At 44.3% G+C, this 1,153,433-nt stretch overlaps 7 protein-coding genes and 1 long non-coding RNA gene across 23 annotated transcripts; 2 read left to right on the top strand and 6 right to left on the bottom strand.

Annotated features, from left to right (window-relative positions):
* Nucleotides 1-15,022: 15,022 nt before the first annotated feature.
* On the bottom strand, nt 15,023-266,620 carry EPS15 (epidermal growth factor receptor pathway substrate 15). Of its 3 annotated transcripts, XM_030207238.1 has the most exons (26): nt 266,456-266,620; nt 223,543-223,584; nt 220,003-220,092; nt 207,973-208,020; nt 202,948-203,043; nt 193,561-193,626; nt 186,638-186,763; nt 181,992-182,051; nt 175,349-175,558; nt 170,499-170,644; nt 160,992-161,148; nt 146,732-146,817; nt 129,435-129,507; nt 103,165-103,326; nt 98,956-99,153; nt 83,234-83,440; nt 81,682-81,768; nt 78,220-78,313; nt 72,138-72,173; nt 65,788-65,927; nt 64,616-64,688; nt 61,839-61,918; nt 57,075-57,237; nt 53,615-53,802; nt 35,872-35,936; nt 17,297-17,336 (listed from the first exon to the last, which is right to left on the bottom strand). In XM_030207238.1, the coding sequence occupies exons 1-25, from the start codon at nt 266,480-266,482 to the stop codon at nt 35,898-35,900; spliced, it is 2,694 nt and encodes an 897-aa protein (XP_030063098.1). In that variant the 5' UTR covers nt 266,483-266,620; the 3' UTR covers nt 17,297-17,336; nt 35,872-35,897. The 3 variants fall into 3 exon arrangements, with proteins under 3 accessions (XP_030063097.1, XP_030063096.1, XP_030063098.1); XM_030207237.1 differs by lacking the exon at nt 35,872-35,936 and having other exon boundaries at nt 15,023-17,336; nt 64,622-64,688; XM_030207236.1 differs by lacking the exon at nt 35,872-35,936 and having other exon boundaries at nt 15,023-17,336.
* A 28,958-nt stretch (nt 266,621-295,578) lies between these two features.
* LOC115471964 (calreticulin-like) lies at nt 295,579-372,194 on the bottom strand. Its single transcript, XM_030205959.1, has 9 exons — nt 371,979-372,194; nt 349,287-349,388; nt 339,195-339,398; nt 333,216-333,310; nt 319,324-319,533; nt 303,428-303,541; nt 302,941-303,084; nt 299,191-299,283; nt 295,579-296,691 (listed from the first exon to the last, which is right to left on the bottom strand). Exons 1-9 carry the CDS (start codon nt 372,082-372,084, stop codon nt 296,404-296,406), a joined length of 1,356 nt encoding a protein of 451 aa, XP_030061819.1. The 5' UTR covers nt 372,085-372,194; the 3' UTR covers nt 295,579-296,403.
* Nucleotides 372,195-398,061: 25,867 nt separating this feature from the next.
* On the top strand, nt 398,062-670,346 carry OSBPL9 (oxysterol binding protein like 9). Of its 12 annotated transcripts, none has more exons than XM_030205278.1 (25): nt 398,062-398,203; nt 407,541-407,591; nt 439,726-439,804; nt 466,050-466,126; nt 502,206-502,301; nt 502,479-502,532; nt 506,058-506,105; nt 536,727-536,756; nt 537,469-537,519; nt 570,833-570,871; nt 600,536-600,629; nt 603,132-603,227; nt 604,372-604,531; nt 606,041-606,153; nt 606,260-606,378; nt 608,445-608,530; nt 618,648-618,819; nt 626,711-626,795; nt 627,416-627,526; nt 633,530-633,593; nt 642,316-642,456; nt 648,062-648,140; nt 656,738-656,829; nt 660,100-660,235; nt 669,569-670,346. In XM_030205278.1, exons 1-25 carry the CDS (start codon nt 398,093-398,095, stop codon nt 669,641-669,643), a joined length of 2,259 nt encoding a protein of 752 aa, XP_030061138.1. In that variant the 5' UTR covers nt 398,062-398,092; the 3' UTR covers nt 669,644-670,346. The 12 variants fall into 12 exon arrangements, with proteins under 12 accessions (XP_030061138.1, XP_030061139.1, XP_030061141.1 ...); XM_030205285.1 differs by lacking the exon at nt 398,062-398,203 and adding an exon at nt 398,421-398,439 and having other exon boundaries at nt 669,569-670,332; XM_030205279.1 differs by lacking the exon at nt 570,833-570,871.
* Nucleotides 670,347-676,378: 6,032 nt separating this feature from the next.
* On the bottom strand, nt 676,379-813,523 carry NRDC (nardilysin convertase). Its single transcript, XM_030205933.1, has 31 exons — nt 813,130-813,523; nt 808,007-808,271; nt 805,182-805,263; nt 801,822-801,975; nt 798,219-798,292; nt 796,884-796,979; nt 791,950-792,072; nt 789,395-789,452; nt 784,288-784,361; nt 783,970-784,039; nt 775,094-775,171; nt 770,141-770,261; nt 769,914-769,972; nt 769,774-769,828; nt 763,520-763,624; nt 760,428-760,551; nt 759,331-759,417; nt 738,699-738,818; nt 731,752-731,803; nt 721,318-721,468; nt 716,432-716,559; nt 712,948-713,110; nt 710,782-710,813; nt 706,873-707,011; nt 704,449-704,496; nt 703,364-703,416; nt 696,561-696,644; nt 694,171-694,261; nt 686,694-686,810; nt 683,619-683,708; nt 676,379-677,506 (listed from the first exon to the last, which is right to left on the bottom strand). Exons 1-31 carry the CDS (start codon nt 813,411-813,413, stop codon nt 677,309-677,311), a joined length of 3,375 nt encoding a protein of 1,124 aa, XP_030061793.1. The 5' UTR covers nt 813,414-813,523; the 3' UTR covers nt 676,379-677,308.
* A 36,139-nt stretch (nt 813,524-849,662) lies between these two features.
* Nucleotides 849,663-868,420, bottom strand: LOC115472408. Its single transcript, XR_003942517.1, has 3 exons — nt 868,406-868,420; nt 866,802-866,804; nt 849,663-849,747 (listed from the first exon to the last, which is right to left on the bottom strand). It is a non-coding gene; the product is annotated as an uncharacterized LOC115472408 (long non-coding RNA).
* Nucleotides 868,421-869,954: 1,534 nt separating this feature from the next.
* Nucleotides 869,955-994,712, bottom strand: RAB3B (RAB3B, member RAS oncogene family). The gene is made up of 5 exons (XM_030206090.1): nt 994,552-994,712; nt 972,447-972,674; nt 887,526-887,644; nt 876,705-876,829; nt 869,955-870,994 (listed from the first exon to the last, which is right to left on the bottom strand). Exons 2-5 carry the CDS (start codon nt 972,672-972,674, stop codon nt 870,807-870,809), a joined length of 660 nt encoding a protein of 219 aa, XP_030061950.1. The 5' UTR covers nt 994,552-994,712; the 3' UTR covers nt 869,955-870,806.
* A 25,992-nt stretch (nt 994,713-1,020,704) lies between these two features.
* TXNDC12 (thioredoxin domain containing 12) lies at nt 1,020,705-1,075,869 on the bottom strand. Its single transcript, XM_030205885.1, has 7 exons — nt 1,075,695-1,075,869; nt 1,069,174-1,069,234; nt 1,044,480-1,044,532; nt 1,034,550-1,034,623; nt 1,031,136-1,031,205; nt 1,029,988-1,030,071; nt 1,020,705-1,021,608 (listed from the first exon to the last, which is right to left on the bottom strand). The coding sequence occupies exons 1-7, from the start codon at nt 1,075,762-1,075,764 to the stop codon at nt 1,021,532-1,021,534; spliced, it is 489 nt and encodes a 162-aa protein (XP_030061745.1). The 5' UTR covers nt 1,075,765-1,075,869; the 3' UTR covers nt 1,020,705-1,021,531.
* Nucleotides 1,075,870-1,091,716: 15,847 nt separating this feature from the next.
* On the top strand, nt 1,091,717-1,133,586 carry BTF3L4 (basic transcription factor 3 like 4). Of its 3 annotated transcripts, XR_003942404.1 has the most exons (7): nt 1,091,717-1,091,795; nt 1,095,177-1,095,237; nt 1,108,626-1,108,739; nt 1,118,460-1,118,661; nt 1,119,027-1,119,089; nt 1,130,522-1,130,665; nt 1,133,478-1,133,586. XR_003942404.1 is itself a non-coding variant. In XM_030205507.1 (6 exons), the coding sequence occupies exons 2-6, from the start codon at nt 1,095,184-1,095,186 to the stop codon at nt 1,130,566-1,130,568; spliced, it is 480 nt and encodes a 159-aa protein (XP_030061367.1). In that variant the 5' UTR covers nt 1,091,717-1,091,795; nt 1,095,177-1,095,183; the 3' UTR covers nt 1,130,569-1,130,955. The 3 variants fall into 3 exon arrangements, 2 of the variants coding, with proteins under 2 accessions (XP_030061367.1, XP_030061368.1); XM_030205507.1 differs by lacking the exon at nt 1,133,478-1,133,586 and having other exon boundaries at nt 1,130,522-1,130,955; XM_030205508.1 differs by lacking the exons at nt 1,091,717-1,091,795; nt 1,133,478-1,133,586 and adding an exon at nt 1,091,802-1,091,941 and having other exon boundaries at nt 1,130,522-1,130,955.
* Nucleotides 1,133,587-1,153,433: the final 19,847 nt, after the last annotated feature.

Consider the following 1,153,433-nt stretch of genomic DNA (forward strand, 5'->3'; position numbering starts at 1 on the left):
CCACCAATAAGAGCCAACCTCATCAGTGATGTCACAATGGCTTGATTGTCCTATACTTGGCTCACTTTTATTACATAGCTCTTTGAGGCAGGACTGTCTTTCTTCTATGTTTGTGCAGCGCTGCGTACGCCTTGTAGCGCTATAGAAATGCTAACTAGTAGTAGTAGTAGTAGTAAATCATCACAAATTAAATGTAGCATTTAGAGTTACACTTTGTAGTCACTAATCAAGATGCTGATGAACGTTAAAACTTCTATAAAGTTTAAACTTGATCAGCCCCTAATGAGTTGCCATGTTTCAGGCTGGACGTACAAAGGGATTGATTGATCTGAGCCATAAACGCTTTTCAGACTTACTGAAAACCCCCCCAGAACAGATTTGCCCACGTTAGGGAGGTGGAAAACTGAGAAAAGTTAACAAGATTTTCCCTGTAGAAAAAAAAGGGTGTTGCTTTGTTATTATATTATTATTTTTTTTTTTTTGCAACACCCTTTAGGGAACCGTAGTTATTTCTTGCTTTGAGGCCCTTTAGAGCTGATGGTCAGACGGAGCAGTAATTTGCACAGTCGCTGCTCTTCTAATCTTATCCGGATGATGGATCCACCAATCTTTACACGCACTCCAGTCCCAGAAGAGGGCGCGCTGCAGGTATAGAGCTGGGCTGTTGTCAGGCTACCTTAAGGTGCAAGCCCGCCCCTAACCTGTTGTTTCCCTATCGCTACCCAGCAGCAGCTGTTCAAAATGACACAACTGAGCACACACGAAGGAAAGGCGGAGGGAGGCGGGTCCGACTTGTGTCACCGAGGCATTGCGGGGGGGCACGTTGGGTCTTTGTTCCACAATTACTTCCTTGTTGAATTTTGCAGTTTTAAAAAACTAATACTCGTCACACACGCAAGTAGTCAGGAGCTAAGTCCAACGTCAACAAGTAGGTTCCTTCCACCTCATTAGACTCTCTGGGGAGCTTCTCACTCCTCCCCCCACCCCCGGGAAGCCTGGGGCAACGAGGTTACATTGAAGCAGGAGACGGTATGACGTCAAAGAAGGTAAATCTCTCCTTCCCTCGGCCCCGCGCAGCCGTCATCCCCTAAACAAAGACGTTGTCGTACTTGATTTGTTGATTGCATTTTTAATTACTCTCACTTATATTTTCAAACACGCTGGCTTGTGCAGCCTACTGCTGTACACAGAGAAAGTATTAGTTTCAGCGGTTACAGTAGTAATTAGTTCTAAATCATAGTAACATAGTAGATGACGGCAGAAAAAGACCTGCACGGTCCATCCAGTCTGCCCAACAAGACAACTCATGTGTGCTACTTTTGTGTATACCCTACTTTGATTTATACCTGTGCTCTTCAGGGCACAGATCGTATAAGTCTGCCCACCACCAGCTCTGGCACAGACCGTATAAGTCTGCCCAGCACTATCCCCACCTCCAGCCCCACCTCCCACTACCAGGAGGGGCAGGTTACAAGGTTTCCCTATGTATGTATGTATGTATTTATTGCATTTGTATCCCACATTTCCCACCTCCTTGCAGGCTCAATGTGGCTTGCAGTACATCATGAATAATGGAAATACATAAGATAGATATTTAGTATTACAGACAGATCTTGGGTGACATAATGATGATAAGACAATTAGTCTAACAAAGTAGACTTGTTAGACTAATTGTCTTATCATCATTATGTCACCCAAGATCTGTCTGTAATACTAAATATCTATCTTATGTATTTCCATTCATGATGTACTGCAAGCCACATTGAGCCTGCAAGGAGGTGGGAAAATGTGGGATACAAATGCAATAAATACCTACAAGCATACCTGCAAGCATACCTACAGTAACGCTACTGTGCACCTGATTCTCATAACATGTAACTGGTGCCCCTTTACTAAGTGAAATATATCGCATGAACAAATGTAAACCTCTCCACAAGTATCCAGAAAAGACTTAGTAGACACTTGTGGAGAGGTTTACATTTGTTCATGCGATATATTTTCACTTAGTAAAGGGGCACCAGTTACATGTTATGAGAATCAGGTGCACAGTAGCGTTACTATTTAAAATATAATTTAAAAAAAAAACCCCCATTAATTAGGTTGAAACCTGGGAGCATTTAACATTTTTTTTCCTATGCATACATCAAAACAAAAAGATGGTTAGTGAGAACTTGCTCCTTTGCTTTGTGGATTGCAGGGTATATATAAAAATGCACTTAAAAAAAAATTACTATTTCACAGTTATGTATTGAATAATGAGGGAAGGGCTTCCTCCATGCAGAAGTCCTGTCCAGTCAGTCTAAAAGTGCCAACATTGTCTAGTTTACAGCAGCTTTACCTTTAACAGGCACCTGTGTGATAGTGTAGTGAATCTTCTTCACACTTCTCATATGCAAGCTGTCTACCAGTTTTTCTCTCCTGTCAGAAGTAGCAAGAACTATGGAGGGGCGACAGACCGTTCTGGAATCTTAGTAACACCCTTGGCAGCGACCTAGCTAGTTGTTAAAAGTGTAGTTCATTTTCTTTGTACTTCTCCTAGGACAAAGCTGCCTACCAAAGTTTTATCTGCTTTAGCGCTTGCAGTAACATCACTGTTCCACTCCCAAATATGTTTTCTAAGCAGAAACATGCAGCAACAGCAAGTCATTAGATTTTTATTTCAAAAACCCATGATCAGGATTATTTTGCACAGAAAGTCAGAGTAGTCATACTCCTGCAGTGGGAAGATGAGTCATCAAGTAGTGAATCAGAAATCTGTGACCATGATGATGATGAGGAGAACCAAGACAGTGAATGTGAAAGTACATCACATAGAGGAATCATCAGTAGCGTTCCTAGGGGGGGGGTGCGGTCCGCCCCAGGTGCACACCGCTGGGGGGGTGCTATGCGCCTGTCGACACCACTCGTTCCGGGGCAGAGGGAGCATGGAACGAGCGAAGCCAACACGCACGCGGCACCCCCCCCCCCCCAGCACGTAAAAATGCACCGGGGAGGGCGCAAGCATTAGCGATCCGCCACGGGTTGTCAGCTGCCCTAGGAACTCCACTGGGAATCATTGACAACAACCAGACTACTATCAGTAGCCACAGGATTAGAGCAAATTTACCAGGGCCAAGTGCCATTTCTCAGTCCAAGGAAGAAACTTCAACACAGCCTTTACTGAAAATTTTTCCATCAACAAAATATTCAAAGTCTTCTAGCCACTAGACTACTGCAATGGAATTTATGCGGGATGCAAGGAACAGACCTTAAAGAAGCTTCAGACTGCTCAGAACACAGCAGCAAGGCTTATATTTGGAAAAAAAAACACAATATGAAAGCACAAAAACCCTGTGCGAAAAACTACACTGGCGCCCAATCAAAGAACGCATTGCCTTCAAAATCTGCACCCTGGTTCACAAAAATTATCTCGTGGAAGCCCCTGGCTACAAGACAGACTTGGATCAAGATACCAATTAGAAACCAATCAGAATCAACACGGACCTATCTAGATCTGCACTACCCAAGCTGCAAAAGGCCTCAAGTACAAATCAACCTACGCATCCAGCTTTTCCTACATAAGCACACAACTGTGGAACGACATTACCGGAAAGCCTTGAAAAGACGCACGCCCACCTAAACGTCCGGAAATCACTAAAAAACTAACCTATTCAAAAAGGCATACCCTGCCGATCCAACCTAAATGCCTGACCTCGGCAACACACAAAACTAAAGTACGTATGATATAACTCAACTCTTCCGTTGTACGATCCTAATTGGGCTATACCACACATCTTATCCTACCACACCACTTTGTATTTGTTCTCACCGGAGCCGGCAAACGCCTCTGCGGTACTATGTAAGCCACATTTAGCTTACAATATGTGGGAAAATGTGGGATACAAAATGTAACAAATAAATAATTTAGTACAGTATTAGTTACCAAGTTCATACAAAGTTCATTATGTTCAATGGAAAAATAAATCTGTTGGCTTAGGCTGCTTGCTGTGCGAATATTCCATCACTGTTTCATTATTGCTAGCAAGTTATTACATATTGTTGGGCACTTGCTTTAAACATTGACTGTTTAATTAATTTATCCAGACCATACATGCACATGGTATTGCTTTTAAATGCAAATCCTAAGGGTGGTTGAAAAATTAAATATAAACTGTGTTTTCCTGACTTGTTTTGGACTGCTTTAGGTTCTGTCTGATCTGTAAATGTGCCTGCCAAGAATTTTGGCAAGATGGAAATGAGGAAATAAAATTAAGTTTTGGATATACACTGTAGAGGAGTGTGGGTAGCCGTGTTAGTCACTCTTAGGTTATCAATAGAAATCAAACAAAATAAAACATGGATAAGATGATACCTTTTTTATTGGACATAACTTAATACATTTCTTGATTAGCTTTCGAGGTTGCCCTTCTTCCTCAGATCGGAAATAAGCAAATGTGCTAGCTGACAGTTGTATATAAGTGAAAACATTCAAGCATTACTATGACAGTCTGACAGGGTGGGAGGATGGGGGTGGGTCGGAGGTGCATGGGGACATCAAGCATATCATTGATATTCTAACGGATGGGTGTGGGTAGGGTGAGGGGAGGGGTGATCAACAGAGACATACAGCTTTATGGTTTATAAGGGCTAGGAACCCCAGGTCCTTGTTAAGTCCTTCTGTGGGTGTTAAAAATATTCAATCTCTGACTTCAAGGTCTTACGTTCTTGTATGGTTTTAAAGTTACCTTTCAGTATCTCACTGTGAAATCAATGTACAGTGTCCTGGTTCTGTGAAGTGCTGTCCCACCGGGGTGGGGCCCTACTGGCCTGTATTGTTCATGTGATGTCTATGTAAATTGAATCTTGTCTTAAGCATCTGGCCTGTTTCTCCAATATAGCATCCTTCGTTACATTTTTACACTGAATGATATATACCACATTGGAAGATGAGCAAGTGAAAGATCCCTTTATGTTGAATATACACTGTAGAAGCTGTTTACTTTTGCAATGTGTGTATGGATGTCTGTATGCTTGTGATAATGTTGAATAACTGTCTGTACTTATAACTATGATTTCTGAACATGCAGCATCCTGCAAGGACAGACTTTTAAATGTTCAGTTGGGTACATATGTTAATTTCAAAATGTTTCAGACGTATCCATCGACTCACTCCTATAACTGAATTCTATTATTCTGTCTCACTGTATTTTCAAATGTAAACCACATTTAACCCCAGTTTGCTTGGATAATGGAGGATATAAATGTTTAAAAAATGAAATCATTTTAAGTCACTGTGGGCCCCTTTTAGAAAGTGGCAGTAAGCCCAATGTGGGCTTACTGCTCACTAAAAATGAAGAGTACTGCCCCAGGCTACTGCAGCAGCCTGGCACAGTGCACCATCATGTCCAGCGCTAAAAGAAAAAAATATATATATTTTAGGAGAAGCCCCTATCTCTACATGAATACCTTATCGACCTCCCAACCAGAAACAGTTTGACTTCTCCCCATACTTCCCTTAATTTACACCTCCCCAACTGCAAAGGTATTAAGTACAAATCCTTCTATGCACCCAATTTTTCCTTTCTGGGTAGCCAGCTTTGGAACGCCCTACCTAGACCAATCAAACAATCAACGGCCTTTTGCCCTTTAGAAAAGCACTGAAGACCATCTATTCAAGCAAGCCTACCCTAATGATTCACATAACTAAAGCCTGCCCACATGATTCTTACCACGATTTATATATATGACCTTGTTTCCCATTATCCTTATTGCTATCCCCAATCTTTCCTCTCCATCTTCCTACGCCACTCCTAACGCCCATTTCCTTCTGCACCTCATTCCTCCTATGTTCAATTTACTTATCCGTTAACCCACTAATATTACGTTTACTACAAATTGTATATTCTTTTACGTCCTGTAATTCTTCTTATTATTACTATGTAAGCCACATTGAGCCTGCCATGTGTGGGAAAGCGTAGGGTACAAATGTAATAAATAAATTTTATTTTTGTAGCTCCAGTGTGTACCCCAGTGGTTATCGGACAGTGCTATGCACTGCCCAGTTACTGCCAGATTAGAGCCCCTTACCGCCACCTCAATGGGTGGCAGTAAGGGCTCCCCCCTGAAATGGCCGCACATCCATTTCCTGCAGAAAATCAAGACCTACCTTTTACCTGCAGTAAAAGGGAGCCTCAGTGCAAATAGAAAACAATTAAAAACCAATACACAAAGCTAATCTCAGAGCAGAGCAATAATAGAAGGTGTTTCCTCCTATGTTTCACAAAATACAAGAAAAGAAGAGAAACACAGGTCTCAAAGTTGATACATTCCAGTCCCTAACAACTGAAAATACTTTCTGTCTTTGTAATTGGTTTGTCCCAGTCTGTTCCATTTTTTCTTGTATTGGTTGTCTCCTAAATTCTTTCCAGGTTTACCTTCCCTTTCTTCTCTACATCTGGTCTGACACTGATCTTTCTTTATGTTTCTCTTTTCTGCCTCTTCGTATACGCCTTTGTGATTTTACCTCTTATTTTCCCAAGCTGAAGACCATAAGCCATTCCAGCCTTTCCTCTAGGGAAGTCGTCCCATCCCCTTTCTCATTTTCACGCTCTTCTTTGTATTTTTCTAATTCCACTATATCGTTTTGAGATGCAGTGACCAGAGTTGCATACAGTATTTCAGGTGCAGTCGCACCCCAGTGATACAAAGGCATATATACGTCCTCATTTTTGTTTTTCATTCCTTTCCTAATAATACCTAACATTCTATTTGCTTTCTTAGCAGCCGCCACCGCACACTGAGCAGAGGGTTTCAACATATCATCAATGATGACACCTAGATCCCTTTCCTCGTCGTGTCGGTGACTCCTATGTGGAACCTTGCATTACATAGCTATAGTTCAGGTTGGCCTCTGTTTCCCAACATGCACACTTACATTAGTGCGACTTGCTCACATTTAAATGTCATCTGGCATTTGGATGCCCACTCTTTCCCGGTCCCTTTTTTCCCCGGTCTTGAGGTCCTCTTTGTAATTTTTCACAAATTGCTCTTGCGATTTAACAACTTTGCATAACTGAGTTGTCAGCAAATTTAATTACCTCATAGTTACTCCCATCTCTAGATCATTTAGTGAATATGTTAAAAAGCAGCCGGTCTGGGTACAGACCCCTGGGAACCCCCACTGTCTACCTTTCTCACTGAGAATATCTTTTTATACAGTTTTTAATCCACAATAGTACAATACCTCCTATCCATGACTCTCCAGTTCCTCTGGAGACTTTCATGAGGTAATTTGTCCAAATGCCTTTTGAAAATTCAGACACACAGTATCGACCAGCTCACATTTGAATAAATAGCAAGCTAATCTTGTTAAAAAAAGTAAATTAACAGATGAGGGGGCTTTGACCAGTAAATCCTCCAAGAGGCAATCCACCCAATCTAGTCCCTGTTCCTCTGCTAACGAACAGACACCAAAACATTGAAAGGCTGGGTGGGTACCTTCATACTGAATGCAATGATGTTGGAACTTACATGTTGCTTGTTCACTGACCTCAAAACACACATTTTCCCTCCATGGATCCCCGACCCACAGTGGAATTCCCACTTGACCTGAATTGCTCAACCAAATTGGGGGACGTTAATACCCTGAACCTGCACTACAGAAAAACTGGAGACCCTCCCGTCAAATAGGCAGCTCTGAGGGGGTGGGGTGCCCCTCCATGAAAGAGCCAAACCCGAGATTGTGTCAGTTCAGCCAACCATAAATCACAAATACCTCAACTATCCAATCTACCACGCGCCATACTCTTCCGAAATTGCTTGTCATAATTCATCCAGGATCAGACTCCATAAGTTTTATAAGCCCACAATATTAAATCTGAATAATGAAGCAAACTAGAATATAAGGAGGGCTTAGCAGCATCTAAAACCCTGGCAAAAACATGAAAAACTAAGAGTCAGTTAAAAATATTTTTTGTAACTTCCCCTTTTTTCTGCTTCTATCCTTTCTCCTTATGCAGTTCACCCTTATTCACCTTATTCCTTCACCTCACCCTTACTATCGCCACGGCCCTGCTCACAAGCAAGTAAAGCAAAGAAATCTTATTACGTACTGATCTAGCATTTATCAATCCAAATTTCCATATTCCCTTCCGAAGACCATACCTGATGCAAAGAAGAGGTCCTACCTACTCAAGGTGGTGTACATTCTTCAATTAACATTAATACCACAGCTATTTGGTAGACCCCCCACCCCCTTTTTTTTTATATCTGCCTTGAATCCATGGTGTTATAGGTGGAATAGAAATCGTTTATAATAGCATAACATGCAGTAACTATGGAATTATTTTCTAGTAGAGCTATATAAGATTATCATCATTATCACCTAGTTTTAAGGGTGGCGATTTATCGATTTATTAGACTCCTGCAAATAAAAAAAATTTTTTATGATCATGCCTCTAATGCGGATATTTCAGTGGTTAAACCCAAATCAAAATGGTATCCTCAAATTATGGATCCGGTTACTTATACTTTTCTAAAACTAATACTCTCAGATTTATTGAAGATTGAAAAAGATCCCTCAAAGAAATGGATAATATATAATCTGTCGAAAAAAGAATCTATAGCTTTGAAGGAATTACGAGGGAATGTAGACTTGTATATACAACGTGCAGACAAAGGAGGAGGGGTTACTCTTCAAACTAGACAGATGTATGAAGCTGAAGCTAAGAAACAATTGGATGATGTTAAATCCTATACCCCCCTAGCGAAAGATCCTACAATGGAGATTGCGGAGAATATTGCACTGATTGTGGAGGATGCCCTTATAAGGGGAATGATCACCAAGAAAGAAGCGGAATTTTTGGTTAATAAGAGCCCCTCGGTCCCTTATATTTACTTCTTGCCTAAAGTGCATAAAAGTTGTACGAATCCACCAGGGAGACCGATTGTGTCTACAGTAAATTCGGTTCTGGAGCCATTATCAAAATTGGTAGATATTTTTCTTCAACCAATGGTTAAAAATATAAATCATATGTTTAAAGACTCATCAGATATGTTGCGATGTTGAAGATGTTGATATGTCCGATGAAGCATTTTTTGTTACCATGGATGTTTCCGCGCTATATACAAATATTCCCCAAAATGCTGCTCTGGATATTATTAAAGAGAACCTAGAAAAAAACGTTCCCCCTCACCACGAATTTCAACTGATTTCTAATGGAGCTTGCTACATTGGTGATTAAGAAGAACTATTTTTGGAATAATGATACTTATTATGGTCACAATATGGAGTTGCGATGGGTGCTACGTTGGCCCCCTCGGTAGCTGCGTTATACATGGCAGATTTGAGGAAAACTTAATATATACATCTAGTAGGTTTTCTTCAGTAAATATGTGGAAAAGGTTTTTAGATGATATTTTTTTGATTTGGACGGGTTCAGAATTACTGTTGATTGAATTTTTTACAATGGATAAATACCATAAATCCTGATCTGCGATTTACTGCTGAATTTGATCAAAAAGTATTAATTTTTTTGGATATCCATATTGAAAAGAAGGCTGGAAAAATTGTTACATCTATTTTTCGAAAAGAAACGGACCGTAATAACTATCTTCACTTTACAAGTTTCCATCCGTATCATCTGAAGAATAATCTCCCTATAGGACAATTTTTGAGATTGAGAAGACTATGTTCCTCACTAGCTGATTTTAAAATGCAGGCGGAGATATTGAAAAATCGCTTTAGACTACGGGGTTACCCGGAGAGAACTATAAAAGAGCATATCTCCGTGCACGTTTTGCACAGAGGGATCTATTACTTCAGGAACAATTAATTGAAGATAATGATAATGAGAGATTGGTATGTGTTCTTCCTTTCTCTTCCTTGTCAAGATTCTTGGTACAATCTATAAAAACAAATTGGTATATCCTGCAGTTGGATGGGATATTCTGTGAGGAACCACTGATTACTTTTTCTAGATCCAAAAATATAGGAGAATTACTTTCAAAAAAGAAAAAAAGTATACTTCAAGAGGAGATAAGATGCTTACAACATAGTAGTTGTGGAAAATGTCAATGGTGTAATCAAACGATATCTGGACCTGAATGGATGGATCCTCAAACTAAACAAATATTAAGATCTCGCTCAGTAACTACTTGTTCTACAGCTATGGTAGTCTATGTAATAATATGCCCATGTGATAAGATATACGTGGGGAGAAGTAAATGTCCTGTTAGAATACGATTAAATGAACATAAGTCTCGTATTCTTACTAAAAAGGAGGAAGCTCCCTTGTACAACATTGGATGGAACTGGATCATAAAATTACAGATATAAAATGGAGAATAATTGATCATGTAAAAGTAGGGTGGGAGGGTGGCAATATGGAAAACCTTTTAAATTATAAAGAACAATCGTGGATTTTCTCTTTAAATTCGGTGCAGCCAAAAGGTTTAAACCGAGAGATCGAATGGATGTCAGTAATTTAAATGGAGGAGGAGGAGTTTTAGTGGATGAACTCTGGGATTGGCTGTTATAAAAGCACTGACGTAAGCAGTTAGGAACTCCACTATTTAAGGAGTATGAACGCCGCAGCCATTTTAAAAGAGATGCATAAGAAAATGGGGAACTTTCTCCGTGCGAATTGGAGGTATTTGGAGAATTCTTATATAGAAAGTTGATAAGGGATAAAGATATGTTTGTGATAATGATTTCTCTAATTTCAGGAGATATACCTTGACACAGCACTAGTTGCGAAACATGAATTCATGTCGGTATGAGATCTCCGAGATGAATGAACAGTTTACTTCTTTAAAGTACCTAAAGGAAGGAGTCCTGAGTGACGTTACAGATAGAAGCTAAATTACTTAAATATATATATATATATATAAAAAAATAGAAGAAAAAAATATTGATTTAATTGATATTAAAGTATGTGGATCAAATGAGGAATACCTACCCACCATAAAAAAGTGCCTGGCTCACAATAATAGCCTGTGTGGTGGCGTTAGGAAAATTCTGACGGATCCTACACCATGGAATAAATGTCTCTAAATATCCTTGACTATAAATATAATTAATGATATCTATGGGAGCTGGGTAATATTTGCGTGATATTAAGATACCCCCTCCATTGAGACTCTAACACCATCTATTGGACTATCAATGAAGTGCCATAAACTAACGGTCCAACTTTCACAGGGTATTATATTTTTGTATTTATTTTCACCATCATAAAAATACTATAAATGGCCCTTACCCCCAAGAATGTGGCAGCTTGTTGGCAGGAAACAGCTGTGAAGCTCTGTTTAGTACGGCCTGAATTCCTTTTGCAGCACTGGATCCTTGCAGAGTTCTTTCCAACTGGTCTGGATATAACATAAGTGCCATTTACAATATTTTCATGATGAGTTGTGAAAATATTTAAAAATAAATATAAAAATATATTATCCTGTGAAAAATTGGACTGTTGGTTTATGGCACTTTATTGATCAGTGGATTTTTTTTCAGGACCTATGACGGCTGAATATGTGCAATTCTTTGCAAACTAAGGGGTCCTTTTACGAAGCTGTGGCAAAAGGGGGCCTGCGCTAGTGTCCATGTGTATTTTTGATGCACTCCAAGGCCCCCTTTTACCACAGCAGGTAAAAGGCAAGTTCTTTTTTAAAAGAAATGGATGAGCGGAAAGTGAAGCACTTGCTGCACCCATTTCAGGGGGGGGGGGGGCACTTACTGCCACCCATTGAGGTGGCAGTAAGGGCTCCCCCGCTAATTCAGCAGTAACCAGGCAGCACGTGCCACTGCCCGATTACCACCGGGTACACATGGGTGCTACAAATCTCTATATATAAAAGGCACCACCAACATTCTAAATGAAGTCTCCAGCCGGAAGTGTGAAGGGGGAGAGATATCCGGTTTCCCCATGAGTGTCTGCCCCGCCCTCGCTCTCTCTGTAACACAAACAGTGAAGGAAAACACAGCAAAGCACGGAATCAAATCGCTCTCTCTGTAACAGTGAAGGACTCAGAGGGGGCAGAAGCCCTCACTATCTCTGTAACACAAACGCAGGGGGGAAGGGACAGAGAGCACAGGGGAAGGGAGAGAGGGCAGAGGGCAGGGACACACACACACTCCCACATGCACACAGAAGAAAACCTTGCTAGCCCGTTTCATTTGCATCAGAAACGGGGCTTTTTTACTAGTATTAAAATACTTTTGTACTGCCAGAAACGGCGCGCACTGGGGGTGGGGCCTAACACAAAAAGCGGTAACCCAGCAGTACTTCTGTTTTATCGAGCAGTAAGCCCTTTTGTAAAAGGGTCCCCTAATTTTGGATTCCCATAATTTTATTTATTTGAATTGTGCTCATACCTTTTTCAGTAGAAGCTCAAGGTGGGTTACATTCAGGTACTCTGGGTATTTCCCTGCCCCTGGAGGGCTCACAATCTAATTTAGTACCTGAGGCAATGGAGGGTTGTGACTTTCCCAAGATCACAAGGATCAGCAGTGGGATTTGAACCGGCCACCTCTGGTTGTCATGTGCTGAGGTCCTTTTTTTCCCCACAAGAGTTGATTCAGGTGCAGATCCAGGGTCATTGGGGTGACTATTACTATTATTGGTTAGTACTTGTTTCACCCTATTCTTTACATTGTGGTCTTTTTGCTCAAAGATTATCATCATCATTCATTTCAAGCTTTTCCAACTAGAGAGATCAAAATGTGCTACTGTAAAATGAAGGATTAGAATCTGCTTTGGAAAATGCTGAAAAATTGGTTTTGAAATTAGCAAGTGATTTGATGTTGGATTTTGCTAGGTTTATGTACTCTTCAGATACTTTGTTACAGTAATGCAGTTACATTGTGAGGTTTTTGTGGCTGTTTAATTTATAGAACTTTGCTGAATTTATTTTTTGCTCAGTACAATGAAATTGGGGGAGTGACAGCTTTTGTCTTGTGCATCCTTTCTTTTTGATCTTTGATCTATACACAAGGAGGGGCAGTGGATTTGTTATTGGAGTGGGTATTTTATAAATGTGGCATATAATGTTTATAACATTCATTTTTGTAATATTCTGAATACTCAATGTAAAAAGAATATAATCAAAGCGTTATGTAAAATGTTTGCAAACAGTATCAGTAATGAGCCCTTCTCTTTTTTTCACCCTATTTGGAACCAAACATCTGAATCAGGTTCTCCATCACATATACATGTGCTAGCGGCTGTTTTTACCACCGTGGGCGACAATAGCCAAAAATGAAATGGCCGCGTGGTACGTTTGCACTTGCCGCACGGCCATATTTTTTTGTGGGGGGGGGGGGGGGGGAGGGGGAGAGGGAGAGCACTTACCACCAGGTAACCCCCTGCGGAAATATTTTTCAGTATTTCCATTAGCACCAGAAATGGCATGCGCTAGGGGTGGAACTCCCACCGGCACCCGCGTTGGGCCGACGGTAGTTCTGGGTTGCCAACTTAACAAGCCTTTAGTAAAAGGGCCCCTTAGCTATTCCAAGACTAGAGCAGAGGACCTACTTTCTGCCTTACAGAGCAGTAGTATCACCCACTACCAAAAACACAAGTTCAAGCAGCCCTTAACTTAGCTGCAGCACTTCCTTCTTATCACTAGAGGGAGCACAAGTCAAGTGAATAGGTTAGATACTATTCTGCTATACATTCAAAGACAAAGTAAAGACATCTTGTAAGGGACTGGATTTGAAACACAAGTGACCATAGGTAACAGGAAGAACATAATAGCCATACTGGGTCAGACTAATGGCTCATCTAGTCTAGTATCCTGCTCCCAGTCATGGCCAATCCAGCCTTCAAGAGCCTGGCAGAAACCCAATTAGTAGCACCACTCTACCAAACTCTGAGCAAGCTGTGGCTTCCTCATGTCCATCTCAATAACAGGCTATGGACTTTTCCTCCAGGAACTTCTCCAAACCTTTTTTAAACCCAGATACGCTAACCGCCGTTACCATATCCTCTGGCAACACGTTCCAGAGATTAACTATTCTTTGAGTGAAAAAAATATTTCCTCCTATTATTTCCATGCAATTGTATCAAGTTCTACTTGTCTTTGTACTTTTTGAATGAGTGAAAAATCGATTCACCTCCACCGGCTCCACACCACTCAGGATTTTGTAGACCCTAAAACTGATCAAAGAATCCATACAAAGATCTGGTCTTAGATATCCAGAAGTTGGGAATGAAAGGTGAGGTGCTGTTGCTGGGAGATTTCAACCTATCAGATGTGTATTGGAATGTCCTATGTCAGAATCAGAGAGAGAGAGAGAGAGAGCGGAAGTAAAACATTACGTTACTCAGTGAAAATAGCAAGACCATCAATTAGACATTTCTCAAAGCTCTGTGCAAAGAACCACTGAATTGATCCCTGCGTGACAACACCAGCATGGGAAGTCCTGTACTTAAGCAGATGACTGTGCTGCAAAGCTAAATAAATTTGAAGAGCTAGTTACTATTTGCACTGGGATAGGCTTGATCAGATAACACCATTCACTAATGAAGACTACATATCCCAAAACTTTATACTTAGATCAAGTAATTTTAATGTCTCTTAATATATAAAACAGTCAAAAGTATAAGACAATTTATATTTTATTATGTGCTTACATTTTATTTTCATAATTACAAGCCATAGTTAAAATTTATATAAACATAAAAAGAAAAGTCTATTAACAAAGACTTAACCTACCTGAGCATGTTTTTTAAAAGCCAATTAAAACTTATGTTAAGTGATGCTCTCACAACTGCAGCAATGGCTCATCTGTCATTTCCCAGAATAGCTTCAGCTCAGGTAAAATGAAATCCAAACCCAATACAGATCAGCATGAATATAATACATACACATTTTACTATCATAAATTGATCCATGGAGTATACATTTTTTTAACAAAAGATATGTATCTAGCCCAGTAAAACAGTTAAGATTAGTGTACACTTCTTATATTAATGCTTTAGATAAATTATTGACATTAATACTTGTAAGAGTTTGAGTTTACTGTTTTCTTTTTTCTCTCTCTCTCTCTCTTTAGTGCAATAGGAAGTTGTATACACTTCCTGCTTTCCTTCTCATCCTGAAGATCTGCATTGGCACCTAACTGGAGCTGAGATATTTGCTTAATTAATGCCCGAAAAGTCAGGTAACCCATACAGAAAGTTATAACAAAATGTATTTACTAAAGTGATAATAAAGTGATGCTCTCCAGGGTGAAGGTTTAGTTTCTGGAACCTTAATGTTCTTTCCTTTTCAAGTTTTCTTTAAATAGTTTTGCTATAAAACTAGATTGTGTGCCTGGTTTCCTCTGTCCTGCTATACCAAAGAAGTTTCTTTCTGGCTCTCCTTTTCTGCTCTCAGCTGCACCCAATATCCTTGTGCTTGGTTGTAGCTCTAAATATCACTACTTCCATCAGAATTGGGAAGTCTCAGTGCTCTTTAATTAAAGGTTGTACATGATAGAAATCCTGACTTATATCCCTTTAAGCCTCAGAAGAAGTGCATTTCAACAAAGTTGTAGTTTTTCCTTGATGAAATGGGGTAGAGGGGCAAGCACCATTGAATGTATTATGGATCACAAATATAGGAGAATGAGTTACTTTCAATTCCAGTTTATCTGCAACTACAGAGAATCAAATTCTGGCCTAGGTAGATATTCTTAACACAGTTAACTGGCATTCAATAAGTTACGTATTATTCAAGAGTGCAGCTCTCAAACTGTAAAGTAAAAAAACAAACAAACCCAAAACAGTTTGCTATAGCTGTATGTAACCTACTTCATATTGCCAAAATATATTCACCTCATCTACTAGCATAGTTTAGAGAAGACAATGGGGCTCATTTTCAAAGTACCTAGACTTACAAAATTCCATAGGTTCCTATGTAATTTTGTAAGTCTAAGTGCTTTGAAAATATGCCTCCGTGGCACTTTGTTAAAGAGAGGACCACAGCAATTTCTGTAATTGCTGCCAAATATTTTTATCACCAGTGGTGCTGAACATTTTGTTAGTCCAAGCATTTTTTTTTCTTTTTAAAAGGAGGCAACACACATATATATTTACATATGTATAGAATAATACATTATCCAGTCTAAGTATTTCCAATTGTACCTCTACATAAATACAAATGCTTTCAAAAATCAGGAAGCAACCAAAGGTCAAAGGGTGTAAAAAGTGTAGGTAGTGTGATTGTAATGATCACTCCTCTGAGACTAAGCTGCAAGTTCTTCTCATTGCTCACATGAAGGAAGAACGCTTTCCTGTAGGCAACCACGCTGAAATACTCAATAGTAAGGTTAAGGAGGAATAGGGGCTTCTGACAAGGAAGAAAAATTTAGAAGCATAAAGGATTTCTAGCTTTAATAGCATATATACACGACTTAGAGGTACTTGCAAACCCTACTGTTGGATGAGGGTATCATCTAGTCAGAAGCTCAGAGTTCTTAAATTCCTATTGCCCTACTAAATAGATGTGCATCCATTTCTATCAGGAAACACATCTTTAGGTTTTATTTCTTTACAGGAAACATGGGCGTCCACCTTTAACCTCCTTTCTGTTATGACAATCACTGCTATCTTTTCTTTTCCTGTTTAGCCGTGGTATTCTTGCCCAGTTCCAGTCAGAGATCTATCATGCCAAGTAGGGCTTTTTTGTTTTCTCCCATATCCCATACATAAAGTACTAAAGTGCTTTACTAACAATATACATCCCAAGTCACTTCAGGTCTCATGGAAAGAGCCTTCAACTTTGGGAGCATTTGGTGCTATGGAAGCCAGAGCGCTGACTTCTGTGGCATTAAGCTGACCCAGCGTAAGCAGCTCCCATCTCAATCCCAAAAGAGGCAATTTTCTTACAATAGAGGACGTTAAATTTAGGAATTAAACTGCATCACCAGGACAACCAATGTAGCTCGCCAGGGTTTCAAGTCTTTTCTTTTGTTCTAGAGACTAATGCAGTAGCTTGTATTTTTTTATAAAAGTACTAGACACTTGTTAATTAGGCATGCAGCAAAGGGGTATATCCGAAAATATTTCTTAAGAAAAAAAACCCAACTGGAATGTGAATGATAAAATGTTTGCATCAAAAGCTTTGAAATCTGAAACTTTTAGAGTACTTTGACAAACACCAGAAAAGGCTCAGGACTCAGAAAAGGACACACTTTGTGCCATAAGATGTGCAGCTTTTATCTTAATTCTTCAGGCATCTGATATCTCAGATTTACTGAGTGCTATGGCCAGTTCCAAATCCTCTTGTTCTTGCCGATTTAGTCTAGCAAGTCTCTCTTTCTCTTCTCTCTCACTTTCCCTCTTGGCCCATTCAATCATATCTTCTTCAGTAGGATACTGCAATTTCAAAAGAAACATGTCTGGACTAAGAAACAGGAATTTATTTCATGTGATGCAATTGAAGAGGTGAGTTCCAAAACCTAAGTACATTTTTTTTTTCAAGAACGATTTCATACTGGAAACAAAGTGCCTTTATAGATAGCCATATGCCCCCGGATTCTATATAGCTTGACTTACATTGTGCGCATACAGACATTTTGTATTTGCGCACGCAAACTAGTTAACAAGCCAATTGGCATCAATAATTGCCCATTAACAAACTATTCTCAACACTAAATGGCATTAATTAAAATTTACACAAAAAAACTTTCTAAGCGTATTCGGTAAGGTGCTGCTTGTAAATACTAAGTTGCATAGTTGAAAAGTGGGCATGGCCATGGGTGTGGAATGGGCGGGTCATGGGAGTTTCTAAAATCCACGCAGTTACAGAATTTACCCTGTCCATGCCTAATTTAGGCATCGGGATTTAAACCAAGTTTTATTTGGCGTAACTGCCTGCGACTAAATTTAGTCACTTAGGCGCTCGGCACATTCTATATACCGGTCAGAAATTTAGGCTTATTCTATAAAGTATGCCTAAACTACGGCATACTTTATAGAATACACGGGCAAATTTCATTTTGGCACCTTTAGGCGTGATATATAGAATCTAGCCCATTATGTCAAAGTTACACTGAAAGGCATTTCTTCGTAAGGTATATACTATTCAGTGAAAATATTCTTACGTTGGATAGATTTCTTGAAAATAAAAAACTTGCATTTATCCAGAAAACAGCTTTGTTTATCAGATTTTGTAACTCACCTCTTCAATTTTTTTTTTTATATTAAGCAAATAAGCAAAGCATTCTCAGACCATCAAGGTTGCCTTTAACATAATACACATCATCAGCTGCATTCATCTATGATCAGCATACTTCAAGAGAGATTATTTTACCAAGATTTGTACTTGTAATGGAACTAGCTATATAAAGCAAAAACAAAAAGGAGGTGAAAACCCTCACGGAACCGTGGGAAGGAAAACAAAAAGTGAGGAGAGTGGTTGAGGATACCAACGATTATGTATTTATTTATTAAAAAATTAAAAATTAATAATTAAAAAATAGCAATGTACATAAAAACGACCCGACACGGCCGTGTTTCGGCCCGAAGGCCTGCCTCAGGGGTCTTTACAAGTCCGTTTTGTCTTTTAATATATATTGCATATATATTTTTCTGAAGAGAGAAGACCTAAGAGGATTGTGTCCTGTTATTTTCCTTGGAGCACATATTCCGAGTTACATCCACCAAGGTTGTAAAGACCCCTGAGGCAGGCCTTCGGGCCGAAACACGGCCGTGTCGGGTCGTTTTTATGTACATTGCTATTTTTTAATTATTAATTTTTAATTTTTTAATAAATAAATACATAATCGTTGGTATCCTCAACCACTCTCCTCACTTTTTGTTTTCCTTCCCACTAGCTATATAAAAGCATTCTAAATGTGATGTATTATTGTAAAATACTAATAAATGCTGTCAAGCAATAATGACAAAATCATAGATAATCAGACTATGGACTTCAACTGCTAAAAAATATTTGGGGATACAATCATTTACTTAATCTGGAAATAACGGAGACAAATACATGACCTAAAAACTGTATATCACTAATCTAAGAAGAAAAATTATAAAGCGTTATTAAAAGCAGGAGTGTGGCATTAGAGCAGGGGCTAATTCATGCTTTTATTTGTTAAAGCAGATTTACATCGTAGCAAGAGATGTTTCCCTTGAGAAAGCCTGCACGGCTAAACGGGACCCCGTCGGCAAATTAGAGTGAAGCTAAATTGCAACGGCAAGGACGGCACTAAAAGATAAGTGTTCGTCAAAATGATATGTTTTTGTTGATTAAAAATATGAGGAGGTTTTTTAGCCTATGAAGATTCCATCCCGGTTAACAGACACTAACATGTACTGAAACGGGAATACAGAGGCTTTTTTCCTCCTTTTTTTACACATATCAAAAAAGTTTAAAAAAAGGTGAATATTTCAAAAAAACAAGTGTTTATTTAAAAAAAAGTTGATTAAAAAAGTTGATTAGCAACTGTTAATTGATTGGGCCACTTTTGGATGGTAAAATTTCATTTATTTCAAACGTAGTGGTATCGTCCTATTGTTTATTTAATATCACTAATTACTCAGCATGTCCATGTCAAGAATAATATATCCTGGTGTCAACATTTAGATTTTCTTTCCTGCTGCCTCTCCTTTTCTAGGTTCAAGCCACGCGAGAAGAAAGCAGAAAAAATCTAGCTCTATTTTCATCATCTATCTATAGTAATAAACTTGAAGACAATCACCAATGGAATTTGATTGTCATATCATAATACTACATACAGAAACAACATAATTGTATCAATAAAAACGTAACACATTATTACTTTGAGAAAGTTGCTCTAGTTGACTTCATCTTTCTATAATAATCCAACTAAGAATTATTACTAGAGCTAGTTCTTGTGCTCCTGTTTAGTGAGTAGTGGATTTAAATAATAGGGTATTAATACTGGAGTGTATTGAATATTAAATAACAGGACATAAATATAATTAATATCCATTAACCCAAAGCATCATAAATGGCTGGGTGGCCAATACTGAGTGTATGAAACAGGTATCCACAAGGGAACCAAGTCAATAAATCAGAAGAGTAAGTCGGTACCAATTTTTAAATTCATGCTCTTATTACAGCTTTTTTTTTCTTTTGGCACTTGATGCAGTACAAAGCATGATATCAGTTTTCCGTTTGTCAATGAAAATCACAGTAAATATTTGTTTCTTTGCCCAAGCTTACAGAAGACCGAAAAGCAAAAAAAAAGAAAACTGAAATTCTATCACCGTGGCTTAATCTTGGTATATTTCAACACTGATTATGTCTCTACTATACTTATATTTCAGAGATGCCCATCCAAAAAAAATAAAAAAAGCCCTGAGAGACAAATTATGATTATATTTAGGGACATAGTTATCAACATGGGCTACCATTAAGGCATGTTATTTTATTTATAGCATTTATATCCCACAATATTCCCACCCATAGGCAGGCCCAATGTGGTGTACAACAGTCTACAAAAGCATACAACAATTCAGCAAACAAACATACAATGTCATAAGAGCGTAAGAGAGAGCGGGTAATAGCTAAGGAGGGAAAAGGGGAAAGAGTAGCGATGAGCAGTACTGTCACTACGACAGTTGTAATTCAGAAGTAAGAGATGCCAGGCGGGTTTGGAGCGTAAGCTTTTCCAAAAAGAAAGGTCTTGAGGCGCTTCTTGAAGGTCGGGTGATCAGGAGTAAGTTTGACCAAGTGAGGCAGCCCATTCCACAATTGAGCGCTAATATAGGAGAAGGTGGAGGTGTAGATGATCTTATACTTGAGGCCACAAAATACTGGATAATGGAGAAAGTACGAACGAGCTGATTAGTGGGAGTTCCTAGGTGGCAGGTTGATTAGGGTGTCCATATAAGCAGGGGTGTCACCGTAGATGATTTTGTGCACCAGAGTGCAAATTTTAAAAGTGATTCGGTCCTTCACAGGGAGCCAGTGCAGCTTCTCACACAGTGGTCTTGAACTGTCGAATTTCGATTTACCAAAAATGAGCCTAGTCACTGTATTCTGGGCAGTTTGCAGTTTTTTTAGGAGCATATCTGTGCACCCTGCATAAATTCCATTGCAGTAATCAAGGCGGCTTATGACTAGTGATTGAACCAAGTTGCAGAATACTGCTCTACGGAAATAAGGTTGTATATGTTTTAGTTTCCAAAGAGAGAAGAAATTTGCGGGGTTGTAGAGTTCGCTTGTTGCTCCAGGGTTAAGTTTCTATCAACAATGACGCCTAATATTTTACCACTAACTTCTGCTCTTTTAGCACAGGTTCCATTTTATGCAATGAAATCTAGTTTCTAATAATTGGGGTAACATGCTTTAATGTTAGCTCACACTGATAACTTCCCTCCTAAATAATTCCCTTCGGATAAAATGTTAATATAATTGAAACATATTGCCATTAACAGATGAAATCAGTATTCTGATCATCCATGTAGAATCACAGTTTCCCAGCATTTGTAATGTTTTAATGGCCAATTCTCAAATACTGTTGATATAGAGCAGTGGTTTCCAAACCTGGTCCTGGAGGCACCTCAGCCAGTCAGGTTTTCAGGATATCCACAATGAATATTCACGAGAGATGTGCATGCAGTGGAGGCAGTGAGTGGATAGACCACTCACTGCTCTATCAAATTTGAGGTATCCCTTCAATTAGCAGCCTCCTTAACTATTGAAACACCTGTCGCCTTGTCTCACACTTGCTCAATCACTCAGCCTAACCCTATTCGTTTACACAGACATTCAAATTTTGGCAAGCCTAAATTGTGACAACAAACAGGAAATTGATGACCTTAATCATCATATGGCCTCCACACCTCTAGACGATGCCATGAGGTTTCAACTGAACATCTCCACTACCAAACGCTTTTTCTATAGTTTAAAACAGATCTACTTATTTGACAAGCCAGCCATTCGTATCCTCATATACTCCTTTCTTATTACACAACTTCACTACTGTAATTCCCTATTGCAGGGCACTCAAGCACAAGATACTAGACATCTCCAGATTGTAAAATATTCTGCAGTAAGGTTGATCACGGGATCAAAAAAGTACGATCGCATTACGCCTCTTCTCCATGAAGAGCATTGGTTACCTGTTACCCACAGAATATCGTTCAAACTGCTCTTGCTGGTCCACACCTCTGGCACTCCCTTATACCTCTCTCGGTTATTAATCCCTACGCTCCACTCATTCAAATTTATTTTTTATACCTTCTCTCTGTAATGTTTGCTTTGATTTTATCTGCTCACTAATTTTAGTGTAACAGGCCCTATGCTCTGGAATGAACTCTCCCCCCCTCCACTCCCCATCCGTTCACTTATAAGAATCCCACACAAGATCTAAATCAAACCTTAAACCTTCCTATTTAAAGATGCTATTCATACTTGATCAACTGTTTAGCTGCCAACTGGTTGATAGAATTGGGTGATTGTGATCTGACCCTTTTCCTCTCCTTTCCTATTTATTGATGTATTTCTTTTCACATTTCTGGTATAATTTGTTGTAACAATGTAAACTGCCCAGAACGGTGCCTGATTGGGCAGTAGATCAAGTCTAATAAAACTTGAATTAAAAATCCTTTCCTAATTTACCTGTTTTGGCACATATCTTAATTTATAAAAAGAAAACGTAGCCGTCACTTGGTCTCTCTCAATTGCACCATCTTTCAGCTAGATTCTACATTACACCTCATGGTCCAACCTTTATGTGTGCATCTTATATTACCATTCATTTCTTCTGTAGCTTTTTCACAACACTGTTTCCATGGGCCCTCACATTTTAAGCTATTCTCTCACAATTTCTGCTGTATGTCTCTTGATCTCCTACAGCAGAACCACTCATCATGTATGTTTGTGAGTTAATGAAGTCAATCTACTATATAATTAAACTCTGGAATTTGTTGCCAGAGAATGTGGTAAAAGCAGTTAGCTTAGCAGGGTTTAAAAAAGGTTTGGATAATTTCCTACAAGAAAAGTCCATAGGCCTTTATTAACATGGATTGGGAAAAATCCACTGGATTGGCCACTGTTGGAAACAGGATACTGGGCTTGATGGACTTTTGGTCTGTCCCAGTCCGGCAACACTTATGTTCTATTATTTTCATTTTCATTTGTTATATTTTGGTATTGTTTATAGAGTTGAAACCCACATTTCTTCTACCTAGCATCTTGTTGCTTCTAACCCCCAATTCAGAAAATGGGTCTTGCACTTATGAAGTGCCCTACTGTTTGCTGCCTCCTGTGCCTATTATCTTCAACCACGTCTTCACCGAAAATTGTTGATTGCTTTAAACACTATGTCAGATGACTTCTGTAAATACTCTTCAGCTCCACATTAGATCCCTTCAAAAATTTCAAAGGAGATACAGGCTAAAATATGAAATCATATTAGGAACGTGGAGGGAGCTAATCAGCAATGTGACCACCACATTAACTCAGCTTCTATTTCTAAAATCTGATGGTTCAAAAATAGTCATAAGAAGATAAGAATAGCCATATGAGTCAGACCAATGGTCCATCTAGCCCAGTATCCTGCTTCTAATAGTGGCCAATCCAGGTCACAAGTATCTGGCAGAAACCCAAACAGTAGCAACATTCCATGCTACCAATCCTAGGGCAAGCAATGGCTTCCCCCATGTCTATTTCCTAGTATTTGTTTTAAAATTATTTTCATATAATTTCATTGAGGGTCCCCTGGTCTTTGTACTTTTTGAAACAGTAAAAAATTGATTCACTTTTACCTGTTCTACATTTTGTAGACCTCAATCATATTCCCCGCTCAGCCATCTCTTTTCCAAGCTGAAGAGCACTAGCCTCTTTAGCCTTTCCTTATATGAAAGGAGTTCCACCCCCTTTATCATCCTGGTCACTTTTCTTTGAATCTTTTCTAATTCTGCCATATATTTTTTGAGATACAGCAACCAGAATTGGAATGCAGTACTCAAGGTGAGGTTGCACCATGGAGTGATACAGAGGCATTATAATGTTCTTGATCTTACTTACCATCCCTTTTCACTTTTTTGGCCACTGCTGCACACTGAGCAGAAGATTTTAGCGTATTGTCTACAATGACATCTAGATCTTTTTCTTGGGTGCTAACTCCTAAGGTGAATTCTAGCATCAGGTAACTATGATTTTGTTTATTTTTCCCAATGTGCATCACTTTGCATTTGTCCCATTAAATTTCATCTGCCATTTGGATGTCCAATCTTTGTTTTCTAAAGTCTTCCTGCAATTTTTCACAGTCTGCATGGTGACAACTTTGAATAGTTTTGTGTCATCTGCAAAGTTAATCACCTCACTTGTCGTTCCAGTTTCCAGATCATTTATAAATGTTAAATAGCACCGGTCTCAGTACAGATCCTGCAGCACTCCTTTTCACCCTCTACCATTGAGAAAAATGGCCATTTAACCCTACCTTCTGTTTTCTGTCCAATAACCAATTCCTAATCCAGAAAAGGACATTGCCTTTTATCCCATGACTTTTTAATTTTCTCAGGAGTCTCTCATGAGGAGCTTTGTCAAAAGCTTTCTGAAAATCTAGATACACTACATCAACCGGCTCACCTTTATCCACATGTTTATTCATGCCTTCAGAGAAATGAAGCAAATTGGTGAGGCCAGACTTCCCTTGGCTGAACCCTTGCTGACTCTGTCCCATCAAACCATGTTTGTCTATGTGTTCTGTAATTTTATTCTTTATAATAGTTTCCACTATTTTGCCCGGCACTGAAGTCAGGTTTACCAGTCTAATTTCTCAGATCACCCCTAGAATTCTCTTTATAAATCAGCATTACATTTGCCACCCTCCAGTCTTCAGAAACAACAGATGATTTTAATGACAGGTTACAAATCACTAACAGAAGATTTCATGTTTGAGTTCTTTCAGTCCTGGGACGTATACCATCCAGTCCAGGTGATTTATCACTCTAACGTGTTGATTTGGCTCAGTATGTCTTCCAGGTTCACATGAGATTTATTTTGGTTTCTCCGCATCATCACCCTTGAAAAACATTTTTGGTACAGGTAGACCTCTTACATCATCTTCTTTAAAGGCTGAAGCAAAGAATTTATGCAATCTCTCCACTATGGCCTTGTCCTCCCTGAGCGCCCCTTTTGCTCCTTCATGATCTAATGGTCCCACGGATTCCCTGACACCAAAAAGCAGGAAATGGAAGAAAGCTCAACAAACCACAGGAATACCAGAGAAATTAGTGTATAGTTGTGGTACAAATGACTCGACACGGCACTGTGTTTCAGCACTACGTGCCTGCCTCAGGAGTCTCCTATGTCTGGATCCAGTAGAATGTTGAGGGCTGAGATTCAGTCACAGGGAGATTGTCTTCCACCTGCTGCCTTCACTGATGGGGGGGAGGGTGTTTGTAATCCAACCAGAGTCCTGGGCATGTGATAAATTGCTCTTCACAGACGTAGTCAACTGATACTTATACAGCACTGTATGGCGACATCTAATGACCAGAGTGTACTCCTTGGCACTTACTATCTTCAAAAGTGCAATACTTTGAGCAATCGATCAGAGGTCCAGCTTCATGAGAAAAGCCCTCAAAGGCTTTTTGCTTCTGATGTACCTGAAAACGTTACTACGAGTTTTTTTTTTCCTCTTCAATAACTTTTTCTTCGTTTTCTCTTTTAGCCTCCTTTATCTCCAGAAAGAAGCTGATGTGTTTGGCATGCATATAATGGAAAAGACTTACCTTTGCTAAACCATTCAGGCCAGGGAAAAAAAAGAATACTATAACACTATAACCACATTGATATGGGATTCATACTACTCAAAATGATTTCAGTAGTAAATTTTTACTTTAATACTACATTATACATACTGAAAAAAGCAAAGTTAGATACTGACCTACCAAATATTCCCCCCTCTATTCCTGCATTTTAAAAGGCTGGTTCAAATTCATTTGAAACTACTACTACTTAACATTTCTAAAGCGCTACTAGGGTTACGCAGCGCTGTACAATTTAACATAGAAGGACAGTCCCTGCTCAAAGAGCTTACAATCTAAAGAACAAGTGAACAGTCAGTCCGATAGGGGCAGTCAAATTGGGGCAGTCTAGATTACCTGAAAGATCCTGTGCACTGTTACGACTCCATAATGCACTGTCCACACATTTCTTCTATTACTCCTCGGCAATTATTATTGTTGTAAATCCTTAAAGCTTGATCTCCAACATTCTTATTACTCTGCAGATACCGGGTTTTAACAGCAGAATCCTGGGTTTAACAGCAGAGTATTAAACAACTACCAACTTCAAGAGGCAAAGCAAATTTTTCATGAAGAGGTCATCTTCATGGTGAAGAATACGCAGGATACAACAGTTGAGTAATAAGAATGTTGGAGATCAAGCTTTAAGGATTTACAACAATAGTAATTGCCGAGGAGTAATAGAAGAAATGTGTGGACAGTGCATTATGGAGTCGTAACAGTGCACAGGATCTATAGTACTTGAACTGGAAACGGTCACTGATTATTACTCTGCAGTCTTAATGTCTGTGACAAAGTAATGTATCATTTAATGTGTTGATGAAAGATAGGGATGAATGAATGGTGTAATTAGAAATAGGAATGAGGAGGATTAGCTGATTGAGGATTGATTTGCATTGAAAAGGAATAAAGAAGAAAAAAAGCATATTTGGAATAATAAAAAGATTTGTTATTATTTAAATTAGTGGTTACGAACAGGTTGGATATATAATTATAGTTGGTAACCCCTAAGAGTATATAGAGCTCGGTGGTAGTGGATTAAAGATATCTGACTGAGATATTAAGAGGCTCATTTCCAAATCACAGGCTTACAAGGTTACGTGAAGGGGCATAATCGAATGGAAACGCCTATCTCCATGGGCATTTATCTCCGAGAACGGGTCCTTGAAGGGGCGGGCCGAACCGTATTTTCGAAAAAATGGACGTTTTCGAGCTGGGCGTTTTTTTTTTTTTTTTTTAGCGATAATGGAAACTAAAAACGCCCAGCTCAAAAACGTCCTAATCCGAGCCATTTGGTTGTGAGAGGGGCCAGGATTGATAGTACACTCGCCCCCCTGATATGCCAGGACACCAACTGGGCACTACTTCCAGGAATCTCCAGATTATTGACCCTCCCACCTTATCATCTAGTATTTCTAATCTCCTCCCCTCCATCATGTCCTCCGAGTCTGTTGACGAGGCTGTCTCCGCTTACAATGCCACTCTCTCCTCTGCTCTGGACACCCTTGCACCATCCACCTCCCGTCCCACAAGGCGTACTAATCCCCAGCCCTGGCTGACCCCTTGCATCCGTTACCTTCGCTCCTGCGCCCGATCTGCTGAACGCCTCTGGAGGAAATCTCGCACCCATTCAGATTTCCTTCACTACAAATTCATGCTATCCTCCTTCCAGTCCTCACTATTCCTTGCCAAACAGGACTATTACACCCAATTGACTAATTCTCTCAGCTCTAACCCTCGTCGTCTCTTCGCCACCCTTAACTCCCTCCTCAAAGTGCCCTCCGCTCCCACCCCCCCGTCACTCTCTCCTCAATCACTGGCTGACTACTTCCGCGACAAGGTGCAAAAGATCAACCTTGAGTTCACTACCAAGCCACCTCCTCCTCTTCACCCTTCAACCCTCTCCCTCAACCAACCAACCCAGAGACCTCCTTCTTCTCCTTTCCTGATATCTCCGAGGAGGAAACCGCCTGCCTTCTTTCCTCCTCAGAATGCACCACTTGTTCCTCTGATCCCATCCCCACCAACTTACTTAACACCATCTCTCCTACTATCACCCCCTCCATCTGTCATATCCTCAACCTCTCTCTCTCCACTGCAACTGTCCCCGACACCTTCAAGCATGCTGTAGTTACGCCACTCCTCAAAAAACCATCACTAGACCCTACCTGTCCCTCCAACTACCGCCCCATCTCCCTCCTACCCTTCCTCTCCAAGACACTTGAGCGCGCAGTCCACAGCCGCTGCCTTGATTTTCTCTCCTCTCATGCCATCCTTGATCCGCTTCAATCCGGTTTTCGCCCTCTTCACTCGACAGAAACAGCACTTTCTAAAGTCTGTAATGACCTGTTCCTTGCCAAATCCAGAGGCCACTACTCCATCCTCATCCTCCTGGATCTATCCGCCGCTTTTGACACTGTCAATCATGACTTACTTCTTGCCACACTGTCCTCATTTGGGTTCCAGGGCTCTGTCCTCTCCTGGTTCTCCTCCTATCTCTCCCACCGCACCTTCAAAGTTCACTCTCATGGATCTTCCTCCACCCCCATCCCCTTATCTGTTGGTGTTCCCCAGGGATCGGTCCTTGGACCCCTTCTCTTCTCAATCTACACCTCTTCCCTGGGCTCCCTGATCTCATCTCATGGTTTCCAATATCATCTCTATGCTGATGACACCCAACTGTATCTCTCCACACCAGACATCACCGCGGAGACCCAGGCAAAGGTATCGGCCTGCTTATCCGACATTGCTGCCTGGATGTCCAACCGCCACCTGAAACTGAACATGTCCAAGACCGAGCTTATCGTCTTTCCACCAAAACCCACTTCTCCTCTTCCTCCACTTTCTATCTCAGTTGATAACACCCTCATCCTCCCCGTCTCATCTGCCCGCAACCTCGGAGTCATCTTTGACTCCTCTCTCTCCTTCTCTGCGAATATCCAGCAGATAGCCAAGACCTGTCGCTTCTTCCTCTTTAACATCAGCAAAATTCGCCCTTTCCTCTCTGAACACACCACCCGAACTCTCGTCCAGGCTCTCATTACCTCTCGCCTTGACTACTGCAACTTACTCCTCACCGGCCTCCCACTTAGCCATCTATCCCCCCTTCAGTCTGTTCAGAACTCTGCTGCACGTCTCATATTCCGCCAGAACCGATATACTCATATCACCCCTCTCCTCAGGTCACTTCACTGGCTTCCGATCGGATACCGCATTCAATTCAAGCTTCTCCTTCTTACCTACAAATGCACTCAGTCTGCTGCCCCTCACTACCTCTCTACCCTCATCTCCCCTTACGTTCCCGCCCGTAACCTCCGTTCACAGGATAAATCCCTCCTCTCAGTGCCCTTCTCCACCACCGCCAACTCCAGGCTCCGCTCATTCTGCCTCGCCTCACCCTATGCTTGGAACAACCTTCCTGAACCCTTACGCCAAGCCCCCTCCCTGCCCGTCTTCAAGTCTTTGCTTAAAGCCCACCTCTTCAATGCTGCGTTTGGCACCTAACCCTTACCGTTCAGTGAATCCAGACTGCCCCAATTTGACTGCCCCTATCGGACCGACCGTTCACTTGTCTATTAGATTGTAAGCTCTTTGAGCAGGGACTGTCTCTCTTTGTTAAATTGTACAGCGCTGCGTAACCCTAGTAGCGCTCTAGAAATGTTAAGTAGTAGTAGTGTGGTGGACTTCAGAAAAAGCTCCCACATGCATAGCTCCCTTACCATGGTTGCTGAGCTCCCAACCCCCCTCCCCCAAAACCCATTACCCACAAATGTACAACACTACCATAGCTCTTAGGGGTGAAGGGGGCACCTACATGTGGGTACAATGGGTTTTGGAGGCCTCCCATTTACCAGCACAAGTGTTACAGGTAGGGGGGGGGATGGGCCTGGGTCCACCTGGCTGAAGTGCACTGCGGTACCCACTAAAAGTGCTCCAGGGACCTGCATACACGCAGGCCTCTAGGACTTGTTACTGCTGTATAACATTGGCACACCAGTTTACACCTGAAGACTAATCTCTCCGAAAACATCCTTTATTGGAATAAGCATGCTTACTCACAGTTAACTGCAGATCAGAGGTTGTGCCCCACCACTGCCAACGAGTCTCCCTGGTAATGAGATTAGCAGTAGGTCAGAGCTGGCAGAATGCTGTACAATGACCTCTTTCAGCCACATTCAAGGTAAGAACTAAGTTCTCTAACGTGGCTAACACATGGAAGGGATCTAAAACTGCCTTACAAAAATGGCCACTACCTCATGGACTACCGGAAACACAACTGGGCACACTCTGACCCAGTAGGCAGGGGGAAAAGCACCATGGGAGAAGAGCCTACCAACTACCAACATCGTGAGACTGTAACACAAGCTAATGAAATCACGGAGCCCAATACCCTACACCCACCACAATGCAATGCTGATGTGACCCTGTAGTGCACCAGAGAGCCACATCTGACCCAGGGAAAGGCTGTGACAGGATCGAACATATTCTGCTGTCATGGAGGTGGGTATGGCATTTGAGGCTGGCATAGAGGCTGGAAAAAAAGTTTTTAAAGTGGGCTTATTTTGGTGGGAGGGGGTTAGTCATCCTCGATTCCCTCCAGTGGTCATCTGGGCAGTTGGGGCACTTTTCTGGGACTTGTTTGTGAAAAAAAAAAGGGTCCAAAAAAAGTGACCAAAAATCACGGTAAAAACGCCTTTTTTTTTTTTTTGATTATCAGCTAAAGATGCCCATCTCTCCTCGGCTGATAACCACGCCCAAGTCCCGCCTCCACCACGCCTCCAACATGCCCCCGTCAACTTTATTCGTTTCCGCGACGGAGTGCAGTTGGAAACGCCCAAAATCGGCTTTCGATTATACCGATTTGGGCGCCTTTGCGTGAAAAACGCCCATCTCCCGATTTGGGTCGAAATATAGGCGTTTTTCTCTTTCGATTATAAGCTGGATAGACTACTATGTAACTTTGTAAGTCTTTGAAAATGAGCACATAAACATATTACCTATAGTCTTATCTCCTGAGAGTAAGGCTTTTTATATATGTTCAACAACAAAGTATGGAAACAAATGAAAACATAATTAGTCCGACTCTGTGGTCTCTGAGCATTAAACTTTTCTGATCTGATTAGTCTTGGAACAAGATCTCAACTTGATATTATGTTTAGAATAATGCAAGCAAGCACAACGAAATAAGTTCCTGGCATTGTGCCAAAAACAGAGTGGATCAGGAGAACCTTTTCCTAAGATATCCTTATAAATAGAGGTTAACTATATTCCTGAACAATGACTTTCTTTTTCCTTGAGGAGAAAAGGTTGTCTGGCTCTGTTACGCCTACACTGACTTCAGGGCTGAGTGAGAATGCTTAACGGTCTCTATGAGGTTGTTTTGGCCATGTTTTCATGTCTATTGCCCTATCAGGTTTTATAATTTTCCTTTTGATTTCTTATTTTTGAGTCTTCCTCTTCCTTTAATTTGGTTTGTGAGTTAATGAAGTCAATCTACTATATAATTAAACTCTGGACTTGTTGCCAGAAAATGTGGTAAAAGCAGTTAGCTTAGCATGTTTAAAAAAGGTTTGGATCATTTCCTAAGTCCATAGGCCATTATTAAGATGGACTTGGGAAAAATCCACTTCTTCTTTCTAGAATAAGCAGCATAAAATCTGTTTTACTGCAGGTACATGTGACCTGGATTGGCCATTGTTGGAAACAGGATACTGGGCTTGATGGACCTTTGCTCTGTCCCAGTATGGCAACACTTATGTTCGATTATTTTCATTTTGATTTGTTATATTTTGGTATTGCTTATGGAGTTTCAATCCATACTTCTGTAACAAATGTATGTATTGCTTGTGACCTATTTGAAATTGTATTAATAAAAAATATAAACTATGGTGCTAGCTTAAAATATTTGATTTGACTCCTTTTTCATCTTTCATTTGTCTTTTCAAAATGTGTAAAGATGTGCACAAGATATAATGCATAAAGCATAAATGCAAAGAAGGATGCCAAGCCTCAATAGTTTAATATACACTGCCTTAATTAAAACAAAATGCAACTATTATGGCAGAAATCCAGCCACTAGGTAGTAGCCAACAAAACCCTATTTAGTTTTCAGCATTTTTCAGTAGATGACCACATGACAACCAAATTAAAGGTCGGTGTCTATTGCTCAGTGTTAAAACCTGCACTATAACCAATGTATTAAACATCCACAAATCTCTAAATGAATACAAAACTATCAAATTTTATATAGAGAGAGCGTCACAGTATAACAAAACCACCTACAATCACTCTAATAAAGGCTTTTCCTAGTTCAATCCTTGAGGGTCACACACCAACCAGATTTTCACGGTATCACTAATGAATATGTATGAGGAACAATTGCATACAGTGGAGGTAGTGAGCATACAAATCTCACCTGTGGATATTCAATAGGGATATCCTGTGTATCTGGCCTGTTTTCTGCCTTCAAGGACAGGACCTGAATAAGCTTTCTTGCATACAATATGAGAACAAAGAAGAATGTTAAGTGATGACGTCATTTATAATGTCAGTGTTCTTCTGATTTCATTTTCTTTATGTTAAAGAAACTTGACTTTCTTTTTAGAAAAGGAGAAGGAAAGTGAGAGTGTAACATTAGTTGAAAGTTTTGGCTGGTTTGCCTTCATTTGGCAGAAGTGCCCCTCTATGGTACCGAGGAGAATGTTGTACCAGCCTATATTTAAAGGCGGTATGGGTGTGCCGAACTTTCAGTTATATTATCAGGCAGCACAGCTGCGGGTACTGGCAGATTGGCTCCCAGCTGTCAACAAAAAAATGGCTCCATTGGGAACACAGCTGGATTGGTTCACTCCCCTTGTGGGTGGTACCATGGTTACCACAAAAAGATCTCTAATACATAGGGTTCCTGTTGGTATTGGCCATCTCTTGGTCACTTGGTGCATGGTCCGAACAAAGTTTTTTCCTGAGCTGTCGTACCATCTTCAGACGGCAATCCAGTATGTCCCGCTGTTTGAGCCCAGAAGGAGGGATTTAAGTTATGTTGGTGGGCTGCGTACATTAGGGCAGTTGCAGGAGGAAGGTGAATTTGTTCCTTTTTCCGATCTCCAGGATGACTATGGCTTGGCTCATTTGTAGCTCTTCCATTATAGGCAGGTTTGGGACTTTGTCTGTCGTAGGGCTCGGGGAGAGTTATCCTTAGAGGAAACTGTTTGAAAAGGGCAATTAGGGGAGAAGGTGGTAAAGGGAGTATCTCTCATTTGTATCTAGCATTGTTGCTCTCTTCCACCCCTTTACAGTACTATGTTACCAAGTGGGGAACTGACCTAAATCATACATATGATGCAGATAGCTGAGAACGTTGTTTCAAATATCTCTTTAAGGTCTCTATGGCTAGTAATTTTATAGAGAATGTTTTTAAAGTCTTTTATCGTTGGTATTATACTCATGACAGGCTGTTTAGAATATACCCTCAAGCTTTTGATCGCTGTTAGAGAAACTGTGATAATCAGGGTACATTCTTCCATATCTGATGGACTTGCCCGACAGTGCAACCCTACTGGACTTCTCTCTTGGATTTAGTTTGTAAAATTATATGTAGCCCTTATTCCCAATGTGCAGAATGCTGCCTTCTTCACATTAAGCCTCCAGAGGTTACAGTGGACTATCATAAGTTGGCAATACAGATATTTACTGCTAGTAAATTAGCATTGGCTCAGTCATGGAAGCAGCCATCACTACCCTCTAGATCTCAAATTCTTCAAAAGTTGGACTTGTTTCTCAAATGTCTAAATTGACGGCTTTAAGGCATAGGCGCCTAGCTGCCTTTTCTGAAGTTTGGAGTGTTTATGATAAGTGGAGAACCACTTCTACATTGGGATCTTGTTCTTAATCGGGTCCTGAATTTTAGGGAGAGGGGGAGGGGTTGATAGTAGTTGGGTGGAGGAGGGGTTATTTCTATGCGGTTTGTTCTATTCCAGCTGTTATAATGCTTTTTCTTTGTGCTATGCTTTCTGCAATGGCAGACAATAAGCATGTACTTTGTATGTTGGAAAACTTTAAAAAATTTACAAATAAAAGAAGAAAACATTTGGCTGGTTCAAAAGGACTGAACAAGCCTTTACGTATGGATCTCATAAACTAAAATCTGTGTGCTGAGCCTAAACAAGGACCAATATGATCTGATACTTCATTTTACAGATGTATTACGAACCTGGTTAGGAACAGAAATACAAAGCAAACAGGTTTGCTAACTTTAAAGACTTAATTTCAACATTCTATATTCTTACCATCCCTAAAGATGAATTTTATGATTCTGAACATGCTAACCTCATCTCCTGGCTTCATTACGTGATATTTCAGAAAATATATCTACAAATGGGTATATCAAATCCTCAAAGTCATATCTACAAGCAAGTTTTTTAGTTTTGATGTCCAAAACAGTTAAATAGCTATCACAGTACAAAGCTATATAAATGGCAAACTTTCTAACTGTCTCCCCTGTTAATAGAAACACCCCCCCCCCCCCCCCCGGTTTCTATATATAGTGCCGGAATTTCCGCACAGAAATTGAAGCGTATTCCATAACAATGTGCATAATCTAATTGGTTAACAAGCTAATCAGTGCCGATAACAGGATGTTAATAACCAATTATCAAAAATAATTGGCATTAATTAGAATTTACTTACACTACTTGCTAAGTGTATTCTGTAAATTGGTGCACGCAAATTCTAATGCTCACTGCAAAAAAGGGGACATGGCCATGGGCATTCCAAAAATTTACACACAGGATTATAGAATACATATGCTCTACGCCTAACTTAGGCGCCAGTATTTATACCGAGTTCTCCTTGAAGTAAATGGATGCACCTAGAGTTAGGTACTGTCATGGCCACAAGGCGTATTCTATAAACTACACCTAAATCTAGGCACGGTTTAAAGATTATAGCTAGGCGGTAATTTTTTGGGCACCAATTTTTCAGGAGCCATAAATAGAATCTGGTCCTCTGTTAGAATATTTTAATGTTTATCAAATAAAAATTAAGCATTAAGTACAGAACACCAGAAAAATGAATGTAATTACTTATATGGAGATAAAAAAGAGAATGTAAAAAATGACAAAAGCATGAAAATAAACACATGAAAATGAAAAGAAATGCTTTTACATTATTTAATATTTTATTTATTGTAATCTATTAGCCACCTTTATGAAGAGAATCACCCAAACTAAAGTGTGTTTGTATATATATATATATATATATATATATATATATATACACACACACTGTAATTTGGGTGATTCTCTTCATAAAGGTGGCTAATAAATATAGATTGCACATCAGTATTCCCCTATGGGGCACAAAGTAGAAACATACTAAACAAGAAAAAAAAAAGACAAATTACAAAAATTAACAAACACTCATAAAAACATCCAAAATAGATTCATAAACCTGCTAAAAAAAAAAGCTTTAGTCAGCTTCCTAAATTTCAAACCATCGTTCTCCAATCTGAAGCTCATCAACAGGGTATTTCATACTGTAGGGGTTGACCAAGCAAATGCTTACAAAGTGTTTGTTATAAAATATTGCTATGAAGAGTCAAAATATTGTATAAAGCAGTAGAGGCGTGAAAAACAAACTCGATTTTGACTATTAACTTGGGATGCTTGCTATGACAATAAAGGCTTAATGTATTAGAGTACTGTAAAACAGCAAATTACATCAACATTTACAGTGGCAAATGTAGTAGATAAAGGCAAAGAAAATAGGATGTGAAGAGACTATGACTGCTGTATATTAAATATTTATGATATGCAAAAATTATACAGCAACTCAAAGAAAGAACAGGAATTTACTCTATCAATTACTGTTCTATTAACTCTCACACCGATCTGGATCACAGGTAGAATGCTACTGTTAGGGTATACTGACCATTCCTGGATCATGGGTAGAGTGCTACTGTTAGGGTATATCGACCACTCCGCCCCAAAAAAGGCTGAAGAGCTTCAGAAGAACCATCACAAGGCCTCAGTTTCCCACCCCACTGCAAGTAGTTCTAGGCAATGTTAAATTATGGAATGTGGAAAATGTTAGCAGAATAGTTTGACGGCAAAAAAAAAAAAAAAAAAAGAGCATGCTATATTACTCTTACTCTAGTCTGCACCATGGTACTTACCATACCAGTATTTTAAAGGATGGTGTTCACTGCAGCTTATAGTACCCTTCTTCCACGTGCGGCATCTGAGGAGGACATTTATCAATTCTGTAGTATTTACTGGAGTTATGAATGGAACTCCAAGCTACTGCTTTGTATCTATCCTCAATAGGATATAAGGCGAACACTACTTTTCTAGTGTTCTGAAAAGTACATTTTAAAAAATCCCCCTGGTCTGTCTTAACATTTTATAAACTTCTAAAAAGAACTGATTACCAACACGCATATTATGTTTTGATGCTAACTACCTTTATGAAATACCGCTACTTGCTTCATATAGAATAAGGTTCTAATTTGTTCTCTGTAAGTACAATTTTAATGCTCTTAAACATTTAGCAAAGTTTCCTTTCATATTTTTATCAGTAACATTTAAAACACAATCTCTTGCTAAATATAGAAGCAGTGTTAAGTTTTGAAAAAGTGTGAAAGCCTGACTAATTTATTCTTCCAATCAAAAAGACAAGGAAGACTCAAAAAAAAAAAAGGAAGGAAAAGAAAAAAGAATGAAGAAAAGGACATCTAAAAGCCTTAATAGTTCAAAAGGAGGCCTCCACTGGCTTTGTTTAAAATCACTTTCAAATCCCAAAATGTGACTGTCAAAAAAAGATATTAATCAAACATCTGTGTATGATTGCAAGAGAACCAAGAGTGGTATTCATTGGCAAAGATGCATTACACTGAAAAAAACTCGCTCTTCCCCTCTGCTAGATACGATTGAAATCTGTTGTCACATTTTTTCGCCTTCTATATGAATAACTTATGAATTTAATAAGTATTTTTCTTTCCATCAGAAAATTCATTTCCTTCATAGCTATATCGTTGTGCTACATTTTTGTCAGAGTTGAACTAATATTTACCTGACATTCTGGAGTTCTAATAAGAGTTAAATAGTGCTCTTAGTTTGAATATATTCATATGAAGAAGTCTCTCCTCTTTGGACTAGTGCCCTTTAAACTGTTTCCAGAGTTACTTCCCCCTCCTGTTTTAACTTCTATGCGACTTACAACCACAAATGTACCTTCTGGATACATGAGTTTTGTTTATTTGTTTTTAAAGGACAGGTCAATCCTGGAAACTGTCAAGGCTCTTACCAATTTTGATGAATTCTAATATTAAATTAGGTACATAGCATCATGTCAAATATGGATACCATGACACTTACTAGATGCATTTTTGGTTGTTGACAGTAGATCTTTGCTCTGCTTAGTAAAAGTATAGATTTGGTATTGTTTGGTAAAACGACTGTCTCTAGGGAATGTACATGATCTGGTTCATTGATGTTTTGAGATAGACTAAGAGAACATATTTTCAGTATATTAGCCAACCATTAGTCTCTAAAGTGGAATTCACTAAATTTCAGCTAAGATTTCTGCTTTGTATAATAGTTGTCCTATTAAGATGTCATGTAATAGACAAAAAAACAAAAGAAAAAAAATTGGTTTCAGAGTGTTGTGGACTTTAGACTACGAAGAGCATTACAGTATACTAATAATTTTGATCCCAAACTTTAGATCTCAAATATTCCCATTTTTCTCAATTTTCCTTCTTTAAAATCATGTGTGCTTTTTATGGCATTTTGCTATGAGGAGTGTAAAGATAGGCTTCTTATAATTAAATTTAGGGTATAAAAACAATCCTTTGGTTTTTTGGCTTGTATTTTAGATTTTGGACATCCCATGAAAAAATGTTTAATTAATAAAGTACAATTGTAAAAATGTGAAGAACCTTTTCAACCTCAATATCACAAAAACATAGTTTTTTCATACACTTTTCCAATGGACATATTTTTACATATGTATATACATAGGGATGGGGAAAAAAATCTGATACCCAGTGTATAGAGATACAGCCAAATGCAAAATTTACAACACTTCATAAAAATCATAGTTTGGACACCATCACTAATGTGTTGAATGTTCAAAAAGGCAAAACCCAGCACTTATCTGCTTTAGATCTCAACAGGACCTGTTTCGCAATAGCTTCGTTGTGTCAAAACAAAACCCACACTCTTGAGGAAAAAGACATTGTAACCTTGAAGCGTTTGACGATCTCTCTGTATCTGAGGTCTTTTCCCCACCCCTATATATATGTGTAGCAAAAAGACATTGTACTGCTGGGTACCTGAGGTCTCCCCCCTATATACAGTGGGGGAAATAAGTATTTGATCCCTTGCTGATTTTGTAAGTGTGCCCACTGACAAAGACATGAGCAGCCCATAATTGAAGGGTAGGTTATTGGTAACAGTGAGAGATAGCACATCACAAATTAAATCCGGAAAATCACATTGTGGAAAGTATATGAATTTATTTGCATTCTGCAGAGGGAAATAAGTATTTGATCCCTCTGGCAAACAAGACCTAATACTTGGTGGCAAAACCCTTGTTGGCAAGCACAGCGGTCAGACGTCTTCTGTAGTTGATGATGAGGTTTGCACACATGTCAGGAGGAATTTTGGTCCACTCCTCTTTGCAGATCATCTCTAGATCATTAAGAGTTCTGGGCTGTCGCTTGGCAACTCGCAGCTTCAGCTCCCTCCATAAGTTTTCAATGGGATTAAGGTCTGGTGACTGGCTAGGCCACTCCATGACCCTAATGTGCTTCTTCCTGAGCCACTCCTTTGTTGCCTTGGCTGTATGTTTTGGGTCATTGTCGTGCTGGAAGACCCAGCCACGACCCATTTTTAAGGCCCTGGCGGAGGGAAGGAGGTTGTCACTCAGAATTGTACGGTACATGGCCCCATCCATTCTCCCATTGATGCGGTGAAGTAGTCCTGTGCCCTTAGCACAGGAACACCCCCAAAACATAACATTTCCACCTCCATGCTTGACAGTGGGGACGGTGTTCTTTGGGTCATAGGCAGCATTTCTCTTCCTCCAAACACGGCGAGTTGAGTTCATGCCAAAGAGCTCAATTTTTGTCTCATCTGACCACAGCACCTTCTCCCAATCACTCTCGGCATCATCCAGGTGTTCACTGGCAAACTTCAGACGGGCCGTCACATGTGCCTTCCGGAGCAGGGGGACCTTGCGGGCACTGCAGGATTGCAATCCGTTATGTCGTAATGTGTTACCAATGGTTTTCGTGGTGACAGTGGTCCCAGCTGCCTTGAGATCATTGACAAGTTCCCCCCTTGTAGTTGTAGGCTGATTTCTAACCTTCCTCATGATCAAGGATACCCCACGAGGTGAGATTTTGCGTGGAGCCCCAGATCTTTGTCGATTGACAGTCATTTTGTACTTCTTCCATTTTCTTACTATGGCACCAACAGTTGTCTCCTTCTCGCCCAGCGTCTTACTGATGGTTTTGTAGCCCATTCCAGCCTTGTGCAGGTGTATGATCTTGTCCCTGACATCCTTAGACAGCTCCTTGCTCTTGGCCATTTTGTAGAGGTTAGAGTCTGACTGATTCACTGAGTCTGTGGACAGGTGTCTTTCATACAGGTGACCATTGCCGACAGCTGTCTGTCATGCAGGTAACGAGTTGATTTGGAGCATCTACCTGGTCTGTAGGGGCCAGATCTCTTACTGGTTGGTGGGGGATCAAATACTTATTTCCCTCTGCAGAATGCAAATAAATTCATATACTTTCCACAATGTGATTTTCCGGATTTAATTTGTGATGTGCTATCTCTCACTGTTACCAATAACCTACCCTTCAATTATGGGCTGCTCATGTCTTTGTCAGTGGGCACACTTACAAAATCAGCAAGGGATCAAATACTTATTTCCCCCACTGTATATAGTCCATATGAAAAGTGTATGAATAAACTAAGTATGTTTTAGTTACATAAGGGTATTTGTGACATTGAGGTTGAAAAGGTTCTTTACAATTTTGCAATTGTATTGGTACATTTCTTAGTGCTGCTGACCCAAGATCCATCCTTTTGTCGGATTAAAAGTTCCTAACTAATTAAGTAAACATTTTAGGTTGTCAACTGCTCAATAGCCATCAGATTTTAGGGTTCAATTAAAAGGTTTAACTGTCTTCCTAATCATCTTTATTGCGAGAAAATGGATATTATGGTCTGTATTTTTAGTGGGTGCACACCAAGTTTGATTTAACATTTTGGCTTTCACTAGAAATTTGTGATTGTATCAATATAAGTTAAAACTATCAATATTATGCTTATTAACTTTTTGTCCAAGTCTAAACTGCTGTTCTTCAGTTGTGATGGAATATCTGAAGTCTTCCTCTTTGTACTATATATACCCGGAATGTCTTGGCAGGGACACTGTTGCTGGGTTTTTGTATGTATTCCCCAACTAAACTATTTCAAGAGTATCTATGGGCGGTTTTAAACTGATAGAAAACATTCAGGGGTCCTTTTAGCTGCGGTAAAAAGTGACCTGTGGTAGTGTAGCCACATGTATTGGATGCATGCCAGGCCAGTTTTTACCGCATCTACAAAAAATGAGGGTTTTTTTTTAAAAATCGGACAGGAAAAGGGCCTGCGGTAAAAATGAAACCAGTGCATGCCCAAAACCGGCCTGAGCCCTAACGCCACCCATTGATCTAGCAGTAAAGGCTCACACGCTACATGCACGGTGACCGGTCGGCGCACGCCAAGTGCCGATTACCACCGAAACTGGCGTGCATAGGTGGAAATAAATAATCTAGGCGTTATGGGCACGTGCCAAATCTGAAATTACTGCCAGGAGGGCGCCCTGGCCTGATGGTAGTCTCATTTTGGCACACACTGCACTCGCATAGAGCCTACCACAGCTTAGTAAAAGGGCCCCTTAGAATGATGAAACCTTGAGCTGCAGGAAATCAGCATGGATTTCCAAAAGGACTTGGCATTATAGTTATAAAGGATAGTCAAGGTGAGGTGTTTTACGAGTATATAGTTTCTGTGCAGGGTTTGTTCTAAGCACTGGTATAATATAAGCTCGGTGGTTGGTTGCAGGGGGTGTGGCTATTGTGGGAGTAGGTCCCCTCAGCGGTCACTTGCCCCTTTGACAGCCCTGCATGGGAGAACGAGCACCTTTTTTCTAGAAAAAGAGAGGCATTAATCAGAACAATCCTCACCATACATCATATTATTATTATGGCTGTTACCTTGTTTTAAGGGAAAGTGAGGTTTTACAAGTTACTCCTACTCAATGATTGTAGTCACTATAGATTATGGTAAATAATGATGAAAGGGTGGGTGAATATGGAGGGAAGAGGAAATGGTCCTATTTTGTTTACTTGAAAGCAATACTTCCACTAATACAATAAAGTATAAATTAAACATTTACTTTGAGAAGAATGACTGAAACAGGTTACAGGCTTAACAAAAAAGTGCATGTCTCTTATTCTCGCAAAATAAAAACGTAGAGGGTACAGCCACCAGGAATAAACTAGCACAAACTAAGGCATTAAAAAAGCAATTTAGCATGGTCAATTTAAAAGATAGATAAGCTAAAATGTTTCTCTCTTCTTTTGAAAAAAATGTCTTAACACAGCCTGCTCCAATCTCTTGCTACAGATCTCTGCTAAGTCTTGCAGGATCATTAAGCACCCAAAAGAATATATCAGAGAAATTTTTTTTAATGTAGAAGCATTCTATGTCATTATTATGCACTCATCATGGAAAGTGAGCCTTTCAATTTATAGACGGCAATGTCTGTTCACTGATTCAGTGTGTAGATTGTAGGAGACCAGATTGCAGAGGAAGTCTAAAAGAGTTATGGTTCACCTATATAAGTTACTGTCTCCATCTGTGACTGACAGTTGCTAAATTTCCTCAAGGCTTTAGCATATGAAACAAAAGAAAGTAGGACAGATAATCAGTATGACAAATCAGAAATGTGTGATATGACTGATTCTAGCAAATCAATTCAAAACTTTCAGCCTATGGAACAGTAGTTGCTTAAAGTCCTCAAACCCCTTTGCAGCATAGTACTAAAGGAAAATAAAGGCATATCAATGGGATATTCTAAACATGAGTCAATGAATAGAATCTATGTATATTTTCTTTGTATTTTTATGCTGATTAAGGTTTAGGTATTTTTGTAAGTCACTTTAATTGCTCTGGTATCTAAGAATGAATCTATGAATAATAAATTAATTGACAGCATGAGTCTCATACTCAAATACATAATTGAAAAGATAAATATCTGAATAAAAAAGGAGATCGTGAGAATGAAATGTCTAATTACAATCATCTCCCCCCTACAGTTTACTAAATAAATTATCTCAAACTAAAATGGACTGGAATAAAGGGATGGTTTTCAGCTGCTGTCATTTCCCATTATGTAACTAATGAACAAACAAACAGCAAACATTTTTGGAAAATTCAAATAATCCTATAGAACAAACATACACAAGTCTTTGCAAATAAAAACGAAAGCAAAAATCAAACTTTTCAACACTGAGAGAAATGCTGGCAACAAGGGGACATTAATGTTTAGATTTATTAAACTCCTGATATACCACCTTTTAATAAAAAAACAAGCAAAGTGGTTAACAATCAAGTTGTGTCTGAATAAGAAAAACTACATTGCAAGTGTTATTTTCCAATTCATGCTTCTGCTCCAGTGGCAAGTTGGAGTCAGAAATGCTAAAGAATGAGCAAATAAGAGGGTAGAATCTAATACTGCATTAATGGCCCAATTAAATGCACAGAAATAAAAGTGAAAAAGAAAAGGCGATACCATTTTACTGAACAATATATTTTTGACTAGTATTCAGGAGTTTTGTTTTTTTTTTGTTACATTTGTACCCCGCGCTTTCCTACTCATGGCAGGCTCAATGCGGTAGGCAATGGAGGGTTAAGTGATTTGCCCAGAGTCATAAGGAGCTGCCTGTGCCTGAAGTGGGAATCGAACTCCTCAGTTCCCCAGGACCAAAGTCCACCACCCTAACCACTAGGCCACTCCTCCACTGTTGCTACTATTTGAGATTCTACATGGAATGTTGCTATTCCACTAGCAACATTCCATGTAGAAGTCGGCCCTTGCAGATCACCAATGTGGCCGCACAGGCTTCTGTATGTGTATGTGTATGTGCAGGACATCAGACTCACAGAAACAGAAGCCTGCGCAGCCTAGTGGAATAGCAACATTCCATGTAGAATCTCCAATAGTAGCAACATTCCATGTAGAATCTCCAATAGTATCTATTTTATTTTTGTTACATTTGTACCCTGCGCTTTCCCACTCATGGCAGGCTCAATGCGGCTTACATGGGGCAATGGAGGGTTAAGTGACTTGCCCAGAGTTACAAGGAGCTGCCTGTGCCGGGAATCGAACTCAGTTCCTCAGTTCCCCAGGACCAAAGTCCACCACCCTAACCACTAGGCCACTCCTCCACTGACATTTAACTCTCCCATTTGCAAATACAAAACAGAATAATCTGCATCCCCTCTGGACCTGACAAAGGGAGTGTTAAGTCTTGAAATCTAGTTGCTCTCTCTCTCTTTTGTTTATTGATCTTCAGGTCTGCTCTTACAGAGAAAGCCAGGAAATACTGCATCCTAACTTCAGTGCTGAAGAAAGTAGAGGACACTGAGGAGACACACTGGGGTCAAGTCATCTGGGACTATATAAGTATGCATGGTGAGTCCCTCAAGATACTAGGATGGGAAAGAATTAAGGGATCTTGTAGAGGAAAAATACAAAATAAATTCCAAGATTATGACTGTCATCGTTTACTGAGTGAGATAGCAAGGTAAAAGGGGACAAGCCTGCTGTTTTGACTAAATCTACCTTGTTTGACATAAGAAGTATGATGGAAACATGTAAGTGAGAGACGGTAAAGTGATTTAGCAAGGCCTGCATAAAGAACTGAAACAAGATAAGAACACTGGTATTGCTTTCTTTTCTTTTTTTTATTACAATCAAGTAAACAAAATCTATGATAAAACATTAGTTCACAAATGACAATGAAATGTTGTATAATATGAACATTTGTAAACATCACCTAAACCAATGTCACACTTCTTGGCACAAACTCTTTGTACAAGAAAATAAGCAGTTGAATAGAACAGAACAAATATGTATAAAATATTGCCAAGCACATAGGCAACCTTTTCTAAACAGTCATTAGAGGAACCAATCATCATGCAAGGATCCCCCGTAAGCAACTAGGGCCTGTACATTTATCTTGCAAAGCACTTTCAATTCTTATGGGCTTTCCTGTAACAGACAGCTAAACCAATGCCTGGCATCCAGGAAAAAGCCTGTACAAAACATCGTGCATATCATGTGCTCTGCCTGTAGTGGAAATCTGTAAAACTTACACGAGTTAGGGGACATGTGGGATAACAATCTCTCTAAGATGAAGAGGTAATTCATATTACAGAACTCTCAGAAATAATTTGTGCACAAATTCAATGCAATGAACAAATATCTTAGTTTTAAGAATATAATATAATATCTCTCTCTATATATATATGCGTTATGTATATAACAAAGTTTGAGGTCACTATTTTTGCAATATAAAAGTTAGCATAACATGCACAGAGCTGGCATCTCTAGACAAAACAGAAGTTTTCCATCACAGACAATCTTAATTGTTTCCAAGTGGCCTTTAATTGGAATTGATTCTCAGGTCTGTTCATGTTTTCCTGTAGATTATTTGCATAAATTATTACTGGTCAGAAAATCATTTTTGTTTAATGACTGAATTGGAAGAGCCAATCGAGTGATAAAAATTTTGAGTAAGTTTGATGAATGGATAAGAAACTGGCCTACATAAAAAAAAATTGTATTGATCTATTCTGTTACAGATAGTGATTAAATATTGGGGTAACACATTAAATGAAAGGAAATAAACCCTGGAAACCACGGTGGGAAATTTTATCTTTCTTTAGGAAAAGAATTTGTAGAATGGAAGATGCTTTAGAGGGGACTTTAAAAAAGCTGATTTCAATTCAATAGTAAATCGACTTGGAACACCACAGTAAACTAAAGCATTATCAACAGATTATGACATATCACCCTACACAGGAGGGGGGTCCTCAAGGCTCCAGTTTTCTAGGTAATTAAGCTATGCAAATCAACCTGATTTTCAGTCTGAATATATTCAAATATTTCTGATGAATATTTATTATGGTGATCCTGAAAGGAAGGCATTTTTGTGGCCCTTAACTACCAGTAGCTTATGCCTTAAACTAATGAGTAAGGAAAATAACTACCAATAGCTTTAGCAATTGCGCAGGAGGTTTCTGGAAACCTATTTTATATATAAAAGGCACACAGGTGCATATGCTGCCTTATAAAACAGGTGCAACGTATATGCCTAAGTGGCTTTCCTGAATACAAGTGCTATCTAATTGTATGAGTAACACTGAATAGGTACAACCAATTACTGCTGCATTAACCTGATCTGAAGGAGACAATTATATAAGCTAAGGTTCCCCAACCTCTCCTGCTTAGGTGCCCTGTTCCAAAATTACCCTCTGTATCTATTGTTAAAAAAAAAAACAAAAAAAAACACGTTTTTTATTAATTGGTATAACTTCATCCATTTTCTCATTTATTTTTCACAGGAAAGGAATTGTTTTGACCACTGTGTCAGTAAGTGCATTAACAGATTTGTCTGTGTCTTTCAGATGAACTACAAGGAAGCAAGTTATGCAGCTCAGCTAGCTCTGTGAGTGCAGTACTTATCTCTAAAGAAAACAAATCAGTCAATTTTAGATTGAAATCCTTGCTATGTCAGATTTGACCTACCTCTAGAACATTATTTCCCAACCAACTGTGCAACGGCACACTAATGTGCTTTCAGACCTGATCAGGCGTGCCATGAAAAAATTACCACCACTGCCAGACATTCAGGTCCAGACTATTGTGTACTTCTACTTTCAGCATCTCAGGAGATACCAGTGGCAGGACCAGCTCTAGGTTTTCTGCCCTATCCCAAGCAAACAATTTTTTGCTTCACCCCTCTATGACTATTTTCTTGGTTTTTACCTATGAATGCAATTTTTTTTATGTGCATCAGATAAGCCTTACACATGTTAATTTGCTGGTTAATATGCATTAAATCTACTTTGTATGCACTAAGCGAATGCTACATACCTGTAGAAGGTATTCTCCGAGGACAGCAGGCTGATTGTTCTCACTGATGGGTGACGTCCACGGCAGCCCCTCCAATCGGAATCTTCACTAGCAAAGTCCTTTGCTAGCTCTCGGGCGCACCGCGCATGCGCGGCCGTCTTCCCGCCCGAAACCGGCTCGAGCCGGCCAGTCTCGTATGTAGCAAAAGAGAAACAAGGGAAGACTCAACTCCAAAGGGGAGGCGGGCGGGTTTGTGAGAACAATCAGCCTGCTGTCCTCGGAGAATACCTTCTACAGGTATGTAGCATTCGCTTTCTCCGAGGACAAGCAGGCTGCTTGTTCTCACTGATGGGGTATCCCTAGCCCCCAGGCTCACTCAAAACAACAACCATGGTCAATTGGGCCTCGCAACGGCGAGGACATAACTGAGATTGACCTAAAAAATTTACCAACTAACTGAGAGTGCAGCCTGGAACAGAACAAACAGGGCCCTCGGGGGGTGGAGTTGGATCCTAAAGCCCAAACAGGTTCTGAAGAACTGACTGCCCGAACCGACTGTCGCGTCGGGTATCCTGCTGCAGGCAGTAATGAGATGTGAATGTGTGGACAGATGACCACGTCGCAGCTTTGCAAATTTCTTCAATGGAGGCTGACTTCAAGTGGGCTACCGACGCAGCCATGGCTCTAACATTATGAGCCGTGACATGACCCTCAAGAGCCAGCCCCGCCTGGGCGTAAGTGAAGGAAATGCAATCTGCTAGCCAATTGGATATGGTGCGTTTCCCCACAGCCACTCCCCTCCTATTGGGATCAAAAGAAACAAACAATTGGGCGGACTGTCTGTTGGGCTGTGTCCGCTCCAGGTAGAAGGCCAATGCTCTCTTGCAGTCCAATGTGTGCAGCTGACGTTCAGCAGGGCAGGAATGAGGACGGGGAAAGAATGTTGGCAAGACAATTGACTGGTTCAGATGGAACTCCGACACGACCTTTGGCAAGAACTTAGGGTGAGTGCGGAGGACTACTCTGTTATGATGAAATTTGGTGTAGGGGGCCTGGGCTACCAGGGCCTGAAGCTCACTGACTCTACGAGCTGAAGTAACTGCCACCAAGAAAATGACCTTCCAGGTCAAGTACTTCAGATGGCAGGAATTCAGTGGCTCAAAAGGAGGTTTCATCAGCTGGGTGAGAACGACATTGAGATCCCATGACACTGTAGGAGGCTTGACAGGGGGCTTTGACAAAAGCAAACCTCTCATGAAGCGAACAACTAAAGGCTGTCCTGAGATCGGCTTACCTTCCACACGGTAATGGTATGCACTAATCGCACTAAAGTGAACCCTTACAGAGTTGGTCTTGAGACCAGACTCAGACAAGTGCAGAAGGTATTCAAGCAGTGTAGGACAAGAGCGAGGATCTAGGGCCTTGCTGTCACACCAGACGGCAAACCTCCTCCATAGAAAGAAGTAACTCCTCTTAGTGGAATCTTTCCTGGAAGCAAGCAAGATGCGGGAGACACCCTCTGACAGACCCAAAGAGGCAAAGTCTACGCTCTCAACATCCAGGCCGTGAGAGCCAGGGACCAGAGGCTGGGATGCAGAAGAGCCCCTTCGTCCTGCGTGATGAGGGTCGGAAAACACTCCAATCTCCACGGTTCTTCGGAGGATAACTCCAGAAGAAGAGGGAACCAGATCTGACGCGGCCAAAAAGGAGCAATCAGAATCATGGTGCCTTGGTCTTGCTTGAGTTTCAACAAAGTCTTCCCCACCAGAGGAATGGGAGGATAAGCATACAGCAGGCCCTCCCCCCAATCCAGGAGGAAGGCATCCGATGCCAGTCTGCCGGGGGCCTGAAGCCTGGAACAGAACTGAGGGACTTTGTGGTTTGCTCGAGATGCGAAGAGATCCACCAAGGGGGTGCCCCACGCTTGGAAGATCTGGCGCACCACTTGGGAGTTGAGCGACCACTCGTGAGGTTGCATAATCCTGCTCAGTCTGTCGGCCAGACTGTTGTTTACGCCTGCCAGATATGTGGCTTGGAGCACCATGCCTTGACGGCGAGCCCTGAGCCACATGCTGACGGCTTCCTGACACAGGGGGCGAGATCCGGTGCCCCCCTGCTTGTTGACATAGTACATGGCAACCTGGTTGTCTGTCTGAATTTGGATAATTTGGTGGGACAGCCGATCTCTGAAAGCCTTCAGAGCGTTCCAGATCGCTCGCAACTCCAGAAGATTGATCTGTAGATCGCGTTCCTGGAGGGACCAGCTTCCTTGGGTGTGAAGCCCATCGACATGAGCTCCCCATCCCAGGAGAGACGCATCCGTGGTCAGCACTTTTTGTGGCTGAGGAATTTGGAAAGGACGTCCCAGAGTCAAATTGGACCAAATCGTCCACCAATACAGGGATTCGAGAAAACTCGTGGACAGGTGGATCACGTCTTCTAGATCCCCAGCAGCCTGAAACCACTGGGAAGCTAGGGTCCATTGAGCAGATCTCATGTGAAGGCGGGCCATGGGAGTCACATGAACTGTGGAGGCCATGTGGCCCAGCAATCTCAACATCTGCCGAGCTGTGATCTGCTGAGACGCTCGCACCCGCGAGACGAGGGACAACAAGTTGTTGGCTCTCGCCTCTGGGAGGTAGGCACGAGCCGTCCGAGAATCCAGCAGAGCTCCTATGAATTCGAGTCTCTGCGCCGGGAGAAGGTGGGACTTTGGGTAATTTATCACAAACCCCAGCAGCTCCAGGAGGCGAATAGTCATCTGCATGGACTGCAGGGCTCCTGCCTCGGACGTGTTCTTCACCAGCCAATCGTCGAGATATGGGAACACGTGCACCCCCAGCCTGCGAAGTGCTGCTGCTACTACAGCCAAGCACTTTGTGAACACCCTGGGCGCAGAGGCGAGCCCAAAGGGTAGCACACAGTACTGGAAGTGACGTGTGCCCAGCTGAAATCGCAGATACTGTCTGTGAGCTGGCAGTATCGGGATGTGTGTATAGGCATCCTTCAAGTCCAGAGAGCATAGCCAATCGTTTTCCTGAATCATGGGAAGTAGGGTGCCCAGGGAAAGCATCCTGAACTTTTCTTTGACCAGATATTTGTTCAGGGCCCTTAGGTCTAGGATGGGACGCATCCCCCCGTTTTCTTTTCCACAAGGAAGTACCTGGAATAGAATCCCAGCCCTTCTTGCCCGGATGGCACGGGCTCGACCGCATTGGCGCTGAGAAGGGCGGAGAGTTCCTCTGCAAGTACCTGCTTGTGCTGGAAGCTGTAAGACTGAGCTCCCGGTGGACAATTTGGAGGTTTTGAGGCCAAATTGAGGGTGTATCCTTGCCGGACTATTTGGAGAACCCACTGATCGGAGGTTATGAGAGGCCACCTTTGGTGAAAAGCTTTCAACCTCCCCCCGACCGGCAGGTCGCCCGGCACTGACACTTGTATGTCGGCTATGCTCTGCTGGAGCCAGACAAAAGCTCGCCCCTTGCTTTTGCTGGGGAGCCGCGGGGCCTTGCTGAGGCGCACGCTGCTGACGAGAGCGAGCGCGCTGGGGCTTAGCCTGGGCCGCAGGCTGTCGAGAAGGAGGATTGTACCTACGCTTGCCAGAAGAGTAGGGAACAGTCCTCCTTCCCCCAAAAAATCTTCTACCTGTAGAGGTAGATGCTGAAGGCTGCCGGCGGGAGAACTTGTCGAATGCGGTATCCCGCTGGTGGAGATGCTCTACCACCTGCTCGACCTTCTCTCCAAAAATATTGTCCGCACGGCAAGGCGAGTCCGCAATCCGCTGCTGGAGTCTATTCTCTAGGTCGGAGGCACGCAGCCATGAGAGCCTGCGCATCACCACACCTTGAGCAGCGGCCCTGGACGCAACATCAAAGGTGTCATACACCCCTCTGGCCAGGAATTTTCTGCACGCCTTCAGCTGCCTGACCACCTCCTGAAAAGGCTTGGCTTGCTCAGGGGGAAGAGCATCAACCAAGCCCGCCAACTGCCGCACATTGTTCCGCATGTGTATGCTCGTGTAGAGCTGGTAAGACTGGATTTTGGCCACGAGCATAGAGGAATGGTAGGCCTTCCTCCCAAAGGAGTCTAAGGTTCTAGAGTCTTTGCCCGGGGGCGCCGAAGCATGCTCCCTAGAACTCTTAGCCTTCTTTAGGGCCAGATCCACAACTCCAGAGTCGTGAGGCAACTGAGTGCGCATCAGCTCTGGGTCCCCATGGATCCGGTACTGGGACTCAATCTTCTTGGGGATGTGGGGATTACTTAGTGGCTTGGTCCAGTTCGCAAGCAATGTCTTTTTCAGGACATGGTGCAAGGGAACAGTGGACGCTTCCTTAGGTGGAGAAGGATAGTCCAGGAGCTCAAACATTTCAGCCCTGGGCTCGTCCTCCACAACCACCGGGAAGGGGATGGCCGTAGACATCTCCCGGACAAAGGAAGCAAAAGACAGACTCTCGGGAGGAGAAAGCTGTCTCTCAGGAGAGGGAGTGGGATCGGAAGGAAGACCCTCAGACTCCTCGTCAGAGAAATATCTGGGGTCTTCTTCCTCTTCCCACGAGGCCTCACCCTCGGTGTCAGACACAAGTTCACGGACCTGTGTCTGCAACCTCGCCCGGCTCGACTCCGTGGAGCCACGTCCACGATGGGGGCGTCGAGAGGTAGACTCCCTCGCCCGCATCGGCGAAGCTCCCTCCGCCGACGTAGTCGGGGAGCCTTCCTGGGAGGTGGCCGCAGTCGGCACCGCACGCGGTACCGACGTCGGGGACCTCACCCCGGGCGATGGGCCAGCCGGCGCCACGCTCGACGGTACCGGAGGCGCAAGCACCGCCGGTACCGGAGGGGTAGGGCGCAACAGCTCTCCCAGAATCTCTGGGAGAACGGCCCGGAGGCTCTCGTTCAGAGCGGCTGCAGAGAAAGGCATGGAGGCCGATGCAGGCGTCGACGTCAGAACCTGTTCCGGGCGTGGAGGCTGTTCCAGGCTGTCCAGAGTGGAGCGCATCGACACCTCCTGAACAGAGGGTGAGCGGTCCTCTCGGTGCCGATGCCTGCTGGGTGCCGAGTCCCTCGGCGACCCAGAGCTCTCGGTGCCGACGCGGGGAGGAGACCGGTGTCGATGCTTATTCGATTTCTTCCGAAGCATGTCACCGGAGCTCCCCGGCACCGATGAGGAGGACGTAGAATCCATCCGTCGCTTCCTCGGGGCCGAGGTCGAAGCAGGTCGATCCCGGGGGGGCTGTACCGCAGGAGCCCTCAGGGTAGGGGGAGACCCACCCGAAGGCTCACCACCACCAGCAGGGGAATGGACAGCCCTCACCTGCACTCCTGACGATGCACCACCGTCCGACGACATCAGGAGACGAGGTCCCGGTACCACCGACGTCGATGCAGCTATCCGATGTCTCGGCGCCGATGCAGAGGGCCGATGCCTCGATGCACTCGATGCACTGGCGTCTGGACGCTGATGACGTCGATGCACTCGATGACCCTGGTGCCGATGCCGACGAAAGGCCCGAGAACAAAACGTTCCACTGGGCCAATCTCGCTATCTGAGTTCGCCTTTGTAACAGGGAACACAGACTACAGTTCTGAGGACGGTGCTCGGCCCCCAGACACTGAAGAGTGCCTATCAGTGAGCGAGATTACCCGGGCGCACTGGGTGCACTTCTTGAAGCCGCTGGAAGGCTTCGATGTCATGGGCGGAAAAATCACGCCGGCGACATCAAAATCCGAAATGACGAATTTGAGCACCAAAACTTTAAGGGAGAAAAATCTCGACCGAGGCCGAAAAGAGGCCTACCCCGACGACGAAAGAAAACTTACCGGGGCAAAAACTGGAAATACGGGAAGGGGCAAACGAAACCCAAGAGGGTTTTCGGAGCACTTTCCGAACGAAAAGAGAACTTTTCCGAAGAAAAACACGTCGATTAAGATAACGGACGCGCGAGGTCGACTCTCCGGGGCTCGACACGGCAAAAACACAGCCGTACTGAGTGCGGACGAAAGAAGACTGGCCGGCTCGAGCCGGTTTCGGGCGGGAAGACGGCCGCGCATGCGCGGTGCGCGCGGGCGCGCAAGAGCTAGCAAAGGACTTTGCTAGTGAAGATTCCGATTGGAGGGGCTGCCGTGGACGTCACCCATCAGTGAGAACAAGCAGCCTGCTTGTCCTCGGAGAAAAGGTTTTATGACATCTTAATCAACTGAATGGGTGACGACAAATGGCACATCCCTAGTCTTCACTTGTCAAAAATAATGGCCAAAACGCCATGCCAAGAAATGTGGAGAGTCTTGCTTTGCTGGTGTCTTCAGCTGGTGCTGATCAGCAGTGGCTCTTACACATGCCAGAGCTCCGTTTTTAGTACATGTGTATTCCTACTTTCCTCTCTTTCTCAGATATCACATGAGTCTTGGAGCATGGGAATTAACAGGCAGCATATGTAAGGCATGAATAACCAAGCCCTCTTTTGTGCAGTATACACACTGTACAAAACTACTCCATCGCCTGAGCTTCACCTGAATCTTCTTAAGCTCTAGTGGGGCTCTTCGGTGTTTCCCTAGCTTTTCTTTTGGTCATATTAATCCTTTCCATGTCCACATTATCTACTCCATGGAGTTTCTGTGTTATGCACTTTTGTCAATATAGGTGTGCCTTGTGTTTGAAAGGGTTGGCAACAAGAAGCTTCAAAATCAACAGGATCACACAGTCACAACAGTCAACAAATGTACTGTGTCTTCTTTATCTGCTCTCATACTAATATTTTTTTATGAACAGAAGGATGGCAAGCAATTATAAAGATCTGAGGGGTCCTTTTACAAAGCCGCAGTGAAAATTGGCCTGTGGTAACGTGGGCGCATCTTTTGGGCGCATGCTGGGCCACTTTTTACTGCGGCTGGGAAAAATGCCATTTTTTAATGGGCGAGCACAAAAATTAAAACTATTGCGTGCTTATTTACGGCCTAAGCCCTTACCACTAGCCATTGCCTTAGTGATAAGGGCTCACAATTACCCGCACAGTAACCACGCAGTGCGTGCCAACGTGGCCATGCTGCCAATTACCACCAGGAACGTACCCTGCAGTAGAAAATAGACAAATATTTTCTACTGCGGGATTCAGTGTGTGCCAAACTCAGAATTACCGCCAGGTACTGGTGCTACCCCGACGGTAGTGACAATCTAGCACGCGTTACTCGTACATTAGCCTTCCAACAGCTTTGTAAAAGGACCCATGAATGTCTGGCTCATTCTAAATAACACAATGGACTCCCTTTCAATGGACCTACACAGTCTGAAGGGTAGTGCTTGGTGCCCTTCTATTCACAAGTCCATTTTAATACTGTGAGAAGAATGCACAGCTTTTATTGAGCCAAGAAAGTTTAAGACACATGTTGGAATGTGCATTATGCTGACCATAATATGACTTGAAGTCCCAAACTGATTTTTTTTTTTTAACCTTAAAACTGCGAGATCAGCAGCCTGAATTACTGAAGCTGCTACTGAAAGTTCAGATTTGTAGAAACTATAAAACCCTTCCTAAAATAAATGCCTATTTGTACAGTAATACAATACAATACCCTCCACAAAACAGCAGCAATACACCATACGTAAACATTCTTCCCATAAATAATAATGTGATAAAAATGGCTTCTTTCATTCTATTTGAGGGCTTTCAGAAAGATGATGGGGCTTTTGCATCTTATTTTTTCCAAAGACTGTTTATACTTACAGAACTGAAGTTAGCAAAATTTCCTGATTCAACAGCCTCTTTACTGGAAGTTGTGGGGGCAAAGGGATCAGAAAACTGATCTGCTTCAGCTTCTGTATGAACACTGCTGCTAGGAATGAAAGGCTGAAAGGGATCGTTCCTTTTACAAGAATCAGACAATTCAAGTTTGTTGACCGTAGGTTGCTTTCCTAGAGAAAATGGCAAAATAAATCTAGCCAGTGACATACAAAATAGATGGAATTAAAAATAGAAATGCATATCAGTTTCAGCAAAATGTAAAAAATACACACGTTTTTTTTCAAGTCTTATGATTATCTAGCAGTTTATTTAGCCCAATTTTTCTCAAAATCTTCACCTGATAGAAAATAATGATATGCCTACTTTAAAAGACCCCATAAACTTGCAAGTTACATATGAAAAAAAAAATTAAGCCAAGGACAGGACAGCAAGAACTTTTGCCAATCTGAATCTCTAAAATAAATAAATAAATAAATAAATAAATAAGAGAGAGAGAACTTATGGGATTCAAGAAAATATATATAAAAAACTTCGAATAAGGCAAGATCAAACATAATTGTAAAGTGCATTTTATGAGCAGATAAAATTGATGTGTTTGTGGAGAGCTTAAATTAGATCCTACATGAGAGCAGAATATATCTGGATTCTTAACAGACTGCATCGTATACTCAGACTCAGACCACCAGCTTTAGTCTCTCTTTTAATCCATTTGCGGAAGCACAAAAAAAGATAAAGATATTTCATCTATGTACAGCTCTACATATGAGAGCCTATATTTTATCTGCAGTAATTCAAATAATAAACATGAAACTAGAAAAAAATTATTACTGGAGTGGCCTAGTGGTTAGGGTGGTGGACTTTGGTCCTGGGGAACTGAGTTCGATTCCCACTTCAGGCACAGGCAGCTCCTTGTGACTCTGGGCAAGTCACTTAACCCTCCATTGTCCCCATGAGTGGGAAAGCGCAGGGTACAAATGTAACAAAAATAAAATAGATACTATTGGAGATTCAACATGGAATGTTGCTACTATTGGAGATTCTACATGGAATGTTGCTATTCCACTACTACTACTACTTAACATTTCTAGAGCGCTACTAGGGTTACGCAGCGCTGTACAAATTAACAAAGAAGGACGGTCCCTGCTCAATGGAGCTTACAATCTAAAGGACGAAATGTCAAGTTGGGGCAGTCTAGATTTCCTGAGTAGAGGTGTAGTGGTTAGGTGCCGAAGGCAACATTGAAGAGGTGGGCTTTGAGCAATGATTTGAAGATGGGCGGGGGGGGGGGGGGGGGGGGCCTGGCGTATGTGCTCAGGGAGTTTGTTCCAAGCATGGGGTGAGGCGAGGCAGAAAGGGCGGAGCCTGAAGTTGGCGGTGGTGGAGAAGGGTACTGAAAGGAGGGATTTGTCTTGCGAGCGGAGGTTACGGGTAGGAACGTAAGGGGAGATGAGGGTAGAGAGGTAAGGAGGGGCTGCTGATCGAGTGCATTTGAGAATAGCAACATTCCATGTAGAATCTCAAATAGTAGCAACAGTGGAGGAGTGGCCTAGTGGTTAGGGTGGTGGACTTTGGTCCTGGGGAACTGAGGAACTGAGTTCGATTCCCACTTCAGGCACAGGCAGCTCCTTGTGACTCTGGGCAAGTCACAACCCTCCATTGCCCGCCGCATTGAGCCTGCCATGAGTGGGAAAGCGCAGGGTACATCTAAATAATCTTCTTTTCTCAGATATCTCCTCTCAAGAGCCAAGCCATAAAATAAAAGGTAGCAGGATTGTCCATTATCACCAGCCCCTGCAAAGACAGACCTTTGTGCTGAAGAAGCCAGAGAGGCTGATCTATGACTAGACAAAGTCAGCAAAAAAGGACTCTGAGGCCACTTTGGTCCACTAGAATGCATTTCGCCCAGGCAGGTTCACTGTTCCTCACTAGACGTTCCAACACTGGAAGAGGTGACAAGACACAGTAACTCTTTTCGTGGCCAAGTTTGAATCAGTGCATCTATCCTTCTGCTTCATGTTCATTCCGTGATTAAATATCCGATCACGGGAAAAGATTATACACTTAGACACAACACCAACTGTGAGTCAGCACGAGTTGTATATTGCATTAAATGTCCTTGTTCAAAGTGGTACTTTGGACAAACAAGACGCAGTATTAAAGATTGCATAGCAGAACATTTAAGCAGTCTTAGGAATCAGAAAAAAAGATGCTCCACTGGTATCACACTGGGCAGAATTGCATCATAAAGTGACGGATTTGAGGTTTGTGGTATTAAATCAGATTCCAGCTAATATGACAGGAGACATTGCCTCTATCCTGATTCGCAAAGAAAAAAGTCTGATCTACCAATGGCAAACCGTCACCCCACGTGGCCTAAATAGAAAGACTGATTGGTTGACTTAATAAGTTTGAAGAGCTTGAGTGATACGTCACTATAGAAGCATTGCGCATGCACCGGCGTCCTGTCGGTACAAGGTTGGAAGCTGTTGAGTCTTGCAACAGGTCAGCTGGAAAGTTATATTGAAAGACTCTGATTCATTTATGAGACTAAGTTACATAGTTATCTAACTGAAATTTACTTTATGTGACTATACATAATGATTTTTTATTCTAGATACTAACATGGTTCCCCTGAGGACGCTTATGAGCGAAACATGCCAGCATGTAGGGAACCGGCGACAATAAGACACCGAGTGATGGACTTCAATCCCGGTTTTAGGGAGAAGTGCATACTATGATCGCGTTTTTAGTCACACTTCGGATGGGGATCCCCACAGGACGCTAATTCATCTATGACCACAATCATTCCTGAAGAGCTAAGTAGAACTGTCTGTTTATAGGTTTTTTTCAGTTTCACATACCATTGTGATTGTAACAGCTTGAAAGATCAGTCAATAACGACATTAGGAAAGGAAGGTTGGAGTGCTATGATGTTATAAGGGGTTCATAGCGGTAATATACTGCAAATCAGTCCTGTGGGACACACCCCCTCCACTGAGCACTATTCACATATTAAAAAGAAAAAAATATAGATGTTCACATTAGACACCATTTATTTTAGGATTATTTTAGGTTCGTTTAGAAGGTTTCTTGTTTGATATTTAACAATATACAAGTGAAACCGGACGTAATTGTTTACCCCAGGAGCTTACACTATTACATTTTTAACTGCCAGACCTGTGACTATTCTTCTAGTGTTTGGAGATCTATTCTCATGGTTTCTGTTCCCTCCGGGGTATCCAAACTATTGGCTTCTTTGTGTCATGCACATATACATAAATTCCTACATACATTCCAACACTATTTCCCCCTGTTCTATGTCTTTTACATGACCTCTCAACCATTTTCTTACCATTTCCACCTATGAGAGTTTTCTTATAAAATTAAGTGTCCTATGTAAATGGCAATGCCAATCTTCCTAAAACAACATCAGTGCTCTTACCAGGTGGAGGCGGACATGGTCTTGTTGGTGTTCCAGTTTTTGGTGGCAATGCAGGAGGGACATCTTCAGTTTTGGCTGCTTCCTCTTCAAATACATTTTTACTACTAAATTCATTGTTGATAGATCCTGGTGTAGTTGAAGTAAATAGATCTGCAGTGCCACCCTATTTTTACAGAAAACAGAAAGATATTGAATTAAAAAACACGTTTCTAATGAATACAAATTTAGGTTTTATTGTGCAGTACATCTTTGTCACAATACAATTAAATGTATTTTCAGGGTTGATATTCAAGCGATTTAACCAGCCAGAAATGGCTCCTGGCTAATTAAATCACTTGTTCAGGGCTAACTGGTCATATTCAGTGGCACTGAACTGGCTAGTGACGCTGAAAATGTCCAGTTACCGCTCAAATCGGAACCGGCTATTTTGGGGGTGGAGTCAGCACCTGGCTGCAGTTAAGTGCTGATATTCAGCACTTAAGCGGCCATGGTAACCACAAAAATAGGACCACATAAAAGTCGACCCTATATTCACCATAGCCGGTTAAGGGCTGAATAGTACACTTAATCAGCTATGTTTCCGCTTTTCTGTAAACCTGGAAGTTCAATGCCAGAGCCTGGACATGGCCTGGCATTGAATTTCCGGGGATAATGCTGGCAGCAGTCAGCAAAACACTGATCACTGCAGACCGAATATTGGATCCTTCAGGTTTTTTTTCAATATTACAAATTAGATCTTTTACTTCACAAAAGAACAAATAGAAAAAAAAACAGAAGTTCAAATACATGCACTAATTCCCCATCTTCATCAGACCTAATTCAAAAAGGTGTGATAAGGTGTTAAAATGCATGTTCTTTACTGCAGGCCCCATTACGTTTCCAGATCTATGCAGATATTTTCTCTTAACGTCATATACACCTAGTTAATCCACACAGAGATAATTTAACTTGACCCCAATGTATAGGACTCCAAAAATGAGGGTGCAAGAGTGTGTTTTAAGACCCATAATGGAAATATTGGAAACCTCTAGGAAACGCTGTAATGGCCAGTGAATCTCAAGGCTTTTTCTCTAAGAAAAGTTCTTATATCCAGCTAGAACAGTTGGTTTTTGGTGCTTGAAAAAAGTTCTGCAAAATGTTTTGTTTGAAAGGGTTATCATTATTGGAAGACAGACCCAGGCAGGTGTTTTGCAAAGGTATTTATGTATGTATATATGTATAATCACACAGGAGCTTTGAAATGTTGATGGATGAGGTTCTGCCAGGAAAATGGTATAAAGTAACTCAGCATCGTATACAGAAACAACCCTATTTCGGTAAAACTATAGATAAAAGGATAATGGACCAGGGCTTGTAATTTACTAATGCAGGGAATGGATGTGATGTCAAGATAAGAATATCAGAGCTCCCCTATTGGGTCAGACCAAAAGATCTATCTATCCCAGTATCCTGTTTCCAACAGTACTTGGCAGAATCCCAAGCAGTAGCAAATTTTCATGCTACCTACACCCCTGGGATAAGCAGTGGCTTTCTCCAGGTCTACCTTAATAGTTTATAGACTTTTCCTCCAGGAATTTGTCAAAACTTTCCTAAACCCAGTTACATTAACTGCTTTTACCACTTGCTCCGGTAAGCAGTTGCAGAGCTTAATTATGCTTTGAGAAAAATATTTTCTCCTACTTGTTTTATCTGTACTATCATGTAACCTAATCTAACACAGGGCTTAATTAGTCACAGAATCCCTGCAAAAGATTCTTTGACTTACAATAAAAGATAAACCTAAACAAAATAGGGAAAAAAAAAACCAATCTACTGTAATAAAACTCACCCTCAACGTTCTGAGGACACTGACGTCAGTGAAGCCAAGCCCTGACTGCCTTCAAAAAGGTTCGAAGGTTCGTGGTGGTGAAGCCACCAAAATCGCTCCGGGCCCCGCCCTCAAGGGCGGAGCAATGGCAGAACAACAAAGGGGTTGGCAGGGAGGGAGGCAGGGGGTGGGAAATCGCTCCGGGCCCCGCCCTCGAGGGCGCAGCAATGGCAGAACAACGAAGGGGTTGGCAGGGAGGGAGGCAGGGAGGTGGGAAATCGCTCCGGGCCCCGCCCTCGCGTCAAACGTCATGACGTTGGGGACGGAGCAATGGAAGAATAACGAAGGGGTTGGCCAGGGAGGGAGGGGGGGTGTTGGCGACGAACACCTTGCTAGCGCCCGTTTCATTTGATCTGAAACGGGCCTCTTTTACTAGTATATAGTAAAAAGCCATAAATCCATAATATTCACACAATTAACATAAATCAAATAAAAATGTTTTCAATTGCTTCCGAAACTTCATGGAAACTATGTAACTTCATAGAGTGTCCCTTGGTCATTGTACTTTTTGAAAGAGTAAACAATTGATTTGTGTTTACCTGTTCCACTCCACTCAAGATTTTATAGACCTCTATCATATCTCCCATCAGCCATCTCTTCTCAAACTGAAGAGCCCTAACTTCTTTATACTTTCCTCATATGAGACTTATTCCATCCCCTTAATCATTTTGGTTGCCCTTTTCTGTACCTTTCAAATTCCACTATTCCCCTTCATTCTATAATCCTGCACCCACAATTTTGAACTTAGAACACAAAACTGTATGCACAGGTTACAGAATGGTGTCAGTTATGTGTGTAACTTAATAAATTAGGCGCTAATTGGTACTGCTTACCAATAATTGGCTATAACGGGTTAATTGGTGTTTGCCACTAATTTGCAGTTACATGCTTAACTACACTTAGACGTAATTCTAACACTTCAGCATGTAAATCATCCTTTAGCACATTAACTGTTGGGAGTGTGTGAATGTGGGTGGGGCATGGGCAGGTCATGGATGTGCCCAGCACTTACATGCTAAACTGTCCGTTACATGTGCAACTGATAACTTTAGGCATGACCACTTATACCATGTCCAAGGCTGGTGTAAATGCTCACACCTAAATGCTAAGTATGTAAATGTGAACATACACTAGTATTCTACAATAACAATTATGCACATAATCACTGTTATAGAACTTAGTTGCACATACTTTAGGTGCTCAACTCTAGATGATCTGTACAGAATTACCTCCTATATCTTTTTTTGAGATATAGCAACCAGAACTGCACATAATACTCAAGGTGCTGTTTAAAGATTACTTTGATTAAAAAATAAATAAGTAACTACACGTATTCTGGCCTATTCTTTGAAAATATCCACTGCTTGTAAATTGGATTGTGGGGTACCTCAAGGCTCCCCCTTTTATCCAAATTCTGTTCAACATATTTTTGAGTACTTTGCAAACAATTTTATTTGGACATTTCACAGCTGTTCTTTTATTGTAAAAATAAATTTTGTCCCTATCAGGACGACCGTACAAGAAATATGAGCTTTTGAACATTTTCTATAAGCATATTGAAAACTGGATGGCTTCCAATTTTTAAAAACTGAATCCTGAGCAAACAAACTTGTTATGGGTGGGAGGACAGTCTTAAAACATTCTTCTAGCATTGGTATCCAAGCATCTAGTCATTAAAACTATTAAGCATAATATTTATTTCAGCCTTTACCATAGAGGCACAGATTTTGTACTTGGTATGAAAAATGTATTTTTGCCTGGAACATATGAGGTAGAAAACAGCATGTTTTCTTAGGCTTCTATTTCTGGCATCATGATTGTTGCAGTCATCCGTGTCTTGTCGCACAAAGCATCTAGAAAATTGCAATTTTCGAAACAGAAAGATAAATGTTTTTCTGGTTTGAGAATTGCTCTGTCACTCGATTTTTTGGGCGTTTTTCACAAAACGTCCGAAATCAGCCTTAGACATCATATCGAAGGTGCCCCTCCACAATTTCTAAATTTCCAAAGTCCCCTTCAATTTCTCCAGTTGGCATAATGCAAATATATGTGTGATATTTTGAAAATACCCAAGGAAGCTCTTCTTCCGATTGTGAGAACCCAGTATTTAAATTTGTTGAGCATTCTGTAAGTAATGACCATCAGCCTGGTTTAGCAAGTGAGATAAACGCGATTGATTTTCTGGATCATAAATAGAGGTTGTAACTCAAAGTAGTACTCTGGTGGCAAAATTTGGAAATGGACCATAATACAGTTCTTCATATTCATTTTCATGCAATGCTTGAAGTCTTGGCAGCCATCTTAAACAAGCGGCAGCACAGCGAAAGGATCAGCAGCAGCTGGCAAGAAAGTGTGGGAACCTTTCGTGCCCAGAAGCAAGCCACTAGACCACCAGGGTGATGCGTAGGGTGATGTGTAGGGAGGCCATCCAGGGCTGGAGGAGAGGTAAAAGGGAGGGAAGGAGTTGAAGACAGGGTAGTCTCTGTTTCTCCTTCACTCTGTTCCATTCCGCGGGAACCTAGCAGGACCTGGGTCCTTCCCTGCACGATCCCCGTGGACCTTGGTCCATCCCAGCGGTATCCGCGGGAATCCTGCTATCCCCGCTCCTGTGCAGCTCTGTACTCTGCATGAACCTGTTTTAAGTTTCATTTCACTCTGTATTGCAACAGTAAAGATGTGCAAACTAGAAGGGAAAGATGGGCTTATCCTACTGAGACAGAGGTCTGGTGAGTTACACTGGTTTGGAATGTAGACAATCATCAGTGATTACCATTTGGCAATCTCCAAAATGACTCTTAAAAATATCAAATGCTAACATCTGTGAAAACCATAGATATTTTTGTAATTTTTCACAGTGCTTTATACTTTCAACATGCATATAAATCACTGCAGTTTACCTTTGACAATACATTGAAGTCAGCGAAACCACTTGCAAATGAATCACTTCCAAAGACAGCAGCAAATGGATCGTCAGTCTCTAAAATGAGCAAATACAGCGAATGGAAGGGGTCAAACACTCAGTTTTATCAGAAAGACAATAAAGCAGTTAAGCTTTGCCCACACGAGTATTTCCTTGGTCTCATATTCTTAAAAAAATGTGTTTATAAAGTATTTCTAAAGAAACCAGAATGTAAACAATAGGTTTAAAATTTCCATACTCTTTGGTTTGAGACTGGACCCACTTTATGGTTAGGACACAAAGTAGAGGAAAAGAAGGGACAGTGTGCAATTCTTGCTGATTTTCTCAGCATTCGGGTAATTAAATGTAAAAACTGCAGCTTTAATGTTCTTTAAACCAAATATCACAGGGTAATTTTTTAATATGTATTGGTGGCATTTTAACGACAATTCTATAATTTAGGGGTGAGCATTATGCATGTAAAAGTCTACAATATTAATACTTAATGTCTGTATATGCATACTTACCCATGCAAGTGCTACCAGGATGCCTATGCAACTTATAAAGTGGGGATAAACACAGGCAGAGCATGGGTGGCACACAGGCTGGGCCTTCTACTTCAGCGTACAACTTACAAAACACAAAGTTACGTACATCCCTGTCGCATATAGTACCGGTGTAATTGTGGGTGAGTAAATGTTAGATATGTGAATACCAGGTTACACTTGTATTCTATAAAGAAACCTAGGTGCCTACCACACAGGAACCCAGTTATAGAGTTGCTCCCTATATATTTAAGGGAGAGGGAAATGGAACTTGATATACCACTTTTCTGTGGTTTTTGCATCTACATAGTATATACAGGTACTTATTTGTACCTGGGGCAATAGAGGAGTGACTTGCCCACAGTGGTAATTGAACCCACTTCCCCAGGATCAAAGACCACTGCACTGCACTACCATTAGGCTACTCCTCCACTCCAACTGTAGAATAGCTTTTAATATTTTAAAAGCAATGAAGATAACATACAAACTGCAAAGAAAGGTCCCATCAATAGGGTCGCAGGTTCACTTTTAAAAACAAACAACTGAATTGTTTTACTGGATATTTTATTCTTTAAGAGACATCCAACTTTCTTCAAGAGCTGGTCAAGTTCAGATAAAGAAATACAACTATAAAAAACTAGAAGGCAATTAGATAAAAAAAAATTGTCAAACCCCGAAGAAAACAACAGTTGCATTACAATCCACATGTAGCTGGATGGGAGCAACTGTGTGATAACACCATATGGAGAAGTTCTATGGCTCTTCATACTGGAGACATCATCTCTTCAGCAGGTAGATGCCATGCTGAATGATAAGCAAGAGAAGCTGGTTTCTGGGAATAGTAAGTTGTTTAAGTACATATATGAGGTATAAATAAAGATGGTAATTCCAGATCTTTTTGTATAGAAAACATGCTGATTTAATAAAAATAATTTAAAAAAATGGAGTTGGGCTCACACCCCTGAAGAAGCCTGAATGTTGTCCACTAAAACCTTGACCCTATAGGGTCCAAACTTAAGTTTTCCTAGCTCTAAATTGACAGTTTTTATACCCAGCACAGATTTTTTGCTAGGAATATAGAGTGTGTGCAGAAATTTGAGCATTTCAAATATTATATAAAAATGGCTCTGGTAGTTTTTGTTTTTATGACCAATGAAAGAAACATTAAGCCTAATCTGCTCTGAGATATTTCATTATTAATCTCTGCAAAGACTTCTGATATATTTTTCTCCCATCCAACTATATGCAATGCAACTGTAGTTTTAGATTAGTCTTCTCCATCCCCCAGAGAAAACAATTTCAGGTAACAGGCCTCTCAGCACCTTCTTACTTCAAAGCCACAGAAAATGGAAATGCTAATTAAAAAGAAATGCATTCCTCCTTTCTCCTCCTCCCTACCCCCCCCCCCCCCTCCCACATTTATCAGATCCAAAGCTATGGGGATCCAGATGCCATCAGCCTTCATTTGCAACAATCTGTGGATTTTATCTCTATTGTAATAGAGCCTACCAGTATTCCTAGTCTGGTCACTGTAGTAACAGACCGGAAGAGAGAAGTCTTTCGGCAGGACTCCTAGCATCTTGCATCATGGGCTCTAAATATGGTCACCAGAATTTACTCTTGCTGATGACAGCAAAGCCCTCTCCCCAAGGACTTTGAACATTGCAGCTTTACAACATCCCCACCTCTGGCCAATCATAATTATGGATGATCCCGTCTGGGAATTGAATTTATTTTTTGTTTACATTTTAATCATTTTTAAGAGAATTTTAAAATCTCTCAGTCATTCTTTGTTTACATTTTAATCATTTTAAGAGAATTTTAAAATCTCAGCCATTCTTAGCTTTAAACCAACAGATCTCCTCTAAATATATTTCCAGTTTGTAACACAAAAACATTCTACTGCTAAATTTATTGCATTTTTCTTTTAACTCTTTTGCCCTCTGCCCTGCCAGTTTATTTGAGCCTCCAATCATGGGACTAAATCAGGAAAACTAAACAAAATACAGCTCAAACTAGATCAAAAGAGGGACTGCACAGAACATTTGCAGAAATCAAAGCAACAAGAATACACTATAATTATTGCTAATGTCTGTTAATTATAGTGCTATGTGCACTATGTGCACTAAAATAAGATGAGCAATGCTTTGAAGTAACATACATAAAGCAAATGATGCAATATAAGACTAAGCACAAGCAATGCTGCTTTCACTTAAGGTAAATTCAGTACCTTTACCAAGTTTATTAGTTGATGAAATAATTGTTCCACCAGGAGCAAACGGATCATTCTTCAAGGCTTCTATCTAAGTAAATACAGCATTAAAAACAATTGTGAGAAAAATAAAGTTTATGTACCAATTTTAAAATCCAACAAACAAAATCTCATATCTTTGATCACTCCCGGTCCTCTACAGCCACCAAAAGGCCAGGTTTCCAGGATATCCATGAGTATGTATGGGACAGATTTGCATACAATGGAGGTGGTAGGCATGCAAATCTCTCATGCATATTCATTATGGATATCCCAAAAACCTGGCCTGTTGGTGGCCCTTGAGGTCCGGGAGTAAAGACCAAGGCCATATATCAAAGTTTAAAATTTTGACAGATCAGTTTCAAGTTGGATAGGTAAGAAAGCTCCACCTATACTTGTCGGTGTCTTCTCTCTGGTTGCAGTGAATGATATTAGAATGCTTATTCTCAGTAGTTTGATTTAGAAGCAGTGGCGTGGTCATGGAGGGAGGGAGCCTGGGCCCCCTCAACTTTGGCTCAGGACTCCTCTGCTTTAAAGGCTGGCGGGGAAGCCAAGCCCCGCCAGCCAAAGAGATCTCCTCCGAGAGTCCTGCCTGTGCTGCCATGGCAACACTTAAGTCAGCAGGTGCCACTTCGACCTCCGATTTCAGCTCACTCGTGCATGCATGGGAGTGCCTACATCAGAGGTTGAAGTACGCTGTTGACGACGGTGGATGAAGTGTGCTGCCGACTTGAGCACTGCTCTGGTAGCACAGGCGTGACTCTCGGAGATCTCTTTGGCTGGCAGGGCTTGGCAACCCCGCTAGGAGTGGCCGAGGAAGTGGCGGGGGGAAAGAATACTTTGGTCCACCTTTGCCCCCCCCCCCCCACCTCAAAATACACCTGGCTATGCCCCTGATTAGAAGCAATAAGTTTTGTAAAGTATTTTGACTGAAGTTCTCTTAGGAGAATGGTATAACAAATTTATAAATAAATAGTACTATGTAAAATGGACTACAGTGGGCACCCTTTATGAAACAGGTCTGCTCATTACATATGGCCCCGTTAATAGTGGATGTGAACTTCAAATAAACCTACTGAAAGTGGACTCTAGAAATGTGTTATGAAGTAGTTGGATGATTCATACAGTACTACAATGTCACGTGAACTTACTGACGAGAGATTGCTGCTGGATACTGTTGTGCTGAAGGGATCAGTGCTTGTAACAGCAAAAGGGTCACTGGGTTGCTGGCTGAAGAAACTGTCAGATGCAAAAGGATCGGAGCCTTTGAATGGATCACTTCCAAAGGGATCTGTGAATAAAATAGTTTGAGTAAGGCAGCATTCTGTGCTTCCTAATATATAAAGTTTATAATGCACTTCCCTGAATTGTGCAAAGCAGTGTACATCAACACAACTATGTAAAATACAGATTACACTATAGCTACTTAAAAAGTATGTTCTTAGGTGCATGTATAAGGCTGCTATATAGTACTGCCCACTACAAAAAAAAAAATAAATAAATAAAAAGCCAAAAAGGACTACGAAATAGACATAGTATATTTTCCTCTACTCTCTCTTCTTCCACTACAAAGGCTATGGCTAGTTGAAGAGCCTGAAGGCATTTAAACTGGCACAAGCACCATAAACATAAGAAAGAACAATTTCTACTAGTTGCACATGTTTCAAGCTTTAAAAGCTGCATCAGTTTAGCTCATTTATAGATGTAATTAGGAGATCAGGTGATGCTAGGTAGTGACAGTATGTGAGCTGCCTTTGTTCCTGGGCCTGCATGCCCCTGACCTGCGCTGCTTTTGCCACCACTAAACAGAATCCAGTGGTGTGTGAAAGGGCCCTGACACTGGGGCTTAAGACCTACCCACCAGAATCCAAGATCACTGATGAGTGAGGAGGTTCAGAAGGATTGGGCTTTAGTGAAAGAAGGATTGCACTCCACTAGAATATGAACAAGGACCTGATGCATCCTTGGGGTCTGCTATACCTACTGCCTACTGCATCATATTGCATACCTAAAGAGGTGAGTTCTAGTGTCTTATTAGCTCCATTCTGGACAATATGGAGCCATTTTGTTATTAGGGCCAGATTATCCAAGCCTCTATTTTACAGCCAATCAAGGACAATATGGATTTCCTTCTGGATATCAAACAAAGGCATATGGAATGTGGGCCCACAAAAGGTTGAATATCCTTGTCTAGGTTCTGAATGGGCAGGGAAGTATGGTAAATTAGTTTAGTTTATTAAGGTACTTGATAAACTGTTGAAAACAATAAAACACTGAATTCTCAAGAGTTTGGATTAAGGAACAAGGATGATTTACTTTATATGCAGGTGAAGCCCTACATTAGCATGCTAAAATAGGCATCACTACAGCTGACCCAATGGCATCAGCTGCAACAGTTCTTTGGAATACCCTGTATCCATAAGGTTTTTCAGGTGGCAAAAAGAAACCTGGTTTTGATGCTTCCAAACAGAAATGGGCAGCTAAACTGAGAGTTGGTGCAGAGAACCTCTTGGCTGGGTTTGTGAAAATCCCATGACGTGTAAGTAATGCAAGAAAAAGTACCAGTATCACATTTTACATAGGGCCAACTATTTCTGAGCTTGGCTGCATCAAGCTACATATGCAAACATATCTAATTGCTAAAAATGTAGTCAAGCAGAGGGGACCTTGGGGCAGCTCTTTTGGATCTGTCCTCTGGTTCAGGGCTGTTAGACCAAGATTTGCAATTATACGAGTGAATTCCAGGGACAGTCAGGTTCAGTCTTCCCCACGGGGGTATTACTAGATTCAGCCAAGACCCTAGGGATTAAAGGAAACCTGCACAAGTATTGAAACTCAAGACAGCCCTTGTGGCTAAAAAAGCCATTCTGCAGTACTGGACTCAAAGTGGAACCTCCAGTTTATTGGCACTGGAGGAATGCTTTTCATGTCCTGGACCTCCACTGTCATAGAGGCAAAATATTATTAGTAGTATGGATAGAATATTTGCAGGCTCTTCCAAGCTGGAATACAGGAGTTTGGCCTTATATACATTGTGAAAGCTGGAGCAGAAGGGAATTTGGGGAGGGGCATGTGATGTGTGTTGAGTGGATGCTTGGTTGTGATGCTTGACCCTGGAATGGGGGGTAGGTGCATTCTTTATGCGCTGCTCATGTCTTGTAGCATCATTGTTATTATTGATTGCCTTGCCATAAAGAAAATTTAAGAAGGTAATTAATCTTTATTCAAAGCAACTGATATACTCAAACATCTGCAACCTTACTGAAATTAAAGCATTTGGTGCATGTAATGCCAAACAGCAACTGTATATAACTGCTTATCTCAGCAGACGTCTTCATATAAAAACACTATATAGACACAAACTTCAATCTTGTTAAAGCAAACCGCCAACATAGGGTTTGTTTGCATGCTGAGCATCCAAATGGCAGATGAAATTTAATGTGGACAAATGCAAGGTGATGCACATTGGAAAGAATAATCCGAATCACATGCCCAGGAAACCCGCTGCTGTACTTTCTCCTTTTCTCTGCAGTACTTGCTGGCTCCACTGTCCCCCCCCCCCCCCCATAGTTCTCTTCTGGCTCCACCTTCCTCTTGCAGCTTACTTGCCTTCCCTCAGGCTGCCTCTGAATTTTGCTTGGGAATCCCCTCCTTACTGAAAGCTCCCTCCAAGCCGTCATCATAGGGGCTTCCCTCCAGCCAATTAGCTGTCTGCTTATTTCTCCGTCTCCCCACAGCTCACATCATAGGGGCTTCCCCCCAGCTGATTGGCTGTTCGTCCCTATGAAATCAGCTGGGAGGGGGGGAACAAGCAGACAGCCAATCGGCTGGAGGAAAACGCCTATGTTGGTAGCTTGGGAGGGGGGGCTTTCAACAAGAAGGAGATTCCCAAGTAAAATCGAGGACAGCCTGAAGGAAGGCAAGTAAGCTACAGGAGAAAGGTGGAACCAGCATCAGAGCTATTTGCTATTAAAAAAAAAAAACAACTTCAACTTCCTGAAAGCTCCCCTCCTTTTTTCTCCACCCCTCTGAGCTGTTTTCTGCTCTCGGACAAGTTTTGCTATTGAAAAACGCAAGTGGAGTGCTTCTCCCATAAGTCACCTTTACACAACGACATCCAGACTTCATGGAAAGGTATGCGCTCCTTTCTGTGCACCGCTTGGAATTCTTATTTTAATACTATCAGCTCACTGTAATATATTTGCATAGGATTATCGTTGCCCGCTACCGCCATCAGTAAGATGGACACAGAACCCCTTTGTGCATTACTTGTTAAATAACATGCACACTAAACTGGATAGAACCAGTCAAAATCTGATGTTCCTAGCATGGTAACCTTTGTGCATTGGCCCATCAGAGGTTCAAAGGAAAGTAAAAAAAAAAATGGAATGGTGCTGGTGTCAAATGACTTATTGGAAACTAGTAAAAAAGCCCCGTTTCTGATGCAAATGAAACGGGGGCTAGCAATGTTTTCTTCTGTGTGCATGTGGGAGTGTGTGTGTCCCTGCCCTCTCTCCCCTCCCCCCTCTGAGTCCTTCACTGTTACAGAGCCAGCGATTTGATTTCGTGCTCTGCTGTTTTCCTTCACTGACTGTGTTACAGAGAGGGCGGGGCAGACACTCATAGGGAAACCGGATATCTCGCCCCCTTCACACTTCCGGCTGGAGGCTTCATAGAACGTTGGTGTTGCCTTTTATATAGAGAGATGACTTGATGACCTGAATATGTACGCTCTGGAGGAAAGGTGGGATAGTTATCAGTAGGCACTTCGTTCACCCTTCTGCATTATGAAAAGTTCTTCATTTTTTTTTTCATTATGCTGGTAGCAAGCTCTAAGGGTCCACATTGATAAAGCTATTTTTACGGCAAAACTACTGGCCAGATCACAGCATGGTACGGGATTTGCATTCCAAGACGTATGAAGAGAGACTTGCTGACCTGAACATGTATACCCTGGAGGAACAGGGGTGATAAGATACAGACGTTCAAATATTTGAAAGGTATTAATCCACAAACAAATCTTTTCCGGAGATGGGAAGGCGGTAGAACGAGAGGACATGAAATGAGGTTGAAGGGGGACAGCCTCAGGAAAGATGTCAGGAAGTATTTTTTCACAGAGAGGGTGGTGGATGCTTGGAATGCCCTCCCGCGGGAGGTGGTGGAGATGAAAACGGTAACGGAATTCAAACATGCATGGGATATGCATAAAGGAATCCTGTGCAGAAGGAATGGATCCTCAGAAGCTTAGCCAAAATTGGGTGGCGGAGCAGGTGGGGAGAAGAGGGGTGGGTGGTTGGGAGGAGAGGATAGTGGAGGGCAGACTTATACGGTCTGTGCCAGAGCCGGTGATGGGAGGCGGGACTGGTGGTTGGGAGGCGGGAAGTACTGCTGGGCAGACTTGTACGGTCTGTGCCCTGAATAAGGCAGGTACAAATCAAGGTAAGGTATACACATATGTTTGTCTTGTTGGGCAGACTGGATGGACCGTGCAGGTCTTTTTCTGCCGTCATCTACTATGTTACTATATTGAGCAATAACTTAGCTCAGTATGACACCAGCTAATGGACTGACCCTATTTGAGATAAGAGCATTTAAAATATCCTATACATCAATTTCTTCAATGAGCTATGTTTTATGTACAAAGTAAAAATTATAAAAACGATTTATAAAAGGGGGGTATGATGAAATTCTTACCGCATATTCTGAGCTTTTCACCGATAGGCATTGTTAGTGTTATATAGATATTTTGAGCCCTTTATTTCATAAGTGAGTATTTAGTTGAATAAAAATACATGATTAGAGTGCTAGTGTTATTCACATTTTAGTATTCAACACTTAAAAAATTCTACAAAATACTCTTTAAAATAATTTGTACCCAACTGTAATAATTTTGGTTCAGCCTTTATTTCTGGTGGGCTTGGTTGCGAATTGCTGACTGGCTTGACTGTGATGCCAACATTTAATCATGAAGGAGTGAGTGGCAGGCACAATTCTGGCTAACTTGTTGGGCAGACTGAACGGAGACTGAATGCCGATATCCACACTGAGCCTTGATCTTCGGTGCTAAGTGTTTGGTACTAGTGCTATGTGTCTGTGATTTCATATTTGCATTGTGCTTCTAGGCATCAGATGTTAGCAGTGCTAAGGAAGATAAATTGATGGCACATTAGTGCCAAGGAGATAACATTTCACCAGCACCTCACTAAAGCAATGGTGCATCCAGATCTCAGTTACTACCTTGGCAACGCTGAGGCACCCTCTCAATTCTCAATGTTGTAGCACTTGTGGCTCACCAGCTTTTAAGTGTATGCTCTTCTTTGCCTTTAGCCCTTGCCTTTTTTTTTTTTTTTTGGCTTGGGCCTTCTGTGAACGGACCTCTGGGCTATGGCAGCTATTGTGTCTAGGAGTTGCATAATGGTTAGTGCAGTGGTCTGAGAACTGGGTTGGATTACCACTGCAACAACTTGTGACTCTGGGCAAATCATCTAACCCTTCACTGCACCATGTACAAAATAAGTACACTGTATAAAATATGTAAACTGCTTTGATTGTAATCACAGAAAGGTGGTATATCAAATCCCATCCCCTTTCCATCTGTCCCAACCCAGGTTGAGAAATAGAAACTTTCTTCTCCAAAGAAATTCATTTCTTCCTACATCTTTATTGAAATGCCAAGAATTCTAAGAATTTGTGCCCTTGACTCATTCTGGCCCCTGGTAATACCCTGCCCCAACTATAGCCACTCTCTACATTGTGGGCAGAGTTCATGCAGAGGACACACATCTCATGTTTGTTGGATAGCCCAATTCCATTTCATAGTTTAGGCATTTGCAAAACCCTAGTTTCTCTATCGATGCTGCAAAGAGAACAGTGGCCAAACTGAAGTCAACATTTTTTTTCCTTTTTCCATTTTTTTAAGATGATGATTTAATGAAGAAAATGACAAGACTAAAAATGGCCAAGAAAAATGCACAACTACTTCCACATCTAGTCTGCTTAGTGCAAAGAAGGGGAGGCAATGCACTGGAATGATTATTAACTTGCATGAATGATCAGAAAGTTTAGTGTTAAATTTGAACTTCTATGCTGTTGGATAGCCTCACGCCACTTGCATGGCTAATTGATTCCACAGGCTAACAAATAACTTCAGTTTTCAGGACCACAATTCCATGGATTTGCTTACAAATCAAAGTTTAACTCTCAAATCTGCTATAAGATTCACAAAATATTGAACAGTTACATTTATCACATTATTCCTAAAAATGATTAGATGCCTATTTTATCAGACTCCATTTTTACTGTTATTTTCAACATAAGTAATTATCAGTGTATTGATGTAGCATGTCCATTCGAACAAAACCCCCCAGTACAGTCTCATCTTTTCCCAGATAATCCCATTCAACTCTTCTATAAAGTTGTCACCTTTGTCACTACACTGGAAAACAGTTTTTAAAAAAACACTTATACCTTACTAAGTCTGAAAAGCGGCATATATACTGACCAGTTTTTCCAAATGGGTCATCTTTGAAGGGATCGCCTAAATAAATAGAATATAATAATTAGATCCAGTCTTAAAATTATTCTCATATATCAGCATTTGATTGTGAAAATCACACAAGATAAATGTCATACATTTGACGTGAACTCTCATCCTTGAAAGCTTACTCCTTGATAAATCTATTAGCCCATAAGGTGCAACCAACCTGTTCTCATGAAACTGCATTTAATTTTGAAAACTGCAAAGACAAAGATGTTCCAAAATACATATAAAATAATTTTAAGAGTGAGACAGAATTAATGTTTTTTTATTGCTCATTTTTTAAATAGAAAAATGTCTCAAAAATGGCATAAAGTGGCATTTGGATGTTTGTCTCTGAAAAATGTTCAGATCACAATTTTTAAAACTCTGATTTGAGTGTCTTTTTTTTGTGCAATGCGTGTAAATCACAAGGGGGCATGTTGGGGGGCAAGATTTGGGCGTTCCCAAAACTTGGATGCTTTTCTGTCATAATGGAACAAAGCAAAAACCTCCAAGGCTAAATCTTTTAGACCTGTTTCAATCATGCCTAAGTCACAAAATAGTACCCTAAATGACCAGATGACCACTGAAGGGATTAAGACATAACCCCCCTTACTCCCACAGTTGTCACTGTCCCCCTCCCACCTCCCAAATATGTGAAAGAAACAATACATATCAGCTTCTATGACCGCTTCAGATGTTATGGACAATCCTACAGAGCAGCAAGCAGGGCCCAGGAATAGCCTAGTGGTCGGTGCAGTGGACTGTAGCGAAAGGGACCCAGGCCCACATCCCACTCTAACTGGTACACTTCTGGTGGAATGTGTTAGCCCTCCAAAACCCACCAAAAACCTACCGTACCTACATACAGGTGACACCTGCAGGCATAAGGGTTATTGTAGTGGTGTACAGTAGGTTTTTGGTAGGTTTTAGGGGTAATGGTGAGATGTGTACATAGGATCTTTTAAGTGAAGTCCACTGCAGTGCCCTCTAGGGTGCCCATTGCTCTGCTGGGATGTCTATGTGGCCAGTCTACTAAGAATGCTGGCTCCTCCTACATCCCAATGGCTTATTTCTGTGCATTTTTCTTGTGGATATGTGGGTTGTTGTTTTTTTTTGTTTTTTTTTTTTTTTTACAAAAATGGTCCCAAATATAGGCATACTGAGCACAAAAACATCTAGCAAATGACCATTTTCGAAACAAAAAGTTGGCTGCTTTTTTCTGGTTTGAAAATGGCCATGTTTGCTACTGGATTTCTGGACATTTTTCCCAAAACATCTAAAATCGGATTTAGACATCATATTGGAAATGTCCCTCTACGTCTTCTAAAATAATGAAATATAAAAAAAATGTCAAACACTGAAAAATAAAACACGTGTATTTTGACAGAATACATTTATTTAGATTTACCTCATGTCTTTTTCAGTGGTAAAGTAAGGTTAATTACATTTAGGTACGGTATGTGTATGTTTAATAGTGTCTTGATATACTGTTTTCAAAAAAGAAATCAAAGCACTTTACAATCAAGTACAATTAGAAATGAATATAAAATTAAAGACAAAAGAGGAAAGAAAGAGATATTTCCTCATCCCCCAAGGGTTCACAATTTAAGTTTATACCTGAGGTAGAGTTAAATTAGTTCTTACCTGCTAATTTTCTTTCCATAAGTCCTTCCAGACCAGTCCAAATGCTTGTGTACATGCTCTCTTGCCAGCAGGTGGAGACTAAGAATTACTGAATTATTACATCACTCTATATAGCATTCTGTGCAGCCTAGCAGCAGCCTTTACCTTATTAACAATGAATCTAATGCCACAAACTCTAGAAGAAACCCGATGACAGGCATATTAACATCTGAAGTATTAAATTACGGATCTACAAAGAGAAGTTAAACAAGTTAAACAGTTATTTCATCTATAGCCCGCTGAAGCAGACAAGCAGTTTTCAGCGAATAATAAGTCATGGATACTAGATCAAAGATCTAGGGTATAACAGCATATTGTATAGTTAACCTGCCTTATAAACAAGTCACCTCGGAAAGATATATTTGCGAAAGAGAATAGTTTTTAACAACTTTTTAAAACCAGTCATGTTGAACCCTACTTCCTTCAAGGTAGAGTCCTGTACTGGTTGAAAAGGAGTGCATACCAAGGCTGACAATGACAAATCATAATCCCAAGGAGGCACCACCAGATGCCTAGATGGTCTCAGTAATTTCAGTCCTTTGAAAATCCTCACAACATGCAGGCGTGCTTCTAAAGACTGATCCTACATCAAACCTTGGTAACATGCCACTGCCGCTACCTGAACCCTAAAGAGTGACGGCGCCAAACCTTTATTGAAACCATCATGAAGGAACTCCAAAACAACTGAAATAGCAAACTCTGTGGAAGTTTGAACTCTCGGCAGCCATTTTGAATCGGCACTGGGAGAAAGACAGTCTGCAGATGCACCGAGAAGGAAAGAGGGGGCTCTTTCCTGCCCCAAAGAAGTCACTAGACCACCAGGGCACCACACTAAGATAAAGGAGAGGAAGGAAGGATAGGAAACCCGCCTGCCCGTCCACCAGCCTGCCCATTCATCTGCAAATCCTGACAAACAGGCAGGCTAGCAAAACCTGCCCAGTTCCTGGCTGTGTCCTCAAAAAGTGGGCATGTCTAGGTAAAACCAGATGTATGGTATCCATATATGCCTAAGCAGGTACATGGGGTTCAGACCCAGGCAAATATATGTCCTCTCACTGCCCAACTCTCTCTCTCTCTTCCTTCCTTCTGAGTCCCACAGTGCCCTCTAAAAATAAAACAGCCTAAACTAGACAGCAGATGCACTGTGTTCTGTCATCACTCGTTATTTTTTTTATTTATTTTTGTCTGCTGGTGGGACTCTCACCAAAAGGACATTCATGGGTGGGTCCCCTCCCAGAACCAGGGAGAGGGACTAAGGAACAACTCATCCCTCCAGAAGGAATGGGAAGGGAGAACAGGGGGAGGGATGTAATGTCTCAAATGGTTCAGATAAACCATTGAGAACCTCAAAGCAAGGTGCCTTGTTTATTTATGTTTTCAAACTTCTTCTCACAAATGGTTTATTTCAGCCTACCTGATTGACCAGAAAGGACACAATACATCACCTATCACCTGCTGGAAGAAGAACATATTGGCCGTTGCTAGGCTGCACAGAACGTTATGAAGAGTGATGATATAATTCAGTAATTCTCAGTCGCCCCTTGTTGGCAGGAAAGCATATAGCCAAGCATGTGGACTGTTCTGGAGATATGAAGACAATAAATTTTGTGCACATTGGATTCATAGAACACTTACAGAACTTGCAGTTTCCATGAGGCCACTGTCAGACAGACCACTATACTACCATAATCAATCAACCAGTATAGAGCTCTCTTATTTGATCTTGCCTTGGTGCCCTACACTATTTAACAAAGGTTTGAGTAATTCGGACAGGTAGTCTCAAGATGCAAGGTCTGCTCATCTTCCCATATCTGGATAACCTCCTCATCAGAGAGGCTTATCTATAATGCAGTGAAATGCCCAGCTGTGTGCTTTTATTTAAGGTCTTATGTTCTTATAAGTAAGCTGTGCAATCTGTTGCTAGAAAATGTAATCAAAGCGACCAAAAGAGCGGGATTACAGAGGTTTGGACAAGTTCCTGGAGGAAAGGTCCATAACAAATTTATTTATTTATTGCATTTGTATCCCAAATTTTCCCACCTATTTGCAGGCTCAATGTGGCTTACATTGTTCCGTCATGGCGATCGCCATTTCCGGAGTGAGAGATACAGTGGTATTACATTAGAGATCATTAGCCAGACAGCCTTGGGAGAGCCACTACTCATCTCTAGAAATGAAATATAAGAAATAGATCTATTTTTTTTTTTCAGATCTGCCAGGTATTTGTGATCCAGACTGGCTACTATTGGAAACAGGATACTGGGCTCAATAAACATTTTTTAAGTTTATAAATTAAGAGCACAGTAGGATAATCAACTGAAGCTCAGGCTTGCAAAATTACTCTCTGAATCTATTCCACTTAGAAATAAGCTTATTTAGTAATATACTGATGAAATTCACTTGGATATGACATCTTGACCACTACAAAGATTCAGCACTTCAACATAAAATGACCGGTGTACTTCAGAAATGTGAGCTATTTGATAATTGCTTCTAGTGTGTCCAAGCAAAATGTTCAAAATGCTTTGAATTTTTTTCCAGAATACACAGCACAAGAGTAGTTTTGACCACCAATGCAGAGAAACTAGGTGTTTCTGTGGTAGAAGTCTAAAAACCAGTTACATGGGCTTTGTTCCTAACAGCATGAAACATAATATAGATTAGACAATACAGTAGGTTTCAACAGATCTAGCTTTTAGGAAAAAAGCTGCTGGTAATTCCACCTTATGAACCACTGCCCCAAAGGTAGTTCCTGAGAAATATACTGTGTTTCCCCGAAAATAAGACACTGTCTTATATTAATTTTTGCCCCCAAAAATGCACTAGGTCTTATTTTCAGGGGCTGTCTTATTTTTCGGGGGAAACATCGGGGTTGGATCAGGGTTGGCCTGCCCGCCCTCCGTCGCTCCCGGAACTAACCTTACACGCCTCCTTTCACCTTCGCAGCAAGCAGAGCAGGCCACTCCTTCCTTCCGTGTCCCGCCCTCACCTGACGTAACGTCCGCGAGGGCGGGGCACGGAAGGAAGGAGAGGTCTGCCCTGCTGCTGCTTGCTGCGAAGGTGAAAGGAGGCGTTTAAGGTTAGTTCCGGGAGCGACTGAGGGTGGGTGGAGGGGGGGGGCCCGGCGACGGCCTTGTCCGGCTCTCGGCGGCCCTGCTTTCAAACAAAAATTTGCTAGGTCTTACTTTCGGGGGAGGCCTTATATCTACCAATTCAGGAAAACCTCTACTAGGTCTTATTTTTGGGGGATGTCTTACTTTCAGGGAAACAGGGTAACAGCATGGGAATTGTTTTACTATAAGATTACTGTTCCATGAACTCCTACAACAGTCAAGACCGACCTGCCCAGTGAGATCTCTAGAAAAGTTGTCTAACCTCGGTCCTTGATAACCACAATCCAGTCGGATTTTCAGGATTTCCCCAATGAATATGAATAAGATCTATTTGCATGCACTGCCCCCACTGTATACAACATTCATTGTGGAAATCCTGAAAATCCAACCCAGCATCGGGGCGAGGTAGAACATCCCTGTTCTAAAACCTGCTGTCCCATGCAGGGTGCCCTGAACTGGATGAAAGGGAAATGGGACTTGATATACCGCCTTTCTGAGGTTTTTGCAACTACATTCAAAGCGGTTTACATATATTCAGGTACTTATTCTGTACCAGGGGCAATGGAGGGTTAAGTGACTTGCCCAGAGTCACAAGGAGCTGCAGTGTGAATTGAACTCAGTCCCCCAGGATCAAAATCCACTGCACTAACCACTAGGCTACTCCTCCACTCCAGCATAAACAGGGGACTCTTACTAAGAGATACCTATTGAGATAGCCAGCATTGCTCAGCCTGAACAAGAACTGATGCAAGAAGAGGGGCAGATGAGACCCAGAAGTTACAAGATTGCTTAATTCAATTTTTGCTGCTACTCTTCTTTATTTTGTGGTGAAGTAGTTGCCTAATGGTTACAGTAGTGGACTGAGAACTAGGAAAGTCAGTATTCAAATTTCACTGATGCTTCTTATGATCTTGGGCAAGTCACTTAACCCTCCCTCCACTGCCTCAGGTGCAAATTTCGACTAACTCCTCTGGGGACAGGAAAGTACCTACTGTTCCTAAATGTACCTCTCCTTGAACCATTACCGAAAAGGCCTAGGCTAAACCCAAACTCCTTCCAAAAGGCAGTAATATAGATATTGGCTGCTGTAACAGTTACTAATGGTAAAACAACATCCACTTTCCTTAGCAAAATGAAACGAACAAAATATCTCTTGAGAAACATTCCTCCTGAATCAAATGAGGTCTGAGCCCCAAACAAATTAAACATCTTGATTACAAATTTTTAAAAAAAGCAAAGATCCTGTGCCCAGTAAGTCTACTTACCATCAACAAAGGGGTCCGACTGGAAGAAATCTAGGGATGGTTCTGACACAGGGTTAACCATTGGATTTAATTTTCTATCAAATGGATCTTCTGCCTAAAAGATCAATATAATACAGCACACACTGAATGTAAGAAATGTGCATCTTTTCTTAAGTTTACATTAAAACACAAAAAGCTAGAGAGAAAAGGTTTTCCCACATTTTGTTCTTATGACAAAACTGTTTGTAAAATCAGGCTTGATGTTGAATACCTGGAAACGTTTAGCCAAATTAAGTTTATATGCTTTTCACATGCACTGATGTGTTCAAGGGTAAAAATCCTTAAGGTCCCCCTCATCAGCTCTGAAGCCTGCTGGTATGCTATACTCGGATGAGAAATCCCATTTTAGATAGGATGTAGAAGTTGGAATTCAGATGCTCACATCAGGATATCTTAAGTTTAACTATTATTTTAGAACAGAATCCGTTGATGTTCTAAAAAATATCAGAAATGGATGTTTGTGTGTCAAGTCATTTTAGGGGCAAAAAACATGTCAAAATTTTCCATGGGTTGAAAACTGGCACAAATGTTTTAATTTGTAGAATTCCAACATAAATGTGCATGTGCCAGCACACAGATGTTTATCTTAGTCAGTTCAGAAATAAAAAGGTGTATTTTCTCAGCACTGTCACGGACATTGATGTCCCTTGCTGGTTTGGCTTCTGGGTGAGACAAAAACCACTAAGGGAATTAAGTGCAGCCTACCCCAATCCCTCCAGTGGAGTGTCGATCAATAGGTGCAATTTGCCAAAACCTAAACATGCTTGGAACAATAACTCCTGGAATCGATCTTTTAGGGCACAGATGTTTAGTCCCCTTCTGAAATGGGGAATAAATGTCTTAACATGTCCTTGTCCCACCCAAAACATTCCCAGACCATACCCTCCTTGCAATTTGCATGCACTTAGGCTAGGGGCGTGCATATTCGACTTTATAAAATGGAGACTTAGACGCTTATGCAAGATAAATGTTTAAGTGCCAATTGATGCATGTCTCAAAAGCTAATAACCTTTCTAAACATGATAGCATAAACTTCTACCTACATAAATTCTGTAAAATAATGCACAGACTGTGTGAACATAAAAATATGAAAAAAGGAGATAGCCTCAAAATTTAGATCCACACCATCAATATACAGCCATAACATTAGCTGTTAGTTTATTTTATTTTTATTTGTCGCATTTGTATCCCACATTTTCCCACCTCTTTGCAGGCTCAATGTGGCTTACATAGTACCATAAACAGCGTTAACCGATTCCAGTGTGAACAATATCAAGGTGATATTACAGTAGAATGAGTACATGTATGGTAAAGACAATAGCTAGTATAGACTAGACCCAGTTTTTTTTTTTTCATTTTATTGTGAGGGATTAGGGGTCACGGATGAGACTGGTGTTTTTCAAAGGAGTATGCACATTTGTATTGGTGGCTCTCCTGCTGGCCAAGAAAGGTATTCTTCACCACTGGATGGAGAAGTCACCATCAACCTTTTGTAAATGGGAAATGAAAATGAAGACTATAACAGACTGGGAGTTGCACAAGCCTCAAGGGGCATGGTAGGGGTGACATGTCCCAGTTGATACACAGAGCATATCTTCACAGGGGGAGGGGGAGGAAAAGGTTAAGAAGGAAGTGTGGGAACAAGAAGATCCTTTAAGCGCTATACATAGCACTATACAACACAACTATATATAACTATAATATGTGGCAGGAAAACAGGGAAGCACCCACGCAAAGTGAACGTACGCTTTTTCCCTACGTAAGACAATGGAGGAGTAGGGGGAGCTAGCTCTTTCCAAACAACGAGGGAGGCATCTGTATAATTGAAAATCTTTATTACAAAACATCAAAAGACGACACACAGCAGCTGTGTTTTGGCGCTTAAGCGCCTGCCTCAGGAGTCTACAAGACATACAAAACTGATGTAAACATATAATATAAAATATATTTTCTATAATATGTGGCACCACAAGTCAGAGCCAGACTCATTCAAACATCCTAATTCTTGTTGGGATAAAGCCTTCCATACAGACTACAGGTCTTGAGTCAAAGGAGCCAACAACTTCATAAATTTCCTTGTCAGTCATACTGATGCACTGGTTGGGACACCTGCATATTGTTTACAGAACCATGGCTCATGGTTAAGGTGATCCTCCAGCGCAATGCAAGTGGGACAATACTGTGGCTTTTCAAGTCATAATATCTGAAACAGAAAGTTGTTATGATAAACATTGAAGGTTGTGCATCAACAGCAAGGCCAGAACGCACATCACTAACCCAGCTGCAGGCTGTGAACTTGGCATAAAAGAGGCTCTTATCCAGGAAAAGGGCTGCTTTTGCTCTCCATCAGATCAGAAATGCTGTCCCTACTCTGCCTGATGACTGATCTGTCTGAAGTAAACTGACACCTACTGGACATAGTGTGCCATCTCTGTCCAGGTTGTATAGTGCAATGTTGTTGCTATTGGGCTAGGATAACTGGCTTGACTAGAAGCCTAACTTAGGAGTCCTTTTACTAAGTTGCGGCAAAATGGGGCCTGCACATATTTTTAACGCATGCTATGGCCCCCCTTTTACCGCAGCAGGTAAAATGCTGGGGGGGGGGGGTTGTTTTTTAAATGGACGTGCAGCAAGTGAAGCACTTGCCACGCAGCCATTTCAGTGGGGTAGGAACTACCGCTAAACATTTTAACTTTATTATGTGGATATTTTGTCATACAGCACCTTTAGAGTTAATGATTATAGGAGTATCTATGATTAAAACTTGATCCAGCCAATAGCTAATCTTATGGTAGTATTGATGGCTTCAATTTACATTTTGAGGATCTCTCCTTTTGTCATATTTTTATATCATGTACATTATTTAATAGAATTTATGTAGGTAGAGATTTATTGCTATTCTTTGGGGGTTTTGAATGTTTGTTTCATACTCAGAATAAAAGAATGGCCCCGACATTCAGCTGGCAGCATCCCCAGAAATTCAATGCCAGGCCATGCCCAAATATACAGAACCGGCATGTTAACTAGCTATGATGAATCGCATATAGATAGGACTGACTTTTATGCAGTGCTATTTATGCATTTACCTTGGCCGGTTAAGTGTTGAATATCGGCACTTAATCGGCCAAGTACTGAGACAACCCCAAACACCCCCAAAATACCTGGTTTCACATTGGATGCTATCCAGTCAAGTGCCACTGAATATGACCGGTTATCCCTGAACAAGCCATCTAACTGGCCAGGGGCCATTTCTGGCTGGTTAAATTGAATATTGACTCCATGCTGTATTAATTGATTTTGGCCCTGTATCTACTCACTGGATTTAGTCTCTTGAAAGAAAAGATTTATGCTTGTTAAATTATTAACCCTACAGCATTGTATTTTATTCTCTAATCACTTTAGACATGTACTACAGAAACATACCTTTGCAGTAATGGCTTCATCTGGGTCCTCCTTTTCATCTGTATCATTGGCAGCATTGTGAATAACATCATCAGGGCTACTTCTCACCTATTGCAAACATATGTTTAAAAAAGAAAAAAAAAGATGGGCTTTAAATTCTGCCAAAAACTGGAAATAAGGGAAGGGGAAACAGACTGAAAGGCCCTTCTCCGAAATCCCTTTTTTTTTTTTTTTTTCAAGCGAAAAATCAAAAGACGCGCGAGGGTCAACTTAAGGGGCGCGAACGGCGCAAGCACAACCGTACCGAGCGCGGACAAAAGAAGACTGACGAACACGAGCCGGTTCGGGCGGGAAGACGGCCGCGCATGCGCGGTGCGCATGGGCGCGCGAGGACTAGCAAAGGCCTTTGCTAGTGAATTTCCGATTGGAGGGGCTGCCGTGGACGTCACCCATCAGTGTGAACAAGCAGCCTGCTTGTCCGCGGAGAATTCTATCTATACAACACTACAATTCAGGAAAACAAATCAGATATAATATCTAATACATTTAGATCGACATAATTCAAGGCCTTACTTTCTACCTTATATTTCTCTCTCAACAAAACATGAAGTTGAGTTTTAAGCCTGATGTAGTAGTAGTTTTTGTGTGGGCCAGGAAAAAAGATCTACAGCCTTTCCATTATTTCAAACCTCCTACACTTAAGTTTTAAGTTCTTTATAGTGCAGTCGCTACTAGGATCCAAAAGAATTTAGGACACACTATCAGGCAGATTCATTGATCCAATGTTTTTCCTCTTAAGACCCAGGCTAGGGTCCTGATGTACAGATGCAACAGAGTTCCCTGGTCCTATGTGATCAAGGTTGGGAAATTCCCTAACCTAATAAAATGCTGATGGACAACTCCTGAAGGAGGGAAAACCAAATCTACATTGGTCAAAATGCCATGAATCTCAGTCCCCCAGATTTCTGAGTTGAAGAGAGTCCTCAACAAAAGGCCCTCTACTCCCTCCCCCCCCCCCAAAAAAAAAAAAACCAAAACAAAACTAGAAGGAAGGCATTGAAGATAGTTTGCCTTGAGCCCTTATCCTGGAATAGAAGAGGTATTCTATAGGTGCCTCTAACTCACAGAATAAACACAACCAACCCAGCACTAATCTACAATCACTTATTCTCAATGTATATAATTTGATATGTGGTAGAATCAAAAGGACATAAGCCTCATAGGCAACTCTTTTCACACTAGGAGCACAGCCTAGTGTCTCACTCAAATCACCATCGGCTTTTGTACATGTCCAAGTGCCAAAACATACCAATTTTTTTCAAATCATACTTGCACCACTTGAATATCTTTAATATGAACTTCATCAAACAACACTTATCTCTTGAACAGGAACATTAGGTAAACAAGGGATCTTATGTCATTTATGGGCAAGACTCTGTTCTGAAGCTACTATTGGAAGCTGACCTTCACCATAAAGAAAATCCAACTAGACTAGCACTGGTTTTGCTGGTCTTTCCCTCATTCACATACTTCTGTTTTAATGTAACTGAGACAACTTAATAGGAATACTCACAGGAGAATCATGCTTCACTGATTCAGCCTCTGCTGGATTTTGACCTTCAGCATTCTCATTAAGGTTAGCCGTTTCACTGCTGCTGTTACTGAGGCTGGAATAATCTGCAGCACCATTAACAAGTGCATTTTGCTGGTAGCTGTTCCAGTCATCCTGATGATTGTCATGGTTTTCTACTACCTTAAGATCAAACAAATTTTCTTGCATCTGTAAACAAAGGATGGATGTAAAACATTAAGTAGCTTGGTTATGGGAAAGAATACATTTTTCACTATAGTATTACCTGGCAAACAAGAAATATCCTTGCTTTACAGAGAAAACAATCAGTTTCACAATATTAAGTAGTACAGAGGAACATGGAATGGAGACGTGGCCTAGTAGTCACAGCACCGGTCTTGACATCCAGAGATGGCCGGTTCAAGTCCCACTGCTGTTCCTTGTGATCTTGGCAAATCGCTTAACCCACTGCCTTGGGTACAAACTTAGATTGTGCGCACAACTGGGACAGGAAAATACCCAGTGTACCTGAACGTAACTTGAGCTACTACTGAAAAATATGGAAGAAAAATCCAAATAAATAAATAAAATATATGTGGAGTAGGTAGGGAGAAAGAACGGTAGGGCTTAGAGGCAAAAAGTGGCACTGGGGGGGTTAATCAGATGAATCAGGAGAAATAGACTGAATTAATTGAAGACATTCACAGTATTGTAATGAAAGGGTGCTATTGAAAAGTGATGTCAATTTGCTATACTTATTGAATCAGCCCAACTACAGAGTTGTCTAGAAGTATTCTCTACAGGGAAAAAAAGTTCCAGTAGCTGGTAAAAGAACCCACACAGGCATAAGCATCAACTCTGTGGGTGCTCAAGCACCCCCCAATGTCAAGTGCAACGCTCCACAAGAGGAAAAAAAAACCCATTCTTAGTCAATGACAGCCCGCTGCCAGCAGCTCTCTTCTCTTCCTGCAGCTTACTGGTGCTCCTAACTAACTTGTTTGCTGCCGGTAGATGCACTGCTGTGATTGAAAGGTGCAGAGCTGCCTCAGAGCCTCAATCTTCCCTATGACACCTCCTGCCTTTTCTGATGCTGCAACTTCCTGTTCTGCGTGGGCAGGATGCGGCGCCACAGGGAAGACCAAGGCAGCACTTTTCAATTCCTGTGGTGCCTCTACCGGTAGCGATCAAGGTAGTAGGCAGCACCGGTGAACTGTGTGTGTGTGGGGAAGACAAAGGGGGAAAACATAGGATCTGCAGGCCAGAGGGATGGAAAGAGAGGTGCTGCTTAGCTAGACTATGAGAGGGGGAGGGAGGGACAGACAGACAGGAAGAGGTGCTGGGTGAAAATGGGAGAGAGGGATGGATGCTGGACCAGCTTGGGGGGGGGGGGGGGGGAGGAGAGGCAGAGAGAGAGACGGGGGAGAACAAATGGAAAAAAGATGCTAGATTGAAGAGAGGGGGAGAGATGCTGGAGATCAATGAGGGAGCCATATTGAAATGTGAGGGGGGTGTGGGTGAGAAGCTACAGGGAGAAATACTGGCCCCAGGGGGAAGAAGGGCCAGGGACACAGAGGAGTAATGCTGTACACGGGGTGGGGGGGGGGGGCAGGGAAACAGAGGAGTAATGATGATCACAGGGAGGGAGGACAGGGACCCAGAGGAGTAATGCTGGACACAGGGGGGGGGGGCGGGGCACAGAGGAGTAATGCTGGACACAGGGGGGGCAGGGACATAGAGGAGTAATGATGATCACAGGGAGGGGGGATGAATAAGGACAGGGACACAGAGGGGGAAATGAAGGATAGGGCAAGAAACACAGAGGAGAAATGCTGAATATAAGGGCTGGATCGGGACACTGAGAGGGCAGATGCTGAAAATGGAGGAAGGTAAGGGACAGGGACACAGAGGGGGCATGTTAGACAGGATGGATAAGGATGCAGGATGGTGAACATGGAGCAAGAAGAAATGTCAAATGGACAAACCACAGCAAAGAGAACGAAAAAAAAACCCAAGAGATGCAGAAAAGACACTGGGTCCAAAGTGAACTATAAAATAAAATGCTCAGACAACAAAGGTAGAAAAAAGTATTTCATTCTGAATCAATTAATTGGAATATATCAGTTTTTGGAAAAGCACATCTTTGATATTTTCCATTTTAGCTGACTTTTTGAGGTTTCCAGTTCAGTTATTTTGCCTTCATATTGATCTCTGGTCCCTTGTGATATATTTGTTGTGTCATATGTTTTTCATTTGTGACCATGGTGTTGTATTCTACATAGAGATCTTGTTTTTGTTTTGTTTTCACCAGGTAGCGTATTGGTGTTTTAGGGCCCAGTGCAGTATTTACACTGCTGCCTTTTCACACAGGAGGCTGTAGCTCGTCTTGTCCTGGCAGTTAGTGCTATTATGCTATGGTAATATTCTGAGTGTGTTTTTGCCCAGGTTTGTGTATAGTATTAAAGATGTCTTAACATGGTGTGGTTTGGATTTTAAAACATGCAGGGGACAGTGCTTTGATGGTGTAATGGCTCAGGAATAAGGAATGGTATGCAAGCTAAATTTTGGGAAATGGAGCCTCGTGTTAATCTTTGAATGCAATCTAGGACTATTTCGTTTTTGGTGGTGGCAGAATGAGGGAGAATGTTGTGTTGTGTTCAGGACCCCCAATCATTTTGAAAAGTGGGCTCCTAGGCACAGAGGGAAGGCAATACTAGATCTGGTGTGCAATTCCACTGGAAAATGGACATAATTAGTAGAAATAAATAAACAAACGAAGTTTTGACAAAGCTGGACATGAAAGGAAAGAGGAAGTACTGAAGTTTACTAAACTGTAAGAATTTTGTTGTTTGGATCTTGTGGTAGCCATACAATTGTTACAGTTGAAGGTAGTTTGAGAAAAAGCACTGGTGTCTGTGCAGCGTTCTGTGCAAGTGCAGACGTCTGTGCAGATAGGGAATTATGCTCAAATTCTGGGGAGTATTTCAGTGATTGCTAGTATATGACGTTATTTTGCCAAAGTTTGTTGTCTGAATTGAATGTTTTTTTCACCCTTTCAGATCTCTTCAGTCAGGAGCTGAAACCTTCAAATATTCCTCTCCTGAGGGCATGGCTTCCTCATTCAAAAATTTTCACCAAGCTCCCTCTGCATGTCCGTAGGGAGCCCCCAGACTTAACCGAGTTACATTCCTCATACTATTCCTCCACAACCTCTCTAAATTTATTGAAAGGGCCTGAGGATTTACCAACCACGTGCACATCCAAAAGCTGTTACTCTTGCTGCACCCTTTTCAAACAAAATGCATGGTGTTTGAGCAACACAAACTGAGGGGAAAACATATCTGCAGCCGCCTGAAGCAAACCCTGTTGCTTCTCTGCTCCCAATGGTTCCTCCCCATTATACAGTACTAAGAACTAGTGGGCCTTCAGGCAAACCTGAATGTTCAGAGAAAGGTCGGGTCTCCTGCACTCAACGCTGCCGGCATATCAGGCAGTGTGCTCTGGGAGGGCTCACTTCTTTGAATTACTGAGGGCTCTGACAGAAGCAGAAACTGAGCCATAAACTCCCCGGACACACTTGGAGAATAAATCGCCCACTGTCTCGGCAGTCCAATAAGAACCCCAAATGATGCAAGTGCTTGCCATGCTCCAGTGACATAGGCCAAGCACCCAGCTCCAATTTCAACTGCCTGCTGAAGCGTTTGTCTCACAAAAATCAAATGGCTTAACCTGGTAATGAAATCCTCCTCTCCCCATACAACTCTCTCTCCTAAGACCATGTGCACATTTCACTGATTTTAAGGTTCAGCACCTTCTTTTCTTTTATGATATCTGCTGGTCAAAATGTCAGAAGGATACTCAATGGCCCCCTCCCAGAATTGGTGAAAAGGGACCAAGAAACAGGTGCAAGGAGGGACCTCAAGGCACCAAAAAGCAATCTCAAGCAATTAAAAACCAGATGAGGTGCTAACGGAAGCGTGCCTTCCTCCAATAAAGTTAAGCGTTTACTTTTCCTCTCTCTACCTTGATATTTTATTTCCTTTTTTTTTATTACTTTTTACACTGACCTACCTGACCAAGCCAGACAGTAAGGAATATTCAACCTGGAGACTGAGAACGTACTGGCTGGGTCCAGGCAGCACAGAATGCTATATGGCAGCGATGTCATAATTCAGTAGTTCTCAGTCTCTACCTGCTGGCAGGACAGCATGTGCCTATGTGTCTGGGTTGAGAACCCCTGCTGCAGGGGACATACCCAGCTAGTGTCAGGGTTTCAGGATAAATGCAATACATAGTAACATAGTAGATGACGGCAGAAAAAGACCTGCATGGTCCATCCAGTCTGTCCAAGATAAACTTATGTTTATACCTTACCTTGATTTGTACCTGTCTTTCTCAGGGCACAGACCGTATAAGTCTGCCCAGCAGTTTTTCCCGCCTCCCATCACCGGCTCTGGCACAGACCATATAAGTCTGCCCTCCCCTATTCTTGCCTCCGAACCACCAACCCCTCTTCCCCCCACCTGCTCCGCCACCCAATTTTAGCTAAGCTTCTGAGGATCCATTCCTTCTGCACAGGATTCCTTTATGTATATCCCACGCATGTTTGAATTCCGATACCGTTTTCATCTCCACCACCTCCCGCAGGAGGGCATTCCAAGCATCCACCACCCTCTCTGTGAAAAAATACTTCCTGACATCTTTCCTGAGGCTGTCCCCCTTCAACCTCATTTCATGTCCTCTCGTTCTACCGCCTTCCCATCTCCGGAAAAGATTTGTTTGTGGATTAATACCTTTCAAATATTTAAACGTCTGTATCATATCACCCCTGTTCCTCCTTTCCTCCAGGGTATACATGTTCAGGTCAGCAAGTTTCTCTTCATACGTCTTGAAACGCAAATCCCATACCATTCTCGTAGCTTTTCTTTGCATTGCTTCCATTTTTTTGACATCCTTCGCAAGGTACGGCCTCCAAAACTGAACACAATACTCCAGGTGGGGCCTCACCAACGTCTTATACAGGGGCATTAAAACCTCCTTTCTTCTGCTGGTCACACCTCTCCCTATACAGCCTAGCAACCTTCTCGCTATGGCCACCGCCTTGTCGCACTGTTTCGTCGCCTTCAGGTCCTCAGATACTATCACCCCAAGATCCCTCTCCCCGTCCGTGCCAATCAGACTCTCCCCGCCTAACACATACGTCTTCCTTGGATTTCTACTCCCTAAGTGCATCACTTTGCATTTCTTCGCATTGAATTTTAATTGCCAAATGTTAGACCATTCTTCTAGCTTCTTCAGATCTTTTTTCATGTTTTCCACTCCCTCCGGAGTGTCCACTCTGTTGCAAATCTTGGTGTCATCCGCAAAAAGGCAAACTTTACCTTGTAACCCTTCGGCAATGTCACTCACAAATATATTGAACAGAATCGGCCCCAGCACCGATCCCTGAGGCACTCCACTACTCACCTTTCCCTCCTCCGAGCGAACTCCATTCACCACCATCCTCTGGCGTCTGCCCGTCAACCAGTTCCTAATCCAGTTCACCACTTTGGGTCCTATCTTCAGCCCATCCAGTTTATTCAAGAGCCTCCTGTGGGGAACCGTGTCAAAAGCTTTGCTGAAATCTAAATAGATTATGTCCATAGCACGTTCTTGATTTAATTCTCCTGTCACCCAGTCAAAGAATTCAATGAGATTCGTTTGGCACGATTTCCCTTTGGTGAAACCATGTTGTCTTGGATCTTGCAACTTATTTGCTTCCAGGAAATTCACTATCCTTTCCTTCAGCATCGTTTCCATTACTTTTCCAATAACCGAAGTGAGGCTTACCGGCCTGTAGTTTCCAGCTTCTTCCCTATCACCACTTTTGTGAAGAGGGACCACCTCCGCCGTTCTCCAGTCCCTCAGAACCTCTCCCGTCTCCAAAGGATTTATTAAACAAATCTTTAAGAGGACCCACCAGAACCTCTCTGAGCTCCCTCAATATCCTGGGGTGGATCCCGTCCGGTCCCATGGCTTTGTCCACCTTTAGCTTTCCAAGTTGCTGATACACACTCTCATCCGTGAACGGTGCTCTAGCCACTCCATTCTCAGGTATACTTTTGCCAGTCCCTTGCGGTCCTTCTCCAGGATTTTCTTCAGTGAAAACAGAACAAAAGTATCTATTAAGCAAATTGGCTTTTTCTTCATCATTTTCCACATAGCGTTTCGCTGTATCTTTTGGTCTCACAATTCCGTTTTTAGTCTTTCTCATTTCACTAATATACCTGAAGAAGTTTTTGTCTCCCCTTCTTACATTTCTAGCCATTTGTTCTTCCGCTTGCGCCTTTGCCAGACGTACCTCTCTCTTGGCTTCTTTCAGTTTCATCCGGTATTCCTCCCCGTGTTCCTCCTCTTGAGATTTTCTATATTTCTGGAACGCCAACTCTTTAGCCTTTATTTTCTCAGCCACTTGCTTGGAGAACCATATCGGTTTCCTTTTTCTCTTGCTTTTATTTACTCTCCTTACATAAAGGTCTGTGGCCCTATTTATTACTTCTTTCAGCCTGGACCACTGTCCTTCCACTTCTTGTATGTCCTCCCAGCCCATCAGCTCCTTCCTCAGGTATTCCCCCAGTTTACTAAAGTCAGCATGCTTGAAATCCAGGACTTTGAGTTTAGAGTAGCCGCCCTCCATTTCAGCTGTCATATCAAACCAAACCGTTTGATGGTCACTGCTTTCCAGGTGTGCACCCACTCTGACATTTGACACACTATTCCCATTTGTGAGCACCAGATCCAACGTTGCTCCCGTCACAATTTGTCTGAGCAGAGCACTTTGGAAAGCATCCACAATCTTTCTACTTCTTTCCGATTTGGCAGACGGAACCTTCCAATCTACATCCGGCAGATTAAAATCTCCCAACAACAGCACCTCTCTTTTCTTCCTCAACTTTTGAATATCAGTGATCAGATCTTTATCTAGTTCCTCCAATTGTGTCGGGGGTCTGTAGACAACACCCACGTGGACAGAGGTTCTATCCTCTCTTTTTAAGGTGATCCATATCGCTTCTTCCTTTCCCCAGTTCCCTGTCATTTCAGTCGCTGCGATATCACTTCTCACATACAGAGCTACTCCTCCACCTTTACGCCCCTCTCTATCCTTCCTAAACAGATTATAGCCTGGTATGTTTACATCCCATTCATGGGAACCATTGAGCCATGTCTCTGTGACTGCAACTATGTCCAAGTCTGCCTCCAACATCAAGGCTTGAAGGTCATGAATTTTATTGCTTAGACTGCGGGCATTTGTGGTCATCGCTTTCCAACTACATTTCCTAATATGTGTTTTGGTTTTAGTGATTTGGGGGTGTCTTTTCTCTTTGGGTAGTTTCTCATCTTTTTGTTCCACCTTCCTTGCTTTTTCTTTTGCCTCAGTTTTTTTTTCAGGAATATCACAAAGCTGTAGTGGAGCAAAGGAATTTTGTAGTGGCAACACTTGTGCGGGCGGATGCTTTTGTGTCACATGATGAAGTCTGCCTGAGCCTACTGTGAACCATCTGTTCTTATGTGGTTTTATTCTTTGAGGCAGTGGTGAGAAGTTGTTATTCTGTACAGTTCTAGAAGTTGCTTTAATTGCATCCAATTCTTGCATTACTTTACAGAGCTCTTGTTTTAAAGTAGATAGCTGAAGACAGATAGGACAAGCTTTAAGTCTCCAGATGGTTGGCCTTGAAACTAACGCAGCACAATTATTGCAGAGAATAAAAGTCATCCTGATTGGCTGAAATGGGTATGAACAGGTGTACTATGTTGGAGTTAACAGCCTGCAAGAGTATGATTGAGGAGCAAAGTTAATAAGGTTTGGTTATAAATGTGTGGAAAACCCTGGGGTGGGTGGGTTGTGGGGAGGGTGGGTGGGATTATAAGTCCCAAAGTGTCAATAAATATGTAAGAGATAAATGCACTCTCTCGTGTATAATCATCGCAGGTATCCTGAAAACCTGACTGGCTAGGAGTGTTCCAAAAACTGGTTTGAGAACCACTGGTCTGGACAGGCAATAAGGAAACCTACTTTACACACTGAAAACCGAACAAGTCACTGAACTTTCAAATTATCATTCTGTCGGCAGTTGCTTCCCATTGCCTCCTCCTATGTCCCCTTAAATACATTTCAGCAAGATATTTATCTACGTTCAAAATATCTTCCATGTCTCCACAGCCGTTTATCCTCTCACATAACACACCAAAGGAAAAATTATGTATCATACCTGATAATTTTCTTTCCATTAATCATAGCTGATCAATCCATAGACTGGTGGGTTGTGTCCATCTACCAGCAGGTGGAGATAGAGAGCAAACTTTTGCCTCCCTATATGTGGTCATGTGCTGCCGGAAACTCCTCAGTATGTCGATATCAAAGCTCCATCCGCAGGACTCAGCACTTAGAGAATTACACCCACAAAGGGACACTCTGCCCAGCTCACCACCGCCGAAACGGGGGAGGGGAATTAACCCAGCTCATCCCCACACAAGTGGGGGAGGGGAATCCGTCCAGCTCATCCCCGCGGAGCGGGGGAGGGACACCACCCCGCCGATGCGGGGGGATCTGGCTTATCCTGCAACCGCAACCGCGGGAGGAGCTGACTGACCCCAACACCGCCGAAGCGGGAGGGGTACAAAGCTGCCCTACAGCCGCACGAAGCGGGAGGGAGTGCCGGCAGAATTTAAATCTCAATCCAGCCCCGTAAAACGGAGGGGAGAGGAATGCAGCAGCTCACTGTAACACAAACTCGTCTCAACTCTTGAAGAATCCAAGTGAAAAAAGAACTTGAACACGAAGTCCTCCTGAAGTAACTGAAGACTAAACTTGAACCTAAAATTCAACCAGAATATAAACAGTACAGATATCTGGGAGGGGCTATGGATTGATCAGCTATGATTAATGGAAAGAAAATTATCAGGTATGATACATAATTTTACCTTCCATATCATCAAGCTGATCAATCCATAGACTGGTGGGATGTACCGAAGCAGTACTCACCCAGGGCGGGACATTGAAATCCCTGACCGCAACACTGAAGCTCCAAACCGGGCCTCTGCCCGAGCAGCCACAGTCAAGCGGTAATGCTTGGAGAATGTATGGGCCGATGCCCAAGTTGCCGCCTTGCATATCTCTTCCAAGGAGACGGACCCGGCCTCTGCCATCGAGGCCGCCTGAGCTCTTGTGGAGTGAGCCTTCAGCTGGATAGGCGGCACCTTCCCCGCAGCCACATAAGCCGCTGCAATGGCTTCCTTGACCCATCTTGCCACTGTAGGCTTAGCAGCCTGCAGACCCTTACGAGGACCTGCAAACAGGACAAACAGATGATCCGATTTCCGGAAATCATTGGTCACTTCCAAGTATCTGATGATGACACGTCTCACATCCAGATATTTGAGAGCAGAGTATTCCTCTGGGTAGTCCTCCCTACGAAAGGAAGGGAGACAGAGCTGCTGATTCACATGGAAGCGAGAAACAATCTTGGGCAGGAAGGAAGGCACTGTGCGAATAGTCACTCCTGCCTCAGTGAACTGCAGAAAAGGCTCTCGACATGAGAGTGCCTGGAGCTCGGAAACTCTTCTGGCTGAAGTGATAGCCACCAAAAAGACTGCTTTCAACGTCAGGTCTTTCAGAGATGCCCTCGACAAGGGTTCAAAAGGCGGCTTCTGCAATGCTCTTAGCACCAGGTTGAGATTCCACGCAGGCACCACTGAGTGCAGAGGAGGGCGCAGGTGATTAACTCCCTTGAGAAAGCGCACCACATCTGGCTGCGAAGCCAGGGAAACACCCTTGAGGCGACCTCTGAAGCAAGCCAGAGCCGCTACCTGGACTTTCAGGGAACTGAGCGACAGGCCTTTCTCCAGACCTTCTTGCAGGAACGCCAACACTGAAGAAATTGGAGCAGTGAAGGGAGAAAGTGAGCCTGCTTCACACCACGCTGCAAAGATACGCCAAACCCTGGCGTAAGCAGTAGAAGTAGAGCGCTTCCTCGCTCTCAGCATAGTGGCGATGACCTTGTCTGAGAAGCCCTTCTTTCTCAGACGCTGCCGCTCAATAGCCAGGCCGTAAGACCAAAGGGGGAGGGATCCTCCATCACCACGGGACCCTGATGTAACAGGCCCTGCTCCACTGGCAGCCGCAGAGGATCATCGACTGAGAGCCTGATCAAGTCCGCATACCAGGGACGTCTGGGCCAATCCGGACCCACCAGGATTATCCGGCCCGGATGCTTTGCCACCCGGTCTAGCACCCTGCCCAGCATGGGCCAGGGCGGGAACACATAGAGAAGCTCCTGTGTCGGCCACTGTTGGAGAAGAGCATCTACTCCCAGGGATCGAGGGTCCCGTCCTCTGCTGAAAAAGCGCGGCACTTGGCAATTGGCCGATGACGCCATCAGATCTAGGCTCGGCTGGCCCCAGCGCTTCGTGATGTCCAAGAACGCCTGAGCAGATAGCTGCCACTCTCCGGGCTCCAAGGTATGGCGACTGAGAAAGTTCGCCTTGACATTCATGACCCCGGCAATGTGGGCCGCTGACAGCTGTTCCAGGTTCGCTTCCGCCCACTGGCATAGATTCATGGCCTCCTTGGCTAGAGGGGCGCTCTTGGTACCTCCCTGGCGGTTGACATAGGCCACAGCCGTGGCATTGTCCGACAGGACCCGTACTGGCTTCAACGCCAGTACCGGGATGAACTCCAAAAGCGCCAACCGAATGGCTCTGAGTTCCAGGAGGTTGATAGACCACTTTGCCTCTGCAGGAGACCAGAGCCCCTGCGCTGTCCTTCCCAAGCAGTGGGCTCCCCAGCCCGACAAAGAGGCGTCCGTCGTGACGACAATCCACTCCGGGGTCACCAGAGGCATTCCCGCAGACAACTTGTCTGTCTGCATCCACCAGCTCAGCGCCTTGCGCACTGCTGGGTCCAAGGGAAGGCGCACAGCATAATCCTCCGACATCGGAGTCCAGCGCTGCAGCAGAGAGTGTTGTAGTGGTCTCATATGAGCCCTGGCCCAGGGCACTACTTCCATCGTGGCCGTCATAGAGCCCAACAGCTGCACATAGTCCCAAGCCCGAAGAGGAGAGGCTACTAGGAACTGGTCCACCTGAGCCTGAAGTTTGACAATCCGATTGTCTGGCAGGAACACTCTGCCCACTTGGGTGTCGAATCGAACTCCCAGATAATCCAGGGACTGAGTCGGGCGCAGCTGGCTCTTCTCCCAGTTGATGATCCATCCCAGGGAGCTCAAAAGAGCAACTACCCGGTCCACAGCTTTGCCGCACTCTGCAAAAGAGGGGGCTCGGATCAACCAGTCGTCCAGATAAGGATGGACTTGTACTCCTTCCTTTCGCAGGAAGGCCGCTATGACCACCATTACTTTGGAAAAGGTCCACGGAGCAGTAGCCAACCCGAAAGGGAGGGCTCTGAACTGGAAGTGTCGTCCCAGGACTGCAAAACGCAGAAAGCGTTGATGAGGAGGCCAGATGGGAATATGCAGGTACGCTTCCTTGATGTCCAAGGAAGCCAAGAACTCTCCTGCCTTCACTGCCGCTATAACAGAGCGGAGAGTCTCCATGCGAAAGTGCCGCACTTTCAAGGCCCGATTGACCCCTTTGAGGTCGAGGATAGGCCGGACAGAACCTCCTTTCTTTGGTACCACAAAGTAAATGGAGTAACGTCCCTTGCCAAGCTGATTTTCTGGCACCGGAACGACCGCACCCAGGCGGATCAGGTTGTCCAAGGTCTGCTGCACTGCCACAGCTTTGACCGGAGACTTGCAGGGAGAGAGTACAAACCCGTCTCTTAAGGGTCGGCAGAACTCTAGCTTGTAGCCGTCTCTGATGACTTCCAGCACCCAAGCGTCTGAAGTTATTGTGGTCCACTCGCCCAGAAACGAGGACAGCCATCCTCCAATCTGCACTGGGGCGTGGACCAAGGCCCCGTCATTGGGTACGAGACCCTGGGGGAGGACCGGAGGGAGCACCTCCGGGACGGCGGTCTCTGCGAAAGGAATGCTGCTTGGGGGAGAAATTCCTCTTGAAGGAAGAGGGGGCAGAGGAGCCCGACCTGCCCGGGCGGTACCGACGGGCTTCCTGAAACCGTCCTCTGGAGGTACCGGGGCGAGTACTAGCCCGAGCCCTGACCTCTGGTAACTTCTTGCCCTTAGACGTGCCGAGATCGGTCACGATTTTGTCCAGCTCGACCCCAAAGAGCAGCTTGCCTTTAAAAGGCAATCTAGCCAGGCGGGATTTAGAGGCGTGGTCAGCAGACCAATGCTTCAGCCAAAGCCACCGCCGCGCAGAGATTGTCTGAGCCATGCCTTTAGCTGAGGCCCTCAAGACATCATACAGCAAGTCTGCCAAATAGGCTAAGCCCGATTCCAGGGCCGGCCAATCAGCCCTCAAGGAAGGATCCGAGGGGGAAGCCCGCTGCACCATAGTCAGGCACGCCCTGGCCACATAGGAGCCGCAAACTGAGGCCTGCAAACTTAAAGCAGCCGCCTCAAAGGACGACCTTAAGGCCGCCTCCAATCTTCTGTCTTAGGCGTCCTTTAGGGCTGTGCCACCTTCCACCGGCAACGCCGTTTTCTTAGTCACCGCAGTGATTAAAGAATCCACGGTAGGCCACAGATAGGCCTCACGTTCACTTTCAGGCAAAGGATAGAGGCGGGACATAGCCCTAGCCACTTTAAGGCTCGCTTCCGGGACATCCCATTGAGCCGAAATTAAGGCGTGCATGGCATCATGCACGTGGAAGGTTCTAGGCGGGCGCTTCGTCCCCAGCATAATGGCAGAGCCAACAGGGGCTGAGGGAGAGACGTCCTCCGGAGAGGAAATCTTCAAAATGCCCATGGCCTGCACTAACAGGTTGGGCAAATCCTCTGAGCTAAAAAGCTGCGCTGCAGAGGGGTCATCCGCTCCAACCGAGCGGGGATCCGTCTCCTCCAAGGAATCTGCAAAGGACCGTTGGGAGAACTCAGATACGCTGCCCTCATCTACATCGGAGGAGACAAAGTCCTCCAAGGCCTGGGAATCAACCCGAGGGCGTTTACCTCCGGGGACCTCAACCTCTTTACCAGACGAGGGAGCAGGGGCAGCGTTTTGCATAAGAAAGGCCTGATGCAGCAGCAAAACAAACTCGGGGGAGAAACCCCCCAGACTGTGCACTTCCGCAGCCTGGGCTACAGCCCTAGACGCACCCTCAACCGGCGCTCGCAAGAGCGGGGGAGAGACATGCTGCGCATCCAAGATGGCGTCCGGCGCGACACTCCGCAAAGGAGCCGCGCGGGAAGAACGGCGCTTAACTTTAGCCCCTATTGTGCCGTCGCCCAAATTAAGGGCGTTCATGGCATTAATGTCTCCTACCTCAAGGGCGGCCCAAGAAGAAGCCGTCCGAGCCGCGTGGCCGGCCAAGATGGCGGAGGCGAGCAGCGGGGGATGGGCGTTTATGGCGGGAAAAACCGCCACGCCGGAGGAAGGACCGGGACACTCATCGGTCACGAAACTGTCACCCAACAAGGGCAAATCAGACTTTAAGACCCCCGCATCCCCTCTAGAAGCGCTCAAGCGATCCGGGGAGCGACTCTGTGCGCCCTCGCCCTCCGACGCCATATGCCACGTGGAGATCAATCGGGGAACCCCCTGCCCGCTATAAAAAGGTAAAAATTACCTGCTTTCCGCTCCGAGCTGTAACGACCTGGTGTCCCAGTGAGTAGCTGCAATAAACGTTTAAATAAACATCGAAATAAACGCCTTTAAGGACGTTCAAAAAAATTTTTTTTTTTTTTTTAACGGAGCCAGCGGGAGGGGGGAGAAAAGGAGGGACCTGGCGCCACCAGGTTTGCACTTGCTCAAGAAGAGCCCTCAACCCCAGGCACTCAACAAAACCTAAAAATTAGGCTTGGAGGCCTAGCCAGAGCTGCTGCTGTGTGTGACCACCACCTGCTGAGATAGAGAACATACTGAGGAGTTTCTGGCAGCACATGACCACATATAGGGAGGCAAAAGTTTGCTCTCTATCTCCACCTGCTGGTAGATGGACACAACCCACCAGTCTATGGATTGATCAGCTTGATGATATGGAACATCTAGTTTTCTAACTAGATCTTTTTATTTTATTTTTATTTTAATCATCTTAACCCAGGTACAGGCACAAAAGCACAAGTCTTGCAGCATTGTTTTACTCATTCTTTCAATTCGTAACACTAAAGGTATGTTCTAGGGCTTGCTTTACTGGGTCACTTAAGACATCAAAATACCATATTTTTCGGACTATGACGCACTTTTTTCCTCCCAAATTTGGGAGGAAAATGTTGGTGCGTCTTATAGTCCGAATGTAGCAACCCCCCGTTACAGGCACCTCCCTCCCTCCGTTACAGGCATCTCCCTCCGTTAAAGGCATCCTACATGTCTGATTTAATAGACTTACCACCCAGAAACGCTAAAAGATCATCCCGAACTTTCCTCAACCTCCACTTCCCTAATTGCAAGGGCTTGAAATACAAGGCGCTGCACGCGTCAACCTTTTCTTACATGAGCACGCAGTTCTGGAATTCAGTGCCGCGCAACCTGAAAACGATTTACGAGCAAACCACCTTCCACAAACTACTGAAGGCCCATCTTTTTGAGAAAATTTATGGAAAGAACCAAAACACATAAAGCCCACACTCACTGTTCAATAATGCATCATTACAGCCACTCTGAATTTCTCATCCCCCGTAATCTCTCCACACTCATACCTTTACTCACAGAAAATGTATACCAAATGCTTTCCTGTCATTATATATTGCCCCTTTTAGTTTCCCGTTGTTTCCTTCCAATGTATTGCCCCTTTTAGTTTCCCGTTGTTTCCTTTCCAATGTTTCAATGCTCTTTTCCAATGTTATATTCCTTAATGATACTTGACTTTGTCTCACATAACTCCTCACAATGTAATCCATAACCGAGTTGTAACAAACTGTATTTCCATCTTTCATAACGTATTGTAAGCCACACTGAACCCGCAAAAAGGTGGGAAAACGTGGGATACAAATGCAATAAATAAATAAATAAAATCCTCCCTCCATTACAGGCACACCCCCCTCTCTCCCTCCGTCGGAATTTTAAAACTCACCTCGTCGGTGTGATTCGCGGTAGCAGCAGCGCTTCAGCGTGCATGTTGCTCGGCGATCTTCACTCAGCCTTCTCGCTCTCAGCTCTCTAGTCCCGCCCACAAAGGGCGGGACCAGAGAGCTGAGAGAGAGAAGGCTGAGTGAAGATCACCGAGCAACATGCATGCTGAAGCGCTGCTGCTACCGCGAGTCACACCAACGAGGTGAGGAGTTTTAAAATTCCAACGGAGGGAGGGAGGGAGGGTGCCTGTAACGGAGAGAGGAAGGGGGGTGCCTGTAACGGAGGGAGGGTGCCTGGAACAGGGAGGGGGGCCTGTAACTATTTTTCAGACTATAAGATGCACTTTTCTTTCCTCCAAATTTGGGAGGAAAACCTAGGTGCGTCTTATGGTCCGGTGTGTCTTATAGTCTGAAAAATACGGTAGTTTGGCGGTGTTTGGTCTCTCCCCAGTCCAAAACATATTACTGAGTTAAGTGAAATTATAGGCATTTTCTACTCTGTTACTTCTCCACTTTGAAGCAAAAGTGGTGAATTAGATGGCTGGACAGATTAAAATGGAAACAAGAAAAAAAGGCAATGAATATCTATTTGAGCTGCCTTACTGAGTTTACTTCCTGCTGCGACTCCAGTAGATGTTGCTCAAGTGGTGCCAGCTGCTCCTTTCCTCCTTTTACATATTCCTCCAGTTCTGTGGCTTCCTGCTGCAACCTGTTAAGCTCCTCTTTGGCTTTGCTCAGTTCTGTTTCATATGTAGAGATTTTCAACTCCTGACTTGTTACTTCAGCCTTAAGTGAAGAGATCTGAAAGGCGGAACAAGCATTTCATTCAGACAACAGATATACCACATTTGCTAACAAACTTTGGCAAAATAAGCTTATACCAGCAATCAATGAAATACTGGGAGAATTCTGCACAATGCAGAATTTATGCAGAATACTGCACATACACCGGCGTCACCAGCAATTCTGTAATTTTCCTTCCTCCCCCATAGAGATTTCAGTGGTAAGAGGAGGTGAATGGCTGAGCACTGGGCCGCATACTCCTCCTCTTCCAGCTTAGGCTCCACTGCTCGTTTGAACGGTGGGGTTGTATGGAGGGCTACATGGTTCAGGTGAATAGAAAGGTCTGGGAAGATACAGGAAGATGTGGCCAGATGTGCAGCTATTCACCTCCTCTCACCACTGCAATTGAGGCAAGAAGGAAACACTAGATAAACTGAGGTAGGCAATGTGAGGAAGCGGATGGGGGGGGGGGGTGAGCAGAAGGAGCAAGCCAGGGACGGAGTGTGCCATGGGTGGAAGGGAGAGGACAGCAGGAATCAGTTGGATGAGGGTAATCAAAGACGTCAAGTGGAGGTGCACATGCGTCAGGGTAGGAGAAACTGGAGAAAGCTGGGAGCTGTGTGTCATGGAGTAGGAGTTTTTGGAGAAAGCTCAAGGGGTAAGCACTATAGGGTACCAATTTTTGACAACATGAATTCAAATATTTCTGGTCTAGATGGAGCAGGATGAGCCACTCAGCCTGATATCCTACTTTTCACATATAATATAAAAGCTGTTCAATGCAAATCAATCAAAATGTTATGAAGTCTAACATTATAAATAAAATTCTGAAAGAGTGCATGTAAATATTATAGCACATAAATGCAAGAAGGTACACAAGTGAACAGAGGATGGACAGGCAACAGACGCCCCCCCCCCCCCCCCCCCATTTATGTACACACTTATGCACTCGCAACTACACTAGGCTGCAGGCACATACATTTATAAGGCGTGCAGATGCCACATTATAAAAAGTATTCTATAAAGGATGTCGGGCACCCAGATGCTGCTACAGAATAGGCTTTCAACATCCCGCAGTAGGGAGCCTAACGGGAGGTATCCACTTATAGAATTGCCACTACAGAGCTTTTATCATAGGCATGCAAGGCCTATTTAACAGCTTCAACAGATCTCAATAACAAAGTACTGAAGTATGAAAGTAAGTGTCCAGAATCCATCATTAAAAGCGCAAGGGCACTCCAAAAAGCAGAAGGCATGAGGGAGAATCCACCAGTGCACATAGAGGGAAACAGAATTTATAAAACAAGGAGAAAGATCTCTAAAAAGAGTTAGATCACCAAACAAGGAATGTGGCAAATGCACAAACAAATTAGGAAATGCTAAGCATCACATCAGGAACCATATGTTGCTCAAAGAGAGGTGAACTGAAACAGAAGTATAAGAGATTGTGATCCAGTGTTCTGAGCTGCAACTATCCAACACGATGGTTCACAGCAAGCATGGAAAAGACTGGGAAAACTGTCACATGTAGATTCTGTAAAGAGCTGGAAATGGATATGCATCTCATAGCTAACTACAAAGTTCTGATGAGAGCAGGTTTGTATACAGAAAGGCACAAAGGTGGCACATTTCATCCACTGGAAACTTTGTAAACACTACAACATTGCTGTTCTATTGGAATCACAACCTTATTAGAATTATGGAAAATGATGAAAAGGACACGATCACCTTAGACATTCCAATTCCAACCAATAAAAAGATTGATATAAGAATACAAGACATCATGGTAAAGGAGAAAAAACATCAACACTGGTGACAGAGGTCTCATTGCCAATTATTCTGTGCATTGAGTGGAGAACGAGAATGTCTTCAAATACGAAGCATGCAGTCAGAGACCAAGGGAAATGGGGAATATTTATCTTTCTGCCACATCATATTAGGTGTCACAGGTTGGATTAAAAAGAATTTTTCAGCTCACTTTGATAGGCTACCTATACGTGTAATATCTTATTAACTCCAGAAGGAAGCCCTTTGGCACTATGTAAATAAAGTGATTGTAGTTAATTTGATACTGATTCATACTCCATATACCCTGGCTTGGGAGGGAGTGAGTTTCATTACTGTCATGGTATGCATAAAACTAACCCATTTGGAGACACTATACGTAAAAGAAACAACTCAGCACTGTGATAACAAATATTTGTTTAAGGACACATTTAATGAAAAGGTCTTCTTTCTATCCACAGCAAATCCAATCTAATTCATCCAGTACAGATTATGTTTTCATCTTGGACTCATCCAGATTGAATTAGTGACCTGTAACATATTATTTTAATACTGTATGCCAACATGAAATCAGACTGTCCAACCTGTCAATGGCTTTTTTTTCTTTTAAGTGTTGAATATTCATGGTTTTACCTGATGATATAAACTACCCATGTTAAGGATATTTAAAAAAAAAAAAACCCAATTTTGTTCAATGCTTCATTACTAAAATAATTATTTCATACACTGTAATTCTGTAGTATCAACATTTCAGTATTTTATTTTCTTCCATATGCTTTCTCAAAACGAACATCTGAATTAACTTTTAAAAAAATCATGTAATAGTCACTGTAAAAGTATAGCCCAATGCTCAAATAGCTTCTCAACAATGACATAATATTATAGTAAGCCAATATTATGGTACTGATGAGAAGCTATTTGAGTGTTTGGCTTTGATACTTTTACAAGTGAATTATTTACCGCCACTCTTGAGATTGATTGCAGGATCATTTCAATCTTGATTTATCAAGTGAGTACAATTTAAGCATCTGAGTCATACATGTCAAAATATCTAAGGTCTGAATAAGAGCGTACAGCAAACTATGTTCATTCTCTAAATGAAGAAAAATCCTATTACACCTGAAGAATCTAGAGAGAGTTAAAGGAAGCTTTGTGTCACTATCTTGTAATATAATTGATTTTAACACTATAGTTTTATGTATAGCATAGAATGCTAAGCAGCTGCAGACTTCTGGGAGCATCCCTAGTCAAACCTTGGGTGCCGCCATATAAAACTATGGAGATTCCTATGTGTACCTGCAAATAGACATCTACAGTACACTGTACTCTGCTTTTCTTTTCATCCTCATTTTTTTTCTTATTTGAATTGTTAGTCATTGCATTTTTATAATTCTAGCTGCACTCAGTTTTAAAAAATCATTTCCCCGATTCCACTCTTCAGGTGTTTGTGTTATAATCACACATTAGATATTCTCAGTAAGCAAAAAGCATGGTTTGCTCTCTGATGTTCCAAGGCAGTGCACCTTTCTAGGTAGGGCAGATATACCAGAAAGGAAAAATCAAAATGCTTAGATGGGAAAAATGTAATCTTGTGTTTTGACATATGCATATCTTTGATTACATCACCTCATCATACTTTCTATTTCCTAAAGACACAACCTCTGTGTATCTGAAAGGATATTTAAACGACATACTGAAATAATTAAAGTGTGAATCTGGTTTCTTGCCCTTAAACTGCAGTGAAGTTATGCAGCAAGCCTGCTCCAAGTGTTTTCTCTGCGCAATTCCAGATACAGCTGACCTGCACAGCAACTTTGCACGTCCAAACACAGATAAGGATCACAGAAACCTGATTTTTATTCATCAGTCAGCTTGGTGATTGTCTGACTAGATCACAGATGGTCTAGACCAGCAATACTGAAACGATTGCTCAGTGACTCAATCTAGCAGCAAGCCAAATCTCAAAGAACTAAATTCAAATACTGTCTTCGGCTTAAGTTTTAACTCAATTATGAGAACTATATAAAACCCGCTATAAGTGGGCCAAATTAAAGGCTTGAAAAGTTGCATGACTTTCAAGCCACAGGTTCAGTACCATAAACAAATCCTGTTCCTATTAATTTAAATATCAGAATGTTATAGTTTGCAGTTGAGTCAAATTTGATGCCATCTGCAATGAGCACGTTGTCATGAGGATCAACACCCACATTAAGTATATCCTTGTATAAAAATGCATAGACATACCAGCTGGGACTCCTCTGCACACTTCTGTCTAATGTCATTCAGTTGTTCTTCTAGTTTGGCTTTTTGCTTGTCCAGGCCATCAAGAATGTCTTGCACTTCCTGTTTCTGAGCCTGAAGATTTTGAAGATTACTGCTCTCTCTTTCCACTTCATCTTGTAGATCCTGAAGTGAAGGGAAACAGTGTTTAGGTGTCTAAACTGTTAACACTTAACACTGGCATGCATGGTACATTATCACATAATACAGCACAAAGGTAAGATCTGGTCTCAATTATTGGTCAATTTCAAAATGCCACCATTATGTTTTTCAAAAACTGAAGAAAAACATGGAAATTCTGGATGTTGTCAGCCAATGTCCAAGTAAATCAGCAGCAGGAAAAGAAAGACCATCACATATGAAAACAATTATTAAAAACATGTTTTGCCAGTTTATAAACAATCAGAGCTTACTTTCCGGATGAACAGTCTTGAACACAGTTCCACCACTTTTGTTTTTCAGACTCCAGAGCCAGAATTGCTGGGGTGTTCAATACAAAACACCCCCCTCCCTTTTCAGGCATTCTGCAGGCACACTCCAGGGTGAGCCTGGAGCAGACAGGAGAGAATGGTCATTCTGTTCTTTAACCTAACTCCTCTTCTTCTACTGTTGAGTATGAGGAGTATGCATGTTTGAGTATCAGTATAACATAGTAACATAGTAGATGATGGCAGAAAAAGACCTGCACGGTCCATCCAGTCTGCCCAACAAGATAAAGTCATATGTGCTACTTTTTGTGTATACCCTACCTTGATTTGTACCTATGCTCTTCAGGGCACAGACCGTATAAGTCTGCCCAGCACTATCCCCGCCTCCCAACCACCAGCCCCTCCTCCCAACCACCAGCTCTGGCACAGACCGTATAATCTGCCCAGCACTATCCCCGCATCCCACCACCGGCTCTGGCACAGACCGTATAAGTCTGCCCAGCACTATCCCCGCCTCCCACCACCGGCTCTGGCACAGACCGTATAAGTCTGCCCAGCACTATCCCCGCCTCCCAACCACCAGCCCCGCCTCCCACCACCGGCTCTGGCACAGACCGTATAAGTCTGCCCAGCACTATCCCCGCCTCCCAACCACCAGCCCCGCCTCCCACCACCGGCTCTGGCACAGACCGTATAAGTCTGCTCAGCACTATCCCCGCGTCCCAACCACCAGCCCCATCTCCCACCACCGGTTCTATAAGGGGGGAGGGAAAGAAAGATTTTCCACACTTTTTATAGCACAGTAATTCCCAAATCTATTCTGGGGGAACCCCAGCCAATCAGGTTTTCTGGATATCTAGAATGAATATATACGAGATTGACTTGTATACACTGCCTCCTTGGTATTCAAATCTCTCTTATGAATATTCATTGTGGCTATCCTGAAAACCTGATTGGCTGGGGTTCCCCCAGGATAGGTTTGGGAACCCCTGTTGTAGAGTGACAGTTCATAATTGGCTCTGGGTCTGCCTCTTTACACACAATTCTGGCCTGCTACCCTGTTTCCCTATTCTTCTTCCGTTTTGTCTACAAATTAAGCCCAGATAACAAATGCGCCCTTATTTGTCCTGTTTGTCCTAATTAGATTGTAAGCTCTGTCGAGCAGGGACTGTCGCTTCATGTCCAGTGCTGCAGAAATGATATGTAGTAGCACTAGTAATAATAGTAGGTACATGCCACCGAAGTGAAAAGCAATTTCAACCAAAAAAAACCCCAACAAATACAGAAAATAAATCATATATAATTATAGAAAATATTATACAGACATTTCACAATAATAATCAATTCAGAACTACTGACTTCTCTGTATCAGCAGAAGCATCCCACTTACCTAGTTAAAGTCATAACTTGTGAATGAAGGAATGATGTACGTGAAAGAAGGAAATATGCTTTCTCTCCCAGTTTGAAAGAAAGGAGATAAGCTAGGCATTTGCTGTAATCATTGGAAGCCTACAGATGATTTGCTCACTGAAACGCTACAGAAATGTACCCTGCTCAGCTGGTAGTCAGAGAAAATGACAGTGGTATGAATTGCTGTCAGCTCTGTATTATTTTCTCTCACTTGCCAACATTCTAATAATAAACTTTCATTGGCAAAAATTTGTTTTATATTTATTTTAGAATGATAGTACACAATAAAAGCATATATTGTACTGTATATAAGAAAATAAGTCAAAATCCCTACCCAAAAGGAAGGAGGAGCTGTAGCAGACCTCTGGAGGCTGTGAGATGTCTCAACTTCAAACTCTTAGACAAAGAAAATTTGTCAGGGCCTGTTTTAGATGACATTATCCCTTTAGTCAGGGCCAAGCATTTAGAAAATGGCTGTGCTTTGGACCTGGAAGTCAAGGAGTTTTGCTATAATTTAGACTATACCTGTGCTGCTCCTTTGCAAAGGGATTGTAAGCTCTTTGAGCAGGGACTGTCTTTTGTGTATGGTGTACAGCGCTGCGTATGCCTTGTAGCACTATAGAAATGTTAAGTAGTAGTAATAGAATCTTGAAGCTACTATGCAAGAAGGTGGAGGCAACTTCCTATGAAGTGGTCCCAGTAAAATGTGCAGAGGATACCCCACTCTCTACCTCCTGGTAAGGCAGGGGTTTTCTCTCTGCTTTACAGTGATTGTGGAACCAGTTCAGGTTGTCTTTTCGGGCTCACAGAGTTTTCCTTCCTTAACGCTTGCAACCAGACTAAACATTGGCCAGAATCTAAACATATTAATCATCTGGAGTGAATACTGAAGTTCTAGATTTATCTTCCTTACACTGGGCAAAGGCAGAACCCTGACTTCATCTATGTCATTATAAGCAAGGAAGAAAAAATGTTGTTCTTTTTAGGGGAAAAAAAAAAACAATGAATAAAATTAAGAACACACAAATGAAAAACCTCTTGCATCAGTTTGGCAAAGTGCAAAAAAGCAATCCCGAGGGTACTAAAGAGACAATTACACAACGGAAGAGTCATACATGTTCAGACCTTTACACTAGTTCTGAGCTCTGGAAGAACTCTTGTGTCCAGAACCACTGGACAGCATCATGCACTTGTGTGCTTGACCCAATCTTGCTTGTTGACAGACAAATCAATTGTTTCCTTTTAACAAGTGTCTACTGAAGATAGTTCAGTAAAAAACCTCAGTACCTGACCAAATTAAATGCAGAAATGGATTTCCTGGAATATGCAAAAGTCTCTCATTGTCAGTGTGTCAGTTCCTGCACTGAAGCTCCCCTAAGTTCCATATATTGATTATGACAGAGATTGGGGAACAACTATAAATGGAAAGGTGGGCTCTGTGTGGGCAGTCAACTGCTGTATTCTGAGAATATCTGTTACAGGTAAACAACTTGATTTCTATAAAAAAAAAAAAATAAGGAGTTCAGAGTCGTAGGCCATCAAAAAAATTGGACAGGGAATTATTCTTATTGGGAAAAGTCCCTTTACTATATCTATAAATAAAAGGAAAAAAATGTCTGTAGGCATTAATCAGGGAAAACAACCCAAATATCATTTAAAAAAAAGGGGGGGGGGGGTGAACTTGGGTTCTACTCCTCAGGATTCGATTCCCACTTCTGCTACTTTGTTACCCGGGCAACTCACCATCTCCCATCGCTCCCCTACCCACTTACACTGCAAGCTCTTTGAAGCAAGGGCATATTCTATCTGAATATTTATCTGCACTGTATAGCACTGCATACATTCAGTAGCACCATATTATTACAATAATCAAACATGAACATGTCAGTGGAAATGAACCTTATGTAGACAACTGATCTTGTCAAAGGCTGATCATACCACTTGGTTGGGTATACATACAATAGCAAGAAATGCAGATCTGCTGTCCAATAACCATATTAAGGAGCTGGAGGCTCACGTACTGCAGAAGTTGGGATGGCTGACATGAATTGCAGGTCTTTCAGGCAGGTTAAATTGAAAATACACAAAAGAATACTAGGCAATGATACTATGTACACAGGGGACAAGCCAGGCTCGCAACATAGAAGCCAACTTTTCAAAATGATTGAGGGTGCTAAACCCAATGGAAATTACCCTTCCACGGACACAGTTTGCCTAATATTGGGGGTGCTCAAGCACCCACAGCACCAGCTCCTCTGATTCACAAGTGATAGAGGAGATAGGCAATGCAATTTTATTTTTTTATAGCATTTATATCCCAAATTTTCCCACCCGCGGGCAGGCCCAATGTGGCTTACAACAGTAAAGGGCTGAAAAGGCATACATTAATTTGGCATAAACAATCAAGTACATGGAAGTAGGAGTGATCAGTGAGTAATTACAGAGAAGGGGAAGGGGAAAGAAAGTGGAGGATGTCATTAAGATAGGTAGATTTAGAAATGTTCCTACTTTAGAGAATCAAAAAATGGATCAACACATGCTCCTATCTTCCCAGCAGATGTGCTATGTTATAGTGGGGTTGCTCACTGAGAAGAATTCTGGCCCGGACAGGTACCATCTTGAGTTTTACAAAGTGTTCAGGATGAGCACATTCCTCTCTGGCTGGATCTGTTTAATTCAGAAACCCAGGGGCATCTAGGGGCTATATCCCGTCCTTAAACAGGAGGCACCCTAATCGGCGGGTGCTATAAGTAACAGACCGTATAGCAGGGGGGGTGTGCTTTGACGGCACAACCGGCAGCGCGATAAAACACGAAACGAATAACAAGCTGTGTACCTAGGGGTTTTCCTATGAGTTGTGATGCTATAGGAAGTTATGAAATGTACAACAGAAGTAAATGCGATTTATGAGATGTAATGTAAAGTGCTTGGCTGCGGCCATAATAAATTCCAAATTTGTCAAAGAAATGGCTGGTTATTTCTCTTCTTGGTGGCAAAGAAGAGGGGGGGGGGGGGACGGTTGAGCAGTGCCGAATGCCCCAGTTGATTTAAAAGCTGATTTGGGAAATTTAAAACGTGAGCTTAAATCTTGTTAATGATTGGAGGTAGAGACTTGCACAGGAACGGAAGCAGTTCCTGCGGGGTTCCCTTGGGGACAAGAAAGACCATAATCAAGTAGATTGAAGGGGGGCAGACTCAAGAAGAATGTCAGGAAGTATTTTTTCACGCAGAGGGTGGTGGATGCTTGGAATGCCCTCCCGCGGGAGGTGGTGGAGATGAAAACGGTAACGGAATTCAAACATGCGTGGGATAAACATAAAGGAATCCTGTGCAGAAGGAAGAGATACTCAGGAGCTTAGCCTAGAATGGGTGGCAGAGCTGGTGGTTGGGAGGCGGGACTAGTGCTGGGCAGACTTAAACGATCTGTGGCGGGGCTGGTGGTTGGGAGGCGGGACTAGTGCTGGACAGACTTATACGATCTGTGGCGGGGCTGGTGGTTGGGCGGCGGGGATAGTGCTGGGCAGACTTATACGGTCTGTGCCAGAGCCGGTGGTGGGAGGCAGGAATAGTGCTGGGCAGACTTATACGGTCTGTGCCAGAGCTGGTGGTGGGAGGCGGGACTGGTAGTTGGGAGGCGAGGATAGTACTGGGCAGACTTATACAGTCTGTGCCCTGAAGAGGACAGTACAAATAAAAAAGTAGCACATATGAATTTATCTTCTTGGGCAGACTGGATGGACTGTGCAGGTCTTTTTCTGCCGTCATCTACTATGTTACTATCACTAATGGAATCATGACAGTACACAAATCCTTTGAACTGTGGCTCATACTACTACTACTTAACATTTCTAAAGCGCTACTAGGGTTACACAGCGCTGTACAATTTGATAAAGAAGGACAGTTCCTGCTCAAAGGAGCTTACAATCTAAAGGACAAAATGTGCAGACAATCAAGTGGGGCAGTCTAGATTACTGAATAGATATAATGGTTAGGTGCCGAAAGCGACATTGAAGAGGTGGGCTTTGAGTAAGGACTTGAAGATAGGCAGGGAGGGGGCTTGGCGTATGGGCTTATACTGGCCCTTCTTAATGTGGGCATAAAGATCCTAGCAAAAATCTTTGCAGCTTCAGCTGAAGGGATGATGACTATGTTGGTGCTCCCTGATCAGATAGAATTTAAAAGTCAAGTGTCCACCTCCAACCAAAAAAAATTCTGATTTAGTCCTCTCATTGCATGCAGATAGTCTGACTGGCTGCCCTCGTTGCTCCTGTTTGCGGTGCTACTGAGGTGTGGTATTCCTCTTGGGCTTATTGGCTACACTTTGTTAACTAGATGTGGGATAAGAACACTAACTCCTGCAAAACAAATATAATCTTCCTTCATATTCATGGTATTATTTGCAGTCAAGGTAAGTGTTGTTGAGATCCCGATTAATACTGATCCTTCTGATGCTGTATAATGGCTACAGCGTGACCCCTGGATTTAAACCCCAACAAGAAATTGACCTCTATCAAATCTGATTGTTTATATTTACAGCATGGAGACCTCACCCATACTTAATAAACGGAATGACGATCTTCAGAGATCTGCCTTGAGCAATGTATATGAAAGTAGCAGAAAGCGCTTACGGTGCATATCCTGCATCATATCTATAGGTACCCAAACCTTGTATGCAAGCTTTAGCAATTCCAGTGTTTGATGGATGGAAGTTTTTTTTCACATGTGGTAGCACTGTCCATTTGTACAGGCCTTTTGTGCACCTTGTTGAATGTGTGATAGCAGCAATCAATCTATCTTTCTGGATGCTGGAACACTGAAAAGCTACACATGAGAAATAGTTTTGCACCTGATACTAGTGGCTAGGTTAATCATTGCCCTTTACTGGAAAACCAAGCCCTATATTGGCCATTAGCCGAAGAGAGTGGCTGAGGTGGCTACTTTGAATAAAACTGCTGGGCAAACTGATAAATATGCTAAGTCTTGGGGCAGCTACTGAGCTAAAATTGCAGTTGTGCAAACATGAGCAAGGACAGTTGAACAAACTATGTAAAATTAAAGGGGTTAATGCTGCTTTAATAAAAGATAAGATTTGATCTATAAACCTACAGAAATTTTCAAGAAATATTTGATTGAGGTCCTGAATCTTCCTGAGACAAATACCAACTTGCAACAAGGTGAAATTAGTTATCTGTAAACAGGTATTCTCCAAAAACAGCAGAACAGGTATCTTTACATATGGGTGACATCATCCTGATGGAGCCCAGTAAAGATGCTGCCCAGTGTTCTAGGCTTTTGGCAACACAAGTGCATGAGTGCCTTCCCAACAGATGTGCAAATGCAGGACCCTCAGTAACATAAAATAGTTAAAAAAAGAATGCAACTCTAAAGGGAGGTGGGAGGATTGTAAGGTTACCTGTTCTGCTGTCCTTGGAGAACACCTGCTACAGGTAACTCACTCTGCCTTCTCCGAGGACAAGCAGGACAGTGGCATCCTTACATATGAGAATTCCTAGCTACCAGGCTCTACAAAAAACAACAGAAGGACAATAGAGTCTTGCAACAGCAAGACTATGTTGAACCAATTAACCTCAAACTATATACAAAACTGGTTGTGAAGTGCAGCCTGAAACTGAATAATAAAGGGCCTAGGAGGGTGGAGTTAGATTCTAGACACCAAACAAATTCTGCAGGACTGTCTGGCCAAACCAACTGTCACATCGAGTATTCTGCTGAAGGCAGTAATCAGATGTGAATGTGTGGATTGAAGACCTTGACGCAGCTTTCCATATCTCCTCAATCATAGCTGACCTCAAATGGGCTACTGATGCAGCCATGGCTCTGACATTGTTAGCCATGACATGTCCCTCAAGAGTAAGCCCAGCGTGGGCATAAGTAAAGGACATGCAATCTGCTAGCCAACTGGATAATGTGCTTTTACCGATGGTTGTCCCCATCCTGTTGGGATCAAAACAAAAAGCTAGATGGACTGTCTATGGGCTTCAGTCCGCTCCAGATAGAAGGCTAAGGCTTGCTTGCAAGTCCAAGGTTTGTAGTAAATATACCAGGATAGGCATGAGGTTTTGTTAAGAATCTTGGCAGAACGATTGACTGATTAAGATGAAACTCTGACATCACCTTAAGAATGATCTTAGGATGCGTGCAGAGTACTACCTTGTTATGATGAAATCTAGTGTAAGGTGGATCAGCTACTAGGGCCTGAAGCTCACTAACTCTTCGAGCTGAAGTGACTGCCACCAAAGACCTTCCAGATCAGGTACTTCAGATGGCAGGAGTCTAGTGGCTCAAAAGGATCTTTCAACAGCTGGGAGAAGACGATGTTGAGATCCCAAGACAGTGAGAGGTTTGAGATGGAGCTTCGTCAACATCAAACCTTACATGAAACGAGCAACTAGATGCTACACAGAGATGGGCTGGCCCTCCACCTGATGACATGCACTAATTGCAGAGAGGTGAACCCTTACAGAGTTGGTCTTTGAACCAACCTCAGTGAGGTGTAGGAGGTACTCAAGCAGTTTTTGCGAGTTACTTCAAAGAGAAAATTATAAAGTTACGACTCATAATACCCATCAACATAACAGATTATGCTAACCTCCTTGAGTGTTTGGACCCAACACCCAGGGAACATCCAGCAGACAGAACATGGATCAACTTTGACACACTATCGATCGATAGCATCTCCCAACTGTTTAAAAGATACGCCAAATCACAATGCAAATTAAATATCTGCCCTAATATTCTTATACGGTCTGCCCCTCAACAATTCAAAACAGACCTCACGAAATACATGAACTACATGCTACAAAACGGTCTTTTCCCAAAAGATAAAGGAAACATTCTACTCACTCCTTTACCTAAAGACGCAAAGAAAAACACAAATGATCTAACCAACTATCGCCCAGTAGCATCGATCCCGCTGATAACCAAGATCATGGAAAGGGCTGTGACGAAACAGCTCACTAACTACATAAATAAATATTCAATTCTACATGAATCTCAATCAGGATTTCGATCGAACCACAGTACCGAAACAGTATTAGTAACGCTAATGAATAAGTTTAAACAAACAATTGCAACTGGAAGTAACATACTTCTTTTACAATTTGACATGTCCAGTGCCTTCGACATGGTCAACCATGGAATACTACTACACATCCTGGATCACTTTGGAGTGGGAGGTAACGTTCTTAACTGGTTTATAGGAATCCTGACAAGAAGATCATACCAAGTAACAATCAACGAGGTGATATCAGACCCATGGACACCTGAATGTGGAGTTCCCCAAGGATCTCCCCTCTCACCAACCCTCTTTAACCTAATGATACCCCTAGCCAAACTACTAGAAAATCAAAACCTCAATCCATACATATATGTAGACGATGTCATGATCTACATCCCGTTCAAACGCGATCTAAAGGAAATCGCCAACGATATCAACCAAAGCTTCCAAATCCTGCACTCCTGGGAGAATGCATTTCAGCTAAAACTCAATGCAGAAAAAACACAATGCCTTATACTCACCTCACAACACAAGTAAATTCTCCACCATAACCACCCCAAACTTTTCCTTTCCCGTCTCAAACACCTTGAAAATTCTTGGAGTAACCACTGATCGAAATCTAACACTTGAAAACCACGTGAAGAATACAACTAAGAAAATGTTCCACTCCATGTGGAAACTTAAAAGAGTAAAACCATTCTTCCCAAGAGACATCTTTTGAAACCTGGTACAATCAATGGTACTAAGTCATCTGGACTACTGCAATGCACTTTACGTTGGTTGCAAAGAACAAATCATCAAGAAACTTCAAACTGCCCAAAATACCGCAGCCAGACTTATATTTGGCAAAACAAAATACGAAAGTGCAAAACCACTAAGAGAGAAACTACACTGGCTCCCACTTAAAGAACCACGTTCCAGATCTGCACGATTGTTCATAAAATCATCTACGGTGAAGGCCCGTCATACATGATAGACCTCGTGGACCTCCCACCCAGAAAAGCTAAAAGATCAGCCCTCACTTTTCTTAATTACACTTTCCCAACTGCAAAGGACTAAAATATAGACTAACACATGCATTCAGCTTTTCCTACATGGCCACCCAGCTGTGGAATGCACTACCAAAACAACTGAAAACAATCAACGAGATAACCAACTTTCGCTTATCTTTGAAAACATCTCTTCAACAAAGCCTACCACGAAAATCCATAACCAACTACAACTCTCCCACACTCCACCCTTATTCTGACTGTCTTCTATATAACTGCTGATTATATCGTCTTGTCATCCTTAATATCTTTGTAACACGAAATGTATCCTTTGTACCCTGAAATGGCGACGCCATAACAGGTCTTTGTAAGCCACACTGAGCCTGCAAATAGGTGGGAAAATGTGGGATACAAGTGCAATAAATAAATAAATAAATAAATAAAATAAATAAGTTACCCCTCACCCGACAGCAAACCTTCTCCATTTAAACATGTTACATCTCTTAGTGGAATCTTTCCTGGAAGACAGCAAAACCTTGGAGACACCCTCAGGCAGTCGCAAGGAGGAAAACTCTACATTCTCAACATCTAGATTGTGATGGCCAGGGTCTGAAGATTGTGAAGCAGAAGGGACTCCTCGTTCTGCGTGATGAGCCTCAGAAAATAGTTCAACCTCCATTGATCTTCAGAGGACAACTCCAGAAGTAGAGGGAACCAGATCTGTCTGAGCCAGTAAAGAGTGATCAAGATCATGATTCCCTGATCTTTCTTGAGTTTCAACAAAGTCTTCCCTATGAGAGGATACACATATAGGAGACTTTTCCACCAACTTAGGAGGAAGGCATCTGATGCTAGTCTGCCATGTGATTTGAGTCTGGAACAGAACTCAAGGGCATTGTTGTTGAGATGACCGGCAAAGAGGTCTATCAAGGTGGTGCCCCACACTCAAAAGATCTTGGGGCTACGCCCATACTGAGAGACCACTTGTGTGGTTACATGATCCTGCTCAGCCTGTCCACCAGATAGTTGTCATTTCCCACCAAGTATACAGCCCTGAGTATCATGCCATGCTTGAGAGCCCATTGCCACATCCTCAATGCCTTCTAACACAAGAGGTAGGATCCCACACCCTCTGCTTGTTAACATAGCACATTGCAACCTGACTGTCCATTTGAATTAGAATAATTTGGTTCTTCAGCCAATCTCTGAAAGCCTTCAGAATGTTCCAGACACACAATTCCAGACTGATATGGAAGGACATCTCCTGGAAGGACCAAGTCCCTTGAGTGTGAAGACCATCAACATGAGCTCCCCATCCCAGATTACACAAGAACATAATAGCAGCCATACCAGGTCAGCTCTATCTAGCCCAATATCCTTTTTCCAACAGTGGCCAATCCAGATCACAAGAATCTGGAGGAAACCCAAACAGTAGCAACATTCCATGATACCAATCCCAGGGCAAGCAGTGGCTTCCTCATGTCTGTCTCAATAGCAGACTATGGACTTTTCCTCCAGGAATTTGTCCAAACCTTTTTTTTTAACCCAGACATGATAACTGCTGTAACCAAATGCAGCAGCAACAAGTTCCAGAGATTAACTATTCATTGAGTGAAAAAATATTTCCTCCTATTTGTTTTAAAAGTATTTCCATGCAACTTCATTCAGTGTCCCCTAGCCTTTGTACTCTTTGAAAGAGTAAAAAAAAAAAAATAATAATAAATCGATTCACTTCTACTCGTTCTACACTACTCAGGATTTTGTAGACCTCAATCTTAACCCCCTTTAGCCATCTCTTTTCCAAGCTGAAGAGCCCTAACATCTTTTGTCTTTCCTCATATGCGAGAAGTTCCATCCCCTTTATCATTTTGGTCACTCTTCTTTCAATCTTTTCTAATTCTGCTATATCTATTTTGAGACGAGACAACCAAAACTGAACACAATACTCAAGGTCAGGTCACACCATGGGAGTAATAGAAGCATTATAATGTTCTTGGTCTTATTTACCACCCCTTTCCTAATAATTCCTTGCATCATGTTTACTTTTTTTGCCACTGCCGCACACTGTGCAGAAGATTTCAGCGTATTGTCTACAATGACACCTAGATCTTTTTTTTGGGTGCTGACTCCCATGGTGGAGCCTAGCGTCAGGTAATTATGATTCGGATTATTCTTCCCAACTTGCATCACTTTGCATTTGTCCACATTAAATTTCATCTGCCAATCGGTTGCCCAGTTTTCCAATTTCCTAAGGTCTTCCTGCAATTTTTCACAGTCCGCGTATGTTTTAACAACTTTTAATAATTTTGTGTCATCTGTAAATTTAACCATCTCACTTTTCATTCCAGTTTCCAGGTTGGATGCATCTGTGGTCAGAATCTTTTGGGGAAGCAGAATTTGTAATGGTAATCCCAGGTTCAAATTGGACTGAATTAGCCACTAGCTACTCTCCCTGGCCTGGTGCCATTGAGAAGCTAAGGCCCATTAGACTCTCCTAAAATGCATATGTGCCAAGGGTGTAACATATACTGTGGAGGCCATGTGGCCTAGTAATCTCAACATCTGCCAACTGTTTAATGGTGGATGTGCAAACCTGATTGGCGATCACCAGGAGAGCAACTGCCCAATACTGAGGAAGGAAGGCTCGAGCATGCACTCTTTCTAGAAGGGCTCCTATGTACTTCAATTGCTGGACGGGTCGGTGATGGGACTTTAGGTAGTTGATTACAAGCCCTATTAACTCCAATACCTGGATAGTTCTCTGCACTGATGCTTAAGCATTCTCCTGTGATGTGCTTTTGACCAGACAATCGTTCAGGTAGAGAACACATGCACTCTCAGCCCACGTAGTGGCATGGTACTTAAATACGTAAGTATTGCCATACTGGGACAGACCAAAGGTAATCAAGCCCAGCATCCTGTTTCCAACAGTGGCCAATCCAGGTCACAAATACCTAGCAAGATCCCAAAAAAGTACAAAACATTTTATGCTGCTTATCCCAGAAATAAGCAGTGGAGTTTCCCCAAGTCCATTTTAATAATGGTTTATGGACTTTTCCTTTAGGAAGCCATCCAGACCCTTTTTAAACCCCACTGAGCTAACCACTTTTACCACATTCTCTGGCAACAAATTCGAGTTTAATTACACATTGCGTGAATTTTGTCCGATTCATTTTAAATTTACTACTTTGTAGCTTCATTGAATGCCCCTTAGTCCTAGTATTTTTGGAAAGAGTAAACAGACGCTTCACGTCTACCCCTTCCCACTCCACTCATTATTTTATAGACCTCTATCATATCTCCCCTCAGCCGTCTTTTCTCCAAGCTGAAGAGCCCTAGCCACTTCAGCCTTTCTTCTAAGGGAAATCGTCCCATCCCCTTTATCATTTTCGTCACCCTTCTCTGCACTTTTTCTAATTCCACTATATCTTTTTTGAGATGCAGTGACCAGAATTGAACACAATATTCGTGGTGTGGTCGCACCATGGAGTGATATAGAGGCATTATAACGTCCACATTTATGTTTTCCATTCCTTTCCTAATAATACCTAACATTCTATTTGTTTTCTTAGCCGCCACAGCACACTGAGCAGAAGGTTTCAACGTATCATCAACGACACCTAGATCCCTTTCTTGGTCCGTGACTCCTAACGTGGAACCTTGCATGACATAGCTATAATTCAGGTTCCTCTTTCCCACATGCATCACTTTGCACTTGCTCACATTAAACCCATGTGCATCTCCTTCCTGTCTTCCCTGTCCTTCATCCATGTCCAGCATTTCTCCTGCCCTCCCCGCCATCAATCCATGTCCAGCAACTCTCCTCTATCCTCTGCCCTCCCCTCCATGTCCAGGGTACCTACAAAACAGATGAAGATGTGATTCCATGTGCCCCAATGAAAGGAGTGTTTAATTCTACTTCCATTTAATTTTAATATATTCCATCGTCTTTATAAACACCAGGCTTCCCAAGGCAGATTACAACCAGTTAAGATGAACCCACCACGAAACAGAATATTCTCACTCACATCTGACCATCTGAATTGTACAGAAGCACAGTGAAGAAAAATAAGCACAAACTACAGAATTTATAATTGCTGTTTCTACTAGCTACAATAATTTTCTCCTCCACCTTATAAGGCACTGCCTTTCCAACTAAAACAGTGTTAGACTTGTTAAAGATGGACCAACAATAAAGAACGACAACGTGGATGCAGCAGCTCACAGGTTTGCTTGCTGTGTTTTGCGTGAACGGCAATGACGGCTGCGCGGGGGAGTAGAAACAGAGATTAATCAAATGTCTTCCTTAGTTACAGTAGACTAGATAGGCTCACTTCCACTCCACTCTCTATTTACCCGAAGTCGCAGCGGAGAACCGGCGGGCAGCGGCAGTGAAAGCAACAAGCAGGCAGACTCGCCTCCATCCTTCGCTTCCCTGCCCTCTCAGCGTCCCACCCTCATGGAAAGGAAATGACATCAGAGGAAGGTGGGACGCTGAGAGGGCAGGAAAACGAAGGATGGAGGCGAGTCTGCCTGCTTGCTGCTTTCACTGCTACTTCAGGTAAATAGATTTCCAGGGGACAGAACAGAAAGTCGGAAAAAAAGGTGCCGGTACACTGTACTGGTGCGTACAGGCACAAAAAAAGCACTGGCAACTAGTAATCACAATCAATACTTCGGAATACAATCTACCAAAAGAAAGTTTTTCTAGATCTTTAAAATAGTGTAACCCTGGTTTATACCTCGGGTCAGGGCTGCCAGACAAATTGTACTTCAGATGAGCTAGGCACAGGCTGGGACCTAAAACAATCCTCCGGTAGATCGAAGAGTATTCTCTCCCTGGGGGATGCAAAAGTTCACTACTCTCAAATAACGACCAGCAGTCTCAGTAAGTAACTTCAAACTTTCTTTTATTTCATCAACATGAAACCAAAAACAGTTCATAACTCAACCCTCATTTCCTCAGTATAAGTGCATAACAGGCCAAAGTCACATTCAATCAACATCCATATGATGTCTGTTCCATTCCAAATTAGGGATCCTCTGACTCACTGGCTAGTCCTACTAGGAGTGGAGCTCTTCCGTACCCACGTCCTTCCTTCCTGGGGTGTCTTTTCCCACAAGGAATTCCTTCCTTCTCATGAATCCCTTTGGTGGGAACCCTACACAGCCTCCCTCTTCCCCCCCCCCCCCCGGCAGAGGTTTCTGGCTACCAGCTGGAGTTTACAGTTTAGCTCTGTGACTCCCCCCTCAGTACTCATTGTCTCTAGGGTGGTAAGGCAACCAAAGGCCCAAATAAACTTTCACAATCCCTTTTATCACTTCTCTGCCTTGCCCTCCAGAAGCTGGGCCCCCACCCATTTCCACCCACAGGGCCAGCTTTACCAGCCCTGTTGCCATAGTGACCCTCCAAAAATCCTCCTACCTTCTGCCCGCAGCACAGGCACTTTTCAGCTTTTCTCTTTGCATGCAGTCAAATGGTTCATTTTATTTACATGCACAGCTCAATTCAAATGAAAGAATATATAAAGTCACACAAAAAAGATACTAAGCAAAAGATGGCTCAAAATCAACATCTGGGGATGGCTTTGGCGGAACTGCCACAGCTGCATAAGAGGCAGGAAAGACTGAAGGGAAGGGGGGATGAATTTTGCTCACACCTTTAAATTGTAGCTCACAGAGTTGCATTTAGGGTTGGAGGGAAGGTAAAATTATGTATAATCATACCTGATAATTTTCTTTCCATTAATCATAGCTGATCAATCCATAGACTGGTGGGTTGTGTCCATCTACCAGCAGGTGGAGATAGAGAGCAAACTTTTGCCTCCCTATATGTGGTCATGTGCTGCCGGAAACTCCTCAGTATGTCGATATCAAAGCTCCATCCGCAGGACTCAGCACTTAGAGAATTACACCCACGAAGGGACACTCTGCCCAGCTCACCACCGCCGAAACGGGGGAGGGGAATTAACCCAGCTCATCCCCACACAAGTGGGGGAGGGGAATCCGTCCAGCTCATCCCCGCGGAGCGGGGGAGGGACACCACACCCGCCGATGCGGGGGGATCTGGCTTATCCTGCAACCGCAACCGCGGGAGGAGCTGACTGACCCTAACACCGCCGAAGCGGGAGGGGTACAAAGCTGCCCTACAGCCGCACGAAGCGGGAGGGAGTGCCGGCAGAATTTATGTCTCAATCCAGCCCCGTAAAACGGGGGGGAGAGGAATGCAGCAGCTCACTGTAACACAAACTCGTCTTAACTCTTGAAGAATCCAAGTGAAAAAACTTGAACACGAAGTCTTTCTGAAGTAACTGAAGACTGAACTTGAACCTGAAATGCAACCAGAATAAAAACAGTACAGATATCTGGGAGGGGCTATGGATTGATCAGCTATGATTAATGGAAAGAAAATTATCAGGTATGATTATACATAATTTTACCTTCCATATCATCAAGCTGATCAATCCATAGACTGGTGGGATGTACCGAAGCAGTACTCACCCAGGGCGGGACATAGAAATCCCTGACCGCAACACTGAAGCTCCAAACCGGGCCTCCGCCCGAGCAGCCACAGTCAAGCGGTAATGCTTGGAGAATGTATGGGCCGAAGCCCAAGTTGCCGCCTTGCATATCTCTTCCAAGGAGACGGAACCGGCCTCTGCCATCGAGGCCGCCTGAGCTCTTGTGGAGTGAGCCTTCAGCTGGATAGGCGGCACCTTCCCCGCGGCCACATAAGCCGCTGCAATGGCTTCCTTGACCCATCTTGCCACTGTAGGCTTAGCAGCCTGCAGACCCCTACGAGGACCTGCATACAGGACAAACAGATGATCCGATTTCCGGAAATCATTGGTCACTTCCAAGTATCTGATGATGACTCGTCTCACATCCAGATATTTAAGAGCAGAGTACTCCTCTGGGAAGTCCTCCCTACGAAAGGAAGGGAGACAGAGCTGCTGATTCACATGGAAGCGAGAAACAATCTTGGGCAGAAAGGAAGGCACTGTGCGAATAGTCACTCCTGCCTCAGTGAACTGCAGAAAAGGCTCTCGACATGAGAGCGCCTGGAGCTCGGAAACTCTTCTGGCTGAAGTGATAGCCACCAAAAAGACTGCTTTCAACGTCAGGTCTTTCAGAGATGCCCTTGACAAGGGTTCAAACGGCGGCTTCTGCAATGCTCTTAGCACCAGGTTGAGATTCCACGCAGGCACCACTGAGTGCAGAGGAGGGCGCAGGTGATTAACTCCCTTGAGAAAGCGCACCACATCTGGCTGCGAAGCCAGGGAAGCACCCTTCAGGCGGCCCCTGAAGCAAGCCAGAGCCGCTACCTGGACTTTAAGGGAACTGAGCGACAGGCCTTTGTCCAGACCTTCTTGCAGGAACGCCAACACTGAAGAAATTGGAGCAGTGAAAGGAGAAAGTGAGCCTGCTTCACACCACGCTGCAAAGATACGCCAAACCCTGGCGTAAGCAGTAGAAGTAGAGCGCTTCCTCGCTCTCAGCATAGTGGCGATGACCTTGTCTGAGAAGCCCTTCTTCCTCAGACGCTGCCGCTCAATAGCCAGGCCGTAAGACCAAAGGGGGAGGGATCCTCCATCACCACGGGACCCTGATGTAACAGGCCCTGCTCCACTGACAGCCGCAGAGGATCGTCGACTGAGAGCCTGATCAAGTCCGCATACCAGGGACGCCTGGGCCAATCCGGACCCACCAGGATTACCCTGCCGGGATGCTTTGCCACCCGGTCTAGCACCCTGCCCAACATGGGCCAGGGCGGGAACACATAGAGAAGCTCTTGTGTCGGCCACTGTTGGAGAAGAGCATCTACTCCCAGGGATCGAGGGTCCCGTCCTCTGCTGAAAAAGCGCGGCACTTGGCAATTGGCCGATGACGCCATCAAATCTAGGCTCGGCTGGCCCCAGCGCTTCGTGATGTCCAAGAACGCCTGAGCAGATAGCTGCCACTCTCCGGGCTCCAAGGTATGGCGACTGAGAAAGTCCGCCTTGACATTCATGACTCCGGCAATGTGGGCCGCTGAAAGCTGCTCCAGGTTCACTTCCGCCCACTGGCAAAGATTCATAGCCTCCTTGGCTAGAGGGGCGCTCTTGGTACCTCCCTGGCGGTTGACATAGGCCACAGCCGTGGCATTGTCCGACAGGACCCGTACAGGCTTCAACACCAGTACCGGGATGAACTCCAAAAGCGCCAACCGAATGGCTCTGAGTTCCAGGAGGTTGATAGACCACTTTGCCTCTGCAGGAGACCAGAGCCCCTGCGCTGTCCTTCCCAAGCAGTGGGCTCCCCAGCCCGACAACGAGGCGTCCGTCGTGACGACAATCCACTCTGGGGTCACCAGAGGCAATCCTGCAGACAACTTGTCTGTCTGCGTCCACCAGCTCAGCGCCTTGCGCACTGCTGGGTCCACGGGAAGGCGCACAGCATAATCCTCCGACATCGGAGTCCAGCGCAGCAGCAGAGATAGCTGTAGTGGTCTCATATGAGCCCTGGCCCAGGGCACTACTTCCATCGTGGCCGTCATAGAGCCCAACAGCTGCACGTAGTCCCAAGCCCGAATAGGAGAGGCTACTAGGAACTAGTCCACCTGAGCCTGAAGCTTGACAATCCGATTGTCTGGCAGGAACACTCTGCCCACTTGGGTGTCGAATCGAACTCCCAGATACTCCAGGGACTGAGTCGGGCGCAGCTGGCTCTTCTTCCAGTTGATGATCCATCCCAGGGAGCTCACAAGAGCAACTACCCGGTCCATAGCTTTGCCGCACTCTGCATAAGAGGGGGCTCGGATCAACCAGTCGTCCAGATAAGGATGGACTTGTACTCCTTCCTTTAGCAGGAAGGCCGCTATGATCCCCATTACTTTGGAAAAGGTCCGCGGAGCAGTAGCCAACCCGAAAGGGAGGGCTCTGAACTGGAAGTGTCGTCTCAGGACTGTAAAACGCAGAAAGCGTTGGAGAGGAGGCCAGATGGGAATATGCAGGTACGCTTCCTTGATGTCCAAGGAAGCCAAGAACTCTCCTGCCTTCACTGCCGCTATAACAGAGCGGAGAGTCTCCATGCGAAAGTGCCTCACTTTCCAGGCCCGATTGACCCCTTTGAGGTCGAGGATAGGCCGGACAGAACCTCCTTTCTTTGGAACCACAAAGTAAATGGAGTAACGTCCCTTGCCAATCTGATTTTTTGGCACCGGAACGACCGCACCCAGGCGGATCAGATTGTCCAAAGTCTGCTGCACTGCCACAGCTTTGACCGGAGACTTGCAGGGAGAGAGTACAAACCCGTCTCTTAAGGGTCGGCAGAACTCTAGCTTGTAGCCGTCTCTGATGACTTCCAGCACCCAAGCGTCTGAAGTTATTGTGGTCCACTCGCCCAGAAACGAGGACAGCCGTCCTCCAATCTGCACTGGGGCGTGGACCAAGACCCCGTCATTGGGTACGAGACCCTGGGGGAGGACCGGAGGGAGCACCTCCGGGACGGCGGTCTCTGCGAAAGGAATGCTGCTTGGGGGAGAAATTCCTCTTAAAGGAAGAGGGGGCAGAAGAACCCGACCTGCCCGGGCGGTACCGACGGGCTTCCTGAAACCGTCCTCTGGAGGTACCGGGACGAGCACTAGCCCGAGCCCTGACCTCTGGTAACTTCTTGCCCTTAGACGTGCCGAGATCGGTCACGATTTTGTCCAGCTCGACCCCAAAGAGCAGCTTGCCTTTAAAAGGCAATCTAGCCAGGCGGGATTTAGAGGCGTGGTCAGCAGACCAATGTTTCAGCCAAAGCCACCGCCGCGCAGAGACTGTCTGAGCCATGCCTTTAGCTGAGGCTCTCAAGACATCATACAGCAAGTCTGCCAAATAGGCTAAGCCCGATTCCAGGGCCGGCCAATCAGCCCTCAAGGAATGATCCGAGGGGGAAGCCCGCTGCACCATAGTCAGGCATGCCCTGGCCACATAGGAGCCGCAAACTGAGGCCTGCAAACTTAAAGCAGCCGCCTCAAAGGACGACCTTAAGGCCGCCTCCAATCTTCTGTCTTGGGCGTCCTTTAGGGCCGTGCCACCTTCCACCGGCAACGCCGTTTTCTTAGTCACCGCAGTGATTAAAGAATCCACGGTAGGCCACAGATAGGCCTCACGCTCACTCACAGCCAAAGGATAGAGGCAACATAGCCCTAGCCACTTTAAGGCTCGCTTCTGGGGCATCCCATTGAGCAGAAATTAAGGTGTGCATGGCATCATGCACGTGGAAGGTTCTAGGCGGGCGCTTCGTCCCCAGCATAATGGCAGAGCCAACAGGGGCTGAGGGAGAGACGTCCTCCGGAGAGGAAATCTTCAAAGTGTCCATGGCCTGTAACAACAGGTTGGGCAAATCCTCTGGGCTAAAAAGCCGCGCTGCAGAGGGGTCATCCGCTCCAACCGAGCGGGGATCCGTCTCCTCCAAGGAATCCGCAAAGGACCGTTGGGAGACCTCAGACACGCTGCCCTCATCTACATCGGAGGAGACAAATTCCTCCAAGGCCTGGGAATCAACCCGAGGGCGTTTGCCTCTGGGAACCTCAACCTCTTTACCAGACGAGGGAGCAGGGGCAGCGTTGTGCATGAGGAAGGCCTGCTGCAGCAGCAAAACAAACTCGGGGGAGAAACCCCCCAGACTGTGCACTTCCGCAGCCTGGGCAACAGCCCTAGACGCACTCTCAACCGGCGCTCGAAATAGCGGGGGAGAGACATGCTGCGCATCCAAAATGGCGTCCGGCGCGAAACTCCGCGAAGGAGCCGCGCGGGAAGAACGGCTCTTAACATTAGCCGGTTTTGTGCCGTCGCCCAAATTAAGGGCGTTCATGGCATTAATGTCTCCAACCTCAAGGGCGGCCCCCGAAGAAGCCGTCCGAGCCGCGTGGCCGGCCAAGATGGCGGAGGCGAGGAGCGGGGGATGGGCGTTTATGGCGGGAAAAACCGCCACGCCGGAGGAAGGACCGGGACATTCATCGGTCACTAAACTGTCACCCATCAAGGGCGAATCAGGCTGTAAAACCCCCGCATCCCCTCTAGAAGCGCTCCAGCGATCCGGGGAGCGACCCTTTGCGCCCTCGCCCTCCGACGCCATATGCCACGAGGAGAAGAATCGGGGAACCCCCTGCCCGCTAGAAAAAGGTAAAATTACCTGCTTGCCGCTCCGAGCTGTAACGAACTGGTGTCCCAGTGAGTAGCTGCAATGAACGTTTAAATAAACGTCAAAATAAACGCCTTTAAAGACGTTTAAAATTTTTTTTTTTTTTTTTTTTTTTTAAACGGAGCCAGCGGGAGGGGGGAGAAAAGGAGGGACCTGGCACCACCAGGTTTGCACTTGCTCAAAAGAGCCCTCAACCCCAGGCCTCAACAAAACCTAAGGATTAGGCTTGGAGGCCTAGCCAGAGCTGCTGCTGTGTGTGACCACCACCTGCTGAGATAGAGAACATACTGAGGAGTTTCCGGCAGCACATGACCACATATAGGGAGGCAAAAGTTTGCTCTCTATCTCCACCTGCTGGTAGATGGACACAACCCACCAGTCTATGGATTGATCAGCTTGATGATATGGAAGGGGAGAGCAAAGAAAGTAAAATAATTTTATAAAGGAACAAAGTTTAAAATATTTTTAAGAAAATTACTATTTCCTTGAATCTAAAATGTACTTGTCTAGTGCTCATGTTTCTGAAAGTTCTTTCAAGCCTACAATGTGAAAAAAAAACCTGTGTCTGATGTTACGTTACCTAATTGTCCATCATTGTGGACCTAGAGTATCTCCTGAAGGTCATGTCATTAATTTTCAAAAGTTAAATTTCAAATAAAATCTCTTAGTACAAAATTTACCAAGGCAGCTTCTACAGAGCACCATTTCCATTCTACATCAATTTCAAAATTTTCCCTGTTTATTTCTGTAAAGCAGAGACTGGGGATATACTGTTCACAGAAAATCTAATAAATTAGATGACCACCTAGCTATGACATCATTAAAATTCTGCTTGTAAACTAAGCTACTCACAAAAGGTCAACCCTCTATCACTAAGACCTAAATTTATTAAAAATGCACTACTGCATTAGCATGTGCTAATGTCATTTAACATGCATTATTAGCAAATAGGTCCAATGCATAAAATGAGGCCTGCTGTAAATAACACTAAGATAACGTTACTTTGAAGAGCATTAGTTATTTAATTTATTAGGCTTTATATAACACCTTTTTGAAAAAAAAAATCACTAATGATAGTGCACTTAAGCTATCCCTAAGTTGAGACATTATCTCTAAAACAATTTTTTAACATGGCAAGGATTAAAACTTCAGAAATACATGAAAAGAAAAATACTATTTTGCTATCTTAAAAATATTAACAACCCATTTCACTAAACATTTCTCTTTGCCATGGTGGTTATCTTTTTTCTCATATCCCTCGCCCTGCTGGCCACGGCGGTGGCGTTGGATTGCTACTCTCTCCCTCCTGCAAATTCCAACCTCTTCTATGCCTGGAATAGACTTCCTGAGCCGGTACGTCAAGCCCCATCTCTGGCCATCTTCAAATCTAAGCTAAAAGCCCACCTTTTTGATGCTGCTTTTAACTCCTAACCCTTATTTTATCATCCTCACTTTAATATTCCCTTATCTCTTGTTTGTCCTATTTGTCTGTCCTAATTCCATTGTAAGCTCTGTCGAGCAGGGACTGTCTCTTCATGTTCAAGTGTACAGCGCTGCGTACGTCTAGTAGCGCTTTAGAAATGATAAGTAGTAGTAGTTCTTCCACCCCAATCTCACTGCTTTTTGTCCTTTGAAGTCCACTCCATCCGCCTTTTCACTCCTCTACCTCTCCGACTGGCAGTCATTTATCGACCCCCTGATAAGTCTCTTTCATCCTTTCTCACTGACTGACACCTGGCTTTACTTCTTTCTTGAACCTACATCCCCCTCCAACATCCTAGGTGACTAACATCCATGCTGGTGATTCCTCTGACTCTTATGCTTCCCAATTTCTTGCCTTAACGTCCTCATTCAATCTTCAGCTGTGCTCCTCTGCACCTACCCACCAAAATGGTCATTGTCTCGACCTTATCCTCTCCTCTAACTGCTTCCCCTCCACCTTCTGTTCCTCAGCTCTTCCCCTTTCTGACCATCACCTATTAACCTTCACACTTAAGCACCCTCCTTCCCAGTCCCACTCAATCTCAACCCCCACATCTAGGAATCTTCAAGCTATTGACCCCCTTACTCTGTCCTCTTGTGTCTCTAACCTTTTCTCTTCCACCACTCTATCTAAGTCTGTCAATGAAGCCGTTTCTTCCTATGATACTATTCTCTCCTCTGCTCTGGACACACTTGCATCTCATGCCCCGTCCTACTAGGTGTACCAAACCCCAGCCTTGGCTGACCTCTAAAATCCGCTACTTTTGTTCCTGTGCCCGCTCTGCAGAACGTTCTTGGCTTAAATCCTGCACCCTTGCCGACGTCATTCATTTCAAATTCATGTTTAACTCCTTCCAGTCTGCCCTTTCACGGGTCAAACAAGATTACTTCACCCAATTGACAAATTCCCTTGGCTCTAACCCTCGACTTCTCTTCGCCACACTGAACTCTCTTCTCAAAGTGCCTCTGTCCCCAATTCCCCCTTCTCTTTCTCCTCAGACCCTAGCTGAGCACTTCCATGATAAAATCCGTAAGATTAACCTTGAATTCTCATCCAAACCCTCCCCACCTCTCTCTCCCTTAGTCCACACCCCCTACACTCTCCTTCCGCTCCTTCTTTTTCCTCCTTCTCTGAAGTTTCTACTGAGGAAACTGCCCTTCTTCTTTCCTCCTCCAAATGTACTACCTGTTCATCTGATCCTATCCCCACTTATCTACTTAACACTATCTCTCCTACTATCATCCCTGTCATCTGTCACATCCTTAATCTCTCACTCTCCACTGCAACTGTTCCTAGGCCTTCAAACATGCTGTTGTCACTCCACTCCTTAAAAAAACCCTCACTTGACCCTACCTGTTCCTCCAACTATCGCCCCATCTCCCTTTCCTCTCCAAATTACTTGAACGCGTCTTGCACCACCGTTGTCTTGACTTCCTTTCTTCTCAACCTATTCTTGACTCACTCCAATCTGGTTTCCGCCCTCTTCACTCTACTGAAACTGCACTTACCAAAGTCTCTAATGACCTGCTGCTGGCTAAATCCAGAGGTCTCTATTCTATCCTTAACCTTCTTGACCTATCTGCTTTTTTTGACCACATCATACTCCTAGATACGCTAGCCTCGAATGAATTCCAAGGCTCTGTTCTTTCCTGGTTCTCCTCCTACCTCTCACTTCGCACTTTCAGTGTTCACTCTGGCGGTTCCTCTTCAACTTCCATCCCGCTTTCAGTTGGTGTCCCACAGGGTTCTGTCCTTGGACCCCTCCTTTTCTCCATCTATACCTCTTCTCTTGGTACCCTGATTTCATCCCATAGCTTTCAATACCATCTTTATGCAGATGACTCTCAGATCTACATCTCCACCCCTGAAATCTCAACCGTAATCCAGGACAAAATTTCATCCTGCTTGTCTGACATTGCTGCTTGGATGTCTCAACGCCATCTGAAGCTAAACATGACTAAAACTGAACTTCTCATTTTCCCCCCTAAACCCACTTCCCCCATTCTCTATCTCTGTTAATGGCTCTCACATCCTCCCTGTCTCCTCGGCTCGTAACCTTGGAGCCATCTTTGATTCCTCTCTCCTCTTCTCTGCGCATATTCAACAGATCGCCAAAACCTGTCATTTCTTTATCTACAACATTAGCAAAAATCGCCCCTTCCTTTCTGAATACGCTACCAGAACCCTTATCCAAACCCTTGTCACCTCTCGCTTAGATTATTGCAATTTGCTTCTCACTGGTCTTCCACTCAGCCATCTCTCTCCTCTCCAGTCTGTCCAAAATTCTGCAGCTTGACTTATTTTCCGCCAAAATCGTTATACCCACACTAGCCCACTCCTCAAGTCACTTCACTGGCTCCCTGTCCGCTTCCGCATACAGTTCAAACTTCTCTTACTGACCTTTAAATGCATCCATTCTGCAGCCCCCCATTACCTCTCCACTCTCATCTTTCCCTACATTCCTCCCCGTGAACTCTGCTCACTGGACAAATCTCTCGTCGTCCCCCTTCTCCTCCACTGCTAACTCCAGACTTCGTTCCTTTTCCCTCGCGGCACCTTATGCCTGGAATAGACTTCCTGAGCCTGTACGTCTAGCTCCATCTCTACCTGTTTTCAAATCTATGCTGAAAACCCACCTTTTCACCACTGCTTTTGGCTCCTAGCCACTACTCAATGGCCCTCCCCTTGTTCCTTCTCACCCAGTACTTCCCTCGCCCTTAATTGTCTGTCTGTATTTTTAGATTGTAAGCTCTATTGAGCAGGGACTGTCTCTCTGTGTCAGGTGTTCAGCGCTGCGTGCGTCTGGTAGCGCTATACAAATGTTAATAATAAGAAGAATTGTGTAAGATCTTGCCAGTTCTTAGCATGCTTTTTCTCCCCGAGAGCCCCTTTTACAAAGTTGTACTGCAGTAGTGTCGGCGCATGGATTTACCATGCATCAAGGCCCCATTTTACCACAAAAGGTAAAAGGCTTTTTTTTTTTTTAAAGGAAATGACAGTGCAGTAAGTGACCAACTAGCCGCGCAGCCATTTCCCGAGGGAGCACTTGCTGTCACCTATTTAGGAGACGGTAAGGGCTCCTGCAGTAACCGGGCAGTGCGCAGGGCAGTCTGACTACCGCCGGGCAAACCCCCAGTGCTAAAAAAAACAACAACTATTTTTCATAAACGGAAACGGCATGCAATGGGGGCAGGCACTACTGCCGGGCTCCGGCAGTAGCGTTGAATTGGTGTGTGGAAAGCCCCCAGTGGGCTTGCCACACCTTTGTAAAAGGGCCCCTAAATCCTGATAAAGCAAAGTTCTAGCTGCAATTGGACAAATAATAAAAATATCGATGTTACTCATTTCTTCCCATACGAAAAAAAACAACAACAACGTTTTGCTAAAAGCCATTCTATCAACAAACTACACATGCCAAGTAACAAATACAAAGTCTAAAGCTCTTCTGTAAAATGCAATTGAATATTTAATCAAATGGCATGCTTTAATAATGCATTCAATATGAAATATAAAATATTAGAAAAAAAGCTTAAAATGATAAGTATCTCATTCTTAAGCAAAAATATTTTTATCTCAAATGTAAGTTTTACGTTAGCTGTCATGTCATTAAGGTCTCTCCTTTATACCAGACAAGGAATAAAATATAGTTTAGGATGTTCATCAGAAAGCTGTACAAGAACAAGACAGGCTTTGGCAAAGTTAAGGATCAAAGGCTAATAATTTTAGAGCTCACTTACCTGGACCTCACTTGTTCTTTGCTTGATTGCTGCTTCTCTCTCATTCAAATCCTGTTCCACATTTGTTTTTTCCCTGGAAGACCAACATATAATGCAGGAATACTTGAGAACATCAGCTACAGCAGGCATGCTAATCCAGCCTCCTAATATAGAATCTCTCTTCAAATACATTGTGAGCATAAAACGGAAAAATAGAAAGAATTCACTCCTAGAAAATCTGTAGCAGGGCCCAAATGTCTTAAAATGCTTTCTCACTTTAGCATGCCTAGATAAAACGAGAGCAAGAGGAATGACTGGGAAAAATTCAATGAAATATTTTCTCTTCAGTGATCTCACGGCTGCTGTATAGAGCAATTGGCTGAAGAAAACTGCTGGGAATCGTGGGAGTGGTTGCATCAGCATCCAGTCCTCATACTTAACCCTTGCCAAAGCAGGAACATGCTATATAACTAGAATTGCACATGATTTACTACACTTTCCTGGCTATTATTCTGTAGCAATTTTACAATTAAAACATGTATTCTGTTTATGTACATAGCTAACTGTAGCAATCTAAAATTCATCCTTATGGGGCCATTGTGAGGGCTTTATCTTCTTGCAACCATTACTAGGAAAACATATTCAAAAGGAGCAGTAATTTCTAACCACAAACTTTAATCTTTCCACTTTAATATATGCAATAAAACATTTGGGGATCCTTTTACAAAGGCACGTTTGGCTCTACACACGTGCAGAATGCGCCAAAATGAGCCTACCACCAGGCTACCACACCCCCTGGCGTTAATTTCAGATTTGCTGCTTGCCCATACGCCTGGATGATTTATTTCCCCCTATGCGCGGCCTTTCCGGCAGTAATCAGCAGTTGGTACACGCCGACTGGTCACTACGAGTGTAGCACATGAGCCCTTACCACTAGATCAATGAGTGGCATTTAAGGTCTGAGGCCGATTTTTGGCATGCGCTGGTTTGTTTTACTGCATGCCCTTTTCTCATCCCATTAAAAAAAGCCCTTTTTTGCAGACGTGGTAAAAACAGACCCTGCACGCCCAAAACACGTGCCAACACTACCTCAGGCCACCTTTTACCGTGGCTTAGTAAAAGGACCCCTCGATGAACCACAATCACAGCCAATACAAGGGTAATAGGCAGCATAGGTGAACCTTTAGCCCCCCTCCACCACCAAGTTCCCAAGACATATTATAAAAAACGAAAAGTGACATATATGCTAATGGTTGTTTCAGTTTGTGTGGCTGTCAGGACCTATTGGTTTGCTTCGATTGCAACTGCTCTTCACTGCCCCAGGCAACCACTGCTTAATGGTTGGGCTTACTAACAGGTACTGCAAAAAAAAAATCAGCATTATTCACAGACTTTCTATTACACAGAAGCAGATTAAAATCATTCTCAGTTAGAAATAAAAAGTGGCATCCATCAGCAGCATCCACAAAAGCAGAATGTGGCTCTGTGCAACCAAGCTCAATTACAAGTACACACAAAGGCGTACACAAAGAAAGCTTTAACACTGCATACTCATTGCATGAAGTCTGTTGCAATTCAGGAACCTATCACCACCCCAGGTGTGAAAGCACAAAACAAAGGCCTTGATCTGAAAATAAAATTTTTCCTTAGAAGTCAAAATGGAAGACTATTTTACAGAAAATAAGCACAAGCTAATAAGGATTCCTTTTGCATCCCTGCAATTATAGAAAATAGAATTATGCTAATGAATTTTAATGTCATTTAAAATAAGCCTCTTCTTTTGTAACCTGCATTCATCCTCACAGAAGAAAATTGGCATTTGTTTCTCTAGTTATGTTGCCTATATACAATATCGCACTATACTCTGGTTACTGAAAAATATATATAAACAATTAAACTCCTGAACACTAAACTGAACCAATTTCACAGTTGTGCATGCAGCCTAAGACTGATCACACTAATTTATTTATAATAGATACTCTCTTCGGCAAAGACCAATCAAAATGATGTACAAAATCAAAACACAAACAATACCAGATCACATTTAAAGATATAAAATACAACAATTAGCTGCACTTGTTTCTTTCTAGAGGAACTTGATGGCAGAAGTATGTAAAGAGAAAGCCAGCCTTTTGCCGCAATCTTAAGTTCAGCCTCAGTGATGCATCCAATGCTTGGACACATTAACTTACCGTTCGTTAGATGGTGAGCGATGTCGTGGAGATATTAAACAATCCCTTACCAACTGCAGCATTGTTGTGGCACATTTCTCCCATCCCACATTTGATCTTTATAAATGTGACTCGTTTAGCCCATGTATTTCAGAAACAAGAGAGAAATTTCAAACATGGGGCACAATGAGCAACCAAACAAAACACTCTCACCGACCAGTAACAGCTCAGGCTTCCAAATCTCTTCGCCTTGCTTCACTTGTACAGCAAATGCTCTCACCCCCTTCCACAACTGATATGAAAGACGGTAGAAAATACATGCAAAAAGAACTACCACAGACCCTGCAGCCACACAGAGCAGACACCGATATTCATTCAGTACATTAATCCTAACAAGATGTGAAAGGCAATACTATTGCCAGGTAAATCAGATTCTGCTCTATGTAGCCTGGTTAAAAAGGAAACCAATATGCAGATATGTATTGTGCTACAGCTCCTGATGTGTTGCTACTGTTACTGGCTTAGCCTTGCCCAGGGGACTCAGTGAATAAATAGCATATGTCTGCAAAAGCCGAGCACTTGTATTAGCAGAGACAGAAGAAAGTGAAAATGAATCAGTGGTCAAAAGAACGAGGATGCAAGTCTAAATGAACACTAAAAAAAAATCCCATGTAATCCCCCTCCACAAAGGAAACAAGCCAGCACATACCAAGACATCAACAGCAGCAGGCTATATGTCCCCATAATAAAAAAAAAACATGCTAAAAAGCATTTGTAGTCACACTTTACCAATGCAGCTTCAAAATAAAGTCCTAGAAATCCCACAATTTTACTTAAACAGAACATACTTTGATATGCTCCAAAATATCACCTGGGGTATGGTAAAGCCCTATAAAAATATGGGAACATTTGAAACAAAAAGAAACACTGCTAACTAAGAAAAGTACAAATTAACTGGAATGGGAAGAAATTACTTAGGAGTCCTTTTACTACTGTGCGCTAAAGGATTTAGTGCACAATAATGAATTAGTGTACGTTAAGTGCCATGCAGCTCATAGGTCTATAATGGGCTGTGCATTTAATACACGCTAATCATTAGCACACCTTAGTAAAAAGACTCCTTAATTTGTAGTCTCCGGTTTTAAAATTATCTAGCCTAGGTACAAAGACCAGATATATAATCATGAAAAGCCAATGAAGTCAAATGAGATCACTCAAACAGATAAAAATCTGTATCTGGGCTTAAACAAAATTACAAATAAGTCTAACAACATGTGCCACAAAAAGAACATTAACGAACCAGAGATTAAACAAACTTTCTGCCCAAGTGTTTTACCTACATACAGGAATTTTCCAAGCCAAAGGCAGCCAAAATCAGCCAGATCTGCCCTTGTCAACTCTGCTTTTCAAGTGCATAACACTTGTTTGAGATCAGAACAGGCAGAAAAGATCTGAATAACCCTCATCCTGAAGAAATCTTTCTAGGGAATAGTTCAGTTCTCAACACTTTTTACAAATAAGTCAGCAAGCTGCTGTTTCCCACTAAAGGTGAAATTTGGTCTTACCTGTTAATTTCCTTTCATTGAGTCCTACTAAACTAGTCCAGAATCAATGGATTATACACATCAACTAGCAGGTGTGAGACGAAGACCAATCATATGCAGCCTCTGCCTCAGGGGCATAGCTACGATTGAGCGAAACCAGCAAAATGCCCAGGGCCACCCATGGTAGGGGATGCCTGAAGTTCCCACCGTCCCTCTTCTCCTCCTCCACTGCTCTGTGCCTAGGTCCGACATCACACCAACTCTCCCACCGCCAGTCCTCCACAAACATTAGAGGAAGCACAGACTTGCCCTCTCTGGCTTGTGGGGCTTTTCCAGTGCAGATCCCACCCACAGGAAGTTATATTACAGAGGCGGGCCACACATAGGAGAGATTTTGCTAGCAAAAGAGAGGTTTCTGTGCTCTCTGCCGGGTGGGAGGGGGACTGAAGCAATGCCAGACCCTCGGGGAGGGAGAGCTGGAGCGATGCTGGACCCCGGGGGGTGGAGAGCTAAAGCAATGCCGTACCCTGGGGAGAGAGAGCTGGAGCAAAGCGGGACCTGGGCACGAAGAAAAATATACTGGACCCAGGCATCGACGGGGGTGAGGAGATGTTGAACTGGCAGAGGCAGAGAGATGCTAGACTTGAGGGGTGGAGTAGAAGGAAAAGAGAGACCTGGAGCAAAGGAGAGGGAGAAGAGATGGTGGACCAGAGCTAGGGGAGCAAAGGTGACAGAACAGAGAGACTGAACCAGGGGAGAGAGGGGGAAAGATGTTGGACCAATGGAGGGAGATAGAGACAGAGATGCCAAACCACAGGCATGAGTCCTGGAGCTCCTAGCTCGTTTGAGGGCAGATTTGACAACCAAAGAGTGGTGAGGCAGTTGAGCCCTCTTGAATCCGGAAGCCTTCTGGATATGATACTGCATATCCACCTTCTTAGATGTGACCTGCACCGAGAAGAGAGCTTCCCAGTTCTTTGTCAGTGCATCTGTAAGGATCGGGTGCAATAATACTGTGATCCTTTCTTTAGGCAACAGCTCATAGTCCAGAACAGATAGCATCTCTGCCCTAGGACTCTTCCTCTGACTCCAAATTAAATGGGATGGCAGAAGCCATCCCCTTATCAGAAGGTACCCCATAAGTCTCCTCCAGAATAATAGGGGGGTCTTTGTCATGGATCCATGTTTCATTGAGAAAAACCAGACCGAGGTTTTCATTGGTTATCCAATTATTTATTGTTTCTGTTTTGTTTACCACTGATCTGGTGTTGATGTATCTCACTAGTATTGATAGGTCCTACTCATCCTCTGTTAGCACAACTGTGGTGATTTTCATTAATTGATGTTTATTTGGGTTTCTGTGTTTCCTGGTTTCCTTTCTGGCTCTTTGCTGTGTTTGGACTTCGAATGAGTTTTTTTCATTTGTTGGCGTGCCCTGTCCAACTGTTTGGACTCTGCGTGGAAAGAGGGAGGCTCTTCCCGCTGGGTGATGAAGGTTGAATAGTGTCGATATATTGTTCTCTCCCTGAGTTAGAGCATCCGTGGATGCTATTAGGGTTAGGGTTGACAACCCTACTAGTATTCTAGTAATAGGAGGTTAGCGGGCTCCCAGGTCCCTGTTTGTTTTTTCTTTAATTGAGTATTTATGACTATAAGAGTTTTAAGTAGGTCCTTGGAGTGGGAGTGAGAGAGAGAGAGTTTTAGGTAGATCATCTTTTCTGAGTGTGTATGTCTGTGTTGGTTTTAGGTGGATCATTTTTTTTTTTTTGAGTGTGTGTGTATGTATAGTAGGTAATCTATTTTTTTCCTATATCTGGGTAGATCGTTCCCAAGCAGGTGGATGAGAGAGAAGGAATAGGCAGATGAGAGAGTAGGCGTTCTCCTGTCCACAGAGACAGGGGTCTTGTGTGGCCGTAGTGAGCTACACAAGTGGAGAGTCATGCGGCTTTTGGGAAATATCTTTTGGTGGGCACTCTCACTTTTCCTCAGTCACAATGGTGGGGGTTTTTGGATCAGCCGCTGTTCTTCATACGTGCAGGCTGTTGGTTTGGGTCAGACAGCGCCTCCTCGTCAGTGGTGGGTAGCTTTCCTCGTCGGTTCCGTGTGATGGCTTCCACGATAGCAGCCTTAGAGAGCACTGCGGGAGAGCTACTCGTGGTTGTACTCTGGTTATGGCTCCTCTCCTTCCCTCAAGTAGGAGGCTGCTAAATCACTTGTGGGGCCGGTGCTGTCCCACCAAGCAATCGTAGGCAACCCTTGGCACATTCCTTCTCACGGCATCAGTCGCAGGGATAGAAATCCTGCAGAGAGCAGTGGTGGGGCAAGAGAGAATTGGCGCCCCAGTAGCTGGTGTGGCTCAGCAAGCGTTGCAGACTTCAGGCACTCAGTAGGCTGGCAGCGGCTCTGCCTCTCCCGAATCTCCGAGGTTCATAGGGTGATGACTGATGATGCTCTGCTGCTGAGTCATTTCCTCCTCACTGCATGCTCAAGGATGCCCATAGGTAGAGTATAATCCGTTCTGGTCCAGCTCAGTCCTATCAAGTTCGCATGAAGAAGAGGAATCTTTGGGGGAGGGGGATAAGCTTGAGAAGGGCAGGAGCTGATGAGGATGGAATCCAGAAAAGATGTTTCATGGATTGGAGGGGGAAGGGGTGAAAAAAAGTGTGAATTTAGTGAGGCGGAGGCCGGGGGGGGGGGGGGGGGGGGGTGTTAGTGGGGAGGCCAGGGAGAGAGCTAACATGAGCAGTGGGGAGTCAATACTGGGGAAGAATGGGGACAAAATTGTTAGAGAATTGTAGAAAGCTAACTTTGGGAAAGATCCAAGTCAGAAATGGAGGAAGAACTGAATATGGGTAGGGGAAGGTGGAAAATAAGCCTGGGAATAGGGGCTTAAAGATGGGGTGGAGAGAAAACATTAAGACTCATTGCTCAAAGCTTACCGTGCTTGCAACGTTTTAGACTGACTGTAGCCAGTCTAGTATGCACGCTATTCAGCGTCTAAATTCACAAAGGGGTTCTGCGTCACTTTTACCATTCACGATAGCAGCTACCAATAATCCTATGGAAATGTATTACAACAAGCTCATCCTATATAATAAAACGCACCTCCAACATTCTGAAGCTGACTGCATGGCTGAGGCATTCCTGCTCTCTGTATCCATCTCCTGAATTGACATCATGTACTTCCGGGTTCGTCACAAGCAGAAGTGACCAACCACACAAGGTTTCTCGGCTTCAGAATGTTGGCGGTGCATTCTATTAAATAGAATTGGTCAGTTCCTTGAAGTACAGCCAGAGCGCAGCGTCCTGCACAGTAACGCTCAGACACCAGAGAGGGGGGGGGCCTGACACCAGGGGGGGGGAGGTATCTCTGTCACACACACACTCTCTTTCTCTCTCTCACAGTCAATGTCTTTCTTTCTTTCTCTCTCTCACTCTCACACACTGTCTCTCACACACTCTATGTCTCACACTGTACCACATTCACTCTCTGTGTGTCACACAGTCACTCACACACTCTCTTGGTCTCATACACTCAGTCTCACAGAGAGTCTGTGTCTCACACACACACACACTCTCTCTCGCGCACACACTGTATCTGTATGAAACACACGCTCTCTCGCTCTCACACTGTCTCACATACGCACTTGCACACACTCTCATTCTCACACACACACTCTCTCTCTCACAGACAAACTCGCACCCAGACTCACTCACTCTTTCACACACACACTCGCACATTCACTCTCTCTCTCACACAGTGTCACTCTCACATACACTCTCTCAAACATACACACTCCGAGGAAAACCTTGCTAGCGCCCGTTTCATTTGTGTCAGAAACGAGCCTTTTTTACTAGTTAGTATTAAAATAAGCATTCCGTGTGATGCACAGAAAGGAGCGCCTACCTTTAACATTCAAAATTTTCCAGCAGGTCTGGAGCTGTCATTGAATGAGGGCAACTTCTCGTCGGAGCAGTTTGCTTGCATTTGCACATTTGTGGGAAATGTGCATTGTGCGTGTATCATAAGTGTGTGTGTCTCGCAGTAGTTGTAAAGTTGTCATTGAACAAAAAAATATTGAAACTGTGACATCAGTGGATGCATGCATATGATGTCCGTCTGTGGTGCATGCACAAAGTTTTGCTTTACAGCAAGAGTACCACAAAGGCTGTTGTGATCTTTTTCTTGATATAAATAAAACACTGTCACAAAAAATTGCATAGCAAAAAGGGCAGTATAATAAAAATATTGGGCTTTTAAAGCACAATTTCAACACATGACACACGCCTATGACGTGGCTATCACTTTTTTTCCTGGGTATGTGCATGAACACCCCCCCCCCTTGTGGGTGGATTTATTGAGAATAAGTTGAGATGCTGGGAGCTCTCTTACACAGTATGAGTGGATTAATCCACTGAAGGGAACAAAGCTTGTGGGATCCATGATGTACACATTAAATGGAGAGAGCTGGGATCAGAATAAGGGAATTGGAAAACCTGCTCCCCACGAGTTTAGGGGAGGGGGAGATTGGTGGCATGGCTGGGAATCCACTGTGGGGTTTTGGTTCTATTTTCACCTTTGGTGAGTGGTCTCAGCTTCTGGCTAAGATGGGAGACAGCCCTCCAGAGGGGAAAATACATTACTGGCAGGGAGTCACGTGATGGGCTGAGGGAAGAGGTCGTATTCCTTTTCACTCTCGGGTTATCCCTCCCTCGAACCCTCCACAAACTGGACTGACTTGCTGAAAAACGAAGGAACGCAATCGGAAACAAACTTAAGACACATGGACTCTTATATCATCCGCGAAACTAGAGCGATGACGGGGAAAACAACAAAAAAAGAGCCAGAGAAGCAGCGAGGGGTTGGCGAAAACAAGATGGCGCCGAGCCCAGCGTCAGATTCGGCGCCAAGGTTCCACCAGGCTCAACTCGAACAGCTCACAGAGGCGGTAAAGTCCGCTTTGGAACCGCAACTAACCCAGATTGCTGAAAGGCTAACAAGCGTAGAAACGAAACTTGGTGAAACAACAAAAAGAACGGGCGAACTTGAAGCACGTGTGTCGGAAGCAGAGGACGCCGCAGTTAGCGCTGTGGCGTCGTTGCAAGAGCTACAAAAAGAATTGAAAGCACAGGCAATGAAAATGGATGATCTTGAAAATAGATCTCGAAGATCCAACTTGAGACTTATAGGTGTCCCGGAGTCGATACCGGATCGGGCTCTGGCGGAACAATTAGAACGCTGGTTAAAATCAGAATTTGCCCTTTCTGACAGCATGGGACCACTCTGCCTGGAAAGAGCTCACAGACTGGGGAAAAGACTTAATAATGGAACTCGACCAAGAGCAGTGATTGTTAAAGTACATAATTTTGTACATAAAGAAGAAATTCTAAGGGGAGCACGATTAAAATGGGATTCCTTAAACTTGAATGGAGTTAGTATTAAAGTGTTCCAAGACTATTCTCAGGCGTTACAGGAACGCAGGAAAGCTTTTACCCCGATTTGCAGACAACTTGCAGAGAGGAACCAACGGTTTTTGCTACTATATCCAGCACAATTAAAAATCAACATGGACGGCACCTGGAGATCCTTTGGCTCTCCAAAAGAAGCTCAAGAGGCACTTCAATTCCAGGATCATAAAAACTCTGAACAGGGGGGAAACAACAGTTGAAGAACATAACATAACTCTCTGAGAGCTAGAAACTCAGTAATCTAAAGTTAAGTCTCAGTTGGACGCCAGAACGTTGGTTGAATAGCCAAATGTTGAATAGTAAGTACTATATGAAGTGATTTACAGCGCTGTGTTTTTCCTGTAGAGAGAGATGAACAAGTTTGAACTGTGAGATACTATATATGGCAAGTGTGGAGGGGGGAGGGAGGAGACCCTACCATCGTTGACTCAGCACACCTGATCTAAGATAAGAGAGGGGAGTGCAAGGTTGGAGTCAAGGGGGATAGGGGGGGAGGGGGGAGGGGGGGCGGGAGAGAGGGGGGGATGGGAGGGAAAGTAAAGTGCAAGACTTTCTGGGACACATATAGAGAACAACACGCTGGTGGACACATAGAAAGGGGAAGGGCAACAGAACAGGTCACTGGAGCCATGTGGTCAGATAGGAAGGAACACGGGTGGAGCTGGGCCCCGGGGTTCCTCACAAAAAAAAAATTTCACCGCTACACGACAACTGGACATAGTAATGACTAAGCACAATTTAGTTCGGTTCCTCACTTGGAATGTGGGAGGTATTTCATCCCCAATCAAAAGAACAAAAATTCTAGCAGCCCTTAAAAAACATAGAGCGGATGTAGCCTGCTTGCAGGAAACCCGTCTCAATACAGAAGAACATCAGAAACTGAAGCGGGCGTGGGTAGGAGAAGTTCATGCGATTCCAGCTGAGGGGAGGAGTAAAGGAATAGCTATTCTGATCCGCAAGGGATTAGTGGCCAAATCGGAAGTTATAGAAAGAGATTCTCAGGGGAGATATCTGATGATTCATCTATGGATTCAACATCGAGAATATATGCTGGTAGCACTGTATGGGCCAAATCTATTTGACAAATCATTCTATGAGCGGGTGGCCCAACGATGTCTCATTCGCAGAGCTCTCCCCCTAATTATAGTGGGAGACTTTAACCTCGTAGCAGATCCAACATTAGATTGCTCAGCACCTAGACGGGCCAACAGGGGAGGAATGAGATCGAGAGCCCTTCCACAATTCATGCAATCACTAAATTTGGTGGATGCGTGGCGGACTCTTCATCCAGACTCACGAGACTATACTCACTTGTCACGGGCACATGGCAGCTGGTCCAGGATAGATTACATCCTTGTAGATCAAAACATGTTTCATATGGTAGCAGACGCAGTAATAGGGCCAGAAGAGGTCTCAGATCACGCGATGACATGGATAGACTTGACAGATCCAGAATCATTTGGAGTCGGGGCGGGTTGGCGCTTTCCAACATACTTAGCCGCAGACACTGAATTCAAACGTTATATACAAGATAGCTGGGAGGAGTATGAAAAATTTAATGCAGCCCACAAAAGCCAGCCATCCTTGTTTTGGCAAGCAGCTAAAGCAGTATTAAGAGGGGCAATTATAGCATTCACAGCTAAAAGAGAAAGGCGAATCACTAGAGCAATCACCAACCTAGAAAAAAGACTCCAAAAAGCAAAGCGCAGGTATATTAATAATCCCAATACATTCTTCAAAGAGCAAATGCAGTCAGCAAGAATAGCGTTAGATACCCTCCTACAGGACCGAGCCTCTAGGGCATTAATACGTAGGAAATATCGGTTACAACGCTTTGGGAACAAATCGGGAGGCATGTTAGCACGCGTAATAAAAACTTGGGGAGGAAGCAGAGTAATAATGGCGGTCAAGGACAAGGAGGGCCATATTCAAAACCAAAGAGACAAGGTAGCGAAGGTGTTTCGAGATTTTTATCAAGACTTATACTCTACGCCAATGCCCCACTCTACAGACTCTATTAATCAGTATCTAGAGCGGGCAGGACTAACCAAGCTAGGAGAGATAGAGTTAGAGGAACTTAATTCACCTATAACAGGGAAGGAACTACAAGACATAATTAAAACGTTGCCTAAACATTCGGCTCCGGAGCCTGATGGGTTCTCTAGTGCATTCTACCAAATGTTAAACCAGCAAATAATAAGACCTCTGCTCTCATATTATGAAGAGGTGGTGGAACTTGGAGAATTCCCAATCTACGCTAATGAAGCGTTAATCACATTACTTTTAAAGCCAGGAAGAAAAGAAACACAGGCAGACTCCTATAGGCCCATATCACTAATCAATGTGGATACAAAAATCATGGCCAAGCTTCTAGCAAACAGAATTCAGAGAGTGTTACTGACATTAATAGAACCAGAGCAAGTGGGTTTTGTACGAAATAGGCATTCCGCAGTAAATGTGAGGCGTCTACTCATGGCAATGGGACAATGTAGTTGTACAGAAACAAAGGCAATCTTGGTGAGTCTGGATGCCGAGAAGGCGTTCGACAGAGTGGAATGGGAGTACATGTTTGCAGTGCTACAACACATAGGTGTCAAGGGATGGGCATACCAGGCAATTCAATCATTATACTCGGGCCCCACAGCTGCAGTACTGATCAATGGCACAAGAACAGCACAATTTTCTATAGCAAGAGGCACGAGGCAGGGCTGTCCATTATCTCCGGTCCTCTTCCTCCTCTCCATAGAACCACTGCTGAGGAGCCTGAAACGAGAGGGGGAGATAGCTGGGGTAGAGGTAGGGGGAGAGACTGTGAAAGCATTAGCGTTTGCAGACGACTTATTGATAATGACCTCAAAACCAACAACGTCACTGAGTGTGCTGATAAACAGGGTCTCCCAATTTGGTAAACTTTCAGGCTTTAAAGTCAATTTAGAGAAATCTAGTGTTATGCACATTCAGACCAGCCCCGATGATATGCAGAGATTTAAATTCCCATTACGCAGAGCGGCAGGAACCATCAAATATCTGGGGGTGCAGATCCCGAGCGATTTATCCCAACTCTATAATCTGAATATTCAAAAACTGCTGACTGAAACAGCAACAAGGCTGGGTCATTGGCAGGGGCTACCTCTCTCTCTCACGGGACGCATAGCGTTGTATAACATGATGATAGTTCCACGCTGGCTATATATCTTTCAAGTTTTGCCATTGTACCTTTCTAGTAAAGATGAAAAGCAGTTGAATGTAATGCTAAGAAAATACCTCTGGCAGGGGAGAAAACCGCGACTGCCTCAATCAGTGATGGAGATACCAAAAGAATATGGGGGAATGGGAGTGCTGAGTATGCGGCAAATGACGGTGGCCTGTGCAATGAGACACATCAATGACTGGTTCCGTAACACATCAGATTTTTCAGCGACTCAAATGGAGAAAAACTTATTAAAACCCCTCCACTTCAGTAGTGCCCTTCATGGTTTGGGTAAGAGAACATTCCCAGTTTTGACGGCTACTAACATTCTACAGACTGCGCAAAAAACCTGGAAGTGGATTTGCAGAATGCATCAATTCTCTTATAAAACTACTCCATACTTGACATTGAAGGGGAATCCAGACTTTCCTCCAGGAGATTTATACACGGTGTTTAAACGCTGGGAAGACCAAGGAATAATTTATCTTCAACAAATACTAACAGAGGAAGGGAAACTAAAATCATCTACAGATCTTCAAAGGTTAAAGCTGATAACTCCGAAAGATTATTTTCATTATTGGCAGTTACAACATTATGTGTCTAGCCTGGAATGGGAAGACCTAACAGAAGATGTCCAAGTGGAAGTGGCGGAGGCATTCTCATTCAACTCTCAACAGAAAGTGCCTTTGAAATACCATCACAGACACATCAAAGATCATAAACTGGAATTGGACTATGATAAATAAGCTGGGAAATGGGAGAGTGACTTGAATATCACAGTAACGTCTGACATGTTCAAAAGACATGTCCTGACAATCCAGCGATCCTCCTTACTATCAGCACATTGGGAGATGCAATATCGATTTGCCCTCAGACTACACATTCCCCCACGGCGAGCGTTTCACATGGGAGCCTCCCCAGATGGAGAATGCCCCAAGTGTGGGAAGGAGGGAGCGACTTTGGGGCATATGTTCTGGCGCTGTGCACAGGTGGAGGAATTTTGGAAGAAAATTTTGAGCCAAGTCTCTAAATTGTGGGCTATAGACTGGCGATATTCCCCGTTGCTGCTATTTGGTAATCCTGAGGTGAAAGCCCCGGTTCCAGGAGGTTGCATTGCATTCATAAACCGGGCCATAGTCATAGCGAAGGCATCAATTCTGGTAGATTGGCTTTCTCCAGATGGTCCCTCAGTACAGGTGTGGAGAATGAAAATGGTGACTTTAATGCGTTTGGAAAGACAGATGTGCCAAGGCAGGCCAGAATCAGACTTGCAGCAATTCTTAAAGAAATGGAACCCATTTATACAGACATTACCACATGCTTCAAAGAGCTACCTGTTAAACTTCTAGTGACTACAGCTTGTATTCAGACTGTCGGAAAGTATCCTAGATCTTGAAGGGAAGGGAGGGTAGGGAGGGAGGGTTTGATAACTAGGAAAGGCAGGAGAAAGGGGTTAATTACGGATTAAAGAGTTACACTATGGTTCATTGTGGAATGTGAAGCGAAACTTGATAATTCCATGATATAAGATTGATTATTACTATACGTTCTGAAATAGTATGTGTGGTCTCTGTTAATATCAACTACAATGAATATAAACAGATTTAAAGTAGAGGGATAAGAAACGGGGGTGGGGTGTCCGGGGATAAAAAGAAATTTCATTGACTGTGAAATGCTGACTGATGTTCTTGTACTAGATTAGTGTTCAAGTTGATGTTTTCTGTTTATATGTACTGACCTTTCAGTCAATAAAAAAGATTTAAATATACATTACTGGCAGTTGAAGAGCCCTGTTAAGGGCTAGTAATTCTGAACCCCAGCAAGTACAGTACTCTTAGAGGTTCTCCTGAAGATAAGAAGAGCAGCAGCCCTTGGGAGCATCGTTCAAGGCAAGGCGGCCTTTGGGAGCAGCTCAAGGAAGAATAAAATGGACTGTGGGAACATTATCGATGCCTAAGGCTGAGAAGAGCAGAGGTAGCTCTCCCTGGTACTGGTGGTTTCAGAGCCTTGTTAAGGGCTGGTATGCCTGAATCCCAGCAGGGAGAAACCTCAGAGGCTCCTCTTGAAGACAGGACCAGAGAGGGACAAGGCCTCTGGGGTGTGGTCGGTACTAGGGGTCCAGCAAAGGGAGAAGGCTCCCTGAATGTGACCAGCACTAGGAGCCTAGTGAGGAAGGACAGATGGTCCTCAAAGCCCAGGGGAAAGCTTCCAGGAAGCAGCAGCAGGGAAAGGCATAGCCAGCCTGGAAGTCCAGCACAGCAGCCCCAGCCCAAGACGTCTCCAGCAAGTGAGATCTGAGGAGACTGGGAGAGGGTGTACTTGCATGGAAAAGAGAGGAGGGACCTAGGCAACACAGCCATGCCCACACACTGATTTAACTAAGCTGGAGGGAAGAACTTACAACTACTACCTTGGCAAGCAAGACTGAAAGCGTTTGAAGGGTGTGAAAGATTAAGTTACTGTTCTAAAGATTTGAATTATAGACTAATGCTATTGGTTTCAGTGCACAAGTACTGGGTTAAGTACTAAGACTGTTGAAATTTGTAGGCATTTGTTTATGCTAACTGAATTGACATGATAAGAAATCCTCATTTCTCATATAGAAAACTATGCAAATAGTTTAATAAAACCCGTTTATTAGACAGTCCTGTTCACAGTAGTCTTTTGCTAATGCCTTTCTTCCCCAGATGGAGGTATCATGTGCCAGAGACTGCCCTCAGAAGACTCCAGCTAGGTTGGGCCCTGGATCCAGGAGCGCCCTGTAAGAGGCACTACATGCAGAACATCAATGCTTATTGGAAGATTGATCTGCACATGTGCTAGGCACTTTCCCTACCAAGCTGCTTGCAGAATTTCCTTGCATCTCACTTGAATGCAATTTCTTTTAAGTATCATAGTAACATAGTAGATGACGGCAGAAAAAGACCTGCACGGTCCATTCAGTCTGCCCAACAAGATAAACTCATATGTGCTACTTTTTGTAAATACCTTACCTTGATTTGTATCTGTCTTTTTCACGGCACAGACCGTATAAGTCTGCCCAGCACTATCCCCGCCTCCCAACCACCAGCCCCGCCTCGTCGATGTTTCAAAATCGGTAAGTTCAACCACCTAAGTTCAGCAACTTTTGAGCATCTGCCCCTAAGTGCTGGGAAGGAGAAGGGATCTATGGAGTCGTCTGGGGTTGGGGGGGGGGGGTTGATGCTATGGTGGCTAAACCTGTGGGAGGGAATATGAGACTTGGTGGGTAGCATTCTCCATGCTTAAAGCAGTCCTGCATATATAACACAGGAATGAAACACTGTGTAAAAAAAAAAAAAAGGTTTCTAGAATGAATACAAAAACAGCATTAACACTTTGGAAAAAAACCACAAATATTCCAGATCATCTGGTTTATTCAGCTCTGAAGTATAACCATGTTACATCTCTGTTTAATGAGCAGCACTGGCTACCAGCTGTTTACAACATGAAATGTTATTCCTTGCTCACAGATCAAGTTATACAAGTGGTGCCATTTATTTGGCTACCCATTTGATTCTTTTACATCCTCCCTGGGCAAGTCACTTAACCCTCCATTGCCCCTGGTACAAAGTAAGTACCTCACCCCATGCTTGGAACAAACTCCCTGAGCCCATACACGCCAGGCCCCCTCCCTACCCATCTTCAAATCATTGCTCAAAGCCCACCTCTTCAATGTCGCCTTCGGCACCTAATCACTACACCTCTTCTCAGGAAATCTCAACTACCCCAACTTGACATTTCGTCCTTTAGATTGTAAGCTCTTCTGAGCAGGGACCGTCCTTATTCGTTAATTTGTACAGCGCTGCGTAACCCTAGTAGCGCTCTAGAAATGTTAAGTAGTAGTAGTAGTATATGTAAACCGCTTTGAATGTAGTTGAAAAAAACCCCAGAAAGGCAGTATATTAAGTCCCAGTTCCCTTTCCCTATTTGAGATTCTACATGGAATGTTGCTACTATTGAGATTCTGTTGCTACTATTTGAAGATTCTACATGGAATGTTGCTACTATTGAGATTCTGTTGCTACTATTTGAGATTCTACATGGAATGTTGCTACTATTGAGATTCTGTTGCTACTATTTGAAGATTCTACATGGAATGTTGCTACTATTGAGATTCTGTTGCTACTATTTGAGATTCTACATGGAATGTTGCTATTCCACTAGCAACATTCCATGTAGAAGCCTGCCCTTGCAGATCAGCAACACGGCCGCGCAGGCTTCTGTTTCTGTGAGTCTGACGTCCTGTGCAGGACGTCAGACTCACAGAAACAGAAGCCTGTGCGGCCGCATTGCTGATCTGCAAGGGCAGGCTTCTAAATTGAATGTTGCTAGCAGAGGAGTAGCCTAGTGGTTAGTGCAGTGGACTTTGATCCTGGGGAACCGAGTTCGATTCCCACTGCAGCTCTGTGTGATTCTGGGCAAGTCACTTAACCCTCCATTGCCCCTGGTACAAAATAAGTACCTGAATATATGTAAACCGCTTTGAATGTAGTTGCAAAAACCTCAGAAAGGTGGTATATGAAGTCCCATTTCCCTTTCCCTCGGTAGCTCAAATACACTTAAGAGCCCACCTGGCATAGTGCCGCCTTTTTTCTTGCTCTACCTTTATGACATTTTTTAAAGATGGAAGGTAGATTATAGGAAACTGAATGAAGGGATTACGGACCTTTACCTTTACCTGAGTGTTCAAGGAGGTGCTGGGAGCAATAGGCATGCAATAATATATTGATCTCCCTACCTTTTCCAGTGCCTGACCCTGCCTTAACATGTTGGTTGTAAATTGTCTGATGTCCTTGTTTTCTGTTTTCTTATTATTTTACCATGTTCTTCATGTGAACTGTTTTGTGGTCTAGATAGTATGATAAGCCAATCAAATTAAACTAAAAATTTGAATTAGTTTGAGTAAGTGACAATTATACATACCTTTGTAAGTCGGCTATTTCATTGTTTAAGGTGTCAAGCTCTTTAATAGCAGAGAAATCAGCCACAGGACTTGAACCCACTGTATTCTATAGGAAATACAAAATATATAAAATGGAGTTTTATCTGCATAGTGGTAGAACAACTAATCAGACACATGGCCTGAATAGCTTCCAAAGAAGAGGGAAGGGAGGAGGAAGGAAACTAGAACAAAAAAACAAACAAACCAACAGCTGCACCTTGCCCCACCCTTAGATACTGACCTATACAACCCACCAGGAAGACCTATTGCATCTATGAGGGATTCTATTTTGTAACAAAACATAGACATATCTACTCTATAGAATAAAATATAAACAAGTATTTCTTTCAGACTATCGAGAAAAGGATCTCAGTGATACTTTATATCTCCTTAGTCAATCTTTAAAAAAAATATATATATATATCACCGTCATTGGTCCCAAAAAAAATCCACTCATGCAAAAAAATGTTACAGAGATATATTTTTCATGAACAAGTCCCTTCAGCAAATGTGCAATCTTAATAACAGTTTCAACAATGTTCTATGAATGTATTGATGTAACAATTTCAAATTAAGCAGCAAGTGTAACAGCCTTCAGTTGTAAGACACATCACATTCCCGGGAATCAGTAATAAAGCAAAATTCCTTACCAGTAGCAAGTGTTCTGCGAGGACAGCAGGCATATATTCTCATGTGTGGGTGACATCATCCTCGGTGCCTTTCTGCCCAAAGCTCAAGCATGGGACCAGCAGTATAATATGAAAGCTAAGACAACTCCAGGGAAGGTAGGAGGGATGTGAGAATATATGCCCACTGTCCTCAGAGAACACCTGCTACAGGTAAGCAATTTTGCTTTTTCCGAAGACAAGCAGGCATAGCCTCACATATGGGAATCACTAGCTGAGGCTCACAATGTTAATAATGAACTTAGTAAATGAAGCAGAAAGTGAGCCTGGCGGAAAAAAAGGGCTGGGCTGTAGAGTTGACATTCAAGTCATAAGATTTTGCAGGACTGATGAACTGCAAAGCTTGATCTGCTTGAAGATGTAATTTGGGGTAATTTATTGAAAATCCGAGGAGCTCTAGGAGACGTATGGTGGAGAGAATGGAAGTGGGCACCAACTGTTGGACGCTGCTTTGATCAACCAGTTGTCGAGGTAGGGGAAGACATATATGCCCCACCTGTGGAGCACTACAGCTACAACTGCCAGGCATTTCTTGAAAACACAAGGAGCTAAGAACAAGCTGAATGGCAAGACTTTGTATTGATAAGGCAGAGTTCCACAGCAGAAACACAGAAACTTCCTGTGAGAAAGAGGAATGGATATGTGGATATATGCCTCCTTTAAGTCTAGAGAGCAAAGCCAGTCATTGGGTTGGATCATGAGGAGAAATGATCCAAGGGAAACCATACAAAATTTTTATTTGAGTAGATATTTGTTCAAAACCCAGAGGTCAAGAATCAGTCACCTCCCCCTGTCTTTTTTGGTATGAGAAGGTATCAGGAGTAAAATCCTCAACCCTTCTCCAGCAGAGAAACTGGTTCTATTGGATTTTACTGGAGGAGGGTCGAGAGCTCCTCCCGAAGTACCATCATTTGGAGGGAGCTGAATGAGACTTTTGGTGGACAGTCAGGAGGCCTTCTTTCCCAAACCAGAGTGTGTGCCGAATGATCCGAAGTACCCAACAGTCAAAGGTTATGAAGGGCCACCTCTCTTGAAAGAGAATCAGCCTGCCTCCCTCCAATTGGTTGGCACAGACAAACGGATGGTAGCAATGCTCTCTAGTAAGGAGTCAAAAACTGGGTTGCTGTTTAGCCTGTGACTTCTGCTCCCATTGCTGGTTGCTGAAGGAGTATGATGGCACTTAGATGTGTAGTAATTAAGAGTGTCAAAACCCTCCTGTGGCCTGCAGAGTTTTTTTTAACGGTATCTGTATGTTTTTAATCAGGTCAATTCAATTCAAAGCAATTCTTGTATACCGCTAATATCCCCTTTGTCACTGAATAAGTTGTCTCCATTACAAGGGACATCTGCTAAACATTTCTGGACTGCAGATTTGAGATCAGAAACTCTGAGCCAGGAGAGTAGTCTTATTGCAACTCATAAAGCGGAGATGCAAGAGACATCAAAGGCCCATCTTGCTAGATATTTCTGACAATCCAGAAGTTTCCTGTGGAGTTTAAAAAACTCAGCAGCCTTTTCAGGATTAAGGAAGTCTGCATTCTGTATTACAGACTTCAAGTAGATTGTGGAATAAAGTTGATAACTAATATACGGTTGATTAGCATATAGAGAGGCTTGAAATGAGTCCAGGTTCTAGCTTCTCTGCTTAGACGAGCAGGAATGAGATCTCACACTGCATGTGTGCATTAAAGCAGATTCCACAAAAGAATAATGGGGTAATTGTGGTTTTTCAAACCCAGAATATTTCTGTATCCTATACATAGCATCAGTTTTCTTTGGAGCAAACAACTGTTAGTGGAGCTTCCCAGTTTTTGAAAAGAGCATCCTTTATAACTGTCTGACGGGAAACAGCGATTCCCTCTCTAGCAGGAGAGTCATAATCTAGATCACCAAAGAGCTCTGAATGAGGCTCCTCTTCAGTCTCTAATTTGAAAGGTATGGCCCGAGCCATCTCACGGAAAAAACAAGGAAAGGATATACTTTCTAGAAGAGACTTACCCTTTCAGAAAACGGAGAAGGTTCAGATGAAATGCTATAGGACTCCTCAGTTGGATCTTGTTCCGACTCCCAGGAGAGGTCTGAGTCTGACTCTTCAAAGTACTCATCTTGGGAATTACATGGAAGTGTGTCGGCTCTGCATGGAAGAATGTCGAAGAAGGTGCATCTCTCAACCAAGAGAGAGTTCCTCTGCTAATGTCGACACATGCGTTGGTCGGGTTTGTGCTGCCCCGGTATGCAGGACCTCTCCCACGACTGTCTCTCTAACGTATCCTCAGGCTGGGCCGAAGCTGGCACAGTAGACTACGTATGCAGTAGCCCTGAAAGTTCTTCCTTGAGCATAGCCCAGATTTCATCCTGTAGAAAAGGTGTCGGTACAAGCTGGGAAAGGGGTGTGGAGGCAACCTTAGTCATAAGCCAGTCTAGGTGTGGGAGACCTTGAGGACCCTAAAGTCTGTCGCTGAGGACTAATCAGCTGAAGAGAAGAGCGGTCATTGTGGTATGGACCCTTCCCATGCATCGAAGCTGTCGATGCAAGGGAGGTCTCAGCACCATGCCTGGAGGAAGAACAATGGCAATGCTTCTTAGGTTTTTTATGCTGCAGGTCTCTCTATGCACAAGACAATGAGGACAAGGAGTCCTTACACGGCCACGGTACCGAGTCTGATGCTAGGCATTCCCAATGTAGCGTCAGTGCACCAGATATCGATGCCAACATCAATGCAGGCTCTGCATTTGGTGCTGAATCCCCTGCCATGCTTGATGCCAATGCCAAACCAAAATATTTTTCTGCAGTCTTTAGGTGTCCTTGCTTGCATGCGCAGACAAAGGTTACATTGTATGTCCTGGTGCTCTGGACCCAAGCACTGAACACACCAGTTATGAGGGTCTGAGACAGTCTTACTGCACTAGAGACAGAAGGTTGTCTGCTCTCACCTCGGGGAGATAGGCACGAGCCGTCTGTGAATCCAGCAGAGCTCCTATGAATTCTAGTTGTTGAAGGAGATAGGACTTTAGGTAATTTATAACAAACCCGAGTAGCTCCAGGAGTTGGAGAGTCATCTGCATGGACTGTAGAGCTCCTGCCTCTGAGGTGTTCTTCACCTGTCAATCGTCTAGATAAGGGAACACATGCACTCCCAGTCTGCGTAGCGACGCTGCAACTACTGTCAGGCATTTTGTAAAGACCCTGGGCACAGATGCGAGACCAAAGGGTAGCACACAGTACTGAAAGTGCTGTGTTCCCAGACAGAATCGAAGATACTTCCTGTGAGCGGGAAGTATCAGGATGTGTGTATAAGCATCCTTTAAGTCCAGAGAGCATAGCCAATCGTGTTCCTGAATCATGGGAGGAAGCATCCTGAACTTTTCTCGGACCAGGAATTTGTTCAGGCTCCTTAGGTCTAGGATGGGACGCATCCCCCCTGTTTTCTTTTGCACAAGGAAGTACCTGGAATAGAATCACAGCCCTCCTTGCCCAGGAGGCACAGGCTCGATCGAATTGGTGCTGAGAAGGGTGGAGAGTTCTTCTGCAAGTACCTGCCTTGCTGGGAGCTGAAGGACTGAGCTCCCGGTGGGCAATTTGGAGGTGTGAAAATCAAATTGAGGGAGTATCCTAGCTGGACTATTTGAAGAACCCACCGATCGGAGGTTATGAGAGGCCACCTTTGGTGAAAAAATTTTAACCTCCCTCCGACTGGCAGATCGTCCGGCACAGACACTTTTATAGCGGCTATGCTCAACTAGAGCCAGTCAAAAGCCCGTCCCTTGCTTTTGCTAGGGAGCTGCAGGGGCCTGCCTAGGCGCACGCTGTTGACGAGAACAAGCGCGCAGGGGTTGAGCCTGAGAAGGCTGCCGAGAAGGTGGATTGTACCTACGCTTATTGTAAGCATAGGGAGCATTCCTCCTTCCCCTGGAAAACAATCTACCAGTTGAGGTAGATGCTGAAGGCGCCCAGTGGGAGAGTTTGTCGAGTGCGGTTTCCTGCTGGTGGAGCTGTTCTACCACTTGCTCAACTTTCTCGCCAAAAATATTATTCCCCTAGCAAGGAACATCCGCAAGCCGCTGCTGGGCCCTATTGTCCAGGTCAGAGACACGCAGCCAGGAGAGTCTGCGCATCACTATACCCTGAGCAGCAGATCTAGATGCAACATCAAGAGAGTCGTAAGAACCCCTGGATAGGAATTTACGACACACCTTCAGCTGCTTGACCACCTCCTGAAAAGGCTTGGCTTGCTCCGGAGGGAGCTTGTCCACCAAGTCCGCCAGTTGCTTGACATTGTTCCGCATGTGGATGCTCGTGTAGAGCTGGTAGGGCTGGATCTTGGACACGAGCATGGAGGACTGATAGGCCTTCCTCCCAAAAGAGTCCAAAGTTCTAGATTCTCGCCCCGTGGGCGCCGAGGCAAAATCACTAGAACTCTTGGCTCTCTTGAGAGCGGAATCCACAACAATAGAGTCGTGAGGTAACTGCGACTTCATCAACTCAGGTTCTCCATGAATCCGATATTGGGACTCAGTTCTTTTGGGGATGGTGGGATTAGTTAGTGGTTTCTTCCAGTTCCTCAGCAATGTCTCTTTGAGGACATTATGCAGAGGAACAATGGAAGATTCCTTAGGTGGCGAAGGATAAGGTCCTTGACTATCCTTCGCCACCTAAGGAATCTTCCATTGTTCCTCTGCATAATGTCCTCAAAGAGACATTGCTGAGGAATGTCGGTCTCTCTCCCTCAGGCCCAGAGAAACTCAAGGTCCTTGAGTTTCTCTGGGCCTGAGGGAGAGAGACCGACACGCAGCCACTCTCCTCTGCGGGGAAAAAAAGAAACTGAGGCGGGAACGGACGCGCGCGGGCGGGAAGATGGCCGCGCATGCGCGGTGGGCTTGCCCCGCGCGCCAGATCCTCCCGCAAACTTCTAGAGCCTACTTGGAAAGTATTTCCAGTTCCTGGGCCGCCGTGGACGCCGACCCATCAGTGAGAACAAGCAGCCTGCTTGTCCTCGGAGAACAAACTTTTACTTAATAGTGCAACAGCATGTAAGTAAAACAAATGTAAAACCAGCAAATGCATATTCAAAAAATGTTAAGCACAGTAAGAAAATGAAAGAGGGACCCTAAAGCTATAAACACTACCTTCTAAAAGAAACTCATTCAGGCAACCTTTAACATATAGTCTGAAAACATTTTGTAAAAAGCATGGTGCCATCTCAAGAACTTTAAACACACACAAACACAAGGACTAAATGAATGGTTGCATGGCAGTGCTGTGTTCATTGCAATAGGAGTATCTGAGCTCAATTCTCAAGCCCACATCTGTTCCTGAAGCTAGTCAGGGTTACATAAGCAGCCCTTACAGTCCACAGTGTGGTGAGTCTCAGCCATTGCAAACTGGTGACATCCAGTTACTAAATTCAGGGTGAACCAGGCTAGAGAGAGCTGAAATCTATAGCTCCTAGCCAAGGTTTGCAACTGTTATGATTAAAAGTATAATACGGGGCAAAGAGAGTTAGAAATACAGAAACCCTCTAGATAGGTATAAATGAATGTTCACAGCACAACCAGTGGCATAGCCACAGGTGGGCCTGGGTGGGCCGTGGCCCACCCACTTTAAACTCAGGCCCACCCAAAATTGTGACACACTTGCTGTGGCTGGTGGGGATCCCCAAACCTTGCTAGCTGAAGATTTTCTCTCCTTGGGCAGCCAGCGCGCTTCCAAATGTCAGCCAGCAGCACTTGCCTTAAGCTGGCGCTGAGACCAGCCCTTCTGTACATGCAAAAACACTGAGCATGCACAGCCTGCTGGCAGCAGCCTCAGTTTAAAGCAAGTGCTACCGGCTGCCATTTGGAAGAGTGCTGGCTGCTGGACGAAGAGGAAATCTTCAGCTGGATGGGTTTGGGGATGAAATATTTAATATTTGGGATTTGTGGGTAGGGAGGGGTGGAGAGAGGAACAAACTAGAGGGGGACTGGGGGGGGGGGGGGTGAATTCCATGCCCACCCACCTTGGGCTCAGGCCCACCCAAAATTGGCCATCTGGCTATGCCCCTGAGCACAACAGACTCCAGTACATGCCAGTTCTGATGAGCTGAAAGCCCAACAGGGAAAGGCAGAACTGCCACAGCAAAAGAGGTTTAAAAAATCCAATTAAATCAACAAGAATGGGGCTCAAAGATAAATATTTCTTACACAGAGGGAATTTAAGCACCTGAACATAAAAGGGTCACTAAGAGGGAGAAATCTGCTCTTAAGTGCTACGCACAAGTGTGACTAACATAAAAAGATATATTGATTTTAAAAAAAACTTCTAACCTTGAGAAGATAAAGTCAGATAGAAGAGGATTAGGAAATGTACAGTATAGGAGGTACAAAGCAGAGGAGAAATAACAGTCCATTAAGCTAGAATAAAGCAGAAAGGAAAACAAATACAAACAGGTTATTAGTTAGTACAGCCACAGCAGCACATATAATAGCAAAAATATTTTCTAAAACCAACAATGTTAACTGAAATGCAAAAGTGGATTGCAAACAAACCTAAAAATAAAGCAGACTTCAGAGCACACACCTTAAGGAGTTAGGTTTTCTTTCCATCTGTGCTCTACACAAATGTAGACTCAGATTCACTAAGCAAAAATTGTTGTTGATGCAAACAGACTGAAGATACTTCTACTGAAGTCTTCAGCTGAATTTTAATAAAAAGAAAACACTCATACTAATCAGAGCCAGAAGTACACATAGGTTTGTATAAGTAATGAAGAACCCATTTCGGACCTTGACAATAAATAAATCACATGTGAACAGATGATTTATGTCAATCTCATTTTTCCCATTACTACAGATTCTCCAGGATATAGAATGTTCTTCCTCTACAATCAATAGTTACACAGGGTAAAGATGAAGCCCTTTGTGCAAGCAGAAAACATGAGACACAAGCAGACTGAAGATCATCAAATTGCATGGTATGCCTTTACCAACAGTATACAAAACAGAAGATTTCCCCAAGCACACCAAGAAAGGAAAAAGAAAGAAAACATGGGAGACAACCAATCAAATTCCAACACAAGGGTAACATTTATTTGAATGTAAAAAAACAAATGTACAATAAAACTTGAATGGTGTTCGTCTTCTTATTGGCAATCAACTTGTTAAAACTCAACACAGCGCCGAAGGTGCCTGCCTCAGGAGTAATTCAGTCCAGTTGATAATACAAGGATGTCAGTCAATAAGTCCAAAATAAAATGTAGCACCATGAAGGCACAGAGACAATCTTTGAAACAACAATATAGAGAGGCATCCGTCTTCAAAATTATCTATGTATGAAAATCACAGTAAGGCTGTCTGCGGATAGCCTTTTCTATAGATGTTTTCTGCAGTAAGCCTTACCGTGATCAACTGTCCCATCTAGTTAACCTTGAGATTCTTCTGATTTTCTACCACTCTGGCTAAATGGGTGTGCAAATTCTCATTTGCAAACCAGCACCATTTCCCTCTCCCCAACTCTATGTCTTCCAGCTGACCTCTGAACTTCTCCCCCTAGCCCTCCATATTAATTCAATTATGACCAAAAATCTGACACTGCTCACCTCTAACATATCCACTGGTAGAACATTTCAGATTGCACCATTTTCCATCTTTGATTCAAAAAGTCTCTAGACTCTAGCATAAGCAGCCAAAGTAGAAAATTTTCTGAGCCTGAAGCAGGGTGGTAATAGCCTCATCAGAGTAACCTTTTTTTCCTCAAATTCAACCTCTCAAAAGCCAGGCAGTAAAACCAAAGCAGGACAGATTTTCCATTCAAATGGGCCCTTGACGAAGCAGCCCCCCCTGAAACTGAAAGCCAAAATGGCTTGTCCATTAGCAGTCAAAGTCTGTGTACCACAGCCACTTGGGCTAATCCAGGGCAACTAGGATCACTAGACCCGAATAACTAAGAATTTTGTGAAGCACCCTACCGATCAGAGGCCCCAGCAGAAAAACATACAGAAGAGCCATCTCCGGCCAAGGCTGGACAAGAGCATCCAGGTCTGAAACATACTCTTTTCTCCTGCTGAAGAACTGGGGAACTTTGACATTCTGACGAGTTGCCATGAGATCCAGAATCAGAGTGCCCGACCTCTGGATTATTAACTGGAAGACTGCTGACAACAGCTCCCAATACCCACAGATCTAAGGCAATTACTGAGCACAAGGTTTTCATCTGGAACTGCTTCACTTTGAGGAACTAGTTGACTCTGAAGTTGAGAATCGGGTAAAAGGATCCTCTTTTCTTTGGAGCCACAAAATAGACAGACAAATGACCCTGTTCCCATTCTTGATTGGAAACTAGAATCATTGCCCCAGCTCTTGTAAAGCGTATAGAGAAGAACCAACGGCCTGCTTTTTCAGCAAGACTCTGTATGAGGACTCCAAGAAAGAATTCTACTCTCAAATTGCAGATTCTAGCTTGTAACAGTTTCTGATAATATTCAGAACCCATTTGCCTGATATGATCTTGGCACACTCTTTGTAAAAACGGGATAAGCAACCTCCTATCACTTCTAGTGAAGAGTGGACTGGTACCCCATCATTGTGAGGAGCAAAAGACCAGAAAGGATCTGGTGGCCTGGGTAGATCACTTGTCAGAGCTAAAGGAATGCTTTTGATGATACAGGAGCCTCTGAAAGGAACTGGAATGGTCAAGATGGTATCGCCTGGAGTCTTAAGCGAAGGCATGACTGATTAGACCCGTAAGAACCTTTAAGCTTATCCTCAGACAAATGCTGTGACTTAGGAGTCCCCCAAATGTTTGACTAACATCCAAATTCTTTCCAAAGAAGCAGCATCTGCAGCCCAGTGGCAAAACCACAAACGCTTAGCAGTGACTGCCAAAGCCATTTGCTTGGCAGACACCCTGATAGGCTTGGATTATTTGGCTGATTCTTTATATGATTTTAATATCGGGGAATGCCAAAGAAACTAGAGAATTGGCTCCAGCCAAATTATACGCTGTTTGCAGAACCCAGCTAAGGCAAGCCCTGGCTGCATAAGAACTACAGACTGCAACCTGAAGAGAAAGAACAGACTTCAAAGGACAGTTTTCAAGACAACTAATTTTCTGTCATGAACATTTTTCAGATCTATCCCTCCTTCCATAGGAAGGGTAGTCTTTTTCATAACCATGGCTACCAAAGAGTCCTCCTTAGGTAATTTTAACTTCTTAAGGTCATGCTGAGATAGGGTAAAGGCAGGACATTGCTCAAGCCACTCTAATACTCACATCTGGAGTGGACCACTGAGTTGTAATCAGTTCCTGCATAGCTTCATGGACTGGGAAGGACTTAGGCAGCTTTCTGCTGCTTGCCATTTTAGGATTGGAGGAGGAGGAAGCCTGAGAGTCAGGGGAAGCAATATTAACAACCTCTAGAGCCTTAGTGATGAAGGATGGCAATTCCTCCCTGTGGAAAACCCTAACTGAAGTAGGGTCATCAGCTTCTTCATTCAATAATTCCCCCTCCTCAAGAGGCTCGGGAAATATAGAAAACAGGGAAGCAGCTGAAAACCCCCTTTAAGAGTGCAAGGGAAGGAGACATACCTGACTGGCTTTCTGATAATAAACTTGTACTTAATCCTGAAACATCTACAGCTTTATTATTCTCTTCCCATGATCAACTGTTTTTTTCATCTCTTATCTTCCAAATGGTTTCCCAGTGCCCCAGGTACATTCTACATGTGTTCTTCGATTTACTTTTGACTCAAACTTCACTTTTCAAGATCAGATTAGCAAAGTGGTACAATTGTTGTTTTATAAATTACATCTCATCAGATCCATCTAACCTCTATTGCACCCTCCAGCCCTCAATATCCTGATACATTCTTTGGTAATCTCTCAATTAGACTACTCCAATTCTCTCAATTAAGGATCATTGTCTACAACTAATCCCCGGCATGCAACATTAAGAGTGTGTGTGTTCACCACCCACCCCCATTCAGCATTGCCTTGTCTTTCTCTCTTCCACATGAAGCATACCCACCCACCCCCCATTCAGCTTTGCCCCGTGTGTCTTTTCCCAATCCAATATTAAACTATCTTTCTCTTTCCCCCCCCCAATCCACCACCCAGGATTTCCCCTACCTCTCGCCATGCGTCTTCCAGCATTGACCCAGACTTTCTCTCTTCTCCCATCCAACATTACCCCTGCCCCTCTCTCTCTCCCCAATTTAGCATTTTCCCTGTCTCTATCCGTCTCTTTTCAACCCATCCATTATTCCTTGTTTCTCTCCTTCCTCCTTTTCATTATTGTCCTGTTTCTCTTTCCCCCACTCCAGCACTACCTCACTCTCCCCATCCCCTATCGCCACCCCATCATACAATACCCTAACATTGTCTCAAGCTATACCCATCATTCACCCAAGCACTGCCTCGGAGACTCCCTCTTTCTCTTACCCTGTTGTCCTTCATTTTTTCCCTATCACCTTTCTGCCAGGCCTGCAGCAATTAAAGGCAAAGACACGCAGGACTGGCTCTGTGCGCATGCTGCTACTTCCACTACCATCCCCGCCTCTACCGTTCTCTGATACAACTTCCTCTTTCAGAAGAAGGTAGAGGCAGGTATGGCAGTGAATGCAGCAGCAGCATGCGAACAGAGCTAGTCCTGCACATCTTTGATGATTACAACTATGGGCTGGGCAAGGTTGCAACAAGAGACAAAAGATGCTGAATGAAGGACAGCAGAGTAAGAGAGTGTAAGCGAAACAGGATATGTGGTGGATTGGGGGGGGGGAGTGGAGGAGTGGCCTAGTGGTTAGGGTGGCGGACTTTGGTCCTGAGGAACTGAGTTCGACTCCCACTTCAGGCACAGGCAGCGAGGGACGGATGACAACATGGATGCAACACCTCACAGGTTTCCTCTTCTGTCCCTGTATGCCGATGACGGGAGAGGGAGGGGGAGGGGAAGGGAACCTTGCTAGCGCCCGTTTCATTTCTTACAGAAACGGGCATTTATTGCTAGTCTAAGTAGATTACATCTAGCGCACGTCCATCTTATATGATGACTTTTTTAAACAGACCAGTGAGGCAGGCGAGCCTTGTGAGCCCACATGAAATGAGTTGCCACTCAGGTCGCTGCTGGTCTTTAATTAAACTAATTTAGAGGGTGTTGAGTTTTGTTTGACGAACTGTGGCATAGAACAGTTCTGAAACCTATAATTCAGGGAAACAAACATCTCAAGGCTCCCAGCTCACAGATGCGAATACAGGGCCACAAAATTCCAAACACAAGATTTAGATACAGGGCCACAAAAGTCCAAACACAAGATTTAGAGGCGTATTTTCAAAGCACTTGGAACTTTGTAAGTAAGTGCTTTGAAAATGAGCCCCTTAATGTTCACTATCCAAAACATAAAAATACTAACATGCAAAACATATTTAAGAAATTAGTATTGAGTATTTAACAATATTTAACCCATCTTACTGAAGCAGAAGAATCTCAACCTGGCAAGAGCAAGACTAGATGGGCCAATTTGGTCATATTCTGCCATCATTTACTGTACTGTATATGCTCAAAGTTATCTCCAGAAGCCCTAAAACATATTTAACTAAACATTACATGGTTTAACACCCAAGAGTGTGGTTCTATCAGCATTCAAACGATCTGCAACCCAAGGAAGTTTGTTCACTGATTGAGTTGTGCATCCTGTATGTGTAGAGTCAGCACTACTTCCAGTTTCATGAAGAATGTGCTTCATGGTAAAGACCTCCAACAGAAAACGAGTTCACAATATCAATGTCTCTGGTAACATTCAACTGCTAATAACCACAAACCAGGACTCAAAAGCCACCTACTGCGAGTAAGTGTAGTAATAAACAGTTATTTCACCCGTATGTGATCATTAATTTTTATGTGTAGAGTACCCTCAGATATAAACCACCGTGACTGCAGTCAATAATGCTGCTACAGCGTGGCATAGCACTTCTTTCATTGGGTAACTCCTACTATATTTTTTTTGGGTAAAGAGCAACCTCTGCTCATATTTTTTTGCATCCCAATCACCACAGTGCTATAAAATCGCTTATTCATTTGTTTAAAAGATTACATATACTAGGTGAAAAAAACTGTACACTTATCTCGTGAGTTCTTGCCTCTCTGGCAGAACTGTGTTGCCTTGCTGAAACAATTAGCAATTGCCTTCCCCTGGATCCGCCCTGCCAGAGAGGCAAGAACTCACGAGATAAGTGTACAGTTTTTTTCACCTAGTATATGTAATCTTTTAAACAAATGAATAAGCGATTTTATAGCACTATGGTGATTGGGATGCAAAAAAATATGAGCAGAGGTTGCTCTTTACCCAAAAAAAATATAGTAGGAGTTACCCAATGAAAGAAGTGCTATGCCACGCTGTAGCAGCATTATTGACTGCAGTCACGGTGGTTTATATCTGAGGGTACTCTACACATAAAAATTAATGATCACATACGGGTGAAATAACTGTTTATTACTACACTTACTCGCAGTAGGTGGCTTTTGAGTCCTGGTTTGTGGTTATTAGCTTCATGGTAAAGAGGCACCACAGGGCTAGGCTGCAAATGTGTCCTGAGTGATGACTGACCTTCCTTCCCAGCCATGACAGCAGTCTGGCACAGACTTGTACATGAAAACTTTTTGTTATGCAGAAGAAATCTGTTAAGGAAACTTTGGCTTAGTAACATCAACTTCCCCACTGAAAAAGACGTAATTGTGCACAAAGCTTTGCAAAGGTGGATCAGGAATGGAACCTCTACAAGTAATGGCTCTCCTGAGAATGCTCTTGTATACAAAGGCTTATTGAAGGTTTTATATTTTTGATACTTCAGCCTGTTTTTGCCATCTAGGTATTATCCTAGGGAGGGTAATTTTAAAAACTGTTATGGAAAGCATTTATCTGCCCCCTGCACTAAACATTAGGCTACTCCACTCCATATGTGCTGCAACAGGTGAGGTAAAGAGCAAGGTTTTTTTTGTTGTTGGTTTTTTTTTAATGTAGTCTTTGGGTTGTGGAACTCTTACCAGAGGATATGAAACAAAATAAATTATGGGCCATTTTGGAGAAAACTGAAGCCCTGGTTCTTCCCTAAATAAAGAGGACAGATAGGGGGGCAAGGTTTACCATACTCTGTTTTTGCTGCTGTAGAAGGCTTGTTTATTGAATATTTGGGGGATGGGAAAGTATTATTGTGAGTTGTTTTTTTTTGTTTTTGTTTTTTCAAGTATTGTTGCTAACTACTTCAATAGTCTTTGAGACATGTAGATAGTATATAATAATTTAAATAAATATAATAAATATATATATTACCCATTGGCTGTGAGCTGGATGGGAAACCAAAGCTAAACCTTTCATGACTCATTTTAAATTTACCAGCAAGTGTTGACTATCAGCCCACATTCTGAAGTCTCTCTCTCTCTCTCTCCCCTCCAAGACTGATTGGTCCATGCTTCTTATGAACAAGGGCCAGCCAATATCTTCCCAGCAGCTTTATAAGCCAAAGACCGATTTCTTTTTAACAAGAGGAAACTGATTTTTGCACTTTCATAGAGAAGTCATTCCTTACTTTGTGTAAATCGGACCTGTCGGATGGAGGGATCATTTCAGCTGTGAGAACCTTAGGAGGATCGATGCCTTTTGTCAGTTTCTGATTAATGAAATGGAAGGCCAGGGCAAACTGCTCCTTAGAAAGCTTTCCACAGTCTTTCGTGTCACAAAGCATCCTATATAGAAAAAGAATAAAGATACACATACTAAATCCTAGCAGCTTTAGGATCTGAATAAGTTAAAGTAAAAGGAAGAAATCTTCCGCAAAAAAAATTAGCACTACAAGCTCTGCAAAAACAGCTATGTTTAAAAAGAAAATAAAACAGCTGGAAAACCTGGCAGGTATCAGACTTAGATCTCTGATTTCAGAGCAGCTCAGTCACCTCCCTGACCTTCACTATGTACACAAGGCCTACTAAAACAAGTCTCAATGAGTTATTCTTTCGGTGGGTCCCCAAGGCACTTCATGATAAATGGATGAACACAGCATTTCAACTTAGCCAAAATAACTGTTACAGTAAGATTCAGAGACATTATACAATTTTATATACAGTGGTGGAAATAAGTATTTGATCCCTTGCTGATTTTGTAAGTTTGCCCACTGACAAAGACATGAGCAGCCCATAATTGAAGGGTAGGTTATTGGTAACAGTGAGAGATAGCACATCACAAATTAAATCCGGAAAATCACATTGTGGAAAGTATATGAATTTATTTGCATTCTGCAGAGGGAAATAAGTATTTGATCCCCCACCAACCAGTAAGAGATCTGGCCCCTACAGACCAGGTAGATGCTCCAAATCAACTCGTTACCTGCATGACAGACAGCTGTCGGCAATGGTCACCTGTATGAAAGACACCTGTCCACAGACTCAGTGAATCAGTCAGACTCTAACCTCTACAAAATGGCCAAGAGCAAGGAGCTGTCTAAGGATGTCAGGGACAAGATCATACACCTGCACAAGGCTGGAATGGGCTACAAAACCATCAGTAAGACGCTGGGCGAGAAGGAGACAACTGTTGGTGCCATAGTAAGAAAATGGAAGAAGTACAAAATGACTGTCAATCGACAAAGATCTGGGGCTCCACGCAAAATCTCACCTCGTGGGGTATCCTTGATCATGAGGAAGGTTAGAAATCAGCCTACAACTACAAGGGGGGAACTTGTCAATGATCTCAAGGCAGCTGGGACCACTGTCACCACGAAAACCATTGGTAACACATTACGACATAACGGATTGCAATCCTGCAGTGCCCGCAAGGTCCCCCTGCTCCGGAAGGCACATGTGACGGCCCGTCTGAAGTTTGCCAGTGAACACCTGGATGATGCCGAGAGTGATTGGGAGAAGGTGCTGTGGTCAGATGAGACAAAAATTGAGCTCTTTGGCATGAACTCAACTCGCCGTGTTTGGAGGAAGAGAAATGCTGCCTATGACCCAAAGAACACCGTCCCCACTGTCAAGCATGGAGGTGGAAATGTTATGTTTTGGGGGTGTTTCTCTGCTAAGGGCACAGGACTACTTCACCGCATCAATGGGAGAATGGATGGGGCCATGTACCGTACAATTCTGAGTGACAACCTCCTTCCCTCCGCCAGGGCCTTAAAAATGGGTCGTGGCTGGGTCTTCCAGCACGACAATGACCCAAAACATACAGCCAAGGCAACAAAGGAGTGGCTCAGGAAGAAGCACATTAGGGTCATGGAGTGGCCTAGCCAGTCACCAGACCTTAATCCCATTGAAAACTTATGGAGGGAGCTGAAGCTGCGAGTTGCCAAGCGACAGCCCAGAACTCTTAATGATTTAGAGATGATCTGCAAAGAGGAGTGGACCAAAATTCCTCCTGACATGTGTGCAAACCTCATCATCAACTACAGAAGACGTCTGACCGCTGTGCTTGCCAACAAGGGTTTTGCCACCAAGTATTAGGTCTTGTTTGCCAGAGGGATTAAATACTTATTTCCCTCTGCAGAATGCAAATAAATTCATATACTTTCCACAATGTGATTTTCCGGATTTAATTTGTGATGTGCTATCTCTCACTGTTACCAATAACCTACCCTTCAATTATGGGCTGCTCATGTCTTTGTCAGTGGGCAAACTTACAAAATCAGCAAGGGATCAAATACTTATTTCCACCACTGTATTCTAAAAGCTAAAAATAATTCTTTAAAAAAAAAAACTTCTTTCTAAAATCATTTTTCTCTGAAAATGTAGTGGCTGTCTGGTGCTGGATTTATAGCAGGATAAAATTCAGCTGCATAAGACACACACACACAGGGACTTCATGATTAAATTCCTACACATTGTTTTGGCTTCCTTATCTACATCAACCCCCCCCCCCCCCCCCCCCCCAAAAAAAAAGTATGTTTTTGGATATTTTTTGTTTTGTTTTTTAGATCAGCAGAGGGAAGGGCAATTTTGAGCAGTCACCTGGTCTTACCCAGGTAGTTAGTTACCTGGTACTCCTGGGGGTATTCTGTGCAACTGCACAAAGCAGAATTTGTGCAGAAATCCCAACCTTCCCAAAATTCTGCACTTGTTGTGCATTATTCTTTGCAGCATCAGTGGCTCTCCTCAAACCCTCTCCCCCTTCTCTCACAGAGATCATACAGCAAAAAAATAAAAGAGGTGAATGGCTGCATACCAAGCTGTGTCCTCTCTACCAGCCTAGGCCTGATAGTTCAATTGAATCATGCAGATGTACAAACACTGGCACAGTTCAACTGAACAATCAGGCCTAGGAAGGCAGAGAACTATGACATAACATGATGTGCAGCTGTTCTCCTCCTCTTCTTTCTGGGCAATAAAGGCAGGTAGACAAAGCTCAAACAGAGTATGTACCACACACAGGAATGAGAGAGTCACTGAACCAGGTTAGGGGATAATAAGAGGGGGAGGGGAAGAGCAAAGCTGAGTGTGCACCATTGGTGTGCAGGGATCAAGCCTCAGAGTGTGCCAAGAGGGAGGGTGGAAGTAGAAAGAATGAAAGCTGGGGAAGGGAGAAGAAAGAATGAGAGGTGGTGGGGGTGCTTGAGGGCAGGGAAAATGAAGGTGGGGTTATTGTCTGCAGAGGAAGACCTGGGGAACAGCCAATATTAAAGGTCTTGCTGGGAGTTAGAAAGATAGAACTACAGTTGGAGCAAGAGGGAACTGGGGAGGCTGGAGCCTGAGGAAGCAAAAGGCAGGCAGAATTCCAGGCCTTATGATGGGGAAATTCTGTGCAAAACACAATACAAATAAACTATGCAGAATTTTGTATTATTTTAAAATATTGTGCACAGAATTACAATTTTTTACGTAGAATTCCCCCCCTCCCAGCATACTTCAGTAAAATTCTCCTAATTAATCTAATCAGCATGCCTTTTTTGAGTGCTTCCAAGAGGGCATTACAGGCATCCAGCATCTTTTGTGTAAAAAAAAAAAAAAAAATCCTTCTTGGTGTTGCTCTTGATTCTATTTCCTTGCAGCTTCATATCGTGACTCCTGTTTCCGAAGAAAAGGAAGCCATAGAAAGCTCTTTCTTGTGCGTATTTAAAAGTCTACATCATAGCTTTCCTATTCCTCTTCTCCACAGCACCACTTCTTAAACCAATCCTGAAGGCAGACCTAGACATTTGGGTTTAAAGAATTACCATAATACGCATGAGATAATCTGCATACAATGGACAGACACAATATGCCAATAATAATTATAAATAGTAATGCTGAAAACCCAACTGGCTGTGTGCACCTGGGAAGAGGGCTGAACAGAACTGCTCTATTTCATTTTCCAAATCTCATCTCATAGTAAAGATACTTACCTGTAGCAGGTATTCTCCAAGGACAGCAGGCATATATTCTCACATGTGCACACTGCCATAGTGCACTGTCACTTTAAAACTTTAAGGCAGTGCAACTACTGCACATGCGCAAGTGCCTACCCACCTGACACTCGAGCGTAGGACTAGCAGTACAATACTAAAGTTAAGACAACTCCAAGGGGAGGCAGGAAGGATGTGAGAATATATACTTGCTGTCCTTGAAGAACACCTAACATAGTAGATGACGGCAGAAAAAGACCTGCATGGTCCATCCAGTCTGCCTAACAAAATAAACTCATATGTGCCACTTTTTGTGCATACCTTACCTTGATTTGTACCTGTCTTTTTCAGGGCACAGACCTTATAAGTCTGCCCACTACTATCTTTGCTTTCTCTGAGGACAAGCAGGCATAATATTGACATGTGGGACTCACTAGCTATCAGCCTCAAAATATAAATTAAACTTGACAAATAAGTGAGCCAGGTGGGGAAAAAAAAGGGCTGGAAGGTGGAGTTCACAAGCAGTAAAAGGATTCTGCAGGACTTCTTGTCCAAACCAGCTACCTCACCTAGAATGTTGCTCCAGACAGTAGTGAACACTGAACGTGTGGATAGAAGACCCATTGTGGCCTTGCAAATTTCTTCAAATGGAGGCAGAGCAGAAATGGGTTACTGAAGCCACCATGGCTCTACCATTGTAAGCTGCGACACAGCCATGAAGGGTCAAGCCCAGCCTTAGCATACTTGTAAAAGATACAGTCAGTCAGCCAGCCAGCCAAGTAGAGATAGTACGTTTGGTGATGGAAATCAATCTGTTTGGGTCAAAGGGTACAAAAGGCTGGGAGGACTTCCTATGAGATTTTGTACGCTCCAGATAATATGCTACAACACACTTGCAGTCTAAGGTATGCAGTGCTGCTTCTCCAGGATGAGAGCGTGGCATAGGGGGAAAAAAACCAGGTAGCACAATGGACTGATTGAGATGGAATTCTGATACCCATTTGGGTTCCAGTACAAGCTCATGCTGTCCCTGCTCCAGTTCCAGCCAAGGTCATCTTGGTCCCAAGTACTAGTTCCTGCTGAGCCCGCCTTGTCTCCTGCCACCTGATTCCCTGTGGTTGCCTTCTGTCTAGCCTTCCATCTGCCACCTAAGTGACTCGCCTGTCATCAGCCAGGGGCCCAACGGTGGTCCAAAGGCTCACACAGACAGTTATGGAATTAAAGGCTATTTTTTAAAAACTTTAAAAAGGTACTATATATAGACCCCTGCACAGTAGTGGTGGTTAATGGGATGGTATCCTCAGAGTTTAGGTTACAGAGGGCCATGGTGGGTCTCCTTTACTTTTTTTGCAAAGGGTGCAAGACACTCCAAGGTCTGATTACAAAAGTTAAAATGCTTAGCATTTGCAGATGATATTTTCCTAATGTTGACTCAGACAAAAAAAAGACTCTCTTCCAGGAGGCATTGAAGGAATTTAATAAAAGTTTTGGCAAGCTACAGCACTGTGATTAAATCTGAAAAAAATCAAAAGCAGTATCTTTGAGCCTAGATAAAAAGCAGCAATGTGGGTTAACTCCTTACCATTGAAGAGAATGGGAAGTCTGCAAAATTTGGGAATACACACTCTAGCAAGGCTGGGGAATTTGTATAAAAACACAGAAAAATGAAAACAGATAAAGATCACATGGCCTATCCAGTCTGCCCATGTAAACCTGCTGTTGAGAAAAGCTAATTGGAACACAATTAGACCTCTTTCCTTTTGTCTTTAATGAGAAAAAAAATTTTTTTTACATAAAAATGATTACAGTACTCAAATTGATATACACAATACAAATATTAACCTATTAAATTATGTCAGCAAGACCTACAAAACTAAATTCAGCTTTGGAAGGGGAAAAAAGTCCAGTTAAGGTGTTTTAGTGTCCTCAAACCTAAGGATGACTCAAGTGCTGCCAGACCCTTTTCAAAATATGTGATAATCTCTAGGAAAATGTGACTAAAGTAGCAGATCTAAATGTTGAGAATGACCAATTTTTCATGTCATGAATCTAAAAGCAGTCTGCAAAAGTTACACGTTTGAACTTTTGTTAACTTTTTAAAAAATTTTCACATAAAAGGACAGGGTTTGGACTGTTGTATTACAGATTGTTTGATCTAACAACATTTATTAAAACCTAATTTTTTGTTTCTGGTGACTTTAGTCTCCTTTTCCCATAGATGGTCACATATGGTATGTATTATGAGACACTTGGATAGTTGGTTAAGGGTTACATCAGGGCATACCCCACTGGCTGGGAAAATGAATTTATTCAACCCTTAGAATATGCATTTGTTCTTCACGCAAAAACTACAACCCACCTGGAGATGTACTGATTAAATCCTAACTACAAAACAAATGTATTGAGACCTAGATGGGTACACAGCTCTAGGCTGTAATTTGGAAGGGATGACATTAAAGGGGAACTTAGATTTCCTGGTGGTACTAGAGGATGGAGTTTTTAAGAGATGAAATATGAAAGAGAAAACAGAAGATAGCAGACAATGGATTAAAATGGTAGACAGGATCCCTCTAGAAAATGGTTGAAAAAGTTAAAGCCTAGCAAATTAAGAATTGTATGCTTATTTACAAGCAAGGCGCTATATTCAAATGTTTCAATGGGAACACCTAAGGACAGAGCTTAGAATATGCCGGAGGAAATGTTCCTTTCAGAAGCTGATAAACCTTGTAAATTATCTATATTTTATAATAATACTAGGAAAACAGGCCCGTTTCAGGAACAAATGAAACAGGCACTAGCAAGGTTTTCCTCCCCAACCCCCCCTTCTCCCTCCCTACCAACCCCTTCGTCGTTCTGACGGCATTGCCCCACATTCCGCACCTGCCTCTTGGACACACCGAACGCCACTGCTCCGCCCTCGATGTCATGACGTTTGACGCGAGGGCGGGGCCCCTAGCCTGGGCGATTTCGGTGGCTTCACCACCATGGTCTTACGAACCGTTCTGGAAGGAAGTGACAGTGACGTCACTGTCCTCAGAACGTTGAGGGTGAGTTTTATTATATAGGATATTACAGGGTTGGACATAAGAAAAATGGCAGTTAACTGGAACAGGGAGTTGGGAATATGGATATCCAATAATCAACTTAAAAGTAATTTGAAAAAAATCTCTCACTGACTGATAACAGCATTCATCTCAGCATTCATCTCAGCAAAAGAAGCAGTGCTTGTAAAAGAGGCAGTAGAAGAATAGTGTTTAACATGCAGAAGAGATGGAAGCCATTTTTGAACGTTTTATTTTGAGAATATGGGGTTATACAGAGATCCTGGGAACAAATAGTCTGATGCCTGACTGAAATGATACGATGCAAAAATGAATGGAGGCAAAGCTACTGTTTGATGATTTTGCACAGTTGGTTTGTGTGATGAAAGAGGAGACACAGTTTTTGCACTCTAGTACTGGCAAATAAAAGTATAAGGCAGCATAATGCATAGACGCTAAGTGTGGCCCAATGGAGGAACATATTGTTTCAACGCATGTAAACGGAAAAGCTAAGAGCGTGGAGGGAAATACTGGGAAAGAAGGCATTTCAAAGAACTTGGGAGGCACTTTGGAATAGATTGCCACACAGCACACATAGCATGGTGCTAAATTATTAGACAAAGGGGAAGACGAGAAGAGGAAGGAAAGGAAATGAAATATATTTTTCTAAGTATATTTGGTCATGAAAACATCCTGTTTTTGATGTATGTTATAATAGTAGTCAGAGTGTGGATTGATTGCATGAGCTTTTTTCACATTTTTCTTCTTTACTGAAAACAAAGTATTAACGGAGGATCAGGATGCTGCTTTGAATATACTCTGCAGCAATGACTCATATCTGGTAAGTTTTAATTGTGCTGATTGGAGTGAAACAAGCCTACTCATAACATAACTGAATACAGGATTGTGAATATTAGATATTATTGTGAATGAGTGAATATTCATACCCCTGATGCAGACTTGTGTTAAAACATGGCTGTGCTAGCTGTTATAATTTTAAAATTATACATATTTGCAACGAGGTGTGATTTGGATTTTTCTTTCAGTACTGTTTCGATCTGCTCCTGTTCTGTCTTTAGCTTTTTAAGGTTCTTTTGTATCTTTTTAGTTCCTTGCAGTAATCTCTGAAGAAAGTCACTGAACATCCTCTGAAAGAACAAATGCAATTGCTCCAGTAGGGGTACAGACACTGATGAGGAATCTTATCCATCAATGTTGGTAGCTTTGTGTTTGCAGTATGAATATTTGAGATGCGTTGCTCTAGAGATGACAGCCTATAGGCCTGTACCATAACCAGAGAACAAAAGGAAGCCTGCACCGGAGAAATCATTGCACAGAAAAAAAGGAGTGATGCTGTACTGGACTCAAGATGACCTGCTCTAGTCGGTGCTGAAGTTTCATCTGTACCACTAACCTGGTGAAATTTCTGCACAATTGGTGCCAGATGCATATATCAGTGCCATGCAGCTGCTATGGCTTTTTTCTTGGTGGTGATGGTGCAGGGGCTGCATACCACTGTTTGAACTAAAGATGAGGCACTATGGCTACAACCTTCTTGAAATGTAGCTTATACGTTGCCTTAAGCTCACATCTGTCCAACTGTGCCAAAGACATCTATGCCTTAGGTCAATTGTCTCAGCTGAGACCTTCACCCAGCGAGAGGACTTTATGGGAATTTTAAAATTACTATGCAAAAAACAGAGGCAACAGGAGATGACCCGAAGGAATGCACCAGTTGGCAATCTCTATGCTGAGAAGTTCTTCACTCCTCTTTCTATGCAAGAGCTTCTTCTCTGTCTCAGTGGTTTATGAGGCCATCCTTCTGGGCAACTGGGGATATCTTCTCCATGTACCGAGCCATAAGCCCCATGCCCAGCCAGATTAGACACTTTACAGGGAGAAGAAAATTAATAGTTTTCCTTCAAGAGCAAAAACTGGCTTGGTCTTTATCATGTTCCACAGGTTGAAAGGCAAACAAAAATATGAATTTATTTTTAACAATTTTTAAATTAAGAGAAAACCTATTGAATGCCTTGAAATCTTGGGAGAACTTTGTGTTTGCATCCACTCAGTAGAGCTAAACACATAAAACTGAAGAGACTGCAGGGCTGTGCATGCTCAGAAGCTTCCACAAATTTTGACCTCGGGGAGTCTGTCCCACTGCCATGTGAGGATATCTTTTATCCACTTGTATGCCCTATTCAATCCCGCTCATCGACAAACCACAGAAGTATGAATTGTCAATAAGAATAAAGTGTTTGACAAACTATACTAGTTAGTTTCTAGATAACACTGTGGAGGAGTGGCCTAGTGGTTAAGGTGGTGGACTTTGGTCCTGGGGAACTGAGGAGCTGAGTTCAATTCCCACTTCAGGCACAGGCAGCTCCTTGTGACTCTGGGCAAATCACTTAACCCTCCATTGCCCCAGGTACAAATAAGTACCTAAGCCGCATTGAGTGGGAAAGTGCGGGGTACAAATGTAACAAAAATAAATAAAATACAAGAAAATAACCAGGAATATCTTTGGAAGAATTTTCAGTTTAAGACATATTAAACTGACAACTAAAATGATTAACTGCATGCATAAATTCAGATAAAAATCAAAAACAATTATGTAAACAAGCATCAACAATTGTTTTAGTACTTATCTAAAAGTCAAGTTCTGCAGTTTCATCACTCTTACCATATATGTGCAAGTACTGTAGAGGGCAATCCTGTCTTAAGGAATATATCTCGGACTTCCAAGCCAGAAACATAGCCATCAATGTCTTTGTCAGTTTTCATAAAGATCTCATCCCATTTCATTTTTTCTGCTGGTGATACAACCCACTGGAAGAACAAACAAAAAATCTTTAAAAAAAAAGTTAAAAAGAAAAGCACCCTTAAAACTCAGTCTGGCTGTTAGGTGTGCATGGTCCACGGCATATAAGAGATGTACAAAAATACACTCTCTTTTTCAATTGTTTGGCGTGACTAAAATAGAACGGAAACATACGTTATTGGCTTTCACTGCAGTTCCTAATATCACTAGGCATATGGGCTATTAGCTCTGGGGAAAGCCCCATATTTACAAGCATTACATTGATATAACAGCCTTCCCTACTGCTTCATTTGTCCATTCATATGGATAGCTCAGGGACCTTACTGAATAATAGTTTCCTGAAATTTGATAGCTGAAGCACTTCACAACGTTCAGCAAAATCAATGCAGGAAGCAACCCTTAATATACGTGTTAGGACAGCACAAAGCTATCCATAAAATAGAAACTGTTGGCGACCCACCTCGTTGTGCACCAGTCAACCATAGTGCCATCAATCCACAAAAATACCTAAGCTAAATAACTTAGCAAAGAAAAGGACAATTCAGCCTCAACAGCCATATTTATTTATTGGGTTTAAAACAGCCCTTCTGAACAGATTCACCAAATGCAGTGTATAGCAGGTACAGCTTGACATAAAACTTACAATTTTAGTAATGGGATAAACAATCAATGAGGTAAACTTGGAGATGGCAAACTGAATCCTAGGAATAGGAATAACGTTAAATGTACACAAACAGCACAGTAGAGAGGAATCGTATGACGCCATTCAGGAGAGAGGACACGGGTAGTTGGCTCTCCCGCTGCCCTCCTTCTCAAACCTTGCAATTTTGCCGGCTTTTGATTCCCCCTACCTCGATCTCCCGATTTCTGTCCGAGGTCTTAGCGAAACGGTGGTGACTTTGGGCTGTCAACAAGACTCGCTCATAAGGACTGAGAGTGGCATCATCCTCCTGACGCCAAGATGGTGGCTCCCGCGAGCCCAACAGGCTCTTTTCCCAGTTCCGCATGGGTTTCCAAGGTGATTGCTGAAGTAGCGGCATTGATGGAGACATTGTTGGGAAAACGCTTGCAGCCACTAAAAGATAAGCTTAGCAAGGTCTAGGGAACGCTGGAGGATTTGGGGCGCAAATTCTTAACGCAACAGCAGCTTACAGGGGAGCTGGAGGCCTGAGTCCGGGTGGCTCTCACATACACAGAAGGCCCTCGAGGTCTGCCAGGAGTGCCTGGAAGATTTGGGAAATCACTCCAGGAGGAGCAATTTGTGCCTAGTTGGGCTCCCAGAGTCTATTTTGGAACCTGAACTCCTTGGATTTTTGGAGGCCTGGTTTATGAGAGAACTCAACTTATCTGAGCACTTGGGTCCTTTACGTATTGAGAGAATCCACAACTTGGGAACCCGTCAGCCTTCTAGTGTGCGCCCCAGAGTGGTCATTCTGAAAGTCCTGAACTATGCACATAAAGTAGCCATCTTGCGTGCTATTCGTGGTGAGAAAACACTTTCTTATGAGAATAGAAAGATCCTTTGTTTTCAAGATTACTCTGTGGGGGTTGCTACTAGAAGACATGCATTTTTCATCTGTGTGTTCCCATTTGTTCGAGAGAACGATCCCCTTCGCCCTGCTGTATCCAGCCCGCCTAGAAATCACACATCAGGGGCGCATGCACTTTATGGATACACCAGATGCAGCACAGACATTTCTGGGGTCTTTGAGTGCACCACTGAAGCACTGGGGAAGCATCTATCTGACAGAGTAAGGACCTTTGGACTTTGTGCTGCCAGATGGAGAGACAAGGATTCTTCGTAGTACTGGGAGTCCCTGGTCCTGTGACACCCCAGTCAAGTCCTCGGTAGACAAAGAAGTGTCTGCAATATTTTTTGTGTGTGTGTGACTTTTGGGTGCTTGCTTTGGATGGAGTCCGTATGGGTTTGAATGTCTGTTGCAAATAAATGTTGGTTTGGTTCCACTCTGATATCTATGAGCTGAGAAGTATGGTACGATTTTTTGCTGCTCCAGATAAGTTGGCGGCCCCTTCTTGGTCTCATACATGGTGTAGCATTTGTAGGGTCATTTGAAGGTCTTGGTGTGGAACGGGCTGTGGTGTTTGAGAGGATTTGTTATGTAGGCAAGCGGCCCGTGGCTCTAGTTTACAGATCTGCCTGTATGTAATATCGGACAATATGGGGCTGTGCAAATGTTTGTGCGTATGTAGGGGTGGTTATGTATGTATGAACTGTATATGTATATATCGGATAACTGATGGGGGGGGGGTCTACATTCCATCAGACTTTATGGGGTTGGAGGAGGGCTGGCGTTTAATGTGAGGGCCCTGTAGGTTGGGCCTGACACTAAGAGGGAACAAGGGATGTTTATATTTTGGGGTGTGTTTTTTTTGTGGGTGGATTTCTCTCTCAAATGTTGGAATAGATTCTTTTTTGCTAAATGTTCTGCTGTGCCTTTTCCATGGCCTAGGAACTGGGGAGACTGGGACAGTCTCCTTCCTGAGAGGTTCTTTGGTCTTGTTATGGTTGGTTTAGGTACTGGCTACTTTTTAACTGAAGGTTATTACTTGGAATGTTGGAAAAATTAATTCTCCGATAAAGCGCACAAAATCTTTACAGTTACAGAGAGTCCAAGCAGATGTAGTCTTCCTACAAGAAACGCATCTCAATGCAGAAGAACATGATAAATAACAGAGATGGTGGGTGGGGGACTGTGTCTCGGCAGTGGCCCAAGGGAAGAAGGGGGGTGTGACGATTTTATTTCGAAAGAGGACAGACAGTAAGTGTTGCAAGTGGACCCAGAGGGTCAATTTGTGGTGAGTCATTATTAGTTATGCAAGTCATTGTAAAAAGGCCAGAGATTGTGAGATCTTGCATTTAGAACGCTCTTTGTATTGGTTGTGTAGACAATTTGGTCGCACTCATGACCCAGTTGATCGCCAACAACTTATGGAAGTGCAGACAGCCATGAACGAACTTCTTCACCAACGGGCGGAGAAGTCTTTGAACTACTGATTTCGGCTTTATAAATTTGGGAACAAAGGGGGCTCCTTTTTGGCTAAGTTACTGTTTTGTTCGGGGCACCAGCAGGGCATTGACACTTAAAGATAATACTGGCCTGCAGGCCACAAGGGACTAGTCTATTAATAAAATCTTTGCTGCTTACTATGCACGTTTATATTCCAGCCCTGTGGATGAGGGTATTACAGCTCATCTTTACCTCTCGGGTTTGTCCCTTCCCACCTTGCAGCCATCAGAGCTGTCCCACATGAAATGGCTTTGTAACCCTTTGCAGACTGATATATTTCAACAAATTTGTTTCTCATGTCTTCTAGAATTTCCTTTGATCATGGCATAGCGCTCTTTTAGAAACTTTGTGGTGACTACTTCACTCTCATGGTAAGGTTCAATATGTAATGAAGTTCAGATCAGCAGGGCTGGCTGAAGCTAATTATCAAATACATTTGGGAAATTGGTTGATTGAGTAACTAAGGGGGCAGTTACTTTTTTACTTGGGCTACATGAGTGTTGGATAATTTTGATCCCTAAATGATGTAATAATTTAAAAACTGTTATGTGTTTACTTGGATTCCCTTTGTCTAATATTACATTTTGTTTAAAGATCAGAAAACATTCAGTCTGACATATATGCAAATAGAGGAAACTGAAGGGGGGGAAAAAACCTCTCACATCAACGTATGCCTGCTCTGAAATAGGCATTAACTTTTCCACAGATATATATGTATGTTATAAAACATACATGTACCTCAAAATTCCTTTTAAGTGCTCCCAATGTCAGAGTATGTGTGTATACCGTGTAAAAAAAAAAGTGCTATTCATAGATTGCATGTACCTTTATGAATAAATACCACACAGCTATTTTACAAGCAGTTATTTCTGTTAATAAAACAGTGCTTTAGGCACACAACGGCTTTAGAAATATTATCCCTGTAGTTCTGGAGGGTAATTTTGTAAAAACGTTTTAATGTGCATATGATAGTATATGCACATAAAAAGCCTCTTATAAAGCTGCCTCACACAAAGTACACACAATTAGAAGAACACAAGCACTTTTATACAATTCTAGAGTATGAAGATTTGGGGAAAGATTTGGGTTCAACACAGGCAGAATTGAATTTATGCATGCACTTTATAAAATATGCACTTTCATATGTACTTTATTCACGAACATTTACACCTGCTCCCATTTTAGTTGCAAGTTATCCAGCTTTACTGAGGCAAACAGAGGCACAAAAGCACCTTCACGCTCCCTCAACCTAAGCAACCTATAATACAATTCATACAATTATAATTACACAAGTAATAAATATATGTATTAGTACTTAAAACCTATGAATTCATAAAGTGCAGTGCTGGAAAAAAAAAAAAATCAGAAAAGCTTTAGATTTACCAAAAAAGAGTATCTGAATTGATTCTGCTTATTCATCGATGTACTCTGCCTGTTTACATTGGGGTGGTGCAATGTAACAGGCAACAAATTCATATTAGCAATGGAGGGGCAGGGAGCAATTTAGCATGAACACCTGCATATTTGGGAAGTGTTGCCCCCATGTCATCCCCAAGGTATGCTGCAAAGCTGCCTGAAGAGCTTAGAAGAAATACCACAGAAAGAAAAGGCAGACTTACACAGAAAGAAAAGGCAGAAGATGATGATCATTAAAGTCATGTACAGATATACAGAGCATTATACCTGTATTACTGGTGCTTTTGTAGGTAGAATTCCTACAGACGGCAATGACTGGTGAGACTCCTTAACAGAGGGTGGTGAAGGGAGAGGAGGAATTCCTTGCACTGCTCCTGGAACGCCAAATGACTTTCTCTTAGAAGGTGGCACCAAGGCAGAAGGCAATGACATTGGCACAGGCTCCTTCTCAAGGGCACAATACACCAAACACATGGCCTTTAAAACAATGAATATGAAGACAAGATATTTGCTTGGTTAATTCTGAAATTCACTTCATGATTATCATGGTATACAAAACCTGTGGCTCTACATTTGGTCCATTTCTGCCTATTCTCCTTACAACACATGCTTTTCAGAGCAAAGAAAAATGCAGGTTTTGTGAATACAGAAATATTTTCAGCTAATTTTTATATCATTTTTAGTAAGTGCATCATAAATGTACCAAACGATTCCCCTACAAAATGTTGCTTCGGATCACTGAAACAACTTCCAATCATTAACATTTCTGGTGACTGAGCCCACTAATATTAATGTTAATTAAAACAGACTGCACACTTCCTATATATAGGCATTCAAAAGAAATCCCATTGAGCAATTTTGTCTATGATGCCGTTTACATCAATTAAAGCATTGAGCTTTATCCTTTCAAAATGACAAGAATGCTTACCTAGTATTTGAATCCCACCCTTCATTTTCAGGTCATTAAAAACATTTTGAGAAAGTGAAAGTTCAGACAGCAACACAAAAGGCAGCACTGATACAAGTAGTGCTGTTTGATTTCTGCAACAGCTTAGGAGTAAAGCCAAAAGCGGTCTAGCAAATGTGAATAAATAAAATAAACAAACATCATTAGCTGTCAGATGAGAGTTTAGCATTTGGTACCAGACTACATACAATCTGGGCAGCTCCATAGCAAATAAATGCTAGCTTTCATTGTTTTTCACTTTGAACAGTCACTACAATACTCAAAATGGCAGGGGCAGCTATATAGCAAACTATCAGCACAACGCCTCCGAAAAACAAAAATCAAGGGGGTGATTTTCACTGTTGAATTCTATATCCAAGTTAGACACTTATGTCTTCAAGTTTCATTCTTCTTATAAAACGTATTGTCATAATCAAGAACCAACTTGTATAGTTTTCACATGTTTCAATTTCATATAGGACCCATCACGAACATGGTCCATGTTTCGAAAACCTGCGTCAGGGCATAGGTCCTCAATTTGCCTTCGCTTTTACTCCAAGCCCACACATTCTTCAAGATCTGCTCCTTGGCCTACAGAATAATCTTCAGCCACACTCAGGAATATATGACCGACCTAATAATCCTACCACTACGTAATGCAACCAAGAACCTATCTTAACCTTCACTTCTCAAGATGCCAGGGACTGAAATACATAACCACATACACTAGCAGCTTCACATATGTCTGAAATAAAGTCTGGAATTCGCTACCGAAAGAACTAAAACTCATTAACTACCACCTCACATTCAGAAAACACTTAAAAGCCTACATCTTCAGAAAATTCCTTTGCGACTAATTCACTTAACCAACCACACAACTGGTCAACATTCCATAAGCAAGACTAAGGACTGAATGCATCAAGTTTACATCATTCCATAACCAGAACAAGGCTTCGTAGCTTCACACGACTATATAACATGTAACCGGTTCACTTTAAGTTAACTTTAAGCCACACTGAACCAACCACTAGGGAGGAAAATCTGGGGTACAAATGCAATAAATAAATAAAATAGCCTTTTTTTTTTCTAAATAAAGATGTTCCAAAATTTAATATTAAAGAGGTTAGAGTTCAAACATTTACCGAAAGAAAAAAAAAACATAGGGCTCCTTTTAAAAAGCTGCAATAATGATTCCCATGAGGCAACTGTGGCAAAAATGCGACAAAGCCCATAGGAATTGAATGAGCTTCATCGCTTTTGCAGCACTGGGAATCACTATCGTGGCTTAATAAAAGACAATCATAATGCAGTAAAAATCAATGTATTATTTCAAAAATTAGTAATGCAATATTAAATCTTTGCACTGTACTTAGCAGCTATGAAACAAACTCTTAATTGGTCCCTCTTGTTCCTTTTTCTTTCTGTGTTGTATTGTATTCCATGCCACTGATACTGGAGGAGAGCTCAGATTCAACAGACTCTCACACAGAAAAGCAGTTACATGGTCCATCTTTTATTCCCCACAGCTGTACTTGAAAACCTCTCAGGTCTGATCTGATGAAGATGATCAAGATCTAACTCAAAATCACGCACTAACCAATCACAACTAATGGGAGGTTTCCATGTGGAACTTTGACCCCAAATGACTCAGAGCTCTATCAGCTCGGACAAAAATACACAATTTGTATTTAAGGCAGCAGTCGTAATCTACTGGATACCTCTGTAAATACGACCATGAGAAAAGAGCAAAGGATATTTTTAACAAACAGGTATCACTGCAGAAGTTATAAGTTCAGAATTATTTTGTGATAGCCCTGCCACTTGTGATATATTTGATCCTTGAACATATAAACCTGAAAAAAAGTAAAATTTAAACCATAGTAATAGAAAATGATTATGACATTGTCAGCACAGTACATATTCAGACATAGTAAAACATTCATTAACAGCAGCAGACACCTACAAAACATTTCAGGTGGCAGTCTCCCCTTACCCTCTAAATTAACCAAGGAATTCTTGCCTCCTACCCCCCATCTTCACCACAAACCTTACCCTACCCAAGCCAGAAAAACACACTTTTGTACTCCCAAGCGCCACAGTCTACAGCAGCTCCTCAGATTCCCACAATATACAAGAAGAAATCACAGCTGGCAAAGGATTATCAAGCTCAGTAGAATTACTTGGACAGGGTACACATACACATTTTATATATACAGTATAGGCAGAATCATGATCACAAAAATGTCAGCTAGTGAAAACATCTTCAGACAGCAACAGAGACATACAAAGGTGGCACATAAAAAAAGAACAGGACTGGAATAGATGAGGGTGACTAATGCAAGAAAAATAGTATACAATAAAGATGAAGTGTGTACAACTGATAAAGTATTAGAGAGAGAAACATAAATTTTGAGGTATTAACAAAAAAAGATTTTAAAAAGTGAACCCAAGGTAGATTTATAGCCCAGTAGGGAAAACCCATTCATTTCTGGGGGGGAATGTATCATATTGTCCTGGTTTATCACAAATCATTGCGCACAATCATTCTAATGTTCTGGAAAGATGAGGTATGGCTGCACCCATGTGACAGGATAAGGGTTAAAGGGATGGTTTTAAGTTTATTATGACAACTCATCATAAACCATCTGACCAAAATCTGTTTCTTTTTCAGAGTGGCAATTTGGTCATCACTATATTTTTCTATGAGGCACTATAAGATTGATATCAAGCACCCATAGAGAAAGCATCTCCAGGGCCCGGCTCACATCCATTGTCAGTCCGCACAGGACGAGCCCTGAAGCCTACATAAAATAGTAACAAGCTGCCAAATCCACCATGCTTACCCTGCGGTGAAACTGCAGGCCCCAATGACCTGTTCCAATGCAACACTACCTGAACCTCCTCAGCCCTGCTACTGGGACCACTGCCCTCAAAGCCTCCTATCATAATCTGTCCACATGCACCAGAAGCCCAGATGTGCTACTGCAAGCAGAATGTGAAGCCCTCACTACAACACATCTACACTTCCTCTATTTTGTTTTAACTTAATAGGAGCCACATGCATCACAAGTGAGAAGGGGTGCGAGGGGAAGGAATTGGCAGTACATAATGAGGGCACCTGAAGGTCCCAACACTGAACAGTCATCTCCAACCCTCAAGACTGGGCCTGGAAGCAGGACTCCCAGAAACAGGCCTCAGACTGGAAGAAGGGAGGGAAGAGTCACGTAACCTGCCCGTCCCCTTCTAAAGACCAGATAGGACCTTGCTCGCCTGGCCACACCTAGGCAAGACCCATGGGCAAAAGACTTGAGGATGATGAGGGAAAAGGAAAGCTATCCTAAGCTCAATAAGGGCTTCTAGTGAGCCAGGAACTCAACCACAACCACCTGTGGAAGTCAGGCCTTCAATGAAGAACTTTGATGCACCAAGTCCAGCCTGCCTCAGTTGCTGAAGGCAGAAAAATACTAGTAACTTGTAGGGCAGCACCATTCCTTAAACTAGTGATGAAATAACTGGAATTCAGGGTTTTCTGCCTCTATCTCCTCACTGGTGAGCAATTTTTTTACTTGTGGACACCAGGCTTAAGAATGTGTTGGGTTGTCAAAAGTTGAAACCACAGATACACAGTTATCCATAGAAAAGTTATAGCTCTCACACTGCTCTGTGAATGTGCCACGGCCTTGCTATGAAGAGATCACCTCCAGGGATGAGAAGTATTGTGCCTTTCTGCCAAGACCGCTAACAACAACAGGTAGGTTTATTTGCATTGGTGGCTGTAATGATCCCCAATGCCTATATACTGGGCACCAGACAAACTACCATCTCAATTCACATAGACCAAACAACTTCCTGAGAGCGATTACGTGTAACTACTAACCTGAGACAACTGGAACCAGTGACTATGGGAGTGAAAGGCTTGTCAATTCTGTGCCAATTCTTTCAAGCTATCCAGTACCCCAGACAATTTTCAATTGATAAATGAGATTCAGCCCTTTGGGAAAAAGCAAGAATAGCCAAAAGACAAAAAAAAATGGAGGATGGGGAAGGAAAAATAGCATATTTACAGAATAGCTCCAGCAGGAAAAGCAATTCAGCTGGCACTTCACCAAGTTTAACCATTTTACTGATGTTATCAGATTAGCTCTGCAATATCCTTTTTGCCATAATGGCTTGTCTGAGCATACTCTTTGATAAAGTATTTAGAAAGCATTAAGATAATATCAATATATTAGAACTGCATGCCTGCACTTAGACAAGAATGAAAAGTCTGTCTACATTAAGGAAATGAAGATAAACAGTTACTGTTTAACAAAGGTTTGCCTTTTCATGACTTTTGAGATGCTGTACTATGTAAAAGAACACATTCAACAGAAGAGAGATATCAACATTAAAGATCATGACCATAAAATTATGAAGTCAATATTCAGCTGCAGAGTGAACATACCAAAATAAGACATATATACAGCAATGCAGTCTATATCTAGGTAGCATCGCTGAACATACATGGATAATTTGTGAAGTCCAAGCCAAACGTTTCTAGCGATACCTACTTGTAAGGGCCACAGACATATAATTTCTCTTTAAAGGCTGAAATTTGCCAGTTTAAAACATACGTTACAAGGTTAAATGACACCAATCTAGGATTGTCCCAAATCCCTCCCCATTTTTGAGATGAATATCTTTAACTATACAATTATTAACATGTCCACAATCATCTATACGCATGCTGTGGATTCTTTTATTTTTTTTTTCAGTCAATTATATGGTGAAGGCACTGCCAATATCAACCTCTATATTTGTAATTCCAGGTTTCCGTGCTGAACTGGAAAATCTCCTCCGTGCCACATAACCTTTAAAAAGATGCGAGTATATGGATACCTTTCTTTAGTCCAGCTGTTTCTTACTTCCAGGGGCTTGCAAATAAGCCAAAATTTGCCCCAATTGACCAAGGAAGATAAACCACCATACTCGGATAAACAGGACATTTTCCCTCCATTCAGCCCAACAACAATGCTCTGGCTAAAAAGCGCAGCCTGTAGCTTCCTCCAGAAAGTGTTTCGTGGTAGTTGGGAAACTCTCCCACTCATGGCAATGGAAGGCAATTCTGATCTTCAAAAGACTCAAATTGGCCTTGTTTTCAGAATATGCATAATGAATAAGATATATCTGCACTCAACGCAGGACATCTCTCATGCACATTCAATGTCAAAATTCTGAAAATCAGATTAGCTTGTGGTCCTCGGGTCCTTTAAATTGAACGCCAACGCTGCCTCTGCCATGTCCTTGACATTCCCACATTCCCAAAGAGGAGTCAGACTTTGAAATTCAATACATAATTCTAGTATGGGCTTACTCTGGCCACTCAGCCAGTCACCACTTGTTCGATAAGGGAAATAGTTGTGTGATATTTTCTGCAGTACCATTTACTTTAAATGTGCTAGTGATAGCCATAATATCTATATATAATCCTTTCCACTGATGTCTACCCTTCAAGTCTGTCCACGTACAAGTAGTGCTAGAAGATTCTGAAAAAAGGGTAGATATTGTAGTCTTTTTTTAAACATTTTATTTTATGATGCCTGTTGGTCAATATGTCTTGTATTATTGTTGTATCTGCTTGTGAACCACTTTGTGCCAGGAAGGCAATATATAAGTTTTTATAAATAGACCACTACCCTTAGAGAGACACAACCAAGTTACTTTAAATGGTAGCACAGGCCCCAAGTAAGTTCTGTAGTATTAGAGCAGAGCTGCAGGATAGTGCGAGAAGAAATCATTTAAAAAAGGATAGCCCACAAAGTATCTGCCCTTATGTTGACAGTATACAAAAAGTACTTCCACAGTACATCATAAAATAGAACCTACCTATGCCAGTTATTTTTTAATCTTGTTTGCCATCAATTTTCCTATACACAATGAAGTAAACAACCTCAAAATTTACTAAATTTAAATAAAATAACTTACCACTGCAAATTCATCTCGGTCTAGTAATCCATCATGATCAATATCACTTAGTTCCCAAACCTAAAACGAACAAAAGGAAATTATGATGGCTGTTTTTACTTCCTTCTAGTCTTGTCTTACAAAATCAGTTAAAAAAATGATAGAGATCCACACTGATGTGTAGTAATGGACAAATAAGACCTCTATTGGACATGCTGTGGGACTCTCCCAAAATCTGTCATTAGCTGACTATTTGAATAACTACAGAGAGAGTTTCTTAGCTGTAACAGGGGATCTTTATAGACCACAGGGAAATGTACCACACTTTGACATGTCATATTCCAGAATGGAGCCCATGCTGCCAGTTGGTCTCCTATGATTAAATAAGCTTTGGAAGGCTTCCCAAGCATGTGCAGGATTTCCTGCAGTGGTGACCTCTCCCTTCCCTCCTCAATCAGTGTACATCTATTTCACCAGTACCAACTACAGAGGACAGGGAAGCACAGCTGCATTTCCCCGATGTCTACTGAAAAACCTTGTTACAGGTAAGCAGCGTGGCTTTTGCCATAAACAAGCAGGGATATTGTGGCTACTGCCAAGATGAAGGTTGTTTTGCATTTGTCCCTTTAAGCTGAGTGATCAAGCACACCAGTCCTTAAGTTGATTAACGCAAAAAGATCCTGAAGAATTGAATGCCCAAAAGTGCTATACTGCTTAGAGGAGTAATCCAAATAGTAATGCTTACTGAACATGTAAATGAAGGACCAATTAGAATGTCTGCTATGAAGGTGTATCACAGATCAGAATTAGTGAGCACCAGTACAGAGGACAGAGGGCTCTGCACTAGAGAGTTGCACGGGGACAGAAATGCAACCCATCCCTGCCGGAATCAAACCCGTCCCCGCTCATCCCCGCCAGAATCTAACCCGTCCCCATGAGTAATCTCCTCCGTCCCCGCGAGTGACCTTCTCCATTCCCACCCATCCCCCATAAAAAAGGATGTATTTCTGAATGTTAATTAGTCTATACAGCAGATTCTGAATTATGACTAGCTAAGAAACAAATTTTTTTTAAATTCTATTTCTTTCTCAAAGTTTTATAACTGCTGTGTAAATTGCCTCTTTGCTTAAACTTGATCACAGTCCCAACATTTCTCATCATATACAATATAGTACACATAGGACATCAGGGTAGCATAAAGGTATAATTATTCGTACTATACTTGAGAAGCACAGCAAGCAAACTGCAAAACTGGCAGTATTAGGGAGACCATCCAGCAAAACATCACATAAAATCACAGACAGCATTTTCCCCCCTGCTTACAAAGCTGTGTGGCAATGCCGACAGCCCATTCAAAATGGGCTGGGCTGGCATTATAGCACCAGCAGCAGCTAGTGCTGCTTTGTAAATGGGGTGGGGAGTTATTAATAACAACAAAAAAAGTGAAATGTAGTCATTAACCCTTTTATACACCTACATTAAAATCCCATTAGGCACCGTGACACGACCTAATTTACGTATGTGCCACTCCACAAGGACATGTAAAGGAACCAAAACAAAGCTGCCTATTCAGGTCACAAAATCTGAACAGTGTCTGTGTGATGATTTGCAGAAGCTGATAAACATAAAATTGTTGTGACAATAAAGAACACAACCACCTTCACCCCCCCTCTATCACCCCCAATAATGCATAAAAGGTCAAGTTACGTCTCTAATTTATTTAAAAAAAAAAAAAAAAAGCGGGTCAGGATTAAGTACAAGTTACAGGGTTCATCCACTGCTAAAAAATTTTTTTTTTCTAGGCACTGTATTTCCTAAGCAGATGCTTTGAAATAAGGTGGAAGTGAAAATACTAATATTCACAAAATAAATCTCAACAGTTGTAAAAAAAAAAACAAAAAACCCACATCTCCAAACAGTAATATTAATAGCACCTACCATTTCCGCAAACACATTAACAGAAAACAAGGAAGGAGCTCTTGATTTTCACATGCTTCTACAGAGCATGAGTGGAAGAGTTACAACGAGCCCTTCTTGGAGGACACTGGGATTACAGTCCATTGCCTTGCACTGTGTACAATGTACACTGATCCAGAAACCACAAATCCCAGAATTCTGAGTAGTCTCTTTTTTGGAAGCCTCCCTAAGCACAGTATTGGTTGGAGTGGCAGATGATCCAACCTCCTTGGGCATGACGCAGCAGAGCAGGAAGAAAAGTTGATGTCGGGTTAGAGATGACGGAGCATCGGAAAAGGAAAAGGAAACCTGCGGGATTGTTGGTGATTGATGAGAAAGGTATGTGTGTGATGCGTCCCCACGGGAATCCCGCTTTTTTTTTTTGCCTTTTTTTTTTTTGGGCCGTCTGCGATCCCCGAAGGAATCCCGCATGTACCATCCCGTCCCCGCGGCACTCCCGCTGACCAGGGTTCTATTCCCGCGGCACTCCCGTTGACCGGGGGGGGGGGGGGGGAACCCGCTGAATTCTCACGGATTCCGCGGGATCCACGCAAACCCTAGTCCCGTGCAGACCTCTACTCTGCACCCCACAAAAAAAGAGCATGATGCAGTCCGACACCCAACTCTAGAGGGTACCAATTGGCAACTCAAGGATCTGGGATTGTAAGGAAAATTATCTGGACAGGCAAGAGAGGAGGAAAGCAAGAGACAAGTGCCGGTCACCACGGGGAAGGGGGGGGGGGGAAGAGGGCAGGGAATACAGAAATTTCTTCCAACTTGACTAAACCATTATCTCAATTTTTGGCCATTTTTTTTGGTCCCCTCAAATCTTTGCTTATAGTCAAGTATATATGTTATAAATAAAATACACACACATATATATATATTTGTGTGTGTGTGTGTGTGTGAGGTAAACTGTTAATATGTATACTTATATATGTTGTAAAGGAAGAGTAGTTAGGTGATTAAAATAAAAGAGATGCATCAACTTATCACATGTAACTGGCCAAAACTGTTCATTTTAAAATCTATTAATGCTGGCAAAAGTTATATTTAACCAAAACATATTAAGGTGTGATTTCTAATGAAGAGCTGCATTTCTGAAGCCCACTAGAGAACTTGTTTGCAGACATCAGCCTCAGCCACAAGATCTTTTTACACCGATTTGTCACTCACAACAATCATTTTATTTGGAATTGTCACGGATGTGTGTAAATATGTTTTAAGGAAGACCAAAGTCAGTTTCCTACCAGATGTTCCCTGCAATAAGTAATTGGAAATATATTTATTCGTTTTATTAGAAAGAAAATGATAATTCACCTCATGAAGTCACAAATTATGTCTGCTGTAACTAGCAAGTAACAGAAGAATAGTTACAATTTCCTAAAAGAAAGTCCATAGCCATTATTAAGATGGACGGGAAAATTCACAGCTTATTTCTAGATAAGCAGCATAAAATCTGTTTTACTCTTTTGGGATCTTGCCAGGAACTTGTCACCTGTATTGGCCACTGTTGGCTTGATGGACCTTCTGTCTGTCCCCCATAAATACGCAGGAAACCTTAATCATAGGGGAGCAACTATCCAGTATAGGCTCATCTGGAAGAAGTTACCACAAGTGTGCCAGCCCTTTCCTATATCTCAACCATTATAAATCCAGATGGCTTTCTCTATCATAGACACAATTGTTATTGGGAAGTACTTATGCCAGGCATCTTAATATACTATCCACTGGAAAAAGCCATGTGATGATGAATCAGCCTACTTTAGTTAGCTATATTTAAAAATGATAGTTTGCCAACTGCAGATTATCCTAACTTAATGTTTCAATATTCTATCTGCCGCAAAGGAGCTCAACTGGTATTGGGATTGGGTCTGCTGCTGCCTGCTATCACTGACAAATTTATTTTCTAGTCTTGGTACAAAATTAACTCAACATTCCAGCAAAGGATTTGCTTGGGTTGGAAGCTCATGGTCTTGGCTTCAAAAACGTTCAGTACAAAGCTGTAGGCAGTTCCTTAATAGAAAGAAAAATTATATATACATCTAATATGGCAAACTCTACAAAGCATGCATACGGCCCGCTCGTACCTCAACCTCCACTACCCTGCCCCTCATGGCCTCAAATATAAGACCGTCTATGGTTCCTCTTTTCCTTACCTCAGCACTCAATTGTGGAACGGGTTGCCTCGAGAGGTTAAATTCACTTTCGATCACCCGACCTTCAAGAAGCAGCTCAAGACCTTCCTCTTTGGCAGTGCTTACGCTAAGAACCCTACAGGTGCCATACCCTTTTAGGCCACGACTCCTTCCGTGCTGATTTATCACCTCCCCTCCCTTCCTCTTCCTCCTTCGTTGTTTTCTCTCTCTCCTGTGACCTTGTCTACTGTACTTTGTACTATTGTTTGTTTATTAATTGTTGTACGCCACATTGAGCCTGCCTATGGGTGGGAATACTGTGGGATATAAATGTCATAAATAAATAAATAAATGTGCATTTAAAAAAAAACCCCACCTCAGATTCCTCTTGAAACTCCACCCCCTTCCCACAGGACAAATATAAAGTACCACAAAAGCCTTTGGAAGATAAGACTAGAAAGGTTAGGAAACACTCACCCAACCACCACAAAAAAAAAATAAAAACACATTTTCTATGGCAGTCATGGTAGATAAGATGAAAATTAGTAACAAAATTTTCAAAGATATTCTTACTCTTCCTAACACATCCACGGGCAGTTTGGAGTTTAGCAGCACAGGTTTCACCTTCTCACCGGAGAGGAATCCATTCACAGGGTTCAGGCTGTCAAAGATAACATCATACTTGGCCTTTTCCTCTAACTGTGACAGCATAAAAAAAAATAAATTTAAAAATCAGATTCAATGCTGGCAATCAGAAGACATTTGAAACATACAGTTCTTGAATAGCCTTACGAAGGAGTACACAGGTTGGTCCAAAGACTCAAAATACTGAAGCATACTCCTGTACAACGGGCCAGTGTTTCATTTCTTACTCCTCAACCAGAAGTGTACGTTGTAATGGTTGGCTACATGCGAGGGGAATGAGATTATAACTTTCAGAAATGACACAAATTATAAAGACCTACGTGCCTCAGGTTCAGAACCCTTTCATCACAAATAGCAGCAAGAATGGAGATACGTTCCAAATAGGCCAAGAGCCCCCCCCCCAAAAAAAAAGCAGGAGGCAACAGCCTACTAGGGAAGGGAATAAAAAGGTGATTAGCTTCAGTTGCATTATTTTTCAGTTAACACAAATTCAAAATTGGGCGATTCTGAAATTCTGCAAGTAGGTACAAAGCGTCATGAAATTATGAACCTCCAATTTAAAGTAATCCCCCATTATAATGGGGATTACTAAAGATCATGAGATTATACTTCAGAGTTACTGAGGGGAAGGTTCTGAGGTTGTGGGTGGTAAGGAATCCAGCCCAAGGTGGAGGGTTCCTGTATGAATTGCAGAGGGAAATGTTTCTGGTTGTTGAATGAGGGGAGGAGTTATGAGTTTATAAAAGTTATCGTTTGTCTGAGCATGTGGTGTGTGATTGCCTCTACCTCCACCAGGACTTGTGAGGAGAAGGGATTGTACTAGAAAGGCCATAATATACCTGGATACCTGCGACACAACGTAACAAAAGACTGAAATGGACATTACATGACTCTTCCTCTCCCTAAGTTCCCCCCCAATTATACCTACCATACATGTACCTCACTCAACCACATCACCTTATATTCGTTATACCTTGTATTTGTTCAGACCGGAATTGGCTAACGCCATTAACGGAACTATGTAAGCCACATTGAGCTTGCAAAAAGGTGGCAAAATATGGGATACAAATGTAACAAATAAATAAATAACTAACTAAATAATAACCTAAGGCTGATCTGAAGGGGAAGTTATTGTCAGCCAAAGGTAGTAACAGGAAGAGTGGAGTGCTCTGGGTGGGTAAAGGGGAAACCAAGCCAGGAGCAGGAACAGGGAAGAGCCTATTCAAGGCCTGAGGGTGCAGCTCATGGAACTGCAACTCTGGAAGTAGGAACTGACAGGGAGGTCTGATCCTGCAGGAGTTTGCTTGTGACAACCAACGCTACAAGCACAGCGTTGGATCATGCAGCCTAAAGAGATAGGTGATGGACAAGAGTAGCTATAAATATGCACATACTGTAAGATTATAAACTGCACTTAACATACACCATATCCCTAAATTGGCTTTGGATTTATAATTTGCATCTGATACCAAGTTGAATTACAAAATTGAATGTTTGTTCCAAAGAAGATTCAAACTACCTGTTGCAGAGTTCAGTAAAGTTATTGCATAAAATACAGATTCTTGGTGTGGAAAGTATTCTTGCAAGTGAGAGTGAAGTGCTTGCTCCCAGACTGATCAAGAATACTCAGGTGAAGTTCAACTTAACATCCTATGGCCTACTGAAATAAGTCTAGCCCCGGCCTACACCCAAGCTCGTATAAGACAGTCTGAGCTGTGTGTGTGACAGAGTGAGTCAAGAAAGATTTTGTTTTGTGGCCTGGGTCGGGGTGCCTGACCCCAAGAGCTAGATGGTGCCCAAGGACCCTGTGCTAGTGGTGGCGAGACCCGGGTTACATTAATATGATGTGCAAACATGTTTTTTTGTTGTCATTATTTGATGTTTTGCTTATTCAATAAGACTTTCTTTCTCTTGATAGCCTTCAAACCCCAAGAACAGCAAGATTTGCATCTCTTGGGCTAGTTCTATAGTATTTCACTGCCTTTAGATTTGAGGCAAAAAAGAAATTACTTGATTTTAAGGGGAAATAGGAAAAGCAGGTGTCAGTTTAACTCTTTTCCCTCAGGCTAGCCTGTAGGTAGCGTTCTGACCCTTACAAAACATAGTGAAATTTGGACAGCATGTTGCATCCTCCAGAAGCTGTAAGATTATAACATATTCCAGTATCCTTGGTCAGAAACTATTACTCTGTGCCCATATTGGTCCTTCAGACTCAGTCCATGAAAAACTAGCTCCAGGATTTCCTAAAACTATCCTATCTTGGCTAAAAGTCCAGAAGTAAATCTGTGCTAAGTCTCTGCCCCAACTCTACATGACCTAATGAAGAGAGCCTATCCCAAGCAGTGGTTTAAGTACACTAAAGCTATCTACATAGTAATGTGTGTACAAATGCTGGTTATTTTACCTGTTGGCTGTGTGCAAAACAAAACCTTATTCTTCTGGTCCACTGTTTCCCAACTCTTGGCTAATAAACTTAAATTTATTAGTTGTATGTCTGATTGATGAGTGATTCCCAGCGTTTGTTTTATATTTAACCTACTGGCATAATTTCAAGACCTGTGTGACATTCCCCCTCCCCCTTCCTACAACCACGAGGGAATACCTTGAACAGCAGAATACCTGCCCAGAGGCAAATGGAAACCTTCCTGGTGAGTGGAAGATTGCCAGTATATATGCATGCACAGGCTGCAGCTAAGCTGTACTTGGCAGGTCCTCCATATGTTTATGTTTAAATTTACTTACAACTTGCTATCCCGCCTTTTCTGATGAATAGGTCAAAACAGTTTAGTAGGGAAAGCACTGTAAGTGTGGTGGATATCCATTACTGCTTGTCCGTGTTTCGTTACGACCTCCTTGATGTGCTAGGTTATTTATCTTATGATAAGCATTCTCTATTGCTGAATATCACTCAGAGCTCCAACTAAATTAAGAAAAGTCAAGTACACCACTCATGACGACACCTACTGGCCAATTAAAGCAAATGTAACAAAAAAAAAAAAAAAGTTTCTCATGAGAGACTCCTGAGAAAAGTAAAGAGTCCTGGGATAGGAGGCAATGTTCTGGTGTGGATTAGGAATTGGTTATTGGACAGAAATCAGAGGGTAGGATTAATTGGTCATTTCTCTCAATGGAGGAGGGTGAATAGTGGATAACCGCAGGGATCAGTACTGGGACCGGTGCTATTTAACATTTATAAATGATTTGGAAATCAGAAAGAGTGAGATGATTAGATTTGCAGATGACACAAAACTATTCAAGGTTGATAAAAACATGTGCGGACTGTGAAATATTGCAGAAAGACCTTAGGAAATTGGAAGGCTGGGCATCGAAATGGCAGATGAAATTTAATCTGGACAAATGCAAAGTGATGCACATTGTGAAGAACAATCTGAATCATAGTTACCTGATGCTAGGGTCCCCCCTTGGCTGTCAGCACCCAAGAAAAAGATGTCATAGTAGACAATATGCTGAAATCTTCTGCCCAGTGTGCGGTGGCCAAAAAAGCAAATAAGGATGCTAGGAATTATAAGGACAAGGATGGTAAATAAGATGGAGAAAACTATAATGCCTCTATATCACTCCATGGTGCAATCTCACCTTGAGTACTGCATTCAGTTGTGGTCATATATCAAAAAAGATATAGCGGAATTAGGTTCAAAGAAGAGTGACCACATTGATTAAGGGGAAAGGCTAAAGAGATTAGGGTTCTTCAGCTGAGGTCTACAAAATTCTGAGTGGTGTACAATGAGTAAAAGTGAACCGCAGTTAACTACAACAGCATAAAAAGAAAAAATAGGAGACAACTCCAAGGGGAGGTGGGAGGGTCTATGAGAATATAAGGCCTGCTACAGGTAAGTATCTTCGCTTTCTCCGAGGACAAGCAGGCCATAATTCTCACAATTGGAGTATACCTAGCATCCAGGCTCATCAAAAACAACAAACATTGGTCAATTTGGCTTCGCAACAGCGAGGACAGTACTCAGATTAACCTGCAAACTATATACAAAGTGAGAGTGCAGCCTGGTACAAAATAAAATGGGCTAGTGGGGTGGAGTTGGATTCTACACCCCAAACAGATTCTACAAAACTGTCTGCTCGAACCAACTGTCACGTTGGATATACTGCTCAAGGCAGTAATGGGATGCGAATGTGTGGACAGAAGTCCACCTCACAGCCTTGCAAATTTCTTCAACAGAGGCTGACCGCAAGTGAGCTACCAAAGCAGCCATGGCTCTGACACTGTGATCCTAGACATGACCCTCCAGGGTCGGGTCAGCCCAGCCTGGGCATAAGTAAAAGAAATACAATCTGCCAGCCAATTAGAGATTGTGTGTTCCCCCGGCGACCCCTATCCTGTTGGAATTAAAAGAAACAAAAAGCTGAGCAGACTGTCTGTGGAGCTTAGTCTGCTCCATGTGATAAGCCAATGCTTGCTTGCTTGCAGTCCAAGACCTCAGGGGCAATACCCATGTTGAAAGCCCCCCCCCCCCCGGGGGGGGGGGCTAAAATGTGCCCCCTCACCTCGGGCTCTGGACTAGAGAGTTGCACGGGGACAGAAATCTTACCCATCCCTGCCCGTTCCTGCTGGAATCTTACCCGTCCCCACCCATTCCCACTGGAATCTTACCCATCCCCACCCATCCCCGCAAAAATTTAAACCATCCCAACCCGTCCCCACCCGTCCCCGCAAGAATTTAACCCATCCCCACCCATCCCCGTCAGAATTTAACCCATCCCCGTAAGAATTTAATAGTACATAAAAGAAAGTTCCAGTCAGCTCCCTCAGTCTCTTTCTGGATTTGAGCCACAGCACTGTAGGCAAGGAAGGAACGGAACTTGGAACTCTGGTGCGCACATGTAAGATTTGTCTCTGATTCACTGGCAGTGTGTGCTGAGAGGTCGCCACATGCACACGCCAGTAGGTCAGGTGACATCTGATTCTCGTGCCTGTGTCAGAGCTGAGGTCTGTGCACCAGCCTGGGAGCAAAGAGGATTAATAGTAACATAGTAAGTGACAGCAAATAGACCTGAACGGTCCATCCACTCTGCCAATATTCACACTCATGATCAAGTCATCATTAAATCAACGAGTGTGATATTATATACTTGATTATGGTCGTTCTTTCGTGTTTCTGGAACAAAGACCACAGAAGTCTATCTGGCCCCATCCTTAAGTTCCAACTGCTGGAGTTGCCATCGAAGCCCACTCCAGCCTATTCATGTTCTCATTTGTGGGACACAGACCATAAACGTCTGTCCAGCACTGTCCTCATGTTCCAGCCACTGAAGTTGCTGTCTAAGCCCTTTCCAGCCCATCCTACACCAGATTGCCATGTATGAGACACAGCCTATTCAAGTCTGCCAGGTATCAGCTCTAGTTCATCACAGCCAGAGTCGCCATCTGTCACTTGACATATCCACACACATGCAGCCATTTAAGGTTAGCATGCCTTTTTGAATTCCGTCATCATTTGTGACTCTACCACCTCCTTAATGGAAGACTTTCCACATTTATGCTGTTAAAGCAAGGAAGAAGAGGAGGAGGAGACAGCACTCAAATAAATTGGTATTCGGTAGATGAGAGGCTGGTGCAGGTGGAGCTTACAATTCCACGGGAAGCCCACAGAACTGGTTCCTTCCCCGCGGGAACCCCGCAGGAACTGCCTCCGTTCCCGTGGGAACCCCACAGAACAGCTTCCATCCCCGCAGGAACTGCCTCCGTCCCCGCGGGATTCCCGCGGGGACGGAAGCCGTGCAGCTCTCTACTCTGGACCCCCCCTCCCACCAAAATCTGGCTACGCCCCTGCTCCAAGGTCACTAAGATCCTCTCAAGAGTATCCCTAACCACACCCTCTCCAAAGGACATCAAACAACGTGATACCCAACAGCGAGTCTTCTCCAGAGTAAACCCCACACTCTGGAGTGCACTCCCTGAAAGGCTTTGCCTAAGACAAGACTCTAATTCAGGAAGCAGGTGAAAACTAAGATCTTCACCCACATCTTTACTGGAAGACTTGCTAGTAACTTGTTAGTCACACGCACAAGTAGTAACACTAGTTACACATACTGTAGAAGGACATGCTTTATCCACTCCTACCCTAGCTGAGATAATATTCAAGCCTCTTTCTGACTTTGTGAGCAACTTTCTTCAAATTAGTCCCCCTTATTTTCTAATTCCTGTTACTCTCTCCAAATATAATGATTCTACCTTGTCCAGACATGTTCTTTTGTCAACACAAAAACAGGTATGTAATCCCCATTTTACTGTTCATGGATGTGATCATTTTTGAGTGTTTAAATATTTCATATTTATATTTCTGCTGCAAGTTCATATGTATATAGTAACATAGTAGATGACAGCAGAAAAAGACCTGCATGGTCCATCTAGTCTGCCCAATAATTTAAACTCATATGTGCTACTTTATGTGTTTACCTGACCTTGATTTGTTTCTGCCATTTTCAGGGCACAGACCGTAGAAGTCTGTCCAGAACCAGGCCCACCTCCCAACCACCAGCCCCGCCTCCTCCCACCGGCTCTGCAAATGGAAAACTGCAGGTATTAGCAATACCTAGATTTTTAGATTACATGAAGTTCTAAATGAATCTACCCTAAAATACATGGATTAAATTACAATTTAAAGTTGCTGCCCATCTGCAACTTTCCAATTTTATATGCATATAAGCCTGCAGCAGAAATCTAAAACATAAAAACTGGAATACTCAGAGGGTCTCTGATTTGTAAATCTGAGCAAATGGCATGGATGGACCACATATGTTGACAGAGAAAGACTATGTTTGCATAACATAAAAGAAGAAGAATACTAAATCAGCTCCTAGAACTAGTAACTCACCTTTACAGCCCATGGGATGTCAGCTCCCACCAGTCCACCTGCCAGTAAAGGGCTACCAGTATCATGCTAGAAAAAGAAGGACTGTATTTAAAAACAGCACACAATTTTAAAACACAGTTTTATTTCACGACATCTTGAAATTATACTACTATCAAATTCCACAAACAAATTAAGCACATTCTAGTGTAAAGGACAGACAATAAAGGCATTGCATCTCACCTGTAACAGATGTTTTCTGTAGATAGCACGATTGATCAGGCACATAAACTAGTGATGTCATCCAACAGCATCAAAATGGAACAACTCCCCCAGAGATCAGAATCAAGTGTAAAGCTCTGAGAACGTGGTACACTTCCTGCATGCTATGGTCTCCCTCATGAGGTTCTATAGATCAAGAATGAATGCAAGCCTTGGAAAGAAGAGAGAAACTGTGTGTGTGATCTATCCTGTTGTCTAAAGAAAACACCCGACGAGAAGTAAAGCTTTTTTCATCAATAACCAAGATTGAGTCAGGCACACAATTCAGCGACTCCTAAATTCATGGCTGCTTATTCAGCTAAAAACCACAGGTAGGTTCAGGATTGGTCTGGAAGGACTCAAGGAAAGAAAATTAGCAGATAAAAACTAAATGTACCCTTCCTTATCATCCCACCAGACCAGATGCTTGAAACGTACCAAAGCAATACTTACAAAAGGTGTGACAATGAAATTCCTGCCACTAATACTTTCATTCCAAAGGCTGCATCACTTCGGGCTTGAACACCTGATCTGTTGGGATGGATAAAAGAATGCATAGATTTCTAGGTTGTCACTTTGCAAGTTTCATGAGGAGGAACTAAGGAGTGCGCTGACCAAGAAGCAGACTGACTCCTGGTAAACTGAGCTTTCAAAGTTTTTGGAACTGTATAGTAGCCATGTGATGGCTGCTTGGGGAATGCAAAGCTCTGAAGCCCCCTGCAAGTACTAGGGGTTTTATGGAAGTCCCAGAAATTGGTTTTTCTATCACTTTGCTGTGGATAGCATTCAGTCTGAAGTACGAGCCAAATGAAAATGCATAACCAACTGACTACATAGACAGTCAAAACTGGAAAATACAGACAACCTACAGATATGTAATGCATGCCTTATCAAGATGTCATTTGCCACATGGTGGCTAACTCTGGAGTGTCAATGGACAACGTGGGTGAGGATTTCCTGATTCCAGCTACCAGTTCACCTGCAAAATTAGACATGGTACTTGCCAAGATTCAAAAGGGCAATGCTACCATTAATGCTAAACAATCACTTTCAAAGTGAAGTAGGTGTGATCCGAAGGCAGCTGCAAGAGGCAGCCAGCTGGTCTTAAGCAAGCAGAGCAATGGTTATCTACAACAGAGGGGCACTTGCAAAAGCTTTGGCGAGAGGCCACAAGCCCCCACATGGCCCTGGGTGAAAATTGAGGACCTTGAACGTCGCTCCAGACAGATCATCATCCATTTCATTGGAGTACTGGAGGATGATGAGGTTGGATCAATAGAAGACTGTCAGCAGGTTACTCCTGGAGCTTTTCTGTGACCCAGCTGTATCTGCTGACCCTGTAGTAGAATTGGGTACCTGTGCACTGGTTAAACACAGGGCACACCCCAGACCATCTTGTTGAAGGTACTTAACTACCAACACAGGGATCTTATTTTCCAATGGGACTGGAAGGGCAGAGTCTTGCAGTACAGAAACAATAAAGTAATGTTATTTGTGGACTCTAGTCTAGAAAATGACAAAAACTGAGTATGCAATACAGAGATGTAAAGTCTTTTTACATGCGTAATATACCCCAGGCTATAGTGTACCCAGGATCACATGTTATGTAGAAAATGTGGTCATTATATCTCTACAGACTGTGAAAGACTTTTTACAACTACATTTTCTTTCTGCGACCAAACAGCATTCTAGTCTAGCGCAGTCTGAGTCTCTGATGCTATCTGCGGCGCAGCTGCACTCCCACTACAAAAATTATGCTGCAGCAGCTCCAAGCGTTAACTGCCATGATAGACACTGCTGACTGACTGGAGGTGGCGACCCAATACCGTGCTGGCCTGTGAGAAGTGCCTCCTTTGAGATAATTTCATGCTTACCTGAATCACTGATCATTTTTCTTTTGCCGGCTCAACAATTAGTGGATACTTGATTAGGGACTTGGACTGGAAAGTTATAGTATGGGAGGCACTGAAATGATCAGTGTGTCTATTTTTTTTTTCTGTTTTCTGTTCTTCATTATGATGAACAAGGTTGAACGATGTGTTTCTACTTTAGAATTTCTAGATCTGGGAATAGTCTTCAGAGGAGGAGGTTCAAGGGTTTGCAGTGAGTTGGGGTATAATTGGTTTTATATGTGTGTATCGACTGGGCAAGTTGTTCACTTGTTGTTCACTTGTTCAGAACCCTTATTTTATCATCCTCACTTTAATATTCCCTTATCTCTTGTTTGTCCTGTTTGTCTGTCCTAATTAGATTGTAAGCTCTGTCGAGCAGGGACTGTCTCTTCATGTTCAAGTGTACAGAACTGCGTACGTCTAGTAGCGCAATAGAAATGATAAGTAGTAGTAGGTTGGCATGCAAGTTTGTAGGGGGTTGAAGAGGAAGATTTGGAAGGAAGAGGTGGGGATGGGTAAAGATGACATTATTGTGGCAAGTCGTCACTAATGTCGTGTGTTTGGAGATGGGAGGTTTATGGTTTTTGGTTGGGTAATGTTTGTAGAACAGTGGTAGGGGCAGTTATGGTTTAAGTTAAAATTTGATGTCAGGCATTGTCATTATATTCTCGTGTTGTGGAGAAGATATTGGATTGATCGATTACCAGTATATTAAATGTCTTGGATGGACAGATACAGTGGAGGAACAATTTTTTGATTTACTGGATCCTCTGTCCCTACCAAACATACCACTCAGATGTGATCCATTTTGAAATTACCATCAATATTTGGGGCATTGCAACCCCAGTGTAAACAGCAGACTGCTTCAATTTTTGCAACAGGTGCAAGTGGCCTTCTTACACAAAAGACATAGGACACAAGAAATATGCCAAGCTGATAAGGGACTGGATGGGCTAAGTGTATTCAGCATCCAAATGCTCCAAAAGCACAGAGGTGTGTGTTTTAATCCACAAAGCAGTCCCTTTAAGCATTCAAAGGGGGTTAAGTAGTTAGTTATAGCTTCCAATTATGATCCCAAATAGTGATTAAGAGACCTTCCTTCAAGGGCTTTACAATAGACTGGAACATTATACAGAATTTCCTTTAATATTGAGTGGGACTGAAATTTATGTATGCAAAATGATATTCTAAATCTCATCAAAAAACACTTGATACACTACAGCTGGAAGAACAGGGACACTTGACCAGGGCTAGTCTAGTCTTTGATGCCAACAAGGTCATTACAGACAATCAAAAGTTTTACTTTTTTGTAGTGTTACAGACAATGGGGCTTCCAACCAATTTTATGGAGTGGGCACCTTCTTAAGTATTGCTGGCCGCGTTTCCAATCCGCTGTGGCTTAAGAGAGGGCTATCTCAGACAAATGGCGGCAGAACCCACTTGGGAAGGAGCACCACTGGATCTGGTGTTCACAAATGGGGAAAGTGTGTCTAATGTCCAAGTGGGTACCCACCTGGGCAGCAGTGATCATCAAACAGTTTGGTTTCATATAACAGCTAAATTGGAGGGCAGCCATTCAAAACTCAGTCCTGGATTTCAAACATGCTGGCTTCAGTAAACTGGGGGATTTTACCTGAAGAAAGAGCTGATGGGCTGGGAGAACATATGAGAAGTGGAAAGGCAGTGGTCCAAGCTAAAAAGTAGCTATAAATATGTAAGGAGCATAAATAAAAGCAAGAGAAAAAGGAAACAGATATGGGTCTCCAGCAAAGTGGGTGAGAAAATAAAGGCTAAAGAGTAGATGCTCATGAAATACAGAAAAACTCAAGAAGAGGACCTGCCAGAATCTCTCTGACCTCACTCAATATCCTGGAATGGATCCCGTCCGGTCGCATGGCTTTGTCCACCTTTAGATTTTCAAGTTGTTCATACACACTCTCTTCTGTGAACAGTGCTATATCCACTCCATTCTCATATGTACTTTTGCCAGTCAATCGTGGTCCTTCTCCAGGATTTTCTTCAGTGAAAACAGAACAAAAGTATTTGTTTAGCAAATTTGCTTTCTTCTTCATCATTATTCACATAGCAGTTCGCAGCATCTTTCAGTCTCACAATTCCATTTTTAGTCTTCCTCCGTTCACTAATATACCTGAAGAAATTTTTGTCGCCCCCTCCTACATTTCTAGCCAGATGTATCTTTCTCTTGGCTTCTTTCAGTTTCATCCGGTATTCCTCTCTGTGTTCCTCTTCTTGAGTTTTTCTGTATTTCATAAACACCAACTCTTTAGCCTTTATTTTCTCAGCCACTTGATGGAAAACCATATCGGTTACCTTTTTCTCTTGCTTTTATTTACTCTCCTTACATAAATGTTTGTGGCCATATTTATAGCTTCTTTCAGCCTGGACCACTGCCCTTCCACTTCTCGTATGTCCTCCCAGCCCATCAGCTCCTTCCTCAGGTATTCCCCCATTTTACTAAAGTCAGCATGCTTGAAATCCAAGACTTTGAGTTTTGAGTGGCTGCCCTCCACTTCAGCTGTTATATCAAACCAAACAGTTTCATGGTCACTGCTGCCCAGGTGGGCACCCACTCAGACATTTGACACACTATCTCCATTTGTGAGCACCAGATCCAGCATCGCTCCCTCCCTCATGGGTTCTGTAACCATTTCTCTGAGCAGAGCACTTTGAAAAGCATCCACAATCTCTCTACTTCTTTCAGATTCTGAAAACAGAACTTTCAAATCCTCATCTGGCAGACTGAAATCTCCCAGCAACAGCACCTCTCTTTTCTTTCCCAACTTTTGGATATCTGTAATCAGATCTTTATCTAGTTCCTTTGATTGTGTTGGAGGTCTGTAGACAACACCCATGTGGACCGAGGTTCTATCATATCTTTTTATCACTTCTTCCTTTCCCCAGGCCCCTGTCATTTCAGTTGCTGCAATATCCTCTCACATACAGAGCTACTCCTCCAACTCTTTACGACCATCTCTATCCTTCCTAAATAGATTATAGCCTGGTACGTTTGCATCCCATTCATGGGAATCTTTGAGCCATGTCTCCGTGATTGCAACAATGTCTAAGTCTGCCTCTAACATCAGGGCTTGCAGGTCATGAACTTTATTGCTTAGACTGTGAGCATTTGTGGTCATCGCTTTCCATCTACATTTCAGTGGCATTTTTATCTTCTGTTTAGTTTTTTGTTTAGTCTCACTTTCTGCTTTGTTGGTAAGAAGTGATTTGCTAAGATTGTTGTTTTCATTGCTTTCTTTTCTACTGTCACATCTTGTCTTTAGCTGGGGGTGACTACTTGAAGTGACCTACCTCCATATACTATTTTACTATGAAATTCTAGATGACCACTCAAAATGTTATACTCTGAGCATATAAAACGGGTTTGTAGTAGTATAACTCCCTACCACAACATAACTAATGTATTACAGAGCCTGAATATACCAGACCTGTGGTACATCCTATACAGTTCACAGAATACAGAGTGCTCTGTGCTAAAATACAGGAAAACCTTTGCTCAGACATGCCTTTTGGAAGGAAGGAACTTTTGACCCTGTTAGAATTGTCAAGATGGCAATCTGGCTGATCCAAGCAAGAAGGAATGTGGGCAAATGTGACAAGGATCCTTGGCCATATCAATCCCCAAATCCACCAGAGAAAGGGTTCTCAACCCAGTCCTTGGGACTCACCTAGCCAGTATGCTTTTCAGGATATCCATAATGAATAAATGAGATAGATTTTCATACAATGGAGGTAGTACATGCAAATTTATGTCATGCTTATTCATTGTAGACATTCTGGAAACCTGACTTGTTAGGTGTATCTCAAGGACTGGGTTGAGACCCACAACTCCTGAGTGCGGTCAAAAGACATTCCTGTTGTTTGTCAAGCCATAACACAGGCACAAGCTAATCAACTTCAGTGATGTTATCAAATCAGAGACATTACTGATATAAAAACAATATAAAAGGACATCTACTTTGGTAACAGTACCACTGACTTCTACAACTTCACTTCAATCTTCATCTGATCATCATAGAACACATCAGAGCATCAGATCTCCAGCAACAGCTGAAGGTCAATGTGAGCACTCCCTGAGACAAGGCAAACACCTGCTGTTCCAGTCATCCTCAAGAAGGAAGAAACATCACCTATAAGTCATTAACTGTAATCACAATCCTATCAGGGGGACAAACAGGTAGCACAGGACGTATGCATTATTTCAACTGATACCCAATTAGCATCCATTTTAGCATTTAAAGAAAATGTATTATAGTCTTCTGTCCTGTCACATTATAAACACTCAGACAAACTTAAATCCTAGTTTTCATTTTGTAAATAAATCATTGTTGTAAGTTATATGTGTTGTTGTAGTTTATATCAGTACATATCTAGGTTAGGTCAGCTAAAAAAGATGTGACTTATTCCAGAGTGCTAAAATAATTTAGATATGTCTTTACCGTATCATCCCAAGTGGTGATTGCAGGTACAACCTTCACAGGTTCCACACAACTCCCTTGGCCAAGATAGCTGCCAATTCAAACTGTGACTGCAGAAACAGGCTGAGCAAGAAACCTTTAACCTTCTGAAATATAGTATGCATATACTGTACCATATCAAGCTGATGAGCTGAGATGCAGGCAAAGAGCACTGCACCACACAACACTTTTTTGCCCAAGTGATTGAGTCTAAGGTTTTTTACCAGGTAGCATGTTGTAAGACACCAGACATTTTCTTGGTTTCTTCACAGCTGACTCAACTACCACTGAGGAATGAGACAAGTGGACTTCATTGAAACTAGGCACTTGTTTCACACATATGTTTTATTGAACCAGGCTAAATGATAAATTGGCAGTGGCCACAAAAAAAAGGAAGAAGAGACCTCACGTGGACATGAGCAACAAACAAAAATGCTGTAGGGGTCATGGACTGCTATAGCTACAGTGAGTTTGGGGGTCTCTATATAAAATGCAAGAGTCCAAAACCATATCAATATAGTTCTACTTCCTGCTACACTGGAAAAGGAATTTCACTGGCCATGCGCTGCACGAATCTCAGATAAAAGATTCTTCATACGGAGATTCATTTCACACAGAATGGTCAGAAGAAATGCCAGTAGAATACTCCTCTGCTCCCAAGGATTCCAGAGGAAGAAATTCCAAGGCTCAGTAGTCTTCAAGAACACTTTGTGACAGCTCCCATCATGGCAAGGATGGGGCTAGAAAATGGTTGCCTTGTAACTCAGAGTACAGAATAAAGATACCATCAGATCTTGAAACAAATGAGTGTGTTTCTGTACAAGACTAACACATATGAAATGAGATGGTGTGACAACATTTATATTTAACAGATGGCAGATCAATACACTAGTCCTTAAAAAATTCATTCAACATCTTTTGAAGAACAAAGATGTTGTCGAAAAGGAAGCGAGAGATGGAGAAGACTCATTGGCTATTGTGACTAGTACCAGAGTTGATGCCATCTGAAGCTGCAGACAACCGCATTTCAATTGGGCAGCAAGAGGACATCTGCACTGATGGTGTAAAACAAATCTTGCACCAAACTCATCTGTTCATGATCTGTGCTGGTCTGTATGAGTGCTGAGTAAGTATAAATGGAGACTAGTCAGCATTACTATCCAAAGTGGAGTATCTTTGACAGGACAAATAGCACTAGATATAACTGCATAGGTCTGCAATTAGGGGAAGCATTTTAAGAGGAGCCTGAACTTTTTCAACACTTTGGAAGAAAGATTAGATGATACCTTTCCTTTACAATTGTGCAATTGTTTATAAGACACCTGCATTTTGGGCCTGGTAACTTCCAAGGAGCTTCATGCCAGCTTCAGTGAGGCCTTGCACTGCTGCTCCTTTGCAGCTAGGCTCCTGAAGCCACTGAGCAGAAGGTTACGTCAACTTCCACTGAGGTGGGCCTGCTAGATGGTGCAGAGCCCACCAATCTCTGCACAGAGGATGTCTTTCTCTCCGCCTCCTGGGCAAGTAGGAGTCTTCTCTGTTTTGTAATGGATTGCAGAAAGGATTCAGGTAGTCCTTTCGGACTTGTGGAGACATCCTTCCACAGTGTTTGCAATCAATCAGATTACTTTTGGTCTGAACCCAGACGTATGAAACATTCTGAATGAGTGTCAAAGTTCTGGATCTTTCTCCCACACTGCCGAAAGAAAGGGGCATAATTCTGACTGTCTGATATATTCCGATCAAAGAAGAAAAATGAAACAATGAAAGTACAGGACAGCTTTGTTTTTGTGTCCATTCAGCAGAGTGAAAAAAAAAGCAAACGAGGGAACTGAAGAGACCTTTTGATGTGGGAAGCACCACATATTTTCAGAAGAATTTTACACTTAGTTCTGAGTTCTGCTAGGACAACAGTACTGTCACAACACCATCACTGCTGAAGACATCACCCAGTTGTGTGCTTATCTCAATCCTGTGCATGAACAAAAAGCATTTGATGACTTTAATCTGAAGACAGCTTTAGGTCTTGTCATATGTCTTCAAATTCAGCAGGTAGGCAAAATTATAGTCAAAGTGTCACCAGATCAGCTACCTGTGAATCTTAGAAAACTTGTTCATACTAAAACTTTAATTAAACATTCAAAGCACAAAAGTTAGAAACACAGAAAACAATATACAAACAGACTGAGCTCCTAAATTTGTGCCCTATTTTCAGCTGAAAATTTATCTTAATTTAGGAGCTTAAAAGTTATCTTTATAAATTTAGACCTGCTATCCATTTCTCTAGGTTGATGGGCCTTGTGCTGAAAATCAGTGCTAAGTTATTTTCTTGCCCCCACCCTACACCGGTTCCTGTTGCCATTCACGTTTTATGCCCTTAAATTAAGAAATTCTGTGGAATTCTGAGCATAAAATTTAGGTACTTAGCCTATTAAATTTTCAGAGGCCATTTTAGGAGAACAACTCAGCATAAATCCTTTAAATTTCAGGCCTACGTTATTTTGAAAGAGATATTTGAATATTTTACTGAGTCTCAGGCCTTTTCTGCCAAATATTTGCACCTGATCTTAAATTAAAATGGTCAACTTGGCATCAGGACCACTGCAAAGTATAAACTGATTTTTCAAATGGCCTTTGCCACACAACAAACACACACTAATTAAAAATGTAATTAGAACTGAAATGTTTGGTCACTGAAAACAAATAGAAAAATACAAAACAAATGAGGTTCGGTTAGCTGCTATCAGGAGAATGTGATATATACTTACAAATCTGGGTGGTGGGACAACCAAGTTTAGACTACCAAGTGAAACCTCCAGTCCATTCTGTGCACAAGCAACAAGACGCAGTGCTACAAAAAATTCCTACACAAAATAAAAGGAACACGCTTGCTAGTCATTTTTAACTTGGGGATTCATCACATCAGTTCTCACAAATCAAGAAAGCTAAAAACTCTCCGTTTCTCTCTCAATTGGCTCTCATAAGATTTTCCATGAATTCATCACTGAGAAATATTTCCCAACTTAAGGAACAGGACCCTGAAGGTTAATATAAAGTTTAGATTTAATACTCTAAATCCCAAGCTAAATTACTGGAAACTTCCTATTCAACCATCGAAGGAAATTTTAACTTTCTAAGCTATTTTCCTTATTATATGCCTTGATGGAAGGTGTGGTCCAAAGAAGTGAGCTAAGTTAACTTGGTGGCCTTGAATGAGGAAATTCAAGACAAAGAGTTTTTACAGTTGTAATCAGTAGTGAATACCAACAGCTTTAAGAGGTGTCATTAAGACACGTTCAAGCCATCAATATTCAAAGTATGTCGTATGTGGTAAGAACTTCTGAGGTTCTGAGTAAGCGCAAGGAATGCTGGTGTATCTACTGGCAAGACCAATATTTAACTGCATAGAAAGAGACCCAGTGATGTTTTATAGCAGCAGAGAGCTGCTCAAGCTGTTTATCTGTTGTACCAAGAGCAGCAGTTTACACACAATACAGTTTTAGTGAAACTGAAGTTAGAAGGGGATATTTTCAAAAACTATGTCAGAGCCTGGTGTTAAAAACAGAAAATTTGGTTTAAAAATAAAGCTAAGTTATTTAATTGTGGCAGGTGTTCTTTGAGGACAGCAGAATACATAGCCTGGCATCTCAGTGTCATCTGATGGAGCCTGTGTAGAAATATTCTCCAGCTTGCTTACAACAAACCTTTTAGAACTTTGCACCGTGCATGCACATATCTTCCCATCTGCTGCTGTCACACAGGGCCTAGCCGACTGTATATATAGCTTCCTGCTGAACACCTGGCTACAGGTAAGTAGTTGCTTTCTCAAAGGACAAATAGGATATCAGAGTAATATCTGGGACTCTCTAGCTATAGACTGCCTTCAAAAAATAAATGTGTGGGGGGGGGGGGGGGGCGGTGGAATATGCAGAAGACCATGTAACAGGCAATAATAATATAAGCAGTTAATAAGCAGTGGTAGCTAGCAAACAATTTGCAGCATGTTTCTTCTTGGAAGCCAGTCTGAAGAAAAAAAAATAATGGGCTGGGTGGCGTTGAATTCTAGACCTCAAAGAGAAAAGACTGTATGGCCAAGCCAACCATCCCATTGGGAGTCTTGTTCCAAACAGTAATGAGGTGTTAGATATGTGAACTGAAGACCACGTAACAGCACTGCAGATTTCTTTGGAAGCTGATCTCAAGTGGACTACTGATGCAGCCATGGCTCTCACATTATAAGCCATAATACTCAAAAGATAGCCCAGCTTGGACCTAAGAGAAAGAAATAAAGTCTGCTGGCTAAATGGAAACAGTGAATTTGCTAATGGCAGCCCTCATCCTGTTTGGGTCAAAAGAAACAAAAAGCTAGATGAACTCTCTATGGGCTTTAGTCCACTGCAGATAGAAGGCCAAGGATCTCTTGCAGTCGAAATGAGGCAATGCGCTTTCACCTTTAGAAGCATGTTGTCTTAGAAATGTTGGGTAAAATGGAATTCCAACACTACCATAGGAAGGTAACACAGAAACGTAGAACACTGTAGGCAGATAAAGACCACACTGCCTATCCAGTCTGCTTATCCATGCCATCTACTCTCCCTATCGATCCCTTAGAGATCTTTACTTGTCCCAAGCTCTTGAATTCAGATACTGTTTTCGTCTCCACCACTTCAACTAGGAGGTCATTCCATGAATTCACCACTCTTTCCGTTAAATATTTCTTTAGGTTACTTCTGAGTCTACCCCCTTTCACCTTCATCCTATGCTCTCTTGTTCCAGAGCTTCCTTTCAATTGGAAGGGACACACCTCTTGTGCATTTATGCCACACAGATATTTAAATGTCTATCATACCTCCCCCTCTCCCGCCTTTCTTCCAAAGAGTACATATTGAAATCTTTAAGTCTGTCCCCATACTCTTTATGATAAAGACCACTGACCATTTTAGTAGCCACCCTCTGGACAGCTTCCTTGTTTCACTGGGAACTTGTTGGGACCTCTGGGCCCTCTGTGATGAGAGTGAAATCCTTGAGCTCTCTGGGAGGAGTGGTGGGAAATAGCTACACCTTTGAAAGTTGTAGGATCTCTGCTGCCTCCCCCCCCCCCCCCCCCCCCCCCCCACCATACTAAAATACCTCCTGGAAGAGGAGGTCAAGCCAGGAATGGGCCTGGAGAGGGTCAAGCATGTTTGAACCCTGGCTGACGAGACTGCCAGCCTCTTAGTCCAAACAGTTTCGCTCTACGGCATGGCCAGCTTCTCCTGCACTTCAGGCTTCAAGTCTGAGACCCACAGCCATGCGAATCTGTGGACACCAAACCCCACTGCAGAAGTTCTGGGTGCTGTATCAAAAGTATGTCCTTCTAACCATATATCGCCCACCTTATTGCTCTTTAGCCACTAGCTGGCAGAGTTCTCCGCTTTCTCCTGGGAGTGTCTATAAACTCCATCTCACTGTACACAATATTCCTCAAGTGCAGGCTCATGTTGAGCTAGTAAGAAGCTATGTGGGCTGTAGGCACCACATTCTGATAATTCTTTTCCAAAAGATTCTAATATCCTCACTGCTCTCCCCAAGGACACTGAGGAGTGAGTCTTCATACTCTTGAATCTTTTGAGAGTGGATTCAATCACATTGACTAATGAGGAAGCTTTAGTTTCTCAAATCCTGGAGCCTTCTGGACTCTCTACCCTACACCAAAAATCCTTTCACACTGCTTCTCTCGACCTTTAAGTCCTCTCCATGACATTTGTGAGAAGGGACTATGATCAGGTCAGAAGCACTACAGACACCAATTATGAGTATCCATAGTGAATATGGTCCTGTTGCTGCTGAACATTTTTAAAGCCACCGGGAGAGTTTTTCTGGGACATGTCCAGAAAAATAGCTGCAGCAAAATCAAACAACTCAATTTTGAAAAAATAACCCAGGCTGCTTTTTAACACATTTATAAATGATCTAGAGATGCGAGTAGCTAGTGAGGTAATTAAATTTGCTACAACACAAAGTTATTCAAAGTTGTTAAATCACGAGAGGATTGTGAAAAATTACAAGAAGACCTTACGAGAGTGGGAGACTGGGCATCTAAATGCCAGATAAGTTTAATGTGAGCAAGTGCAAAGTGATGCATGTGGGAAAGAGGAACCCAAATTCTAGCTACATAATGCAAGGTTCCACATTAGGAGTCACTGATCATGAAAGGGATCTAGGCGTCATTATTGACGATACGTTGAAACCCTCTGCTCAGTGTGTGGCGGTGGCTAAGAAAGCAAATAGAATGTTAGGCATTATTAGGAAAGGAATGGAAAACAAAAATGAGGAAGTTATAATGCCTTTGTATTGCTCCATAGTGTGACCACACCTCGAATACTGTGTTCAATTTTCGTCACCGCATCTCAAAAACGATATAGTGGAATTAGAAAAGGTACAGAGAAAGGCGACGAAAATGATAAAGTTGATGGGACACTTCCCTACGAGAAAAGGCTAAAACGGATAGGGCTCTTCAGCTTGGAGAAAAGATGGCTGACGGGAGATATGATAGGAGTCTATAAAATAATGACTTGTGTGGAACAGGTAGACGTGAAATCACTTGTTTACTCTTTCCAAAAAATACTAGGACTAGGGGGCATGCAATGAAGCTACAAAGTAGCAAATTTAAAACGAATCACATAAAATATTTCTTCACTCAATGTGTAATTAAACTTTGGAATTCAATGCCAAAGAATGTATTAAACGCAGTTAGCTTTAAAAAGGCTTTGGATGGCTTCGTAAAGGAAAGTCCAGAGACCATTATTAAAATGGACTTGGGAAAAATCCACTGCTTATTTCTAGAATAAGCAGTATAACATGTATTGTACTGTTTTGGTATCTTGCCAGGTAGTTGTGACTTGGATTGGCCACTGTTGGAAACAGGATGCTGGGCTTGATGGATCTTCGGTCTGTCCCAGTATGGCAGTGCTTTTGTAAGTGCCCAAGGTTTAAATGCGATCTGAATTTTCTTTATTTTCCATGGGCCTAACCTATAAAGGCCAAAAGATACTAACTAGGGACGTTAAGAGGGAACAGAATTGATCCCTGCATGACACCAACAGGATTTGTATGGTAGAGACACCAAAAACAGAACAAACCCACATGAAACAATCACAATTAAAAATAGGCACAAGCTGACAAGAGCACAAAAGAACTTGACTGTACTGCTCTGTGGAAAGATGGCAACTGGCTACATTCTGCCCAATAGTGGCAGGCAGGAAGGCATGCACATGTGCAATGATCTCAAAAGTTTGTTGTAAATAAGCTGGAGAGTGCTTCCATGTGGGGCCCGTCGAATGATTATCACCCAGACGTAAGGCTATGATATCTTGCTTGTCCTTGGAGAATTCTGATTACTCTCGTCGAGACCACATCTCTGGAAATCCTGCTGAAGCGCCAATGCACAAAAATTCTTAATAACCTCTCTTCCAGAGGTCCAAGCATTTCTACAACTTTTACTTGCTAACTGGAGTGGTGTTCCAGTGTTCTTCTAACTCCCACCCCCCTCCCTGGAAGTTGGGAGGGCTACACCCAGGACCCTGCTGGAGTCTGCCCTGTTGGCATGTGGCATCACTGACTAGCCTAACAGTTATCTGTAGTAAGAGATACTTGTCAAAGGTTCTAATAAATCTCCTCCTTGTACTAAAATAATGCAGCACACTTAACACAAACAATAGTATATAATGAGAATTTGCTTATTTCCCATTCTTTAAACATGAACTGTATATTTAATGGTTATCTCCCTGAATATACGATAAAATAGACCTTACCTGTTTGTTCAAGTAACCTTTTGCATCAGCATCAGCTAAATCCCAGATCTATGCAAAAAATGAAAAGGAAACGGGATACTTTTAAACGAAAACCTTTTAGAGTAACTTACAAAAACTGTGCTGATACACGATGCCCTGGTCTGAAATATACACCTGCAATGTTCCAAGCAACAGCAACAAAGAATCCAAACCAACTATTATGCAATAGATGAAAGGTAATATCTCAGTTTAAACATTTCAAAAACTCAAATTTTAGTTCTCTCTAGTTCAGACTGTGAAGAGGTTCCTATTTCATTTAAGCTAGATGCAGTTGAAATTCCAATTCTTAGGGAGATTCAAAATTTAGGGGTGCAGTTAGACTCAGCTCTTTCTATGAAGCATCAAATTCTTAATATAGTTCAGAAAGTTTTTACAAATTGAAATTGGCAAGATGTGTTGAATCCTATGCTACTTCTGCTAACTTTCAGAGGATTCTGCAATCTATTGTCCATCCTATAATGGACTATTGTAATGGTCTTCTCATAGGAATGAAGAAGAATATCTTAGGTGAACTCCAGGTTGCGCAAAACTCGATTGGTACTTCTCGATATAGTCATCTCTCTTCCATTTTAAAATCTCTTCACTGGCTATCTATCCAATACAGAGTTAAATGTAAGATTTTATTGCTTGTTTTTAAGGTACTTAATCAGTAGGCTTCTCCCACACTGTTCCACACTAAGATTTCATCAACTGGTGCATCCACTGAGATCCTCTCAGAAGTTGCTGTTTGGTCCAACTGGAAGAATATAGGTCCTCCATTTTTTTTCATCATTGGTCCCAAACTTTGGAACACCTTGCCATTTGAGCTTCGTACAATACAAAATACAGTGCAGCTCAAGAAAGGATTAAAGACCTATTTCTTTCATCAAGTGTTTGGTATGGAGGAATAAATTGCAATGCATCTTATTTTATCTAAATTTTGGGTTTTGTTTTTGCGATATTATAAGTTTATTTGTAATGAATTGATAGCGTTATGTTTATTCTATTGTGTGTGTAAATTGTTCTCAACTTAGAATTTCTAGATAATATGGATTATAAATAAATTGTATTATTGATCCTACTAGTAAAAAAGGCCCGTTTCTGCCTGAAATGAAACGGGCGCTAGCAAGGGTTCCCCCTCCCCCCGTTGCTGTCTCCCTCTCTGTCCTCCGAGTCCCATGCCCTCCTTTCGCCCCCTCCGAGTTAGAGGTCGTCCTCCCTCTCCTCTCCCACTCCCCTGAAACTCACCACTTTGTCGAACGACGACCGCGATTGTGGCGGGGCCATTTGTGGAGGGGTGGTTGGAGGGTAGCTGGCACGTTTTTAGTCGGTGGTCACTGTGGGGTTCGTCGGTTGAAGCCATCTATCTCTGGCCATGTCTCCGCCCTCGACGTCATAACGTTTGACGTGAGGGCGGGGCTAGGAGACATGGGCAGAGAGAGATGGCTTCGGTTGGGCACGTCCTTGGCCGCTTTCGTTTGTTAGGCAGTCTGCAGCGATTCGTTGGAAGGGGAGGAGTAGTCCTCCCCGTTTGTTCATTTTCGTTGTTTTGTAATTGTTCCGCCCTCGACGTCATCACATCTGACGCGAGGGCGGGGCATGGAGACATGGTGAGTGTTGTGGCTTCACCACCATGAACTTACGAACCGGTGTCTCAGTGGCTGCAGTGACATCAGTGTCTTCAGAACGTTGAGGGTGAGTTTTATTATAGTAGATATTCTATAGCAATTATCTCCTTCTGCTGAATGAACAGAGGCCCATTCAGCAGAAGGAGATAATTGCTATAAAATATAGGATTAATAATACAATACAGTAGATTTCTGGGTTTTTTAACCAGCTTATCAGTGTGCTGATAAAATCAAAAGAAAAAAAATGACATCAAGGTAAAACAAAGGTCATTTCTGGAACAATTTACTTTCAGGTTCATATAACTATTTTCATGGTTTAAATTCTTCAAAATTACTCTTGTTCTACAGCTTCACAAAATATAAAGGAGCTACTTAAAGACTAAGAACTCATACATGGTGATATGAGCATAGCTAAGTCCCAAACTTTTATCCTATATGATCCCATTTTAGACACCAACAAGTTTATGTGATCCCAGATAATGGAAACAGAGTACAGATTTCTACTCCCTCTTCCCCACCACCGTAGAAGAGTCAGTGCAAGAACTTGCATTTCAGTGTGTTCCTCACAATAAACTAAGCTACTACTACTACTACTACTACTATTTAGCATTTCTATAGCGCTACAAGGCATACGCAGCGCTGCACAAACATAGAAGAAAGACAGTCCCTGCTCAAAGAGCTTACAATCTAATAGACAAAAAATAAATAAAGTAAGCAAATCAAATCAATTAATGTGAACGGGAAGGAAGAGAGGAGGGTAGGTGGAGGCGAGTGGTTACAAGTGGTTACGAGTCAAAAGCAATGTTAAAGAGGTGGGCTTTCAGTCTAGATTTAAAGGTGGCCAAGGATGGGGCAAGACGTAGGGGCTCAGGAAGTTTATTCCAGGCGTAGGGTGCAGCGAGACAGAAGGCGCGAAGTCTGGAGTTGGCAGTAGTGGAGAAGGGAACAGATAAGAAGGATTTATCCATGGAGCGGAGTGCACGGGAAGGGGTGTAGGGAAGGACGAGTGTGGAGAGATACTGGGGAGCAGCAGAGTGAATACATTTATAGGTTAGTAGAAGAAGTTTGAACAGGATGCGAAAACGGATAGGGAGCCAGTGAAGGGTCTTGAGGAGAGGGGTAGTATGAGTAAAGCGACCCTGGCGGAAGATGAGACGGGCAGCAGAGTTTTGAACCGACTGGAGAGGGGAGAGGTGACTAAGTGGAAGGCCAGCAAGAAGCAGATTGCAGTAGTCTAAACGAGAGGTGACAAGGGTGTGGATGAGGGTTTTGGTAGAGTGCTCGGAAAGAAAGGGGCGGATTTTACGGATGTTGTAAAGAAAGAAACGACAGGTCTTGGCGGTCTGCTGGATATGAGCAGAGAAGGAGAGAGAAGAGTCAAAGATGACCCCAAGGTTTCGAGCTGAGGAGACAGGGAGAATGAGAGAGCCATCAACAGAAATAGAAAATGGGGGGAGCGGGGAGGTGAGTTTGGGGGGGAAAATGAGAAGCTCGGTTTTGGTCATATTTAATTTCAGGTGGCGTTGAGACATCCAGGCAGCAATGTCAGACAAGCACGCTGAAACTTTGGTTTGGATGCAAGGTGAGATATCAGGGGTAGAAAGGTAGATTTGGGAGTCATCAGCATAGAGATGGTAGGAAAAGCCATGGGATGAGATTAATGAACCAAGGGAAGAAGTGTAGATAGAAAAGAGGAGGGGACCAAGAACAGAACCCTGAGGTACGCCGACAGGCAGAGGATAGAAGTAGAAGAGGATCCACCAGAGTGAACACTAAAGGTGCGGAGGGAGAGGTAGGAAGAGAACCAGGAAAGGACAGAGCCCTGGAATCCAAGTGAGGACAGGGTATCGAGAAGTATGCTGTGATCGACAGTGTCAAAAGCAGCGGAAAGATCAAGAAGAATGAGGATGGAATATTGACCTCTGGATTTAGCCAGTAATAGGTCATTGGAGACTTTAGTAAGCGCAGTTTCGGTTGAGTGGAGAGGGCGAAAACCAGATTGTAATGGGTCAAGAATAGCATGTGAGGAAAGAAAATCAAGGCAGCGGCGGTGAACAGCACGCTCAAGTAATTTGGAGAGAAAAGGAAGGAGGGAGATGGGTCGGTAATTAGAGGGACAAGTAGGGTCAAGTGAAGGCTTCTTAAGGAGAGGTGTGACCACAGCATGTTTAAAGGCAGCAGGGACAGTCGCAGTGGAAAGTGAGAGGTTGAGAATGTGACAGATAAAAGGAATAAGAGTAGGAGAGATGGCATTAAGAAGGTGGGTGGGAATGGGATCAGAGGAACAGGTGGTACATTTTGAGGAAGAAAGGAGAAGTGTAGTTTCCTCAATAGTAACTTCAGGAAAGGAGGAAAGGGAATGAGGGGAAGGAGAGAGAGGGGAACGGACTAGTGGAGGGAGAGGTGGTGAGGTAGAGAAAGCAAGGTTTATCTTTTGAACCTTGTTGTGAAAGAATTCAGCAAGGGTCTGAGGAGATAATGAAGGGGGAGTTGGGGGAGGGGGCACCTTGAGGAGAGAGTTCAATGTGGTGAAGAGAAGTCGAGGATTAGAGCCAAGAGAGTTGGTCAGTTGGATATAATAATCCTGTTTGGCACATAAAAGAGCAGATTGGAAGGAGGTCAGCATGAATTTAAAGTGTAAGAAATCAGCAAGGGCCCGAGATTTCCGCCAGAGGCGTTCGGCGCAGCGGGTACAGGAACGTAGGTAGCGGATATTAGAAGTCAGCCAAGGTTGGGGTTTTGTACGCCTTACAGGGCGGGTCATCAAAGGTGCAAGAGTGTCTAAGGCAGAGGATAGAGTATTGTTGTAAGAAGAAACAGCCTCGTTGACAGACGTGGATGGTGCCACAGTAGAGAGGAGGTTTGAAACATGGGAGGATAGAGATGAAGGGTCAATATCGTGAAGATTCCTAGATAAATTAGATAGGATAGGACGGGACTGGGAGGGAGGAGATTTAAGTGTGAAAGTTATAAGATGGTGATCAGAGGAGGGATGATCAGAGACAAGGAAACTAGAAGGTGAACAGTTGGAGGAGAAGATGAGATCAAGACAGTGACCATTTTGATGAGTGGGGGAGGTGGAGCATAGTTGGAGATTAAAGGAGGACGTTAAAGCGAGTAACTTGGAAATATAAGAGTTGGAAGGATCATTAGCAGGAATATTAAAGTCACCAAGGATGAGAGAGGGGGAGGAAGGATCATGGAAGAAGGCAAGCCAGGCGTCAAAGTCACTGAGAAAGGATGAAAGGGACTTATCAGGGGAACGATAAATGACCGCTATTCGAAGAGGCAGAGGAGAGAATAGGCGGATAGAGTGGACTTCAAAGGAGGAAAAACAGTGAGATTGAGGTGGAAGAAGGGGTTGAAATCTGGAGGAGGGAGAGAGAAGTAGTCCAACACCGCCCCCACGGCCAGCAGGGCGAGGAGTATGTGAAAATAGATAACCGCCATGGCACAGGGCTGCGACTGAAGCAGAGTCATCAGGGCAGAGCCAGGTTTCTGTTATGGCGAGCAGATGGAGGTGACGCGAGATAAAGAGGTCCTGGATATAGGGGAGTTTGTTACAGATAGAGCGGGCATTCCATAGGGCGCAAGAGAAGGGCAGAGAAGAGGAGGGGAGTAGAGGAATAGAGATGAGGTTAGCGAGGTCACGGTGAGATCTGTAGAGTTTGGATAATAGTTGGCGAGGAGGGCCAGGATTGGGATTGATGTCACCAGCTGAGAGTAATAGAAGGAGTAAAAGAGAGCGGAGGAGAGTAGGAGAGGTGTGGCCACGAAGGCATTGAAGGCGAGAGGTATTTAGGTGGAATGGGGAAGGCAAAATGGAGGGAAGAAAGAGACGGAGATTAAAAGCCAAATTTGCTCGGGAGTTCACTTCTGATAACATTCCAAACCCACCACACTATTCAAAAGACAAATTTAGTGGTTCAGTTATAAATATCCCACAAACAATAAAGTGTGTATAAAGTGTGCTCAGAAAACCATAACATGCCCAGTATTGTAACAGGAAGAACCCACTTTTCTATTACTGCACAAAAATACTAGACCAAAGAGTGCTCAGAAAAACATAACGTATCCGCAAATACTAGATTCAAAATGTTCTTAACATAGATAGAGCGAATGCTACATACCTGTAGAAGGTATTCTCCGAGGACAGCAGGCTGATTGTTCTCACTGATGGGTGACGTCCACGGCAGCCCCTCCAATCGGAAACTTCACTAGCAAAGTCCTTTGCTAGTCCTCGCTCGCCCATGCGCACCGCGCATGCGCGGCCGTCTTCCCGCCCGAACCGGCTCGTGTTCGTCAGTCCCATATGTAGCAAGACAAAGACAGGGAAGACACAACTCCAAAGGGGAGACGGGCGGGTTTGTGAGAACAATCAGCCTGCTGTCCTAGGAGAATACCTTCTACAGGTATGTAGCATTCGCTTTCTCCGAGGACAAGCAGGCTGCTTGTTCTCGCTGATGGGGTATCCCTAGCCCCCAGGCTCACTCAAAACAACAAACATGGTCAATTGGGCCTCGCAACGGCGAGGACATAACTGAGATTGACCTAACAATTTATCCAACTAACTGAGAGTGTAGCCTGGAACAGAATAAACATGGGCCTAGGGGGGTGGAGTTGGATTCTAAACCCCGAACACATTCTGAAGCACTGACTGCCCGAACCGACTGTCACGTCGGGTATCCTGCTGCAGGCAGTAATGAGATGTGAATGTGTGGACAGATGACCATGTCGCAGCTTTGCAGATCTCTTCAATAGTGGCTGACTTCAAGTGGGCCACTGACGCAGCCATGGCTCTGACATTGTGAGCCGTGACATGACCCTCAAGAGCCAGCCCAGCCTGGGCGTAAGTGAAGGAAATGCAATCTGCTAGCCAATTGGATATGGTGCGTTTCCCCACAGCCACTCCCCTCCTGTTGGGATCAAAAGAAACAAACAATTGGGCGGACTGTCTGTTGGGCTGTGTCCGCTCCAGATAGAAGGCCAATGCTCTCTTGCAGTCCAATGTGTGCAGCTGACGTTCAGCAGGGCAGGAATGAGGACGGGGAAAAAATGTTGGCAAGACAATTGACTGGTTCAGATGGAACTCCGACACTACCTTCGGCAAGAACTTAGGGTGAGTGCGTAGGACTACTCTGTTATGATGAAATTTGGTGTAAGGAACATGGGCTACCAGGGCCTGAAGCTCACTGACTCTATGAGCTGAAGTAACTGCCACCAAGAAAATGACCTTCCAGGTCAAGTACTTCAGATGGCAGGAGTTCAGTGGCTCAAAAGGAGGTTTCATCAGCTGGGTGAGAACGACATTGAGATCCCATGACACTGTAGGAGGTTTGACGAGGGGCTTCGACAAAAGCAAACCTCTCATGAAGCGAACAACTAAAGGCTGTCCTGAGATCGGCTTACCGTCCACACGGTAATGGTATGCACTGATTGCACTAAGGTGAACCCTTACAGAGTTGGTCTTGAGACCAGACTCAGACAAGTGAAGAAGGTAGTCAAGCAGGGTCTGTGTAGGACAAGAGCGAGGATATAGGGCCTTGCTGTCACACCAGACAGCAAACCTCCTCCATAAAAAGAAGTAACTCCTCTTAGTGGACTCTTTCCTGGAAGCAAGCAAGATACGGGAGACACCCTCTGACAGACCCAAAGAGGCAAAGTCTACGCTCTCAACATCCAGGCCGTGAGAGCCAGAGGCCCGAGGTTGGGATGCAGAAGCGCCCCTTCATCCTGCATGATGAGGGTCGGAAAACACTCCAATCTCCACGGTTCTTCGGAGGACAACTCCAGAAGAAGAGGGAACCAGTTCTGACGCGGCCAAAAGGGAGCAATCAGAATCATGGTGCCTCGGTCTTGCTTGAGTTTCAACAAAGTCTTCCCCACCAGAGGTATGGGAGGATAAGCATACAGCAGACCTTCCCCCCAGTACAGGAGGAAGGCATCCGATGCCAGTCTGCCGTGGGCCTGAAGTCTGGAACAGAACTGAGGGACTTTGTGGTTGGCTCGAGATGCAAAGAGATCTACCAAGGGGGTGCCCCACACCTGGAAGATCTGGCGCACTACTCTGGAGTTGAGCGACCACTCGTGAGGTTGCATAATCCTGCTCAACCTGTCGGCCAGACTGTTGTTTACGCCTGCCAGATAAGTGGCTTGGAGCACCATGCCGTGACGGCGAGCCCACAGCCACATGCTGACGGCTTCCTGACACAGGGGGCAAGATCCGGTGCCCCCCTGCTTGTTGATGTAATACATGGCAACCTGGTTGTCTGTCTGAATTTGGATAATTTGGTGGGACAGCCGATCTCTGAAAGCCTTCAGAGCGTTCCAGACCGTTCGTAACTCCAGGAGATTGATCTGCAGATCGCGTTCCTGGAGGGACCAACTTCCCTGGGTGTGAAGCCCATCGACATGAGCTCCCCACCCCAGGAGAGACGCATCCGTAGTCAGCACTTTTTGTGGCTGAGGAATTTGGAAAGGACGTCCCAGAGTCAAATTGGACCAAATCGTCCACCAATACAGGGATTTGAGAAAACTCGTGGACAGGTGGATCACGTCTTCTAGATCCCCAGCAGCCTGAAACCACTGGGAAGCTAGGGTCCATTGAGCAGATCGCATGTGAAGGCGGGCTGTGGGAGTCACATGAACTGTGGAGGCCATGTGCCCAACAATCTCAACATCTGCCGAGCTGTGATCTGCTGGGACGCTCGCACCCGAGAGACGAGGGACAACAAGTTGTTGGCTCTCGTCTCTGGGAGATAGGCACGAGCCGTCCGAGAATCCAGCAGAGCTCCTATGAATTCGAGTCTCTGTACTGGGAGAAGATGGGACTTTGGATAATTTATCACAAACCCCAGTAGCTCCAGGAGGCGAATAGTCATCTGCATGGACTGTAGAGCTCCTGCCTCGGATGTGTTCTTCACCAGCCAATCGTCAAGATAGGGGAACACGTGTACTCCCAGCCTGCGAAGCGCCGCTGCTACTACAGCCAGGCACTTCATGAACACTCTGGGCGCAGAGGCGAGCCCAAAGGGTAGCACACAGTACTGGAAGTGACGTGTGCCCAACCGAAATCGCTAAGGCGCACGCTGCTGACGAGAGCGAGCGCGCTGGGGCTTAGCCTGGGCCGCAGGCTGTCGAGAAGGAGGATTGTACCTACGCTTACCAGAAGAGTAGGGAACAGTCTTCCTTCCCCCATAAAAATGTCTACCTGAGGAGGTAGATGCTGAAGGCTGCTGGCGGGAGAACTTGTCGAAAGCGGTATCCCGCTGGTGTAGCTGCTCTACCACCTGCTCGACTTTCTCTCCAAAAATGTTGTCCGCTCAGCAAGGGGAGTCCGCAATCCGCTGCTGGATCCTATTCTCCAGGTCGGAGGCCCGCAGCCATGAGAGTCTGCGCATCACCACACCTTGAGCAGCGGCCCTGGACGCAACATCAAAGGTATCATATACCCCTCTAAGGTTCTAGAGTCTTTGCCCGGGGGCGCCGAAGCATGATCCCTAGAACTCTTAGCCTTCTTTAGGGCCAGATCCACCACACCAGAGTCATGAGGCAACTGAGTGCGCATCAGCTCTGGATCCCCATGGATCCGGTACTGGGACTCGATCTTCTGGGGAATGTGGGGATTACTTAGAGGCTTGGTCCAGTTCGCCAGCAATGTCTTTTTTAGGACATGATGCACGGGTATTGTGGACGCTTCCTTAGGTGGAGAAGGATAGTCCAAGAGCTCAAACATTTCAGCCCTGGGCTCATCCTCCACGACCACCGGGAAGGGGATGGCCATAGACATCTCCCGGACAAAGGCCGCAAAGGACAGACTCTCGGGAGGAGAAAGCTGCCTCTCAGGGGAGGGAGTGGGATCAAAAGGAAGGCCATCAGACTCCTCGTCAGAGAAATATCTGATGTCCTCCTCCTCTTCCCACGAGGCCTCACCATCGGTATCAGACACAAGTTCATGAACCTGTGTCTGAAGCCGTACCCGACTCGACTCCGTGGAAACACGGCCACGGTGAGATCGTCGAGAGGTAGACTCCCTCGCCCGCACCGGCGAAGCTCCCTCCGCCGACGTCGTCGGGGAGCCTTCCTGGGAGGCGGCCGCAGTCGATACCGCAAGCGGTACCGATGTCGGAGACCTCACCCCGGGCAAGGGGCCAGCCGGCGCCTCACTCGACGGTACCGGTGGCGCAAGCACCCTCGGTACCGGAGGGGAAGGGCGCAACAGCTCTCCCAGGATCTCTGGGAGAACGGCCCGGAGACTCTCGTGCAGAGTGGCTGTGGAGAAAGACATGGAAGCCGATGCAGGCGTCGAGGTCAGAGTCTGTTCCGGGCGTGGAGGCTGTTCCGGGCTGTCCAAGGTGGAGCGCATCGACACCTCCTGAACAGAGGGTGAGCGGTCCTCTCGGTGCCGATGCCTACTGGGTGCTGACTCCCTCGGCGACCCAGAGCTCTCGGTACCGACGCGGGAAGAGGACCGGTGTCGATGTTTCTTTGATTTTTTCAGACGAAGCATGTCACCGGAGCTTCCCGGTACCGACGAGGAGGACGTAGAATCCAGCAGTCTCTTCCTCGGAGCCAAGGCCGAAGAAGGTCGGTCTCAGGGGGGCTGTACCGCAGGAGCCCTCAGGGTAGGGGGAGACCCACCCGAAGGCTCACCGCCACCAGCAGGGGAATGGACAGCCCTCACCTGCACTCCAGTCGAAGCACCACCGTCCGACGACATCAGCAACAGCGGAGGTCCCAATACCACCGACGCAGCCTTCCGATGTCTCGGTACCGACGATGCAGAGGGTCGATACCTCGATGCAGTTGATACAGTCGATGCCGAGGTCGAAGGTCTTGATGCTGCCGACGTCGATGCACTCGATGACTCCGGTGCTGTTGTCGACGAAGAGCCCGAGAACAACACGTTCCACTGGGCCAATCTCGCAACCTGAGTCCTCTTTTGTAAAAGAGCACAAAGACAACAGGCCTGCGGGCGGTGCCCAGCCCCCAGACACTGAAGACACGAAGCGTGCCTATCAGTGAGCGAGATTACCCGGGCGCACTGGGTGTTCTTCTTGAAGCCGCTGGGAGACTTCGAAGACATGGGCGGAAAAATCACACCGGCGAAATAAAAATTCGTAATGGCGATGAAGGGCACCAAAATAAGGGAGAGAGAAAAAACCCGTACCGAGGCCCCAAAAAAGGCCTACCCCGAAAGCTAAAGGAAACTTACGTCGGTGAAACAAACCGGACACATGGGAAGGGACAAGACCGAGATCTTGTTTTTTTTTTTTTTTTTTGGAAAATCGCGAAGACGCGCGAGGGTCAACTTTGAGGGGCGCAAAACACAACCGTCCCGAGCGCAGACAAAAGAAGACTGACGAACACGAGCCGGTTCGGGCGGAAAGACGGCCGCGCATTCGCGGTGCGCATGGGCGCGCGAGGACTAGCAAAGGACTTTGCTAGTGAAGTTTCCGATTGGAGGGGCTGCCGTGGACGTCACCCATCAGTGAGAACAATCAGCCTGCTTGTCCTCGGAGAATGATAATATTACTTACCTTTACGTTTAGATTCATTCAATGCTTCTGTGCAAAATAACTTCCATTGCTGATAGGGAGCCTTCCACATAAACACAAAGTCCCTATAGTCAATACATCTGAAGACTGTGTGTTTCTGAAGGAGGCTCCTAATCAGTAACAGAAGTTTTCTTGCACAGAACCACTGAATGAATGTAAACTTAAAGGTAAGTAATATCATCATTATCTATGTCGAGAACATTTTGGATCTGCTATTTGTGGGCACATTATGTTTTGCTGAGCACTCTTTATAAACATTTTTTGCTTGTTATATAAATTGAGCTGTTTATGGGATATTATACCTGAACCAATACATTTCTTTTTCATAATACATTTTCTAAATGTTAAACATCCATAGATAGCTATGATATTGTATTGTAAAATTGGATTCTTACAACAAATTACTTTCTTATGCATCCTATACTGTTTATTGTAAGCCACACTGAACTCAAACTTGTTTGGGATAATGTGGGATATAAATGTCACAAATAAATAAAATTTGTCTTTTCAGTGTGTGCTCACAGATCCTAGTATTCTATACGGGATTCCAGTGTAACAGGAAGCCCAAATAGAAAGAAAGGGCAGCCCTTTTTCTGTGATTCCATCAGCGGCACCAACCCACAATTCAGAAACCACTACTGTTATAGCTCACTCATGATGCTGACACATTTTTCAAAAATGTTTATCAGAGCTGAGCTCCAGGCAGCTCCAGCTAATTTAAAGCCCCGAGTATTTCACTAATCCTGTTCACTTCATATCATTTCACATGAATAAAAATCACACACAGTTATGTGGGACTGCAGATTTCCAGAGGAGCACAAATATACCTTTCCAAGTATTAAGTCTGTGAGTCCTGATGTTTTCAAGAAGACAGCAGCATCTGAGGCCAACACTTTTCCCGTGTTACCTGAATCAACCTACAGGAGATTTACAGTATTTTAATGCCATGAATTAAGAACAAATTACTTATAGAGTCAACATATAAGATGTGCAGCAGCCTGCTTAATTCTCAGTGGCTGACTGGAAAACAACACTCAAGATGGGCCATTGTTTCTCATTGGAGTCCTTCAGACATTTGTTAAGGTAGGTCTATCCACACCCTTACTCAGTGATCAAACTGGTTCAAAACTGGGCTCTAATGCAGTAATTATATATCACTAGTAAAAAAGACCCATTTCGGAAACAGATGAAACGGGCGCTAGCAAGGTAATCCCCTCCCCCTCCCTCTTGAGTTCCAGAGCCCCCCCCCTCGGCGCATCACCCAAGCCCCTCCCCCCGGCGCATCACCCAAGCCCCTAACCCCCCCGCCACCCGTAGCCGCCAATACTAACACTGTCCAGCCGCTGCTGCTTCTCCTGCTGAGCAGCAGCGGCCTGGACAAAAAGAAAAAAGCAAAAAAACATTTCAAACTGAAACAGTGCTCCGTAGACAGCCAGCTGGCATTGGCTGTCGTCTCTGCAGCTGCTCCTCCTCTCCCCCATGACGTCGATGCGCTCCTCCGGGGTCTTCCTCCAGGGGCAGTGACGTGCAGGGGAGAGGAGGAGCGGCTGCAGAGACAACAGCCAATGCCAGCTGGCTGTCTATGGAGCACTGTTTCAGGTTTGAAATGTTTTTTTACTTTTTTCTTTTTGTCCAGGCTGCTGCTGCTCAACAGGAGAAGCAGCAGCGGCTGGACAGTGCTAGTATTGGCGGCTGCGGGTGGCAAGGGAGGTGGTGTGGTCGAGGGGGGGGGGGTATGGGCTTGGGTGATGCGCCAGGGGGAGGGGCTTGGGTGATGCGCCGAGGGGGGGCACTGAGAGCTGTTTCGTAGACAGGGGTGTTGATGTTCGTCGGGTGGGGGGGGTGGTTTGGTGATGTGGCAAGGGGGGGGGTATCTGTGTTGCCCCGCTCCCTGCCACTTGCTCCGAAGTGGCAGGGAGCGGCACACTGACAGCTGATTCCCAGGCAGGGGGAGGAGTAGGGAAACACGCTCCGTCAGTGCATTCTAGCCTGCCTAGCAGACCACCTCCAAGGGAGCCACGCTCCCAGGCAGGTTAGAACGTTGGAGGTGTGTATTATTATATAAGAGGATTTCCCATGTGTTAAGGCATATCTTACATGCGGAAAGGGGTGCCTATAAAATTATGAGGACAAACATGGATTTATAAGTACACACACTAACAAGACAGCACATATATACACATCCTGTGTGTAGGCACTCCTGGGGTAGAAACTGGGCATGGAGTAACAATATACACCCATATTTTCTAAAATATGCACATACATATTAACACCTTCAGAGCAGATGAAAATTTGGGCATAAGGACTTGTGTGCTAACCAGGCTGGTTCTGGATGGCTGCTATGAAAAGTAGTTTAGTAAACTCTAACAAATATGAATAATTCTGTAGAACTTTCTTGATTTTAAATGTATGTGTTTGAATTTATGTAGCCCGTTTAGATTTAGTATTGCTATTACTGGGATATAAATACCTTGAATATAATAAAAATATAAACATGCCTATTTTATAAAGGCACATAAGCGTCTACATTGTCTTTTATAAAACTGGCACCATTTTGGTCTTCTTTTCACACAGGCATCCTGTGATAAAATTAACCCTAAAAGCATGATTCATTTGTCCAACTTTACAACCTTTATATCCAGATTTATAACCATTTAAAACAAGCTTTATAAAATCATTCTCAAAATAAAAACTGGTTATCAAGCACAGAAAAAAAATGAGAGATTAGCTAGCACACTTCTGGAAGTCACAAGGTATATATTTGCTACCATTTCTATATATTATATAATAATACATTCACATATATATTTATTGTGTATATGTTTATAGAAATTGATAATAAATTATCCATCAACATGAGTATCTGCTCAGATAAAGCAATAACCCAGATATTTGATTTTCGGGTCTGTTCATAACCCTAAGGAAGGCTTGTCCAGTTCAGTCCTCAAGGGCTGCAATAAGGTCAGGTTTCCAGGATATTTCCATTGTATGCAGATTTCTCTCATGCATACCCATTAGGAATAGTCCAAGAAAACAGCAAGGCAAACGATCTGCAAACTCCACGATGGAAGGACAAAAAAAGCAGATCAGTAGAAAAAATTATTAATGACAACCAAATAGTCAAATCAGCCCAACACTGGCCGTGTTTCGCCCAACTGGGCTGTGTCAGGGGCTATAAAGCAAAATGACATACTTACTCAATATTCAGACTTCCACACATGTGAGTTCAATCTTTTTTGAATTTGTTCTTTTTTCTTTCTTTTTTTCTTATTCAATATATTTATGGTTATTTATATACATATTTTTCAGTTTTCATCACGACTTGAACATTGTGTAGGTGGGTGTCTTGTTTGTTTTTTAATTCAATTAAACTATATATTACCAATATAATTCACATTTTATTTTCTTTATACTCTTTTAGATTTTTGATTAACAATTGACGTAAATACTTTTTTTTAAAGTATTATCATTTCTAAAGCTTTGATTTATCAATGTGTAGTCTCTATGTAGAATAATGTTTTTTATTTATTTTTAATTATGGTATTTCTGTTGATATTGAGTATGTATATCATCTATTTATATTTCTATAGACATGGGTATATATTGTTTTTTGGTTAAATAATATGTCTTAAAATAGTTTTTAAATAATTTGAGTTCATATACATTTTTAATTGTGGTGGTACCTTTTTTTTCTGGTTTAATTTCTTTTATTGACTTTGATACAGATACAATCAAGAGCTCACAACATAACAACAAGTAACATTTTACAAAGTATGGCAATACCGGAGCTCACATGTAAGATGTAGCTATCCATATCTAGGCTGAAAATTAAGGTTTTTAAATGTTATGTCATTTGTTTTACAGCCCCTGACGCAGCCCAGTTGGGCGAAACACGGCCAGTGTCGGGCTGATTTGAATATTTGGTTGTCATTAATAAAATAATTTTTTCTACTGAACTGCTTTTTTGTCCTTCCATACCCATTAGGGATATCCTGAAAACCTGGCTTGTTTGCAGCCCTTGAGAACTAAACTTGGACAAGCCTGCCCAAAGCTTTATTACATACCCCTTGATTTTCCTCCATTGGAAATGTTTTTGTTTTAGACCAAGCATAGTTTCCAGCAAGGTACAACAGACTTGCAGATAGTCCAGAAAAGCAACAATCACACAAAAACATTGTTTTTGCATTCAGACCTTGAAAATTACCTCCCATAAACAAAATGAATGGCCAGCTACGACATTTTTTCAAAATAGCTAAAAAAGTCACTGGTTTTATCTGTACCATCAAAAAAATCCTTAAGAAAAAAATTAAGCTGATAAAGTACATTAGTGTTTCAAAACCAGCAGAAACAGAGGAGTTAAAACTTACCTGTCGATAGTACTTCTCATAAACAGGGTTTCCACTTGACAGCTGTAAACAATGAAAACATAGCTTAAATAATAAACACAAGTCTCAGGTGTTAAAAAAATGTCACAACAGGCAAAGTCAATAAAAAGATACAGCCAAAGTCAGGGGGAAAATGTTCTGATTTGGGACAGAGACTATGTGGCTCATTTTCAACAGCTGGACTTACAAAGTTCTATAGCTTTCTATGTAACTTTGCAAGTCTAAGTGCTTTGAAAATATGCCTCTGTGCGTAACCTGCAAGCTTTGCATCAATTCCTAAAGAGTACTTTGATTAAAAATTGTCTTGGGTACAGAGCACACGGATGCTTGAACCTGCTTTCTGTGTGAATAGAGCAACATGTGGAATTTAAGTCACATCAAGGGATGGCAATTTTCAGACAGCCAAATTACACAACTAAAACTTTTGTCAATTGCCCTTCAATGCTAACTTCATTCAGCACTGTATACTTGTACTGATCTGGTTTTACAGCCTGCCTCACTAACACAGCACTAACACAGACTACTCAACAATTACTGTGGATTCGTATTAGGTAAATGAGACTTTTATTAGAGGTTCACTTCAAACAGAAGTCATTATTGTCTAAGATACATGATTTATATATATATATATACACACACAGTGATTTAGCTACATATCTAAAAAGAAACAATACCTACCTATAGTTAAAAAGAAACAATACCTACCTATAGTTAAAAAGAAACAATCATTACATCACTCGTCACTACATCCAAGCAAAGCTAGGAGTTTCTAGACCAGGAAAAACAATAATAAACTACACATACATCACCGATCATTAATCTCTACATCCAGGCTCTTATCACAGCGAAAGCCAGGAGTTTCTTGACCAGGAAATATAGTTCTCTGCGCAGTATGTACGTTACTCACAGACAAGCTCCCCATTTCACTGCCAAAAGTTCCCCTTTTTATTAGGCTTAGAACTCATGTTTAGAGTTAAAGGAAATTACAAAAAGCATGAGAATTTCTATGTTTAGGTAAACAAGCCATAATGTGGGAATGTGGTCACGTTTCTCAGTTCAGATGGCCAGCCTGAACTCGAAACATGCTCCGCCTCCCCCTTCACATACCAAATTAATTAGAACCGTGTCTTATCTTCTTCCACATTGCAAATCATTTTCACAGAAACAGAATTATCACTTTAATGAGAGAGTGCACTATCGGTCACTCAGAGTTGAAAAGCAATTTTTAAATCCTTTACAATAAGCTGTCCCAGCTATATAAACATAATTTAAAAGCTACCCCATTCCCCTCTTTGTTGAACTCCAAGTTAGTTTAGGGCAGAGCTTCCCAAAATGTAGGTCACTCATACAGTGTTTGAAGTAGCAACTGGGCAGGCACTACATAGGTACATCATGATATACCTCGGCAGGATCATCATATACGTCACTGTAGCCACGATCGGCCAAAACATGTTTGAGCAGCAAAGTCGTAATATACTCTAAAATTGCTAAGAAAGGTGAAGCTCGTGCAACAGATCAATAGGAAATGCTCAGAAACGATCAATAATCACATTACAAAAATCATTCCATCAAGTGATGAGTCACTGAAGATGCTATGCTTTTGTCTTCAGTGTTAAATATGGTTTTTATCTTCGTGCTGCTGAAGCTAAACTCACTAAGGAGGTAATTTTGTATCTATTCACATGAATGGATAAACAGTATGCACATACTTTTCTTTGTGCAGACTGCAGGATTTTTGTAACAGAAGTGCTCCCACTTGAAAATTGTCCTGGAAAAGCTTTCATGTCAATTTTCAGTTGCAGTAGTCTGGGTTGTTTTTGGTTTGTTTGTTTTTAATGCCAGCCATGGTGGTCTGAGGGTTAATTTATGCTTACTATACTAAGCTTTTCTAAAGTAAGTATGGAAAAATGTCACCCCACCACGGTGAATGAATCCATGCAGTCTGTGTACATAAGAACATAAGAGCTGCCATACTGGGACAAATTGAAGGTCCATCAAGTCCATTATCTTGTCTCAAACAGTGGCAAATCCAGGTCACAAGTACCTGGCAAGATCCCAAAAGAAACAGATTTTATGTTGCTTTGGCTTATACTCTTTTCTTTCAGGAAATTATCCAAACCTTTTTAAAACCCTGCTAAGCTAACTGGCTTTTATCACATTCTCTGGCAATGAATTCCAGAGTTAATTACACATTGAGTGAAGAAATATTTTCTCCAGTTTGTTTTAAATTTACTACTTAGTAGCTTCATTGCATACACCCTAGTCCTAGTACTTTTGGAAAGAGTAAACAAGAGATTCATGTCTACCCATTCCATTCATTCATTATTTTATATACCTATACCATATCTCCCCCTCAGCCATCTTTTCTCCAAGCTGAAGGGCCCTAGCCGCTTTAGCCTTTCCTCATAGGGAAGTCGTCCCATCCCCTTGACTGTTTTCGTTGTCCTTCTCTATACCTATTCTAATTCCACTATATCTTTTTTGAGATGCAGTGACCAGAAATGCATACAGTATTCAAGTTGAGGTTGCACCATAGAGCGATACAAAGCATTACAATAATATTCTCATTTTTGTTTTCCATTCCTTTCCTAATAATTCCTAACATTCTATTTGCTTTCTTAGCTGTCGCTGCATACTGAGCAGAGGGTTTCAACGTATCAACGAAAACACCTAGAGCCTTTTCCTGAGCTTCACGTGGAACCTTGCATCACGTAGCTATAGTTTGGGTTCCTCTTTCCCATATGCATCACTTTGCTCTTGCTCACATTAAACATCATCTTCCAGTTGGATGCCCAGTGTCCCAGTCTCATAAGGTTCTCTTGCATTTTTTCACAGTCCTCTTGTGCTTTAATAACTTTGTGTCATCAGCAAATGTAATTACCTCACTCGTGATTCACAACTCTAGATCATTTATAAATATGTTAAAAAGCAGCAGTTCTAGCACACACCCCTGGGGAAACTCCACTACCTACTCTTCTCCACTGAGAATACTGACTTTTTAACTCTACTCCCTGTTTTCTCTTTTAACCCGTTCTTAATCACCTACTAAAATTCTTTTGAAAATATAATGTGCTTAATCTTTCCAGTACATATTGCTGTCAAGAGAAGTGACAGATTTCTTCTACTACTCCCAAACACTGAATTATTTCACCACAGAAGGATAGATCTTATCATAAGAACCCACAGGTTTTAAAATAAGCTTCACTAGCAGCTTTATTTTGCAATATGTTCTGCTGTTATAATAATATTCCCCATGTATTTATTTATCTAAAATCTGTTTAAGAATAGTCTTTCCTTGTTTTAAAAAGAGCTTTATAAAAGCATTCAATCAGATTGAGTTATACCAGGCTCTGCAAATGGAAAAACTGGAATATGTCTATACAGTTCATTGCAGCTAGTTCTACCAGCTGCCCTGGATGCCTTCTCATGTGTTATCATTTGTCTACCAGCAGAGATAAGTTTAGACATACTGGATCACCCAACCATATGACATGAGAATTAAGTGACTTTTTTTTTTTAAATAATTGTCATCCTAGGCAGTTAAATACAGTATTTTAAACAGATTTCAAACAGATTTCATCAACACTTTTGACACTGTTCCACAAAGACTCAAATTTAGATGTATAGTATAGAAAAGGAACTGAAAGGTGTAAATTTGATGAACAGGTTGAGCAATAAAATACAAAGGATACAGGTTAATAAAGGCCACTTGAGTGAAGCTAACATGATCAATGATGTACCCGGTCCCTAAGGCTCATGATAGTAAAGATTTTGAATGGAGAGGCCCTAACAAAGCAGAAAAACTTTAAAGGCAAAATGTTCTTGTTTGCAAGTGATAGAAGAATCTTTAAGAGCCAATACGAAAGGTGAGGTCTCTTAAAGGGAACTTTTAAAAGGTGAGAGCAGAGTATTGTTGAGTGCTGTTTCTTTTGTTGTTGGTTGGATTTAATAAAAATGATTTAATCATAAATTTGGCAGAATTTCTGGTTTACGTCTATTCACCCTACATTATCTGCTGGAATCAAAGCATACTGGACTCCAGTAAAACTGGCAAAGTTCAAGAGAAGTCACTCTTCACCCTCATGTTGGTCCTGCTCCAAACAAACAAGGAACCCTCCCTCATCTCTTATTTTATTGTGACCATGTATATAACTTCTGATCCCAGGTTTGGAGCAAAATCTTGTCCATGGATACCAACATCTCCATTTCTTTCAAGTTGGTCATCCTTTGCTCCTCCAATCAAGCATTAAGCTTCAATGAGTCACACAGTAAACTCTTGTACACAATGTTAGCACTTGCAACTCACCATATCTACCACTGGAAAATAGCTCAAATCTTAATGTACACAAATAATGGAGTCACTTATGCTCTATTAGAAAGTATGAAGCAACAGCCTTTAAATTTCACAACTTCTCAAATTTCAAAAAAGCATGGGCTCCTTTTGACTTATTCTATAGTAATATGTGATATGACAGTGGTTCCCAAACCTGGTCCTGGAGGCACCCCAGCCACTCAGGAGTTTAGGATATCCACAATGAATATTCATGAGAGATTTGCATGTCCTGCCTCTACTGCATGCAAATCTCTCTCATGAATATTCATTGTGGATATCCTGAAAAACAGACTGGCTGGAGTGCCTCCAGGACCAGGTTTGGGAACCACTGTGATAGAACTGATATTTTTTCCTTTTAGGCTATAATATATTTATTTATTTAGATTTTGCTCACAGCTTTTTCAGTAGTAGCTCAAGGTGAGTTACATTCAGGTACACTGGATATTTCTCTGTCAGAGGGCACACAATCTAAGTTTGTACCTGAGGCAATGGAGGGTTAAGTGACTTGCCCAAGATCACAAGGAGCTGGCAGTGGGATTTGAACCGGCCACCTCTGGATTTCAAGTGCTCTAACCACTAGGCCACTCCTCCACTCCAGTAACCTGGTCATTTCTTAGCATTACTTCTGTGCATACTTTTCTTTTGGATTAATTTTTTTTCTTGTTTATTGCTCATCCATCTGAATGATTCTTTTTGTCTTGTTGCTTATATTTCTTATTGAAAATTCAATAAAGAATCATGTGAAAAAAAATTGAAAGAAGGGTCAAATGTTTGGAAAATGAGCTCCTGTACTAAAAAGCATAAAATCATACATCTAGGGGGCAAAATCTGTTAGATATCTGTCATATAACAGAACTACAAGAACTACAAACTGCTGAGCAAAAAAGATCTATGATTAATCATCTCAGGTGACCTGAAGAAAGCCCATCAACAGTGCAACAGGTAGGGAGAGCATATGAAGATGCATTCTTAGAAGATAGTATACATACAACCAGAAGCAAGCCATATGGCTCAAGCACTAGATGTATTTACTGGCCCACTCACAATTGATATTCCTCCAACAAAGGCCCCAGAATGGATAAGATAGCAGTGCAGAAATGCAGATCTCTTATCAAATAATCCCAACTCATACACACACCGAACCCGAACCCCCTTAAAATCTTCTCAACATAAGTACATAAGTATTGCCATACTGGGAAAGACCAAAGGTCCATCGAGCCCAGCATCCTGTTTCCAACAGTGGCCAATCCAGGTCACAAATACCTGGCAAGATCCCCAAAATGTACAAAACATTTTATACTGCTTATTCCAGAAATAGTGGATTTTCCCCATTTAATAACGGTCTATGGACTTTTCCTTTAGGAAGCCATCCAAACCTTTTTTAAACTCCGCTAAGCTAACCGCCTTTACCACATTCTCTGGCAATGAATTCCACAGTTTAATTACACGTTGAGTGAAGAAAACGTTTCTCCGATTCGTTTTAAATTTACTACATTGTAGCTTCATCGCATGTCCCCTAGTCCTAGTATTTTTTGAAACAGTGAACAGACGCGGATGCAACAATTGTTTTATTTGTTGTATTTGTATCCCACATTTTCCCATCTATTTGCAGGCTCAATGTGGCTTACATAGTACCGTGATGGCGATCGCCAATTCCGGTAAGAGAAATACAGAGTGGTCAAGTGTTAGTGATCATAGATGACGAAGTATAAAAGTATTCAAGAAGAGAGAGTTAAGTTTTGTCCAGTTCTGGTAGTAGTTTCGATTGTGTTGGCGGGTTCAGGTGTTTAAGTTGGATCATTCTGGTATGCCTTTGTGAACTGGTTGGTTTTTAGCGATTTCCGGAAGTTTGTTAGGTCGTGCATTGTTTTCATGACGTTTGGAAGTGCATTCCATATTTGCATGCTTATATAAGAGAAGCTGGATGCATATGTTGTTTATGGATGCATATGGGGTAGTGGAGATTTAAATATGTGCGTGCTGACCTTTTTGTGTTTCTGGTTGGTAGGTCTATAAGGTCTGCCATGTAGACTGCGGCCTCGCCGTGTATGATTTTATGAACCAGGGTGCAGATTTTGAACGCAATTTGCTCTTTGATTGGGAGCCAATGCAGTTTTTCTCATAAGGGCTTGGCACTTTTATATTTCGTTTTGCCAAATATGAGTCTGGCTGCGGTGTTTTGGGCAGTTTGGAGTTTCTTCATGATTTGCTCTTTGCATCCAGCATAAATTGCATTGCAGTGGTCTAGGTGACTCAGAACCATTGATTGTACCAGGTTGCGGAATACTTCCCTCGGGAAGAAAGGTTTTACTCGCTTAAGTTTCCACACTGAGTGAAACATTTTCTTTGTTGTATTTTTTTGCTTGTCTCTCTAGTGTGAGATTTCAGTCGATTGTCACACTAAGAATTTTCAGGCTGTCTGAAACAGGAAGGGTGTAGTCTGGGGTGTTTATATGTGTGGGTTTTTTAGTGTAAGGTGGATCTGCCACTAGGGCCTGAAGTTCACTGACCCTGGTGGTCTAGCAGCCCTCTTCCCCACCCCCTTAACTTACTGGAGGTGGGAGGTGGCCTCCCTCCTCTTCCATCGGTGCTGCCTCGAAAATGGCACAGCCCATCTCAGCGCATCCTGGGATGCGCTAGGCAGGGCTTCACACCATATAAGGGAGAAAGGTCTAGTAGCCCTCTTCCCTACCCCCTACCTTCATTGGAAGAGGGAGGTGACCTCCCTCCTCTTCCATCGGCGCCGCCTCAAAAATGGAGGCCCTGCCCAGTGCATCATCATATTCATGTCCTTGAGTCTCTTCTTATGTCTTCTGCTGCAATCCCGATATATACCATTTTCATTACAGGCTTTTTATATTTTTAGCAAGACATGGTCTACAAAACTGAACATAATACTACAAGTAGAGGCTCACCAATGACATAGACATAGCATGATTACCTCCTCCCCTCTGCTGGTTATGCTCCTCTCTGTGCAGCCTAGCATCCTTCTGGCTTTGTCCATCATCTTGTCACACTGTTTTGCCACCTTGAGATCCCTGGATAATATTACTTTGAGGTTTTTTGCCAAGTGTAAGTACATCAACCTCTGTCATCATATGGTAAACAGCAACTCTGGAATTCTGTACCCAAATCGTATCACTGCCCGTCTCGTCTTCCGCCAGGGTCGCTTTACTCATACTACCCCTCTCCTCAAGTCGCTTCACTGGCTCCCTATCCGTTTTCGCATCCTGGTCAAACTTCTTCTACTAACCTATAAATGTACTCACTCTGCTGCTCCCCAGTATCTCTCCACACTCGTCCTTCCCTACACCCCTTCCTGTGCACTTCGCTCCATGGATAAATCCATCTTATCTGTTCCCTTCTCCACTACTGCCAACTACAGACTTCGCGCCTTCTGTCTCGCTGCACCCTATGCCTGGAATAAACTTCCTGAGCCCCTACGTCTTGCCCCATACTTGGCCACCTTTAAATCTAGACTGAAAGCCCACCTCTTTAACATTGCTTTTGACTCGTAACCACTTGTAACCACTCGCCTCCACCTATCCTCCTCTCTTCCTTCCCATACACATTAATTGATTTGATTACTTTATTTTTTGTCTATTAGATTGTAAGCTCTTTGAGCAGGGACTGTCTTCTATGTTTGTGCAGTGCTGCATACGCCTTGTAGCACTATAGAAATGCTAAATAGTAGTAGTAGTAGTAGTAATCACCAGGGGCGTAGCCACGGGTGGGCCTGGATGGGCCTAGGCCCACCCAGTTTGGGTTCAGGCCCACCCAGCAGCGGAACGGAGGGAGCAGGCAGCGCTGATCCTGCATCTGCCTCCTTCTCTCTGACGGCAGCGCTTCCCAGACGCTGCCTACCGCCGCCACGATCTACCTCCTCCCTCTGTCTCACTCTCAACAGCAGCGGTAGCGATTCAAACACGCTACCTCCTGCTTCTAACCCGGAAGCGTCTCCTATGCAGAGGAGACGCTTCCGGGTTAGAAGCAGGAGGCAGCGTGTTTGAATCGCGACGCTACCGCTGCTGTTGAGAGTGAGACAGAGGGCGGAGGTAGATCGTGGCGGCGGTAGGCAGCGTCTGGGAAGCGCTGCCGTCAGAGAGAGGGCGGGCAGGTGGAATGGGAGGGAAGGATGCATGGGGGTGAAGGAGAATCGCTGGACACATGGATGGGAGCGGGAGGGGAGGGGAGAGTCACGGGATAGATGGATGGAGGTGGGGGTCAGGGGAGAGAGGAGAATTGCTGGGGATGGATGGATGGAGGTGGGGTCAGGGGAGAGAGGAGAATTGCTGGGGATGATGGATGGATGGAGGTGGGGGGCAGGGAAGAGAGGAGAATTGCTGGGGATGGATGGATGGAGGTGGGGGTCAGGGGAGAGAGGAGAATTGCTGGGGATGATGGGTGGATGGATGGAGGTGGGGGGGCAGGGGGCAGAGGAGGGTTGCTGGACATGGATGGATGGAGGGAAGGGCAGGAGAGAGGAGGCTGCTGGATATGGATGGAGGAGAGGGAAGGGAGAGAGAAGAAATGCTGGACATGGATGGAGGGGAGAGAAGAGTGAGGAAGGAGATGAGATGAGGGAAAAGGAAGAGAGGAGAAAATTGCACATGGATGAGGAAAATAGGCAGAAGCTGGATCCACTGGACAGTCAAGTCTGCGGAGGACCCAGAGCAAGAAATGAAGAAGAAAGGCGGAAAGTAAAGAAATAAATGGAAAGGAAGCCCTGGAAACGGAGTAAAGAGGACAGATAGCAGCAGAATCAGATACTGGGCCAGTATGATCAGAAAAACAAAGTCACCAGACAGCAAAGGTAGAAAAAAATCATTTTATTTTCATTATAATGATTGGAACATGTCCACTTTGAGAATCAGGTGCTCCACATTAAAAGTTTATATTTATTTACTTATTTATGGCATTTTATCCCACATTAAACATGAATTAGATTGGAACCTGGGATCATTTAATGTTTTTTTTCCTGGAGAGAGTAATGCATTGCCACCCCCCCCCCCCCCAAGCTCTCTCCCCGGCTATAGCCAGCGCTGCAATTTTGAGGGGAGGTGCACAGGTGGACGGGGGGGGGGGGGGGGCGCAGAGGTTGACCGGGGAGAGAGCCTGTTGTTAAACATTTACCAGCACACCACTGTCTAGTGCCCACCCATCCAACCTGTTGGCCCACCCAAAAATTGACTACTGGTAATCACACTCTGCATGACTTCACATTAAAGCTCAACTGACAAATATTAGCCCGTGTGTCTAATTTTTGTGCATCCCTTCTCATGTTGTACACTCTGGGGTGATCACTCTGACCTTTGTGTCATCTGAAAAAGGCAATTTTTTCTTTCTAACCCTTCAGAAAAATTGCTCACCAAGATACTGAACAGAACTTGTTTCAGGATCAATCCCTGAAGCACTCTACTAATCATCTTTCTTTCCCCTGAATGAATGAAATGTAATACCACTCTCTGTTGCCTGTCAACCAACTTCTGAACCAGTTCACCACCATGGCACCCATTCCCAGGCCATTCAGTTTATTCATAAGCCTATGAAATAATAGTAGCAAAGATCTGCTGAAATCTAAGTAGACCACACCCAACAAATGCCCTCAATCTAGTTATCTGGTCACCTAGTTGGTGAAATCAGTTCATTTGACACAATCTTCCTTTGGTAAAATCATTGCTGTTTCAGGTCTTGCAATCAAATAGAATCTAGAAAGTTCACTGTTTCTTAAGAAGCATCTCCATTACTTTTCCCACCACTGAAATAAGGTTTACTGACCTGTAGTTTCCCAACTCTGTTACCAACTTTGTCAAGAAGGAACACTTGAAGCCCTTCTCCAGTCCTGTAGAACCTCCCCCATCTCCAAGGATCTGTTAAAACATATCGTTTAGTGAACCCACCAGAATCGCTGAGCTCTCTCAGTATCCCAGGATGCATCTCATCAGACCCCAAATGTTAATCAACATTTTCTTCAGTGAATGGCGCGATACAATGTCTCAAATAATCTACTATTAAGGCCTTCAAATAATACAAAATACAGTTGTCAAACTGGTGGTGGGAGGGGGATAGAGGTACCTTTATAGTATCAGGTGTGATGGCAGGGGACCAGTGGAAGATTTTACTGTTCATTCTTAAAAGGTATCAAGGATGGAGTAGTAAGACTCATAGTTCATAAAGGATCAAGAGGCGAGGGGCTAGCGGTTCACCCACACCCTTAAAAAAAAAAGTTAGCCCTTTTTACTTCCTCCCAGAAGCACTGGCTCTCATGAGAGTAGACCGATGTTCCTAGGTGAACATTAACACTTCTAGGTGGTGCTAGCTATCAAACGAATAACCTAGCTTGCAAAGTTTATTGCAAGCTGCATGGTTTTGTTTTCTTTTTTTTTTTACATAAAATTGAGCTGTTTTGCATGCATTTCAATGCTTCACAATAAGAAATCCTGTGTTAAGCTACATTATTGACAAATAATGCAGGTTATTACCATAATCCAACTTAGTAAACAGTCTCCTATGTTTGTAACTGAAGCGCTGGAGTGCAAAGTGACCTTTCCCAAAGTCACTAGGAATGTCAGTGAAAGAAGCAGGATTATGATAAGACATTTACATACCTCTGCAGTGTCACAGAAGTGCTATGGACATAGAAGAACCAATTTCAAAACACTGGGATTGGGTGGGAGGTGTGGGACAGGTTCTGTTATAATTCATCACTAAATACTGTAAATATAATATATCTTTGTTTTCATGATAATTCAATAAAAACAGTGTATACATGAAAACCTCTGTGGCTAAACACACACGAGGCAGGCCTTTATAATTAAGGAAGTTCTGGAATGAGGGGACATAGAATGAAAGGGAATACACTCAGGAGTATCTAAGGAAGCTCTGGAATGAGGGGACATAGAATGAAAGGGAATACACTCAGGAGTATCTAAGGAAGCGTTTCTTCATGGAAAAGTTGGTGGATGTGTAGACTTCCCAGTGTAGATGGTAGACAGAAATACTGTCCCACACCCAAACCTTAACAATTCAAGAAAAAAAAATGTGACAAGCACAGAGACTCTTTAAGGGAGAGAAAAAGATAGTAGAGATTAATAGATGGCATGAATGGACTGAATAGTGGGATCCTGGCTTCCGTGGTTCTCAGCCTGCTGCTCTACTTGACTACTCTTCCATTAGCATACAATATTACACATCTAACAGTATAAAGCTGTTAATGAAGTATTTCGTAACCTATGTCTGCAAACTCAACTAAGTAAACATGTGCACACCCAAGCATGGGGAATGTGAATACTGTTATCTAACTGAGCAGACTCAGTTCTTATATGAAAGACAAATATAATCAGCCTTTAGCACCCAGTCTCTAAGTAATGCCCAATGGCACAGAAGTGAGAACACAAGCTCCATCAAAAATTATCTTACTATAAACACTCTGTTACAACACTAAAATACCTCTTTTCAGTTACTGTTAAACTAGAAGCAGTTTGTCATTGTTCAACATTTTCACTTAATATCATTCCGTTATCACTGTAAAGCCATAATGCTTATCAGCATATCACAAAGAAAAATTACTCACATTATTAGCAGGTTTTCTCTGGAGGATACATTTCCATGTTTGGGTGACATCATCTGACGAATCCGGGCACAGATGCATTCCCCAATGTTGTAAAACTAAAAGCTTTTGGAAACAGCACCCTGCATGCACACACCTTCCCATTGCATGCGCCACACGGGACCAAGGAAGTCTAATATTAAAAATAAAAGAATACAACTCGTAGGGGAACAGGGCAGGAAAGTGGAAATGTGTCTTCCTGTCTTTGGAGAAGACCTGCCACAGGTAAGTGACTTCATTTTCTCGGAGGACAAGCAGGTCACAATATTTCCACATATGGGATCCCCTAGCTTCCAGGCTTACCGAAACAAAAAGGGAAGAAACAAACAAAAAAAAAGACCATCAACACGATAAGGCCAACAGTAACAAGAACATGGTACTGCTCAATTTCTCTCTTTTTTTTTGGGGGGGGGGGCGGGGGTTACATCCTGGAACAGAAACAAATGGGCTGGGGGGGTGTTGGAGTTGAATTCTAGACCCAAAAACAGATTCTGCAAGACTGACAGACCAAACTGTCACGTTAGGAATAAGATCGTAAGAATAGCTATACTGGGTCAGACCAAATGGTCCATCTTGCCCAGTATCCTGCTTCCAGCAGTGGCCAATCCAGGTCACAAGTACCTGGCAGAAACCCAATCAGTAGCACCATTCCATGATACCAATACCAGGACAAGCAATAGCTTCCCCCATGTCCATCTCAAGCTATGAACTTTTCTTCCAGGAACTTCTCCAAACCTTTTTTAAGCCCAGATACTTAACTGCTGCTACTATATCCTCAGGCAACGAGTTCGAGAGCTTAACTATTCCTTGAGTAAAAAAAAATATTTCCTCCTATTTGTTTTTAAAGTATTGCCATGTAACTTCATTGAGTGTCCCCTGGTCTTTGTACTTTCTGAAAGAGTGAAAAATGTATTCACTTTTACCATTCTATACCACTCAGGATTTTATAGATCCTAATTATATCCCTACCCTCCTTCAGCCATCTCTTTTCCAAGTTGAAAAGCCCTAATCTCTTTAGCCTTTCCTCAGATGGGAGGACTTCCATCCCCTTTATCATTCTGGTCACTCTTCTTTGAACCTTGTCTAATTCTGCTACACTTTTTTTTTTTTTTTAGATATGGTGACCAGAATTGAATGCAATACTCAAGGTGAGATCACACCATGGCGTGATATAGAAGAATTAATAATATACTTGGTCTTATTTTCCATCCTTTTCCTAATATTTCTAGCACCAGTTTGCTTTTTTGGTCGCCGCTGCACACTGGGTAGAAGTTTCAGCGTATTGTCTACAATGACACCTAGGTCTGTTTCTTGAGTACTGACTGCTAAAGTGGACCCTAGCATCACGTAATTACAATTCAGATTATTCTTCCCAACGTGCATCACTTTACATTTGTCCACATTAAATTTAATCTCCCATTTGGATGCCTAGTCTTCTAGTTTCCTAAGGTGTTCCTGCAATTTTTCACAACCCGCATGTGTTTTAACAACTTTGAATAGTTCTGTGTCATCTGCAAATTTAATCACCTCACTCATTCCGATTTCCAGCACTCCACTATTCACCTTCTTCCATTGAGAAAAATGGCCACTTAACTCTATGCTCTGTTTTCTGTCCAATAACCAAATCCTAATCCACAGGAGAAAATTGCCTCCTATCCCATGACTTTTTAAATTTCTCAGGAGTCTCATGAAGAAATCTGTCAAAAGCTTTCTGAACATCTAGATACACTACATCAACCAGCTCACCTTTATCCACATGTATATTCATGCCTTCAAAGAAATTAAGCAAATTGGTGAGGCAAGACTTCCCTTGGCTGAACCCACGCTGACTCTGTCCTATTAAAACATGTTTGTCTGTGTTCCATAATTTTATTCTTTATAATTGTGTCCACTGTTTTTCCTGGATCACCCCTGGAACTCTTTTTAAGAGTCTGCATTACATTGGCCACCCTCCAATCTTCAGGTACTACGGACTATTTTAAATGAGAAGTTACAGATCACTAACAGCAGATCAACAATTTCATGTTTGAGTTCTTTCAGTATCCTTGGGTACATGCCATCCAGTCCAGGTGATTTACTACTCTTTAATTTGTCAATTTGGCTCAGTACGTCTTCCAAGTTCACTGAAATTTCTTTCAGTTCCTCAGCATCACCACCCTTGAAAACCATTTCTGGAACAGGTAGATCTCTTACATTTTCTTCCTTAAAAAACAAAGCAAATAATTCAGTCTCTCCACTATAGCCTTGTCCTCCCTGAGTGCCCCTTTTGCTCCTTCATGATCTAAAGGTCCCAAGGATTCCCTTGCAGGCTTTCTGCTTCTGATGTACCTGAAAAAATTGTTACTGTGAGTTTTTGCCTCTGTGGCAACTTTCTCTTCATATTCTGTTTTAGACTTCTTTATCAATGCTTTGCATGTAACTTGCCAGTGCTTATATTGCTTATTTTCTTCATTCGGGACCTTTTTCCATTCTTTGAAGGATGTTCTTTTGCCTCTAATAGCCTCTTTTACATCACCATTTAAGCATGCTGGCCATCGTTTGCTCTTCTTTCCACCTCCGGTAAATACAAGGAATGCATCTGATCTTCCAAGATGGTATTTCTGAACAATGTCCATGCCTGATTTCAAGTCCTGACCTCTGCAGCTGATCCTTTTAGCTTCTTTTTAACCATTTTCTTCATTTTACCATAGTCACCCTTTCAAAAATGAAATACTGCTACAGTAGATTTAATTTGTGATGTAACTCCAGATATTAGCTCAAACTTGATCGTGTTATGATCACTGTTTTCCATCAGATCCAACACAGTTACCTCTCGCACTATGCCTTCATTCCACAAAAGACTAGATCTAAAATGGCTCCCCCTCCTATCAGTTCCTGAACCAGCTGCTCCAAGAAGCAGTCACTTATTACATCTAGGGATTTTACCTCCCTAGCATTCCCAGATGTGGCATTTAACCAGTCAATATTGGGGTAGTTGAAATCACCCATTACTACACTGTTGCCCAATTTTCCAGCTTTCCTATTTTCTGTAAACATCTCTTCATCTGTCTGTTTGATCTGTCCTGACGAACAGTAGTACAACCCTACAAGAATACTCCTTTCCTTCACACATGGATTTCTATCCAAAATGATTCTACTCTGTTTCATGTAGAAAGTTTATTTTGACTGACTCAATTCCCTCTTTAACATATAGCGCAAACCCCTCCAATTTGATCCACTACCACTGTGATACAATTTGTACCCTGTTAACACTGATTGTCCTCCTTCCACCAAGTCTTCGAGATGTTGATTATATCTACCTCTTCATTTAGTGCTATATACGCCAACTCTCCCATCTTCTTTTTTTTAGGCTTCTAGCATTATGTACAGACACTTAAATTCTGATTTTTCCTTGCATCTACAAGCTGCTTAGAAGTTGATGGAGATAATGTGCATCCTTTACTCTGTTCTCCTGGCTTTCTTTCACCTTTTTTTAAACCTCTCAATTGGGATTCCCTAAATGTATAAAAATTCCTATGGAAAAGAAAGAGAGAAGAGTTTAAATATAGAACACTGACAAATTCATGCAAAAAAGGGGAGGACTGGCCTTGCCTGATCTGGATCTTTATGGCAAAGCCAGCTATTTGCACCAGATACATGACTGGATTAAAGGTATATCCCATTATACCCCTATTAATTGCAAGCAGGATTTATTACACCTGCTGAAGACTATTTATGTTGTTCAGGCCCAACCCAAGAAGTTATCAAAGGATAAATACAAATCAATACATGCATCCAGCTTCTCATACACCTGTACACAACTATGCAATGAATTACCGACCACCTTGAGAACAACACATGACCTGATGACCTTCCGGAAACTACTGAAGAATTATTTGTTTAAAAAAAACGTACAAAAAAAAGACCCCTCATAAAAACCGGCACCTAAACTCACCAGATACAAGATTAATGAAACTTTCCAAATTCAGTTATTCCAACTTACACCCTAATTATTGAATATTATATCTTGTCCTGTTATCATTATGTTATGTCTTATCTACTTACCCACTTCTCTTACACATAATTCTCTTATGCACCTTAACTGCAATAAGGCTGAAATTGTTATTCCGTTAATATGATTACCATGATATTCTCATGCACCTTGTTATTTATGGGGAAATTAGGTTCTTACCTTGGTAATTTTCTTTCCTTTAGTCATAGCAGATGAAGCCATTACGTATGGGTTATGTCCATCAACCAGCAGGGGAGATAGAGAGCACTCAAACTTTCACAGTGCCCTCTTGGCCAGCTAGCTCCACTGCCTCTTCAGTATTTGAAGCTTCCAAATCAGTATGGCAAACCGCAATGGGAATCACAAGAGCTTTCCTCACAGCGAACGATGGCCCATCACAAGGGCATGAACTCATAAAGGAGGGAATGCACATTCTCCTGGAGGGAATAAACTCATCCTCCTTATAGTATAAGTGGAGGGGAACACCTGCGCCTCCTGGAGGGAATCACACATCCTCCCAACACACTGGAGGGAATGAACTCATCCTCCTATTTATAGAACTGGAGGGTAACACACGCGCCTCCTGGAGAGAATCAACATATCCTCCAAAAAAAAAAAAACATACTGGAGGGAATGAACACATCCTCCTAAATTTAAACTGAACATGAATCCTGAAGATTGTTTTCCAACTTTCTCCCAAGGAAGGAACTTCAGGAAATTAGAACAGAACCTGAAAAACAGATTCACAGCATACAGACAATCATACAGGGAGGGCTCATGGCTTCATCTGCTATGACTAAAGGAAAGAAAATTACCAAGGTAAGAACCTAATTTTCCCTTCCTTGTCATCAAGCAGATGAAGCCATTACGTATGGGATGTAACAAAGCAATCCCTAGATAGGGTGGGAACAAGCCACACCACGCGCTAGCACTTGTGCACCAAAACGCGCATCCCTCCTGGCAGCCACATCCAGCCTGTAATGTCGGGCAAAGGAGAGCTTAGAAGCCCATGTTGCTGCACTGCATATCTCTTGAAGAGAGAGTGCTCCAGTTTCAGCCCAAGAGGAAGAAATCGCTCTAGTAGAATGCGCCTTAAAGGCTACAGGCGGAACCCTGCCGGCCAGCAGATAAGCTGAAAAGATAGTTTCTTTGAGCCAGCGGCCAATAGTGGCTTTAGACGCTGGAGACCCTCTGCGAGAACCGGATAGCAAAACAAACAGATGATCAGAAGTCCTGAAAGAGTTAGTAACTCGCAGATACTGCAGCAGAGTCCTGCGCACATCCAAAAGGTGCAGCTGCCCAAAAGATTCTGGAAACTCTTCCTCTGAAAAAGAGGGCAAGAAAAGAGGCTGGTTTAGGTGAAAGGCTGAAACCACCTTAGGCATAAAGGAAGGCACGGTCCGAACCGTGACTCCGGACTCTGAAAATTGCAGAAATGGGTCTCTACAGGACAGCGCCTGGAGCTCTGACACCCGTCTCGCCGAGGTAATGGCCACCAGAAAAACGGCCTTCAGTGTCAAATCTTTCTCCGATGCTCGCCGAAGCGGCTCAAAAGGAGATGCCTGCAGGGTTTTCAAAACTAGCCCCAGGTTCCAAGCTGGACAGGGTGCTCGCACTGGAGATCGGAGCCAAAGCACCCCTCTAAGAAACCGTGCCACATCTGGGTGAGCAGCCAAAGACACGCCTTCCACCTTACCACGAAGGGAGGCCAACGCTGCCACCTGCACCCGCAGGGAATTATAGGCCAAGCCTTTCTGTACACCTTCCTGCAAAAAGTCCAGAATCGGCGAGACAGGAGCCCGCATTGGAGCAATGGCTCTGGAAGCACACCAAGACTCAAACAGGCACCAAATCCTGGCATAAGCCACGGAAGTGGACCGCTTGCGGGCTTGCAGGAGAGTGGAAATAACTTTATTGGAATAACCTTTATCCCTCAATTGCGCCCTCTCAATAGCCATGCCGTAAGACCAAAGCGGCCGGCGTCCTCCATGGCTACCGGTCCCTGAGTCAACAGGTTCGGTACCAGAGGTAACGGCAGAGGAGCCTCCAGGAGCATCTGTCGGAGGTCTGCATACCAAGGTCTCCTTGGCCAATCCGGGGCGATGAGGACCACTTTTCCTGGGTGCAGCCGAATCCGCAAGAGCAGGCGCCCTATCAAGGGCCATGGGGGAAACACATAAAGTAGACCCGGAGGCCAGGGTTGAGCCAAGGCATCCAACCCCGCCGAGCGAGGATCTCTCCGTCTGCTGAAGAAGCACGGGACTTTGGTATTGGCACTTGTCGCCATTAGATCCATCACGGGCTTGCCCCATTTGGCACAGATCTGCAGGAATACTTTGTCTGCCAGATTCCATTCTGCTGAATCGATCTGATGCTTGCTCAGATAATCGGCCTACACATTGCTCTGACCTGCAATATGAGCTGCCGACAGACACTGAAGATGCAGCTCGGCCCAGTGGCAAATCAGTTCGGCCTGCGCGGCTAGTGCTCTGCACCTTGTTCCGCCTTGTCGATTTATATAGGCCACCGTTGTCGTGTTGTCCGACATCACTCTGACAGCCAATCCTTCCAGGGTCACTTGAAAGGCCAGAAGCGCCTGAAACACCGCTTTCAACTCTAGGCGGTTGATGGACCACTCAGACTCCTCGGGTGTCCATAGACCCTGGGCATGCTTCCCCTTGCAATGTGCGCCCCAGCCCTTCAGGCTGGCATCCGTTACCACTAGGCACCAAACGGGGAGCGTCAGCGGCATTCCTCGCCGCAGCATGCTGTCCAAGAGCCACCACTCCATGCTGAGTCGGGCCGCAGGGAGCCAAGTAAGTCTGCATTGGTAATCCTGAGAAATAGGAGACCATCTCCGGAGTAGGGAATACTGTAGAGGTCTCAGGTGCGCTCTCGCCCAGGGCACCACTTCCATCGTGGCTGTCATCAATCCTAGCAGCTGGACAATGTCCCAAGCTCATGGGCGGGGCATCCTCAGGAGCAGACGGACCTGATTTTGAAGCTTGCACCGCCTTAGCTCGGGTACGAACACAAAGCCCGAGACTGTGTCGAACCTGGCCCCCAAAAATTCTAGAGATTGTGAAGGGGTCAGGTGACTTTTGGCCATATTGACGACCCAGCCTAGAGATTGCAGTACTGAGACCACTCTGGCTGTAGCTTGTAAGCTCTCTGTTGCAGAGTCTGCTCTGATGAGCCAGTCGTCTAGGTACGGGTGAACCCTGATACCTTCTCGCCTGAGAAAAGCAGCTACTACCACCATTACCTTCGAAAAGGTTCGGGGAGCTGTGGCGAGGCCAAAAGGCAAGGCCCTGAACTGGAAATGTTTTCCCAACACCGCAAACCTCAGAAACTTCTGGTGCGGGGGCCAAATCGGAATGTGCAAGTAAGCTTCTTTCAGGTCTAGAGACGTGAGAAACTCTCCTGGCTGTACCGCCGCAATGACGGAGCGCAGGGATTCCATGTGAAAATGCCGCACTCTTAGGGACTTGTTCACTTCTTTTAAGTCCAGAATAGGGCGAAAGGACCTTTTCGTGGCACCACAAAGTAGATGGAGTATCGGCCACAGCCTTGCTCGGCGGGAGGCACCGGGGTCACTGCCCCTAACTGAATCAGACCTTGTAAAGTCTCCTCCACCGCCGCCCGTTTGACGGCAGAACCGCATCGGGACTCCACAAACACGTCTCTTACTGGGGCGTTGAATTCTATTCTGTATCCATCTCTGATCAGGTCCAGAACCCACTGATCTGAGGAAATCTTGGCCCACTCCTCGACAAAGAGGGAAAGCCGTCCTCCAATGACAGGCATCGAGGAGAGGGCCGGCGCACCATCATTGAGAGGGTCGCCCCTGAACTCCTGGTCTTGAGCCACCGGCTGCGGAACGCTTGTCCGAGCGAAAGGAGTTCCTCTGCTGACCACGGGCACGTGAAGTGAACCCAGCAGAACGCCCCGGGCGGTACCTTCTAGCTTCACGGAAGCGAGGTCTGTACGAGGAGTGGACCACCTGGCCCTTAGAGGAAGGCCTCTGCCTATCTTCGGGCAAGCGCTGGGGTTTTGGATCACCCAGGCCTTTCACAATTTTCTCCAACTCCTCACCAAATAGGAGAAGTCCTTGAAAAGGCAACTTCACCAACCTTTGCTTAGAGGCCATGTCCGCTGCCCAGTGTCGTAGCCACAGACGACGGCGAGCCGCCACTGCTACTGCCATTTGTTTAGCCGAAGCTCTGACAAGGTCATAAAGGGCATCAGCCAGAAAGGACAAGGCCACCTCCATCCGCAGAGCCACATCCAAAAAGGGCTCCGCTCCATCACCGGGCTGAGCCACTGCCTGTTGCAGCCAAGCTAGGCAGGCTCTAACAGCTGCATGCAGACGCCCGAACAGTGAGACCTGCAATTTCAAAGGACCGGTTCAATGCTGTTTCCAGCCTACGGTCTTGAACATCCTTCAGGGCAACACCTCCTTCAACAGGGAGGGTAGTTCTCTTTGTCACCGCAGTGACTAGGGCATCCACTGTAGGCATTTGAAAACGTGCCATATGTCCTTCACGCAGAGGGTATAACTGCCCCATAGCCCTGGAAACTCTCAAAGGTCCCTCGGGGTCAGCCCACTGAGCCGAAATAAGCTCTAGGATGGAGTCATGCAAAGGGAAGGCCCGAGCAGCTTTCTTGGTACTAGCCATCCTGGGATTACCCGAGGAGGCCATGCCACTGTCAGGATCTTCAATCGAGAGGGCCTGCAGGGTATCTGAAATAAGCGCTGGCAGCTCATCACGGTGGAAAATCCTCACCGCGGAGGGATCATCCAGATCCTGTGGTAAATCCGCACCTGACTCTGACCAAGAACGTCTGTCAGAGTTCTCCGAATCCTCACACCCCGACCACGGGGGGGAAAAAGGTGCACCACAATCTGAAGGGGAATTAACCCTTCTGCGCTTATCTTTAGGCCAAGCATCCGGGAAAAAGAACTCACTGGGCAGTCGCAGGCCAGAATCCATCAGGGGGGGCAATCAGAGAAGCCTCAGGCGACCCTTGAGGAAGGGCTCTTTTCATCATGTATGCTTTATGCAGCAAAAGCACAAAATCCGGGGAGAAAATCTCACCCTGGGCACCCAAATCCTGTCCGGTGCTAGCCACTCCTGAAGTAACCTCATCTCAAGGTGCCCCACCCGGCTCAGGTCTCTCCGTATCCACGGAGGCCACGCCATGCGGTGTAAGCAAAATGGCGCCCGCTGCCAGCTCAGAGCGGGAAGAAACATCGCTCGCCATGCTTGGGCCGGCTCCTACGCCAGAACAGCACGATTTACAGAGCCCTGCTGCTGATTTGCGCTTACCACAAGTGGAACAGCGCTTTACATTGTCCGCAGCCATCGCCGAAAAAACGGCGGTAAAATCCAAAATGGCGGTTTCGCGCCAAAATCGCCCCGATCGCGGGCCCACCCCGGAGGAGTTGGAAAACACTCTTACCTCAAAGGATCTAGTGTACAACTACGATCCTGCTGAAAATCAGGTCAAAAACCTCTGTTCCAGCGTCTCTGCGTTTAAAAACGCGACGCAACTTTTTTTTTTTTTTTAAAGCTGTGAGGAAAGCAGAGGTATTGAAGACTCCGGAGGCTCAGATGAGTGGGAAAGGCAGGGAAAGGGCGAACCTATATGCCTGCATCCACTGTTGGTGGGTAAGGACAGGGAAAGCAAGGCAATATGTCCACATCCACAGAGGTATGGGTAAGGCAGGGGAAGGGCTAACCTATGTGTCTTTAAAGTGAGGCTGCTATAGCCTCCAACACCCCGGTTAACAACTGGCAAGCCAGGAACCAGATTTTTCTGGAGCTCGAACAAGCTGCAGCCACCCTGCTAGGGGAGATAGAGAATACTGAAGAGGCAGTGGAGCTAGCTGGCCAAGAGGGCACTGTGAAAGTTTGAGTGCTCTCTATCTCCCCTGCTGGTTGATGGACATAACCCATACATAATGGCTTCATCTGCTTGATGACAAGGAAGGCATAATTTGCTATATGCCACTATGGTGGGGTAGTATATGGGAACCTATGTGGTCAGCTTGCCTCATAGGGCATATAGCTGGATACTGACTTACTGATGTCAATCGATCAAACAATGAGTGTGGTCCTTCAGTTTGGGCTTATAATGATCATGTCATATTTTGATCTAGTGTAAGGAAACCCTCTAGATCCAGGAATCTGGTGGTACTACGTTTGAAGTATTGTAGAGGGATGTATAAAGAAGGGAAGGGGAAAATATAAATTGAATGCAATGTCTTAACTTGTTTAGAACTCACTACAAATTTTAAAGAATTCAAAAGTCTGCTTGAAGGAGATCTCGTGATGCAGTGAGCAGGAAGGCAGCCTAGAGTTGCAGCTCTGAGACCCGCGCCCCTCACAGAGCCACTTTTAGCGCATTCTCGAAGATTATTGCTCAACTGATAATATCAGCAGAGTGGAACCTGGACAGATTTTTAGACAAATCTCCAGTGATAATGACACAAAAAGTAGCAAAAAAGGAGAGGATCAAACCGGGGGGGCAGGGACCTCAAGATGGTGGAGGGCACGCCAGCAGCAAGTACAGCATTTTCAGATACGCAGCTTTTGCAACTAACATCGGCAGTGGAGAAAGCGTTAAGAGTCACACTGAGAAGCGCTCTCCCAAAAATTTGACAGTTTTCAGACGGGGCTAGATGGTTTAGCCATTAGAACTAGTGACTTGGAAACAAGAATGTCGGCATTAGAAGACCCCCAGATCTTGCTCGCCTTAATAAACAAGTGTCGGATCTTTCTTACAAGTTAGAAGATTTAGAAAACTGCTCAAGATGAAATAATGTAAGAATTGTGGAGCTCTCAGAATGGGTGCCAGACTTAAATCTATCTGCATGGCTTGAAAATTGGTTAGCAAAAGAGCTGGCGCCGAAGGACTCGGCGGGCCCCTCGCATGGGGCATAAGATGGAGAATCTTGGGCGACCAAGAGTTGTTATAGCAAAAATTCTCAACTATAAATATAAAATAGAAATTCTTCAGGGATTTCGTCTGAAAAGAGAATTTACGATATGAGGATCAATGAATTCTGATTTTCCAAGATTTTTCACCAACAGTGCAAGAGCAGCGTCGACAGTTCCACCCGCTGTGTACAACTCTCATAAGGAAAGGCATTAAATTTATACTGAGAATCTTATTGCAGGATCAGTGGCACAGTTTTAAACTTGTATCTGAAGTGAGAGCCTTCCTGGCTGAGAAAGGACAAACAGATGTTGCCTGATATAGGTATAATACAGATTTCAATTGGGAGCTTTTGTTTTAATGAATATGTTAATGGAGTAAGAGCATTTTGTATGATGATGGCTGGGGGTCGGGGGTCTCTTGCATCCTTAAAGATCTCTTCTCTCCCAGATAACTAATCTGGGTGAATGGATTGGGGGAGTTTGGGGTGTTTTAGTGGGCAATGAATGGTTGAGTGGGAAGGGGGGAGAACAGAGAAGTTGTAATATTTCCGTGCCTGTATACAAGATCCTGTCATGACTATGTCATAACTACACTCTGAAAGCCACATTGAGCCTGCAAATAGGTGGGATAATGTGGGGTACAAATGTAATAAATAATAATATATTTTGAATTCCTGGGGGTAAAAGTAGAGACGCTTTGATGGGGAAAGAGTGGAATGGAACAAAGAGACGATCATGTGGGGAACAGAGGGAATCTAACCAGTTAAGGAACGCAGGGTTAATTGAGTTTAAGCAGGAAGGATACCGGAATTTGTTACACAGTAGGTTATGGATAAAGATGGGTAGAGGCGAAGCCCGGGCCACACAAACAGGGGAAAGTTTACTGAATATTTACTCTGATAAACCCCAAAAATGCCAATTCGAATAGCTTCGTGGAATGTGGGGGGTATAATGTCACCAATAAAGCGTTCTAAAATTCTCTCTGCCCTTAACAGACACCAGATCGATATAGCCTGTTCACAAGAAACCCGTCTCACGGATTTAGAGCATATGAAGTTGCAGCGATCCTGGGTAAAAGAAATACATGCATCCTCTCCACAGGGTAGAAAGGGGGGGTAGCGCTCTTATTCGAAAAGGCACTCCATATAAAGCATCCCTGATAGAGAAGGGAACACAAGGTAATTATATACTACTTTGCCTGTGGCTTCAGGGTATAGAATTTCTTCTGTTAGTTTTATATGGTCCTAATCAGCACGATCCCAGTTTTTTTCCAGAGTTTAATTAGCTCATATTTAAAATGTAATGGGCAACGCTTGGTGGTCCTGGGATCGGATCCCTTATTAGATTGTTCTAACCCGGCCTCCCCACATTACAAAGGATATCGGACAGACACCTTTACTATGTTCCCCAGGTCACTAAACTTAATAGATACATGGCAGGCCTTGCACCCAAACAAGCGGGACTATACCCACTGCTCTAGAGCACATGGGACACAAGCTAGACTAGACTATATTCTAGTAGAGCGCTTGCTTTTTACAGCTGTTCAATCTCTGACAATAGGCCCTGAAGAGATCTCAGACCACGCTCCAGTATGGATAGATCTGGAGACCATAGCTGACCGGGGGGAGGTCCAGGTTGGAGATACCCCGCTTACTTACACAAGGATCCACATTTCCAGAAATATGTTCCAAACAAATGGCACAATTATGCTCTTAACAATGCAGTCCACGAAGATCAGTAAATACTGTTTCAGATGGCCTCTAAGGCAGTATTACAGGGAGACATAATAGCTTACGTGGGTGCAAGGAAAAAACGCTTAGCGGCTAGCATATTGCATCTAGAAGACCAGTTGAAAAAGGCAAAACAAGCTCACATTAGACAACCCACTCGCAAAACCCATGAAACTCTTCAGATCACACAAGTAGCGCTCAATACTCTATTACATGACAGAGTCTCACTCCATTCTTTATCGGAAATATAAACTACAACATTATGGGAATCAGCCTGGCCACTTGCTTGCTAGAGTGCTGAAGAACTGGGGATGGACTAGGACGGCAGCAGCCCTGAGGGATCCTGCTGGTACGATAACTAACAGCAAGGAGGAGATAACACAAATATTCACTACCTATTTCACCTCTTTATATGCGGCAGAAGGGGGAAGGCCGGAACCCCACTTTTGTTAAGGTTATATATCAAGCCTTTCCATTCCAAGAAGAATTTACCTGGTGTTAAATCTTCATATTGCAGCTTCTTGGTAACAGCAAAAGGGTAAGAAAGTAGCCTAATTCTGTAACTTGAGCCCACTGGTTTTTTTTTAATGAAACATTTACATTGTCCAGTTCTTCAAGAAAGTCTTTTAGTTCAAGCAAACGCTTTATCATCAAGTAAGTGCTTCCCCAGCGCATTGCTTGATCCAAAATGGCTCCTTTTCCAGCACGTCTCTTCAGAATATCATCTGTTTTAGGGATCCTGGCTGCAACAGCTACTTGCTTCAAATTGCTAATTAGTGTAGCCGCATGACGATCCTTCAATCCATCTCTTATTGCTAGTTGCAGAGTATGAACAGCACAATGCATATGTTGAATGGTAATAAGCTTAGATGCTTCTTCAGCAATATCATCCAAACTTTCACAGCTTTCTTGAATTGCAGAACTGTCATCTTCTGATATTTGTATGCTGCTTTCTTCATCAACTTCCTTCATTTTTTCAATTGTGCTTAACATATTTGAAGCATTATCAGTTATAATACATAGAATGTGTTCCTTTTTAATTTCAAAATCTTCTAAAACACCTTCCAGTAACTTCTGCAGATACTCACTGGTATGATGTGCCTGAGTGTCCTTTACTCCTAATGTCCGGGTTATTGTTTTTTTGTTTTCATCAGCAAATCTAACATTAATTGCAAAATAATTGACTCTGTGAAGTGTGCATGCATCCATTTTAATAAAGACAAAACGTCCCTTCAGACTTTTTCTTAGTTCTTCCTTCTTACATTTGGCCTCTTCAAGTATAAGTTTCCTTATACTTTCTCGTTCCAGAGAAACTCCAAGCTTTTTAGCCATTTCTCCATTTAAGCCTAAAAAGGCTGGTTGTGAAAAAAAAGATAGTGGTATACTATTCTTTTACTGCCATTTCAATGATGTGGTTTTTGAATTTTTCTGGTGTCATTGTTATAGTAACTTTGTCAGCTGTAAAAAATCTTGATAGTTGTGTCTGGCCTCCAGTAGATTTCTGATCTTTTATTGACCCTGAAGTAGATGGAATGTTTTCATTGCTATCTTTCTCATTCACAGCTTCTAACACTTTAGGATGGAAACGCTGCAAGTGTCTTTTTAAATTTGATGCTCTTGTAGGTGCATTTTTTTCATAACCACTGAAACTGCTAATTTTTGCATCACATGCTTTTTCACCATCATCATCTTCTATAATACATTGACATACATAATGTTTCCCATCTGTTGATATTGTAAAGTGTTCATAAACAGCAGACTTTGTCATGTTTCCTGACATTCTTTTTGCCATTGTGAATGGTGTGCCACTTCCACTAAAATATAAAGCTCTTCTTACAGAGAGAGAGGAAGTTGGGTGGAGTCTCTCTGCTGCCTTATCTGTGTGCGCTGAATGATCTTCTCTTGGAGCTTAAGTTCACTGTGGGGTCAGAGAGGAGGTGCTCTACAGCAGGTCAGTAAATGCAAAGGGAGACTGAGCAGAGGGAAGCTCTCCAGCAAAATAGTTCAGCTGGACTTCACACTAGTGAAACAACTAGGTACTAAGCTTTATTCACAGCAGAGAAGTACTTTATTCAAATGTATGAGGAGTTGGAGTCGGTACATTTTTGCCGACTCAACTCCGACTCAATGTACCCAAAATTGCTGCCGACTCCGACTCCACAGCCCTGGAATCTTCAATGAGGAAAAGAGAGGAGCTCTTGCTGGATAATCAAATTCTCTTAGCTGCTATTTATGTTGATCCAATGAGCCGAATTTTGTTGAGCAGTGACCAAATTGCTACAGGAAACCAGGCACTCTATGACATAGCAGTTCGCATGAAAGGGTTGCTACCTGAAACTCATAAACCACTGGATGAAGCTAAAGCTATAAATACTGGTGGTAATGGTAACTCAGGTTCATCCTCTTCAAATGAAGAAGAGAATTTTCAAGCTTATTTGGACAAAATGGAAGCTTCAAAAGCAAAGCGATGTCGGTTAAGCATGGAAAAGCAACCTGTAAATGTCCATATAAAGAAATTCATGCAAGAGTTTTTTAAAGGATTAAAAGAAGTGGAAAAGTTTGACCGCTCATCAAAACTGACTATAGAAGAAGCCATCATTGTTTATCCAGAGATTGTCAGTGATGCAGCTAGAACCGTAACAGCAATGCCACCCACCCAAGTCAGTGTTGAAAGGCTGTTTTCAGCACTGAAAATAATCAAATCAGATTTAAGGGCTTCTATGAAGGAGGATCTGGCAGAAGCAATTCTGTTTCTAAGAACAATATATTAGTTAATTTTGGATTATGTTTAACAGCTATTCTACAGCTATATATGCCAAGTTTAAATAATATATAAGTTGTTTTAGGTTTTCCAAATGTTTTTGGTTTATGTAGGTTAACTTTGATTTTGTTCTAATTTCCAAAGGATGTTGTTCTAGAATTTCCAAAGGATGTGGTTGTTCCAGATTTTTATACTTGCTAATGCTATGATGACTTTATACTTGATAAAAAAACAATAAACATAACCTTGTTTTTTTGTGTGTGTGTTTTTGTTTAAACTTTAGGATTAATGAACATTTATAGTTTCTTTAATAAATAAAATAAAAAGTCACAATGACATAGATTTTAAACCCAAACATTAACATGCAGCCTTGCATGCTGCACTCTTTCAGTCAACATGCAAAAAAAATACATATTAAAAACTGAGGAGTCGGAGGTACCATAAACTGAGGAGTCGGAGTATTTTTGTATCGACTCCACAGCCCTGGTTGCACTTGCAAGTGTATATATCTCCACGTAGAGCGCTCCACATGGGACTATCTCCATGGGGGTCATGCCCAAAGTGTGGATCAGGAGTGACATTAGGACACACGTTTTGGCCGTGTCCGGGCGTATCTCCTTTTTGGAAGAAAATATCACAAGTGTCCAAAATGTGGACCTTGGGGTGGCATTATGACCCAGCACTTTTGTTTGGACATCCAGCCCTGGGCCCTTCATCGCCAAGTGGATTTAAAAGATTTGTGCTGAAGGACACTATAGTAGCAAAGCAAGTCATCCTGGCGGAATGGCTCTCCTGCAGTTATCCTACGGCCCAGCAGTGGAGAGAGCGTAAGATGTTAGATCCCGTTATGTTATCTGAATAATAACGCTAATAAAAAAGATTTCTACATAAAAGTCTGCTTGAATAGTTGTTTTGTTTGAACAGTTGGTTATTTTCTTGCCATATAAGAATTTGCAAGTTGGAAATAAAAAATAATAAGATTTATATTCTGCCGATTTGAAAATAAAATTATCCTGCTTATCCCACACCTTATACAACTCTTACTTAAATCCATTCTTGCCTTTTTGTGTAGTGAACTCTCTCAAGGTCCTTTTCAAGAATTCCAAAAAGACAAAAATTCACAAGTATACTTCAACCAATGTATATATATAGATATAGATATAGATATATTTGTCAGAATTCATTCAGAACCCCTGACATGCGCTGAAAATGAAGGGCATTACACAAAAACCCAAAATCAGTGCTATAGAAATGATTAGTAGCAGTAAAATCTAATTTTTGACAAACGCAGTTTTTCTATTTAGATTTTTTCCTGTGAATGCCATCTTTCACAGGTTATATTTTTATTGTTAACTTCGTTACATATCATCAAATCAATGTCAGAATAACAAAAACAATGTGAAAACTACTTCTTAATGTATTTTCTCCTCTAAATATTGTTTAATAATGGTTTGAATTGGTCCAAGCACCTGTGAAACTTTTCAGAATAAGATTTTTGTGTGCTCTAGAAATTGTGTGTTGGATTTTATACAGTGTGATGCGCAATAAAGACTAATTTCCTAACCACTTCACATGACCAATATTTTTTCTATCTGCTAACTACTACTAAAGCCAATTTAGGTCAATTTAATTTGTAGTGATAGTTTTGTAAAGTAATGTGTGTTTGGACCCATGCTTCATTAAGCATGTGCGCATACGCCAGCTTAGCTGATCATTTAGCACTGCGAGGCAAAGCAATCTTTTGTTTTTGGGCATTGCAGCTAAAAGTGAAGATGTCAGACAACAACGGGACACCACAAAGCTGCAGCTGGCTGCTAAAGGTGAATGGATATAACAGGTTGTTGCACAAACAAGTTGTTAAGTACTACTTGTGGGATGTAATACAATTTTTCATTTTTTCCTCTCTTTTACTGTGGGAGTATGTTTTGTGGACTTGACAGGATTTTGCATAAAGCCAAAAAATAAAATTTTGCAATAGTTAATACAAGGTCTTGACATGTTTTCAGGAAAAATAATTAAGTAGATCATTAACAGCCCTATGAAAGAATCAATAAGAAAATCTGTCCCTAAAGTGGTCTTACAGTTTTGTTTGTTTTTTTGCACAACACCCTTCAAATGTGATATTAAGATACTAAACACAAAGAGGCATATTTTCAAAGACTTACAAAGTTACACAGAGGGGCATTTTCAATATAACATCTAAATGGGACCAGAAACATTTATCGCAAAACGTCCAAAGTTGTATATAATAAAAAACCTAAGCATTTTGAGAGATTCAAAATCTCTAAATATACATCTTCAATTAGTACATCTTCAAAGAAGGGCAGAAAGTATCTCCACTGTTGGAAAATACACCACGTAAAACGTACTACTGAAAATGTCAGCATCAGCTTCAAGATGTTCCCACAACATGCAACACATGTATATATAGCTCTGCATGGGGAGATACGTCTAACACTGTGTAAAGATGTTCCTCTATAGAGAGTTGAATTATTCGGCAAAGGAGATAGCTCCTAGTCCTCCTGTACCACTTCTATTTAAATACCACCACCACCTGCCCCTGGAACTGTCTTCCCTGAAAGCCTGGAGACAGATTAGGGACACCCTGGCATGGTATGTGTCCAGCATCGCCCCCAGGATCACAGGACCATTCATGTACTGTGCACAGGCTGCAATACATGTTACTGCGTGCTGTCTCATAAATGCAGTGTGTTGCAGTCTCCCCATTCAGCAGGAATCATGTTTCTAAATGAACCAATAGAGAAATAAAGAATTGAAGCATTGCTGAAATCATCCAGTGTCCCTAAATTATGGGCACCTCCCAAACTACCAGGCCAAGCTATAATGAGGGGCAGAAGAGACCTACACCCCTTCCCCCCTTATCCTGGCCCCCACCTACATATTGATGGGAATGTTGACAGCAGCTCCCTAAAATACAGCCATATGGCCACATGCACACCATCTTTACCCCACTGCCCATCCCTACATCCCCGCAATACTACACATGCTGCACAAAAAGACCAACATGCCACCCCTTGTCCCCAAGACCACCTCAGCTCACATACTGAACTACAACCAATCTCTTGTTCTAACAAAAATCGACTACTGTAATGCCATCTATGCTGGAATTAAATGCGGCCTTCTTAAAAAACTACAAACTGTTCAAAACATGGCTGCTCGTCTAATCTGTAAATCACAGCGCTTTGCTAAAGCCACCCCACTCCTTCATAATATACACTGGTTACCAATAAAGTGCAGAATTTCATTCAAGTTATGTGCATTGGTTCATCAAATTGTATTTGATACATCACCTTCCTATATGAATGAACTCATTGATTTACATCCACACAATGCTTCTGTGTCATTCAGAGACTCTCTCATTTTACATTTCCCCAGTTGCAGAAATATATTTTACAAAACAATCCACAATGTTAACTTTTCTTATCAATGCAACAAAATTTGGAATTCTCTTCCTAAACAAATTAGATATACTAGTGATTATGGGTTATTTCGTAATTTATTAAGAAACTTACTTCTTTAGCTCAATCTTCAACAATGTTAGAACTCAATGCTGAATATTATTTAGTTCCCTTCCTGATGGCCCACTGAATTTGCCCCTATCACTTCCTATAGAATATTTTTAGGATGTATTCTTTAAATGTAACTCTAATTTATTTAGTTTATATTGTAAGCCACATTAAACCTGAGTTCCACATGAGCTAATGTGGGATAGAAATGCCATAAATAAAACCTGTGTCCATGTAACACAACCCACCATCAGGGCCCAACCCAACCCCACCCCCCCATTGCCATATGTCACAGTCTTCCCCCCCCCCCCTTTGCCATCTGTCACAGTCTATGCAATGACCATTGTACAACTGGTATGAAAACATTTGTTACATTTGTACCCCACATTTTCCCTCCTATTTGCAGGCTCAATGTGGCTTACATAGTAACATCAAGGCGTTTGCCCAGTCGGTTGATAACAAATACAAGGTTGTATAGTGATCGAATGAGGTACATAAATAGGTGGGAAAATGTGGGGTACAAATGCAATAAATAAAAATAAATAAATACATGTGGAGGGTCGGAAGGGATGAAGATTGTGTATTGTCCAGTACGATCATCAGTCATGCTGTGTTGCTGGGTGAAGAGGTTTATGTAGGATCGTTGGGGTAGGCCTTTTTGAAGAGGTTGGTTTTTAGTGATTTCCTGAAGTTCAGGTGGTCATGGATTGATTTCACAGCTTTTGGGAGGCCATTCCATAGTTGTGTGCTTATGTAGGAGAAGCCGGATGCATAAGTTGTTTTGTATTTCAGTCCTTTGCAATTCGGGTAGTGTAGGTTTAGGTATGATCGTGACGATCCGATTCTGTTTCTTACTGGTAGATCTATAAGATCTATCACGTATGCTGGGACTACGCCAATTTTGTGGACCAGAGTGCAGATTTTGAAGATGATCCGTTCTTTGATTGGGAGCCAGTGCAGTTTTTCTCGGAGGGGTTTGGCATTTTCGAATCGTGTTCTACCAAATATTAGACTGGCTGCTGTATTTTGGGCTGTCTGGATTTTTTTTTGTGAGTTGTTCTTTGCATCCCACATAGATTCCATTGCAGTAATCTGCATGGCTTAGGCCCATTGATTGTATGATATTTCAAAAAATTTCTCTCGGGAAGAAAGGCTTTAGTCGTTTGAGTTTCCACATGGAGTAGAACATTTTCTTTATTACGGAGTTTACTTGGCTCTCAAGGGTAAGGTTGCAGTCGATTGTGACTCCAAGTATTTTTAGGCTGTCTGAGATAGGGAGAGTGTGACCTGGGGTGTTTATGGTTGTGGGTTTGTACTTGTTATGTTGGGATGAGAGGATGAGGCAGTGTGTTTTTTCAGTGTTCAGTTTCAGTTGGAATGAACTGGCCCAAGAGTCCATGAAGTTCAAGCCGTCATTGATCTCTTTGGTTATTTCTGTTAGGTCATGTCTGAAGGGAATGTAGATTGTTACGTCACCTGCATAGATGTGCAGGGTTAAGGTCTCGATTGGATAGGGACTTTGCCAGCGGGATCATCATTATGTTTCATCATTACGTTGAAGAGTATTGGTGATAGTGGTGATCCTTGGGGTACTCCACAGGCTTGCTTTCCACTGTGGTGATATGTTTGAATTTGATTTTACTTGGTATGTTCTGGTGGCTAAAAAACCCTTGATCCCAAAGTGGCCAAGGAGTCTTAGTAGTACGTTGTGGTTTACCATACATAATAATGTATGTATGGGAAGGCAAGAAAGCTAATCATCTGAACCTTATCTGTACCAGCTTATGTGTTGCATGTGGTTTGGATCATACAGAAAGGTGGAGTCGCTCTGACACCGGTACCAGCATGTCTGGTGCATGTGGGAGCGCCTCCTATGCCAAAGTAAGTACCAAAAACAAAGCATCCCTATAACACCTCTGTCCCCAATCAAGGGCTGAGCACAAACCTCATATGTGTTGCACCCAACCCACAACCTATCAGATGACAGAGAAAGGAAGGGGAAGTGGAGGAGCAGCCTAGTGGTTAGTACATCAGACGTTGATCCTGGGGAATTGGGTTTGCAGCTCTTTGTGACTCTGGGCAAGTCACTTAAATCTCCATTGCCCCAGGTACAAATAAGTACCTGTATACACTTTATAAACCGCTTTGAATATAGTTGCAAAAACCACAGAAAGGCAGTATATCAAGTCCCATTCCCCCTCTTCTCACCCTCCACCAATACAAAAGGTCTCATGTGGTACACACACCTACCTAGCACATCAGGGCAATATTTACCATAAACACCCACAGTGGGAAACAAACCCATGACTCCTGCATTCAGGGAACACAGGCCTAATGGAGTGGAGGAGCGGCCTAGTGGTTAGGGTGGTGGACTTTGGTCCTGGGGAACTGAGGAACCAAGTTCGATTCCCACTTCAGGCACAGGCAGCTCCTTGTGACTCTGGGCAAGTCACTTAACCCTCCATTGCCCCATGTAAGCCGCATTGAGCCTGCCATGAATGGGAAAGCGCGGGGTACAAATGTAACAAAAAAAAAAAAAACACCCCTACACCAAACACCCATCTGACAAAGGAGTATTCAAGGAGGGCAGTACAAACCACACAGGGCCCTCACAGCATCAGCTGACCCCCGGACCCAAATTTAAGCTATCTCATGCTCCCTAAACTGCACTCATTGGGTATGCCAGTGTCAAGTCCAAAGGTCCTTATGGTGCCCTAAGCTCAGGGACCCAGAAATTCCCATATCATGGTGCACCCACAACCCCCACTATATGACCTCCCACCTATGTGTATGTTTCCCACCCTGATGCAAAGAACCAGCATTCTCCTGAGGGGAAAGGGCCTCAGCAGAGGTAGCCAGATGAAGCGTTGGCTACAGCAGCCTCCCCTGCCATCTCTTGGACCCATAGGCATGGTTACACACATCCCTGACGACAATAGAAACGATAGCCCCATATGTCCAACAGTGCATTTTCACACTACCTCCCAGCCAGTGCCTGCCCACCCAGGGCCCTCCAGTGGGGTCAAAAACCTATCCAGCGTGGACATAGCCAGACCACCCTATAACAGGACTAATCTGTCTGATGCCATTGCTTCCAGACTTCCCTGCTATATCATCTCACTGGTACCACACCTCAGACATGTCCCCCAGGTAATCCCAGTTGCCCCTGTCTCCCAACAGCCAGCTACACCACTATGCAAGCTTTCTAGAATGTCCTGATCTCTACTATGAGCCAGCCTGCTGCCTTGGACACACGAAAAGGTTCAGGAAGACCCAGGGGAGTGGGAGTTGCCCATCCCCTACCCCAAGCTGAAGGAGCAAGAGGGGGAGGCCAGTTGGGAGGGACATGCTCCCACTGGAGTGGGAGCCGGAGGAACCTCGGTGCCCCCCCTCTGCTGGAAGCCACAGCTTGGGAGATAAGGGCTCCAACCTTTGCCCCCAACCAGGATGACCCCCATCTGCAGCTCCTGCAACGCAGACAAGCATGCTGCAGGAGCTGCAGGCCCAGTGCCACATCCTGGCACAAATGCTGATACTAATGCAGAAACAGGCAGAGGAGTGCAGGCATCCTCAATGAGGAGTATGGACCATACAGAGGAGCGCAGGCTTACTCAATGAGGAGTATGGACCCTACCCTTTCTCCCAATGTTTCTTTTTCGGTGTATTTTGGCGTTTTTGAAAATGTTCACAAATTTATATCGTTTTGCATAGAAAGGTCTGTGTCTCTCTTTTGTCCAATATGTGTAGATACCCTGATATGAAAAGCTGATGGTTAGAATGCCCTGGGAAAGGGAGACAGCAGAACACTGGGTGCGGGGGAGGAAAGACAGAGGCCTGCAGTCTCCCTTACCACCCCCTTGCTCCAGGTCCTGGCTGTAGGCCTTCAGGAAATTGGGCCTTTCCCAAGAACATGCTAGAAGCCAGATATTGGCCTGCCAGGTCCTAGCGGTAGGCCAGCACCTCATGCTGGCGAGATGGGCAAGACACCCGTCAGCGAGACATGTGCAGGAAAAGTTGCCACTGCATGCACATTTGTCTCCAAACAGACCCCTGGCCCAGATCAACAACAGGAGACCCAGCCAGCAAATATCTGGCTTCATAAAACTACACCCATCAGCTCAGCCAGTGTTGCCCTGGGGATTAGAAAACTATCTGGAATGTTGAGTCTTTAAGGGAGATGATCCCTTAAAGTTGGTACAGTGACCAGGACAAAACAATATAAAGCAGGTCACAGTATAGCCTACACTGTCCACCTACCTCAGCCTTGAACTCTGTAACTATGTGCACCCTTATCAGCTCTTTCTAATATACCTTTGCTTCCACCAGATGTGTTGTGGGTGAATGCTGGGGTTGACAGGGCTGCAAGGTCTGTGACAGAAGCATTAGTGGAAAACTGGCGTGCGGTTCCCCAAGTCCAAATCCATGCTGGGGGCTGAAACCTGGGTCACATCACAGATGTCCCCTGCTAAAAGTTCTATGTTTATAGGTGCCCTGCTTGGCCCAGATCTAGCTACATATGTACTGCCATGGGCCACAATTAGTCTGCTTGAAGGTTTTCCCTGTCTGTTCTTTACAGCTTGCATCAAGAGACCAGCTTCGTTTTTAAACCCCCATAACCCTGCAGCCCCACACCCTTTTGACACACAGTATAGAGCTGCACATAGTAAAGGCATGTTGTCGCGCACTGGTAGCGACCAGCAGATATGCATAGGCAATGCCTAGACTATATTTTACAGCGTTCCATATGCTTCACTACCCACAGGTAACATGGTTGAGGGCTAGCCAAGAAACACAAACAGCTGTTTTGTATGTACACATTTACATTTTTTACAGCAACGGTATACTTTGGAGAGGAGGAAAGGGAAGTAGACCATGAACAACTTTGGGGAGGGGGTATATACATGTCACATGTTTATTTTACCACAATATCAACCAGTCAGGTACTACATAGCAGGGGAGTTTGCCATAGGAGCTACTACTAAACATTTATAAAGCGCTACCAGGGTTACGCAGCGCTGTACAATTTAACACAGAGGACAGTCCCTGCTCGAAGGAGCTTACAATCTAAAGGACAAAAAAGTGCAGTCAATCAAATTGGGGCAGTCTAGATTTCCTGAATAGATGAATAATGGTTAGGTGCCGAAAGCGACATTGAAGAGGTGGGCTTTACAGTGGGGCCTGCACACAACAGGTCAGGGGAATAGTGTAGGCAGCAGGCCACAGCCGCCTGCAGGATGAAGAGCCATAATGGTTACTGAACGAACCCCACCCCACTCCTAGAATATGCTGATGGACCTGTAGAGGGTGAGAGGCCCCAGGTCTGGCCCTACTGAATATAGGTTGCAGCACACTGCAATCACTCTCTCAGCATCAGCATTCGTGCCACACCCTCTAAGCACCCTCTCTCCCAGCAGCAACTTACAATTCTCACACACAAGCAATCAACAGTCCTTGCACTAACAGCAGCAGCACACAGGACAAAGCAACAAAAATAAACAGAGGTAAGGGGATATAATGGGAGGTGTGTGGGCTTGGGGTCAGACCGGATGAGTTACAGAGAAAGGGGTAGTTCTGGGTGGCATAACAGGTCAGACACAGAGGCAGCAAGTCAGGGAATGTAAGTGTGTCAAGGTTCAGACTAGGGCAAACAGACAAATGGTAATACAGCACTCAGCAACTTTCAACTTTCTGTCAAACTAGCACTTTTCACTCTCCAACTCCATAAATTCACAAATGGGTCTAAAGACAACTTTCCTCTTACCCTAGATGCTTTAATATCAGGTCTAATGCCATATATTTTTCTTCCTGCCACTGGGAAAACATTTTGCTATCCATTATGGGCTGAAGATGTTCATTCTATAAGACTGCCCATGTCACGCCTGAAACACTCCCTCTGGAGACGTCCTGATCTAAACATACTAGCGATTTGGACAGTTTTTTTTTAATTTTGTTTGATTATATGCTTTGGGCGTTTTCTGCAAGAAATACGTCCATCCACCTTTTGTGCCATTTTTCTCTTCTGAAAATGAGCCCCATAGAAACCTACGGAATTTTGTAAGTCTTAGTGCTTTGAAAATGAGCCCCAAAATCTGTTTAGGCAAGATATTAACACACTCAGACACGGCGCTCTCATAAACCTCCATCCATTCAGAAAACAGGCTAGAAGGAAAAAAGGCACTGCTGAATCCCCCCCCCCCCCCCCTTCTAGTAGTTTAAACTTTAACATTCTGTTTTGAGACATCCTGCCCTGTCCTGCAGTAGAGACCAACTGAATTTCGGTTTCGGTGCCAAAACTGGCCTCAAATCGGTTTTCTGCATTGTTTTGGGTTTGGCCAAAAAGCTACAGCTGTGGTTTCGGTTTTGGCCAAAACTGACAATGTTTTCAGTGGAAGTTGAAAATTTGTATCTTGTTCTTTTTATCTCCCTCTCTCCCCTCCAAACAGAAGTTGACTTTCCCCCTTGCCCATCTGTAGAGACCCCCCCCCCCCCCTCAGGCCTATCTTACAATCACTGCTCCCCAGTCACTCTTGCCCATGACAGATCTACTCTCAAAATGGCTGCCATGATCTCTAGTGGCAATCTTGTAAGACTGCCACAAGAGGTTATGGCAGCCATTTTGAGAGTTGACATGGGCAAGAGCGACTGGAGGGTCCCAAAAGAGACTGTAAGGTAGCCTGGGGGGGGGGGGGAGGGAGGAGAGCTGCTCTTTGCATTCTTGTGTGTTTGCTTGGAGATAAAATATGGTCTTTCATTATTTTAATTATTATATATATATATTCAGACTTAGATACTATGTGGGCGATTCTAAAGAATTTACAGGCTCTGTTGGATATAATGAAGATGCAACATTTTAATTAGGACTGCATTTCTGATGTAGGCTGTTCATAGCTATTCTGCATGCTTTAAATTGATTCTTTAACTTGTCAATTTGTATTTTGTTTTTATCTTTTCATTACTTTTTATTTAATTTAGAGCTGCATTTTGATTAAAGGTATATTTATTTTTCCCCACTGCAGCTCCTTGCGACTCTGGGCAATGGTGGGTTAAGTGACTTGCCCACAATAGAGTCACAAGGAGCTGCAGTGGGAGAAAAAAAAGATAGAATACCTTTAATCACACTATTAATCACGATAAAAATGTTAACCAAAATGTGCCCTAGTTTTAATCAAACTTATAGTCTGCAGAAACTAGATTCTATGAGAAAGGAACCTGCAGTGATTGTTTTCAAACACAAGTACTGGACAGTTTATAGTGTTAGTAGGGAAATGATAGTACTGTTCTGTCCTCTGACAGCCTTGCACTAGTTTATAATGTGACCCTAAAATGTGTTTAATGCTTTTACTGTTACTCTCATTTCTAAGGACTTTCATTGCTGCAGTTCTCACTGCAAAGATGCGTGCGCAATGCATTGTGTGTAATGTAGTTCACAGGCAATGCAGCCACACCTGCCTGTCTGAATAAGAACGGTTACCATTGGTTGTGCTGCTGCCTAGACCTCTTCTCTTTCTCAGCCAAGCTTGGCTCCTTTGTCTACCTGCTATCATTTCCTGGTCATTCTTACTATCTCTGTCCTGAGAGGTCAGCCAGGTATGACCTTTCCCTCCAATCGAGGGCTGTCCCCTAGGGTCACCCTCGCCACCTGGTGGCAGGCTCTGTCCCAATTGGTTTTTACCTCCTCCTCCCTGGGCTTGTGTGAGCCTTCTTGACCTCCCTGTCTCTGTCTCCATGAGGCATTCTCCATCTTGCTTCAGACAGCACTTGTCCTGCTAAAACTCCTTGGAACTAACTTGTTTTTTTTTTACCTTGAATATATCTTCCTAAGGAGATATCGCACTCTTCAGTCACCCAGCTCTGAGCCACTTCTATCTGTTCAACTATTTCTCACCTCTGCAATAAAGCTGCCCCTCTTCAGATTTCTACCTCCAACCACTGAAACAGCTCTCAGAATTACGGAGTCTCTGTGCCCTGGGGCAACACTTCTGAACATCTGACTGTGAGTAAATTATCTGTGATTTATTCAATAAAACAAACTTCAGAAAATAATAGAGACTTCATGTGTGTACTGGTGTGCCAAGGTTATACTTCAAGATATTAAGACTTTAAAGTTAAACAAATCTTAAGAGGCTTGACAAGTACAATAAATTAAGTTTATATATTAGAAAATTGTTTGAGAAATGTATTGCTCTTGATTGTAATTTTTCAGAGCATATAGTCCTCACATTCAGTAACATCTGTGTAGTTTTTTTTTATTCTGGATTGTGCATCAGGCTTCTATAATGTCTGCAGTGTAAATCAACGTCTGGGACTCCTTTACCCTATTTTAGTAAGAATCTATATCATGCTTGTCCTTTAACTAAATACAACAGGAAACACTTCAATGCTACTTTCTCTTGTTGTATGTGCACAGTTTGGGTAAGCATAAAAAGCTGGTAATCATGACTTTTTTTTTTTAACAGGTTCTCACAAAGGTCCTGTCTCAGAGGATATTTAACTACATCTACATTAACATGAGAACCTAAACATGCCTGACTTGTTGAGAAGTCTTTGTTAAAATGGCTCTCCCAGTTGTCAGCCTGTGATTGCAGTCCCTGGGACTTGAGGATAATAATCTCCTGAGGGTTTAGCAGAGGGCTGACAACTGAGACAGCCAACTGTGTGAATGTGAACCAGTGGGCCTCGTTGGTTCACATTCATACAATCAAACTTTAGGTTTCTGTTTTGACCAGAACCAGATTGTTTTGACTGCAGTTTTGATTTTGGCTGAAAATGATCACATAGTTTCTGTAACAGTTTCAGTTCCTGACCAAAACTGAAAAAAGCTGTTTCGGTCAGCCTCTAAGCCCTGGACACATCTTCTCAGCAGGGAGTGCTATAAGGAAATGATGGTTCCACAACACAGCCCCAATGCTCAGAAGCAAATGCGGGCGCTAAAGACCATTTGCGCCGAACTAGCACCCGCTTTTGCTCCTGACCAATGCTCAAAGCAGACTGAGCGTGTCAAACAACAAGCTCAATCTGGATGCAATGAGCATGCAAATGCATGCAAAAGAGGGTCTCCCGCGTTTCTCCCCTATGCTCAGTGGGGAAGCACACCAAACAAGGAAGCTCCTCCCACAGCAAACTGTACACCAGCTCAGAGCTGGCGTTAGGGTTCTGACTGTTCAACAGGGGAGGAATAGGGGAGACTGTGCTGCTGGTGGTGAAAGGCCCTGGTGGTCCAGTGGACCCCAGATCCCCCACCCCACTCCAAAACAAAAAAATAAAACAAATCTTGGTGGACAAATGTGACCCCTGGTCAGGAATCCTCCCCCCCTCCTCAGACTAGCGATGCCCATCCTAAACCCAACCCCCTCACACCTTGAAGAGTTCTCCCTTATATGGTAGTTAAGCCCCACCCAGTGCATCCCATTTTGAAGACCGCCTAGCAGGAGGCGGAGTCCTAGCTCCTCCTCCTTCTTCAAAGTATGAGGGGGTTGAACGGGAGAAGGCACTGCTGGGGGGGATCCTGGCCAGCACCAGGTCCACCAGAACAAAAGGACCTCATGTCTTTCGGGTGTGGGGTCCATCAGGGGGGAGTAGGGGTCTGGGGTCCACCAGACCCAGTGACAACTGGCATCCTGAGCATGCGCTAAAAAGCTGTACTTAACTCACAACTTTTCAGCGCATGAGTAAGGCATCATCCTGCCCCTAACTTCCAAACAACTCCCTGATGCTCAACGCTATGAGCGCACCTAAATTTGCATCTCATCAGCATTGAGCATTCGGGAGTGGCTCTGGGGTGCTGTTCCAGCAGTATTTCTCTGGTGATGTTTTTAGTACAGCGCCAGAGTTTTTAGCATCAGGGCCAACATGTGATTTCTGCCACAGCTCCCTTAGTTGGCGAGCCAAGGATGGGAAGTTGGAGGGCTGGAGAAACAAGATGTGAAACAGACAAACTTGGAAGTCTGAGACCAAATGAAGAATTAAGGCACTGCCAGAAAGAGCCCGTTGCTGTCAACAAGCTTGCCTCTCACACTTCTCTTACACATACAGGGAACCAGGAAAACTTAATTTGGTGTCAAAAGTAAAAGTGCCCTTGAATGTAAAAATAGATAAGAACGTGAAGGCATCTGCAGGACTACGGACTCAAGTTTAAAGAACAATATTTACAAAGTCCTCTTTTGAAAATACAGCTGGCGTTCACAACGTGGGTACTGAAGTACCTACACACACTTTTACCACCACATGAGCGCAGGCGTAAAAACATGCACATTTCAAATTCAAAACAAACCTGATGAGTACTTCCTTTCCAGGACCCCGTCCCCTGCCAGGGGAGTGCTCCCTCCCAGCGAGCCAGTTATATTTCACTTTACACTCAAGAAATGTATTGAGTTATGTCCAATAAAAAAAGGTATCATCTTATTTTCTTTTCCATGTTTTATTTTGTTTGATTTCTATTGATTCTACATGGAATGTTGCTATTCCACTAGCAACATTCCATGTAGAAGTCGGCCCTTGTAGATCACCAATGTGGCCGCGCAGGCTTCTGCTTCTGTGAGTCTGACGTCCTGCACGTACGTGCAGGGCGTCAGACTCACAGAAATAGAAGCCTGCGCAGCCTTCTACATGGAATGTTGCTAGTGGAATAGCAACATTCCATGTAGAATCTCCAATAGTATCTATTTTACTGTCATAGTAATGCTTGAATGTTTTCACTTATATACACTGTCAGCTAGCACATTTGCTTATTTCCGATCTGAGGAAGAAGGGCAACCTTCGAAAGCTAATCAAGAAATGTATTAAGTTATGTCCAATAAAAAAGGTATCATCTTATTTTCTTTTCCATGTTTTATTTTGTTTGATTTCTATAGATTCTACATGGAATGTTGCTATTCCACTAGCAACATTCCATGTAGAAGTCGGCCCTTGCGGATCACCAATGTGGCCGCGCAGGCTTCTGCTTCTGTGAGTCTGACGTGCAGGACGTCAGACTCACAGAAACAGAAGCCTGCGCAGCCTTCTACATGGAATGTTGCTAGTGGAATAGCAACATTCCATGTAGAATCTCCAATAGTAGCAACATTCCATGTAGAATCTCCAATGGTATCTATTTTACTGTCATAGTAATGCTTGAATGTTTTCACTTATATACACTGTCATCTACCACATTTGCTTATTTCCGATCTGAGGAAGAAGGGCAACCTTCGAAAGCTAATCAAGAAATGTATTAAGTTATGTCCAATAAAAAAGGTATCATCTTATTTTCTTTTCCATGTTTTATTTTGTTTGATTTCTATTGATACACTCGAGGAGGGAGAGCCATTTCCAGAGGGAATCCTTTCGCAGGTAAAACACCCATTTCAGAAAAGGGGGGGGAAATGCCTCTGGAAAGTGCCCCTGTGCTGGCAATGACAGGCGCATTTTGCAGCAAGCAAGACCTTGAGCTCCAGGTACAGGAGCCAGATTTCTCAAAAGTTGTAGGGCTGCTGCTGATCGCAATGGAAAGTACCTTCTCTCTCTCCCTGTTCAACAGAGGTGCTCGAGGCAGCCACGAAGTTTTGGCTCCTACAGCTGCAGCCCAAATGTTCTCGAGACTGCAAAAAACTTTAAAAAAAACTCCACAAACTATTTTTTTTAAAGTCTATTCCTTGTAGGTCACGCTACGTATTGCCGGACCCCGTGTCAGACCAGCCCAAACGTGACCTCCTCCTGGCCAGAAAATGGGAAGCGAGAGTCGGTGTCACTCGGAGACGAGCGCCCGCCCGCAGCCTCTGTCACCTAGGCCTGAGTCCCGGCTCCCCACACACACGTTCCGCCTCGGGGCTGAAGCCGGACAAAAAAAAAGCACCTTCAGCCCGAAGGGATAAGAGACAACAAAAAAAAAAAAGTCCGCTCACGTCGTCCAGCAACTTTCCGCCCGGCACCGAGGTCACACCGAGACCCGGCCGACAGCCCCCTTCAATACATGCCAAAAACGGCAGAGTCTGGTCCGAGCCGAAAGGTGAAAAAGAAGCGGGTTACCTGAGTGAGAGAGAATTTGGCAGCCATGCTGTCCGCCGTCCCATTCAGCCCATCATACGCCGGAGGCAGAACCGACCGAGCAGCTCACTAAACTTCACTAACTACTCCTCCTAGTCCTCCTTCTTCCGCCGCAAAACCCGGGGTCCGGAACGAGGAGAGAGCCGGAGCCGCCCGCCTCCACCGCAAAACATGGTCTGGAGTGGGGGGGAGACGCCCGCCTCCACCGCAAAACATGGTCTGGAGTCGGGAGCCTCCAAAGCCCGGCCTGGAGTCCAGAGCCGCCCGCCTCCACCGCAAAACATGGTCTGGAGTGGGGGGGGGGGGAAGACGCCCGGCCTGGAGTCGACGGGAGCCGCCCGCCTCCACCGCAAAACATGGTCTGGAGTGGGGAGCCTCCAAAGCCCGGCCTGGAGTCCGGAGCCGCCGGCCTCCACCGCAAAACATGGTCTGGAGTGGGGAGGAGCCTCCATCGCAAAGCCCGGCCTGGAGTAGTCAGGAGCCGCCCACCTCCATGGCAAAACCCAGGCCCTCCGCCCTGAAACTCAGGCCTGGAGTTTTGGAGCCTGCGCCCCCCAGTCTCTGCTGCTCGCCTCGCGGAAGTGTGGCAGTCTCACGTTAACGTCATTTTGCTTAAATACAGCCACTGCTGCTTCTTGTTACAGGAGCTGCAGATGTTGTTTTTTCACATTACAACATAGCAGGACTGAACGCATGAGAAGGTTTTGCAGCAGGCGATTTCAAAACTGATCTCTCTGAAAACTTACAAAGTCAGAGTGGAGGATCATAGATGAAGGTGGGGGAAGCCACTGTGCTTGCCCCCAGGAGTGGTAGGATGCAATGTTGCTATTAACTGGGATTTCTGCCAGGTACTTGTGACCTGGATTGGCCACTGTTAGAAGCAGGATACTGGGCTTTAGGGCCATTGGTCTGTACCACCCAGTATGGCTATTCTTATGTTCTTCTAGATTATTTTTGTTTATTTTGGGTTTTTTATAGTTCATTGTTTACTATATTTTTTACAAAAAAAAAGAGAAAAATAAAATATAGACAATACTTAACAGTATGAAACAAGAACTCTGCACATATTCAAAAGATCGCCAAAACCTGTCGCTTCTTTATCTACAACATTAGCAAAATTTGCCCCTTCCTTTCTGAATACGCTACCAGAACCCTTATCCAAACCCTTGTCACCTCTCGCTTGGATTATTGCAATTTGCTTCTCACTGGTCTTCCACTCAGCCATCTCTCTCCTCTCCAGTCTGTCCAAAATTCTGCAACATGACTTATTTTCCACCAAAATCGTTATACCCACACTAGCCCACTCCTCAAGTCACTTCACTGGCTCCCTGTCTGCTTCCGCATACAGTTCAAACTTCTCTTACTGACCTTTAAATGCATCCATTCTGCAGCCCCCCCCCCCCATTACCTCTCCACTCTCATCTCTCTCTACATTCCTCTCCGTGAACCCCGCTCACTTGACAAATCTCTCTTGTCGTCCCCCTTCTCCTCCACTGCTAACTCCAGACTTCGCTCCTTTTCCCTCGTGGCACCTTATGCCTGGAATAGACTTCCTGAGCCTGTACGTCTAGCTCCATCTCTACCTGTTTTCAAATCTATGCTAAAACCCACCTTTTCACCACTGCTTTTGGCTCCTAGCCACTACTCAATTGCCCTCCCCTTGTTCCTTCTCACCCAGTACTTCCCTCGCCCTTAATTGTCTTCTCTGTCTGTATTTTTTTAGATTGTAAGCTCTATTGAGCAGGGACTGTCTCTCTGTGTCAGGTGTTCAGCGAATAATAATAATAACTCATTAACAAACAATGGACCTTGTTTACTAAGCAGCATTAAGGGCGCGCTAACGTTTTTAGTGTGCGCAAATGCTAAAGACACTCATAGGAATATATGGGTGTGTCTAGCGTTTAGCGAGTGCTAATTTTAGGTGTGTGCTAAAAATGCTCGTACTTCTTAGTAAACAGGGCCCAGTAGCTATTACTGTGAGATGGTGGGGAAAGTCATGCAAGTATTGCTATAGAGTACAAATCAGTATATAGATTCAAAAACTAAAAGGAAAAAAATACAAATACCCTGAAGGAAAAAGCTCAGTCACTGAATTTCAAATAGTCAGATACATACATTGAATTCCACCCACATAGTAAATCGTAACAGGTTCTCAGTTCTTACCCTAAAACTACACATTAACTACCTACCCCCTATATCCCATAGAACAGGAGTAGGAGTAAAAACAGGATTGGTAGTTGTGTGACAGGCTACATATTTTATTATCACAACAGCCCCTACATTTGGAACTATGGTAAAGAAACAAAGAGAGATCTTGGGTAGACAGAGCACAGCTGAAAGCAGGTCACCAAGTCCCACAAGATCAATCCTTCAACTCCACCTTCTGTTTAACTAAAGAATCGGTTCACAGCCCTGGAGGTAGAAGAGCTAGAAACATCTAAAAAACAGGAGGAAACAATGACCAAAAATACCATCACAGCCAGACAATTGGCCCAAAGAAAGCGAAAGGTAGTGGTGGTTGGAGATTCACTTCTCAGGGCTACTGAAGCGCCCATGTGCCGGCCAGATATGTTGTCCAGAGAGGTGTGCTGTTTGCCTGGTGCCAAGATTCGCGATATTGTGGAAAGATTGCCTAGATTCATCAAGCCTATGAACCACGCTCCTATGCTACTCATCCATGTTGGCACAAATGATACAGCTAAATATCCTACTGAACATATCATACAAGACTTCGTGGCTGTCGCGTTCTCGAGGACCTTGGCATTCTGTCAGGCTTCTTCCCCGGGAGCACTGGGTTCGTGAGTCCTTGGACCACTACCGTGGAGCGGCAGTGGCAGGCAAGGTCACCATCAAGGTAGAGACGAGGCAAGACCGGACTGGAACCCCGGACTGGAGTTCTGCACAGGAATACACAGGACTGGAACGCACCAGACGGGTGCGCACAGGAGTGGAGCCCGCTGGACTGGAACACACTGGAGTGGGCCCACTGGACTGGAACACATTGGAATGGAGCCCACTGGACTGGAACCCACGGGACCCGAACCTACTGGACAGGAACACACTGGACCTAGGCTTCACCTACGCTTAGCCACCGTTCCCCGAGGGTTGAGCCCTCAGGTTCAGGCGGCCGGCAGGGCTTACAGGAAAACTGGAACTAGCAGGCAGGAACAACAGGAGTCAGGATACAGAAGTGCCCCTAGGCACCTAGGCGAAAGCAAGGCAGACAGGCAGGGAATGTCCGGGTTCCAGCAGTAGGCAGGTTCAAAGCAAGTCTCAGGGCAGGCGGCTAGCAAAGCAGTAGTCAGGGTCAAAGCAAAGTCTCTGGGCAGGCAGCTAGCAAAGCAGTAGTCAGATTCAAAGCAAGTCTCTGGGCAGGTGGCTAGCAAAGTGTCAGGTTCTCAAGTTCAGAGCCCGCGGGGCTGGGCTCTGGAGCAAACGTGAGCCCTTGGGCTGCTGACGAGCGACAGCAGCAGGCAAAACCCACCAACCAACGCTGGGCAAGCACACCGACACCGGCAGGGACTGCAGGCACCGCCCAGCGAGCCGGAACACATGGACTGGAACACTGGACTGGAATTCCCTGGACTGGAGGACACAGGACTGGAGCACACCAGACTGGTCCACACAGCATCACCTGCACTTAGCTACTAAGCCCCCCAGGAGTTGGGCTCCTGGGTTCGAGTAGCCGGCAGGACTTACTGGACGACACAGGGACCAGGACTAGAACAAGCTGTAACTGAAGTGCACCTAACTCCTAAAGTGACCAAAAGTGTTCCTAAGCCCAGCACCAACAGAAAAGCTCCTAAGCCCTCCACTAACAGCAGTGCTCCTAACAGAAACTAACAGGGGTGCCCCTACGCCCTACACTAACAGAAGTGCAGGGAAACCACAAGGGAAAAGGAAGGGAAGACAAATGCCAGACCTAACACTGGTACTTCCTAAGCACCAAGCTGCAGCAGCTAAACATGGGTTCTCACCCTGGTGCTTCCTAAGCACCCAGCTACAGCAGCTAAACACAGGTCACGAGGAAAAGCGGGGAAAGCACAAGGAAACAAGCAGGAAAGCCAAATACCCAAACAACAAAAGGTGCTTCCTAAACACTTACTAACAAGGGTGCTCCCAGCACCAAACTCCAGCACTGCACCAACAGCAGTGCTACTCACTGTAACAAAAGGGAAAAACAGGGAAGTCAAACACACAAGCCACAAGTGCACACTGCACTAAACTAACCTGGACCTAAAGCAAGTAGCCAGAAGCAAACGTTGCGAAGGCTCTGAAGAAAAGAACACCACTTCCTTATCAAGGCCCTCCCTGATGATGTCACACTCCCTAGACCCAGGCAACAGCACACTGACCCAGAGAGCACCCTGAAAACCATAGAGGCCCAACCCACACCAATGCAACACTGTGAAACACTTGAAGCCAGTACACCCAAAGAGAGTTAGAGCAACTCAGACTACACCCACAGCTGCAGTGAAGTGAGACAATTAGCCCCATGCTGGCAGCAGCCGGCACAGAGAGAGAGAGAGCTAGCTCAAACAGGACAGAAAAACAGAACAGAAGCCAGCTAAAAAGCTGACCCCCAGGCACAAGGTAAGTTTGAGAGGGGATCTGACCACAATCATAACACAAAGCAGTAGTCAGGTTCAAAGCAATGGTCAGGTCAAGGAGCAAGACTATGGCTGGAGCTCCAGTATCAAGGAGTAATGGCAACAGACAGAACAAGGGCTGAAGCTCCAGAAGCAAAAGAAAACACACACGGGAAAACCAGAAAGCTAAACACAAGAAGACTAGTAAACTGTACACAAGCTAACAGGAAAGCTATGCCCAAGCTAACCAGTCATACACTAGAAACACACACTAAGCAAACACAGGAGATCTAGTAAAGCTGTACACAGGCTAACAAGCAAAGCTGTGCCCAAGCTAACTAGTCAAACACTAGGAACTCACACTGAACTGGACAATGTAGCAGTGCACAGAGCACTCTAACATACCAGGGACCTTAGATGATGCAAAGGCAAGGGCTGCAGTCTCTAAGTGCTTAATAAAGCCCTTCAACACCAGAGGCACAGCTGCAGCAATCTCTAAGTAACTACGGAGGCTGTTCAGGCACAAACCACCGAGCAGGCAGAAAGCACAGTGAAACAGAGAGGCTTCCCACACCCAGGTGTAGTGTAGTGAAGCAATTAGAGTCATGCTGGAAGCAGCCAGCACACAGAGAGAGAGAGCTAACCCAGGCAACACCCACAGGTGCAGTATAGTGAAACAATTAGTGTCATGCTGCTGGATGCAGCCAGCACAGAGAGCCAGAGCTAGCTCAGAAAGGACAGACAGAAGAAACAGGAGCCAGCTAGGAAGCTGACCCCCAGGAACAAGGTAAGTCTGAGGGTGGTCACGGCCACAGACGTGACAGTGGCTTTGGGTCAGAGGGTGAAGCATCTAGGTGCACAGGTAGTGTTCTCATCGATCCTCCCTGTCGAAGGTAAAGGTCAAATGAGAGAAGCTCGCATCCTGGAGATAAATGCGCGGCTGTGTGGTTGGTGCCGATGAGAGTGCTTTGGTTTCGTAGACCATGGGATGATTTTCCAAGAGGTACTGAGCAGTGATGGTGTCCATCTGTCAAGGAAGCGAAGGAGTGTCTTCAGTAAGGCTGGTTAAAGTACTAAAGAGGGCTTTAAACTAAAATTGGTGAGGATGGGTATAAAAGGCCACAAAGCCATAATTAACCCCAAGGAAGGTAGGACATCTAATGCCTCTATAGAAGATAATATAAAGAGTAAAATCTGGAGAGCCTTGTATACCAATGTCCATAGTATGGGAAACAAACTTCTAGATCTTGAGGCAACAATGATGGAAGCGGACTTGGATTTAGTGGCGGTCACAGAGATGTGGTTCACAGAGAACCATGACTGGGATGTTGCTATACCTGGCTATAATCTATTCAGGAAGGACAGAGTAAGAAAAAAGGGTGGAGGTGTGGCATTATATGCTAAGAATGATATCCAACTGCAGGACATGTGGGGTATGGAAGAAGCACTGTGGGTTAAACTGGAAAGAGGGAAAGGAAAATGTATCTATATTGGAGTGATATACAGACCACCCTCACAGTTGGAGGAAATGGACAGGGACTTAATTGAAGACATCCGCAAGATAGCTAGGAAAGGGGAAGTACTACTGATAGGTGACTTCAATTTGCCGGATGTTGATTGGGGTGTCCTGGCTGCGGGATCGTCTAGAAGCAAAGAGATCTTAGATTCCTTACAGGAAGAATTGTTCCAGCAGTGGATAATGGAACCGACGCGGGATGGAGCTATTCTGGACCTGGTGCTTACGAATGGAGAGTACGTTTCTGACGTCAAGGTGGCAGACCATTTGGCATCTAGTGATCATCGTATGGTATGGTTCAATATTAAAACAGAAGAGAGGGCTCATTCGAGATTGAAGGTCCTGGATTTCAAAGGAACTAACTTTGCCGAAATGGGGGAATTTCTCAGGGAACAGTTAGCAGGATGGGAACAGCTAAAGGATGTAGAACAGCAATGGACAAGACTGAAAGGAGCTATATTAAAGGCAACTAACCTTTATGTTATAAAATTACATAAAAGTAAGTGACACATACTAAAGGATTGGCATCTCTGCAGAAGGAGAAACAGCGGAGGAAGAGAGTTTGGAGGCGAGAAATCTTTGTGGAGTACAAGTCTAGAACATGAGCAGCAGGGCATGTTGAAGGTTCTATCAATCACTTTAATAGGTTAGATCTTGATTCGCGAGTAGAATTTTAGAATAGGTTACTGGCTGACACCATAGATACATTAGCACCATTGATGGTGAGGGACTTGGGGGTTTCTTTGGTGAGTAGTCATGAACCCTGGTTCTTGGAGCATCATCACCTGTTAAGGCGGCAGCTCCACCATTGGGGGAAGAAATGGAAAAAAATAACCGATCCAATTCTATTAAAAATATATTTCAGGAGATACCCTCTTACTATAAAGAACAGCTTTATGATGCTGGTAAGCTTGTATTGTGAGAGCACTGAGTTCCAGAAAGTTATATGCTATTCTGCTGAATTAACATCGTCTACTTCTGAAGATTCCAGCTCCTCATTGCTTTCCATGGATGAATTGGCAGACTCATTCTGTAGTTGGTGGACATAATTCTCTGTGAGGGGTGCTAATCACGTGAATACTTGACTGGCGTCCTGTAATGCTTACTAGCCTGATCACCATGGACTGAAAAAGTCAAACCAAAGCAAGAGTGGAAGATGACAAATGTCAAGATGACCAAATGTTGCAAAAAAGTTCATTTAATGGGTAAAGAAAATGTAGATACAAGTCCCAGACAGAGAAACTCAACACAGGCTGTGTTTCAGCTGGACAGTCTTCATCAGGAGAATCTGTGGAGACTCCACAAAATGGAATTTAATCTGACCGAAAACATCAAACACTGCATTAATTAAACTGTCTGTAAGGGTGTATATGTACTGGTGCGGATATTCCAGTTTGAACTGCTGGTATGCAGTAGGTTCGTGTAAATTCAGGCAGACAGTTTAATTAATGCAGTGTTTGGTATTTTGGTCAGATTAAATTCTGTTTTGTGGAGCCTCAATAGATTCTTCTGATGAAGGTTGTCCAGCCGAAATAGCCTGTGTTGAGTTTCTCTGTCTGGGACTTGTATCTACATGTTCTCTACCCATTAAAGGAACTTTTTTACAACATTTGGTCATCTTGACATTTGTCATCTTCCACTCTTGGTTTGGTTTGCTTACATTTTTATGTGAACGTTTTTTGGTTTTCGCTTGTCTTTGGACCGAAAAAATAAAAAGCATGTGATCCAAAAAGGGAAACAATGAAAGTTTCAACTTGACAATAACCTGGCCGGAAAGCCAGAAGATAGAATTAGGTCTAACATTTGGCCCACTACATGCATGGGTTCTGAAGTGTGCAAGCATAGCTGTGCCTCCTGAAGGAAAGAATGAAAATCATCAGAAAAAGAAGCTTCCTTTGCCCAAATCCCTATTATGAAACAACAACAAAAAAAAAGAGTAACCAGGCAGAGCAGCCTGTGCCAGGTAAGCCATCTCCCCTCTCTCATCCAGGCCTCCACTAGGCCCAAAATATCCAGCCTATATTGCAGAATTAAGATCTTTAACCAAATGATGCTTACCTCCTAGGGAGCGGATACTCAGGAGGCCAACCTGAAGGATATGAGGTTCGCATTTCACAGGGGAACCAACACCCAGTGAGAGGGAGACTGGTGTCGGTATCCTCATGGACAGCCTCCCTGTGTAATTTGGATTTTGCGGCCTGCTCCCCCAACACACTGGGATACGGCCATGAGTTGACTCCATCAACAGTAGTTCTAATTTTCTCTGAAAAACATCCAAACTGCAATTTTCAAAACTCAGATTTGAGACATTTTTCTCTGCAGTGCGTGCAAATTACAAGGGGGCATGTTGGGGGTGGGATTTTGGCGTTCCTATAACTTTGACTTTTTTCCGCCATAATGGAACAAAGCAAAAATGTCCAGGGCTAAACGTTAGACGTTTTGGTCTAGGCAATAGAGTACCAAAAATGGGACAATGGGGGTGTTCTACCCCAGGTGCAGGTAGCAAGGGGGTACATGGAGCAGGTGTGTGGCTGTCGGCTCTGCCGATCCCCTGCCCCCTCTAATGTTACTTCCTGTTCTGGGGCAGGGGACCGGCAGAGCCGACAGCAGTGTGCCTGCTCTGCGCACCCCCTTGCTGGGAGGAAAGGTCAGGTGATGCACTTTGGTGGGTGGGGCGCCTTGGGGAGATGACTCACCAGGAGGGCGCAGTGGTGACCTGCCCCGGGTGGCGAACAAACTAGGAACACCACTGGGTCTAGGCCAGTTTCAATCACAACTATGTCACAAAAAGGTGCCCTAAATGACTAGTTGACCACTGGAGGGATTATGGCATGACCCCTCTCCCTTACTCCTCCAATGGTCGCTGCCCCCCCCTGTAGTGGTAATAGTTTATATTATTATCCACTGCCCTTTGGCTTACACTATCTAAACAGGTCAGCTGACTCCAGTGGCGTACCAAGGGGGGACGGTGGGGGTGGTCCGCCCCGGGTGCACGCCGCTGGGGGGTGCTGCGGCGTGCGCCTGGCTCCAAGTTCGCTATCTTCACTCATTTGCTGCAGCTCCCTCTGCCCCAGAACAGGTTACTTCCTGTTCCGGGGCAGAGGGAGCTGCAGCGAACGAGTGAAGTTAGCGAACTTTTCGGAGCTGACAGGCGCGCGCCGCGGCACTCCCCCCCCAGCGGCGTGCACCCGGGGGGGGGTGTCATTTCGCCGGGGAGGGGGGCACATCAGCGATCCGCCCCGGGTGCCATCCTGGCTAGGAACGCCACTGGCTGACTCTTAAAACATCTACTGTCCTGTAATAGACCCTAGCGTCTTGTGCATGCTGTATAGCTTTACTAGTAAAAAAGGCCCATTTCTTAATGCAATGAAACGGGCGCTAGCAATGTAATGAGTTCCTGCCATTAATGTTTCCACAGTTGTATTCTGAATATAATTGTTGTTTACATGTGTAAGATTTCTTTATATACAATATTTTTTGTGTAAACTGTGTTACAATGTGGTAAAAGTTTTCCTTGTTCAGGCCCTTCAATCAGTTTAACAATCACATCAGAAGAGCTCCTTACTTGTGAGAATGCAACATACAGTTAGTTGCCCATGTGAGAGACAGAGTGACAGTGTGTTTTACAGACAGTGTAAGAGAGAGATACACAGAGTGATTGAGTGTGTGTGTGTGTGTGTGTGTGTGATGTGTGTGAGTGACAAAGTGATTAAATGTTTGTCTTCCCTTCCGTTCTGTGCACTTGCCTCCACTGATGTTCGTACCTCCCTGTATATGATTGTTTGTTAGAGATTCAGTCCACTCCACTTTCCTCCTCCAAGTTCCGTTCTGTCTGATTGGTTCTTCGTTGACAGTGAGAGCCAATGAAACGCTGAACTACAGACTTACGAACCCTACAGTGCCACGGAATGTTGGAGGTGCTTTTTATTATATAGCATGTTATATGTTGTTTTGTTCCGATCATGATGTAAACGGGTGATCACTGCATGCTCACTGAGAGAGAGACCCATAAAAGGAATTAAGCAAAACATGCCCAACTGAGTCTTACCAGCTGACCTAGATGGGCCGGATATGAATGAGGAAGAGACACTATTATTTAATTTGTCTGCAAAGTTCCAGAAGCTGAAGTTCATCTCTGGGGCTGACGAGTCATCAGAGAACATAACATCACTCCTAGATTTGTGTTGGTCTGAGGGACTTCTCAGCTTAAGTTGAATGAAGTGATTGAACCAGGATATTGTTGTTATTTGTTGTGGTGATGTATTATTATTTTTGTTAGCTGTAAATGTGGGGGATACAAATGCAATAAATAAATACATACATACATACATACCTTGCATTCGCTTTTATTTATATTCAGATATATACATTGCATTTGCTTTTCAAGCTTGGGGCTAGTTATAAATAAATTGCATCTTACTTTTGAATGTTTGTGAGCTTCCTTCCTGGGCATTGTTCCAGGTCAAAACACCCTCCCACCCCCACCCCCACCCCCAAAATGTGAAAGAAGCCATACATACCAGGCTCTATGATAGCTTCAGATGTTATAGCCAGTCCTATTAGAGCAGCAAGCAGGTCCCTGGAATAGGCTAGTGGTCGGTGCAGTGCAGTGCACTGTAGAGAAGGGGACCCAGGCCCAAATCCCACTCTGACTGATACGCTTGTGGTGGAATGTGTGAACCCTCCAAAACTCACCAAAAACCTACTGTACCCAACTGTACACCACTACAATAGCCCTTATGTCTGTAGATGTCACCTATATGTAGGTACAGTAGGTTTTTGGTGGATTTTGGAGGGCTCACCATACAATTTTAAGAGGGTAACAGTGAGGTGTCTACCTGGGACCTTTTATGTGAAGTCCACTGCAGTGCCCCACTGCTCTGCTGGGACGTCCATGTGGCCAGTATACTAAGAGTGCTGCCCCTCCCCCCATACATCCCGATGGCTTGTTATGGTGGGGTTTTCCCTTGGACTTTTATTTTTTTTTTCAAAATTGGTCCTAAATGATAGATGAATTGAGCACAAAAACATCAAGTAAATGGCCATTTTCAAAACAAAAAGTTGAACTTTTTTTGGTTTGAAAATGTCCATGTTCACTAATGGATTTTTGCACATTTTCCGCAAAACGTCTAAAATCGGATTTAGACATCATATCAAAAATGCCCCTCAAAGTCAACATAAATTTTGGAAGAGCATAAATGCAATCAAAAACATATCACATGTGAGATAATATAATGATATTGAAAAGCCATCATATTTACATAATAACAAATAATACATGTTGATAAATTAAATATATAGTTACCAAGAACTTCAAAGTTAAGTTACCATGATAACAGTTTCAAGACTCAATCTGATGAGAATACTAGATCCCATTATGGGAGAACAAGTCATTGACCTTTGATCATCGGGCTGCAGGTTTGGGAACCACTGCTTTAGGTTAGGGTTTTTTTTTTATTGTTTATAGATCATTGATTGACGATGAGGCTGCGCCACCGAGGATTCAAGTTCTTCAAATATGGCTCCCATATGAGCAGGAAAGCCTTTTTTTCCCACTTTAAATTTTTTTATTGTAATAATTCTGTAACATTTTCACAAAGAGCACATCCTGCTCACATTTGCCCATGCAGGGGCCATCATTTGCTGGATTATAACATGTTGAACTAGCTTATCAACTATATACACTTCTCCACAACACATGTTATCAAAATAGTCCCATAAACAGTATCTGCTCCCCAGACAGACCATACGCCCATAGTATACACCATCACCCCTCCCGCACCACCAATCACATCCAACCCCTGCTCAACCTGAGAATGACCCCTAATTCTTTGGGACACACTCTCTCTCCCCCTCCCCTCCCACTCCCCCCTCCCCCCAAACCCACCCACCTCCTATAATACTTCACCATCCTAAATGCATGTCAATCGCTGTTGTAATCGAGCCCATCCACCTTTATGTCGCAGTACCCCCTCCCTGCCGTATGCCATTAGGTGCTCCATTTGTATTAACTGACCCAATTTGCACTTCCAATCACCCAATGTCGGAGAGTCCGCTGTGTTATGAGGCACTCAGCTGCTGCCAACCCCCAGCGCAGCCATTTATGCTCCTCCCAAGAATCCCTCTCATTATGTAAGCCCAAGAGGCACACCAAAGATGATCCAATCAACTTTACCAACGCCTTCATAATGACCCCCACATAAACCTCTTCACCCAGCAATATAGCAAGACTATAATCGTACTGGACAACACGCAATCTTCATCCCTTCCGACCCTCTACTTATACCTCATACGATCACTATACAACCTTGTATCTGTTATCAACCGACTAGGCAAACGCCTCTGACGGTACTATGTAAGCCATTGAGCCTGTAAATAGGTGGGAAAATGTGGGGTACAAATGCAACAAATAAATAAGACACAGTGGGCAGTATGTCACTGGTTATCTGTCGATTTGGTGCTAGAGGCTACATAATGCATGGTAGAGCTCTCAATGGGAGTCAGCTTATGGGAAATAAATTCACATTGAAGACAAGCAGTCTGTGAGGCTAGAAAGAAAGCAGCAGGCGTTCAAAATACAGGTGAAAGTAATCAAGCACCTGGAGCCAATTAGTAGTGTCACAGTGAAGGGAACAAAAGCCCAGATTGTTTGCAGAGGCAAAAGAGAAGCAGAAGGTATGAACTCTGCAAAACAGGATGGATTTGGATGCTTGGTTGTCAGATCGTGAAAAGAGGTATGAACAGATTTTGAAGAAGGAATACTCATAGGTCTTAGGAGGCTGATAGAGCAATTCCTTTAATTATTTTCACAATTTATATACTGCAGTATCCTTGGTACTAGGCGGTTTGCAACTTAACATGCATAATAAAACAAAAAGAACAGTTACATAAAACAAAATCAATACATCAATGAAATTAAAACCACAAATTATTGTGCCTTATAAAGTATTTCTTTGAATTATGACACCAGAAATTCAGAAAGCTTTTTGAAACCAATTATGCCTTAAGTAACTTATGAAACTGTAAGTAATTTTTCACATTGCACAAATCTTCAGGAAACACATTCCACAATTTAGCACCTTTCACTTGATATATCTTCAATCTATAGTCATCAAGCCTAATCTACCGTATCTAAAGGATGGAACATTCAGTAACAACAATCTTAATCTATTGGCAGTCATCCAACTGTATACTGTAGTTAAGCAAAGTTTCAGTAAATCCAGAAAGTCCCTAAAAGACCCTATAATCGGGGGGGGGGGGGGGGGGGAGGGGGAACGGGGGACTGTATATCTTCTGCATATAACCTATAAGACACCTAACCCTGCCAAAAGTTTGCAAAGAGAAAGCATATACATGTTAAAAAGTATTGGTAAAAGGGTTGACCCTGAGACAACTTATGCCCATGTTGAGACATCTTGAAAGATCTCCACATGCAGTAATTGCATTTTTTACGTGTGTCTGCTATGGCGCAGCGAAAATCAGGCGGTAACTCCGACTTTACATGCATAGGCGATTACTGCACGGTTAACACGAGACCTTACCGCTAAGTCAATAGCTGGCGGTAAGGTCTCAGACCCAAAATGGACACGCGACAATTTTTATTTTGCCGCACGTCCATTTTCAGCAAAAAACTTTTAAAGGCATTTTTTGCAGGCGCGCTGAAAAATGGATCTGCGTGCGCCCAAACCCCACACCTACACTACCGCAGGCCATTTTTCAGTGCACCTTAGTGAAAGGACACCTCTATCAGTCAAAAAGGACCTAAACCAGTTTAACACCTTCTCCTGCATTCCCAGAGCTACAGTAATCTGTGGGGCCCTTTTCCTAAGACGCGCTGAAAAATGGCCTGCGCTAGTGTAAGCATGGGTTTTGGACGCGCGCAGATCCATTTTTCAACGCGCCTGCAAAAAAGGCCTTTTTTTTAAAGCCTCAAATGGATGTGCAGCAAAATAAAAATTGGCTTGCATCCATTTTTGATCTGAGACCTTACCGCTATCCATTGACTTAGCGGTAAGGTCTCATGCATTAACCAGGCGGTAATCATCATCGAGTGTACACTGCTGATTACTGCCAGGTTAGCACCGCACACCAGAAAATAAAAAATATTTTCTGGCACACGTATTAGACGCACGTAAAAATTAGAATTACCGTCCGTGGCACGCAGTAGTTGGGCAGTAGTTCCAATTTGATGTGTGTTGTATGCGCGTAGGCTCCTACAGGCCTTGGTAAAAGGACCCCTGAGTTTGCTATGTGAAACACCCTGATTAAAAGCCACAGGATTATTGTGGTCTAAAGAATTGAAAAAATTGACGTAAATATTACCTGGACATGTTACTTTATTAAGTTGTATTCAATCTTTTCAATGTATTTCCATTGCATGTTTATTGTGTAAAGATTGTAAAAAACACGTAAATAAAATAATTTAAAAAAAGCCACAGGAAAGCATTCACCAAGTACTTTAAATATCTAGGCAGGTAGCTGCAGTACCACTAGAAATATACCCTGGCAACAGGGTTGTGTCTGGCTATATATTGGTGGGAGATACTGACTGGGGCCAAGGGGAAACAACTTCCTGATTAAATTAATATTGAGGCTAAGGTCTATGATACAGACAAACAGGCTAAGAGATGCAGTTAGGGAGCTGACAGAGCAAATCAGTTAAATGGCATTAAAGTCCATAGGCTGAGTCTATATCATGGAAGGACAGGTAGTTAGGGATTTTTATTGCCTGCTGCTGAAATGTACTTGGGATTAAGTTGTGAAAAGACCTGTGAGGTTGCTGCCTGAAGCCCATAGGCTGCCATCTGTATTATGGAGGATCAGAACAGCTGACATTAGGAAACTTTCTTCTATGTTTGTAACTGTAGTTTGGATTGAGTTGTACAAAGGGGCTGTATGGCTGTTGTAGAAAATTGTTAATGAGAAGCCCAGAGTGAGGCGTCCGCTTAAAGTTGTAAATTTTCTATTCTACATTACCTTTTCCTTAGCTTTGTTCCTTGGTTTAAACTTTTAAAAAGGTAATAAAATCATGTGAGGTGCCATTTCTTGTGTAGAAGCGGCAGCCATTTTTATATTTTGCCAAGGTAATCAGTTTACCTCTAGAGATGTGTGGGCAGTGGAAGTCACACAGAGCTGAGGTCCTGTCAGTTGGGCTGATTTCCCACCAACTGTAGCCATTTTAGATGATGTTATTTGCAGCTAGATGAGATGGCAATGGCTCTGTAGCACAGCCAGCATGAAGGGTCCTGGGCTTCCTCGTTGACCTACAGGCCACTCAGGAAGGGGCCCATTTTCTTCTTTTCTTGTTGGAGGAAGGCCTTAATAGGCAAGAGATCATTCCTGTGGGAGATGGGTTCCTTCTTTGGGTGAAAAGAAGAAGAATCCTCCATTTTCTGTCTTACCCTCATTTCGTAGGGTAATGAGGTTAGACAGTGGGGCTTGTCGAATGGGGACCCTGATGTGGGGGGAGGGAGGTCTCCTAGCCCTGCACGAGTGTTTCTACTCCTCATGGAAAAGGGTCCTGGGAGAGTGTGACTTCCTGGTAATGCTTTATACAGCAATGCATGAGCAGGGATGGGCTAGAGTCCCTTTAATCAGGGAATTAGATCAACAAGTCCATCTCTCCAGCATTGTGGCTTTTGTAATGTCACAATCTTGCAACCCTCCCTTAAAATGGTCAAAGGCCTGGTGTTCTGGAATTCTTAGATGGTGGACTAGGAGTGTCTCTGTGTCAGGTTCCCCTGACCTCTGCATGGGAAGTACAAGCAGTTTAGGTAATGCAGCCTATAGCCCTGCTTTGAGAAAGAGAGGTATTTAGAACTGGGCATACTGTCTACCTCCTCTTGCTTGCATATTGGTTTGTGGTGTGGTAGGAAGATTTCCATCATGGGAGAACAGGGAAGGAGAGGGAGAGAATTTTAGATGGTGCCATGGTCTTACTCAGAGGTTTGGGAAGGTATGGTCACAGAAGTCAGCCACACCTTCCCGAACCTCCCGAGCCTCTTGTGCCACACCTTGCCTTCCTGTTCTTAATGGTGGTAGCACAGGCTTCACTGTGGCTCCACAGTAGGCTAGCCGGTGCTCTCTCCATGGCTTATCTTGGTAATTTCCATTTTTTAGGTGAATGTCCTTTCAGAAAAATCTCAAAGTTGGCTGTCAAGCTGGAAGAAGCAAAACCAAGAAGTATGTCTGGGATAAATCTCTGCCTGGGCGAACATAACTACAAGTTATTTGGGGCCATAGGAGTAGGTTTGCCTCATGGTGTACAATCAAATTCCTTTATCGATTTGCCTCTTCAGTTTCTGATCACTTCAGGTCTTTTGTAGTGCCTGTAAGTCATGGGACAGGGAGAGGCCCTACCCTTCAGGGGACAAGAGTCCCAGGAAATTCTCAGACTTGCAGCATAGAAGTACATGTGTGACATCTTTGCCAATTAGGGTTCTTCTTCCTCAGATTGTGGCAGTCAAGAAGGGCTCAGCATTTGGCTGAGGTGTACCCTCACTTTCACTGAGGGGAAGCTCAGATCCATAGGTTCTGGCTTCTGAACTCAGCATCTGTTTTTGGTTCAGGGCCTTGTGTGGTGCCCTCACACAACCCAAGGGGTGCCGGGTTTCTCTGTCTGCATAGCACCCTTAATGTGCTTCTAGTGCAACCTGCACTCCAAGATCAAACACAGCACAAAAACGTCTGTCACAGCTATAGCAGGTACCTGCACAGTTTCCATGTGTTACTCCACAAAGCTAGTAATCTTATTGCCAGGCTGGTGTTTCAGCCTGTAGTTGCAGCACTTGGTTCTCTAATTTCTTCCTTAGAGTTGGGGCATGGTCTGGTGTTTCCATTACCTTATTGCCAAGGATGCTTTCTGGATTTGGGTGGGAGTGATGTGGTATGCTGCCAAGGCTGCCACTCTCAGGATGCTTAAGTACATTCCTCAACATGGGCAACTGTGCTTACATCTCCAGACTTCTCCTTCACATCCAGCTCTGGAGGCTGATGTGCCTTTTGACTTGGAGGGCCCAAGTGAGTTTTAATTTGGGTTCTGGTGACAGGGCTAGAGGGCTGCCATTTGGTCTAGTCGTTAAATATGTCTCTAGGTCATGACTTCCTGCTAGGCTCAGGTAATTTCTCTCTCACTCTCTCCCTTGGTAGAGGCCCACAGACTCCTTCTTAGTGGAATGGTTTTGTTCCTTCCTTGGACTTGAGCAGTGGTTCCCAAACCTGGTCCTGTTTTCAGGAAATCCACAATGAATATTCATGAGAGAGATTTGCATGCAGCGGAGGCAGTGCATGTAAATCTCTCTCATGAATATTCATTGTGGATATTCTGAAAACCTGACTGGCTGGGGTGCCTCCAGGACCACGTTTGGGAACCACTGGACTAGAGCCAGCAGGAGGCCTCCAGGTCTGTTGGTAGTATGGGGGCCTCAGACACATGGTTGACTCTAGAGGTGCCAGCGGTTAGTTTTCCGTGGTTTGAGATGTCCAATAAGGTCACAGCAGTGTCTGATGTCAGTGGATGGGGGTCTTCCAGAGCATTCTTAGAGTACAGGAGATAAGTTGATTCTACTACTGTGTAGTTGGCAATCAGGGAATCAGTTCAGTGAATTACATCACAAGGTTTGAGTTCAGGCAAGGAGGTCTCTAGACATCAAGCATCATGGCTTCTGGCAGCTGAATCATACATTGTGATAGGGAATTGTTAAAAATTGTTTGCTCCCCAGATAAAGGTTTAGTCATTTAAAAACAGTGTTGTCAAAATCATAAATTAAGTTTGTTGATGGAATCAGAGAATGAGAGAAAGCTATAATAATGATCTTGATACTTGATAAAGGTATATCAGACCTTTGAGCTACAGAAAATGTCATGTACATATATCTTTGTGACCTTCTTTAAGCCACACAACTTCAACAAAAGAATTCTGCTCTACTGAGGGTGACTGCTAGATTTAATGTGGTTTTGGATAATAAGATGTAGTATTTTTCTGATTATAGTCCTGCCAAGAAATCATTAGATAAGAAACTCGCAGAGAAACAAGATAAGGACATTGGTGACTCCTTATTAGATTCTGTGGTTTAGTTAATTTTAAGATAAACTTAATCCTAAAGGCCTGTTGCATTTGCAAGTTAAAATGTAGTGTGCCTGGCTTCCTCCCTGACCACATTCAAATCATGACTTTAAGATTGCTTTCAATTCCTATCCTGCCTCCCAGTGGCTATCCTGGCTTAAATATATTCCTGCTAATATGGAACAGGAGTAGATACAACAACAAACATTCTCCACCACAAAGGAATATGGTACAAATCTATATAATCTTCCTGTTTTTCGTATCTGTCAAACAAGATCTGGAACACCCTACCGATTTAATGTCAGAAATACTACCGACTACTTAAATTTTCATAAAATGCTAAAAACATATCTGTTCAGACAATTTGTCACTGACTCCTGACAATAACACCAAATTTCACAAATTTTAATGTTTTGGATGCACGTCAAAAATGGAATTACCGCCCAGGGCACGCGGTAGCCGGGCGGTAGTTCCAATTCGATACGCATTGGATGCGCGTAGGCGCCCACACGCCTTAGTAAAAGAGCCCCTTAGATTGTGCCACAGATGAAAACACAGTGAAGGTGTAGAAATCCATCATGTTTCTATCTTGATCTTACTCCTGTCTAATAGGAACAACCAAACAGGAACGACCTGATCTAACCTTGGCTTAGTTACCACCGTACCCCTGAGGGCAAGCAAGGCAGGTTCAGCAGGCTGATGAATAAAATAATGCACTGTGCTTTTACCTGGCAAAGACAGTGTAGCTGTCAGAAGTTAGGTTAGTAAATGTACAGGGTGAGGCAGAAAAAGGAAACCTCTAGAGCGTTTTTCTGTTTTCTCAACAACGGTTTGGAATTTCAATGTGAAATTTTACAGCTTTATTTGTTGTTACTATCTACATTTACGTGCTGAGTGGAATGAGATTATCTTTAAACACAGTGAAGTTATGCACTTATTAGTATGAACACCCAGTGATTTTCGCTCACTCAAAAACATTTGCAGTGTGAACCTACCATTATTTGAAAAAGAAAAAAAAAATGGAGGTACCAGCTTGCTGTTAATGATGTCACAGTGACCTAGGGGCCCTGTTTACTAAGGTGTGCTAGCCTTTTTAGCGCATGCTAAAAATTATCGAGCGCTAATCATGCAGATGCCCATAGGAATCTACACGGTTAGCGCGCGCTAATGCTTAGCGTGTGCTAACAACACTAGCACGCCTCTAGCACGGCTTAGTAAACAGGGCCCATAGACTTGTGTCTGGGGAGCAATGTTGAAGGCCTTTCACAAGCTCCACCCAAAGCCGCAAACAATCGCCAGACTCAATGAAGCACTGCAGATGATCTGGGACCAGCCTGCCACAGAAACCGATTGATAAGGCTGTTAAGTGTTAAGAGTATTTCCCAAAGCAACTGAAGGTCTGTGTTAAAGCTGTGGGTGGACACTTTGAGCATTCACAGTGACTGTGAAATTCTGACCCATCACTACTTGTATCGTTTGAATGTTGTTATTTTACTGTGTTTTATCTCAAACATGTTTAACGTGCAAATATCGCTAGATAGTACCGCTAAAATGTCAGTAATATTAACATGGCTTAAAATAATGAAATGTTTAATTGTAATATGTAAGCATAAAACTTCTCGTTTAAATTCAAAGCGGTTGCTGAGAGAACAGCAAAAACTCTAGGGGGTTACTTTATTTTTTTGACTTACCCTTTATATAGCTCAACAAAAAGGTGTCTCAGAATCTTTTTTTTTCCATTTACTTGACTGAGGGGAACCCACGAATCACACAAGTCTGTTATTTTGTATTTTGTTGTGTCCGTTCACATAGCAGGCATATTGCTGTGAGTCTCTGAGAGACTGGAAAGGTGCAGTGCATGAACTACACACATTTTTCCACAGCGTTCTTTCTGTGTGCCACTTCTTTTTTGAGGTTTCGGAAACCCTGCCAGCCTCATAGCACCGGCTGCTGGCTTCTCCAGCTGTTTTTTGGCTGGCGAGACATGAGGATTCCTAGCTCCTCCTTCTGTTCTCCATCTGTTTTTCAACTTAGGCAAATACCATTAAAAAAAAAAAATACAACATAGATGGACATAAAGCATTCCACAGAACATGTACTGTAAATAACATCTACAAATTATAGAAAGGGTTTGATTAATTTTTCTTTAGTCAAGAAAAATGTAAAGACTTTACTTTTTAAGAGATTTGTTTAATTTAACATTATAAAAATATACTGTAATGTATATAAACATAAGAACACAAGAGCAGCCATACTGGGTCAGACCAATGGTCCATCCAGGTCACAAGTCCCTGGCAGAAACCCAAATCATGGAGGTTTTTTAGACCAATGATTATATTGTAAACTGTGGTGTGGGAAGTTTTATCCCCAGATATGGGGTGCATTTAATTCCATTTGAACGATGAGCTACAGTCTGCTGAGGTCTTTTTCCTCCTTTGATCTTTTCAGCTTTATGTGAAAAATTCAAAGACGTCAAAGCAACATTTGTAAAAATCTTGAAAAATCCTTTAAAAACATTTTTTTTAATTGAAAAGTTGAGTGGTTATTTTAGAGTGAGAGTATACCACTTTGGTTTTTTTTTTGTTTGTTTGTTATGAACTTTCCATACTACAAATCCCAGGGCAAGTATTTGCTTCCCCATGTCTGTCTCAATAGCAGACTATGGACTTTTCCTCCAGGAATTTGTCCAAACCTTTTTTAAACCCAGATACACTAACCGCTGTTACCACATCCTCCAGCAACGAGTTCCAGAACGGAACTATTCGTTGAGTGAAAAAATATGTCCTCCTATTTGTTTTAAAAGTATTTCCATGTAACTTCCTTTAGTGTCCCCTAGACTTTGAAGCCGCTGGGTGTCTTTGATGACATGGAAGGAAAAACGGCTTCTGCGAAATCAAAAGTACTACTACTACTACTACTTATCATTTCTATAGCACCATCAGAAGTACGCAGTGCTTCACAATTGAACATGAAGAGACAGTCCCTGCTCAAGAGAGCTTACAATCTAATTTGGACAGACGCGATTGTGCCTGATAAAAGAAAAAGGGCACAAAAATAAGGGAATAACCCGACTGCAAGGCGAAAAACAAAGGAAACTTGAAAGGGTTCAAAAGTGAAAGTACACTACGGGAACCTTTTTTTATTTGTAATGACAATAATAATAAAATAAAGAAAAATTAGAAGAAAAAAACGAAAATTCGAAGACTCTTTCCTGGGCCTGAGAGGAGAGCAGAAAAAAATTACTGCACCTCAACGCAGAGAAGAAAAAACTGAAGAGGCACGCTCGCGCGGCGGGTGGAAAATCAGTCCACACATGCGCGGTGCACGCGCGCCAGAAGACTCTGGCAAAACTTTGTTTATATTTTGCTTGCAAAATGCCAATTCCTGGGCCGACGCGGATGTCGACCCACATGTGAGAAAAAGCACCCTGCTTGTCCTCGGAGAAAGGTTTATTGCAGGCTCAATTGATATCTCCTAGTACAAGGACATCAGGGAAGTTTGTGCAGCTGTTTCATATGAAAACCATGCAGTGTCTTAAGCGTTAGACCAACTTCCTGGGGGGCAATAGAAAAGTACGCAACATTATTTACCAGTTAATGTTGTATCTGTGATTTTGCATGCCAGAATTTCAATTTTTGAGGACATATGTTCAGCAACAGGCTCTTTTTGGTTCTCTTGATTTGTATTATTTTAAAGCCTGGTGGGCATTGGTCAAGCAATACCAGATAATCTTTAAGGTGTAGCCATGCTTCTGTTATAAAAACAGGAAACCTAGTTGTTCAACTTCAATCCAGTCTCTAATTATTGTTGACTTATTAGCTACTGACCTTGTGTTTATATAGCCTATAGGAATAGGAATATATGTGTCGTGTTTAATGTTTGTATGCTTAACAGTTTGTAGTTGTCTCTGCGTTCTGTTCTTTTTGACCTTATGGTCACTTTAGTACATAAGTACATAAGTAGTGCCATACTGGGAAAGACCAAAGGTCCATCTAGCCCAGCATCCTGTCACCGACAGTGGCCAATCCAGGTCAAGGCACCTGGCATGCTCCCCAAACGTAAAAACATTCCAGACAAGTTATACCTAAAAATGCGGAATTTTTCCAAGTCCATTTAATAGCGGTCTATGGACTTGTCCTTTAGGAATCTATCTAACCCCTTTTTAAACTCCGTCAAGCTAACCGCCCGTACCACGTTCTCCGGCAACGAATTCCAGAGTCTAATTACACGTTGGGTGAAGAAAAATTTTCTCCGATTCGTTTTAAATTTACCACACTGTAGCTTCAACTCATGCCCTCTAGTCCTAGTATTTTTGGATAGCGTGAACAGTCGCTTCACATCCACCCGATCCATTCCACTCATTATTTTATACACTTCTATCATATCTCCCCTCAGCCGTCTCTTCTCCAAGCTGAAAAGCCCTAGCCTTCTCAGCCTCTCTTCATAGGAAAGTCGTCCCATCCCCACTATCATTTTCGTCGCCCTTCGCTGTACCTTTTCCAATTCTACTATATCTTTTTTGAGATACGGAGACCAGTACTGAACACAATACTCCAGGTGCGGTCGCACCATGGAGCGATACAACGGCATTATAACATCCGCACACCTGGACTCCATACCCTTCCTAATAACACCCAACATTCTATTCGCTTTCCTAGCCGCAGCAGCACACTGAGCAGAAGGTTTCAGCGTATCATCGACGACGACACCCAGATCCCTTTCTTGATCCGTAACTCCTAACGCGGAACCTTGCAAGACGTAGCTATAATTCGGGTTCCTCTTACCCACATGCATCACTTTGCACTTGTCAACATTGAACTTCATCTGCCACTTGCACGCCCATTCTCCCAGTCTCGCAAGGTCCTCCTGTAATCGTTCACATTCCTCCTGCGACTTGACGACCCTGAATAATTTTGTGTCATCGGCGAATTTAATTACCTCACTAGTTATTCCCATCTCTAGGTCATTTATAAATACATTAAAAAGCAACGGACCCAGCACAGACCCCTGCGGGACCCCACTAACTACCCTCCTCCACTGAGAATACTGGCCACGCAATCCTACTCTCTGCTTCCTATCTTTCAACCAGTTCTTAATCCATAATAATACCCTACCTCCGATTCCATGACTCTGCAATTTCTTCAGGAGTCTTTCGTGCGGCACTTTGTCAAACGCCTTCTGAAAATCCAGATATACAATATCAACCGGCTCCCCATTGTCCACATGTATTCAGACTTATCTTTTTTTGTTATTGGTTAACATTTTGGTCTCTGGCTTTTTGTGGGGATTGTAGTTTGGCTTTTCCAGTTGGTATTGGGAGTGTAGTCTAGCCGTAATAAGTACAGGGAGTTTGTTCAGTTCTTTAACTGAGGCAGCTTGCAGCCCAGTTAACCATTTTATTATCAGATAGTAGAAAAACCATGCCTATATGTTGGCCATTTTGATGTGTATTGCGATATAAATAGTAGTCAGGTAATAGAGGGAGAGTTCAAACTGTGCGCTTTGATGTGCTGTCCTTGGAAGTGAGAACTATTTTTGAGGGCCTGTGAGGTCAGGACAGTCCTGTAGCATTTTGTGTCATTCTAGATAGGCATGCGGTATTAGAGATTACAATGGTGCTACTGGTTTGTTTGTTATTGTGTGTCATCCCAGCAGTGTGAATTAGCCAGCCGGGAGACCTTTATTTCTATTTTAAATACTATTATAATAGGGCTTTTTTTTAAGCGTGTGTGTGTGTGTTCAGGCGATCTGCGTTTTCTTTCTTTACCTGGTGGTTTGTGGTTCCTGCACCATGAGTTGTCCCTTGTTCAAGCTTTAATTTACATCAGGAAGCATTAATGTTGGGTGAATGATGTCGTCCTCACAGTTATCATACAGGTCGCTACTTTATGTTTGTCCGCCTTGCATCTGCTGTCTACTTTGAGCTTACTCTCCACATGAAGTTGGGATTCAAGAGTTCGCTACTTCCGACGTGCCTCTCTCGGAGTTGACTCCCCTGCCTCAATGCTGGGGGGTTCGTGAAAATCAGTTGAGGATCTGGCAATTGATCCAGAGCCAGCTTTCTAATTGCAGTTTGTCAAGTGGTGTCTGTCAATATGATGGAACTCCTGGAGGAAGAGACGGCTGTGGGGTTGATAAGGTCAGCATCCCAGTTGCTGAAGCGCTTCGGCAAGGTCCCTGCCCTGCAGGATTGTGAGCGTTCGTTAATCAGAAGTGGCTCTGCTTCTGTCTCGCCTGGGTCAGCAGAGTGGCTGTTGGCGACACTTTCTGGCTGGGCACCTCCTCTCCCAGCATGGCCGAAGAGTCTCTCAGGTATGCTTGACCTTTTCATCGCACGAGTCAGCTCCAGTGGGGCAGTGCTGTCGGCTTTTCTACTCCCAGGGTCAGCGGTCTTGTGTCTGAGGAGTTATGGTTCATGTTGGCGCCTTGGCTGTCCCAGTGCGGTGGTGCTGCCCATGGGCGTAGTTTGGAGGGGCATTGCCCCCCCCCAAACACAGCTGGACCAAGTGCCTTACTCTCCCTTCCCTGCTTGACATGTTCCAGTATTTCTCTCTCTTTCTTCTTCTGCTTTGTCCCTTCTTCCCCCACCCCGCAACTGCTCTCTCCCTTCAAACCTGTCCTAGTCCTGCAGCTCCTTCCCTGTAAAGCCACGATGAAAGTTATCTATCCATCCATCTGCCTGGGGGCAAAATAAATCTGAAAACTTAACAGAATGGGACCAAATCTAGTCTGGGGAAATACAAAAGAAAAACAATGAGTCTAAAAATAGTCCAGATCAGATTGGGGGTTCCAGAGAAATAAAGCTCCCTCAAAAATGGACCAGTTAATTTCTGTGGAAGATGTAGTTCCAGCATCTGTAACACACAAACACTGATAAATTGAAACAAAGGGAATTGTTCTTTTTAAGCTACCCCCTCCTTCTCTTATCCTCTCCCACAGACACATGTAGAACCAAGACAGATGGATGCAAATACACACACTTCAGCCTACACTCACAGATACACAAGCACATACATAGAAGAGACACAAAATAACATACCTTCAGATGTAAACACACATGCTTACACAAACACACAGACACTTGCATACATATATACAGGCACACAAACACACATGCAGACGAGCTGGACAATATTCCAAGAGGCATGCTTCACATGCTTTTCCCATTTGCTACTCTAATGCTCTACTACTCCCCCTACTGCCTGATGGGCTGGCTCTTAGTGATTCTGATATATTCCATTTTCATTGTAAATTCTACTGTGAAACCTAGTGGCTGAAGCTTATACCTTTCATAGTTGCTATATAGGGTGACATCTAGTAACCAAACACTGTAGTTTGCTACTTTTTGCTATGCATAAAGCCTCCTAGTGGTGGAGAAGTATATCAATACTGTTGCCTTGATACAGTGGCACCTTGTGGTTTAAATACATTCTCTGAAATGTGTTGACAGTGACATCTAATAGTTAGAAATATTATTACAGTAAGTTTCATTTTATTAGTCTTTTACTTCAATGGGAATTCTGTGTGACTGCATAGTGCTGAATTTCCCACCCTCACAGAACATGAAGAATTCTGCAAAGCTGCTGGCATAAGCTACTTTCTCCCCTCTCCCATAGAAACTGCATGGCAGGAGGACGAGGAGGAGGAAAAAGCGAACTGTTGCTTATGTATTTATTTATTTATTTATGGTTTGCTTATATCCCACATTTTCCCACACATGCAGGCACAATGTGGCTTACAAAAAGTTAAATAAAATCATAAAATAGGAAACTTAGAAAAGTATACAAGGAGGAGACAGGATGAAAAACATCTAACAGGGTGGATCAAGCAGGGTAAGGGTCAAGGAGAGTGCATCAGTCAATGGTGAAAAGTGGGGAGTAGGTCTTGGCAAAGAAATAGGTCTTTAACAACTTCTTGAAGAGGGAGTGGTCCGCTTGGGTTTTAAGGTGTTGCGGGAGTGCATTCCAGTGCTTAGGACTCCAATAGCGAAAGGACGAGGCGAAGATCCTCTTGTACCTGACACCCTTACAGTTCAGGAAGTGCAGATGGAGATAGGAACGAGCAGCAGGATTGGCATTTCTGGGCGGAAGGTCGATCAAGGGATGCATGTAATCTGGGGCAGCCCTATAGATGATTTTATGGGTCAAGGAGCAGAGCTTAAAGGCAACACGCTCTTGTACAGGCAGCCAGTGTAATTTGAAACACAAGGGTTCAGCATGTGCAAAGCGTCGTTCTCTTAGAATGAGTCTCGCGGCAGTGTTCTGAACTGTCTGGAACTTTTTCAACAGAGAGGCCTGGCAGCCCGCATAAATTCAGCTACAATAGTCCAAGTGGGAGAGGACAAGCCAGTGGACAAGTGTGCGGAACAAATCTCTAGTAAGGAAGTATCTGATGCGCCAGAGCCTCCACATGGCGTGAAACATATTTCTGGAGACTAAGTGCACATGGTAGTCCAACTGGAGGTGTGTGTCCAGATACACTCCTAAAAGCCGCAGGCTGTTGGCAATCGGAAGAGCGGAGCCCATTGCTGGGAGCACTGTATCAGTTACTGGGGTGTGGATGGATGAGAGGATGAGACACTGTGTTTTGTCTGTGTTTAACTTTAAACGGAATACCCGAGCCCAATGCTCTATGGTGGAGAAGCAGGCATCAATGAGGGTAGCAATTTCTGACACGGTGGTGCGAAAGGGGATGTAGACTGTGATATCGTCAGCATAGATGAAAGGGTTGAGGTCCAGTTTTGCAAAAGCAGCGGCTAAAGGCATCATCATGATATTGAATAAGGCAGGTGAAAGTGGAGAGCCCTGTGGAACCCCACAGGAGGCCTTCCATGGATCAGAGGTAGCGGAGTTCACTGTGACCTGGTAAGTTCTTGTAGTCAAAAAGCCCTCAAACCAGTGTAAGACAGGACCTCTTATGCCAAAAGAGTCCAGCAGATGAAGCAAGATTTCATGGTCCACCATATCAAAAGCACTAGACATGTCAAATTGAAGCAGCAGAACCTTCCGTCCGATGGATAGTTCTTGTTTAAAGTTAGATAAGAGGGTGACCAGGACAGTCTCGGTGCTATATTGGGCCCGGAAACCCGACTGAGGGTGGTGGAAGATATCGAAAGCAGTCAGGAATTTGTTGAGCTGGATGTTGACCATACTCTCCATCAACTTGGTAACTAGGGGTATCGAAGCCACTGGGTGATAGTTAGAGATGATGTCTGGCTTAATCTTTAGGTTCTTCAGAATGGGGGTGAGAAGGATGTTACCATGGCTAGGCGGAAAAGATCCAGCACTTAACATGAAGTTGAGGTAGCTAGTCAGATCTTCAACAAAACACTTTGGTGCAACTTTCAGAAGATAGGACAGACAAACATCCAATCTACAGGATTTGTTGGAGAACTTAAGTAAAGCAGTGGAGACCCTGTTAAGTGAGAGGTGGTTGAAGTTGGTCCAAATGCGATCAGCCGGGCAAACGCCCTGTGGCATGAGCAAAGAATCCAGGAATTCGTCCACATCAGAGAGGCAGCTAACAGTGGAAGACCGCAAGGTCATGACTTTCTTGTTGAAATAAGTTGCAAGTTGGGAAGCAGAAGGAAGATCAGCACTGGAGAGTTCTAAATTACGTGTATCAAGGAAAGAGTTTAACAGCTGATATATCTTTTTGGTGTCCCGGCCAGCAGACTGCAGCTTAGAGGAAAAGTAAGTGCGCTTTGCTGTGCAGTTCACATACACAGTCAGGTCTAAGCTGGCAGAGGAGGAAGAAGTGACCTGATGTGCAGTGATTCACTTGTTCTTCCTCCTCCTCCTCCTCCTCATGCTACACAATTTCTACAGGGAAGGGGGAGAAAGCAGCTGATGCCAGATGAGTGTACCATGGAGAGGGTGGGAGGCAGGTAAGGTGAGTGCCATGGGGAGGAGGGACAGGCAGAGCAAGTCACGTGTGCAATGGGACAGGGGGGAGGATGAAGCAGAACACGTTGAGTGTGCCTTGTGGGGTGGGGGTGGGGGAACAGAGCAAGGTGTGTCCCAAGGTGAGGGTGGGAGGCATGGGCAGAGCAAAATGACTGTTAAGGGGAGGGTGAGGGAGCCAGAGCTAGATCACTGTGCTTTGGAAGGGGAGCAAAGAAGTATAACTGTGCCCTGGGGAGGGTGGCAGAGCAAAGTGAGTATGCCCTACACAGGGTAGGAAGAGGCAGCAAAAGCAGAGGATGTGCCATGGGGATTTTGGAAGGGGGCAGAGAAAGCTGAGAGTAAGCTATTGAGATGGGGGGCACAGAATGATAGCTGGGGAGAGGAAGAGAAAGAATGAGAGGTAGGGGTATTGCATGCAAAAGAAGCCTTTGGTGGCAGAATTAATGGTGTTGCTGGGAGATAGAGGGAGAGAGAACTACAGTTGGAGTAAGAGATGGAACTGGGGAGGCTGGAGCCGGAGGAGGGAAAGACAGAAGTGAATTTCAGGACTTATGATGGGGAATTTTTTTGCACAAAAATGCAGAATTTTGTATAATTTTAACAACATTGTGCACAGAGTTTTCAAAAGTTTTGTACAGAACACCCCCAAGAGTACTCTTTCCAAACCAACAGAGTCTGTCCAATGAAACTGCTCCACCCCTCTTTTGTCCAGCTCAGACAGACAAAATAGATACACACACACACACACACACACACACACACACACACACACACACACACACACACACACACACACACACACACACACAACACAAATACATGCAGAAGGGTTAGAAACAATTCTATGAGCCATACTTCACATGCTTTTGCCATTTGCTATTCTAGTACTTTGGAGATGGTGATTAGGTTTGTTTAAAAAAGAATGATGCACTAATATATTCTTACATGTTATAGGCAAAACAGGACAATTAGTACCCAAAATGGGGGGGAAAAAAGATGTTTAATACATCCCAAAACTACAGTGGTGCATTTTTTTGCTTTTTGTTTTATTTGATTGTACATGTACATTTATTTTCTAGATGTTGTGCATGACATATTGCATGCCCCACTATTATTGTACAAAAAATATATATAAAAAAGACAAACTACAATTGTTTGTGAATGTACAGCAGTGCAATTCTTCACATTAGAAACTGACTCTCTTGAGCAGGTCTAATCCTCAAAATAAAAAAAAGGTCTCTACAAACATTTATTAGACATAATTTCTAAACAAAGGGGCCTTCAGAAGTTTAGCAGCTACTTGTTCTCCCCAACAATGTATGTGCCCTGTGGATAACAGGTTTCCAGGAACAGACTGCATTATAAACAACACACATCAATAACACATCTGATGGAATCTTCATTGAAAATAAGGGGAACCCCCCCAAAAAAACTGTTTGCAGAGTACAAGAGCAGCAAGGTTTTTATGTAGGCATTGCCTCTTATTTACACATTTATTCTGTGCATGTTTTCAGCTCATGTTTGTTTTGTGAGATACCCAAGCATTTTAAAATCCCCAGGTCTGCATCTCACACCTCTTTGGAAAGAAAACCAAGAAGTGAAGTGTTGGTAATAGATTGTAAATACAAAGCTGTCCTAAAGCTCAAGCTACTCTTAACACAATGGACCAAACGTACTAAATGTTTTCCCCATAACCCTTCAGTGCAGTAAGCCCTTGGGGATGAATGATTTGTGCCAATTCCTCTGAATCCTGAACAGGTGCTCCATCAGACTGCACAGCTGAGTGCTCTAGAGACATAATATACCCACTGAAAACTACATGGGAAGCTGTGGGTGTCATTGCTCCTTTACTTGCATTACAACTCATCTTTAAGTGTGGACTCGTCTCCTTCCTCTCCAGCTTCCTCATATGTATGTTCCTCATCAGCACCTTCCTCGTGCTCTTCCTCATCAGCACCTTCCTCATGCTCTTCCTCATCAGCACCTTCCTCGTGCTCTTCCTCTTTCCCTTCTTCTTTTTCTTGTTCTGTAGTTTCATCTTCATTCTTTTCATCTTTCTCTTTAGTCTTTGTTTTTTTCTCCTCTGCTTCCTGTTTCTTCTTTTCGTCCTCATCTTGTTTTTCTTTCATTTTCTGTTCTCCATCCTAACACATATTAAAATGGAAATCTTAAAAATTGAATGTCATGAACCAAAAGAAGTAATGCAAACTGCTGCAGTGCGTTTTCATGAGACAGCTAATTCAGGTTAATATTTAGAACTAAATTTTAAATCATACTTTTCAAGGTGTCTTGAAAAAGATCATACACTAAGCAGTACGTCTAGTTTGAGTTTGCAGGTAATTTTCAATCAATTAAAAATCAGCATGCTAGAGCAAACTCCATGGATACTTTATATTTTGATTACTGGTGCAAACCCCATGGGAAAAAATGCACACAGGGTCTTGCTTTGATTCTTGCCCCCGGAATAAGTACCTGAAGACATTTGGTCTGCCTTGTAAGCATGTAATTTTTCCATCAGAAACAATGAACATGGATTTCATTATACCAAACCATGGGGTCCTCTTACTAAGCTGAAGTAGAAAGTGGCCTTAGTGCGCACTTACGCTGGTTTTTCCTGCTCGCTAAGGCTATTTTTACTGCAGCCGGAAAATGGCTGATTTTCCATATTCCCTATTAATGGCCAGGCGTTAATATTGCCATTAGCGTGTGGCCAGTAAAAAAGAAAATAGCGCATACCTGTTAAGTAGGTATTCAAGACTCACATGTTAACCCTGCACTAATGATTTAGTGCACAAATGTCTCCACCCCCATCCACGCAAAATTAAAAACAATGTTTGTGCGTGATTAGCACATGCCGATGTCAATATACCACAGGATACCTGAGTGTGTCCCACAGTGAGCCATTTTAAGCTGCAGTATGTGTGCTCTAGTGCTTAGCAAAAGGACCCTCACATGCCTTGTTCAATACTTCACCTTCTAACTTTTGTGGATGCAAGTAGACATCTTGTTGAACAACAGACATACTTTTACCCACACAAAGGTTAGGCAATAATCCAAAAGAAAATACCGTTTTCCCCATGGGTTTCTCCTTTCAACTCTGCAATATGATTTTGGCCTGCACCAGTTGACAGGTCTGTCCAGTAACCAAACTTCTCCTAATACCACTGACTTTCACCCTCTCTGCATCATAAGAAAAGCAAGGACTGGCACAGCCATGGCAGTGACTGACAGGTGCCAGGGACAAATAGGGCTTTTTACTTTACACAGACCGGCTTTTCTGATTGGGTCCTGATAGTTCTCACTTGCTCCTTTGGGCTCCTAGCTTAGTCAGAACCAGTAGCTCTCTTTCACAAGTACCTGGGGAATTTCCCCCTATTTTATACCTCTTTTAGCTCACCTGTCCAGTCTTCATAGTGATAGTCTTTGAATGGAAGAAATATGATCCACAGCTAGAGTTACTGGAGACTACTGCTAAGGGTGCCATTTTCTGGACAGCCCCGGACTGGGCAGGAGCGACTGCCTAAAGACTCCCTGAACTACCAATGTTTAAGATGGTAGGCCATTTAGGGAGTCTAGGGACATGTGGCAAGTGCTTTGCTTGCTGCACATCCATTTCTTATTTTAAAAAAAACCCTTGTCTTTTATCCACTGCGTTAAAAGGGGGCCTCGGTGCGCATCAAAAACATGCGCCAATGCCAGTGCAGACCCCCTTTTGCCACAGCTTCGTAAAAGGACCCCTCAGTGTGGTAAGGCTCCTGGACCAGATGGGTTTAGGATTGAATTCTATAAGATGTTGATAACTGAAGTTGTTCCCCCACTTACATCTATGTTTAATGAAATAGTGCCTGAAGGGGTGTTGCCTAAGTCATTGCGGCTAGCCCAAATTATAATTCTTCTAAAACCAGGCTGAGATCTGTATCCACTACTAGAAACAAATAATCACTCAGATAGCAATTACACTGAACACGTTTGACTAGGGATATGACACTGGAGGAGTGGAGGGTTGGGGCTTGGACCTTTTGAGGGGTAGGAGGGTGGGCAGGGCTTGAGCCAGAGGGGTGGAGTCTGGAGCCAGGGGTGTGAGTAAGGCCTTTGCAGCGTAGGCAGTAAGCTGGGGGGGGTCTGCTCTGCCAGCCCGGGAGCATCAGGCTGCAATAATATAACCCCAATTTTCAGCTAGGGTTATTTTACAATGTTTTTTTGGCTCTTATGCAACTTGTGGAGTATCACCACAAGTGACGTTATGCTATTTACATAGTAATGAAATTAAAACTTTAATTCTGCATGTTTTGCATATCATTACTCTGTAAGCCATGGTGACTTAAATATCACCTCGGTATTTTGTCAAGTTGTGTTAAGGCCCTTTAAGTTGCATTAAGGGATAAATAAAGCGACTTAAAGCCCCTAACGCAGTTTGTTATCTTCCCCTCTAACTCACACACTGATTGGAAAACAGTTATTAGCAAACACTAGTTATTTTTACTACAATAAAAACAAAAGTAGACAACAGAATTTTTCTACAAACATTGAGCCAGCCTAGCCAGGCACTGACCTGCCTCCACTTCATGTCATGTCTGAGAAAAAGTCTAATGTAGAAATTATGTGGGACATGGATCTTTACTGAGTAATATGGGTCTGCTTACCTTTGTTACTCCCCAGGTTTCATTTCCAAACTCTTCAGCAAATTGCTCATCATTAGTAATGAGGAAATTATCAAAGACAGTGCCGGATTTCACCTGTAGAAATGTATGTGAGCATTACTGAAATAATCTGTTTGTATATGGCTTATTTGAGTCTACCTAAAAAAAACCCTGAAGGTCATTTTTTCCCACATATTAAGTAAACCTATGAACTTTGCTAAAATAGTTCTGCTTTTTCATCTGATTCCAGCTGAGTAGCAAGCAACAATTTTACAACATATCCTTTGGCATATAAAACTGGTATTCTACTTGTGCATCCGTAGAAATGAGTTACTCCTATTCAATTTTATTATCTTAAACTTAATATAAAAACATGGGTCATTCATCTCAAACAAAATCCTCTTACTTTCCATCACAGACTGAAAAGGAACAGAAGGGCACACTTCCCTGTAATTTATCCAGTTGCAAACTATGCCAAAATATTTCACAGGACCCCAAAGTCATCCACAAAGGAAAGATATTCAACATAAAGGGATCTTTCACTTGCTCATCTTCCAATGTGGTATATATCATTCAGTGTAAAAAATGTAACGAAGGATGCTATATTGGAGAAACAGGCCAGATGCTTAAGACAAGATTCAATTTACATAGACATCATATGAACAATACTGGTGCCAGCAGGGTTCCCACGCCTGTTGGTCAACATTTTACAGAACCAGGACACTGTACCAGTGATTTCACAGTGAGAATACTGAAAGGTAACTTTAAAACCATACAAGAACGTAAGACCTTTGAAGTCAGAATGATTGAATATTTTAACACCCAACAGAAAGGACTTAACAAGGATCTGGGGTTCCTAGCCCATTATAAACCATAAAGCTGTATGTCTCTGTTGATCACCCCACCCCTCACCTATCCACACCCATCCTGTTAGAATATCAATGATATGCTTTGATGTCCCCATGCATACCTCCGACCCACCCCCATCCTCCCACCCTGTCAGACTGTCATAGTAATGCTTGAATGTTTTCACTTATATACACTGTCAGCTAGCACATTTGCTTATTTCCGATCTGACGAAGAAGGGCAACCTTCGAAAGCTAATCAAGAAATGTATTAAGTTATGTCCAATAAAAAAGGTATCATCTTATTTTCTTTTCCATGTTTTATTTTGTTTGATTTCTATTGATAACCTTTCCAGATTACTAAGCACCGCTAGTGGCTGTCCATTCACTTTTAATGGGCCATGTCGGCACTAGCGCATGGACAGCCATTAGCACTGCTTTGTAAACAGATCCCTTAATACACTATTATTAAGGCAACAATGTGATCAGTGTGATTCCTTATCTGGACAAGGAAAACTGAGGGCAAGGTGCGGAGCAATTACCATCAATCAATCCCCACAGACCTCAGTTCTACAAAAGTTTATGAGTAGTTCATAAAGATTGGCACAAACGACTGTTTCACAGCAAATTCTCACATCAAGGTGCTGAATGTGCTACAGCTACAAGCCATCATGATTTTTGGGTGAAACAAAGCATTTTGAACCTGGATCTCTGATGCAGTGACTTCATGAAACTCGGCGTTACGTCTGGTCCACAGGGGAATAAATGGACTGTAATAATATCAGTGCTTGGAGATACAGTGAGTATACTTTTGTTCTCGTGTGATACAGATGACTGCTACAGTGTCACACCAGTACAATATTTAAGAATGAATTATTTAAAAGGTTTCTGATATTGATATATGTCAAAAAATTGAAAAGTTGTGAGAAAGTAATTGCACAGAAAGCAGAGGGACCTATAATTGAAAAAAATATTGGCTGATAAAAGACAGCTTTAATGTTTTTTGCTGCAGTGGGCAATTGGCTTCTTGTGATGATCCTCATGTCACATTATTATTTAGTTAATGCATTAGCAATGTTCATATTAGGAAAATTTTAGGTTCAACGTGTTCTATTAATCAGTAGAATTTTATGGTTTATAATTGTTATGATCGTGGTCAGAACCCCTCTCAAACTTACCTTGTGCCTGGGGGTCAGCTTTTTAGCTGGCTTCTGTTCTGTTTTTCTGTCCTGTTTGAGCTAGCTCTCTCTCTCTCTCTCTCTCTCTGTGCCGGCTGCTGCCAGCATGGGGTTAATTGTCTCACTTCACTGCAGCTGTGGGTGTAGTCTGAGTTGCTCTAACTCTCTTTGGGTGTACTGGCTTCAAGTGCTTCACGGTGTTGCATTGGTGTGGGTTGGGCCTCTATGGGTTTCAGTGTGCTCTCTGGGTCAGTGTGCTGTTGCCTGGGTCTAGGGAGTGTGACATCATCAGGGAGGGCCTTGATAGGAAGTGGTGTTCTTTTCTTCAGGGCCTTCGCAACGTTTGCTTCTGGCTACTTGCTTTAGGTCCAGGTTAGTTTAGTGCAGTGTGCACTTGTGTTTTTGACTTCCCTGTTTTTCCCTTTTGCTACGGTGAGTAGCACTGCTGTTGGTGCAGTGCTGGAGTTTGGTGCTGGGAGCACCCTTGTTAGTAAGTGCTTAGGAAGCACCTTTTGTTGTTTGGGTATTTGGCTTTCCTGCCTGTTTCCTTGTGTCTTCCCCGCTTTTCCTCGTGACCTGTGTTTAGCTGCTATAGCTTGGTGCTTAGGAAGCACCGGGGTGAGTACCCATGTTTAGCTGCTGCAGCTTGGTGCTTAGGAAGCACCAGTGTTAGGTCTGGATTTTGTCTTCCCTGCACTTCTGTTAGTGTAGGGCGTAGGGGCACCCCTGTTAGTTTCTGTTGGGAGCACTGCTATTAGTGGAGGGCTTAGGAGCTCTTCGTTTGGTGCCGGGCTTAGGAACACTTTTGGTCAGTTTAGGAGTTAGGCGCACTTCAGCTACAGCTTGTTCTAGTCCTGGTCCCTGTGTCGTCCAGTAAGTCCTGCCGGCTACTCGAACCCAGGAGCTCAACTCCTGGGGGGCTTAGTAGCTAAGTGCAGGTGAAGCTGTGTGGACCAGTCCAGTGTGCTCCAGTCCAGTGTTCCAGTCCTGTGTCCTCCAGTCCGGGGATTCCAGTCCAGTGTTCCAGTCCGGTGTTCCAGTCCTGTGTCCTCCAGTCCGGGGGATTCCAGTCCAGTGTTCCAGTCCAGTGTGCCGGTCCGGGGTTCCAGTCCTGTGTCCTCCAGTCCACGGAATTCCAGTCCGTGTGTTCCGGCTCGCTGGGTGGTGCCTGCAGTTCCTGCCGGTGTCGGTGTGCTTGTCCAGCGTCGGTTGGTGGGTTTTGCCTGCTGCTGTCGCTCCTCGTCAGCAGCCCAAGGGCTCACGTTTGCTCCAGAGCCCGGCCCCGCGGGCTCTGAACCTGAGAACCTGACAATAATGGGTTAGAAAACCCAGATCTTTGTTAAGTCCTGTCTGGTGGATGTCAAAATAATTAATCATTCTGACTTCAAAGGTCTCACGTTCCTGGATTGTCTTAAAGTTTCTTTTAGTATTCTCTCTACTTTCAGAGATGGGAAAGTGGTAGAACTAGAGGATATACATTGAGGTTGCAGGGTGGTAGATTTAGGAGTAGCAACAAGAAATACTTTTTCATGAAGAGGGTAGTTGATGTCTGGAATACTCTCCCAGTGGAGGTGATGGAACAACGGTGATGGAATTTAAAAAAAGAGAGGATCTCTATACAGAAAGAAGATGGAAAAAGTGCAACTCTGGCCACCTTGTTAGATAGACTGGATGGAACATACAGGCCGTTATCTGTGGTCATTTATTATGTTACTATGTATGTTACATACTTGCCAGAGATCAAGGCCAATGACACCAATGTTGTCAAATCTATAAACGTTGGCTTCTGCAATATATTCAGGATTGTCAATCTCTGGGTGAATCCAGGGACCCTTGAAGTTGGGGTTGTCAATCACCGTTGGTTTCCATTCACCCTAAACACAGGACAAAATGTTATAATTTAAATAATCCAACTTATATTAGTATGTAAACATTGACTGAAGATCTATATATAGTACAATCTGCCAAATTTTCACTAAAACACAGTTGTAATATAATCAGTTAGTTCCATCATGAGGCTTTGGACTGTAAAGACGTTTAAAGTGTTTGGCTGAAATCTGTTCACGTTGTAGAGCTGGAAACACCAAGTATCATCCAACAAAGTTTCAATTTAACAAATTTACAGTCAAATTGGAAAAAAATTATCCAGAAGTTAGATCAAGGAGAAAGTTTTCTTTATGCCCATTTTAGAACCACTGAATTTTTCAAGTAATATACCTTATAGTTAGAGTTTACAATCATGGGTGACTCCCATTCACCATCCATTTCATCATCCCAGTCATCTGGCTTTTTGGCCTCTGGATCAGGAATAAGTTCTGCATCTTCCCAGTCCTATAACAGGATTAGATCAGGAGAACTTGTTAACACATTTTAAATGTACATTAGAGCTAATGACTCACTTTTCCTAATAACATGAGTGGCAGCGTGTCACAAGGAAATGCCGTACTGATATGCATCCTGAAACACAGTTAATATCGCTATATGCTTCTGTGGCAGTGTGGCTTCACGGCCAGGGTTGGAAAGCTCATGAATACAACCACACACAATGGTTGTAAGTAATGAGGCAGCCATGGCATAATTATATATATAAGAAATGATATTAAAAGCTTGAAGTTAGAATTCTAGCTTTTTACTTTGCAACTAAAGTGAAGGTATGCCAGATGGTTCAGATTATATTGAACTCTAGCGTTTGCCGGGCTGGGTTAGAAAGGTCAGAGACAGGAATTTCTTTCACCCTGGTGAATGATGAAAGCTAGCTCAACAGCTGTATATTATTAGGCATACTGAATAGTTTTGTAAGCAGGCAGTTTGTTTAGGATTAAATAGAAAAATGCTTAGATAGAAAATACTATTTAGAGAGAGAGAGGCAATAGATTAGTATTTACAAGTTTTTGATATTTAGAATATGTCTTATAAGAAATACTGATTCTGTGTAGTTAAATGTAGAATACCTTTTTAAATCTAATGTTACTCTCTGCTGTATTTTCTAAGCAAAGACTGTAGTGAAGAGGCCAACATGTGGTTTGACTTAGCCATAGTTCTGGCTGGTTCAATGTATAAGCTGATAGGTGAAGAGGTCAGAACTAGTCAGCTCTCTTCTCCTTGATTAATTATAGGTAAAATGTAGAAATGGTCTTGAAAGTGATAACCTGATATGTATGCTATTAAGTAAGACTGACTTTTGACCCCTTTAATGAATGCCAGAGTTTAGTTAGCAGTTAGTATGAACCAGACTAGGAATATGAGAATAACCAATCTCACTAGGGCCTCTTGGTCTCTAAGGGAACCCAGTTTAAGCTATAGATGAGACATTAATCATAAGGAAAATATAAGAATTCTGGAGACCAAATGTCTGGCTTGAGGGGCCCCAGGTTAGAGGTCAGTTTAGGATGTCTGGAACCTATGTAACTGATATTTTTAAAGTAATGATTGGTTGAGGCAAAGTGACCAATCTATTCCTTAACCAATTGGAGAGTAAGGGGGCTGGGCTAGGCTAGGCTGGATAGAACTGTATTTAAGTAGGAGCAGAAGCAGTTTACGTCAGAAGGAGCTCAGAAGAAAGAGAAGGACAGAAGGAACAGACAGAAGAAGGAGAAGACAGCATAAGAAGAGAAGCAGCTGAGACAAAGACACAGAGAGCTGAGAGAAAGACACAAAGAGAAGAAGAGACTTAATGCTGATGTCCTGCTTTGTTTGCTGGCAAATAAAGAAGATTACTTTCTCATTCTGGTGTGTGCTGTCTGACTCCTGAAGCATCACAAATTCCTATCTCAATTCCTGCAACAATTCTTGGTGGCAGCGGTGGGATGAATCCTGCATTAATCCCAGCACCCAACTGACTGGAGAACATTCGCCGGGTATGTATTCTGTATTCTGTATTGTAATTCTAGCTAGAAAATTGTAAATCAGCCCCTCAAACAAATTGAGGAAGGAGAGCCTGATCAACTCTCAGCGAAGGCCCTAGTACCTTCTAGTCGCGGGGACTAGAAGCGAAAACGCTTGAGCTTATCTGTATTTGAGAAATCTGAAATTGTTGGGTGGGATTTTCTGTATGGAATGTGTGATGCGTGAATGATTATTGAGTGCAGACTTCTTATAGCTGCATTTCCAATTAACGCGAGTTCAATTGGTCAGCAACGGAAGGAAGCGATTGCTGTCTGTCTACCTAGTGTCTCGAGAGTGCAGACCCCTTACTGCACTTTCAAAAATTCCCTCCCTTTTTGTGTGTTGTAACTGTAAGCATTATGGGTGGGACATCATCTAGACAAATTGATACCCCCCTAGATTGTATGCTTAAGAACTTTAAAAAAGGCTTTTTAATTAATGACTATGGACAGACTTTAAGCTCAAGTACTCTAAGAACCTTGTGTGAAGTTGAGTGGCCATCTATGGGAGTGGGGTGGCCCCCTAGTGGCAGCTTAGATATTGAAGTAATCCGGAAGGTCTACAGCATAGTTGTAGGAGAACCAGAATATTCTGAACAACTCCCTTATATAGATTCCTGGGACAGCCTTGTGACTGACCCTCCCTCGTGGTTGAAAACTTATATGGGATCCCCAGTAAAATTCATGTTAGGCCGTGTTCAAAGAAAGATTAGAAAATCTAAATTAGAAGAGGGAAAGAGCCCTAGGAAGCCTACCACCCAATCGGTGGCTTCCGCCCCTACCCTGTCTGAGAAACCCATACTCTCTGATGACCCCTCAGACCTTGAGCCACCACCTTATGGCCCATTGTTGGGGTTCCGTGCTACCCCCAGAGATCCACGCCGTCCAGCCCAAGCTTCTCCAGCACAGGCTTCTCCGGATAGTTCTTCCCCTCCTGTGCAAAACCTGCCACATCCTAGGTTGGACTTTTCACCCAGTCTCTACTCTCCTCTGCCACATCCTCTCCTGTTAACCTCTGAAGACCCGCTTTGGGTTCCACTCCCTGACTCCTCAACTCCTGACAGCCCAGCCTCTCCCTCTAATAACCCTACCCACTCATCAGGGGCCCGGCATCCCTTTCAATGGACTGACTCACCTGTGACCACCTCTCAGTCTATGAGTACCCCTCCCCATCCCTCAGGGGTTCAACATACCTCCACTGAATGGGTTAGACCTGCTGCAATCACCTTTGAGCATGATAGGAGGGTAGCTCCTAGCTCTACCTCAGGTTCCATTCCCACCTCCTCGAGAGTTCTGCCCCTCCGTCAGGTAACTACCACTCGACCGGATCCTAATAATCAGGGTCAGGTTATACAGGCACAGGCCTATCAGTATGTACCCTTCACAACCACCGATCTCCTGAATTGGAAGACGCATTACCCCTCTTATACTGAAAAGCCTCAGGCAGTGGTGGACCTAGTGGCTAGCATTATGGCCACCCATAACCCAACCTGGACTGATTGTCAACAACTTCTCCTGACCCTCTTCACAACTGAGGAGAGGCGGAAGATTTTGCAAAATGCTGAGGCCATCACGCGAGAGCGTGTCCCCGGGGGGACACAGGATCCAGAGGGATGGGTTAGAGCTCGGTTTCCTCGCGCAGCTCCAGCTTGGGATCCAAATGATGGGCAGCACTATGAACTGTTGTCTGGCTATTGCCGGGACTTGCTGGAAGGTATGAGGAAAGGCATAAAGAGGCCCATTAATCTGGCAAAGGTCTCTGAAATTCTCCAAGGGGCAACTGAATCCCCTGGGGCCTTTCTAGAGCGACTAATTGAAGCCTACAGAACATACACTCCATTTGACCCTGAAGCCCAAGAAAACCAGAGAATGGTGAATAGTGCATTGGTGGCCCAGAGTATGCCAGATATCCGGAAAAAGTTGCAGCGTCAGGAGGGATTCGCAGGGATGAATACCACCCAGCTAATTGAGATCGCAACCAAGGTTTTCATTAATAGAGATCAGGAGGTGCGCTGAGAGGCTGACCGGAAGATGCAGAAGAAGGCCGACCTTTTAGCGGCAGCCATTACTAATTCCACCCTTAACCGAGGTCGACCTCTAGCTAATGGGAAGCCAAAGTGGGACCCCGGACCACCAGCCAGGCCCCGAGATTCCTTCAATCAATCCCGGCCAAGGGGGGAGAATCCCAGACCAAGATTGGAGAGGGACCAGTGTGCCTACTGTAAGGAAAGAGGGCACTGGAAAGATGAATGCCCCCAGAGGCGCCAGGGACTGAGAAGGGGACCAGGAGATCGAGGAAGCCGAGGCCGAGTTCGAGAGGGAAGATATGAGCCTCCTGAATCTGACATCATCGGGATAGCCGAGATGGCAGAATGGGACGAATAGGACAGACCGGGTTCCTACAAACTGGGCTCCCAGGAACCTATGGTCAAGTTAACTATAGGGAGCCGCTCAATTCCATTCATGATTGATACAGGAGCTGAACATTCTGTTGTGACGGAGCGATTAGCGCCTGTGTCTGGAAAAACTGTCCGAGTGGTGGGAGCCACGGGGGTGCAGAACCGGAGGCCCTTCCTGACAACCCGTAGATGCCAATTAGGCTCACACATAGTCACTCATGAATTCCTGTATATGCCAGACTGTCCAATCCCTTTGTTAGGTCGAGACCTGCTGTCCAAGCTTAGGGCCCAAATTTCCTTTGACTCTGATGGCCAGACTTCAGTCTCCTTTCGGCCCCCAGCATCCAGCCCTAAGGGTATATTGAGTTTCTGTTGCCCTCTTGAAGAAGAATGGCGGCTGCATCAGTCGCAGGGCCAAGTTGACCTACCCCTGGCAGACAGCTTTCAGGTCAGTGGGGTATGGGCAGAAGATAATCCCCCAGGGTTGGCCCGAAATATTCCTCCTGTACATGTAGACTTACTTCCAAATGCCCGGCCAATCCATCTTCGCCAATACCCAATTCCCAGAAAGGCTCTGGAAGGGATTCAAGCACATTTGAATCGTCTGTTATCCCATGGAATTATTCGTCCTTGCCAGTCTCCATGGAATACGCCACTATTGCCAGTTCAGAAGCCAGGGACTGAGGATTACCGGCCAGTCCAAGACTTACGAGTGGTCAACAAATCCACTATCTCATTACACCCTGTAGTGCCTAATCCATATGTCCTGCTAGGATTGATACCTTCTGGAGCTACCCATTTCACGACACTAGACCTAAAAGATGCCTTCTTTTGTATTCGGGTGGCCCCAGCTAGTCAACTGCTTTTCGCCTTTCAATGGGAAAACCCAGTAACAGGAAGGAAGCTTCAGTATACATGGACCCGCCTGCCACAGGGGTTCAAGAATTCCCCCACTATTTTTGGGACTGCCCTAGGACAAGATCTTAAGACTTTTAAATCTGAGCCTTCCAGGCGAGTTTTACTCCAGTATGTAGATGACCTCCTGATTGCAGCAGTGACCCAGGAAGAGTGTTTTGAGGCTACTAGAGAATTGCTGGAGCTACTCTTGGATGCAGGCTATAAGGTCTCACGCTCAAAGGCCCAACTTTGTCAGTCAGAAGTGAAGTATCTGGGCTTTTGCATTTCCCAGGGAAGTCGGAGACTGGATGCTAGTAGGAAGCAAGCGGTAGCTGCAATTCCCCAACCCAAGTCCAGAAGAGAAGTTAGGGAATTCCTGGGAGCAGCTGGATTCTGCAGAATTTGGATTCCAAATTTTGCATTGATGGCGAAACCCCTTTACCAGGCCACAAAGGGGGGTGAAAAGGAACCATTTGAATGGGGACCTACTGCTCAACAATCCTTCATTGCCATAAAGAAAGCCCTACTCCAAGCCCCTGCGTTAGGCCTTCCTGATGTGGAGAAACCTTTCTCATTGTATGTCCATGAGCGACAGGGGGTTGCTCTGGGTGTGCTGACCCAGATGATGGGATCTTGGCAGAGGCCTGTTGCATACCTGTCTAAACAGCTGGATGGAGTGGCTAAAGGATGGCCAGCCTGCATGAGGGCCATTGCAGCAACAGCCTTACTGGTCCAGGAAGCTGATAAGTTGACCTTGGGGCAAGAACTGGTTGTTAAAGTCCCCCACGCAGTTCTCACCCTCATGGAGTATAAGGGCAACCACTGGTTTACAAATAACTGTATGGTTAAGTACCAAGCCAGCTTGTGTGAGAATCCACGGATACACCTGGAAACAGTGGCTACATTCAATCCTGCTACTCTTTTGCCAGCATCTGAGGGACCACCGGATCATGACTGTATCCAAACTATGGATGAAGTGTACTCCAGTCGACCAGATCTTAAAGATGTTCCTTGGAGGGACCCAGATGTAATTTATTTTACAGATGGAAGCAGTTATGTGGAGAACTCCAAGCGATTGGCAGGCTATGCTGTGGTGACAGAGGACAAGGTGATAGAAGCAAGAGCCCTGCCCCAAGGAACTTCAGCCCAGAAAGCAGAACTTGTGGCCCTCATACGAGCTCTGGAGCTAGCAGCAGGACTGGTGACTAACATTTATACTGATTCTAAGTATGCCTTCACAACTCTACATGCTCATGGAGCTTTGTATAAGGAAAAGGGACTCATAAATGCTGCAGGCCAACCTGTTAAGTATGGACCTGAAATACTTCAGCTGCTAGAGGCTGTGTGGGCCCCTAAGAAGGTAGCTGTCATTCATTGCAGGGGACATCAAAGAATAGATACTCCAGTGGCCCGAGGGAACCGCCATGCTGATCGGGTGGCCAAGGAAGCTGCTCGAGGACCCCCAGCAAGTACTGTGACTCCCCTGTTCCAAATTCGATTGCAAGAATGGACGCCTATGTATACCCAAATGGAAGAGAAATGGGCTCAAGAGGAAGGTGCAGTAAGGAGACCTGATGGCTGGTTACATCTCCCTGATACCAGAGTTCTGGTGCCACGCCACCTAGCTTGGCCTGTAGTGTCTCAAGCTCATGACCTATCACACTTAGGGAAAACAGCACTAGCCCGTCTACTCAATCGAGTAGTGGTGCTGGAAGGATTGGATAGTCTGGTTGCCACTGCCTCTGCCCGATGTACTCTCTGTGCCCAGAATAATGCTCGTCAGGGACCCCGTATTCCACCAGGAGTTCAGTCTAGAGGACTAACACCCTTTGAGTCCCTAGTTATAGACTTCACAGAAATGCCCAGGAGCGGTAGGCTCCGATACCTCTTGGTCATGGTCTGTACCTTTTCTGGGTGGGTGGAAGCATATCCTACAGTTACTGAGAAAGCCACAGAAGTAGCTCGAGCTCTCCTTAGGGATGTCATCCCCAGGTATGGACTGCCCCTTGCCATAGGTTCAGATAATGGTCCCGCCTTTGTTGAAGCTACACTTCAGGCCCTGTCCCGCGCATTGCGCATTACCTGGAAATTGCATTGTGCCTACCGTCCCCAGAGTTCAGGGCAGGTTGAGCGAGCAAACAGAACCTTGAAAAATAGCCTAGCAAAGATTTGTCAGGAAACCCAACTGAAATGGCCACAGGCATTGCCACTAGCCCTCTTTCGCCTCCGATGCACCCCAACTAAAGGAACAGCCCTCTCTCCCTTTGAAATTGTGTATGGGAAGCCCCCAGCCATTTTACAGGGAATTAAGGGAGACATAGGGATTTTAGGGTCTGCCCAGGTGCAGGAGCAGGTAGCCCTCTTGGGAAAGATAATTTCTGAGCTTCAGTCTTATGTGAGAGAAATAAACCCTGTCCCCTTCCAGGCTCAGGTACATTCCTTCCTGCCAGGGGATAGAGTTTGGGTGAAAGACTGGAAGCTCCAGCCTTTGGGGCCCCGATGGAAAGGACCTTTTACTGTTTTGCTTTCTACCCCTGCAGCTGTGAAGGTCGCAGGGATTACTCCATGGGTCCATTGGTCTCGAATTAAGTCTGCTGACCAGACTGAGCCCAGCACGGATCAGACGGAGCCTAGACAGTGGAGAGCAGAAAGAGATCCAGCGGAGCCATTGAAGTTGCGCCTGACCCGAACCAAAGAATCTACTAGCTGAAAAGAAGGGTCAACTGTATACTGCAGGAGCGGCTGAACTTCGGCTTCACACTGAGACTCTTTCTTGCCCTGATTCTGGCTTTCTTGGAATTTGAGAGCTTGATCCTTGTCAGTTGAGGGTCTATCCCAACTGGTATAAGAACTCAAAGACTGAGAACACTATATGAGAGTAATCTGTGATTAGCACAGACTGTTGAAATATTATTGCTTAATTAGTTTGCTGTATTTGTTTTAGATTAGGAAGAAAGAAAATGTTAGTAGTTTGGATGCTTTTGTTGTTTTCTACTCCTTGCCTCCTTGTTCCTAATACCCCAACTCGCTCCAACCTTTGGTTACACTCTGTCCAGGAACTAATTAGCCAGGCAAAGATTACTTCCCCTTGTATTGTGTGTTCCCGATTTTCTCCTTATACCACAGATGTCCCAGCTGTACCTGTCCCTGTGCAGCTCCCAGCTCATACCTCCCTATTTTTCGAGTTCAGGCCCTTGGAGCCAGGATTATACTTGGTGGTCCTTTTATAATGCTACTTCCCCCTCTGATTCTTCTCTAAGGCCAGTTTTTACGTCTCCCTATCCAGCTTCTGGAGTGTTTTGTTTAACAAGAAGCATCTCAACTGTTCTTCCCATTCCCTGTAACTATACTAATGTTCTCCCAGAAAAAGGAGAATCTGTGTGGGTAGTTTCTCCAGGTACTCCTATGTGCCCTGCTACCATACCTGTAGATTATGACCCAGGTGATTATCTGGCTCCTAAGCGTACCACTGAGAAGACTATAGTGTCCAAGCTTATTTTCTACTTTCATAAGTCCCCGGGGTATGAAGAGTTACTAACAAATGAGCAGCCTGTCACAATTGGGGATTGGCGCCTATGGTGTGCAAAGTCTCCATTTCGTCTTCGTTCCCCCTGGGATAGGGGCTCGCATTATGGGCACCCTAAGTACCCTGTCCAGCCTGAGCCAACATTTATTGGGAACTTTCCTCACCCTCTTCTTGGTCATTACTGGCTCTGTGATAATGTCCTCCACATGATTCTTCCCCCTACATATAATTTTTGTGTATTGGTAACCTTGAATTATTTTCCTAAAGTTATTCCTCTCAAGCCACTATCCCCGCACCGCTCTAAGCGAGAGGCTTTGTCCTTACCCTCCTCCGTTGCCACAGAGGATGAGGCGATTGAATTAGCCCTCCAGTATATCAATTCTACTTATCCTCTGACTAAAAAGAGACTTGTAGCCCTTTCTGCCACGGCCTGGATTCCAATTGGAGGCCCGGTAGCGGGTATTACTGAACTAGGTATGGCTACCCGGAGACTTCAGTCCCTACTCCATGTTTTAGTTCATGAGCTGAACGTGGTAGTCAATGCACTGCAGGATCAAATTAATGAATTAAGTATAGTTTCTCGGTATAATCGTATGGGCCTTGACTATCTCTTTGCAGCCCAGGGTGGTCTCTGCACAGTGCTAAATTCTTCAGAGTGCTGTACTATTGTCATAAATAGGACGCATGTGGTTAGGCATGCCATGGATAAAGTCCTACAGTTGGCCAGCCTTAATGTGGAGGATTACCGAGGAGGATTAGACCTTACCTCCTGGTGGTGGTCATTGACCTCCTGGATACGTCCTTTGTTCATTTCCCTAATAGTCTTAGTTTTAGCAGGGTTGTTGTTTTGTTTCCTGGCCTCATGTGCTTCGGCAGTATGCCGTCGGACCTTAACAAGTAGGGTAATGGTGGTTCATAAGTCTATTCCTAGTTAGGATCACTATAATCTCCAGAGTTTGAGTTGTGAGACTTATCTCTGCATAAGCTGATTTTAGTCTCAAAGGGGGGAATGAGGCAGCCATGGCATAATTATATATATAAGAAATGATATTAAAAGCTTGAAGTTAGAATTCTAGCTTTTTACTTTGCAACTAAAGTGAAGGTATGCCAGATGGTTCAGATTATATTGAACTCTAGCGTTTGCCGGGCTGGGTTAGAAAGGTCAGAGACAGGAATTTCTTTCACCCTGGTGAATGATGAAAGCTAGCTCAACAGCTGTATATTATTAGGCATACTGAATAGTTTTGTAAGCAGGCAGTTTGTTTAGGATTAAATAGAAAAATGCTTAGATAGAAAATACTATTTAGAGAGAGAGAGGCAATAGATTAGTATTTATAAGTTTTTGATATTTAGAATATGTCTTATAAGAAATACTGATTCTGTGTAGTTAAATGTAGAATACCTTTTTAAATCTAATGTTACTCTCTGCTGTATTTTCTAAGCAAAGACTGTAGTGAAGAGGCCAACATGTGGTTTGACTTAGCCATAGTTCTGGCTGGTTCAATGTATAAGCTGATAGGTGAAGAGGTCAGAACTAGTCAGCTCTCTTCTCCTTGATTAATTATAGGTAAAATGTAGAAATGGTCTTGAAAGTGATAACCTGATATGTATGCTATTAAGTAAGACTGACTTTTGACCCCTTTAATGAATGCCAGAGTTTAGTTAGCAGTTAGTATGAACCAGACTAGGAATATGAGAATAACCAATCTCACTAGGGCCTCTTGGTCTCTAAGGGAACCCAGTTTAAGCTATAGATGAGACATTAATCATAAGGAAAATATAAGAATTCTGGAGACCAAATGTCTGGCTTGAGGGGCCCCAGGTTAGAGGTCAGTTTAGGATGTCTGGAACCTATGTAACTGATATTTTTAAAGTAATGATTGGTTGAGGCAAAGTGACCAATCTATTCCTTAACCAATTGGAGAGTAAGGGGGCTGGGCTAGGCTAGGCTGGATAGAACTGTATTTAAGTAGGAGCAGAAGCAGTTTACGTCAGAAGGAGCTCAGAAGAAAGAGAAGGACAGAAGGAACAGACAGAAGAAGGAGAAGACAGCATAAGAAGAGAAGCAGCTGAGACAAAGACACAGAGAGCTGAGAGAAAGACACAAAGAGAAGAAGAGACTTAATGCTGATGTCCTGCTTTGTTTGCTGGCAAATAAAGAAGATTACTTTCTCATTCTGGTGTGTGCTGTCTGACTCCTGAAGCATCACAAATTCCTATCTCAATTCCTGCAACAGTAAAACGATAGCGTTATTAAGTTCAAAGTATGGATTTTCCAAATCTGTTCTCTCCACAGGCTGGATACTCTAAACAAACAATCATTTGGAGTTTTACTATAGTTCCTTTGAGGTCTGTCCCTGACAGGCTTTACAATTCAGTGAACGCTACTTTCCCCTCTTGCTTCAGGGTCCCTGCAGCCAGTCCCAGACATGGCTTCCACAGGTTCAACACACAGTAAAGTCATAACTCCAAGGTTCCTGTAATCTCTCTCTAACACAGCTTCACAAGTTTAATCAACACTCTCTTAACTTAAGGTCCTAAGGAAACTTGCACTACCTCACTGAATCCTCTGCTTCTGGCAAATACAGGGTATCAATGTCTGCCGAGGGCCGCTCCTCTTCCCCAGGATCTCCCCAGCTAATGCATCAACCAGGAACACCCTGGGGGGATTCTTTCATTTGGGGCCTCTCCCTTGGAGATCTCTTCCCTGAACTGTTCTGCCCCAGGTTATTTAACCACCTCACTGCCTGAGACCCACCCCTCTGACTCATCAGCTTAGCGCCATCTGCTGTAAGGTGGTTTAACTTCAACATCAGTAAGAGTGCTGTTAATGAAACCTGCTGCTATACCATTCACTCCCTCTCAGCTTAATTAGAAAAAATAATAAATCCAATTCCTCATTGCCCTTCTTTGAGCCACACTGTACTGGGCATGTTATATTTACTTATTTCCTGTTCCTATGGAAGGTAATTTTATAAAGGCCATGGTGGAAACATATAGCCCAGGTGGAGCTTAGGCCAAACCTGGGCCATCACTGTCTATCTGAAAATCCACTGACACTTCGCATCATTGGGAACACCATCAGATTGAATTCCAGTGACCCCCCCAATGATCCTCAATTAGCTGAAAAACATAATTGCTGAGAGACCATTCCCCCGATCCAGATCTTGATGACTGAGAAAGTCCGCCTGAACATTGTGTACATTTGCTAGGTGCATGGCCAACAGTGTGGCCAAGTGAGTCTCTGCCAAGCTAAACAGCCAACAAACCTCCAGAGCTATTGCCACCCTGCTTGTTGACATAGGACACGGCCATCACATTGAGAAGACCTGGAATGCTTTCATAAGTACATAAGCATCGCCATACTGGGATACCAAGGGTCCATTGAGCCCAGCACCCTGTCACCGACAGCAGCCAAAAGAACAAGCAATTTGTCGAGCCCATCATAGAAATACTGTATTATTCCCTCATCCATTCAATAACATTCTATGGCTTTTTCCTCCAGGAAGCCGTCCAACCCTTTTTTGAAGTCCGCAAAGTTAACTGCCTTAACCACCTTTTCCAGCAGCGAATTCCAGAGTTTAATTATGCATTGAGTGAAGAAAAATTTCCTCCGATTCGTTTTAAATTTACCACACTTCAGTTTCATCGCATGCCCCCTTCCAAGCTGCGAAGACCCTAGATATCCATTCTGAAAAGGCTATGACCTGGAGAGGCCCAAAATCCCAGACAGACTTAAAGACCACCAGGGGCCCCCCAACTATGGAGATGGGTCAGACTGCAGGCCCATCTCCAGACCCCACAGAGGTGGGCCCATTGATGGAACCTGTTCCCTGGGAGCTGCACAGCTAGGATATAAGATGGCTGATGCTCCTGCCAAAACCCATGTGTCCGTGGTTAATTAGGCCAAATCCACTGGGTGCTCTGACCCTGCCAGGCCACCCACAAGTAATTCTGGAGGATTCCTCAAGGTGCTCCCCGTTGTTTCTAAGGGCCTTTTCCCACAATTGGGCAAACAGAGTCAGCAGTCGCAGACATCCAGTGGCTGCCATAAAAGTCACAGTACAATGGCACAGAAACACCCAACCTCTGAAAGCCTACAGGGAAAAACCCCAACCCACCATCTGAGGGTGGGGTCAAGGTAGTGTGCCCTGCTCTGGAGAGGACGTCCCCACAGAGGGGGGAGGCAGAAGCCCTGCTGGAAGGGGCCCTGCAGGACCTGTGCCAGATTCCTGAGGGACTCAAAGCAGGGGACTCCCAAAAGAAGAAGTGTAACACACCCCAGGGCACCCAGAAATGGACCACAGCCCACAGTCTGGAAAATCCAGCGACCAAGGGACTCAAATAGCCGACCATAGTCAGGCGCTGCAGAAGTCAGACCGGAAAACCTTCAACCTTCTGCTGAAGTAGAGAAAATACTGACTAGCTCCAGACTGCACCTGCTGTCACTGGAACTTGTCAGTTTTTTTCTTTACCTCCATCTGCTGGTCAGGGGATACAACCCACTGGTTTTGGAACTTACTTTCAGTTGTAGATGGTACTGACTGACATGCCGCTGCCCCTAAAGCTGCCTCAGCGCATGTCTTCAGAACTGAAAAGCTCAGTGTCTTCTGGGGCATGTAGTTCTCCAGATTTATTATTATTATTATTATTAACATTTGTATAGCGCTACCAGACGCACACAGCACTGAACACCTGACACAGAGAGACAGTCCCTGCTCAATAGAGCTTACAATCTAAAAATACAGACAGACAAGACAATTAAGGGCGAGGAAAGTACTGGGTGAGAAGGAACAAGGATAGGGGAATTGAGTAGTGGTTAGGAGCCAAAAGCAGTGGTGAAAAGGTGGGTTTTCAGCATAGATTTGAAAACAGGTAGAGATGGAGCTAGGCATACAGGCTCAGGAAGTCCATTCCAGGCATAAGGTGCCACGAGGCAAAAGGAACGAAGCCTGGAATTAGCAGTGGAGGAGAAGGGGGACGACAAGAGAGATTTGTCCAGTGAGTGGAGTTTACAGGGAGGAATGTAGGGAGAGATGAGAGAGGAGAGGTAATGGGGGGCTGCAGAATGGATGCATTTAAAGGTCAGTAAGAGAAGTTTGAACTGTGCACGGAAGCGGACAGGGAGCCAGTGAAGTTACTTGAGGAGTGGACTAGTGTGGGTAAAACGATTTTGGCGGAAAATAAGTTGTGCTGCAGAATTTTGGACAGACTGGAGAGGAGAGAGATGGCTGAGCGGAAGACCAGTGAGAAGCAAATTGCAATAATCCAAGTGAGAGGTGACAAGGGTTTAGATAAGGGTTCTGGTAGCGTATTCAGAGAGGAAGGGGCGAATTTTGCTAATGTTGTAGACAAAGAAGCGACAGGTTTTGGCTGTCTGCTGGATGTTAGCAGAAAAGGAGAGGGAGGAATCAAAGATGACTCCTAGGTTGCTAGCAGATGAGACAGGGAAGATGAGGGTGCCATCTACTGAAATAGAGAATGGGGGGAGGGGCCAGGTGGGCTTGGGGGGAAAGACAATAAGCTCAGTTTTGGCCATGTTCAGTTTCAGGTGGCGGTGTGACATCCAGGCAGCTATGTCGGTCTAGCAGGCTGAAACTTTGGCCTGGGTTTCAGTAGAAATGTCAGGTGTGGAGAGGTAGAGCTGAGTGTTGTAGGCATAAAGATGGTACTGGAAACCGTGAGATGAGATCAGAGAGCCCAGGGAAGAAGTGTAAATGGAAAAAAGAAGGGGGCCAAGGACAGATCCCTGAGGAACTCCAACTGAGAGTGGGACAGGGGTGGAGGATGATCCACCAGAATATACTCTGAAGGTACGGTGGGAGAGAGAAGAGGAGAACCAGGAAAGAACAGAGCCATGAAATTCACACGAGGACAGTGTGGCAAGGAGAAGACTATGATTGACAGTGTCAAAAGCAGCGGATAGATCAAGCAGGATAAGGATGGAGTAATGGCCTTTAGATTGGTGAGGAATAGATCATTACAGACTTTAGCGAGTGCTGTTTCAGTCGAAAGCCGGATTGAAGCGGATCAACTTCTGGATTCATAAGTCATCCTTATTCCTTGCTTTGCTTTTCTGACAAGCAGAGTCCATTTGCTTGTCACAACATGTAGAAAAGCATATGTAGGATCACCTCCCCCCCCCCCCCCCCCCACAAATATATGGTAGAAAGCCAGCTATGCAACACAATGCTATGTGTTGTCACGAAACACGTAGCCACCCGCCTGGGGTTACCCTGTGGCCACTTAGAGGGTCTATCCCCAGCACAGCTCAGGTCTGCCTGCACTTACAGCTTGTGCTCTACACTAGCACCCTCCTCCCACTGACTGGGTCCCAACAGACTCTGGGCTAGTCTCCCGCTCTCAAATTATCCCCAGTGATTTCTAGGTTACTGGGGGCCATACTCCCAGTGGTCCCACAGTTCCCAAAAAGCACTCACAGACTGAACACACAAACCACCAGGATTTTTTATCAGTCCAGACAGCAGAGTCAACAAACTGAAAATTGTTTATTGTCCTAAAAATATGGAAGTGAAATATACAAAGTGCAATCAGTAGAACAGAAATAGGTAACTGAAATATGGACCAATTAAAACACTAACTACACATTTGCTTACTTGCTAAAAAGTACCTGGGAAGATCAGGACATATAATTGTTCACTGAGCCTCAGCAAAGTGATCCTGTTCTCTTTTCTTCCTGGCTAAGACTGGAGCAAAAGCCAGTACTCCTGGGTAATTTCAAACTCCAGGTCAGAGCCCAGAACAACAACATTCGAAAATAGCTGGTTACATCACTGCAGGCACTTCCTATTACCTGTGCACTAACTAAAAGAAGGAACTGTCACTCCTCTGTAACAGTTTTAAACATAAACATGCACCACCTGTTGGCCAAACTAGAGAAATACATTTCAATAAATACCCAATACATTTTACAGGCTTAAAACACACTGTTCCATCACATGTGTAAAGCAGGGTTTGGAAGGAGCTGGGCTAGAGTTGCAATATACCATTTATTTCACTGGAAAACCTCTCTAAAATTGCCCTCATGGTGTTCTTTTTTTCCATAAACATAAAGAGCCAAATGTTCAGTATGAAGGGGTTTTCCCCAATTTGTGGTTATGAGAAAAAGATGCTCGGTACAGCTGACCCCAAATGTGACAAATAATAAATCTGAGTTGTATTTCCTGTCTTTATCTGTAAACTGGAAACTTTAGTACAGGTCAGGAAATCCTGCAGTATCTTGCACTGAAGTACACTACATAAATTTTAAGTCTTGGAACTTCAAATCCTTCAGAACCTGAGATTCCAAAATAAGTTTTTATAAATACATCTCTAGGAAATTCTTACAACAGAACTTGCCAGCATTACAGTCATGGATTCAAGAACAATGTAATTTAAGTGGCTCACTTCTGGTTTCTTATCTTCAGGATCATCAATCTTTTCTCTTTCATCCCAGTCATCAGGCTGCTTTGCATCTGGATCTTTGATTTTCTTGGGTGGTAACATATCCCAGTCTTCTTCTAGACTACCAGATTCTACTTTCTGGTTATCAATCTTTACCTCATAGGTGTTATCAGGACGAACAATCAGAGTGTACAGATGTGAGTATTCATCATCCTACAAAAATGAAAGGACATTGCATTGATAATGGGCACCACAGAATTTGGTAATGCTACACCAGCAAAGAATGATTTTATATTCACTAGTTTAATCATTCCCATTGAACATTATCTTCATATAAATTCACAAAATTCTATATGAAATCTGAGTGAGAGTGTTTTAATTTATAGTGAGGTCATATTAGCACAATGGGAGTACCTATGTGCCATTATAAAATAGCCTATCAAAGCCATCTACAAAAATACATGAATTCTCCCCAGTGCTGCCCCCTGTACAGTCCCTGACCGGCCTACTTTTAACATGGGAGGTCAGAGCCAATATTCTGTGGCACTGCCCAGTTTAGGCAAGAAGCTTTGAATATATTGGGTTCTAAATTTACAGGGTTTTTCAGCCCTGAAGTTGGGGGGGATGGGCAATTATAAGAGGTGGGCTATAATTAGAAACAATACTGTAAATGAAATTACATATGGTAAAATTATGTATCATACCTGATAATTTTCTTTCCATTAATCATAGCTGATCAATCCATAGACTGGTGGGTTGTGTCCATCTACCAGCAGGTGGAGATAGAGAGCAAACTTTTGCCTCCCTATATGTGGTCATGTGCTGCCGGAAACTCCTCAGTATGTCGATATCAAAGCTCCATCCGCAGGACTCAGCACTTAGAGAATTACACCCACAAAGGGACACTCTGCCCAGCTCACCACCGCCGAAACGGGGGAGGGGAATTAACCCAGCTCAGCCCCACACAAGTGGGGGAGGGGAATCCGTCCAGCTCATCCCCGCGGAGCGGGGGAGGGACACCACACCCGCCGATGCGGGGGGATCTGGCTTATCCTGCAACCGCAACCGCGGGAGGAGCTGACTGACCCTAACACCGCCGAAGCGGGAGGGGTACAAAGCTGCCCTACAGCCGCACGAAGCGGGAGGGAGTGCCGGCAGAATTTTAAGTCTCAATCCAGCCCCGTAAAACGGAGGGGAGAGGAATGCAGCAGCTCACTGTAACACAAACTCGTCTCAACTCTTGAAGAATCCAATTGAAAAAACTTGAACACGAAGTCTTCCTGAAGTAACTGAAGACTAAACTTGAACCTGAAATGCAACCAGAATATAAACAGTACAGATATCTGGGAGGGGCTATGGATTGATCAGCTATGATTAATGGAAATAAAATTATCAGGTATGATACATAATTTTACCTTCCATATCATCATGCTGATCAATCCATAGACTGGTGGGATGTACCGAAGCAGTACTCACCCAGGGCGGGACATTGAAATCCCTGACCTCAACACTGAAGCTCCAAACCGGGCCTCCGCCCATGCCGCCACAGTCAAGCGGTAATGCTTGGAGAATGTATGGGCCGATGCCCAAGTTGCCGCCTTGCATATCTCTTCCAAGGAGACGGACCCGGCCTCTGCCATCGAGGCCGCCTGAGCTCTAGTGGAGTGAGCCTTCAGCTGGATAGGCGGCACCTTCCCCGCGGCCACATAAGCCGCTGCAATGGCTTCCTTGACCCATCTTGCCACTGTAGGACCTGCAAACAGGACAAACAGATGATCCGACTTCCGGAAATCATTGGTCACTTCCAAATATCTGATGATGACTCGTCTCACATCCAGATATTTAAGAGCAGAGTATTCCTCTGGGTAGTCCTCCCTACGAAAGGAAGGGAGACAGAGCTGCTGATTCACATGGAAGCGAGAAACAATCTTGGGCAGGAAGGAAGGCACTGTGCGAATAGTCACTCCTGCCTCAGTGAACTGCAGAAAAGGCTCTCGACATGAGAGTGCCTGGAGCTCGGAAACTCTTCTGGCTGAAGTGATAGCCACCAAAAAGACTGCTTTCAACGTCAGGTCTTTCAGAGATGCCCTCGACAAGGGTTCAAAAGGCGGCTTCTGTAATGCTCTTAGCACCAGGTTGAGATTCCACGCAGGCACCGAGTGCAGAGGAGGGCGCAGGTGATTAACTCCCTTGAGAAAACGCACCACATCTGGCTGCGAAGCCAGGGAAGCACCCTTCAGGCGGCCCCTGAAGCAAGCCAGGGCCGCTACCTGGACTTTAAGGGAACTGAGCGACAGGCCTTTCTCCAGATCTTCTTGCAGGAATGCCAACACTGAAGAAATTGGAGCAGTGAATGGAGAACATGAGCCTGCTTCACACCACGCTGCAAAGGTACGCCAAACCCTGGCGTAAGCAGTAGAAGTAGAGCGCTTCCTCGCTCTCAGCATAGTGGCGATGACCTTGTCTGAGAAGCCCTTCTTCCTCAGACGCTGCCGCTCAATAGCCAGGCCGTAAGACCAAAGGGGGAGGGATCCTCCATCACCACGGGACCCTGATGTAACAGACCCTGCTCCACTGGCAGCCGCAGAGGATCGTCGACTGAGAGCCTGATCAAGTCCGCATACCAGGGACGTCTGGGCCAATCCGGACCCACCAGGATAATCCGGCCCGGATGCTTTGCCACCCGGTCTAGCACCCTGCCCAACATGGGCCAGGGCGGGAACACATAGAGGAGCTCTTGTGTCGGCCACTGTTGGAGAAGAGCATCTACTCCCAGGGATCGAGGGTCCCGTCCTCTGCTGAAAAAGCGCGGCACTTGGCAATTGGCCGATGACGCCATCAGATCTAGGCTCGGCTAGCCCCAGCGCTTCGTGATGCCCAAGAACGCCTGAGCAGATAGCTGCCACTCTCCGGGCTCCAAGGTATGGCGACTGAGAAAGTCCGCCTTGACATTCATGACTCCGGCAATGTGGGCCGCTGACAGCTGTTCCAGGTTCGCTTCCGCCCACTGGCATAGATTCATGGCCTCCTTGGCTAGAGGGGCGCTCTTGGTACCTCCCTGGCGGTTGACATAGGCCACAGCCGTGGCATTGTCCGACAGGACCCGTACTGGCTTCAACGCCAGTACCGGGATGAACTCCAAAAGCGCCAACCGAATGGCTCTGAGTTCCAGGAGGTTGATAGACCACTTTGCCTCTGCAGGGGACCAGAGCCCCTGCGCTGTCCTTCCCAAGCAGTGGGCTCCCCAGCCCGACAAAGAGGCGTCCGTCGTGACGACAATCCACTCCGGGGTCACCAGAGGCATTCCTGCAGACAACTTGTCTGTCTGCGTCCACCAGCTCAGCGCCTTGCGCACTGCTGGGTCCAAGGGAAGGTGCACAGCATAATCCTCCGACATCGGAGTCCAGCGCTGCAGCAGAGAGTGTTGTAGTGGTCTCATATGAGCCCTGGCCCAGGGCACTACTTCCATCGTGGCCGTCATAGAGCCCAACAGCTGCACATAGTCCCAAGCCCGAAGAGGAGAGGCTACTAGGAACTGGTCCACCTGAGCCTGAAGCTTGACAATCCGATTTTCTGGCAGGAACACTCTGCCCACTTGGGTGTCGAATCGAACTCCCAGATACTCCAGGGACTGAGTTGGGCGCAGCTGGCTTTTCTCCCAGTTGATGATCCACCCCAGGGAGCTCAAAAGAGCAACCACCCGGTTCACAGCTTTGCCGCACTCTGCATAAGAGGGGGCTCGGATCAACCAGTCGTCCAGATAAGGATGGACTTGTACTCCTTCCTTCCTCAGGAAGGCCGCGATGATCACCATTACTTTGGAGAAGGTCCGCGGAGCAGTAGCCAACCCGAACGGGAGGGCTCTGAACTGGAAGTGTCGGCCCAGTACTGCAAAACGCAGAAAGCGTTGATGAGGAGGCCAGATGGGAATATGCAAGTATGCTTCCTTGATGTCCAAGGATGCCAGGTACTCCCCTGCCTTCACTGCCGCTATAACAGAGCGGAGAGTCTCCATGCGAAAGTGCCGAACTTTCAAGGCCCGATTGACCCCTTTGAGGTCGAGGATAGGCCGTACAGAACCTCCTTTCTTTGGTACCACAAAGTAAATGGAGTAACGTCCCTTGCCAAGCTGATTTTCTGGCACCGGAACGACCGCACCCAGGCGGATCAGATTGTCCAAGGTCTGCTGCACTGCCACAGCTTTGACCGGAGACTTGCAGGGTGAGAGTACAAACCCGTCTCTTAAGGGTCGGCAGAACTCTAGCTTGTAGCTGTCTCTGATGACTTCCAGCACCCAAGCGTCTGAAGTTATTGTGGTCCACTCGCCCAGAAACGAGGACAGCCGTCCTCCAATCTGCACTGGGGCGTGGACCAAGGCCCCGTCATTGGGTACGAGACCCTGGGGGAGGACCGGAGGGAGCACCTCCGGGACGGCGGTCTCTGCGAAAGGAATGCTGCTTGGGGGAGAAGTTCCTCTTGAAGGAAGAGGAGGCAGAAGAGCCCGACCTGCCCGGGCGGTACCGACGGGCTTCCTGAAACCGTCCTCTGGAGGTACAGGGGTGAGTACTAGCCCGAGCCCTGACCTCTGGTAACTTCTTGCCCTTAGACGTGCCGAGATCGGTCACGATTTTGTCCAGCTCGACCCCAAAGAGCAGCTTGCCTTTAAAAGGCAATCTAGCCAGGCGGGATTTAGAGGCGTGGTCAGCAGACCAATGCTTCAGCCAAAGTCACCGCCGCGCAGAGATTGTCTGAGCCATGCCTTTAACTGAGGCCCTCAAGACATCATACAGCAAGTCTGCCAAATAGGCCAAGCTCGATTCCAGGGCCGGCCAATCAGCCCTCAAGGAATGATCCGAGGGGGAAGCCCGCTGCACCATAGTCAGGCACGCCCTGGCCACATAGGAGCCGCAAACTGAGGCCTGCAAACTTAAAGCAGCCGCCTCAAAGGACGACTTTAAGGCCGCCTCCAATCTTCTGTCTTGGGCGTCCTTTAGGGCCGTGCCACCTTCCACCGGCAACGCCGTTTTCTTAGTCACCGCAGTGATTAAAGAATCCACGGTAGGCCACAGATAGGCCTCACGTTCACTTTCAGGCAAAGGATAGAGGCGGGACATAGCCCTAGCCACTTTAAGGCTCGCTTCCGGGACATCCCATTGAGCCGAAATTAAGGTGTGCATGGCATCATGCACGTGGAAGGTTCTAGGCGGGCGCTTCGTCCCCAGCATAATGGCAGAACCAACAGGGGCTGAGGGAGAGATGTCCTCCGGAGAGGAAATCTTCAAAATGCCCATGGCCTGCACTAACAGGTTGGGCAAATCCTCTGAGCTAAAGAGCCGCGCTGCAGAGGGGTCATCCGCTCCATCCGAGCGGGGATCCGTCTCCTCCAAGGAATCCGCAAAGGACCGTTGGGAGAACTCAGAAACGCTGCCCTCATCTACATCGGAGGAGACAAAGTCCTCCAAGGCCTGGGAATCAACCCGAGCGCGTTTACCTCCGGGGGCCTCAACCTCTTTACCAGACGAGGGAGCAGGGGCAGCATTTTGCATAAGGAAGGCCTGATGCAGCAGCAAAACAAACTCGGGGGAGAAACCCCCCAGACTGTGCACTTCCGCAGCCTGGGCTACAGCCCTAGACGCACCCTCAACCGGCGCTCGCAAGAGCGGGGGAGAGACATGCTGCGCATCCAAAATGGCGTCCGGCGCGACACTCCGCGAAGGAGCCGCGCGGGAAGAACGGCGCTTAAGTTTAGCCGCTTTTGTGCCGTCGCCCAAATTAAGGGCGTTCATGGCATTAATGTCTCCCACCTCAAGGGCGGCCCAAGAAGAAGCCGTCCGAGCCGCGTGGCCGGCCAAGATGGCGGAGGCGAGCAGCGGGGGATGGGCGTTTATGGCGGGAAAAACCGCCACACCGGAGGAAGGACCGGGACACTCATCGGTCACGAAACTCACTCAACAAGGGCGAATCAGACTTTAAGACCCCCGCATCCCCTCTAGAAGCGCACAAGCGATCCGGGGAGCGACTCTTTGCGCCCTCGCCCTCCGATGCCATAGGCCACGTGGAGATCAATCGGGGAACCCCCTGCCCGCTATAAAAAGGTAAAAATTACCTGCTTTCCGCTCCGAGCTGTAACGACCTGGTGTCCCAGTGAGTAGCTGCAATAAACGTTTAAATAAACGTCGAAATAAACGCCTTTAAGGACGTTCAAAATTTTTTTTTTTTTTTTTAACGGAGCCAGCGGGAGGGGGGAGAAAAGGAGGGACCTGGCGCCACCAGGTTTGCACTTGCTCAAGAAGAGCCCTCAACCCCAGGCACTCAACAAAACCTAAAAATTAGGCTTGGAGGCCTAGCCAGAGCTGCTGCTGTGTGTGACCACCACCTGCTGAGATAGAGAACATACTGAGGAGTTTCCGGCAGCACATGACCACATATAGGGAGGCAAAAGTTTGCTCTCTATCTCCACCTGCTGGTAGATGGACACAACCCACCAGTCTATGGATTGATCAGCATGATGATATGGAAGTGCTGTTTACAGTCAACAGCAACAATTACAGTACAGAAATTTTTCAGAAGCCACCTACCACTCTTTCCCTGAGTATAAGTATATCCAGGGTTCAACACCACGTATGCTTCTACCCAGGGAATAACTAGGCACAATCAGAGGTGGGGATAGGTCAGTGGAGGCAAGTGCAAGTAGTTTTGTAATTTCACTTGGTATGCAGATGTCCTCATTTGGGTATCAAACTGGGAACTATCCACATGGAACTGCCACTGAGTCATTGGCTGGCCCCAAACTACAGAAAGTATTATACACTCTCCACCCCTCACCCTCTCTTACTGTGTAAAGAAGAAATAAGAACGTATAACTTCTACATGCCAAAAGAAATCATTTCAGCAGCTCAAGTTATATGCAGCTAAGAAAACAAATAGAATGTTAGGTATTATTAGGAAAGGAATGGAAAACAAAAGTGAGGACGTTATAATGCCTTTGTATCGCTCCATGGTGCGATCACACCTCGAATATTGTGTTCAATTCTGATCAACTCATCTCAAAAAAGATATAGTGGAACAGTAGCGTAGGAAGGGGGGGCAGTGGGGCGGTCCGCCCCAGGTGCACTCTGCTGGGGGGGTGTCGGCTCCGCTGGTTCCCTGCTCCCTCTGCCCCGGAACAGGTTACTTCCTGTTCCGGGGCAGAGAGAGCAGGGAACCAGCGGAGCTGACGCAGCTCCCAGCGACATGCACTTGGGGCGGTTCAGCCCTCCCTCCCGTCCCTCGCCGCTTTCCCATGTAAGTACGCGCTCCGGGGGGGGGGGGGGGTGCACTCCGGAGAGGGGAGGGTGCGCTCCAGAGGGGGGAGGGTGTAATTCGTTGCCAGAGAATGTGGTAAAGGTGGGGTTTTAAAAGGGTCTGGACGGCTTCCTAAAGGAAAATTGACTTGGGAAAATCCACTGCTTATTTCTGGGATAAGCAGCATAAAATGTATTGAGCTTTTTTGGGATCTTGCCAGGTATTTGTGACTTGGATTGGCCACTGTTGGAAACAGGATGCTGGGCTGGATGGACCTTTGGTCTGTCCCAGGTGCCTCTGTGCTTTTATAAAATAGGCAAGCAGAGCTAGCTCCAAAAGTGCACAAATACTGACACACATATTTACAGCTGCTCAAAAGGTGATGTGAATGTATGCAGGCACGCTATGCATTTATTTATGTATTTTATAAAATATGAGCACAAACTGTTCTACCCACCTTTGCAGTGCACAAATAAGTACATATGATCTTATAGGTATGCATACATATGTGCAGTTTTGTGAAAAGACTTTCCCATGCCTAAAGTTGACTTTAGGCATGGAAAAGGGTAAATTAGGTCTTACCTGCTAATTTGCTTTCCTTTAGTCCCTCCGGACCGGCCCAGAATGTGACTGATGGGTTGTGCACGCATTCCAGCAGGTGGAGACTAAGAAAAAATGCTGTGACTCTAGCGAGCCAATAAGAGCCCTTGCCAGCTAGAGAAAGATCCAGTAATAAAGTACCAAAGCAGAAGGAAAACATAGGAGACATACATAACCTGTGCATCCAAAAAACCTGAGCAGCCACCGGCACCTTGCCAGCAAAGGGTGAGTGCCTTCCAACATAACATGGTCCTTAAACAGGACATTTCAGCAAACCAGAAAAACATTCCTTTACTTATAAATTTCAGTAATATATAACTAGCAACACAGCTCCCAAAAATGAACTCTGAACTCATGAAAAAACACAGATATCTGAAGGGAGGGATCTGGGCCGGTCCGGAGGGATTAAAGGAAAGCAAATTAGCAGGTAAGGCCTAATTTACCCTTCCTTAGCGTCCCTCCGGACCGGCCCAGAATGTGACTGATGGGAAGTAACAAAGCAGTGAAATTATGGGAGGGACCCTAACAGCCCCGCCGACAAAACGCGCGCTCCAAAAGCAACCTGACGATGACTGAGACCGTCTAGACAGTAGTGCTTAGAAAAAGTATGCAAAGACGACCAAGTTGCCGCCCTACAAATGTCTTCTGGAGGCACCAGACAACGCTCTGCCCAAGAGGCTGCCTGACTTCTTGTAGAGTGTGCCTTAACATGCTCTGGAACAGGTCGCCCTGCAAGAAAATAAGCTGAAGCAATCATCCCTTTAAACCAACTAGAAAGAGTGGGCTTAGAGGCCATGAACCCCTTACGCGTACCGCAATCAGAACAAACGGTCAGACCGCTGGAAGTCATCCGTGACTTAATATAGTGTTTCAACACCCGTTTGACATCCAAACACTTCAAATGCCGCGGCTCCTCTGAGCTGGAGAAAGAACCTAACACAGGCAATACCACTGGCTGAAACCGAGTTACTACCTTGGGGAGAAAAGAAGGAACTGGCCACAACACTATCCGGTCGGAACAGAACTCCAAGAACGGAGATCTACACGACAACGCCTGCAACTCCGAAACTCGCCTAGCTGAAGCAACGACCAGGAGAAATACTGTCTTCAGAGTCAAGTCCTTTAAAGTACAGGACGACAAAGGCTCGAAGGGAGGCTTAGTAAGAACCTTAAGCACCAAATTCAGATCCCAACGAGGAAAAGAACATTGCGAGGGGGGACGAAGGAGATTAACTCCCCTCAAAAAACGCACCACATCCGGATGACTAGCTAGAGACTTCCCTTGCACATGGCCACAAAAACAAGACAAAGCCGCAATCTGCACTTTAAGAGAAGCCAAAGCAAGGCCTTTGTCAAAACTGCGCTGTAAAAAATCCAAAATTTTCGGAACCGAAGCACTAAAAGGAGATAAACCAAACTCCTTACACCAGTCCTCAAAAATCTGCCAAGTGCGCACATAGTTCAAAGAGTGAAGCATAGTAGCAATGACCTGAGCAGAATAACCTTTCTTAATCAACTTAGACCTTTCAAGAGCCAGGCCGTAAGACAGAACGGATCCGGATGAACGACGAGACCCTGCGACAAGAGATCGTGCTTGACCGGAAGCCTGAAGGGAACATCCACCAGAAGATGTCGAAGGTTGGCGTACCACAGCATTCGAGGCCAATCCGGTGCCACCAAAATCAAACGTCCCTTGTGCGTCTCTACCTTCAGAAGAAGACGCCCTATCAGAGGCCACGGAGGAAAAGCATACACTAGACCGGCTGGCCAAGACTGAAGAAGAGCATCCATGCCCTGCTCTTTGGGATCCTTGCGATGACTGAAGAACAGAGGAAGTTTTGCATTGGTTGTGGAGGCAAACAGATCCATTCTGTGCGATCCCCAACGATCGACCAGCAGCCGAAACGCCACTTTGCTTAGCGACCACTCGCCGGGATCAAGCATGTGACGACTTATAAAATCTGCTTGAACATTTAGAACCCCTGCTACATGAGCCGCTGACAGAGCCACCAGATGCACTTCCGCCCATTGAAGCAATAACGACGCCTCTCACTCCAATGGCAGACTCCTCGTCCCTCCTTGCCGATTGATATATGCTACTGCTGTGGCATTGTCCGACATTACTCGTAGTGCTCGACCTTTCAGGAAATGAAGAAACCACTGGAGCGCCAGACGAATCGCTCTGGTCTCTAACAGGTTGATTGAAAATAATGCCTCCTGATGAGACCAGAGACCCTGAGCAAACTGCCCCTGACAGTGAGCTCCCCAGCCGCGGAGACTGGCATCTGTTGTCATTACAGTCTAGCTGGGCTGATCTAGAGGCATACCTTTTGGTCAAATTGGCCTCCCGAAGCCACCATCGGAGACTGGACTTCACTTGAAGCAAAAGTGGCAATCTCTGATGAAGGGAATCCTTCTGTGATGACCATCTCGACAGAAGTGACCTCTAAAGAGGCCACATGTGCGCCCTGGCCCAGGGCACCGCCTTGATTGCCGCTGCCATGGAGCCTAAAACTTGTAGATAGTCTCTTGCCAACGGACTCGAATTCTGCAAGAAAAGACGAATCTGAGCCTGCAACTTGAGGACCCTGGCCGACGGCAGAAACACACGGCCCTGCTTCGTGTCGAACCGGACTCCCAGATACTGAAGGCTGAAGACGGCTCTTCTGCACATAGACTACCCAACCTAGGGACTGCAAGAACTCTATCACCCGAGCTGTCACCTGAACACTCTTGCGGTAAGACTTTGCCCAGATCAACCAGTCGTCCAAGTAAGGATGCACTAAAATGCCTTCCATTCTGAGAGCCGCAGCTACAATGACCATGACCTTGGTAAACGTACGAGGAGCAGTCGCAAGACCGAAAGGAAGGGCCTGAAACTGGAAGTGCCGACCTAGCACTGCAAAACGCAGGAAACGTTGATGCGCAGGACAAATAGGAATGTGGAAATAGGCTTCTGTAAGATCGAGAGAAGTCAGAAATTCCCCGGGCCTCACTGCAACTAAGATGGACCGCAGAGTCTCCATCCAAAAGGAGGGCACCTTGAGGGCTCGATTGACCGCCTTGAGATCCAAATTCGGACAGAAAAAACCCTCCTTCTTGGGAACTAGAAAGTAAATGGAGTAATGGCCTTGACCCTCTTCCACTGAAGGGACAGGACAAATAGCTCGAAGGTGCAGAAGTTTTCGGAGAGTATCTTTGACTGCCTCAGCCTTGATGCGAGAATGGCAAGGGGATTCTAGGAAAGCATCCGACAAAGGGTGAGCAAACTCTAATGCGTACCCATCTCAAATAACCTCTAATACCCACTGATCCGAAGTAATCTGGGCCCACCTCTCTTGAAATTGTGCCAATCGAGCGCCCACTTGGACTAGAGGCTGGGCCCACCCACCTTCATTGTTGGAGACGGGAGAAGGAGGACAGAGAACTCCCTGCCTCTCGACCTCCTCTACGACCTCCTCGAAAGGACTGAGACCTTTGGAAAAATCTGGAGCGTTGTCCCTGAAAAACTCTGCCTGACTGAAAACGACGAAAATCATGGCCTCTACCACGAGCTAAGAAATTGCCATGACCAGACCCTCTCGGACGATCCTCCGGCAATCTAGGAACCTTAGCCTCACCCAAGCTATTCACCAGCTTGTCCAATTCTTCTCCAAATAGAAAAGAACCTTTAAAGGGAAACTTACTAAGCTTAGAGTTAGAGGCCGCATCCGCTGACCAACCACGCAGCCAGAGCGTATGCCAAGCCGCAACTGAAAAAGCCATAGACTTAGAAGAAGCTTGAAGCAAATCATAAAGAGCATCTGTTAAAAAAGCTGAACCCATTTCCAGCTTAGCTACTTCATTATCAATAGCAGAAAGGTTATCCGAAGAATGATCTAACACCTTCTCAGACCAGCGGACACAAGCTCTCGCTACCAGGGAGCCACAAATTGCAGCCTGCATTGCCAGAGCCGACACATCAAAGGAATTCAATCCAACGATCCTGGGGATCTCGCAGAGCTGTACCACCATCTACCGAGACAGTGTTTCACTTGGTAACCGTGGAAACTACCGCATCCACAATGGGAGAGCGTAAAAGGTCTTTATCTACATCAGGAACTGGATAAAGCCTGCCCATGGACCTAGCCAGCCTAAAGGCAGAATCAGAAAACTCCCACTGAGCCTGAATAATATCCTTAATATCCTGATGCATAGAAAAGGACTTACCTGCTCTGCGAATACCCTTGACCAACAAATCTACCTTTCTGGGCTCCGATACCTGAAGATCCTGACCATCAAACCTCAAAGTAGAAGCAACCTGAGAGATAAGCTCCTGAAGATCATCCTTGTGGAAAATCCGTACTACTGAAGAATCCTCTCCCACAGGAAGAGATTCCTCACCTTCTGCGGACTGCTCAAACTCCTCCGCAAACCGCTCGTCAGGAAAAAATGCCTCCTCCTCCTCCAATGAGGGCATATCCTGGTCATGAGCGCAAAACAAATCTTGCTCAGCTTCCTCCAAAAGCCTCACCCTGAGGCACAGAGACCCCCTCCAGAGACCGACTCCCCGGAGGGTCCACAGGCGCAGTTATATGTAAAAGAAAGGCCTGGTACATCTGTAGTACGAATTCAGGAGGAAAACCTCCTTCCCCCACAGAAAAAAGAGAATTGTGCAAAATAGGGACAGGCCCAGCAGCAAGAGAGGCCTGAGGAGCAGGAGACGGCATGGCATCCAAAATGGCGACGTTTACCGCAAAAATCGGCACCGGGAGAGATGGCCGCCGGCAAAACAACGGAATCACCCCCCCCCCCCGACGGACCACCGACTGCTGCACCCTGATCTTCCACAGCAGTGCAGTAGCAACAAACACCCGCCGCACCTAGCCCCTGCCACACAAAACAGCGGTGGAGTTTCTTCAACATCGCGAAGGAAGGAAAATAACAAAAAACAGCTGATCGTTCCAACGCGAAAGAGCTGCCTTGCTTGTTAAAAGTGCCCAAAGACAGCTCTGCCGACACAGCAGACCGGGAGGCTTCACTCTTTACTTTACTTTTTTTTTTTTTTACAGCAGCTGTCTCTCCCCACCTGCACAGGTCCCCCCTTGAGGAGCTGGAGGTAAATCTGTACTGCTTTTAAAAGCAGGAAAAAATGCTAGCAGAGAGAACTAACTAGCACCCACAACAACCGGGGAGGATAGGGGGGGAGGGACTCAGCCTTCCGAGTGTGGCACCCCCGAGGCTCACAGAGACCCCCACAGGCCTCAGCCTCTACAGAGCAGGGTTTTTTTTTGTAAAATGCACAGGAAAGCAACACCAAATAGAGACAATCCACAACACTTTAAACCAAAAGAGAGAAATAGAAAAGAACACCTTCCACCTGCTGGAGACTGAGCTTACTGGATCTTTCTCTAGCTGGCAAGGGCTCTTATTAGCTCGCTAGAGTAACAGCTTTTTTTTCTCAGTCTCCACCTGCTGGAAGGCATGCACAACCCATCAGTCACATTCTGGGCCGGTCCAGAGGGACGCTAAGGAAAGCCTTTGTAACATTATCCCTCTGAAAGGTAATCTTGTCACAGGGTACCTAGGTTGGGAGGGCACATAGGCACATATGTGGCACCTGCCTACATAGGTAACAAATGCATATGTGTCTTAATAAAATGACTTACCCGAATCCCACACAAGAAATGACACTTTTTGTATAGGTTTAGGCTCATACGAATATTTTATAACATATACACACAAACGCCATGCCAGACCCATCTCTGCCTCCAGGAATGCATAGGTCCTATGTGTAAGCAGTACATTCTTTCATGCAATTTTATAAGAATCTATTCGCATATGTAAGTGCCATTTTACAAGTATAAATACCTTATTCAACCGTCACCATAATAAACTTTTTATGTTTGTTACACTTCTACATTTCAGAAAATGTTTTAAATCCTGAATCTATGCCAGAATGTGCTTATTTTATTTATTCATGAAGTACACAGTGTTCGCTCACACTTTCAGAGTACACATTTAATTAATACCTTGCATCTGATATCTTTCTTGATTAGGTGATTTTTTTCCTTGTAGTTGAAGATAACATGCACCTTCTTCATTCCTGATCCACAGATATCTGGGCCTGACAATGACAAGATTCAGTACCCAATTTAATAAGTTTTGAGAGACCAGATGAAAAATAAAAAGGAGAGGGAGAAATTGCCATCCCTGTCTATTAGAAAAATGCATTTTCCAACTTACATTCTGCTGATTCCCCCTTATTTCTGAATGAGCAACCTGTCCATAAATAGAAATATTGAAGCATTTGCTTCAGTCATTGTGTCCTAGAAGATCTAGCACATATGGAACTATCAACATCAGATCAGCACAATACCTATGTAGGTTGAGCTAAATATTTCAAAGGAGCCATTTAAAGTTTATATGAAACAATTACAGGCCAATCTTCAAAGAAGTTATACATTTACCTGCAGTCAGTGATTGTACATATATTTTCAAATTTTATATTGAATTAAAAAAAACTGCACCTGATCATAGTTAGCTTTTGTGAAATGTTAAATTTAGTTTGCAAAGCAAATTTCACATGTAATTATCAATTAATAGTTAATAAACTGCTTTGCATAAGTTTGCATTGCATTCATTAACTATTACATTAAATAACATTTCACAAGCATAAAGCTAGATGTAAAATTCTACTATTTGCAAGTTTAAGTTTATTTGGGGCATCTTTGGGGACGCAGCAACTGCCCTGTCGCGGCGGGCCAGTCTTGCAGTGGTCCCCGGCGGTTCCAGCGTCCCACGGCCCAACAACGTCAATGCCAGCAAGAGTTGGCTCCCTGGGTATGCATGCACATCAAAGCTGTGCATTTAAGGGCTAGCAGCCCTAGGCAGATACCGGTGCCCCTGGATGACATCACCTACTGGGGGTACTTAAGGCACATGGACACTTCCAAATTTCCTTCACAACAGGTCGTCCTGCTTGCTAGCATCGCCTCAGCGTTTTCATTCCAGTCAGCCGTCTCAACATCCTGTCTTCAGCGTCTTATCTCCAGCTCCAAGCCCTGCCTTGCCTCCAGCTCCAACCCCTGCCTTACCTCCAGTTCCAAGCCCCACCTTGTCTCCAGCTCTGAGCCCCACCTTGTCTCTGGCTTCGAGCCCTGCCGTATCGCTAGCTCCAAGCCCTTACTTATCTTCAGCCTTGCCTTCCTCATCTCCATTTCCAGCCTTGCCTTGTGTTATGATTCTGCCGGTTTGGCTGAGGGGGAGGGGGGGACGTCTCTTCTGATTGGCTGCCAGGGGTTGTGCTGACGTCAGGGGATAGTACTTTAACCTGCAGCTGAAGAGTTTCTCTGCTTTTGCGTTACTTACTTGGTGGTAACAGGGAAGCCTGATAGGTTTCTCTCAGAACATGCTCTAGGTTCTGACAGGGATCTGTGTTGTATTAGAGTATTCTTTTCCTTCCCTCTGGGTTAGCTACTGCTGTGTGTGTGTGCGTAGCTCTGTAATCAGGGTCAGCTGCTCGTTTGTTTAGTGGGGGCTGGGCATTGCTCAGCCTCTGGGCTGAGTGAGAGCTTCTCCTTTGTTTGTTTGTTTTAAGGATTTCTCTTCCCAGTGTCCGCCTGCTGGCTCTGTGAGTTTAACCCTTTGTGTACTGTGTGTATTGTATTCCTGCCTCTGCCAGTGTGTTTGTTGGATGCCCCCCCCCCCTCCCGCTCCCTCTCGGGAGAGGAAGCATTCTCTGATTGTTTGTTGATTTATGGCACTCTCTCTCTGCTGGCTCTACAAGCTTAACCCTTTGTGTTCTGTGTGCCTCTGTCCACAGTGGGTTTGAGGCAAAGGCTTTCTGCCTTCCTTTTGTGTCTGGTTCCTCTGGCTTCTGCCTGGGGCTCCTACCCTGGTGGGGGGGGGGGGGTTGCTGTGTTAGTTCCCCTGTCCTGTGCTAGTCCCCTGGGTGGGCGTGGCCCGCTCTGGTCCTTTGTTTCCCCCTCTGCCCTATTGCTGGTGTTCAGCGCATGTCTGGCATCTTGGGGCCCTCTGGGTTCTTTCACCCCTCCCTGTGTGTGATTGGGTTCCAGTTCAGCCGTGAGGCTCGCACGAGTGGCTCTGTGTGCCTGGGTTCTGGTTCGGCCGCGAGGCCCGCCTGTATGCCTATTTCCCTTCTTCCTGAGGGACTGTGGGGAGGGGTAGCTTAAGGGGTATTGTGTAGCTGGGGTGTGCGGTGGTGGGTCGATCTCCCCTTGGCCTGGGTCGGCGCCCTGCTGGCCTCGGCCAGGGCCCAAGGGCTCACGACCAACCCAACGGATTACACCTTGTCTCCAGCCCAGCCTTGGTGTTCCTTTCTTCAGCCCAGCCATGGTGTTCCTGTCTCCTGCCTAGCCATTGTGTTCCTGTCTCCAGTCCTGCCTCTGTGTTCCTGTGCCTTGCCCAGGTCCCGGTCCTGCTGGGCTTGCCCCCAAGAGCTCTTTTCAGAGCCACTCCAGGTTCCAGTTCTGCTGGGCCTGTCCCCAAGGGTTCTTTTCAGGGCCATCCGTTAGACTAATCTGACCTCCTGGTTGAGAACCCAGTGAAGGCCCAAGGGCTCACCATCCAGACCAGTGACAGACTGTGAAGGCCATGAGCTTGACCAAGTCACCAGCCTTGCAGCTCCTTCAGCAGCTGGCTCTGCATCTTCAATGGCTCTCCGGAGTGGTCCAAGATCTGACCCTAAGGAAGGACCACTCTGAGTCCTGCGGCACCTCAGGCCACAGGTCCTTCACCCATGGTAGCTAGCTGTTTGTGCAGCACTGCGTACGCCTTGTAGCACTATAGAAATGCTAAATAGTAGTAGTAGTAGTAGTAGCTCTGGACCAGCCCAAGTCATTACACCAACCGTATCGGTGATCCAGTTGGCACCTTTCTTCCGGTACGATGGGAACCTGAAGACCTGCAGGGGTTTCCTCAACCAGTGCTAAATAATCTTTGAGCTATTTCGTCTCTGACAGGGCCCGGGTGGCATATATCATCTCACTTCTCTCGGGTCCAGCCCTTGCTTGGGCTTCTATCTGGGAGCGAAAAGCCCAGATATTAAACAACCTGAAAGAGTTCTTGGCACATTTCAGATAAATCTTTGAGTAACTGGGGAAGACCTCTTCTGCGGCCTTTGAAATGCTTAACCTGCAACAAGGGTCGCAACCATTGGGTGCCTATGAGGCTCATTTTCAAAGCACTTAGCCTCCCAAAGTTCTATAGAAACCTATGGAACTTAGCCTCCCAAACTGCTTTGAAAATATGCCTCTATGTCATTCAGTTCCAGACTCTGGCCTCTGGATTCTGAACTGCAGTGGAATAATGAGAGTTTGGTCTCTGTGTTCTGGCAAAGCTTGTCATCTCAGATCAAAGATGAGTTGGCCAGTCGAGACCTTTCCACAACTCTGGATGACCTTATTCTTCCCACACACTGAGACTCCGGAGCTCTGCCTGTCTCTTGGGCCCTGCGCATGGAACAGGAAGCATTTCTGAAAATGCTACCATGGAGGATCTGGATATCAGCTTTCTACCTAGGAGCCTAAATTTTGCTTCCCGAACCTCCCTCCCACATTTTCCTATATCATTGGTACTTACATGTACCAAGGCAGCCAAACGAGTGGTCTCTAAATGTGGGCATAGCTTCCAAAAATGGGGCACCCCCTCAGTGGATCTTTTTGCCACTCAGATCAACCACAAGGTCCCTCAGTTCCATTCCAGGTTTCAGGCCCACGACAGACTAGCGTCAGATGCCGTCATTCTACATTGGGGGACAGGCCTTCTGTATATGTGTATCCTCTGATACCTCTAGTGGTGCACCTAAAGGAAATTCCCTGCTTAGTTCTTTATCATAGTATTAGCCCCTGACAAAGGGCATAAAGCTAGCCACACCAATTAATTTTTTTATATATATACTAGTAAAAAAGGCTTGTTTCGTAAACAAATGAAACGGGTGCTAGCAAGGCTATAGAGTGAGAGTGTGTATATGTATGTGTGTCTGTGTGACACAGAGAAAGTGTGTGTGTGTGTCTCTGTGTGAAAGAGTGTGTGCACAGGTAGGGTGAAAATGAAGAGACAGCAGTGAAATTTTACATAGGACAGCTGAACCATTTGAGGCGTGTTTGTGTGTCTGTGTGAGAGAGTGTGTATATGTGTGTGGGTGCGTGTGTGTGTGAGATAGAGACAGTGCAAGTGTGTGTGTGTGCGTCTGTGTGAAAGAGAGTGTGAAAGGGTAGGGTCAAAATGAAGAGACAGCATTATAATTGTACATAGCACATCACAAACATTTGAGGCAGTTATTGCCTTATCTCCCCTGCCGCCCCCTCCATACCCAACGATTCGTTCCTTGTCTTCCATCCCCTCTATGTCCCGTGTGTATGTGTGTGAGAGAGAGAGAGGTGCTAGCAGTCCCTGTGATAGTGGCAGGTCAGCTGCTCATTATAGCCAGTTAAGAGTGAGAGTGTGTGTGTACGTGCTGTTTTTTTTCTTTCCCTCATATGCCCTCCGTGTCCGTTGTTTGTGTGGAGAGGAGATCTATATGGTCCTTTTAGTGTTGCTGTTGACGTTGTGTAGCAACTGTGTGGTACTGGTTTTCATTGTTCCGCGATGTGTCTTATGTCACGTTTCATCGCTTAGTAACGGGTTCGCAATGCGATTGGTTGAGTGTCATCGGTCCGCCCTCGACGTCATGATGTTTTACGTGGGGGGCGGGGCCAACACTCATGGGCGAATTCCTGGTTTCACCACCATGCATTTAGATCGTTGGGACTTGTGGAGGCTTCAGAACGTTGGAGGTGCGTTTTATATAGAGAGATATATGCTGTCAAAGCGAGCATTTTTGGAAAGCCTGGGAGTTGCAGGGGGAACCCATGGGGGAGAGTACACCCAAACAGATGAACAGGCAAGAGAGGTGGGGGATGGGGATCTGCACCCCTCAGGCAAGTTCCCCTAGGACCGAGCCACAGCCTCACACCAGGGCCAGCTTAACCACTGGACTGGGTGAGGCTCTGGACAAGGATGCCAGCAATTAAGGGTGCCAAAATACTCAGCTTCTGGCCTCACCAGGTCTACAGGTTAAACCTTTTCTTCCCAGCCACCCCAGTCCGGTCTCCCCCCTTCTCTTCTGGCACTGATCCCTCACCTCTCTCACTCCCCTGCGAACCTGTAAAATTTGTCAGTCACTGGCAGTGGTGTGACAGGCTGCCTTTGGCCAGCCCCTAGGTTTTGGCTCTGCCATGTCCCACCTACAAGAAATTGCATCAGAGAATGCAGGACATATCAGAGAGAAGACCCAGTGGCTGGCCGAAGGAAGCCTATTGTGTTGCTGCTGCTGCTGCCAGACCCGTTGGGAGGGAGGAAGGGTTTGCTGGAACTATGCGATTGAGGGGGGTGCAGGCAATGAAAGTTGGCTCAGGGCGCCACTATTTCTTGAGCCGGCCCTGCCTCACACAATGGTACTAAGAAGTGTGACAGGGGGCTTCAGAGTCAAGCTCTGAGCTCAACCAGGTACGGTCCTGAGATTGTGACCTGTGGGGACCATGCTGTGGAGAGCTAGACCACGGATAGGAGCACCGTCAGCACAACTATCACCCGCTAAAGGTACAGAAAAGTCCTGGATTGTTCCAGGGAGCACGTTAGCTTATGCTGGTGATGTCACTGGCAGAATTCAGTTTTCTCTACCGCCACCTGCTAGTAGGAAGGGATAACACCCATTGGTTCAGAACAGTGGAGTTAATGTTAGGAAAATGTATTTACAGATCACCTTTTCCTTGTAAATCATATTATGATCACTGTTATCAAGAGGGCCCAGCACCATTACCTCCTGCACCAGATCATTCGCTCCACTAAGGACTAGGTCTAGAATTTATTATTTATGTCGATTTATATACCGTATCTTATTGCAACTGCAAAACAGAACGGTATACATATGATAATGGTACTCAAAATTGCAAAACAGTGTATGGCATTTTACTTTTCAAACACTTCAGATGCTTCAGGTAACTTACCAAACATGATGTAGTATGTGGAATCACCATGCATGTCCTCCTGGTTGAGATCAGATGGAAATAATTTGACATATCCCCCACCACAGTCAATGTTCTGTTGATGCTTTACTGTAAACTGAATGACTAATGTCTGATCCTCATTACAAAAGGGCTCAAATCTTGCTGATAAAGCATAATACCTAGCATCTTGACTAGTCTGAAGACCTGGAAAGGGAAAAACATGAAGGTTATACTTTCAGATACAATGTAATCCAAGAAAGGATTGGAATTGCAATAGTAATTGTAGATCATAGAAAAAGAAGTAGTCAATGACATGCAAGCCTCATGAATGTGTGAAAAAAGGGTCCATGAGCAAATGTAAATGTTCGCAATTGGTCAGGGGGGAAAATCACCTGTGTTTTCTGAAGACTTTGCTCTCACGTTTCTCCTATGAGCAATAGTTTAGTGCAATTCTATGGAACTTCATTTATCCTGATTAAAAAATACCTTGATGTTCTTGTGATGTCAAACACTCAGGGAACTGACTAAACACGGTACTGAACAAACCAGTATGAAGCTAATGATCCATGGCCCTATTTATATACATGGGCTATATCCTTACTGCTCCACTAGTTGCTTAATTATTTCAGCACATTTTTCAGTCAATAAAACAGAATCACTTGTAAATTAAGCAAGTACTAAAATTAGAATAGTGAACTGAATCTCTGGCTTTTCCTCTGTTCAGTGAATTTTGGCTGTCTAGATTCTTCAGAATCTATGTTTTTGGCTTATTCCATGTCTTTCTTTGGTATCTGAACATATATTATTTCTAAATTTTCCATTTTGCAGAGAAAATTTCCAGAGTTTTCTGCAGTAAACAGATATTAATTCACAGAAAAAAAATTACATCTTTGAAAATTAACCCTCCTGTCAAAAGGTCAGAGAAAAGAAGAAGGGCAGTGGCCACGCCAGCAAAGTATGCACTGGGAGTGAAAAATGAACCCCCCCTGCATACTTCAGCAGGGAATTTCTTTGCACCTGTAAACTCTGTGAATACTTATGTACATGCCAGTAGTTGTCAGGCAAGAAATAGTAACATAGTAACATAGTAGATGACGGCAGAAAAAGACCTGCACGGTCCATCCAGTCTGCCCAACAAGATAACTCATATTTGCTGCTTTTTGTATATACCCTACTTTGATTTGTACCTGTGCTCTTGAGGGCACAGACCGTATAAGTCTGCCCTGCACTATCCCCGCCTCCCAACCACCAGCCCCTCCTCCCAACCACCGGCTCTGGCACAGACCGTACAAGTCTGCCCAGCACTATCCCCGCCTCCCAACCACCAGCCCCGCCTCCCGATCTTGGCTAAGCTCCTGAGGATCCATTCCTTCGGCACAGGATCTTCATAGGAAAACTCTACAGAGGTAGGGATCCTTCTCAAGAATGGATGGAGTCATTTTACCTATGAAGGAGAATTGGTATAAGCTCTACAATAAATTATAAAGAGCAGATATGTAGCTCTGAGTTCTTCTCTACATATAAATATGCATTTATAAGAGCTGTATGAATGCAGTGTTACATATTAATTGGCAGTTTAGGGCATTTTTTGGTATTCTGCTATTTCCTGTTATTTATTTTTATCAAAGATATAGCGAAGACACTTACTTGTAGCAGGTATTCTCCGAGGACAGCAAGCTTCTTATTCTCACAAGTGGGTAGACGCAATCCTGCGTCGCCTGAACCGGCAATATTGCCATAGAAAAAAACAGAGCTTTTAGGAGCACGAGCTGCGAGTGCCTTCCTGCCTGCCACGCGAACGCGCCTGCCTCAGTTTCATACAAAAACAAAAAAAACCAATAAAAACATGCAAATAGACCACTCCAAGGGGAGGTGGGCGGGACTGTGAGAATAAGAAGCCTGCTGTCCTCAGAGAATACTTGCTACAGGTATCTTCGCTTTCTCCGAGGACAAGCAGGCTTGCTTATTCTCACAAGCGGGGAAACTCTAGCATCCAGGCTCACCTAAAACAACAAACATTTGTCTATTGGGCCTTGCAAAGGCGAGGACCAGTGCTTTTTTTGTGCCGGTACACAACGGTACGGCGTACCGGCACCTTTTTATTCTCTACTCCACATGCGCAGGTCTCCTTCCCTCCCACTCAGCTCCCCGACCGGCAGCCCGACTCAACTCCGTTCCTCCTCCCCTCCCCCCGGCAGCCCGACTCAGCTCCATTCCCCCCCCCCCCCAAGCGTTTAACCCTTTTACTGTCCATGGCAGTGACGTCAGTAAAGAAGGTGGCACTGCAGGCTCACCTCCAGCTTCTTCTTTCCCTCTTCACACAGTGTCCCGCCTTCGCGGAAACAGGAAATGCATCATTAGAGAAGGCGGGACACTGTGTGGAAAGAAGAAGCTGGAGGCGAGCCTGCAGTGCCTTCTTCTTTACTGACGTCGCTGCCAAGGACAGTAAAAGGGGGGGGGGGGGCAGGAAGGAACGGAGATGAGGGTGGCAATAGGTAAAAAACGGATACAGCGGGATCCTTGGGATCTTCCCGGATTCGATCATAAAACTTTTAAAGGTTCATTTTTTTATGCCAGTCATTTAGATATGGACATTTTAAATATATCCTCCCAAAATTTTTTTGTTTTCTCTGTTGATGGTATTTAATGCTGGAGATTACTGATTATTCTCCCGGACCCTCCTATTCGCGCACAATCTCGTCCACCTTAAAAAGGGCGAGCCTCCGTGCTGCCATAAATTTGACTGGTTCCTCTCCACAGGAAGGAAACGTCACGTCACAGGGGGCGTGACAGCAGGATCTGTTTTCTCGGAGCTTGAATAAAACAGGACACAGGTTGTTCCTATGTAGACACCTAAAGCCAGTAGGCGGAGCTTGCCTGCAATAGACTGAGCATGCCCCCGTTTTAGTTCACCAAAACAATAGCAATTGACAACACTAGCAAAAGATTATTAGAAATAACTGACTGGTTATGCGTGGTCCATCTGCATAAACCTAATCCAGTTGGATACAGATGGCCAAATTTCATTGAGATCCTGTTTCCTGATTGGTTCAACTTAACTTAACTTTACTTTATTTTTTGTCTATTAGATTGTAAGCTCTTTGAGCAGGGACTGTCTTTCTTCTATGTTTGTGCAGCGCTGCGTACGCCTTGTAGCGCTATAGAAATGCTAAATAGTAGTAGTAGTAGTAACTGTTGTTGGAATCTGCCTTGGGAAGCCTGAGGGCTGTTGGGGAGCTGAGGGAGGGCAGGGAGAATCGCTGGACATGGAGGGGAGGGGGCGAGAACAGATTGCTGGGCATGGAGAAAAGGGGAGGGCAGGGGGAGAGAAGAGATCGCTGGAGAGGAGGGGAGGGCAGGGGGAGAGAACAGATCGCTGGACATGGAGAGAAGGGGAGGGCAGGGGGAGAGAAGAGATTGCTGGAGAGGAGGGGAGGGCAGGGGAGAGAGGAGAATTGCTGGCCATGGATGGATGGAGGGGAAGGCAGGGGAGAGAGGAGAATTGCTGGACATGGATGGATGGAGGGGAGGGCAGGGGAGAGAAAAGAATTGGTGGACATGGATGGATGGATGGAGGGGAGGGAATTCAGGATGGAGATGCACATGGATGGAGGAGATTGAAGTGAGGAGAAATGCTGGACATGGATGGAGTGGAGGGCAGGAAAGAGAGGAGAAATGTTGGACAAGGATGGAGGGAAGGAAAGACAAAGGAAGGAGATGCACACGGATGAAGTGGAAGGGAGAGAGGAGAAATGATGGTCATGGATGGAGGGGAGGGAAGACAGAGGAAGTAGATGCACATGGATGGAGGGGAGGGAAGTGAGGAGAAATGCTGGATATGGATGGAGGGGAAATTGCTGAATTTAAGGGCTGGATTGGAACACTTTGAGGGCAGATGTTGAAACTGGAGAAAGGACAGGGACAGGGCTACAGATGGTAGACACGACGCATAAGGACACAGAAGGATGGTGGACATGGTGAGAGAAAAAATATCAAATGGAAAGAAGACACTGCATAAAACAGAAGTCACTGGGACCAAAGCTAATAGAAAAACTAAATGCTCAGACAGCAAAGGTAGAAAACATTTATTTATTTATTTATTTATTGGAATATGTCAGCTTTTGGAAATGTGCATCTGTGATATTTTGCATGCAAGTTTCAATTTTTCTAGTATTGCTGAATGCTGAGTCTGACTTCTTGAGGTAACTTTCCAGTTCAGTATTTTGCCTTCATATCTGTTGTGTCATGTGTTTTTCATGCGTGATCAGGATGCAGTATTCTGCTAGCGTGTAGTATTTGCAGCCCTTTTTTTTGTTTTTGTTTCACTAGGTTGTGTACTGGTGTTTTAGAGCCCGGTGTAATTATAGTGCTGCCTTTCCACGCATAAGGTTGTAGCTGATTTTTTTGTCTACATTTTTATTAGTTTATAATCAGTCTTCAGGGTTCTTGTTTTGGGCCTAGGGACTTGTGTACTATTTTCAATGCTACATTTTTATATGCTCCATGGCTAGTAAAATGGATGTGGCTAATGTGGGGGTGTGGCTACTAGGGGGGGCAGAGCCATAGATAGTGACCCCGCCCTTAAGGTTGGCACGGTATGAGTACCGGCACCTTATTTCCTACAAAAAAAGCACTGGTGAGGACTTAACACAGATTAACCGGAAACTATATACAAACTAGATGAGAGTGCAGCCTGGGACAGAATAAAACGGGCCTAGGAGGGTGGAGTTGGATTATAGATCCCAAACAGATTCTGCAACACTGACTGCCCAAACCGACAGTCGCATCGGGCATCCTGCTCAAGGCAGTAGTGAGATGTGAATGTGTGGACTGAAGACCACATCGCAGCCTTGTAAATCTCTTCAATGGAGGCTGGCTTCAAGTGGGCTACCGACGCAGCCATGGCTCTGACATTATGAACTGTGACATGACCCTCCAAAGTCAGCCCAACTGGGCATAAGCGAAGGAAATGCAATCTGCTAGCCAATTAGATATAGTTTGTTTCCCGATGGCGACCCCCATCCTGTTGGGATCAAAAGAAACAAAAAGCTGGGTGGACTGTCTGAAGGGATTTGTCCACCCATGTAAAAGGCCACGATTCTCTTGAAGTCCAAGGTGTGCAAGCTGCTTTCGTCAGGATGGTCACGAGGTTGGGGAAAGAATGTTGGCAAGACAATTGACTGGTTCAGATGGAACTCTGACACCACCTTCAGCAGGAACTTAGGACTACTCTGTTGTGATGAAACTTAGTATAAGATGCTTCCACTACTAAGGCCTGAAGCTCACTGACCCTACGAGATGAAGTAACAGCTACCAAGAAAACCACCTTCCAGGTCAAGTACTTCAGATGGCAGGAATTCAGTGGCTCAAAAGGAGCTTTCATTAGCTGGGTGAGAACGAAGTTGAGATCCCATGACACTGGTGGAGGTTTGACAGGGGGCTTTGACAAAAGCAAACTTCTCATGAAGCGAACAACTGCAGGCTGTCCAGAGCTAGGATTACCTTCTACACGTTGATGATAAGCACTAATTGCACTAAGGTGAACTCTTACGGAGTTGGTCTTGAGACCAGAATCTGATTAGTAAAGAAAGTATTTAAGCACGGTCTGTGTAGGACAAGAAAGGGGATCTATGGCCTTGCTGTCACACCAGACGGCAAACCTCCTCCATTTAAAACAATAACACCTCTTAGTGGAATCTTTCCTGGAAGCCAGCAAGACTCAGGAGACACCCTCCGAAAGACCCAAGGAAGCAAATTCTAGGCTCTCAACATCCAGGCCGTGAGAGCCAGAGACTTGAGGTTGGGATGTAGAAGGGAGCCCTTGTTCTGTGTGATGAGGGTTGGAAAAAACTCCAATCTCCACGGTTCTTCGGAGGACAATTCAAGAAGAAGAAGAAACCGTATCTGCCACGGAGCAATCAGAATCATGGTTCAGCAGTCTTGCTTGAGTTTCAACAAAGTCCTCCCACTAGAGGTATCAGAGGATACACATTCAGAAGGCCTGTTCCCCAATGTAGAAGGAAGGCATCTGACACAAGTATGTCGTGGACCTGAAACCTGGAATAGAACTGAGGGACCTTGTGGTTGATCTGAGTGGCAAAAAGATTCACAGAGGGGGTGCCCCACGCCCGGAAGATCTTGAGGGCTATGCTCATATTTAGAGACCACTTGTGGCATTGCACTATCCTGCTCAGCCTGTCAGCCAGGTCGTTGTTTACGCCTGCCAGATAAGTGGCTTTAGAGTGTTTCAGATCGCTCAGAGCTTCAGGAAATTGATCTGAAGATTTGTTTCAAGCTCCCCATCCTAGGAGAGATGTATCCGTCATCAGCACTTTTTGCGGCTGAGGAATTTGGAATGGGAGTCCCAAGGTCAAATTGGACCGACTTATCCACCATTAACATCCTCTACATTCCCCATTGCTTGATACCACTGAGAAGCCAGGTTCTATTGAGCCAATCTCATGTGCAGGCGTGCCATGGGCGTAAAGTACACTGTGGAAGCCATGTGGCCCAACAATCTCAATGTCTGCCGAGCTGTGACCTAAACCTTGGACACTAGGGAAACAAGATTGTCTGTATGTGTCTCCGGGAAGTAGGATCGAACAGTCTTCGTGTTGAGCAGGGCTCCTATGAACGCCAATTGCTGAACAGGATGGAGATGGGACTTGGGGTAGTTTATAACAAACTCTAGTAGTTCCAGCACTCAAACAGTCATCTGCATGGACTCCCGAGCACCATCCTCCGAGATGCTCTTCACCAATCGTCGAGGTAAGAGAACACATGAACTCCCAGTCTGTGTAGCGATGCTGCGACAACTGCTAGACACTTGGTAAAGACCATGTGAGCCGACAAGAGGCCAAAAGGCAACACGCAATACTGAAAATGATGTGTTCCCAGCCAAAACCGAAGATACTTCTGGTGGGCTGGAAGTATCAGGATGTGTATATGCATCCTTCAAGTCCAGAGAGCACAGTCAATTGTTGTCCTGAATCATGGGAAGAAGGGTGCCTAGGGAAACCATCCTGAACTTTTCGCGAACTAGGAATTTGTTCAGGGCCTTTAGGTCTAGGATGGGGTGCATCTCTCCTGTCTTTTTCTGCACAAGGAAGTACCTGAAATAGAGTCCATGCCCTTCTTCCCCTGGTGGAATGGGTTTGACTGCATGGGCCTTCAGAAGGGCGGAGAGTACGTCTAGTAGTGCTTTAGAAATGATAAGTAGTAGTAGAGTTCCTCTACAAGTACCTGCTTGTGCTGAGAGCTGAAAGAATGGGCTCTTGGTGGACAATTTGGAAGTTTGGAAACCAAGCTGAAGGTGTAGCCAAGTTGGACTTTTTGAAGAACCCACCGGTCAGAGGTTATGAGATGCTACCTTTGGTGAAAAAACTTTAACCTCTCCACGAACGGCAAGTCATCCAGGATGGACAATTTGATTGTGGCTATGCTCTGCTGGAGCCAGTCAAAAGCTCATCCCTTGCTTTAGCTAGGAAGAAGCAGGGACCTTAGGCGAACACTGTTGACGAGAATGAGCACGTTGGGGCTGAGCCTGAGCACGCTGGCAAGCTGCAGGAGTGTACCTACACCTAGAATAGTAATAGGGAGCACTCCACGGCTTACCAAAATACCCCCTGGATGAGGAGGCAGATGCAGAAGACATCCGGCAGGAGAGAGATGGTATCTTTATGCTTCTTGATTTGGTCAGTGACCTCCTCAACCTTCTCTTTAAAAAGGTTATCCCCCTGGCAAGAGGCATCCGCCAACCTCTGCTGAACAGAATGTTCCAGGTCAGAAACACACAGCCATGAGTGTCTGTGCATTGCTATACCTTAACCAGATATCCTGGATGCCACGTCAAAAGTGTCGTAAGTACCCCTGGCCAAGAACTTGCGACATGCCTCCTGCTGCTTGACCAACTGACGAAATGGCTTGGCCTGCTCCGGAGGGAGTGCATCAACCAAGTCTGACAGCTGCCTCACCAAGTTCCGCAAATACACGCTCGTGAAGAGCTGGTATGACTGGATATGGGTGATGAGCATAGAGGCCTGATACATCTTTTTCCCAAAAGAGTTCAGGGTTCTAGCTTCTCTGCTTGGGGGAGCCTAGGCATAGGCCCTAGTACTCCTGAGGACTAGGGACGCCTGGCTCTCTCGAGCGGTGTCCACCACCAGGGAATCATGAGGTAACTGGGACCTCATAAACCCAGGTTCACCATGGATCCTATACTGGGTGTCAATTTTCTTTGGGACCACAGGGACAAACAGAGGGGATGCCCAGTTTCATACGAGGACTGCCTTCAGTACCTCGTGGAGAGGAGCCATCACTGCCTCCTTAGGAGGGAAGGTGTAGTTCAGGACCCCGAGTATCTTGGCCCTGGGCTCATCTTCCACTTCTACAGGGAATGGAATGGCATCAGCATTTTCCCATACAAAAGAGGTGAAAGACAGGCTCTCAGGTGGAGACAGACTCCTCTCAAGTGGAAGGGAAGGCTCAGAAGGAATCCCATAGGACTCGTCAGAGGAAAAGTACCTGGGATCCTCTTCTGATTCCCATGAGCGCGCCTCTTCGGTGTCGGATAGCACTTCCCTGAGGGATGTCCAAGACTGGGCCCGCCTCGATACCGAGGACACATGTCCTCGAGAGCAGCGTCGAGAAACTTGCTCCTGTCTCAACTCCGGTGAAGCTTCCTCCACCGACGTCGAAGGGGTGCCACAAGTGGCGCCCGCATCAGGGGCCGCAACACAGGCTGAGGGCCAGGTGGTGCCGCAGCAGGAGGTATGGTAGGCGCAAGCACCCCCAATACTGATGCACATCGCTGCATAAGGCCAAACAGAAGCTAAGGTAGAAAGACCTGGATGCGCTCACCAAGGGCCACCATCGGGAAAGACTGTGGCATCGGCTGAGGCGCAGGCTGCAGAATTGCTGGGGCCATTGCAGGAGCAGGATCTCGGCTGCTTGGAGATACATGCATCGGCACCTCCTGGATAGAGAGGGAGCAGTCCTCCTGGCATCGACGCTTCTCAGATACCAAATCCCTCAATGCCCCGGAGCTCCCGGCACCATGTATCGAGGGAGATCGGTGACGATGCTTCTTGGCCTTTGCCCGATGCAGGGGCATAGCCAGACTTCGAGGTGGGAGGGGGCCAGAGCCCAAAGTGAGGGGGCACATTTTGGTCCCCCTCTCTGCCACCCCCCCACTGCCGGTGCTGCTACACATACCTTGGCTGGCGGGGATCCCCAACCCCCGCCAGCTGAAGCACCGCTACTGTTGCCGCCGCACATGCCTTGGCTGGCAGGGGTCCCCAACCCCCGTCAGCTAAAGCTTGTTTTCCAGCGCTGGTCTCCGGTGCCACCACATTTCCTGCCCTGCTCTCTCTTCCCCTTATGTCATGTCCGGTATGCTCGTTTTAATGAAACTGAGCATGCACGATGTGAGGGGAAGAGAGAGCAGGGCAGGAAATGTGGCGACGCCAGAGACCAGCGCTGGAAAAAATGCTTCAGCTGGTGGGGGTGGGGACTCCTGCCAGCCAAACCAGGGGCACAGATCCAGTTTTGGGGGGCCCAGGCCCCATGGCTACGCCACTGGCCTAATGCAAATCACCCATACTCCTCGGTGCCAACGAGGACAACATCGAATCCTCCTGTTGCCTCGGGGTCGGGTCTGACGATAGTCCCGGGGGGCCTTCATAGCAGAAGGCCTCGAGACAGGTGGAGACCCACTCGACGCTTCACTGCTCCCAGTGTCACGGGGTCTCAAAGCAGCCATCCCTACCTGGACTTCCGATGTCGGTGCAACGCTGGACATCGATGCCGACACCTCCGACCTCGATGCTGATGTCGATGTCGGCTCCAAAAATCTTTGCGTGTTGAGCCTCTCAAGAAAGAAGGCCTTATCCAATGAAAAATTTCTCTACAAACAAAAGTGGGAGGGAGCTATTTGTGACCAAGAGTCCTAGAAAACAGATTTCAGATCTTTTGGTTCTTTTTCTCCTGAGAAATTTTTAAAAAGCTCAGATTAACCTGACCAGGGAAAAGAGATAGCACTAAAAGATGTTGAATGCTGATCTTCAAGGAACTGAAGGCACATCAGTACTTTACCTTTGTCTTTCTCTTCATCTCCATAAAAGTTTCCTGCACTTAGCTGAAATTTACCAAAATCAGATTTGTGCTTTGATTCAATCCACCGTTTCTGCCATTCATCTGTGGAAAAAAGAATACCAAATATATTAACTTTTCAAGTGCCTGATTTTTCATAAAAGTTCCACAGAAGGGAAATGTTATAGGAATACTGAACTGACACCAATATAGGATTTTTTGTTTTGAAATCTTATCTCATTTTACATTCATAACCCAGCCTGCTGAGGAGAAGGAAATCATGTCCCAATGAAGCCCAATGAAGGAAAAGGCACTGCTGTCCTACCCTGCAATGTCTGTTTCACCATTTTATCATATGGTCCCAAACTATCTTATTTTTTTTTTTAAGTTTGTATTTATTGGCATTTAATAATTTAACAAGCATTCACTTGGTATTATAGAATAAGGGGAGAATATTCAGCCCACAGTAATGAGTGGCTTGCAAGTCACTTCCAGCTGCAGGTTAAGCTTACTCGGGATCTTCAGTGAAGGGGCATGCACAGCTTCCAGCATTGAATATCCAGGTATGTCAATTGACCTGGAAATTAATTGGGCATCGACCTATAATTGACCAGTGCCTGGTTAATTCGCTGCATAAAATGTTAGGGCAGCTATTTTGCTGTTCTAACTTTATGAGGTTACTTAGCAGGTTAGTAGCCTGAATATTGTTGCTAGCTGGCTAAGATGATGCTCTGCCCACACTCTGCCTCGACCCCTCCTAACCTGGCTAATTAGTGGATGGCTGGTTAGTGGGAATATTTAGCAGCATTAACTGGTTACATGCCGCTGAATATCCAGGACTGGTAAGTTCAGCAGGGTTTAACCTGGAAGGAGCCTCTCCTCTCCTGCCCAATTAAACCCTTTTGAATATCAACACCCAGTGCTTTTTTTGTAGACAAAAAGGTGGCGGTACTCATTATGGGCGGGGTCACCACATATGACTCCACCCCTATTATAGCCACACCCACATTAGCCACATCCCTTATACCAGCCATGGCGCATATAAACAGACATCATTGAAAATATACTAGTATAGGAGAAAAAAATAACGTGATTTTTTTCTTTATAAATAATTTCTGTAAGTGGTTACAGCTCCAGTATACCCAGTGCAAAATAAGACAGCAGTTGTAAATTCTCAAATTGTACATATTCCAAACATTAAAATGAAAATAAAATTATTTTTTTCTACCATTGTTGTCTGGTGACTTTGTTTTTCTATCCATATTGGTCCCAGTCTCTGATTCTGCTGCTCTCTATCTGTTCTCTTAACTCCATTTCCAGGGCTTCCTTTCCATATATTTCTTTACTTTCCTCCTTTCTTCTTCATTTCTTGCCTACATCCAAAAGTAAAAGCTGGGTCCTCCTCCTCCGTGGAATTGACTGGAGGAGGTATAACATGGATCCAGCTTTTGCCTATTTTCTCCATCCATGTGCAGTTTTTCTCCTCTCTTCCCTTTCCCTCATCTCCATCCATGTGCATCTTCTTCATTTTTCTTTCCTCCCCTCCATCCATGTCCAGCACTTCTCCTCTCTCCTCCCCTCCATCCATGTCCAGCATTTCTCCTCTCTCTTCCCTCCCCTGTATCCATATAAAGCAATAATTCTCTCTCCCCTCTCCTCCATCCAAGTCCAGCATTTCTCCTCTCTCCCCGCCAACTCCTCCATCCATCCATGTCCAGCAATTCTCCTCTATCTCTTGCTCTCCTCTCCATCCATTTCCAGCATTTCTCCTCTCTTCCCTCCCCTCCCTCCATGTGCATCTCCTTCCTGTCTTCCCTCCCCTCCATCCATGTCCAGCATGTCTCCTCTCTCCCCTGCCCTCCCCTCCCATGTCCAGCGATTCTCCTCTCTCCCCTTCCCTCCCCTCTCATCCATGTCCAACGAATCTCTCTTCGCTGACCTCCCCTCCCATCCATGGCCAGTATGTCTCCTCTCTCCCCTGCCCTCCCCTCTCATCCATGTGCAGCGATTCTCCTCTCCCCTGCCCTCCCCTCCCATCCATGTCCAGCGATTCTCCTCTCTCTCCTGCCCTCCCCTCCCATCCATGTCCAGCGATTCTCCTCTCTCCCCTGCCCTCCCATCCATGTCCAGCAATTCTCTCTTCCCTACCCTCCCCTCCCATCCATGTCCAGCATCTCCTCTCTCCCCTGCCCCCCCTCATCCATGTCCAGCGGTTCTCCTCTGCCCCTGCCCTCCCATGCCATCCATGTCCAGCAAATCTCTCTCCCCTGACCTCCCCTCTCATCCATGTCCAGCGATTCTCCTCTGTCTCCTGTCCTCCCCTGCCATTCATGTCCAGCGATTCTCCTCTCCCCTGCCCTCTCCTCCCATCCATGTCCAGCAATTCTCTCTTCCCTGCCCTCCCCTCCTATCCATGTCCAGCAATTCTCTCTTCCCTGCCTTCCCTCAAATCCATGTCCAGCAATTCTCCTTTCTCCCCTCCATGTCCAGCAATTCTCCTCTCTCCCCTGCCCTCTGTCCCCTCCATGTCCAGCGATTCGTTCAAACCCCAGCCCCCCCCCCCCGCCCTCTCTCAGGTCCCCGACTTTCCTTGAAATCTTTAATTTACCCGAAGTCATGGCGAACCGGCAGTAAAAAGAGCTGGCAGGCAGGCTTGCCTCCTCATCGCTTCCCTTCCCTCTCAGTGCATCCTGCCCTCGCGGAAAGGAAATTACATCAGAGGAAGGCGGGACGCGCTGAGAGGGAAGGGAAGCGACGAGGAGGAAAGCCTGTCTGCCAGCTGTTTTTACTGCCGGTTCACCGTGACTTTGGGTAAATTAAAGATTTCAAGGAAAGTCGGGGAGCTGAGGGAGGGAGGGTGGGGGGGAGGGGGGAGCACGGGTGCACGAACGGAAGGGAGCGGGCAGGTGAGCTGGACCTCACAAAAAAGGTGCCGGTACACCGTACCGGCACTTACCGGCACAAAAAAAGCAATGTTGACACCTAAATGTATAACATCTAGTGGTCCTTTTACTAAAGTTCAGCACACCATGGTAAAAGCAATTAGTTAGCAGGGTTTAAAAAATGTTTGGATAACCTCCTAAAAGAAAAGTCCATAAGCCATTATTAAGATGGACGTGGGGAAAATCTACACTGCATATTTCTAGGATAAGCAGCATAACATTTATTGTACTGTTTTGGGATCTTGCCAGATACTTGTAACCTGGATTGGCCACTGTTGGAAACAGGATGCTGGGCTTGATGGATCTTTGGTCTGTCCCAGCTTATGTTCTTAGGTATAAAATGGGCTTCTTAGCATTTAGACCATGCAGGGCCCCCTAGGCAAGTAACAACTGCTCGTTCTCCTAAACAGGCAACAACCTTAATCTGTCCCACCCTCCAAGACATGAAACCCATCAATGTTTGGAGTCTAAGAAATTAAACAAATGGACAGTCTCAGGAAACACATATTTCACTCAGAGCTGTCTTATAACTGTACCAGCGTCAACATGGTTTCTTATACATAAGTGTATAGAATTTCCCTCCCCCCACCCACATCCCACCTTTAGAAAGATTGCAGGTTAAACTTTTATAATGTGCTCATAGAAGAACAGCTAAGAAAATAAAAAGATCTTGCACTAACTTCAAAGAAAACGAAGAAATAAAAGCATCACAGTACTAGGAATTGATTGCTATTGAGGATTTTTCTTGGAATGTTTTCTTCAGCTATTCCAGTTATTCCATTTCTTACAAGAGTAATCACGCACAGTGACAGTGGTGAAGATTTGGAAAAATACTCACAATTTCAGAATCTCAGGACTGGTGAATAGATCAATGCACCTATCATCTTATGTGCCACCATAAAATAAGTGAAAGAGTAAACAGGTGGAGAGTAATTTTAAAAGAAGTGCCTTTGTCCAAGTAACAAAAAGATGCTCTTTTATATAAAGACAAAACCAAAAACACATTCTTACACTATGCAAGCACAGATAAAATATGTAATATTGTTGTAGAAAAATCATTGCAAAAGCTTCCAAGTTCACTTTTGCAAAGTTAGGGTATGTATAAATAGCGCGGGTTATACATTTAAAAAATAAATCCCCTTGCTCTTTACTTAACATCAGCTTTCCTCAACTAATCCATGATGATTTCCATTGTCTTATAACTTTCAACACAACTGCCTATCATTTTTAAACTATCCAGTCGAGTAACATCTGCAACTTATAAAAGATTTTGGGCAATATAACCATCTCCAACAGAGCACCTCATCTCATCAAGGAAAACATAGTAACATAGTAAGTGATGGTAGATAAAGAACTGAAAGGTCCTTCCAGTCTGCCCAACAGTCACAATCATTATCATTTCAAGATTTAAATCAACAATGAACATGATATTATATACTTGATCATGGTCTTTCTTTGGTGTTTCTGGGACATAGACCATAGAAGTCTGTCTGGCTCTGTCTTTATGTTTCAACTAGTGGAGTTGTCGTCAAAGCCCACTCCAGCCTATCCAAATCCATCTTGTCATTTGCAGGAAAAAGACTGTAAAAGTCTGCTCGGCACTGTCCTCACATTCCAATCCACTGGAATTTCCGTCGAATCTCTCTCCAGACCATCCTAAACTGGATCGCCATATGCGGGACTCAGAATGTATAAGGCAGCTCAGCACTGGCTGAGGCTGAAGTTGATGCAGCCAGAGTCACCATCTAAGCACCACTTGACATGCAAACACATATGCAACCCTTTAAGTTTTGTTTTTTTATATCATTCATTTTTTAATTAGAGATCCTCTGTGTTCATCCCACGCCTTTTTGAATTCCGCCACAGTTTTTGTTTCCACCACCTCCCCTCCCTTGGGAGGTCATTCCATGCATCCACCACCCTCTCCGTGAAAAATAATTTTCTGACATTACTTCTAAGTCTAACACTCCACAACCTCAACTCTCTCATGTCCTCTAGTTTTACCACTTTCCCTTCTCTGGAGAATATTTGTTTCTATATTAATACCTTTCAAGTATTTAAACATCTGTATCATATCTCCCATGTCCCTCTTCTCCTCTAGGGTACACATATTCAGGTCTTCCAGTCTCTTCTCATATGTCCTTTGGCACAAGCCCCATATCATTCTTGTCACATTCCTCTGGACCTCTTCAAGTCTTCTTACATCTTTAGCAAGATACGGCCTCCAAAACTGAACACAATACTCCAGGTGGGGCCTCGCCAACGACTTGTACAGGGGTATCAACAGCTCCTTTCTTATTTATTTATTTATTTATTATATTTGTATCCCGCACTTTCCCACTAAAAGCAGGCTCAATGCGGCTTACATAGTAATAGGTAACACAGAATTTTGTTATGTAAAGTAGGAAATTAAGTATAAGATAATAATAGGATGGATGGGTAGTAATAGGATGGATAGGTAAGTAGAGACAGGTGATAGAGAGAGGAAGGTAAGGTGGGAGATAGATGTCCCACTGCCCATTTTAAAAGGAAATTTCCCAGACAAGTCTCCCATAGTCCTGCCCCAGAGGTAGTGCTTCAGATTTACTTAGATCAGAGGTTCTCAAACCACTCATCAGGACACACCTTTCAAGAAACCCACATCCATGAGGTAGACTTGCATATAATAGAGGTAGTACAAACAAATTTATCTCATCAATATTATCAATAGAAATCAAACAAAATAAAACATGGAAAAGAAAATAAGATGAAAATAAGATGATACCTTTTTTATTGGACATAACTTAATACATTTCTTGATTAGCTTTCGAAGGTTGCCCTTCTTCGTCGAAAGCTAATCAAGAAACGTATTAAGTTATGTCCAATAAAAAAGGTATCACCTTATTTTCTTTTCCATGTTTTATTTTGTTTGATTTCTATTGATAACCGTTAAGAGTGGACTAACACAGCTATCACATCTCTCTCATCAATATTGAAATGCCAACAATTCCAGTAAGAGCATTGAGCACTAAGTCGGTGTTTCTCTCAATAACTAAAAAATCAGGGTGAGAACGGCACCACACTTAACAATGTAAAGATGCACTCTTAACAAATCACAAAGCTGGTTGGGTACCTCTTCCCAATTCCTTATATAGTCAGGGTGAGATAAAAGATAAATAAATATACTTTCTTACGCAGCTGCAGAACCCTAAACCTTAAAAAACAGTCACATAATATTCTACTTCATGAAACTTAAACATTTAATCCTCTTATTTGCCTTTTCTTGTACATGTGGACAACTTTCCCAGAAGGTAGTGAATATGCAAATTATCTAGCTATTCTATGACTGAAACAAGTATGCATGCAAATTAGATTCAGCTTTCTGTAAGTCAGCTCACCTCAGCAATCACTTTTTTCCTAGAGTTGTTGAGCTTAACAATGATTTTATCTTCACAACTCTCTTGCTTTCACCAAAAGAACTTAGATAAAAGCATGGGGCTCTCTTTTCCAAGAAACCTTTTAAAGCAAGGCTGATTCCTTCTGTCACACAGCCTTGAGCTCAGCCTTTAACAGCCACCACACTCTGGATTATACAAAATATGTAATATCCACAGACATTCTCCAGTACCATCCTCCACCCCTGGCTATTATTAATTAAAACTAAAAGAAAAATGCCAGCCAATTCATCCTACCAGCTTTTTGCTTCCAGCTCAGTCTTTGAGTTAGAGAATGACACAGGGACGAAGTTTGTCCCTGTCTCCGTGGGCCCTGTCCCCATCCCCGCAGGCTCTGTCTCTGTCTCCACCCCATCCTCGCAGGCTCTGTCCCTGGTCTTGCTCCATCCCTGCAGGCTCTGTCCTCATCTGCAGAAGCCTTGAATACTTATGATGTTATATTTAAATATTTTTATTAAAGTATAAAGAGAAACAATATCCTGTGCAACTATTGTTTATAAATCACAAACAGAAAACAATAATAACAACAAACTATAATAACCACCCTCTACCTTTCCAACCCCAACAATAGCTAACTTCTACTACTACAAGGAACCCTAATATATCCTGTTAAAATATCCATGGGTACAAAATACAACCTGCTGTGGATGCCCTAGCAAGGGAGAAATATGCCCTACAAAGCACTTTTATGATTTTTTTAAATCTGTGGATGAATAAGAAGTCATCAACAATCTCAAGATTCAGTCTAGCTCTCCAGTGTTCCACAGTCCTTCCCGCAACAGAAAATGTCTTCTCAGAAGATGTGCTGGTAGCAGGAATGCACAGGATCCCCTGTGCAAATTTTGTCACTTGTGGCCAGCACTTTTGCTTGTTTTTCCAAAAAATCAAAATATTGTCATCTACATCACTCAAACATAAAAAAAACTGTCCAATTCATTAACAGCCTTCAAAGTAGAGAATGACATGATGAAAAAGTCTGTCCCCATCTCCATGGGCTTTGTCCCTGACTCCCCGTCCCCATGGGCTTTGCCCCGTTCCTGCTCTGTCTTTGCAGGCTCTGTCCCCGCCCCATCCCCGCAGACTGCCATTTTATTTTTGTGGAAAGGAGATCCCAAACCTGTCATTCCCATAAGCATTTCTGGATCTACAATTACATCGCAATCCACCATTAAGATCTTGGGTGTCCTTCTGGATCAACACCTGACCTTCAGGCCACAGATCTCCACACTTATTCAATCTTTGTTCTTTAAACTACGCATGCTCTATTCCATTACACACTTTTTTCACAAGAGGCACTAGAATACTAACACATGTATTTGTCATTAGCAAGTTAGATGCAATGCACTTCTACCTGACACCTCAGCTAGTAAAGAACATGGTGGTCAAGATTATTACCAATTCTCTCAAATATGATCATGTTACCCCACTTCTACAACAGGAGCACTAGTTGCCAGTCACTCACCTACAAAATTTTAGTCTTTACCCATATGATTCATAACTCTGAACAGCCACTCTATCTCTCCCGGCTCCTGACTCCCTATATTCCTGCCCACAGTCTTCGATCATTGCTGTCACGTATGTGAATATTTCCTTGTTTGTGCTCACCTCGCCCTCTGGTGGCCAGAACCGGTGGCTGCTATGGACTGTCACCCGTTCCAGACTTCAGCTCAGTCCGGTCCAGATCTTCCGGGCTGCCAGACTTGCTTTTCTTGTTTGTGCCTGATCAGCACCCGTAGCTGCCTTGTGATTCCTGCAGGCTTCAGCAGCTGATGGGCTTTATTAATCACCTGGAAACTTCTATGCTTGCCTTTGCATCGTCTAAGGTCCCTGGTTTGTTGGTGCTTTGTTGCACTTCTGCCTAGTCTGGTTTCTTGTATAGTTCCTTGTCTGATTCTAGTTAGTCTGTGTGTAGTTTAGCTCAGGTTTATTGCTTATTTCTTAGTCTTGTTTCTGGTTTGTATTCTTGGTCTAGTTTCTGTTTGTCTGTGTCTCTTGCTTAGTGTCTGCTCTGCAGCTTTCAGTCCTGTCTCTTTTCTGTCAGTGTTTGTACCCTGTTTCAGTGGCTGCTTGGCAGCTTTCAGTTCCTGTCCTTTAGCTTGTCCATTTCCTGCTTTGTGTAGTTTTGTCTGTCTGTGACTCCTAGCCCAGTTTCCTGCCTTGCTGCCCATGTATATTCCTTTCTCCTCTGACCCTCAGTCTCTGTTCAGCCTAGTTGGCAGGGCCGTGCCAACGCGGTAAGCGAGGTAAGCGTGGCAGGGGGGCGCCGTCCTCTGGGTGGCGCCCCGCCGCGCCATGCTTGCCTCGCCCTCCCGCTCCCAAGTCCCAACTGCCCGCCCTCTTCTCCCCCCAACAAAATCTCTTTTAAATTTACCTCTGTCTGGCTGGCAGGGCAGCGAAGGCGCAGCGTCAGTGAAGGAGGCGGCGCTCCCGACGTCTCTACTAGTCTTCCCTTCGCTCAATGTCCCGCCTTCTTCTGACGTCAAGGAAATGACTCCTATCTGTACCCTTCTCCACCACCGCTAACTCCAGACTCCGCCCCTTCTGCCTCACATCACCATATGCCTGGAACAGCCTTCCCGAGCCCATACGTCATGCGCCCTCCCTGCCCATCTTCAAGTCCTTACTCAAAGCCCATCTCTTCTCCCTTGCTTTTGGCGCATAACCACCTTCCCCACTCATGATACCTACACTGACTACATAGTTTGTAACCTTTAGATTGTAAGCTCTTTTGAGCAGGGACAGCTCTTCCCCATGTTAAACTTGTACAGCGCTGCGTAACCCTGGCAGCGCTATAGAAATACTAAGTAGTAGTAGTAGTAGTAGTTTTCCTTAATTTTAGGTCTGAATCTTTTTATTAAACAAGAAAAACACAACGGTCTGGCTTGACACTGCCAGATATATCACAAAACTGAAGCATAAAACCAGCTGGCCTCATTCGTATATGACAGAAATTTTTTTGTTTTTATACCCCCCCCCCAATCCTACCCCCTCCAGAATCCCCCCCAACCTACCCTCCCTCTCCCCTCCCCTCCCATTACCACCCCTCCTTCCTCCCTCCCCTCCCATTACCTCCAAAGTAGATCCCGCTAAACAGAATATTACATACAATTGTTACAGAACACCATGGGCACTTGTCTTCAAGCCAACAAATGCCCGTTTGTAAAAGAGAAAGAAAAAAAAAAAGGAAAACCCACGGGAGATTCTTAGGTGAAGAATCAAAGTCTATTCAATACAAAGCTATGAGCTTTAGGGGATAACGATTGTATGTATGTATTTATTTATTTATTTTATTGCATTTGTATCCCACATTTTCCCACCTATTTGCGGGCTCCAGAATTGCCTTCCTTCTCTTGGGGGAGGATCCCACCACCCTTCGTTCCTGCAGTAACATATCATTTAGTCGGTTTCTCCAGTGCCAGTAGTCTGGCGGCTCTGTGCACATCCAATTGTTCAGAATAAGTTTCTTCCCTATTATGCTTGCCTTCCGGACAAACTGCTGAGCCCCTTTATGGTGGAGGTGAAACTTTTCGTATTGATCAAGCAGGACCTCCAGAGGCGTAAACTGAATTGTATGTTGCACCATGCTTTCCAAGTACTGAGCTATTTGCTTCCAAAAGGTTTGTATCTTGTGGCACTCCCAAAGGGAGTGAAACAGCGTGCCCTTCCTTTGCTGGCACTTGGCACACAGCGGGTCCGGAACTCCTCCCATGTAGAAAATTTGAGGTTTGGCCATATATGCCCTATGCAGGATCCTGTATTGACATTCCCTGAGATTGGCGTTTCCCGATAGCGAAGGTATACGTGAGACCAGTTTCCGAAAGTCTATTTGTAGATTTGACTGCTGTAGATCTCAGCCCCATTTGGAACAGATGGCCCCACTTCCTTCCCTCTCCCTAAGTCCCATAAGGCCTTCTGCAGTCCTGATACCGACACCCTCTCACCGGGCAGGGATGCATAGAATTCCCTCACTCTTCGTCCATGCCTTCCACCCAGCTTTCCTTATCTAAAGAACGCACACAATGCGCCAGTTGGCAATATGCAAATATATGGCTCTGATTTATACCCACCCCCAGTGCTCCCAAACTCAACAACTGGTCTCGGAAACTACTTTGAGCCACTTTGAGCCTGCAAAGAGGTGGGATAAGGTAGGATACAAATGCAACAAATAAGGACGTGCTCCAGTCATGTGATACCTAACTCTGCCCATCTGCAAATTGAGGGTTACCCTTTCCTTAATTTTAAATTGTTAACCACACAGATGGTACCCAGGGTGGTATATCAAACGCAGAATAAACTTGAAACTTTAAAAATGCAACTTTGAATGAACACTTTAATCACCAACTGTGAGTCTGTTTAAAACTTACGGGCCCTTTTACAAAGCTGCGGTAAGCACTAATGTGTGCTTACTGCTTACCGCAGCAAAAAAAAAAAGAGCTTACTATAGAGCACACTGAGGCATCACTCAGTAATTTTAAGATGTACATGTGGGTTCGGGGGCAGAGAGTGGGGCACTACCACGCACTTACCGAACAGCCCAGGTTTAGCAGGTGAGTCCCTACTGCCTACAAACTAGATGGCGGTAGGGGATCACGTGCTAATGAGAAAATTAGCACATGGCCATTAATGTGAAAAATGAGAAAACTGGCCATTTTAACCCAGCAGTAAAAATAACCTTACTGTGCAGGAATGACCCACACAAGAGCACACTAAGGCCACATTTTTCTGCTATTTGGTAAAATGGCTAGTCCCTCACTCCTCTAACTTCAAGGTAGGTCAGGGGGAAGTGCCAGAGTGGGTGTGGAAGGCTAGTGGGCCCACTGGACCACCAGGGTCTTGTTAGTGTTGGGGGCTACTGGACCACTAGACTCAAGGCATATTTTCAAAGCACTTAGCCTTCCAAAGTTCCATGGGTTTCTATGGAACTTTGGAAGGCTAAGTGCTTTAAAAATATGTTAGGTCTTTTTAGTGTTTGGGAGATGGGGGGGGGGGGGGGGGAGCAGGCTTAGGTTTGATAGGTCCGGGACAAACCTCTTATGCTGTTTGACAGGTCAGGGCTTATTTTTTTTTTTTGACAACCTGGATCTGTCAAACAACTGTGGGAGAATTGTGCCTTGGGTGCATGCCCAGGCACAATCGTCCCACAGAAGTACCCCTATGATCAGAGCTCTGATCATAGGGGAGTTAATGCCCCATACTATTCCAGCACTAATTTTAGAGCACTGTTTGGAACAACGGGGGGCTTCTGATCAACTACCTCTAAAATATTTAGCTGTTTTATCTGTGGATAAATTAAGGATGCCCTCAGGGGCTGGTTCACCAACGTCTTAAACATTTACCACTCCCGATTCCACCACACGTGCTTGGAGATGTTTTCTAACAGGAACAAGAAGTTTAAGGATCTCCTGTACAACTTCTTAAATTTGCATCTTAACCCTGGGGTACAGACATAAAGCACATAACACTAGGAGTCCTTTTATCCACATAAGGCAGACCAATGACCACTAAAGTTCAGTGCTTAGATCCAGAACCTGAATTTGTACCACAGATGAAAAGCAAAGGGCAGCCAAATCAAGCATTCTGTTTTTGAATATTTCTCTGACAAGATCATGGTGCTGTGAACAGGAAATCCCGTTTTCCATATGGTAAACTCACAACTGGAGTAGATGTGGAAAGCTCTGTTACCACAGAAAATGCAAACTTTCCTAACCCTCTTCCTTATAAATAAAAAACATGCAAATCTCATGTATAGAAATGTGTGATCATAACATGCCACCTGAAAGGAATTTCACATTAAACCCATAAACAAAAACAGACTTTAGCTCAGTGTAATACAAAAGCAGATGTTCTTGATTGTCAATAATGCTCTACAATAGCAATTTCAATAGACAACTCGAAAACTACAGTTCAAATCTAATTTCATATTCAAAATGTTGGGTGCCTATACTGATAATAATAAATGATTCCTTAGGTCTGTAACATCCTTTAAGCACATAACAAGTGATTTTACAAATGTTAGGCACCATTTACACATGTAAAATCTATTTACACATGTAAATTGGCATATACATATAAATAGTGCTTTTAGAAAAGACCTTAGATAAATCCTTGTTTGGACCTGGGGATTTGGAGGGATGACTAAGGGGGGAATTGTGTTCATACCTCTGGTGCTGAAAACCCACCTCAAAATACAAAACAATTTGAGGTTCTTTGGTTCTGCTCATATGTGCAATTCTGGGAAATCTACTACTTACATGAGTAAGTGGCAGTACATACATGTATCAAACAAAAGGGGTGAAGTAAGAAACAGTAAAAATCAGAATATAACTCCATCAATGCAGTGTGTAAAGTTCTATAAATATCACCTTATAAATGGTTAGTACATTCTTTATGAAAAAGGAGGAAAATGTCTCTTAGTTTTCTATTTTTCAATCACTGGCTTAAAAAAAAAAACCTCAAAAACTTTAATCCAAATTGTTAAATTTTAAATTTTTATAATTTTTGTAAAAAGTCATACCAAAGTTAAGGTAAAATTATGTCTTACCTGATAATTTTCTTTCCTTTAACGCAGCAGATGAATCCAGGAACTAGTGGGTTAAGTCCGCCTACCAGCAGATGGAGATAGAGCTAAACAAACTAAAGGCAGTGATGCCAGACGGCCAGCTCCTTCCTCACTTAGTATGTCATTCATAAGCATTTGCAAAGGCCAAAAATATGAAACCAATAACAACCAGAAACCATCCTCACTATGAAAAACAGAGAACCAAATAAGAACTTCGAAATAACTGCAACTTGATCCAGAAATCGGAATCCTTTCCGTGTTCCCACATCTGTCTGAACTCTGCAAAAGAGAACCCGGAAGGAAAAAATAGCCACACTGCGCGGAAAATGAAAAAAACGTCTGCTGAACTAGGGAGGGATCCTGGATTCATCTGCTGCGTTAAAGAAAAGAAAACTATCAGGTAAGACATAATTTTACCTTCCTTGTCACTTGCAGCAGATGAATCCAGGAACTAGTGGGATGTACCAAAGTATTCCTTAAGTAGGGTGGGATGCCGACGCTCCCCCCGCCAACACTCCCGCCCCAAAACTCGCACCTCCCGAGCAGACACGTCTAGCCTGTAATGCTTCGCAAAAGTATGACGGGACACCCAAGTAGCCGCCTGACAAATCTCTTCCACAGATAAGGCCGACGCCTACGCCCAAGAAGCCGCCTGTGCCCGAGTAGAATGCACCTTCAGGACCACTGGAGACGCCTGCTCTTGTAGCAGATATGCCGCTCCAATGGCTTCCCTAATCCAGCGAGCAATGGAAGCCTTAGAAGCCGCCTCACCTCTTTTCGATCCTGACAAGAGCACAAAGAGATGATCCGAGCATCGAAACTCGTTAGAGATCTGCAAGTACCAAAACAAGGCTCTCCGCACATCCAGGAAACGTAGCGAGGCAAACTCCCCCGGATAATCCTCTCTTCAAAAAGACGGAAGATAAACCGCCTGATTTACATGGAAAGCCGAAACCACTTTAGGTAGAAACGACGACACCGTCCAGATCGACACCCCTGCTTCAGAAAACTGCAAAAAAGGATCTCTGGAAGATAAAGTCTGAATTTCAAAAATCCTCCTAGCCGAAGCAATGGCCACCAAAAACACTGTCTTAAGTGTTAGATCCTTCTCAGAAACCTTATTCAATGGCTCAAATGGTGGGGCCTGGAGGGCTCGCAGTACCACATTCAAATGCCACGCTGGGCACGGCTGCCGCAGAGAAGGCCGAAGCCGAAGAGCCCGCGTAGGAAACGGACCACATCAGCGTGAGTTGCTAAAGAGGAACCGTTCAGTTTGCCCCTAAAACAAGCTAGCGCGGCCACCTGCACTCGAAGGGAATTATATGCCAATCCCTTTTGAAGACCATCCTGAAGGAACTCCAGAATAACCAGAATGTCTGCCCGAAAAAGCGATTCAGCACGCAAAGCACACCATGCCGAGAAAGCTTTCCACACTCGCACATACGCTGCTGAAGTAGAATGCTTCCATGCCCCCCAAAAGTGGCAATGACTGGTCCTGAAAATCCCTTCTTCCTCAGCTGCCGCCTCTCAATAGCCAGGCCTTAAGACCAAAGCGGGAGGGATTTTCCATCTGAACTGGCCTTAGATGCAGCAGATTGGGAGTCACTAGAAGTCGCAATGGTGGCTCTGAGAGTGCTCGAACGAGATCCGCATACCACGGCCGTCGGGGCCAGTCTGGGGCCACTAGAACAACCGGCCCCCGATGCCGCCCTATGCGGCAAAGAACTCTCCCTATCAGAGGCCATGGAGGAAAAATATACAGTAGCTGTTGTTCCGGCCATGGCTGGAGAAGAGTGTCCAATCCTGCGGAACCTGGTCCACTGAAGAACTGGGGAACTTTGGCATTGCAAGCCATGGCCATGAGATCCATTACTGGTCTTCCCCAACGTTGACAGATCAGCCAAAAAGCTGAGTCCGACAGCGTCCATTCCGCCGTGTCCAAAAGAGTCCGGCTGAGAAAATCCGCTTGAACATTGTCTTGACCTGCAATGTGCGCTGCTGACAGACTTTGAACATGCGCTTCCGCCCATACTAGAAGACGAGACACTTCCACTGCCAAGGGAAGACTGTTAGTGCCCCCCTGCCAATTGATGTAGGCCACCGTCGTGTTCTTGTCCGAGAATACATGAACCACCTGCCCTTGCAGAAGGTCCTGAAAATTCTGCAGCGCATTCACGACTGCTCGCAACTCCAGAAGATTTATCGGCCAAGTCGCTTCGAGAGGGGTCCATGATCCCTGGGCTACTCGATGATGACAATGGGCTCCCCAGCCCGCAAGGCTGGCATCCGTCACGACTACCACCCAATTGGGAGATGCCAGAGAAACACCATTCTGCAAATTGGCTGACCGGAGCCATCGTGCGAGACTGTCCCTGGCCCGGCTCGACCAAGGAAGGCGTCGTTGATAATCCAGCGACATCGGCGACCATCTGCTCAAAAGGAAATTCTGAAGAGGCTGCATGTGAGCCCTTGCCCATGGAATGACCTCCAAGGTCGCCGTCATGGAACCGAGGAGTTGAACATAGTTCCACACTCGGGGAGTGCGACAACTCAATAAGGTCTATACCTGAGAAAGCAATTTGATCCTTCGCCCTTTGGGGAGAAACACCTTCCCCTGCTTCATATTGAATTGCACTGCAAGATACTCCAGACTCTGAGTAGGAACCAGATGACTCTTGTCCATATTGACCACCCAAACTAAGGATTGCAACACCGCAATCACTCGGTCGGTGACCACTTGACTCTCCTCTGCAGTCGTTGCCCGAATCAGCTAGTCGTCGAGATATGGATGCACTTGAATCCCCTCCTTCCGCAGGAACGCCGCCACCACCACCATGACCTTGGAAAAAGTGCATGGGTCAGTGGCCATTCCGAAAGGAAGGGCCCGAAACTGGAAGTGCTGACCCAGCACTGTAAATCTGAGAAATCTCTGATGGGGCTGCCAAATGGGAATGTGCAGGTAAGCTTCCCTCAAATCGAGAGCCGTCAAAAACTCATCTGGTTGAACAGCAGCAATAACTGCCCTTAATGTCTCCATGTAGAAGTGACGAACCTGCAAAAACTGGTTTACTTTTCTGAGATCGAGAATAGGCCGAAAGGCCCCTCCCTTCTTTGGAACCACAAAGAAGATGGAGCACCTACCTGTGCGCCTTTGAGGAACAGGCACGATAGCCCCTATCCTTAGCAGGTCTTGCAAACACTGTAGAACCGCTGTCCTCTTGGCCCGCGATACACAGCGGAACTCCAGAAAAAAGTCTGTGATGGGAGAGAAGAATTATAGCTTGTAACCTTCTCGCACCACATCGAGGACCCACTGGTCCGAAGTAATTCTGGCCCACTCTGGAAGAAACAGAGAAAGCCGAACACCGATCTGCTCTCCTCCCGAGTGGACCTGCGCCCCATCATTGGGAGGCCCGAGAAGGAGCCCCCTGATGAGAGGGAGGTCCAGCTGGACGCTTCTCGTTGCAAAAGGAAGAACGCTGCCCAAAACGAGGATGCTGAAAGGCTGCGTTGGACCGTCCCGGGCGATACCGTTGTGTCTCTCTGAAACGTGGCCTCGAGGCTCCCTGCCTGAAAGTAGACTTGGGTCTACCCTCCGGAAGACGCTGAGATTTAGAATCCCCCAAATCTTTAATAATCTTTTCTAGGTCTTCCCCCAAAAGCAATTTCCCTCGGAAAAGCAATTTAATGAGCCGTTGCTTAGAGGCCATAATTGCGGCCCAATGACGGAGTCACAGAAGACGCCGAAAGGAAATGGTCAAGGCCATGAGTTTGGCCGAAACACGGACCAAATCATACAAGGCATGGCACCAGCCCAATATCCATCAGCGACATCTGAGGAGTTCCCGGCATATCAGACTCCGAAATCGAATCCATGACAGAATGTAGCCAACTGAGACAAAAGCTGCATAAGAACTACAAACAGATGCCTGAAGTGTCAAAGCGTCACCTCAAAGGCACGTTTTAAAGAGGCCTATCCTTGCATATCCTTAAGTGCCACACCACCTTCCACAGGAAGAGTAGTCTTCTTAGTGACCGCCGTCACAGGGCATCCACCCTAGGTAGAGCAAACTGCTCTAAACGGTCCGCTGAAACCGGATACAGCCAGGCCATAGCCCTGGCTACTTTCAGCCCTCCATCCGGATCCGCCCACTGGGCCGAAATCTTCAATAGCTTTATGTACCGGAAAGGCCTTAGAAGGTCGTCTGGTACTAGCCATCTTGGGGTTGACCGCCTGAGAAGCCGCAACCTCAGGGTCCTCTATATTCAGGGCTTCCAGTGCCTGAGAGATAAAGGAGGACAACTCCTCCTTATGGAAAATCCTCATGGCGGAAGAATCCTCCGGTTGGTCAGTGAGGACACCATCCTCCACGTTCTCTACTCCCGTCTGCTCCGAGAGAGCCACCACGGAGGAAGCTGCAGGCGACCATATGCAGGACCCCTCCTCAGACCCCAAAGAAAGCCTAGGCTTTTTAAGGGAGGAGAAATCCTCTGGGGAAAAACCCAAAATCTCTTGGTTACCCCCAGACCCCCTGAGAGAATCAAAGGCCAAAGCTGTTGCAGCTGCGTGAGGGGGGGCAAGGCCCTTTTCAACAAAAACGCCTGATGGAGTAGCAAAATAAACTCTGGCATAAACCCCTCCACCGCAACAGAGGTCGCAGCTATGGCACCTGCACTACCGCCCACGGTGCCTGATGGCCCCCCCCCCGACTCTCCTACCAGCGGAGAAGAAGCTTTGCCCAAAACCACTACCGGAGCCGGCTCCACGACCGATCGCAAAATGGCACAAGAATCGCCAGGCTCTGGGTGGGAAAACACGCTCTCGGGGAGGCCACCACTCCGTCGAGTGCTGCCAAATCAGCGCAGCCTGCGCTGCAAAGGCCCGCCGCCAAATGCTGTTTCCCGCATCGGGAACAGTGTTTTACTGCCTCCGCTACCATCGCCCGTCCCCAAACAGGAACCCAGCAGGACTTACCCCAGACCGGGAAAGTGCAGGAACTGACAGCTGAGCCGAAGAAAAAAAAACTCTCAGACTCCACTTCGAGGCAGGCTCAGACAAGCAGGCAACAGAAAACAGGACTCGAACAACAGTAACACAAACCTGCTCTCAAAAAAACACACGTCCCTGTACTTCTCTGTTTCTCTTTTAAATAAATTCTATGGTTCTCTTTTTTTTTTTTTAGTGAGGAGGCAGAAACAAATAGGGAAGGAAAGGAACAGCAAAAGCCTGTTCAGAGGGAATTTGAGGTGCAGCAGGGACCCAGCAACTGCTGCGTATGCTGCCAAAGGGGACACCACCAGTCCGCCACCCGGGCTCAAACTGGCCACCGGCCCAGGAGCACCCTCAGAGGCCTTGGACCCAGGAGCTGGAGAAAAAGCTGAGATAGAGACATACTAACTGAGGAAGGAGCTGGCATTCTGGCATCACTGCCTTTACTTTGTTTATATGTATCTCCACCTGCTGGTCGGCGGACAACCCACTAGTTCCTGGATTCATCTGATTCAAGTGACAAGGAAGTGACATTTTACAAAAATTATACAAATTTCAAAATTTGGATTAAAGCTTTTAGAAGTTTATTTTTAAAGCTAGTGATTGAAAGATAGAGGAGTGCATATAGATTGCACTCTTCTAATTCTGAGGCTTTGTTCTTCCTTTTTCAAAAAGAATGTACATTTATAAGGTGATATTTATAGAACCTTACACACTGAATTGGTGGGAGTACATACATGCTTATATGTGCCAAAAGCACTATTTACACATAGAATACCCTGAGTTATGCCATCTTTTCTAAATGCATACTTTGGTAAAATGGCTTTTTCTCATGTTGTCTGCCATCAAATATATGGACTATTAGGTCCATGCATAAAAAACTGTAGTAGTGTTTTATTTTGTTTTTATCACTTCATGCGTAAACTTTTATAAAATGCTTTAGTCCTTGTTATGGTACTGAGACAGTCTTGACCCCTTATTATCTGATTTTAGGAAAGCTATCAGTCTAGGCTTTAAGCTATTAGGGGCCCTTTTACAGAGCGGTGGTAAGCACAAAGCGGGCTTACCGTTCGCTCTTTCGGGACTACCATTGGCCCAAAGCGGCTGCCAGCAGTAGTTCCGCCCCAAGCGTGCACCATTTCTGGGGGGAAAAGAAAATCTCCGGAAATGGCTTGCACAGCGATAACCTGGCAGTAATCAGGCATCGCCACACACTGCCCGGTTACTGCTGGGTTAAAATGGGAACCCTTACCGCCACCTCAATAGGTGGCGGTAAGGGCTCCTCGTTGCATGGTCATGTGGTAACAGTTCTCTTACTGCATAGCCATGTGTGCCTGGGGTCTTTTTACTCGCTATTGTAAAAAGGGCTTCTTAGTGATGCAATTTGATATGTCAAGTGCATTTGACCTCGCTGATCATGAGTTGCTTTTAGGCCTGTTGGATCAATTTGGACTGTATGGGAAGGTTCATCAGGAGTTCTGCGGCTTCCTAAAATCTAGATTGTATCAGGTGCAATTGTCAGGTTCTCTCTCACCATCCTGGTTTCCTGACTGCAGAGTGCCACAGGGCTCGCCGCTATCTCCAATCCTGTTCAATGTTATGATGACTCTGTTAGGTGAAAGACTGGAGGCAGCAGGATTCTGCACTTTTATTTATGTGAACAATGTCAAGATCTATATCCCTTTCAAGACTAGTCTTCTAGAAATTGTCTCTACGATTAGGCTTGGTCTTGATTTGTTGGAATCATGGGCTTCTGAATTTAAATATAAGTTAAACAGAGATAAGACTAAATTTCTTGTGGTAACCAACCCCTTTGACCATACCATCCATATATAATAATTTTACCACTGACAACATATCCTACCCCCTAGACACTATGCTTAGGGTACTGGGTGTATTAATTGACAGTCATCTCATGTTTGAGCCTCAGGTTTCTTCATTAGTGAAAAAATCCTTCAGGTCTCTTTGGAAGCTGAGGAGAATCAGCTCATATTTCTCACCTGACATCTTTAGACTGCTAGTTCAATCCTTGGTTTTAGCTCAGTTCAATTACTGCAAGTTCCATCTATGCAGTATGCAAGAAGGGTGTCTTAAAATGGCTGCAAACAGCCCAAAATACAGCAACTAGGCTTCTACTCAAAGTATCACATTTTGATATAGCCACTTCATTATTATGCAAGCTGCACTGGTTTCCCATTAAAGTCAGGATTATTTTTAAATGATGTGTGTTTGTCTTTCAAATATTATATGGCATGACACTGGATTACATGCAACAATAACTATTCCCCGGCCTAAACAATATAACCTCTGGTTCTAGGGACTACCTTAGACTTCATCTTCCAGCTTGTAAGAGTGCGCTATAAGTTGGTTTACTCTGCAGACTTTAGATACCAAGGTGCTAAGTGGTGGGACTCATTGCCAATGGCAATCAAGAATCGGCCTGATTACGTGGTATTTCACAAAAGACTGAAAACTTTCCTTTTTGAGAGGTTTCTACCCATTGATGATGTTAGATTGATGGCACAATGGTTTATTATTTAGTTCTCATTTGTAACTTATTTGTGCTACTCTTCTCTTACTTGATATTTTGTGTATGGTACTAAGCACTGCATACGTCTAGTAGCGCTATAGAAATGATAAGTAGTAGTAGTAGTAAACCTTGCCTGATGTTTTATTTATTGTAAGCCACATTGAACTTGATTATGTTTGGGATAATATATGTTAAAATAAATAAAGGGTCATGGAAGATATCTGCTTTCTGATCAGTATACCCTATATAAAGTTAGGATGATAATCTTATACAAGAAACAATGCTAAAGATTATTTATTAACAAGTGTAATAGTCTTTCTGTTTTAAAAATTTCACCCTTTCCTTGACATAAGAAAGAAGGAAAAGAGCTAATGTATTGTATCTTTTGGCCAATAGCTGTGTAGTGGAGTGCTCCATGAAAACACTGCTATAACAGTGTTTCTCTTTTTAGTGCATTTCAAAATTTTGAGAAGCCTTGCTAAAGTTAATGAAGCCCTTTGTTTGTCACAGAAGCTGTCCAGACCATGGTGCTGAACACTAGAGCTGATATGTGTTTTAATTAATGCAGAGGGTTTTTGTTTTGCTTTTAGTATTTCATGTTTATATCTCAAGTCAATGTGCAATTTCCATTTTGCAGTTTCTAGTTAACATCATAAAGGGAGGATGGGCTGGGTTTTTTCCAGTTAGACAAAATGGTCTTTCTGCATGCATCAATTATGCATAAGTCTGATAGGATTGTTAGCTAGTGACATCTTATAGGATACACCACACCATGCTCTAAGTTTTATGAAAAAGAATATGTAGGAGACCCCCCCCCCCCCCAACAAACCGTCTCACCATACCCTCCAGTTTTTTTGTCATAATGAAAGACAGTATTCCAGGGATCTGGGGACCTAATGGAGGATTTTCATTTACTGGGAAGGTTTAATAGTTTAATTATCTAAATTTTGTCTTGTATAAAGAGAAAAACATATATATATATATATATATATATACACACACACACACAAAAAATATTGAAACTCAGAGTCAATATAAATAATTCAAAGAGAGAAGATGAGGAAAATCTATTGATTATTTCATTTTGAATCATCCAACAGACCCTTCTAACTAAATACCCCTGCCTTTAACATAGTGCAGATAAAAAGGTGTGCTCAGAACAGTGACCTCAACCATAAAACGATTGATACTCGGCGTCACCACTTTCAATTATTGCCACACAAAAATCCATTTAGAAAAGAAAAACAGCAGTTCAAAATAAATGTTTGAAAAACGGTTTATTGGGCGATCAAATAAAATAATACATTTTCCCCAAGTCTTAATTTTTTTGGAGCATTTACATTTTGTCCTATGTGAATCTGCAGGTTATAGATTTCAATGACAGGAAGATTAACTAACGTTACCATTTTATTCTTATGGGCCCTGCTTCAGATAAATCAAGCTAAGCTTTAGTAAACGATCTCCTAAACTTTCCATCCTTTTGACGGTTAGATAAAATAAGTGAACGTTGCAAGCGGGGTATTATAACTATTCAATATGCAATACTGCTTTGAGTCAGAGTCTGTATAAACAATTTGCTGGAAATCATAACCCTTATTCACTTTGTTCAGAACCCTTATTTTATCATCCTCACTTTAATATTCCCTTATCTCTTGTCTGTCCTAATTAGATTGTAAGCTCTGTCGAGCAGGGATGGTCTCTTCATGTTCAAGTGTACAGCGCTGCGTACGTCTAGTAGCACTATAGAAATGATAAGTAGTAGTAAGTAGTAGTAGTAGTCTCTGGGATTCTGGAATCTTGCTACTCTTTGGGATTCTGGAATCTTGCTACTCTTTGGGATTCCGGAACCTTGCTACTCTTTGGGATTCTGGAATCTTGCTACTCTTCGTCCTTATCCCTTATTTGTCCTGTTTGTCTCTCCTAATTATATTGTAAGCTCTGTCAGCAGGGACTGTCTCTTCATGTTCAAGTGTACAGCGCTGCGTACATCTAGTAGTGCTATAGAAATGATAAGTAGTAGTAGTAGTAAATCATCTGCTTTTTTTTTTGTAAGGAACTCCCTGGAATGGGGGGGGGGGGGGGGGAGGGAAGGGAGGTTTCTACTTGTCCACCAGGAAAGTGGCCGGCTGCATTCACATCCGGAGGGAGGATGCACGCGCGCACTCGCGAGACCCTTCAGACACCTCGATGAAAGAGCTCGTGCAGGGTACCAGCCACGCGAAGGGAGGGATGCTCCTTACCTCCATCCTCAAACTGCTCCTTGAAATACTGCAGCGGCTCCGCGCGTCCTGCCGCCACCAGTGCGGCCAACATTAACCACTTCATGCTGCAGGGACGAGCTGTCATTCCCCCACGGCAGCACCGACGCCTTGGCCGGGGGCTTTGGGCCGGACCGTGGCGGTTTGAAAGAGGAGCGCGCGATTCTTTCCTCGCGGAAGCGCCACCAGCCGCTGACAGCGCCGCTCACCTCCGTGCGATGATGACCCCCGACGCCAGCCTCCCAACAGATGGCTCCTTCCTATTGGATCCGGCCGCTGGCAGGGCTCGCGCGGAGCAGCCAATGGGCGCCGACCACGCGTTGGGCAGCACCGAAGGTGAAGTTGGGAGAGAGGGTTATCAGAGGGTGGGTGGAGAGACAAGGCAGAAGGAGGAGAGAATCAGAGAGGGAAGGCGAGGAGGAGGAGGTCAGCATCAGAAAGTAGAGGTAGAGGAGAAGAGGCAAGGCAGTAGGAGGAGGAGGAGAGCATCACAGGGCGGAGGAGAGGCCAGGCAGAAGGAGCCCACCAGAGAAGGAAGGCGAGGGGGAGGAGATAATCAGAGAGGAGAGGTGAGAGGAGGGGAAAGGCAGAAGGAGGAGGAGGAGGAGAGAATCAGAGAGGGAGGAGAAGGGAAGGCAAATAGGAGGGGATGGTTAAAGAGGGAAAGGAGAGGGAGGACAAGGAGGAGAGCATTAGAGAAGGGAAGGCAACGGAGGAGCATCATGGAGGGAGGGAAGAGGGAGGGCAACGTGAGAGTATCAGAGATGAGAGGGACGGCAGGAAGGAGAAGAGTATCCGAGATCAGAGGGAAGACAAGGAGGAGGAAAACATCAGAGAGGGAGGAAAGCATCCAGGCAGGAGGACAAGAAGAAAATGAGTCTCAGACAGAGAGAGATAATTAAATCAAATAGAATGAAGCAGAGAGATGGAAAGCAGGCAGTAAAAGAAGCAAGCAATTTGAGGGCTGGAAGGAGAGTAGTAGCCTCAATAAAAGCTGATAACGAGAGCATCAGCTTGTTTTTACAAGAGAAGGAGGGCTAAGAGGGAAAGGCAACAGGCTAGGGGTAAGAAAAAGAAATTAGCCGGCTGGAAAAATTAACTGTGTCTTCTAGATTATAAAAGATAGAAGAGACAGCATCAATAACTTATATGGCAGTCCGCATTTTGACTTCAGAGAGGAGAACACTTTCGTCTCTCTACATCATCAGAATGCACTGGATTTGAAAAGTCTGTTAGTGTTGATGAGAAGCACTGTGTAGCAGGAGCTGTCCAGAGGATGGTGCTGAAAGGCAGCGAAATGCCTCTATTGATCTGAAGATAACTAAATCTGCATAAATAACATAATTCAGCATAGACTATTGACTTTTTTTCACAATAACAAATACTTTCCCACTATATAGCAAGAGGATCCAGTCAAAGTAAAACTTGAATTACACCTTCAAAAAAGGCCTAGAAGGGTGTAATTTGCAGGGAACCAGCAGGTACAACTCTAGCCACCTTAGTAGGCAGACAAGATGGGCCACACTCATCTTTATTTGCACTCACTATGGGGTCCTTTTACTAAGGTGCGCCAAAGAGTGGCCTGCGCTGGTGTAGACGTATTGGATGCGTGCAGGTTCATTTTTTCAGTGCAGCTGCAGAAAAAGGCCTTTTTTTGGCCAAAAATGGACATGCAGCAAAATGAAAATTGGTATGCGTCCATTTTGGACCTGAGGTCTTACAGCCACTTATTGACTTAGTGGTAAGGTCTTGTGCATTAACCGGCGGTAATCATCAGCATGCGTACAATGCCGATTACTGCCCGGTTAGTGCCGTTTGCTGGAAAATTTCTGGCGCACCTACTGAACGCATGTACAAAATGAAATTACCGCCCGGGCCATGTGGTAGCCGGGCGGTAGTTCCAAATTGGCATGTTTAGGCACCTACGTGGCTTAGTAAAAGGGCCCCTATGTTACTATTAGGAAAGGCTAACGAGGTAGGAATTTTCAGCTTGGAAAAGAGACAGCTGAGGGAGGCTATGATTGAGGTCTACAAAATTCTGCCTTGTGTAGAATGGGTAAATCGATTTTTCACTCTTTCAAAAAGTACAAAGACCAAGGGACACTCAAAGAAAATACTTTTAAAACAAAAGGAAATATTTTTTTTCGTTAAAAGAATAGATGTGGTAAGAGTGGTTAGCATATCTGGGTTTAAAAAAGGTTTGGACAAGTATCTGGAGGAAAAGTCCATAGTCTGTTACTGAGACAGAGATGGGGAAGCCACTGCTTGCCCCAGGATTGTTAGCATGGAATGTTGCTACTAATTGGGTTTCTGCTAGGTAGTTGTGACCTGGATTGCCACTGTTGGAAGCAGGATACTGGGCTAGATGGACCATTAGTCTGACCCAGTATGGCAATTCTTATGTTTTTATTCCCCATAAATTTGGATAAATATTAAATGCACTATAAAAAGAAGTGAAAGAGAAATAAGATAAAGAAGATATTAAATCTTAGATAAAATAATTGTGTTAATTCCAGCAGAAAATAACTAACTCCCCTGTTTAAAAAGAAATGCCACAATGCCGGCACAGCCACTAGTGTGGCTTTGTAAACGGGGAGGGGGGGGGGGTGTAAAGAATTCATTTGGTCATTACTGACCTATAGAATCTTTTTGTCTTCTTAGGGTACATAATATAGATTTACCTTATTCCATTAAAAAAAAAAAGTTTTCCCTAAACCAATTTCCTTGTATGTTGTTATAGTAAACCTATACAACAAATCAGACACACGTTTTGGTCTGTATAAGTTAATTGAAAAGCAATGCAGGAAAGAAGACTGTGGGGTTCATCTCTGAAAGAGTAAAATGTCTAAAAAGTGACATAAAGCAGTATTTGGACATTTTTCTCACAAAAATGTCCAAATCAGTATTTTCAAAACCCATTTTTCAGAAGTTTTTCTATGCTTTTCATCTGCAGTGTGTCCAAATCTCAAGTGGGCATGTCAGAGGCATGTTAAGGGCGGGATTTGGGCACTCCTAAGACTTTGATGTTTTTCAGCCATAATGGAACAAAACAAAACTGACTCGACACAGCCGTGTTTCGGCCCAATGACCTGCCTCAGGATTCTTCCCATGTTGTATAGGAGAATCTGTATCACTTGCTGTACAGAAGTGTTGCAAATTTTTTTGCTTATATGGTACATATAAAAAAGATGGAAAGCACTGCTGGTAGTGCTGTACGCCCTCCGCAATCACACTTAGATTCTCCTACACAACATAGGATGAGTCCTGAGGCAGGCCACTGGGCCAAAACAAGGCTGTGTTGAGTCATTCTTGCTGATCAATACATCCTAGATTATACAACATCATCGTTTCATCTAGTCATCTTTGCTGTCTCCCGAGTGTGATTTTCTCTGCGAAGTTTTTGTTCTTCTGTATTTCTGACAAAACTGTCCAGGACTAAAACTAAGATGTTTTGAGCTAGACCAGTTTCTATAATGAGTAAGGCACAAAAGTTGCCCTAAATGACCAGATGACCACTGGAGGGCATTAGAGATGACCTCGCCTTACTCCCCCAGTGGTCATTGACTCCCTCCCACCCTCAACAAATGTGATTAAAAACATTACTTACCAGTCTCTATGCCTGCCTCACATGTTATATACAGGTCCATTAGAGCAGCATGCAGGTCCCTGGAATAGCCTAGTGGTGGGTGTAGTTCACTGCAGACAGGTGGACCCACCTCCTCCCATCTGTTACACTTGTAGTGGAAACTGTGAGCTCTCCAAAACTCACCAGAAACCACTGTACCCACATATAGGAGCCCCCTCCACCAATAAGGGCTATTGTAGTGGTGTACAGTTGGGGGTAATGGGTTTTGGGTGAGTTTTGGGGAGCTCAGCAGACAAGATAAGGGAGCAACAGTGAGATGTGTACCTGGGAGCATTTTTTTGAAGTCCACTGCAGTGCCCCTTAGGGTACCCCATTGCTCTCCTGGGATATCTGGGGGACCAGTCTAGTACATTCTAGCCCCTCCTACATCCCAATGGCTTGATTTTCTACGTTTTTCATTTGGACATTTTTTTTAATCTAGTCAAAAAACGTGCAAAGCACAAAACCTTGTTTGAAATGGCATTAAAAAAAAAAGATAGATATTTTTCTTTTTTCAAAAATGACCTTCTTTTCTGTATGGATTTTGGATGCTGTGTGCAAAATGTCCAAAGTCGGTCTTAGACGTCATATCGAAAATGCCCCTCCATGGCGCTCATTTTCAAAGCAGATGGACTTCTCAAAATGGCCAACAAAATGTCCATCTGCTGAAAACATTCAAATCATGATTTTCGAAAGGCAAAATTTGGATATTTTACACTGCAGTTCATCCAAATAATAAGGGGGCATGTTGGAGGCATATTTTTGGTGAGAGTAGAGTGGGTTCAAATTTAGGACATCTTTTAGCGATAATGGAACAGGAAGAAATGTACAAGGCAAAAAAAGAAAGACATTTTCATCTAGACATATTTCAATCATGTCCAGGATACAAAAAGGTGTCTTGATTGAGTAGCTGACCACTGGAGGGATGAAAGCATGACCCCAATAGATACTGATCCCCTCCCAAAAAGCAAAAGTGACAGTGGATACTAGGCTTTAATGACAGCTTCAAGTATTATGGCCATTTCTAATAGATCAGCAAGGAAGTGTAAGGTGTAGCCTTGTGGTCAGAGCAGTGGACTTTGAACAATGGAACCTAGGTGTAATTCCCACTTTAACTCTTTTACTTCTGTACAAATATGAGCCCTCCTGGAATATAGAAATACCTACTGTATCTGAACTTACGAGATACCTGCAAACATGATGGCTATTGTGATGTTGTACCTTTAGGTACAATAGGTTTTTATTTGTTCCTGGAGGGCTCACAATAACATATAACAGAAACTGAAGCAGCTAAGGAACTGCCCTTGATCCCCTGGAAAGAAAGGGTCCCAAGCCTGCCTGATTCAGAAGGCACAGCCTGGTAATCAGCCTTGGGGTCTTCTCTCAAATTTCTGCCTTGGGCCTCAGCCATGTCTAACACTACCTCTGACAGACGTACATTCTAAAAACTAACATATTCTAATTACTAAATAGAAAATAAGGGTATTTTTCTACCTTTCTTGTCTGATCATATTGGGCCTGATATTCAGACCGCAGAAGTTAGCTTGGCTAACTTCCACGGTCTGTGCTGAGTCTGGATATTCAATGCTGGGCAGCTTCCGGTGACCAGCATTGAATATCCAGTTTATTTTTGGCCAATTCAAACTCAACTGGCCAAACAGATATTCAGAGCTTGCCGGTTACATTTGAACTGGCCAAAGATAGGTCTGGTATTCACACGACCAAATATGACCACAAAACTTGCACTGAAAATGTGCAATATAACCTCTCTTCAGTCTCCCGCTGTCCTTCCGCATCTTTCCTGTCACCCTCCCCTCCGCAGGACTAGCATTTCTCCTGTTCCCCCCCCTGAAGTTAGCATCACTCCTGTCTTCCTCTTCTATGAATCCAACATCTCTTCCCCTCTCCATGCAGAATTTGCATCTCTCCTGCCCCCACCCTCTTCCTCAGGTGAAGCCAGTTCCTCTGCCTCTCGTTCTTTCCATCCAACCCCACTGGTCTGGCACCTCTTCCTCTCCCCCCGCCCCCTGTGGGTCCAGCACCTCTACCTCTCCCTCCCCACCACCTCCGCAATCTTTCAAAACCTATCTACTTTTGGCAGTGATAAACACACCCTGCCAGAAATGCCCCACTCCCTATGAATGAACTTCATTTTCTCTTGTTTCTTGTTACATTTTCTATATATGATGCTGACTTATGCATGTTGGTGTATGCCCAATTTAACGTGCGTAATTAATGAGCCAATAGCGGCTGACTAACGGGCTAACAAACTGTTAGCTCCTGATAACACCTTGGAGCTCACAAGTGTCCAGTTGCCTGTTGGCTGAGTGATGGCCCGAGTTTGGTTGCGCCAGCTTTCCTTGATGCTGCGGCGTCCTGGTGCTGCTCCTTTTCGCCAGTTTTGGTGTGGCGGTTCATGCGGCACTGGCCAGCGTGGGCTGGCAGTCATCTCGGTCGCGATGTCCCTGCTTGTGTGGCTTGCTCTGCTGAACTTGAGGGCCCTCGGGAAATTCGTTGGCATCCGGCTTTGGATCATCAGCTCATCATCGGGCTTGTGCTTGTTTCGGTCCGGGGAACCGTGGTCTGCTGTATGACTGCTGCGGCTGCCTCTTTCCCGATCTTCATTGCCTTTGCTGTCCTGTCTTGGAGGGTCCTGACAGTTGGAGCTGCGGAGGAGGACTGTTTGATTCTCCATCTTGAAATCTGCGCCATTGGTCTACGGTTTTCATCGGCTTCTGGTGATCGTTGCCTTTCTCCTGGCCGCCTGCTGTTGCTACTTTCCCCAGTGCCTGTAAGAGGATCGTCTTGCCAGGACTTGCTCCAGCTCCTCTGTCTAATCTGGATCTCCATCGTCCCCCTTGGCCCGCCAGGAGTCTCGTCATTCATCTTTGCCTCCCTTACCCTTCCCTTCTTATCCTATCCTATCCTATCTTCTTATCTTGTTCTCCCGCACTAACTACTGAAATGTATCTGTAATGTATTTATTTAACTGGCTGCATCACTATGGCAAAAGGCGGGGTATAAATGTACTGAAATAAATAAATAATTGGGTGATAACCAATTATCAGCACAAATTGACAATAGGATTTATGCGCATATCGCATTCTATATTTGGGTCATAGATAGGGGTGTTTCTGGGGGCATTCCCAAATGTTATGCATGTTGATATGGAATATGGCCTAAGTGCTCATAGCAGGCCTAACTGCAGGCACAGTTTGGCACAGTTTATACCTAAATGTGATTCTATAATGCAGTTACCCTGCTAAGTGTGTTAAATTTTTGGTGCTGATTTTTAGGCGTTACTTATAAAATACACCCCTAAGTGGTTAATGTGATTTAGTAAAAAGACCCTTTAGTCTACACCATGCTTTCAGGCATATAGAACATTTGTAAGCAAAAATAAACTATTCAACAATTTAAAAAAAATCCTGAAGATGATGAAAAACAATGAATGACCACAGAAGAGAGAAACTCTTCAAAAATTAAGGCTTTGTTTTTGCATCTATTTGACTAACCAGAAAAAAATAAGGGTCCTGTTTACTAAGGTGCGTTAGCATTTTTAACGCACCTATAATTAGTGTGCGTCGTAACTATGTAGGCACCTATAGGGATATTGTAGGTGTGTACACAGTTAATGCGCACACATGGTTAACGCACATTAAAAATATTAATGCGCCTATAACAGTTTAGCAAACAGGGCCCTAAAGGGAATGATTAAACCACTGCATGTAGGAAGGACACTGCATGCTGAAAACGTTACACTAGTTTCTGAGCTACGGAAAAGCTCTTCTGTCCTAGGTCCATGCAAGGACTTTATACATGTGTGTATAACAATGCTTGTGATAAAGAACTGGAGGACCATTCTCAGTGGAGTAATGTTAGGGATCCCAGAAAAACTGGAAGGGTCAGATCCATTGGCCATTATGAGAAAATACTGAAGGAGATACAGAAATTGGATGAGTTAGTGTCAAAGCTTTTTATTGAGCGAACACGTAGAACCCTATGCTTTTAAAAAAGTTCATTATTATAAAGCTAAAACATTTCTGATAAAATTTAATAACTTTCATGTGAAAAAGTGGCTACTCAAGCAAAGAACTCCAGCAAATGCCTTTTAAAAACTCCCATGTGCCAATGCTATACAATACTGAAAAAGAGAACAACTTATACTGAGATATGTAAAAGTTTACATGGATAAAAAAATGTTTTGGCTGCTTTAATGCAAAAGTTGTCCATTAACAATAATGAAGGACAACAAACTTTTTACTCCACAGATACTGCCTGGGAAAAATGGTGGTGAAGGGAGAGCAGACCCAAAACATCCATTGTATATGGCATCATTATCACCAGAACATGCTCCTTTGGAGGGGAAAAAGAAAAGTGGAGGTGGCTAGAGCAGAAGTACTTGATCAACGCTGTATGGAACAGTTTAGAAGAATTTGAGTAGCCGGTTGGAGCCCATGAAGCAGCCTGTGAGGGTTGTCTGCGATCCTCAAGGGAAGCAATTTAAAGATCCTTGCTTTGGAAGTAACATTGGAGAAAGATAGGTCGCTGCCTAGAATTCAGTCTGCTCGCTAAGTGCTTGGAGATGTAGGGCATGTCAACAGGATTGGAAGATGAATATTTGGTGAAATTTTGGAAGAACTAAGTCATTGATATTCAACAAGAGTTATTCAGGTAGGAACAGCTCCTACCCAGAGAGGTCCCCCCCACCACTGGGTCCATTTCCAGATTTTCAGTGGTATTATCTCAGTAGTGCCAGGGTGGTCCGGAATAAAGCCTGGGTTGAGTTGGCATTTACCCGGTTAGCAGTGACATTCAGTCTGCTAACTAGGTAACTGCCTGAATAAAGTTAGGACAGCAAAATGTTTGTCCTAACCTTCATATTAAAGATGTCATTTACCAAATCTTGGCATGTGCACTAACTGCCACATAGCCCATAGGTATAAAATGGGCAGTGCAGCATTTAGTACATGTCTTTCTAGTCCCACCCAAAACATGCCCACAACCCGCCCCCTTGTTATTTGGATGAACTCAGTGGAAAACGTCCAAATTCTGCCTTTTCAACAATTGTGATTTAGACATTTTGGGCAGCCGTATGTGTTTTTGGCTGTTTCGAGACATCTATCTACTGTCGTATTCTCTGTTTCTATGATGATGATAATGAAGAAGGGGCTTAGGTTCTTTTTTTACTTTTTTGTAGACATTGTTGTGAAATGGGCTCATTTTCTCCTATTTCTTGTTCTTTTGGACTATTTTCATTCTTTTCCTAGGGGATAATACAAGTTATCAGATTATTGTTGTGTGCAGCTTTAGAAATTGATCTTGTATTATTGCAATACTGTAATAGAGAGAACCAGGCCTAGAGTCACATCTGCTGAAGATGAGGTAGGCTGCAACACTGCTCTACAGGTCCGCACCTCTAATATTGTGTTCAATTCTGGCCGCTGCACTTCAAAAAAGATATAGTAGGATTAGAAAAGGTACAGAGAATGGCGACGAAAATGATAAAGGGGATGGGACGACTTCCCTATGAGGAAAGGCTAAAGCGACTAGGGCTCTTCAGCTTGGAGAAAAGGCGGCTGAGGGGAGATATGATAGAGGTCTATAAAATAATGAGTGGAGTTGAATGGGTAGATGTGAAGCATCTGTTTACGCTTTCCAAAAGTACTAGGACTAGTGGGCATGCGATGAAGCTACAATGTAGTAAATTTAAAACGAATCGGAGAAAAGTTTTCTTAACATGTAATTAAACTCTGGAATGTGGTAAAACGCGGTTAGCTTAGTGGAGTTGAAAAAAGTTTTGAACGGCTTCCTAAAGGAAAAGTCCATAGACATTATTAAATGGACTTGGGAAAAATCCACTATTTCTGGGATAAGCAGTATAAAATGTTTTGTACTTTTTTGGAATCTTGCTAGGTATTTGTGACCTGGATTGGCCACTGTTGGAAACAGGATGCTGGGCTTGATAGACCTTTGGTCTTTCCCAGTATAGCAATACTTATGTACTTATTTTCTGTTCACCTTTAGAAGAGTCATTGGGATATCTTTACTAAGGTGCGTTAGCATTTTGAACTTGCTTTTAAAGTTAAGGCATGTTACATGTTAATGCGCCTATACATTTCTATGGGCACGTTAACGTTTAACGCGTGTTAACCATTAATGAGCATTAGCAATGCTAACGTGCTTATAGCGCACCTTAGTAAACATAGGCAATAGAGTCTAATGCATACAGCATCTGGAGCACGATCTGAATCCCAGAGAACATAACCTTAAACCTATCTTAACTTTAACCCCCCTCCTCAAAAAAAGGGAAACAACTCAATATGTCAAATGTGCTACCATAGGGTCATAGGGTTTCTTTTGGGTTATCATCCCATTACAAGACTTGACATTTGTTTTGCAGCACTCAATCATTTGCTCTCACAGTGGAGTGCCTCAGGGATCGGTGCTGGGGCCGATTCTGTTCAATATATTTGTGAGTGGCATTGCCGAAGGGTTAGAAGGTAAAGTTTTCCTATTTGCGGATGATACTAAGATTTGTAACACAGTGGACACCCTGGAGGGAGTGGAAAACATGAAAAAGGATCTGAAAAAGCTAGAAGAATGGTCAAAGGTTTGGCAATTAAAATTCAATGCGAAGAAATGCAAAGTGATGCACTTAGGGAGTAGAAATCCAACAGAGGCGTATGTGTTAGGCGGTAAGAGTCTGCTAGGTACGGATGGGGAGAGGGATCTTGGGGTGATAGTATCTGAGGATCTGAAGGCGATGAAACAGTGTGACAAGGCGGTGGCCGTAGCTAGAAGGTTACTAGGCTGTTTAGAGAGAGGTGTGACCAGCAGAAGAAAAGAGGTGTTGATGCCCCTGTACAAGTCGTTGGTGAGGCCCCACCTGGAGTATTGTGTTCAGTTTTGGAGGCCGTATCTTGCTAAGGATGTAAAAAGAATTGAAGCGGTGCAAAGAAAAGCTACGAGGATGGTATGGGATTTGCGTTACAAGACGTATGAGGAGAGACTTGCGGACCTGAACATGTATACCCTGGAGGAAAGGAGGAACAGGGGTGATATGATACAGACGTTCAAATATTTGAAAGGTATTAATCCGCAAACAAACCTTTTCCGGAGATGGGAAGGCGGTAGAACGAGAGGGCATGAAATGAGATTGAAGGGGGGCAGACTCAAGAAGAATGTCAGGAAGTATTTTTTCACGGAGAGGGTGGTGGATGCTTGGAATGCCCTCCCGCGGGAGGTGGTGGAGATGAAAACGGTAACGGAATTCAAACATGAATGGGATAAACATAAAGGAATCCTGTGCAGAAGGAAGGGATCCTCAGGAGCTTAGCCTAGAATGGGTGGCAGAGCTGGTGGTTGGGAGGCAGGGCTAGTGCTGGGCAGACTTATACGGTCTGTGCCAGAGCTGGTGGTGGGAGGCGGGGTTGGTGGTTGGGAGGCGGGGATAGGGCTGGACAGACTTATACGGTCTGTGCCCTGAAGAGGAAATTACAAATAAAAAAGTAGCACATATGAATTTATCTTCTTGGGCAGACTGGATGGACCGTGCAGGTCTTTTTCTGCCGTCATCTACTATGTTACTATATTTGCTCTCACAGTGATTTTTTTTTTTAATAATCTTTTTTATTGACTTAAAATCATTTATCACATAGATATCACTTCGTCATAACACAATTCACACATGAAATACAACATTCAAACCATTTTTTTAAAGTCAACGGTGAGTATTTCCCCCTTTTTCTCCCCGTATCCTTCCAAGCCCTCCCCCCCATACTTTCCCTTAACCCCAACATATCCTACCCAGCCCTTAAACACTTAACAGTTCAGAATTTTGCTTCTTGCTATCGGAGTGAGTGTATCCCAAAATGGGGACCAGGACTTACACAAAATATGTCACCTCTCTTGGAGCTCTCACAGTGATTTTAAATGCCTCAAGTCTCAACACCAACTATTTAGAAAGCTACATTCACTTTTTGAATGGTTAAATTCCTGTGATACTAATTTATAATCTGTATGTACATTTGGGACTAGATTCAGTAAACGGCATCCAAATTTGGGTGGCAAAAAAAAATGGGTGCTGAGCACTATTCTATATATGGTGCTCTGAGTTGGGTGCCGTTCATAGAATAGCGCATGGTGCCGGGATCTACGCCCAAATATGGACACAAAGATTTACAACTACTGAAACCTGATTTAAATCCTCATGCGTAAATTAGGTATGGATCCCCCAAATTCTATAATACTGCACGCAACTTTAGTGAACATCCCTGACCTGCCCATACCCCTCACATGGCCACGCCTCCTTTTCGGCTAAAAGATTTGCTTATGTATCTTTATAGAACAGCGCACAGCAAGATGCAATGCAAATCCAAATTGTTGCCAATTAGCTCCAATAATTGATTGTTAGCACCCAATTATATAAATACATAAGTAATGCCACACTGGGAAAAGTCCAAGGGTCAATCGAGCCCAGCATCCTGTCCACGACAGTGGCCAATCCAGGCCAAGGGCACCTGGCAAGCTTCCCAAACGTACAAACATTCTATACGTTATTCCTGGAATTGTGGATTTTTCCCAAGTCCATTTAGTAGTGGTGTATGGACTTGTTCTTTAGGAAACAGTCTAACCTCTTTTTAAACTCTGCTAAGCTAACCGTTAATTGGCTGTTAATTGGCTTGTCACTCAATTAAATTGCATGCAAAAATTGGGTGTGCACCCAAATTTGCACATGCAACTTTGGGTGCTGATTTCCAATGTGTAAAGTTTTGGGATTTGACTGTTTTCTTATCAGAGAAAAGGTTTTTTTCCTCTATTTTTTGGAAATCTACCAACAGGAATACTGAGCGTTGCTATCCATGCAAATTCCGTGAAAATATTCCTATCGTTCACTTTTTACGATTAACATGTGTGTGTTCCAATGTGTAAGAATTTAAATTTCAAGCTAAGATAATGTTTCAAAGGTTTTTAGAATGTGGATATCCAAGAAAAGTTCTTTAAAAAGTGTACAAGAGGGCACTGTGGGAGGAGAGAACCTATTTATCAAGCATCAGTGTCGTAGCTAGGTGGGGCGCCAGGGGAGCGGCTGCTCCCCCAAACGGATTTCTGGCGGCGCCTATTTTGTCTCGTCATATAGCATTGAAAATGTGCTCTGGCGGAAGTCCGCTCTGGCGCCGCTTTCGCTCCCCCGCGCCGTCAACCTGGCTCCACTTCTGTCAAGCAGGTCAGTTTCTAATCATCCTGTTGGTCTCTGTTATTCTCCTGCAATACATCAGGTATGCGCCATCATTTGGACTCACTGGCACATACTGCAATTACATTCTTGTCATAGTGTTGTTCCTCTTTTTGCTTTTAAGAGGGGAAAACATTTGAGAGACATGCTAGTGCCTTCTTTTTTAAGAACTTCATCCCCTGGTACAGACAAGATACAGCATGGTGGACATTATCCTTATGGACATTGCAGTGTATGTTCAGTTTCTTTTTCTGGAAATACTGTTACTTTAAATGATAATGATATTGTGTTGAAAACTTATTCAAATTGTCAAACCCCTTATGTAGTGTATGTAATCTGGTGTCCTTGGCAGGGCTTTTTTTGAGGGGGTACCAGTGGCGTACCAAGGGGGGGGGATGGTGGGGGCGGTCCGCCCCGGATGCATGCCACTGGGGGGGTGTCACGCGCCTGTCGGCTCTTCGTTTTCATGCTCCCTCTGTCCCGGAACAGCACCCATTTTTTTTTGCCACCCAAGTTTGGATGCCGTTTACTGAATCTAGTCCCAAATGTACATACAGATTATAAATTAGTATCACAGGAATTTAACCATTCAAAAAGTGAATGTAGCTTTCTAAATAGTTGGTGTTGAGACTTGAGGCATTTAAAATCACTGTGAGAGCTCCAAGAGAGGTGACATATTTTGTGAAAGTCCTGGTCCCCATTTTGGGATACACTCACTCCGATAGCAAGAAGCAAAATTCTGAACTGTTAAGTGTTTAAGGGTTGGGTAGGATATGTTGGGGTTAAGGGAAAGTATGGGGGGGAGGGCTTGGAAGGATACGGGGAGAAAAAGGGGGAAATACTCACTGTTGACTTTAAAAAAATGGTTTGAATGTTGTATTTCATATGTGAATTGTGTTATGACGAAGTGATATCTATGTGATAAATGATTTTAAGTCAATAAAAAAGATTATTAAAAAAAAAAATCACTGTGAGAGCAAATATAGTAACATAGTAGATGACGGCAGAAAAAGACCTGCACGGTCCATCCAGTCTGCCCAAGAAGATAAATTCATATGTGCTACTTTTTTATTTGTAATTTCCTCTTCAGGGCAGGCGCGCGGCATCCCCCCCCCCAGCGGTGTGCACCGGGGGGTTCTTTCGCCAGGGGGGCATCGCGCTGCACCCTGGTGGCGGGGCGCTGCACCCTGGTGGCGGGGCGCATTGGCGATCCGCTCCGGGTGTCAGCCCCCCTAGGAACGCCACTGGGGGGTACTGAGTACCGGCACCTTTTCCATTGTCTGCTAAAATTGACCCATGGTCCCCAAGTTTTAATGAAAGATCTCAGGCTCTACACACCAATTCTGCTTTGTCATAGATTATGTGACTGGTTGCAGGGGGCCTGGCTATTGTGGGATGAGTCCCTCAGTGATCACCCCACCCCTGAAGGGTGGCCTGGCATTTGAGTACCGGCACCTTTTTCGCTAGAAAAACTGCACTGGTCCTTGGTCTATGTGGGCAAAACTATGAGATCTTTAAACACTAAAATGATTGTGCACCAAAGTTGTCTTCATCATCAACTTCTACATGCCCCACTAGCCTCTCATTGTTTGCAACGTGAGCATAAATTTAGTCAACTGCAATTTTGTGCATGGGAAGAACACATTCCTGAGGAAGAGGTTGGATGCATTATTAATTTATTGTATTTATTTTTACCCCACCTTTTCCCACAGGATGCGGGCTCAAAGTGGCTTACAATAGACTGGAAAGGCGATCGCCAGACCAATGGTAATACAAATACAATATTTAAACAAATAAGTAGGCAGAGAGAAGAAAGCAAAAAGAATAGAAATTTAAGAGTCCAAAAGGTAAAATTATGTATCATACCTGATAATTTTCTTTCCATTAATCATAGCTGATCAATCCATAGACTGGTGGGTTGTGTCCATCTACCAGCAGGTGGAGATAGAGAGCAATCCTTTTGCCTCCCTATATGTGGTCATGTGCTACCAGAAACTCCTCAGTATGTCGATATCCAAGCTCCATCCGCAGGACTCAGAGAATTACACCTACAAAGGGACACTCTGCCCAGCTCACCACCGCCGAAACGGGGGAGGGGAATTAACCCAGCTCATCCCCACACAAGTGGGGGAGGGGAATCCATCCAGCTCATCCCCGCGGAGCGGGGGAGGGACACCACCCCGCCGATGCGGGGGGATCTGGCTTATCCTGCAACCGCAACCGCGGGAGGAGCTGACTGACCCTAACACCGCCGAAGCGGGAGGGGTACAAAGCTGCCCTACAGCCGCACGAAGCGGGAGGGAGCGCCGGCAGAATTTATGTCTCAATCCAGCCCCGTAAAACGGAGGGGAGAGGAATGCAGCAGCTCACTGTAACACAAACTCGTCTCAACTCTTGAAGAATCCAATTGAAAAAACTTGAACACAAAGTCCTCCTGAACAGGAACTGAAGACTAAACTTGAACCTGAAATGCAACCAGAATATAAACAGTACAGATATCTGGGAGGGGCTATGGATTGATCAGCTATGATTAATGGAAAGAAAATTATCAGGTATGATACATAATTTTACCTTCCATATCATCATGCTGATCAATCCATAGACTGGTGGGATGTACCGAAGCAGTACTCACCCAGGGCGGGACATTGAAATCCCTGACCGCAACACTGAAGCTCCAAACCGGGCCGCCGCCCGAGCAGCCACAGTCAAGCGGTAATGCCTGGAGAAGGTATGGGCCGATGCCCAAATTGCCGCCTTGTATATCTCTTCCAAGGAGATGGACCCGGCCTCTGCCATCGAGGCCGCCTGAGCTCTAGTGGAGTGAGCCTTCAGCTGGATAGGCGGCACCTTCCCCGCGGCCACATAAGCCGCTGCAATGGCTTCCTTGACCCATCTTGCCACTGTAGGCTTAGCAGCCTGCAGACCCTTACGAGGACCTGCAAACAGGACAAACAGATGATCCGATTTCCGGAAATCATTGGTCACTTCCAAGTATCTGATGATGACTCGTCTCACATCCAGATATTTGAGAGCAGAGTATTCCTCTGGGTAGTCCTCCCTACGAAAGGAAGGGAGACAGAGCTGCTGATTCACATGGAAGCGAGAAACAATCTTGGGCAGGAAGGAAGGCACTGTGCGAATAGTCTCTCCTGCCTCAGTGAACTGCAGAAAAGGCTCTCGACATGAGAGTGCCTGGAGCTCGGAAACTCTTCTGGCTGAAGTGATAGCCACCAAAAAGACTGCTTTCAACGTCAGGTCTTTCAGAGATGCCCTCGACAAGGGTTTAAAAGGCGGCTTCTGCAAGGCTCTTAGCACCAGGTTGAGATTCCACGCAGGCACCACTGAGTGCAGAGGAGGGCGCAGGTGATTAACTCCCTTGAGAAAACGTACCACATCTGGCTGCGAAGCCAGGGAAGCACCCTTCAGGCGGCCCCTGAAGCAAGCCAGAGCCGCTACCTGGACTTTAAGAGAACTGAGCGACAGGCCTTTCTCCAGACCTTCTTGCAGGAACGCCAACACTGAAGAAATTGGAGCAGTGAAGGGAGAAAGTGAGGCTGCTTCACACCACGCTGCAAAGGTACGCCAAACCCTGGCGTAAGAAGTAGAAGTAGAGTGCTTCCTCGCTCTCAGCATAGTGGTGATGACCTTGTCTGAGAAGCCCTTCTTCCTCAGACGCTGCCGCTCAATAGCCAGGCCGTAAGACCAAAGGGGGAGGGATCCTCCATCACCACGGGACCCTGATGCAACAGGCCCTGCTCCACTGGCAGCTGCAGAGGGTCGTCCACTGAGAGCCTGATCAAGTCCGCATACCAGGGACGTCTGGGCCAGTCCGGACCCACCAGGATTATCCGGCCCGGATACTTTGCCACCCGGTCTAGTACCGTGCCCAACATGGGCCAGGGCGGGAACCCATAGAGAAGCTCCTGTGTCGGCCACTGTTGGAGAAGAGCATCTACTCCCAGAGATCGAGGGTCCCGTCCTCTGCTGAAAAAGCGCGGCACTTGGCAATTGGCCGATGATGCCATCAGATCTAGGCTCGGCTGGCCCCAGCGCTTCGTGATATCCAAGAACGCCTGAGCCGATAACTGCCACTCTCCGGGATCCAAGGTATGGCGACTGAGAAAGTCCGCCTTGACATTCATGACTCCAGCAATGTGGGCCGCTGACAGCTGTTCCAGGTTCGCTTCCGCCCACTGGCATAGATTCATGGCCTCCTTGGCTAGAGGGGCGCTCTTGGTACCTCCCTGGCGGTTGACATAGGCCACAGCCGTGGCATTGTCCGACAGGACCCGTACTGGCCTCAACGCCAGTACCGGGAGGAACTCCAAAAGCGCCAACCGAATGGCTCTGAGTTCCAGGAGGTTGATAGACCACTTTGCCTCTGCAGGAGACCAGAGCCCCTGCGCTGTCCTTCCCAAGCAGTGGGCTCCCCAGCCCGTCAAAGAGGCGTCCGTCGTGACGACAATCCACTCTGGGGTCACAAGAGGCATCCCTGCAGACAACTTGTCTGTCTTCAGCCACCAGCTCAGCGCCTTGCGCACTGCTGGGTCCAAGGGAAGGCGCACAGCATAATCCTCCGACACCGGAGTCCAGCGCTGCAGCAGAGAGTGTTGTAGTGGTCTCATATGAGCCCTGGCCCAGGGCACTACTTCCATCGTGGCCGTCATAGAGCCCAACAGCTGCACATAGTCCCAAGCCCAAAGCGGAGAGGCTACTAGGAACTGGTCCACCTGAGCCTGAAGTTTGACAATCCGATTGTCCGGCAGGAACACTCTGCCCACTTGGGTGTCGAATCGAACTCCCAGATACTCCAGGGACTGAGTCGGGCGCAGCTGGCTTTTCTCCCAGTTGATGATCCACCCCAGGGAGCTCAAAAGAGCAATCACCCGGTCCACAGCTTTGCCGCACTCTGCATAAGAGGGGGCTCGGATCAACCAGTCGTCCAGATAAGGATGGACTTGTACTCCTTCCTTTCGCAGGAAGGCCGCGATGACCACCATTACTTTGGAGAAGGTCCGCGGAGCAGTAGCCAACCCGAACGGGAGGGCTCTGAACTGGAAGTGTCGGCCCAGGACTGCAAAACGCAGAAAGCGTTGATGAGGAGGCCAGATGGGAATATGCAAGTACGCTTCCTTGATGTCCAAGGATGCCAGGAACTCCCCTGCCTTCACTGCCGCTATAACAGAGCGGAGAGTCTCCATGCGAAAGTGCCAAACTTTCAAGGCCCGATTGACCCCTTTGAGGTCGAGGATAGGCCGGACAGAACCTCCTTTCTTTGGTACCACAAAGTAAATGGAGAAACGTCCCTTGCCAAGCTGATTTTCTGGCACCGGAACGACCGCACCCAGGCGGATCAGATTGTCCAAGGTCTGCTGCACTGCCACAGCTTTGACCGGAGACTTGCAAGGAGAGAGTACAAACCTGTCTCTTAAGGGTCGGCAGAACTCTAGCTTGTAGCCGTCTCTGATGACTTCCAGCACCCAAGCGTCTGAAGTTACCCTGGTCCACTCGCCCAGAAACGAGGACAGGCGTCCTCCAATCTGCACTGGGCCATGGACCAGGACCCCGTCATTGGGTACGAGACCCTGGGGGAGGACCGGAGGGCGCACCTCCGGGTCGGCGGTCTCTGCGAAAGGAATGCTGCTTGGGGGAGAAGTTCATCTTGAAGGAAGAGGGGGCAGAGGAGCCCGACTTGCCCGGGCGGTACCGACGGGCTTCCTGAAACCGTCCTCTGGAGTTACCGGGGCGAGCACTGGCCCGAGCCCTGACCTCTGGTAACCTCTTGCCCTTAACGTGCCGAGATTGGTCACAATTTTGTCCAGCTCGACCCCAAAGAGCAGCTTGCCTTTAAAAGGCAACTTAGCCAGGCGGGACTTAGAGGCGTGGTCAGCAGACCAATGCTTCAGCCAAAGCCACCGCCGCGCAGAGACTGTCTGAGCCATACCTTTAGCCGAGGCTCTCAAGACATCATACAGTAAGTCTGCCAAATAAGCCAAGCCCGATTCCAGGGCCGGCCAATCAGCCCTCAAGGAAGGATCCGAGGGGGAAGCCCGCTGCACCATCATCAGGCACGCCCTGGCCACATAGGAGCCGCAAACTGAGGCCTGCAAACTTAAGGCAGCCGCCTCGAAGGACGACCTTAAGGCCACCTCCAATCTTCTGTCTTGGGCGTACTTTAGGGCCGTGCCACCTTCCACTGGCAACGCCGTTTTCTTAGTCACCGCAGTGATTAAAGAATCCACGGTAGGCCAAAGAAAGGCCTCCCGTTCACTTTCAGGCAAAGGATAGAGGCGGGACATAGCCCTAGCCACTTTGAGGCTCGCTTCCGGGACATCCCATTGAGCCGAAATTAAAGTGCGCATGGCATCATGCACGTGGAAGGTTCTAGGCGGGCGCTTCGTCCCCAGCATAATGGCGGAGCCAACAGGGGCTGAGGGAGAGACGTCCTCTGGAGAGGAAATCTTCAAAATGCTCATGGCCTGCACTAACAGGTTGGGCAAATCCTCTTAGCGAAAGATCCGCGCTGCAGAGGGGTCATCCGCTCCATCCGAGCGGGAATCCGTCTCCTCCAAGGAATCCCCAAAGGACCGTTGGGAGAACTCAGATACGCTGCCCTCATCTACATCAGAGGAGACAGAGTCCTCTAGGGCCTGGGAATCCACCCGAGGGCGTTTACTTCCGGGGGCCTCAACCCCTTTATCGGCCAAGGGAGCAGGGGCAGCGTTTTGCATAAGGAAGGCCTGATGCAGAGAAACCCCCCAGACTGTGCACTTCAGCAGCCTGGGCCACAGCCCTAGACGCACCCTTAACTGGCGCTCGCAAGAGCGGGGGAGAAACATGCTGCGCATCCAAGATGGCGTCCGGCGCGACACTCCACGAAGGAGCCGCGCGGGAAGACCGGCGCTTAACTTTAGCCGCTTTTTTGCCATCGCCCAAATCAAGGGCGGCTATGGCATTAACATTTCCCAGCTCAAGGGCGGCCCAAGAAGAAGCCATCCGAGCAGAGTGGCTGGCCAAGATGGCGGAGGTGAGCAGCGGGGGATGGGTGTTTATGGCGGGAAAAACCGCCACACCGGAGGAAGAACCGGGACACTGACCGGCCTCCAAACTGACACCCAACAAGGGCGAATCAGACTTTAAGACCCCCGCATCCCCGCTAGAAGCGCACATGCGGTCCGGGGAGCGATTCTTCGCGCCCTCGCCCTCCGACGCCATAGGCCACGTAGAGATCGATCGGGGAACCCCCTGCCCGCTATAAAAAGGTAAAAATTACCTGCTTCTCGCTCCGAGCTGTAACGAACTGGTGTCCCAGTGAGTAGCTGCAATAAATGTTTAAATAAATGTTGAAATAAACGCCCTTAAGGACGTCCAAAAATTTTTTTTTTTTAACGGAGCCAGCGGGAGGGGGAGAAAAGGAGGGACCTGGCGCCACCAGGTTTGCACTTGCTCAAGAAGAGCCCTCAACCCCAGGTACTCAACAAAACCTAAAAATTAGGCTTGGAGACCTAGCCAGAGCTGCTGCTGTGTGTGACCACCACCTGCTGAGATAGAGAACATATTGGGGAGTTTCCGGCAGCACATGACCACATATAGGGAGGCAAAAGAATTGCTCTCTATCTCCACCTGCTGGTAGATGGACCCAACCCACCAGTCTATGGATTGATCAGCATGATGATATGGAATTAGGTCTTGAGTCGCTGAGACATATTAAGGTAGGTAATCAGATCTCTACATCCGGCCACTCGCGATCTTCGTCAAAAACAGCTGATCAGCAAGCTGAACCCGCCAGCAGGACAGGAATGCGGGCGAATGCCAACGGCGGTCCAGGAGGAAACAGGGCCCCTTCAACGTGAAGCACACTCCAAACACAAAGCAGCCGCAGATGTCCAGCAGCCGGCAGCGCAGAAGACGACCTCCCCGGTCCAGCAGCAAAGCTGAGTGGTAATCGGCACAGGCCCTCTGACACCCTCCATTGCAGCATCGGCGCAAACAGTCTCTTTGCTGGTCGTCCGACAAGCCGGCTGCAAGGAAAGACGGACAGCTGCATAAGGAACGCTGTTGGATTTTCCAGTTCAATAGTATTGAACTCCTTGGACTTAATATGGATATTGACTAGTCTTAGTGTAGCAGTTTGTATAAAGTTTATTCAAACTGATGTCATTGTATTGAATTTGATGTGGATGATGCTATAGTGATAGTGCCTTTACATCTGCTGCACCACCATTTTTTTTTAAAGTCTTGTGCTTTGAAGAGATGATATCTCGGGATGAATGTTTGTAAGTAAGTTGATTTATTTAACATGAATATGGCAATGTAGATACATATACTGACAATTCTGTTCTGCAGATGCCGTGACCACATTACAAAGAAGATTAACTCTAGAGGAAGGAAGGTTGCTGCCGAAATGCCTTTAGTTTTATACCATTTGGGAGACACCTTCAGCGATAACTATTTATGGATTTGTGTGGGTGTTGAGTGATTATATATCACCTGAGTTCAGTGCTGATACAGATAAGTGGTCTTTTGAATTATTCATTTTTGACAGCTTGGAATAATTTTATTATTGTACGGAACAATGAATAGTCCTATTACAATTTTTGATATTTTTAAATGTTTCCACTTTATAAGCAGTTGTTGTTGAGACTTGGGGCATTTAAAATCACAGTGAGAAATGATTGAGAGCTGCATAAAAGGTCAGGTCTTGTAATGAGGTGATAACCCTGGGCAAGCCACTTAACCCTTCTGTCATGCCCCTCACCTGGTTCAAGAAATCGCTAGAGTCCTGCAGCATTCCATGCCTAAGAATCTTGTGAATCTTTACTTCCTGGTTGCTGCATTTCCCTTTTATAGCCCTAGATGGGGTGCTGACAGTTGATCTCACTTCTTAGCTAAGGGATATTTAAGGAAGTGCTCTACACTCAACCAGTGCTTTGGCAACAACTTCTAGAGTTTTGCTTCTCCGGTGTTTGTTGCCTGGCCAGTTCCTGCTTCCAGACTTGATTGTTTCTGTCTCCAGCCTTGCTGTTCCAGCTACTTCCTGGCCTCGACTCCATTGGGCCAGCCCCAAAAGGCTCTCAGGAGCTGCTCTCCATCCTGACCTGTCAGGACGCCCCCCAAGGGCTCTTTTATGAGCCACAACTAGGCTGTTCCAGTCGTGTGCCAGCCAGTCCTCCCAAGGGCTCTTTTAAAAGCCAACCTCTAGACCGCCCGTCGTGTTCCAGTCAGTCTGCTAGGCACTGCCTAGTTCAGCCAATCCGAGTCAGGTCTTGCCTTCTCCAGCTCCCAGACTTTGCCAACCTTGTCACAGCCCAAGGGCTCACTTTCCCCAAACTGTAACACCTCCATCGCCCCAGGTTTCAAAATAAGTACCTGCGTATAATATGTAAACCCCTTTGATTGTAACCATAGAAATGCAGCATATCAAGTCCCATCCCCTTTCCCTATGACCATGAATGCACATTTGAGATTTCTGATGCTCTCACAATTAGTAAAAGGGCACCTTAAATTCATGTTGTTTAATATGCATAAATTTTAATATACTACTAAGCTGCACTAAAAAGTAGCCGTCGCTGTTAGCACGTGGGTTTTCCTCATGCTGCGGCTACTTTTAGCGCAGCTGTAAAATGGCTGCAATTTTGTTTGAGCCATTAATGGCCACATGCTAATTTACTTCCACCTATTTTGTAGGCGCTAATGGCTCCTGTGTTAATTGGGCAACATGTGGCAATTTGCCTGTGCTACCTGATTAGCGCAGGGCATGTCTACTCTCCGCCTCCATATACACCCCCTTGCTAAAAAATACTTGATATTTTTTTAGCGCGGGATTGGTGTGCGGTGATCCAAATACTAACACGGGTTGCCTGTCCCATGATAGTACCTTATCAGCTTGCAGTAAGCACGCATTAATGCTTACCGCCGATTAGTAAAAGAGCCCCTAAATGTTTGAAATTAATGGTAGCACATTGCTATATTGAGTCGTTTCTCTTTTTGGATTTTTTTCCCCCCTTTTTGGATTTTTTTTTCTTGTTTGGTTTTGTGTTATTTTTATTATAAGGACATATTTTTCTCTTATGATTATCTTAATTTTACACATCGCGAGGAACATTTCAACTTGACTGACATTTTCAGTCTTTCTATTAGAAGTCTACAGTCATTTTAAAGCTATTGTAGAGCAACTTTGTTAAATGAAAAAAACTGACTCGTATCTCTAGCATAAGAGAGCTCAGTATCAGGAATAAAAGTATAACACTCCTGCTGTTGGCTTCCAAGAACCTCTAGATAGTCCTGTTTCCTCTGATCTTTCTTTCTTATTACAACTTATTTTTTTGTTAAATATCTTCCCTCAGCTCACTCTTACCTTCAAGCAACTTCCCTGATCACATCCTATCTATGAAACATTCCAAGCAATGCACTAGGGTCCCTTTTACTAAACCGTGCTAGTGATTCCCATGTGGCAAATATGACAAAGCCCATTTTGGGTTGCGCAACATTTGAGGGGCCGGGAATCGCTAGTGCAGTTTTGTAAAAGGGGCCCACTATCTTCTTGTTTTTACACCACCATATCCCACTGCAATTACCTTCCAGAAAGGATTCACTTTACCTACTTGGGGGTACAGCTATGGCAGAAGCAGGGGTTACCTTGTTAGTAGTGTCAGGAAAAAGACTTTACCAATTTTAGCTGTGTTGTCTAGGTACTGGTCTCAGCATTGCCAGAATTGGATAGTGCCAGTGGCTGCTTTATACCCAGAAATTCAGGACCAGAATCTGAAAATGATCCGATGCTGAATAGCTGGGTATTGAAATCCTGCAGCAGTCAATATTTTAAACAAAGCCAACAGTTGCAGGCTTCCTCCTGAAGACAAGACTCCCCCCATGATCATTCACACTCCTGATGACCCTGTCCCACAGAAGAGTCCCCCTTACAAGCTTCCTCCCCTTCTTATTACACCATAGTTACACCACTCCTCAAAAAAAAAATTTAACTGGGCCCTACCTGTCCTTCCAACTATGGGCCCATCTCCCTCCTCCCTTTCCTATCTAAGATACGTGAATATGCTGTTCACCGTCGTCGTCTTGACTTTCTTTCATTTCAAGCTATTCTTCATCCACTTCAGTCTGGTTTTCACCCTCTTCATTCAAAAGAAACAGCCCTTGCTAAAGTCTCCAATGACCTGTTCCTGGCCAGATCCAAAGGGCTCTATTCTATCCTCATCCTTCTCGATCTTTCTGCTGCTTTTGACACTGTTGATCACCGCCAACCCCTTGATACACTGTCCTCACAGGACGTCCTGGCGAAGGGGTGGGGAAACCCGTATTATCGAAACATGGGCGGCCACGTTTCGATAATACAGACCTTGGATAGCTACCAACACTGAATATCCCAATTTGAATTTAGGAGGAAAGTTTTTAAAAACTTTCTTTGGGATTTAACTCATGCCTTTTCGTTGCTCACTTTCCTTGTTTTATATATATTTTTCTTGTTCTTTTCTGTTTCTCACAGTTCCTTCAGTTTCAGGAGCTACCAGTTACCTAGCTCCAAGGGGGGAGACTGTTTGGCAAGTCCTGGCTTTGAACGTACATGGTATATATTATTCAATGCAAAAAGTGTGAAGAAGGATGTTATATTGGAGAAACAAGCCAGATGCTAAAGATGAGGCTCAATTTACAAAGATACAATATTAAACATTCCAATGCCAGCCAGGATGCCACCTTTGTGGGATAGCACTTTGAAAACCAGAACACTGCATCAATGATCTCACGGTAAGAATGTTAAGACAATCCAGGAAGCAAGACCTTTGAAGTCAAAATGATGAAATATTTTGACACCCACCAGACAGGACTTAACAAAGATCTTATGTGTCCTGTTTGTCTGTCCAAATTAGATTGTAAGCTTTGTCAAACAGGGACCATCTCTTTATGTTCAGTGTACAGCTCTGTGTACATCTAGTAGCGCTATAGAAACTAAAAGTAGTAAATTTCTTATCCCACCAGTGGCCTAGTGGTTAGGGTGGTGGACTTTGGTCCTGGGGAACTGAGTTCAATTCCCACTTCTGTCACAGGCAGCTCCTTGTGACTCTGGGCAAGTCACTTAACCCTCCATTGCCCCATGTAAGCCGCATTGAACCTGCCATGAGTGGGAAAGCGCAGGGTACATATGTAACAAAAATAAATATACTATTGGAGATTCTACATGGAATGTTGCTACTATTGGAGATTCTACATGGAATATTGCTATTCCATGCTATTCCACTAGCAACATTCCATGCAGGCTTCTGTTTCTGTGAGTCTGACGTCCTGCACGTATACTCGCAGAAGCCTGCACAGCCACATTGGTGATCTGCAAGGGCCGACTTCTACATGGAATGTTGGAACATTCCATGTAGCAACAGTGGAGGAGTGGCCTAGTGGACTTTGGTCCTGAGGAACTGAACCCTCCATTGCCCCATGTAAGCCGCATTGAGCCTGCCATGAGTGGGAAAGGGGTACAAATGTAACAAAAAAAAATTCTACTGCTTTGCCACTGTCTTATCATCCATCCTTCTCTCACCCACCCAGCTCTCCCTGTTTCTCACCTAACCTACCCCTCACTCTGTATGACTAATATTGGACTGCTTTTGTGTTTCACTGATGTAATTCTGATATTTGTCAACATTTGCTTATTTCCGATCTGAAGAACGGTTTACCTTCCAAAGCTAATAAAAAAATGTATTTAGTCAATAAAAACTGTATCATCTTATATTCTTTTCTCTGTTTTTATTTACTTCTGTTTATCAACTTACATCCCAAAGCAGTGCAGGATTTATAGTCCCTGATTCTATCTATTGATATCCATGCCGCAGGTCCCATAATGATCCATGATTGGCCTGTCACAACGCGAGGACTAGGCTCCAAACCTCCTTCTTGAAACTGGGTGACTTGGCAGTTCTGTAGTTTCTCTTCGTCCTCTTCCTTGTATCTGTCACTCCAGCCCGCGGCTCTTCATTCTACCTATCACAAGCCTCCCTCGTGCTTCCCACTGTCTGCTGGCTCCGTTTATCCCAAGGAGGTTGGTTTATACTTCTGTAGCACCAGCCAAACGACGACTCCCAGCAAATGAGACGTGCCGCAGCCCATCCTAACTGTGAACCAACCAGCACATGTTCGCAGTAAGCTCTTCACGCCACTCTTCCACCGACACGCCCACAGAATCCCGACGAGTGACGTTGTACGTTGTGCAGTTATCCCTCTCCCAATATGGCGTCGATCATGGAAGGTCCGTTGAGTAAATGGACGAACGTTATGAAGGGTTGGCAGTACCGTTGGTTCGTATTGGATTATAATGCTGGTTTGCTTTCTTATTATACGGTAAGCCAAGAAGGATAGTTACCACTGACTTGAAAACTACTAATGTTTTTCACTTTTTTCCTGCCTATTTTGTAGCTGTTGTTGCTAGGTAGGGCGCTGTTTTATTTATTTATTTTCGGGGGTGGGGTGGGGCTAGTATTTGATGGAGCGGAGAGCAGCCAATGATAAGGCAAAAGGCTGGAGCTGGAGCCAATCGGACAGTGAGTTGGTGGAAGTAGTAGACGGGTGGCGAGAAGGTAAACGCAAAGCAGGAAATGTGATTTTTAAATGGCTTTAGTCTGTTGTTGATTTCAAGTTTCCAGAGGTGTTGAGTAACGGTCTCAGTACAAAGCAAGTTTTATTGTTTGAAATAAGCAGTATGTTCAGGTTTAATAGCTTTTATCTAAACACAGTCAGGCCTGCAGATTTGGAAAATCATTTGTACGGTAGTAGCTTGAGATTTTGTTTTGAAATTTAAGAAATACTTCAAACAGGTTAGGTGATGGCTGTCATTATTTTACTGAATATTGTAAAAATGATCGAAACATCAGTGAACGTGATTATTTGTTGTTTAATCCAAGTGTCTAACCTGCTGCAGTTGACATAAATTGTGTATTGTATGCTATAATAATTATATATATATATATATATATAAAGAAGGGGGGATAATTTGTATTTTAACTTTATATCAATATGAAAAAAACATAAGCCTTTGATATGAGTCTGACAAGTGAAAAGTAATGGAAACCAAAACATAAATTTCTTAATTATGGTTTAATTGATCACTGTTTTGTCTGGTAGTTGTTTTTAGAATCATTACCTTGGCAGTGATGTAGTAATACTTTGTGTATAGAAAGAGAAGACTTCATTTTTAGAGTGACTGATGAGTAAGTATGCTATAGTAAAGTCTTGCAACAGATGACAACAAGAACCCCCCCCCCCAAAAAAAAAAAAAAAAAATTCTAATAGGGGTTTCATAGTAAGGGATATTGAGTTGGTAAAGAACTCAGGTGAGAGGCAAGTCATTGGTTTTAAGAACATTCAATAGGGGTGAACATTTAAGTCCAGAGGTCATCTAGAGAAATGCAGAAGGCAAGTGAATTTAATTGCAGAGTGTGTTACTGGCAAGTAATACCATCCTTCTTCCACCCCCCCCCCCCCCCAAAAAAAAAAAAAATATATATATATATATATATTAGTAGGATGATTGCAACAGAAAAGCTCTGGAGATGGCTCTAGAAAAAAAAAAAAAGATATCCAAAAAGTGAAGGTAAAAATGAACATTCCCTGTTCAGTTACACCTAGTAATCAAACAAGGAGAGGAAATAAATTACCAAACAAAAAAAGGTTTCACTACACAGTAACCACTTTATACAGTATGCATGACCCAAAACTTTCAGTTGCAGAGAAGTATATGGTACTCTTATTTATTTATTAGGATTTATTTACCGCCTTTTTGAAGGAATTCACTCAAGGCGGTGTACAGTAAGAATAGATCAAACATGAGCAATAGGCAATTACAGCAGTAAAAATATTCAAGTAACAATACAAAGTATGGCATGGTATACTACTTGCAATGACTACACAGTACGTAATAGAACATTATAATTGGTAGTGAAGGGTAAGGCAAAGTTGTAACATATAGATGAGTAAGAAAGTAGGAAGAATTAGAAAGTAAGGTGACTGAAGAAAGTTGCACATGAGGTCAGAGAGATGGTTAAATATCATCTCAGCTAGGGTAGGAGTGGATAAACATGTCCTGCTGCAGTATGTGCAGCCCAAGTCAATCCTTGTGTGTGTGAGTGAGACTAACAAGTTATTTACTTCTTCCATTAAAGGCTTGGTTGAAGAGCCAAGCTTTCACCTGCTTCCTGAAGTACAGATAGTCTTGTGTTAAGTGGAGCCTTTCAGGCAATGCATTCCAGAGTGTGGGGGCTACTCTGGAGAAGGCTCGCTTGCGGGTATCACATCGTGTAATGTCTTTTGGAGAGGGTGTAGTTAGTGAAAGTCCTTGGGAGGACCTTAGTTTCCTTGGCGGTGTGTGGAGGATCAGCCTATTCTTCAGATACTCTGGGCCATTTCCTTTCAGGGCCTTGAAGATCAGACTCTTATTCTTCTCAGTTTCTCGCTTTAACATCCTCTTTCAATCTTCAACTATGCTCCACTGCCCCCACTCACCAGAATGGCCACTGTCTTGAACTTATCCTCTTCTCAAACTGCTCACTCTCCAGTTTCTGTGCCTCAGCTCTTCACCTCTCTGATCATCATCTGATAACTTTCACACTTAAACACCCTCCTCCCCAGTCCCGTCCAATCTTAACCAATACACTTAGGAATCTTCAGGCTATTGACCCTTCTACTCTATCCTCCAGTGTTTCAAATCTCTTCTCTACCACTATGTTATCCAAGTTTGTGAATGAGGCTGTCTCTTCCTATAATACTATTCTGTCCTCTGCTCTTTGTACTCTCGCTCCTCCCATTCCCCGTTCTGTAAAACGTGCCAAACCCCAGCCTTGGCTGACCTCTAGAATCCGCTACCTAAGTTCCTGTGCCCGCTCTGCCGAGCGCCTTTGGCTGAAATCCCGTGCCCATGCTGACTTCATACATTTCAAATTCTTGCTCACCTCCTTCCAGTCTGCTCTTTTACTTGCCAAACAGGACTATTATATCCAGTTAACAAATTCTCTTGGCTCAAACCCTCGACATCTCTTTGCCACACTGAACTCTCTCCTCAAAGTGCCTTCACCTCCAACCCTCTCTTCACGTTCCCCCCAGACTCTGGCTGAGTACTTTCATGATAAGGTTCACAAGATTAAAATTTAATTCTCAACCAGGCCACCTCCACCTCTCCTTCCCTTAGTCCATTCTCTCAACCCTCCAACCCCTGCCTCCTTTTCTTCCTTTTCTGAAATCACTGAAGAGGAAACTACACATCTTCTTTCCTCCTCGAAACTAACTACCTGTTCCTCTGATCCTATTCCCACCCATCTACTTAATACTGTCTCTCCTACTGTCATCCTGTCATATCCTCAATATTTCACTGTCCACTGCGACTGTTCCTGATACCTTCAAACATGCTGTAGTCACACCATTCCTTAAAAAACCTTCATTGGACCCTACCTGTCCTTCCAACTGTCGCCCCATCTCCCTCCTCCCTTTCCTATCCAAGATACTTGAACGTGCTGTTCACCGCCGTTGCTTTGACTTTCTTTCATCTCAAGCTATTCTTGATCCACTTCAATCTGGCTTTCGTCCCCTTCTTTCATCTCAAGCTATTCTTGATCCACTTCAATCTGGCTTTCGTCCCCTTCATTCAACTAAAACAGCGCTTGCTAAAGTCTCCAATGATCTGTTCCTGGCCAGATCCAAAGGTTTCTATTCTATCCTCATCCTTCTCGATCTATCTGCTGCTTTTGACACTGTTGATCACAACCTACTCCTTGATACGCTGTCCTCAGTTGGATTTCAGGGCTCTGTTCTTTCCTGGTTTTCTTCTTATCTCTCCCAGCGTACCTTTAGTGTATACTCTAGTGGATCCTGCTCTACTTCTATCCCACTGTCAGTTGGTGTACCTCAGGGATCTGTCCTGGGACCTCTTCTTTTCTCCATCTATACTTCTTCCCTTGGTACTCTGATCTCATCCCATGGTTTTCAGTATCATCTTTACGCTGATGACTCCCAGATCTACTTCTCCACACCAGAAATCTCAGCTGAAATCCAGGCCAAAGTATCAGCCTGCCTGTCTCACATTGCTACCTGGATGTCTGAGCGCCATCTGAAACTAAACATGACCAAGACTGAGCTTCTTATCTTTCCCCCTAAACCAACCTCTCCTCCTCCCCCATTCTCTATTTTTGTGGATAAGACTCTCATCCTTCCTGTCTCATCAGCTCGTAACCTTGGGGTCATCTTCGACTCCTCTCTCTCCTTCTCTGCACATATTCAGCAGACTGCTAAAACCTGTCGTTTCTTTCTTTATAATATCACCAAAATTCGTCCTTTCCTTTCTGAGCACACTACTAGAACCCTCATCCACACTCTTATCACCTCTCGCTTAGGACTATTGCAACTTGCTTCTCACCGGTCTCCCACTTAGCCATCTCTCTCCTCTTCAATCTGTTCAAAATTCTGCTGCATGACTAATATTCCGCCAGTGTCATTATGCTCATATTAGCCCTCTCCTCAAGTCACTTCACTGGCTTCCTAACCGTTTCCGCATACAGTTCAAACTCCTCTTACTGACCTATAAGTGCATTCACTCTGCAGCTCCTCAGTACCTCTCCACTCTCATCTCTCCCTACATTCCTCCCCGGTAACTCTGTTCACTGGGTAAATCTCTCTTATCTGCACCCTTCTCCTGCACTGCTAACTCCAGACTCCGTTCCTTTTATCTTGCTGCACCATATGCCTGGAATAGACTTCCTGAGCCGGTACGTCAAGCTCCATCTCTGGTCGTCTTCAAATCTAAGCTAAAAGCCCACCTTTTTGATGCTGCTTTTAACTCCTAACCCTTATTCACTTGTTCAGAACCCTTATTTTATCATCCTCACTTTAATATTCCCTTATCTCTTGTTTGTCCTGTTTGTCTGTCGAGCACGGACTGTCTGTATGTGTTCACGTGTATAGCATTGCATACGTCTAGTAGTGCTTTAGAAATGATAAGTAATTGTAGAATGCTCCTTAAGCCCTTTCAGAAGATGCTGCTGTCAAACTGGGCTCCTTGCGCCCAGAACTTTGACATAAGACTTCCCCTCTTTGGAAGACCTCTGGAAGAGCCTGGCATGGTGTAACTTCCCAGCACATCCCCTCATATATCCTGCTGGATCTACCCATCAGAGTGATAATGACTATGGGTGTGAGCCTCCTGTTTTGGGAGGCACAGTGCCCTGGCTGACTCTTGCAGTTCTTTTGGTTGTGCTCAGAATCAATGTGGTCTTCAGTCATTTTGGGATGAGGGCTGCTTGTCCAGTGTTGCAACTCTTCCTGCCCTCACCAAAGGATACAGTAGTCTGAGTGAGGTTCGAGGAAGTCACAGCTACATTAACAAACTAGAAGGCACCCGGAGTGTGGAATGGTATTGAAAACCAGTTGGCTTTGCAACTGGGTGGAGCCGTATCATGACCCTCTTGCTGGTGCACAAGGTAGGGACAGACATACACAGTTGGACTTTTTTCAGCTGGAATGCTCTGGACTTTTGGGAGCAAGAGTTGAGTGCGTTAGTCTTCTGGACTATGGTGGATGTTTGGGCCCTCTGTGTCTACTGGTTAGAGTCACTGCAGAATTTTTGTTCCTGGCTTTTCTGCTGCAGAAAGAAACTTGGCTTGGCTGGCTTAGATATGCTTTTGAACCCTGGCTGCTACAGGAGGCCCTGTGTGCATTTCTCTCTGGACCTAGGCTAGGCAGGCCTGTGATGATCTTGTTAGCACTGGTCTGGTCACATCATCCGTTATTTGTGGCCATGGTTTGGCTCCTGTTGGGTCCAAGTCTCCATCTGTTGTAGGGACGAGCTCTTCATATAAGTGCCGGTGGTCAAGGAGGACCCAGATCCTTATGGATCTCAGCCTGGCCCTAGAGGGATGATGCCTATGTTTCTAGGGTAACTGTACCGTGGAGCTTGCGTTGTGGCTGAAGGCCCATAGGCTTTTTCATCCTTGGCAAACATCTGGTGTGGTGTGTCTTCAGGAGTTGATATGCAGAGACCAATACCTCACTGGCAAAGTAGGCTTGGTTTTCCTCCTGACTTATTTCTTTTTTTTTTATTATTATTTATTTATAAACCTTTTGAGATACATAATATTCAAAACAGAATAATATTACAGATTTGCAAACTTTCTTTCAATATCAGATACAAATAAGGCAAATTGACTATATACCCATCGTCCACAATAATTAAGAAATGATCCAAGATTCATAGAAAATCAAACTCAAAAATTCAAATAAAGCAAGAGCCGCGCTAGACTCCATAGATTCACTCCTAAGTGCTATACAGTGTTCATTCGGGTCTAAACTTTCACAATTATACTCTCTTTACTTTTCAAAAACACATCCAACTGATTAGGTTCAAAAAATTGATATTGTTTAGTGTGGTACAAAATCCTACACACACAAGGAAATTTCAAAAGAAAATTGATCCCCAGGGCTATTGCCCTTGGGCGCAAAGCAAGAAATAATTTACGACGTTTTTGAGTTTCCCTGGACAAATCCGGGAAAACTCTTATTTTTGAACCTAAAAATAAAGAATTCAAGTGTCTTAAGGATAACCTAAGTACTGCATCTCGGTCCAACTCTAGTGCAAAAGTCACTAACAAAGTAGTCCTTTGCGTGACCACCTCCAAAGAAGATTCCAGAAACTCCGTTAAATTCAATGCATTCTGAGGGTCTAGGTTTCCTGGGACTTGCCCAGCAATCTGAATATAATATGCCCTTGTAATTGGTGGCAGTGAGTTTTCGGTCATTCCCAGAATATCAGTAAGATATTTCTTAACCATCTGTACAGGAGAGAAAATAGGCGATTTTGGAAAGTTAATCATACGAAGGTTAAGTCTTTTGGATTGATTTTCCAGATATTCCATGCGTCTGAGAGCAAAATTCCTTTCTTTAATTAGTGTTTAATCCACAAGTTGCATTTGTTCAACTTTTTGAGAAAGAATTTTTACTTCAGTTGCATGAGAGTCATTAATTTGAAATTGTTTGAGAGCAGATTGTGCCAAAACTTTGATAGTTTCATTATTCTTTGAAATACCTGATTGTAAGGCAAAGAGAGTTGTGGAGTTCAGTTCCCAAAGTGACTCTAAGGTCACTACAGCTGGTTTCTCAAACTGCCCTACAGTAAATTCCAGGGGAGCCGCTTGAACTACTTGTTCCAGGATACTCACTGTTGCAGAATCCACAACAGTCGCTGTTTTCTGCTCTGGAATCACTGGTTGTTCAGGAGATGGCCTCTGTGCTGCCGTCGAGTTCCCTCCCTGCTCGCTCCCTTCACCACTTTGGGCTGAGGCTGCAGGACTCGGCTGGAAGCGCTCACTTCCTGGTTGAGGGGGCGCTGCACGAAAGACAGGGCTTAAGAAAGCCCCGTCGACACTGTCGGTTAGCGCCGAAGCGCTAACACCAGCAACAGGGGTGGAAGTCGATGGAGTTCCGGGCGTTATTCCGAAGCGCTCGAGTGTCGGCTGGGAGAGCGGGGGCTTTGCGCCAGGGTCTGAGGGAAAGTCCCTGACTTTCCCACGTCGCTTGCCCATCGCAACAACGGGCAAGGTAACTCCCTCCAGCTCTACTCTGATGCCGCTAGAGACGCGTCCGTAGCGCAAGTTCAAACCGTCGCCATCTTGGATCTCTCCCCGTACCTTTTTCCCCTCCTGACTTATTTCAGTTCCCCTGGAGCAGGAGATGAGGGTTTTAATTTCAGAGAGTCAGCTCTGTCTTGTTCTCAGGGGCAAGATGCAGTTTTCTAGCAGCCCTCCCAGGTACAGTTCCTTTCTTGTTGAACATTTTTGGCCCCTTGGGTGATCCTGCCGCAGTGGGACCTCTATTAGTTTTAATGCCTTGATCAGCCCTTGAAATAGGCCTCCCTGGAACAATTGTTCAGCCTGTTGAGGGTCAGAGATGCAGGCCCATGCTGACGTTGCTGAAGACCTCTCCATGTACAGTTCCACCCTTTGCAGCAGGAACTACCTTGAATGCCTCAGTCTTAACTTTGATGTTCGCTAAATGCTCCTGAGATCCTTGTCAGGAAGCTGCATAGGTTCTTTTTTTTCCTTTTCAGGGTCTGTGTGGAATTTCAGCATCCTTCCATAGCAAGGTGCAGAATGGTGGCCACTGAGTTAGTTCTATCTTTCGCTCTTATATATACTGTTATTTATCAACATTTGCTTATTTCTGATCTGATGAAGAAGGGTTACCTTTGAAAGCTAATCAAAAAATATACTGTTAGTTCAATAAAAAAGGTATTATTTTATTTTATTTTCTATGGTTTATTTTATTTCTATTGATGACCTTTAAAAATGGACTAACACGGCTACCACATCTCTCTACCCCCCCCCCCCCAAAAAAAAAAAGAGTGGAAAATTGTGTCCCTGGGTATAAAGTTCTACTCAGGTTCAATCAGCTTCTTGGACTGTGGCCTATGTGGTATCCCAAGAAGGTAATTATTGAGCAGCGACCTAGTTGATGATTCATTCCTTGGTAGAGCATTCCAAGATTGATGTTTTAGCCTGTTGCATAATGTCCTCTGGCACTATGGTCATTCAGGGGGCCTTGTCTTCCCCAGCCTAGAACATTTGGACTGGTCTAGCAGGGTGATTAACAGTATGAATAAATTTTATCACCTTTTTTTTTTCCTTTCCTTTCCTTGAATCCTGAAGGCCGTGGCTTGGGGGGGGGGGGGGGGTGGGATCCTGGATTTCATTAGCTTGCTCCCTTTCGTCAGACAAAAAATATAAATAGTTCTGTGAAGTGGTGCGGTTCAGAACTTCTACAGAGGTTTCTACTACTACTACTTAACATTTCTAGAGCGCTACTAGGGTTACGCAGCGCTGTACAATTTAACAAAGAGAGACAGTCCCTGCTCAAAGAGCTTACAATCTAATAGACAAGTGAACGGTCGGTCCGATAGGGGCAGTCAAATTGGGGCAGTCTGGATTCACTGAACGGTAAGGGTTAGGTGCCGAACGCAGCATTGAAGAGGTGGGCTTTAAGCAAAGACTTGAAGACGGGCAGGGAGGGGGCTTGGCGTAAGGGTTCAGGAAGGTTGTTCCAAGCATAGGGTGAGGCGAGGCAGAATGAGCGGAGCCTGGAGTTGGCGGTGGTGGAGAAGGGTACTGAGAGGAGGGATTTATCCTGTGAACGGAGGTTACGGGCGGGAACGTAAGGGGAAATGAGGGTAGAGAGGTAGTGAGGGGCAGCAGACTGAGTGCATTTGTAGGTAAGAAGGAGAAGCTTGAATTGAATGCGGTATCCGATCGGAAGCCAGTGAAGTGACCTGAGGAGAGGGGTGATATGAGTATATCGGTTCTGGCGGAATATGAGACGTGCAGCATGGAAAGTGTAAGTTTGCGAGTTTGGTTTGTTCAGCTGCTTTTGGCAGCAGCATACTGGAGAGTTGCAGCTTGTACAAGCCCTTTTACCAGTGCTCTCACTGGAAGATTTCCGTTCTCTACCTCCGTCTGCTGTTAGGGGAACACAACCCATTTGTCTGGACTGATCTAGCATGATTCAAAGAAAGGAAATTAGCAGGTATGAATACATTTCATCTTAAATGCCATATGTGCTTGTAAGCCTAGGCAAAAGCTTTTCATATGCTAGTTTAAGTTTTACAACTAAAAGTTTTATTTATTTATTTATGTATTTATTTTTCTTTCAGTCAAAGGATAAAATGATGAGAGGTTCCCGAAGGGGATGTGTGAGACTTCGTGTAAGTATTTAATTTTAACTCTGTTTTATAATTCCTGTAATAAATAATTCCTTAATCCCTTATTTGCCCTGTTTGTCTTGAATAGATTGAACTGAGCAGGGATTGTCTCTTATGTGTTTGGTGTAAAGGGCTACACAGTCTTAGTAGTAGTATTAGTAATAGAAAAAGAAAGAGGCAAATTAAAAAATATATGGAACAACAATTTTTCTATTTGTACTGCTGAAAGAAGTAACTTGAACATTTTGTTTTATCAGCAGTTTGATTTACTTGCTTTCCTATTAAAAAGTGATAGGTTAATGGAACATTTTCCTAGTGAATTTGGTGGGAGAACAAATCCTATTTAAGGAAACCTAGCAGTGGCTAAGAAGTTGCCGAAAGAGGGGTTGTGATATTGCACCACCTAGAGAAAACTAGATGAGTCCTCCGGTCATTATGTACCATCAGTTTCTGCTACAATCTTGTTTAATCTGTGCTGTAATTTATTTTAAAAAGAGGGACAAGAAACCATGTTAACAAAGACATTGAAGCAGTGATGTTAATATATATATCCCAGATAACTTTATTAAAAGGGCTCTTAGATAGTTGTCTTCACTTGGAGTTGTCATGTTTGTGATGCTGGTCTTCTTGATATAATTAAGTACTAATGGATCAGGAATGGGTTAACGCAGGGCTCAACAGTTTCTTAGGATCTCAGATTGCTTTGTGTCCTTGCCAGACCAGTCTAGACAAATGTGTAGTTATGCTGATCCACCAGCGGATGGAGACAAACAGAAAGTAGTTTGATGTGACTTGTCCCTGTTAGGGCCGTGCGCAGCTGTAGACCGCCAGTATGTTCTGTCTCCTACCTGAGGTTTCTCAGTCAGCTCCTGACCTTGGGGGGGGGTCCACTGGGGGGGCTTAGTTGAGCAGTAACTCCTGCCATAAGGAAGAGGCTCCATTGAAAGGTGCGGCGCAAATTTGGAGCTAGGGGAAACCTGGTGGTGCCGGGTCTCTGCCCTGCTGTTCTTCCTTCCTTTGGCCTTCGCAGATGGTGGGAGTACAGTGGTACTGGTGCCTGGCTTGGAGAGTCTCCGTTTTACGATTTCGGTTTGTAAAAAAAAACAAACAAACCAATGCTTGATGTAAGTTTCCTGGCTGACCTTTTCTGGACTCTGGCTGGTCAGTCTAGACTGAGTACTGTCGGCTGTGCTAGGGAATGCTGTTTCAGTGTTGTCAGGTTTTCAAGGCAGAAACTAGGTTCGTGAGCCCTTGGGCCACTGCCGTGGAGCAGCAGTGGCAGGCAAACCACCCCACACCAGAGACAAGGCAGAACTCTGTCAGGGACAGCTAGACTTCACCTGCACTTGACCGCTGTTCCTCAGGAGTTGAGCTCCTGGGTACAGGCGGCCGGCAGGACTTACCGGACAGGGCAGGAACTGGATACCAACTAGGCTGAACAGGGACTGAAGGTCAGAGGGGAAAGGAATATACATGAGCAGCAAGGCAGGAAACTGGGCTAGGACTCACGGACAGACAATACTACACAAGACAGGAAATGGACAAGCTAGAGGACAAAAACTGAAAGCTGCAAAGCAGCCACTGAAAAACACAGACAGACAAGAGTCAGGCCTGAAAACTGCAGAGCAGCCACTAAGAGAGAGACACAGACAAACAGAAACTAAACCAGGAATACAGACCAGAAACAAGACTAGGGAAATAAGCAGTAACCTAAGCTAAGCTACACACAGACTAACTAGAACTGGACAAGAAACTCAAACAAGAAACTAGACTAGGCAGAAGTGCAACAAAGCACCAACAAACCAGGGACCTTAGACGATGCAAAGGCAAACACAGAAGTTTTCAGGTGGTTAATAAAGCCCAGTAGCAACTGAAGTTCAGCTGCAGGAATCACAAGGCAGCTACGGGTGCTGTTCAGGCACAATCAAAAAAAGCAAGTCTGGCAGCCCAGAAGATCCAGACCTGACTGGGCTGAAATCTGGAACGGGTGACAGTTCATAGCAGCTACTGGTTCTGGCCACCAGAGGGCGAGGTGAGCACAGACAAGGAAACAGTCACCAGCGTGACAAGTGTTCTCTCTCCCTTTTACGTTCATTTTTGGCGCCCTGTTCTATTTCTCGGCAGCCATGCGGTAATTACGTTGGCTGGAGTTTTCTGGCCTGCGGTACTCTTCCGGTGGCAGCGTTTAGAATTTCTCCTCTTCTAGATAGCTACCTTCTCTCTTTTAGGTGGTTCAGCTCTCGATCTTCATTGCAGCAGCCTTTTTTCGCTGAATGGTTCTTTCTTTGGTTTAAAAAACAAACAAACTTGGGGAGCATGTGTGAACGGCTTGGTCTGGTGTAGCTCTGCTCCACGAGTTCAGCCCAAGTGCTCCTTTTTTTTTTTCCTGTTGGATTCAGTTTCTGTCCATTTCAGCTCTCTCTCCCTCTCACCGGGCTCCAGGCATGCTGTGCTACTGCAGTCACCCGGAGGATTTGATATCTTCTGTTTTGTTCTCGTCTCCAGAAGTCTTTCTTCTTGACTTTGCTGGCATATCCTGATGGTTGTTGCAGCTGCCACAATATATTTCAGGTTTACTGTCTGAGCATTTTTGGTACAACAGCGGTCTTCTCTCTTCGGAGACATTCAGGTTTCCTGATTTTAGTGCACCATCAGTCTTCTCTCTTCTGGGTTGAAGAGGTTTCCTGTATTGCATTGCGGTAGTGGTCTCCTCTCTTCTGAGTGGCACACTTCTTCTGTATTTAGTAGTTCCAGTGGTCTCTGTGTCTGCTATTGCATGTCTACATGAGTTGCAGACATGTCCAGTCTTTCAGAGCCTCCTTGATCTCTTCTCTGGGATTCAGTCATCTCCGGGGCTTGGGAGCTATAGCGGTCTCCTCTCTGTGGAGTTGCAGGCCTTCCTATGAAGCACAGTGTTAGTCTCCACTCTTCTGAGTTGTGGTCATCTTCTGTAGGTCACAACTGCAGCAGTCTCCTCTCTTCAAAGTCGCAGATCTTGCTTATATTTTGTGGCTACTGCAGTCTCCTCTCTTCTGGGTGGCAGACATTGTCGGTACTTCTAGTGCAGTGGCATCCTCTGTTCGGTGCTGTGGGCATCTCTGGTACTTCTCGGTTCCACTGGTGTCCTCTCTTCTGGGTTGTGGTCTTTCTGGTGTGTCCCAGCTGTGTCAGTCTCCTCCTTGCTATTCTGCAGGCATCTTTGGGGTTTCTTGGCTGCACCAGTCTCCTCTCCTTTGGAGGGGCTGGCATTGCCAGTATTTCACAGCTGTACCAGTCTCTTTTGAGGTGTGGGCATCTCCAGTGTTCCACTGCTTCCTCATTCTCCTCTCTTCTGAGTGGCAGACCACTCTGATACTCTTCAGGGGCACTTGTCTCCTCTGTTCTGGGTTGTGAACATCTCTGGTATTTCTCAGCTGCTCCTGTCTCCTCTCTTTTGAGTTGTGGTCTTCTACAGGATTTCACAGTTACACCTGTCTCCTCTCTTCGGAGTTGCAGACAGCTCTGGTGTTGCACAGATGCACCAGTCTCCTCTCTTCGGAGTTACAGACATCTCTGGTGTTGCACAGATGCACCAGTCTCCTCTCTTCGGAGTTGCAGACAGCTCTGGTGTTGCACAGATGCACCAGTCTCCTCTCGTCGAAGTTACAGATCTCTCTAAGTTTCACAGATGCACCAGTCTCCTCTCTTTGGAGTTGCAGACAACTCTGGTGTTGCACAGATGCACCAGTCTCCTCTCGTCGAAGTTACAGATCTCTCCAGAGTTTCACAGATGCACCAGTCTTCCTTTTGGGGGTGCAGACGTCTCTGGAGCTTCAGAGATGGCACCCGTCTCTTCCCTTCGGGGTTGCAGATCTTGCCTGTGTTTTACAACTGCACCAGTCTCCTCTCTTTGGAGTTGCAGACATCTGCGATATTTCTCAGTTACCCTCTCGTCGTAGTTTCAGGCATCTCCAGCATGTCACAGTGGATTTTGTTTCCTCTCTGTAGAGTTGCAGACATCTTTGATGTTTCACAGGTGCCCCGGTCTCCTCTCTTCAGAGTTTGACATCGCCAGTATTTCACAGCTGTGTTTGTCTCCTCTCTTCAAAATTGCAGGCTTCTCTGGTTTTTCCCAGCTACACCAGTCTCCTCTCTTAATTGTTACAGACATATCTGATATTTTGTGGCTGCATTGGGCTCTTCTCTGCGGAGTTGTGGACATCTCTGGTGTTTTTTTAGCTGCACCAGTCTTTTCTCTTAGTGGCAGATGTGTCCAGTATTTCACTGCTGGACCAGTGTCCTCTTTTCTGGATGTCAGGCAGGCTTTTTTGTCTCCGCTGCCAGCAACTCCTTCTGGTCAGCGGGTCAGAACTCTCTAAGTTTCAGCTGTGCCTGTATCCAGTCAGTTTCAGCTACACTAAGTTTCTTGCTCTCTGGGTTGCAAATGGAGGCAATCTGGCTGTCTGGTCGTGGTTTCTTTGGGGCGGTGGTCTGCCATTGCCCTTTCTCTATTTGAGTTACGAGTAGGGCTGCTCTGCACCGATCCTGTGTGGACTATGTTGGAGCCGGCAGCTCTTCAGGCCTCCAGGTGCCTCTTCTGTTTGCGTTTTGTTTTATCCTTAGGTCAGCGGGGTTACGTACTTCATCTTTAGGGAGTTTTGTTCAGTCTGGTCTCTGCGAGGTTCGTCCTCTCCTTGGGGCTGGTTGCCACTCCTCTATCTCTGTTCAGTTTGGATCTTTTGGTTCAGTCCGCTTGTTGGCGTGAGGCACTGGGCTTTGCAAATCTACTACTACTACTTAACATTTCTATAGCGCTACTAGACATACACAGCACTGTACATTGGACATGAAGAACACAGTCCCAGCTCGACAGAGCTTACAATCTAATTAGGACAGACAAACAGGGCAAATAATGGATAAGGGAATTACTAAGGTGGGAATGATAAAATATGGGTACTGAACAAGTGAGTAAGGGTTAGGAGTTAAAAGCAACATCAAAAAGGTGGGCTTTTAGCCTAGATTTGAAGATGACCAGAGATGGAGCTTGACGTACCGGCTCAGGAAGTCTATTCCAGGCATTTGGTGCACAAGATAAAAGGAACAGAGTCTTGAGTTAGCAGTGGAGGAGAAGGGTGCAGGTAAGAGAGATGTACCCAGTGAATGGAGTTCCCGGGGAGTAGTATAGGGAGAGACAAGAGTGGAGAGGTAGGAGTTTGAACTGTATGCAGAAACAGGGAGCCAATGAAGTGACTTGAGGAGAGGGCTAATATGAGCATAGCAACAATGATGGAATATAAGTCATGCAGCAGAATTTTGAACAGATTGAAGAAGAGAGAGATGGCTTAGGGGGAGACCTGTGAGATGCAAGTTGCAATAGTTTAAGCAAGAGGTGATAAGTGTGTGGATAAGGGTTTTGGTAGTGTGCTCAGAAAGGAAAGGACGAATTTTGGTGATATTATAGAGATGGCCTTTCTGTGCCCGGTGCTGGTTCTTATCTGGCTGCAGCCATGTGATGTTTTTTTCTGCCCATGGGTTCAGCTGTTCTGGCTACGCCTGGGTCGGCTATCTTCCAGCAGTGGACAAGGTGGGTTTTCTTTCTTCCAAAGTTCTGGACTAGTCTTCTCGGACTCTCTTGCCTTTCGGAGTATTGGCTGCCTTGCGATGCTGAACACCTGGGTTGGGGTTGGATCTATGTGCTCTGTCTTGCAGTTTCTCCACCTCATCTTTTTGCAGTGGCTTGCTGCTAAAAAAGAAAAAAAATATATCCAGATAACCCCTTTTTTTCCTTGCCGGCAGCTTCTCTCTTTGCTCCACTGGGGAGGGGCATATTTAGCCTGCTGGTAGAGTTGATGGCTTTCTGTGGGGTTGCCCGACTCATTCTGTTGCTTCTTTAGTGCACTTACCACTTGGGTGATAAAGCAGGTTGAGTCTGTCTGGTGCATGATCCTCTGCTGTTGACAGGGGAGAGTGCATAGCATTCACAGAGGTGTGGTATTCCTGGGCCAGCCACTTCTGGCATGTATTTCCTGACCTGGGTCTATGGTCAGGTTACTTCATCGCTCTTTTGTTTGTCTTTCTCACCCAGCGCCTTTCAGATTGCTCTCCTTTAGTGGTATCTCAGTCTGACTGGCTTCTAGGTTCCCAGCAGAGGATGGTGTGGGAGTCTCTGTTTCACTCTATGCTAGCAGCAGGGTCCAGCTTCTTGGTCTCCAGTTTGCTGGTTGCTGGGTTTCCTGGACTAGCAGTGTAGCCAACTATTGATTTTTCCCAGCCTAGGCTCGGCCACTCTACTGGGAGCAGTTCATACCCTTCCTATTCCTTTAGCTTAGTGGGCCAGTCGGCTCTGGGTTGGAATTGTCTGCATTTTCTAAGAACGGTCTGGTATTGCTTCCTTCTGGTATTTTGATGCTGGACCATAGGTGCTGGCCTGCGTGGAATTGCGTGGCGCGTTTCTTTCTTGTTGAGGGTATTCTGTCTTTCTTGCGTGCCTGTTTCATTTCACTTTCTTCTGGGCTAGACGTTGATGGCTGCTGTTCTTTGATTTTTATGTCAGCATGGTAGTCCCACCCTATTTGGGGAACTGCTTTGTCACATCCCATTTATCTGGACTGGTCTGGCAAGGACAAAGGAAGGGAAAATGTATGCCTTGATAATTTTCTTTCCTTTAGTCCTGCCAGACCAGTCCAGAACCCTCTAATTGTGTTTTGTTCTTTTCCAGGCGTGTGCCCATTCTGGGGGGTGTTAGTTTTCATACTTCATTTGATGTGTCCCGCTGTCACGCTTCACACAAAACACTGGATAGTGAGCCCTTGGGCTACTGCTGAGGATGGCAGCGGCAGGAGGAACACCCACCGGAACAGAAGCCACAGCAGAGAACAGGAAGATAGTCCACAAACCCAGCAGAACCGGGGCCAGGCAAATAAAGTCAAAGTCCAGGTCCAGGCACAGGTTCCAAGGCAGGCGGCAAGCAAAGTCAAAGTCCAGGTCCAGGCAAAGGTTCAAAGGCAGAAACTGAAAGTAGCAGAAGCACAGCAACAAACAACCACAGAAGACACACCTCTGAGGACCTCTGTTGCAAGGCAAACTAGAAACACTTCCAGGTGGTTAATAAAGGCCAACAGCCAGGGAGTTCACCAGGTACGGAAACAGCTTAGTTCCAAAAAGTCTCGAGACCAACTGGCAGACTAGAAAATCCGGACCGGACCGGACCGGCATGACTTCTGGAATCGGGAAAACCATTAACAGACCATTGCGACCACCAGGTCTGACCACCAGGGGGCGAGATGAATGAGAGCACGATACCGGGGCAGAGTCATAACACCCGCAGCTCTTCGTGCAGTTGTGGAGTGTTTGTGAACCACAGACATGACTTTCAGGGAGGGTGGAGTGATTCGAAGCAGCAGCTGCTATCCCTCAGATTTGCTGTCATCTGCATAAATTTAGTTTCTCCCTGCAGCTGCATGTAAGCAGAGTGCTTGATCAGTAAATGGAAAGTACATGTTACATGTCAAGGTGAAACTCAGGAGGAAATGAGGCTGTGCGGCCCAAATATGGAAGATACAAATGGATATAACCTTAATGGTGAAGAGAGACTGAGGACCCTGCAGAGACCAAGATGTTCCAACAGAAATGTGTTTAGAGAGAAGGACACCAGGTGTTTCATACTACTTGTTGGTTTGCTGGTTTTTGCACGCTGGGATTATGCTTTACTGATTAGCCAATGGCCACTAAGTGTACATGTGAGCACAAGCAGGAGAGGATGATAGAATAGAGGAAATTGCCATATTTGTATACATATAAAAAATAACAGAGTATTACCGTACTGTGTAATGGAAGGAAACAGAAAAATCCATATATGAACTCTAAGTTAGTTTAGGAGAAACCACATGATTTAGGAGAAATGAAAATTATAACAGTATATAAATTAAAACTGAGAAAGTTTTGCTGAACAGATCTTGTTATTCAGTTTTTGCATCTGGCTTTTCTGGGTGACAACCTGCTCTAGAGAGAACAATTATTTTGTATTGGCTTAGAGAAATACCAATAAAGATTTTAACTTATTGTGCCAAACCTAAGTCTGATTGCTATTCCAGCCTAGGAGTTTATGTCTGAGGGCTAAAGTGTCCTCTCCTCCTAGGGGGCAACTAACCGAGCGGACATTACAAGTGCAATATCTACTTGTCAGTAGAGGGTTTCCTATTTTCATCCACCACATTGGACTGAGTATGCGCATCCTGACTCAGGTCTTACCTGCCTGCAAGTGGAGAGTACACCTGCCTTTATCAGGTCAGGGTCATACTGATGTGCTTGACCCTTCTTGGCTCGGAGGTAGGTCTGTATGCCAGTGAGGGATTGGCCTTCTGTTTGCATCCACCTTCTGACTGAGAATGAGTTCACGCTCTACTGTCTTCTGTTACCCAATGGTGTGGATATGAGCATCATGTTTGGCTAGACAGTATACTGAGCAGTCTACAGCTGTATGTGGCCCTAACAGGGATGAGTTACACAGAACTGCTTTCTGTTTCTGTCTCCATCTGCTGGTGGATGAGCACAACAACCCATTTGTCTGCACTGGTCTGGCAGGACTAAAGGAAAGAAAATTATCAGCTAAGACAAAAAAAAAAAGCAAAAACTCTATTCAGACACGGTCTCAACCCTTTCATATATGCTGATGACGTCACCATATTTATTCCCTTCAAATCTAATCTAACTGAAATTTCTGACAAAATATCCTTGGGCATGCACATCTTAACCGCCTGGGCCAACGCCTTTAGGATGAAAATGAACAAAGAAAAAACGCAATGCGTAATCCTCTCATCCCAGCACTCCGCGCCCCTCCCTACCAACCTTAACATCTCCGGCATCACAATCCCCATATCCGACAACTTAAAAATCCTTGGAGTGACATTAGATAACCATCTCACGCTCGAAGATCGAGCAAAATCCACTACCACTCCAATTGCTCACCTGTGCTCATCCTTGTACTACTCCCCTCATCCTTGCATCTCTACATTCTTATCTCTTTTATTACTCCGATAACACCCAACTTATTTCTCTTCATCAGTACTTTGTAATCCCAATTACTATGTAAACCGCATCGAACCTTCTTTGAGTGGGAAAGCGTGGGGTACAAATGTAATAAATAAATAAATTCTCCCTTCATAATGTGCTCAAGATGATGTACTGCAAACCTAGCATCTGGCAATGTAGGGAGGCTTTATGCTGTCATTGGCTGGGCAATGGGAGAGAAACTAAAGCTGCAGCTGCTAAGGGTGGGTAGGATGGAATACCCGCCCACCTGTCCCCAAAGGCTGCAGCCTTAGCCTCTCTCTGTTGCCCACTTGATTGGGGTTGTTAAGCCCATCACAAATGATCCCTTCTTTGACAAAATGAAGATATTTGCTCAGTATCGGTGGTGCTCTCTGCCTCCCCCCAGCGTGCACATCCACACACACTTCCACAACCCCCCCCCCCCCCACACACACACACATCCACCTATAGATCTATCAATCACCACTCCATATAACTTCCTAGGACATAATTTCCCCCCCCCCAACTGAATTCTCAATACTACTACTAAACATTTCTAAAGCGCTACTAGGGTTACGCAGCGCTGTACAGTTTAACAAAGAAGGACAATCCCTGCTCAAAGGAGCTTACAATCTAAAGGATGAAATGTCAAGTTGGGGCAGTCTAGATTTCCTGAATGGAGGTATAACGGTTATGTGCCGAAGGCGACATTGAAGAGGTGGGCTTTGAGTAAGGATTTGAAGATGGGTAGGGAGGGGGCTTAGCGTATGGGCTCAGGGAGTTTATTCCAAGCATAGGGTGAGGCGAGGCAGAAAGGGCAGAGCCTGGAGTTGGCGGTGGTGGAGAAGGGTACTGAGAGGAGGGATTTGACCTGTGAGCGGAGGTTTCGGGTAGGAACGTAAGGGGAGATGAGGGTAGAGAGGTAATGAGGGGCTACAGATCGAGTGCATTTGTAGGTAAGTAGGAGAAGCTTGAACTGTATGCGGTACCTGATCAGAAGCCAGTGCAGTGACTTGAGGAGAGGGGTGATATGGGCATATCAGTCCGGTTGGAAGATAAGACGTGCAGCAGAGTTCTGAACGGATTGAAGGGGGGATAGATGGCTAAGTGGGAGGCCAGTGAGGAGTAGGTTGCAGTAGTCAAGGCGAGAGGTAATGAGAGAGTGGACGAGTGTTCGGGTGGTGTGCTCAGAGAGGAAAGGGCAAATTTTGCTGATGTTATAGAGAAAGAAGCAACAGGTCTTGGCTATCTGCTGGATATGTGCAGAGAAGGAGAGGGAGGAGTCGAAGATAACTCCGAGGTTGCGGGCAGATGAGACGGGGAGGAGGAGGGTGTTATCAACTGAGATAGAGAGTGGAGGGAGAGGAGAAGTGGGTTTCGGTGGAAAGACAATAAGCTCGGTCTTGGCCATGTTCAGTTTCAGGTAACGGTTGGACATCCAGGCAGCAATGTTAGATAAGCAGGCCGATACTTTGGCCTGGGTTTCCACAGTGATGTCTGTTGTGGAGAGATAAAGCTGGGTGTCGTCAGCATAAAGATGATATTGGAAACCATGAGATGAGATCAGCGAGCCCAGGGAAGAGGTGTAGATTGAGAAAAGAAGGGGTCCAAGGACAGATCCCTGAGGAACTCCAACAGAGAGCGGGATGGGGGTGGAGGAAGATCCATGAGAATGTACTCTGAAGGTACGGTGGGAGAGATAAGAGGAGAACCAGGAGAGGACAGAGCCCTGGAACCCAAATGAGGACAGTGTGACAAGAAGTAGGTTGTGATTGACAGTGTCAAAAGCGGCGGATAGGTCGAGGAGGATGAGGATGGAGTAATGACCTTTGGATTTGGCAAGGAACAGATCATTACAGACTTTAGATAGTGCCGTTTCTGTCAAGTGTAGAGGGCGAAAGCCGGATTGAAGCGGATCGAGGATGGCATGAGAGGAGAGAAAATCAAGGCAACGGCTGTGAACGGGGCGCGTTCAAGTATCTTGGAGAGGAAGGGCAGCTTTTTATCTTTTCCATGTACACATAATCCTCAGCTCAGAACACTTATACCAGTTCACGCTTCCACCCCCTCCAATCTCTAGCAATAGTAGAAAACAGAAATGCAAATGTAAGGTATCAGAAATGCACATTTCCCAAAGCTGACACAGTCCAACTGATAACATATTTTTCTACTTTTGTAGTCTATGTATTTTAAGCATTTTATGTTTTCATTTGATTTGGTCTGTTTTTTTGTTTTTCATGCCTTTCCAGGGTCTTCTGTCTGTTTGACATTTCTTCTCTCTCTGTATCTGCCGTCTGTCTTCTCTCTCTGTGTCCCTATCTGTCCTGTCCAGCATCTCTCCTCTTTGTCCCTGTTCCCACCATGTTCAACATCTGCTCTCTTAATGTCCTTTTCCTTTCCTTATATTCAGCATTGCCCCTTTGTGTCCCTGCCCTTTTCCCTGTGATCAAAAATGTCTGTTTTCCTGTCCCACCCCTTTTCCAGCATTGCCGTGTCCCTGCCTCTATTCTTATTACATGCCAAGCATCTGTTGTCTGTGCTCTCTGTCTGAATTTTCCATAAGTAGGAGCTTCCGTCACTTATTTCTAATGCCTTGGCGGCTCTGGATATTGCTGACCCTGATGCACAAGCTGCTACCTCGGTCAATCTTAAAATGTCCAGCACGTGGAATCCTTCGAAGGCGTTCCCGGTCCATGAGGCCATTCAGGAACTAATTTCAGCTCAGTGGTTGCACCCTGAGGGGTCCTTTAAGGTGTCCAGAGCAATGTCTCGCCTTTATCCGGTGGCTGCATATCAAGCGGACAAGTATGTTCTCCCTACTGTGGATGCTTTGATATATGGAAAAAGAAGCCAGCAGATCAATATAACATCAGAAAGATTTTATTGAAGATACCACATGTAAACAAATTCCACTAGCAACATTCCATGTAGAAGTCGGCCTTTGCAGATCACCAATGTGGCCGCGCAGGCTTCTGCTTCTGTGAGTCTGACGTCCTGCACATTCCATGTAGAATCTCCAATAGTAGCAACATTCCATGTAGAATCTCCAATAGTAGCAACATTCCATGTAGAATCTCCAATAGTTGCAACATTCCATGCAGAATCTCCAATAGTAGCAACATTCCATGCAGAATCTCCAATAGTATCTATTTTATTTTTGTTACATTTGTACCCTGCGCTTTCCCACTCATGGCAGGCTCAATGCGGCTTCCATGGGGCAATGGAGGGTTAAGTGACTTGCCCAGAGTCACAAGGAGCTGCCTGTGCCTGAAGTGGGAATCAAACTCAGTTCCTCAGTTCCCCAGGACCAAAGTCCACCACCCTAACCACTAGGCAACTGATACTAGTTGGCATTAATTAGAATTTATGTGCACAACTTGCTAGGCATATTCTGTAAAGTGGTTTAAACGTCTCTATCATATCCCCTCTCTCCTGCCTCTCTTCCATTATATACATGTTGAGGTCCATAAGCCTGTCCCTATATGTTTTATGACAGAGACAGTTTACCATTTTGGTAGCCTCCCTCTGGACCAAATCCATCATCCTTTACTCATTCTGGGTTGAGCTAGTTATGTACTGAGCTAGTTAGATTAAAAAAAAGGCATCTCTTAAAACTCATTGACCTTTTATATTTTAGTATATAGAAATCAGTTTTGTACAAGAATTTAGATTAAGCTGTTAGACTCCAGTATGTAAAAGCTAGCTCTGGGTGGCAGCAATGACACACAAGTAAAATATTTACTGAAATCTTTTTCTCAGTAGAACATGGCAATGACTGAGATCTATTTTTGGCTTCATTTGAACATTGTTTATCCCCTTTCATATTTATGATGAGTTTGCATTTTTGTACTTCTACGTTTCACAAGTTACATGCAAAGCCCATTGGGAGTGCTTAATGTAAACTGCCATTTGTATTGTGTTTTTCGTTGTACATGGTGAGATTTTCTCCTCTTGACGAAATCATCTTACAGCCATTCATTAATACAAGCTTTTTTTTTTAATTTAAATGCTAGTGTTTCGATATTTTCATTAAAAAAAAAAAAAAAAGATTTCTTTTAGTGATTCTAGAAAATGGCAACAAACTTTCCTTGCTTGTTCAAGAATCTGATGCGGAAAGCAGAGCTACAAGGCTACCCTGTTTCAGGAGGTAGACTTTTTGGTCTGTCCTAGTTTTGAACTTCCATCCCAAAGTATTGTGGTGTTTGTTGTCCTGGATTCTATTTGTTGAATTTGGTGCTACAGGATGCACCAGGATAGTGCTGCCACAAATACAAGACTGGTCTGGAAAGGGATTCTTCATAAGTAACTGCTTGTTTCTCTGTTACGATAAAAGGAATGTCAGTTATCTGTTTGTATCATTCTTGCTTATTATTGGGAACCTAACTTTTGTGGTTGGTTCTGATGTTGTATCATTCAGCTTTATTATATTTCAATAAAATTACAAAAAAAAAAAGTAACTGCTTGTTTCAAATTGAGTAACAGGGGCAGACTGACAGTGGTCTGGGCCCCTGGGTAATAAGGGTCATGGGCTCCATAACCACCTACATATCCCAGGGCAAGCAGTTGCTTCCCATATCTGTCTCAATAGCAGACTATGGACTTTTCCTTCAGGAATTTGTCCAATATTTTACTACCTTATTAATTTGTTTTGTCATCATCAATTTACTATCCGATTCCTAAAATCTGGGAAGAAAATTCAAATTTAAATGGCATCTTATTGATGGAAAAGTTTTCTTTACTCTCAGTCTCCTTTAAAGTGCCTAACCAATGGAATTTTGCCTGCTCTTGGTTAAGCTTTAATTGGAATTCATTTGCCCAATTATCAATAATTTTGCCATATTTTTGGATTTTATTCAAAATGTCTATATATACAGGTACACCAAATCTGTCCAGCAGTGCTATTATAAGGATAGAATGATCTACTAAGTAAAAAAGCACTAGATAGTTCCAGTGGCGTAGCTAGGGTAGTTGACACCCGGGGCTGGTCATTTTTTAACCCCCCCCCCCCCCCCCCAAATCCAGTACTAGGCATACCGAGAATACAAAACACTCAAGACCTATAGAGCAATTCTACCATACCATAAGCAGTCATTTCTACGAGTCACACAAGGAAAAACACTACAGTGGCTAAATGACTGTCTAGTGCTCAATGTGCTAGCAGAACATAAAATACAAGAGAGGCACTGTTCATTAAGCTAAAAGGGCAAGCATCCAAACTAAAAGATTCTGCATACTGTTTCAACAAACGTTTAGTCATATTATAATCTATATTATTAAAATTGTTCCAACTTCTATCCTCTGCAACCTCACAGTCTATAGCTAATTCAGGAATATCTAGAATATTAACTTGTGTTTTTAAAGATAATGCTGTCTTTCTGAAAAAAATCAACTAATAAACTGGGCAGTGGATAAGAGAGTTTTTCAGATCTGGTAAATTATCTACTTCAGTTTACTGACTATGCCAAAAATCATTTTGGTATCTAGTTTTTCCCTTTCTATGTTCTTTCCTTTTAGATGAAATAGTCTTGTTTATATTTATGAATCTCTTGCCTCCAAATTATCTTATTCTCCTCTGTAGGATTTTTCCACCAAATCTGTTCCCATTTTCTAGCAGCCCTTTCCTTAGCGTCCCGCAGATCAATCCAGCAACTGGTGGGTTATGTCCCTCTGCCAGCAGGTGGAGATAGAGAGAAGTTCACTATATGTGGTCATGTTCAGCCACCTAAACCTCAGTATTCTCTCTATCTAGCAGGTGGAAGGTACATAACTCTGCAGCTCTGGCTTGGGGCTCCTCACCTGTTCCCTCGGGCCAAGTTGAGTGTCCCTTAGGGGGTTGAGGGCTCACTGCGATAGTGAGCTGGGTAAACCTGGTAGGGTCACGTCCCTCCCTTCCTTCTCCCACGGAACTCACTTTGCCAGCCTATGTGAGTCTTTGAAAAAAAAAAAAAGAATGGGGCCTTGCACTCACAGTAAGATAGGGTTTCGTTCTGGCTGGGGCAGTGGTTAACTGTCTAATTTTTGATGGGGGGGGGGTGAGTGCCTTGGTACTTCTGCTGGGAGCAGATGACAACTCCCTCAGAGATAGTCAAGCGCTGCTCCTGGTGTGGGAGCAGGAGAGCAGCGTCAGGAACGTGCTCTGCCTGCCCTCGCTGCTCCCGTTCTGGGGAGCAAGTTGCGGAGTTGCGGGATCGCTCGGCTCAGAGCGCGGAGTCAGCGGCGCCATTGTTTTCCTTCGGGCCTGCTTCGTCCCATCCCACAGCAGACGATTTTGGTGCCATTCCATGGGCGCCTTGGGCGTTGCTTTCGGCGGCCTCCTCTCCCGGCGATATGGGTTCCCGCCAGTCCGCGGGGGCAGGGATGGCTCTGGACTCAGGACTGCAGGGCAGTGTCGGTCTCGGGGAGTGTGTTGCGTTTCATGGCCGGCGCAGCTGAGCTGGTTTTAGTTTCCGGCGCTATTTTGATTTCTTCCTCGTGTGGTACAGAGCGGGGTCGTGGACCCAGGTGGAGGCGTCCTGGTCAATCAACCGTTTGGAACTAAGAGCAATTCGGCTGGCTCTTTTGGCGTTTTGTCCGATTCTGACGGGAAGACCAGTTCAAATTCTTTCCGACAATGCGTCGGCGGTGGCTTATCTCAACCGGCAGGGAGGCACCAAGAATGTGGCTCTGGCCAAGGAGGCCTCTCTTCTCTGGGCGGAGGAACGTTTGCCCCTGATGTCAGCGGCTCATATAGCGGGGGCGCTGAATGTCGAGGCGGACTATCAATCATCACGTGCTGGACTTGGGAGAGTGGGAGCTATCCGTTCAGGCCTTCTCGTTGATCATGGTCTGGTGGGGAGTGCTGGCCATAGACCTTATGACGCGAGGGTGCAATGCGAAGGTACCTCAATTTTTCAGCAGAGGAAGGGATTCTTTCAGGGGATCGATGTGCTTTTTCAACCACGGCTGCTGTCCGATCTCCTGTATGTGTTTCCACCGTGGCCCATGATAGGCTGGATATTAGGTCGCGTGGCTCATCACTTGGGTCGAGTGATTGTGGTAGCTCCGGATTGGCTCAGACGTCCGTAGTATGCGGATCTGATCCGTCTTCAGATCAACAGTCCATTGCGGCTGCCGGATTGTCGGGGATTGTTGAGTCAGGGTCCGATTGTTATGGAGGATCCCTCCCCGTTTGGTCTTACGGCTTGGCTCTTGAGAGGGCAAGTTTGAGGAAAAAGGGCTATCCGGACAAAGTCATTGCTACTATGTTAAGGGCTAGGAAGTGTTCTACTTCTACAGCTTACGTTCAAGTGTGGCAGACCTTTGAGTCGTGGTGTGGTGCAGCAGGGCTGGTTGCAGTATTGGCTTCGATAGCTTCTATTCTAGTTTTTTTTTTTTTTTTTTGCAGGATGGCCTTGAAGTGCCTATCCTTGAGTTCCCTCAAAGTTCAGGTGGCGGCCCTAGTGTGTTTTAGGGGTTGTCTTCAGGGATCTTCGCTGACTGCGGACAGTTCCTTCTTTTTTGCCCAAGATCGTGTCACGTTTTCACATCAATCTGTTGGATTATTTGTAGTAAATAATTAGCAGATTTTAGTACACACAGCTTCAGCTTTAGAAATGTTAATTTCTTTCTTCATCTCTCTCTCATTCACCCCTGAATAATTCACTGCTGAGTCACTTTAAAGTTGAAGTAACAAAACATCTGTTTACTCACAGTTTGTAGTTAGATTATAATCAGACAGACTTATATATACATATTACTATACATTTGTATTATCAGCTCCTTCCATGTGCTTAGATGGTAATGGATGCTCACACCACCATAGATCCTCTCAGGTTAGGAGAGATCATGAGCTCCATGTGCTCCATGTGCTGCATGTGCTGCATCTAACCCCCACAGGAAGTTGCATAGCTGTGTGACCTCTCTAAGTAATTCACATCAGAGGTCACAGAGTAATCACAGAGAAATAATAGGTGACAGGCAATGCATGTAAAAATACAATTACATTCCAACAAACCCCTTCTCATGCATAACTGTCATGCAATTATTTATTCATACAAAGTCCAAGCTTTATACGCAGATCCTCAAAATGTTCTCTGGGTAACGGTTTGGTCATGATGTCAGCTGTCATCTCACTGGTGTGACAATAGTGTAGACTGATGACCCCTTCTTTCGCCAACTCTCGCACGTTGTGGTATTTCGTTGCGATGTGCTTGGTGCGTGACTGAACCTTGTCATTCTGTGACAGTCGGATGCAGCTCTGATTATCTTCCATTATCTGGATTGGTCTCTTTTCAGCTATTCCAAAATCCAGCAAAAGTTTTTCAATCCACATCAGTTCTCTGCACGCTTCCGATACGGCCACATATTCAGCTTCTGTAGAAGACAAACTCACAATACTTTGTTTATGACTGGCCCATGAAATTTGTACATTTCCATACATAAACACATATCCACTTGTGGATTTATAATCAGAATGATCCCCTGCCCAATCTGAATCACAGTAACATATTAGTTTTGGATTACTATTGGCTGAAATCTTTAATTTACAATCAATGGTACCCTTTAAATACCTTACCATCCTTTTAACTGCAGTCCAATCTGATTTGGTAGGTGAGCTGACCCTTCTGCTCAAAATTCCTACTGCATTTGCTATATCAGCCCTGTATGTGGTAGCTAGATATAAAAGCTTACCTATGGCTGATCTATATTGGATGTTATCTGGTAAAGGTTCTCTTACTGTTTCATCCTTCAGAAAATCAGTGATCATGGGAGTGCTTACAACTTGGGCATCTTGCATACCTAAACTTTCAATAAGCTCATTTATTTTCTGCTTCTGGCTTAGAAGATAAGAACCATCATTTTGTTTCTCAATTTCTATACCAAGATAGTATGACACATTACCAAGTTCTTTTATCTCAACATTCTGGTTTAAACACTTTACAATGTCCTTGTACTCTTGCTCACTTTTGCTTGCAATGAGCAGATCATCAACAAAAGCTAAAATGTATGCATATTGTCCATTTCTGCACCTAGTGTACAAGCATTTATCTGCTTCACCTTGCTTAAATCCTAAATTTGTCAATATTTCATGCAATTTTTCATTCCAACATTTTGCACTTTGCTTTAATCCATAAAGACCTTTGTTTAATTTACACACTAGCTGTCTTTGTTTTGTATTTATGAAACCTGTTGGCTGTTCCATGTACAAGTCTTCAGTTATATCTCCGTGAAGAAATGCTGTTTTCACATCAATGTGGTTGACTTGCATGCCTTTTGAGACTGCAATGCTCAGAAGTGTTCTGATTGTCGTGTGTTTCACTACAGGTGCAAACACTTCATCAAAATCTTCTCCATATTTTTGAAGATATCCCTTTGCCACTAATCTGGCTTTATACCTTTCCACTTTTCCTTGTGCATTCCTTTTTAACTTGAATACCCATTTGCATCCTATAGCTTTCTTGCCAGGAGGTAATTTTGTAAGAATCCAAGTATTATTTTTATCCAATGCATCAATTTCTTCTTGTGCAGCTTTATGCCATTCAGCAGCTTCTTCTGCTGGCATTTTCTCAATCTCATCCCATGTTAAGGGCTCTTGAGCTTCTGCTGACTTTGTTAGGTAAGACAGTCTTGGGGGTGGAACACCTTTGTTTTCCCTGGATGAGCGTCTGACAACAGGTTGGTCTGACCTTTCCGCATCCTCTAAATCTGAGAGTTCTTCTCCAATTGATTCCCCTTCTCCAACTGTACTGTCTTCTTCAATGATCCTTTCTGTGTCTGTTTCCTCTGTCTGTTCCTCGTTAGATACAGATGAGTTGCTTTCAGACATCTGCCTTGGTATGGCATTTATATACACTGGCATGTCTATTATGGTTCTAGTTTCATATTCTGGATGATAAGGCTCATCTGGGATAATCCAGCCTTTATCAACCCTTTTGTTTTCATCAAAATATGTAACATGTCTTATGCCAACAATGCCAGTTTTCAGATTCAAAATTCTATATCCTTTGTGTCCTGGAGCATAGCCAACTAAAATGCCCCTTTCTGTTGTGGAATCCAGCTTATGCCTTCTTTGCTTTGGTACATGAGCATATGCTGTACTTCCAAATGTTCTTATGTGTGACAGGTTTGGCTTCCTACCATGCCATGTCTCATGTGGTGTGCGCTCAGCGCCTTTAGTTGGCATTCTGTTTTGTAGGTACACTGCTGTGAGAATGGCTTCCCCCCATAGTCTTTTAGGGAGATTGCTATCTGACAGCATACACCTGGTCATTTCCACAATTGACCTAAATTTTCTCTCTGCAACAGAATTTTGCTCTGGTGTATAAGCTACTGTTGTGATATGCTGAATGCCTTCTTGTTCTAGAAATGTGCGCATGCTTTGTGAAGTGAACTCACCACCATTGTCGGTCTGAAGAACCTTTGGTTTTCTTTCAAATTTATTGCTCACCATGGCTACGTATTTCTTCAGCATGTCTGTGTCTTGACTTTTCTCTTTCAGCAAATAGGCCACACAATATCTAGAGAAATCATCCAAGAATATTAGCACAAATCTGTTATTTCCCAATGATGGGATATTAAACGGTCCACATAAGTCACTGTGTATTAAGTCCAGCACTTTATTACTCCTATTTCCTGTGTATGCAGGAAATGAGGGTCTCACACCTTTTTGAGTAACACAGTCTATGCATTTCTCCATTTTACCAGCATTTGCACTTATCTGAATGCCTGTGGCTAGTTGCTTACTGTAAAGATCCTGGATCACCTTAGAATCACGATGTCCCAGGCGGCGGTGCCAGATTTCCAGACTACATTTTCCATCATTCTTCCTTACTTGCGCCATATGTGAGGCTTCACCTGAAATGTTCAGCTTATAAACATCATTATGCATAAAAGCTTCAGCATACACTTCATCATTTTTAGAGATTGTGCACTTACTGTTTTCAAAATGAATCACAAATCCCTTCTTATCTAATGTAGATACACTAAGCATATTGCAAACTGCTTGGGGAATATACAAGACATCACTTACAGGAATTTCTTTAACTTCATTAGACACTTTGCATTTTAAGAATCCAATACCTTTTGCTTGGATCTTAGCAGTCCCTGCGTTTGCAGTTTTAAGAATACCTTCCTCTGGACACATTTCCTGAAAGAAATCCTTACAATTGGTTAAATGGCATGTGCTCCCCGAATCCAAAATCCAAGTACTTTCATTTGAATTATTATTTACCATAGTCAAAGATTTTTCTGTCATTAGAAAGCCCTTGTGTTTATCTTTGTCCTTCATACATTTCCTGGTTTGAAAATTCTTTAGTTCCATTGGCTTAGGTGAGTTAGAGGGAGTGTTTTGTGTTTCCTTACACCATTTAGATACATGTCCCTCCTTTCCACATGAGTAGCAAATCAGCTTGCCCTTGGGTGGAGTTTTCCCATAGCTCCGCCTTCCTCTGTTCTTTGCCAAGAAATTTGTTTCATTTCTCTCTGACTTGCTTTGAGAACACATCTCCTCAGAATCATTTATTATGCATTCCTGCCTTAGTTTTGATGTTGTCTGTTCAAAAGATTGCCCTTCAATGGCCTCATTTACAGACCTAAAAACATCAAACTTCTTTGATAGTGAGGTAAAAAGAAATGCTCTTTTCAATGCATCACACATGGGAATTCCAGAAAGTTCTAGCTTTTGAAATGAAGACATAAGATGCATAATGTGATCATTACATTTACTTTTATCCCTTAATTTGGTTTCATTCAACTCTGCTAACCAAATTGGTTGCTGCTTTGCATATGTAGTTGCATACATAGTTCTCAGTTTATGTAAAATGTCCTTTGGTGTATCTTTTCCCTCCACTAATATGGCTTGTTTCTCTGAGAGAGCTTCCAAAAGCATGCACTTCACATAATAGTTTGCATTGTCCCATTCAGCCATATTTTCAGCTGTTCTGTCTTGGTCTAAGCATATATGTAATCCTTTTGCTCGAAGGAGACATATGAATCTTAGTTCCCACTGCTGATAATTAAACTCAGTTAATTTAGGCACCTTGAGAGAATAGAAAAATGGTGAATTTCCTCCCTCAGCCATTTTCTTAGCCTTCTGTCTGCTGTGTGGGGGAGAGAGAGACAGACTGAATCTTTCCTTTAAAACTTAAGAGAAAAAATGTGGCCTTTTTTTCTGCCTGGTAATATTTCTCTTCTTTTTCAATTCCTGAGCCCTGGGCCCATAACCCTTTTGTTGGATTATTTGTAGTAAATAATTAGCAGATTTTAGTACACACAGCTTCAGCTTTAGAAATGTTAATTTCTTTCTTCATCTCTCTCTCATTCACCCCTGAATAATTCACTGCTGAGTCACTTTAAAGTTGAAGTAACAAAACATCTGTTTACTCACAGTTTGTAGTTAGATTATAATCAGACAGACTTATATATACATATTACTATACATTTGTATTATCAGCTCCTTCCATGTGCTTAGATGGTAATGGATGCTCACACCACCATAGATCCTCTCAGGTTAGGAGAGATCATGAGCTCCATGTGCTCCATGTGCTGCATGTGCTGCATCTAACCCCCACAGGAAGTTGCATAGCTGTGTGACCTCTCTAAGTAATTCACATCAGAGGTCACAGAGTAATCACAGAGAAATAATAGGTGACAGGCAATGCATGTAAAAATACAATTACATTCCAACACAATCAACAGCTTTCTCTTCCCACTTTTCGTAGGGAGGATTATCCTGCAGAGTTTCGGGCTCTAAAAGGCCTGGACGTGAGACGGGCTCTCATTAGGTACTTGGAAGTTACGAATGACTTTCGTTGCTCGGACCATCTTTTTGTGCTGTTTGCTGGGCAGAAAAAAGGGCAGCAAGCCTCTAAGGCAACGGTGGCTCGCTGGGTTAAAGAGGCTATTTCTTCAGTGTACATCGCTTCAGGGAAAGATCCTCCTGCTCAGTTGCGAGCGCATTCTACTCGAGCGCAGGCGGCTTCTACAGCGGAGTCGAAGTTAGTTTCTCTGGAGGAGATTTGCAGATCGGCGACTTGGTCGTCTGTGCATACTTTTGCAAAGCATTATCGAGTAGACGTAGCAGCATGTTCTGATGCCACATTTTGGGCTTTGGTGCTGCAATCTGGGATCTCTGTGTCCCGCCCTACTTAAAAACTGCTTGGGTACATCCCACCAGTCTTTGCACTCAGACATCGTTAGATTTCTGCACAGTGTAAATCATGTGCATCCGCCATGAGCTGCGGTTTTTCCAACCTGGAATCTTAATTTGGTTCTTTGAGCATTTCAATGGCCGCCCTTTGAGCCTCTATTAGTGGTTTCAGTGAAGGACTTGATGTTGAAGATGGTGTTTTTGGCCGCTATTTCTTCATCGAGGAGAGTTTCGGAGCTGCAGGCCTTGTCCTGTAGGGATCCGTTTCTCAGAGGTAGGAGTTATGTTTCGCCATCTGACCCAGGCAATGGGCTCCCCATCCGGAGAGACTGGCATCCGTGGTCACCACCACCCAGTCCGGAACTGCCAAGGGCATTCCCAGCTCCAGCTTGTTGTGGTGAAGCCAGCATCGCATCACTAGCCTGGCCGATGGCTCCCAGGGAAGGCGAACAGCGTAATTCTCCGACAAGGGGGATCAGCGGCTCAAAAGTGACCTCTGAAGAGGCCACATGTGACTCCTGGCCCACGGAAACACCTCCAGTGTGGCCGCCATGGAGCCCAACACCTGAACGTAATCCCAGGCCCTGGGTGCCTGAAGCCCCAAAAGATTCCGAACTTGAGACTGAAGCTTCAGTCTGCGACTCTCCGGCAAGAAAACGGTGCCCAACCGAGTGTTGAACCGCACTCCAAGATACTCCAGGGATTGAGAAGGAAGTAACTGACTCTTGTCCAAATTGATTATCCAACTTTGTTCCAATTTGACCATGGAACTTCCATTCCGAATTCCACAGCCTAGTAGCAAACTATAGACCAATGGCAAGCATTCCGTTTAAATAATTCTGATACACATGCCTCAGTCAACTTAATAATGATATTCAACTGCTTACATCTGTTACAATTTGGTTTTACACCATATCACTCGGCAGAATCTGACCTACTGGCTGTTGTTTGAGATAAAGGGGTATGTTTACTTAGATGCGTTAGTGTTTTTAACGCGCCTGTAAATTTAAGGTGCGTTAAATACTAATGCACCTATACATTTCTGTGGGCATGTTAGCGTTTAATGCATGTAAACCATTTATGAGCGTTAAAAATGCTAACAGACCCATAGCGTCGCTTAGCAAACCTTGCCCAAAATCTTTGCTTATGGTAAATCAGTTATTTTTCTGCCTTGATAAGATAATTTCTTTCATGTTGATATTATAGAGTTAAAATGGCTGATCAAATCTCTACTAGTTGGACTCCGCCTTGAGGAGTGCCTCAGGAATCGCCACTGTCTCCCATATTATTTAATATATATGTATATGACATCTTTTTGTGGTCATTTTTCTGCTTTTGGGGCTAAATTCTTTTCATATGCTGACAATATGTTCCTGCTGATATCTGTTCATGACTTAGCACAATTGACCCCATCACAAATTTTGTCTTGTATCAGGAATTAGAAATGTTATGTTGCTCACATGGATTTAAACTCTAAAGATAAAACCAAGTTGCTCGGATTAGATCAAGTGGGCAAGAATACCTCAAAATTTAATGTTTCTTGATGGTTCTGTATTAAAGGTTGATAGGGTGTCACAGATATTGGGTGTATATCTAGATATTTAATGAAGTACACCTCATTTTGATGCAGTTGCAAAATCTACTTTTTATAAGCTGTATTGTTTAAGAAAAATTCGCTCTTGCTTTGAGGTGAAACACTTTTTGATTCTGGTTAAAGCAGTGATCCTCTTTAAATTAGATATTGTAATGGCCTGTATTGTCCTCTTTCAGGCAACTTGACTTCTAGATTGCAAGTGTGGCAAAACACTGCAGCTAATATGGGGCAGAAGAGACTGGATCATGTTACACCTACATTGATCAAATTTTATTGGCTGCCCATTAAAGCCCAAAGTATTTTTAAGCTTGCATGTTCGGTATATAAGATGTTTTGAAGCATATGTCCAGAATATTTATTTTCTTAATTTCATTTCCTTTATTTCCTACTTCATTATGTGCCGTAGATTCATACCTTGTTTATTTTCCATGATTTGTAAAAAGTAAGATTTAGGAAATCCTTATTGGCAATTCCATATCGGGCAGTGTCTATGTGTTGTTCACTCCCAGTTGATGTTAGAAAGATTCATTCTTATCGTTTTGAAAACAATTGAAAGCTTGTCTGTTAAAAAAAAATCTTTTCTTTAGTGATAACAAGTTTTTCTGGTAGCTACAAGCACTGTTACCGTTACCAGAAGGTGCTGATGACGGATGCATCCTGTTTGGGGTGGGGAGTTCACTTGGCTGGGCTTCACACTCAGGTTGTTTGGTCAGTTCAGGAAACAGATCTTCACATCAACCTTCTGGAGCTATGGGCAATCTGGAATGCTCTAAAGGCTTTCAGAGATCGACTGTATAACCAAATTATACTCATTCAAATGGACAATCAGGTTGCATTGTATTACACCAACAAGCAGGGAGATACCGGATCCTACTATTTGTGTCAGGAGGCCCTCTGGATGTGGCAGTGGGCTGTTACAGGATGGTTCTCAGAGCCACATACTTGGTGGGCAAATCCAACACCCTGACCGACAGACTGAGCAGGGTCATGCAACTGTTCGAGTGGTCACTCAGCATAGGCATTGCCAGCAAGATTTTCCAAGTATGAGGCACCCCCTTGGTGGAGCACTTTGCCACTCAGTTCAATCTCAAAGTCCCTCAGTACTGTTCCATGTTCAGGGCACACGACAGACTAGTGTTGGATGCCTTCCTCCACTGGGGGAACGGCCTTCTCTATGCATATTTTCCCATCGCTTTCATGGTAAAGACTTTGCTGAAAATCAGGCAAGGCCGGGGAACCATGATCCTGATAGCTCCATATTGTCCCAGGAAGATCTAGTTCCCTCTTCTTCTGGAGTTATCCTCTGAAGAACCTTGGAGATTGGAGTGTTTTCCGTCTCTCATAACACTGAACGAGGAATCTCTTCTACATCCCAGACACCAGTCACTGGCCTTCACGGTCTGGATGTTGAGAGTTTAGAATTTGCTTCCTTGCTTCTTTCTGAGGGTGTCTCCAGGGTCTTGCTAGCTTCCACTTAGGATTCTACTAAGAGGTGTTATTCTTTCAAATGGAGGAGGTTTGCCACCTTGTGTAAGGCCCTAGATCCGTTTTCTTGCCCTACACAGATCCTGCTTGAATACCTTCTTCACCTGTCTGGTCTTAAGACAAATTCTATAAGGGTTCACCTTGGTGCAGTTGGTGCTTACCATCATTGTGTGGAAGGTATTTCCATCTGTGGACAGCCTCTTGTTCACTTAGTGAGAGGTTTGCTTTTGACAAAGCCCTCTGTCAAACCTCCACCTGTGTCGTGGGACCCCAACGTGGTCCTCACCCAGCTGATGGAAGCTCCCTTTGAACCACTTGATTCCTGTCATCTGAAGTACCTGGAAGGGCTTGCTTTTGGTGGCTGTTACTTCAGCTTGCAGGGTAAGTGAGATTCAGTCCTTAGTAATGGATTGAGCTTACATGTTATTTCATCATAATACAGTAGTTTTTCGCATGCACCCTAAGTTCCTGCCTAAGTTTGTAAGGTTGTGTCGGTGTTCCATCTGAATCAGTCTGTTGTCTTTCCAACATTTTTTCCCAAGCCTTATGCCCATCCTGGTGAAAACGCACAGCAAACTCACCATTGCGAGTTCCAATTGACCTACTGTTGTTTTCAGGAAGCCTGATAGCTAGGGATTCCTACATGTGAGAAGAACATGGCCTGCTTGTCCTCGGAGAAGGCGAAGATACTTACTTATAGCAGGTATTCTCTGAGGACAGCAGGCCATTAATTCTAACATACCCTCCCACCTCCCCTTGGAGTTGTCTGATATGGCTATTGTATTGCACTGATGGTCCCACACTCTCACAGCGGGCAGGAAGGCACTGGTGCATGCTCTTAAAGCTGTAGTACACTATAAAAGCGTTCCACATCAGGCAACGTTGATTACATCTCCCAACTTCCTACCATGAACCCCTCCCCATTCCTCCTAAGTGCATCCCGTCTTCGTCGTCCTACCTCCCCCACCCTCCTTCGCACTCTCTTGCTCCTTTTCCTGCTATCCGCGGGAGACATCAATCCCAACCCAGGTCCCCCTCACCTGTCCTCGTCCTCGCCTCATCCATGCAAACGTTTCCGCGATATCTCCAATCTCATCTCTCTTCCCCTCCTCCCCCCTCCCCTTCTCATGTGCCCTATGGAATGCACGCTCGGTCTGCAACAAACTTTCCTTCACCCATGATCTCTTCATCTCCCATTCCCTTCAACTGCTCGCCCTAACTGAAACCTGGCTCACCCCTGACGACTCTGCCTCAGTCGTGGCCCTATGCCACGGAGGTTATCTTTTCTCCCATTCTCCCCGCCCAGTTGGCTGCGGTGGCGGCATTGGGCTACTACTTTCGCTCTCCTGCAGTTTTCAACCTCTCCTCCTACCGCAGACTCACTGCTTCTCATCCTTTGAAGTCCACTCCATCCGTCTATTCTACCCGCTGCCACTCAGAGTTGCAGCCATTTACTGCCCCCCTGATAAGTCCCTCCCTTCCTTCCTTACCAACTTCGATGCCTGGCTCTCCGTTTTTCTCAAGCCCTCATCCCCATCCCTCATTCTTGGTGACTTTAACATATACACGGATAACCCATCCGACTCATACACTTCTCAGTTCCTCACTCTAACCTCCTCCTTCAACCTCCAACTGAGCTCCACCACCCCTACTCAACAATCTGGCCACTGTCTTGACCTCGTCCTCTCTTCTACCTGCTCACCCTCCAATTTCTGCGCCTCAGCTCTTCCTCTCTCTGACCATCACCTGATCACCGTCACACTTCATCACCCTCTCCCTCAGTCCCGCCCAACGCTAACCACTACTTCTAGGAATCTTCAGGCTGTTGACCCTCCTACCTTATCCTCTAGTATCTCTGATCTCCTCCCTTCCATCATGTCCTCCGAGTCTGTCGACAAGACTGTCTCCACTTACAATGCCACTCTCTCCTCTGCTCTGGACGCCCTTGCACCATCCATCTTCCGTCCCACAAGGCGTACTAATCCCTAGCCCTGGCTGACCCCTTGCACCCGATACCTTCGCTCCTGCGCCAGATTGGCTGAACGCCTCTGGAGGAAATCTCGCACCCATACTGATTTCATTCATTACAAATTCATGCTATCCTCCTTCCAGTCCTCCCTATTCCTCTCCAAACAGGACTATTACACCCAATTGACTAACTCTCTCAGCTCTAACCCTCCTCGTCTCTTCGCCACCCTTAACTCCCTCCTCAAAGTGCCCTCCGCTCCCACCCCCCCCTCACTCTCTCCTCAATCACTGGCTGACTACTTTCGCGACAAGGTGCAGAAAATCAACCTCGAATTCACCACCAAATCATCTTCTCCTCCTCTTCACCCTATAACCCATTCCCTCAACCAACCAACCCAGGCCTCCTCCTCTTTTCCTGATATCACCGAAGAGGAAACCGCCTATCTTCTCTCCTCCTCGAAATGCACCACCTGTTCCTCAGACCCCATCCCCACCAACTTACTTAACACCATCACTCCTAGTGTTACCCCCCCCCATCTGTCATATCCTCAACCTCTCTCTCTCTCCACTGCAACTGTCCCTGACACCTTCAAGCATGCTGTAGTCACACCACTCCTCAAAAAAACATCACTGGACCTTACCTGTCCCTCCAACTACCGCCCCATTTCCCTCCTACCCTTCCTCTCCAAGATAATTGAACGCGCCGTTCACAGCTGTTGCCTTGATTTTCTCTCCTCTCATGCCATCCTCGATCTGCTTGAATCCAGCTTTCGCCCCCTACACTCGACAAAAACGGCACTATCTAAAGTCTGCTATGACCTGTTCCTTGCCAAATCCAAAGGTCACTACTCCATCCTCATCCTCCTCGACCTATCCGCCGCTTTTGACACTGTCAATCACAACTTACTTTTTGCCACACTGTCCTCATTTGGGTTCCAGGGCTCTGTCCTCTCCTGGTTCTCCTCTTATCTCTCCCTCCGTACCTTCAGAGTACATTCTCATGGATCTTCCTCCACCCCCATCCCGCTCTCTGTTGGAGTTCCTCAGGGATCTGTCCTTGGACCCCTTTCTTTTTTCAATCTACACCTCCTCACTGGGCTCCCTAATCTCATCTCATGGTTTCCAATCTCATCTTTATGCTGATGACACCCAGCTTTATCTCTCCACACCAGACATCACTGCAGAAACCCAGGCCAAAGTATCGGCCTGCTTATCCGACATTGCGTTTAGTCAAGATTTGTACTTGTTCTTTAAATTCTTCCAATGTAGAGCAAATCTGTTGTAGCTGGAAGTATTGGCTGACTGGTAAATTGAACTTGAATCTATATGGATGGGAGCTCAGCCATAAGCCACCCACTTCCTCACATTGCATTTACCGCATCCATTGAAATATAGGGGGGGGGGGCAGATTTTTATCTGAAATTTCCATGAAACTATGAATTGAATACAAAGAAATTGCTTTTTTCTTGTTGTCTATGCCGTATCATTCTGCACAAGCAGGTTTTATCCCCTCCTACCGGAAGATGGAGGAAGAGAGAAAGCTGATCTGTACCAGTGACCTCACTAGTATAACCTAGTGGTGCTGAGTGAAAAGATTGTTTTTTTCCTACCTCCAGCATATGGTTGTGTTGAATAGTACTCCTGTTCCTGGCCAAGTTCCCCGCTTTGTTGGCCGAGGCTGCAAGATTAAGCCTAAGGGCCACTACCAGGCTACCCAGTCTCCAGTGCATGGTTGAGTGAGGAGCTTGGTTCCACTGCCCCCCATCCCCCGGTGTGAGGCTTCAGCTTGGTCTTGCGGGACCCTGCATAAGGGGAGCAGGTCCCCATCCTCCTTGACCATATATCCCGTTTGAATGTAATTTCCCCGGGCTTCCCCTGCAGCTTCCAGAAAATAAAGCTACTTGCAAAAAAAAAAAAAAAAAAAGTCTGCTTCTTTAGCTTTAAAAAAAAATCAAAAAAGTGCATACAGAGAGAGAGCAGTGAAACAGAGGAAACGCCGAAGCCCTGAGCCAAGGTCAGTCCGATGGGCAGTTCAGACCTGCAACCATGTGGCCAGACGTGCCTGCCAGCAGATGCTGCGGTGTCTGCAAGAGCTGACAGCTTAGTACAGTGTTTGCTCTATCTGCCTCTCCTGCGATGGACCATTTCGGACTTTCTGGCCAGGGTCCATTCGGACTTTGGCAGAACCGTCTTTAGGAGGGCTTTGTCTTCCCCCATCCAGAAGATCTGCTTAGGTACATCCCACTTGTGCAGAACAGTACGGTCTAGATGACAAGGAAGGTGAAATTCTCGCTCAATTAAATTTTTTCCTTTAGTTGGCTGTACCGTTCTGCAACCTGTTCTCGGAAGACTAAGGTCCTAGGCTCTAATGGTGCTTTCCACTTTCCGTCACAGTTTAACACAAAAAAAAGAATTATTATTTATTTCAAAGATTCCTGGAGTGTGCATTGTAGCGAGTGCCACTCTGTGGTGCTTTGCTCACTTTTTGTTCATTGCAGCTGCAGCGGTTGATGGGGCATGCGTTAAAAAAAGACCATCTGCTACTTTGGCAGATGTATACTAAATCTTGAGGTCACTGGTAAAGATCAGCTTTTCTCTACCTCTATCTACTGGTAGGAAGGGATAACACCCACTTGTGGAGAACAGTATGGCTGATTAAGGAAAGGAAATTTATTGGGTAAGACACAATTGTATAGTTTTTTTTTTGGATTTCAATCATTTATTAAGTGTTTCTTCAAGATAAATCTGTTGGATGACTAATTGTTTTCTCTCCCCCTAAATTTAGCAGCCTTTACTAGGTGTTGTAGGGGTTTAGGACCCTTTTTACCGCAGCTTTGTAAAAGAGGCCCTTAGTGAATTGGTGAACTAGTGATCACAGTTTGATGACTGATGGTTTATGGCCTCTAGTAGTGTATCTGATTTCTTTGTCTTTTATCGTAAAGGCATCAATGGGCCCTTTTTTAATGCTTTTCCCCCTAAGTTGATGACTTGGTAAAACAGTCTTGGGTTTTTTCTTTTTTTTTTTCCCCCCCTTGTTGCTGTTATCAAAAGGTTACATTTTCCCCCATGTTCACATTTTATTCTTGTAACTATATTTCATTAATGAAGTGAAAGAAACACAAAAGATTTTTGAAATGCAGTTTCCTAAGTGCTAAGAGGCTATGTAGTATGTGTTTCCAGAAATACTAACAAGCAGGAAGTAGTTTTCAGTGAAAGCTGCTTCTCTTGAAATAGAGATGTGTGTCTACTTGTTTTATTTCTATGTATCATTACTTTATTTTACTAGTGGTTAAAAAATGTAATACCTTGATTATTTTTATATCACTCCAGGAATGTACTACTGAAGTATTTAGATCACCAGAAATTTATAACATTATTTTAAACTACACTGGATAGCTTATTAAGGGGGTCTTTTACTAATGTGTGCTAGTGTTTTTAGTTGGCATTAAAAATCAGCTGGTGCTGAGACTCCCATTATATTCCTATAGGCATCTCGGCATTTAGCACCAGCTGATTTTTAGCATGAGCTAAGACCCCTTTTGTTTTACATGGAACTAGCCGTTAAGCCCGTTAAAACGGGCGAGATTTGTGTTTTGCAAAATGTAATAATTCTCACCTCCATCCATTCATGTCCAGCAACCCTGCGCTCTCCCCTGGCCTCCCCCCGTCCACCAACCATCCTCTCTCCCCTGCCCTCCCCCCATATTCAGCAACCCTCCTCTTTCCCTTGGCCCCCCCCCCCGTCCACAAACCCTGCTCTCTCCCATGCCCCCCGCATGTCCAGCAACTCTCCTCTTTCCCCTGCCCTCCCCTCCCCTCCATCGATCCATGTCCAGCAACCCTGCTCTCTCCCCTGCCCTCCCCCCATGTCCAGCAGCCCTCCTCCCCATGTCCAGCAGCCCTCCTGTCTCCCCTGGCCTCCCCCTATATCCAGCAACTTCCTCTTTCCCTTGGCCTCCCCCCCCTGCTCTCTCTCCTGCCCTCCACCCATGTCCAGCAACCCTCCTTTCTGTCCTGCTCTTTCCCCATGTCCAGCAACCCTCCTCTCTGCCCTGCTCTCTCCCCATGTCCAGCAACCCTCCTCTCTCCCCCATGTCCAGCTACCCTCCTCGCCGCCGCTCCCTCCCCCCTCCGTGCCGGGCCCCCTGCACTGACATGAGAGCGCCTCTCACTTCCGTGTGAAAGCGCTGCAGGCAGCAGCAGATCGGTCTGCTGCTGCCTGCAGCGCTTCCACATGGAGGTGAGAGGCGCTCTCATGTCAGTGCAGGGGGCCCGATATGGAAGGGGGTGGCGGCGGCGACGACAACTTCGGGGATGGGGCGGGTGGAGGTTGGTGCGCCGGCAAAGTTGCTTCGTCTCCAGGCTGCAGCGTCGGCGTCCGTTTCCCTCTCTGTTCCGCCCTCTGACATCATCACGTCTTGACACGAGGGCGGGACAGAGAGGGAAGTCTCTACTGCGCATTTGCGGGTGAGTCGGTCACTTGTCATTTATATGTTTGATTTTCCTTTTATTTTTAGTCTTGTGATAGTATGACTTGAATTGTGAAAGAAATCCCTTTCAGTAGACTTGCTGCCATATTTTGATGGCTTGTATTCAATGATGTTTGATAATATGACATTAATATGGAAAATCTATCTATATACACTCCCATTTGTATTTTTTCCGGTACCTAAAACATCTTTGAAAATGATCAAGTTTTCTATGCTGTGTAGTCGACAGGGTTTTCTGACCAAAATACAATAATAGTGCAGTTCTGTTTAGCAGCAAAGCAAAATTCCCTATTTTCTGTTGACATTAATCTTGAAATACTTGTTTGGCGCTCTCTGCAGACATGCCAGGTAGAATTCTATTTTCTTAATGCTGCGGAAGCAAAGTGCTTTGCATGGGAGGGAGTGTACACTTGATGATGACGTAGCTGCTGCCTTATCAGGGTTTCTGCTGTCTTTGTTTCACAGGGAGCTGTGATTGGTATAGATGATGAGGACGACAGTACCTTCACAATCACTGTTGATCAGAAAACCTTCCATTTCCAGGGTGAGCTGAAAGCAGAGGATTTTTTTTGTCTTCTTGTAATTTGATGCAGCTGCTGCTCTCTTACTTTCTTTGATGGCTGATGGATGTTTTTAACATGGACAGCTGGATTACATGGATGAGTACATTGGGAACATTCTGGATCCCAAAGTGCTGCAGGTTGGACAGGGAATTAAATCTGACTGCAGCGAATACTGTACATATGTGCTAGGATAGACTGTAGCTTTGGGAGGATTTGTAGATTAAAAATGGATAAATATAAATCAGTCAAGAGAGAGTGAGAGCGTGGTGGCCTGCTGTTGACGGGTTATATTGGCAAAACCTTGCCAACCATCTGTATCAAGACGCAGGATTTTTTTTTTTTAATCGGTTTGTACGAAGAGAGGCGCAGGACTGGTGGGAAGGTTGCAGCTCTTGTTAAGTCTCAAATTTATAACAGGACTAGAGGCAAGATTTGACTTAAAGGTGGCGCTTTGCTTCAAGACCTTAGTTAACATTTCTTTCATCTGCATTTCTGTGTCTTGTCTGCCAGTCATCATTTTCTCTGCTGCCATTCTGCTAAACTGTGCATAGTAGCTAACTCCAATGCCATCTAGCACTGCTATGTTTCGGCATTGCATGCTATGGTTCACCGGTAGAAAGGGTAAGATGTTAGATTATCATTCTCCTCTGTGTTGCTCATCTTTAAGTTTGTGCTTAGCTTGCAAATAACAGTTCTGCCAGGGCTATTAACAGCATAAATTATTACCCTATTTCTCCTGGTGTAAAGTTAACACTTTAAATAGGGGTTTTTTTTCTTGCTGAAGAGTGTGATTATTTTGTAGTCTACAACTTTACTCTCACTGCAGTAAAAGATTTAAGCCTCCTTTGCGGCAACACAGTCTTGTCTCTTTTGTTCTGTATTAGCAGTGGTAAGTCAAAAGACCTATTGACCCCTTGCAGTCTATTCCATATACGATTCCCCTCTGCTCTATAATTTAGGTTATCAGTGATGTTATAAACAGAAGAAGCGGTTATCGGTGACGTTATAACCAGAAGGAGCTGCCTGCATTTCAAATTGATATTTAAGAAATATAGTTCATGTAGAAGCTTATTGTAAAGCCTTTCTGTAAGGTGGGAGTCCTATCAGTGTTTTTTGCTCTTAATTTTTAAAATAATGCTAGTATTTTTTTTAAATTAGGTTGCTGTATATTTTACTGTACTGACGTATATCAAACACACTCCTAGTATTTAATTGTTAGGTAATTCATAATTATGAGATGTCATTTTATATTACTGTTGTATATATTTTTTAAATGTATATTTAATAAGAAATATATAGAACGAGCCTAAGAGAGAATTCCCCTGTGTCTTCAGTTACTAGGGAAACACATCAGCCCAGTTCCTATCTTCTCGCTATAATATGGAAATATGGCCTGCTTCCACTATGCTGTGTGCTAGTTCTAAAACTAATTGAGTGGGATCTCAAAGATATAAATCTTAGTTTTGTTTTTTAAATAATTAACTATTGCACTTAATTTTGCAGAGGCTTGTGGCTACTTTAGGTTTTGCAGTACGTAACCATAGCACTGCTTAGTTATGTTATCATGAGGAGGTAGCAATATGGATGAAGATGTATTTTTAGGGCTCATTTGAATGATAGTCTAAGGTAAGAAGATTTATGTTAAATATGTGCCTGGCTTCTGCTCTCCAGGTCCTCTGGTGCTAAGGTCACTGCAAGGTAGAGTTCACACTTACTAAGTGGAGGGAAGGCGCATCACTACTCCCTGCGTCTTTTACTGGCAGGATGTACGCTTAGTCCATAGCCAGGGATTTTCACTTCAACAGCTAGGTTTGGTAGGCGTAAGGATTTATCCCCTTTCCTGGGTAGTTGGTGGCATCCATATAACCCAGTAGGAATAGGTCCTCAATGAGTAAGAAGCTCGAGAGAGAGAGAGAGAGACTGGATGCTGAGAAAGTGTTTAAAGATATTAAACACACAAGGAAATACTGCAAAAACTAAGTTTAAATATGGTTCCTATTCTGTGTTCATTTATTGTCAAGACTTTATAACTTTTCATATAAAAAAGATAAAGTTCAGAGTTTTGTTTTTTTATGAAATGTTTTGTTTCTGCTTCTTGGCTGAACGTAGAATACTTTGCGGTTTGTTTACAATCTTTTTACATTGCTTGGTTGCAGTGCCATGATTATTTGAGGAGATGAGATCAAGGCCTGTTCAGCAATGAAAATTGTAAAGGATTGGTGGTTGCTGAGTGCTGGGATCTGTGTAACACTTCTTGCTTCATTTGCTTGTACATTATCTTTTTTTTATTTTTTTCAAACTTACTTAGAGAGTCCCTTGATGTAAGTACTGGAGAGAACAGGGAAGACGAGCTGTACTGACCTTCAGCTAGCCAGAACCTTAATGTACATCCCACAGCTTTGAGGACAAAAAGGCATTAAAAGCATGTAGCTCTAAATTAAACAGTGGAAGGTGATCCACTTATTTGGTTGCATAGATAACTTTATTTAAATAATCCCAATTTGTACATTGTACATTAATGGTTGAGTGACACCCTTGTAGATATGTATGCCCTTTAGAGAATAGCAATAAAAGATCAGGCTTTACCATTATTTTCACGCTGACCTACTTAGAATCCGGACTCCCCCCTCCCCCCCACTGTTCAGCTTCTTTCCTGGCCCTGCATGCTCTCCCTCTGCTCCTGGTCCTTCACTCACTCTCCCAAGGACCCCCCCCCCATGGCTAAGCCTCCCTCCTTCCCCCTCCTGCATGATTCCAGCATCTTTCCCCCCCAGTCCCAGCGCCCTGCCCACTTGCTCCCTGTCTAACCTGAAGTCCTGAAGTCTTTGCAGCGGCAGCCTTACTCACTGACTGCCTCTGGCATTCACCGGTCATTTCTCCTCTGACCCTTACTGCCCCTTCTGACGACAGGAATTTGCATCAAAAGGGGCAGTAGGTTTCAGAGGGGAAAGGCTGCTTACCAGAGGCAACCAATGAGTAAGGCTGTTGCTAGTACTGGAAAGACTTTAGGACTTCAGGTTAGAGAGGGAACAAGGGAGCAGGGCTGGAAGGTGGGGGGTGAAAGATGCAGGATCGTGCGAGGATGGAGGGAAGGAAGGGGGAGGCATTGTCACGAGTAGTCCGGATTTTTGGACTGCTACTGTATATTTATATCCTGCTTATTTCACCTCATCTAGCAGGTTAAGATAAACACTAAAACAGCACATGCTTTAAATTTTATTTGGTTAATGTACATTGTATTTGTAAGTCCTTCAAACATGAATCTGTGAAAACGATTCTACTACCTTTTATTTAAATATATATCACAGTGAACCAGAGTACCTCGAATTGGCACTCATATCGGTGTGCAAAGATGCATAAAAAATAAATTCTCTCAGTAGAGTGATGGTAATCGCAACTAAAGCCAAGGGTCTTCTGAAGGAAGGGAGGAGAGATAATTGAGATAGAGTTACTCAAGTAGTGTTCATTAATAGAAGTTATATATTCCTTAGCGTCCTGCAAAGACTGGTCCAAAGACCTGTGAGTTGTGTTCATCAACCAACAGGTGGAGATGAAGAATAAAGAATTGTGAGCACTGCCCTATAAGAAGCACTGTGCAGCTGCAGCATTTCAGTATCTCCAGCAGGTGGTGGATGCCTCTGTGCAGCTTTTGGTTGGTTGGTTGCCTGAGGCCTGCTCCTGTTCCTCTAATATTGGTTATAATTCAGTTAGAGGGTAGCTGGTCTGTATCCTTGGCTAGTTGGGGATACCCAGAGGGATCTGGGTCCTGTACTCCCCACCTAAGTTGTGGTGGCTAGCTGTCCATGTAAAAATTTATTTCAGAGGGCCAGAGGGTTGATGACAGTAATCTTGGGAAGAGAGGTCCAACAGATTTTGCAACAAAAGCACAGTTTCTGAGAGCTCTGCAGAAGGAAACTTGCAGACAACTAGAGGTTCTGGTCTGATAAGCTGGTGCTTCCCTTACCTTCCCTGATGCTTCCCCTGGTGGAGTCTGGGTGTTATTTTTCTTGTCCTGTCTTCAGTGCTATTGCAATGCAGAAAGGCCTTCTCAGTCGGAGCTTCAGAAAGCGGTACCGTCTGCAATAGGAAAATCCCTTTTGTTATGGAAGCGCTGGCTGAAACTGCGAATTGCTCATTCCATTGTGGAGTGCAGAGGGAGGCTTCATGGTACTGCTTTGTTGGTTGGATGCCCTCCATTTCTGCACAGCTGGGCCAGCATGAAGGAACTGTCAAGAGTGTGTGGAGTATTGGGGACAGAGTCCTAGATAGCCATGGGGAAAGTTCAGCCCTGTTCATAGCCACTGTTCCTATGGTTTCTATTTTGCCTCCTTGCAGATTGTTGACCATGGAGGAGTTCGTGCCTCAAGCCCTGCAGAGTACTGCAGGAATTTTGGATACCAGTCTCCGGAGCAGTGCTGAGCAAAGGTATTCTTCACAGTCCTTTGCTGTACTGGCAGAGGAAGGTTTGGTTGGGAGTTTCTTTTCTCCAGGTTTTATTTTACTGATGCACCAGGCATATCTTTTAAAAAGAACTAAATCCTCTCAGGGAGCCCTCTTCAACTGATAGGGCTCCACAGGATCCCTCCATTCTCGAAGCACAGTTGGTTAGATTCTTTGAAGGACGTATGTGGAGTCTGTGGTTTCTACAGCTTCTTTGGCTATGGGGTCTGATCGCTCTCCCTCCTTAGCATCTCAGGCTTCATGGAATGGGCTAGAGTGGGGCTTTGATGGTAACTTCAGAAGTTGAAGAACAAGAACAGTGCCAAGCAGACTTCTATGGTCTCTATGCCCTGAAAATGGCAAGGACAAATCCAAGATTGGTTACACATATGTAATATCACATCATATCTTATGCTAGGAGTTTATCTTGTTGGGCAGACTGGAGGGCCATACAGGTCTTTATCTGCCGTTATCTACTATGTTACTATGTTAAAGGACTCTGCAGGAGGGTGACCGTCCACCAGATGAGAGAGAAGAATCAACTGTGGTCAGACTCATTCACAAGGAAGGGCATTCCGTCCTAATAGCCAGGTCTCTGAGGTGCTCAGTATTTCTTCCCCACCTTCCTGGGGATCCTTTTATAGAAGGCACAAGGAAATCCACCAAAGCCTTTCCAGTGCACCAGTCCTTCAGTCCCTTATCACTGTGGAAACGTATGCTCCAGAGTCAGGGCTCAGGGTTGCCTGACCATGGCTAAGCTGTTTTTGTTAGTTCAGGAGGATAAGGTTAAACTGCAGCAGTCTAAGGTGAATACTCTAGGAACTGTGATTAAGAAGACGTAACCATCCTTGTGGAAGGGGTTATCATGCTCAAATATCTCCAGGACCGCATGATAGTCTTCCTTTAAACAATCCTTTGAGGTGACTGCTTTATTGCTCCAGGCTTTGGTATGTGGTGCATTTGTGGCGAGAGCTGGCCTTTGCTGGTTCAGCATTTGCGTGCATTAGAACAGGAAAACAATGCTTCTTTACCAGAGGCTCTTGCTTGACTAGAGTTGAGTCTTGCCTATCTTGTGGATTATGTTTATGACTTGGTTAGAGCATCTTCTTGATCTATGTCCTTAGCAGTTAGAGTAAGGCCTCTGTTGTGGCTCAGGCATGAATCTGGATGCCGCTTCTAAAGCTCATCCCACCAAACTTCCATTTAAGGGGAGATTACCAACTTTTACAAGTACTCCCCGAAAAGCAAAGGATTTAGGCAACACAAAACTGCAAAGGTTTCCAGAAGATAAACTTCTTTCCAACCTCCCACTAGCTGTCGTTTTAGGGAGGCTAAGCGGTACAGACTGGGGCTATCTGGCTCCTTTCAGAGGTTGTGGTCCCAGTCTAGGCAGGTTTCCTTTGTGGTGAGAAGAAGTGTGGTCCTCAAGGAGGCCATCCAACAGCCTCCTTTTGCTTCCCCTTCCTGATAGTGAGGTTGCAAAAGAGACCATAGTAGATCAGGTGTCCTTAAATAAAAAAAACTAGACAAAATATTGCAAATTAATACTGTCAAGTACTGAGCATGATGTAAATAGGAACAACAAACATAGTATGAAATGTCTATATGCGAATGCCAGGAGCCTAAGAAATAAGATGGGAGAGTTAGAATGAATATATATATATATATTCACACTCTCATTCAGGAACTTCAATATATTTGTTGCATTTGTATCCCACATTTTTCCACCAATTTCCAGGCTCAATGTGGCTTACATTATGTCGTAATGGTGATCACCATTTCCGGATTGAGAATTGCAAGTGGTATTGCATTAAGGCACATAAATGGTAAAGTAGAATACAAAGTGATATTGCATTGAAGTTCCTGAATGATAGAGTGAATTATAAAATAAGTTAGATAATCAACTATAGAAAGTTAATTTCCGGCATGAGAAATAAAGTGGTAGTGCGTATTGCATTTCATTTGATTCAAGGCTCTCGTTAATATACAATGCTACCCCTCCACCAATTCGATCCACCCTATCACTAAGATATAATTTGTACCCCGGTATGACAGTGTCCCACTGGTTATCCTCCTTCCACCAGGTCTCAGTTTCGTCGGTCCCGACCCCGAGGAGGCGTGAGGATTCCTTCCATACATGGTACCGAGTGCTCCGGGGAGCCAAGGGAGTCGGCACCCGAGAAGTGTTGGCGCCGGGAGGACCGCTCACCCTCCATACAAGAAGTGCCGATGCGTCGGTCATCTGGCAGCCTGGTACCGGCTCTCAAGCCCCCTCAGATTCTGCAACCGACTCCTGCACCGGCCCCCCAGCCTTTTCCGATGGAAGCTCTCGATGAGTGTATCAGGGCCCTTCTTCCGGAGCTTCTGGAAGGGTTGCTGCGCCAGTCTGCCTCGGTGTCGGGGTGCTTGTGCCTTCTGTACCGACTGCGGAGGCGGCATCTGGCCCATCGCCTGTGGTGAGGTCCCCGTCCTCGGTACCGCTTGTGGTATCAGCGTCAGCTGCCACCCAGGTCAATTCCCCCTCAACGTTAGTGGAGGAAGCTTCACTGGAGTCCAGGCAGGGGTCAACTTCTCGACACCCCCCACGAGGACCTCGATCCTCGACGTCGAGACAGCCTCGGGTTCGGGCTGCTCTTAGGGAGCTTTTGTCTGATACCAATGAGGAGCGCTCATGGGAAGAGGAGGAAGACCCCAGATACTTTTCATAGGAAGAGTCATGCGGGGTCCCCTCTGATCCTACTCCGCCAATTGAAAGTAGAATGTCTCCATCTGAGAGTCTGTCTTTTTTCATCTTTTGTATGGGAAATGTCTAAGGACATTCCATTCCCTATGGAGGTTGTGGATGAGTCCAGGGCCGAGATGCTCGAGGTCTTGGATTATCCTTCTACGCCTGCTGAGGTTCCAACGGCCCCCCTACATAATACACTCAAGGAAGTGCTTATGCAGAATTGGTCATGCCCTCTTTCTAATCCTATGGTTCCCAAGAAATCCGAGTCCCAGTACAGAGTCCATGGAGATGTAATGGTGAAGGCCCAACTTCCATGGTGGTGGACTCTGCTTTCAGAAGAGCCAAGAGTACTAGAGACTATGCCTTGGCGCCCCTAGGCAAAGAGTCTAGGACCTTGGATTCTTTTGGGAAGAGAACGTATCAGGCCGCTATGCTCGCCACCAAGATCCAAACTTACCAGCTCTACACCAGCATTCACTTGCGGAACTCGGTGAGGCAACTGTCTAGTTTGGTTGAAGCACTTCCTCCGGAGCTTGCCAAACTTTTTCACCAGGTGGTCAGGCAGCAGAAGGCATGTCGCAAATTCCTGGCCAGGGGGACTTAAGACACTTTTGATGTAGCTGCACAAGGTATAGTGATGCGCAGACTCTCATGGCTGCGTGTCTCTAACCTGGATCATAAGACTCAGCAGCAAATGGTGGATGTTCCTTGCCGGGGAGATAATCTTTTTGGAGAGAAGGTAGAAGACATGGTCGATCAGATCAAAAAGCAACATGATGCTATGGATTCTCTCTCCCGCCGGGAGTCTTCTGCTACCACCTCCTCATCCAGGAGGTTTTTTGGAGGGAGGAGGAGTACTACCTATTCCTATAATAGGCGTAGGTACACTCCTGCTTCTCGGCAGCCGGGTTCAGGCTCAGTCTCAGCATGCGCGTTCCCGTCAACGCCGTGCACCTAAGGCCCCTAGGGCTCCCTAGCAAAAGCAAGGGACGGGCTTTTGATTGGCTCCAGTGCAGCATAGCCTCACAACACCTGTCCGTGCCGGACGGCTTACCCGTCAAGGGGAGGTTGATATTTTTTCACCAAAGGTGGCCTCTTATAACCTCCGACAGGTGGGTTCTTCAAATAGTCCAGTTAGGATACACTCTCAGTCTGGTATCCAGGCCTCCAAATTGCCCACCGGGAGCTCAGTCCTTCAGCTCCCAGCACAAACAGGTACTTGCAGAGGAACTCTCCCTTTTACAGGCCAATGCGGTCGAACCCGTTCCACCATGGGAAGAAGGGCTGGGATTCTATTCCAGGTACTTCCTTGTGCAAAAGAAAACGGGGGATGCGTCCCATCCTAGACCTAAGGGCCCTGAACAAATTCTTAGTCCAAGAAAAGTTCAGGATGGTTTCCCTGGGTACCCTTCTTCCCATGATACAGGAAAACGATTGGCTATGCTCTCTGGACTTAAAGGATGCATATACACACATCTCGATACTCCCAGCTCACAGGAAGTATCTTCGGTTTCGCTTTGGATCTCAGCACTTTCAGTACTGTGTACCTCCCTTTGGCCTCGCATCTGCGCCCAGGGTCTTCACAAAGTGCCTGGCGGTTGTCGCAGCATCGCTTCGCAGACTGGGAGTGCATGTGTTCCCTTATCTCGACGATTGGCTGGTGAAGAGCACCTTGGAGGCAGGAGCTCTACAGTCCATGAGGATGGCTATTTGACTGCTAGAGCTTCTGGGGATTGTAATCAATTATCCCAAGTCCCACCTTGTCCCGGTTCAGAAATTGGAGTTCATTGGAGCTTTGTTGGATACACGGACGTCTCGAGATTATCTTCCCCAGGCAAGGGAGACAATCTCCTGGCCCTAGTGTTCTCGGCTCAAGCGTCTCAACAGGTCACAGCTCGGCAGATGTTGAGACTTTTAGGGCACATAGCTTCCACAGTTCATGTAACTCCCATGGCACGTCTACACATGAGATCAGCTCAATGGACCCTAGCTTCCCAGTGGTGTCAAGTTGCGGGGGAACTAGAGGATGTGATCCAACTGTCCACCGACTTTCGGAATTCCCTTCATTGGTGGACGATTTGATCCAATTTGACCCTGGGATGTCCATTCCAAATTCCTCAGCCACAAAAAGTGCTGACGATGGATGCATCCCTCCTGGGGTGGGGAACTCATGTAGATGGACTTCACACTCAAAGAGCTTGGTCCTTTCAGGAAAAGGATCTTCAGATCAACCTCCTGGAATTACGAGCGATCTGGAACGCTCTCAAGGCTTTCAGAGATCGGCTATCCAATCAAATTATTTTAATTCAGACAGACAATCAGGTTGCAATGTATTACACCAACAAGCAGGGGGGCACCGGATCTTGCCCTCTGTGTCAGGAAGCCATCAGAATGTGGCTTTGGGCTCACCACCACGGCATGTTTCTCCAGGCCACGTATCTGGTAGGCATAAACAGTCTGGCCGACAGGTTGAGCTGAATAATGCAACCTCATGAGTGGTCACTGAACATGGACGTTGTTCGCAAGATCTTCCGAGCGTGGGGCACCCCCTCGGTGGATTTTTTTTTGCCACTCAGACCAATCACAAAGTCCCCCAATTCTGTTCCAGACTTCAGGCCCATGATAGACTAGCGTTAGATGCCTTTCTCCATTGGGGGGCAGGCCTTCTGTATGCGTATCCTCCCATACCTCTAGTAGGGAAGACTTTACTGAAACTCAGGCAAGACCAGGGAACTATGATCCTGATTTCTCCTTTTTGGCCTCGTCAGATCTGGTTCCCTCTTCTGGACTTGTCCTCCGAAGAACCATGGAGATTAGAATGTTTTCCGACCCTCATTACTCAGAATGACAGGTCGCTTCTACATACCAACCTCCAGTCTGGCTCTCACAGCCTGGATGTTGAGAGCTTAGAAGTTGCCTCCTTAGGTCTTTCAGAGGGTGTCTCCCGAGTCTTGCTTGCTTCCAGAAAAGATTCCACGAAAAGTGTTATTCCTTTAAATGGAGGAGGTTTACCATCTGGTGTGACAGCAAGGCCCTAGATCCTTTTGCTTGTCCTACACAGATCCTGCTTGAAGCCATCTGGTGTGACAGCAAGGCCCTAGATCCTTTTGCTTGTCCTACACGGATCCTGCTTGAAGCCATCTGGTGTGACAGCAAGGCCCTAGATCCTTTTGCTTGTCCCACACGGATCCTGCTTGAATACCTTCTACACTTATCAGAGTCTGGTCTGAAGACCAACTCTGTAAGAGTTCACCTTAGTGCCATTAGTGCTTATCAACGTGTAGACGGTAAGCCTATCTCTGGACAGCCTTTAGTTGTTTGCTTTATGAGAGGTTTACTTTTGTCAAAGCCCCCTTTCAAACCTCCACCAGTGTCATGGGATCTCAATGTCATTCTCACCCAGCTGATGAAAGCTCCTTTTGAGCCACTGAATTCCTGCCATCTGAAGTACTTGACCTGGTAGGTCATTTTCTTGGTGGCTGTTACTTCAGCATGTAGAGTCAGTGACCTGCAAGCCCTGGTAGTGCATGTACCTTATATCAAATTTCATCACAACATAGTAGTCCTCCGTACACACCCTAAGTTCCTGCCAAAGGTGTTGTCGGAGTTCCATCTGAACCAGTCAATTGTCTTGCCAACATTCTTTCCCTGTCCTCATACCCGCCCTAGTGAAGACAAGTTGCACACTTTGGACTGCAAGAGAGCATTGGCCTTTTATATGGAGCGGACAAAGCCCTACAGACAGTCCGCCCAGTTGTTTGTTTCTTTTGATCCCAACAGGAGGGGAGTCACCATCGGAAAATGCACAATGGCTAGCGGATTGTATTTCCTTCACTTATGCCCAAGCTGGGTTGACTTTGGAGGGCCATGTCACGGCTCATAATGTCAGAGCCATGGCTGCGTCAGTGGCTCACTTGAAGTCAGCCTCTATTGAAGAGATTTGCAAAGCTGCAACATGGTCATCAGTCCCCACATTCACATCTCACTACTGCCTTCAGCAGGATACCCTACGCGACAGTCGGTTTGGGCAGTCGGTGCTGCAGAATCTGTTCGGGGTTTAGAATCCAACTCCACCCTCCTAGGCCCATTTTTATTCTGTTCCAGGCTGCACTCTCACTTAGTTGTGTTTCTTTTCAGGTCAATCTCTGTTATGTCCTCACCGTTGCGAGGCCCAATTGACCAATGTTCATTGTTTTGAGTGAACCTGGGGGCTAGGGATACCCCATTGGTAAGAATTATCAGCCTGCCTGTCCTGGGAGAAAATGAAGATACATACCTGTAGCAGGTATTCTCCGAGGACAGCAGGCTGATTGTTCTCACATACCCTCCCTTCTCCCCTTTGGAGTTGTTCCAGTTCTATATTTTGATTTTTATTAAACTGAGAATGGACGCGGGTGTGAAGCCGTTCGCGCACGCGCACTGTGTTCACCCCGTGCAACAGAACGTTCCAGAGACTTCCTTTTGCTTTCAGAATTTTTGTTCCAGTCTCCTGGGCCATCGCGAAAGACGACCCTTTGGTGAGAATAATCAGCCTGCTGTCCTCGGAGAATACCTGCTACAGGTATGTATCTTCATTTTACAGGTATTACCATTAACCCTGAAATTTTAATTTAATTGTCCTAGATATTTATTATTCCTTTACGAAAGAAATTTTAATAAATACAATTTTATATTAAACACTACTTTTCTTTTTTTAAATTGGAATGTAGCAACAACTGATGTCAGTTAAGCGTGAAAAAAGCTACTTCTAGTATTTAATATTAGCAGGCAGTGGTGTGCTGGAGCTGGCTTGCACTAGCTCACAAGAGCCAGTTAAGTTTTTACAGATTTTGCGAGCTGGTTTTTAAGTGCAGGGCTCCCTCCTGCTCCCTGTTTGCCTCTCCTCCCTCGAGCCTCGGGGCCCCAGCACATACCTGGCTGAAGCCACCCTAATGATAATGGCTCTGGGGCTGATAGTGTGCCACGGAAAAATATGCGGGTCGCAAACAGGGACCAGTACACAAAAGGGATTGCATGCAAATGAGATGCACTGATCCCCTTGTGAGCATCAGTTGCTGTTTGTGACTCAGAGCTGTTAAATGACACTCCCCCAGACCCCCCAAACAAAGATGTATCCTGGTGGTGTACTGAACCCCCCTCCCCTCCCTGTACCTTAAAAAGTTGGGACAGGAGCAACACCTCCTCCCTTCTGCCTCTGTGCCCGCCTGGAACAAAATGGCGGCGCTCAACCCCTACCAAGTGCAACTTGGGATGCATTGGGTGGGGCTAAGCACCATAGAAGGAGTTTTTTTTTTTCTTTACATGATTTTTAGCCCTGCCCAGTGCCTCCCAGGATGTACTGGGCAGGGGCTCGGTACTGCCATTTTTTGTTCTGGATGGGCCCGGAAGGAGGGGGTGTTGCTCCTGCCCTCCTGCCTCCAGTTTTTTAAGGTATGGGGAGAAGATGGTTGTCATTAGGAAGCATAGGGACAGAGATACAGAGGGGCAATACTGGACACAAGAGGAGGGATAGGACACAGAAGAAAGTTGCTGAACGTGTGGGGAGGATCAGAGGGGGGTGCAAGGGTAGTGGTCTTGTGCCCAAGTGGTATCACTTTCCCTTCTCCACCCCACCCCCCGCACAAATCTTACATCTCTCCCTCTCTCTTCCATCCACTCTATCTTGTTCCCGGGGCCCTCCATGCAACTTCTCTCTGGCCTTTTTAGAGTGTCAGTGCCTCTCTTCATGTGCATCCCGCCTACTCTGATGTAGTTTCCTGTTTTTCTTGTAGGCGGGACGTGCCTGAAGAGAGGCCCCAGTCCTAGAAGAACACTGACTGACTTAATCGCCAGTACCGGGAAAAGTTGCACAGAGGACGAAAAGGCGGAAGGGAGAGGGAGAGATGCAGGATTTGTGTGTGTGGGTGGGTTCAGAGAAGGGAGAAAGAAACATGATTGGAAATGGGAATACCTGCGGCAGCAGGCCGGGGAGATATGGCCCTTAGGTGAAGTGCAGAAAGAGACAGAGGTGAAGATGAACATGGGAAGAGATGTAAAAGAAATTCTGCACAGGGAGGGACAGGGATGCAGAGGGTTAATGGTGGACAAGGAGAGGGTAGGGACTGTGGAACGGAAAGAGGCAGTGCTGGAAAAGGGGGAGATAAGGACACATAGGGACACCACTGGAAAAGTGGGTGAGATATGGGGACCATGCTGGAAAAGGGGAAAGATGGGGACACAAGGAAGGGGTAGTTGGAAAGGGGAGGGGAGATGGGGACACAAGGGGGGTAATGCTGAAAAAGGGGGAGATAAGGACACAGAAGGGACACGAGGAGTAATGCTAGAAGGGGGGAGATGGGAAACACAAGGGGGGATATAGAGATACGGGAACAATGTTGGAAAAGGAGGAAGATGGGGACACAGGGATTATGCTGGAAAGGGAGGTAGATGGGTACATGAGGGGACAATGTTGGAAAGAGAGGGAGATGGGAACATGAGGGGGTAATGCTGGGAAGGGAGGGAGATGGGAACACGAGGAGTAATTCTGAGGGTGGGATGCATGGAGAGAAGCCTTGTGGGGCCGGCGCAGGCAGTGGATGTGCATTGCTGTTGCCATCAGCGAAAGTGTTGAGGTAGAGTGGGAAGAGGGATGTTGCTGGGCTGCAGGGGGGGGGGGGGGGAATGCCAGATCCAGGGGCAGAGGAGAGGGAGAGAGGTGAGAAAAGTGGCTCATGCTGAAGTGTTTGGAGGGCTAGACAGGGTGGGGCTCACCGGTGGGTATGCCACTGCTTCCAATTCAGTTTCAATTCTCTTGTTTGCTGTATATACAGAGTCTGATTTTATGAGATTCCAATTCATTTTTTTGCTGTCATATCTCTCTTACTGATGTGTGGTCCTTTGTTTCGTATTTGTTGAAGGTCTGTCTGTCTATTTTGTGCTTTTGACCAAGGTGCAGTATTCTGCTAGCATGTAGTTTGTGTGTCCAGAAATCCGGACAAACGGGCAGATTGCTAGCCTCCCCTCCCCTTACTTACTAGTGCCCTGGTGGTCTAGTGACCTCTTCTGTCTTCGGGGCAGGAAAGAGCCCCCTCTTTTCTGCCTGGAGCACTGCCCTGTATGCATCCTTCCTGTTGGTGATCCTCGGCGCTGATTCAAAATGGCCGCCGAGAGTTGAAGTGTAAGGGGAAGGGGGTGACGGGATATGTGACAGGGGGGAGGGGAAAACGTGACAGAGGGCAGAGCGAGGGTGTGAAAGGGGGCGGGGCATGTGTCCTTTTTGGGGGACAAAAAATGGTAACCCTATCTCTGAGCGCCTTCAATATCTTGGGCTGGATCCCGTCCAGTCCCACGGCTTTGTCCACCTTTAGCTTTTCAAGTTGTCCATACACACTCTGTTCCGTGAACGGTGCTGTATCCACTCCATTCTCATATGTACTTTTGCCAGTCAATCGCGGTCCTTCTCCAGGATTTTCTTCTATGAAAACATAACAAAAGTATCTATTTAGCAAATTTGCTTTTTCTTCATCATTATCTACATAGCAGTGGAAAGAGTATATATGCTGTTCCTGAAATGATGGTCACAATTTGAATATTTTAAATTGCAGTTAAGAAGACAGGCTTCCTGCCCCAGCCAGTCACAGGATCTCTGCTGGATCCCACTTCCTGATTTAACTTCCTGTTTCCTTGTAGGCGGATGCAACAGAGGCAGCCTGTGTTAATCATTGCTGGCCACAACCATTGCACCTGAGCAACATCATCTGTACAGCTGCCTGACCGACACTGACTGGCGTCTGTTTTAGAAAAGTCTGTTCCCCTTGACGTCAAAACCTGGCTATGCCTCTGGGGAGGATAGGGACAGGGACACAGAGGGGAGATGCTGGACAGGATGGATAGGTACACACAAAGATAGATGTTGGACATAGAGACACCCTGGAGAGAGTTAAGAAAAAAGCACAAATGGGCCTCCAGAAACAGGACAAAGGTAGACTTTATTATAAAGACCCGAAATGGACCGTGTTTTGGTGGCCAAGCACCTGTGTCAGGGGTCTATTAAGATACAAAAATAAAATATTACATATACAATTACATAAAAATAACAACAGTAAAATATGACATTGATAAACAGAAACAGTGAACTGTCATGAATTGTTTGAGATGGACATGTGAGCAGCATCTCACTTTCCGCAAAAAAAATCCTATGATGGTAAGTGGAGGAGTGGCCTAGTGGTTGCATTCCAGAGGTGGCCGGTTCAAATCCCACTGCTGCTCCTTGTGATCTTGGGCAAGTCACTTAACCCTCCATTGCCTCAGGTACAAACTTAGATTGTGAGCCCTCCTGGGACAGAGAAATATCCAGAGTACCTGAATGTAACTCACTTTGAGCTAGTACCGAAAAAGGTGTGAGCAAAATCTAAATAAATAAATAATGCAACACCACCTATATTGGTTCTTCAACTAAAAAGAAAAAATGTGTATGAAACTCAGAACTGATAAAAACAGAATAAATGAATTCAAAAGTATCTCACTGTGCAAATGAAATCATCATGCAAGATTTTTTTGAAGGGGTAAGCAAACATGTGGACAATGGGGAGCCGGTTGATATTGTATATCTGGATTTTCAGAAGGCGTTTGACAAAGTGCCGCACGAAAGACTCCTGAAGAAATTGCAGAGTCATGGAATCGGAGGTGTAGGGTATTATTATGGATTAAGAACTGGTTGAAAGATAGGAAGCAGAGAGTAGGATTGCGTGGCTAGTATTCTCAGTGGAGGAGGGTAGTTAGTGGGGTCCCGCAGGGGTCTGTGCTGGGTCCGTTGCTTTTTAATGTATTTATAAATGACCTAGAGATGGGAATAACTAGTGAGGTAATTAAATTCGCCGATGACACAAAATTATTCAGGGTCGTCAAGTCGCAGGAGGAATGTGAACGATTACAGGAGGACCTTGCGAGACTGGGAGAATGGGCGTGCAAGTGGCAGATGAAGTTCAATGTTGACAAGTGCAAAGTGATGCATGTGGGTAAGAGGAACCCGAATTATAGCTACGTCTTGCAAGGTTCCGCGTTAGGAGTTACGGATCAAGAAAGGGATCTGGGTGTCGTCGTCGATGATACGCTGAAACCTTCTGCTCAGTGTGCTGCTGCGGCTAGGAAAGCGAATAGAATGTTGGGTGTTATTAAGAAGGGTATGGAGTCCAGGTGTGCGGATGTTATAATGCCGTTGTATCGCTCCATGGTGCGACCGCACCTGGAGTATTGTGTTCAGTACTGGTCTCCGTATCTCAAAAAAGATATAGTAGAATTGGAAAAGGTACAGCGAAGGGCGACGAAAATGATAGTGGGGATGGGACGACTTTCCTATGAAGAGAGGCTGAGAAGGCTAGGGCTTTTCAGCTTGGAGAAGAGACGGCTGAGGGGAGATATGATAGAAGTGTATAAAATAATGAGTGGAATGGATCGGGTGGATGTGAAGCGACTGTTCACGCTATCCAAAAATACTAGGACTAGAGGGCATGAGTTGAAGCTACAGTGTGGTAAATTTAAAACGAATCGGAGAAAATTTTTCTTCACCCAACGTGTAATTAGACTCTGGAATTCATTGCCGGAGAACGTGGTACGGGCGGTTAGCTTGACGGAGTTTAAAAAGGGGTTAGATAGATTCCTAAAGGACAAGTCCATAGACCGCTATTAAATGGACTGGAAAAATTCCTCATTTTTAGGTATAACTTGTCTGGAATGTTTTTACGTTTGGGGAGCGTGCCAGGTGCCCTTGACCTGGATTGGCCACTGTCGGTGACAGGATGCTGGGCTAGATGGACCTTTGGTCTTTCCCAGTATGGCACTACTTATGTACTTATGTACTTATGCAAAAACATAAAAGTGCAGTGCTTGTCACGGGCTGTGATTTAAACATCACTGTGCAAATAGTATCACCATTAAGAGCAGAATAAACACCTGAAATATGCCATGTGTATTACATTGTGTTGAAAGAATGCAAATAAAGCAGGTGAAATATAAATCTTTCATTACATACACAAATGTGTAAGTTGCTAAAAGAACAAACATTCAGCATAATTGCTTTCTAGAGGAAGAGCAAAATCACTTACTGTAAGAAGTCATTTTATTAATCTATTTGAAGTGCCCATAGTGCTGCATTGTGATATGATGAGAGTGTGCCACTCTTAATGCAACATTCCTAAATGTTAGTGCAATCCAAAATGCATGTGATTTTATACAGGGAGAGTAACATAATTCTTACTTTTAATCCCAGATGCTGCTCTTAACATTCAAAATCTAGCAAAATCCCTGCAAAATAGCCGAGATTAGGAGCGCTTCTAAAATAGAAACCACAATGAAAAAAAAAGCGAATAAGAAGTAAATAAAAAAGCTAGCCATCCTTGTAAAAATCAGTCAAATAATGCCAACATACCTTCTTTGTACTGCACAGACCTCAGCAATCAAGGAGAACACTCTGTTTCGCTAGTTTGGTGTTTTTTCAGCTAACACTTTACAGGACTGAGGTTTGTCTGTCCAAACCGACTACCGTGTTGGGTATTCTGTTCAAGACAATAGTGAGATGTGAATGAGTGGACTGAAGACCACATTACACCCTTGCAACTCTCTTGCACAGAGGCTGATCTCAAGTGGGCTACTGACTCAGCCATGGCTCTAACATTATGACCCTTGACATGACCTTCAAGAGTCAGTCTAGCTATGGCATAAGTGAAAGACATGCAGTCTGCCAGCCAATTGGAGATTCTGTGTTTCCTGATGGTGACCCCCATCCTGGTGGGATCAAAAGAAACAAAAAGCTGGGTGGACTGTCTGTAGAGTCTAGTATGTTCAAGTAAAAGGCCAATGTTCGCTTGCAGTCCAAGGTGTGCAGTGTGCTTTCGCCAGGATGGGCATGAGGTTTGGGAAAGAAAAAATCTTGGAAGAACAATAGACTGGTTCAAATGGAACTCTGACACAGCCTTAGGCAGGAACTTAGGATGCATGCAGAGAACTACTTTGATGAAACTTAGTATAAGATCATCCACTACTAAGGCTTGAAGCTCACTGACCCTGCGAGCTGAAGTAACTGCCACCAAAAACAAGACCTTCCAGGTCAAGTACTTCAGATGACAGGAATCCTCAGACAGCTCTGTAGAATTTGTTTGGGATGAAGAATCCAACTTCACCCCCTCCCCCCCCCCCCCAAGCCCATTTTGTTCTGTTCCATGCTGCACTCTCGTATATAGTTTCAGGTTACTTAGTATTTTGAACTTGCCATTACGAGTTCCCATTGTCCTATTGTTGTTTTCGGTGAGCCTGGTAGCTAGGGATTCTCACATGTGGTTATGGCATGGCATGCTTGTCCTTGTAGAAGTGAAGATATTTCCCATAGCAGGTGTTCTCCAAGGACAGTGGGCCAGTCATTTACACACATTCTCCCACCTCCCCATGGAGGAGTTTTTGTATAGCTAGTATACTGTACTGCTGGTCCTGAGCTCTCGTTGGAGGTGAGAAGGCACTCATGCACAGTGGGGATGCTGTTGCTTGCTCTTAAAGTTGTATATGGTGTGAAAGTGTTCCACACCGGGTGTCATGTATGACGTCACCCACATGTGAGTATGACTGGCCCACTGTCCTCGGAGAACACCTGCTTACAGGTAAGTATCTTCGCTTCATCTGCCATAAACCACCCACTGTCCATTTCCCAAATTTTCCATACTACTTTCCCTCTTTCTCCTGCCTTTGATCCCTCCGTTCTGTCTCAATTCTCTTGCACGCGCCTGGCAGCAAAAGATTGACTCTCGTAATCACTCACTCCTGAGCCCCTCTGTTCCGCCCTCTCCCATCACGCCTTCCTTTCCTACTTCCCCCTTCAGTCTACTCCCCCCTCCCTTATGAGCCTACTTTCACTGCCCTCTCTCTTATACCCTTCTCTCGTATGTTCCACATTCCCACCATCATTTTCCTTTTCCTCCCTTTCGTCTACTTGGTCTGACTTCAACTTTCCCACTTTCTTCTCCATCAGACATACTCAACAGCTCCTTTAACACTTCTTCCTCAACCACAGACCCTTGGCCTGTATTTCTGATTAAAAAACTTTCCTCCCATATCATTCCTTATCTACTTCATTACAGTTTCTCTCACTTGGAAATGCGCGCTTATTTATCCCCTCTTGAAGAAACCCTGTACAACTATAACCCTGCATCAAGGCACTACAGTTCGGTACTAGCCTATATCATGAACCTGACTTTTACAATTTGACCATCTTGAGACCTAGTGCAGAGGCTTGGTACTGTGTAAAGGCCTCAAATAAGGAGTCATCCAGTCTGCTAAAAGCAAAACAACTTGGTCAATAACAACTTTTTGTTGTTATATTGTTATCAGCATGGATGTCATTGCAGGGACTTCAGGTTTTCATGTTCCAGGACACCTGACCCCAAGAGTTGAGGAGAAATATATAAAGACACCATCCTTGAAGATGTTATCAGTTAGCTGGCACGTGAGCTGTTATCTGTCAGAACTTTGGTAACAGCCATCAGCTGGCTCTGAGCTGCCATAGAATGATAGCTTGTTAAACTGTGGCATCGCCAGCCTGCAGACTTTCCTGGCTGGGGAGTCTACCATCTGCCTGTGTTCATGAGTCCTGATCCATTATCATCAGTGACTGTGTTCCTGATTCCTGATTTATCACCATCAATTCTTGTGCTGCCTCCTGACCCAATGTTGTGAGAGATTTTATCTGTCAGGTCTGAACTGTTATCTCCTTAGTGCCTGGGGTGTTAGGCATCCTAATATTTCAGGATTAGGGGAGTGTGCGCTGTCTTAGTTATCACCTAGACTCTTTACCATCATTCTGAGTTAGCATAATTCATTGTCTTTGATTACATCTATTATTATGAGCATCCAGTATTGTACAATAAACAGCTAACCTTTTTATAGTAACATCTGAGGCTTGTGTCTATTATTCTCAGTATAAAGTATGTGTTGTCATGGAAGACCTAGCACCTGCCTGGGGCTAACCCTGCGGGGCTAACCCTGCGGCCACCTGGAGGGTCTGTCACCAGCACTGCTTAGGTCCACCTTCACCTGCTGCGTGTGCTGTATACTAGCACCCTGCTCCCCACCGACTGAGTCTCACTTGCCTCTGGTTATTCCCTGGTGATTTCTAGGTTACTGGGGCCACACTCTCAGGGGTCCTACAGTTCCTAGAAAGCACCTCCAGACCTAAACCATAAACCACTAGGATTCTTAGTCCAGGACAACAGAGCTAATAAGGTTTATTGTCACAAAATTAGAACAGTGAACCATATAAAACAGATGGAAAAGTAACGGGCAATAACAGGTAACTGAATAAGGATCAATGTTAAAACTGTCTAAATACTTAGTCACTATCTGGGTAGCGCCTGGGAAGTTTCAGGAAATTAACTGCTCACAAGCCTTGAACAGGGTCTCAGGACAGATATGTTTACCGCTGTGCTCCCATACTGAGACTAAAAATTACCTCACAGCTCAGGCGAGAAAAACGGTCACTTCTGTAACAGCTTTACAAAAAAAGACAGTCGTCTGGGGGGCGATTGTGAGGGGGAGGATTGCCTGGACAGATTTGGCGGATGGATTGCCTAATTTGCAGGGATGACACTGTTAAAACTTTAATAGGCTAAAGATAGGACCCGAAGTGGTGAACTGGATTAGGAACTGGTTAACAGGCAGACGCCAGAGGGTGGTGGTAAATGGAGTTCGCTCAGAGGAGGGAAAGGTGAGTAGTGGAGTGCCTCAGGGATCGGTGCTGGGGCCGATTCTATTCAATATATTTGTGAATGACATTGCTGAAGGGTTACAAGGTAAAGTTTGCCTTTTTGCGGATGACACCAAGATTTGCAACAGAGTGGACACCCCGGAAGGAGTGGAAAACATGAAAAAAGATCTGCGGAAGCTAGAAGAGTGGTCTAACGTTTGGCAATTAAAATTCAATGCAAAGAAATGCAAAGTGATGCATTTAGGGAGTAGAAATCCAAGGGAGACGTATGTGTTAGGCGGGGAGAGTCTGATAGTTACGGACGGGGAGAGGGATCTTGGGGTGATAGTATCTGAGGACCTGAATGTGATGAAACAGTGTGACAAAGCGGTGGCCGTAGCTAGAAGATTGCTAGGCTGTATAGAGAGAGGTGTGACCAGCAGAAGAAAAGAGGTTTTAATACCCCTGTATAAGACGTTGGTGAGGCCCGACCTGGAGTATTGTGTTCAATTTTGGAGGCTGTCTCTTGTGAAGGATGTTAAAAAAATGGAAGCGGTGCAAAGAAATCTACGAGAATGGTATGGGATTTGCGTTACAAGATGTACGAGGAGAGACTTGTTGACCTGAGCAGTCTGCCCTATTTATCCCCTTACCGTTAATTGTTCTGTCAGTTTACCTGTCTTATCTATATTGTAAGCTTCAAAGAGGGCTGTCTTTTTTTTTTTGTGTATGGTGTACAGCGCTGCGTATGCCTTGTAGCGCTATAGAAATAAGTAGTAGTAGTAGTAAACTATCTTTTACATTTTCAGTGTACAGCGCTGAGTACATCTAATAGCGCTATAGAAATGATAAGTAGTAGTAGTGGTCTTTGGGATTCTGGAATCTTGCTACTCTTTGAGATTTCACAGAGAATCTTGCTCCTCTTTGTCCTTATCCCTTATTTGTCCGGTTTATCTTAATTAGATTGTAAGCTCTGTCGAGCAGGGACTGTCTCTTCATGTTCAAGTGTACAGCGCTGCGTACGTCTAGTAGCGCTATAGAAATAAGTAGTAGTAGTAGTATGTATACCCTGGAGGAAAGGAGAAACGGGTGATATGATACAGACGTTCAAATATTTGAAAGGTATTAATCCGCAAACGAACCTTTTCCGGAGAGGGGAAGGCGGTAGAACTAGAGGACATGAAATGAGATTGAAGGGGGGCAGACTCATGAAAAATGTCAGGAAGTATTTCTTCACGGAGAGAGTAGTGGATGCTTGGAATGCCCTCCCGCGGGAGGTGGTGGAAATGAAAACGGTAACGGAATTCAAACATGCGTGGAATAAACATAAAGGAATCCTGTTCAGAAGGAATGGATCCTCAGGAGCTTAGCTGAGATTGGGTGGCAGAGCCGGTGGTGGGAGCTGGGGATAGTGCTGGGCAGACTTATACTGTCTGTGCCAGAGCCGGTGGTTGGGAGGCAGGGATAGTGCTGGGCAGACTTATACAGTCTGTGCCGGGGCTGGTGGTTGGGAGGCGGGGATAATGCTGGGCAGACTTGTATGGTCTGTGCCAGAGTCAGTGGTGGGAGGCAGGGCTGGTGGTTGGGAGGCGGGGATAGTGCTGGGCAGACTTATACGGTCGTGCCCTGAAGAGGACAGGTACAAATCAAGGTAGGGTATACGCAAAAAGTAGCACATATGAGTTTATCTTGTTGGGCAGACTGGATGGACCGTGCAGGTCTTTTTCTGCCGTCATCTACTATGTTACTATGTCATCTGCTGGCCAAACAAGGGAAATGCACTAGGGAACAAATATGTCATTCATTCACATAAGAAGTTAAAGACATAAATCCCCTGTTTCATCACAAGTGTATATAAGTGTAATATTGGACAATTAGGATTAGGATTGCTAGTTTGAGAGATCGTTGTAAGATTAGTTTGTTTAATTATTCCTCTCACTCATTGCCAATTTCCTTTTGGATTTGGTGATATGTGCTTTGTCCCCACAACCCCATCTAGATCTCTCGCTTCTGTCCAGCTTCCACCCTATTTCCAACCTTCCCTCCTTTTCAAGGGTTTTGGAGAAGCTCATCCTTATTCAGCTTAAACAGCATATTGAAAATACAAATATTCTTCACCCCCTGCAATCCAGTCTTCACAACCATCATGACACTGAAACCCTTCTTTTCACTCTCTGTGACTCCATCCGGTCCTCCCTCAACAGATATCACTCAGTTGTTGTCATCTCTTTAGTTATTTGTTCTGCTTTCATAGTAACATAGTAGATGACGGCAGAGAAAGACCTGTATGGTCCATCCAGTCTGCCCAACAAGATAAACTCATATGTGCTACTTTATATGTATACCTAACCTTGATTTGTATCTGCCATTTTCAGGGCACAAACCATAGAAGTCTGCCCCTCACTAGCCCCGCCTCCCAACCATTAGCTTTGCCTCCCAACCACCGGTGCTGCCATCCCAATCTCTGCTGAGCTTCTGAGGATCCATTCCTTCTGAACAGGATTCCTTTGTTTTTCCTACGCATTTTAAAATTCCGTTACCGTTTTCATCTCCACCACCTCCCGCGGGAGGGCATTCCAAGTAGTTCATTCCCTGCTTCTTCACTGTCTTTGTTCTGTTGGTATTTTGGGTACAGTCCTCTCTTGGTTTTCCAGTTAACCTTCAGCCTCACTATTACTGTATCCTTTGATCTCCATCCCGGTATATCTCAGGGTTCGGTCCTTGCCCCTATTCTTTTTCAATATTTTTCTTTCTCTTTACTGACCATTATCCAAGACCATGACTGCACACCATTCTGTTACACTGACAACATCCAGATACTTATGTGCGTTACAGGTCCTCCACAATCTATTTCCATTCTCAACAATTGTTTGCAACAGGTTTCCTCTTGGCTCAGATTGAATCTCCTCTTTCTCAGTCCTGCAAAGTGAGTCCATTTGCTTTCCCTCACCGTGTGGCTTCTCCCCTCCTTCTCCATTTGTCGAGGTCCAAACCCTCTCCTATAAAGATTCCTTCAAGATTCTCGGTGTCGTATTTGAGAACAAGCTTATGTTCAATTCTCAAATTAACTCGTCATTTGGGCCTTTTTTTCTTTTTTTTTGCTCTCCATCATATTTGCTTAGTTAACCCCCTTTTCCCTATTTCTATTCTTTGGCCACTCATCCATATATTGGTATATCACATTTAGATTGCTGCAATTCTCTGTATGATGGAATACCCCTCTATTCTTTGAAGCATTTACAGCTTATTCAATCTACAGCTGCTAAACGTTTTCACAACGCACACCACTTTGGCCACATCACCCTTCTTCTCAAAGCCAAACACTGGCTTCCTGTTAACTGCACGCGTCACATTCAAACTCCTCACCATAGTGTTCAAATCACGTTTGCCATCTTCTCCCACATATCTCAATAAGCTCCTTTTCCCACTCCTTCATAATCTATACTGGTTACCTATAAAGAGCAGAATTTCGTTCAAACTATGTGTCCATCAAATTTTATTTGGTATTTCACTGACCTATATGAATTAAGTCATTGATTTACCTCTACGCAATGCTTCCGTGTCATCCAGAGACCATCTCATTTTACATTTCCCCAGTTGCAGAAATATATCTTAAAAAACAATCCACAATTCTAACTTTTCTTATCAATGCACCAAAATCTGGAATTCTCTTCCTAAACAAATTAGATATACTAGTGATTATGGATTTTTTCATAATTGATTGAAAACTTACTTTTTTTTAGCTCAATCTTCTACAACGTTAGAACTCAGTGCTGAATATTATTTAGTTCCTTATATTTCACTTCTTCCTGATGCCCCACTGAATTTACCCCTATCACTTCCTATATAATATTTGTATAATGTATTTTTCAAATGTAGCTCCAATGTATTTGTTTTCTTTTATGTTCATATTGTAAGCCACATTGAACCTGAGTTTCACTTGGGCTAATGTGGGATAGAAATACCATAATAAGTTAATCAGTCATATGCACTTACATTTCAACAACCTTGACTTCCTGTCATTTCACCCATGAACAGGGTCACCTGCATGATAGTCCACCAACTACCCTAAACATTTTTGTTCCCTTCCTCCCTCTGTCCTGGAGCAAAGTAAAAGCACCCTTCCCTATCCAGGTTTATTTTAAAACTATTCATAAAGCCAGTAATTATCTTCTTGTCTCAATTTAGTTGATATAACATTCCAATAGTTTGTCTTCAATTGAAAGGAAGCTCTGGAATGAAGGGGCATAGGATAAAGGTGAAAGGAGATAGACTCAGAAGTAACTTGAAGAAATACTTCTTCACGGAAAGAATTTGTGTGAATTGGCCTCCTGGTGAAAGTGATGGAGACAAAAACGGTATCTGAATTAAAGAGAGCTTGGGACAAGTACCTAGGATCTCTAAGGGAGTGATAGGGAGAGTAGATAGCGTGGATGGGCAGACTGTGTACATTTTTCTATGTTTCAGGCAGTAGATTGCATTGAGCCATCCTTGACTACATGCTCTTGTGCCTATGTGGAGGAACAAGGGCAACCTTACAGGGTCCGTAGAAACAGTCAGTAAGGCAAAATGGATGAGTCTTTCAACCCTTAATCACATGTACAATTGGTGAGTTTTCAAGGAAGTAGTTTATTAAAAGGCAAAAAGGACCTGACACGGGACCGTGTTTCGGCTTGAGAAAAGGCTGCCTCTTGGGTCTTTTTCCAGACGACATCTAAAAAAAAATGTTGTTCTTCGAAGTAAAAAATATGTTTTTTCTTCAAAGTAAAAACACAGGGAATATCCTACAACATTGCTTGCAAATCAAAGGCTTTTACTGGACAAAAGCGCATTTACTGCTGTTCCTGTGCTTTTGTCCAGCGACAGTGTTTGATTGGCGAGCAGACTTTTTTTATCTGGGATATTCAGTGTTTTTACTTTGAAGAAGAGCACAGTTTTTACTTAGAAAAACATTTTTTTGTAAATTTCATCTGCAAAAAGACCTGTGAGGCATGCTTTTTTCATGCCAAAACACAGTTCCATGTCTGGTCCTTTTTCCTTTTAATGAACTACATCCTTGAAAACTCACCAATTGTATGTGTGATTAAGAGTTGGAATACACATCCATTTTGCCTTACTGATTGACTGTTTTTTTACCAGGCCCTTTTTACATGTTTTTCAGATTTAGATGTTTGATTGCCATGGAAACCTTGTGGAAGTTTAGCCCCTGATGTTCATCTGGTCATCAAACAGACTTCCATTATTTTGCAAGCTGCTTAAATAAAAAAACAAACAAACCAACAAACACCCCCCCCAAAAAACAGGTGGTCTTTGAGGGTAGAGGCTAATACATTATATTTTGATTTTTCTGTAGCTCGTGATGCAGATGAGAGAGAAAAGTGGATCCATGCTTTAGAGGAAACCATTCTTCGACACACTCTTCAGCTTCAGGTACAGGGTCATTTACTTAATGTGATTTCTTTCTATTGGCTCCTTTTCTGATGAATTTGAAGAACAAATTCCAAAGTAATTTAACCAGGGAACTTTGAGCCAATACATTTCTTATAAAGAAAGATAGATGTGGAGAGGCATAATTGAAAGGGGCGCCCAAGTTTTCCTGAGGATGTCCTCGCAGGACGTCCTGGCGAAGGGGTGGGGAAACCCGTATTATCAAAATAAGATGGGCGCCCAACTTTCGTTTCGATAATATGGTCGAGGACGCCCAAATCGCGAAATTTAGGTCGTCCTTAGAGATGGTCATCCCCAATTTTCGGCGATAATGGAAACCGAGGACATCCATCTCAGAAACGACCAATTCCAAGCCATTTGGTCGTAGGAGGAGCCAGCATTCATAGTGCACTGGTCCCCCTGACATGCCAAGACACCAACCGGGCACCCTAGGGGGCATTGTAGTGGTCTTCAGAAATTGCTCCCAGGTGCATAGCTCCCTTACCTTGTGTGCTGAGCCCCCCAAACCCCACTCCCCACAACTGTACACCACAACCATAGCCCTTATGGGTGAAGGGGGGCACCTAGATGTGGATATAGTGGGTTTCTGGTGGGTTTTGAAGGGCTCACATTTACCACCACAAGTGTAACAGGTGGGGAGGATGGGCCTGGGTCAGCCTGCCTGAAGTGCACTGCACCCACTAAAACTGCTCCAGGGACCTGCATACTGCTGTCATGGAGCTGGGTATGATATTTGAGGCTGGGAAAAATATTTTAAAAAATTTTATTTGAGGGAGGGAGGGGTTAGTGACCACTGGAGGAGTAAGGGGAGGTCATTCCCGATTCCTTCTGGTGGTCATCTGGTCATTTAGGGCACATTTTTGTGGCTTGGTCGTAAGAAGAAAAGGCAAAGTTGTCCAAGTGTTCATCAGGGATACCCTTCTTTTATCCATTATCGGTTGAGGACGTCCATGTGTTAGGCACGCCCCTGTCCCGCCTTTGCTATGCGTCCAACACGCCCCCATCAACTTTGGTTGTCCCTGCGACGGAAAGCAGATGAGGACGCCCAAAATCGGCTTTCGATTATGCCGACTTGGGCGACCCTGTGAGAAGAACGCCCATCTTTCGATTTATGTCGAAAGATGGGCATCCTTCACTTTTGAAAATAAGCCTGATAGTAGAATTTGGCTACTATGACATGTTGTAGAATATTTTCTTTAGAATCCTGAATTATTTTATTTTAATCTGTATGGATTTGGTGATGAGGATTCCTATAAGGTGATGAAAGTTGATAAGCTGAAAAAGGTGGTTATTTTTATATGATGTTTAAGGGCCTTTGGTGTGCCTATTTTTAACCCACAGATTTTTGTTTTCAAACTGCACAGAATTGCAAGGTGCTAATATTTAAATCTGATGTTAAGTTAAAGGGAACATTCCTTGTCGTCATCAGCAGCAGATGAATCCATTACGAATGGGTTGTGTCCACCTACCAGCAGGGGGAGATAGAGAACACTGAAAATCATAGTGCCTCTAGGACGGCTAGCTCCATCTGCCTCTCAGTATTTCTCTATCTCCCAGCAGGGTAGGACGCAGCTTGTTCAGCTCCTTCAAAATTTCTGCCTGGGGAGGGTCCTGTGCTTGGCCAGTTGAGCTGGGGTGTTGTGGCTGATGGTGCCCACTTTAAAGGCACATAGGTTCGCCCTTTCTCTACCTTTCCCACTTCCCCCTTGTGGATGTAGGCATATAGGTTCGCCCTGTCCCTGCCTTTCCCACCCTCTACTGCCTCCGGAGTACCTCTGTAGCTGTTTGCCTCCAACTTTCCTCACAGTGTAAAAAAAAAAAAAGTGCTTTTTATGCGCTGCTATTCTGAGGCTTTTATTGACGTGCAGCGTGAACGGAGCTCGGTGGACTTGGTCCTTTGAGGTAAGAGCGGTACTCAGCTCCTCCGGGGAGGGCCCGCGGAGGGCGTTCCGATCGGGGTGATTTTGGCGCAAAGCCGCCATTTTGTATTTTATTCCGCCGTTTTTCGGTGATGGCTGCTGAGAGAGTTAAGCGCTGTTCCTGTTGTGGCAAGCGCAGATCAGCAGCAGGGCTCTGTAAAACGTGCTGTATAGACGGTAGAGCCAGTACGAGCATGGCGAGCGATGAGTCTTTCCGCTCAATGGAGCTGGCAGCAGGCGCCATCTTGGAGGTGCCGCATGGCTCAACCCCAGCGGTTGCGGAGGAGTCTGTGAGCAGAGGGGCGCCTCGGGCTGAGGCTACTAGAGGAGCTCCGTTCCCCGTAGCTCCTAATTCGGAGACGGGAGGTCAGGGTGAGTTTTTCTCCCCTGAGTTTGTGTTTATTTTACATAAAGCCTTCATGCTGAAATGAGCTCTGCCGCAGGTGTCTGACACTGCGTTGCTACCTGGTCTCCCTCCGACTGATGATGGCTCGGGACAGATGTCAGAAGTGGATGCCCCAGAGCGTTGGATGCTTGCTAAACATAGATGGGTAAATTCCCCGTCGGAGAGTGGCGCACCTCCCTTTTCCCTCCCGTGGTCGGGCTGTGGGGACTCTGAGGGATCTGGCAGGCCTTCGTGGTCTAAGGAGCCAGAGGAAGGTGCGGTTTGCCACTGGATCTGGATGATCCCACTGCGGTTCGGATTTTCCACCGCGATGAGCTGCCAGCGCTTATCTCTGATGCCTTACATGCCCTCTCTATTGATGATCCTGTTCAAGGCGAGACCTCCTCTGGTAATCCGAGGATGGCGAGTACTAAGAAGCCTGCTCGAGCCTTTCCTTTGAATGACTCCATCCAAGAGCTTATTTCTGCTCAATGGGCTGACCCAGAGGGGCCCTTGAAAGTGGCCAGGGCGATGGGGCATCTTTACCCTCTGAATGAGGAGCACTTGGCCCATTTTGGGATGCCTAAAGTGGATGCCTTAGACACGGCTGTGACAAAAAAAACCACCCTCCCAGTAGAGGGAGGGGTCTCCCTGAAGGACATTCAGGACCGGCGCCTAGAAACAGAGCTAAAACGGTCCTTTGAGATTTCAGGCCTATCCTTAAGGGCGTCTGTTTGCAGTTCTTATGCTGCTCGAGCCTGCCATTCTTGGTTACAACAGGCAGTGGAACAGCACGTGGATGGTGCGGAGTCCCTCGCTGAGGTTGCACCGCGCATGGAGTTGGCCTTGTCATTTTTAGCTGACGCCCTCTATGATCTGGTCAGAGCTTCGGCTAAACAGATGTCTGTGGCGGTGTCCGCCCGCCGCCTTCTATGGCTACGGCATTGGGCGGCTGACATGGCCTCTAATCAAAGGCTGGTGAAGTTGCCCTTTCGGGACTTCTGTTATTTGGAGAGGAGTTGGAGAAGATTGTTAAAGACCTGGGGGATGCTAAACCTCAGCGGTTACCTGAGGATAGGCCTAGGGTTAGGTGGTTCCCTCCTCCTCTAGACCTCGCTTCTGTGAAGCTACAAGGTATGGCCCGGGGCGCTCTGCTGGGTTTACTCAATGTGCCTGTTTTCAGCAGAGGAACTCCTTTCGCTCGGACAAGCGATCCGCAGTGGCCGGTGCTAGGCCTGGAGTTCAAGGGCGACCATCTCAGTGATGGTGCGCCGGTCCACTCCTCCTTTACAGCTGTAAGAGGACACCTTTCCCTCTTTCTAGAGGAGTGGACCAAGATTACCTCGGATCAGTGGGTCCTGGACCTGATCAGAGAAGGTTACCGATTGGAATTCAATGCCCCGGTGAGAGACGTGTTTTTGGAGTACCGATGCGGTACTGCCATCAAACGGGCGGCGGTAGAGGAGACCCTACAGGTCTTGTTGCACCTTGGGGTGGTGATCCCTGTGCCTCCCGCCGAACACGGCTGCGGTTGTTACTCCATTTACTTTGTGGTGCCGCGAAAAGGCGGGTCTTTTCGCCCCATTCTCGACTTGAAGGAAGTTAACAAGTCTCTGAGTGTGCGGCATTTTCACATGGAAACCCTGCGCTCCGTCATTGCGGCGGTACAGCCAGGAGAGTTCCTCACGTCTCTGGACCTAAAAAAAGCTTACTTGCACATACCTATTTGGCCCCAGCACCAACGGTTCCTCCGATTTGCGGTGTTGGGAAGACATTTCCAGTTTTGGGCCTTGCCTTTTGGCCTCGCCACAGCTCCCCGAACCTTTTCAAAGGTAATGGTGGTAGTAGCTGCCTTTCTCAGGCGAGAGGGTAGCCGGGTTCACCTGTACCTAGACGACTGGCTCATCAGAGCGGACTCGGCAAAAGAGAGTCGTCATGTCACAGCCAGAGTGGTCTCAGTACTTCAATCTCTGGGCTGGGTCGTCAATATACCCAAAAGTCACCTGACCTCCTCTCAATCTCTAGAATATTTGGGGGTCCGGTTTGACACGGCCTCAGGGTTTGTTTACCTACCCGACCAAAGGTGGTGCAAGCTTCAGAATCAGGTCCGTCTGCTCCTGAGGATGCCTCGCCCGCAAGCTTGGGACATTGTCCAGCTCTTGGGGTCGATGATGGCCACTTTAGAAGTGGTGCCATGGGCGAGAGCGCATATGAGACCTCTGCAGATTGCCCTTCTTCAATGATGGTCTCCGATGTCCCAGGATTATCAACGCAGACTCATGTGGCTCCCTGCGGTCCGACTCAGTATGGAGTGGTGGCTCTCAGACAGCATGCTGCGATGAGGAATGCCGCTAGCGCTTCCCGATTGGTGCCTGGTGGTAACTGATGCCAGCCTGAATAGCTGGGGAGCACATTGCCAGCTAAGCTATGCCCAGGGTCTATGGACACCCGAGGAAATGGAGTGGTCCATCAATCACTTAGAACTGAGAGCGATATTTCAGGTGCTTCTGGCCTTTCACAAAACCCTGGAGGGACTGGCTGTCAGAGTTCTGTCGGATATCACAACAGCAGTGACCTACATAAATCTACAAGGCGGCACTCGGTGCAGAGCACTGGCCGCGGAGGCCGCTCTAATTTGCCACTGGGCCAGGTCAGAGCAACGTGCAAGCCGATTTTCTAAGCAGGCATCAAATCGACCCAATGGAGTGGGAACTGGCAGACGAAGTGTTCCTTCAACTCTGTGCCAAATGGGGAAAGCCCATAATGGATCTTATGGCGTCAAGCACAAATGTCAAAGTCCCTTCCTTTTTTAGCAGACGGAGAGATCCTCGCTCGGCAGGGTTGGCTGCCTTGGCTCAACCCTGGCCTCCGGGCCTCCTGTATGTGTTCCATCCTTGGCCCTTAATAGGGCGGCTTCTCCTGCGAATTCGGCTACATCAAGGAGCGGTGATCCTCATTGCTCCGGATTGGCCCAGGCGGCCATGGTATGCGGACCTCTGGCGGATGCTGGTGGAGGCTCTCCTTCCTTTGCCTCTGGTTCCGAACCTGTTGACGCAGGGCCCGGTGACCATGGAGGATCCATGCCGCTTTGGTCTTACGGTATGGCTATTGAGAGGGCGCAATTGAGAGACAAGGGCTATTCTAACAAGGTCATCTCCACTCTCTTGCAGGCCCGCAAGCGTTCCACCTCCGTTGCCTATGCTCTGATCTGGCGCCAGTTTGAGGCTTGGTGTGCTTCTAAAGCGGTCACACCCATGCAGGCTTCTGTCTCGCCGATACTTGACTTTCTGCAGGATGGTTTACAAAAAAGGCTTGGCCTATAATTCCCTGCGTGTTCAAGTGGCAGCATTGTCATGCTTTCGGGGGAAGGTTGCTGGCCTCTCCCTGGCTTCACATCCGGACATTGCATGGTTTCTGAGAGGGATGATTTGGCTCCGGCCTCCCGTGCGAGCACTTTGCCCAGCCTGGAACCTGGGGCTAGTATTAAAGCCTCTTCAGTGTTCTCCCTTCGAGCCGCTGAAGCGAGCTTTGGAGAAGGATGTGACTCTAAGACGGTCTTTTTGGTGGCCATTGCATTGGCGAGACGGGTATCTGAGCTCCAGGTGCTGTCCTGTCGAGACCCTTTTCTGCAGTTCTCAGAGTCCGGAGTAACGGTACGTACTGTGCCTTCCTTCATGCCTAAGGTGGTTTCAGCGTTTCACCTAAACCAGCCTATCTATTTGCCCTCCTTTACTAGGGAGGAGTTTCCAGAATCCTTGGGGCAATTGCACCTCCTGGATGTGCGCCGGGCTCTGTTGCAGTATATGCAGATGTCAAATGCTTTCAGGATCTCTGATCACCTTTTTGTATTGTTGTCAGGTCCTCGCAGAGGGTCTCCAGCGTCTAAAGCCACTATAGCCCGTTGGCTTAAGGAAGCCATTTTTTCTGCATATTTGCTATCTGGCCGGCCTCCGCCTGACGCCTTTAAGGCTCATTCCAGAAGAGTGATTTCCTCCTCTTGGGCTGAAACTGGAACACTCTCTCTTCAAGAGATATGTAGTACAGCAACTTGGGCTTCTAAGCTTTCTTTTGCCGACATTATAGGCTGGATGTGGCTGCCAGGAGGGACGCGCTTTTTGGAGTACAAGTGCTTGCGCATGTTGTGGCTTGTTCCCGCCCTATCTAGGGATTGCTTTGATACATCCTATTCATAATGGATTCATCTGCTGCTGATGGCAAGGAAGGGAAAATTAGGTTCTTACCTTGGTAATTTTCTTTCCTTTAGTCAGAGCAGATGAATCCATGATCCCTCCCTGATTGACTCTGTTTTGTGTTCAGTTTTTCCTGCAGACATGTTCCCTCATTGGGAGAAGTTGGAAAACAGTCTTCAGGATTTCTGTTCTTCTACTGGAGTTTGAGTTTGTCCCTCCTTTGTGTTATTGCTCCTGTTCTGGGGCGTTCGTTCGCTGTGAGGAAAGTTCATGTTATGCTACTTTGCGGTTTAACACTGCTTTGGAAGCTTCAAAATACTGAGAGGCAGATGGAGCTAGCCGTCCTAGAGGCACTATGGCTTTCAGTGTTCTCTATCTCCCCCTGCTGGTAGGTGGACACAACCCATTCATAATGATTCATCTGCTGTGACTAAAGGAAAGAAAATTGCCAAGGTAAGAACCTAATTTTCCCTTTGGAGTCTTTCAGTATCAAGCTGCAGAGACTGAGAGATGTTCATCAGGTGTGGCTTGGGCTAATTCTCTTTGTGCCCTTTTTCTCTCTTGGGGATTTTTTATTGGAGGTAGTCTCTTCTGAAAGTTGGTGGCGTGGCTAATAGCTGGCTTCCAGGCCTCTCTGGAATGGTGGTCTCAATCTTTGTATTCCTGCAGCAGTATCCTCACCAGGGGTCAGCATGCCTAGGCAACTAAAGACAATCGCTTCTGCTTCTATTAAAGGCTTATTTTATTTATTTTTGGCACAACCAAAACATATGACCCAGGTCTGCAGAGGAGTTGGAACACTTCAAACATATATCGTCAGTTCTTAATGAGGCTTTAAAGGCTCTGTGTGGGGATATGTAGATTCGCGTGAATTTTTCTGTACATAACACTTTCCGTGAGGTTCTGGATGCCCAAGATGCAAATTTTTAATTTAGAACCTTTGAGAGTAATTGTTCTTGGCTCCATTTACTAGCTAAGATTTCATAATCAGACTCCTGTAAATTATCCCGAAAAAAGGAAAAATAATCGTTCTTCCCCAATCTATATTCTTTTTGCAAACATTCTAAGGATTTAAAAGAACCATCTTCTGTTTATAACTGGTGTAAAGATAATAATCCCTTGGCCGCCCAATCAAAAATAAAATCCGTGAGGTGGAGCCTACCGGGAAATCTACAGTGGGGGAAATAAGTATTTGATCCCTTGCTGATTTTGTAAGTTTGCCCACTGACAAAGACATGAGCAGCCCATAATTGAAGGGTAGGTTATTGGTAACAGTGAGAGATAGCACATCACAAATTAAATCCGGAAAATCACATTGTGGAAAGTATATGAATTTATTTGCATTCTGCAGAGGGAAATAAGTATTTGATCCCCCACCAACCAGTAAGAGATCTGGCCCCTACAGACCAGGTAGATGCTCCAAATCAACTCGTTACCTGCATGACAGACAGCTGTCGGCAATGGTCACCTGTATGAAAGACACCTGTCCACAGACTCAGTGAATCAGTCAGACTCTAACCTCTACAAAATGGCCAAGAGCAAGGAGCTGTCTAAGGATGTCAGGGACAAGATCATACACCTGCACAAGGCTGGAATGGGCTACAAAACCATCAGTAAGACGCTGGGCGAGAAGGAGACAACTGTTGGTGCCATAGTAAGAAAATGGAAGAAGTACAAAATGACTGTCAATCGACAAAGATCTGGGGCTCCACGCAAAATCTCACCTCGTGGGGTATCCTTGATCATGAGGAAGGTTAGAAATCAGCCTACAACTACAAGGGGGGAACTTGTCAATGATCTCAAGGCAGCTGGGACCACTGTCACCACGAAAACCATTGGTAACACATTACGACATAACGGATTGCAATCCTGCAGTGCCCGCAAGGTCCCCCTGCTCCGGAAGGCACATGTGACGGCCCGTCTGAAGTTTGCCAGTGAACACCTGGATGATGCCGAGAGTGATTGGGAGAAGGTGCTGTGGTCAGATGAGACAAAAATTGAGCTCTTTGGCATGAACTCAACTCGCCGTGTTTGGAGGAAGAGAAATGCTGCCTATGACCCAAAGAACACCGTCCCCACTGTCAAGCATGGAGGTGGAAATGTTATGTTTTGGGGGTGTTTCTCTGCTAAGGGCACAGGACTACTTCACCGCATCAATGGGAGAATGGATGGGGCCATGTACCGTACAATTCTGAGTGACAACCTCCTTCCCTCCGCCAGGGCCTTAAAAATGGGTCGTGGCTGGGTCTTCCAGCACGACAATGACCCAAAACATACAGCCAAGGCAACAAAGGAGTGGCTCAGGAAGAAGCACATTAGGGTCATGGAGTGGCCTAGCCAGTCACCAGACCTTAATCCCATTGAAAACTTATGGAGGGAGCTGAAGATGCGAGTTGCCAAGTGACAGCCCAGAACTCTTAATGATTTAGAGATGATCTGCAAAGAGGAGTGGACCAAAATTCCTCCTGACATGTGTGCAAACCTCATCATCAACTACAGAAGACGTCTGACCGCTGTGCTTGCCAACAAGGGTTTTGCCACCAAGTATTAGGTCTTGTTTGCCAGAGGGATTAAATACTTATTTCCCTCTGCAGAATGCAAATAAATTCATATACTTTCCACAATGTGATTTTCCGGATTTAATTTGTGATGTGCTATCTCTCACTGTTACCAATAACCTACCCTTCAATTATGGGCTGCTCATGTCTTTGTCAGTGGGCAAACTTACAAAATCAGCAAGGGATCAAATACTTATTTCCCCCACTGTACGTTACCTTGCAAAGGCAGCAAAGGGGATGACACTGTGGAGAGACCCTAGGTGGGACACACCCAACGCCAGACACGCCTCAAGGGTAACAAAAACGCTGCAAAAGAGATCAGGGTATGCACTCGACCGGGCGACACATGGAGCCAAGAACTAAAGTGAAAGGGTGAGAGCAGACATGTCTCCATCTCTGTACACCAAAAATATGAGGTATTATGAAACCAATCTGTAAGATGTCTCATATGTCTCATACCACTGGCTGCCGAAAATAGTTCAACAGCCCCATCCCACCCTTAAGTCTCGGGAGAAAGAGTTGTGCAGCTGGTATTCTAGTGCGTTTACCCTGCCACACATAGCGCATAAGCATAACCTGTTATCTCTATACTTGAGGCAAATGGGTAGCATTTGCAAAACATACATCCATCTCAGGACCAACACCATATTATATAACGCAATCCGACCCAAGATAGACAAGGGCAGCGATTGCCATGTCTGAAGTGTTTGTTAGGTTAAAGAAAGCAAAGAAGCAATATTCAACTCATATAGATGAGATAAATCCGAGGGGATAAAAACACCTAGATATTTTAGCGGCCAGGTCGTCCACGTAAGAGGAAAATCCCCCACCAAAGACTCACGAATCAAGAGCTGGATAGGGAAGGCCACAGATTTATGCAAATTCAATTTAAAACCAGAAAAGAAACTAAACTCCTCTATTACATTGAGTAAACTAAATTAAGGATTGTTGAGGATTTGTTAAGACCACCAACATGTCATCCGCAAATGCTAAAGTTTTAACCGAGAGAGAAGACAGAGTAATAACCGTTATATCCACGTCAAGTTGGATGGTGCACAGTAAAGGCTCCAAATAGAGGAGAAACGATAAAGGAGACAACAGACAACCCTGTCGTGTGCCCCTATCAACTGAAAATGGAGATGTACGTATTCCGTTTACATCTAGGGATGCCCTTGGGTTAGAGTAAAGTGATTGAATAGCCTGTAAAAACCAGCCCCCAATGCCCACATATTCCAACACAGAAAAAATGTAATCCCATTGCACCTTATCAAAAGCTTTCTCTGCATCTAAGCTTATCAGAAGTAGAGGCTCATTGATATTATGACTTTACGAGATGAACAAACAGATTTTACATACATTAATCAAAGATGGCGGCCCCGGATAAAACCCATCTGATCCTTCCCCACCAGAGATGGAATATAAGAGGTTAAGGACCCCCGCTAGCCAAGATATTTGCTGCGGCAGTGGGTGGGGAGCAGCGGGGGGCCGGCAGTGGTGGGGCAGACCAAAATGTGCCCCCCATCTCAGGCTCTGGTCACCTCCCACCGTGAGGTCTGGCTACACCCCTGGGCAGAAGGAAGGAGGTGTTGCTCCTGTTTCCTACTCTTCAAAGTATGGGGAGGGGACGAAAGGGAGGGGTTTTGCTAGACCACCAGGTAGATGTTTGCTTTGAGGGGTGCAGGGGGGGTGTCGGGTTCCACTGAACCACTAGGGTGTTTTTGCTTGGAGGTGGTGGTGGGGTTATGTTCTACAGACCACCTGAAATTTGTTGGGAGGGGGTGTGGGGTTGGGTGGGAGGCGGTCTACTGCACAACCAGAATTTTAGCTCAGGGAGTTTGCCAGAGTGGGGGGTCAGGAGGTAGTCCATTGGACCACCAGGCATTTTCTTGTTCTAGGGGGAGTTGGGAGGCGGTCCACTGAACCACTAGGGATTTTGTGCAAGTTATCAAATGAATTTGACAACTTTGAGCGCAAACAGTGACCAATGCAAAAAGGTGGATCCGTGCATCTCATCTGCATGCGATCTCCCTTTGTTCATTGGTCACTGTTTGCGACTTGGTATTTTTTCCCCGAAGCACCCATAATTAATGGGTGCCGCTGTGCATTGAACCCTAGAACCTTTGCTTCCAAGAATAGTTCATCATGACCAGTCGGGGTCTCTCAAGGGGCGACGTTTGGGGGATAACGTTAGGAGGGCAGTGAATCTTATTGGTATGATACAGCGGGTTAAAATCAAGGCGATGTGTGTGGCTATTGACACAGGAAAGACATTCAATAGAGTGGAATGGAACTCTTTATTTAGGGTGTCGGAGAAAACTGGATTGGGTGGCGTATTTGGGAAATGGGTGCAAGCTCTTTATGCATCCTCTACAAGTCAAATTCTGGTTAATAGGCTAAGTTCTGATCTGTTTTGTTTGGGCAGAGGGGTCCGGCAGAGGTGCCTGCTATTCCTGCTCTTGTTTGCTTTAGCTATGGAACTCTTGGCTCAAAGTATTCAAAACAAATGTGTCCTTAGAACCTGTAGTGGCTGGTCAGTTAGATCATAAAATTCTGTTATATGCGGTTGATATCCTGCTGTTTGTGAAGGACCCCAGGCATTACCACCTCCATTGTTGGAGGAAATTGAGGTATATGCTCAATACTCAGAGTATAAGATTAACAAGGACAAGACAGAAACCTTTCTCTTCCATATAAATCAGGAAACTGAATTTAAGGACTTTCCCTTTCAGATTAATAAACGTGGTTTTCCCTATTTGGGGGATGACCGTTTCAGATTGGGTACAGGACATATATAAGTTAAACTGCATCTTTCTAACTCAATCTATTAAATCCCTGTTAGATTCATGGCAGCACTTAACCCTGACCTTGGGGTGGGAGTGGGGGGGGGGGGGGGGGAGGGAAGAAACAGTCATTAAGAAGATGGTTCTCTGTAGAATATATATTTTTTTATTTTACTGAGCTCCCATTAGCAATTCCAAAGAAGCAATTTAAAAAATGGGATATGCTGTTGCTATTTGTGTGTGTGTGGGGGGAGGGGTGGGGGGTGGGGTAAAAGACCCAAGATTAGCCTGAGAAATCTCTTTACCTAAATCTGGAGAAGGACTAAGGCTTCATTGTCTCTGGTATTATTATATGGTGGCAGTACTAACAGCATTAAAGGGTCATTATGACCAACCCCCTGAGAAACATTGAGCCCAGATGGAGCCGGGAGTATGTTGCCCCTTATTGGGGAAAAGCCATATAGAGGAGAGGAGGAATATCGAGGACCTTTGTGTATTCATAGTTTTGTACCCACTGGTTGGTGGTAAAGGAAAAACTGGCTATCACAGATTGTAATAATCCTTATAGTTACTTATGAGAGATTTTACCTTTCTACTCTGGATACTCTACTAGTTTGAGGAGGGATGTAGAAGTTTTGGGGTTTGCACAGTGCAAGGATTTGTGTCCTCAGGGAACTGTTACCATTGCAACAACTGCAGGTTTTTCTCAGGCACAGAATCCCTTTTTTTTCAAGATTTTCAAATTTATTTAATTATTTATTTAATTATTTATTTGCATTTGTATCCCACATTTTCCCACCTATTTGCGGGCTCAGTGTGGCTTACAATATATTGTAAAAGATGGAAGTGCAGTTGGTTGCAGTACAATTATGGGTTACATTGTGAAGAATTATATAAGACAGAGTAAGTTCAGGATATTCTTAGGGATCGAACAGTGGAATATAACAGGGGTGAGTTGAGAGGGGGGCAAAACATAATCGAGGGAACAGGGAGGTCTGACAGTTTTGTCAGTGGGTAGGGTTTAAGAGTGGTGAGAGCGCGGGAGTAGAGGTTCAGAGAGTGTATTGGTGCGTGTCTATGAGATTGTATGGGCTTTATGTGTTTTGATCCTTGCCGTGGATTTTCTCGAAGAGATAAGTCTTTAGTAGTTTGCAGAAGTCGGTCAGTTTGTAGGTCATTTTCAGGCTGCTGGGTAGTGTATTCCGGTATTGTGTGCTCATGTATGTGAAAGTCGATCCGTGCAGTGCTTTGTATTTTATGCCTTTGCATTTAGGGAAATGGAGATTGAGGAAGGTTCGGGACGATCTTTTAGCGTTTCTGGGTGGCAGGTCACATAGGTCGGACATGTATGCAGGGGCTTCACCGTGAATGATTTTGTGGACTAAGGTGCATACTTTAAAAGTGATGCGTTCCTTGAGTGGTAGCCAGTAAATGTGGGATGTACTACATAATCCTATATAATAATTCTCACCTCCAACGTTCTAATGTGCCTGGGACCGTGGCTCCCTCGGAGGTGGTCTGCTAGGCAGTTTAGAATGCACTGACATCAGTGATGTCACTGACAGCTGATTCCAAGGCAAGGGGAGGAGTAGTTTCCTTACTCCTCCCCCTGCCTGGGAAACAGCTGTCAGTGCCCCCCACCTCGGCGCAACACCCTACTACTACTACTATTTAGCATTTCTATAGCGCTACAAGGCGTACGCAGCGCTGCACAAACATAGAAGAAAGACAGTCCCTGCTCAAAGAGCTTACAATCTAATAGACAAAAAATAAATAAAGTAAGCAAATCAAATCAATTAATGTGAACGGGAAGGAAGAGCGGAGGGTAGGTGGAGGCGAGTGGTTACAAGTCAAAAGCAATGTTAAAGAGGTGGGCTTTCAGTCTAGATTTAAAGGTGGCCAAGGATGGGGCAAGACGTAGGGGCTCAGGAAGTTTATTCCAGGCGTGTAGGGTGCAGCGAGACAGAAGGCGCGAAGTCTGGAGTTGGCAGTAGTGGAGAAGGGAACAGATAAGAAGGATTTATCCATGGAGCGGAGTGCACGGGAAGGGGTGTAGGGAAGGACGAGTGTGGAGAGATACTGGGGAGCAGCAGAGTGAGTACATTTATAGGTTAGTAGAAGTTTGAACAGGATGTGAAAACGGATAGGGAGCCAGTGAAGGGTCTTGAGGAGAGGGGTAGTATGAGTAAAGCGACCCTGGCGGAAGACGAGACGGGCAGCAGAGTTTTGAACCGACTGGAGAGGGGAGAGGTGACTAAGTGGGAGGCCAGCAAGAAGCAGATTGCAGTAGTCTAAACGAGAGGTGACAAGGGTGTGGATGAGGGTTTTGGTAGAGTGCTCGGAAAGAAAGGGGCGGATTTTACGGATGTTGTAAAAAAAGAAACAACAGGTCTTGGCAATCTGCTGGATATGAGCAGAGAAGGAGAGAGAGAAGAGTCAAAGATGACCCCAAGGTTTCGAGCTGAGGAGACAGGGAGAATGAGAGATCCATCAACAGAAATAGAAAATGGGGGGAGCGGGGAGGTGGGTTTGGGGGGGAAAATGAGAAGCTCGGTTTTGGTCATATTTAATTTCAGGTGGCGTTGAGACACCCAAGCCCCTGCCCTGCAAAACCGCGAGCCAGGCAGGGGGAGGAGTACTCCTCCCCCTGCCTACCAATCAGCTCTCAGTGCCCCCCCCCCCTCGGCACAACACCCAAGCCCCTCTGCCCCGGCGCAGCACCCAAGCCCCTACCCCCCCTCGATGCATCACCCAAGACCCTCCCCCCGGCGCATCACCAAGCCCCTACCCCCCTCCCAGGCACATCAACTCCCTCGCCACCCGCAGCCGCCAATACTAACGCTGTCCGGCCGCTGCTGCTTCTCCTGTGGAGCAGCAGCGGCCGGTACAAAAAGAAAAAAGCCAAAAAAAGATTTTTAACCTGAAACGCGGCTCCATAGACAGCCATCTGGCATTGGCTGTCATCACTGCAGCCGCTCCTCCTCTCCCCTCCACGTCACTGCCCCTGCAGGAAGACCCCGGAGGAGCGCAGCGACGTCATAGGGGAGAGGAAGAGCAGCTGCAGAGATGACAGCCAATGCCAGATGGCTGTCTACGGAGCCGTGTTTTAGGTTTAAAATCTTTTTTTGGCTTTTTTCTTTTTGTACCGGCTGCTGCTGCTCAACAGGAGACGCAGCAGCGGCTGGACAGCGTTAGTATTGGCGGCTGTGGGTGGCGAGGGGGTTGATGTGCCCGAGGGGGGGGGGGTAGGGGTTTGGGTGATGCGCCGAGGGGGGAGGGGAGGGTCACTGGACATGGGTGGCTGGAAGGGGGGCAGGGGGAGGGGAGGGTCGCTGCACATGGGTGGCTGCAGGGAGAGAGGAGGGTCATTGGACATGGATGGCTGCGGGGGGGGGCAGGGAAGAGAGAAGTGGGGAGGGGGTCCTGAGACCAGCTGGGTGGCTGCAGGGGAGGGCAGGGGAGACAGAAGGGATGCTGCAGGGGGGGCAGGGGGAGAGGAGGGTTGCTGGACATGGGTGGCTGCAGGGGGGGCAGGGGAGAGAAGTGGGTCGCTGGACATGGGTGGCTACAGGGGGGGGAAAGGAGAGGATGGTCGTTGGACATGGGTGGCTGCAGGGGGGGCAGGGGAGAGGAGGGTCGCTGGACATGGGTAGCTGCAGGGGGAGAGGAGGGTTGCTGGACATGGGTGGCTGCAGGGGGGGCAGGGGGAGAGGAGAGTCGCTGGACATGGGTGGCTGCAGGGGGAGCAGGGGAGAGAGGAGGGCCGCTGCACATGCGTGGCTGCAGGGGCAGAGGAGGGTTGGTGGGGAGGGGGTCCTGAGTCCAGATGGGTGGCTGCAGGGGGGGCAGGGGAGACAGGAAGGACGCTGCAGGGGGGGGGGGTTACCTTGCTAGCGCCCGTTTCATTGCCTACTGAAACGGGCCTTTTATACTAGTATAGAGTATAAAACGAACCAGGAACGGCAGCCTAAGGAGTTGGAAATTATTTAATATAATCCCTGAAATACAAAGAAACTCCTATCCCGTATATATCAGAATTTAATTGAGGGCTCTATCCAGAGCATAAAACTCATCAGCAAGCCTGGGAAATGTGGCTGGGGGACTTTTTGGGAGTAGAAAACTGGGTGGGGATACATAAAAATATAGCACACTGTTCCAAGGTGATGAATTATTTATTTGGTTATTTATTTATTTGTAACATTTGTATCCCACATTTCCCCAACCATTAGCAGGCTCAATGTGTCTTACATTATACCGTAAAGGCAATCGCCAAGTCCAGTAGATGTTAAACAAAAACAGTTTAAAATAAGGGTCAGGTAAGGTTAGAGTAAACAGGTACTAAAAGAGACAAGGAAATAAAGGAAGTGGAGGAGTGGCCTAGTGGTTAGGGTGGTGGACTTTGGTCCTGGGGAACTGAGGAACTGAGTTTGATTCCTGGCACAGGCAGCTCCTTGTGACTCTGGGCAAGTCACTTAACCCTCCATTGCCCCATGTAAGCCGCATTTAGCCTGCCATGAGTGGGAAAGCACGGGGTACAAATGTAACAAAAAAAAAAAAAATATATATATATATATATAATGTCCAGTGCGATGTAAGCTATTTATGCATTGCAGAGTTGAGGCATTTAAGTAGGGCCAGTAGGATAGGCCTTGTAAAAACAGGTCTTTAATGATCGCCTGAAGTTTTGATGGTCGTGAATCGTTTTCACACTCTTTGGTAGTGCATTCCACATTTGTGTACTTAAGTAAGAAAAATTCGATGCTTATGTTGATTTGTATCTGAGTCCAATGCAGCTTGGATAGTGGATGTTCAAATAGGTACTTGACACTGTGGTTCTGTTTCTGGGCGGAAGATCTATCAAGTCAATCATATATCCTGGGGCATCACCATAGACAATCCTGTGGACCAAAGAGCAGATTTTGAAGGTAATGTGATCCTTGATTGGGAGCCAGTGCAATTTTAATCGGAGAGGTTTAGTGCTATCGAATCGTGTTTTATCCAATATCAGCCTGGCATCTGTGTTTTGGGCTGTCTGGAGTTTCTTCATAAGCTGTACTTTACATCCTGCATATAATCCATTATCAACAGATGCAGTATTTATTTTACTTTATTTATTTTGAAAATTTCTATTCTGCCTACAACTATATTTGTGAATCACAAGTCCAAATATATAATAAAAAGCAAAAAGACGATAATCCATTCTAAAATATAAAATATTCAAAAGCGACAGACAAAATCAATCCCATGCATAGTCAAACAAATATGTTGGTGCTAAGACTGAATTGGTAACCAGCGAAAATTCCTGAGCAATCGGGGAACAGTGGTCCGTCTAACGTGTTGGTGAAAATGTGGACTGTCTGAGACATATGAACATTTATGGTGGGATTGTCCGAGGAGTAAGATGTTTTGGACATGGATTTGGGCCTTGATAAAACAATGGAGCGGGGTAAATTGGGTACTATGTTCCAAACTCTGTTAGGTCTCCTTCCATATGAGATGCCTGGAACGCCAGGGGAGCAGTTGGCTGTTTCTCTGTTGCTGTTGGCGCACATGACTTTTGCATGGGTTTATAGAGAGCCTGATGGCCCAGAGTTTGCTAAATGATGTAACCTTTGTGTTGAAGTCTGAAAGTATGAGAAGATTGCAGCGCCCCTCTTGGAGGGCATGGAATACTTTGACAGTAAGTGAGCCAATGTGCCATTGTAGACATACATTAATAAAGGGGAAAGAGAGGCTGTTTATTTTATCCTCTTTTATCTTATATTGTCTTATATGGCCATAGGGTTCTCTGTAGGCATATAAAGTAATATAAGTTTGAGATTCTAGTTGCTGCTGCTTGATTGGGGGGTGGGGGTTCGAGGCGGGATTATATAAAACAGGTACTTGTTTGAGCAGTAGGATGGAGTTCTGAACTGAAATGTTTGTATGGTTTCCTGTTTTTACCTGTTCTTGTTTTTTTTTTTGTTTTGTTATATTTGTACCCCGCGCTTTTCCCACTCATGGCAGGCTCAATGCAGCTTCCATATCATCAAGCTGATCAATCCATAGACTGGTGGGTTGTGTCCATCTACCAGCAGGTGGAGATAGAGAGCAAACTTTTGCCTCCCTATATGTGGTCATGTGCTGCCGGAAACTCCTCAGTATGTTCTCTATCTCAGCAGGTGGTGGTCACACACAGCAGCAGCTCTGGCTAGGCCTCCAAGCCTAATCCTTAGGTTTTGTTGAGGCCTGGGGTTGAGGGCTCTTTTGAGCAAGTGCAAACCTGGTGGTGCCAGGTCCCTCCTTTTCTCCCCCCTCCCGCTGGCTCCGTTTAAAAAAAAAAAAAAAAAATATATTTTTAAACGTCTTTAAAGGCGTTTAATTTGACGTTTCTTTAAACGTTCATTGCAGCTACTCACTGGGACACCAGTTCGTTACAGCTCGGAGCGGCAAGCAGGTAATTTTACCTTTTTATAGCGGGCAGGGGGTTCCCCGATTCTTCTCCTCGTGGCAATGGCGTCGGAGGGCGAGGGCGCAAAGGGTCGCTCCCCGGATCGCTGGAGCGCTTCTAGAGGGGATGCGGGGGTTTTACAACCTGATTCGCCCTTGATGGGTGATAGTTTAGTGACCGATGAATGTCCCGGTCGTTCCTCCGGCGTGGCGGTTTTTTCCCGCCATAAACGCCCATCCCCCGCTCCTCGCCTCCGCCATCTTGGCCGGCCACGCGGCTCGGACGGCTTCTTCGGGGCCGCCCTTGAGGTTGGAGACATTAATGCCATGAACGCCCTTAATTTGGGCGACGGCACAAAAGCGGCTAAAGTTAAGCGCCGTTGTTCCCGCGCGGCTCCTTCACGGAGTTTCGCGCCGGATGCCATTTTGGATGCGCAGCATGTCTCTCCCCCGCTATTGCGAGCGCCGGTTGAGAGTGCGTCTAGGGCTGTTGCCCAGGCTGCGGAAGTGCACAGTCTGGGGGGTTTCTCCCCCGAGTTTGTTTTGCTGCTGCATCAGGCTTTCCTCATGCAAAACGCTGCCCCTGCTCCCTCTTCGGATAAAGAGGTTGAGGTTCCCAGAGGTAAACGCCCTCGGGTTGATTTCCAGGCCTTGGAGGACTTTTGTCTCCTCCGATGTAGATGAGGGCAGCGTGTCTGAGGTCTCCCAACGATCCTTTGCGGATTCCTTGGAGGAGATAGATCCCCGCTCGGATGGAGCGGATGACCCCTCTGCAGCGCGGCTTTTTAGCCCAGAGGATTTGCCCAACCTGTTGTTACAGGCCATGGACACTTTGAAGATTTCCTCTCCGGAGGACGTCTCTCCCTCAGCCCCTGTTGGCTCTGCCATTATGCTGGGGACGAAGCGCCCGCCTAGAACCTTCCACGTGCATGATGCCATGCACACCTTAATTGCGGCTCAATGGGATGTCCCGGAAACGAGCCTTAAAGTGGCTAGGGCTATGTCCCGCCTCTATCCTTTGGCTGTGAGTGAACGTGAGGCCTATCTGTGGCCTACCGTGGATTCTTTAATCACTGCGGTGACTAAGAAAACGGCGTTGCCGGTGGAAGGTGGCACGGCCCTAAAGGACGCCCAAGACAGAAGATTGGAGGCGACCTTAAGGTCGTCCTTTGAGGCAGCTGCTTTAAGTTTGCAGGCCTCAGTTTGCGGCTCCTATGTGGCCAGGGCGTGCCGGACTATGGTGCAGCGGGCTTCCCCCTCGGATCATTCCTTGAGGGCTGATTGGCCGGCCCTGGAATCGGGCTTAGCCTATTTGGCAGACTTGCTGTATGATGTCTGGAGAGCATCAGCTAAAGGCATGGCTCAGACAGTCTCTGCGCGGCGGTGGCTTTGGCTGAAACATTGGTCTGCTGACCACGCCTCTAAATCCCGCCTGGCTAGATTGCCTTTTAAAGGCTAGCTGCTCTTTGGGGTCGAGCTGGACAAAATCGTGACCGATCTCGGCACGTCTAAGGGCAAGAAATTACCAGAGGTCAGGGCTCGGGTTAGTACTCGTCCCGATACCTCCAGAGGACGGTTGCAGGAAGCCCATCGGTACCGCCCGGGCAAGTCGGGTTCCTCTGCCCCCTCTTCCTTCAAGAGGAATTTCTCCCCCAAGCAGCATTCCTTTCGCAGAGACCGCCGTCCCGGAGGTGCTCCCTCCGGTCCTCCCCCAGGGTCTCGTACCCAATGACGGGGCCTTGGTCCACGCCCCAGTGCAGATTGGCGGACGGCTGTCCTCGTTTCTGGGCGAGTGGACCACTATAACTTCAGACGCATGGGTGCTGGAAGTCATCAGAGACGGCTACAAGCTAGAGTTCTGCCAACCCTTAAGAGACGGGTTTGTACTCTCTCCCTGCAAGTCTCCGGTCAAGCTGTGGTAGTGCAGCAGACCTTGGACAACCTGATCCGCCTGGGTGCGGTCGTTCCGGTGCCAAAAAATCAGATTGGCAAGGGACGTTACTCCATTTACTTTGTGGTTCCAAAGAAAGGAGGTTCTGTCCGGCCTATCCTCGGCCTCAAAGGGGTCAATCGGGCCTGGAAAGTGAGGCACTTTCGCATGGAGACTCTCCGCTCTGTTATAGCGGCAGTGAAGGCAGGAGAGTTCTTGGCTTCCTTGGACATCAAGGAAGCGTACCTGCATATTCCCATCTGGCCTCCTCTCCAACGCTTTCTGCGTTTTACAGTCCTGAGACGACACTTCCAGTTCAGAGCCCTCCCTTTCGGGTTGGCTACTGCTCCGCGGACCTTTTCCAAAGTAATGGGGGTCATAGCGGCCTTCCTGCTAAAGGAAGGAGTACAAGTCCATCCTTATCTGGACGACTGGTTGATCCGAGCCCCCTCGTCTGCAGAGTGCGGCAAAGCTATGGACCGGGTAGTTGCTCTTTTGAGCTCCCTGGGATGGATCATCAACTGGAAGAAGAGCCAGCTGCGCCCGACTCAGTCCCTGGTGTATCTGGGAGTTCGATTCGACACCCAAGTGGGCAGAGTGTTCCTGCCAGACAATCGGATTGTCAAGCTTCAGGCTCAGGTGGACTAGTTCCTAGTAGCCTCTCCTATTCGGGCTTGGGACTACGTGCAGCTGTTGGGCTCTATGACGGCCACGATGGAAGTAGTGCCCTGGGCCAGGGCTCATATGAGACCACTACAGCTATCTCTGCTGCTGCGCTGGACTCCGATGTCGGAGGATTATGCTGTGCGCCTTCCCGTGGACCCAGCAGTGCGCAAGGCGCTGAGCTGGTGGACGCAGACAGTCAAGTTGTCTGCAGGATTGCCTCTGGTGACCCCGGAGTGGATTGTCGTCACGACAGACGCCTCTTTGATGGGCTGGGGAGCCCACTGCTTGGGAAGGACAGCGCAGGGGCTCTAGTCTCCTGCAGAGGCAAGTGGTCTATCAACCTCCTGGAACTCAGAGCCATTCGGTTGGTGTTATTGGGGTTCATCCCGGTACTGGTGTTGAAGCCTTTACGGGTCCTGTCGGACAATGCCACGGCTGTGGCCTATATCAACCGCCAGGGAGGTACCAAGAGCGCCCCTCTAGCCAGGAGGCTATGAGTCTTTGCCAGTGGGCGGAAGCGAACCTGGAGCAGCTTTCAGCGGCCCACATTGCCGGAGTCATGAATGTCAAGGCGGACTTTCCCAGTCGCCATACCTTGGAGCCCGGAGAGTGGCAACTATCTGCTCAGGCGTTCTTGGACATCACGAAGCGCTGGGGCCAGCCGAGCCTAGATCTGATGGCTTTTTCAGCAGAGGACGGGACCCTCGATCCCTGGGAGTAGATGCTCTTCTCCAACAGTGGCCGACACAAGAGCTCCTCTATGTGTTCCCGCCCTGGCCCATGTTGGGCAGGGTGCTAGACCGGGTGGCAAAGCATCCCGGCAGGGTAATCCTGGTGGGTCCGGATTGGCCCAGACGTCCCTGGTATGCGGACTTGTTCAGGCTCTCAGTCGACGATCCTCTGCGGCTGTCAGTGGAGCAGGGCCTGTTACATCAGGGTCCCGTGGTGATGGAGTATCCCTCTCCCTTTGGTCTTGCGGCCTGGCTATTGAGCGGCAGCGTCTGAGGAAGAAGGGCTTCTCAGACAAGGTCATCGCCACTATGCTGAGAGCGAGGAAGCGCTCTACTTCTACTGCTTACGCCAGGGTTTGGCGTATCTTTGCAGCATGGTGTGAAGCAGGCTCACTTTCTGCCTTCACTGCTCCAATTTCTTCAGTGTTGGCGTTCCTGCAAGAAGGTCTGGAGAAAGGCCTGTCGCTCAGTTCCCTTAAAGTCCAGGTAGCGGCTCTGGCTTGCTTCAGGGGCCGCCTGAAGGGTGCTTCCCTGGCTTCGCAGCCAGATGTGGTGCGCTTTCTCAAGGGAGTTAATCACCTGCGCCCTCCTCTGCACTCAGTGGTGCCTGCGTGGAATCTCAACCTGGTGCTAAGAGCATTGCAGAAGCCGCCTTTTGAACCCTTGTCGAGGGCATCTCTGAAAGACCTGACGTTGAAAGCAGTCTTTTTGGTGGCTATCACTTCAGCCAGAAGAGTTTCCGAGCTCCAGGCGCTCTCATGTTGAGAGCCTTTTCTGCAGTTCACTGAGGCAGGAGTGACTATTCGCACAGTGCCTTCCTTCCTGCCCAAGATTGTTTCTCGCTTCCATGTGAATCAGCAGCTCTGTCTCCCTTCCTTTCGTAGGGAGGACTACCCAGAGGAGTACTCCGCTCTTGAATATCTGGATGTGAGACGAGTCATCATCAGATACTTGGAAGTGACCAATGATTTCCGAAAATCGGATCATCTGTTTGTCCTGTTTGCAGGTCCTCGTAAGGGTCTGCAGGCTGCTAAGCCTACAGTGGCAAGATGGGTCAAGGAAGCCATTGCAGCGGCTTATGTGGCCGCGGGGAAGGTGCCGCCTATCCAGCTGAAGGCTCACTCCACGAGAGCTCAGGCGGCCTCGATGGCAGAGGCCGGATCCGTCTCCTTGGAAGAGATATGCAAGGCGGCAACGGGGCTTCGGCTCATACATTCTCCAAGCATTACCGTTTGACTGTGGCTGCACGGGCGGAGGCCCGGTTTGGAGCTTCAGTGTTGAGGTCAGGGATTTCTATGTCCCGCCCTGGGTGAGTACTGCTTCGGTACATCCCACCAGTCTATGGATTGATCAGCTTGATGATATGGAAGGTAAAATTATGTATAATCATACCTGATAATTTTCTTTCCATTAATCATAGCTGATCAATCCATAGCCCCTCCCAGATATCTGTACTGTTTATATTCTGGTTGAATTTTAGGTTCAAGTTTAGCCTTCAGTTACTTCAGGAGGACTTCGTGTTCAAGTTCTTCTTTCACTTGGATTCTTCAAGAGTTGAGACGAGTTTGTGTTACAGTGAGCTGCTGCATTCCTCTCCCCTCCGTTTTACGGGGCTGGATTGAGACATAAATTCTGCCGGCACTCCCTCCCACTTCGTGCGGCTGTAGGGCAGCTTTGTACCCCTCCCGCTTCGGCGGTGTTAGGGTCAGTCAGCTCCTCCCGCGGTTGCGGTTGCAGGATAAGCCAGATCCCCCCGCATCGGCGGGTGTGGTGTCCCTCCCCCGCTCCGCGGGGATGAGCTGGACGGATTCCCCTCCCCCACTTGTGTGGGGATGAGCTGGGTTAATTCCCCTCCCCCGTTTCGGCGGTGGTGAGCTGGGCAGAGTGTCCCTTCGTGGGTGTAATTCTCTAAGTGCTGAGTCCTGCGGATGGAGCTTTGATATCGACATACTGAGGAGTTTCCGGCAGCACATGACCACATATAGGGAGGCAAAAGTTTGCTCTCTATCTCCACCTGCTGGTAGATGGACACAACCCACCAGTCTATGGATTGATCAGCTATGATTAATGGAAAGAAAATTATCAGGTATGATTATACATAATTTTACCTTATGTATTGTACACAGGTACTTATTTGTACCTGGGGCAATGGAGGGTTAAGTGACTTGCCCAGAGTCACAAGGAGCTGCCTGTGCCGGGAATTGAACTCAGTTCCACAGTTCCCCAGGACCAAAGTCCACCACCCTAACCACTAGGCCACTCCTCCACTGTTGCTACTATTTGAGATTCTACATGGAATGTTGCTGCTATTCCACTAGCAACATTCCATGTAGAAGTCAGCCCTTGCAGATCACCAATGTGGCCGCGCAGGCTTCTACATGGAATGTTGCTAGTGGAATAGCAGCAACATTCCAAGTAGAATCTCCAATAGTATCTATTTTATTTTTGTTACATTAGTACCCTGCGCTTTCCCACTCATGGCAGGCTCAATGCGGCTTACATGGGGCTATGGAGGGTTAAGTGACTTGCCCAGAGTCACAAGGAGCTGCCTGTACCTGAAGTGGGAATCGAACTCAGTTCCTCAGTTCCCCAGGACCAAAGTCCACCACCCTAACCACTAGGCCACTCCTCCACTGGATGTTTTGTCTACACAAGTTCTCAATAAAAATGGAATGATAAAAAAAACAACTTGTCTCTCTACCCCAATTTATTTATTTGTTTGTGACATTACCGGTGATGATCCCACTTTGGGAGTTGGATTATATCCATCGTTTATTTCATTGATTTGTTTGGGCAGGGCGGCACTCCTGAATGGCACGGCATATATTATGGCTGGGGGGGGGGGGGGGGGAAAGATTGGGGTTTGGTAGTGCCAAATGTTCGTAGATGATATTATGTTGCCCAGCTGAGGGCAATTTTTGATTGTTCCTGTGATTCTTTGCGTCTTGGTGGATATTTGTTAGCCCTTTGGCCTGATTGTGGATTTATAATAATCTTTTTTTAACTACGGTCTTGGACACTCCAAGGTGCCTGGTCTGGCCCTGCTCCTTTGTTTGTTGCTTCTTAGATGCAAATTCTGTTGGCAAGTGGGTAAGCTTTAGTAAAAGGGTCCCTGAGTAACTAAGGGAGCAGTTACTTTTTCATGCGTGCAATGTGGGTGTTAAGTAATTTAAAAAGTGTTGTGTTTACTCGGTTCTGTTTGTCTAATAATACATTTTTTTAAAAGACCAAAAGCCATTCAGTGTGACATATGTGCAATAATAGGGGAAATCAGAGGAGGGGGGGGGGGGGCAAAAACCTTTTCACATCACTGTAGTTCATTGTGTTATAAATTCATGTGGGACACAATCAAGACTGTCTTAGCTTGGATTCATGTGGTATCGTCTATATAAATTTGGTTGTGTAATTATGTGCTTTGTTAAACCTAAACCTATTTAATGTTGCACATTGTATGCCTAACAAAGGGTTAAGAAAATCCATTCAGGCTTTGACCAGATTTGCCAGGCTTATGTGTTACAGCAACAGCTGTGTACTTTATCACAAAATGCCTTCCTCACCATGTTGTTAGTTTCAGTGCTTTTGTATTTAAAAAAAACAAACACTGTGATAAGCAAAGTATGGTTTGTGATTCACAGATAACAAATCAATCTGGCTTGTAAAAACACCTTGCTAACTGGGCTAGGTTAATTGTTAACATTATTAAAAAAAAAAAAAAAAAAAAGAAGTGACAATTCCTTTTCTATATGGGAGAAGTTGTATTTGTTACACAAGTTTTATAGTACTTGTTCACCAATAATAATTTTTGAATAAAACACCTTGTTAGCAGCATTCATTGCTTCAGTTTAATGGAATGTTCATAGTCTCATTGAAAGTAGCTAATCCAAGCATGCTGATGTAAATACAGGCTGGCAAAGGTCCAAACTGAAAAGCCAACAGTCGTACGTGGCAGCATGTGATCTGCAGCTAGCCAGTCATGGCAAGGCTTCTTGATAAGTTCACAGGATACAGCAAATCGTAGCAGCAGTTTCATGAGTCTGAAGAAACTGAGGAAGTCAGATGATGACACAGACTCCTTTTTTGTGGTTAGAGGAAGCAAAGTGAAAATTAAAAAGCATTTTCTCATTCAATAAGATTTTGCTTGTCATGATGGTATCCGTGGAAAGAAAATGGCTGTAAAAGGATTCAACTGTGTAAGTAAAACAAAGGAGCTTTATTTGGATGTACGAGTGTGTGTGTGTGTGTACTGTATACATTGACTCCACCTGATAAACTGAGATGCACATTTCTGATGCCTGCCTGAACTCGAAATGCTAGTCAACAAAAGCAAGGCTTATTTCAATATAGGGTAAGGTGTAGGTATGTGTATGTTTATATGTTCATATATGTTGGTATATATATGTATGTAATAAAACATCATATACATGCTCTCAGTTTTTTTACAGAAAAGTTTAGCTTTCTGTAAACACATCTACAGGGTCAGTTATTATGTAAAAGTGCTCCAAAGATTTTCGTATTAAAAAGAAAAGAACAGCTCCATAAAAGAAAAGGAAAATGCACAGTCATAAAAGGCTTATAATTAGGAATATGTACTGAGGCCAGGAGCATGATTTCTGAGCCACTATTTACAGGCAACTAACCATTCAAAAGGGAGTAGGACCCAACTGACATTAATTACTGCGCAATTCAAAATATAGTTTAAAAGATGTATTTTAAGATAAAGGGAGAGTGGTAAGGCATTCCATAGTGTAGATGATAGAAGAAAAAAATGCACTGTCCCTGGTGGATTCCCATCATACTCGAAATGGTCCTGGAAGAACCAATTTATGATCATTGAGGGAGTACAGAAAACTGGTGGGTACATATGGAATAGTAAGGGAAGGCAAGTAATTTGGGACACCGGTATGCAAAGCATTGAACATTAGTATCAGAATCTAAATTTGACTGTGAACTTGATCGTTAGCTAATGCAGGAGATGAAACGGAGGGGTAATGTGGCTGAGTACATGGACGGCTGTATTTTGAAGTGTCTGTAGTCTTTTCAACTCAGATTTTGAAATATCTACATAAACTCCATTACAGTAGTCGTAATGGGAGGCCACGAATGCATAGAATAAAGTACGAAATGAAACCTTGTTGAAATAGTTACTACTACTATTTCTACTAATCATTTCTATTGCGCTACTAGACGTACGCAGCACTGTACACATTATATGCAGGTGCTTTCTCTGTCCCTAGAGGGCTCACAATCTAAGTTTTTGTTTCCTTGTCATCAGCAGCAGATGAATCCATTACGAATGGGTTGTGTCCACCTACCAGCAGGGGGAGATAGAGAACACTGAAAACCATAGTGCCTCTAGGACGGCTAGCTCCATCTGCCTCTCAGTATTTCTCTATCTCCCAGCAGGGTAGGACGCAGCTTGTTCAGCTCCTTGAAAATTTCTGCCTGGGGAGGCTCCTGTGCTTGGCCAGTTGAGCTGGGGTGTTGTGGCTGGTGGTGCCCACTTTAAAGGCACATAGGTTTGCCCTTTCCCTGCCTTACCCATTGTGGATGCAGGCACAAAGGTTCGCCCTTTCCCTGCCTTTCCCACTTTCCCCTTGTGGATGTAGGCATATAGGTTCGCCCTGTCCCTGCCTTTCCCACCCTCTACTGCCTCCGGAGTACCTCTGTAGCTGTTTGCCTCGAACTTTCCTCACACCGTGAAAAAAAATATGCTTTTTATGCGCTGCTAATCTGAGGCTTTTATTGACGTGCAGCGTGACCGGAGCTCGGTGGACTCGGTCCTTTGAGGCGGTACTCAGCTCCTCCGGGGAGGGCCCGCGGACGGCATTCCGATCGGGGTGATTTTGGCGTGAAGCCGCCATTTTGTGTTTTAATCCGCCGTTTTTCGGTGATGGCTGCTGAGGGAGTTAAGCGCTGTTCCTATTGTGGCAAGCGCAGATCAGCAGCGGAGCTCTGTAAAACGTGCTGTATAGACGATAGAGCCAGTACGAGCATGGCGAGCGATGAGTCTTCCCTCTCAATGGAGCTGGCAGCGGGCGCCATCTTGGAAGCGCCGCATGGCTCGATTCCCACGGTTGCAGAGGAGTGGACCAAGATTACCTCGGATCAGTGGGTCCTGGACCTGATCAGAGAAGGTTACCGATTGGAATTTAATGCCCCGGTGAGAGACGTGTTTTTGGAGTCCTGATGCGGTACTGCCGTCAAACGGGCGGTGGTACAGGAGACCCTACAAGTCTTGTTGCACCTTGGGGCGTTGATCCCGGTGCCTCCCGCCGAACACGGCTGCGGTCGTAACTCCATTTACTTTGTGGTGCCACAAAAAGGCGGGTCTTTTCGGCCCATTATCAACTTGAAGTAAGTCAACAAGTCTCTGAGTGTGCGGCATTTTCACATGGAAACCCTGCGCTCCGTCATTGCGGCGGTACAGCCAGGAGAGTTCCTCACGTCTCTGGACCTAAAAGAAGCTTACTTGCACATACCTATTTGGCCCCCGCACCAATGGTTCCTCCGAGTTGCGGTGTTGGGAAGACATTTCCAGTTTCGGGCCTTGCCTTTTGGCCTCGCCACAGCTCCCCGAGCCTTTTCAAAGGTAATGGTGGTAGTAGCTGCTTTTCTCAGGCGAGAGGGTATCCGGGTTCACCTGTACCTAGACGACTGGCTCATCAGAGCGGACTCGGCAAAAGAGAGTCATCATGTCACAGCCAGAGTGGTCTCAGTACTGCAATCTCTGGGCTGGGTCGTCAATATACCCAAAAGTCACCTGACCCATTTTCAATCTCTAGAATATTTTGGGGGTCCGGTTCGACACGGCCTCAGGGTTTGTTTATCTACCCGACCAAAGGCGGTGCAAGCTTCAGAATTAGGTCCATCTGCTCCTGAGGATGCCTCGCCCGCGAGCTTGGGACATTGTCCAGCTGTTGGGGTCGATGATGGCCACCTTAGAAGTGGTGCCATGGGCGAGAGCGCATATGAGACCTCTGCAGGTTGTCCTGCTTCAACGATGGTCGCCGATGTCCCAGGATTATCAACGCAGACACACGTGGCTCCCTGCGACCCGACTCAGTATTGAGTGGTGGCTCTCAGACAGCATGCTGCGGCGAGGAATGCCGCTAGCGCTTCCCGACTGGTGCCTGTTGGTAACGGATGCCAACCTGAAGGGCTGGGGAGCACATTGCCAGGGAAGCTACGCCCAGGGTCTTCGGACACCCGAGGAAATGGGGTGGTCCATCAATCGCTTAGAATTGAGAGTGATATTTCAGGCGCTTCTGGCCTTTCACAAAACCCTGGATGGACTGGCTGTCAGAGTTCTGTCGGACAACACGACAGCAGGGACCTACATAAATTGACAAGGCGGCACTCAGTGCAGAGCACTGGCCGTGGAGGCCGCTCTAATTTGCCACTGGGCCGAGTTACATCTGCAGCTTCTGTCAGCAGGTCAGAGCAAACGTGCAAGCCGATTTTCTAAGCAGGCATCAAATTGACCCAGCGGAATGGGAGCTAGCAGACGAAGTGTTCCTTCAGATCTGTGCCAAATGGGGAAAGCCCGTAATGGATCTTATGACGTCAAGCACAAATGCCAAAGTCCCGTCCTTTTTCAGCAGACGGAGAGATCCTTGCTCGGCGGGGTTGGATGCCTTGGCTCAACCCTGGCCTCCGGGCCTCCTGTATGTGTTCCATCCTTGGCCCTTAATAGGGCAGCTCCTCCTGTGAATTCGACTACATCAAGGAGTGGTGATCCTCATTGCCCCGGATTGACCCAGGCGGCCGTGGTATGCGGACCTCCAGCGGATGCTGGTGGAGGCTCCCCTTCCTTTGCCTCTGGTTCCGAACCTGTTGACGCAGGGCCCGGTGACCATGGAGGATCCATGCCGCTTTGGTCTTACGGCATGGCAATTGAGAGACAAAGGCTATTCTAACAAGGTCATCTCCGCTCTCTTGCAGGCCTGCAAGCGTTCCACTTCCGTTGCCTATGCTCGGATCTGGCGCCAGTTTGAGGCTTGGTGTGCTTCTAAAGCGATCACACCCATGCAGGCTTCTGTCTTGCCGATACTTGACTTTCTGCAGGATGGTTTACAAAAAGGCTTGGCCTATAATTCCCTGCGTGTTCAAGTGGCAGCATTATCATGCTTTTGGGGGAAGGTTGCTGGCCTCTCCCTGGCTTCACATCCGGACATTGCACGGTTTCTGAGAGGGGTGCTTCGGCTCCGGCCTCCTGTGCAGGCCCCTTGCCCGGCCTGGAACCTGGGGCTAGTATTAAAGGCTCTTCAGTGTTCGCCTTTCGAGCTGCTGAAGCGAGCTTCGGAGAAGGATGTGACGCTAAAGACAGTCTTTTTGGTGGCCATTGCATCAGCGAGACGGGTATCTGAGCTCCAGGTGCTGTCCTGTTGAGACCCTTTTCTGCAGTTCTCAGAGTCCGGAGTAACGGTACGTACTGTGCCTTCCTTCATGCCTAAGGTGGTTTCAGCGTTTCACCTAAACCAGCCTATCTATTTGCCCTCCTTTACTAAGGAGGAGTTTCCAGAATCCTTGGGGCAATTGCACCTCCTGGATGTGCGCCGGGCTCTGTTGCAGTATCTGCAGATGTCAAATGCTTTCAGGACCTTTGATCACCTTTTTGTATTGTTGTCAGGTCCTCGCAGAGGGTCTCTAGCGCTAAAGCCACTATAGCCCATTGGCTTCAGGAAGCCATTTTTTCTGCATATCTGCTATCTGGCCGGCGTCCGCCTGACGCCTTTAAGGCACATTCCACAAGAGCGATTTCTTCCTCTTGGGCTGAGACAGGAGCAATCGCTTCAAGAGATATGTAGTGCAGCTACTTGGGCTTCTAAGCTCTCTTTTGCCCGTCATTACAGGCTGGATGTGGCTGCCAGGAGGGACGCGCTTTTTGGAGCACAAGTGCTTGCGCGTGTTGTGGCTTGTTCCCGCCCTATCTAGGGATTGCTTTGATACATCCTATTCGTAATGGATTCATCTGCTGCTGATGACAAGGGAGGGAAAATTAGGTTCTTACCTTGTTAATTTTCTTTCTTTAGTCACAGCAGATGAATCCATGATCCTTCCCTGATTGACTCTGTTTTTTGTGTTTCAATTTTTCCTGCAGACATGTTCCCTTATCGGGAGAAGTTGGAAAACAGTCTTCAGGATTTCTGTTCTACTACAGGAGGTTGAGTTCATCCCTCCTTTGTGTTGTTGCTTCTGTTCTGGGGCGTTCGTTCACTGTGAGGAAAGTTCATGTTATGCTACTTTGCAGTTTAACACTGCTTTGGAAGCTTCAAAATACTGAGAGGCAGATGGAGCTAGCCGTCCTAGAGGCACTATGGTTTTCAGTTTCTCTATCTCCCCCTGCTGGTAGGTGAACACAACCCATTCGTAATGGATTCATCTGCTGTGACTAAAGGAAAGAAAATTACCAAGGTAAGAACCTAATTTTCCCACCTGGGGCAATAAAGGGTTAAGTGACTTGCCTAAGGTCACAAGGAGCTGCAGTGGGAATCAAACCCAGGTTGCCAGGATCAAAGCTCGCTGCAGTAACCATTAGGCCACTCCTTAGATGGACCTTATTTGTCGTAGAGTAAAATAACTAGAATGCAATACAGAAGAAGTCAGTGGGGAAAAGGAAAGCTTAGAATCCAGAACCACTCCAATATATAGGAAAGACTCAACTGGGGATGTTGGTAAATCCAAAAAGGTAAACCACACAGTCTGGTACAGGGAGTGGTCAGTAAGCCAGTACACTGTGGTTTTGCTTTTGCTTGGATTCAGTGCTAGATGATTGTCATGTAGCTAGGTGGTTACGTCCTTTAAGCAGGCCCCCAGAGGGAGAAAATCAGAGGATTCAGGATGTGTAATGAAGAAAGAGGATATCATCCGCATAGTCAAAAGCACTGATGCCATGAGTCTGTATTAGAGTAGCTAAAGGGCTAAGGAAGAGATTTTTTAAAATGTAGGCGATAGAAAGGAGCCTTGGGAAATTTTGCATGAAAGAGGTTAAATGGCAGACAGTGAAGTTGAGATAGAGAATTGAAAGGAGTAATTGATTTAAAAAAAAGAAGTGAATCAGAACAGTACCAGTGACATCTAAGGAAGAAAGGCATTGCAGAAGTAAATCATGATGGACCAAGTCAAATGCGGTGGAGAGTAGCTTGCTAACTCAGGATTATAGAAGAGGAGTTGGGAGCTAAGGAGTCGAGCATCCATATTCTTCAGCGCTTACCAATGCCCCCCCCCCCCCTTCCTTTTGTCCTGACCTGCCTAATTCCTTCCTCCATTAGGTTGCCTCTCACTCTACTTTGGTCAGTGCCTCTCCCCTGCAGGTTAGGTTTACCCATGCCTCATACCTTCTAAGCAGATTCATCATACATTTCAAATGTTCTATCCCTATCCTTCCTGGCAAGGATCATATTCCTACTACCCTTTCCCAGAGCCCCAGACACCATTCATATCTAGAGGTCACAGATCCAGAATAACATGGGGACAGGGACCCGCAGTAACCACTGGGATAGGGACGGGGACAGAATTCAGGGGACGGGGATGGAGTCCATGTCCCCGTGTCACTTTCTACTTTGAAACCTGTTAATGAACTGGATTGTTGTTTTTGTTTGTTTGATGCAGACGACAATATTTTGATTTTTTGGAAAAACAAACAAACATGCTGGCCACAGCTAGCAGAATTTGTGTGGGGTTCCTGTACATCCTGCTACCCGCACATCTTCTAAGAAGACATCTTCTATTGCAAGACGGACTGTGGAAAACAGGAGAGCTAGACTGAATCCTGAGATTGTTGATGACTTATTATTCATCTACAGATTAAAAAATTATAACAGTGCTTCATAGGGCATATTTCTCCCCTCTAGGGCATACAGAACGAGTTGTATTGTATACCCCTGGACAATTTAACAGGGTGGATTAGGATTCCTTGGGGTAGTAGAAGTCCGCTATTGTTGGGGTTGGAAGGGTAGAGGGTGGTGGTGGTGGTGGTGGGAGGGTTATTATAGCTGCTAGTTATTATTGTTTTCTATTTGTAATTTATGCACAGCACATTGTTCCTTTTTATACTTCAATAAAAAGATTTAAATATAAAATCATAAGTGTTCGATGCTTCTGCAGATGAGAACGGAGCCCGCTTGGAGGGGACGGGGATAGGGACGGGGTGGGGACGGAGACAGAACCCATGGACACGGGGTGGGGACAGGGACAAATTTTGCCCCCGTGTCATTCTCTAGTCACAGACTGAAATATAATAGTAGTTCCATATCCAGAAAGGCCCTATGAGCAGCTCTTCCATTTGCATGCGCAAACCTTGGAAGCTCATCTGTTTTTCCTTAACAGCTCTGTACTCAGTTTTCTGTGTATATAGTGAGGAAATAAGTATAGAAGGTAAATAAAAACAAACATGGGATAATAAATCATTAATATTGTTCTTATATTCCTAAAGGGCTTAGATGAACCCAGAGAAGTTTCAAAATTCAGAGCTAGAAAATAGTACCTAAAAATTAAGTTGCATACCACAAACTCTTTCATAGTCTTCCATTTTCTGTTTAAACCAATTTGACGAAGATAAAAACCTAGCTAGAAGCCCATGATGCTTTCCTGTATCTCTTCCCTAGAAGGCTGATGGTGGGGCTTGAATAGGCCCAGAGGTAGTAGAGGAGGGAGGCTAGATCCACTGCTGATATCATCACTGAAGCTGCACAAGGAGGCCAAAGCTGCTGCAGTCAAACTGGAAAGAAAAAACATTTACTGTTGGAGCTGTGCTTGTGGTATGCCCAGTGTTAACACTAGGGAAGGGAGGTCAATGTGTGGGAGGAGTGGCCTAGTGGTTAGGGTGGTGGACTTTGGTCCTGGGGAACTGAGGAACTGAGTTCAATTCCCGGCACAGGCAGCTCCTTGTGACTCTGGGCAAGTCACTTAACCCTCCAATGCCCCATGTAAGCCACATTGAGCCTGCCATGAGTGGGAAAGCGCAGGGTACAAATGTAACAAACAAAATAGATACTATTGGAGATTCTACATGGAATGTTGCTACTATTGGAGATTCTACATGGAATGTTGCTATTCCACTAGCAACATTCCATGTAGAAGGCTGCGCATGCTTCTGTTTCTGTGAGTCTGACGTCCTGCACGTACGTATGTGCAGGACGTCAGACTCACAGAAGCAGAAGCCTGCGCGGCCACATTGGTGATCTGGAAAGGCCGACTTCTACATGGAATGTTGCTAGTGGAATAGCAACATTCCATGTAGAATCTCAAATGGTAGCAACAGTGGAGGAGTGGCCTAGTGGTTAGGGTGGTGGACTTTGGTCCTGGGGAACTGAGTTCAATTCCCACTTCAGGCACAGGCAGCTCCTTGTGACTCTGGGCAAGTCACTTAACCCTCCATTGCCCCATGTAAGCCGCATTGAGCCTGCCATGAGTGGGAAAGCGCAGGGTACAAATGTAACAAAAATAAAATAGATACTATTGGACATTCTACATGGAATGTTGCTACTATTGGAGATTCTACATGGAATGTTGCTATTCCACTAGCAACATTCCATGTAGAAGGCTGCGCAGGCTTCTGTTTCTGTGAGTCTGACGTCCTGCACGTACGTATGTGCAGGACGTCAGACTCACAGAAGCAGAAGCCTGCGCGGCCACATTGGTGATCTGGAAAGGCCGATTTCTACATGGAATGTTGCTAGTGGAATAGCAACATTCCATGTAGAATCTCAAATGGTAGCAACAGTGGAGGAGTGGCCTAGTGGTTAGGGTGGTGGACTTTGGTCCTGGGGAACTGAGTTCAATTCCCACTTCAGGCACAGGCAGCTCCTTGTGACTCTGGGCAAGTCACTTAACCCTCCATTGCCCCATGTAAGCCGCATTGAGCCTGCCATGAGTGGGAAAGCGCAGGGTACAAATGCAACAAAAATAAAAATGTTCAGGGACTAAGATATAGGTAAAGCAAAAAGGGAGTTGCTGGGGTGGGGGAGGAGGAGCAGGAAAGGCGAAATGGAAGGAGGGGGACAGAAGACAATGGAAAAGAGCAAGTCAATTGAGAGGAGTCAGAGGAAAGGTGGAGGAAAGGGGAGATACTGGGGAATGAGATTATTTCGTTTTGTTTTTTAATGTATCTCTCCGTTAACGATTCTGAAATTTAAGTGTCCCTTTACATAAAATGTCTGGGAGCTTTATAGATTGACTGTTCTTAATAAACTGGAGGCAATTTTAACTTCTACCAGTTCAGTTTTTGTAATAAACGCTTGCCTTGAGCTACAACTGAAAAAAGATGCAACCTATATTCAAAACCTAATTTTTTTTGTTTCAGTTTGTGTTTAGTTCTTTAGGAAATAAGTTTTTAAAAGCTTTTGAAATCTCCAATATAGCTTCTTCTGGTGTTGTGAATGGAAATCATTCAAAGGGTAGTGTGTTGATTCTTAGTGAGAAGAACATGCAGACCAAAAAAAATATGAGTGAATTCAGGAAGTAAGAATTTAAAAGATGGGCTGTCGTGAGTGTACGTTTTCACAAAATGTGCTGAAAAATATTCAAAATAAAACAATGTGGAAAAAAATGTAGAAATTTGGTCAAAAGAAAAGTAATTAGAAGTAAATAATATACAAGCTGACATGTTTAAGAATCTAGCTTGTTTTGCTGCTTAAGGTGTTAATTTCATAACAGGGCACCTTTGTGGAATATATTTAAAAAAAAAACACCTATTTTGTGCCTATATCCTTTATAAAATTGACTCTTAAAACTTTCTAATAGTGCACAAATTTTCTTGTACAAATTATCACCTGCTCTTAAAATATAAATGTGTTTATATGCATGTTTTGTAAAATAGCACATGCATTTTGTAACTCTGCCTTTGCTCCATCCTACCTACTAGGGCTGCCGAGAGACCCAGATGGGCGTGGGGCAGGACTCACCACAGCACTACCCCCCCCCCCCCCCCACTGAGACCGCCCCCTGCCTGCCCCCTTACCTTCCTGTCCGATTGCTGCTGTCATCTCCTGCGTGCCGGGATCAGGACCTGGATGATTGCATTAATGCGATATTGCATTGATGCAATCATCTGGGTCCTTGGCAGGAGAGACAGCAAGCAGACGGGCAGGCATGAAGAAGCTTGCCGGACCAGGAATTTTGCCACCCCCACCCCTCTCGGCAGCCCTGCTACCTGCGACCCCCAGATGCCCATGTATCGTGCACATATTAAATGTCTGTGTACTTATATGCGTGTATTCAGCCACACAACGTTATAAGAGCCATTCTCCACATGTAAAACATACTTCACAATGGAAAGTGCTTTATAAAATGATTCCATATGTTCAGAATGTGCATGTTTGTTGTGCAAATTTAATTTAAAACTGATTTTGAGTGATTACTGTTAAATAGGTGGTATTAATAAAATCAACAAACTAATACACTTTTTCCCATGACAGAGCTTGTGTGGTCTTGTTGCCATCATCACTAATCAAATCTTTGTTTATTTGTGCAGGGTTTAGATTCGGGGTTTGTTCCCAGTGTTCAGGATTTTGATAAGAAACTTGCAGAATCTGATGCCTATTTGCAGATTTTGATAGATCAGCTTAAGGTACAGTAGACTAAGTTACATCCAAAGTAGTTTCTTCCTTAAATTTGATAATGTTAAAATGGTTAGAATTTGCATGTTTTCAGTTAGACTTTTTTATTTTGAAGAAAAAACACACTATTCATATTTGATAGGCATAGCAATCCAATTTTGTAAGATTTTTTTTTTTTTATACTTTAGATACAATGGGGAAAAGCCTTAAGAAATGGGACCTTAAGAATAGGAAAAGCAGAAGTGAGTGGAGTTTGTCAGCAACCTTTTGTTATTAGTGGAAATTTTAATTATTCTGTATTTTGCATGGTGTTTGTGTACTTTGAAACAAGGTTTAAGGGTGGGGGGCTAAGTTAACTCTTTTCCCATCCATCTTGCTTTCCTCTCTTTTCAGATTTTAATTTAGTTTAATTTCACTTAACTCAAAGAGCTCAAGGTGTCATATGGTAAAATAAATATAAGACAATAAAATGCAAGAAAAAAAAACTGATGTAAAACCACCTATCCACAGAATAATAAAATAGATACTCTGCAGGAACACCACTCACTATTAAAGTAAACTAATAAGATGTGTAGCTGTTAATTTTAATTGTAATTAATCACCTGATTAAGAGGGTCTTTTACTAAAGCTTAGCTTGAGTTATCTACAGCAGGTCTCATAGGAATAAAATGGGCCCTGCTACAGGTAATATGAGCTAAACTTTAGTAAAAGACCCTCCTAAGACTTTTTTGTATCATAGTTAATAGCATTTTTAATCGCTACCCGTATAGTGTTGGTAAATATTCCTTCTGACCACCATAACGCTCTCTGGGCAATTAACTGCTTAGTGGTAATATTCAGTAAACTGGTTACATCCAGTTAGCTAACTGAGGGTCCCTTTTACCAAGCTGCAGGAAAAAAAGGCCCTGCGCTGGCAGTAAGGGCCGTTTTTCCCGCGTGCCAGGGCCCTTTTTACCCACACGCCAGGGCTCTTTTTACTACAGCGGGTAAAAAAGCCCCCAGCACATATGGCCATGCGGTAAGAGAACTCTTACCGCATGGCCGTGCGACGGGGAGCTTTTACTTCCACCCACTGAGGTGGCGATAAGGGCTCCCTTGGTAACCGGGCAGTACGTGATGATGCCCGATTACTACCACGCAAGCCATTTCTGGGGGTTTTCTTTTTCCTCTGGAAATGGCATACATTTGGGGCAGACTACCGCTGGCGGCTGCCCCGAAAGAGCAAGCGGTAAGCCTGTGTTGGGCTTACTGCTGCTCTGTAAAAGGGCCCCTGAATCAAGATAGCAATAGCTATCTTAACTTAATCCAATTACCTAACCAGGTAGCAGGCTTCATATATGGGGGTTGGGAGTAGTTTTGGCATGCCCCTCCCAGAAGCTCCCCTTCAGAAGAAAACCTCTTCTCCAAGGACAGGCAGGCCTCTTAATTTTCACTAATGGGTAATGCGGGCCCTTGAGTATGAGACACTCTCCATCGCATGTGCGTGAGAGCCTTCCTGCCTGCTGTGAGAGCGTGTGACCAGCAGATCTCTTTTTTTCTGTGATGAGAAGAGGGCGCATTAGTTATCCACTCCTCACAGCTGGTTCAGCTTTGGTCTTTTTGTGCCTTCCTCTTTTTTTTCTTAATACCCGTTTCGGGGTTTACCATATTTTATTCCATCTCCATATACTTTTTTAGATTATTTTTGCCTTTTTAAGGTTGGGGGGGGGGGGGTGGTCTTACAGTGGAGATCTTCCAGAAGAGGTTTTCTTCTGAAAGGGAGCTCTTGGAAGGGGCATGGCAAAACTACTCCCACGCCCCCATATATTAAGCCTGCTAGTAACCGGGGGCCTGCAAGGTTGATCTTCAGGATGGGAGATGATTTTGTGTGTGTGAGGACGGATGTATGTGCTTCAGGCCGCAGCAGCCAGTGTTAATGGTTGTGTTGATTTTCTCCAAGGACAAGCAGGGCATGCTATTCTCAGAAATAGGTGATGTAATCTGACTGAGCCCTAGTGTTCAAGAATGTTCTCAAAACCTTTGGCAGTGCCCATATCGTGCATTCGCAGGTGCCTTGCTGCCTGACATGAGCATATGGGACCAGAGTGGACAAGGCCCCACAGACAGCCCAGTTTTTTGTTTCTTTTGATCCCAACAGGATGAGGGTCGCCATCGGGAAATGCACTATTTCTAATTGGCTGTCAGATTGCATTTTCTTCACTTATGCCCACGCTGGACAAGCCCTAGAGGGTCATGTCAAGGCTCACAATGTCAGAGCTATGGCTGCGTTGGTAAGCCACTTTAGATCAGCCTCCATTGAAGAAATTTGCAAGACTAAGACATGGTCTTCAGACACGACATCCAGTTTGTCAGTTCGGGCAGACTGTTGCAGAATCTGTTTGGAGTCTAGAATCCAACTCCACCCTCCTAGGCCCGTTGTATTCTGTTGCATTCAGCACTCTCAGTTGTTAGCGCTATAGAAATAAGTAGTAGTAGTAGTATATAGTTTCAGGTTAATCTGTGTTAAATCCTCGACATTGTGAGGCCCAATTGTCCAATGTTTGTTGTTTTTGGTGAGCCTGGATGTTAGGGATTCCCCACTTATGAGAATAAATAAGCCTTCTTGTCCTCGGAGAAAGCAAAAGTACTTATCTGTAGCAGGGGGTTTTCTTCCATTGCAGCTGGGATGTACTATGTGCTGTCAAGTTATTATTGTGATGCTGATAATGCTTGTTTTTTGCAAGCTTCAGTAGAGAGAGAATGGTTAAGAAGGCAGGATGGTACAGTCCAACCCTTCTGTTAGCTCACTTCATGCCCTTCCTTGTGACTTAGTATCGGCTCTTTTCCGTCTGTTTTCTCGATTTACTGGACAGTTAAAGTAGATGATGCTGTCTTATTTAAATTATGGGAAGACAAAAGTTTAAAGTGGGCACATCAGGAGTATCAAATTCACAAATGAACATAGTAACATAGTAGATGACGGCAGAAAAAGACCTGCATGGTCCATCCAGTCTGCCCAACAAGATAAACTCATATGTGCTACTTTTTGTGTATACCTTTCCTTGATTTGTACCTGTCCTTTTCAGGGCACAGACCGTGTAAGTCTGCCCAGCACTATCCCCGCCTCCCAACCACCAGCCCCGCCTCCCACCACTGGCTCTGGCACAGACCGTATAAGTCTGCCCAGCACTATCCCCGCCTCCCAACCACCAGCCCCGCCTCCCACCACCAGCTCTGGCACAGACCGTATAAGTCTGCCCAGCACTATCCCCGCCTCCCAACCACCAGCCCCAACCACCAGCTCTGGCACAGACTGTCTGCCCAGCACTATCCCCGCCTCCCAACCACCAGCCCCAGCACAGACCGTATAAGTCTGCCCAGCACTATCCCTGCCTCCCACCACCGGCTCTGGCACAGACCGTATAAGTCTGCCCAGCACTATCCCCGCCTCCCAACCACCAGCCCCGCCTCCCACCACCAGCTCTGGCACAGACCGTATAAGTCTGCCCAGCACTATCCCCGCCTCCCAACCACCAGCCCCGCCTCCCACCACCGGCTCTGGCACAAAATAAATCTGTTCTCTTGACAGCATATGTTGCAACATATTTAGGCAAGGTGTTCTACACATTTTCTGATAAATCGGCCGTTGGCTTAGAATTGCCAAGCATATGGTGTTTCAGGGTTTGACAGAAATAAATATCCTTTTGAAAGATACCACAACCTGGTTGATAGCTGCTATACTTTAATGTGATAAATTTTATATCCTAACAGTGCATTTTCTCTCTTAGCTGTTTGATGACAAACTTCAAAACTGCAAAGACGATGATCAGAGGAAGGCAAGTATATTATTCTTTTCATGCATGTATTCTAATTAAGCAGTGAATGTTCTTTCACACTGGATTCACTGTTTTTTTGTGTTGGCTCTAGAACAGGGGTTTTCAACCCAGTCTTTGATGCTCCTTTTAACTCCTAACCCTTACTCACTTGTTCAGTACCCTTATTTTATCATCCCCTCCTTAGTAATTCCCTTTTCTCTTATTTGGCCTGTTTGTCTGTCCTAATTAGATTGTAAGCTCTGTCGAGCAGGGACTGCCTCTTTATGTTCAAGTGTACAGCTCTGCGTACGCCTAGTAGTGCTATACAAATGGGAAGTAGTAGTAGTAACACACCAACTCAGGTTTTCAGAAAATCCATATAAATATGCATGAAATAGATTTGTATACAGTGGAGCTACTGCATGCAAATTTATCTCATGCATATTCATTTGTCTCTATTACTTGACTAATGCACTATCTTTAAATATTTAAATATACTACAACCACATCAATGTATACTATAAAATTTTACAATTTTATTATGAAAACACCACTTATCTAACAGTAAAACACTCTCTGCCCCACACTCTCACAGTGATCTCTCCATATTATACAGTTCCCACATCGTTCATCCCCAGTACCATTCAACGAAATAAACTGTAGTTCATCGTACGTTATTCCAGATATCCAGGGCGATGACCTGTTTCAACACGGGTCATGTTTCTTTTAATAACCCTCAATGTCTTTTCCATTCCAATCTCCACAATTGGAAATGCCACACCTTGATAAATACTTCCTTCAGCTTGGTTTTAAATCCTTATTGGTTTCTGAAAAGAACTCATTGGTCCAAAGTGAAACAAAGAGAAACTGTGGACTGGTTGGCACTTGATTATCCACTACATCTCACATATCTTCCTGTCCCATACTTTCTTGGTCCCAACACAGGCCGTGTTTCTTTTAATTACTTCATCAGGAGACCTTTTACAATACATAATGCACAACATTACAATCTTATCTCCACCTCTATCATAACTCTAATATAAAAACAACCTTTCTTTTATCATATCCAACCTCTAAACTCTGTTCGGTATAACTTGTGGAGATCCCCAGACTCCAACACTTCTCTTTTAAGTGGTCATCAATAATGACCAGTCAACCTCTTTATTTAGTCCATAGGGCTCCACAGTGTCCAATGATATATCAATTTCTGTTCCTTACGAACCAAGTGTTTTTCAATATATTTTTTTTGTTTGTTACATTTGTACCCCACGCTTTCCCACTCGTGGCAGGCTCAATGCGGCTTAAAGTGACTTGCCCAGAGTCACAAGGAGCTGCCTGTGCCTGAAGTGGGAATTGAACTCAGTTCCTCAGATTCCCAGGACCAAAGTCCACCACCCTAACCCTTCCCACTCTCAATTTGAAACAATACAACAAACTGCAACTCCAAAATTGAATGATTATGCATCAGCCAATGATTGACCAAAGGAGTATCCCTCTTCTGCAATCTTATATTGCTCAAATGTTGTGCTATTCGCAGTTTTATTTTTTGTGTGGTCTCGCCAATGTACCACAGCTGACGTGGGCAACAAATGCCATACACCACATTGCTGGAATTACAATCCGTTTTTATTTGTAAATAAAACTGCCTTAGGAACCCTAACCTGGTTAACATTCATTGCATATTTACAGTACACACATTGTTGACAGGGACCATGCCCTTTAGCACCCTCGTTTATAGGTGATCTAGATCTCTTGTTACTAGATAAGATCTCCCCTATGTTCCTATCTCTAGTACATGAGAAGCGAGGCTTCTCCATTAATCCCTTATGCAACCTCAAAATTGGCCAATGCTTCAAAATGATTTTCTGAATTAAGTGAATTTGTTTGTAAAAAGGCAACACACAATTTATATGTGGACTCTTCTCCTTAGTGGCTTTCTGTGATAGCCACTGTCGTTTCACGTGTTTAGCTCGCTTATATGCTGATCGAATCACACCCTTAGGGTACCCTCGTTGCTGAAATCTACTTGACAGATCCCTTGAATGATTCATAAAATATACATAAGTAGAACATAATCTTTTTATACATAGAAACTGCCCCATAGGAATACTCTCCTTTAGCTACCTAGGGTGATGACTATCAAAGTGCAAAATGGTGTTCCTATCAGTGGGTTTCCGATAAGTACTGGTGACAAACCGTTAATGCACATATTCCACATTAATATCTAAAAATTGTACTGTGTTGCCCCAAGTCTGTGTTTCAAACTGAATATTGGGATCGCACTTGTTTAAATACTCCCAAAATACATCCAACTCCTCTCTCGTACCTAACCAGATAACGAACACATCATCGATGTACCTCTTCCTGTGTGGTTATATGCTCCTGATATTAATTATGTATGCAGGACAAGTCCAGTATGTAAAAGATAGGCTGTCATTTCAAGTTTGTTTTTCCAATTGTACAAACACACCCATAGGAAGGAGCATGTAAGTAGCCTTGTTTTACATTGGTTTTTAAGTTGCAAGAGTTTTTTTTAGGTTTTTTTTTGAACAAGCTGTGGTGGACATTTGTTTTTTTACAATTTTTTTTTTTGTTACATTTGTACCCCGCGCTTTCCCACTCATGGCAGGCTCAGTGCGGCTTACATGGGGCAATGGAGGGTTAAGTGACTTGCCCAGAGTCACAAGGAGCTGCCTGTACCTGAAGTGGGAATCGAACTCAGTTCCTCAGTTCCCCAGGACCAAAGTCCACCACCCTAACCACTAGGCCACTCCTCCAATGCAATTTAGTGCTTTTTATGTTCTTATCTGTTAGACGAAACATGGTGAAGTCTGTATTTTACCATCAGCTGGGTAAGCCATTCAGCCCCCCTTTTTGAAGTTTTTTTTAACTGTCACTTTTAGCTAAATTAGTTTCCAGTCACCTTATTTATTAGTGTGTTAATTTATTAATATAAATGTGAAGCAATTTTTGCTTAAGAGAGATTTTTACTTCTGAATGTGTCCCTCTCAGTTATGCTTTGTTTTAAGTATATCCTATATAATAATTCTCACCTCCAACATTCTGTGCTTGGGACCGTGGCTCCCTGGCTGCAGGTGGTCTGCGAGGCAGACACGCACGGACGTCACTGACGTCAAAACAGCTGATTCCAAGGCAAGGAGAGGAGTAGGGAAACACGCGCAGTGTGTTTCCCTACTCCTCCTACTGCCTCGGAATCAGCTGTCACCCCCCGCGCTACGGCCCCCTCGAAACCCACCCCCTTCCACGAACCTGTTGATCCTCCCCACCGGAACGCCGAAAACCGCACCCCCACCCCCCGCCGCTGTTGTGCACTATCTGTGCTGACAGCCGAAGTGTTGTTCTGCCCTTCGGGTGGGTTCCTCAATCATCTTCTCAGAAAGTTTAAGTCCGTGCGTCTGACGTCAGACGCACGCAGAGGAACTTCCCGACAAGATGATTGAAGAACCAACGGGAAGGAAAGAACAACACTTCGGCTGTAAGAACAGGTAGGACAACAACGGCAGCGGCGGGGGGGGGGGGGGGAACGACAGGTTCGCGGAGGGAGGGGGGTTCAAGGGGGCCGTAGCACGGAGGGGGGGGGAAATTGCCTGCCTAAGGCCCGTTTCCTTGCCTACAGAAACGGGACTTTTTTACTAGTTTATTTATATGTTTGTTTGATTTTTTTTTTTACTAGCTATTGCCTCTGACGCAGCCATTTCTCAGGTGAAACATGGCCATGTCAGGCACAGATATTTGAATCTCTGAGAGCTTTTGGATATCAGTAGACTGTTTGCTTCTTACGGGGTCTGCCTTTTCTTTCTATCCTTTACACTGAAAATGACAAGGACAGAGCAATACCAAGAATATTAGGCATCATATGCTATGACTTCATCTCATTGGGCAGACCAGATGTGCCTATGTTACTATGAGGACTGGGTTGAAGAATCCCTTTTCTAGATGGAGATAAGTGAGCAAGTTCCATTTAGTCCTGTAATAACTAATCCCACCCAATGAGGTAATTAACTCCTGCATTAGTTATTCCAGATGTAAGTAATCTTGTTTAATGTGCACATGAATTGATTTCTTTAGGTAATTCCAGAATTACATTTGAACACAATTGGCAACTATTCTACGTTTACTTCTAGAATAGTTACACGTTGTAAAAAGAACAGGGTGTGAAGCCAGGCTACCAAAAACTGGTGCAGTGGTCTTATTTAACGCTGTGAACTTTCGGCTTAGAACCCCTCTCTAGTTATCTTTCAGGACCCTAGACCCTCCATCCCCCTGAGATTTTCATAATTAAATTATTAAATCGTATAAAATAGCGTATTGGGACATCATGCATCTAAATATTAAACTTCATTTTGTGTTTGTGTGTGTATGGATGAGAGTCACACAATCCATGAGCTTAATCTTTTACCTGCAGAAAGGGTGGGCAGACATCAGGTAGCCCATTTATCCAGGTAAAGAACTGTTGGAGATTGCTGGAATCCTGTAATAATAGACTCTGAATCAGGTCACTAAGGGGCTCATTTTTGAAAGAGAAAAGCGTCCAGAAAGTGTCATAAAGCACCATTTGGATGGATTTTTTCTCAAAATGTCCAAATCAGTAGTTCTGAAACCTGTATTGCAGACGTCCATCTGTGTATTTTGTTTGCAATGCGTCCAAATCAAAAGGGGATGTGTTGGGGAGCATTTCAAAGGCAGGATTAGGTTGGGCTTAGGTCATGCCTAACACTTAGTTTTACAGCCATAGTGGAAGAAAATCAAAACGTCTAGGGCAAAAACTTCAACATTTTGGTCTAGACCTGTTTTTCTAACGAATAAGACACATACAGAAAGGTGCCCTAAGTGACCAGATGACCACTGCAGGGATTCAAGGATGACATTCCTTACTTCCCCACTGGTCACTGACCCCCTTCCACCCCCCAAAAATGTGAATAAAAATAGTACTCACCATTCTCTATGACAGCCTCAGATGTTATAGCCAGGTCCATTAGAGCAGCATGTAGGTCCCTGGAGTAGTGTAGTGGTGGGTGCAGTGCGCTGTAGCCAGGCTCCTACGTCCCCGTACCTGTTACACTTGTGTTGGAAACTGTGAGCCCTTCAAAACTCACCAGAAACTCACTGTACCTACATATAGTTGCCCCTTCACCCATTTGGGCTATTGTACTGGTGTGCAGTTGGGGGTAGTGGGTTTTGGAGGATTCAGCAGATAAGATAAGGAAGTAACGGTGAGATTTGTACCTGGGAGCATTTATATAAAGTCCACAGCAGTACCCACTAGAATGCCCCATTGCTCTCCTGGGATGTCTGGGAGACCAGTTTGCTAAAAATGCTGACCCCTCTTATATCATCACAAAACCTTGAAAGAAACAGTAATTTTTTTTAATTGTTGTGCTTTTTCAAAAATGGTTGCATTTGCTATTCAGATTTAGGATGTATAGCACAGAACATCCGAAGTCCGACTTAGACATCATATCGAAAATGCACCTCTAAGTGTCACCCTGAAGTAAGACCATATCTTCAATCCCAGCTGACCTTTGGAGCAGAATAATTGATTCATGGATTGAACTGAGGACGTTCAGTGTGGCAGTGCACAACACTGCTAGTGAGCCATGGGGTCAGCTCTCATGAATAAGTTCTCATTAAAGGAGACAAGGAGGATTTGTTTAAGAAATGTTATAAGGTTATTTTTTGTTTGATAGAATTATCTTGCCAGCATTTTCCAGGTAGCTGTGATATAAACCCTCATCTTGCTATAGTCTAAAATGTCCTAAAGCAAGCTGAGTGTGGCACATTTAAAATGTGGGGAAATGAATCTGTGGAGTCCAAACTCAAGAATGGTTGCAGCAGTTCCAAATAAAACACTTTTTTGCTCAACGTTTTTCACCTCAGAAGTATTAAAGTAGTACATAACTGTGATTAGGCTTTAAACAGCCTAGTATAGACTAAAAGAGCCACGCTCAAGGTCCCATCAAGAAAAACTCTCATTACTAGGAATGCTAACTAGAAAATCCACATGTAGTGTGTCTCTCTGGTAAAATCAAGAATTCTGTATAGAAAAACTCTTCCAAATACTGGAGACATATGGGTTCTGTAGATACACATTCTGTGTGACTTTCAGGCCATCTTGGCTTAACTTCCTTTAATTAGGCTTTGTTCTTGCTAATGATATCAGTTTGTACTGTAGTTAATGCAGAACTGAGCAATTCAAGCACTGCAGCAGCCTGGCAAAAGAGAGGAGTCTGGCAGTACCATGGCTCATGAACCCAGGAGGTGGGCAAATCAGAAAAATATAATTTCTCTTAGGACAGGCAGGCTGCTTGTTCTCACATGTGGGTTGACGTCCATGTCGGCCCAGGAATCGGCATTTTGCCAGCAAAATAAACAGTTTTGCTAGAGTTTTCTAGCGTGCGAGCAGCGTGCATTGTGTATGTGCGGATGACTTCCCGCCCGTAGCGTGAACGTGCTACTTCAGTTTTTTCTTGTCTGCGTTTGAGGTAACAGGGTTTCTTCTCTGCTCCTCGTAAGGCCCAGGAAAAAGTCTGACAAGGGACGGGCTTTTGACTGGCTCCAGTTCAGCATACCCTCAGTAAAAGTGTCCGTACCGGACGACTTACTGGTAGGGGGGAGGTTGATGTTTTTTCACCTCTTATAACCTCCGACTGGTGGTTTCTTCAAATAGTCTGGTTAGGATACACCCTCAATCTGGAATCCAAACCTCCAAATTGGCCACCGGGAGCTCATTCTTAAAGTTCCCAGCACAAGCAGGTACTTGCAGAGGAACTCTCTGCCCTTCTAAAGGACAGTGCGATCGAGCCCGTTCCACCAGGGGAAGAAGGGTTGGGATTCTATTCCAAGTACTTCCTTGTGCAAAAGAAAACAGGGGTGATGCGTCCCATCCTAGACCTAAGGGGCCTGAACAAATTTCGAGAAAAGTTCAGGATGGTTTCCCTGGGCACCCTTCTTCCCCATGATTCAAGAGAACGATTGGCTATGCTCTCTGGACTTAAAGGATGCTTACACACATGTCCTGATACTTCCAGCTCACAGGAAGTAGCTGTGATTTTGGCTGGGAACTCAGCACTTTCAGTACTGTGTACTGCCCTTTGGTCTGGCATCTGCATCCAGAGTGTTCACAAAGTGCCTGGCGGTAGTTGCAGCGGCGCTACCAGACTGGGAGTGCATGTGTTCCCTTATTGCGACGATTGGCTGGTGAAGATCACCTCGAAGGCAGGCGCTCAGCAGTCCATGCGAAATACTATTCAGGTGCTAGAACTTCTGGGGTTCGTGATAAATTATTCCAAGTCCCATCTCACCCCAGTTCAGAAATTGGAATTGATTGGAGTTGTGTTGAACACAAAGACAGCTTGCGCTTACCTGTCCCTGGTGTCCATAGTTTGAGCGTCTCAACAGATCACAGCTCGGCAGATGTTGAGACTCCTGGGGCACATGGCCTCCACAGTTCATGTAACTCCCATGGCACACCTGTACATGAGATCAGCTCAATGGACCCTGGCCTCCCAGTGGTATCAAACTGCAGGAGATCTAGAGGATGTGATCCAATTGTCCACCGACTTCCGGAATTCTCTGCGTTGGTGGACGATTCGGACTAATTTGACCTTGGGACGTCCATTTCAAATTCCTCAGCCACAAAAAGTGCTGACGACGGTTGCATCCCTCCTGAGGTGGAGAGCTCATGTGGATGGGCTTCACACTCAAGGAGCTTGGTCCTTTCAGGAAAAAGGTCTTCAGATCAATCTCCTGGAATTGCAAGCGATCTGGAACGCTCTGAAGGCTTTCAGAGACCAGCTGTCCAACCAAATCATACTGATTCAGACAGACAATCAGGTTGCCATGTATTACACCAATATGCAGGGGGGAACCAGATCTTGCCTTCTGGCCTAGTGGTTAGGGTGGTGGACTTTGGTCCTGGGGAACTGAGGAACTGAGTTTGATTCCCGGCACAGGCAGCTCCTTGTGACTCTGGGCAAGTCACTTAACCCTCCATTGCCTGCCACATAGAGCCTGCCATGAGTGGGAAAGCGTGGGGTACAAATGTAACAAAAAAAAAAAAAATGTCAGGAAGCTGTCCAGATGTGCCTTTGGGCGCGCCGTCACTGCATGTTTCTGCAAGCCACTTATCTGGCAGGCGTAAACAACAGTCTGGCCGACAGACTGAGCAGGATAATGCAACCACATGAGTGGTCACTGAACATGGGAGTAATCTGCAAGATCTTCCGAGCGTGGGGCACCCCCTCGGTGGATTTTTTTGCCACTCAGATCAATCACAAGGTCCCTCAGTTCTGTTCCAGGCTTCAGGCCCACGACAGACTAACTTCAGATGCCTTTCTCCTCCATTGGGGAACAGGCCTTCTGTATGCATATCCTCCCATAGCTCTAGTAGGGAAGACTTTGCTGAAACTCAAGCAAGACTGCTGAAACTTGATTCTGATTGCTTCCTTCTGGCTTTGTCAGATTTGGTTTCCTCTTCTTCTGGAGTTCTCCTCCGAGGAACCGTGGAGATTGGAATGTTTTCCAACCCTCATCACCCAGAACGAGGGGTCGCTTCTACATCCCAATCTCCAGTCTCTGGCTCTCAAGGCCTGGATGTTGAGAGCTTAGAATTTGCCTCCTTGGGTCTTTCAGAGAGTGTCTTTCGAGTCTTGCTTGCTTCTAGGAAAGATTCCAGAAAGAGGTGTTACTCTTTCAAATGGAGGAGGTTTGCCGTCTGGTGTGACAGCAAGGCCCTAGATCCTCTTTCTTGTCCTACACAGACCCTGCTTGAATACCTTCTACACTTGTCAGAGTCTGGTCTCAAGACCAACTCTGTAAGAGTTCACCTTAGTGCGATTAGTGCTTATCGCCGTGTAGAGAGTAAGCCTATCTCTGGACAGCCTTTAGTTGTTCGCTTCATGATAGGTTTGCTTTTGTCAGCACCCTCTGTCAAACCTTCACCAGTGTCATGGGATCTCAACGTCGTTCTCACCCAGCTGATGAAAGCTCCTTTTGAGCCACTGAATTCCTGCCATCTGAAGTACTTGACCTGGAAGGTCGTTTTCTTGGTGGCAGTTACTTCAGCTCGTAGGGTCAGTGAGCTTCAGGCCTTGGTAGTGCATGCACCTTATATCAGGTTTCATCACAATAGAGTAGTCCTCTGCACACATCCTAAGTTCCTGCCGAAGGTGGTGTCGGAGTTCCATCTGAACCAGTCAATTGTCTTGCCAACATTCTTTCCCTGTCTGCATACCCACCCGGGCGAAAGCAGATTGCATACCTTGGACTGCAAGAGAGCATTGGCCTTTTATGTGGATGAAGCCCTTCAGACAGTCCGCCCAGTTGTTTATTTCTTTTGATCCCAACAGGAGGGGAGTCGCCATCGGAAAACGCACAATCTCCAATTGGCTAGCAGATTGCATTTCCTTCACTTGTGCCCAAGCTGGGCTGACTCTTGAGGGCCATGTCACGGCTTATAATGTTAGAGCCATGGCTGCGTCAGTGGCTCACTTAAAGTCAGCCTCCATTGAGGAGATTTGCAAGGCTGCAACGTGGTCATCAGTCCACACATTCACATCTCACTACTGCCTTCAGCAGGATACCCGACGCAACAGTCGGTTTGGACAGTCAGTGCTGAGAATCTGTTCGGGGTTTAGAATCCATCTCCACCCCCCTAATCCCATTTTTGTTCTGTTCATTCTGCACCCTCAGTTATTTATGGTTTCAGGTCAATCTATGTTATGTCCTCGCTGTTTCGAGGCCCAATTGACCAATGTTCGTTGTTTTGAGTGAGCCTGGTTCCTAGGGATACCCCACATGTGAGAACAAGCAGCCTGTTTGTCCTCGTAGAAAGCGAAGATACTTACCTGTAGCAGGATTTCTCCGAGGACAGCAGGCTGATTGTTCTCACAAACCCTCCCACCTCCCCTTTGGAGGAGTTGTTGCTGTTTGTTTGCTGCTATGCTTTTTGATTAAACTGAAGTAGCACATTCACGCTACGGGCGGGAAGTCATCCGCGCATGCCCGCTGCAAGCTGCTCTCGCTCTAGAAGCTTTAGCAAAACTTTGTTTATTTTGCTGGCAAAATGCCGATTCCTGGGCCGACGTGGACATCAGCCTGCTGTTCTCGGAGAATACCTGCTACAGGTAAGTATCTTCACTTTAATCAGGAATTATAAATGCTGTGTCCCATAAGAGAACAGTTGTTGTCTGTCTTAACAACTAGTCACAATGTGGAAACTCAACTTCACTTTGGGGAAACAGAAAATGATCTTTTAGGGAGAGAAAATATCACGTTGAATGGTACTGGGACAGATAGTTTACTTCCATTATAACCAACAGTATAGAGAAGATAGCACCAGGCGGATGCTGGTCTAGGGAGGGACAGAGAAAAGGACATAGTATAGTATATACAGTGGTGGAAATAAGTATTTGATCCCTTGCTGATTTTGTAAGTTTGCCCACTGACAAAGACATGAGCAGCCCATAATTGAAGGGTAGGTTATTAGTAACAGTGAGAGATAGCACATCACAAATTAAATCCGGAAAATCACATTGTGGAAAGTATATGAATTTATTTGCATTCTGCAGAGGGAAATAAGTATTTAATCCCTCTGGCAAACAAGACCTAATACTTGGTGGCAAAACCCTTGTTGGCAAGCACAGCGGTCAGACGTCTTCTGTAGTTTATGATGAGGTTTGCACACATGTCAGGAGGAATTTTGGTCCACTCCTCTTTGCAGATCATCTCTAAATCATTAAGAGTTCTGGGCTGTCGCTTGGCAACTCGCAGCTTCAGCTCCCTCCATAAGTTTTCAATGGGATTAAGGTCTGGTGACTGGCTAGGCCACTCCATGACCCTAATGTGCTTCTTCCTGAGCCACTCCTTTGTTGCCTTGGCTGTATGTTTTGGGTCATTGTCGTGCTGGAAGACCCAGCCACGACCCATTTTTAAGGCCCTGGCGGAGGGAAGGAGGTTGTCACTCAGAATTGTACGGTACATGGCCCCATCCATTCTCCCATTGATGCGGTGAAGTAGTCCTGTGCCCTTAGCAGAGAAACACCCCCAAAACATAACATTTCCACCTCCATGCTTGACAGTGGGGACGGTGTTCTTTGGGTCATAGGCAGCATTTCTCTTCCTCCAAACACGGCGAGTTGAGTTCATGCCAAAGAGCTCAATTTTTGTCTCATCTGACCACAGCACCTTCTCCCAATCACTCTCGGCATCATCCAGGTGTTCACTGGCAAACTTCAGACGGGCCGTCACATGTGCCTTCCGGAGCAGGGGGACCTTGCGGGCACTGCAGGATTGCAATCCGTTATGTCGTAATGTGTTACCAATGGTTTTCGTGGTGACAGTGGTCCCAGCTGCCTTGAGATCATTGACAAGTTCCCCCCTTGTAGTTGTAGGCTGATTTCTAACCTTTCTCATGATCAAGGATACCCCACGAGGTGAGATTTTGCGTGGAGCCCCAGATCTTTGTCGATTGACAGTCATTTTGTACTTCTTCCATTTTCTTACTATGGCACCAACAGTTGTCTCCTTCTCGCCCAGCGTCTTACTGATGGTTTTGTAGCCCATTCCAGCCTTGTGCAGGTGTATGATCTTGTCCCTGACATCCTTAGACAGCTCCTTGCTCTTGGCCATTTTGTAGAGGTTAGAGTCTGACTGATTCACTGAGTCTGTGGACAGGTGTCTTTCATACAGGTGACCATTGCCGACAGCTGTCTGTCATGCAGGTAACGAGTTGATTTGGAGCATCTACCTGGTCTGTAGGGGCCAGATCTCTTACTGGTTGGTGGGGGATCAAATACTTATTTCCCTCTGCAGAATGCAAATAAATTCATATACTTTCCACAATGTGATTTTCCGGATTTAATTTGTGATGTGCTATCTCTCACTGTTACCAATAACCTACCCTTCAATTATGGGCTGCTCATGTCTTTGTCAGTGGGCAAACTTACAAAATCAGCAAGGGATCAAATACTTATTTCCACCACTGTACATTTCTTTATTTAGTAGTCACCACATCTTCTAGAAGAACTTGATGTGATCTGTGTTCTAAAAACAGTAGGTATAGAAACAGATAAATCAAAATATATCATAACTCATTTTATAAAGGTCAAATAAATGTACTCAAAACTTGAAGCCAGCCTAGTGAAAGCCATACTTAGCATATCTTCCAAAATTTCAAATAATTTTAAGCATTTTGGCGAAGAATTCCTAGTTTTGACACTCACAGTGGAGAGCATGATTCTGTGTATCTAGAAATGTTACCTTGACTAATGGCGGGTAAAGTAGTAATAGATCCTGCAAGGATCATAATGCCCTTCTGAGAGTATATTGCTGTAATCTAGAATTTAAATAGACAGGGCAACTTTCCTTTAAAAAAAATTGTAAATGCAGCAGTAATATTTTGAAAGATGTCCTGAAAGGAGTAGGTAATCAATGCAGTTCTCTTAGTGCATGTTCTATAAACTTAAGGGTATTTAATATTCTTGCTGCAGTATTTTACACTAATTCCATCCTTCAAAATTGGCCTTTTTTTTTTTTTTTTACTCCTAAAAGAGGGCATTACAGTAATCAGTATTCCTCATAATCAGTGCCTGGATAACAGATGCTAAATTCTTCTTAGTAGAATAGAGGTGCAGATTCTGAACAAGTCCTGGTTGATAAAGGAAATCTCCATTTTGTGATTAAGCTGTGGATTCATAGTATGTTTAGCATCTGAATTCACTCCTAGTATGTTCAAATGAGCTTCCACTGGAGAAAACAATCATTCAAAACTATAGTACTGCAATAGAGGAGCAAATAAAGCCAAAGGGCAATTTGGTAACACATAATTTAAACTTAATCCAGTTTATACACAATTTATGTGCATTAACCATTCCCAAACGCTGGACAACCACTTAAAAACATTGCTAACTTTTCAGCCTATTAATTCCATGTCTAGCAGTGAGATCTGTCAGTGGCTCAACGTAGGTATTAAATAAAAGTGGGAAATTGACTAATTCGTGGTACTCCTTACCTTAGTAGCTGTGGCTTGGATATTGCCTGCCCTAACAGGTCTATCTTCAGAAAAGCAGTAATCCATTGCCTTCTCTGGCAAATAACACTAATTTTCCTAAATCAGTTTAATAAAATGGTATGATCACTAGTTTTGACATGAAGGGAAGTCTAATAACACTGAAATGATATCAGCTCTACTATCTAGAAATCTTCTCAGATGATCTACCAAGTACACGATGCTATCTCTTTATTGCAAAGCTTTCAAAAGCCAGTCTGACCTTGGTGAAACCCCTTATTGGCTTACAGTCATGAATTTAGCTGGCTCGTATATTACATAGGTAAGAGACTGAAAAATGTATAAATTAGAAAGCGTGAGGAAATATATATGGTATAAAATGGGAGGAGACAAAGGAGTAAGTGGGAAGGACAAGGGTAGAGTTAAAGATAAAGCAGAAGAAAATGAATTTAAAAAAATGATGGGAGAGAACAAGCAGCCGAGATGAGCAACTTATTTGAAAGAGTGTCTCTTGATTAAGATTATATATGTTAAAAAAAAATTTTTTTTTAATGAAGGAAATGCTGAGTAGACCATAAAAAGACTAAAGAAGTCGAAAATATTCAAAAACACCTTTATTATACAACAGAGGTGAGAGCTATGAACACAGAGCTCGACTCGGACCAGTTTCACCAAGTGTGTCGCGTCTCTCGCGCTTGCCGTGCTCTCGAGGACCTTGGCATACTTTCAGGCTTCTTCCCCGGGAGCACGGGGTTGTGAGTCCATAGGCCACTACCGTGGAGCGGCAGTGGCAGGCAAGATCACCTTCCAGGTAGAGATGAAACAAGACTGGACCGGAACCCCGGACTGGAGTTCTACACCGGAACACTCGGAACTGGAACGCACCGGACGGGTGCGCACTGGAGTGGGGCCCGCTGAACTGGACACCCTGGAGTGGCCCCACTGGACTGGAACATACAGGAGTGAAACCCGCTGGGCTGGAACACACTGGAGCGGAACCCGCGGAACTGGAACACCCTGGACCTAGGCTTCACCTACACTTGACTGCCTTTCCCCGAGGGTTGAGCCCTCAGGTTCTGGCAGCCGGTAGGACTTACAGGAACAGCAGGAATGAAGATCCAGGAGTGCCCCCTGGCACCTAGGCGAAGGCAAGGCAGACAAGCAGGGACTGTCCGGGTTCTGGCAGTCGGCAGGATTCAACACAATGACTAGTAAACTGTACCCAGGCTAATAGGAACGCTATACCCAGGCAAACCAGTCATACACAGGAACATACACAGAGCAAACTCAGGAGACTTGGAAGGCTATACACCAGCTAACAACTAAGCTGTGCCCAAGCTAACAAGTCATGCACTGGAAACAAACGCAGAACACTAGCAAAGCTTTACACAGGCTACAAGCCACACGGTGCCTAAGCTGGCTAGTCAAGTAATAGGAACAAACCCAGAGAACTAGCAAAGCTATACACAGGCTACAAGCCAGACGGTGCCTAAGCTGGCTAGTTTATCACTAGGAACCAACACAGAGAACTAGCAGAGCTATGCACAGGCTACAAGCCAGACGGTGCCTAAGCTGGCTAGTCTACACTAGGAACAATCACAGTCTTGGGATAGTGGCTAGCAAGGGCGGCTAGTCTAACACTAGGAACAAATACAGACTCGGGATAGTGGCTAGCAAGGGCGGCTAGTCTAACACTAGGAACAAACACAGAGAACTAGCAGAGCTATGCACAGGCTACAAGCCAGATGGTGCCTAAGCTGGCTAGTCTACACTAGGAACAATCACAGTCTCGGGATAGTGGCTAGCAAGGGCGGCTAGTCTAACACTAGGAACAAACACAGTCTTGGGATAGTGGCTAGCAAGGGCGGCTAGTCTAACACTAGGAACAAACACAGTCTTGGGATAGTGGCTAGCAAGGGCGGCTAGTCTAACACTAGGAACAAACGCAGAGAACTAGCAGAGCTATGCACAGGCTACAAGCCAGACGGTGCCTGAGCTAACTAGTCATGCACTGGAAACAAACACAGAGAACTAGCAGAGCTATGCACAGGCTACAAGCCAGACGGTGCCTAAGCTAACTAGTCATGCACTGGAAACAAACACAGAGAACTAGCAGAGCTATGCACAGGCTACAAGCCACACGGTGCCTAAGCTAGCTAGTCTAAACAAACATAGAACACTAGCAAAGCTATACACAGGCTACAAGCCAGACGGTGCCTAAGCTAGCTAGTCTAACAAACATAGAAAGTCACACAGAGCAAACACTGAAACTGTGTACAGAGCACTCTATACACCAGGACCTTTAGATGAGCTGCAAAGGCCAGGACTGTAGTCTCCAAGTGATTAATAAAGCCCTTCAACACCAGAGCCACAGCTGCAGCAATCACCTTGCAACCAAACAGAGGCTTGACACACAGAGCAGTCAGCCCATAGGAAGGAACAGCGGGGGCTATCTTGGATACTGGCAAAGAGGAGGAGGCGGCAGCCATCTTGGAAGAGGCAAAGCCCACACAGGTGAGGTTCAGTAGGGCAATCAGCACACAGAGCCAGAGAGAACCTAAGACAGACACAGACACAGAGACAAGCAGAAGCCAGCACCGACACTGACTCCCAGAAACAGGGTAAGTCTGAGGGTTGTCACGGCCACGGACGGGACAAAGTGGCTGCTTCAGGGGCTAAATAACCAGATCAGTGTGAAAACAGACATGCACCAGATCTGGCTCAATTGTAGTCTTTCCTTCTGAAACACTTGTGTTGTTGCAGTCTTTTTGTGGTCTGCTCACTATGTCCTTTGGTCTGGATTTTGCAGACCGCCTGGCCACTTGTGGGACCATAAATTTTGTTGTTCCATGATTTTACATGACTGTTAGTGCCTTGGCTGAGCTCATCTGTCACATTTGTTTGGCTTGAACCCCTCTGATATGAGAGTATAGCTTGAGCTGAGTGATCCAGTTTCAATAAATAGTAAAATAGAGGGTAAAAAAGTTGTTTTTTTTTTTATTTAGAAAGTGGAGCAACTTACAGATTCTGCAGGTCTCGCGTACATGAAAGTCAAAGATCTCCTTCTGAGAAACTGACTCAGCAGTGGAGAAGTGCTTTAATATCTCTTTTTTTTTTTATCACTAGTGGAGCAAACAGTTTTCATGCTTTGTGGGTGTGAAAAGAAGGTGTATTGACACAAGCTGTGGAGTAGTTTATCTTTTATTAATTATATATCAAGTACAGGCATAAGGACAAAATATTTTCTTAAGGGATTTGTTCTGTCCCCTTACAGCTGCCATAGTTTATACTCATGATTAACAGACATTTACTGTTCAGCCTTGCACATGGAGTAACCCCTTATCCCACAGGATCACAACCTTTTTTTCCAGGTAGCAATCTGCATCAATCGCTGCTAAGCAACTGTTCTTTTTTTAGAGAAAATTCTGTACAACACCCTAAGGCAACAGGCACAATGGTTGCTATTGTAGAAAGTAGATGTCAAGAAAATGATGCACATATCTCTGAGGGCAGAAAAATATTCCCAAACTTGCCAGCATGTCTTTCTTGCAACATGAGAGAAAACAGTTTTATGATACTAAACCATATACCATATACAACTCTACAATTTCATAGAATCAAAACCAATGTCTGATTTACTAACAAAATCGAATCTTTTTGAAAAATACATAGCTTGATGAGGTGTGTCACTTTATTCGTGGTATCTATGGACAACATTAGACTTTGATAAAGTTTATGTAAAAAAAGGCAGTTATCTACACACTTCAGAAGAAATTCTTATAACAATATATGTGTATTGGCTGGTGGTTGTGAAAAGCTTTGTATATTGTTTCTCTGAGGATGAGTAGGATAACAAGTTCTCACAGATGTGTGTTGTCATCCAGTGGAGACCTCATAGAAGCCTCTTCATCTTAGATTAGCCTAGAAGCTTTTAAGAAGAGGTATAGTACACATGCGTGCGCTTTCCTGCTCGATGTCACACAGGACCTCCATCAGTCTTGTTTTTCTGCAGAGTCTAATGGATGACTCCTGTTGCACTATTTTTAGTATCTTGTTTTTAGTTATTTTTTAAATATCTTGCTGATCTGTAGAACTTTTTAGTTAACATAGTTCACATTTTTTGGTCTGATTTAAAATTTTCTTTTGATTTTGCAAGTTTACCTGGTCAGGCCCCTATTTTTGTGCTTTTTAGGTATCCCAGTTGGGCCATCTTAAAAACCAAATTATTTGATTTTTCAGCAGCTATTTTTTCTGATATGTCCTGGAAAAAAAGCCCCAATGGTTTAAAAAATTACAGGTGATGTGGCAAGACCATATTTGGACCAGGTACACACAATTGGTTCTTGTGTTGTCTTGAGCTATTCAGAAACCCTTAATGCCATTTGTGTTCCCAGAAGACAAAAAGAGAGATTTGTGGATAAGAGGAACAATGTGAAAGAATCTGTGAGTGCTTAAAATCTTATTCCATTGGAGTCTGCCTTGGAGGCATCAGTTTCCAAGGGTCCAGGAGTTGTACCGGATGCTGGGGATGCATTGACATTAGAAAGTGCATTGATCACCCTTGAGGTTGAGTGTTGATATAGCCCACTGAGACTAGACATCAACTGAATCCCATCCAAAGAAGGATTCATTTTTTATTTTTCATTGAAGCCCAGGACTCACGATATCGACGGTCGGGTAGAGGCCAGATAGAATTGATATTTTAATCTATCAGGTTACAGTGTTGAGATCACAGAGATACCAGCTATTGTTGTACCCATGAAGTGATCCTGCACAGAGAACTCTTAAGCTTTTTGTATACCAGTGGAGCTGACGGTCTCAGAGGACCTGAGACCAGGCCACCAATACTCCCCAAGTTACTCATAAGGACATGGCTTCTCTTGCTGGACTCTGTGCCTTTGTAATCAGCAGTCTTCAAGGAAGATGTTAATAGATTTGAGAGGCTGGAATGACTCTTGCTTGACACAATGCTTCAGCTTCAGTTTGACAGCGTAAATTCTGTTGCAGAGTCTTTCAGCCAGTCTTCGAGTCTTGCAATACTTGGGAGAAGATTCAGTGATTCAGAGACCTGAAAAGGCCTCTGGGTTGATATCTACCACACCTCGATCAATGCCCAGTGCATCAGGGGAGTAAGCTTAACTGAAACATAGGACAACTTTGGTATCTAGTCACCCTCAATAGAGACTGGTCTTCTCTGAAGTCCATAAGTCTAACCAGGCTCAAACTCAGGACCTGCCGCGCCCCCCCTCCACGGAATTCTTTATAGTTTGAATTCGAGCAATCCTGGGACTCTGACTACTGACCCGCAGAGCAATTTGAAGGTTCTGCTGGCTTACTGTCTGACCCAGTTTCTTCCCAGCAAGGAAGAATGTTGCCTTCTGAAAACCTCACCCTTTATTGACTTAATTAGGGAGACAGGCAAACAGGAATCTTGCTGTCATACCAGACTGCAGTAAGTCTAGAAACCACAACCTGCTCCCCAGCCAAAATGTAGTAAGTGATGACAGATGAAGACCAGTATTGTTGATGTAGTCTGCCCAGTAAGGTGGTTAGTTATACCTGCCATTCTGTGCCGGTTACAGCCCACTGTGCCCTTGTTTAGGGCTGTACGTGGTGCTTTAATCAGGGTACAGCCCTCTGTGCCCTTGTTTGGGGCTGTACCTTTTTTTTTTTTTATTTTTATTTATTTGAAGTCAATATTAACAAATGATACATGTTTCAGACAAGGCATACAAAGATCTGATGACAATGCAAAGCAATACATATAACTTCAAATTTTGTAGAACTTTTACTTTAGAAATCAAATTTACCCCCCTCCCCCCCACCCTCTTCCCATACCCCCCTTGGACTGGCTTTATCACAACCCGGTTCGTCATCGAAATTATGTATGAAGGAGAAAGGGGTCCCAAATCGAGTGCCATCTATTTGTACGGTTACTCCGCTCAGCTATGAGCCGTTCCATCTCACAGACATATCCCAATTTTCGAAGCCACCTAGTTAATGGCGGAATCGTAGTCTGTTTCCAACAAGCCGCTATAACTATCCGAGCTGCACAGGTGGCATAGCGCACCAAGGTCTGTTGAGTAGGTGTGAGGCCCGCTGCTTTTGTTGAAAACAGAAAAATGGTGGGATTCCATGGAATTTGAGTTCCCAGCCATACCTGCAGTCTGCTACGAACTGCTTTCCAATAAGCTTTGATTTTCCTACATTTCCACCAAATATGTCCCATGGATCCCTTCACACCACATCCCCTCCAGCACTGCCCAGGCATGGTGGGATAAATTCGTTGTAAACGCTCTGGTGTCATGTACCACCTAAATAGAACTTTAATGGCATTTTCTTTGAACGGGACATGAGACGACACCCCGGCCGCCGCTCGTTCCATCCTCTCCCATACCGTATCCTCCAGTTCAATCCCCAGTTCCCTCTGCCAACCCTTCCTGTGAAGTGTATAACAAGGTGTTTGTTGAGTAATAATACGATGTAAACGCGATATCAGCCCTGTGGTCGTAGCCTGTCCCTCACATATTTGCTCAAGAGTTAATTGCTGTCTGTGTATTACTTCCTGAATTGCTTTCGTCTTAAGGAAATGCGAGAGTTGGAGAAATGCATACTTATCAGTCACCACTGTTGGAAACTGTTGTTGAATTTCTGTATAAGACAAAAGGGACTCTCCCGCCAGTAGTTGCCCCCAAGTTCTCAGCCCTCCTTCATACCATCTAGTGAATATGCCTCTCTCTGTTCCCGGAATAAATAAGGGGTTATATGCTATGGGGGATAAGCGCGACAGTAAGCATTGACGATGCGGGAAAAGACTATCCCAGTTAGACAGAGTAACGTATATGGAGGGGCACAAACCCTCCTCCAATGACCTAAGGGACCTTGGTAGCCACATTAGTGCCCCCAACGGCCTTGTGCCCAATGTGAACTGCTCCAGGCCCACCCATTGCCGGTCAGGGTAGCCCTGGAACCATTCCACAGCCGCACGTGCCTGAGCTGCTCTGTAGTACCAACCCAAGTTGGGGACCCCCAGCCCTCCCCTCCTCCTATCCTGGTACAAGAAGGCTCGTGCTAGCCGCGGACGTTTGCCAGCCCAAATAAAGCGCACAATACGATCTTGCAGTGCAGCAAGAAATTTACGAGGCAGGGGGACCGGAAGAGCCTGGAACAGGTACAGTAAACGTGGTAATATGTTTAGCTTAACTGCGGCAATACGGCCAAACCAGGAGAGTGCAATGTCTCCCCATCTCTCCATATCTGCAGTGAGGACACGGCCCAGGCCTTTATAATTTGCTGTGAAAAGATCAGAGAGCCTAGCAGTAATGTTCACCCCCAGGTAGCGGATACTCCCACTAGCCCACCGAAAAGCATACGTCGATTTTAAAGTTTCCACCAGTTCCGCATCGAGGGTCACGTTTAGGGCTTCAGATTTGGACATATTTACTCTAAATCCTGAGAGTGCGGAGTATTGTTCAATGTCCTGCAAAAGCTCAGGGAAAGATGTTAGAGGGCGAGTGATGAACATTAACACGTCGTCTGCGAAGAGGGCCAGTTTATGTGCTCTCCCCGCTATTGTAATGCCAGTGATCCCCGGGTTGGATCTAACCCTAGACGCAAAAGGTTCCATGACCATTGCAAACAACATCGGGGAGAGAGGGCATCCCTGCCTGGTGCCCCTGTGCAGAGTGAAGAGTTCAGAGTAGCCCCCATTCAAGCTGATACATGCTTTAGGTGAGGTATAGAATGCTTGAATCCACCTACTGAATTGGGGTCCTATCCCAAAGGTCTCCATCACTTTGTACATGAATGGCCAATGCACCCTGTCGAAGGCCTTTTCAGCGTCTAGACTAAGGAGACACATAGGCTTTCACATTTTTTTTGCCAAATACATTAAGTCTACTACTCTTCTCGTGTTATCCATTGCTTTCCTATAGGAAACGAAACCCACTTGATCTGGGTGAATAATCGCTGGGAGCATAGGGGCTAGTCTATTAGCTAAGACTTTGGCTAAAATTTTGACGTCTGCGTTTAGAACCGATATAGGACGATAAGACCCACAGTCCGCTAGGTCTTTGTCTGGTTTTGGTAATACTGCTATCCATGCCTCTAACATGGAGGCCGGTAGAGACTCCCCCCGCCCTATTTGGTTGAACATGTCAGCCAAAAGTGGGGCCAGATCAGAAGCAAATTGCTTATAAAACTCATTAGGTAGTCCATCCAGCCCCGAGGACTTACCAGATGGTAAATGCTGAATAGCTTTGTGTATTTCAAGCGGGGTGACCGGCTCATCCAGAGTGGCACGTTGCTGGCATGTCAGAGAGGCTAAATCAGTCTCCGCTATGTAATCTGCAATAGAATCAGCAGGGGGGTTTATTTCACGAGCATATAACTCCTTGTAGAAGTCACCAAACCGCCTTCTAATAGCTTCCGATGTATTCAGCATGTCCCCTCCTCTCTCCCGGATATGTGTTACCGCCCTTTCCGCCTTTTTCCTACGTAGCCTCAGGGCCAGCAGGCGTCCCGCTTTGTTAGAAAATTCATAAGAATAAACCTTCGATCGAGATTGTAATTGGCTTAAGTGTTCAGAGTAAATAGAGTCCAGCTGAAGACGCTGGGCTCGCAGCTCCTCCAATGAGGTCAGAGAGCCGCCGGCCTTGTGCTGAGCTTCTAAACTCTTGATCCTATCTAAGCATTGAGCCATTTGTTTTCTGCGAATCCTAGCCCTCCTACTAGTCAGCTGTAAAAAGTAGCCTCTCGACACTGCCTTCATGGCGTCCCACACAATGCTAAGGGGTGGCCCCGATGTCTTATTGATCTCCAGATACTCTTTCAGCACTTTTTTACAGCCCTCCACCACCTCACTCTCTTGTAACATACTGGCATTAAGTGCCCATCTCTTGTCTTTAATCTCTGCCTTGATTGTTGGCAGTACGACCCAAACCGGGGCATGGTCAGACAGGGTCGCACTGCCAATACCTGCGCTGGGCCCCTGCTCTGATAGAGCTACATCGAGAAAAATATAGTCAATACGTGAGTATGATGCATGCACTGCTGAGTAATATGTATAATCTCTCATTTGCGCGTGACTCAATCGCCACACATCCAGAGTCCCCAGAGAAGCGGCCATTGATCCCAACGCTAAGGCATCCCGAGTGCCTACAGTCTGCCCCGTCCCAGACCGGTCTAAAACCGGATCCATTACTCCATTGAAGTCGCCTCCCAATATTATAGATCCTTGTGCAAATGTAGCTAAAAGATTCCTTATTTTAATGTAGAAAGCCTGCTGGCGATCATTCGGGGCGTATATACAGGCTAGGGTTATGTCCATGTGATCTAGTGTTATGTGCAAGAACAGAAACCGCCCGCCTGGATCCCGTTTGACCTTTACTATTTGGGCCTGTACTGACTCATGAAATAACACCGCCACCCCACGTTTTTTGGATCCTTCGTTAGAGGAGGCAAAAAAGGACCTGGGGTATTTAGGATGGGAGAGGAGTCTTTCGTGCTTCCGGCGGAGGTGCGTCTCCTGCAACAGAACTATATGAGCCCCCAGCTGCTGGAGCTCTTTAAATAATTTCTGCCTTTTTTGTGGCATATTCAATCCTTTTACATTGTAAGATAAGATCTTAAGATTTATACTCATAACTAAAACATAAAACCAAGCAGAACGAGCAGAGCATACCGACCCACTATCCTCACTTTCACCTCCATCCTCCTACAATGTGCCAGTCCGAGCCCACCCTCCCCTTCCCTCCCCTTAAACCCAGTGTCTAACCCCCCCTTCCCCCTTCTCCAGTCACCAACCCGAAGGTACATGCCCCCCGAGTGGGATGTGAGAAAGTAACCCACTGTGTTCCAGACCAATCCAATTCCCTCCCGCCCCCCCCCCCTTTTAATTGTTGCCATGTGACCATCAGATGCCAAATCCCATTTAAACAGAACAAAAAAACTGTAACTTGTATACATGCCACAGCTCTCGATGATTTACCCCTCTCCCAATACTAATACAAAACCTCACTCCTATTAGGTGTCTCACTGTTGAGACCATCCCTCCTCCCACTAAAGGAAAAGAAGAAGAGGAGATGAAAAGAAAAGAAAATAAATAAAATGTATATATATACATACAGACCCCCCAATAACCATAGTACTTCAAAATAAACTCAGAACAAAGCAGATTGGGAGACTCTATGAGCAGTGTCCCCCTGATACCACATATGCGTCCATCTGCTCTTCATCATCCACAGACGCAAGGAACTCAGGTGACAGGCCCCGATTAGGCCAGCGTATCAGCATTCAGGTTCCCTCCACCGTCGCTCTCCGCTTCGGGTTGCTGCGCTTGTTGGATGCGGGGACCCGCTGCCATTTTTGTAGCTTTGCTTTCGTCGTAGGTGCCAGCTCTCCCAGAGGCGCCTTCGAGCTCACCAGTCCCCCTGCATACAAAGACGCCCAAGCTTCGGTTAGGAAGCAAACCCTATATCTAGTCCCCTTAATCGTGAAGTTCAGCGAAAAAGGGAAGCCCCACCGGTAGATGAGCTTCTCTTTGATTAGGACATCCAGGGCCGGCTTCAGGAGTCGCCTCTGCTGCAGTGTGAACTGGGAAAGATCTTGGTATACTGTTATCTTGGCTCCTTCATACTCCAAATCCTGTTTCTTCCGAGCACAGGCAAGAATTTGTTCTTTTATTTCATACTTATGAAATCGCACGATGATGTCTCGCGCTCTAGTCTCCTGACGCGGGCCCAGGGCTCTATGTGCTCTGTCCAAGTCAATCTTCTCTGCCTCTACCTCGGACCCCATCAGGGTTGCACATATACAGTGGTGGAAATAAGTATTTGATCCCTTGCTGATTTTGTAAGTTTGCCCACTGACAAAGACATGAGCAGCCCATAATTGAAGGGTAGGTTATTGGTAACAGTGAGAGATAGCACATCACAAATTAAATCCGGAAAATCACATTGTGGAAAGTATATGAATTTATTTGCATTCTGCAGAGGGAAATAAGTATTTGATCCCCCACCAACCAGTAAGAGATCTGGCCCCTACAGACCAGGTAGATGCTCCAAATCAACTCGTTACCTGCATGACAGACAGCTGTCGGCAATGGTCACCTGTATGAAAGACACCTGTCCACAGACTCAGTGAATCAGTCAGACTCTAACCTCTACAAAATGGCCAAGAGCAAGGAGCTGTCTAAGGATGTCAGGGACAAGATCATACACCTGCACAAGGCTGGAATGGGCTACAAAACCATCAGTAAGACGCTGGGCGAGAAGGAGACAACTGTTGGTGCCATAGTAAGAAAATGGAAGAAGTACAAAATGACTGTCAATCGACAAAGATCTGGGGCTCCACGCAAAATCTCACCTCGTGGGGTATCCTTGATCATGAGGAAGGTTAGAAATCAGCCTACAACTACAAGGGGGGAACTTGTCAATGATCTCAAGGCAGCTGGGACCACTGTCACCACGAAAACCATTGGTAACACATTACGACATAACGGATTGCAATCCTGCAGTGCCCGCAAGGTCCCCCTGCTCCGGAAGGCACATGTGACGGCCCGTCTGAAGTTTGCCAGTGAACACCTGGATGATGCCGAGAGTGATTGGGAGAAGGTGCTGTGGTCAGATGAGACAAAAATTGAGCTCTTTGGCATGAACTCAACTCGCCGTGTTTGGAGGAAGAGAAATGCTGCCTATGACCCAAAGAACACCGTCCCCACTGTCAAGCATGGAGGTGGAAATGTTATGTTTTGGGGGTGTTTCTCTGCTAAGGGCACAGGACTACTTCACCGCATCAATGGGAGAATGGATGGGGCCATGTACCGTACAATTCTGAGTGACAACCTCCTTCCCTCCGCCAGGGCCTTAAAAATGGGTCGTGGCTGGGTCTTCCAGCACGACAATGACCCAAAACATACAGCCAAGGCAACAAAGGAGTGGCTCAGGAAGAAGCACATTAGGGTCATGGAGTGGCCTAGCCAGTCACCAGACCTTAATCCCATTGAAAACTTATGGAGGGAGCTGAAGCTGCGAGTTGCCAAGCGACAGCCCAGAACTCTTAATGATTTAGAGATGATCTGCAAAGAGGAGTGGACCAAAATTCCTCCTGACATGTGTGCAAACCTCATCATCAACTACAGAAGACGTCTGACCGCTGTGCTTGCCAACAAGGGTTTTGCCACCAAGTATTAGGTCTTGTTTGCCAGAGGGATTAAATACTTATTTCCCTCTGCAGAATGCAAATAAATTCATATACTTTCCACAATGTGATTTTCCGGATTTAATTTGTGATGTGCTATCTCTCACTGTTACCAATAACCTACCCTTCAATTATGGGCTGCTCATGTCTTTGTCAGTGGGCAAACTTACAAAATCAGCAAGGGATCAAATACTTATTTCCACCACTGTAGTTTGCACTATTAGTGGGACATCTTCCATCTCACCACCCTCTGGAACCCCGCGGAGCCGGAGATTATTCCTCCTGCCCCGGTTTTCTAAGTCATCCAGTTTATAAGCCAAGTCTTTCGTTTTTTGATCCAATTCCTGTATGTGTGCATCATGAGCAGTTAGGGACTCCGAATGCTCTTCCAGCATAAGTTCCGCTTCTTCCATTCGTCCCCCCAGCTCGCGGAGATCTGCGCTTAGCACCTCCATCTTTTCTAGTATCTCCTCCTTTGATTTTTGGATGTCCTCTTGGATACCGGACAGAATCTGTTTGAGTTCGCCCGAGACGCCCTTTTTTGCGGGGGGTCTCCGCGATTCCGCCAGCGATAAGGCTGAGTCGGAGTCAGAAGGCGAGGCCTGCGCCATTGCCTCGTGGCGCTTCGGGGTCTTACTCGGCCCGCCGCCTGCCGACTTCTCCGAGTCCTTGTTCCGCGCCGAATGCACCTTATACCGGCTGGTGAGTATTGCCAATCGGGAGTATTCAAAAGCGGCGAAAATAGCTGATGGTGGTCACTTAAAGCTGTTTTATCGCGGCGGGGAGCGGGAGCTAAGAAGCTAGACCGCCATTGCCAGTGGTGACGTCACTTCCTCTAGGGGGGGCTGTACCTTTTGCTGGATGCAAGTTAAATTCTTTCACACCTTGTTTAAAATGTGAGTCGTTTAAGTTTAGGGACAAGGTTTTGACTGACTGTAAGAGTACATAACTAAACTAGTGTTTGTGTCCTTGATGGCACCTTCCAGTGGGAGGGAGGCTAAGGTTTTTAGCAATCAGTTGGCCCTCTCTGGGCAAGTCACTTAACCCTCCATTGCACCAGGTACAAATAAGTACCTGTATATACTATGTAAACCACTTTGAATGTAGTTGCAAAAACCACAGAAAGGTGGTATATCAAGTCCCCCCTTCTCTGACTGGTGGCTTCTAAAAATTTCTGTCTCAGATGTAGACTTCACATAGTCAAATTGCTGATTGGAAATCTATTGGTAAAACTCTCAGCATCAGGAACCACTAATCGAGAGGGGGAAAAGCAGGGATTTTACTCCAAGTATTTCCTGGTGACAATAAAAGATGGGATTCTTTTGCATCCTAAACCAACTTTTGTTTTGGGAAAAGTTCAGGATGGTTTTCCTGAGCACCTTCATACCTTACCTCTGAAAAGGAGAGTGGCTATGTTTCCTGTATTAAAAAAAAAGTGTATATTCACATAGAAGTACAGCCAAGTCACATGAAGTATCTTGGATCCTTAATAAGGAAAGACTATTATCAATACTGCTTTCTGCCATTTGACCTCATGTCAGCTGCACAACTATTCACAGAGGCCCTCATTTTATACATCCTATTTGTGTTGGATTCATGCATAAACTGGCACTTAAATGTTTATCTTCTATAAATGTCTAGACCCCCATTTTACTAAGCTGGGATATGCATGTATCAAACCCAAGTGCTTACAAATGACAAAGGGTAGGGTCTGGGTGTGGCAAGTTCATAAACATTTATTCCACATTTAAGAAGGGGACTTAATCTTCTCTGTCCTAAAACATTGACGTTGGGAATTCAACCTGCTACTATGCACATTTAGGATTTGGTAAACAACTACTATTGAGCAGCTCTTCACTGGAGGGATACTGTTTGGATAGAACAGAACTCCTGATACGACACTAGGGTTGGTCAGTTGGTTCTCAACAATCTCTTTAGGGATTAGAATTCAGATTCCACCTAGGCCCATTTTATTTGCCAGTTGACTTCTTAGAAGAAAAAGCCCCAATAAAATTTAAAAAGCTTCTTGCCTTTAAGAGCATTTTCTGCTGTCTATCCTTGCAACACCCTTTCAAGTGTTATCTGTTGTTGAAGCAGCCTGTGGCTATGCTGCTTGGCCTAGGAGAAAATCCAGTTACTTATGTGTAGCAAATGTTTTCCCGAGGACAACAGGATAAAAGGTCCCCTACCCATATCTTCCCTGTAAGTTTATTCCACTGTAAGCTTTATTAAAGATTGAGGAGGTCCTTCACAACAGCAGTGACCAGCAAAATGTGTTCATGTGCAGTACTGCCTTAAAAGCTTCTAGAGGATTCTAAGAAGATTTTCTATGTGAGCTCCATCAGATGTTGCCAGATAAGTAACCCGGTTTACTCAATGGCTCCAGAATTAGAAAATGTCTTTCATTAGTAATACTTTTACCAAAAAGTCTTTTCCTAGTATTTGGTTAAGGATATTTCTTTGGCAGTAGACATGAAAAGTTACTTTTACTTGATATATATATAACACCATAAAATATTGTTAATTGAAAAAAAATACCTTCTGTAGATCGTAGTAAGTATGATTTGCAATACTAAACGTAAATGAAAGATATTGCAACCATAATAAAGCGGCAGCCGTTCTAGGTGTGGAATTGGATCTTATGACTAATTTGTTAGTTTGATGTGATGGGTCAAAATGCGGACCATTATATATGCTGTTTCCTTAAATTGCTATCTATTTTCACATATGTATAGAAGAAACCGGCCGTGACTTTCTTTAAAACCTCCCTGTCTGACATAGTAACATAGTAGATGACGGCAGAAAAAGACCTGCACGGTCCATCCAGTCTGCCCAACAAGACAACTCATGTGTGCTACTTTTGTGTATACCCTACTTTGATTTGTACCTGTGCTCTTCAGGGCACAGACCGTATAAGTCTGCCCAGCACTAGCCCCGCCTCCCAACCACCGGCTCTGGCATAGACCATATTAGTCTGCCCAGCACTATCCCCGCCTCCCAGCACCGGCTCTGACACAGACCGTATAAGTCTGCCCCGCACTATCCCCGCCTCCCAACCTCCAGCCCCGCCTCCCACTGCCGGCTCTGCTATCCAATCTCGGTTAAGCTCCTGAGGATCCTTTCCTTCTGAACAGGATTCCTTTATGTTTATCCCACGCATGTTTGAATTCCGTTACCGTTTTCCTCTCCACCACCTCCCGCGGGAGGGCATTCCAAGCATCCATCACTCTCTCCGTGAAGAAATACTTCCTGACATTTTTCTTGAGTCTGCCCCCCTTCAATCTCATTTCATGTCCTCTCGTTCTACCGCCTTCGTATCTCCGGAAAAGGTTCGTTTGCGGATTAATACCTTTCAAATATTTGAACGTCTGTATCATATCACCCCTGTTTCTCCTTTCCTCCAGGGTATACATGTTCAGGTCAGCAAGTCTCTCCTCATACGTCTTGTTACGCAAATCCCATACCATTCTCGTAGCTTTTCTTTGCACCGCTTCGATTCTTTTTACATCCTTAGCATGATACGGCCTCCAAAACTGAACACAATACAAATATTTTTTAAATGGTTTTCGTTGCTTGATAATAGTGTGATCCAAACTTTAGTAAGGCATTGAGGTAGCAGTATAAATTTCACCTGTGCAGCTCCTTCAATGCTAGGGGTGCAGGAAAAGAGAGGGCCACTTAAATATGTTTGTTTCCTCTAAAGTGAATCCTGCTGCTCTGCGAGCCCTTAATTTCAACTTCTGCCACTGCACATCAAAGCAGTGATTGTGAATCTCTTAGATTCTGCTGTGTGGGGTGTGTATATGGTTCATTACTGAACAGAGCTGAAGGCAATGAAACAATGCTTGTTACCATCTAAAATAGTTAAACAAAGGGAGAAATATTGGTGTCTGTTATGGTGTGTCTAGTGAGCTTATATGGAAGTGACATCACTGTTAGACAACCTATTAGACAACAGAGGCATGGGGGGAATAATTTAAGTTTATATAGTTTTTTTTGTTTAATTTTAGCACCTACCATAAAATAGCTTGTGTTAACATTGAAATAGTGTGCTATATTAGCATATGCAGGTTTTTGCGTTAGTATGTTCAAAAATGAAAGACAACTGGCTAAAACAAAAAATCACATTTCCGAAGGTTAGTAGAAAATCTTTACAAATTTTATATAGGATACCTAAATTAGTTTTGCCATTGTACAGTGCTCATGAATAAAACCAGAACACAAGGCAGTAGTTTTTCATTTAAAAAAAGGGAAGAAATACATTTTTTTCTCTCAGAGAGAAGAAGCGAATACCAGTCATAGAACTTCCAGTAGGGCATGCCACTTTCAGTTTTGCGCCACATGTATGGAAACTGGCAAGAGTAAATCATTTCATGGCCCAACAGAGAAAAGAATATTTTAAACATTTTCTGTTTTGCTCTTTGAATTGTATATACTCTGAGGCCTATGTAGTTTTCTCTCTTTGTTAGCATGTAATAGACTTCCTAGCACACGCAGGAGGATGGACTCTATAGTGGCAAGAATAAACCCCATGAAAACTGCTACAAACGAACAATAGATTTTAGTCTGGCAACATTCTATATTTTATTAGGCCACTAAAGTACCTTCATCTTGCAAGTAAAATGTATACAGTTCCAATATGTTTACCATTTAACTTCATCCCCCCCTCCAAAAAAGGGCTTTGTCTCTAATATTTCCCTGCAATATTAATGGCATCTGATTATCAAGAGTGGTCACAATGTACATAATCCATCACGGTGTGCAAAGGAGAATTTGTGTGGGGGTTTTTTGTGTTTAATTTACCTGCAAGAAAATTACATTCTGTTGCAAAGCTTTAGCAGTTAACATCTCTTGAAGAAGATTGAGACATGGGCAAACTGAAAGAATGTAGCACGCTATTTAACCAACAGTTTCCGATTAGGGTTTAATTATCACAGCCTTTCTAAAGCAGAGTGATCTCTTTTTAAGCTTGGATTCAGAAAAAGAGCCACCTAAACCGCTTTGATAGTAACCACAGAAAGGCAGTATATTAAATCCCATCCCCTTTACCACGATTTTTTTATTGATAGTTGCCTATTTTAATTGGATTTAATTCACATTTATTTGGAAGGTATCTCAAGTGATTGCACACTTGATCACAAATGCCGGTTTATGCCATGGGTTTTCGGTTTTTCTTCCGTTGCTGATTAATTAGAAGTGGAGTTCAGTATATTAGTATATTAGCACCCCTGTCATAAAGCTTCATTTTATTCACCTAAGCACTGAAGCATGTGTTGCACAATAACAACTTAGATATGTAAAACAGCCAAATAATCAGATCTGTAGGTGAGAAATAATCCCAAACAATTTACAGTGACCCAGAAATAATACATAGGAAGCAGAGATAACAGTGTAAATTACTTGTTATTTTTCAACAGAAAATTGAAAATCTCAAGGAGACAACATGTGTAAGTTCCTTATTTATTCACATATCATATTTGTTTATTTGATTCTTGGAGAACATATGTAGCCCTTTCTTACCTGCCTTTTTAATTTTTGTAAATGAACTTGTGTATATTGACCAGATGTTGTGTATTTTATCAAGCTCAATCTGTAAATATATTCAGTAGTGATGGAAGTTGATTGTCAGCTTGACAGGATATACCGTCTAGTGTTATGTGACACATGCCATTGAATTAACTGGACATCATTTTTCCCCAATATGAACCATTTTGGTTTCCTATAGGCACCCTGTAGGAAATATGGCAAATTTGTAGCTATCATATCTAATGTTGGTTAAGCTGGCCAGGTGAGGCACCTAGGTCGGAGAGAACTGCTGACCCAGCTTTCTCTCAATCCTTTGGGAGATGGCCGAATTAAGTGATTTCACAAAGAACATTCCAATGGGATCTGCACCATGCTGTAGATGCTTGTTTAAGTACTTGGCCTATAAATGGTGATTAGCATAACAAGAATCCTAAAAATATTGGTTGGCGTGGCATGATGATGGATTTCTGATGAGATGCCTTCAGTGAAATATTTGAACTTGTACTCCAGATGTATTATTAATGGGATACTCAAAATGTATTTAATTATTTCAGGAATGCATTATTTCCTCTGGTAAATATTTTTTAATTTGTTAAACCCATGTATATAAAGAGGGTCTTGTTTGTTTTCTAGAGCATGGTAGAATCAATTAAACACTGCATTGTGTTACTGCAGATTGCTAAAGTAAGTCAACTATATATTTTTATAAATGTTAAAACTGCATTATGTTTTAATAAAGTGCTACACTTTTCACATGAAAAGTACAGAAAACAATGAAAGCTGCATGACAAAATCTGAAGTTTGAGTTGGAAGTGTTGTTTTTTCCCAAAACAAGTTAACAGAGCAATATCTCAGAACTTGTTAGGGGTTAATTTTTCCTCAGTAAAGGATGGGGAACTGGTTTGGCTGGTGGCAAATTACCATGGGTAACTAATTTACTGGGATTTATTTACAGCCATTATGAAGAGATTCTGCCAAGGCGGTGTACAGCAAGTATAGTTTAACATAAAACTTTGGGCTCTGTTTACTAAGCCACATTGTATGTGTGCTAACTTTTTAGCAGTCACAAAAGAGAGGGCAAACAGCATACAAGAACAACAAAGCAAGAAAAAGAAGCAAAAACTGGGCCTTCAGGATTGGGAAAAAATGCAGTCCTTTATTATCATATGATAATAAAGGACTGCATTTTTTCCCAATCCTGAAGGCCCAGTTTTTGCTTCTTTTTCTTGCTAACTTTTTAGCAGGCACTAATGCTAAAGATACTCATAGGAATATTTGGGTGTCTCTAGCATTAGCGCGTGCTAAAACGTTAATGTGCCTACAGCGCGGCTTAGTAAACAGGGCCCTTAAAAGTTTGTTAATGGCATAGCAATTGTAAAACGACCAAATGAAAGCATAGTACAATTAATGAAATAAACTTGTGGAGATGGCAAATTAAATCTTAGTAATAGGATGAACATGATTACTATCAGAAATATAATAATTTAGTAGCACTGTAAAACAATAATAAATATCAGCAGAGTATGAATGATACCATAATAGCATGGAAGAACATTATTGATATGATACTCATGATGCCAGCACAATACAAATCAAACACTTTAATATGTACACATGAGAACATTCAAATAACATGGATGTGATGTTCATGCTGTTAGTACAGTATGATGACACAAGATATAATTTAAATACAATCCTCAATTAGATTGGAATATGACTCAGACATCCTTAAATATAATAATAGTGGGTGGAAAAAGACTCAAAGAGCTCCAGGGTAACTCCTTCAGAGCTAAAAACTCTTCATCACTGGCTAAATACCACTCCACATATATAAGTGCAACAGTCTACATATGCAGTGAAAATTTACAACTTTCTAAATGATATAGACTCAATCAAAGTGCGTTTATCTTGCCTCCTCCAGTCCCCCGACCGACGTTGGCCAGCGTTTTGAGCTGCTGTCTGAAGGTCAGGAATTCTACAAAGAAAAAAGAAGTAAGAAGCATAACAGTGAAAAACAGCTGATATCCACAGACTTCTAATATCAAAACTACCTACTTCATTCAAAGCGTTAAAAAATTTAGCTGCTGGAGTACCAGCATGAAAAACAAACAAAAAGGGCCACTATATAAATTATTCATGACATCAGATGCCACAAAAAACCCTCCAGTCACAGCAACAGAGGATTTAAAGCAAAAACACACAAAAAAACTGGCTGCCTAAGAATGTTAGCAAACTAAACTTTATTTAGTGGAAAACAAGCTATCCTAGAAAAAAATGGCACCATTTTATGTTCACATTCAAACCAAAAGTTTCCATGCAATTAAGCTTATAAATCCAGCATTGTTTCTGCTGTAAAAGAATTTTTGCGTCTATCACCTCCCCATCACCGGGGCTCAATCTGCCAAAGCACATCAGTATCTAAATCGGAATATTTCTAAAGAAGAAGATAAACAGCTTCTAGGAAATTTAAGATCTAACACGGATATAGTGATCCGGAGAGCTGATAAGGGTGGGGCGGCTGTTGTCCAGGACTGTGATGCTTATGAGGAAGAAGTATGGAGACGATTGTCTGTTTTTGCAGAATATAAGCAGCTAGTGGTTGATCCCATACTGGAGTTGCAGAATGAAATTTTCTGGATCACAGGAGAAGGTTTTTCACAAGGCTTTCTCACATGGAAAGACTCTCAATTTTTGAACATGGGTCATTCCATGCCAAGTGGTCTAAACTTAAAAAAAGTTCCCACCATCGTGTTCTCCAATTTTGTTCAAATTTTATCAAACACACTTTGACCTGAGTAAATGGCTACTTAATGGTGGCATTGCAAAACAAAAACAGATCTGTGTTGTAGAGCACAATTTTCTCTTTCAGATGGTACTGTTCACAAGCTGATTCAGGCAGACTCTCTTTTAATAATTGGCTTTGAACTTTGATACATTTTACCATTTGCGTTGACAGTGCCAACTTTGAAGAGATCCTCCAGGGCGGTTATAGATGCTGGTTAGTTGCAAATCTGGCAGTATTATGTCCAGCACAAGCATAATGCTTGTTCAAAATTTCAAGTCCGTATCTTTGCATGGAAGTTGTTGCGGTCTGAATATTGGTCCAAATATGTTCCGATGAGTTGCGACCAATTTTGATGCACACTTTGAGTCAACTTGTTTGACTGGATTTTGCATCCATAATGTTAAAATGTATTTAATCGGAATTAGCATCAAAAACTGTACAAGATTTGAATTTTTTAGCCATTCTTATAAATGTGTTTGGATTTTATTAGACCCCCAAAATGGCATTTTGGTAAATGCCGCGCGCTCTTGGACTGACAACCTTTCAGAAAACGGGGTCTAGATCTGCAACTACTGCAGTTAGAGACCTCAAATTTTGGGAAACTTCGTTTAACACTTGACTTGCACAACAGATACAATTTGAACAAAATTGGAGACATGATGGTGGGAAGGTTTAGACCACTTGGCATGGAATGACCCACATACGTTTTCCAAAAATTCCAGTTTTCTACACGTTTCCAAAAATACACAGTAATTGGATAAAAAGCACCATGGAGACCGATTGTGACAAGCAGGGGCTCACTACTGGAACCTTTATCTATGTATGTGGATTGTCACTTGCAATCCTTGGTGACCACGGGACAGTCATACATATGAGATTCTACAGATTTCCTGTGGAAATTGGAAACTTTGGAAGGTGAGATGCAGTCCTGCTGATTAGTGACATTAGATGTGGTCTCATTATATACCGTGATACTGTAGGAAGAAGCTCTTCAAGTTCTTCAAATATTTTTAGACACTAGGTCTGAACATTGGTTCCCATATTTGTTATATTACAGTTGGCTTTTATAGCTATGAAGAAAAAATTTTTTCAGTTTGGAGATCAAATATTTCAACAAATTTCCAGAGTAGCTATGGGGGCAACTCAGTTGCCAACTTGGTTATGACCTACTTTGAGCAGAGATTTGTTTATCCTCATGAAATGTTTCAGCATGTGAGATTGTGGTTATGTTTTATTGATAACATCTTTGTTCTCTGGGCAGGTAGTGACCAGACTCTGTTAGGATTTGTGGAGTCCTTAAACAAGTAAAAATATATACAGATGGATGTGGAATCCTGTAAGTCATTTAAAATGAAAACCAAGAAATCAAAATGATGACCCACTAAACTTCAGAAATATATTCTACTACTACTACTTAACATTTCTAGAGCGCTACTAGGGTTATGCAGCGCTGTACAGTCCCTGCTCAAAGGAGCTTACAATCTAAAGGACGAAATGTCAAGTTGGGGCAGTCTAGATTTCCTGAATAGAGGTATGGTGGTTAGGTGCTGAAGGCGACATTGAAGAGGTGGGCTTTGAGCAAGGATTTGAAGATGGGCAGGGAGGGGGCCTGGCGAATGGGCTCAGGGAGTTTATTCCAAGCATGGGGTGAGGCGAGGCAGAAAGGGCGGAGCCTGGAGTTGGTGGTGGTGGAGAAGGGTACTGAAAGGAGGGATTTGTCTTGAGAGCGGAGGTTACGGGTAGGAACGTAGGGGGAGATGAGGGTAGAGAGGTAGGGAGGGGCTGCAGATCGAATGCATTTGTAGGTTAGTAGGAGAAGCTTGAACTGTATGTGGTACCTAATTGGAAGCCAGTGCAGTGACTTGAGGAGAGGGGTGATATGAGTATATCGGTCCAGGTGATGGGAATTGATTTAAAGGAAGGAAAAAGTCTCAGAGCTCCAGATCAACAGAGCTTAGAACGATCACAAAAATCTACTCTTCATCAGAAGCTTTAAAAAACCTTCCAAATTCGTTTTACCAATTTTTGTCAATTTTAAGAATTTTAAATATGTCGTCTTGTCTGCTGCTTTATATGCTGAATCACACTGCCTATATGCAGTGCATTATATACATTTCAATGTTCCAAGATTCAACCGCATCCAGTGCTCAAAGGTATAAAATAGTACTTATCTCCTCTTGCAATTTCTCAATCCCCCAGACCAGACCAACAATGGCCAGTGTTTCGCTTAGCTCCATCTTTCCATGCTGCTTCGGGGTCTCAGCGGTTGTGGTTTATACAGACAGCATCCCAACTTGCAACTATTGTCCGACGGCATGTGTTGTGTTTCAGCAGGTTGAGCCCCGGTGACGGGGAGGTGACAGATACAAAATTCATTTACAGCAGCAATGCTGGATTCATAAGCATTATTCCATGGAACCTTTTGGTTTGAATGTAAAGATAGAATTGTCATGGTCCAGTTCTTGGAGTATGGCAAAGAGGGAAATCCACCTAGGTGGATGAACAACAAAATCCCACGGGATCAACAAAGCTCTAAGAAAAGTGGGAAATGGATCGATGACGCCATGGACTGGGACAGCTGGCTCAATTATGAGAAATTTTATTACAGACTCGACACGGATCTGTGTTTCAGCCACTGGCCTGCCTCAGGAGTCTCCATAACGTATATTATAAAATGAACTGCTGTGTGTTCAAGACACAAAGCTTCACAGAGGTCATTCTTCTTTTTTACCTGTGGCAATTCATTTTATAACATATGTTCTCCGAGGACAAGCAGGCTGCTTGTTCTCACGACTGGGTGACGTCCGCGGCAGCCCCCACCAACCGGAAAAAGCTTCGCGGGACGGTCGGCACGCAGGGCACGCCCACCGCGCATGCACGGCCGTCTTCCCGCCCGTGCGCGACCGCTCCCGCCAGTTCCTTTTTTTCCGCGTCTGGAGAGAGTCGTGCTTTGCCGCTCTCTCTATTCTCAGCCGCCGGAAAGTCGATCGCGTTTACGCGAATCGTTTATTTTTTTCGTTTCTATTTGTTTTGGACCGCCCGGTTTTCTTTAAAAAAAAAAAAAAAAAAAAACCTGAGCGTGTGGAGCACGCGCTCCCCTTTTCCCTCGCTTCTAGCGGGGACGCCGCGTTGCGGCCTAGTGGCCGCACGGTCTTTTTCCCCTTTTTCGAGGTGTGATTTCCGCCACCATCGACGACTTTGACTTCGCCGACGCGATTTTTCCGTCGATGTCCTCAAAGGTCCCGAGTGGATTTAAAAAGTGTGGTCGGTGCGGCTGGCCGATCTCGCAGACCGACACCCACGCTTGGTGCCTCCAGTGCCTCGGGCCGGAGCACAATCTCAAGTCGTGTCCCCTGTGTCTCGGTCTCTGGAAACGGACTCAGGTTGCGAGGCAAGTTCTACGGGACCGTCTTTTTGGAACTTGCGCCGGCCCCTCGACCTCGACGGCATCGGTATCGACGCCCGGTCCTTCGGTACCGGTATCGATGCCCGAGACATCGGCACCGATGGCATCGACCCCAGGAGAACAGGTCCCGTCGGCCCTCCGGTGAGGGTAGAGGTGAGAGGCCGCGCGGGCAGTTGGCCCCGGTCACTCCCTCAGCCCGTGGTCCACGGGACCGAACCCTGTCTGACCCGGCTCCTCGAGACCGAGGGGGATCGTCCTCCTCCTCCTCCATACCTCCCGGCGCCGGTGACATGCATCGCAAGAAGGATAAGAAGCGCCGTCACCGGTCGCCCTCGGTGCATCCGGACATCGGAGAGGAGGCGACGCCGAAGCGTCCACGTCGAGAGGAGAGGTCCCCGTCGGTTGTGGAGGTACCGATGCGTCAGGGTTCCGGCACGTCGGTGCCGTCTCCTGGCCCCCATCAGCTTCTGGCGCCGACACCCCTACCGGCCCCACCGCCTTTCCCGGCAGCGGGCCTGGACGAGTGCCTCAGAGCCATCCTTCCAGGGATCCTGGAAGGGCTGATGCGCCAGGCTGTGCCGGCGCCGGGGGTGCTTGCGCCCTCGGCGCCGATGACTGTGGCGCCGGCGACACCGACCGCCACGCAGGTGGAGTCCCCGTCGACGTCGATGGAGGGAGCTTCGTCCCCGCCGGCGCGGGAGTCCACCGCTCGACGACACCGAGGCCTCGGTGCCTCGACGTCGAGCCGGGCCCGGTTCAGGACTCAGCTACATGAGCTTATGTCCGATACCGAGGATGAGGCCTCGTGGGGGGAAGAGGAGGACCCTAGATATTTCTCCTCAGAGGAGTCTACGGGCCTTCCCTCGGACCCCACGCCTTCACCGGAGAGGAAGCTCTCGCCTCCTGAGAGTCTCTCCTTTGCCTCCTTTGTGCGGGATATGTCTATCAGCATTCCTTTCCCCGTGGTCTCTGTGGAAGAGCCGAGGGCCGAGATGCTCGAGGTCCTCGACTATCCATCACCACCTAGAGAGTCCTCCACGGTACCGCTGCATAATGTCCTCAAGGAGACACTGCTTCGGAACTGGATGCGACCGTTAACTAATCCCACCATTCCCAAGAAAGCAGAGTCCCAGTACAGGATCCACTCTGACCCAGAGTTAATGCGGCCACAATTGCCCCATGACTCGGCGGTCGTGGATTCTGCTCTCAAGAGGGCACGGAGTTCGAGGGATACCGCCTCGGCGCCCCCGGGGCGGGAGTCTCGCACTCTGCACTCGTTTGGGAGGAAGGCCTACCAATCCTCCATGCTCGTGACCCGCATCCAGTCATACCAGCTCTATATGAGCATCCACATGCGGAACAATGTGAAGCAGCTGGCGGACCTGGTCGATAAGCTCCCGCCGGAGCAGTCCAGGCCTTATCAGGAGGTGGTCAGGCAGCTGAAGGCGTGCAGAAAGTTCCTGTCCAGGGGTATCTATGACACCTGTGACGTGGCGTCTCGTGCTGCGGCCCAAGGTATCGTGATGCGCAGGCTCTCATGGCTGCGTGCCTCGGACCTGGACAACCGCACCCAGCAGAGGCTGGCCGACGTCCCTTGCCGGGGGGATAACATTTTTGGTGAGAAGGTCGAGCAGCTGGTGGACCAACTGCATCAGCGGGAAACCGCCCTCGACAAGCTCTCCCACCGGGCGCCTTCAGCATCCACCTCAGCAGGTGGACGTTTTTCCCGGGCCCGGCAGGCTGCACCCTATTCTTTTGCAAAGCGTAGGTACAACCATCCGGCCCGAAGGCCTCGTCAGGCACAGGGACAGACCCAGCGCGCTCGTTCTCATCAACAGCGTGCGCCTAAGCAGCCCCCTGCGCCTCCACAGCAAAAGCCGGGGACGGGCTTTTGACTGGATCCACGGGAACATAGCCGCCCTCAAAGTGTCCGTACCGGACGATCTGCCGGTCGGGGGGAGGTTAAAATTTTTTCACCAAAGGTGGCCTCTCATAACCTCCGACCAGTGGGTTCTCCAAATAGTGCGGTGCGGATACGCCCTGAATTTGGCCTCCCTGCCTCCAAATTGTCCTCCGGGAGCTCAATCTTTCAGCTCCCATCACAAGCAGGTACTTGCAGAGGAACTCTCCGCCCTTCTCAGCGCCAATGCGGTCGAGCCCGTACCACCCGGGCAGGAAGGGCAGGGATTCTATTCCAGGTACTTCCTTGTGGAAAAGAAAACAGGGGGGATGCGTCCCATCCTAGACCTGAGAGGCCTGAACAAATTCCTGGTCAAAGAAAAGTTCAGGATGCTTTCCTTGGGCACCCTTCTGCCAATGATTCAGAAAAACGATTGGCTATGTTCCCTGGATTTAAAGGACGCATATACTCACATCCCGATACTGCCAGCTCACAGACAGTATCTCAGATTCCGCCTGGGCGCACGGCACTTTCAGTATTGTGTGCTGCCCTTTGGGCTCGCCTCTGCCCCACGAGTGTTTACAAAGTGCCTCGTGGTGGTAGCGGCCTACCTACGCAAGCTGGGAGTGCACGTGTTCCCATATCTCGACGATTGGCTGGTCAAGAACACCTCGGAGGCGGGAGCCCTCCGGTCTATGCAGTGCACTACTCGACTTCTGGAGCTGCTGGGGTTTGTGATAAATTACCCAAAGTCCCATCTCCAGCCAACACAGTCTCTGGAATTCATAGGAGCTCTGCTGAATGCCCAGACGGCTCAGGCCTACCTTCCCGAAGCGAGGGCCACCAATCTCCTGGCCCTGGCCTCGCAGACCAGAGCGTCTCAGCAGGTCACAGCTCAGCAGATGTTGAGACTTCTGGGTCATATGGCCTCCACAGTTCATGTGACTCCCATGGCTCGTCTTCACATGAGATCTGCTCAATGGACCCTAGCTTCCCAGTGGTTCCAAGCCACCGGGAATCTAGAAGATGTCATCCGCCTCTCCACCAGTTGCCGCACTTCACTGCTCTGGTGGACCATTCGGACCAATTTGACCCTGGGACGTCCATTCCAAATTCCGCAGCCCACGAAAGTGCTGACGACGGATGCGTCTCGCCTGGGGTGGGGAGCTCATGTCGATGGGCTTCACACCCAGGGTCTGTGGTCCCTCCAGGAAAAGGACCTGCAGATCAACCTCCTGGAGCTCCGAGCGATCTGGAACGCACAGAAGGCTTTCAGAGATCGGCTGTCCTACCAAATTATCCAAATTCGGACAGACAATCAGGTTGCAATGTATTACGTCAACAAGCAGGGGGGCACCGGATCTCGCCCCCTCTGTCAGGAAGCCGTCGGGATGTAGCGTTGGGCGTGCCGGTTCGGCATGCTTCTCCAAGCCACGTACCTGGCAGGCGTAAACAACAGTCTGGCCGACAGACTGAGCAGAGTCATGCAACCGCACGAGTGGTCGCTCTATTCCAGAGTGGTACGCAAGATCTTCCGAGAGTGGGGCACCCCCTCGGTGGACCTTTTCGCCTCTCGGACCAACCACAAGCTGCCTCTGTTCTGTTCCAGACTTCAGACACACGGCAGGCTAGCGTCAGATGCCTTTCTCCTTCATTGGGGGACCGGCCTCCTGTATGCTTATCCTCCCATACCTTTGTGGGGAAGACCTTACTGAAGCTCAAGCAAGACCGTGGCACCATGATTCTGATCGCGCCCTTTTGGCCTCGTCAGATCTGGTTTCCTCTTCTTCTGGAGTTGTCCTCCGAAGAACCGTGGAGATTGGAGTGTTTTCCGACTCTCATCTCGCAGAACGACGGAGCGTTGCTGCACCCCAACCTTCAATCCCTGGCTCTCACGGCCTGGATGTTGAGGGCGTAGACTTCGCTGCGTTGGGTCTGTCTGAGGGTGTCTCCCGTGTCTTGCTTGCCTCTAGGAAGGATTCCACTAAAAAGAGTTACTTTTTCAAGTGGAGGAGGTTTGTCGTTTGGTGTGAGAGCCAGGCCCTAGAACCTCGTTCTTGTCCTGCACAGAACCTGCTTGAATACCTTCTGCACTTATCAGAGTCTGGTCTCAAGACCAACTCAGTAAGGAATCACCTTAGTGCGATTAGTGCTTACCATTATTGTGTGGAAGGTAAAGCCATCTCTGGAGAGCCTTTAGTAGTTCGATTCATGAGAGGCTTGCTCTTGTCAAAGCCCCCTATCAAGCCTCCCACAGTGTCATGGGATCTCAACGTCGTCCTCACCCAGCTGATGAAACCTCCTTTTGAGCCACTGAATACCTGCCATCTGAAGTACTTGACCTGGAAGGTCATTTTCTTGGTGGCAGTTACTTCAGCTCGTAGGGTCAGTGAGCTTCAAGCCCTAGTAGCTCACGCTCCATATACCAAATTTCATCATAACAGAGTAGTGCTCCGCACCCACCCAAAGTTCCTGCCGAAGGTGGTGTCGGAGTTCCATCTTAACCAGTCAATTGTCTTGCCAACATTTTTCCCCAGGCCGCATACCCGCCCTGCTGAACGTCAGTTGCACACATTGGACTGCAAGAGAGCATTGGCCTTCTACTTGGAGCGGACACAGCCCCACAGACAGTCCGCCCAATTGTTTATTTCTTTCGACCCTAACAGGCTAGGGGTCGCTGTCGGGAAACGCACCATCTCCAATTGGCTAGCAGATTGCATTTCCTTCACTTACGCCCAGACTGGGCTGGCTCTTGAGGGTCATGTCACGGCTCATAGTGTTAGAGCCATGGCAGCGTCGGTGGCCCACTTGAAGTCAGCCACTATTGAAGAGATTTGCAAGGCTGCGACGTGGTCATCTGTCCACACATTCACATCACATTACTGCCTCCAGCAGGATACCCGACGCGACAGTCGGTTCGGGCAGTCGGTGCTGCAGAATCTGTTTGGGGTGTAAATCCAACTCCACCCTCCAGGACCCGAATTTATTCTGGTCAGGCTGCACTCTCAGTTAGTTGTTCTTCGTAGGTCAATTTTCTGTTGTACCCTCGCCGTTGCGAGGTTCAATTGACCTGGGTTCTTGTTTTGATTGAGCCTGAGAGCTAGGGATACCCCAGTCGTGAGAACAAGCAGCCTGCTTGTCCTCGGAGAAAGTGAATGATACATACCTGTAGCAGGTGTTCTCCGAGGACAGCAGGCTGATTGTTCTCACCTACCCTCCCTCCTCCCCTTTGGAGTTGTGTGTTTCATCCTTCTTTTGCTAGTCATTCAACTGGCGGGAGCGGTCGCGCACGGGTGGGAAGACGGCCGCGCATGCGCGGTGGGCGTGCCCTGCGTGCCGACCGTCCCGCGAAGCTTTTTCCGGTTGGTGGGGGCTGCCGCGGACGTCACCCAGTCGTGAGAACAATCAGCCTGCTGTCCTCGGAGAACACCTGCTACAGGTATGTATCATTCACTTTATGGAGACTCCTGAGGCAGGCCTGTGTCGAGTCTATAATAACATTTCTCATAATTGATCCAGCTGTCCCAGTCTCTGGAGTCGTTGGTCCATTTCCTACTTTTCTTAGTGCTTTGCCATTTTTTCTAGGATGGCTTGTTTTCTACCAATAAAGTTTAGTTTGCTAACATTCTTTGGCAGCCAATTTTTTTTGGTGTTTTTGCTTTAATTTCTATGTTGCTGTGATTGGAGGGGTTTTGGTGGCATCCGATGTCATGAATATTGTATATAGTGGCCCTTTTTGTTTGTTTTTCATGCTGGTACTCCAGCAGCTAAATGTTTTAGCGCTTTGAATGAAGTAGTTAGTTTTGATATTAGAAGTCTGTGGATATCTGCTATTTTTCATTGTTATGCCTTTCTTTGTAGAATTCCTGACCTTCAGACAGCAGCTCGAAACGCTGGCCAACGTCGGTCGGGGGACTGGCGGAAAGGGAAATGGGACTTGATATACCGCCTTTCTATGGTTTTTGCAACTACATTCAAAGCGATTTACATAGTATATTCAGGGTTAAGTGAGTTACCAGAGTCACAAGCTGCAGTGGGAAAGGAAGCAAGATAAGTGCACTTTGTGTCTGTATCATTTAGGAGGCTTTAAATTTTTGTTGCATATGTAGACTATTGCAGTTACATATATGGAGTGGTATTTAGCCAGTAATGAAGAGTTTTTAGCTCTGAAGGAGTTACCCTGGAGCTCTTTGAAGCTTTTTCCACCCATTATTATTAATATATTAGCAGATGTCTGAGTCAGATTTCAATGTAATTGAGGGTTGTATTTAAATTATATCGTGTGATTATTTCATCCTCTACCCATAACATTGTTTCTATAGTACAATACAATGAAACATCTTAATAGGCAGCTTGAAGGGGACAAGTGCAATTAAGATATGTAGATAGGACAAGATGGCTAATATAAAGTAATTGGGAAAAACAGATGGGTTCTTAAACTGAAGGAGGATTGTATGTACAGTAGAATAAGATATGGGGAACTAAGTTACAGGATGTGCAGCAAGCTTGGGTAACTTGTAATAAACCACTTCTTCTGTTACCCTCCTGTTCCATTTTTTTGTCTTTTTTGATCTGCTTTTTTTCCTTTTGGTTTGCTATTTCTGTGGCAGATCTTTGCCTTTTATTTTTTTGTTTCTGTGTGCAGCAAGCTATTCCATGCTTGAGTGGATACTCAGTTGCCATATATATTAAAGGCTTGAGAGAAGAGTTAGGCTTTTGGATACTTCCTGAAGTAGAGATAGTTTTGAATTTGGTTTAGCTCCTCTGGGAGTGAGTTCTAGAGTGTGGGGGCTACTCCTGAGAAGGCTCACTGGTGGGTATCATATCATACAATTTTGTTTGATGAGGGGTATAAATAGTGAAACTCGTTGAGAGGACCTTAGAGGCCTAAAAAATGTGTAGAGGACAAACTTATTCTTGAGGTACTCTGACCCATTTTATCTGAGGGCTTTGAAAACTAAAGATAGTTTTAAATTTGGCCCTGTAAGCTGCTGTTAGCTAGTGTAGATTTTGTGGAAAGTGTCTGATGTCATGTAGCCTTTTCTCAATTGTGCTGCAGCGTTCTGAATTAGTTGGAGTTAGTGTAAACTTTTTTTTGTGTGTGTGTGTAACAGGTGTACAGGGCATTCTCTGAGAACAAGCAGGCCAGTTGTATTTTCACAGCTGGGGTGACAACATCCGATGGAGCCGGTAGCGGACGCTAACTAGCGAGGTTAATGTAGAATTTTCTAGCAGCATCCCACTGTGCTTGCACTGGTGCTTTCTTGACCGACGCGTGAGCACGAGTCCCTCAGTCGATGTCCAAGAAGATCTCCAGTGGCTTCAAAAACTGTGCCCTGTGTAATCAGGTGATTTTAATTTCCATGACGGATCCCACACTCTTGCTGCATCGTGTGCCTTGGTCCTGACCGTGAACTTAACTTTTGTTCCCTCTGTAAATGTAGTTGAGAGCACAGAGGGTGTGGCAGGTTCAGCAAGAGAGACTTTTTAGCTCCTCGAAGGCTGATCCATCGACATAAGAAACAGAAGCATTGACCTCGATGGCTGCTAAGACTTCGACTATCACTGGGAATGCACTGGCATTGTGGCAGTCTCTCTCGACCTCGGGCACTGAAAGTAGGCCCCTGGAGTGTTCACCATCAGATCCAACACCGAAGGTGTGTATGCTGAGCATCGAAGGAAACTTAAGAAACATAAGCATCGGTCCTCATTGGTTCACAGTGCTGGGAGCTCTGGGGCATTGGCATTGCTGGTACCCAAGAAGCACCGGCACAGGGAGGAATGCTCCCCCTCTTTGGTAGAGGTGCCGGTGTGCAAGTCTCTTGAGCAGCCAGGTTCCCACTTCTGGTTCGGCACAGACATCTTTTCAGGCTGCCCTGCTTTTGCTAATGCCTGTGATGAGCGGTTCCAAGGCATGCTCATGGAGGAGCTGGAGCAGATGTTGCAGTCTGCTCAGGCATCGAGAGCACTTGTGCCAACTGTTGAACAGCCCTAGATTCTTACTGAAGGTCCAACTATGCTTGTGGAGAGATCCTTAGTGCAGGTGCCTTGAGTGGTGTTGACGTCGACATCAACACATGCAGTACTGTTCTCAACGTTGAGGAGAGGAAGCTTCCCCGGAGTCTGAGGGTAGGGCTGTACCTTGGGGCATGGACATGGTTCCACTGAGCCATGGCATGCACAGCCTCACTCAGTCTGGTCTGAGTATGATGAGGATCTGAATGGGACCACTCATGGGACTCAAAAAGTACAAAGACTAGGGGACACTCAAAAATATTTCCATGTAACTTCATTAAAGCAAATAGGAGGAAATATTTTTCATAGTTAAGCTCTAGAACTCATTGCCAGAGGATGTGGTAACAGCAGTTAGCGTATCTGGTTTTCAAAAGTCCATAGTTTGTTATTGAAATAGACATGGGGAAGCCACTGCTTACCCTGAGATTAGTAGCATTGAATGTTACTGTTATTTGGGTTTCTGCCAGGTACTTGTGACCTGGGTTGGCCACTGTCGGAAGCAGGATACTAAACTAGATGGACTGCTGGTCTGACCCAGTATGGCTATTCTTTTGTTCTTAAGACCCTCATTACTTCTTGGAGGAGTCTTATGGGGGTACCTTCTGATCCCTCCCCACCTCAAGAGAGATGTAAATCTCCATCTGAGGTTCTCGTTTACCAGTTTCATCAAAGAGGTCTTCTGCCATCCCATTTAATTTAGAGACGGAGGAGCTCAGGGCAGAAATGATCTCTTCTGGTCTATGAGTCACTACTTAAAGAAGGGTCATAGTGCCACAGCACCTTATCTTTAAAGATGCACTGACGAAGAACTGAGAATCTTCCCTCTCAGTGCAGGTCACACCTAGAAGGTGGATGTGCCAGAAGGCTCCTGGATTTGAGAGGGCACAACTACCTCACCACTCTCTGGTTGTTGAATATGCTCTCAAATGATCTAGGAGCTTCAGGACTCATGTCTCGGCTCCCCCTGGTAGAGAGGCTTGGAGAGCAGACTCGTTTGGGAGGAAATCTTTTCAGACCTTGATGCTTACTTTCCGCATCCAGCTCTACATGAGCCATTACTTGCAATCTTTGCTATGCAGTACATCATGTCTTGCAGATTCTCTGCCCACAGGAGCAGGCCGCAGAGCTTTGCCAGTTGGCCAGTAAGCAGCTGGAGTATAGGAAGTATCTGGCCTGGGGTGCACACAATGCTTTTGACTTTGCATCCAGGTTCTTCGACATGGGTGTGGGGATGCACAGATTCTCATGGCTGTGTGTCTGTCGCCGAGAACTATCAGATCAGGAGAGGTTGGCATACATACCTTACTGAGGAGACAGTCATTTTGGGGACAAGGTGGAGGAAGTTGCTGACCTCATAAAGTTAACATACTGATACCATTCAGACCCTGTCTAGGCAGCCTCTTTGTCTTGGAGGTTTTTGAGTAGGCCTAGGTGGCGATCCTACTACTCTCAAAGGCATTAGTTTCTACCGCCTTCTCACTCATCTCAGTATCCCCAGGCCCAGTATTCTCGGCCTTGCCAGCCCTGACCTCAAAAGTTGCAGCCGGCTCCCCATTCCAAATAAGGGGCGAGCTTTTGACTGGTTCCATTCAAAATTCCACCACCTCAGAATGTGCTAACAATGGATGCATCCTGGGATGGGGAGCTCATGTGGATGGGCTTCACACCCAAGGAAACAGATCTCCATATCAACCTCCTCGAGCTGATGGCCATTTGGAACACTCTAAATGCTTTCAGAGATTGGCTACATAACCAAATTATTCTCATTCAACAGACAACCAGGTTGCAATGTTCTGTGTGAACAAGCAGATGGGTACGGGATCCCTACCCCTTGTGTAAGGAAGCAATGAGGATGTGGCAGTGGGTTCTCCTTCACAGAATGGTCCTCCTGAGCCACATACCTGCCAGGAAAGGACAGCTGCCTGATGGACAGTCTGAGTAGGAGTTTGCAACCACCTGAGTGGTCTCTCAACATGGGTGTAGCCCACAAGATCTTCTGAGAGTGGGGCACCCCATCAGTGGATCTTTTTGCCACTCATATCAACAACAAAGTCCCCCAGTTCTGTTCCAGGCTCAGATCACATGGCAGATGCCTTTCTCCTACATTGGGGGGAAGGTGTTCTATATGTGTATCCTGAAATACCTTTGATAGAGAAGACTTGCTGAAACTCAAGCACAACCAGGGAACTGTGATCCTTATTCCTCCTTACTGGCCGAGGCAGATCTGGTTTCTTCCTCTTCTGGAGTTGTTCTCTGAAATTCCGTAGAGATTGGAATAGTTATCAATCCTCATCATGTAGAACGAGGGATCCCTTCTACATCCCAACCTCTAATCCCTGTCCCTCACAGCTTGGATATTGAGAGCATAGAATTCAAATCTTTGATTTGTTGGAGGGTGTCTCTTGTATCTTGCTAGTTTCCATGAAAGACTCCGCTAAGAAGTGTTATTCATTTAAATGGAGGAGGTTAGCAGTCTGGTGTGAGGGCAACACCTTAGATCACCTCACTTGCCCTAGAGAAAAACTACTTGAATACTTCCTGCACTTTTGAGTCTGGTTTGAAACTCAACTCTGTAAGGGTTCTGAATTTAAGTGCAGTTAGTGCTCATCATTACTGTTTAGAAGATAAGCATGTCTTTGTACAGCCTCTGCTTGTTTGCTATATGAGAGGTTTCCTATTGACAAAGGCTCCCTGTCAAACCTCCAACTGTGTCGTGGGATTTCAATGTTGTCCTCACCCAGCTGATGAAAGCTCATTTTGAGTCAGTTGATTTCCTGCCATCTGAAATATTTGACCTGGAAAGTTGTATTTTTGGTGGTGGTCATTTCAGCTTGCAGAGTCAGTGAGCTTTAGGCCCTAGTAGCTGATCCACCTTACACTAAGTTTTACCCCAAGAGAATATTTCTCCACATGCTCCCTAAGTTTCTGTCTAAGGTAGTGTCAGAGTTCCATCTTCATCAGTCAGTCATTCTGGCAACATTTTTCCCCAAACCACTTGCCGTTCCTGGCGAGAGTGTACTGCATACTTTAGATTGCAAGCGAGCCTTAGCCTTCTATCTGGAGCAGACTGAAGCCCATAGACAGTTCACCTAGCTTTTTGTTGCTTTTGACCCAAACCGGATGGGGGTAGCCATTGGCAAAAGCACAATTTCTAATTATCTAGAAGATTATATCACCTTTACTTATGCCCAGGCTTGGATGACTCTAGAGTCATGTTAAGGCTCATAATGTCAGAGCCATGGCTAAGTTGGTGAACTACTTGAGGTCGGTATTTATAGAGGAGATTTGTAAAGCAGCGACGTGGTCATCTGTCTACACCAGTTGTTCCCAAACCTGGTCCTGGAGGCACCCCAGCCAGTCAGGTTTTCAGGATACTCACAATGGATATTTATGAGATAGGTTTGCATGCAGTGGAGGCAGTGCATGCAAATTTCTCTCATTAATATTTATTGTTGGTGTCCTGAAAACCTGACTGGCTGCAGTGCCTTCAGGACCAGGTTTGGGAACCACTGGTCTACACATTTACATTTCATTAGTACCTGGAGAAGGATACCTAATGCTGCACCATATGCCTGGAATAGACTTCCTGAGCTGGTACGTTAAGCTCCATCTCTGGCCGTCTTCAAGTCTAGGCTAAACGCCCACCTTTTTGATGCTGCTTTTAACTCCTAACCCTTACTTACTTGTTCAGTACCCATGTTTTATCTTTCCCACCTTTAGTAATTCCCTTATCTGTCCTGTTTGTCCTCCATTTAATGTATTTATTTATTACATTTGTATCCCGCGCTTTCCTACTCAAAGCAGGTTCAATTCGGCTTACATATTAATAGGGAATACAGCATTTTGTTAGAGAAAGTATAAATTAAGAATAGCAGAATAATAAAAGGGATAAGTAAGTAGAGATAGGCAATGGAGAAGTGAGAAAGATGGGAGATATAGTCTGGGTCTATGTCGTTGTCGTCTAGGTATGTGTTGGATAGATGGGTTTGTAAGAATTAGTCTGGCTCATTTGGATAGGCTTGCTTGAACAGATGGGTTTTCACTGCTTTCCGGAAGGGTAGATATTCGCAGATTGATCGGATAGGTCTGGGGAAGGCATTCCAGAGTTGGCTGCCTAGGAAGGATTGTAAGCTCTGTTGAGCAGGGACTCTCTCTTCATGTCCAGTATGTAGCGCTGCATACGATTAGTAGCGCTATAGAAATAAGTAGTAGTAGTACATCTGGTTTAGGCAGGCAGTCCTGAAGAATTTTTTAGGTGTCTAGAATCCAACTTCCCCCCCCCCCCCCCCCCCCACAAAACCTAGGCCCAATTTTCTTTATTTCCAGACTGCACCTTCATAGCTAGTATATAAATAGTTTCGGGTTAACTGTCTTTTTGACATTTCAGGTCCCTATTATCCTAGCATTTGTGTTTTTGGTGAGCCTGTTAGCTTGTCCTCAGAGAAAGCAAAGTTACTCACCTGTAGCAGGTGTTTTCTGAGGACAGCAGGCCAAGGATTCTCACATACGCTCCCTCCTCCATTTAGAGTTGTATTCTTTAACTATTTTATATGACTGAGGGACCTGCGCTTGTGTGTCAGGTGGAAAGGTACCAACCCATGCGCAGTGGGGTGCTGCTGGAAAATTCTACACTAATCTTGATAGTCAGCGTCCGCACTGGGCTGTGTCTGATGGCATCACCCCAGTTGTGAGAATACTTGGCCTGCTACAGGTGAGTAACTTCACTTTACAGTAGTCCAGTCATGATGTTATCACAGCATGGACCATTGTGGTCAAACTTGTATTTTCAATATATATGGAGAGAGATTTCATAGTTGCAGGTGATAAAAATATTTTTTTAATAGTTGTTTGAATTTACAGGATCAAAGTGAGCCTAGCAGTATCCCAAGATTCCGGACGTGATTTTTTTTAAGGAGAGTTAATTCTTCCCAAATGGTATTTTGAAGTCAGATACATGTCCACGTGTTATAAACCAAGATAACCTCTTTTGTTTGGATTCAGACAGAGTTTGAATTGCTGTTAGAAAGGCAAATTACTTAAAAGATGTGAATAGAGCTGGTTTAGTTTTAAACAATTTTTTTGATGAATAGTTGTGCATCACAAATAACAAACACAATCTTTAGCCTCAGTATAACTTAGCCAACAATATAACAGTTTGATAAAAAGAACTTTAATATTTATAATAGAAGAAAAACCTCAACCCAACTGTAGCTCGCCCACCCCTAGCCCCCTATCCTCTCCTACCCTTCCCTCCCTACATCCCCCTAGGCTTGTACTCTGATAGCCCAGGGGAACCCCCCTCCCCCCAAGGAAGCTAATTGGTTTAACAGCTTAGTCTTCAATAGATCCCTATAAAGCACAATATTATATAGTATTGAAGAGCAAACTTCGCCCTCGGGGACTCAACTCTTGCAGATAAATAGAGCTGGTTTAATGAGTATGAGTAGTTGCACATCATTGGCATACAGTATGGCATAAGATCCATACTGTAAAACTACTAAGCTATCAAACCTTCAAGTCTTTAGAAAAAAATAATTTTTTAACATTCAGAAATTGTGAAAGGAATATTCATCATTTCAAAAAATTTCACATTAAAAGTGTTTATTGTCTCTCAAAATTTTACCCTCAACTTAAGCTCATTAGTGGGCCTAAAGAGGCTACTGCAAAATTAAAACTGATTTTCTTAAAATATATTTTGAAAAATATATTTCATTAAAATACAATACATAATGTAAAATCAGTAAATAAAACATTTTATTCAGTATAGCTAACATTAAGTTAAATGAAAACAATATAGGACAGATTACCATATGTCCCACAGTTTTACTTCATTTCCACTTGTAGCTTCTGTGTTTACATTCCTGCTGGAACACTAAAGGATCCTTTTTAAAAAGATGTGGTAATGTTTTGCTCCAGTCTCAAAATGGCTGCCAGGATCTCTCATGGCAGTATCATACTGCTGCAGTAGGTCCTGGCAGCCGTTTTGTCAGCAGAACAGGCGTGTGCAGGAGTGACTGGGGGATCAGTCCTGCCCCAACTGTCGACTAGACACTAATGATATAGTAGGTATAGTGGAAGGGTCTCCTTTTGTTTGGGGAGAAGAGGGGTAATGGGATGTTCCGTTTGGGGGCTGGGTTAGTTTTGGCCAAAACTGAGCAGCAAATTTCGGCCATAGTTTCCGTTTTGGCTGAAATTGAAAAGAATACTGATTTCAATCACCCTATATAGTACAGCCTTAAACAGCCCTTTCCCCAGGGGTAGTCAAGAGAGTCAAACATCACTATCCTCCACCCCACAGCTGTTTTAAAACTGAACAAAAATAAAACTTTCATGTGGATTCACTTATTTAGCTTATAGTCCTTACTCAGAAATTTGTCCTTGTCTCAATCTATTTAACTTCTTCCCTTTCTTGAGCTATAACGTAATTTGAGGCTATCAAGGTTCATAGCTTCTGCTCTTCAGGCTTTAGTTTGGGTGAGAACCATACCCATTTCTCTCTTAACCATTCCCTGGAAGGAAGTTATACTGCCTCTTGGAAAATGTAGGCTCCCTTTTCCTTTGCTCTGATTGGTGTGATATTGGTCCCAGGGCGGAACTATGATTCAGTCTTCCTGAAGTTCCCAGCTCTTAAAGGGCAAGAATTCTTAGACTGTTCTGAACTCGTGGAGGTTTCTGGTCAGTCCCAGCTGTTTACAAGGACTAAGGCAATGTCAGCTTCTGGGAGAAATCAGGGCGTACTACTCCCTGCCATCATAGGGTCCTGTGCTCCCTACCCCCAGTGTACAACAGAATATAGCCTTCCTACTTTTCCCTTGAGTGTATGGTGGGGATTTTCTTTCCTACCTTCAGATGCGTCCCTTCCCTTTTTCCTTAAGTCCAGTGGGGGTTTTCTTTCCTACTTTCAGTTGCAGTCTCTCACTTCCCTTTCCCCTCAAAGCCTCTGCTTTCAAATCCCCACCTTATAAGGGGGAAAAAAAGGAGGAAGGCTATATTCTGTTGTACATTGGGGGAAGGGAGCACATTTACAGGACCCTATGATGGCAGAGAGCAGCATGCCCTGTGGGTAGGTCCTGGCACCATAAGGTTTTGAGAATTCTCCTCCTCCCTAGTGTGCTTCTCTTCCCCCTCTTTACTGTCATGATTATTGTAGTTCTCTCTCCTTCTCTCTGCTTGATGTTCAGTCCTTCTTTCTTTTCCTGTTTTCTCTTTTTTAGTCTGTGAGCCGCTTAGTTGGCATCGTTAATAGGCGCGATAGCAAGTATTCATTAAACTTGAAACGTGAAAAACAGTTGCTCTGTAATGTGGGGTTGAATTCCTGGCTTTTGGACTGTCTCTTGTATGACTTTCACTGGCTGCCCTTATGCTCTGACACCTCCTATCACAGAATACAAGCTGAATACGTAGACATAGGCAAACCAGTGGCGTAGCTACGTGGGGCCTGAGGGGGCCTGGGCCCCTGTAGATTTCTTCCTGGACCCCCCCTCCTGACGACCCTCTCGACCCCCCCCCCCCCCCCGCCGTCGCCTACCTTCAGTTTTGCTGGCGGGGGACCCCAATCCCCGCCAGCCGACGTCCTCTTCGTCCTGCAGTCAAAAAAGTCTTTGTTCGGTTGCATGCTGACGTCCTGCACGTTGTACGTGCAGGACGTCAGACTCAGAGAACAGAACGAGGGTTCGTGGGGGGGGGGGGGGTCGAGAGGTTGTGAAAAGTGGCGGTGGGTTGGCAATGGCGGGGGGGGGGGGGGGGCTAAAATGTGCCCCCTCACCTCGGGCTCTGGACCCCCCTCCCACCGAAGTCTGGCTACGCCCCTGAGACAAACATGGTTTAATTGGACAATCAAAATGGATTCAGCCAAGATAAATCTTGCCTTACCAATTTGTGACATATTTTTGAAGGCATGAATAAACACGTGGATAAAGGTGACCCAGTTTATGTATTTATTTGTGACATTTATATCCCACATTATCTCAAACAAGTTTGAGTTCAGTGTGGCTTTCAATAAACAGTATAGGATATATAACCACAAATAATAGATAAGAAAGTAATTTGTTTAAGAATACAATGTTACAATACAGTTGATGTAGTGTATCTAGATTCTCAGAAAGCTCTTATGTAAAGCCTTCATGAGAGACTCCTGTTAAAATTAAAATTAAGTCATGGGTAGGAGGAACTGGTTAAAAGATAGAAAACAGAGAATAGCGTTACATGGCTAGCTCTCTAAATGGAGGAAGATGAATAGTGGAATGCCGCAAGGATCTGTGTCTAGACTGGTGCTTTTAAATATATATATATATATATATATATATATATATATATATATATATATATATATATATATATATATATATATATATATATATATATATAAATAATCTGGAAATGAGAATGATGAGTGAGGTGATCAAAGTTGTAGATGCCACAAAATTCTTCAAAGTTATTAAGTCTCATGTGGACTGTGAGAAATTGCAGGAGGACCTTGGGAAGCTGGAAGACTGGGCATCCAAATGGTAGATGAAATTTAACGTGGACAAATGCAAAGTGATGCACATTGGGAAAAATAAAATTATAGTTACATGATGATTGGTTTCACTTTATGGTTATGACAGAGGAAAATGATTTTGGTGTCTTTGTGGTCAATATGATGAAATCTAATGCTTAGTGTCTCATAACAGCCAAAACAAGCAATCGGAATGAAAAGGAATAGAGAATAAAAAAAAAGAATATTATCAGGTCTCTATATCACCCCATAGTGAGTCCACACCTTGAGCATTATGGGCAATTCTGATCGCCACATCTCATTAGAGAGATAGTGGAACTGGAAAAGGTACAGAGAAGAGTGGCCAAAATGATTAAGGGGATGGAATGATTCTTATATGAGAAAAGGCTAAAGAGGTAGGTTCTTCAGCTTGGAGATGAGACAGTAGAAGGGAGATATGATAGAGGTCTGTAAAATCCTGAATGGAATGAACCAGATAAAAGTGAATTGATTGTACATGTACTTTTTGAAAGAGTAAAAAAAGGACTAGGGGAACACTACGAAGTTACATAGTAGCACATTTAAAACAAGAGAAAATAATTTTTCATGCAATGTAAGCATTAGAATTCCATTTCTGGAGCAAGTAGTAAAAGCAGTTAATGTAGCTAGGTTTATAAAAGGTTTGGACAAATTCCTGGTGGAAAAGTCCTTAAACTTGTTAATAAGGTAGACCGGAAAGTCTGGGTTAGTATGGGATCTTGCTACTTTTTGGGATGCTTTGAATACATGTGATCTGGATTGGCCTCTGTTGGAAAGAGGATGCTGGGTGTAGTGGACAATTGATCTGACCCAGTATGGCAGTTGTTATATTCTTAAGCTGAGAATTCAGCTACATTACAACATTGGTAAGTAATAGGGATATATGTAGAAAAAAAAATTTTGTTTGGGTTCTTTTATTTTTTTATTTTCTCAGTATCTGGGTTATTATTTTCTGTTTGTTGCAGACATTCATTTTTTAATAAAGAATTTTTTAATGCTGATTACAAATTAATCATGCACAACTCAGTTATATGTGGGTTAATTCTTAGGTTGACATGCATTAAATTAATTTTGTGTGCACTAAATTTTTCAAGGTACGCTAGCAAACCAAATGTGCACATTCCTACCAAGTGACTTTTTAAACCCTACTTTTCAAAGGAAAGGAAGTCTTATGAGACAGCTGTGTGTGTGTATCCTTTTAATAACTTTTGTGTCCTTTTCATCCCAAACTTTCAGGACGTGTTGAGAGACATGAGGTCTCTGACAGGGGTTTTTCAGATCCACACATTTCCATGGACAGTGAATGTGCAGTGGCCCGAGAACCAAGGGAACTGGGTTTGATTCCCACTGCAGCTCTTTGTGACTGGGCAAGTCACTTAAGCCTCCATATATATAATATTTAAACCACTTTGATTGTAACCACACAAAGGCAGCATACCAAATCACAGAGGGATTCATGCATCCTGGAAAGTGGGGTCCTTTAGTTCTGGGTTGTCTTCTAAATTACACTGTGATGATGGTGATTCATTATAATGAGAGTAATGAAATATTTTCATGCTGACTAGTAATTCTAAGTCCCCTGCTACCAACAATATGCATCAAAAATAAAATAACACACTTAGGGCACTGTTTACAAAGGTGTTTACTAGGAATATATGGGTGTCTAAAGTTAGCATACGATAATTTTTTACGCGCTTTAATAATTCTACCGCACCTACAATGCTGCTTAGTAAACAGGACCCTTAGCCCTCTGCTTACTAAGCCACATTGCCACTTTGAACGCTATGTGTATAGCAGCCGCTAACGCTGCTTAGTAAACAGGGGGATTAGACTGTATTTTTAAAAAATTAAAACATGTTTTCTTAATATGTCCTTTGAGTCACACAATTTATATGTATTTTTCGGGGGGGGGGGGGGGGGGTTGGCTTACTATGAATATTTCCCCCCAAAATATTACATCTTTGTTGATTGTATGGTGTCTCATGTCCTTACCTTGTGGCAGAATCCTGTTCTAGTAGCATCACAGTCTGCTACTGTGCAAATCATTTTGAAGTCACAAGCAAAGGATTATGAATTCAGATGAGAGTAAGATAATGGCTACAGGATGAAATCTTCTGTGTATAAATGTCGTGTATGAAATGAAAATACATGAAGTGCTGGTTGAGATATGGTTGAGTATTGTTACTTGCTATAAATCTCTGAAGCCATTCACAGTGCCTGTAGTTCTTAAGTGTTGGCTCATTTTTTAAAATCTATTTAGATTTCAGTATGTAGAGTAAGGTTACAGTGTAATGATTATCCTTTTTCTATAAGAGGTTAAGTAGAAGTGCTTTTCCACAAGTGTAGCCTTTTGATTGCTGATTGTGTGATGCAGGTCATGTGCTTCCAGGTAATAACTTAAAAATTGGTTTTAAATGATATGATATAAAGATTGGTGTGTGCCAACTTAATAGGATTTGGTGCACAAATGGATCATTCTATCTGTTTTGTCTTTCCCTTTGTTACAGTCATACAGTTGAACTAGATTTACAAAGTATAGTGCTGAAGATATTTCATTTAAATAGGTGGAAAAGCAATCTGTAGTTATTGCAGAGTTTAAAATGATTGAAGCTGTCCTCATTTTTAATGTTTGATATACTGTAAATCATTACAAAGAAATCCACACAAAGCTAGGGACAAGTAGGGAAGAAGAAGAGACAGACTGGGATCAAACAATAGGAGCTAAGGTTACAAATGTAATGATTCCTAAACTGGAAAGGTACACGAACGAAGAGAATATCAAAAGTGTAGGCCACACCATGACTCACTGTATTTAAGGGAACTCAAGAGAGGTAGTAGCAGTCACATCAATTCTTGGGGAAAATGCCTGACACAAATAGTGGGCTTTCAGGTTGGACTGACTTGAACAGAGATTGTTGTGTCCCTGTAATTCGATTAGGTCCACATATTTAAAGGCTTTCTCAGAGGAACAGGTTGCCAGCCTTTGAGTCAGGCAAGCAGCACTCTAGTGGTTAGAGCAGTGGGTGAGAAACCAGGATACAAATTCTACTTCTACCACTAACATTTCTTGTAACATTGAGCAAATTACTTTGTCTCCTGATGCCTTAGGTACGCCTGTAGCTTGCATGCTCTTTGGGGTAGGGAATTATTGTATCCATAGGCACCCCCAATATTTTTGATAAACCTTATTAAATTTGGAACTGAAATCCCCATGCTGCAGGACAGAAAAGGAAGGCAGGAAGAAAATGTTTGTGTATCCCAGTTAATGCTCTCACCTGGAGGAGCAGCCTAGTGGTTAGTGCAGCGGACTCTGATCCTGGGGAACTGGATTTGATTCCCACTGCAGCTCCTTGTGACTCTGGCCAAGTCACTTAACCCTCTATTGTCCCAGGTACAAATAAGTACCTGTATATAATATGTAAACCACTTTGAATGTAGTTGGAAAAACCACAGAAAGGCGGTGTATATAAGTCCCATTCCCTTTCCCCCCCTTTCCCCTGCAGCTTTTTGGAAGAAGGAGCTGTGGCATTTTATTGTCTGGCTGTTTCTGACTGATGGGCTTCAGGGAGACCAGGGAGCTGCAGTCAAGGAGGTTTAATGATGGGAGCCAGCATGACCTCAAAGAGCTGAAGCAACCCCTCCTGCACAGCCGCCATAATTGGCCAGAACAAAACAATTGCTATTGAAAACAATATCAAGCTTGTAAGGTTTTATTAAACCTCCTAGGTTTTGCATTCTCTGTTAGGAGGGGATCTGGGGGGGGGGGGGGGGTAAGGGGAGTTAGGGGGTGGATTTGGAGAGTCTTTGAAGGGTCTGTGAAGGGGGGAAGGGCTTTGTTATTTGCAGTGCAATAGACATATAGTGCAGCACTGAAATCCATCATACAGCATTACAAATAACAAAGCAAGCTGTAAAGGACTGGCATATACATTTTGAATATAACCCTCCCCCCTTGACTAGGGTTACCATATGTCTGGTTTTACCCGGACATAACCGGACAACCAGGTGGGTTTTGCCAGCCTGTCCGGATTTCCGGACAAACGGGCGGGCGTAGTGATGTCCTATCCTCCCCTTATCTTACTGTACTGCCCTGGTGGTCTAGTGACCTTTTCGGGGCAGGAAAGAGCCCCCTCTGTTCCTTGTTGACGGTCCCAGTGCTGATTCAAAATGGCTGCCGAAGTTGAAGTCTCGAGAGGCTGCTTCAACTCTCTGTGGCCATTTTGAATCGGCGCCGGGACCGGAGCCAGGAAGGAACAGTATGCAGGTGCTCCAGGCAGGAAAGAGGGGGCTCTTTCCTGCCCTGAAGAGGTCACTAGACCACCAGGGCAATACAGTAAGGGGAGGGGAGGCTAGGACACCCTTAGGGATGTGTAACGGGGGGGCAGTATATGACAGGAGGCATGGTGGGCATGTGTCCTCTTTTTTGGGGGGGAAGCAAATATGGTAACCCTACCCTTGACAAATACATACATTTTGAATATAACCCTCCCCTTCACAGACCCCCAATCCCCAGCTCCCCTTACATCCCCTCCAATCCCCTTCTAACAGAGGGAATGCAAAACCTAGGATGTTTAATAAAACCTCATGTATTGCTATTGCTTTCAATACCAATTGTTTTGTTCTGGCCAATATGTCAGCAAGCTCCACCCACTAAATTCAACCCAGGTAATGTGCGAGTTAGGCTTATGCTGGCTCTTGTCATTAAACCTCCTTGTCTGTAGTAACCAAGGATAGAGGCACTTCCTAGAAAAGGAAATGAGACACTGTCAAACTTTATTGGCATGACAGTTGAAGTTTAATAATTAGTACTGATAGAGGAGGAGAGGGGCTAGGAAAAGGTGAAGGGTTTATTGGCTTGAGAGAGAGCTCTGGAGGTGGCAGAAAGCAGCTGTAAAGGGAAAGAAGCTGGGTGATGGGGACAAGTGGAGTGTGGAGAGTTGCATAGGGACAGAAATTTAACCCGTCTCCTCTGGAATCTAACCTATCTTAGCTCGTCCCCGCTGAAAGGAATCTCCTCCATCCCAGCTCCTGGCCTGCCCAGCCTTTGCCGTGCATCAGTCACCTTGACCCGCCTCCCAACAAAGCTGGATTCTAGCAGTAACAATACTAGTAAAAGTAACATAATTCATTTTCTTCCATACTCTGCTAAGACAGTAGATGTACAGATCAGCGCAGGACCCAAAGCAGTTCAAATTCCTAAACAAGTAAAGTCAGAAACAACACAATTTATACCTAATTGTTCAACCACCCTTAGGATTCACCTTTGGGATTAAAAAGCAAAATCATGTGCATGTAAGGACTGGATAAATGAATTAAAACAAAGTTTAAAGCAAATGCCCTTAATATGTAATACTTGGTAGCAATAATGAAACAGAGATGGAATATTCACATACAAAGCAGCCTGAGCCAACAGTTTTATTTTCTACTGAACATAATTAACTTTGTATGAACTTGGCGGCTAATAGTGTGCTGAACTGGACAATGTTGGCACATTTAGACTGACGCTGGACAGAACTTCTGTATGAAGGAAACCCTTCCCTAATTATTCAATACCTCTCTGTGAAAAAGTAGTAATAAAAAAGGCAAGTGCATTTTTATAATATACCACTATAATTCACAAAACAAAAGGCGCAAGTTCCCACATGCCATCTTTTTCTTTAGATATAGGCACAGGAAAAAAAATAAAGATTTTAAATGCTCCCGTTTCAACCTAATTCATGTTTAATGTGGGATATAAATGTCATAAATAAGTAAATAGAAACGCTGAATGTTGAGCACCCGATTCTCATAACATGTTGTCTGTTTTAGTGTCCCTTTACCAGTAGAAACAAATCTCAGTGCTAGGGTGTCCCTATAACCAACCCCTCCAAATAATACACTGATTACGATTTATAACAAATTACTACTCTACCTATGAAAAGTTATTCCATTGTTATACTTCCTCTGTGTACATCCGTATGCTGCACAAGCCGGCATGTTTGAAAATTTAAGTGAGATTAAATAAAAATGCCACCAACAATAAAGAACGACAGTGTGGATGGAGTAGCTTGTAAGTTTTGAGTGTACTGCGATGAGAGCTGCGCAAGGCAAGGAAAAAAGAGATATACCTAAATGCCTTCAACTTCATCCATCCACCCACCTCCCCTCTGGCCCTGGGTGCCCTCCTGGCACATACCTCAAGGCACCCTGGTGGTCTAGTGGCTTCTTTGGGGCAAGAAAGATCCCCACTCTTTCCTGCCCGCTGCCGCTGATCCTCTCGCTGTCTCTGCTTTTTTTAAATGGTTGCCGAGACTTCCAGTGTTGGCCTTGCAAGTCTTCCATGAAAATCTCATGAGGCCACCGCTGGAAGTCTCATCAGCCATTTTAAAAAAGTGGAGACAGCGAGAGGATCAACGGCACAGCAGCAGGCAGGAAAAAGGAGGGATCTTTCCTGCCCTGAAAAAGCCACTAATTCACCAGGGTACCTTGAGTATGAACTAAGAGGTCACCATATGCTTGAGGGAGGGAAGGTACTTCTGCGGGGATACCGCAGGACCCAGGTCCATCCCTGCAGGATTACCGCGGACCTGGGTCCATCTCCGTGGGATCCCCGTGGACCTGCTTCTGTCCCTGCAGGATCCCCGCAGACCTGGGTCCATCCCCGTGGGATCCCCGCAGACCTGGAGGGGATCCTCCCGTACCTATAGGAATCCCACTGTCCCCGCTCCCATGCAGCTCTCTAGTGTGGAGCTGTAAGGAGAAAAATTGGAAAGGGTAAGTGAATTGAAAGGGAGGGAGAGCTGCCAAGGAGTGAGTTCTTCTCAGAAAGGAGGTGTAATTGGCAGATGTGTGGGGAGAGGAATAGAGGTGGATAGGAAAAGATAAAGGTTATTGAAATGGGTTACTGATAGGGATAGAGAATTCTACTGTGAAGATCTTGAAAAGATAAGGTTGCTTTAAGGGGAAGAGAGGCTGGGTAGTGGGGACAGAGGCTGGGAATGGAGATGTGGGAGCTACGGAGGATGAAGGGAATTGAAGGGGGTTACTGGTTGGGAGAGAGAATATTGCTGTAAGGAGGTAGAAATGGTTGAATGCAGTTCTAAAGGGCAGGAGAAACTGAGTGATGGGGACAGCAACTGTGAGTGGAAAAGAAAGTCTGAGGGTGAGAGGAGCTCAGAGGGAGCAAGGACTGTGTTGAGGAAAAGTTGCAGGGAGCAGAAGACATGATTTTGGGAGAGAGAAGAGCAGGCAGGGGGAACACAAACTGCAGAGGAAAGAATAGCTGAAAGAGATGAAGTGTAGATATGTTGGATTTAGAGAAAGGTGAGAGAAAAAAAGTTTATGATGGAGAGAAGAGGAGATGACTTGAAGGTGTGAGGTGGCAAGGGGTGAGACTAGAAGGCTGGGAAATGAGAGACGGTAAAGAGACAGGCTATGGAAAGACAAACATATGGAGTAGAGAAGAAAGAAATGAGAAGAAAACTGGAAAAGAATTCATAACAAAGATTGTGAAAGTTGAGAGGAAGCAAAAGAGAAGACCAAGAGTAAGCAGAGACAAGAGGATACAAGGCTAGCTGTGCTGGTCAAGGATTGGGAATAGTTGGTATTTTGTCATTCTCCTCCAGCCCTACAGTCACCAGGATAAATAAGTTATTTTACTAAATGGACATGGGAGAGCAGAGGGAGTTGTGGCAGTATGTGATGCTATGATCTGAAAAAGGTCTGTAATGGGAGGGGGTGTATAGTCAATTTTCAAATTGAAAGAGAAATGGAGAGGAACATCATGCTCCTTTTCCACAAAAATAAAACAGTCATCCCATCTGATTGTTGGCTGGGTACAGATGGGCCATGCTGAATTGGAAGGGGATGGGCTGTGGGTAGGAGGGGGAGAGAGGAGAAGAAAAGCAATGTGGGGTAAATTGGTTGGTGAGACATTCAGTGCTTCCCTAGCTCTTCTTTTTAGCAACAAATCTTTTCAGAGCTCGCGCTACCTGCTATGCCCTACATTTAAATATGGCCTGGTCAGTTGTGTCCATATCCCACCATGCTTTATTTTTCTTTACGGACATAATGTGAGTCGAGTTGAGTACCACCAATCATTTTGAAAATTTGGCTCCTATACCTCGATTTAGAAAGTACTGCAAGGTGATTTGAGTTGTATTTCGAAAAGGCAGGCTAACATTTCAAATATCCTTTTCTTTATTAATATGAGTCTTGAGAGGTCATAAGCATAAAAATGTTAAAACTGATAGATCTGGTCTCCTACATTTTTCTTTATTTCCATATGCTGATCTCATATAAAAAGAGTGATGCTTTGTTAAAAATTTCAGCCTGGGAAGCTATTTTAAAATGTTTTTTTCCCTTGTTTATCAATAAGGACTCTATACCAAGACAGCTGAGTGGGTTGGGTTTTTTTTTTTTGTCAGCTGCTTTGTGCTTATTCCCGCCGGAGCTTATTTTCATTTGCTTGTGGCATCATGGTACATGTACATTATCCCTTTTAGCCTGCTGACTCAATAATTGAGTAGGGCTTTTTATAATGTTTAAGAAGGTGATACCTTAGGAAGGTGCGTGATGTGTTTTTTGGGGAAATCGCCTTACATGGAGGATGTCACTTTCGCAATGAATGGCAAGTTAGAGTGCTTATGATCTCACATGAAATAGACGATCTAAGAGGATGACAAGGAGCAAAAGCAAACACATTGTGACTTAGCTGTAAGTATTATTTGTAGACTTACTCTCCTTCCTCAATCAGGAATAAGATAAAGGTTATGGAAGAATTATGCAATTGACTTTGTATCAAGTTTTACTAATATCCTCGACCGTACACTCATTGAGCTTTTTGCACCTGAGAACACATTTCCAGATCTCTACCATGCTGGCTTCTTTTTTAGAACTAGAGAGGTCAAACAGTGTAGTCCATTTTATGATGTTGATATTAAAAGGAAAAAAAAAGCTTTGTTTTGTATTATTTAAGTAACCTGCCAGCATCGGAGAAGCAGGAAGCTTTTGGGTTTTCCAGAGGTTGCCATTGATATCAGTCAGGTAGGCTTTGAAGTGGAAAAGAGAATTCTATTAGCTAAGTAAAAAAAAAAAAAATTTTAAACCACTATATAATAGTTTTCCTAAGTCAAAATGTTTTACCTTTTTATGATTTTCATGATTCTGAAAAGAAATAAGTAATTTTCATGAGGACAGCATTTCTGTAAAAAGTAGCTGCAGACTTTGCTCAAAGATATGTCATTTGAAAATTGCCCCTTTGTAAATTTAAAGGAAACGATCCTAAAAAAAATCCTTTTTTTTTTTTTTTTACTAGAAACCTTAAAAACCTATAAGAATTTTAAAAAAAGCTAATTCACTATAAAGTAAATTTATGAAGTGTCTCAATTCTTTTTCAGTTAAAATTAAATGTCCCAAATAAGGCAAGATTGGGGGGGGGGGGGGGAGGGGAGAGTCCCTGTTTTGGCCACCACTAGAGATGTAGCTGTAGTTTATCAGCATTGCTGTTGAATCACTTGTTTCTGAATTGTGAATTGCCTGGCTTAATTTTTAGCCATAAAAGAAGTGGAATTATGGAGCCAGTTTTGGGGATGGACAGGTCAGAGTCAAGGAACTGCCTGAGAAGAGGGGGGGGGGGATCAAATTGCTGTTGGAATCCGTGTACGTAAATAGCTACTGCTGAACTTACTGATAAATGGGACAGCGATCAATGCTCAAAGGAAACTGCTTGCAAATGAGATACGCGGAATAGCGATCAATGCTCAAAAGAAACTGCATGCAAATGAGATATGCAGAAAGTCTGCATGCAGCCTGGTAGAGACAGCCCTAGCACATGCTCAGAACGGTCTCACGGTAAGCGTTGATGTATTGCGCAAGCCCATAAAAACTCAGAATGGAAACAACCGCATCATAGACATGAGGATTACATAACATAGTAAGTGAAGGCAGATGAAGACCTGAACGGTCCATCCAATCTGCCCAGCAGTCACACTCCTTCTCAATTCATTGATTCGTTGTTTATTCCATGACACTACTTGTGGAACACACACATATATAATACACGCACATGGTATATCCCTATAGACAACAAATGGACAGGACATTTCCTAGCCATGTGCAGATAATTAATAAAAAATGCAAGCGCATTGCTTTCCGACAGGAGGAAAACACACATAAATACATGCAGATGGCATTTTTCCCTATACATATGCATTCAGATACTATTAGAACATGCCGCCAGACTGCTGCACTGAGAAGTTGCCCTCACACAACGTCAGCTCAGAGATGCCGGAAAATGTCACACTGAATGCTTATTTTAATACCAATGAGCTTGCATTCATAGATTTGCATAGCATTTTCGTTCACTGCTTCCGTGAACATTAAAAGCAGTGCTGAGACCCTTTGTGCATTACACGTACCATAATGTGAAGACTAAACTGACTAAAACTGGTCTAACAAATGTTTCAAGCCCAGCTTGCTTTGTTCATCTCCCCCCTGAGTGAGCTTGGGTGTTCCCTTTAAATGGTAGCAATTAGGTCAGTTGAAACAACAGCATCTTGAAGAAACCATGGAAATATAGAGAAAACTGTTGGTTTATCTTGGGTGTTTAGAACCATGTGTGCAAAAAGGCTGATGCAAAAGTATTCTTTAGAAACCATACCAGTCCTGCCATGAAAAGGATAACATCACATAACATAATAACATAGTAGATGACGGCAGAAAAAGACCTGCACATTTCAGCTTTCAATAAATAGTGTAATTTCTGAAAGATCTTTTGTACAATGTAAAATTGTACAGCATTTTGGCGTACTCATATTTTGGGAGAACATACTACTTTATTTGTTTATGAATATATAATTTGACAGCTTCTTTTTGTGTGCTTGGTATTAGTACTGCTTGCTTGCTATTTTGCCATTTTCTCAGCAGATGGAGCATGGTTTTATTTCCCCCAAATCAATCTGTGGCTGCCACAGTTTTTTTTTTAATCTGGGAATTTAGCAACATAATGTCCTTTAAATAAAAATTAGCAGTATCTGTTTAGAAATGTGTATTTTGTGGATTGGTAAAAGTATGTGACGCTTTTGGATGGCTTTCTTTGGTTTTGGTCAGTGACTACTTTTTTGCATACTTCAATGTTTGTGCAAAGAAAGCACATTGACTAGAAATAATAATAATCTTGGAAAAATGCAAACTAGCATATGCTGTATGAACATAAGCATAAGCACCAAGGTTTGTGAAAAGAACTGTTGTTGATTTGAATTTGTACCCTGGAGAACATGCACTATGTTTAGTATTAAATATATGAGCAAGCAAGTGACAGTCATTTAACACTGTAACAGCTGATGAAACACTAAGAATACTGATGCATGTTTACATTTTTAACATTTTTTTCTTAAGGACCAAAGTAATGAGGAGAAGCACGCAGATGGACTTATAGTAAGTTTAAATCTAATCAATCTGTATTTGCAGAACATTCTAGCTTCAATCATCTGAGCACAGAAACACCTGCTTTTCCCTTCATCTACAGCGTGCTTTCTTTTTTCTGCTGCTTCTTTCCGGTGCTCTAAAATGCCCTTTTTAAATTGTTGCTCACTTTTCATAGGTTAACATGCTCTGAAAGTGATCATCTTTTCTTTGCATGTAGATTCTTCTATAGCTACCATTTTTTGCTCATGGTGTTAAACAGTACGATTAAGAAGTGTTCAAATAGTCTTTCACTTTGTGTAGTTGAAACTGTTGAAATGTGAAATTTAAACATTTTTCTGTGTCTGTTTTTTTAGACATGAACCAGCATTAGATGGGTCTCTATTTTCCAGCCATTTTCATTTCTTCCCCTCGTTCAAAATGTGTTGGAATTGTACTATGTTCTTTGGAGAGTTTTTCCTGTTTCTTGGTTTTTGTTTTTTGCTTTCTTTGGTATCCCTATGGGCAACCAAGGTAGCAGTGCCCACAAGAGAGAGCAACACAGTTAGATGAAGTCTGGCTTGGAACTTTTTCCAGAAGCTTTTGGAACTTTTCTCATGTCCTAGAATGTAAAGGACAACCTGCATCTCTCATGGAGAGCTCCTTTTGTTTTTTTTATGGTTTGTTTTGTTCACAGCTCCCCATGGACCTGGTTCCTTTTTCACATTTTTTTTGCTTAATTTCAGCATTTCTCATTGAGTGAGCCTCTTCAGTTTCATTCTTTTCACTGTTCCCGACCTCATTAGACTCTCTAAAATTTCTGAACCTTTTTCAAGTTTCCTTTCTTCTTTACAGCTGCAGACCCAAGCAATTATTTTAGACTTTGGTATGCACTATAGTACTGGTCAGGTTTTGATAGAATTGCATCATTTGATTTCACATTGTACATTTTTTTCCAACAATGTTAGAGATGCATGCCGGCGACTTCTAAAAGTATGCATGTTGCAGTTCCATGATTTCTGTCATCTATCTTCATGACAACTTATATACATTGTCTCAGGCTCAAACACTATATCCTAGTTTGTGACACCTCTCTGAAAGATGCTGAGGCTTCCAGGAGAAAAGCATGAACATTTCTGTAGCCTGGCCTTGAAGTCCAACCCTCCCACCTAGTAACTCTTTGTTTCAGAGGCATTGGTGTTTGTGGACCCCAAATCTGCATTGCCTGTTTCTGATACATTGATGAAGGAGCAATTTTCACACTTTGGACACAGCCCTGGTAGAAGGTGTGTGTGTGTGGGGGGGGGGGGGGATAGGAGCTTATCGCATTCCCCCGGACATTCAGTGCAGGCAAAGGGTTCTGCTGCATATGTTCTGGCACTGGAGGCTACTGATGTCGGGCATTGGATGAAGCCCAAGAAATCAGCATGGTTTACTACTGTTGTATGATGCCAAAAGCAGTGAGATGCAGCATTTGTCATATGTTGGTAGAGTTGTTCACTTTCTAAAGACAGTAGAAGGGTTGCATGAATTTCTGAGGACCTCTATGTTTGCCATTGATGCATTCTTTCTGGTGACCCAGAACGACCTGCCTCCTTTTATGAGACTCATGAAGTTGTGTCATCTGATGTTTGAGGAGGAATTGAACAGAAGTTTATGTGGGACAGTCTTATTTATTTATTTGTTGCATTTGTATCCCACATTTTCCCACCTATTTGCAGGCTCAATGTGGCTTAAGTGGTATTACATTAAAGTTCATGATTGACAGAGTTGATAAGCAGTCAAGTGTAAAGAGTTCATATTCGGAATGAGAGATGAAGAGGTATTGTGTTAAAGTTCATTCGTGGTAGAGTAGATCTTGGTAGTCGAGTATAGAGAGTTAGGTTTTATCCAGTTCTGGTTTGCGTTTCGTTGTCTGGTGTTTAAGATGGATCATTGTGGTATGCCTTATTGAACAGGTTGGTCTTCAGTGATCTCCGAAAGTCATTTCGGTTGCGCATTTTTTTTTCACGGTGAGTGGTAGTGCATTCCATAGCTGCTTGCTTATGTAGGAGAAGCTGGATGCATTTGTTAATTTATATTTTAGTCCTTTGCAGCTGGGGTAGTGGAGGTTCAGCAATGTGCGTGCTGAGCTTTTAGTGTTCCTAGATGGTAAGTCTATGAGGTCTGACATATAGACTGGGGCCTCGCCGGAAATGATTTTATGAACCAGAGTGCAGCTTTTGAACACAATACGTTCTTTGAGTGGGAGCCAGTGTAGTTTTTCTCTTAGGGGTTTAGCGCTTGTGTATTTCGTTTTTCCAAATATGAGTCTGGCTGCTGTGTTTTGGGCTGTTTGGAGTTTCTTAATGATTTGTTCTTTGCATTGATTGTACCAGGCCGCGGAATATTTCCCTTGGGAGGAAAGGTTTTACTCTTTTGAGTTTCCACATTGAATGGAACATTTTCTTTGTTGTATTTTTCGCATGGCTTTCTAGTGTGAGATTTCGGTCAATTGTAACTCGAAGTATTTTCAGGCTATCTGAGACAGGAAGGGTATAGTTTGGGGTGTTTATGGTGGTGGGTTTGCTCGTGTTGTGATGAGAGGATGAGGCATTGTGTTTTTTCTGCGTTGAGTTTTAGTTGAAATGCATCTGCCCATGAGTTTATTTATTTATTTAATTATTTATTGCATTTGTATCCCACATTTTCCCACCTTTTTGCGGGCTCAGTGTGGCTTACAATATGATATGAATAATGGAAATACAATTTGTTACAACTTGGTTATGGATTACATTGTGCAGAGTTATGCGAGACAATCGAAGTATCGTTGAGGAATATAACAATGGAACACAAATCTTGAAACATTGGAAGGAGACGATGGGAAGCTTAAAGGGCAATATTAATCCACGAAGACATATGGTATAAATATTTCTGTGAGTGAAGGTATGAGTGATGTGAGATTATGGGGGATGAGAGTTCAGAAGTGGATGTATAATGCATTTATGAACAGAGAGTGTGGACTTTATGTGTTTTGGCTCTTTCCGTAAATTATTTCAAAAAGATGGGTCTTCAATGATTTGCGGAAGGAAGCTTGCTCGTAGATCGTTCTTAAGTTGCGCGGCAGTGTATTCCAAAATTGCGTGCTCATGTGAGAAAAGGTTGATGCGTGTAGCGTCTTGTATTTCAAGCCCTTGCAATTAGGGAAGTGGAGGTTGAGGAAGGTTCGGGATGATCTTTTAGCGTTTCTGGGTGGTAAGTCTATTAACTCAGACATGTAGGCTAGGGCTTTGCCTTGAATGATTTTATGAACTAATGTGCATACTTTAAAAGTGACGCGTTCCTTGAGGGGAAGCCAGTGTAGTTTCTCTCGTAATGGTTTTGCACTTTCATATTTTGGTTTTCCGAAGATGAGTCTGGCTGCTGTATTCTGGGCTGTTTGAAGTTTCCTCAGTATTTGCTCTTTGCAACCTGCGTATAGTGAGTTGCAGTAATCCAGATGGCTGAGTACAAGGGATTGCACTAGGCTGCGAAAAACGGATCTTGGGAAGAATGGTCTTATCCTTTTCAATTTCCACATGCAGTAAAACATCTTTTTAGTTGTGTTGTTTGCGTGAGTTTTGAGTGTTAGGTGGCGATCGATAGTGACTCCAAGGATTTTTAGCGTTTCTGAGATTGGAAGGTTTAGGTTTGGTGTGTTTATAGCGGTAAATTCCTTCGTGTTGTATTGGGAGGTGAGTATCAGGCATTGAGTTTTTTCTGCATTTAATTTCAGACGAAATGCATCAGCCCATGTGTTCATGATATGTAGACTTTGATTTCATTGAAGATTTATTTGATGTCTTGTTTGAAAGGGATGTATATTGTCACATCATCAGCATATATATATGGGTTGAGGTTCTGGTTTGATAGGAGTTTTGCCAAAGGGATCATCATTAGGTTGAAAATGGTTGGTGAGAGGGGTGATCCTTGTGGTACTCCGCATTCAGGTGTCCATGTCATAGACGTGGTTGAATTTGATGTGACTTGATACGAACGCTGGGTTAGGAACCCCTTGAACCAGTTCAGGACATTTCCTCCAATGCCAAAGTATTCAAGTATGTGTAATAGGATTCCGTGGTCAACCATATCGAAGGCACTTGACATGTCAAATTGTAGGAGGAGTATGTTGTTGCCAGTCGCAATTATTTGTTTAAATTTAGTCATAAGGGTGACTAATACTGTTTCTGTGCTATGATTCGACCGGAATCCTGATTGGGCATCATGCAGTATTGAGTGTTTGTTTACATAGTTTGTGAGTCGTTTAGTTACCATTCCTTTGGTTATTTTGGTTCATGATTTGGAGGCTGTGATTGATTTCATTTGTGATTTCTGTTGGATCGTGTTTGAACGGGATGTAGATCGTGACATCATCTGCGTAGATATAGGGATTAAAGCCTTGTTTGGATAGGGATTTGGCCAGAGGTGTCATCATTAGGTTGAAACGGGTCAGTGAAAGCGGTGATACCTGGGATACTCCGCATTCTGGTTTCCATGGTGCTGATGTATTCGAATTTGATCTCACTTGGTATGTTCTTGCGGTTAGGAAGCCTTTGAACCAACTAAGTACGTTTCCTCCAATCCCGAAGTATTCTAGCTTATGATAGCTAAGTTAGATTTTAATCCCTTTGACTGATCTCTGAATAAGGTGGTGGCTGGAAACATTTTTCTTCAGCAGGTAACACTTAAGAGGGCTATTTGAAACCAGTCTATACAGTAAAATCCACAACTTATGCTCAGCAAGACAAACAAGCATTAAACATTTTAGCCTTCCATTATTTAATTAATTTATTTATTTATTTGTTCCATGTGTACCCCACATTTTCCCACCTATTTGCAGGCTCAGTGTGGCTTACATAATACCGCAAATGCGTTCACCAGTCAGTAGATAACAAATATAGGTTGTATAGTGGTCGAATGAGGTAGGTGTGTATCAGGCACCTTGAAGGTCGAAAGGGGATGAACATTGTATATTGTCCATTACGATCATTGGTTTTGCTGGGTGTTGGGAGTTATGTTGGATCGGTGGGGTGAGCCTTTTTGAAGAGATTGGTTTTTAGTGATTTTCTGAAGTTTAGATGGTCGTGGATTGTTTTTACAGCTTTTGGGAGTCCATTCCATAGTTGTGCACTTACGTAGGAGAAGCTGGATGCGTAAGTTGTTTTGTATTTAAGTCCTTTACAATTTGGGTAAAGTAAGTTTAGGTATGAACGTGATGATCCGCTTCTGTTTCTGGGTGGTAGATCTATGAGGTCTGTCATGTATCCTGGGACTACGCTGTAGATAATTTTGTGGACAAAGGTGCAGATTTTGAAGGTGATACGTTCTTTGATTGTGAGCCACTGCAGCTTTTCTTGGAGGGGTTTAGCACTTTCGAAACGTGATTTACCAAATATCAGCCTGGCAGCTGTGTTTTGGGCAGTCTGGAGTTATTTTGTGAGTTGTTCTTTACATCCCGCATAGATAGCGTTGCAGTAGTCTGCATGGCTTAGGACCATTGATTGTATTAGGTTTCGAAAGGTTTCTCTCAGAAAGGTTTTATTCGTTTGTTTCCACATTGAGTAGAACATTTTCTTTATTACAGAGTTTACTTGGCTCTCAAGAGTAAGGTTGCGGTCGATTGTGACGCCGAGTAATTGTAGGCTGTCTGAGGTAGGGAGGGTGTGTTTTAGGGTGTTTATGGTGGTGGGTTTGTACTTGTTATGTTGAGATGAGAGGATGAGGCAGTGTGTTTTTTCAGTGTTCTGTTTCAGTTGGAATGAATTTGCCCATGAATTCATGATGTTCAGACCGTCATTGATTTGACGGCAGCAATTTTATTTAATCTCCCTTATATTTTCAACCATGCCAGTTATACATAGAAGTATCATGACGGAATAAGTTTTCATAGATAGAGTGGTAATTTGTTATAAATTGTAATCAGTCTGTCATTTGGAGAGGCAGGTTATAGGGACACCCTGTTATATTCGTGCAGAGATTTTTTTTCTCCTGGTAAAGGGCCACTAAAACAGACAACATGTTATAAGAATTAGATGCTCAGCAGTCAGAGTTTCTATCTAATTACTTATTTATGACATTTATATCCCACATTAAACATGAATTAGGTTGAAACCTGGGAGCATTTAAAAACTTTTTTTTCCTGTGCCTACTTCAAAAGAAAGATGTCATGTGAAATGTGATCCTTTTGTGAATTGCAGTGATATATTATAAAAATGCACTTGCCTTTTTTATGACTACTTTTTCACAGAAAGGTATTAAATAATTAGGGAAGGGTTTCCTTCATGCAGAAGTTTAGTCCAGCATCACTCTAAATGTGCCAACATTGTCCAGTTCAGCACATTATTAGCCGCCAAGTTCATACAAAGTTAATTATGTTCGGTAGACAATAAATCTGTTGACTCAGGCTGCTTTCTATGTGAATATTCCATCTCTGTTTCATTATTGCTACCAAGTATTACATATTAGGGGCATTTGCTTTAATCTTTTTTTTTTTTTTTTTAATTCATTTATCCAGTCCTTCATGCACATGGTTTTGCTTTTTAATCGCAAAGGTGAATCCTAAGGATGGTTGAACAATTAGGTATAAACTGTGTTGTTTCTGACTTTACTTGTTTTGGAATTTGGACTGCTTTGGGTCCTGTGCTGATCTGTACATCTGCTGTCTTAGCAGAGTGCGGAAGAAAATGATTTATGTTTACTAGTATTTTTACTGCTTCTAGAATCTGGCTTTCTTGGGATGGGGGGGTCAAGGTGACGGCAAGGGCTTGGCGGACCAGGAGCTGGGATAGAGGAGATTACTTGCAGTGGGGATGGGGTAGATTCCGTGGGGGGTGGGCTAGATTCCCCACGGGGACGGGTTAGATTCCCGCGGGGTTGAGTTGGATTTCTGTCCCTGTGCAGCTGTCTAGATGAAAACTAATGGAATTCAAAAATGTGTGGGATAAACACAAAGGAATCCTGTTTAGAAGGAATGGATCCAAAGAAGCTTAGTGGAGATTAGGTGGCAACACCAGTAATTGAGAAGCAAAGCCAGTGCAAAATGAAGCAAACATTAACTAATTTTTGTAGTGTATAACCCTTTTCCCTTAGTTTTAAACTGAAACTTTCTCTAGAGGTACAGTGTTCCCATAGTTTTAAACTGAAACTTTTTCTAGAGGTGAAAACGTAACCGCCAAAGAATATTAAAAAGGATAATAGCAAGGCTCAAATTTTGTTCTAGAAGGCAATTATTTTCTGTTTTTTTGGCTGCTGGAGAGTTAGCACTGCTACTGACCTGAATTAGGTATTAATTAAGATGTGAGGAAGTAGAATATTTGTAAAGGTTATTAAGGGCAATCTGATTACTGAGTTAGCTTGAACTTTCTGCTACAGCCTACAACATTAATAGATAGGCCTCTAGAAGGCACAGCAGGACCCAGTTTAGTCTTCAATCCCACCCCTATCACAACTCTTCATTTATAGTCATTTATTCTAATTAGGATAAGAAGGGAGGAGTGCTCTTACAGAGTTTTAATTACATGTCATTACTTTCTAAGAAGTAAACACTAAATAAATCACACAATATACCATATAAGCTAAAGACTCTTTTTCTATTAGAGTAATATCCTTAATACTTTAGCAAATTTTAAATTATTGAAAAACTCAAAAACACTAATATGGAGATAGTAGTCCAGCAGCAAGAAGGGGTGCTATCCAGTCTTTTGCACTGAGTGTCACATGTATGATTATCTCCAAGTTGGTGAGCAGTTATAAGTGTGCGCCCAATTCAAAGAGTTCCTAGCTTTCAGAGAACGGATCCATTCTCGAGGCTAGACTAGCAGACTTGGAGGAGCTGAGGGAGACAGAGGTACATAGAGGAGCAGGGATGTTGTAGAGAAGTCCCACCTCCAGTCTGGCAGCCCCTGTGCTACCTTGGAAGAGGGAGGTCTCCTAGAAGGAGAAGTAGGAAGTGCTTCTGTAGCCAGGACCTGCCCACCAAAGGATACACTATTCTCTTACACTGAGGATATGTCTCCAAGAACTGCCCAGGTGGGAAGGGTTAGGGCAGATGTTGTAGTTGGTGATTCAGTCATTAGGCATGTAGATAGCTGGGTGGCTGGTGGATGGGAGGATGGTCATTTGCCTGCCTGGTGTGAAGGTGGCGGACCTCACGCATCACCTAGACAGGATCTTAGATAGTGCTGAGGAGGAGCCAGCTGTCTTGGTACATTTGAGTACCAGTGACATAGGAAAATGTGGGGGAGAGGTTCTGAAGCCAAATTTAGGCTTTTAGGTAGAAAGCTGAAGTCCAGATCCTCCAGGGTAGCATTTTAAAAAATGCTCCCCGTTCCACGTGTAGGACCCAAAAGGCAGGCAGAGCTCCAAAGTCTCAATGCGTGGTTGAGACGACGGTGAAGGGACGAGGGATTTAGATTTGTTAGGAACTGGGCGACATTCTGGGAAAAGGGAAGACTGTTCCCAAAGGATGGGCTCCACTTTAACTGGGATGGAACCAGGCTGTTGGTGCTAATTTTTGAAAAGGAGATAGAGCACTTTTAAACTAGAATGGTGGTGGGGAGCCGGCAGTCGCCCAGGAGTGCATGGTTCAGTGTGGTGTATCCTTGAAAGGATACTATTGAAACAGGACATTTAGAGAATCCCAGTAGAGAGGTTTCAACAATGCAGAAAGTAAGCCAGGTGTGCTTAATGAGAGAGCAGGATAATGGATGCACATTGTCCCGTTCAACTTCTGTCAATTGATCCTGGTGCCTAATTTCTCCCTTCTATTCTCCCCATTATGCTTTCTTATTGAATTCTTTATATATTTGCGATTCTTTCCTTATTGATATGTGTGGGTTTATGTATTTTGTTTCATATTTTGAAATGACTTCTTTTTAGGTGTAATTATAGTGCTGCCTTTCCACGCATATGGTTGTAGCTTGTCCTGTCCTGGGAATTAGTGCTGTTATGGATTGGTAAGGTTATGAGTGTGTTTTTGCACAAGTTTGTGTATAGTGTTTTGCAGTGGAGAGATTGTGTTGGCCTTACTGAGGTGGCACCAAAACATCAGAAAGGGTGTAGAGCCTAAATCATGACACACTACCTCTTGAAGGATCTACATATGGCCGTTAATAAAAGGAGCTCATCGTGAACACTATCCACCCTAAAAGGGTGTTTTGTGGCTCTACATGAGAATTGTGATATTATGATCCTTTGTTTCATATTGTTGACGGTCTGCATTTTCCGTATGGGTGGTATATTGGTGTATTAGGTTCTGTCCAGTGTAATATTTATGGTACAGTAAGGTTCTGAGTGTGTTTTTGCACAAAGTCGTGCATAGTGTTTTGCAGTTGAGCGATTGTGGTTAGCTTATGCTTTGAGCAACCACTTTATTCTTTGACATATGATACATATCTATTATTATTATTATTATTATTAACATTTGTATAGCGCTACCAGACGCACACAGCGCTGAACACCTGACACAAAGAGACAGTCCCTGCTGAATAGAGCTTACACTCTAATATCTAATTTTAATAAAAGGTATTAATTGTGACTATTTTATTTTTACTTTTTTTTCTGTGTGCTGTCAGACAATTATGGAGGTAAGCACCGCCCCTGGCCCCACCCTAACCCCACCCCCTTTAGCCTCCCCAAACAGTTGGGCCACCGACCGCCTATGGGTGGGGGTCAGGGAGCAACTGCCTTAGTGACCAGAGTTTGTCTGAAAAGGGAGGGAACAGTTGCCAGTAGAAGAGAATATGAGAATTTCCCCTGTACTGCCAGTATCCTCAGGAGCAGCCATGTGGAGGGTGCAGAAACTGTGCTTGGGGCAAATTGGGGAATCCCCTGGTCAGAGAGAGGTTCATTAAAGTTCATTAACCAGCTCTAAATGCTGGTTCAAACTTATGAGAAACTTATGAACTGTTATGGACATAAAATGCAAGTTGGGTTAGAGAAGAAGAGAGAAACCCTTCCTATGCAGTTTTTGCATGAATTCTTTTGGGTTCATTTTTTCCTTTGAATCCTGAGGCACATCAGGGGGACTTGTGCTGTGTTTTGGAGACTGAGCTTTGCTTATGGAATTTAATTCTTTGTGCTGAATAAAAGCTGTTTGTTTTGGAATCAGGTTGCTGTGTGAGTGTCTGAGCTGGAGAGTTAGAAATCCTGGACCGGTGGGGGATCTGGATCTGAGATTTTTCTGACCTCTTTCAAGGAAAGTGTAGGAGGGACCAGACCTGGTGATACAGACTGTGCCATGCCTTGGTGTATCATTACAACAAGATCTAGTGGAAAATGTTATTCTGAATGCAAAAAGAATGTATGACTTGCCTCTGACTTAGGGTCCTTCTAAAGAAACTATATAGGTTTAGAGAATTGTTGCTGGAAATTAAGAAAATAGGTAAACGTACAGTGTTAAAGTAATAACCTGCAAAAGATTTTAAATGGAAACAAACTAGATGTTCCTTGTGTATGTTAAAGTAAAGTGAGCACAAACATTGTGGAAGGAATAAGATTTTTAGAATTCTTGAGGTTGATTGTTTGGAACAACCCTGGAAGCTGACTCAATACTGGAATTTAGCTTCTGAGGTCTGCAGTTCAGTGTGCTGCAGTAATATGAGTACGCATTTATCCACTCCCCTGTATATGTGCAACTTTATTGAATGTCTGCAGCACCACGAGGGGGGACAATACTATTCTGTTAACTTCAGCATCTTTTGGACAGAAAGGGTTTAGTGAGTTCTTTATACTAGTAGGATGATTGATCACTGCAGTACAGTGAATGAGTTGCTTCAAAACTTGATGTAGCAGCTGACTTTGCATGAAAATAGTTACAAAGGGGATACATTTAGTTCCCCCTCCCTATGCATGTATACAATGTTTTGCTTTTTAAAACTCAGAATACTATTGTAAAATATTAAGTGAATCCTTTTCTATTCTTATTTGGAGAACTGTAGTACAGTCTAATAAATTCCAGTTTAAAAAGAAAAAGGGTGTAGGGTCAGTATATACAATGAAATAATTAATAATGGAAATATGGAATGCCAGAGATTAGTTTAACAAATATTTAGCATACTTGCAGCCTGTAATTTAATAGCTTGACTAGTTCTCTGCTGCATATATAGTAGGTTTGAATACTAGCAACATCAAATGCTGAACAGAGGAAACAGCCCCAAAATACTTCTATAGCAGTATTGTCTGAACATTATATTTTTGTGTTGTTTTTGTTTGCTATTTTGCCTGAAACATTAATTGACTTTCATCATCCCTAGCCTTACACCCCTTTCAAAAATGGTGGTGGCTACTCGTGCTATTACATATTCCCTGGATCCAGTCCCATCTTAATGGCTTTCTTTGCATATAATTACCCAAAGTCTGGAAAGTGGCAAGGTTCTATCTGCCTGGAAACACACAGGTGTTCACCTAATGCTTTAAAATCCTTCTTTAGATACGTCATCTCCATTGAATTATGTCTCATCTGAAATCTATGTTATATTTCAAAACACTAAAGAGTTGTTTTTCAGCAACTCACAACTTTTGTAGAGAGAAATAATCTTCAAATAACCATAGACAACCCCACCAAAATAATAGCATAGAAAATGCTGAATGTGCTGAATGCAATATTAACCAATAGCGGAGGAAAAAGCCTCAATTTCTGTTTGAGTACATTCTTGTACCTCATACATTCCATCACGGCATTTAAAAAGAAACCCTCCAACTATGGTTAATACTGCTATAGTTCCAAAACTTTGTATTTCAGTTGTCAGAAAAAACAGAAAACTTCTCTGATAGACACCAATTCGTCACAGCAGGAACTCCATTAAAAAAAGGAACTCCAAGTACATGGGAATTCATCCAGAAAATCCAGGTCCAAGCCGCAAACAAGGTCCTTGTTTCATGGACTGTTCCTGCTTCAGGCCAAAACGGATCATATAAAAATACATATTTCAGTTAATAAACTGTATTTGTCAATCTGATGTTCACATTAATACCCATAAACTCACTCGGGGCAAAGTGTGTTTTGTGCTTGGTTCCATGTATCCTAACAAAAATGACTTCTCGGTGTTAAATAAATAAACTGGAACTTGTATGACATCACTTTCTCTTCCACCAATCGATGAGTTAGTACAAAAAATGCAATAAAAGTAAAACCAGTCAATCTCCCTATTGAGACCTCTAGGTCGAATTGATTGTAAATCAAAAATCCATCGTGGTTCGTGTTGCTGAAGCAACTGTCGGCGAGCTCTCACTTCAGTTTCAATATGATTTAACGTAAAACACTGCAAATCTTCAACTTTATGATCGTACTCTATGCAGTGCTCTTCTAACGGAGCTTCTTGCTTCTATCATCTAATGGCACTAGGATGCTCTATCATACGAACTTTAAATTGATGTGAAGTTTAACTGACGTAGATTTTTTTTTTTTACACGGACATAAAATACAGTAAACCACAAAACTTCCCACAAGCAGTACGGTGTTGCAATAAATAAGGCTTACCGGTTATTGGGTTAGTAAATCTTGATAAAGCTAAGGTATCAGCACAAATGGAAAATTGACAAGGATAATGACCTACTAATAAAGATGTATCAATTGTGGGACCCTGGGATTGTGGCCCCAGTGTTCTTAGAAACCACCAGGGAATTAATTTGTGGGTGGGAGACTCACCCAGAGGCAAGCGGGACCCAGTGCGGTAGGTGGAGAGTGCTGAGTTGCACCCTTTATCTCATTTGGGTTTCTTTTCCTTACACATTTTTTAACACATACGTCTCAAATTCTTATTGTTGGTTATGCATCAGTTTTTACACTATTTAAGAAATATCATTCATTAGTGAGTTATGTTGTAATTCATCACTTGTTTTTTCACTGCTCCTTTTTCATTTTTTATGTTTCTTTATTTTCTCACATTTTGTCACAAATTATCACATTATCTTAGCTTGATCATATATTTAACTATTGATATCACTTTGTGTACCTATATCAACATCTATTTATGTATAAGTTTTTTTTTTATTAATGGTTATTTGTGTTTGTTTTTCCATGAGGACTCCTGACAAAGGCTACTGTGCTAAAACATGGCCTCTGGCGGGTTTTGCCTGTATCTGTTATTGGTGAATATTTTGGAACATTTCAACTGCATTTCTTTGAAACTTGTGGTATTTGAACTTGTGATGTTGGTGACTTCCACCCCTTTGGCTTTTGCGATTTTGTAGTCTGCTTTTTTGTGACTGGTCTTAAGTCTCAAATACTGGAGTTGCTGTTGTAGCCCATTCCAGCCTTGATCCTGATTGTCTTTGTTGTTTATGGGATTCAGACCGTAGCAGTCTGCCTAGCATTGGTCTTGCATCCCAACCACTGGAGTTGCCATCAAAGCTCGCTCCAGCTATGAAGTTATTTAAGTTTTGTTTTAATTTAGGTCTATCTTTTTTTTTTTAATGGAGATCCTCTGTGTTTATCCAACGCATTCTTGAATTCCATCATCGTTTGTTTACACAACCTCCTCTGGGAGCGTATTCCAGGCATCCTCCACCCTTCCTGTGAAAATGTGTTTCCTGATGTTACTCCTAAGTCTACCTCCTTGCAACCGCAACTCATGACCTCTAGTTCTACTGGTTCCCCATTTCTGAAACATTTGTTTGCATATTACTACCTTCTAAATATTTAAACATTTATACGAATAGCAATCAGGATTTCGTTCCTCCCACAGCACTGAAACAGTACTAATCACTCTATTAGCCAAATTCAAATAAGAAATTGCAACAGGCAAGAATGTTCTTCTCTTACAATTCGACATGTCTAGTGTGTTCGACATGGTAAATCACAAAATACTATTAAACATCCTAGAATATTTCGGAATTGGTGGTAACGTACTCAATTGGATCAAGGGTTTCCTAACTACTAGAACATACCAAGTGAATTCAAATTCGAATATATCTTCACCATGGAAAGCAGCCTGCGGAGTACCACAAGGATCACCTCTATCACCGATCCTCTTTAATGATGACCCCACTAGCCAAGGCCCTATCCACCCAAGGCCTCAATCCATTCATTTACACAGGCGATGTCACATTATACATCCCCTACAAACATGATGTAACGGAAATCACCTACGAAATCAAACTCAGCCTTAACATCATGAACTCATGTGCTGATGCATTTCAATTTAAACTTAACACAGAAAAAACACATTGTCTCATCCTTTCTTCCCATTATACAACACGAACAAACCCACCAATATAGCCACCCCAGACCATACTCTACCTATCTCAGACAATCTGAAAATTCTTGGAGTTATAATAGACCGAAACCTAACACTAGAGAATCAAGTGAAATCAACTACAAAGAAAATGTTCCATTCAGTGTGGAAACTCAAACGAGTGAAACCTTTCTTCCCGAGAGAAATATTTCGCAAATTAGTACAATCTATGGTACTAAGCCATCTAGACTACTGCAACGGAATCTATGCTGGATGCAAAGAACAACTTGTAAAGAAACTCCAAACTGCTCAAAACACAGCAGCCAGGCTTATATTCGAAAAACAGAGATTCGAAAGCGCCAAACCCCTTCGAGAAAAACTGCATTGACTTCCAAGAATGTATTACATTTAAAATTTGCACCCTGGTCCATAAAATTATATACGGCGAAGCCCCAAGTTACATGATAGACCTTATAGACCTATCAACCAGAAACACAACAAGGTCCGCACGAACATACCTAAATCTCCACCATCCAAGCTGCAAAGGTCTCAGATACAAATCAACCTTCTCCTATATAAGCACACAATTATGGAACGCATTACTGTCCGCCGTGAAAACAACATAAGACCACCTAAACGTCCGGAAATTACTGAAAACCAACCTATTCAAAAAGGCATACCCTAACGATCCATCTTAAACGCCTGAACCCTGCAACTTAACGAAACCAAAGCTAATACTGGACATAACTTAACCTCCTTCTGATAATCCCCCAATGTGTCTGTCACACATGAACTTTTACTCTACTACCATATCACCTTGTATTTGTTCTACCGATACTGGCGATAGCCACTAAGGTACTATGTAAGCCACATTGAGCCTGCAAAAAGGTGGGAAAATGTAGGATACAAATGTAACAAATAAATAAATATATCCCTACTATATCTCTCCTTTCCCCTGGAATATATATATTCAAATCTTGAAAATGAGATGTGAAAGTTTGGGAGTTGAAAGCATGGGGGTGGAGAAGAGGGATAGCCTGCACAAAGTGATTGCTGCAACCCTGAGCACCTTACTGAGCTGGCTTTATGGGCCATTTCAGTCTTTATTTGACATCATTTATTTATTTTGTCCACAAAATTATTATTTGCTGCTTGACAAACTCTCAAGGCAATTTACAGAAGTTAAATTTACATCAATAAATTAACATAAAAATTATTGTAGAACAATCTAATAATGTTATTCCCTTCTGATAACTTTCTCTCCCCACTCTCCCAAATACGCCACAAATGCCTTTTTCCACAACTATGCCTTCAAGCATACCACAACATTTGCCAGTTGCCCTGAATTGCATAGACTTTTTCCAAGAGCAGTTTTGGAACTATGGAGTGCTCTTACTTTCAAAATGCAGTAGAAGACTTATGTTCAAGAGAAAAGTAGAGAAATATTGTTTCTGGAATGGGCTTTGTCAGATTATGGGGTACTGGTCTTGGGAGTTTGAGCTGGTTTTCTGTAAGTGCTAGATGATGGAAATGTCCAAAAGAATGTGATTTCCCCTAAGGTTTTGATTGTTATATTCTGTGTACTGTATTATGTTACTGTATTATGTTTCTTCACTCAACATTTATTTGTTTATTTTTATTTATTTGTTACATTTGTATCCCATATTTTCCCACCTATTTGCAGGCTTAATGTGGCTTACATAGTACTGAAAGGCGTTCGTCAATTCCGGTATGAACAAATACAGTAATTTGGTGGTAGAATAAGGTTCGTGTGTACAGACACAATAGGGAATCGTAGAGAGGAAGAGTTATTATATGTCCATTACAAGCTTTGGTTTCGTTGTGTTGCAGGGTACAGGCATTTAAGTTGGGTCGGTAGGGTATGCCTTTTTGAACAGGTTAGTTTTTAATGATTTCCGGAAGTTTAGGTGGTGATAAGTTCTTTTCACGGCTTTTGGTAATGCGTTCCATAGTTGTGTGCTTATGTAGGAAAAGCTGGATGCATAGGTTGATTTGTATTTGAGTCCTTTATTTATTTATTGCATTTGTATCCCACATTTTCCCACCTCTTTGTAGGCTCAATGTGGCTTACAGTACAACATGGATGGTGAAAATATTTTAGAAAATATACATTTAGTGTAACAGAAGGATCTTAAGCAGCATGATAATGATAAAACATAATAGTAGGATAACAAGCAGATAGTGTAAGACATTTAGTGTTGCAGAAGAATCTTGGACAACATTATAATGATGAAACCTAATGGTAGTATAACAAGCAGATATTGTAAGACAGTTCTGAATAAGTGTGGAGGAGTTGTGTATATTCACATTGGTTGATCTTTGTGGTAAGCCTTGTTAAACAGATGGGTCTTCAGTAGTTTGCGGAAGTTAGTTAATTCGTAAATCGTTTTTAATTTGCTCGGCAATGCATTCCATAATGCTCAAGTAGATAAAGTTTGACGCGTGCATTAGTTTGTATTTCAGACCTTTGCAGTTAGGGAAGTGCAGATTGAGGAATGTGCGGGATGATCTTTTGGCATTCCTTTGCAGGTTGGGTAGTGGAGATTTAGGTATGTTCGTGTTAATCCTGTTATGTTTCTGGTTGGTAGGTCTATGAGGTCTGTCATGTATCCCAGGGCTTCGCCATAGATAATTTTATGAAGCAGGGAGCAGATTTTGAAAGCAATACGTTATTTGATTGAGAGCCAGTGCAGTTTTTCTCGGAGGGGTTTGGCGCTTTCAAATCGCGTTTTTCCAAATATCAGCCTGGCTGCTGTGTTTTGAGTGGTCTGAATTTTCTTTATAATTTGTTCTTTGTATCCTGCATAAATTCCATTGCAGTAGTCTTCATGGCTTAGTACCATTGATTGTATCAATGTTCGGCACCTAACCCTTACCGTTCAGTGAATCCAGACTGCCCCAATTTGACTGCCCCTATCGGACCGACCGTTCACTTGTCTATTAGATTGTAAGCTCTTTGAGCAGGGACTGTCTCTCTTTGTTAAATTGTACAGCGCTGCGTAACCCTAGTAGCGCTCTAGAAATGTTAAGTAGTAAGTAGTAGTATCAAGTTGCGAAATGTTTCCCTTGGAAAGAATGGTTTCAACCGTTTGACTTTCCACATTGAGTGGAACATTTTCTTTGTTGTAGATTTCACTTGGTTCTCTAGTGTGAGGTTACGGTCGATTGTAACACTGAGAATTTTCAGGCTGCCTGAGATAGGGAGGGTATAATCTGGGGTGTTTATGTTTGTGGGTTTGTTCATATTGTATTGGGATGAGACAGTGTGTTTTTTTTCTATGTTGAGTTTTAGTTGAAATGCGTTTGCCCATGAGTCCATGATATTCATGGTGAGCTTGATTTCTTTGGTGATTTCTGTCACATCACGTTTGTAAGGAATGTATATTGTGACATCATCTGCATAGATGAAAGGGTTAAGGCCTTGGTTGGATAAGGATTTGGCTAGTGGGGTCATCATTAGGTTGAAAAGGATCGGTGATAGTGGTGATCCTTGATGTACTCCGCATTCTGCTATAATTAAACTCTGGAATTCGTTGCCAGAGAATGTGGTAAAGGCAGTTAGCTTAGCGGGGTTAAAAATGTTTGGATGGCTTCCTAAAGGAAAAGTCCATAGACCATTATTAAAATGGACTTGAGAAAAATCCACTGCTTATTTCTGGGATAAGCAGCATTAAATGTTTTGCTCTTTTTTCGGATCTTGCCAGGTATTTGTGACCTGGATTGGCCATTGTTGGAAACAGGATGCTGGGCTTGATGGACCTTTGGTCTGTTCCAGTATGGCAATACTTATGTACTATGGAAAATGTCAACATGTAATCTTCCTGATGTTTCACAATTTTCCCCCTTCGTGTTCCCACCCTTCTTTATTTTGATCCCCCCTCCCTCTGTGTTCCTTTCCTTGCCAGACAATACTGCAATGAACTTCCTCAACATCTACAGGAAACAAAGAATGGAACCTTCCATATTGTACAGTATTGCTGCATTCATATCCCTGACACTTGACCTGTAGACTTAATTTCCTAGTTTATCTCATGCGTTACTCTATCTCGTACAACTAATATCAATGTAGCTTTCTGCACAAGCAAGGCGTTCAACCTTAACGATCTCGGGATATGTTCTGGCAAGCCATCTGTCGATTCATAGTGTAATATTCCCAGCAGCAACAGTATGCATGTCCACTCTAGTGCTTAATTGTAAATTTGGGTGTTCATTTTCTTAGTTTATTATTTTTTGTGAAAGTATAAACATTTTTATTGGTGTTTTTATGGGTGAAGGTGCCATTGTTGGGTGTATCTTTCCGGTGGACTCAAATGCATGCATTTGTGTACTTGAGAAATCGTCAGTCAAAAAAGTTACAAAAACAGAGTGATATTTCAAGGCAAGACCAGTGGAGGGATAAGAGTGTACTAGTGAAGGTGGGGGACATTGGGGTTTGGAGCAATTTAGGGTATATTTTATATATGGCAGCAAAGATGACCTTTGCTCAGCAGGAGAAGGGTCTGCTCTGCTTTCCATTCACAAATGGTAGGGACTGGTGTGAGAAATGCATTGGTATGAACAGGTCACTTCAGAACTAAAATGAAAAGGAGCCTTGTTATACCCAGAAATGGGCTCATTCAGCTGGGTATAGATTAAAGCTATTTAATACTGGTTGCCAGGACATGGGGGGGGGGGGGGGGCAATATTATACCACAGATTATATTATAGTTGTTGAGAATTTTTATTTTGGGTTGTTTATTTTAGTATATGTCCCCAGTTGTTTATTGGAGCACTATAAGTGTTTGGGTGTGACAAGGAGGTGTAAGAGTAAGAAGGTGATATCTAATATGATATGTGTGATATATATCTTGAGATGTTGTGACTTTGAGTAGGGTATGTTTGTATTCTTGGTTTGTGCTTGGGGACTACTTAAGTTAAGATACATTATTTTATGACATACTTGTTCGTTACCATTGTTTTTCCACAACTTTAATAATAAAGAAGTATTTTTAAAAGACTTGTTTTTGCAGGGGGTGGGTAAATCAGTGTTTATCTGTGAAAACCTAAAATCAGAAGCCCTGACTTATTTATTGGTTTTACTAAGTTTTTATAAACTGTTTTTAAGAAACTTTAGATTGGAGGAGAGGGAATATAGAAAAATTTTTTTTTTCGTTTGTACCAATCAGTAGCCACGCATAGTACATTTTCCTATAGATTTTTATCCACATTTTATACTATCTGTCTAAACAGCTTCAAGTGGCATTCACCAGCAAGAGTGGAAAGCGCCAGGGGTGGTATGTCTGATACCAAAAGAGGGAGATTATGGGTGAGACAGAATTGTCAGGATTAAGAAATAGGAACAGATTTGTAGATAGGAAGATGTGGTGGTTCTTTACAAAATTGGAACTGAGGAGGAGGCTGGGACGGACAAGTTTCTCTAAGGATAAGTAGGATAACAAGTTTTGATAAGTGGGTGACATCTGATAGAACCCGTGCAGGAAAACGTTTGAGCTCAAATAACTGTATAAATTTTTAAGAAGCGGTGCATGTGTGTGTTGCTGTCATATGAGATCATCTCAGACTTGCTTCCCCTCTACACCCCACCCCCCGGGGCGACCTAATAGATATTTCCTGCTGCACTCCTGTTTTTCTAATTTTTTTGTATGTCCTCCCATACACACCATTTATGGGCCTTGGGCTTGGCTTGGTCTGGTCTGGCTTTCTTAAACATCAAATCATTTGATTTGGCTGCAGCTGTATTTTCAAGATCCCTTTCTTGGAAAAAGACCTCCAATGCAAGTGGTATGTCGTGACCGTATGTGGTGAAATCTAATTTGAAGCTAGCAGAAGTATTCTTACATGGAGGTACTCTTTTAACACATCAAAACATGGTGCAGCGTAACAGCAGTGTTGTCTTCAAAAGCTTTATTTTTCCAAAGTAATTGACATAGCTAACAGACCGACCGACAAGGCCCTGTTTCGAGAATGCATCAGGGACAGTCCTATAAACAACCATAACATTTTATATCAAAACATATTCCTTAACCAGTATAAACAAAAGTATAGAAAACTGAATGCAAGTATTCACGCCAAGCCTCAGCTCACAGCTTTCTTCCTTGTTTTCCAAGATGGCACTGGCGTGAGGATGCGGACTAAAAAGGATCAGCTGACTACAATGGACCAATCACACATTCACAACAGCGAACCCCAATCCAGTTTTAAATTTAAGCCTGCTTGGAGACACTGTGTAATTAAAAAATCCACCATTGTTCCTTATAGTTAAGTATAACAGTAGCATCACCTCCCTCCCACTCCACAGTAATCTTATCTAGAATTCGCCATTTAAAGTCGTTCACTTCATGTTTCTTCTGAAGCCATTGAACGACTAAAGGGGCCGTTGCCACCCCATTCTTAATTCTAGATTTATGTTCTGTAAATCTAACAGCATAACTTGATTGTTCCTTGTATAATAATTCACAAGGGCATTGTATAACATAAACAATGGTGGTGGTATGACGAGCCATCAATTTTTGGCCAATGCCAGGAGCTTCTCATTCCAAACCTTCTATCATGGAATCACACCATTGACAGTGTCCACACTTCACATGTCTAGGTAGATCAGTGCTGCCACTATCAGAAACATAATCCAGTCTTTTCTATGTCAACCATTCTTCTACAGTCTTAAACTTAGATTGACAGAACATATATCTAGAATTAAGATTGGAGTGGCAACGGCCCCTTTAGTCGTTCACTGGCTTCAGAAGAAACATGAAGTGGACGACTTTAAATGACGAATTTTAGATAAGATTACTGTGGGGTGGGAGGGAGGTGATAATACTTCTATACTTATCTATAAGGAACAATGGTGAATTTTAAAATTATACACAGTGTTTCCAGCGCGCTTAAACTTAGAACTGGATTGGGATTGATCCGTTGTAGTCAGCTGATCTTTTTAAGTCAGCGTCCTCATGCCAGTGCCATCTTGGACAACATGGAAAAGAGCTGAGGCTTGGCGTGAGTACTTGGGAGTTTGTTTAATTTTCTATACTTTTGTATATATTGGTGAGGAATATGTTTTGATATAAAATGTTATAGTTGTTTATAGGACCATCCCTGATGCAGTCTCGAAACAGGGCCTTGTCAATCTGTTAAGTATGTGAATTATGAGAACTTTGGAAAAATAAAGATTTTGAAAAGAACATTGCTGTCACACTGGGCCATTTTATGATGTGTTAAAAGACCATATGTGGAGCAGATATATACAATATTGCTTTAATTTATTTAATTTTAAATGCATTTATAGCCTGCTTTGAATGCTTTTTTAAAAATCTGCTTGTGACTTGAGCAATTTTGTGCCATCTGCAGATTTGATCACCTTGCTCATTGTTTCCAGATCATTTGTAAATATGTAAAACAAACAAAAAACACCAGTCTCAGTGTGGATCCCTGGGCACGCCATCATTCAGCTCTCTCCACTGAGAAAATTAACTAGTTAGTCTTACCCTAAGTTTTCTTTCTTTTAACCGTTTCCCAGTCCAAAGTAGGACACTGGTTTTTATGCCATGACTTTAATTACGAAGGATTCTTTCATGAAAGACTTTGTCAAATGCCTTCTAAATATCCATATATCCACAGTGGGAAACAAAAGCTGTGACTAGGTTCCCAAGAAACAGGGATTCTTTCCCCATATAGACCTCCTTTTCCTTTATCTGGACCTCCATCCAATCCTTCATCTGGGTACAGCAGTAAGTATAGACAAATGGGTACCAACACCTCCTACAAGATCATCTTGACTGAGAGGAAATCCATTGTAGAGTTGGAGTCTACTGTTTTATACTGGCTCACTGTCCAATATTGACTTCTGCTGCTAACTGGAGGAGGGAAGAAAAGAGTAGACATCTGCTAAGAGAGATGTTATTTTGTTCTGGTCAGTATGTTAGGTTGTGTGAATTTTCAAGTCTTAGGCCATACTGGATAACAGATTGGGAAGCAGTGCGCTATACCAGCTGGCTCACACTTATCACACGTTATTCATGCTTTCAAAAAAATGTGGTAGATTGTGAGGCAAAGTTTCCCTTGTCTAAATCCTTGTTGGCTTTGTCTTTAATAGTTTCTATCATTTTGTCCAGCACCAACATCAGGCTCAAAGGTCTGTAGTATCCCACATCACTCTTGGAGCTCTTGTTAAAAATTGATGTTTGATTGGTCACCCTCCAGTCTTTAAGTACTTAGAGTATTTTAACGGTAGGTTATAAATTACTGTTAATAAATAAGCAATTTAATTTTTGAGTTCTTTCAGTACTTTGCGATTATATACCATTTAGCCAGGTGATTAGCTGCTCTTAATTTTGTTAATGTGCCATATTAACTTTTCCATGTTCACTGAGATTGGATTCAGTTCCTTCAAATCATCACAAATGCTATTTATGGCATTGGTATCTCCCTTGCATCCTTCTCAGTAAAGACAGAAGCAAAGAATTAATTTTATATCTTCACTGTGGCCTTCTCCTCCCTGAGGGCCCCTTTTACTTGTTGATCATCTAATAATTCAGTCAACTTCCACGCACACTTCTTGCTTCAGATATACATGAAAAAGGTTTTAGTATGAGTTTTGGGGTTTTTTTTTTTGCCTCTACAGCAAATTAGTTCTTGTCTCCTTTTGCCTGCCTGAACAGTGCTTTGTATGTAACTTAACAGTGCTTATTATTTTTCCTGTTCACTTCATATGGATCTGCTTTCCATCTTTTGAAAGACATTCTTTTCACTGTAATTGCCTCTCTCACCTCTTGTTTTAACTATGACAGTAATTGTTTGATCAACTTTTTTGACTGGGTGAACAAGAGAGTTGAATTAGGAGCGAGTGTTCTTTGTGCTTGGATTTCTTTTTAAACCTTTTTGACGTGCTGCTTCTTAGGTAGTTTATAAATAGAGTCTTGAAGTGACTGGGTTAGAAACTGGATGAGTGAAAGGTGATAAAAGTTAGTGGTAAATGGAGTTCACAAGGACATCGCCAGTCATGCGTCACCGATATTTGTCCTTGTTCTGGTTCTTTTAAACATTTTTGTAAAATATGCAGAAAGGACTTCAGAAAAATTTCTCTTTGTAGATGATAAAATCTGTAATATGTTACTGACACCCTAGAAAGGTTTAACAAAGCCTGAAGAATAGTCTAATGCAGTGGTTCCAAAACCTGGTCCTGGAGGCACCCCAGCCTGACAGGTTTTCAGGATATCTGCAATGAATATTCATGAATTTTGCATGAAGTGGAGGCAGTGCATGCAAATCTATCTCTTGAATATTCATTGTGGATATCCTAAAAACATGAGTGGCTGGGGTGCCTCCAGGACCACGTTTGGGAATCACTGGTCTAAAGTTTGATAGCTAAGGTTCTAATGCTTTTTCAAAAAATGCATTTGGGCTACAAAAACTCAAGGGAATGAACCAGTATAGAAGAAAATGTTCTGTGTGCAAAAGTAAAGTGGATTCTTGGGGTGATTTTATCTGATGATCTTAAGCTGTCCAAATAGGTAAATAACATGGGAAAATCCTGACGGGTGCTTAGGGAGAGGGATGGCCAACAGGAAGAAAGAAGTGATAATGTCTTTATAGAGATCGCTGGTGAGACCTCATTTGGAATACTGGGTGCAACTCTGAAGAATTGCACCTTCAAAAGGATGCAAACTGGATAGATTTGTTTCCAGAGGGTGGTAACTAAACTTCTCATTAGTTTTTGTTATATAGCATTTGGGACAGACTTAGGGACCGTTTTACTAAGCCGCACAAACGCCTATGCACGCCCAACACGTGTCAATTTGGAGTTACCACCTGGCTACTGCGTAGCCCGTGCAGTAATTTCATTTTTGATGTGCGTATGCGATTACCACACGGTTAACGTGAGAGACCTTACCGATGTCAATGGCTGGCAGTAAGGTCTCATACCCAAAATGGATGTGTGTCAATTTTTATTTTGCTACATGTCTATTCTCAGCAAAAATTTAAAAAAGCCCTTTTTTACAGACTTGCTGAAAAATGGATCTGCGTGTGCCCAAAACACACGCCTACACTGGCATCCCATTTTTCAGCGCACCTTAGTAAAAGGACTCCTCACTGGCCTCCCACTTAGCCATCTATCCCCCCTTCAATCCGTTCAGAACTCTGCTGCGCGTCTTATCTTTCGCCTAGACTGATATGCTCATATCACCCCTCTCCTCGTCACTTCACTGTCTTCCGATCAGGTACCGCATACAGTTCAAGCTTCTCCTACTAACCTACAAATGCACTCGATCTGCAGCCCCTCATTACCTCTCTACCCTCATCTCCCCTTACGTTCCTACCCGAAACCTCCGCTCACAGGACAAATCCCTCCTCTCAGCACCCTTCTCCACCACCGCCAACTCCAGGCTCCACCCTTTCTGCCTTGCCTCACTCTGCTTGGAATAAACTCCCTGAGCCCATACGCCAAGCCTCCTCCCTGCCCATCTTCAAATCCTTGCTCAAAGCCCACCTCTTCAATGTCGCCTTCGGCACCTAACCTTTTACCTCTACTCAGGAAATCTAGACTGCCCAGCTTGACATTTCATCCTTTAGATTGTAAGCTCCTTTGAGCAGGGACTGTCCTTCTTTGTTAAACTGTACAGCGCTGCGTAACCCTAGTAGCGCTTTAGAAAGGTTAAGTAGTAGTAGTTAAGATCTAAACAGACATACCCTGGAGGAATGGTTAGATAGGACAGATGTGATAGACATTTTGTATAAAAGCACAAGAGTTGAACCCTTTTCAATGGAAAGTAGGCTCTGTAATGAGGAATCATAGAATGAGGATGACAGGGACAAACTTACGAGTCATCTAAGGGGGGAAAATATATTTTTTCTTTTTTTTTTTTTTATTTAATTTTATTTTTTTAACAGAAAGTGGGGTTGAGGGCGATATCTGCACGGGAAAAACATGGAGGCCATCTGAGGGAGAGGAAGGGTTTGCAGAACTGAGCATTTGCTGTGAATGGTTAGACTGGATAGGCTGTAGGTCTTTATCATAATTTTCTCTGTTTTTCTCATATTTATCAGGAAATGCATGATTAGAAATCTAGAACCAAGTTGATTATATGAATGTCTCCACTTTGTGATTTTTCTTTGTAAAAATTCTAAGTGGATTTATCAAATCACATAAACTAAAGTAAATAAACTGATGCTATGCTGAAATGCCCCAAATCTCAAAAATGACAAAGCTCTCTTCTGTACAATGTGACTTATGGTGGTAATTAAATTGAAGCACTCAAAAAACCCTATTTGAGTAAATTGCATAGAAAGGAATCTGTGCACATCAGGAGAGATTGCACTGTGCATACTAAGCACTTTTTTGAATAAAGAAACAAGATAAATATTTAAAAAATAAAAACACTTAAAAATTAGAAATATTAAATTTGGTAGGAGGGGGATCAGTCAATGATTACACAAGGACACCACTGGGCAAACACCCCCAATACAGGGTATTCGTTGCCGGAGAACGTGGTACAGGCGGTTAGCTTGACGGAGTTTAAAAAGGGGTTAGATAGATTCCTAAAGGACAAGTCCATAGACCGCTATTAAATGGACTTGGAAAAATTCCGCATTTTTAGGTATAACTTGTCTGGAATGTTTTTACGTTTGGGGAGCGTGCCAGGTGCCCTTGACCTGGATTGGCCACTGTCGGTGACAGGATGCTGGGCTAGATGGACCTTTGGTCTTTCCCAGTATGGCACTACTTATGTACTTATGTAGGGTATACAAAGTTGTTTGATAGACCGTGGTGATTTTATGAGACCTGTTTCTTCCTCCTCAGATCAAATTTGAGTTTGTATTGTAGAACATGGCTGTGAACTTCTGACTATCATTGATTTTTTTTATCCTAGAAATAAGCAGTGAATTTTCCCCAAGTCCATTTTAATAATGGTCTATTGACTTTTCCTTTAGGAAGCCACCCAAACCATTTTTAAAACCTGCTAAGCTAACTGCTTTTACTACATTCTGTGGCAATGAATTCCAGAGTTTAATTACATGTTGAGTGAAGAAACATTTTCTCCAATTCATTTTAAATTTACTACTTTGTAGCTTCATTGCGTGCCCCCTAGTCCTAGTATTTTTGGAAAGAGTAAACAAGCGATTCATATCTACCCATTCCACTCCATATTTTATAGACCTCTATCATATCTCCCCTCAGTAGTCTTTTCTCCAACTGAAGAGCCCTATCCGCTTTAGCCTTTCCTTATAGGGAAGTCATCCCACCTTCTCTGTACCTTTTCTAATTCCACTATATCTTTTTTGAGATGCGGTGACCAGAATGGAAAACAATATTCAAGGTGCGGTCACACCATGGAGCGATAGAAAGGCATTATAACATTCTCATTTCTATTTTCCATGCCTTTCCTAATAATTCCTAACATCCTATTTGCTTTCTTATCCGCCGCTGCACACTGAGCAGAGAGTTTCAGCTTATCATCAAGTACAGAAGATTACTTGCAAAACTCCAAACAAAGAAATTACAGGAAAAAAAGAAAGCAACCTAACCCCTCCACTGCCATGCCATTAATGATATAAGTGTATCTAAACAAAAAAGGCTTGTCTTTTCTTGAAATTCCTGTAGAACAATTCCATTTTGTAAGTATTGTGGTAAATGATTCCACAGAGAGGGAGCTACTATACTAACAGAATCCTGAATTGTTTCTAAACATATATAATGGAAAGATGGTTCTACTAAATGGTTTTGCTGAGAAGAACGCAGAGTCCTTGTAGTCGAGTATGAAATAAGAAAGTGAGATAAACTAAGTGGGATACCAATATAGTGTTTAAAAAAAACCCCCAAAAATTAGAATCTTAAATACACCCGTCGGACACTGGGAGCCAACGTTCCTCTATCAGTAGTAACATGATCAAATGTACATACATATGCCTTTAAGGAATTGTGTTTTGAAGAAGTTAAAGTTGAGGATCTGATGAGTGAACTCCCTTGAGCAGAGAGTTGCAGTAATTGGTTTCCTTATAGAATTAATATTTGTAGTTCTGTGCAGGTAAAAACTGGTTTAACAGAATGAACCATATGCAGTTGGAAAAAGCATTTCCTGGAAACATAAGAGTTATGTTGTTTAAATGAGTTCTTCATCCAAAATTACATCTAGAATTTTTAAGGATGAAAAACCCATGACATTAGGGAATCGGACCATAGTGTTGGTGAGATACATAAATGCAGCCATTCCTGTTGAATATCATCCCTTTGGGTTTTTCAGCATTTAGATACATCTTGGGGCAAAGAAGTCAAGTAGTGGCTGGGGCTGGTGGTTGGGAGGCGGGGATAGTGCTGGGCAGACTTATACGGTCTGTGCCAGAGCCGGTGGTGGGAGGAGGGGCTGGTGGTTGGGAGGCGGGGATAGTGCTGGGCAGACTTATACGGTCTGTGCCAGAGCCGGTGGTGGGAGGCGGGGCTGGTGGTTGGGAGGCGGGGATAGTGCTGGGCAGACTTATACGGTCTGTGCCGGAGCCGGTGGTGGGAGGCAGGGCTGGTGGTTGGGAGGCAGGGGTAGTGCTGGGCAGACTTATACGGTCTGTGCCAGAGCCGGTGGTGGGAGGCGGGGCTGGTGGTTGGGAGGCAGGGATAGTGTTGGGCAGACTTATACGGTCTGTGCCCTGAAGAGGACAGGTACAAATCAAAGTAGGGTACACACAAAAAGCAGCAAATATGAGTTATCTTGTTGGGCAGACTGGATGGACCGTGCAGGTCTTTCTGCCGTCATCTACTATGTTACTATGTTAGTGATCTTATCAAGCTTATTAAGTAAAGTAATGCTCTGAAGATACTGAAGATCTAAAGTTATTCTAAAGTTATTGGGATCTGAAAGTAATCCAAATATATTTGAAGAATGTAAGGTCAAGTGATTGAATCACTTTGGGGGAGGGGGGGAATGACCATGAAAATGATGAAAAGAATACTCCACAGATAGATGTATATGATGCTGAAAAAGAACCATTGTACAAAGCCATATATGTTCAATCTCTCAGTTATGGTGAGAATCGCTTTAAGGCAGTACCAGAGATACTAATCAACCTAAGTCTGTGTATCAGTAGTTATGAAACCACTAGATTGAAAACCTTAGAAAGTTCTAAGGACAATAATATAACACTTTTGCTTTGATCAATATCAGTCAGTACATATGTTAGGAGGGCAAGCAACACAGTCTCTGCTCTGTGATCTACAAAAGCCCGATTGATTAGGGTATAGGATGTTATTTTTTTCTATAAAATCATATAATTGATCAGCCACTAGAGATTCAACTATATTTTGATAGCAGAGGGAAATCTGCTACTGGGCAGTAATTGAACCCAATAGCGATGCCCAGTTACACTTGTAATTTGCATTATGGAATACTAGTCTAAATGGCATAAACATGCCTACATTTAGATGTGGCCACTTAAGCCGTGTCTGTGGCTGGTATAAGTGCTTGACCTCATTACCTCTATCCTTAAGTTTAGAACCTTTATATTTACTATTCAAAAGATTTCTCAAATCATACCTATTTACTGATGCTTTCAGCATTTTGTCTGGTGTATATAGTTGAGGCAGCTTAGGCCACGGCTGGAAGGCTTGAGCATTGCGTTATTTTTTTCCACTCTCTTTTTATGATTATGTAATTTCTTATTCATAGATTTTATTATTGTAAACTGCTATAAGGCATTTCCATTGGCAGTATATCATAATTAAAGTTTGAAACTTGGAATCCCTATATGCAGCTCTTTGCGTGTAACTTACAGTATTCTATAAGCTACACACAGAAATATTGGTTCTGCCTAGGCCTTTCCCATGCTCCTCTCCAGTGAACACCCCCTTGCATTTATGCACTAAGGGTCTCTTTTACAAAGTGGTGGTATCCCAACATGGGCTTACCACTCATTAAAGAAGAACAACCGCCAGGCTACTGCAGCAGCCCAGCAGTAGTTGCCACCCCCAGCACGCCGCCATATCCGGTGTTACAAAAATATTTTTATTTTTGTAGCGCCGGTGTGTACCCAGCAGTAATCGGGCAGTACCACACACTGCCCGGTTCTGACGGGTTAGCACGGGAGAGCCATGCGGCAATTGCTTTACTTGCCACATGGCCATTTCCTGCAGAAAAGACAGATCTACCTTTTATCCAGCTGCAGTAAAAGGGGGCCTCGGTGCGCGTCAAAAGCATGCACTTACGCCAGCACAGGCTCCCTTTTGCTGCAGCTTGGTAAAAGGGGCCCTAAAGCATTTGTGCACATATTTTATAGAATACTGCTGTGTAAGTGTTTGTGTGTTGATATTCTATGAGCATGCACACACAATTGGTGCCTAACTGTAGGCGCCCTGTTAAAGAATTAGGGATTTTTTGTTCTCATATGTCTTGACATTATGGTGGTTAAAGACAGGACTTTGTGTCTTGGCATTAGAGTACATCTTACTGACTTACTGCAGTGTAATGTGTGGTTGTCATTATTGTTGTTGTTGTTTTTTCATCAGAGTACAATTAATCCCGTGGATGCAATATATCAACCCAATTCCCTAGAATCCTCTGTGATCAGCACAATGCCTGCTCAGACCACCTTACCTCCAGGTATGCTGCAAAAATGAACACTTATGCCACAAACACATTTCAGTCAATGATATTGAATAATATGACCTAACATGGTGGTATATGATGCAGTATTATGTTGCACTTTAAGCAGGTCAGATCATCTCCAAGTCTCATCTGTGTTTTTCCTCCAGTATACAACATCATAGACCTCTTGTTTCCTTCGCAGTATACCTGTTATAAGTTCAAGCCTTGCAATTTTAGTCATCTTGGTCTTCCAGAATAACAATTTAGAACTTTGTTTTCAAACAAGAGCACGCAGTTATGGAATGCACTACCCACAGACTTGAAAGCAATCAAAGAAACAACTATCTTTCGAAAATCTCTGAAAACATTCTTCTTCAACAAGGCCTACAATGAGAACCTATAACCTCACTAGGCCACCTCACCAACCCACTCAACTATGAACGCCCACCTTCTATAACTACCCTAACAACTCTCCTCCTTCTTCCCTCTTCCCTTCCTTAATCGCTACACACTACTATTGTATCTGATATCCCGGTATGACAATGTTAACAAATCTATGTAAGCCACATTGAGCCTGCAAATAGGTGGGGGAATGTGGGATACAAATTCAATAAATAATAATAATAATAAACAAAGGCAATGGTTAGTCATGCCACATGCAAACAGTGTGACACTGAAGTCATGTATCCTTTTAATTTGACTTTGTCCTGTGTGTCTGTGATTGTTCAAATTGCCTTCTGCACTGCCTTCCAGAGAAATTGAACCACATCACATTCCCAGCACATGTGCTGATAGTTATCAGGCTCTCCTCATCCCCTCCAACACTTGGGATCAGCCGCATTAAGGCTAGCAAAGAATATGGTATATTTGTATGTCTGGTGAAACAATTTGAGGGTCTTTTACTAAAGATTAGCTCAAGTTATCTGTAGCAGGGCCTATAGGAATAAAATGGGACCTGCTGCAGATAACTCGAGGTATCCTTTAGTAAAAGACCCCCTCTGTTCCTTAGATCCTGACTTGGGTTGCACATTGAGAACTTGAGAACTGCTTTTAATAATCCTGTCTTAGAACAGTTAGCCTGTACTCTGTCTGCAGTCAAATGTAGTAATTCACCAGCAGATGCTGTGCTGGTTCAGCTGGAAGATCTTGACTTAAAATGTTTACTTCATTTGCATGATAGTTCAAGTTTGTGGAAATGGTTCGTCCTAGACTTAAAAAAAAAAAGTCATCACACTCACTTGATCTGTTGTTATGAAATCATTACTGACCAGTTTCAGAATCTACCATTATTTCAAAGATAGTTGAAAAGATCATCCATGTACAGTTAAGCAACTTCTTAGATAAAATGAACGCACTTAATCCCAGGCAATCAGGTTACAGGCAACATCATAGCACTGAGTCAGCTCCTCTTGTCTTGTATAATGATGGCTACATATGTCTTGATGAAGGAAAATATATCTTCTTTATCCTTTTGGATATGTCTTCTGCATTGACACAATACTTGATACATTTTTTTTTGCCATGTGGTGTTCCAGAGGGTTTTGTTTTAAGACCAGGGCCAGTGTTAGGGGAGGAAAAATAGGGCAGTTGCATGGACTGCAGTGCCACCAGGAGAAGGGGGAGGTTGTTCAAGGCTGAAGAAGGCAGAGACTATAGGCTGGCTTTGGGGTCTCTCTCCAAACTTCTGCTCTGGGTCCCAGCCCAACTTAGGACCTTTTTTGTATATTTATAATATCTGTTTCTCCTTGCATCATTCAAGATCTTGATGTTAGGGGCAAACTTTTATACTGATGGTATTCAGATCTTGTTCCCCTTAGGTATAGAAGGAATTTTTTTCCCATAGAGAAGAGAGTAACTGCTTAGATAAAAGTGTGGATTGATTATTCTCACATGAACTTAAGGTTATTCTGTTCAGTAGGCATCAAGTATCAGTATGTTCTAGTATTACAGTAATCAGGGTGTACATTTGGAACTCAAAACATGAGTTCACACTTTGGGTATGATTTTAAATGATAAGATTTCTTTTGAGCCTTAAATTTCTAGTAAATGGATTTCAGCTGCAGTTTAATCCCGATGGAGTAAATTGTACTTTTTGTTTTTTTTTCTTCCTATCTCTGAAGTAGCTATGTTAATTCATACACATAAGTACTTCTGGTTCTAAGAAACCATTTTGGTAATTTATCATATATGCTTGTATATAACACAATGTTTACTTTAAAAATTATGCCCAGTATTGAATGATAAGTGGAAGGATAAGAAGGAAGAATATTACTGCCTTTTCTGGGACTGGGTAGTTATCAGGGGTGGACCGTATTATGGTTTTCCCTAAGACTTCACTATAAACAGTATCTGTAAGACTCACAGGGTAATGTAACAGAAAACTTTTGCTCTTATCAACTCAGTCCTTTGCTCGTGAAGAAAACTATTTGCTCACACCAATTCATTCCTTGGGGGGAACATTGCATATAATGAGATCAATGTTTTTAACGTTTGGCTGTACTTTGCATCCTCTCTTAGAACCTGCTCAAGTCTGCAAAGCAGAGCAGCGTCCATCATCTTTACCAGTTGGGCCTGTAGTAACATCACTGGGAACACCAACACCCAATAGTACTGGTATGTAGCCCTTTCATTAGGAATTTGTGCCTAAGGTACATAACTTTCATAGTAAAATATTTGTTTCAAATGCTCAAGTTATGCAGTACCTGCTGTCTGGGCATCTTGCTATGTTAAATGAATTTGCATCAAGCCTATATATGAGCGGTGTCTGGGTATATAGGAAAATGTGCTTGGTGACATTATGATGCAAGGAGGAAAGGAAAGAATTAGAGAGAAGGCTGACCATCTGAGCACTTACATGATGACTTTAACAAAATGTTTTGAACAGAAAATAAGACTCAAATTTTCTGACGATCCTGATCATGCACCCAACTCAAATGTGTTTATTATGAAGAACATTTTGTAGAGTCCGATAAAGAGGCTGTCTTTCTAACATTCTAAGTAAACTATCTCAGACTTCCTAATTGTTCAGTATATTTAAGGAATATTCAACTGAGCAATTGACATGTCTAAGTCCTGAAACACCTATGCAAAGTGTTGAACCTGGGCCTGATTTATTAAGCTTTCCCTTGGTAAATTAGGCCTAGTATGACTTTAATCACATGTGATGTGCTCTAAAGTAAGGGTGTGCAACCGTGGTCTTCGAGGGCCACAACCTAGTCAAGTTTTCAACATTTCCACAATGAATATGTATGAGATTGATTTGCATATTCTGCTTCCATTGGGTGCAGATATATCTCGTGTATATTCATTGTGGAAATCTTGAATACCCCTACTAGGTTATGAACCTTGGGGACTGTGGCTGCCCACCCTTGCTCTAAAGCGTGACTCGAGCAACCCTTCCCTTCTCAAAGGCAGGAGGGTCTGGAAGTCCCTTGAGCGACAGGATGAAAACAAAAGAAGTAAAAATACATCGAGCCAAAAGCAAGGGTAAAGATTAGTGCTGGCTGCAGCAGGATTAGCAGTGACTGTATTGCTCATATTTCCACTGACCTCCTCGTTGCAAGACTTGATTTCTCCTTAGTTTTCTCTTTCTTTCATTGCTGCAGCCATTGAAACAACATTAATCTTTTTTTTCATTGCCATTGAATAATAGATTTGCTGCCTATCTTACAGTACATATGTAACAAAAAACCTGTTTAAATGTTCATAGAACGTTTGCCAAGCTAAAACTTAACCTTTTCCCTCTTTTCCAATGTAGGAAGTGGACAGTCAGCACCGAGCAGCAGCCTGACTTCTCCAAGCCATGTAAATCTTTCTCCAAATACAGTCCCTGACTACTCGTACTCCAGCAGTGAAGACGAATTTTATGACGCTGACGAGTTCTACCAGAGCAATTCTTCCCCAAAACGCTGTATAGAGTAAGTATCCCATGCTGTTCCAAAAATCCCTGGTTACTCTTACAACAAAGAAATAGGTTTACACAGCTAAAAATAGTACAGGTGCCCTTCATCCTTATGCACCTGTACTACGTATCATAATTGTGATTATTGCCCCATAAAGATAATGTGTAGATGGAATATTCTGTAATGAAAAGTGTCAAGGTATGTGAACTTAATATAAGATTCCGTTTGGGCAAAGATATATAATGTGCACAGACAAACACACATAAAACTTTTATTTTAATGGCCCAGCAGTCATTTCTGTCCCTTTTAACCTGCATCTCACAATTCACAACTGTTCTTGCCGAATGCATATGAACCCTGAGTCTCACCAGTAGGCTTTTTTTTTTTTTTACATATTTTATTTCAACAATCAGTGAGACAGAGAGTAAATCGGTAACAACACACACAATGGTCTAGTAGGTTTTGATGGCTCTTTCTTTTTTGGGAAACCTCCCTCAGCAGCATATACATTGTTCAGTTTTATCATTTATATTCCGTGTTACCAGAAATCAGCTCAGAGTGGATCACAAAACAAATTAAAATAATACACATCAGGTAAAATTAATTACAATGATAAATAACTGAAACCTCAACTAGCTTAACACAACATCTATACGAGACAAGAATTTCACAAAAAGCCAAGTTTTTATAGTGCTTGTTTAAAATCTCTGTCAGACAATAGGGATCTAATAGCTGATGGCAAAGAATTCCATAAACATGGGCTCTTTTACTAAAGTTTAGCGTGCGCTAAGTGCCACCAGGCCCATAGGTATAAAATAGAGAACATAGCATTTAACGCGTATTAATCTCATTAGTGTGCACTAACCTTTAGTAAAAGGACCCCATAGTCCTCTTTTATGTATCTTACAGTCTACCTATTTTCTTAGTGGATATTTACAAATCAAGGTAAGGTATACACAAGAAGTAGCACATATGAGTTTATCTTGTTGGGCAGACTAGATGGACTGTGCAGGTCTTTTTCTGCCGTCATCTACTATGTTACTATGTATTTCTTGGTTAAGAAAACAGAGGGATATGTTTAGTAGATTGCATAAAGATATCCAGGTACAGGACTGGCCCAGTCATTAGACAAGACTAGACGGCCACTTAAGGTGTTAGCAAGAAATCTCACTCTCCAAGACGAGGGCTTGAAGTTCTCTAAGCAAAGCTGCGTTTTGGCATTTAATTTAATTCTGGCATTTATAATCCGCTTGTGAATTTAGACAGTTTCAGGGCCCTGACATAGTTTGGGCCCACTTTTTAGTTTCTTTCCTGGGCTTCAGTGTGTCTTAAGTCCAGACTTTGAAGCAGAATTTGAAGCTAGACCACCGAAAAGTAGAAAACCCCAAAATCTTGTTTTGTGCAACTTTGCAATTGTCTACAACCTTTGTATTCCTCTCCCAATTTGCGCTCACCGGCCCAGCAGTAGGCAGTTAACTTGAATGAAAACTTTTTCTTATGATTATTAATTTTCTTTTCCTTTAGTTCCTCAGGTTCTGGAGAGGCATTATCACACAGCAGAATTGGAACTAGTCTAAAGCGTCCTGACACCACTGAATCTCTTAACTCCTCCATGTCTAATGGCACAAATGATGCAGGTATATGCAAATGTTTGTTTCATTCAGAAGCTGATATTGTCGGTAAAATCACGCTGTGTGTTTGCTGTAATCTAACAACCTAATGGGGGCTTGCTTTCACTTCTAGACCTTTTTGATACACACGATGACAGAGACGACGATGGTGAGGGGGAGTCAGTTGAAGAACACAAAAGTGTTATTATGCACCTTTTATCGCAGGTTAGACTGGGAATGGACCTCACAAAGGTATGAGTCAGACACATTGCATCTTGTCAACCTTTTGTAATTTTATTTTTGGTCAACTGAGTTTCAGAGTGAAATTTACATTTTCCTTTTAACCTTAATGCTAAAAATCTGGTTCTGTTCTGAACCCCTAGCCCATAATAAATCCAAATTGGCTAATTAAGGTGCTTTGTAGTACCTTATATATTGGACCCCAACATCTGCAGTATTCTGTCTTCCTTCACACCAGTGGCGTAGCTATGGGGGGGCCTGGGCCCCTGTAGATTTGGCCCTGGACCCCCACTGCCGACGACCCTCTTGACCTCCCGCCACTAACCCGCCGTCGCCTGCCTTTGCTGGCGGGGGACCCCAATCTCCGCCAGCCGAGGTCCTCTTCTTACCACAAAAGGCTTCCTTCTGTTTCTGACGTCCTGCACGTACACATGCAGCATGTCAGAAACAGAAGGAAGCCTTTTGCGCGAAGTGGAGGACCTCGGCTGGCGGGGATTGGGGTCCCCCGCCAGCAAAGGCAGGCGATGGCGGTGGGGGGGTCGAGAGGGTCGTTGGCGGGGGGGGGGGGGGCAAAGTTGGTGGTGGCAGGGTCGGCAGTGGCGGGGTGGGTGGCGGCAATGGCGGGAGGGGGTTGGCGGCGCCGGGGGGGGGGCCTAAAATGTGCCCCCTCACCTCGGGCTCTGGACCCCCCTCCTGCCGAAGTCTGGCTACACCCCTGCTTCACACCATACTCTAGTTTTAGACCTAGGTCTAATGACTGTCCTCTGACAGCCTTGACTAACTGTTCTGGTGCCTAATCTTCAAGATCTGTGATGGATCTGTTTTATTGTATGGGTTTGCTACAAGATATTTCGGTGTGTATGTAGGTGCATACGTTCTTTCTTGGTGTGTCACTTGTTCTGTTTCTTGTGTTATTAACTGTTTAGAATGTAATGTTGTCACACACATCCACACAAATAGGCAAGAGTCAGCCAAAGTCCACTTCTTTGAGGTATTGACATGGAAATTAAAATCCACCTGAACCAACAGGGTTCTAGTGGCTGCCAGTGTACAAATTGGATATATTAAAAAACTTGACGTTTGCACAGTTGACTTGCTGCTGCGAGATGTTTTCACAGGTGTCTGATACGTCTGTATACGAGGAGACTGACAAGGCATGTGGGCACTATGTTATAATACAGTGTTTTGTGATGTTTGCTGTTGTCATTTTATGTACATTTTATACTCGTATATACCTCTGATAACAGGCATTATGCTGAGACATGGCCATATCAGGTTTTAAATAATAGATTTGATCATATTTTGGGGGGTTTTATTAGATGATTGGTTTATTTTTTTTTAATATTGTTTTACACAGTTACTGTAGTCTGATTTTCTTTTTTACATTGATAGCCACTACATCCCCACTGATTCAGTTGGGGTTGTCCTTGTTGTGGAGATTCCCTGGTTGGTTGGTTGGTTGGTTTGTTTGTTTTTTTGCTTGTTTGCTGTTCATGAATATTAAAATGTTTGACTATAACTTTGTAATGTACCAAATCCAGAAATCTAATTTTCCAACTGATTAATGTGGTGGTAATGCTTTCAGCTCATCACATCCTGCAAATGTAATTGTTGGTAATCAGGATGATAATGCAGAATGCACCTCAGCCAGGTTTTAGTCTACTGGAATATAAACGCAGCTCCCTTCCTTTTTTTCCCTTCGCTTCCCTTAAACATAGTTTTGGGACATAGAAGCAATGGTTTAGAAACTCTTGGTGTAAATTTCATAGTATGCTTCTTATCCTCCCCATATGCCTGTAGCATGTGTGTTTTAATACCATCATGATTAAAAACCCATGGCCTGGTATCCAGCTCAGTTATTTAAAAAAAAAAAAAAGAAAGAAAGCCCCGCCCTTACGACAGCACTAAAGAAAGTCATTCCTTCAGGATTCAGAAACTGTTTTCTAAAAGCAGCATCATGTTAGAAGCAGCCTCAGAAAATCTAGTTAAGCTTTAGTTCTCGGAGACCATTAAAGAAAGGGAACTGTACAGATGAATTGCATTCCCATTGATCCCTCTACTTTTGTTCTCTTCTAAAGGTGGTTCTTCCAACCTTTATCCTTGAAAGAAGATCACTTCTGGAAATGTATGCAGATTTTTTTGCACATCCAGATTTGTTTGTGAGGTGAGTGCTGAGTTTTTACAGTGGTTAGTGTACTCTGAAATGGCAGGGAATTTGCATGAGAAGTCTATTTTTAGTACTTGCCTTAGGTCTTGCTTATTGTTACACATTGCATACACTTTGGGGGTCATTTCTGTGCATATACCTTATGCAAAACTCTATATGTGTAATCTAGAGATTTGCATAAGGCATATGCACAGAAATGTGTAATGAAGACGTGCTAGGGTGGAATTTGAGCAGAGCATGGGCAGAGTCATGATCTATGTGCATACTTTATAAAATACTTCGTATTTTTATATTTCAACGGTTTTTATTGAAAACAGTGTACATTTTGTCAACATCAAATATTCAATATGTACAATCAGTCATATAATTCCCTTCTAAACAACCAGCAAACAAATTGGTCCTACTGTTTTCACTTTGTATTCCTTTTCTCCAATCCCCCCTCCCTTTCCCTGTTTCCCCCTACTCCCTAACCTCCCCCCCCCTTCTGTTAACCCTCCTATTATTCTCCCTCCCCCCGGAAAACTCACAATCATCTTAAAGAGGAACTATCCCACTCACAACTTCAATATAGTGTCTACAGCACATTAAGCACAAAACTCTTACCCTTAGCTGATAGGGTATCTATATATTTTCCCCAGATCTTCAAAAACTGATTCTTTCGTTTTGGGGATCCCCTGGCTTCTCTTGCCTCCCACATCAGAAGCTGATGCACCATATTCCGCCAGTGCCAAAATTCTGGTACAGCCTCCGAGGTCCAATTTTGAAGTATGCATTTCTTTGCCAGAAGACATCCCTTACGAAAAAATAGCGTTTCCTCTGAGGTATTCCCTCTAAATGACCCATAGATATCCAGCAACATTTGTGAGGGGGTTCCTATTATTTCACAAGACAGCAGGTTTGACAGATAGTTGGCCACTCTAGACCAGAAGCCCTGTATGACTTCACAACTCCAAAATGCATGATAGAATGAGTTTTCTGCGATTTTACATCGTAAGCATATTGCATTTTGTGTTCCCCCACATTTTGCTAGTTGAACTTGTGTGAAGTAGGCTCTATGAAGTACCCGAAATGCACATTCCCGATATTGGGCTCCACTAACTAAGTTTGCAATACCCTTCACTTGTCTGTTAATGTCCCAGTTGGGGAGGGCTATTCCCAAATCTTTCTCCCACCGTTCTTTAACTATTTTCAAGTTTTTATTCATCCCCACCGATCCTAATGCCTTATACACTTCAGAGACTGATGGTTCAGTGTCCGAAATTTCCTCAAAGAATTCTTTCAACTTGGACCCTGATTTTTGTCTCAATTTCTCCCCATCTAAAGAATGTATAAAATGTTTCAGCTGGCAATAAGCAAAAGTGTCCCCCCATTGCATCGGCTCATTACCCAGTATTTGTTCTCGCGATTTTATCTGCCCCTCCGCTCCCATTATGTCTTCCAAATACATTATTCCTCTTTCCTCCCATCTTTTGGGACCAGCCCCCCCATAGCAGCTGGAATTTCATTTTCGCCTTTTTATTTGCCCAGCAAAATCTCATTACCAGTCTGTAGAACGTCTTCAGATCTTTGTTCAACAGCCTGAGGGGAAGGGTTTGCATGACGTATAGCCAGCGAGGAAGAATTACCATACGTATAAGCCCCAAACGACCTATCAAAGAAAGTGGCAATGTTTCCCATTTTTCCAGCTGTTGTTTAGTTTGAGCCAAAAGTTGTTTTATATTAAGTTTATAAAGGTCCCTAGTCTTCGTTGATAGCAAGATTCCTAAATAGCGGAAGTGCCCCCTTGCCCACCGCAACGGGAATATCCCTGGCCAGTTTCTATTCATCTCTTCGTCAGCAGCCAGTGCCTCTGACTTTTCCAGATTTAACTTAAGACCGGAGAAGTCCCCAAATTCTTGAAATGCTTCTAATAGAGCTGGTAACGATGTCTCCGGTCTCGTGATCACAACTAACAAGTCATCAGCAAAGGCCGCCAATTTGAATTTTACAGTATAATTGAAATTTATAGTAGATTTGTGATTTCACCTCACGTTCATGGATCAGCGTATTCAGCATCACCTGTGCCCCTAGGAGCTCCTTTCTAGTATGAACGTTTGGAGTTTCACCAAATCTTTTCCGTAACGTACGAATCTGGGCCTCTAATCTCAAAATTTCTTTGTCCCTCGCTTTTTTAAAATGGCTGACATAGCTGATCATTTCTCCTCTCATGACAGCCTTGGCTGCTTCCCAATAAGAGGAGGCACTCTCAACTGAGTTTTCATTAGTAGCTTTATATTCATCCCATTTAGCCAACAATCCCTCTTTAAAGCCTATATCTTTGACTAAATAGCTCGGAAAAGACCACCATCTCATTTTCTCTTCCATCCCCAATGGTTGCCACTTCACCCATACTTCTGCGTGGTCTGAAATAGCGTAGGGTCCTATTCTCGACTCTCTAACCCCTCCCAACAGTGATCGAGACATCAGTATGTAATCTATCCTCGATTGGGTATTATGCGCCCTTGATATATGAGTATAGTCCCTATCTTGCGGATGTAACACTCTCCATACATCTAACAGGTCCAATACAGTGCAAAGATTGGGCAGACCTCTCGAGGGCCAGTGTTTTAGCGTGGGCGGAGGCTGAGATTTATCCAGTTCTGGGTCACACACCATGTTAAAGTCCCCTCCTAGGATTAATGGGATGGGGTCTACTGCAGTAAGTATGTCCACCAAACTTCTGTAAAATTGAGCCTCAAAGTGGTTGGGAGCATATATGCTGCCTAGTAGTACCTGCTGTCTTGCTATTATCGCCTTACCAAAAACATAGCGCCCCTCTTGATCTTTAGTCACATCACTCAATTCTGTCACCAGCCCTTTCCTGATTAGAATAGCTACTCCTCCCTTTTTCCCCTTAGCTGGTGCGGCTACACACTTTCCTACCCACCACCTAGCCAGCTTTTCATGTTCTTTATCCGAGAGATGTGTTTCTTGTAAAAGAGCTATGTCAGCTTGAATTCTTTGCAGATATTTCAAAATTTTTGATCTTTTGATGGGTGAATTAATACCACCCACATTCCATGTTACAATTTTTATCATTTAAGGAACATAAAAGCATCCTATTTGCCATTGAAACCTTTTATCTTCCGAAAGAGGCCACCCCAGCCCATGACCCCTCTCAGTTACCTCTGTGTGCTGTAGGTTAGTGTGTTCCAATTCCTCTTTACCCTTTGAGTTTTCCTTCCTATGAAAATCTGAATCCCCTTCCCTTAAAACTCCCCTTCTCCTCCCAGATCCCCCTCCCCATCCCCTTTTATTATCCCTGCTAATTCCCCCCAAGGAATTTAGTCACGTTTGACCCCCCCCCCCCCCTTGCTATTCCCCGCTCCTTAAACCGGTTTAATTTGTACTCTCATTTTACATGTAAGAGCCTCTATATTCCCTTTAACTCCCTTTTCCCCAGATTTAAAGTTTACAGCTTTCCCATATATTATCCCGCAAAGATGCTCAAATCGTGTGAACCTTCTACAACTTCCTATAACTGTCAAGCAATTTTACCATTTCAAACATTCTTAGATTATTCTCTCAGTTCTGTTAACCTTCAATGAAGTGCAGAAGTATATAAAACAAAAACATTTATCTCAACTCTCTTCCGCATATCATCATGTCTTCATCCATAGGCTTGGCTCCCAACTTTAACAGACTGTATTTCACCTCCCTGGTGTTGGGTCAATCAACCGATCTGATAATTAAACCATTTGTTCTGTAAAAACTCTGCAAAGCTGGAGAATTTAATTCCTGATCTCTTTAGTCCTCTTATAGCAGTTCCTTTCTCTCCTGCTTCTCTCCAATCTATTTCTCCGAAGCCTGCTGATCATTCTCACTAATATGTCAAATTCTATTATATTTCAGACTTGCCAACATCCCAATATAGTTACAAACATTACTTCTATGGAGCTCCAATTAGTTTCTCCATTGTCTTTTAATTCGTATCCCAATGCTCCTCTTTTGTCCAGGAGTCATCAGCAGACCATACTTCTAAACTTACTTAAGTTATTCTGCGCATTGTAATTGTCCGCCGCTTGCCGCCAAAAGAAGCAATTCTTTACTTGAATAACTTTCAGTTACAACATGTGCCTTTCGTTACCTTATTCATCTCTCGTCTGCAGCAGTTGTTTTACAAAGTCTTGTGCTGCTTGTGTTGTTTCATAGGTTTTCGTCGCAGACTGATGGGTTACCCGTAGTTTCGCCAGGTACAGCAAGGTAAATTTAACCTTATGTTGAATTAATTGGGAGCAAATTGGTGAAAAGCTCCTTCTCTTCGCCGCAACTGCCGCCGAGTAATCCTGGAAGCAAAGGATTTTTTGGTTGTTATATTTAAGAGCCATACCTCCTCTCATAGCTTGCAATATCGCTGTTTTTTGAACAAAATTCAGGAAACGGCAGATAACTATTCTGGGTCTGGCGTCACCCGCTCTCTGCATCCCCATGCGTTGTGCTCTTTCAATTTGCAACGGGCCCAGCTCTGTGCTCAATTTTAGTTCTTTCATCAGCCATGTTTCAAGAAAAGTACGTAGTTCTTTATCGCTGATTTCTTCGGGGAGCCCCACGAAGCGCAAGTTATTACGTCGGGATCTGTTTTCTAGATCCTCGAGTTTCTCAGCTTGGTCTTCTACCAGCTTTTGAAGTTTAGCATATTTTTCTTCTACAACTCCTGTACGATCTTCCAGGGCCCCCGTGCGTTGTTGGTGCGCTACCAGGTCTTGGCTCAATTGCGCCATATGATTTTGTAATCCCTCCAGTTTTGAATTCAAGCCTTCCAATTTTTTATCTAGGATCGCCTCCATCGCGGTCGTCACCTCTCCCACAATCTCTGCTGCCCACGCCGACCCGACTGCAGAGGTTGGCGGGCTCGCTGGGGCCGCCATTTTGTCTTCCAGCGCTTTACTCTTGTCTCTGTCTTTTTTTTAGCGATTTAGCCGTCATACCTGCTATCAATTTCTCTTTCGGCCGCAGAATCTTAATGCGTCAGCTTTCCGCTAGCAATTGTGGTTCACACCGTCTTGTTTCTGGAGTTAATTCGATGGGAATTACAAGGAGGTACCTGGAGCTAGTCTAGCATCGACCGCTCCGGTACATAGCGTCACGTGACTCCATACATTCGTATTTTATAAAATATTTGCATACAGTTTATTTAAAAATTTCTATCCTACATGATCTAAACTTCTTGTCAGATTATGCCCAGAAGAGATGCCATGGACTCGGGAGTCCCTTAGCCTTAGGGGATGACAAAAAAGGAGATGGAACATCAAACAACTCTGATTATACCAGGATACCTAGCCCTCTAGCTCTTGCTTTCCTTTCTTTGGCTGAAAACCTCTATATCATAGGACTCTGTCAAGCCCATAGGAGTTCCCCTTCTAGAATCACCCTCTGTGACCCCTAGATAGCCACAACAGTGACCTCCAGCCTTAAAATACAACATTCCAGTAATACACCCCAGAATTTCTCTGAAAAAGAATTAGTGACAGGCCTTGATGCTGCCAGGACCTTCAGGGGATCTCCAAACCCTGAATAAATCTGACAGACAAACTAACACCAGAAACCACAAACTCATTTCAGTTCATTCTCATTAGCGAAAGGTGATGGCCCATCACTGCCTCACGGCTTGCCTTCATACCTCCTCAGTTTACCTCCCTGGGTCCTTAGAAACATGAAGGCAGATAAGGGCCAAAAGGCCCATCCAGTCTGCCCTTCCTCAGCAACCACTAACTCCTCCTTTTTCTAAGTGATCCCACATGCCTGTCCCACAGTTTCTTAAATTCCAACACAGTCCTCGTCTCCACGACCTCCACCGGGAGACCATTCCATGCTTCCACCACCCTTTCCGTGAAAGAGTATTTCCTTAGATTCCTCCTAAGCCTGTTTCCTTTTATCTTCATCCTAAACTCTCTCATTCCAGAGTTTTCCTTCATTTGAAAAAGGCTCACCTCCTGTACATTAATGCCACTGAGGTATTTAAATGTCTCTATCATATCCCCTCTCTCCTGCTGCTCTTCCAGCGTATACATGTTGAGATTTATAAGCCTGTCCTATACGTTTTGTGGCAGAAACTTCGTACCAATTTTGTAGTCACCCTCTGGACCGACTCCATCCTGTTTATATCTTTCCATGGGTGTGGTCTCCAGAATTGCACGCAGTACTCCAAATGTGGTCTCACCAGAGACTTATACAAGGGCACTTTCACCTCTTTTTTTTCCTGCTAGTCATCCCTCTCCTTATGCACCCAAGCATCCTTCTGGCTTTGACCATCACCCTTTCTACCTGTTTGGCCACCTTAAGGTCATCAGACACAATCACCCCCAAATCCCACTCTTCTTTCATACATGGAAGCACTTCACCCCCTATACTGTACCGTTCCCTTGGATTCTTGTGACCTAAATGCATGATCTTGTACTTCTTAGCATTAAATCTTAGTTGCCAATTTTTGAGCCATTCTTCAAGCTTCGCTAGATCCTTCCTTATGTTATCCACCTCCTCAGGGTTGTCTACCCTATAACAGAGCTTGTTATCCGCAAAGAGACAAACCTTACCAGACAGTCCTTCTGCAATATCACTCACAAAGATGTTAAAAAGAGCCTGCCCAAGAACCGATCCCTGTGGCACACCACTGATAACATCCTTTTCCTCAGAGCAAGCTCCATTTACCACTACCTTCTGTCTCTTTCCATTTATCTGGTTTTTGACCAAGTCAGTCGTTTTAGGTCCTATACCGAGGGTATTTATCAGTCACCTGAGCGGGACTGTGTCAAAGGCTTTGCTAAAATCCAAATATACCACATCTAACACCCCTCCCACATCCAACTGTTTGGTCACCCAGTCAAAGAAATCAATCAGATTCATCTGACACGACCTGCCTCTAGTGAAACCATGCTGCCTTGGATCCTGCAGTCCGTTCGATTCGAGAAACCTCATGATCCTCTGCTTTAGAAGCATTTTTATTAGTTTATTCACCACCGAGGTCATTACCAACCTCCTCCTCGCTTCTGCTCTTGTGCAGAGGGACCACATCCGCCCTTACAGTGGAGTCACCAGAACATCTCTGAGTTCCTTGAGTACCCTTGGATGTATCCCAGCAGGCCCCATCACTTTGTCCACTTTTAGTTTAGCTAGTTTCTCACGAACGCAGTCTTCTGAGAATCGGTCCTGGTCTACCATACATCCATCCTCCTTAGCCATGGTGGTGGTAGGGGGGAAAGTGCAAAGAGGAAGGGGACTCTTTCTGCAAACCCAGGCAAAATAGAAAACAGGTAACTTCATAATAGTGGGTTAAAGGAGGACACCTTGAAGGAGTAAGAACTGCCCCATCCTTTACATGGGTGATGACATCACTTAAAATCTGTGTTCTCTGTCTGCTGGTTGGAGAGCATATCCCACTTGTCTGGACCAGTGTATCAGAATGCTAAAGAAACTCAAATGTCTGGTATTTCAAGGAGAAGTAAGCACTCTTTTCCACTCAAGCACTCCTGGTACAAACAATCATTTAGCAGAGGCATTATGCATAACTTAAGCAGGTGTAAATGCTGACGTAGAAGTGTACTGTGGTGTACATGAATTGCTGTTGTAAAATACAGTATGCTTTGTATGACCATCCAGAACATAGCCCTTAAAGTTTGTGTTCTGCCTGTTCCATGTATATGAAGCAACTTTTCTCAGATCACCACTTTATAGATATATACAGATGTAAACGTCAAATGAGCTTTTTACATGTCAGTGGTACTTAACCCTTCTTACCGTCACATATATAGTAACATAGTAGATGATGGCAGAAAAAGACCTGCACGGTCCATCCAGTCTGCCCAACAAGATAAATTCGTATGTGCTATTTTTTATTTGTACCTGTCCTCTTCAGGGCACAGACCGTATAAGTCTGCCCAGCACTATCCCCGCCTCCCAACCACCAGCCCCACCTCCCACCACCAGCTCTGGCACAGACCGTATGAGTCTGCCCAGCACTATCCCCGCCTCCCAACTACCAGTCCCGCCTCTCACCACCAGTTCTGGCACAGACCGTATAAGTCTGCCCAGCACTATCTCCGCCTCTCAACCACCAGCCCCGCCTCCCACCACCTGCTCTGGCAGAGGCCGTATAAGTCTGCCCAGCACTATCCCCGCCTCCCAACCACTATCCCCGCCTCCCACCACCAGCTCTGCCACCTAAACTCGGCTAAGCTCCCAAGGATACATTCCTTCTGAACAGGATTCCTTTATGTTTATCCCATGCATGTTTGAATTCTGTTACCGTTTTCATCTCTACCTCCTCCCGCGGGAGGGCATTCCAAGTATCCACCACCCTCTCCGTGAAAAAGTACTTCCTGACATTTTTCATGAGTCTGCCCCCCCCCCCCCCTTCAATCTCATTTCATGTCCTCTCGTTTTACCGCCTTCGCATCTCCGGAAAAGATTTGTTTGCGGATTAATACCTTTCAAATATTTGAACGTCTGTATCATATCTCCCCTGTTTCTCCTTTCCTCCAGAGTATACATATTCAGGTCCGCAAGTCTCCCCTCATACGTCTTGTAACGCAAATCCCATACCATTCTCATAGCTTTCCTTTGCACCGCTTCAATTCTTTTTACATCCTTTGCAAGATACGGCTTCCAAAACTGAACGCAATACTCCAGGTGGGGCCTCACCAATGACTTGTATTGGGGAAAAAAAAGAAAGAAAGCTGTGACTTAAATGATAAAGACAAATCTAAAATCACTCCCAAGCTTTTAATTGAATGCAGCATTAGAAGATGTATATCCTCAAAACAGTAACTCGAAGGCAACTGCACAGAAGCTGATTGGGAGAACCAAAGAATCTGTTTTAGCAATATTCAATGACAGATATTTAGAAGTCATCCAGGTCTGGGTATATTTTATATAAAACACCATCTGAAAGCCAGCCTCAATTCTGGCAGTTACTGGGAAGTAAAACTGGAGATTGTCTGCATACACCCTGTAATTTACACACAAGTCTGCCAATAGTCTACAAACAGGAAGCATAAACAAGTTGGATAACAAGGCAGATAATGATGAACCTTGTGGCACTCAGGATCTTATCAGTACCCATTCATATTTAGAATGTCCATGAACAACTTGAAATTGATGGACTGTTAAAAAGGACTCAAATCATGATAAAAAGTTTTCCTGAAATAACAAGACAGTATGGTTCACGATATTAAAGGCAGCTGCCCCATCTAGAGATACCAAAAAGAAGTTACTGCTATCAAAGCCCAAATGAATCTCATCTAATATAGGCACCGATTAGGTTTCTGTGTTATATTTAGATTGAAAACCAGCTTGGAAAGTATCATTCAAACTATGGTTCTGGAATACACTGCCGCGCAACCTGAAAACGAGCTACGAGCAAGCCACCTTCCGCAAACTATTGAAGACCCATCTTTTTGAGAAAATTTACGGAAAGAACCAAAACACATAAAACCCACACTCACTGTATTGTTTCTGCATCAATACAGCCACTTCAGAATTCTTATCCCCCGTAATCTCACCACACTCATACCTTTACCCACAGAAAATGTATACCAAATGTTTTCCTGTTATTATATATTGCCCCTTTTTGCTTCCGTTATTTCCTTCCAGTGTTTCAATGCTCTTTTCCATTATTACTTTCCTTAACGATACTTTGACTTTGTCTCGCATAACTCATCACAATGTAATCCATAACCGAGTTGTAACAAATTGTATTTCCATAATTCATAATATATTGTAAGCCACACTGAACCCGCAAAAAGGTGGGAAAATGTGGGATACAAATGCAATAAATAAATAAATAAATATCTTGGCATAGAGCACTTCTTAGTGTCTTGCTTTCATGTTGTTAGTGTATTTTATACAGAAAATTTGTGTGATGAGGAAATGAATCACTTCTTTGTATAAATAATTTCTGGGCAGTATTTTTATCAGCAATAATGTTTTCTGGAAAGCCTTCATATCTTTTCATGTCACAGTCTAATTATGAATGTAAAAGGAACATGTAATTTTAGCAGTTTAAATAATCCTATTACTAGCAGGATGTTGCACTTTTTTAAAAATCTATTAGTGATTCTGTATTCTTTATTAATGGTAGTATTGGTGATCACAAGGATCCTAAGGACCGAATGGTACAGGTGGTGAAATGGTACCTCTCAGCCTTTCATGCTGGAAGGAAAGGATCTGTGGCTAAGAAACCTTATAACCCCATCCTGGGAGAGATCTTTCAGTGCCATTGGGTCTTAGGCACAGAAAATGAAGATAATTCAGTAAGTACTTCATTTTTGTTTTTTTCGTGACAAGAAAACCAGTAGTACAGAAAGAGAGATTAACTAAAGCAAAAGCTGGAGATCTGGCAAATGCCTAAATACCTCAAAGCCTGAAGCAGTTTTCCAGCTTTTTTGTTCCAGTACCCCAGAATAGACAAGATTTTAGCGTCTCATTAATGCAGAGGTTCACAACCCAGTCCTCGGGACACACAAAGCCAGTCTGTTTTTCAAGATATTGACAGTGAATATGCAGACGATAAATTTTTCCATGCAGTGCCTCCATTGTATGCAAATCTTTATTTTACATATTCATTGGTATCATACATATTCATAGGTGTGTCCTGAGAAACACTGATTTAATGTATGAAGACCAGTAAGTAAAAATATCAGCAACTGATTAGTTCTATTTGAACATTACTTTTCACAAGGCAAGCTTTTAGCTCTTGCAAACATAACTTTGATAGCAGCCCAAAGAAATAACTGTTGTTGTTTTTTTAACTATTACTTCAGTTAATACTTTTATTCAATCTTTTTTGTAATCTTTTTGTCTGATGGCATTTTAACATTTTTCTTTTTCTCCATTTTGTTTTTCTTACAATTTTTGTGCAGTATCTTCCCAGGCTTTCTTTTAAATTGTCTGTCTGTCTTAATTTCACCAAACTCTCTGTCTTCCTCTAATTTGTCTCTGTGAACTATAATTTTTAGCATGTAAATTTTGGACATTGTGTGTCTACATGTAAAGAAATATTGAAAGGACTATGTTAAGGTACAGCAAATTAATGTTATTGAGGATTCCCCTCGATTATAATCAAAAAGGATTAACAAGCTTTTTTCAATCATTGTGTACTTCAGAATGTAAACCAAGAAGTCTCCCCATTCATTGGTAGCTTTTACTAGCTTAAATATAAGCTGTTTTAACAAGAAACAATTTAGATAAATGTTCAAAAACTATTGTCATTCAGTAATGTTCAACCTCAAACTGCATTGTGAAAATGATTTAAAAAATACATAACTGTTTAGTATTTTTATTAGATTTTAAGTTGTTAACGTTTTTCAGGTTGAATCTTTTATTCTTGAACTGAGCCTTGCCTACTAAGCATTTTTCTCATAGACACAAAATGGAAGATATCCTTTGGTATGTCGGCTGCTAAAATACACAGTTCATACAGTTCCTCACAAGCAAACAATTAATTCATCATGCATGAGTAATATCATCAGACAGCACCGACACAAAATACATTTCTGGAACTTTTCAGGAAAATCTTTGAATGTCCATGTATGGCAGTACCCAGGTCCTCTGCACTTGATTAATATGGTCTAGTTTGCCATTTTTCATGAAGAACAACTGACACACCATTTTTTTTTAATTATCACTGAAACTGTTTTGCTTTATAGGGGTCTTAAAGTGGTTCTGTCTTCAGTCTTTCCTTTCCAGTGTCTTAAGGGATTTTTGTTGCTTTTTTGAAGTTTTTTTTTTTTTTTTTTTGTTCCCCCTCTTGTATACTCCCGTGATTAGGCCTCACTTGCCCTGTGGCCAGGAACAACTCGCATTCTCGCATTCACGTGTTTTCAAAATTTTGTTTTATATTTTGCATCTATTTTTCAGTGATGGCAGAGAAGATGGCCAACAGGTTCAAGAGTGTCCAGACTGCAGGCAAAAAGATGTCTGTTAACAGACCACCATGTCTAAGCAAAGATCATGTGTCCCGCAGCAAAACATGCTTCCACAAAGGAATTCTCTAGAAGGTTATATAAGTCAATGGAAATGGTTTTCTGGGATGTTGCTAAGAATCATCCAAATCCACAAGATAAAACCATAAGCTTATCTTGAAGAGCTGAATAAAATGCCCACATCTACTGACCAGGAGTAAAGACTCCTTTGAAGCACACAGACCATGGAGCCACATTGGTCACTGGAAGCTTCAGAGCACCGAGGAGGACATTGATCCCTTTGGCAATACATCTTATGGATAGGCCCAAAGAATAAATATCACGTTTTCCCAGCTTGTGCTATACATCAGGCTTAGTTACTCATGCATAGAGCTGTGAATAAATGATACCTAAAGCCAGTCAAAGGGGGAAAGATACATCAGTTCTCGATAGCTTCTCATGTCCCACACTAAAACTGCTTGAACACCTTATACATATTTTATAATTTAGGCCTGTGATCTTCACTAATATTCAAGTGATGTCTACTTTGGCAAAAACACTTCATTGTGAGAGCTAAAAAGATTGCTGGATAAAGTGGCTGATACCCTGGACAAGAGGAGCCTCCAGTTGACCTCAGCTGCTAAGGGCAAGGGAATGGGGCTTCTTATACTGCCTTTCTGTGGTTTCTGCAACTACATTCAAAGCGGTTTACATAGTATATACAGGTACTTAATTGTACCTGGGGCAACGGAGGGTTAAGTGACTTGGCCAGAGTCGCAAGAAGCTGCAGTGGGATTTGAACCCAGTTCCCCAGGATCAAAGTGCACTGCACTAACCACTAGGCTACTCCTCCACTAGCAACATTCCATGTAGAAGCCTGCCCTTGCAGATCAGCAACGCGGCCGCGCAGGCTTCTGTTTCTGTGAGTCTGACGTCCTGCACATGGAATAGCAACATTCCATGTAGAATCTCAAATAGTAGCAACAGATTCTCAATAGTAGCAACATTCCATCTAGAATCTCCAATAGTAGCAACATTCCATCTAGAATCTCCAATAGTAGCAACATTCCATGTAGAATCTCAAATAGGGAAATGGGACTGGATATACTGCCTTTATGTGGTTTTTGCAACTACATTCAAAGTGGTTTACATAGTATATACAGGTACTTAATTGTACCTGGGGCAACGGAGGGTTAAGTGACTTGCCCAGAGTCACAAGAAGCTGCAATGGGAATTGAACCCAGTTCCCCAGGATCAAAGTGCACTACACTAACCACTAGGCTACTCTTTCACTCTGCTCAGGCACATGGAGTGACTTGTAACTAAAACAAAAGTTTGCTGCCTACGTATTTTCTATCCCTAGCCCCCAGCCCATCTCCCCCACAGATTTCCCAAAAGCATGCTTCTCCAGCCTCATCCCAGTCTGTCCCAGTATCTGCCCATCATTCTCACTGGTCAGTTCCCACCATCCTGTTTCCAAATCCATCCCTTTCAAGCTGCCTCTCTCTCATCCGTAATCCCCTACTGTGCTTTCTTCAGAGGCTTGTTAGTGGTACCACCTCTTAAATAGCTCTTTTGTTTTCTTCTGGTACCACATAGCTCTCAGTAAGTCTGAACTGATTGGTGTTCAGACTCCTGTACTGCTCTGTGTTTTGCTAATATAGTGTGGGAGTTTGAGTGTAGGCAACACACACCTGAAGCTCACAGAGAGCTGCATAGTCCAGGTAGAAAACAGAACTATTTCTCCGGAGATATACCAGTAACAAGACTGAGGAGGGTAGGGGAGTGTATTGTAGAGGAATAGTTGGGAGATGCCATGCAGCAACCCTTTATCAAAAGGGCCCCTTAGATTAATGCCTTCGTGTGTGTATCCAGGCTTTACAGGTAAGTGTAGCTGATTAAATTTCAAATCCTTGCCCTCATCGAGAGCAATTTTACAACTGGATGGCTGATAGGACTATATTCTAGAAAAGAACATAAGCGTTTACATTCTTTTATAGCAGGGGTTGACTTTGGGACACACCAAGCCAGTCTGGTTTTCATGATATCCACAATGAATATGCATAAATTTGCCTGCACTGCCTCCACTGTATACAAATCTACTACTACTACTATTTAACATTTCTAGAGTGCTACAAAGTGTACGCAGCGCTGTACAAACACAGAAGAAAGACAGTCCCTGCTCAAAGAGCTTACAATCTAATAGACAAAAAGTAAAGCATTTAAATTTAAAATATTTAAGCAGTCAAGCACAAGAGAACAGTCACAGAAGGACAGAAGATGTTGAAGGGTGGTCAGTGTGATTAGGTGTAACTCTGGTTGGAGTAGTGGGAGAAGGTGATAGAAGAATAGAAATGGGTGAGGTAAAGTAATGAGTGGGTTGATAGGGAGGTTATATAAGACATGTCACTCTAGGGGTGGGTGGGTAGAGGGGTAGGGTGGGTGGAAGCAGGAGAAGGTATTCTCTGCAGCCTATCTGTGAGATGGAAAATGCTCTCTGAAGCTGCTGCTATAAGTTGTTAGTTTTCTCTCCCTGAAAGAGATCCAAGCCACACCCATGAAGTTCAAACTGTCAGTGGGGAGGGTGAGGGGAGGAAATGGCAGTGCTTGATGAAAAAGAGAGCTCAGTTTGATAGGAGATATACTATAGGATGTCATTCTGAGGCCAGGCTAAGTCTAAAGCATATTCATTGTGGGTGTCCTGAAAACTGATTGGCTTGGTGTGTCCCGAGGACTGGGTTGAGAAACCCTACTTTCCTCAGCGACCCTCCAGACCGGTCAAGACGCGTGGGTTATGCACTCCTACCAGCAGAGGGAGACTGAGAAAACACTGAGCTTTGGATACTGTATATATAACCTGTGCAGTACACCCACTAGCCAGTATTTTCTCAGTCTCAGCAGAGGTAGAAGGACAGCCTGTGCAGTCTTCACTGGTCTGGTGAGGTAGTTTTCCTCATAGGAAGTAAGAATTGGGTTGTTTGTTCCAATTTGGTTAATTCTGTGTCTCCCTGTACGTGGATAAAAAAGAAAAAAGTGTGCTTCGGGGCCCTGGGTCCGGTGGGGCCCAGTGTTTCCCCTGGGGTGTTACACCTGTGTTGCGGGTCCCTCCCCCTAAGCTGCTCTCCATCTTTGAATAAGTGGCAGCTCTGTGCCTCGGCTGCTTTCTCTGTACTGGAGCCTTGAGTGCCTCACAATTTTCAGCTGCCAGCAGTGTTCTGGGCCTTTAAGAGCCTTTTATTATTTATTTAGTGCGGAACGGAAAGGGAGTTCAGTTCCCTGCACTAGACGGGAGAGCAGTGCGAAGTTGCTTAGCAGAGTATTTGGCGCGAAGCGGACTGTGTGTGTGTTTGATTATGACCGGCAAGCTGCTTCGATGTCGCGCCTGTTCGCGGCGGGGGTTAGAGACGGCGGGCGGTCAGTGTCGCCTCTGTGGTGAGCCTAAACAGCCGATTTCGGCTCCCCCCGTGTTGGCCGCGGAAGTTCCGACGGGTTCGCCGGTGTTGGTGGCAGTGGGATCGCAGGCAGGCGCGATGTCGGCGGTGGCAGTTTCGGCGGGAACGGCCGCCATTTTGAATCAGGCGCGATCCGCGGATGCGCCGAGTGTGGGGCCAGCTTCCTCCGGTTTAGGGCAGAAAGTTCCCTCGGAGGGCTCAGGAAGTGTCGGTTTTCCTCCAGATTTTGTGTGGACCCTGTTCCAAGCCTGGAAGCCCGGGCCTCCTCAAGTGGAGGAGGGTCATGGCTCTATGCTAACTAAAAGACCAAGGTTGGAATGGTCAGAAGATGGGGACTGTTTGTCTCAGCTGGGTTCTGAAGACCCAATAGGTATTGAGGAGGAGGTAGAGGGGTTGGAAGACTCTCTTAACCTTATTGATGCCTTGCCTGGTGAGGACCCCTCTGTTGTCAGAATCTTCCATAGGGATGAGCTTGCGGAGCTCATAGACCAGGTCACGGTGACACTTAAGTTTGAGCCTGAGGTGCCCGTGGGTGAATCGGGACAGGACCCTTTGGTAAAGGGTATTCACAGTAAGGCGCGGTCCTTTCCTATGAACAAGGACCTCCGGGAGATGATTTCCCAGGAGTGGAAGTCACCGGATGCTCCATGCAAAGTCTCTAAGGCAATGGCGCGGCTCTATCCTCTTCCTCAGCAGGATAAAGATTCCTTGAAGGCCCCTACGGTAGATGCAGTGGTTACAGCAGTGACTAGAGCGACGGCGATCCCGGTAGACGGCGGAGCCGCTCTCCGCGACCCCCAGGATAGGAGGGTTGACGCCTTCCTTAAGCGTAGTTTTGATTTGTCGGCGCTCACGCTCCAGGCCTCTGTATGTGGGGGTCTGGTAGCCCGAGCATGTTTTCGCTGGGCCGAGAAACTCCTGGATGAGTCAGTGGAGGTTGGGGCCTCCGGAGTTCAGGAATTAGCCAAGCTCGAGATGGGTTCGTCTTTCTTGTCGGATGCCCTTTATGATTTGTTGAGGGCGTCTGCCAAGAATATGGCTATGATAGTGGGAGCGCGTAGGGCCCTATGGCTGAGAGGCTGGGTCGCGGATGCGGCTTCTAAAGCGAAGTTGTGTTCTCTTCCCTTTAAGGGAACCATGCTCTTTGGAGAGGATTTGGACAATTTGGTGAAAGGCCTTAGTGATGCTAAGTTTGTATCTCATTATTGCATAGAGGGTTAGAGACTGACTTCAACTGCCTCCCTCCTGAGCCTTTGTCTTCTAATTGTCCTCATTTAAAAAAAAAAATAAAGAGGGGGGAGGAGGTTCTGACTTCTAATAGTTGCTCTGCTATTAGTGAGACTAAAGTTGTAATCTTTTGTTAGAAGATAGTCATTTGCTAGGGAATCCCCCTATAATGGGTGTTTTCTGAAGAAGTTCACCAGTCTCACAGTCCCTCATTCCTCTTCTTTTGGAACTGACTTTTGTAGTTTGCATAGGGACACAGGAACTGCCAGACATGCAAAGAGGGATTCAAAGATTGTGTCCAGAAATGTGCTGTCAGATGATGTCAATGGTGTATGCAGCTGGTCAGCTGCTGTTAAAAGGAGGCTTATTTAATTTCTTATTCCACTGTCAAAATCAGGCAGAGCTTGTACATGATTATCCAAGTCTGTCTGCACAATGTCTGGTGCCTGAAAGCCAATCCGCTAACACATTTGGAAGACTGAATAATGTTTCTGATTCTTTTATCTTTATATATAATCATTCCTTGCTAGGACATCGCTGTTAAAGATTTTGTTCCCTACTTCTGCATCATTGCTAATCTGCCCATTTCTTAGAATAATTTCTGGAAAGAACAGCATGTCATTCAGATTGATAATGTGAAAGTTTAATTGGTTCATTTGTGCTTATCATTTATTTTTTTTCACTTTGAAAAAACATTATTTGGGGTGGCTGTCCCATTCATAAAGAAAATGATGGTAACAGATAAGCAGAACAAGGCCCATCTAGCGTTCCCATTACGTACCATGAGGAGCAGCCCATCAGTGATGCAGAAGGATGTGGGGCCTCATTTTTGTGTCTGTAGGGGCCATGAAGCAGAAAACAATTGCTCGGGGGGGGGGGGGGGGGGGGGGGTACTATCTTGCATATTTTCAAAGCACTTAGCCTTCCAAAGTTCCATAGGTTTCTATGGAAGGCTAAGTGCTTTGAAAATATGCCTCAAATTATGTATCACAGCATTTCAGACCCTGTTTGTTCTCTGGCTTTGTCTTTGTTTTACCTCCACTGAGGATCCTCTGTGCTTATCCCAGTGTTGTTCTGAATTCTAGTGGCCAGTTAACCCTACTACCTCATCAAGAGGTTGTTTTTGACCAGCCTTTCTAGGAAGAAATGCTTCTTTCTCTGGAGTCTTCATTTTCATCCATATATCATAATCCCTGGTTCTAGAAGTTTCTTATTAGAAATAATGCTTGGTTTATTTTTGCATTGCTTTACACTTCAGATCTGTTTTGAACATCTGTATCATATGCCCAACCACCCTCTCTTTTAAAGCATGCCTGTTTCTCACCTTCCCATCAAGTGCAGAGTCTGCACCTTTTTGGTAGCCCTCATCTGGATTGCCTATATTTTAGAGTCCTTGGGGATGTGAACCTCCAGAATTGGACAGTACTTCATTAAGTGAGGTCTCACTTACGAAGAGGTGTTACTACCTCTTACTTTCTACTGGTTACAATAGAGTAGCTTATTCGTGACTCTTGACTGGTTTTGTCTGGTATCAAAAACTACTGCTTTGCATTTATGTGCAGGAGATGGTTTCAGAGGGGCCAATTCCGTGGGCTTCCAAAAACAATGTAACGTTTGTGGCAGAGCAGGTCTCGCACCATCCCCCGAGTAAGTTGGTAAAATTATGTTGCACACTCTTTATCATTTGATTCTACCACAGTCTATTTTCATTTTTTTTTCCTTCATTTTATTACCTCTGTAAGAATTCAAAAACATTCCTGTGGTTGGACTAAGCTATTTTCTGTTACTAGGTGCTGGCAACATTAGCTGCTCCATTTAATCTGATAGAAAGGCATTTTCACTTCTTGTGGAGCCAGTGAGGATATTGCTTAAATATGTATAAATTCTAAACCACATACATAGGGTTTTTACAGCAAAAGACTAACTTATATAGTCGTCAGCATGTTTCTATTTTGTATTTATTGCAAAAAAACAATAAAGCCATTTAAAAGCTACACTAATAGTGAATAAAAGCGTTGCATTAATCCAATGTAGATTTAGATTTCTTTTTATACTCACAAAGATTGATGTGAAAATCACATTTTTATCTAAACTTATTTTGAAAGGCGCAAAGCTTTTGGTCATTTTGTTTTATTCTGTATCGTTGTGATTAAGATGTGCTTTGAAATCCTTAGTGGCCAACTTCTTGTAACTAGTGCTCTGTACTCGTCCCTGCTTCCCTGTAGACTATATTAACCATTCTGAAAAAGAATTCATTTTTCTTGAAGTTTCAGCCATATATGCCGAATGCTATAACAAGAGAATACAATTCAATGCTCACATCTGGACCAAGTCAAAATTCTTAGGAATGTCTATTGGTGTCCATAATATCGGACAAGGTAAGAAATATACCACCTTGCATATTTCAAAAATAACTTATGTACTTTATGTATAGTAATATGAAAAACCTCTGAATATCCCCTAGTATTGGCATATATGTCACACTCGGAGACCGACCCAGTTTCGGTTATGGCACTGAAATCTGCCCCAAATCCCTTTTCTGTCTAGTTTTGGTTTTGGCCATGTTAATGGTTTGGCCAAAAATGACCATGTGCTTTCGATGGAAGCTGATAATTTGTGCTTTGTTTCATTTGTTTCCATCCCTCTTTCTCCCTCCCCCTAAACAGGAGTTGTCTCTTCTGCCAGAAACTACCCCCCCCCCCCCCACAATACACCCAAATGCCTGCTTCCCACCAATCCATAGGCCTCCCTGTGCCTATCTTACAAACCCTGGTCATCTAGGGGTGTATTTGGAGCAGGAGCAATCCCCAGTTGCTCCTGTCTATTCTGGCTATGCTGTCAAAATGGCTTCTGTGACTGGGGCATCTCTCCTGCCATGACTTACACCACTAGACCACCAGGGATTGGAAGGTAGTCATGGGGGATAGGGGCTACTCCATTCCCGTTTTTTTTTTGTTGTTTTTTTTATGTACTGCAATTACAAGTAATGCAGTTGTGATCTTGCACAATAGTTTATATAGTAAATAGAGTTTTCCCAAATAAATGCATTTGAAAATTTTAGCAGGAATTTAAATCTATAAATTTCATTACCTGCGGTCCATGTGTGTGGAGGCAGTTTTGTTTGGAGGTGAAATATCATTTTTTCATTATTAATTCTTGCTTGGATACTGTGCGTTTAGCAAATGGATGCAGACTGCAAGCTCTGACAATCTCGAGCAGTCTCACTGGTTCACATTCACGTAACCAAATTTGAGTTTTGGTTTCGGCTGCAATTTTGGTTTTGGTTGGAAGCTTTGAGACCGTTTCAGTGGCAGTTTCAGTTTTGGCTGAATTTGAAAAAAGCAGTTTGTTGGCATTTGCTTTTGAGGGCAAATAATCAGATCAGAAATGAGCAAATGTTGACAAATCTCAGAATATATAACTAAAACATAAAAGCATTCTCACAACAGATCTTTAAACAAAACATATTAGACAAAAGGAACCTTAGTAAACACATAGTTTCTATATTAGTAAGTTGTTTATTTATGGAGCCAGTTATCCAATACTCATATCACACATGTGAAAATGTATCTGACCCCTTAATCAACTGACCAAATTTTAATTGATAATTAGATTTAGCCGATTGAGCGCAGCTAGGCTTGATTGCACCTAGCCCTGTTGATGTAAACCTCATTATATATTGAACAAAGGCATAAAAGTGAAGTAGTCACCACAAAAAGCTATGCAACAATCAAAGGACATTCTAGAAGAAATGAGAAAAATAGTAATTGAAACACATCAGTCTGGAAAGGGTTTTACAAAGCCTTTTCAAAAACTCTGGGAACTCCATCGAACCACAGTGAGAGACATAATCTCCAAATGGAGAAGACTTGGAAGAGTGGTGAATCTTTCCAGGAGTGACCAGGCTGTTACTCCAAGGGCACAGCAACAACTCATCCAGGAACTTAAAAAAAAAAAAAATCGAAAGAACTGCAGGCCTCTGTAGTCTCAGTCAAGGTCAGAATTCATAACTCCATAATAAGGAAGAGACTGGGCAAAAATGGGATTCATGGGAGAATAAAGCCACAAGAAAAAAGTTGGCAATTGTACACACGTTCCTTCAGGAGAGACACAGAACAGGCTTGTTCCTGGTACTGACGTTTTATATTTTTGGAAGAGAGGAGGTTGTTCGAGACCCCTGAGGCAGGCCTTTTGGCCGAAACACGGCCGTTTCGGGTAGTTTTTTATATATAAAGCATTTTTTGGTATCCTCGTTTGTTTTCCTCACTTCTTTGTTTCACAATTCATGGGAGAATAGCCTGGCAGTTATCACATGCAGAAACACCCTTAGATGATCTCCAAGCCTTTTGGGATAATGTTATATGAACAGAGGAGTCAAAAGTTGAACTCTTTGGACAACACACATTCCATTATGTCTGGCATAAAGCAAATACAGCATTCCATTTTGGAGCCTTCTGCTATTCCAGAACCAGTGGAATAGTTGTGTCTACCAACCAGCAGGTGGAGATAGAGAACTAAAAACTGAGCTGAGACACATCTCTGTTGGCAGCCAGTAGAGCTCGTCAGAATTTTCTATCTCCAGCAGGTGGATGGATACACTTTTCAGCCTCTGGTTCTGAGTAATTTGCTCCTGGTCCAGTTAGTTAACTGGTCCCTAATTGAGCTTTGCAGGTGGCTAGAGTCTCCAGAGTCATCTCAGTCACTAGAGCACCCAGTGCCTCCTGTGCTTCACAGTGATGTGAAGCTGGTCCACTCCTGTCTCCCTCTGGTGGGAGGACGTCTTCAGGAGTTTCAGAAGGATATTCTTACAGAAGGTTACAAGTTGGAGTTCTCCCGCCCAGTCGCTCCTCGCCTCTTGCAGTCTCCTTGTCGAAAGGGAACCAAGGCGATCAAGGTTCAGGTCACCATAGATTCCTTGCTGGCACTCTGGACCATTGTGCCAGTTCTCCAGGCTGAACAGGGACAATTGTCCCAAAGAAGAAAGGCACATTTCGTCTCGTCTTAGATCCCAAGGTCTAAACCGCTGTCTCTGAGTGTCCCCCTTTTGCATGGATACAATAAAGAGCAGTCATAACCTCGGTTCAAGCAAGAGAATTTCTCATCACCCTTAATTTCAAGGAGGCATATTTGCTTATACGTATATGGCCGCTGCATCAGAGGTTTCTACGTTTTGCAATGCTGGACCATCACTTCCAGTTCAGGGCTTTGCCCTTCTGTCTTGCCATAGCACTTAGAACATTTGCCAAGGTTATGGTAGTGGTGGCGGCCTTCCTTCAGCACCAGGGAATCAGAGTTCATCCTTGTCTCGATGACTGGCTCATTCTTGCATCCTGGTTGGACAGCATGGCAGCGACGGACAAAGTTGCCCTTCTTTTGCAGTTATTAGGTTGGGTGAAAAATTTTGAGAAGAGCAGACTCCATCACAGATGCTGGAGTGTCTGGGCGTTCTATTTGACACAACAAGGGAGAGGATCTTCCTCACAGAGCACTGGAGGTCAAAGCTGGTTCAACAGATTTGTCTTCTCAGTCAATGCAGGTCCAGGTTCTGGGGTCAGTGACAGTGGCAATGAAAGTGGTGCCATGGGCAAGGGCTCATATGCGGTCATTACAGGAGTCTCTTCTCAGCTTCTGGTCTCTGGTGTCAAGATGTACGGTCTTTGTCTTCCTTGGGCGCTGATTGCCAGATGGATTTGGCAGTGGTGGTTGTCACCCAGGAATTTGACCATTGGAACTCTCGTTCCAATAATACAAAGGGAAGTGGTGGCAGTGGATGCCGGCAAGTCAGATTGATGAGCTTATTACAAGTTCCATCTGGCACAGGGCACCTGGATGGAGAAGGAGTCTCGGTGGTCAATAAATCGCTTGGAGCTCAGGACAGTGACTTTGCCCCAGTCTCAGTTTTCTCCAACAATGTGACGATGGTGGCTTATATCAACAAGCAAGGTGGGACCTGCAGCTGTCCGATGGCAGTGGAGGTGGCCTCCCTCATAAGTTGAGCGGAGAAAGATCATCTCTGCCTGTTGGAAGCTCACATCACTGGGTCCTTGAACGTGGAGGCGGACTTTCTCAGCAGGCACTCCTTGGACCCAGGAGAATGGAAACTATCCAGCCAGGCTCAGTATTCTTCTTTGAAGCCTAGAGTCCTCATTAGGTATCTGGAAAACACAAATTAGTTTTGCAAATCGGACAGACTGTTTATGCTTTTTGGTAAACAGAGGCTTGGCCTCATGACTTCCAAGCCCACAATTTCTAGATGGATGAAGGAGACTATTGCATCAGCTTATCTGCTTGTGGGGAAGCAGGCTCCTCAGGCCTTGCAAGGTCAGTCAGCAACATCCTGAGCGGAGACTTACTGTCTCCAGTGGATATTTGCAATGCGGTGGCATGGTTGACGCTGCATACCTTTACCAAGCACTACATGGTGGACATTGTGACATGCTTGGAAGCCAGTGTTGGGGCTTCGGTCCTCAGGGCAGCAGCTCTAGGATCCCACCCACTCTAGGGATTGTCTTTAAACATCCCACAGGTTCTGGAATAGCGTGAAGCTATGTGATGGAAGGAGAGATTATTTTCTTTCTATTATTCCTTCCCACTATTCCAGAGGCCTGCCCAAGATTTCTGAGATGTTTAATTGGTGCAAAGTAATGGGTCAAATAATGACTCTCACTTTGGATGGTGCTTCTTGCATATCTCCTGTTCTGTACAAGTTGTCCAGAGATGAGAGAGGTCCATACATGTTTGCTCGTCTGGTTAGTGTTAGGTTAGCGAGCCATTTAAGTTGTTTGTTCTGCGTTTCTCCTTACTGCTTGTCTATGTAAATACTGAGGAACTAGACTGGATGCACAGTTTTCAGTTCTCTATCTCTACCTGCTGGAAGGTTCTGGAAGGACTAATGGAAAGAAAATTATCAGGAAAGACATAATTTCTCCTTCCACAATAGACACATTACACCAACAGTCAAACATGATGGTGGTAGTGTGATGGTGTGGGGATGCTTTGCTGCCTCAGGACATGAAAATCTTGCCGTTATTGAAAGAACTGTGTGTGTCCATGTGCTGAAGCTGAAGTGTATGTAATTGGGTTAAGGCTGCCAACTGGATCCAGGTTCGCAGGACAGGGTTGATTCAGTCCTGGGTTTACCCCAGTGCGTGCTGGGTCTTGCAGTCTTGCTTTTCTTAGGGAATGCAATAGGGAAACCAGAACCACAAGTACCTACATGCAACAGGATAAACACAGGACTGGATCAACCTTGTCCTATGAATCTGGATCCAGTTGGCAGCCTTAAATTGGGTTATCCAGCAAGACGATGATCCCAGGCAAAAAGGCAGTCTACATCTGAATGGCTGAGGAGAAACAAAATTAAAGTTTTTGATTGGTCTAGTAAGTCCTGACTTGAACCTAATAGAGATGTTGTTTCAGGACCTGAAAAGAGCAGTTCATGCACGAAAACCTATGAATGCATATAGATTTAAAGCAGTTCTGCAAAGAAGAGTAGGCTATAATTCCTCAATAGCGATGTGAAAAACTGATATCAAATTATAGGAAGTGTTTTGTTGCAATTATTGCTGCTGAAGGTGGAGCAACCAGTTTATCAAGTATAGAAAGTTATTTTTTCACATGGGGGATATGGGTATTAGATAACTTTTTTTCCTTAAGTAAATGAAGTAATAATGAAAATGTTTATGTACTTAGGTTCCTTTTGTCTAATATTATTTTGTTTAAAGATCAGAAACCAATTGGTGTGCCATACTTGGAATAATAGAAGATATCTTGAGGGGGGATGGGGCAGCAGGAAGGACTGGGACAGAAGCTTTTTCACAGTACATTTAAAAGAAACCATGGCAGTTTGAAAGTAGTATAGTAGCTCGGTCACTGCTCTTCTGGACTTGGATTCAGTACCCTGATTAGATCATCCACTGCCTGGGGTTGGTGAGGTCTGGGGATGTTACAGAGAGAGCACTCACAGTCTTTGAGGGATGGGAGGTTGGAGTCTCAGTTGTGAGACTCAGTGTGGTCATACTTAGGTTTGTATCAGTGAGATCCAGGAAGAACTGAGAACTGTTGCTGGAATGATATTGAATTTGGAGGGGGGAGCAAATAAAGGCTCTTGGCAGTATGCCAAACCAATGTTAGGTTTGATTTGAGCTGGAAGTGTAAAAACGAAACGAGAATGAACTGTGAAGCCAACACCCCCCCACCCCCAGATTCTACCCATTGCAAATGACCAGTACTGGGATGTTTCTTTAAACCACAACATGCTTATTTCTTAGCTTACTGCAAGCAGTTTTGTTTGAGAATTTATCAAATGATGTGCCTGGTGCTCTGTGACTGAGTCTACTTTGTACACTACTTCTTGGTTTCCTTCTGCTCTTTTGCTATAGGTTGTATCTCCTGTCTGGACTATGATGAGCATTACATTCTCACTTTCCCCAATGGCTATGGGAGGTAAGTATGATGTTTACCAACAGTAAAAGGCATACTTCTGTTTAAAGGACAAAGGTTTAAATAGTACATGCTGCAGAGGATAGCAGAGAGAGGATCAATACCCTTTGCCCATTTTGTGCTTTTAAAGGTTATGGAGAAAGTGTTTTCTCTGAGGACAAGCAGGCCTTCATATTCTGACGTCTGGGTGACGTTATCCGATTGAGCTTGGTGTGGACACTGACTAGTTAGTAAAGTAGAAAGTTCTAGTGATGTCCTACTGTGCACGTGCTGGTGTCAGATGCATGAACTCAGTTCTTTGGTCTTTGTTTTTCCGTGGAGTTGAGAGGACACGTTTCATGGTCTCTCCCAAATGCTGTGCTGATTCTACTTTGGATTTTGAATGCCTTCCCAATCAGGTGTTTTTTCTGTTTTTCTTAAATTTGCCTCAGTGGCGGCTGTATCATTTAAATTGGAGACGGAGGAGGAGCCTAGAGTGCATATGATGATCTGGTCTATAAGTCTCCTCCTAAGGAAGGGGTCACAGTACCATTGCATCCTATCCTTAAGAATGCACGGTTGAACAACTGGAAATCTCCCCTCACAGTGCAGGTCACACCCAAGAAAGTGGATACGCAGTATCGTATCGAGAAGGCTTCTAAATTCGAGAAGGCACAGGTGCCCCACAACTCCATGGTGGACAAATCCGCTCTCAACCGGACCAAAAGTTCCCTCGGTCTCATGCCTCGATGCCTTCAAGGTAGGAGGCTACAACAGATTCGTTTGGGAGGAAGACTTTTCAGGCCTTGATGCTCGTTGCCCAGTCCTACCAACTCTACACGAGCCTTTACTTGGAGTCTCTGGTAAACAGTACACTGACTCCAGCAGACTTCGGAGCAGGCCACAGAGCTTCACCAACTAGCCAGCAAGCAGATGAATTGTAGGCATTATCTGACCAGGGGCACCTATGATACTTTTGATGTCGCATCTAGATTCTCTGGAATGAGTGTGAAGATGCACAGACTCTCATGGCGGCATGTCTCTAACCTGGAACCAGCAGTTCAAGAGAGGTTATTGGACATGCCGTGCTGAGGGGACAACTTGTTTGGAGAGAAATTGGAGGAGGTTGCTGACCTCATAAAAAAGCAGGGCATGGGCTTTTGACTGTCTCCAGAATAGCATAGCTGCTCAAAAAGTGTCCATCCCGGATGACCTTCTGGTCCAGGGGAGGCTCGTTTTTTACCAACATAGGTGGCCCCTTGTAACCTCTGACCAGTGGGTTCTTCAAATTTTCTGTCTCATGTACGCACTGAATTGGCATCTGAGACCTCCAATTTGCCCACTGAGAATGTCATTCACCAGCTCTCGGCACAAGCAGATATTTGCAGAGGAACTGTCTTCCCTTCTACAGGCCCAAGCAGTCGAACCTGTACCACCAGGGGAAGAAGGGAAGGGATACGCGGCAGTGGGCCCTACTTCACAAGATGGACTTTCATGCCACTTACCTACCCGGCAAGGAAACTACTTGGTAGACAGATTGAGCAGGATAAAGCAACTGCACAAGTGGTCTTAGGCATAGCCCATAAAATCTTCTGAAAGTGGACAAGATGGCGGATTAGAGCGGACGCGTGAGAGTGTGCGGCTGACTTCTCGGAGTGGTGTATTGCTGGCGAGTTTTACCTTACCCCCAAGGTATGGGGAAAAGAAAGGGAAAACCCAGAGACCCGTCCTCGGTTCCTGGAAATGTTCCCGCTTCCCGGCAACTGACCCTGGAGCAGGTCGGCGTTCTCCCACGGGCCATGCAAACACCCACTTTGATTCGACCAGCAGAGGATTCTGTGGATCACAGCGACGGAGTGGTCTCTCTGAGTCCGCTTGAAAATTCAGCCCCACTTCGACCCGGATGTAGTTCCATCGCCGAGGTAGGAACGGGTGTTTCAACCCCTGAAGAGGAGAGTAACTACTCAATTCAAGGAGGCACCTCGGCGAATTCTACCCCGATAGTGGGAACATCCGAAAATAGGAGGGTTGATGCCACCTCGACCCCCACGTTTTTTTTTTAAATTTTATTTGTACCCCGCACTTTCCCACTCATGGCAGGCTCAATGCGGCTTACATGGGGCAATGGAGGGTTAAGTGACTTGCCCAGAGTCACAAGGAGCTGCCTGTGCCTGAAGTGGGAATCAAACTCAGTTCCCCAGGACCAAAGTCCACCACCCTAACCACTAGGCCACTCCTCCACTCCTCGGGAGCTACAACCTTAGGTGAAACGGAAGTAAAAAGACCGTCTGTAGTCACTTTAGACTCCCTATGGGATGCAATTCAGGGGATGAGTTCCCTACTTACAAAGGTAACCAACTCTTTTACTAAAGAAATTACAGCCTTAAAACAATCACAGCAGATGCTAACAGAAAATGTGGGATCAAGAGAGTCAAGTTGGAAGTTTGAAGGCTGATCTTTCTACTTTACAGTCGTTTGCAGGAGTTGTCTCTAAAGATAGTGATATACTGACGAAGAAATTAGAATATTTGGACAATCAGGGGAGGAAGAATAACTTGTTTTATAAATTTTCCTAAAGCCTCTCTAATTACACCAATAGATATGCCTCGTAAATATTTTCAGGAAATATTGAAAATTCCAAAAGAGGGTGTTCCACCTATTACTATAGCACAGTATTTAACTGGGATCAAGAAATCGACCTCCCTGGATGCCCAGAATCAACCTGAATTAAATTTAACAGATTTTTTGGACACTGTAACAGAAAGGACAACCATTTTGGTATCGTTTGCGTTAGGGTTGGATAGAAATAATGTTTTCAAATTGTATTTCAAACATTTAAATGAAAAATTCCTAGGGGAACAAGTTCGCATTTATCCTGATTTAAACAAAGATACTCAAGTGCGGAGACGAGAATTTATGAGTCTTAGGCCTAGAACCCTTGCTTTAGGGGGTCTGTTTGTGTTAAAATTTCCATGTCGATGCATTATATCTTTAGATTCTGTTACATATATGTTTGTTGACCCTCAAAAAATGAAAGTTTTTATTAGTGCTAGAGAAAGTAGTCGAACTCAAAACCAGAAAGTTCAATAGGTTGGTAACGCTGACATTCGGCTGTGATCGTTTTGCACAGTACCGCTCTTAGATTTAAAGTTTTTCCTTTTCTTTTTTGAATTTTATTCCTTGTTTCTTGTCCAGAACCTAGAATTTGTGGTCTATAAGTGTTGTATTATTTCCTTTTGTTTTATTGATTGAAATTTATGTTTCCTTTTCTTGACATTTAAGTTGTTTGACTAAATGTAAAAAAAAAATCTTCTGAAAGTGGGGCACCCCCTCAGTGGATCTTTTTGCCACTCATCTGAACAGAAAAGTCCCTTAGTTTTGCTCCAGACTCGGGTCACATGGCAGACTAGCACCAGATGCCTTTTTCTTACATTTATTTATTTATTTATTGCATTTGTATCCCAACCTTTCCCACCTATTTGTAGGCTCAAAGTGGCTTACAGATTTTGTTTATGACATAATCAATTCATGTTAACAGGAACATTTCTTATAGTTTAAATGTTGGTAAGTGAAGATAAGCATAGTCGTTTCATGATGACGAGTACAATTCTTGCTGTTTAAAGATGGGGGGAGGGTCTTCTTTATGTGTATCCTTCGATATCTCTCATAGAGAAGACTTTGCTGAAACTCAGGCAAGATCAGGGCACCACGATTCTGATTGCTCCTTACTGGCTATTGCAGATCTGGTTCCCTCTTCTGGAGTTATCCTCGGAAGATCTGTGGAGATTGGACTGTTTTCCAACCCTCATCATTCAGAATAAGGGTTCCCTTTTACATCCCAATGTCCAATCCCTTGCCCTCATGGCTTGGATGTTGAGAGCGTAGAACTCAATCCCCTGGGATTGCCTGAGAGTGTCTCTCATATTTTGCTGGCTTCAAGGAAAGATTCCACTAAGAGGTGTTACTCTTTTAAGTGGAAGAGGTTTACCATCTGTTGTGTGGGCAAGGCCTTAGATCCCTTCTCTTGCCCTACACAAAAACTGCTTGAATATTTCCTACACCTCTCTGGTTTGAAAACAAACTCTGTAAAGGTTCATCTCGGTGTAATTGGCGCTTATCACTGTGTAGGAGATGAGTCAATCTCTGTACAGCTTTTAGTTGTTCGCTTAATGAGAGGTTTGTTGCTGACAAATCCCCTCACCAAACCTCCCACTGTGTCATGGGATTTCAACATAGTCCTCACCCAGCTGATGAAAGCTCCTTTTGAGCCTCTGAATTCCTGTCATCTGAAGTTTTTGACCTAGAAAGTTGTGTTTCTGGTGGCAATCATTTCAGCTTGCAGAGTCAGTGAGCTCCAGGCCCTAGTAGCTCACACACCATATACTGAATTTCATCACAACAGAGTAGTCCTCCGCATGCACCCTAAGTTCCTTTCTAAGGTAGTGTTAGAGTTCCATCTTAACCAGCCAGTTGTTCTGCCAACATTTTTCCCTAAAACGTCTTGCCCATCCTGGCGAAACTACTGCATACTTGAGCCTTAGCCTTCTATGTGGAGTGGACTCAAGCCCATAGCCAGTCCACCCAGCCTTTCATTTCTTTTGACCCCAACAGGTTGGGGAGGGCCATCAGCAAATACACATTTTCTAATTAGATAACAGATTGCATCTCCTTTGCTTATGCTCAGGCTGGGCTGACTCTTATGGGCCATGTCATGACTCACAATATCAGAGCCATGGCTGGTGTCGGTAGCCCACTTGAGATCAGCCTCCATAGAGGAGATTTGGAAGGCTGCAATGTGGTTTTCAGTCCACACGTTCACTTCTCACGTCTGTTTGGATCAGGACACCTGACGCGACAGTTCGGACAGGCGAGTCTGCAGAATTTGTTTAGTGTCTACAATCTAACTTCGCCCTCTTAGACCCTGTTTTATTCTGTTCCAGGCTGCACCTACACAGTTACCATGTATATCGTTTCAGGTTGTTTGAAAGTTTAGTCTCGATGTTTCAAGACTCAATTATCCTAGCTTTCTTGTCAGTGAGCCTTGTAGCTAGGGATTCCCAGATGTGAGAATATGAAGGCTTGCTTGTCCTCAAAGAAAGCAAAGATACTTACCTGTAGCTGGTGTTCTCTGAGGATCGCAGGCCGATTATTCTCCCTCTCACCTCCCATAGGAGTTGTCTTTAGTTATAGGCATCTTGCTTTTTTACTTGTCTGGAGGACCTGCACTTGTGTTTCTGGAGGGAAGGCAGCAGCGCATGCGTGTTGGGACGCTGCTAGAACTTTCTATCTTCCTAGTTAGTCAGTGTTCACACTGGGCTCCATCGGATGATATCACCCAAATGTGAGAATATTTGGCCTGCTGTCCTCAGAGAACATCAGTAACAGGTAAGTGTCTTTGCTTTCCCTGCATTCAGTTTCTCTTTTTCACCAAGCGGTATTTAATTTAGGAAGAAAAGAAAAAACAAAAAAGCAGGATGAGTGATGGAAGTAGAGATACATAATTTAGATGACAAAGAAACATTAAAAAAAGGTCAAATAATAGCTAAGGCTTATAGAGGATAGATACAGTTAAAAAGGAATGAAAAACAACAGAAATGATAACCTATAGCAGGCGTATGAACTTAATACCCCTATTGTAAAAAAATTAAAATAGGTGTTTACTGGATAAGTACTAAGAACAAACACCACTTTCCCTAGTACTGAAGGCTTGTTGTGTACCCTCCATGATGACTCCTTAGTGACACAAATGTTAGATATTTGATTCCACCAGAAAGATACCCAGCAATACTATCTGAGGTGTGAAAACACTGGTAAATAATTTTTTTGCACTGCCATGGAACCTATAATTATTTGTAAAATAAACACCTAAGAATAGAAACCCTAATAATAATCCAGTTGGTTTCATTCGGTACATTGTGATTAATAATGAATCTTTGATTCTAAAGAGAGACCACAGAATTCCACCTTGGGTGACAGTGGAAGCTGTTACTAAAATGGCTATTGTCATAAACATATGAGAAATTAAGGACAGAGCTACTAGATTATTATTAAAACATTTTAATTCAAATTCCTAGAATGACTCCTGTGATTGTGGAACTGTACCTAGTAAAGTCATGGTAATACTGTAAGTCATCCACCCCAAAGGGGGTTAGCTGGAAGAATAGTGGCAGGCATCTTTATCTAAAAAACTGACTTAGGAAACCAGACAACAAAATAAGAAGATATAGACTTCAGGGGTATAAGTAAAGGGGCTTTAGTGATGCAGGTGGGAAACAGCCAATGCTTTTTGCTAGTCAAAATGTTGTCAGTATTCACAAGCAGGGTCATCCAGTTTTTGTCTGCAGACTTCTGTTTCTAATATGTGTTCATTTATTTACTGAATTTGATAAGACTATCCATATTCTGCATATGTGCCCAGAAATTACAGGCCCATAAAATGTTTCACATTGGTCACATATAGCAGAATGTGGATAGTCTTATTAAATTCAGTAAATAAATGAACACATATTAGAAATAGAAGTCTGCAGACAAAAACTGAACTGGAAACACCAAGAAACTGGACTCTGTTTACAACACCGGAGAAATAGAAACAGAAATACATTTTCTCTTGTACTGTGCAGAGTACAAAGAAAATACACTGCACATTCAGGTTACTTTTTTCCTAGCTTCTGTAGCCAGTCTCTCCCACATTTTGCAGGTGCTGAGCTATTGTGTCTAGCAGCAGCATGTGCCTCCATGTTGAACTCTGGGCCTGTTTCTCTAGTGGCAGAGGCGTAGCTAGGTGGTCTGCCTCATTTTTGGGGTGGACTATGGGAGATTTACTGGAAGTAGCCTCTGTAACCTGTGAGGGGGAAGCAGAATCATGGACATAGGTGTGTATTGGCTAATATGGCGACCTTGTGGAGGTGAAGTAATGGTTGTGGGTTCTGAGGGCATCTAGAGGGAGGGGGTGTGTTGAAGATTAGGAAGGGGGCAGGAGTATGGGGTTTGGGAATCCCTGTACTGCTTACCTAGGAGCCAACCACCGCCCTCGGTCAAACTTGCGGTAGATTCCTGAATGTTGGAGGATGTAGGCATCATGGATGGAGCCTGGGTAGCAGGCACACACATCCAAAATCTCCCCCTGGGTATCACACATGACCTGTATGGTATGAGTGATATGGATTTCTATTCCTGTAGGTGTGCCCGGGGTGGGGGGTAGGAAGGTCTGAGTGTGACTTGTGTGCTGTCGATGAGGCCTATGACCGAGAGGAAGCAGTCTGTGGCATAAAACTGAGTCATGTTCTGGAGTCCCTGGGTGGTAGTGGGGAATGTAATATAGTGTAGGGTGTGGGTGAGGAATGCAGCAAGGAACTGGGTAAGACAGTTGGAGATGGTGGACTGGATGAGGCCTGCATTGACTGCTAGCACTGACTGGAAAGTGCCAGTGGCCAGAAAGGCGAGGGAGGCAGTGACCTTCAGGTGGACTGGCACTGGATTAATCCTGTGTGTCCTGGGCTGGAGAAGGAGTTATAGCTGGTCACAGAGGTGCTGTATGGCAACCCTGTCAAAGCAGTAGTAAAGCATTCCTGGTCAGTGAGGTCCAGGAAGCGGATGCGGTGCCTGAAGACTCTGATAGGGACATCTCCTCTGTGTCTTCTCCTCTATCCATCTCCAGCAAAGCTTGAGCCACCTAAGTATTCAGTGCATCCATGATTGACGTGCAGGTGTCCCACCACCACAGGTGCAAAGGTGCAACAACCCTCTGAATTCAGAAAACACCACCTTGCACACCTCCACCTACTGCATCTCGTGAGACCCAGCACACAGCAGCTGCCCAAAACACTCACTCTCCCACCACCAGCAAACAGTCATTACACACTCAGCCACAACACAGAACACAGGGACAAACTGGGAGTAGACAAACAGAGGAACAATGAGAGACAGAGGACAAGCAGGTAGGGAGGTATAATGGGAGGTGTGGGGGTTTGGGGACAGTGAGGGTTTGGTGGGGGAAGGGGACCAGGTACAGTGGAAGGGATGGGTGTGGCAGGGGGATCTTGCAGGTGTGGGCAAGGGAGGTGGTGAGACAGAGGAAGCAAGGCAGGAAATGTGAGGGTCAGAAGGTTCAGACTGGGGTAAACACACAAAGGCAACTGCACTATTTCTCACAAACAACCACTCCTACCTCTACACTCGGCAAAATCACACATGGGTCCCAAAACAGGTTTCGTGTTACTCTAGATGCTTTTAAAGTAAGTCTAATTCTAGACATTTTTCTTTCCACCTCCAGGAAGTCATTTTGCTATCCATTATTGCCAAAAAGCTTTAATCACGTAACACCACCCATGTCATGCCCATGAAAACCCCCCTCTGGAAACGTTCTTTTATTTTGGGGCAACTATTGGACTTGGATTTTTTGAGTTTGTTTGATTATAAGCTTTAGACGTTTTGCTGTGAGAAAAACATATATCTGCCAGTTTTGCCACTTGTTGGATGTTCTTTATGAGCCCCAAAATGTAATATAAAAGAAAAAAAATGTGAATTTTTAAATCTGTTTTATACCACTCATGGTTTTACAAACCTTTATCATGTCTCCTTTGTCATTTTCCCAAGCTGAAGAGCCTGAATCTATCATGCCTTTCTTCATAAGGAAGCCATTCAGCTTCTTGTTTGATTTTTGTCATGCTTCTCTAATTCTGACCAGAACTGCACACAGTACTCACCATAACTGGTTTATTAACTGACCTTGTTTTGTTTCCCACAGATCAATTCTCACAGTGCCTTGGGTGGAACTGGGAGGGGAATGCAATATAAACTGCTCTAAAACTGGCTACAGTGCAAGCATCAATTTTCATACAAAGCCTTTCTATGGCGGAAAGAAACACCGGATTACTGCAGAAATCTTGTATGTATATCTCATCTCTAGGAAAGAGTACTATAACAAAGATTTCTGAGCCATGATTGGTATAAAACTGCCAAAATCTTTCTGGAAATGCTGATATAATTAGTGTACAGTGATATTCATGTATGGACATTTAATAATGTTTTTTTTAGAAAATACATTTTATAAAAACTCTTTATAAATGTTTAATCATGATGGTTGCCATCTGATAGATGTCTTGGTTCTGGTTCTGCCTTGTTGCATTTAGGATCACTTGTTCCTGTTTCTATATGAAAAGCAGGATTAACAAGGGGTAATTTGCATTGTGAATATCTGGGAGAGTTTTTCCTCCTGTACACGTATTGAAGAAAAGTATGGAACTTTGCCAAAAAATGGCTAGTGAGGACAATCTTGAGAGTTGTAACGGTAGATTGGAAATTTGGAAATTTTTCTGAGTTGGCACTAAAGATAATGCCTTATATTAAGTTGGTCTCTACATTTTTGCATGAAGCATAGCCCTGCATGCATGTAGTGACAATATTAAACTCCTGAAGATATAACGCTATGATTTTATCAGTAACACAAGGAGAGTCCAATTAGAGAAGGAGTAGCATCTCTAAAGAGTAAGGTACAACATTAACATAAGAACATAAGCCAAACTAGGTCAGATCAATGGTCCAGCTATCCCATCTATCAATGGCCCAGTATCCCGTTTCCAAACAGTAGCCAAGCAAGGTCACAAGTACCTGGCAGAAACCCAATTATTAGCAACATTCCATGCTATCGATCCTGGGGAAAGCAGCAGCCTTCTCATGTCTGTCTCAATAGCAAACTATGGACCTCCAGGAATTTGTCCCACATACGATGACCACAGATACCACATCCTCCAACAAAGAGTTCCAGAGCTTAACTATTCGTTGAGTGAAAAAATATTTTCTCCTATTTGTTTTAAAAGTATTTCCATGTAATTTCCTTGAGTGTCCCCTAGTCTTTGTACTTTTGGAACGATTAAAAAAATCGATTTGATTCTACTCGTTCTACACCACTCAGGATTTTGTAGACCTCAATCATATCGTCCCTCATCCGTCTCTTTTCCAAGCTGAAGAGCCCTAACCTCTTTAGCCTTTCCTCATATGAGAGGAGTTCCATCCCCTTTATCGTTTTGGTCGATCTTCTTTGAACCTTTTCTAATTCCACTATATCTTTTTTGAGATATGTCAACCAGAACGGAACACAATACTCAAGGTGCAGTCGCACCATGGAGCGATACAGAGGCATTAATATTATTTTTGGTCTTATTCATCATCCCTGTCCTAATAGTTCCTAATATCCTGTTTGCTTTTTTAGCCACCGCTGCACACTGAGCAGAAGATTTCAGCGTATTATCTACAATGACACCTAGATCTTTTTCTTGAGTGCTGATCCCCAAGGTAGACCCTAGCATCGGGTAACTGTGATTCGGATTATTCTTTCCAATGTGTGGACCTTGCATTTGTCCACATTAAATTTCAACTGCTATTTGGTTGCCCAGTATTCCAATTTCCTGCAATATTTCACAGTCTGCATGTGTTTTAACAACCTTGAATAGTTTTGTATCATTTGCAAATTTAATCACCTCACTCGTCATTCTGATTTCCATATAATTTATAAATACGTTAAATAGCACCAGTCCCAGTACCAATCCCTGTGGCACTCCACTGTTCACCCGCCTCCATTGAGAGAAATGACCATTTAGCCCTATCCTCTGTTTTCTGTTGACTAACCAATTCCTAATCCACACCAGAATTTTGCCTCCTATCCCATTACTCTTTTCTCAGAACTAAATAACTGGGTACATGAATTCCAGTATAGTTGCATAAATTGTATCAAACACCATTCATTAGCAACTACGAACATATACAAAACCTTTATTACATATTATAAATCATCTAATACATTTTCAAAGCGCTTTACATTCATCTAGTACTATTGCTCTTTCACCTGCAGAGCATATTGACAATAAGTACAGTGTTCACACGCATGATGCCCCATGTGACTCATCAATATTATCTTCCCAATCCTTCAACCCACATGTAAAAAGCCTCTCACCCAAATTGTGACCTCGAATATAGGAAAACATAGGCATATCTTGAAATTGCCTATGTATGGTCAAAATCGATCAATGTTTTCTAACAATCTGAACAATCATCTTAGACACATGAGTGTAAGACAAAACACATACGAGACGGGGATTCTGTTTTAATGGTGATGGCTGTCTAAGCCAAACCCTACGAGCATTATACGCCCGTTTGGCTGCCCTACGTACTACATTTGAAGGATATCCCTGCTGCTCAGTCATCATGGATCGTGCCTGCTCCTGACACAAACTGCACAGCTTCCAAATCCTTAAAAACTGATTTCCAGGGATGCTATCTTTTAAATTCTGTGGATGATGGCTGTGATAATGTAAAATAGCATTCTAGTCAGTATCTTTACGGTACAACTATGTAATAAAATGCCCATTACGCCATTGTATATTAACATCCAAAAAATATACACTAGAGCCCCCATATGATGGCCAAACTTAATACTGGGGTCACTGGAGTTTAAATGCTCAATATATTGTGTTAATTCGATCATATTCCCTTTCCTAATAAGGAGAATGTCATCTATATATCGCAGCCAACCCACCACCTTTGAAAACAATTCTGATGGATATACAAAAGCTTTCTCTAATTGAGCCATATAGGCATTGCACCTGAATTTTCTCGGGAGTCTCTCATGAGGCACTTTATCAAAAGCTTTCTGAAAATCTAGATACAGTATGTCAACTGGTTTACCTTTATCCACATGTTTATTCACACCTTCAAAGAAATGAAGCAAATTGGTGAGGCAAGACTTCCCTGGGTTGAACCCTTGTTGACTCTGTCCCATTAAACCATTTTTGTCTACGTGTTTTGTAATTTTATTCTTTATAATAGTTTCCACTATTTTATCATCCTCACTTTAATATTCCCTTATCTCTTGTTTGTCCTGTTTGTCCTAATTAGATTGTAAGCTCGTCGAGCAGGGACTGTCTCTTCATGTTCAAGTGTACAGCGCTGCGTACTTCTTGTAGCGCTTTAGAAATGATTAGTAGTAGTATTTTGCCTGGCACCAGTGTCAGGCTTACTGGTCTATAATTTCCTGGATCACCCCTAGAACCCTTTTTAAAAATCAGCGTCACATTGGCCACCCTCCAATCTTCAGGTACTATGGATGATTTTAATGACAGGTTACATGTTACTAACAGCAAATCAGCAATTTCATGCTTGCGTTCTTTGCACTTGCACTGGTAGGCTACATCAGACCTTACCTTTCTCTGTTTCTTAAAAGACCAACATTAAAGCCAACATACAGGGCTCCTTCTATGTTTACTTACCAAGTTTTGTAGCAAAGCCATTGTCTAAAATACCCAGTCACCCTATGCTCAGTTTAGTTTGAATGTAATCATAGTCACTCCATATAGGCTAACTTAATGCCTTCTTGGAAAACCAGTACAGCCATAGCACTGCTGGTGGCTCATAACTGCTGTTGCAGTCAGGTTACCTGGTGTCTATGCAGTGTTGTCCCAGTTGCTTTGGTTATCACTGTCCCTCTGGACAGCTTAGCATTTGCAGCACCTGTGATCTAGGGTGCTACTAGATTAGGCTTCGGCTCTTCTTTTCATTTTTTTTAAGCATCCATCCTGTTCAGTAACTTTTTGAAGTTCACCACCATTTTAACTTCCGTCAACCATTCCGAGAAGGTGCTCCAGAAATCCATAGTTCTATCCTGTACAGATTACTATTCATGATGACGTAGGCATCAATGACCATGATCAGTTCAGGAGTTTGGTAGTGTCATTACGTGCATGTTGAGCTATGCTTGATACATAAGTGTAGAGACCAACTTTATATTTGACACTACCTTCAGCCCCAATTCAGAAATGTTTCCAACTGAAGGGAAGTTCGCACTGAGTTTTACTTTGAATCAATGTTACATCATTGATTTGGGTCATCTGTGTTCTACTAAAAGGCTGCCACAAATGAGGCAGGCTGCCAAAGGAGTGTGACAGAGAGCGCATACCCCTTTGTGCACCTCTTCGTGGGTAATATTATTTTCTACTGTTGGAATGTTATTTTTGGTGGATTTAAAAATTTTTGCATGGATCCTGCTTCTAGTTGTTTGATTTTAGTCATTTTGGATGAGGGTTGTTATAGTATAGCTCACCTAATTTGATTACATGTAAGGATGGTGTCCTCCAGTAGTCATATAACAAGGTACTCTAATTTGATACATGAATCTGTATTTTTTAAATCCTATTTTATATTGCATGCCTATAATGTGCAGTCAGTGTGCACGAAAATGACAGTAAGTTATGACCTTTTAATTATTATCATTCAGCTGTTTTGTATATAATGGAGACTTGGCTTTCTTCTTTCTACTACTACTACTATTTAGCATTTCTATAGCGCTACAAGGCGTACGCAGCGCTGCACAAACATAGAAGAAAGACAGTCCCTGCTCAAAGAGCTTACAATCTAATAGACAAAAAAATAAAGTAATCAAATCAATTAATGTGAACGGGAAGGAAGAGAGGAGGGTAGGTGGAGGCGAGTGGTTACAAGTGGTTACGAGTCAAAAGCAATGTTAAAGAGGTGGGCTTTCAGTCTAGATTTAAAGGTGGCCAAGGATGGGGCAAGACGTAGGGGCTCAGGAAGTTTATTCCAGGCGTAGGGTGCAGCGAGACAGAAGGCGCGAAGTCTGGAGTTGGCAGTAGTGGAGAAGGGAACAGATAAGAAGGATTTATCCATGGAGCGGAGTGCACGGGAAGGGGTGTAGGGAAGGACGAGTGTGGAGAGATACTGGGGAGCAGCAGAGTGAATACATTTATAGGTTAGTAGAAGAAGTTTGAACAGGATGCGAAAACGGATAGGGAGCCAGTGAAGGGTCTTGAGGAGAGGAGTAGTATGAGTAAAGCGACCCTGGCGGAAGATGAGACGGGCAGCAGAGTTTTGAACCGACTGGAGAGGGGAGAGGTGACTAAGTGGGAGGCCAGCAAGAAGCAGATTGCAGTAGTCTAAACGAGAGGTGACAAGGGTGTGGATGAGGGTTTTGGTAGAGTGCTTGGAAAGAAAGGGGCGGATTTTACGGATGTTGTAAAGAAAGAAATGACAGTTCTTGGCGGTCTGCTGGATATGAGCAGAGAAGGAGAGAGAAGAGTCAAAGATGACCCCAAGGTTTCGAGCTGAGGAGACGGGGAGAATGAGAGAGCCATCAACAGAAATAGAAAACGGGGGGAGCGGGGAGGTGGGTTTGGGGGGGGAAATGATTCATCTGATTTTTTTTTTTTAATACATCAGCTTTACCCTACAAATTGTGAATTTATTCAATCTAATCTGGATAAGAAAAGCATGATAGACTATAAACAATAGTCACATCTGGTCCCCAGGTTTTAGTTAGGAGATCCTCAATCTGTTGTTTTGGATAACATAAATCTGGATAGTTGCTGTTTTGATTAACATTTTCATTTTTGTGGTAATGTAAAGGATAGTGTGTTAAATTTAACTGTCTTAATTTGAGAGTAAATTTTGGTATTTTTTTTTTTGCTTTTTTGTCTTCCATGTAGTTCTCCTAATGACAAGAAGTCCTTCTGTTCGGTTGAAGGAGAATGGAATGGTGTCATGTACGCAAAATATGCAACAGGGGTAATTCAGACTTTTCCTGAACAGATCATTTGTGTTAATTCCAACTTTTTGGCATCGGTAGCTTTTCTTGCTTAATACCAATCTGTGATTGTGTGTCTTTTTGCCAGGGTAATTCGTTCTGCATGCTGTCTCGCAAAGAAGTGTTGTCTGCTTCCCCTAGAGCAGTGGTTCTACCAGTCCAGCTTTCAGGATGTTCATAATGAATGCACCTGAGACGGATTATGGATATCCTGAAAAGTCAGATGGTGCTGAAAATGATTGCTCTGGAGAGCAGCTATTGAAAAGATCTGAAACATTCCCACAGCTTGGTTAACCTTTACAAAACTTCTTGTAGAACTCCGCAAGCACTGTTGACATCATCACTCTTCTAACTCACTTCTGTGTACAATTCTGGGTTATATATGGCCTCCTTGGTTTAGGACGCCACAAAAATGCCAAAATAAATACATCTTTGGATTAATGAATACTAATGGTCTGCAACTTAGGCTAATATGACCAGATTTCCAAAGTAGAAATTATATAGGATTTCAAATGGAAGAGTTTGTTTAGTAAGTTATAGTTATTCTCCGAGGACAAGCAGGCTGCTTGTTCTCACTGATGGGTGACGTCCACGGCAGCCCCTCCAATCGGAAACTTCACTAGCAAAGTCCTTTGCTAGTCCTCGCGCGCCCACGCGCACCGCGCATGCGCGGCCATCTTCCCGCCCGAAACCGGCTCGAGCCGGCCAGTCTTCTTTTGTCCGCACTCGGTACGGTCGTTTTTTCGCCGTGTCGAGCCCCGGAAAATCGACCTCGCGCGTCCAAATTGTTTTGAGCGTGTTTTTTCTTCGGAAAAGCTTTCGTTTAAGTCGGGAAGTGCTCCGGAAACCCGCCACCGGGTTTCGTGTCAATCCTCCCCGTACTTCCAGCTTTTTGCCCCGGTAAGTTTTCTTTCGTCGTCGGGGTAGACCTCTTTTCGGCCTCGGTCGAGATTTTCTCCCTCTAAAGTTTTGGTGCTCTTTTTCCGTCATTTCGGATTTTGATTTCGCCGGCGTGATTTTTCCGCCCATGACATCGAAGCCTTCCAGCGGCTTCAAGAAGTGCACCCAGTGCGCCCGGGTTATCTCGCTCACTGATCGACACTCGTCGTGTCTTCAGTGTCTGGGGGCCGAGCACCGCCCTCAGAACTGCAGTCTGTTCCCTGCTTCAAAGGCGGACTCAGGTAGCGAGACTAGCCCAGTGGAACGTGTTGTTCTCGGGCTCTTCGTCGGCATCGGCACCGGGATCTTCGAGTGCATCGACGTCGTCAGCGTCCAGACCATCTTCCTCGGCCGCCCCTGCATCGAGTGCATCGAGGCATCGGGCCTCTGCATCGGCGCCGAGACATCGGATAGCTGCATCGACGTCGGTGGTACCAGGACCTCGTCTGCTGATATCGTCGGACGGTGGTGCATCGTCAGGAGTGCAGGTGAGGGCTGTCCATTCCCCTGCTGGTGGCGGTGAGCCTTCGGGTGGGTCTCCTCCTACCCTGAGGGCTCCTGCGGTACAGCCCCCCCGAGACCGACCTCCTTCGGCCTCGGCCCCGAGGAAGCGACGGATGGATTCTACGTCCTCGTCGGTGCCGGGGAGCTCCGGTGACATGCTTCGGAAGAAACCGAAGAAGCATCGACACCGGTCTCCTCCCCGTGTCGGCACCGAGAGCTCTGGGTCGCCGAGGGATTCGGCACCCAGCAGGCATCGGCACCGAGAGGACCGCTCACCCTCTGTTCAAGAGGTGTCGATGCGCTCCACTCTGGACAGCCCGGAACAGCCTCCTCGCCCGGAACAGGTTCTGACGTCGACGCCTGCATCGACCTCTCAGCCTTTTTCTGCAGCCACTCTGAACGAGAGCCTCCGGGCCGTTCTCCCAGAGATTCTGGGAGAGCTGTTGCGCCCTACCCCTCCGGTACCGGCGGTGCTTGCGCCTCCGGTACCGTCGAGCGTGGCGCCGGCTGGCCCATCGCCCAGGTTGAGGTCCCCGACGTCGGTACCGCGTCCGGTGCCGACCGCGGCCACCTCCCAGGAGGGCTCCCCGACTACGTCGGCGGAGGGAGCTTCGCCGATGCGGGCCAGGGAGTCTACCTCTCGACGCCCCCATCGTGGACGTGGTTCCACGGAGTCGAGCAGGGCGAGGTTGCAGACACAGGTCCGTGAACTTGTGTCTGACACCGAGGGTGAGGCCTCGTGGGAGGAAGAGGAAGATCCCAGATATTTCTCTGACGAGGAGTCTGAGGGTCTTCCGTCTGATCCCACTCCCTCTCCTGAAAGACAGCTTTCTCCTCCCGAGAGTCTGTCTTTTGCCTCCTTTGTCCGGGAGATGTCTACGGCCATCCCCTTCCCGGTGGTTGTGGAGGACGAGCCCAGGGCTGAAATGTTTGAGCTCCTGGACTATCCTTCTCCACCTAAGGAAGCGTCCACTGTTCCCTTGCACCATGTCCTGAAAAAGACATTGCTTGCGAACTGGACCAAGCCATTAACTAATCCCCACATTCCCAAGAAGATCGAGTCCCAGTACCGGATCCATGGGGACCCAGAGCTGATGCGCACTCAGTTGCCTCATGACTCTGGAGTTGTGGATTTGGCCCTAAAGAAGGCTAAGAGTTCTAGGGAACATGCTTCGGCGCCCCCGGGCAAGGACGCTAGAACCTTAGACTCCTTTGGGAGGAAGGCCTACCATTCGTCTATGCTCGTGTCCAAGATCCAGTCTTACCAGCTCTACACGAGCATACACATGCGGAACAATGTGCGGCAGTTGGCGGGCTTGGTTGATGCTCTTCCCCCTGAGCAAGCCAAGCCTTTTCAGGAGGTGGTCAGGCAGCTGAAGGCGTGCAGAAAATTCCTGGCCAGAGGAGTTTATGACACTTTTTAATGTTGCGTCCAGGGCCGCTGCTCAAGGTGTGGGGATGCGGAGGCTCTCATGGCTGCGTGCCGCCGACCTGGAGAATAGACTCCAGCAGCGGATTGCGGACTCGCCTTGCCGTGCGGACAACATTTTTGGTGAAAAAGTCGAACAGGTGGTAGAGTCTCTCCACCAGCGGGACACCGCATTCGACAAATTCGCCCGCCGGCAGCCTTCAGCTTCTACCTCTACAGGTAGACGATTTTTCGGGGGAAGGAAGACTGTTCCCTACTCTTCTGGTAAGCGTAGGTACAATCCTCCTTCCCGACAGCCTGCGGCCCAGGCTAAGCCCCAGCGCGCTCGCTCTCGTCAGCAGCGTGCGACTCAGCAAGGCCCCACGGCTCCCCAGCAAAAGCAAGGGGCGAGCTTTTGACTGGCTCCAGCAGAGCATAGCCGACATCCAAGTGTCCGTGCCGGGCGACCTGCCAGTCGGAGGGAGGTTGAAAGCTTTTCACCAAAGGTGGCCTCTCATAACCTCCGATCAGTGGGTTCTGCAAATAGTCCGGCAGGGGTACACCCTCAATTTGACCTCAAAACCTCCAAATTGTCCACCGGGAGCTCAGTCTTACAGCTTCCAGCACAAGAAGGTACTTGCAGAGGAACTCTCCGCCCTTCTCAGCGCCAATGCGGTCGAGCCCGTGCCATCCGGGCAAGAAGGGCTGGGATTCTATTCCAGGTACTTCCTTGTGGAAAAGAAAACAGGGGGGATGCGTCCCATCCTAGACCTAAGGGCCCTGAACAAATATCTCGTAAAAGAAAAGTTCAGGATGCTTTCCCTGGGCACCCTTCTCCCCATGATTCAGCAAAACGATTGGCTATGCTCTCTGGACTTGAAGGATGCCTACACACACATCCCGATACTGCCAGCTCACAGACAGTATCTGCGATTTCAGTTGGGCACACGCCACTTCCAGTACTGTGTGCTACCCTTTGGGCTCGCCTCTGCGCCCAGGGTGTTCACCAAGTGCCTAGCTGTGGTAGCAGCGGCGCTTCGCAGGCTGGGGGTGCACGTGTTCCCATATCTCGACGATTGGCTGGTGAAGAACACATCCGAGGCAGGAGCCCTGCAGTCCATGCAGATGACTATTCGCCTACTGGAGCTACTGGGGTTTGTGATAAATTATCCAAAGTCCCATCTTCTTCCAGTGCAGAGACTCGAATTCATAGGAGCTCTGCTGGATTCTCGGACGGCTCGCGCCTATCTCCCAGAGACGAGAACCAACAACTTGTTGTCCCTCGTCTCGCGGGTGCGAGCGTCCCAGCAGATCACAGCTCGGCAGATGTTGAGATTGCTGGGCCACATGGCCTCCACAGTTCATGTGACTCCCATGGCCCGCCTTCACATGAGATCTGCTCAATGGACCCTAGCCTCCCAGTGGTATCAGGCCGCTGGGGGTCTAGAGGACGTGATCCACCTGTCCACGAGTTTTCTCAAATCCCTGTATTGGTGGACGATTTGCTCCAATTTGACTCTGGGACGTCCCTTCCAAATTCCTCAGCCACAAAAAGTGCTGACCACGGATGCGTCCCTCCTGGGATGGGGAGCTCATGTCGATGGGCTTCACACCCAAGGAAGCTGGTCCCTCCAGGAACGCGATCTGCAGATCAATCTTCTGGAGTTACGAGCGATCTGGAACGCTCTGAAGGCTTTCAGAGATCGGCTGTCCCACCAAATTATCCAAATTCAGACAGACAACCAGGTTGCCATGTACTATGTCAACAAGCAGGGGGGCACCGGATCTCGCCCCCTGTGTCAGGAAGCCGTCAGCATGTGGCTCTGGGCTCGCCGTCACGGCATGGTGCTCCAAGCCACATATCTGGCAGGCGTAAACAACAGTCTGGCCGACAGGTTGAGCAGGATTATGCAACCTCACGAGTGGTCGCTCAATTCCCGTGTGGTACGACAGATCTTCCAGGTGTGGGGCACCCCCTTGGTAGATCTCTTCGCATCTCGAGTGAACCACAAAGTCCCTCAGTTCTGTTCTAGGCTTCAGGCCCACGGCAGACTGGCATCGGATGCCTTCCTCCTGGATTGGGGGGAGGGCCTGCTGTATGCTTATCCTCCCATCCCTCTGGTGGGGAAGACTTTGTTGAAACTCAAGCAAGACCGAGGCACCATGATTCTGATTGCTCCTTTTTGGCCGCGTCAGATCTGGTTCCCTCTTCTTCTGGAGTTATCCTCCGAAGAACCGTGGAGATTGGACTGTTTTCCGACCCTCATCACGCAGGACGAAGGGGCTCTTCTGCATCCCAACCTCCGGTCTCTGGCTCTCACGGCCTGGATGTTGAGGGCGTAGACTTTGCCTCTTTGGGTCTGCCAGAGGGTGTCTCCCGCATCTTGCTTGCTTCCAGGAAAGACTCCACTAAGAGAAGTTACTTCTTTCATTGGAGGAGGTTTGCCGTCTGGTGTGACAGCAAGGCCCTAGATCCTCGCTCTTGCCCTACACAGACCCTGCTTGAATACCTTCTGCACTTGTCTGAGTCTGGTCTTAAGACCAACTCCGTAAGGGTTCACCTTAGTGCAATCAGTGCATACCATTACCAAGTGGAAGGTAAGCCAATCTCAGGACAGCCTTTAGTTGTTCGCTTTATGAGAGGTTTGCTGTTGTCAAAGCCCCCTGTCAAGCCTCCTACAGTGTCATGGGATCTCAATGTCGTTCTCACCCAGCTGATGAAACCTCCTTTTGAGCCACTGAATTCCTGCCATCCGAAGTACTTGACCTGGAAGGTCATTTTCTTGGTGGCAGTTACTTCGGCTCGTAGAGTCAGTGAGCTTCAGGCCCTGGTAGCCCAGGCCCCTTACACCAAATTTCATCACAACAGAGTTTCTGCCAAAGGTCGTGTCGGAGTTCCATCTGAACCAGTCAATTGTCTTGCCAACATTCTTTCCCCGTCCTCATTCCTGCCCTGCTGAACGTCAGCTGCACACATTGGACTGCAAAAGAGCATTGGCCTTCTACCTGGAGCGGACACAGCCCCACAGACAGTCCGCCCAATTGTTTGTTTCTTTTGATCCCAATAGGAGGGGAGTGGCTGTAGGGAAACGCACCATATCCAATTGGCTAGCAGATTGCATTTCCTTCACTTACGCCCAGGCGGGGCTGGCTCTTGAGGGTCATGTCACGGCTCATAATGTTAGAGCCATGGCTGCGTCGGTAGCCCACTTGAAGTCAGCCTCCATTGAAGAAATTTGCAAAGCTGCGACGTGGTCATCTGTCCACACATTCACATCTCATTACTGCCTGCAGCAGGATACCCGACGCGACAGTCGGTTCGGGCAGTCAGTTCTTCAGAACCTGTTTGGGCTTTAGGATCCAACTCCACCCCCCGAGGGCCCTGTTTGTTCTGTTCCAGGCTACACTCAGTTAGTTGGTAAATTTTTTAGGTCAATCTCAGTTATGTCCTCGCCGTTGCGAGGCCCAATTGACCATGGTTGTTGTTTTGAGTGAGCCTGGGGGCTAGGGATACCCCATCAGTGAGAACAAGCAGCCTGCTTGTCCTCGGAGAAAGCGAATGCTACATACCTGTAGAAGGTATTCTCCGAGGACAGCAGGCTGATTGTTCTCACAAACCCGCCCGCCTCCCCTTTGGAGTTGTGTCTTCCCTTGAAGTATATTGTCTTGCTACATACTGGACTGGCCGGCTCGAGCCGGTTTCGGGCGGGAAGACGGCCGCGCATGCGCGGTGCGCGCGGGCGCGCGAGGACTAGCAAAGGACTTTGCTAGTGAAGTTTCCGATTGGAGGGGCTGCCGTGGACGTCACCCATCAGTGAGAACAATCAGCCTGCTGTCCTCGGAGAATACCTTCTACAGGTATGTAGCATTCGCTATATTTGAAACAACTGGCAGATATTTTAGGCCAAATAAAACATCCAACTCGTTGGAAATAAAAGCCGCCACACATTATTAGATGGCTTGATTCCAGTCTTTGCTTGACACGGTAAATCCTAAGTATGAAGGGAAATCTGTTCTGGTTTGAGCCAGCTGCAATAATGATTTTTGTTCTTTGTACAAGTAAAATGAATTATGGGAGGCTTTATTTGCAAGAAAAAAATACACGTGAAAATTTTAAATATTAGGACAGTATCAATGTCTGCTTTCTTGGAAATAAAATGTTGCAGTGATAATTGGGAATTGGCTGAAGATGTGAGGTTAGACACAAATATTGTTTATAGCAGAAGACCTTCTAGGAATCATTAAGGACTTCTACTACTACTACTATTTAGCATTTCTATAGATTACAGTTTTAAACACTCAAATTCTACTCTTGGGGGAATTCTGCACAAAAGTTTTGAAAATTCTGCCAAGAACTGTATGCTTTATTTGTAGTGTTTTTGCACAGAATTTCCCCATCCTAAGGCCTGAAATACCCTCCTCCTGTTTCCCTCCAAGTTCCAGCTTCCCCAGTTCCATCTCTCACTCCAACTGCTGTTTTCTGTCCCTCTAACACTCAGCAAGATTCCTAATTCTACCCCAAAGTCATCTTCTACATGCAGTGCCCTAACTCTCATTCTCCCTCCCAGGTATGCACCCGTCTTATTCTTCCTCCCACCAAGCATACACCCCTACCTCTCATTCTTTCTCCTCTCCACAGCTATCATTGTATCTCTCTCCCACACCCCCTCCCCATGGCGCACACTCAGCTTTCTCTGGCCCATCCCAAAAAGCCCAGTGGCACACTGTCAGCTTTTACTGCTCCCTCTCCCCCCAAACCCCAGAGCTCACAGTTACCTTGCTCTTCCCACACTCCCCTTACCCTCCCCATGGCATACACTCACCTTGTTCTGCCCACCTCTATGGCACATTCGCCTTATTCTGCTCCCCCACCTTCCCCATGGCACATTCACCATTGTCTGCTTCACCCTCCCACCACCTCTATAGCACACTCAACTTTGTTTGCCCCCCCAACCATCTCTATATCACATTTACCATCGTTTGCCCCCCCCAAAGGCACATTCACATTTATTTGCCTCCTTCCACCCTGTCTAATGGCATGTTCACCTTAGCCTGCCTCCCCCTTCTCCCTTCCCCCTCCGCATATTATACACTTGGAGCAGATGCCGGCTCTTTCCCTCCCCTGCAGAGATCGTGCGCAGGAGGAGGAGGAAGTGATCCGCTGCACATATGGACTCCTGCAATTTACATAAACAGTCTGGTCTAAGCCGGCAGAGGGAGGAGGAAGTGACCTAATGTGCAGCAGTTCACTTCCTCCTCCTCCTACCACGCAGTCTCTGCGGGGGAGGGGGGAGAGATTTGATGGCAGCAGCTTTAAAGAATTCACCTGCTGGGCTGGTGAATTCTGCACTGTGCAGTTGCACAGAATTTCCCCAGGATTAATATTCTGAATGCAAGTCAACTGAGGTGGTGGTGTGCAGATTAACATAAGAGACCATACATTGAATTGTAAAATGGAACTTCACCACTAGGACAGTACACTTGGAAGAGTTTTTATTGAGGATGGGAAATAATGGCTGTAATTACAGGTGCCCAGTTTTTTATTGCCACAAAGTCTGACTTATAAGTAGTAAACTATATTGAAGAAAAGGAAAATCTACAAGAATAAATTAGGAAGCAAAAGATTCAAGAAATGAGCAAGTGGAGAATTGGAAAGTGCTGCTTTTGGAGGTAGTCTTGAGGGTCGGTATGCTTATATAACATTGCAATTCTTATTTCTGTATGTAGGAGAATGTTTCATTTATAGATACCAAGAAAATGCCTATAGTTAAGAAAAAGGTGAGAAAACTGGAGGATCAGGAGGACTTTGAGTCTCGAAGGTAAGAATGTTAAATGGGAAAAGGTTATTTTAATTGTGCTCATGCAAAGTGCTAATTAACACCATGTGTTCAGACTACAAGAATGTATCCTGGTGTGTATCTATTATATAATTCAAGTTTGTCATAAAAAGGGCAGTCTATACTATTGGTGCGTGTGGTACATTGCACAAATGTTACTAGGCATAAGCTACTTAATTGGCCCTATTTAAAAAATAATAGGGTTGTGCAACCTGTGTTAGCATTAATGTCTGCTACTGCACTTTAGTGACTAGCCCCAATCCCCACTGCTTAAGTAAAATAACTTGCTAAACGTCCCAGCCCATCCTTTAGAAGCCATCTGAAAGCACCTGAGCCAGGGGCATAGCCAGACTTCGCAGTGGGAGGGGGCTAGAGCCAGAGCCCCCCCTCACCTCACCTCCTCCCCTCACCGCTTCGTTGCTCCCCCCCCCCCCCGCAAAAGCAAAAATACCTTTGCTGGCGGGGGTTCCCAACCCCCTCCCCACACCCGCTGAAGTCTTCTTCAGCGCAGGCGCGTTCGCTGCCCTGCTCTTTCTTCTTGCTGACGTCCTCCTGTGCACACTCCTTTACGTGAAACTGATCCCCCCCCCCCCCCAGGTTCAGGGAGGGCTGGAGATCCGGTGGGTCTCCAGCCCCCCGTAGTCCCCCAGCAAGGGATCCCTGGTGGTCCAGACCCCCCTACCTTGTGTGTTGGAGGAGGGAGGGTAGCCTGCCTCCCTCCTCTTCCTGCGATGCCGCAAAATGGTGGCGCCCAGCTCTGCCCAGTGTATCCTGGGATGCGTGGCTATACACCATATAAGGGAGCCCCCCCCCCCCCCCCCCGTAGCTGCAGGGGGTGGTTGGTCACCCACGAGGCCACCAGGGACCTTTTTCTGGGGGAGTTGGGGGGGGGGGGGGCTGGAGACCCACCGGATCTCCAGCCCTCCCTGAACCTTTCGCTGGCAGGTTTGCTGTTTAGGGGGAATGGGGGCCTGCCAGCATGCTCGCCATTCCTCCCCAATGATCTACAAACCCTAATGCCAGCTCGGAGCTGGCGTAGGATTTGCCGCGGCCAGCGACCTAATCTTTGGCACGCTGGCCGCTGATCATTGGGGATGAATATGTTTATCCCTGTTTAGCATGCATTTGCATGCTAGTTGTGTTCAGAGCCCTCGAGTGCATTGTTTCACGCGCTCGAGGGCTCTGATCATGGGGCGTTAGCAAACGCCGGCGCTAACAACTTCTAGTGCCGGCGTTTGCTTCTGATCATCCCCCTGTAAATGAGGGCTGGCTGGCTGCTGGAGTAGCCCTGGATGAATATTGGGTCAGGAACTGCATTAAAAAACATGTATTTTCCCCCTTCCCACTCCCACCCCATGAAGTCTGTAGGCCTATTTCCTGGGCTCCCCTCCCCCCCCCCCCCCCCCAATGTGCAGCAGCACACACCCCCACTCCCTCGGGCCCCGGCTGACCTCCCTGGTGGTGCATTGGGGCAGGAGCGAATCTCCCCTTGTTTCTGCCCCTTGCAACAGCTACCTCAAAATGTCCTTGTAGTACTGCAAGTACCATAAGCGGTCGCTGGCAGCCATTTTGAAGAAGCTGCCGCTAGGGCAGGAGCAAAACAGGTTCGTTCCTGCCCCCCTGGACCACCAGGAAGGTCAGGTAAGCCCCAGGGGTGAGGCAGAAAGAAAATTGTTTTATGTGGGATATTCAGCTGGGGCTCGCATAAGATTAAGCAGGTGAATTTAGGACAGCTATTGAGATGTCCAGAATTGATTCACTTAATTTAAGCAGGTCTTTGCTGAATATTGCCAGCACCTGCATAATCCCCAGCGCTGCCCTCTGGCCTACCCGTGATCGGCCCACTTTTTTTGAGTCTGGTCAGAGGCAATATTTAGTTACACTCCCTGCTTTAGTGCCGCTAAATATCGGCAGTTGGGCGAAGACAGGCGATTTAAGCAGACAGGAGAGACTGAATATCAGGCCCTCTGTGCAATTTTGATGAGCACTGAAGTTACTAAAATCAAATGTATCCTCAACCAAGGTGGCATCCTTTGTCTACCTGTAATACATGCACTCATACTAGGTCCACATAGACTATTCAGTGCCTTCTTCCCTAGTCTCCAATGTGTGAGATTATATATTTTGGCACACTGTTGATATTTGCAGACACAAACTCTTATTTTGTTAAATGTGATCTGCCTCCCAATGCTCATAGTCCCTGTAATGTAGTGTGAGCAGGTTACTGCCTTGCATTGCCTTGATAATCACTAAAGTTTTGTCTAGACCATATACTCGTAATAGTAATAAAATGACTAAAAGTAATCTAGATTGGTTAATTCATACTTGATCCAGTAAAAACAAAATACTGACATAACTGTAAAAGGTTGTGTTGAATAAATCACTGGATGTCCCCAAATAGTATAGATAAGCAAGCAGCTATACACACTATGTGCTTTATGGAAGGAAAAACGGCCTCAAAAAGCTCATGGATATCACTTATCTCTAGAGCTAAACCGGATCAAGTAGATCCTGTCTTCATCATCGGCACGTAAAAAACCTTCAACAATAGAGTCTAGACCACAGACCTATACTTATCGTTACTGCAAAAAACATAGATTGATGCTGTACAGCACTTGTCCGTGGCTGTAATCTGGCTGACTTTTGCAGTACTTCAGCTTCCAAGACCCTGATGCAGCAATAACGAAACGCTGGCCACCGTTGGCTTGGGGCGCACTTATTACACATGGAGGTATGCAGCGAACACAGGCATAAGACTAGCCTGGAGGCATAAGCCACACAGATAAGTGCTTTGTTTTGTTACTGTAGCACATTCGATGTACCATTTAGCTCGCAGCTTAAACTAGTTTTTTGATTGAGTAGGTCTGTGGTCTAGACTCTGTTGTTGAAGGTTTTTTACGTGCCGATGATGAAGACAGGATCTACTTGATCCGGTTTAGCTCTAGAGATAAGTGATATCCATGAGCTTTTTGAGGCCGTTTTTCCTTCCATAAAGCACATAGTGTGTATAGCTGCTTGCTTATCTATACTATTTGGGGACATCCAGTGATTTATTCTAGCGATTTTCTGTTCCCATTCCCCGTCATTATCTATTTAAAGGTTGTTTTGAACCCTTAAAACCTTATTTAGTATGAATCTTCCTTCATTTTGTGTATGTGGAGAAAACGCTCTCACCTGAATCAGAGCCTAAATTATTAAAGCCACGGGAGCATACCTTCCTTTATCTCAGTCATGTAACTGTTTTACTTTAAGGCTATGGAAAGATGTAACCAACAATTTAAAAATCAAAGATATTGATGCAGCCACAGAAGCAAAGCACAGGCTGGAAGAGAGGCAAAGAGCTGAAGCCAGAGAAAGGAAGGAGAAAGAGATTCAGTGGGAAACCAGGGTAAGTAATTGAGAATGAAACTTGAAATATCTGGTGGTAAAGTAAGATAACAGTTGATGCTGAGAGATGAGGACCGTTTGGTTTGCAGAGTTACCTGGTCATCATCATCTTTCTGCCATTCAGGCCTTTGTCATTTGCTATTTTGTGGTAGGTGGACAGTGTGGACAAACATCTGTTATGGGAAAAGTGTCTACGACATGTCTAACCCCTTTTCCAAAGCTGAGGTAATATAAAAGAAAGAAACTGTCCTCTGAAATTTAGGATCTTTTATTCAGGCATCAATTAGAAAGAAATCACAATGTAAAATTACTGATACAAGAATGAAGGTTTGCAATATAGCAGGAAGCATGTCTGGATCAGTAAAAATCATATAATTTCTTTTAGCTAAGCTTACAGTACACGGTAGTCATTAGCAGAGTCAATCCTAGCCAAACTAAAGACATCAGTTTCTCTATCATACTTAGGTGACTCATACACTCACCAAGCCTGTTACTCTAAGAAAATGACAAAGCTCTAGCTAATAACACAGCAATGAGAGCTTATCTGCTTTTTCCTGGATGCCAGAAAGTCAGTGAGACTTTCTTCTCTTATCTACACTCTGACACAGGATCTCAGCATCTGAAAAAAAAAAGCCTTTCCAGTTCTCTTTTATAATAAATGTAGATTATGAACCCGAATCGGAAGCGCCACCCCTGTTTAATGTGTTCTAAGGCCTTTGATGATGTGGCAGCAAATAGGGAAAGTCCAGGGAGGAAAGTTTATTCTGACATCTTGTCAGTTTACCATTGGTCACTTCCTGTGGGTTCACTTTGCAGCCCCCTTTTCAGAACCTTCCATTGGTCCATTTCATTACTCTCATTAGCTTTCTGGGGTGACATGATCTCCCTCAATGAGAATGTCAGGCTGACTAGAACATCTTTAAACTTGTCTGCCCAGTTGCAAACATTGGCCCTGATTTTTCCCGAACAGGTGAGCCTTGCTGGGTCCAACTCAAATAACATGATTTTAAAATAACATCCCAAGGTGAGTCAACAGGGACTCCAAACTCTGTATCCTGTGGCCTGTCACTGCTTATTCATCTCAGAGTAATATGGCTCCCCTGTGTTCCGTTCTAAAATTCTATTTGAGCCTGAAATCTTTAATAAATTTTGTTCCTAACACATCCTGTGCATATATTAGATGAACTGTCGCACACAAAGTATAACTGAGATTTATACCTGAACCTGCTTGCCATAACTTTGTTGTCTTGTGCCTTTTCAACATCTGCTATTCCATCGGTGCATTTTTGTATCTAAATCAACACATGGCTTCCCACTCCTGCTCTCCGTATCTCGCTTAAAACATATGAGAATTCAGCCATGTGCAGGTTCTTTCTTTCTCGGAGGGCAAGTGGGATATGCAGTCCCCATAAGTGATTGTCATCATCCAGTAAAATTTTAGAACTTCCTAGAGTAGTGGAGGCCATCATGTTGGACAACCTCAGTTTTTTTTGTTTTTGTTACATTTGTACCCCGCGCTTTCCCACTCATGGCAGGCTCAATGCGGCTTACATGGGGCAATGGAGGGTTAAGTGACTTGCCCAGAGTCACAAGGAGCTGCCTGTGCTGGGAATCGAACTCAGTTCCTCAGTTCCCCAGGACCAAAGTCCACCACCCTAACCACTAGGCCACTCCTCCACTGTTGCTACTGTTTGAGATTCTACATGAAATGTTGCTATTCCACTAGCAACATTCCTTGTTGAAGTCGGCCCTTGCAGATAACCATTGTGGCCGCGCAGGCTTCTGCTTCTGTGAGTCTGACGTCCTGCACGTACGTACGTGCAGGACGTCAGACTCACAGAAACAGAAGCCTGCGCAGCCTTCTACATGGAATGTTGCTAGTGGAATAGCAACATTCCATGTAAAATCTCCAACAGTAGCAACATTCCATGTAGAATCTCCAACAATAGCAACATTCCATGTAGAATCTCCAACAGTAGCAACATTCCATGTAGAATCTCCAATAGTATCTATTTTATTTTTGTTACATTTGTACCCTGCGCTTTCCCACTCATGGCAGGCTCAATGCGGCTTACATGGGGCAATGGAGGGTTAAGTGACTTGCCCAGAGTCACAAGGAGCTGCCTGTGCCTGAAGTGGGAATCGAACTCAGTTCCTCAGTTCCCCAGGACCAAAGTCCACCACCCTAACCACTAGGCCACTCCTCCACTCTGTTTTCCTCCACAGCCCACCAGATGTTTTTATTTTTTTTGTCATGAGTCATCTTTTTGTTAGGTTGCATCAGCTTCATGTTTCTTTATCCTATTGATCCCTTAGGGCCCTGTTTACTACTGTGCGCTAGCGTTTTTCACGTGTGCTAAAAATTAATGCACACTGTGTAGACATCCATAGGAATATTATAGGCATGTATACGGTAAGCGTTCGCTAATACTTAGCACTTGCTAAAAATGCTAGTGCGCCTCTAGCGTGGCTTAGTAAACAGGGTGTTTATCATTTTAAGCATTTCCTTAATTTTTGGTGCAGTTGTGAGTCAGCTGTAACTTTGTTTAAAAAAGAATAGACATTTGATTTTGCATCAGCTAGTTTTCTTCTGATGTCTTAGACATAGAAGACACCCAGCTATTTCAAGAAGTGTGGGTTGACTTGTGTTTGCCATGCCTTGAGCCCAAATATCTAACAGATAAGAGGGAACAATCAATTGTTACTAAACTCTGGAGGAAAAGATCGTCACAGTATATCAGAATACCCTGCAGAGTTAACAGCAGGAAAATTGTGTTTACTATATAATATTGAGAATTACCTTAATATTTTAGTGTGCTAATATTAAAGGGACCATCACATACCTAAAAGATCTCCTATGTGTCTATAAATGCTTTTAATTATTGCACACTCAGACACCGATGCACAAAGGCACCCATTAATTACAGGTGCCGCGGTAAAACTATTTGCGACTTGAAGTTGATAGATGCATTTGACAGACCACCAGGGAGTTTTTCCAGTTGCATTGGGGGGGGGGGGGGGGGGGGGGACCTTGAGAGGATGTCGCCGCGCAACTCAAAAAAAACTCCCTGGTGGTCTAGTGACCCCTGCCTCTTTCAGTAAATCCATGTTGGTCCAGTGGACCCTGCACCCCCTCTATATCCCCAAGCAAAAAAATCCCTGGTGATCTAGTGGACCCCTACTCCTCCCAGGCAAAAAATCTCTGATGGGTTCAGTGAACCCCAAACCCCTCCCCCAAGGACGGGATTAAGCACTATATAAGGGGAAAAATACCTATATGGTGCTTAGCCCCTCCCAGTGCATCCCAGAATGCACCAAGCAGGGGCTGGGCACTGCCATTTTGAAAAGGCAAGGCCAAATGTAAAGGGTGGAGAGGGGAGGGGGTCACTAGACCACCAAGGAGATTTTTGTTTGAAGGGGGATTGGGGTCCACCGGGGATTCTTTGCTTGGGGTGCAGCGGGTAGGGACCACCAAGGAAGTTAAGGTCAGGGGGGAGGGTCAGGTCAAATCAGGGAAGTGAGCGCCTACCATGAGGAACAGTCTGTTTGCACTATTCAGTACAAGCAGATTGCTCCCCATAAGGACAGATCCAAACCTGCCGTAGAATTTTGCACGTTTAAGGTAGGCGCTCAGGTCTATGCATTGCTCAGAATGCTCATTTTAATACTAATGAGCTCCTTGACATGCATTTGCATAGGGTTCTCAGTAGCTGCTAGAGGGGACAGTAAAAGAAATGCAGAATCCCTTTGTGTATTACACGGTAAATAATGTTTGCTTTAGACGGGCTACAACCATTCCAAGTGCGTAAGCTTTTGTGCATCTGGCCCTCAGTGACCTAACATTTTTCTTATCATGTGTTAGAGAAGGTCTTTGGTGTGAAAACAATACAAATTTATATCCTGCAAATAATTTTAAAACACACAAATTATCTTCTTGGGACCCAACACGGACCATGTTTCGCATGTTGCTGCCTCAGGAAACCTGGAATGAAACAGTTTTTCCAAAAATTCTTGTTATGCCAGGCCTTCTAAATAGTTATATGCTTCTCGCAATAACTATATATAAAAAAAAGTTTCAATTATGTAGCCTCCCACTATTCCAGAACTTGGTTACAGCTTTTGTCGGCTTTTATACAGGGCTGCCTCTACTAAAGGGAGTAGAGGAGTGGCCTAGTGGTTAGATCATCCGTCATGACATCCAGAGGCGGCCGATTCAAATCCCTGCTGCTCCTTGTGATCTTGGGCAAGTCACTTAACCCTCCATTGCCCTCTAGGGACAGTGTAGCTGAATGTAACTCACCTTGAGCTGCTCTTGAAAAGGTGTGAGCAAAATCCAAGTAAATAAAACCTCTTATTCAGCTGTACATATAATTTGCCTTCAGTTTAGCAACCCATCTATTTATTCCAATTGACTTTGTACTACCCGTCTTGTCCCTGTCTACATATCTCAACTGCATTTGCCCCCTTGACTTGTAACATAGTAAGATGTTTCATTATATTGTACAAACAGCATTAGCCTCATATCTGTGTTTGAATGTTTTAATGTGTTCTATTAGGAGTTTCGTTGGTATTATGCAGACATCATACTTCATGACACATCATGTTATTTGAATGTTCTTCCAAGTTGCCTATTATGGTATCATTTGTATTGTACCGACGTTTCTCATGTTTCTGTTATATAATTGTTCTAAAGTGCTTAGATGTTTATATTTCTGATACTGTTCCATGTTAGTCCCATTACTAGGATTCAGTTCGCCATTTCCAAATTTACCTCATTGATTGTATTTATGCTGATATTTGATCATTTTGCTATTGTACTGTTGTTAATCTGTACCTGCTGTACTCTGCCTTGGGTAATAGTTTTTGATCAAACCAACCATGGCCTTTGAGCCACTAGATTTTTATGAGCCAGAAGGTCTGATTCATAGCTTTCAAAATTGGTATGCTCTGGCCTTAGGCAGGGAAGTTATCAAAAGAAAAAAGGGGGTGGGGTGTGAGAACTTGAAAACAGTGCCAGCATGTTGTGTTTTGCTACCTACTGGCACCAGGGACATAGCTATGTGGGGCCACAGGGGCCCTGGCCCTCCTGCCGCCAACCCTCCCCCGCCACCACCGTCGGGTACCTGTGCTGGCAGGGGTCCCTGTCAGCCGGTCTCCAGGCCAGCGTGTTGCTGCAGCTGATGTGGAAGCCTAGGATTCTGTTTGTGTGTGAGTCGGCCAGCACAGGTACCCGATGGCAGTAGTGGCGGGGGAGGGTTGACGGCGGGGAGAAGGGGGGGGTCAAAAGGGGAGGGGCGCCGGGGGGAGGGTCAAAAGTGGTGGGGGGGGGGGGCTAAAATGTGCCCCCTCACCTCGGGCTCTGGACCCCCCTACACTGTGTTTTATTTTTTTCAATCCCCTCTTCTTTATGTTCAAATTTGTTTATTGAGGTTTATATAACATTGTACACAAAAGGAAATGGCTATTACATAATAAGACCTGTGACACCATATCCAATACAGTCAAGAGAATACATCGCAAAGGGCAAAAGGGCCTTGTGTCTGATAGCCCCCTGCCTATACACTCTTCCTCTGTGCGAACCATCATTACTTGTGCCCTGTGCACCTGTACCCATTAACTACTTACGGGTAGCGTACGAATACTTTTCCCCCCGCAGTCACTTAAGCTGTTTCCATACAAAAATAAGTATCTGCCAGTTTCTTTTATGCGCCAATCTGTGGTACAGAAACTTTAAACATTTCACTATGTAACCATAACACAAAACAATCAAAACTCGCCATCCGCCCAAACTAATATACCCTCTTCTTTAAAAAAAAAAAAAAAAAAAAAACTACAGAAAGCCCTGGCCTTGGAGAGTTCACAATTTGCATTTGTAAACGAGGCATCAAAAAATTAAATAACTTCCACAAGATCAAAGTGTAGACCTCGATGCAGTAAAGTGGGTTAGATTGGCACAAATCCTTTAATGGCTGGCTAAACATCATTGTTTTAGGGGGAGGAGCCAAAAACCCCACCCCCTTTGCTCTTCAATCCATTTTCTCCTCCAGAGCTGGTGGTGGGAGGCGGGGCTGGTGGTTGGGAGGCAGGGATAGTGCTGGGCAGACTTATATGGTCTGTGCCAGAGCCGGTGGCGGGAGGCGGGGATAGTGCTGGGCAGACTTATATGGTCTGTGCCAGAGACGGTGGCGGGAGGCAGGGATAGTGCTGGGCAGACTTATACGGTCTGAGCCAGAGACGGTGGTGGGAGGCAGGGATAGTGCTGGGCAGACTTATATGGTCTGTGCCAGAGCCGGTGGCGGGAGGCGGGGATAGTGCTGGGCAGACTTATAAGGTCTGTGCCAGAGCCGGAGGTGGGGCTGGTGGTTGGGAGGTGGGGATAGTGCTGGGCAGACTTATATGGTCTGTGCCAGAGCCGGTTGCGGGAGACGGGGATAGTGCTGGGCAGACTTATAAGGTCTGTGCCAGAGCCGGTGGCAGGAGGCGGGGCTGGTGGTTGGGAGGCGGGGATAGTGCTGGGCAGACTTACACGGTCTGTGCCCTGAAAAGGACAGGTACATATCAAGGTAAGGTATACACAAAAAGTAGCACATATGAGTTACCTTGTTGGGAAGACTGGATGGACCGTGCAGGTCTTTTTCTGCCGTCATCTACTATGTAAGTTGCTTACCTATAACAAGTGGCCTTGTGATAGCTTTATATTGAACAAGATGGCTGCTGTGGGAAATCAGGGCAGCAGTCTAGAAAGCTTTGAAAGCTTTTATGTATGTCCTGCTCAGTGGCTTTCTCGGATGATGTCACTTCCTGGTGAGAACTGCCTATGGCTGCTGGTTCTGAAAACATTTCTTGCATGTAAGCAACCTTCACAGTGGTCCATGTGAGTGTTCAGCTACACAAGGGAAATGTACAGGAATTTTAAGCTGTTGAACCCCTCTTTATGCGACCAGGCACGCTTTTTAGATTTCTCTGTTGCTTTATTATACAGTCTGGCATGAAAATTACTGCTGGAGCCCTTTCATTCTTGCCAGTTGCTACGTCCTGCCTCTGCTTGATTGAAGAGTGAATAAGGAGTTCTGCCCCAGCTGCTGATTTTTAAATACTTTTTTTTTGTATTTCTTTTGACATTGTGCAGCTTATATACAGTGGGGGAAATAAGTATTTGATCCCTTGCTGATTTTGTAAGTTTGCCCACTGACAAAGACATGAGCAGCCCATAATTGAAGGGTAGGTTATTGGTAACAGTGAGAGATAGCACATCACAAATTAAATCCGGAAAATCACATTGTGGAAAGTATATGAATTTATTTGCATTCTGCAGAGGGAAATAAGTATTTAATCCCTCTGGCAAACAAGACCTAATACTTGGTGGCAAAACCCTTGTTGGCAAGCACAGCGGTCAGACATCTTCTGTAGTTGATGATGAGGTTTGCACACATGTCAGGAGGAATTTTGGTCCACTCCTCTTTGCAGATCATCTCTAAATCATTAAGAGTTCTGGGCTGTCGCTTGGCAACTCGCAGCTTCAGCTCCCTCCATAAGTTTTCAATGGGATTAAGGTCTGGTGACTGGCTAGGCCACTCCATGACCCTAATGTGCTTCTTCCTGAGCCACTCCTTTGTTGCCTTGGCTGTATGTTTTGGGTCATTGTCGTGCTGGAAGACCCAGCCACGACCCATTTTTAAGGCCCTGGCGGAGGGAAGGAGGTTGTCACTCAGAATTGTACGGTACATGGCCCCATCCATTCTCCCATTGATGCGGTGAAGTAGTCCTGTGCCCTTAGCAGAGAAACACCCCCAAAACATAACATTTCCACCTCCATGCTTGACAGTGGGGACGGTGTTCTTTGGGTCATAGGCAGCATTTCTCTTCCTCCAAACACGGCGAGTTGAGTTCATGCCAAAGAGCTCAATTTTTGTCTCATCTGACCACAGCACCTTCTCCCAATCACTCTCGGCATCATCCAGGTGTTCACTGGCAAACTTCAGACGGGCCGTCACATGTGCCTTCCGGAGCAGGGGGACCTTGCGGGCACTGCAGGATTGCAATCCGTTATGTCGTAATGTGTTACCAATGGTTTTCGTGGTGACAGTGGTCCCAGCTGCCTTGAGATCATTGACAAGTTCCCCCCTTGTAGTTGTAGGCTGATTTCTAACCTTCCTCATGATCAAGGATACCCCACGAGGTGAGATTTTGCGTGGAGCCCCAGATCTTTGTCGATTGACAGTCATTTTGTACTTCTTCCATTTTCTTACTATGGCACCAACAGTTGTCTCCTTCTCGCCCAGCGTCTTACTGATGGTTTTGTAGCCCATTCCAGCCTTGTGCAGGTGTATGATCTTGTCCCTGACATCCTTAGACAGCTCCTTGCTCTTGGCCATTTTGTAGAGGTTAGAGTCTGACTGATTCACTGAGTCTGTGGACAGGTGTCTTTCATACAGGTGACCATTGCCGACAGCTGTCTGTCATGCAGGTAACGAGTTGATTTGGAGCATCTACCTGGTCTGAAGGGGCCAGATCTCTTACTGGTTGGTGGGGGATCAAATACTTATTTCCCTCTGCAGAATGCAAATAAATTCATATACTTTCCACAATGTGATTTTCCGGATTAAATTTGTGATGTGCTATCTCTCACTGTTACCAATAACCTACCCTTCAATTATGGGCTGCTCATGTCTTTGTCAGTGGGCAAACTTACAAAATCAGCAAGGGATCAAATACTTATTTCCCCCACTGTATCTTCCAGGTTTCTTTTTCATGTTTCCTTTTATTTTTGAATCTGTGTTCACTCAGTGAACAACTCTTTTCCCTTGGCTAGTTTGCTACTCTTTCATATGGAAACCTCCACTGCATATCTGATCACTACTGCCTTGCTAATTTCACTGATAACACAATTGAGTGTGTAGCACTAGATGTGCCCCTTGTGAGGGCACATCCTCTAGGGTTCTGCTATTTACTCACCAGTGACGTTCCTAGGGGGGCTGACACCCGGGGCGGATCGCTGATGCGCCCCACCCCCCCCGGATGCAGCGCGACCCCCCCCCCCTGGCGAAAGAACCCCCCCCCCTCCAGGTGCACGCCGCTGGGGGGGGGGGGTGCCACGCGCCTGTCCTCTGTTCCATGCTTCTTCTCTGAACAGGAAGTATCCTGTTCTGGGGCAGAGAAGAAGCATGGAACGAATGGAGGACAGGCGCGCGCGGCACCCGGGGCGGACCGCACCCACCGCCCCCCCCTAGGAACGCCACTGTTACTCACGGCTGTGTACTTTTTTTCTTTATATACCTGCTTCACAAAACACCTAATAAACTATAGAGCTAATAATCATATCTTTTTGTTTTAGCTTTTTCATGAAGATGGAGAATGTTGGGTTTACGATGAGCCACTTTTGAAAAGAGCAGTAGCGAGTAAGCATTAAGTAGTTTACAGAAGAAAAATAAAATCCACAAACTTTCATGCCTTGGGACAAATCAAAGTAATGTTTACACCAGTGTTACCACGTTCTTTTGATTTCAAAATCTAGTGTAACTGAACACCACCTCTTTCAATGATAGTGCTTCCTATCTCAGGGATATTGGACTTACTGAGGCAGATAAACAATTCCAAGCCATCTCTCACCCATTGGATGCTACAGTCATCATTGAATTCAGATGGAAGCCATCAAGTTGGGTCTCGGAGGCAGCAGACTTACCCCCAGCACCACAAAGATGCAGTTCTAAGGCACTGGTAGAGCTGTTCAACATGCATTCTTTACCTAGCACCGCATAAAGAACAAAATATTTGATATCCATTTCAGATTTCAGTCATGGTTCTATACATATTTATACATATATACCTAGATTCAGAGCTTCAATTGAAGTTATATATATGTAGCCAATCAATATTTTCAATATGTAAATAGAGTAAGAAGTGGACAATTTATTAGAAAATTATGCATAAATGTTATTTAGCAACTGTATTATAAAACTGATTTTTTTGGCATTTCCATGTTTAAATCAAAATATTTTTTTTAATTTTCAGGATTTAACTGTTTAAACTGTAACCATAGATTGCAATTTAATTCTATTAGTACATCTTAAAGCTTCATAAAATTAATTTTTCAAAAACTTACGTATTTGTATTTATTTCCTAATAAAATATTACCTCAATTGCTTCGTTACTTGTTCTAAACTATGCTTTGCAGTTAAACTACAAGCAGCTGTACGTTATCCTTGTGTTCTACTAAAATTATTTTGAAAATGGTTCCATTTAAGGCTGCAAGTTAAAGTGCAATTTAAACATTTAATCACATGCAAGTTTTCAGCCCTGCAAAGGGGGCCTTTCCCTCTGACTTATCCTGTCCATCCAAAAACAGGACATTGAGTCAGAAGGGCGCTGTAGGGTTGAAGACTTGCTTTCTTTTCAAAAGTTACACTGGGCAGGCACATAGTTGAGTGAGAGCTGTAGGCAGATCTGAGAGGGGAGGGAGAGAAGCAAGGACTGGGCTGGGGGTAAGGAATTTGATAGAGTTGTGGGGTAGCCAAACCCTGCCAGCTGAACAAATCCGCTGCCTAATTTGCCCCTTTTCCTCCTTGTACTGACTCTTGCACTCCCCAAACATGCTGAGTTTGTGCATGAACTGAGCATGCTTGGGGGAGTGGCAGCATCGTTGCATCTGAGGCAGTAAGGAGGGAGGGGCTAAGGCATCCCCACCAGGGAAGGGGAGAGGAAATGTGTGTGCCCCCCCCCCCCCCCCCCAATGGACTACCCCTGCCTTTAATCAAGATTAAAGATTTGAATCGAAATGCAGCCCCAGTTCTATTCAGTTGTCTGCTTTTCCTCTTTAGTTAAAAATAACTTCAAAAATAAGGGGCCCATGAATTAAAGCATGTTAAAACTAACATTGGTGTTGTAGGCCAGTGTCATCTAACATATGCTGTTAATAAGCTTTTAACATAATGGTTCATTAACTAGCGAAAGATGCAAAAATAGCTCATTACATGTTTGAACAGTGAACATACATGTTAAGTTCTTCTATCCCATTTACTCCTTGTTCCTTTGTCCTATCACATACCCCCTTGGTTGATTCTGTTACTATAGATTGTATTCTCTTGTTACGATGTAAGCTGCATTGAGCCTGTGATCGGGAAAGCGCAGGGTACAAATGTAATAAATAAAAAATAAGTTCAGCTCCCAGTAGATTACATTTTGCACTTTCATCTATGGTAACATTCTCCTTTATCAACTGTACTACATGTATTAATGGCCAATGTTAACATACTTCATAGTGTTATATTTGCCCTTTTTCAACCCTTTGGCCTGAACGTGTTTTCTCAGATTTTAATAAAGAGCCAAAATTAATATGCTAAAAATTTAAAAAAAAAGAAGAGGTACCCCTAAATGTAAGGGTTATAAATGAAGTGAAGTCAAGATGCAGTAAATAAATAGTATGCAAATGTATCAAGTTAAAAAAAAAAAAGAGAGCATGCTCCTAAAAGTACACAAAACTTGAGTTAAAATAGTGCACCTTTTTATAATAGAATTTGAACAAAAGGGTAGGAAAGTCTCCGATCATCCTCTAACCAATGCAGCTAACAAATAGGAGGTTCCCCAGGGCAGCCTGGCACTTAGAGAGCGAAGTTGGCAGAGTGGACACCCCAGAGGGAGTGGAAAACATGAAAAAGGATCTGCAGAAGTTAGATGAATGGTCTAATGTTTGACAATTAAAATTCAATGCAAAGTGATGCACTTAGGGAGTAGAAATCCAAGGCAGATGTAAGGTGGTGAGAGGCTGATATGCACAGATAGGGAGAGGGATCTTGGGGTGCTAGTAACAGAGGATCTGAAGGTGACTAAACAGTGTGATAAAGCAGGTGTAACCAGCAGAAGAAAGGGGGTGTTGATGCCCCTGTACAAGTCATTGATGAGACCCTACCTGGAGTATTTTCAGTTTTGGAGGCTGTATCTTGCTAAAGATGTAAGAAGACTTGAAGTGGTCCAAAGGAAGGCAACAAGAATGATATGGGGCTTGGGCCAAAAGACATATGCAAAGAGACTGGAAGACCTGAATATGTTCACCCTAGAGGAGGGACAGAGGAGATATGATACAAATGTTTAAATACTTGAAAGGTATTAATATAGAAACAACTATTTTCAAGAGAAGGGAAAGTGGTAAAACTAGGGGACTTGAATTGAGGTTGTGCAGTGGTAGACTTAGGAGTAATGTCAGAAAATTCTCACGGAGAGGGTGGTTGGTGATTGGAAGGCTCTCCCGAGGGAGGTGGTTCTGCCACAAAGGTGTGGGATGAACACAGAGGATCTCTAATTAGAAAATGAATGAGACACATAGGGTGGAGAGAACTTGGATGGAAACTCTAGTAATTTGAAATGTGAGGACAGTGCCAGACAGACTTTTACAGTCTTTGTCCCGCAAATGACATGGATTTGGATAGGCTGCTGTGGGCTTTGACGGCAACTCCAATAGTTAGAACATAAGGACAGAGCCAGGTGGGCTTCTATAGTCTATGTCCCAGAAACACCACGATCAAGTATATAATATCATGGTCACTGTTGCTTTAAGCTTGAATTGATAATGAATGTGACTGTTGGGCAGACTGGATGGCCCATCCAGGGTTTTATCTGCTGTCACTATGTTATCACTAATGGAGCTCTGCTGGGGATGTTGTCCAGTGCTCTAGGATTAGTTTATTGTTTCGTTTTAAGTAGAGGAGTGTGGTAGCCGTGTTAGTCCACTCTTAAGGTTATCAATAGAAATCAAACAAAATAAAACATGGAAAAGAAAAATGATACCTTTTTTATTGGACATAATACATTTCTTGATTAGCTTTCGAAGGTTGCCTTTCTTCGTCAGATCGGAAATAAGCAAATGTGGTAGCAGATAGTATATATAAGTGAAAACATTCAAGCATTACTATGACAGTCTGACAGGGTGGGAGGATGGGGGTGGGTCGGAGGTATGCATGGGGACATCAAAGCATATCATTGATATCCACACCCATCCTGTTAGAATATCAATGATATGCTTTGATGTCCCCATGCATACCTCCGACCCACCCCCATCCTCCCACTCTGTCAGACTGTCATAGTAATGCTTGAATGTTTTCACTTATATATACTATCTGCTACCACATTTGCTTATTTCCGATCTGACGAAGAAAGGCAACCTTCGAAAGCTAATCAAGAAATGTATTAAGTTATGTCCAATAAAAAAGGTATCATCTTATTTTCTTTTCCATGTTTTATTTTGTTTGATTTCTATTGTTTTGTTTTTAAAGCATCTTTTGGCAGGCTGGCTGACTAGTCTGCCCACCCACTTCAGTTGCACACGACTAGCAGTTAACATTTAAAAGCTTAGAGAATACAACTCCAGCGGGTAGTGCTGTCCTTGGAGAACATCTGCTACCGGTGAGTAACTTTGCTTTCTCTTAGGACAAGTAGGGCATCAGTATTACCACATATGGGACTCTCTAGCTACCAGGCTCCCTGGGGCCAAGCACACTGAATTGTAACTAAATTTGGTGTAGGTGCAGCCTGGAACAGTATGGGCCTAGGAGGGCGGAGTTGAACAAATTCTGCAGGACTGTCTGCCCAAACCAGCTCTCCTGATTAAGGCAAGAGTATGATGTGAATGTGTGGCCTGAAGACCAGATTGCAGCTTTGCAGATCTCCTTAATGGTGGCTGACTTCAAGTGGGTTACTGCTGCAGCCTTAGCATATGTGAAGGAGTTGCAGCCTGCTAGCCAATTGGATAAAGTGTGGTTACAGAAGGCTGACCCCCCCCACACCCCCCCCCAAAAAAAAAAGCCCTGTTAGGTCAAAAGAAACAAAAAGCTGGGTAGACTGTTTGTGGGCTTTAGCCTGATTGACTTAGGCACTGATAGGGTGACATTCAAAACATCTCCCTCCCTGACCTGTCTACCCACAATTAAAAAATTTACCTGGTGGCCTAGTAGTACCCACCACAAGCCCCTTTCCTCCAATAAAAAATAAAGCCCTGGTGGCTGGCACACTCCCACACCAATCCCTTCCCTAGCCCACCTGATGTACCCCACAGGAAAGGCAGACAAGCCCTGCCATTTTTCAAGGTGGTGGTGCCAGAAGCAAACATCACTCCTATGGAAGGATGCCACTAGTCACTAGGGAATTATTTTAAAAAAAGGAGGGGTGGGCCATTAGACCAGGAAGCCAGACACCCCACTCCTGTCAACCAACCTTTCTATGATGTCCTGGACCCATTTTCCCCCACAGTAGTTGCACATTTATTTTGCATGTCACAGGCTAGCAAATGCATGGTAATTGCGGAAATCCTGCGCTGAAGAGAGCACTTAGAAAATGTCCTCTCAGTTCTCAAAGCTCTGCAGTAAGGGGGAAAAAAACCCCAACAACAAGACAGAAAAGGCATGTGCACAAACATCTGAAAACTCTAGAATGCTGGGCAGTGTCCACACCATCTGTGACCTCACCCATCTGTGGTATTACTTATATCCTTCTTGTACTCAAAGAATGACTCTGCCGTGGCCAGCTGGCCAACACCTTTTAATGCCACCTAACTACCCCAAACCGTTCATGTATCCATTAAGTGGTGAATGGGTGTTCCTGGGCAGAGTTCCTCAGAATGATCAAAGACCATTGCCATATCATGGTGTTCTCCAATATGACCTCATTTTTTTAAAACTTAGATTCAAGTGGCTGTAGACAATTTTTTTTTAAGACACCCATTCACCTCCCTTTCCCACCTACTTAGCCAGTGCATGAAGGGAGCAGTGAGCATTTAACTCTGTCAAGATACACTTGTATCCCAGAACACAGCATAGGTTCCTAGTCCAACAGGAAGCCCATGCTAGAGGATGGGTAGGGTTGCCAACTAGATCCAGATTCACCTGACAGGCGTGATCCAGTCCTGACAATACCCCAATGCATGCAGGGACTTGGATTCTGTAAGAAAAGCTGGCTACAATGGGAAAATCAGAACCACATGTCCCTGCATGCAATGGGGTATGGTCAAGACTGGATCAACCCTGCCAGGCAGGGATTACTTATGGACTCATAGAGTCCATTCTGTCATGATTTGGCATTGAAGTCACAGCAGCACGGTCCATAGGGAGGTGAGCAGGTCTGCCTTTGTGACCCTGCCTGGAAACCATGGCTGGCTGAATTACAAATGAACATTAGTCATATAGAAAAATAAGTGGTGCTAGGGGGCTTGTTTCAAGACAGGCTAAGCATTTTATTAGCTCTCAGGGTTGGTTGCGGGATGATCCAGAGGAGAAAGTGAGCATCTTGAAAATTTGTAGGTGGAACTGGGGAAATTAAAGGACCCTATATCAATTTTTATATAATTTTTGGCTGGGAGGGAGAAGCTATAAATTAATGGTCCAATGGGAAGAGGATTTAGTGGGAATGAAAAAGAGTGTTTAATGAAGTTAAAAAGGTCTCCATTTGTATATTGATTTGGGAAAATGCTTATAAGGTATTACACTCCAGTAAAGTTAAAGGCTGTTTCCCCACAGAGCTATCTGGATGAATGGGGGCCATGTGGGAAAACTGCCTGTTTTGGCAAGATAAGTTCTTTTAATGGAAAGATGCTTGGGTATGGGTTTTCCTTTCGAGCCCAAAGCATGCCTGCTGGGCTTGAGTAACAGGAGAGAGGACCTAAATAGCAATGGCAATTTAAATGCCTTCAGGCCTGTTTTACTAAACCGCACTAACAATTCCCGGCACAGCAAATGAGAGGAAGTCTCATTTGCCATGCAGTTCAGTATAAGAGGATCTATGTTTGTCGGCAGCCAAAAGTGAGATAGTTGCCAAGTGGAAACATTCAACTGGTCATTACATTTAAAGGTAATACAAGATATGAAACAATTGATGGACAATATGATCGGTCACAAGAAGAATGGGTCCAACTGGCAGATAACTACTGGGGAGGGTTTAGGGCATTTGCTGAAGAAACAGTGAGCACTCATCTGATGCGATGTTTAATATGGCTTTGGGTGTTGTTGGGGGAGGTTTTCCCTAGTTCTAGAAGAGGCTGTGCTGATGTTACATTGCTTTTGTTGATATTCCACACTTATGGGTGTCTTTGATATTTTTTTTTTTTTTTTTTTTTTTTATGAGTTTTGAATAAAAAGCAATGGAAAAAATGGTACTACAAAAATTAAAGGAATACATATTTATTTAAAATGATATTTTCTACCTTAGAATACTGCTTTTATCTCAGACATTTTTTTTTTACTTACAATCCCCAGAACTGCAAACCAAACAGTAACAGTCTTTTCTAATAGTAGTGACCTGTGGTGCTGAGACTCGTTAGTTGATCAGATGAGAGAGCCTCTATTTTGGCTTATCTCCTCCTTACCTGCTTTTAAAGAAAGCCCTTTAAAAAAACAACATTTAGGAAACAGTGCCATTGGCATATTTCTAACACATTTACAGTTGGTGTCTGAGATGAGGGTAGGGGGTTTCTGCAATGATCTTGAAAAATTCTCTCCAACTGCTGCAGTAACAGCTACTTCATCCATCAGCTCCAGCCAGGAGACTGCAAACAATCACTTTACCGCCCTCTTTTCTTAGAGCATGGTGGAGGGAAGGGATTCCCCCTTCAACTCAAAAGGGAGCCCAAAGTTGCAGAGAGAATGTTAAAAAAAAATCTGTTGCCATCTTTCTGCCTAATAACAGTTCCTTTCATAGCAGCAGTTCACAATCCAGTGAGAAGTTTTTTTTACTAAAACAAAATTATGTACAAATATTTTAGTTAATAAAATGGAGCAAGGCCTGTCAATTAAGATACAAGCCCAAGGCACATCTTTATACAGTGACTTGGCAGTGGAAAGATACTTTCTACATCAGTATGAGAGAAACCCTCAGGCTCATAAACCCCCCTTCATGGGCATATGGAGCTCCTGCAGTATAATGTAATAAGCAAATATCTGGAAGATGACAATTCAAACCTTTTATCCAACAGGCGCTGGAGCTACGGCCATCCTGGGACTGTTCATCTTATTTCGTGTAGTCATAATTTGTAAACTAAATATATCAAACTACCCCATTTTTTTTCAAACACTGTTCTTCCAGATTCAGCACTTATTCACTTTATTATCTTATGGTAGGGGAACAGGTTAAGTGTTGCCGTGAATGCCCGGATATCTGTGATGGGCACAGTCTCAGCCATTAGAGGTGAAGCAGGGAGGAAGACAAGCTCAGTGGCCTCCGCACTGGAAGAGTTCTGTGCTTCTCCCACAGCTGTATCAGGTGTGTCCGTTTCATACTCGCCAAATCCAACAACCTGAAAAATCCAGCCATACAAAAGCATGAAATGAAGGGGAGGGAGGGGAGACCGTTTTTGAGTTCTAATACTTTACACATCTTGTGAAGCAAGTTTCAAACAAGCAGCTATTTTGCAAAGGAAAATTACGTTCCTGTCTTCAGAAAAAAAAAAACAACTTTGCTTTGTGTTAGGATGCTTATCTCCCTTTCCGCTGCTTCCCACTTTTTTTTTTTGCATTTAAACCCAGGGGCCCTAATTAAGCATTTTGAACTGATTATGCCAAGCACGTGAGTAAAATTAGACCTGCCTTGGAAGTATGGCTAAAGGATTGAGCCACAATGAAAAGGCACACAAAACCCTGTATTTGATGATTCCACATCTTACCAAAAAATGACTAAGGTGAGACAGAATTAAATTAGTATGCGACAAAGGATAATTTGATAGCTTTTGAATATTGACTTCATAGTTATCTGGCTACTGCTGCTGACCAGTATAGCATCTCAATATCGTTACAGACCATCTCTGCACTATGCAGATAGTGTCAAGGTGCTCTTGGAACTTATCCCAATAGTAGCAATACGCATCTGCTAACCCCAGTAACTTAGGACAGATAGAAAGCAGGCTGAATACTACCACCAGCAAATGATCATTTTTTGGCTGGTGTTTAAAAAAAAAAATGCTGACCATAGCATAGTATATTATATATATACACAGACATAATGTTATACTTAATCAGGTCAATCTAACTCCCAACAGACAACTTATCACCAAGGCCCTGATTATTAATTTAAAAAGATCCTGTTCCATTATCAATGGGAAATAACATTTTAACCATTTCTTAAATTGTACAGAATTTGGCTTCTAGATGGATTCCTAGCAAAAGATTTCACTAACTTGTGCTCTGCAAAGTAATTCATGTAATGATTGTCAAGAAGACCAAAGGAATCGCTGTAGTGTATAGGATGAGAACTCTGAAGTCAAATACTGAGGAAGGCCTAAATGAAGACTGGGCTCATTTTAAAGCTCTGAGCCTAATGAAGAGACAGAACTGTAGAAATTTAATCTGTCTGGTATCTTGCAGGAGTAGGATGAAGCTGTCCAGATGCTACTACTACAAATCATTTCTATAGCGCTACCAGTCGTACGCAGCGCTTCACAATTGAACATGAAGAAAAGACAGTCCCTGCTCAAAAGAGCTTACCATCTAAATCAGGACAGACAGACAGGACAAATAAGGGATAAGGGAAGGACAGACAGGTAGGACACATAGGGAAAAGGGACTATTGAAGAGAGGAAGACAAGATAAAGGTTACAAGCAGGTGACAAGTTAGGAATTGAAAGCAGCATCAAACAGGTAGGCCTTTAGCCTGGATTTGAAGGCGGCCAGGGATGAAGCTTGACGTAATGGCTCAGGACGTTTATTCTACAGAAGATGCTACTGTTATAAAGGCAATTACAATAATCCAGTTGGCTAGCCCCAAATGCATGGATTACAAGTGCAAGAACCTTTGATTACGAATATGTTTGCACCTGCCTCAATAGCTGTAGGCTAGCAAAACATAGGGCATCCTATGATATCTGTTTATAGTCTGATAAAACCCTGAAACTTTTCACTTCTAAACTTTGTGCCTCGGACTTTGGTTAAATTAGCTAAACTTACTGGATCATCAGAGGAAACACGGATTAGTTAGTTAAGGCAGAAGCTGTGTTCATATCAGGCTCCTTACAATTCAGGTTAAATAAAGCATCATTTGCTTATTTACTGCTCACATTTTTACATACTTCTGCTCAGTCTATGTTGAGGTACCAGCCCTGAGTTTTCTTTCCTTCACTTAGTTAATTTCACTTGTTTTCTTTAGATAAAGGCAACTTATTGTCTCCCTGCACTTTTTAAGCAAGCACCCTTTCTCTTTGCTTGTGATCTAAGCTGGAGCTACACAAAACTCCTCCAGGGGTCTGCATCAATTGGATCATCAAGGAACATGAGGATCAGAAACTGCAAAATGAAACCATCACTAAGATTTGTGAGTTGAAGTTCATATCTTTAACTTATATTATCTTTTAATTTGTGATACCCTGCAGAATCTTCCTCTGCACTAAAACTTCCAAATAATTTCACAGGAGTGAAATACTACTACTACTTAACATTACTAAAGCGCTACTAGGGTTACGCAGCGCTGTACAATTTAACATAGAAGGACAGTCCCTGCTCAAAGAGCTTACAATCTAAAGGACATCCATTTGATTTATGTCTCTAGTGAACAATATTAGATACTGGACTTTAAAAACTATTTTACCTTGTTTCAAGATTTAAAAGCACAAAATATAGGTAGAATTAGCTGACTGAATGCATATCTCATTTTAAACAAGAAGTCTTTATTGAAGCATAACAGAGCTCATGTTTCTAGAAAGCAGATACTTCAAAGGGACTCAGACTCTCATCAAACACTGTCTACGCAATTAACTGTTAATTGGTGCCAAAGACAAACTGTTTTTTTTTTTTTTTGTTATACTGAAGCTAAAGAGCTCTGTAATCTTTCCTACTTTAAACAAAACAACAATGGTGACAGGGAATGTCCCTGAAATATTCCTTCCTGGCTCTTGATGTGAAGAATGACAAATTGTCCATCTTCATAATTCAAGTGGAGAGCAGTTTGCCACATTTTCATGGTAAAATCGATGTACTCCATCAATTCAAGGTATATTTTGAGGAAGGTTATTATCCAAGAGTGTGTGCTATTATCAAAAGCTTCAGGCATCCTTGCTTCAGCTTTTTGATGTCATGCTGTCTCCTGTCTCAATCTAACCTCCCTGTCCAAAGCCAAGTCACCTTGGAACCAACTAATTCAGAATGCTGCCGCATGACTGCTAGAAGGCTGCAAGTGGCCTGACCACATCACACCCTTCCTGCAATAACTACATTGGCTACCAGTACACTTCCAGGGCTAAATTTAGAACTCTATGTTTGATTTTCAAAGTTCTCAAACAAAATGGGTTAGAGTAATAAAAAATAAGTTAGCCCTTTACACACCTTTGAGACCTCTAAGATCCTCTCAAGGAGCATCGCTATCTATACCCTCATCAAAAGAAATTGTATGATGTGATACCAGCCAGCGAGCCTTCTCAGGAGTAGCAACCATGCTCTGGAATTTACTCCCAGAGGGGTTACACATCTATCTTGAGACTACCTCTACTTAAGGAAGCAGGTGGAAAGCCTGGCTCTTCTCCCAGGCCTTTAATAGACAGGGTGATCAGTTCCTTATATCTTGTTTTAACAGTACAAAGAACTTGCATAGAGTTTAGCCATCCATCTATTTATCCTAACTGACTCTGTACCACCCATCTTGTTCCCATCTATATATCCAAACAAAAGAGAAGAAACAAGCAATCCAACAAAGAGTCAGTACAGGCAAACCTTTGGTTTGCCTGCCCTATCTATATATCTGCGTTTGGCCCCTTGGTTACACGGTAAGCTGTACTGTAGAAAAACATTAGCATCATATCTATATTAGTTGAATGTTATAATGTGTGCTTATTAGATGTTTCATTAATATTATGTTGATATCACATTATACCCTTGTTGTTATTTGAATTTCAGGGCTGTTAAATGTGTATATTTTTGATTATGTTTCATGGTAGTCCAATTATTAGTTTTTAATTTGCTGCTCTCAAGTTTACCTCATTTATTGTATTCATGTTTATATTTGGCAATTTTTACTATTGTTATGCTGTTAACAAAATTGTAAGTTTTATGTAAAACTGTACCTGCTGCTGTGCACCAGCTTGGGTGAATCTCTTCAAAAAGGCGGTTAATAAATCCCAATAAATAAAATAAACAAATATCAACAAAAAAATTAAAATGGAAAATAAGGCGATACCTTTTTTTTATAAGACTAACAACACATTTTTGACTAGCTTTTGGAAGACAAAACCATCTCCCTCAGGTCAGAACAGTAGAGCAAAATATATCACCAGAAGATACAAATGAAAAATAAAAGCATTCCAATGACCGTCTCAAGGGAAAGGGGGAGAGATGAATGAATGAGTGATCAGTACAATTTGATAGAAAACCCAGATCTTCAAATCCTCTCTCCTTAGTTGCAAAGTCGTTCCTGGATTGTTTTAAATTTCCTTCTAATATTCTGACCAAAAAGATGATTGATGCAGTGCTCAGGTTCTGGTGTCACGTTCATTTGCTTTGAGGTATCTGATCTTATGTCTGTGTGACTTGATTCTTGTCTTTAAGATCTGCCCTCTCTCTCCAACATTGCATCCTTCACATTTTCTGCACTGTATGATACATTTGACAGGGCAAGAATAGGATTCCCTTATGCATAGTAACATAGTAGATGACGGCAGAAAAAGACCTGCATGGTCCATCCAGTCAGCCCAACAAGATAAACTCATATGTGCTACTTTTTGTGTATACCTTTCCTTGATTTATACCTGTCCTTTTCAGGGCACAGATCGTATAAGTCTGCCCAGCACTATCCCCGCCTCCCAACCACCAGCCCCGCCTCCCACCACCGGTTCTGGGTAACTGGGGGTCCTGTGAGATATTGCAGGGACTTGTGACATTCTCTTCTTATTGAGCTGCAGTTAGGAGCTTGCATTTTACAAATGTGTGCATCAGATTGGAGGAGCAGGAAATATCTCTTTCAGTAATTCATCCTCCTGGAGTAGTGGCTGTAGGTCTCTCTGTTTTTCCGGCTCTGGATTGATGTCACTAGAAGGAGACTTCTCAGATTTTTTTTTCTTTGTACTGCAGTATGAGTTTCAAGAGAGGTGGTTGACATGAAGAGCAATCTTCCTCTCTATTATTTTTGGGTTACAGTCTTTTAGTTGGAAGGATTCAGTCAGAATTTTGAGGTGTGTATCTGTCTTTTTGGTCAGAGCATATACAGCGGTATTTGCTCCTGTCAAAAGCTCAAAAAGAAGAGAATGACACAAGCCCCCTGTAATAGATCACACTGGACACTGTGCCAGTACATATCACAGGAAGGGATCTTGTGCTCTTCCTCAAATGTAGTTCATATCATTCAATAGAGAAAATATGAAGATGTCACTTCTGATCAGTCATCCATCTCTCCCCGAGATGGTCACTGGAATATTTCTCTGTCACTTATATTCTAATACTGTTATCTTTTGCTCATACTGTCTTGTCCTGAGAGAGGTGGCTTTGGCTTCCACAGGCTGATCAAAAATGTATTACTATACACTGGAATATAAACTGAGATTTTTAGGCCACAAAAAAAAAAGTAGTTCAAAAATGGGGATCTTGATTTATATTCAAGCCTCTCTTCACCTGCCCTCACCACCTGAATTTCTTCCTCATCCCAACCCCTCACCAACAGCTCAGTCTGAAAACCTACTTTCTACATTATTCTGTGTTCTATCTAAAAGAAAGGACTGAATTCCATTCTCAGCTTAACACAGCCTTTGAAATAAAAGGCCTTTGTCAACAATATCAAAGAAACCATGATTCTTAGACTTATTGGTGGCCTTTGATATTGTTGACAATCAGCTGCCATTTCATCATCTTTTAGAACTGGAGTTAAACCACATTAATGCCTCCCATCAGTCCTGGGGACTCAACAAACGTAAGTAGTTAGGAGATGTATATACAGGGGAATGCCAGAGAATGCACTTCTATATTCAGTATATACATAAAATAGCCACACTGGGTCAGACCAGTGGTCCATCTAGCCCAGTATCCTGTTTCCAACAGTGGCCAATCCAGGTCACAAGTACCTGGCAGAAACCCAAATTGTAGCAATATTCCATGCTATCAATCCCAGGGCAAGCAGTTGCTTCCCATGTCTGTCTCAATAGCAGACTATGGACTTTTCCTCCAGTAACTTATCTAAATCTTTTTTGAACCCAGATACACTAACTGCTGTTATCACATCCTCCGGCAAAGAGTTACAGAGCATAACTATTCGTTGAGTGAAAAAATATTTCCTCCTGTTTTAAAAGTATTTTCATGTTATGTTACGTAAAGTTCCAGGGCTACAGTGGGAAATCGTGCATCATTCTTGTCCATTATTAGCAAAATAAAGTATTTTTATGTTCCAGCATCTTGTGCTTAAAGCAGATAAACAAGGAATATTCGAACCAGCCTCATACTCACATGCACGCTAAGGATTTTACTCTGAGGTCCTCTATGAGCCTTGAACCAGTCTACCATTTCAGACTTGGTGAAAAATTTTAGGGCATCGATCTGAAAAGGGTAAATCATAAAAAAGGAAAATAATTTTCAGCAAAGCCCAAAGCAGACTGATGTTTGTAACTAGAGATAACGTTTCAGCAGTTGATAGTCAAACTTCAATGGAAAATGGATTTCTTTCATCATGAATCGGGGTTAAATGGTAGGGTCCTGTATTGCCATAAACTAGAACCTCAGACTCAGCTTCTGCCAGAAAAGCTGAAAAGAAACTGGGGGTGGGGGGGGGGGGGGGGGGATAGAGAGAGAATAAGAGGGTGGACAGAGGAACACAGAAAAATAGGGAACAAGATGACAACAGTGTTTTAGGAAAAATTATGAATTTAACTAAATTAGCAAGTGTTGGTGGTTACAATGTAAGACGTAATGGCAATCTGAGCACAACTAAATATTATTACACACCAGTTTATGTATTAAATTTGGTGAGGTTTCTATAGTATTACATTTCACAATATCAGAAGAAACCGGTCAACATAATCCCCAGAGAATTTTTATTGGTTACAATGTAAGGCCAACAAAATTTTCTTGCGAGGTTGGATTTACTCTAAGGCCTCCTACCAGGGATATGAATAGAGCCTTAATCTGCAACACACGAGCCATAGGATGAAGGTGAAAGAGGATAGACTCGCGAGTGGTGGATGTGTGGAGATGAAAACTATCTAAATTCAAGAAAGCACGGGACAAGAACAGAGAATCTCTAAAGGAGAGGAAGAGACAGTAGATGATATGGATGGGCAGACTGGATAGGCCATATGGTCTCTATCTGTCATCATTTTCTCAGTTTGTATGCCCTATATGTTAAAAGGGTTTTAAATTGTAAAACTGCTAATGTTATGTGCATAACTTTGATGCATTACTCTAAAGGCAGGGGTTCTCAACCTGGTCCTCAGGACACACCTAACCAGTCAGGTGCTCAGGATAACCACAATGAATATTCATGACACAGATCTGCATACAATGGAGGAAGTGCATGCAAATTTATCTTGTGGATATCTTGAAAATCAGACTGGCCTGGTGTATCCTGAGGACTGGGCTGAGAACCTCTTCTCTTAAGGTGATTGTTCTGTTGTGATTAGTTTAGTTAAAACTTGATTAGATGGGGTTATAATCATTGCAGATTTATGAAGACTGATAATGACTAAAGAGATGGTGATCTCTGTAACCAAGCCAAGCAGTAAGCAAACTGTCTCTCTTAAAAGGTTCCTTATGGCCATTTCCACTAAATGTTATATCAGTGGCTGTCTTCTTATCTGCAAGAGAACACTTTCACTGGGAACCCTTTCTAACATAGTAGATGACGGCAGAAAAAGACCTGCACGGTCCATCCAGTCTGCCCAACAAGATAAACTCATATGTGCTACTTTTTGTGTATACCTTACCTTGATTTGTATCTTGTCTTTTTCAGGGCACAGATCGTTACATTATTGGTAAGGGGCAGGGCTTAGCCTTAAATTGAAAGCTGTTAAGCTACTCAATGAAATAAAATTAAGAAGACTGCATAGTTCAAATCAGGCAAGTGAGGAATAAACAGTAATGCTTGAGAAATCTCTCAGGCCTTCTGAAAACTTGTCTAGCACACAAATTTCCTGTGAATTTTAGAATTCTTCAAGATGAAAGACATTTAAATGGCATCTATTTTGTTTCAAGGGTTTAGGCAAACTGGCCTACAGGCATTTAGCTTTTCTTTGCCCTGCAACTGCGCAAAGCTTAAGTCTCTCTTTCAGCATTATTTCCTTTTTACAAACTCATTTATGAAAAATCATCTTTTTTAAAATGAGAAAACATACAGCCAGATTTCAATTAATCCAGTTGTGAAGAAACAGTGCATTTTAAGCCTGTAAAATGTATTGGCTATTTTCCTGCATTTTGTTCTGAAGTGTATTTCTCCTATTTGGCCTGCAGATGGTGCATGTTTATAGTTAAAGTGTTACAGAGGACTGACTTCTCTTTCTTTCTTTCTTTCAGTCAGCTCATGACATAGATAATAGGAAGTGCCTGTAGTGATGTAACCAGTTTTTATTTGAAACTTGACTGTTCTGGGCTCTGACTGGCTTGGAATTTTGAAATTACCCAGCAGATGCTGGCTGTTGCTTCAGTTTCAGCCTGGGAGGAGAGAGAGATCTCTTTGCTGAAGCTGTGCGAACAGATATATGTCATCTCCCCAGGTACTTTCTAGGAAGTATGCAAGTGTTTAGTTAGTGTTATAATTGATCTATATTTCAGTTACTTGTTATTGTTTGCCAATTGCACTATTTTGTTCCACTGTTCAATATTTGTTTGTTCGCCCTGTTTATCTGGACTGATAAAGAATCCTGGTGGTTTGTGTGTTGGATCTGTGAGTGCTTTCTGGGAACTGTGGGACCACTGGGAGTGTGGCTCCAGTAAGGGAGTGTGGCTCCAGTAACCTAGAAATCACAGGGGATAATTGGAGAGTGGGAGACTCGCCCAGAGGCAGTTGTGACCAAGTCGGTGGAAGGAGGGTGCCAGTGTAGACCACAAGTGGCAGGTGGAGGTGGACCTGAGCTGTGCTGAGAATAGACCCTCTAAGTGGCTGCGGGGTAACCCCAGGTGGATGACTAGGCATTTTGTGACACCAGTGTTAAACCCAAACAGCCATTTTAAGTATATCATTAACAGTATTTTCAGTTAAAGGTTAACTCCCCTCAACAACCCAAAATCTCAACCCCAGCCTCCCTCCCTCCCATCCAAAAACTATAAAGCAATCATCACATTATTTTACAGGAAGTGATTTTAGATTGTGCTTTGCAAATTCATAAATGGGTCAACATTTTAAAAAATCTGTTTATAGATTTCTCCCCAGCCTGAGACGCAGATAGTTTTTCCATTCTCAGCAATTCATGAATTTATTGCAAACTCATTTAAAAATAACACCAAGGTAAAAAAAAAAATGTCGAAACAGGAGGCAGCAGATATGATGTCTGAATTAGAGAAGAACAAATGACAGCTCTTCCAAATTCCTACCTCATGGGCAAGCCGGCTGAAGAGATACTGTTGGGTAAGTACTTCATTCCAGTTCCTCTCCACCTCTTCCCCAAGATGTGTGTCCTCACATTCTTTAAGCTTTATTAAAGCTGTGACCTACAAACAGCAAAGATTTGAACTGATCAAACAAAGGAGCTCAAAAGTTCGGTTGCCCTAAAAATATGGCCCAACCCAACAGTCACCAATTTAGTCCAAAGAATGGACAAAAATTTGGTACACATGCCAGCAAAGTTGTTATAGCTTCCTCTTACCAACACGTCACCATAATAACAAAAGAAATGTTAGAAGGGTAAAGCATCGATTACAAGTAGGGTTAGGAACCTCAAACTCAAAGGTAACTAGACGCAGCAAAAACAAAGACAACTACAACACATAAAGTGTTTTTTTTATTTTTCAAATATCTTTAGACAGAGGAATGATGTTCAGGAAACTATGACAAGCAAGCCCAGGAGGACAGATCACAGTACCCTTAGCATGACAGAAGATTACATACAAGGGGAACTGAAAGACCTTAAAGGGAGGGTGAGCTTATGAGGTTCACCACAAGTAGGGTATGGCTGGTAGTACAAACAGGACTTCCAAGAAATAAATTTGTAATAAACAGAGTGTACAGTTTTTTCCCCATCAACAAGCAGCATGAAATCAGCTACACCAGTAGGTAACATCATCTGATGGCACTAATATGGACCCAGCTCTGTCAATACTCAGAAAGACACGTATAGGTTTCCCACCCAATGGTTGCACCACGTCCACTCAATCTTGTCTCATCTGTGCTAGTGCCTGGATACAGACCCTCTATCTTGCTATCAATCTGTTTCAACCCCTTTACTGCCCTCTCCTTTTATCATCATCTTCTTCTCACAGGGTGTCCACTCCACCCACCCTAGAAAAAGAAAATTAAACCTTTTCCACCACCATCACCATTGATTTCAACCTTGCAACTGTGGTCTTCCAGATGGCAGACCAGATCCCAGGATTCAAAAGGTAAAGATTATCAGTCACAAACAACCATGTGGTCTGCTACCCCGCTTAGTCAGACAATAGTGACCCCAACTGTGCTCACTGGAAGTAATTTTATATAAGGTTACATATGAGTGATAGCCAAATAGGTGCCAATTTGGAGCCCCGATCAGTTCTTTCTTTTTCCGCGGTAGAGGGTGGCTGCTTGTCGGTCTCTCTCCATAGCCCAGTGAAAGAGCCTTCGGTTTTTCGCGTTTTTTCTCTCCCTTTTTGTTCAGTATATCCAGTTTAGAAAAAAAAAAGGAACCTTTATTTCTTAGTTTCGGTCCCTTAAGTTTTCTTTCGTTTTTGCCGCGGCCCTCTTAGGCCGCGCATACGCGCTTCTTATTTTTGTGCTTTATTCTTGGCACAATCGCAAATTTTGACTTCGCCGCCACTATTTTTCCATCCATGTCATCAAGGACTCCCAGCGGCTTCAAGAAGTGTACTCGGTGCAACCGGACAATCTCAGGTACCGACCCCCACGCGTGGTGTCTTCAGTGCCTTGGGCCCGACCATCGCCCAGACGCATGTAAGTTGAGTCTTAGCTTGAAAAAGCGGACACAGGCTTCAAGACAAGCTCTTCGGGACTGACTTTTTGGAGCTTCATCTGGTTCCTCGGCGTCAACGTCGACATCGGTACCGAGGTCGGTGGCGTCGATATCAGCACCGGGGATGGAATCTACATCGGGAGCGCAGGTAATGGCTGTCCGGGGACCATCACAAGCTGGGAGCAGTGAGCCGTTGAGTGGGTTTCCACCTGTCTCGAAGACTCCTGCTGGACAGGCCCACCGGGACCAACCACTCTCGGACCTGACCCCGAGGAGGCATGTGGATTCCACGTCCTCCTCATCGGTACCGAGGAGTATTGATGACGTACATCGAGTGAAGGCTAAGAAGCATCGTCATCGGTCTCCTTCCAAGCATGGTACCGGGAGCTCCGGGGCATCGAAGGATTCGGCACCCGTGAAGCGTCAACGCCGATAGGACCGCTCCCCCTCCATACAAAAGGTGTCATTGCGTCGGTCTCCTGATATCCCGGTACTGCCTCCTCAACCTTCATGGGTTTTGACACCGACCCCGCAGCCTTTCTCGACAGCGACTCTGAACGAGCGCATCCGAGCCATTCTTCCAGGTCTTCTGGAAGGGCTGCTGTGTCAGTCTGCTCCGGTACCGGGGGTGCTTGCGCCCTCCCTGCCGTCGATGGAAGCGGCAGCTGGCTCTCTGCCTGTGGTGCAGTCTCCGATGCCGGTGCAGCTTGCAGCATCAGCCTCGGTTGCCACCCAGGTCGACTCCCCGTCGACATCGGTGGAGGGAGCTTCATTGCTGCCAGCACGGGAGTTGACTTCTCGACATCGCCATCGAGGACGTGGTTCCTTGGCGTTGAGAAGGGCCCGGTTACGGACTGCCGTCAGGGAACACTTGTCCGACACCGAAGAGGATGCTTCATGGGGTGAAGAGGAGGATCCCAGATATTTCTCATCTGAGGAGTCTTGTGGTCTTCTCTCTGACCCTACGCCTTCTTCTCCCGGAGAGTCTCTTTCTTTCTCTTCATTTGTCCGGGAGATATCTGTGGCTATTCCCTTCCCTGTGGTATCTGAGAATGAGCCCAGGACTGCCACCTAAGGAGTCTGTCCCTTTGCATTATGTCCTTAAGGAGACATTGCTCAGGAACTGGATGAAACCGTTAAGTAATCCCACCATCCCCAAAAAAGCTGAGTCCCAATATTGGATTCATGGAGAACCTGAGTTGATGAAGTCGCAGTTACCTCACGACTCTATGGTTGTGGATTCCGCTCTCAAGAGAGCCAAAAGTTCTAGAGATTTCGCCTCGGCGCCCCCGGGGAAGGAATCTAGAACTCTGGACTCTTTTGGGAGAAAGGCCTACCAGTCCTCTATGCTCGTGGCCAAAATTCAGTCCTACCAGCTCTACACGAGCATTCACTTGAGGAACACGGTGAAGCAACTGGCGGACCTGGTCGATTAGCTCCCTCCGGAGCAGTCCAGGCCTTTTCAGGAGGTGGTTAGGCAGCAGAAGGCGTGTCGTAAATTCCTGTCCAGGGGTGCTTATGATTCTTTTGAACCGCTGCCCAGGGTATAGTGATGCGCAGACTCTCATGGCTGCGTGCCTCTGACCTGGACAATCGAGTCCAGCAACGGATTGAGGATGTCCCTTGCCAGGGGGATAACATTTTTGGCGAGAAAGTCGAGCAGGTGGTCGATCAGATCACGCAGCGGGAAACCACTATGGACAATCTCTCCCGCCGGGCGCCTTCTGCATCTACCTCAACTGGTAGACGTTTTCCCGGGGAAGGAGGAGTGCTCCCTATGCATATATAACAGGCGTAGGTACAATCCTCCTTCTCGACAGCCTTCTCAGACTCACCCCCAGCGCATTCGTTCACGCCAACAGCATGCGCCAAAGTAGGCCCCTGTGGCTCCCCAACAAAAGCAAGGGATGGGCTTTTGACTGGCTCCAGTTGAGCATAGCCGCCATAAAAGTGCGCGTGCCTGACGATCTGCCGGTCGGAGGGAGGCTAAAATTTTTTCACCAAATGTGGCCTCTCATTACCTCCGATCAGTGGGTTCTTCAAATAGCCCGGCTAGGATACTCCCTCAATTTGATCTCCACACCTCCAAATTGCCCACCAGGAGCTCAGTCCTTCAGCTTCCAGCACAGGCAGGTACTTGCAGAGGAACTCTCCGCCCTTCTCAGCGCCAATGCGGTCGAGCCCGTTCCAACAGGGCAAGAAGGGCTGGGATTCTATTCCAGGTACTTCCTTGTACAAAAGAAAACAGGGGGGATGCGTCCCATCCTAGACCTAAGGGCCCTGAACAAATTTCTGGTCCGAGAGAAGTTCAGGATGCTTTCCCTGGGCACCCTTCTTCCCATCATTCAGGATAACGATTGGCTATGCTCTCTGGACTTAAAGGATGCTTACACTCACATCCCAATACTTCCAGCTCACAGGAAGTATCCTCGATTCCATCTGGGAATGCAACACTTCCAGTATTGTGTGCTGCCCTTTGGTCTGGTGTCTGCGCCCAGGGTCTTTACAAAATGCCTGGCAGTAGTTGCAGCGTCGCTACGCAGACTGGGAGTGCATATTTTCCCTTATCTCGACGATGGGCAGGTGAAGAACACCTCAGAGGCAGGGGCTCTATAGTCCATGCAAATGACTATACAACTGCTGGAGCTACTCGGGTTCGTTTTACATTACCCAAAGTCCCATCTTCTTCCAGTTCAAGAACTAGAATTTATAGGAGCTCTGCTGGACTCACAGACGGCTCATGCCTATCTTCCCGAGGCGAGAGCAAACAATCTTCTGTCTCTAGTTTCTCTGGTCAGAGCATCTCAGCAGTTCACAGCTCAGCAGATGTTGAGATTTCTAGGCCACATGGCCTCCACAGTTCATGTAACACCCATGATCCGTTTTCACATGAGATCAGCTCAATGGATCCTAGCTTCCCAGTGGTATCAAGCTGCAGGGGATCTAGAGAATGCAATCCAGCTCTCCACCGATTTTCACAATTCCCTTCAATGGTGGACAATTCGATCCAATTTGACCTTGGGACGTCCTTTTCAAATTCCTCAGCCTTAAAAAGTGCTAAACAACGGATGCATCCCTCCTGGGGTGGGGAGCCCATGTCGATGGGCTTCACACTCAAGGACTTTGGTCCCTCCAGGAAACAGGTTGCTTTTGACTTGTAACCACTTGCCTCCACCTACCCTCCTCTACTCTTTCCTCTACACATTAATTGATTTGCTTGCTTTATTTTTTGTCTAAGATTGTAAGCTCTTTGAGCAGGGACTGTCTTTCGTCTATGTTTGTGCAGTGCTGCGTACACTTTGTAGCGCTATAAAAATGCTAAATAGTAGTAGTAGATCAATCTTCTGGAGTTGCGAGCAGTCTGGAACGCTCTAAAGGCTTTCAGAGATCGGCTGTCCAATCATATCATCCAAATTCAGACAATCAGGTTATGATGTATTACATCAACAAGCAGGGGGGCACAGGATCTCGCCCCCTGTGTCGGGAAGCCGTCCAGATGTGGCTTTGGGGTCGCCGTCATGGCATGTTTTTCCAAGCCACGTATCTGGAAGGCGTAAACAACAGTCTGGCCAACAGGTTGAGTACGAGTAGTTGCTCAACTCGGGCGTGGTACGCAAGATCTTCTGAGAGTGGGGCACCCCCTCAGTGGATCTTTTTGCCACTCAGATAAATCACAAGGTCCCTCAGTTCTGTTCCAGACTTCAGGCCTACGACAGACTAGCGTCGGATGCCTTTCTCCTTCATTGGGGGAAGGGCCTTCTGTATGCATATCCTCCCATATCTCTGGTGGGGAAGACTTTGCTGAAACTCAAGCAAGACCGCGGGACCATGATTCTGATTGCTCCCTTCTGGCCGCGCCAGATTTGGTTCCCTCTTCTTCTGGAGTTGTCCTCCGAAGAACCCTGGAGATTGGACTGTTTTCCAACCCTCATCACTCAGAGCGAGGGGGCGCTTCTGCATCCCAACCTCCAGTCTCTGGCTTTCACGGCCTGGATGTTGAAAGCGTAGAATTCGCTTCCTTGGGTCTCTCTGAGGGTGTGTCTCCTGAGTCTTGCTTGCTTCCAGGAAAGATTCCACGAAGCGGTGTTACTCTTGCAAATGGAGGAGGTTTGCCTTCTGGTGTGATAGCAAGGCCTTAGATCCTCGCTCTTGTCCTACACAGTCCCTGCTTGAATACCTTCTACACTTATCAGAGTCTGGTCTTAAAACCAACTCAGTGAGGGTTCATCTTAGCGCGATTAGTACTTATCATCGCCATGTAGAGGGTAAGCCTATCTCTGGAAAGCCTTTAGTTGTTCGCTTCATGAGAGGTTTGCTTTTGTCAAAGCCCCCTGTCAAACCTCCACCAGTGTCATAGGATCTCAACGTCATTCTTACCCAGCTGATGAAGTCTCCTTTTGAGACGCTGAATACCTGCCATCTGAAGTACTTGACCTGGAAGGTCATTTTCATGGTGGCTGTTACTTCAGCTCGTAGAGTCAGTGACCTCCAAGCCCTGGTAGTGCATGCTCCTTATCTCAAGTTTCATCATAACAGAGTAGTCCTCCGCACGCACCCTAAGTTTTTGCTGAAGGTGGTGTCGGAGTTCCATCTGAACCAGTCAATTGTCTTGCCAACATTTTTTCCCCGTCCTCATACCCGCCTTACTGAACGTCAGTTGCACACCTTGGACTGCAAGAGAGCATTGGCCTTTTATGTGGAGCAGACAAGCCCCTTCAGACAGTCCGCCCAAATGTTTGTTTCTTTTGATCCCAACAGAAGGGGAGTTGCTGTCGGAAAACGCACTATTTCCAATTGGCTAGCAGATTGCATTTCCTTCACTTATGCCCAGGCTGGGCTGAATCTTGCGGGCCATGTCACGGCTCATAGTGTTAGAGCCATGGCAGCGTCGGTGGCTCACTTGAAGTCAGCCACTATAGAACAGATTTGCAAGGCTGCAACGCGGTCTTCTATCCACACATTCACATCTCATTACTGCCTTCAGCAGGATTCCCGACGTGACAGTCGGTTTGGGTAGTCGGTGCTGCAGAATCTGTTCGGGGTTTAGAATCCAACTCCACCCCCCCCAGGCCGCACTCTCAGTTAGATGTTTCTTCGTAGGTCAATCCTTGTTATGTCCTTGCCGTTGCGAGGCCCAATTGACTTTTCTTTGTGTTCTTTGTTGTTTTGAGTGAGCCTGGGGGCTAGGGATACCCCAGTTATGAGAACAAGCAGCCTGCTTGTCCTCGGAGAAAATGAAGATACATACCTGTAGCAGGTATTCTCCAAGGACAGCAGGCTGATTGTTCTCACATACTCGCCCACCTCCCCTTTGGAGTTGTCCTTTTCCTTGTTATTGCTTTGTTATCGAACTGATCGGGACTCTCGTGCGACGGGCGGGAAGATGGTCGCACATCCGCGCGCTCGAAGGCTCTAGCAAACTTTTTGTTGCTAGGGAAGATTTCAGTTCCTGGGGCTGCCATGGACGTCACTCCTTTATCTCTACTCTCTTTCTTTCTTTTTCTCCCCTCTGTTTACTTATCTGTTTAAATATTGTATTTGTATATTCACTGGTTTGGCGATAGACTTTCCAGTCTGTTGTAAGCCACTTTGAGCCTGCATCCTGTAGGAAAAGGTGGGGTATAAATGCAATAAATAAATAAATATAATCATTGTAAAAAAAAAAAAAAAGCTCTTCTACCTAAATCTATGTATTATATCTTTTAATCTGATTATTACGTTTTATCTTTCTTTCCATACTTCAAAATAAATCATTGTAAATACTCAAAAACCTAAACGGAATGACAGGCAATTGGCACAAAGCTCTCAAGATGCAGTATCACTTATCTGAAAGCTCATCGGATAAGTGATACTGCATCTTCATTGGGACATGCACAGGGACCACTAGGAAGTGGCAGCATGTTTACCTGGGTTTTGAAAGCTTCATCTGTTAAACTTTCAATTGTCTCTTCAAAGCACTTAAGGAAATCTTCAATTTTCTTGTCAACCACTTCAGTGCTGAAAGAAACACAACAATCAAATTGGCAAAGTTTAAATACATTGCTACATGAAACCAAAAAGGAAAGGAACAGGCCCGTGCATATGATGAGTGATATATAGTAAAACAAGATTCAAAAGTGCTAAACCCCTACAAGAAAAGCTGTACTGGCTCCCCATCAAAGAACAGACCACCTTCAAAATCTGCACCTTGGTACACAAAGAGGCATATTTTCAAAGCACTTAGCCTTCCAAAGTTCCATAGAAACCTATGGAACTTTGGAAGGCTAAGTGCTTTGAAAATATGCCTCAAAATCATCTACGGCATAGTATCAGGATATATGATAGACCTACTAGATCTACCAACCACAAACAGAATCAGATCATCAAGATCATACCTAAACCTACATTATCCAAACTGTAAGAGGCTAAAATACAAAACAACCTATGCATCCAACTTCTCCTACATAAGCGCACAACTATGGAACGGTCTCCCAAATGCTGTGAGAAAAATCCATGACCACTTAAACTTCAGAAAATCACTCAAAACTTACCTCTTCAAAAAGGCCTATCCCAACAATCCAACATAAAAGACCAGTACCCAGCAACCGAGCACAACTAATGATCGTTCTGGACAATTTATAATCTTCACTTCTTTCGATCCTCTTGATGCCTGCTCCACACCTACCTCATCTGATCACAATATAACTTTGTATCTGTCACCAACCGAATTGGCAACAGCCTCTACGGTACTATGTAAGCCACATTGAGCCTGCAAATAGGTGGGAAAATGTGGGGTACAAATGTAACAAATAAATAAAACGTTTCTCCGATTCGTTTTAAATTTACTACTTTGTGGCTTCATCGCATGCCCCCTAGTCCTAGTATTTTTGGAAAGCGTAAACAGACGCTTCACATCTACCCGTTCAACTCCACTCATTATTTTATAGACCTCTATCGTATTTCCCCTCAGCCGCCTTTTCTCCAAGCTGAAGAGCCCTAGCCACTTTAGCCTTTCCTCATAGGGAAGTCATCCCATCTCCTTTATCATTTTCGTCACCCTTCTCTGTACCTTTTCTAATTTCACTATATCTTTTTTTAGGTGCAGCGACCAGAATTGAACACAATATATGAGGTGAGGTCGTACCATGGAGTGATACAAAAGCATTATAACATCCTCATTTTTGTTTTCCATTCCTTTCCTAATAATACCTAACATTCTATTTGCTTTCTTAGCAGCAGCAGCACACTGAGCAGAAGGTTTCAATGTATCATCAATGATGACATCTAAATCCCCTTTTTGGTCTGTGACTCCTAACGTGGAACCTTGCACGACGTAGCTATAATTCGGGTTCCTCTTTCCTACATGCATCACTTTGCACTTGCTCACATTAAACGTCATCTGTCATTTAGACGCCCACTCTCCCAGTCTCGTAAGGTCCTCTTGTAATTTTTCACAATCCTCCCGCGATTTAATGACTTTGAATAATTTTGTGTCATCAGCAAATTTAATTACCTCACTAGTTACTTCCATCTCTAGGTCATTTATAAATATGTTAAAAAGCAGGGGTGTAGCCAGACCTCATGGTGGGAGGGGGCCAGAGCACAAGGTGGGGGGGAGGCACTTTTAATCTGCCGCCCCCCCCCCCCCCCCGCCTTGCCACTTCCCACCCACTGCTGCAGCCAATGCCTTGGCTGGCAGGGGTCCTCAACTCCCACCAGCTGAAGCACTGTCTAGCGCCGCGTTGCCTGCCCTGCTCTGTCTTCCCCTCATGTCCTGCACGCTCCTTTTAGTGAAATTGAGCATGCTCAGTTTCAGTAAAAGAAGCGTGCCGGACGTAAGAGGAAGACAGAGCAGGGCAGGCAAAGCAGCGCCGCCGGAGACCGGCGCTGGACAACACTTCAGCTGGCAGAGGTTGGGGACCAATGCCCCGTGGCCCCACGTAGCTATGCCACTAGGACAGAGAAAGTGCCTGTGTGTAAAAAATGTAAACCGCTTTGACTGTAACACAGAGAGGGGATATATTAAATCTATGACCGCATGACATTTGGTGAATTCCAAGGGATTTTCTTGGTAATACTGAAAATTAGTCACAATCTGCACTTCAATAAAATATTAAAGGTTGCAGTCCAGTGACACCTGGTGACCAGATTTGGGGGAATACGTGCACAGAGTTTCACAAAGAAATGCAGCCTATAATCCTTGACCAAGATCATCACTGTAATGGCTCAGTTAAGTATGAGATTAAATAACATACTGTAGAACTTTAGAAGCTGCTTCTGACTGAGTTAGTAGCCTAAAGAAACTGCATGAACTTACTTGAATTTAGTCGCTTGGGTTTCCACAGTGACAGAAAATCCAAGAATACCATAAGTATTTCTGCAGGTGGGATAAACATGATACCTTGAAAGAGTAAAAGGAAACAGAAAGTGCATTAAGCTCTCATAAGAGATGATATAACCAAGGAAAAAGCAGATTATCACTATTGGAGCAATTCTGTAACAGGGCACCTACATTTAACAAAGCCTACAAAAGTCATCCTCAATGAAACAAATCATTCCTTAAACCAACCAAGTACACCAAAAACACCTCTCACACGACCTTACCTAACACCTGTCCATCTAAATCCTCTTATACCTCACTTTATGATCAATTGTATTTAAATCATGTACTGACTTTATCATAACCTTACTCTGTAAGCCACATTGAGCCTGCAAAAAGGTGGGAAAATGTGGGGTATAAATGCAATAAATAAATAAATAAATAATGTTACCACAACAATGAAAACGTACACTATTAAATTAACAAAAACAGAAAATCCCAAAGTCACTGGTAATAATTCCAATAATACTATTAAAAAAAAAAAACCCAGGACAAATGCTACAAAATCTTTTTTTCTTTCAAGAGTATTTTTCGAGAAGAGTGCCCTCAGAAAAATCCACTATCTTAATAATAACCTTTGCATAGTGATATAGCACTTCATTCATCGGGCTACTCCCCGTTTAACACCATACTGAGTGCTATTTGTGTCATTTGTGATTGTGCAATCAACCCAAAAAAACTCTGATAAACCTTCACCAACTATGGCCAGCTGCCACTTCTCTGAAGCAAAGAAACTTTCAAAAAGACTTTCAGATCGTGGTTATTCTAAACAAATAGTCAATAGAGCATATGAAAGAGCGAAATATACCAATAGGGACCTTTTATTAGCAGGCACCTATCAGAAAGAAATCAATGACAACGTGTGCACAATGGTCATGAAATACACTTCTGCCAGCCCTGAAATCTCCAATATGATAAGAAAACGTTGGGATATAATACAAACCAACCGTGCATTCAAAGATGTCAATCTACGCACTGCATTCGCAAGGGGTAAAAATTTGAAAGAAGTACTTAGCCCTGCAGCAATTCCATCAAACATTAGCACCAGAAGCAAAATCAATGGCCATTATAAATGTGGCACAAGCCAGATTTGTAGAATTACCATAGAAACCAAAATGTTCAAAGATGTGTTAAACAAACAAGAGTTTTCCTTAATTAATTTTAGCAATTGTAGATCAGACCATGTAGTTTATGTCATCCAGTGTCCTTGCCACAGTTTACGTCGGCATGACCACAAGAGCTTTCAAAATTAGAATGTTAGAGCAGAGATCCAACATTGCCAGACAAAACATTAATAGTAGAACATTGCATCAATTGTAAACACAAATTTGATGAACTCAAATGTTGTATTCTTGATAAGATACATGGCAATTTAAGAGGGGGCAACAGAAAATTAATGTTACAAAGACAAGAAGCAAGATGGACTCACAAATTGAATTCATTGGAGACGTCAGGATTGAACAATAAAATTGATTGGTACGTATTCTATTAGATCATTATTCAATTCATAACACCACACTTTCAACTGCAGTTATCCCACTAACAGCTGATTGAAATGAACCATTTAGAAAACGCGCACAGAATGTGACGTGTCAGCGCCATTTTTTCTTGAGGAATGCGACTTGAATGTATGTGCACCTATGCTCTAAGATATCCCCACTGTTTAACCGTATTTAGATTATGCTGACGGTGGCGCCGTTGGACTTAAGTGTTGCTTGATATCCATTGGCGCTTTCATATAGCTTACTTACAGAGGTTCTGTTTGAATGCTCATCATTTTAAATCACAGCATCGAGCACTTTAAATAGCAAAAAAGGAGGAGAGTTAAGCGACTCCCCATGACAGAAACTCAGCAATGGTTTTTATTATATCCGTTGTAAACCTGGGACTTCTAGTCCATAAGGTTTCTGAGGGATTCTCTCCTTTTCAAAAAAATACATTAGTAGTCTAGCCTGTTCTAGTGTACCATACCTGTTTTGTAAAAAAAAAAAAAAAAATCAACCTTACTGCAGTGTTTTGAATTATCTGTAGTTTTTGAATGATTTGTTTCGATAAACCTAAGTATATAAGATTACAATAATCTAATTTAGTAAGCAATAATTGTACCAGAAATCTAAATTGCTCAATTTAAAAAAAAAAAGTTTTCTAATATGCCTTAAGTTTCCTCATCAAGAAGAAAGAACTTTTTATCAAAGTACTAGCCGTCCCTGCTGGCGTTGCTCAGCGATAGGTTGTAATTGAGAAAAGCAAGGTTTATTTGTGTGTAATAACACTGTATAAAGTATGCTGAGGGGTGAGTGTGCGTGGAGGTGTGCTACTCTGGCTGTGTGTGAGTGGGGGGTGTGGTACTGAGGGGTGAGTGTGAGTAGGGGTGTGCTATTCTGGGGGGTGTGTCTGGGGTTGTTTTGCTAAGGGGTGTGTAAGACCAGGCGAGTGTGAGTGGGGTGTTTTGCTGAGTGCTGTATTATAATGGGTGAATGTGAGTGTGGGGAGGGGGGGTAAGAATGGCTGAGTGTGACTGAAGTGTTTTGCTGAGGGTGTGTGTAAGAAAAGGTGACATTAACATTGAGTTTAATACTCCCTTAAATCAGAAAATGTGGAGACTGTATCCCTACCTAGCACTAACTTCTCTTTTCAGATCATTTGTTTAGGTTGATTTTCTTGATTAGTTGTTTCTTTCAATCTAGCAAGTGCCTGCCATTTGGCTTTCACCATTTTCCTGTCATAACACAGCCTTCTTTTCATAAGATGCTCTTCAAATATTTACAAAATAAATCATAAGAGTTCTCAGATCTTAAATTGAATGGCAAAGAATTCCAAAGACAAGCAGCCCGATTGGGATAAGATCGTTAGTGATTTCTCTTAGATGTGACTCCTTGAATAGGTGGAAATAAAAGGTAGATCATTTTCTAAAACATCTTGACCTGGAAGTCTCAGTTCTGATCTCTATATTCTTTTTTTTTTTTAATTCTTTATTTATAAGTATTTCATTTACATACAATGACATAAATGAGGAAATATCAGAAAATACAAACAGCTGAAAAAAAAAAGAAAACTACTTATAGCCATTTCTGGCATAAAATAGAAGATAAACTTTTTAATTTTGTCCACAATTTGAATCAAGATACTAGGCAATAAAATAAAGGAAAAAGAAAAAAAATAACATAGCTATAAACTAAGTTATTAACGGTTGGGTTAATGCAGAGATTCTACAGCCAACATAACAGCGTTCTCAATTAGGGAGGCAAGTCCTTGGGCTTAACAGCTTCCTTCATTACAATAAATTCTAACAATTTCGAGGGAGAGAAAAATATATAATTAACTAATTTGAAAGTTACATAGCATTTACAAGGAAACTTTAACAGAAAAGTTGCACCTAAGTTAATAACTCTAGATTTATACAATAGAAATTCCTTTCTCCTTTTCTGTGTGCTCCTTGCCATGTCAGGGAAAATTTGAATTTTCTGACCCAAGAAACAATCATTTAAATGGTGAAAGTATAGCCTGAAAATATTGTTTCTATCTCGTTCAAGAGTGAATGTCACTATTAAAGTTGTTCTTTCGGTGATCACTTCCAGGGAGTTCTCAAGAAATTCTGTCAAATTAAGATTTGAAGCAGCCTGAGGTTGTTGTTCTGAAGATCTCACTATTCCAGAGGTATATTGGGCCCTTGTAATAGGGGGAACTCCCTCTACAGGGATTCCCAATATATCTACAAAATATTTTCTAAGCATATCAATTAATGATACTAAAGGAGATTTAGGAAAGTTCAATATCCTCAGGTTATTTTTCCTCCCGTTATTTTCCAAATACTCCATCTTTCTTTCCTGAGTTTCCTTTTCTTTTACCAAAATCACTGTTAAATCCTGTAATTGTTTAAACTCAGTCTCCATCTTAGACATTTTTTCATTCTGTTCTTGAACTTTTATAGATATGCTCTGACTAGTTTGCTTCAGTTCCACAATTTCGCCATTTATGGAAGTATTCATATGAAGTAAAGTGTTCTTTACCTCCTGGATTGCGTCCAAAGCATCGTCACCTGAGTTAGTCTTTTCATTCCTCCGCAGCTCTCTGAAGTGACTCCGTGGGAGGCAGGGAACCCGACCAGCGTTTGTCCCTGAGTTGTTGTCTCCTTCCCCAGAGTAGAGGTACTCGAGGGACCTCCTTCCACAAACAGCAATTCCAACTGTTGTGGACCCGTCAATTCTACTACACTTCCGGGTTGTGGGGGAGCGGTGAGAGAACGAGGGCTTAGCGTCGCGCCCTCTGTGCTGCACTCTGCTCCGGACTGGAGCGAGCCCGTCGAGGTAGAAGCCTGCACGCCCAGGGTCCCGATTCCAAAGTTTTCAAGCGTCGTTTGATGAGAAGCTGGGGGTAGAGCCGGTACAGAGGAGGTAGGTGCCGGCGTTTTTCCCTTTCTTTTCCCCATCTAAAAGTCGGGGTAAGAATTTCTCTCTCACGAACACTGTCAAATCTTAGGAGCTCCGGGATCCAACAACCGTTACTGGCGCCATCTTGATTCTTCCCCTGATCTCTATATTCGATGTAAAATGGGGCTCCACATGATACTGGCCTCACAGAAGACGACAAAGAAACCCAAATACTCTTGGCCCTTGACAAACATGTGTACATGCTTAATGAGTGCCCCCATATCATTCAGTAAAGTTCCTGCAGTTGCCAACAGCTCTTTTCTTCAGCCTGCAGAAGCCCCTCTTTCTTTCATCACTCTTCCATTCTCTCCCTCTCACCAAGGGCCAGGGCCAGTACAAGGATATTAGGTATCCTAGGAACACCTTTAATCTTCCACCTCATCAACCCCTTGCAATCTACCTACCTACCAGCTTGGTCCCAGTTGCCATGAAAGGCATATTTCCAGTGACTGTGGAAGCAGTAAAAAGACAGCAGGAAGTTATTTAAATTTCCTCCCTCCCTGGAGGCCCTAATGCAGCACTTCCCCTAGTAGCTTGACACCTATGACTGGTAGGAAGAAGGGCACTTAATAACATGCCAGCTTCCTCTACTGCATGAGGCCGGTCTCATGGTAACAGCCACAAAATTATAGGATCTCATGGCTCATGTCACAAAACTGACTCCAAGTTGCAGAAGGAACTACCCTATTAAAATTCCCTTCTTCCTTCCCAAACATGGGGGCCAAGCCACCGCATTAAGCACTGGGGTAAAGCCTGCGGGAGGGAATTTAAAATACCTTCACGCTGCCTTTTGATGCTCTCCAATTTCAATGCTATAGTTTACCATTTAATTTGTCTAATGGAAGCACCAACCCTGCCCAGAATACTCACTGGCTCTCTCAGCCCAGTGCCTCTTGCAGAGCTCAGTCTCCTTTCCCCCACCTCATGCAGAAGCTTCACTTGTACAGAACTTGTGACTAGAGCTGCCTTCCATTGCTTCCACCCCACTGCTGCCTTCTCATTGGCTGGATCCTACCCAAATTCTCTACTACTAATGACACTAGAACAGGCAGGGCTGACTCATTCACATGGGGAGGAGGATTGTAAAGCTGCAGATAATAAAAATTAAGAATAAAACTCCAAAATATATGTCCACACACACTAGCCATCCTTTTAACTTCCAAACAGTAATGTAAAAGTACGTAGAATTCTAACAACAACAAAAAAAGCCAGAAAGTTGGCACTTCTAATCATCTGAGTACTGCGTATCTAGGACAGGACTTTATCAGCATGTGTCTGCTTCTTCCATAGACGTGCATTGCGCATTTGTATGAGGAGCTTATTTCTGCGGAACCCCAGTTTGATTATGGCCCATTTTCAAACTTGATGTGTCCTTTAACTATTTTTCCTCTTGCCAAATTTCGTCCCGTTAAATTTTTAAAGGGATATTTCGCCCCCAGAAAGGCAGATAGATACTCTTAATCCCCTCTGTATAATTATTTCCAATTTCCACTGAATTAGAAAGGAAAAAAAGGTACTACCTTTGGGCTTCTTTTACAAAGCCACATTAGCCATTCACACATGGCAAATGAGAGGAAGCCCATAGGAATTGAATAGGCTTCCTCTCATTTGCCGCACCCAGAATCGGTAGTGCGGCTTTGTAAAACAGACCCTTAATCAGTGCTTCACATACTTATCTAATAAATATGCAAGTTGCCCCAGATTATGAAACAAAATATCAGCCGTCCAGTGCCCCATCCCTCCTCCTCCCCCCTCTACTTATCCTAAGGTGATAACAGCAGCAGCCAACATACTGCCCTGTGCACTTGCAGACCCAAGTACTCTGCATGGGTTCCCATACCAACAGGATTCCACACAGGAGCAGGGGGCAGGGCAGCGAACATTCACAGTCAAGCCCCAGGCTGAAGGCCACTACTGAGAATGGGTCGCAGCCCCATTTCTTTGGCCGTGTCTACTAATGAGGTGATCCAATCTGAAATCAGTTTGGGAACTACTGCCCTTAATGATCAGTCTGAGCTTGCTTAGGTGTGAGGCAGGCCTAAGCTGTTCTCAGGTGATTCAAAGTGAATCAACGCCTCTGTTTGCCATTTTACACTAATGAACTAGCAAGTCAGGAACCTAACCATGAACCCCACTTATAACCGAATGAATTTTTTTGTGGGTGGCATTTTACTACAACCTAAGATGTTGACGTGATAAATCCAGTTTGTTGGAAAATGCATGGATTATACGTGTAAGATATGATTTAGAAACCTTACTTGCTTCTCCTAAAAGAGCATCCAGTAAGTTACTGAAAATGAACAAACTTACCCCAGGGTTTGCTTGGTTCTTAGGAAGTCAAAGCACGGCTCTTCCATGTGCATCTGAAATAAAATTGAGCTCTGAAGAAGGTTCTACTACTACTACTACTACTATTTAACATTTCTAGAGCGCTACAAAGTGTACGCAGCGCGTTCTACTTACATAAAATACCTGCAAGAGTAGCTGGCAGTACTGATGCCTTGTGAAAGCACATGCATCCATTTTAGCAATGCCAAAATGCAAAACGTATCAGTCTATTCTAAATTTGAAGATTTATAGAGGTGAATGTTTCATTTGTGTACTATTCCTTGTGTACCTATAACATTCCTTAGAAGCATTTACAGTATTCCAAGCATACTCCTTTCTCTTGCCTAACACATATGGTTATTTAATTTCATTAAAAATTTCTCATTTTTGTAAAATCGACTCCTAATCAACTGCGAGGTCTGTTTCTTCAGCTCTACCACCAACTGCCTGCCTACGAATCCACTTATTCTCCTGCTACAGAGGTCAGATCTACATTTCAGGTCTTTGCTGTCAGGTGAAGGAATGCAGAGGAGCCCTCCAAATCTGATCCTTGAACATAGCAGATAATTAAAAGGTGGGGTTTGGACCACGGGTACCAGAGACTGGAAACACTCGTCCTTGAATAAAACCTTTATTATTAACAATAAAGGTTTTATTCAAATACGAGTCTTTTTAACAATAAAGGTTTTATTCAAGGACGAGTGTTTCCAGTCTCTGGTACCCGTGGTCCAACCCTCACCTTTTTATTATCTTGATTTCTCCCGTGGGACATTTGGGTTCTCCGCTGCTGCGGATTCTCCCGAACACCTTGAACACAGCAGACAGGGCAAAGCCAATTTGTACTGTAAGTCACTTCCAGTGCTTTTCTTAGGATTGTTGGGGTTATTAAAGCAGCAGCAAGGAATGCTAAAATCAGTTCCTCAGCCTTATTTTCTTAATCCTAGGCTTACCTTATAGATCTCCACATGCACATCAAGTGTCTTTAGGATTTCTAAAGATGCAGACTGTATCAAAGCGGGAAACCCCCCCCCCCCCCCCAAAAAAAAAAAAAAAAAAAAACCACTTACCACAAGAAGCTCCATGAGAGAGTATTCTCGCAAGCTCTTGGCACCTGACTAAATCAAAATAAAACAAATCAGCCCAAATAGAACAAAATGCATTTAATTATTAATCAGACTACAGTTTTAAATTAGTACCATCCTATTTAGCTGTTGTTATTAAAGATACTGTAAGTACTAAGCCATGCAATCCAGGTGTTCAGTAAAAACAGATAGCTGTATTCCCACACTAATACCAAAAGCCAAAGATCACAGGACTAAATATAAAAACAGGATTGAGCAGCTAAACCCCCCCCCTCAGATTCTAAAGTCACAAACTACTACTACAAATCATTTCTATAGCGCTACCAGTCGTACGCAAACTGCTAGTGATTACAGTATTTATTTACCGTCATCTTCTTTAAGAATGTGTTTCTGAACTTCCTTTTACAGGATGCCTACCAAGGTTTTTTCTTAAAGCAAATTGGTGCCCCCTCCTCTGTCATTCTGGCATATAGACTTACATTGGGTGAAGAACAGAATAAACATGCAATTTAATGGAATTTAAAAAAACACACAAATTAGGCCCATTTCCAAAGATACCTTTCCTTTACCTTTTATACAATAAAAAGATCCACATGTCTGTACACTCATCATATTACACTGATCCTAACTCTGGTACCACCAACAGGTCTGGTACCAAAGTAACCAAATATGAATAATTAACCTGTAATAAAGATTTGTAATATCTTTATAGTGTCTGCTTCAACAAATATAAACCACATGCATTTTCTGTGGCTAGCCTGAAAATTCAGACCACTTTAAAACTGCACATTCAAGTATCCTAATAAATAAATAAATATGGATATTAAAACACCTGTCAAATGCACTGGGTAAAGCCAAGGTCAAAGGTTTGGTAAAATCAGAGATTATGGTTTATGTTATGTGATACACTGCCTACAAAAAAATTATACCCGAATGTAACTCACCTTGAGCTACTACTGAAAAAGGTATGAGCTGAATCCAAATAAATTACTACTACTACTACTACTATTTAGCATTTCTATAGCGCTACAAAGCGTATGCAGCGCTGCACAAACACAGAAGAAAGACAGTCCCTGCTCAAAGAGCTTACAATCTAATAGACAAAAAATAAAGCGAGCAAATCAATTAATGTGTAGAGGAAAGAGGAGGGTAGGTGGAGGCGAGTGGTTAAAAGTCAAAAGCAATTCAAATACGATAAACAATTGACAAATATCTATATATATATATAAAACTCACCCTCAACGTTCTATTTGCACTGACGTCACTGAAGCCAGGTTCGTAAGTTCGAAGCTCTGAAGCCACAGAAAGTCACAGTCTGTGGGCCCCGCCCTCGCGTCAAACATTATGACGTTGAGGGCGGAGCACATTCTCAGCTCCGTTGTACTGCACTGTACCTCTGCTCCGCCCTTGCATCAAAATGCGATGACATCGAGGGCGGAGCACATGGGGGGCGTGCCAAATGGCCAGGGTCACACATTCGCACGGAGGCTGCAGGGGGGCCGGCGACACACGGAGACACAAAGGGACGGAGGGGAGCCTTGCTAGCGCCCGTTTCATTGCGATTTGAAACGGGCCTTCCTTACTAGTTAAAAATAAAAAAGGGAAAGTAAGTAACAAGACTGATAGTGAAAGTAAAGGCCAACCTGTACATCATCTCTTCAGGTTTGTTAACTTAATAGGCATCCTGAACCTGAAATCTTCTCACTTCAGTGAGGCAAAGACATTCTGCCTCACTAAACCGCCCAAAACACGGCAGCCAGACTCATTTTTGGCAAATCACGGTTCGAAAGTGCAACACCTCTCCGTGAAAAGCTCCACTGGCTCCCCATCAAGGAACGAATAAACTTCAAAGTCCACACACTGATCCACAAGATCCTCCACGGAGAATCTCCAAGTTACATGACCAAACTAATCGACCTTCCAGCCAGGAACGGGTCCAAATCTTCACCTGCCTAATTGCAAAGGTCTCAAATACAAAACTTACTATGCATCCAACTTCTCCGTTATAGGCAGCCAACTTTGGAACGCCATACCAAGATTCATCCGAACAACAAACGAACATCTACGCTTCCGAAAGCTGCTGAAAACATAACTCTTCAAACAAGCCTATCCAAATGACCCAACTTAACTTACGACCCTAATCCACACCACTAACATTAAACATACCTCAACCCTTCCCCCACATCTCTTCCTCTTGTCCTTCTCTATACAATTGTACTATCTTTGTGATACTTTTACCCATACATTGTATTACCTCTTTGATACTTTGTACCCATACATTGTGTTATTTCTGTGATACTTTGTACCCATACCTTGTAAGCCGCACTGAACCTGCTATTGAGCGGGAAAGAGCGGGGTATAAATGCTATAAATAAATAAATAAATAAATTCTGGGCTGGAAGAATTTACCTGATAATAAACAGTGACCTCAGAGTTGGCATCGCTCTTGTTCAGGGCTTTTACTTTGCACAGATGGTAGGCACTGGGCAGCTCGACCACTTGAAACTGTACATGTATCTCTTCCTCCAGAGGCTGAAAGTGGAGCTTCCTGAGGAACCATCAAAAAACACTTAGGCTTGAGAGTCTGGCGGCCTTACACTATTCTGCCTTCTGATTCACAAGAAGCAAAAGCGTCAGTCTAGGCCTAATAAGTGACATACTTACCAAGAATTAAAGAATTTGATGTGACCAAAAATCACAACCATTAGAGTTTGGCAACCCAGACCGTAAAATCCGGTCCTTAGTGTAACCTGTGGTTAAATATTACTTTGTTTACTTGCAGGGAGAAGCCCGCTTCAGGCAGGGGGGTGATCTCAGGGCTGCCCAGAAACAGCCCACAATGGCACTGAGACCAGTATATAAGATAAAATTGTTAAAAACGTGTTTTGATGGTGGTGTATGATTATAAGTTATAGAATTCAGGTGCCCAGAGGTCCTAAAGTGGTGCTGTGACCTTTGAGGAAGTTTGATATATAAAATGCTTTAAATTGTGTTTCTCTTTGGGGGTTTGAGTTTTAAAAGTACATATTTTCACACAATTCTCCTCAAAGCATGGCTATAAGATGTCGTATGGTGTTAAGGGTGAAAATGAAAGGTGTCTTTAGGATGATTTTGACTGTTTTAACTGTGAGCTGTGCAGGGCTTACTCTGCCAAGCCCTCTTCTACATAAATTTGCATAGCTTGAATCCGTTTGGCTGCACAGATCAGCTCACCACAGGAACCTGTTTCTGGGGAATTTTCTGGGGGCCTCAGGAGAGAGAGAGAAAAAAAGAAGACGGGTTGGACTTGGACTCTGAACAGGCAGGGTGGATGTCGGAGGGTCTGGGAGGTTAACGTGTGAGTTGAAGAAATAAGTACTTTGTGTGAGTAATATATGAAGAAGTTGAGTGGGTGGAAATGAGAGATAAAATGTGACTGTGTTTTGGATAGGCTTTAATCTTTTTGTGACATTTTGTTGAGAGGAAGTTCTGCTCTGAAGTGTAAAGTAAAATATTGTTCTGATAATTATTAGAATTGCCTAATAGTGATTTTTCATCTAACTGAAAAGCTGTGAGAACTTAAACGGGAGAGAATTAAAATACATACAAGTTCTGTGAGCACCCTGCAAGATGTGTCTCAGCTTCAGGCGGAATTCAGATGAGAATGCTGCTGAGGTGGAGGAGGGCATTTTGCTTCAGTGGCGTCATTGTCACTGGCAGGGCCGCTGAGAGACTGGGCCAGTGCCCCCCCCCCCCCCCCCCGCTCCCCCCCCCCCGAGGTCGCCGCCGCCGCTGCTCCCCCCTCCGTCCGCCACCGGGCTGGGCCCCCTGCATTGAAATCACAGCGCCTCTCACCTCCGTGTCAAAACGCTGCAGGCAGCAGATTGCCTCCCTTCGGCCCTCCTTCCCTCCTTGTGTCCCGCCCTTCCGGAAGTTACTTCAGACGAGGGCGGGACACAGGGAGGGAAGGAGGCCCGAAGGGAGGCGATCTGCTGCCTGCAGCGCTTTCACACGGAGGTGAGAGGCGCTTGATTTCAATGCAGGGGGCCCGGCCCGGTGGCAGACGGTCGACGACGAAGGGCGGGTGGGACTGGGCCCCCCTTGGAGGCCCAGGCCCTGGGAATTTTGTCCCCCCTGCCCCCCCCCCCCCCCTCTCGGCGGCTATGGTCAATGGGGACTTCAAGTGTAGTGAACAATGCAACAGCTATATTGTGGTTGGAAGCCATTAATCTCTTCTTGGTGATTGCTACTGTGTGTGTGACGTGAATAGTATTTTTGAAGAGAGTCATCCAAGAAGATAACATAGTGAGGAAACAAAAGTCTGAGATAGTCAGAAAGTATTTAGCATATACCAATAATTATTTTTATTTAAGAAAAAGTTTGTCCAAACCAGTATTTAGATTCTTAAACTACATATCCTGGGTGACAGGTTGCACACACATTTTGGATAAGGAGGCAGATTTCTCTCCATTTTGTTTTGGTTTTAGTAACATAGTAGATGATGGCAGAAAAAGACCTGCACGGTCCATCCAGTCTGCCCAAGAAGATAAATTCATATGTGCTACTTTTTTATTTGTACTGTCCTCTTCAGTGCACAGACCGTATAAGTCTGGCCAGCCCTATCCCCGCCTCCCAACCACCAACCCCGCCTCCCAACCACCAGCTCTGGCACAGACCGTATAAGTCTGCCCAGCACTATCCCCGCCTCCCAACCACCAGCTCTGGCACAGACCCTATAAGTCTGCCCAGCACTATCCCTGCCTCCCACCACCGGCCTCTCACCAACGGCTCTGGCACAGACCTTATAAGTCTGCCCAGCACTAGCCCCGCCTCCCAACCACCAGCCCCAGCACAGACCGTATATGTCTGCCCAGCACTAGCCCCGCCTCCTAACCACCAGCTCTGCCACCCATTCTAGGCTAAGCTCCTGAGGATCCATTCCTTCTGCACAGGATTCCTTTATGTTTATCCCACGCATGTTTGAATTCTGTTACCGTTTTCATCTCCACAACTTCCCACGGGAGGGCATTCCAAGCATCCACTACGCTCTCCATGAAAATATACTTCCTGACATTCTTCTTGAGTCTGCCCCCCTTCAATCTCATTTCATGCCCTCTCGTAGTAGTAGTAGTAGGCAGTAGGTTCCTCTGCAGCTGATCATTCATCACCCTACGCAGGAGGACAAAGGAGAAGGGCCCCACCGTTTCCACGCAAAAAGAAGACCCATGGAAAGCTTGAACCATCAGATAAGTTCAACAATTGCACCTATGACACCCAGGAACTAGACTAAATCTTCTATCCCTTTTCATTGAGCTAAAGAGACTCTGACACACGGAAGGCATTAGCAGGGGATAAAGTCATAATTCCCTCGTTGATTCATGATCTTGAGAGAAAGTGTACTGGTACTATATTGGGATACCACATTTTCTGCAGACCCTCTTATCCGATATTGTAAGAAAAAGGAGTTTTCTGATCTTTGTATACACCAAAGTGTTCCGAGCTGTAAGAGGAGTTTCTGTGTAGCTTATTGTTAAGTGGAAGGGAAGAAACGTTTGATTTGTAACATTCCTTTGCATTGCATTTATCCCGACATTTATACATTGAGGTGTATAATTTTCTTTCTTGCACCCATGTTAAACAAAGTTCCATAAAACTTTTATAGTTCAACTAATCCTTAAGTAAACCACATCTTGTGGAATAAACATATTCTGTTAAACTTTCAGTTGGTCATCTTTTCATTATCCTGTATATAATTACTTACAAAATTTTCCTTTGGAATGTAACATCTTTTCTCTAGATTTTCAATTATTTTTCCTCTCAAGTTTTTTTGGAACTTGAAACGAGGTTAGTTTGTTAATGAAGCTTTTTCCCTTTGTCTTTTGAGTACTCTGTCTGAGGTAATCGTTGTAGGCCACTGGTGACGCACTTAAATCCTATTCAGGTACATGTGAGCTCATGGGACTAGGGGGCTTACATCAGTAAGGGCCATGCCTCATTTCTGAGAGGTCACGACATTTCCAGGATTTAATGCAATTACAGCAGACTTCTAATGTATCCATGACTTCTGTACCAAACACCCAGCTGAATCAAGAATGCACTTGACCCCTAAACCTACTATTAATAGACCCAAACTTTTAATCCCACATAGGACATATGCACAGACACTATGTCCTCTGCACAACATGCGCCGAGCCGGAAAACAAAGTTAACATTTTACAGTCATTCTTAGATTATTTCCTCCCATTATATGCTACAGACAAATACAATAAAAATACAGTTTTGTATTGACAAATATTCACAATTTAGTTAAAGAATGAAAGGGAAAGAGCAAATACTTACTCAATAACATAATTAAGGAATTCTGTTGATTCCTAAAAAGTGGAAACAAATTTTAAACAGTGTTTTAATGTTCTGGTTTGGACTGTCTATAAAGGTAGCTTTGTTAGGTACAGAATTCTCTTCAGAGAGGTGGAGCTACTTTCTAAAGGATAAACTGCTAAATGACAGAGACGGAGAAGAGTCCATATTTATAAAACATTAGAGGAGATCAATTTTGAAAAGCAATTTACCTACGTGTTTGAGAACTGCAAAATCCCCTTCCCCGAAGCAGGTTTTCAACTATGTGTGTGGCTGTACTCACATCATGTGGACACATTCCAAGGAGGCGGGGGGGTGGGGGGGTGGGAGAGGTACAAACAACTATAGTTTTGCATTTCTAAAACTATGTGCACTGCTTTCTTTGAAAGACATATCCAGACAGAAAGCAGTTGTAAATGTGTGCGAGTACTTTTTCCTCCAATGCAAATTTAAAAAGAAGGCAACAGTCTGATATTCCTCCTCTGAAAGCTGTGTCTGAATAAAAAATGTGCATAGGCTTTGCATCAGTGAAAAACAGTTTTAAAAATTGTTCCCGTAAGCGTATAATCACCTCAATAAGTCATTATACTGGAGAGTTAGTTGTTATATGAAATAATAAAATATCAACAGATAAGTCCTACAGGCCACTGCAAACTCCCCCCTCCCCCCCTGCCAATCTTCTTTTACAGAGGTGGTTTGGCTACGTAATATAAACCTACAATGAAAACAAAAAAGACTGAATTACAATAAGGGGCCCTTTTACTAAGCCGCGTGTCTACGTGCGCCAAAATGGTGTTACCACCCGGTTACTGTATGGCTCTTGAGGTAATTTTATTTTTGGCGCGCGTCCGATACACGCGGCTGAAAAATAATTTTTATTTTCAGACGCACGTATTGGACGCGCACCAAATGCCATTTGACACGTGTAGGTCATTACCGCATGAGACTTTACTGTTAGGTCAATGGCTGGCGGTAAGGTTGCAAAGACCCAAAATAGATACGCGACAATTTTGATTTTGCCACACGTCTATTTTTGGCAAAAATTTTTAAAAGGCCTTTTTTTACAGGCAAGCTGAAAAGTGGATCGGCGTGCGCCCAAAACCGGTGCCTACACTACCGCAAGCCCTTTCGCAGCACACCTTAGTAAAAGGGCCCCTAAGTGCACTAGACAAATTTGCCTAATGAATGCAAGTGGAGAAAACACACCCTTCATTCTTCATGCTGCCCCCTAGTGGTCTGAATCTTCCAAGTAAGGCAGACCACTAGGAAATAAGCAGGGAGGGATGAACACAGGATCACCAGGGTGCAGATGATGACAGACTAGTGTGCCATAAGCGGGACTTTCATATATGTAAACAAGGATGAGGCCGCATTCTCAAAATGCTATTAAGATTTCTTACACTTTATTCTAAAAGTAAAACTAGATTCAAATTATTTTCCTTCCACTATTTGTCTTTCAGTATTACATAAAAAAACATTTTATTCACTATAACCATTTGCATATAATCTAGTTTTAAAATTATGAACGTCAACATTTTAAAATGTTTAAGTGCAATTGCCTCTGCTCCTGCCCACTGGTCAACTATGGCTCAAATTCCAAACACTACCAGGGCTTCTCCTCCTCAAATAGCTTGGGTTTTGTCTCAAGCTTTCTTCTTTCAGACCTCTTGCTTCTGCTTACAGACCTCTCCCGAAACTGCAAGGGATCAGCGTGTCATTTCCTCAACACTATTACCTATTCCCCACCCTTTGCAAAAAGGCAACACTGAAGACATCAAGAAGCCAAAACCCCAGTCTCCCCAATAAAGTGCACAATATCTGTAGGGTCAGCTCAGCTTCAAAACACAAAATCAACTGAGAGAAGGATGAGAGAATGCGTAAGTAAATGATTTTGAAAATCTTCTGAAATAAAGAACGCAAAAGGTAATGGAATAAGAGCATCAGTACATAAGCATCACCAGACTGGGACAGATCGAAGGTCCATCAAGCTCAGTGTCCTGTTTCCAACAGTGGCTAACCCAGGTCACAAGTACCTGGCAAGATCCCCCCCAAAAAACAAAGCAGATTTTATGCTGCTTATCCCAAGAATAAGAGGTGGATTTTCTCAAGTCCGTCTTAATAATGGTTTATGCATTATGAAATTCTTACTTGGCTTGTGAAGTTTCCTTGTACCAATCCTTCCACAAACAGTCGACTTTTGAAATCTTTAACAAAGGTGAGCAGCGACTCCACGCTGAAACCTTTCATCAAAGCCTGGTATTTTTCAGGCATCGACCAGCGGGCATGCTCAAGAATTAGAAGACGCACATCTCTATGAAACAAAGACGAAAAGAAAAGAAAGCATTAGGACCAGATTCAGCTCCTGCCAGACAATGAGGGTAATTTTATACACTTTTTTCCCGTGGATAAAGATCTTTTATAAAATTACTCCAGGAGTTACGTATGCAATTTTATACAGGCAATTTTGGAAGGCAATTTTATAAAGGGGCTCCTTTATAGATCAATTTTTTGAAGACAAGTAGGCGCCTACTTTTGTTATAAAATACTAACAAAATTTACAAGTACATGTGTAAATTAGTGCATTTTATCATCTAGGCACATATATACATATTCTGCTTAAACTCTGTACCAACAAGCATGCATCATCATGTCAAAGCATGTACTTTTATGCCAGCCAGTATTTTATAAAAGGTCACGTATGCATAAAAATGACCATATCCAGCCTATTTTAAAAGGCACATAGGTGCCTTTGTGTCTTTACAAAATACTAGGAGCAAACCAGCAGTAATCAACTACATTGAGGCCACAGATGTTTACATCCTCTCAAGAACAAACGTCTAAGCAGGGCTGGATTAACACTATATTGGGCCCTAGGCAAACATATTTGTCAGCCCCCCTCCCCACCATCATTTCACCTCTCCAGAAGTAGCAGGGAAAAGTTCAGAGCCTGGCTGTAAGTATGATAGCATAATAGTTTGTGACTGAGCATGAAGACTATGCAAGTACATGCTTTGAATGGAGAGACTGAATGGGAACAGCTAGAGAGCTGTCAAGTTACCCAGTTCCAGGAGGGAAATTCTGAGCCAGTCCTGGATTTCTGCAACCCTATCCTGGTACATTATGGGACCTAAAGTGCTGATTTCAACTTGTGGTATCGGAGACTACATACAGAACACTGAATTGGGATATAAGTTCAAAAAAATCTCCCTCCTGGAGCTGGATACCTTGGGCAGCTCTGCTGCAGTGGGTTGACAACCAGGGAAGCTGGGCAAGTAATTTTTACTCTCTACTGTCTCTGATACAAACCAGAGATTCCAAAGATGGACTGCCCAAAAGAGTGAGATTTAAGGGCAATGTGTCCAGGATATAAATATACAAATATACATGTGAAAAAAGGTTCAAAAATAGAACAAGTAAAATAAAATATTTTTTTTTTTTTTTTTATGTTTCTGAAAGAATGGAGACAGAGGGGCTCATTTTCAAAGCACTTAGACTTACAAAGTTCCATAGGTTAATATGTAACTTTGTAAGTCTAAGTGCTTTGAAAATACGCTTCAGAGTGTTCAAAGGAATTTGCTCAAGTAACAGGCTAAAAATTCCCTCGGTGGAAATTTCTCTTCACTGAACTTCTTCATTCTAGCCCAAAGGGAAGCATTAGTTATACGAGACTGTCCTCACCAGATACACAGAAACATACACAAGTACATACACTTTCTGTCTCTCTTTTCTAGTACTGTCCTGCTGCTCATGTGCTTATTCAGGCAGTGCCCCCACCAGGTCTGCCCACTATCATGTTCCTCAGCCAACATACTTGAAAGGTATTAATACAGAAACAAATATTTTCTAGAGAAAGGAAGATGATAAAACTAGAAGACATGAATTGAGGTTGTAAGACTCAGGAATAATATCAGAAAATTCTTTTTCACAGAGAGGGGTGGTTGATGCCTGGAATGCCCTCCCAGGGAAGGTGGTGGAGAAAAACAAAAACTGTGGTGGAATTCAAAAAGGCGAGGGATGAACACAGAGAATCTCTAATTAGAAAATGAATGGTATAACAAAAAAAAAAACAAAACAAAGGATTTTATATGTGTTTGCAACTCTGGCTGCATTAACTAAGGCCAGCGCTGGGCTGGCTTGTATGGTCTGAGTCCCGCATATAGCAATCTGGTTGTAGGTTGGGCTAAAGAGAGCTTCGATGGAAACTCCAGTAATTGGAAAAGGAAGGATCGTGGCCTACAGACTTTTATGGTCTGTGTCCTGCAAATTTAGATAGGCTGGAGTGGGCTTTGACGACAACTCCAGTAGTTGGAATATAAGGACAGAGCCGGGCGGACTTCTACGGTCTATATCCCAGAAACACCAAACAAAGACCATGATCAAGTATATAATATTTATTTATTTATTTATGGCATTTATATCCCACAATATTCCCGCCCACAGGCAGGCTCAATGTGACGTACAATAGTCTATTAAGCAAACAATAGTACAAAATACAATAATTAGAGTCATAAGAGGGAAAGAGAAACAACTGAGGGGGAAAGGGAGAGAGGAGAGGTAATAATTTGTCGCTGAGATATAGCCCTGGTTCAGAAGGATGTGGCGCCAGGCTATCTCATTCATTGTTGATTTAATCTTGAATTGATAATCAATGCGACTGTTGGGCAGACTGGATGGACCATTGAGGTCTTTATCTTCCACTTACTATGTAAATGTCACTTACTATGTTACCATGTAACAGCAGGCCCTTCACACTTTCCCACAATCGTCAGTCCTACTCCAATCCCTCCAATCCCCAGAACACACTCAGTAGTTCCACTAATTCTCTCCAAAGACCCTGTGCAGCGCTCAGCTCCCCCCCCCCCCCCCCCCCCCCACAGCCCTTGCAGCTCAGCCCATCCTTCTTGTGACTAGAAGCCTTCCCATTGGCTGGATCCTACCACAGCCTCTGCACAGGAAGGGGGAGCATTACAGAGCTACAGTAGGCTACGCTCTGAAAAGTGTCCATACGCTTAGCCATCCTTCTGGCTTTGAGACAGGTCGTTTACAAATATTTAGAATCCAGAAAAAAATCCAAGCAGCTGGTAGTCCTAGCCTCCTGAATCCTGAGCACGTCGGACAAGGCCCCCCCCCCCCCCTAAATTTTGGGGCCCTAGGCACATGTCTACTTTGCCTGTGCCTTAATCCGGCTCCGATGTAAAATTGCTTGCCTCCTTGTTACCGTGCATACTTTTATGCACATACCATTTAGGGTAATTTTATAACAGACCTTACATGCACAAAACAAGGGTTTACACATGAATACGTTTACAAAATTACGCCTACGTTTACATGATTCAAATGTGTGTTCAGGGGAGGGGTCTGTGCAGAGTCACAATAATGTACATGTGTATTTTATAAACTACACCAACTCCTGAGCAAGTGTAAATGTCAATGAGCTCATTTAAGGTCAATCAGATAGGCTATTTTAGCATCGTCTAGTAGCTTCATAAACACTAATGGGGGGCAGAACAAGGAGGGGCTCAGCTTAGATTAGTTTAATTCTCTTACAATGAAGTACCATCTCTGATCCTAGATCACTTAAACTTCATCCAGATATCTATTCAGGTTGTGTACTTAATGCCTCTAAACTCACTTCCCCAGCTTCTCTGGTTTGATGAGGATGTTGAAGTAGGTTTTCTTCAGCTGTTCTGTTATCATCCCATAAACAGCAGGGTTTGAAGTGAAATCAGCCAGGTGATCAATGATGAGCTGAAACAGCAGCTGGAAACAAAGACAAAAACCACACACATGTGTTGCCAATATCAGCAGGGTGAGACAAAGAGATCTAAGGAAGGAGTGTATGAAAATACCTTGAATGAAAAAAGTTAACAAGGAATTGAAACGAGAAAGAAAAATCTCGTTTACAAAATCTGTCACCAGGATCTGCCTCAGTGCTTGTCTCACTGAAAATGGACTAACCTCACATAGGAGACAGGTTGGAATAATTTGTTCTGAATAAAGACTGGGCTGGTTTGGGGGCACGATCCCTTTATAAAACGCCCAGGATTTAGGTATGGAGGAATGCTATGATGAAGTGAACCACGCCAGGAAGTGTCACTGTATATGGTACTAATCATAATGACACGGACAAGTACCAGGAAGAGAAGAATTTCAGTGCAGGCGCAAAGCACTGAAGGATCAAAGAAGGGATCTGACGTTATCAAAGCACAAAACTACAGAGTGTGAAGCAAAACATCCAGTTTCTCAGTACTTAAAGAGGTCCATAAATATTGTGCAAACAGACGCTGTCCAGTGATTTTGAATCTATCTAGCAACTATAAATCCATCATACAATAAACACATCAATGTACTGGTGAAACTTGTGTATTTCTACAGTGTGAATCACCAACTGAAGCGGAGATTACGAGTACTACTGTAAAAAAACAGCTACTAGATGAGTGCAGCACCATACAATCAGGATAAGAATTTTCCAACAGGCCACTGGGTGAAGGGAAAGTAGCTCTTGGTCTTTATGCTCCACTGCATTGTGAGGTTTATGGCCTTCTGGCATTTTAAGCCAATTGTATACCAGTGCTGAAAACAAATCATTAATGACAGCGGAGAGCAGAAACTTGCAGAATGAGGAATCTATTTAACTTACAGACCAGACTGCTAATATGCACTTTGCCATCTTGGTATTTCTTACTAATGAAAACGTGTCCTATGTATGGATAAATTCTGCTTTTTTTTTTCTTTTTTTTTAACACTGAGCCCTAATCATGTCTATCACAGAGTTCATTGGAGGAGTGGCCTAGTGGTTAGGGTGGTGGACTTTGGTCCTGAAGAACTGAGTTCGATTCCCACTTCAGGCACAGGCAGCTCCTTGTGACTCTGGGCAAGTCACTTAACCCTCCACTGCCCCATGTAAGCCGCATTGAGCCTGCCATGAGTGGGAAAGCACAGGATACAAATGTAACAAAAATAAAATAGATACTATTGGAGATTCTACATGGAATGTTGCTACTATTGGAGATATCTACATGGAATGTTGCTATTCCACTAGCAACATTCCATGTAGAAGGCTGCGCAGGCTTCTGTTTCTGTGAGTCTGACGTCCTGCACGTATGTGCAGGACGTCAGACTCACAGAAGCAGAAGCCTGCGCGGCCACATTGGTGATCTGCAAGGGCCGACTTCTACATGGAATGTTGCTAGTGGAATAGCAACATTCCATGTAGAATCTCAAATAGTAGCAACAGTGGAGGAGTGGCCTAGTGGTTAGGGTGGTGGACTTTGGTCCTGGGGAACTGAGGAACTGAGTTCGATTCCCACTTCAGACACAGGCAGCTCCTTGTGACTCTGGGCAAGTCACTTAACCCTCCATTGTTTGTCCCCATGTAAGCCGCATTGAGCCTGCCATGAGTGGGAAAGCGCGGGGTACAAATGTAACAAAAATAAAAAAAATTTAAAAAGTGCTCAGGAATGTAAAAGCTGAAAGATGGTACTAACAGAAGTGTGATTGAAGATTTCAGTTTTATTCAAAGCAGAATGGGAATACTGAGTGCCAATTAGAGCTGTGAGGGAGGCTGTGTATGTCCATGTGCATGTGTGTATTTGATAGCTTGAATTTGTTTGCTTTTAATTGTGACAAATACTGCCGTTTGCAAAAGTGATAGAGCAGGTTTGTGGTGAAATGAGTGTGAAAAAAAACAGAAGGCAGATTTAAGTGAAATGAGATGTGGGAACAGAAAACATCTTGCTGCATCTGACCTAGTCAAACATGCCTTTCTTTTAACGCTACAAAATAAATTGGTAATTCTCCTGCAACAGGAAGGATAAAAACAGGGTGGGTGCAAGTGTTTTAATGCGCCCTAGGTGAACTTTCAGGCTTGACTCTCTCACCTCCCAATTAACTTTCAGCCATGAGGACCCTACCCAGAGATAACTAAACACAATACCACCCCTCCCAGAACAATCCTGCAAAACTTGCATAATTTGACCCCAAACTTTTTAAATACATTTTGTTCATATACTGAAGGCCAAATTGATCAGCCATTTATCTGGTTACTTTGGGCAAAAAGTTATGTGCTAATGGTTCTTTTGAGTATGATTGGGTGCCAGGACCTATATTGCTTTGAATGTAGTTGCCCTTTTCCACCCCCATCAGAACCAGCCACCCTAGGCTTACACCTAGTTTGCCTAATGGTTAAGCTGGCCCCCGGATAAAAAAGGAAAATCAGCAATATAAGAACATCTTCTAAAGAATACAGAACATCTTCTAAAGAATACAGGTTGCTATTTGCTTAGAGGAGTGATTCTGAGCAACTTAAACTCAGAGCCTGATATTCAAATGGGTGTTAGTCAGGCAAGAGAGGCTCCTGCTCAGTTCAGGGACGTAGCCAGACAGCGGATTTTGGGTGGGCCTAGGCAAGAAGTGGGTGGGCACCAAGTGTTCTCCCCCTCCCACCAAAAAAAAGATCTCAGCTGGTGGGAAAATGCTTCTCTCGCCACCTTGGCAGCCTGCAGCAGGCATGTGCTGAAAACTGAGCATGCGCTGTTGCCAGTATCATGGAGAGTAGCGTTTTCATTACCATCAGGGGGAACTCTTCAGCTGGTCGAGCTTGGGATCCCCATCAGCTACCGCTAAACATGTGCTACTGTTGGGTGGGCCTGAGCCCTAAGTGGGTGGGCCCTAGCCCACCCAGGCCCACCTGTGGCTACGCCACTGGCCCAGTTAAACCCGTCTTAGCTGGCCATCTGCTAATATTCAGTACCACTGAATACTGCCTCTGACCTGGTTAGTGCTGGGGTGGTCTCAGTTGGAGCTTGGCTGGCACTTCACCGGTTTACAGTGATATTCACACTGCTAACTGTTAAATAACTGCATAATGTCAAGATAGCAAGAAAAGAGTGTCCTAAGCTAACCGGTGTGAAGAGTAAGGGGCTGTCCTGTCCTGGGTAGGCCACTAGGTGGCGCTGTTCCCATAGAAATGGGGGGGGAAAGGTCCAGGTCATGTCATTATTGAGGAGTCCACCAGGGGAGCCAGTAGGGGAATGTCCAGATGGAGGTTGCTAGGACCACAGAGAGTCCTGGGCTAGAAACAGGTGTAAGTTGTTATGGGCTGGGTCCTGCCTGGAATTAGGGGGAAAAGCCTAATGGGGTGGATAAGCTAATCAACCTCCTTATACCTACCTGACTTTGTGAAAGGAAAGAGAAGAGAGAAGCTGGGACCTGGCAGCTTGAGGAAGAAGATCCCCTTGAAGGTGCTGGCTGAACTCTGTGGACTTTTTGAAACTATCTGCTGAAAAGGAGACAGCTGTACTACCAGCTGAGAAAGTCTTTGAATGAAAAGTAAAATCCTTTGGTTGGGCTAGTTTGAACTGTTTGAGGCACTGCTTTAAGTATGGAAAGGGTTTAATTAGAAGACTCTGAGTAACTGCCTTTTTGCTATGTTTAAGTTGAAGAAGAAATGTTTGAGGGGAAGCAGAAATAAGCCATGAAGATGATGTTAAATGGCAACTAATAAAGCCCTTTGCTTATAAGAAGCCTGATGTTGGTGAACATTTGTGAAGGAAGCTAAGCAGGGTCAGCCCTGGCCAGGTCCTGGGAAGGGTGACCAGTTCACACCGGACACTGGTCTGAATATTGGCCAGTACCAGGTTAACTTCAGGTAACTGCACTTATTCTGATACGCAATGAGACAGAGCCCAGACATGGCCCGGCACTGAATATCCAGGCTTAATTTAGCTGCAGCTATCAGCAGTTTAAAAACTACCGACCACTGCGGGCTGAATATCAGGCCCTTAGTTTTCTAGATTGTTATCTTCACAGTAGATTACTTGACGTGATGGTCAGCCCCTGGATTTTGGAAGACAGTGCCCAACATATTCACTTCCTTCTTCATTAGTCAACTCTCCATTCCAGACAGCATGCACAGGTGGCATAGGGAATTCTTACCAGACCTATCAGCTGAAGAGATATCTGCTCTTAAGAGGGGTGTCAAAGTGATACTCTAACAACAATTTAGTATTTCTAGACCACCTTTCCAATTTTAGCTTGTGCAGATTCCTACTCCAATAAGCATAAGAGCAAAGTAGGTACTACTACTACTCAACATTTCTAAAGCGCTACCAGACTTACGCAGCGATGTACAGTCAAAAGAATGTTAGCAGGAAAAGAAGGATTTGAATCCATTTCCCTGGTTTGCAGGTCACTACTCGAACCATCAGGCCACTCCTCTAGTCCGTGGCCAACCAAAACACTAGCAACTGTCTTCACCATCTCTCCAGGCTCAAGCTCACAGCCTCCACAGTATGTCCAAGTGCAGAAGAACCTGCCAAATTAAAACTGAACCCAAATCCGCTGTACTGCGGTGAACAGTTTTATGATCTGAACCGCTGGGCCTGTCTAGTTCTAATTCAGGTTTCTTTTATTACACAGTGGCTAAGTTTTACACATTTGATACACAAAAGATTCACGTTACAAGGAACACACCTGTGATTAAAAAGTTAATGAAGGAAAATCAAGACGAATACTCACCCCTAGTTTATGGTTGAATCCTTTCACTTTAATGATCAAACCATGTTCTCCAGTTACTAGCTTGTAGTCCAGCTGAGCAACATCTGCCTCATATGCAGGTTCAGCAAGGTTGTGAGCCAAGATGTTCACAAAGATGTCAAATAGCACCAGACTGCAAAAAAAGAAAACAAGGAAGTTGGAAACGTGCTCACTGGTAATGCTGCATGCACAGAGCGAGCTTCATAGTATTTTTACGGGGTAATGACAACAGTCGAACATCCAGACGTTCCAAACGATCATCTTGTTGTGGAACTGCAGTAAATCTCTCTCCTCTCCAATGTCGTTACCATGTGGCCATGCACAGTCAGTGGATAGATGTGTATGCATGCAGACAGACACGGAGGTGGCTCATATGCACTTTCTTTGATTAAAATGAAATGTGCCAAAAAAAAACATAAGCACTCCTTTATATGAACATTTATCAGCACTACTGCATAATTTATTGCTGGAAGTTTCAGGGTCAGAACATTTAAAAGAAAAAAAGAAAAAAAAAAAAAGATCTTTCCAACTTCTTTCCAGGAAGGCTGTCACAAATGAACCCCAACCCTCAATGACCGAGAATTAGAAGAGGACTCCTTTGAGGCCAAACCCTCCAGCATCGCTTGAAAGCCATCAGAAGCCATCTCTCCGTTTTCTAGTGGCCCAAACATAGCACGTCTATCACATTTTTATTTTATTTATTTATTTATTGCATTTGTATCCCACATTTTCCCACCTCTTTGCAGGATCAATGTGGCTTACAATACATCATGAATGGTGGAATTATATTAGAAAACTAGTAAAAGAAGCCCGTTTCAGAGCAAATGAAACGGGCGCTAGCAAGGTTTTCGTCGCCAACACCCCCGTGGCCCCCTCCCTGGGCAACCCCTTCGTTGTTCTGGCAATGCTCCGCCCCCAACGTCATGACGTTTGACGCGAGGGCGGGGCCCGGAGAGATTTCCCACCCCCCCGCCTCCCTCCCTGCCAACCCCTTCGTTGTTCTGCCATTGCTCCGCCCTCGAGGGCGGGGCCCAGAGCGATTTGCCACCCCCCGCCTCCCTGCCTGCCAACCCCTTCGTTGTTCTGCCATTGCTCCGCCCTCGAGGGCGGGGCCCGGAGCGATTTCCCACCCCCCTGCCTCCCTCCCTGCCAACCCCTTCGTTGTTCTGCCATTGCTCCGCCCTCGAGGGCAGGGCCCTGAGCAATTTTGGTGGCTTCACCACCACGAACCTTCAAACCTTTTTGAAGGAAGTCAGAGCTTGGCTTCACTGACGTCAGTGTCCTCAGAACGTGGAGGGTGAGTTTTATTATAGTAGATATACAATTAGTGTTACAGAAGGATCTTGGGTAACATGATAATGCTAAAACATGATACATAGTAACATAGTAGATGACGGCAGAAAAAAACCCGCACGGTCCATCCAGTCTGCCCAACAAGATAAACTCACGTGTATACCTTACCTTGATTTATACCTGTCTTTTTCAGGGCACAGACCGTATAAGTCTGCCCACCACTATCTTCGCCTCCCCACCACCAACCCCTTTTCCCCCCACCGGCTCCACCACCCAATTTCGGCTAAGCTTCTGAGGATCCATCCTTCTGCACAGGATTCCTTTATGTATATCCCACGCATGTTTGAATTCCGTTACCGTTTTCTTCTCCACCACTAACTATATAGTAGTATAACAAGCAACTATTATAAGACAGTTCTAAATATATGTGGAGGAGTTGTGTATATTCACATTGGTTGATCTTTGTGGTATGTCTTGTTAAAGAGATGGGTCTTCAGTAGTTTGCGGAAGTTCGTTAGTTCGTAAATCGTTTTTATGTTGCGCGGCAGTGCGTTCCATAACTGTGTGCTCAAGTAGGTAAAGTCTGACGCATGCATTAGTTTGTATTTTAGACCTTCGCAGTTAGAGAAGTGTAGATTCAGGAATGTGCGGGATGATCTTTTGACATTCCTGGGTGGTAGGTCTATCAGGTCTGACATGTAGGCTGGTGCATCTCCATGTATGATTTTGAGAACTAGAGAGCATATTTTGAACGTGATGCGTTCTTTAAGTGGGAGCCAGTGTAGTTTCTCTCATAGGGGTTTAGCACTTTCATATTTTGTCTTACCGAATATGAGTCTGGCTGCAGTGTTCTGGGCTGTTTGAAGTTTCTTGATTATTTGCTCTTTGCAGCCAACGTAGAGTGCGTTCTCCGAGGATAAGCAGGCTGCTTGTTCTCACTGATGGGTGACGTCCACGGCAGTCCCTCCAATCGGAACACTTTCTAGCAAAGTCCTTTGCTAGTCCTCGCGCGCCGATGCGCACCGCGCATGCGCGGCCGTCTTCCCGCCCGTGCCGGCCAGTCTTCTTTTGTCCGCGCTCGGTACGGTCGTGTTTCGCCGTAAGCGCCCCAAAGTTGACCTCGCGCGTCGTTTATCGACTTCGTTCTTCAAAAAAAAAAAAAAAAAGGTGTCAGAAGGAGACCTTTATGGTTTTCTCCCTTCCCGTACTTCTAGTTTTGCCCCGGTAAGTTTTCTTTCGTCGTCGGAGTAGGCCCTATTTAGGCCTCGGTCGAAGTTTTTCTTCCCCCTATTTTTGTGGTGCCATTTTCGCCATTTCTAGTTTTGATCTCGCCGGCGCGATTTTTCCGCCCATGACATCGAAGTCTTCCAGCGGCTTCAAGAAGTGCACCCAGTGCGCCCGGGTAATCTCGCTCACTGACAGGCACGCGTCGTGTCTTCAGTGTCTGGGGGCTAGACACCGCCCTCAGGCCTGTAGTCTGTGTTCCCTTTTGCAAAAGCGGACTCAGGTAGCGAGATTAGCCCAGTGGAACGTTTTGTTCTCGGGCTCTTCGTCGGCATCGGGAGTATCGACTGCTTCGACGTCGTCGGCGCCCGGACCTTCATCCTCGCCCCCGATTGCATAGAGTGCATCGAGGCATCGGCCCTCTGCATCGGGGCGACATCGGAGGGCTGCGTCGGCGGTATCGAGACCTCCTCGTCTGCTGATGTCGTCGGACGGTGGTGCTTCGTCTGGAGGGCTGTCCATTCCCCTGCTGGTGGCGGTGAGCCTTTGGGTGGGTCTCCCCCTACCCTGAGGGCTCCTGCGGTACAGCCCCCCCGAGACCGACCCTCTTCGGCCTCGGCCCCGAGGAAGAGACGGCTGGATTCTACGTCCTCCTTATCGGTGCCGGGAAGCTCCGGTGACGTGCTTCGTTCCAAAAAATCCAAGAAGCATCGTCACCGGTCCCCTTCCCGTGTCGGCACCGAGAGCTCTGGGTCGCCGAGGGAGTCGGCACCCAGTAAGCATCGGCACCGAGAGGACCGCTCGCCCTCTGTTCAAGAGGTGTCGATGCGCTCCCCTTTGGACAGCCCGGAACAGCCTCCACGCCCGGAACAGACTCTGACATCAACTCCTGCATCGGCTTCCATGTCTTTTTCCACAGCCGCTCTGCACGAGAGCCTCCGGCCCATTCTCCCAGAGATCCTGGGAGAGCTGTTGCGCCCTACCCCTCCGGTACCGGGGGTGCTTGCGCCACCGGTACCGTCGAGCGAGGCGCCGGCTGGCCCATTGTCCGGGGTGAGGTCTCCGACATCGGTGCCGCTTGCGGTACCGAGTGTGGTAGCCTCCCAAGAAGGCTCCCTGACTACGTCGGCGGAGGGAGCTTCGCCGGTGCGGGCGAGGGAGTCTACCTCTCGACGCTCCCACCGTGGCCGTGGTTCCACGGAGTCGAGCCGGGCACGGTTGCAGACACAGGTCCGTGAACTTGTGTCTGACACCGATGGTGAGGCCTCGTGGGAAGAGGAAGAAGACATCAGATATTTCTCTGACGAGGAGTCTGAGGGTCTTCCTTCTGATCCCACTCCCTCTCCTGAAAGACAGCTTTCACCTCCTGAGAGCCTGTCTTTCGCTTCCTTTGTCCGGGAGATGTCTACGGCCATCCCCTTCCCGGTGGTTGTGGAGGACGAGGCCAGTGCTGAAATGTTTGAGCTCCTGGACTATCCTTCTCCACCTAAGGAAGCGTCCACAGTACCCATGCATCATGTCCTCAAAAAGACATTGCTGGCGAACTGGACCAAGCCTCTAAGTAATCCCCACATTCCCAAGAAGATTGAGTCCCAGTACCGGATCCATGGGGACCCAGAGCTGATGCGCACTCAGTTGCCTCATGACTCTGGAGTTGTGGATTTGGCCCTAAAGAAGGCCAAGAGTTCTAGGGAGCATGCTTCGGCGCCCCCGGGCAAAGACTCTAGAACCTTGGACTCCTTTGGGAGGAAGGCCTACCATTCTTCTATGCTCGTGGCCAAGATTCAGTCCTACCAGCTCTACACGAGCATACACATGCGGAACAATGTGCGGCAGTTGGCGGGCTTGGTGGACAAGCTCCCCCCTGAGCAAGCCAAGCCATTTCAGGAGGTGGTCAGGCAGCTGAAGGCGTGCAGAAAATTCCTGGCCAGAGGGGTGTATGACACCTTTGATGTTGCGTCCAGGGCCGCTGCTCAAGGTGTGGTGATGCGCAGACTCTCATGGCTGCGTGCCTCCGACCTGGAGAATAGAATCCAGCAGCGGATTGCGGACTTGCCTTGCCGTGCGGATAATATTTTTGGAGAAAAAGTCGAGCAGGTGGTAGAGCAGCTCCACCAGCGGGACACCGCATTTGACAAGTTCTCCCGCCGGCAGCCTTCAGCCTCTACCTCTACAGGTAGAAGATTTTTTGGGGGAAGGAAGACTGTTCCCTACTCTTCTGGTAAGCGTAGGTACAATCCTCCTTCTCGACAGCCTGCGGACCAGGCTAAGCCCCAGCAAGCTCGCTCTCGTCAGCAGCGTGCGCCTCAGCAAGGCCCCTCGGCTCCCCAGCAAAAGCAAGGGACGAACTTTTGACTGGCTCCAGCAGAGCATAGCCGACATACAAGTGTCAGTGCCGGGCGACCTGCCAGTCGGAGGGAGGTTGAAAGCTTTTCACCAAAGGTGGCCTCTCATAACCTCCGATCAGTGGGTTCTCCAAATAGTCCGGCAAGGATACACCCTCAATTTGGCCTCAAAACCTCCAAATTGTCCACCGGGAGCTCAGTCTTACAGCTTCCAACACAAGCAGGTACTTGCAGAGGAACTCTCCGCCCTTCTCAGCGCCAATGCGGTCGAGCCCGTGCCATCCGGGCAAGAAGGGCTGGGATTCTATTCCAGGTACTTCCTTGTGGAAAAGAAAACAGGGTGGATGCGTCCCATCCTAGACCTAAGGGCCCTGAACAAATATCTGGTCAAAGAAAAGTTCAGGATGCTTTCCCTGGGCACCCTTCTCCCCATGATTCAGGAAAACGATTGGCTATGCTCTCTGGACTTGAAGGACGCCTACACGCACATCCCGATACTGCCAGCTCATAGACAGTATCTGCGATTTCAGCTGGGCACACGTCACTTCCAGTACTGTGTGCTACCCTTTGGGCTCGCCTCTGCGCCCAGAGTGTTCACGAAGTGCTTGGCTGTAGTAGCAGCGGCACTTCGCAGACTGGGGGTACACGTGTTCCCATATCTCGACGATTGGCTGGTGAAGAACACATCCGAGGCAGGAGCCCTGCAGTCCATGCAGATGACTATTCGCCTACTGGAGCTACTGGGGTTTGTGATAAATTATCCAAAGTCCCATCTTTTCCCAGTGCAGAAACTCGAATTCATAGGAGCCCTGCTGGATTCTCGGATGGCTCGCGCCTATCTCCCAGAGACGAGAGCCAGCAACTTGTTGTCCCTCGTCTCGCGGGTGCGAGCGTCCCAGCAGATCACGGCTCGGCAGATGTTGAGATTGCTGGGCCACATGGCCTCCACAGTTCATGTGACTCCCATGGCCCGCCTTCACATGAGATCTGCTCAATGGACCCTAGCTTCCCAGTGGTTTCAGGCTGCTGGGGATCTAGAAGACGTGATCCACCTATCCACGAGTTTTCTCAAATCCCTGTATTGGTGGACGATTTGGTCCAATTTGACTCTGGGACGTCCTTTCCAAATTCCTCAGCCACAAAAAGTGCTGACCACGGATGCATCTCTCCTGGGGTGGGGAGCTCATGTCAATGGGCTTCACACCCAAGGAAGGTGGTCCCTCCAGGAACGCGATCTGCAGATCCATCTTCTGGAGTTACGAGTGATCTGGAACGCTCTGAAGGCTTTCAGAGATCGGCTGTCCCACCAAACTATCCAAATTCAGACAGACAACCAGGTTGCCATGTATTACGTCAACAAGCAGGGGGGCACCGGATCTCGCCCCCTGTGTCAGGAAGCCGTCAGCATGTGGCTCTGGGCTCGCCGTCACGGCATGGTGCTCCAAGCCACATATCTGGCAGGCGTAAACAACAGTCTGGCCGACAGGTTGAGCAGGATTATGCAACCTCACGAGTGGTCGCTCAATTCCCGCGTAGTGCGACAGATCTTCCAGGTGTGGGGCACCCCCTTGGTAGATCTCTTCGCATCTCGAGCCAACCACAAGGTCCCTCAGTTCTGTTCCAGGCTTCAGGCCCACGGCAGACTGGCATCGGATGCCTTCCTCCTGGACTGGGGGGAGGGTCTGCTGTATGCTTATCCTCCCATACCTCTGGTGGGGAAGACTTTGTTGAAACTCAAGCAAGACCGAGGCACCATGATTCTGATTGCTCCTTTTTGGCCGTGTCAGATCTGGTTCCCTCTTCTTCTGGAGTTGTCCTCCGAAGAACCGTGGAGATTGGAGTGTTTTCTGACCCTCATCACACAGGACGAAGGGGCGCTTCTGCATCGCAACCTCCGGTCCCTGGCTCTCACGGCCTGGATGTTGAGAGCGTAGACTTTGCCTCTTTGGGTCTGTCAGAGGGTGTCTCCCGCATCTTGCTTGCTTCCAGGAAAGACTCCACTAAGAGGAGTTACTTCTTTCTGTGGAGGAGGTTTGCCGTCTGGTGTGACAGCAAGGCCCTAGATCCTCGCTCTTGTCCTACACAGACCCTGCTTGAATACCTTCTGCACCTGTCTGAGTCTGGTCTCAAGACCAACTCTGTAAGGGTTCACCTTAGTGCAATCAGTGCATACCATTACCGTGTGGAAGGTAAGCCGATCTCAGGACAGCCTTTAGTTGTTCGCTTCATGAGAGGTTTGCTTTTGTCAAAGCCCCCTGTCAAGCCTCCTACAGTGTCATGGGATCTCAATGTCGTTCTCACCCAGCTGATGAAACCTCCTTTTGAGCCACTGAATTCCTGCCATCTGAAGTACTTGACCTGGAAGGTCATTTTCTTGGTGGCAGTTACTTCAGCTCGTAGAGTCAGTGAGCTTCAGGCCCTGGTAGCCCAGGCCCCTTACACAAAATTTCATCATAACAGAGTAGTCCTCCGCACTCACCCTAAGTTCTTGCCAAAGGTTGTGTCGGAGTTCCATCTGAACCAGTCAATTGTCTTGCCAACATTCTTTCCCCGTCCTCATTCCTGCCCTGCTGAACGTCAGCTGCACACATTGGACTACAAGAGAGCATTGGCCTTCTATCTGGAGCGGACACAGCCCAACAGACAGTCCGCCCAATTGTTTGTTTCTTTTGATCCCAACAGGAGGGGAGTGGCTGTGGGGAAACGCACCATATCCAATTGGCTAGCAGATTGCATTTCCTTGACTTATGCCCAGGCTGGGCTGGCTCTTGAGGGTCATGTCACGGCTCATAATGTTAGAGCCATGGCAGCGTCGGTAGCCCACTTGAAGTCAGCCACCATTGAAGAGATTTGCAAAGCTGCGACGTGGTCATCTGTCCACACATTCACATCTCATTACTGCCTGCAGGAGGATACCCGACGCGACAGTTGGTTCGGGCAGTCAGTGCTTCAGAATCTGTTCGGGGTTTAGAATCCAACTCCACCCCCCTAGGCCCATGTTTGTTCTGTTCCAGGCTGCACTCTCAGTTAGTTGGTAAATTTTTTAGGTCAATCTCAGTTATGTCCTCGCCGTTGCGAGGCCCAATTGACCATGGTTGTTGTTTTGAGTGAGCCTGGGGGCTAGGGATAACCCATCAGTGAGAACAAGCAGCCTGCTTGTCCTCGGAGAAAGCGAATGCTACATACCTGTAGAGGGTATTCTCCGAGGACAGCAGGCTGATTGTTCTCACAAACCCGCCCGCCTCCCCTTTGGAGTTGTGTCTTCCCTTCTCTTTGTCTTGCTACATATGAGACTGGCCGGCACGAGCCGGTTCGGGCGGGAAGATGGCCGCGCATGCGCGGTGCGCATCGGCGCGCGAGGACTAGCAAAGGACTTTGCTAGAAAGTGTTCCAATTGGAGGGGCTGCCGTGGACGTCACCCATCAGTGAGAACAATCAGCCTGCTGTCCTCGGAGAATGCCTTCTACAGGTACGTAGCATTCGCTTTGCAGTAGTCTAGATGACTGAGCACCATTGATTGTACCAGGTTACGGAAAACAATCCTTGGGAAGAAAGGTCTTACTCTTTTTAATTTCCACATTGAGTGGAACATCTTCTTGGTTGTGTTTTTCACGTGGTTCTCGAGTGTTAGGTGTCGATCGATGGTAACTCCAAGAATTTTTGGGGTATCCAAAATTGGAAGGTTCAGATTTGGTGTGTTAATGGCGGTAAATTTGATCTTATTATGTTGAGAGGTATGTATTAGGCACCCTGTCTGAGAAGAAGCTGGCTTCTGTAGCCAGAGCATCAATGTATTTTATTTATTTATATATATATTTATTTGGATTTTGCTCACACACTTTTTCAGTAGTAGCTCAAGGTGTGTTACATTCAGGTACACTGGGCATTTCCCTGTCCCTAGAGGGTTCACAATCTAAGTTTGCACCTGTGGCAATGGAGGGTTAAGCGACTTGCCCAAGATCACAAGCAGCAGCAGTGGGATTTGAACCGGCCACCTCTGGATGTCAAGATCAGTGCTTTAACCACCAGGAGAAGTCCTGGGTTAACATGTCAAGACCCCCTTCTGCCACTGACTCTCTGGATAATTATCTGCCTATGCCTCCAAGACCCTCATAGAAATCAAGCCATGTCTTACTCTGGTATTCCCAGTCAAACATTTAAAAAGGAGACAATTTTATATAAATGTGTGCCGTGTACTGTGAAGGGGGTGGCCAATCTGTGGAAGAGAACTTCAGTATGGACCTGGACTCAACATGGAGTCAAACCTATGGGGCTTAGCTTTCCTTTGTTGTTTACTGGGGATGCAGATGAAGAAGGAGACTGTTGCCTGAAGACTCTTGGGGGGGGAAGAATGACTCTCTGTCTTCAGCTGAGATGTTAGGCCAAATAGAATACTGTACTACTGCTGGTTTGATTATGTTTTTATTTAACTGCAAACCGTCTTGAGCTTTTGGTTATGATGGTATATAAAAATTAGATATTGGTATTATTATGCAGTTTTAAGTTTGGGGCTGGGAAGGTGGGGCGATACTCCGCCAAGAGGCAATCTGCATAGTTCCAGTCTGAGAAGCTTGGATAGCATTGGACTCAATTTGTCATGAAACTATTAGGGGGATGTGCTACTATAGGTACTACTCCCGCTTGTGACTGCCTGACCCTGCAACTTGAAGAGTGCTTCCATAGCCACCTTTTCTCCTCAGGCACGCTGGCCCAAAACAATCTCTTCAGGAACCCAGATGAAAAGAGAAAAAAAAATATGTAGACTTGCCATTCACTGGTTTTCCCCATGTCACAGGTTCATTTCTCTAGGAAGAGCTGTGTTGGAAGTTGATTAGGGATCAGGTCAATGAGGCTGGGGGGAGAGGAGGAAGGGATTCCTGTGACTTATTTCTCAGATTTTGCCCTGGCGCTATCAAAATAATTCCTTTTTATATTTTTAAAGTGGCAGAGCATCACCACATAATTCTGGTCCTCCCTGCTCAACTGAAACCCGGCCCTTTGACCTATACAGGAGCTGCAAAGTCTGCCGGTCGCCATATTTTGGAGACAAAGAAATACTGAACGCCTCAGGCTACACAATACCCTTATAGGGCACAGCCCACAAGCCTTCAGTCTCTGTCTCCATCTGCTGGTAGGAAGACACAACCCACAAGTCTTGGACTAGTCTGGTATGCACGCTAAGGAATGTTGTTTTTTTTAATCATCAGAGTGTGAAACGTACAAAGGTATGAAAACTTTTAAAAGGCAGAGTACTGACAAAATTGTATGTTTTAAGGCAAATTTTAAGTTAACAACCCCACCTTCTGAGTTTCTGAAAGGGTAATTTGTAAGCTTAACTACCTATTCTACAAGTACTACCTATTCTACTGCTAACACCAAAGTCAACCTACAGCATAACAGCTCTCTGCTCTTCAGTTATAAGGTAGCATTCTCTCTCCTACCTGTGCATTTGCATGTTACTGCTACCATCACAGGCAGGTTCCTTTTTTTTCATTATTTTGTATCTTTCAGTTGGAAATTTATTAAAATATCAAAAACAAAACATATTTCTTACTTTTCTGGTGACTGCTGTATCAAAGGTGATATCAAGTGGAAACGTACATATGCTGGAAAAAAAAAACATTTATTTAAAGTTAATTTAATAGCCCAACAATAGACCTTATGGTTCTTCTGAACGTCCCCACCCTCACCTTAAAATACCACACGTAGGAAGGTTCAAAGAATAATCAGCATCATTTTTTCAATTTTTAATCTGTGGTTTGTTTATAGTTTATTCATAGCTTGATATACCACTCAATCCAGCAAACAGATCAAGGAGATTTACAAAAATAAAATTAGTATAAAAATAGAAAAGAATGCCAAAATTTGAATAGTATTTTGTTTTTTTGTTTTTTTTTAATTTTTAGAAGTCTTTATTGAGCAAAAAGAACATGTCAGAACATATATAACTCGGCTCAATACAACATATTCCAAGTGAGCCCCACACAACATAACTTAATATACATGAAGTATCGTATAGTGTCTTTGGCCTCACCATATTCACCTTGTGTACTTCATATTTTTAATCCAGTTTTGTAATACCCTCTCCCCCCCTCCCCCCCAGCACCCCTGTACCCTCCCTCGAAGTATTTTGTTTTTTAATCCTACATTCAAACAGAGAGGAACAAATAAAAATGGTCACTCTACATGTCAGGACTAATACCCCATTCGCTGATAGCATTGCCACAGCGCCAAAGGCCAAACTGAAAAAATTTGTTTTTAGGATTATTTTGAATTTTGCATAAGAAGGTTCTGATCGAATATGTGTTGGAAGATCATTTCACAGTTTAGGGTCTAAAAAGTAGAAGGTAGGACTTCTAGTGGACTCGTGGAGGGGCATAATCGAACGACCATCTCCACGGGCGTCTATCTCCAAGAACGGGTACGTGAAGGGGCGGGACAGACCGTATTTTTGAAAAAGATAGGCATTCATCTTTTGTTTCAATAATACGGTTTGTGCTGGGCAAATGCATCGGATTTGGGCGGATTTGAGCTGGGCGTTATCGTTTTTCAGCAATAATGGAAACCGAAGGCGTCCAGCTCAAAAACGAACAAATCCAAGGCATTTGGTTGTGGGAGGGGCCAGGATTCGTAGTGCACTGGTCCTCCTCACATGCCAGGACACCAACCGGGCACCCTAGGGAGCACTTATAAAAAGTAAAAAAAAAAAAAAAAAATTAAAATACCTCCCAAGTCCATAGCTCCCTTACCTTGGGTGCTGAGCACCCCAAATCCCCCCCCCCCCCCAAACCCACTGCCCACAACTCTACACCATTACCACAGCACTTATGGCTGAAGAGGGCACCTAGATGTGGGTACAGTGGGTTTTGGGGGCGGTTTGGAGGGCTCCCATTTACCAGCACAAGTGTAACAGGTAGGGGTGGGGGGATGGGCCTGGGTCCACCTGCCTGAAGTCCACTGCACCACCTAACAACTGCTCCAGGGACCTGCATACTGCTGTGATGGAGCTGGGTGTGACATTTGAGGCTGGCATACAGGCTGGAAAAAAAAAAAAGGTTTTTTTTTGGGTGGGAGGGAGTTAGTGACCACTGGGGAAGTCAGGGGAGGTCATCCCCGATTCCCTCCGGTGGTCATCTGGGCAGTTGGGGCACTTTTTGGGCACTTGTTCGTGAAAAAAAGGGTCCAGAAAAAGTGACCCAAATTCTTGCTTCTGGCGCCCTTCTTTTTTCGATTATCGGCCGAGCGCGCCCATCTCTCCTCGGCTGATAAACACTCCCCCAGTCCCGCCTTCACCACGCCTCCGACATGCCCCCGTCAACTTTGTCTGTTCCCACGACAGATTGCAGTTGAAGATGCCCAAAATCGGCTTTCAATTATACCAATTTGGGCGCCCACGGGAGAAAGGTGCCCATCTCCCGATTTGGGTCGAAATATGGGCGTCTTTCTCTTTCAAAAATGAGCTGGATAGTGAATCTATCTAGAAATGTGTAAAACCAAATGGTGCGAGTCAAGTGATCGAAGAGCTCTTGTTGGGGCACAGGTTATTGTGAGTTCTTAACCTTACTATGATAAATCAGAGAACTGGCTGAATATTACAGTGGAGAAATTAGGTCTTACCTGATAATCTTCTTTCCATTAGTTCTCTTTAGACTTTCCTCATATGGGAGGAGTTCCATTCCCTTTATCACTTTGATCGCTTTTCTTTGAACCTTTTCTAATTCCGCAGTCCAGCTCCTCAGTATTTACACGAACAAGCAGCAAAGAGAAACTCAGAATAAACACAACTTTAAACAACTCACTAACCTATTACTACCAGAGAAGCAAACGTGTGGACCTCTCTCATCTCTGCACAACTTGTAGAAAATAAGTGATATGCAGGAAGAGCCATGCAAGGCGACAGTCGATTATCTGACTCATTACTTTGCATAGATCAGACATCTCAGAAACCTTGGGTGGGTCTCTGGAATAGTGGGAAGGACTAATGAAAAGAAAATTATCAGGCAAGACCTAATTTCTCCTTCTATTACGCAACTTCCCACTATTCCAAAACCTGTGGGATGTTCAAAAGCAATCCCTAGAGTGGGTGGAATCCTGGCGCTGCTGTCCTGAGGACCAAAGCTCCACAACTGGCTTCCAAGTGCATTGCAACATCCACCCAAGTAATGCTTGGCAAACGTATGCAGCATCAACCATGTCGCTGCTGCCTTGCAAATAACCACCAGAGATAGTAAGGTAGACTCTGCCTGGGATGTTGCTGTATGCCTCGTAGAATGAGTCCGCAAGATCTGAGGAGCCTGCTTCCCTGCAAACAAGAATTCTGATTCAAGAGTCTCCTTCAGCCATCTAGCAACTGTGGGCTTGGAAACCCCGAGGCCAAGCCTCTGTTTATTAAAAAGCAGTCTGTCCGATTTGCAAAACTCATTTGTGAATTCCGGATATCTAATTAGGACTCTACGCCAATCAAGAAGCTTCAAGGAAGAATACTGAGCCTCTTCGTCCTCTCTGCAAAAGGACAAAAGCTCCACAGATTGGTATCCCCTCACCATACTGTTTTTTCCCTCCTCTTTTCTGTCCCCTCACTATACTGTTTTTTCCCTCTTCCCCCTCTTTCCTGTCAATATTGTAGTTCTACTCCAGCTCCTTTTTGTTTCTATGTCATACTGTATGTCCTCTCTTCTCTTTTTAGATTGTACGCCGCCCAGATGGCTTGTTCTGTTGGGCGGGACAGAAAGTCTTTAATAAACCTGAAACATTTCATCTCAACCAATTTCGGAAGAAAGGAAGGAACCGTAAGCAGGGAGACCTCTGCCTCCAAAAGGTGAAGAAAGGGATCCTGACAAGAGAGAGGGCTTGAAGCTCTGAAAGCCTAAGTTCCAACGCAACAGCCACTAAGAACACTGCTTTTAGTGCAAGATCCTTCAAGGAGGCCTCCTGGAGTGGCTGAAAAGGAAGCATCTAAAGAGCACGAAGGACTAATTAAGGTTCCACTCTGGACACGGCATACCAAAGAGAGGTCACAAGCAGCCTGCTCCACACAAGAATCCAACGATATCCAGGTGAGCTGCAAGAGACATCTTCTATAGTCAGCCCTGAAACAGGCCAAAGCCGCAACTTGAACTTTTAGAGAACCCAATGCGAATCCTTTCTGAATACCTGCCTGGAGAAATGCTAATATGAGCATGATCTGAGCAGAGAACACCAGCCCCTGAACATCCTCCATACCCTCGCATACGCTATGGATGTAGAGCATTTCCGAGCCTGAAGCAAGGTAGCATATGACCAAATTAGAATAACCTTTTCCTCTTAACCGAGCCCTTTCAATAGCCAAGCTGTAGCACCAAAGGGGCACGGATCCTCTGTGAGCACTGGACCTTGCTTCAGTACATAAGTACATAAGTATTGCCATACTGGAACAGACCAAAGATCCATCAAGCCAAGCATCCTGTTTCCAACAGTGGCCAATCCAGGTCACAAATACCTGGCAAGATCCCCAAAAAGTACAAAACATTTTATACTGCTTATCCCAGATATAGTGGATTTTCCCCAAGTCCAATTTAATAATGGTCTATAGACTTTTCCTTTAGGAAGCTGTCCAAACCTTTTTTAAACTCTGCTAAGCTAAGGTAACCGCCTTTACCACATTCTCTGTAATTACACATTGAGTGAAGAAAAATTTTCTACTATTTGTTTTAAATTTACTAATTTGCAGCTTCATCACATGCCCCCTAGTCCTACTATTTTTGGAAAGCGTAAACAGATGCTTCACTTCTACCCGTTCAACTCCACTCATCATTTTATAGACCTCTATCATATCTCCCCCTCAGTCGCCTTTTCTCCAAGCTGAAGAGCCCTAGCCGCTTTAGCCTTTCCTCATAGGGAAGTCGTCCCATCCCCTTTATCATTTCCGTTGCCCTTCTCTGCACCTTTTCTAAATTTAACTATATCTTTTTTGAGATGTGGCGACCAGAAATTAACACAATATTCAAGGTGCGGTCGCACCATGGAGCGATACAAAGGCATTATAACGTCCTCATTTTTGTTTTCTATTCCTTTCCTAATACCTAACATTTTATTTGTTTTCTTAGCTGCAGCAGCACACTGAGCAGAAGTTTTCAACGTATCATCATCGATGACACCTAGATCCCTTTCTTGGTCAGTGACTCCTAACGTGGAACCTTGCATGAGGTAGCTATAATTCGGGTTCCTCTTTCCCACATACATCACTTTGCTCTTGCTCACATTAAATGTCATCTGCCATTTAGACACCCAGTCTCGTAAGGTCCTCTTGTAATTTTTCACAATCCTCCCACGATTTAACTACTTTAAATTTGATGACGACACAAAGTTATTCAATTACCTCACTAATTACTCCCATCTCTAGGTCATTTATAAATATGTTAAAAAGCAGCGGACCCAGCACAGAGCCCTGGGAAACCCCACTAACTACCCTTCTCCATTGAGAATACTGACCATTTAACCCTACTCTGTTTTCTATCTTTTAACCAGTTTTTAATCCACAATAGGACAGTACCTGCTATCCCATAACTCTCCAATTTCCTCTTGAGTCTTTCATGAGGTACTTTGTCCAACGCCTTCTAAAAATCCAGATACACAATATCAACCAGCTCACCTTTAGCCAGTAGAATGTGTACCTGCAGAAATCGGAGAGGACTTCAGTCCAGCAGTCGAATCAGGTCTGGGTACCATGGCCTCTGCGTCCACGAGAATTATTTGACCCCGGTGCAATACAATCCTTTTCAACATGCAGCCTACCATGGGCCGAGGAGGGAAGACATACAGTAGATGTGCATCTGTCCAGAGCTGCAGGAGGGCACTGATCCCCACCGATCCCGGTACTTTCTGATGGCTGAAGAACTTGGGCACTTTGGCATTTCTTTTCATTGCCATCAAAGTAGAAAATCCCATTGGTCCACTATCAGCTGAAACCCCTGGCTGAATAGTTCCCATTCTACCAGGTCCAATGAGTGCCTGCTGAAAAAGTCTGCCTCCACATTCAAGGACCCAGTGATGTGAACTGCCTACAAGCACAGAAGATTTTTCTGCGCCCAACTTATGAGGGAGGTCGCCTCCACTGCCGTTGGATGACTGTAGGTCCCACCTTGCTTGTTGATATGTCACCGTCATTGCATTGTCAGAGAAAACTCAGACTGGGCCCACCATGTCAGAAAGACAGTGAAGTTGCATATGGCATTCCGCACTCCCCTGAGCTCCAAGCAATTTATTGACCACAGACTCCTGTTCCGTCCAGATGCCCTGTGCCAGATGGAACTTGTAATAAGCTCCTCAATCCTACTTGCTGGCATCCGTTGTCACCACCCCCATTGTGCTAACAGAAAGAGCTTTCCGAAGGTCAAACCCCTGGGAGATAATCACCGCTGCATACTCAGTCTGGCAACCAGCATCCCAGGAAGATGAAGGTCATACTTCTGTGGCATTGGAGACCAGCAGCAGAAGAGATTCCTTTAATGACCAGATATGAGCCCTTGCCCCTGGCATCACTTCCATTGCCGCGGTCACTGACCTCAGAACCTGAACGCAGTGCAAGACCCTGGGCCTGCCTAGACTGAGGAGAAGACGAATCTGTTGAACCAGCTTCGACCTCCTGCGCTCTGTGAGGAAGAACCTGTCCTGTGCCGAGTCAAACAGAACACCCAGATACTCCTGCATCAAACTGCATACCAGCCCTGTCAGAGTGCCCAACGACCCCAGCATATTCGGATGCTGCACCAAATCTGAAGATGTGCTGTTTCCTCTGCGTCCCATTGGATTCCCGGCTTACATGTACTGCAATGCCCCAACGCCGGCCAGTGGGTCTCAAAACGGTAACACCACAACTCCCTCCTCGGAAGTCACCATTCACCCCGACTGTTACAAGTGCAGCACAACATGTCCCAAGCGGTGGGTCAGGACTCCACCCCTGCACCAAGTAGAACTTGCAGCCCTCCAAGCGGTTCCGTGTCAAATGTTAGTCGGACTTACTACTGCCAGCTCCTCCCCCAAGCTCACAATCTACACAAGTCTTACACCAGATGAGAATAGCTCAGGACTAATACTCTGTCCCAAACTCTCCAGAAAACCTCTTTCCTTCTCCTTTTTTTAAGGTGGTTATTCTGGAAAAGGAGAGCTCCACAGGAAACAGGGGAGAGGTGAAGGTAGGGAAGAAGTAAATTTGTGGGGCACCAGGCCCAGGGATCTGAAGACTTCCAGATGACTCTGTAGACTCAAGCCACCTGCAAAGCTCAACTGGGGACCAGCTGACCAACTGGACCAGGAGCAAATCACTCAGAACCAGAGGCTGAAAAATGTATCCATCCACCTGCTGGAGTTAGAAAATACTGAGGAGCTGGACTGGATGTCAAGAGAGTTGTGTCCCAGCTCGGTTTTCAGTTCTCTAGCTCCACCTACTGGTTGATGGACACAACTATCTTACAGGTTCTGGAACAGTGGGAAGCTAAGTAGTGTAATGGAAAAGTCTTTTACCTTTTGGAATCTTGAACTTGTTATCCTTCCTGTACCACAAGCAGCCTTGTTGCGAGTCTAATATTTTGACAGGATACTCTGTGTCAGGACAGTCAGAGGCCCTCAGGGCAAAATCAGTAGCTGAGGAGAAATTAATACATAGGTATATCAGAATTTCATGCAAAAAACAGAGAACACATAAATATTGTACTGCACTAAAATTTTGCAACTGCATTTTAACCTCTCTAATGTCGAATGGAGACTATTAACAACCAGTACCATTAACAGCCCTGACTTGGCTCTTCTAGATGAAGAGAGACACTGGACACAAATGTACAGTGGTGGAAATAAGTATTTGATCCCTTGCTGATTTTGTAAGTTTGCCCACTGACAAAGACATGAGCAGCCCATAATTGAAGGGTAGGTTATTGGTAACAGTGAGAGATATCACATCACAAATTAAATCCGGAAAATCACATTGTGGAAAGTATATGAATTTATTTGCATTCTGCAGAGGGAAATAAGTATTTAATCCCTCTGGCAAACAAGACCTAATACTTGGTGGCAAAACCCTTGTTGGCAAGCACAGCGGTCAGACGTCTTCTGTAGTTGATGATGAGGTTTGCACACATGTCAGGAGGAATTTTGGTCCACTCCTCTTTGCAGATCATCTCTAAATCATTAAGAGTTCTGGGCTGTCGCTTGGCAACTCGCAGCTTCAGCTCCCTCCATAAGTTTTCAATGGGATTAAGGTCTGGTGACTGGCTAGGCCACTCCATGACCCTAATGTGCTTCTTCCTGAGCCACTCCTTTGTTGCCTTGGCTGTATGTTTTGGGTCATTGTCGTGCTGGAAGACCCAGCCACGACCCATTTTTAAGGCCCTGGCGGAGGGAAGGAGGTTGTCACTCAGAATTGTACGGTACATGGCCCCATCCATTCTCCCATTGATGCGGTGAAGTAGTCCTGTGCCCTTAGCAGAGAAACACCCCCCAAAACATAACATTTCCACCTCCATGCTTGACAGTGGGGACGGTGTTCTTTGGGTCATAGGCAGCATTTCTCTTCCTCCAAACACGGCGAGTTGAGTTCATGCCAAAGAGCTCAATTTTTGTCTCATCTGACCACAGCACCTTCTCCCAATCACTCTCGGCATCATCCAGGTGTTCACTGGCAAACTTCAGACGGGCCGTCACATGTGCCTTCCGGAGCAGGGGGACCTTGCGGGCACTGCAGGATTGCAATCCGTTATGTCGTAATGTGTTACCAATGGTTTTCGTGGTGACAGTGGTCCCAGCTGCCTTGAGATCATTGACAAGATCCCCCCTTGTAGTTGTAGGCTGATTTCTAACCTTCCTCATGATCAAGGATACCCCACGAGGTGAGATTTTGCGTGGAGCCCCAGATCTTTGTCGATTGACAGTCATTTTGTACTTCTTCCATTTTCTTACTATGGCACCAACAGTTGTCTCCTTCTCGCCCAGCGTCTTACTGATGGTTTTGTAGCCCATTCCAGCCTTGTGCAGGTGTATGATCTTGTCCCTGACATCCTTAGACAGCTCCTTGCTCTTGGCCATTTTGTAGAGGTTAGAGTCTGACTGATTCACTGAGTCTGTGGACAGGTGTCTTTCATACAGGTGACCATTGCCGACAGCTGTCTGTCATGCAGGTAACGAGTTGATTTGGAGCATCTACCTGGTCTGTAGGGGCCAGATCTCTTACTGGTTGGTGGGGGATCAAATACTTATTTCCCTCTGCAGAATGCAAATAAATTCATATACTTTCCACAATGTGATTTTCCGGATTTAATTTGTGATGTGCTATCTCTCACTGTTACCAATAACCTACCCTTCAATTATGGGCTGCTCATGTCTTTGTCAGTGGGCAAACTTACAAAATCAGCAAGGGATCAAATACTTATTTCCACCACTGTATTTTCTCTCCCCTGCTATATGACTTGGCCCTGAAAACTTTTGTACAGACAAGATTATCCCTTTGTAGATCTTTAAAACAGCCTAGATATAATAAGGAGCATTATGACACAATGCCTCGTATATCACTAGGAGAATTTTATTTTACTTATCATTCAATGCATAGCCAATACAAGTTCATAAGTTGTGATATTATATGATGGGGGTGCCTGTAATTAATCGATGCATTCCGAGTGACCTGAAATGGTCCAAGGCTTGAAGCAGGAAGACCAAGACAAAGGGAATTAAAGTACTCTAACTCTGTAAGAACTATACTCTGTAGAACAGTCCTAAAGTAGGAAGATGAAAGCATGGGCTTCAACTCGCTCAACAGGCGAATATAAATTCGTATACAAGGTGTGCTGTTTAGCATTTAAAGCTCTTTGAGGGATAGGACCACATTATTTCATGTGGCACCTGCAACAATATATTCCCAGGCGTCAGTTACAGTCAGGTGTTGCTGGGAATTTGACACTACCCACTGTTGGGTCTCGTTTGGACACAGATGTCTTGTTTTTCTAGTGTGGCGCCTAGTGTGGGTATAGAATAAATTGCTAGGGGTACTTAAAAGGGTTCAGAATTATGTTCTGTTTAGGAAGCCATTGAAAACCTGGTTGGTTGCACCATATTTTTGTAGTTTATCTTAATGCTGGGGGTAGGAGATTGGGGGACGGTGTAGATCTCTAGATGGGGCAAATTCTTTGTATCCTATGTTGTACTGCCTTTGCTGAAAATGCCGGCTTATAAAACTTTGTATTAAATTTAAAACCTACTGTAACTGAATGTACACTGCTTCAATAGATTCTGGGCTTGTAGATGATATATAAAATATTTAAAAAATAGATAGATATGCTTAAATGTAGCTAAATCTAAAGCGAGCTCCTTCAACTTTCCATTTCAGTGGAATTTTAAAGAAATTAAACACCGGGGGGGGGGGGGGGGGGGGGGGAAGGAGGGCGAGGGTAGGCTGGAAAAGCTTTCATATTTGGTGACCTGGGGAAAGGGGGGCGTAAGAAACCAGGCCTCCTATACCTCTGTCATTTAAGTTTGGATGTGTTATCGGGATGCGGGTTGGGAGAGATAGAGGATTGTTGGGTTTATCATACAAAATTGAGAAGGTTTCACTCTATTTGTTGAACATTTTATGTTTAATTCTCAATAAAAAAAAATGTTTAAAGCTAAATATCAAACAGTAATGGTTCAGTTAAAGGAGCTGTATAATCTGTATTACTCTCCAATGATGAAGCACTTTAGCGAAAACCTGGGTAGATGGAAATCTCTCTATCTCCCTACTGACTAGAATTAATGTTATAAAAATAAACACAGCTTGAACACTATTTTGTTTTTGGTCTTAATGTTTCCCTGATGATACCAAACTGTTTCATAGCAACCTCTGTGTGGATGGAAGGCACTCTAGAATATCCACATCTTTGCTATAGACTGTTCTTACCAAATTTTAAATTGCATTTCTAGGCCTCCCTGTTATAGGTGGTATCAAGGAGCAACCTGGACCCATAATGGATAGAGTCAGAGAAAGAGGCAACTAGTCCAATGAACCTGTAGTCCTTGCTATCTGTAGAGAAAGAACAAGAGACAAACATACAAGCGAACCCTATGCTGCTCCAGAGTTTCAGGTTTGGAGTGTAGTCTCTAATAAGTTGAAGGGGTGATCCATGGGATCCACTTTGGCACCAATACTTGAGATCATCAGTGTTTTATGACGGCTTCACCTACTACTACTTATCACTTCTATAGCACTACAAGGCATACGCAGCGCTGTACACCATATACGAAAAGACAGTCCCTGCTCAAAGAGCTCACAATCTAAAAAGACATGTAAACAGATAGAACAACTAAGAATTAAAGAGGTGGGGTACAGGGCAAGTGAGTAGAGGTTCGGAGTCAAAAGCAGTGTCAAAGAAGTGGGCTTTTAGCCTGGACTTGAAAACGGCCAAAGACGGGGCTAGACGTACAGGCTCGGGAAGTTTATTCCAAGGTGAGGTGCAGCGAGATAAAAGGAACGGAGTCTGGAATTAGCAGTAGAGGAGAAGGGGACAGACAAGAGAGATTTATCTACAAAGCGGAGTATCCGAGGGGGGGGCGTACGGAGAGACAAGAGTGGAGAGGTACTGGGGAGCGGCAGAGTGAATGTACTTATAGGTCAGTAAGAGAAGTTTGAATTGAATGCGAAAATGGATAGGGAGCCAGTGAAGTGACCTGAGGAGAGGGCTAATGTGAGCATAGCGACTTTGGCGGAAAATGAGTCGCGAAGCAGAGTTTTGGACTGATTGAAGAGGAGAGAGATGGCCAAGTGGGAGGCCGGTGAGACGCAGGTACTCTCTGCACTCTCTCTTACATGTGATATGGTCAGTGTGTGTACTTATAAATCTACAGAGTTGATTATGCATATATAAGAAGTCTTTTCCACAAGTACAAGCTTTATAAAAATTACCCCTTTGGTATTTCCTTTACTCAAGGCAAATTTTGTTCACTTTTTTGGTTGTGGGCCATTTGCTGATTTCAATTATCTGGAAACAACAGAGATGGTTTTATACAATTTTACAAATATGTTAAAGGAGTATATTTAGTCAATGCTCATAGTAGTTTGCTCAGGTTTTCAGGGCAGGCTGATCAGTGGGATATAATCTTGAGGAAAGTACTGGATCAGGCAGCATGCGTCATCACATGGCTTGTTAAAAAGGAAAAAGGTGCCCTTGGCTCCATGAGGGAAGAATGTAAATGCGTGCGGGTTCTTCTGTATTTTATAAAATATGCAGGTACATCACCATCTCCACCCCTGCTCTACCCAGCCTATTCCCCCAGAACAGCTACACACATGTAAGTACACCATCTTGTCAGCATATGTAACTTATACTCACATATACCACAGTGAAATTTTACAAAAAACTTTTACACATAGAAAACCCTTTATGAAAATTACCCCCCATGTGAATGGGATCTGGTTTTAAAAGCATGATCTGAGGTCCACTGAAGAACTAAAGACTGATGGATGAAGGGGGAATTCAAATAAACAAAGGGAGAAAATAAAGATTATGGTGCTCATTTTCAAAGAAGACAGATGTCTTAAAAATGTCCATCTGCTAAAAACATCCAAATCCTGATTCTGGAAAGTCAGAATTTGGACGTTTCACACTGCAGTTTGTCCAAATAGCAAAGGGGGATGGGCATGTTTTGGGCTGGTCTAGAGAGGGCCCAAAAGTAGGACATCCAACAGGGACTTTTAAATGAGAAAAAATGCCCATGTCTAAAAAAAAAAGCATATTTTTATCTAGACCTGTTTCCGTCACTGACTCTTCCTTAATCCCTCAGTGGTTGCTATCCCCCTCCTTCTCCCCTGACAATGAAACTGAAAAGGGAAATCAGACTGTCAGCTGCAGGTATTATAGCCATTCTGAACAAAGCAGCAAATACAAGAGGAGTAGCCTAGTGGTTAGGGCAGTGGACTGTGAACAGAGAAACCCAGGTTCAAGTCCCACTTTAATTTTTTTTTTTAAATAAATAATTCCGAGCCTTCCAGAAACAGAAAAATACCTACTGTACCTAAATATAAGGCACCTGCAAACCTGAAGGCTATTGAAGTGGCATATATTCAGGTACAGAACGTATTTTTCAGGTCCTGAAGGGATCACATTTAAAAAAAAAAAAAAAAAAAAGTTATAGTAGGGTAACTCAGTGGCGTTCCTGGGGGGGGGGGGGGGGGGGGGGGCGCGCCTGTCCTCCGTTGTTCCATGCTTCTTCTCTGCCCCGGAACAGGTTACTTCCTGTTCCGGGGCAGAGAAGAAGCATGGAACAACGGAGGACAGGCGCGCGCGGCACCCCTCCCACAGCGGCCTGCACCCGGGGGGGGGGGGGGGGGGTTCCCTTCACGGGGGGTATCCTTTCGCCGGGTGGGGTCCGCGCTGTACCCGGGGGGCGGGGTGCATCGGCGATCCGCCCCGGGTGTCAGCCCCCCTAGGAACGCCACTGGGGTAACTACTAGGCTACTTCTCTGTTCTGCAGAGACATCTGAGTGGCCATGTTTTTGAAAATGCCAGACATTCATGTCCCTGGTTTTTTCCCTCAAAAGTTGGACGTTTCACATTGGAAAATGGCTATTCATTTTGGATGTTTTCAGTGCAAAAATGTCCATCTCACAGTCATAATCATACAAGAAATATAGACGTTGTTCCTGTTTGATTATGACTGTGAGATGGACGGGAGTTTTTTCTGAATGTTTTGGACTTAAAGACTTTTTTTTTTTTTTTTTTTTTTTAATATAAATGCCCTCTATATTATCTGAATTTGAAGTAGGGAAAGTGCCACTGGAGTGCTGGAGCTGGCTCGCACTGGTTATACATTTTTCCTGAATTTTGCGAGCCAGTTGTTAAGCCTGCTCCAGCGCAGTGTGGCAAGAAGAGGAGAAAGAGAACCACGGAACAGCGGGTGACTTCTACCTCCTGCACAAGCTTTGACTCGACTATGTAAATTGCGATCCCGCGGTTCACATAAACAGTCAGGTCTCAGCTTGCCCAGGAGGCAGAAGTGATCCACTTTGCCACTGTTCACTTCCTCCTTGCTGGGGAAGCTCAGCAGGGGAAAGGAAGAGCCTCTGCCATGACTGAAAAGTAGAAGAGGCATAGAAAAGAGTGTCTTCTCATGCAGTTCCTGTAAACTCCTAAAGCAGCCATATTATTCAGATTCTCAAATTGTGTTATATTTATACATTCCACTTGGCTTCGGTGTCGATTATGAGGTCACAAATGACATCACACACACGGCATGAAACATTTCAGTCGCATCCCATGGTTCCAAACATGGCTGCTCTCTTACGAACTCAGGGAAGTGGCAGGGAATCAGGCACAAAGTACTTAAAAAAACAATGTTTGTTGGTAAAGGGTAAGTATTAGGGTTGAGATGATGTAAAGTTATAAATCTCTCTTTCAGGTGCTGAGGAAGCTTGAGGAAAGGACCCTACTGTAAACAGTTCCACATCCTCACTTCATCATCATCATCATTTTAAAACTGGTCAGTTTTCATTCCACAATAGATTTTTCTTGGTAGTTAAAAGCTCTCTTGAAGCAGTGGCTGCAGCAAAGGAATGTTCAGAGCAAGTAATGGGCCAACGAGTCAAATGAGCTGAAAATGTGCTGATTAGATGGGTCATGAGTTTGTGTATTAAAAATGTGAGCCATCTTTTAAAATTAAAGACATATATATTGAAGCTCAATTTCAAATACAGTGCAATCCGCTTAAGTGCAAGGGTCTGGGACCAAAGAAATGCATGCACCTAAACAAGAGCGTGCACTTAACCGTTGTGACCCAAAGAAGCTTGACATCTGATAAACATATGTACAGTACTGTTTATTATTATACGTACAGTATACAGTCTCAGTTAACTGACATTAGGCTGGCTTGAAGTAATGAGTTATAGTCCTCTGTACACACTTGGGTCTGTGAGTTCCATAGACTACATCTGCCAGACGGTAAAAACTGTCATAGCACTGACATCCAGTGGCCTCCAGATAGGCCCACACGGTGTTGAGACTCTCCAGCACTCTTGCAAAAGTGACAGGAGGAGGTTGTTGAATTTCATCAGCATGTGCCTCGCTGCTCATTTCTTCATCTGTTCCATCATCAGCCGTTGTTGCCTACATGTAGGAGCATATCTCAACATCAGTGCTGTCTTCAGCTGTTTGTAGATCGTAATCAACAGCTAAGTAGCAATGGAACTCCTCTTCAGTAAAACCGGCTGGGATGTCAATAACCTCTTCATATGACGCGTTTGCAACAGCTGCACCTGTTTCGTCCCTCTCCACATCCTTAACAAAGCTTGCCTGCTTGTAGCAGTTCACAATGGTTGCCTGTGTAACATGATTCCAGGCTTCTTTCTGCATATGTAGGGAATCCAACAGTGATAGATTACAAGCCAACAGCACGTTTATCCTTCCCAGTCTGGTCATCCATAACGCTCATCAGACGACGTAGCACAAGAGCCCGATAATGTTGTTTGAAATTGGCTATTATGCCCTGATCCAGAGGTTGGATCAGAGAGGTAGTTTGGTGGCAGGAAGACCACCTTGATGTTAGACAGCCTGACATCATCCCTGTGTGCAGCACAGTTATCACAAAGCAGCAAAATCTGACGCTTTTATTTATTTAGTTGCATTTGTATCCCACATTTTCCCACCTATTTGCGGGCTCAGTGTGGCTTACAATACATTGTAAATGATGGAAATACAGTTTCTTACATTACATTACATTACGATTATGGGTTACATTGTGAGCAGATAAAGGAAGACAAGATCAGATCAGTCGCCTTTGGGATGTGGAAACTAAAGGATGTGGTGTGGGGGATTTACTACGCTGATCGAATAATAGCAAGTGAGCGATGGGGTAGACAGTTTTTATCTGTGCCCGCATTCTAGTGTCTAACTTCTTTAGTCACTGCTTCCAAATTTCCCCAGTCATCCATGAATTTGCGTTAGCCTCGTATAACACAGGAAGTCGCTTAACTTTCTTGAAGCAACGGGGCTGTTTGCTCTTTCCAATGACGAGGGGTTCCAACTTCTCACTCCCATCCATATTGCAGCAAAGGAGGATTGTCAGTTGGTCCTTCGATGTTAATTTCGGCATGTTTGAATGCAAGTGTTCCATCAGGAATCGCTTGCCAGTACAGACCATTTTCATCAGCATTGAAAATGTCACGAGGTGCAAACTCGTTCAAGATGGTAGGAAGAACTGAAACAACCCAATTTTCAGCACCAAAGTCATCAGCATCTTGTTTCTCACCATGCTGTTTTCTTGAATTTTATACTGTTCCTCTCCTTCCATCTTTCCAACCATCCAACAGTGGCTTTGAATTCAGTCAGTCCAAGACTTTCTGCTACCTGGTTAGCTTTCTCCATAAGCAGTGGACCACTGACAGGAATATGTCTGCTCCTGACTCGAGAAAACCACCGAAGAAGAGCATCTTCTACCTCCTCAGCTTTTCCCGCCCGTTTTCGTTTCCGTTGTGGATTTGTGAAATTTGACTGGGATTGACACCATATTCTTTAGCAATAGATGCTTGACTTTGTTTGTTTTCTAGTTTTTTAAGAACTTCTATTCGTTCAGCCAGTGTTAAAGTCTCACAGTTCCGCCACAATGACGACCCCGGTGTACGCCCTAACAACACGCTTTCGCTTATTCTGCCTGTGGCAGTTAAAGAGGCAGTAAATTTGAAATCTCGTTGGTTGTCACGCACCAATCGGCTTCCATATTCCATGTGCGCGCTTATGCGGAGCCTTTCATGCAGAGGAACAGTCTTGAACCATGCATCTAAGCGAATCTTGCACTTATCAGTGGTACACTAAAACGAAGTTTGTCCCCATTTGATGGTGCCAAAAACGGGACCGAAGAACGGCATGCAGGTAAACAGAGCATGCTCTTATCCGACATTCACTTAAATGGAGTGCACTGTATTACCTCACAATTATCTATTACAGTGGTCATTTCTAGGTGGGAACATTTGGGAATGGGTTTCTCATGTTTATCAAGGTAGCAGAATGCTTGGGAATAGCGTTCTCCCTTTTAAACAGTTACAGAATTAATTGTCATTGATTATATTCAATTTTTTGTAGGTGAGTCACGTAGCTGATGAGTCATGAGTCACTGGTTTTATGAGCAAACAGGCAGTGGGGGATTGGGGGCAGAGTAAAGGGATGAATCATGTGCGGGGGGGGGGAATTGGGGAGGGTGTTTTGTGGGGTTTCCTTCCCGCTGAGCACGGTAAGTGATGCTCTGAGTGCCCCAGGTTTTTTTTTTTGTGTGGGAGAGAGAGCCTGTTAAACATTTACCAGCACACCACTAGAAAGTGCTGTCTGGAATGAAAACATGCTTTGATCCATTTCCACTGCACTTAGTGAAGCAACAATAATTGTGTCTTTTTCCAATAGTAAACGAGATTATAAATTAAAGAGTAAGTCATGGGGCAGTTCCTAAAAAATTAAAAGAAGCAGTGGTGTATCCTTTATTGAAAAAGTCTAATTTGGATTCTTTGGTGGTTACTAATTACTGTCCAGTATCAAGTAAAACATAGAAAAAGGTGGTGTTATCAGCAGAAGAGATCATATCTAGAAAATGTACAAGTTCTTCTGAAATATTACATTCTGAGGGTTGTAGGGTGGGAGCGTTGTTGTTGGCCCTCACAAATTTTGTTCAAATACAGGCAAGTGGACACACTGTTGGTCTTACCCTACTGGTCCTCCATGTGTGACACCATCATCATCATTTCTTGGAAGTTAGTTTTTTCAGGGTTTGTGTTGTTTTAGTATCTGTTCTGAAAGGTCAATCTCAATGGGTTAATTGGGAGACACCATCAGGTAAAGCTTAGGCCCTCATTAGGTGATGCGCCTCAAGAGTTAGTCTTGATCCTCTACTTTTTAGTTTATACTTGGCCCCAGCAGTGCCTGTGATTCAGAGTTTTAGTGTGGAACATGTTTATTTGCAGATGATACACAATTCTTATTGTATGCATAAAAAAAAAAAATCTGAGGGTAGAAGAAATAATTTGAATTGCTACTTAGCAGCAGTAGAGAAGTAGCTAGACAAAGCAAAATCGAAAGTTAAGCTGGCCAAATTAAAGTTCCAGGGTTGTGTCAGCAGAGAAATCTTTTGAACACCTAACAAGTGATATGATACAGACGTTCAAATATTTGAAAGGTATTAATCCGCAAACGAACTTTTTCCGGAGATGCGAAGGCGGTAGAACAAGAGGGCATGAAATGAGATTGAAGGGGGGGGGGGGGCAGACTCAAGAAAAATGTCAGGAAGTATTTTTCACGGAGAGAGTAATGGATGCTTGGAATGCCCTCCCGCGGGAGGAGGTGGAAATGGAAACGGTAACGGAATTCAAACATGCGTGGGATAAACATAAAGGAATCCTGTTGAGAAGGAATGGATCCTCAGGAGCTTAGCCGAGATTGGGTGGGAGAGCCAGTGGTGGGAGGCGGGGTTGGTGGTTGGGAGGCGGGGATAGTGCTGAGCAGACTTATACGGTCTGTGCCACAGCCGGTGGTGGGAGGCGGGGATAGTGCTGGGCAGACTTATACGGTCTGTGCCACAGCCGGTGGTGGGAGGTGGGGCTGGTGCTTGGGAGGCGGGGATAGTGCTGGGCAGACTTATATGGTCTATGCCAGAGCCGGTGGTGGGAGGCGGGGCTGGTGGTTGGGAGGCGGGGATAGTGCTGGGCAGACTTATACGGTTTGTGCCAGAGCCGGTGGTGGGAGGCAGGGCTGGTGGTTGGGAGGCGGGGATAGTGCTGGGCAGACTTATACGGTCTGTGCCAGAGCCGGTGGTGGGAGGCGGGGATAGTGCTGGGCAGACTTATATGGTCTGTGCCAGAGCCGGTGGTGGGAGGAGGGACTGGTGGTTGGGAGGCGGGGATAGTGCTGGGCAGACTTATATGGTCTGTGCCAGAGCCGGTGGTTGGGAGGCGGGGCTGGTGGTTGGAAGGCGGGGATAGTGCTGGGCAGACTCATACGGTCTGTGCCCTGAAGAGGACAGGTACAAAACAAAGTAGGGTATACACAAAAAGTAGCACATATGAGTTAATCTTGTTGGGCAGACTGGATGGACCGTGCAGGTCCTTTTCTGCCGTCATCTACTATGTTACTATGTAAGTGTAAGAGAAGTAGGTTTGCCACCTCAGAAAAAAAAGGAGAAAAGTTTAGAAGTAAAGTTAGATTCCAATCTATTTATGTACCCTGATTTCTATGGTGATGCGTTCTGCCTTTTGTTTGTAGCAGATTTATTTATTCATTCATTCATTCATGACATTTATACCCCACATTAGCCCGAAACAGACTCAAGTTCAATGGTGGCTTATAAACAAACAATAAAGTGAATAAAACATAATAATGTACAGAATATAACACAAATTACAATAACTTCAAGAAGAAAATTAATACATGAGCAGTAAGTAACCAGGAATTTAGACTATCTCAAGGACAAACAAATAATTAAGGGTGGATGGGTGAGAGCATAATTAGGCAGGACTAGATGGGAAACGAGATTAAAGAAAAAGCGTGAGGGCAAAATTCAAATAGAGTTCTTTGTATTCAGAAAGGTCAGACTGAAGAAATGTGTTTTTAGAAGACTTCTAAAAGTTAGTTAATCATCTGTAAACTTGATTGATTTAGGAAGAGAATTCCAAATTTTGGTGCCTTAATAGGAAAAATTAGCAGAGTGAATTGTTTCATATATCACATTCTTACAGAAATGTAAGACAAGATATTGTCTAGATGATGAATCAGCATTACAAGGGAGTAATTATTCACATATGATGGACTTGACCAAACAGGATTTGGTAAATGAAAACACATACTTTGAAAGAAATTTTATCTTATTGGTAACCAATGTAGCTCATATAAAAGAGGAGTGGCTTTGGCAAAGCGAGGAGATCTACATACAAGACGAAAAGCAGTATTTTGAGCTGTTTGTAATTTTTTTTAGAAGACCACCTTTAAGTCCAGCATAGATGGAATTGCAATAGTCGAATTGTGTGAGGACAAGGGATTGAACCAAAGTATGAAAGACAGATTTAGAGAAAAATGGCCTCAATCTCTGCACAACTGCACTAACTCTGGTAATGTTCTATATCAGGGTTAGCCATTGGTTGGTGTGAAAAAGACTCCAACCATTACAAAATACAGTAGCCCATAAGTTAATGGGAGCAAAACCTGGAAATTATAATTGCACAATAGTTAATAAGTCACTTCTAGTTCAGGTTTCCTTGTCATCCTTGAAAGCAGCAGCAGTAAGGCCGTTATTGAAAAAAAATATGAATTTAGCTGGTATAAGGCCAGAAGATTACAAACTCTGTGTCACTCCTTTCAAAACTGATAAAAAAGGGAACTTTTGATGTAGCTACAGGAATTTGTGGAAGAATTAAACATTTTGGATGATTGTCACTTGGGTTTGCAACATTTCCACTGCACTAAGATGGCCCAGCTTAGCATTACAGATGAATTAAGGCTCGTACTGGAGAAGAAGGTAGATTTGGTACTGGTTTTATTGGATCTGAGCACAGCATTTGATACTGTGGACTATGATATTTTGTTACATCTCAGGATTTATAACTCGACATTTCTGCAAGTAGGTGCTCCGGATTTACATTCTCTTTGACTTCCCATATATTACTTCGTCCTTTTATTCATACCCTGATACATTCATTCAACCGCTAACTTCCACCAAGTATATCTTGTTTCCTTCCCTCCCCCCTCCCTTCCCCTTTCTTCTTTCCCCTTCCCCCCTACCCTTCCCTCCCTACTAGCTCCCCCTCCCCCCCCACCACAGCAAGATCAGCCTCACTTAGAAATCCAATCATCTAAAGACAAGTCATAAGTGGTTAATCAATAAGCTTTTTCCTCGTGGGCTCAGCCCTTGTATATATTGACCCCATATTTGCAAGAAAGTTTTTTTCCTTTTTGGGTTGCTTCTCGCCTCTCTGGCCTCCCAGGTTGCCATTTCATGTATCTGGTTCCGCCACTGCCAGTATGCTGGCGGGTCCATGGACACCCATTTTTGTAGTATGGTCTTTCTGGCCAGCAGACATACCTTCCGACACCATAGCCTAGGCCCTTTCGCCTGCGCGCCAAAGGCAGACTGTGTATCCAACACATAATGGTCCCATGTCCCCCTTGTTTTTAGCTGTACAGTTTTAATTAAGAAGTTCTGAATTTGTCCCCAGAACCTCCGAATTCTCGGACAAGCCCAAAAGGCATGGAATAGCGTGGGAGCTACGTTATCACATTTAATACATTTTACTTCTCTAGTAGGGTCCATATGTCCCCACTGTTGTCCTGAGATGTAAGCACGCATTATCACTCTGTATCCCTTCTCTCTAAGCCTCTCATCTATGGTGAGTTTCGGAATGCGTCTCAGCGTGGCCTCTACTTCCCAGTCCCCCAAACTCTCCCCTGAGTCCTGTTCCCATTTATTTTTGATGTATCCAAAATCTTTGGTGGGAACCTTCTTCGCCAGAGCTCGAGTTATAGTTGATACTGATAGTCCTACCACCTCCAAGGCCTGAAAAAAACTTGTGATCTGTTCACCCATATTCAGTCTAAGTGCGTTTTGGTTAAGACTCAAAATGTAATGTTTAACTTGTACATACGCAAAGTGATCCCCCCAGGCACTTCCTATTTTGTTTTGCAATTCCTCAAATTTGATAATGCCTCCTCCTTGGCTGAGCAGGTGTTCCACTCTAGTGATCCCCTGTACTTCCCATCTATGGAAGGCCGGGTTTGTTTGGCCAGGGTCAAAGCTCGGATTCCCTCTAATCGTTAAAAGTTCTGAGGTCTCTGGCATGCCCCCCATGGTCTTAATAAATATCCTCCAGGCCTTACGCATTGGTTGCAACAGGTGACAATGTTTGAACTGTGTCGGTATTTGTCTCTGAACTAAATGCAACAGTGTAATGACATTGTATGGGGCAAAATATTCCCGTTCCAGCTCTAGTGGGGTAAATGTAGTTGATTGGCCTATCCAATCTCCTATGTGTCTAAGTAGACATGCTTGGTTGTACAAAGCTAGGTCTGGCAATCCCAGGCCCCCACTAGACCATCCTCCCTTCATTATTTTAGCTTGTATTTGGGGTTTTTTATTTGCCCAACAAAACTTGCTGAGAATTCTATTTATGTGTGTGAGGTCTTTTTGTTTCAATCGCAGGGGCAGAGTCTGCATGAGATACAACCATTTTGGGAATATTACCATACGTATTAAGTTTATCCTACCATTCAGGGACAGTGGCAGGCCCTCCCAGCTGCCCAGCTTACGTTTTGTACCCTCTAAAAGGACCTTGATATTTAAATCGTGTAGTTTTTCTAGATCCATAGTCAAATGAATTCCCAGATACTTGAATGATCCTTTTGCCCAACTTAAAGGAAAGTCCTGGTCCCATAGATTTCTCACTACTTCAGAAGAGGCTAGTGCTTCTGATTTATTCAGGTTCAGGCTCAGCCCTGCATAGTCTCCATACTCTTTTAATGTCTCCATTAACACCGAAAATGAGTTTTTGGGGTCTGTGATCATAACTAAAAGGTCATCTGCAAAAGCTGCTACTTTGAACTCTATCTGACCTATGCGCATTCCTTGTATCGTTGGACTTGTTACAATGTCCCGAATCAATGGGTCTAAGGACAGGACAAACAACATTGGTGACAAGGGACAGCCCTGTCTCGTTCCCCTATATATGGGGAATTCCTCAGATTCCATCTCATTGACTCGTATTCTTGCTTTGGGTTCATGATATAGGGCCTTCACTGCTGAGACAAATCTGCCATCAAATCCGTATTTTTCCAGTGTGGAGAACAAGAATGTCCAGTGGACTTTATCGAATGCTTTTTCAGCATCGAAGCTAATCAGCAGGGCTGGCCTGTCCTCATATTTCCTCCGCTCTAAGGCCCCTATGATTTTCCTTAAGTTTTTAGCTATTACTCTGCCTTCTACGAATCCAGTTTGGGATTCGTGTATTAACTTTGGCAAGACCTTTTTCATACGATTGGCCATTATTTTTGCAAGTATTTTAAGTTCCACATTCAAAAGGGAGATTGGACGGTATGACTCCACATTTTGTGGGTCTCTACCTGGTTTTGGTAACACCACTATCCTTGCAAGAGACAAGCCTTCCGGGGGAGCTTCCATGTCTATTATTTTGTTGTAAAATTTAGTTAGGGCCGGGGCAATATGGTTACTTAGTATCTTGTAAAATTCTATACGAAAACCGTCTGGGCCGGGTGCTTTTAACAGCTTCCCTTGCTTTATGCCTAGTGTCACCTCCTCTTCCGTTATTGGTAAATTTAGTTGGTCTTTGTCTAGTTGGTTGAGTTTTGGTATTGCTAGATTATTCAAGTATATATGTTCCGATAGTCCCTGGTCCCTTGGTTTCGCATAGAGGGTGCGATAGTATTTAACAAAAGCCTCGCATATCTTTTCCGTTTTCTGTTCCATTCTCCCGTTTTCTCCCTTTATTTGTAAGACCCGTCTCTTGCTCCCTTTCGGGGTGGCCAATCTTGCTAACAGGTGGCCCGCCTTGTTCCCAAATTTGTGTAATTGGAATTTATAGTAGGTTTGGGATTTCATGGCCCGCTGGTGTAATAACATGTTTAGTGTGGCCTGTAGTTCTAGGAGATTAGCCCGATGAGTCTCAGCATGTGTTCTACCATACATCTGTCGAGCCTTACATATTAGTTTGCTTAGCCTTATTATCTCTTTATTGCGGGCTAACCGGAAATGGTGGTGGTAGCTGATTATTTCCCCCCGTAGCACGGCCTTCGCTGCTTCCCAATACAAGACAGGATTCTCCAGATGGGTTTGATTTAATACCGCATAGTCCTCCCATTTTTCTTGTAACTTAACTTTAAATTTCTCATCCCCCACTAGGTCTAAAGGAAATTGCCAAAAGTTACCTTGTGGTTTCCTATCTCCCCACTCCCACTCAAGAAGCACCCAGGCATGATCCGAAATCGTATAGGGCCCTATGCGTGCATCTGTAACCTTGTCGAGCATGTTTCCTGGTATAAGAATATAATCAATTCTTGCTTGAGAGGCATGTGCTCGTGCATGGTGAGTATAGTCTCTGTCACTGGGGTGCAATACCCTCCACACATCTATAAGCTCTAACAGCTGTCCTAATCTTTGCAGGCCTCTATGGGATGCCACTGAGTCACTTCTCTTGCCCTGGGTGCTATCCATCGAGGCATCCCAAACCGTATTGAAATCTCCCCCCACCAGTATTTGCTCTCCCTGGTATGAGAGCAGGCTTTGTATCAGGTGGTTGTAAAATTGCTTATCATATTGATTGGGGGCATACACATTACATAATAATGTTTTCCGTCCTTTTATCTCCAGTTCCACCATTACGTAGCGGCCTTTGGCGTCCGCCTCAATGAGACGTGGCACCGTTGGCAGTCCCTTGCGGATTAACACCGCCACCCCTCCTTTCTTCCCTTGTGCTCCTGCCGAGATACATTCCTCCACCCACCATGTCTTAAGTTTTGCGTGTTCCTCTTGGCTAAGATGAGTTTCTTGCAATAAGGCAATATCTATTTTATTCCTGTGTAGTTGTTGTAATATTTTTGTTCTCTTTATGGGCGAGTTAATCCCACCCACATTCCACGTGACAAGTCTAACCATAATCTACCGGTGTGTTTGTTAGCTGTTGCGGCTTTCCAGTGTTATCTAGTTTTCTTAGGGTGGCGCCCCAGCCTGCGCCCCCCTCCAAACCTCTATGATTATCCTTCCTGCTTTTGTCCCGTGTGGCGGCTCCCTCCCTCCCATTCAAAAGAATCTGAATCCCCTTTGTCTCTCCCTCCCCCTTGTCCCCTCCCACCCTACCTATATTCGCCCTTTTCCTCCCACCCCCATCCCTCCATTTGATGTTCCCCCACATGGGAACAGATCACTTTTCCCGCCTCCCGACCTCCCTCCCATACTTGAAGTGTTTTGCGTCCTATGGGCTCCGCCCCAGACCCCTCTTTCCATTTACCCCCCTGCCCTTCAGACATACTCCAACAAACATTGTAACCATCAGATACATTCGCTTAACCCGTATATCTTACTCCCCTCCTTAAATATATAGCAACTTTAAACTTATATACATTTAACCTGTCTTCATGTCTGTTGTGACTTCGTGACCTTATATTCTATAATGTCCGGTTCTTCAGGTGTCCTGTCTGGGGTCCAGGTTTATTTAACCCTTCAGGAATCATACCAACTGGCCCGAGACCTGCAATTATTCAGTTCTCCCTGGCTCCACAGACCACACAGGCTCTTTTGTAATTGACGGCCTCCTTAGCCTCCTCTATGCTTCCGGTGGGTTTCAACATTTCAGTTCATGAGTCCCCAATCTGGCCACTCCAATTTGTCGCTATTTATGTCATTATATCCATGAGGGCTCCTTCTGCTCATGAGTCTATCATTAATTGGTCTCTTCAATTCGCGTTATCATTTTCGCCATTTCCCATGTTGTCTGTTGCAATCTTGGCCACAAACTGCTGCGCCTCCTCTACCGCCTCAAACATGTGCGTTGTTCCTTTATGGGTGATTTTCAGTTGGGCTGGGTACAACAAATTGAATCTGACCTTCCGATTAAATAATTCAGTACATATCGGGGAGAAGGCTCTTCTCCTCCCCGCTACCCTGGCCGAGTAGTCCTGGAAACATAGAATTCTTTTTTGCTCATACAACAGTACCTTATCCTTCCTTGAAGCTTGTAGGATATATTGCTTATGGTTGAAATTTAAAATTTTCATGATAAGCACTCGAGGTCTGCTGTTATTGTCTTTGCGGGGGCCGAGTCGGTGTGCTCTCTCCACTCTCAGTGGGCCCAAGTGTGCCGGGAAATCCACTCTTGCTGTGAGCCAGCGCTCTAGTTCTGCGATTAAATCTCTGCCCCCCATAGCCTCTGGGAGCCCTACCAGACGCAGATTATTGCGTCTGGATCGATTTTCCAGCTCTTCCAGCTTTTGTTCTAGGGCTTCCAATTGTTTGCTTGCTCTTTTTTGCTCTGTGTCCATTTCCTGTAATTTATCTTCGACTATCCCGGTCCGGTTCTGGCAGGCCACACATTCTGTCATCAAATCGTCCATACGTGCGTGCAGCTTCTCCAAATTTGCATCTATGGGAGCGAATCGCCTTTCTAGCAGCTCCTCCATAACCGCGGACATTTCCGCTGTTATTTCTGCCACCCACGTCGGATTAGCCGCGTTATCTGGAACGCCGGGTGGAGCCGCCATCTTGGCTTCTGTTTGTTTTTGCCGCAGCTTGTCTTTCTGGGCAGATTTCGTGGCCATACCCCGTTTCTGTCGTCCGAGTGCTGCTTAGTAAGTATCCGCCTGTGTTCTGGCGCTTTTTGATGTGTTTTTGGGTCCGTTTTCGGCTCTTTATTTCTGGGAGGGAGGATCGAGGTCGGAGAGCTCTTTAGTTGCGTCTGCTCTCCGCCATGGCGTCACGTGATCTCTCTACATCTCAGGATTTAAAGGAGCTGGCTGTGACATATCAGATTTTTGCAAGCATGTTCAATTGTACATTCCCTTGTGAAAGGGCTGGGCTTGTGGCCTGGCAAGCAAATGATTATTTAAGAGGTACGAAAGCATTTCCAGATGCAAACAAGTTACAGATAAATCCTCTAAACTGAAACTGGCTAACTATTTTTTTGGCAGGGCTTATGTTTCAACAGTTTTTATTTTTAAAGGTATCGCAAAACAACTCATCAACACATTTCAGTTACAACATACCGTATTTTTCGGACTATAAGACGCACCAGACCATAAGACGCACCTAGGTTTTAGAGGAGGGAAATAGGAAAAAAAAAATTTTTCCTTTTTCCCTCCTCTAAAACCTAGGTGCCCCGGTGCGTCTTGTCCGAGTTCGGGATCGCCCTCCCCTACTTACGTCACGCGATGTTCCCTGGTGGTCTAGTGACGTCGGGGCAGGAAAGAGCCCCCTCTTTCCTGCCCAGCGCGCTGCTCTCCGTCCTCCTGAATGCTGCCTGACGGTCTCGGCGAGATTCAAAATGGCCGCCGAGAATTGAAGTCTCGGCGGCCATTTTGAATCTCGCCGAGACCGTCAGGCAGCATACAGGAGGACGGAGAGCAGCGCGCTGGGCAGGAAAGAGGGGGCTCTTTCCTGCCCCGACGTCACTAGACCACCAGGGAAGATCGCGTGACGTGAGTAGGGGAGAAGTGGTGACAGGGCGATCCCGAACTTGGGGGGAGGGCGGGAGGGAGGGAGGGAAATCGCTACCTTCGGACTATAAGACGCACCCCTAATTTTCCTCCCAAATTTGGGGGGAAAAAAGTGCGTCTTATAGTCCGAAAAATACGGTAAGTCTGCCCAGCACTAGTCCCGCCTCCCAACCACCAGCCCCAGCACAGACCGTATGTGTCTGCCCACACTAGCCCCGCCTCCCAACCACCAGCTCTGCCACCCATTCTAGGCTAAGCTCCTGAGGATCCCTTCCTTCTGCATCAATTGGAGGAAATGGTGCTTTTCAGAAAACACCTGAAAATATATTTATTCAATACATTGTAGCATTCTGCCTAGTTACGGTTTGAGATACCTTTGTGTTATGCTGTGGGATTGTTGTGTACATTTAATTGTATTTGTATTAAATTATGATTATATTTGTTTTACTGTAATCCATCCTGGGCCTTGTTGTAAAAAATGGGATAAATACCTCTGGAAAAATAGCATCCTAGCTAAATAACATGATGTATCTTACTACAGGGTCAACATTTAATGTTGCAAAATTGACATGTACATAATAATGTATATACAGAGTGGGAGGGTCAACAGACAGATTTGTAAAAAAAATAAGAGTTTGGAGGACAATAGAAGGAAACGGCTGGAGCAGAGTGTGGTTTTTTTTTAGGGGAGGGGGGGGTGTTTTGTTTTTTAATGGATAAATTTCATACATTAAAGTTTCAGACTACGTACATTTTTAACATATATGCTAAATAAGCAGCTCACAACTCCAAGCCACCAAGAATAAAAGCATGCCTCAAGAAGTATAATCTAAGACAGATTGTGCATAAGTCCCTTCTGTGCATTTGTCCCTAACCACAGGGCCATTTTTCACTACAGAACTCAGACTTCCATTAACAAATATTTTAAGAAGAGTTGAAGAAGCAAATGTGTCACTCACCTATATATTTGTTTTCGGCTGGAAGGTGTAGATCTGGATTTAGTGGGAAGTCACTGGCCCATGTAGTCAACCATTTCTCCTCAATATCTACGTACATTCAATTACCATAAGTTATTATTGTAGTATCCATTTCTCTGCCTTAAACCAATCATTAAAAAAAAGAAATGTTCTCTAGAAGCAGCAAAGGAGGCATCAAAAGGACACTGCAAGATGAGCATCAAAAAGGTTGTATATGACCCTGAAGACCTAAAAAAAAGCTGCTCAGTGAGTCTGGGGGCAATTTCTAAAGCCATTTCCAAGAGTATAAAAGCTTCTTTATTTTACGCCAACTATGATCAGTATATTCTTTCCTCAATGTCGCTAGTTTTTATGCTCCAATGTCCTACGGTCCTTCTCAACTGCCCATCCTCCCCCACTCCCCCCCAAAGACAGTGTGAAGCTTCTATGGACCCAATCCCTGTAACTGCAGGCCAGTGGCGTAGGAAGGGGGGGAGGGCGGTCCGCCCCGGGTGCACGCCGCTGGGGGGTGTCGGCTCCACGTTGGTGCACTGCCCTCTCTGCCCCGGAACAGGTTACTTCCGGTTCCGGGACAGAGAGAGCACTGAACCAGAGCGGAGCCGACACACCCCAGCAACGTGCAGTCGGGGCGGATCGGCCCTCCCGCCCATCCCTCGCCGCAGGTATGCGCTCCGGGGGGGGGGGGGGGGAGATATGCGCTCCGGGGGGGGGGGGGGGGGGTGCGTGCTCCAGCGGGAGGAGGGTGCGCCGTGCTGCACCCGGGGGGGGGGGGGGTGCGCAGTGGCGATCCGCCCCGGGTGTCAGCTCCCCTCGCTACGGCTCTGCTGCAGGCTTCACCCCCCTCCCCTCCAACTCTTCATTTAGAACTTCTCCCAATCCTTCTCTGGAAGAAGAAGGCCAGTATCCCTCTTACTAGCTGTAGTGCCAAATGCAAAATGGAATTCCTGACATTCCAAAGTGAAAGTTATATGGGGTCTGTGTGTCATATAGTTGGTTGCGGAAAGGTGGTAAATAAACCTACTTACAAATTACATAGGAAGTGACTTTAAGGCTGCACATTCACAGAAGGACTGCCTTACCTTCTACTTTATAGTGGGTCCCAAACCACTTTTCCTTCAGCTCACACTTTCCTTCATGGGTAGGAGATAGCAGAAATAAATTGGCTTTTTGAGCTGTGAGCTCATTAAGGGCAGCAGCGATTATCTAGAGTGGAAAGCAATATCTCATGTTAATAGCTACTTTAACCATTCAAGTCTAAAAACTATAAAGGGAATTTATAATTGTAAATTTCAGTGCAATACTGCAGGGTCCTGTAATGTACATCAGAAGGAGCTTGTTCTCATGTCCCCGAGCTTGTGGGCCTCTGCCTTTGGTTTGAAAATTAACATTTTAAAACCATGTTACAGGTGATTAGAATTAAGTCAGTCCAATGAAAAAAAGAGTATCACCCTCAACTTCTTATAACCTTTATTTTTATTGGGGGGGGGGGGGGGGTGATGATGATGATGAAACACTGTCATAACTGAGATGTAGTTACTTCTTGCAAAAAAAATGTAGCTTTTGCATAAATTATCTGTTCCCTTCTCCACTACTGCCAACTCCAGACTTTGCGCCATCCTCATTCTTCTTGATCTTTCCGCTGCTTTTGACACTGTCGATCACAGCTTTCTCCTCGATACCCTGTCCTCACTTGGATTCCAGGGCTCTGTCCTTTCCTGGTTCTCTTCCTACCTTTCCCTCCGCACCTTCAGTGTTCACTCTGGTGGATCCTCTTCTACTTCTATCCCTCTGCCTGTCGGCGTACCTCAGGGTTCTGTTCTTGGTCCCCTCCTCTTTTCTATCTACACTTCTTCCCTTGGTTCATTAATCTCATCCCATGGCTTTTCCTACCATCTCTATGCTGATGACTCCCAAATCTACCTTTCTACCCCTGATATCTCGCCTTGCATCCAAACCAAAGCTTCAGCGTGCTTGTCTGACATTGCTGTCTGGATGTCTCAACGCCACCTGAAATTAAATATGACCAAAACCGAGCTTCTCATTTTCCCCCCCAAACCCACCTCCCCGCTCCCCCCGTTTTCTATTTCTGTTGATGGCTCTCTCATTCTCCCTGTCTCCTCAGCTCGAAACCTTGGGGTCATCTTTGACTCTTCTTTCTCCTTCTCTGCTCATAACCAGCAGATTGCCAAGACCTGTCGTTTCTTTCTTTACAACATCCGTAAAATCCGCCCCTTTCTTTCCGAGCACTCTACCAAAACCCTCGTCCACACCCTTGTCACCTCTCGTTTAGACTACTGCAATCTGCTTCTTGCTGGCCTCCCACTTAGTCACCTCTCCCCTCTCCAGTCAGTTCAAAACTCTGTTGCCTGTCTCATCTTCCGCCAGGGTCGCTTTACTCATACTACCCCTCTCCTCAAGACCCTTCACTGGCTCCCTATCCGTTTTCGCATCCTGTTCAAACTTCTTCTACTAACCTATAAATGTACTCACTCTGCTGCTCCCCAGTATCTCTCCACACTCGTCCTTCCCTACACCCCTTCCCGTGCACTCCGCTCCATGGATAAATCCTTCTTATCCGTTCCCTTCTCCACTACTGCCAACTCCAGACTTCGCGCCTTCTGTCTCGCCGCACCCTACGCCTGGAATAAACTTCCTGAGCCCCTACGTCTTGCCCCATCCTTGGCCACCTTTAAATCTAGACTGAAAGCCCACCTCTTTAACATTGCTTTTGACTCGTAACCACTTGTAACCACTCGCCTCCACCTACCCTCCTCTCTTCCTTCCCGTTCACATTAATTGATTTGATTACTTTATTTTTTGTCTATTAGATTGTAAGCTCTTTGAGCAGGGACTGTCTTTCTTCTATGTTTGTGCAGCGCTGCGTATGCCTTGTAGCGCTATAGAAATGCTAAATAGTAGTAGTAGTTATTAGAATATTTTGCACAGTTTTTATCATGTACTTCATAAAAGCTAAATCTCACACAAAAAGCAAACAAATTACCTACGCTACTTTTTCACTTCACTTTGCACTCGAGCCTCTGGATAAGTTACAGTGGGCTGGGTGATCCCTGGATAGCTGCAGGAGAAGATTCATAGAGCTAGAGATACCAGACCTAGCTTTGACTGAACTACAAACGAGCAGGAGGAAACTGACCAGTCAAAAAAACTCAAGAAACTAACTTCTCATTCGTGCTGCAAAATGTATTGCATTGTACTGTATCATTAGAGAACAATCCCAAGAATCTCCACCAATGCCAATAAGTCTACCATTTAGCATTAATAACATAGCTCACTTGTACTCTTAAGGGAGATATGAAAAGATATTACAGTATCACGGCAGGACAGTGGTCTTGCATTAATGAATGTTAACAGTGTTTTAGTTAAAGGTGGATTTTTTATTAGATGAAGTTTTGAACTATGAGGAGATACTACTACTTGCAGGGAGACCAATAAGGAATCTCGGAAATCAAGATTTCAGAACCTGAATGCATCTAACTGAAGGACAGATTTACTAAGAATGGAAAATTTTGCATGTTAATGAGGGTACTACATTGAACTGTGCTAATCTGTATTACAGAAACACTGTTGATTCGCCAAAACAGATCTAGGGCTCTGTTCACTCAACGCGATTAATCGCATTAAGATTTTGGACCTGCACTAATAATTTTTAACTCGATTGCATCGTCATGCTCTCTCCTACAAGGAGTAAGAAAAATGGCAGAAAGTTGTATGTGAAAGATGTTATAAGTGAAGAAGCGAGAAGGAGAGAAAAGAAATAGTGAGGAGAGAAGAGGCCCTGAAAATAGAGTTCAGAGCACAGACAGAGGAACAAAACCAGAGACAGGGAATAAGATGATTAGAAAAATAAAATCACCAGACAACAAAGGTAAGAGAAAAGATTTTATTTTCAGTTTAGTAACTGAAGTACAAATATGTCAGTTTTGAGAATTGACATCTGTAGTCTATATTTTGCACTATACAGGTGAAACTGTGAGGGGGACACTTTATGCGATTAATCACGCAGTTACACATTTAAATCGCTGTGCGGCTGAAACTTTTAATCGATTAACAGCCCTACTATAAACTTTTTAGTTTACTGCAAAATCTTTTTGAAAACAGAGCCTTTTTCCCCCCAAAACAAGGGCCATTAAGTTGGTGTTTCTCTGCTCACCTCAGGCTTATACTCGAATAGCAGTTGATCCCCGGTCAGAATGTCCTCCTTTGAAAAGAGCTGCATGTTCTCACAGACGTTTTCCACATACTCTATCGGATCAGTCTGTAAAAGAGTATACTTTCATTCCAAGTGAAACTGTAATGCAGTTGCTTCTCACCTCAGACAAATTCAAATTCTCCCAGAGAGATGTTTCTTCCTCTGCCTTCACTGACTGATACCAAGGGCTGATTACAAAGTCTCAGAAGAAAAAAAAAAAAAGTGTGATAATTGAGATTACTGATACACAGCATACCACACATGTACGGCCCGTGAACACCTGCTTTAATGATCTTTACAGCCACAGTAAGTTTCAGAAACCAATCAGTTTTAAAATTAAAAGGGCCGATTCTCATGTCCCTGTGGCAGAGGATCATGGACTTGAGGAGGAGCAAAAAAAAAAAAAAAAACCCCACAAAAGTGGGAAGAAAAGGTCAAAAGGGTAATCATCTGCACAGAGTGCTATATAAAAGGCTTCCTTGCCCAGAAATCTGAGGGGATAAAGTGAAACAGAGCACTACAGAATTTCTTTTTTGACTCTACAGAAGGCCCTAAGGGATCCCACAGGGTCTGTGCTAGGGCTCCAGATTGCTGGGCATGCTTGGGCCACAGCTCAGGGTGAGAGGATTCCCCTGGCTCCACTGGGGTAAGGACCTTGGTCCAAACCCCAGGTGCACCAGGCCAAAAGACCTATTTCTAGGTGCTGACCATGGCCCAATTACCAGGGGACCGGGCCTGATGTCCTAGTCTCACTATACCAGCCTGACCTACCATCTGACAGAAAGTAGAAAATACTGGAGATCTCCACATTTACACCAGCCCCTTATACTGGTGATGTCACTGGGAAAAATTCAGTATTTCTACCTCCACCTGCTGGTCAGAAAGGGAAACATTCCCACTGATTTGGACTGGTCTAGTAGGACAATAAGGAAAAACAAAATAGAAACAATTACGCAAACAAAACAAACACAAAAAGTCATACAGTTGAGGCCACTTAATACTCGCTACTCTCAAGCCTAAAAGCCAATTTCTGTGTCAACTGTACTCAAGACTGAAACATTTCAGGCCACACACAGGTTTTCCAAAATGTAATTATTCAAATAGAACCCAGTATGGAAAAAGAATCCATGTTTGAAACTGCAATAACTACATTCACTGCACATGGTCTTTAGGCATATGTCATAACAAGAGGTTCCTTTGTCTGACCATTTTGGGTGTGTTAAGCAGCCAACAGTCAAGTACTGAAGGCCCATTATTCACTGGGAATTGCTAGGCAGGACTGGCTTACTGGAAAATGTCACTGAAAACCAGGTCAAACTGATTCAACAGACAGTGATGGGAGTCACCTGGTTAGAGGCAATATTCAGTCCACCCACTTGGGGGCCTTTTTACCAAACTGCAGTAAAAAGTGGCCTTAGTGTGTCCTTATGTGAGTCAATCCCTCATGCTAAGGTCATTTTTACCGCATGAGTAAAATGGTCGCTTTTTCTATATTTTGAATTAATGGCCACGTGCTAATTTTCCAATTAGCGCATGGCCATTAGCGTTTGAGCCCCTAACGCTTCCTATTTTGTAGGTGGCAAGGACTCACGCGGTACTCAGTTAGCATGTAGCAATGTAGCTGTACTAACCTATTAGCACAGAACTCTCCACTCCCCAGTCCCACACCCAGCACTAAAAAATAAAACCTATTTTTTTAGCGTGTGGGTAGCGTGCACACATGCAAAAATTACCGCAGGATGCCTGAGCGTACCCTGCAGTACGGCCTTTTATGCTGCGGTAACTGGCTGTCCTAACGTTACTGGGTAGTTATCCAAGTACCCATCTGAGTATCGCTGGAACCCAGACAAGTGTCAGCAGCCACATTACACTAAGATAATCAGCACTGGCATCTAGGAGCAGCTCAAAATAGTGCTGACTGCCTTGGGATAAATATTGATCTGTGAATAATTCATCCAGCAACAGATAACTGGAACAGCCAAATAATATCAGTTAATGTCATAACAACATTGATAACTAAAAAATAAAAAAAATCAAGACAATAATCAGGATGCCTATGTGTGTGGAGTGGCCTAGTGGTTAGAGCACCAGTCTTGCAATCCAGAGGTGGCCAGTTCAAATCCCACTGCTGCTCCTTGTGATCTTGGGCAAGTCACTAAACCCTCCATTGCCTCAGGTACAAACTTAGATTGTGAGTCCTCCTGGGACAGAGAACTATCCAGAGTACCTGAATGTAACTCACCTTGAGCTACTACTGAAAAAGGTGTGAGCAAAATCTAATAATATGTGAAAAGTCCACTGTTGGGAAACACGTGAAAAAGGCATTTGAACATGTAAATCAGCACTCACGTATAAGTAGTGATTCATACGAGTAGTGATTTATATGAGGCGCTACTTAAAACATATATGAATCCAGCATGTATATATTTGAAGAAGGCATTATCCCCCCTTTCATTTTATAATATGGCACCAAAATTTGCACACCGATTAAATGTGTAAATTTACAGAACACTCACACTTATACTCACTGCTCTTCTATAAATGGTGCATGCAACTCACTTACATTTATGATCACAGGCGGGCCCACCATTTATCCAAATAACCTACAGAATGCTGTATCTGTTCCTCTTCCTTCTTATCTGTTCCCTTCTCCACTACTGCCAACTCCAGACTTCGCGCCTTCTGTCTCGCTGCACCCTACGCCTGGAGTAAACTTCCTGAGCCCCTACGTCTTGCCCCATCCTTGGCCACCTTTAAATCTAGACTGAAAGCCCACCTCTTTAACATTGCTTTTGACTCATAACCACTTGTAACCACTCGCCTCCACCTACCCTCCTCTCCTCCTTCCTGTACACATTAATTGATTTGATTACTTTATTTTTTTGTCTATTAGATTGAAAAGCTCTTTGAGCAGGGACTGTCTTTCTTCTATGTTTGTGCAGCGCTGCGTATGCCTTGTAGCGCTATAGAAATGCAAAATAGTAGTAGTAAACTGTCACATTTAGGCATAGGGAAGTTACTCAACTGTAGCAGGTGTTCTCTACTACTACTACTATTTAGCATTTCTATAGCGCTACAAGGCGTACGCAGCGCTGCAAGAGGAAATGTTATTTTTTAGCGAGCAAATGCAAACATTAGGCTTTTTTTTTGCAACAGTAAGCACATATTACTGTTTACTACAGCTTAATAAAAGGACCCCTTATTTTTATTTATTTTGGCATTTATATCCTGCATTTTCCCAGTATGTAGAGGTTCATTGTGGCTTACAGACACAAATATTTAGAGAAATACATACTGTATAGTGCAGTTCACTTCAATTAAGCATAATTTATTTTACAATAAAAAAGCCAAAACAGAAAAACATGAAAAAATTGTTCCACAGTGTTACAGAATGATTAAATTTCAGTTTACTGTTAAGAAAGATATATAGAAATATTCAAAGCCCACATAAGATTGGATTAGAATTCATCTTTTAGTTGTAAGACTTTTTAAAAAGAAAGGTTTTTAGTGATTTCCAGAAGGTCATATAATGTTTTTTGGTAATGAATTCCACCACTTAGTACATTGATATGAAAAGTCAGCTGAAAGGACCGATTTATATATAACTAGTAAAAGAGGTCCGTTTCAGAGCAAATGAAACGGGCGCTAGCAAGGTTTTCGTCACCACCCCCCTCCCTCCCTGGCCAACCTCTTTGTTGTTCTGCCATTGCTCCGCCCCCAACATCATGACGTTTGACATGAGGGCGGGGCCCGGAGTGATTTCCACCCCGCCTCCCTGCCTCCCCCTTTCGTTGTTCTGCCATTGCTCCGCCCTCGAGGGCGGGGCCCGGAGCGATTTTGGTGGCTTCACCACCACGAACCTTCGAACCTTTTTGAAGGAAGTCAGGGCTTGGCTTCACTGACGTCAGTGTCCTCAGAACGTTGAGGGTGACTTTTATTATAGTAGATTTTCTTATATGGGGTAGCGAAAGAGTAGGAAGTCCCTGCATCATTCAAGGGAAGCATGTAATCAGGTGTCAATCCATAAATGATTTGGAAGGCAAATAAACAATTTATATGCTACCCTAGCATTAATTGGAAGCCAATGTAATGAATGAAGCAACAGAGAGGCTTTGTTAAATTGTGAAACATTTCTTCGCTATTTTGTCTTTGCAGCTCGCATAAACTGCATTGCAGTAGTCGAAATGGGACAGCACCAGAGTTTGAACTAAGTTTCTGAATAATTTTTTTAAAGAAAAGGGGTCTGATTCTTTTCACCTGCCATAAAGCTTTAAAGACTTTCATTACCACTGCTGATGCTTAAGGCTCAAAAGAAAGGTGTTGATCAAGTATTATACCCAGGATTTTTATATTCCGTTCTAATGGATATTTGCATTTGTGTATGGTGAATTCTTCAGTAAGGTAGGAATGAAACAGGTCTGTTAAGACGAGAAAGTTAGGTTTTTCCCTGTTTAATTTTAGTTTGAATGCTGATGCCCGTGATTCCATTAGGTCCAATCCTGTTCAGAATTTCATTGATGATATTATTAAGTGATAAGTAAATGGTCACATCATCAGCATAAAAAAAAGTGTTAAAGCCACTTGCTTCTAGATTCTTTCCCGGTGGTGCCACAATGATGTTAAACAGGATAGGAGACAGAGGAGAACCTTGTAATCTGTAACAACTGTTAAATGTAAGCCACATAGAACCAAAACTTGTTTTTGGATAATTGTGGGATACAAGTATGTATGTATGAATGAATGAATGAATCAAACATATAAACGGCGAGTGACCGACTCACTCGCAAATGCGCAGTAGAGACTTCCCTCTCTGTCCCGCCCCCGCGTCAATACGTGATGACGAGGGCGGGACAGAGAGGGAAACTGCGCCGCCGAGGTTGATACCGCTCCCCCCCCCACCCGAGGTCGCCGCTACCGTTACCCCCCCCCCCCACACATACCCGGCCCGGGCCCTCTCTCCGCTACTAAACTTACACATCCATTCGCTGGAACGCAGCACGCACATCAGCTGAGCTGCCGTCGGCCCTTCCTTCCCTGCCTGTGTCCCGCCCTCGCTGACGTTACTTCACAGGAGGGCGGGACACAGGCAGAGAAGGAAGGGCCAACGGCAGCTCAGCTGATGTGCGTGCTGCGTTCCGGCGAATGGATGTGTAAGTTTAGTAGCGGAGAGAGAGAGGGCCCGGGCCGGGTGGAGGGATGGCGGCGTCGACTCCGGGGGGGGGGGGGGGGGGGGGGGGGGAGGGGAATGGTAGCGGTGGCGACCTCACGGGGAGGGAGGGAGGGGGAAGAAAGGAAACCCCCAATACCAGCCCATTTTTACGGGCTCAACGGCTAGTGAATAAATAAATAAATAAATAAATAAATAAATACAGAAGACCGTGGCAAGGAGATGGAAACTGCAAACTGAAGAAGCCCTTGAGCCATTGAAGCTCTTTTCTACCAATTCCCATGTTGTCTAGAACGCTTAGTTGAACATCATGGTCTACCGTATCAAATGTGCTAGATTTTCTACCTTTAAAAAACTATTTGGTCCTGTTTTCCCAACCTTGTAGAATTCATTGCCATTAACTCCGAGGTGTAAATGTAATTATTTTAGATTTAGAAAATTATTGAAAGCTTTAACTTGATTTTACATGTAGATCCTGAGTGGTATAGAATGAGTAGAAGTAAATTGATTTTTTACTCGTTCCAAAAGTACAAAAAGACTAGGGGGCACTCGAGGAAATTACATGGAAATTTTAAAACAAAAATGGAGGAAATATTTTTTCACTCAACAAATAGTTAAGCTCTGGAACTCTTTGCCGGAGGATGTGGTAACAGCGGTTAGCGTATCTGGGTTTAAAAAAGGTTTGGACAAATTCCTGGAGGAAAAGTCCATAGCCTGCTATTGAGACAGACATGGGAAGCACCTGCTTGCCCTGGGATATCGTAGTATGGAGTGTTGCCACGATTTGGGTTTCTGCCAGGTACTTGTGACCTGGCTTGGCCGTTGTTTGGAAAACAGAATGCTAGATGGACCATTGGTCTGACCCAGTATGGCTACTCTTATGTTCTAAATAATCTCATATTCCCACCGTATTATAGATGTTTATGTTAATATAAACCATACAGAGCTTATGTTTAAATAAAGTTAAAATTAATATAATCTTCCCCATCCCAAGTATTTTCAGAGAATCCTAAATCTCTCACAAAAAAAACTATACACAATTTCATACCTGCTCCTGGTAATGAAATTCATTAGCCTCAATCTTTTGAATTTCCTCAAATAATCTGTAAAAATAAGACATATGCATTTGTTATAATACATTTAGAAAAGATAATCCTAAGAAAGATAAAAAGTTTAAATGACCATTACCTTTCTTGCGGCCCCATTTGCTGTAACATCTTCAAATACTGGAACACGATGTGCGTAACCTTAAAAATAAGACAAGGTACTTTGCTTAATTTATGTCACAGTCTTAAGCATTCCTCATCAGTAAGGGGGGGGGGGGTGGGGAAAGACTTAACTCCCATGGTTCCTATCTGACAAAGTGGATATCACAAAGAGAAGGAGGAATTCACACCGAGAAACATGACGGGTACCTCACAGAAGTGCTCATAGCCTTCATCAGTCAATGTGATGGAAACACAAAAGATAGAGTATGTTGTGTTCTGTTCAAAGCCTATCTCGCTGTTGCCCCCAAATAACGCTAGAGCCCAAAACCTATTGGAAAAAAAAAATCACAAGGTAATACTTAATTTTTAAATCTTGCAGAAAGTAGGCTACTGAAACACTACTACTAAACAAACATTTATATAGTACTTTTAGGTATACACAACTCACATAACGGTTCCTGCTTCATAGTGCTTCAACAGATGAGATAATGTATGAGTTCCAGGCCAGGGAGAGAGAAGATTTAAGAGGGTAATTTTATAAGGAGGCACCTTGATATAGGTGCTAAGAATGCACATAAACGGTGGTATTTTGGTTACACATGCATGTAAATGAGCTCTTTTTCCCAGGCGCAATTTGTATGCATATAAAATTGATGGCACGTACTCTGCCAATGGGCATACGCATAGGTGGAGCTTGGGAGGAATGAATAATTATGTTATAGATTATAAAATCTTATTTATGTGTTCTTTAGAAATCTAGGAGTCGCATTTATAAGAGTTCTAGAAAGGCTGGAGAGTTGGAGTCAGAGTCATAGAGTCAGAAGCAATTTTGGGTGGAGTTGGGAGTCAGTAAAAATGTACCCTCTACTTTCAAAATAAAAAAAAAATTACATTATAACATATGGTACTTTTATTTTATAGCTCTATATGATTTTTGTTCAGGTACTTTGTTTAAACTTCAAGAAAATATATTTTGTGGTCTAATCAGTCCTAATTTTGTATATAAAGCAAAATCCTATGTTTCTGTAATCAAATTTCTCTTAGATTTACCATATATTGTAGGAGTTAGAGTTGAAGGTTTGGTGTACCGACTCCACAGCACTGAGTTCTAGAGCTGGTGTAAATGTCTGAGCCTGTAATGCTGACACAGATTATGCTACATATGCTGGTATTTTATAAGGAAAGGCACCTATTTTTCTTTATAAAATAACATCTAAGTATACGTCTACTTTGAAGCTTAAAGCAGGCATTTTATACTATCAAAATCTATGCATCTACACATATAAACAGCACTGCAAAACTCAGTATTTACATGTGTAAATGCAGAACAAAACAAAAAGGCACACAACTGCTTACAAAACAGTAGATAAAAAACAACAAAGCAGTGGAATCAAATGCATTTATTGGAACAATACCCGACGTGGCCACGTTTTGCCCTCAGGCTGCGTCAGGGGTACAAACTATAAAAACAAAACAAGTATAAAAACATGTATAACCATACATATTAACAATGTCATAAGCATGATTTCAACTAATAAAAGGCAATTATTTAAAAAAAGATTCAACATATATAAAACAATCCTTTAAAAGTTCTAAAAAACATGTATAGACATATATGATATCATCTGTAAAATATTTATAATTATCATTAAAATCATACATCACATAAAATTTTATCAGAACATCTACAATTACTCATATCACATTTATAACTCTCAATAAAAAATGTTAAGATCATACAATTAGAATCAAAACAATTCAATGAAGAGGGGAAGAAATTTCTTCCCCTCTTCATTGAATTGTTTTGATTCTAATTGTATGATGTTCTGATAAAATTTTATGTGATGTATGATTTTAATGATAATTATAAATATTAGTTGAAATCATGCTTATGACATTGTTAATATGTATGGTTATACATGTTTTTATACTTGTGTTTTGTTTTTATAGTTTGTACCCCTGACGCAGCCTGAGGGCAAAACGTGGCCACGTCGGGTATTGTTCCAATAAATGCATTTGATTCCACTGCTTTGTTGTTTTTTTATCATGTGTAAATGCAGTACAACTGTTCTAAAATTACCTCCATAGTTACATGAATCACAACCTGTCAGGATGTGTGCTGTGTTTACTTATCACTTTTGATGCCCTTTAAGGTTCCAGAGTTCTATGTTGCTTCATACTGTGCCTGAGACCAGGAGAGTGGAGAGTTTATGCTGCTGTCACTGATGTGTTGATAAGTGAAATATACTACTACTACTATAAATCACTTCTATAGCGCTATCAGTCATACGCAGCGCTTTACAACTGAACAAAAGACAGTCCCTGCTCAAAAGAGCTTACAATCTAAATCAGGACAAACAGAAAGGACTAAAAGGATAAGGGAAGGACAGACAGAAGGACACATAAGGATAAGATAAAAGTTACAAGTCAGGAGTCGAAAGCAGCATCAAACAGGTAGGCCTTTAGCCCGGATTTGAAGGCAGCCAGGGATGGAGCTAGACGTAATGGCTCAGGAAGCCTATTCCAGGCATAAGGTGCGGCGAGATAGAAGGAGCGGAGTCTAGAGTTAGCGATGGAGGAAAAGGGTGCAATTAGGAGAGATTTGCCTAGTGAAGGGAGTTCCTGGGAAGGAGTGTAGGGACAGATGAGGATGGAGAGGTAGTGAGGGGCTGCAGAGTGAATGCACTTATAGGTCAATAAGAGGAGATTGAACTGTATTCAGAAACGGATAGAGAGCCAGTGAAGTGATTTCAGGAGAGGGCTGATATGGGCATAACGACTTTGGCGAAACATCCTAGTTTTTCCTCAACACCCACTGTTGGTGGAGGTTTATTGGATGGTCTGGGAACGTTGTGTGTGAATAATTACATTCTATATGATTTACATTCAAAAATATATGTTAGAATGGCATTAAACTATAATGGTAGTTTTAGTAAGTGGCTGAAACTGGAATATAATCAGCAGTGGCCAATCAAGAGAGACCTCAGTTGCTAGCTGGAGCTGGGTTTTGATTTCCACTTCAGGAGCTAACGCCTTATGTTTCTTGTTGCCTTCCCTTTGGCTGTGGTTGGAGCTCCCATTGCGCTGCTTGATGTCTTTATTTATCTCAAAGATTTATAGTCCGCTTTAAATCAAAGTGGGTAACAGTAAAATCATACACAATATAAAAAAAACCCACCAACAGTAACACACAAATAAAAATTTTATACTGTCAATACATCATTAACTTATAGACTTGTAGAAAGAGCTGCTAAGACATATCAATCCCTAACCATCCATATATGCTTTTACAAAATAAAAAGTCTTCAACAATTTTTTATATTTCTGAAAATCTGCACAAAGTCTTAAATAGTCTGGCAAACAATTCCACAAACAAGCCCCAGCTATAGAAAACTCATGATTTTTTTTTGTTTCAAATAAATGATTATGGTTGGAGCTTGCTAGGTGCTGCTGTATTTCACTAGACATTATGCGCATCTATTGTTTGCTACATCTATATATCTAATTTTGTAAAGTTCCAGGCTGCACTTGCTGTTAATACTGGTGATGCCACCGGAACTTGCTTGGCTTTTTCTCTACCTCCACCTGTTGGTCGGGGAACATAGCCCAGTTGTTCGGACTCGTCTATCCAGACAGTAAAGCAAAGATATTTACCCGTCACTGGTGTTCTCCGAGGACAGCAGACCAATTATTCTCACATTGGGCGACGTCATCTGACGGAGCCTGGTGCGGATGCTGACTAATGAGTACAATAGAAGATTCTAATAGCGTCCCACTGTGCATGTACTGGTGCCTTCCCGCTTGACGCGCGAATGTGGGTCCTCCAGTCAGGTAAAAAAAAAAAGCAAATAGCCTATAACTAAATTCAATTCCTAGGGAAGGTGGGAGGGTACGTGAGAATAATCCTGTCCTCGGAGTACACCAGCTACAGGTGCTATGCCGTCAAAAAAGAGCTTGGAGAGGTTTAGATACAGACTAAACAGGAACAAGGCAAGGCATACAGGCAAGAAACAAAGCAAGGCAGAAGTGCTACCATCAGCACCAAAAGGGTAAAGCAGGGAAGCTCAAACAAAGCAAGGCAGAAGTGCTCCTAACAGCACACCAACTAACCTTGACCCTTGGCGTTGCAAAGGCCCAGCTGAAAGGGCCAGGTGCATAATAAAGGCAATTACAAGTGAGGTCACAGGTAAGGGTGTTGCTTAGTTCCAAACAACCCAAACAAGTTTGGCAAGCAGGAAGATCCAAACTGGACTAGAATGACTTCTGAAACATGCTTGGGGAACAGCAAGAAAACAGTCTATAGCAGCCACAGGGTCCGGCAACCATCCATGCTTTTGAATGTATTCTGTAATTTTGTTCTTTATAATAGTCTCTACCACCGACGTCAGACTCACCGGTCTATAATTTCCCGGATCACCTCTGGAACCTTTTTTAAAAATCGGTGTTACATTGGTCACCCTCCAATCTTCCAGTACCATGCTTGATTTTAATGATAATTTACATATTACTAATAGGTCTGCAAGTTCATTTTTCAATTATATAAGTACTCTGGGATGAATACCATCCGGTCCAGGTGATTTTCGATTCCGAGTTCTAGCAACTCTGAGTTTCTTAAGAGGGAACAGCATTTCATTATTAAACTTTCAACATTGCTGGATTATATGTTAGAAAATGCATAACACCATAAAAGAACAGTGAAAATGTAAGCATCACTACGTAACCAAAAAAAAAAAAAAAATTACAGATATAGGGCTTGATATTCAAAACTATTTTTAAAACTCTTGGCCATTTAAGTCACCTGTCTAGGACTAACCAGGCATTTTCAGCAGCACCTTAACTGGCTAAGATAACCATATAAACAGGACCGCATAAAACGCACTTGCCTTTACGCAGTTCTTCATAGCCGGTTAAGTGCTGAATATCTCACTTAACTGGCTATGTCTTCGCCAGCTCCATGTACCCAGAAATTCAATGCCAGAGCACAGACATGGTCCGGCATTAAACTTCCAGATATGTTGTTACTGGCGGGCAGCAAAATGCTGATCGCTGCTAGCTGAATTATCGGGTCCCTCGTTGTTTATCTTGATATTATACCACATATCAGAAAAATATTCATGTTGCTTAAGTTGGACATATCAGACAGGAGCATAGCACACTCACTTTTTCCTGAGGATGGAAAGGATGCTACCTTGACCTTCATGTCCTATCAGCCAAGAGATGTAATGAAGTGGCTTCGCCCTAATAATTCAGAGGGAAAGAAATGGCAAAGAAATCAAGGATTCAATTTATTATGTTTACAAATTTTAACTTCAACAATAGATCTGTGTATCTTCTATACAATTTTGAAAAATGGAAGGAAAGAGACTTTCTGAATGTGCTCCACAGTTTCAGTTGATTATCTATCTAGAAATTCAGTGAATTATGATCAGAATTTGTGGTTAGGGCTGTATGTCAAAGCAATGGTTCTCAAATTCAATCTTCAAAAACTAGTCACACTTGCACGTGTGCTCTAACAACTACATTACTTTGCATATTTAAATTACCCTGAAAACATGAGTTGCAGGCACTTGGGGACTGGATTTGGGAACCACTGTGTTACAGGATGCATTTTACACCAGATGAGAAAGGAAGACATTGCCCCCACTATACTGTTAGACAATAGCAGAACTCTACAATGTTCAGAGTCTCCAAGTTATATGGAGGGGCATAATCGAAAGGGACAACCAAGTCTGGTTGAGGGCGTCCTCGCAAAACATCCCAATAGAGGGGCTTGGAAACCCGTATTATCGAAACAAGATGGACGTCCATCTTTCGTTTCGATCATATGGTCGGGGACGCTCAAACCTTGAAATTTTGGTCGTCCTTAGAGATGGTCGTTCCTAGACTTGGTCGTTTCTGATTTTCGGCGATAATGGAAACCAAGGACGCCCATCTCAGAAACGACCAAATGCAAGCCCTTTGGTCGTGGAAGGTGCCAGCATTTCTAGTGCACTGGTCCTCCTGGACACCAACCGGGCACCCTAGGGGGCACTGCAGTGGACTTCATAAAATGCTCCCAGGAACATAGCTCCCTTACCTTGTGTGTTGAGCCCTCCCAACCCCCCCCCCCAAAACCCACTACCCCCAACTATACACCACTGCCATAGCCCTTACAGGTGAAAGGGGGCGCCTAGATGTGGGTACAGTGGGTTTCTATTGGGTTTTGGAGGGCTCGCTGTTTCCTCCACAAACGTAACAGGTAGGGAGGGGGATGGGCCTGGGTCCGCCTGCCTGGAGCTGAGTATGACACCTGAGGCTGGCAAAAACTATTTTTAAATATGTTTTTTTGAGGATGGGAGGGGGTTAGTGACCACTGGGGGAGTAAGGGGAGGTCAACTGGTCATTTTGGCCACCTTTTTGTGCCTTGGTCATAAGAAAAACAGGACCAGGTAAAGTCGCCCAAGTGCTCGTCAGGGACGCCCTTTTTTTTCCATTATGGGTCAAGGACGTCCATATGTTAGGCATGCCCAAGTCCCACCTTCGCTACACTTCCGATACACCCCCTTGAACTTTGGCCGTCCCTGTGACGGAAAGCAGTTGGGGGACGTCCAAAATCAGCTTTCCATTATACCGATTTGAACGACCCTGTGAGAAGGACGTCCATCTTCCGATTTGTGTCAAAAACGGTAGATGACGGTAGAAAAAGACCTGCACGGTCCATCCAGTCTGCCCAACAAGATAAACTCATATGTGCTACTTTTTGTGTATACCTTACCTTGATTTGTATCTGTCTTTTTCAGGGCACAAACCGTAGAAGTCTGCCCAGCACTAGCCCCGCCTCCCAACCACCGGCTCTGCCACCCAATTTTGGCTAAGCTCCTGAGGATCCGTTCCTTTTGAACAGGATTCCTTTATGTTTATCCCACGCATGTTTGAATTCCGTTACCGTTTTCATCTCCACCACCTCCCGAGGGCATTCCAAGCATCCACTACTCTCTCCGTGAAAAAATACTTCCTGACATTTTTCTTGAGTCTGCCCCCCTTCAATCTCATTTCATGTTCTCTAGTTCCACCACCTTTCCATCTCCAGAAAAGATTCGTTTGCGGATTAATACCTTTCAAATATTTGAACGTCTGTATCATATCACCCCTGTTTCTCCTTTCCTCCAGGGTATACATGTTCAGGTCAGCAAGTCTCTCCTCATACGTCTTGTAACGCAAATCCCATACCATCCTTATAGCTTTTCTTTGCACCGCTTCAATTCTTTTTACATCCTTAGCAAGATACGGCCTCCAAAACTGAACACAATACTCCAGGTGGGGCCTCACCAACAAAATACAGGGGCATCAACACCCCCTTTCTTCTGCTGGTCACACCTCTCTCTATACAGCCTAACAACCTTCTAGCTACGGCCACCGCCTGGTCACACTGTTGCTTCGCCTTCAGATCCTCAGATACTATCACCCCAAGATCCCTCTCCCCGTCCGTACCTATCAGACTCTCACCGCCTAACACATACATCTCCTGTGGATTTCTACTCCCTAAGTGCATCACTTTGCATTTCCTCGCATTGAATTTTAATTGCCAAACCTTAGACCATTCTTCTAGCTTCCTCAGATCCTTTTTCATGTTTTCCACTCCCTCCCGGGTGTCCACTCTGTTACGGATCTTAGTATTATCCGCAAATAGGCAAACTTTACCTTCTAACCCTTTGGCAATGTCACTCACAAATATATTGAACAGAATCGGCCCCAGCACCGATCCTTGAGGCACTCCACTACTTACCTTTCCCTCCTCTGAGCGAATTCCATTAACCACCACCCTCTGGCGTCTGTCCATCAACCAGTTCCTTATCCACCGCTTCGGGTCCTATCTTCAGCCCGTCCAGTTTATTTAAGAGCCTCCTGTGGGGAACCGTGTCAAAAGCTTTGCTGAAATCTAAGTAGATTACGTCTATAGCTCGTCCCTGATTCAATTCTCCGGTCACCCAATCAAAGAATTCAATGAGATTCGTTTGGTACGATTTCCCTTTGGTAAAACCATGTTGTCTCGGATCTTGCAACTTATTGGGCTTCCAGGAAATTCACTATCCAGCATCGCTTCCATTACTTTTCCAATAACCGAAGTGAGGCTTACCGGCCTGTAGTTTCCAGCTTCTTCCCTATCACCACTTTTGTGAAGAGGGACCACATCTGCCGTTCTCCAATCCCTCGGAACCTCTCCCATCTTCAAGGATTTATTAAACAAATCTTTAAGAGGACCCGCCAGAACCTCTCTGAGCTCCCTCAATATTCTGGGGTGGATCCCGTCCGGTCCCATGGCTTTGTCCACCTTTAGCTTTCCAAGTTGTTGATACACACTCTCTTCCGTGAACGGTGCTATATCCACTCCATTCTCATTTGTACTTTTGCCAGTCAATCGTGGTCCTTCTCCAGGATTTTCTTCTGTGAAAATAGAACAAAAGTATCTATTTAGCAAATTTGCTTTTTCTTCACCATTATCTACATAGCGGTTTGCAGTATCTTTTAGTCTCACAATTCCCTTTTTAGTCATTCTCCTTTCACTAATAAACCTGAAGAAATTTTTGTCACCCCTCCTTACATTTCTAGCCATTTGTTCTTCCGCTTGCACTTTCGCCAGACGTATCTCTCTCTTGGCTTCTTTCAGTTTCATCCGGTATTCCTTCCCGTGTTCCTCTTCTTGAGTGTTTCTGTATTTCTGGAACGCCAACTCTTTAGCCTTTATTTTCTCTGCCACTTGCTTGGAGAACCATATCAGTTTCCTTTTTCTCTTGCTTTTATTTACTTTCCTTACGTAAAGGTTTGTGGCCCTATTTATAGCTTCTTTCAGCCTGGACCACTGTCCTTCCACTTCTCGTACGTCCTCCCAGCCCATCAGCTTCTTCCTTAGGTATTCCCCCATTTTGCTAAAGTCAGCATGCTTGAAATCCAGGACTTTAAGTTTTGAGTGGCCGCCCTCCACTTCAGCGGTCATATCAAACCAAACAGTTTGATGGTCACTGCTGCCCAGGTGGGCACCCACTCGGACATGACACGCTATCCCCATTTGTGAGCACCAGATCCAGCGTCGCTCCCTCCCTCGTGGGCTCCGTCACCATTTGTCTGAGCAGAGCACTTTGGAAAGCATCCACGATCTCTCTACTTTTTTCCAATTACGCAGACGGAACCTTCCAATCTACATCCGGCAGAGTGAAATCTCCCAGCAACAGCACCTCTCTCTTGTTTCCCAACTTCTGAATATCTGCGATCAGGTCTTTATCTAATTCTTCCAATTGTATTGGAGGTCTGTAGACAACACCCACGTGGACAGAGGTTCTATCATCTCTTTTTAAGGTGATCCATATCGCTTCTTTCTTTCCCCAGGTCCCTCTCATTTCGGTCACTGTGATATCATTACTCACATATAGAGCAACTCCTTCACCTTTACGACTTTCTCTATCCTTCCTAAATAGATTATAGCCTGGTATGTTTGCATCCCATTCATGGGAACCATTGAGCCACGTCTCCGTGATTGCAACAACGTCCAAGTCTGCCTCCAACATCAGGGCTTGAAGCTCATGAACTTTATTGGTTAGACTGCGAGCATTTGTGGCCATCGCTTTCCATCTACATTTCCTGGTATGTGCTTCAACATTTGTGATTTGGGGGTGTCTTTTCTCTTTGGGTACCTTCATATCCTTTTGTTCCAACTTCATTGCTTTCTCTTCTGCCTCAGTTCTATTTTCACGATCATCACTGTGCTGTAATGGAGCAAAAGAATTCTGTAGGGGCAACACTTGTGAGGGCAGATGCTTTTGTGTCACATAACGAAGTCTGCCGGAGCCTACCGTGAACCATCTATTCTTAGGTGGTTTTATTCTTTGAGGCAGTGGTGAGAAGTTGGTATGATTTTGTGCTTAAGTCCCCAGATGATTGGACTTAAAATTAAAGCACCACAATTGTTACAGAGAATAAAAGTCATCCTGATTGGTTGAAATAGGTATGAACAGGTGTACTATGTTGGGGTGAACAGTTTATAAGATTGCCTGTGTATGACTGAGTAAAGTTAATGAGTTTTGGCTTGTCTATAAATGAGTGGAAAACCCTGGGGTGGGTAGGATGTGGGGAGGGTGGGTGGGACTATAAGTCCCAGTGAGTCAGCTAAGTGCTGTATCAATGAGAGTTCTCTAGGTATGACCAGAATGGTAGAGTCTGATCAAGGAATTTTCAGTTCAAGATTAAACTTTCAAATTCCCCTGGAATATAACTTTCCTTTTGTAAATAGCTCTAAATATTCCCAATAAATTATAGCAGTTTCCTCAATGTAAAATGCAACTTTATAACCAGAGTGCAGTTTAAAAAGCCTATCCTCTATCAGAGCTAAGCAGGAAAGGAAAGAGTGTTCACAGGACAAATTAAGCAATAACTTAAATAAGCATTAAACTAATGAAAATATCAGGTATCTAAACCTCTAGCCAAAAAGTTGAGAAGTTAGAATAAAATAATCAGAATTTACTTAGCAGTAATTTGGTTCCGGTCTAGCACATGGAACGCTACAAGCAAGTGGTCTCTGTCCCTCTAGCCAGAGCCCAACCCACCTCCTGCTGTTTTGCTTGCTAATTTTTTCCTTACAATGTTGCACAGCCGATGAACTTTTATTATAGTTTATATATTTGTTATTTTACAGCTGCATTGTTTCTGACATATAGTTTTTATAAAGTGTGTGGTTTACTCCTTTTTCAATCATCCATGTATGTTTAACAGGTTAGCTTCAATACTGGGGGACCAAGAGGGGAGGGAGATTTTGGGGATAAGAGAGTAGGTACTTGGTGGATTATTTCTCTGGTTTTGTATTCTGGACTATGCAGATTTTTTCATTAATTATTTTTTTAATTTGTGTTAACTCTATGTAAAATGTTTTCAAAAATTAAAGTTCACAAAATAATTATTATGCTGGACACTGCATATGGGGGGGGGGGGGGGGGGCTATTACTGAAGTGTGGTAATACTTTGCAGTCAAAACAACAAAAAACAAAAAAGAGAGGTGTCCCCCTAACCACAAATCACACAAGCTATAAAAAGAAGAGAAGTAGGGGGTGGACCAAATGTGTATCCAAACAGCAGGTTTATTCTCACATAAAAAAAAATCAATCAAAAGACTCCGATGCAACAAATACACGATACCTTCTTGTGTTTTCACTGAATGCTGTATTATTGGATTCTCAAGCTCATTTATTTGTTATTATCATCAGTGGCTAAGATAATTGACAATGACTCCTGAGGCAGGTGCGGGCGCCGAAACGCAGGACTGCATCGATGTCTTTTGATTGATTTTCTTTTTATGTGAGAATAAATCTGCTGTTTGGATACACATTTGGTCTACCCCCTACTTATCTTCTTTTTATACAAGACTAGTAAAAAAGGCCCGTTTCTGACACAAATGAAACGGGCGCTAGCAAGGTTTTCCTCGGAGTGTGTATGTTTGGGAGAGTGTATGTGAGAGTGACTGTGTGAGAGACAGAGTGAAAGTGTGAGTGTGTGTGTGTGAGAAAGAGAGTGAGTCTGGGTGTGAGTGTGTTTGTGAGAGAGTGTGTGTGTGAGAATGAGAGTGTGTGCAAGTGTGTATGTGAGACACAGTGTGAGAGAGAGTGTGTGTGTGAGACACAGATTCTCTGTGAGAGTGAGTGTATGAGACCAAGCGAGTGTGTGAGTGACTGTGTGGCACATAGAGAGTGAATGTGATACAGTGCGAGACAGAGTGTGTGAGAGTGTGAGTCAGAAAGACATTGTATATGAGAGAGAGTGTGAGCCCTGCCCTCCCAATCCATGCCCATCTGTCCCCTGCCCCCTCCATTCATCCTTTTCCAGCAATTCCCCTCTCTCCCTGAGCCCTGCCCTCCCAATCCATGCCCATCCATGCTCCTCTGTCACCTGCCCCCTCCATTCATCCCTATCCAGCAATTCCCCTCTCTCCCTGAGCCCTGACCTGCAATCCATATCCATCCATGCCCATCTGTCCCCTCCATTCATCCCTATCCAGCAATTCCCCTCTCTCCCTGAGCCCTGCCCTCCCAATCCATGCTCCTGTCACCTGCCCCCTCCATTCATCCCTATCCAGCAATTCCCTTCTCTCCCTGAGCCCTGTCCTGCAATCCATATCCATCCATGCCCATCTGTCCCCTCCATTCATCCCTATCCAGCAATTCCCCTTTCTCCCTGAGCCCTGCCCTCCCAATCCATGCCCATCCATGCTCCTCTGTCCCCTGCCCCCTCCATTCATCCCTTTCCAGCAATTCCCCTCTCTCCGAGCCCTGCCCTCCCAATCCATGCCCATCCATGCTCCTCTGTCCCCTGCCCCCTCCATTCATCCCTTTCCAGCAATTCCCCTCTCTCCCTGAGCCTTGCCCTCCCAATCCATGCCCATCCATGCTCCTCTGTCCCCTGCCCCCTCCATTCATCCCTTTCCAGCAATTCCCCTCTCTCCCTGAGCCCTGCCCTCCCAATCCATGCCCATCCATGCTCTTCTGTCCCCTGCCCCCTCCATTCATCCTTTTCCAGCAATTCCCCTCTCTCCCTTCCATGACCCCCCCTCGCATCCATGCTCCTCTCTCTCCCATGTCCCAGCCTGGCCCGCCCTCTTCTCCCCCCCCTTTGCATCCATGCCCCCCCCTTCGCATCCATGCTGTCGTTTCTCCCCTGCCCTTCCGCTTCCATTGTTCAACTTTACTGCCCACCCTCTTCTCTCCCCCCAACATCCCTTTTTTTTTTTTTCTTTTTAAATTTACCTCCGTGGCGGTTCCGGCAGCGCAGCGTCAGGGAAGGAGGCGGCGCTCCCGACGTCTAGCCTTCCCTTCGCTGTGTTCCGCCTTCTTCTGACGTCATCCTTGACATCAGAAGAAGGCGGAACACAGCGAAGGGAAGGCTAGAGATTTCGGGAGCGCCGCCTCCTTCCCTGACGCTGCGCTGCCGGAACCGCGTGCGTGGGTGCGATCCGTTGTTTTTTTTTTTTTTCCCGCCCTCGACGTCATGACGTTTGACGCGAGGGCGGGGCAGAGACGGCTGGCTGGCTTCACACCATGAATCCACGAACCCTACAGCCAGGGAGTGTTTGAGTGACTTCAGAACGTTGTCTTCAGACTGTTCACGGTGCGTTTTATTATATTAGAAGATTTTGCAGTCATCATGTGTTAATTTCCCAAATTAATGTGCAGTATAACTGCAAAACCTGTGTTAATGAAGGGGGTGCTCCTAGCAGTTTTCCATTCCATTAATGCAGAAAAAATTGAGTTATTGGACATTAACTGCATGTTGCAGTTAACCACACTTACTGAGGTGGCACTGCACCATGATAGCTACTGTTAATTGGAGGTAGTTACTGCATGTTAAATGTAAGATGTAGTTCCCGCCATTCTATTTTTGTTCTTAACATAGCAGGTATGGCACTAATGCAGCTTAGTAAATAGGCCTCATAGTGAAGAACGAGGAAAGATTTTACACTGGCATGCTTGAAAAGCATTAGCCACTAGAACTGTACAGCACTAGTGTGATTCTAAATTCAAGCTCTACACATTACAGCAACACACGTCATACATTATGCTAAAGTAAGGGGGTGTCCAATGTGTGGCCTGTGATTTTTATTTTATTATTACATTTGTACCCCGCTCTTTCCCACTTATGGCAGGCTCAATGCGGCAGGCAATGGAGGGTTAAGTGACTTGCCCAGAGTCACAAGGAGCTGCCTGTGCCGGGAATTGAACTCAGTTCCTTAGTTCCCCAGGACCAAAGTCCACCACCCTAACCACTAGGCCACTCCTAGGCCATGCAAATGCGACCTGTAATCTCAGAATGCAAAACCATTTTACCTAGTTAACTAGCACACACCCTTTCGAAGAACTGCAGAGCTAGTTGGTGGGACATCTCTGTCAGATGAGACTCAAGTATAAATCACTCTATAGTTTGCTATAATATTCATGCAGCCACAACCAATCAATCATGTGACCCACTACTGAAATAACTTCAAAGCCGCTTATGCTAAGGGAAGTAACTTTTCACCTTACCTGTAGAACTGCTCCTGAGAAGGTAGGGCCCAGCTGATGGTCAAGGCATGAACCTTCTTAACAGGAACAACTAAACAAAGACATCTGTTATTTACTACTGTTTGTACAATTCTGCTTTTCTTTTTTTGAGTTTGCATTAACTAACTTTGCAGATAAAAGATTGAGATGGGGGGAAAAAAAACCCCAAGGGTGTCACAATTAATTTACCTAACAAAACAACATGCAATATCCTAATTCACCACGCAATACTCATCCTGGGCTTACATGCAACTCTAAAAGAATTTTTTAAGAAATGAACTGGGTTAAGGAGTCTCTTACCTCTGTAGAGCTTGTTAAATCTCGGTGTATCAAAAGGCTGAGTCAGATGACTGAAATTTGGTTTGAGTAAACCACTTTAATAAGAGAAAGAGAAACAGAAAACAATGTGTTGTTCACAGCTAAAACATGTTCTATGAAAATCATCCTTAAATCCCAGAAACAATTTTCTCCAAATTCAAGATCTTATTTATAAATAAGGTGTCAACATTATTTTACAACTAATGCCAACACCCTGACCGTGGGTCCCATAGGTATCCCTATCCAGACAAGACAAGCCTACTGAAGGTAAACTTTTTGCAGATGCATAGTTGGGTTTAAGGCCAAATATACTGTGTTGGTGTTAAAAAGGAATGCAGAATGTACCCAAGGTGCCAACTCACCTTAAGGCTACATGAAGACATACCTCTAAAACCTATTAGACCCTCTGACAACCATTGCTGCTCTTGGTCAGCCAAACAACTGCAGTTTAAGCGTGAAGCAGTCTGATCTCTGCCTCTAGAAGATCTCAGATGGCCAGATACTCATGAGAGACTCTAGTTTGGGCTGAACAATCACGGTCCACGAGGGCCACAAACCAGTCATGGTTTTTAAAATTTCCACAATGAATATGCATGAGATCTATTTTGCATACAATGGAAGAAGTGCATGCATATCAATCGTATGCATATTCATTGTGGAAATCTTGAAAACCTGACTGGGCTGTAGCGGGGATCGATGTTGCTCACCCCTGCTCTAGTTCAATTCCCTAACCGAGATATCCTGCAACTGTGCACAGTGCTAAGAAACAGACTATTGCGATCATCCTGCAAGCACAAAATCTTCACCGAAGGCATTTCTCGGCTGTCCTCTAGAGTAAGGCCAATGAGAAACTCAAGAAAACCTCAAATCAACATGTGTGCCTCTAATGCACAGGACTGTGGGAAGAGGTTAGCCTGTTAATAGGGATTTTATATATTGGAAGTGCAGACAAAAACAAAAAAAAGGCAAAGATCTGCCACAGAAATAGCAAATCAAAAGAAAAAAAAAATAGAACAGGAGGGTAACAGAAGAAGTGGTTTATTACAAGTTACCCGACGTGGCCACGTTTCGACCTCAGGCTGCGTCAGGGGTAAAAAAAAACTAATAGGGGTAAAAAGCAAAGTGAACCCCTAAAAGTAGTCATACAACCACCTTACATAAGTGATCCCAAGCTTACTCAGCAAACTTCACAATGCTATGTTGACTGGAAGTTTGCTGAGTAAGCTTGGGAAGCACTTATGTAAGGTGGTTGTATGACTACTTTTAGGGGTTCACTTTGCTTTTTACCCCTATATGTTTTTTTTACCCCTGACGCAGCCTGAGGGCGAAACGTGGCCACGTCGGGTAACTTGTAATAAACCACTTCTTCTGTTACCCTCCTGTTCTATTTTTTTTGTCTATATTGGAAGTGCACCTATCTCATTTTAGATTACAAAGGCAGAAGCAGGATTTTTCCCCCAACTAAAGTAGGTTGGCATCTGGCCACTGAGCCAAGGCTTATAGTCACATCTATATTTAACAGCACAGTCAGAAGCAACACACTGGCACTTTTTATTAAAAACACAAGTTACATATAGTGAAAACTTTGGCAGTGTAAAAATCAGTAAATGAAGGAGGGCCTCTATCATTGTTTCATTTTGCTTAATCACCTCAGGCAGCAGAGTTTTAGGAGAGACAGATGTGCCTCCGAAGCACCCCTGCAATGGTAGCCTCACTTTATTCTTGGGTCAACCTCTCCCTTCTCTTTGGGCTCCTCTCAATACAGCATCTCTTGTCTCCCTCCCCTCTGTTGCTGCCACTCCCTGTGACTTATGGCTGTGGAAATAAAAACACACAAAAAGCAACAGGGCCTTTGAGCCCGTGAGCACACCAATGGTCCTACTCACTTCTCAGAAACAGGAAGTCTGCACTGGAGGGGGTGGTTGTCAGGGTCTCTGGTAAAACGCCCAGGCTCAAAGACCCCATTTGCCTTGTTTTATTAATACAGCCATAGATCCTAGAGAGTGGTAGCATTAGGAGCAGCGGATATGAAAGAGAGAGAAAAAAAGAAAATAGATGGGCATAAGGAGAGAAAAATAGATGCTGGATGGAGGGGGAGATAAGAGCCCTGTTTACTAAGGCCACATGCAAGGAATTTTCTCAATATTGGGGGTCCTCAAGCACCCACAGAGCCAGCTCCTATACCTGGTGGTATAGGAATGGATCCTCAGGAGCTTAGTCAAGATCGGGAGGCGGGGCTGGTGGTAGGGATGCGGGGATAGTGCTGGGAAGACTTATACGGTCTGTGCCAGAGCCGGTGGTGGGAAGCGGGACTGGTGGTTGGGAGGCGGGGATAGTGCTGGGCAGATTTATACGGTCTGTGCCAGAGCCGGTGGTTGGGAGGTGGGGATAGTGCTGGGCAGACTTATACGGTCTGTGCCCTGAAGAGCACAGGTACAAATCAAAGTAGGGTATACACAAAAAGTAGCACATATGAGTTATCTTGTTGGGCAGACTGGATGGACCGTGCAGATCTTTTTCTGCCGTCATCTACTATGTTACTATGAGGCATATTTTCAAAGCACTTTGGGAGGCTAAGTTCCATAGGTTTCTATGGAACTTTGGGAGGCTAAGTGCTTTGAAAATATGCCTCAATGTATAAATTCTGGAAATTAGTACTGCAGAAGCATAGTAAATTTGTTCAATAGGTCCCGAGTGACTTTAGAAGGGTTTTGTATAACATGCTTGATCCTAAAGAGGGCTTGTGTGCTGCTACTGAGATGACACTAGAATTTTTATTTATTTATTGGCAAGTTCTATCAGCAAAATGTCCTAGTTCTGTTCTGTACCCACGGCTGGAGAGAGGCAACGGGGCAATTTCTGTGGATGCAAAATTAAGTGTTTATAGAAAATGAATTTACATTTAACATCATGATGGTCAGGGTTCAGTATCTTTAATAATAGACTCCCAGGCAACATAATTAAACTGCTCCTATATATGGGAAGTATAACCAGAGATGCAATTTTTTTTTAAAGATTATATATAGAGCTTCTGACTTTAGGTTTTAACCAACACTGACAAAATACCCCCAATGCAAAGAAATTAAAACAGGTGTTTAATGGATAAACACTGTAAACACCCCGTGTCCCTTGGTACTTTGTAACTCTTCCCCTGGCTTGTACCCCTTTTCTGTCACTTAGGAGTTATAAGTGCAAACATACATATTTGATTCTATCAGAAAAGGATACCAAGCACTAAAACTTGTAGTGTGAAAACACTGATAAAATATTAACACTTTTGTTCCTTCAAAAGATTCTCTTATTAGCGGGAAAATAAACTCCTACATTTACAATTTATAAACACTTAAGGATACTACCTCTAATTATATAGCCAGCAGACTGCCTTGAGACACATTTACCTATTTATAAGCCTTCTACTTGTGCAGCACCACAAAAAGATAGATATCTGATGCACTTAATTTTATCCATGCATTTTCAGTGGTGCCACTTAGACAGCACTGCAGATAATCTGCTTAAGGTTAAAAGGATAAGATGCCTACTTTAACTTTCTGGATCCAGCACACCACTGCAAATTGCTTCCAATAGGTTATTTATCTGTTCTAAAGATACTTTTTGTACCAGATTACGTATATGATTATTTTTATGTTGTCTAAAATTGTATTGGGTACTTCTTTGGTGGACTACAAAAGTGATCCCAGAATGGTCCGATAGCATATTGGCAGTACTGAGTTTGTTTCTTAAGCGTAGCAGGGACTGCAGAGTCCCACCTATTGCATCTCAGTGGCACCTAGTGGTCTGGCTTAAAGGTGCATGTGGGCCGAGCATCAGACTGAGCTAAACACTGGAACAGCTATCACTGCTGTAGTTGAGAAAGACTGATGAGGTAAAATACAACAAAAAAAACAAACTTAACCGTTGTTTGGTTTCTATATTCTGAAATGCCAAAACACTTTTAAAAAGCAGGAAAATCCTACATTGCAAAAAGAAATTGATCCAGCTGAGATGGAAGCCCCCAAAAGAGAGAAATGCCATGATCAAAAAACATACAGAGCAGTTCCTACTTTGTTTTTCAATAACAATATATGTTGTTGACTCTGCTTTGCAGCATTTGACCTACTGCAACAAAATGATGTTCTAGGCTTTCAGAGCGTCTTTTACTAAGGCGCTCTCACGTTTTTGGCATGCGCTAAAATTGTGGGTGCACTAAACGTTAGAGACGCAGATGCATTCCTATGGGCATCTCTAACGTTTAGCGCGCCCACCAAAAACGTTAGTACGCCCTCAGAGAGACTGACAGGTCTAGGTTTCAGGAAATACATAATTATTCATGACATCCACACAAAATGGTTTTAGCTTAGGTGACTTATATAAACCAGTGCCCCCCCTCAGGAACCCTCTCTAAATCTGTAGGAAAACTCTTAGCGGAACAGTTGCTACAAAGCAACAAGGCACTTTCACTTTTCTTTTCGTCCGTTAGGATACAGAAAGTGAAAGTGCCTTGTTGCTTTGTAGCCCTTACTATATGAGACGTGGGGTAAGGAATAATATTTTGTAGAAGAATATTTTCCAGTTATTCCCCGAGTGTTCTACGTCATCACTGTGACCCCTGAAGCAGGTGCTAGTCACCGAAACACGGCCTGTGTCGGGTCTTTTTGTCAAGGCTTATTCATTAAAGAGCTGTGTTCCATTTTTAAAGGCCTGTAGTGCTGTTTTTTTGTTTGGACAAATTTAACTTTGCCATGCATGGATTTCTTACAGCACATACCTACAGCTGAACCATCTCCTCACAAATCTTTCCAACAAAACCTTCTAAATTTAAACACTAGGCAAAAATGTCCAGCTGACACGAGACTGATGTTATTTGTGATACTACAGCCATCCACACAGGTGGAGTTCTTACAAGCTCACAGGGAAGCTTCCGAACATGGTGCACAGTGAACGGAAAGGGAAGAACTCTTCCAAGGTTTTGATTCCACAGACGAGCTTGCCAGTAAGCACAGTGCATACACAATACCCAAAGAATTATAAAACCTAATAATATTCCACATGACAGAGAAATGTTTAAATTAGTTATATGTAAAAATCTTACTTATTTGGAATCTGTGAGAAAATTTCTCTCACCCATTCTTCTAACGTATCCAGAGATTCTGCAACAAAAGGGATAAAATAAACCAGAGGTGACCAACAAGTGAGCATGAAGTCTCATTTTGTTGCTGCGCTGCCCCCCCCCCCCCCCCCCACCCAAAAAAAAAAAAAAATTCTGATTGGCTGTGTAACTACAATGTAACCCTCTCTACAAAGTGCATCAAGGTCTGCAGAAATGAAGATTCAGAGCATGACGGCTGAATGGTCTCTCAGTGTCACAGGAAGGCTGGAAGATTTCACCCTCTGCTCTCCCTAAAACTATTATACAACAGAAAAATCTGCAGAGGAGAAATTGTAGTGGCAGTCTTAGGTTCTCAGAGACAGCACTTGGGAAGACAGAAAGCCATTTCAATTGCTATCATGGTCCCCACCTAAGATCCACATGCATACCTGACAAACCTGGCGTTTAGAAAAAAAGGCACCTAACGATCAAGGAAATCTATCAGGTCTGTTCTACAAAGCAGGAAAAAAAGAAATCCATCTGCCTTTAATGCACACTTGCCACAATTCCACTTAAGAGTTATTCTGTAAATACAAGCATATCTGATATAGGTGCATTTTACAGGTAGGCATGCATAGAGTCGGGTTGGGACTCACACTTAGGCGTACATGCTTATTTGATGACCTAATGTATGTTACAATCCAATTTATTACTCAGGAACCTTAATGCATTACCATAATGTATTCTTGCCATATCTGACAATCTAATGTATGTTACAATCCAATCTATTACTCAGAAATCTTCATGCATTACCATAATGTATTCTTCCTTATCATGTATATATGCACATGATACATATTTATACCATGATCTGTTCCATGTATGTTACCATATATGTATGCACCTTAATGCAATATCACCTGTAATTCCATCACCCGGAAATGGCAACCGCCGTTACAGCAAATGTAAGCCACATTGAGCCTGCAAATAGGTGGGAAAATGTGGGATACAAATGCTACAAATAAATAAATAAATAAATAAATAAATAAATAAATAAATAAAATGTCAGCTCTGTGGCTGTTTAAGTGCTCACACCTAACTTATAGGCACATGTTTTGCAGCTACGCTAGTACTCTGTAAAGGAAAGCAGGCATCTCTGTGCCTTTATAAAATAGGCTGCTATCAAGTGTTCCCTCTAAGCTGAGCAGGAGTCCTCCACCTACAGCCCTGCCAGCGGGTGGTGCTGTTTCATTATGGAAGTTTCTCGCAACAAAGGTGCACTCTTTGTTTTCAGGTATAAATACTGTCTTGAGCTCTGAAGTGTGTATTGATTACTTCTTGTTCTATTAGACTGCACATCCACAGACTCCCGACGCAGGCAGAAATGCCGAAACATGGCACTGTGTCGCTTCTTAGTGGTGCACTTGCTACAATAAACTCCTTGCATTGAACTCAAGTTTCCTGGTTTCTTGTTGATGGAAGAACCATCATACACCCTATTCCTTTGTGTTTTCCTATGACTGTCCATAGTGGTGGCTTTGTTCCTCCACCTTTGTGTGGTTCTTTTATATGGCTGTTTCATTATCACATTTTCAATAGTGAGGGGCAGGCAAGCTCTGCAGAACTCCAGCGAACCTGCCTGTCCCTAGTGATTGAAGCCCCACCCTCTCCACTGGTGGTTTAGAGGGAACAGTGCTATCAAGGCACCTGGTTATAGAATTACCTCCTCTCTTAGGTGGTTTGCACTGTTTTTCCATATGTAAATGCCCTACATGCATAAACTGCCATTTAAAATTTGCAAATTACATGTTTTGATCCGCAACACACAGTTTGGAAAGGGCCATGATGTGGGCATGGTTTGGGAAGGCCAGCAAATTATGCATGTATTTCTGATTTTATGATGGCAATACATACATACTTCTAAAAGTCTGAACTACTAAGTAACATTTATAAAGCGCTACCAGGGTTACGCAGCGCTGTACAATTTAACACAGAGGACAGTCCCTGCTCGAAGGAGCTTACAATCTAAAGGACAAAAAAGTGCAGTCAATCAAATTGGGGCAGTCTAGATTTCCTGAATAGATGTATAATGGTTAGGTGCCGAAAGCGACATTGAAGAGGTGGGCTTTGAGCAAGGATTTGAAGATGGGCAGTGAGGGGGCTTGGCGTATGGGCTCAGGGAGTTTATTCACAACTTCTACAAGTTAGGCATAAGCATCAGCTTACAGCTCCGGGCACCAGTGATTGAAGGGGTAATTATGCTTATCTCTCTGTTGTTAAAAATGACCTCAATATTCTTTAAAAGAAAATCAGTTTGCTCCTTAATTGGCTCTTGCTTGATGTCTAGTTTCATGAAACCTGTCACTAACATACACAGAATGACAGATGCCATTCTTTCAGAATGTTTCTTTGTAAAACAGCTAGCTCCAGCTGAGAATGCCACTGAATACACTTACACTTCTAGCAAGCTTAATAGGTATTTTACAAAAGGCTTCACGGGATGTCCCAATGCAAAAATCAGGATTTAAACCAAGATCTTATAAACAATAGCTGTTTACCTTTGGACTGAACTGCTAAAGTCATGTAGTGTGCGGAGTAGTGAGTCTTCCAGAAATCCCTCAGCCTGGTGTACACATCAATCTTCTTTTTCTTAGGCTCATGCTTAAGGCTCTGTGCATTACCTAGAAATTAATGGTTAACAAAATAGAGATTATGGAAAGCATCAGGACATGATTAAATTTTCGGTGGGCTCTAGGCAGAACAAGCTGGTTGGTCCTACCTCTATCTCAATATCAACATATTTCAAATTCACCCAAACAGATCTTGTGTGGGTCTGACTGCAGAGGAGGAAGCAGTAGGTAAGAAGTGGTGCTTGATGACTCTTGCTGCCACAGGTGGTGGGGGAGAACAGACACCTTTATAGACAGTGGGTGTTTTGGTCCCCACCCACCCATCCCCTCCCGCCAAACCACATACACATTTTCACTCACTTATCAGGTCAAAAATTTGCCTTGGAAATCATTGCATTAGAACATCTGACAGTGCCCTTCCTAAATGTTTAGGACCTAGGCACATGCCTAATTTGGCTACTACTACTACTTAACAATTCTAGAGCGCTACTGGGGTTACGCAGCGCTGTACAGATTAACAAAATAAGGACAGTCCCTGCTCCAAGGAGCTTACAATCTAATGGGCGAAATGTCAAGTAGGGGCAGTCCAGATTTCCTGAATAGAGGTATGATGGTTAGGTGCCGAAGGCGACATTGAAGAGGTGGGCTTTTAGCAAGGCTTTGAAGATGGGCAGGGAGGGGACCTGGCGTATGGTTTATTCCAGGCATGGGGTGAGGCAAGGCAGAAAGGGCGGAGCCTGGAGTTGGCGGTGGTGGAGAAGGGTACCGACAGGAGGGATTTGTCTTGAGAACGGAGGTTACGGGTAGGAATGTAAGGCGAGATTAGGGTAGATAGGTAGGAGGGGCTGTAGATCGAGTACATTTGTAGGTTAAAAGGAGAAGCTTAAACTGTATGCTAGGCCTTAATCCTCCCTGGAAAGAATTCAAACTATACAATACTCAAAAAGTCAACCCATAATGCTAATGCTCTATGGGATATCCTAATATACAGTATGTGGAAGGGACACATCTTTAGGAAGTAAGCCTCCGTTCTATGCTGCTGAAGGGTCACACGAACAAGACCATGATGATTAGCCAAGGAAGGACTGAAGCAGGTCCAGGAAACTGCCAGCCTCACATCCCACTGGTCATTGGTCCTAGGCAGGCTCATTCATGAAAAAACTTAATCAGGCATATCCTCAAGTCTTTTGCTCCTGTGAAAGTCAGAGTGGTGCAAGCTATAGCTTAGCAGAGTTTAAAAAGGGAGTTGGACGGTTTCCTAAAGGACAAGTCCATAAGCCACTACTAAATCGGACTTGGGGAAAAATCCACAATTCCAGGAATAACATGTATAAGAATGTTTGTACGTTTGGGAACCTCGCCAGGTGCCCTTGGCCTGGATTGGCCGCTGTCGTGGACAGGATGCTGGGCTCGATGGTCCCTTGGTCTTTTCCCAGTGTGGCATTATGTACAACTTACCAACTGAAAGAAAGATAAACTCAAACAAGTAGAATATTACATTCATCTTTTACAAAGATGTTATGTTTGTGTGTGTAAAAAGTATTGATTATGGAAATCAAATGGTGATATATTCAGTAAGGGTAGACAAGCAGGACTTCAGGTACACAAGTGGATGACATCATTGCTTGCAGCTGGGATGGAACAGCTCTCCTTGAGCTCAGAATGTAGTGCAGAGTTGTGAGAATGCACTGCCCTTCCCACCAGGGCTGTGAAGCCAGTACACCAAAGCTTCGACTCCTCTATTTTTCTACTGTCCATCTCCAACACCAGCTCCGACTGATATTAAGCTTTAAATATTTTGTTCTGGTAAAAATGTTAAACTCACAATTAAAGGCGGGGCACAGCCAGCAGTCTACTGGGTGGGCACAGGGATAGACTGAGGGAGGGAGCACTCGTTTCTTCTCCTCCCCCCCCCCCCCCCACATTAAATATCATACCTTTGCTGGGGGGGGATGCCGAAGCCCCACCAGTTGAAGAAATTCTCTACCAAAGTGGCCCCCCTTCCTCCTTGTGCTGCCTCAGGAGTGAGGAAGTCAACGGGGTGCCTCCAGCCACTGATGCTGGCACTTCCCGAACTGAGCGTGCTTGGGTTGTTCAAGCATCGGTGGCTGGAGGCACCCAGCTGACTTCCTCACTCCTGAGGCAGTATGGCACTACGGAGAGAAGGGGTGACTCAGGCAACAGAATTCTTCAGCTGGCAGGGCTTGAGCTGCCCCACCAGCCATTGAACAGATACTGCAGCTTTAGAGGGGGCCTGAGCCCAAAGGAGAAGGCCCAGGTCTCCAAGGCCCCTCCCTTTCCCTGTGGCTATGCCACTGATTAAAGGCCCAACATCTTCCTTTCTCCCTTCCTCTCCTCTACCCCCAGGGGCATTCTCTTTCTCTCTCTCTCTTCCCTCAATAAGCCATCATTAAAATGGCTTGGGGAAAATGCACTGCTTATTTCTAGGATAAGCAGTATAAAATGTGTTGTACTGTTTTGGGATCTTGCCAGGTACTTGTGACCTGGATTGGCCACTGTTGGAAACAGAACGATGGGCTTGATGGACTTTCGGTCTGTCCCAGTATGGCAATACTTAGGTACCTTATGTAGCTCCCTACAGGTTTGTTCCACTCGAGAAGACAACACCTTCGCCTCTATTCAGTTTTTTTTTTTTTTGCTTTCAATTGTACCTGAGAAAACTTGAAGGGGGGCAGACTCAAGAAAAATGTCAGGAAGTATTTTTTCACGGAGTGAGTGGTGGATACTTGGAATGCCCTCCCGCGAGAGGTGGTGGAGATGAAAATGGTAACAAAATTCAAAAATGCATGGGATAAACAAAGGAATCCTGTTCAGAAGGAACGGATCCTCAGAAGCTTAGCGGAGATTTGGTGACAGAGCCAGTGGTGGGAGGTGGGGCTAGTGCTGGGCAAGACTTCTACGGTCTGTGCCCTGAAAATGGCAGATAGAAATCAAGGTCAGGTATCACAAAAAAGTCGCCATATGAGTTTATCTTGTTAAGCAGACTGGATGAACCGTGCAGGTCTTTCTCTGCCGTCATCTACTATGTAAGAGAATGAGTTTGTGGAAACAAGGTCTTACCAAAGTCTGAAATCAACAGCCACAAAAAATCTAGTGGTACCTCAGGCACAACAGACACAAGTTCAGGTAAAATACCTTCCGATTCCATTTTGGCAACTCCTTGGTCCTCGATATGGAACTCGCTACAAGGTTGTTTTCCCTGGGGGAGGACTTTCATACTGCCTCTCCTACTGATGTGATTGAGCCTCACTCAAAGCAGCGCCCCAAATACTTTGTTAGGAGCGCTGCCGACCCAACAAGCAGAGAGCTTGTTCCTTGCGGGTGCGGGGCTCTTCGGTCAGTACTTATATGCTTCAAGCCCTGGAAACGCCACCAAATCCTCTCTCACAGCCTCTCAACCTCTCCACCAGCCCAAACACAGGGTTCAAGCCGCTGGGAGACTCGAGCCACAGCTTTACCCCTTCGTTCAGGCATCATTTAGAAGCAAAGCAGAGAGAAGCCTGAGCACCTCAGGTATGTGTGGCCAGCAGATCCCCTTTAAACTAATGATTAAAAAAAATGTCCCTCCTGAAGTGTGAATCCCTAACAGTCATCAGATAACCACAGCAAAGTTCTCTTAACAAATTTTTTTTTCTCTTTATGTACCATTTCTCCCAAGAGAAAAATAACAACCAGTTAAAGGGGGGGGGGGGGGTACTCAGACTCTTCCGAGTCCTTCCTGCTCCAACATAGTAATAATAATGTTTCTATTCTTCTCTCTCTCTTTTTTTATGTACTTTTATTATTAATATTTTAATTATACAGCCTAAAAATCTCATCAGAATTAACCCCTTCTCAGGTGAGACACAATTCTCCAACTGGCTCAGAAGCTATTCCAACAGTTCAGAAGCTGCACAGTTAAGCCATAACCATCTGCTGGAGACAGAGAAATACTGAAGAGTTAAGGCTGTACAGTGCCCTAATAAAACAGAACTGACAGCTCTTGTTCTCTATTTCCATCTGCTGGTCAACAGACACAACCCACAGGTTCTGCCCTGGTCTGGTATATATGTTAAGGAATTACATTTTTAATATGACAGACTTGATCGATCGACCTACCAACCAGAAACACAACCGCATCAGCTCGTAAATACCTAAATCTCAACTTTCCAAGCTGCAAAGGACTAAAATACAAGTCTACTTACGCATCCAGTTTTTCCTACATCAGCACACAATTGTGGAACGCTCTACCAAAAGCCGTGAAAACCACGTACGATCACCTCCAATTCAGGAAAAAAACTAAAAACTCACCTGTTTTAAAAGGCATACCATCCCGACCCAACATAAATGAATGAACCTAGCGACACCACAACACTACAGTTCGTAATGATCACCTCCATCTGTTCTTGATTTCCTTCATGTGGTCCCACCACATGAACCTTTTCCTACCACAACTTGACCTTGTAATTGTAATTATTTACTGCGGAGTCTACCAACATCTCTCTGGCACCATGTAAGCCAAATTGAGCATGCAAAAAGGTGGGGAAATGTGGGGTACAAATGTAACAAATAAATAAATATTTCTAGAACTGTCCTTTTATGTTGAAAGTGTAAAGAATGTTGTGCAGATCAGTGAAACAAACTCCTATTTTAATGTATTCCTTTTTTTTTCCCTTTTTAATCAGAACATAAAAAATGCACTTCTGTGTAACAACTTTTACAATGTACTATGAAACTCTACTCACAGATAAAGAAGGGCAAATAAGCAAGTACACTCAAGACTCAAAACAGCCTTTTGTATTCCTTTCTCTGATCCCTCCATCCCCCCCCCCCCAAACAATAACAGCATAGATAGTACTCACCCCAAAAAAACTTGCCCATAGGATGGCCAGGCTTGGCAAGGCTTCCAAAGAGCATTTCTTTCCGGTTTGCATCAGAGGGTATTGCCAGCTGGTACTCTGAAAGAGATTTTTAAGTTACAATTTGATAAATTAAAAAGTTTGATTACAAACAGAAAAATGTACACACCCCTTGTATATAAATCATAACAATATATATTAGTGTACGACTTATGCTAGCAAAAGGCAGATACAGTGATATTTTAAAAAACTGGTAAAATATATCTAAAATGGCTATTAGTGATTGTTGCCTGATCTTCCTATATTTACATTTAGAAAATGAGGGGTTAACATGAGACCATTCTAATGGAGAAAAATCAGACCAGATTCTATCCACTGCTATCGAGGTTGAATTGTGGACCTTTACAAACTTAAAAAAAAAAAGCCCTTTTGCTATGACAGAGAAAGGAAATTTGGACTTGACAGCCTAAAGGACATTTGAAGAAACTCATTGATAATTAATTTCAAAAACGTTGGAAGGAATCTGCAACAGTGCAAATTCAAATTAAAAAGGAAATACGCCATAACACTGCAGCTGTTTGTGACTCTGGGCAAGTCACTTAACCCTCCATCGCCCAAGGTACAAACTAAGTATCAAACATATAAATGGGAGTGACCGACTCACCTGCAAATGCGCAGTATAGACTTCCCTCTCTGTCCCGCCTCGCGTCAAGACGTGATGACGTCAGAGGGCATAACAGAGAGGGAAACGGAGTCGGACTGTGGGACGCTGACACTGGAGCCTGGAAACGAACATCGCACACTCCACCCTCCCCCCCACCCCGCCGCCGCTCCCGCCCCGTATCGGGCCCCCTGCACTGACCTGACAGCGCCTCTCACCTCCATGTGGAAGCGCTGCAGGCAGCAGCAGAGCGATCTGCTTCTGCCTGCAGCGCTTCCACACGGAGGTAAGAGGCGCTGTCAGGTCAGTGCAGGGGGCCCGGCACGGAGGGGGGAGGGAGCGGCGGCGAGGAGGGTAGCTGGAAATCTTGCCCGTTTTAACGGACTTAACGGCTAGTAATATATAAACCACCTTGATTGTAATCACAGAAAGCCGGTATATCAAATCCCATTCCCTTACCACAGGGGAATAGGTTTTTAAAATCTCAGCACTGAATTGAGAGAGATATAAAATACTCCAAAGATATAGACTGAAAAACTGGAAAAAAAAATCTGTCTAAGACAGCTAATAATCACCTCTACCTTGTTTAATGCAACTGTGAGGTTTTGCACATCAAATAATTAGTTATTAAGAGAAGAAGAACAATCCTGCAAGAGGGGATTCAACACCGTCCTTACCACTGTCCACAGCTTCCACTTCTCGGTCAATTGCATCCCTGATCATTAAAGGAGAAATGAAAAACTGCGCCCATCTGAAACAAAAGAGATACAAGTCATTTTTCAAAACAGCCTTTAACTGAAGGGTCAGAAAGTAAATAAATTAGATGGAATTTATTTACACAGAAAGCAGTTTATATGCAGAATAATGTCATAAAGTTAACATAGGAGCCAGATGAACAAATAGGTTTAAAAACAGAGCTTGATGTGTAATCTGAAGACAAGACATTGTTGCAGAATCTGCTAGCTCTGGAGGCAGAAACATCTCTATCAAGTTCCTCAGGATATCAAAAGACACTGCAAATCTTCATTGGAAAATTCAAGTTACAATCCAATTAATGCAGATTCAAGTAGCTCAATGGCTAATGCTGTTCACTGTCATGTAGAAGACCTGGATTGAATTCTCTGCTAGACAGGACGAGGGTTGCAGTTTATTTAGGTTAACTACATAAGAATAGTCAGACCAGTATCCTGCTTCCAACAGTGGCCAATTCAGGTCACAAGTACCTGCCAGAATCCCAAATACAGTGGTGGAAATAAGTATTTGATCCCTTGCTGATTTTGTAAGTTTGCCCACTGACAAAGACATGAGCAGCCCATAATTGAAGGGTAGGTTATTGGTAACAGTGAGAGATAGCACATCACAAATTAAATCCGGAAAATCACATTGTGGAAAGTATATGAATTTATTTGCATTCTGCAGAGGGAAATAAGTATTTGATCCCCCACCAACCAGTAAGAGATCTGGCCCCTACAGACCAGGTAGATGCTCCAAATCAACTCATTACCTGCATGACAGACAGCTGTCGGCAATGGTCACCTGTATGAAAGACACCTGTCCACAGACTCAGTGAATCAGTCAGACTCTAACCTCTACAAATGGCCAAGAGCAAGGAGCTGTCTAAGGATGTCAGGGACAAGATCATACACCTGCACAAGGCTGGAATGGGCTACAAAACCATCAGTAAGACGCTGGGCGAGAAGGAGACAACTGTTGGTGCCATAGTAAGAAAATGGAAGAAGTACAAAATGACTGTCAATCGACAAAGATCTGGGGCTCCACGCAAAATCTCACCTCGTGGGGTATCCTTGATCATGAGGAAGGTTAGAAATCAGCCTACAACTACAAGGGGGGAACTTGTCAATGATCTCAAGGCAGCTGGGACCACTGTCACCACGAAAACCATTGGTAACACATTACGACATAACGGATTGCAATCCTGCAGTGCCCGCAAGGTCCCCCTGCTCCGGAAGGCACATGTGACGGCCCGTCTGAAGTTTGCCAGTGAACACCTGGATGATGCCGAGAGTGATTGGGAGAAGGTGCTGTGGTCAGATGAGACAAAATTGAGCTCTTTGGCATGAACTCAACTCGCCGTGTTTGGAGGAAGAGAAATGCTGCCTATGACCCAAAGAACACCGTCCCCACTGTCAAGCATGGAGGTGGAAATGTTATGTTTTGGGGGTGTTTCTCTGCTAAGGGCACAGGACTACTTCACCGCATCAATGGGAGAATGGATGGGGCCATGTACCGTACAATTCTGAGTGACAACCTCCTTCCCTCCGCCAGGGCCTTAAAAATGGGTCGTGGCTGGGTCTTCCAGCACGACAATGACCCAAAACATACAGCCAAGGCAACAAAGGAGTGGCTCAGGAAGAAGCACATTAGGGTCATGGAGTGGCCTAGCCAGTCACCAGACCTTAATCCCATTGAAAACTTATGGAGGGAGCTGAAGCTGCGAGTTGCCAAGCGACAGCCCAGAACTCTTAATGATTTAGAGATGATCTGCAAAGAGGAGTGGACCAAAATTCCTCCTGACATGTGTGCAAACCTCATCATCAACTACAGAAGACGTCTGACCGCTGTGCTTGCCAACAAGGGTTTTGCCACCAAGTATTAGGTCTTGTTTGCCAGAGGGATTAAATACTTATTTCCCTCTGCAGAATGCAAATAAATTCATATACTTTCCACAATGTGATTTTCCGGATTTAATTTGTGATGTGCTATCTCTCACTGTTACCAATAACCTACCCTTCAATTATGGGCTGCTCATGTCTTTGTCAGTGGGCAAACTTACAAAATCAGCAAGGGATCAAATACTTATTTCCACCACTGTAGTAGCAAGATTCATGCTACTGATCCCAGGGCAAGCAGTGGCTTCCCCAATGTCTCTCTCAATACCAGACTATGAACCTTTCCTCTAGGAACTTACTCAAATGTTTTTTAAACCCAGATATACCAACTGCTGATTATCAAATCCTCTGGTAACGAGTTCCAAAGCTTAACTATTCGTTGAGCGAAAAAAAAAATATGTCCTCCTGTTTGTTTCAAAAGTAATTCAATGAAACATCCTTGAGTGTCCCCTAATCTTTGTACTTTTTGAAATAGCAAAAAAATATATATATATTTGATTCATTTTACCCATTCTACACCACTCAATAACTCGTAGACCTCAATCATATCCTCCCAAGCTGAAGAATCCTAACCTCTTAAGCCTTTCCTCATACGAGAGTAGCTCCTCTAATTGCCTTCAATACCACCCTTCGCAGGATATGAGTGGTTTGTAATCAAAATATAAGTAGATTAAATAAAACAGAATTTAGACAACAATTTCAAGCCGAATCAACACTATAAAGAACAAGAGGAAGAAAAATATAGAACAAGAATTAAAAAGAACAGCAACAGTTTCCTTTGTCACCCATTCCAATGCCAGCAACACAGGCAGTATAATACCCTAGCAACATCCGAAAGTCTGATAAATGGGTTTCTACCAGGTACTTGTGACCTGGCTTGGCCACTGTTTGGAAACAGAATATTGGGCTAGATGGATCATTGGTCTGACCCAGTATGGCTACTCTTATGTTCTAGAAGAAATAGGTCTTAAGGCCTGTTTTACATTTAGGTAGAGAGGATACAAGACAGACCCCTGTTGTGGCAAGGAGATGAACAAGGGCACAAGACAGTAGAAGGCAAACTGGCATGTACGCTGCAGCTGAGCTCAAGCAGATGCCAGTACAACCAGTAAAGTATCTTCCTGAGAATAAAGTTAACAGATAATGGCGACACCTGAGGAGGCATATTTTCAAAGCACTTAGGCTTCCAAAGTTCCATAGAAACCTATGGAACTTTGGAAGGCTAAGTGCTTTGAAAATGAGCCCCCTAGTGACCAGATTCAGGGTCCAAATTAGCAGAGTTCTGGAGGTAGTCATGGCTTTGATCCCTGACACCTGCAATGGTTGGTCTGAGTTGAAAGTGAGATATTTAAAAAAAAAAAGGTGAATAGGCCTCAATATTTGTGCATGAAGACTTACGGCACCATAGCCTAGTAGAGGCCTGTTGTGATTAAGGTTGAAGTTCAAATCCACAATTCCAGGAATAACATGTATAGAATGTTTGTACGTTTGGGAAGCTTGCCAGGTGCCCTTGGCCTGGATTGGCCGCCGTCGTGGACAGGATGCTGGACTCGATGGACCCTTGGTCTTTTCCCAGTGTGGCACTACTTATGTACTAAATGAGTAAACAACCAGGCCAACCCAATACTTAAACTACATTAAATTCAATACCTATCAAGTGCCTCTTTGAAATATTTCCTTTGGACATCAAATTGAAATATTGTCCGTTCACAATCTGTTGAAGCATTATCACTACCACCATGTTTCTTCAGGAAGGCATCAAATCCATTTTCATCCGGGTACTTCTCACTCCCCATGAAAACCACTAAAAGAGGACAAAACAAGAAGCGAATGACACAAACACAAACTAATCAAAACAAGAGTAGAAAAAAAAAAAAAAAAAAAAAGACATACAGTGGTGGAAATAAGTATTTGATCCCTTGCTGATTTTGTAAGTTTGCCCACTGACAAAGACATGAGCAGCCCATAATTGAAGGGTAGGTTATTGGTAACAGTGAGAGATAGCACATCACAAATTAAATCCGGAAAATCACATTGTGGAAAGTATATGAATTTATTTGCATTCTGCAGAGGGAAATAAGTATTTAATCCCTCTGGCAAACAAGACCTAATACTTGGTGGCAAAACCCTTGTTGGCAAGCACAGCGGTCAGACGTCTTCTGTAGTTGATGATGAGGTTTGCACACATGTCAGGAGGAATTTTGGTCCACTCCTCTTTGCAGATCATCTCTAAATCATTAAGAGTTCTGGGCTGTCGCTTGGCAACTCGCAGCTTCAGCTCCCTCCATAAGTTTTCAATGGGATTAAGGTCTGGTGACTGGCTAGGCCACTCCATGACCCTAATGTGCTTCTTCCTGAGCCACTCCTTTGTTGCCTTGGCTGTATGTTTTGGGTCATTGTCGTGCTGGAAGACCCAGCCACGACCCATTTTTAAGGCCCTGGCGGAGGGAAGGAGGTTGTCACTCAGAATTGTACGGTACATGGCCCCATCCATTCTCCCATTGATGCGGTGAAGTAGTCCTGTGCCCTTAGCAGAGAAACACCCCCAAAACATAACATTTCCACCTCCATGCTTGACAGTGGGGACGGTGTTCTTTGGGTCATAGGCAGCATTTCTCTTCCTCCAAACACGGCGAGTTGAGTTCATGCCAAAGAGCTCAATTTTTGTCTCATCTGACCACAGCACCTTCTCCCAATCACTCTCGGCATCATCCAGGTGTTCACTGGCAAACTTCAGACGGGCCGTCACATGTGCCTTCCGGAGCAGGGGGACCTTGCGGGCACTGCAGGATTGCAATCCGTTATGTCGTAATGTGTTACCAATGGTTTTCGTGGTGACAGTGGTCCCAGCTGCCTTGAGATCATTGACAAGTTCCCCCCTTGTAGTTGTAGGCTGATTTCTAACCTTCCTCATGATCAAGGATACCCCACGAGGTGAGATTTTGCGTGGAGCCCCAGATCTTTGTCGATTGACAATCATTTTGTACTTCTTCCATTTTCTTACTATGGCACCAACAGTTGTCTCCTTCTCGCCCAGCGTCTTACTGATGGTTTTGTAGCCCATTCCAGCCTTGTGCAGGTGTATGATCTTGTCCCTGACATCCTTAGACAGCTCCTTGCTCTTGGCCATTTTGTAGAGGTTAGAGTCTGACTGATTCACTGAGTCTGTGGACAGGTGTCTTTCATACAGGTGACCATTGCCGACAGCTGTCTGTCATGCAGGTAACGAGTTGATTTGGAGCATCTACCTGGTCTGTAGGGGCCAGATCTCTTACTGGTTGGTGGGGGATCAAATACTTATTTCCCTCTGCAGAATGCAAATAAATTCATATACTTTCCACAATGTGATTTTCCGGATTTAATTTGTGATGTGCTATCTCTCACTGTTACCAATAACCTACCCTTCAATTATGGGCTGCTCATGTCTTTGTCAGTGGGCAAACTTACAAAATCAGCAAGGGATCAAATACTTATTTCCACCACTGTAACTATTTTTTTCAAATTCTCCCAACATACTTGAGGTTAAATTACTGTACACTGTCAAACAGGAGACCTGGACTAGATTCAAAGTTTTTGATCTCAGGTTGGACAGGCTGTAAAGAGTTCTATAGGAGTTTCACACTACTACATAGATGAAAAGAAAGAGAATCCCCAGTATAGCTCCCATGCTCAGAATTTTTATTTATTTTTGTTACATTTGTACCCCGCGCTTTCCCACTCATGGCAGGCTCAATGCGGCAATAACTTCCGAAGCATTTTAGATACAAGGGAAATCATTCTTATTTTTTCCACATAACCATCAGAATAACATTATTCTGTGAGTTATATAATAAACATAGCACTTAAGATTTTAACTACTTAGATATTCTAGCAGGGCCTTCGACTGACTCCTACTGATATTAGGATTTAAAATTTTTTTGTGATTATAGATATACATCCTGGATCTAAAGTACTGGTAAATGTAAGCTATATTTACCAGTACTTTTAGAGCCAGGACAAAGATATATATGTACGAAATTTATCAATTTACCATACATTATAATGTTGTAAGTTTTTATTTTGAAGCTGGAATCAGTCAGTACATTTTTACCATCTCTGACTCCACTCAAAATTGCTTCCAACTCCACAGTTCTGTATTCTAGTCCACTTGAAAAGGAAAAAGACTTTCCAAATTACAAAATAATTCAGGGTTCAGAATTAATAACCACTAAAAACAGCAGTGCCTCGTCTAACAAAATGAAACCAAATCTTACCCTTTTCCCCCTACTCACACTATACCATCTTTGCATGAAAAATCGTGAGACTTCCCTATGATAGAACTCTCTTAACTATGGGAATAACTTTACAAAGCATGTTGTACATTATTGAACTGCACGGGTGTATATATACACATACAAGTAGCTATCAAATGGTACTCCAAAAGAAAGTTTTGCCTGCCAGAGTATTGGTGCACAACTGGGGATTGCTCTAGGTGCCCGTTTTATAAAGGCACATAAAGACTTCTTTTTTTTTTTTTATGTAGGCATAGATGCCTCACTTATATAACCAAAACCTTTTAATATCTGTTAAAATCCTAATGGTTCTCTCTCTCTTCATTTTGAAGAAAGCAAACAATTAAAAAAAATCATCTAAGGATTCAATTAAAACAAGATTCATGAAGCTTTATAGTCATCCAAATATTATACCAGCAGTAAAACATTTAAGCACAGAACTTAAGTCCGAAAGCACCAGACTGCACAACATCAAGACACGAGTTAGGTCACTCAAAATTATTACCTACTTAATGGCTCCATAATAAGCAGGGCAGCCGAGGCGGGCCACCGCTGCCCCCGCCCCCTTACCTTCTTCCTGCATCTGCTCATCCCTTGGTCTGTCTCTCTCCTGCGTGCTGGGACCCGGGTTATTGTGTTAACGCAAATCACCTGGGTACCGACACACAGGAAAAGGAGAGAGATGGGCTTGGGGGAATCTTGCCCTCAGCAGCCCAGATAATAAGTGCCTAATACTCACTGTGCTCTAAGAAGTGTGCCAGTCCAGGGAGGTCATCGGGATCACTGAAACTTCCAACTCCAACACAGAGGGCAGCTGCAGACTGCATTAAACACAAAGCATGCATGATAAGCCATAACAGTATCTTCTTCCACAGTTACAGAAAAATAAGGGGCAGAGAAATTACTCCTCTATATTTTAGCATAGCCCCATTTTATGCAGTGAGACCTGGTTACTAATAACTAGGATTAACAGTAAAATAACATGTATTGATAGCCAACACTGATAACACCCCTACACCCCCCCCCCCAAAAAAAAAAAAATGTTATAAAATAAAACACAGAGATGAAGGCTCAGAGCTTATGTGAAGTTATTAGTGAGGATAGATTCTATGTGGTAACAGTAGCGAACCACTGTCAGATGAAATCTCATATCTCAAAGCAGGGCTCCAAGGAAATCTTCTACACTGTCACAGACTTCTTCCTTTAGACTAGCTCTCTGGGACAGAAACTGTGCATTAACTCGCTTTCCATCAAGGCCAGTGTTAAAATGTGTCAAAGCCCACTAGTAGCTTGTATCATGTTCACTTTCAGGTAGGCTTGGGGGGGGCAATACCTTGTTTGCATCTTCCTAAGACCAGCCCTCAATGATGAGGCTGGAAATTGGTATATATGCTTTTACCTAAACATTGAAATCAGGTTGATTCACTGTGGGCTTTTAAATAGCACCTTACACATCTAACATACAGCCCTTTTGCACAACTTAATCCATATTACACTTTCCAAATAATACAATATTCCTCCTGTCAGTTTGTCTGATACTCCTTAGTACAGACTACAGTCTAATGCTTTAAATAGCAAACTTCTACAAAAACGTACTGCTGCTTGCACAGCTTAATCCAAATACATTAATACTCAACAAATACAGATTCCCTAATAACAACTTCAATTACTGCTCCTGGCTTGTCTGTCTCTTGTCTATCACAGACATTAGTCGTCTTCATTAATCTATTCATGAAATGTTCCCTGGGCCTCTTGTCAGTAACATCCCCAGCCCACTTACTGCCCTATGGTACAATCTTAAATTCAGTGTATTTCTAATAGCACTACAGCTACTTTTCCCAGCTGGTCTGTCTGTTCCCCAGCGCAGATTAGCTGCCTAGATATTATGCCTCACTATGGCTTCTGCTCAGAAGCTTGCACAGTGGACCTGCCTCTTATCAGCAACCAAATAAATCTGACCATATCCAATATCACACCAGTCTTTACAGAAAGCGTCTGTCCCTTCAAGGAAATTCCAACTCAGTTTTTCTCCTGGCCTGTGTTACAGAGCTTTGGAAGATCCCAAAAAGCACACAGGTCTGCAAGATCCAGAACAGCAGGGGGAAAAAAAAAAAAAAAAGCAGACCCACGTGGTAAAATAAAAGAAAAATTTATTCAACAAAAAAACATAAAATCAGCATACAACTTTCCTCTAACCGCCCTCAGGGGCTTAACACGAAACTTGCAGGAACAGTCCAATATTTGCCCTGTCTGGTTAGTACAGTGTAGAACAAAGAAAAAGGCTCACAAGCAATGAGCTGTCTTTTCCAAGCAGCTGCAGCCCGACATACAGGCTGCTCACAAATGATTGAGTAATTTGCATTTGTGAGCAGGACTATTCCTGCTGGTTTCATGTTAAGTCCCTGAGGACAAATAGAGGAAAGTTGTATGCATCTGCATTGAACAAATTTTGTTTTATTTTACCACGTGGGTTACAGAGCTTTGGTCCTTTCCTTCCTCACCTGTCTTCTCTGCAAATACTTTAAGCTCTTCTGCTATTCAGCAGCAGACTCCCTAATTGGTCCCAGTGCATAATTACCTTCCCTTGTGCTCTGAGCCCATGCACCTTTCTTAGTACAACTCCCAAATTACCTGCCTGGGAGCTCAATTCCTGACAAGTCAGGACTCTCTGAAACTACAACTCCCAGAATTCCCATGCGCTTATGTAGTTCCGCTATGCTCTCCAGAGCACACTCTAGTGCCAAACTACTGTATGAACTGTCCCATGTATCACATACATATACAGACTAAGGTCCCTTTTGCTAAACCGCGCTAGCAATTCCTGGCACGGCAATGCCGACAAAGCCTGTTCACTTTGAAAGGGCTTCATTGGCATTGCTAGTGTGGTTTGGTAAAAGAGGCCCTGAGTATATGTTTCTCTCACTGCAATATATACTACTACTACTTAACATTTCTAGAGCGCTACTAGGGTTACGCAGCGCTGTACAATTTAACAAAGAGAGATAGTCCCTGCTCAAAGAGCTTACAATCTAACAGACAAGTGAACGGTCGGTCCGATAGGGGCAGTCAAATTGGGGCAGTCTGGATTCACTGAACGGTAAGGGTTAGGTGCCGAACGCAGCATTGAAGAGGTGGGCTTTAAGCAAAGACTTGAAGACAGGCAGGAAGGGGGCTTGGCGTAAGGGCTCAGGAAGGTTGTTCCAAGCATAGGGTGAGGCGAGGCAGAATGAGCGGAGCCTGGAGTTATTCTACTACTACTACTTAACATTTCTAGAGCGCTACTAGGGTTACGCAGCGCTGTACAATTTAACAAAGAGAGACAGTCCCTGCTCAAAGAGCTTACAATCTAACAGACAAGTGAACGGTCGGTCCGATAGGGGCAGTCAAATTGGGGCAGTCTGGATTCACTGAACGGTAAGGGTTAGGTGCCGAACGCAGCATTGAAGAGGTGGGCTTTAAGCAAAGACTTGAAGACGGGCAGAACCTGCCTTCGTTTTTCTAGCACGCAATAGCATTTGATTATGCAAAGTGGGTTTAGAGTGAGAAGAATATCGCTGCTCGTACCTGTTTCTCTATGCGAACTCTCTTCTTTCTTGAATAAGAGCTATCCTCCAAATCACTGTCCTCTGAATCATCATCATCCCCACCTTCCTCACTGTCGTCATCCTCATCATCTTCAGTGTCAGAATCATCAGAGTCTTCATCATCGTATTCTTCATCCTCTTCCTCAGATTCCTCCTCATCTGAAGCACCACCAGAATGTTTACCATCTATGCTGTTTATGTCTGAAATGAGGAGTGCTCTTAATCCATTTTCAAGCTTGATGTATCTGCATAAAAACAAAAAGCAATCTTTCATTAGCATGGCTGGCAGAAAACAAAATCAAATGACAAAGCAAGAAGCGGATAGCTAATGCTAGCTCTAAGTATCAACTCTTGTTGTCGTTCCTCAAAATACGAAGAACTCAAAAGAAAACGAAGGCTAAATGGCAATAAAGGGACATAATGTATAGCAGCACTTTTAAGTTATATTAAATACAATTTTATTTGCAAAAATAATGTATTTTAAAATATCTTTGGTTAAGAATAGCTTATTTAAATAAACACTTCCAAAAGCCCTGCTCCCATGCTGGAGAAAAACACAAAAAGCATCTTTTTAAGGATAACTAGATAAATGAAGAGGACCAAGAACACCACAATCTAAAAATACCAAAATCAGTAAAGCAAAAGATTCGAAGTGTACAAACTTTTGCAAGAATAAGGAAGTTAATAATTTGGGGTCTCATTTACTAATCTGTGCTAAGGTTTTCTGGTTACTATACAGTGCCAAAATTAATGTGCAAGAACTGCAAAAATCTGTGTGTTAACTCCCGAGGGTGTTCCCAGCAATTTTACCAATGGCATGTTACACAAACTGTATGACAGATAATGTTATGATGCAGTTAATTACACCTCTTAAGACTGTGTTAATGCTCTGCCTTACCTGTAGCATTAATGGGCAGTAATGACCTCCACATTAACTATAAGGTGCAGCCACCCGCCTATTCCACACCTCTTTCCCCCTTAGTTGTTTAACACAGAGCAACAAACAAAGCCGGATAACATTATACAAACAAAAATGCAAACATAAAACAGTAAATAACATCAAATCCAACAACCCAACCCAAAAATACCTAACCCACCAAATAAGACAGCAACCAAAAGACCAAGAACACCTTTAAAAGGGATAGGCCAACTCAAAAAGTAAATTCCTTCAGCAATTTCAAAAATTCCTATAGAAGACTAAGCCCAAGCAGAAGCTTTTTCCACAGCATGAAAACTCTCCAGTCTGATATTGAGAAGCATTCATCCAGGTAGCAGATAAAATGCCACTGACCTGGGCCAGTCAGTGATTCTGAGCAGAACTATCAACAGGAGATTATCCAGACAGTGAATAAACTATCTGGATAACTTAGAACAGCTATCCAAATAATGGAGTGGAGGAGTGGCCTAGTGGTTAGGGTGGTGGACTTTGGTCCTGGGGAACTGAGGACCTGAGTTCGATTCCCACTTCAGGCACAGGCAGCTCCTTGTGACTCTGGGCAAGTCACTTAACTCTCCATTGCCCCATGTAAGCCGCATTGAGCCTGCCATGAGTGGGAAAAAAGCGGGGTACAAATGTAACAGAAAAAAAAAACTGCCGTACCTGGATATTCCGTTCCTATATCAGGATATTGGTCGCCTCCTTTATTTCCTCAGTTGCATTGTTATAATGTGATTATAATATTTTGAAAATTGATAATACTTTTTTTAAAAATTATAAATTAATCGTCAACAAATATTTGAGTATAAACACTGCAACACCAACAGCAATGTTTAAATATTGACCCATCTATTTCTAACTGAAACCAGTCTATCATCTAGCTGAAGAAACCATTAAAGGAAGGTCCTCCTGAGAAAGAGCGCACACAAAAATGAGTATCATTGCAAGCAATCCATCATATATATCAGCCCAACAGCATAGAAGATCAAAACACAGCAACTGAAAACCTTTGACCAACTAGCTGCTAGAAACCGATATAAACTCTTTAAATAAAGGAGAATATGGTTCGTTCTATTACAGCACACTAGGACTCTCCTTCACGGTTAGGTTAAATAAGAATGATGCCATTCATTCATTTATTTATTTGGATTTATTCACTGCCTTTTTGAAGGAATTCACTCAAGGCGGTGTACACAGCAAGAATAGATCAAACATGAGCAACAGGCAACAGCAGTAAAAATATTCAAATAATAATACAAAGTATGACATGGTATGCTACTTACAATGTCAACACAATACATAATAGAACATTTTAATTGATAGTGAAGGGTATAAGCAAAGATGGAACGTATAGGGCCCTGTTTACTAAGGAGCGTTAGTGTTTTTAAAGCGTCTACATTTAGCGCGCGCGCTCTGTAGGCACCTATAAGGATATTGTAGGCACGTACACTGTTAACCTGCGTTAAAAATGCTAACGCGCCCCCCATAGATAGGTAAGAGAGTAAGAAGAGTTAGAAAATAAAGTGACTGATTTAAAGGAAGTTGCACATGAGGTCAGAAACATTAAACAATCACATTCCATTATTATATTCTAACAGATGGGAATGCAAACAAAGGAAAAAAAATCATATGACAATGTATCATAGAACGCTTGTCTTCTATTATTTTTCTATTTTTTCCCACCTTGAACAGTCACTTGAAGAGATGGGATATAAAAAATTTGGATTTGAACTTACAACAAAATCCCCAAAATGTTTCAAATAACTATGGGCCCCTTTTACAAAGGCATGCTAGTGTTTTTAGCATGCGCTAAATGTTAGAGACGCCCATATATTCCTATGGGCATCTGTAGCATTTAGCGCATGCTAAAAACGCTAGTGTGCTTTTGTAAAAGACCCCCCTATATGATCTGTGACAAGGGAATATGTGCAGAGAGACAAATAAATTTCTGAACAAAGTAAACTTCACCATGAACCATAATCACTCAAAAAGATAACTGTCATCAGCCCTATTTGAAATAAATGTTAATCCCCTACCCATCTCCTATCAGCGACAACTGTTCAACAACCCCCCCCCCCCCCGGCATGTTAAAGAGAAACTGTGGGGCCAATGCTTAAAAGTTGCTGTTAAAAGCGGCATGCATTTAGATCTGTGGTTGAAGTTACTGATTTTAGGAAATTGCATGTGAATGAGCTGTACACAATTTCAGCAAACAGTTCTGAAGGAAAGTGCCTAGCGAATGTATAGAACACCCAGTAAGCGTTGATGCTATACGCATGCCCAAGAAAAAACAAATGCTACAACTTCATGTACCATGGACGATGCTCCACAACGTGCATCAGTCTTTATTTTTAGTTCCATGATAATTTTTTTACTGCTTCTTTTTGTAGGGTTAATATACCACGACAACTTATTAGGGTGTTATTGTTTATATGTGCATGTATGAAAACTGTGTGTAGCTTTCTTTCCCAGCTCTGGGTGCCAAGGATGCACCTCCACAACGTGCTTCAGCTTTTCTTTTTTTGTTCCATGACAACTTTTTCACAGTACTGTTACATGCGGGACACACATGTGTAAGTACTATTAAAATATGACAGCTGATTGTTCTGCCAAGAAGTCGCCATCATGCTATGACAGCTCTTGACCTCCCTGAAAATTTTGTACATTAAAGGTAGCTGCTCAGAAACGGCTGTGAATCGCTCGTTATGCTCATTTTAATACATTTGCATGGGAATATCGTTGGCTGCTACTGCGAACAACAAGATACTACTAATCATTTCTATAGTGCTACTGGACGTACGCTGCGCTGTACACATTATATGCAGGTACTTTTCAACGCAGAATTCCTTTCAGTATTACTTGCTGAATAATGTGAACGCTAAACTGGCTAGAACCAGTCTAAATCAGACATTACTAGAACGTTAAGTGCCTTAGGGGCCTGGACTACTACTACTACTAATCATTTCTATAGCGCTACTAGACATATGCAGCACTGTACACTTGAACATGAAGAGACAGTCCCTGCTCGACAGAGCTTACAATCTAATTAGGACAGACAAACAGGACAAACTGAACACCCTCCCCCCCAATTTGAGTCAGACTCCCAAAGTCTGCTAGTTTGGCTGACAGGGGTCCCCAAGCCAAGCCAGCAGAAGCTTTCCTGCTGCGATATTCGCTGCCACATTGCGTGCCCTGCTTCCCCTACCCTCATGCTCTATTTTAATGAAATTGAGCATGCACCAGTTTAATGCATGCTCAATTTCACAAAAACCAAGCATGAGTGCCAGGATGGGAAAGCAGGGCAGGTGGGTAGGCAGTGCCAAGTATTGACACAGGAAGGATTCTGCTGGTGGGGCTTGGGGACTCCCGCCAGCCCAGGTATGTGGAGTTGTGGCAGGGGAGGTGAGAGGCAGGACAAAATGTGCCCTCCCCTATGGGCTTGGCCTTCCCCCCCCCCCCAATCAAGGTCTGGCTGCGCCGCTGGTTTAGGGTTAAGGCTTGGGCTCCCACCCCCCAATCAAGGTCTGGCTGCGCCTCTGGTGCAGGGCTTGGGCTAGGGATCCCACCCCCACTCTCCCAATCAAGGTCTGACTGCGCCTCTGGTTTAGGGTTAGGGCTTGGGCTCCCACCCCCCAATCAAGGTCTGGCTGCGCCTCTGGTGTAAGGCTTGGGCTAGGGATCCCACCCACCCCCAATCAAGGTCTGGCTGCACCTCTGGTGTAGGGTTAGGGCTTGGGCTCCCACCCCCCAATCAAGGTCTGGCTGCGCCTCTGGTGTAGGGCTAGGGCTAGGGCTCCCACCCCCACCCCCCCCCCACTCAAGGTCTGGCTGCGGGCTCCCACCCCCCAATCAAGGCCTGGCTGCATCTCTGGTGTATTGAAGTAGCTCAGTCACTTTCCTATCCTTCGATAGCTGGGTACCTGGTTTAAGAGTCACTTTACATCTACACCGACCAGCTTCTTCATCTTTTCAGACCCCTATTATGAGCACATCACCCCGGCACCAAATGATGCTACGACCCTACTGATCTCCCATTTGTACTCCACATCCAGCAAACCCTGAGAGAACCGCCACGGGAGGGACCCCCTTTGTCATATGTGTAGGTGAAGTAGCCAAACTCTTATCAAAGGAGCGGGGCTGTCACTTCAGTACGGCAGCCCTTTTACCTGTACTGCTTGGGGTCGCTGGGAGACTTGACAATATCCGCATCGCCGGCCTCGGGCCCGATGTCCCCAGCTCCCCTCTCCACTGCTTCGGCGCAGACCGCTTCCTCCTGTGTAGCAGCAGCTGCCCGCGTGACCACAGAGCAGCTGCTGCTCACGCTCTGAGCCTTGTTCCTTTCGGGCATGGCGGCGCCGGCACGCGCACACGAATGGCAGAGGAAGAAGATAGTCCTCCTGCGGTTCCAGGCTTGGTTACACAGGAACCAGGCAGCGGCGCTCCTGAACATTCACCGAGGGGCAGAGAGAGAGACACATCCCCGCCGCCCTGCGGCTCCCAATCGACGGCAGCTGACACGAAACCTCCTCAGCCCACAGGAAACAGCGAAGCTAGCGAGCAACTCCTCCTCCTCCTCCCTCCCAGCCAGCCAGCCAACCGGAGGAGGGCGTCCGCTCATGTGACTCGACGTGAACCAATCAAAAGGCTCTCCTGCAGGCGGCTTGGGGCCTGTCCTCTTCTAGGCGGAAGAGCTGCGGTCGCGATGACTCTGGCGCGAGCTTTGTGACGCTGCAGGGTGACGTCGTCGCGAGGGACGGGTTGAACTTGAACCCCTCCTGTCCAGGCCAAGTAAGTTTTGAAAAAGCCGGCTGCGCAATGCGCATGGCTGAGCCGTAGCTCCGGGAAGTGCACTGAAAACTTTGTGCTCTTTTGGTTCATTGAAAGTAGAAGGTTCATGTGGTACAGCCTAATCTTAAAACATATGTAATCATCAATAGAAATAAAACATGAAAAAGAAAATAAGATGATACCTCGTACGGTTTGCAACACAAATCCCACACCATTTTCGTAGCTTTTCTTTGCACCGCTTCCATCTTTTTACATCTTTAGCCAGATACGGCCTCCAAAACTGAACACACTACTCCAAGTGGGGCCTCACCAACGACTTGTAGAGGGGCATCAGCACCTCCTTTCTTCTGCTGGTTATACCCTTCTCTATGCAGCCTAGCATTCTTCTAGCCTTGTCACATTGTTTCTTCACCTTCACATCCTCCGACACCAACACCCCAAGGTCTCTCTCCTGAGTCGAGCTTGCTAATCTCTCCCCTCCTATTCGGTATCTCTCTTTTGGGTTTCTACACCCCAAATGCATCACTCTGCACTTCTCCCTCCAGGGTATCCACTCTATTGGCTATCTTCGTGTCATCCGCAAAAAGGCAAACCTTTCCTTCCAACCCTTCAGCAATATCTCTCACAAATATATTAAACAAAATGGGCCCAGCACCGACCCCTGAGGAACCCCACTGCTCACCATCTTTTCCTTTGAGCGGATTCCATTTACCACCACCCTCTGCCACCTGTTGGTCAACCAGTTTTCTATCCAGTTCACCACTTTCGGTCCTAAGTTCAGCCCTTTCAGCTTATTCACGAGTCTTCTGTGGGGGGACCGTATCAAAGGCTTTGCTGAAATCCAAGTAGATTACATCTAGCGCATAGCCTTCATCCATTTCTTTTGTCATCCAGTCAAAGATGTCATTGAGATTCGTTTGGCAGGATTTTCCGTTGGTAAAGCCATGTTGCCTCAGGTCCTGTAACCCGTTGTCTTCTAGAAAGTTAACTATCCTTTCTTTCAGCAGCGACTCCATTACTTTTCCTACCACTGACGTGAGACTTACCGGTCTGTAGTTTCCCACTTCTTCCCTGTCTCCACTTTTGTGAAGAGGGACCACATCTGCTTGTCTCCAATCTCACGGAACCTCTCCAGTCTCTAAGATATTGACTTTGATTAGCTTTCAAAGGCAATACCTTCTTCAGCTCCAAAGCTAATCAAAAAATGTGTTTTAAGGTAGTCCAATAAAAAAGGTATCTTCTTTTTCTCTTTTTTTTTTTCTTTCTATGTATTACTTTTTTTTTTCCAAAGGAGCCTGTTTCGCTGTAACCATTGAGAGCAGGAATTCTAGCAGTGCGTTTTGCTGATTCTGACACAATATCTATTTTTAGTATTCAGAAAGAGCAACTTCTAGTACTAGGCACTACCGATTCTGATCGTTGTGACTTTAAGTTGGAGGAACGGGTTAACTTCTCATTTCTGCTTCAGAGTGTAAAGTCTAGTAACTCTTCTGATTTGCAGTTTAACCAACCTTAATGTCCCTTGTATTATAAGGATGGTTTTGGTATCCCTTCCGTTCCTGATGGAAAAGTGAAGATTCAAAAATTTCAAGAATTAGAAATTTCTAGTATCTGAAAATGAAAACGATTTTGGAAAGATATTTGGTTGTCTCAGTGGTACCTGAATGAAAGGAAGAGATACAAAGCTCTCAAAAAGATGCTCTCTGAGCCAAAAAACTGGAGGTGTCCACCACAGAAGAGGCTGAGAAACTGGAGATGGTGAAGAGGAGTTTGCACTGAATCCAAGGTACAGAAGGGAGATTCACTGATGATTCTGCTATTTAGAGAACCTAAGGATCACACAAGAACCACAAAAGGGACAATATAAATTCCAAAGATTGCATACAAAAAGTATTGTGAAGTTAAACTCTCTGTGTATTGGACTGGCTGTAACTAAACCTGAATTTTATTACTTGCCCTGCACCACTGTATTGACCTCTGGTTGTTTTAATAGATATATATTGGAAAACCACTTCTGTTTCCAGCTACGATTCATTACTTTACCTAAAATTATTTTGGCTCTATGCATGCACCCTAGAGATTACCTGTTTCATCAGAGGACTCAAAGTCTAAAGAGAATCCACAAACAGTGGAGAACTCAATAGATCCCACGAGGCGTGAAACGAAAAATAAAAAGGTGGGAAAATAAGCCAGGCTATCCAAAGAATTGGTTCCATTCTTTGGATAGCCTGGCTTATTTTCCCACCTTTTCATCAGAGGACTCACACATGAGGATTCAGTGTGGACTTGAGAGACATAAAACTACCACAATACTACTGCTACTACTTTTCATTTCTGTAGTGCTTCTAGACATATGCATGTACAATGTACAAACACCTGGCTGACATGATACCTGTTGGGAGGAGTGGCCTAGTGGTTAGAGTGGTGGACTTTGGTCCTAGGGAACTGGGTTCGATTCCCACTTCAGGCACAGGCAGCTCCTTGTGACTCTGGGCAAGTCACTTAACCCTCCATTGCCCCATGTAAGCCGCATTGAGCCTGCCATGAGTGGGAAAGCGCAGGGTACAAATGTAACAAAAATAAAATAGATACTATTGGAGATTCTACATGGAATGTTGCTACTATTGGAGATTCTACATGGAATGTTGCTATTCCACTAGCAACATTCCATGTAGAAGGCTGCGCAGGCTTCTGTTTCTGTGAGTCTGATGTCCGTGCAGGACGTCAGACTCACAGAGGCAGAAGCCTGCGCGGCCACATTGGTGATCTGCAAGGGCCGACTTCTACATGGAATGTTGCTAGTGGAATAGCAACATTCCATGTAGAATCTCAAATAGTAGCAACAGTGGAGGAGTGGCCTAGTGGTTAGGGTGGTGGACTTTGGTCCTGGGGAACTGAGGAACTGAGTTTGATTCCCACTTCAGGCACAGGCAGCTCCTTGTGACTCTGGGCAAGTCACTTAACCCTCCATTGCCCCAGGTGCAAATAAGTACCTGTATATAATATGTAAGCTGTATTGAACCTGCTATGAGTGGGAAAGCATGGGGTACAAATGTAAGAAAAAAAATTAGGGCAAAATTCTGCATAAATGTTTTTGGATATTTCTAGCTAAGCATATCTCTGTAAATATGCACCAACGACAACTTTCGTTTTGCCTTGTGTTAGCAGCTTTGCTTTCAACAATTTATACTATGCACATTTTTCAGACTACTTTGAGCCAAATTTAAGAAAAATGCTGAAAAGTGAGAGCCTCAGAAATGAAATATTCAATTTTCAGCAGTTTACTTAGAATGAATTTCAGACTGCTAATTGATGTTCATAGAAAATGAGACTGCAAACTTTGCATTAATATTGCACAGTAATGTATAATTGTGAAAGCTGCTTACATTCTAGTGACTCTAATTCTGTAACTAGAGGGGATCTTGTTCTGAAATTTTGCAGACTGTAGTGTGTGACCTCCAAGAACATATGCCCAAAGTTGGTCGAGTGGGGATGATTTTGAGAATTCGTCCACTTGACATGGACTGACCCAGTTGAAGAAAAGTAAGATTTTAAGGTTCACCCTTTGTATTTGTTTTTGTTACATTTGTACCCCGCGCTTTCCCACTTATGGCAGGCTCAATGCGGCTTACATGGGGCAATGGAGGATTAAGTGACTTGCCCAGAGTCACAAGGAGCTGCCTGTGCCTGAGGTGGGAATCGAACTCAGTTCCTCAGTTCCCCAGGACCAAAGTCCACCACCCTAACCACTAGACTACTCCTCCACTAGCTGCCATTTCAGTAAATAGATATTCAAGTATGTTCTGTAATCATCCTATATAATAAAACACACCTCCAACCATAGGCGTAGTTTGACTGTTTCATTTGGGGGGGCAAAGGATGGGGGCGGAGCATATTAGCATATTCATTTGCATATATACATATGCAAATGAATATGCTAATAGGGAGGAAGGAAGGGAAAAAGAGCTGGCTTTTTTTGAGAATAACCATAATGAATATGTATGAGATATCAAGCCGGCTCTTTCTCCCTTCCTTCTTTCCTCCTTACCCAGCACCTCCTCTTCCTCTCCTGTAGTATTTCCCCACCCCCTTTCCCATACCATGCCAGTGTTGACCTTAGAAATGCATAAGCTCTATATGTAGATCCTTCAAGAGGTAGTGTGTCATGATTTAGGCTCTACACCCTTTCTGATGTTTTGGTGCCACCTCAGTAAGGCCAACACACAATCTCTCCACTGCAAAACACTATACACAAACTTGTGCAAAAACACACTCATATTCTTACTAAACCATAACAGCACTAATTCCAAGGACAGACTGAGCATGCAGCAATACCAGAAAAATTGAAACTTACATGCAAAATATCACAGATGCACATTTCCAAAAGCTGACATTCCAATTAATAAATTCTGAATAAAATACTTTTTTCTACCTTTGTTGTCTCATCATTTAGTTTTTCTATTCGCTTTGGTCCCAAGTGTCTTCTGTTTTATGCAGTGCCTTCTTTATGCAGTAGCCCTGTCCCTACCCTTCCTGGAGTTTCAGTATCTGCCCTCAATGTGTCCCTCACCCCAATCTTCATCCTGTTATTCCTGGTTTTTTTTTTTTTTTGCTAATTCTCCCCTCTTCCAGCACCCTCTCTTTCTATTTCTTTCCTTCTATACAGCACCCTCTCTCCCTATTTTCACTCCTCTGACCAGTATATTCTCTTTCTCTCACCCTCTTCTGTCCAGCATATCCTCCTTCCCTTACTTCAATCCAGCATCCCTCCATGTCAGCTTCTCCATTATATCATTATTTCTCCTATGTCCAGCATATCCCCTCTTTGTCCCCATCCCCGTACAATGTCTAGCACCCCCCCATCATTTTCTTACGCCCCATTTCCAGCATCTCCCCTGTCCTCTTACCCACCCTATGTCCTGCATCTTCCAATATCCCTTTTTCCCTCCCAGCATTGTCCCTGTATGCCCTTATCCCCTCTCTGTCCAGCATTGTCCCTTTGTGTCCCTGTCTCTATGCTCCCTCAATGACCAGAATCTCGCTTCTCTGTCTCCCTGACACCCTCTTTTCTCTTCCCTTCCTCCTACCATCCATTCTCCCTTCTTCCCTCCTACCAGCTAATCCACATCTAACAATCCCTTCCCCCCCAATCCATCACCTCTTCCTCTCTGTTCATCATCCCCCCCCCAAAAAAAAAATATCCAGCACAGCAGACCTGCACCTCTCTCCCTCCATCCTGTAGATCCTCCTCCTGCCACCATTCACCCCTACCCACATGGTTCCATCACCTCGCTCCTCCCAAAGGTGCAGCTGAACAATACCTCCATTTTTCTCCTTTTCTCACCTCCCCCCCAATCCCGGTTCCAGCGTCTCTCCCTTTTCCTTCCTCCTCACTCACTTGCATTGATCTCTGCCGGTAGCGGCACTGCAGCCAGCCAGCAATAACAGCAGTCTGCTTCGGACTTCCCTGCTACATGTCCCGCCTCCTCTGGTACAACTTCCTGTTCCGCATAGGCGGGACGTGTGGCAGGGAAGGCTGAGGCTCCGAGGCAGACTGTTGTAATCGCTGCAGTGCCGCTACCAACAGCCCCTGGTACTGAAGTTGAAGCGGCGAACGGGTGGCCAGCAGTAGTAAAGGCAGCAAGCAGCAGACAGGCTCGACTCCGCTTCCCTGCCCTCTCTGCTTCCCGCCCGAAAGGAAATGACATCAGAGGAAGGCGGGATGCAGAGAGGGCAGAGAAGCGGAGTCGAGCCTGTCTGCTGCTTGCTGCCTTTACTACTGCTGGCCGCCCGTTCGCCGCTGCGGGTCGTCGTCGTTTGGGGGGGCAATGCCCCCCCTCGCCCCCCCAGTCTACGCCCATGCCTCCAACACATTCTGAAGCTGACTGCATGGCTGAGGCATTCCTGCTCTCTGTATCCATCTCCTGAATTGACATCACGTACTTCCGGGTTCGTCACAAGCAGAAGTGACCAACCACACGAGGTTTCTCGGCTTCAGAATGTTTAAGGTGCATTCTATTAAATAGGATTGGTCAGTTCCTTGAAGCACAGCCAGAGCTCAGCGTCCTGCACAGTTAACGCTCAGACACCAGAGAGAGAGGGGGGGGGGGCTGACACCAGAGAGGGGGGGGGAGGTATGTCTGTCACACACACACTCTCTCTCGCAGTCAATGTATTTCTCTCTCTCACTCTCACACACTGTCTCTCACACACTCTATGTCTCACACTGTATCACATTCACTCTCTATGTGTCACACAGTCACACACTCTCTTGGTCTCATACACTGTCTCACAGAGAGTCTGTGTCTCACACACACTCTCTCTCTTGCACACACTGTATCTGTGTGAAACACACTCTCTCTCTCTCTCTCACACTGTGTCTCACATACAGACTTGCACACACTCTCATTCTCACACACACATTCTCTCTCTCACGGACACACTCGCACCCAGACTCTCTCTCTCTCTCTCACACACACACACACTCGCACATTCACTCTCTCTCTCACACACACACTCTCTCAAACATACACACTCCGAGGAAAACCTTGCTAGCGCCCGTTTCATTTGTGTCAGAAACGGGCCCTTTTTACTAGTATTGTATAACACTCATAGGGCAATGTAACTGCAAATTATTGCATGCTAAGAAAAAGTGTTGCTCACGTCAACCCTGTCTTTAAGAGGGAATTATGGCAAAATAACATAATGCAGCCTAGTAAATAGGACCTTTAGACTGTAAACTCATAGGGGAAGGAAGTAGTTACTGTATCTGAAAGTTTAATTGCTTTCCTTTTCTAATCTAAACTGAACAATCTAAAATTATTCAGGGGGCATTTTACAAAGGCGCATGCTAAACACTAGAGACGCCCATAGGAATATATGGGTGTGTCTAGCATTAGTGCATGCTTATTTTTCACGAGCGCGAAAACCGCTAGCACAGCTTTTGTGAAAGGACCCCTGAGTTTTGTACAGACACTGCTGCTATGGCAGAATTGTTGCCTTGTTTTTTGTGCTGCGTAGGGCAGTAGATGGCGCTGTTGCCTTCCACTGGTGTTTCACAGGTTTTCCCTGGACAGATAAAGATGAATGGAAGCTTTCGCCCTTCTTTTTTGTTTATCCTGGCCTGCTCGCATTACATTTAAAAATGGCCAGTTTAATTCTTAGAGCTTAATTCACATCTTTCATGAGGCCAGAGCACCACAAAGCCATTGCTTATCCTTGGAAATAAGCTATGGGAATTTTGATCTTTTAGTGGTCTGCCACTTGTGACCTGGAATGGCCATTGTCGGAGACCAGATGCTGTGTTGTTGGACTTTTTTTTTTATATTAGAATATTAATCTGTGTTTCTTCATATACATACAAGCAAAAAAGCCCGTTTGAAATGGGCCCTAGGAAGGCTATCGTCTAAGCGATTTCTCCTCTCCCCCTTGCCCTCCCCTCCATGTCCAGCGATTCTCCCATCCCATCCTATCCATGTCCAGCAATTCTCCTCTGCCCTCTCCTCCCATCCTATCCATGTCCAGCAATTCTCCTCTGCCCTCTCCTCCCCTCCCATCCCATCCATGTCCAGTGACTCACCCCCTACAACAGCACTCTTTTTCCTTCTTGCCGTCCTGCCTTTAAACCTTTTTCATTTTACCTCAGCTGGCAGTGGCAGGCTCAGCTCGTTGCCTCCAGCCTTCCCTTTCCTTCCCTCTGTGTCCCGCCCTCCTCCAATGTCATTTAGTCTTTCCGCGAGGGTGGGACACTGAGAGGGAAGGGAAGGCTGGAGGTGAGCTGACGTAAGCTCATTTGGTTACGGTTACGAACCCAGCCAGCCAGGGACACAGATGGACAAATTTATTATATAGAGAGAAGAGCTGTAAGGCCAACTTGGTTCCTCTTTGTCACTGGATCCAGGAGGCTGCATGGTGAGGGGAAGACACTCTTTCTTTAAATTTTGGATTGATATGGAATGGGGTGCATGAATATTATAGTAACATAGTAAATGACGGCAGATAAAGACCTGTACGGTCCATTTTATATGGTATGTGAATTATGTTAACATTATGGTCAACTCCAAGGCTCTATACTCATGGAAACTCTCTTTAGCAATCACAAAGCCGCTCACCTAAATGCATGTACAATCCAGTCTAGGTTTTGTCTCAGTATGTGTCAGGGACCTGGAGAGGAAAAGGAGGGAAGGACAAAAAAAGCAGATCAATCAAAGATGCTAAGAAAAGCACAATGGACCTAACCAACTACCGACCAGTTGCCTCCATCCCGCTCATAACAAAATTGATGGAAGGCATAGTGACAAAACAACTCACGGAATACTTAACCAAACACTCAATTCTACATGAGTCTCAATCAGGATTTCGATCAAATCATAGCACTGAAACTGTACTAGTGTCTGCAATGAATTCATTCAAATAAACAATTGCAACTGGCAAGAAATTACTCATATTACAATTCGACATGTCCAGTGCTTTCGACATGGTGGATCATGGAATATTACTACACCTATTAGAGTACTTCGGAATCAGAGGCCCAGTTCTCAAATGGTTCGAAGGATTCCTCACCACCAGATCCTACCAAGTAACAACGAATATTGACAGATCACCACCTTGGATACCGGAATGCGGAGTTCCTCAAGGATACCCCCTTTCACCAACTATTTTCAACCTAATGATGATACCACTAGCCAAACTTCTAGCCAATCAAAACCTTAACCCTTACATATATGCTGATGATGTCACGATATACATCCCGTTCAAAAGTGACTTAAACAAAATAACCAACGAGATCAGCCAGAGCCTCCAAATCATGCACTCTTGGGCGGAATCATTCCAGTTAAAACTTAACGCAGAAAAAAATCAATGTCTAGTTCTCACTTCCCAATATAACACAAACAACTACCCTACCGTAACCACACCCTACTGCACACTTCCTATTTCAGAAAATCTGAAAATTTTTGGAGTCACTATTGATCGAAACCTCACACTCGATACCCACGTGAAGAACACAACGAAAAAAATGTTTTACTCGATGTGGAAACTTAAAAGAATAAAACCTTTTTTCCCAAGAAACATCTTTTGCACACTAGTACAGTCATTAGTGATAAGTCACTTGGACTACTGTAACGCCCTGTACGCAGGTTGCAAAGAACAGACCATTAAAAAACTCCAGACAGCCCAGAACACTGCAGCCAGACTCATTTTTTGAAAAACTAAATACGAAAGTGCGAAGCCCCTAAGAGAGAAACTGCACTGGCTCCTGCTCAAGGAACGAATTGAGTTCAAGATCTGCACAACTGTTCACAAAATCATCCACGCAGATGCCCCACTCTATATGTTAAACCTAGTGGACTTACCGCCCAGAAACACCAAAAGATCGGCCCACAAATTCCTCAATCTGAACCTCCCCAGCTGCAAAGGAATTAAATACAAACAGCCATATGCCACTACTTTTGCGTACAAAAGCACAGATATGGAACGCATTACCCATGACCCTGAAAACCATGGACAATCTAACCAACTTTCGCAAATCGTTGAAGACACATCTCTTCAACAAAGCCTACAAAAGACATCCTTAATGAAATAAATCATCCCTTAAACCACTCAGGTTCATCAAACAACACCTCTCACACGGCCTTACCTAACACCTTCCCATCTAAATCCTCATCTACCTTCAGCCTACTATTGACTGTATTTAAGATCACGTAATGACTACATTATAATAACACTCTGTAAGCTACATTGAGCCTGCAAAAAGGTGGGAAAATGTGGGGTACAAATGCGATAAATAAATAAATAAATAAATAAAATAGTTTATTGAATGACAACCAAATAAACAAATCAGCCCGACACTGGCTGTGTTTCGCCCAACAGGGCTGCGTCAGGGGCTATAAAACAAATAGACTAACTGTGGTTTTTAAATGTTATGCTATTTGTTTTATAGCCCCTGATGCAGCCCTGTTGGGCGAAACACGGCCAGTGTCGGGCTGATTTGTTTATTTGGTTGTCATTCAATAAACTATTTTCTTTGATTGATCTGCTTTTTTTGTCCTTCCATCTTGGAGTTTGCAGATCATTTGCCTTGCTGTTTTCGAGGAAAAGGAGGGGACAGATTACATGGAGCAGTATTTAGGGAAGAATAATAAAATGAACTGTGATAATATATCAAATAATTAGATGCCAATACAAACAGATTTCATAGAGTTGTTTTTGTTTTTTGTTTTTTTTTGAAGTTTCAAAATTATAAATCCCTCCATGGAATCAAATAAAGAAGAATCAGTTCTACACATTTAGAGGGGATGTTTTTGATATGACGTCTAAATCTGATTTTTGGAGATGGTGTGGAAAATGTCCAGAAATCAAGCAGTGAACATGACCATTTTTGAAATGAAAAGTTGGACATTTTTCTGGTTTGAAAATGGCTATTTGCCAGATGTTCTCAGTGCATCTTTGTTTTTGGAACATATTAGAAAAAAAATGTCCAAGGGAAAAATTCTCAAAATTAAGCCATTCTTGGTAGACTGGCCATACAGACATCCCAGCAGCGCAGTGGGCCACCCTAGGAGGTACTACAGTGGACTTCACATAAAAGGTCCCAGGAACACATCCCGTGGATACCCCCTTATATTGTATAGTGAGTCCTTCTAAACCCAACAAAAACCTACTGTAGACCACTACAATAGCCCTTATGTCTACAGGTGTCACCTATATGTGGGTACAATAAGTTTTCTGAGGATTGTGGGTACAATAGGTTTTTGGAGGGTTATGAAGGGTTCACACTTTCTACTACAAATGGTAACAGAGTGGGATATAGACCAGGGTCCCCTTCTCTACACTGTACTGACCACTAGGCTACTCCATTGACCTGCTTGCTGCTCTAACAAGACTGGCCATAACATCTGAAGCTGTCATAGAGACTGGTATGTACTGGGGGGTCACATCTTTGGGGGGGTGGGAGGGAGTCAGGGACCACTAGGGGAAGCCATGCCCTAATCCATCCAGTGGTCATTTGGTCATCTAGGGCACCTTTTGTGACTTAGTCGTGATTGAAATAAGCCCAGACCAAACGGTCTAACACTTAGACCCGAGGGCCCAGACCACTGGTAATCTAGTGGCCTCAGTGGGGGGGGGGGGGGGATGTTCTTTCCTGCCCAGCCTGCTGAGCTGCCACTATTCCCCCCCCCCCCCCCCGCACCACCGTATTTTAAAAACTGCAGCCAAAACTCCCTGTGGAAGTCTTGTGAGACTGTCAAGAACTGCAAGACTACCACAGGCTGTCTCGGCCGCCATTTTGAAAAACCAGCGGCGCCGGCAGGCGAGGGAATAGTGGCAGTGCAGTGAACAGGAAAGAACATCCCCCCCCCCCCCCGCAGAGGCCACCAGACTACCAGGACTCCTCAGGTAGGACTGGGGCAGCAGGGGGTGTCAGCGGCCATGTGGGGGGCCCAGACCACCCTCAGTCCGCCTCTGCTGGGTAGACTTCTATGGTCTGTGTCCTGTATGTGACAAGACAGAATAGGATAGGCTGGAGTGATGACGTCGAGGGCGGCGGACCTATCAGAGGCGCAAGGGCAGGGCCGAGAGAGATGTTGACAGACTGACGAATCTGACAAACCTTACGAACCCTTCACTTTAGTGAAGCCACAGAGTAAGCTTCACAACGTTGGAGGTGCTTTTTATTACACTACACAGCTCCCTAATTTTGCAGTTAAACATTGCAGGGGGGGGAGAGAGGGGGGGCAACGACACTGGAACTGAGAGGGGGGTGCAGACCCTGGAACTTTGAGGGGGGGCGGGTGGACCCAGGAACTGGGAGGGAGGGGGGGTGACCCTGAAACTGGGTGGGAGGGAGAGAGGGCCGACCCTGCAACGGGGAGGGAGGGGGGCCCCTGGCACACACTCTCATTCTCACACACACACTCTCGCACCCAGCCTCACTCTCTCTGTCACACACACTCACACATTCACTCTCTCTATCACACACTCACTCTCACACACACTCTGTAAAACACACACACTCCGAGGAAAACCTTGCTAGCGCCCATTTCATATGTGTCGGAAACGGGCCTTTTTTCCTAGTATGTAATAAAAGTGAGTCAAGAATACGGCACTCAAGCCACTGTGACATCACTGATGAGGTTGGCTCTTAAGCATTGGTGGATTGAGGCATTATGACATCACAATATTAGCTCATTTACCAGAGACTGAAACTCTTCACAAAGGGTGAATGTTAAAAATGTAGACTACTGTTAAAATGGATTATTTTACCACAACTCATGCTATTTTAGTTCAGGTCCCATTTTATGCAGTGAGACCTAGTTCCTAATAACTGGGGTTAACAGTAAAATAACACGTCTTAACAGTAGCCCACATCGATAATCTCAGCCCCCTTAGTCTAAATACAATTACTAATTTGAAGGAAGTCAGTTATTGCTTGTTTTAATACTTAATAAATAAGCATGTAGTGCAGTAGAATGATTTTAGTGCCAAACCTGCATATTTCAGCTTACGCATAGGAAAGGGACCGAGACGCAGCTCTGCTTTGTTAATTAACTATTTGTGGGAGTAGGGTGATTGGAGGCACAGGGAGATAAAACAACCTGTTTGAGATGGCATAAAAAGGTGGTGGGATCTGAGCCTGCCATTGTTAATAACTCATCTGACTGGTCATAGTTTACTGCTGTGGAGAAAGACAAAGTAGCATTACAAAACAAATGTGAACAGTTACTCATCAGTGATGAAAAATATAGCTTGGCTGTCAGCATACTAAATTGTGTTTTACAATGTTTACTGAAGTGGCTAAATAGGAATTGGATTCACAGGGTAGAGAAAAGGAGAGAAGAGCCAAGGAGTACTGGAGAAGCTGAAAAGATAAGACTCCAGTAAACTGCAGATTTTTTTGGATGGAGGGGCGTTAAGGGATCAAAAAGGGGAGAAAGAACATTAAAGTGAAAATTAGTGACATTTCTTTAGGCGACTCACACTCGAGGCTGAACGCTGTGGTGCTGCTGGATGTTATTCTCTTTCTTTGTAATTACAAATCGGAGAGAAACTTAATGCCTCACACTACGAGAAAAGGTGTGGTGAGGAATACGCCGCCGGTGCTCCTCACCTCTATGCCTCTCCAGGCAACGCTGGATCGCTTCGTCACGAGCTGCCCTAGAGGAACCGGCGTGGTGCAAGCTGCTCTGAATGATGCCGAAGGAGCGACGCCATTCCAGGCTGTTGAAACATCTCTTTCACCGCCGGAGTTTAACACCCCGCCGTGTCCTGCTCGCGAGAGAGGGGGGATGTTGGACCTGATCTCATCGGAAGGCGACGGAGACAGGCCCGAAAACGACGGCGCCGCCCCAGAACGAGCAGAGGAATTATCTTTGGAGTTATCTACTCCACCGGTGGTAATGTTGGAATCAATCTGGAAGGCTATTCAGGGCCTGACAAAAATAGTGACGAATACTGCCCAGGAGACCAGACTTCTAGTGAGTAAAGTAAATACCTTGACAGAAATAGTGGAGAAAGTAAAAACTGAGTATACAACAAAGTTTGAGTCAATTGAAACAGATTTAATAACGTTGAAAGCAGTTAATATGACTATAATAAAAGATAAAACGTTGATGATGAGGAAAATAGAGCAAATTGAAAATTATAATAAACGTTTAAATCTAAGGATTTTGAATTTCCCAGTGGTAGATGGTATTGCTCCAATGGAACTATTTTGAAAATATTTAATTGAGATTCTGCAATATTCCCCTTCACTTATACCTCCATTGAACAAAAGTTTTTACATTTCCTTGCAAAAGAAAAGTCAGGGGGAATTGAGGGAACTCAAGTTGAAGCTGGACATAGTTTACAAGATTTAATAGCATTCTTGGAACAGTCTTTGTCAGTTATATCTCAGCGTCAAACACTTCTAATTTCTTTTGTCTTCGAGCAAGATAAGAACTCATTATTAAAACTATACTTTAAGAATTCTAAGAAGACTTTCTGTGGCTCAAGGCTTTTTATATTTCCGGATGTTACAAAGACTACACAGGATAAGAGAAAATTATTTCTATCACTGAGGGAAGAAACCAGGGCATTAGGAGCCACTTTTTTTGTTGGCGTACCCGTGTAAATGTTTAACTAAATATTTGAATGTAAAATATGGTTTTTTTTGAACCAGATCAGTTAAAGTTTTTTCTGGAACAGAAAAAGCTTTCCAATGTGAATCCAGCATAGTTTGAACATACTGTTAACATGGGATAAGAGGGTAGAATATGAGTCAGGCCATTTTTCTTTATTATACATATCTTATGTTCTCCTGGTTTAAAGACTAACCCCCCACATGTAGTGGTCTAAGGAAGAGTAGAAATTATGATGTATAACTGTTTGGTTTATGGAAGAGAATTCTTTATTTGAACTTTACTATCTCTGTTTTTCCTGTACATTATGCATATTCTTGTAAATTGTTAAACTAAATAAATAAAATAATAATAGTGACATTTCTTTATTTCTCAGTCTTGGGGGTTCTCATTATCATGCAGTCTAATAAAGAGCCCTCCCCTCCTTACGACCTTGACTTCAAGTTTTAAGACTGTCTCTGACTATAAATTGTACAACTAGGGGCACTTTCATTAAAGTGCAGTAAGGTTTTGAACTTAATGTACATTACTTGCTAAAACTAGCACACGGTAAATACAAAGCCTGTGCGATAAATGCAGGAGGTGTGCCCAGCGAAATCTCTCCACTAACTGCACTGCGAAGACACATCGCATGGGTGACTGATGTACAGGCAATGGCAGATAGCATGCACTAGTTACAGAGAAATAAAGGACAGCTGTTGCAGTTGTCCATCTTCCCCCCCCCCCCTCCCAGACACCTTCCCACATTATTCAGTCCACCACTTGACACCCTCTAGTATCTAATCTCCTGACATCCTCCCAGAATCCGAGACTCTCTCCCGACACCTCTCATAACATAGTAACATAGTAGATGATGGCAGAAAAAGACCTGCACGGGCCATCCAGTCTGCCCAACAAGACAACTCATATGTGCTACTTTTTGTGTATACCCTACTTTGATTTGTACCTGTGCTCTTCAGGGCACAGACCGTATAAGTCTGCCCAGCACTATCCCCGCCTCCCAACCACCAGTCCTGCCTCCCACCACCGGCTCTGGCACAGACCGTATAAGTCTGCCCAGCACTATCCCCGCCTCCCAACCACCAGCCCCGCCTCTCAGTATTCAATCCCTTCTCCCAACACCCTTAATGCCTAATCCCTTTTCTCAACACCTTCACAGAATCCGATCCTCTATCCCAACACCCCCACAATACCGATCCACACCCCCCTATTAAATGTAGCCAGGTTTTGACATCAGGGGGAGCAGACCCTTTGTAAAATAGGTGCCAGTGTGAGGCTGCAGGCCCAATTTGCATCGGTGCCATTTCATCCAAAATCTGTTTGGGGGAGCGCCTGCTCCCCTTGCACCCCACCAATCTATGCCTCTGCTTCTGACATGTCCCAGTATCCTATTTTTCCCCCTCCCAAAACACCCCCAGCATCTGAACTCCCAGGTTGAAACTCTGCCCTTGTCCAAAACCCTGCCCCTTGAGCACCAAGTCCACCATCCAAAGCAGGCCCCTCACCCAGAGCATCCTCAAGGGTATTTATTAGGGTTCAGTGGTCCCAGGCGGGAGCAGTCTCTCTCTGCTCCCACTTGGGACTGCACCAGGATCCAAAATGGTCACTATTACCTCTAGCAGTTGTCTCACGCTGCTAGCACTAGGGGACACAGTGGCCCTTTTAGATCCCAGCGTGGAAGGAGAGAGGGACCAATCCTGCCCAGGACCATTGACCACCAATGTAAAACTCTCGGTAGGTTCTGGAGGGAGGGCTTTGGAGAGGGGGGCCTTGTTTTCTTGTGCCAAAGTTTTGAATAGGGATATCAAATGCTGGGGAGATGTTGGGATAGGGGATTGGATACTGGGAAATATCAGAAGCAGAGGCATAGATAGGTGGGGTGCAAGGGGAACAGATGCTCCTCCAAACAGATTTTGGATGAAATGGCCTGCAACCTCACACCAGCACCTGCTCCCCCTGACGTCAAAACGTAGCTACGCCTAATAGTAGGCACCGAGACGGGGATCAGATATTGGGGGAGGATCAAATATTGGGTCATTAAGAGGGATCAGATCACAGGGGAGAGTGGTGCTGACCTGTGCAGGGCATAGAGAATTCAATACACACAAATTGCTGTTGAAATTCTCATTACACCTGGATAGAGAGAGTACATCATCAACATAATAGTGGGTACCGATGCTATAGTCCTGTATTAGGGTAGCAAGCAGACTCAGAAAAACATTAAAGTGGGGCCAACACAGATAGTAAATAAAAAGAAGTGGGGCAGATGAGGAGGAAAGAATAACCCATCATGCCGAAAGGAATGACACCAACAATAAACATTGCCTGAGATGCCAATTGACAGCAACTGAGAGAGAGGATAACAGGCCTCAGGTTGATTGCTTTTCCTTCTTCCTTCAGTGTCAATGGCCTGGCTAATGACTATTTCATTGGCAGGCCCTTCCCAGTTCAAATACAATTGGAGCGTAATTATCTTACAGCAAGAAGCTGAAAGCTTTAAAGGAAATGTGTGGGATAAACATAAAGGAATCCTGTTCAGAAGCAAGGGATCCTCAGAAGCTTAGTGGAGATTGGGTGGCAGAGCCGGTGGTGGGAGGTGGGGCTAGTGCTGGGCAGACTTCTACGGTCTGTGCCCTGAAAATGACAGATACAAATCAAGTCAGGTATACACATAAAGTAGCACATATGACTTTATCTTGATGGGCAGACTGGATGGACCGTATGGGTCTTTCTCTGCCGTCGTCTACTATGTTACTATGTATTTGATATACCGCCTTTCTACAACCCAAATCAGTTTACATTTATTATATGCCGGTACTTTCTCTGTCGCTAGTGAGCTCACAGGTACGTTTTTGTACCTGGGGCAATGAACAGTTAAGCGACTTGCCCATAGTCACAGGGAGCTGCAGTGGGAATTGAACTCAGTTCCTCAGGCTCTCAACCCACTACACTGGCCATTAGGAGGTTGAAGACCTGTTATTATTATTTTTATTATTTTTATTATTTCAGCAAACATTTACAGTTGGAAGGAATGCTGGGTTTCTGATTCAGAGACACTATGATGTGCTATTTATGTTTATGGTTTTTGTCTTTATGCATTTTTATGTGTTTTACTGTAAGCAATTGAGAGCCTATACAATAAAATACAGAAATCTACAGACTTGTATTTAGGGAGGTCAGTAATTAACAAAGAAAAATGCAGTTGGATAACAGGGCTTTATATCTACCTGAGCTAAAAAAAAAAATGACAAAATGCCATATAATATGGGGCAGAAGAGAAAGTGATGTACTGTATTTAGCAAATGGGAAGAGAATTTCTTAACCATGACAAATGATTGAGATAGGTACCCTTGCTGGCAGGAACAGACTGCCAGGAAATCCTTCTCTGAGATCAAATTGAGTTTACATCATCTTCTGTTCTTTTTTGGGGGAGGGAGGGGGGCAATGAAAGGCTATCATGGCTCAGCTTCTTTTTGCTATCTCGATACAGACTAACTCTGGCAGTTCAGGGGAGCTTTGAAAACATATCTTTATCTGCCCACACTATGGTGCATATGATTTCTAGATAGAGCACTATACAGCCTGGATATTATTGGCATGGAGATATAATTATGTAGAATGACTGGAGGGAAAAGAGGGTTTAATTATGTAAGCCATGGTTGTTCTGCTTCTGTGGCTAAGTACAAGTCTGGAAATCTCTCTCCGTCTGAAATCCCACTTTAAAAGTATGACTCAGATGTCTTTTCGAGCCTGTTGAGTGGACCTCAGCAATTTCCGATTCTGCCTAACATATCTTCTCTTCCAATTATATCTGCCATTTGCAGGCTGCTATTGAAAACACCTGCTAAAGCTGCTGTAACACATGGACTCGGCTGTAATAGCTTTTTTGGTTGATCCATAAGCTCCGCAATCCACAAGTAAAATATGACCAGAATTGACAGCTGTCTCCAGAGACCGTGTCGGCTATCAGTTATATCTTCAGCACCCGCTGATTCCTCTAAATGAACAATTCCCATACCTGCTCTGTAGGTGAAATACATACAAATCTGTGTATGAGATTATTTTTCTGATAGAAATGGTTTGGGGGGGGGGGGGGGAGGAGACATAGGGATTATTGCTGCCCTAGGCTATAAAAAAATCTTCTGCACAAGTTCCAGTTCCTGCCGGAGCTGCTAAAATGATCTTGTCAAGTGCTACCTCTCTGCTGACTTCCTTAGTACATTTCTTCTTGATCTTGTCGTTAGAGAATGATATGGGGATGGGGACCTGTGGTAACTGCGGGGATGGGACAGAGGGGACAGATCCCGCAGGGATGGGGACAGGGATGAACTTCTGAGAAGACATCTTCTACTGCAGGAAGGACTGTGGAAGACAGGAGAGCTAGACTGGATCCTGAGATTGTTGATGACTTCACCTCTCCCCTCTGCAATCGGTTCAAAGCTCTGCTGCCCGTCTCGTCTTCCGCCAGGGTCGCTTTACTCATACTACCCCTCTCCTCAAGTCGCTTCACTGGCTCCCTATCCGTTTTCGCATCCTGTTCAAACTTCTTCTACTAACCTATAAATGTACTCACTCTGCTGCTCCCCAGTATCTCTCCACACTCGTCCTTCCCTACACCCCTTCCCGTGCACTCCGCTCCATGGATAAATCCTTCTGCATATGCCTTGTAGCGCTATAGAAATGATAAATAGTAGTTGTAATAGTAGTAGTAGACTTATTATTCTTCCACAGATTAAAAAATAATAACAGTGCTTTAAAGGGCATATTTCTCCCCTACTAGGGCATACGGAATGGCTTGTATTTTGTACCCCTGGACATTTTAACAGGGTGGATTGGGATTCTTTGGGGCAGGGGTGTATCTGAAATTCAACGGTAGGGGGGGCCAGAGCCGAGGAGAGGGGGCACATTTTAGCCCCCCCCCCCCGGCGCTGCTGACCCCCCCCCCCCCCCTGCTGAAGATGAAGACGACGCCACCACCCCCCCCCCCCGCCCGACTACTTTAAACCCCCCCCTCTCACGGAAGACAGCTCCAACTACTTTGAACCCCCCCCCCTCCCGCCGTCACTCTGCCGTCGTGCCTCACCTCCCTTTGCTGGCGGGGGTTGGCCTGCCAGGCGGACTCCGTCCTTCCTTCCTTCCTTCCTTTGGTCACTCCGCTGTCGCGCCTCACCTCCCTTTGCTGGCGGGGGACCCCAACCCCCGCCAGCTGAAGTCTCCATCCTTCCTTCCTTCTTTTGGGTTTGGTGGTTTCTGATGTCCTGCACGCTGCACGTGCGTGCGTGCAGGATGTCAGAAACCACCAACCCCAAACGAAGGAAGGAAGGACGGAGACTTCGGCTGGTGGGGGTTGGGGTCCCCCGCCAGCAAAGGGAGGTGAGGTGCGACAGCGGAGTGACCAAAGGAGAAGGCGGGTTGAGAGTGTCGTCGGTACGGGGGTCCAGGGGCAAATCTGCGGGGGCCAGGCCCCTGTGGCCCCATAGCAGATACGCCCCTGCTTTGGGGTAGTAGAAGTCAGCTATTGTTGGGGTTGGAAGGGTGGTGGTGGGGTTATTACAGTTGCTCATTATTATTCTTTTCTATTTGTGATTTATATACAACAGTTGCACAGCATATTGTTCCTTTTTTATACTTTAATAAAAAGATGTAACTATAAAATCATAAGTGTTGGAGGCTTCTGCAGATTAGGATAGAGCCCACGGGGATGGGACTAGGAAAGGGACAGAACCTGCAGAGATGGGGTGGGGATGGAAACAGAACCCGTAGGGATGGGACGGGGATGGAGACTGAACTTGTGGGGATGGAGACAGAACCCACCATGATGGGGTAGGGATGGGGACAAACTTTGTCCCTGTGTCATTCTGTACTTGTCATCTCTCGCATCGATTATTCTAATGCTATACAGTGGTCTTCCACCGCCTTCGCTCAAAGACCTACAACTTGGGCAATCAACTGCTTTCAAACTTTTGCACAGCACATGCTGTTTGCGTTTTGCCTCTCCTTAAATCTGAGCATTGGCTTCCCGTCTCTGCCCGTGTTAAATGTAAAATCCTTGATCTGTATGCTGATTCACCCTTATGCTTGTAGATCTTTCATTCTACATTCCCTTTTGTTGTCTTCATTCTTCCCTGGCCTCCCTGTTCTCTCTCACCCCACCCACCATCCCTTCTTCACTTAGATGTTCTCTTACTTGGGTCCCTTGCTTTGGAATTCTCTCCCTCTTTCCATTCAACAGGAAGTTTCCTTCTCCAAGTTCAAGAAAGCATTTTAGACCTGGCTCGTCCCACTGAAAGATTGCCTTGCCTATTTCTCTGTTTTTCCTCTACCTTCTCCTCCCTCTTTTTCCCTTTTTCTTTTGTCCCCCCCCCCCCCCCCCCTTTTAGTTGTTTAGGACTCTGTTTACAAAGGCGCACTAGTGTTTTTAGAGCATGCTAACCGTGTAGATGCCCATAGGAATATTACTGGCATCTACACGGTTAGCGTGCGCTAAAAAAACTAGCATACCTTAGTAAACGGGGCCCTTAGTGTATTGTGAAAAAACCTTGTTGTGCCTGTGTTATGACAAGTGGTATAAAAAATGCTTATAAATAAATCTTTTTTTTATGACCTCAAGCAATTATCTGTACCACCCAAAGATTCTCATGTATTTATTTACTCATATTTATCCACTGCCCCTACAAAATCTACTGGAAGTGATTAAAACAGAATAATAATAACACACAAGCATACATAAAATACATAACCAATCAGTGAAATAAAATCATCCAAAGAACAACAAAAGCTGTATCCTTCCCAATAATCAGCCCAAACTCCATCAACTGCCTATCCATTCCATCAAAACTAAAATACTAAGGAACCCCTTCCCCCTACACACAAACACAGTCCATCCAATCATACCCCAACCAAGCCCATAAAGTAATCAGTGAAAAAGAACATGCCAAAAATAAAAGCCCAATAATTGCAGACTCCTTACATAAACTCAATGCATGGAACTACAACCATACATTCATCAAGCCCAGCAAACACATCCTTTAAATGTTTTCAGTGAAAGCCACAATATGTCAATCTAACAATTTTATACATATTTTAAATACATTTTTGAAGGACCTTCAGAATAGGGTCTTTCAGAACCACAGTATCCAGCTGCTCCATATGCACCTAAAACCGTCATCGGTACATATTTTCCAGTGCAAATCAGTAAAAAACCAGTGTTTTCAATATATCCCCAGTATCTCTCCACACTCGTCCTTCCCTACACCCCTTCCCGTGCACTCCGCTCCATGGATAAATCCTTCTTATCTGTTCCCTTCTCCACTACTGCCAACTCCAGACTTCGCGCCTTCTGTCTCGCTGCACCCTACGCCTGGAATAAACTTCCTGAGCCCCTACGTCTTGCCCCATCCTTGGCCACCTTTAAAACTAGACTGAAAGCCCACCTCTTTAACATTGCTTTTGACTCGTAACCACTCGCCTCCACCTACCCTCCTCTCCTCCTTCCTCTACACATTAATTGATTTGATTTACTTACTTTATTTTTTGTCTATTAGATTGTAAGCTCTTTGAGCAGGGACTGTCTTTCTTCTAAGTTTGTGCAGCGCTGCGTACGCCTTGTAGCGCTATAGAAATGCTAAATAGTAGTAGTAGTATTCAATCCGCAATAATAATCCTTAATTCTTTCTTCTAAAAAACGTTTTTTAAAAATGGTACTTAGCCATTGGTGTAATGCATGAGACCAAAAACATTATAGGAAAGGATAATGGATGATACTAGGAGGTAGAAATCAATGGATTGTTATGAAGCAGTCTTTGGGAAGAGAGAGGTTTTTAGCTTCTTCCTGAAGCGAAGGTAGCTGTTTTCTGTTCTGATGGCAATAGGCAGAGAGTTCTATAGTTTAACTCCAAGTACATCAAAAAGGGCCTAACCCAGTTCTCGGGGCACACCTAGCTAGTCGGGGTTTTCAGGATATCCCTGTTGAATTCAATGGGGTTATCTTGAAAACCCCAACTGGCTAGGTGTGCTCTGAGGACTGGGTTGAAAACCCCTGAGCTGACAAATTATTCTCAAATAGAGGAAGACCGAATCAGTTTTGAAAAGTGAACTGCAAATTATATCTCTGAATCAAACAGATTTCTATAGCTCTCTGCAACTGCAACCTCACTCCTCTGATTTTCAGCTGAAAGTTACATTCTAAATGGTTTATGGTTAATCCAGAATGCCACAGTTTTGACTACACGTGTGGGATGTGTTCGGTGAGGCAATCGATGAACTAGTCTTATGGGTTTTTCATCATATTATTGGGACATTGACATTGTATGTAGTTTATACTATGCCATACTTTGTATTATTTGAATATTTTTACTGCTGTAATTGCCTATTGCTCATGTCTGATTTATTCTTACTGTACACCGCCTTGATTGAATTCCTTCAAAAAGGCGGTAAATACATCCTAATAAATAGTAATTAGAATATGGTATTTTGTGACAGGGGCGTAGGCAGACCTGCCATTTTGGATGAGCCCAAAGTTAACCTTTCCCATCCCCACCCCTACCCCTGTACATACATACTATATGGTGTTTTGTTTTGTATTTTTAATGATCCAACGTTTGCACATTTCTCTCTGAACCCCCTCCCCCAGTCGTACCTCAGAGCTGTTGCCCATTGCAATTCCATAGGCAACCTGCAGACTACCACATCCCTGCCAAAGAAACAAGAAGTGACATCATTGAGGGCAGGACATGATATTGCAAAGCCTGCAGGGCTGGCCCAGGATGCCTATAGGAGTTGCCATAGGCAGTAGCTCTGAGGAAGCCTATGAGGGGGGGAGGGTTCCAGAGAGAGGCGGACAGATGCCATGCCATGAATGGAGAAGAGGGAGAGAGAGTAATGAGGCACCGCCACTGAAGAGTTTTGGGGGCCTTCACCCAGGCCCACCCTTAGCTATGCCACTGTTTTGTCATTCACACAGGGTGACTTTTGACTTCACTTTGCCTTTTTGTGTTAACCCCTGGATTCTATATAAAGTGTGGCGAGTAGCGTACATTAAACTGGGCGTGCAGCCAATTTATGTATGCTACTTAATTGAGTAATGAGCCGACAACAGCCAATGATCATCACTAACTGGCAATAATTGGAACTTACGTGCCCTTCCACTCCAGTTGCAATGAAGAAAAGGAAGCAAATTTAAATATGTTCCCAGTTAATGACAGAAGTTTCCAGATTGCCGATCCGGCATCGCCGCGCAGAAAAATGACCACGGCAAATAACAGTTTAAAAATCAGAACTAGAAAAATCCATGCTCTGATGGAGCTGGTCTCATCCTAATTGCCACAGCTCATAAACCAACTCATCTCCAGTGTGTACAGAAGATTCTTAGACTTTCAGCCCCTTTTTTTAAATGTGCACTTTAACTTGTCCACTTGTAAATCTATGAATCAGAAACCTGGATGTTGCTCTAGTGCTCACTGATTGCACATTCAGGGGGAAAAAAATAATGCAGCCAGCAGCCGTTGCTAGTGAGTCCCAGGCAGCCAGGATGGCTTGTTAAATGAGGCTTTTAATTTTATTACATGACTCCTAGGGTAATTGCAAGAAACTCATAAAAGACCTTAGCATTATTCATTGCAGAAAATGAATGAGGTTTATTCACTTTACAAGATTTGGTTATGCCCTTTACTGATTGTTTGAAAAATGGCTTTTGCAGTCGTATCCTGAGCGTATGTGTTCTGCACAAATGGATTTTTAGCAGTTTCAAAGGAGAAGTAGCAGGAGGTCAATCTCCAATTGCAACTATAACACTTTTCATTTGTTCACTGGGGTGTTTAGTTGTGCCATTGGACATCTGTCAGAGAGAGAGACGGGGGAACATGACTTGTCGCCAACGAGAGACTTCAATGAGAGGTGAATGGAGAAAAGCCTTAAAGCAGCTACCGATGCTAGCAAGATCTTGTAGATAATTCATTTTTCAGTGAAGGAAGACATTAAGATTGACTCATTGGCTCAGTTTTTGAGATATTCTCATGTTGAAAGTTTCTGAAAGCTCTTCCTGTTTTGCCAACTTTCCAGTGTTCCAAGTGAAAACCAGGACGTTGCTAAGCTGTCCTTTTCTGAACTCCATGCAATCGCTTGCATAGGTCGCCTAGGTAGGAAAAGGGACTCCCACGTGTACAATTGTCTGAATATTGTACAGAAGGCTGGTTGAACATGGAACCTTTTGTAAAACATGCATAAGGATGCAGGGAAATATACATCAGTGGCGTAGGTACGGGTGGGCCTGGGTGGGCACAGGCCCACTCAGTCTTGGCTCAGGTCCACCCAGCTGCAGCGCCACACTGCTCTCTTCCCCCCCCCCCCCCCTCTCCTCCTGCGATGTCCTCTGGTCTCTGAACCCCCTTCCCTCCCCGGTGTCGGTACAGGTGTCCTCAGCGCCTGCAGCGATTTATTCTTGCTTCTTGCACCGACCCCGCAAGCTTCCATCTGCTGCATTCTGCCAGACAGGAAACGGACAATGATGTCAGCGAGGGCGGGACATGGTAGATGGAAGCCTGTGGGGCCAGCGCAAACCGCGAGACTGAATTGCTACGGGCATTGAGGATGACTGTACCGACATCGAGGAGTGACGGAGTTCACATCAGGAGCGCAGATGCTGGGACAGAGGGAGAAGATGTGGGATAGGAGAAAAAAAACCTCATGTTCTTAAAAAATATCTCCCGGAAGATATTTGGGGGGGGGGGGGTGCATGGAAGGCCCCATCCAATTTACCTCTGGGCACATCCAAAATACTGAACCTGGCTACACCTCTGATATACATGTAGTTTCCTGCACTAGCAACAGAGAACAACCATTTTAGAAAGGAACAACTTCACAAAATATAGTAAGATCACTTGGAGCTCTGAATAAGTAAGTGATGATACTTACAAGTGTAAATACAAAGTTTACAACTGTGTGTAAGTATGCTGACACCCAGGGCCACCAAGAGACAAAGCCGGGCCTGGGGCAAACAATCTTGAGGGCCTCCTCTCCCTAAAAGCACCACCACCACTAACCAGAAACCACTTGACAGAAAACAAGGCTGCCAGCCATCAGCAAGATATAGACACTGATGCACTATTAGGAACAGGAAGGGGGAAAATACATACAACCATATACGGTATATTTTCCCTCATTGTTACTGAAGTGGAGGAGTGGCCTAGTGGTTAGGGTGGTGGACTTGGGTCCTGGGGAACTGAGGAACTGAGTTCGATTCCCACTTCAGGCACAGGCAGCTCCTTGTGACTCTGGGCAAGTCACTTAACCCTCCAATGCCCCATGTAAGTCGCATTGAGCCTGCCATGAGTGGGAAAGCACGGGGTACAAATGTAACAAAAATAAAATAGATACTATTGGAGATTCTTCATGGAATGTTGCTACTATTGGAGATTCTACATGGAATGTTGCTATTCCACTAGCAACATTCCATGTAGAAGGCTGCGCAGGCTTCTGTTTCTGTGAGTCTGACGTCCTGCACGTACTCACAGAAGCAGAAGCCTGCGCGGCCACATTGGTGATCTGCAAGGGCCGACGTCTACATGGAATGTTGCTAGTGGAATAGCAACATTCCATGTAGAATCTCAAATAGTAGCAACAGTGGAGGAGTGGCCTAGTGGTTAGGGTGGTGGACTTTGGTCCTGGGGAACTGAGGAACTGAGTTCGATTCCCACTTCAGGCACAGGCAGCTTCTTGTGACTCTGGACAAGTCACTTAACCCTCCATTGCCCCATGTAAGCTGCATTGAGCCTGCCATGAGTGGGAAAGCGCGGGAAACAAATGTAACAAAAATAAAATAGATACTATTGGAGATTCTACATGGAATGTTGCTACTATTGGAGATTCTACATGGAATGTTGCTATTCCACTAGCAACATTCCATGTAGAAGGCTGCGCAGGCTTCTGTTTCTGTGAGTCTGACGTCCTGCATGTACGTGCAGGACGTCAGACTCACAGAAGCAGAAGCCTGCGCGGCCACATTGGTGATCTGCAAGGGCCGACTTCTACATGGAATGTTTCTAGTGGTACTCTGGGCAAGTCACTTAACCCTCCATTGCCCCATGTAAGCCACATTGAGCCTGCCATGAGTGGGAAAGCGCAGGGTACAAATGTAACAAAAATAAAATAAAGTCAAAGCTGCACTCCATACAAAATAGACCAGAAACCAGACATGCAAAGTCACCTAGTTCCAGGAAGGAGCAGGGGTGTAGCCAGACAACAGATTTAGGGTGGGCCTAGGCAAGAAATGGGTGGGCACCAAGTGTTCTTCCCACAACCACTGTCACTACCAAAAAAATATCTAAGCTGGCAGGAACACGCTTCTTTCCACCTTGGCAATCTGCTGAAAACTGTGCAGGTGCCGGTATCGTGGAGAGTGGCGTTTTCATTACCATTAGGTGGAAGTCTTCAGCTGGTGGAGCTTGTGATCCCCACCAGCTACCGCTAAACGTGTGCTACTGTTGGGTGGGCCTGAGCCCTAAGTGGGTGGGCCCTGGCCCACCTGTGGCTACACCACTGGGAAGGAGACTTTTTAGCCAATTCTGGTTTTGAACTTACACCTCAAATCAATGTGAGATTTATAGTCTCTGATTCTATCCATTGAAATCCAAGCTGCATGTCCCATAATGCATCAGTACAGGGTTGTCAGAAGCCAGAAATGGTCTAAAATCTCCCTGCTGGAGCTGGGTAACTTGACAACTCTTGAGAATTTCAGTATAAACCCTGAACCTCCAGTTTTGTAACACACACCACAGTCCCCAGCATTAGATTTAGGACCTTTCCCCATACAAATCGCCATACAAAAATATTATTCAAATCACAAAATATAAAGAAAGCAGATATAAATTCCTACTGTAAATTGACAGTTTCCCTTTGCTAAATTAAAAAATAAAATGCTTTATTCTACCTTTTTTTTTGTCTGGCCATTTTATTCATATTGTCACAGTCTGTTTTCCTCAGTCTTTTAATTGTCTTTCGGGAGATTCCAGTTCATCTGCCATATCTTCCTTCTTTTTCTGTCTTCTTCACTTCTACATCAACCTCTGATTTTAATCTTTTCCATTTATTTTTCTGCCTGATTTCATTCATTTGTACTATCTAGCCTTCAGTCTTCCTCTCTTTTTACTACATCTACCTGCAGCTTACCATCTCCCTCACCCTAGCCCTCCTATTCCTCATCTTATGACTCCTATGCTACACAATCAACCTGTGCCAGTCCGCTCCCCTCTGATGTCCTTTCCTGTTTTTGAGGACAGGACCAGCACTGGCAGAGTGTGTAGCAGGGCTGACATTATGGAAGGCCCCGCAGCTTCTCTTCTTGATTGCTACCGCTTCACATCTCAGAAAACAGCAGTAGCAGAGGAAGCAGCGGGAAGATGAGCTGACCTGCGATTCAGGAACTGGGATGGCAAACTGGCACCGGGCTCCCCTTGGAGGCAGGGCCTAGGGCAGGGGCGTATCTGTAATGGGGCCACGGGAGCCAGGGCCCCCCTAGATTTGGCCCTGGAACCCCCTACCGACGGCCCTCGCAACCCCTCCTCCCGCCGCCAACCTGCCGTCGCCTACCTTTGCTGGCGGGGGACCCCAACCCCCCCTCCCACCACGCCAGCCGAAGCCATCATCCTTCGTTCGTTTGTTTTCTTCTTTCTGAGTCTGACTCTGACGTCCTGCACACGTCCTGCACGTTGTGTACGTGCAGGACGTCAGAGACGAGTCAGACTCAGAAAGAAGAAAACAAATGAACGAAGGACGACGGTTTCGGCTGGCGGGGGTTGGGGTCCCCCGCCAGCACAGGTAAGCGACAGCGGGCGGGGGGTCGAGAGGGTCGTCGGGCGGGCAACAGTTGTTGGAGGTAGTTCTGGTTCTGGCGGCGGGGGGGGGGGGTTGGCAGCAATGGGGGCGGTGGCTAAAATGTGCCCCCTCACCTCGGCTGTGGACCCCCCCTACCGGCGAAGTCCAGATACGCCCCTGGCCTAGGGAATCGTACCCCCCAATTCTGTATACCCGTACACACAATGTTACACTTACCCCCAGATTCTATAAATGGCGACTACAGTTGCACATGCGTATCAGTGCACACAGCTGATTTGTGCACACAACTTAATTGCTTAACAAGTTAACCAGCGACAATAATTGGCCACTGACAAGTAATTATGAACACTGATTAGCACTAATTAGAATTTATATGCGCAATTTTCTAAGCGTATTCTGTAAAGTAGTGCGTGTAAATTCTAATGTGCAGATCACAAAAGGGGATGTGGCCCTCCACCAATTCACTGCACCCTATCACTGCAATATAATTTCTAACCTAGTATGACAGTGTCCCATTGGTTATCCTCCTTCCACCAGGTTTCAGAGATGCCCATTATATCTATCCTTTCATTTAGTGCAATATATTTTCTCTCTCCTATTTTATTTCTTAGGTATATTAAAAGTAGGAAGCCGGCAAAAGAATCGGTTGGACCGCTAAATGACCGTGGGGTAAAAGAGGCAATCAAGGAAGACAAAGCCATAGCGGAGAGATTAAATGAGAGATACCAGTGCCAGAAATGGTGTTCAAAGCTGACGAGTTGGAGGAACTGAATGAAATCTCTATAAACCTGGAAGATGTAATGGGGCAGTTCTACAAATTGAAGAGTAGCAAATCTCCTGGACCAGATGTTATTCATCCCAGAGTAGTGAGAGAACTGAAAAATGAACTTGTGGAAATATTAGTAATAATATGTAATTTATCCTTAAAATCGAGCATGGTACCGGAAAATTGGAGAGTGGCCAATGTAACTTCAATTTTTATAAAAGGTTCCAGAGGAGATCCGGGAAATTATAGACCGATGAGTCTGACGTCAGTGCCAGGGCAAAATGGTAGAGACTATTATAAATAACAAAATTACAGAGCATATTGAAAAACATGGATTAATGAGACAAAGCCAACATGGATTTAGTGAAGGAAAATCTTGCCTCACCAATCTATTACATTTCTTTGAAGGGGTGAACAAACGTGGATAAAGGTGAGCTGGTTGTAACCTTGGGGTCATCTTCGACTCCTCTCTCTCTTTCTCTGCAAATATTCAACAGACTACGAAAACCTGTCGTTTCTTTCTCTTTAATATCATCAAAATTCGTCCTTTCCTTTCTGAGCACACTATCAGAACCCTTATCCACACTCTTTATCACCTCTCGCTTCGACTATTGCAACTTGCTTCTCGCAGGTCTCCCACTAAGCCACCTCGCTCCCCTTCAATCTGTTCAAAATTCTGCTGCATGACTGTATGTGGAAATGGATAGGGAGCCAATGACCAGCGACACTGGTAGAGTAATAGTAGCCCTCTCCTCAAGTCACTTCACTGGCTTCCTGTCCGTTTCCGCATACAGTTCAAACTCCTCTTATTGACCTATAAGTACATTCACTCTGCAGCTCCTCAGTACCTCTCCACTCTCATCTCTCCCTACATTCCTCCCCGGGAACTCTGTTCACTGGGTAAATCTCTCTAATCTGCACCCTTCTCCTTCACTGCTAACTCCAGACTCCGTTCCTTTTATCTTGCTGCACCATATGCCTGGAATAGACTTCCTGAGCCGGTACGCCAAGCTCCATCTCTGGCCGTCTTCAAATTAGGCTAAAAGCCCACCTTTTTGATGCTGCTTTTAACTCCTAACCCTTACTCACTTGTTCAGTACCCATGTTTTATCATTCCCACTTTAGTAATTCCCTTATCCCTTATTGTCCTGTTTGTCTGTCCTAATTAGATTGTAAGCTCTTTCAAGCACGGACTCTCCATTTAAAATAATGAAAAATTTCTGCTGTGGTGAAAGTGGCCTTGGCACGAGGCAAAATTCACGTGCCGATACTACTACAGGCCACTTTTTACCACAGCTTTGTGAAAGAGCCCTTTGGTGCACAAGCTTTCACCAGGTGTGATATTCAGATTATTTTTACTGACAAGCACAGAGCAGAAAAAATCCTAGGCTTATTAGTCAGACGGTTGTTAATCTTGTTCACTTCCTTCATATCCCTGTTCAGTTCAGCCATTTTGTCATTTTTAGCTTTCTTATAAGCATGTGCATTTGTTTACATACATTTGGTTCATTAGTATGTCTTACAAAATGTAAGCGCCTGCTAAATCAATTTAAGGTGCACTAAGCTATAAATAAATAAATTCACTTTAAGTTAATTTGTGCAAGTTGAAAAGCACTAGCACACATTAACAAGTTGTTGTCAAAACAAATGTGTGAAATTAATTTTAAGTCCAAAAAGTGAGGAAAAAAGCCCAAATAAACAAAAAAGTTCAAAAATTTTGAAATCCACCCAAAAGTGACTTAAACGAAATAACCAACGAGATCAACCAGAGCTTCCAGACCATGTACTCTTGGGCGGACTCATTCAAGTTAAAACTCAACGCAGTAAAAACTCAGCGTCTACAATACAAACAACTACCCCACAATAACTACACCCTACTGCACACTTCCTATCTCAGAAAATCTGAAAATCCTAGGAGTCACTATTGATCGAAACCTCACTCTCGACACCCACGCGAAGAATACGATAAAAATAATTTTCCAATCGATGTGGAAACTCAAAAGAATAAAACCTTTTTTCCCAAGGAACATCTTCCGCACCCTAGTACAGTCATTGGTAATAAGCCACTTGGACTACTGTAACGCTCTGTACGCAGGCTGCAAAGAACAGACCATCAAAAAACTCCAAACAGCCCAGAACACCGCAACCAGACTCATTTTTGGAACACCTAAATACGAAAGTGCAAAACCCTTCAGAGAGAAACTGCACTGGCTCCCGCTCAAGGAACAAACTGAGTTCAAGATCTGCACGACTGTACACAAAATCATTCACGCAGATGCCCCAATCTATATGTTAAACCTAGTGGACTTACCGCCCAGGAATGCGAAAAGATCGGCCCGCAAATTCCTCAACCTGAATTTCCCCAGCTGTAAAGGAATGAAATACAAACAGGCTTATGCTACTACATTTGCGTACAAAAGTACACAGTTTTGGAACGCACTACCCATGTCCCTAAAAACCATGACCAATATAACCAGCTTTCGCAAAGCTTTGAAAACACATTTCTTCAACAGCGCCTACAAAAGTCACCCTCAATGAAACAAATCATTCCTTAAACCACCCAAGTACACCAAAACACCTCTCACATGACCTTACCTAACACCTTCTACCTAAATTCCTCTCTCGCCCCAGCTTATGATCGACTGTTTTCTTAAATCATGTAATGACGTTCTCATTTCCATACTCTGTAAGCCACATTGAGCCTGCAAAAAGGTGGGAAAATGTGGGGTACAAATACAATAAAATAAATAAATAAATGAACCAAGAAGTGGAAAAAATGTGGAACAAAAGCCCAAATGAATCAAGAAAAGTCCAAAAAGTGGTGAAAAAAACCTAAACAAAAAAGCAAAATAAATTTTAAAAAATGGGAAATAAAGTCCAAAAAGTGTGGAAAAAAGTCTGTATGAACTAAAAAGTACGGGGAAAGAAAATCAAACAAACCATGAATGAACAGGAAATGTGCACATCCCTATTTACTTTATCTAGCACAGTGTTGCTGTTTCTTCGGCGTTTAAAAGACATTTTCATCTGAATTTCATTTCTGAATTTAGATCAGAAGCAGCGAAACGGAAAGCAACGTTTTGAAGAGATGGAAACCTGATAGAAAAAGCTCAACTGGCTTTCAGAATTCGGGATATGTTGTAAAGTGCCCAGCCCTGATGTCAATTCTGGGGACAGATTATTACATTTTGTTTCAGACAGGACAGATGTTGCCACCAGATGGAACCCAAGAAGCAAGTCATGTCTCCGTCTTTTTTTTTTTTTTTTTAATCAATTCCACATCATAATCTTACGTGTTAATTATCTTCGCAATACAGCCATTCAGAACACCGTAGTTGTGCAGTAATTACAAATGGAATGAAAGTGATGAGCTTCTAGAAATGGGTAAAGTCTTCAGTGATTGCTGAATCACTGTGCTTGTTTCTCTCACAAATAGGAAACAGAGCTGTATTCAATAGCATGCTTTTATGGAAAGAAATTGTAAACACTGAAAAAAAAGTCACAAAACCCCTTGCTTTGGGTAAATGTTCAAACATAGGTGCAGCTTGTATAAGTAAACTAACAACTTTTTGGTGTGTATATACAGTTCAGTCCAAAAATATGTGCAAAGAAGTCTAGAATTCCATGGCAACTTCAAAAATCATGTTTTTATGATGCACTAACCTGAATATCCACGACCACTTGAACTTCAGGAAATCACTAATAAAACAACCTCTTCAAAAAGGCCTACCCCAACGACTCCACGTAACCCTCTTCACCTACCAACACAGCATGACTATGATCGAACAGGACATCACGCAATCTTCATCCATTCCGACCCTCCACTTATACCTCATACGATCACTATACGACTTTGTATTTGTTGTCCACCGACTGGGCAAACGCCTTTGACGGTACTATGTAAGCCACATTGAGCCTGCGAATAGGTGGGAAAATGTGGGGTACAAATGCAACAAATAAATAAATATTGGACTCATTTTCAAAAGAGAAAAATGCCCGAAAAGTGTCATAAAGCACCATTTGGACGGATTTCTTTGCAAAACATCCAACTCGATATTTTTGAAACCTGTTTTGCAGACGTTTATCTATGCGTTTCATCTATAGTGTGTCCAAATCACAAGAGGCGTGTTGGGGCATTTCAAAGACGGGATTAGGGCAGGCTTAGGGCGTTCCTAACACTTGGACATTTAACAGCCATAATGGAACAAAATGAAAACGTCTAGGTTGAAAACTTCAATGTTTTTTGGTCTAGACCTGTTTTTATAACAAGGCAAAAAAAGGTGCCCAAAATGGCCAGATGATCCCCCTTACTCCCCCAGTGGTCACTGTCTCCCTCAAACCATCAAAAAATGTGAATATAAATAGTACTCACCAGCCTCTATGAGAGCCTCAGGTGTTATAGCCAGGTCTAGTAGAGCAGCATGCATGTCCCTGGAGTAGTGTAGTGGTGCGTACAGTACACTGTACAGAGGTGGACCCAGGCCCATACCTCCCCCTACCTGTTACACTTGTGGTGGAAAATGTGATCCCTCCAAAACTCACCAGAAACCCACTGTACCCACAAATAGGTGCCCCCTTCGCCCTTAAGGACTATTGTAGTTGTGGATAGTGGGTTTTGGAAGGCTCAGCAGTCGAGATAAGGAAGCAAAGGTGAGATGTGTACCTGGGAGCATTTATATGAAGTCTACAGCAAGTGCCCCCTAGGGTGTCCCATTGCTGCCCTGGGATTTCTGGGGATACAGGCTGCTAAAAATGCTGGCCCCTCCTACATCCCAATGGCTTGATTTTCTCTGTTTTTTACTTGTATGGCTTTTTTTTCTTTTTGAAAATTGCCTGAAAAGATAAACACAGTACAAAGCCTTGTTACAAATGTTATTTTCTTTAAAAAAAAAAAAAAAAAAGATAGGCATTTTGCTTTTTATGATAATGACCATATTTCCTTTTCAGATTTGTGACATTTAGTGCAAAATGTCCAATGTATGAATTAGACATCATATCGAAAATGACCCCCCCCCCCCCACGTGATACAATTGCTATGTTTTTTGAGTGTGTGTTTGAGTTGGTGCTCATTTTCACAGCACATAGACTTACAAAGTGAGCCTCTAACTGGACAGTTTAGACAGATGAGATCTATGTTTCCTGGAAGGCAATGGCACAGGAAGAACTATGGCTAAGTCTTGTGAGTACAAGTTGAAAAGAATCCAATTCGTGCAGAGGTGTTTTCATCTAGTAAAGGGCCACCAAAAGATACATGAGAATCAGATACTTAACAGAGTTACTATTTATAAGTGCTATTTATAAGTTTGGGGTTTTTTTTTTACATTAATTAGGTTGAAACCTGGGAGCATTTATTTTCCTGTGCATACATAAAAAGAAAAAGATGGTATGTGGGAACTTGCACCTTTTGTTTTATGGAATGCACGGGTAAATTATAAAATGCACTTGTTTTTTATAAGTTCTATTTCAAAGACAGGTATTGAATAATGAGGGAAGAACTTCCTTCATGCAGAAGTTCTCTCTAGAGTCAGTCTAAATGTGTCAGCATCATCCAGTTCTGTTGTATATATTTAATTCTTCTTCAAGTCTGTTTGGTTGTAAAAAGCATTTTTTGTTGTTGTTTTGGAATCTTTTTCTCCCAGCTGTGTTTGTATATAGATGAGTGTGATTTTATTAGGCAGACAAACAATACACCCAAAAATACAGTAGCAATCAGCCGCCAAATTCATACAAAGTTAATTAAGTTCAGTGGAAAATAAATCTGTTGGCTGCCTGCTATGTGAATATTCCATCACTGTTTTATTATTGCTACCAAGTATTACATATTATGGGTATTTGCTTTAAACTTTTGATTGTTTTAATTTGTTTATCCAGAGCTTACATGCACATGGTATTGTTTGTTAAACTCAAAGGCGAAACTTAAGGGTGGTTAAACAATTTGGTATAAACTGTGCTGTGCTGTTGAAGTTGTTCAGTTTTGCAGTGTGTGTATGGACGCCTGTTCTGGTGTGTGCATGTGATAATGTTTGAATAGCTGTCTATACTTACTGCTATGATTTCTGAACATGCAGCATCATTAAAGGACAGACTTTTAAATGTCCATTTGTGTATATATGCTAATCTCAACTTTGTTAAATGTTTCAGACATATCCATCAACTTGCTCCCATGATGTTACTGAATTCTATTATTCAGTCTCACAGTATTTCCAAATATAAGCCACATTGAACTCAAGTTTGTTTGGGATAATGTGGGATATAAATGTCAAATTTAAAAAAAAAATCCTTTATCCTCCACCTTTTAAGTCACTGCTTACCAAACTGGATGGTGATGGCACAAGGAAAGCAAGTTTGGTCCAGTGAAGACTAACTCAGAATAACCTGTTCCTTAGCTGGGCTCTAGTATTACCATATTGAAAATGTGAACATACCATGCCTTTGTGGTTAAGCACAGTTTACAGAATAGCGCTTATGCTTCTGAATCATACCTATCTTTAAGTGCGGAGATTTGCACCAACTGAAATGTGGTGTAAATGTACACACCGGCGTTAAGGCATGTATTCCCATTATTCCATAACAATGCACATTAATTTTAGGAACATCCCTGTTCCACCCATTTCTGCACCTCCTTTTTCAAAAAGCATGTAAAATTGAAGCGCAGATCCCATGCCTAAATTTACACACGTAAAGTTCAATTAGCTTTAAATAGTACTAATAATTGCTTGTTAAAAAGCCAAAATTAGCTTGTTCAATTAAATCATGCACATAAATTGGGAGTGCACCCTAATTTTCACACAATTCTTGGCAACTTTTACAGAATTAGGGGTTTAGGGCTGGATTCTATATATGGTGCCTGAAAATTCCTTGCGGAAAAAAATTACATCTAGGTGTATTCTAAAGACTTAAATTTCCACGTGGTATATACCCTGTTTCCCCGAAAATAAGACAGTGTCTTATATTAATTTTTGCTCCCAAAGATGCACTAGGTCTTATTTTCAGGGGATGTCTTATTTTCGGGGAAACACAGTAACATGATTTGATTATTGCAGTTCTTTACTCCAAGGCTTACCTCAATATCAGCTGCAGAGGCTACAAGCTGTTCAAAATACCGTACTACAGTAAAATTGCAGCTTCTTAGAGAAAATGGCCACTGCAACTTTTAGCAGTAGCTTCCTAGAATTTCAGCAGCCTCTTTAATTTCACAGCAGCAGGACAAGAAGTCAGCATTAAGTAAATTAAGGGGAAGCCTTGATACAGCTTGGTGAAACATGAGTCGGCACAACAATCCCCTTACAACGAAAAAGAAGGAGACTGAGCAATATAGTGCACAGAATCTCCATTTACCTACCGTAAGATAAGTACAACATTCTAAGTAAGCTTAGTCCTTAGGGTTCCTAACACCCCCTTCTCCCCCTTCCCCCCATGTACCTTCTGTTGGGACACTCATCCAGTTTAAAGATGTCAGGAGGCTGCTGAACGTCTGTGGGGAAGGGCAGCGGCGGCTCGACTTCAGCCTTTCCCTTCAATGTCCCGCCCTCGCGGAAACAGGAAATACCTCATCAGAGGAAGGCGGGACACTGACGGGAGAGACTGGACTCGAGCTGCCGCAGCGACTTAACAGCTGAGCTTTAAACGCAGGGCAGCGTGTCCTGAACGGAATGGAAGGTAATATGTCGGGGAGTTGAGGGCGGGCTCAGCCGGGGGGGGGGGGGGCGCGAGGCGGAAGATACAATTTGGAGCTAGGTCTTACTTTCGGGGGAGGCCTTATATTTAGCAATTCAGCAAAACCTCTACTAGGCAGTGGCGTTCCTAGGGGGGGCGGTCCGCCCCGGGTGCACGCCGCTGGGGGGGTGCCGCGCGCGCGCCTGTCCTCCGTTGGTCCTTGCTTCTTCTCTGCCCCGGAACAGGTTACTTCCTGTTCCAGGGCAGAGAAGAAGCATGGCGCAACGGAGGGCAGGCGTGCGCGGCACCCCCCCCAGCGGCGTGCACCCGGCGGGGGGGTTCCTTCGCGGGGGGTCCTTTCGCCGGGGGGATCCGCGCTGCATCGGGGGGGCGCTGCACCCGGGGGAGGGCGGGGCGCATCGACGATCCACCCCGGGTGCCAGCCCCCCCAGGAATGCCACTGCTACTAGGTCTTATTTTCGGGGAAACAGGGTAGAATACGCCGAGTGGCTCGCCATGTGACTAAATTTGGTCGTGTCCATTTAGGCCATGTTTTGCTTGGTCTAAATCCAGATACCTAAATTAGGTGCAGATCGAGTGTACTCTACAATAATGCACATAGATTTTAGAAACGTCCATGCCCTGCCCATGGTCACGCACCCTTTTCAACTATGCGACTTAGAATTTAGGTGCACCTTATGATAGATTACACTTAGCGACTTGTGTGTGTAAATCTCAGTTAATGCTGATTAGTTCTGATAATTGTTTGTCCATCAAGCCCAGCAGCCTGTTTCTAACAGTGGCCAATCCAGGTCACAAATATCTGGCAAGAACCCGAAAAAGTTCAATACATTTTATGCTGCTTATCCCAGAAATAAGCAGTGGATTTTCCCAAGTCAATTTGTTAATGGTCTATGGACTTTTCCTTTAGAAAGCTGCCCAGACCTTTTTTAAACCCCGCTAAGCTAACCACCTTTGCCACATTTTCTGGCAATGAATTCCAGAGTTTAATTACACGTTGAGTGACGAAAAATTTTCTCTGATTCGTTTTAAATTTACTACTTTGTAGCTTCATCGCATGACCCCTAGTCCTAGTATTATTGGAAAGAGTAAACAAACTATTCATGTCTACCCATTCCACCCCACTCATTTTATAGACCTCTATCATATCTCCCCTCATCCGTCTTTTCTCCAAGCTGAAGAGCCCTAGCCACTTCAGCCTTTCCTTATAGGGAAGTCGTCCCATTCCCTTTATCATTTTCTTTACCCTTCTCTGTACCTTTTCTAATTTCACTATATCTTTTTTTGAGATGTGGTGACCAGAATTGAACACAATATTCAAGCTGCGGTCGTACCATGGACCGATACAAAGGTATTATAATGTCCTCACATTTGTTTTCCATTCCTTTCCTATTAATACCTAACATTCTATTTACATTCTGCAGACGTTCATCTGCTCTCTCCCCACTGCCTTTTGATATAACTCCAAATTATTACCATATGACTCCTACTGCGATTTTCACTAGATAAATGTTCCAATCCCATCATGTACAGTAATTTATTTGTAATGAAAAGCTAGAAATAAATATTCAATACGTAAATAAATATAGACATGCTATTTTGGTGCGTGTGATTTGCCTTGATGAGATCCTCATTAGCTCTAAAGATTTCCTCTTGTCATTAAGTTATAAATAATGCTTTCAGATTCAGACCTAACTCCGCCAGGGCTGGAGAGCTCTGATTGCATGACCTGTGTGTTATTGGGGATGAACTCTGCCTATATACATACAGTGGGGGAAATAAGTATTTGATCCCTTGCTGATTTTGTAAGTTTGCCCACTGACAAAGACATGAGCAGCCCATAATTGAAGGGTAGGTTATTGGTAACAGTGAGAGATAGCACATCACAAATTAAATCCGGAAAATCACATTGTGGAAAGTATATGAATTTATTTGCATTCTGCAGAGGGAAATAAGTATTTGATCCCCCACCAACCAGTAAGAGATCTGGCCCCTACAGACCAGGTAGATGCTCCAAATCAACTCGTTACCTGCATGACAGACAGCTGTCGGCAATGGTCACCTGTATGAAAGACACCTGTCCACAGACTCAGTGAATCAGTCAGACTCTAACCTCTACAAAATGGCCAAGAGCAAGGAGCTGTCTAAGGATGTCAGGGACAAGATCATACACCTGCACAAGGCTGGAATGGGCTACAAAACCATCAGTAAGACGCTGGGCGAGAAGGAGACAACTGTTGGTGCCATAGTAAGAAAATGGAAGAAGTACAAAATGACTGTCAATCGACAAAGATCTGGGGCTCCACGCAAAATCTCACCTCGTGGGGTATCCTTGATCATGAGGAAGGTTAGAAATCAGCCTACAACTACAAGGGGGGAACTTGTCAATGATCTCAAGGCAGCTGGGACCACTGTCACCACGAAAACCATTGGTAACACATTACGACATAACGGATTGCAATCCTGCAGTGCCCGCAAGGTCCCCCTGCTCCGGAAGGCACATGTGACGGCCCGTCTGAAGTTTGCCAGTGAACACCTGGATGATGCCGAGAGTGATTGGGAGAAGGTGCTGTGGTCAGATGAGACAAAAATTGAGCTCTTTGGCATGAACTCAACTCGCCGTGTTTGGAGGAAGAGAAATGCTGCCTATGACCCAAAGAACACCGTCCCCACTGTCAAGCATGGAGGTGGAAATGTTATGTTTTGGGGGGGTTTCTCTGCTAAGGGCACAGGACTACTTCACCGCATCAATGGGAGAATGGATGGGGCCATGTACCGTACAATTCTGAGTGACAACCTCCTTCCCTCCGCCAGGGCCTTAAAAATGGGTCGTGGCTGGGTCTTCCAGCACGACAATGACCCAAACATACAGCCAAGGCAACAAAGGAGTGGCTCAGGAAGAAGCACATTAGGGTCATGGAGTGGCCTAGCCAGTCACCAGACCTTAATCCCATTGAAAACTTATGGAGGGAGCTGAAGCTGCGAGTTGCCAAGCGACAGCCCAGAACTCTTAATGATTTAGAGATGATCTGCAAAGAGGAGTGGACCAAAATTCCTCCTGACATGTGTGCAAACCTCATCATCAACTACAGAAGACGTCTGACCGCTGTGCTTGCCAACAAGGGTTTTGCCACCAAGTATTAGGTCTTGTTTGCCAGAGGGATTAAATACTTATTTCCCTCTGCAGAATGCAAATAAATTCATATACTTTCCACAATGTGATTTTCCGGATTTAATTTGTGATGTGCTATCTCTCACTGTTACCAATAACCTACCCTTCAATTATGGGCTGCTCATGTCTTTGTCAGTGGGCAAACTTACAAAATCAGCAAGGGATCAAATACTTATTTCCCCCACTGTAACTTTGCGTGCAAGAGAGAGACTGGGGCTGAGCTGGGTAATTAAGCAAAGAACTGAAGGAAAGAGCAGACTATGGGCTATGTCAGCACTTCTCAACCTTTTCAAGCTCAACGCAGGTTTAACGTTACGCTGTTTTGCCATGGGTTTTACTAGCAGAGCTATACAGAAAGATTTTCAGCACGGGTGTTAACTCACATGGAAACCCTGAGCGCACATCACATTTTAAATGAATGTTAATGTAGTGATTACCTTTTCCGTGATCATGCAAAGAAAAAAAAGTTTTTGCCACACAACTAATATGGGAAAATCATTTTTGCCAGGTCCAGGACAGTGTAGAAGGGATGGTTGAGAGGAGTGGGTTTCTAGCAGCATCTGCTCTCTCTCCCCAACCCGACCACCCTGCCCTGGATACTTTTTTGCACTGGTCCTCCCTGGTAGTCTAGTCAGCTCTCCTTCCTCCCCCCCTCCCCACCCGACCCACTCTGCCCCCAAACATTAAAAACTTTCCTCTAGTGGCCTATTGGGCATTTGGACCTGCCTCACTAGGCCAAGTGATGCTGGGAGTCAGGACTAGGGGAACACCAGTGGCATGAAGTAAAAAAAAATAAGCATGGGACCTTGGAGTTCTCACCCGCTTCAGAACAGACTTCCTGTTACCGAGGTCTCACATTTTGTACTTCCTTGCTGTAGGCCGGACCATCAGGATCCTTCTGGCTGATGGAGTTGATGAGGTGAGGTGAAGAGAGGGGATGGAAAAGAAAGAGATGGGATGGATGGGCAGAGGAGACAGTATTTTGATACAATCTGTCCCTAATCAGGACAGTCTCCTCCTACCCCCCCCCCCCCCCCAAAAAAAAAAAAAAAAATTATAAATGAAAATCAGAGGCAGTAACAGTGGGTATGTAAGAAGTACCCCCATGGCTTCTGAAAATTAAAATAAGTAACTCCACTATCTGCCCAGCTTCCCTCTCTCTCTCTTGACCTTCTGCCCAGCATTGTCCTGATCCTTTCTCTCCTCCATCCTCTTTCCCACTCAGCCCCTCCAATATAGCCCTCCCCCATCTATATCTCTCTCTCACTGGAACTACTAGTCTGAAACTGGAGTCAGAACAGGGCCAGATTTGGCCAAAGTGCACCCACAGGCACAGGTGAGAGGAGGAAAAGGAAATGGTCTTCTTCTCCCCTCCATTACCCCTGCCCAGATCCTTCCTTCTCCAAGTGTCCCTCTTACCTTGCCACTGTACTAAACATCACCATCATCAGCAGCAACTCTTCTTTAGTAAGTAACTTCAACATGGTCCTGTACTTGTGCTCTGATGGGCCTTGTAGTTTACCACTTTCCTCCTTCTACCCAAAGGCATGGGATTCCTATCACCATGGAAACCAGTGAGGGGACAGGGCACCACAGGGCCTGTCAACTCATGATTATAGGAAGGCCTGCACTGAAGTTAAAGACTTGTAGCTGTATAGCCGTGTTTAGTACAGCGGCACAAGGCCCCAGACCATGGAATGGCAATGCAGCAACGCTCTGGCGTCTATCAAAATTTGGCACCGGGGCAGTTGCCTATGTTGCCTATTTCTAAATCTGAGACTGAGTCAGAAAGCAGAGCAGAGAGGCTTAGCAAGAAGGATTCTGTCTAAAAGAGGCCTGATAGTAATTAGGCTGATCGGCTTTGATTGCCATGATGGTGTGGTCTTGGGGCTTTGGCTTGCTCGAGGCCTTGCGCTAATCCAGAAGTTGGGATTCGTACCCTAAAGTCTGATATTGAACTAGTTCATGACCCCTTTGGGGTCTTGGCCTGATACCCAAAGTAATATGTTGAAGGATTATTATAGTGTAGAAATAAATGAAAGCCCTGCCTGTTTCATCTAGCTTTGAAGGGATCAGTTTATCGTGTTGTCCCTGGGGTTTAAGACTCTAGCTGATCAGGGTATTTCAGTAATTTATTAGCAGGAGTAGTCTGGTCTTATACGGTTTTATAAGGTTAAGGATTTTCCTGTTGATTCTCCAACTCTCTCTCTATATTTTTATTTTGTCTTGTCTTCTAGATCTGCCAAATCTCCCGCATTCAGCTGGAAACTCCCACTTATGTGGGTCACCTCCCACCTCCTGCTGGGGAGCCAAAAGCTCTGCTGAGCAGCCTTCCTTTCTAGCAGCAGCAGGAGATGTATCAATAAGATGTCTTCTCCTGCTGCTTCTCGACCATTCTCATGATAAGAACTGCAACATTTCACAGCACTTCTCACGAGACTGGTCCCATGGTGGCAGATGATGTGTTATTAAGGCATCTCCTACTGCCCAAGGGAGAAGTGGTTTGTTAGGGATGGAGCCAGGACAGGAGGTGGAGTGGGCGGGTCTAGGGGACATGGCTGGGTGGAGCTGGAGGCATGAGTTAAAATCTCCCTCTCAATGATTTGGCAGGTCTGTTCTTCTCTGCTTAGCGGTTGTTAATTTATAAATGAATAAATATCATAAAATTTGTTTACCCACCTTTTTGAAGGAGTTCAGCCATGGTGGTGTTCAGCAAATGCAACTGGACACAGGCAATTTACAATTATAGCAACAGTTTGACCATAATAAAACACTCAAATATCAGCACAGCACAGAATTGGAATTGCAACATAGGGGGTCAGTGGGAGTTAACCGGGCAGGTGTAGTTATCCCTCACTGCCCGATCTCAACATGATATTCAGTGCCAGAGCCACGACACTATCTGGCTTGTTTGAGCTGCACGCTATCTGGCCACTGCCGATCCTCGGTGCTGGTGACCAGATAAATGGCAGTTCTAAGTTTATTTATTAGGATTTATTTACCGCCTTTTTGAAGGAATTCACTCAAGGCGGTGTACAGTAATAACAGATCAAACATGAGCAACAGGCAATTACAGCAGTAAAAAATATTCAAATAGCAATACTACTTACAATGTCAACACAGTACGTAATGGAACATTTTAATTGGTAGTGAAGGGTAATGCAAAGATGGAACATATAGATAGGTAAGAGAGTAAGAAGAGATAGAAAGTAAGGTGACTAATTAAAAAAAATTTGCACATGAGGTCCGAGAGATGGTTAACATATAGATAGATAAGAGAGTAAGAGGAGTTAAAAATTGTGATCAGAAATATTTCCTTAATTATTACTTCGAAAGGAGTGAAGCCTGTGAAAACTGGGATTGCTTTAATCAGTGGGATTTGAATTAGAGACTTGAGTATATGTATCGTTAAATAATTTCTGTTTTTTAAAAGAGAGAGAATGTAATCAGATGTATTATTTCTAACTAAAATCTGGACAATGAAATGAATTGACTATACACCATATTTGGTCTTGAGGAAGCCAACCAGATGATCAATGTGGAATGATGAATTAGATGAGTAATATCTGGGGATCATCAGGTTAATACCATGTTTTCTTTTTTCTGTTTACTGTTTAATTGATCTCCTTGTCTTATTTCACTCTCCCTATTTTTCTTCACTTTGTGGTCTAAGAAAGAGAAAAATTGTATATAATCCATATATCTAGTTGGGATTGTTTTCTTCTTATATTGTATTAATGTGCAATCATCTCTGTATTACTGTTTGCAAGTGACCCTTGTAAAATGAAAAATTATACATCAATGATTAAAAAAAATAAGGTGACTAATTTAAAGAAAGTTGCACATGAGGTCAGAGAGATGGTCACATATTATCTCAGCTAGGGTAGGAGTGGATAAGCATGTCCTGCTGCAGTATGTGCAGCCTGAGTCACTCCTTGTGTGGTGTGTGAGTGAGACTAACAAGTTAATTACTACTACTACTATTTAGCATTTCTATAGTGCTACAAGGCGTCCATTAAAGGCCTGGTTGAAGAGCCAAGCTTTCACCTGCTTCCTGAAGTAGAGATAGTCTTGTGTTAAGCGGAGCCTTTCAGGCAATGCATTCCAGAGTGTGGGGGCTACTCCAGAGAAGGCTCGCTTGCGGGTATCACATCGTGTAACGTCTTTTGTAGAGGGTGTAGTTAGTGAAAGTCCTTGGGAGGACCTTAGTGTCCTTGGCCGTATGTGGAGGATCATCCTATTCTTCAGGTACTCAGGGCTGTTTCCTTTCAGGGCCTTGAAGATCCGACATAGAGTTTTAAATTTAGCCCTGTATTGTACTGGTAGCCAATGAAGTTTTTGCAAAAATGGTGTGATGTGGTCATGTCGCTTGCAGCCTTCTATGAGTCTTGCTGCTGCATTCTGAATCAACAGGAGCTGGTGCAGTTTCCAGCTAACTAGCAGGTGCTGAATACTGGCTGTACCAGATAACTTGCGGGGGCCACCCAAGACTCAGATTTTCAGTGTCGGTAGCCAGGTATGGCCCAGCGCTGGATATCTAGCTCTAAATTTATTTATTTTTATTTGCTGCATTTGTATCCCACATTTTCCCACCCATTTGCAGGCTCACTGTGGCGTACATTATGCCTCAATGGCAATCGCCATAGCGGAATGAAAAGATCAGATTGATTATACAGTTAAGGTACTTAACAATTAGATAATAGGAATGAATGAGTAAATAATTCACATCAGGTATATGATATCAAGGACAAGGTATAACATTCAATAATAATAGTATGATTAAAGTATCTTAAAATAAGAGTTCAATATTGGTTAGTTCTGGTGTAGTTTTGAAGGTGTCGTTTATGTAGGATTCACTTAGTAGGTCTTTTTAAACAGACTAGTTTTCAGTATCTTCCGGAAGGTTGTCAGATCATGCTTTGCTTTTATGACATTCGGTAATGCATTCCATTTTTTCGTGCCAATATAAGAGAAGCTAGATGCATGTATAGCTTTATACTTAAGTCCTTTACAGTTGGGATAGTGGAGGTTTAGGAAAATGCGTGATGAACTTATTGTATTTCTTGCTGGTAGATCTACTAGGTCTAACATTTAAGATGGGGCCTCTCCATGAATGACTTTATGGATCAAGGTGCAGATTTTGAATGTAATTCGGTCTTTTAATGGGAGCCAATGTAATTTCTTTCAAAGGGGTGTGGCGCTTTCATATTTCGCCTTTCCGAATGAGTCTGGCAGCAGTGTTCTGGATAGTCTGGAGTTTTTTAATAATTTGTGCTTTGCATCCTGCGTAGATGGAATTGCAATAGTCCAAGTGGCTTAGTACCAGCGATTGCACCAAATTGCGGAATACCTCCCTTGGGAAGAAAGCTTTCACTCTTTTAAGCTTCCACATTGCATGGAACATCTTCTTTGTGACACTTTTCACATGACTTTCTAGGGTAATATTTCGGTCTATAATGACACCTAGAAGTTTCAGGGTGTCCGCAACAGGAATCAGCTCACAGTGGCCATTGTTTAACAAAATGCTGAATATTGCTCAGATAGTTGTTATGGAGGCAGTTCTATAAAATGGTGCCTAGAGGTAGGCGTCGGGTAGGTACCTATGTGCACTAGGCACTATTCTATAAAATAGCGTACAAATGGGCAGAGCGTGGAACCAGATTCACAGGACAGGGTTGATCCAGTCCTGGGTTTACCCCAGTGCATGCTGGGACTTGTAGTCTTGCCTTTGAATGCAACTGGGAAATCAAAACTTACAAGTCCCTGCATGCAACGAGATAAACCCAGGATCAACTCAATTCTGTCCTGCAAATCTAGATCCGGTTGGCAGCCTTAACAGAGAAGACTGAGATTTTACCTGAATGCAACTCACCTTGAGCTACTACTGAAAAGGTGTGGGCAAATAAATAACTAAATAAAATAGAGAATGGCCACCTACAGTGGTGGAAATAAGTATTTGATCCCTTGCTGATTTTGTAAGTTTGCCCACTGACAAAGACATGAGCAGCCCATAATTGAAGGGTAGGTTATTGGTAACAGTGAGAGATAGCACATCACAAATTAAATCCGGAAAATCACATTGTGGAAAGTATATGAATTTATTTGCATTCTGCAGAGGGAAATAAGTATTTGATCCCCCACCAACCAGTAAGAGATCTGGCCCCTACAGACCAGGTAGATGCTCCAAATCAACTCGTTACCTGCATGACAGACAGCTGTCGGCAATGGTCACCTGTATGAAAGACACCTGTCCACAGACTCAGTGAATCAGTCAGACTCTAACCTCTACAAAATGGCCAAGAGCAAGGAGCTGTCTAAGGATGTCAGGGACAAGATCATACACCTGCACAAGGCTGGAATGGGCTACAAAACCATCAGTAAGACGCTGGGCGAGAAGGAGACAACTGTTGGTGCCATAGTAAGAAAATGGAAGAAGTACAAAATGACTGTCAATCGACAAAGATCTGGGGCTCCACGCAAAATCTCACCTCGTGGGGTATCCTTGATCATGAGGAAGGTTAGAAATCAGCCTACAACTACAAGGGGGGAACTTGTCAATGATCTCAAGGCAGCTGGGACCACTGTCACCACGAAAACCATTGGTAACACATTACGACATAACGGATTGCAATCCTGCAGTGCCCGCAAGGTCCCCCTGCTCCGGAAGGCACATGTGACGGCCCGTCTGAAGTTTGCCAGTGAACACCTGGATGATGCCGAGAGTGATTGGGAGAAGGTGCTGTGGTCAGATGAGACAAAAATTGAGCTCTTTGGCATGAACTCAACTCGCCGTGTTTGGAGGAAGAGAAATGCTGCCTATGACCCAAAGAACACCGTCCCCACTGTCAAGCATGGAGGTGGAAATGTTATGTTTTGGGGGTGTTTCTCTGCTAAGGGCACAGGACTACTTCACCGCATCAATGGGAGAATGGATGGGGCCATGTACCGTACAATTCTGAGTGACAACCTCCTTCCCTCCGCCAGGGCCTTAAAAATGGGTCGTGGCTGGGTCTTCCAGCACGACAATGACCCAAAATATACAGCCAAGGCAACAAAGGAGTGGCTCAGGAAGAAGCACATTAGGGTCATGGAGTGGCCTAGCCAGTCACCAGACCTTAATCCCATTGAAAACTTATGGAGGGAGCTGAAGATGCGAGTTGCCAAGCGACAGCCCAGAACTCTTAATGATTTAGAGATGATCTGCAAAGAGGAGTGGACCAAAATTCCTCCTGACATGTGTGCAAACCTCATCATCAACTACAGAAGACGTCTGACCACTGTGCTTGCCAACAAGGGTTTTGCCACCAAGTATTAGGTCTTGTTTGCCAGAGGGATTAAATACTTATTTCCCTCTGCAGAATGCAAATAAATTCATATACTTTCCACAATGTGATTTTCCGGATTTAATTTGTGATGTGCTATCTCTCACTGTTACCAATAACCTACCCTTCAATTATGGGCTGCTCATGTCTTTGTCAGTGGGCAAACTTACAAAATCAGCAAGGGATCAAATACTTATTTCCACCACTGTATGTGATTATGTTTCAGATCTTAACAATACTGTTTATGTTACGTTTATTGGCTATGCCCCATCCTGAGCTATTGGGGAAAGGCAGGATATAAATGAAAGTTGAAATTAGAGAGAGCTAGTAGTGTACACATGCGCGCTGAAAAATTGCTTGCAGTAGTTGGTGCGGGTTTTGAGCGCACGCAGAATCATTTTTCAGCACACCTGTAAAAAAAGGCCTCTTCCCCCACCCCGAAAATGGACATGTGGCAAAATCAAAATTGCTGCGTGTCCATTTTAGGTCTGAGACCTTACTGCCAGCCATAGACCTAGCGGTAAAACATTTGGGTGGTAATGACCTACGTGCGTTAGATGCCACTTGGCACGCATCCGCTATGCACGGCAGAAAATAAAAAAATATTTTTCAGATGCGCGCCAAAATTGAAAACACTGCAAGGGCAACACGGTAACTGGGCGGTAACTCCAATATGGTGCGTGCTGGGCACGCGTAGGCACCTATGCGGCTTAGTGAAAGGGACCCTATGTGGCCTACTGGTTAGAGCACCGGTCTTGAAATCCAGAGGTGGCCGGTTCAAATCCCGCTGCTGGTCCTTGTGATCTTGGGTAAGTCACTTAACCCTCCATTGCCTCAGGTACAAACTTAGATTGTGAGCCCTCCTGGGACAGAGAAATATCCAGAGTACCTGAATGTAACTCACCTTGCGCTACTACTGAAAAAGGTGTGAGCAAAATCTAAATAAATAAATATTTGAGATTCTACATGGAATGTTAATGTTGCTATTCCACTAGCAACATTCCATGTAGAAGCCTGCCCTTGCAGATCAGCAATGCGGCTGCGCAGGCTTCACAGAAACAGAAGCCTATGCGACCACATTGGTGATCTGCAAGGGCAGGCTTCTACACAGAATGTTGCTAGTGGAGGAGTGGCCTAGTGGTTAGAGCACCAGTCTTGCAATCCAGTGGTGGCCAGTTCAAATCCCACTGCTGCTCCTTGTGATCTTGGGCAAATCACTTAACCCTCCATTGCCTCAGGTACAAACTTAGATTGTGAGCCCTCCTGGGACAGAGAAATATCCAGAGTACCTGAATGTAACTCACCTTGAGCTACTACTGAAAAAGATGTGAGCAAACTCTAAATAAATAAATAAAATATTCTAGAATTCTAAAGAATAATTATGTACTCATGTAAGATTCCATGCAGAATTTCAAAGTGTAGCAACATTCCATGTAGAACCCCAAAGAGTAACAAGATTCTTTGGGGTGGAGGAGTGGCCTAGTGGTTAGACCACCGGTCTTGCAATCCAGTGGTGGCCAGTTCAAATCCCACTGCTGCTCCTTGTGATCTTGGGCAAGTCACTTAACCCTCCATTGCCTCAGGTACAAACTTTAGATTGTGAGCCCTCCTGGGACAGAGAAATAGCCAGAGTACCTGAATCTCACCTTGAGCTACTACTGAAAAAGGTGTAAGCAAAATCCAAGTAAATAAATACTAATAAATTTATCCCCCAAATGGGGAAATGCCCCCAGTATCTGCAGCCTTTAGATCCAGACTTGGGGTACATGTTCTGTGCCCTGAAAATGGCAGAAACAAATCAAGGTCAGGTATACACATAAAGCAGCACATATGAGTTTAAATTGTTGGGCAGACTAGATGGACCGTGCAGGTCTTTTTCTGCCGTCATCTACTATGTTATGTTACTATGTTATGCTGATTGCTCTGATGGTTTCACTGTAGAGCAGAGGATCTCAATCCAGTCTTTGGAACACACCTAGCCAGTCTGATTTTCAAGATACCCACAACGAATATGCATGAGCTGTATTTGCATGCACTGCCTTCATTATATGCAGATCTATCTCATGCAAATTCAATGAGGATATCCTGAAAACCGGACTGGCTAGGTGTGTCCCTGAGGACTAGGTTTAAGAGCCCCTGCAGTACAGGGTAGGAGGAGAGCTAAAAATCAGAGAAAATATTGGGAGGGGAAACTTGAAACTATAAACCAAAATCAGACTTTTTTTTACAAAAGGCACAGCTCAGCAAGCCCCAAACAGGTGTATGAAAGTCCAATTTTAACAACACATTCATTATTCATTACATCGTACAGGTAATCACTAGCAAATGATGCTTTTTTTTTTTTTTTTAGTATTAAAATCTGTGCATTTCTAGAATTACATTCTTCAAAAGTAAGCAGTTCTTGTTTTTTTCACAAAACAGATGTTCAAGAAGGCTACATCATTACACAGTCCAAAACAGCCAATGCTGCTGGAATACACTGGTACAATACAAAGAACCAACAAGGAATAGAGTCATTTTACTTTTCATTCTTACTTTAACAGAGATATTATAAGGAAAGTTTCAATACACAGAACGCATAGTGCTTCTTGAGCCTTAGGAATGAAAACTTGCTGTATTTTTCTGCTGGGTCCTGCTGTAATTCATTGAATATATGGATGTGAAAATCCAGTTTTCCTAAAAACCCAGGACTGGATCATCATGACTAGCAAAAATGGAGCAAAATGACCCCCTTAGTCCAGTGGTTCTCAACCCAGTCCTCAGAAAACACCTAGTCAGACAGGTTTTGGAGATATTAACAATGAATATGCATGAGATGGATTTGCATTCACTGCCTTCTTGCTATGTAAATCCATCTCATTCGTATTCATAGTGGGTATCCTGAAAACCCAACTGGGTTGGAGTGCTTTGAGGACTGGGTTGAGAAACACTGCCGTAGTCTGTTCATACCCAATGCATGAGGAGGATAATAGTTATCAATCTCATTCTAACTACTGTAGAATGTTACATAAGACTCACAGCCATACGCATTACTTTGTGACATTTCAGGGTGCGGAATAGTTTTTCACCTCTGTTTCTACTTTCGCCATAAAGCGGGGCTTTTCAACCCAGTCCTCGGTACTCATCCCACCCAGCCAGTCAGGTTTTCAGGAAATCTGTTATGAATAGATTTACATGTAACATAGTAAGTGGGATCTTGCCAGGTATTTGTGACCTAGATTGGCCACTGTTGGAAACAGGATGCTAGGCTTGATGGGCCTTTGGTCTTTCCCAGTATGGCAATACTTATGTAGTTATACGTACTTATATACTAAGTGACGGCAGATAAAGACCTGTACGGTCCATCCAGTCTGCCCAATAAGATAAACTCATTATACTTGATATTCGATACTATATATATATACAGTGGTGGAAATAAGTATTTGATCCCTTGCTGATTTTGTAAGTTTGCCCACTGACAAAGACATGAGCAGCCCATAATTGAAGGGTAGGTTATTGGTAACAGTGAGAGATAGCACATCACAAATTAAATCCGGAAAATCACATTGTGGAAAGTATATGAATTTATTTGCATTCTGCAGAGGGAAATAAGTATTTAATCCCTCTGGCAAACAAGACCTAATACTTGGTGGCAAAACCCTTGTTGGCAAGCACAGCGGTCAGACGTCTTCTGTAGTTGATGATGAGGTTTGCACACATGTCAGGAGGAATTTTGGTCCACTCCTCTTTGCAGATCATCTCTAAATCATTAAGAGTTCTGGGCTGTCGCTTGGCAACTCGCAGCTTCAGCTCCCTCCATAAGTTTTCAATGGGATTAAGGTCTGGTGACTGGCTAGGCCACTCCATGACCCTAATGTGCTTCTTCCTGAGCCACTCCTTTGTTGCCTTGGCTGTATGTTTTGGGTCATTGTCGTGCTGGAAGACCCAGCCACGACCCATTTTTAAGGCCCTGGCGGAGGGAAGGAGGTTGTCACTCAGAATTGTACAGTACATGGCCCCATCCATTCTCCCATTGATGCGGTGAAGTAGTCCTGTGCCCTTAGCAGAGAAACACCCCCAAAACATAACATTTCCACCTCCATGCTTGACAGTGGGGACGGTGTTCTTTGGGTCATAGGCAGCATTTCTCTTCCTCCAAACACGGCGAGTTGAGTTCATGCCAAAGAGCTCAATTTTTGTCTCATCTGACCACAGCACCTTCTCCCAATCACTCTCGGCATCATCCAGGTGTTCACTGGCAAACTTCAGACGGGCCGTCACATGTGCCTTCCGGAGCAGGGGGACCTTGCGGGCACTGCAGGATTGCAATCCGTTATGTCGTAATGTGTTACCAATGGTTTTCGTGGTGACAGTGGTCCCAGCTGCCTTGAGATCATTGACAAGTTCCCCCCTTGTAGTTGTAGGCTGATTTCTAACCTTCCTCATGATCAAGGATACCCCACGAGGTGAGATTTTGCGTGGAGCCCCAGATCTTTGTCGATTGACAGTCATTTTGTACTTCTTCCATTTTCTTACTATGGCACCAACAGTTGTCTCCTTCTCGCCCAGCGTCTTACTGATGGTTTTGTAGCCCATTCCAGCCTTGTGCAGGTGTATGATCTTGTCCCTGACATCCTTAGACAGCTCCTTGCTCTTGGCCATTTTGTAGAGGTTAGAGTCTGACTGATTCACTGAGTCTGTGGACAGGTGTCTTTCATACAGGTGACCATTGCCGACAGCTGTCTGTCATGCAGGTAACGAGTTGATTTGGAGCATCTACCTGGTCTGTAGGGGCCAGATCTCTTACTGGTTGGTGGGGGATCAAATACTTATTTCCCTCTGCAGAATGCAAATAAATTCATATACTTTCCACAATGTGATTTTCCGGATTTAATTTGTGATGTGCTATCTCTCACTGTTACCAATAACCTACCCTTCAATTATGGGCTGCTCATGTCTTTGTCAGTGGGCAAACTTACAAAATCAGCAAGGGATCAAATACTTATTTCCACCACTGTATATACCTGAGTTAGATTTGTCCTTGCCATTCTCAGGGCACAGACCATATAAGTCTGCTTAGCAGTCTTCTTGTACTAAAAGTTCTGAAGCTAACATCGAAGACCCTTAAAATTTACACTCAAGCCCATCCCTATCTACTCAGTCACGATCAGGGCATTGCATTCTTTTTTTAAACATTACAGACTGGATGTTCAGCGTTGTCAAATATGTGGTTTTTGAGGCAAGTGTGCTTACGGCGGGATTGTTAGGGTCCCTTCCTATGAATGTACTGCTCTGTTACTTCCCATCAGTCACTTTCTGGGCCGGTTCAGAGGGACGCTAAGGAAGGAGAAATGAGATTTTAAATGCTTTCCTTTAATCCCTCCGGACCGGACCAGATCCCTCCCTATGCTGTCTTTTTCAAGACATTTTCAAATACCTTAGTTTCACTTCTTTATGACTAGGTTAGTTTACAGGTTCTTTAGGTTCCGGGTTAGAGATGCTTTGACTGGGGAGTTTTGCTGAGTTTAAGAAAAAAACAAAAACTGAGCATAAACTGAGCAGCTATGTATGCTCAGAGTGGCTGTTTTGAGTTCTCTGGTTGCGCAGAAGTTGCTTTCTAAAGATGGAGGAGTGGCCTAGTGGTTAGGGTGGTGGACTTAAATAATACTGAATCCACATGCACTGCCTCTTTTTGGTATGCAAATCTATCTCATGCTTATACATTGTGGATATCCTGAAATCCTGACTGGCTGGGTGTGTCCCGAGGACTGGGTTGAGAATAGGTTGCCAATTAGATCCAGATTTGCCAGACAGGGTTGATCCATTGCTGACCTTACCCCATTGCATGCAGGGACTTCTGGTTCTGATTTCCCCATTGGATTCCCTAAGAAGTCCCTGCATGCTTTGGGGTAAGCCCAGGACTAGATAGTTGGCAACCCTAAGTTGCCAGATTTCAAAGCTATGCTGCATGTGTGCTTGCTCTCTCTTCCTCCTCCTCTGATCCCACGTGGTCACTGCTTACCAGCGCTGCTGTCTGTCACAGGGTTAATGATAAGTCATCATCAGCGGATGACCTCATCACCCACCTCACCCTCCTATTGGTCAAATTTGGAGCCAGGCTTGAGCCAAGCCTCATTCCAGCTCTAAATTTGACCAATAGGGTGAGTACTACAAACAGAGCTGGAACCAACTGGCTTGGCCCACGCGGACACCCAAAATCCACCCAAAAAGTCACAACCCATGACTGTGGAAAAGTCCCCGCAGAAGTTTTTTAAAAGCTGTCCAACGCCACAGGAAAACCGTGGAGATGGCAATCCTATGTGGCTAGCTATTTAAAGAGCTCCCCATCCTTCACCCACTTCAAGAAACATTTGTTGTTTACACCAGTGACAACAGCGACAAATGAAAAGAAAACATATCAAAAAGCATGAAACATGCAGTCTGCTAACAAAATGGCCAACGCAGACTATGGGAGGGTACAAACATCTCAAAATTTAAATAAGCAAGGCCTCAAAGCTCAGAGAGCATCGGTCTGACCAAATGTGTCAGTTTTCCCAAAGGAATTCTCAGATATTATCATTGGCCTCAGTAAATCATCAAACTCTAGCAAAAAAAGAGCAACCAAAAAAACTCCCAAAAACGAAGAAAAAAAATTGCTCACCAAAAAAATAGAGAAAAATAGCCAAAACCCACACAGTCTGTTTTAGTCATCAACAAAACAAAACTTTTCACATCAAAACCCCATTAATCCCAATAAATACCGCTGGTAATTTATGAATTATATCAAAATACAGTTCCACAGATACTTAGCTTGACTGAAGAGACATCCTGTCGCCGTACCGGATCATCAAACCCACTACTGCTCCGGTGCATAAGAGACCTCTCTTCCGGTGCTGTGAGGATATTGAGGATCTCTCTTGCTGTCCCCCTTCTCCTCCACTGCTAACTCCAGGCTTCGTTCCTTTTCCCTCGCAGCACCTTATGCCTGGAATAGACTTCCTGAGCCTGTACGTCTATCTCCATCTCTACCTGTTTTCAAATCTATGCTGAAAACCCACCTTTTCACCACTGCTTTTGGCTCCTAGCCACTACTCAATTGCCCTCCCCTTGTTCCTTCTCACCCAGTACTTCCCATGCCCTTAATTGTCTTGTCTGTCTGTATTTTTTTAGATTATAAGCTCTATTGAGCAGGGACTGTCTCTCTCTGTGTCAGGTGTTCAGCGCTGCGTGCGTCTGGTAGCGCTATACAAATGCTAATAATAATAATATTGCATTGTGTCACAGCAGAACCTTGAATTGAGCCCCGGCTGGATGCTTGAAGAGTTCGGATATGGTGGCTACCACCCGGGTGGCTAAGTTAAGTTTTTGACTTTGATTTTGTTCTGAGCATAGTGTGCATTTTGTGGATATTGTGGATCTTTCTAGTAGTATATTGACTCTAACTCATTACATTACATGGTTTGAAGATTTGATTGGTCCTCTGGTTTTTTTTTTGGCTGCATAGGGGTTTTTTTTCTCCTTACGAGTTGTTTCCTTGCAGTTGCGTTCGGAGGATCTTTTGAAACCAGTGATGGTAGCCGTTAATGGGGGTTGGCCACTGTTCTAGGCACCCCAGTCAGCTGAGGTTTCTTTTTGTTAATTTTTTTGGATCTTCTGTATGTTCTGAGTTGGAGCCAATATTAGAGCAAATTTACTTAATTGTATTTATGCATAACCATATCCCAGCTGTCCAAAACCTCAACAAGGGCCACTTGTTTCATGAACTCTCCTTCTGACACTCTCTATTTATACATATTTATTAGTTGTTATTTATTTGCATCTCTTGGTTTTTACTGATTTGTGATTGATTGTTATTTATTGTCTTTGTTTATGCTTTTACATTTTCCATATAATCAGCTCATTTTTTGTTATTATATTTGAATATATCTGTATTTATTTATGGTTTGTGATTAATTTCATTTTGAGACTCCTGATGCAGACATTATAGCGGAGTGGAGTTGAACGGGTAGATGTGAAGCGTCTGTTCACGCTTTCCAAAAAATACTAGGACTAGGGGGGGGCATGCAAGCTACAATGTAGTAAATTTAAAACGAATCAGAGAAAATGTTTCTTCACTCAACGTGTAATTAAACTCTGGAATTTGTTGCCAGAGAATGTAGTAAAGGCGGTTAGCTTAGAGGAGTTTAAAAAAAGGTTTGAACAACTTCCTAAAGGAAAAGTCCATAGACCGTTATTAAATGGACTTAGGGAAAATCCACTATTTCTGGGATAAGCAGTATAAAATGTTTTGTACTTTTTGGGGGATCTTGCCGGGTATTTGTGACCTGGATTGGCCACTGTTGGAAACAGGATGCTGGGCTCGATGGACCTTTGGTCTTTCCCAGTATGGCAATACTTATGTACTTATGTAGCTGAATGCCGTGTCGAGTCGTCTAGCAGTTGAATAAAAGAAAAATGTCAGGAAGTATTTTTTCACGGAGAGAGTAGTGGATGCTTGGAATGTCCTCCCGCGGGAGGTGGTGGAAATGAAAACGGTAACGGAATTCAAACATGCGTGGGATAAACATAAAGGAATCCTGTTCAGAAGGAATGGATCCTCAGGAGCTTAGTCAAGATCGGGAGGCGGGGCTGGTGGTTAGGAGGCGGGGATAGTGCTGGGCAGACTTATACGGTCTGTGCCCTGAAGAGCACAGGTACAAATCAAAGTAGGGTATACACAAAAAGTAGCAAATATGAGTTATCTTGTTGGGCAGACTGGATGGACCGTGCAGGTCTTTTTCTGCCGTCATCTACTATGTTACTATGTTACTGTTCTTGTTTTCACCACTATGTTGTTGTGCACCTACGTTTAGGCATGCAAAAGAATGTTTACACTAGGATTGTGTCACTGAATCAGGGCATCTGCAGCATTGGGGGGTCTAAATGGAGGTACTCCTCTTATGGAATTGCCCCCTTGAATTGTAAGCCTTCCAGGGACAGGAAAATACGAACTGTGCCTGGATGTACAGTAACTCACCTTGAGCTACAAGTGAAAAGAGCATGAGCTAAACCCCAAATCCCTCCCTTTCTAAAGAAAAGATTTGGTCATCTGCTCTTACCTTCAGGGACCCAGTTTAGATCTGACTATTTATTCCCCTGTTTACAAAGAATAATTTGATAATTGTGTAGCACAGTATAGAAACGACCCTATACACAGTTAAATGTTCACGACTGACCTTGAAATGTGTCTTCCAGAGTGGTGGTTAGTTCATTAAAGACCTCAACTCAGCACATCACTTGGGGCTTCTTTACAAAGCCATGCTAGCAATTCCTGTACAGCAAATGAGAGAAGCCCAAAGGAATTGAATGGGTTTCCTCTCAGTTGACGCACCCAGAATCCGTAGCACGGCTTTGTTAAAGAAGCCCTTGATTTCTTAGCACAAGTACCAGGTAATACAGGGAATCTGTTCAGGGAAAATCTAACACTCAAATTCAAGGATTTATAGTCCACCTTAATCTCAAAATTCAAAGAAGATTACAACATTCATTACTAAAATCATTCATAGTATTACAAAATTCAATAAAGTCAATACATATTCTGGAAGGTACCTCTTACTGTGTAAGAGTGTGACTTTGTGCAAGCGGATGAGAGGTAAGGGAATTGAATGGTTCTAAAATCCTCAATATATATGAAAAATTACTCTTGATGGAATAAGAGGGGACTTCTATGAAATATGTATTAATTTATGGTAAAGAAACAAGAGTGTTTTATAATATTTAAGTACTCTGAAGAACAAGCACCTAAGAGTTTCATGAAGGAGTAATATTATGTTTCCTTTTTAACAGAACGGAATATTTACTTGTCAACAATTTATAACTTTTTCATTCGGTTTTGATGTTGGATGATTAAATGCAGCTCCCACAGCAGAAGAACCTCTCCTCAAAATTCCCATTGAAGAATGAAATAATTACATGTACAACACAAAATATATATATTAGAGGTTTTTTCAACATCCTTTGAAACACCAGGGGACATTTTTTTAAACAATATTAACTAAACATCATTTCAACATTACTTCAAGAACATTTAACACGTCTGTCTCCACCACAGGGCATCAATGACATCTGTTTATGAGCTACAGGCTAACAGACTCATGGGTGAAAAGATAAAGGCTGGAAGGTATTAACGAGGTTTTCTCAGAGCCATAGGGAACTAGCAAGAACAGTTCTGCTGGAGGGAAGGAGAGTTGTCCATGAATCGCAGGCTTCTGCCACCACTAGCCATGGAATGGTCTGAATCTATACTCTCCGACATTTTCTCACAGATGATGTCCACGAGACGCTCGAAGACTTGCTTCACGTGGATGTTATCTTTGGCACTGGCTTCAAAAAATTCTAACCCTGAAAAAGAAAAGGTATGTTTCAATCCAGAATTTTTTTTTTAAATAAATTCTAAAGGCAAGGCCTCTCTTAGTGCACCCAACGCAGGGGTGTAGCCAGACTTCGGCGGGAGGTGGGTCCAGAGCCCGAGGTGAGGGGGCACATTTTAGCCCTCCCCGGCACCGCTGACCCCCCCCCTCACCACCGTCAACCCGCCACCGCCAGGTACCTTTGCTGGCGGGGGTCCCCTTCAGTGCCCGTCTCCGAGTCCAGCGCGTTCGCTGATCTGGATTCTGTTTCTGTGAGTCCTGAGGAACGTGTAGGACGTCAGGACTCACAGAAACAGAATCCAGATCAGCAACGTGCCGGACTTGGAGACCGACACTGAAGAGGACTTCGGCTGGCAGGGGTTGGGGACCCCCGCCAGCAAAGGTACCTGATGGGGCCGGCGGGGAAGGGTTGGCGGCGGCGGGAGTGGGGGTCGAATGCTGCAGGGGATGAAAACAGGGGGGCCAAGGCTAAATTTGCGGGGTCCACTGCTCACAATTAGAAAAGAGCCACAGGCCGTGGAATCTGAGAGCTTTTGTTTCAGCCTGCGCTGCTTTTTTGGGTCTTGAATGTGACCATCAATTGACACTTCTACAGCATTAAGGCAACGCAACTGCCTGACTTAGCTTAGAGAAGAGTTGATAGCCATGTAATCTGACAGCTTTTTTTGTTGTGGACTGTGCTGCTATTCTTGCACTTTTTCACCTTCAGGTCTAAAAAGCTCCAAGGCCTGAACGTGATATCATCAATTGATGCCCCCAGAGGATTAAAGTGATGCTTTTGCGTCAGTGAAGGGATGCTACAAAGGCACATGCTCCTTCAACCAACCCAATGTGCTAACTTTTATTTAAGCTGCAAAATTTGTAACAGCTTAAGATTTGCTTCTGAATGATAAGAGTTTGCTGTCTGAAATAGCTGATCTTGATTTGGTACGTCAGGCACAGAATATTTTCCTACTGAGGTGCTACATGGTAATGGCCAGTACAAACCTTAAACCAGAAAGAAATCTTTGAAGAAAGTTAATTTTTTTTTTCTCTAACATATTCAGGTATGACATCACTGATTATTCATTTTGTTATTACCCTGTAACATAGTAGATGACGGCAGAAAAAGACCTGCACGGTCCATCCAGTCTGCCCAACAAGACAAACTCCTAATAATATGGTCATTCCTGTATTCATTTAAGAAAGATGTCATAGTTTGTGTTGTTGTAGCACCGTTTTCAAAGTTTGGATATTTCCCTATATAAGCTTTTGAGTTCCAGCAACATCTCTTCTTGTTTCTAATTTTCTCTTCTTCTCTTTTTCTCCTACATGCTTAGGATTTCAGTATATGGATGAGACGACTTCCCTATGAGGAAAGGCTAAAGCGACTAGGGCTCTTCAGCTTGGAGAAAAGGCAGCTGAGGGGAGATATGATAGAGTGGAACGGGTAGACATGAATCATTTGTTTGCTCTTTCCAAAAATGCTAGGACTAGGGGGCATGCGATGAAGCTACAAAGTAGTAAATTGAATATGAATCGGAGAAAATGTTTCTTCACTCAACGTGTAATTAAACTCTGGAATTTGTTGCCAGAGAATGTGGCGGTTAGCTTAGCGGAGTTTTAAAAAGGTTTGGACGGCTTCCTAAAGGAAAAGTCCATAGACCGTTATTAAATGGACTTGGGGAAAATCCACTGTTTCTGGGATAAGCAGTATAAAATGTTTTGTACGTTTTGGGGATCTTGCCGGGTATTTGTGACCTGGATTGGCCACTGTTGGAAACAGGATTCTGGGCTTGATGGACCTTTAGTCTTTCACTGTATGGCAAAACTTATGTACTTATGTATAGATTTTCTCATGACCTGAGAATATGATTTTGCAGTCCCTTTAGTGTGGGGTCTGATTTCACTGGTGCTTGCAATAAAGATTTGAAGACTACATCCCCATGGCTGATCGTCATTTGTTTCATCCGCTACTCTTTCTTGGACTTCGTTGCATTCTCTTTAGTATCATTTTTGTACTGAAAGGTAGCTATTGGTACACTGCTGAAGAGCGCATGCTGCCCTTTCTAAACCAGCTGCCTATGTGATAGGTTGTGTCCTGCTTTTCACTCTGCAATGCATTTATAGTTATGAAGGATGGTATTTCCGTTTTTTGTGCGTCTTAATGTTCAAGCGTTTATGCTTCTGTTCCATTGTACCTTCAGAGATCTAGACAGATCACAAGTTGATATGTACATATTCACAACAAAGTACTGGTGCTTGTAAACATACTGGTCTGACTTGCTAAGAATACTTTCCTGCTTATAATCGAATGAGAAAAACGGCCAAGTTCCGACCTAAATCGGGAGATGGACATTTATCTCACAAAAACGAATATCGCGGTATAATCGAAAGCCGAACTTGGACGTTTTCAACTGCACTCCATCGCGGAAGCGTACAAAGTTGACGGGGGCGTGTCAGAGGCGTGGTGAAGGCGGGACTGGGGCGTGGTTATCACCCGAACAGAGATGGGCGCCTTTCGCCGATAATGGAAAAAAAGTATGCGTTTGTAGATAGAATTTAGGGCACTTTTCCTGGACCCTGTTTTTTCACGAATTAGGCCCCAAAAAGTGCCCTAAATGACCAGATTACCACCAGAGGGAATCGGGGATGACCTCCCCTGACTCCCCCAGTGGTCACTAACCCCCTCCCACCACAAAAAAATGTTTCACAACTTTTTATTTTCACCCTCAAATGTCATACCCACCTCCCTGGCAGCAGTATGCAGGTCACTGGAGCAGTTGTTAGGGGGTGCAGTGGACTTCAGGCAGGTGGACCCAGGCCCAACCCCCCCCTACCTGTTACAATTGTGCTGCTTAATGCTTAGTCGTCCAACCCCCCCAAACCCACTGCACCCACATGTAGGTGCCCCCCTTCACCCCTTAGGGCTATAGTAATGGTGTAGACTTGTGGGCAGTGGGTTTTGAGGGGGATTTGGGGGGCTCAACACACAAGAGAAGGGTGCTATGCACCTGGGAGCTCGTTTACCTTTTTTTTTGTTTTTGTAAAAGTGCCCCCTAGGGTGCCTGGTTGGTGTCCTGGCATGTGAGGGGGACCAGTGCACTACGACTCCTGGCCCCTCCCACGAACAAATACCTTGGATTTATTCGTTTTTGAGCTGGGCGCTTTCATTTTCCATTATCGCTGAAAAGCAAAAACGCCCAGCTCACAAATTGTCGAATAAAACATGGATGTCTATTTTTTGCAAAAATACGGTTCGGTCCGCCCCTTCACGGACCCGTTCTCGGAGACAAACGCCCATGGAGATAGACGTTTTCGTTCGATTATGCCCCTCCACGTAGTAAAAAAGTAGCTTTAAGAGCTGTTCTTTATTACTTTTACGTGAGTATTTTTTTTGGATAAGACTTTCTAATTTTACTTCACTACTTTTGAAGTCAGTTCTTTTACTTTTTACTTAAGTACTTTTAAAAAGTAACAAACTCATCTGTTTGTATCTGGGAGGGGGGGGTCTCGGTTTCACGTTGTAGGGTGTTATAAAAAATGTAAGCTTGCATGTTTGATTTATAAAATATTTAATGGCTCCAGTCCAGAATATTACTACTACAAATCATTTCTATAGCGCTACCAGTCGTAATACTTGGTTAATTTGTTTTTATTCTCACTGTCACCACTATCTTCTAGAGCAGGAACATCTCGTCTTCTCTATTTTCCAACATTGGTGGGGGTTAAATATAAGAAATCTTTAGAGTTATCTTTTCTTATCAGGCAGTTAAATTGTGGTGTTCACTACCTGTTTCTCTTAGAAAAATTCCTTCATATCGGTCTTTATGCAGAAGTTTAAAGGCCTATCTTTTTCAAAAAGCTTGCAGTTAGTTTTGTTATTACGTTTTTCTTATTTTTAGAGTATTGTAACCCACTTTGAACATAATTTGGGAGTTAATGGGTTATAAGACCCATATCATATCATATCTCTGGGTCATCAAAATATATGTATGTGACACCTATACTGAAACAATTGCATTGGTTGCTTGTGATTTAGCAGGATCAGTATGAAGTGCTGAAGCTGATTTATCAAGCTGCCTTTGGTACAGCACCTTGGTATTTTGGGCAGATTTTGAAAGTGTGAAAGCCACCACGCTCTTTGCAGTCTGCAGATACGAAATGTCTAGAGGAGGTTCCTATGGAAAGGATACAATAAGCAGATACAAGGGCATCTGCTTATTCAACTGCAGGGCTGCTGAGAGGGAAGGCAAGGTTCCCTCCAAGGGGGGCCCAGTGCCAGAGGGTTCTGCTCCCTCAGTCTGACTCTCTCCTGCTCCTGTATGTCAGGACCCAGGTGACAGGGCCACCGAGAGGGAGGGACAGGGGGACAAAATTCCCGGGGCCCGGGCCTCCAAGGGGGCCCAGCGCCGCAGTCCCACCCACCCGCCCTCGGCTCCGTTGACCGTCAGCAACCGGACTGGGCCCCCTCCATTCAAATCACAGCGCCTAACCACCTCGCTCCGTGTGAAAGCGCAGCAGTGGCAGCCTGCAGATTGCCTCCCTTCGGGCCTTTCCTCCCTGTGTCCCGCCCTCGTCTGACGTAACTTGCGCGAGGGCAGGACACAGGGAGGGAAGGCCCGAAGGGAGGTGATCTGCAGACTGCCGCTGCTGCGCTTTCACACGGAGCGTGGTCGAGGTGAGGCACTATGATTTGAATTCAGGGGACCCAGCCCGGTGGTGGACGGAGGGGGGCAGCTGCGGCGACGACCTCGGGGGGGGGCAGAGGCGGGGCCCTGGGGGCACCCTTGCCCTAGGCCGGGCCCGGCCCAGTCTCTCGGTGGCCCTGCCAGGTGCTTGTGTTCACGATAACCCGGGTCCCGGCACACAGGAGCAGGAGAGTGACAGACTGAGGGAGGAGCAGACTCAGGAAGGTAAAGGAGACAGGGGGTGGCGGCAGCCCAAGTGGGGAGGTGTGGTAGGGTGGCAGCAGTGGTGGCCCAAGTGTGTGTGTGGGGGGGGGGGGGGGTGGCTGCAGCAGCCCTGCCCCGAGCCTTTCTCTATCTCTCGGCGGCCCTGTCCACCTATGGAACCATTTGCCTGGATACCTTCATCTTTGTAAGGATTTATGGCAGTGTAAGAAACTTTTAAAGACCCATTTATTTTTGCTGGCACATCCTGGGGATCGAAGTATACCCACAGTATCACGAGATATGTTTAGCACTCTCTTTTATTTGTTTGATATGTGTTTACGTTTAACTGGTACTTGATATACCACCTTTTCTTTGTAGAGGTCAAAACGGTGTACAATTTACACTAATATTATAACAACAAGAAAGGACTGCAAAATACATTAGAAAAGAGACTCATTCAAAGAGATTTACAATCATTCATCTTAAAACATTGTAGATAAAAGGGTTTAAAAAAAAGTTGCTTTGATGTTTGTTTTTGATTTCTGTACTCTGTTTGTTTTATGGTACTCTGTTCAGTTGTTTCTGGTGGAATATAAATCAAATAAATAAATAATGGTAATTTTACACACAATTGCCTTCTAGAATTGGCCTTATTTTTTGCGCTCTTTCTTGAAATCTACCCCATCCTGTACTTACATTTTATGAACTGCCAAAGCAATAACTGTAGATGAGCATAACCCACTTTTTGTAGGAGGTCACTTTCTAGGCGATAAGCTACGGGATGAAGAGTGGGAACGCAACAAGTACCTAACTGATCAGCCAGGTGTTTTCCCTTTTCAGAGGGGATGACTCTGTCTTCATCCATATCACACTTGTTTCCCACCAGGATGACTTGTGCATTGTCCCATGAGTAGGTCTTGATTTGAGTGGCCCTACAAGAAAACACCAGAATAAATTATCAATGACCCAAGGAAGCATCAAATAGACAGTCCAAACATAGGGTCAAATGGAATACTAGCTCGTGTGGAGGCACCAGGAAGATTAAAAAAAACAAAAACCCGAAGAGGAATCAACCAGTATGGTGAAGGTTTATAACGCAACCACATTTCAGCAACTGCCTGCATCAGAGACAGGAGTACGGAAGAACCAAGAAACTTTGCAGACAAAATACCACCAAGGTGACAGCGAAGGTGACTCAATGAAATGATGATGTTGTTTATGGTCTAGAAGATTTATTGATCAACGACAACGATTCTATGGTCAACATAAAATCGTTGTTGTTGATCAATAAATCTTCTAGACCATAAACAGCATCATCGTTTAACTGAGTCACCTTCGCTGTCACCTTGGTTGCATCAGAGGTGAAACAGCCAATAAATTTGGAAAACTAATGAATGCAAATGCAAAACCAATATGTGTCGGATATCTTGTTAACAAAGGGACCCTTTAACTAAAGGGCGGAAGGGGTAGCACGGGCTTGTAACGCGGCAAATGAGGTCTACCTCCGGGCTCGCCCAGAAGCACAGCGGTAGTCCCGTCTTTCCTGCATGCCACTTCCGGCACTAGAAAGTACATTTTTATTTTCTAGGGCTGGGGGGGCATTGCACACAGCGAAACCACTCACCGCAGGTACCGCCGTTTGGTAAAAAGGCCCTTAAATGCATTCAGGGCCGGTCTTAGTAAGTGCGGGGCCCTGTGCAGACCAATTTGGTGGGGCCCCATCCTAGCTCTGCCCCACCCTAGCCCCAGTGAGGACTGGTAGGGATGGGTGAAATTTCTGTCCCTGTGCAACTCTCTAATTCAGAGCTTCCAGACACTGTCCAAGCAACTGGATATTCAGTCCCTATAGCTGGATAGAGCCCAGACAGATTATCTGCCTCTACTTGAGCCAGTGGATCAGTGTTTAAAGAAATGCTGACTGCTGACGGACCTGTTAGTGCTGCTGCTAAACACACAGGGAAAGATTCTATAAATGACACCCAAAAAACCCGCTTAAGCGGTATTTTATAAGCCGCGCCTACAGTTCAGCACGAATTACAGAATAACGCATATGCGGAAAGGTGCTGCCATTGCACTGCTGAAAATGTGGTACAAATGCCCGAGCATAAATTTATGTGCTGAGCAGCGCTATTGTATTATTACACATGTAACTCAAAACGATGCCCCCGATCCACCCTGAAACATCCATGACTCTCCCATTTCTGCGCCCCCTACTTTGGGCTTCACGTAAATTTTAATTTAAACGCATAAGTCCCAGTTAAATCTAATTAGTGCCAATAATTGCTTGTTAAAAAGCATTTCACTGTTTATTAAAATGATTGGTCGCCACCATCACTACACCTATGGGTTTTGCTAATGGCAAACGGCGGACTCCTATTATCTACAGTGTATTGTTTATATTCCACCTTGGCAATTAAACTATTCAAAATGGATTAGAGTATTATGGGTTTATTTCAGGCCGTGGGGTACAAGTGCACATGTAACTTGTCAGACTCACTAATGATTCATTCAAAACTAATTAAAACACACTGACATGCGATTTATAGCGCATAGAGAACTCTCACGTACATAATCTAAAATGAGATCATTATTTGGCAACAAGAAAAGGTCACTGCAATCAATACCCAAGAAAAATGAAAAAGCCGTGCACAACTCTACAGACACTTGACCATGTGTTAGAAGCTCTCGGGCTGATGTTCAAAGGAAGGTGCGTATTCACCAGTGACTGGAGAATGCAGGGCCGAGGGGGCAAGATTCCCCCAGGCCCGGCCTCCAAGGGGGGGCCTGGCCATAAACGCCGCTATGAGGTGGCACAATGGCTTTGCCACCCCAGTTTTAAATGCAGACCAGCATTAAATTCTCTGTCCCCGCCCCCACCCAGTTCATTATCTCTCTCGCCTTTCTCTTCTCTTCTCAGCAGTATCAAAAAAGAAAGCAACCTGCTTCCAGTTGACCTCGGGTGTGTTCCCTCTGCTTTGTCCCGCCTTCTCTGACACAACTTCCCGTATCTGCGCAGGCAGGACATAGCAGAGGAAACACGTTGGAGGCCAGCCAGAGGCAAATTGCTTCCTTTTTGATGCTGCCAGCAGCCCACAAGATCGCTGCCGAGGGGAGGAGGGAAAGACGAGAGAGATATTGAACCGGATGAGGGGGCGGAGCTGGTAGCAGAAAGGCAGGGTGCTGTGGCACGGAGGCAGCGGCAAAGGGCAGCTGGGGAATGGGGGCGGTGGCAGTGGGTAGCCAGGGGTGGGGGCGGTGGCAGCAGCGGGCAGTCGGGGGAGATGCATTTTTGCCCTAGGCCCAGCTTTGTCTCTCAGTGGCCCTATCTGTGGATTTTCAGGGATGGGCTGATACTAGTCCCTAGTGAAGGGGCAGAGGGAGGCGGAGCGAGGGCGGGTCTCTAAATTGTCTGGTTACTAGCAATATTCAGCCCCTATCCAGATAAATTATGGGGTCGATATTCAAAGTGATGTAACCGGCCAGAAAAGGTTCCTGGCCATTTAAATTGCTTGTTCAGATCTAACTGGTCATATTTAGCAGCACTTAACCGGTTGGTGCTGCCAAAATTGTCTGGTTAACACCCAACTAATAACCAGCTATTTGGGGGCATTCCGGGAGTGAAGTCATAAAAGACAGACCTATCTTTATGTGGTTCACCAGAGCTTGTTAAGTGCTGAATATTATACTTAACCGGCTATGGTTTTGCCAGCTTCGTAAACCCAGAAATTCAATGCCGGAGCCTGTACATGGCCCGATACTGAATTTCTGGATAGAACACCAGTGGCGGTCAGTAAAACACTAAGTGTTGCCGGCTGAGTATCGACCCCCTATAGCAGCACAAAACGAAACTAAACCTATAGCATTGGTACAATGACGGCATAATATGTATCACCAACCCACAAACAAAAAGGAGAACCCAAGATGTTTTCTTGAGGAGAAGAATAAAAATAAGGACCCTCCCCCCCCCCCTAAAAAAAAACACAAAAAACCCAGGCAATCACAGGATATCCTTATATATTCATAAAGCCTACACGGAATTAAAAAAGGTGTGGGATGAACACAGATCTCCAATTAGAAAATGAATGGTATATAAAACCTTCACCCCCATAAAATCTACATTTAGAACAAACACAAAACATGATCTTTATCTTGGACACAGAAGAAACCAATATGGTAGCAATTTCTTCAGAAGATCTCCTCAACACCCAAATCAGATCCAGGCTACCTGAGACACTTCAGACCTCTGAGCTGCTTCCACCCGAGAGTCTCACTGTTCTCCCTCTCATTGCTTCCAAACTGGGAGATAGTAAATTTGACTTAAAGGTGGAATAGAAGGTCTCAGAAATTTTCCAAATTTCCCTTCAGAAATCACTGAATCAGTCTTCTGGGTGTCATAGTATTCATTTGTGGAAAATTCAAGAACCTTAAATTCAGATGCCTCAAGGGATTTTCAGTATTCTCCAATCTCCCATGAACCAAGAGTGTATCCTGTAACAGCAGGGCCTGAATGGCTCTGGTTTGTGTAGCACCAGATTCCAATTCAACCACATTCTATGCCTGAGGTGCCAGAAAGGCCTCATATCCTTGAAATTAAGAGGTGTAGAGACTTGAAATAGAAATGCCAAAAATGTCCAGATAGAGTCCAGAGTCACTTCAGCTGGTTTCACCAGGAGGGGGAGTCAGCAGGTGCGTTCTCAGAGCCCCGTCTCTACTTCTCAGGCCTCTGACTATATTTCCTTCCTCCCTTTTCTAACCCTCTTGCAATACACGCAAATAGCTGGCCATCAGCACTGAATTTCCTGAGGAAATAAACAGCATCCTTTTCTGGGGACATATATCCTCCCACTGGTATCAGTTCCTGGCATTTCGTCCATGGCCCTGACATCTTGCCCCCCGTTTGGACACTGCTCGGCGGAGTCAATGAGCCTATTGGGATGGGGCCCTGGATTCATTACCACAGAAGCTGGACTCCTGCAAAATCTTCCATCGTTGTTTGCTGAATATTAGAAAGGGTCCCTGGGGGGGTGGGAGTGTCTGGAGCGGATTTCACCTGTCCCTTCCAATTAGGCATGGCGACTCAATGGAAAAACAAAAGACCAAAGGAAAAAAAACCTGGCATAAGTGTGGATCTTCTGCTCAGACATCTGGCCCGTTGCCATCTTGGGTCCCCACCATTACCATTTTCTTAAAAAATAAAGGCTGTGATGTTTAGGTCTATTCCACACAATTATTAGTGGTATTTGGATAGCAAGCAGTGCTGAATACACATGGAGAGTGGCAATATTCATCTGCTACCAGATAGCGGAGCGATTTAGGTTAACAGCTTTTTTGCTGCCCTAAATTTATCCACATAGCTATAGAAATAAGCTGAATATTGCTGGCTATCCAAAAAGTTAGGTTGAACATCCACACTCCACCCATACTTGCCCCGGAACTATCACAGACCTGGCATAAGTGGGTGCGTGTAGGCATGTTGATACCAGCTTATGTTAGCATTCTATAACAGAACCTTGGCACCAAGATTCTGTTGAAGAACTGGCACGCCCCACACAACAATGAGGTGCCAAGTTATAGAATTTTCCTTCACATGCCTCTGAAAATCGGCAGAGAGGAGCTAGGAGCTCTTTGCATCAAACACACACATATAACCTCTCACCAATAACCATACACTCAATGCAAAAGACTGGTTAGCACTTCTCTCACTTTCCAATACTGTGGCTGCTGCTCTGCAGGAAAGTGCTCCTGAACACTGACCCAATCAATGTGTACATTAGGATGTTGACCGCCACTTATGAATATTGATCCCCTCATCTTAGGTTAGTTGTCGCTGATATGTAATGATAAGATATTCTCCGGTTGATATTCAAAATGATTTAAGTGGAGACAAACAAAGCAGATCAATCAGTGATATGGTTCAAAACTTTATTTTCAGAGATTCGCCCGACACAGACTGTGTTTCGCCCACAAGGGCTGCGTCAGGGGCTAATAGTCCAAGCAGGACATGAGATTGAAACGTAAAAAACCAGCAGGGTGCGTTCCTCAATCAAGATGAGGACATCAGCTCAATGCACAGGGTAAGTCTCTGGTCGCATCTCTCAGCTGAGAGATCGCTTGCCATCTTGTTTCTTAGGACCATCTTTGTTGGCTATTCTCGAAAATGATTTAAGTGGACATAGATCGTGCTGTGTGAGCCAGCTGCTGATATTAAGTGGCACTTAGCAGCACTGCAACGCTGAATATCAGATCTGAGCGGCTATTTTGTAAGTAGGCGGAGAGAGGCATTCCACAGGCAGAGTCGGGGAGGATCTGACAGCCATGGGGGTGCCAACAATATTTAGTGCTGGTGCCCGCATACCTAAGTGACCAAATAGGACCACACCTTGAGTACTGCATTCAGTTCTGGTCGCCGTATCTCAAAAAAGATATAGCGGAATTAGAAAAGGTTCAAAGAAGAGCGACCAGAATAATACAGGGGTTGGAACTTCTCGCATATGAGGAAAGACTAAAGACTCTTCAGCTTGGAAAAGAGACGAACGAGGGGAGATATGATTGAGATCTACAAAATCCTGAGTGGTGTAGAACGAGAAGAAGTAAATTGATTTTTTACTTGTTCCAAAAGTACAAAGACTAGAGGACACGCAAGGAAGTTTCATGGTACTACTTTTAAAATGAACATTAGGAAATATTTGGAACTCACTGTGTGTTTAAAATAGGTTTGAACAAGGTCCTGGAGGAAAAAGTCCACAGTCTGCTATTGAGATAGACATGGAGAAAGTCACTGCTTGCCCCTGGGATCGGTAGTATGAATCTTGCTATTATTTGGGATTCTGTCAGGAACTTGTCATCTGGATTTGCCACTGTTGGAAGCAGGATTTTTTACTCGTTCCAAAAGTACAAAGACTAGGGGACACTCAAGGAAGTTACATGGAAATACTTTTAAAACAAATAGGAGGAAATATTTTTTCACTCAATGAATAGTTAAGCTCTGGAATTCTTTGCTGGAGGATGTGGTAACAGAGGTTAGCGTATCTGAGTTTAAAAAAGGTTTGGACAAATTCCTGGAGGAAAAGTCCATAGTCTGCAATGAACAGACACGAGGAAACCACTGCTTGCCCTGGGATTGGTAGCATGGAATGTTGCTACTATTTGGGGTTCTACATGGAATGTTGCTACTATTTGGGTTTCTGCCAGGTACTTGTGACCTGGATTGGCCACTGTTGGAAAACAGGATACTGAGCTAGATGAACAATTGGTCTGACCCAGTATGGCTACTCTTATGTTTATTTATTTGTTTATTTGTTACATTTGTATCCCACATTTTCCCACCTATTTGTAGGCTCAATGTGGCTTACATAGTTCTGGAGCAGCACTTGCGTTCTTATTTTCTTATGTTATTATTTATTATTATTATTTATTGCATTTGTACCCCACATTTTCCCACCTGGCTTACAGAGTGTTGTTATGACATAGTCATGACAGGATCTTAGATACAGTCGGTAGTAAGCAAAAATGTATGAGGGATTAGAGAAGGAGGTGTTAGATAGGGTAGTGTAAGAAGTGTATTTTGATAATTAGGTGGGTTGGGTGGTGGTTTGTGTCATTAAGGGTTCTTTTTGTAGGCTTTGTTGAAGAGATGTGTCTTCAAAGATTTGCGGAAGTTGGTTGGATTGTCCGTGGTTTTCAAGGCTGTGGGCAGTGCGTTCCATAGCTGTGTACTTCTGTACGAGAAGGTAGTGGCGTATGCCTGCTTATATTTAAGTCCTTTACAGCTGGGGAAGTTCAGATTGAGGAATTTGCGGGCTGATCGTTTGGCGTCTCTGGGCGGTAGGTCCACTAGGTTTAACATGTAAAGTGGGGCATCACAGAAATAGCAGTGCTAACTTTGGTCCTTTGCCTGCGCGGGTGCTGGCACTGAATATCGGCCAGCACCTGTATAACTTCTGAGTCTTAGTCTGAAATGTGCAGATCCTCTCTCCCACTCTCCTGTAACATCCTGAACCCCCTTCCCCCGGAAGAACATGACTCCCCCCCTCCCCCCGCAGGATCCCCCTTCCCTCCTCCCCTAGAACATCAAGACCCCCTACCCGATCCCTGGTGGTCTAGTAGGATTCCCACTCACCCTTGCCCGGCATGGCTGCCTCCTCAGTCTAGTAAATCTAATAATAATAATATTAAGGTTAGTTATGGAAAAAAATTGTTTGCAGTCCTGCTGATAGAATTGATAATGAAACGACATTCAAACTGTTAGGGGCACATGGAGAAGTGTAAAAATTGTAGGTATTTCAGCACTGAGCCTTTGTAAATTTCAAAGACCACTCCTGTGACCTTTTTCTTGCCACTCTCGTTTATTTCAAACAATTTTTATTGTTATCAGAAACAACAAAGACATGAACAGTTTAGCAGAATACAGGTACATTAGTCAAACAATAAGGCTGCAATATAAAAGCAAAAATTTGTCATATGTAAAGTAACCAACAATGAGCCTCACATTGCTCCACATGAATATTTCCTTGAGTTTTTAACATCTTACCACCGACAGGATTGTGAAAAATTACAAGAGGACCTTACGAGACTGGGAGACTGGGCGGCTAAATGGCAGATGACGTTTAATGTGAGCAAGTGCAAGGTGATGCATGTGGGAAAAAAGAACCCGAATTATAGCTACGTCATGCAAGGTTCCACGTTAGGAGTTACGGACCAAGAAAGGGATCTGGGTGTCGTTGTCGATAACACACTGAAACCTTCTGCTCAGTGTGCTGCTGCGACTAGGAAAGCGAATAGAATGTTGGGTATTATTAGGAAAGGTATGGAAAACAGGTGTGAGGATGTTATAATGCCGTTGTATTGCTCCATGGTGCGACCGCACCTTGAGTATTGTGTTCAATTCTGGTCGCCGCATCTCAAGAAAGATATAGTAGAATTGGAAAAGGTGCAGCGAAGGGCGACTAAAATGATAGCGGGGATGGGACGACTTCCCTATGAAGAAAGACTAAGGAGGCTAGGGCTATTCAGCTTGGAGAAGAGACGGCTGAGGGGAGACATGATAGAGGTATATAAAATAATGAGTGGAGTGGAACAGGTGGATGTGAAGCGTCTGTTCACGCTTTCCAAAAATACTAGGACTAGGGGGCATGCGATTAAACTACAGTGTAGTAAATTTAAAACAAATCAGAGAAAGTTTTTCTTCACCCAAAGTGTAATTAAACTCTGGAATTCATTGCCGGAAAATATGGTGAAGGCGTTTAGCTTAGCAGAGTTTAAAAGGGGGTTGGACGGTTTCCTAAAGGACAAGTCCATAAACCGCTACTAAATGGACTTGGAAAAATCCAAAATCCCAGGTATAACATGTATAGAATGTTTGTACGTTTGGGAAGCTTGCCAGGTGCCCTTGGCCTGGATTGGCCGCTGTCATGGACAAGATGCTGGGCTCGATGGACCCTTGGTCTTTTCCCAGTATGGCATTACTTATGTACTTATGTACTTCTTTGTCCAGCAAACTTAATTCTACAGATGAAACTGATCTTTAGCAGCCTCTGGCAGTGTTAAGCAAGTAGAAAGGCTCCAGACCAGATTTCCCACACAGGAGAAGGGCAAACAGATGTGAAAAGTGCAGGATATGTAGTTATGTCAAACATATTCCCATTGTTGTTGATGAGGTGGCAGGTGAATATGTTTGCATGACAGAATAATAAATTTCCATCTTGGCACTGATACTCAAAGGTCAAGTCATGCCCACTGGTTTATGTAAAATATTTCAAAGGTAAGGAAAGCCTGTGGAGCTGTTCATATAGGGGTCCCCTGTAATTCCTCCAAACACCTGACAGCAGCACATGACCTCAGGTGGAATAGTATCAGACTGGTCCATACAGCATGCAGCATAATGACACTGAAGTCAATATGGACCAATAAGCTCCAGTGAACATGGGATCATTTATTTATTTCTTGCATTTGTACCCCACATTTTCCCACCTATTTGCAGGCTCAATGTGGCTTACATAATACCGTCAAAGGCGTTTGCCCAGTCAGTTGATAACAAATACAGGTTGTATAGAGATCAAATGAGGTATATATGGAGGATTGGAAGGGATGAAGATTGTGTGATGTCCGGTACGATCATTAGTCACGTTATGTTCCTGGGTGAAGAGGTTTACGTGGGGTCGTTGGGATAGGCCTTTTTGAAGAGGTTGGTTTTTAGTGATTTCCTGAAGTTCAGGTGGTCATGGATTGTTTTCACCGCTTTTGGGAGACCATTCCATAGTTTTACGCTTATGTAGGAGAAGCCGGATGCGTGAGTTGTTTTGTATTTCAGTCCTTTGCAATTTGGGTAGTGTAGGTTTAGGTAGGATCTTGACGATCTGGCTCTGTTTCTTACTGGTAGATCTATAAGGTCTATCATGTATCCTGGGACTACGCCGTAAATAATTTTATGGACTAAAGTGCAGATTTTGAAGATGATCCGTTCTTTGATTGGGAGCCAGTGCAGCTTTTCTCAAAGAGGTTTTGCATTTTCGAATCGTGCTTTGCTGAATATTTATTTATATGTTGCATTTGTATCCCACATTTTCCCACCTAATTGCAGGCTCAATGTGGCTTACAATGTTCCGTCATGTCATTCGCCATTCCGGAGTAAAAGATACAATTTATCTTTATTAGAATTCATCTATACTGCTTTATGACACTTTGAATGGGCTGAGTCGGCATTATCTCACCGGCAACCACTAGTGCGGCTTTGTAAAAGGGGGGCAGGGGTAAAAATATTTATTTATTTATTAGGATTTATTTATCACCTTATTGACAAAATTCATCCATGGCACTGTTCACTAAGAACAATCTGGACACTGGCAATAGATAATTACAGCAATAAAAAAAACATTCAAATAACTGGACACATTATGGGCCACAGATGCAATAAAACTCCCTTGCCAACAAAGCTACTCCTAAAAATTCAGAGCAATTGCCTGGCCTTAGGCCTATGCAACACAGGCAACTGCCTAGGGTGCCAAATACCCAGTCTATATAGAGGCCTGCTCTTTGCTTCAGGGCCGAGCCCTCTAACCCTTCCCTCCTCCACCTTTGCTTGCTCCAGTCCTGCCGACGGGTGTCAGACTCTTAGAGCTGGTCCTGTAAATTGCATGAAGCTGTATAAGGGGGTGTATGAAAAATGCTTTAATATTTGTGATATGAGATTGAACGTTACCATTAGTCAAACGTATTTCTGAACATCTGCACAGAATGGAGAAGGGATTGCTTGCTTTTAAATGGTAATATTCCTCTAGCGATTTCCGTGTTTCTATGGTATCCTTCTTAGAATAGAACAATGGAGTCTACTTTTAGCCACTTAACATAATTTCTTCAGCTAAATGGACTGGATAAGAGATCATGACCCACTACAGCTGCATATGTGATAACCAAGTCTGTCTTAATACATCAAAACACTTTCCGTCAGTTCTAATTGTCTTCCCGGAGATAAATATAATTTGTTAGAAATATTAGGCTTGCTGGTGAATGTACTGTAGAAAAATAACTTCAGTTCTGCTTTGAAAAAAGGGATGTAAAACTGAATTGGTTAGAATGGGGTAGGCTTTCGTGGAAGAGATGTATAAAACAATTTTAAGGATTGCTTCCTACCAGTCCTGGACCGCGTGATAGGATTCTTCATTGGTGATGTCATACATGAGGATGAAGCCCATAGCACCTCGATAGTAAGCCGTAGTGATGGTCCTATATCGCTCTTGCCCAGCTGTGTCCTAAAGAGAAGAAATTCAGCTATGAGATAATAATGGTAGGCTTCCCTGTTGGGTTACTTTGGGGTCCTTTTACGAAGGCGCGTTAACAGATTTAGCATGTGCTAATAATTAGCACGCGCTAAATGATAAGACACACATTATATATGGGCAAGCTAAATCTGTTAGCACACCTTAATAAAAGGACCCCTTTGTTTGGCCAACTTAATCTGAAATACAAAGTATGAAAGACTGACAGTTGTTATCACGCATATAAAGGAACCATTATTGAATCTCTTTCTTATTACCTCTCTTAACGGTAACATTTTCTCAGTCTCCAACAGAAAGTTATTACCACAATATCTGGCATCTCCCCTAAAAACAGAGGGGAATTTTATGAACCATTTTTATGTGTAAAGTGCTGATTTACATATGTAAATGGACTCATAAAACTACAAGCAAAAATGCCCATTTCGGAATAAATGAAACAGGCCCTAGGAAGGCTGTCGTCTAAGCGTTTTCTCGTCTCTCTCCCCTGCCCTCCCCTCCATGTCCAGTGATTCTCCCCTCCCCTCCATGTCCAACGATTCTCCCCTCCCCTGCCCTCCCATCCCATCTCATCCATGTTCAGCGATCCTCCCCTCCACTCCACACCTTAGGTCACAGCAGCGGCAGGCTTGGCTCGCATCACCTCCAGCCTTCCCTTGCCTTCCCTTTCAGTGTCCCGCCCTCCTGTGATGTCATTTTGTCTTTCCGTGAGGGTGGGACACTGAGAGGGAAGGGAACGCTGGAGGCGAGCTGACCAAGCTCATTAGCATACGGTTACAAACCCAGCCAGCCATCCAGGACCACAGATTGACCAATTATTATATAGAGAGATGTGATGCCAAGAAGTGTGCCTGGCATACGCTGACACATGGAGTATTGTGTTCAGTTTTGGAGGCCGTATCTGGAAGTGGTGCAAAGAAAAGTTACAAAAATGGTATGGGATATGCGTTGCAAACCGTATGAGGAGAGACTTGCCAACCTGAACATGTATACCTTGGAGGAAAGGAGAAACAGGGGTGACATAATACAGACGTTCAAATATTTGAAAGGTATTAATGTGCAAACGAACCTTTTCCGGAGAGGGGAAGGCAGTAGAACTAGAGGACATGAATTGAGGTTGAAGGGGGGCAGACTCAGGAGTAATGTCAGGAAGTATTTTTTCACGGAAAGGGTGGTAGATACGTGGAATGCCCTCCCGTGGGAGGTGGTGGAGATAAAAATGGTAAAGGAATTCAAACATGCTTGGGATAAACACAAAGGAATCCTGTGTAGAAGGAATGGATCTACGGAATCTTAGTGGAGACTGGGTGGCAACACCGGTAATTGGGAAGCAAAACCAGTGCTAGGCAGACTTTTGTACTTTTTTAGGATCTTGCCAGGTATTTGTGAGCTGGATTGGCCACTTGATGGACCTTTGGTCTGTTTCTACTATGGCAATACTTATGTACTTATGTCTGTGCCCTGAAAATGGCAAGGACAAATTAAACTCGGGTATACATATAAAGTATCACATACCATGTACAATGAGTTTATCTTGTTGGGCAGACTGGATGGACCGTGCAGGTCTTTATCTGCCGTCATTTACTATGTTACATGCTTGTACAATGTTACATGCTTGTACAATGTTGCTTTCGGCACCTAACCTTTATACCTTTCAGGAAATCTAGACTGCCCCTATTTGACTGACTGTACATTTGTCCTTTAGATTGTAAGCTCCTTTGAGCAGGGACTGTCCTTACATGTTAAATTGTACAGCGCTGCGTAACCCTAGTAGCGCTCTAGAAATGTTAAGTAGTAGTAGTAGTATTACATATAGCAGTGATTTAACCAGAGCTGAGATTGTGATGTCATAATGCCTCATTCCACCAATGCCTAAGAGCCAACCTCATCAGTGATGTCACAATGGCTTGATTGTCCTATATTTGTCTCACTCTTATCTATTAGATTGTAAGCTCTTTGAGCAGGGACTGTCTCTCTTTGTTAAATTGTACAGCGCTGCGTAACCCTAGTAGCGCTCTAGAAATGTTAAGTAGTAGTAGTAGTATTACATATAGCAGTGATTTAACCAGAGCTGAGATTGTGATGTCATAATGCCTCATTCCACCAATGCCTAAGAGCCAACCTCATCAGTGATGTCACAATGGCTTGATTGTCCTATATTTGTCTCACTCTTATCTATTAGATTGTAAGCTCTTCGAGCAGGGACTGTCCTTCTATGTTAAATTGTACAGCGCTGCGTAACCCTAGTAGCGCTTTAGAAATGTCAAGTAAGTAGTAGTAGTTTGGACAAAGGCTGCTCCACATCATCAATCTATATGTGATTTCTACAGGATTTGTGTTAGTATTTCCTAAGAACTATCAGTGCCTGTGAGGGGCATTTTTGAAAGAACATCCAAGTCGGAATTGGGATGTCCCACTCATAACATCCAAAAAGAACCCTGTCAATTTCACAGCCATTTTCGAACAGGAAAAATGCTGGGGTTTGCCTGTTTGAAAATACATAAGAACATTCAAAATGAACAGCTATTTTCCAAAATAAAACGTCCAAATTATCAACGCCAAAAAACCACGGATAAGAACGTCTGTTTAGCAGCATTTATTTATTTTATTTTTGTTACATTTGTACCCCGCGCTTCCCCACTCATGGCAGGCTCAATGCGGCTTACATGGGGCAATGGACGGTTAAGTGACTTGCCCAGGACGTCAGACTCACAGACACAGAAGCCTGCACAGCCTTCTACATGGAATGTTGCTAGTGGAATAGCAACATTCCATGTAGAATGTCCAATAGTAGCAACATTCCATGTAGAATCTCCAATAGTATCTATTTTATTTTTGTTACATTTGTACCCTGCGATTTCCCACCCATGGCAGGCTCAATGTGGCTTAAATGTGGCAATGGAGGGTTAAGTGACTTGCCCAGAGTCACGAGGAGCTGCCTGTGCCAGGAATCGAACTCAGTTCCTCAGTTCCCCAGGACCAAAGTCCACCACCCTAACCACTAGGCCACTCCTCCACTGTTGCTACTATTGGAAATTCTACATGGAATGTTGCTATTCCACCAGCAACATTCCATGTAGAAGTCAGCCCTTGCAGATCACCAATGTGACCGCGCAGGCTTCTGCGAGTCTGACGTCCTGATGCAGGACGTCAGACTCACAGAAACAGAAGCCTGCGCAGCCTTCTACATGGAATGTAGCTAGTGGAATAGCAACATTCCATGTAGAATCTCCAATAGTATCTATTTTATTTTTGTTACATTTGTACCCTGCCCTTTCCCACTCATGGCAGGCTCAATGCGGCTTACAAGGGGCAATGGAGGGTTAAGTGACTTGCCCAGAGTCACAAGGAGCTGCCTGTGCCTGAAGTAGGAATCAAACTCAGTTCCTCAGTTCCCCAGGACCAAAGTCCACCACCCTAACCACTAGGCCACTCCTCCACTCTGTTTGCATGGAAATGGCCTCACAGACGCCCCCTGCAGAGCAGAAGAGCAGGCCTAATGGTCAGTGCAGTGGACTTTAATCCAGGGCACCCAGGTTCAGATTCCACTGCAACTCTGTTATTTTAAATGCTGAGCCCTCCGGAGTAAGAGAAATACCCACTGTTCCTGAATGTGCACCAGCTCAATAGCCCTCAGGCTCCCAGGTGCCTTTAATACTTAAGTACAATAGGTCAGTGGTGTACCAAGGGGGGGGGGCGGTGGGGGGGGTCCGCCCAGGGTGCACGCCGCTGGGGGGTGCCGTGGCGCGCGCCTGCTCTGAGTTCGCTGACTTCGCACGTTCGCTGCAGCTCCCTCTGCCCTGGAACAGGTTACTTCCTGTTCCGGGTCAGAGGGAGCTGCAGCGAACGCGCGAAGTCAGGGAACACTAAGCAGGCGCGTGCTGCGCCACCCCCCCCCAGAGGCGTGCACCCGGGGGGGTGGGGTCCGCACTGCATTGGGGGGGGGTGCTGCATCCGGGGGGGGGCGGGGTGCCGCCCCAGGTGTCCGCCCCCCTAGGAACGCCACTGCAATAGGTATATCTGGTTCTGGAGGGCTCACAAATTAAAGGTTTTAAAAAAAAGAGTTGAAGTAGGATTTGAACCTGGGTCCCTTGGTTTACAGTCCACTGCACTGCCCACTAGGCTACCCTTCAGCAGGGGCGTAGCCAGACAAAAGATTTTGGGTGGGCCTAGGCAAGAATTGGGTGGGCACCAAGTGTTCTCCCCCCCCCCCCCCAAAAAAAAAAAAAAAGATTATCTCAGCTGATGGGAAAATGCTTCTTTCCACCTTGGCAGCAGGCATGCACTGAAAACTGAGCATGCGCAGGTGCCGGTGTCATGGAGAGTAGCGTTTTCGTTACCATCCGGGGAAAATCTTCAGCTGGCGGAGCTTGGGATTCCCACCAGTTACCACTAAACATGTGCTACTGTTGGGTGGGCCTGAGCCATAAATGGGTGGGCCCTGGCCCACTCAAGCCCACCTATGGCTACGCCACTGCCCTTCAGACCTGTTTGTTGCTGTGTTCAAAATGCCCATAATACCTGATGTTTTCAAGGAGCCTTGTTTCGCTTTCCAGTGTCACTTTCAGGGGTGAGGGAGGAGGACAGTACATAAGTATTGCCATACTAGGACAGACCAAAGGTCCATCAAGCCCAGCATCCTGTTTCCAACAGCGGCCAATCCAGGTCACAAATACCTGGCAAGATCCCAAAAAAAGTACAAAACATTTTATACTGCTTATCCCAGAAATAGTGGATTTTCCCCAAGTCCAACTTAATAATGGTCTATGGACTTTTCCTGTAGGAAGCCATCCAAACCTTTTTTAAACTCTGCTAAACTAACCGCCTTTACCACATTCTCTGGCAACCACTGGACAATTCATCAGGGGTCATGCCTTAATCCCTTCTGTGGTCATCTACTCAGAGCACCTTTTTGAACCCTGGATGTGACTGAAACAGGTCTAAATAAAAACGTTCTTCTTTTTAGACTTGGACTTTTCTTCCAGTTTGATTATCAGTGTTGGATGTCCTAATTTTGGGCCTTCCCTAGTCCCACCTAAAACACACCCACAACACACCCCCTTGCCATTTGGATGCACTGTAGTGTAGAACGTTCAAACTCCTCTTATTGACCTATAAGTGCATTCACTCTGCAGCTCCTCAGTACCTCTCCACTCTCATCTCTCTCTACATTTCTCCCCAGGAACTCCGTTCACTGGGTAAATCTCTCTTATCTGCACCCTCCTCCTCCACTGCTAACTCCAGACTCTGTTCCTTTTATCTTGCTGCACCATATGCCTGGAATAGAGTTCCTGAGCCGGTACATCAAGCTCCATCTCTGGCCGTCTTCAAATCTAAGCTAAAAGCCCACCTTTTTGATGCTGCTTTTAACTCCTAACCCTTGTTCACTTGTTCAGAACCCTTATTTTATCATCCTCACTTTAATATTCCCTTATCTCTTGTTTGTCCTGTTTGTCTGTCCTAATTAGATTGTAAGCTCTGTCGAGCAGGGACTGTCTCTTCATGTTCAAGTGTACAGCGCTGCGTACGTCTAGTAGCGCTATAGAAATGATAAGTAGTAGCAGTAGTAGTAGTACGTCCAAATTTTGCCATTCAAAAATCGCAATTTGGACATTTTGGGCAGAAAGACATTTTTTGGGAGTATTTTGAGATGTTCATCTGCTTTGAAAATGAGAGCCCAAGTGACTTTATAAAATTACCCTCCAAATGACTGACTAATGTATAACTGATGTCCTGAGCAGTGGCTTAGCCAGATGGACAATTGTGGGTGGGCCTGAGCCCAAAATGGGTGGGCATAAACTGCCGCCCTCCCCCCCAGTCATCTTTCCCTCTCTTTTCCACTCCTTGCCCCACTAGCAATCTAGCATCTGTCCCTCCCCTCTCTTACCCCAGTGCATCTTAGTCTCTCATTCCCCCCCACCACCACACACACACACACACACCGCCATTTACATTTTAAAACTTCTCTTCCCTTCCAGAGGTTGCTGTCAATGAGCAGCAATTCACACAAGCTTCTCACATCAGCCCCAGGGCCTTCCCTTTGGCTCAATCCCGCCTAAACAGAAAGAGGAAGTTGTGTCAGAGGGAAGGCTCTGGGGCCAGCACAAGCAGTTTGTTCAAATCACCGCTTGCTGCCGGTGACCTCCAAAAGGGAAGGAGCGTTTTAAAAGGTAAACAGGGGAGGGGGTCAGGGAATTGAGAAACTGAGATGCTGGACTGGCAGCGAGGTACAGGGTAGGGGAGAGAGAGAGATGCCTAGAGTCTTCAGCTGGTGGGGCTTGGGGAATCCCTGCAGCAACAGCAAGGTGCATCACTGCTGGGTGGGCCTGAATCCAGAGCAGGGGGTTCCCAAGCCCATCTGTAGTTATGCTACTGGTCCAGAGACCAGCAAGGCACCAGCCCAAAACAAGATATGCCAGAATGGATGAATAAATAAATAACCACCCTCTTTACTAAGCCGCGCTAACGGCTGCTGTGTGCTAATGTCGACACAGCCCATTCACTCAGGCATGCTGTCCTGAGTCTCCAAGGAAAGAAGCATGGTTTGACTGCAATACAGTTCTTACAGAAAATTAATGCCCTTATGCAGTCACAATTATTGCACAATGGAAACATCAAATGGCCAGATTCAGAGTCTGTATTAGTGTGGGTGGCAGCCAGGCTAACAGCCTCAACAAACACAGCTGCACAGGATTTGCAAGTAACATAGTAAGTGATCGCAAACAAAGACCTCAATAGTCCATCCAGTCTGCCCAACAGTCACGTTCATTCTCAATTCGAGATTAAATCAACAATGAACGTGAAATTATATACTTGATCATGGTCTTTCTTTGTTGTTTCTGGGACACAGACCATAGATGTCCACCCGGCTCTATCCTTAGGTTCCAAGTAAAACAAAACACTTTATTTTTGCAAATAGAAAAACAAAAACATGTTCCTTTCACAGGCATAATGCAGTGAGGGTCAACGTTTTTTGGAAATTCACAGTGTCAGTGTGCACTAGTCCTCACGATAACCAAAGTCAGGCCTCAAAGGTGAATGATTGTCAAGGTCCAATGTAAAACTTGGCTTATCTGAAGGAACCTTCTGCAGGTTAGACCTGTGGAGTGAAGGCATGTGCTGGAGGGACTTCTCCTGTCTTCCCTGGACCTCCTTGTTCTGCTCTCACTCTGGGGTTTTATCTTCCTCGCTGCCTGAGCCCCAACCTCTTTGTTAGGCAGTAAGGGACTGTGTTTAAGGAAACCCAGGCTTACTCCATCACAGAATCCATGATTGCAGACTTGAGATTATTTTGATATCATCAATTCATTAGTTTTGGTTTTTATTACAGACACAAGACTCCTGATGTAGGCCACCTTGTCCGAAACACAACGTTGTGTCGAGTCATTTTAATGTAACTTCAATAAATATTGTTTGTTTCAAATATAAAATTTGGTTCCAGTTTTTTGGTTAAGCCTGGTTCGCAGTCCCACTTTTTTGTTTATTGTTTTCTGTTTCGTGGGATCTACCAAGTTCTCCATGCACGTGGATTCTCCTTAGACATTCAGAAGGAGCACTAGTGTGGGGCCTCCAACCTAGGACACTTGCTGTATTGACTGGGTTAGGTGAGCTGGAATGGAAATAGAAGATAGGGAAAATACCCCCAGGTACTTGCATATGGTGTGAGATCCCAGTACCAGTTCTGTTGGAGCTGAAAGTCCAGAAGAGGAGCAGAAAACAAGTGAGTCATTTCCTGAAATAGCTAAGAGGTCATTGGGGGCTGGTCCAGTAGCAGTACTATGTGGAAGATCCTTTTTCCGATCACCAAGTTGGGTCTTCCGCTTGCATGGTCAGCTAAGGCTAGATATGCTGCAGTGGCACTGTTCACAACCCTCAGGTGGGTAAGGATGAAAATCACAGTTATCGCTCAAGAGCAACTCCTAGTGGCAGGATTCAGAGTTTCAGGGTAAGCCTTGGTGTGTGGCCCCTAGCTGAGGATTATCACTGTAATGACTAGGCAACATATATTAGTGGGGATATAGAATTGGGAGAAATCCCTGGGTAGGCGCAAACGAAGGCTAATGGTACCAAATCCTAGTGCTGGTTCTGTTTGCGCTGGAAGCCTACAAGAACAGGAGGAAATTGCCAGGTCAAGGAGGTCACTGGGGATTAATATACTTTAGGTAAATGCCCAGAATACGATCATAGCATCAATGTTTGAATAAGCAAATGCAGATGGCTTTGGTAAGGTTCAGTCCCTGCAGCCCACGAACATCACAACACAAATGCCCCCTTTCCAAAAGATCATTAATCCGCCTCTGACAAACACCAAAACAATTATTAGAGAAGGTTTAGGGGAATGGAAATGAGAGGATTCTAAAGAGCTGACTACTTGACATTTTTAACCAGAAAATAACTCAATATTGGTTTGTTCATGGAAACGGACCCGCTTTCGATTGAAGGTGGGCTGCAGGTCAGTACCATGTCAGAACGAGGGAGTCATTTCATTAATGAGCTAACACTTTCCTCCTTGGTGAAAGCAACATGATTCATCTAAGCCCAGATGGTATTAAGCAAAGTCATGAAGTGTCTACCTTCAAGTATGAACTGTGCCCTTGAGAACCAGATGGTTATCTGCTGTTGGAGCAGAAGAGGTAAAATCTACACTGCCTCGCACCAACACAATTAAATGCATTTTTTCCCCTGAAATCCACTTTGTACCCTGCTGGATATAATGGCAAAATCCTCCCCCAAAGATCCAGAATGGACAAGGTAAACAGGTTCTACGGGCAATCCACTTAAATACACCTCTGTCTACTTCCCTCCCACAGGTCACCAAAAATAGGACATCTGCATAATTCACCATGCCAACGTATCAAGCTGAGTGAAGAGCAGGATATGAGGTCACTAGTTAAATGATGGCTTGCAGTCACTACAAGAGAAAAATTGTTTGGATTTTTCTTTTTGTTTATATTTGGTCCCTGCCTTCCCAGCTTCATAAAACGATGATCTCCTCCTGCCATAGGATAAAGCGAGCAGATGGCTTTATATGTTCAGGGGCATTTGTTTCCAGTCTTCTTTATTAACTGCTGCACGTAATGAGCTGGGATTTGTCATCTTGCCAGACATCAGTTCCCAGACTGGAGGATGCCAGTTTAAAGAAAAGCAGAGAGCAAAGCTGTTTCGGTGAGCACACCTTCCAGGGCTGCCTGTATCACTCTCCCTCTCCTGCGTTCAGCTCCTCTGGCTTCTTATAATTTCATTTACTCCTATCAGAGCAAAACTGGCAAACATAAAATGTCCTTCTTTTCAGGGCGGTCTCATCCATCAGCGAGTACAAATTTCCACTCCAATTGACTTGGGCCAGCGATCAGGAAACAGGGCCCCTTATCTCTGAAACACACGCGCAGCTGAGGCTGGTCCCTTTTGGGCACATTTCATCTATCACAATGCATTTCACTGCTACTGGTTCCAGCTATGATTAGCAGAAGAGACTCTTTCAGAAACATCTCCTCCATCTGAAAAGCACTTTTAGAAAACGGAGAAACTGTTTAAAAAATGGCCTTTATAATTAGATGTTTAAAGTACCCCCTAACTGCAGATTTACTCGGAGGTCAAGTTTTTTTTTTAAGTGGCACAAGGAAGACAGTTTACAAACCCCTCTCATTCTATAACAAATCGCCTAAAGTTAGGCACCAACCCCTGGATTCTATAAACCAGTGGCATAGCTAAGGGGGGTCCATGGGGGCCTAGCCCCCCCCCCAAAAAAAAATTAGCTCTTGGGCCCCTGGTTTGGCTGGCGGGGGTCCCCAACCCCCACCAGCTGAAGCGTTTATCCAGCACTGGTCTCCGACTCTCCGCCGCACTGTCTGTCCTGCTCTTCCCGTCAAGTTGCGTGCATGCTTGTTTTAGTGAAACGAGCGTGTACGCAATGTGAGGGGAAGAGCAGGGCGGGCAATGCGGTGGAGATCAGCGCTGGACAAATGCTTCAGCTAGTGGGGGTTGGGGACCCCTGCCAGCCAAGGTATGTGAGGCAGTGGGGGAGGGAGGGCGCGGCAGGGAGGCAGGCCAAATGTCCCATCTACCCCCCACACACACACATACACTTTGGACCCTCCCCCCACACCAAGATCTGGCTACGCCACTGCTATAATCAGTGACTAAAGTTGTGCGCACAACTTAATTGCTTAACAAGCTAATCAGAGCCAATAAACGTCCACTAACAGGCAACTATCAGTGGCCTAATGGTTAGTGCATGGACTTATATTCCGCCAGTGTCGCTATGCTCATGTTAGCCCTCTCTTCAAGTCACTTCATTGGCTCCTTATCCATTTCCGCATACAGTTCAAACGCCTCTTATTGACTTGTAAGTGCATTGATTCTGCAGCTCCTCAGTACCTCTCCACTCTTACCTCTCCCCAGTGGCGTAGCCAAGGGTGGGCAGCACACCTATGATGTGGCTGTCAGGGCTCCCCAAGCCCCACCAGCCAAAAACTCACAACTGTCCCTCCTGCATACCTTGCAAATAGCAGATCTTCGCCTGCAGCGAGCAGTGACTGATACATACTATTCACACCGGCCCCACAGCCTTCCCTCTGATGTATTCCCACCTATGTAGAAACAGGAAGTTGCATCAGAGGGAAGGCTGTGAGGCCAACATGAGCAGAGTGTATTAGTTGCTGCTAGCTGCCGGTGAAAATCTGCTATTTAAAAGGTATGCGGGGGGGGGGGGGGGGAGTGTTTGAAAGACCATATGGCATGCAGGTAAGAGAGGGAGAGACCAAATCACTTGTGGGACAGGGCGGAGTTCTGCCCACCCATCTTGGGCCCAGGCCCACCCAAAATTGGGTGTCTGGCTAAGCCCCTGCCTCTCCCTACAGTCCTCCAAGGGAAATCCTTTCACTGGGTATATCTCTCTTATCTGCACGCTTCTCCTCCACCGCTAACTCCAGATTCCGTTCCCTTTATCTTGCTGCACCATATGCCTGGAATAGACTTCCTGAGCTGGTACGTCAAGCTCCATCTCTGGCCGTCTCCAAATCTAGGCTAAAAGCCCACCTTTTTGATGCTGCTTTTAACTACTAACCCTTACTCACTTGTTCAGCACCCATTTTTATCATTCCCACCTTTGTAACACCCTTATTCCTTATTTGTCCTGTTTGTCTGTCCTAGTTAGATTGTAAGCTCTTTCGAGCAGGGACTGTCTCTTTATGTCCAGTGTACAGCGCTGCGTACGTCTCGTAGTGCTACAGAAATGATAAGTAGTAGTAGTAAGTGACTTGTCCAAGGTCACAAGGAGCTGCAGTGGGAATTGAACCCATGTCACCAGGATCAAAGCCTACTACTACTTATCATTTCTAAAGCACTACTAGACGTACGCAGTGCCGTACACTTGAAAGCCCTGCTGCACTAATAATTAGGCTAGTCCTCCATTCCAAGAATAACTTGAAATATGCTACAATTAATATTTACACACACCCACTCTCTCTCTCTCTCTCTCCTATATACAGGGGCGGCCTAACCATTAGGCCACCTGAGGTGGGGGGCCTCCCTCCTTTTCGGGAAGCGGCTACCCTGTTTCGTCAGTCACGTTCCAAACCCGGCAGTGGCAGCAATTTCCATACGCTTCTCTGCCGCCAGCACCCACCTCTTCCATTTACTGCAACCACCTCTATGATGTAAAAATTATAGGGACAGGCTTATGAACCTCAACATGTATACGCTGGAAGAGAGGAGGGAGAGAGGAGACATGGTAGAGACATTTAAATATCTCAAGGGCATTTATGTACAGGAAGAGAGCCTTTTTCAAATGAAGGAGAGCTCTGGAATGAGGGGGTATATGACAAAGTTAAGAGGGAATAGGCTTAGGAGTAACCTAAGGAAGTATTATTTCACAGAAAGGGTGGTGGAGGCGTGGAATGGCCTCCCGGTGGAGGTGGTGGAGTCGAGGACTGTTCCAGAATTTAAAAGGGCATGGGATAAGCATGTGGGATCGCTTAGGAACAGGAAGAATTAGGGGTTACAGAGGATGGGCAGACTGGATGGGTCATATGGCCTTTATCTGCCGTCATGTTTCTATGTTTCTATTCCACCAATGCCTAAGAGCCATCCTCATCAGTGATGTCACAATGGCTCAATTGTCCCATTCTTGGCTTACTTTCCCCCCTTAGTGTGAAGAGTTTCAGTCTCTGGTAACCAGAGTTCATATTGTGATGTCATAATGGGAATAGGCTTAGGAGTAACCTAAGGAAGTATTATTTCACAGAAAGGGTGGTGGAGGCGTGGAATGGCCTCCTGGTGGAGGTGGTGGAGTCGAGGACTGTTCCAGAATTTAAAAGGGCATGGGATAAGCATGTGGGATCGCTTAGGAACAGGTAGAATTGGGGGTTACAGAGGATGGGCAGACTGGATGGGTCACATGGCCTTTATCTGCCGTCATGTTTCTATGTTTCTATTCCACCAATGCCTAAGAGCCAACCTCATCAGTGATGTCACAATGGCTCAATTGTCCTATTATTGCCTTACTTTCCCCCCTTAGTGTGTTTCAGTCTCTGGTAACCAGAGCTGATATTGTGATGTCATAATGCCTCATTCCACCAATGCCTAAGAGCCAACCTCATCAGTGATGTCACAATGGCTCAATTGTCCCATTCTTGGCTTACTTTCCCCCCTTAGTGTGAAGAGTTTCAGTCTCTGGTAACCAGAGCTCATATTGTGATGTCATAATGGGAATAGGCTTAGGAGTAACCTAAGGAAGTACTATTTCACAGAAAGGGTGGTGGAGGCGTAGAATGGCCTCCCGGTGGAGGTGGTGGAGTCGAGGACTGTTCCAGAATTTAAAAAGGCATGGGATAAGCATGTGGGATCGCTTAGGAACAGGAAGAATTAGGGGTTACAGAGGATGGGCAGACTGGATGGGTCACATGGCCTTTATCTGCCGTCATGTTTCTATGTTTCTAACTTCCTGTTTCGTCAGAGGCTCAGGCAGCCGCAGTAAAGGGAAAAGGCGGATGCCGGCGGCAGGGCAGCGTATGGAAATCGCTGCCAGGTTTAGAACATGATGAAACAGGTAAACACATCTCAGCGCAGGGAGGTGACATCTCAGCATGGGGGTGGGCGGTATCTTAGTTCCGCCTCAGGCAGCATTTTGCCTTGGGCTGACACTGCCTATATACATATTAATTATTCCTACATTTACAAAAAAACAAAACCAAAAAAAGGCAGAACTGCTTCAGACTTAACCCACTCTCTATCCCTAGTTTTGGTAGCCTGAATCTTGCTACTTGGGGATTCTGGAATTTTCCTACTATTTGGGATTCCGCCAGGTACTTGTGACCTGGATTGGCCACTGCTGGCAGTCGAATACTGGGCTCGATGGACCACCGGTCTGATTCAGTATGGCTGTTCTTATATTCTTATCCCATTTCAGTTCAGGTCAGCCTTTTCTCCACAGCGATTACCACATTTTCTTCAGGCTGAGAGACTTTATAGAGACCGATTTTAAAAAATTATTGAAAAAAAAGTTCTGACACAGCTTTCAAAACCACACAGGTCCTTCCCTCAGGTGTGCAAATCTCCATGAATGAAGGAGGGAACCCATGCAGTCTCAAAATCTCCCGTACCAGAAAATCTCTGGATTATTCTTATTTTGTGCAGTGAAAGATGTCACAACCCGCAAAGAACCTAATTATAGCTTTCTATTTCAGCTATCCAACCCTGTTACTTGTGTGTCAATTCCAATGTACAGCTGCTTATCTTAGCTGGTCAAATTCTCTGCCTTTTCAGCTTTATCTGTAGAGGGGCTAAAATAGCCTTCATGAAAGGTAAACTTAAATTGTTTCACTAACCATCTCTCTCTTACAGATGGTGTACTCTGAGGCTTATTGAAATATTTTCGTTTATTAAAGGAGATTCAACTGTCCATGAAGGGAATCACAGGTCTATGTTTTCAGCTATCATAAATTGTGCTCTCAGTCCATGTAACATAGAAAGGAATGTGGGGGAGGGTAGTGGCAAGTATTCAGTGATTCACCAAAGGCCACTGCAGGCAGAAGGGGGTCCGCACAGAAATGAAATGAGATGGTCACACAGAAGTTATTTAAATAATGAGGATGTGTCTTATGTAAAACTAGTAAGAAAGGCCCGTTTCTGGATCAAATGAAATGGGCGCTAGCAAGATTTTCCTCCTCAACACCCCCTCCCTCCGTACCCACCGGTTCGTCGTTCTGAAGCCACTGACGCCATAGGTCCGCACCTCGTGAACGCACCTTCATCAGCTTCTTGTTTGTGAAGCCACTGACGCCATTGCCCCGCCCTCGATGCGTGACGCCATTGCTCCGCCCTCGACGTCATCACGTTTGACGCGAGGGCGGGGCCCAGCAACATGGTGCTTTTGGTGGCTTCACCACCACGAACCCTTCATTACGGAAGTGTCGTCAGTGTCCTCAGAACGTTGAGGTTGTGTTTTATATACGGAAGTGACGTCCGTGTCCTCAGAACGTTGAGGGTGAGTTTTATTATATTAGATACCTGGCACATTGAATAGCCCTATCATAAAAGTGCAATTTGTTTTCCTCAAAAGTGTGTGAAGCAGTGGCATAAGCAAACCTAACATTTTGGGTGGGCCCAGAGCTAATATGGGTGGGTGCTATGTATATAGGTCTTATGTTACTACTAAATAATGCCCTACAGTGCATTTGATGATGGATTTCTATGTAAATAGTCTGCCCAACAGCTGTCCTGCATTAGGGTTACCATATGTCCGGATTTACCCAGACATGTCCGGGCAACCAGGCGGGTTTTGCCAATCTGCCCATTTGTCCGGATTTCTGGACAAACGGGCAGATTGCTAGCCTCCCCTCCCCTTACTTACTACTGCCCTGGTGGTCTAGTGACCTCTTCCGCCTTCAGGGCAGGAAAGAGCCCCCTTTTTTCCTGCCCGGAGCGCTGCCCTGCATGCATCCTTCCTGTTCCTGATCTCAGGGCCGATTCAAAATGGCCGCCGAGAGTTGAGGTGACCTTGCGAGACTTCAATTCTCGGCAGCCATTTTGAATCGGCGCCAAGATCAGGAACAGGAAGGATGAATGCAGGGCAGCGCTCCGGGCAGGAAAGAGGGGGCTCTTTCCTGCCCCGAAGAGGTCACTAGGGCAGTAGTAAGGGGGTGACGGGGAGGGGGAGTGACGGGCTGTGTGACGGGGGAGGGGAAATGTGACAGGGGGTGGAGCAAGGGCATGAAAGGGGTGGGGCGGGGTATGAAAGGGGCGTGGTGGGTGGGGCATGTGTATTCCTTTTGGGGGGACAAAATATGGTAACCCTATCCTGCATCAACATAAACCACATACATACTTAATGGAAACAGTGACATTTTAAAATATAGTTACATTATCCCATAACTATAACTTGACCAGATATGTCTACTATAAGGCAAAAATCTCCAACACACTTCACAATATCCTGAAAAATAATAACAGCAATGTCCCATATCCTTCAAACTTTGCTTTGTGACAAATGCAAATACTTAATTAAGCTGTATTCATAAAACAGATGAATACCTTTGAAGTCTTTTTCTTTCCTCTGGCTCTACTGCTTTCTCTCCCTTCTGAGCCTGACATTCCCATTGGAAAAGCCAGACAAGTCAGACTGATATAGATCCCCACACGAAACTACATACAAACAGAATCTCTCACCTCAGTCACACGTAGAACACAGACCAGCCCTTAACAATTGTGGAATAAAGGACCAAAAATTAGAAGTCACAGAGATGCCAAGGTACCCAGTTCCAGACTGGAGATTTTGTGCCAGTCCTGGTTTAGAATTTATAACCCAAAGCAGTGTGGGATTTGTAGTGCCTGATCCTGCCCATATGTATCTGCTTACACTTATGTTACTTCCATCTCATAGCTGGGAATTTCTCTGTTCTAATCTCAGTGTTTCCCTCTGGTTCCACGAACTGAAAGCAGATATGTCGGCTGTTCGAGCGGATTTGACTGCACTAGGTACTGATTTGCGAGTTGATATGGCTGACGAGGAAGCGCTTAGAGGAAATGGAAGCACAGCTAGACGGCCAAACTATCCAGACGGTGGACTTGGAGCAGAAGACATCAGCACTGCAACGGCAGGCAGAAGACATGGAAGGTCGGTTGGAGAAGTTAGAAAACAGAAATCGGAGGAATAATATACGGGTCAGAGGCCTCCCAGAAGCCCCAAAATATCTTGACTGGGTTGCTTCTAATCAAAAGCTTTCTTTCATCACTTGTGGAGCAGGCTGGTGTCATTGTGGCCCCTGAGGACATTAAAATGTATTGTACTCATCGCTCTTTCGGGTTGGCTTAGGCCAACCAGGGTAAGAACATAGTGGTTTGCTACCATAATTATACTCAGGACAGTGTGTTACGTGCAGCTCGGAAGCAAGCAAATTTGATCTGGGATACTTATGCCATTCAAATTTTCCCAGATCATTCTCCGGTGATGCTGAAGCAGTGCAGGGACCTCAGAGATGTCACTATCCAAATTTGGGAGGAACAGATAAAGTACAGACGGACCTTCCCCTTGGGTTATCGTGTTAACACAATTACCTGGGTCCCGACACACAGGAGCAGGAAAGAGACAAACCGAAGGTGCAGAACCTTCTGCCTACCTCCAAAAGCCTTGCCAGCACCAGGCTCCCCTTGGAGGCCAGGCCCCTGAAATCTCCCCCCCCCCCCCCTCCATACCCGCCTCTCGGCGGCCCTGCTTCTGAGGTGTCTGTTTCTCCTTGTGAGATGGATCATTACTTGTCTCACTTGGATTTGATGACTCTGAGTGATGAAACATTGGCTTCCCTGGACAGAGCGATAGAGGTAGAGGAAGTGAAACAAGCCCTAAAATCCTTAAAACCAGGCAAATCCCCAGGGCTGGATGGCCTGTCTGCTACGTTTTTAAAGTTTTTTTTCACCCTTTTTGGCCCCACTTCTCACACAGGTATTCAACAGTGTTGCAGGAACAGCCCTTGCACCCTTCAATGATGGCTGCTGGGGGTGACTGTTCTTCCTAAGCCCAGTAAGGACCCTACAATGTAAGAGTCTTACAGACCAATATCCCTCCTTCATCTTGATGTCAGATTACTGGCTAAAGTGTTAGCAAATAGGCTGAATGTGCATATGGTAGATTTAGTTAAATAAGATCAATCTGGTTTTATTCCTGGGAGAAACACTGGTGATAATGTTAGGCGAACCCTGGTTGGCTCAGAGGCATGGAACACCCATGACACTCCTGGCAATAGGTGCGGAACAAGAGTTTGTCAGGGTGGAATGGGTGTTTTTGCATCACACCTTGGTTATAATAGGTTTTGGCAAAAAATTTTGTTCATGGATCTCTGCCTTGTATTCACATCGTTCTGCCCGTATTCGAGTCAATATAGGTTATTCCAATAAATTCCACCTTAAGAGAGGCACTAGGCAGGGATGTCTCCTATCTTCCCTGCTGTTTGACCTAATAATGGAGCCCTTGGCAGCAAAAATTCATGCGAATGAAGGTGGAGAGTGAGGAATTTAAAATGTCTCATTTTGCTAATGATATTTTGTTGACAGCGGGGGACCCCCTGACTTCCCTTCCTGCTATTTTGTTTGACCTGAGTCCTTATCGGTGTTCAACATGAATGCTTGTAAGTCAGAGTTGCTTAATATCACCTTACCTTTAGAGCAGGTCACCAGGTTGAAGCAGATAGTGCCTTTTGGGTGGGCCAAGGCAGGGGCGTAGTTTCATCGCATGCCCCCTAGACCTAGTATTTTTGGAAAGCGTGAACAGACGCTTCACATCCACCTGTTCCACTCCACTCATTATTTTATATACCTCTATCATGTCTCCCCTCAGCCGTCTCTTCTCCAAGCTGTATAGCCCTAGCCTCCTTAGTCTTTCTTCATAGGGAAGTCGTCCCATCCCCGCTATCATTTTAGTCGCCCTTCGCTGCACCTTTTCCAATTCTACTATATCTTTCTTGAGATGCGGCGACCAGAATTGAACACAATACTCAAGGTGCGGTCGCACCATGGAGCGATACAACGGCATTATAACATCCTCACACCTGTTTTCCATACCTTTCCTAATAATACCCAACATTCTATTCGCTTTCTTAGCCGCAGCAGCACACTGAGCAGAAGGTTTCAGTGTGTTATCGACGACGACACCCAGATCCCTTTCTTGGTCCGTAACTCCTAACGTGGAACCTTGCATGATGTAGCTATAATTCGGGTTCTTTTTTCCCACATGCATCACCTTGCACTTGCTCACATTAAACATCATCTGCCATTTAGCCGCCCAGTCTCCCAGTCTCGTAAGGTCCTCTTGTAATTTTTCACAATCCTGTCGTGATTTAACGACTTTGAATAACTTTGTGTCATCAGCAAATTTAATTACCTTGCTAGTTACTCCCATCTCTAAATCATTTATAAATATATTAAAAAGCATCAGTCCTAGCACAGACCCCTGAGGAACCCCACTAACTACCCTTCTCCATTGTGAATACTGCCCATTTAACCCCACTCTCTGTTTCCTATCCTTCAACCAGTTTTTAATCCACAATAGAACTTTTCCTCCTATCCCATGACCCTCCAATTTCCTCTGTAGCCTTTCATGAGGTACCTTGTCAAACGCCTTTTGAAAATCCAGATATACAATATCAACCGGCTCCCCTTTGTCCACATGTTTGTTTACTCCTTCAAAGAATTGAAGTAAATTGGTCAGGCAAGATTTCCCCACACAAAAGCCATGCTGACTCGGTCTCAGTAATCCATGTCCTTGGATGTGCTCTGTAATTTTGTTTTTAATAATAGCCTCTACCATTTTCCCCGGCACCGACGTCAGACACACTGGTCTATAATTTCCCAGATCTCCCCTGGAACCTTTATTAAAAATGGGCGTTACATTGGCCACCCTCCAATCTTCCGGTACCACGCTCGATTTTAAGGATAAATTGCATATCACTAGCAGTAGCTCCGCAAGCTCATTTTTCAGTTCTATCAGTACTCTAGGATGAATACCATCCGGTCCAGGAGATTTGCTACTCTTCAGTTTGCTGAACTGGTCCCATTATGTGCTCCAGGTTTACCATGAAGTCAGTAAGTTTCTCCGACTCGTCCGCTTGAAATATCATTTCCGATACCGGTATCCCACCCAAATCTTCCTCGATGAAGACCAAAGCAAAGAATTCATTCAATCTCTCCACTACTTCTTTGTCTTCCTTGATCCCCCCTTTTACCCCTCGGTCATCCAGCAGCCCAACCGATTCTTTTGCCGGCTTCCTGCTTTTAATATACCGAAAAATGTTTTTACTATGTTTTTTGCCTCTAATGCTATCTTTTTTTCGTAATCTCTCTTGGCCTTCTTTATCTGCGCCTTGCATTTGCTTTGACACTCCTTATGCTGTTTCTTGTTATTTTCAGACGGTTCCTTCTTCCATTTTCTGAAGGCATTTCTTTTAGCCCTAATAGCTTCCTTCACCTCACTTTTCAACCAGGCCGGCTGTCTTTTGGAGTTCCGTCTTTCTTTTCTAATTAGTGGAATATGTTTGGCCTGGGCCTCCAGAATGGTATCTTTGAACAGCGTCCAGCGGATATTGTTTTCTTACATCTGGCAGAAGCACCTCCCCAAGGTCTCCCGGCGGGTTGGGGGGGTTTCATCTTTTGAGAAATATTTTTTTTGCAGCTCAGTTGTGGGGGGGGGGAGGGAATTAACTAGTATAGCCCACTCCCTAATGCTTGAGTGGCACAGGATGGGTGATATGAATTGGTCTAATTTAGTCTGGCGACCAGAATCCTGTTGGCCTTCTTTTTTGAATCTACCCCCCTCTTTACAACTTTTGCTCAGGGTTTGGGGTAGGAGTTGTAACAGGTTGCTGAGGGGCAGCATAAAATCTGTTTTACTGTTCTGGGTTCTTGCCAGGTACCTGTGACATGGATTAGCCAATGTTGGAAACAGGATGCTGGGCTTGATGGACCTTCAGTCTGTCCAAGTATTGCAACGCTTATGTTCTAATGTAAGGTGCAGCTTCCTTGCACTTAAACCTGGGACTGCTGAATACAAACTGTACTGCATTGCATGCTAAGGGAACTGTCAACTTCTGTGAAAAGGCAGTGACTCAAGAGTTCAGACTACTCAGTCTGACCTTCCTTCCCCCCACCCCCCTCCCTTTTTCACCTCCTTTATGAGGCTTCCAGTTGTTCTCTGGTCACAGAACAATGAGGTCAGTCAGATTTATGACCCTGCAGGCTGAAGACTGTTCATTTGGATCTGTCGCAATGAAATTGAGCTACTCAGGAGGGACATTAATTCAGCACCCTCTCTCCTTACTATCATTTTTTTCCATGTCACTATGCTAATAAGAAAGGCATAAGAAATGATTCACTGATGAAGTAATCAGAGCAGCCCCAACACAGGGCCACTAACATCTGAGACAAAAATAAACCAGGTTTCAAATGGAAACACTCAACTTCTGTAACAGTCAGGGCTCCAGAGCATTTCCAACATCAGAATTAAAGGGCTGTTGTCCTATTCATCCCCCAAAATTTGAATTAGAAATATTGAAATCTCAAGACAGAAAGAGGGTGTGCCAGTAACCTTTTTAATAATACTGACCTCCATCAGCAAGAAAATGTTTCTCCCTGTGTATCACCCACCCCACTCACATCAAAGCCTTGCTATGCCCTTTCACTGTAGCCTCTTCCCCCATCTCAACTGGACAATCCTCTTCCCTTCCTCTCCAATCCTCCCACTAGCATGATCCTGCCCCCCTCCTTTCAACCACCAGGGGCAGACAGAGCAGCATGCCTTACCTACAGTGGTGGAAATAAGTATTTGATCCCTTGCTGATTTTGTAAGTTTGCCCACTGACAAAGACATGAGCAGCCCATAATTGAAGGGTAGGTTATTGGTAACAGTGAGAGATAGCACATCACAAATTAAATCCGGAAAATCACATTGTGGAAAGTATATGAATTTATTTGCATTCTGCAGAGGGAAATAAGTATTTAATCCCTCTGGCAAACAAGACCTAATACTTGGTGGCAAAACCCTTGTTGGCAAGCACAGCGGTCAGACGTCTTCTGTAGTTGATGATGAGGTTTGCACACATGTCAGGAGGAATTTTGGTCCACTCCTCTTTGCAGATCATCTCTAAATCATTAAGAGTTCTGGGCTGTCGCTTGGCAACTCACAGCTTCAGCTCCCTCCATAAGTTTTCAATGGGATTAAGGTCTGGTGACTGGCTAGGCCACTCCATGACCCTAATGTGCTTCTTCCTGAGCCACTCCTTTGTTGCCTTGGCTGTATGTTTTGGGTCATTGTCGTGCTGGAAGACCCAGCCACGACCCATTTTTAAGGCCCTGGCGGAGGGAAGGAGGTTGTCACTCAGAATTGTACGGTACATGGCCCCATCCATTCTCCCATTGATGCGGTGAAGTAGTCCTGTGCCCTTAGCAGAGAAACACCCCCAAAACATAACATTTCCACCTCCATGCTTGACAGTGGGGACGGTGTTCTTTGGGTCATAGGCAGCATTTCTCTTCCTCCAAACACGGCGAGTTGAGTTCATGCCAAAGAGCTCAATTTTTGTCTCATCTGACCACAGCACCTTCTCCCAATCACTCTCGGCATCATCCAGGTGTTCACTGGCAAACTTCAGACGGGCCGTCACATGTGCCTTCCGGAGCAGGGGGACCTTGCGGGCACTGCAGGATTGCAATCCGTTATGTCGTAATGTGTTACCAATGGTTTTCGTGGTGACAGTGGTCCCAGCTGCCTTGAGATCATTGACAAGTTCCCCCCTTGTAGTTGTAGGCTGATTTCTAACCTTCCTCATGATCAAGGATACCCCACGAGGTGAGATTTTGCGTGGAGCCCCAGATCTTTGTCGATTGACAGTCATTTTGTACTTCTTCCATTTTCTTACTATGGCACCAACAGTTGTCTCCTTCTCGCCCAGCGTCTTACTGATGGTTTTGTAGCCCATTCCAGCCTTGTGCAGGTGTATGATCTTGTCCCTGACATCCTTAGACAGCTCCTTGCTCTTGGCCATTTTGTAGAGGTTAGAGTCTGACTGATTCACTGAGTCTGTGGACAGGTGTCTTTCATACAGGTGACCATTGCCGACAGCTGTCTGTCATGCAGGTAACGAGTTGATTTGGAGCATCTACCTGGTCTGTAGGGGCCAGATCTCTTACTGGTTGGTGGGGGATCAAATACTTATTTCCCTCTGCAGAATGCAAATAAATTCATATACTTTCCACAATGTGATTTTCCGGATTTAATTTGTGATGTGCTATCTCTCACTGTTACCAATAACCTACCCTTCAATTATGGGCTGCTCATGTCTTTGTCAGTGGGCAAACTTACAAAATCAGCAAGGGATCAAATACTTATTTCCACCACTGTACATCTGCTGCCTCCTCTTCTGTCTTCAATCTGATCTGAAGTCTGAATGAAATAGTGGGTCCCATGACCCATGAGACTACAGGGCCTTGTGTGGGTCAGAATTCAGACTGAATCAGCAGAGGAGCAAGCACCAGCAGAAAAATGATGCTTTCTTTCTACCAGTGGGTGAGGAGAGAGAATCTTGCCTGGGAGAGGAGAAGGAAGTAGAGAAAGGCATGAAATATGTTGGGGAAAGGGGAGGAGAGAGGTTCAAGTGTGGGGAGGGAAGGACACAAGCACATGCAGGTCTCACGCGGTAACCGTTCGGTAATTGTCTACATGCATAGAATGACCATTACCACCCGGTTTCCGCCACGCATCAGAAAATAAATATTATTTTATGGAAGATGTAGTAGATATGCATAAAAAAACAAAATTACCACCCAGGCCACGTGGTAGCAGGGCGGTAACTCCGAATTGATGTGCGTTGGGTGTGCGTAGGCACCTACATGACTTAGTAAAAGAGCCCCTGAATGAATGTCAAACATAACTAGTTTGTGACCAGCCTAGTTTACCCACAAGTCAGTAAAAAAGGTTTGTAACAAAAGTACAATAAATTTGCTTAAATGAATCCTGAAGCAATTCATTTCAGACCAGCCTTGTGTAAGTGATAGCAACTGTGTGACAATGAGGGGCATAATCAAAAGGGACGTCCTCGTTTTGATTTGGACATCCTCGCAGAACGTCCCCATCCGGGGGCGGGGAAACCTGTATTATCAAAACAAGATGGACGTCCATCTTGTGTTTCGATAATACATAGTAACATAGTAAATGACGGCAGATAAAGACCTGTACGGTCCATCCAGTCTGCCCAACAAGATAAACTCATTTTACATGGTATGTGATACTTTATATGTATACCCCAGTTTGATTTGTCCTTGCCTTTCTCAGGGCATAGACCGTAGAAGTCTGCCCAGTACTGTTCTTGTACTAAGTTCTGAAGCTAACATCGAAGCCCCTTAAAATTTACACTCCAGCCCATCCCTATCTATTCAGTCACAATCAGGGCGCAGACCATAGAAGTCTGCCCAGCTCCCGTTTTGTTTCCAACTACCGGCGTCACCACCCAATCTCCGCTAAGATTCCACGGAACCATTCCTTCTAAACAGGATTCCTTTGTGTTTATCCCACGCATGTTTGAATTCCATTACCGTTTTCATCTCCACCACCTCCCGCGGGAGGGCATTCCACATATCCATCACCCTCTCCATGAAAAAATACTTCCTGACATTAGTCCTGAGTCTGCCCCCCCTTTAACCTCAATTCATGTCCTCTAGTTCTACCGCCTTCCCATCTCCGGAAAAGGTTTGTTTGCGGATTAATACCTTTCAAATATTTGAACGTCTGTATCATATCACCCCTGTTTCTCCTTTCCTCCAAGGTATACATGTTCAGGTCAGTAAGTCTCTCCTCGTACGGTTTGCAACACAAATCCCATACCATTTTCGTAGCTTTTCTTTGCACCGCTTCCAGTCTTTTTACATCTTAGCAAGATACAGCCTCCAAAAGTGAACACAATACTCCAAGTGGGGCCTCACCAACGACTTATAGAGGGGCATCCACAGCTCCTTTCCTCTTCTGGTTATGACCCTCTCTAAGCAGCCTAGCATCCTTCTGGCCACGCCCGTCGCCTTGTCGCATTGTTTCTTCACCTTCAGATCCTCCGACACCAACACCCCAAGGTCTCTCTCCTGAGTCAAGCTTACTAATCTCTCCCCTCCTATCCGGTATCTCTCTTTTGGGTTTACGCACCCCAAATGCATCACTCTACACTTCTTGGCATTACATTTTAACTTCTAATGACTAATGGTTCACTCAAGCTCAAATACTAATAGAAAATCAGGACACAGCCTCACACTGGCTGTGTAAATTCAAGGTTCAGTGTCGCCACCCAGCCAGCCCAACACAGCAGGCTATAAGGCATGGGCTCAGCATGCCATCATGCAGCTTGAAAAAAACTCCATCAATCAATGATAAGTAACCACACTAACTGCTGTGCTCAAACTGTCAAACAATTAACTAACAGTCGTGTGTGCCCACACAATTTTATAGATCAAATTTCTATATAATTTAGATACATTATAAACCTTTTATGATATAGGATAAATCAGGAGACACCGCCAGATATCACTTAGCTCAATGTACTCGCTATAGTGTTCCGCTCGCTCCGGTGCTCTCCGCTTCTCAACCCGACAGGGAGCCCCCATTTCGCTGGTGCTGCGTCAGGGGTTCTATTTTCAACTTTAGTTGTATCCTCAATTTTTGATCAAGTATGTATTCTGCTGCATCAAAGAAACACCGCAAGCAGGAAACTGACCACAAGCATATGGCGCCATTTTTAAAGGGACTTAAACCCCTCCCTTTCTGTAGCTTGTCAGCGATTACATCACTTCCTCCAGCTGTGTCTGACTTCTCTCATCTGAATCAACAATCCTCAGGCAATGATTGAATAACTGTATATGCCTAGAAGAACGCTGACCATTCAACCCGCACATTCAATCCTTCCGGTTCAACTGTGTTAAAGAAAAAGATCCATTTTTGTTCTTTTTGACGCAATGTTCTTCCCAAATCGTCCTGTCGTTGCGATGGTTTAACTTGTTCTAATACCATGCAAGACAGGTCATCAAAACCGTGGTGTTGTAATTCACTGTGTGTTACCAGCAGTGCTTCCCGCTTCATCACTTTCATACAGGATCGATGTTCCATTATTCTCGTTTTCAGGCTTCTAATCTTTTGCCCAATGTATAGTAATCCACAGTGACATTGAATAACATACATCACTCCTGTGGATTCACAGGTCGTATTCGATTTCAAAAAACATTTGCGCCCTGTTTTTGGCTAAATGAATTCTTTTCCTTCCAACATTATGTGGCAAACCGAACAATGGCCACATTTTTTATGACTTCCTGTTTCTGATGGTGATTTAACAGGTGACCATACATCATTTGAGCTTAACAAATCCCCTAGGTTACACCCTCTCTGGTAGGAGAACAAAATATTAGATTTTGCAAACGTGGGATGCATCTTTAGTAGCTCAAAATGTCTCTATTGTTTTGCTTAATCTACCAGTATCTGCATTAAATTTTAAAACGAATGGTAGTATATCTTCTTCCTGTTGGGTAGACTTGTATTCCAATAGTGCTCCTCTCGAATTGTATTTCATCCTTTTTGCTGCCTTTTTTATCAAATGTCTGGGATAACCCCGTTGTAGTAATTTAATGCTTAATTGGTCAGTGCACTGTTTATAATCTTGTTCCGAGGAACAGATCCTCCTGTGATGTAAAAATTGGCCATATGGGATGTTCTTCTTCATATGCGGAGGATGCATACTCGAAAAGTGTAAGAGTGAATTCCGATCCGTTGAATTTGAAAACACTGTAGTTCTAAAACTGTCCCCTTCTTTTTGGATCCACATGTCCAGGAAAGATATGCAGTGCTTATTGCTTACAACATCAAACTATTCTCGGTATCATGGTTCCTTCTGAAACCAAATCAATGAGGACCTAATATACTATTCCTTTCCAAAAACTCCAAAGGCTGATCATACACTAGCCATTCAATAATCTTGGCTAAATAGGGCAAAGATGAAACAGGTCTATAACGATACACCACATTGGCATCCAAGGCTGGGTTTTTCAAAAAAGGTCTACCATAGCTATTTTTAGATCTTTAGGCACTTCAACGTCAGCAAATCATTTATTCACAGTAGTCTGAAGAGCCTCACAAACAACCTCTTTCAATGCCTTGATAACAGTAGGATGAAATGTGTCCAATACACAGAAAGAAAAATTAACTCTAGAAGAGGCCAATTTCACATGCTCTCGAGTTACCAACTGAAAGTCTGTTCAAACAGAGCTATCATCCAACGGACAATCAATCAAGTTCTATAGGATAATTTACCATTTCAAAATCAGCTATAATATTCTTGATGGAAAGGTAAAAATAAAAGTTTGAAAGGCTGATCTGAGCAGAGCAGAGGCACTTGGGGAAATGTGAGCATTCAGACAGACTCCACTGACACTCCTTTTAAACAGCTGTTTTCCAGTATTTTGTACTAGAAAGAGGAAATGACCTTTCAGTACTATACCACTGCACAGTTGGGAGCAGAGCAATTACGCCTTTTCAGATATGTCAATAGCAATACCTTAAAAGATGTTGGAGAGCTCAGCAAGTACTAATTGGGAAAATTATTATATTTAGGGTTGACATTTGCTCTGAGAGAAGGGAAAATTAAACTCTCCTAATTTCTGTAAAGAATCAGGAATTGTCTTTTTCTGTTCCAGAACCTAAGTGTCTTTAAAAGTTCAAGTTCATCTTTATCTGATGTAGTGCCAAAAGGACCAACTAGGCAGTTTTACAAAAATAAAAATACAGCTAACTGTTAAAGTAACAGGTAGAGAGAAAAGAGAGAGCTACAAGTCTTTGATAGGAAAGGCAAAGTGGCAGAGGAGAGGTACAGTAGATACATCATCAGGCTTGGCGTGCCAGCATGGACAGCAAATTAAGTTCTGGGAAGTATAGAAAAAAAAGAATCTAGGAAAGGGGAAAGAAACCTATTCAGAGGACTCAAAGGCTCACTGGAAAAGACGGGTTGGTCTTAAGAGCTACCTTAAACTGTTAGTGAGATGACAACATGCACAAATATGAAGGAAGGTTATTCCATAGAGTGAGGTCTGTAACATTAAATATGGACTCCTGAAAGACATCCAAGAAGATCTCAGGAAAGGAGGGGATCATCGGAAGGTTCTGGGGTAAAAAGCGAAGGGCTCACTTATTAGATTATGGAATCAAATAACAAGGGAGGGGGGCTGCCCTGGGAGATGAATTTTGTGAACCAATGTTAGGATTTTATACAGTACATCACGTGTAATGAATCAAGCAGCTTCCTGCTGCATTGCGTGTTATATGTAAAATCCTAACATTGAGAAGGGAGGGTAACATGGTCATATTTGCACCCTCCAGTAATTAACTTTGTGGCTATGGTCTGGACACACTGCAGACACATGATTTCTTTTTGGCGAAGTCCTTGAAACAATGCATTGCAGTAATCTAGGTGAGAGAATACCAGTGCATGCAGCAGAATTTGAAGGGCATTAGGTTCCAACAAAGGACAAAGTGAACAAATCTAGTGTAGTTTGTAAAAGCATTTACTAACTACGTACATTAGTACATAAGCATCACCATGCTGGGACAGACCAAGGGTCTATCGAGCCCAGCACCCTGTCACCGACAGCGGCCAAAAGAACAAGCAATTTGTCCCGCCCATCCTAGAAATACTGTATTATTCCCTCATCCATTAAATAACATTCTATGACTTTTTCCTCCAGGAAGCCGTCCAACCCTTTTTTGAAGTCCACTAAGTTAACTGCCTTAACCACCTTTTCTGGCAGTGAATTCCAGAGTTTCACTACGCGTTGAGTGAAGAAAAATTTCCTCCGATTCATTTTAAATTTACCACACTGCAGCTTCATCGCATGCCCCCTTGTCCTAGTATTTTTGGAAAGCGTAAACAGACGCTCCACATTGACCCATTCCATTCCACCCATTTTCTTATAGACCTCTATCATATCTCCCCTCAGCCACCTTTTCTCCAAGCTGAAGAGCCCCAGCCTCTTCAGCCTATCCTGATAGGGAAGTCGTCCCATCTCCTGTATCATTTTTGTTGCCCTTCTCTGCACCTTTTCCAATTCCACTATGTCTTTTTTGAGGTGGAGCGACCAGAATTGAACACAATACTCGAGGTGCGGTCGCACCATGGAGTGATACAACGACAGAATAATATCCTTATTTTTGTTTTTAATCCTTTTCCTAATGATACCCAACATTCTATTTGCTTTCCTAGCCGCAGCAGCACATTGAGCAGAAGTTTTCAACGTATCATCAACGATGACACCTAGATCCCTTTCTCGGTCCGTGACTCCCAACGCTGAACCTTGCATGACGTAGTTATAGTTTGGGTTCCTCTTTCCCACATGCATCACTTTGCACTTGTTCACATTAAACGTCATCTGCCATTTAGACGCCCAGTCATTATCTATAATGACCCCTGGGATCTTAACAGAGTCAGAGATCTGAATCTACATGCCAGAAATGGTAATGGAATCCAGATGTTTATGAGAGGGATCAAGAGAAAACATCATCACCTTTATCTTTGCGAGGTCGAATTGCATCCTATTATTATGCAGTCATGTAAAAATAATTTGCAGTTTAGAGTTAAGCCTAGAGAGATCCACGGTAGAATTAGGGTTAAATTTTGCAAGGACCTGAATATCATCCGCATAGAAGTAAGAAAGTTAATTTTACATTTTCTATAACATTAACAATGTAACTTGTATTCCACTAATACTTCACGGTTCAAAACGGATCCCAGTATACAAGAAACTGGACATTTCCAGGAATTACAAGCAAAAATCATCAAGATTTACATACACATTTCTTTATGTAGATTTATTAGATTGCTAGAGGCACTAGAAAAATAATGAATAGAGTCAGGGCTAACAGAGAGCCCCGAGACATACCACATGCAAATGGGAGGGATTCGGACAACGTATTCTGCCAGGAAAAACAGTAGGTGTGGTTAGAAACATAGGAGTGGAACCACAGCCATGTCTTCTCGGTGATTCCTGCGCCCTACAATCTGTCAAGAAGCAACTGATCGACGAGATCAAATAACTGTGGGTAGATCAATGGACAGCAAGAGGACAGAATGGAGTTCTTGCTCTCTCTTTTTCTATACCATATCTAGCCACCTCTCGTTCTCGATCTGCACTAGTTTTTTCCATCTTTAACTCGACTTCTTCATAGATTTTTATCTGTCTGGAAAAAAGAAAGGTTGCAAAATGCAAATGAGAGCAAAGAGAAAAATAAAAGCTCAACAGCAGCATACAGATGAGAGCTATATAACAAGCTGAAGTCATAGGCGGTCGGTGGCCCAACTGGGGAAGCTAAAGGGGGCGGGGTTAGGGGTGGGACCAGGGGTGGAGCTTAAATTCATAATTGTCTGATAACACACAGAAAAAAAATAAATAAAAATAAAAGTCACAATTAATACCTTTTATTAAATTTAGATATTAGCTATGTATCATATGTCAAAGAATAAAGTGGTTGTTCAAAGCATATACTAAGCACAATCGCTCAACTGCAAAACACTATGCACAACTTTGTGCAAAAACACACTCAGAACCTTACTGTACCATAAATATTACACTGGGCAGAACCTAATACACCATTAGGGGCTTATAGCCCATTTAGTTATGTTTAAACAAAAGAGATCTGCATTTAAAAAAATATTTATTTTTATTTTGACCCATAAAACCACTTGTCGCTGAAACATGCCTAAAAACAAAATAATCCAGTTGTGTATCTAAAATGCAAATTCCTACAAATGAGATGACGTTAAAATGTGATTCCATGTGCCCCAATGAAAGGTGAGTTTAATTCTACTTCCATTTAATTTCAATATACAGTATTCTATCATCTTTATAACAGCAGCTTCCCAAGGCAGAGTACAACAACAGTTAAGATAAACTCAGATAAACTCTCAAGAAACAGAAACAGGATATATAAGCACAAACTTCAGAGTTTATAATCGCTTTTTCTACCAGCTGCAATACCGTGCCTATTAACAGAAACAGCTTTAGCCTTGTTACCGATCAACAATCAAGAACAACCTGGATGCAGCAGCTCAAAATTTGCTTGTTTTGTTTGGTGAGAAGGCAGTGAGGATGAGGGCTATGCTGGGGAAACACATTGAACAAACTGACTTCCTTGTTTACTTACTGGGCTACAAAGGCACTTCCATTCGTCTATTAAACCTCCTTGGGCAGCTCCCCCCCCCCCCCCCCCCCCCCCCCACGGAGTCTTGCATCTTTCTCCCTGTTTCTTCTGCTGCCTGCAGCTGCTGTCTCTTGTCGTCATTTTTTACTGCCCTGAAGAGTTCTGCCTCGGCAACGGTGATTCAGAGTCAGCATTCTGCCAGCGTCGGAGCTTCTCCTCAGGGGCGTCCTGGACTCTAACGTAACTTCCTCTTTTCCGCAGAGGTAGGAGTGAGACGCGCCTGAAGAGAAAGCCCCGATGCTGGCAGAAGGCTGACTCTGAATCACCGGAGCTGAGGCAGAACTCTTCAGGGCAGTAAAAATGACGACGGAGACGGCGGGCAGCAGAAGAAACACAAGATGGTCAGGATTGGGCTGGGGAGGCTTAGCCTCCCCAAGCCTCTTATACGGGGCGCCTATGGTTGAAGTCAAGATGTGGAAGAGTTTGTTCATTCATCCAACATGTTGAAAGGATATGCTTTCACTAGAGGGTACTCAGCATTTTCCTGACTGCCAATGGCTTTTATGCCTGGACATTCAATGCCAGGCTATGTACAGGCTCTGGTACTGAACATTCTGGCATGCACAGCCGGCTAAAACTTAGCCAGTTAAGTGTAATATTCACAGAAAGAGTGGAAGGCACCAAGCCAAATTCCCAGGATGGCCAAAAAGCTCAGTTTATTCCTTAAAAACCAAGAGATGTGTTCATAATACAGTCTTCACCACCGCTGGCGTTCAACCCGGATATTCAATGATGAGCCATTTCCAGCAACGGGCACCGAATATCCAGGTTTTTGAACACCGGTTAGCGCTTGACCACTTACGTCGATATTCAGACTTATCCAGCCATGGCTTAGTGGGCAAAGATAAGGCTGCATAAAATGCAGGCTTATTTGCCCACTACGCCTGGCCAGTTACGTTCTGAACGTCAGGACTTAACTGGTCATGCCCCTGGAATGCCCCCACCATCCCGGGTTTTTTTTTGAGATAACTGGTTAAATGCTGCTAAAAATGACTGGTTCTCCGCCGAGATGCGAGTTAACCCTTTAGTGTCCAATGTTCCCGTAATAAGCCATATGAGAACAGATTGATGGGAACATTGGTCACTAAAGGCTTTTTAACCAGGCGGTGGCCATTTCTGGCCGGTTAACTCGCTTTGAATATTGGCCAGATAGTAGCCATGCAGGAGCGGTACCGCTAAGTCAAAAAGTGTCGGTAACGTCTCAGGCCCAAAATGGACGCACGCCAAGTTTTATTTTGCCGCACATCCGTTTTTGGTCAAAAAAAGGACCTTTTTTGCAGGTGCGCTAAAAAATGAATCTACGTGCATCCAAAACACGTGCCTACACCAGCGCAGGCCATTTTTTGGCGTGCCTTAAATCAGCTATGGGTTAGCACATAAAGATAGGACTGACTTTTATGTGGTCCTATTTATGTGGTGGTTTATTTAATAATTTGTTTTATTAACGATAACAGTAACTGAAAGTATAACAAAACCTCTATATGACATTAGTCCAACATTATTTCCAACAACATTGCAGTAATTGTAGTCACTTATGCATGCCATCATTTCGTTTTTTCCCCACCTTTTTATAACCAGCCAAGTGCTGACTCCGCCCCCAAATAGCCGGTTTTCAGTTCAGCACTAAGTGGTTATTTTCAGTGGCACCAGTACGTTTTTTCTAGCAAAAAAGGTGCCAGTACTCAAATGCCAGGCCACCCTTCAGGGGTGAGGTGATCACTGAGGGACCCACCCTACAATGGCCAGGCCCCCTGCAACCAGTCACAGAATCTGACAAGGCAGAATTGGTGTATAGAGCCTGAGCTCTTTCACTGAAACTTGGAGACCATGGGTCAATTTTAGCAGACAATGGAAAAGGTGCCGGTACTCAGTACCCCCTCAAAAAAAAGCCCTGAGTGGCACTAACAGGTTAAGTGCTGCTGAATGTTATTGGTTAGGGGATTTCACTGGCCAGGAGCTATTGCTTTGACTATCAACCCCTAAGACAGCCTATTCTACAAAGGCACTGGGTTTCCCTAATAGGATACTACTACTAGTACTTACCATTTTGATAGTGCTACTAGATGTAAATTATATGCAGGTATTTTCTCTGTTCCTAGAGGGCTCACAGTCTAAGCTTTTGTACCTGGGGTAATGGAGGGTTAGCTTAGCGGAGTTTAAAAAAGGTTTGGATGGCTTCCTAAAGGAAAAGTCCATAGACCATTATTAAATGAACTTGGGGAAAATCCACTATCTCTGGGATAAGCAGTATAAAATGTTTTGTACTTTTTTGGGATCTTGCCGGGTATTTGTGACCTGGATTGGCCACTGTTGGAAACAGGATGCTGTGCTCGATGGACCTTTGGTCTTTCCCACTATGGCAATACTTATGTACTTATGACTTGCCCAAGGTCACAAGGAGCTGCAGTGGGAATTGAACCCAGGTTACCAGGATCAAAGCCCACTGGGCTGACCATTAGGCTACTCCTCTGCCCCAGGTAACTGCTTAATTACACACATAAGAGGCACCATCATTTATGTCAGCCATGGAGCTGGTGTGTTTCCATTCTATCCGTGTTTTATATACTGCCAACTTTCCCAAAGGATTCATAGCAGTTAACAAAAGTATACATCAAAAGTACATATTACCCTTACAATAACCCACAACCAGTTAAACAATCCTAAACATTTCAACATATTGCTTATAAATCATTGTTCAAACAAAAATGTCTTCAGAGCTTTCTGAAAGGATAGATACACTGGTAAAATTCTGAATTCCCGAGGGAACTCGTTCCAAATTTTAGCAGCTTGAAATGGGAATGAGCTCATAGACAGACCTTAAATGTATATTTTTTTATGAGTAGGGTACCCTATTTGTAAAGTGGGAGATAAGCACATACTAAGCCCAGAAGAAGGAAGTGTCAATAAGTCCACTACATCCTCAGAGTTCAACGCGTAAAGCGATTTAAAGACTAGACTTGCAACTCGGTGTCGGAGATACATGCATAAATTACAGTATTCTATAAGTTACATACATAAGAGTCCCACCCATTTGTACGGCCACCTATAAAACATGCATTATATAAGTTATCTTCTGACCTCATCTATAGGATATTTTCCCAAGAGTATTTTCTCCTATGGGTTTCACACTTACTAGGAGGAGCTATATTGTCTCTTTGTCGGATCCGCATTTTTTTATTACAAATACCCATGTCTTTCGGGCTTTGGTACTCTTTTTTCACTTTTAGCCACTTTACTACACACATTATTTTAACAACCTGTTTGCCTCTATGAGATATTCCTCTTTTTCTCCTGGACTTTTTTTTTTTTGTTACATTTGTACCCTGCGCTTTCCCACTCATGGCAGGCTCTATGCAGCTTACATGGGGACAGTGGAGGGTTAAGTGACTTTGCCCAGAGTCACAAGGAGCTGCCTGTGCCTGAAGTGGGAATCAAACTCAGTTCCTCAGGACCAAAGTCCACCACCCTAACCACTAGGCCTTGTTCAGTATCACAAGGTTGTTTACCACCTAAGATCCAATAAGGTCAGTTCCTTTCCCCTCTTTACATTCTTTATATATTGGATTTTGTCAGTTTCACACCACTAGATTTTATTTTGTCTATTTTGTTACATTCGTACCCCGCGCTTTCCCACTCATGGCAGGCTCAATGCGGCTTACATGGGGACAATGGAGGGTTAAGTGACTTTGCCCAGAGTCACAAGGAGCTGCCTGTGCCTGAAGTGGGAATCAAACTCAGTTCCTCAGGACCAAAGTCCACCACCCTAACCACTAGGCCACTCCTCCACTGTTGCTACTATTTGAGATTCTACATGGAATGTTGCTGCTATTCCACTAGCAACATTCCATGTAGAAGTCGGCCCTTGCAGATCACCAATGTGGCCGCGCAGGCTTCTGCTTCTGTGAGTCTGACGTCCTGCACGTATGTGCAGGACGTCAGACTCACAGAAACAGAAGCCTGCGCAGCCTTCTACATGGAATGTTGCTAGTGGAATAGCAACATTCCATGTAGAATCTCCAATAGTATCTATTTTATTTTTGTTACATTTGTACCCTGCGCTTTCCCACTCATGGCAGGCTCAATGCGGCTTACATGGGGACAATGGAGGGTTAAGTGACTTTGCCCAGAGTCACAAGGAGCTGCCTGTGCCTGAAGTGGGAATCAAACTCAGTTCCTCAGGACCAAAGTCCACCACCCTAACCACTAGGCCACTCCTCCACTCCTCCAGATGAACCATGTGGTGCCAACCCCCCCCCCCCCCCCCCCCCCCCATGCTGGCAATGATCCTGATAGCTTCTGGCTGTGTTTTTTAAGTTGCACACATAGCAACTTAGGATGAAGAATGCCAGGCATGAGTAGCCAAAGTTCATACACCCTATTAAGGATGGGTGATATTTTGCTGCTGCTGATACCCAGTGAGGAGGGGATGCTCTAGGGGGTCTTTGGTAGGAAGACAGATGCTTGGAGGGGCATTAGGAAGAGGGTGGATACTCTGGGGGTTTTCAAGAGGGGACAATAGAAATCAAACAAAATAAAACATGGAAAATAAAATAAGATGATACCTTTTTTATTGGACATAACTTAATACATTTCTTGATTAGCTTTCGAAGGTTGCCCTTCTTTGTCAGATCGGAAATAAGCAAATGTGCTAGCTGACAGTGTATATAAGTGAAAACATTCAAGCATTACTATGACAGTAAAATAGATACCATTGGAGATTCTACATGGAATGTTGCTACTATTGGAGATTCTACATGGAATGTTGCTATTCCACTAGCAACATTCCATGTAGAAGGCTGTGCAGGCTTCTGTTTCTGCACGGCCACATTGGTGATCTGCAAGGGTCGACTTCTACATGGAATGTTGCTACTATTGGAGATTCTACATGGAATGTTGCTACTATTGGAGATTCTACATGGAATGTTGCTATTCCACTAGCACATTCCATGTAGAAGGCTGTGCAGGCTTCTGTTTCTGTGAGTCTGACGTCCTGCACGTACGTGCAGGACGTCAGACTCACAGAAGCAGCAGGACGTCAGACTCACAGAAGCAGCAGCCTGCGCGGCCACATTGGTGATCTGCAAGGGCCGACTTCTACATGGAATGTTGCTAGTGGAATAGCAACATTCCATGTAGAATCTATAGAAATCAAACAAAATAAAACATGGAAAAGAAAATAAGATGATACCTTTTTTATTGGGCATAACTTAATACATTTCTTGATTAGCTTTCGAAGGTTGCCCTTAACAAGGATCTGGGGTTCCTAGCCCATTATAAACCATAAAGCTGTATGTCTCTGTTGATCACCCTCCCCTCACCTATCCACACCCACCCTGTTAGAATATCAATGATATGCTTTGATGTCCCCATGCATACTTCCTACCCACCCCCCTCCTCCCACCCTGTCAGACTGTCATAGTAATGCTTGAATGTTTTCACTTATATACACTGTCAGCTAGCACATTTGCTTATTTCTGATCTGAGGAAGAAGGGCAACCTTCGAAAGCTAATCAAGAAATGTATTAAGTTATGTCCAATAAAAAAGGTATCATCTTATTTTCTTTTCCATGTTTTATTTTGTTTGATTTCTATAGATTCTACATGGAATGTTGCTACTATTGGAGATTCTACATGGAATGTTGCTATTCCACTAGCAACATTCCATGTAGAAGGCTGCGCAGGCTTCTGTTTCTGTGAGTCTGACGTCCTGCACGTACGTGCAGGACGTCAGACTCACAGAAGCAGAAGCCTGCGCGGCCACATTGGTGATCTACAAGGCCCGACTTCTACATGGAATGTTGCTAGTGGAATAGCAACATTCAATGTAGAATCTATAGAAATCAAACAAAATAAAACATGGAAAAGAAAATAAGATGATACCTTTTTTATTGGACATAACTTAATACATTTCTTGATTAGCTTTTGAAGGTTGCCCTTCTTCCTCAGATCGGAAATAAGCAAATGTGGCAGCGGATAGTATATATGAGAGAAACCTCTCACCTACCAACACCCATTCTGTTAGAATATCAATCAAATGCTTTGATGTCCCCATGCATACCCCCACCCTCCCACTGTCAGACTGTCAAAGTAATGCTTTGATGTTTCTCTCATATATACTATCTGCTACCACATTTGCTTATTTCCACTAAGGGTCGAGCTTCTGTATAAGAGCTTCATGTTAATACTGCAACCCACGTTAAGTGGAGGGGGTGGGGTACCACAGGATCTGTCAGGCTGGGAAAGCTGGCACACTCCACACTAAATTCCATTTTAAGAGTACCTGCTTCTGCTTAAGACCAAGTGCCTTTGTGCAGGACAGGAGTACCACAGCCTCAGGCCCAGACTGCAGTTGCCTATTTTGCCTATGACAAATTCTGGGCCTGCTCAACATCAGCCAGCACATCTGGAGAAGATGGTCTCTGAGGTCCCAGGCATAATGGCAGCTGTACTTTCAAAGGCCAGCAGATCAGTCCTGAGATAGCATCAAAATGGCTACAAGCCAAAAGGTTTTGCTAACACACATTACATGTTTTTAACGTGTGCTGCACTGCCTTCCAGTCCTGCATTACCATGTTAGAATGCCCCTTTTCTTGATTTCCATAAAATTTAGGGGCCCTTTTACTAAGACGTGTAGGCGCCTATGCAGGTACAACGTGTATCAAATTAAAACTATCGCCTGACTACCGCGTGCCATGGGTGGTAATTTTAATTTTGACGTGTGTCCACAACGAGCGGCAGAAAATAATATTTCTATTGTCTACAGCGTGGCGCTAACCAGGTGGTAATCAGCAGTGTACACGTGCTGTAACACATGAGACCTTACCGCTAAGTATCAATGGGTGGCGGTAAGGACTCGGGACCAAAATGGACCTGCGCTGATTTTGATTTTGCCGCACGTCCATTTTCGGCAAAAAAAAAAGGCCTTTTTTGCAGGCTCGCTGAAAAATGGACCTGTGCGCATCCAATACACATGCCCACACTAGCGCAGGCCATTGTTCGGTGGCGCCTTAGTAAAAGTGCCCCTTGTATCTCATTTGCATCAAAACTCAATGCATTGCGCATTCAAATAATACAGGGTGTTATGGTAACACGGTTGCGATAGTCCACACTATCTTAATGTGACCCACTTAACAAGTTAGTTTTCCTCATTCCCCTGCTTTTTTTATTCAGTTTTGCAGTTGCAGTGGCGTAGGAAGGGGGGCGGTGGGGCGGTCCGCCCCGGGTGCACGCCGCTGGGGGGGGGGGGTGTCAGCTCCGCTGGTTCCCTGCTCTCTCTGTCCCGGAACAGGTTACTTCCTGTTCCGGGGCAGAGAGAGCAGGGACCCAGCGGAGCCGACGCAGCTCCCAGTGATGTGCGCTCGGGACGGAGCGGTCCTCCCACCCGTCCCCTTTCCTACGTGAGTGGTAAGAATGCGCTCCGGGGGTTGTGCACGCTGAGGGGGGGGGGCGCAGTGGCGACCTGCCCCGGGTGTCAGCCACCCTCGCTACGGCACTGTGCAGTTGTCTTCAGATAACTAGGATATTTGTTTTTCTCTGGTGCATTTTTTTTTCTTTGTCTACGTCTTACAAGCATTGGTAAAATGGCAATGGCAGATTTTTGTACTGAGCCGCAGCTGGCTTCTTACTTCCAAATAGCCCACCACAGGACTAAATAACTTTGGACAGAAATAGATTTAAATTAACCACTGCTCTCTCCATGATAATCCACATGGAAACAGCAATAAAAAGGAAGATTTCCACAGGGAGACCTCCCAGCTTTTCACCGGAAAGCAGTGAATGGTATGCGAATTTTCTTTCTATCCGAGAAAATCTCTCTTAATGAAATGTGTTTATGGCACGATATCTGCATTGCAACAGAAATCTGCAAAACTAGATCCCAGAAACTTTCAGGTCTTTCTGCATTTAAACCATCTCTTTTCCTTGGAACCTTCAAATATAATGATTTTTTTTTGTTTTCAGTGTAAAATGGAGGAGTGGCCTAGTGGTTAGGGTGGTGGACTTTACTACTACTACTTAACATTTCTAAAGCGCTGACTTTGGTCCTGGGGAACTGAGTTCGATTCCCACTTCAGGCACAGGCAGCTCCTTGTGACTCTGGGCAAGTCACTTAACCCTCCATTGCCCCATGTAAGCCGCATTGAGCTTGCCATGAGTGGGAAAGCGTGGGGTACAAATGTAACAAAAATAAAATAGATACTATTGGAGATTCTACATGGAATGTTGCTATTCCACTAGCTGCGCAGGCTTCTGTTTCTGTGAGCCTGACATCCTGCACGTACGTGCAGGACGTCAGACTCACAGAAGCAGAAGCCTGCGCAGCCACATTGGTGATCTGCAAGGGCCGACTTCTACATGGAATGTTGCTAGTGGAATAGCAACATTCCATGTAGAATCTCAAATAGTAGCAACAGTGGAGGAGTGGCCTAGTGGTTAGGGTGGTGGACTTTGGTCCTGAGGAACTGAGTTCGATTCCCACTTCAGGCACAGGCAGCTCCTTGTGACTCTGGGCAAGTCACTTAACCCTCCATTGCCCCCATGTAAGCCGCATTGAGCCTGCCATCAGTGGGGAAAGCGCAGGGTACAAATGTAACAAAAAAAAAAGTGACCTAGGCAGATACTCCTTATGGCTTGGGTGTTTCCTCTTAGCTTTTCGGATTTCCAGTTCAAATTGGAACTGGCACCATGTATAACCTTTCTTTCTCAACCCTCCTATACAGCCCAGCCATTCTAGATAAGGTCCTTGGTCCTGAGTGGTGTAGAACGAGTAGACGTAAATCCATTTTTTACTTGTTCCAAAAGTACAAAGACACTCGAGGAAGTTACATGGAAATACTTTTAAAACAAATAGAAGGAAATATTTTTTCACTCAACGAATAGTTCAGCTCTGGAACTCAAAGCCAGAGGAAGTTAACAGCGGTTAGCGTATCTGGGTTTAAAAAAGGTTTGTACAAATTCCTGGAGGAAAAGTCCATAGTCTGCTATTGCCCTGGGATTTGTAGTATGGAGTGTTGCCACGATTCGGGTTTCTGCCAGGTACTTGTGACCCGGCTCGGCCGCTGTTTGGAAAACAGAATACTGGGCTAAATGGAACTTTGGTCTGACCCAGTATGGCTACTCTTATGTTCCCAAACCTGGTCTTGAAGACACCCTAGCCAGTCAGGTGTTCAGGACACCCACAATGAATATTCATGAGAAATATTTGCAAGCACTGCGTCCACTGCATGCAAATCTCACTCATTACTATTCATTGTAGATATCTTGAAAACTTGACTGGCTGGGGTGGCAAAAGGAACAGATTTGGGAGCACTGCTCTAATCCCTTGATTTGTCCTGTTTGTCTGTCTTGACTAGATTGTAAACTCTGTTGAGCAGGGACTGTCTCGTATGTGTCTTATATACAGTGCTGTATATTTCTGGTAGCACTATAGAAATTATAAGTAGCAATAATAGTAGTATAGTAGTAGCAGCAGCAGGGCAGAAGTGATCCACAGTCACTCCTGTCCATGCCATCTCCACAGTCAACATGGCTGCTGTGCTTAAAATACAGGTGCATATTTGGCCTGTTAGGCTAACATTCTATGAAGAAAAGCAGGCCCCCTACTTTATCTTTTGTTGAACAGACTCTAAATAGGCACACTTGTTAAAGAATTACCCTCCTGGTTTTTATGCCCTTGTGCCTTCAGCAACCACCTGAAAACAAGGTACATACCTATATCTGGCTTTAGCAATCAGCAAATTGTCACGTTTTACTTTTAAGCATAGAACTGGGATAGAGTTAGGAATTCGAGAACACCGTGGAGAACTGATGGAGCACAGCACAGGGCAGAGAACCGGTTAAAATGCTGGGCCTACCGGAGGAAGAGGACGTATATCTCCCCCTAAACAATTCCAGGCTCTGCAAACTCTGAACAGAAATGATTAAACCGGGTTCTCAGAGATATTTGGATCTGGTTTTGTATCCTCAGTCAAACTTAATTAAAGCCTCCCAGGAATGAGGGGAGTGAAGATTTTCCAAAGCAATAAAGATGTACTGATAACAATACTAGGACAGGGGCTTGCTCAGTGTCACAAGAACAAGTTGTTCGACATTGCAAAAGCAGGAAGCCAAAGGGTTTACGCAGGAGATCTGTAAACGCAATGCCACCAGGTCAAACGTTTCCCCTCACCTTTATCTGTCCCCCGTTCTCATCACATAATATATATGATGGCAGAATATACTCGTTACCATGGCCTCACTGTTTTCTCAGCTGCTTTCTGTCCACAAAAGATGAAGAGATTAGTGGCGGTAGGGATTTGCTGTCATTCGGCTTTGGCAGCTCCAGGCCTTCTTATGGCGGAGCTTTATCCAGCTGCCCTGCCTGGAGATTACTTTATCCAGGGCCATCACCAGCTCACAAGCCATCCTGCCTTTTCATAAGGGAAATTAATGCACTCTGAATCCTATCTGAAGTTGCAGAGTAAGGTAGAAATGATATGATTTCATCGTGCGTCTTGTTCTATTTTCTTCCTGGTCCGTTAGGGCTGCAGCTCAATTGGAACACGGCCTCTACTTTATACGCAACTTTGAAAATCCAATCTCTAGTCCAAGCAGGCTGGTAGGATCCTGGGCATCTCTAGAAAAGTACTTAAGGGCCAACCTCAGAGGGGAATTCTGCAGCACGGTGGGTAATCTCACCAGACCAAAAAGGACCCTGAACAGAGGAAAAGCAGGGGCAAAAATGGGGGAAGCTTAGGGTTAAAAAAACAAAATAATCGGACCTATATTTATCCAACCACTTGTTTTCCTCACACCATACAATCGTGATTTCACCAGAAAATCAAATACTCTCTTCTTTGATATAATGAATACCTAGATAAATAGACTAGATGGGCCTTATCTGCTTTTATTTTCTGTTTCTTTGTTTCTATGTTCAAAGAATTCAATTCCAGGCACAACAGCCTGTGATTTATTGCTTAGTAACAAGGATGTTTTCAATATCAAATGCAGGTGCTCCTTGACTTTTACATTAACGTTATGATAAACAGGAAAGTTTATTTAAGATGCATTACTGCCATCCTGTGTCCAAGCGGGTGACAATGCCAGCCTGCTGGTCTCTAATCCAGAGCCAACTGCCCTACTAGATGTAGTCAACAGTAGTCTCCAGCAGACATCCACGTTAGATTTTCAGAATATCCAGAAATGAATGGCCGAGTTTAAGTTGCATGTTCTGGCTACCCTGCGAGATCTAGAAAGGTCATGTATATCATGACCTTGGAATAAATTTTGATGTTGCCCCAACCACAAGATAGTACACTTTATGCAGTGTCCAGTCCAAGACAGAACAAGTGATGGGCAGTTCTGTAAATTGGTGCCTCTTTTGGGCGTTGCGCTGCAGCATGGCAAGGCTCACCATAGAATATAAGGAGGTAATGGTGAGATGTGTACCTGGAACCTTTTATGTGAAGTCCACTGCAGTACCCCCTAGGGTGCCCCACTGCTCTGCTGGGATGTCTGTGTGGCCAGTCTACTAAGAATGCTGTCCCCCTCCCCATACATCCCAATGGCTTATTTTTGTGTGTTTTTCCCTTGGACATTTTTTTTTTCCAAAAATGGTCCACAAAGGTAGATGCACTGAGCATAAAAACATCTAGCAAATGGCCATTTTTGAAACAAAAAGTTGGACGTTTTTCTGGTTTGAAAATGGCCGTGTTCACTACTGGATTTTTGGATGTTTCCACAAAAACATGCAAAACTGAATTCAGACATCATATTGAAAATGCTCCTCTATGTCACTTATGTGTGAGCTTATAGTATAGCACTTAGGGAAAACGCACTTGTAAGTGGCAGATACTTCTACATTTTTTACAGAATTGCTCCAACATGGCCTTGCCAGCTTGTATAAGATGTGCCATACTGGTTCAGACTAAAGGTTCATTGAGAGTAGCAGTGGTCAATTGAGGTCACAAATCCCCAACAGGATCACAAAGTGTAGATCTATTTCTTGCCGCTGACTCCCAGAAACAAGTGGTGGTTTTCCGAGTACGTATGGCTAAAAATGGTTTCTGGACTTTTTATTCAAGAGCCTTTCTAAAGCCAGCTATGCCAGCTGCACCCTCCATCAACAAATTCTACAGCTTGAATGTGCATTGAGTGAAAAAAATGATTTGTTTAAATCTGCTACCTGTTAGCACTAAGACTGGGGGATACATCATAGTATGACTGGAAAGGGTAAGTAACCAATTCCCTAGTTAAATGTTCCACCTCACTCACAATTTTATAGATCTCTCCATATCTCCTTTCACCCCTCTTCTCCGAGCTGAATAGTTCTTATCTACTTAGCCTTTATTTATTGAGGTCATTCCACCCTCTTTATTGTTTTTGTTTTCCTTCTCTCTATCTTTCTTAGCTCTGTTATATAGTATAAGAAACAGGTCCATTATAATACTGTAGACTGTCTCACTGGTATATGGAATAAGTCTTTTGGCTTTTTTTTAAATCATCAATCTTTATTAATCCACTCAAGAGCACACATATAAACAGCATTTTTGTTTGCTTCCACAAGAACTGGTTGACAAATCCAAACATCTGTATAACCTTCCCAAATGCCTCCCTTCTTAGCGCACCCCCCCCCCAAGAGGGGCTTTTTACCCAATTCTCCTCCTCCCATGCATTGACCTTTTTGATTCAGTCTTTATTCTTTGTTTACCTCATTCAGCAGGCCACCCCCCCTCTCCCCAATGTGGCCTTAAACTCTGGCCAGCAGCAGGCCAAGTGAGGTGAGGAGATACAGCAGGAGTAGTGTGGTTCAGTATTAGAGCATAAATGGAGATGGTTCATTCAAGCAAGGGTCCTAAGCTTCAGGAAAACTAACTTTTGATACGATGGCAGAATAGTTCAAGGCAGGGCTGCCGAGAGAGGGGGACAGGGGGGGACAAAAGTCCCCGGGCCCGGGCCTCCGGGGGGGGGGCCCGGTGCCGCCACTGCAGTGTGGCCCGCCCGCCCTCCTCGCTCCTCCTCTCCTCGCTCCGGAACTAACCTTAAGTCTCCTTCTTTCACTTCGCGCAAGAAGCAGCAGCAGGGCAGGCCACTCCTTCCTTCCGTGTCCCGCCTTCGCCTGATGTAACATCCACGAGGGCGGGGCACGGAAGGAAGGAGGAGAGGTCTGCCCTGCTGCTGCTTGCGCAAAGTGAAAGAAGGAGGCTTAAGGTTAGTTCCGGGCCTGGTAGCGGGTGGGGGGGGGGGCCCAGCGACTTCAGGTGGGCGGCGACCTCGGGTAGGGGGGGGCCCGGGGGTGACCTTGTCCTGGGCCCAGCCCCTGCTCTCGGTGGCCCTGGTTCAAGGAGTCATTAGCTGCATGGAAAAATCTAGTAGGGTACTGGGCAAATCTGAAAGGAGATATGAGAGCAGTGAACCTTTTTGTTAAGGAAGTGAATAAAAACAAAAAGCAAAAAGAAGCTGCTGAAAAGGTAAGCAAGAAAAGGCTGCATTCATAAATCCCATGACACCTCAGAATGAGGAAGAAAGCCAACACTATCTGGTAAAAGCGAGCTGGCAAAGGAGCAAATGGAAAAAATGCTGAAATGGCAAAGCAGAGGAACAAGACTTTTTTTTTTTTAAAAGATATGTTAGTGATAGGAAACAAAAACTGCAAATGTGGCATTGCAAGACACAAAGGTGAAGGACAAATATGTAGAGGTTGATGAGGATAAAGTAGAATAGTATTTCTGTTTTGTGTTCATGAAGGAACGGCCAGGAGGGGGACTACAGAAAACAAATACAAACAGAAGTGAGGTGGAGCTTGAGCAGATTTCAGAAGACTGTTTGAGAAGCAAGCAGAACTAAAAGTAGACAAATCAAGAGGGCTGGAATGGATATTAGGGGAACTAGAGGAAGTTTAGGCAGCTCTGTCTAACCTTTCAATGCTTCCTTAGAGTCATGAGTAGGTCCAGAGGACTCTAATCTTCCAGTACCATGCCTGATTTTAAAGATAAAGTACATATTACTAACAATAGCTGTGCAAGTTCATTTTTTTAATTCTACCAGTACTCTGGGATGTATACCATCCGGTCCCGATGATTTGCTACTCTTCAAATTGTCAAAATTGCACCATTACATCATCCATGTTTACAGAGATTTGTTTCAGTTTCTCTGGCTCATCAGCACTGAATTCCATTTCTGGCACTGGTATCTCTCTCACATCTTCCTCGGTGAAGGCCAGAGCAAAGAATTCATTTAATCTCTCCGCTATGGCTTTGTCTTCCCTTTTTCCCCCTTTTATCCCTTGGTCATCTGATTCTTTTGATGGCTTCTTGCTTCTAATATACCTTCAAAAGTTTTTATTCTATGTTTTTGCCTCCAGTGCAGTCTTCTTTATAAAGTCTCTCTTTGCCTTCCTTATCAGCGCATTGCATTTAACTTGCTATTCCTTATGTTGTTTCCTATTATTTTCAGTCAGACCCTTCTCCCATTTTCTGCAGGATTGTCTTTTAGCTCTAATAGCTGCCTTCACCTCACTTTTTAACCATGCCAGCTGTCATTGGCCCTTCCTTCCTCCTTTTCTAGTACATGGAATATGTCTGATCTGGGCTTCCAAGACAGTATTTTTGAACAGCATAACTGCATATAATAAGGTGAGGTCACACCAGGGAGCAATACAGAGGCATTATAAAATTCTTTATCTTTTTTTCTATCCCTTTTCTAATAATTCTAACATTCTGTTTGCTGTTTTGGCTGCTGCCACACACTGTCAGAAGATTTCAACCTATTGTCGATAGCACCTACATCTTTTTCTTGGGTGTTGACTCTAAGGTGGAACCTATCATCATGTAACTATGATTTGGATTATTCTTCCCAATGTGCATCACTTTGCATTTGTCCACATTAAATTTTATCTTCCATGTGGATGCCTAGTCTTCCAGTTTCCTAATATCTTCCTACAATTTCTCACAATCCACATGCAATCTAGCAACCTTCATAGTGTTGTGTCATCTCTACATTTAGGGTCCCTTTTACAAAGTGGTGGTAAGCCCAACGCGGGCTTACCGCTCACTCTTTTGGCCCAACGCAGCTACCGGCGGTAGTCCTACCCCAGTGTGCGCCATTTCTGAGGGAAAAAGAAGAACTCCAGAAATGGCTTGAACGGCAATAACCCGTGTGGAGTGAATTCTTTCAACTTGAGAGAACCAACATCAGGTGAGAACCCCTCTGGCCTACTGAAGTGTATTCTGGCCCCGGTTTACAACTTGAACTAGTAAGAGGAGTTATGGACACGTCCCATCTCATGCTCGATGAGGACCTGAGGTAAGACCCCAGAAATACACCACCCTGGGCCTGGACAATTAGTATAATTAGATAATTAGTATCAGTGGCGTACCAAGGGGGGGCAGTGGGGGCGGTCCGCCCCGGGTGCATGCCGCTGGGGGGGGTGCCGTGCGCCTGTCGGCTCTTCGTTTTCATGCTCCCTTTGCCCCCGAACAGGTTACTTCCTGTTCCGGGGCAGAGGGAACATGAAAACGAAGAGCCGGCAGGCGCGCGGCACCCCCCCCCCCAGTGGCGTGCACCTGGGGGGGGGTTCTTTCGCTGGGGGATTGGGGGTTCTTTCACCGGGGGGGCGTCACGCTGTTCCGGAGGGCGCTGCACCCGGGGGGCGGGGCGCATCGGCGATCCGCCCCGGGTGTCAGCTCCCCCTAGGAACGCCACTGATTAGTATAAATTAAAAATTAAAAACTTTAGAAGGCAAGATAAAAACATACAAACTTAATTGTGGTGAAAACATGTAAGTCAATGTGTAAAACAAAACAAATTAAAACTTGAGACAAACCTTGAATAACTTAAAAGAAAGCATAAACAATAGCTGAAACCAAAAATTACAAATAAATGGTTCTTACCCTACTGGTGTTTAATTCAGGCTTCATCAAACTGGTATTTACTGATGTGGAAATGAAAAATAGCTGAAGGTTGCAGGAAAGTTTAAAAGTGAGGAATTAGGTTGCTTGGGGGGGGGGGGGGATACTCACCAGCATCACTGACCTGAGCTTCAATGTAGTGAATCATAGAAATTTAGTTGTGCAGCCAAGCATAAATACCTCTCAGGCTGGGTCAGATAATTAGAAGTTATCAAAAAGTACTTACATTTTGGATGTTTCTCAGATTTGCTCCTAAATGTCCATGAGTGGCACCCTAGTGTGTAAAAGGCTCTTGCCTGTACAGATTTTTTCCCTGCTTATGCCTCATGTTGATCTGAAGAGCTATTGGTAATAATACTAGATTGGTCTTATGATGTAGAGGTCAAGATGAAAATATAATGCATTTTCCCTCTTTTTAAACAAGGCAATTTTCTATATTCACTAGGAATAAATGCCCGTTTCTGAGCGCAATGAAACGGGCGCTAGCAAGGGGCCCCCTCCCTCCGAGCTACTTGCCTTGTTCGGTGTTCGCGTCGCTGTGTGTGGGTAGGGTTTTGTTTTGTTTTTGTTTGCTGCGCCTCCGTGGCCATGCCTGTGGCGTTTCGGTTTCGGGCCTCGAGTGTTATAGCTCCGCCCTCGATGTCATGACGTTTTGACGCGAGGGCGGTGCAGACACTCCAGGGCACACCGGATATCTCGGGCGCCTCAACTTCCGTGGAGGCTTCAGAACGTTGGGGTTGCCTTTTATATAGAGAGATGAGGGGATGTGCAGAAGACAAGTTCCCCTGTCAAACAGGAGATAGTGAGGCTGTCTGATAATGAAGACTGACTTTCCTTTTATGCTCTGACGTGAAGTTTGCTGTGGCCATTTATGAGAACAGTCACTGCTACACCAACAGAATCAGCATAAGTACTTTCCTATTTCCTCATCACAAGGCTGTCACTGCCTTTCCACAAGCCAGTCTGTAAGCCTTGATTTGACATCAGCACCATGGAGAGCGTTCTCTCTCTGGCTTCCATTCAGCCAGATGACTAAAGTACATTATTAACCGTACTCAATGGACTCTGGCAAGGAAGGCGCACACAGAAAAGCAAAAAAAAATTAAACGGCGCAAGGTGTGCAATGCCTATGGATGAACCGGGTTTTTGTTCTAGAGCTGTTTGAATAAAACAGTCTTCAGTTCCATACTCATGTACCCCACATCCTGTACTGGCCTCTCTGGTATCGACAAGCTGTCTCCATGTTGGCATGCAATTCTGATATAGTCCTGTTATTTTAAATCTCTTCTTATTTCTTGTCTATTCTGCAAAGAACCTTGGTGTATGGCAGTGGCCTAGCCAGACCTAGTATTTTGTGTGGGCCCAGAGTTAACTTGATGCCCCTCCCCCCACCATAGATATATAAAATACAGGAGGGTTTTTTTGTTGTTTTTATCTTTTCTTCTGCCTCCCCCCCCCCCCCCCACATATCCAACATCTCTCGCTCTCTCTGCAATCCACGTACATGAACTGGCAACTCCCCTCTCTCTGAACCCCCCCCCCCCCCCCCCCCACACACACACACACACACACACACACACTGTTCCTCCTCGGTGTAGCATAGGCAACCCCAACAACCGCAGTGATTCATTGTTGCTACCTGCACTGACCTTGCAGGCTTCCTTCTAAACAGAATTCCTTTTTGCTTATCCCATGCATTTTTGAATTCCATTATCGTTTTCATCTCCACTACGTCCTGTAGGAGGGCATTCCGGGTATCTACCACTCTCTCGGTGAAAAAGAACTTCCTGACGTTATTCCTAAGTCGACCCTCCTGCAACCTCGATTCATGTCCTCTAGTGCTACCACCTTCCCATCTCTGGAAAAGGATTGTTTCCAGATTAATACCTTTCAAATATTTGAACATCTGTATCATATCACCCCTGGTTCTCCTTTCCTCTAGGGTATACCTGTTCAGGTCATCAAGTCTCTCCTCATAATTCTTGCTATGCACATAATCGTATTATATGATAGGTTATCAGCCTAAATTTTGCCACCCAGCTATAAAATTTCCCCTTTAAAACACACAGGGGGTGATTTTACATGAGGGCGACTCTCTTTTTAGTAACTTGATTAAAACCTTATCTAATCACTCATGGTCTATGTACCTGCTATTGTACGTTTTCGCATTTGACCAGCTGCTAGTTTGAGTTTCTAATAGTGGTATAGAGGGGGGACGCTGGGGTAGGGGAAGGGGGATTTTGTTACATATTGCACACTTAGGTCCCTGTTTACTAAGGTGCATTAGTGTTTTTAGCGTGTCTTAACTTAGCATGTGCGCTAACCATGCAGGCGCCTATAGGGATATTGTAGGCATGTACATGGTTAACGCGCGTTAAAAATGTTAGTGCACCTATAATGCAGCTTAGTAAACAGGGCCCTTAGACTGGTTGTATGTATCTTTATTTGTGTATTACAAATTGCTTATTCCTAAACAGAGAAGGGGGATTTTAGAGTGAAAATACTGAAAACAATTGTTGTTTCGTGCTGTTGCATTATAGTTCATCAATCTGTTAAATGAAAATGATTGACTCTAAAACACAAAGGGGTCATTTCACTAAGCTGTGGTAAACACTAACACGTGCTTAGCACAGGAAAAAAATGCCTTACTGTGGGGCACACTCAGGCATCCTGTGGTAATTCTGGGATCGGTGGGCGCTACCCATGCACTACTACCTAACAGTAGCGTAGCAAGGGCGGGGCGGTGGGGGCGGTCCGCCCCGGGTGCACACTGCTGGAGGGGTGCAGAGAGCAGCCACGCACCTGTCGGCTCCACTGGTTCCCTGCTCCCTCTGCCCCGGAACAGGTTACTTCCTGTTCCGGGGCAGAGGGAGCCAGCGGAGCCGACAGCTGTGCGGCTGCTCTCTGCAGCTAAGAATGCACCCGGGGGGTGTGGTTGATGCACCGGGGGGGTGTTGTGCTGCACCCTGGGGGGACAGACGCCGCTGCACCCGGGGGGGTGCACAGCGGCGATCCACACCGGGTGGCAGCCGACCTAGGAACGCCACTGCTACATAAAATGTATTTTTTAGCACTGGGGGAGGGTCTGGGGGCAGAAAGTGGTGCATGTTCTGTGCTAATTGGTTAGTGCAGCTACAACCAATGCCATGTGCAAAGCAATTAGCGCGTGAGTTCTTCTCGCCTACAAAATAGCGTTAGGGGTTCGCGCACTAATGGGAAAACTAGCACCTGGCCAGTAATAGTGAAAATCAGTCATTTTACCCCTGAGATAAAAATGGCCTCGGCACGCAGGAATGGCCCATGAGAGGACACGTTAAGTCCACTTTTTAAGGTTTAAACATTTTTTTATTGAACATCAAAAATAAACAATCCAAATATCACTTGTAAGTTGTTCATTTCCCCCCCTCTCCCCATTACATTTCCTCCCCTCCCCCTTCCTCCACCCCCCTTTGTAAGTCCACTTTTTACTGCACTTTGGTAATAGGGCTCTGAAAATACCTAAAGACATGGTGGAATGAAGTACTGGGTGTGTGGATGTATTTCTGCATATTTCATTTATTTCATGTATTTAGAGTCCGCCATCTCTAGATTTCCGAGTGGAACCCGGCAATACACTCATGAAAGTCGAAGATAAAGAGACTTCTTTAGTAAGCTACGTTATGACGTGTGAATTACAGCACCCAGTGGCATAGCTATGTGGGGTCTGAGGGGGCCTGGGCCCCCGTAGATTTCATCCTGGACCCCCCTCCCGACGACCCTCTCGACCCCCCCCCCCCCCCGCCGCTGCCTACCTTCGCTTTTTCTGGCGGGGGACCCCAATCTCCGCCAGCCGACGTCCTCTTCATCCTGCAGTCCATGCACATGCACGTGCAGGACGTCAGCATGCAACAGAACGAAGACTTTTTTGTACTGACTGCAAGACGAAGAGGACGTCGGCTAGGGGGGATTGGGGGCTCCCGCCAGCAAAAGCGAAGATAGGCGGCAGCGGGGGAGGGTTTGCAGCGGGAGGGGGGGTCGAGACAGCGGGAGGTCATGAAAGGTGGTGGCGGGTCGGCAATGGGGGGGTCGGCAATGGTGGGAGGGTCAGCGGCGCCGGGGGGGAGGGCTAAAATGTGCCCCCTCACCTCGGGCTCTGGACCCCCCCTCCCACCGAAGTCTGGCTACGCCCCTGACACCACCTAACAGTTAACACAGTGCAGTAACCTCACGTTTAACAGCAAGCGTGGAACAGGCGAGGACCATGTCTTACAGTTACCATGGCAAATAACACAGATCAGGAACACTACACTGCATTGCACATTAAGGGGTAAATTCTATATATGGTGCCTGAAAAATCCACGTGGAAAAAAAAACACACGCCTAGACGTATTCTGTAAGGCACATCTACATTTTATAGAATAGGCTTAAATGTCACCGCAGTGTACAGAATACGCCGAGTGGATCTCTACGCAGCCAAATTTAGTCGAGTCCATATAGGCCACATTTTGGTGTAAATCCGGACGCTTAAATTAGGTGCAGATAACAATGCACATAGATTTTAGAAATGCTGACGCCTCGCCCTCTGGCCACGCCCCCTTTTCAGCGAAGTGACTTAGAATTTAGGCGCACTACGTTATAGAATACAGTTAGCGAGTTGTGCACGTACATCTCTGTGAATACCAATTACTGCTGATAATTGCTTGTTAACATCCAATTAGCAGCGCTGATTAGCTAGTTAACCAATTAAGTCATGCGCATTGTTATAGAATGCACTTCGATTTTCATTGGGAAATTCAGATGTCATATACAGAATCCCGGGGTATCTGCTGTGTAGTCTAATCCTTTGGATCTCATATTTTGTTGTTCTGATGTGTTTTTTATCTCCTTTAGATCTTACTACCTATTAGTTTGTGGATTAATACATTTTTATATTTTGAGTTCTTCTGAGGCTCCTTTTATTTATTTTTTTTCCCCCTCTCACTTTTCTGTTTCAGAAAATTTTCTGAGGAGGTTTTTTTTTCCTTCTTTTAGTTTTCTGTAGTTAACACACCGTTGAGACCTCTTCTCTGCATGAACTAAACAAAAAATGCAGGCCATACCCACAAAGTCAACACAGAGGTTCATTTTGGCAATTAACCTTACAGCAGCTTCGTCAATGAGACCTAAAATAATTGAAAGTGCTGATGGCAGGGATTGAAGACGATTCTGCGGAAACTGGACAATATTCAGCTGATTTCTATGTTGACTGCTATGCGACTTGGTCGCCTGCTATCATATCATCGAGTTTGGGATCCATACATGGAGTGGTTGGCACAACCGGACTCTACCTTGACAATTCAATAGGAATGAGGGAGGGGAGGGGAGGGAAGGGGGGATGGTGGGAAAGGGGGATATAAACAGTGGTGTGCTGGAGCCGGCTCGCACCGGCTCGCAAGAGCCGCTTGTTAAATTTTGACAGCTCTTGTGAGCCGGTTGTTGTTGGGGGTGAGCCGGCTCCATTGCGGGAGGTAAGCATGGCAGGAGGGCGCCATCACAAGCCATGCTTACCTCCCCTGCCACTCCGAAGCATGTCCAAAGATGTCCTTCGCTCCCACTCTCCCCTCCCGCTCCCCTCCGTCTTTTTTTAATTACCTCCGTCGAAGCGCGCGCCATTTAAAGCCCTGCTGCATGCTGGCCGTCTCCAGGCTTCCCCTGCTTGATTCGGATGATGTTCGTGCCTTAGTCCCGCCTTCATTCTGATGTCATTTCCTTTTTTCGCAAAGGCAGGACTAAGGTTAAAAATTTACCAGCACACCACTGGAAATAAACAGTTGGTTAGAGCTATTTTGAAGATGATACATTACTAAGTTGGAACGTATCCGACTGAATGTTTGCATTCACGTGTATGTTTGATCTTTATTCAATAAAAACTTATTAAAAAAAGAAGAAGAAAGTGCTGATGGCTCAGAGACTGTGTGGCTGTCAGCATTTATTCTTTTGCTATAAACGCTGCTGCATTATGGCTACTCCCCAAAAGTGGCCACCTTAAGTGGCCATCTAGATTACCCAGAGCTACTTTAAACACTGGGTAAAGTCAAACACGAGCCACAGTTCTTCGTTCTCAGCACAGAGTTGCTTCTGAATCAATCCCCATGGCCCTGGCATTCATTAACACTCAAACATTATACAATTATGATTAACCCAGAAATTAAAAAAAAATTAATGAATTGTCTTTGGGGAGCATTTGATTAAAAAAATCAAGAAGGGGATCTTGAAATGTCACAACTAAGAATAAATTCAAAAGACTGTTCATAAAAAACACAGAAACAGAGAAAAATGAAGGCAGATAAAGACCACATTGCTTATCCAGTCTGCCGCTCCCTTAGAGAGCCTATGTAAGAGCATAAGAATAGCCATACTGGATCAGACCAATGGTCCATCTTGCCCAGTATCCTGCTTCCAACAGTGGCCAATCCAGGTCACAAGTACCTGGCAGAATCTCAAATAGTAGAACATTCTATGCTACCAATCCTGGGGCAAGCCATGGCTTCCCCCATATCCATCTCCACAACAGACTATGGATTTTTCCTCTAGGAACTTGTCCAAACCTTTTTTAAAGCCAGATACGCTTTTCTCACATGAGCACGCAGTTTTGGAATACACTGCCACGCAACTTAAGAACGATCCACGAGCAAGCTTCCTTCCGCAGATTATTGAAGACCCATCTTTTTGAAAAAATTTACGGAAAGAGCCAAAACACATAAAGTCCACACTTACTGTTCATTAATGCACCATACATCCACTTCTGAACTCTCATCCCCCGTAATCTCACATCACTCATACCTTTACTCACAGAAATATGTATACCATATGTTTTTATGCCTTAATATTGCCCTCTAAGCTCCCATTGTCTCCTTCCAATGTTTCAATGTTTGTGTTCCATTGTTACATTCCTTAACGACACTTTGATTGTCTCACATAACTCTGCACAATGTAATCCATAACCAATTTGTAACAAATTGTATTTCCATCATTCATCTCATATTGTAAGCCACACTGAGCCCGCAAAAATGTGGGATACAAATGCAGTAAATAAATAAATAAACCCACTGTAACGACATCCTCCGGCAGCGAGTTCCAGAGCTTAACTATTCTTTGAGTGGAATAAATATGTTAAATAGCACCAGTCCCAGTACAGATCCCTGCGGTACTCCACTACTCACCCTCCTCCATTGCGAAAAATGGCCATCCTGTCCTGGGGTCCTGCACGGAGGTCTGATTTACAGGGCAGCCCAAACAGAGAAACGTTTGGTCTCCATACTCAGACGCGGCAAGACCCGGATAACTGCGGAAGCCTAAGACAACACATCACTTTTGTTTCAGCTGATATATCAGAGGAACTGTTTCTAGATTAAACAATTTAGAGGTTCTCTAAAACCAAAACCTAGGGGCCAGTGTTGTCAAAACCAGGTTCATTTTTAATCCGAAAGCCAAACCAGAACACAGCCTTTACATAGTAACATAGTAGATGACGGCAGAAAAAGACCTGCACGGTCCATCCAGTCTGCCCAAGATAAACTCATGTGTATACCTTACCTTGATTTGTACCTGTCTTTCTCAGGGCACAGACCGTATAAGTCTGCCCAGCAGTTTTTCCTGCCTCCCAACCACCTGTCCCGCCTTCCATCACCGGCTCTGGCACAGACCGTATAAGTCTGCCCTCCCCTATCCTCGCCTCCCAACCACCAACCCCTCTTCCCCCCACCTGCTCTGCCACCCAATTGTAGCTAAGCTTCTGAGGATCCATTCCTTCTGCACAGGATTCCTTTATGCACATCCCATGCATGTTTGAATTCTGTTACCGTTTTCATCTCCACCACCTCCCGCGGGAGGGCATTCCAAGCATCCACCACCCTCTCTGTGAAAAAAAGATTAGAGGTGCCTATCATATATATTCATCATCAACTTTACTTTATATGCCATCTAAGCAGTTTATAAGATCATAAAAATAATAACTAAAATTAAATTAGAGGCACAGACGTATGTCTAGGAAATGGGCTTAGTGCCTGATAATACAGGACTTTCCCCGCACACTAAGCCCATTTCTAGTGAACCCAGGATATACAATGATTTCCAATATTTTCTTTCAGGTCATGCAGTAATATTAGCATTAACATGCGTAACCTGAAAAAAATTTGACGGGGGAGTACTTACTGCCTCCTATTTAGGAGCTCCCATGTTATGAATGCACTAACCAGTTAGAGCGCAGTGATCAGAACTTGCTAGCTGGACAGTGTGTCTACACCCAGTCATTTTTAAGGAAAAGTAGACAACCCATTCTCTGCCCCCGACACACCCCCTCCAGCAAATAAATGCAAAAAAATTAATAAATAACAAGCGCTTAGTGTGTGCAAACAAGTTACAGCAAAATGCTTTATTGTGCTTTCTGCTAAGCGTTAAGATGTAATGCCCTTTCGTAGACATAACCCATAGACTAGAAGGCAAAAGTTACAATTTTTTTTTTGTTTGTTACATTTGTACCCCGCGCTTTCCCACTCATGGCAGGCTCAATGCGGCGGGCAATGGAGGGTTAAGTGACTTACCCATAGTCACAAGTTGCTGCCTGTGACGGGAATCAAACTCAGCTCCTCAGGACCAAAGTCCACCACCCTAACCACTAGGCCACTCCTCCACTGTTGCTACTATTTGAGATTCTACATGGAATGTTGCTATTCCACTAGCAACATTCCATGTAGAAGTCGGCCCTTGCAGATCACCAATGTGGCCGCGCAGGCTTCTACATGGAATGTTGCTAGTGGAATAGCAACATTCCATGTAGAATCTCCAATAGTATCTATTTTATTTTTGTTACATTTGTACCCTGCGCTTTCCCACTCATGGCAGGCTCAATGCGGCTTACATGGGGCAATGGAGGGTTAAGTGACTTGCCCAGAGTCACAAGGAGCTGCCTGTGCCTGAAGTGGGAATTGAACTCAGTTCCTCAGGACCAAAGTCCACCACCCTAACCACTAGGCCACTCCTCCACTCCAATTCATTCAGGTGGATGTTTTTGTGGATGATTAATGTCGAGATTATTGTTTTTCCCCACAGTTCCAGGTATGACTTCTAAAGTTTTCCTCAGAAATATTTCCTTAATTATTACTTCGAAAGGAGTGAAGCCTGTGAAAACTGAGATTGCTTTAATCAGTGGGATTTGAATTAGAGACTTGAGTATATGTATCGTTAAATAATTTCTGGTTTTTAAAAGAGAGGGAATGTAATCAGATGTATTATTTCTAACTAAAACCTGGACAACAAGTATGTTCTCAATTAAATGAATTGACTGTACGCCGTATTTGGTCTTGAGGAAGCCAACCAGATGATCAATGTGGAATAATGTATTAGATGAGTAATATCTGGGGATAATCAGGTTAATACCATGTTTTCTTTTTTCCGTTTACTGTTTAATTGATCTCCTTGTCTTATTTCACTCTCCCTATTTTTCTTCACTTTGTGGTCTAAGAAAGAGAAAGATTGTATATAATCCATATATCTAGTTGGGATTGTTTTATTCTGTGCAGTCATCTCTGTATTACTGTTTGCAAGTGACCCTTGTAAAATGAAAAATTATAAATAAATGATTTTAAAAAAAGTTACAATTCATTCCAATATGCTGCCTAGGGGGGGAGGAAACACCAGGAGAGGAGAAGAGCGCAGATCGCAAGGACTCACTTGATTAGGAAGAAGGAAGAAGGCTGCCACAGGACAATACCACAAACACGTCTATCTCCAAGAGATTTACTCTGAAGAAAAGGCTCGATGGTAATCATAGTTTTCAATGCCGTGTTAGATTTTCAAAAAGACGTCTCAGAACTAATATACAGTCAGGTGCTACAACTTGAAAGCAAGAATAATGGATGGAATCCAAGCGAATCTGCTGCATATCAGTGGGAGTCACCAATAAATATCGTTAAGAGGATCGAAGAGATAGGGAAGGAACATGCGCAGAAACAGAGGGTCACCAGCATAGAAAGCCCTATGGGAACAGAAGAGTAGAAATCAGACGGTAAATGGAGGAATCGGATGGTTATCAGTTTTCTCATCTTTCGTATCAGATTGTTAACGTTTGACTCGTAACTAATGTACACCTGTTTCAATTTTCTTGCGTTGATTTTACATTTTCTTGTTTAAGTTAAACAAACTGTTTTAATGTTGCTTATTGCTTGAATTAAAGGCTGCACCTCACTCTTGTCACCTCTCGTTTAGAATACTGTAATCTGCTTCTTGCTGGCCTCCCACTTAGTCACCTCTCCCCTCTCCAATCGGTTCAAAACTCTGCTGCCCGTCTCGTCTTCCGCCAGGGTCGCTTTACTCATACTACCCCTCTCCTCAAGTCGCTTCACTGGCTCCCTATCCGTTTTTGCATCCTGTTCAAACTTCTTCTACTAACCTATAAATGTACTCACTCTGCTGCTCCCCAGTATCTCTCCACACTCGTCCTTCCCTACACCCCTTCTCGTGCACTCCGCTCCATGAATAAATCCTTCGTATCTGTTCCCTTCTCCGCTACTGCCAACTCCAGACTTCGCGCCTTCTGTCTCGCTGCACCCTACGCCTGGAATAAACTTCCTGAACCCCTACGTCTTGCCCCATCCTTGGCCACCTTTAAATCTAGACTGAAAGCCCACCTCTTTAACATTGCTTTTCACTCGTAACCACTTGTAACCACTCACCTCCACCTACCCTCCTCTCCTCCTTCCTGTACACATTAATTGATTTGATTTGCTTACTTTATTTTTTGTCTATTAGATTGTAAGCTCTTTGAGCAGGGACTGTCTTTCTTCTATGTTTGTGCAGCGCTGCGTACGCCTTGTAGCGCTATAGAAACGCTAAATAGTAGTAGTAGTAGTAGTAGTAGTAATGCTGGTGGAAAAGCATAACATAATGTTCTCATTTATGATGAAACCCCAACTGACAGAGAAGGCGAACGCCTTAACCTTCAGCTTGCTGCTTTCCTGCTTGCTGTCTGCTGAATCATGGCTGAGTTTGGGATGGCGCTCATAGCCGAAAGCACAGCCCTTCTCTGGCTTCAAGTATTTCGGTGGAGATATTCCTGTGTGATGTGCCCTACCTTACTTCCATTCAGGGAGACTTAAAGCTAATTAGTATTGTCTGCACTGGAATAATTCCTGTCCAATTAGTGCAATCTGATAGCATGCTGGCTTCCAGCAAAGCATGTTCTCAGAGCAGGGAAGAAGCCTTGATGAGAAGCTGACAAGATACGGCTGTCTAAAGTGCCTGATGAGAAGACCCCGCTACGTTTTCTCATCTCCCAGTTCCAGCTGAACACCCTGGTTATTGCAATGCACTGCTTCAGCATGAAGGGACAGAAGGTGTGCACAGAATCATGCAAAGAGTGAGTTTACACAAATGGTGTTCCCTGGCTTCCTCAACGACAATCACAAAAGGTAGCTAACACTTATCCCCCATGTGTACTGTAGACATTGGAGCCGACGCCGTGAGTGCTTGAGCACCCCCAATATTAAGAAAGTTCCTTGTATGTGTCCAGGGAGGGATTATTTTCATTGGGTTTAGCACCCCCAATAATTTTGAAAAGTTGGCTCCTATGACTGTAGAATATAATGTGCTATTCTGAAATAATAAAAAAAATATATATAAGAACTAAGACATAGTTGTGCTTCATTTTTCAGCCAAAGAAAAATCAGAGTGGGAATGACCACAAAAATACAATCCAGGATGATACAGGCAAATATTTTATTAAAAAAAAAACCCCAGGCTTATCAGAACATCAACATCAAGCTAAGTCATCTATATGTTACAACCTTGCCTTACCCTTCACTACCAATTATAATGTTCTAGACACATAATGAGGGGCATAATCGAATGCGGACGCCCATCTCCATGGGCGACTATCTCCGAGGACGGGTCCGTAAAGGGGTGGGACAGACCGTATTTTCGAAAAAGATGGGCGTCCATCTTTTGTTTCAATAATATGGTTGGTGCCGGGCAAATGCATCGGATTTGGGCGGATTTGAGCTGGGTGGTATCGGTTTTTAGCGATAATGGAAACTGAAGCCGCCCAGCTCAAAAACGAACAACTCCAAGGCATTTGGTCGTGGGAGGGGCCAGGATTCGTACTGCACTGGTCCCCCTCACATGCCAGCACACCATCGGGCACCCTAGGGGGCATTTGTAAAAAGTTTTTTTAAAAATTAAAATACCTCCCAAGTCCATCGCTCCCTTACCTTGGGTGCTGAGCCCCCCAACCCCCCGTCTAAAACCCACTGCCCACAACTCTACACCATTACCATAGCACTTATGGGTGAAGGGGGGGCACCTAGATGTGGGTACAGTAGGTTTTGGGGGCGGTTTGGAGCGTTCCCATTTAGCAGCACAAGTGTAACAGGTAGGGAGGGGGGATGGGCCTGGGTCCACCTGCCTGAAGTGCACTGCACCCACTAACAACTGCTCCAGGGACCTGCATACTGCTGTGATGGAGTTGGGTATGACATTTGAGGCTGGCATACAGGCTGGAAAAAAAAAGTTTTTAAAGTTCTTTTTTTTTGGTGGGAGGCGGTTAGTGACCACTGGGGGAGTCAGGGGAGGTCATCCCCGATTCCCTCCGGTGGTCATCTGGGCAGTTGGGGCACTTTTGGGGACTTGTTCGTGAAAAAAAAGGGTCCAAAAAAAGTGGCCCAAATTCTCGCTACTGCCGCCCTTCTTTTTTCCATTATCGACCGAGGGCGCCCAGCTCTCCTCGGCCGATAAACACACCCCAGTCCCGCCTTCACCACGCCTCCGACACGCCCCCATCAACTTTGTTCGTTCCCGCAACAGACTGCAGTTGGAGGCGCCCAAAATCGGCTTTTGATTATACCGATTTGGGCGCCCATGAGAGAAAGGCGCCCATCTCCTGATTTGGGTCGAAATATGGGCATCTTTCTCTTTCGAAAATAAGCTGGATTGTGTTGTCATTGCAAGTAGTATACCATGCCATACTTTGTATTGTTGTTCGAATATTTTTACTGCTCTAATTGCCTCCTGCTCATGTTTGATCTGTTCTTACTGTACACCGCCTTGAGTGAATTCCTTCAAAAAGGCGGTAAATAAATCCTAATAAATAAATTCATAGACCTGATAAGCCTGATCAGCATGCTCAGTTTCATTAAAACGAGTGCGCACGGCGCTGAAAAACAGGACAGGGCGCCAGCGATGTAAGACCAGCGCAGGATAGAGGCCTTAGCTGGCGGGGGTTGGAAACCCCCACCAGCCAAACCGGGAACCCTGGAGCCAGTTTGAGGAGGCCCAGGCCCCCGTGGCCCCCCGTTAGCTACGTCACTGATGAGCCCTCCAGGGACAGGGAAATATCTGCCATGCTTGAATGTACACTGCTTCAGTAGCTTGTAGGCTGTAAATAAATAAGAAATTGAATAAATATAAAGGGAAAGACTGGAAATAGAAGGTACATATTTGGGCAGAAGGCACTGGACACCTAGCCCAGACGCCAAAGTTGCTGACCCAGAAATTTGGAAAAGGACATTCTGCAACAGCAAATCTGATAAAATCACTCGGCAGCGGTCAGCGTTTTTCTTACCCCCAGATATTTAATGCCAGGCCGCGTCCAGGCACCAGCATTGGATGTCCAGGCATACGTGGTTGGTTACCACTTATGGGGCTAAGTGCAATATTCAGCGCTTAACTGCATAGGGCTAGATTCTATATACGATGCCTGAAAAATCCTCGCGGAATGAATTTCCACCTAAGCGCATTCTATAAGCGGCGCCTAGATTTAATCGTGGTATACAGTATACACCAGATCAGCGGTTCTCAAACTGTGTGCTACGGCGCTGGTAAAATTTTAACAACAGGCTCTCTCTGTGGGCATAGGTAGCCCTGCAATTTGAGGGGGGAGGGGCAACGCAGTCCTCTCCCCCCCCCCCCACCCCCCCGTGCAGGCACGCTAGGCATACCTTTGCTGATACGGATGCCGAGCCAAATAGACTGCCGCTCTCGCCGCTGCTCGTTTATGGCTCTGAGCAGCATGCTGGCACTTCTCGCACGAGCTCAGAGCTTGCGCACGAGAAGTCCCGGCACGCTGCTCAAAGCCGGAAACAAGCAGCGGGGAGCGTGGTGGCAGTCTCTTTATTTGGCTGGCAGGGCTCGGCATCCCCGCCAGCGAAGTAAAAGGAAAATTTTGGGAGCCGCTTGTTATAGTAGCCAGGCCTAGAAAATATTTTTGTAGTGCCAGAAATGGTGCGCAGTGGGGGTAGGAACGACCGCTGGGCTCCTTCGGTAGCCTGGCAGTAGTTCTGGATCTTTCAAGTAGTTCCTGTCAGTGGCGTAGCTATGTGGGGCCAGGGGGGCCTGGGCCCTCGTAGATTTGGCCCTAGACCCCCTGCTGACGACCCTCTTGACCCCCGTCCCGCCGTCGCCTGCCAGCAAAGGTAAGCGACGGCGGGTTGGCAGCGGGAGGGGGGATCGAGAGGGTTGTCAGCAGGGGGGGCAAAGTTGTTGGTGGTGGCGGCGGCGGCGGGACCGGCAATGGCAGGGGGGGTCGGCAGCACCGTGGGGGGGCTAAAATATGCCCCCTCACCTCGGGCTCTACCCCCCTCCCGCCAAAGTCTGGCTACGCCCCTGGTTCCTGTAGTTTTGTTATATAGCGACAGCCTAGCGGGCTGAGCAAGAAAGAAAATGTTCCCTCCACTGAGGCCACTAGATCACCAGCGGTGTGCTGGGCATTCGGACAGAGCCTCTGGGCCCCCCGGGCACTGCCCGGTTGCCCAAATGGTCAGTCCGCCCCAATATATGGCACCTATAATTAACACACATTAAGCAAATCACACCTAAACATATTGTAAATACCACACATAAATCTACTCACAGTATTATATGCTTAGTTGCAGTTCATTCGACTAAAATCTATGCGCGTCCATTTACGCCAACAAAGAGCTGGCGTAAATCCCTGCACGAAGATTTAAGCGCAATGGCCCATATTTTACAACAATGCGTGTAGATTTTGCAACGCTCACAAAGCACAGCCCTTAAACATGTTCCTTTTTGCCTGCGCACGTTAGAATTCAGACGCAGTACATTACAGAATATGCTTAGCAATGTACGTACATAAATTCTAATTTTTGCCAATCAGTGCTCATTATTGCTTGTTAAGAGCCATTAATACCGCTTAATAAGTACATAAGTATTGCCATACTGGGAAAGGCCAAAGGTCCATCGAGCCCAGCATCCTGTTTCCAACAGTGACCAATCCAGGTCACAAATACCCGGCAAGATCCCAAAAATGTACAAAACATTTTATACTGCTTATCCCAGAAATAGTGGATTTTCCCCAAGTCCATTTAATAACGGTCTATGGACTTTTCCTTTAGGAAGCCATCCAAACCTTTTTTAAACTCCGCTAAGCTAACCGCTTTTACCACACTCTCTGGCAATGAATTCAAGAGTTTAATTACACGTTGAGTTAACAAAAAGTTTTTCTGATTTGTTTTAAATTTACTACATTGTAGCTTCATCGCATGCCCCCTAGTCTTAGTATTTTTGGAAAGCGTGAACAGACGCTTCACATCTACCCGTTCAACTCCACTTATTATTTTATAGATCTCTATCATATCTCCTCTCAGCCGCCTTTTCTCAAGCTGAAGAGCCCTAGCCGCTTTAGCTTTCCTCATAGGGAAGTCGTCCCATCCCCTTTATCATTTTCGTCGCCCTTCTCTGCACCTTTTCTAATTCCACTATATCTTTTTTTAGATGCGGCGACCAGAATTGAACACAATATTCGAGGTGTGGCACACCATAGAGTGATACAAAGGCATTATAACATCCTCATTTTTGTTTTCCATTCCTTTCCTAATAATACCTAACATTCTATTTGCTTTCTTAGCTGCAGCAGCACAATGAGCAGAAGGTTTCAACGTATCATCAACGACGACACCTAGATCCCTTTCTTGTTAAAACAATTAATCTACACGCATAGTTATAGAATACGCCTAGATTTATGCACAAAACTGCGCATAACTGTGGGGGAGTTAACCGACTGGTTAAATAGCATGTTGGTGCCTTCATTGGGTGATAACCGGTTATCTCCGCTGAATAGTGCTGGTTAGAGCCTAGCGCATAACAGGGGCGTAGCCACGGGTGGGCCTGAGTGGGCCTGGGCCCACCCAATTTGGGCTCAGGCCCACTCAGCAACGGAGCACCCAATGGGCCTTCTTTCCCCTCCCTCCGTCGGGCAGCGCGCGCCAGCCTAATTGTACAACAGCTGCACGGCACTGGGTCCGTCAGCATGCTGCTGCTAGCTCCTACCTTGTCATCTTTCGGCAGAGGTGTTAGTTCTGCTGCTAAATCTGCAGCGGATCTACGCGGTGCCAGGGCTGTCTCTCTGTACGCTGCTGCAACTGCTTCCTCTGCGCTAGCCCCGCCTCACCTCTGATACTCTTTCTGAAGAGGCAGGGCTAGCGCAGAGGAAGCAGTCACAGCAGCATACAGAGGGACAGCCCTGGCACCGCGTGGATCCGCTGCAGATTTAGCAGCAGAACTAACACCTCTGCCGAAAGATGACAAGGTAGGAGCTAGCGGCAACTTGCTGATGGACCCGGTGCCGTGCAGCTTTGTTGTACAGAGGGGCTGGTGCTGCCCGACGGAGGGAGGGGAAAGAAGGCCCATTGGGTGCCGGTAGGTGGTGCCGGAGAAACCTGCAGCGGTGGCTTGGGGGGGGGGTTCGGGGCAGTGGGTAGCCAGACAGCCAATTTTGGGGAGGGGGGGAGAGAGAAAATTTTGTGCCCACCCACTTTGTGCTCAGGCCCACCCAAAATTGGCTGTCTGGCTACGCCACTGACGCATAACCAGGTATATTGCACTGCTTATCCAGTTAGCTGCTGCTATTTAGCAGTCAAATTGGATCGCATAAATAGTTGTCCTATCTTTAACTGTTAAAACGTTAACCGGTTAGCACTGAATATCAAGATAACCAGTTAACGTTTTAGCAGTTAAAAAAAAACCAACAACAATATTCAATGTCAGTCACTGGAAATGGTCCGGCACTGAATATCCAGGTTTAACACTGGTGGCGGACAGCAAAAGCAGTGCCAGCCAGCAACTGAATATCAGACCCCTAAGTCCTAGAATTCTATACATTTATAAACACAAAGGGGGCATAAATACAGGCATCGAGATTACAGAATTGCTGTTTTAGGCAGTAGCAGCACAGCAAGTATGGAATGTCATAACATATTTACTTTTCAAAACAATATAATTTGGACTAAGTCATATCCAGGCAATCACACAGGGATCCTTTTACTAAGGTGCATCGAAAAATGGCCTGCGCTGTTGTAGACACGTGTAGTGAATGCGCACCTGCACAAAAGGCCTTTTTGGGGGCTAAAAATGGACGTGCGGCAAAATAAAAACTAGAGCGCATCTATTTTGAGCCTGAGACCTTACCACCACCCATTGACTTAGCGGTAAGGTCTCAGGTGTTAATCATCAGCGCGCTTACACTGCTGATTTCTGCCTGGGTAGCGCCACACGGTAGAAAATAAAAAATATTTTCTGCTGCTCATATCGAACACATGTAAAAAATGGAATTATCGCCCGGGGCACGCGATAGCCAGGCAGTACAGCAGTTCCAAATTAACATGCATTGGATGCACGTAGGCGCCTACGTGCCTTAGTAAAAGGGCCCCACAATTCTATATAGTGTATAAAGCTTGACGTATGGAGAAACACATTTACCACTCTCACAGACTGCTGGGTTCTGACTGGTGACACAGAGACCCTGGGAATGAGCCACTAGTCCCCCCCCCCCCCCTCCATCCCCACTTCATATTCCTCCCAGCACTTAAGAACATAAGAATAACCATACTGGGTCCGACCAATGATCCATCTAGCTCAGTATCCTATTTCCAACAGTGGCCAATCCAAGTCACAAGCACCTGGCAGAAACCCAAAGAGTAGCAACATTCCATGTAGAACCCCAAAGAGTAGCAAGATTCCATTCAGAATCTCAAATAGTAGCAACATTCCATGTAGAACCCCACAGAGTAGCAACATTCCATTCAGAATCTCAGATAGTAGCAAAATTCCATGTAGAACCCCAAAAAGCAGCAAAATTCCATTCAGAATCTCAAATAGTAGCAACATTCCATGCTTCCAATCCCAGGGCAAGCAGTGGCTTCCCCATGTCCATCTCAATAAGACTAAGGGCTTTTCCTCCAGGAACATGTCTAACCCTTTTTAAACCTAGATACACTAACCACTGTTACCACATCTTCCGGCAGCAAATTCCAGAGCTGAACTATTCTTTGAGTGTAAAATATTTCCTCCTATTTGTTTTAAAGTATTTCCGTGTAATTTCAAAGACAAGCCTAAAAAATGCCAGTTGATTATCTTTATTAAAATCTGGAAGAGTAGGCTTCTAAATTGCATTAAGAGGATAATAACCGCAAGGGGGGATTCTCTTGTAATGAATGCCAAAAATTGTCTGAAGGAAGCAGCCTAATTTGCAGCCTGCTGGCAATGAGCACCATTGCACTCCAGTATTATACTAATCTTTTGCCAATAGCCATGGGTCAAATATTGGATTTTTTTTTACCTCTGAAATAAATGGAGAAATGCACAATAAAACCTGCTGAGCTGTGGGATTTGAGTCACTGCTCCAATAAAAAGAAAAACAGCCCATGTAGAACCAAAAATCCTCTCACTGTCTGTTCTACTCCCTCGGTCTGGGCATCTCTAGCCCTGTGCCTATACAGCTTAACACAATAAACTTACCAGGCTACAGCAACACAAGTTTTATATCTAATTCTGTTTCAGTTTATAGGCAAGGAAGTGTGTTTGCCAGATGTTTACAAAGATAGGATGCTGACTGGGCGGGCAGCCAAACACCACGCTGGATATCACAGGTTCTTCAAATTATATGGTAAAATATGCAATTTTAGAAAACCTGAGCAGCTTTTGTACATGCAAATAGCTGCTTTTACCCATGTAAATGCATTACATTTGCAGAGATACCAAGAGGAGCATAATCGAAAGGGGCGCCCAAGTTTTCCTGAGGACGTCCTTGCAGGACATCCCGGTGAAGGGGCGGGGAAACCCGTATTATCGAAACAAGATGGGTGTCCATTTTTCGTTTTGATAATACGGTCGGGGACACCCAAATCGAGAAATTTAGGTCGACCTTAGAGATGGTCGTCCTTAGAGATGGTCGTCCCCGATTTTCGGCGATAATGGAAACCGAGGACGCCCATCTCAGAAACGGCCAAATCCAAGCCTTTTGGTCATGGGAGGAGCCAGCATTTGTAGTGCACTGGTCCCCCTGACATGCCAGGACACCAACCGGGCACCCTAGGGGGCACTGCAGTGGACTTCAGAAAAAGGTCACAGGTGCATAGTTCCCTTACCTTGGGTGCTGAGCCCCCCCCAAAACCCAGAACTGTACACCACTACCATAGCCCTTAGGGATGAAGGGGGGCACCTACATGTGGGTACAGTGGGTTTCTGGTGGGTTTTGGACGGCTCACATTTACCACTACAAGTGTAACAGGTAGTGGGGGATGGGCCTGGGTCTGCCTGCCTGAAGTGCACTGCACCCACTAAAACTGCACCCAGGGACATGCATACTGCTGTCATGGAGTTGGGTATGATATTTGAGGCTGGAAAAAATAGTTTTTTTTCCCAATGAAAGGAGAGTTTATTTAATTTCAGTATATTCCATCATCTTTTATGTTTCAACATTTTTTATTGAAATCAGCTAGCACATTTGCTTAGTTCCGATCTGAGGAAGAAGGGCAACCTTCGAAAGCTAATCAAGAAATGTATTAAGTTATGTCCAATAAAAAAGGTATCATCTTATTTTCTTTTCCATGTTTTATTTTGTTTGATTTCTATAGATTCTACATGGAATGTTGCTATTCCACTAGCAACATTCCACGTAGAAGTCGGCCCTTGTAGATCACCAATGTGGCCGCGCAGGCTTCTGCTTCTGTGAGTCTGACGTCCTGCACATACGTGCAGGACGTCAGACTCACAGAAACAGAAGCCTGCGCAGCCTTCTACATGGAATGTTGCTAGTGGAATAGCAACATTCCATGTAGAATCTCCAATAATAGCAACATTCCATGTAGAATCTCCAATGGTATCTATTTTACTGTCATAGTAATGCTTGAATGTTTTCACTTATATACACTGTCAGCTAGCACATTTGCTTATTTCCGATCTGAGGAAGAAGGGCAACCTTCGAAAGCTAATCAAGAAATGTATTAAGTTATGTCCAATAAAAAAGGTATCATCTTATTTTCTTTTCCATGTTTTACTTTGTTTGATTTCTATTGATAACCTTAAGAGTGGACTAACACGGCTACCACACTCCTCTATTTATTGAAATCAAAATTACACCGTGCAAACAGCTTATACCAATTAAAAAGAGACATAGATAAACTTTAGATAAGTTCACACCAGCGAAATACAATTTAACAGCTCAACAATTTTTATACTTTTATTCCCACTCCCCCCAAATTCCTCCTCCCCCCCAACCCTCAAATATCTATCCCCCATCCCAAACATACGAACTAGGCCTTCTCCATGTTGTTACTATTTCACCGCCATAATTCACATTCCCCGACCCTTTCCCCCCCCCTCTATGCTCCCCCTCCCCTAAGAGGGAGAAAGAGAAAAAAAAAAAAGAAAAAACCCACCCCACTGTTATAAACCATTTAAAACTGAATGGTTAGTGACCACTGGAGGAGTAAGGGGAGGTCATCCCCGATTCCCTCCGGTGGTCATCTGGTCATTTAGGGCACATTTTTGTGGCTTGGTCATAAGAAAAAAAGGACCAGGTAAAGTCATCCAAGTGTTCGTCAGGGACGCCCTTCTTTTTTCCATTATCGGTCGAGGATGCTCATGTGTTAGGCACGCCCCAGTCCCGCCTTCGCTACGCCTCCGACATGCCCCCGTGAACTTTGGTCGTCCCCGCAACAGAAAGCAGTTGAGGACGCCCAAAATCAGCTTTCGATTATGCCAATTTGGGCAACCCTGTGAAAAGGACGCCCATCTTGCGATTTGTGTCGAAAGATGGGCGCCCTTCTCTTTCGAAAATAAGCCTGCAAGTTTCCCAGTTTCAGGCTGGAGATTTGGAGACAGACTTGCAGCACTGATGTCAATGCAAGGAGGTTTTATGATGGGAGAGGCATGAGCCTATCTGGCCCATTACCTGAGCTGAAGGCAGTGGGCGGAGCTTGCCATCACATTGGATGACCCCAAACATTCGCAGATGCTATTGAAAACAGTATAACAAACTTGTGAGGTTTATAATTGTTTTAGCAAACTTAATTGGTTTTTGCATTTTTTCTGTTAGGAGGGGATCCGGGGGAATGGGGAGGGATATAAGGGGAGTAGGGGGGGATGGGGGAATTTGAGAGGTCTGTGAAGGGGGAGGGGGAGGGTTATATTCAAAATGCATTTGCCAGTGCTCCAGAGCTTGCTTTGTTATTTGCAATGCTGTATTATGGATTTCAGTGCTACACTATATGCCTTTATTTTTGCTTATGATGACAACAAAGGCATTTCTATATAAAAACAACTTTTTATTTTAATTTGACAGCTTTTTTTATTTATTTGAAAGCTTCCCGTACAAGATAATAAGTGGAATGGAGTAGACAGATAGACAACAATAATAGAACCAGGGGACATAAGATGAAGCTAGAATGTGGTAGATTTAAAACAGATAGGAGAAAGTTTTTCTTTACTCAGCGCGTAGTTAGACTCTGGAACTCGTTGCCGGAAAATGTAGAGACAGCAGTTGGCATTGCTGAGTTTAAAGGGGGTTTGGACAGATTCCTGAAGGAAAAGTCCATTGAACATTATTAATTTAAATTTTTGTTTTGTTTTGGGGTTTTTGCCGGGTTCTTGAGGCCTGGATTGGCCACTGTCGGAGACAGGATGCTGGGCTTGATGGACCCTTGGTCTTTTCCCAGTATGGCGCTGGTTATGTTCTTATGTACATATATCATGAAATAAAATTTAAAATCACTAAAACAGCATACATTATTGTTGGCGTTACAGCTATAAACTGAGCGCCCAGGAGAGACGAGTTTCAAAATCAGACGAGATGCTATGCACCAAACTGGAGGTGAGAAGAAGCAGGTAGGAAATGGAAAGTGCTTAGGTGGCAGTGAATGAAGGCAGCACCTTATCTAAGAAGTTAAAGATATTTTCTACCTATTCTTTGCGGAGTCAGGTATTTGGAGTTTTCTTCTTGGGAACTATTAGCTGATAATCAAGTACACCAATATGGCGGCAGCCCAGGGGAGACGGCTTCTGCTTTTTGATGTCATGCCGTGTCCTGTCATTAAACCTCCTTGTGTCAATGACCAGAATCAGACACTGCAAATCCTACACTGCTTTGGAATGTAAGTTCAAAACCACAGTGGCGTTCCTAGGGGGGCTGACACCCGGGGTGGATCGCCGATGTGCCCCGCCCCCCCCTAGGGTTACCATATGGCTCCAGAAAAAGGAGGACGGATTGAGCCAGCCGGGTTTTACTTCCATTGCTTTTCCATTGAAAGCAATGGAAGTAAAACCCGGCTGGCTCAATTACTTCCATTGAAAGCAATGGAAGTAAAACCCGGCTGGCTCAATCCGTCCTAACCCTACCCCCCCCCCCCCCCCCGGGTGCAGCGCGACCCCCTGGCAAAAGGAACCCCTGGGTGCACGCCGCTGGGGGGGGGGGCCACGTGCCTGTCCACTTCGTTCGTTTCCATGCTCCCTCTGCCCTGGAACAGGAAGTAACCTGGGAGCACAGAACGAACGTAGCAGACAGGCGCACGGCAACCCCCCCCCCCCAGCGGTGTGCACCCGGGACAGAATGCACCCACCGCCCCCCCCTTGGTACGCCACTACAAAACCAGGAACTGGGTAACTTGGCAGCTCTGCATTTTTAAGTGCCACTATTTACACATGGAGAAGCCATGGGAGACACAGATTTGAAGGGAAGTGCATTCTGGACGTGGTTTGAGCCAACCAAAACACTGTGTGGGTGTTTCCTGTTTTATAATGGGAAATACACATATGTTAAAAATTTCCAGGTCAGCCACCTGCTCATTTGGACCCAGGGTCTCTGCAAGTGGGGAGGGGCGCAACTGGGCTTACCTCAGTGGTTGTCTACCACCAGAGCAATTTTTCATTCTGCTTTTTGATTGGCTCCCTTTGCCATGTGTTGTATGGGAAATCTACTACTTACAGTAAAGTCCCATATGACACTGCTCACCCCACTCCCCCCCCCCCCCCCCCCATATCTTTCTAAAATGGTTGTTGTTGTTGGAGGTGCCAGTAAATACGTGTGTATTTTCCAGCGCCCTTAAAGTCTATTTTACAAAAAGCTCTGTGTTCAGCAGGGCTTGTTGTTAAGAAAGCTTGAGGAACTCCGAATGTCCCAACCCAGATGTCTCAATTCCTACCAAAAATAAGGTTTAAAATAACCTTCAACCATGAAACTTTCAGTTACAAAATTATGTGTGTCCAGGATGCCTGGCTGGCTGTACTCCTATCAGACTATGGAGGAATGAAAAAATCTTACTGGTTCACTAAAGTACAATGCAAAATAACTTTCTTAAAATGACTCCATTGTCCTAAGATCCCAGTGGATTTCATAAGGATGAGAGCCCAAAGGCCAGCCTATCAGCACTTGATTCCATGTTTTCATTAAAAACAGACTTTCAAAGCTTAAAACCTCTTCTTTCCTACAAATAAGTAGCTTGTTGCAGGTCATCAGATCACTAGCCCACCAGGGGAAGTGTACAAATTAACTGACAGATCACCCTTTCTATTAATTAGGTTAGGTACTAACCTTATAATGTTGTGTTTGATAATTTCTGAAATTTAATTATGTAATTAACACGTCTGCAAGCCTTCCTGCTCTCCCCTCCGAAGATGTGGCTGTATTCCAACAGTACACTCTCATTAACCTCCTAATTCCACAATTTTTATGCTGTTTCCATTCAACTGAATCATGACTGATTTCTAACGGAAGCAGCCACCGAGAGTAATGAAGGGTTGTCATGCTGGATCAGATCCAAGGAGAGCGCCAACACTGCCGATGTCTGTAGCTTTCCCCTTCTGTGTTTCAGCAATGCTTGTTGCATTGCCGTGTCTCTGTAGTTTTGTTTAATTACTTTTATGACGTACTGTTATTTATTGCAGTTTTTACGTATCACTATTCAAGAGTTCTCAAATCCAGTCCTTGGGACACACCTAGGCAGTCATGTTTTCAGGATATCCACAATGCGTATGAATGAGATAGATTTGCTTACAAGAGAGGTAGTGCATGCAAATTATGAGCGGTTACTTAATTATAAGGAGCAATGTGGAAACTCAAACGCGTGAAACCATTCTTCCCAAGGGAAACATTCCGGAACCTGATATAATCAATGGTACTAAGCCACCTAGATTACTGCAATGGAATTTATACGGGATGCAAAGAACATTTCATAAAGAGACTTCAGACTGCTCAAAACACGGCAGCCAGGCTTATATTTGGAAAAACGCGATTCGAAAGTGCCAAGCCCCTCCGTGAAAAACTGCACTGGCTCCCAATCAAAGAACGTACTGCTTTCAAAATCTGCACCCTGGTTCATAAGATTAGCTACGGCGAGGCCCCGGGATACATGACAGACCATCAATCGACCTACCAATCAGAAATACAACCGGATCAACACAAACATATCTAACACTGCAGGGTCTAATCACACACGATTCAGAACTGCTGAAAATATCTCAACAGTTAAGGTGAAGATAAGTGATGTAGAAGCATTTAGCTGTGTAGGGTCTAAATTATGGAATTCAGTTCCTTTATTATAATGGCAATTGAGTTGTTATGGGATCTTCAAGAAAAATTGGAAACGTGTTTTTTCAATGGGCATTTTTAAATACGTATAGTTGAAGGTTATTGGACACACCCCAACTCCCCTCTTCCTCCCTAAGTCCCCTAATTTACCTACCTTACATGAACCTATTCTACTACAATAACACCTGTATTTGTTATTCCGGAACTGGCGAACGCCACTACGGTCCTATGTAAGCCACACTGAACCTGCAGATAGGTGGGAAAATGTGGGATACAAATGTAACAAATAATAATAATAAATCTCCACTACCCAAGCTGCAAAGGACTCAAATACAAATCAACTTATGCATCCAGCTTTTCCTAGATAAGCACACAACTTTGGAACGCACTACCAAAAGCCATGAAAACAATGTATAATCACCTAAACTTCCGGAAATCACTAAAAACTTACCTGTTCAAAAAGGCATACCCTACCGACCCTACTTAAATACCTGGACCCAGCAACACGACGAAACCAAAGAACGTAATGGACATAACGTAACTCTTCCTCTATATGATTCCCTGTTTGTTTGTTCCACATGAACCCTATTCTACCATAACATCACTGTGTAACTGTTTATACCGGAATTGGCGAACGCCTCTACGGTACTATTGTAAGCCACATTGAGCCTGCAAATAGGTGGGAAAATGTGGGATACAAATGTAACAAATAATCCTATATAATAATTCTCACCTGAGGCTGCCTGGAACCATGGCTTCCGGCCAGAGGAGTGGAGTAGATAAAAGTGACATCATGAAAGAAGTGCCACTGATTGGCTGCGCCTCCGAGTCCAGCCCGATGCCCAGCAGCAAACAGCAACCCGTTGCTCGGGGCAGGGGTAGTCAGGGCCTGGTGGTCCCATGGACCTCCAGCCCCTGTGTTTGACAGGTTTGGGCTTTTGACAGCCCAGACCTGTCAAACAAGTGCGGGAGGATTGTGCTGAGCGCATGCTCAGGCACAATTCTCCCGCACTTCTACCCCATGATCAGAGATAATTGCGTGCTTAAATTTGCTATTTTAGAGCGCTGTTTGGACCAGCGTGTGGGGCTTTTGATCATTTGGATGTGGGTGTGGCAGGAGCTGTTTAAATGACACCAGGGTCAGAATTCAGTGCTGCGGGGATTCTTCTGTTCTGCATGTATAAATCCCTACAGCACAGAAGTTTCATTCACAGCAGGGCAGTTAGAACCTAAAGAAATTCAAGTGAATTCTGTCCTGGAGATGCTGCAATGAGGAATGAAATTGCTCAGTGGGAAGCCGTCTCTTCGTTTTCACATGGATGTGTTGAAAGGAGAAAGCACATTTTTTTCCCTTGCAGTGGAATTTCGAATGATGGTGTTTCATTGAAAAAAAAAAAAAAGTTTTGTGACCAGTATTAACTGGAGAAGAGGCTCTAAAGAGAATGCCCCAATAATATTACAGGCCTTACAACACTGAGGCTATAGGATCACACTTTTTTTTTTAATATAGTATGATCATAAAAACATAAGAATAGCCATACTGGGTCAGATCAATAGTCCATCTAGCCCAGTATCCTGCTTCTAACAGTGGCCAATGCAGGTCACAAGTACCTGGCAAAAACCCAAAGAGCAGCAACATTCCATATTACCAATCCATCCCAGGGCAAGCAATGGCTTCCCCATGTCTGCCTCAATAGCAGACTATGGACTTTTCCTCCTGAAACTTGTCCAAACCTTTTTTAAACCCAGATATGCTAACCGCTGTTACTACATCCTCCAGCAAAGAGTTCCAGAGCTTAGCTATTTACTGAGTGAAGAAATATTTTCTCCTTTTCGTTTTAAAAGTGTTTCCATGTAAAAAAAAGTAGCACTGTGACTCAAACCCAGAACCTCTGAATCACTTCATCCTCTAGAAGTCCAATGAGCCAGCCAATGCACCGCAGATCCAATTTCAACACTTGAAAAATTATACAATCCCAGCAGTGGCGTTCCTAGGGGGGCTGACACCCGGCCCCCCCCCCCCCCCGGGTGCAGTGCCCCCTCCCCAGTGCAGCGCCCCCTCCCCGGTGCAGCGCGACCCCCCCACCCCGGCAAAAGAACCCCCCCGGGTACACGCTGCTGGGGGGGGTGCCGCGCGCCGGTCAGCTTCGTTCGTTTCCATGCTCCCTCTGCCCCGGAACAGGTTACTTCCTGTTCCGGGGCAGTGGGATCATGGAAACGAATGAAGCTGACTGGCGCGCGGCACCCCCCCCCCCCCCCAGCAACATGCACCTGGGGTGGACCGCCCCCACCACCCCCCCTCCCTTGGTATGCCACTGAATCCCAGAAAACAACTCAAACAGAACATCACATCTTCACATTCCTTCCCCTTTCCTCCAGCAGGCCTTCACATCTTCTCTTCTCCCAGCTAGTTCTGCTACACCCTCATCCAGTGTGGGCAGATGGGAAAAATTTTCCCCACCCAAAATCGGCCCTAAAGCAGCCCAAAACCCACCCATAGTCAAACCCCGCCTCCAACATCACCGCCCCACCCCCAACGTCACCGCCCCCACCCCCTGATGTCACCTCTGATGCCGTTAGTCCCGCCCCTGACGTCACCTCTGATGTCATTAACCCCGCCCCTGATGTCAACCCTACCCCGGAAAAGCTTCTATTGGACCAAATTGGACCAATAGAAGCCCCGGAAAAGATCCCAAACCCCGCACAGCTGCAACGAAAAAGAAGCCCAATTTCCCGCAGCCCGCAGCCTTCGAAAATTTCCAGCAACCTGGCTTAAAAACCAGCCCAATTGGGTGGGAAACCCACCCATCTGGCAACACCCACCCACCCATCTGGCAACACTGCCCTCATCCAGGGGCGTAGTCAGACCTCGACAGGAGGAGGGGGGGCAGAGCCCAAAGTTGGGGGACACATTTGGTCCGCCTCCCTGCCACCGCGTCCCCTCCCCCACTGCCGTGGGGGTCCCCAACCCCCGCCAGCTGAAGCGTTTGTCCTGTGCTGGTCTTGCATGGCCTGTCCAGTTCTCAGTCACGCCGTGCATGCTCAGTTTCACAAAAATAAGTGTGCATGGTGCAACTGCGAAGAGCAGGGTAAGCAATGCAGCGAGACCAGCCCAGGCTCCCATGCTCCCCCCCCCCCCCTGTAGCTCCGCCTCTGCCCTCATCTGAAGAGGTGTGGTAGTGTAGATTAGCAGCTGGCAACAGGACCTGACAAAATGGACACACACAGGTTGCAAAAGTACCTAAGTAAATGTAACTACTTGTTGTACTTAAGTTAAAGTTTTGTTACTTTTACTTGTAAAGAAATACATTTGTTACTTTTACTGAAGTAATAATTTTGCCATATTTTACGACTTTTACTCAGTTACATCTGATGCTTGCAGTTAAAAGTAAAAAGTAAAAGCGGAAGCGAGACATAAATAATGATTCCTCAATAAACCAAATGAAACGGCAACACCGGGACCAGGATTTTGCTATTGCAAACCTCATGAAGTAAACAGTGGATCATCTCATTTTAAATTTTGTTGTTCAGTGAATATAGCATATGAGAACCAGGGGCGTAGCCAGACCTCGAGGTGGGAGGGGGCCAGATCCCAAGGCCAGATCTCCGCCCCCCACCGCCACTGCCTCACCGCCGCCACAAATACCTTGGCTAGCGGGGGTCCCCATTCCCTGCCAACTGAAGACTTCATCCAGCGCTGGTGTCCGGGTCCGCCGCATTGCCTGCCCTGCACTCTCTTCCCCTCACGTCCAGCACACTTCTTTTAGTGAAACTGAGCGTGCTCAATTTCACTAAAGGGAGCATGCCCGACATGAGGGATAGAGAGAGCAGGGCAGGCAATGCAGTGGCGCCACCGCAGACCAGCGCTGGATGAAGTCTTCAGCTGGCAGGGGTTGGGGACCCCCGCAAGCCAACCGGAGACCCAGAGGAAATTTGGGGGGGCCCAGGCCCCTGTGGCCCCACCTAGCTACGCCACTGATGAGAACACTGGAGATGCCTGTGTTTGTTGAACTGGTTATTGGTCTTCATCCTTAACAGAACAGTAGTGAGTTGGGTCACTTTGAATGTAGTGAAGCTGAAGCTGGTAGCAATTCTTGGTGAACAGACATATGTCTCTATCAGAGGGGTGTAGCCAGATTTCGCAGTGGGAGGGGGCCAAAGCCCAAGGTAGGGGGACACACTTTGTTCTGCCACCCCGCCGCCTCTCCCCCCTACTGCCTTGCCACCCTGCCACTGCCCACCCACTGCCGCAACAAATACCTTGGCTGGCGGGGTTCCCCAACCCCCGCCAGCTGAAGCGTTGTCCAGAGCCGTCTCTGGAGCCACCATGATGCCTGCCCTGCTGTCTTTCCCTCACGTCCTGCACGCTCCTTTTAGTGACATTGAGCATGCTCAGTTTCACTAAAAGGAGCGTGCCGGACATGAGGGGAAGACAGAGCGGGGCAGGAAACTCAGCGGCACCGGAGGCAGGTGCTGAACAACGCTTCAGCTGGTGGGGGTTGGGGACCCCCGCCAGCAAAACCAGGGGCCCAGAGGAAATTTGAGGGGGCCCAGGCCCCCGTGTCCCTATGTAACTACGCCACTACAACAGACTGCTGGTCATCCCATGGAAAATTTTACATAGAGTCTTTAGAGAGGAAGTCTGCTTGAGACTGAAGGGTTCCCACACATTTGACGGTCTTGCATCAGTTCTCGAAGATATTCAGAGTTTGCTATCAGACAACAAATTGTTAGAACAACAGACAATGATTCCAACTTTGTGAAAGCCTTCTTTGCAATTGAATAGCATGACAATGATAAACAAAGATGCAAGTGATTAATTAGACAGCACTACTTCTAATGCAGATGGTAATGACAGTAATGATGATAAAGTAGTCTTTGCTACAGGGAAGTCAAATGTTTCAGAGATACCTGCAGACCCGCTCAGACTAGGGTACTCTGGCATCAGTGGCGTTCCTAGGGGGGCTGACACCCGGGGCGGATCGCTGATGCGCCCCGCCCCCCCCGGCAAAAGGACACCCCCCCGCGAAAGACCCCCCCCCCGGGCGCACGCCGCTGGGGGGGTGCCGTATGTGCCTGTCCTCCATTCGTTCCATGCTTCTTCTCTGCCCCAGGAAGTTCCGGGGCAGAGAAGAAGCACAGAACGAACGGAGGACAGGCGTGCACGGCACCCCCCCCCCAGCGGCGTGCACCCAGGGCGGACCGCACCCACCGCCCCCCCCCCCCTAGGAACGCCACTGTCTGGCATCTAGTCAGTCTCTGGCTCATGTTGCTCCCGAATCCACTTGGACTCTCACCTAGCAATCTGTAAGGCATCCACCATGCCCTTCATGATTCCCGACTCTTCCTTCAGTTGCATAAGTATTCCACTTGGTGAGACATCTCTCTGGTTTGGGTCAGGATCTAAGCAGTTAGCTTAGCAGGGTTTAAAAAAAGGTTTGAATAATTTCCTAAAGAGAAGTCCATAAGCCGTTATTAAGATAAATTTGGGGGAAATCCACTGCTTATTTCTAGAATAAGCAGCATAAAATGTTTTACTGTTTTGGGATCTTGCCAGGGACTTGTGACCTGGTTTGGCCACTGCTGGAAACAGGATACTGGGCTTCATGGACCTTCAGTCTGTCCCAGTATGGCAACGTTTATGTTCTTACTTATTTATTTTTCATACTTACATCCCACTTTAACTAAAGTGGGTTACAATCAAACATACATAATTAAAACTGTACAACTACAAATAGACATCAGCTAACACTTCATGCATAATTATAACCAGAGAGAAGCCTCATCCCTCCAGAAAAGCCTTCACAAAACAGCCTGTGGTAAAGAGCTTTTTAAATTGCTAACCCGTTTGCACAAAGTCTTAAATACCCTGGGAGCTGTAATGGGGAAAGTACGTGTAGAGGGTCTCGGTATAATGATATGCTGTCACAGAGGGAAAACAATTGTTTTGCAGTTCTTACTTCTCTTTCACTGTCCCCTTGACTTCCTTCAGCTTACATTTCTGCGATGCTTTCTTGGACTGGAAAGCCAAATGCTCCAGCTCCTTCAAAGTCTCATCGCTGGGTACTTCCACTTGGGCCAGGTGCATCTGACTCTGTGCCAGCTGGTCTTGCAGTATCTGCCCTCTGTCGAGCACTGCCACCTCCTCTTGGAACTCCTGCACAATGACATACCAGGGGCATAGCCAGACACCCAATTTTGGATGGGCCTGGGCCCAAGATGGGTGGGCAGTAGAACTCCGCCTTGTCCCACAAGTGATTTGGTCTCTCCCTCTCTCAACTGCATGCCATATGGTCTCTCAAACATCCCCCTCCCCCGCATACCTTTTAAATAGCAGATTTTCACCGGCAGTGAGCAGCAACTAATACACGCTGCTCATGTTGGCCCCACAGCCTTCCCTCTGATGCAACTTCCTGTTTCCACATAGGTGGGAGTACATCAGAGGGAAGGCTGTGAGGCCGGTGCGAGCAGTATGTATCAGTCACTTTTTGCTGCAGGTGAAGATCTGCTATTGACAAGGAATGCAGGAGGGACAGTTGTCGGGAGTTTTCGGCTGGTGGAGCTTGGGGATCCCTGCCAGCCACATCGTAAGTGTGCTGCTACTGGGTGGGCATGAGCTCAAACCACCCGGGCCCACCCTTGGCTACGCCACTGTGACATACTCTATGCTGGTCTTCTTTTGCAACTCTGCTAGCTGCTGGGTCAACAACCTACTCACCTCTGCCAGCCTAGTACACTCTTGCTGGACTCTCTCTCTTTCCAAGCGACACAGCCAGGCCCGAAGCAAGACTGGACCGCCATGCGTGCACATTCACGCACACTGTCTCGTGCCCCCCCCCCATACCACACCCTCGCACCCACACACTGGGGCCACTGCCCCAGCACCTTTCTGTCTGTTCTCTCAGTCTGTGCTTTCCTGCGCTGCTCCTGTCTGTACCAGCAGTCGGGACCCAGATGATTGCTTTAACGCGACATCTGGGTCCTGGGCAGCAGGCAGGAGCAGGAGAGAACAGATTCGGAAGCAGGCAGGAAAAAGCTTGCCAGCGTCAGGCCCGGGGAATTCCCCCCCCCCCCCCTCTCGGCGGCCCTGCTCTAAGTACATATAGCATAAGTACATAAGTATTGCCATACTGGGACAGACCAAAGATCCATCAAGCCCAGCATCCTGTTTCCAACAGTGGCCAATCCAGGTCACAAATTCCTGGCAAGATCCCAAAACAATTCAATACATTTTATGATGCTCATCCTACAAATAGTGGATCTTCCCCAAGTCCTTTTAATAATGGTCTATGGACTTTTCCTTTACGAAGCCGTCTAAACCTTTTTAAAACTCTGCTAAGCTAACCACCTTTACCACATTCTCTGGCAACGAATTCCAGAGTTTAATTACACATTGAGTGAAGAAAATTTTTCTCTGATTAGTTTTAAATTTACTACATTGTAGCTTCATCGCATGCCCCCTAGTCCTAGTATTTTTGAAAACAGTAAACAGATGATTCACGTCGACCCGTTCCACTCCACTCATTATTTTATAGACCTCTATCATATCTCCCCTCAGCCATCTTTTCTCCAAGCTGAAGAGCCCTAGCCACTTCAGCCTTTCCTCATAGGGAAGTCGTCCCATCCCCTTTATCATTTCTGTCGTCCTTCTTTGCACCTTTTCTAATTCTTCTATATCTTTTTTGAGATGCAGTGACCAGAATTGAACACAATATTCGAGGTGCGGTTGCACCATGGAGCGATACAAAGGCATTATAATGCCCTCATTTTTCTTTTCCATTCCTTTCTTAATAATACCTAACATTCTATTTGCTTTCTTAGCCGCAGCAGCACACTGAGCAGAAGGTTTCAGCGTATCATCTTTTGCAGGCCCCCTCCTCCTGGAGGTTAATTCCTGCACTTCACTCTGGAGCATGGCATTCACCTGTACCCTTGCTTGCAGCGCCTCAAAGCTCTACAGGGCTTCGGTTAAATGCCCCTGCAGCTCAGTATGCTGCCACCGGGGGCACTTCCTGCAGCTGTTCCACCTCAGCTTCCGCAGCCTCTGCTTTGGCCCGATAGTCCTTAGTCTGGGTTTTCAACAGGCTGATTTGGTCCTGCAGCTTCTGGACCTCTTGCTTCTACTCTGCCGTCTCTCTACCCATGACTACCAGCTGTTGAAACTTTCTCTGCTACCTCCTCAAACAGCACTCTCTTCATTTCTGGTCAGTTGGGCCACTCCTCTCCAACTGTCCTTGCAGTTTTTGCAACCAGCAGGTTTCCTTGTCCTTCACGTTTTCACAGCTGGCTTTCTCTTCTACCAGCACATGGTGCCTTCCTCTGAGATGTGCCTCCTCCAAGCGCAGCTCTTCCATTTGAGATTCCAGTCGCCTCAGTTGCTCGTGTGACTGGCTGACTTCAACCAAGGCATTCTGATGTTGCTCCCTCTACAACCTGGGTCAGCCCTTTTGCCTCCTTCATGTCAACAAGCAGCCCCTCTGCCTGCTTCTGCAGTGTCTCAATAAAGGACTTCATAAGGGTTGCCTGTTCTCATAGCTGGGTAACCTCTTCAGACAGCTTTTTAACTCTGTGACCCCCTGTTCCCTTTCACTGGTGAGCAACAGGCCTTCTTGAGTCGTAGTCTTCAACTGGGCTTTCAGCCATGCATTCTGGCTCTGTGACCACACTGTCTTTTTCTCCAGCTGCTCCTCTCAATAGCTTAGGGAGATTTCCAGAGACTAACTCCTCCAGCCTCACTTGTCCTGCTACTTTTGCAGGGTCCCTTCCTAGGGACTTGGCACTCAGTTGCCTTATCTCCTCTGCCTTGCATTCTGGCTCTGTGACCACACTGTCTTTTTCTTCAGCTGCTCCTCTCAATAGCTTAGGGAGATTTCCAGAGACTAACTCCTCCAGCCTCACTTGTCCTGCTACTTTTGCAGGGTCCCTTCCTAGGGACTTGGCACTCAGTTGCCTTATCTCCTCCGCCTACTGTTCAGTGGTTTTCCTTAACCTTTTCTGTTCTGCTTCCACAGCAACATGGAAGCAGCATTCCATAATGTCAGAACCAGAAATGCACAGAGCTCCGTAGACCTTATGTCTATACTTCCCATGGTCTCGGGGACTGCATAGAATTCAATGGTGGCTTGCATTCAGCGCACAGGTTGCCCACTCCGAGTCTAGAAGGTATGTAGTTTCCCTTTAGTTCCTTGGAGCAGAATTGAAGTGCGCCTGATCCTCGCAACACTGCGGGCTCTTGAAAAACCTCCCCCTTAAAGATGATGATAGAACCTTGCTACATTCAGAATTAGGGCTCCATTGTGCTAGTCTCAATCAGAATCCCGTATAGATGTTACGTGACAACACATGTAGATAAATATTAACAGCTGAAAAGAGATGTTAGAGAACAAAAGTTTGAAAACTAGGAGATGTGACAGGAAAGAATATATTTGTTTATTTATTTATTTATTGCATTTGTATCCCACATTTTCCCACCTATTTGCAGGCTCAATGTGGCTTACATTAGCCGTAATGCCGATTGCCATTTCTGGGTAACTGAGTTACATATGGTATTACGTTAAGGTGCATACATACAAGGTGACATACATGGAGCATAACATATATGAAGCACATCATGGTATATATATACATCGTGTACTTACATATAAGGTAAAGAAGACTAGATAATGGTATTGCATAAGGTTCCTGAACAATAGGTTGGATTGTAACATACATTAGGTCATTGTAAATAGATCTTATTCAGTTTAAGGTTTAGGGTGGTATTGCTTGATCGTTAATATCAGGGAGGTTAGTCTTTCATGTGATAAGAGATCGGTTTTGTACAGATCGTGTATAGTGTTATTATTTAGTATCTAAGATGGATGTTTGTGGTAAGCCTTCTAGAAAAGATCTGTTTTCAGCAGCCTTCGGAAGACGGGTAGGTCTTGTGTTGTTTTTATGGCCTTCGGTAGTGCGTTCCATAACTGCGTGCAGATGTATGAGAAGCTGGTCGCGTATGTGGATTTGTACTTTAGCCCTTTACAATGAGGATAATGGAGACTGAGGAATGTGCGTGATGATCTTTTTGCATTCCTAATAGGCGGGTCTATTAGGTCTGACATATAGGTTGGAGCTTCTCCGTGAATGATTTTCACGCGGACCAGGGTGCAGACTTTGAACCCAATTCTTTCTTTTAATGGGAGCCAGTGTAGTATTTCTCTTAGGGGCCTGGCGCTTTCATATTTCGCTTTCCCAAATATGAGTCTGGCTGCTGTGAAAACAAAGTTTAAAAAAAATGTATTGGGACAGAAATAAAAGTGAACTAAATTATAAAAAAAAACCAAAAAACAGAGTGTAACAAAGCCACAACAATTCCCATAATGAATATTTTTGATAAATACTCTTTTACAGCGGCGTAGCGAGGCCGGCTGCACACCCCCCCCCCCCCCCCGGGTGCAGCACGATGCACCCCCCCCCCCAGCGCACGCACCTCTCCCCCCCCCCAGAGTGCATCATTACCGTTGGCTCCGCCCCGCCAAGCGCACGTTGTCTCTGGGAGCTGCGTCGGCTCCGTTGGTTCCCTGCTCTCTCTGCCCCGGAACAAGAAGTAACCTGTTCCGGGGCAGAGAAAGCAGGTAACCAGCGGCGCCAACACCCCCCCCCCCAGCGCGTGCACCCAGGGCGGACCGCCCCACCGCCCCCCCCCCTTCCTACGCCACTGCTCTTTTAGCCAAGCAAGTGAAATTCATTTCCCTCCTTCCTGCTAAGAGCTTCTTATTCTTCAGTATCGTCCTTCTTATATTGGTTTCTGAAAAACATTTATATTTAGAGACTTGAGCTAGAAACAAGAGGATTTGATATCAGATGTGATCATAATCTCTAGATCCCCTGAAGCTATAAAATGTCAATCTAGATGAACACCCCACACACACACACACACACACCCCGGTGAGGTGGGTTTTGATGAGAATAAAAGCAGAGAGAAAATCCTGGTAACCTGCTTTTAAGACAAACAGGTAATCAACAGAAATAAAACATGGAAAAGAAAATAAGAAGATACCTTTTTTTATTGGACATAAACTTAATACATTTCTTGATTAGCTTTTGAAGGTTGCCCTTCTTCGTCAGATCGGAAATAAGCAAATGTTGGTAGATGACAGGATATATAAGTGAAACATCAAAGCATTGCAGTGACAGTCTAACAGGATGGGGGTGGATAGGTGAGAGACAGGAAGAGTCGGGTGGATGAGGGACAGGGAGATATGCATTTATTTATTTGTAGCATTTGTATCCCACATTTTACAACCTATTTGCAGGCTCAATGTGGCTTACAATCAGTGCATATTTTCTAGCAAAAAAGGTGCCGGTATTCAAATGCTAGGCCACCCTTCAGGGGTGGGGTGATCGCTGAGGGACCCACCCCACAATAGCCAGGCAGAATTGGTGTGTATAGCCTGAGCTCTTTCATTAAAACTTGGGGACCATGGATCAATTTTAGCAGACAATGGAAAAGGTGCCAGTACTCAGTACCCCCAAGTACCCCCTCAAAAAAAGCTCTGCTTACAATGTACCGTAATTTATTTTTGTTACATTTGTACCCTGTGCTTTCCCACTCATAGCAGGTTCAATGCGGCTTACATATTATATACAGGTACTTATTTGTACCTGGGGCAATGGAGAGTTAAGTGACTTGCCCAGAGTCACAAGGAGCTGCCTGTGCCTGAAGTGGGAATTGAACTCAGTTCCTCAGGACCAAAGTCCACCACCCTAACCACTAGGCCACTCCTCCATTCCACTCCATGCCAATTCTGGATCAAGAAATACAGAGTGGTATTGTAGTAAAATACGTACATGACAAAAGAAATTAAGCAGTCAAGTGTTACAGATTCTTTTCTGGAATTAAGAAATCAAGTGGTATTGCGTTAAAGTTCAGTAATTGACAGAGTAGGTGAAGTAGTCAAGTATTGAAAGTTCATTTTGTCTATTTCTAGTATCGGTTTCCTTGTCTGGTATTTAGGATGGGTCATTGTGATATGCCTTTTTGAACAGGTTGCTTTTTAGTAATTTTTGGAAGTTTGTTAGGTCATGCGTTGATTTTATGGCGTTTGGTATAGGAGGGTGACAAAGCAGTACAATTTTATGGTTTATAATGGACTAGAAAACCCAGATCTTTAAGTCCTGTCTGGTGGGTGTCAAAATATTTAATCAATCTGACTTCAAAGGTCTTACGTTCCTGTATTGTTTTAAAGTTCCCTTTCAGGATTCTTACCATGAAATCACTGGTACAGTGTTCTGGTTCTCTACTCAAAAGAAACAGGTTAATTCTTTGTAAGATGAACTGTCAGTCTGCTTACTGTAGCAAGTGGTTGGCTGTGCAACCCCCTCCCCCCCTTGGCACATCACCTCCAAACGCAACATCCCCCCCCCCCCCCGGGTGCATTGCTCTTACCTCCTGGGGTGCTGTTATTTTTAGTTCATGGCCCCGATGCTCAGATGCAAACGCGGACAGTACAGTTCATTAGCGCCGGACTAGTACCCGTGTTTTCTGGCGCACAATGCTCAGAACCCCCAACTGCGGTAAATAACTAGCTCACCCCAGATCAGTGCAAATAGCATATTAATGTAGTCAAAAAGATTTAAGTGAGGTCATTTTCTTCCCTGTGATGTTCAGATAACAGCGCCCTGAACAAGAGGTGAGCTGGCATTAGGGAAAATCCACTATTTCTGGGATGAGCAGTATAAAATGTTTTGTACTTTTTTTTGGATCTTGCCGGGTATTTGTGACCTGGATTGGCCACTGTTGGAAACAGGATGCTGGGCTTGATGGACCTTTGGTCTTTCCCAGTATGACAATACTTATGTACTTATATCAGGAGTCACCACAAGGAAAAAGGATCTTAGAATCACAGTGGACAATGTGTGGCAGTAGCCAAAAAAAAAAAAAAAAAAAGCAGCAATGTTAGGAGTGGAGGAGTGGCCTAGTGGTTAGGGTGGTGGACTGTGGTCCTGAGGAACTGAGTTCAATTCCCACTTCAGGCACAGGCAGCTCCTTGTGACTCTGGGCAAGTCACTTAACCCTCCATTGCCCCATGCAAGCCACATTGAGCCTGCCATGAGTGGGAAAGCGCAGGGTACAAATGTAACAAAAATAAAAAAAACAAACAGATGGAGAATGTTACAATGCTCTACAAATCCAGAGCAACACCACAAACTGGGTTACTCCAACTCAAAATATATATAGCAGAACTACAAAACATGCAATGAAGGAAAACAAAAAAAACAATAGAAGGGCTGGAATATTTCCCCTAAGAAGAAAGAGCAAATGGATTACAGCTATTCAGCTAGAAGAGAGATACAGTAGAAATCTTTAAAATCATGAGTAAGCTGAACCATTTATATAAGGAATTGTTACTTACCCTTTCCAATAGTACTAAGGTTGAGGGAAACATCATGATACTAAAAGGTAGCAGATTTACATAACTCAGAGAAAGTATTTTTCTTCACCTAATATACATTTAGATGTGGAATTTATTGCCAGAGGATGTGTTCAAAGCAGTTAGCATAACTGGCATTGAAAAGGGCTTACACTAGTTCCTGGAGGAAAAGTCCATAACCCATAATTAGCTCTCAGGGAAAGCTACTGCTTACTCCTGGAAGTGAACAACACGGAAATGATCTACTCCTTGGGCACTTGTGACCTGAATGGGCCACCGCTGAAGACAGGATACCGGATGAACCCAATATGGCATATCTTACATAGTACCTACAAAGTCTTTAAGCCACTGGTAAAACTAGGGAAAAAAAGTTATTAACAAGCATGCCAGCTCTTACCCAAATCTGCAGTTTGACTCGCTTATCGTTCCTATAGACGGTCTTCACTTTGAAGTCAATGCCCACGGTACTAACAAAAGCTGGGGTGAACGTGTCGTCGGCGTATCTAAAGAGGAAAGACGTCTTTCCCACACTGCTGTTACCGATGATCAGGAGCTTGAACATGTAATCAAAATTTTGATCCGAAGCATCCTTGTGTCCATATCTAGAATCTGTTACTGAAGCCATCTGAAATGAGAGAGATATAAAGCATTATCAAATCACTCCAGAGGTAGAAGTTGCCAGGGCCGCCGAGAGGAGGGGGCAGAGGGAGCAAAATTCCCCGGGCCCGGGCCTCCAATGGGGGCCCGCCAGGGTCAGGCCGCCGGCGCTGCAGTCCCTGGTCTCACCTGCCTGCCTCCACGGCTCCGGGCCCCCTTCATTCAAAGCAGCAGTCGCAGATCGCCTCTCTTCTGGCCTTCCCTCCCTGTGTCCCGCCCTGCGGAAACCGGAAGTTACATCAGACGAGGGCGGGACACAGGGAGGGAAGGCCAGAAGAGAGGCGATCCGCGACTGCCGCTTTGAATGAAGGGGGCCTGGAGCCGTAGAGGCAGGCAGGTGAGACCGCAGACTGCAGCGGCGGGGGGAGCGATGGGGGGCGGCAGTGGCGGGGGGGGTGGCCTTGCCCCAGGCCCGGCCTAGTCTCTCGGCAGCCCTGGAAGTTGCAGCCTGATGGCGTGGACACAGCTGTGTGATTCCCATCTCCCTGAAGAGTAGGCATGTCATTTGTTAGTGTGCCTTCAAAATTTTAGGGAGCCTTTTACAAAGGGGCATTAGGCTCCACGTGTGTGCAGCGTGTGCCAAAATGAGACTACTGCACGGTAATTTCAGATTTTTCCGCACACCCATAACGCCTGGATGATTTATTTATTTCCTCCCACACGCGGCCTTTCTGGCGGTAATCGGCAGTTGGCACGCACTGAATGGTCACCGTGCACATAGCGCATGAGCCCATACTGCTAGATCACTGGGTGGCGTTAAGGACTCAGGCCGATTTTAGGAGCGCACTGGTTTCAGTTTTACCACATGCCCTTTTCCTGTCCTGTTAAAAAAAAGTCCTTTTTTGCAGACAAGGTAAAAAGTGGCCCGGTATGCTCCCAAAGCACACGCCTACACTACCACAGGCCACTTTTTACCGTGGCTTAGTAAAAGGACAACTTAGTGCACACTAAAGTGATATTAACGTGCACTAGCTGACTAATTAATACATGCACTATAGGGCCCCTTCATTAAAGTGTGAAGCACTTACTCCCGGATTCTTTATAATATGTCTAGAGTTACGCGCCATTCTGAGTGTAAATCTAGGCGTATTCTATAACTACACATGTAGATTAATTGTTTTAACAAGCTGTTAAGTGTGGAGGAGTGGCCTAGTGGTTAGAGCACCGGTTTTGCAATCCAGAGGTGGCCAGTTCAAATCCCGCTGCTGCTTCTTGTGATCTTGGGCAAGTCACTTAACCCTCCATTGCCTCAGGTATAAACTTAGATTGTGAGCCCTCCTGGGACAGAGAAATATCTAGAGTACTTGAATGTAACTCACCTTGAGCTACTACTGAAGAAGGTGTGAGCAAAATCTAAATAAATGGAATGTTGTTACTATTGGAGATTCTAGATGGAATGTTAATGTTTTATTTATTTTATTGCATTTGTATCCTGCACTTTCCCACCTCTTTGCAGGCTCAATGTGGCTTACAATACATCATGGATATTGGAAGTAAAAAGAGAATAGATGTTTGGTTTTATAGAAGGATTTTGGGTTGCATGGTAATAGAATAGATGATAGTAATATAGCAGAGTACATTATTAAACATTCCTGGATATATGTGGGGAGGTTCACATGTGTTGATCTCTGTGGTATATCTTGTCAAAGAGATGGGTCTTCAGTTGTTTTCGGAAGTTGGTCAGTTCATACATCGCTTTTAGGTTGCGTAGCAATGCATTCCAGAATTGCGTGCTCATTAAGGAAAAGGTTGATGCGTGCATTAATTTGTATTTTAGACCTTTACAGTTTGGGAAATGGAGATTAAGGAATGTGCAAGATGATTTTTTAGCATTCCTGGGTGGTAGGTCTATCAGGTCTGACATGTAGGCTGGGGCATCACCATGGTTGATTTTATGAACTAGGGTACATACTTTAAACGTGATGCGTTCTTTGAGTGGGAGCCAGTGTAGCTTCTCTCATAGGGGTTTTGCACTTTCGTATGTTGCTATTCCACTAGCAACATTACATGTAGAATCTCCAATAGTAGCAACATTCCATGTTCCACTGCACTAACCACTAGGCTACTCCTCCACTAGCAACATTCCATGTAGAAGCCCATGTAGAAGCCTGCCCTTGCAGATCAGCAATGTGGCCGCACAGGCTTCTGTTCTGTGAGTCTGACATCCTGCACATACACGCACATACACTCACAGAAACAGAAGCCTGTGCGGCCGCATTGCTAATCTGCAAGGGCAGGCTTCTACATGGGCTTCTACGTGGAATGTTGAGTGGAATAGCAACATTCCATGTAGAATCTCAAATAGCAGCAACATAATCTCAATAGTAGCAATATTCCATGTAGAAGCCTGCCCTTGCAGATCAGCAACACAGCTGCGCAGGCTTCTGTTTCTGTGAGTCTGACATCCTGCACATACACGCACATACACTCACAGAAACAGAAGCCTACGCGGCCGCGTTGCTGATCTGCAAGGGCAGGCTTCTACATGGAATGTTGCTAGTGGAGGAGAGCCTAGTGGTTAGTGCAGTGGAACATGGAATGTTGCTACTATTGGAAATTCTACATGGACTGTTGCTAGTGCAGGAGTGGCCTAGTGGTTAGCGCACCGGTCTTGCAATCCAGAGGTGGCTGGTTCAAATCCCACTGCTACTCTTTGTGATCTTGGGCAAGTCATTTAACCCTCCATTGCCTCAGGTACAAACTTAGATTGTGAGCCCTCCTGGGACAGAGAAATATCCAGTGTACCTGAATGTAACTCACCTGGAGCTACAACTGAAAAAGGTGTGAGCAAAATCTAAATTAAATAAATACATAAAATAAACAGCTCTTACCCAGCACTAATTGGCAAAACTTAGAATTTACATTGCTAAGCGCATTCTGTGAAGTACTGTGCCTAAATTCATGCAGGCAAAAAGGGGCATGGAAATGGGTATTTTGTAGGCGTTCCAAAATCTACATGTGTTGTAATAAAATATGGGCCATTGTGTATAAAATCTACATGCAGGGATTTATACCAGCTTTTCATTGGTGTAAATGGACGAGCATAGATTTGCACGCATGAACTACGCCTTAGCGTATTCTAAATACAACGCATAGATTTACATGCGGTTATTTAGAATATGCTTAGGCGTAATTGCCTAATGCGCATTAATTTTGGGCGCCATATATAGAATCGGACCCTTGGGGCAGTGGCTTAGCTGGGGGGGGGGCACAAGGGGAGCGGCAGCTCCCCCAAACGGAGTTGTGCCGGTGCCTATTTTTTTCTCAACATGTTGCATTGAAAATGTGCGCCGGTGGAAGTCCACTCTCGCGCCGCTTTCGCTCCTCCCGCGCTGTCAGCCTGGCTGCACTTCTGCCTTGAGGTGCCCTTTTACTAAGCTGCGGTAGGGCTAATGCACAGGTAGCGTGTGCCAACTCGACACTACCATCAGGGTAGCATGGGTGCCCAGCAGTAATTCAAAAGCTGGCGCACACTGTTTCCCCTGGTAGAAAATAATTTTCTACTTTCTATCACAGGGGCGTTCCCATCGGTTTACCACATAAGTACCTCATGAGTCCCTACCCAAGTAACTGGGTGGCAGTAAGGGCTCAGGCCATAAATAGCTGCTCGCTACTTTTAATATTAACCCACAGCCATTTACCGCCCCATTTTAAAAAGGCCTTATTACCTGCCGTGGTAAAAAAAATGGCCCAGTGCACGACAATTTCCGATGTCCAGACTAGCACAGGCCACTTTTTACTACAGCTTACTAAAAGGGCCCCTTAATGCACAACCGACGTTCAGAAACAGGCTACTGCACAACTGCATTTACGGGTTTTTCCGGTAGTTTGCCTGTTACCATAGGTTGGCATAGGTGGAGAGTGAGCACAGAAGCATTAGCCAGCTAGCGTGTTACCGCTTACCATGTGCTGCCAGCACAGAGTTAACGTGGGAGCACTTACTAGCTCCTAAATATTTCTTCACTCAGCATGTAATTAAACTCTGGAATTCGTTGCCACAGAATGTGGTAAAAGCAGTTAGCTTAGCAGGGTTCTTAAAAGAAAAGTCCATAGACCATTACTAAAATGGACTTGGGGAAAATCTACTGCTTATTTCTGGGATAAGCAGCATAAAATGTATTGTACTGTTTTGGGATCTTGCCAGGTACTTGTGACCCGGATTGGCCACTGTTGGAAACAGGATACTGGGCTTGATGGGCCTTCGGTCTGTCCCAGTATGGCAACACTTATGTACGTAAATAGTACTGCACACTAATGAGAACATTAACGCACGACCTAGAATAAAATATACTGAAAACGGCCCTTCTTGATACAGTGTTAGTAACAGTAACATAGTAGATGACGGCAGAAAAAGACCTGCACGGTCCATCCAGTCTGCCCAACAAGATAAACTCATATGTGCTGCTTTTTGTGTATACCCTACCTTGATTTGTACCTGTCCTCTTCAGGGCACAGACCGTATAAGTCTGCCCAGCACTATCCCTGCCTCCCAACCACCAACCCCGCCTCCCACCACCGGCTCTGGCACAGACCGATACAGTGTTAGTTTTGGCTTGCTGCTTGTTAAAATCTTGTGTTAACACATGTCAAACTGAGGGCCCCCTTTACAAAGCTGTGGCAAAGGGGGGCCTGTGCTGGCATCGGCGCGTGTTTTTGACTCACACCGAGGCCCCCTTTTACAGCAGGCGGTAAAAGGCAGGTCTTTGGGGGGGGGGGGAGGTTCAGGAAATGGCCGTGTGGCAAGTGAAGCACTTGCCACACGGTCGTTTCAGTGGGGGAGCACTTACCGCCACCCACTGAGGTGGCTGTAAGGGCTCCCATGCTAACCTGGCAGTAACGAGGCAGCACGCTGGGGGTGGAAACCAATGCCGGGCTGCTGCGGTAGTCCTGCGGTACTTTCCCTTTATCGACCAGTAAACCCGTGTTGGGCTTACCACCTCTTTGAAAACGGATCCCTTAGTGCACTTGAGTAAAGGGGACCCTAATTTAATTAGGGGTCTTTTTACGAAGGTGTGCTAACAGATTTAACGCATGCTAATGATTAGCGTGTGTTAAATGATGAGACGCCCATAGGAATATAATGGGCTTCGTATTATATAGCGCTAAATTTGTTAGCGCACCTTCGTAAAAAGGACCCCTTAGTGAGTGTTAAAAAGCTACTGACCACATTAAACATTTCCATTAAAATGAATGTGTTACATCAACCAAAAAAAAAAAAACCACAACCAAAAAAAATTTTTTTTGAGAAAAAAAAAGCCCAAGGAAGTAAAACCAGGCAGCTCCTTGTGACTCTGGGCAAGTCACTTAACCCTCCATTGCCCCATGTAAGCCGCATTGAGTCTGCCATGAGTGGGAAAGCGCGGGGTACAAATGTAACAAAAATAAAATAGATACTATTGGAGATTCTACATGGAATGTTGCTACTATTGGAGATTCTACATGGAATGTTGCTATTCCACTAGCAACATTCCATGTAGAAGCCTGCGTGGCCACATTGGTGATCTGCAAGGGCCGACTTCTACATGGAATGTTGGAACATTCCATGTAGAATCTCAAATAGTAGCAACAGTGGAAGAGTGGCCTAGTGGTTAGTGTGGTGAACTTTGGTCCTGAAGAACTGAGTTCAATTCCCACTTCAGACACAGGCAGCGCCTTGTGACTCTGGGCAAGTCACTTAACTCTCCATTGCCCCATGTAAGCCGCATTGAGCCTGCCATGAGTGGGAAAGCGTGGGGTACAAATGTAACAACAACAAAAAACCAAAACATTTTGGCTTCTGCATATCTCTACTGTAGAGTATCTCTGGCTCTACCCCTCCCTCCTCCCTTTGCTTCTCCGTGAGACCCTGGGCAATTTCCTTGGGGTCTTTACTGGGCATCAGACAGCTCATTTGTAAACAGCAATTAAAAAGGTAATTAGACAGCAGCAAAGACTGTCTTATTACCCTGCACGCTGGAGGACACGCTTTACGAGGGAGGTAGCAGACATAGTCTGAAAAAAAAATGATATCAAAGGGTTTCCCTGCTCTGCGCTGAATTCTGATCCCTTCTCTTTTCATAAAATAATTGAACAACAGGCCTCTGGGAGCTCTTTCCAGCACATTATTACTCTTCAAGCAGCGCTTGGCTCTCCTGTTCTTCCAGAGGTGATCACTACATTGTCAACTGTTGTCAGCCCTGTGCAAAGTAACTTTGAGACAGCGTACGGTCAGGGATTCGTTGCCCGGACAATATAACTAAAAAAAATCCTAAATTACTAAGACTGTCACCAGCTTTGATGTTATTTAATAACCTCATTAGCAGTCAAAAGCCCAAGCCCTGCCATTTTCTGCCATAATTAAGCTGTATTACAGATCTACACTGTACAATAGTTTAATAGCCCTGATGGATCAATATCTTTTCCCTCGGATACAGTAGGAAAAAAAAGCCTTCACAAAGCCCTAAATAAAGGATAGATGAATTTTTCTTGCGCACAGAACCGATATGGGCCCTGTTTACTTAAGCCAAGTTACAAGGCCCGTTAGCATCTTTAATGCGCGTTAACCATGTACGTGCCTACAATATCCCGATAGGCGCCTGCACGGTTAGCACACGCTGTAATTGTAGGCGTGTTAAAAACGCTAACACGCCTTAGCAAACAGGGCCCATAGCTTCATGTACTGCCTCTGCATTTACTACTTAACATTTCTAAAGCGCTACTAGGGTTACGCAGCACTGTACAATTTAACATAGAAGGACAATCCTTGCTCATAGAGCTTACAATCTAAAGGACACATAACATTTATTACTCATATAAGGGGCCTGTTTATTAAGCTGCGTTGACGCGTTAGCGCAGCCTTACGCAGGTTTTTCCCCATGCGCTAAAGCCATTTTGACCATAACTTAGTAAAAGGGCCCCTATGTCATGGACATAGCTAGGTGGGGCCACGGGGGCATGGGCCCCCCACAGATTTAGTCCTGGCCCCTTCCACTTTTGAACCCCCCCCCCCCCCCGCTGACCCTTCCCCGCCACGTTCGAACCCCCACCGCCTTGCGGCGGCGGTGGAGGTTCGAAAGTGGCAGGGGAGGGTCAGCGGGGGGTTGGCAGGCTAAAATGTGCCCCCCCACCTTGGGCTCTGGCCCCCCTCTTGCCGAGGTCTGGCTACGCCCCTGCTCTACATTAGTAATAAATGCAGAGGTGGTACATGAAGCTGTATCTGATCTGTGCTCTGTCCCGCATTAGGGGTCCTTTTACTAAGCTGCGGTAAAAAGGGGGCCTGTGCTAACATCAGCGCGTGTTTTTGATGCGCACCGAGGACTCCTTTTACCGTGGCGCACAATACGCTGTCTTTTTTTCTAGAAAAGAAATGTCCGTGCGGTAAGTGAACCACTTGCCATGTGGCCATTTCGGTGGGGGGGGAGCACTGATCGCCACCCACTGAGGTGGTGGTAAGGGCTCCCTCGCTAACCCGGTGGTAACTGGGCAGTGCCACCGGGTAAGTGCTGGCACTACAAAAATAGAAAATATTTTTGTAGCGCCAAAACTGGCGCACGCTGGGGGTGGGAACTAGCACCGGGCTCCTGTGGTAATCCAGCAGTAGTTCTGGATTGGGGCGCAGCAAGCCTGTTGGTACGCGCCAACCAGGAGCGGACTGACCATTCGGGCAAACGGGAAGTGTCCGAGATACCAGAGGCTCTAGGGGGCCCAGAGGCTCTGCCCAGATGCCCGCCGCACACTACAGCCCTCTCCGGTCTGTAAAGGGGTCCGCTTCCTCCGCTCTGGGTTGGGGCCGGCAGCCCTGTTAGGTTCACAGGTTTCCAGCAAAGAACCAGACTGCCATACCAAAGTGCTTTATTCTCAATTCAGTTCCGCTCTCAAAATTGAAATGCAGTTCACAAACAGGGTTCAGGCTGGGTTCAAAACTCCAGCCAACATTCAGTTCCTTAACAGTTCAGGCCCACTTCCTTTGCACTACCTTCCCCTCTCCCTCAGAAGGGCTCAAAGTTCAGCCTGCTGTTCTATACATCCCAATAATTCAACCCTTTCACAAACAGTCTCTTCAAAGGAAACCACTACTTAATGCCCCTGTCCTCTTCACAGCACCCAGGAGGACCCTGTACCAAAGAGCTGGCAGCTTTCCTCCTACCTCACAGCACCACACCCCTGTGGTCTCTTACACTGCCTTCATGTGCTGGACAGGGCTACCTTTACATTCTCACACTCCATGGCAGCTTACTCTCCCCCCCCCCCCCCCAGGGAAGCTCCAGTGGCAGGCCCTTTCCGTCCTCCACCTACTCCATGGCAGCTTCTCTCTCAATCAGTTTCCTCTCCCTCCTGGTGGCTGGGAGCCACCCGGAAATCTCTCTCTCCTCTCACAGCTGGAGGGAATTATATACTGGTGATGCAGCTAAGGGACTGAGCTTCACCTCCCCTTCTCCCTCTAGTGGGGAAGGGAGTAACTGGCTCCCCTAGCACTGAGTCACTGCTCCCCCTGCTGGAGTTGGAAATCCGTTTCACCCTTAAGGGGCTACCCTCCTCTCTCCTGCTTGCAAGGGCTTCTGGGAACCGTAGTTCAGAGATTAGCTGCTTCTCTGTGGGGCCCCGAGTGCTAGCTTTGTCACAGGTCTTACCTTTAAAGGTGAGCAGTTGGTGATCTAGTGGCCTCTGCAGGGGGGGGGGGGAGGAATATGTTCTTTCCTGCCTGTTGTGCTGCTGCTATTCCCCCTCCCCCTGCCCGGCACCACCATACTTTAAAAATGGCAGCCCAGACTTCCATGAGACTGTTGAGACCCGCGAGACTATCGCAGGAAGTCTCGGCCTGCTATTTTGAAAACAAGGCGGAACTGGCAGGTGGGGGAATAACAGCAGCATAGCAGGCAGGAATGAACATGCCCCCCCCCCCCCCGCAGAGACCACTAGACCACCAGGGCCTTTCAGGTAGGACCAGGGCAGTGGGGGCACTGGCTGCGATGGTAGGGAGGGCAGCAACGTGGCAGTACTGGGAGTGTCGGGCAGTGGCTGGGCGGCCCAGACCACTCTCAGTCCACCTCTGGCACCAACCCTTTACCCCTAAGTTCAGATTCCAGCACACTTTAGTAAAGAGGCCCCTTAGAACCAAATTTAAACAAGAAACAAAGAATATATCTTTGGTATATGTTTGTCAAACCGAGAAGGACCAAAACGTTATTTGTCTATAAACTAACAAAGGCTCAAGGCAATAGAAATATTTATTTATTTAATTATTGGTTGCATTTGTATCCCACATTTTCCCACCTATTTGCAGGCTCAATGTGGCTTACATTGTTCCGTAATGGCGATCGCTATTTCCGGCATGAGAAATTTATTTATTTATTCTCTCATTTATACCCCACATTTTCCCAACAGCGTCAGGCTCAATGTGGCTTACAGCGCATCGCAGAGGCAGACGCCAGTGCAGTAAAATTAAGCTAGTACAACAGAAAACCTACATAAGAAATAATGGGGTGGATGGGGAAGGGACGGAAGGAGCAAGGAAACCAAGGGAGAGGAGGGAAGGGTGGATGTGTCCAAAATTGTCACTAGATTGATGTGTATCAAGCAGAGGAGACACATGCTGAGTCCTTGGGATAAGCTTCTCCAAATAGCATGCTCTTAAATAATTTCCTGTGGGCATCTTGCTGTAGTATAATTATACATATTGCATTAAGGTTCGTAGGTGACAGAGAGGGGGATAATCGACCGGGGGTGCCCATCTCTAAGGATGGCCCCCGTAAAGGGGCGGGGCAACCCATATTATCGAAACAAGATGGACGTCCATCTTTCATTTCGATAATACGGTCAGGGACGCCCAAATCATGAAATGTAGGTCAACCTTAGACGTGGTCGACCCCGGTTTTTGGCGATAATGGAAACCAAGGACGCCCATCTCAGAAACGACCAAATCCAAGCCATTTGGTCGTGGGAGGAGCCAGCATTCATAGTGCACTGGTCCCACTAACTGAATGGAAAAAGCCCTTCCCTTATCGATCCGGAAAGGAACGGGCATGCATGAAGGAAATTGCACGCAAATATGCCCCTCCACTCCAGACATGAATAAGTTACTCATACTAATTACCGGTATAGATGACACACATAACCCGTAACATAGGAGGCTTACTGTAAACATACAATGCTGGGGTATTGTGGGTAATAAAAGAATTACTGGATTATAGGCAATTAACAAAAAGTTCCGCAAGAATTAAATCACAAATAAAGAAAAGGTCACACTGGGAAATTTTACATGAGCAACAGAATATTTGTAAATGACATCATCTCATAAAAATAGTACTTGCAGTAAATAATTAAAATTCTGATTTAATTAGAACTGAGATAAGAGAGGGGAGTTGTGTTTACTGCTTTCCTGTTGTTGCACCGTGTCTGGTAACACCGTGGGTGAGCAAATCTTTTCTCTACCTCACAGAATTATAAGCATATTAACAGGCTGGGCCCATCACAAAATAATGAGTGGGCATGGCATACCCTAAGCGAGCCGTCACTGTGCCCACCACTGCTATATCATTTTTTTTTTTTTATTTATTAAACATTTTATATACCGCACAATCCAAAAGTTCTCAGCGGTTTACAAAATGTACATATATAAAATCAAAAACTAATATAACATTACAAAACTCACCTAACATAACATTATAAAACTCACTAAAATAAAATTCAAACCATCAACATAAAAATTATAAGGCTTCAATCTCATGCCATAGCCCATGACTCACTGCAACGACCAGGTGAGGAAGAGTATAAAATAGGAGAAATTCTAAATTTGTGGTGCCAGATCCCAGCCCTGGTTCTGATGTAGCTAGACGTACCGAGGACCAAGAGAAAACTGCCAGATCAAAAGAAAGAAAAAGAAAAAAGATTTGTATATATAGAAGTAAATTCACTGTGACAGCAATGTCAGATAGTGCAGGAGCATCCATGCTATCAGGGACTGCATGTAATTTGTTGCGGTCCATTTTAAAAAATTAAATTTAAAAAGAACTGCGGCACTAGCAACCTTCCCCCCCCCCCCCCAAACATCTCTCCCCCAGTCCGATCGCTCCCAAAGCCAAATCTCCCAATATTCCCCAGCACCCCTGGTCACTTCTGATCCACATTCCCCAACAATCCTATGTCCTTCCAACCCCTCCTCAAGTCCCAAACCCTATCCTTTGGCATCCTCACCCCCTGAGCCATAAGCACCTCTCCCTTCACAACCTGACCCTCCCCCACCCTTCAATGCCCCCCAGGACTTACTCAGAGGTTTCTGCCAGGTACCTGTGACCTGGCTTGGCCACTGTTTGCAAAACAGGATACTGGGCTAGATGGACCACTGGTCTGACCCAATATGGCTACTCTTATGTTATGTTAGGTCACCATTGGTGGTTTCAGTGGACAGGAGCGATATCCCTCTCTTCCAGCCCAGGTTTCAAAATGGTACCAAACACCCTTAGTGGTAATCTCCAGGTATTACTGCTAGGAGGCATCCTTCCTTATAAAGAGATCTTCTCCTTACAGAGATAGATGTTTCCCAGCAGCAGGAGTAGACTGACCATTGTAGGGGGTCCATTCTCCCCTCGATTTTGTTCACTGTAATCATTTTTAATAGGTGGTTAAAAGTCCATAACTCTTACTGCATGGGAGCCCAGACCACTGTCAGCCCTCCTCTGCCTAACAATAGTACCACAAGACTACCACTAGAGGTCACTGGTATCATCTTGAATCCTGGTGCAGTCCTGGGTGGGAGCAGAAAGGCATCACTCCTGCCTAGTGACAAAGGAACCAACAATGGCGACCCTGGATAAGTGTTGGGTTGTGAGTGGGAGGTGCATCTGCCCAGGGGGAGGGACTTGGAACTTCAGAAGTGCAATGGGGAATACCACCAACTAATTTTGATAGCATCCAAGCTTCTGGACAGCCGGTAGGATGGCCTGCACTTAGTGCCTTCTCTTGAGGTAGTGCGATTATGCAGTCACACTACCAGCAACTGTGACAGATAGTGCATAGCACCACTAAGCCATGTAGACTACTGCAACGGTATTTATGCAGGATGTAAAGAACAAATTTTAAAGAAATTTCAGACCGCTCAAAACACAGCGGCCAGGCTTATACTTGGAAAAACGTGATTCGAAAGCGCCAAACCCTTCCGTGAAAAACTACACTGGCTTCCAATCAAAGAATGTAATTACTTTCAAAATCTGCACCCTGGTTCATAAAATCATCTACGGTGAAGCCCCGGGATACATGACAGACCTCATAGACCTACCAACAAGAAACACAACAGGATCAACCCGAACATACCTAAATCTCCACTACCCAAGCTGCAAAGGACTGAAATACAAAACAACCTATGCATCCAGCTTCTCCTACATAAGCACACAACTATGGAATGCATTACCTAAAGCCGTGAAAACAACTTATGATCACCTAAACTTCCGGAAATCATTAAAAACCAACCTATTCAAAAAGGCATACCCCACCGACCCAACTTAAACATCGGTACCTTGCAACACAACGAAACCAAAGCTCGTAACGGATATATAAGAACTCTTCCTCTCTACGATCCTCTTCCTCTCTAAAATTCCCTAAAGTCTCTGTTACACCTGAACCTTGTTTTACCAAAACATTATTATCCACGGTGAATCTCCAGGCTACATGCTGAATCTGATTGACCTTCCAACCAGAAATATGTCTGAATCTTCGCGAAATTACCTCAACCTGCATTACCCCAATTGCAAAGGACTCAAGTATAAAACCTACTATGGATCCAACTTCTCCTTCCTAGGCAGCCAACTCTGGAATGCCCTCCCCAGACCTATCCGATCAATCTGTGATCATCTACCCTTCCGGAAAGCACTAAAAACCCATGTATTCAAGCAAGCCTATCCAAATTGACACAGTCTATCATATGAACCCATCTACCCAACACATACCCAGGATACAACAACACTGACTAGGCTATATCTTCCCACCTTACTCCCTTCTCCACTGCTTATCACTACCTACTTATCTCTTCTATTATTCTGTTATACTTACATTTTTTTACTCTCTCTTACAATATTCTGTATTCCCTATTACTATGAAAGCCGCACTGAACCTGCTTTGAGTGGGAAAGCGCGTGATACAAATATAATAAATAAATAAAATACCGAAATTGGCGAACGCCTTTATGGTACTATGTAAGCCACATTGAGCCTGCAAATAGGTGGAAAAATGTGGGATACAAATGTAAAAAATAAACAAAACCCACACACTAGTTGTCACAGCTGGCCATGCCTCCGACCCACCTAAATCACACCGGCCATACACATGTTAAGCAGCTACAGAAGGTTTTTCTACTGCGATGCTGGTTTTAATGTGCAGTAGAAGTTAACGCAGGTCTGTGCTGACTTCGTCTGAGCAGTAAAACCCACACTGGCTGCTTAAAGCAGCTTAGAAAAAGGCCTCCAATATCATATTATTGCTATTAGTAGCATTTAATTTTGGCAAGCTTTTACCTCACTGTTCAAATTTATTTATTTATTTGTAGCATTTGTATCCAGTGGTGTGCTGGAGCAGGCTCTCACAGGCTCGCAAGAGCCGGTTGTTAAATTTTTGAGAATTTTGGGAGCCGGTTGTTAAAGTAGGCCCCCTCCATGGCTACCTTAACAACTGGCTCCCAAAATGTGGGCTTGGGCCCCCTGCTGAATTCTCTTTTACTTTGCTGGTGGGGATGCTGAGCCCTGCCAGCCAAGTAAATAGACTACTGCTGCTCCCCGCTCCTTGTTTCCAGCTCTGAGCAGCAGGCTGGGACTTCTCGAGCATGTGAGAGAAGTTCCAGCATGCTGCTCAGAGCAAGACGTTGGGAGTGGTGGCAGTCCATTTATTGGCTGCCAGCAAAGGTATGCCTAGCGTGCCCGCACGAAGGGAGGGAGGAGAGAGAGGCAAGTGTTGCTCCCCCCCCCCCCCCCCCGGCCACCCCTGGCCCTTCCAACTGCAGAGCTGGCTACATCCGGAGAAAGAGCCTGTTGTTAAAAATTTACCAGCACACCCCTGTTTGTATCCCACATTTTCCCACCTATTTGCAGGCTCAATGTGGCTTACATTTTTCATAATGGTGATCATCAATTCCGGAAGAGAAATACACATTTAAGGTGAAAGAGACAGAGAGGATTAGGTATACAGTTACAGAAAGTGCATTTTCGTAATCAGAAAATAAAAGGTGTTGCAAAAAACATAAAAAAAAATAAAAGGAATGCAAAAAAATCATCCCGCACATTCCTCAATCTTCACTTCCCCAACTGTAAAGGTCTAAAATACAAACTAACGCATGCATCAACCTTTTCCTACTTGAGCACACAATTCTGGAACGCGCTGCCGCTCAGCCTGAAAACGATCTATGAATTAACTAACTTCCACAAACAACTGAAGACCCATCTCTTCAACAAGGCAGTGGCGTAGCCAATGGTGGGCTTGGGTAGGCCCAGGCCCACCCACTTTGGGTTCAGGCCCACCCAGTAGCAACACATCTATAATGTGGCTGGCAGGGATTCCCAAGCCCCACCAGCCGAAAACTCCCAACAAGTGTCCCTCCTGCATACCTTGTAAGTAGCAGATCTTCGCCTGCAGTGAGCAGTGACATACATACTGCTTGCACCGGCCTCACAGCCTTCCCTCTCATAGGCGGTCGGTGGCCCAACTGTTTGGGGAGGCTAAAGGGGGCGGGGTTAGGGGTGGAGCTTAAATCCATAATTGTCTGATAACTCACAGAATAAATAAATAAATAAAATTAAAAGTCACAATTAATAACTTTTATTAAATTTAGATATTAGATATGTATCATATGTCAAAGAATAAAGTGGTTGCTCAAAGCATATACTAACCACAATCGCTCAACTGTAAAACACTATGCACAAATTTGTGCAAAAACACACTCAGAACCTTACTGTACCATAACACTAGGCAGACGCTAATACACCAATATACCACCCATATGGAAAATGCAGACCGTCAACAATATGAAACAAGGGATCATAATATCACAATTCTCATGTAGAGCCACAAAACACCCTTTTAGGGTGGATAGTGTTCGCAATGAGCTCCTTTTATTAACGACTATATGTAGATCCTTCAAGAGGTAGTGTGTCGTGATTTAGGCTCTAAAACCCTTTCTGATGTTTTGGTGCCACCTCAGTAAGGCCAATACACAATCTCTCCACTGCAAAACGCTATACACAAACTTGTGCAAAAACACACTCATAACCTTAGCAAACCATAACAGCATTAATTCCAAGGACAGGACGAGCTACAACCTTATGCGTGGAAAGGCAGCACTGTAATTACACCGGGCTCTAAAACCTAGTGAAACAAAAAAAAAACCAAAAAGGGCTGTAAATATTACACACTAGTAGAATACTGCACCTTGATCACACATGAAAAACACATGACACAACAGATATGAAGGCAAAACTGGAAAGTTACCTCAAGAAGTCAGACTCAGCATGCAGCAATACTAGAAAAATTGAAATTTACATGCAAAATATCACAGATGCACATTTCCAAAAGCTGACATATTCCAGTTAATAAATTCTGAATAAAATACTTTTTTTTTTACCTTTGTTGTCTGATCATTTAGTTTTTCTATTCATGGTCCCAGTGTCTTCTTTCCATTTGATATTTTTTCTCTCACCATGTCCATCATCATCCTGTGTCCTTATGCGTCCTTGTGTGTCTTTATGCGTCCTGTCTACCATCTGTAGCCCTGTCCCTATCCTTTCTCCAGTTTCAGCATCTGCCTTCAAAGTGTTCCGATCCAGCCCTTAAATTCAGCAATTTTCCCTCCATCCATATCCAGCATTTGTCCCCTCCCCTCAATCCATGTGCATGTACTTCCTTTGTCTTTCCTACCCTCCATTCTTGTCCAACATTTCTCCTCTGTTCCCTGCCCTCCACTCCATCCATGTCCAGATTTCTCCTCTCTTCCCTCCATCCATCCATCCATGTCCAGCACCTTCCCTCTTTCTCTCCTACCCTTCCATCCAGTGTCATCTCTCTTTCTCTCTCCATCCTTCTACCCATTACCCTCTCCCAATCCTTCCGTCTATTGTCTCCCTCTCCTTCCATCCATTGTCTCCCTCTATATCTCCTTCCTTCTAAACAGTTCTCTCTCTTGACCCTTTTCCATTCAGCATGTCCTCTCTATCCCCATCCTTCCAGTGTCTTTCCTCTTTCTTTCCCTCCCTACCCTTACGTCCATTGTCTTCCCTCTTTCTGCCCCCTCCTTCCAGCTTTTCCCTCTTTCTCCCTCCTTTCATTCAGCATTTCTCCGTCTGACAGCTAGGGTCGCCCCCAGTTTCTCCCCAGCAGCTTCTCTCTCCTGCCCATGTCCCCTCTTTCTCCCCCCATCTTTCCACTAATCTCTCTCTCTCTGTACCCCTCTTCCATCCAGCATCTTCTCTCTGGCTCTCCCCTGCTCTTTTCCATGGCCCCTCTTTCTCTCCCCATCTCTCTCTGGCTTTCCCCTGCTCTTTTCCATGTCCCTGGCTTTCCCCTGCTCTCTTCCATGTCCCCTTTTTCTCTCCCCATCTCTCTCTGGCTCTCCCATGCTCTCTTCCATGTCCCCTCTTTCTCTCCCCATCTCTCTCTGGCTCTCCCCTGCACTTTTCCACTTTCTCTCTCTCTCCTCCAGCGTCCTCATGCATCTCTCCTCTCCCTCATGCATCCCACCTTTCTCTTCCCTCCCCTTCTTGCTTCCATCACTCTCACTCCTTTCTCCACCCCCCCTTTTCCCATTCCCATTGCTTTCCTTCCTCCCTCTTCTCCTTAGATGTGGCATCTCACATACTCCTCTCTCCACCCCCTTTCCCTTTGGTCGGTCTGTCTGGCATCGCTTCCCCCCCCCCCCCCCGAACTAGTGCGGTACCGTATTGCTCTCCCCCTCCGCTCCTGTCACGTCGTCTTTCAATGAGGCTTCCTGTTCCCGTAGCAGCAGCAGCAGCAGCAGCAATGATGTAAGCGCCGTTGCTTTCAGCCTGCCCCGGAAGCACTCTCTGAACAGCTTCCCGCATAGGAGGGACGCTGTCCAGAGAAGGCTTCCGGGGCAGGCTGAAAGCAGCAGCGTTTACATCATTGCTGCTACTGCTGATGCTGCTGCTGCTATGGGAACAGGAAGCCTCGTTGAAAGACGACGTGACAGGAGCGGAGGGGGAGAGCGGCACCGTACTAGTTGGGGGGATGGGGGGTAAAGATCGGGACCGTCGCGCACTAGTCGGGGGGGAGGGAGATGTTCACGAGCTGCACCCGCCCCGCCCTTTCTGCACTTCTGGCTGGGGAGGCTTAGCCTCCCCAAGCCTCTTATACCGGGCGCCTATGTTCCCTCTGATGTATTTCTGTGTAGGCGGAAACAGGAAGTTGCATCAGAGGGAAGGGTGTGGGGCCAACATGAGCAGTGTGTATTAGTTGCTGCTCGCTGCTGGTGAAAATCTGATATTTAACAGGTATACGGGAGAGGGGGGATGTTTGAGAGACCTTATGGCATGCAGGCGAGAGAAGGAGAGACCAAATCACCTGTGGGACGGGGCGAGGTTTGTCTGCCCACCCATCTTGGGCCCAGGCCCACCCAAAATTGTGTGTCTGGCTACGCCCCTGCAACAAGTCATACCACAAAGATCAACAAATGTGAACTCCTACACATACATCCAGAATTGTCTTATAATATTTGCTTGCTACACTACTATCATGTTTCATCATTATCATGTTACCCAAGATCCTTCTATTATTACTAAATGTATATTCTCTTATAAATTTCCACCATTCATGATGTATTGTAAGCCACATTGAGCCTGCAAAGAGGTGGGAAAATGTGGGATACAAATGCAATAAATTAATAAATGAATTAACTTCAATCGTGATAGATTACTTTGGACATTACGCTCACATTTGGCCTTTTAACCATTGTTATGCTGTAAGTTGTTTATGTCAAACTGTTGGGTGAATCTTCTTAAAGGTGGTTAAAATAGAAAATCAATAAATCTGGGTTAGTTCACCGACCTTCATCGGGATTCACATCCCACATGTTAACAAAATTATAGAACAGTTCTCGCACTCTCGTTTCACTATTCTCGCAACTCCAGGGCATTCCTACTTCAACATCATTTCAGTAAATGGAAGGAGTCTTCAAGGAAGCTTTCTAATTATTTTTTTTAAAGCCACTTGGGATGGATGTAGAGCTTGGAGTGATTATTTCAGAAGTGGAGGAAGGAACGGGTAGACGTGAATCGTTTGTTTACTCTTTCCAAAAATACTAGGACTAGGGGGCATGCGATGAAGCTACAAAGTAGTAAATTTAATACGAATCAAAGAACATTTTTCTTCACTCAACGTGTAATTAAACTCTGGAATTCATTGCCACAGAATGTGGTAAAGGCGGTTAGCTTAGCAGGGTTTAGAAAAGGTTTGGTCGGCTTCCTAAAGGAAAAGTCCGTAGACCATTATTAAATAGGACTTCGGGAAAATCCACTATTTCCAGACTAAGCAGTATAAAATGTTTTGTACTTTTTTGGGGATCTTGCCAGGTATTTGTGACCTGGATTGGCCACTGTTGGAAACAGGATGCTGGGCTTGATGGACCTTTGGTCTGTCCCAGTGTGGCAATACTTATGCACTTAAGATGTCACTTATTGAAAAGTCCATGCTAAGTCCTGAAGCGTGTTCACTGTATTGAACTCAGCTTTTAATTAGTCGGGTGAAGAGATACAGCCTAGAGAGGCAACACCGAGGTCCCAGTTTAACTAAATGACTAACAAATCCAGAGGTCCCTGTATACCTCTTGCTCTGTGCACATCTGGGAGCTGGAGGGAGATTCATCCAGCTCTGATGATAATTAGACCCCAGAGCACCACCTGCTCTCATGAGCCATTCTTCACATTGCATAACACGTGACATGCCAGACGCTCCGTTCCATCTGATAAGCGCAGTACAGCTTGATCTTAATTACAAGATCAGCTTCAGTACATTACCTGAATCCTGCGTACTTCATTTGAGGCAACCTACACAAGGCAATGATCCTTAAAGGGCCACATGCACCTATAAACCCAATTTACTTAAAAGAGGATGGGGGAGAGGGGGAGAGGGATTCCTGCTGCACGTTTCTTGACTCTCTCCATAACATTATGAATTTGTCAGCAATATCAAGATTTCTCTAGAATGCCTAAAATGTTTATTTTGTTATTTAAACCATCCTTACTAAACTATGGCTGGATGGCACAAATGCAACACATCAAAACCAGGACATATTTAAATCACGAAATAAACAATCGTCAATAAATGTCCTAGCATTATAAATAGAACAACAATGCATCAGTCACCACGAACATCCTCCGTATATGACGACATATCATGGTGACACAGCATGCAATCCTAATCCTTATTCCACTGACTACTGTGCAGGAGCTATAAAGCCTATGCTTTAAAAGAATCCCAAATTATGGCAGATGCCTGTGGGAACAGACTTGAAGATAAATGACATGCCGACACTGGACCCTTCTAGGCATTCCCTACTGCACGGTTGGTTGGTTGGTTTATTTATTTATTGGGATATATTAACTGCTTTATGAAGAGATTCACCCAAGGCGGAGTAGAGCAGGTACAGCTTAACATAAAACTTACAATTTAGTTAACAGCGTAACAATAGTAAAATAACCAAATATAAACAGAAATACAATTCTTGAGGTCAACTTGGAAATGGCAAACTGAATCCTAGTAGTAGGACAAACAGGAAACAGTATCTTACAGTACTGTAGAACAATCATAAAACAGAGATGTAATAAATCTCAGTAGTACAATACAAACAATATGATAACAGACAGCATGGGAGAACATTCAAATAACGGAGATATGATACGATGTTTACATAGTACCACTAAGCACACATTAGAATATTCAAATAAAAGATACGATGCCAATGCTGTTCCTATAAGAAGCCCGTTTTATTCCTATGGAGTTTCTAGCATTTAGCATGTGCTAATTCCATTATCAGCTTTAATGAAAAAAAAAAAAGGACCCCTACATGATTACTTGCTGATGTGACCTCAGAAGGCTTTTTAGAAACATATGATGATCAAATATAACGTGGATACCTTTTATTCCAGACAAAGGTAAAAATATTAGAAAGTGAACAATTTAGGTCAGCAAAAAGTAATAAGGGAAAAGAGACCGCCCCCCCCCCCCCCCCAAAAAAAAGGAAGGGAACAAAAATAGCAGATGGATGTTGTAGTAATAAAATAAAGCCTATGAATATTAACAAATACATGTCTGGGAACTACTGGATTCTGGATACAACAGTCCACACGTTTTCCTGATAAGTTTGCCTGTCAATAAGTGTTAATACAGAACCTTATGATAACTTCAAATCTAAGCTAAAAGCCCACCTTTTTGATGCTGCTTTTAACTCCTAACCCCTGTTCACTTGTTCAGAACCCTTATTTTATCATCCTCACTTTAATATTCCCTTATCTCTTATTTGTCCTGTTTGTCTGTCCTAATTAGATTGTAAGCTCTGTCGAGCAGGGACTGTCTCTTCATGTTCAAGTGTACAGCGCTGCGTACGTCTAGTAGCGCTATAGAAATGATTAAGTAATGCCATACTGGGAAAAGACCAAGGGTCCATCGAGCCCAGCATCCTGTCCACGACAGCGGCCAATCCAGGCCAAGGGCACCTGGCAAGCTTCCCAAATGTACAAACATTCTATACATGTTATTCCTGGAATTTTGGAGTTTTCCAAGTCCGTTTAGTAGCGGTTTATGGACTTGTCCTTTAGGAAACCGTCCAACCCCTTTTTAAACTCTGCTAAGCTAACCGCCTTCACCACTTTCTCCGGCAACGAATTCCAGAGTTTAATTACACGTTGGGTGAAGAAAACGTTTCTCCGATTTGTTTTAAATTTACTACACTGTAGTAAATTAGTAGTAGTTGTAGTAGAACTTTGGACTATAAAAGAAACTCTCAAGCAATGTGCCATCAGGTACCGTCTATTTCACCTTCACTTCTGGACAGAAAAAGATGTGTGTTCTGACTTCCTGCAAAAGTCCCCCAGAGATCTGGTACAAGCTACAGCATAGATCGAGCGCTTCGGTTTGAGCTGCCCTTTCTCGGTCTTCACACAATTCCTTTCCTCTTTACTTCAGTGTCATCAAAGGACCTTCCCGAACAGGTCCTACGCCTGAGCGCAGGGCAGAATGTTCCCCTAAGGGTTGCACATCATCTGTTTGCTCTCTAGCCTCACCCTTACCCCCCTTCCACCCCAGCATCGGAGGTTAGCTAAGCTGCCTGGACTGCTTTCCTTCTTCAAAGCCACAACACGATTTCAAAATAAATCTAAGTTCCTCCCAAGCCTCACCGAATTGAAGGCACCTAGCAAACGGCTCAAAGCCACTCTGGATGCAAGAGAGTAACTTTACCACAAAGTGAAAGCAGGTTGGATGGAGTCTCGAGAAGGGGGTCCTTCTGCAGGTCACACCGATCACCTTTCAACATAAAACGAGCAACGTACTCTTTCTGCATCGCAGGTACAGGAAATTAGACGGCAACCAGAAACGGGGCTCTTTCTGGCCACGCAGCTAAGACAGCAGAAAAGCAGAACAACAAATAACACCAGCCGGGCAGCTCTTTTTCACGCAATCCTCGGACAGCCGATCGTCAACCAGAAGACCAGGGGCCAAAGGGATCTGCGATTTCCCCGGTTTATTACCAGAAGATAAGCTTGCTACTTACATCTAGCCCGTGTAAACAAGAGAAACACACGCAAACCATCGGGGGAAGAAGACACAGAACAATCCGAGAAAGAGTTGGAGTGGAGGAGGGGGGGGGGTTCATCCTTTACCTTTCCGATGCTCTCAGGCAACGCCTTCTCCGTTTTCTCAGCAGGTTAAAAAAAAAAAGCTCAGTACGGAAGTGCTGGAAGAGATCAGAAGGCAAGAATGCGCGTCTAAAACTTTGCTCAGATCAGGGAAGCGGCAGCACCAGACACAGAGCCCGGGAGGCTCAGAACCCCTACTCCAGGAGAACTAGACACCTGGAGGCGGGGCTTTACAGGGCATTGACGCACTTCGGGGCGGGGTCATCTTCAGCCCCTCCCCCGGCTCCCTTGGGGGTCCGGCCGGGTAAGGATCGGGTTTGGGTTCTGGGCTTGGAGAAGGAGCGTCTTGCAAGAGACCGGAAGCGTTTGCGTCCAGAAAGTGCTACGAATTAAGGGGGTCTTTTACTAAAGCTTAGCTCGAGTTAGCTGCAACAGGTCCCATAGGAATAAAATGGGCTCTGCTGTACATAACTGAAGCTAAGCTTTAGTAAAAGTCCCTTAAGTGCTTACACTATGTCTCTCCTGAGAAATATGGATTCACGATGTGAACTTAGATCGTTTTTATTTAGACTGGCAATAATTCTCAGACAATAAAATGAATGGAAGGGCTTGAAGGCAGATTAGTCATGCAGCAGACCTCGAGCATTCACTATGATGTATCCACCCGTCCCCGTATTAAGAGCATAAGATACTGGGTCAGACCAATGGTCCATCTAGCCCAGTATCTTGTTTCCAACACTAGCCAATCCAGGTCTCAAGTACCAGACAGAAACCCAATCAGTAACAATATTTCATGCTACCAATCCCAGGGTATGGACTTTTTCTCCAGGAGCTTTCCAAACCTTTTTTTTTAAACCTAGATGTGCTACGCACTGTTACTACATCTCAAATATTTCCTCATATTTGTTTTAAAAGTATTTCCTTATAACTTCATTGAGTGTCTCCTAATCTTTGTACTTTTTGAAAGAGTAAAAAATCAATTTCGCATCTATTCTACACCAGTCAGGATTTTGTAGATCTCCATCATATCTCCCCTCAACCATCTCTTTTCCAAGCTGAAGGGCCCTAACCTCTTTAGCCTTCCCTCACACAGGAGCAGTTCCATCCCCATTATCATTTTGGTCACGCTTCTTTGAACCTTTTCTAATTTCACTATATCTTTTTTGAGATAATGGCAACTAGAACTGAACGCAATACTCAAGGTGAGGTTCCACCATGGAACAATACAGAGGCATTATAATATTCATGGTCTTATTTTGCATGCCTTTCCTAATGATACCTAGCATCCTGTTTGCTTTTTTTGGCCACTGCCACACACAGATTTTAGCGTATTGTCTACAACAATACCAAGATCTTTATTTTTTTTTGTTGTTGTTACATTTGTACCTCACGCTTTCCCACTCATGGCAGGCTCAATGCAGCTTACATGGGGCAATGGAGGGTTAAGTGAGTTGCCCAGAGTCACAAGGAGCTGCCTGTGCCTGAAGTGGGAATCGAACTCAGTTCCTCAGGACCAAAGTCCACCACCCTAACCACTAGGCCACTCCTCCACTTTTCTTGGGTGCTGACTCCCAAGGTGGACCCTAGCATCAGGTAACTATGATTCAGATTATTCTTTCCAATGTGCATCACTTTGCATTTGTCCACATTAAATTTCATCTGCCATTTGGATGCCCAATTTTCCAGTTTCCTAAAGTTTTCCTGCAATCTTTCACAATCCGCATGGTTGATTTCTGGAAGTAGCTTAGTAAATCAATATCCCGCACAACCTTTCTCAATTAGATTATGACGAGGATATTCTGGGAAACCCCTCAGAAAACAATACTTCTAAAAAGTAGGGGTCTTCCAGGGCACTTGTCTACCTGCTGGTTGTGGGGGGGGGGAGGGGGGAGTTTCCAAGTCAGTTTGCTTCTAGCAATTGGAAACCGTACAACTCTTATCCGATGATGCCATTTCTTGCAATTGCAGAAAACGTAAAATAAAAATAAAAAAAACATAAAAAATAAATCAAAAGACAAATTTGTGCACAATGTGCTATTTAACCTTTGTCCAAAACTTCACAATATAAGAATCAAGCAAAGATTCCACAGACAAGCACTTTTAACAGAAGTATGTTCTTTCCTTATAAAACTTAAACCTAGCTCCAAAAGTGATACAGTTCTTTCCTGTCAACTAAAACACACATCTCAAATACTATTTAAAATCAAGGGAAGGGAGAATGAAATGGCTTTTCCAACCTTTTTGAGAATAGGATTGGTAGCATGGAATCTTGCTACTCTTTGGGGTTCTACATGGAATGTTGCTACTATTTGAGATTCTGAATGGAATCTTGCTACTCTTTGAGGTTCTACACGGACTGTTGCTCTTCTTTGGGTTTCTGCCAGGTACTTGTGACCTGGATTGTCTGTGTATACAGTATGTTGCTTGTGTAGCACCTGTGAGTGTTGTTCGCTGTTTACAGAGGACTCTATTTTCATCTTAAAATTTTAAACATAGTAACATAGTAGATGACGGCAGAAAAAGACCTGCATGGTCCATCCAGTCTGCCCATGACAAACTCATATGTGTATACCTTACCTTGAATTTGTACCTGTCCTTTTCAGGGCACAGACCATATAAGTCTGCCCAGCAGTATTTCCCGCCTCCCAACCACCAGTCCTGCCTCCCATCACCGGCTCTGTTACAGACCGTATAAGTCTGCCCTCCCCTATCCTCGCCTCCCAACCACCACCCCCTCTTCCCCCCAACTGCTCCGCCACCCAATTTCAGCTAAGCTTCTGAGGATCCATTCCTTCTGCACAGGATTCCTCTATGCATATCCCACGCATGTTTGAACTCCGTTACCGTTTTCATTTCCACCACCTCCCGCGGGAGGGCATTCCAAGCGTCCACCACCCTCTCCGTGAAAAAATACTTCCTGACATCTTTCCTGAGTCTGCCCCCCTTCAATCTCATTTCATGTCCTCTCGTTCTACCGCCTTCCCATCTCCGGAAAAGATTCGTTTGCGGATTAATACCTTTCAAATATTTGAACGTCTGTATCATATCACTCCTGTTCCTCCTTTCCTCCAGGGTGTACATGTTCAGGTCAGCAAGCCTCTCTTCATACGTCTTGGAACGTAAATCCCATACCATCCTCGTAGCTTTTCTTTGCACCGCTTCCATTTTTTTAACATCCTTCGCAAGATACGGCCTCCAAAACTGAACACAATACTCCAGGTGGGGCCTCACCCACGTCTTATACAGGGGCATTAAAACCTCCTTTCTTCTGCTGGTCACTCTTCTCTCTATACAGCCTAGCAATCTTCTAGCTACTGCCACCGCCTTGTCGCACTGTTTCGTCGCCTTCAGGTCCTCAGATACTATCACCCCAAGATCCCTCTCCCCGTCCGTGCCTATCAGACTCTCCCCGCCTAACACATACGTCTCCCTTGGATTTCTACTCCCTAAGTGCATCACTTTGCATTTCTTCGCATTGAATTTTAATTGCCAAACGTTAGACCATTCTTCTAGCTTCTTCAGATCTTTTTTCATGTTTTCCACACCCTCCGGGGTGTCCACTCTGTTGGAAATCTTGGTGTCATCCGCAAAAAGGCAAACTTTACCTTGTAACCCTTGTAACATAGCTATTTGTTTTGTGGCTCATGCTTCACATATGTATTATACTTAGAGAGCTTTATTGAAGTGTGGTTTATATTTGTTTATTACATTTGTACCCCGTGCTTTCCCACATATAGCAGGCTCAATGCGGCTTACATTGTAACAAAAATATCAAAGTCTTGTATGGAGAAATATTACAAGCTGAATAAACACAATAGTAGTAAGATTTTAAATAAATGATTTGGGTATGGGAAGATAAACAAAAATAGGATATAGACTCTCTCTAGTTGGAGTTTGAGTAAATTGGGATTATCCTGACGTGCACTAGCCACCCAGAATCAACAAACATGAACTGGAAAAAAAATCTGTCTGTTATAGAGATGATATTCTTGGCTGCAAATTTTTGTTTTATCTATGGCTTCCTGGGGGGGCACCTGCTGCACAAAAGTGAGCTTCACACTTATTTATTTATTGCATTTGTACCCCACATTTTCCCACCTATTTGCAGGCTCAATGTGGCTTACATAGTACCGGAGAGGCGTTTGCCAGCTCCGGTGAGAACAAATACAAAGTGATGTTGTGGTAGGATAAAGTTCATGTGGCACAGCCACACTAGGGAATCGTACAACGGAAGAGTTGTGTTATTTATTTTATTTGTTACATTTGTATCCCACATTTTCCCACCTATTTGTAGGCTCAATGTGGCTTACATAGTACCGTCAAAGGCGTTTGCCCAGTCGGTTGATAACAAATACGAGGTTGAATAGTGATCGAATGAGGTATATGTGGGGTGTCGGAAGGGATGAGGTTTGTGTGTTGTCCAGTACGATCACTTTTTTTTTTTAAGCAGTAGGGTTGTCCAAAAAATTATTTGTTTCACTTTTTTAATTTTTAGAGATTTTCCAGATTATCAGGTGTTTTTTTTTAAAAATAATTTCACATATTCATCTTAATTAAAAACATTTTAAACTTAAGGTGTCGTCGTTGATGATACGTTGAAACCTTCTGCTCAGTGTGCTGCTGCAGCTAAGAAAGCAAATAGAATGTTAGGTATTATTAGGAAAGGAATGGAAAACAAAAATGAGGATGTTATAATGTCTTTGTATCGCATCATTGCGTTCAATTCTGGTCGCCGCATCTCAAAAAAGATATAGTGGAATTAGAAAAGGTGCAGAGAAGGGCGACGAAAATGATAAAGGGGATGTTCCCTATGAGGAAAGGCTAAAGCGGCTAGGGCTCTTCAGCTTGGAGAAAAGGCGGCTGAGGGGAGGTATGATAGAGGTCTATAAAATAATGAGTGGAGTGGAACGGGTAGATGTGAAGCGTCTGTTTACGCTTTCCAAAAATACTAGGACTAGGGGGCATGCGATGAAGCTACAATGCAGTAAATTTAAATCGAATTGGAGAAAATATTTCTTCACTCAACGTGTAATTAAACTCTGGGATTCGTTGCCAGAGAATGTGGAAAAGGTAGTTAGCTTAGCGGAGTTTTAAAAAGGTTTGGACGGCTTCCTAAAGGAAAAGTCCATAGACCATTATTAAATGGACTTGGGGAAAATCCACTATTTCTGGGATAAGCAGTATAAAATGTTTTGTACATTTTTGGGATCTTGCCGGGTATCTGTGACCTGGATTGGCCACTGTTGGAAACAGGATGCTGGGTTTGATGGACCTTTGGTCTTTCCCAGTATGGCAATACTTATGTACTTATCTAGGAATTGGGTATGAGGTCTTTTATATAGCAGCAGTCCTTTAAAAGATAGCCCCCACCTTGGGACTCACTATTTTTGCATTGCTGTGGTCAGGAATGCACAATGTTTCCAGCTGCTGCAACAAAATGAAATTTACCACGAACATCAGCTGAGTGACTTGCACATTCAATGTTCTTGCAGTAGGGATCATGTTTGGATCATCTAGAGTAGTGGAGGGATCTTGTTCAAGGGTGGGTGGGGAGAAGGACCCTGGAGGTCACAGCCAGGAGCATCAGGCAGTAGCTCTGGGGCTGGACTTTGGCTCTGGCCTAAATGTTACCGCAATAGGGCCCTACCACAGCTTGATAACCTCCTCCCTAAATCTCTTAGGGCTCCTTTTACTAAGCAGCGGTAAGCCCAATGCGGGTTTACCGCTCGCTATACAGGAAGTACCACAGCAGCCCAGCGGTACTTCCCACCCCTAGCATGCCGTCATTTCGAATGCTACAAAAATTTATTTTATTTTTGTATCGTCAGAGTGTACCCGACAGTAATCGGGCAGTGCCATGTGCTGCCTGGTTATTGCCAGGTTAATGCAGGAGCCCTCACCGCCACCTGAATGGGTGGCGGTAAAGGCTCCCGCCCCCAAAATGGCCGTGCTTTACTAGCTGCCTGGCCATTTTCTGTAGGAAAGCGAGACTTCCCTTTTACCAGCTGCGGTAAAAGGAGGCCTCAACGTGCGTGTAAAACACACTCTGATGCCAGTGCCGGCCCCCTTTTGCTGCAGCTTGGTTAAAGGGGCCCTTAGAAAATGACAGCTTTTGCAGAATAGGGCAGCGAAGTTGAATTTCAAGGCACATAAGTTTGACAGAGTCACCCTATTCTTAAGCCAACTAAATTGGCTACCTGTTCAGGCACAAATGTATTTTAAAATAGCCTGCGTCATCTTTAAGATACTCTCTATTAGATCAGGTCTTCATGTCTAGGAGATCTTCCTGTTTTAAAGATCCGTGCTTTCTATGTGCACAAGTAAGTAAGGCAGCTACACATAGGTCATGTCACTGCTTGACGGCATCAGTCCAGACTTACTCCACAGATCCTCTGGAAGACTTTTCTGAGCATGTCTGGACAAGCCCCTCCCCCTTTTGGTAACTGCCACCACCGCTCATCAGTCTGTTTCAACCGCTCTTGCGACCACATGGATTTTGCTCTACTATTCCTCGATAGACTACATTCAAAACATCCAAAGGGGGTGCCATCAAGCGATGACATCACCTTTGTGTGGCTGCCTTACCCTGCTGTTCACAGAGAACCCTCATTACAGGTAAGTTCCCCCCCCCCCCCCCCCCCCCCAGATATTCAGTATAAACCGGTGTTGGAGAAGTTCCTCTTATTCCAGGAATCTAAAATTTGGAATAGTTTGCTGTCTCGTATTAGGTTACAGTTCTCCTATATATGTCCGAAAATAGCCAAATTGGGAATTGCATAACGTAGCATGTTAAACTTTTAATTACTGTGCAATTTCCCAGCTTGGACCCAATAGGGAGTGGGCAGAATACAAATATGAAGATTAGATTAGATTAAGTAATAATGAGATGCAAAGCATGAAAATGCATGCATTGTTATGCAAAATTAATAATGCAACTTGGTTTTAAACCTGGCAAGCTGTGCCATTTATGGAAAGGTAATGTCACCTTTGAGTTGGCCTTATCTTTCCTCCCAGGGAGCTCTGGGCCGCTAATGTGTGGCCTGATGGTCCCCAGGAGTCGGGAGCTGCAGAACATCTTAGTGGTTGGAGGGGCCAAACAAACCAATCTCCAGCCCCGCCCCAAATCTCTCTAGTTACTGATGCTGTTTTGGGCAAATATTTGTGGGGGTCATGACCCCTGTGGCCCACTCCATTCTGCTGCCTATGTAAACAGTGCTGGGAAAAATCCCCCCCCCCCTAAAAAAACCTTCAATTTCCTTTACATTTAAATTTCACGTCATACTCACCCAAACTACTTTATATTCAGCCCCCCACCCCCACTCCAATCCCTTCAGTACCTACTGGGCATCTCCCTCCCACATTCCTGCTCCAGCAACTCCTGTGTTCAAAATGGTCTCCAAACCCCCCCTAGTGGTAATCTCATAATACTACTGCTAGAGGGTCAAGCTGCTAAATAATGGGGGGGGGGGGAGGGAGGGAGATATTGAATCATGGGGTCAGGTGAGAGGCCTTTTATACAGCATTACCCTTTTAAAAGATAGCCCCATGCCATTTCTGCGGTCAAGAACGTGTGACGTCCCCATCTGCAGCAACATAAAATTACATTTACCATGTGCATCAACTGAGGAGTCACAGGTGAATGACTTTCATATTATATTTTGCTGCAGTTAAGTATCACATCTTACTTCAGCTTAGTAACTACTTAGTAACTGTTAATTCAACCAGGGCTGGGATCCTGGTGCCAGGAGCTTCATTCACAATTCCCAGGGGATTAACCCCCCCCCCCCTCCCTCCCTCCCAACTTTCCTAGTCTGATCATTGCAGCAACAGTCCTATAGCTGGGTGTCAAATATCTCCTTCCAGTCCTAGCTGATCTAGAGTGTGGAAGAGCTGAGTGAGGGATCAAGCCAGGGCTCCTATATATGGTGTTGTGCATTGAAAAATTTTGGAGGGTGATTCCATCCATAGTCAGAAAGAGGGAAGTCTGACATTTGGGAAGGATGATGCCATAAGGTGACTGATGTGAAAGGATGCTTTATTAACTCCATAGCCGCTGAGCAGGGGCAAAATTCCCCAGGCCTGGGTCTCCAGGGGGGGGCCCGGCACAGGGGTCTCTCTCTCTCTCTCTCTTGCTCCTGACGGGACCCGGGTGAGTCCCGACAGAAAACTCCAGCACCGGGCCCCTCTTGCATTGCCTGTCTAGCAGCTGCTGGGCCCTCAGGCCACTCTTGCTGAGCTTTGAGACTGTCAAACCAACAAAAAGGGGTCCAGGTCTCCTGCAAAACACATCAAACAACAAAGAGAGCGGGAGAAAAACCAAAATAGACCAGAAAGAAACCGCACAGAGTAAGAGCACCAAAAAAGTTTATTAAGACCCAACACGGGCCGTGTTTCGCCGAACCGGCCTTCTTCAGGGGTCTTCAAATTGACGTATACAGATGTGCCTCCAGAATTCTCATGGAGTGCAAGGCGTAACCGCTGGTGCTGTCTAACATTAAACGTCTGCAAGTATACTGGTAAAAGCTCTTCCTCTTTGCGGTTTCTTTCTGGTCTATTTTGGTTTTTCTGCCGCTCTCTTTGTTGTTTGAGCTTTGAGACTGAGCATGTGCGATTTGAAAGCAGCCGCATGGGGCAGGGCAATGCTGGGCAGAGGAAGGAGCCGCGCTGCCTGCAGCTGGTGGGGCCAGCCAAGGTACTTCAGGCAGGCGGGCGGACGGGTGGCGGCGATGACGATTCTGCCCCGGGCCCGGCAGCAGGGCCTGGCTCAGTCTCTCGGCGGCCCTGATTAACTCTGGGGTGCCTTCTGCAACAACCCCTGGGCGTGGATCGCAGATCCGCGCATAAAATAATTAAAATAAAATAATGCATAAAATACTGGAGTTAACAAGCACTTAATTAGCACTAATTATGATTTGCTTGTGGATCTGGCTGCATGCTATTCTATAACAATGGGCATCTAAATTGGATCGTGCACAAACCAAAAGGGGAGCATGGCCATGGGAGGGGCTTGACAGTGTTCACAAGGTTTAGGCGCAGTGTTATAGAATAACAGAGATCTGTGACCAACTTGCCTGCCAGGATTTACACCAGATTTCAGCGGGTGTAAATCCTTGGGCGCAGAAATCCACGCTAAGCACTATTCGATAAAGGACGTTCATCCCGGAGCACCTTTTATTGAATAGCGCTAAGCGCAGATGTTTCCCGCTGCCTACTTTTCAGCGACATTTGTAGAATCTAGGCAGACCTTCTCTGGTTTGTGCCCTGATCATGGCTGGACAGATTCAGCTTCAGTAGCTGGACAGATAGGTCAGTGCCGGGCACACTTCTACGTGCTGTGCCCTAATCGTGGTTGGAGGGGTTTGGCTGGGCTGGAGCGGGGCTTTGATAACAGCTTCAGTAGTTGGAGAACAAGGCCAGTGTCAAACAGACTGCCCTGAAAACAGCAAGTAGTATCACATGTGAAGAGTATGAGGACATGGCGTGGGAAATGGCCAGGGAAGGGGAGAGAAGGGCTTCTTCGGGGTGGCCTGAGTCCGCCCGTAGGGGTGGTCGCCGTAGATTCCGGCCCCCAAAGATCCACCTTGTTAGGGACAGCAGTTGATCAGCTTCCTCAGAGGAAATAGTGAGAGCCAAAGACTACAATTCCCAGCAGCCCCTGAGGGGGACACAGAGTAGAGCCAGGAACTACCCTTCCCAGCAGCCCCTGAGGGAGACACAGAGTAGTAAGAATTATTCACACTACCAGTCCCAGAGGGCTAAGGGGAAGGAGGAGACTCTGAGAAAGTTCAATCAGGGAATGAAGAGCAGCTGGGAGGGGGCAGGGTAGAAGAACCCATGGATTGGCAATCAGGGGACGGCGGAGAGAAAGAGACAGAGGAGAACCTGGAAGAGGAACCCATGGATATCTCAGCTCTTGCCAAAGCTAAAGGTAGAGAGTTAAGAGGGCAGATGGCAGCCTGGTTCTCTGGCTGGATGCAGGAAGGCTAAAGGTGGCTGCATCAGAGGTGGGATTAAGGGTCAAGTGGGAGGAGTTGGTACTGACAGTGAAAGGGTGGGACCCTTACATTCCCCTGGCCTGGTAATAGGTGGACAGGGGGAAAAGGTTGAAGCGGAAAAGTGAACTGTTTAAAGTGGGTTTTGTGCTGCGATAAAAGTGAACTATTTAAATTGGGGGTTTGTCCTGCAACACTGACTCTCTCCCTAATCAGGAAAGTTGAAGGAACCTGAGAGAAAAGGGGGGGAGAAGGGAGCGCACAGAGATTCTCCTTCCCTTCCGTAGGAAAAGAGAAGGGAGAGAGAAAGGGATTGTTTCAGAGGGAGTTTGGAGCTGAGTGGGGGAAGTGGTGGTGGAATCCGGGACGCACTGGGGGGGCCACACCCATCTAGGAGTCTTAGTCCCAAGCAGAGGACAACTAAGGGGGAAACCGCCAGACTGAAAAAGCGAAGAGGTTGAGTGGGATTACAATATAGCTCTCCCTGTGGTCCGGTGGATTGCAAAGGACCTTGTGGAATTCCAAACCCCCAGAATGCGGAAGGTAAAAAGAAAACTTCCAGACTGTAAAAGTGCAGAGATCGAGCAGGACAGGACACAGGCTGTGAGAGCCCTATCACACTCCTCCGTGGCTGGGAGTTTTACACACATCATACCTTATGCGATGAGTTTATCTTGTTGGGCAGATGGACCGCATAGGGCTTTATCTGCCGTCATCTACTATGTTACCATGGGGGCTCATTTTCAAAAGAGAAAAATGTCCAAAAAGTGGCATAAAATCTGCATTTGGATGTTTTTTTTCTCACAAAAACATCCAAATTGGTATTTTCAAAACCAATTTTTAGACTTTTTCTATGAAGTCCATCAGAAGTGCATTCAAATGACAAGAGGACATGTTACGGGCAAGATCTGGGCGTTCCTAACACGTGGATGTTTTTATGCCATAATGGAACAAAACAAAAACATCCAGGGCTGTAAGGTGGACGTTTTGGTCTAGGCCTTTTTTTATTAACGAATAAGCGACAAAAAAGTGCCCTAAATGACCACTGGAAGGAATTAGGGATGACCTTCCCTTACTTCCCCAGTGATCACTAACCCCGTCTCATCCCAAAAATGTGATTAAAAACATTACTTACCAGCCTTTATGCCAGCCTCAGATGTCATACTCAGGTCCATTAGAGCAGGATGCAGGTCCCTGGAGTAGTCTAGTTGTGGGTGCAGTGCACTGTAAACAGGTGGACCCAGGTCCATACTTCCCCCTACCTGTTACACTTGGGGTGGAAACTGTGAGCTCTCCAAAATTCACCAGAAACCCACTGTACTCACGTATAGATGCCTCCTTCCCATAAGTGCTATTGTAGAGGTGTACAGTTGGGGGTAGTGGGTTTTGGGGGGCTCAGCAGACAAGATAAGGGAGCAACGGTGAGATGTGTACCTGGGAGCATTTATTTTAAGTTCACTGCGGTGCCCCCTAGGGTGCCCTATTGCTCTCCTGGGTTGTCTGTGTGGCCAGTCTACTAAGATTGCTGGCTCCTCCTATATCCCAAAGACTTGATCTTGTACGCTTTTCACTTGGACGTTTTTTTTTTTCGAAAAAGATAAACGGACAGAGCTCAAAAACAGCTAGCAAATAGCCATTTTCGGGGGAAAAAATATATAGCGGAATTGGAAAAGGCGCAGCGAAGGGCGACTAAAATGATAGCGGGGATGGGACGACTTCCCTATGAAGAAAGATTAAGGAGGCTAGGGCTTTTCAGCTTGGAGAAGAGACGGCTGAGGGGAGACATGATAGAGGTATATAAAATAATGAGTGGAGTGGAACAGGTGGATGTGAAGCGTCTGTTCTCGCTTTCCAAAAATACTAGGACTAGGGGGCATGCGATGAAACTACAGTGTAGTAAATTTAAAACAAATCGGAGAAACGTTTTCTTCACCCAACGCATAATTAAACTCTGGAATTCATTGCCGGAGAACGTGGTGAAGGCGATTAGCTTAGCAGAGTTTAAAAAGGGGGAAGATGGTTTCCTAAAGTTCAAGTCCTTAAACCACTACTAAATGGACTTAGGAAAAATCCAAAATTCCAGGAATAACATGTATAGAATGTTTGTACGTTTGGGAAGCTTGCCAGGTGCCCTTGGCCTGGATTGGCCGCTGTCGTGGACAGGATGTTGGGCTCGATGGACCCTTGGTCTTTTCCCAGTGTGGCATTACTTATGTTTTGAAAATGGCTATATTGCTCACTTGAATTTTGGACGTTTTTAGCAAAACATCCAAAGTTGGCCTTAGACATCATATTGAAAATGCCCCTCTATGTAATCTGGCCCTAGATGCTTAGCTCAATGGGGAAACCACTATTCAATGAAGGTCTCTCATCCCAGAGCACCCTTTACTGCGTAGTGCTGAGTGCAGATTTTTCCCGGCACCTAATCTGGTCCTATTTGCTTAACTCGATGGGGAAACTTCCAATTACTAATTCTTTTTATTCTCTTTACTGGAAGAACAGCCAGGTAGATGCTAGGAATAAGCAGATGGCGCCACCTGGTGTTCAGAAAGCAGCAGCTTCTTAAACCTTATCTAACAGGCAAAACTTGTCCTATTTTATTCATTTCATTCAATACGGCAGCAACTTTGGACTCATTTAAGTTTTCAGGAATACGAAGGAAAAGCGCTGATCCCTAGATATGAGGCTCGTAAGAATGTTTTCTATGTACTGCAGAACCGGTTTTCACCTTCACTTGGATTATCACAAATTTTAGGCAAAGAGAAATCTAAAATCGATGGAGTGTTGGTCCAATAAAACCCACTTTGTCATTTGGGCCTCAGTGCTGGGAAGATTCCCAGATCTTTGGATGCCATAGTTTTTCCCATGCTACAGTCAGGATCTCCAGGCCGACACAGGTGGCGTGCGATTCTGTCCAATGTATAATTCTTTGTAGAGGTCCCAGGTCTGCAGAGAGGAGAGAACCAGATTAACAATGTTTAGGGAAAGGGAAATGGGACTTGATATACTGCCTTTCTGTGGTATTTTGCAACTACATATATATATATATATATACAGGTACTTATTTTGTACCTGGGGCAATGGAGGGTTAAGTGACTTGCCCACAGTCACAAGGAGCTGCAGTGGGAATCAAACCCAGTTCCTCAGGATCAAAGTACGCTGCACTAAACACTAGGCTACTCCTCCACTAGCAACAGTCCATGCAGAAGCCTGCCCTTGCAGATCAGCAATGCTGCCACGCAGGCTTCTATTTCTGTGAGTCTGACTCACAGAAACAGAAGCCTGCGTGGCAGCATTGCTGATCTGCAAGGGCAGGCTTCTACATGGAATGTTGCTAGTGGAATAGCAACATTCCATGTAGAATCTCAAATAGTAGCAACAGAATCTCAAATAGTAGCAACATTAAATCTAGAATCTCCAATAGTAGCAACATTCCATGTAGAATCTACAAATAGGGAAAGGGAACTGGGACTTGATATACTGCCTTTCTGAGGTTTTTGCAACTACATTCAGAGTGGTTTACATATATACAGGTACTTATTTTGTACCTGGGGCAATGGAGAGTTAAGTGACTTGCCCAGAGTCACAAGGAGCTGCAGTGGGAATTGAACCCAGTTCCCCAGGATCAAAGTGCACTGCACTAACCACTAGGCTACTCCTCCACTCAGTTTAGCAGCTAAAGAGACATACCAATGGCATAGCTACGGAGGGCCACAGGGGCCTGAGCCCCCCCCCAAACTGGATCTGTGCCCCTGGTTTGACTGGCGGGGTCCCTAACCCCCACCAGCTGAAGTGTTCTTTTCCAGCGCTGGTCTCCGGCGCCGCCGCATTTCCTGCCCTGCTCTGTCTTCCCCTCACATCCGGCACGCTAGTTTTAGTGAAACTGAGCACACGCGCATGCTCAATTTCATTATTACGAGCATGCTGGGCATGACGTGAGGGGAAGAGAGAGCAGGGCAGGAAATGGGCGTCATCGAAGACCAGCACTGGAAAACACGCTTCTGCTGGTGGGGGTTGGAGACCCCCGCCAGGCAAGGCATATGCGGCAGTGGCGGTGCTTCAGCTGGGGGGGGTTGGGGATCCCTTCCACCCAAGATAATGTGCAGCAGTGGTGGTCGGAGGATAGGTGGGCGGCAAGGCGGCGGTGGGGGGGTGGCAGGGAGGTGGACCAAAATGTGCTCCCTCACCTTGGGCTCTGCCCCCCTCCCACCTCGAGGTCTGGCTACACCCCTGAGACATGATAACTGCTTAATGGAGATCTCCCAGCATTGGGATCTTCAAAACCTAATTGTAATTTGCTGCTGGCTACTCTCTCTGCTGTAAGGCACAGATTGTCCTTGAATCTAGGACACAAGGCCCGGAAGTCATGTCTTGCAATTTATAACCTTCTGGTGCTGTGGTAAGGTAGACATCTATACACGCACACCGAGTTCATTAATTGCCATAAAATCTACAGGCACTGCTTCGGCTATTTTTAAATTCAGTGCATTTAGTGAAATGCATTTTCTAAGGCAGCATACATCAGTCTGAAGGGCATTTTAGAAATCAGTTGTGAGCTGGAGAGCAGGCAGTGCCCTAGGTTAGTGATGTACTGAGATCTCATCTCTTGAGATTTTAGCTCCAGGGCTGGTGCACAGACATCAGTGCTCTAGCAGGTTAACCTTCAGTCTTGCCCCTTCCCCTCTCAATACACATAGAGGGGCATTTTCCATAAGACGTCTAAGTCGGACTTCGGACATTTTGCACTAAACGTCCCAAATCTGAATAGGAAATATAGCATTTTTGAAACAGCAAATTTTTTTTTTTTTTCAAAAATGGCCACCTGCAAGATGTTTTCATGCTCTTTTTGGGCCATTAAAAAAGAAATGTCCAAGTGAAAAACGTAGAAAATCAAGCCATTGGTATGTAGGAGGAGCCAGCATTCTTAGTAGACTGGTCACACAGACATCCCAGTAGAGCAATGGATTACCCTAGGGGGCACCGTAGTGGACGCCATATAAAAGCTCCCAGGTACACATCAGGGGCGTATCTGCGTGGGGCCACGGGGGCCTGGGCCCCTGCAGATTTCGCCCTGGACCCCCCTACCGCCGTCACCTACCTTTGTTGGCGGGGGACCCTAACCCCCGCCAGCCAAGGTCCGCTTCCTCCTGCCGCTGCCTTTAAAAATATTCCTTCGGCTGGCGGGGGACCCCAACCCCCGCCAGCTGAGCCGAGGTCTTTTAAAGTTATTTTTCGTCCTCCGGAGTCCGTGCTGTTCAAAGCTGCTCCTTTCGAAGTCTGACGTCGCTGCAGCAGCAGGATATGGGCCTGGGTCCTCCTCTCTATAGTGTTCCCCACTGACCACTACACTACTCCAGGGACCTGCTTGCTGCTCTAATAGACCTGGCTATAACATCTGAAGCTGTCATAGAGGCTGGTAAGTAATATTTTTAATCACATCTTTTGTGGGTGGGAGGGGGTCAGTGATTATTGGGAAAGTAAGGGGGTCATCCCTGATGCCTTCCAGTGGCCATCTGGTCATTTAGAGCACTTTTGTTCTATTATGGCTGTAAAACATCCAAGTGTTAGGAATGTCCTAAGCCCACCCCCAACATGCTCCCTTGTGATCTGAACGCACTGTAGACGAATTACATTTAAATAAACGTCTGCAAAATAGGTTTTAAAAATACTGATTTGGACGTTTTGAGAAGAAATTTGTCCAAATGCTGCTTTTTTAAGCACCTCCATAAGAAATGTCTTCAGTGGTATTCAATAGACATGCCCAGTCATATATCTGGAAAGTTTAGGATGCAAAAGTTCTTAGATACAATATTCTCTAGGTCTTCTAATTTACAATATAAGATTGTCCTTTTTCCCAGAAACACCTGTAGCCTGTAATGTAGGTGTTTGCAGCTCCAATTTTATGGTCAAATATTTTTATTAAAGAAAATTCTTGTTTGGATCAGAACAGAGATTACTGAATATATCATAAAACAGATTGCAACATTTAATATGTTATTTCCTACTATGCTCCCATCTACTTCCCTTCCCCCGATGCTCTTCCCACTCTCCCTCTACAGCAGTATAACCAAATCGAGCTTCATCACCCCAATTTGGAATACCATTAAACTTCCAGATTATTCAATACAGCAAATTGAACTTTCATAGTCAACAAACGTCAACGCATTGCTTTCAAAATCTGAACTCTGGTCCACAAAATTATCTACGGTGAAGCCCCGGGATACATGACGGGCTTGATCGACCTACCAACTAGAAACACATCCGAATCTACACGAACGTACCTAAATCTGCACTACCCAAGCTGCAAAGGACTCAAATACAAATCAACCTATGCATCCAATTTCTCCTACATAAGCACACAACTGTGGAACGCATTACCAAAAGCCCTGAAAACCACGTTCGACCACCTAAACTTCCAGGGAAAAAAACTAAAACTAACCTGTTTAAAAAGGCATACCCTACCGATCCATCTTAAATGCCTGATCTCTGCAACAAAACAAACCTAAAGTACGAAATGGACATAACACAACTCTTCCGTTGAACGATTCCCGAATGTGGCTGTGCCACATGAACTTTATCTTACCACATCACTTTGTATTTGTTTACACCGGAGTATGCAAACGCCTCTCCGGTACTATATAAGCCACACTGAGCCTGCAAATAGGTGGGAAAATGTGGGATACAAATGTAACAAATAAATAAACATATTTGACTATGGGTTCCACGCTTTAGCATAGCTCCCTCTCTTGTCCACAGTCTTTCCATCCTCAGAAGCTCATGCATTTGATTTTGCCATTGCAGCAGGTTTGGTGGAGTAAGGCTGAATCCATTGCAGCAGAATCCATTGCTTAGCAATCAAACAGACCTCATACAGAAAAAGAGTAGAAACAACTCCCTCCACTATATCCGTGATGGCGTGGAGGCGTAGCCTAATGGTTAGTGTAGTGGGCTTTGATCCTAGCAACCTGGATTCAATTCCCACTGTAGCTCCTTGTGACCTTGGGCAAGTCACCTAACCCTCCTTTGTCCCCGAGTACAAAAACTTTGGGGTACCTTTATTAAGCTGCACTGAAAAATGGCCTGTGCTCCTGTAGGACGCTTGTATTGGACGCACGCAGGTCCATTTATTAGCGCACTTGCAAAAAAGGCCTCTTTTTTTTTTGCCGAAAATGGCCGTGCAGCAAAATAAAAATCAGCATGCATTCATTTTAGGGCTGAGACCTTACCGCAACCAATTGAGTTAGTGGTAAGGTCTTACACATTAACGGGGCGGTAATTGTCAGCGCACGTACGCTGCCAATTACCGCCCAGTTAGCACCACACAGTAGCCGGGCAGTAGTTGTAATTTGACAGGCGCTGTACGTGCGTAGGGCACCTACGTGTCCTAGAAAAGCTCATAGTAAGTGAGACAGAGAAATTACCTGCATATAATGTGTACAGCACCTTGAATATTGTGTTAAATTCTGGTCGCCGCATCTCAAAAAAGATATAGTGGAATTAGAAAAGGTACAGTGAAGGGCGACAAAAATGATAAAGGGGATGGGACGACTTCCCTATGAGGAAAGGCTAAAGCAGCTAGGGCTCTTCAGCTTGGAGAAAAGGCAGCTGAGGGGAGATATGATACAGGTCTATAAGATAATGAGTAAAGTTGAACGGGTAGAAGTGAATTGTTTGTTTTTTCATTCCAAAAATATTAGGACTAGGGGGCATGCAATGAAGCTACAAAGTAGTACATTTAAAACGAATCGGAGAAAATATTTTGTCACCCAACGTGTAATTAAACTCTGGAATTCATTGCCACAGAATGTGGTAAAGGCAGTTAGCTTAGCGGAATTTTAAAAAGGTTTGGACGGCTTCCTACTACTACTACTACTACTATTTAGCATTTCTGGAAAAGTCCATAGACCATTATTAAATTGGACTTGGGGAAAATCCACTATTTCTGGGATAAGCAGCATAAAATGTTTTGTACTTTTTGGGGGATCTTGCCAGGTATTTGTGTCCTGGATTGGCCACTGTTGGAAACAGGATGCTGGGCTTGATGGACCTTTGGTCTTTCCCAGTATGGCAATTCTTATGTACTTATGAAATGATCAGTCGTAAGCTTTGTTATGGAGTTGCATCCCACATTCAATTATGCATATGACTCAAATGTGCCCTCAAAGTATATCACAAATCATAGGACAATCCCACATGCAATGTTTGTACGATGCATCAACCCCCACATTTAGTACATTCCCATCTGAGGGATATGCAGCCAATTTTAAAAGACATTTTTCAACTGAAAGAATTCTTTCCTCCAAATTTTCAAGCTTGCCAACTGTTTCCTTGGTAAGATCACATCATAGTTACCACCTTCTAAATTTCCAGCAATGGAAACTCTGTCCCAGAAACACCCTCCACGGTAGATACATTCAAAACTTGAGCACAGTTCATTACTTTAAGAAGAGGGTCCATTTTGGAAATACCCACAAGTATATTCTGTTCTTTCAATATAACATAGTAGATGACGGCAGATAAAGACTCGTATGGTCCATCCAGTCCGCTTAACAAGATAAACTCATGGCATATGGTATGATGCAATATGACATATACATACTTGATCTTGATTTTGTCCTTGCATTTTCAGGACACAGATTGTAGAGGTCTACCCAGTACTGGACTAATTCCTTACTACTGGAGTTCATTCCCTAACTACTAGAGTTTTTTTTTTAAGTTACATTTGTACCCCGCGCTTTCCCACTCATGGCAGGCTCAATGCGGCTTACATGGGGCAATGGTTTGCAGTTGAAGCCCACTTCAGCCCATCCAGATCTGTCTAGTCACAATCGGGCCACAGACCATAGAAGTATGGCTTTATTTGCCAATTACTGGAGCTACCATCTAAGCACTCCTAAGTTTTGTTTTGCTTCGATTCTATTTCCATATAGGAATCCTTTTTTGTTTATCCCACACGTGTTTGAATTTCATTACTGGTTTCATCTCTACCATCTCCCCCACCCTCTATGTGAAGAAAGTACTTCCTGACGTTACTCCTAAGTCAATCCCCTTGCTATCTCAATTCATGTCCTCTAGTTCTACTGCTTTCCCAATGTATTACCAAGGATGATGCCCCCATCCCTACTGTAGAATTGCCATCAGTGGGGGTAATCATGGGGGGAGGGGGACTACCTCCAGAGCTTAAGGAGGTCTACATCTCGATCGTGTAACTATTTAATCTTTGGTTTTTTCCATCTGTTCGGTTTAGTTTTTCATATTTTTATTAACGCCAATGATATACATACTTCCAACATCCAGATGATACAAAATGATTCAGTGTGAAAAGACACAAATCAAGTTGAATGTACAGAAGGAAAAAGAAAGAAATAATCCTCATCACGTTTTTCATTTTTTCCTTCCCCTCCCTCCCTATATCCCCTTGGACTTGTACTCTTACAGCCCAAGGGAACCCTCCCCCCCCCCCCCTCCCAGGGATGACTATTAACTAAGCAGTGTGTACGTTAGGAAGCACCCATCTGTTCGGTTTAAAGCAATTGTTTCTTGCTCTTTTGGGGGGGTTTTTTGCTGTTCGTCTATGGAATAATTTGCCAGTTTAGATTCGCTCTCTAATGAACCTTTTTCTTTTTCGGAAGGTTTTAAAAACATATTTATTTTATTGAGTATGTTTTAATTGAAGTAATTTGGTTACTGCTTTTTTTTCTTTAATCGTTTATTTGTTTTTCTTTTGTAACATTCTGATATATGCTCAGTGGCTTGTTTATTGTTAAAGCACCTTGAATTCCTTTTGGAAGAATTGGCGGGTTACAAGAACCCCATAACGTAACAGTGGAGAAAAATTCAATCCAGCTGTAGTAAAAGCTCCTCCTCCTGCAGATTGGAGGTATCTATCCATGAAACCTACCCTAGTGGGTAATGAAGTTGGGACAGACCTGAATTTAGTCTTCGTCTTTTCCCATCTAGTGTGATTCTTGATCGGATTTCCAAGAGGCAGATTCTAAGAGGCAAGGGAATTTACAAGGATTTAGGTTATCTGAATCGGTGTTGTAACATAGGCAGGTGAGGTGTGCTGAATGGTGATGGATTAAGGATGGTCTTACCAGTAGCAGACAGGATTAGCAGTGTTTTGAGAAATCAACACCATTAACTAACACATTCCTCGTGATGTCTTCCGCAATCTGATACAACCTATGGTCTTAAGTCAGATGGACTACTGCAACGCTATATATGCAGGACAGGGGCGTTGCCAGACACCCAACTTTGGGTGGGCCTGGACCCAAGATGGGTGGGCAGAAGAACCCCTCCCTGTCCCACAGATGATTTGGTCTCTCCTTGTCTCACCTGCATGCCATCTCCTATTTGCAAGGTATGCAGGAGGGACAGTTGTTGGGAGTTTTCAGCTGGTGGGGCTTGGGAATCCCTGCCAGCCACACCATAGGTGTGCTGCTACTGGGTGGGCCTGGGCCCACCCAGGCCCACCCTTGGCTACGCCACTGATGCAGGATGCAAGGAACAACTACTAAAGAAATTACAAACAGCTCAAAATACTGCGGCTAGACTGATCTTTGGAAAACCCAAATTTGAATCTGCAAAACCACTCGAGAAATTCTGCACCGGCTCCCCATTAGAGAACGAGTAGCCTTTAAAATATGCTCACTAATTCACAGGATAATCTTCGGTGAAATCCCAGAATGTATGCTCGAATTAATTGACTTACCACCCAGAAACAGAATCAGTACCTCAAGATCATATCTGAACTTACACTACCCAGACTGTAGTGGCCTTAAGTACAAATCAATTTACGCCACCAACTTTACATACATAGGCACTCAGTTATGGAGTGCTCTACCCAAACAAGTAAAATCTACCCAGAACTACCTACATTTCCGAAAATTATTGCAATCAGTATTGTTCCCCAGGTCTAACCTAACTTGAATTAACTATTACTATAAATTCAGATCCAAGGACAATAATTAACTGTCATTATCACTTGCCTTTTGAAGTTTAATAGTTATTTTATATCTTATTCTTCAATTTGTATAATTGTTTTTCTTGTACTGTAGCTTGCACTACAGACTTTGTAAGCCACTTTGAGCCTGCGATCAGTGGGAAAATGTGGGATAACATAGTAACATAGTAGGTGACGGCAGAAAAAGACCTGTACGGTCCATCCAGTCTGCCCAACAAGCTAAACTCATATGCGCTACTTTATATGTATACCCAACCTTGATTTGTATCTACCATTTTTTTTTTAAATTGAATGAAGTCTTTATTAAAGTTTGGGAGCATCAACAAATTATTTACATTTAAGTAACAGTCGACACATTACAGAGTCAAAGTAGAATAGCATTTAAATCTTATAGAACCCCAAGTAGGACAGTAAGGAACTCCCAAATAATAGGTAACAGCGCACAATAAACTTCGATTACATTATCAGACCATGCTCCTGTGGAAAATGTGGGATATAAATGTAATAATAAATAAATAATATGTAATGTACACAAATGGTTTTTGATATTAATCATTTGCAGCTGGCATACTCCTGCTCGGGAGTTGTTTGCTTTGGTGATGGGACTGGTTCATGGGCTAGCCAAAGGGAAGGATTTGGGTCCTCTCAGCAGATGTACCAGTTAGGATCTTTGAAGAAAACATGGTGAATCAGCATGAGATAATGTCTACTGGGCCAGACTTGAAAATGCAACAGATTAGGACCATTGGGGAGCTGATATTTTGAATTGAGTCTTCTGCATGTTTTCTAATGATGAAGATCTGCAGTATTTGAGATAATTGAAACCAAGTGGGTGGGTGTTAGCTGCTTCCTCACCTTGGATTTTAAGATCATGTCAAGGGGAATTAGCCCCTCTGTTGTTTCCATTAATTATGTATTCTTGAAGTCTGAGGTTGGTCCTGAGAAGCTGAAGCAAGTTGTTGCACGTTGCTCCTAAAGAAAGAGGGTTTCAATGGGGTGGGGGGGGGGGGAGAATTTTTCTTTTTACCACTGAAGCTCATATTTCTTTGAACTTGGGCTGTAGTTAAGTGACCTTGGCACCTCAGCTGCAAATCTGTAATCTCTGATACACGAGATCACACATCTGAAACTTGACAAAGTTCACAGTATTGAGGGCTTGTCTTGGGCTACATTGTGACCACTCCAGATGGTTCAAGCTGCTAAACCTAGCTTGGGAGTCCTTTTACTAAGCCATGCTATAAAGTGGCCGGCATTGCTATTAGTGCATGGATTTGCTGTGCGTTCTGGCTGAAAAATGGCTATATTTGTTTTTTTATTTGTTTTTTTTTTAATGGCCACACGCTAATTTCAAAACAAGACAAGTGGGAAATTGACCATTGGTTCCAGAAACGAGAAGGACAACCTTGAGATTTATTGATAAAAGACATTAGTATGTGGCCATTACCGCCAGGAGAACTTGAGGGGCATAATCAAACGCGAATGCCCATCTCCATGGGCGTCTATGTCCAAGAACGGGTACGTGAAGGGGCGGGACAGACCGTATTTTCGAAAAATATGGCCGCCCATCTTTTTTTTCGATAATACGGTTTGTGCCCAGCAAATGCACCGGAGTTGTGCGGATTTGAGCTGGCCGGTTTCATTTTTCAGCGATAATGGAAACCGAAGGCACCCAGCTCAAAAACGAACAAATCCAAGGCATTTGGTCATGGGAGTGGCCAGGATTCGTAGTGCACTGGTTCCCCTCACATGCCAGGACACCAACCGGGCACCCTAGGGGGCACTTGTAACAATTTAAAAAAAAAGTCAAATACCTCCCAAGTCCATAGCTTCCTTCCTTTGGGTGCTGAGCCCCTCAAATCCCCCCCAAAACCTACTGCCCACAACTCTACACCATTACCATAGCCCTTATGGCTGAAGGGGGGCACCTACATGTGGGTACAGTGGGTATTGGAGGCGGTTTGGAGGGCTCCCATTTACCACCACAAGTGTAATAGGTGGGGGGGGGGGGGCCTGGGTCCACCTGCCTGAAGTCCACTGCACCCACTAACAACTGCTCCAGGGACCTGCATACTGCTGTGATGGAGCTGGGTATGACATTTGAGGCTGGCATACAGGCTGGAAAACAAAGTTGTTAAAGTTGAGGTTCTTTTGGTGGGAGGGGGTTAGCGACAACTGGGGGAGTCAGGGGTGGTCATCCCCGATTCCCTCCGGTGGTCATCTGGTCATTTAGGGCACTTTTTTGGGACTTGTTCGTGAAGAAAAAGTGACCTAAATTCGCGCTAAAAACGCCTTTCTTTTTTCGATTATCGGCCGAAGGCACCCATCTCTCCTCAGCCAATAAACACACCCCAATCCTGCCTTCACCACGCCTCTGATACGCCCCCGCCAACTTTGTTCATTCCCACGATGGAGTGCAGTTGTAGACGCCCAAAATCGGCTTTCGATTATACCGATTTGGGCGCCTTTCTCCCGATTTGGGTCGAAATCTGGGCGCCCATCACTTTCGAAAATAAGGCTGCTTGTCACCTATTTAGTAGGCAGTAAGGGCTATTCCTGCGCTAATTGGGTAGCGCACGGTAATGTGCCTATGCTACGCAAATAGCACATGGAATGCCTACACACCACCACACATGCTAGAAAATAATTTATATTTTCTACCACGGGGATTGGCATGTGCTGATCATAGCAATACTGTGGGATGCCTCAACACGCCCCACAGTGGTACCCATCTAGTAGCCCTACTGCCCTTTAGTAAAAGGGCCCCTTGGTGACTAGGGCATGTAGGACTGCCAGAATTTCTCCTGAATTATGGGCCTTACATTGGTTCCTTATCCCTCAACATATTGGGGATAAATTTATTTTCATGCATTTGTTGTCCCATTCCCTTTATTGTTTTGATTGCCCTTCCATGTAACTTTTCACATTCCGTTGTATCTTTTTTGAGATATGGGAAGAGAACCAGCCCCATACTGCTCTGAGTTAATCTGTGAGTATACAATCCCAAAGGGGAGGTGCCAATGAAACAGAACTTTTCCGAATGCCATTCTGATTGGCGATTGTCCTACTCCTCTTTTTGACCAGGAGGGGGATCGATAACATGGAATCTTGCTACTCTTTGAGATTCTGCCAGGTACTTGGGACCTGGATTGGCCACTACTACTACTACTACTTATCATTTCTATAGCGCTACTAGACGTACGCAGCGCTGTACACTTGAACATGAAGAGACGGTCCCTGCTCGAAAGAGCTTACGATCTAATTAGGACAGACAAACAGGACAAATAAGAGATAGGGGAAAAGGAAATTGGACTTGACATACCGCCTTTCTGTGGTATTTTGCAACTACATTCAAAGCGGTTTACATATATACAGGTACTTATTTTGTACCTGGGGCAATGGAGGGTTAAGTGACTTGCCCACAGTCACAACGAGCTGCAGTGGGAATCAAACCCAGTTCCTTAGGATCAAAGTGCGCTGCAGTAACCACTAGGCTACTCCTCCACTAGCAACAGTCTATGTAGAAGCCTGCCCTTGCAGATCAGCAATGCGGCCACGCAGGCTTCTGTTTCTGTGAGTCTGACGTCCTGCACATACGTGCAGGACGTCAGACTCACAGAAACAGAAGCCTGCGCAGCCACGTTGCTGATCTGCAAGGGCAGGCTTCTACATGGAATGTTGCTAGTGGAATAGCAACATTCCATGTAGAATCTCAAATAGTAGCAACAGAATCTCCAATAGTAGCAACATTCCATCTAGAATCTCCAATAGTAGCAACATTCCATGTAGAATCTCAAATAGGGAAAGGGAACTGGGACTTGATATACTCCCTTTCTGTGGTATTTTGCAATTACATTGAAAGCGGTTTACATATATACAGGTACTTATTTTGTACCTGGGGCAATGGAAGGTAAGCTCCACAGCCTCATGACAGAGACAAAGGAACTATTTTAGTATCTAGCAGATAGAAGGATGCATCCAAGTTGAACAGCTGAAATGGACTCCTAGCGGAAGAGCTGGAGGCCATGGCACACTTGAGACTATTATAGGAAGACAATGGTGAGAAAAGGGCTGAGTGGACAGGTAAAAGGCGTTGGTGAGGCACTGATTTGGGCTGCATATGGGAATTTATATGCACATCTTGTATTTTAACTGAGCCTTGACTACTGCAACCTACTCCTCACTGGTCTCCCACTTAGCCATCTATCCCCCCTTCAGTCCGTTCAGAACTCTGCTGCACGCCTTATCTTCCGCCTGGACCGATACACTCATATCACCCCTCTCCTCAAGTCACTTCATTGGCTTCCGATCAGGTACCGCATTCAGTTCAAGCTTCTGCTTCTAACCTACAAATGTACTCGATCTGCAGCCCCTCCCTACCTCTCAACCCTCATCTCCCCTTACGTTCCTACCCGTAACCTCCGCTCTCAGGACAAATCCCTCCTTTCAGTACCCTTCTCCACCACCGCCAACTCCAGGCTCCGCCCTTTCTGCCTCGCCTCACCCCATGCGTGGAACGGACTCCCTGAGCCCATACGCCAGGCCCCCTCCCTGCCCATCTTCAAATGCTCAAAGCCCACCTCGTCAATGTCGCCTTCGGCACCTAACCACTACACCTCTACTCAGGAAATCTAGACTGCCCCAACTTGACATTACGTTCTTTTAGATTGTAAGCTCTTTGAGCAGGGACCGTCCTTCTTTGTTAACTTGTACAGCGCTGCGTAACCCTAGTAGCGCTCTAGAAATATTAAGTAGTAGTAGGAGTAGCATACTGGATGGGTCTCTTTGTTAATTTTATCTGCTATCATTCACTATGGGTCTATTCAAGCATTGTATCACCAACATATAAAATTAAAGACTTTATTCCTCTTTTTTTGAAGGCCCTTGGTGCTTTTTGGTTCTGTATTGTTCACTATGCCACCATGATAAGGTTTCACAAGTCTCCCTAAACAATATATTCTGCAATTATATGTGAAGCTTAAGGCCTTTAAATAATAAAATCATTTTTAAAAGTTTAATTTATATTTGTTTCATCCAAACAGTACAAAAATACAACACAGTGTGATGACAAGGCATCCCATCACACGCCGAAAACATTCATCGATGAAAGGTTAAATCTGCTAAAGCCTCCAGTCAGCAAAATTCGGAGAGTTGCAAAAGAAATCCAGGCACAGGGGTAAAATTTTGCAAAACCAAAAAAGGTGTTTTGTTTTTATTATTTGTTTTTGAATCCTATGAGAGATTGCAACTGACTGAATATCTCCAGGTAATAGTCCAGCCATCGATGCAACTTCAGAATCTTTGACAAACTGAGGCCAAAACGCTAATACAATCTATCGTCTGCATAATAAATCAGTAGAAAAATGTAAAATCATAGGGTCAGCTGGAACTGAATCACATGCATGAACAGAAAGTTAAAACACCGGGGGGGGGGGGGGGGGGGGGGGGACAGACCTTGCGGAAAGAATGTTCTGTGCCTCGTGCAGAACCGCAGGATGCTATAAAACTATTCGTGGCAAAATGATCAGGGTTCTCTTGACCAGCTCTGTTTTTTTCTTTCAAGCAATATAAGAATAGCATTCATTATTTTAAAATGTAGTGAAAAATACATGGTACTATTTGATATCTTCCAGGGAGGGGTACAGAGCAGAGGAGGAGTTAGTAACAGGACGCAGATTTTCCAAACGGGGCTTCTTCCATTTGATGACTGTAGTCTCAGAAAATATTTCTTACAACCGCCCTCATAAAACCAGCTAATTTAGAAACCTGACAGAGGCATCAAGCAAAAGATACACAAAGCCCTTTACTGAACCATTAATGCTGACTATGTCTGTCAGGACTTCATTCAACTGCACATCTAACGTGAACCATCCTAAGATGACATTTCATGAGTCCATATTTGCCGAGCGGCCACCATTGATTCCAAATCATGCACGTCTTCTGCCCAGGCTCCTTATACCTCTTGCTCTGAGGATGGTTTATATTCTTCAAAGAGTCTCTTGCTATCCCGTACCCCAAAGGCACAACGACATTCGTCGTCTTGTTTTTTTTAGAGTTCATCTTGGAACTGTTTTCTGAAAGCATCGCCTGTCAGTTTTTCCTGAGCTTCCTTCATCCCCTCGATAACTGTGAAATAAAATAGAAAGATCATCAACTCAACTCATAACAGTACTTCATAGGGCATATTTCTCCCCTCTAGGGCATACAGAGCGGGTTGTATTTTGTACCCATAGAAAATTTAACAGGGTGGATAGGATTCCTTGGGTAAGTAGAAGTCAGCTATTGTTGGGGTTGGAAGAGGGGGGTGGTGGTGGGAGGGTTGTTATAGCTGATAGTTGTTATTACTGTTTTCTATTTGTAATTTATATACAACTAGTAAAAAAGCCCCGTTTCTGATGCAAATGAAACGGGGGCTAGCAATGTTTTCTTCTGTGTGCATGTGGGAGTGTGTGTGTCCCTGCCCTCTCTCCCCTCCCCCCTCTGAGTCCTTCACTGTTACAGAGCCAGCGATTTGATTTCGTGCTCTGCTGTTTTCCTTCACTGACTGTGTTACAGAGAGGGCGGGGCAGACACTCATAGGGAAACCGGATATCTCGCCCCCTTCACACTTCCGGCTGGAGGCTTCATAGAACGTTGGTGTTGCCTTTTATATAGAGAGACTAGTAAAAAAAGGCCCGTTTCGTAAACAAATGAAACGGGCGCTAGCAAGGCTATAGAGAGAGTGAGAGTGTGTATATGTACAGTGGGGGAAATAAGTATTTGATCCCTTGCTGATTTTGTAAGTGTGCCCACTGACAAAGACATGAGCAGCCCATAATTGAAGGGTAGGTTATTGGTAACAGTGAGAGATAGCACATCACAAATTAAATCCGGAAAATCACATTGTGGAAAGTATATGAATTTATTTGCATTCTGCAGAGGGAAATAAGTATTTGATCCCTCTGGCAAACAAGACCTAATACTTGGTGGCAAAACCCTTGTTGGCAAGCACAGCGGTCAGACGTCTTCTGTAGTTGATGATGAGGTTTGCACACATGTCAGGAGGAATTTTGGTCCACTCCTCTTTGCAGATCATCTCTAAATCATTAAGAGTTCTGGGCTGTCGCTTGGCAACTCGCAGCTTCAGCTCCCTCCATAAGTTTTCAATGGGATTAAGGTCTGGTGACTGGCTAGGCCACTCCATGACCCTAATGTGCTTCTTCCTGAGCCACTCCTTTGTTGCCTTGGCTGTATGTTTTGGGTCATTGTCGTGCTGGAAGACCCAGCCACGACCCATTTTTAAGGCCCTGGCGGAGGGAAGGAGGTTGTCACTCAGAATTGTACGGTACATGGCCCCATCCATTCTCCCATTGATGCGGTGAAGTAGTCCTGTGCCCTTAGCAGAGAAACACCCCCAAAACATAACATTTCCACCTCCATGCTTGACAGTGGGGACGGTGTTCTTTGGGTCATAGGCAGCATTTCTCTTCCTCCAAACACGGCGAGTTGAGTTCATGCCAAAGAGCTCAATTTTTGTCTCATCTGACCACAGCACCTTCTCCCAATCACTCTCGGCATCATCCAGGTGTTCACTGGCAAACTTCAGACGGGCCGTCACATGTGCCTTCCGGAGCAGGGGGACCTTGCGGGCACTGCAGGATTGCAATCCGTTATGTCGTAATGTGTTACCAATGGTTTTCGTGGTGACAGTGGTCCCAGCTGCCTTGAGATCATTGACAAGTTCCCCCCTTGTAGTTGTAGGCTGATTTCTAACCTTCCTCATGATCAAGGATACCCCACGAGGTGAGATTTTGCGTGGAGCCCCAGATCTTTGTCGATTGACAGTCATTTTGTACTTCTTCCATTTTCTTACTATGGCACCAACAGTTGTCTCCTTCTCGCCCAGCGTCTTACTGATGGTTTTGTAGCCCATTCCAGCCTTGTGCAGGTGTATGATCTTGTCCCTGACATCCTTAGACAGCTCCTTGCTCTTGGCCATTTTGTAGAGGTTAGAGTCTGACTGATTCACTGAGTCTGTGGACAGGTGTCTTTCATACAGGTGACCATTGCCGACAGCTGTCTGTCATGCAGGTAACGAGTTGATTTGGAGCATCTACCTGGTCTGTAGGGGCCAGATCTCTTACTGGTTGGTGGGGGATCAAATACTTATTTCCCTCTGCAGAATGCAAATAAATTCATATACTTTCCACAATGTGATTTTCCGGATTTAATTTGTGATGTGCTATCTCTCACTGTTACCAATAACCTACCATTCAATTATGGGCTGCTCATGTCTTTGTCAGTGGGCACACTTACAAAATCAGCAAGGGATCAAATACTTATTTCCCCCACTGTATGTGTGTCTGTGTATGTGTGACACAGAGAAAGTGTGTGTGTGTGTCTCTGTGTGAAAGAGAGTGTGCACAGGTAGGGTGAAAATGAAGAGACAGCAGTGAAAGTTTACATAGGACAGCTGAACCATTTGAGGCGTGTTTGTGTGTCTGTGTAAGAGAGTGTGTATATGTCAGTGGGTGCGTGTGTGTGTGAGATACAGACAGTGTAAGTGTGTGTGTGTGTGAAAGTGAGTGTGAAAGGGTCGGGTCAAAATGAAGAGACAGAATTATAATTGTACATAGCACAGCACAAACATTTGAGGCAGTTTTTGTCTTATCTCCCCTGCCGCCCCCATACCCAACAATTCGTTCCTTGTCTTCCATCCCCTCTGTGTCCCGTGTGTATGTGTGTGTGAGAGAGAGAGAGGTGCTAGCAGTCCCTGTGATAGTGGCAGGTCAGTTGCTCATTATAGCCAGTTAAGAGTGAGAGTGTGTGTGTATGTGCTGGTTTTTTTCCTTCCCTCCTATGCCCTCCGTGTTGGTTGTTTGTGTGGAGAGCAGAGATCTATACGGTCCTTTTAGCGTTGCTGTTGACGTCGCGTAGCAACTGTTGCTGCTGGTTTTCATTGTTCCGCGATGTGTCTTATGTCACGTTCCGTCGCTTAGTAACGGGTTCTCGATGCGATTGGTTGAGTGTCACTGGTCCGCCCTCGACGTCATGACGTTTTACGTGGGGGGCGGGGCCAACACTCATGGGCGAATTCCTGGTTTCAGCACCATGCATTTAGAACGTTGGGACTTGTGGAGGCTTCAGAACGTTGGAGGTGCGTTTTATATAGAGAGAAGATAGTTGCACAGCATATTGTTCCTTTTTATACTTTCATAAAAAGAGTTAAATGTAAAATCATAAGTGTTTGAGGCTTCTGCAGATGAGAACAGAGCCCATGGGGATGGGGCAGGGACGGAGATGGGGCGAGGACGGAGACAGGGCCTGCGGGGATGGGGACAAATTTTGTCCCCGTGTCATTCTCTACTGCTACATCATCCCCGACAGTAGAAATATGGCTGGCGGAGTCCTAGACAGGAGAAGGTAGAGGTTGGCCAAATGACGAACCACTACAGGAGATGTTGCTTAATCACACTTTATTCAGAGCACCAACAGAAGGACCCGACACGGTCCATGTTTCGGCGGGACGACCCGCCTGCCTCAGGGATCACAATCGAAACTCTCTATAGTCAACAGAGGTGTGTCAAATGTGGTGCAAAAACAAATACTTGCGGTGGTTTGTCTTGAGGCCAGCCTCTACTTTCTCCTGTCTGTGCTGCTTTCTCATAGAGGTTCTTCCTGTTTGTTGTACCTACACATCTTCCGGGATTCGTTGCTGTTCCTCTACAGGCTGATCAACAGACAGAAGCTAGTAGACAGAGGACACAGCAGAGGGAAGAACTTCACATAGAGACAAAAACCAGTGTGCAGGCTGATTCTACACAACTGTGGGGATGTACAAAAAAATCATGCACCAGAAAAAAATTAAAAAAAAAAAATCAACCACCACAGGACAGCAGTGAATATCACCCCCCTTCTCACCTTGAGGCGGCCCAGGTATCTTATATTTCTGAAGCACCTGTAAGCCTTTTTGTGAAAGGAAAGGGGATGGGGTTTGATATACTGCCTTTCTGTGGTTACAGTCAAAGCAGTTTACATATTATATACAGGTACTTATTTGGTATCTGGGGCAATGGAGGGTTACGTGACTTGCCCAGAGTCACAAGGAGCTGCAGTGGGAATTGAACTCAGTTCCCCAGGATCAAAGTCCACTGCACTAACCACTAGGCTACTCCTCCACTAGCAACATTCCATGTAGAAGTGTGCCCTTGCAAATCAGCAATGCGGCCGCGCAGGCTTCTGTTTCTGTGAGTCTAACGTCCTTTACATATGTGCAGGACGTCAGACTCACAGAAACAGAAGCCTGCACAACCGCGTTGCTGATCTGCAAGGGCAGGCTTCTACATGGAATGTTGCTAATGGAATAGCAACATTCCATGTAGAATCTCAAATAGTAGCAACATTCCATCTAGAATCTCAAATAGGGAAAGGGAAATGGGACTTGATATACCGCCTTTCTGAGGTTTTTGCAACTACATTCAAAGCAGTTTACATCTATTCAGGTACTTATTTTGTACCAGGGGCAATGGAGGGTTAAGTGACTTGCCCAGAGTCACAAGGAGCTGTAGTGGGAATCAAACCCAGCTCCCCAGGTTCTCAGGCTGTTGCACTAACCATCAGGCTACTCCTGTACTCTCTTTTGTGGCTCAAGAATCAGGGCAGAATTGAAGGCCAAGGTAGTAGCACAGTCTACATGGACAGGCTTAACACCCATAAAAGCTTCCTCGCTCACTGCACACTGGTGCTCATCAGTGAACCACTATGACAGCAATTACAAAGCCAGAAAGGACAGTCTAATTAATTGAGAAAAGGCAGTTTACTCCCGATACCTCTGTGGGAAGAGACTAATAATTGACTAACCAATTATGTTTCTACTGATTGATTTGTTTATGTTTATTAAAACGTGTTATACCGCATATATGCCAAACAGGAGGATCTATACTTTTTGCAATCCTAATTAAAAAATAAACATCAGCGTATGGGAGCCCTTTCTGAAACACTGTGAATGTTAAGGGTGGGTGGGGATAGGGGTGGGTGGGTAGGGTTGGGGGGGGGAGGGAGTTTGGTTGTGGTGGGGGGGGGAAATGGGGGATAGGTACTCTGTTAAAAATACAAAAAATTGGAGTCACTACTTGGTGATGATAGCGGATGTGAGGGGGGGGGGAATTAAAAAATTCTTGCTGTTAAGCTACTGATGTTCTGTTAATCTAAGAAGGTTATGATGGGTTAATTGTTAATATTATCCTGTACGACTGTAAAAGTTTTTTTTTTTCTTTGTTCTTCATACAGTATCTCAGTGTATAACTAGTGAGGTAATTAAATTCGCTGATGACACAAAATTATTCAGGGTCGTCAAGTCGCAGGAGGAATGTGAACGATTACAGGAGGACCTTGCGAGACTGGGAGAATGGGCGTGCAAGTGGCAGATGAAGTTCAATGTTGACAAGTGCAAAGTGATGCATGTGGGTAAGAGGAACCCGAATTATAGCTACGTCTTGCAAGGTTCCGCGTTAGGAGTTACGGATCAAGAAAGGGATCTGGGTGTCGTCGTCGATGATACGCTGAAACCTTCTGCTCAGTGTGCTGCTGCGGCTAGGAAAGCGAATAGAATGTTGGGTGTTATTAGGAAGGGTATGGAGTCCAGGTGTGCGGATGTTATAATGCCGTTGTATCGCTCCATGGTGCGACCGCACCTGGAGTATTGTGTTCAGTACTGGTCTCCGTATCTCAAAAAAGATATAGTAGAATTGGAAAAGGTACAGCGAAGGGCGACGAAAATGATAGTGGGGATGGGACGACTTTCCTATGAAGAGAGGCTGAGAAGGCTAGGGCTTTTCAGCTTGGAGAAGAGACGGCTGAGGGGAGATATGATAGAAGTGTATAAAATAATGAGTGGAATGGATCGGGTGGATGTGAAGCGACTGTTCACGCTATCCAAAAATACTAGGACTAGAGGGCATGAGTTGAAGCTACAGTGTGGTAAATTTAAAATGAATCGGAGAAAATTTTTCTTCACCCAACGTGTAATTAGACTCTGGAATTCGTTGCCGGAGAACGTGGTACGAGCGGTTAGCTTGACGGAGTTTAAAAAGGGGTTAGATAGATTCCTAAAGGACAAGTCCATAGACCGCTATTAAATGGACTTGGAAAAATTCCGCATTTTTAGGTATAACTTGTCTGGAATGTTTTTACGTTTGGGGAGCGTGCCAGGTGCCCTTGACCTGGATTGGCCACTGTCGGTGACAGGATGCTGGGCTAGATGGACCTTTGGTCTTTCCCAGTATGGCACTACTTATGTACTTATGTACTTATCTTCTGTACAGGGATTTTTTCCACTCTCAATAAAGACTTCATACAAATTAAAAAAAAAAAAAAAAAAAAACATCAGCGAGAATAGAATGTCATATTAAAATAGGACAGAATGACCATTCACACAGAGCATCCCTCCAAGGATAGAACAATCAACCACACCAGGGGTGGACTAACAGTGCTCTGGGCCCCTGGGCAGTAAAGGTCATTGGGCCCCCCCCCCCCCCACACACACACACACACACTAGTGCGCCCTCCACGGTCCTACCTGGAAGGGCCCCGTTGGTCTAGTGACCTCTTTGGGGGGCAGGAAAGAACCTTACTCTTTCCTGACCGCTGCCACTGCTCTTCCCGGCGTCGCCATGTTTTCAAAATGGCTGCTGAGACTTTCTACAGTTGTCTTGCGGGTCTCGGCTGTCTCATGAGACTGCCACAGAGAAGTCTCAGCAGCCATTTTGAAAATACAGTGGCGCTGGGCAGGAAAACAGTGGGGTTCTTTCCTCCACCCGAAGAGGCCGGTAGACCACTTGGACCCTTCAAGGTGGGTCTTGGGAGGGCCCACTGAGGCTCGGGGGGGGGGGGGGGCTGAAGTTTGCAGGGGGGAGGAGAAAGCCTCTGGGCCCTCTGGCACTGCCCGGTTTCCCGAATAGTAAGTCTGCTCCTGAACCACACCTTATAAAACATCCAGTGACATATAAAGCAATCAATATTCAACATCCAGCCGTGCGTCCTAGGTCAAACCTCGCAACAGAGGTCAAACCCCACAATAGAAGATTTCAGAGGGTCTGTTTGTTAAAAATCTTTCATGTTGCATGAACAGAAAAATAATTCCATTAAAGGCACTGTCAAACTGAGCTGCCCACCAAGCTTCTAGAGACCTTCAACAACTTGGCTTATCATTTGTCAAAACATTTGGGGGGGGGGGCAAATTTATAACGGTGCACGTAGGTTTTAGCAGGCAAGCGGGCGCCTAGTTTATAAAAAGTGCTAGTGGCTCGGCAAATGCACTGCAGTCCATTCATTTTGAGTGTGTCGCCTTTGCCATGCGGGAATTGCTAGTGCAGTTTAGTATAAGAGGCCCTGTGTGTCTTTATAAGATACTAGGGCAGGGGTGCTCAGTGTTGGTCCTCGAGGTCCACAACCCTGTCAGGTTTTCAGAATTTCCCCAATAAATGTGCTTGAGATCTATTTGAATACAACGGAGGCAGTACATGCAAATTAATTGGAGAAATCCTGAAAACCCAACATTGAGCACCCCTGCACTAGAGGTAAACCATCAAAATTCACAGCTGCTCAGAAGCAGGCATAAATGTTAGTATGTGAGTATTACTACATAACAATTCTGCCCCTGAACACGCCTACACATGGTTACTAAAAAGTTTTGTCCTCTTGGCATTGTGCATACTTTGACACATGTAACCCGTGTGGCAGGGAGTCTCAACCCAGTACTTGGGACACACTCAGCCAGTTAGGTTTTTAGGATATCTGCAATGAATATGTATCAGACAGATTTGCATGCACTACCTCCATCTTATGCAAATCTATCTTATGCCTATTAATTGTGGCCGAGTGTGTCCCCAGAACTGGATTGAGACTAGAGAGTTGCACAGGGACATGAATTTTAACCATCCCCATCCATCTCTACTGGAATCTCCTCCATCCCCACCCGTCCCCAAAAGTAATCTCCTCTATCCCCCATCCCCTGTGCTAAAGTAACTCGAGTTTTTTTATAAGTCAGGTTAACAGTATCCCATGTTGGTAACTTCCCCTCTCTGCTTTGGGGGTTTTCAATGCTATTAACGATAACCATGAATTTTTTTAGTTATTATAATTGCCATGGCACAAGGAAAGGATAGGTAGGCTGGCCTGGCACTACACAACACAACTGTGCGTCCATCCCTACGGGAATCCCATGGACCTTGAGAGGATCCCCACGGGAGTCCCATGGACCTGGAGAGGATCCCCATGGAAACTGCGGGATTCCTGCTAACCCTGTTCCCATGCAGCTCTCTAATTGAAACCTCCTACCCTGGGGTAATTTTATAAAAGTCCTTTTAGATGCGTAGGTGCAAAACGTCCTTTATAAAATTCTCGCCTTAATTTTGACGGGCATCACTACGGTGCATTACATCAGAAAGCCAAGTCCCACAGATTATCAGCGGCTCTTTGTATAACCTGACAGTCAATTCCAAGAAAACCAAAATTCAGACACTCTACCTTGATCTGCGCTGCTATAGAAATACTTATAGCTGGGGTTTCCCTTCTTGTTCACTATCTCCGGATGAACATTGCCGCTGGAATCTGTGGTATAAAAGAGAGGGTCGGAGGAAAAGCTTTTCAGACTAGTCATAGACAGAGCCCATCTGTATTTCCAGTAAGAGCATGTAGTAGCTCAGCACGACCCCTTACCTAGGAAGAGAATTAGGGGGAAACGTAGTCCCTTACCCAGGAAGAGTACTGGATGAACGAAGCCCCTTACCAGGAAAAGGATTGGATGAACACAGCCCCTTACCGAGGAAGAGGACTGGATGAACGCAGCCGCTTATCCAGGAAGAGGATTGGATGAATACAGCCCCTTTCCCAGGAAGAGGATTGTATAATTAGCACGTGAACCCTTACTGCCATTTGTTTTTTAGGTGGTGAGGGCTCACACGCTAATCCTGCAATTACCAGTTAACATGAGCTGTCATAAGTACATAAGTATTGCCATACTGGGAAAGACCAAAGGTCCATCGAGCCCAGCATCCTGTTTCCAACAGTGGCCAATCCAGGTCACAAATACCCGGCAAGATCCCAAAAATGTACAAAACATTTTATACTGCTTATCCCAGTAATAGTGGATTTTCCCCAAGTCCATTTAATAACGGTCTATGGACTTTTCCTTTAGGAAGCCGTCCAAACCTTTTTTAAACTCCGCTAAGCTAACCGCCTTTACCACATTCTCTGGCAACGAATTCCAGAGTTTAGTTACACGTTGAGTGAAGAAAAAATTTCTCCGATTCGTTTTAAATTTACTACATTGTAGCTTCATCGCATGCCCACCCTAGTCCTAGTATTTTTTGGAAAGCCTATTCTCTGCCCCTCAGACATTTCCCTTCCAAGAAAAATTCAGAAAATATTTGGTTTGCCCACGCTCATTAAGGTTTTAACACAGGAAGCCCCTGCTTGCCCTGGGACTGGTAGCATGGAATGTTGCTACTAATTGGGTTTCTGCCAGGTTCTTGTGATCTGGATTAGCCACTGCTGGAAACAAGATACTGGGCTAGATGGACCATTAGTCTGACCTAGTATGGCTAGTCTTATGTTCTTATGGATGCATGCAGCCCCTTACCCAGGAACAGTAATATATGAATGCAGTCCCTTACCCAGGAAGAGGATTCGTGGAATGTAACCACCGTCGGGGCTGAACACTTTATCCTTTGGTTCTTCTTCATCCTACAGAGTCAAAAAATATAGTATATTTATAAGAAGTCCTTACTAGATTTATTATGAAGGGCTATCATTGCACTTAGATGTGTTATGTTTGACAGACTTTTCCTGTATTCCTTTATATTAAGCAATTTTAAGTATTCAGTCAAGTATGCTTGTTTATTCCACACTGAAGAGTATGTTGGCTAAGGGCTTTGGTTTGCAGTGTGAAGTTATAAGGGTGAGTTATATTTTTGAGGGTCTTAGATAACTTGATTTTTTAATGATTACACTGAGCATCAGTATTATTGTAAAATTTCTTTATGGTGATTGACTTATTCCCTTGGTTTGTGGAGGTTGTTTGTTTTACTATGGGACAGATGCTTTTTACCGTTCTCACGAGGCACTTCAATCCAAGTTTTTTTTCAATATATTTCTTTTTATGTTTACATGATCTTATTATATTTTTTCCCATTCATGATGGTAGAATTCCATGTAGTTCAGCATATCATACACTTATGTTTAAGCCGTTGGCATTAGCTATGTAATATTTTTTACACCCAATTGGTAAGATTACACAAGTCATGTAGTGCAGAGTATGGGTGACTTCTATTAATTTCATTTTGGCAGTTATGCGGATCACCAGTTCACCACATTTTACCTTTTTATTCTTCATTTTTTTATATTTATTTTTTAAATTTTATTTTTTATTTATTTAGGGGGTCTTTTACTAAGGCGAGAAGTTTTTAGCACGAGCTAAATGTTAAGAGACGCCAATGCATTCCTACAGGTGTCTCTAACGTTTAGCGCGTGCCCAAATTTAGCGTGCGCCAAAACCGTGAGCGTGCCTTAGTAAAGGAGGCCCTTTTACAAAGGTGTGCTGAAAAATGGCCTGCGGTAGTGTATATGCATGTTTTGGGCGTACGCAGAATCCTTTTTCAGCGCACCTGTAAAAAAAAAAAATGCCTTTTTAAAATTTTTGCCGAAAACGGACGTGTGGCAAAATGAAAATTGCCATGCATCCATTTTAGGTCCGAGACTCACGCAGTAACCGGGCGGTAATGGTCTACGCACATAGAATGATGATTACTGCCTGATTACCGCCCCTGCGCCAGAAAAGACCAACCTGTTCAAAAAGACTTATCGTAATAATCCTTCATAAATGACCTGACTTCAAAATTCTACCAGAACAAGATATCATTGAACTCTTTATACTTGTTTACTTCAATTACTTTGTCACTAAGTGAACGTTATGCATTACTCCCTTATCTCTTACACCTGTTATGAACTGTTTATACACTTACTTTAATTTATTTCATCACTGTTTGTACCCTAAACCTTATAATACCTTGTATTTCTCATTCCATAAATGGTGATAGCCACTACGGCTGTATGTAAGCCACATTGAGCCTGCAAAAAGGTGGGAAAATGTGGGATACAAATGCAACAAATAAATAAAATAAAAATAATTTTCCAGTGTGTCTAGCAGACGCGCATCAAAAATGAAATTACCGCAAGGGTCACTCGGTAGCCAGGCGGTAACTCAAAACTGACGCATGTTGGGCGCGCATAGGTGCCTACGTGGCTTAGTAAAAGGGCCCCTGATTTATTATTTTCGTTTTTATTTTATTTTTTATATTGTTTGGCTTTTAAGACCTTGCAGTTTATGGGTTCCATATTTTACACAGTTATGCAGCATTTTTTTAAAACTATTTTTTACTCAGTATTACAACACCTATATTTTGAATCACAGCATAAGATTAGCTAATTTTTTTAAACAATACACTTATCTATATGCGGAGTAGCCTAGTGGTTAGTGCAGTGGACTTTGATCCTGGGGAACTGAGTTCAATTCCCTTTGCAGCTCCTTGTGATTCTGGGCAAGTCACTTAACCCTCCATTGCCCCAGTACAAAATAAGTACCTGAATATATGTAAACCGCTTTGAATGTAGTTGCAAAAACCTCAAAAAGGCAGTATATCAAGTCCCATTTCCCTTTCCCTATTTGAGATTCTAGATGGAATGTTGCTACTATTGGAGATTCTAGATGGAATGTTGCTACTATTGGAGATTCTGTTGCTACTATTGGAGATTCTACATGGAATGTTGCTACTATTGGAGATTCTACATGGAATGTTGCTACTATTGAGATTCTGTTGCTACTATCTGAGATTCTACATGGAATGTTAATGTTGCTATTCCACTAGCAACATTCCATGTAGAAGCCCGCCCTTGCAGATCAGCAACGCGGCCACGCAGGCTTCTGTTTCTGTGAGTCTGACGTCCTGCACGTATGTGCAGGACATCAGACTCACAGAAATAGAAGCCTGTGTGGCCGCATTGGTGATCTGCAAGGGCAGGATTCTACATGGAATGCTGCTAGTGGAGGAGTAGCCTAGTGGTTAGTACAGCAGACTCTGATTCTGGGGAACTGGTTTGATTCCCACTGCAGCTCCTGGTGACTCTGGGCAAATCACTTAACCCTCCATTGCCCCTGGTACAAAATAAGTACCTGAATATATGTCAACCGCTTTGAATGTAGTTGCAAAAACCTCAGAAAGGCAGCATATCAAGTCCCATTTCCCCTTCATACATATGTTCAATAGCTACGGTATTCACCATGCATCCGAGATTTCATGTTTCCAGGAATTCATGTAATATATACTTACATATCATTTTACATAGTGTATTAGCAATTACATACTTCCGACTGAGTTACCCACCGTTTGTTTATTATTTATCAATTAGGTGGTTCAACATAACCTAGGGATTCTTTTACTAAGCTGCGTAGGCCCAGCTATTGCTTGGCCCTTGTGGTAATTTCAATTTTGGTGTGCGTCCACTATGGGCGTCATTACCGCCCAAATTCTTTACCGCTAGGTCTATGGCTGGCGGTTAGGTCTCTGACCCAAAATGGACGCGCAGCAATTTTCATTTTGCCACAGATCCATTTTCGGCACTTAAGTACATTTTTTTTGTGTTCCTCACTGTACTTTTATTTAAGTATTAAAATATACATTTATTTTTACTTTTACTGAAGTACTTTGAACAACACTGCCCAAAACTACAAAAAAACAAACAAACATTTGCTATTTGAATGGTTCAGTTCTTCAACAGCATGATACAACATTTCAACCAGAGTAACAGAAGCCTCTCTTAAAATGCCACAATGACGTTTTGTGGATAAAGTGGCACTGGATGATTTTCAAACAAATGAAGTTAAGAGCCTAATTCCTAGTTCTGATGGTCACACCTGATGTACATTCAATTCTTTTCCCATGAGAAACTATGAAGTCACAAAAACTCAGAAATGATAGAATGACATATGAGGAATCAGCTCTGAAGAATGGTCAGACGCTGAGGGGTCATACCTCCACGTTGACCATGATAAAGTTGTGCGCGAGTTCGGAGATGTCTTTGGATTCAGCAAATTTTGGTTTCAGTGCTACGAAAAATCAAAAGTATAATTAATAATAATATTATTAGCAACATGATTTGTATAGTGCATACCAGATATGTGACACACGTGCGGGGGGGGGGGGGGTAATTTTATAACTGAACACTCAAGGGAAAGGCCCAGAATAGGTGGCCATTTTAAGCCTAGTTTCTAAAAGCAACAGGCTCACAGAATCAGCCCTAACAGTGCGTGCAACTGTCAATACACAAATTTAGGCTTGCTTTGTAAAAGGCAGGGCTGTGGAGATGGTATACAGACCTTCAACTCTGACGTCTACCTATTTTAGGCTTTAAATACTGGATCTAAACTACTGGTAAATACAATACAATATGGGAATTTTCCAGAAGGTTTGAGGCCCTTTCACCAAGACAGCCCACGGTGGCATCAGCACATGGGACTGCCACGCACTGAGGCCACCTTTTACCACTTTGGGTAAAAGTGTGGTTTTTTTTAAAGGAGCAATAAATGGCCATGTGGTAATTAAAAAATTGCTGCGTGTCCATTTACTGCTGGAACCCTAAATAGGAAGCGGTGAGGGCTCCGGCAGTAACCCAGCGGTAATCGAGCAGCACACGGCACTGCCAGATTACAGCCGGACACGCCCACTTCCTATCCACCGGCACTAGAAAATAGAAAAGTGGTCTATCAAGTCGAAGGCTGCTGTTAAATCTAGGAAAATCAAAAGTGTGGTCCTTTTGGCAGCTTGACATGGGTAGTAAGACCAAAGAAGGCAGTTTCAGTGCTCTGACCTTTTTTTTTTTTTAATATCTTTATTGAGTCAGAGGTGTAATACCAAACATCAACAAAAAACTTATATATCCTGCTGGTTACAACACCGTTCTTTCATATGTATGGCGCAGTCATGTTGCCTCCCGTTTGAAACCAATATGCATAACCAACATCACCAGTATAACAATTGGTAACCGCCCCTGACCCCCCCTTTTTATCTTTTCTTCCCCCCTCTATATTCTCCCTCCCCCCTTCCGTCCTGAAACCTGTCTGATTGTGAGGTAAGGCTTCCTACAAATACAGATTGTTTAGACTTCGGATGACGTATTTTTTTCAACATAGTTGGGAACTTATTATTGGACTGAGCTGTTTGGCTTAGAGATGTTTAGATAACTGGTACTGTGTCCTAATGAAATGATGGGAACCCCCAGGCATACCTCCTACCCACCCCCACCCTGTTAGACTGTCAATGAAATGCTTGGATGTTTCACTTATATATACTGTCATCTACCACATTTGCTTATTTCCGATCTGACCAAGAAGGGCAACCTTCGAAAGCTAATCAAGAAATGTATTAAGTTATGTCCAATAAAAAAGGTATCATCTTATTTTCTTTTCCATATTTTATTTTATTTTGTTTGATTTCTATTGATTTACCAAGAAGAGCTTTGAATTTTCTGAAAGATTGTTCAATGTGAATGGATGATTGGAGATCATTCCAGAGTCTAGGGACATGGAAGAAATGGAAGAAGGCAGAATGCCTGGTGGATTCATAATGGGCTCGTCCAGGTATGTGGGGGAGGGGGGGGAGGGAATGAGGAGTCAAGGGAATGGAGAGAATGAGAGAGAAAAAGGAGTAGTTAAGGATGAGATTTTGAGGAGTACCTACATAGTCTGGTTTAAGGTGCTGTGCCTCGTCCATAAAGCTAACACAATACTGAATAGGCAGTCAGTGTAGACAAGATACAAATACAGAATGTTCATTTATTAAAATGAGTATATTTACAGGGAAAACATACCAAGAAACTTACATATTGAATTAGACTACAATAAGAGAAGGGGACTAAGAATCAAAAACCAAAAGAAGATGGTACTGTAAAAAGAAAAAAAAATAAAGGGAACAAAGGAAATAGGATAGCCTTTTCACTTATTGCTACAGCCCGCTTCACGATAATGAAGAAAGCACAGCTTCTGGACTGGTAACTCCTCTACCTTCAAGAAAAAAGCATAATGGTAGTAGGTCATTGAAAATAGGTATTGTCACATTTACAAAGCTGGAAACTGGGTTTGTGAGCCCTTGGACCACTGCCGAGGAGACAGGGCAGATCTCTGACAAACAGTTAGGCTTCACCTGCACCTGGCCACTTTTCACCAAGAGTTGAGCTCCAGGCTTCAGGTGGCCGGCAGGACTTACTGGACAGGGCAGGACTGGATAACAGCTAGGCAGCACAGGGACAGCAAGGCAGGGAAAGGATAGGCTAAAGGACAGGACTGAAAGCTGCGAGCAGCCACTGAAACAGGGAACAAACACAGCTAGACAGGAGACTGAACTGAAAGCTGCAAGCAGCCACTGAAGCAGGGAACAAACACAGATAAACCCAGAACTAGACAAAGACCTACAAACAAGACACAAGACTGGGAAACAAGCAATGCCCTAAACTAAACATAGACTAACTAGAACAGGCAAGACTTCAGGCAAGAACTAGAGCAAGGAAGCAAACTCAGACTGAAGTGCAAAAGCACCAACATACCAGGGCCTTAGACAAAATGCAAAGGCAAAGGCAGAGAGGTTCCAAATGGCTAATAAGCCCAGCAGCAGCTGAGCTTCAGCTGCAGCAATCATCAGGCAGCTACGGATGCAGTGCAGGGTCAAACAAAACAGACAAGTCTGGCAGCCTGGAAGATCCGGACTGAACTGGGCTAAAGTCTGGAACGGGTGATAGTCCATAGCAGCCACCGGTTCTGGCCACCAGAGGGCGAGGGGAGCACAGACGTAACAGGCATTTCCTCTGTCTCTCTTCCCCCCATCCAGTCTCTCTCTCTCCTCCCCATCCCGCGTCTGTCTGTCTCTCTACCCATCACCCTCTCTTTTTTCTCCTCATCCAGCACAGCTTGTCTCTCTCCAGTAAAGTATGACTTACATTGATTGTTATAGTGCTTTTCTGTTTGCCCCCTCCTCTAAAGCCTATTTGTTCAATCTCCACTCAAGATTCCAAGCATTCCCAGCCTTAATTGCATATATTCGGAGCAGTGTACTCTTCTTCAGTGTCCCAATTTCAATGTTCTCTCTACAGTATTTCCTCTTTCTCCAACTTACCCTCTTGCTGTCCCCAATCGGCTTCATAAACACAGCTGTAAAGGCGCAGGACGTAATCTACTTAGATTTTAGCAAAGCTTTTGACACGGTTCCCCACAGGAGGCTCTTAAATAAACTTGATGGGCTGAAAATAGGACCCGAAGTGGTGAACTGGATTAGGAACTGGTTGACGGACAGACGCCAGAGGGTGGTGGTAAATGGAATTCGCTCGGAGGAGGGAAAGGTGAGTAGTGGAGTGCCTCAGGGATCGGTGCTGGGGCCGATTCTTTTCAATATATTTGTGAGTGACATTGTTGAAGGGTTAGAAGGTAAAGTTTGCCTATTTGCGGATGATACTAAGATCTGTAACAGAGTGGACACCCGGGAGGGAGTGGAAAACATGAAAAGGATCGGAGGAAGCTGGAAGAATGGTCTAAGGTTTGGCAATTAAAATTCAATGCGAAGAAATGCAAAGTGATGCACTTAGGGAATAGAAATCCATGGGAGACGTATGTGTTAGGCGGTGAGAGTCTGATCGGTACGGACGGGGAGAGGGATCTTGGGGTGATAGTATCTGAGGATTTGAAGGCGACAAAACAGTGTGACAAGGCAGTGGCCGTACCTAGAAGGTTGCTATGCTGTATAGAGAGAGGTGTGACCAGCAGAAGAAAGGGGGTGTTGATGCCCCTGTATAAGTCATTGGTGAGGCCCCACCTGGAGTATTGTGTTCAGTTTTGGAGGCCGTATCTTGCTAAGGATGTAAAAAGAATTGAAGCGGTGCAAAGAAAAGCTACGAGAATGGTATGGGATTTGCGTTACAAGATGTATGAGGAGAGACTTGCTGACCTAAACATGTATACTCTGGAGGAAAGGAGAAACAGGGGTGATATGATACAGACGTTCAAATATTTGAAAGGTATTAATCCGCAAACGAACCTTTTCAGGAGATGCGAAGGCGGTAGAAAGAGAGGACATGAAATGAGATTGAAGGGGGGCAGACTCAAGAAAACTGTCAGGAAGTATTTTTTCATGGAGAGAGTAGTGGATGCTTGGAATGCCCTCCCGCGGGAGGTGGTGGAAATGAAAATGGTAACGGAATTCAAACATGCGTGGGATAAGCATAAAGGAATCCTGTGCAGAAGGAATGGATCCTCAGGAGCTTAGTCGAGATCGGGAGGCGGGGCTGGTGGTTGGGAGGCGGGGATAGTGCTGGGCAGACTTATACGGTCTGTGCCAGAGCCGGTGGTGGGAGGCGGGACTGATGGTTGGGAGGCAGGGATAGTGCTGGACAGACTTATACGGTCTGTGCTAGAGCCGGTGGTGGGAGGCGGGACTGATGGTTGGGAGGCAGGGATAGTGCTGGGCAGACTTATACGGTCTGTGCCAGAGCCGGTGGTTGGGAGGCGGGGCTGGTGGTTGGGAGGCAGGGATAGTGCTGGGCAGACTTATACGGTCTGTGCCCTGAAGAGCACAGGTACAAATCAAAGTAGGGTATACACAAAAGTAGCACACATGAGTTGTCTTGTTGGGCAGACTGGATGGACCGTGCAGGTCTTTTTCTGCCATCATCTACTATGTTAAGACCATTTCCTTGTGTATGTCACTGCTAGGTTTACTGGTCCCGCCCCTTATGACGTCAACTTCCTGTGTCGAAGGAAGTGGTTCTGGCAGATCTAGGACCAATGTGCGTAGGAAAACGGTCGCACGCCTGTGTCTTTATGGCTGCGTTTACTGGAAACGGTTTGGGTTTCAAAGAGTACTGATTCTCAGTGGTCCGGATTTCTGGCATCTGAATTTTGGACTTGCACTGTAAAATGAAAGGGTTTCCCAGGCTACCAGATAAGAAAGTAGTATTATAGGAGACTAGAGTATTGCACCGTACTTCCGCAAGCATGCTCGCAAGATACTTATGGCAGGAGAGGCCACTCTATCCAGGAAGCAAAGAATCCCTCTCCTCTGTTATTATGACTGGGAGGTAAACTGGGGCAGTAATGGAGCTCACCACAACAGCATGGCATGCCTTCCTGTGGGGATGAGGAACCCTTAAGTAGTAGCCTGAGCTGGCAATAAGGGTCTGGTACAAGAAGAAAACTATTTTGTCTGGAACAGTACACGTTGCAATGTGCTCAGAACCAAACGCGGGCACCAGAGTTGATTAGCTCAGAACCAAATGCGGGCGCTAGAGGCGATTAGCTCAGAACCAAATGCGGGCACTAGAGGCGATTAGCTCAGAACCAAACGCGGGCACCAGAGTTGATTAGCTCAGAACCAAATGCGGGCGCTAGAGGCGATTAGCTCAGAACCAAACGCGGGCACCAGAGTTGATTAGCTCAGAACCAAATGCGGGCGCTAGAGGCGATTAGCTCAGAACCAAATGCGGGCGCTAGAGGCGATTAGCTCAGAACCAAATGCGGGCACCAGAGTTGATTAGCTCAGAACCAAATGCGGGCGCTAGAGTTGATTAGCTCAGAACCAAACGCGGGCACCAGAGTTGATTAGCTCAGAACCAAATGCGGGCGCTAGAGGCGATTAGCTCAGAACCAAATGCGGGCACTAGAGGCGATTAGCTCAGAACCAAATGCGGGCACCAGAGTTGATTAGCTCAGAACCAAATGCAGGCACCAGAGTTGATTAGCTCAGAACCAAATGCGGGCGCTAGAGGCGATTAGCTCAGAACCAAACGCGGGCACCAGAGTTGATTAGCTCAGAACCAAATGCGGGCGCTAGAGGCGATTAGCTCAGAACCAAACGCGGGCACCAGAGTTGATTAGCGCAGAACCAAATGCGGGCGCTAGAGGCGATTAGCTCAGAACCAAACGCGGGCACCAGAGTTGATTAGCTCAGAACCAAATGCGGGCGCTAGAGGCGATTAGCTCAGAACCAAACGCGGGCACCAGAGTTGATTAGCTCAGAACCAAATGCGGGCGCTAGAGGCGATTAGCTCAGAACCAAACGCGGGCACCAGAGTTGATTAGCTCAGAACCAAATGCGGGCGCTAGAGGCGATTAGCGCCAAACTAGTGCTGCATTAGTGAGCGCAGAATGCTCAGAGGCTCTAGCGCTAGAGACGAGTGCGCCAAAGATTATCACAAATAGCATGCTGCTGAAGCAGTCAAACAGATGTTAATGAGGTCATTTCCTATTCCCTCCCAATACTCGAAGAACAACGCACAAAACAAAGCCACCCTTACCGCGAGAAAAAAAAAAAAAAACAATTCCAGCTTGGAGCTGGCGTTAGAATCATGAGAAATCCTCTCTGCAAACACCCTTTCTTCAAACACCCTTTCTTTAAAATCTGCTGGGTTTTATATAATTTGGAAGCAGAAGGAAGCCTGTGCAAGCCTCTAAGTGCTGGTGGTGAGAAACGAATGTGTGCGATTCAGAGCAAACCCACAAATGAAAGCACACATTGGCACTTGTTTCCTGAGTTTAAATATAAGTGTTCCAAGTTAAAAAAAAAAATTGAAACGCCTATATTTAAAGGAGCAGGAAACAGACGCCAGTGTGTGCTTCACTTTCAGCTTTGCCTGGCGTATGCTTCTTATCTTTCTCCCTAAACCAACCTCTCCTCTTCCCCCATTCTCTAGTTCTGTGGATAACACTCTCATCCTTCCTGTCTCATCAGCTCGTAACCTTGGGGTCATCTTCGACTCCTCCCTCTCCTTCTCTGCACATATTCAGCAGACTGCTAAAACCTGTCATTTCTTTCTCTATAATATCACCAAAATTCACCCTTTCCTTTCTGAGAACACTACCAGAACTCTCATCCACACTCTCATCACCTCTCACTTAGACTACAGCAACATGCTTCTCAAAGGTCTCCAACTTAGCCATCTCTCTCCTCTTCAATCTGTTCAAAATTCTGCTGCACGACTAATATTCCGCCAGTGTCGTTATGCTCATATTAGCCCTCTCCTCAAGTCACTTCACTGGCTTCCTATCCGTTTCCGCATACAGTTCAAACTCCTCTTATTGACTTATAAGTGCATTCACTCTGCAGCTCCTCAGTACCTCTCCACTCTCATCTCTCCCTACATTCCTCCTCTCTTATCTGCACCCTTCTCCTCCACCGCTAACTCCAGACTCTGTTCCTTTTACCTTGCTGCACCATATGCCTGGAATAGACTTCCTGAGCCGGTACGTCAAGCTCCATCTCTGGCCGTCTTCAAATCTAAGCTAAAAGCCCACCTTTTTGATGCTGCTTTTAACTCCTAATCCTTATTCACTTGTTCAGAACCCTTATTTTATCATCCTCACTTTAATATTCCCTTATCTCTTGTTTGTCCTGTTTGTCTGTCCTAATTAGATTGTAAGCTCTGTCGAGCAGGGACTGTCTCTTCATGTTCAAGTGTACAGCGCTGCGTATGTCTAGTAGCGCTATAGAAATGATAAGTAGTAGTAGCAGTCGTATGCGCGCAGGAGCTGAGCTTATTGCGAAACTCTTCTGCGCATGTGCCAAGCACGTTCCCCTCTTTCACTTTTACAGCGCACATATAATTTGTATATCATTTCCTCTGAGCAATGGCGAGCTAGGTTTGTACACTGTTCTGGCGGTATGGTTTCTGCGCTGTTGGCTTACTGTGTAAATTCTGAGCATCGGCCTGTGAGTACCTGGTGGGATAAGGCATGAAATTCTGTTCAGACTTTAAAAGGAAGCTAATAAGAATGTGATAGGTCACCAAACAGGCCAAGCTGGTCCAACTTTGTTCACCAAAAAAACCCAGTTTATTCAGAATATTCATATCAAAAACCCAACACGGTCCGTGTTTCGGCGCCAAAGCGCCTGCCTCGGGGGTCACAAACAACTTTCTCTGGTGTTTGCTGATCGGTTGGCTGGTCTTTTGTTCTCTCTGTGGATTAACTTGTTTTTATAACCACGTGCATACATAAAGGAATTATTCAAGCCAATCAGCTTCTTACTACTACTTATCATTTCTATAGCGCTACTAGAGGTACGCAGCGCTGTACACTTGAACATGAAGAAACAGTCCCTGCTCGACAGAGCTTACAATATAATTAGGACAGACAAACAGGACAAATAAGGGATAAGGACAAAGAGTAGCAAGATTCCGGAATCCCAAAGAGTAGCAAGGTTCCGGAATCCCAAAGAGTAACAAGATTTCGGAATCCCAAAGAGTAGAAAAGATTCCAGAATCCCAGAGACTACTACTACTACTTACTACTACTTATCATTTCTATAGCGCTACTAGACGTACACAGCGCAGTACACTTGAACATGAAGAGACAGTCCCTGCTCGACAGAGCTTACAGTCTGATTAGGACAGACATTCTCAACCCAGTCCTCGGGGCACACCTAGTCCCATCGGGCTTCTTCTCAGAGAAACTTGTTTGTGACCCCCGAGGCAGGTGCTTTGGCGCCGAAACACGGACCGTGTCAGGTCTTTTATATGAATATTCTGAATAAACTGTTTTTTTTATATTATCTCCCTATTGGTTTGCGCATTTGTCAGCCTCTACTTCTGCTGTTTTGCTTTGACTCTCCGTGGAGGCTCCTCCTGTCTTCTTGGATTTATTCCAACTTTGTTCACACCACAAATTGCAAAGTTTGTCTATGCAAAACCAAGAGTGGTTTAACCTGTCCCTGGTGACCTGGAGCATTTTTGAAATGTCAACACTCTTACCGTAGGATATTTTGCAAGATAACACCCCACTCTGCTGGCCTGAAAATCCAGCTCTAATTTCAGAGAAATGAGATTTAAAAAAAAGCGTCCACTACACCAACTAGGGGTCCTTTTTACTAAGCCGCGTAGGCACCTATGCATGTCCAACGCGCGCCAATTCAGAGCTACTGCGTTGGCCCAGGCGATAATTTCAATTTTTACCCACATCCACTACGCGCGCTGCGCTAACCGAGCAGTAATCGGCATTGTAAGCACTGACGATTACCGTCCGGTTAACGTGTGGGACCTTATCGCTAAGTCAATGGGTGGCGGTAAGGTCTCAGGCCCAAAATGGATGCATGCCAATTTTCATTTTGACGCACATCCATTTTCGCCCCCCCCCCCCCCCCACAAAAAAAGGCCTTTTTTGCAGGTGCGCTGAAAAATGGACCTGCGCGTGTCCAATACACGCATCTACACAGCCCAGGTCACGTTCTGGCGCACCTTAGTAAGAGGACCCCCCCTGGGTTCCCAACTAGGAACCTGTTACAAAGAAACAACATCAGTTTGCTTAAGAATAGAAAAAAACCAAGGCAGAAAAACAACTTCTTATGACATTAGCTGTGTGACACAAGAAAGCCAAATCCCTGAACTAAATTTCCAAGTATAAAATGAACTGGCTTGAGAACTCGGCTGCTGCCAGAGTCTGGGAAGAATCTACCACTGGGAGCGCAGTGCACCACATCTGCTGCAGGGGGCGGCAGGACATGAGACACTTCGATGTTGTCACCTGTCACTACTCAGTTCTACACTTCAAAAGTTCGGGCAATAATGAGCTTATACTGCCAGGAGAAAGGAACGCTGTCGTCTGTCACTACTCAGCCCTACGCTCCAAAAGATCGAACAATAATTAGCTCACATGCCAGGAGAAAGGAAAGCTCCTCGCCTGGCAGACATAGGGATGTGACCCTGCAGAGTAAAGAAGCCTGCCAGCAATTGTCTTGGCCTGCAATTAGACATGATTTCCTTCCCATTTTGGACTGGGCCAATAGGCAGTTGAACACCTCATTGTCTGTCTCTCTTTACTCTTTCAGACAGAACTGTGCAGGTTCATTTTTCACATACACGGTGCCTTCTGAGAGGCAGAAATAACATGGAAATGTGTTACATGTCAACACAGAACCAAGCAGCATACATACCTTTGCAAGCTCCACACCAGGTCTTGTGGATGAGAAGCATGAGAGGCAATCCACTAAAACATTTTTAAGAGAAGGAGACATCATCATTACTTATAGAACAATCACAGCTTATCATCATTATTTATATACAACAATCACAGCATTAGAGCTTTATATTACATCAACATTATTAATACCCATCCACTGTGAAGAGTATGAAATGAGCTCTGTAGTCACGCTATAGAAATAGTGTTTTAAGACAAAACAAATAAGAAATCGAAGAGGCAGGTAATTGTTGGTTGTACGTGGGTTGTGTTTCTTTGCCAGCAGACACAGAGAAAGATGCAAACTGACTCTATTCCCCTAAAAAAGCTGGGAATTTAGCCAGTAATTTTTGTATATATAATTTTTCATATCTAATATAACAATAACATATAAGCTACTATTGATACAACATTTAAGCACCTCAAACAACTTTAAAGCTTTACAGCTCTAACATTTTCCCCCTCCCCAGCTGCAAGTTGTACAACTAAAGAAAGTTTGATTCTAAATTACAATTATGCATTTTGATTTCTTATTGACTTTAGTTTTTTGTGCTTCTGACCATTGTTTTTTTTTTAAAGGTTGAGCGAGTATGAGTCCCCTTTAAAAAAAACAAAAACAAATGGTCAATAAGAAATCAAAATGCATAATTGTAATTTAGAATCAAACTTTTCACACTTCCCAGCATGCACTGCTTGTTAACTTAGATATTAGGAATACCTGATTTAGGCATACAAGGTGGCTCTATCTGTTCCCCCTCAGCAGCTTCAGCTATATGTGCTGCAATCATAATTAGGGTAATAAATTGAATAGACTATGAATTTAATCTCTGAGCCTCTGAGTTTAGCAACATTAGTCCCATAAGTTTAAATATGGTTTTACCTGTTATTTGTTTTAACAACAGCAGACCTATTTTTTTTATTTATTTTATGTTTAAACGTTTTTTATTGACATTACAGTAACACCAACATTGTCATACAGGTTCTGCATATAACGACCATCCAACCGCAATCTAAATATACAACAATTGCTAACTAACATACAGCATTGTGAATTTAATGCCAACATTTATTACCCCATCAAATGTACCTATCCTCCCCCCGCCCTCTCCCATTCCCTTCCTTAACCCCCCCTTTACCCCAGACCTGAAAAAACCATTCAGTAACAGCCCGTGGAGTTCACCCTGTATTTAAAAGTAAACTACGACCTCTATGGCTTAGACTTTGCAAATAAGGGCCCCAGACAGCCAAAAATGTGACCCTCTTTTTCTGCGAGAACCTAGATTCTCCCGCCTCCCAAGACACCAGCTGATGTAACTGGTTTCTCCAGTGCCAGTATGCCGGAGGATCCTTGACTGTCCAGTACTGTAAGATACATTTCCTGGCCAGTAAGCTCATCTTACGGAGCATTAGTGTTTCAAAGCGATTCCGCCCTCTAAAGGACCCCGGAATGTCTAAAATCAATTGTTCAGCTGTCCCCAGGATTCGTAGCCCCAACCGCTCCTCCCAAAACCCTCGGACTTGTGTTTATTTATTTATTTTATTTGGTGCATTTTTACCCCACATTTTCCCATATAAGCAGGCGCAATGTGGCTTACATTAAGTCAAAAGGATACAATGCAACACAGAGATGGGACAGAAACAATGTGACAAGAGGGGAAGGAACACGGAATGACACGGGTAAATGACAGGGGTGAAGAGCCAACATGTGAGAGAGGTTAAACAGTGGAGGAGCCATGCCAAAACCTCTGCATCTTAGGAATGTGTTCCACATGTGGGCAAATGTGCCCTCCTGACCATTTTCAGTCATGCTGCTGGCTAGCACCACTCTATGTGGCCCTTTTAGTAAGCCACGTAAACGCCTCCAAATTCAGATATCAAGTGTGAAAGGGGAAGTCATGGGAACCCTGATACTGCCGTCTACAAAACGTGACGCTTTATAGTTCCCCTCTTCAGTATATAATTCCCATATATTCATACTACGCCTAGTGGAGTGGAGGAGTAGCCTAGTGGTTAGTGCAGCAGACTTTGATCCCGGGGAACTGAGTTTGATTCCCACTGCAGCTAGCTCCTTGTGACTCTGGGCAAGTCACTTAACCCTCCATTGACCCTGGTACAAAATAAGTACCTGAATATATGTAAACCCGCTTTGAATGTAGTTGCAAAAACCTCAGAAAGGCGGTAGATCAAGTCCCAGTTCCCTTTCCCTATTTGTAGATTCTACATGGAATGTTGCTACTATTTGAGATTCTAGATGGAATGTTGCTACTATTAGAGATTCTGTTGCTACTATTGGAGATTCTACATGGAATGTTGCTATTCCACTAGCAACATTCCATGTAGAAGCCTGCCCTTGCAGATCAGCAACGCGCCTGCGCAGGCTTCTGTGAGTCTGACGTGCGTCAGACTCACAGAAACAGAAGCCTGCGTGGCCGCATTGCTGATCTGCAAGGGCAGGCTTCTACATGGAATGTTGCTAGTGGAGGAGTAGCCTAGTGGTTAGTGCAGTGGACTTTGATCCTGGGGAACTGAGTTTGATTCCTACTGCAGATCCTTGTGACTGTGGGCAAGTCACTTAACCCTCCATTGCCCCAGCTACAAAATAAGTACCTGAATATATGTAAATCGCTTTGAATGTAGTTGCAAAATACCACAGAAAGGCGGTATATCAAGTCCCATTTCCCTTGGTCTCTGTACCAACGACCATCGCTAAAGCAAAGAAAAGGTGTGACAATGGGCACCCCTGCCACGTTCCTCTTTCTAATTGGAAGGGCTTGGCGTAAGTCCCAGTGAACTTTAGCAAGCATTATGGTTCCTCTATAAGATCTGCATCCATTGTAACAGCCTGTCCCCCCCCCCCCCCCAAGTTTACAAAGCCTTGATGCGCTAATACCATCACAACCCATTCACTTTGAATGGGCTGTGTTGGCATTAGCACACTGGGCAGCCGCTAAAGAGACAAGTGTCTTAAACAAAGCCAGGGCTGTGGAGTCAGTACACCAAACCTACAAATCTGACGCCCCTATTTTTCTACTGTCTGACTCCAACTCCTATGACGTAGAGTAAATCCGATTTAGGGTTGGTGGCAGAGCAGTAACCACCAGGGCAACATCTCTAATCATTTCAAGATATAACTTCTTTGAAAGGTAATAAATAGAAACAAATCAAAGCATAGAAAAGAAAATAAGATGATACCTTTTTTTTATTGGACTAACTTAATACATCTTTTGATTAGCGTTCGAAGGTAACCCTTCTTCTTCAGATCGGAAGCAAGCAAATGTTGACAATTATCAGAATATATAAGTGAAACACAAAAGCATTCCAATGACAGTCTCACAGGAAGAGGGAGGGGTGGGTTAGGTGCTTTTGTGTTTCACTTATATATTCTGATGTCAACATTTGCTTATTTCAGATCGGGTTACCTTCGAAAGCAGTCGGCTCCGCCGGGATCCCTGCTCCCTCTGCCCTGGAACAGGAAGTAACATCAGAGGGAGAAGGGAGAAGGAAACCGGCAGAGCCAGCAGCTGTGCTGCTCCCTGCAGCACCCCACCCTCAGTATGCCACTGGATGACAGATGAAACAAGTCAAGTCCTGTGCCCTGATCATGGCTGGACAGATTCAGCTTCCATAGCTAGAGAACAAGGCCAGTGACGGGCAGACTTCTACAGTCTGTGCCCTGAAAATGGCAAGGACAAATCAAGATCAAGTCTGCATAAGTAGTATCACATCATACCTTATACTATGAGTTTATCTTGTTGAGTAGACTGGATGGACAGTACAAGTCTTTATCTGCCATCGTCTACTATGTTACTATGTAAGAAATTCCTCAAGAATCTGGTCTAAAGAAAAAAAGCAAGCCAACGAAGGGGGAGGAGGAAAAAAAATCACGTGAACGTGAGTGACAAACAAAAAAAAACGTGAGCTAAGTCTAAGGAGAATTTCAAGAAGTCTTTAATGTTCAGAAAACCATCTGCGACGTCAATAATGCATTATTAATGGTTTTCTGAACAGACGGCATTTACAGCTCAGTGCTTTCACTGAGGATTCCACAGAGTTTCAACTGACCAACAATAAAGAAATGCAACGTGGACGCAGCAGCTCACAGGTTTGCTGTGCTTTGAGTGAACGGCAACGGCTGCGCGGGGGAGTGGAAACAGAGGTTTACCAAATGGCTTCCTTCCTTACAGTGGGCTAGATAGGAGCCAGCACTTCCACTCCAGCGGCGAACAGGCGGGCGAGCGAGCGGGGGGTTGTAAAAGCAGCAAGCAGGCACGCTCGTCTCCGTCCGCTTCCCTGCCCTCTCAGCGTCCCGCCCGCCCCGAAAGGAAATTACATCAGAGGAAGGCGGGACGCAGAGAGGGCAGGGAAGTGGACGGAGACGAGCGTGCCTGCTTGCTGCTTTTACTACTGGCGCCCCGCCCGCCAATTCGCCGAAGCGACTTTGGGTAAGTCGTCGTCGGGTGCCCGCGACCACGCGACATGGTACGCTGCTGTAGTGTTTGCGCTTGCCGCTTGGGTGGGCGGGCCGAAATCGGGCAGCAGCCTACCCTGGAGAGATCAGCTCAGCTGAGCCAGAGCAAGCGGGTGCCTTTTCTGTGGTGGTTGCTAGGCTGCTGCACAGTGTGTGTGTGCTTGGGTGGGCGGGCCTGAGCTGAAATTGGGTGGGCCTGGGCCCACCCAGGCCCACCCGTAGCTACACCCCTGTTTCAACAGCAAGGATCTTATGTATTTGCCATTACATAAGAGATTTACCTGATCGTTGAGGCAGGCCCCTGTGCTGAAACACGGCTGTGTCAGGTCATTTTTATATTGTTTACATTAAAGACTTCTTGAAATCCTCCTTGGACTTACCTCACTTTTTTTTTTTGTTTATCACTAAAGAAAAAAAGCTGCATTTTTCTATAAATTTCAGGAAAATATTTCTGCCGTTTTTTTAAAGGCCCTGTAATGAGCAAATAACGAATAGCAGGCCAAAGTGTCATTTCTACCCTTCCACCACTCCCAATCAAAGTAACAAATTCCATTTTCCGCAAGAAGAAAGTCTGTGTCTGTACGTTTTCTCCATCCTGACCTAGGGCTCAGCAAACCTCAACATTCTCCTCTCCAAGTATTAAAATCATACTAAACTAACCCGACCCACTCTTGCTAGACGGGCTGCTCACAGCTGCTGGAGATGACAAGACGCATGAGCAGGTGAAACATCGGTCTGACTCATTTTGAGAGTTCTTATATTCTGGTAAAGGAATTATACTAGGTGTGCCTGTTCTAATATCTTTACCGGAAAGGTGGAATGCTGATTTCTAGCAGAGAACAGTCTACCTGTACTGGAACATTCAGTTTGCCTATCTTTTCTTCTGATTTTTGCTGTCTTTCACTGGATAACTCTCTGAGTATCGTTGTCATCACTCATTTTGAAGTGCTTATGTTTCTCCTCAATGCGGCTTTCCTCGGTCATTCCCATTGACACACACATAGTACACTGAAAGATTGTTATGATTCTGTTAGAATTCTGCCAGTCAGACAGGGGAATGCTTGGGACTGCTCCTGAGTGGCCCGTCAGGGGCTGAGCTGATGTCAGTCTGATCTACTTAAGCTTACCTTTCCCTACAACCCCTGCTTTGGCGTTATTCCTATTCTGCTGCAGCCTTCCCTTCGCTCTGTCTGAGCTGTTAGCTCTGTGTTTTTGTGGAGTTTGGTTACTCCTTACCTCGCTTGCAGTTTCCTGTTGATTTGTTTCAGTCTGCTGGCTGCTTCCAGCGTGTGTCTAATTACCTCTTTATTCTGCACCTGGGATTCTCTCTGTTTGGCTGTGATGCTGTGTGGTGAGTTCCTACCTCGTAAGTTCCAGTTTGTTTGTTTTAGTTACCCTCCTGTGCTGTGTTTGTATTCTGTTTGTAAGTCCTGCCCTTGTAGCAGACTCCGGCTACTTTGTTTCTCTCGGTTTGTTTGCTCTTTCCCTGTAGTTCTGATTAACCCTTTATCTACAGTGTTCCCTGCCTCTGGCAGCTGTGCGTTCAGAGCTTGGTTTAACCCTTTGTCTGCAGAGTTTCCATGCTTCTGGCAGTTGTCTGCTTAGTGCAGTCTTCCCTTGTGACCATTCTAGTTCTTCCTATTTCCCTCCTCTCCCCCTATGTCCCCACCCGTAACCTCCGCTCTCAGGACAAATCACTCCTATCTGTACCCTTCTCCACCACCGCTAACTCCAGACTCCGCCCCTTCTGCCTCGCATCACCTTATGCCTGGAACAGACTCCCCGAGCCCATACGCCCTCCCTGCCCATCTTCAAGTCCTTACTCAAAGCCCATCTCTTCTCCCTTGCTTTTGGCACCTAACCACCCACCTTCCCCATTCATGATACCTACACTGACTACATAGCTTGTTACCTTTAGATTGTAAGCTCTCTTGAGCAGGGACTGTCCTTCCCCATGTTTTAACTTGTACAGCGCTGCATAACCCTTGTAGCGCTATAGAAATGCTAAGTAGTAGTAGTAGTAGTAGTGAGCACTATTCCCTTTCTGTGCTGGGTGTGTGTGTTAGGCTCCGCACTCCATTTTTGCCGACTTTTTCTTTCCCTGTCTGCTGAGGGTCTCCACCTACAGTATCTTTATTTTGTAGTCCCTCATTTCCTTTGTGTGCCGTGGGGTTCTGCTTGACGTGTTTCTGTGTGTGCTTCCCTTTCTCCCCTCCCTACGTATGAGTCAGTTCCGGTACGGCCGTGAGGCCCGCCTGCTTGAATTCTGAGTATATGGGTTCCTGATAGGGCATACAGGCGGGCCTCACGGCCTATCTTCCCTTTTCTGCAAGTTGGTTGCTGTGTGTGTGTGTGTGTGTGTGTGTGCAGGACTTGGTAGATAGGGTAGCGTGTAGTGTATGTTTGGCCCAACCTTGGCCTAACACCTATACTAGGCCTCAGCCTGGACTCAAGGGCATTACATGTTATTTCTTCCACATAGTGCTCCACAATTTTCTGTGCTGTTAGTGAGGCTGGCTGCTTAAGATCTGCCTGTTCCTCTGGGGCTTGAGGCCTGCATCACCAGGCCTCTAACGTCAAAGACAGCAGAGCAACACAAAAAACCACGTTGAACCCGATTTGATTGGGAAAATGTGGGATATAAGTGAAACAAATAAACCCGGAGAAAACAGAACAATGATGGCAATACACATTGCTTTCAAGACCACACAAGTCCCTTCATGGTCTCTGAAGATCATCTCCTGATAATTCTTATCCTGGTTCAATAACAAGCCTTGCCAGCTGCACAGCATCCTCTGCTCTCTCCAAAACAGTCCAGATTCAAGTAATTTACACCATTAAATCTCAATTGCTTCAGCTCTGCAAAGTCCCTGAGATATTGGGTATTTTTGCTTATGCGACAAAAATAAAAGATATTTCAGCTGACTGTCCTGCAGAGATTCACCGCTGCGCATAGTTTTTTTTTACACAACTCCAGGTTTCAGAGAGCAGAGTCCATGGTGAACAGACAGGACGAGAACATTAACTTTTATGGAAAACTGATTTTCTGGAGGTCCCCCCCATTTCATTTATGACAATCAAAACAATTTGGGTCCTTCTTTGCTCACCCTGGCTTAAAGCCATGATTGCACTGCAGCTATGGCCCAGAGGAAGATGCAGCTTCCTTAAGAAATGCTTCCAGCGCTGCTCCTGTGTAGGTCCACTGGGTGTCGCTAAAAGAACACTGCTATGCTATACCCTCCCTCACAGCCAGCGAGTACTCCTTCAGCAGCACTTCCAGCCCTGGCCAATCAGTAACCAGGAGGGCTGCTGAGGCTCCTTTGTATCACCTTAGTGGTGAAATGCACAGTTCAGAGAGGGACCAAAAGTGGCAAGGAGGAAAGGGGAGGGAACACCACAACCCGGATGGGGGCTAGGGGGGCACGCCCACTTATCTAAAGTGTGGCCCTGAGATTCAGCAGTCAGAAATGCCTCACTGATCCTGGACACATCCACCATGCCTGAACACTTTCTGCCTTCAAAAATATAATCATCTACCTCATCCATGTCGATCCTCCATAAAATGCAAAAAACAAACAATCAATCATAGCAAATGCAGTCTGTTCTATCAGTGTTACGGACAAGATCGGGAGGCGGGGCTGGTGGTAGGGAGGCGGGGATTGTGCTGGGAAGACTTATACGGTCTGTGCCAGAGCCGGTGGTGGGAAGCGGGGCTGGTGGTTGGGAGGTGGGGATAGTGCTGGGAAGACTTATACGGTCTGTGCCAGAGCCGGTGGTAGGAGGTGGGGCTGGTGGTTGGGAGGCGGGGATAGTGCTGGGCAGACTTATACAGTTTGTGCCAGAGCCGGTGGTTGGGAGGTGGGGATAGTGCTGGGAAGACTTATACGGTCTGTGCCAGAGCCGGTGGTAGGAGGCGGGGCTGGTGGTTGGGAGGCGGGGATAGTGCTGGGCAGACTTATACGGTCTGTGCCCTGAAGAGCACAGGTACAAATCAAAGTAGGGTATACACAAAAAGCAGCAAATATGAGTTACCTTGTTGGGCAGACTGGATGGACCGTGCAGGTCTTTTTCTGCCGTCATCTACTATGTGACTATGTAACTATTTCCAGTGGAAGAGACTGAACAAGATACCATAAACCCGAATAATTCTCAACACAGACACGTCAGTAGGTACTGCTGTCTTTGTCAAGGGGACAAGTCAGCAATGATTTTATCAAAAAGCCCAAACATCTTGTTAGAGATGAATCAGTATGCCACTGGCTTGAGCATTTTTATGTTTAATCTTCTAGCTGGAGCACTGTTGGTACTACACGACGATTACACATTTGAAGGTGGAACATCTTTGATCACATATACAAGAACCACCTGTCTAAACCTCATTTAGAAAAAGCATTTGGGAAATGTATACATAATAGATTTCAGCTGGAAACACTGAATGCGTCGTATACATTGATATCATCATTTCTTAATGGGACATTGGCTTAAAGGTGAAAAGTGCCATCTTATTTTTCCAGTCTGGGCATAAAACATTAACTAATACGGCTCATATTTAGCATCTCAAAACAGTGGCGTTGCCATGGGTGGGCCCAGGCCCACCCAGCAGCAATGTGGCTGATGTGGATCCCTAAGCCCCACCAGCCCAAGACTCCTTGCATCTCTCCCTCCCCTCCCCTCGACAACTGGGGTCTCTTAACTGCACTCCTCCAAGCCCCCAGCACCTTTTAAATCCTTCTCTTTACTGGCAGAAAGCAGACCTACTCACATCTACTGCTCACGCCGGCCCCAAGCCTTCCCTCTGATGCAACTGTCTGCCTTGGCCTGGAGAACAACAATCTGGGCCAATCCTAATGACTTAGGCAAGATACCCTGCTGTACCATTGCATTAAACATAGCTGTTATTGGGGGAACAACTTAACTTTTCAACATCTTATAAAATTTGCCCCTATACCCATCTGGTCCAGGTGCTTATCCACAAGAACTCTGTTGGATGGCCCAAGACATCTCTTCCCCCTTAAAAGGAGCATTCAACAAACGTAGGCTAGAGGGTTCTAGTGCAGGAAGGTCTATACTCGATAGATACATTTCACTCTCTAATAGTGGAGGATCCAGTTGGGCATAATAATCTTTCAATAAAAGTTTGATAACTAAATCCCCATTTTCCAGAGTCCCCTGAGGTGATAGCAAAGTGTCAATTTTAAGTTGACCTTGCTTTGGATGAATCAAGCGGGTCAGCAACCTACCACTCTTATTAGCAAGCTCGTGCATTTTATATTTAAAATAAGTAATCGAGTTTTGTATAGCAGAAGTAAGCCTTCTCCAGAGTATCCCCACACTCTGGAATGCACTCCCTGAAAGGCTCCACTTAACACACGACTATCTGTACTTCAGGAAGCAGGTGAAAGCTTGGCTCTTCAACCAAGCCTTTAATGGAAGAAGTAACTAACTTGTTAGTCTCACACACACGAGTGACTCGGGCTGCACATACTGCAGCAGGACATGTTTATCCACTCCTACCCTAGCTAAGATAATTTTTAATCACCTCTCTGAGCTCATGTGCAATGTTCTTTAAATTAGTCCCCTTAATTTCTAACTCCTCTTACCTATCTATATGTTCTATCTTTGATTTATTCTTACTGCACACCGCCTTGAGTGAATTCCTTCAAAAACACAATAAATAAATAAATCTAAGGCCTATTGTAGTTCTTAATGTTGTGGTTTGAGTCTAGTGACCTCCCTTTCTAGTCAAAGTCATTCCCTCTCCCTGGGCTTTTTTTTTTTTTTTTTTTGATGACTGGTATATGCAAAGATCTCTCCTCGTAGTAGCACTTTAGCCGTATCCCATCAAAGGGCTGGATTGTCTAAATAGATATCATTTGTTTCCTTATATAGATTCCACTTCTGGAAGTCAAGAAACTTCCCATCCCTATAAAAACATAGGGGAAACTTCCATTGAAAATAATGTGGTGGGGTCCCAGGGAAGACCAAAACTCCTTGTACCATGGCACGGTCCGATATTTTAATAGGACCATCTCTGCCCCGAGCCAGTACAAATATTGGTCTAGAAATCAAAATATAATCAATTTTGGACATGGTAGAGTGCACTGAGATAAACGAGTCCAGTCACAGTCCACTGGGTGCAAAATCCACCACACATCCACCAAGTCCAGAATGTCACATAATAAGGGAGCATCCCTGGAAACATGAAAAGCCCCCCCCCCCTCCAGATCTCCCATGGGATCTATCCAGCAAAGGATCTCCGAATTCATTAAAATCTCAATTCTAATAAAAACAGAACTCCATCAAAGCCCTGAAGATGCTGAATAATTTGCTTGTAAAAAAGTTCTGCTATAAAGTTTTTGTGCATAAATATTACAGAGAAACAAAGGTCGACACTCTGTAGTGAGATGTACAATCACATATCTCTACCTGCTGTATCCTGTATAATTCTATATGTGGTAACCCGGAACCCTTTACGAATATGAATGATGACTCCGGCTTTTCTGACCTTTACGGAAGCCTCAAAATAGTGCCCCACCCACCATCTACATAATTTTTGATGCTCCTTAGTGTCTAAGTGCGTTTCCCATAAAAAAAAGCTATCGTAATCTGTTTCTGATTCAAGGCTTGCAAAATCTTCTGCCGTTTAATGGGTGATGAAATACCTCCTACATTACAAGATGCTATATTGAAAGACATTACGAAACACCTTGCAGAATAAGGTGTACAAATTCAAATACTTCCTTAATAGGGCAGTGAAGACATCCCAGCCAGTATCTCCCCCACCCAGTTTGAAGAACCTATCTACTTATTATCCCTTCCATCCTACCTAGGATATCTCTGCCTAACCTCCCCATCCCTCCCCTCTCCCACCTTCTACACCCTTAAGCTATTAAGATTGCTCATCTTATTATCTTCCTCATCCCCCCCATCCCATCCCTCCCTTGCCATCCCAGACCCCACCATTACACCTGCACCCTACAGTGCCAGACTTCTCCATCCCTCCCCATTTACCCTCCACAATGAAAAGAAGTACATAACTGTGATGATAAGGCTACCCTTTCAGTCCAAGTCAGCATAAGAGAGCACAACTCCAGCACCAGTAAGCATAGCTGCTCATAACCAGGCCCAGTAAATCATTGCAAACGTAGGAAAACTACTGGTTCAGTCAGGCAAGCCAGGAGCACCAAAGTTCCTGGAGAGCCAGTAATTCAAAAGACCTGATACCGAGTTACAAATTATGCTTAGTCTGCGCTTCCACAGGCTTGCTGCTCTGGCGAAAAGACCTCATACTTCCAACGGTAAAAAGTTAATCAATATAGTAACATAGTAATATAGTAGATGACGGCAGAAAAAGACCTGCACGGTCCATCCAGTCTGCCCAACAAGATAAACTCATATGTGCTACTTTTTGTGTATACCCTACTTTGTTTTGTACCTGTCCTCTTCAAGGCACAGACCGTATAAGTCTGCCCAGCACTATCCCCGCCTCCCACCACCGGCTCTGGCACAGACCATATAAGTCTGCCCAGCACTATCTCCGCCTCCCAACCACCAGCCCTGCCTCCCATCACCGGCTCTGGCACAAACTGTATAAGTCTGCCCAGCACTATCCCCGCCTCCCAACCACCAGTCCCGCCTCCCACCACCGGCTCTGGCACAGACCGTATAAGTCTGCCCAGCACTATCCCCGCCTCCCAACCACCAGTCCCGCCTCCCAACCACCGGCTCTGTATATGTACAGGGCCAGACTGCAGGAAATTCAATGAACAGACAACCCAACAACAGAACTGTTTTTCCACACACAAAACCAATAGAGGATTATTGGAAGTGATGAGCAAAGATTTGAATAAATTATCAATAGAAGGGTGTCAAAAAAATCACATAATGTTATAAATCTATCTAAAAGAGAATTAAATTCAAATGAACTTTCTATCCTGAATAAAGGATTATCTTTCATACCAACACCACGTTACAATGCTTTGAACACAAGAATAGATTTATTTAGACTCACGAGAAAATTACGTATTTTGGAGCTTTTTCTAATAAGAACACATTCACTACAGAGAGTTCTATAATTAGAAAGAATAGTACATGGGTACCTCATGTTCAGGGTACTGTTTTTATCTTGGTTTGAATAAATTATTTCTTTGTTTTTTTATATATGTGTATCGGTCTACTTTTTATAATAGATTTTTATGTAGCAAGTAGACTGTTGCCTTTTTTGTTTTCTTTTTATCAATATGTACAGGGCCAGACTGCAGCCAACCACCATTAGAACGTAAGCATAAGTATTGCCATACTGGGACAGACCGAAGGTCCATCAAGTCCGGTATCCCTGTTTCTAACGGTGGCCAATCCAGGTCACAAGTACCTGGCAAGATCCCAGAAGAACTGCAAAACAGATGCAGTTTTCAGTGCGTTGCCCCATTGCCCTAGGAATCAGGAAATGTCCTTTCCCTGCTGGAAAGGAAGGCAGTGCTTTTCTAGGGCTCAGTATTGCTGTAGTGCTGCTTTTTCATAGCTAAAGTTGTTACTGTTCGAGTTCTCAGAGGTTTATTTATTTCAAAATTTTTACCTCACTTAACAACTAAGCAGCTTACAAAAGAAAAATCTACTATAATAAAACTCACCCTCAACATTCTGAAGACAACATTCTGAATTCACTCAGTCACTCCCTGAAGGGTTCGTCAGTTCATGGTGGTGAAGCCACAACACTGACCATGTCTCTCTGCCTCGCCCTCGCATGACTGACCAATCAGAACAAACACCCTCAACGTTCTGAAACACAAAGGACCATCACAAACCGTTCCCAGGCAACGCTAGGCGACAAAAAAAAAAACCCGGAAAAAACAATCCACCACTCAGCAAAGGCTGACCCCCCCTACAACCACATTCACATTTCACCAACAGAAAGACCCCCATCCACAAACCTCCTTGACATACAAAACCACACACACACACAATACAACAGAAACACACCCTCAAAGCCACACACCCTCAAATCCATCCCACTTTGCCAGCACAGCACAGCACATTCCCCAACCCCCCACCCAAAAAACAAAACAAAAAAAAAGACACACATCAACAACCTGCACACACACCCCACTCTCACACACACAAAATAACTCTGTGACACACACACACACAAAAAAAAAGCCACATGCTAGCGCCCGTTTCATTGGTTTCGGAAACGGGCCTTTTTTACTAGTATATACATAATTCAATAAAAACAACACACTCTTTGGAGTGCTGGGGGGGGGTAGTAGGGTAGGGGGATATCTGGGCGCTTGAGGTAATGGGTTCGAAAAGGGGAAAGGGGTGGTCTTGGGGTTTGGAATTAGATAAGATTATTGCTGTATAACATGTGTTTATATTTTGCTGTGTTCATAAGGTGGGAGAGGATACGGAGGGTAAATGGGTTTGGTCTGGATAGGGGGGTGGGGGGGCATGTTAACAATTCAGAGGTTGACGATTGTACATCTAGTGTTTTGTTTCTTACATGCTGTGTTGTCAGCGAATATATTGATTTTCTCGTCAATAAAAAAAGATTAAACATAAAATAATAATTAAAAAAAACTACTTGATGAAGAATCCAGCAAAATGATTCATATTCACAAAAGGTGTAACCATAGGAAAATTACTTTGCAAAAAAAAAAAAACACACACACTCTTGACATTGTCCGTTTCCATCAACATTTATGACTGACTGTAAAAATATCTCCTAACAAGAAAAAGCCTTCAAAAATAAATGAGTCTTAAGAAGCTTCTTAAATTGCTGGAAGGTCAGACAAACACTAAGATACCCTGGAAGGCAGGTTCATAATCCTGGTCCTGCCACAGAAAAGAACGTCTCACATAACGAACACTAAGAAAGACGGGTTCCACCCAACATCTCTCGCTGTCTGATCTTAAATCCCAAGTTAGTCCAGTTCTAATATGATAGGTGTGTTATATAGGTTTGTTTGTTTGTTTGTTTGTTTGTTTATTTATTGCATTTGTATCCCACATTTTCCCACCTATTTGCAGGCTCAATGTGGCTTACAGAGTTTGGTTATGACCAGGGGTGTGCTGGTAAATTTTTAACAACAGGCTCTTTCTCCGGACGTAGCCAGCTCTGCAGTTGAAAGGGCCAGGGGTGGCCGTGGCGGGGAAAGCAACACTTGCCTCTCTCTCCTCCCTCCCTTCGTGCGGGCACGCTAGGCATACCTTTGCTGGCAGCCAATAAATGGACTGCCACCACTCCCAACGTCTTGCTCTGAGCAGCATGCTGGAACTTCTCTCACATGCTCGAGAAGTCCCAGCCTTCTGCTCAGAGCTGGAAACAAGGAGTGGGGAGCAGCAGCAGTCTATTTACTTGGTTGGCAGGGCTCAGCATCCCCACCAGCAAAGTAAAAGAGAATTCAGCAGGGGGCCCAAGCCCATATTTTGGAAGCCAGTTGTTAAAGTAGCCATGAAGGGCCCTACTTTAACAACCGGCTCCCAAAATTCTCAAAAAATTAACAACCGGCTCTTGCGAGCCTTTGAGAGCCTGCTCCAGCACACCACTGGTTATGAAAATCATTCCATGATATCAGATACAATTAGTAAAGTACCAAGACTTAGGTGAGGGAAGAGAGAAGGAATGTGTTAGGCAAGATATAGGTGGACTGTAGTGGTTGGGTGTGTTGGTGAGGTAGTTTGTAAGGCTATGGATTCTCTTTGTAGGCCTTGTTGAATAGATGTGTCTTCAGAGATTTGCGGAAATTGGTTATTTCATCGATAGCTTTCAGGGCTGTAGGTAGTGCATTCCACAGCTGCGTGCTCATGTAAGAGAAGGTGGTGGCGTGTATCAGCTTGGGTTCTAAGTAGAGGATGACATGGGGACAAAGTTTGTCCCTGTCCCCGTGGGCTCTGTCTTCATCTACAGAAGCCTTGAACACGTACAATTTTATATTTAAATCGTTTTATTAAAGTATAAAAAGGAACTATATGCTGTGTAACTGTTTTGTATAAATTACAAATAGAAAACAATAACAATGAGCAGCTATAACAACCCTCCTTCCCACCACCACTCTATACCCTTCCAAATAGAAAATGATACGTCCCTGTGGGCTCTGTCCCCATCCCCACCCTGTCCCCCATGGGATCTGGCCCCATCCCCACCCCGTGGGATCTGGCCCCGCCCCATCCCCGCGAGCTCTGTCCCCGTGTCATTCTCTAGTTCTACATGATACATTTGCAGGGTTTTGAGTTGCCTCACAATATGTCTGATAATTGAGGGAGTTTGTGTCACTATTATTCAGATAACAAAAGTATCTGTAAATGTTTTGCATGTGTAGAGTAATATGGGAAACATTCTAGTTCAAGACAGTCAGCATTTCAGAACTACCTTCAGTGAGTGCAGGATGGGTTACATTTCATTTATAAATTCTACGTATTTCTTAACACATTCATTGTCAGGTTCTCAGGTTCAGAGCCCGCGGGACCGGGCTCTGGAGCAAACGTGAGCCCTTGGGCTGCTGACGAGGAGCGACAGCAGCAGGCAAAACCCACCAACCAACACTGGGTAAGCACACCGGCAGGGACTGCAGGCACTGCCCAGCGAACCGGAACACATGGACTGGAATCCCCCGGACTGGAGGACACAGAACTGGAACACTGGACTGCAATCCCCCGGACTGGAACACTCGATTGGAATCCCCCGGACTGGAGGACACAGGATTAGAACACCGTACTGGAGCACACCGGACTGGTCCACACAGCTTCACCTGCACTTAGCTACTAAGCCCCCCAGGAGTTGAGCTCCTAGGTTCGAGTAGCCGACAGGACTTACTGGATACCGGATGACATAGGGACTAGGACTGGAAACAGAAGTGCTCCTAACCTAAACTGATCTACGTGCTCCCAATCCCTAAACCAGCAGGAGTGTTCCTAACAGTAAACTGACAAAAGGACTTCCTAAGCCCTATACTAAACATGAGCTCCTAAGCCCTGCTCAAGAAAGGGACTTCCTAAGCCCTAAACTAACAGAGCAGGGAACTAAACACAAAGCTAACACAGGTGCTACTAAGCACCAAGCTACAAGCAGAGCTCTACACTAATAAGCTAAACACAAAACTAACAAGCTACCTAAGCACTGCTCTAGCAAGCTAGATACAACTAACAAGGTGCTTCCTAAGCACTACTCTGGCAAGCAACCAGAAGAGCTCCTAGCACTAAAAGGGAAGACAGGGGAGCCACAAGGAAAAAGCAGGGAAGCTAACACATAAGCCAAAAGTGATTCTAAATCACCAAACACCAACAGCAAAGACTGCAATGCTCCCAATAGCACAAACCCAGAAGTACTTCTAACAGCAAACTCTGCAGTGTTCCTAACAACACCAAACCCTGAAGTACTTCTATCAACAACAGAGCTTCCAAAGCCCTACACAGCAATGCTTCCAAAACCAAGAGGGAAAAGCAGGGGAACCATAAGGGAAAAGCAGGAAAGCTAAACACACAGTCACCAGTGCACACTGCACTAACACTAACCTGGCCCTTAGCAAAAGCAAGCAGGGAAACTAGACACAAAGTCAGAAGTGCACACTGCACCACCCTACCTAAAGCAAACACCACTGTTACCAAGGCCCTGAAGGAAACAACACCACTTCCTTATCAAGGCCCTCCCTGATGATGTCACACTCCCTAGCCCCAGGCAACAGCACACTGACCCAGAGAGGCCCAACCCACACAAATGCAAAACCGTGAAGCACTTGAAGCCAGTACCCCCAAAGAGAGGTAGAGGTAACTCAGTCCACCCACACAGGTGCAGTATAGTGAAACAATTAGAGCCATGCTGCTGGAAGCTGCCAGCACAGAGAGACAGAGCCAGCTCAGAAAGGACAGACAAAAGAAACAGAAGCCAGCTAAGAAGCTGACCCCCAGGAAAGAGGTAAGTTTGAGAGGGGTTCTGACCCCAGTCATAACATTCATCAGAGCCCAAGACATGATTCCTGAGATAGACATTATCCCCCTAATTCTAAAAAGTCGCCAAAAATTGCGCACGCAAATCTGGGCACATATTCAATTAAATTGTGTACACAAATTGAATAACGAGCCAATTAGTGCCACTGCCATTTTAACAAGCAATTATTGGTAATAATTAGATTTAATTGGAACTTATGTATGTAAATTTAGGCAGAAAAAGGGCGTGGAAATGGGAGGTCATGGGCGGAATGGGGGCATTCCTAGCATTTGCGCATGTTATTATAGAATAAAAGAGGATTAACGCCTAATTTAGGAGCGTACATTTGCACCATGTTTCAGCTGGCAACTACCCCTAAAGTTAGGCTCCAGTCCCAGGCGTAAACGCTATTCTATAAGCTGTGTCTAACTTTAAGTGTGGCGTATAAAATTGTGTTTTTCAGCACCAATTTAGTATAATATATAATTTATTTTTAAAATCAAGCATGGTACTAGAAGATTGGAAGGTGACCAATGTAGCGCCAATTTCTAAAAAGGGTTCCAGAGGTGATCCAAGAAATTATAGACCGGTGAACTTGATGTCAGTGCCAAGCAAAATGGTAGAGACTATTTAAAAAAGAAATTACAGAGCATATTCAAAAGCATGGATTAATGAGACAATTCCAACACGGATTTAGTCAAGGGACATCTTGCCTACCAATCTACTACATTTCTAATCTAATAATCTAGTCCCATCAAGAGGTTCAGGGCGGTTAATTTATAACAATTTTATTGATGACAAGCCAATGCATACACTTCAAAAATATAAGTATAAACTGCTCAAATATAAGAACACATATGAAACAGTTGAATGTATCTACTGTCATCAACCTTTAAACCATTTTAACCCTCCCCCCTCCCTATGTGATGTTATACTTATGCTTAAACAGTTTTATTAAACCAACAATACAATAACACTCCAAATATCGCTTGGACAACATTACTTACTCAAACCAGTAATTCTCTGAAACCATCCATTAGTGATTATTAAACACCCCTTCCCTCTTCCCCCCTCCCAACCCTATCCTACCCCCTTCCCCCCCCCCCCCCCCCATCTCTAACTCTGACATTAGGTATCTCATCCATTACTCATAAGGTGTTGACAATCAGGCGTCTTCCCCTTGGGCTCAATCTAGACAGGTAGGGATTCCATATCGCCAAAAACTCCTTTCCTCACCTAGGGGATCAGCGCTGATTTTTTAGGCATCATATATAGAATCTTGCCCTATACATATATTATATACATTTTTGTCATCAAAGCTTGAGTTTCTGTTCTCAGTCTTTGCACTGGCCATTGTAGCCCTACCCAAGGACTTAAGAACTGTGCCTTTTGCAACGGGCAGGGCCGTGACAGCTTCAATTTTAAGCACTTCCTAGTGGTTTTTCTTTTTTTCCAATGTACCTGATACGACTCCTAAGGTCTTTCTTATAATTAGTACTACTTTTGATTTTTGCTTCCATGGTCTTTCAGTCTCAGGGCCCCGTTTACTAAGGTGGGTTAGTGTTTTTAGCACGCCTACACTTAGCGCACACTAACCATGTAGGCGTCTATAGGGATATTGTAGGCACGCACATGGTTAACGCATGTTAAAAACGTTAGCATGCCTATAACGCTGCTTAGTAAACAGGGGCCTCAGTTCGTAGATTTTTGTATTTTGTGACTTTTTCAAGTTTTCTCTTTCACTCAGCTGTCTTTGGTTGCCGATACCTCTATGAAAGCCATATTTTTGCTTACGCATCAGCATATAGGAAAAGTTTAATATGTGACAGTGTGGGGGAATTTTTCAAAGCTGTACATTTTGACGCAAGGTCACAAGGATGTATACAACACAGACCTGCATCAGTTCTTAAAGGCAAACTGGGCACATTTCCTTCCTAGCTGACCTTGGAATTAACAGAAAAAAAAAAAAAGAAAGCTTCCAACTGAAAGATTCATTCATTAAACAATTACACCTGTGTGAACTGCTCCCACTGGCACCGTCCGCTCTCTGCCAGCTGGCCAGTCCAGTTTCCAGCAATGCCACATCTGCTATACACACCTGCTGGCTGGCTGTACCCAGGGCTCCATCGCACACGTGGCCCTAAGGGATCTCTCCTGCGGGATCCAGTATGCTAACGTGGCATAACGAAAGATAATCCCAACTAACCAGAGAAGGCTAGACGTTGCAGAACGCAGTAGTAACCCCACTGCTGGGTCTATGATATAAGACATGTATTGTAAACTGCTACGCCGGTATTTCCAAATAGCAGTAAATCAAGCTTCCAAGAAACTAATACTAAAAACATTTCATTAGCTTCCAGTAAGGTTTCATATTGAGTTTCAGATCTTGGCGCTGGCTCACAGAGCTCTTTATGAGAATGTTCCATCATTATTTGGTAGCAATAGTTGTTTTATACCTGCCACTAAGACTTTCATAGTTTTTGGGGGGGTTTTTTTACATTTGTACCCCGCGCTTTCCCACTCATGGCAGACTCAATGCGGCTTACATGGGGCAATGGAGGGCTAAGTGACTTGCCCAGAGTCACAAGGAGCTGCCTGTGCCTGAAGTGGGAATCGAACTCAGTTCCTCAGGACCAAAGTCCACCACTCTAACCACTAGGCCACTCCTCCACTGTTGCTACTATTTGAGATTCTACATGGAATGTTGCTATTTTGAGGGGGTAAGCAAACATGTGGACAATGGGGAGCCGGTTGATATTGTATATCTGGATTTTCAGAAGGCGTTTGACAAAGTGCCGCACGAAAGACTCCTGAAGAAATTGCAGAGTCATGGAATCGGAGGTAGGGTATTATTATGGATTAAGAACTGGTTGAAAGATAGGAAGCAGAGAGTAGGATTGCGTGGCCAGTATTCTCAGTGGAGGAGGGTAGTTAGTGGGGTCCCGCAGGGGTCTGTGCTGGGTCCGTTGCTTTTTAATGTATTTATAAATGACCTAGAGATGGGAATAACTAGTGAGGTAATTAAATTCGCCGATGACACAAAATTATTCAGGGTCGTCAAGTCGCAGGAGGAATGTGAACGATTACAGGAGGACCTTGCGAGACTGGGAGAATGGGCGTGCAAGTGGCAGATGAAGTTCAATGTTGACAAGTGCAAAGTGATGCATGTGGGTAAGAGGAACCCGAATTATAGCTACGTCTTGCAAGGTTCCGCGTTAGGAGTTACGGATCAAGAAAGGGATCTGGGTGTCGTCGTCGATGATACGCTGAAACCTTCTGCTCAGTGTGCTGCTGCGGCTAGGAAAGCGAATAGAATGTTGGGTGTTATTAGGAAGGGTATGGAGTCCAGGTGTGCGGATGTTATAATGCCGTTGTATCGCTCCATGGTGCGACCGCACCTGGAGTATTGTGTTCAGTACTGGTCTCCGTATCTCAAAAAAGATATAGTAGAATTGGAAAAGGTACAGCGAAGGGCGACGAAAATGATAGTGGGGATGGGACGACTTTCCTATGAAGAGAGGCTGAGAAGGCTAGGGCTTTTCAGCTTGGAGAAGAGACGGCTGAGGGGAGATATGATAGAAGTGTATAAAATAATGAGTGGAATGGATCGGGTGGATGTGAAGCGACTGTTCACGCTATCCAAAAATACTAGGACTAGAGGGCATGAGTTGAAGCTACAGTGTGGTAAATTTAAAACGAATCGGAGAAAATTTTTCTTCACCCAACGTGTAATTAGACTCTGGAATTCGTTGCCGGAGAACGTGGTACGGGCGGTTAGCTTGACGGAGTTTAAAAAGGGGTTAGATAGATTCCTAAAGGACAAGTCCATAGACCGCTATTAAATGGACTTGGAAAAATTCCGCATTTTTAGGTATAACTTGTCTGGAATGTTTTTACGTTTGGGGAGCGTGCCAGGTGCCCTTGACCTGGATTGGCCACTGTCGGTGACAGGATGCTGGGCTAGATGGACCTTTGGTCTTTCCCAGTATGGCACTACTTATGTACTTATGTAAGTTGGCCCTTGCAGATCACCAATGTGGCCGCGCAGGCTTCTACATGGAATGTTGCTCGTGGAATAGCAACATTCCATGTAGAATCTCCAATAGTAGCAACATTCCATGTAGAATCTCCAATAGTATCTATTTTATTTTTGTTACATTTGTACCCTGCGCTTTCCCACTCATGGCAGGCTCAATGTGGCTTACATGGGGCAATGGAGGGTTAAGTGACTTGCCCAGAGTCACATGGAGCTGCCTGTGCCTGAAGTGGGAATCGAACTCAGTTCCTCAGGACCAAAGTCCACCACCCTAACCACTAGGCCACTCCTCCACTGTTGCTACTATTTGAGATTCTACATGGAATGTTGCTATTCCACTAGCAACATTCCATGTAGAAGTTGGCCCTTGCAGATCACCAATGTGGCCGCGCAGGCTTCTGCTTCTGTGAGTCTGACGTCCTGCACGTATGTGCAGGATGTCAGACTCACAGAAACAGAAGCCTTGCACGGCCTTCTACATGGAATGTTGCTAGTGGAATAGCAACATTCCATGTAGAATCTCCAATAGTGGCAACATTCCATGTAGAATCTCCAATAGTAGCAACATTCCATGTAGAATCTCTAATAGTATCTATTTTATTTTTGTTACATTTGTACCCTGCGCTTTCCCACTCATGGCAGGCTCAATGCGGCTTACATGGGGCAATGGAGGGCTAAGTGACTTGCCCAGAGTCACAAGGAGCTGCCTGTGCCTGAAGTTCTTTTGTCTGCTAGCAGAATGTGTCCAGGGCTTGACTGGCTTCTATATGAGCAAGTGCTTTTTTCCTGCTGGCACCTGTGTTATGGAATAAGTTACCTTTTTTTTTTCTTTTAAAAATCTTTATAATATTGGATTGGAGATTACAAAACCCTGTAACCTTAAAATTCACTGACAAGCACAGAAGAACAAAAAAAAAAACCTCCGCACATGTCAATGCAAGCAGGCAAACACAGCGAATGTGACACAAAAGATGACATAGAAAAAAACGTCCAACACAATTTAGAAGTGCGCACTCCTGTGTTTGCTACATTCTGCTCCTATTTAGAAGTGGCCGCTCCGCGTTACACCTGGTATTAGTTTTTTTTTTCTTTCACAGAACACAGAGAAGTTCAACTTGTGCACTATACAGGGACTCCTGAGGCAGGACCTCACGGCCGAAACACGATTCATGTCAAGTCCATCGCATATTTTTGAATAAAACTTCTGATGTGAACTCTGAGTCCATTGGATGTTTTTTTTCTCCATCATCTTTTGTGTCACCTTTGCTGTGTTTGCCTATTTACCTTAAAATTCACAACATGAAAAATAGCACACATTATATAAATTATTATATGGTTCCTCCCCCCACAAGAGGAGTTAACGTAAATCGCATCATAATTACAATCCACAGCATGAGAATCGCAACTTTAGCGAAGTGACAGTATAAAGCCTGCAACACAGCATTAAAAATATACCCGATTCTCCCATCCAATGCAATTTTATATCAGAACATAGAAAAAACTCCAACGCTCAACATTCATGCCCAGCATCCAACACTCTAATTCTCACACAAACATACCCCCGCTCATACAAACCCTCTCCCCTGCAGAAATCACACTACCCCGAAGGTTACTATTTTTAAAATGAAATGAAGCCTCATTGAAAACAAATTTAGACAGGGCCGTGCCTAGGGTCTCCGGCGCCCCCCTGCAGGTGGCCCCCCCCCCCCTGAAAACGATCGCTACACTACCCGCCCTCTTCTCCCCAGATCCTTTTCCTTTGTTTAAATTTACCTCTGTCCGGCGGCAGCGTAGCGTTAGTGAGAAGGAGGCAGCGCTCCCCCGCCCCGACGTGTCAGTCTTCCCTTCGCTCAGTGTCCCGCCTTCTTCTGACGTCATTTCTGATGTCAGAAGAAGGCGGAACTGAGCGAAGGGAAGACTGACACGTCGGGGCGGGGGAGCGCCACCTCCTTCTCACTAATGCTACGCTGCCGCCGGACAGAGGTAAATTTAAACAAAAAAAAATAAAGGAAAAGGATCTGGGGAGAAGAGGGCGAGGTAATCATGGTGCGGCGGGGTGCCCCCCAGAGGATGGCGCCCTCCTGCCATGCTTACCTCGCTTACTGTGTTGGCACGGCCCTGAATTTAGAGAACGTTAAAAACACATATTTTAGGATGGCCTTTGGTCTTCCTCATCGGAGAGAAATGCCTGATTTCACTGGGATATATCTGTGCCTCTGATGGTTAGCTTTCCTATCCTATTTACGGCACTCTTTTCTTTTGTGATTTTTTTTTTTTACTTTTATAAATTGCTGTGATCTTATTTTTTAGCTTAGTGGTATAAAAGTTTCTTAAGAAACGCAAACAAACAGGAGAGCTCTCCTACTACAGAAGACACTCTCTCTCTCTCTCATTCCTTCCTCTGCCCCAGCCTGTCCCCTCAGACATGTGGACTATTAAACGCTTTACAAATATAGGCAGTAGAGACTGATTAACTCAGGGAAATGGTCACTGCACTAGGGGCCCTGTTTACTAAGCCATGTTATAGGCATGTTAGCGTCTTTCAGTGGCGTAGCTACGTGGGACCACGGGGGCCTGGGCCCCGTAGGTTTGGCCCTGGACTCCCCTGCCAAGGACCCTCTCGACCCCCCCCTCCCGCCGCCAACCTGCCGTCGCCTACCTTTGCTGGCGGGGGACCCTAATCCCCGCCAGCAAAGGTAGGTGACGGCGGTGGCAGGGGAGGGTTGGCGGTGGGAGAGGGGGGGTGGAGAGGGTTGGCATCAGGGGGGGTCAAAGTTGTTGGTGGTGGTGGTGGCGGCAGTTGGCAATGGCGGGGGGGGGGATTGGCGGCGCTGGGGGGAGGGCTAAAATGTGCCCTCTCACCTCGGGCTCTGGACCCCCCTCCCACCGGTCTGGCTACGCCCCTGGCATCTTTAATGCACGTTAACCATGTACGCGCCTATAATATCCCTATAGATGCCTACACGGTTAGCGTGCGTGCTAATTGTAAGTACGTTAAAAACGCTAACGTGGTTTAGTAAACACAGGGCCCTAGAGCTGTTTACTTTCTAAGCCACTGGCTCAAAACACAGCTCAGATGACTTATGTGAAATGAGTCAGTGGTCTCGATCCAGTTCCAAGGGTCCTAGCAATCTGTGAATTTTGCTATATGTTTCCCCATAGACCTGTAAGGAGGACACAATGAGAACAGACAGATCTGGAGAAAGAAAAAAGTCATTTATCTTCCCTGTGGGTGGGTGAAATACCTGGCAGCTGCCTCCTGCTTCCCATCTTCCAGTGTTCTCCAGTGAATGTGATCTCCAAACCCTGGGGCAGAAATAAACATTGCATGTTTGTAGTAATCACCAAGATGCAGATCAAGCAAGCTAAGGCCAAAGGAGAGAATGTTAAAAAAATAAAAAAAAAAAGAGGAAAATATTACATTGCTAGTATACAAATAGGGAGTGGCAAAGTGCCTTCAGTCTGTCAGGGGTGAGGGGACCACCAGAATTTTAAGCATAGTAACATAGTAGATGACGGCAGAAAAAGACCTGCACGGTCCATCCAGTCTGCCCAACAAGATAACTCATATTTGCTGTTTTTTGTGTATACCCTACTTTGATTTGTACCTGTGCTCTTCAGGGCACAGACCGTATAAGTCTGCCCAGCACTATCCCCGCCTCCCAACCACCAGCCCCTCCTCCCAACCACCGGCTCTGGCACAGACCGTATAAGTCTGCCCAGCACTATCCTCACCTCCCAACCACCAGCCCTGCCTCCCAACCACCGGCTCTGGCACAGACCGTACAAGTCTGTCCAGCACTATCCCCGCCTCCCAACCACCAGTCCTGCTTCCCACCACCGGCTCTGGCACAAACCGTATAAGTCTGCCCAGCACTATCCCCGCCTCCCAACCACCAGCCCCGCCTCCCGATCTTGACTAAGCTCCTGAGGATCCATTCCTTCGGCACAGGATTCCTTTATGCTTATCCCACGCATGTTTGAATTCCGTTACCGTTTTCATTTCCACCACTTCCCACGGGAGGGCATTCCAAGCATCCACTACTCTCTCCGTGAAAAAATACTTCCTGACATTTTTCTTGAGTCTGCCCCCCTTCAATCTCATTTCATGTCCTCTCGTTCTACCATCTTCCCATCTCCGGAAAAGGTTCGTTTGCGGATTAATACCTTTCAAATATTTGAACGTCTGTATCATATCACCCCTGTTTCTCCTTTCCTCCAGAGTATACATGTTTAGTTCAGCAAGTCTCTCCTCATACGTCTTGTAACGCAAATCCCATACCATTCTCGTAGCTTTTCTTTGCACCGCTTCAATTCTTTTTACATCCTTAACAAGATACGGCCTCCAAAACTGAACACAATACTCCAGGTGGGGCCTCACCAACGACTTATACAGGGGCATCAACACCCCCTTTCTTCTGCTGGTCACACCTCTCTCTATACAGCCTAACAACCTTCTAGCTACGGCCAACGCCTTGTCACACTGTTTCGTTCGCCTTCAAATCCTCAGATACTATCACTTCTCAGATACTATCATTTCTCCCTAGGTCCAACTGCCTACTGAATGCTGCCGTGCCAGGAAATTGGTGAACAAACAGCTGGCTACAGATATTTACTTTCTTCTAGAATTTCTCACTACTGCAGGATCATCTGATAGCTGGAAAAAAAAAACGCCTTAATATCAATTACAAATTAAATGGGGGGGGGGGGGTGCAGAAGTAATTGATGCATTTGTAGTTTGCATGTGCTTGGTGTTTTGGTTATCGGATTTAAATGTATTTTCTGTGAATATTTTGTAATCAAGCTAAGTGTAGGGGTTTGTCCCAAGGCCAATGAAATATACATTTCTGCTCTATTATTAAATACGTAGGAGTTGCTGTAATCTCATTTCTTCTACACATATTTCCAAGTTTGAAGGGTGACTTTTTATAACGTGGGAAGGCGTAGGAGACGTGGAAAAACTGTGGTCCAAGCTAAAGGCTGCTATAAATATGGCGACTGATCTTTTTGTGAGGAAAGTAAACAAAACTAAGAGAAGCAGGAAGCCTATATGGTTCTCCAAACAAGGAGCTGAAAAAATACGAGCAAAAGAGGCTTTGTTCAGGAAATACAAAAGAACACAATGAGAGGGTCACGGAAAAGATTATCGGATTAAACTGAAAGAAGCGAAGAGGGAAATACGACTAGCAAAAGCGTGAGCGGAAGAAAAAATGGCTAAATATGTAAAGAGAGATGACAAGACTTTTTTCAGGTATATCGGAGAAAGAAGAGATAGGAATGGAATTGCGAGACTGAAAGATAATGAGAATGGCTATGTGGAGAGTGATGAAGATAAAGTGAACATGCTAAACAATTATTTCTCTTCGGTGTTCACGGAGGAAAATCCTGCAGAAGGACCGTGGTTGGCTGCCGAGGGAACGTCTGGGAATGGAGTGGATACTGCGCCGGAGTTTATAAACAGCTAGAGAATCTGAAGGTGGACAAAGCTATGGGGCCGGATGGGATACATCCCAGGCTACTGAGGGAGCTCAGGGAGGTCCTGGTGGGGCCTGTTAAAGATTTATTTAATAGATCTTTAGAGACGGGAGAGGTTCCGCGAGATTAGAGACAAGCGGATGTGGTCCCTCTTCACAAAAGTGGAGACAGGGAAGAAGTGGGAAACCACAGACCGGTAAGTCTCACGTCGGTGGTAGGAAAAATAATGGAGTCGCTGCTGAAAGAAAGGATAGTTAGCCGACGGGTTACAGGACCAGAGGCAACATGGCTTTACCAAAGGAAAATCCTGCCAAACAAATCTTATTGACTTCTTTGACTGGGTGACTAAAGAACTGGATGGAGGACGTGCGCTAGATGTAATCTACTTGGATTTCAGCAAAGCCTTTGATACGGTCCCCCACAGAAGACTCGTGAATAAGCTGAAAGGGTTGAACTTAGGACCGAAAGTGGTGAACTGGATAGGAAATTTGTTTGACCGACAGGTGGCAGAGGGTGGTGGTAAATGGAATCCGCTCGGAGGAAAGGAAGGTGAGCAGTGGAGTTCCTCAGGGGTCGGTGCTGGGGCCTGTTCTGTTCAACATATTTGTGGGAGATATTGCTGAAGGGTTGGAAGGAAAGGTGTGCCTTTTTGTGGATGACACGAAAATAGCCAATAGAGTGGATACCCTGGAGGGAGTAGAAACGATGAGAAGGGATCTCCGAACGTTAGAAGAATGGTTGAGGGTCTGGCAGTTAAAATTTAATATGCAAAATGCTAGAAACCTTAAATCTTGTCTACTTGTACCTACTATAGTTTGTGTGATATAAAAGTGTACAATAATTTGTAATAGCGCTCAGAATGCCATACATGGAACTCAGCTGTAAAACAACTCATTACATGCCACTGGAAAACACCATCATTGCACAGCCCTCCCTTCCTACTTCTCAAAGGAGCTAACTGCAAGAAACATACAATGTCCCATATCATGAAAGCAATGGTACTTAGCTCCAATGTGTCTGATGTATCCCGCTGAGCTGTTAGGTGTCCCAGTGAACAAAATAGCCAATTGGCATTCTTCTATTGTTCATTTTTTTCTTTTGTTCGTGTTGGTGCCGAAGTGTAGTTTGTGGGGAGTAGCTACCATCTACTCTACGCTTTCACGTTCCCAACATGCTGCATGTTTCGCCAAACAGGCGTCTTCAGGAGAACGAGATCATTAGCTAACAGTTTAGCATTTTTCGATCTCGAGGGGTACAGTGAGCTGTCTGCCTCCTGGAATCTCCATGCTAAACTGTTAGCTAATGATCTCGTTCTCCTGAAGACGCCTCTTTGGCGAAACATGCAGCATGTTGGGAACGTGAAAGCGTAGAGTAGATGATAACTACTCCCCACACCACTTTGGCACCAACACGAGCAAAAGAAAAAAAATGAACAATAGAAGAATGCCAATTGGCTATTTTGTTCACTGGGACACCTAACAGCTCAGCGGGATACATCAGACACATTGGAGCTAAGTACCATTGCTTTCATGATATGGGACATTGTATGTTTCTTGCAGTTAGCTCCTTTGAGAAGTAGGAAGGGAGGGCTGTGCAATGATGGTGTTTTCCAGTGGCATGTAATGAGTTGTTTTACAGCTGAGTTCCATGTATGGCATTCTGAGCGCTATTACAAATTATTGTACACTTTTATATCACACAAACTATAGTAGGTACAAGTAGACAAGATTTAAGGTTTCTAGCATTTTGTATATTTATAATATAAGAGAAACCTAGCGTTTAATCCCCAGTATTTCTCTATCAGTTAAAATTTAATGCTAAGTATATATGTTTAGATATGTGGATGTTATGTAAAGAAAACGTTAATAAAAATAATTTAAAAATAACAAAAAAAATGTAATGCCAAGAAGTGTAGAGTGATGCACTTGGGGTGCGGAAACCCAAAAGAGAAATACCGGATAGGAGGGGAGAGATTAGCAAGTTCGACTCAGGAGAGAGACCTTGGGGTGTTGGTGTCGGAGGATCTGAAGGTGAAGAAACAATGCGACAAGGAGACGGCCGTAGCCAGAAGGATGCTAGGCTGCATAGAGAGGGGCATAACCAGCAGAAGAAAGGAGGTTTTGATGCCCTTCTACAAGTCGTTGGTGAGGCCCCACTTGGAGTATTGTGTTCAGTTTTTGAGGCCGTATCTTGCTAAAGATGTAAAAAGACTGGAAGCAGTGCAAAGAAAAGCTACGAAAACGGTATGGGATTTGTGTTGCAAACCATACGAGGAGAGACTTGCCGACCTGAACATGTATACCCTGGAGGAAAGGAGAAAAAGGGGTGATATGATACAGACGTTCAAATATTTGAAAGGTATTAATCCGCAAACGATCCTTTTCCGGAGATACGAAGGCAGTAGAACGAGAGGACATGAAATGAGATTGAAGGGGGGCAGGCTCAGAACTAATGTCAGGAAGTATTTTTTCATGGAGAGGGTTGTGAATATGTGGAATGCCCTCCCGCGGGAGGTGGTGGAGATGAAAACGGTAATGGAATTCAAACATGCGTGGGATAAACACAAAGGAATCCTGTTTAGAAGGAATGGCTCCATGGAATTTTAACGGAGACTGGGTGGCGACGCCGGTAATTGGAAACAAAACGGGAGCTTGGCAGACTTCTTCGGTCTACACCCTGATCGTGACTGAATAGATAGGGATGGGCTGGAGTGTAAATTTTAAGGGGCTTCAATGTTAGCTTCAGAACTTAGTACAAGAACAGTACTGGGCAGACTTCTATGGTCTGTGCCCTGAGAAAGGCAAGGACAAATCAAACTTGGCCATACATATAAAGTATCACATATCGTGTAAAATTAGTTTATCTTGTTGGGCAGACTGGATGGACCGTACAGGTCTTTATCTGCCATCATTTACTATGTTACTATGGGGGGGGGGGGGGCTACAGAGATTTCCATAAGGATCAAGTACAAAGATAACATACAAAATTAGTCGGATAATAGAGCTGAGGGAAAGAAATGGAGAACAGTAGGAAATGAGAAAGAAGGTTATACTTATTTATGAAGTTACACGTCATCATGTATCAACACAAACAGTATTAGCACAGGACATAAGTACATAAGTACATAAGTAGTGCCATACTGGGAAAGACCAAAGGTCCATCTAGCCCAGCATCCTGTCACCGACAGTGGCCAATCCAGGTCAAGGGCACCTGGCACGCTCCCCAAACGTAAAAACATTCCAGACAAGTTATACCTAAAAATGCGGAATTTTTCCAAGTCCATTTAATAGCGGTCTATGGACTTGTCCTTTAGGAATCTATCTAACCCCTTTTTAAACTCCGTCAAGCTAACCGCCCGTACCACGTTCTCCGGCAACGAATTCCAGAGTCTAATTACACGTTGGGTGAAGAAAAATTTTCTCCGATTAGGTTCAGGAGTGCAGTTCACGACTCCTCAATCCCTTAAAAAGTTCTCTTTACAGCATTTCTCCAGTTCACAGTGCATCTCACTGAAATACATCCCACCCCCCTTGGAATGGCGAACGCATAACAGGGTGAGAGTTAGAAGGGCCAAAGTATAGGAACTCAAGGGCTACAATGATAATAGAACGACCAGGAATTGAAAGGTAGCGTTACAAGTATATGGGAGGGAGAAGCGATTCGGGTCCACGGGAACATTAAAGACCCGGACCCCCGAGATTTCTGGTCATTAGCTACGATGCTCATGCTCCAGGGCTAAGCCTTCATCCTGCAGATCACCCCACCGAACAGGTAACTAACTCACTTTTAAAAAGGGAAATGATCATATACCGCCTTTCTGAGGTTGTTGCAACTACATTCAAAGCGGTTTACATATATTCAGGTACTTATTTTGTACCAGGGGCAATGGAGGGGTTAAGTGACTTAAGGAGCTGCAGTGGGAATCGAACTCTTCCCAGGATCAAGGTCCACTGCACTAACCACTAGGCTACTCCGCCGCTCTGTGCCTGATTTTTGTTTGAATACCACAAAGCCCTGCAATGAAGCTGATCAAGGAGAGTGTCCAGTTAAATGAGTTGGTGCAATTACATTTCTCAGCATCAAATGGCCTTCCCACCGCCCCCTCCAGCAGCGATTCCCCCTCCGCCTCGAATTCCAACAATACCCTTTTCAAACAGCCGTCCGCATCCTTTTCCGCAGCCCGGCATATTCAATGCACCCCCCCCCCCCCCCCCCCCTCCAAGTGCCAAGATTTGCAAGACCTGGTCCCTAAAAGTTTAGATGCAAAATTTCATTCAAAAAAATACTTTACCCCTTCCAAGCCTTTCTCCGGCCAAAGCTGCAGAAATGATCATGAAAAGTAAGAAAGGCTGCGGGTTCATTGTTAGCCTGGATCTCTGCCAAAACCTCCAAAGCAGAGCAGCAGCAGCAACTCAGAAAGCCAGCAGCGAAGCAGGCTCTCCTTTGCTTTTCTCTCTCTTTTTTTTTTTTTTAACAAGGAAGGAAGTGAGGTTTGACGGATGTGGGAGGTGCCTCTAAACCCAGATTGAAAAGTAAGAGAGGCTGCCTGTACCAACATTTATTGCTTGTTCTGTACAGGGCACAATGCAAACAGGATCTATTCTGGATTATACACTTCTCCCATGAAAACACGCTTGTCATTACGATAACCTCACTAATCCACCTTCAGTTATGAAAGCCCACCTTCTATAACTACCCTAATCACTCCCTTCCTTCTTTTCTCTTCACTTATTTACTCTCTGCACAATACTAACTGTATCTGATATCCTGGAATGGCAATGTTAACAAGACTATGTAAGCCACATTGAGCCTGCAAATAGGTGGGAAAATGTGGGATACAAATGCAATAAATAAATAAATACATTCCAGAAATGTGATTTTTATTTTCACCATATTCAGCAGGACGCCTGAGAGATCCTGCCTAGACTTTCCTATGAAGAGAGGCTGAGAAGGCTAGGGCTTTTCAGCTTGGAGAAGAGACGGCTGAGGGGAGATATGATAGAAGTGTATAAAATAATGAGTGGAATGGATCGGGTGGATGTGAAGCGACTGTTCACGCTATCCAAAAATACTAGGACTAGAGGGCATGAGTTGAAGCTACAGTGTGGTAAATTTAAAACGAATCGGAGAAAATTTTTCTTCACCCAACGTGTAATTAGACTCGGGAATTCATTGCCGGAGAACATGGTACGGGCGGTTAGCTTGACGGAGTTTAAAAAGGGGTTAGATAGATTCCTAAAGGACAAGTCCATAGACCGCTATTAAATGGACTGGAAAAATTCCTCATTTTTAGGTATAACTTGTCTGGAATGTTTTTACGTTTGGGGAGCGTGCCAGGTGCCCTTGACCTGGATTGGCCACTGTCGGTGACAGGATGCTGGGCTAGATGGACCTTTGGTCTTTCCCAGTATGGCACTACTTATGTACTTATGTACTTATGTACTTATTATAGAAGTCCTTGCCATATCATGCAAAACTTTATTTGCACGATCCTTCTAGGATTAAATTTTTTTTGCTAATGATTTCTGCCAACTCCTAAAGTTAGTGTATCCTGACCCTTTCTCTTCAGAGCAAAACAATGGTTCAGTACTGGGAAGCCAGCTGCTGAAACAGAGATACCAGGAGGCATATTTTCAAAGCACTTTGGGAGGCTAAGTTCCATAGGTTTCTATGGAACTTTGGGAGGCTAAGTGCTTTGAAAATAAGCCTCCAAGTCTCATTCATTAGGAGTGTGTCACACTCTGAACCCTGTTTCTTATTCATCACAGATTCAGTACCAGTGCTCTGATCTTGATCACTGCTTTCATGACAGGGAAGCCTTAGAGAAGTAAACCCAGTGGCCCAACCAGTAGGAAGAAATTTTGCACATTCCTTCCCACCTACTGCTTCCCTTTGCCCTATCCCGTTTCCTTTTGTTGCAAATACATGTGCTCTGAAACTTCAGTACATATATTTAACTACTGGTCTGGGTGGATGACAATTTTCAGCTCAAAATGTATCCAAATTGCTCCCCACTTTAAGAGGCTCCAAAGCAAAGCTGCTGTCATTTAATTCTGCCTTGATTCATTTGCAAAGCAATACTACACTTAAGTCATTCTATATTTATATATTGGATATACCCTATGAAAAATCTTACTCTTTGAGACGGTTCACTCTTAGCATCTCTGTTGAAATGCAACCCATTCTTCTGGTACCTGGACGTGATCTCCAAATTTGAGAGGGCATTTCCTCAAAATAAAGTGCAGAACCAAAGTGGCAAGACAAGTATAATACTGTAACATTAAATACTGGTGTAATATATAATCAAACAGCAGAAATGGCAAAAATGCAACTGTACTATCCTGTTCCCTCAAATTGTAGATAACTACAATTAATTCTGTTGACTGATTTTCTATAATCAGTAATCAGATTCTAGAGAAACAGTTTTTAATCGATTTTTTTTCTTCTACTGTTTTGGGCTAATAACATCATTATGTTACGTCCAAGTTATAAACTAAGGATGGTGCTTTCTTTGCCTGTGGGCTGAGATTGAGAATGAGCGCAAAATGTGAGCTGGGGAATTAACACCCAGTGTTGCCCAATCTCAGAGGGACAGAAAATGGACCCTGAGTAAAAAGTAGTTGCGTACCTGTAACGGTAATTGTCTTTGGACAGTAGATTATCTAGCCACCACACGTGTGTGCAGCTGGTTTATCTTTGATATTAGATTTTAAAGGTTTTGATATACTTGTGATATTCAATAAAGTGCAATTAAAGGATAGTTGTTATATGGTTTAATATTAATATTTATTAGGGATATCCTAAAACCCTGTCTGATTTGCAGCCCTCCAAGAATGCCATTTGACACCCCTGAACCATATCTAAATTAAGTCTGGTGCACATCTTCAGCCTTATGTCCCCCAGTTAATTGTTAGATCCCTTCCCCCAACACCTCCCTTCCCAGAATAATCTGGATCAGGGGTTCTCAACCCAGTCCTCACCACACACCTAGTTAATCAGGTTTTCAGGATACCCACAATTGATTTGCATAAATAGATTTACTTACAATGGATGCAGAGCATGCAAATTTATCTCATGCATATTCATTGTGGGTATCCTGAAAACCTGGTTGGCTGGGGGGTGTCCCAAGGACACGATTGAAAACCACTGAGCTGGGTAAAAGGCTGTTTGAAATCTACCCACTCTCCCTGCTGGTAAAAGAGCTTCAGTTGTTTCTTTTAGTTTGTGCCATTCTCAAGACCTATTTATTCATGTATTTATTTATTAGGATTTATTTACCGCCTTTTTAAAAGAATTCACTCAAGGTGGTGTATTATTGTTTTGCTCTGACTGTAGCTGTTCTTTAGCCCCCTCAAAAGCTACTGCCTTTTGTAATCACTTTGTCCTTGCTAATGGCCTGACTGGTTCATCTGGTCCACTGCTGCTAGAAAGCAGAAGGGTCTGAAAGAGGACAGACAACTTTATGATTGCTATTGATTGTACATGTCCTTTAAGCACTGTCTGTTTATTGCTGTTGGAGACAGACTGGATGCTTGGCTGACTGAAATATTTCAGTTCTTATGCTCTAGTAGAGAAATGAGACCAGGTGTGCCTGATCTTTCCTGGGAACATATGTAGAGGAGTGTGGTAGCCGTGTTAGTCCACTCTTAAGGTTATCAATAGAAATCAAACAAAAATAAAACATGGAAAAGAAAATAAGATGATACCTTTTTTATTGGACATAACTTAATACATTTCTTGATTAGCTTTCGAAGGTTGCCCTTCTTCCTCAGATCAGAAATAAGCAAATGTGCTAGCTGACAGTGTATATAAGTGAAAACTGGGTGTCAGGACCCGGGGAACAGTTGAACAATTAATTTTAGATCTGCCAGAGTCCTTTAGAGGACAGAACCGCTTTGAAGTATTGTTAATTCGCAAGATGTGTTTACTGGCGAGGAAATGCATACTACAATACTGGACGGTCAAAGACCCTCTGGCTTACTGGCACTGGAGGAATCAGTTGCATCAGCTGATTTCCTGGGAGGCTAATGAGATTAGATTCTCGCAGAAAAAGAGGATTGCATTCTTGGCCCTCTGGGGCCCTTACTTACGTATTCTAAGCCCAAGAGGCCGGAGCCTACTTCTTAATGCAAAGTGAACTTCCTATTTTGATTCAATAAAGTTCTTCCAGGCTGAGTAGGGGGAGAGGGGAGGGGGGGTGGTTGGGGGGATGGGGAAAAGGGAGGGCTAGGGTGGGGAGGGAGGGGGGAAGTTATAGACGGGGGGGGGTTTGGGGAGGGAAGGAGGATTATGTAGTAGGTACCTTATTGTTGTTTATCTATGGAATCGTGCTTCTAGAAAGTATAGATTGTACTTGTAGACATTATGCGATTCCTCTACAAGGGGAGTATTAAGACAGAAAGTCATTGAATCTGTTATAAGAACATATCGATATATGTGATGGACGAATGAGAGATTCTGTGGGATACTTGTTCAATTGTTATATTGTTTGTCATTAATAACAATAAAATTGTTCAAACATAAGTGAAAACATTCAAGCATTACTATGACAGTAAAATAGATACCATTGGAGATTCTACATAGAATGTTGCTACTATTGGAGACTCTACATGGAATGTTGCTATTCCACTAGCAACATTCCATGTAGAAGGCTGCGCAGGCTTCTGTTTCTGTGAGTCTGACATCCTGCACGTACGTGCAGGACGTCAGACTCACAGAAGCAGAAGCCTGCGCGGCCACATTGGTGATCCACAAGGGCCGACTTCTACATGGAATGTTGCTAGTGGAATAGCAACATTCCATGTAGAATCTATAGAAATCAAACAAAATAAAACATGGAAAAGAAAATAAGATGATACCTTTTTTATTGGACATAACTTAATACATTTCTTGATTAGCTTTCGAAGGTTGCCCTTCTTCGTCAGATCGGAACCTGGGAACATATGGAATGCTGATCTCAAGCAGGGGATGGTCAGCCTGCAATGGGACATTCAGCTTGCCCGTTTTCTTCTTATTCATTTTTTCTGTTTGTTCTTATGTTTTTCCATAGCATAGCTTTCGTCAGTCGTTCCACTTTGGAAACACACAGCAAACTGCAAGATGAAGCTCTGAATGTTTTTTTTTTTTTTTTCTTCCACACAGAGCTGTTGATGTGTCTGAATGTTTGTAATCCACCTGCTGCAGAAATAAATTCCCCTGGGGCTTGTGAAGTCTGTGTGGGGCATGGACTCTAACTGCAAAGACAGAAAATCAACTAAAAAAATAACTCCCCTGTACTTGCTCCAAAGAAAATGGGATGGTTTGCAGGTTGTGAAATGTTCTAATTGCACCAGCAGAAGAATTATGGCTGTATGCAAGCTTTTGAGACCATGCAAGCCCTCTCATTAGCTCTGAAGGTTTCCAAAGCTCATCTCTGGAGAATTGTTATACTGGGTCAATGAAAAGCATCATCGGCTACACAGCATCCCTCTGCTTTTTCCAACACAGTTGAAGGCCAAGTCATTTACAATATCCAAATCTCAGGCACCTACAGTCTGCAAAGCTGCAGGCTTCTTTTTGCTTATGCTGCAAACATTTATATGTATTACATAGTAACATAGTAGATGATGGCAGAAAAAGACCTGCACGGCCCATGTAGTCTGCCCAAGATAAACTCATATGTGCTACTTCTTGTGTATACCTTACCTTGATTTGTATCTGCCATTTTCAGGACACAGACCGTAGAAGTCTTGCCCAGAACTAGCCCCGCCACCCAAACACCAGCCCCGCCTCCCAATCTCGGCTAAGCTTCTGAGGATCCATTCCTTCAGGCACCTACAGTCTACAAAGCTGCAGGCTTCTTTTTGCTTATGCTGCAAACATTTATATGTATTGTACATGTGTGTGCAATATTGATTGATTGATTGATTGATTGATAGATATAGGTATATATCAGGCCTCAACAAATTTTCACTGAATCTAGGAGCCAGACCCAAAACCTAGGAGCCAACAGCTGAAATCTTTTGTTTCCCATTCTATATAGTGTGACCAGAGTTGCACATGCAAATCAGGTCATATTACTACTACTACTACTACTATTTAGCAGTGTGCAACGAAATTATCTTAACAAGCCAATCAGTGCTGAAAATTAACACTTCACAGGCAATTATTGACACTAATTGGCATTAATTAGAATTTACGCCTAGAACTTGGTAAGTATATTCTGTAAAGTTCTGCATGTAGATTCTAAAAAAGCGATCCAAAAAGGGGGACAGATCTTGGGTGTTTCGAAACTCTATGTGCACTGATATCAAATACAATCACTCCATGCCTAAGTTAGTTGCCAGCATTTACACCAAGTTTTACTTGGCATAAATACATGTGAATAGATTTAGTTGCATGGACGGACACTATGCATATTCTATACAGGGAAATGGAAATGGGACTTGATATACTGCCTTTCTGAGGTTTTTGCAACTACATTCAAAGCAGTTTACATATATTCAGGTACTTATTTTGTACCAGGGGCAATGGAGGGTTAAGTGGCTTGTCCAGAGTCACAAGTAGCTGCAGTGGGAATCAAACTCAGTTCCCCAGAATCAGAGTCCGCTGCACTAACCACTAGGCTACTCCTCCACTAGCAACAGTCCATGTAGAAGCCTGCCCTTGCAGATCAGCAATGCAGCCGTGCAGGCTTCTGTTTCTGTGAATCTGATGTGTCAGTCTCACAGAAACAGAAGCCTGCACGGCTGCGTTGCTAATCTGCAAGGGTGGGCTTCTACATGGAATGTTGCTAATGGAATAGCAACATTCCATGTAGAATCTCAAATAGTAGCAACAGAATCACCAATAGTAGCAACATTCCATGTAGAATCTCAAATAGGGAAAGGGAATTAGGACTTGATATACCGCCTTTCTGAGGTTTTTGCAACTACATTCAAAGCGGTTTACATATATTCAGGTACTAATTTCAGGTGTAGTTTATAGAATATTCCTAGGTGTGTTTTTTTTTCAGCACCAAATTTTACGGCACCATATAAGGAATGTGGCTCATGCTGCTGTTTCCCTGGAACAGACTTCCAGAGCTGATGCATCATGTTCCCTTTCTTGTCATTATCAACTCACCTTTTTTAGGTTGCTTTTAAATCCTGACCACTTTTCTATAATACATTCTCATAGACTGGGGTAGGGAACCTGCAGCCTCCGAGACCATGGGAATTATGCACAGAAAACATCATTAACCAGAGTTTTGGCCATTTTAATTACTGTATCCCACAAATAATTTCAGAATAGTCACTCTAACAGTTTGTTTCCATCATTTTAAGTTACATCTTTACTTACTTTTATTTTTGTATCTATCATAGAAGGTCTATAGAGCTCTTTGCATTTCTGTTTGCAACATTACATAATGATGCAGCCTGGTAGGGATAGTACTAACATTCATGTGTCCCTCTGTGTATAAAGGTTGTCACACCTGTGCTATAATCTTTTGAAGCTCATGCCAATTTCTTAGGTAAAATACTTTTTTTTATGTAAACATCGTTGTAGGATTAGTAAGTGCAGGAGTAGCCTAGTGGTTAGTGCAGTGGACTTTGATCCTGGGGAACTGAGTTTGATTCCCACTGCAACTCCTTGTGATTCTGGGCAAGTCATTTAACCCTCCATTGCCCCTGGTACAAAATAAGTACCTGAATATAGGTAAACTGCTTTGAATGTAGTTGCAAAAACCTCAGAAAGGCAGCATATCAAGCCCCATTTCTCCATTTCGGATTCTAAATGGAATGTTGCTACTATTGGAGATTCTGTTGCTACTATTTGAGGTTCTACATGGAATGTTGCTATTCCACTAGCAACATTCCATGTAGAAGCCTGCCATTGCAGATCAGCAACGCAGCTGCGCAGGCTTCTGTTTCTGTGAGTCTGACGTGCAGGACATCAGACTCACAGAAACAGAAGCCTGTGCGGCCGCATTGTTGATCTGCAAGGGCAGGCTTCTACATGGGATGCTGCTAGTGGAGGAGTAGCCTAGTGGTTAGTGCAGCAGACTTTGATCCCAGGCAGTATATCAAGTCCCATTTCCCTTATAATTCCAGTTTAATAGTTTATGCTGTTATTATAGGTCAACATGATTATTGCAATCTGCTTTTTGTGGGGTGCCCTGACAAAGTACGAAGACTGCAAACATTGCAGAACACCTCCGCTAGACTAATATTATTATTATTATTTTAGATTTCTAGACCGCGTCTACCAAAAATCAGTTCTAAGCGGTTTACAAGTATTCAACCTTGATTACTGGAGATTGAAAAGAAATAATGAAGGAAAGTGAGGAGATATTGAGCAAGATATTGGAAGGGGTGCCAAGAAATCCCTCAGGATTTAACAACAGACATCAATTTACAACAGAATCGGGTACCCAAGTGCAGAATAGAAATAGCATAGGAATTTTTCTACAGAGGGTAGTTCTCACTTTTTTTTTAATCACATACAGTGGTGGAAATAAGTATTTGATCCCTTGCTGATTTTGTAAGTTTGCCCACTGACAAAGACATGAGCAGCCCATAATTGAAGGGTAGGTTATTGGTAACAGTGAGAGATAGCACATCACAAATTAAATCCGGAAAATCACATTGTGGAAAGTATATGAATTTATTTGCATTCTGCAGAGGGAAATAAGTATTTGATCCCCCAGCAACCAGTAAGAGATCTGGCCCCTACAGACCAGGTAGATGCTCCAAATCAACTCGTTACCTGCATGACAGACAGCTGTCGGCAATGGTCACCTGTATGAAAGACACCTGTCCACAGACTCAGTGAATCAGTCAGACTCTAACCTCTACAAAATGGCCAAGAGCAAGGAGCTGTCTAAGGATGTCAGGGACAAGATCATACACCTGCACAAGGCTGGAATGGGCTACAAAACCATCAGTAAGACGCTGGGCGAGAAGGAGACAACTGTTGGTGCCATAGTAAGAAAATGGAAGAAGTACAAAATGACTGTCAATCGACAAAGATCTGGGGCTCCACGCAAAATCTCACCTCGTGGGGTATCCTTGATCATGAGGAAGGTTAGAAATCAGCCTACAACTACAAGGGGGGAACTTGTCAATGATCTCAAGGCAGCTGGGACCACTGGTCACCACGAAAACCATTGGTAACACATTACGACATAACGGATTGCAATCCTGCAGTGCCCGCAAGGTCCCCCTGCTCCGGAAGGCACATGTGACGGCCCGTCTGAAGTTTGCCAGTGAACACCTGGATGATGCCGAGAGTGATTGGGAGAAGGTGCTGTGGTCAGATGAGACAAAAATTGAGCTCTTTGGCATGAACTCAACTCGCCGTGTTTGGAGGAAGAGAAATGCTGCCTATGACCCAAAGAACACCGTCCCCACTGTCAAGCATGGAGGTGGAAATGTTATGTTTTGGGGGTGTTTCTCTGCTAAGGGCACAGGACTACTTCACCGCATCAATGGGAGAATGGATGGGGCCATGTACCGTACAATTCTGAGTGACAACCTCCTTCCCTCCGCCAGTGGCCTTAAAAATGGGTCGTGGCTGGGTCTTCCAGCACGACAATGACCCAAAATATACAGCCAAGGCAACAAAGGAGTGGCTCAGGAAGAAGCACATTAGGGTCATGGAGTGGCCTAGCCAGTCACCAGACCTTAATCCCATTGAAAACTTATGGAGGGAGCTGAAGCTGCGAGTTGCCAAGCGACAGCCCAGAACTCTTAATGATTTAGAGATGATCTGCAAAGAGGAGTGGACCAAAATTCCTCCTGACATGTGTGCAAACCTCATCATCAACTACAGAAGACGTCTGACCGCTGTGCTTGCCAACAAGGGTTTTGCCACCAAGTATTAGGTCTTGTTTGCCAGAGGGATTAAATACTTATTTCCCTCTGCAGAATGCAAATAAATTCATATACTTTCCACAATGTGATTTTCCGGATTTAATTTGTGATGTGCTATCTCTCACTGTTACCAATAACCTACCCTTCAATTATGGGCTGCTCATGTCTTTGTCAGTGGGCAAACTTACAAAATCAGCAAGGGATCAAATACTTATTTCCCCCACTGTATAGTTCCACAAACTGTCTAAACTTAGGGCCTGATTTACTAAGGCATGCTAGCATTTTTAGCACTAGCTAAAATTTACTGCTTGCTAATGCTAGAGACATCCATATATTCCTATGGGTGCCTCTAGCTTAGAGCGCTAAAAATTATAGCACGCCTATAGTGTGGCTTTGTAAATAGGGCCCTTAGCCCCAAGTCCTTCCAGATGTTGGGGGCTCAGTATGCCAGCAATTGTGTAAGGATACTGATCCATTTTATATCTTTGGGGGAAGGGAATGTGAGAGGGGAACGGTTATTAGATCTTCTCAGCCTCTTATTAGTATTGAATTCCACATGCATAATCATGTAGCTAGGACAGTCTCTTGTGAGGATTGTGAATAACAAGCAGGCTAATTTGAATTGAATCCTTGCCTCCACTGGGAGCCAATGCAGTTCTGTATATAGGTGAAAAATGTGGTTGTGTTTTTTCAGTGAATAAATTAGACAAATTATGTTTGAATTGATTGTAGATTACGTATTTGATTTTTTTGAGCTCCAAGTGGTAAGAGATTGCAATAGTCTAGTTTTGACAATAACAGCGAAGAAATGGGCTAGAACTTCTCTATTACTGAAACAATTGCATTGGCTACCAATTGAGGTCAGAACATTATCAAGTTATGTACCTTTATCTCTCTATATAAAACGCACCTCCAACATTCTAATGAAGCCTCAAGTTTCCCAACATTCTAAATTTGTCATGGTGTAGATCGCTTTTTCTCCATGAGTGTCCGCCCCGCCCTCGCGTCACAACGTCACCCCTTGGGATCTCCTGCTTCTTTTACAAAACACCTTGACGGGGGGGGGGGGGGGGGGAGGCCCTGCCACACACTCATTCTTTCTCACACACACACTCTCACTCTCACACACACACTCTCACACAGACAGCCTCAAACTATGTCACACACACCCACACTCGCACATTCACTCCGTCTCTCTCTCACACAGTCACTCTCACACACACTCTCTCAAACATACACACTCCGCTGAAAACCTTGCTAGCGCCCATTTCATTGGTCTCAGAAACGGGCCTTTTTTACTAGTGTTCAATATTATCTATGGTTTGGCTCCATTACCATTGATCTCGGTCTTGTTATTCTCTTTTACAGATAGATCATCTCGATTGATATATGAACTGAAGTTTTAATTTCCATCAGCTACACGTTAAATATAAACATATTCATGTCCTTTGTCTTTCTTACCAGGCAGCGAAAGTATGAAATTCTTTACCATTAATTATCAAATTGGAAATTAACTACTGTAGTTAACAAAAAAAAAATGTAAAAGCTCGCTTGTTCAGTCACTTTTGAGGAAATTAAAATGCAAGCGTTACATTTTGTATACTCTCAAAAGGCTATACTGATTTCTTCTTATCATTCTCTGCATTGAACCTTGTACGGTAAATATGGAATAGAAGTGCAGTGTTGTGTTTTCTAATGTATGTTTGTCTTGACTTAATTGTAAGCCTTGTGAAGCAGGAATCATTTGTTACAAGAGTCTGTACAGTGCTGTGTACACAATTGAGTATAAATAGTAGTTGGGGTATGAGCTGCATAATGTGGGAATTAACAGGCAGCATGGAGGGCATGCTTTTTTTTTTATTTTATTTCCCTTTATTGTTGTCAGCAACATCAAAGATAAACAAATACAACTTTCAACCTGGGGGATCCATCATCCCCTTGCTTAAAAACACACAAAATCAACATTTGTCTAAACTAGTGTATACCTCCCCCTCACTCGCCCCAGGAGACGCTGACTTTTCTTTTTTCCTACCTATACTACACCCCAGTCATCCCCCATTCATTTCACCTCGCAAGCCCTTACATCCTCCATCACACTCTTCAGATTACCCAGTCCCCCCCCCCGTTCCCCCTCCCCTCTAGGAAAGTACCCTATACATCGTGACACATTTTCGTTCAAAAACTTAATCCATATACCCGCATGTCGTCTACAATCCTCTCAAACTTCGCTTTGTGCTGCTTGCACATTGCACACCCTCTTCCCTCTCTTGAGCTTCCTCCTTTGTTCATTGTTAGTTTAATCATGGTTTGATAATAAGTGTGACCCCTGGGCAGACCGTTCAGGTCTTTATCTGCCGTCATTTAGGAGATGGGGCTTGATATACTGCCTTTCTGTGGCTACAATCAAAGCAGTTTACATACAGTGGCTTACTGAGGCCGGGGCAGTGGTCCACCCCAGGTGCATGCTGCAGGAGGGGTGTAGGTAGCAGTCGCACGGCTGTTGGCTCTGCTAGTTCCCTGCTCCCTCTGCTCTTACTTCCTGTTCCGGGTCAGAGGGAGCAGGGAACCAGCGAAGCCAACAGCTGCGCGGCTGCTCCCAGCAGCCCAGTATGTAAGACGAATGCACCCGGGGGGGGGGGGGGGCTTTGAGGTGATGCACCAGGGGGGACACTGCACCCAGGGGGGGGGGGTGTTGTGCTGCACCCGGGGATGGGTGTGCGGCAGCGATCCGCCCCGGGTGGCAGCCAACCAAGGAATGCCACTGTTTACATATTATATACAGGTACTTATTTTTTTACCTGGGGCAATGGAGGGTTGACTTGCCCAGAGTCACAAGGAGCTATAGTGGGAATTGAACCCAGTAACAAACCCACTGCACTAACCACTAGGCTACACTCTAGTTACTGTGTCCTTCCAGTCCTATGGCTTTAATTGCTGCGCTAGCTTTTCTTTTGCCCATATGAGTCCTTTCTAATGTCCACACTGTCTGCTCCTGGAGGTTAGTTTACTACAAATTTGAGAAAATGTAGGTGTGGCTTGGGCTTGAAAAGGTTGGAAGCAAGGCAGGATTAGCCCTTTGATAGGCCCTATTAGAGAACTACCTAAATGGTTAACATTAAATTCAGGAATTGCAATACATAATAAGTAGAAAGTTAAAGAGAAGGGAGGAAAAAAAGGAGGAGAGGAAATTACAATCATCAGTGGGATAGAAAAGACTAGGAACAGTAGCCCTGCTGTTGAAGATTCCAGGTTCTTCACCCAATAGTTGACCTACAAGCAGACACTTAAGGGTCAAAAGCCTTACAATTCAAAATAAAGTTTTTAGGCCGATCTTAAAATTTCTGATAGGAATTTTCCAAACTTAAATGCACTGGCAGATATTTCCACAGTGTGCAGGGTAGAATTAACCCTATGGTGGACCCGAGGAAAGCAAGTGTATTGGGCCCAAACTGTACTCTAAAACTCCCACAAACAGTGGTTCTGAATGCAGAGGAAAATCAAGAGGAGGTAGCATCAGGTAGGAATCTCTTGCTCACTGACACCGCTTGCTGACTAGAGTGAAAATAGACAGACTTCTGCAGACAGTGGGAGCTCTAGTCCTACCCTTCTCCACCACTCTGCTTTCTGACATAAGCTGTCTTACTAGGGCAAAAAAACTGCTTTGGAAGCCATTGAATTAGCGTATCTGAGAGGACCCTTCCTAAAACTTTTGGGCCCTAGGCACATGCCTATTTTGCCTATGTTTTAATCCTGCCCTGAGAGCGTGAGTCCAGTTACACTAAATGTGGAACTACCTCACAAAAATACCTCACCAATCCACCCAGATATTAAAGTCCACCTCTATACTACCTAATACCTTCCTTCTCTCTTTCCTTACTTAATCGTTGTACATTACTAATAATATCTGATATCATGGAATAACGATTAAGTAAGGAAAGAGAGAAGGAAGGTATTAGGTAGTATAGAGGTGGACTTTAATATCTGGGTGGATTGGTGAGGTATTTTTGTGAGGTAGTTCCACATTTAGTGTAACTGGACTATCATTCCATGATATCAGATATTATTAGTAATGTACAATTATGTCATAACCAAACTCTGTAAGCCACATTGGGATACAAATGCAATAAATAAATAAATAAATGTATAGTGTCCATCCTGATATACCTAATACATTCAAAACACCCACAAACTGGGACGTTGTATATTTTTGACTATAAAGGAAAACTGGCAGAGTAGGAAGCAACAGAAAAGAAGCGCTGCTTGCCAATTTGAAGACAATGCACAGAGGATGGTTAGAACAGACAGACCTCTGTGGGCAGCACTGGCTCTTTTCTGATGTATCAGGGGGAAAATTTGCCTTGGGAGCTACTGGAATTACTAACAGGACTCCTCGTAACCACTTTAAACCTAGGTCCATACAAAGTTTTCCCATGCTTTAATCTGGTCGGGAAGTACTGTTCTAACAAAATCCCAGTGTTCAAGGTACTAGGTCAAAGTATTTAAGTAATGTATATTTTAATATTCAAGTACAGTGAGGAACACATTAAAAAACTTAAGTAAAAGTAAAAAAAAGTTATTGCTTAATTTAATACTTTGTGGGTTAAAAGGAAAAGTACCACAACTACAATGAATACAACTATTGTTAACGTTTTTATCCCAATAACTTAAATGCTTTAAAATTCAATCCACTTTGCTTTTAGTAAAACTACATTTTGAAAATGAGTGGGCTTGTGAGTAATTAATCCAACACAAGCTGAAAAGGTGTGCAAAAACTGGAAGTGGATTGTTCAGTTTGATAAAAGGTTCCCTCAAATCAGGCCAGGTTGCAATACTACTGATATCGTCTGAAGGTATTGATCAAGGGCATCTCTGTCTGAAATACTTCTTATTGCAAAGAATCCTTTATCATCATCTGCATTAGAAGTAGTGTTGTCTAATTAATCACTTGCATCTTCATCTTCATCATCATTGTCATGCTGCACTACTACTACAAGTCATTTCTATAGCGCTACCAGTCGTACGCAGCGCTTCACAATTGAACATGAAGAAAAGAGTCCCTGCTCAAAAGAGCTTACAATCTAAATCAGGACAGACATACAGGACAAATAAGGGATAAGGGTAGGACAGACAGATAGGACACATAGGGAAAAGGGACTACTGAAGAGAGGAAGACAAGATAAAGGTTACGGGCAGGTGACAAGTTAGGAATTAAAAGCAGCATCAAACAGGTAGGCCTTTAGCCCGGATTTGAAGGCGGCCAGGGATGGAGCCTGACGTAATGGCTCAGGAAGTCTATTCCAGGCATAGGGTGCGGCGAGATAAAAGGAACGGAGTCTGGCGTTAGCGATGGAGGAGAAGGGTGCAATTAGGAGAGATTTGCCTAGTGAATGGAGTTCTTGGGAAGGAGTGTAGGGAAAGATGAGGGTAGAGAGGTAGTGAGGGGCAGCAGAGTGTACAGTTACAAAGAAGCTTTAATGAAGTTGGAATCATTGTGTTGTTCTAATAGTTTTTCATCTGATGGCAAACTCTGTTTGAATATGTTTGAAACAGATGCAATTTTCCATGGGATGACCAGCAGTCTGTTACGGTAGGGGCATATGTCTGTTCACAAAGAATTGCAGCCAGCTTCAACTTCATTTCCACTTCAAAGTGTCCCAACTCATCACTCTTCTGTTTGGCTGGAGACCAGCACCAGTTCAACAAACACAGACAACTACACTGGTTCTCATAGGTTATTTTCACTAAACAGCAAAATTTAAGATGAGATGATCCCCTGTTTGCTTCATGAGGTTTGCAATAGCAAAATCCTGTCCCAGTTTTTGTTGTTTCATTTGGTTTATCAAGGAATCATAATTTACGTCTTGCTTCTGCATTTACAAGTATTGCAAATATTCGATGTAACTAAGTAAAAGTAGTAGAACTTGGTGAAATTATTACGTTGGTAAAAGTAACAAATTGTTCCTGTACTTCTTTACAAGTAGAAGTGACAAAACATTAGTTACTATACAAAACTGCAAAATCCTTACTCCCTCCTGTTTACTAAGCTGTGTTAGTAAACAGCGGAGTTAGTTTGTACCTGTAGTACTACTACTATTGACCGTTGCGGAAAAAAAAAGAAATCAAGATTCAGAGATGACATCCTATCCCCAACAGTTTATAGTTTATAACGACTTGCTAGAAAGCTCTAGCTGACAAGACAGTACAAAGCAGTGTACAGGCTAAAAAGGAACCCCATTTGAAACAGAAAAGTTAAACAGTCAGACCAGGATAGATAAGGGGGAGGCCTCTGACTGAGGAATCCAAAAAAGACAAGTAGGCTTTAAAGACGATTTCAAGATTTTTGCAGCATGGAAGAGTCAGAGCAAGTAACGCAACCCCCCGTCTCAAGGTTCCCTAATAGAACACCGCAGTCTGCCTTTAAGCCCTAAGACTCCGCCCTTAGCGTCGGGTGTCGGTCACGTGACGCATGACGTCCCGTGCGTCGTCCCCCCTCCTCACGTCTTTCCTGCTTTTTCGCCATTTTGTTGGCCGCGTGCTGAAGCGGAGCTCCTCGGACTCAGGTCAGCGCTACCCGCTGGGGACACGGGCCTGTCGCTCAGCGAGCGCGGCGAAGGGTGCCGGGTTCCTTCCCGCTCTGCCTGTTACAGCGTCCGGGGGAAAGGGAGAGAGGTGCAGCGGGCCTTATCAGCGTCCGGGGGCCTAGTCGGTGTGTGTGACACCCCTTTTCCCTTCACCTGTTTGGTCTGTGTCCGCCGCTCCCTCCCCCCCCCCAATCCCAGCCCCCGCTCAGTGTCTGACCCCCTTTCTCCTGCTCCGTCATCATCCAGGCCTGCTGTCGCTTTCTGTCCTCAGCTGACCCCCGAGGCCCGCTTCATGTTTCTCTTCTGGCTCCCGATTCCGAACCGTGGGGGAGGGGGCGGTAGTATCAGGGCAGCGGGAGCAGCAGCAGCGCCTATGCGAAATGCCCTTTGCTTTAAGAAACGTTTATTTTATTGTCTTGAAGGTTGGTGGTGTGTTTTTTTTTTTTTTTTGTTAAGATCTCTGGGGCGTTGTTTCCAATCAGCTTTAACAAGTCAACTTCGATTTCCGTGCAAGTTTGCTAATGATTTTGTAAGCAGTGTATGTGATAAGTGAGGCGGGTTGTTTTGGAAATTGTAGCCAGTGTAGTGTTGAGAGGGGTACATCCCATTGCGTATTAGTGTCAGTTGAAGCAGCGATAAAATGCTTGCACGGAAAGAGATATTTGCAGTTCACTGTACGTTATAAAGGAGATCCAAACGAAGACATAATCCCGGACCGTTTCTGGCTACTGGGATCAATTATGAATGAGAGGGGCTCCAGTAGTCAAGAAATACAACAGTGACTGGCATTTGGCAGAGCTGCAGTGGGCTTAGAGAAAATACTACTACTACTAGGGTTACGCAGCGCTGTACAATTTAACATAAAAGGACAGGCCCTGCTCAAAGAGCTTACAATCTAAAGGACAAGTGAGTAGACGATACGATGGGGGCAGTCCAGATATCTTATTACAGAAATGTAATAAGAGCGGGGATATGTCTTTACAAAGATCTAAATGCTGTCTGCCATGTTTTTTTTGTCTTTTATATTCTATGGATATGAGAGCTGGACCATCAAGAAAGGGGCAGAAAAAGTATTAATGGCTTTTCTTACAAATACCGTGGACAGCTAACAAGAAAAACAGCTGGGTCCTGGACCAGATCAAATATGAACTCACTAGAGGCCCAAATAACTAGATAAAAACGGTCTTATTTTGGACATAGAGTATTATGCTTAATGAGGGTTATTTAATTTCAAAACATATATATCCTGCACTATCAACAGTTGAAGGCAAAAGAGGCATTGGAATGCAAGCAGCAAGATACATTGACTATTAAAATGCTATTGAGTAGCCTTTAGAGACAAACAGAAGACTGACTTTTTCCAGTGTTTTCTTTCTATGGTTGGTAGGAATTGTCCTTGACTCAATGGTGCTTGATCATCATCACCACAAACATCAGAGCATTTGGGCTTAAAAAAAATCACATAGTGCATGGCTTCCTAATGCAAGCATAACAAATATTTTGCTTCCTAATGCAGTAACCAAATAATATGTGAATAGGCCAAGTGCAAAATCTGTGTGCTAAAGTGGTTAAGAGCACTGGAAGCACATGAGGTCTGCGCTGGTGACAGCTATATCTTAAACACATTTCTAAGCACAAAAGGTTGTATGAACACCACACATTGCATGTACATACATTTGTGTATGAGCCGGAATGCTATCCTGCTCACACAATTTTTGCAATACTGGTATTTGATCAGAATAGCAAAAGTATTTGCATGCAACTCTTGAAGCCCATATAATGTTTTGTTCTCGGATCTGTGCATTCAATTCTCAATGGTCCAGCTGTTTGTCCTATCAGATGTGTGCGCCTCATTTTTATCCATGCTTTTTATGGAACCTTGAAAAAAGTTGCAGTACTTACATGCTCACTGCAAAGAGAAGAAACAAGCAGGAAATCCTCACCAACACTGACCACAGAAGAATAAGCTAACTTTTTATATTAAAGTCTTCTCTGCATCTGCACTGAATAGCTAGTAGCCCATGGGATTTAAATGTGCTGTGCATCAGTATCTAAGGAGTTGCACTAGGTTAATTTATGTTCAAAGCTGCTTTTTTTTTTCTTATTTTTTTTGTATTTTGATTTATGCAATTTAAAATACATTTACACAAGCATAAAACTTTTGTTACAGAAATACAGAAGTAAATATTCTTCACTGGGAAAAACCTCCCAGCTTAAATAAAGAAGAAAAAATAGTCTATATAAGGAAAACATTAATTCATCCTCAGACCACCAAAGAGTAGGGAAGTGGTATAAAAGGAAAAGGAAATCCCAACGTAAGAGGGGAAAAAAATAAAGACATTAAGATCCTACACAGCTACTACTACATAATTCAGTTATTTAAAAGCTTTCCTGGAACTCAAGAAGGTTGTTAACCGTTCAGGGGCAAAAAAAACTCATATTTTGACCCCTCATTCTCTTTCCCCCCCCCCCAAACAGCATCAAATATTTACATGGATAGATCAGCTTATAAGTAGCTCCAAGATTAAAAGTTTGTCTAAAAGCTAAAAGAAAGACTTCCTACAATCTTGCATTATTTTAGTCACAGCTGGATAAATCTACACTTTTTGTCCATGGAAAAGAACCTGTGAGTGAAAGCAAAATACCCACAAAAGTGTCTTTATTGCCTTGGCCTCTGAATGTGCTGACATTAGAGGAGTCTTCCCTAAGAGTTGACTAATTTGCTTAGTGAACACCCTATAGTGGGTTATATTTTACATTTAGGGCTTCTATTCTTAGTTGTTTACATCTATACATTTTATGTATTTGTCACCTAATTAAGGATTCTTTGAGGGTGCAAAAACAGATTGGCATTTAATGGTGTTTTTATACCAATTCTGGGTAATTTTCTGGTGAAATCAAATGTGTATCTGTCACTTAGAAATCCTCTGTGCACGAAAGGCAACTAAACACTAAACGGGAGTGAAGAGTACAAGAGCTAGGGGAAAGAGTGAGTATTAGAGGACCTGGTGTTTTTCTGCTGTATATCCAATAAAGACATATTTATTTTGCATTGAGGTGTTTTATCAGTGTCAGTTAATACCTAAAACCTAAAGCCGTATATATATTTTTGGGGAAGGCAGTGCAGAAACGTTGGTGTTAGTAAAATGCTTGTTCGGTGTATCCCACTCATTTCCATTATCATCTTTATAAGCATATCTGTTTGTCATCTCAGTTGTACAAACTGAAGCTTTTAACATTGTTTCAGAAGTATCGTACTAATCTCCTTTTAGAAAAGTGATTTCTAATGGTGTGAAGCCAGTTTATCTTGTATAGTAGTTATTTAATAGGCAGTAACATTAGGATATTTTTAATTTTCAGGTACACGATGAATCAAGAAAAGTTGGCAAAACTTCAGGCTCAAGTTCGAATAGGTGGTAAGGTGAGTCAGAAGGAAATAATTATTAAAGTCTGATATTTTTTCCTAGTAGCGTTGGAAAGTAAAATATCATCAGAGACTGGTTTGGTGAACACGAGGCCAGGGGGGAGTAGAAGATCTTTTTTTTTAAACACATCCCTCTAAAATAAAATGGCTGTGCAGCATCTTCGTGTGTAAATTACAGTTTTACATTGCTCATATCTACACACGCAGATTCTTTGAGTGTTCTTAAAAGCTCTGTTAATATCCTATTTTAAAACATTCTTCCATCAGCATTTATACTTGGCCCTAAATAGCATCAACTAACTGCTCAGTTGGACTAGGGTTCTCCAGCGGTGATTGAGGGACAGTTGTGCTTAACTTTCTGGTGTCTAGCACCTCCTGAAATGTTTTTTTGAAAAGTTACCTCTCAACTCCTTAATTGGCTCCTCTCGTAAGTGCAGCATTGTGAAATCAGGTGAATACATGTTGCTAGATTGGCATTTCCACATGTAGTTGTTGGCACATATGTGTGTGATATTCCAAATGGTGATGCTCTTTTTTAATGTGTATTTTTGTGAAATCAGTAGGAGTGAACAGTGATTAAAAATCTAAATTAATAATGATAAGGGAACGGACGACATCACAGGCCAAGATGGATGGCTGAGCTCTGCATACCCTACCACAAATCATCAGCTTATCCTAGTCATCTCGTGGAATTTGGCAGCCCCTCTAGCACATCCTGAAGTAACTTTGAGTGCGCTATCTTTCTGGGGGAAAATGTCACAACTTCAGAGACCCAGTCTTATGGAATTTGCTTACCAACTGCAGCCTCCCCTCGTGGCAGCAGTAAAGATGGCGCCAGTTGATGGCGATCCCGCACAGTGCAGAGCCGGGAGCAACTGGCCCTAACAGTTGCTGTACCAGAACTGATTACAGTTCCATGAGCTCCTACATGAAATCGAGAGACGCTAGCTGCAGATCTCTGGGGTGAGATCAGCGAGTTGGGGTCGAAGGGTGGAGGGCTTGGAAATGAGGCTGGAGGAGCAACAACAGGCCATTTCCACTCTGGAAACTTCTTTTTCAACTCAAACAGACCATCTCTTACTAATGGATAAAGTCGAGGACCTAGAAAATCACAGTTATTGCTCTAACATTTGAATTCAAGGGGTCCCTGAGTCAGCAGACTACAGCAACTGTGAGCTAGTGGTCCAGAAAGTTGCTAGTATGCTGCTATCGGAAGGAGATCAGACTGTTTCCCAGGACATATAAAACTTGACAGGCCACATCGGATCTCTGTTTACCCAAGGACAAACCTCCCTCAGGACAGATTATAAAACTAAAGAGGCTTGTGCTACATAAGGCCCCTGTGAAAACTCCCATTACCTGGGTTACCTACTCCATTGAGGTATTCGAAGACCTGGTGGCGTTGATTTTTGTGCCACTGGAATGAGCTGAGACCCCTAACTAAGTATTTGAGGCACAAAGACTTCAGGTATCGCTGGCAAAATCTGTTTGCATTAGCATTTTATATGGAAGGAAAATTTTATGTTTTGAAAATACTGTCAGAAGCGAGACTCCTGTTTCCAGATCTGGATCCGTAGCCCTCTGCCTCATCATTGGATAAAGCTTTACACTCAAGCGGCCTGAAATGTGTGTCACGTTACCCAGGTGGCAGCGGATCACTCGAGGCATGGGAAGCCTGATCCGCCAGAAATCAAGCTCTTGTCTTCCTGCTGAAAAGGAAACATAAAGTGGAGTTCCTTCTGGTTTCCCTGTGCACAATTCAACAAAGAATACGTTGTTTTCTTGCTTGGCGGAACCGAAGGACCTTTAGGGGGCCTTGAATCTTCTAGTTATGAGCTTTTGCAATTGCTTTGTTAGTGTTTCTGGTTGACTGTTCTATTTGTGATTGGGGCCATTTGACAAGGTTGGGATAGCCTGAGGAAGTATTCTTATACTGTGTAATACCTCTCTTGATATATTGTTCATTCTCCCCATAAGACCATGCCTCCTTCAACGTGTACCTCTGTCTTAAGTGGCAGGTTCTAGAGGGTGGGAGGAAGGGATTGGAGGGTGGGTGACCAGGATTATTCTTGGATCAGATTAGGTCATGGGATTTTTTTATGGGGTTTATATGTGTGTGTTTGAGAGGTTGGGTAATACGTATTGAATGTTTTTGAGGACTTGTGCTCGAATTGACATGTATGTCCCTTAATGTTAAGGGACTGAACATTCCATATAAATGCTATCTGCTAGAAGCAGTGCACTTGGGGGTGGATGCACTCTTTATCCAAGAGATGCACCTTTTGATAAAACATGAGCACGTACTAATTCAGCAAAATATGCTGCAGTGCACTTTGCTCCCAATCGTGTCTGTCCCAAAACTGCAGGGGTCGTTATTCTCTTGAGCAGTGCCCACCCTTGGAACACTCACAAGAGAATCTATATAATAATTTGTACCTCCGCGTCTCTGGATGGCTGGCTGACTGGGTTCGTAACATGCTGACATCAGCTCGCTTCCAGCGTTCCCTTCTCTTTCAGTGTCCCGCCTCGCGTAAAAACGCAATGATGTCAGAGGAGGGCGGGACACTGAGAGAAGGCAAGGGAATGCTGGAGGTGACACGAGCCCAGCCTGCCTGCCACCACTCCGACCTGAGGTAAGATGGACGGCTTGCAGGGAGGGCGGCAGAAAGGACAAAGTCACTGGCCATGGAGCGGAGGGGAGAATAGCTGGAGATGGGTGGGAGGGCAGGGCACAGGAGAATCGCACATGGATGTGAGGGCAGGGCAGAAGCGAATTGGTGGATATCGATGTAAGGCGAGGGGAGAATCGTGGGACACAGATGGGAGGGCAGGGCAGAGGACAATTGCTGCACATGGAGGGGAGGGCAAAATCGCAGGACACAGGGAGGCAGGCAGGGCACAGGAGAACCGCTGAAGATGGGAGGGGAGGGAAGAATTGTTGGACATGGAGTGGAGGGCAAGAGAGAGAGGAGAAGCAGAGGGACACTTCCAACATACTGTACATCAGAAGCGATGGAAAGGCAGGGCACATGTGAATCACACTGTACATCACAAGCAATGGGAGGCAGGGAACAGGTGAATCGCTGGATGGGATGGGAGGCGAGGGGAGAATCATGGGACATGGAGGGTAGGGCAGAGGAGAATCACTCGACATGGAGGAGAGGCCAGTATTGCGGAGGGCAGAGGACAGTTGCTGGACATAGATGGGAGGGAAGAATTGCTGGACATGGAGGGGAGGGCAGTGGAGACAGGAGAAGCACTCCAACGTACTGTGCATCACAAGCGATGGGAGGGCAGAGGCGAATCGCACTGTACATCAGAAGCGATGGGAAGGCAGGGCAGAGGCGAATCGCTGGCTGGGAGGCGAGGGGAGAATTGCAGGACAAAGATGGGAGGGGGAGGGCAGGACAGAGGAGAATCGCTGGACATTGAGGGGAGGCCAGAATCGTGGCAGGGGAGGGCAGGACACAGGAGAATTACTGCACGTAGATGGGAGGGAAGAAACACTGGACACGGAGGGCAGGGGAGAGAGGAGAAGCAGAGGGACACTCCAACGTGTACTGTACATCACAAGCGATTACAGGGCAGAGGCGAATCGCTGGATAGGGATGGGAGGCGAGGGGAGAATCGTGGTTCACTTAAAAACATAATCACCATTACATGATAGGCTTGCTAGCGCCCGTTTCATTTTTTAGCGAAATGGGCTTTTTTTGCTTGTTTTAGATAGAGGGAAGATATTTTCTTTTGGTAGTTGAGGTTAGAGCACTTGTGCTGACCCTCCTAACTCTCTGTTCCCCCAACCAAAATCAGAGGTTATTTTTTACTCGCATATCTGATATGTTGGCAAAAAATATAGGTATGCTTTTGGTAGGAGAAGACTTTAATATCACTCTTAACCTAAGCCTAGCTCAATCAGTGTTTCCCTAAGTCTAGTTCTGGAGTACCCCTTGCCAGTCAGGTTTTCAGGCTATCCACAATGAATATACACTGCCTCCATTATATGCAAATCTCTTTCCTGCATATTCATCGTGGATATTCTGAAAACCTGACTTGCAAAAGGGTACTTCAGGACTGGACTTGGGGAAACACTGGCCTAGATAACTTAGCTGTGAGGGTCACCTGTGCCTGGAAAGACTGCAGTCGCTTGCACTCGTTACTCAATGGTGCTTGCATGATATATGGAGGGAGGTGCATAGTGATGAGAGAGAGATTATACTTTCTACTCTCCCACACGTGACACTACTCCAGATTGGATGTGTGGCTGGGGACTCCCTATTACGCAAGTATGTCCACACTGTGGATAATACACCCTAAAACTTGTTTTGATCATGATCCCATCACATTCATTTAGTGATAAGCAGTGGCAGGCATACTTCTGTCCCCTGGCATTTGAATGATACTTTGTTGGATGACTGGCAGTGGCTAGAAAAGAACCTGTTAGACTATCTATCTACACTTCAGTGACACTCTAGATATGACCCCCATGACCATCTTTGAATGCTTGAAGTTGGGAATACTAGGGCACTTGATCTCATTGCAAGCCCACGTTCATAAAGACACCCGCCAAAAGGAATAGGTTCTTGTAGACTAAATCCTCTCCTTGGAATGACTCTCTAAACAGGGTTGGGGCTCCAAAAGACATCAGGCAGCTTTACATAAGGCTAGATTGGGCTTATATCATTTAGATCTTAGTACTATTAATGAACACTTAAAATGTACTAAACGGGAATACTTTGAATTAAATAATAAGGTGAGTAAGATACTGGCCCACAAATTGAAGTGACAGGTCACTCATAATTATCTATAAGATACTAGATGACCAGGGTCAATGGTGCACAAGAGAGGTAGATATTGGCCCTTTACCATTTTATAAACAGCTTTATAGTCTGGATGCTATTCTATCCATGAACTTCATTGCCACGCCTTTCTCTTCAAGTTTTGAAGCTCTCTGCCCCTATTCTGATTGATGAGGTGTTACGGACCATCAAATGTCCTCCTGCTGATAAAGCCCCGGGCTACGATGGATATAGTAATAAATTCCACAAAAAATAGCCTACTGGCTCTGGTACTTAGAGTTTATAATTCTATTGATGCGGATACAGTTCTGTCGCATGGTGATTGCAGTGACGGTATTACTTAAATCTGATTTTTTAAAATCCTCATCTTTGTACTACTTATAGACCCATATCTTTACTTGACACAGATTATAAGAGCTTTACCAAAATTCTTGCACACAAACTACAAAAGGTCCTACCCCTTTGAGTCCATGAAGATCAAGCAGGATTTATTTAGGGCAGACAGACTTTTGATAACACTAGGAGGGCTTTACATCACATTACTACTGTGGTGCAGGGGGGTGGATCCTGCTATTTTAGTATCCTTAGATGCAGAGAAGGCCCCCCCTCCCAACAATGGTGGCCAGCTAGGCTGTTGGCTGACTTTTAAAACTGGTTAGACAAAAGCTGTGTTTTTTTGGTGGTGGTTTTTGTTTTTTGCTCCCTCCCCCACGGTCAGGCAGCTCAGCTGACCTTTCTCTCCCTCACTCTCTTCGGGTCTGGCCGGCCAGATATCTTTCTAGCCTCCCTTTTCCCACAGCAGTGGGAGGAGTGGCCTAATAATTAGTGCAGCAGGCTTGGATCCTGGCAACCCTGGTTAACCCCTTGCATCCGTTACCTTCGCTCCTGCACCCGATCTGCTGAACGACTCTGGAGGAAATCTCGCACCCTGTCAGACTTCACCCATTACAAATTCATGCTATCCTCCTTCCAGTCCTCCCTATTCCTTGCCAATCAGGAATATTATTCTCAATTAACTAATTCTCTTGGCTCCAACCCTCGTTGCCTCTTCGCCACCCTCAACTCCCTACTTAAAGTGCCCTCCGCTCCCACACCCCCCTCACTCTCTCCTCAAACACTAGCTGACTACTTCCGCGATAAGGTGCAGAAGATAAACCTTGAATTCACTTCCAAGCCTTCTCCTCCCTGTGACTTCTTAACCCACTCCCCCAACCAACCTAGCCTGGCCTCCTCCTCCTCCCCTGAGATCACAGAAGAGGAAACTGCTCGCCTTCTAAGTGCACCACCTGTTCCTCTGATCCCATTCCCACCAATCTGCTTAACATCTCTCCTACAGTCAACCCCTCAATCTGTCACATCCTCAACCTCTCTCTCTCCACTGCTACTGTCCCTGACACCTTCAAGCACGCTGTAGTCATACCACTTCTCAAAAAACCATCACTAGACCCCACCTGTCCCTCCAACTACCGTCCCATCTCTCTTCTACCCTTCCTCTCCAAATTACTTGAACGCGCTGTCCACAGCCGCTGCCTTGATTGTTCCTTGCCAAATCCAAAGGTCACTATTCCATCCTCATCCTCCTCGACCTATCTGCCGCCTTTGACACTGTCAATCATAATTTACTTCTTGACACACTGTCCTCATTTGGGTTCTAGGGCTTCGTCCTCTCCTGGTTCTCTTCGTATCTTTCCCAACGCACCTTCAGAGTATATTCTAATGGCTCTTCTTCCACCCCCATCCCGCTCTGTTGGGGTTCCTCAAGGTTCTGTCCTTGGACCGCTTCTTTTCTCAATCTACACCTCTTCCCTGGGCTCGCTGATCTCATCACATGGTTTCCAGTACCATTTCTATGCTGATGACACCCAGCTTTATCTCTCCACTCCCGACATCACGGTCGAAACCCAGGCCAAAGTTTCGGCCTGCCTTTCAGACATCGCTGCCTGGATGTCCAACCGGCATCTGAAACTGAACATGGCAAAGACTGAGCTCCTTGTCTTTCCACCCAAACCCTCTTCTCCTCTTCCCCCACTTTCCATCTCTGTTGACAACGCCCTCATCCTTCCCGTCGCTTCAGCCCGCAATCTCGGAGTCATCTTCGACTCCTCCCTCTCCTTCTCTGCCCATATCCAGCAGACAGCTAAGACCTGTCGCTTCTTCCTCTGTAATATTAGCAAAATTCGCCCATTCCTCTCTGAACAGACCACCCGAACCCTTGTCCACTCGCTCGTCACCTCTCGTCTTGACTATTGCAACCTTCTTCTCACTGGCCTCCCGCTTAACCATCTATCCCCCCTTCAATCTGTCCAAAATTCTGCCGTACGTCTTATCTACCGCGAGAACCGATACTCTCATATCACCCCTCTGCTCAAGTCACTTCACTGGCTCCCGATCCGCTACCGTATACAGTTTAAGCTTCTCCTTTTAACCTTCAAATGCACTCAATCTGCAGCTCCCCAGTACCTCTCTACACTCCTCTCCCCGTATGTTCCCACCCGTAACCTCCGCTCTCAGGACAAATCAGTCCTATCTGTACCCTTCTCCACCACTGCTAACTCCAGACTCCGCTCCTTCTGCCTTGCATCACCATATGGCTGGAACAGCCTTCCCGAGCCCATACGTCATGCGCCCTCCCTGCCCATCTTCAAGTCCTTACTCAAAGCCCATCTCTTCTCCCTTGCTTTTGGCGCATAACCACCTTCCCCACTCATGATACCTACACTGACTTCATAGTTTGTAACCTTTAGATTGTAAGCTCTTTTGAGCAGGGATGGTCCTTCCCCATGTTAAACTTGTACAGCGCTGCGTAACCCTGGCAGCGCTATAGAAATGCTAAGTAGTAGTAGTAACCCGAGTTCGATTCCCTCTAGCTCCTTGTGACCTTGGGCAAGTCACTTAACCCTCCATTGCCCCAGGTACAAAAAAACTTAGATTCTGAGCCCTTTATGGACAGAGAAAGTACCTGCATATAATGTGTACAGCGCTGCATACATCTAGTAGTGCTATAGAAATGATTAATAGTAGTAGTAGCAGCAGTGAGCCGTGGCACAGGCAGCGCTGAAGAAAGCAGCTGCTTTTGACTGCCAGTCCGTCTCGCTGCTTAGTCCCACTTACAGGAAGTTGAAAAGGCAGGAAGAATCAGCGAGACAGACTGGGGTAGCCAGAAGCAGCTATGCGGCTCACTCGCTGCCCAAGAAGGTTTGATTGAGAACTGGAGACTGTATGACTTAAAAAGAAGCTGAAGCTATGGAGGTTAATCTTTCCATTTCCAGGCGCGGCTTTTACATCCCCATACAATCGAAACAAAAAAAAGCTGAAGCCAGGTTAATCTCTTCACATCCCCATACAATCAAAACAAAACAAACAAACCTATGAGCTGCTGCATCCACATTGTCATTCTTTGTTGGTAGCATTTTTATTTGATCCCATCCCACTTATATTTTCAAACATTCTGGCTTGTGCAGCATGCGTATGTACACAGAGGAAGTATAACAGAATAGCATTTCATAAAATAGTAATTTGTTATAAATTGTAATCTGTGTGTAATTTGGAAGGGTGGACTGGTTATAGGGACAGCCTAGCATGTGCAGAGATGTTTTATTTCCCCTGGTAATGGGCCACTAAAGCAGACATCATGTTATGAGAATCAGGTGCTCAACATTCAGAGTTTCTATCTATTTTTGTTCTGGGCAGACTTCTATGGTCTGTGCCCTGAAAATGGCAGAAACAAATCAAAGGTCAGGTATACACATAAAGTGGCACATATGAGTTTAAATTGTTGGGCAGACTAGATGGACCGTGCAGGTCTTTTTCTGCCGTCACCTACTATGTTATGACATTTATATCCTACAGTGGAATGGATCGGGTGGATGTGAAGCGACTGTTCACGCTATCCAAAAATACTAGGACTAGAGGGCATGAGTTGAAGCTACAGTGTGGTAAATTTAAAACGAATCGGAGAAAATTTTTCTTCACCCAACGTGTAATTAGACTCTGGAATTCATTGCCGGAGAACGTGGTACGGGCGGTTAGCTTGACGGAGTTTAAAAAGGGGTTAGATAGATTCCTAAAGGACAAGTCCATAGACCGCTATTAAATGGACTGGAAAAATTCCTCATTTTTAGGTATAACTTGTCTGGAATGTTTTTACGTTTGGGGAGCGTGCCAGGTGCCCTTGACCTGGATTGGCCACTGTCGGTGACAGGATGCTGGGCTAGATGGACCTTTGGTCTTTCCCAGTATGGCACTACTTATGTACTTATGTACTTATGTACAGTAAACATGAATTATTAGGTTGAAACTGGGAGCATTTAAAATCTTTTATTTTTCCTGTGCCTGGATCAAAAGAGAGAAGATGGTTTGTGGGAACTTTCTCCTTTTGTTTTGTGGTATGCAGTGGTATATTATAAAAATGCACTTCATATTGTTTATTACTACAATTTATGAGAGAGATTGAGTAATGAGTGCACAGCTACCTTCATGCAGAAGTCCAGATTCAGTCTAAATTCCAACATTTTCCAGTTCTGTGATGTAAATTTGCTGCTTCTTAAAGTTTGGTTGTAAAAGTCATGTGTTTTTGGTTTTTTTTTTTTTTCGGGGGGGGGGGGGGGGGGGGGATATCTTTGTCTCCCAGCTGTGTGTTTGTATATAGATGAGTCCTGGGAATAATGATGGCTAAGGGAAAGCAGCAGTAGAAGAGTTGGAGCTGAGTAACATTTGTTGATGCATTTCTTGATGGGATGTTCTTTTTGTAAGACCAGAGTAAATAATTTCTTAGCTTGTTGGCTGGGAGGTGACTGTTAAATGTATTTGCATGTTTAATTTCCCTTTTGATGTGCTGACCACCAAATTTGAAATGTTGAGGTTCCAAGGCTTAATTTTATCAGCAAACATAGCTGATAGGAAGTCCATTTTACACCCTGTATGGTCTTATATAACGTCTTTGAAGGAGTCCAGACACGACAAGTGTAAGCTAGTTTGTAAAACTGGATTCAAAGGATTTATAGTTTGCATCGACAGTTTGTTGATGCTCTATGACTTCTTGATTGGTAAATCGGCATATGAAATGAGATTCGTGTGTGCCTAGATCATGTAGAGTTATTTTTTGGCAAAATTCAGCATCTCAGAGGCTGTAACAACAACCCATCAGGCATTTCATTGCTGCATATAGAAAAATGCTTGTGCATAACGATCTGCAAGGTATTCTCCAAGGTAATTGCCTGCCTTTGGAAACTGTTCCCATTTTAAATCTATCAAGCAATTACATAGCTGAAGTAACACCCTCTGCATCAGTCCTTAATTCTCTTAGTGGACACAAACTCATTGATCCTGATAAAAGTGTAATATCAGACCATGATTACTTATATCTGAAGACCTGCCCATCTCTCCATGTGTTCAGAAAAAATTGTTATATATATTCCTGGATATGTTTTTTTTTTTTAAATATCTACATTGAGCCCCGCATAAACACTTTGATTGATGGTAGTGGCATGAACTGTGTTCATTGATAACTCAGAAAAGTAAAAGTAGCCTTATTTTTCCCCCTCAACAGATGTTACTGAAATTTGTATTAAGTGTGAAAATATTTTTAGACACCATGTCTCCAGCTAGCCCAGCAGCTTCGCTTTCTTGGGTTTCTTGTTTTGAAATAGTGCAGTTCTGTATGAGAAGCTTCTTAACACACTGTATTCACCGCCAAAATACGAAATAGCAAGCAGCTAAGTATTAGGCGCTAAGTTCATACAAAGTGAATTATTTTCAGTGGAAAATAAATCTGTTGGCTGCCTGCTATGTGAATATTCAGTCACTGTTTAATTATTGCTACCAAGTATTACATATTTAGGGCGTATGCTTTCAACATAGATTATTCAGATTCATTTATCTAGACCGTATTACATGCAGATGGTATTATTTGTTAAACCCAAAGGCAAAACCTAAGGGTGGTTTAAACAATTTGGTATAAACTGTGTTTATGATTTTCCTTGTTTTGAGTTGGGTTGGCTTATAGGGAGGGGAAAAGATTTCTTGGGGTATATTCTCTGTACAAGATTTTATTGTGCCATGTTGGATGGTTCACTGTTTTTTTTTTTCTTGTTCTGGAATGTTTTATTTGCAGGATTTGATTACTGGAGGTCTATTTCTGTTATGTATATTTTGAAAAGTAATTGTAGAACATACATACCTGTGGCTGGTTTTTCTTTTGAGATGGCAACCCTAGTGCAGGCAGTTGGTTATAGAGGGGTGGAGCGATGAAGGTACAACGGTGGGTGTGGTAAGGGACTTGTGTCCACTTGCCCGCGTATATGCTAGTATGACTGCTATTTGGCAAATACCCGCCTAACATACATGTCACATCTTTAAATGTATTCTGCAAACCCTGGCTGGAGACACTGGCCAACATTCAGTGCTATTTAACCAGCCAGGAACAGTCTGAATATCAGGCCCACATGTTCTTAACATTTCATGGGTATCCAGATAATGTATTTGTGGGTTTTATTTTGAGGTAGAAAGTGATCTTGCATTTTGCTTCCTACAGTAGATAATTTTGTTTCTCCTGTGCTGTACCTATTTATAGAGAATGTGATTTCTTAGTGTTTGCTTTTCTAATTTTTAGTTCTTTATTCTGTAATTGGTGAGGATTGGTCTGTGTTCTGTGAGAGACTGAAGTAAGAGATTTAAAAATGCCAGTGTTTCCATACGTGTGAATGTGGTTTATGTTGACGCAGGACTGTTTACTTAGAAATCCATCATAAAGTTCACTCTAAGGAATTATTTGGTATATTGCTAAACACTACTCACACCTATATGCCTAGTGACCCCCCCCCCCCCCCCCCACACACACACACAAAAAAAAATGACAAGTGTGGCTCCCCCCCCCCCCCCCCGGATGCAAATACCCCTTGGCTATTGGCGGAGTCGACTGATTCCCACATGGCGGGAAAGCCGTTGTTGCCGGCAGCGCGTGGGTCGGCCGCTGCCATTTTCTTCCTTTCTGCTCCTCAGCCGCAGGTAAGCGTGGCGGCGGGATTGCAGCTCTTAGCTGTTTCTCGGAATCCCTGTGGTGTAACCACTTGTGTGGCTGAAATATACAGGTTGTCAATAGAGAATATGTGTAATATCAGCACAGCTAACAGTGGGGCAGGCTTGGAAGCAACAAGACCACCATTACTAGGCCTAGTACAACAAACATTTTGCAATGTATATGTTATGTTGTGCTTATCTGCTCTTAGACTTAAGCTGGATTCATTTAAAAAAAAAATGTAGAAACCCCTTGTTTTGGATGGATGCTTAAGATAAATCTTTAAGGAAATAATGAAGCACAATGTGCAACATGTTTAGCACGGTGAGAGGGATTTGGATTGCAGGCCAGTGTAAATAAATGGAACAATAAATAGAAAAGATGAGAACCCTGGGGGATGGGGAGGGGAAGAAAAGGAAGAGATGACAGCCTATTATTTGTGATGCAAATTGAGTGGGAACTGGGGAGGGGGGATGTTTTACATGTTATTTGTGAATGTTTATAAGAAAAGCAACAATCTTATTCAAGGGTAGAGGGATGAGAGGAAGGTGTTATGTAAAAAAAAAATGTTACTGATGCCCATATTATGGTTTGGGTACAATTCCAACAATATGTTTAATAAAATAGTATTTAACTATTTTTATAATTATACTAGCCGTTGAGCCCGTTAAAATGGGCTGGTGTGTCGCTGCCGCCCCTGCTGCCCCTCCACCCGGCCCGTCTCTTCGCTATTCAACTTACATCTCTGCAGCAGGCAGAGATCAGCTGAGCTCCCGTCGGCCTTCCTTTTCTGCCTGTGTCCTGCCCTCGTGTGACGTAACGTCAGCGAGGGCGGGACACAGGCAGGGAAGGAAGGCCAACGGCAGCTCAGCTGATCTCTGCCTGCTGCGGAGATGTAAGTTGAATAGCGAAGAGACGGAGGGGTGGCGGCAGCGGCGACCTCGGGGGGGGGGGGTAGCGGTGGCGACCTCGGCGGTTCCCTCCCCTTTGCGCAGTTTCCCTCTCTGTCCCGCCCCCCCTGTCATCACGTATTGACGCGGGGGCGGGACAGACAGGGAAGTCTCTACTGCGTATTTGCGAGTGAATACGGTCACTCGCTGTTTATATGTTTGATAAAGACTTCTGGCCTTTTGAGAGATTAAACTGTATAAATAAATGTAAAGGTTATATAGTAACCCAACAGAACAATTCTGTAAACTGCAAAGATGTGTTGAAGGTTGAGGACACAGTCACAGCTGTATGACAGAATGAAGTCTAGGTTAAACATTTATTGAGCTATTGTGGTTTCCTTTGCCCTCTAGGATTCATATGTTGTGCCTTATTTGAAATTGTCTGGAAATATGTTGCTTTTTTATTTTGTTTACATTGCCTTGAACTATTTTATGTTAAAATAGTATAAAATCCATAAAACTATCAAGGCCTAAAATGTAAACAAATATTCCTGTTTGCTTGTATTCTCAGCCTCTACATCGTCTTGTTTCTTTTGTATACTTTGGCTAGCTGTCATTCAGTAGATTTGTTTGCTTGTGATCTCCAAACTTGCTGACTAATGCCTGTTGTGTTTCCTCTCTCAGGGCACTGCTCGCAGAAAGAAGAAGGTTGTCCACAGAACAGCGACAGCAGATGACAAAAAGCTTCAGAGTTCTCTGAAGAAGTTAGCAGTGAATAACATCGCCGGTATTGAAGAGGTATGCTGCTAATTGTTTACATCTCTAGATTAAAAAAAAAAAATTTGCCTACCAAAAATAGGCTCCTCACAGCAGCTGTAACAAAAAAAACAAAACGTATTTTTGGAAGGCCTGGGAAGCAAATTTTACAGAGGTTTCAGTTTAAATAGTGGCAGCCAGATGTCATGTCTGCGACATGCTCTAAGACTCAAGTTCTTTTGAAGAAAAGCAACATATACGTTAAAGAACAGAACAAAATATTGCAAGAAATTCTTCTGATGAGATGTACCCTACCTACCACCCTTTGTTGAAGTGTCAGTTTATTTCATCATAAGCTACAAAATCTACACTTAAAACGTGTACATCCTTTTAAATAGGCTTCTAACCATTGAATAGTGCTGATGACTCAAGCATATACTGTAAGATTGTGGAATATGTATTGTACATACTGTGTACTGCCCCTCCGCTGTACTTGAGCAAATTCCCACTGCTTAGATAGACAACTTTGCCTTGAATAGTGATGATTTGAGTGACACCCTCCTGAGCCATGTGGTTCCCATTGATAAGAAAATAGTGTATCGTCACTGGAATCGTTCACTTGGGAGACAGTGCTATGAATGAAGAGCTCCTCTCCAGTGGGAGAGGAAGATGAAGTGAGACTTCCATGGTTTTCATGTTGTCCAATGACAAACTTCAGAATAATTACTACCAGTCATTACCACAGCCAAGAGTTGGGGAGGAGGGAAAGAGTAGAGGGTGTGTTGCTTTTTTAAATATTGTAGAAACCATCACAGTGAAGTGGAAGAATAATTGCATCCTCCATCTCCACACAAAAAAATTAGAATAACAGCTTTATAGAGGAAAATTATATTTCTGTTACTAAAGGGGAAGTCTTTTCAGATTCCAAAGGGTTCATTTAGAGTTTTTTTTGCTGCTCTTTCTGACTTCTGTATTGAGGAGGGGGGGCATTTGCTAACGTTGCGCAGTAACAGTGCTGGGCCTTGCACTGTAACCAGTGTTAACTAGTAAATCACCCCCTTAGTGACCAGACTGTGTGTTTTTAACAGTCTATTGTTAAAGAATTAGGGGGTCTTTTGCTAAGGTGTTCTAGTGTTTTTAGCTCATGCTAAACGCTGAGACGCCCACTGTATTATTATGAGCATCTCAGCATTTAGGGCCAGCTAAAAAAACACCTAGTGCACCTTAGTAAAAGTCCCCCTTTAATTTGTATTTGCAGAGAATTTCAGTTATTCTATTTCAATGTTGTCTATATATGGGTATCTATCTATAGCTTTACAGAATGTTTCTAAGAAAATGTTTGCAACGCTGGAAATGTATTGATTTGAGGGCAGCCGTGGAATGTATTGGTAGCCAAGTTGTTTATTGGTAGCTGGCCACGTAACCATCGAGTTTTAGAATTTTTCTCCTCATCTATCAATGGGCTTTATTTAATCAATCTGTGACACTTCGTTGCTACTTTCTCTTTTTTTATATGCTCCATTAGTTCTCTGCTTTTATTTGGTTGTATAACTAGGTTAATATTTTAAAATAGAAGTGCACAGAAAATATTTTACTGCTTTCTGTGTTAAAGTAGAAGGGACATCTGGATTGGTCCTGCTTCTAGCAATGACCGATCCAGGTCAGAAGTACCTGGCAGCATCCCAAATCCAGTATACAGAAAGCAGTAAAATATTGTCTCTGCACTTATCTTTTACTTTAAAATATTAATCTAGTGTTCAAAAAAGTGAAAGCCTTTAGACTTTTCTCTTTTTTTAAAAGGTTCCCCTTTTTGTGCAAAGTCTCCAAGTATATATTTGGTATTACAAGAAGATTTTTATTCTTATGCCTCTAATAGTTACAAACAACACTGCCTTAAGTAGCGTATGCAGCAGATGAATCCAAGAACTGGTGGGTTGGGTCCATCTACCAGCAGGTGGAGATATAGAGATTATAAAGCTGAAGGTAGTGATACCAGATGGCCAGCTCCTCCTTCACCTCAGTACATCTGTCTCCAGCAGGTGGTGTACGGCACTTCAGCAGCTCCTGGATTTGTCTGTTGGGGATACTCATGGGTCCTGTGGGCCAGTTGAGTTTAGAGGTGTCTGGCTGATGGTGCCGAATTTGGGGGCATACTCAGTCTTCTGGGTCCCTGCTTCACCCTTTCCCCCCTTGCCTCCTAGTCCTTAGAGCACTAGCCTTCCTCACCAGTAGAAAAAAAAAAAAAACCAAGAGAGCTCCTTTGCCTGGTGGTACTCCACAAGGATCACCGCTATCACCAATCCTCTTCAACCTAACGATGGCCCCACTAGCCAAGTCCTTATCCACCCTAGCTCTTAACCCTTTCATATATGCAGACGATGTCATACATTCCGTACAAATCCGAACTGACTGAAATCACCAACAAAATCAAACTCAGCTTAAGCATCATGGACTCATGGGCAAATGCATTTCAGCTAAAACTCAATAAAGAAAAAACACATTGTCTCATCCTCTCATCCCAACACAGCGCTGACAACCCCACAACTATCAACACCCCAGACTACACCCTTCCTATCTCAGACAGCCTGAAAATCCTCGGTATTACAATAAGACCGTAACTTAACACTAGAGAGCCAAGTCGCATCCATAACAAAGAAAATGTTCCACTCAATGTGGAAACTCCGCTTGAAACAATTCTTCCTGTGGGAAACATTTCACAACCTGGTACAATCAATGGTACGAAGCCACTTAGACTACTGCAATGGAATTTATGCGGGATGCAAGGAACCGACCTTAAAGAAGTTCCAGACCGCTCAGAACACGGCAGCTAGGCTTATATTTGGAAAAACACGATATGAAAACGCAAATCCCCTCCGCGAAAAACTATACTGGCTCCCAATCAAAGAACGCATTGCTGTCAAAATCTGCACCCTGCACCGGGCTCTTCGTTCTGGGTCCGCTCCTGAGTGGATGATCTCTCTTGATTTGGTCTTTCGGCCTGGTGTTTTGAGAGGTTGACTCTGAGGAACAGAGTTCTTTGGATGCTATGGTTACTGTTCTGTTGCGATCTTGTGTGTGGTGCACGGTCCATTGCAACCGCGTATTCTCACTGTTCACACTTTACAAAAATACTAGGACTAGGGGGCATGCGATGAAACTACAGTGGAGTACATTTAAAACAAATAGGAGAAAAGTTTTCTTCACCCAACGCTTAATTAAACTCTGGAATTCGTTGCCGGAGAACGTAGTGAAGGTGGTTAGCTTGGTAGAGTTTAAAAAGGACAAGTCCATAGACCGCTACTAAATGGACTTGCGAAAAATCCAAAATTTCGGGAATAACATATAAAATGTTTGTATGTTTGGGTAGCTTGCCAGGTGCCCTTGACCTGGATTGGCCGCTGTTGGGGACAGGATGCTGGGCTCGATGGACCTTTGGTCTTTTCCCAGTATGGCATTACTTATGTACTTATGCACTTATTAGGAAAGGAATGGAAAATAAAAACGAGGATGTTAAATGCCTTTGTATCGTGCTATGGTGCGACCACACCTTGAATACTGTGTGCAGTTCTGGTCACTGCATCTCAAAAAAGATATATTGCACTGCAACAAACCAGTCAAAAGGTGCGCCAAGCGGTTGATATCACCTCCTGCTCCACTTGGAATCTACCTACAACTTCTGAGGCTTGCACACCTTCATGTGCAACTTCGGTAGCGTCTTTGGAAGGACTCTGAGCCAGGTTTGTTAGTCAATTACCCTTTGTGAGCAACTTTGAGAGTTACTTGACAAAATGCATTCCACTGACCTAAGAACTGACAGTCAACAATAGTGAATATCAAAGTGCATCATTTCCTGCTACTTGGACTTGCACAGATGTCAGCGAGTTTACTATTTGCTATTATTTTCTCATTCCCCTCTGTGTTCTCGTTATTTGACTTCTCATCTTAATTCAGGTCATTTCTTATCATTCCTTGTCTGGTTTGGTTTGCAAGACTTGATAGGCACCTTCTAATATCATTAGGAATCAACATTGTTTCTTCACCATCTTTACCTCATTACTTTATGTACAGTTACCAAAAAGATGATAAAATCACTTTTCTCAGTGCTGTATAATGTTATACTGGTCACTTTACCTACTCTTTCTCTCAAGACACACAAGTCATTTCACCAATGCTTTTGAATTCATCTATAATATCCGTGTGATATACACCTTTAGGCACTATCCATATAGGTTACCTACCAAATACCAAAATAATGATTTTTTACTTTAGAATCTCAGTACTTTGTTCATAATGCTCCAAACATCACACTACCCACTAACTTTCAAAAACCTCATACAACAAATGCATACTCACTAAAGTCCGAGTGTCAATTACTGATTAGCATTCCTACCTGCCCCTACCCATAGGGTTATACCAGTGCTCGCTTGGTTGTCAACAAAAATGAAATTAAAGACTGGATAACCAGAGCTCAGTTCGGACTAACCCTTATCTCTGAAACTTGGCTACATGCAAAAGATGATTTTACAATCCTAGACATATGTCCACCTGGATACTCCATTCTTAATTTCCCCAGAGCCAAAAAGAGAGGAGGTGGCTTAGCTGTTAGTTTTTACTCAGAGGAATGATTTATAAATATTACTGAATTTCAACCCCCTAACCTAGAAATTGTTGCCTTCTCTATATAAAAAAAATACCCTATTCAAATCTATCTGCCTCCTATTACTATATCATCCTCCCAATAGCTGGAACCTGGCCAAGGCTGAACTTATATCCAACATATGTGTCAATAATGACAGTATCATTATGATTGGAGATATCAACTTACATCTTGAAAATGCTACTAATCTATATATACTAAACAATTTGTTGATTTCCTTAATGTGTGGCAATTCTCACTCTTCAATGGAGTGTCCTCTCTCATCAGCTAGGTTTATTAGCCATATTTACAGACCCTATTAACTTTCACATACCTGAACCAGAGTGGTACCCGATACCTTGGCCAGATAAGTTTTTCTTTCAAGCTAAACTGGAAAGAATCCACCCATTCATTTAAGCCTGCTAACACATCACATACCTTCAAAAATGGAGATAAAGTTGACCCCTCAAAAATTTGGTCAAACAATGTTGTAGCTTAATTTCCTTTAATCATCTACAAATTTCATCCAACAATGGAATGACACTTGTAAAACTGTTCTAGACGAACTTGCGCCAATTGCAAACAAATCCCAACCAAAAAAGAAGTTATTTCCATGGTTTGACGAAGACCTCCTACTAATGAAACATAAATTTAGAAGACGAGAGAGAATTTGGATCAGTTAGGAACTAATTGGGGGAAAAAAAATCCTAAAGTTATACAAGAGCATGATAAGCAAAAACCACTTACTATTGAAAGCGTTATAGGTGAAAAAACATTTAATGCACAAAAACTTTACACACTAGTAAATAAGCTATTGAATACTCAACCTGTAACTACTACAAATAAACCGAACGGCTGATCAATTGGCGTCCTATTTCGAACAGAAAATAACAAAAATCAGACAAGAACTAAATAACTCCCTAACATAAAGTAAATTCTAATAAATAAATAAAATAATTTTCTTATATGATTCTTCACCACTATGCTCCCAAGCAGACAGAATCTGATTGGCATTTCACCCAACTGTTGAAATGAAATGCATTCTTCACAAATATGCTAAATCACAATGCCTAGTTGATAACTACCCTAGTTATTTTTTCAAATCAGCCCATAATTTACTCATAAGCCGTTTGCACTCATTATGGTGAGTAATGGAAATGCTTCTAAAATGAAGGATTGTGAAGTTTTTCGAATCGAATGGACTGCAGGACCCGATGCAGCATGGCTTCACTAGAGACAGGTCATGTCAGACGAATCTGATTGATTTCTTTGACTGGGTGACCAAACAGATGTGGAAGAGGGACTAGATATGGCGTACTTGGATTTTAGCAAAGCATTTGAGACTGTTCCGCACAGGCGACTGATAAACTGAGTGCCCTTGGTATGGGACCTAAAAGTGACTGGGTTAAAAACTGGTTAAATGGAAGGAGACTGAGCTTGTTCTGAGGAAACATGGATGATGTGAGTGGTGTGCTGCAGGGATTGGTCCTCGGGCTGGCCCTTTTTAATATCTTTGGATGTTTGGAAGGGCTGTCTGGTAAGGTTTGTCTCTTTGCAGATGGTACCAAACTCTGTAATAGGGTGGATGCCCCAGAGGGTGTAGATGGCATGAGGAAGGATCTAGCGAAGCTTGAAGACTGGTCTGAAAATTGGCAACTAAGATTTAATGCTAAGAAATGAAGTCATGTACTTGGGTTACAGTAATCCAAGGAAACAGTACAGTATTGGGGGTGAAGTGCTTCTGTGTACGGAAGAAGAGCAGGACTTTGGGGGTGGTTGTGTCCGAAGACCTTAAGGTTGCCAAGTCGGTAGAAAAGGCGATGGTCAAAGCCAGAAGATTGACCAGCAGGAAAAAAGAGGAGATAGTACCAGAGACTTGTACAAGGGCACTATCTCCTCTTTTTTCCAAAGGCCCCAAAGGCCCCATTTGGAGTACTGCGTGCAATTCTGGAGACTGCATTTACTGAAGGATATAAGCAGGGTGTCCAGAGGGCGGCTACCAAATTGGTAAATTGGTCTGTCATAAAATATATGGGGATAGGCTCATTGACCTCAACATGTATACACTGGAAGAGAGGCTGGAGAGAGGGACCAATTTGGCCCTTATGTGCCATCATGATTCTGTTTGTGTTTCTAATGCTATCCCAGGGCCTATTTCCCTCCTCAAAATGGCAACACTATTTTGACTCATACCGAAGAATACCCAAAGCAGCCAAAGTGTAGTCTCTTACCAGATTCGTGGCTTCAATCCCATTATTGGTAAAAGTAATTGAGGGATTAGTTTCACACCATCTAATGGGCTATCTCCAACTTCACTCTAGTTTACATAGCTCAAAATTCAGTTTTAGTCCTCACAGTACTAAAACTGTTCTCACCACCCTCCTAGCTAAATTTAGATGAGAACTTAGCTTTGATAATAAAACATTAATACTCCATTTTGATATGTCCAGTGCCTTTGACACTGTTGATCATAATATTCTTTTAAACATTCCTGACCATTACGGAATCTGTGGAGCTGTGTTAAAGTGGTTCTCAGGCTTCCTAAGTTCTAGATCATACCAAGTGAAACAATCAGGTACAATTTCATCAACATGGTCCCCTGTTTGTGGAGTGCCCCAGGGATCTCCATTGTCCCCCATCCTATTTATCATGTTGATTCCATTAGGCAATTTACTGGAGAAAACTGGTCTCTCAACATTAATTTATACAGATGATGTTACCATCTATATATTCCATTCACTAAAGAAATGAAATTACTCATATATTGTCAGATTAGGTATCACTCTAATGGAATCTTGGGTATCCAATTTCAAATTAAAACTCAACACCTATAAAACTAAATTCTTAATAGTTATTAATCCTCGTCACACTATAAATCTTAAATCATTTACTATAGAGAACATCGTATATCCTTGACTCTACTATAAAAAAAATCTTAGGTGTTAACAATTCTTCACTCTAGATAACCAGATTTCCAAAGTTGTATCACGTGTCTTCAATTCATTATGGAAATTGAGCAGACTAAGACCATTCTTCGTAAATTCAGTCTTTCATACCCTAGTTCAATCCCTATTCCTAACAAAATTTGATTACTGCAGGTCTTAAAGGGGATCTTCTCAAAAAAACTACAAACCGCTGAAAGCTTTGCCAAAGCACCCCCCTTTCTGTACGATTTGCATTGGCTGCCAATAAAAGATAGAATATCATTCAAGTTGAATCTGCTATGCCACCATTTACTCAGGCATATTCCTCAAAAAGAAGAACAAAATGATTTAAATGTGACTGCTTTACTGGAAACCTCTGAAACAGAACAAGCCAAGCCGGCAACGTTGGTAGCCACTGTGGCTTTACTGCCTGATAAGCAGTGGCTTTTAAAGATGTTTTTCAAAAACCAAGGATAAATTATTCTTGGGACTGAAAATTAACCTGTTTCCTGATGTTTCACGAGAGACCCAGAAAAGGCGGAAACAATTCTTGTTACTGAAACCAGCTGTTCTCCAGATGGGAGGTGTATTCTACCTAAGATTTCCCTGTAAATGTATCATTCGATACAATTCACTTAAATATGTTTTTGTGGAGCCTTCACATTTGACATCATTTGTTGCCTTGAATAGCTTAAATACAAAATTGTTTGTCCTTAGTCTTAGGTGCATATACTTTGAATTTGATTTCCTATTATTTCCTCAATTTGATTATCTCGGAACCTAATATTATGTGGACTTGAGTATCATTATTTGGATAATTTTAATAGTTCATGTATTTTCTTTTTTTTTTTTTAGATACTGTTCTTGATCGTGTTAATTCTTGAAAATGTAATGTGAAAAGATATAATAAAAAAAAAGAATATCATTCAAACTATGTTTCCTCATTCACCAAATTTTGTATGGTTTGGCCGCAATATACACGAACAGCCTCATTGAATTACCATCATGTAATGCCTCTAAATCACCTAGAGAATATATTATCCTACATTTCCTGAATTGTAAGAAAGTAACCTACAAAACAATCCTTACTGCTAGCTTTTCATATCAAGGCACTAAAATTTGGAACTCCTTACCTAAAACCATGAAATGCACCAATGATTATTTGTTATTCCAAAGTCTTTTGAAAGCTCATTTCAGTCTAGCCTTTAAGGAAATAAGCACTCTTCTCAGATAAACTCATGACATTAATTTTTACCTCATCCCACCTCCCACTACTTCTGTTTATCCCAGCGAATCCAGCTTTCAATTATCTGGCTTAAATCACTAAGGGGTCCTTTTACTAAACCGCGTAAGTCTACGCGTGCCCAACGCGCACAAAAATGGAGTTATCGCATGGCTCTTGCGGTAATTTCATTTGGGTGCGCGTAACGGACACGCACCAAGTGGCATTAGGTGCATGTAGGTCGTTACCGCATGGGTCTTTACCGCTAGGTCAATGACTGGCGATAAGATCTCAGACCCAAAATGGACACACAGCAATTTTCATTTTGTCGCACATCCATTTTTGGCAAAAATAAGACCTTTTTTTACAGGCGCGCTAAAAAATGGATCGGTGCTTGTCCAAAACCTGCACCTACACTACCGCAAGCCATTTTTCAGCTCGCCTTTGTAAAGGATCCCTTAGTATTTACATCTGCTCCTAACTCAAGTTTTACTGATCTAACATATGATGTATTTTACTTTAATATACTTTCGGGCTAATGTGGAATATAAATGTCATAAATAAAATAAATGGTAGCCTGTGTTTATAATTCCCCCCCCCCCCCCCTTTTATGAGGCTTGAGCTTTCAAGGACAAAAGTCCACTTCATCAATTGCATCAGACTCTGGTCCTTGATAGCTCAATCCTCATTTAATTGGTTTGTCTATAAGGTGTTACATGGCTCTGTCATTTTTGCTGCACCAGACTAACACAGCTATCCCTTAAAAAGGTTTTACTGATTTACTTAGATTCACAATGGTGGGTGTCCAACCAAGAGCAGTTTTTAGACATTTTAAACCTATACTTCAAGAATAAAACTATCGGAATTAAGAGATCTATAAATATGTTTTTGCAGATATTGCTTCTTAAGATTATTTGTAAATTATGAAGCATGAATCTTAATGAATGCCATGTGGGGTTTTTTTTTTTTTTTTTTTTTAGGTGAACATGATAAAAGACGATGGGACAGTTGTTCATTTCAACAACCCCAAGGTCCAGGCCTCCCTTTCCGCTAACACGTTTGCAATTACTGGCCATGCAGAGACTAAACAGATCACAGAAATGCTTCCTGGTATCTTAAGCCAGCTTGGTGCTGACAGCTTAACAAGTCTTAGGAAGTTAGCTGAACAGTTTCCAAGGCAAGGTAAGTATTTTGGTATACGAATCTCCAGCCTACCGCTCATTTTCTATGTATTGAATAAAACTGCAGTTACACAGACTTGAGAAACATCCTTGTATTTCAAAGATTTGGGGCCACCTGGATGTCAGTTCGGCGGGGTTTACAGTTCTAAAGTATGGTTGCTCTTCAGAAAGGTAGAGCTGGAATGGACATACCAACCTCAATACAGTCCAGCCATTGTTATGTTCCTTTCACTCATATAGAAAGGCAGAGGTGTGCCTAGAAACAGCATTTTTTAGGATTCCACGTTGTCTTTCTGCTTTGTCTAAAGGATTATTTGCTTGGTAAAGAACCCTTTACAAAGTTATTTTTTTTCTTTTTTGACTTAGTGTTGGACAGTAAAGCACCAAAGCCTGAAGAAGACATCGATGAAGAGGACGATGATGTTCCAGGTATTTTTGAAGGGTGCTTTTACTGCCTCCTAAACCCACATTGTGTGTTTTCTTACACAATGCTAAGACAGAGGGGAAGCAGTAAGTTTTCAGAAACAACTGAAAAACAAATGTGTGTGAAGAAACTTGGTCTCTGCTGCTTTCCCTGTGAAATTCTGTCACATGTTCCTAGTTTGGGGTTTTCAGTGTTTCAGTGGTTTTTGTGCTTCTGGACTGCTGCAACCCACAGTCAAGTGAATTGGTATGCAATAGCTGATTTTGGAATGAATGGAAAGGTCTTCATACAAAATCTTGCTAATCTGAATGTTTCTGTTGGGTGGGATTGGTTTTATCTAATAGAAGTGTATAGGTGCCTATAGCACCTTTATAAATAGGGTTAAAATGAATGCTCTTTGTTTTTTTCCAGCATTGACCTAGATATAGTTATAAAATTACCCCATATCTGTGTGTTCACTTTTATTGCCTTAGGTTTATGTTTAAATCATTTTTATTGATGACAATCAGATTATATACAATTCCACATTGGTTCTATCATCATTTCCATTTTTCTTCCTTCCCACCCTCTCCTCCTCCCCACCCTCCCCTCCTCCCCCCCCTTTCCTTTTCCAAACTATCTTATACATACAGAGTTAACTATTAATAATGGGTTAGCTACATATTCAACAATTGGCTTCTTGCTGCCGGGGATAGAGTCCTCAAAAATGGTGTCCATCTTGTCAAAAATTGTTCAAATTCTTGTCTAGGTCTGTCTTTGTAGAGCAATCTCTCCATTCTTAGAAGAAAAATCATCTGGGTCCGCCACAATTGAGTTCGTGGACCTCTTGCTTCCAACCAGTCCACGAGAATGGTCTTTTTTGCCACCATCACTGCCCGTTTCACAAAGTCCGTATATCCTCTGGGCTTTGATACGCCCAGGTCCAGCTTTCCAAACAGCATCAAGGGATTACTTCTCCATGTTGCGTCCCAGATTCTCCGGGAGTGTTCCACAATGGTCCTCCAGAACTTTTGGACTTTCGGGCAACTCCAAAACATGTGTCCTAACGTTGCTCCTTCCCCCCCACATTTTGGGCACGCCCCATCCGGGGACAATCCCATGTGGAACGCTCTGCGCGGGGGTATATGGAGTCGTGCCGCAAACTTATATTGGAGCTCCCAGTATGTTGACCATGGAGTCGTTCTTCGAATCGTTAGCATATGGGACTTAAACACAATTGCTGGAATCAGAGTTAGTAAGTCTCCACTCCAGATCTTAGCTTGTTTGACATAGTCCATTTCCAGCTTGGTGTCCTTGATGTGTCTATGATGGAATGCTTGAGGCACTTTCTGTTGTGAGTTCAAAGACAGAGCCGAAGGCAATTCTTCCTGAACATCCTCTGTCAGCGCCTCCCATGGCAAGCTCCTCACATAGTGCCTTAATTGCCAGTAGTAAAAATGGTCTTTAGGTCCGAAAAGTTGTGCTTCTATTAAGTCATTAAAGGATTTCAATCTCCCTTCTTCAGTGATTATATTCAACAAATATTGCACTCCTTTGGCTTTCCATTTTCTAAATATGTCGTGTAGATCACCCGGGGAGAACTCCGGGTTTCCGCACACTGGCAGGAAGGGAGTGACTCTGGGAGAGCAGTGATGTAATCTGCAGATCCATGCCCACGCTCTCTGTAGGGTGGGCAGTATATGTGATGTCATCAGCGTTGGTATAGGCGTGCATTTCAACCTATGTAAATAGCTACTGAAATGATGGTTTTTAAATAGGTTCATCTCAATTTGAGTTGCTGAAAAGTCTGCTGTGCCTCGGAACCAGTCATTTAAATGTCTCATGGCACATGCTATTGATAGGGTTCTGATGTTCATTAGGCCCAAGCCGCTATATTCTGTCGGAGCACACACCATATCCAGTGCCATTCTTGACCGTTTCCCGTTCCATATGAATTTTTGTAGTGCCGCGTTCAACTTCAATTCATCTGCTCTGTTAAGGTATAGAGGTAACATCTGGAATCTGTACAACCAGCAGGGTGCAATCATCATATTACACATTGCTATACGCCCTAGCAGCGATAGCGGGAGCCCTTGCCACTGTTTCAGTTTGGCTACAGTCTCCTTTAACAGTGGGTTAATGTTGCGCTCATAGATTTTCGTTAAGTCTTGTGGGATTTGCACTCCTAAATACTTCACCTCCTCCACTCCCTGTAGATTAAATGCACTTTCCCTTTCTCTCCTTTCTACCTGCCCCAAAGGATATATTTGCATAACATTGGATTTTTGCATGTTTATCTTAAATCCCGATATTGCTCCAAACTGAGTAATTGCACGGATTAGAAATTTAACTGAAGTATTGGGTTGCTCCGTCACTATCAACAAGTCGTCTGCAAATGCCATTGCTTTAAGTTTTTCTCCTCCTACTTCCACTCCCACTATTGATTCTGTCTTGGCTATTGTCCTTAAGAGGGGTTCTATTGCCAAAAGGAACAGTGCTGGGGAGAGGGGACATCCCTGTCTGGTCCCTCTCTTTATGGGAAATTGTCTGGTCCGCTCTCCATTCACTAGTACCGTAGCTCTGGGGTTCGAGTAGAGCGCCATTATCGCCCGAAGTGTCCATCCCTCCATACCCGTGTAGCGTAACACTTCAAATAAGTATCCCCAATCTATGCTATCAAACGCTTTCTCAGCATCTAGGCTGATCAGCGCTGATTTTATCTTTGAGTGTTGGCAGTGTCCCATTGCTAGCAATACTCGCCTCACGTTCACTACTGATTGACGGTTCCTAACAAACCCAACCTGCTCCGGTGCTATCAAATTTGGGAGGTGTTGGTGTAGCCTATTTGAGATCAGTTTGGCAAGGATTTTTACTTCAACATTAATCAACGATATCGGCCTATACGATTCTGCTTGCGTTTCTACTTTCCCAGGTTTTAAGATCAATGTAATCAAAGCTTCATTTGTGAATGAGGGAAAGCTTCCTTTGTCCACCACTTCCTCAAAGTATTCTATGAGGGTGGCTATTACCATAGGTCCCAAGATTCTGTAAAATTCACTTGGGTATCCATCTGGGCCAGGAGCAGAGTGGTTAGGTAATGAGCTAATGATTTCTTGCAGCTCCTTTCCTGTTATGGGTCTGTTTATGGACTCTACAACCTCGCTAGAGAATTGAGACATGCCTGACTGTTCCAAATATTCTTGTATTCCTACCTGGCTCGATGTCTTCCTTGCCTCGTATAGGGAACCAAAGAATTCCTCCAGAACCCTGGCTACTTTCTCTTTTTCGTGTTGGGTCTTCCCTTCCTGGTCTTTTATTGCTGTTATCACCCTGCTACCCCCCTGGTGTTTGACTAATCTGGCCATTAACGTTCCTGATTTATTGCCAAAACGTTGGAGCTTGTATTTCCTAACTATTAATGCTCTAGTCGCTCTCTCATGTAGCAATGTGTTTAATGCTATTTGTGCTGTTTGCATTTGTTCTTTAAGATATTGGTTAGGTGAGTGTAGATATCTCCTTTTTGCTTTTTGATATTTCTGCTCCAAGTTAATAATGGCCCCTGTCAACCTTTTTTCCCTCTTAGCCGTGAAAGCAATTATGTCTCCCCTTAACACCGCCTTTGCGGCTGGCCAAAACACAAATGGGCGATCTTTGTAAGCTGCATTGTTGTCTGAGTAATCCACCCATCTATTTTGAATGTATCTCCTAAATTCTGTATTGGTTGATAAATAAGATGGAAATCGCCATCCCTTAGTTATCGTTCCATCTCCTAGAACCCGCATATCAACCCAGACCATCGCATGGTCTGATATTTCTTCTGGGCCTATCTCTGCTGAACGCACCTGGGAAAAAATTTTTTTGTCCACTAATATGTAATCTATCCTGGAAAATGTTCCATGGGCTCTAGACATGTGGGTAAACTCCCTCCTTTCAGGATTCAATGTCCTCCATGTGTCTGCAACTAGCAGGGATTGCATGAATTGGTTTAAAGCTCTTTTATTTTGCCCTCCTCTCGTTGCTCGTCTTGGTACTGAGCAATCCAGCATAGGATCTGCCACTAGATTGAAATCACCTAAGATAATTAACGGCAAGGATCTATAGAGGAGGCAAGATTGCACTACTTTGTCATAAAATGATCTCTCATATAAGTTCGGACCATACATCCCCACTACCAAATACTCTTTGTGGTGAAGCCATAAATGTACCATCACATATCTACCTTGGGGATCACTTTCTATGAGTTGAGTTTTTGCCACAATTCCTTTACGGATTAATATGGCTACTCCTCTTTTCCTCCCCTCCGCTGATGACGCATGAACCTCTCCAACCCAAGTTCGTTTTAGCTTTAGGTGTTCCTCAGGTGTTAATCTAGTTTCCTGGAGACATATCACGTCTGCTTTATGTCTATTTAGTGCAGCTAATATTTTTGCCCTTTTTATTGGGCTGGAGACCCCTCCCACGTTCCAGGTCAGAAACCTTATCGACTTATCTTGCATGCTCATATGAGGTCTCAGTGTCATTCTTGTATTGGCTTTTCTCCTTTGACGCCCGTGGTGCCCAGCTCACCCGGACCTCTTGGTTCCACTCCCGTCCTCCTTCCCCGTAGCTCTGACTGTTCGTATATGTGGTTCCCCCTCCTACTTGGTTACCTCCCCTTCTATTCCTCCTAAGTAACCTGTTCCTCTGTATATTCCTGATCGAATTATCATTGTTCTTTCCCCCCCCCCTCCCTCATCCCTCTCCCCCTTCTCCCCTTTACTCCCCATTGCTTACTCTCAACCCCACACTCTCTATCTGAGCGTCAGGTATAAGAGTAAAGGTCTTATGATGGTGGTAATCCCCTCTCACCTTACTGGTTGCTACTGTAACAAGTGCACTTTCAATTATAACATAACATAACTATAACTCTCAACATGTTCATTTATGAAGATTAACTACTACTTAACATTTGTCTTTTACTGCCCATTGAGCTGAATGGCATGTCATCTGCTCTTCCTCCCATTTCCAGAAAATCTGTTCCTCTCTTGCTTTGTCCAGCAATTTAAATTTGTAATTCCATCAGGTGTTCTCTGTATCTGTCTCCTGGTTCAGTGCTTTTTGTGCCTCTGATGGAGTTATAAAAGTTTTCCATGTCCCTTTTATTTGGATTTTTAGCTGGGCCGGATACAGCAATTTAAAGCGCTGTTTCTTGGCCACCAGACTCTGACATATAGGACTAAAGGCCTTCCTTTTTTCTTGAACCACCAGAGAGTAATCTTGGAATATCCTAATATGCTCTCCTTCCAGCGTTAAAGTGTCCCATTTGGATCGGGCCCCTCTCAAAATCTCTTCTTTGTGGATAAAATTGTGTATTTTTATGAGAACTGCTCTTGGTCTGGTCGTCGCTGGATTCTTCCTTCCAACTCGATGGGCCCTCTCCAAGCATAATGACCCCGCACTATCGGATAGCGCAAATTCTGCTTTTAGCCAGCGTTCAAGCTGAGTTGGTAAGGTCCGGTCAGGAATCGTTTCCGGCACTCCTATTAACCTAAGATTCGATCTTCTGGATCTGTTCTCAAGGTCGTCAACTTGTTTTCGCAGGGCCTGGAGCTCTTGCTGCGTTTCTTTGAGGGCCGCTTCTCTGTGGATTTCCATATCTTCGATCTCTGATACGCGAGCCTCTAGTTCCCCCGTTCGGCGGGTCGTCTCGCTCAAAAGGGATTCCATACTTGCCAGCCGATTTGTTATTTTGTGTAATTCTGGTTCCAGCGCCTTTTTTACCGCCTCTGCCAGCTGTGAAAGTTGTTCTGCGGTAAAGGCACAGCCTTTTTCCTGGTTCGGGCTCGCCGCCATCTTAGGTGTCGTCTGTACTCTGTTTTTCTCGCCTTCTTTTTTTAGCGTTTTGCCCGACATCGCCCTGGTTTCTCTTGTTACATATGAGTCCATAATCTCTTGGGAGATAGCGATTCCTGTGGAGGGCAATTTCGTCGATTTTAGCGCGCTTTTGAGCTTAGTGGGGGGATTATCCCGGAGAGACCTGAAAAAACGTGTCTTCGTCTCTCAATCCATCACGTGACCTCATTGCCTTAGGTTTATTATGAATTAATAGGGATGTGAAAAATCCTGTTTTAGAAGGTTTACTTTCCCCCTGACTAGCAACTAGATTAAATTTGGGCTCTCGGCGTTTGGAATAAGCATGAAGTCAAGACAGTTGGTGTGGACTGAACATGTATACTCTGGAGGAAAGGAGAAACAGGGGTGATATGATACAGACGTTCAAATATTTGAAAGGTATTAATCTGCAAACGAACCTTTTCCGGAGATGCGAAGGCAGTAGAACAAGAGGACATGGAATGAGATTGAAGGGGGGCAGACTCAAGAAAAATGTCAGGAAGTATTTTTTCACGGAGAGAGTAGTGGATGCTTGGAATGCCCTCCCGCGGGAGGTGGTGGAAACGAAAACGGTAACGGAATTCAAACATGCGTGGGATAAACATAAAGGAATCCTGTTCAGAAGGAATGGATCCTAAGGAATTTAGCCAAGATTGGGTGGCGGGAGGTGGAGATGGTGCTGGGCAGACTTATACGGTCTGTGCCTGTGCCAGAGCCGGTGGTTGGGAGGCCGGACTGGTGGTTGGGAGGCGGGGATAGTGCTGGGCAGACTTATACGGTCTGTGCCAGAACCGGTGGTGGGAGGCGGGGCTGGTGGTTGGGAGGCAGGGATAGTGCTGGGCAGACTTATACGGTCTGTGCCCTGAAAAGGACAGGTACAAATCAAGGTAAGGTATACACAAAAAGTAGCACATGTGAGTTTATCTTGTTAGGCAGACTGGATGGACCGTGCAGGTCTTTTTCTGCCGTCATCTACTATGTTACTATGTCTTAGTGTTCCTGCGGTTTTACTGCATATTACTTTGTTTATCCACTCCTGTGTCATTCTCTACACACTAGTAACCCTGGATTTCAAACTTGGCCAAGCTTGTAACTGCCTGAAACATGCTATGCTTCCTAACTCACATGGCGGTCACCATCCATGTTGTACCATTGTCCAGGTTGCACATAAGATGGCTACAGTGGGATCTCAAATTACAGTGACACCAGCATCATTGGCCTCTTTTCAAAACAAGTATACCAACACTGCAAATAAAGAAGATCCTCCAGTGGTCCCCAGAACACAACCTCCACATTAACAGATTGGAACTTGAGGCCATTACCTATGCAGATTGAGCACTCAAGGACTGGCTTTGAGGGAAAGCTATCCTCATCTTCTTGGACAGCTGGGTGGCAAGGATTTATATTAACAAATAGGGGAGGGCCAGGCTCTCTATATTTTTGCCAAGAAGCCAGAAGTATATGGCATTTCACATGCTCCATTCAGGCCACCTTTGAGGCAGCCTATTTACCCATAGATACCAATAAGATGGCAGACAATACATTAAATCAACAACTGGAGTTCCATGGGTGGTCACTAGATTCCAGAATCAGAGCATATCTTTAAAAATTGGGGTTAGCCAACACTAAATTTGTTTGCTTCCCAGGACAAGAGACATTCCCACTGTTTTCCATTGATATCCTTATGGATAACTTCACACTTGCCAAGACAAATCTAGTTCCCTCATCTGCTCTCTAAGCATTGGACCAAACATTGCTGCTCAGGAATTGCCCCATGCTGCTAATGCAGCAGGATAGATAGCTTCTGTATCCTAACAACGTGCCCTGATGGTCAAGAGGCAGATAGTCCAGAATTAACCAGTTTCTCAAGAAGTACAAGATAGTAGGATTTCCTGGAAGCAAATTTATCAACACAAGTGGATCAGGTTTGCACAGTGGACTGCCATAAATCTTCTCCATCCTCTAACAGGCCTACACATACCTTGGTAAAACTTTGCCTATCTGCTATTTCAGACTACCATGGGCAACTTGAGGGCAAATCACTCTACCCATCAGCTAGTTTTGGTTTGAGATCTGATGAATATTAAGCTGCCTTTGCAAGGTCCACTGCTGCCTGAATATTTTACTAGGTAGGCTTATAGAGGCACCCTTTGAACCACTGGCAGAAGCAGTTTCAAATAACTCACTTGGAAAACTGTATTGCTAGTTGCAATAACTATAGCCAAAAGGATTAGTGAAATTGAGGCTTTGGTTCATTTATTTATCAGGATTTATTTACCGCCTTTTTGAAGGAATTCACTCAGGGCGGTGTACAGTGAGAATAGATCAAACATGAGCAATAGGCAATTACAGCAGTAAAAATATTCAAAAACAATATAAAGTATGTCATGGTGTACTACTTACAATGTCAACACAATACGTAATTGGACATTATAATAATGAAGGGTAAAACAAAGAAGTAACATAAAAATAGGTAAGAAAGTAGGAAGAGTTAGAAAGTAAGGTTATTGATTTAAAGAAAGTTGCATATGAGTTTAGAGAGAGTTAAATATTATCTCAGCTAGGGTAGGAGTGGATAAACATGTCCTGCTGCAGTATGTGCAGCCCGAGTCACTCCTTGTGTGTGTGAGACTAACAAGTTAGTTACTTCTTCCATTAAAGGCCTGGTTGAAGAGCCAAGCTTTCACCTGCTTCCTGAAGTAGAGATAGTCTTGTGTTAAGCGGTGCCTTTCATGCAGTGCATTCCAGAGTGTGGGGGCTACTCTGGAGAAGGCTCGCTTGCGGGTATCACATCGTGTAATGTCTTTTGGAGAGGGTGTGGTTAGTGAAAGTCCTTGGGGGAGGACCTTAGTGTCCTTGGCAGTGTGTGGAGGATCATCCTATTTTTCAGGTACTCGGGCCATTTCCTTTCAGGGCCTTGAAGATCAGACATAGTTTAAATTTAGCCCTGTATTGTACTGGTAGCCAGTGAAGTTTTTGCAAAAATGGTGTGATGTGGTCACATTGCTTGCAACCTTCTATGAGTCTTGCTGCATTCTGAATCAATTGAAGCTGGTGCAGACCCTTAGTACTCAGACCATTCTATAGTGCATTGCAGTAATCCAATCTTGATGTTATCATGGCATGCACAACTGGGATAAGATTTTCCTTCTCAATGTAAGGAGAGAAGCAGTGTAGCTGTCGCAAATAGTAGAAGCAGTTCTTGAAGGTTGCTTGGATTTGGGGAATCAGAGTAAGTGTTGAATCTAACTGTATTCCAAGGTTCCTGACTTGTGATTTGAGGGGGAGTTCGTACTTCCCAAAAGGGATTTTGATGTTAGGTATGTATCCACGTGGGTTAAGGACCCAGAGAAGCTTGGTTTTACTTGGGTTCATTCAAAGATGTTGTGTTTAGCCCATTCTTGAATTTGTTAGGTAATCAGTTTATTCAAGGCTGTAGGTGAGTCAGGTCCAGTGGGTATGAGTATCTGCACATCATCCGCATAGACGTAGAACTAAGTGTCCATTGACCGAATCAGCTCAGCTAGTGGCTTCAGGTAGATATTGAACAGAATAGGTGACAATATTGATCCTTATGGTACCCCGCAGGTCAGTGTCGATGGTGGTGATGAGTTGTTGCCAGACATTATGGATTGTTGCCTGTCTGATAGATAGGATCTGAAGCAGGCAAGTACTGTTCTATTGATACTTGTTTCTTTCAGTCATGCTAGCATGATCCACAGTGTCAAAAGCTGCTGAGAAGTCAAGCAGTACTAACATAGAGGCGAATCCCTTGTCTCAGTTTCTGTGAAGTTCATCTAGTAGGGATATGAGGACCGTTTCACCCCCATGCTTGTTTTTGCCCCCTTACACGTCGACCAATCCATCGTCCTCCCTACTTTCATTTCTGTTCCCTACCCTGGTACATCAGAACTCCATTCTCATGATTGCAAAAGAGCAGTACTCTTATTGTCTCATGCCACAAAGGACTTGCACAAAAGTTCACAACTGTTTGTTATGCAGAACTCGAAACAACCCAGAAAGGCAACATCAAAGGGGGCACTGTTCTCCTCCTGGGTCTCTGATTGCATAGTGTTCTGCTATTACGAGACCAGCATTCAAACTTCGGTCAAGATTGAACATCACTGCCTTAGAGCAACAACAGTAACTATCACAAACCTCACGGCCATTCATGAGGATATTTACAGGGCTGTGACATGATCTTAAGTCCAGGCATATACCAAGCATAAGATACAGCCTTCAGTGCTATACAACCTTGCGTTTTTGCCGGGGGGGGGGGGGGGGCAGGAATTCAACCATTCATTCTTCATCTCTGAGTCACCTACAATCAGCAATACAGTTCTACAAATGCTCAGCTTTCTAATTGCTATTCAGTGTGTCTGCATCTCCCCTGCTTATCTGTGGAGAAAGCGGAGTTTAATCGTAACATCTGAACTTCATAGAGAAGGGGAAGGAATCCTACCTAGTGTGGGAATACCTGCACATGCTCAGGGGAAGCGGGGTTCATTAGAAAAATGTCACCATTCAGTGTGGCTGCATTCCTCTGCTGTCTACAGAGAACCCCTATTAAAGGTAGGCAATTTTGCTAAGTCTCCATAGGAATGAAAAGTTGTAGTAGGCCATGTCTGTACTGGTTAGAGGGAGAATTAACAACAACAAAAAATGTCCCTATTTCTGCTGGTGTGGGCCTGTTCTACTTTCTGGAGAAAGGAGTTTCCACAGTGGAATTATTATTTGAACAGTTATTCAGATTCTGTTTGCCTTTCCTTTTTCCACTCACGTTTGTTTAGATCTTTTTCCTTGTTTTGGTATTTTTCTTTTACTGATGGGCTGAGTTTAATTCTGTTGAAACCTGTTTCTCTAGATGAGGCCCTGGAAGTGGAGGAGTAGCCTAGTGGTTAGTGCAGCAGACTTCGATACTGGGAATCTGCGTTCAATTCCCACTGAAGCCTCTTGTGACTCTAGGCAAGTCACTTTGCCCCAAGTACAAAATAAGTACCCGTATATAGTATGTAAACCACTTTGATTGTAACCATCCCCTTTCCCACCATGGAATTGCCTGACATTTGGTAGGCACTGGTGCTGCAGTTCCAGCACTGCCAAATTTGAGCCAGATCCGTGCACAAGAAGGCTTCCTGATAATCGTTAAAGGAAAACAGTGCAACACAACATGTGAAATGTGCCTACCTGTTGCTGTTCTAGTGTACTCCATTAGAGTAAAGGGCTTGCTGCTTTGAGAACACAGTTGGATCATTAACACTGAATGATAAAAATTTGCCCATCATTTTGTACATTTTTGTTGCACTTTCCAGTCTCATACAGTTCAGGTAGCATATTAACCCATGTGTAAAATCTCCCACAGTTAAAAATCAATATAGCAATCTTCCATGATTACACACTGCAGTAGAGTTTTTAACTCTTTATATGCCTGTTTTCCTTGTGGTGTCTGATAAACAGCAGTACAGTGATATGAAAAGATGGTGAAATGGGGACCTTTAGTGGTGATTTAACTGTCAACTGAATTTTCAATTATAATACATAGTTGAGAAATGTACTTTGTATTAATCTCTCTGATTTTGTTTTTCAGATCTTGTAGAAAACTTTGATGAGGCATCGAAGAATGAAGCTAACTAATCACTAACTGTACTTGGAAGCTGGCATGGACTTGATTTTTAAGAAATCAACTGTGTGGTTCCAAAGTTTTACAGATGCAGAACATTACGTGTTAATAGTTCAGTAATATAAATATTTTGTATTTTAATGATGCTGTGTTCAGCATTTTTCTGTCAGTTAATTTTGCATTTTGCACCTGCTCCCAGAAGCCTACTCGTTGGTCAGAGAGATCTGCTGGCACTGCTTGAGTTTTGAATACAGTGGGGAGAGCTGCTTAGATAAGTTAGGTCCTTTTTAACCTTTTTTTTTTTTTTTATACCCTTCCTCATTCCCTTCAAAACACATGTATTATAAATTTTTTTGTCACCAAATCATATATAAAAATCAGTGATGGCAGCAAAGGTGAAACTGTTTCATTTTGTTGTAGGCTTGGCCAAATTTTCATAACCTTTCTGTTATGGCACTGAAGACTGCTTTAATTTGCCCTGTAAAGCGAAGGGGTGAACTTGAGCCACACCCTCAGATTCTTTCTCTTATAAATCCTGAGGATCACAGTGTATTTTATATCAAGGTTGAATTCTTTACACATTTCCTCAACTTTTTAAATCTTTACTGAGTTTTTTTTTTTTTTTTTTTTTGGGGGTGGGGGTGGGGGCGGGCGGCATGAGTGTTTTGTTATGGCCAATGTTCATCTTCCTTCCTATTTCGGAGGGGAAAGTGTTTCAGCAGTGGTGAAAAATACTGCCTGCCTTATCCATCCAGACCATCCAGGCATGAGGTTTGTTTCTAGCAGCCTACTCTTAAAACTTAGGGTGCCCTGAGAAAGGCAAGGACAAATCAAACTCGGGTATACGTATAAAGTATCACATACCATGTAAAATGAGTTTATCTTGTTGGGCAGACAGGATGGACCGTACAGGTCTTATCTGCCATCATTTACTATGTTACTATGTAAGTGATAAAACAGCCACTGAAACTGATCTGTATTTGGGTGAGATCTTTTGGTACATTGCTTTGCATATTCTCTTTAAGCACATCCTACACTGGGGATAATTTAAAGTTTTATTTTTTGTTCCTTTTCTGCTGGCTGCAGTACCTTGAAATATTATTTAAGGTATGTTAATAGAGCAGTGATGACTCAAAACTGTTTTCTGGTATGAGATCCCAAGTGTTGGTAGTTGGCTTTCCATAATATTACAGTGGCAGTGGCTGAGAGAACGTAGAACATAATACATTGTACCCCTTATTTTTCAATTTAAACTTTGTAAAGAGAAAGTGATGTAGTCTTGATTTCACCACAGTTGGCATTGATAAAACTAGAAAGCACACACCACTTATACAGTAGCAGTTTTCCCCAATAGGTGTGTAGTAATGCCTGCTTTTTCTTCATTTTTATTTAATCCAATTAAAACTAAGATTACCAACTGATTTGAATTAGTCAGGCTTGGTTATGCTAGAGCATACACCTGACTGGTTTAATTTGTTTTCTAAGTCTTAGAATCTAAGACCATTACTAAGTTTACTTTGGGGAAGTCAATATAGCAAAGTTATGTTGTTTTTTAAGTGTAAATACATATGATAACCACAATTCAAAATGGGAATTCCCAACCAGATGTGTCAAATCACAGTACAAATGCTGAAACAATGGTCCTGTTCTTCATGTGCCATAAGTTTCTCATTCACTTGAGAGAGAGGACCTCACTTTCCACTGCAAGCACTGCAAGTTTATGCTTTAACAATATGGATTATTATAATTGGCCTCAAAAAAAATATTTTTTGCTATTTTAACATTGTTTTAATTATGAGCATCAGTGTTCTAGTGCTTTAGTGCTCAATCTGTTTATCAATTTCTTTCTTTCTTTTTAAATTATTGCCTTATCTTGGTTTAAATCTCTGCCCACCAGAGCCCTTAGTTTCACCTTACTAGCTTGTTCAGAGGCATGCCTTTTCCAATTCACATTACAAAAAGATTTCTCAAAGCAGTTTACAATGCTGTTTTTAGACCAGAGCACATATCAGATTGAGCAGTGAAGCATATGATGTATACATTTGCAGAGGAAGCAGGTCTTTTTCCTTGAGGGTTTTTTTTTTTTTTTGCAAGCATTCTCAAGTGCATGAGAAACTTATGGTACATAAAGAAGAGGGCCATTGTTTCAGAAGTTGCATTGTGATTTGAACTGTAAATAAAGGAACAAAAAATTGATGGCTACAATTGTTTTTGGTGATTGAGAATTTTAGGGGGCCCTTTTACAGATTGGTGGTAAGCCCAACACGGGCTTACCGCTCGCTCTTCCGGGACTAACGTGGCCCAGCCCACCCCCAAGTGTGTTGCCATTTCTGGGGGGAGGGGGGAGAAGAAAACCCCCGAAATTGGCTTGTGCGGCGCTAACCCAGTGGTAATCGGGCATCGCTGCACACACCGCCGGAGCTCTTATAGCCACCTTAGTGGGTGGCGGTAAGGGCTTCCCGTTGCATGGCTGTGCGGTAAGAGTTCTCACCGCATGACCTGTTTTTTTTTTTTTTTTAGCTTTTACCGGCTGTGGAAGAAATGGCCCTGGTGAGTGGGGAAAACGGACCCCGCTGCTAGCACAGGGCCCTTTTTCCCCGCAGCTTAGTAAAAGGACCCCTTAGTGAGAACATGCAATTCTTCTATCTCCAGCCTTCCTAAGGTGATCTAATTCTGTGGCTCTAGCTCCCTGTGGTGCTTGAAAGTCAGGTCTCCTAATGCATGCATAAGTCTTAGGTTATTTCTAATATACTTCCAATTACTTTATAACAATTCACTACCACATATTTCTGTGACTGTGCTGAAGATGGCACAGTAATTACCTGGCATTGAGGATCTTATGGATAGGGGGGGGGGGGGGGGGAAGGCTTTTTTTTTTTGTTTGTTTTTAAGTTAATCCTAAGCACATAGTTCTTGTCTACAGCCCCAGCATGTGCCAGTACCAGGGATTCTTTTGTAGTGGCAGCAACAAGAAATTGACCTTCAGAACTCTACAGTCTATGAATAAAAAACATACTTTTTCACTGTTTTGAGTGCTCGTGGTTTGTTTGTTTTTTTTTGAATTTGAAAGTTGATGGAATTTTTAAGAGCAGACATTGGAAAGAAATTCCTTGGTATATTGTGTGAATATACCATGTACCTTATGCAGAAAGTGAAATCGGGGCCCCTAGTTCCTGCCACTTCCACAGGAGTGCAGGAGCTGGGTTGAGCAGAACCATGGGCTGGTACGTTACCCCCTTATTTGAAAATTTAAAAGTAGCGGCACTGTATCCTTGGATAACTTCACCTACATATGGGCCATGGTGTTACTGTTTTAAATAGAAAATGCAAACATTTAGGCTTCAGGGATAGAAGAGGGTAGCCTGAGAAGCCATTACTGCTGATAAGGAGGAAGGGATCGGTGGTGATGATGAAAGCAAATGGGAAGGGTGGTAGAGGATGCGGGCTGAGGTGGAAAGTGTGTGTGTATGAGTGGATAAATATGAAGGAGAGGACTGAGGGTGAAAAGGAGGAAGAGGTGTGTGTGTGTGTGTCTGTCTGTCTGTCTCACTCCCTCATTGCATTCCTCCTCCTTGCTAACCAGTCCAGAACCAGTGGACCTACCAAACAGATGGAGACCAATTGCTTCCAAGCTCTACCCTATAAAGGGCATAGGGAAATCTAAGCTCGCCAGTTTTTCTCTGTTTCCAGCAGATGGTGATGGACATACTGTGCAGCTGGTCTAGTTAGGTATGGCTAGCTCCTAGGGCAGTTGGAAAAATGGTGACCATTTCAGCAGAGAACAGTAGCAAGCTGGGGGGGGGGGGGGTTCCCCCCTACACCTCCTTAACTATTCAGCAAAGTGACTGTTTCCTGTGCTCCTTTCCTCCTCCATTTAAAAAATTAAGAAGAAAAGAGGACAGTAGCTGCTGAACTTCTGCCATGGGGGAAGGTAGTGTTTATACTCTGGTGGCTTAAGGGAGCTTGAATAGGTACTATGGAACAGAAGTGCTAGATCATTGTGGCAGGGGTACAGTGAGGTTTTCCAGAACTGGATTTTTTTTTTAATGTAAATGTTTTATTAAACGTATTAGAGGAATAACAAAAGCCAACGAGGCCAACTTGTGCATCACACCATACAGCAGAATGCAAAGGCAATGGGGAAAACCCCAAGCAAAGTATAAACCTCATAAATGTTTGAAGCATATCAAAGACCCCAACACCCCATCCCCAGAACTGTTTGGATTTTTCTGGGTACAGGCAATTTTTTTTCTTCCAGCATGGAACACGTGGAGGCCCTAGTGGAGTGCACCAAGCATTCTCACTACAGCAACCTTCATGGAATCTAAATGCAATGTGGTTCTTGCCACACTGGAACCACAGGAGGAGCCCTGTAGGGGGATGAGCAGAAGATTATGAGCACACCAAAGATTTGGAAGGGACTTCTGGGAGATGCATTTTTTTTCTGCCCAGTGTCCACAAAATATGGCAGGAGAATGGCCATTTTATCTGCTGTTTCAAATATTTCTCAACCTACCCCTAGTTCTGCTCCTGTCATGCAAGTGCAACTTTAAAGGGATTTGGTGCCTTTGGCAGGAGTGTCAAGTTCAGCAGTGTCTTTGGAGGCCTTGGTAACGAGGGATTGTTTTTCACTGGAGTTTGTTTTAGTTTTGCATAAGGCCTATTGAAAAGGGCATAGGTAAGAACATAAGAATAGCCATACTGGGTCCATCTAGCCCAGTATCTTGTTTCAAACAGTGGTCAATCCAGGTCATAAGTACCTAGCAGAAACCCAATTAGTAGCAACTTTTCCAGGAACTTAGCTAAACCTTTTTTTAAACCAAGGTACACTACTATTACCGCATTCTCCAGCAACAAGTTCCAGATTAAACATGAATTCGGTTGAAACTTGAGAGCATTTAAAATATTTTTTTCCTGTGCCTAGATCAAAAGAGAAAAATGGTTGATGGGCACTTGCTCCTTTTGTTTTGTGGAATGCAATGGTATATTATAAAAATGCTCTTAATATTGTTTATTACTACTTATTGAAAAGAGATATTGAATAATGAGGGCAGAGCTACCTTCATGCAGAAGTCCAGTCTCAGTCTAAATTTGGCAGCATTTTCCAGTTCTGTGGTATATATTTATTGAAATCTGGTTGTAAAAGGCATTTTTTTTTGGGGGGGGGGGGGGGGGAATTATTGTCTCCTGGCTGTATGTTTGTATATAGATTACACCCTGGAATAATGATGGCTAAGGGAAAGCAGCAGTAGAACAGTTGGAGATGAATTACATTTATGTTTTCCCAAATGGTGATGCATAGCTTGATGGGATCATTTCGTAGCTTCTTGTTTAAAATTAACCAAAGAGGAACAAATCTATTATTCTGTTTCTCTGTATTTCCCAGTTTTGACACAGTATAAGTCATCACAATGACAAAATATAAGAAAACCAATGGACTACATTAGGGGCTTATAGCCCTTTTAGGTATGTTTAAACAAAGGAGAGCTGCATGAAAGAATTTTTTTTCCAAATGTTTTTATTGAATTTTGTAAAGAAAAAAAAAAGTTCAGTACATCAGTAATAATAAAGAACTATAACAAAATGTATCACATGAGTTTTCCATATGTGTCTTATCAAAATAATGCAGTTCACAGTAATATCCCTTAGTTTGAATGTGAATTAGTCATATGACAAATACAATTTTTCCATCTTGTGATCTGTGTACATGAAGGTGGAAGATGTAGAGAAGAAATTTTTTCGTATTTCCTGAATAACACATAGTAATGTCTAATAGTCATCTTTGCAATGGTTTATTACTAATTTCTGAGCAACAGAAATAAAATGTAACAATATTTGTCGTCAGCAGGAAGCTGGTAATTAAGAACACAAGATTTCCAAATAGCATGTTTGTTGTAGAGGTTCCTGAAATTGTAAGCTAGCAAGAATATTTTTCCAAACATTAGACCAAAACAAGTTCAAGTTAGTACATTCATACAGCATATGTACCAACATGCCTGCTTTTGCTTTTTTTTTTTTACACAAGAGCAGCATTTATCTGTAGTGGCAGAACCAATAAGTTGTGATTTTTTGGGGGGTCCATAAAGCTCTGTGTTTGGGTGAAAGAAGCTGAGAGGGAGAATATGGGTCTCTGTTTCCAGGATGATTCCCAAAGATTTGGGGTAAGAATGTTCTTCAAATCTTTCTCCCAAACTTTCTGGGTGCCTAAATTGAAATTTTTTTAGTGGATTGAAATGAATGCTAGAAAAGAGAAGCTTTGTGAGATGAAATGTTAATTTTGAACAAATGTTTCTAAAAAACAGACCAATCTAAAAGGGAATAGAGGATGGGTACAAATACTGAATAAAGTATCTCCCAAGAACAAGTTCCTGCGGTGGAGTGTTTATTATACATCCTCTACTCCCTTTTGATTGGATTGTCGACATGGAGGTTGTTTCCTGCCTGTTTGTGGCACTAAAAGACAGATATCAGATTAATTTGGGACTTCTTGAAGGCTTGTGTGTGCCAGCAGTAAAAGTATTAGGTAAATTCAAATCATATTAATTGAGAGGATTTAAAAGAATCTTTATTAATGAGCTTATTAATTTCAAATGTTTTTATTGAAAACCGTTACAAATACATATAATATCAACTCCTCCACTTTAAAACAAGCATATGCCCCTTTATAGAGGGTTGTCCATACTATAACCTGTTTCCAGTAAGTTTTTTAAATAATTCCATTCCCTCCCTCTACTAAGCATTGAGACCGTGAAACAAGTACTGTATAACAATAAGTTAAAGCGAATGCTACATACCTGTAGAAGGTATTCTCCGAGGACAGAAGGCTGATTGTTCTCACTGATGGGTGATGTCCACGGCAGCCCCTCCAATCGGAATCTTCCTAGCAAAGTCCTTTGCTAGCCCTCGCGCGCCCGCGCGGCCGTCTTCCCGCCCGAAACCGGCTCGAGCCGGCCAGTCTCGTATTGTAGCAAAAGAGAAACAAGGGAAGACTCAACTCCAAAGGGGAGGCGGGCGGGTTTGTGAGAACAATCAGCCTGCTGTCCTCGGAGAATACCTTCTACAGGTATGTAGCATTCGCTTTCTCCGAGGACAAGCAGGCTGCTTGTTCTCACTGATGGGGTATCCCTAGCCCCCAGGCTCACTCAAAACAACAACCATGGTCAATTGGGCCTCGCAACGGCAAGGACATAACTGAGATTGACCTAAAAAATTTACCAACTAACTGAGAGTGCAGCCTGGAACAGAACAAACAGGGCCCTCGGGGGGTGGAGTTGGATCCTAAAGCCCAAACAGGTTCTGAAGAACTGACTGCCCGAACCGACTGTCGCGTCGGGTATCCTGCTGCAGGCAGTAATGAGATGTGAATGTGTGGACAGATGACCACGTCGCAGCTTTGCAAATTTCTTCAATGGAGGCTGACTTCAAGTGGGCTACCGACGCAGCCATGGCTCTAACATTATGAGCCGTGACATGACCCTCAAGAGCCAGCCCCGCCTGGGCGTAAGTGAAGGAAATGCAATCTGCTAGCCAATTGGATATGGTGCGTTTCCCTACAGCCACTCCCCTCCTATTGGGATCAAAAGAAACAAACAATTGGGCGGACTGTCTGTGGGGCTGTGTCCGCTCCAGGTAGAAGGCCAATGCTCTCTTGCAGTCCAATGTGTGCAGCTGACGTTCAGCAGGGCAGGAATGAGGACGGGGAAAGAATGTTGGCAAGACAATTGACTGGTTCAGATGGAACTCCGACACGACCTTTGGCAAGAACTTAGGGTGAGTGCGGAGGACTACTCTGTTATGATGAAATTTGGTGTAAGGGGCCTGGGCTACCAGGGCCTGAAGCTCACTGACTCTACGAGCTGAAGTAACTGCCACCAAGAAAATGACCTTCCAGGTCAAGTACTTCAGATGGCAGGAATTCAGTGGCTCAAAAGGAGGGTTCATCAGCTGGGTGAGAACGACATTGAGATCCCATGACACTGTAGGAGGCTTGACAGGGGGCTTTGACAAAAGCAAACCTCTCATGAAGCGAACAACTAAAGGCTGTCCTGAGATCGGCTTACCTTCCACATGGTAATGGTATGCACTGATTGCGCTAAGGTGAACTCTTACAGAGTTGGTCTTGAGACCAGACTCAGACAAGTGCAGAAGGTATTCAAGCAGGGTCTGTGTAGGACAAGAGCGAGGAGCTAGGGCCTTGCTGTCACACCAGACGGCAAACCTCCTCTACAGAAAGAAGTAACTCCTCTTAGTGGAATCTTTCCTGGAAGCAAGCAAGACGCGGGAGACACCCTCTGACAGACCCAAAGAGGCAAAGTCTACGCTCTCAACATCCAGGCCGTGAGAGCCAGGGACCGGAGGCTGGGATGCAGAAGAGCCCCTTCGTCCTGCGTGATGAGGGTCGGAAAACACTCCAATCTCCACGGTTCTTCGGAGGATAACTCCAGAAGAAGAGGGAACCAGATCTGACGCGGCCAAAAAGGAGCAATCAGAATCATGGTGCCTCGGTCTTGCTTGAGTTTCAACAAAGTCTTCCCCACCAGAGGAATGGGAGGATAAGCATACAGCAGGCCCTCCCCCAATCCAGGAGGAAGGCATCCGATGCCAGTCTGCCGGGGGCCTGAAGCCTGGAACAGAACTGAGGGACTTTGTGGTTCACTCGAGATGCGAAGAGATCCACCAAGGGGGTGCCCCACGCTTGGAAGATCTGGCGCACCACTCTGGAGTTGAGCGACCACTCGTGAGGTTGCATAATCCGGCTCAGTCTGTCGGCCAGACTGTTGTTTATGCCTGCCAGATATGTGGCTTGGAGCACCATGCCGAGACGGCGAGCCCAGAGCCACATGCTGACGGCTTCCTGACACAGGGGGCGAGATCCGGTGCCCCCCTGCTTGTTGACATAGTACATGGCAACCTGGTTGTCTGTCTGAATTTGGATAATTTGATGGGACAGCCGATCTCTGAAAGCCTTCAGAGCGTTCCAGATCGCTCGCAACTCCAGGAGATTGATCTGTAGACCGCGTTCCTGGAGGGACCAGCTTCCTTGGGTGTGAAGCCCATCGACATGAGCTCCCCATCCCAGGAGAGACGCATCCGTTGTCAGCACTTTTTGTGGCTGAGGAATTTGGAAAGGACGTCCCAGAGTCAAATTGGACCAGATTGTCCACCAATACAGTGATTCGAGAAAACTCGTGGACAGGTGGATCACGTCTTCTAGACCCCCAGCAGCCTGATACCACTGGGAGGCTAGGGTCCATTGAGCAGATCTCATGTGAAGACGGGCCATGGGAGTCACATGAACTGTGGAGGCCATGTGGCCCAGCAATCTCAACATCTGCCGAGCTGTGATCTGCTGGGACGCTCGCACCTGCGAGACGAGGGACAACAAGTTGTTGGCCCTCGTCTCTGGGAGATAGGCGCGAGCCGTCCGAGAATCCAGCAGAGCTCCTATGAATTCGAGTTTCTGCACTGGGAGAAGATGGGACTTTGGATAATTTATCACAAACCCCAGTAGCTCCAGGAGGCGAATAGTCATCTGCATGGACTGCAGGGCTCCTGCCTCGGATGTGTTCTTCACCAGCCAATCGTCGAGATATGGGAACACGTGCACCCCCAGCCTGCGAAGTGCCGCTGCTACCACAGCTAGGCACTTTGTGAACACCCTGGGCGCAGAGGCGAGCCCAAAGGGTAGCACACAGTACTGGAAGTGGCGTGTGCCCAACTGAAATCGCAGATACTGTCTGTGAGCTGGCAGTATCGGGATGTGTGTGTAGGCATCCTTCAAGTCCAGAGAGCATAGCCAATCGTTTTGCTGAATCATGGGGAGAAGGGTGCCCAGGGAAAGCATCCTGAACTTTTCTTTTACGAGATATTTGTTCAGGGCCCTTAGGTCTAGGATGGGACGCATCCCCCCTGTTTTCTTTTCCACAAGGAAGTACCTGGAATAGAATCCCAGCCCTTCTTGCCCGGATGGCACGGGCTCGACCGCATTGGCGCTGAGAAGGGCGGAGAGTTCCTCTGCAAGTACCTGCTTGTGCTGGAAGCTGTAGGATTGAGCTCCCGGTGGACAATTTGGAGGTTTTGAGGCCAAATTGAGGGTGTATCCTTGCCGGACTATTTGCAGAACCCACTGATCGGAGGTTATGAGAGGCCACCTTTGGTGAAAAGCTTTCAACCTCCCCCCGACCGGCAGGTCGCCCGGCACTGACACTTGGATGTCGGCTATGCTCTGCTGGAGCCAGTCAAAAGCTCGCCCCTTGCTTTTGCTGGGGAGCCGCGGGGCCTTGCTGAGGCGCACGCTGCTGACGAGAGCGCACGCGCTGGGGCTTAGCCTGGGCCGCAGGCTGTCGAGAAGGAGGGTTGTACCTACGCTTGCCAGAAGAGTAGGGAACAGTCCTCCCCCAAAAAAATCTTCTACCTGTAGAGGTAGATGCTGAAGGCTGCCGGCGGGAGATGCTCTACCACCTGCTCGACTTTCTCTCCAAAAATATTGTCCGCACGGCAAGGCGAGTCCGCAATCCGCTGCTGGAGTCTATTTTCCAGGTCGGAGGCACGCAGCCATGAGAGCCTGCGCATCACCACACCTTGAGCAGCGGCCCTGGACGCAACATCAAAGGTGTCATACACCCCTCTCGCCAGGAATTTTCTGCACGCCTTCAGCTGCCTGACCACCTCCTGAAAAGGCTTGGCTTGCTCAGGGGGGAGAGCATCAACCAGAATCTCTGGGAGAACGGCCCGGAGGCTCTCGTTCAGAGCGGCTGCAGAGAAAGGCAGGGAGGTCGATGCAGGCGTCGACGTCAGAACCTGTTCCGGGCGTGGAGGCTGTTCCGGGCTGTCCAGAGTGGAGCGCATCGACACCTCCTGAACAGAGGGTGAGCGGTCCTCTCGGTGCCGATGCCTGCTGGGTGCCGACTCCCTCGGCGACCCAGAGCTCTCGGTGCCGACGCGGGGAGGAGACCGGTGTCGATGCTTCTTCGACTTCTTCCGAAGCATGTCACCGGAGCTCCCCGGCACCGACGAGGAGGACGTAGAATCCATCCGTCGCTTCCTCAGGGCCGAGGTCGAAGCAGGTCGATCCCGGGGGGGGCTGTACCGCAGGAGCCCTCAGGGTAGGGGGAGACCCACCCGAAGGCTCACCGCCACCAGCAGGGGAATGGACAGCCCTCACCTGCACTCCACCCGATGCACCACCGTCCGACGACATCAGGAGATGAGGTCCCGGTACCACCGACGTCGATGCAGCTATCCGATGTCTCGGCGCCGATGCAGAGGGCCGATGCCTCGATGCACTCGATGCACTGGCGGCCAAGGATGAAGGTCTGGACGCTGATGACGTCGATGCACACGATGACCCCGGTGCCGATGCCGACGAAGAGCCCGAGAACAAAACGTTCCACTGGGCCAATCTCGCTACCTGAGTCCGCCTTTGTAACAGGGAACACAGACTACAGTTCTGAGGACGGTGCTCGGCCCCCAGACACTGAAGACACGAAGAGTGCCTATCAGTGAGCGAGATTACCCGGGCGCACTGGGTGCACTTCTTGAAGCCGCTGGAAGGCTTCGATGTCATGGGCGGAAAAATCACGCTGGCGAAATCAAAATCCGAAATGACGAATTTGGAGCACCAAAACTTTAAGGGAGAAAAATCTCGACCGAGGCCGAAAAGAGGCCTACCCCGACGACGAAAAAAAACTTACCGGGGCAAAAACTGGAAACACGGGAAGGGGCAAACGAAACCCAAGGGGGTTTCCGGAGCACTTCCCGAACAAATTTAGAAGTTTTCAGAAGAAAAAAAAACACGTCTATTTTAAAACGGACGCGCGAGGTCGACTCTCCGGGGCTCGACACGACAAAACACAGCCGTACCGAGTGCGGACGAAAGAAGACTGGCCGGCTCGAGCCGGTTTCGGGCGGGAAGACGGGCGCGCGAGGGCTAGCAAAGGACTTTGCTAGGAAGATTCCGATTGGAGGGGCTGCCGTGGACGTCACCCATCAGTGAGAACAAGCAGCCTGCTTGTCCTCGGAGAATTACCTATTGCCTATATGGTGCACATTATTTCTCCTACACATTTTATTCCTTTAATGCTTCCATTCACACCTTTTTAACAGTCTTTTACGTTGAGTCGACCAGATTGGTTAGTATTTTGTTCACCAGATACTACTTTGAAAGATTCTAACAGCCAATCTTCACTCATAAACACCTTTACTGCACCATCTATCCCAGCAGTTACCTTCACTTTTTACAGCAAGCTCCTGATATTAGCAAACTTTGGCGCATCCAAACTGTCCCCAGCCCTACAGCTGGGACTTAACTCAAAATACAATTATATGCCTTTCCCCCTCCCCGCCAGTCCCAATTACCTTACCCCCAAATTAATACTCCCTTTACCTCCCCCTTCCTCAGAGCACTGCTCTTTGGAACCGTTTTGATGGCTATCTACCCCACAGAAGCCGATTCAATATTTGGCTACGTGCCCAAGGTGAGGTTTTACTTAAATATGCCCCCCCCCCCCCATATTGCTAAGAACCTCCGCTGCTTCCCCAGAGACCCACCTGCTCCTCTAGACTCCCAAGTCATCAGCTCATGAAGTTTATTCCTCCAATGCCAAAAGGAAGGTGAGCGATGCTGAGTCCAATAAAGTAAGATGCATTTTCTACCCAATATGCAGGCCTTACCCAAAAAACGTTTTTCACCCTTTGATCCAATAGGCCACTGGCCCAGTGCACTGAGTATGTCTCTCTCAAAAGTTAATATAATCCTTTCCCCTAGCACCCCTCCTAAATATCGAGCAACCAACCTCCAGAACGAGAGGATCAACCTACAGTTCCATATACCATGATAGAATTTATCCTCTGCCCTTCCACATTTCCTACAGCTTTGTGCCTCCGTTGCCCCAGCATGAAAGGCTTGTCTCTGGGAGAATTATGCTCTATGTACTGTCCGAAAATTGCATTCCTGTAGTTCCACACTGTGGCCCAATTGTGGACCGCTTCGAAGAGCTGCTAATAGCAACTTTGCTGATATGCACCTGCCTAATTATGCACTCCACTTTTCCGCAACCTTCATCAAAGCCCTATCTTGGGCCAGTCTAAGGCACCATGAAACCAGGATTCCAATGGTTCCCTCAGTTGTCTAACAAACCGCGGAAGTAAGCTTCTCTCCGGTAGATACCTGACATAATGCAACAGTTGTCTATAAGCCAACCAAGAGGAAGGGCCTTGCCCACATTGCCTTGTGAAATATAAATAAGACTCCTCATTTACTAGACTTTCTAGTTGGGTTACTACCTTTGAAACCAGAGCGCGAAAGACCCCATTCCTTAGTGTCCCTCCGGACCGGACCAGGATTGGACTGATGGGTTGTGCTCGCCTACCAGCAGGTGGAGACTGAGAAAAAACTCTTGACTCTAGAGAGCCAATAGGAGCCCTGGCCATGTGACCTTAGCCTCAGTATTTTCTCAGTCTCCCAGCAGGTAGGAAGTGAGCCCATTAGTCTCTCTCCTTTTCTCTTTAGATATTACAGATATTTGTGATAATTCTTCTGTGCCTGGAATCTTATTTAGAGGCTTGACAGGGTTTCCTTTCTCTTCTTTCTTTGACAGCCTCGGGGGTGTTAAACTCAGGTGTCTCGAGTCCACCCCCCTTCCTCCCCATCTCCCTGGCTTAGCAGGGAAGGGCTGTCCCTTTCTCTGAAAAGGTGTACCGTCTTTGGGAGAGGCAGCCACTTTTAACAGGCAGCTGCTTTAAAAGAATTAAATCAAATAAAAGGAAATTCAAAGAAGCAGCCTTTCTTTCCCCAGACTTCTAACGAGCAGGCAGCTCCAGTGTTTTATTATGATTGAGGGGTTATAAAAAAAAACAACAAACAAACAAACAAGAAAATAATTCAGTGTCTGTGACTTTAAACAGCGATTTTTCTCGTCAGATTTAATTTCCTCCATTTTCTTGCATTTTAGCGGCGGCAGTTTAAACAAATGAAAAAAAAAAAAAAAAAAAGAAAGGTGCGAACCGCGTAAGCGTGGCCACCTGTTTTTTCCGATATGGCTTAAAAGTTCAAACAGCTGCTGTCGGTCAGCGTCGCGCAGTTCACGCAGCTGGAACGTGTAAATTTGGCTCTCCCTTCAAGGTTTCTTCGGGTCCGGTGCTGCCTCCGGTTTTTTTCGAGGCCTTTTTCGCCGGCTGTTGTTTCTTCGCCGTTCCACTGGGCTCCGCTTGTTCGGATGGGTCAGGCGCGCTGTCGACGATCGCCACGGGGCCAGTGGCGCGAACAGCGGCCATTTTGTTTCTCCCTCTGTCTTATCAGTCGGGGATCTCTCTGCTGAAGGTAAGGCTGCAGTTCATAGAGCAGTTCGGCTCCAAGATGTGTACACTTTTGTATGTGCTGAACGGCGTATTCTAAAATGCTCTTCACATCAGCAGGCAATATTTGGTTGAAAGGGGGCTCCTTTCATATATGGATATATAACAAGCTTTTCTTGTTTTAAATTTCTATGTATCACGGGGCTGTTAACACTAGTTTTTTCTGGTGCTCAGTCATTTTTCATTGCCTGGTGGAAAATCTACATCTTATCGTAATATAATTCATTTCAAGCATTTTCCTCAATAGCTGTAGTATTATACAGTGTTTTAAGAACTTTAGAAACTTTCTCTATAGGCATAGAGTAAATTTCTGTCTTTCTCATTCCCTGGTGAATAGGACTACATTGTCTAAGAGTCAATTGATTGGTACTTTGCAATTTTGACCATAATATCTTAGTTCCTTTCAAGCATTTTACTCCATGCCTATGATGTTATATAGTGTTTTAAGAACTTAATAGACAATCACTCTCAATGGCTGTAGTGTTATACAGTGTTTTCTTTTTCAGACTTTAAGCAGCCTTCTCTAGAGGCATACAGTAGATTGTTCAGATGCCATGGGGATATATCAGCTCTTTCATATTCTCTGAGGGACAGTCCTGTCTACCAAGCTCCCAATCACTCAGCTAACTTAGCAGGCATGCTTTATTCATGTCTTCCCTTCTTTTCCAACTGCCTTGAAGCCTCTCGTATTTCATTTTAGCTTTCGTCTGGGTTTTACAGGACATATGGTCACTTAGAGAATAAAGTCATCCTTTCATTTTGCATATTTCCCACTTAAAGATAGTGGGAGGTCCTCAAACCATCTACTCATGTTTGTCTCTACTCTATCAGTTCAGCATTGGCAGATTATAAACATCCTGGTTTGGTCCAGTATGCCTATACATACCATCTGCTATCTCTTCCTCTTCCTTAGAGACCTGATGTTATATCAAGCTTTCTTGAATTCAGATACAGTCTTGTCTACACTGCCTTCACCAAGTGGCTGTGGCACAACTTCACTTTTTTCGTTACAGGTATTTTCCAAGTTTGTCCTTTTTCATTTTCATTCTATGCGCCTTCACTCCAGAGTGTTCTTTCAATTGGAAGGGGATTCACTCACTTCCTGTGTATTTATGCCATAGGTACATAAGTATGGTTATGCTGGGTAAGGCCTAAAGGTCCATCAGGTCCATCAAGTCCAGCATTCATATCTAATGGGCATAGGTACATAAGTTTTGCCATTCTGGGAAAGCTCAAATGTCCACCTTTCTACAACCAGAACAGCATTAAAAAAAAAAAAAAAAAAACCTCTCACGAGAGTATCGAACAGAAATCTCTGCTCCAAAAGCAAGGCTTTGCAGTAATTCTGCAAACTAACGCATACAATATTTGCCATGGCTGTTCACCACTAGGAACACCGGGGACCCTGGGCCTAGGTTCGGTGTTTTAACCTGAAACAAGCTCAACATTCATATCTATTGGGTGTGAGTCTGGTACTACTACTACTTAACATTTCTAGAGCGCTACTAGGGTTACGCAGCGCTGTACAAATTAACAAAGAAGGCCGTTCCCTGCTCAAAGGAGCTTACAATCTACATCTCAGTGAGGGAGGACGCATGACCGTGGTATGTGGATTAGGGAGATCCAAGAAATTACAGGCCGGTGAATCAGACGTTCATACTGGGACAATTTTTTTCTGTCCGGAGCGTACTACCATAGCTGGTGGACTCCTATATTCAGAACTTTCTATATTCAGAACTTACCCAACTATGGAACGCCATAGAGATAGGGTTGGAGTTTGTAGCCCTATTTAACTGGTGTCCTTGGTCATCCTTCCTCTTCTCCTCAGGATCCAGAGAATGGCTAGTTTTTTGCTTATGCATTAACCGGTCATTTTCAGCAGTACTCTCTCTTCCGTTCTTTTATAGATCTAAGAGGAGGTTCATTGCGCTCTTAGGGTCATTTCATTCTTACCTAGACGACTGCCTAATTGGAGAAAGTCTTATCAGCAGAGTTCTCAGGTCACGCACCGGGAGTTGCATTTCTTACAGTCTCTAGGTTGGGTGGTGATTGTAGCTAGGCCTCTCATTTGATCTCTCATCAGATATCTCTGATTTTCTCTTTGTTTAGTCAGGTTGGCGCACAGTCTTTTCTCTCCTCTGCAAACATCCCAGTTTATATTTTTCTTGGTGACCTTGGGCCTTCGGCCATTTCCTCGCTCTATTCTGCAGAATGCAATTTTACTTTCTAATGCCCAAGAAGGAATTTTCCTTCATCCTATTGCGACTCTCAGGGTCATCAATCGCGCTATTTAAGTGTCATCTAGTTATCTCAAGAACCTTAGTTCTGTCATTGGGATGCTTCGTGCAGTACACTTTTTGGCAGAAGCTTGTTTGTATATACTTTTTTCTGGGGGACCTCAGCAATTCGTTTTACCTTCGGGTGAATTTTGTTTTCCCTACTGACAAACAAGGCGGAGAGAGTTATGTTGGTCCTTGCCATGGCAATGGGTTATGTCATCCGCCAAAGAGGAGTTAAGAGTATACTCTTGAGTTTGTAGTCATTTTTTCTTAGTTGTCTCACCCTGCATTTAGGTGAATGGACTCTTCATTTTTTCAGCCTTACTTCCTCACTGCGACACTTCAGGGCTATCTCTTTTTGCCTTCAGGCTCACGAACATTTCTTGCTTCTTCCGTTCAGCAACAGTCTTGACGGAGACAGGGACAGATGCCAACGTCCAGCAGGAGTTTTTTCAACCTTCTATATGCGTTTCTTCCGTCATCTCACTAGGTGTTCACGCAGAACCAAGGCACCTTTCTACATCCGGACCCCCAGTCACTCAAACTTATGGCGTGGTTACTGGGTCCGCAACGTCTTTGATATTTTCGCAGGAAGTACTTCAAGTTTTAATTGCTTCCAGACAGAAATCTACATTAAAGTCCTATGAATCAAAGGGGCGACGGTTCACTCTGTGGCAGTGGCGTACCTAGGGTAGTTGACACCCGGGGCCGGTCATTTTTTAACACCCCCCATCCAAAATCTAGTACTAGGCATGCCGAGAATACAAAACACTCAGGTCCTATAGAGCAATTCTAGCATACCATAAGCAGTAATTTCTACAAGTCTCACAAGGAAAAGGAAAGCATCTTAAACACTACAGTGAGCACTAGAACATCAATTCACCTACTGTAAAACAAAACCAGGCAGAATAACACAGATCGTCCATCTTGCACAGTCAATGCCAATCGAAAGCCATGTCTTTTTCACAAACACAGATACACCCTAATCCACTATAGAATAAGCAATAACCTTTCTATTTAGACAAAAATTAAACTGAACCCCCAAGATGCCAGACTCTGCATACAATGCAACACCACAGAAACAGAAAATGTCCCCTAGTACTGTGCAAAACATAAAGACAGCAGATGTAAATTTGAAAAAACTAACAAGTACCAATCACCACTTTACAAATTAACAAATAGAAATAAAACAAATATAGAAAATAAAATAATACCATTTTATTGGACTAATACATTTAGCTTTCAGAGGCCAAAACATCCTTCCTCAGGTCAATACAGTATAGTGCTGTTACAATATCCTATCCGGACCTGAGGAAGGGGGTTTTGTTCTCCGAAAGTTAGACAAAATGTATTAAAATTAGTCCAATAAAAAGATTACCTTGTTTACATGTTCTATTATAAACATTAACACAGCTACAATACTACTTTATCCTAAAGCAAAAAAAAATATATATATATATATTTTATTTACAGTTTGTCGTCTCTGGTTTCTGCTTTCCTCATCTTCTTTTCACTGTCTTCCTTCCATCCAGCATCTGTCTTTGTTCTCTCTCTGCCATCCAGTGTCTGCCCTCTCTGCTGTCGCCTCCATCCAATGTCTGCCATCTCTCCTTCTCCTTCCATCTACATCTGCCCTCTATCTCTGCCCCTTCCATCCACCATCTGCCCCTGTCTGCCCTCTCTCTCTCTCTCCCCCTTCCATTCACTGTCTGCCCTTTCTCTCTGCCCCTTCAATCCATCATTTGCCCTCCCTCTCCCATCCATCCAGGGTCTGCCCTCCCTCTCCTCCCCCTTCCATCCAGGACCTGTCCCCTCTCTCTTCCCCTTTTTTCAGCCCCCAGTTCCAGCCCCACTATCCCACCAGTCCCCAGTTTCAGCCCCAGTCCTTTTCTCCCACCAGTCCCGAGCTTTAGCCCCCAGCCACTTCTCCCTGTCCCCTTTTTAGTTTCAACCCCAGCCCTTTTCTGTCACCAGTCCTGAGCTTCAGCCCCAGCCATGTCTCCCTGTCTCCTTTTCAGCCCCCAGTCCCCACAATTTCAGCCCCTGCCACCTTTCAGCCCCCAGTCCCAGTACTAGCCCCCTTATCCCACCTACCCTCCTTCAGCCCCCAGTTTCAGCCCCTTTCATCTACATGCCTTGCCCCCCTTTTCAGCCCGACCCATTCTCCCACCTGATCCAGGCATGCCCCATTTTCCGTCATGACCCCTTCTCAGACCCCAGTTCCAGCCCCCTTCTCCCATTTGAGAGCCCCCTCCTCCCATCTGAGAACCCCCACCCCACCCCAGTCCCCTTCTCCCATCTGAGAAACCCCTCCCCACCCCAGTCCTCCCATCTGAGAATCCCCAGAACACCCCTCTCCTCTCCCATCTGAGAACCCCCCCTCCCCACCCCAGTCCCCTTCTCCCATCTGGAAACCCCTCCCCACTCCAGTCCCCTTCTCCCATCTGAAAACCCCCTCCCCATCTAAGAACCCCCACAACACCCCTCTCCTATCTGAGAACCCCCTCCCCACCCGTCCCCTTCTCCCATATAAAAACCCCCTCCCCTCCCCATGTGAGAACACCCCTCTCCCATCTGAGAACCCCCTCCCCACCCCAGTCCCCTTTTCCCATATAAAAACCCCTTCTCCCCATGTGAGAACCCCCTCCCCACCCCAGTCCCCTTTTCCCATATAAAAACCCCTTCTCCCCATGTGAGAACCCCCTCCCCACCCCAGTCCCCTTCTCCCATATAAAAACCCCCTCCCCTCCCCATGTGAGAACACCCCTCTCCCATCTGAGAACCCCCTCCCCACCCCAGTCCCCTTTTCCCATATAAAAACCCCCTCCCCTCCCCATGTGAGAACACCCCTCTCCCATCTGAGAACCCCCTCCCCACCCCAGTCCCCTTTTCCCATATGAAAACCCCCTCCTCTCCCAGCATGTGAGAACCCCCACAATACCCCTCTCCCATCTGAGGACCCACCCCGACCCGACTCCTGCTCCCACCCTACTTTAAAAAAAATTTTTTTGAAGCGTCGTTGCAGGCAGCGCCTTGCGTCTGCCCTGCTTGTAAAAGAAGTAAATCTCTTCGCTTCGTCGTCGTCGGGCCTCACTATGTCCCGCCCTCGCGGAAATTACCTCAGAGGAGGGCGGGACATAGTGAGGCTCGATGACGACGAAGCGAAGAGATTTACTTTTTACAACAAGCAGGGCAGACGCAAGGCGCTGCCTGCAACGACGCTTCAAAAAAATTTTTTTAAAGGTAAAGTGGGAGCAGCGGGAGCGAAGCGGATCACCCCCCCACCCTCTAACACCCGGGGCGGACCGCCCCCACCGCCCCCCCCTTGGTACGCTACTGCTCTGTGGTGCTCCTCTCGCCACTTCATTCCACAAACAGTATCCATTTCACATGTTTTGGAATATCTTCTGCATCTTGCGAAATCTGGTCTGTCTTACTCATCCATTAGAGTTCATTTGGCAGCTCTATCAGTGATGCATGATACTGTTGACAACCGCACGCTTATGCAGCATCCACTGTCAAAGTGGTTTTCTTAAAGGAGTCCTGCACCTGTACCCCCCGCTTCGTCCACCAGCTAGGTGAACTACGTGAACAGACTCTTAAAGTTCTGTTTTCCAGTAGCCATAACTTTTTCTATAAAGTTTTCCTCTTCAAGCAGTGTTTCCTAGTAGCCATTGCAGCAAGTAGATCTATGTGTGGAATACTTCTACGGTTGGTAACTTCTTTTCGGTCTGCTGTAGTTTAAAGTTTTCACCTTTCCCAATCGGTTTTTTCTTATTGGTTTTGTCCTTCTAGCCAGTAGGCGTAAAAGTTTTTCATTGTTTCTAACCCGCTATATCTCGAAGGTTCAAGGAAATGAGAATGTCTATTTCTCTTCTCGCTGAGAGGGCAGTTCACAGCGTATTACAACATGTTCCACAACTTCAGAAGCGGGCTCTATTCTTACTACAGCGATTTTTGGTGCTCTTGGTGCACATTGGTAAGTTGGCAACTTAGTCCTAGTTTCATTTTATTTTGCTCATTGGGATACACAACATGTTAGTTGTCACCAGGTGGCCTATGCAGCATGAACATTTCTCTGCAGTTTTCATAGGGTCCCTCCCTTCAGATTACTGCTTTGGTACTTCCCATCAGTCCAATCCTGGTCCGGTCCGGAGGGACGCTAAGGAAGGAGAAATTAGATCTTACCTGCTAATTTGCTTTCCTTTAGTTCCTCCGGACCGGACCAGGCCCCTCCCATGTTCTCTCTACTCTTTAGCTTCTTTTATTAAGTAGGAAGTATATTCATTCCTTTACGATTTGTGGAACAATACTATATATATACAGAACTTTACGTGGTCTATACCACTTCTCTGGTGGTTGCTGGTGAGCTCAATTGCTGGAATCTATCTATAAAACCTTAAATACGCCATACCACTTCTCTGGTGAGAGTTGTGGCTGAGCTCAGTTGCTGGAATATCTATAAAACCTTAAATAGGATTTACCACTTTTCTGGTGAGAGTTGCTGGTAAGCTCAGTTGATGGAATATATATAAAATCTTAAGTGGGCCATACCACTTCTCTGGTGAGAGTTGCCGGTGACTATAAGACAAGTGAGCCATACCACTTCTCTGGTGAGAGTTGCTGGTGAGCTATATTATACGTGAGCCATACCACTTCTCTGGGGAGAGTTGCTGGTGAGCTATATTACATGTGAGCCATATCGCTTCTCTGGTGAGAGTTGCTGGTGAGCTATAGTACAAGTGAGCCATACCACTTCTCTGGTGAGAGTTGCTGGTGAGCTGTAATACAAGTGAGCCATACCACTTCTCTGGTGAGAGTTGCTGGTGAGCTGTAATACATATCGGGCCATACCACTTCTCTGGTGAGAGTTGCTGGTGAGCTCTGATACTTGGCATTGCCGAGTGCTTTGTGGCTGCTAGGATTCCATACGACACAGAAGGTCTTTCTTTCTTTCCTGCTTTGTTATTCAAATACTGAGGCTAAGGTCATATGGCCAGGGCTCCTATTGGCTCTCTAGAGTCAGAGTTTTTTCTCAGTCTCCACCTGCTGGTAGGCGAGCACAACCCATCAGTCCAATCCTAGTCCGGTCCGGTCCGGAGGGACTAAAGGAAAGCAAATTAGCAGGTAAGATCTAATTTCTCCTTCTCATCCCCTGGCCTAAATGATATATACATTGGGGGCATAAATATTACACAACAAAAACGACTGGCGCTCTAACATCACTGAAGCCAACACAAATCTTTCTTCCGGATCTACCACCACCTTCTTAACTTCTAAATGCATCCCCTTCTTGAATAAGATCACCACACCTCCTCTTCTTCCCACCGTTGGTGCCTCCAGCTAATCACCCACCCACCACCTTTTTAATTTTGCATGTTCTTCTGCCGGCAGGTGGGTCTGCTGCAGAAAGGCAACAGAGGTCCCCCTATCTTTCAACGTCTTCAGTATTTTGTGTTGCTTAATTGGTGAGTGGACACCACCTACATTCCATGTAGTTACTACTAATCCCAACATATTAGCCTACCCCCCTACGTACTCCTTAGACCGAAGACCGAAACGTTACCATCTTGATGGAAAGGCGGCCCAGCCCCCACCCTCCAATCTCGAAGTTTGTTTTAATCCTGGTTCTGCTACCCATTCCTATTGCCCCCCGCTCCTCAAGCAGTGCTCTATTCCTCCCCCCAGTCCCAAACTCTCACCTCCCTCCCCCAACTTCCCCCCCTCCCCATCCCCAAGTACCTTTTCCGGTCACCCGAAACCATTCCACTCCTGGGCTCAAGGTATCCCCCTATGATATCATTCTTCCCCCAGACCCCCCCCTCCACTTAGGAATCCTCACACCCCTTTTCTGACCACTTAAGTGGCACTTAGTACACAATAAAACACTTCCAATCACATTTACTCATTCTCATTACCCCACTTCACACACTACTGCATATAGATATATTTTGAGAGAAGAAAAAGAGAAGAAAAAACCCCCCAACTTTCATACATTGGTCTTTAATTTCAGCCTTTTTGTCTTCTGATAGTTGTCTATTGCTTCTCAAACTTTTAATCTTGTATTGAAGAGTCACTCGAATAGTCTTCCACTCCATCCCTTTTACTCCGCTCACTGGATATCTTTCCCGTTGTTTCCCCGCATACGAAGACAAATAAGGCATAATCTGCCCCTAAATGGCTCTCATTGTACTTCCAAGCTAAACAGTTCATTAGCGATCATCCCTTCCATCTGGCTTACAATC

This window comes from Microcaecilia unicolor, chromosome 6 (genome assembly GCF_901765095.1).
Source record: "Microcaecilia unicolor chromosome 6, aMicUni1.1, whole genome shotgun sequence".
NCBI classification, from domain to species: domain Eukaryota; kingdom Metazoa; phylum Chordata; class Amphibia; order Gymnophiona; family Siphonopidae; genus Microcaecilia; species Microcaecilia unicolor.

Coding starts and splice junctions, on each gene's coding strand:
- EPS15 (XM_030207236.1), bottom strand. CDS start 266,482: ATGGCTGCCAAATTCTCTCTCACTCAG. Junction 208,021..220,002: donor CAGACTTAATACTTGGAAAG/GTATATTTGTGC, acceptor TTTTTTGCATAG/ATCTGGGATTTAGCTGATGC. Junction 83,441..98,955: donor CGCAGCAGGAAGTAAACTCA/GTAAGGCAGCTC, acceptor CTTTGTTTACAG/ATGCAAGAAAATTTGTTTGA.
- LOC115471964 (XM_030205959.1), bottom strand. CDS start 372,084: ATGACAGCTCGTCCCTGCAGCATGAAGTGGTTAATGTTGGCCGCACTG. Junction 303,542..319,323: donor CTGAAGATAAGAAACCAGAA/GTGAGCCACTTA, acceptor ATCCTGTTATAG/GACTGGGAAGATGCAGAACT. Junction 296,692..299,190: donor AAACCTGGGGAGTAACAAAG/GTAAGCAGACCC, acceptor AATATGTGTTAG/GATGGAGAACAGAAAATGAA.
- OSBPL9 (XM_030205278.1), top strand. CDS start 398,093: ATGGCGTCGATCATGGAAGGTCCGTTGAGTAAATGGACGAACGTTATG. Junction 407,592..439,725: donor GGGGATGTGTGAGACTTCGT/GTAAGTATTTAA, acceptor TTTGTTTCACAG/GGAGCTGTGATTGGTATAGA. Junction 608,531..618,647: donor CATCCAGATTTGTTTGTGAG/GTGAGTGCTGAG, acceptor TATTAATGGTAG/TATTGGTGATCACAAGGATC.
- NRDC (XM_030205933.1), bottom strand. CDS start 813,413: ATGTTCAGGAGCGCCGCTGCCTGGTTCCTGTGTAACCAAGCCTGGAAC. Junction 710,814..712,947: donor AAGGAAACTTCACAAGCCAA/GTAAGAATTTCA, acceptor TCCACTTTTTAG/GAATCAACAGAATTCCTTAA. Junction 686,811..694,170: donor ATGAAGCTTTCAAAACCCAG/GTAAACATGCTG, acceptor TGCTGTTTGTAG/GTCACAGCTTTAATAAAGCT.
- RAB3B (XM_030206090.1), bottom strand. CDS start 972,674: ATGGCTTCAGTAACAGATTCTAGATATGGACACAAGGATGCTTCGGAT. Junction 887,645..972,446: donor GAGTCAAACTGCAGATTTGG/GTAAGAGCTGGC, acceptor TCTTCTCTTTAG/GACACAGCTGGGCAAGAGCG. Junction 870,995..876,704: donor ACACCTGGCTGATCAGTTAG/GTACTTGTTGCG, acceptor TTTCTTTTTCAG/GGTTAGAATTTTTTGAAGCC.
- TXNDC12 (XM_030205885.1), bottom strand. CDS start 1,075,764: ATGAACCCGCAGCCTTTCTTACTTTTCATGATCATTTCTGCAGCTTTG. Junction 1,034,624..1,044,479: donor CTGGTGTGGAGCTTGCAAAG/GTATGTATGCTG, acceptor GATTTTTCGTAG/CACTGAAACCAAAATTTGCT. Junction 1,030,072..1,031,135: donor TCCACGAATCCTCTTCCTGG/GTAAGGGACTGC, acceptor TTTATACCACAG/ATTCCAGCGGCAATGTTCAT.
- BTF3L4 (XM_030205507.1), top strand. CDS start 1,095,184: ATGAATCAAGAAAAGTTGGCAAAACTTCAGGCTCAAGTTCGAATAGGT. Junction 1,095,238..1,108,625: donor AAGTTCGAATAGGTGGTAAG/GTGAGTCAGAAG, acceptor TTCCTCTCTCAG/GGCACTGCTCGCAGAAAGAA. Junction 1,118,662..1,119,026: donor TGAACAGTTTCCAAGGCAAG/GTAAGTATTTTG, acceptor TTTTTGACTTAG/TGTTGGACAGTAAAGCACCA.